This window comes from Euwallacea fornicatus, chromosome 4 (genome assembly GCF_040115645.1).
Source record: "Euwallacea fornicatus isolate EFF26 chromosome 4, ASM4011564v1, whole genome shotgun sequence".
NCBI classification, from domain to species: domain Eukaryota; kingdom Metazoa; phylum Arthropoda; class Insecta; order Coleoptera; family Curculionidae; genus Euwallacea; species Euwallacea fornicatus.
Window position 1 is genome coordinate 3,997,195 of NC_089544.1, and position 896,969 is coordinate 4,894,163.

The window sequence follows — 896,969 nt, forward strand, 5'->3', positions numbered from 1 at the left end:
CTGAGGTAAACGAGACAATTCACTTAGATGTCACGTCCAAAATCATGGACTTTATTTGTAAACTATTTTCCATATAATCAGCGCATCTTCACTGTATTTTGCGTCCTGTTCACATTGAATAATGATGATTATTATGTTCGTTAATGTTAATAATAACATTTCATAAGAACAATTTATTGTACAATATTAATTATCATTGCAGAAACAATTAACTCTCTAATGTGCTAACTGTTCGAAAACAACAACGAGATTAGATTACTACGTAAATTTTCGTAAATTAGGCGTCCTTATTAACTATTCTTCCAATGGGTATTTATTTGGGGGTAAAGATATTAAAGACGAATAATGTTTAATATTTAATCTGGTATACAGGATGTCCCGCAACTCAGATTTATAGTGCTCAAGGGAACCTAATGCCAGCCATTTGGAGTCCTCTATTCTTCAAATTTTTGAGACAGATACAAAGTGTTCAAGTTTAACATGATTTTTTTTCTGAGGGTTTTAGCAGTTTTTAGGTGTTAACAATTGGATGCAATATTAATTTGGAGAGTATGAAGTCTAAACAGCTGGATTTCTTAATTATACAGAGCGATATATTTTTTTATTATTTCGGGTTAGTTGAAGTTTTTACACTCCTAATTTTTCCATATCAGCCTTTTTTTGCGGTATACGATGGCCATTTGTTCAATAAATTTTTTTCGCCTCTTGCGTCTTTTCCGTGTTATTTTCCAATTGTTGTCCTAACAGGTACTTAACGTCTTTTGGGTGTTTCAATTTGGATTTCCAGGCAAATAACAAATTATACTAAAAATAGGGTGATGGTATTTCAAAAACTATAGAAGCTGTGAGCGAAAAAGATCATTGAAATTTGCTATTGCTGTACAGCTATTTCACTTGGCACTTATTAGCCGTTGTAACGCTGAGAATCCAGATAACTTATCAGCATCCTCATAATAATTCACATACAAATATAAATAACTTATAATCTTAATGCGATAACTAAAGTGAAATGCTTGCTAGACTTTCAGTCAATGCATTTCATGCATTTTACACACAAGTTTGATAAAGTAGAAGATGGCAAAAGTTAGTGTGGATATTCCAGATATTGAGGTGAGAGATCTCATGATGTTGTGATACAAATTTCCACTGGACTTTTCAGCATTAAATACAGTACCTATCTGTCTTTAATCTGTGTCAAAATTATGTTATTGTATGTTAACAGTGGTAAAGATGAAACTAAACAGCTCACAAGACGAAAGAGAATTTAATTTTCAAAACTTTTATGTGTAGTCATCCCTCAATGGTGTTATGAGGGGCCGAAGTTGGGCGGCAAACTGTCCTGATCGACGGGTTTTCTTGGGGGTAGCGGGCGGTGCTTAAAAATTTCGATCAGGGCGCCTAACGTGTGAAGGCCGGTCTGTATCAACCCCATTTTTAAATTAATTGCGGAAGAATCATTGAAATATGTTTTGCTTGACTTTGGCGTGTGTAATCGTAGATTATGCTATTAAAGTCGACAAGTCAAGTGTCCCGATTATCATTTTTATTCCTTGGTTACTTCAACATGCAAATTTTAGAGCATAAAAAAGCTAATAAAATTTTACATAATCGAAATTAGGCCGAATCGAGAGATTTCTTAGAATGATCATGATCCCCCAAAATTTCCGGTTATGCAATTTACCTATTTTTGCACTCCTCGTACTTTCATTTCCAACCGCTTTGGTGACGGCAATATGTATTTTATATGCAGCATTTTGCATTTGGTGATAGCAAATGTATTTATATGTAGCATTTTGTATGGAAATTTGTATCGTCCATAAGTTTAGGAAGAAATATTGGAAAAGGATTAATATAATACTTGATACATCCTTACTTTAGTAATTCTCACATGTGTTTATTTCAGTCTGTAACCGACTGATTCGTCCTTGGTAGTTACCTCGAGATCATTTTGCAACATTTTTAAATTCTCGTTGGCAAATATTCTGCGCTTTAAAAAATTTCATTTTGTAGAATCTTTTGGAGTTAAACCCTAAAGTTCGACGTCATTCTACTTTGCGATCTACAGCTACTACCAAAGAAGGAAAGCAGCACTGGAAACGGAGCACAGGGAAGCAATGCAAAGTAAGCTTTGTAATGGAAATAGTAATGTAGGTAATTTTACGAAAATTCTTTATCGCTTTTAGACTAAAGGAAAGTGAATTTACGTTACCGACATATTGGTAAAAAACGAAAATTGACAATTATTTTAACATTAAATATCTCGTGCACTGTTTAGATTATAAAAAAGCCTAAAACGTTTCTTGGTACACACTTTTGCCGAGAAAACGATAGAATGAAAAAAGCTGTTTCCTTCGTTTTCTAGAAGTAACTCAAAGACTGCTTGAATTTAACTTTAAGACCGAATTAAAACCAAGTGCGGAGCTGTCCGCAGTAGGATACATATTGAACCCTTCTACCTTTTTTACTTCTTTTCCTTTCATGGTTCTAACTATTTTTGATAAATTCATTGGATATATAATTCTTTAGACATGCACAAGTTTGGAAAACAACTTTTCCGACATAAAACCTACGACATTATCAGAAAGAGGGGCACTAAAAGAAGCAGCACGGTGTCTTAAATGCGCGGATGCTCCATGTCAAAAATCTTGTCCTACGCAAATAGATATAAAAGTAAGTGCAATACCTATTAAAAATTCTTATCTATAGACGACATCAATTGCTAAAAATTTTTCTTAAATGATTTAATTTTTATTTTGTTATTTTTTATTATACAAGGTGTCCGTTTCCGAATTCAACCATGGGGATCTCCGTAATTATAAATCATAGGAAGTTAAATTGGGACAAATTTGAGCGATCTGGAGTTCAACAATAGGCCTTCCGAAATTGGAAAAGAACTGAAATTTTCGAAAAACCTTTTTTTATGTTTCTCATCGTATTTGGCGAGATGATTCAAAATGATTGGTACTTCATCATCACAATTATCCCTTTTCTACAACGTGGCGATGCTATATTTGAAATTCAACGTTTCGATTTTTGGCAAACGTTCGGCACTGGTACTTGACTTCCAAATACAGCCCTATGCGTCTTGCTAAATGCCCAAAACGTCCCTTTTTTATTTCTTCCCTTAAAATTATAATAATCCTCCTTCTCCGCTTATAAATATCAGTGTGTATCGATTTATAAATAATATTTATTTTAATAGTTCTTCATAAATTATAATCTAACGAGGAAAGATTTGGCGACCTTGCTGGCCAACGTATGTCTCCATTGTTCAATATGGAATATAACTGGTGATTATTTTTCTTCAAGACTTTGCACTGCCTGATGGAATAAGATGACCAAGGAGACATTTTTCCACAATTTCAGTTTTTTCGAATACCTCACAGACTCATTGGAATTATTTAAGTTTTAACTGGCTCATTCTAGAATTCCAAATTTTGCAACTTTGCCCCAACCTAGCCGCCCTCGTATATTTTGTGATTGCCAAGATTCTCATGGCTGAGTTCCAGAAACGACACCCTGTATTTATACATTTACTTACAAAGGCGTTCATTACTTCTATTGCCAATGGAAATCCATATGGAGCAGCGAAACGGATACTAAGTGATAATCCTTTGGGACTGTCTTGCGGAATGGTCTGTCCAACTAGTGATCTTTGCGTTGGGGGATGCAACTTAGCTGCCACAGAAGAAGGTTCTATAAATATTGGAGGCTTGCAACATTTTGCAGTTGAAGTATGTTGAACTTGTGTTTGAGAATTAAATCCATCTTCATACACGTAATATCAGAGAGGTGTTGGTCATGTGATGGCTCTTTGTAAATCTCAGATTTAGATATTTTGACTTTTTCTTCTCCGAAAGTAGTCTAAGAAATAAATAGTGAAAATATAATGTTTTACTAGGTATTTAGTAAAATGGGCGTACCCCAGATTAGAAATAAGAATATTTCGTTATCCAAAAGATTGGATGCCAAAATTGCCATAATCGGTGGAGGACCAGCGTCCCTTTCCTGTTCCACATTTTTGGCCAGATTAGGATATTTGAATATTATTATATACGAGAAGCAGAAATGGCTCGGAGGGTTAAGGTAAGGTTAAACTATTATTTTATGGTGAATAATTTCATCCCCAGTAATTTCACTTTAAATTCTTTCTTATATTAAATATTAATAGTATTATTACGTTATACACAGTATCTCAAAAATATGGAAACTTCAATTATCTCAATAACCATTGCGACTCTTTGACATATTGTCTAAGAGATATGTTGAGTATATGCGAGGTTGTAATGAAATCTGTTTAGGAGATTTTCTGATCTGAGATGGTTTATTGTCTAAAAAAAATACTCGCAGCGTTTATGTGATATAAATACAGTACGAGTCTCTATTTTGGAATAAATTCATTAAATCAAAAACAGTTTTTTTTTCGGAACTATGCTCGGACACGTCAATTAGTATTTTAAATTGAGCTCTTTTTATGTAGTAAGAAAATTTTATACAGGGTGGTCCAAATTTGAGTTATGACGTCAACGACTATTTTTTTAAATGGCAATCCTATTTTTTCCATAACTATTCTTAACTGGTATGTCAACTTACACATGCGTGCACAATTCCAAATTTTTATTCCTTATCGTTTAAAAGATTTTTAACAAACATCGATTAATTCGAAAAATGGAAAAATCAGATTCAACTCAATAATCTTCCTACAATAAATGCTTAAAATGTTCTGCATTTTCCAACTGAAAATACGATAAACGGAACTGAAGCTCGTTTTGAACATTTCTATTTACTTCGGCGGAATTTAGTTTATATTCCTGTCTTATTCATCCTTGCAATTCCTCAATGGTTTTCGGTTTGGTCTTAAAAACTTTGCTTTTCAAGTACCTCCACAAGAATTGATTCATAGGTGTTAGATCGGGAGAGCTGGATGGCCAATTCAAATTTAAAATTCATGCCTGGAAATACATTATCCAGATACTCACGGACAGGTGTTGCAAAGTGAGGGGACACACCGTCTTGTTGCAACCAGATGTTTCTATTCAGGATCAGGAAATAGAGTAACTAAATTCGAAACTAGTTTTTCCTGCAAGAATTTTAAATATCCCGTTCCACTGAGATTTACTTGAGAGAAAATTGGTCCTATTACTCGATCGCCAACAATCCCTCCTCAAATGTCGAGTTGTTCTAGATGTTGAGTGTAGCTTTCACTCATCCAGTGTGGGTTGTTGTCTGCCCAATAACGACACTTTTGACTATTTTACCTCACCATTTAATATAAACCTCGATTCATCAGAAAATAGAACGTTTTCTATGTTCCGAACATTACTGTCTAGTAGACCCATCATTTGATCCCAAAACTGGAGTCTTCTATCTGAATTATCTTTGGTGCGTTCCTGAAGGATTGTCGTTTTATAAGAATGATATTTTTGGGTATTGAGAATTCTTGTCCTGAAAACTGGCTAATTTCGAGTTTCCTAGCTATCTGCCTAGTGCAGACATGAGGATTTTCTTGAATAAAGAAAAGTACATTAATTTTGACCACTTGAAAAAAAACTGACTTTGATTTACCGAATTTATTCCAAATCAGAGTCTCGCACTGTATATACATATATTGTATATTTATATATTTTTTCTATATTTTTGAGACATCATGCGAATATATACATAACTGTTTCTATTTAAATTAACTTGGTGCAGCACCTCCGAGATTCCCCAATATCGATTACCACAACTAGCGGTCGACTTTGAAGCTAAACTGGTCAAAGATTTAGGTGTCACCATCGAGTTTCAAAGGAGCCTTTCAGTTAGTGACCTCACTGTAGCAAGTCTAGTAAAAGAGTTCGATGCTGTATTTATAGCAATTGGATTACCAAATCCCAAAGTAAGATCATCGCATGTCGCAAGGCATAACTCAAATTCAAAGCGTTTCAAGTGAAGATGTTTAATGTTCACAGCGGACTTGTGCTTTGATTATTTGAAACACATCACTTGACTCACTAAAATCCCATTTTTGCGCAATCATAGTTCATAATCGATGTGAATTTTAAACTTCAGACCTGACAAATATTCTGTTGTTTATTTATCGTAATCTTTAGTTTAACCGCAGGCTGAGTTAAACTTATGCTGTGCAACCGGGTCTAGAATATTAATACCACTTTTGCAGATTGATAAAATATTTGTGGGTTTAACCGAATCAAATGGATTTTACACTTCAAAAAGCTTCCTTCCGCCGGTGGCTTCATGTTCAAAAATTGGTTGCAGCCCAGTTGCTTCTTATTCCCTGATACCACTTCATGGAATAGTATTAGTGCTGGGTGCGGGAGACACTGCTTTTGATTGCGCCACCACAGCACTTAGATGTGGGGCCAAGAAGGTCTTTGTGATATATCGGAAGTAAGTCCAGACACTTTTTTTGTGTTTTTGCGATTTATTTAATGTATATATGACATCGCTTAATAGTGCACTTAAGGATAGTAAAAGAGGGTTCGATCACAGAAAAACTAACACCATGTACACAGCAACAATGCTTTGATAAAGCTAATTATGCAAATTCTGAGTGCGGAATTGTATTCGAGAATGACACTAAATATCTCAAAAACTGTAGAAGCTATGCGAATTTTTAAAATTTGTATTTAGACACCGTGAGTCTCGTTAACAGAATGTTTGTTTTAGTTCAATTAATCCTTGATTTACCTGCGATTTTTAATTGAACTTATTCCAAACACTCGGGCAATATTTTTCTATTACACATAATGCATGAACTTAATTTTGCCGGTAATTGTTCAGAGGTTTCCAAAATATTCGTGCCGTTCCGGAAGAAGTTTCTTTAGCTTTGGAAGAACACTGCGAGTTCATGGGGTTCTTGTCGCCTTACAAAGTTAATCTGAAAGAGGACAGAATATCATCTGTTATATTCTGTCGGACTGAAGAAGGGTCGGATGGGAAATGGATTACTGATAATGACCAGCTACTAACGTTAAAAGCCGACTTCGTCATATCCGCTTTTGGTTCTGGATTAACGGATGATGACAGTAAGTATTGGTGTATGTTGCTAGGGTTTATAGAATCTCATAGATTTTCAACTGGATTCCCTGAATCCAGGATTTCGAGGCCAGATGTAAATGTTCTGGAAAATGTAAAATTTTCCTGTTTGGGAAACTAGCAAAAGACATAGGTTATCCATATTCACATTGGTATAAATTAATTATTCCTTTTCTTTGAAGATACTTTGCTCTTTATATCATTTATACGAATAAACTTGTCTTGGATTTTGGAGTGTCTCTTTAATAATTATGTATATGTGTATATATAATTATATGTTATTGACGTGATGTGCGCTTCTCTTACGAGTCACAATATAGGCGATTCCCTGTTAACATAGTCTTTCCCTAATTGATTTACCACCAGGTAGTGGTTTCCATAAACTACCAACGACCATTATTAGTCCACCAGTTGGCACATTATATATGCATTAAAGGTACATATGTAAATATGATCTGCGCTTCTTTATGCCCTCAATGATTACACCAAGCATGAAAAACTTCATATTATACTAAATCTGTATTTCGTTTAGTTATAGAATCCCTGCATCCTCTAGTATTGAATGAAGGAAATTTGCCCATTATTAATACTAACACCATGCAGAGTTCCCATGAAAAAGTATGGGTAGGGGGCGATATAGGCGGTATAGCAGAAACCACCGTAGAGTCGGTGAATGATGGTAAAACCGCCGCGTGGTATATTCACTGCGCTTTGCAGGTAAACACCTCTTCGTTTTCCACATTTTTACAGCAAATCTTACACGTTAATGTAAGAAAGGAGTTACGCTCCTTGTTACAATCGCCTCAATTCCATGACGTTTGAAAATTGTACTTTAGCGGTGAACCTGGGAAGGGATAAGAAGTGAGAAGGACCTCAGTCAGGGCCTCCCCTTAGAGATTATTTGGATTTAAAATTAGGACCTCTCCTTTAACAATATTATCTTTCCTGGCATTATCAACGTTAGCATCCATTACACAAACATATTTAAAAAGATTGATTTTGTCCCTAAAGGATAATCAAACACAAGAAAATGACGAAATGAAACGAAAAGTTGAACCTCGAAAAGTACATGCATGTACTGAAAGAATCCCAAGTTCACGAAGAATGTTTGAACCCCCCTTGAACATATAGTTTAGTAACAATTTTGAGGGGGGCACTTTTACATCGAATTCAGGGTGGAGAGGTCTGATATGCAAATTTTTTCCCTTACGGCGAATGAGCCATTTTGTTGGAACGCTCTAGAGAACTTTGAACAAAGAGCCCCAGGGTGCAGACCTATAGTTTAGTAAATTTTTAGTTATATATGAATAACTTTATTTTAAAATTAAATTTAATATTAAAAATTTCAGATTCGCAACACGAATTTTGAAAGCGAAAAGCAGAATGCAAAAACAAATGTTTGTCGATTTTATTTCGCGATTCAAACGGTCGAAATTTTCACAATTTCGAAAAATTCCGTGAGTGCAAAATGTTAAAAGTTTTCAGCACCACGAAATAATGAAAACGAATATGCAAAATTTTTAAAGACTGGCTCCATTGAGAAACTTATTTTGCAACTTTCCAAAATAACCGAAATTGCATAATTTCTTAGATAACAAGGCGAGCCCCGAATTTGGACCACTTTTTACAGGGTCTTGCAAATTGAACTATCGACTTGGGGTTCTCGGTAACCATAAGAGATAGAGAGTTGAATAAACGGGGGCGAAGTTAGGTTTTTCAATGGTAGTTAAGGTCAAGTTTAAATGTATTATAATAAATTTAACTATAATGTAATGAAACCTGAATTTTAATCGAATTTGTGATAGGCTTTGCTGAAGCTTATATATTTATTTTATGGGTGATTCAATAGGATCTTCCACCTGATTCCACCCCAGAGTTGCCGCTTTTCCATACTCCTATTGATGAAGTGGATCTATCTGTAGAAATTTGTGGAATCAAATTCGAAAACCCATTTGGTCTGGCTTCGGCGCCCCCTGTTACAACTCCTGCTATGATTCGAAGAGCTTTTTTGCAAGGATGGGGCTTTGTTGTTACTAAAACTTTCTCTTTGGATAAGGTCTGTACTCAAAAACATCAGTTTTATGAATAACAACAACAAAATTCTATGTGAAATCAAATGGGAACGGTTTTTTTCCAGGACGAAGTAACCAACGTTTCACCAAGAATAATACGAGGAACGACTTCGGGACATAATTTTGGTCCAAATCAGAGTTCTTTCTTGAACATCGAAGTCATATCAGAAAAGCACTGTGCATATTGGCTTAAAGGCATTGCGGAATTAAAGAAGGACTTTCCAAGCAAAGTATATTATGAACATTTTTGCTACAACGATACATAATGGAAACGTTTTTCTGAAGGTTATTATAGCCTCGATCATGTGTTCCTACAACGAAGCGGATTGGAGAGAATTAGCCCAGAAAGCACAAGGATGTGGAGCAGACATGTTGGAATTAAATTTGAGTTGTCCACACGGTATGGGAGAGTCTGGGATGGGTCTTGCCTGTGGTCAGGTAAGCGAACTGAAGGACAGTTTACGATACATGACAAACTCATGGATAAAGTAAGGAATCTATACCATGTCTGTGTCAAGAATCGGACTAGACCCAAAATGACCCAGTTCGATTCTTACTGTGGAGAGGAGATAATACCCTGGGAATTACGTTCTCATGGTTCAGCCATACGCAATGCCAAACATCACACCTCATTATGACATTATACATCTTGGATAATTTCATTCTGCTACGCATATTGTTCCCACCCTAGTAAATTTAGGTTGCTAATTTACGGATACCCCACGTTTTCTTTAGGATCCAGTTCTGGTTCGCAACATAAGCCAATGGGTTCGAAACAGTATAGAAATACCATTCTTTATTAAACTCACTCCCAATATTACCGACATTGTTGTGATAGCCAAAGCAGCCCATGAGGGTGGGGCCTGGGGAGTATCGGCCATTAATACCGTCTCAGGGTTAATGGGTCTTAGCGCAAAGGGGAAACCATGGCCTCGTATTGGTACTTCCCATCGTACAACGTTTGGGGGAGTTTCAGGTCTGGCAAAGTAACTTTAAATAATGATTTATTTTGCAAGTATAGGGAGTCTCATGTATTTTTGCACTGGAACTCCTGAACCTCATTGGATTTTCTGCTTTATGGTGGAATTTTTATAAAAAGTAAAATATCCGACTATATTTTCAAAAAACTAGGTAGCATTTGAATTGTTTATTATATATATTCAATTGATAAACACAATTTTCATGCAGATTTGAAAATTTCTAGGACTTTTTTGTTTTTGAAAATTTTGATATGTGATATTTAGTTTTTAAGCTTAGAGCCTCTATACAAAGTAGTTTGTCTATTTCTGGCACTAACAGAGATTCTGCTTAAATTGCTGTTTCTTAAATAGTTTTGCAGTAATAGTTCAGTGGCTTCCTTTCATCAGCATTTTAATATTTTTTCTTTACAGATGTCAGTAAAGTTAAAAAATCGAGGAAAAATAAACATAATTTTTAAAAATTTATGATGAGAAACTGATTTTGGTAAAAAAAGTTTTTTTTTTGCGTTTGAAACTAATATGTTCAAAGAAAATTCAAAATTAATTTAATTGTTTTTTTGATAAGATATTTCGATATCCTGGAAAAATGCTATAAGACACGCATTTCACTTTCCATAAATATCTCACTCAAAGCAGGAAAATTTAGTGGTTCGCTTACATGCAGCACCCTTTTCGTAGTACTGTTTCATTAAATATTTTCAGGGAATGCCACAAGACCTATGGGCCTACGTGCAGTTGCAGCAATTGCAGAAGCTCTTCCAGGATTTCCAATATTCGGTATTGGGGGTATAGATTCCGCCCATTCTGCATTTGAATTCTTACAAGTAGGAGCACGTGCTGTGCAAGTAAGTAAGAGGAAATGGACTACAGTAAAAATTCTAATATACAATTGAGATTAAACACATGGCCGGTATTAAAAATAAAATTATCGATCATTGAAACAAGAATTACAGAACTAGAATATGTGTGTATTTGTTCTATGATTTGCTCAGTAATCCAATATCTTGCGCGACACTGAGTTTTAAACCAAAATTTGGTGCTTTCTAATAATTTGATAAAAAAAAAGGAATTTCTATCAGCCATTAATTTAATTATTTTTTCGGATATCTCTTAGATTTGCAGTGCCGTCCAAAACCAAGATTTCACCCTAATTGACGATTATATTACGGGATTGAAAGCCTTACTGTACTTAGATTCACGCCTTCCAGAGTGGGATGGTCAGAGTCCTCCTACAATCAAGCACCAAAAAGGGAAACCCGTGTATCCTCTTTATGATGTAGAAGGAAACGTATGTTTTTTTTTTTAATACATCTTTTAACTATTAAATGGTTTTTCGGAAAAAAGTATTGGAAAATGTGCTATAGAAGATGATTTAAATGAATTATTGTCATTATCTTTCGATAGAAACTTCCACATTACGGTTCCTTTAAACAAAAGCGAGAAGAGATTTTGGCGGATTTATACAGAAAAGGGAAATTGCCACATTTGAACGACACACCTCTTCATCACAACGGAGCACCTTTAGGTTATTCTAATGAGGAACATAAAGCGCCAAATAGAACACCAAGAATCGAAGATATCATCGGTCGTGCTCTTCAGTATATTGGACCTTATAAAAAATTGGATAATAAGCAACAAGTTGTTGCTTTAATCGATGACGTAAGTTATAATAAAAAGGAAATTGTTATTTTTAAGTTTATCAGACATTTTTGGGTACAAATTTGACGAAATTTGCTTCGTTATTTAGATCAAAAACTCTTACATTATCATCAAATTTCATCATGAAATTCAATTTTTTTAAGGATTTATGCATTAATTGTGGCAAATGCTACATGACTTGCAACGACTCTGGCTATCAAGCTATCCACTTTGATGCGAACACGCACATTGCACGTGTTACTGATGATTGTACTGGTTGCACCCTATGTATGTCCGTGTGTCCCATAATTGATTGCATAACGTAAGTAAAGCTTATTAGTATATTGAGGAATTCTACAGCGCCTCTCAACATTATAGAATGTAAAGGAAGTACATTTGTTTTTCAAAAAGTGCCAAATATTAATTATATAGCACAATAAGGGTAGATAAGACGTCCAGAAGCGATAAGTAAAATCCATCTAAGTTGGACGGTTTACTTTTTCTACGACCAACAGTTTGCGAAAATTGACCAGGGATCGAATTCTTAAATTTGCGATTGCTAGACCGCGCTCATCTCCTTAATGATACATCTCGTAGATTATCGCCTAAATGCTACATGAATACTCTATATGTTGCAATAATAAAGGAAAAATATAGATAGTACAAGAACATATATATATTTTTTTAATATTGACGGCTCGTTTACTAAATCTTCGGTTATTATTTTCAAGTTACAACGACAAGAAAGTTTATAGATAATGCTTTAAAACAGGTAGACCGATCAATGAAAATGCGAGCTGTCATTGGTCGGTTTCGTGTCGCACTGATATTATGAGTTGTGATTTGTCGACCTCCTATATCACTGGTTGACTTGAATCGATGAATCACATGCGGAGTTGAAATCCGTTTCCGTTCACCTAATTACTATTACCCTCTATACATATATCTGTTGTACCATACATTATATATATGATACAACATGCTGATATAAAATAATCTAAAAAATATATATTTGCTCAGAATGCGGCAAGCGGCTGATAATTTTTGTAATTCCCCCAAAAAATCTAAATGTGCGGTCATGTTTTACGATTCGATAAGTTCAGGCATTGTTGTATTTTTTCAATAGCTTTTAAGTAGTATAATTAGTCCTAAATTTCTGTTTTAGAATGGTTCCAAAGACAATTCCCCACCATATCAAACGAGGAGATGAACGATTGATAATTGGAGTATCTCCATTGGTACACTAACGTATAAACTTTAGTAAATGTTAGTTAATCTAAATAAATGAATAATAATGTTAATTAAAAAAAAGTGTATAAATTAAATACAGTGAACAACACTGCGTTCAATGTATTAATATGTAAAAAGTCTTGGCTGACCAGGACTGTAAATGTTGTTTTCCCTGTGTACATGGCAGGACAGGGGATGGTGCCAAAATAGTAACGTTCAATATCATTCGGATAATGCATCAAATATTCAGAAACTTTCTTTGAATACGACAACTCTGTACATTGGATATAAACCGATTAAAGACTCCAATTTAAACACTCAAATGAAGCTATTAAATCAATTCTTAAAGTTTCTAAAAAAAACCGTTCATTTCAAACAAAACCTTATATGAACAATTATGGAAGTAACCTTGAATATATTGTCAAAAATATTGTAATCATTAGAAGCGGAATTATTTAATATTCTTGTACAAAAAACACTAACTTTCATTCTGAATTAATAACGATAATAATACCAACTTCTGGTCACGTAATTACTAAAGATAATAAAACTATAAAAAACACATCTAATTATAATTCTAATCCTATTAACAGCGAACTAAACCTACATTTTCCTAATTTCCAAGAAGAATGTGAATCCTTTAAATAAATAATATTAAAAAACGATTACAGGAGGTTTTTCCTTGTAAAACATTCCTAAAGATTTATCATGGGTTCTGCCTTGGCTGAACCGTTCCTTTTAATGCATTTTATGGTACTTAATGTGACTGTAAGAACTCATAAGAAAATCAAAGTTTCTGCAATGATTATGTGTCTTTTGTTTACATTTTGGCCGAATAGTCTTCTTTAGTATGACCCAATTCGAGTTTCGGGGAATTTTTTTAGTTTCACTTTATTTTTACATAAATACACCAATGAAGATCGCAGCTGCAATTTCTTCATGTTATTGATGTGCCTCAGCTACATAATGGATTTTGAAAATCTGATCAAATCCAAAAGAAGAATTGGCTGTCGGTGAGACAGGGCTTAATGAGAACTCAAACAAGAAATTTTCCATCTCTTCCGGATCATAGAGGTTTCTTTGTTACCAGGTGTTTCAGTATAAGTCTTTTTTACAAGCTATATTTTTTCAATTCAGAATTAATGCGAATTGCCGATTATAGCATTGTCTTAATGGACAAATATTCGCCCTACTTCCAACCTATCTACACTACTTTTCTCATCTCTTTCCTTATTCTCATTGTTCCTGTATGTATTTCCTGGTTTATGCACTTTTTTATTTCAGCTGGCATGTCCAGCTACAGGTGTTGATGCCGAGTCAGTTTGTTAGAGGTGAAGAATAAGTAGATATAAATTGCTTAACCATAAGTGGTGAAGCAATCGATTCCACAATTGATCAAATGTTGTGGTAAAATGGTCACGAGAGGGGAGAACAATGGGATGGATGTATGTACCTTTAATGAACTAGAGGAAAATGCACGAAAAAGTTTATTATTTGGAAAAAGATAAGGTGTCAAAGTTTATGATACATTTGGCTACAATTTGAGGTGTACCTGTATTTTTGTAGCAAAGTGAGTTCGATAGAAGCGTTGAATGTTTTTTTTTTATTTAATGCTCAAACAGACAGCGATTTCTCGTAATGTTGCCGATTCTCTGGTATGTACCGATCTGCAATAGAGCGACTCTTTTTGACAAAACCCCGAACACTTCTCGACTATTAAGTTTAATGATACAAAAAAATCTGAAGCTGAAACCTGATCGAACTTTAATGTATGTTTTAATATGTGCCCACCCCTGCCTTATAGATAAGTGCAGTCCTACGAAATAGGATGCAACAAAAATCAACGAAAACATCATAAAAAAGCGCCCATTCTATGCTTAATTTAAAGTCTTTAACCATTCAACTGGGAGCACTAAACAAATGTTCAAATATATTCGAAGAAAATAAACGATTGATATCAATAAATAGAAAACATGATAACTTAGAGTTACTACTTCAAACAAAACACTAGATTAATACGCACAAATATAACTTTGAATGTTTAGAAAAAAAATTAATTACCAGTGAAACTATTTTTATATTTTATTCAGTCAAATATTTTATTGTATTATTTTATTTTAATAATAATAATAATAATAAAACTGATTTTTGGTTATGTAAATAACAAACTCAATAAAGCCTTTAACAAAACGTCTAACTACATTTATTATAATCACAATAATAGTGAATTTGATCCATATTTTATTAATTTTCGAAACAGAACCTATTGAATAAATTATGTTAAATTTCGATTATAATATATTTCTTTGGGCGAAATCAAACTTTCGTAAACATTTGTCATGGGTTCTGTCTTGACTACAATTGCTGATGACGAACCGATGTTTTTAATGCATTTTTTGATATATAACTTCACAGCAAGAATTCATAAGAAAATTAAAGTTTTTGCAATGGTTTTCACTATTCTCCTCACATTTTTCCAAATAGTGTCTTTCTTCACTATGCCCAAGTTAGAGGGTGCCCGAATTCTTACAGCCTCAGTTTACTTCTACGTAAGTATACCAATGAAGATCGCCACTACAATCTTTGACATCAGTTCTTCATTTCATTGATGTGCCTCACCTTCATAGTAGATGTTGAAAATCTGACCAAATTGAAAAGAAGAAATTACTGGCAGTTAGACAGGGCCGGACTAGAACTTAAACAAGACATTTTCAAATCCATCCGGACTATAGAGGTTTATGTGATGATAACTGTCTCAATTACAGTCTTAGTTTTCGTGCCCTATTTTTTGACTCCAAAGAACATGCGAAGGGCCGATTACAGCATTATTTTAACAAGTCGATATGTGCCCTACTTGGAACCTATTTACTTGATTTGCCTTATGTCTTTCAATGTTTTCATTATTCCTATATGCGTTTCCTGGATTTTGCACTTTGTGTATTTCAACTGGCATATGCAGCTGCAGGTGGTTATGGTGACGAGGTTTGTTAAAGGTAATGAATAAGTAGCATTAGGAATACTCAGTTTTTCGGAATTTGTTTTATATAGAGTTAGAGGAAAATGTTACTGAAGACGTTACTATGACTGACTGTAGTATCCTCCTGAACGAATATTACCAGCGCTGCATATGGAGGGACTTGATTTTCATAGTTCAGAGACATACTGAAGTTTTGAGGTAGGTAGCCCTTAGAATTCACAAAAGGAATGCTGATATATTTTTTAGATATCATCACGAATTGATGATAGATTTGAGAGTTAGCATGAGTTCTTTACTACTAGGAATTTCTGGTGCTTTTTTATGCCTCTCTGGAATATGGATGACCGTAAGAAAGTTTTTCTAAAAAACATACAAAAATAATTATTGTGTATTAATTAGATCATAGAGCACCAAGGACGAGCAGGAATAATGATACTAATTTTTATGATGTTTCTGGATATTCTGGCCTTTTCTGCTCAAAGTTACGAGGACCGGGTATATTTGAATTCCAGATATGGTGATATATCTAATCTAATGCTTCTAGTTTTTTGCAATAAATGATTTAGCTTTGAAGGCTCCATGGTACAACTGGGACGTAAAGAACCGGAAAGCCTATTTACTTTTGGTTCAACAATCTGCTCAATTGGTACCATATCAGTACTTCCACAGTCGAGTTAATAGAGAATATGAGTTGGAGGTAAATCACTGTTTAAAACGCGAAATTTTAGATTTTGACGAGAATTTTTTAGTTTCTGAAAGTTATATATTCGGTGACCAGTCTTCTTGTGAACTTCTATTTTTAGTCACTAAGTCCTTAAACAAGTTTTCAAAGATTCTCGTAGAAAAGTAACGAATAATTTCAGCACATAAAGAGACGAAAGAAATAAAACATATTTCATTTCAAACAAAGCCATACATTAAGGAGCACAACAATAATCTTTAATATATGTTAGCATTCTCACTTCAACATTGCAATATTTTCTTTAATTTTAATAGAAATTCTAACTCCTGGCTAGCTAATTACCTAAGACCATAAAATTATTATGCAAACATACAGTGTGACCCATTTGTTTTGGGGCCAGTCTGTAAAAAGTTTATTGATTGTGCGATTTAGCCCGATTTTTTTTTATTGCAGAGCTTGATAAACTGCACATTTTTAGCTAAAATTGCCTGGTTGATATAAAATTCAATGCCTACTGTGGCAGTTTCTAGGAGCAATATTTTAACAAATCATATTAGCGATTTTTCTTGAAAAAATCTGTGCACGCCACTGGATTGGCCACCCCTCAAAACGGACCTGTACAAAATTTTATCGAAATATTTTAAGTAATAACGATTTTGTAGAAGAATTAAAAATGCGCGCTAGGTGTTTACTTATTTTCAAAAATGTATAGTTTATAACCACTTAGTTATGGCCTTAGGCTTACACAGATCAAATAAAACAAAAAAAAATGAAAATTACGTCACAAAATGCAATTAAATTTAATTTATTCGAAATAAAATTAATCGAAAATATTATACAGGGTGTCCAAGCGAACATTGAATATAGGAGATTAACATGGGAAATTGGTTTTTATTTTTTTGCGCCTGTACGGATTATCCAATTGAAAAATTTTTATATGGAGGTCATAGTATGCAAGACCGGCTATCTTTCAGTATTTTTTTCAGTCTTCTAGTTACAGCCGTTTTGGCTCAAAACGCCTCCAAAATTCAAAAATTTCAATGTCCCGCGTAACCGTTCGGCGCCATGATTGGTCAGAATTAATGTCAAAACACAATGTCGCCAACAACGTAAGCGTAAACACCCCATTTCAAATTAATTTTCCCTTTTTGCTGATTTCTAACTTATTTAAGAATTAATTCAGGGAAAAATCAATGGAAAACCTGAGGATAATTATTATGTGGTCTGCTTTGATGTCCCTACGGTAAATACGCAAGTTTTGTTTTAAATTAAATTTAAAATTGCCCGCGAAGATTCTGTCTAGTAAGTGAGATAAAAGGTTAGGTTATGTCTTTGTGTTATCATTATGGGGTAATAAGAAACTTGCGTATTTACCGTAGGGACATCAAAGCAGACCACATAATAATTATCCTCAGGTTTTCCATTGATTTTTCCCTGAATTAATTCTTAAATAAGTTAGAAATCAGCAAAAAGGGAAAATTAATTTGAAATGGGGTGTTTACGCTTACGTTGTTGGCGACATTGTGTTTTGACATTAATTCTGACCAATCATGGCGCCGAACGGTTACGCGGGACATTGAAATTTTTGAATTTTGGAGGCGTTTTGAGCCAAAACGGCTGTAACTAGAAGACTGAAAAAAATACTGAAAGATAGCCGGTCTTGCATACTATGACCTCCATATAAAAATTTTTCAATTGGATAATCCGTACAGGCGCAAAAAAATAAAAACCAATTTCCCATGTTAATCTCCTATATTCAATGTTCGCTTGGACACCCTGTATAATATTTTCGATTAATTTTATTTCGAATAAATTAAATTTAATTGCATTTTGTGACGTAATTTTCATTTTTTTTTGTTTTATTTGATCTGTGTAAGCCTAAGGCCATAACTAAGTGGTTATAAACTATACATTTTTGAAAATAAGTAAACACCTAGCGCGCATTTTTAATTCTTCTACAAAATCGTTATTACTTAAAATATTTCGATAAAATTTTGTACAGGTCCGTTTTGAGGGGTGGCCAATCCAGTGGCGTGCACAGATTTTTTCTAAAAAAATCGCTAATATGATTTATTAAAATTTCGCTCCTAGAAACTGTCATAGTAGATCTTGAATTTTATATCAACCAGGCCATTTTTGCTGAAAATATGAAGTTTATCAAGCTCTATAATAAAAAAAAAACGGGCTAAATCGCACAGTCAATAAGCTTTTTACACTGACCCCAAAACAGATAGGTCACACTGTATATCTACCTTTATTGTAATCACAATAAAAGCGAGTATAATCTATATTTTACTCATTTCCAAGAAGAAAATTACTAAAATATATTTCATTTGGATTGTAAGAAGCATTTTCATGATCAAATAAAAACGCTCCTAAACATTTGCTATGGTTTCTGCCTTGACTTCAACTGATGGTAACAAACTGTTGGTTGGAATGCGTTTGCTGGTATTCAACGTGGTAGCAAGAATACATAACAAAATCAATGTTTTGACAATAGTTTTCCCCTTTTACGCTCACATTATTTCCAAATAGTCTTTTTCTTTAGTACAACCAAATTCGAGTTTGGCGGAGCCCTGGTAGCTTCAGTTCATTTCTACGAAAGTATATCAGTGAAGATCGTTGCTACAATTGTCACTTTAGTTCTTCATTGCATTGATATTCCTCACCTTTCTAATGAACATTGCAAATTTTACCAAATCCAAAAGAATAAATTACTGGGGGTTAGATAAGGCTGGACTAGAATCCAAACAAAGAATTTTCAGATTCCTCCGGTCTCTAGAGGTTTTCCTGCAAATGGGCATTTTAATTATAATTTTGTGTCACTCCCTAGGTTCCTCCAAAGAGTCGATTACAACGTTATTTTAATGGGTCAATATGTGCCCTACTTGGAACGTAATTGCATGATTTTTCTCATCTCTATCATTGTCCTTTTGGTTGATATGTGCATTTCCTGGTTGTTGCACTTCGTGTATTTCATCTAGCAGGTGCAGTTTCAGGCGCTTATGCTGACAAAGTTTGTAAGAGGTGAAGAGGAACTAGCAACAGAAATATTGAGTTTCTTAAAAATTTGTTTTACTACAAATTTAGGGGTAAATGTTGCTGAAGACTTTTATATGACTCACTGTTATGTGGTTCTGAATGGATATTGTCAGCCCTGCAAACATGGAGGGACATAAGTCAGAGATGTGCTGAACTTTTAAGGTAGTATGGTTTTAAAATTTTTTAAAAAGAAAAGGATAATATCTTTTTGCAGTAATCGACGTAATGAAAGATTAAAAAGTTAGCATCATTTCTCTATTTCTGGGGATTCTAGTTCTTGTTTACGGAATGTGGATGGCTGGATTCTGGAATGCGGATGGCTGTAAGTAACTTTTTCTTGGACACACATCAAAAATACCTATTGTGTATTAATTAGATCGTAGAGCATTAAATGTTATGCAGGAATGCCGATTTTTATGATATTTCTAGATATTCCGGTCTTTTTTAGTCAAGCTTATGAGGACGGGGTGTGTTTGAGAATCAGAATATTTTTACAATTTCTTGCAATATTTGATTTGGTTTTGGGATTTGCATGGTACAAATGGTACAAACTGGAGGCAAATCGTAGTTTTAAAACGAAAATTTAAGATTTTGGCGAGGATTTTTGAGATTCTGAAGATAAGTGATTGAATTTTTCGATAAGTGCATGTGTATTAACTTTATTGTTTCCTATATTTTTACGCCTATGCAGGTGAGATAAGTTTCATCTTACGGATGTCAATGTCACACTTCTAAAAAGATTTTGCCACTGACACGCGCCACTTTAACGTACGTGCAGAAACGCTTTTTAGCGCATGCGGTAAAATTGTATCTTCAGTCCATGACAAATTGTTAAAAATATTAATATTAATTGCAATTATAATATTGTCTTACAATTCTCTCTAAAACGTTACAATTTATTATTCTATATCGATAATAATCATAAAATTAGTATTTGTTTGCTGAAGCAACTAAAATCAAAAACAGAAAATTCAATTTGCATACTCATCTTCGACACAAAAATTAAATGAAAAAGTAAAAAAGTGTTTAACTTCGATGATAATATGTATGTTCTTAACATTATTTTGGTCAAACTAAAAAAAAACGTCTAGCTACATTTATTATAAATAAATTAATAGCGAATTTATCTATATTTTACTAATTTTCAAGACAGAAATTGATCTTTTGAGTAAATAATATTTAATTTCAATTACGAGACGTACTTGCTTGCCCGAACTAAAACTTTAATAAACATTTGTAATGGGTTCCGAATTGGATTCAGCTGTTGATAACGAACCGCTGCTTTTGATTCATTTTTTGATATTTAGTGTGATGTCAAGAATACATAAGAAAATTAAAATTGTTGCAACGATTGTTTCTCTTCTCCTCGTGTTTTTCCAAATAGTCTCTTTTTTCAGTATACCCAAATTAGAGTGTACTCGGGTCCTTGCAGCCTCAGCTTACTTTTACGTAAGTATACCGATGAACATCGCCCCTACAATGTTTGACATTAGTTCTCCACTTCGTTGATAAGCATCATCTTCATGGATATGGAAGATCTGATCAAATCCAAAAAAAGAAATTGCTGGCGATTAGACAGGGCTGGAGTAGAACGCAGAAAAGAAATTTTTAAATTAACTCGAACTTTAGAGATTTTTTGGTTAATAGCTCTTACAATTTTAATTTTGGTTTTCATCCCTTATTTTCTCAGCTCAAATTTCATTCGAAGTGCCGATTACAGCGTTATTTTAATCGGCAAATATGTGCCCCAAATAGAACATATTTACGTTATTTTTTTAACTATTTGTTTTTATTTTATTTTTTGTTTGTCTACTGTTGGGGCTCTGCACTTTTTGTATTTCAGCTGGCATGTACATCTGCAGGTATTTATGTTGATGGACTTTATTAAAGGTGATGTATAAGTTGTATTCAGAATACTTAGTTTCTTTAGCATTGGCCTTATCCAGATTTAAGCGAAAATTTTGCTGAAGATTTTGTTATGACTCACTGTGGTGTTACTCTTGACGAACATTATCAGCGCTGCATATGGAACGATTTAATCTTCATAATTCAGAGACATATTGAACTTTTGGGGTACTTAGTCCTAAAAATTAATTAAAAAAACGATAATAACATTTTTTAGTTATAATCGAGAAATGATGACAGCCTTGAGATTTAGTATCAGTTCCATGTTGCTAGCAATATCATGCACTTGTTTAACTTTATCTGGATTGTGGATGGCTGTAAGTATCTTTTTCTGGAACACTTTCAGATATCCCAATTGCATATTAATTAGATCATAGAGCACGAACCACAGGCAGCAGCATTGGCGCTAGACAGCTTAATTGTTTTGGAACTATACAGCTTAACTGCTCAAGCCCACCAGGACAAGGTATAAATATCCAAATCTAGAAATATAACTGATCTAAAATTTTTAAAGTTTCTGGCAATATATAATTTGGCTTTGGAGGCGTCATGGTATAAATGGGACATAAAGAACCGCAAAGCCTATTTGCTTTTCGTTCAACAATCTAGTCAATTGGTGCCATATCAGAGCTTCAATATTAGTGTTACTAAAAAATTTCAATTTAAGGTAAATATTAGTGTTAAACCAGAAATTAAAGGTTTTGACAAAGATTTTTCAGCTTCTGAAAATCATATATTTGACTGCGATTCTTTCTATCAACATTTTGCATTCATGGGAGGATTTGCTGAATATCCTTGAAACATTACAGTTATTCACCTAAGAAGAGCGCAAAGTGTTACTTTAAGTTTACTAAACAACAATTCAGTGCAGAAGAAACACTTTCGCACTGAACTTTATTCCAATTTCAATAAGTTGATTTAAATATTAGTGTGCGCTAATATATTTTATTGCCCAAACGTTTTGACACTGACATGTGCCATTTGGAGATGAGTGCGGAAAATTTTATCTCACACGATAAAACGCTATTTTTAACCTGTAAATGAGTGCAATAAGAAGATTTTACCACACGATTGTTAAAAAAAATAGTATTATTAATGATCAATGAATAAACAATGATTTCATATGAGTGTCGCAAAAGTTAGCGCATATTAGTCATCTCGGTGGATACCTTCTTCACGCCGTTTTTAATTTTGAATTGTTCGGACATGGATAGAGGAATGTTTTAAAAAAGAGTCAAATTGTTTAATTTTCATGATGAGCCTCCGCAACTAGATGGTAAAGTTTATTTCTTTCAACATCTCAGATATAGGGCGATTTCGATATGTTACTTCTAATTTTTAATATTTCTCAAGTTATTTCTAAACTTATTTTTATATCGTTTCTGAGGACTTTTTTAAAAGTTATTTAGATTATTTTCCGTTTGCAAATCTGAAAATTTCATTTTAACATCCGATCCATTCAGTTACGACACTCTCCTCCAATTTTCCACTCGCCAGCAGCAGTCGCCCTATGGTACCCTCCTCGAACACTTCCAACTCTGGACACAACGGGTTCCTCAGACTCTTGAATTCCAGAGATTCAAACCTTTGGTGGTCCGCTGTGTGTCACGCTTCAGAATATCAGTGCTCATTCAACTCAGACTTTCCAATTATCTTTACGTGCGATGTAGGACACACACGTATCGTCATGGAAACATGTGATAATTTACTTTTCTCCATTTCCTATTCACGCCCAGTCTCACGTCTAGCATGAACCATTTCGTCCAGCCGTCATATCGCATCCAAAAGGTTTGCTACTTATTCTCCATATATTCTTTCTCTCTCCTTCTCCACTCCTCTTAACTTTTATCCACATTCGGTCGTCTCTTTAACTTGATGTCTAAGAAGGGCAGCTCGGCGATAATCTCTACCCCCTCAATCGGCATTATCGCATAATCCGCCACGACCATTATGGCGATCCTCCTGTTAGCTTTGCTGAGCATGTTCACGCACTTCCTATATTTCAAGCCTTCCGACGACATTAGTGCCACATAGATAGCATTGGGAACCGCACAGTATATGCTATCAGTCTCTTTTTCATATTTGAGGACCTCCCCCCCCTCTTTTTCGGGTTATTTATAAAAGAAATAATCCTTAGGTTGGCTTTTTTCGTAATGTGATACATGAGCTTTGTCATCCTTAAGTCCTTGTCTAGCACTTCACTCCTAGGTATCCCGCCGACTCACTGCTATTCAGCTCAATATTTTTTTGATTAGATAAAAGAATTGTTATTAGTTTTAAACGGAACATGCAGTATAAAACTCTTTTAGGAAAAAAATGTAAATTTTGATTCTCTAAAAAACTGGACAAAAATCAGGGATAACTGTAGCAAAATGTCTAATAAAAAAATTGTTCAAAAAAGAGATATTCATTTTTTCAAGGTCTACAAAGATCTGTAAAAAATATGGGGTTGCCATTTGAAAAAAAGTTGTCCTTGAAATGACCTTAAAATGACGTTTTGGCTAAAAGTCATAATTCATAATTTGTCCCCCTTTTTACCGAACGATTATTATTTGAATTTTTTTTTCGTACAACATCCCGTTTTTGAATAATCTTCCACCACAGTTTTAATTGGAACACCCTGTATATAACACGGTTTTATTAAATTTCAATAGGGAATTCACACGAAACCGCCTATTTTAAGCCGAATTTATAAGTTTTAAGGGCATAGTCGAGTGTGACGAATCAAAAACATTAATTATCTTTGCGTTTTTCCAGGATTTTTAGAATAAATATTCCATAATCAGTTTAGACAATTCCTTTTTTTTACTGACAATAACGCTTCAAAGCAGAGGGACTAAGTAAATAATCATCAAAGCGTCTTAATTGTCCTGACAAAAAGAAAAAGTTTCGTAGGAGTCAATTTTTAAATGGAGTTGGGAGTTGTTTTGTCAGTTCATCTACAAATAAATTAAGAACGAGTGAGGATGGCAGTTTCCATGCGGGTCAAATAGACTTTGCAATTTATCGCTTTATCCAATGCCCTGATATAGTCGATTAGTCAAAAAAGTAAGTCTGTTTATGGAGTTTTCATTTGAAAACATTGAACGCATTTTTCTCAAAACAACATTTTGCACACCCGGTACAGGTGACTATTCAAAAATGGCTACGCATGTCGGCTTCAAAAGTCAACGCAATATTCGGCATATTTATGGCTATCGTTAGTACCCCAATCGTGTTGAAATTTTGATTCTAACTCATAGTTTTTCCTCACATATATGTAGCATCGGGTGTTTTTGATGCTACTTAAGATATAGGATGTTGGTTATATCTTTGTAATGAAATCACAGGTCAGAGAGAAGGTATACAAGTTTACGTTTATTAACAAGGAATATACAGACTAATGAATGTAATGAGCGCGGACACGACGACTGCGTTACAATGACCGACCGTATCCCAAAAACAAGGGCAAGAAGAAGAGAGCCCTCCATGCCTTGTCCAATCTTAAGTACCAACGCCCATGGTGATAAACCATGGGCGTACCTTCGCTAGGGTGCCATCTGCACCATTTGCCGCATCAAACCGTGGCATCTTAGCCGGGAATTGGAACTGCAGCTGTGGGACCGACAAGGTCTATTGCGGGCAATCCCAGCACCGACAAAGTCCACTATATGCAGCTCCAATGCCGACCCGGTTTTATTGCGGGGATTTCCAACATCGACAAAGCATGGCATAGGAAATTCTCATGCTCTGGCCAATGCCTACCAGTGCCGTGTCTCAAAGGGTATTGCTATCTTAAAATTAATTAATATTCACAAAATAGGTACTAACTAAAACATAGGGTTAGTTGCGTAACCCTACATATATAGAGCAAAGAAATGTATACTTTGTTATTTAAAACAAAAAAACGAAATCATTTTGTTAATTTATCAGTGAAATTAAAAAATTTTAGTATGGATGATAGCGGCGGCGATGCCGATTAAGAGTATCTTTCAATTTTCTATTTCAGATACTTAGGAGGAATGGTATTACCTACGCCAGCAGAACCAATATTTTTTTGAACGATGTGAACGCAGCTTTATGAATAAATAAATACATATTTGTAAATTATAGAAAAAATAATTTTACTGTTCTAAGTGATACCTTCCCAGGAAAAAAAGTATGCGCAATTCTGTACAATAATTTATGACGAAAAAAAAAGTTGAAAACATGTTTATTTTTAGATCGTCACACTAGACTATCCTTTTAAAGACTCAGATGAGGTTGCTGAACAAATTCTCAAAGTTCCTTGCAGGAAAAAAGACACCACGAATTTCGGTGAATAAAAAACATGGAAACAAAAAGTTATTACTGCAAACACAGCCTTAAATTAACAAGCTCACAAATAACCCTCAATATATTGTTAAAAAAAATTATAATCGCAACATTATCTTGTCACTCTCACTCAAACGCTACAATTTATTATTTTAAGTTAATAATTATCTTAAAATTAGTTTCTGGTTACTGAAATTAATGAAACCAAAATCCAACAATTTAATCTGTACTTTTTATTTATTTGTACTCATTTTCAAACAGTGTTTAACGTCGACGGTTATACGCACTATTTTATGTCTATTTTGGTAAAACTAACATAACGTCCAACTACATTCATTAATACCAGAATAATAGCGAATTTTATGTATATTTTACTAATTTCCAGCAAGGAAATTGATCTTTTGAGTAAATAATATTTAATTTCAATTATGAGATGTACTTCGCTGACTGAAATAAAACTTCCCTAAAACATTTACTATGGGTTCTCCCTTGACATCAGCGGTTAATAATGAACCGTTGCTTTTAATGTGTTTTATAATATTTAACGTGACAGGAAAAATACATAAAAAAATTAAAATTTTTGCAACGATTGCCTCAATTTTCCTCACATTTCTCCAAATAGTCTCTTTCTTTAGTTTACCCGAATTCAAATTTGCTCGAGTGTTTATTGCCTCAATTTACTTCTACGTAAGTATAGCAGTGAAGATCGTAGCTACAATATTTGACATTAGTTTTCCATTTCAATGATATGCCTCACCTTTCTAATGGACGTTGAAAATCTGAGTAAATCCTACAGAAGATTTAACTCTCAATTGGGCAGGTCCGGACTGGAACGGCAAGAAGAACTTTTCAAAGTGACCCGCATGTTAGAGATTTTCTGGATAATGGCCCTTTCAATTTTAGTTGTGATCGTCATCCCCTATTTTGTTACCCCAAAGTTCTTGCGATCTACCGATTACAGCGTTATTCTAATGAGAAAATATGTGCCCTACGTGGAACCTTTTTACATCATTTGTCTGGCCTCTTTTTTTGTTCTCAGTTTCGCTATGTGCTTTTCTTGCATTCTTCTATATATGTATTTTAGCTGGCACCTGCAGCAGCAGGTGCTTAAGTTGTCGGAGTGTGTTAAAGGTGAAGAAAGATCAGTGTTAAAAATATAAATTTTCTTGAAAATTTTCTTTATGTAGTTTTAGGGGTAATTCCTGCGGAAGAATTTGTAATGATTGACCGTGGTGATGACTTAGAGGGATATTATCAACGTTGCATATGGACGGATTTACGCTTGATAATTCAGAGACATGTTTTAATTTTGAAGTACGTGGTATTTATGATTCACGAAAAAAGAATGATGATGTCTTTTAGCTTTCATCAAGATGTGATAACAAATTTGAGAGTTAGCTTCACTAGTTTACTAATAGGAATCTCCGGTTTTCTTTTATGTTTCACTGGGTTGTGGGTGGCTGTAAGTATTTTTTTCTTGAATACACACACACACACACAAATTCTTATTGCATGCTAATTAGATCACAGAGCAGCAACTACGAGCAGGAATGTTGATACCAGTTTGCCTGATTTTTGTGGAACTATTGGGCTTCTCTTCCCAAGCCCACGAGAATAAGGTACATTTCATTTCCAAATCCAGTACCTGATCTAATAGGCCTTTAGTTTGTAGCGCTCTATGATTTGACTTTAGATGTTCCATGGTACAAATGGGACGTAAGGAACCAAAAAGCTTATTTGTTTTTTATTCGACAAGCGGCCCAAATGGTAGGGTACCCATTCTTCAATACTCGTATGAATAGAGCGTTCCAATTGCAGGTATATCGCTGTTTCAAAACAGAGATTTAAAATTTTAACGAGAATCTTTCAGGTTCTGAAAGTTATATATTCTACTGCGAGTGTTCTTGTGAACGTCCAGAATTAATCACTAAGTCGTTTAACAAACTTAAAGATATTTTCAGGGCAAATAAATTGTAAGTTTCCATAAATTTATAAACTAGAAAAAATAAAAGTCCCCACTTCAACCAAATTCCCTATATTAAAAGGCAAATTAGTTGTTGCAAAGGTATTCTCAAAAAAATATTATTTCCAAGCAAAATTATCTAAATATCCTGACTCAAATGTTACAGTTCATTATTCCAACTTAATAACAATTATTAAACCAGTTTTTAATTACGTAAACACCAGATGCAGTAAAATCTCTTAAAAAAGTGTGACTTTATTTACTATAACTACAGCAATAATTAATTAAATTTAACCAACCCATAATTTATTCATTTTCAAAACGAAAATGAATCCATGGAGTAAATAAAATAAAATTTCGATTATAAGATGTATTTGTTTACCAAAAGAAATATTTTTACTTACATATTTGCTATGGATTCTGCCTTGATTTCAAATGCTGATAATGTACCGTTGCTTTAAATGCTTTTTGTAGTATTTAATGTAAAAGCAAAAATAGAGGAATAAATCTATGTTTCGGCAATGATTTTCTCTTTTACTCACATCATTACATTTTGCCAAGTAGTCTCGTTCTTGTATATGCTCAAATTCGAGTGTTTCCGGGTCCATGGAGCCCCAGTTTAACTTTCCACAACTACATATACCAATGATTCGTTGCTACGATTTTTGGGATTAATTGCTTCGTTTCATTCATATACCTCACCATCATAAGAGATATTCAAAATTTGACCAAATCCAAAAAAGAAATTGCTGGCGTTCAGACGGACGAATTTTTCATATATACCGGGACTTTGTAGGTTGTCTTGTTAATGGATTTTTAATTCTAGTTCTTTTTGGTGTGCCATATTTATTTTTCCACCTCAAAGTTTATGTAAAGAGTCAATTAAAACGTTGTTAAGAATAAGTACAAGAATAGTTCCAGAAGTACACGACTTAACGTTAAAAAAACATTTTTTGGAAATTATTACAATTTTTCTCAACATAGTCTTCTTTGGGATTGAGAAATTTTCCAGCGATGATCATTGCCATGTGAATAATAAGAAACTTCGAATGTTTCAAAATAGACATTAACCGCGGACTCTACCTCTTCATTATTGGCAAATATCTTTCCATCGAACCATTTTTTTCAGGTTTCGAAATAGAAAATAATCTCAGGGAGGTAAATTTGGCGAATACGTTGATTGAGGAAAAACTTCGAAATCGAGCTGATGTCTTCGTTCAAACGTTGCAATAAATTTGTATAATTTTCTCTTTTTAGTGTTTTTCCTTTAGGGAACCAGTCCATAAAAATTATATCGCATGAATCCCGAAACACTGACATCATCATCGTTCCTACAGATGATACGGTTTTCTCCTTCTTTAAAACGTCCTCACAACGTTGTTATTGGTCATCTTGTGTACAACTTTCTCATACCCAGTTGTTCGATCAAATTACGATGTACAGTCTTTTTTGAAATTCCTGTCTTCCAGTACAGTTTTTTGGATTTTCACTAAAATTTCTGGAGTGGTCACACTATTGGGTCAACCACTGCGGAGTTCGTCTTGGCAGCTAGTACGACCGCCCACCACCCAACCACCCCTACATAACCCGACCACCCAACATTTTACAGTTGGTAACGAAGGACCAGATCCCTCCAAAGTAGAATTTAACACCGCTTTGATGTTGGATGGACTAAGACCCTTCAAATAAAAGTATCGAATCACTTATCGATGACCAATTCTTTTCATCTTTACAAAGTCTCTAAAAGCGTTTACAAAAAACGGGTACCTCGAGCTCACCCGCAAATTTTAGATTAAGCTTTAAAGTTAAGTCTTCATAACATAGGTAAATTTTTAACAAAAAAAATCTGAGTTAGCATCACTTCTCTACTACTGAAGGATTTGTGGTGCTATTTACGCCTCACTGGAATGTGGGTCACCGTGACTGACTTGTCCTGGAACACACACAAAAACCCTTATTGATTATTAATTACATCATAAAGTACCAAGTACGAGTAGGTACGTTGTTGCACGTTTTCCTGATTTTTTTCGGAATCTTCATGTTCTTTGCACCAGTCTGAAATCTGGTGATATGCTTGATTTAAATTCTCAGTTGTTTTTTTGATATTTGATTTGTTTTGGATAGTACATGGTAGAAATGGGGCATAAAGAAACGGAAAGTCTATTGGCTGTTGTTTTAAGAATTTGCTCAAATGGTACCACATCAGGTTTTCAATGCTCATGTTAATAGAGGAATTTTTTTGCAGGTGAATCGCAGTGTAAAGCTGGAAATTTCACATTTCGAAGAGGATTTTTTAGTTCTTGCAAGTCATATATTCGGCTGTGAGGGTTAACGTGAAGTTCTACTTTTAGGCACCAAGTTACTAAACACGTTTTCAAAGATTATGAAAGAAAATTTACGATCAATTTCATAACTTAAAAAATAGGAAATATGAAATGATTTTTCAGACAAAACCATACTTTAACTAGCACAGGACTAGCCTTGAATATATTTTAATATTTTCATTCCACCATTACTATTTTTTTTATGAACTTAGTAATAAAAGTAACTCTTGAATACGTAATTATCCAAGATCATAAAACTATTATGCAAGCATATAACCATTAGGAATATAGCAATTAGAATAAGGGCGAGTTTAATATATTTTTTTATTAATTTCCAAGACAAAAATTGATCCTTTGAGTACATAGTATTTAAATACGATTACAAAATTTATTTTCTTTCAGCCGAAATTAAAAATGCCCAATAATTTGCCATGGGTTCTACCTTGAAGCCAGTGGCTGATAGGCGTTTAGAGATTAATAAATTTAAGGATGAATAAGATTAAGAATTAATAGGCAAACTCAAGTTTTTGCAACAGGTTTCTCAATTTTGCTCACGTTTTGCCAAATAGTCTTTCTTCGGTACGCTCAAATTTGAGTTTGTTCTAGTTCTTGCAGCTTCAATTTGTTTTTACGTAAGTGTACCAATGATCTTCGCCGCTATAATTTTTAATATTAATTTTCCACTTCAATGGTATGCCTCACGTTTCTAAAGAATATCAAAAATCTGATCAAATCTAACAGTAGGAATTGCTGGCGGTCAGGCAAGGCTGTATTAGCGGAAAAAGAAAAAAAATTCAAGTTCATCCGAATTCGAGAGGTTTTCTGTCTAACAGCCCTTGGAACTTTAATTTTATTTTTCATCTCCAGGACTATAGAGGTTTTTGTGCTGATAACCGTCACAAGTTTCCTGCCCTATTTTTTGACCCAAGAGAACATGCGAAGGGTCGATTACAGCAGTATTTTAACAAGTCGATATTTACCCTAATTGAAATATAATTACATGATATGTTTACTCTTTTTCTTTGTTCTCAGCCTTTCTATGTAGTTTTCATGGATTCTGCATTTATTGTATTTCAGCTGGCATATGCCGTTTCAGGTTTTAGATACTGGCGAAATTCGTTAGAGGTGACGAACAAGTAATATTAGGAAAACTTAGTTTCTTTAAAATTTGCTTCATGCAGATTTAGGGAAAGATGCTTCTGAAGACTTTGTTATGACTCACTGTGGTGTTGCTTTTGATGGACATTATCTGCGCTGGATTTGATTTTTACAATTCAGAGATACATGAACTTTTGAGCTAGTGGGTCCTTAAAATTGATTTAAAAAACGATGATAACATCTTCAGAGATAACCGAGAAAGATGACATATTTGAGATTTAGCATCACTTCTCTACTGCTATGAATTTCTGGTATTTATTTATGCTTCAATGGATTTTTGGTGGCTGTAAGTAACTTTTTCTTGAACACATGCAAAAATCCTTATTGCATATTGATTAGATCATGGAGCAGCAAGTGCGAGTAGGAATGTTAAAATGGACCATGGACGGTCCATGGAATGCCAGTTTGCCTGATTTTTGTGGAAATATTAAGCTTTTTTTTCAAGTTCATCAGGACGAGGTATATTTAATTTTCACATTTGATGATATACCTGATCTTAAATCTCTGCAATTTTTTGCCAATAGATGATGTGGCTTTGGAGGCTGCATGGTAAAAATGGGATATAAAAAAGCGAAAAACTTATTTGCTTTTGGTTTAGCAATCTGCTCAGGTGGTCACGCAGCAACGCTTGGTATGATACTCGTAATGATACTATGTAAAATGATACTCGTATTAATGAAGAGTTTCAATTGTAGGTAAATGCCACTTTGAAACTGGAGATTTGAGATTTTGACGAAAATATTTGAGGTTCTCAACACCTTATACTTGGCCACGAATCTTATTGTATTGTGGAATTTTAATGTTAATCAACGAGACAGTAAACATGTTTTTAAAAAGTTTTAAACAAAATAAAGTATAAATTACCCGAAATATATTAACTGTAAGAATTGAGGCTCCGCATCCAACAAAATCTTATTTTAACAGGCAAATAAGTTGCATCAAAGATATTATAAAAAAAATATTAATTACGAGTAAAAATATCTGAATATCCCCACTCAAATGTTATAATTAATTATTCCTACGTAACGTAATTAGGAAACGGAGTTCCATTACATTTATTATAACCACAATAATAATGAATTTAATTTAAGCCATTTGGACTTTAGTCATTTCCAAGACAAGAATTGATGTTTTGAGTAAATAGTATTTCATTTTTAATATAAGATCTGCTACCTTGACCAAAGCAAAGCCCCATGGCAAAACGTTTCTACTCATTTGCCATGAGGTCCGCTTTGACTTCAACTGCTGGTAACGAACCGTTCTTTTTAATACGCTTCATGATACTTAACGTAACAGCAAGAATACATAAGAAAATCAAAGTTTTTGCGATGATTCACTTATTTTTGCTCATATTTTGTCAAGTAGTCTCTTTCTTCAGTATGACTGAATTCGAGTTAGTTCGACTGTTTGCTGCTCTAATTTACTTCTACGTAAGTATACCAATTATGTTCACCACTACAATTTTGGACATTAGTTTTTCATTTCATTAATATGCCTCACTTACATAATGGATATTGAGCATTTGACCGAATCCAAAAGAAGAAATTGCTGGCAATTTGACAGGGCAGGACTAGAACTCAAACAGGATATTTTAAAACTCACCCGGACGATTGAATTTTTCTTACTACTGGCCTGTGTAATTTTAATACTTTTTTGGGTCCCTTATATTGGCACCCCAAAGAACATACGAAGGGCCGATTACAGCGTGATATTAATGGGTCAATATGTGCCCCACTTAGAGCCGATTTACATGGTTTTTCTTATCTCTCTCATTGTCTTCTTGGTTCCTATGTGCATTTCCTGGATATTGCACTTTATGTATTTCAGCTGGCAGGTGCAGTTGCAGGCGCTTATGCTGACAAAGTTTGTTAGAGGTGAAAAGGAATTAGCAATAGAAACATTGAGTTTCTTCACAATTTGTTTTATACAGATTTAGGGGTAAATATTTCCGACGACTTTTGTATGGCTCACTGTGGCGTGGTCCTGAATAGATATTATCAGCACTGCATATGGACGGATTTGATCTTCATAATTCATAGGCATACTGAACTTTTGAGGTACTTAGTTCTTAATATCCTCTGAGAAAACGAAGATAATATCTTTTAGCTATCATCGAGAGGTGAAGGAGGATTTAAGAACTGGCATCACTTCTTTATTGCTGGGAATTGCTGGCACTTGTTTATGCCTTACTGGAATGTATACGGCTGTAAGTGCCCCTTTCTGGAAAGTACAAAAGTCCTTATTGAGTATTAATTAGATTCTAGAGCACGAAGTTCGAGCGGGAACGTTGATGCCAGTTTTCCTGATTATTCTGGAAATATTGTGCTTCTCAGCTCAAGCTCACGAGGACAGGGTATATTGGATTTCCGAAGCTGTCAATGTACTTGATTTTATATCCCTACAGTTTTTTACTATATTTCATTTGGCTTCGGAGGCTCCATGGTACAAATGGGACATAAAGAACCGAAAAGCCTATTTGCTTTTGATTCGACAATCTTCTCAATTGGTATCATTCCCATTCTTCAATGCTCGCGTTAATAGAACGTTTCAATTCGATGTAAGTTACAATTTTAAACCGAAAATTTGAGGTTTCAACGAAGATTTTTCAGGTTCTGAAAATCGTATATTCGGCTATGAGTGTTCTTATGAACTTTTATTGTTAGTCATTGAGTCACTAAACAAATTTTGAAAGACTTTCAGAGAAAATAACCCATAAATTTCAATAAATGTAAAATATCGAAACGAAAAGGCACCAGTCTAAACAACATCCTACATCAATAATCACATAATTTTCTTCAAGGTGTTATCGAAAAAATATTAATTATATGTAAAATTATTTTAATATTCTTACTCAAATATTATGAATCATTATTCCGTCTTAATACAAAAATATTCTCGATAATATTTTTCTTCATTGCGCAAATACTAGAGGTAACAAAAACCTGTAAAAAACGTCTACGTACTTTGATTGTAACTGTAACAATAGCGAGTTTAATATATATTTTACTAATTCCCAAGCTAGAAATGATTCTATTAAGTAAATGGAGTTTAGCTTTGACTGATAATATATATTTTCACGAGCTAAATAAAAAATTTTTACATTTTAGTCATGGGTTCTGCCTTGACTTCAACTTTTAGAGACGAACCGTTGTTTGTAATGCATTTTATGATATTTAACGTAATGGCAAGAATACATAAGGCAATCAAAGCTTCGGCAATTATTTTCAGTCTTTTGCTTACATTTTTTCAAATACTCTCTTTCTTCATTTTGGCTGAATTCGAGTTAAGTCGACTCACAGCCGCGTCAATTTACTTCTACGTAAGTATACCGATGAACATCGCCCCTACAATGTTTGACATTAGTTCTCCACTTCGTTGATAAGCATCATCTTCATGGATGTTGAAAATCTGACCAAATCCAAAATAAGAAATTGCTGGGAACTTGACAGGGCCGGACCGAAATTCAAACAAGATATTTTTAAACTCGCCCGGACAATCGATGGTTTCATGCTAGGGATCTTAACAATGGTGATCCTGTTTTTGGTATTCGATATTTTCAACCAACTGAATATGCCAAAGATTGATTACAGCATGATGTTAGTGGCTCAATATGTACCATACTTGGAGCGTTTTTACGCTATTTTTTTATGTTCTTTGTTCTTCTTATTGCTCCTATGGGTATTTCCTGGATTCTGTATTGTTTGTATTTCGGTTGGCATGTGCAGATACAGGTGTTTATGCTAACGAAGTTTGCCAGAGGTGAGGAATAATTAGTAATAGAAACAGAGTTTCCTCCAACTATGCTTTATATAGATTTAGGAGTAAATGTTGCTAAAGAGAGTTATATGACTCATCATGGTGTTGTGTTAGATGGATATTATCAACGCTGCATATGGAAAGAATTATACTTCCTAATTAAAAGGCATGCTGAAATTTTGAGGTATTTAATCTTTGGAATTCTTTGAGAAAACAATAATAACACCTTTTAGCTATTATCGAGAACTATTGAAATATTCAAAGCTGAGCATCACTTCTGTATTGATAGTACTTTCTACTCTTTTTTTATACGTCTCTGAAATATTGGTGATGGTAAGTGATTTTTTCTGGAAAACACGCAAATCTCCTTAATGCATATTCATTAGATTATAAAGCAACAAAAACGACTAGGTTTGTTGATGATATTGTGCCTGTCTTTTCTGGAAATATTGTGCTTCTCAGCTCAAACTCACGAGGACACGGTATATTTGATTTCCGAAGCTGTTATTGTACTTGATTTTATATCCCTACAGTTTTTTGCAATATTTCATTTGGCTTCGGAGGCTCCATGGTACAATTGGGACATAAAGAATCGGAAAGCCTATTTGCTTTTGATTCGACAATCTTCTCAATTGGTATCATTCCCATTCTTCAATACTCATGTGAATAGGCAGTTTCAAATCAAGGTAAATTACAGTTTTAAACCAAGAATTAAAGTTTCTGATGAGGATTTTTTAGCTTCTGCAAATCACATATTCGATTGGGAGTATCCTTGTGAACTTCTACTTTTAGGGGAAAATTTGCTTGATGTCGTTGGAAGATTGACAGCTAGTGCGGAAAGAGATACTTTAGCGCACGCCCTTTGCAGTTAATTATTACATTTAAGTAAACTGCAATAGAATGTGATAAACACCTACACTTTCGCACGTGTTGGATACGATACCATCCTTACGAGCACATGTGTATTAACTTGATTGCCGTCTTTGGGTTTAGTATAATATTAATGAGCGGGAAGTTCTTTATGTGCACAGTGCGCAATCGCGCATGCACAGATCGTTACGGATGTGCGGTAAAATTTTATCCCACGCTTATACCAAAAAAACATTGATACACGCCACACGTAAGTGCGGCAAAGCCACTTTATCGACGTAGAAAAAAACTTGAGTCTTATCTGTCGCTTAGTATGAGGAAATAGATGAAATGAAACAATAAGCACTGAGTACAAAATCTAATATATCAATCACGTTTTTGTCACAAACAATTATTTGCCTTGTCCTTATTTTGATGTAATGCCGCCTACTAGCCAGAAAACTTAGTTCATAGAACTGAAGCAGGCAATAAAAAATCTGTCATAACTACACCGATCGATGTAAATTTATTATTTAAATGAACTAAAACACAATGTGTGCATGTAGCAACGTTTATCAAAAAGGGTGGTACCACAAAATACCTCGAAAAGAGGATTTTTTTACAGGGATACTGTTTTAGAAAACCGACAAAAAATAACAAAAACAAGTAAAATAGCGTCTAAACAAATAAAAAATCGCAAAATCTTATCGATTCCCTTGATGTTCAATGGAATATTGATAACTTTGCCTCAAAGGGTTAATGGGACGAACTGCACGATGATCAAAATTTGGGATTACAAAAATTTTAAGTTTGGACCTCAGATAATAGCTGCAATTTACAATTATTTCTCTACATCACACAAGACAAGTTTATATACAAAAATATATAGTTACGACAGGCCTGTACCGATTTCATGATAATGAGACCTCATTCAGCTTACATGAACAATATCGTTCGTATTATCCTGTTTCGTCTTTAAAGGCTGCAGCTCTTTCTCGCGTTCGTTGTTCTCATCTGAATTGTTCCATTTTTGAAGTTTCCCCGTGCCAAAAATCAAGTAAAACAACGCTCCGAAAATATAAGTGAATACGAGAATCCAGAAAACGTATTTCCAAGTATCAAACACGCTTTGCTTCAACGTGAGGATCCCAACTATTTTCGTAGAGAGCCACCCTCCGAAACTCGACAAGGTGTTAGCTAATCCAAAGATGGTTCCAGAGAAATTCGGAGCGATGTCTAGGCCGTTTGCCAAATATCCGGCGGTTACAGCCCCGTTGAAGAACAAGCTTAAAGTAAAGACAGTCACCGATAATATGGCGTTCATTCCCCATAATGCTTGCAGAACCATTAAAAATCCTGGCACCAGGAGAGCAAATGCTGTGAATATTTTGCGAGTTGCCGTGGTGCTAAGTTTGCCCGATTGGCGTAATTTATCTGCCGTGAAGGCGGCAATCACTGCCATGATGTATTTGCCTGGAAGGGAAGAATTGTTTATGCCGCTTTGAATATCTTGCGCTTAAGCGTTTACCCAAATATGGCAAACTGCTCCAAAGTCCATTTGCCTTTATGTCAAAGTGCAGAATATCCTTCATGTATGTTGGCAGTTGGTTAACCACTGTGAAGTATCCAAACACAGAACATCCATGCGTTATGACTATAGCCCACACTGGTGGACTCAGGAATATTTGTTTCCATGGGACATAGGAGGGTTTCACCGCTTTCCCTCCTATAATTATATCGCAGACAGACAAAATGTGAACAATTTTTACATTGTTGATAATTAACATAACAGAGAAAAGTGGGTAACAATGTAATCGTACCTTCTCCTTCTGTAATCTTGGTCTCAATCTCTATCCTCTCCTTCGCGGATATTCGAGGATGTTGAGCAGGTGAATCATAAATTAAGTAAAACCAGAGAGCTGACCACACAATTCCAATCACTCCAGTGACGTAAAAGACACTTGCCCAGCCTATAGTGCTAATCAAATAGCCGCATACCGGCATAGTGAGGGCTGCTCCGAGACTTGAAGCCATCATATGAGCTGTGAACTTGGATCTAGAAAATCAAAGATTTCGTTTCATCCGCCGCTCGTATTGTGGAATTTCCGGCAAATAACGATATAGAAAAACTGGATAAAGCATCGTTTTTTTTTTAATTTTTGGGGCCTTTTTGTGGCGAATGGCGCACTAACTATTCATAGAGGCGAAACCGTGGGAAGTGACGTCACCATGGTCTCGTGCGTCTTATCTAGAGTGCTCCATTAACAATTTACCTCCCCCCTCACCCCTTTAAATTTCTTCTCATCTCATTTTTAACATTAGAAAAGAAGTTGTCCTCCCACATAATCTCCCCCCTCCCCACTCGTCACATTAACTTTTTTATTTTGGAGATACAGAAGAAACCCCTCAATTTTTTTTTCATTTAATGGTTTTTCGTTAAGTTTTAAAGTCTGTTTATGTAAGGTGTCTTATCTTTCAAATTGACACATTTCTAGTAGTCCTAAAAAATCGAAAATTTTGACACTCGTAAGGTTCCACAGAAATCGGTATTGGTCCCTTACCGCAGTGAATTGCGAAATCTGTTTTTTAGAGCTAAGGGAGGACCTCATAAGCCACTTTTTGACATATTTCAATTCGAGAGAAAGTCTTTAACAATTCTCGAAATGCGCTTCGAAATTTTCATGATTTCAAACCTCAATTACTTCTCTTTTTTTTCTCGACGGCATCGTATTCGGAATGAAAAAATCTACAACTTTTATTAACATGGCCCTATCCCCAAATCCGACTATTTCCGAATTCCCGAAAGTTGTATAATACATTTTTTGTACAATTTAATGTTTTTATTTCTGAAAATGCCTCGTAATATGGTTTACTTTCAAAGAGGGAAATAGGGTATGCTTCAAATTCATTTTGAATTTAATAAACAACTAAGAGGAAGGATTAGGATATATCGCGAAATATTTCCCGATCGTTCTACATCGAATTTTTTTCATTCTAAACACGATCCCCTCGGGAATATTGGCATATTTCATTAGAAGTAGACGGATTATTGATGTTTTTTGCATTTTTGCACGAAATTATGCTAATTCGGAGGAGTATTTCCAGAGTTGTGCGAGACTTTTCTCAAATTGAACATACGTCACAACATAGCTTATTAGGTCTTCTTTTAGCCCTAAAAAGTCGATCCTGAAATTCACAGCAGCTCAGGGACATCATCATTTTTGGAAGGACTTTGCAGCTGTCAAAATTTTCAAATATTCCGGAATAATTCGATGAGGGTAAATTTTCAAGATAAGACACCTCACACAAACTAACTTTAAAACTTCACGAGAAATCCGAAAATAACGAAATAGTTAAAAGATTCCATCAAAAAAAGGGAAGTTTCTGTTACGTGCGGGGGTTGCAAGTGGCTATTTTATGTTTTACTCCTCGAATGAATGGGAGCCCTTGTTTGTACCTTTTTTCTAATATCAAAAATTAAGAAATTAGATGGGGGTAAATTGCTACTGGGACGCTCTGTATAGACCGTGATAAAATGAGGTCAGGGGAACGCTAATACCAGTACAAGGCAGTCTTCTGGTCAAGCAAGCAATATATGGCAAAAACAAATAATGAAGAGGGATACGTTTTTTTTTACTTGCTGAATCAATTTCTTTTATAGACCTCCAAAGCGTTATAGAGAAAACCATTTTCTATGATTTATCCGCCATGGATTAAGGTGCTAAAAAAGGGGTTCAAAAATCATAAACTACGGCGCTGTATTCAATTCTTCTAAATCGTTGAATCATTGATCAAAAACATAAATTGGGATAAAGAATGCAGATGCGTCCCAAATCGAGCGCAGTTGACCTATTTCTGTTCAGGCCTGGACAGTGCAGACGGCCGCTTGAAACAATAGAATACCGGGTGTTTATGCAAGTTGGTACACCCCCCTCCCTCTCCAATCTTTTGCACAATTTTCAAAATGCGAAAACAAGCATTTTCTAAACGTGAGCATTTAGCTCGATAATTTGGTTGAGTAACGGAGAAACTAATTACATGATAAAAGTTACAGCTTCAGTTCCATATCATATTTACTTGGTATAAATATGGGCAAGAAAACGAAAAAACGCAAGAAAATGCCTCGTCATGTGGGTATACGAACTCAAGTATACTTTATATGATACATCAATATATAATTCAAGCATTAGCTTTTTATTGTGTGAAAACTCCATAAATTATATTCCTGGTTTTAGATAACAACGATGGTATATTTTTGTCAAATAATAATTAGCGGAAACTAATAGAATGAAAAGTACCAAGCTTTAGAATGTTGAAATACGAGGAATATTAAAAATATGCCGTAAGTAGAGTCAATATTTGTCATAGTGTCTATATCCACTTTCATAAATAGCCATATTTTCAAAATAATCTGGAATAACAATGAAAATTTACTTAAGGAATGGTTAATTAAACAACGTTATTAGACATAATCCCGGCTGAATCCTGTATAATTTCTTTGTAAATGTTGTACATATGATAGATTTGCATTATAAGCATTTTTGTCGGGTTTTAATTTTCATCAACAAACGTAGAAAATTTTGAAAAAATTGTTGTATGTGAGAAAAATTTTTCGGCACTTCGGCGAAATCCGACGCGTTTGAGGCAGGAATGCGCTGAAGTAGGTTGCTGCCCTACGTATATTTTTGCTCCCCCCCCCCCCTTCCATTTACCATCTTTTTAATGTACAAGGTGATTTTTGACCCCACCGACCAAGTGAGGCAAATGAAAGACGAGGTCGTGTTATGAAAAATATTCAGATAGACATGTGTACGATTTCAATTATTTAAGAATTTAGAAGGTTTTAATAATGGGATTGGTAATGTCGGTCCAGTTTCGGTGCCCCCGCGATTTCCCGACTTAAATTCCTTGGATTTCTATTTGTGGGGTTATATGAAATAAATTGTGTGCCAAGATGTCATTAATACAAGAGAGCAGTCGTTGGAAAGAATAAATGTGGTTGATGCTGATATAAGAAATTGCGCAGATATGTTGATTCAGGTGAAAAAATCATTACATCGCCGTTCTGAAGCATGTATTCTTTCAGAAGGACATTTTGACCAACTGCTATGGTAGTTTTACTTTCAATTTTCTCATTTGTGCAATTTCTAATAATAAATACGTAATATGCAAAAAATAGATAAGTCCTGTAAATCCTTAAATCATTGAAAGCGAAGATATGTCTATATGAAAATTTTTCTTAAAGTGGTTTCGCCTTTTATCTTTCTCACTTTGCCGGTGAGCTAAAACATCACCTTATACATCCTATTATTGATGTGAAGAAATTTTTTGCCGTCCCCACCAAATTTGCTGCCGTAGGCAGCCGCCTGTCTTGCCCAATGGATAATACAGCCCTGGCTCCAGGACGTTGCTTGTAATGTCATTCAAGTGTGCCCTTTCATCCGCGCAAATACTTCTTTGATCAAATATTCTGGATCTTTCCCTTTTATTTGATATACGAGAACTGCGGTACTTACCTCTCCATTGGTGGTACCCATTTAGATGCCATGGGAGGTATGGCAGGCCACGTCGCACCTAAAAAGAATCCCAATGCGGCCCTTAATATCAATAAAACGTGAAAATTCAAATATGCCGCGAAGGGCGTGAGAATGGTGAGAATCGAAGCCATCAGCATTCCTCCTCCGAAGATTATGCGCGCTCCTACTATCTCCGCCATTCTGCCTCCAGGGAGTTCGGTGAGTACATATCCCCAAAAGAAGCTGCCTAGAAAGATTGCGGTAATTATACTAAAGATGTTTTTTATGTTGAAAACGCATTGAAAGCCGTACATTAAAGACAAAAAACTGCGACTTGCAGTCGCCATCGAAGAGTGGTAGAGGACGGCAACCTGTTTGTTAATTCTACGGTTATTACCACCAGCAGGTATAGGCATACCAGCGTCTCGTACATGTGCATATTACGTTAAGGAAATCGATTTATGGGGGTCATAAAGCATTGCAGGGGATAAGAAAAGTGTATGCTGACAGCTGAAATCTATAAATGGACTTATGACAAAGTCCTTTTTAATGTGCGCGCACGTAATGCACACATAGACTAGAAATCTGTAATAAGAGCAATACCAAAATGATAAGTCCTTCATGATCACAGAGAGAAACCCGTTTTTCGAAATTTATTTTCGAACATTTTACTCAAGAAAAAGCCGGTGGGTGGACAGTGAAAAAAATTTGAAAAAATGACCATTCAAAAACACCTGGTAGCGGCAACATTTCGATAAAGTTTCATTCTCTGAGAACGGACGAAATGCATCTGGATTAGGGCCAATACGCCAAAGCCCTGGTACATTTCCCAACGAAATGTTTTACACTATTTCTTCGTTTCAGTGGAAAATATTTTCCAGTTAAAGTTGCCAAATTTCGATACATTTGGCCTTAGACAATTTAGAAAAACCAATCTGTTCGCTTTCAATCCTCTTGCATATTCTCAGCTCTGCAGAAATTTGTGCTAAAGAGAATACGATAAAAAATTTACTCTCTCACTCCATGCTTGACTCAAATTGGCCATAGAGTCAATGTGGGATATATCTTGTTCGTCTACCGGCACGAGCAGGGCAATATGTTGTGGCTAAGCGGTTATTAAAATGGAAAAATCCCGAATCGAGCATGGAGATATGTTTACCTTTGCCCGAGGATACGAAAATATTTTCAGGAATAAATGTGTTCCTCAATTTTTTTTATATCTAAGTAAAAATTTTATGGTTTTTACTGAGAAAACACCTACAGGGGGACGGAATCATTCTTACCTAAAATGGCGTTTGATTCCTGCGAGGTCCAATTGAAACGTGTCTCATCTATTCGGGATCTTGATAAATTTGCGACAGTCCCGTTTTCGACCCTCGTGTTGTTTTCTGTCATTGCTACGATCGCAATCGAAATGTTCACCCTCAGCATATAATTGAACATGAAACCCGCGATAACCATTATATTTAGTATATGACGACATGATAGCGTATCTGAAATGAAGAAAAACATCATAAAATTGTATTATTTAGATCTAAAATATTATTATTGTTCTCAGCGGCCGCATTCAGTAAAGGCAGCTATAGGTGATTTGCGTAAAAAATTACGATTCGACTGATTGAGTCTGCTGAATGCGGCCCTTGATTTCGTCTCCGTGGAAACTATGCCCCCGCTAAAGTTACCAAATATCTGAGAAATTCGACTTTTGGAGTGAAATTATTAAGGCTTGGTAAGTTCACGCAGAAAAATGTGGGAACGAGTCAATGGCAAGCTTCTGTTTCCAAGTTAACATTTATAGCCCCATACAATGATTTATAGTTAATGATCAAAAGTGTACTCTTTATACTGATCATATTTGTTCAAACTGATCCATTTTATTTAAATTATAGTTCGTCACAAAAGGCATATTGTCCCCTACAAACAATAACTAGTGTCCACAGAATATAAGTGCTTTTTGTGCTTAAGCAACGGTTCCGATCGCGGGTTTTTCCTCGTTTAAATTTATCAAAAAAAAAAAACAATATTAACGAGCGGGTTGGGTAATCTTAGCCCCCAATAACTAATATATAATGATTTTATGAAATACCAATATCTATTGACAAGAAATTAGACTACAAGTCAATGAACCCAATTTTGAGCTTGATTAACATCATTATATTTATTAGATCGATGAATTACTCATTGTAATTATGCATTCTTATTAAATGTTAACCAGTCATTTTAATTATGCAGAATTGACGTAATATACTGCACGTCCAAGGGATTAATTATTCGATTGAAACCAAATTGAGGTGATGTTGGAATAAACAGGGAGCTAAAAATTTTTTTCTCAAAAAAATTCTTTTTACCTTTTTTGAAGATATTGACAGGAGATTCAACATATCTAATTATATATAACGTGTCCCGTTTTAAAAATCATTATTATCATTTTTATATCGTTAATTTTTTACTTTCTCGATACTTCATAAGATAAAACAAATATACAAGGGGTCCCAAATTGCAATTTGTAAAACGCTCTGTATCGATGAAACCAAGATGATGACGACTTTTCTGTCACTGTTAATTTTCTGAATTGTATACAAATAAGGGTTACAACCACCTAGCAGTAAACTTCCTTTCAAACTACCTAAATGTATTACTCATGCATCCCTGTCAAACTCAAGTCACCCAGTTGATTGGTTGGAAGATGCGTTAAACTCAATTCCTATATTTTCAATCAGAAAGCTACACAGATTTGAGAGTTCGGATAATGTTTTATACTCGCCTGTCCATTTTGTAGTTTGTTTTTCTGTAGTGGCCATTCCAGGGATCAACAGGAACTTTCTAAAACGACTCTACGTTATAACGATCGGCGATTACTAATTTCTACACTGAAGTGTTTCCTGAAACAAACATATGTCAGCGTCTTCGAAATTATTTACAATTAGTGATAAGGAAAAGGGATCCTTGGAATAGTTAAATTTCGGGTGATGAGTTTTTAAGGGAGTCTGGAGGTCCTTAAATTATGGATGGCTGACTAATTTGTGTATTTTGTTTGGAGAAAGAACAGACCTGGCGTGGGAAATTACGCCAGGTCGAGTGGAATGGGGCCAGAAGGGAAGAGAAAAAGAAGGAGAAATAGGGCAGTCTTGAGAGAAGAAGGGATTAAGGAAGACTAGCCCCCTGATCACCAGTTCTTGGTCCCCTTTGTTCTTTTCTTGTGTTAAAGATTATATAAGTTGCTATGTGCTAATTAGCATTTAACATACTATTGTTTTTTTAATAACACTTATTACATCATTCGAGTGCGTTTCATTTCTTGGATGTGGATGCCGAACAGGATACGTGCCCTCCTCATACGACATATGTAAAATTTAACGCCCTTTTATAATTTTTTTTTACAACTTATTTTAAGCTAATGTGATCTTTTCGGTCGATTTGTACTGTAGAGCTGTAAATTTTACAACCCCCCGACCCTTCCTTAATTTTTTATAAATTTTTATTTCTTCAAATTCAAAAGCGGAATTAAATACGATAAAAAAATACTTTGTTTTGATGTATGTTTATTTTTTTTATGTTGCTAACGTCACCGGCAGCGCAAAATGATCGATTTTTTAAAATCGAAACATGAAAAAAATGGCACCTCAAATTAAAGGTCTTTCAATAGGCATTTTGCGATTTAAAATCTATCGATTAGTTTTTAGGAAAAATTCGGCAAAAAATACAATACAAGCTCGGTTGAATAGCACGTAAATAAAGAAAAAACTTGTTTGTTGGTGGGAAATTGATTTGTTTTCGATTTTGTGCTCTCAAACAGCCTTTGGTTATTTTTAGTTATCTTAATTTTTTTTTAACCGAAAATTTTTCGGTTGCCCTAAATCGAAAACAAACCAATTTCCTATCAACAAATAAGTTTTTTTACTGTTTACGTACTATTTAACTTTGTTTTGTATTGCATTTTTCACCAAGTTTATGCCTATTTTTTAAAAAGTTATTCCATAGATTTTAAACCGCAATAATCCATTAAATGTAAATTTGAGGTGTCACTTGATCTATGATACAATGTTCAAAAATTTAAAATTTTACGCTATCGGTGACATCAGCAACATTTTTATCAGATTTAATGCTACTTTTCAATTATAAAATAATAATTATTTGTTAAAAAGTTAACAAAAAGAGGGGTTGGGAACACAATTTAGACGGTACGGTATACCTTTTGTTCGGACTTCTTGCATGTTGGAAATCATTGCCCATCTCTCGTTGTAAATCACGGCCAAGGGAAGGAATACCCTTTGTTGAAAAGAAGACACCTTTCACATTGAGGTTTCAGAGCAAAATCACGTTTTCAACGGTTCTGGTTCATCTAAAGACGATTTTGACTGTTGGCACGTATACGACTTATTTTCGGTTAAATCTATCAAACAGCGAGTGATAGAAATCGAAAGATGAAAAATTGTATTTAATAGAACTTAAACTGTCGAAAAAATCATTTCGCCCTGAAACTATAAGGTCAATGTATAAATTTATACCAATGGACCAAATTGACCAAATTAAGCTTTAAATAGTTTCAAACAACAAAAATACTGTTTGAGGGTTCCAAAACTACCAGAAATCAGAGATTTGCGTGAAAAGCATATTAAAAAATATATATTTTTTTAAATTTAGTTGAGATTTAACAAAATAAAAGCTCAAATATAATGTTTAAATTATATACAAAATTACATATGGAAAGAAGTGTTTTCCATTAGGTAGAGCGTGACTGATTTCTGAGTTTTACTTGAAGTAAAAAATCAGCATCTTTCATTATTGGGATATCGTTTTCAACAGGGTGAAGGAACACTGGCAATCTGAAATCACTCATTTCCATAATTTTCCTATGGTTGAGTGGTTCACATTATTGCACACATTAATACAAAAATAACAGAACGTCGAAAAATCATAAAGATAAATAAATAATAAGACCGAGTATCCTGTTGCATGCTTATAACTTAAAACTTTCCTTCCTTTTTGTTTAAAAAATTTATGATATTATTTATTCACAGTTTATCGTGAGTTTATTGCTCGACATAATGTTATGGTTTTACAACTTTTAGATGCCTTGAGACGATTTTAATATTACAATTTGCTTGATTCATTATGTAGTATTTGCATGTTTTGGCATTAAAAAAAATTCTGCATCGTCTATATTTGCCATATCGGCGATTCTACAACTAGAGCAACGATCTTCCGATGTGGATATCTCGCACTCTTCTTGCAGAAAACTTTTCATCGATAATTAAACTCGGTCGATAACCAGATTATCAGATTAGTTTTCCCTGGGAAATGGGAATTGTCTGAGATAAATGTGTTTTTCTCAGACGCACCTGTATTTACCTTTCAAGAGTTATAGGCATAATTGCTTTTGCTACTTCAGCGTTTATTGAGTTTCCTTAGTGCTTGTTTCAAATTTATTTTAGACCCAAGTGAATTGATCCTATTTATTATTTATTTAAATAACAATTTGCAGAAAAAGTATTTTTTCAAATGTAAATTACTCATTACTTAGTTCAACTGGGGCGTGGTTACTTATATATACTTTGATGTTTATGTAAACTAACACCATATATAGGGAGGTATTTTTTCTGTAGTCTTCGGGAACAGACCTGATCAATCAATCTTCAAGGATAGGTCAAAGGATCAATTAATTATAACGACCTCACATTTTAGGGCAAGGCGTTCTTGTACGCTTGATGAATATATGAGTAGCAGTACCAAAACAAGACTGGTATGGCGAAAATGACGGAATTTTATAATTATTTGCATATTATAGTTTCAATTTCCATATAAATGGCTACAAGTTTTAGAAAACAATGATTATTTACGTGGAAAAAAATTTCTACTGATTACTAACAATTGACCATATCGGTAACTTTTCTAATTGTAGGTGCGATTATTATGTAATATTATTCCTGATAATGTGATATATTAAGACATTTTTTCACCAATTAACAACGTTTTCGGTTTGAAATAATTAATTTTGCTCACAGAATAATGCTACAGCTTTGAGTAGGATTAAGAATAATTAATTATTGTTTTTTTTTAAACTTTCATATGTTTTAAAATTACTGACTTAATAATTATTTAAAAAAATGTTGACCCTGCTTCTAAGTCATTGCTACATCTGCATTTATTTGAAAAATTACTCTAAATAAGTATCAATCTAATAACTTTCCGATTGGGCGAGAGTGTTGCCACAAGAGCTGCAAGGATAATGATATGTGGTATTTCCGATATATTTTTAATCTTGCATGTTGCTCATAGTTTCAGATAAATAATTTATCTTAATACGTGTTATCATGAGGCAACAAAAATATAGACTTGGGAAATAACAAAGAAACGCAAAGGAAATCGGTTTTGTATTCGTCAAATTCATTTGCAAACGAACACAGAAAAATAACCTACTGAATTATTACTGATTATTGATTGCCTTGGATTATTTATTGTTTAAAGTGTTGATTGTAGTGATTATTTATTACGTCACCCTGGGTGTTCATATAGACATTACATAGTGACACAAATCTTAGTGAATTTTACGTGATCGAGGTTCCTATAGAAGATGTCTAGAAATATAATAACATGGAACTATTTTGCTAGATAATTATGGAAATTAAAATAATAAAAAAAGTTCTCATAAACACGTCCCAAAAACATTGCTTCTCAATGGGGCTAGAACCTCTCGAATGGGGAATTCTAAAGTTGCTTTTTTCTCTCAATATTTTCGATATGGTCTTCGTTAAAATTGTGAAATTCGATACAGCTCAATAATTTGGAATGGAAAAACCTTGTTACGTGTTAATAATTGCAAATTTTAGACAGGGGCGGCGCATAGAGGGGGTCTATTACGTAAATATTGCCCTAACTTCTTTGATAGTTACATTTTTGACATCAAACTACTAAATCGCAAATCTTTTTAAGTTAAAAAGGCTCTCTTATTTTATCTCGTTAGGATAGACCATTTTCCAGAAAATTGGGGTTTTACGACTCGAAGCATGATTACATGGATATGAAAATTCATGATGAAAAGAATTAGAGGATGAGTTAAGATGCACTTAGGCCATTTTCAATTTTTATTATAAATTAGTGGTAAATTCTTAATAATATTAGTTTTGTTAATGCTGGCTAAAAAAATATTTCTACTACAAGGATGTTACTATGTTCATTAATACGCACTTCCATGGCCATGTAACCGTTCATCGATTTATAAAAACCTATTTTTCTGAAAACCGGTTTATCCTAACAAAATGAAGTAAGAGGATCTTTTTTATTTAAAAATATTTGCGATTCAGTAATTTGATTATAGAAAATGTTTTTTAAATGTCACAAACAAAAAAATTAGAGCAACGTATACTTGCGAAACCCTCTGTCTGCGAGGCCTCTGAGTAAAATCTGCAATTATTAACACAATAAAAGTTTTTCCATTCCAAATTGTTAAAATATACCGAAATTCATAATTCTATCGCAAATTATTTCGAAAATACCGCCAAAAAAACATATTCAGACTTTCTCTTTTAGGGGATTGTAGCGCCTTTAAGAAGCAACTTTTGAGACATATTTATAAGATTTTTAAAATTATTTGAATCTCTAGAATCACCTCCTAAAATAATTTGACGTTATTTCCGGACACCTTGTACAGTCAACACCGTTTTATATGCACAGGGTGTTTCCAAAAGTTGCGGTACAAATTCAATTTTTAGCTTCAATTTAACGCGGAAATTCACTGAGGGCTTCAAACCGTTGTAATTTCAATTTGGTATCAAAATCAGAATGTCGCAGCGTCTAGAAACTGTAAAATTTATTTGGATGATTTTGAAGCATTGAGTATTTAAGTGAAAAATTCCACGTGCCTTCAGACGCCACTAACCTGAACTAACCTAAACGCCAGAATTTTATCGATAAAAAATACTAAACATTTCCAAATCGTGAAACTTTAATTTGCAGCTGAAATTTGTATACATGAATTGAGCAAAAAATTTGATAAAATTGGTGTGGGTTTTAAAAAGTTTCGAAAATACATACATAAATAAAAAAATAAATGTTAATTTCTTTTATTAAAAGAAGAAAAGTCTCTTATGAACATATATTGGAAATCGCTTCATTTTCGAATTATGTACGTACAAAGCGTTGAAAAACAACCGCGCTTAATTCAGGTTAGTGAGGTTGTAGATACCACTAACCATTACTTTCGCGGCCTAACCTGAACTAGTTATTAAATCACAACGATAACATAAACAATAAAATAAACATCATAACATTTGTTTTAATGAAAAGGTAATCGACAATTTAGATATTAATTACGAGAAATACAAGTGCGTTGTAGCGGATCTTGAAACCTCAAACTTGGGTACAACTTATAAAATGATTTATCGCACTGTTAACTTAAAATCTCCTTTAATCAACCAAAGAAAACGAGATTCGTGGACGGAAAGAACATACCCATGACAATTTGGAAAAACGGGTTTTAAGGTTTTGCAATGTTCCTAAACACTGGAACCTAATAGGTACCTAAGCACAAAATGAAGGCCTAGATCTAAAAAAGCGGGTACCGATTAGGTTTATTGCTATATTAATTTAAGAGACTTACACGAGCTTAAACTCTAGTGTTCACTAAGCAAAAGTTAAGATATATCATTAAAACTTATTTAGGTTAATCGTCACTATAATGCAGCCATTTCAGGTGCTCCATTAAAAGCTACGATGTTTAAGGCCGTAAGTCCCTTTACCCGTTATTTAATGATCTTTTTTTGTTACCGACAGATAAAGAGAGGTGAAAAAACCTTATAAAACTTCTAATACAAACTCCACGACTATGTTTAATGGAATGTAATGATAATGGTTGTTAGAAGATAAAGCGCCTGATGTACTATTTGATTAGTTTTGTTGGACAGCCATCTTCAAGAGATCTACTTGAAAATGTACGTTTTGCGCTTTATTGCGTCTTAAGACGTGTTTTTTGCCACATAACTGTTTATCAGTCATCGGAACTTGTAACATCTGAAACACGTAAGCAACCGACATCCTTAGGGCGTTTCGAATATCTGCTAAAAACTGGAGTAATATATGATAATAAATTATCAAATGTATTTTTTGTGCAAAATTAAGTAGACATTTAACATTCGGTATAGAGGCTGAAGTGGCGCATTTTTAGTTAATAAAAATACATCGGGTAGCAGCTTCCTATTTTTACTCATATTTTGCGTTTTTCATACGCACGCCTTGAGGTAAATTATCGAAATTTCGGGCACATATATATTTTTTTCAATTTGCAATAAAATGTTAAAGTCTTCGGCAGTTACGCTTATATAAAGGGTGTTACGTTTTTAGGATCATGTACTATTTGATGCTTTACATTTTTTTGGCACACCCTGTAGGCATTTTAATGCCAAATTTAAAGTCCTGCTTCAATTGTTCAGCTTTTAGGTCTCTTGCTGTATTTTTCCTGACTTTCACCGTTTTTGTAGGATTTGCAAAAATATTCATCAATGCAAATTAAGAATGCAAAGAAAGTAAGGGAATAAATAATCATCCGGCTCAGTTATCAACTACCTGAACCAATAAATAACCATTAACCGAATCTCTTTAATTAATATTATAATAAATCTAAATGAAAATTATACAAAATGTGAAACTTTATCACCCTGTATATCGAAAACGGTACGTTTTCGATTACGGGTCTATTAGCATTTTTTTTTTGTAGAGATCTATGGCCCTTTGAAATATCTCCGTGATGATGCGTTACACCCCGTCTAATTAAAATTTATAATTATGCATATTGGCACATATTTGACTGGGTAAGCATCAAACATCTCGGTACTTACCTTTACAATTCCGTAAGCGCATGGAAATGTAGCTGCCCTTACTAACTATCCGGCCACATGGGTGCTTACCTAATAATGTGTTTTTCAACGTTCTCAACGTATGCGATTTTTACGTCCTACCACACACGTACACAATACGAAATTGTAATCCGACCAACTTGGTTGGAACACCTACCTAAACGTCATCCCATGATACATTCGCGAATATCGTAATTGGACTGAAAAAGGGGCTCGTTATATCAACGACGCAACTACGATAGCAAATTTCAGGAACTCATATCGAAAGGTGCCGGTAGTCGAGAAATAACCGATAACCGACGTGTTGGTAGTCGGCCTGACCACCCATATCACCTGAATGAATAACGAACGAATAATGAATGAGAGTAATATGATTGAGCACTTTATTGCCTATATTTGACCAAAGTATTGGTATACCAGACACCTACGCATCACTACCACTATTGGTAGGCAGTTTTACCAAAAAATAGAGACTCGTGTACATACACCTCACTACTTACCTACCTTCATCTGAAGTTTAGTACTTACTTCAAATATCGATCCAAAAAAACGGGGGAGTTTTAATCTCTCCCTAGGCCACCATGCGATGTCGCAGCATTATCATTTATCTCTATTTGTAAATATCTCTATGTGTGATATGTCTTTCTAAAACGCACTTTCTTTCGTCATCAGCAAAATCGCGCGGGAACTGAACTAACAGGTCAATTCTGTTATACCCACCTTGAAGCCTGAAAAACTTGAAAATGTGAGGGGCAGTGTAAGGCATGCGCAATTTTCCAGTGTAGCATTCAGCCTGCTATTTCGATATCGCGCTAACCGAGATTGTAGGATTTTTGGGAAATTACCTAAGAGTTTTCGCACTGCGAATTATCCGCTCAGGGCGAAATAGGAACGGTAAAGTGGAACTAGTACGACTGCGAACCTAAGGAAGGGCCAAGTTGCAAATTTTGAAAGGTGCTATCAGCTCAGATTAAGTGGTGCGCGTTCAAAGCCCCATACATTTCAAAAATCTCAATTTTCGGAATGTGCAAAAACTCGTAGAGATTCTGAGGGGGACTGTTATTCGACAGAGAAGGGGCAACCGCCTTAGTTGAAACAATATATGAGACACCTGGTATAAACATAGCAAGTAATTATGACATTAACTTTGACATAAAATGCCATTGATGGTTATGATTCGGTATTGGTTTGTTCAAGTTTGGCCCCGCCCTCATTAGTAGCGCAATAACAGCGCGCAGATGAGGCGTGTAATCCCAACTTAAACGGTTCATTCACGATTTTTATTTGAGGAAAAGAGAGGGGGGGGGGGAAGATTGGTCAAGCAGTAGATAAATGTAGTTTTCCATTCTTTTCTTATTGAAGTCCATGTATATTATGACGTTTTTGAGCTCTTTGACAAATTGTAAACAGATTTAATGTAACATATCCATATCAAAATTCAACAGGTTTCGAAAAAAAAAACATAAAATAGACATAATTAAAGAACTATTAATACTTAAAAAATAACAATTTGAACGATTATAATCTCATGTATTAAATGTTCGAATTGTGCCATGTTGACATTCTAACAGAGGGCACGCTGCAATTCAAATTCCTCAAGAACTTTTCTTATCATTTCAGAAGATAATTGTTGAGCTTATTGAGTAATTTTATTTTTTAACTCTTCTGTAATGTTGGTATTATTTAAATACATCCTATGTTTCAGATAACTCCATAGAAAAAAATCCATATAGGTGAGGTCAGGCGATCTGGCAGGCCACTCTAATTGCCATACTGCGCAAATATTTTAATAACTGTTAAATTTAGACAAGGATTGTTACATAAAATATGTTTAAAACTTCTGAAGAAAACTATAAAACGTCATAATATACATGGGGTTCCATAAGAAACAAATGAAAAAGTAAATTTATTTACTACATGGATAACCCTATATACATGTTTCTTATTATATACAAGATATTTCAAAACATGTGTCGGAACATGAAGGGTGTGATGCGTTGGCTCGTTATAAGAGTTTCCATTACCGTAGGTTCGAAAACGCATCGTCTCGTAATACAGGGTGTCAAATAACATTTTTTTTAATAGGTTTTTTGACGATATCTCAGGAATCCTTTGAGATACAAATTTTGTACACCTATTATCATTAATATTAGTCGTTTTAAGCGCTACTTAGTTATTTGTCCATATGCCAGAGGCGGAGATCTTAGGGTTGCGTGAAATTTTTTTGCTCCTAATTTTTACGACACCGGAAAAAGTGGCATTTTTGAATTACAACAATTGAACCACAGTCTTGATTTTCTCAATCTCCATATCTAAATGTTTTAGATTTTTTTTGTGGGGCCATTTAAAAATTTTAGTTTACACTACACCAGTTAATAATATTGAATAATTGAAGAATTCCATTATTGTATCCTGCAATACGATTCGCAACAGTCCGGACATTTTCAAACGGGTACGTCAGTCATTGAGACGCATGTGTATTGGAGATCCGTATTGCCATAGCCGGAGGCCATTTTCAACAGTTGTTGTGATTCTAAAACGCTAATTTTTCCAGTAGCGTAAAAATTAAGGGCAAAAAAATCTCACGGAACCCTAAAGCCTCTGCCTCTGGCATATTCAAAAAAATTGAAATAGCGCTCAAAACGTAACTAATATTAATGATAATGGGTGTACAAAATCTGAATTCTGCATCTCAAACGATTCCTAAGATATTGTCAAAAAACTGCAAAAAAAAAACTGTTTTTTGACATCCTATATCTCGAAAGCGGTGTATTTGTGAACCTATGTCAATAGAAACTTTTTTTCCTGTAACGAGCCAAAAATTACACCCTTCATTTTCCGACACATGTTTTAAAACACCCTGCATATAACAATATTTAACGTGTTTTTACCAAAAATATTTCCTTCAATCTGTAACAAATTTATGTGGGACTTTTGGTTCTCTATGTATAAAATTTTATGAGACACTCTCAACGACCTCGAAGAATTGGATGTAGCATTTGCCGGCATTCGACTAAAGTCGGTCCGGCTTTTTGGATGGACGACCGCCATGCATTAGTATCCCTGCGACGTTGCCAGAGATGCGATTGATTGGAACATGCGGCGAAGATGTTTCTTAAATGAGCCTCCCAGTAGGCAACTTTTTTCTCATATGAACAAGTAGATGTGATAGTTACGCTGATGATCTATGTTGTTAAGACTAAAATTCTCTTGAAAAAAGTTTGTTTTAATTGCTGACTAAGTGTGTAAAATAAAGCGCAAAATGAAGTAGAAGAGAAAAGAGGAAGTAAAGGACTATGACTAGAAAATATTATTTGAGAACTAATAACGACCATGATCATTCAGATTGGCATAGATAAATCAGCCCACGTGCACTAAATGCAAAGCCTGAAAAACTATTAATTTTTTAGATTTGAAATATTTAATATCTTTTAACAGATCTTCGTTTTCCTTTGTTAATGTTGGCTCGAAAAATAGTTCTATATCATCTATTGACTTGGATACTTTGTACAGTTAGATCCTGTATTACTGTTCGCCTTTCATATATTAGCTTGGCAAACTCATATTACGCCGAATTGATTTGCGCCGTTTATTGTTACTTCTATTGATTCATGCCGTGCAATAAAATAAGACGTAATAATCAATGAGAATAACATACCCACATGCCTCAGGTATATTCAACACAATGTACAGGATGTCTAAAAAAATCGAATGCAGACTGCAGAATTCTTAGAACATCATTGGTAGTGGATAATAGAAAATTGTAAAATTTCCTGTAAAATTTAGTGATATGGTTAATCATTTTATTCGAAAATCAGTTTTCATGACTGTATCCCAGAACTAAACTATGTAAGTCCATTTACCACGAGAGTTAGTTATTTATGTCAAGCGAATACGGGTTCAGAGTTGCTTCATTTGCTCTTTTCAATACTCACGTAGCTGAGTCAATAACGGAGGTAGCACCTCGCAAATAACGTTCGATACTAGTTTATTTGCGATTATTGATATTCTCTATTCGCTCTAATGCGTTAGGCCCATAACTGATCTTTTCTAGATTTTAAACTGATATCTTAAGTGGACTTATAGGTGCGCAATAATGTTAACTTATCGCATAAATTATACCCACAACACTGCTTGTTTCATAAAAGACCACAAAAATTTCATTCTCCTTGCATCATTTAGCGTCTCCATATCACCCATGCAACTCGCCTTACGTGGAACACCCTGTATTATCTGCAATAAAGCTGCCGACCTCCAAATCCCCTTTAGGATTCTGCTTTAAGGTTCTTTATTTGGTTCACCATAAAGAGTGATCAATGAAAAAATTTCAACTGGGCGTTGAAATTTCAGCAGCATGTCTTAGATACGTTCACTTCTTATCCATTGCCAATGCCAGATTATGATGGTATGTGAATTAATCAGGGCCTGGCGTTTACGGTTCTGCATCTCTTGCGAATATTTTTTAATGACCATCCGCTATAAGGCTTGACCACCGGTCGAAATGTCAATCCACAAAATTAATAAATTAATTAAGGTTGCATGAAACGAATGCTGGCCGTTCAAATAGTATTAAAATGAGTATGGAGAATTTGAAACCAGTTTGCATTTAATTCAGTCATTTCAGATCGCGGAACAGGTATGTAGAAAAGCATCTATGAATTCTCAAATAGGAACCAACATGGAACCCACGAAGAATATCTCAGTTATCTTGTAGGCAATCAGTTCTTTTTAGTCGGATTAGATAGAGGCAATTATAGTGAATTGCAAGTTCTGTGGAATGTATTTTGAAACGCATGTCACGCATTGTGCATTTTGCGTGTGAATGAACAACAGTTATTTACTTGCAACATCGATTTGTTTCTCTTTCATGTATCTCAAATAATTTTTTATCTATGCGCAACGAAAATATCCTGAACCAACAAAGCCCTCAAGACCATACTCCGGATGGGGAATAATTTGGAATGGGTAATGGACCCAATTAAAAATGAAAAAGTAAATTTTGAGGACCGTCCCAAAGAGCAACATTATAGTTCGAAACCTATAATAATTCAAACACCTTTCTCGCATAGATCACAGAGAGATTTTTCTGGCTGCGCGACAAAAACACGAATGACTTGATAACAACACTGACCTACCGAACCATAACGGACACACCATACGAACAGATCTTAGGATAAGCGGCCTCAACCTACAGAATGATTTTATGTAGGTTCCACCTTCGTGGTTTTCAAAATTTGCAATTTGTGAATTTTTCAAATGTGTTACCCTTAATTCAGAGCGTGAGCGCGTGCGCGCCACGCGTTATTTTAATTCAACCCCACCTCCGCGGAACAAGAACCAATAAATACAGCGGACTCTTTAGTCGCGCCTTCAGTCAAGAGCCAGAAGTGTGAAAGGACGATTCGTCTTTAATGATGCCGACAGCAGCTTTGGACGAAACATTAGGAAATACTTTCATTGGATGCGTTCCTGGAAAACATTTCCGGTTAAATTTTAATCGAGAACCTTCTGTACTATCACCGATGTTTCCAAAAAATATATAATCGCATAAATCAGCAATGAACCTTCATTTTCTGCAGAATAGAAGGAACTATTAAAGTTAGTTCTGCTTGGAAGGTGCACCTGCGAGTAATGTGATGCTTATTTTTAATATCTAGTGAGGTCGTATGTATTCAATCTACAAACTAACAAACCATAACTGGTTTTAACCAAGTATAGTTTAATTTCAGTTCAAGCAAAGCATTGTGAACAATTTCTTAACAACTTGAAAATCTCATTATTACGTTATTAATGTGTTATGCAAGAACTCTTAAAATCTTAAAGTTAGATAAGGCGTCTGTGCAACTTTTTAACGCAGACAGTTTAAGTAAACGATTTAAGCCACTTGCTTAAAATAGAATCGAGTCGTCACCGACACACCTAAATTTTCAACCAATCTCAAAGCACGTTGGTCGATGGCGAAGGAACTGTGTGATATGTATGTGGGAATTGACATAACGGATATCTTAAGTGCCTTGAATTAGCATAAGTGGCTTTAGTGCATTAGGAAGCTGTATCATCTAGGGATTTTTATAGTGCAAAAAATAATTTATTGTCTGGGGTTACAGACAGAGAATGAATGCTACTAACCACCTACGAATCCATTACTTCGTCTATACAAAAATACTTAGTTTTAATGCACTCACAGAAATAAGTCGCAGATGCGCAAATTGCTCTGCTTGAATGGAATATTAAATTTGATCTCTTCATTTAAATGAACACGCGCTCTTACTTTAATCTGTCCAACATGGATAAAAATCAGAAGATCGCGAAGATGGAAGAAATATTTATAATAATGTCTATCAAATAGGAATATGCATTTGGTCCGAGTTAATGGATGAATTTACGACGAGAATCATACAGGATGGCCATTTGAGCACAAAACACGCGTAGTACTGAGGAGCTAAGAGAATTTCCAAAAAAACGGTAGGATACGTAAAATTTATTTTTGAAGGGGAATATTTTAGGCTAATTCGGACTCTCTTATTTGCATCCCCTCAAACAGGAGAATGTTCATTCCTAAAATTTTAAATGGAAAAGGTGGTTGAACGACACCTCACTTTAAGGTATTTGAATGTACTTTACAGCCCGCGTGTTCCAAGTCTGCGTTTCCACCACAACCAAGACGGTGCCTTCCCAAATATATGCAAATTGCATTAATTACGTTCAGTTACTTTTCCTGTTTCACCTTACTACGATAACAAAAAGTATTTGGAGCAACAATAGATATATTTCACCTTTGTAAACAAAAGTAAAGTTGAGAAAATGTTGGAACTGCCCACTTTCGACTTCCGTACAATAGCAAAGGTTTTGTTGAAACTGTCGTCGAACACTTTGAGATTTTGTGGAATGAATTTATTATATTCGTTAATGATCCGCTGCTGTAAGGCCTTCTAAAGATGTTGGTTCGATAACACGGATTCTAATTTTTAAGTTATCTCGTAAAAAGTAATCCAATGGACATAAGTCTGGAGAAGGCGGGGGCCACTCCATGGGTTCTTTCCTACCTATCGGTACTTCAACCTGAATACTGACGAACGGTCAGTGCACCATGAGATGCCGCACCATCTTGCTGGAATACCAAATGAGGTTATCAGATACTCACCAAATATTCCCGTCTAAACATTCAAATTTTGCTGACCTCGTGAATTATTGCACGATTCTTATCAGATCGGTAACGGCAGTTGTGTCGGTTCGCAGTACCGTTCAAGAAACAAGGGCATTAATTTGATAAATTTACATGAAAAAGGAACTATGTATCATTCAGAATCCGTTCTGATATACTTTCGCGAAATTGCGAGCGCCTATTAAAATCACCCTCATTAAGTTCTTGCACTAGATGTATTTTGCACTGACGAAATTTGAATTTTTTTGAAAATCATTTTTCCGAAAGAATTCGATATAGCTTATTTGTTGTATTAATATTTCTACTGCTCTTCGCAAATTCTATATGGATATCGATATGTTCTCCTAACTGAACGAATTTTGACCTCAATAAACTATCTGATAATAGTTACCCATCACCACATAATTGAGTACATTTTAATGGATTTTCCTTGAAATAAACTAAGCGCACCTGATTTCACACGTATTTCACGTACTTGCACTTAGCTTGAACGCGTGTTCATAGTCTGAAATTACTGTTTTGTTATCAACATTGGCGCAATGGACCTCAGGTCTCAGAACTACTACTAATTGTACAAGAGTTGTTTCCCGTAAGCAGAGAAAAACACGACTTCACACCATTTTCTCCTGGAAAGGTAATCGGAAAATAGAGGCAATAGGTATTTATGCGAATCACTCGTAATCGGCAACAGATAAGAAAAATCATTGAAGGCAAAAAAGCTTCTAAATTGATCAGGGATTGAACTTTTAGGGAAGGAACATTCAATAGTGTACCTCAAGTCGGTTAAGGATGGGAAGAACAGCCAAACAAACTGACATCTGACTTTGAAGAGTCCACGTATGCAAACTGTAAAATATCTCAAAAACTGTGGGAGGTTCTCGGAAAATACAAAAAAGATCCAAAATTAAAAACGGTCAGGTTAACGGAGCATTCACCCTGAGTTAATATTAATATACCAAATGGCTGCAAATTGTATCACCGTTCATTTTTTAATAAATTATTATTTTTAAAAAATTTACTGTACACTGTGGTTTAAAATATATTGATCAATTTTTAAAAAAAGGAGCTATCAATAGAAAAAAAATAATGTAAAAAAGGGAATACAAATTCATTGTCATAATACTTAAACAATTAAAAAAAAACTAGTTTGTTAATAGGAAATTAAGTAAATTAAATGTTCTAAATGGGCACTATTTTATTCTTGATAAGAATGTAGCCTATCAACAAATTCCTGCTTTATGCTAATGAAGTTTCGTTGGTTAACAGATCTGCGCACTTCTGTAATTAGAAATTTCTACTGCAGTAAAGAACTAATTTACAATGATCAGACATGCAACTGCTTATGGAAAATTATGAGAAAGAATTATGTGGTTTTAATCATTAAGGGCAATTTATCTTGCGGTCTTAAGGGGCTCCACGTGTCCATCGCGCCTGGAGACTTTGCACTGGATAATACAACGGGATAAGATGGGATGGGGTGTAGATCACACGATACAGATGGCTACATAGCTCCTAAACCGAAGACTGATTTGTATTGCATTTTTTTACGAAGTTTATTGCTGATTTTCTCCAGAACTTGATCCATGTTTCAATTAACAATAAGCAAAAATCAAAAAATAGTATTTTTTGTCTTGCTTTTAAGTTAAAAAAAAATTATTTGTTAAAAAGTGAACGGAAGGGGGGAGAGGGGGATAGTTTAGAGCCGCACGGTATTATTTTTACTCGCCTAACTCTGGAGAGGAAGCATTATAACCTGGACCACCCTGTGTGTCCTACATATTCCTCGAAGAATCCTATTCTTAGAGAATGCTTGAACAAACTGTTAATTCGATTATGCATGCTCGAACTAAATCGACAAGTTTATACACTTGTCGATTTAGTTCTTATACACTTTAAGTGGGCGAAGGGCCTTGAAAATTATGTTCCGATTTGCCCTTATTCTCTTCGCCGACAGCCCACACCCACGTAACTCTTTACACCCACAAACCTACACCTACGGGTCAATCACAGGAGTGATCACAAAAGCTGCAGGGATCCTGGGAGAAGTAAATATGGTTTTATACACAAATGAGGGTAAGTGCATAAAACATGAAACCACCCCGCTTTTCGCCACAGGCAAACAGGAGATAGTGACTTTGGATGCTTTTCCAATATAAAGTGCTCCCCTTATTTTCTCCATTAATTCAGCGGTCTGCGCAGACCGAACACTCTACAGCTTCCCAGCAGCTGTGTTCCAGATATTCCCGTAAATAGGGCCAATATTTTCGCGACCTTTATCGACACCACAGAGGGTGCAAATTGTCTACCCGATGGTTGGAAATATAGTGTAACGACCATGTTTCTGCCACAATTTATAGTCCACCTTTTGATAACTCAAACACCAGTGAAATAGAGTACCTTCACTATTAGAATAAAGTAGTTAAATATGCAGCTCAATATATTGCCATTTAGGCTATAAGTACTAGAAATTTTACGGGTCCAAATATATTATCCCAGGATAGCTTAATTTAGTGTGTAATAAAAAATTCCATATTATTACAGATGAAAAATTAGGAAGCAGGTAAGTTTTGTCTCTATGCATGTTGGAAATGTGCATGTCGCAGGGCATCACGTAGGTTGGATATCGGCTATAGAAGCTGACTTCTCGGATTGCTTTTCTGTGTTTCTCAGCTTCGTTAGTGAAAAGAACTGATATTTGCAACGGAACAGAAACTGCCGCAGTATTTTAACAAATTTGATATATACAGTGTGTCCAAGATAAGGATGTAATATATTCATTCCTAGAGAAGTAATAAAAAAGTTGCGCATTTGAGGAAGTAATTTCACCGTGCCAATAGATCTAAGAAATTATTTTTGGTTTTTTAGTTATTTTACAAGAAGTTAAATTTTGTATCAAAAAATGTCCCAAGTTATGGTGCACCATAGATGTAAACTGATACTACTTTCCACTGCAGACTTTCGTAAGCTTAGATAATCTCTCGTTGGCGCTAACACATAACTTTTAGTTTCATCTGGATACTGCAGTCGCAAATAATCTAAAACATTTCCAGAAAGATCGATAGACACTTGACCAGTCCGTTATCCGGACATGACCCCTGTTAGATTTTTTTCTTTGAAACTTGATCAAAACTCGTGTTTATTGACATAGCTTTGAGACGACACACTTACGAACGAGAGTTCTTGAAGTTTATTTTCTCCCATTTAACCACATCTGCGTATCACCGTTTACGAGTTCCTCATGCTGGACATCCTTATCTTGGACACACTGCGTATCTACCAATAAAGTTTCCCTTGGGCCTCTAAGCTATAGATATTGCAATTTGAAACTCACAATCATGTTCTTTTAGTCTGCTATGCAACATTCAGCAGCCAGAGATTCTCAGTCGAATGAATCGTGCGGCAGATCTGATGGTTGTCGGAACGACCTGTACCCTACTAAAACTATAGCTCACTATAGTAAAAAGGATATCTTGGAGCAGTACTGCCTCTCCGATAAGGGTTTCATTGCTCTAGAAAATGGCAGTTATAATATTTTTGGGTGAGTATGAGTTTCTCTAAAAATGCCGATTCTGAGTCAGACCAACTGGCAAGTTTCAGCCAATTCGCGTTGGCATTATTGAGATGCTATTTTAAGACGTGAGTACCGGGGGTTAGCACACGTGTACGAGAGGGTGTATTTCAGTATATATTTATTAATTTTAATACCTACACGGGTAATTTTTTACACCGATAAAACTGGGTTAATGCTTGTCTTTTACGCTTCTCCCGCAGTTTTTGAAATAGTTAATTAAAATTTTGAATGTATGTTAAGCTCCGCGTAGATGGACTACTCGAGTCATTGGTAAAGTTTACAGAGTGTTAGTTATTTTGAGGCGAGCCTCTCATATCCCATCTCCTAATTTGAAATACGCTAATGATTGTTCCCTTCCTAAAAAAATGATGAATTTGAAAATTTGTTGACATCCCGCAATATTTCCAGTAGTCAATAGAGAGATTTAAAATCATTAAAATTATTTTTTTTTTAATTAACCAACTAAAACCTTCGCTGTAGATATTCAGGGTGCTAAAGGTGGAGTATCGGTACACGATGTGACTCCAGTGCACATGATACATTGTTTTTGGGACAGGACCTCATTTTTTTAACATTAAATGTTCCAAAAAAACAATCCATCTGTAAACCAGCAGCTCTAACCGAGGTCTCATATCGTGAATGTCATTAAGACAGAGATCTGAACTAAATATCTCATAAACGCTAGGAGCTATAACAAAAAAAAAGTGAGAAACATTTCCACACTTTAACATTTGTTTCATATCCTTGAATCATTTTTTCACATCTTTGCATGTAAACTTTGCGGATTCTGTCCTCTCCTGTGGATGGAATTCTCTGGAACTTTTTCACCACCGTGTACATATGTATAAAGTAGAAACAATAGCCTAAATTTACGAACACAAATTAACGCAAAATTAAAAAACAGGCTACATATCAACACCTCTTTTAGCTGAAATTGGAAATCAATTTTGCACTTCTCATTGCTCAATTTTGTGATAGCATTATCACACCAAACAAATAAAGGTCATTAGGTTATTTTGTGTTGAATTTCGCGTTAATTCGTGGGTCAAATTAGCAACTATTGCCGATAGTTTAATTATGGACTGGGTTCATTGGAATCGTTTAAATTAAAAAACATGCAGGGTTTAATAATTTTGGTAGAAAAAAGATACAATATATAACGATTGCTTGTTAGAATTGACACGTTCGCGATGTTAAGAGCAAAATTTGACGCGGTATAATTTAAAAGGAAATAAAAAAATAAATTTATTTTATTTCGTATTACCAACGAATTAAACTCGACAAATGTCGGTCCAAAATTGGCGAAAATTCCGGGAAAATAAAGGAAGTTGAGCTAGACTTTCCTGTTAGTCGAATTCTATATTTTAAGACCATAAGTAGTTACTCATGTAGTTCGTGAGCTATCTCAAAATGTAGTTTTAGCTACTTTCTCTATAACATGGTAGTACTCGGCATTACCAGAAACAACTAGAACATGAAAGGATACTTTATTTAAGTGTTTTGCCAATTGGTTGACCAATTTTGATGTAAAGAAGAACGTGTTAGATCATTATACTCTAATTATCTAGTTATTGTAAATAATGCTCTCAATGGGTCCCATTTTTCCTAACAAAGCATTTCTATTCTTTGTGAATCTTGAATTTTTCATTAGATAATTGTCATAGCTATTATGCAAACACTGTGAACTTTTAGCCTATACAAGAGCGATTAATTACTTCTCTTCACTTAGCTTAAGCGTTGTTATGTTGTATTAAATATGAATATAATACGGGGTGTAATTTATCATCATGGAGATTTTTGAATGAGTGCTAGTACTCTGCAAAATAATAAAAAAATGCTACTAGCTCGCAACAAGTTTCGCATTTTTTCTTATATTTTGCGAAGAGATTTTTCACAGTTTTTATAATTTCGTTTTCGTTTAGACATATTTTTATGTTAAGAAATTTCATCGACTGTTATGAATTGCTTCAGATAGTTGATAAGTGAGCTGATTGTTTTTTCCTTACCTCCTTTACATTCTCAATTTGCATGGGCAGATATTTATACAAATTCTAGAAAATAGCGAAAAATTCGAGTATATTGCAAGAGATTAAAATGCTAAACAGTTGAAAAATGGATTTAAATCTGGTATCGAGATTCATACAAGATTTTCAAAAAAAAATACAAAGTATGAAATGAAGGACATGCCCTAAAAAAAACATAATACTCTGTATATAACTACTGACGATTTTAACATCTTGTTGTAGAGGATCAGAAAAAACATATGTGGGTGTACGAAATTTCAAAAATATAACTCAAAGCATACGTGAGAAAAACGCAACATATGGATAATGGTACGTCTTCGCCATGGGTTAATGAGCATTTTTTCATTATTTTGCAGAGTTCCATCGCCCCCTGAAATATGTCCATGATGCTATATTGCACCCTGTATATGGAATTAATATAATTTAACAATTAAATAATCTTTTCCAGGTGCCTTTCTTCACACAATAGCTCCTTTTGTTCAAATGCCAGAACGTCGATTTTTATGTCCTGCGTTGGACAAAAGGTACCATCGGAAGAAAATTTGTATGAACTTTATAAGAGAAACCCGGGAGATATGGCCCCGTTTCCCAAAAAGCAAAGGTAGCTTATACTTGACTAAATTAGGCAATTTTTAAAAACAACATGTTGGAACCGAAGAAATTGTAGAGACCCAATCACACTGATTCATGCCTTTACTTCACCCTTTTCCCAATAGTCACCTATCAATGGAGACTGTGTTAAATCCCCCAATCGTTCGTTCGGCTGATCTCCGAATACTTTTCATTTAGATATCCTTGGGCCCCACTTGCACCTGAAATGTATATGTATGACAAAGATTTAAAAACTTCGTACTTCCGAAAAAGGCACCTGGGAGATCCCAGTAGATACATCTGGATGCCTCCCGACGACGAATCTGTAAGGATGGAAAAACCAAAATCTATTTCGGATTTATCTTATCGAAATCAAATATTTCCCCAATGGCAAGTTTTCACCCTTGCAAGAATTTCAGTTTTACATTATAACAACTTTTAGCAAAAAGCACGTGAGCTTTGCAAGGTCTCATACACTGACATCATTTGACGATGCGTTGATGACGCTGAGTTCGTCTCTGAGCCAACTGAATCAAATTTCAAAGAGTCAAGAGCGACTGCTGGATGTGCGGAAATCTGGAGATCTCCAAACCATCACTAGGCAACCTCAATATTCGGAAAATAAAATTGTGTTAGGTAATACATAGAGAATTACGCGAATCGAATAGTGACCTAAGCAGGCCTCCCCTACATTATTTTCCATGGATTTAATTCCAAGTTATTAAAGGCCATATTATCAATGTGCTGCTTGCTTGGACATCAAAGTAGTTTCCATGACAACCTTTTTTTCACCAATATTTTCACCAATACCCATCCTCCGTTTCGACGTATCCATGGAAACTAGCTTGTAGTTAAAGTTGACAGAGTATTAACAAATTGGCCCAAAACATCCTATTGCAGATAAATTGAAGAGAGGGCCTATGAAAACCAGAGCAACACAAACAGACGCCATTCCCAAGAGCAAAACTGCGCATCTTAATCTCAGTCCTAATGCAGCTCAAAAGGTCAGCTTACGCAAAGTTTTGCTTGGAAATACGATTTTTTCCCTCTTAATGGAATAAGTATATTATTCGTTCCACTTTAGGTTAAGCTTGTGTCTCAAGCTGCCCAAACCAATGGAATAAATGGGCGTAGGCTTTATAAGTCACTTTCGGAAGTAGGCTGGCAATTTCCACCCTCCTTCAAGATAAGTGACAGTATATTTAATACCGCACATCAAACTTTACAACGGTAAGCATGGTTGATGTGTAAGTAGATCTGGAGCAGTAAGACTACATCGTGCGGCTCTAAATTGCTACACCCCCCCCCCCTTTCCTCCTTAACGTCTTTCATTTTTTCAATTAGTTATTTATTTATTATTATTCTTTTTCTATTTTTGCGCTCACAAACAAATGATTTGTTTGTGAGCGAAAGGTCGAATACAAACTAATCTCCTGCCAACAAGTAAGTTTTTTCATTATTTACGTACTATTTAATTCAGTTTATATTGCATATTTTAAATCAAATTTATGGCTGTTTTCCTCGAAAACTAATCAATGGATTTTGAATTCCAATACACCATTAAATGTAATTTAAAAAAACCTTTAATTTGAGCTGTCAATCGACTCATGTTTTAATTTTAAAAAAAGTATACTTCAAAAGATAACATTTGTTGTTCAATTGAATGTTGTTTTTGAGTTAAAAAAAAAAATGTAAAAAATTTGGAAGGAGGGTCCAGATGAAAGCCGCATCGTATTGAAAAGTACGCATCGTTAGCAGAACTGCTAACGACCAAACCTTATACATTCATTTTTCTTATGTCTTTCAACTTATGTTAACGAAGCTATTAATCCAGCCACGCTCGAAAGAAATAGCGTCAAAATTCTTCTTTCTAGAACCCAATCTGATGAACCTCCTAGATCGCCCTTTGTAACCTCCGCGTCATCAGCGCCAATGTTCCTCCAGGAAGATCAATCAGTTAGTGAGTCACGTTCATCATCATCGATTGAAAATCGTTCGGATGATTCTGTGGACACGAAAAATGAAATTTTCATCGATTACAAACCTCAGTTACCGCACAGTTATTTAAAGGCACCAAATTACACTTTTCACAACAATTTTGCCGATAGGCCTATGGCTGACGATCAGATTCATTCCGATGGGCATGTGTTGACAATGAATGACGATGTCATTGAACTGACCACTGGTGACGGGTTTCATGACTATGAAGAGGGTAAGGGAAAAATTGGTGTAGCGGCGGATGTATTGTCTACGGAACTGGTCCATAAGTGATCGATTATTAAAGTTAGATTTATGAAGCATGTAGCTTATACAGGATGCCGCAATAATCTCTAATTAATATTATAAAGGAAATAGTTAATATTATGCAATTATACGAGTCTTCCCTATGACATGGCAATCAGTTTAGCATACAGTGCTATGAAGCCAGTGGTAATTTAGGAAACTGTTTTTAATCCTTAGGCTCTGAAGTGATTCTTTCTATGCCTGTTCAGGGGTAGACAAGGTTGCTCTTTAAGGCCACTTGAAAAAAAAACTTTCTTTCCAGTTTTTGACGAGAAGGACACTTTGGCGCAACTAGAAGCATTGAGGCAAGTTTCAATGCCAGATATAATAAACCAAGACCTGGAAAAACCCATCATTGAAAACTTCAGCGCTTTTAACAAAGGGTAAGCTAATCCCTTATACAGGGTTTCTTAATGTGGTGCTATTGCTTCAGGCTTTGATTCCTTGGGTTACTTTATGAAGAAAAGTTCATATGAACATATATCCGCAACGACCCAAATTTTTAGCCACAGGGTGTTGACATTTTTTTTTCAAACCATTGTTTATCAATTTCTCGGAAAGTACTTTAGATATTATTTTCAATTTTGCTGCGTGTTAATAGGACACAAAACTCCATATTCTAATAAGAAAAGTAATTCTGTTGCTTAACCAATGGCGCCCCCGCGTATATGTTTTGCGATATTATTTACGAATAAAGTGGTACGCCACTGCTATTTTTTCGAATTAGGAATATTTTTTCTGATTTGGCTAATCCAACGCTTTTCTTGTTAGACGAGCAGTTCTGGGTTAAAACAATAAAAATTGCATTAAATAATTTGTTTGTTTCAAGAGTTCGTTATAACTTACTATTTTACGTTAAACACTATATACTTTACAGTTTATTATAACAGACCTTTTTCATGTAGAATTGACCAGCCTAATCAGGAAAAATGTCAGTGGCGTACCACTTTTTTGGTAAATAATATTGGAAGACATGTATGTAGGGGCGTCAATGGTTGAGTAATAGAATTATGATTTTTTTTTAAATTAAAATGCAAGGTTTTATGGCCTATTAATATAGGCCAAAGTTGAAAGTAATATCAAAGGTACTTTCTAAGAAATCTAAAAATTAAATCATTTAAAAAGACAAATTTTAACACCCTCTAGCTAAATATTTGGGCCGTTGCGGACATATGTTCGTATTAACTCTTTTTCATAAAATGACCTGAGAAATCACATCCTAAAATATTAACATCACGTCAAGGAATACCCTATGCAACAGATATTTCATATTCTGAGTTTTAATTATTAATACTCTTAAGCCCTACTCTCTCAACGATTGATAGCGTATCAATCGACGAATCCATTGTGCCTTCTATATTGTTAACATTAGAGCCGCCCTCACTTGACTTGTATAGGTAAGTCACCAAAAGATCATTTGTAATATTAAATACAATGTGAATATCCGATGTTGCAGTGACCGCTTTGATGATGCCTGTCAAGAACCATTGCCAATGGTACATACCGAACCTGATGATATACCAATGGGACCAACTGCTAAAAGCAGAACAGCGAACGTCACGGACGGAACTTCTAGTCAAACTCCAGGTTTGAATCGACTTTAATTAAGTTGTTCTGTAGTTTATTCGCCTGTGTTCTTCACCTTTCATATACTATAGTTTATCTAAGGGCCAGTAGAATAAACTACTGGTAAATATAGCGGGTAGTTTCAAATTTTCCGTGCAAGCAAAGGAATTGGTCAACACTTTATTTAGTTGTTTTTATCTTCTGGGTAAAGTTATCATCATATCATTTATTTTTCGGCCTGAAACAAATGATGTCCGTTTTTCTTCAGCGACCTTGATGACACCAACATCAAAGCGAAAACGTCTAGTAGCCATGAAGCAAAAAAATTCTACCGCGGACTATAAAATTCCCCCAGAAGACTATTATGATAAGCCTGTGGAGAGCTTCAGTAGTTCAAACCTAGCTAAGGTAAATTTGACATATAATCATTCTTTGTAGCAAAATCTACCAACTCATCCACATGTAGAAGTTTCTGGAGGCATTACGTTGTATGTGATATGAAGTTATAACACGCACGCACCCAAAGCTACAGTTCTATATGTCTGTTGGTAGATTTGGCAGAGGGTTCCGTCTATCTTCCGTGATTTCAGAAATTTCATAATGACCTAAAAATCATTAAGTCAAAAAAACCATTCCAGGGCAAAATTCTTCACAAACCGCTAGAGTCTAGTTCTATTATCAAGAACACAAATTCCACAGCCTTGAAAGTGAGGGGTAAGACCACCACGATACATTTTCAAGACAACTTGGTAGATTCTCAACGACATTTGGATTTTGAGAGCGTTCAGCAGGCGATAGTGCCTGATCTGCATCCCATTCCAGACATCTGCAGGATAAATGCGGATCTCTCGGAAAGCACCACCACTGACGACTACATTACTGCCAATTCTGGAACAGACAGTTCAAGAAAAAGCACCAATATTCAAGTTAGTATATTTTTAATATGAAATAAATATTATAAATTTCGATTTCCACATAACTCAAAATAAAAGGGAGGTCCACGTACCAAAACCACCACTTCGGCTTCTACATAGCGATGCCCCAAATATTCTCCTCAAATGTCTCAATAACATCATCGATATATTTCCTGAAGCTTCGCCCTTCTACTCAAACATTTTCTGAAAATAATTATCTTTTACATAGTAAATAAAATCTGAGGTAATACTGCACTCCCTTATTATTCAATCTTTTAGGCCAATTTACATCTGCAAGAAATACTGGGTTAATGGGATAGGAAGTTAGGAGTAGAGGGCAAACTTTCTTGGCTCTCGGTTTTTCTTGGAAGTAGCGAGGCGGTGATTAAAAATTTCACCCAGTGCGTCGGACTTACTGGAGCCGGCCCTGGCTACATTAAAGGCCCAGTTTTTGTTTCTTGGCTTCTTATGTTGCTAATAGCTTTGCCAGCAATATATTTTTCATAGAAATGGCAAAATTAAAGCAGAGCTTTGCCTAATTTCTTCATTTCCATGCATATTAGTTTACTGGTAAAGTTTGAAAGTTCCGAGCTAACTGTCTATCTACTCAGGGCGATGTGTCCCTTAGACTTAAATTCAAGCTAAGTAAAGTCTCAAAACTTCCTTGGAGCACCAAAGCCTTACGTTTTAGATTTTCCTGCACGAATTTGTTTTATATGGGAAATTTCGAGACGTAACTTAGCGGAGGTTTGAGAGGGCGGAGTGCAAAGTACCTTATTAGCTCAAACAGTTGGACTTTCAATATCGGGCTATTTTAATAGCTAAAACTATCCTAGAGGTAGAAAATCATTTAACTCTTCAAAAATGAAAAAAAAAACTCATTTCTTAACCAATTTTATCATCGTAGGTTGTTCCATCCGTATCTGAATCACCGTCACCAGACCCACACTTTATCGATTCCAACTTCCTCATTTGCAATAATCATGATAACGCCGTACCTCAAGTAAGAACAACTAGCTATTCTAGTCAAAGCGACGACAGTAGTTCTTCCGGTAGCTATAGCATTGGTGGATCTACTGCTGATCTATTAGAAAGGTACGATATACATATGTATATAGGTAGTACCGTGCGGCTCTAAGTTATACACTATTGAATGTTGTTTTGAAAGAACTTTAATTTGAGGTGCAACTTGACCCAGGTTTCAATTTTAAAAAAATTGTAATTTTTCACTACCGTTGACGCAAGCAGCATTAAAAAAAATAAAAATTCTGAAGATAGTATTTTTTATCCCGTTTAATAGTACTTTTGATTTTTTTTTAAATAATAATTTGTTTAAAAGGTAATGGGAGGGGGAGGGGGGGGGAGTATATATAGCCGCACGGTATATTAATTCTGGTGACTTCATCTAAAAGGAAATTTCCAGTCCGATAAAATTTAGTAAGTATCCGACATATTCGCCAAGATCGATTTTTTGCAGATTGGCAAAACGTGAAGTCAGTAAGTCACGAAAAGACTTAGAAAAATCCTGCTTGCACCAAGCTCAGAAAAAAGAAAAGAATTTGAATTCTGCCTCAGAAGGTAACGTTAAAACAAAGAGAAAAAAGGCGGAGGTCAAATTGGTGCCCTATCCGGAATGTATCAAAGTCACAAGTGAAAAATCTCAAAGGCACAAAGAAAGAAGAACAAGTCCTACACGAGGGCAGAAAAAGAAAATTCAGGGTAAAACATTTTTTTCGCTGGCAATTCAGTACTAATACCTGTTTCGCTTCAGGAGGAAAACCTACACGTAACAAGGAAAAACAATCTAATGTTGATATCAAGAGTTACAAATTAACATCAGATGAGTCGAGCACAGGAAGGGAGAATGTCGCTAGCGAAGCTACAGTGCGTAAAGTTAAGAAAAGCAAAGATAACGTGAGAAGAAGGTCCGTATCACGATCACCAAAAAGTCAAAAATGCAACAATAAAAGACCTGAGCGAGAATATCAATCTTCAAGCCTTCCCAATAGCTTGTCAAGGCGAAAATCACCGAAGATGTCTTCTCCGCCATCTCCAAGCTTGGGATGCAAGAACCTCAAGTAGGTGAAATAACCAGATAATAAATATATATAAGACAATTTTCTTTGCAAAAACGACTTCATCATTGCAACTTTGCTTTTCTTTTTGGTACCGTTTTGAATTTTCATACTTTTCAATTAATAATTTTTTTTTATAACTTGTTAATTTATTTTAAAAAATATTACTATAAATTATAAAAATAATATATATATTTTTACATATTTGCCCGAACTGGCGAAACTGAACCTTAATATGTGAAACAACTTAATAAAAAAAATTTAATTTTTTTTTAATACCTCTGAAAATCATCGAAATTTTTCAAGTTTTAAAATGGCACAAAATTTGTATCTCCACATTCAGCAACTTTGCCCCAATTTATTCCACCTCGTACCTAACATTGCTATCAATATGCTCATGGTTCCAGAAACTGTCATCTTGTATATATAATTTTCTTGATTTATTTTTTGTATCAATATCGGCCTATTTCTTAGACCACGGGATCAGGAAACTGGGGGTGGAAGCTCCACACAATCGTCTAAAGATAAAACTACACTCAAGGCCCTAAGTGTCGAATCATTAAGATCTATCAGTCCTGGAAGCGACAGTGTCTTCTACAGTGACCCCAGCTGTTACACAGTAGAACCACAAGTACAATGTCTGCAATGTGGAAAAGAGGTGCTGCTGAACTAGACATTTCATAATTAAACTGAGCCAGTCTTATGAGTTTACTTTTAGGTTCACATGCATTCCCATGGCGAAGAAAAGGAACCGAATGGACACATCCCTCAGCCAGATATCGTAAAACCTCCAGCCGGTTTTGAAGATTCTCCAAAAATCAAGGTGGGGAGGTTTATTAAAAAGTCAGACGGAGTACATAAAGGCGAAGACAAAAGTGAAAAGAGGCGTCGCCACAAGCCAGAGACAAGGGCAAAGGTAATAACCACGTACCGGGTGAGACCCTAAGAAAGGACGCCGGCTATGACTCATATGGGTGCCATTTTTGCAGATCTTTGAAAACAGCGAAATATATTATCGATCATGAATAATTGAAGCAATAAATTGCAATACATTGTTCCCGCTTAAAGAATTAAAAATTTAGATTTTTTTATTAAGTATTTTTGCGTTCCCTCTATTGCTGTAGTATCCCTAGGATATCTCTTTCTACTACTACCGCTCTAGTATCTATAAAGCGCAAAGTTACAGGGCTGGTTAAATTAGAGAGAAATTATTCAGTTTTGCTTGGTTAAATTTGTAAAAATTGTCGTAAACTTCAAGGGAACTGTAAATTCATTTCAATGAGTTCGAAGCCCTGATTTCAATAGGCCTCTGAGTAATGGTGATATCATTTCTTAGTGGCTCACTTCTCTACTATATGTACCAAACGCAGTTTCACTAGCATAAATTTTGTATTTCTATATGGTAAATAAAATCAGAAATAATAGTACGCTCTTCTATTATTCAACATTTTAAGCCAACTTACATTTTCGATCTCTACTGGCCTTAGGGGGAAGCGACGGTCCAGATTGAAGGACTTTCCTGTTCGGCGGTTTATCTTCTGCAAAGGGGTGATTAAAATGTCGCCCAGGGCACCAGATTTGCTAAAGCCGGCCCTGTTTGTGACAGATGTTGAATGGGAACTCATTTGATTTTAATTGAAAAAATACGATGCATGGATTATCGCTTTAGCCGAATTCTTATTTGTAATTTAACTCGTTAGGTAATAGGAATTTAATTGTCTATAGTAATCTCAAATCGGCAATTCGTCGAGTACCTTCCACAGTTTTTCCACGATTTAACCGACCTTGTTTGGCTTAAAGTTTTTGAGATACCAACGATGATCCTCGAACTGGATCACCCACGGGTTGGTCCAAATTTCGAGCCAAACCATGAAATAACACAACATTTTTCCTAGTCAGAAGAACGTAGCGGTGGCGCAGGAACAGTACGAGGACGACTACGTCCCATGCAACGTTCCCCATATTGCAGCAAAGAAAACCTCAAATCAGCAGACAGCAGTCCCTGCATCTTACCGGGAGCACCAGAAGAAGAAAACGATGAAGGACTATACATGGGATCATATAGTACCGGAAAGTGGTTGTGTGTCAGCGACTCTGAAAAGGCGTACACTATCACGGCAGCGTCAGGTAAGTGTCTTACTGAGGAGTAGAAAATCGGCCCGTGTGTACTTACTTTAGATATTTCTCCCGCTTAAGTAATCACTTTATACCATCGCAACTTCAGAAAGAGTTAAAGCAAATCTGGACATTTAAAACTAACATTAACACCCTGTATTTTGCCTGGCAGTCATTATGGACCACTCTGTAAATTAAAACTATCTGAATAAGAATCTTACGAGTCACCCTACTCCTTTCGTATTAAACGGTGCTTCAAAATCTTTTTGCACAGAACCAGACGAAAAGGAGTAATTATTAAATTAATCATTAAATTAATAGTTAAATTGAGCATTAAATTAATTATTGCGTTAATTATGTTATTAATAATTATTTTAATACTTTCTTTTTTCTAGATTCAGAATGTCAACGACGCGACTCAATCTCAAGTACCGAGTCAGAGCATGAATTTCTAAAACGATACTACAGTGTCAGACAAAAAGTTACTCATCGAAAACCTTATGTAGATATGTACAAACGGCTATATTCTAAATCGTTTGGTAAGTTAAATGGATTAGGACAGTCCATTGCAATCATATACTTTTGGGATGGATTTAATATTCAAAAAAAAGTATCTATATCTTAATACGAAATTGTTCAATTTTTAACATAGCTGGAATCTATTTCAACAGAGTAAACGTAATCAACTATTTGTAGATTACTCCGAAATTTAGAAAACCTATAATACGTTTTAACCTCAATTGCCATATGCTTTTGCCCATATATATTGTTACTCAACAAGTAAGTACGTTTCTCTCGCACACCTCCAATCTTTTACCTTGAAGCTTGAATTTACTGCTCGGCATACCCGAATCTTGTTCAACGGCATAAACGTTGCCAAATGATTTGTAAATTACCCCAAAATTAGAAACCCATTTACCGTTGCCACCCCCCCGTATACCGTAAAGTATTTGTTGTCTCTAGACTGTGATAAAACAATTGTTGTTCGTCGAGAATCTGGGGAGTTTGGGTTCAGAATCCATGGGTCCAAACCAGCAGTGGTAACAGCTATTGAAACCGGAACTCCCGCAGAATCTTCTGGTCTCCAAATTGGCGACATTATAATTGAAGTTAATGGAATAAATGTTATGGATAAGAGTCATTCAGAAGTGGTGCATATTGCCCAAGGCCAAAATGATACTTTAACATTAGAAGTAAGTTCAAAGTTTCTCCTGGATGAACTGCAGGATATTAAAAATTGCATTCGTTTTCAGATAGGACGCACATGTAACGCTGGGAACCAAGGGAATACTAATTCAGATTATTGCACGCTTCTTAGTGGGTTTTTGTGGAAGTTGAAGACACACCACAAAGGTAACTCAAGGTATAAGTGGACCCGTCGATGGTTTTGCTTGAAGAACGACAACTGCCTTTATTATTATAAAACTGAAAGTGTAAGTATTACTAGTGGAAACACACTTTCTTGGCTACGGGGGAGAATCAAATATGAACCGGACTTTTTAAATGAAATTTATTGAAACAAGATTCAAAAGTGAAAGATACATATTATTTGTTTACCTAATCTCCTGATTTGAGAACAGATTTTACTCGCCGCACAGGAAATTCCTTAATACCGCTATCATTAAAAGAAAGAAGTCCTCAACAGCTACATCGTTGTTGAATCTTCCTCCTCCCAGTACCTCTTTCAAGGAGCGCGCATGTGACAATCTCAAAGGGACAAGTCCGGACTGTAGGAAGGAGGTTCCAATGCCAGCAAATGAACTTTTGCCCACTTTTCCCGAGTCAGGCGAACTGTGTGAGCAGTTTAGGTTATAGCTCATGCTCACGCCACCTGTAATATGGACACAGATTAATCGGTGATGATCCTGAAGAAAGCGGCGCACTATAGCGATAGTGTACTCAGTAGCATGATCCGAGGACGACGAGCATGGGGCTCCGTCGCAACTGTTTCTTCCCACTCCAGAATCTTTTGCTCCAGTCGTACATCTGGGTTTCCTTCAGACAAGTTTCTCCGAACCGGCTTCAAGTCTTTTAAGGATTTCCGCTGGTTTCATACCTTCACATGTAAGAAATTTAATAATATCGCTGTCACTTCTAGTCGCACGACCTACCTTCTGATGCTACATTAGTCGCACGAGAGATATTTCGCTTCATATTTAATTCACCCTCGTACTAAGATCACATATTAGCTTTGCCCGTGTCAAACTGATTAAATTAATTTGATTTATTTTAAAAAGTCATTAATTATATCATTACGCCGTTAAATGTTGTTCCGTCACTAATTTAGGATCACCATCCTGTGGGGGTTTTCATGCTTAGAGATAATGAAATTGAAGAAGTCAGCTATGAATCTAAGCAATACAAGTCAAACTCGTTCGTTATATATGATAAGAATGGCTTTGAGCAACTTTATTTGGCATCTGACACCTTAGAACAGAAAATCAAATGGGTAAGTCCCTAGTTATTTGTAACATTGGTGCAAGTTGTTAGATCATCTTTGATCGATGTTATTACACCCCTCATGTAGAGGCTATCCGTTTCTGGAGCTGACCCATGGAAATCTGGCTAAGCAGTCTAGAGAGTCTTATAGAAATGTAAAAATCCCCCGTTTATAATTCGTGTCCCACAAAGGTTAATCCAGGAGACACTGAGAAAAACTAGAGTTTTGTGGGAATAACATGACACTGTTGGAGCAAAATCTCCCATTTTCGCTGCAAGAGAATATGCGTAGATAGGTACCACTTTACCAACTCAAGCATGTTCAATCGTCACAATGACTGGTCCACTGAAAATCCACATGAATATCTATATATGGAGGTCGACCGCAAATATCTTTCTGGTTAAATGTATGGGAGATATGCATTGGCCGGCAAGTTCGTGAGACCTTTCCCAATTAGATTATTATCGATAGGGAATTATGAAAGGCTTCCATAATTAGTAACCTCACCAACCAAACTGTGGAAAACCATTTTCTTAAAATTTCAGTTTTTTTCGATTGTGAACTTTCCAAAGTCATCGATATTTTCCAAATTTTTAAACAGCATATTCTTGCGCAATTTTGCCTCAATTGAACCGACGTCGTATCTTTTATGGTTACTGAGACACCCTTTATTGGGCTCCAGAAACGAGCATCCTATATATGTATATATCATGCCGGCAGATCACCAGATTTTTGGTGATTCTATAGAATACGTACACACAAGGTTATCTAATAAACTCTTGTCTTTTTTTGCTCTCTAGGGAATTGGAAAATTAGGAACACGCTCGACAGTTTAGTGTTCTCTAAATACTAAAGTCACCCTCTTTTTCTCCCTGGCCCGGATTGGCCTTACTTCAATTTACTCATGCGCACGTACCCTCCTTCTCCTTTTCTCCTCCACAACCTTCTTTTTCATAATCTTCTCCACGCTCTTGCTGAACTCTATTCACTTCTCCTCACTGTCGATCAGTCTCAGCTCTCTCTTTATCGCTCTCTTCCGCTCCACCTCCCATTACAAACTCTTACTTACATTTTCCTCATCCAACCATACGATTAATAAAACACAATTGAAAATAAATTTCAAGGTTGACCACATCAAGAAGACAATAAAAGACTTCCAAACAGAAGATGGGTATTTAGAAGATGTTAAACACAATCTGGCTATAAGTCCCAGTGACGTGATTAATCCCGAGTGCTTAGGATACCTTTTTAAGTTGGGTACGCAGTGGAAGTCTCGAAGTCGGCGGTACTGCGTGCTCAAAGATGCTGCCTTATTGTTTTATCAGGAGTACAACTCTCCCGTTGCTTTCGGTGAGTTCGTGAATGCATGGAGCCAAACATTATGATCGACTTCTTTTGAAGGGATTAATCACCCCTTAAAAATAAAGTTACAAGACTTCACACACCCTGTAAATAGGTTTTCCTAGAATATGTCAAAAGTGTTCTTGACTTGTTTTTAAGTAAACAGCTTCAGGGACCAATACCTAAAATTAAAAAAACAGATCCTTTCTTCGTACATTCATCCAGCATTTATTCACAAGCAAGTTTCTGTTACAGGCGTCGTCTTGCTCCACGGTTACAAAGTTCAACAATCGCTGTCTTCGAAGAAACATGGCTTTGAAATTATCGCGCAGGTCCCGTCCAATAAGCATTATTATTTTCTCGCCGAATCCGATGCGGACAGAAAGAGGTATCTATCTAAAGAATAGCTAAGAATATTAAATATTCATGATAGATTCCATGAAAATGGAGCAACTAACAAAATTCATGTAATCTACTACATTGAGCGCAGTCAGTCTTCAGCAGCAATTATATTTCACTGAACTACTCACTTAAAGCGATAAAGCATATGACCCTGGAAATTTAAAAATTTCATACGATCAAGTTAGAAGCTTCTAATAATATGAAATTGTACAATGCAAGCTACGCGCATTAATCTTTAATAAAAAATCATCGTGAAAATATTGATGACTTAATACTATTGGAAGTATAAAAATAAATATAACCATGTGCAATACATCTATCTCATCTTAGAAGTTTGATAAATCAAGGATTTTATTGTTAATAATTAAAATCAATTAAAACAAAAAACTTTATGTTTAATGAAATAAAATAGTAATAATTTTCAGATGGATCGCAGCTCTCGAGTATTCCATAGACCGATGGTTCCCTCACACCTGAGTATTTCAATACATAAATAGAAGCACTAGATAGCTGTTTGTGTTTAGGTTGCCTGTTCGTCACACCTTAAAGATTATACATGTACTTAGTAAACCGAGTCTTCTTTTAACGTAAATATTTTTTTAATATAAACAGTAACTCCAAGTCCTTAAACACGATTTTGGAGAATCTACCTCAATCCCGAAAAAAACAATTTTTACATTACAATTTTAAAGATTCATTTATTTTCTTTATATATATCCTGCAATTTATGAGATATTAACTCAGATTTTCATAATATACATAGTTTTACAAAGCGATCAAATAAGTTTTCCAAATCATACCAAGAATCTACAAAGCAATTATTGTCCTGGGATCAAGTCTGCTTTTACTTCTGGAATGTTTTTTGTGGCACGACACTGATTTTCGCATTTTTTCATATACGCACCCATTTTCGAGGACAAAGTATCAAAATCCTTGACCAAATTGCTTAAGATCATGGGCAGTGAAATACCTATCGTTAACAGAGTTTCAGCTGGCTGGATTAGTGGATATGACTGGAGGACTTAAATGTTATAGAAACTACATTAAATAATGCGAATAAATAATTTATTGCTAACTCTTGGTATACAACTGAGCTTTCCGTTTTCGGTTGGCAAGAATATCATAAAATGGATTATGGCTAATACTTTGAGTGAGACGTTCAATCCACTCCTTACGTTCCTCATCGCTACTGGCGGACATTCTATACACGGTATGCTTGCCTTCAACAACTTTTCCTTCGGAATCTGTTTTGCATGCCTAATAAAATAAAAATAAAATTGTCTTACAACACTGCTTTCCTTAAAAAATGTTACTTTAAAAGACTATTTAAGACTTGAAATCACCTTAATAAAATCGGCGCCACCACTTGCATATAATTCAAAACAGAACTGTTTCTGTCTATCCTGGCATTCACGTATAGAAATATTTTCTAAAGGAATAATGCCTCGTGGCTCCTTATCTGTGGTGTATTCAAAATAATACAAACAATTATCGTTGAGGATAAACCAACGCCGTTTCCAACTCTTATAACGTCCTCCCTGCTTCCATAGCCAGCCCTCCTTGTCTGGGTTAAAGAATGTATGCATTAAATCATTTCCGTCGTCTTCTGGGATTTTAAACGGTTCCGCTTTAATACTTTCATATAGACTCTGTAAGTGTATTGGTTTTTTTACTAAAATTAAAAAAATATTTCCGAACCCTTACTATAAGTAATTCCTTTGGTAAATCTTGGCCCTGATTAATTCCTCTATTCATATTTACAAATTGTTCAATTGAAGGTTTGTCTTTAACACTTGGATTATGCAAACTAGTATTTAACATTATAATAGCGAATGACAGCACGTAACAAGTGTCTGAGTTTTCGAATATATTATTCTCTCCTTGACAATCACAGTATCGTTTCGCAAAGCATTCCATCATCCTATCTATTTTTTGAGCTTCTCCTGGCAATCGAAAACTCCATAAGAATTGCCTAAAAAGAAGAATAAAGAATAGTAGCAATGGTAAAGCAGTTTCTGTAAATAAGTAACTCTGGAGATATACCTCAAAGCTTGGACTAGAATAAGATCTGTAAAATCATGAAGATTGACAAAAGCCTGCAGAACTTTCTCATTAAAATCATTTCTTTCGCCCAGGTAATCTCCAATGGCGGTTTTGTTTAGCCCTTCACCTTTGTGAAGAAATTGGGCAACGCTTTCAGGAGTATTCTAGTAGTATAAATAATATAAAAATGAAAATATAAGTAAAACCATATTAAGATTAAAATTTTTTTACCTGTAGCAAATTTTTCTCTATTAAATATTCGATTCCCTTCTTGGGGTCCATATTAAACTTTTTCCGTCCAATGGACATCATCTTTGTCCTGTTGCTATTTTTACCATCATCTCCTGTATCAAGTGTTTCCATTTCAGAAACTACTTCGCATAAATCATCTTTAAGTTGCTGAAAGATTCGTTCAAATCCATTAAAATTTTATAATTGTGATGATAATAGCCCCAGGTTTTATGATTAGGACTTCATAAATGGAAAGCAAAATTGGAATAAAAAGGTGACCATCGTTACATTATATATATTTAAATACTAAATTACTTTAAACATCACCAATTTTACTTTTAACACACTGGACCATCTACGGCGTGCGTCTACTGGACTACTAGCCCGTTAGAATCATGCTAATTGGTACTTACAGGGTCACATAATCATAAAACCCTCCCCATATCAGAAAGTTGCGTCATCAGTAGTGAAATTATTACCTAGGTCCCTTCTCTTTCGCCAGGTAAATTTTATAATGTCTGGCGTCACTGGGGCAATTTCAAAATTCCCGTAGTTTTCAGAATACGTAAGTATCGTCTTGCTAATTTGTATTAAAATATTTGAAAAACCAAAATAAAATATGAAATCAATACGCAAGAAATCTCTGCTACCGATTGAATTTAACTTTCTCACGATATCTGTGCGAAAAATATATATTATTTTAACAACCATGCTGATGTGTCCACTATATTTTCTTGATGGGGTTTGTGATAAGAAGTTGGTGGATATTTACCTGTATTTGCAATAAAAGTTCCGTTTTCTTTCTTCTAATTTCAATTAATGCCTTTTCCTGCTCTGGCGAAAGGTCTGAAAAAAATCACCAAGCAAGATATAAATAGTATATGGACTAATTCATAGTAAGTTTCAAATTAAAACTGCTGAGGCGCTGAAAAGGCAACTAGGTTATGAGCATGGATGCTTATGAAATTGTTAAATTTTGGATTATTTCCCTGAATATGAAAAATGCATTAGGTAGAATTTGGAATGGGTAATGGAATCTTAACATTTTTCTTTTTATCTGCCTTTTTGGGGATACTTAAAAGATTCTATTACATTCTACTACATACAAGTAGATACATAATTTTCTCAGATGGACGAAAAATAAATATTTTTCAATTTATTATTTTCATGTTCATATTTACAACCCACATATTAACTCTAGTTGCAGATACTGCTGCTTATAGTTATCACTGATGCTTGTCATAAACTAAGACCCATAAACGATGAGAAACCAATGAAAAAATTTGGGGGTAGACTGAACCACTATATACACTGCGTCTACAAATAATTTATTCACCTGTATGAAAAATACTTTGCTAGTTTGTAACCATATGTGTAATGATGCATTTTTATTATTTATTATTATGTTTGGATGGTGCCAGGGTGTCGACAACTTTTGTTCAGGGAGCTTTAGGATAGGTGCTACACTCAAAAAAATTATTAAAACTGTTCAAAGTGGATTTGAATGCTCAATTACACACCCCTAATTTTGAGGCTTCTCCAAGACAATGTAAGGTATCCAAGGTATTGTTTGAATAAAATTGACACCCACTCTGGATTTTAGTGTACCATTTTTGTGCTTCTGATCTACCATTTGTTTAACTCCTTTTTCATTTGTATTGCTTACAAGGTTGTCATAAGGGTTGTCACTTCTGAACCCTAAATGTAGGGTGTTGTTTTGATACCATAAAATATTGGACATTAATAATAGATAACAGATGATTTTTTCCAAGACATGCATCCGATATTTCAATGTTTGCTTGGTGGTGATGACTGTCTGGGACCTACCTGCAACATTGAAGTTCTCCAAACCATTTGTCATAGATCCCATCCCTTAGTTTGCTTATTATCCTTGTTATTATTTTTGAAGTCCGCCTACTTGAATCTTGCAAAGTGTTATTACTAGTACAGCAATCAAACGTTGCTTTTTCTCTAAATGCTACTTAAGTATAATTGTCATATAAATAAGGTTCCTATTGTCTTCTATACCATAATTTGGTACGATTTGAAAAGTTTAAACCTAAACACACGATTGTTAGATGGCTGCACTACTTTGTAACTAGACAAACACTTTAATCAAGCACTATAATAAATAAATGCGTCATAGGATAGTCATAATTAAGTTTTTTCCTTGGAAAGGTTTAATTATTTTTTTCCAAATACAAAATAGTTTTGTTGTCTTGTCAGTGTCAGAGCAAAAAAAAATTGTACATCAGTTGTCGTTCATGTTAATGTTGTCAAGTCAAGATCATGTCAAAAGTCAGGACAGCTCCTGCCATTACTGATAATCCACAACGTAGTCCCTTGGCCCAATTTCAGCTTTTATCAATTATGACGTAAATCAGCTGACAAAAAAATCAATTAGTCAATTTGCTGTTTTTTATAAAACTTGTGATCCAAAAATATCAAACAAAACAATTTTTGCATCAACACTACAGGACCTTTCTTTAGTTTCGCCTAATCTCGCCAATCCTGCAGGCTCCACTACCTAAATACTCGGCAAATATACTTAAAGCAGTTGATTGCTGTCTTACACTACTTGTAGTTATACATTAGAGGAATCACCAATTGACTTAATCTAAAGATGGTTCAAATCAGAGAAAACTCAGAAGAATTGCATAAAATATGCGATGTGCTAGACCGTCTTACCCTTGACGCTTTATCTTTAATGCAAGAAGAAATTGACCTCAAAGTTAATGCAGAAAACTCAATGATGGTGGGTGAAACTCACTTGGCAAAAACAAGGTAGTAAACCACAATCAAAAATTGAAAGGATCCAAATCAAAAACGATCTTATAGGTACATCTGTGGCCAAAATAGTGTATCAAGCTTGCAGCTACCCTGCAAAAACAGCCCAGAATTCGAAGCCCTCACCACAGTAAATTTTGCAAATGATCAAGAAGTAATGCAGTTTGATATGAAAGTGCATAAACCTAACAACGAAAATTATGTGGAGCCATTAAAGTGGTTTGGGTTTATGCCACCACAAAATCTTCAGTTTGCACAAAACCTTTATAGACAAGCCTTACAGTGGATTGTGCAAGCTGCCAATGTTCAAGTCAGATTAGCAGAAACTTGTGAACAAATTACTCAATTGAAAGTTTTCAAAAAAGAAGCAATAGCCAAAGAATAATTGTGTTGGTAGTTTAATGGTATTAAGATAAAAACAAATATAATAATGTCAGATTTTTGTTTGTCCTAAATTGTATTGGGTAAGGGGTGAGTCATCAGCAAATCATGATTAGATGAAACTTCTAAAAAACTACAATATCTGAATCCACGAATATTCAATTACTGCAGAAATTTTTGTTATAGCCAGTTCTATCCAAGTACCTATACTTTTATGTAAAATTATGATAAAATTAAGATATCACTAAAATCCTGCAAGTTTAGTATTTAAAGCTGAAGTTGTTCTGCTAAGTCACAACAATTTATAAAGCCTGGCAAAAGATAGATTTTCAATTGTGATTTTCTCAATGTGTGCAAAAAAAAGACTATAAGCTGAGGGGGTGGCCTTCATATAAAAAAATGATTTATCATTTTATTTGCTTTAAAATCCATACTTAACATATGTGAATGGTATCCCTTAAATTTTTTCCCAAATCTTTCATATTGTTTACTGGCAGCAAGTTCAGAGATGCAGATATTAAACTATTAGTTGGATATTTTGAATTAGGTACTCTAGTGAAAATATCAAAATAACCAAACAGTTCATATAAAATAGACTTTATTTCTCAGTACATTTTTTATTAGGTGTAGCAAGCAAAGCAAATGGCGAGATAAGGCAAAGTGCTCTCTCGGCACACTTCTCCTACCAAATAAAATTCAATTTATTCCGCAAATTCTTAAAAACTATGAGGTCCTTATTTTATTGGGCTCCACCAACAATGGTTTTACATTGCCTATATCGCTCTCCATAAGGTTCAGGAAGAGCACCTCTACAACCGTATCCGCCAAGAGTATGGATGGCAGCAAAGTCATCACAATCGATTTTCCCATCCCCATTACAATCCTAAAATGAGAAGAGATGAATAATTAAGATATACAGGGTTGTTCAAATTCGCAAATTACATATAAGAGATATGTAGTCTGCTAAATTGGGGCAAAACTTACACCCAATTTTTATGTTTCAAAATTTAGATTTCCTACTAATTCTGGAAATAGCCGCGAAGAAGCAGTATTAGTTAAAATTGTGTTTATTTTATTTTGAACTTATTTGAAGAAATGATTAAACATAAATATTACTTTTTCGTTGGAAATTTTTTTCTTCTACCAAACAGAACCATCGCATTTTTAATGCAATGTTTAATTTGTTTTAACGGGCCCATTATTTATTAAATTTTTGCAAGTCGTTAACCTTCATAACAAAACTTAGTAATCCGATCCTGATTAATTTGATATCTTCAATATTTTCTGTCAAAAATTTGATTTAGGACTTACTACGCTGTTCGCCATATTATCAAGAATTTGCCAAAATAAGATCTTAAAATAGTATTTATTCTTTCATAGCGATTACAATCAATTACATGATTCAGATGAAAGATAAAAGTTATTAATTAAAAAAACATTTTCTATAATTTGCTATGGAGACAAATACATAAATTAAAACCTCTTTAATTGGCAGCTGGCTCGTTTCAAGGCAATTTCAATTATTGAAAATTTCTTATAAAAAGCTAGTTCCACAGAACTGTACATTATCTAGATTTTCTATTGTTTAACTCTTACAGTTCTAATATGACTTCCACACAGATAAAAAATCTATAACACTTGCATCTTGCATATAGTATGTGTCTCAGCAATGGAATAGTTTCATTTTTCATCAGTGACCCTGTATATTCATTTATCTCACCCTATATACTTTACGGTTTACACATTGAAGAGAGAATTTCTAACTATATGTGCAAATATGTAACCTTTGTATATGCAAATAGCACCTAAGTACTGGCCATTGCAATTATTCGTATTTTCTAATTTTATTCAAATAGTTAGTATTCTTATCTAAACTGGAGACTACCCCTGATTGGATAATTTCTCAAAGAATAGGACTTCGAGGTACAAACCTGTTGGAATTTATTCATGTACCCTTGAACACACAGAGCGGCGCAGTAAGTATCTCCAGCGCAATGGGAATAGGCAGCAGGAGCATCCGGAGATTCTCCGCCTATCGTAGGTTTACCTGCATCCGACCAGTAAGCCCATGTGATTCTAAAAGGACCACAAACGTCCCCTAAACAAGTATTGGTCGTATTGCATCCTGATATAGCTTCGCAAATGCATCCTAAGCATTGTTGTGTTACAGGTAGTTCGTCGGCGAATATTCCTGCAAAAATTAAAACCTATTTGTGAGATATGAAACAGTTAACTATTAATTGTAAAAGTGAAAAAAAAGTTGCGTTCTGCAACTGTACCATAACTACAAAGGATGGTTTAGAACTATAATATCAAACTTCTTGAGATTATTTGGTGCAACAATAGAAGATACTTTAGTATAAGAATCCATAAAAATAAATTGCACAATATTTCTTTTACTAACTTGGAAATATTTCTAGGGGAATTTTTAGGGCACTTAAAACCTCTGTTCCAAGTTAGTCAAAGCAAGTGATTTCCCCTCTAGAACTCAATACTAATTTGCACCATTTTTTTCGATACACCCTGAATGTGAAAACCTACTTAGAATGAACAAACATTTATTGGAACCAAAATACGTTTTCTAATAGGTACTTTTGCAATTAAGTTCCAATATCCCAACTATCTGGTTGTATTAGTGCTTGTTTTCATCTCAATTCAACTTAATTTGCGAGAAATTAAATCATATTTTGAACACACTTTCGCATAAGAATTTGCATTAAGAATGTTTTTGTACAGGACTTTTTATGGTATATCCTGTTACAGGCGAACAATGAGTGTTTTTAAGCCAACTCCCACATTATCTATACTTTATTTAAAGGTTATCCCATAATTAGATTTTGGAATGATGAAAATTATGTGTTCACAGAAATCACAATGATCTCATGGGATTAGCATGGTCTTAGTATATAGCTACCGCATACTCGGCAGTAGCCTTTAAGAAGGCCATACTGAGATCATTTTAAAAGAATTATTCTTTTACGCAGGTATAAGGTCGCATTCAGTTAATCACATAACTGGTCATAAGATGGTACATAATCGATATTTAAAGGAATGTACATAAGTACCTAATGAAAATATAATAGTTTCATGTTCTATTACATACTAGGAGTCTCTCTTTCGGTAAAATTTTATTTCCTATTAAAGCCATTTCCGCAGTTATGAATTAACAAGAAGTTCTAAATTTCGAAAAAAAACATGACCTTATAAAAATATTGCAGATAGTTAGCATTTTTCAGAATTACACTTAAAAGTAAGTTTTAGCTTTGTTTTGAAAAAGGCAAATAGAACAATTATTACCTACATCTATAATTGGCCGCTATGCACATCCCAGTAGGATTTGCTGTTCATCCCTCTCGCTTATGTTCAATTGCTTCATTTCAACTTTCACCGTTTTTGAGTTATTCAGACTAAAACTTTCAATTGAACACCCTCTGCACACAGGCAAGCAGTACCCACAGAAGAAGAAACGTAACTGACTTGAGTAGGAACCAATATTTCATATTCCTTTATATGAGTACGTTTTTCTAGCCACGCTCGTATGAGCCACTTAATATTCAATGCAAGAACGAGAGGCCGTAAAGATTAAAATATTTCTCTGGTATTTGCCATAAAAATGCACTACAGATTGTCTGCAAAAGCAGCATACAAAGTTTTTAAGATCAATGGCATAAAAACTGCCATCAGATTGGTATCATTTGGCTGGTTTGCAGTTTATTGAACCTTTAACGACTTTAAGGCAGAAACTGAAACCTGTTTCCATTAACTATTATGGGATAAGAGAATCTTGAGAAAAGCTTTTAACACCCTTACCTAAGGATTAAAAATGGTGTTGCAACGGTCGTAAATTGAAAGTAATGTGTCATTAATGAGTGTCTGTAGGTTATCCCGAAATAAAACTACCAACAGTAATTGCTCGCCAAACAAGAAAAATGGAAATAATGTTCAGGGCTTCCCAGGTAAATATGGACTTGAGGAGGGGGGATCAACTAGTCCGCCAAGCCCAAATCGGTGGTCCTTGTCGGTCATGTCTATCTGACTCATTTTCAAGCAAAGCATTGAACGTACTGAAACAGGAACATGTAATTCGGAACTTGCTGAAATGTGGACAGCTGAAGAGTTGTCCGCATTTCTGGACTAAGATTAAATAGAATAGTCCAGAAGAAATAGGTTATAGCGCTTGAAATTCCGAAGTTTATTTATTTAGTCCTCATCTACAAGAATACGCACTTAAAATGGAAACCGAGATTTATTTCAGATGTAATTATGTGAAATGATGGTCATGATTACAGTGTCACAGTTGTTTACGTTGCTGTAAAGACTACTTAATGAGCTTTACTGAAAGTTATTTCCATCCAAGGATTTAAATTTAAAACACAATAAAATATTATTACACGAGATTTTCATGTGCTCAATCATTATCTAAGAGAGATGCCTGAAAAGGGAATGTAAAGCTGTACTTTGTCCATGGTCATTGCCCATGACCATCGATAAGGTCTTATGTCCTATACAGGGTGTAACATGTCAGTATAGAAATATTTCAAACGACGATAGCAGTGCAAATTAATAAAAAAAAGGTAATTGGTCTATGGTCAAAAACGCACCATTTTCTATATACAAAATGTCAAAGTTTCACATTTTCTCCTCACATTTTGCATTTTCTCACGTATGTCTTGAGTTTAATTTTAGGAAATTTCGTACACCTATTTTCTTTATCACCCTCTACTATAAAATGTCAAAAGCTTTGATAGTTATCTACAAGGTATTATGTTTTTTTAAAAACATAAATGAACTTGACGCCAAATAAAACTTTATCATTTTTCTTAAATTTTATCTCAAATCAAAAATATCTATCGATAATATGAATATAAAGAAAATAAGGAAAAAACAGTTATCTGGCTTAGTTATCAACCATCTGAAGCAATTAGTAACATTTAATCAAATATCTTAAATTAAAAATAGATCTAAACAAAAACAAAATTATAAAAATCTGTTGAAAATATCCATTAAAAAATGTGAAACTTCGCCACTCTGTATAACGGAAATGGTGCGTTTTTGACCATGAGTCTACTAACATTTTGACATTATTTTGCAGAATACTTTCGCCCCCTGCAATATCTCTGACGATATGTTGCACCCTGTATACTAAAGGTTTTATAGATTGCAACCTTCAGTAATGTCTCACCTGGCATTAACCAGTACTAATTTTAGTTATTAAATACGCAACGTTTCTGGGAACAGTATTAAGCATGAAGGAAATCTATAGAAATTAACATGTTGTAAAGCAATTTATGAACCATTTTTAGAATCTTGATCGTGGCTATCCTGTATATTTCTCCTTTCAAATTCCCCTCAATGAAGTAGGATCCTCTAGGAATTGGAGTTAAAGTATTGTTAGCAACCCATAGGGCTTTGAAGTCTTCAGGTGCGTCTGGTTTTTGCATTCAATGCGGATCAGAAAAAAAGATAAAAATGAAAATGTGGTTGAATAAATTATTATTTTCATAATCATGTAAAAACCCTAAGAAGACTATGATATTGATTGTTTGCTCTGAAGGGTAACAGAAGAAACGTTTTCTACTTTTTTTAATAATTATCTATTGCAAAATTCTTTATCTGCTCGGAATTGACAGGGTGATCCACGTAAAATAGTCCACTACCTTATCTCAGAAACTGTAAAGTTTAGAAAAAATGTGCATAGAAGTTACTAATTTTTTCAGAAAACTTCATTTTTAATATTTTCCAAGTTGTAGGGTGGCCTAAAAAACCGTGGCGTGACAAAAATTCATTTTTTAAAATGGAATACCCTAAGTACTTTTTGCTATTACAATATATGATACATTTTTAACAGTGATCGAGTTAAATCACTTTAAATTAAGGGTCGAAGAAAAAATAAGCTTTTTAAAATTCACAATATATTCACATAGTATTTAATTGAATCGCTTTAAAATTTGTGCAGTTATAAACAAAAGATCGTTTTACCAGAGTTTATTTTTTAATAGTCGATAAATTTTATACAGGGTGTGAAAAAAATCAAAACTTTTTACATTTCAATTGCCTCAAACTCCCCGTAAAAAAACGGCGCTCGGTATTTTTTTGAAAATGAATGCTTTCCATTCACTTTTAAAGAGATCTTACATACTTGGCTGATCAACATTATTAATCACCATTGCTTCTATTTTTTTCATTAATTATATATTCATTAAATTATATTTCTGTTTAACTTATTAGATAATGTATCTATCTAAAATGTAATTAAAGAATAAGATTCAAAAATTATAAATGAATTTGAGTAATTAGTAATTTAAAAAGTAAAAATGGTGATTAACAATATTAAGCAGTTAAGTATGTAAGATCTCTTCAGTTTAGATATATAACATGTATAAACCATTTGAAGGTGAATTAAAAGAAGTCATTTTCAACAAATACAGGGTGTCCCATTTAAAAAAATCAAGTTTGTGGCACTTGATATGTGAATAGATTGTGTAGTTGTCTCACTCCCTGTATAAAATTTCTATAATATTAAAAAATTCGCTATAGTTGAACGATTCTTTGTTTTTAACTGGAGTAGTTTCCAAAAAATTTATGAACATGAAATATATGAATTTATTGAGAATTTTAAAAATCTTATTTTTTCTCCGGTGTTTATTTAAAAAAGCGAAGTAACTCCAAAACTGCAAAATCTTTTCACATTTTGTAATAACAAAAAATACTTATATTTACTGGCAGGATTAGTATCCGTAACTCACTATATAGTAATCCATTTAAAAAAAAAGGTATTTTTATCACGCCACAGTTGCCTGGACTAGCCTCTAACTTTGAAAATATTTAAAAAATAATAAAAATTGATGAAAAAATTAATAACTGTTATATTGAAATTTTTTCTAAATTTTGCGGTTTTTGAGATGAGACAGTGGACCATCTTCTTACGTGGACTACCCTCTACGCTTCAGAGGCCCGGTAGTTATTGAGCATTTTTTTTTCGGTCCAAATCTTTTACCGCCAAATTCGCGTTATGGTGCAGATAACTAAGCTTTTTTAATCTCAGTATTATTAAAACCACCTCTTTATAAAAATAAACCCAAATCAATAGTGCATTCTAATTGTGATGTTGATGGCGTGACTTGATTGATTGGCTTTTCAAGATCGAAAGGTTTCTTTTAGTGATAAGCATGTTGATCTGCTATTATTAAACGACCTTAAAGTGGCCTTCGTACTAGTTTTCGAAAACTGAAAGCAAAATACGCATAAGGCATTTATCACAGCACTAAGCACAGGAACGATTTAGTTTGTGCTTGCCACGTCTAGGCCACAGTAACGGATGATTTAACCATACACTTTCGCTTTCAGTTTGTTTAATTACAGCCCACGAGATATTATACATAATTAACACTTATTCAAAATTCGACAAAAGCAACAATTATATAATAATGTGATAACCTTCTCTTATAGATGACCTCCCTACAGACTCCAATCTAACTGCATAGATGACCCTTACCTGCCAGAAGGCTGACCGCGACCACGACACCGACAGTGTACTTAATCATGGTGAAATTGCTAAATCAAAAAAGTCACTGCAAACTTTCAAATGATACTGACCGCAGCGGATTGGAGAACCAACTGACCGACGTATGGTTTAGAGGATTGAAATATATGCAAGATACTGGCGGAACCAGACCACTGTTTGGGTCTTCCAAGTAACCAAGAGAAATGTGTAGGTGTAACTTGAACTTGACTCAAGAACGAGATTTTGGTGTAAATACAATAGTTACTAAACTATCAGAAATCCCAACTATTATGATAACAGTAGATAACTATGTTAATTAGGTCCGCTTCGTCTTACCGGACTCATCAATTTGCCTGTTAATTTGTGGTACTCAAGATATTTTACGAGTTTAGTCAATTAGATATTCCCCAGGAATGTGAATATCCTAATAATCGGTACCATTAATAACAAAAAATTATCGAAAAATCCGTGATAGACCGACAACAGTCTCAGAATATTACGTTACATATGAATTCACCAATAATTTGCTATTTTTGAAGTTTGACCAGGTTTACTAGACTTCTAGCAAGACAGATTCAGCAATGGGATCGCGGTTATTGGAAGACTCCGCAGGTCGGCTAGATTATACCAAAACTTTCTTATGATGGCCAATTTAAAATGTTTTAGTTTGGTTGCAACCATCATCGAATAGCTTTTTTTAAGTACGCCCCTGGATTTTTTAAATCGAATTCTGAACGTCATTTTTCGAATTAAAATCTAGATTTTACTAGTTTTTAAGCTGGATTTTGGTCGGCTTTCTCTTGTACTTCACGTCCCTTAGATGTGATTGACCTCGTCCTGGATCAATAAACTGGACCTTTTATGTGCAGGCTTGGTGACGCAAAAAACAAATTGCTTCCTTATGTTCTTTATCCTTATGTTATATTGGGTAACAATATTTAACAGAAGATTTATTTTTTGCAAAAAATGGCTTCAGATTGGAATTTTTTTGCGTTTACGCAGAAGTAGGTTCGCTGAGCATGGAGTAAGTAATAAAATAACAAAAAGGAAGTTTGCAACCAAATCTGCTTTGCGGTCATTCTACTGGTTGCAATTTATTATCGAAGATAAATGGAGGATGAAATTGAACGTAAATGAGCACAAAACAAAGGGAGACTTAAAGAAATTAAGAGGTATTTTAAGATTTTAATGAATTAACAAGTACGGAAATTGTAGAACACAGGTAGCAATTTAGGTATCTACAATTGTGTATATAATCAGGGCTGATCTTAGCCAGTCTGGCGCACTGAGCGAAATTTTTAGTCACCTCTACACCCAAAAAAAAAAACAGCAACCAGGAAAGCTCGCCACATCCGGGCCATGGTCCGACCTTGTCCTCTATGAAGCCGGTATTGTATATACAAAGTGTTTTACAAAGCAGTGCTTTACCAAACTTATGTTTGCAGTCATTTGAAGGACAAAGTGTCATGAATGTGTGACGCACCGTTTCAGAACTATTTGATGGTATTCTCAGCAACCTGACATGCATACTTTGAAGTACACCATATGGCTCTAAATTCTACCGCCCCCCAAACACTTTGACAAATTATAATTTTTTTAAAATTCAAAAGTAGTACTAGATACGACGAAACATACTTTCTATTGAAGATTGTTTATTTTTTTTAATGTTATTTAAGTCGCCGGTATTGCAAAATGAAAAGGACAATGAAAAAACTTATTTGTTGATTGGAAAAAGGTTTGTTTTCGATTTGTGCTCACAAACAGTCTTTGATTTAAAAAAAAAAACGCAAATAAAAAGATAAATATAAATATTTAAAGATTGTAAGCCTAAAATCATAAAAAAATTGATTTCGTATCAACAAAAATTAAAAAATAAACACAAACTTAAAAAAATTGTACTATTTAAAGTTGCTTTTAATTTTTTTTAATAATAATTTATTAAAAATTTAACAATAGGGAGGGGGGACATTTAGAGCTTCACAGTATGCCCACTAATCAGCAATACAATCCCATACCAGATTTTTAGTTAAAATATATTAATGGGATCATAGTTTACTGAGCATTTACCAAATTTACATTTTGTTAATTTGTTTAACAATGCTGCCTAGTGTTCTTCTATTTACCTTTTATTATTTCTTAATGGTACACCCCGTATATTATTACGTATATGGATAGCTCTTTACAAACCATTACAATTATTCAGATTTTCATGGAGCTATGATGAATCGTTTTGGTATTTCTCGACGGTAACGTAGGGAAAATTACCACTTTTATATACGTAGAAGTCCATTGGTAGTTTACTATTCTTTTAGAACCGTTTATCGATTAAATATAATAATGACCCAGTTTATTGGAATGTTGACAAATGTGAATTGACCAGTTATATATTTACCACTTTTCTAACTGATACAGCTTATACAGAGTGTAACATAAGAAGGTGCTCCAGGGGGCGATAGTAATCTGCAAAATCATAAAAGCATGCTAATAGACCCATGGTCAAAAAGGCACCACTTTCCATATACAGGATGTCACATTTTCGATAGTTTTTATATTCTTTTTTTCGTTGAGTTTTATTTTTATTTTAAGAATTTTGATTAAATATTACGAATTGCGTCAGATAATTTATAACTGAATCGAATAATTTATTCCTCCTTTTTCTTTTACATTCTCAATTTGAATCGCAGTGTTTTTGCAAATTCCATAAAGACTGCGAAAGATACAAAAATACTGCGAGAGCCCAAAAAACTAAAGAATTGAAATAGACATTTTAATTTGATATCAGAACTTATACAGGGTATTCTAAAAAATAAACAAAGCATAAAACGGCACTTGACGAAAAAGAACATAAAACAACTAGCAATATTTTGTTGTAGAGAGTCTTATAGAAAATAGGTGTACCAAATTTGCCAAATTTGACTTTCAGCATTCATGAAGAAAGCGCAAAAAAGAGAAAAAATGTGAAACTTTGCCACCCTGGGTATCGATAATGGTGCATTTCTGGCCATGGGTCTATTACCTTTTTTATTATTATTTTGTAGAGTACTGCATACACATTTATACAGGATGTCCCAAACAAAGTGAGTTCCATGGGGATTATCGAACCGGTAAAATATAAGGTGACTGAAATTAGAAAAAATATGCGCATTTTTGTTCCCGTTCAGAAAATAGTCTAAAATTAAAAATATGTGCAAAGGTTATCAAAATATGCGCGACAAACTGAAAACTGTGATTTCTGAAAATCATAAATTATGAGTGCACCGTTTGAGCAAATATTGCGAAATTTGGCAGTTCCGTATTATCGACTACTGTCAATTGAATGGATTTATCAGAATTTTTCCAGACTTTTTAGATTTCGAGAAATTTTATCCATCTTTGTTATTTATTATGGCCGTTATATTGGATTTTTATGGCGTCGAATAGACAATGAAAAATTATTTTTAATCGTGTATCAGAAAAGTGCCCGTGGACCTACCAAACTAAAAAAAAATTAATAAAAAAATCTCTACTTTAGTGTTGCTATAGATACTTTCGTGACGTACAACAAACGCCTTCACTATTGTTTTATTTGAGGTCAGTTTCTATGGTTTCAAAATTATTTTTATCATTTTTAGACTTTTGGTGTCGTACTCGTGCGAATCAATCAAGAGAAAAAAAATGTTTTTATTGTCTCATTAAACAGAATACGTGGTACATTAGTACTCTTTGAATAGTATAAAAAATGTAAAATTATGCTTTTGTTTATTTGCTTCTACTTTGTTATGTCGAAGGGCACATTTATGATATATGTTTAAAAAGCTTTTTATTGTCTATTCGACGCCACTAAAATCCAATATGGCGGCCATAATAAATAACAAAACTGGATATAATTTCTGGAAATCCAGAAGGACAGGAAAAATTCTGACAACGCCATTCGATTGGCAGTTGTCGATAATATAGAACTGTCAAATTTCGTAGAATTTACTTCAACTGTGTACTCATAATTTATGATTTTCGTAAATCACAGTTTTCAGCTTCGTGCTTATATTTTGACACCCGTGTATATATTTTAAATTTTAGAACATTTTCTTCTAATTCATTTTTTTCTAATTTAAGCCACCTTGTGTCTCTTACCGCTTCCAGAATCCTCATGGAGCTCATTCTATTTGGGACACTCTGTATACAAAAAAAATCTTGTGAACTCCGCAATTTTTTAGTACAATATTTTTTCGTGTGTTTGTATGTGCGGACCCTGTGCAGTTCTTGTTGTCTTATATGGCATGTTGCTTTTCTCGACGAAACCATTGATCCGGCCGGCAGCTGGCTTGCAAGCTTTCGTCTCGTTCGTAACGTGCTACTTACTATTTCCGTAACGTAGGTGCTAACGTATTGCCGCCGTTTTGAAGATGTTCGCATCGAAATCTTTTAAGGGAGCACAGTCTGTACAAAATAGCAACAAGAAAACTTAATGAGCTGTTTTGTAACATTTTATTTGTCAACATTACAGTCAAAGAGGTATCCAAAATAAAATTCCAACATTTACGAGTATCTATACCTACTAGCGGTTAGCTAGTTTTAATTTGCATGCCTCGGTGGACTTTTTATTTCTAATTTTGAAATCGCTGTTACCTATATCTACTTTAAACGACCTAAAAATATTAGATATGCAGAGTACTTTCATTCTTACCTAGTCACATGGTAGGTAAATTACCTACCTTTGATGAACCCTACTTTAAAACTGCAAGTTGTATAATAATTCTTATTTTGTAAAAAGTACGGTCAATTGTAAACCTTAAAATAATTATTGTAACTTTTTTAAAATTAGCCTTCATAGTACCTAATTTACGAGCTACCAACTACCTAATTTCTAAATCTTAGATCTACCACTACTTCCACTATAAATGTTAAAAATAAGCATTCCAGGTAATACGCCATGACCAAGGTTAGAGAAACGCTGGGAAACACCCCTTACGTGATTTTTATGCCACACAACTCCAAGAGAATCCGAAAAAAAGATTCTCGTGCCTGCTGCTCATGTGTTCTAAAAGTAGGTAAGTGAAGTTTTAAATCATAACTAATCTAAATGCCTATTGATCTGGATCCCCCTCATTTTGCCTGGAAATTCTAAAAAACACTTACGTATCTAAGTTAGACTTGCGCAATGCCATCTAAGACTCAGTATACTTGAAAACTATTATTCAATTCACAAATATTTTACCTTAAAAAATAGTTGGTTTTCGGATACGACTCTCAACCAAGTATAGTGGCTTTCTGGGGCTCGAGAGTCGCAAACGATGAGATACTCTTTTAATCGGTAAATAAATTAAAATCTGAGTGTTCTACCATTTCAATAAAATTGCTTCAATTTAGTATTGTTATTGGCGAATGAACACATAAGTCTTTATTATAAGTAACATCGTCTTATACAACTACAAGTAAAAGCGACTAATCTACGCTGAATCGGGAATCACACTCAAGTGACTTTTCTCAATTTGGCTGTGTCTTTAAAGTAATATTAGATTTAGGTATATATTTTAGATTGTTTCTCTTTCTCTGTCGACCTGTTTGTGTGGACTTTCCACACGACTAAGTTGGCATTTGCAAGCACTCACTGAGACCTCTTTGGTTCTTATCAGATTTTAATTGACGCTCTTTTAAAACTCTAAGGGATACATGGGATTCGCGTTTAAAGTCGATTATCTAGAAGATTTTAACAGATCTACTAGAATTAGTATGGTGTTTCATGAAGGAGGTAAGCCCGACAATATATTTCTACCGTTTTAACTTAAATATTTTTGTATACAGGGTGTAGCAAATTGCCAAAGAGATGTGTCAGGGGGCGACAGCACTTTGAAAGGTATCAAAAAAATTCTAATAGATATTGCTCAAAAACGCAACTTTTTAGATATGGAGGGTGGCAAAGATTCACATTTTGCGTTTTTTCTACGCGAGTTAAACTTTGGAAATTTCGCTCATCTCTTTTCTTTAAGACCTTCTGCAACAAAATGTTAAAATCGCCGCTAGCCATATACAGGGTCTTAGGTTTTTTTGGGTCAAGCACTACTTTAAACTTTAAACCTTTTTTTGAAATACCCTATTTGAATTCTGACACTAAATTTAAATTCCATCTTCGATTGTTTGGTTTTTGGGTCAATTGCAGCAATCTCCTATCTTTCACCGTTTTCGCATAATTATCAAAACAAAATTATTGTTGAAAATATCTTCGTAAAATATGTGGAAAAAATGACAATTTTGCCTCCCTGTATATCAAAAATGACGTGTTTTTAACCATGGGTCCATTAGCACTTTTTTATTATTTTGCAAGGTACTATCGTTCATTGTAAAATCTCCATGATGGGTATGTTACATATTGTATATAGGGTATCTACTTTTCTAAGGTTTTAGGAGATGTGATCATTATTAATATAATAGACAAAGAGATGCAGGCTTCACAAATCCGTGTCACTTTCTGGAAGATTGAACGATGCCGTAAAGAGATTTATCATCCTCATCTTTTTGATCTCTGCAGTACCGGAGCAAATGAAAAATGGAACGTATTCCTATACGTCTGGTATTTCAGTTACCCCATAACCCATAGACTAACTCAGTGTCCTGCTGGGTGTTTTTGAATATTTGCGGAATGTACCAAAAATGTGATTCTTTCAATCGGGCACGTATATTTATTTATAATTACATTTTGTTGGCCCAGAATTTTCCATCACCGCATTACTTTTTCTTTTAACTTCAACATCACCTCTTGTAGAGGGTTTGTCAAAAGTTTGAGTTCAGTTTGGGTCATACCTACCTACTTAACTTAGAAGTAGGTAGGTTAAAACAAGGTAACATTTAAAATCCTGCATGTTAATGAAATTTTGTATAATGTGAGTTCTAATTACACCCTATCTATTGCAAAAATCGGAAACTTCGCCATGGCCTGGATATCTGATTTTAACTGAGAAAGTTTTGATATCTATAAAATAAATCTCAACTTCGGAACTACATTTGCTTCATATTATATTGGGCATAATTAGATCCCATGGCACCTCACTCGAAATTTTATAATGCTTAGCTGCTCGTTCTGCAATTCGAATTAGTGCGACAACCTTACGAAATTTGTATTCTTCAAAAATAAATTATCATATTCTTATTAAACCTCATTAGATACATCTATTAAATAGTATTAGTTCCCATTCATGTTCATGACCTTTTTACATCTGCTTCTCTTTAAACCCCTTCTTGTTCTTTTTCACGTGGAACCCTTTAAAGATGCTCGAATTTTTTTCTTTCAATTCCATATTTTTCTCCGTAATCTCATTCATCTTATTATCGATCCTTTCTTCGCTCTTCGTACGGTCGGACCACCATCTCTTCCGCTCTACTGATAATACTCTATTTCGCCTGGTACTCGTCGTACTGCCGCACTCATCTTCGACAAACTCTTCTGGGTCTTCCTGGGGAAGTTTATCGTACTTGTGTCTTCTGGAGGTCCTGTTTGTGAAGGGCATTTCGAGTTGTGTGACGATTTTCTGAGCACACCTGAAACTCAACTCCCATGTTTTATGTCTCGATTGAAACAGTATTTTACCTAATTCTTGTAGAAGCTGGTGGTATGCTGTGTAGAGGACTGGACTCTCGAATTGGAGGCAGACGATTGATATGATTTTTGTCGGGCCTGCAGTACTCCCTTAAAGTAATTTTCATGTCTTGTGCTTGAGACCTAAACCAATGAAGAACTTGAAATATGATACAACCTACTCGGTGAATAGCGAACCTTCTAATAGCTCCAGCAATGGGTTGTCTCGGATACGCTCCCCCCATGCAATTCCCCCCGCAACATTTTTGCAGTCCATGGATGTGACCTTTTGGAAGCACTCCTTCGGAAGAACTTGAACTGGAAGATATAATAGACGATGTTCTGCTACTAACACTGTAAAGGCTGTCGGATTGAGGAACTGAAGAATTTCGTGATGTCATCGAGTAGCCCGAAATGGACGAAGGTAGTTTAGGAACAGTCTAAGATTGGGACGTATTAATGTCTCTGGATATTTACTGGATTGAATTAAATTACCTTTAACCTCAATATTTTGGCTCGACACACAACACATCTCAGAGGAAGTAGTCTTTGTGATACTGCAATTTGGATGGTTTTGACGAAACACTTTCTGCAGACCACTTGGTGCTCGCAGGGTGCAGTTTGCATGGTGGCTTTGGCATTAATGCAGATTACACACTACGAGTGAAAAGTGCTTGTATTTTCGGCAAATTGCCCATATTTTATGTCACATGATTATACCAGAAATGTGCTCCCAAGCATGTGCCCCAACTATATTCTATGCAAACGTACCTGATATAATGACCTCTTGGATAATGAAATTTGAATAACTGATGAAATTTATTACACAGGGTTGCTCAATAAAAACTTTGCACCTCGATTTTTAGTATATATATAATAAATACAATAATATATCAAATATATATAATATATAAAATGAGAATGTGTAAATTGCTTGAGGCAAATTTTTATTGTATTCTTAATATTTCAACTTGAACCCTCTAAACGGAGGTGGCAGTTATCCTCAAAATTTCTAATTGGGAGGCGTATCGAGTGATACCTCATTTTAAGGGCGGTTGTACCCGAATTATAACTTCCAAGTCTGAAGTTTGTGGGGAAAAAAACTTTTAATGATTAATTTACCACCATAAGAGCTGCAGACTTCAAACTGAGAGTAGAAAGACCTTTAAAAGTGAAATATCACTGGATCGTTTTGATAAAGGCGAGTTTTACCCTTAATCGTATAATTAATGAATGCCACCAAATTACACCTGAAATGTTACGTAGCGTAAGAAAACGCTTTGAACAAAATTTATTTTATTGTATTAAGGTAAGGAGAGGTCATTTCTCACATTTAATAAATTGATCAGAAAAGTAAACACTTTTTTTTCATTTACCTACCTCTTTAAGGAAAAAATTACACATAAAGAAAAGTACGTTTATAAATTTAAGAGGTTAAACTCGGCTTTTTCAAAACGACCTAATCTCAATTAAAAGGTTTTTCCCTACAGATTTTGACAAGATGTCGTATCCACGGGGATGATGACAGGGACTTCCAATTAGAAGCTTCTGATCAAGGTACAAGAACCTTTAAAATGAGGTATCATTCTGCACCCTCTTCCACTAGCTATTTCAAGGGTAACTGTCACCTCTGTTCGCGGGTTGAAAATACATTTAAAATTGTCCCTCTCGCATTACAAATCGACGATTTTTACACATTTTAATTTTAATTACTGAAAATCGAAACGCAAAATTTCCATTGGCGCACCCTGTATAACTCTATTGATATTCCAATCGTGAAGAATTTATAGTACAAAATGCGCATTTTCAAGAAATACTCTAAAACTTTTTTAGTTGAAAAAACAAAGAATTCCAAATACTTCCCGAGATATTTCCGGAATGGCCATAAAATGCCATTATAGCGAAACCTTTGAAAGTTGCTATCAAATTCGTTGGGTTGAAAATGTTACATTTTTTCACTCTTTTGCTTTCATGTGACCAGAAAATCAGCGTGGGATGTATAACACGAATTTAAAAATTGACTGACCGTGGCAGGCTAGGCGGATTTAAGCTAAAATGGAGGAGGAGGCCTGTTTCTTCCCCCATCTTACCTACACAAAGTGTTCGTTATTTACCTCCTCTTCTCTGCATGAGGCAAGTTCGGGCTCACTTTCTTCTAGCTTAGTAAGAAGTTTTTCCTGAAACGAAAATGATAATTCGGTCAACTTGCTAAGGGTCATTACTCTAAGCAATAATAGTTGCCACACGTGTCTTTGCAGTGTAAATGGAAACACACACGAGACGGGTATTTAAATATTACTTTTTCGATTTATATCACCTGGACAATAAATAACTCAGATCATTCAGTTCAAGACAGTGGGTGGATGCAATGAAATGTCTGAAAATAAATGCGACTCGAACCGCTAAGTCGCAAAATACCAATTTTGATCGTGCCAGTAGATTGTCTGTAGACGGCTCTAATTTCATGCCTAGCAAATCATGCCGACCGTGCCCAGTCGAGTTGACCGATTCACACCTGTTCAGTGTCTACGATCTTTTACGGAGCAAGCGCACTGAATCGGCTCGAATGGCTCTAGTTGACACAGTCGCCAAATGAAATAAAATCTATGAAAATAAACGGGTCTCGAAGCGCTAATCGCAAAATACAAAGCTCGACCCTGCCAATAGATTGCCTGGAGACGGTTTTAATTTCGTGCCTAGCAAAACATGCCGGCCGTGCCCAGTCGAGTCGGCCGCATCATGCCCATCCAGTGCCTGTAGTCTTTTACGGAGCAAGCGCAGTGAATCAGCTCGGATTTCTTTAGTAGGCACAATTTTAATACGGATCAAATTAATGCATGGTGGGAATTCGTAGGATCTAAATAAGTTATAGAGGCGTGATGGCATATTTAAATCTTGATTCAGGTTTTGCAGGTGTTTTTAATTTCATGCATTAGAAAACATGAATGGGCCGGGTCGAGTCGAGTGGTCGAAAAGCAGTAGCTCTTAAAAGTATATCTAGTGAATTAATAAATTTCCCAACAAAATACATGGTAGGTAGATGCTATATATTTTACGGTGGGTAGAAAACTTCTTTTTTCTACCATCTGTGAGAAGAAACAATTGGAAATTATGCTCGGCGTCGGATGAGACATAATTGACAGCTCTCTCATCATTCTCCGTGACAATTCACAATTAACGATTGCTCCACGTGGCAACAATTGTAGTAATTATATTAAGGGGGTTGATGGTAATTTAGGTATTGACGCAACTGATCTATTTTAGAGGCAGCTCATTGTTAATCACGGTTCGCTCCATTAAAGAATAATTTTACATTCGGCAGTCACACGTGGGACCGCGAGGGCTTGCCCGCATCATCGTAAATGTTATTCCCCGGGGTCTGTTCAAAACTCTCGTTTTTAGGAACAGAGATGGACTCGTGGGAACACGACCAACCCTGTACAGCACAATCGTATGACGCATGCGAAGTCGCACTTGAAGATACAAGACGCCAAAGGTACGTGTTTGTGCGAGCTAATGGGAAAAGAGCCGGTAAGGTAACATGATACAGGGTGGAGCAGCTAAATGGAATAAATTTAATATCTGCATATTTTTAAAGTATGTGGAGAAAATACCGAAACACATCAATTTTAGATTCTGAAATTAAATTCTGTAGAGTAAAAATTGTGTGCCTAAATTTAACCTCCTTTGCGTGACAGTTTCTACGCCCAAATTCTTAAATGGACATGGGTTTATGATATCTCAATTGAAAGATCTTTTCATTTGTTGTTCAAAACTTCTATGGTTTTAAATTTTATTGCAAGGAACAATAGGAAAAAATAAAATCATGTAATTAACGACGTTCTCTATAATAAACTTAAAACTTACTAATACTAATAAAAATATTTTTTTTACATTAATCAACATCTGACACATAACCGATCTAATCGCAAACGTTATTTTTCTTTTTAAATCGGAAAAATCGCGTAGGGTTCAACTTTGTAAATCATATTTTTCAAATATTCCCACAAGAAGAACTCTAATGGAGTAAGATCAAGTGATGGCGCGGGCCATTTTAGCAATCCTCGCTTCCCTACCTACCGATTTGGAAAAGTTAACAAGGTACATGGGAACTAATTTGTTTTGTTATTTAATTACATTATCAATAAAAAAGTGACATTGGTTGATAAGCTTTTAGTTTATTGTAGGGAATGTCATTAATTACATGATCTTTTTTTTCTATTATTTTTATCAATAAAGTTTAAAACCATGGCAGTGTTGTATAGAGAATAAAAAGGTCTTTCAAATGAACTATCACAGACTCATACTGCCCATTAAAAAATTTAGGGGTTTCAATTGTCACGCATAGGGGGTTGAATGCAGGGATGAAATTTTTCCATTACAGGATGTAATTTCAGAATCTAAAATTGATATTTTTTTCACGTATGTCGAAATATGCAGGTATTGAATTTGTTCCATTTGGCTGTTGCACCCCGCATTATAGTTTTACCGTTCCATTGACTTCATGGTAATTTTGAGGTTTTATTTCATCTTTGATAGAGCCATGTTAAAATTAAGCCATAGAATATTAAGTTTAAGGCAGTAGATAAATAGGTGCCATTGATTCAAATTTTTTTGGAATTTTCCTTTCACCTTAAAACGTCCCGCTACGTACACAAGCCCCGAAGGCTCCTGGACAGAAACCCCCAAGAACGAAGAAGCGAGGGCGTAACTTATGCAATCCCCGTGGAAATTACAACTTTCTATAATGTTTTAACTTTGCAACGAACATTGTTCTAGATAAGTCCAGATTTTGTTCATGTATCTGCGGTCGTGAATGCGATGTACTACCTAACCAGGACAAACAACAAGCCGACGAAACATTTCCGTAGGGCTGTTTTCGTATAAATTATGGTTAAACTCTCCAAATTTAAATGGATCTCGAGTTACAGAAAAATAGTACGTGCATGTGGAAAGTTGTCGACCTCTGAGCTTTACTAGCGCACACTACAAAAAGACATTGGTTTGGTGTAAGGACGCACGAGCCCAAGAAAATTATCGATCTATCGATTTTCTCGCATGAAATAAGCGCTAAAACTACCTTAAAGCAAAAAAAAAATGTAAAATACCTTACCAACTGAATAATTTTATACTTTGCCCTTAGATACGACATGTCAAGCCCAAGGGCCCGCCTCAAAACATGTCGTTCACCATAAACGGACACCATGGACCTAGAGCCATGTACTCGTCTTTACGCGAGATAATAATTCAAGTTTATTAATGGCTCGGTTTAATTTTTTGTACGTAAATTTTGGCTTGTATGCGGTCTACATGGCACAATTGTTCATTGCTGGGGCCTTGCCACACTGCGATTTATTTACAAAACAGCAAATTCGGCTAAAAGCGAACTAGGAACCCATTTGCGTAAATGTGTGTAAATATGTCAATGTTACCCAAAGTTGCAATTACTCAGAACACGATTACTAAATTAGTTATATATAATTACTTATCAACTGACCACGTAATTTAGTGCTTCGAAGTGAAAATGTGAATGGGTACTTCTATTAAACATCCTGTATTAAAAATTCTGAATCGTTCTTGCAGAATTGCTCATAAAAATATGTATATTGCAACCACGGAATAAAAAGGTACCTGTTGCCAAGATCTGCGATAGCTACCTACCCATCAGCATACAGGGGGTCTTCAGTCGAGTGTCCATTAGAAATATATTTAGAGATCCGTGAAAGCACAACATCACAATTCGGTATGCGGTCGTTTGAGCCCAAAATCCATTGATTGAAAATATTTACAAAACAGCGGCATTTTCGAAAATATCGGAAATCAATAACAACGTTGTTATTTTAAATGGAATGGCTGCTTTTAACATTTTTTCATGATTCGATGTTGAATATCAAGTAAATTTTATGCAACATCCTGCTCACCTAAAAGGTGAACTTTCATAAATGAAAATTGTTTTGCGTTAAAATTGGCAAAAGTTTTTTGTGTAAAAAAAATGTTACAGTGGAATTGACAAAGAGAACAACAAAATTTTGCCAGTAAAAGATCAAAACGCTGCACATAATTTTTTCGAATTTTAATGCTGATGATCATCAACAAGGTGATCTGGAAAATAAATTGAATTTGGCCAGTGCAAAAATGCGGAGAAGCCGTTTTTTCAAATGGCATATCGGATTTTATCAGATGGGTTAAAAGGCCTTTTTTGCATTCAGCCATGTAACTTTTCGGTATTCTTAGGCAAGATTTTTTTTCTTTTATTTGAGTTCGTAATAAAAAAGTTACATACATATTCAAAACATCGTGACTTGGTGCTGTAATATGCTTAACTGCATGTCAACAAATTGTTTTGATAATTGTCCAAGAAGGTCCAATATTTGTTTCCAGATATTTTTCTATCCATAAGTACACCTGGTCAAAACTCAAATACCTCAAAAAGATTCTTACGTAAGAATAGGAGAATGCTACATAATTCCATGCAGAATGAAATGGCGTTTTAGCCCATGCAACAAACTATGGGGGTTCCATTTGAAGAAAATAACTTTTCAACATTTTCGTATTTACCTAGTTCAATATATTTTGCAGACCACCCGGTATATGATTATCAAAACTTAAATTAAGAAGAATGTAATGCAGTGTTTTGACCTTTTATCGGGAAAATTGTGTTGTTCCATGTGGGGAAATTCCGTTATAAAAATTTGTTTTTAACGGAAGATTTTTGCCAATTTTGTCATAAAACAATTTTTATCTTTAAAAATTAACATTTTAAGTTAGCAGTATGTTACGTAAAGCTGACCTGAAATACAACGTGGAATCATAAGAAAATTAAAAAACACAGTTATTTTAAGCTAAGCAAAAGACACCCTGTATTTTAAGTATTTTTTGATACAGTGACTGCATAACAGATTCCTGCGAGCTGATAGTCGCTTTAAACATATAGCCTTCATTGTGCTCTTGACACAGTACTACCTTGCCGGAAGAAATTTAAAAGTTTACACAGCGTAGCACAATAAATGCTGATTAAAATCAATTTTGGTAATGATGCACATGATGACATTCAGTTCGCTGCAATATAATTACTACCGTAGAGTTGATTTCTCATTTAAAAAAAATGATTTTATACGAGTGAGAAATACCGATGGTTGGAGTGGAGCGATTTAGCTCGATCTTTTTGTTCTTTGTGTATAACTTTAAAATTACCAAATTTGGTCTAACCTTGAGCAACACTACAGAGATGGCTATTATCATTAATTCCCTGTATTGAAACAGTGAAGTGTTCACCTTTGAAGCATCATCGTAAACGTTAACCTTCCAGAAGTCACCTGCTTCCCGTGCATGTACCACCATTTATAACAAACATGTTAGTTAGATAATGCAGAAGTGCCATTTTTTTGGTTCGGCGTTCCAGTGAATTAAGCGAAAAAACTGAATTTACAAACTTTTCATTAACAAACAGGGTTCAGAATTCCAGCAGTGTTTTCGGTGATTTTTAAGCGATTGGATAATATGTCTACGTTAATAGCAACGGTCGATGTGTTCATCCCTTTATTTTTATTGTTAAATTTTTGATGGGGTAGGTCGTAAATCTCCTTTTTTTTTAAATCAGCTTTCAAGATTTGAAGACATACATAGATATCTTTGTTTTAAGTGCAAGATTCGCCAATCGAATATAGCGAATCTTCAAAGACTCATGAAGATAATATTTATAAATCATCGTAGTATTTTTAAATAATTTTAAATTGTTTTTAAATAACACCAAAATAGATATTTAATGCAAATTTTTTAATATTTATCGGGTCCGCTTTTTTCAGAGTTAATTAGCGTTTTTTAGATCTAATTGTTTCTAGTTATTAATTTTTTGTATAAAATAAAGGATTAGAACATCGGCCCAAGATTAAGACACTGAAGTGAACTATGAGTATTGTGTCGCTTTTAATTGGAACCGGTATCAACCTGCTTTACATACCGTTTGCCGACTATAGGAGTGGAAATTTTATAAGTGGGAGTGGTGGTCTATTCTCCCCATTAAGTTTTTTAAGAAATACCTCAGTATGCTCAATTGTGCCCTTCACTTTTGGTAAGTACTATCTGAGCCATAGTTTTCACGTCGTACTTAATAACAACACATTTTTGGATGAGACAAAGAAGTCTGAAATTTATTTTCACAGCAGCAAGTACTCAACCTTGTTGTATGGGATTTTGTTGATTTATATATTTAACATCGATGAATGTTATTTTATTTAGCATGGATCAAGTTTAATGGTTTGATAATTTGTTGATGAGAGACAGTAATAAAATTGAAATCTCATGGCGAAGGCATATACGGTAGTATATCCCTAACGTAAAGAAGCCATTGTCTGTCTTTATTCAATGTACATGGTGGCCCATAAAAGTGTTGAGCTCAGGGTAATTGGATATCCTATTGCACCTCTGCATGCTTGGAACAACATTTTCCCTCTAATTCTAAGCGTTTTCGATGTAATATAATCCCCCTGTGTATCTTCCACCATTTTAAAGGGAGTGAATAGATAAGATCTCCAAATTTAATTTTTTTTTATCGCCCTGTGTGTCTTGGATGAAACCAGAAAATGCGTTTTCCTATGGGAATAGTCGTTAGGAATTTTGCAGGGCAAACAAAGCGAGGTCTCACAATCTGCCACGAGTTACACAAAATAGCATTTCCGAATGAAATTCGCATGCATGATTTTTTTCTAATTTAAAAAGCCACAAGAATGAACTGAAGTTTGTTGCATTTCGTAGAACTGCAGCAACCAATGTTGTTAACAGTCCCGTTTATTATTAATTGAGTTGTGAAATCAATCTCCTCGTTTTCATTATGTAACTAGTTGCGCGATGAAACCCATTTGCTCACCTGGTTGGATTGCAAAAACTGCCACTTTGTGAGTCGAAAGTACAAAAAATTCTTCTGAAACACACTTCCCTGACTTCGTATCGAACTTGTGCAAAAATTTACGGACATCCTGCATGCAGTATATGCTACGTTCGTTAAATAATTCAGCTTTATTAATGGAAAGATGGGTTTTAACTCAACATCCATTACATTAAGAAATTAACCAGCAACAGGTTGCTTTCAAAGATGCCTTGAAACTAAAGGGGTTCGCATCGTGGATTTTATCAGTGCATCAATTTGGTAATTTCTAATAGTTAATTAATCATTTACCTACACGAGCTGATCTCGTCTGCTCAAATTAACTTAATACACAGTTAAAATTCCCAGGCTTCAATTAGCGCCTGAATATATACAGAAATTTCATTAAAATTATGCCTGTTTCGTGATCAAATATGCAGTGTCCCAGATAAATATGAAGAGCATGAGGTTCTCGGAAACGATAATAGACACAAAATCGCTTAAATTAGAAAAAAGTGGCGCAATTTAAAGCAAATTAGTAACCCGTTTTTATACCGGCTAAATTTCGAGTGGTCATGAACATATCCTGAAAAAAAAGCAAATTTGGCGGTTTTCGTTTTTTTTTTTTTTTTAATAAAAAAAACTCTTATACGGTTGCAGTTAGAGGAATGAAAGTGTTACATTACCAAAGAGACTTTTTTGAAAACCTCTTAGCGGTGTTGCCAGTTTTTGTGTCAACTCCTAACTTGTGGAGATAAATTGTTTTCATTTACCTCTCCCTCGTGCTATCTGGTTCTATCCTTCTTCGGTACCGTTAAATCGCAAATCTATCAACTTTCGAAATACAAAACATTAATATTCTTCCAAATCGTCAACCGGAAAGCTCCGCGATTTATCTCCTTGCTAACCTGATTGGATTTTTATCAAGCTTTTCCGCATACATGACGGAATCCCTAGGGATTTCTCGATTCATCGCTTTTCCGACTCACATAACTAAATTATCGGAAAACAGGAGGCGAATAGTGATTCTGCTAGATGTCTACCAGTTTGTTTTTGGAATAGTATGATTCAATTTATGACACAATACCGTATTTTCATGATATCAGCTTTGGTAATCTTAAAAAATCAATTCTGAGTGGCTATATACAGTGTGTCCGAGGTAGGAATATCCAGGAGGGGGATTTTCTAATATAAACACACTTAGTTAAACGAGAGAAAAGTTCGCACGCAGCACCTAACCAGACGCATAAAATTATTTTTGGTTCTTCGATTATTTAGAAAAAACGCAATTTTTTTTCCTAATTTCCTCCAAAGTTATGGTAAGAAATAAGTGAAACAAAAATCGCTTTTTTTAAGTTTTTATAAATTTCTGGATGTTTGAGTTTTGATTTTATGTATGGGAAAATGTTTGGTTTTTGAGATACAGAGGGTGCTGAATTTTACCTTTGTAAATGTTTTTTCTTTCACAATTTGTGGGACGTTTGGTCCAAATTCCTCAACACAATTTTAATATCTACAGCGCGATTTTTCTATCCTTTGATCGGACTCCGATTTACCCTAACGCATTTTTTCTTGTTCCCTGCTACTCAGCCGACCTTAAAATTCATTTTTTTCTTTCATTCGTGATTTTTTTTTGAAAATCAATAAGTAGTTTTGCAGATCCGTTCGCATCGTGACACCACTCCCTGGAATGCGCCACTTTTCCCGCATTTAACCAAGTATCTGTACCTATTACCGTTTACGAGATATTCATCCCACACATCCTCTGGATGCGCAATATTAGTGAAGCAATTCTCTGAAAATGGCCGTTTTAACAATCAACAAAAAACTCCTAAAATTCTCTCTAGACGTTAAACAGTTTCAAATTTGCTCACTCTAGAGGTGTTTATTTATTGATTTATTCCAGGTGAAAATGAAATAAAAATCACAGCCATCCCACGCGGGTATTGTACTAACTGTTGCCCCATTAAAATTTCAAGGGACATTAACTTTGTCCTTTATAACAAGTTCGACGCCAAAAAGGGCATATCAATTTCCCCTTTTAAGGAGAAAGGTGCCGCCAGGAAGGCCGGTGTAAATCCAAATTGGAAAACTGTAATATTCATACATGGTTTTTCGGAAATTAGCCCAGGAGAGAGTGGTAGCACTATAGCAAATGGTAAGATAGGATTACATGATATGACAATTCGACATCTCTTTTCCGTTCGCGACTGTTCGCGAATAATTCCCAAATTTCTCGAACGGTTTGTTTACTCAGCTATATGCCACTGGCACATTCGCAGAGCATCGTCCCGTAGGGGATTCGCACTATTCGTTAATATCCGCTTCCACGTGAAATCTTACTTCATCTTCTCAGTATATTTTTCATTTCAGCGTACTTGTCCAGAAGTGAGAACTACAACATAATCCTACTAGACTGGGGCAACTTGGCATCTTTCCCATGGTATCGAACAGCTACGCAAAACGTGAAGCTGGTAGGAAAAGCCCTAGGAAACTTTATCAAACTTTTTGACCAAACTGGGGAAATACCTGTTAGCAATCTGCACATTGTGGGCTTCAGCTTGGGATGCCATATTGCTTCCGTTGCAGGCAAAGTTCTGCCCAGTAATATTAAGATACCCAGAATTGTTGGGTTAGATCCTGCATTTCCAGAGTTCAGTGTAAACGGTAGGTAAAAAAGTTTCGAAAAATAACAACTAGCGCTACATAAGATGTCCCACGGGGAATCGCCGTTATTCGTTTTGGGGAAACTGCGAATAGCAAAGTTAGAAAAGTTTTGTGGTTTGGTAAGAGCCTCAGGGCGACCTCATCTAAAATATTTTTATTGACGTCACATTTCCGGTACAACTGGAAGTCGTCACTTATTTATTTATATTAAACGTAACACCCTATATATTGTTGCAATTTTGGACCCTACGTTCAATTTTAATACAAGTTCGTTAATGCATAGGCTTTCTCACAATTAATAGCTTTCTAAATACGTATATGCAATTTAATGTTGAAAATGACAGAGGTAGATGCCTGAAAAATTGCTCATCGTTAACAAACAGAAAGTTATTTTGTAACTCGTTTTTGCCACAACACTGTAGAAGCGCCATGTTTTAGTTTGCCGCCAAGTTTTGGTTGATATTTTCTATAGGGCCCACAAAAATAGGCTCAACTTGGACATCAAAAATTGGTCAAAACTTTTAAATTTCCTAATGAATACTACTGATATTTTGATATACAGGGTGTCTCTAAAAGGTCTGTACAAAATTCTACCACAGATTTCTGAGGTCAAAACGTGACGATTTAACTCAATTTACTTTAGTCCAAAAGTGAACGGTTTTCGAAATACAGGACGTCAAAGTGAAAACAAAAAAAAGCAAAAAAATTAATTTCTTGGTTGGTAATGCTGCTATCTACACAAAATGTCGTATCGGGCGGTTTTTGGGGATAAGAAATCAGAATCCGTTTACATTTTCGATGCACAATGTAGAGGGCGTTGTCAGCGCACGATGAACCCTCTTTAAAAGGGCATAACTTTTTCATCACTCGGTATAAAATTTATTTATGACTAAACTTGTGTTTTTCTACATTTTTTAAGGAAAAAAGGTCTCTTGTTAAAAATCTCTACGAGGCTTCCTTCTTGAAATATTTGAAGCTTAAAGTTCGCTGCATGTCTCGAACAATAATTTTAATGTACTACATATCTATTCTTACAGTTGGATCGAAAAAAATCAAAACTTAAAAATAGGGTACTAATTACTTGAAAACATATATACCAAACATAAACACGAAATAATTATACTTTTAGTAGATGTTCGCAATGACCACCATTGACTTGCATACAAAGATTAATCCGACGCAAGAAATTAGAATGAACTCTATTCATCAATTCTTCGTCGTTCTTTAAAATGTTTACTGCATTTTGAATTCGTCCCCATAGTTCCTCTTCACTATTTATGGCCGTGAAGTATACCATGGACTTTAGAGTCCCCCATAAAAATAATCCATCGGAGTTAAATCCGGTGAGCGCGGTGGCCACGGTACCGGAGCATCATTTCCTCTACTTATCCATCTTCGATCATCCTTTCAATTTTTTTATGTCCAAGTATGCTCTATTTTTGTGGGCTCCATATGGTAAATATCACCCACAGCTTCGCAACATATTAAAATATGAACCTTGCATAGCAGTGTGGCGAAAAAAGAGTTACCAAATACCTTTACGTTTGTTAACTCTTTCCAATCCTGCAGAAATCTGAATCTATCACTTTCAATATTGAATTGCATATATCTTGAAAACTCTTAATTCTAAGAAAGCTAACGTATTAATGAACTTGTATTACGATTGAACGTGAGATCTGAAAATGCAATAATATAGAGGGTGTTCCAGTTAAAATAAACAAGCATGTATCGTCTTTCGGTGCAGTCGGAAGTGTGACGTCATCGAGAATATTTTAGATGAGGACGCCCCAAGGCTCTTACCAAATCACTAAGTTTTCGTAATTTTGCTATTTACAGTTTCCCCAAAATGTACAATGGCGCTTCCGGGTGGGACACCCACTATATATATACTTTAATTGCCAGTGAAATAGCTCGCAGGGAATTGATTGAATTTGTAATTTACACGCGAGGCATGGGTAAGAATTTAAAGAGACTAATTTGAACGTTTCGATTTGCTATCAATTTCCGCGTTAAATTGCGTTCCTGCTCTGCTAACCCTAACGAGTGCTTCGCTTTAAAAGCACGATTTTCCAGTTTTCCTACTAATTTTTGTCATAGATTTTATTTTTGACCGAAAAATTGCGTTTCAAAAACTTTCTCTTTATTTACCAAAATGTTAATAAACCGTTTTTAAGCATTTTACAAATTTTTAACTTTTCAAAAGCTTTAGATGTAATAAAATTTCGGATTGCCTTCAAGAATGCAATTCGCTTTACCTGTCCCTATATTGATTCTCTAACTGAGTTCACATTGTAGGTCTGTCAACAACACTTCTAATGTGAGTTTGATCGATCTGGAAATTGTCGCTGAGTAGTAGAGGTGGTATTTGTAGTTTACATTTTTTGTCTATTTATTGCTCTTAAATGTTGGCTCATTCACTGTTATATTGGGAAAAAAGTTTATTATGCACCCAGAGTGTGAAATACTTAATTATAACACTACTTTGAAAAACTGCTTACCACTAGATTTGGCTGGATTTAATAGAACTATAATAAATTGGCCGAAATTAAATATAAATTCAATCCAAAACACACAAAATAGCTACTTGTCTTGAATCATAAGGATGTAGTTTCATGTGAAATTCATTTTGTTTCCACAAAAAATGGGTTTATCTTATTTTTGGTTCACCCTGTATAAATGCACATTGGTCCATAAAATACGCAACTAATTAATAATAAAATTGGTCGAGTCTGAGCGTTTTTCCTAGACGAGACAGAATGCATGAATCTTACATGAATTACCCTTACAATTTACACCCTGCCAGTATATTATATAAGGTGTTCCAGAATATGTGGGGAACCTCTCGGATTCGCAGAGACTATATTCGGTAAAAATTGCCTTTTTGCTAGTTTATTTTTCACGATAATGAGCAAGAATACCTTTTTTTATTCTAAGCTAGAGGCCGTCTGAAAAAATTATTTTGGTGCCTTCATTGATACAGGGTGTAGAAAAATTATGGTTTTTGTGTTTAAGCTAGACCGCAACTACACTAAGTAATTTAAAACTTATTCAAGAAAAACTGATTTTCAAAGGCGTCCTTTAGGAGCTTGTATCTCCATAGGGAGTGTCTGTAGAAGAAACTTTTATAGAAAATTGTGCTATTATTTTTAAAGCATTCTCTGTGAATCCGAAAGATTGTCCAGATATTCTGAGACACCTAGTATTATATATGGTTTTATGTGTTTGTATCTATTTATTCACTTTATATCTTTGCCAACTGTAATCTTCTAAGTTCTTAATTTTCATCAATAAATCTCGATTTTGTGTTAGTTATATTGTATACAGAAGGTATGGTGTATTCAAAAATCATGGAAACTATATTATAGAAAAATCGAATTCAAGGAATCTGAGGAACATTTTTGCTTTTTTACGAGCTGGACAATTACATAAAATATAAAATGAAGCATTTTAATGTTATTAGATCATTAACGCACTTCTTAACCAGTGGTTACATTGTCAGTATCAGCATCATATCAAAAATGTTCTTTTGCATTTAATTATCAACTTTTGATCAAATCGCTCGAATTTTTCCAAAAATATTGACCGAACATTTCCAGTCTTTTTGGACATATCATATAAGTGAGTTTCAAATTTTAGATCGGCTGAAAAGACTGGCGTACACGGATGCACTGTATGTGGACATAATCCATACAGATGGTGGGGTGTTCGGTATTCGGGATCCAGTTGGACACGCCGACTTCTATCCCAATGGCGGAACTGCCCTTCAACCTGGGTGCCAGCCCGTTTATTTGGCACGAAATCAGCTCGCTGATCAAGTTTGTATGAAATTTTCTGGAAATGTATTTTAAGAAAAATATTTAACCTTACCGCAATTTAAAGAATTATTCTTTACCAATATTGGTCTGCAGAACGTAAAAATGTGATTTGATACAGGGCATTTTAAACATCGAAATATGGATAACGTTCGTGCTCAAGTTTCGTCTGAACAACCTTCTGTTATTCCCTCCAAGCAAATCAAAAAGTTAGACAGGGTGTCTCAAATAAAGTGAGTTCTACGAGGATTGCGGAAGCGATAAGAGATACAAGGTGGCTCAAATTAGAAAAAAAGTTACGCATGTTTATGCCTGTTGAGAAAATGTTCTAAAATTAAAAATATCTACAGGGGTTGTTAAAATATGCACAAAACACTGAAAACTGTGATTTTTGAAAATCATAAGTTATGAGTACACCGTTTAAGTAAAAACTGCAAAAATTTGGCAGTTCTATATTATGACAACTATCAATTGAATGGCGTTGTCAAAATTTTTGCAGATGTTCTAAATTTCGAGAAATTATATCCAACTTTATTTTTTCTTATGGGTGACATATTTGATTTTGGTGGCGCCTAATTGGCAATTAAAAAAGCTTAATAATAATATTAATATTAATCTCACAATTTATGATTTTTGAAAATCACAGTTTTTAGTTTTTCGCTCATGTTTTGCCAACCCCTGTACATATCTTTAATTTTAAAATATTTTCTGAGCGGACAAAAATTCACATAATTTTTCTAATTTGAGCCACCTTGTATCTCATGCTGTTTCCATAATCTCCATGGAACTCTCTTAATTCGGGACACCCTGTATATGAATAACATATTATATGAGTAATTTTTTCCCGCAATTGTCCATGTCGAATGGGCCGCGCCGCAGCACATGCCGGGTTGAAAAAACACATATATTACACCACCTCGAATCTCCAATGAACATTTGGCCGGAATCGCTTCATTTCCGGAATACCGGGTGTTGAAAAAACAACGCCGAGATCTTCGAAAGAATGTCACAGTCCCTTGGAAGTATATGACAGTGTACGAAAAACATCCCAGGAAGTAATCTTATAGAATGTGAAATCGAAGGGGTGCTACTATTTTTGCCAACAAATCTGCCCCTAAAGCTGCTGAACCAACCCTGACGATACTCGACAAAAATTATAATTAAATCGATAGAAGTGTTTTAACAAAATAATAAAAAATCGGTTTTTTAATTTTGACACCCTGTCATTCGGGGACAGCGAATCCGGACAAAACTCTATTTCTTATTCTGACCCAATGACAGCTCCCTCAAAATTGTGCGCTATACATCCTGTATATTAACGTTAGATATTATGATACTTTAATATGCAAATAAATTCTGAAGTCAGTCAAGAAGTCGCTCTTGATATTCGACTAAAGCACAATACATAAATATTACAATTTTAAAGCAAAAGTAAATATTTTAATATATTTCAGTGGCTTGTAGTCACATAAGAGCATGGCGGCTCTATGCAGAATCAGTTAGAAATCCAGAGGCTTTTCCAGCTACTCGTTGTGAAAATTGGAGTGACCCCAGCAACTGCAACTTCACTACTGACGCTTACATGGGATTTGGAAATCGGTAAGTCTAAATTTAATTCAATTTCCCTCAATGCCTGAATCATAAACAGTCTATACTTGATCTTTCAGAAATTCCACTGGACAGTTTTACCTACGCACGAATTTCGAAACTCCTTATGGTTTAAATGCGGAGCAACAAAAATGAAATAGGATGTGGCTGCAGTTTTTTAAAAATTAATTTTTTTGAATTTTAACTATGATATTTTTCATTTAAACCAAACACCCCTCGAATTCGCTTTAATGCGACTCGCTTTGCTGAAAAATAATGTTTGTTACGTCTCTATGGAAATTCACTATTGAGCTTCAGATACAATACGTAAAAATATTTGGGGCTAACTCAAAATTTGAAAAAAAATCCATTAAGCAGTCAGATATACAATAGAAGGGTCTGATTTAATAGTCAATGGGAGTCAGATAGTAAAATCGCTTTGAAGCCATATATCTTCCGAACTGTATCGCAAATTAAGCCAATATGCAAATTATTTTCAATAAAAATAATAAAGTGATTTTTATAGGAAAATTAAAGTACATCTCGCCGCTTTTGCTGCCGAGACACTTGATAGTTAAGTATTTTTCAAACTTTCCGTCCTCGTTATTTAGTTAATCAATGAATGGTTTCTTAGCGTCGGAATTTCTATTGAAAAAGAGTAAGATATTTTTAGCATTGCTAAAAGCAATTAAAGTTAAAGAGAAAATCCGGCTAAGTGTGAACCAGTAAACGCTAGCTTTCACTACGCTACTCAGTTCGGCCTATCAGAATACTCCTTTCCCATAACTTTAAGGTTAGTAGTAGAAAATTGGGGGTGTTAAGTGGGTCGCAAGAAAAAATTTTAAAATCTTCCATTTCCTTCTGTTAATCTGAAAATCATAGAAAAAGGATATTCCGATAAATTACACGAAGCAGTATAGCGAAAACTAGTGATCGCCGCTTCCAATGCAGCCAAAAGCAGCGGATTTTTTACTTAACTTTAATTCCTGCCTGCGGTACCAAAAGGTATCTTGGTTTTTATTGGTGAATTTTTGATGCTAACAACCATTTCTTGATTAATTACGTGTATCGTTACAAATAAAATTGCAAGAAAATTCTAGGTTGGGCCATTTTTCTACAGATTTCTTATAATACTAAACATAACATGACATCGCCTCGTATATCTAGGAAATATTAAAATTCAATATAAAATTATTAAGTTTGAGTCTATTTATGTTTGAAAAGCGACAAATCCAAATACTCATAGCTTTTGATATTTATTTACATCATAAGAAAAATTTGTAGGCGGTCAGCTGGCCATTCTCATTTTGTCTGTCCACTACCTCCATCAAGTTGAAAGTGGATTCCCTGCCACTCAGAGACCGAAAACTGGATTTTCCCAATAAAATTACGTCTGTATTATTATGGCTTCCGGTTTTATGAACAAATCACCAATGTGGTCTCGTATTACAGTTTGCCGGTTTTCGAGGGTACATAAGTAGAAACAAGACTAAAATCAAATTTACCTTCAGTTTATTTGGCACTAGATAATGATTAAGTTCGCGTGTTCCATAAAATTCAATAGTAATTTTCACTTCGATGGTTCGATTACATCGTTTAGCCACTTCAAGGCAACAAATCCAGAATAGGCTAGAGACACTATACAACCCGCCCCATTTACTGCTTGTTTGTCAATTAACGCTTTTCCTTTGCCGACATTACACCTAACTTAGCAATTAAGGAAGTTACATGGAAAGCGAATAGAAGGGCCCAATGAGAAGGGTCCAAAAAAATCTAGACCTAAGGGTATTCATGTAAGTACATTGAAAGGTGACAACTCATCGTGACGTAGTTCGTGATGGATCAGGCATTCAACGAAGATGTTGGAAAGTTCCACCCCGTGACTGAATGATACGCTCAACATCAAAAAAGGTCTTTAAATGCGAGCTGACGTTATTTTTATGGGACATTTACCCAACTGTTGCACAACTGTTATTTTGCCTAAATGTGGCCATGTATGAAAATACAGAGTGTTGCATAAAGATACCGACAAACTTTCATAGGAACTAAAGCTCATAAAAACATTTAGATCGAAGAAGGTAGGTCCGAAATCGCTTCGGTTCTAAGACAGCGTTTAATTCCTTTTTTTTTTAATTCTTTAAATATTTTTTTAATATTTCAAAAACGTCTTAGGATAAAGGTATGAAATTAGGGACACTAAAGCGGGATAAGTGCGCATGTTCTGGAGTTAGTAGAATATTACCACCTATACCAGTGGCGTCTGCGCGGCCATCCAGCATGTGTAAATGGCTCAGAATTTAACGGAACTATACTTTGGAAGAAGCGTATTATTATGCTATGAGTTTCACACGTGTTCATCTTCATGTCCTCTACCTCGACTAAAAGAAAATTAAATTAACTTTTTCCTAAAGAATTTTAAAATAATCGCATTTGAAAACCTACACCGGTTTTTTGACAGGCACAGAAATGAGAAAATACTTTTTATCTTGAAAACGGCTACTTAAGCAACAAAAACGCTAAGAGGCGTTTTTTATTAAGAATTTATGGAATATAAAATAATATATATTCGTATTAAAAAAGGCAGTGGCATATAATTTTTTTTTAATTAAAAACATCCAACTAGATTACCGCAAGGACGCTATTAGTGTAGGTCGGAATATTCTGCCTTTTTAGGAACAAACACATTCATCCCACCATAGTGTGTCCCAAATTTCATGTCCCTACCTTAAACTGTTTTTAGAATATTTAAAAAATAAAAAAAAAGACATTAAACGCTCTGTATCTTTGAAATGAAGCGATTTGGGACAAAAGTTTATTCGATCTAAATATTTGTTTTCATGAGCTCCACATCCACTGGAAGTTTGTCGGTATGTTTAGGAAATACCCTGTATATTTTCTAAACAGGGTGGGTCATATGTTCCGGAATATTTGAGTAACAACTAAAATAAAAGAATATAGTAATGCTATGAAAATCTTCTTGACGAACATCGCCAATATCCTTAATCAAATAAGCTAACACGTATTCATATTAATATACAGGGTGGCTGGGTTTAAAATAGTCCACCTGAAATATCTTGAATGCAAGTTTTTTCTTCGGAAAACTCCACGACACGTCAATTTCACTTTTAAGAGGGACATTTTTAGATAATAAATTTGTAGGTGTAGAGTCATCCCCCTAAACAGGGTGACAACCCCTTCGAGAATCTTAAATGGCACGGAGGGTCAAGAGACACATCAAATTAAAGGTGTTTTAATTCTTTTTATAAGTGCGCTGACATTTAGTTCCTCCGCCTTTAGATATTGTAAAAAATCCGTTTTAAAACATCGGTGAAATAAATCGAAAAAAAATTAATTTTTAAATAATGTTTTATTCAATTAAGTGTTCAAATGGTGGTCCGTTTACTTTCAAACAATAATAAAGTCTTTGTTCAACCTCTTCCCGAACATTTTGTAGCACTTTGGGAGTTATTTCACCACATACTATCACTATTCGGTGGCGAAAATGTTCCAAAGAAGTAAGTTTCGTTTTATAGACAACAATTTTTAAATGGCCCCATAAGAAAAAGTCCAATGGTGTTAAATCAGGCGATCTTGGAGGCCATTCAATGAAACCTCTTCTATCACTTCAGTGCTCGGGAAAATGTTGTTCCAAAAAGTTACGTGCAGGAACTACATACAGAATATGAAAAATTGGGATTGATAAAAATGTTTTCACTCGTCACCTCACAAAATTGCATACGGCGATCTGGATCATCCTCATTGAGCTCATAAGTATGACGCATCTTATAGGGATGGAAATTATGCCTTTTTAAGATCCTTTGAATACTATCACGTGGAATACCTGATGTTGCTTCTAATTCTCGAATGCTTGAAATAAGCTTTTCTTGATTTGCATAAGCCAGTTTAATATGTTCCAAAATTACAATCTGTGCAGCCTTATTAGTAACGGTGCGTCGCTTGTCATGTTTTTTGTTAGCAACGGATCCAATCTCCAGGAATTTAGATATTAAATTCGTCATTTAGGAATGGCTCAGATTCTTATCGGGATGCCTTCCATTAAAAATTTTGCAGTTTCCTGGGCTATTTCATCGTTGATTGAAATAGATTATGACAATTTCAATCCTCTCTGCAGTAATGTAAACCATAATGATTTGGAATCGTCCGATTAATCGACAAATTTTGCGGTAGAATTCTGATCAGTGCAAAATCTGAACAAAACCACCCGTTCAATGCTAACAAAACCCATCACCTTATCTCAGAAATTCCATGATAAACATTATTTTTTATAATATTGGTGAGTTTGTTATTATTAAGTTTAGGTTATTTTTTTCCATTTATTTCACCGCTTTTTTAAAATGGTTTTTTCCGACATTTAAAAGCGGAGCAAAAAAATTTTAGCATACTTGTAAAGATAATTGATATACTTTTGATTTGATGTGCCGCTTGACCTTCGTGCCATTTGAGATTCTTGAAGGGGTTGTCGCCGCATTTAGGGCGATGGCTCTGTACCTACAAATTTATGATCTGAAAATGTCTCCCTTAAAAGTAAAAAGTAAACTTGACGTGCCTCGGTGTTTCCCGAAGCAAAAATTCCATTCAAGATATTTCACGTAAACTGTTTTAAACATGCCACCCTGTATGTTATAATACTGACCATCACTCCCATCAGAACTCAATAGGAAAATGACCAGAAAAATATCAAAACCAGGTAATATTCACGCCTCGATCCAGCTGCGTATTATCTGGATATTCTTTCGGATATTTCAGCTTTGATAACACTTGACCTATATCCTGAATTTTGCACAAAAACCTACTTCTAGACGTCAATTCAAGTATGTATGTTGGGTGCCAGCACACGGCTTGGCACTTACACAAGTTCCCTTTAGAAACAATGCCCACTGGGCTCCCACTTACATCTGCAAGGGTGTTTCCCTGTCGAAAACACCGGAATCGATTTGTTTTGATACCAGGTGACAAAGCAAGAATCCAGAAGAACAAAGCGTATCACTGGATGGTAATGTAAGAAATCATTAATTCGACTAGTTTATGAGGTTAAGCAGGTAAGTTAATAAAGTCATTGTGTCTTAAAAGGTACATGTAGTACTAATTCTTGTAACAGAAAACTTCAATTCTGATACTCCGGTAGGAGAACGAATAATGAAACACGGGCAATGTCGCTATAACACTGCAGTGAAATGCACCATATATGCTGTAAGGGCTCGTGTGATTATGGTAGTATCACCAATATCAGTCACCATCCGAGGGAAGCCAATCTGTTCAAGAAGACCATCCACGGAGGCTAATCGGCAGTACTGCTTTAGCTTAGCTTGATTACCTAACCTTAAGTACAAAGTTTTATTCTACTAAGATCTGCTAGGCCCTTAGAACAAAGCGAACAATCTCCTGAGTCGATATTAAAATTTTCACCCACACATGTGTTACATGCCTCTTGGTGGACTTGCGACTTCGATGTTGTGAACTTGATATGTCCCATGATGACACTTTTGGACGAGTATGTTTGTGGAGTAGAGATAGACGGCACCATATTGGAACTCTTTTTCCTGGTACGCTCAATGAGGAGGCCCTTAGATTGCAGGAGTTATTACCCCATGCAGAAATCATGCCCATTTGGAGAAGAGGACCGGGAGGGTCGTAATTGATTGAAACAAAAAGTTGTGCGTTAAAAAGCATTTTGTCTGCGATCAAAATCACACTTTTACTGATTATTTTAGAAATATTTGTGAATTTTCGGTTTTCGTACATTTTTGTGTTATTAAAAGTTCAGCACAGTAAACTTGAACTAACTCGTTGCTCGAAGCGCAGAAACTTAACCCGCTTAATTTGGCAGTAAATTTGCCCCATTGGTGTTGAAACGATTTAGATCATGACTATTTTATAACAATTCAGTATCTTCACACCCATTCTGAGAAGTTTGCGTGCTTTACTTGTTTACTGGTTACATTATTAATTTCAGGTTGCACGCAAACGAGAGCAGATATGGTAGCCGCCAGAACTGGCTGATAATCTACATAAAGTTAGTTCAGGAAAAAAGTTCGGATTATAAAATAATATTTTTATATTTATTTTATCCACTCTGGAGTTTGCAATGGTAACCAACGTATCCCGTGTTTGAGGAGTAGATATCTTCATTTTAATTCAACTAATCTGATTCAGCTGAACTAAGAAAATTACCGTTTTACCTTGAAAACAAGGGAAAAATGTTAAGAATATTTTCAACAAATTAATATCTTCCGTTAGTCAATATTGCCCATCAATTCTTTCTCAGAGGCATCCCACAATTAAGGGGTTGCTTCCATCTGAAACATTCAAAAAAGGAATATTCAAACGATGTCAGATCAGGCGAGGACGGTGGCCGTTCGATATAATCTGTTCTTCATATCTGAATTATGTAAATTCAAGGTGCTCATGCCAAGGATGGTGATGGTATACTAAGTGCTAGAAAAATTAAGCCAATTGGTTGGCTATATACTGTGGTGGCCACAATAAATTAGAACAGTTTTTAAAATGTTCCAACTTTATCCAATTCCAATGGATTATTAAAATCGGGAAAATAAAAACATGCCTCTATCACATTAGTTTTATATTAAATAATATTTATATTTATTAAAATTTTTAACGTTTCCAGTAAGGATTTAGGTCAACATGACAAATAAACAAAATTCCTCTGGACAAATAAATAAATACGATTTCATTTAAATGAAATTTTAATCGTAAAATGGCTTAAACCTACAAACAATCATGTTATTACCACTAAATTGAAGCTAATATTTAGTTCGGTACCATTTATTCCGAATGATTTTATAACACCGTTGCGGCAAAGAGTCGATTAACTTCTGGCAACGTTTTCGAGGTATGGCATACCAAATCCGCTGAATTTTCGTTAAGTTGAGTAAGATTCGTTATATTTTTATCCTTTAGTGCCTCTTTTACATCCCGCCATAAATTCTCAATTGGGTTCAAGTGGGGACTGCAAGCAGGCCACTTAATAACGTCAACTTGATTTTCTACTAACCACTGTTTTACGATTTTTGCTGTATGTTTCGGGTCATTGTCGTGCTGACAATGTTTGACAACGGGAAGGATATTTTTTGCATATGGCAGCATAACATTCTCAAGAATAGTCCGATAGTTGTGTACGATCAAGATATCGTCAATTTTCGTAATGGGTCCAACTCCATGCTCAGACATACACTCCCACGGTTTAATATTGCTGCCACCGTGCCTGATGGTCTTGTGTGTTTTAGGTGTGCTTTGAGTTAAATTCTGTATCACGAGATCGTTTCACGTAAACTGGACCATCGGAAACAAATCTGTTGATATTTGTTTCGTACGACCATAACCCATATTTCCATTGAGAACTTGACCATCTAATATGAAGTTTTGCCAATTCCAACCGTGCAATTCTATTCTTGTTTGACGTCATGGATTTTCTTCTGGAAACTCTTCCACACAAACCTTCCTCACTTAAAGTTCGTATTGTTTTTCTTGCGACTGTGGGTGTTTCTTGGCCGAAGAGCTCTCTTTATAGTTGAATAGACGATAATTTTGGATCTTTTTTTGATAGTATTAATAAATGTCCATCAAGTAGGGCTGTTATTTTTCCCTTATTTCCTTGTCTTATAATATTTTCTAAAGTTTTATGGATATTAAAATGTTTAACCGCATTTGCGCCCATGGTTTTGAAACGATCTAAATGGTCAGCAATTTTTTGATAACTCCAACTCTTTTCCACTAAAGACAAAGTAAATTTTCGCAAACCTAAAGTACAATTCTTCCTTCTACCTAATTTATGTTCTATTAAGGTATTTTGTACACTACAGCTTCAGGAACTGATCGACAAATGATTTCTTTGGAAACGATCTTATTTATTTGTCCAAATGAATTTTGTTCACTTATTGCTTCGATCTATAGCATCAATATAAAAAAAATTATGTTGATTAAAAATAGATTTTCATAATTTATTATTAAAACACCTGATCACACAGATATGTTTATTACTTCTGTTTTAAAGAAGTTTTACCACTTCAAAGAGCGTTCTTGTTCAGACGATCACCACACTATGGCACGAGAGGCAACAAAATGACACATGGTATTATAAGAAAAATTTACTTTTTTCAAAGAATGTATGCATAACGGAAAAGCCTAGTTTTTTCTTATGTCCTCTGTAGTTCTTCTAACAGATTGGACTTCTGAGAAGACCGTCTATGCTGTCAACATAGGCGCCATAGAAGGAGACAAAATAGTACAGCGAAATACTTACGATTTTGCCATTCAAATGCTGTAATTCCCTCTCTGCTAAGCGTCTTGTTGCATTTTCCTTCCTTTTTCTCTTATATTGACTATACTTGTAAAACAAATACATTCCAGGTAAAGCCAACACAACAAACGGCTTTATGAGGGGATTGTGACGCGGTGGATAATGAAAAGGATTTTCTTGAGGATTTCGGGCGGCCTCCGGCATTTTGATATCTAGAAAAAAAAAATGCGGGGTTTTTAGTGGATTTTTAAGATAAAAAAAAGTGCGGAGTTTACATGATGACCTAAAGACAGCTCGATCGTGTTCACGAAATGCCGCTTCGAATTTCAAAAGTATCACTTTTGTTCGTTATGAAACAATTACTATTTTTCTCTAACACAACGGCGCGACAAAGTTTTTTACGGCCGGTGTCAGCCGGCAGGGAAAACTTCCTGCTGGCCTTATTTTGCGGGCCTGGGCATAGAGACCAGCATGTACTATCAGGCATTAATCAAAAGATAGGAGTGGTGACAATTCTGGCCTGTCGGGAGACACATGATCAGATATCTATAGCCCCTCCCAATTTGCATTGAAATATCTTGTAAGGTTGAATGTATGTTTGAATAAATGAAGGATACTACGTGCCGGGGAATGTTATGGACATTTGCCAATTTGTAAATTAAACCACGCGCGTGGAATATTCGAAATATTTCGAATCTTATCAGGAAAGTAACGCTAGTGTGAATACCCTGGATACAAGAACTATACAGGGTCGTAGATATCACGGTGGACTATTACCGACATTCTACGAGATAGAGGGTAGTTTTAGGGCATACTATAAATGTCTCAAAGATATTTCAAAATTTTCAACTCAACAAGTCCCATTTTCGAGCTGAAAACATTTCGAACACTGTCCAATTTAGGTATAGAAAATATCTATATAATATAAAATAATATTTTAGTTCAACACCCAATGCAAAGATGGGGAAAGCATATATTTACCAGAAGATCCACACTGAATGTACATTATCACATCTCACTCGGTACACCGGATAATCTATCATCGGAGATCTCACTCCATATATCCATATATTTATTTTACTAAAAATTGAAAGTAGAAGTGGCCAATTATTTAAAACTAGGGAGTTTTTGTATCCCCATGTATAATTGAGTTTTGATGAAAATAATATTTTGCTAGAAATCAAAATTAACATATTCGAGAATTTTTCTTTTTGAATCTGCTAGAAAAGTCGTATTGAAGAGTGAAATTATTTAGTTGGGCCACCCTGTATGAACAAGGGAGAGTTAAAATTTCAGTAAGGGACAAATTTTGTTTGTCCTTGATGTGTCCTTTATATAAAACATCTCCATTCTATATCAAGCTTAAATATTAAGTTGTAGTAGCACTAACCTTATTAAAAATTAGGGAGTTCCATGGAGATCGATTGCTTAGTCCCTATCTAAATAATGGACAGTGATAGTAAATGAATTTCACATAGAGATGGAATGGAAATCTAAGAAATGTTAAATTTTAGGAGAGATGTGTCAATGTTTGACATAGTGAGATTAGAAAACAGTAAAATTTGGCATTTACTGATAAAAATTTCAGATGCTGTCACTATCCGTCATTTATACAAACACAAAACTTTAGATTTCCATGACATCTCCCGATTTTTATTAATTTGGAATAGCATATAGATGGTGGATACAGGGTGGTTCTTTATGTTTAGATTGTTTCTGGTGAGTTTATTATAAAAAATAGTTAAAAACTTAAAATATGAAAGTTCTAGGGCTACTCCAGTATCGATAGAAACTTTACGATTTTCGGCAGTTTAATGGATATTTTTTCTTGATTCTAAAAATGTGCAATATGTTAGCAATTGGCTCAGCTGTTTTTGGATTATTTGCACCTATAAAACGTATTTAAAATAAGCGCGCTTCAGTATCTCCCTTACAATACATACAGTTAATTCGAAAACGGCCTGACTAAATGTCAACATGTTATAGATTTCTAAGATCAGAAAAAAAAGATCTATCAAAAATGTCGAAAAAGATACTTCATTAAAAATTTAACTTGACTTAAATTTCTTTTATCCTAACTTACACTGTCCTTTTGTTTTCACCAATAACACGTCCTGTCAATTTGCACCAAAAGCAGTTTAAATACAAGGAAACACCCTATACATTCCAATGCCTCTATGACAGCTAAAATATTTGAGAATGAATGATTTCCACTTTCATGAGCTCAGATGAATTTCAGAACAGAGCTATAGCTAATAATAAACGAGGGTTAACGGCCCTGCAGGATAATCAACTAACTCTAGCCTTTGTATTCCTACTGGGCATTAACATTCACATAAGCCATACCTGCTTGTTATTTTAAGATGTCTTAAAAATGAAGTTACATTAGTAGATCTTATCAATTGCAACAATTCACTGCAAAATAAATAAAACAGAAGGTAAAGGAGATTTAAAGAAGAGACGGAGATATATGGTGGGAAAGAGTGCGAGAGTGACGGAAAAGCAAAATATTTACGAAATCCTGCATACGCTGACTCGATTGGTGAATCAGCGCATAGCCCCACCGACCGTCGCGACGCGACGCGTCCTTTAGCATACTGCGGGCTCTGTGAGGGTTGTAGAGTCTTTTTAGGGATGTACGACACAGCTACGTTCCAAAATGCTACTATTATGTAAACCTCTCTACCTAGTGCTCGTATAAAGACTTAGAGTCGCATTTAGTACTTACATAATTATGTTTATATTGAGAATATTAGAAGATATAGACTTGTGATAATCTGCGATTAATTTAGTCCAACACGAACTTATTAAGTAAGAGGACTTGGTAAATAATTCGAAGGACATTCTGTCCAGTGGAGCTCCTCCATTAATTGCAGCCACACACGCTTTGATCTATAGTTAGTTAGTTTTGTTCAATATTTCCGATTAAAGGATCCGAACGGTTTTTAATTTATGTGTTTGGCTGTTTTGCGTTCGTGTCTCCTTTTACTAATAGCCTGACAGGGATATTAATGATTGATTTTATTATCAGTTTGTAATTTTTCCATCTGAATCCGCAACTGCTCAACATAAGATGTAAAGTGAATTATTGAGAAGAGGTCGGGATATAGATTCAAAAGAAGTTAAAAGTTGGCCCACTTATTCATCATTGCTTATTCTTATTACATCTTATTTACTCTATGAATAAATACTACGTTTACGATATGCGTTGCGGCGTAGACTACGTTACGATATAAAATACTACGTTTTGGCAGAAAGTCGACAGTTCTGAGCTTCAAAATGACAACTGAGCGACATTTTAGACTTTCCTAAGGAGATGACGGAAGGTTTGATACATGTATTTGAAGATTTTTAATAGTTTCCAAAAAATTCACGATTCTGCTAATTACTCTTTTTTATATGTGGACTTTTTAAAATATTTAATAATGCAGGTCAAAACTGAAATTCTTAGCTTTTTAGGAAGTAACGTGGTATCGCAAAAACCGAAGGAGATGTATGTTGCAGAAATTTGATATTTGCATGTAGCAGGATTTTTACGCGCACACCTGTGCGCAAATCGTTTCTACGCGCGAACGTAAAATTTACCCAAAAATATTGATACTGACATATGCGATTTTGATATGCTAGCGGTAAAAGTTTGTGATAAAAAACTGTGAATCATAGTTTCCTCAATTATGAGAAGTGTGTATCGAAAATTGGTAAGAAATGATTTGATATTGGGCAACCTGCAGGAGCTGTGTAAGAGACCTTCTACGTTAATTCTGCCATCTTCTGTAATTTGAATTAAGTATTATTGTGCGAAATTTTTTTCACACGCACACTTTCCATAAAAAGTTTTGTCGTAAATATATCAAATATGCACAAAATTTTGACTCTAACCCATGTCTCGTTGATCTACTTATGGTAAACCTTTTTGACAAAAAATTGTGAATCATATTCCCGTAGATTATGAGAAGTGTATGTCCAAAATTGGAAACGTACGAAATAATTTCATATCGGAAAACCTGCGAGAGCTATGTCCAATAGCTTGTATATTAGCTTTCGTGTCTTCTGTAAATTAAATGATGTATTATTGTGTAAAAATTTCTTTAAACGTACGCTTTTCATAAAAAGTTTTGCGATAAATATGTTAAATACACGCAAATTTTTGATTTTAAACCATGCCTCTTTAATCTGATTGCAGTAAAACTTCGTGATAAAAAAATGTAAATCGTAGTCCCGTAGATTGTGAATAGCGTAGTTACACAATTACATTTTTAAGAAATAACTAGATATCGCAAACTCTGAAGGACCTGAATGTTACAGTACTTAAATATTAGCGTGTGGTGCAACCTTTACACGCACATGTGCATTAACGAGCCACTTTCGGCTTGGAAATGGGTGCCGTATAGCCATTTACTGCACGCTCGCTGGAAAGTAACATTATCTTATACTTATCACAAGCACTTATGAAAAGTTTGTCACTATTAAAAAAAATTGAACAAAAATGTAAAAGAAAAAATTATGCACAGCGTAAACTAACGCGAAATTTCAATTTATGTTGGATTTTATATATATATATATGTCATTTTAGAATCTCCTAACAACCGGTATTTCAATGTCTTCATAAAACTGCATGTAAATTTATAATTAAGAGTAATCATCAGTTTTTTTATTATTTTCAATAAAACGCCCATAATTTTTAACTTTACCACCTTTCTAGCCTCTACAGGTGAAAAGTACACATCAAATATTAAATTACACCTTGAAAAATACTGTATCAAAAAACGTTTTAAAATTTACAATTTTGACCTGTCGTCACGAATGAGGAGATCCAATATCAAAATTGGTATTATAGAAACCAGCAGCGTGGTAAAACTTGTATTATATTCTTGTGCAAGAAAGATTTTATTACATCCTGCATATGTGAACACTACAACTCACGATATCCTGAAAAAAGCTCCTTAATCAAAGTGTTATTCAAACATCACTTTTTTAATCTTTTTGGAAATCGATTTCGTTGATGTATTTTTGTTGACTTTAAAAATGTTATGATATAAATTTTCCTAAAAATTCGACCACAAATCACTTAAAACCACAGAACTGTAGCCTTCTTGAACCTCCATCAACATGTCTGTCAAATTAATTTTTATCTAATAGACAACCAAGCCTCATTGTTTGCACTAATTCATTACCATGACCGTAACTAAGGATTTTTCTTCGATCCACATGAATCGCTGAAACATAAAAGGATCAAGGCTTCCACACAAGGCCGAACCACTTAAAAAATTCATAGCCATTTCAAACAGGATAATTTTAGGTAAGCTGTTTTTAACCTTCTGGTTATAGTGTTTAGTTCTCAGTCAAAAGTTTCAATTTGAAGTTCGTTATGCCCGTATAGTTTGTGCCTTTAATTTTAGATTTTATGGGTTTATAAAGGCACATAAATTTTGGCAAAGGTTGATCCTATAAACGTACATTTGGCCGCCAAAGCCGCGCGCAATAGATCGAAATCAGTGCGTTCCAATCTTCGCGTTTTGTTGCCAAGGCACAATAGCGAAGTTTTTAGCTTGTCTAGACAGCTAATTATCTCAGATAATAAGCTTTTTGAAAAATATAATAAGTTAATCGATTTGAAATCGTTATGTTGTCAATCTATTGAGATTATTTATCAACGCAACAGAAAAATGAGAAGATAATTGATTATTTATTAACAAAAAAAAAACGAAGTTGTAAAACTTTGCAAAATACTTCTCACTGGAATAACACTAAAGAATATTTTTAAAATCGACTTTCTCCACTTCGTTACCTCTTCACTCATCCGCGATACCTTATATTCTTCACGTCTAGAGACCAAAGAAGGTTCAATAAGACTTAAATCGAGAATGCGAGGAGGCCATGCGATATCCTTTACCCTTGACCATAAGCCCTGCAAAAATTCCTGAGCCTGAAATTCGGTAAAAAAAGGTTACAGTGTCCCTATTTCTGTAAAGACTTTCTTGAGTTAAACATGCTGAGGCATCTTTATTAAATATTAAATTGAGGCGTAATACTTACAAGATACTTACATTTCAATGTCAGGTTTTGGTCTCACTAGATGGTTCAAACAAAGGAAGTTGACATCACACCAGTCTTGATTTCTAAGTAGGAACGTCTTGGAAAGAAAATTTCCTAACCCGCTTTTATTCTTCTCAAGAGACCTCCGAATCTTAAATGGAATGGGATACTCTCCTTCATCGAAAGGATGGGACATTTTGCGGAGGGGAAACTGGACCACCTGGAGTGAAAACAAATTAGGAAGCGAAAGGGGATACAAGGGTCTAGTCGTAAGGCACTTCCCCGTTTTATTATCACTATTATTAGTACAGGATGTCCCGTAAATCGCAATCGTCAGAAATGAATATTTAGCTTTCGGTATGAAAAATGTAAAAAATAAAAGACCGAAATAACAAAGAATAATATTATTTTTATTATATTTCTAATCTTATATTTATACAAACAAAAATGTGATTGGCACAAAACACGTATCGGATTGTGACGTTTTGAAAATAAATCAGCCGAGAATAAATGAATGTAAAGGATTTATTAAACGCCTGCCACCGAAGGAAAGTGTAAATACAATTACTACATGATGTAACAAATGTTCAGAGGTTGGTTCAAAACTTAAGCAAAATTATTTATTTTCAATGATATATGAAGTTGAATAACCCATTTCAACAGTAGGGATTGATATAACCTCCAGAAGAATACACTTTTTTTTATACATATTATGTTCAGAACGTTTTTATACATACCATGAACCAAAACCCATTTAACTACTACTATCAATATAATAAACTTAACAATAATTAATTTTAAAAAATAATTATCTCCGTAGGTATTAAGTAGCTATTTATTGTATTAAAAGGAGATGAATACTAATCCTGAAGTCGACTGATGAAATCTCAATGAGACTTCGGTGTTCATTTTACCAAGTTTCATTGTCTTTTTTAAATAAGAATTTGGCAAAGAAATTCTTGCAAAGATCTTTTGTTTAGTTCGGTTATCTTTTCCGGGTTTCTAATATCCGCAAAATTCTCGAAGCGTTCTTGCCAAATCTGATCGAAAATCAATTAATAAGCGATTAAATTTGATGCAATGGCAATCAAAATTCAGCTTCTGCCCAACCTAATAAAAATATTCTACCTAATACACATTCTTTTATCACAAAATAGGATATCATGTCTATTCATGATATTTATTTAACTCTATACTATGCGATGCAAATGAAACGATAGTGAAACCTTTTCGACTACTCCCTAAATAAAAAAAAAAGATTGATATTGTATGTATTTAAGAATTTATTTCAAACATCGTTTATCGTATTTTTTTACCTCCATATATAAGAAATAACTATAAAATAAAAATAAATATTGGGAATCTGAGCGTTTTTCCGTAACTACAATGCCTGATTTTTAATGAATTTTTTCCAAATTTTTTGACCTGATTGTAACCTAATAGTGCTATAAAAGACACATACAGCACAAAGTTATATTAATTGTTAGTGGAAACATTAAAGGCACTGTAATGATAACGCACACTAGGTGAATAAACTTTACTGCATGTCATATCGAAAAATTGAAAATCTACACTACTGGATTCTATGCAAAAATAACGTGGATTTAAGGTTCCGTTTGTGTTCGAAAATAAGGCCCAAAACCACAGGAACATAAGAGGAAAATAAATAATTCTCAAAAACATATCTTAGAGACTGACAGAGTTATAAAGAATAGTTTGAAGGAATCTTTTGTAATGAGAAAAAAGTAGCCAACAATTTAGAAAATCGCGACCACCTACCTCTGCTTATAACCCAAGTACTCCAGAAAGACTTCAAAAATGGGAAGTCTTATAAAGGTTAAAGTATAAGATGGTCCAAGTTAGAGAGGCTCGCTATTGGAATCTTGGAAACCATAAGATACAAGATTGGTTAACTCATAACACAATTAGACAATTCGCCAAAATACCTTTCTGAGAACAGAAAATTCCTAACGATTCTGACTATATCTGAAAAAGAAACTAAAATAACCAAAACTTCTTTTATTTTTTACCTCTTCATCTTTTCTAAAAGTTCGAGTTTAGTAAAAGATAAAACTAGGGAGGCCGTATCTTATTGAAATTTTACTTGAATGTTAACTTAAAGTTGATCAGTCAAAAGAAGTATAAAGTATATTCGTAAATTGACTAATTCTTTCTGAACACCGCGTGCAATTTCCAGTCATCCAAACATTCTACGTATGAAGTATGTGCAATGTATCTGTATTAGGCACTTTTGGCTAATGTGATGATTTATTGATTATGACAATTATTACATTGGTCAAACCCGATGTTGTAATGGAATTCCTATGCAATAACTAATGATTAAATTGAAACCAGCCAAAAACTGGAAGGGGAATTAATGTATGCCAAATTAAGGATTTCTCTAGCTGTTTAAATGTCTTTCACAATTATACTTGAATTTCCCCAAAGATCACAATTATTGCTACTACAAAATAGTAACAAATTTAATACTTCTTCAAAATTCTTTACGAAACAGAAATTTTAACAAACATTTACAAATATCCATTATATCAAACATCTACCAACAATATTTGAAATAAAAAACCTGTACAAAGATCTTATAAAAATTAGACTAGCATTATCTTTTTCAAAATTGCAAGTTGTGCATTGGTACAAAGGTACATATATTGTCAAGATAGGCTGCTCTCTTTCTACCTCAACAACCAGGTTACCTAACTAAGTTGTTCCTTCACTACTGTTTCACGATCTAGAGAGTCCAGGGTATCGTTCGAGCTAGAACACGTTAGATCTTCAAGTTCCTCCATATGCTTCTGTCTTTTACGGACGTTCCAATGCAAACATTCCGCCAACGAATCGAACCAGTCCGATATTTGGTCTTGGGAACATATACTTGGCACTGGGTATATTGATGTCGTGACTCTTAAACTAGAAATAGAATACATATTTTATCTATTGAATAGATTGATATTTTAAACTAATGATTTGATATGCCATTAATATGTTATTATACTAACCTGTCACCATGTACTAATTCTTGTCTATTTCTCCCATCAAAGGAAACCCATGACGTGTTACGACTTTCTGGTGAAACTGAAATCTAAAAATAAAACTTGACTTTACGAAAGTATTAAAAGAAAAATCTGAATTGTAATATGCATTTTGTGAGTACATTCTGCCTTTTTTGTAAGATTCTAACTAGCATATTTCATATAATTGGTATGTTTGTAAGCTGATTCCATTGCCAACATTACAATAATTAGTCTTGTTCGATAATTGACGAAAATACGTAATTGTACCGTACTGCCTTGTTAAAGAGATCATTAATTTTCATTAATTCCACTAGGTTAAAAAAAATACTTATTAAAAAAAAACTCAACTAGTTTCGCTGTCTTGTCCATTCATCTTTGATTCCAACTAAATCAACCACTATTGTGTTTTGGAAATTGTTATTTATTCTTTCTGTAAGTTCGATTTTATACTACATACGATATACTTCATACCTTAAGTTGGACGCCAGCAGGAACGACAATCGGCCTAAAACTAAGGGAATGGGGACATATGGGAGTAACCATTATAGCAGGGACGCTAGGATGTATCATTGATGCTCCTGCAGCTACGGCATATGCAGTACTACCTGAAATGAATATGAAATGTATTACATCTGAAATCATCTGAAAAGTGAACTGAAAAAGAGTAAATAACTATTTCCAACGCTACTACTAGTAGACCCAATTGTGGATATAGCAAGCAACATTTTAGGACCCATCCAGTGCAATACTGAAATAACTAAATAACGGTATATGCATGAAATCCGAAATCTCGGTTTAAGTTTAAAATTAGGGAAGGCAATATATCAATTATCACGCGCACGGTAGCAGAAAAGGTTTCACATTACTTACCAGTCGGAGTGCTAACTATTAATCCATCGCCTTGGACAGAAGTGATGTGTTTTCCATCCAAATACAGATCAATGTTCGAGAGGTACGGACTCGGGCCCCGGTCAATAACCACTTCGTTTAAAACTAAGAAACTGGCTGGTGTTTCTTTCTTCACGCTCTCAGCTTCTTCAGCATTAGAAGTATCGGTTTTCTTGACCAAGATACATCGTAATCTGCTCCTTAATGTTAAAGCCGCATTGCCTTCAAATAATTAATAAAATATACATATCTATACATGGTTCTTGGAACTATCGTTAAAGATAAATTATAAATGTTATAATAATAAAGAAAAACCTTTACCTTCAAGGACGTTGTTGACTTGTTCTTGAAAATTGTCAAATCGAAATGGAGTAAGAAATCCTAAAGAGCCTAAGTAGAAAGCCATGACAGGTGGTACTGATTGCTGGAACAACTGGCTTGCATATAGTAAAGTACCTGAAACCAAACAAAAAATTGCTTTCATTCTTAGGTTACATGCCCAATGGGTTCTTATATGATACGAATATCGAAATTTTCTACGAACCGTCGCCTCCCAGGCATACAATGAAATCGATTTTATCCGTCAAGTCGTCTTTCCCTAATCTAAAAGTCATGAGTCGGTCCTTCACAGAAGGAAATTCAGGAAATTGGTCCAGGTGGGGATCATCCATAACAGCAGTTTCTACAAAAACAACCATTCGTTTCTCCTAAAAACCATACAAATAATCGAATTAGCTCAAATTAGTTCAGGAAGATAATGAAAAAACTGAATATGAACAAGGACGTAATTATTAACTGTTCAATTGCTGTCATTACAAATTAGGTGTAAAAATTTACGAAAAAATATATTTAAAAAAAGTTTTAGGCTGTAAATTGGAATTTACCAATAATCAAGTGTATGATGGGTCGACATGTTAATATTGGAGGGCAAAATAAATAGTTAAGACAATTTTTATAATGTATCTAAACCGTCAAAATCTGTCAAATAAAAAAACAAAAAAATATAGAAAAAAAATGGGAAAAAATACACATTATGTTCGTTTTAATGGGACGTAATGTATATTATGTTCTGTAATATGGATTTTTTTTCAATGATTTGAAAAACATATGTTGAAATTTGCATATAAATGAAATCTTGCATCAAATTTCATGGTCTCTCACTGTAATTGCAAGCCCAACCAATGCCAATTAACGTAACATAGGTTATGGGGCCAATGCTACCAAGGTATTAACCACGCAATTAAAGTATCGGATGATTAAACTGACGTAAGTTCTCGGAACGAACTGACAAAGAATGAACTTTTTACCTCAATTAGCCATCGCACTAATTTGACAAAAGGTGAATAGACCGAGGCATCTCTAACTTTCTTTATAACGAGGACTGTCAACGGAGGTTTGTACCATGTTAACCTTTGACTGGCAGGATCCTGAATAGTCCTGGAAATGCAAAAGGAAAATATATACACATTATAAGAAAATAATTAATACGATTTTAAAATAAACACAAAGGAAATGGATATGTTTACGACATAATTTTTCTAACTTAATATTTTTCAACGTTTTTCAATGAACTTCTACATCACTGGATTTATGCAACATCGTTTTTGCTAGCAATTTAATCACATAAAAATTTAATGTCATTGTATATTATGGCATTGATACATTTTTTCAGAAATTTATAATTAATTTTGCCATACTTTCTTTGGTTCAATAATTGTACTGATTTTTCAAAAACAATCGACTTTTTTTTATCAGATATGTTTCAACTACATTTTGGGAGATATTTTGGTTCATTGTTCGATCGAGATTTTACACAATATGACTTGCTTAAACCCCAAGCTGTCTATTCTCCGGAAGCGAGTTTTGGGTAGATTAAATAGATATATAAATAACAAATACATCTTTTCGCAACAAAAAACTGAGCAATTGCAAATTGGCCAAAAACTTCAAAAATCAAGTAATCAAAAGTTCTCTAGGAGTATTTTAGTTACGTTAGAACGTAAGTGATTTACAGTGAGCGTAAGTAGACTATTCTGAACCTAGTACTGCTCTAAAAGTAGTTCAATTTCTTTGAAAGTATGTAGCTATTAATATAAAAAATAAAATTCATTAAGAATTACAACTTATTTTATTTCGTAGTTAAAAAAATTAATTACAATTACCATTTTTGGAGAGTGGTAAGTCTATTTGCAATAGTTGGATTTCAGTCTTCAAGTTAAGTAATCCAATTGCGGACAGCTCTAATTGTGACGACACATTTTTTCAGGTAAACAAATATACAAAGTGTTTTTTAATGGACGGTAAAAAATGAAATTGGTGAACCACGAGCTTATTTCAAGATAAAAACTTCATATAAAAGCATGTCCTAAATTGCATCCATTTTAATATATAGGGTGTTATAGTTTAATCTTTTTCCGATTTTCATTAATTTTTGTGTAATTTTCAAAAGTAACTAACTCAAAATTAATAGTAACAATAATTTTTACATGACGAGTAAAGTGAAACAATAACTATTTAAAATATTCTACAGAACGTTACATTTTTCGTGGTCGTTCTCAATATTATACGTCACAAATTTTTTTGTGACATTGTTAGATTGTATTCATTAACTTCATTTACTTCCCTACGTCTTTTATAAACTTTTTTGGTTCTTCAGTTTTTTTTATTACAAACAATAGTTTAAGAGATATTTGCAAAAATATCTAACCATGTTCGCCACAATTAACTATAATGAAAGTCCTCAAAGTTAGCTTTATCAGTCACCTGACGTAAATAGTTGAGATTTTCTTTTGCACGGGGATATTTAAAATTTTTAGTATATTTTATAGCACTAAACACTGAGGTAGAGTTAAGGAACAGAATTCTAATTCTAGTTCTTATAAAAGTATTAGAAATACACCTGGAATTTCTAATAAAGTTCGGCAGTCCGTGAGAAGAGGAGTAGAATCTTGTATTTTGGTAGGAGGAAGAAATTTTTAACAATTGCTTTCATTATAATCCAAGTTAGTCGCTTTAATTTTTGCGAATATCTCTTAAACTATTGGTCCTAATAAAAAAAAATTAGGTGGCATAGTGACAAAAAAGTTAATAAAAGACATAAAAAACTAGATGAAGTTAATAAATAAAATCAAAAAACGTTATAAAAAAGTTCTGATGTAAAATATTGAAATCACAAAAAAAAGTAACGCTCTGTAGAATATTTTAAATAATTGTTATTTCAGTTTGTTCGCAATGCTAAAATTATTGTTACTATCAATTTTGATTTAATTACCTTTGCAAATGACAGAAAAATTAATCAAAATCGGAAAATAATTCAGTTTCAACACCCTGTAAATCAAAAGGGCAGCGATTTAGGACATGCGTTCATATGAAATTTTTCCGTTGAAACAAACTCCATGATTCACCAATTTCATTGTTTACCAACTATTAAGGAACACCTCATATGCATATCAGTTATATCTCGTAAAACATGATTTAATTTTTATGCAAGCAGGTAGGTATTTGCTTAAATACACTTATTACTTATTATTATTTAAGATTTAAAAGTGCTTGCACGAGTAGGATAAATTGGTGTGTAATCATGGTTTAAAATGCATTTATTCTTATCCACAAAACGTTATAAAAAAATCAGTTTACTTATCATTAAGTATTTGACATAATAAAATTCAATTCTAAAACAAACATTTTTGCGATATATAAATTAACTCACTTATACTGGATTGCATTACCCTTGCAAACCATAAATCCGTTCATCCCGTAATCCTCGCTTTGTCCGGAAACCCCGACCTTGACACCGTTATCTTCACAATTATTATTAATTTCAAAGCCCTTATTTCCACTTTTTAGACAACCCTTACTACTACCATTGCTTTGGGCCATATCACAGCTTCTTTCCATAGACAGAATAAGACCACTTTCAGCAACCATTTTTTTTAATCACAATTCACGTATACTATATCACAGACTTTTATGTGTTAATTTTCACTTTTCAATCCAATTAAAATTACCAACCTCCTCTATTAAACCGGGTCATTGAATGCTATGAACTTTTAGATGATGCCCCACTGTAGCAAAACTGGGCATTGTTTCAAATTGATTTGTGAATTAATTATTGGCGTTTATATTGTCGTAAGTACATATTTCGAAGCACTACTAATTATCAAGGGATGTGTGGTTGATAATTACCGATGAACAACGATAAAGGATGGGAAAAAGCGTTTTCGGGTTCGCTGTTCTCACGCGATATACTATAAATGGTTTCCCCAATCAGACATTACTTGAATTATCGAATATCAACAACTTGGAACGAGCAACAAAATAACGGGCGTTTATGAAAATATCTCAGATAGAACATGCCAATTAGTAAATGATAACTCAGACTAAAACTGTTTGAGAAATATTTGATGAAAGTTAAAGACAAATACTCGTATTTGTTTGAGGAGGATAAGAAAATTTAAAAAATGTATACACAACTTGAGGGAGCCATAATGTGTCTTGTATAATTGTATTACAGGCCGTAAGCTTATCGGTATAAAAGATTAGTCAAGTCATGCTATGTCAGGTAATAACTCTCCGAGCGATCGCAATACATTTCCCAACAATGATTGCGCACGTTTTCTACGATTCTACGTCTACCTTAATAAAATATTTATTTTTGTTTTCGACTTCGAGATGTAATTGGTAAAGCTACCTAATGCATATAGAACTTAATGGTTATTTAGAGTATTCATGTAGTATGAACACAGTTATTGTTTAAAATCCTTTACCCTACGTGCGATATCCTCTAAAACTATTTGGCAAAAATGTATTTCAATGAAATAAAAATTTACCTTCCGATAATTTTTCCAAAATACAAAATCCCGACCCGATTTGACGGTGCACTGAACTCATTACAAGACTTGTGCTGTACTAAACTAGAATTCATATTCCATTACCACTTAGCCAAGAATCCATACACAAATCTAAAGTCTAGATCTACTCAATATGAAAAAGACCGGAAACATTTAGCGAATACATTAAAATTGATTAAACATTAAAACCAAATTATTTTTTTATTCTTGAGTCTTGATGCGTTGTGTATTTAACTCGCTTGTTAAACACGGAATACACATTTTTACAATTTACAAAACCATGCCAATTTAAAATGTAATTTTTTTTCATCCCATGGTCAGGTGAAAGCATACATTTTTTTTTAACAAGATTCCATACTTGGTATTATATCATTTTCAAGACTACAATTAGAACAAAAAGACAAATACGTGATTAAAAGCGAATATTTTATTCTTCTCTTGAAATACATATACACGGGGCTGAAAAAAGTTGTTCAAAATCTAGAAATGCGAAATTTAAAAATCTATAGTCGCTTCTACGTCCACAACTACAAAGAAAAAACTTTCCCATAAACACCCAAACCCAGGAATACATCGTTACTGAAATACAGGATAGTTGAAAATGTTCCTCAACCTTACCTTCTCAGCTGTTAGAGTTTATTAGATATTTAATCCAAGTTTGAGGATGTCGAGGTTGGAAACGGCCTTTTATGTATTACACCAAATATTAAAAGATAATCAAATCGATAAAATAACATACCGCCAAAATATAAGGTGGGAAAACACATAAGTTCACCTCCAATTTTCACAGAAATCCTAACTTCGGTCAATTCTAGAACTACTTTTCAGCAACTGCTGAAAGGTGAGCGGTGGCTGTCCAAAAAATAGTACTCTGAAAAATTCGGGGTTTTCCAAAAGAATTATTTTCCAAAGTTTCCTCCCTTTTGATTTAGGATTCTGGTAAAATTATTTAGCTATGTATCCACATTTAAAAACACATTTCGCTATTTGAAGCTAAATAATCTAAGCTCAGCAAACAAAATAATCACTCATATTGCTAATCTAATATACAGTACTCATACATTCATCATATTACTGAAACTAACGTACATTCACGAGACTAAAAGGCACATTTGAATTACATACACTTGCACAATCACACATGACTATAGGAAAAACATTGGTACTGCAAATATAAACGCATCCCATCCAAAACAAAGAGATCATTGAAAATTGTCAACAAGACAACAAAACCATTAATAGTTTAATATTTACCGAATATAGTATAAAACTAAAAATATGTCACCACATTAAAACGAAAAATAATATATCATTCTGCAGATATTATTGAAGTATAGTATAGTACGACCCGACTGATAAACAACCTATATATAAATTATCGAACTAATTCGTTGAATGGCAGAAAAATCCGTTTTTAAACATAAGAATAAGGAAGGAACGAATTTTGAAAACCATAACGAATGTCATTAACATATCATTTATAACAAAACATTAATTATTAATATCGACATCATATGCCCATACGACTTAAAAAAACAATTTCGCCGTGCTACATGTTTTGTTTTCAATGAACTAGAACAGCAAGTTTTCGATAAAGATTTCCTCTGTACGTAGCGGATGATCTTAACTATACACAAAGAGTTATCTGCATTACACTTTGTAGTGCTCAGTTATTAATAAAATTATATACCCAATTATACGTTCGATTAATTTAGTACAATATGGCACAGTATGATAACTCTAATCCTGAGTGGTTAGGGAACAATAATTACTTCTTAGGAAGTAAAAGGAACCAAACTTGGCAGAAAAAGTCTGAGACAACGTTCAGTCATGTCTGCAACTGAATGTTGAGGATATAGAGCTTATAATAGATTTTATAATAAACTATTAACACGCTACTAATATTTTAAACTACTTCTGGCATCATCATTATAAAAGATTTCTACTAAACCGTCAGAAAATACTAATTAATGCAGTAAAAGAATATGACAAAGTACAAAACTTTTAATGAAATTCCCCCAATATTCCTTGTTTACTTGTTTTTATTCTTCACAAAGAAGTAGCCATATACCAATAAAACCGCATCTTTCAGTTAAATGTATAAGATTTTAAAACGTCTATATGCAACTCAATTCAGTGTAAAATACTTACATAACCATAGCAGAATTTTTCATAATACGTCCACATGGTCCAAAATGTTGAACTGGTGAAGGAGCATTTAAAGATCTTGTTCTCCTGAAACAAATTAATTAATATTAAGGAAATGAAAAAAGTCCTAAGTTGCAATGTAATAACTATTATTACATGGTTGCTGTAAAATTTAGCTCTATAAAATACATAACCATGCTGCACAAGAATTCATATATAGATACAGTATACAACATGATAATTTATGGGTTGAAATAAATTCACAATTGCGAGGTTAATCTCAAAAACCAAAAATAGGGGAAGAATAGGGTGTTTCATTAAAAAAAAAAAGTAACTTTGAAACATAACTTCATTTTGCAAAACTCTGTTATTACAGAAAAAAATAGCAATTACTTTATACAAGTGTTTTCTATGATAAAACATACTTTAATAAGGACAATAAATTACTAACTTAAAGTGAACTGTTTTCATTAACATTAACTACATCTGTAACCTTTACCAAATTAAATCAATAAAATCTACAAAGGTTCAAGTAGGGCATGAGGACCTACCTAAACATTGGTTTCATTTTACAGGAATTTTGAATTTGATGTTTTACTTGTGTTGCCAGGGAAATGAAAGGGATAATAAATATCTTCTAAATGATAATTATTTTAAGTAACAAAATTATCAAGTATGTATATTAGCAAAATACTTTTTTTAACAGCCATTTATTACCATTACTAGTAAAAGCATGTTAGTAGACAATTACCAGTATACTGGTATTTATTAATTTGCTAACCAATTTTCAGCTTTAAAATTGACTTAAATGACTTATAAAACATGAAATGCTAATTCACATACTTTATAGTTCCATTACTTAAAATTACTCTTCATTGAAGTACTTAAAATTTAATAGTTAACTCAATTGTTATAAAGTGTTGAAAAGTTAAAAGTACCTTATGCAAATTTCCATTTCATAATTTTATTACCTATTTCAAATTCATTATATCTAGTCCAGTATGAATGCTAAAAATTCCAAACTTAAAGTTTTTATCTAACACGGGTAGAAGATTAAAATTGAACAAATAAAATATAGAAAGGACACTTTCACATGTATTAGAAATATTATATTTCTTACAAGCACATATGTGTTCAAATACTTTCAGTTGTCCAATTATTCAGTAATAACTTGATAGCTAACTCATCAGAAAAATACATTAAAAACTAGTTCTAACTTCTAAGATGCCAGTATGTGACTCTAGTTCTTATTGATGATGACCCTACTTCTTACCAAGGAGTGTCATAAAATATTGGTATTTATAAGCCACTTAGAACTCATAATCCTAATTATTATAAGTGCAATTAAAAGATTAGAGTACTAGCTATTTTATTTGCCCTCTTCCTATGTCAAACTCACGGAGGTCTTAATTGTACTTAATATACAAAACTGCAAGACCTTGACATACAAATTAATTTTAGAAGTCTTTTGCCCTTATTTTGACTTTATAATTATTACTATGTCAAGCTCTCAATCTCTCTCTCAAAGTTTCTGTTCATTTAGAAGAACTCTTGATGATCACAGGACCTTTTCTACTAAATTCTCTATGTCAAGGTGCAGAGATGTACGAAATACCTAGTAGCTGTTTGCAACAGATGGTTGATTTTGAACAATAAAATAGGCAACTTGATAATATATGAAATAATAAGGTGACAACATACTCACGGCCATGTACCAGATCTCTTCTGTGTTGCTCCACTTTCCCTAAAGTCTCTATTAAAAACATCATCTGAATACTTAATAGAATGTTCACTGTGAGCCTTCTTACTTCCCGCACAGTCTAACCTGAATTCTAACTTTTCTGCTAACCTACATTTGCGTAACGTTGGTAAATCTAAATCAGAACCAACCCACAATGATGTCATGATGCGTATTATAAATTATCGGATATAAAACTGCTTCGAAATCACATTTTCACTTGCCTTTCTTGAATCATTAAATGTACATTTAAATCTAGAAGAGAACCAAAACTTTAATTTTGGAAAATAAAAATTGTCCTTGAACAGCAGGTTATGTTTTGACAGCTCTCAAATTCGTTGAATAAAAATATGACAGTTAAATATTAAGCATTTTTAAATTTTGTTCTGAAAATTTGACTACATAAGGCAAGTCCTATAAAAAAATTTATAATGTTATCTTGTTTGGAGTGCAAATTTTTCTGTTCTCATACGGTATACTAGCTTTGGGACAACCTTTAGTAAAATAAGAAAAGCGAAATACGTTTAAGAGTAAATGGGTGCTAAGCTTCTTTACAATAAACTACTCTAACTACTCTAAATATTAATATTATTGAAAAATGCTTGGTATTTGAACGAAACGTCAGATTAAGGTTGACAGTGACACTGACTCAAAGGTCGAAAACGAAAATACGCATGCGGCGACGATTACAGAAAACCGTGTGTGTCTCAAAGTTTTATGGGAGTTGTGGCGGTAAGATGATTATTATTACAAAATCTTCTTTGGAAAAACCAGTAAATACGGTTCTAAATTTTCCGTTTTTGTCTTTTGCAGCTCTTCAATACTTTGGACATTATTTATGACTCAGGAAAGATTGTTAATAGAAATTAAAACATAAATTGTAAGTGTACTTAAACTCCATTCAGCACTGTACTATAAGTAGGTGTAAGGTAGATATTCCCAAGCCCAAGCCACTTAATTTTTTAAATACATAGTTAGGTCCTCTAATGGCGCTTCTCCATGTCCATTTTATCACAAACATTAGCTGTTTTAGCATGATGGTTTATTATCTTGATATTTTATACTTATAATGATTGAAACTAGAGATGCTATAGTTAGCAATTTTTAGGATTTAGTCAAACCGATTTCCCGGCTTAACCCTTTTAGCCCTGAAATTTATTTTTTATTTAAGAAAAAAGCTTTTTATGCGTGATTGTTGAATTTTGATATGTTCATTATGACATGCACAGGGTCATGAAATTTGAACAAAAAAAAGAAAGGAATTTGTTTATGTATATATTTAACTACGTACTAACTCTTAGGAAAGGAACTTCTTGCTCATATTTAGCTTGCAGTAATTCCCCTTACAAATAATAAAAAAAAACATCCACACAAAGATCTCTATATTTTATTTACCAGTCCTTGCAGCATAGTGGCAATATTTTTCAATAGAAATGAGTGTCAATAATGAACTTAACAGAATACTGCATATATAATTTTTCCTTTCTGAAATGGTTATAGGCATAGAGTATGCAGTACCTTATTCAAAATGAGAGTTTGAATGATAATAGCCAGTAAAACTATTACAGTGATTGCAAAATTTTAGCTGGATAAATCAATATCTGATAATTCTCAAAATTTCCAAATAGGAGTCATTTCATGTTGATCAGCACTATTAGTGATATGATTTATAAGCATGTGTAAGAAAGAGTATGTATTTTATTTTCAAAAGTTTAAAACTGCTATGATAATTGGGTACCCTCAACTTCAAGTTCTGATTAAGTTTATGCACAATAAACAGAATGTCAACTAATAAATTATCAAATGATTCAACTCATTGTTCTAATCCACAAATCCCACCACAAGTGTTAATAATTTCTAAGATATTTAACTTTAATGAATAACTTGTATGTCCTGTATATTTAGTTGCTGTAATTAAGTGATTTCTCCCTTCCTCTTTCAGGTAATGATAACTAGACTGAGATAGTAGCTTGTTTCCCATATTAGATTGGAATGGGTGACTACAGCAACATTGGTCTTCCTCACCACACAAATACAGAAACCAAGGAAAAGTATTGCAAATATTCTTATTCATATTGTGCAATATGTGATAAACAGTCACCTCGACGAAGATCCAAGAGTGAAACAAATGAATGCTGCAAGCGAAAATGTAGAGAAATGAAGTCTCTAACTCCAAAAAAGTATGATAAATGTATTGAATATGAAAATATGGAATTGGAGTTTGATTCCAAGGGATGGCATGAAACTAAATATGATTGTTGTCGAATAAGGTAAGATTTTGAAGAACTATAATATGTATCTAGCAAGAAACTGAATTGAAATTGAGTGATATATGATATAATTATAACAACTTCCTATTTTGTTTGAAAATGTCAAAATCATAACAATTATACATAACTGTCACCATTAGATTAACAAATGAACACTGGAAGCACCCAATGGCCTCATTGGATAATTCAAATACTCCGCAAAACTCAGTTATGCTTTTTTACATCATAAGAATAAAATTAAACATAAAACAGAATTAACTGTTTGTGTTGTAGAAAGTGCAATTTCAGTATGGATTTAAAATTATTCATTATAAAAAAATTTGTTATCACAATTTAAACAAGTTCCATGCAGGCTGCATTGAAAAAAATATGTTTGCTTGAGAAAAATACCCTATGACTAATATCATAAAAAACCTGGCAGTCAGGGCCATTTTAATTTTTTAGTTTCATTTTTAAAAATTATTTTTCTCATAAAATTCGTGATTCATCTCGTTTTTTTTTGCCAGATGTAATATGAGAAAATTTACTTTGCGCAAGTTTTCTTAAGTTCTGTGACTTTGTGTGAGAATTCTCTCGTGCCGCGTGAAAGCGGCGTAATCAATTTAATTTTTTATTCCAGATCCAATCTTGTGGAATTGCCAACATCATACATTGCCAACAATGATAACTGTCAAATTCCATCAAATTTATCAATTCTTCAAGATGACATTGATTGTTTAAAGCCTTTCAAACAGAATGATTTTTGTCCAACATCCAATTCGTTTGATTTGAGAGGGCCTTTCGAACATGTAAGGGCTATAGATCCAAGAACGAAACTCCTAGAAAATGTAAAAAATATGAGTAAGATTGAAGCAACTACCTTAGAACCTGCCATGTTATCGTATATAAAGTCAAATGGCTACCATGTCCCAAAATCGAGAATCATAGATGGTCTAGAGTTTGAGAGCTCAAACGGTTATTCCATAGGGTCACGCTCAAATACCTCAAGCTGCAGGGAATATTGCCAACTAGTGGATTTTAAAAGTCAAAATGCTGATAGCCAGGCGCCTTTATGCTACAATACCGAAACTTATTTCAATAGACAAATAGATAGAGAAAATTATTCTAAGGAAGTAGACTACCTAAGAGAAAAACTGAAATTTCTACATAATTCTTCTTATACTCTACGTTCTAATCAAGACGTAAATGTACAGAATTTGGATTCAGCAAAAGGAAACATTTTAAGGGAAAGTTGTATAACGACCACAACGGAACCAAAACATAAGCTGGAAGAAAAAGTGTCACCTTCAGAGGGAGCAAAACATTCTAATTGTAAAATATCGTTAAAAACTAGAAAAATTAATATTGGAAAGACACAAAGAGGAAAGTCTAGATTGGAGAATATTATTATTATTAATAGTTCCGTAAGGTAAGTCAATTTGTACGATTGTTGCAGTTTGTAGGAACATCCTTTGTTTTACTAGAATATTTATCTGTAGTATTTTTAAAGTGAGAAGTTTTAAAATGAACATGTTCAAACGGATTGTGAAGGCTGTTACGACGGGAGGAAATGCAATTGTAAATATATTCAACTTATAGAAGCACAGATCAAGCCTATAATTTCCGAAGATATACTGAAATTTTACGATTTCGGAATTATAATGTCCAAATTTTATTTAAAGAAATAAAGTTAAAACAATTTTGCAACCTTATTACTACTTTATCTCCCCTGCAAGATGAAGTGTGTACCTACTTATATTTTTAATATCACATTCTGGTATTTACAGCCATCCATTAAATTTTTAAATATATCAGATAGATATTTTTTACATTTCTCCTAAATAGCCTAGTTTATAAGATAAAAGGTTACACAATTTTAGATCATCTATCTTATACTAATTATGTGAATGAGATAGTTTCCTTCAATTAGTAATATTGTATTTTCACATCTCCATTCTTAAAATAGATTAGCCGTAACATGAAACATATTACTCATAGATTGAGATATTTCCAAATTAAATTGCCCAATTTTGTTCCCGTTCGTTTAAATAAAAGAAAACTGTGTGTATGCATTTTGCCCACGACTTCCCAAATTACTTTTCATTCATGGAAACTTTGATTTCGTACTACGCGTTACGCCACTGTTACTGTGTATCGTGTTTGCACGTTTTTTGTTAATACCTCACACTCAAGCTGTCAGTGGAGTAATGGCATTCCCAATTACCAAATCCAGACTCACTCCAAACCCGAAGTAAGCTATTTTAAAACTATGATCTTGAATCACTTTTGAAACATCTGTTTTCCAGCTATTAGGAAAGACGTAAAAATGACTAATTTAAGCCAAGAATTTTAAGTTTGAGAAAAGCGCCATAAATTTTAAAAACGGAATGGATATTTTCCATTGGATCCGTATTTGAACAGAATGTTGGGTATTGGAATTCTTTACTTTTCTTCGAAAACATTGGTCGCATGACACCACATTTTATTAAAAATTCCAACATTCCATGATAAGTTTACCTTGCGTATTTTTAGATTGAGGTTTAATTCTGGCCATTAATATAAAAGTGTTTTGTAAGGAGGAGGAAAATAAAGCGTATGTCTCATATCCCTTTTACAACAACAGGGTCATATTCGCCTTGGTTTTGTTGGCGAGTTGTAGTCCGCTTCTACACATTTTGTGTGGATCTCCTTTTAATTGCGTATTTTATACATGCACGTGCCCTTTGTTGTGTTGCAGCAAAGCAAATATTGTAGACCCCTTCACTCTACGGTATTGTTTTTGTGTACTGTATGTGTACAGTGGCAATATGAAGTGGAAACCTGATGGTTGTCTCCTTAAGGAGTATTATTCTGAGTAAGATTTATTCGCTAAGTTGATATCTTTATTCAAATTAAGTTAAATAATTTTCCATTAGATTTTGACAATAACTGTGTTTGAAATCATAGTTTTATGATCTAATAAGTGGGTTTGGTTAGTAAAGGTATAAACCTAAAATTGGAAAAGAAAGAAGAAAAAAATTGTATCTAAGACGTACGAAAATGACTTACTTACTGTCTGTTGCACATTTCTTTCATAAATTTTTGGACTACTTTGCTCCTAAACTAGCAGTTATGGATTAGATAGGCAATTCAAATTAATTATTACTGTTTTGTTATCTGTGCTCTTCTATATTTCACAATTGTAATAGACTGATATATTTTAGAATATACAAATTACTGTAGGGATATTTTTTTACATTTTAGTGAATCTGAGAGTGATAGCGTCGAGGATAACATTGCAGAAGAAGATTCACAAAGCATTTCAAGTAGCGATCCAATTTCTACCGATGAATCTTCTAAAGACTCGTCGAGTAGTCGTGTGTCTGTGAATGTCGATTCTTCTGGTAAGTTTGACACATTTTTATTCATATATTTTTTCGCATCTAGATTGATGAATCTAAAAATTTAATTTAAAAAATACATTAAATACTTAAAGAATTATTCAATTTAGGCTTAAAAAACCTTAGCAAACCTAGAAAATTTCAGGCCATAAGATTTTCATTTCCGAGATACCTTACAGGTACTTTTATTGATCGGTATATGTATGCACTTTTAAAAATCATCTGCAAAATGACATATATCTTTGTTTGTTTTTCACTTTTGCCTACCTTTAACTCTTTCATATAGTATACTTTAGCAGACCAACAAATCTTAAACACGCCACTGTCTATACTAGATTTTAGAGATTAGCTTACATATATATTTCTTATTCGTGGATCTGAAAAATATTTGAAATTTAAACTTAGACATGCAGTTGTATTCTCAAACTTAGCTAGACATCTTTTTAGTGGTATTGACATTCCTTTTTTTTTATTTCAGGATTGGAATGTACTAGTTGGCCAGTTCGTTCAAGTCTGTTTCCAAACATTCCCCCGTACGTAAAATTCCGCCCTCACGACTTGGAGAACGCCTATAAATTACCTAATGGAAAAAAGTATTTCAAATGGAAACTTAGCACAATTACGCCTATTATAGTTCGCAAAACTTTGTCGAATTCCGGCTTTGCCTTGGTTAGAAGTGAGTTTAGTAGAGGTGTGTTCCCCATTTCACCCTTAGCAATCCCGTTTTACCATATCATAGGCCTCCTCCCTTCCTCATTGTGCCTCAATCTTTACAAACATTGCATCAGTACCTCTAATGAATTATTCAAATCTGTGTTTTAGAATCAAATCAGTGGTTAGGTACGTGGGGCAAGCATATGAAATCTCCCATGTTTAAAACGTTAAAGGACGCCCAAAAGCTGAATCACTTTCCTGGCACATTCCAGTTGGGCAGAAAAGATAGGTTGTGGCGCAATTTCCAAAAGATGATTTCTAAATATGGACTGAAAGAGTGAGAATATTTTACGCAAGATTGTGGGAATCAAATCTTCTTAACAACCAATTTATTAGGTTTGGTTTTCTACCTCATACTTACGTACTACCTCAAGAATTGAAAATTCTGAAGCAAACCTGGGATTTCAAAATCAACGGGGGTAAAGAAATGTGGATTATCAAGCCGGTAAACTCTTGCTAGAAAATTTTCATATATGGATTTGATAATTCGCATTTTAGCCTGCTTCGGCAAGAGGTGTAGGAATCAAAGTGATAAACAAATGGTCTCAATTGCCTAAAAAAACGTCCTTAGTGTGTCAAAAATATATTCATAACCCCTACCTCATAAATGGGAGCAAATTCGATTTGAGGCTGTATGTATTAGTTACTAGTTTTCACCCTCTTAGAATCTACTTGTATCCGGAAGGATTAGCGAGATTTGCAAGTGGTGAGTTATGTTTTTTAATTGTTAAGATGTGTTTCCAGGTATTTTTTCTTGTTTCAGCCAAATATAGCGATGACGTTAAAGATCTCAAAGATCGATATATGCATTTAACCAACTATAGTATCAATAAGTTGTCCAGTCAGTACACTGCCAATGAAGATGCGAATTCGTGCCAGGGACATAAATGGTGGGTATTCAGGCCTTAAAAGTTTTTCTTTTCGTAAGTTTATTGTTTTCGACGACTACAGAGACATTTTCATTTTAGATTATTTTGAGTTTATATAAAGAGCATTTAATATTTAACACAAAAAGAAATAATCAATGAATCAAACTGCCAAATTACAATATAAAGTTATTGTTCTAGGACCCTTACGAAACTAATGGAGTATCTGCACATACAAGGCGTCGATACGAAAGTCCTTTGGAAAAATTTGCAACAACTAGTGATAAAGACAATAATATCATCTGAAGCCTTAATAACGCCTCTCTGTGAGGAGAATATGAATAGTTATTATAATTGTTACGAATTGTTTGGTGTGGACGTTCTCTTAGACGAGCATTTAAAACCATGGTTACTGGAGGTAAGATTTTGGTTTAATTTTTATCTACGATAAGAAGTCTATATAAAACTTATGTTATCTTTTAGGTTAATATTTCACCAAGCCTTCATAGTTCCTCGCCTCTTGATGCCTACGTAAAAGGTCCCTTAGTACAGACCTTGTTCGATTTAGCGCAGTTCCATTTTCCTTTACGTTTGTCACAGAATGTAAAAAACGCCCCGCAGTGTTTCGACAATCGGCTCTATACCACTGCTCTCACGAAGAAAGAAAGAGGCAAGCACTCGAACTTCGAACTGTTTGAAAGTAGAGAGGATTACTTAGATGATATTCTGTATAATTTAACAGGTAAGGGGATAGTATTATTTTCTTGTTTATTTTTTTGCGAATTTACTTAGGTGATGACATTCGACATTTGTTAAGAGCAGAAGATGAGTATGTGGTGAAAGGAAGATTTGAGAGGATATTTCCGACTGCGCATACATATAAGTATATGGAATTTATGGAAGCACGGTATTACAATCGATTATTTGATGCGTGGGAAACGAAGTATTCTTCTAAACGAGAAGACGGTAAGATTAGCAAGCACTAACCATTTATGGTAACTTTTTTGAGATTTGTCATTTCATTTATTTTTACAATACGTTTACCAATAAGTCTTGAGTTTTTTTATTCTTTTGTAATGTAAAATTGCGGAAATATAACTATTTTAGCTATGAACATGGTTACTCTGAACCAGAACCAATATGAATAAGAAGTGATAATTAAAAAAGTTACAGCGAATTTTCACTAGTATATTTTTTGCAGGTATCGCCTTACTTCAATCCTTATGTGCCAAAAAGCTACACTTAAAGGTAGCTCATCACAGCACGGTAAATAAGGTAGGTAATCTACGTCTTATTACAGTAGTCTATACCATTTCAAAATCTTGCTTATTTTGAAATAGGCTTTGTTTATATCATAAGGAAAACCGGAGTAGGTAATTACAGATTAAAAAAAAGTTTTTTGTAGAAATAGTCAGTTATCATTTGAAATTATGCATTTCATTTACAACAGAAGATTTTTTTAATATACAGCCGTTGCAAGGTGTCCATTTGACAATCCCGCGAAGTCCAACTAATTTGTTTATCCTGTCTACTGCGGGTTTGGCATAAATTGATTCAAGGGATTTAATTCGTAAATTAAGTAATAGGTTTTTTTTCCAAAAAAATAATGAACGATGACGCAATGAAACCTCTTAACTCATTTTAGAATTAACGGGCCAAAGCCTTATATAACTCTTTGTAATCGAATGTAAAATACGGAAATACACTTTTACTATTATATAGATTCATACGACTCTGTGGGAGTGTCAGGTGGACATCCGGTATGGAGACAATAAAAGCACAAAATCAAAACTGAATAGACGCTGCCAATGTTAATTATGCGTTTACACCAAATATTGGTTTCTCATTGGTAAGACTGATAGATGGATAGTCCATTTTCAACTTAGGTTAATGCTTTTTATTCTCCATTTGCGTCCAAATTCGTTTTACTTTTTGATAAAACAAAAACACTTAGTAACCACACACTTACATAGTTTATAAGGAAATTTTTTATTTTCGTTAATGTAATATTATTGGGGTCAAATCAAGGCCAGAAATTCCATTATGGCAGCGCTGCATTCTCTGTGCTCTCAATGTCGCAGTAAGTGGGAACTATCTCTCAAAATCGACGTCAGTTTGTTAATAGAATAGTTTTCTAGTTTTCGTCGTGCCAAAATATCTCAATCACGCCACGTAATGAAATGAAAGCAAAGTTGAAAGTTTCTCATTGACAAATAGGACTATAAACAACAATATTATAGAAAGCAGAAACTTGTTAGATGATGTTAACAAAGATCGTGTAATTTTTGAACACCCTGTGCCAGTAGTATGTAATTTAGTTATGTGTTTAATTAATTGAATATATTGTTAGAGCCTAGCGATGCAATCAACCAGTTAACGTTTACAACCTAGCCAACCATGTGTTTTTTTTAATTGTGACATTTTAGAAATTAGAAGACTCATAGAAATTAGATGTGTGATTTTGGACAAAAAATGCAAAGTGGGGATTAAAGACCCGTTTACTATGGTAGGGAGCTCCTTAAATATAATTGTAGCTAACAGTTCACATATTTGTAAATTAGTAAACTGGCCCTTAATCAACATTAGAATTAGAGGCATTAGATATCAGATCGACATCGTTATACCGGAGGTGAACATCAACATTGTGCTTTAAAGGAGACATATCTATCGTAAATACTACCTTGAGTTCGTACAAAATTGGTACTGTCTAAATTTATTAGTTTTCAAAATATTAACACATCTTTAATAAAAATTATTAGTGCGGGCCTTCGATTTGTCAGTGTTTGATAAAATTCTAGGTCTTCTAGGAAAGCAAGTTGTGTAACAAACTGTCGAAATGAACATAAATTGAGGTTTAGCTCTAGATTATATAAAAATCGTAGAGCCTAGAAACTGAGAAGAATAAATATCGTATAGATTGTTGTTTAGACTTAAGTTACTTGTACGTGTATAGAGCGATAAAAGTATCGCAGTGCCAGACATTGTTTAAAAAATAGAGAGAAAACAAGTCGTTTTTACCTATTTATTTGTATAAAAATATGGAAAAGTACTTTCTATTCTTTAATCGATGGCAAGGGCAATTGAATATGTACATTTTATATTAAAATCTCTTTTCTTATTTATTTTAGAGCTGTCAGAATATGACCCCTGGGGAAACGATGACTTCGAATCCGCAGCCATCATATGAGGGACACACTCGTCCTTTAGAAGAGATTATGAAGGAGGCTTCTATTTCTACTAAATTGCTTTTATGTGAAGAAATTAAGGTGTGAAGGGATATAACAATTGTAAGTTGTAAATAATAGTTACTCCTTGAAACTTTAAGTCATATAGGATACAATAGTTTTTACGTCAACTGCATGGTAAACTATGTGCCATTAACTAGTTGAATAATTATTGATGACAACAATTTCGATCACTGAACGAATATAAATATTATTATGACGTATCCCTAAAAAGATAATAACGTCGAGGTTCAAGGTCTTTATGATATTACTAAGCATTAATGATTTAAACAAAAATTATTTATTCACTTAATCTTTAACGTATTCTTTGTTTTAGATCAATAATCGTCAAGCTGTATAATGTGAATGTCTTGTAAAAACGCCAGCGTAGACTGCCAAGTACGTCTCGTTATTTTACTTTCCGAGAATCGTATATTCTATTGTTTTATTTTCACATATGGTGTAGTAAATACTCTATATTTATTTGTATTATTTATTAATTCTAAGTTTCATTCTTAAGGATATTCCACTCTTTTTTTACTTTAATTTAATTATTTAAACATGATTTAATAAATAAATTTTATTTGAATTAAGAACAACGTATTTTTTGTTAAACCCACTATAATTTCTCAATTTTGGTTATATTAGATCTGCAATCAATCCTAGATAATTATGGAAAATGGCAATGAGTGCAACAAATGCTGACATATAATTTAAAACTTACAATGAGATTTTCATTCACTACTTATTTACCTCTAAAAAACAGGTAAACCTTTTCGATTTAACGATTCAGAAAAAAGTAAATTTGTTCAAATTTGTCAAAGTTTCATAATAGATCGAGATGTGTTTACATAAGGCGAAGACATATTCAACTCATAACTTTATTCATCTTCAATTACTTCTTGCTCTTCAAACGTCGTCCACGAACCTGAAATAAATTTAACGAGTTTCACGCAATTCCTTCCTTTTGACATTAAAAAAGCTTGAATTTAAAAGCTTTAAGTCTATTTTGAAAGGCAAATTAACTACAAAAATTACCCTTTTACTAGCCAAGTCACTTACTATCACTCAAGTTGTCCTCAGCGTTATCTCTGTTTTCCTGAATATCGTTCAGTGGTAGTACATCCCTGTGAAGTCTGTGATTAGATCGAGGCCTCGGTATTTGTCTCATTTGAACATTTATGTCGAGTTGCATTCGGACGTCTAGAACCATGAAACCAACCGTTATCAAAAGAGGTAAACGGTACCGGCAGTCCCAAGCTAGTTTCAGTAGAAATAGAAGCGGAGTACCATCTCCCATCGTTAGTTGAATCAATCTTAAAAATAAACAAATTATTATTAACATTTTTAACATCCATATAAGTTATACCTATGAAAAAATACAGGGTGATAAATGATAACATGTCAGTACATCATGTGGCGAGTGTTTAAATGATTTACTTAAGTCCAACCAGATACAAGGTATTTAATTTGAGAAAAAATATCTCAATCTTATTTCTGTAATTTTTACATTTTATGCGTTATTAAGTTTAAATTTTTGGTATAAAAATATAACGTCTCAATTAATGCTAGAGATCTACAGGACGAAAATTATTTTGGTGTCAGTCCCAAAGTTCCGAAGTTCCATTCTGATTTCTGTTTTAAATAGCGAAATATCTGCCGTTTCAATTATCGCAAACACGAACGAGAAAGTATGAGGTAATTCTTTTGGCATATTTAACACGAAAAAGAATTTAAGGGGAATCAAAAGCTAGAACTTGTGCCAAGTAAAGTTTGGCACTATTTTATCGATACTTGCAATTACCAATACAGAAAAAAAAATACTTTAGTTATTTTTTCTTTATTTTTTTAATTCTTGTGAAAATGATATCTCACGTGTTCGAGTTTTCGTAACTGGACAAAGAAATATTTTAAAGTGTGATACGTACTTTCTATATGATTTTTCATCATATACATTGAAAATATTGCACAAACACTTGTTTTATAAGAGTTCCGGACACGTATTAGGAAGGACAGCAGGTGGTTGAAAAAAAAATTAGTGCAGGTAAAGCATAATATATTATTCTATGTAACATGATCTCTTTTGACAAATTACATGAAGCTAGTTATCATGGTGAAAATATAAGTATATACTATGAATTTTATGTTTACATTACATTATATTTCTATTATTAAACAAAATCAGATGCTACCATGTATCAAAAACAGGGGGATAAATCACTTCAAACAAACAAAATTCTCCTATACTTTTTCATCGTCTTCCCCCACTTGATCTACATTATTATTCTCTTATCACCTTTGTATCAAATTAAATGAACTTCTTTACATACTGTACAGCTTTATCTTGTAATGTAAACATGTTTTCTAAGTTTCAGATGGAATGTCCATTTTTGGCTTTTATTTTGTTTGAGAAAAACATTTCATAGCCAAAAGGTAACATAAACAATTATTAATTATTCTCCTATGGTAAAAAAACCAAATAGTCGATGGCTTTTTTTGGAAATAAAGATTTTATATACACAAATATCGTATATTGTCCTATTAGCTTCAGTCACATAGGAGTTTGTCTGAACCCACTGGAAATTAAAGAACGCTCCAGTAAATAAATGAAAAAAGGAACTTTAATAAATGCGATTGAGATTCTTAATTATACCCATCCCCTCAAAAACATAAAAACCCTTTAAAGAAAACTTAAATTCTATCGAAATAATCCACAGTGTCTCCACTCTTATATTGGCCCTCTTCCAAAAGGTTAAGAAGCTTGGTCACGGTTTGTGACGCACTAAGAACTGAGGTATTTCTAACCTCCTGAAAACTACGCCGCAAATCAAGACTTTGAGCAGAATCGCAAATGGAATTGAACATATCAGTTAAAACAGGCCCCGGAGAATAGTTTAAAACGGTCAAATTGGGCTGTTCTAGGGCCAACACTCGAAAGAAAATGTCCCTGGAAGCTTTTGCACACCCGTACATCGACATATTGGCAAACGGCTGGCGGCCCGCCAAAGAAGTAACATTTATTATTACGATTCGTGTAAATAAGTCTTGAAATTTACGCAAAAATGCGTTATTTATAAGAATGGCTGAGAAAAGATTCAAATCATAGTAACTCTTCCAAGTTTTCAGATCTACAAGTTCTGAAGCTTGTTTTAGGTCCCCTACGTGACCAGCGTTATGAAACAAATACCCGTACTCGATATTTGCATTATCAACGGACGTAAGAACTTCGTTAAACATTTCCGTATAGCCATCAAAATCAGTGGAGGACAAGTCGATCGCGAAAGTTAGAACTGTGAAAGATTTATCAGTTTCCAAAATGCAGTTCTTAGTTTTCTCCAAACCGTCCATAGAACGAGCGAGCAGAACAAAAATGGAGTTTGTGGCTAAGCGTTTGGACATTTCCACTGCGATAGTTTGCCCTATACCCTTGGAGGCGCCGGTGATGACGATTAGAGACTTTTTTGAGAAGTTAACAGCAACTGAAGTGGCCATGGCTGATATGTTAGAGGATAGCCTGCGAAGAAAAAACAGTATTTTAACCGGGATATGCGCAAGAAGACTTATTAAAACAAGCTTATTTAGCGCTATAAAGATAGATACAGTATCGTCGGGATAATAATAAAAATATCTGCTCTAGTCAGTAGTAAAACCCGTTCGCACAGAAGCAACGTTTATCATTGCAGAGATGTTTCTAGAAATTCTTCGATGTAGACACTAGGTTTCCAACATAATCTACATGATATGCTATGACCTTGTTTTGAACATAACAATCTCATAAGATTTTACCATTTATGTAAATTTACTATGCATGATTTAAATGATAGTTTTAATTTACCTTCTTCTTTAGACAATTGGTCGTGTTGAATAAGCTCCAAAACTTCTCCTTGATTGAGAGCCTGCCTATGGGGCAAAATTGTTCGTAACAATGCAGAATCACCTACAGGTTCCTCTAATGAAATTTGATCTGAATCACGTGTTGAATTCTCTGAAAGCAATTGTCTCATGTAGAGTTCTTTCCTTGCAACTAGTTGCTGAAGAATGTCAGGCCTGGATTGTAGCTTAAGTAGTCTAGACTCTGAAAAGTAATAAATTATTAAAATAAATGATGTTATAAAATAATTTTCCCTATATAGATAAAGTTGTTTATTACGACCAAGCAAGAAAATAATTCATCAGTGATATGGAAGCGTTAATGCAGGATGTAGATGGCATGACGGGTAGCAAAACGGTAAATTTTGTAATAGAACAACGTAATAAACAAACACATAAAATATTAAATGGCGAGTGGTGGAATCTCTCACTCACAAATGGATATCGCTCATATAAAAGAAATCGACCGGCTTTTGCATATGGTCAGAAAAATTTACTTATATGAATATTTTAAGTTGCGAGTTCCTTTACGCAGAAGAGGGTAGTATCTATGGAACTCCTCAAGAAATGTGATTCCTTATAAATGTTTCGTTGAATATAAATTCTAATTTATAAACTCGACGCTGGATTTGGGTTCAACATCAACTCCGAATATTGGTGCTGATGTTGCAATACGGTTTGGCAATTCAACTTACACTCTTAAAGCTGGTTTGGCATTGTGTTGCTTACCTAAACACAATATCTCATACGGTAAAGTAGCTTTACCGCACGCAAACCAAACTAGCAAGTGTGAGTATCCAAATTGTTTGAAGATGTTTCACAATGACATGCATATGGTAGAAATCTAGCGCATGTGTCCGTGCAAAGTTTGTGCCCTTAATATTTCACTCAACTTACAAAAAATAGTAAGGCTTATACACATGTAAGAGATAGGAAAAGTATCATAACTAACACACGCAAAACTGTTCTTTGAGTTTGATTAATTGCTGACTTTGGAATGACCTTGATATGCAAGCATCTGCAATAAGTGTATAGTAAAGCATTACTTTGACATTTATTAAGTAAATAACTATTAAAATTATTACAAATTACGATTACTTAAATTTTTGATTTAATTTGTATAGATACATAAATCATAGCTAGTATAACAGAGAAAAAATAACCATAGCGGTGCAGTCATGCAACTCAAACACCAATCCATATGTGATTCTACTGTCATCAAGGCTGTGTTGAAAAACCTATCTATATATATTATGCCACTAATGGATGGGTTTACTGGACTATCCTGTCTATTGGTTAGATGTAAATAAGCGACAAGGAAAAGAAATAATATGGTAGTCAACCATTTAAAACAACTGGATGGAGCAATCAGTTGCATGGATTCCACCAAAATCAGTCACACTTTTTAAACACAAGAATATGATGAGTTAACACCTTAATTGCATCATTTTAAAGCTATGGATGTGTCAAGCATCAGCACAATGGACATGCATATGAAACATCAATTCCTGTGATTTCATAGTCATTGGTTACTGACTCATTTGCTAAAAAACAGAAATAAAGCTGCAACAAGCAATGCTACATCTACTTCTTCTACCTGGTTAATGGTGCTATTTGATTTAGTTAGTGATTTAGGGGCTATTAGTCAGATACCTACTCTCAATACTCACCAAGAGCCGCTAAATACTTTTTGTGGTCCGGCAACTTATCGGTGATTTCAGGCTGAAAGTTATCCTCGAACTCAGTTAAAAATTTTTCATTTATTTCAATAGAGGATTTTGAACACTGGCACTTTTTCCATGGGTCCATAACAAATGACGTATCCGCAGAAACAAGAAAAACAGAAAACAATTTCTAATGCAGATGGAGATATCAAAAAATTAAATTTAAATTGAGTTTCAATGTACACGTAAGACATTCATACTCAAAAACAAACATTAGTAAACAGTCAGAAACAAAAACAGCTTATGTGGAATCCACCTAAGTAAAAATAACTAATAAACAAACAGAACGGTCCAAGTAAAGGTCAGTCGAATGTCAAGATAGAAACTAGAAATACAGATTAAAAATAAAAGGTTAATAAATGACAAGTGTCATTGACATTAGACACATACTCACGGGCGCGTTCACAGTCTGTCAGAAAGTTAGTTAAAAAATTACGAATCCTGTTTTAATTGGTCAGCTCAATATTTTACAATTTTCTGTTTTGCATGCGCCCAATTGAAATAACCGAAAAAGGATTAAACTAATTACAATTTTAGGAATAAAAGTAATTTTATCTTCTATTTCATATATTTAGTTTCGGAATTCACACATTTCATTAGGCTCTGAAAATGCTTTAGCTATTATATCTTTCTATTATTGGTTATTAATATATAATTAATTAGTTTTCTCTTCTTCACCACACTATTCTGTATACTCAAGAGTCATGGTAATAGCGTCATGCATAAAATTCCTATAAATTCTAGAAATCTTACTCCTGGCTGTCTTTACAAGCCATCTAAGCCTTCTCCATAATTTTCTCAACATTTGTAACTGACTCTTATACCTTTTTCTCATCTTCAAATAATATTTATATATTCCAATTTCAGCCAACAAAATAAGCCCTAAAAATATACAGAAGTTGTATTACAACATTTTTATTTATCACCTTGTCATCACATTATATACAAGGTGTCCTTTTTAAGTGTGCGTACCATAGTTTTTTAAGCGGACGGAAGTAATAATAATAACAGTCAAACTGGAGAAACCAATTTTGTAGACATTTGATGTACCATTGACGATGTTGCGGTTTGTTGAAAGTCTTCAAAATCCTCGATACTTAAAAAGGACGACCTGTATATTATCAAGACCGCGGAAAAATTCAAAACATAGTTCTCGGCAAGTACGTGAAAGAAACTCATTTATAATTCAATCAATGATTTTTTGAAAAAGTTGTCAGGCAGATCTCCCTTTATTTTTGAATGTGTATCTTTTCAATAACAACTGAAATTTACAGAACGTGTCACACCTTAGTTATGACGTTCAGGTTAATTTTTTTAAATAGGAAGACTTAGTATTTTTAATTGATATTGTGGATCCACAAAAAATTTAAATGCATACGATAATATATCATCCTTCATTCGAAGTGTTTATACAAAACTGGACACCTGTCCTAGATTGTTTTCAAAAATAAGCGTCTAAACTATCAATGATTTTGTTCCATATTTTTGCAGCACAATATATAGTAGACAGAGTGTCTCTACAAGATCTATACAAAATTCTACCACAAATTCCAAACGCGAAAACATTTTACAATTTAGTTTAGTCCAAAGATGGACGGTTTTCAAAATACAAGACGCCAAAATGAAAATTAAACAAAACAGAAAAAATTAATAACTTCATTTGTAATGGTACTATCTAAACACATTTGCGTATCAAAAGGTTTTTGAGGATGAGAAATTAGAATCTGTTTACACTTTCGATTCGCATTGTAGAGCGGTAGGTGAGCTCTCTTTAACGGAACATAACTTTTTTATTACCCGGTATAAAATTTGTTTATGCCTCTAAATTTGTGTTTTCCTATATATTCTATAAACAAAAGATGTCTTGATACAAGTCTCTATGGACATTCCTTTTTGAGATATTTGAAGTTTTAAGTTCGCTGCATATCTTGAAAAATAATTTTAAAGTGGATATTTATTCGTACAGTTGAAATGAAAAAAAAAACAAGACATTCCATTAATTTTTAATTCTCATTGTTTCTCAAATATTCCCGTTTTTATTTGACTATATAACAATGTTTTATTATTTATTTTGCTATACTGTACAAATGTACTTTAAAGTTATTTTTTATGACATGCAGAGAAATTTAAACTTCAAATATCTCAAGTTGGAACGCCCTTGGGGACTTGTATCAAGATTTTTTTTTTATAAAACATGTACGAAAACACAAACTTAGTCATTACTAAGCCGTATACTGAATGTTAAAAAAGTTGTGCCTCTTTAAATAGAGTTTACCTAAAACAGACGGCGCCCTTTAAAATGTGGATCGAAAGAATAAATGGATTTTGATTTCTCACTCCTAACCTCCACCCCTAAGTGCCATTGTGTTTAGATAATACCATTATAAACAAAATAATTCTTTTTTTTTCAATTTTTTAGTTTTCACTTTGTTGTACTTTCGGATTAATGTAAATCGGGTTAAAGACTCAAGTTTTCACCTCAAAAATTTGTGGAAAAATTTTATACAGACTTTTAGAGATACATTGTAAAACGAGCATGAAGCAGGTAATTTGTTGCATAAAACAAAAATCGCAAAGCCAATCCAAAGGCGAAACCTGCGGATTCGCGAGTACTGAAATCAGCTTTGACCGAAAATTAAAGTAGAAGCAACTACCGTATTTAAATTTCACATTACAATAGATTTAAATCAAACACTACTTGTTAAGAAATGTTTCATTCCATAATACTGTAATGGGGTAAGTGATTTTGATATTTGATTTGGAAGACAAAATTTCACGTAAGTGAGAACTTTTCAGTGGAATATTTATAAAAAATAATTTGAGTTCCCACCGGAAAATATATTTCCGATAAAGAGTAAATAAAATGGTCCCTGGACCATTTTCAAACTTATGGGTTTCAATTTATCGTCCTCAGTCGCTTTCGCCCTTTTATTTGTTTCAACGTTAGTGGCTGTTGCTTCGTTCTCTCTCAGCTGGGCTTCTGGTATATTTTGTTGTTTTCCTAACTTTTCGTATTCATTTTCTGTCATTTTCGTTATAATTCCTGCCTCAAAATTTGCCATCAAACTGCAAAGAAAATGATGTAGCTCGTTATACTCTCTCATTGTACCAATGCTGACATTTTATTAATTTCTTCTATGTATGGGCATCCCAGTTGCAAGGCAATGGCAGAGTAGGCAGTGTTAAGCTTTTCACTGAGTTGAAAATTTTTATGGCCTAAAAAGTTGCTACCTCAAATAGTTTATTACACCTTTTTAGACAAATTTTTCTATTACCAAACCGTTGAATATCAAAAAATAATGTCTCTCGCCCTGCCATTACTGCGACGTTTCTCTTGTCTTTTACCAATTTCACCCCTTCCTCTACTGATTCAACTACATATTTGCTTTGACTTCTTTGCATTATATCCCAAATTTCACCATAGATTCCGCTTCCATTCTAAATGTTAATTATTTTATTGTAATAGTCCATGTGTCTCCCTATAATCTATCTCACCTCAATTAATCCAAATGATGGACTATGCTTTTCAATGAAAAGTTTGAAATTAGTAGATTCCATAACGTTTTTTAATTGATACAAGTTGGTGATAGCTTTCTCTAAAATAAGTAAGAATCGTTTGATTCTTGCCACCTGTTTCAGTAAAGAAGAATGATATTTTATATTTACCTCTACCGGGTCTAGCAAGAAGTGAAGTTAGATTTGCTGAATACATGTCAGTGATAACGTAAGTCGCAGATACTGATAGAAGAATAATGAAAAATCTCGCTTTGTGGGTGTTACTTGGTTCTTTTCCAGCTATGTAAAGAAATGTTTAATACAGCTTTCATATTGGGGTACTAGGAACACTTATTCTAATAATTTTTCGTCATTCTGGGGGGTTTTCTGTAGGGTGTCCCACAAACACTTGCACAAATGCCTCTGGGACTAAGGAAACGAGATTCTACATGGTGTCGTAGTCATTTTTAATTCTCTAAATTACGAGTAAATATCACACTTTTTGAGTTATACACTTAAAATCTTAGATGAAGTAAGAACTTAATCTGCATATTGAATATAATACCATAACTCCTCTCTGTTGTTACGAATTGTAATCAATAACTTAACAAAAAACCTAAACAGTGAATCTAACACATTTAAATTGATACTTTGACACTCTGTAGAATGGAAACAGATTGCTGAACCGCTTGATTTTATCGACTAGCCCTCATAAACTCACCTGTGCTCCTGTTTCTGAGACACCCTAAAGATTACAATTTTAAACAGTTTATACTTACTTTGTTTCAAAAAAATAGTTATTGTAAACCAGGTACAATCAAAAAATAATCGTGCATGCGATCGTACCAAAAACCGAGGCTGCCAAGCATTCGGTAAGGCAATTAGGATGTACAAAAACGGCCCTACGATTAGGCATGTAAATCCTATTGCTGGCCAGACCTGGAACCATATTAGAACGCCAGAAAATAAGATGAAACGGCTTTTAAATAATTTTTTTTTTGTACTTGAACACTACAATATTTTACTAACTAAACTATTGTTATTACTAACTTTGTGGAAAATTTTCCACATACCTAGCAAGGAGCATTTCCATACAAGGTTAGTGTGTGCTTTGTATACATTAAATAGAAATAAAACTCTAAGGTTTCAGGCGGTTGTCGTTGCAGCTTTATTCCTATATATGTGTAATATCAATGATTTTGATACTGATATAGATATAGAAATAGTGTTTATATCTATAAAAGAAATCACAGGTCACGAAGAATAATTATAAATGTGAGTTTATTAATGTGAAATGATAACAGAGCGGAGGACAGACCACGGATACAGCTTCTGAATTGTTAAAGATCAGCGAGGAGAAAGAGCACTAGTACATACTCTGCAATTCCCTTAAATATAAAAAGCCTATGGTGATAAACCACGAGCTTGTCCTGGCCAAGGTGCCGCTAATGCAATCTACGCTATCCACCGCATTAAATTGTGACGCCTAACTAAGAATTGGTCCTTCATCGCCAATTTCGCCAAATGGCATTCGGACTGCAATTTAAGGACCGACAAAGTTTATTGCAGAGAAGTCCAATGCCGCAAAGCAAATGGTTGGGAATTTTCGTCTATCAGCTAATACCTACCACGGGCGTACCCTTAAGGGGATATCAATGCCCACGTGCCCCTTCATTAATATAATTTAAAATTAATAATATAATATTTAGCTAATTACAATCCTACATATGTATACAGAGTTACTGAATAAGTGTCTAATATTTCGCAGAGAGATTTTTCAAAAATTTTTGAGATGGAATGTTGTTATAAAAATGTATTTTAACTCGTCTCGTTTTCAAGATACAAAATATCAAAGTTGACAAATAAATTACATATTTTTTGAAAATTTTCGATCTCTTCCAAGTAATTTTATGAAATTTCTTATCTGAGAGTTTTTTGAGATGAGAAATACATATTTATTAGCGATTTAGTTGTTTTTTATAAAAAACGCCACGGATAACCATTAGGACGCTTTTAAACGGCTATAACTTTTTTTCACACTGTATGTCATTTTCGATCAGAAAAATGTTATTCTCCAGTTCGATTAAAAAAGGTATACCTTATTGTCGTCGCTAGAAGCAAGGGTTTCCGAGAAAAACGCATCTAAAGCTGATCATTTATGCTGATCATTTATGCTAATCATCTAAAAGTACTAAAATAACTTATTATCTTGCTTTTTATCCACAGAAACAATGAAGTAACATTTCAAAAACTAAATACTGTTAGTTTTTAGTCAAAGTAGTATAAACTTTTTTATAATTGGAATGATAATTTATTTTTTTAAAGATATTATAAAATAAGGCCATATAAATAATAAAAATCACAATAAGTATTGGAAATTACCTTTTTCTTGCGCTGTGCATGCATTCAATCCCTTTTCATTGAATTGGGAACTCTCTGAAAAATTCCAGGAGTATTTCAAATCGTTTGACATGAATCTTTTATCTCATTTCGGAGACTAAAAGTGTCCTATTAGTGGCTTGTGGAGCTCTTCAGAAGAAACTACTAAATTGTTAATAAATTTAAATTTCTAATTCCAAACAAACACTAGATACGAAATTTCGTAAATTTAGTTGGAAGACATCGAAATATATTAAAGAATATATGATTTATTTTTTCAACTTTGATACCTCGTATCATGAAAGCTAAACGAGCTAGGACACATGTTTATAAGACCTTTCCATCTTAAAACTACTTGAAAAATCACTCTAAAAAATATCGGACGCTTATTCAATAACTCCCTGTATATTATATTATCTACTTCATAGATACATAGACCATAAATAATAATCCTCTAGAATTATTTTAATTATCTGAAAAATTCATTTAAAACTGATTTTAAACTGAAAAAAATAGTTTGAACAAACTGTCTAAAAAACCGGTAATATCCGTATTTCACCGTGAAAGTCAGTTGAAGGTGTAGACATGGTCAGAAAGAACAATATCCAGTTATATCCGGATTACGGATATTCCACTGCCACCACCAGTTTAAAAAGCATTTTTAAGAACCGGTCATATCCGTATTCCACACATTCCGCAAGCAAGTTTTTTTAGCGTCTATTAAAGGGGATGTTCCAAGTATGTAGATCAATGAGTCAACACATGTAAGACAGAGTACGAAAATTTAGAGACATAAATTAGATAAAGATGTTAAAATGTGTAAAACAAATTTGATCCTTCGTATATTCATCCTTGTTTCAGATTGCTAAGCCATACGACTCAGAGAAAGATAGAATGATAATTATCGGAGTAGTTTTCTGAAATACATTTTTTATTCGTTACATCACAACCTCAAAAATATTTGTTTTGATCTTAGCTGGAAGATGGTCGTAATATTATTTATAACTAAAAAAAAAATAAATGGAAATTATAGATAAGGGTAATAACTATTTGTAAGGGTTGATCCAAATATATCGTGGACAGACTTTACCTGCCATTGGAATGGTCTCAGTAAAGCCAAAGCCTCATTGAGTTTACTCGGTGCATGGGTAACAAACGCACCACTGTCTGCCAAAGTGATAAAAGAGAACTCAACTACGTTAATTCTCTCCCAGATTATTCCCATGTCTCCAATGAATAAGTCTGCTTTCTAAAAAAATCTTTCTCCTAAGCCAGTCCAATGACCCAATAGTTTTAACTGAATTTACTCTATTTGAAACCAATCCTAACACCCCATTAAATTCTCCAGAAGTAGCTGAACCCTGAATTCTTTCTGGCGGATCTGAATATACATACCTAAATTTTAATAAGTTGATGTTAGTGTTTAATATGTTACGAAGTGATATATACCTGAAATTTAGTTTTCTGGATAGTAAGTTCAATAACCTATCGTCTCTTCCACCAATTACCTCAAATGACTTATTATCACTTAAATTGTACCTAACAAAGTGCCATGGTGGTTTCTGTTGATGTAATAAGCTTGGTAAAACGGACCCAACTATAAATTTAAATTAAGTCTACATACATGTAATACTGGGATTCTTAAAAGCTTGCCATGGAAATCCTTGTAAACAGACTTTTCATGTGGTAGTGTTGGATGATGAAACAAACCTTTTTCATGATCCCACCAGTTAATCATATCTAGGTGATGCTCTTTATAAGAAGTTGCTTGGTTATAATATATCCTAAAACTGTATTCAAAGTTCTTGTAGACTAATTTCTCACAGAATGATTTAGCCTACGAGTCGGGTCTGGAGTTGCATATCACTATTACTCTCATTGCACTATGAATATTCATTAAAAAGTGCCTTGAAAATGCTTGCTTGGACATTTCTCGAGGCATAGTATAGTTCAGCTTGGTTACCCAGTGGTAGGCATTGATAGTTTGTTCTCTATTACTTTTTATATGGTTGTTCAAATCCGTCTTCCAATGGAAGATGTAGCTCAGAGTTCTTCTTATATAGTTTCTTTCATAAATCTATAACATTCACTTGATCTTAATGTGTTTCTCTAATCTATCTAAATATCGACTGCCTGTCTCTAAAAACTATTCCACCGATTTTTAAAAAGCAATTTCATAGACACCTACTCTATATGAAAATTCTGTGGTTTATATTCAAAACTGATACCCTAATTGAAGCTTACCGTAAGCTATATTTAACTTAAATTAATTTAGTTTGATATTTCAGAGAAAAATCCTAAAATGCAACAAAAATGGAATCTATAAATTCATCATAAATATATGTATATTTTAGTAGGTAAAACATTAAATTTAATTTCCTCTATTGTTTTACTCTATGTCGTTATGGGTTATATAAAGTGTTTAAATAGCTATAGAATATGGCCTTACCTGAAGTAAAATATGTTCATAAAGCTTATGCTTTCCAAAGAATATTGTGGTGGCTGGCAGATAGTTCTTCGTTTGGTAAGAAAGTAAGTCAAAATACTTGTAATAAAAATTTAAATAAGTATCTATCATGTATAGAAATATTTTGTATTTTCCTCTAGAGGATATACCAAATGTTAACCGTCATATATCAACAATCGTTTATTTAACATTAGAAAAAATTCCATGAAAACACTTATACTGAAAGAAAAGAGAGAATGATGCTCATCCCTTCTTTGATTTGAAGATATACAGGGTGTCTTACCGATATATAATGGTTGCTTTTTTGAAAACTCTACCTAAAAAATCTCAAAAATTATTGCATTACAAAAAATGTCCAAAAACACATATTTTTTAATTTTTGATGGCCTTAGACCTGTAAATGAATACATTGCTACTTGTCCTTTTACCACCACGCACTCTGAGTTGAAAAAAAAATTAAATAGGAATGCCCTCCTATGACACATCATTAGATAGCGAAAATCTTCATGGAAATAATTTTGTATGCATTTCTGCCTTTTGAACGTTTTTTTTTTACATTACCTTTTAAAGCTGCTATTTCCTACAACTGTTTTGAACAGAACAGTGCTCAATATGAGTGTTTGTAGGAAGAATTAATAAAATTTCATTACTAGTACTTTACATTCAATGTTTAAAATTTCATTTACTCAAATAAAATTAAATAATTTGTTGACAGGACATAATAACTTTAAAGGATGATTTAAAACAAAACACATGCAAAAAGCAGAAATGCATACAGAATTGTTTGTAGAAAGATTTTGGTTATCCATTGATATGTCGTAGGAGGGTATTCTCATTTAATTTTTTTAAGTGAAAGTGCGTGGTAGTAAAAGGGTGAGTAGTAAAGTATTAATTTATGGGTCAAAGGGGAACCCCCCCCAAAAAAAATAGAGATTTACGTGTCTTTTCAAATTTTTCGTGCTGCTATACTTTTTTAGATTTTTTAGGTGAACTTTTTTAGATAAATTACTTTGCATATCGTTCACGCTTGCTTATATTTCACGTTCCTTAACTCTTTTGTTTAAGAATCTAGAAGATTTGTCAGTATAAAATTTGTCACATTCGCAAGAATTTTTATAAATACATGTTATTCCAAAAACCTTGTCTTAAGTAAAAAAGATGTAGAAGTAAAAGTGGAAAAAAACAGCTCTTTTATAAGGCAAATTTAACTAAATTGTCCAATTCTTTTATAAGTTAGTACGCTATACTCATTGGTGCCAATGTTTCTGGAACACCCTGTAATATATACATATGTATATTATTTTATTTCGCGTATCGATCGTCCTTTATGGTACGACCTAGGAATTGTACCTTTGCAATAGGAACGTTGTAAAAGTTTTTGTGCGTTTTTGCACTGATATCATTTCTTAGATGATTCAGTTGAGTGTTAACACACCGACGACTAAGACGTTTGTCAGGGACATCATATCAAATAATAATCGGAATTATCGCGTGTTCTTTTGTTTCAAATGCTCATGAGGTACGTTATTAATGTAGGTGATATTAGTGAGTGAAAATGAGTGTCATGGAATTCTTCGGATGCTATAGTACCATAAAGGTAAAGTAATACTTTAGATATGGACCCTACCTAGTTTTGCCGTCTCAAATTTCCGGTTCTCAGTAAGACTCCCTGTATATCTTAAGATCGCAAATGGAATTTTTGAAAATTTATTATTGGGTGTATGTAGATTTCACTTTGTGGGTTACGTTTCACCCTGATTTAGATTATTCTCTTGGTTTATTACCTTGTCTAGGGCTTCCAGAGACGAAAAGTTAAAGAGCGTTACAGATATGTTTCCTTTTTCCAATTTGGGCAGCAAAAAAGTTATCAGATGATGGTCTTCAAGTTGATGATTTGTGGTAAAACAAGAATTACAGTAAGTCAATAAGAAAGCTAGAATAATTATTACAAAACAGTATTTTTCTTTTATAATAATTATTAAACTTTTGAAAAATAAAATTTGATATAGCTTCAGATCTGTCAAAGCAAATGAGCAAACTGGTTATTTTGCAACTAGTTAGGAAAAAAAGCAGGTACTTCCATTTCCTAATTCATTGATAGATTTTTTCGCATGATAGGAAAAAATTATTTAATGAAGTTATAGAAAATGTTGCTATTGTGTAATTAATAGCTTATGCGTAACACAAACTGTTACCATACATTCTGAGAGTATCTATTACAAGTTCCTATCAATATCTCCTTGAAGGTATTTACCCGTCATGTCGAAACAAATTATTAATTTGTTTTCTGGAAAACTTTTCACAATTTCATATGTTGCAGAAATCAAATCGCCACCATAATTTCTTCTCAGTTTCTGCAGTTGGTCTAAAAATTACATATAATATGTTAAATACTTCTAATATTGTTAATAAATTTGTCATGGAAATGATGGCGAAAGAAAAAGAAGCGAAGTTTAAACATTTAGAAACATAAATTGTTAAGAAAATGAGTGCATAATTGTACACGTAAACAATTATTGTTGCACTCATTTTAACTACCACATTTTTCAATTATACAAATTTTACAAATGCTACAACTTCTTTAGTATTACATGTTAGAAAGAATGAGTGGGATTTTCAGATTACCAAAAAGATTATCATTTTTATAGCTTTAATTTTTATATTTGTTTCTATAGTACATATATAGAATTGATTAAAGGAAATGTTTATTTTTACGAACGATTAATAACGTTTTTATAAATTACATAGCAAGGCCTCATATGGAGAGAAATATATGCTGTAACATATGCATTTTGTGGGTCTGGAGAAATTTTGTAAATGCATTCAAATGCCTTACCAAAAAAATTGCCTTAAAATGTTATAGTTTCATCTATTTACAGTGAGTAATTCTTCTACTGGTTAAGGAATTAGAGATTCGAACTAATCGGATATTCACAAATATGTCACTAATAATTCAGAATTTTCTCGAGCTTAAAGCAGATTTTTGAGTAAACATAAAATTCCGCATATTTGGTGAATTCCCATAAGCTTCTTGAATACTCAAATGAAAAAAATAATTTTACAATTAATACACATTTACCTTCATATGTAAGTAGTCTAGATATTTTGTAACAATACATTTTATAGTTCGTTAATAGAACATTGAAAACCACATAACTAATAGTGATTATAGCGTGATTTGAATATAGTTTCATAGCTACTTCAGTGATGGGTAGATTAACTTTAATTTTCCTTCACGTACTTAAGCTTGGAGAAATGAGAATGAATATTTCATGATATATGCCATTCATTTTGATAACGAATCGAAAGTTAAATGTGAAACAATTAATACGAACTGACATATCGAGAACAATAAGACATGGCGAAGGGAATTGGAACAAGTCTAACAAGAGCAATACATATACAAGGTGTGCCCTTTGAAATAAAGAAAGTTAATCCTGGAGTGCTTTTTTGAATCACCCCGTACATTTAAAATTATGCTCACCAGCTTATATCTCTTTTCGATTAGACATCTTTTGGACATAAACAATTTTTCTATCTCTACAAAGTTGTGAAATAATTGCTATTTTAATTACTTGGAACAACTTGCATACAAAATGGTACACAATTTTGAGTCTTTATAAGGATGACAAATATTTCCACTAATTTTATAACCACATCACCTAAAAAATATCAGTTTTTATGATTTTTTTACACTTTGGTGGAAAGTTACTGTTTCCTAAACCGCACCAAGTATAACGGTGAATGTAGTAGTTACAATAGGACCCTTAGTTTTTAATTTAAAAGTTAATACTCCTACTATCAGTTACCCTGGAATATTTGTAAAATTCGAGTTGATGTTTAGCTTATGTTAAATTTGAAATAATTATTATAGTAATATAATAGATTTTAGATAAACGTTCTTGGTTTGAGCTAATGTACCACTTGCAGATCGTTCGCATGCATTCGCTAATCTAAACTCAACGTTGCCATATTTCGTCCTTTATAGTTTGGTTTGTATATAAGATGTTTTAGCCTTGTTACATCACAGTAACAGTAAGAAATGTTAACGTAGACATTGACATATTTATAACATAAACCTATATTGGTCGCCTTCTTAATTTTTAATACACTCCAAATTTAATTTTAGAAATTAAACCCCACATAAATAATTTTTTTAAAATTAAATATTTGAAAATAATCTGAGGTTGTTATTTAAAATATAACAAATAATGAGACACCCCAGTTTTATCGCTAGGACAGTTTTTGTGCGTAACAATGATGTAGAGTCTGCCTGCAGGGTTTTGAACAGAATTCTAGGCAAAGAAGATATTCTGGATCAGTATCGTCGAACGCGATACTTCGAGAAACCTTTCGAGGTACGTGATACATTAGACTACCTCATTTTGAAATAAAAATTGTACCTACACGGTGCAGTTAACTTGAAATATCTGTACTATCCTTTATGTTAATTTAGAATAAATTTTAATACAACATGAATGAAGAAAATTTTGGTTCACATAATATTGAATTATATGTAATAATAATATTGAATTAATGTAAAAAAGTAGTATTGAAACATTTAGGTTAAAAGTTTTTTTTTTAAGAATTCACCCTCGATTTGTTGTCAGATTTACCTAAATACCATTTTTTTTTTATTACAGTTTAGAAGGCGAATTAATTTTGAAAGATGCAAAGCAATATATAATGAAGATATGGAAAGAAAAATTAATTTTATATTAAGAAAAAACAGAACAAATCCATTTCCTGGATGTCTTTAGTTAATATTATGCCAACTATTGTTAACTATTAGGAAAGTTTAAAAGTTGTAATTACGTAGTCTCATGTTAATACAGTAAATAAGTTATTTTAACACTGATTTTATTGGATTCAAAGATTTTATATATGAAAATAATGTGGATACATTTAAATATTTCCATAAATTAAACGCCTACTTAGTAACGCGTCTTCAGCAAAAGTTCTACATAATGAATACAGAAGAACTAAGGTAAGTTTTATAATTATAGAAATTCCGCATTAGACGGAAAAGAGGTTAATTTTAGCTGAAAAGTAATAAAGTAAAAACCACAGATTATTTTCAAACATAATGCAATCGATTCTTACTAATTATAATGAAGAAATCGTGAAAGTGCGCCAATGTACTGCCCACTGGGGAATTAATTTTTGGTCACCTTATATGTAAATATTTTAGTGCAGTTGTTATGATAGGTATGTTTATTATATACATATACACATAATAACATAATATTTAAATATAATTTTGTTTTTAAAGAATACAATTGATAAAACTCCGTTTTCACGAAAATCTAATTTGCTAACCAATAACTATGCAACACTATCAAGTTTACTTTTATTTAAATTTATTTAAAGAATTATATTTAATCAGTCGTAATAAATAACACCTGAGTGTTTATTCCAAGCAATCCCTTCACTTTGTCAGTAATCTTAACGGAATGAAAGATTTTTTTACAAAGTTTATATCATACTTATATTAAAATAGGTGCATAGTCTGTATAATCGCATATAGCAATTACGTCATTATTTGGGTTACTGTATTGAAATTATCTCAACATTTTTTCTCGAATTTGCCGGTCAGTTTAGGAATTAAATTTCAAAAATCAAATTAATTTTAATTAAATTAAGTAAATTATATAATCCAATTTAGAATGTGCTTTTCATGACCTATTGAGCAATAATTTTGCTTTTTTGATACAAACGAAACGGGAACTATATCGTAACTGCTAAGTGCAATTTATACTGACTGCACCTATATACCATAATATTTTTTAATAAAGCTTATTCAAAGGGATTTAAATTTTTATCACAATTTTCTCTAAATGGATTAGTCTTCTCCAGCTCTTCCACGTCATCTTTGAAGGGATTCATTTTATCGTCGTAATCATCCTCCTCAAATGGATTTGACGGAGTAGGATAACTGCCTGCTGTGGAAGTTTTGTACGTGTGTGAGGTTTGTTCCCGATTTTGTAGGCCCCTATGAGTATTATTGGTTGAAATTGGATAATTGTTTATAATTATTCAATTTTAAATTATATCTTCAGATCATTCAAAAACGAATATAAATCGATTCAACTAGACGTTTTCGAAACGAAAACTTTATAACAAACCAGAGTATGAAAGCCCATTTTACCAAAAACTTTTGCCACTGGAAAAGTGTCTCAAAGAATTTTTTTATTTATGTTTACGGTTTTCGGTAATTCATTACATATTAAAAATTAAGTCTTTTTCGATATCTCCCGTATTTTTGCCTGAAAAGGCAAAATAGTCGTGTAATGAAGATACGGCTTTGCTTCCATTTAATGGATTCTGTATCGCTAATGACTTTTCAGATTCCCACACTGAGAGTCGAAAATGGATCACGCGGTTAATGTTTCGCCTTAAAGAGATTTACCATTTTCAATTCTCTTTCAAAGATTAAGCATTTCTTTTGATGTAAGATGCCAAATTCTTTACGTAATAATACTAGCCTGTATTTCTGAACATTTGAAGATCTTCCTTCTGCATCGAAACCTAAACTAGGCTTACTTTTCATACTCTCTATTGGCCGCGATGGCATTTCCGGTTCTCGATAATAATTTGGCCCCTCTCGTTTGGTCGTGACGGGATTAGAAAATTTTGTCTTGCTATCTACTTGGGCAAACCGAAAAGTCTTTCCCAAAATTTCAGTCCTAAAAAATAGCGATTTAATTGTTCGTCTTTGAGTGAAAACATCATTGGTAGATTAACATAATGACAAAAATGTATCGAGATTAGCATAAATAGTAATTTGTCATCAATAGTTACCTTAAAATATTGTAATTATTGAATACTCCTCGACCAAAATATTCAGCAACTGTTGAAAAACCATCATGTGCTTTGTCTAGCTGATAGTGAAATGTTTCATGCAAGTCTTTATTGTATTCTCTAAAAATAAATCAACATTGAGATTGGAATTATATACTAATATACGACTTATATTAATGATTATTATATTTGGAGTTGTAAAATATCTCCATAAAATTGATATATTTCTTTTAACAATTAGCGTTGAACAAAAAGAAAAAAAAAATAGGGCTGTCATTGACATAATGAAATGCTTAACACATATACTAATTTTTAGTTGCAATGTAAACAATTTTTTCTTACCGTGCCTTTAGAAGGTTCAATAAATTCTTATTTTCTGGCTGGCACGTGGGACATTCCGCTTTGTCGTCGGAAAAACTTTGAAAGCAATGCTGATGGAAACTGTGATTGCATAGAAAATGAACGGTGGGTAATTCTAAGGGATGATGGCACGCTGCGCACCGTGCTCCTAGAAGAGATGTTGATACTGCTTATTAGGATCAGAGTGTATTCTAATGTTCACGATCTCAGCATGATTATCATACGACAGACTGATATCCAGTATCAAATTAAGCACTCAGGTACAATTACTTATTGTATATTAACTTTAGTTTTCTAGTGTCTAAAATTTCCAACGTGTTCTATTAGTTTTAAAATAGATTCGTTCAGTATTACACACATTTGAAACTAACTTGTTCTGACAAAACATCAATTACAACTATTAAAAATCTGAAAAACTTACCTTGAATTCTACTAACACCAGTGGTAAGTTCTTTCAAAAGTTTTTTGAGTTTCTCATTATCTTTTCTATAATTTCTTATTAACTCTGCGATTTCTTGAGCTTTCTTAATTTCCTGTTGTAGTTCGTTCATTATGTACGACCTTATATGTCCCAAACTAATTTCTGCGTTTCCTGTGCATACGGCATCGATAACCAATTGTGGTGAAAATAACCTTTCTTTAGCAATTACAGTTAGCACCTAAAAAAAAACTATATATAAAATTATAAAAAAAACTCTGGAAAATAATAAATATGTTCGATGGACAAACTTACCTACACAGTGTAGATTTCTAATCGTACTATGTGAAGTACAGAAAGTAAGAAATTGCTACGTACCTCATTAAGCAAATCCATTGATGGCTGTTTACTGTCTCTAACACAAGACCAAAGAGCTTGAACCCAGAGTGTCGGTTCTTGATGACCAAAACGCGTGCAACATGCAAGCACAGAGTTTGAGTCATTTTTTGATATATGATACCTGAAATAATATTTCGTATTACATGTGAGACGGCATTCAAAAAATAAGTTAGATAGCATAGCCATATGTAATATGCTTATATTATATGAGAACATTATTTAATTTTATATAATCGCAAAAATTTTCATTTCACTCGAAAACTCAAGTAAAATTGAGTTTATAGTTGTTCAAGTATAAATACACACAAATTATTAGTTAGTAGCAATTTGTAACTAATAATTATTGTTCTCAATCAATCTATAAGAAATAATGGGGTGAATCAGGGAATAGTATCTACTACTTAACATAAATTTTGTTTTCTACTACCTTAAAATTTGTTGATATAAATTCTTCTCTTCATAAATATACAAAATGCCTTCACTGAAAGAATGCATATTACAGACTACCAACGCATGAGACTTGTCTAACTTTACATCTGGGTTTTGAAGCAATTCCAATATCTTTTGGGATAATCTATGTTTCTCATTGGTACCTGAAAAACAGAATTCTATTTTTATAGGCTAAAAGGCAAACTAAATACTCAAAAAATCGTAAAGTATAACTCTGATCACCTTCAGTATTGGCCCAAACTTGCAGGTAATGCTCTAACAAAGTACCATAGACTGAAGGGCTCAAAATGCATCCTTCTGTAATTAAATGTTCCAAAAATTCTACCAAACATTGGGAATTATTAAGAAAAAGATGTATGAAATCTTCAGGATCAGACTTATCAGCCCGATCGTAGTTTCCTATAAAATTAAGATTGAAGTATAAAAGTTTTTAAAATTAATCCAATATTGGAAAATAAGAAGAGAAAATGCTAACCTTCCATCATATTTTCTGATACAAGCGGACGATTATCAGGTTTGTAGTTTGTGCACAATCTTTTCAGGAACTGAGTGCTTTCATATGGCAATTTTTCGACTAACATCTGTCCGTATTTTTTCATGTAATGATCAGCTTCTTCGAAATTTAAATTGGCAATATAATCTAATACCTCCGAATATTTTTGATGGTCTTCAATTTGTATTTTTATGTACCAATCGTGCTTTTCATGTTTTTTTGCCAACATCAGCGCTTCGGTAAGGTTTCCTTGTCTAGAATTAAATATCAAATAAAAGTTTTCAAAAGAGTTTAACTTGAGAAAGAAATATTCCATGCCATTATAATTTTATCGAATATTAGTGAGATTCCTTCCTTAGGTAGAAAAATTTCAATATGATTTGTTACTACCCTATCAATAGATATCCTGTGAAGAATTTAAATGAGCAACTAATGATTTCGCTCTTGAAATGTGAATTACCCACCTGCAAACTTTAATCGCAACATCGACGTCATAATTTAAATCGATTTCTTTGGAAAGAATGAAATCTCTCAAACTGTCCGTCTGACCAACAGCATTATTTAACTTCGTATAGCAATTCAACAATAAGGTGGTATGATCTTCCGTGGCTTGTCCCTGTTTATGCAAGGCCTGAGAAGTACAGACTTCTGGTTATGATGATCTGGCAGCAATTAAACTCTAATATAATAGTAAGAAACTACGGACCAAAGTCTTTATATTTTCAATTTTTGTCCACACACTATTATTACTATCTGAAAATCTACTAACTCTAGAGCTTTTTAAAATTTTGATATTAAAAATTTTATACGAACAGAAGTTACTTCGTTTTCTGAAGACTTACCTGCAAATATACAATTAACTTCTCCAAGTGTTGGGACTCCACAAATTTCCTGATTACATAACTAGGCTCAAGTTTACCGATAGTTTTCGTATACTGCTCAATCGCTCCAGAATGGTCTCCTTTATCACAAAGATGATCACCATACTGTTTAAATATATCTACTAAACCATCCAAATGATACTGTTGACTTTTTGCGATTCTAATTGCCACATCATAAAGGTTTTTTTTGAAGAGGAGAGACAGTTTTGATTGTAAATCTTTCTCGTCGAGATGATATACTTTATAATCTTGATCAATGATGAAGAAAGATCCCCATTCATAAAGAACCGTTCTAAACAAAAAAAAATCAATATTATAAAACCCGATATAAACAACAAACTTCGTTTCACTATTTTGATCGGTTTTTTGGAAGAACTATTTTTGGTAATCGATACGTCTTTTATGGTTAAAACGGTAAATTTTAAAATATCAAACAAAATTTTATTTCATTTAGCTACCTTATGCTGGGCATCACATACTGATAAACTATAAATTTGTTGTAGATATCCAAAACCGTGATTAGGTCTTCTGAATTTGAGTTTGGTGTCTCGGACATATTGCTTATCGACGAAGGTCGATTGCTTTTGGAAATTATAATTAAGTAGCTTCTAAACCATTCTAACATACTCTTTTCTCCGTCGACTGCATAACATGGTCCTCTGCCATCAGGGGTGTAACAATATATTGCCTGAAAAGTATCTCAGTAAAAACAAGATATAAAAGGTTCTATTATAAAATTTGAATATTCGTCTTTTAACGGTATTATTTGGACATTTAGTAATGTTAAACTAAATACAATAAATATTTTTTATTCTTAAACGCACATATTGAATATTTGGTATCTTAAACAATGCCCTACTAAAACATTAAACATTAAGATCTTGAAAGTTTCAGATTATTTAAATATTGGAATCTGGAGTTGAAGCTTATCTTCGTTAATAATGTCGATAAGAAAGCTACATTACACCATGTTTAAAAGAAAAATCATAATATTAAATGTTAAAAAAAACTGTGGGTAAAGGGTTGGCCTCCTTTTTTTTGGACACTATTGAAAAATCAAAAGATCAAGGCAACGCAAACGTAAATATGCAATTTATATTAAATTGTACTAAACGTGTGGGTACTTACATCATTTCTAGCCACCATAAAATTACTTTCCTGCGAAGATTCCGCCAGCACGTTACACCTTTTTGCGCAACCTATGCCATCCAAATGATACTATAACAAATAAAAATGGCAAATAGAAGTGTCTTTGTAATATTGTATGAAGGCACTATGAAAATGAATAAACAAAATCAATGAAAAATATAACTCCAACATTTTGTAACGTTCTTGTCTAATCTTAATGGTTTTTTTTTATGGATGGGAAATAATAAACAATATTAAACATATAATATTCATATTCTAATTATGAGTGATATTTATTATGCCGAAGAAAATGTAAAACTTTAAAGTACTTCTTACCTTTTGCTCCTTTTCCTTATGTGAAATATTGTATACCACCACTTCACTATGTGTTGACACAAATAAAAAGCTTCCATTGGCGGTTATCTTAAAGGCTAATCCAGTTATTTCATTACGTAAATCTTTGAAGAGTTTCTGTTTGGAACTCCTATCCCTACTTATATCACCCCTAGGAAGATATTTAATGTGTTACAACTAGTATCCTCTTGAATGAGTAACTAAACATATTAGTCTCAAGTAGGTGTCATACTTATTTAGAATAAGTCGCCTTGATACAAATTGCACAATATTAATTATTCTTATTAACAAGAAATTTTCAATTTCTTGTTAATAAGAAATTAACTAACCTAAATAGAAGTAAAGATCCATCGACAAATCCCACAGCCATAAGCCGCTGATTATCATGTACAGTAAGAGTACTAACTTGTACGGCAAAAGGTCCAGGAACTGCTCTTGTGACTCTTTGACAAAATGGGGTTTTATTCTTATCAAGCTTACTTATATCCCATACCTTGATTAAAGAATTTATACCAGCATCATCATTCTAAAAAACGTTTAAAGAACATACATACTTATAATTATGTATCACACATGCGGAGTTTAAACCACAACTTGGTTCATTTTGTGACAGTATTTGACTGCAGTTATTATTTTTTATATTGGAGGAATCAAAAATTAAGTAGATCTATTTATTATTGAAGTAATGCCTTTACAATTTGTCTTTTACCTCTTAATATATCTAACCATAAGTAATTATTATCAAATTTTGAAATATGACTTTCTATATACATTGTTTTCACTATAACTAACAAATTTAACTATTTACTTACTCCAATAGTAACAAGAAGAGGGCAATTTCTTAATTGAAACGTGCAATCCACAGAGATTTCATAGGCTCTAAATGAAGTAATATGCCAAGATCTTGACACCAAATGAATTTGGCCTAGTGAGTCCCCAAAAACTAAATGATTATTTCCTGCTGAAGTAGTGTTTATTTTGCATTCCTAAAATTACTACGTTGAAAATATCATATAAATATTAAAAAATCCTAATTTTACTTAATGAATACATTTGCATTTTAAAGAACAAGAATAAGTGCATATGTCAAAATAATACAAAAATTATTTAAATTATTCAGGAGTTTACCTATCAAAATTAATAACTGAGATTTCCAATGAAAATAAATAATGTAAAACTGTGTATGCATCTAGGCAAATGTAAGAAGAGGCACAACTCATCACCATTGATCAGGTCTATTTTCTGTAAATGTGAGTCTGTGAAATATCACAGTTTACACAATCAACATATCAATGTGCAGGGAAGAATGTTCTTATTTCTATTTGTGTGTTTGATTGTGTTTTTCTTTTGGCCTTTGTGCCATCCAGCAAATATCCTAAGCCTATACTTACGCATATTAAATAGCAGTTCTGTAGACCTACTTACTTTGGAAAGTTTGGCCAACTGTTGACTTCCCTCCAAATTTGGTTTCATATCAAAGAATTGAAACTTTCTCCACTAAAAGCAAAAATAAATGTTAAAATAAGGAATTTAAAAAATTCAGAATGATGGTTAGTTATTTTTTAAAGGCCCAAACAAGATTTGTGGTCTCATATTTTCATTGCAAGATTTGTATGGATGCCTACCACAAATTTCTCCAATTCATTTTAACATAAATTTGTTCTAGTTTTAGGGGTATCTAATATTTTAAAGAACCCTTTAGGAGGGTGCAAGACACTATTGTTGCAGATAACATGAGCACTTTGATTGGCTCCACATAAGGTGTACAGCATAAGCTGACGCCAAAGATAAAACTTACTTACTTACTTATACTATGCTAAGTAGCTAAATTAGTCTATAAATTGTGCATATTTCAAATTTCTTAAATAACATTCATATTATGCTATAGACTTCTATAAATCAATCTCACACATTTGATGTGTTTGGTCTTTCAGGTTTGGATGGGATAGTGATGGGGCATCGTGTCAAAAAAACAAGCAATGACCATATTTTATAACTGTTTGCAGTTCAAAGTATGAATGATATTAGCTCACTTTTAAATTTAGGTATTAAAAGAAATTCAATAATTTTTCAAAAAACCTATAGCCTGCTTTGTTTTGATGTTAAGCTTATAATAAATAATGAGCTTACTGGTATTACTATTTTCTTTTACATGCTATTAAAAAATTAAAAAGAAACTCTTTATTTGGTCACCCTTTAGATTTAAGTTTCTTTACCTCATCCAATACTCTAACTCTGTGTTAATTATTGACATGGTGTTGATACCTATGAATCCTAAAGCTCCTCAAGTATCTTTTATAAACTATAAGTATCCCGAGGGGTCATATTTATTTGAAAAGCCAAAAAATTTGCCGAAGTTCTTACCTCCAAAAATGCCATTTTCCTTTTCTAGTTTCAATAATTTTCCTGATAAGTATTGTATAAGAATTTCCTGGAAGTATTCTAAATATACTCCACAGGCCCCAGGATAGCAACGTTTGGTAAATGCTTAAAGATAAAACGAAGGTTTAAATTAAATTATTTGGAACGTTCGTATTCACACATCTTTAAAAATAATAAATATTAATAAATGTAATAAAGACATAAAAGAAATGAAAGATAAGGTTCGGAAATTAGGAGTTTTTAATTCGATGAAGGACGAGCTGTCGAACAGTGCGAGTTGAGTATGAGATTAGGATCCGATTCTATAGGAATGGGAGAGCGAAAATGAAAGTTATCCTACAGAAATCAGCGAATAAAATTTTTTAACTAAACATCGTTGATAAAAATTTTATTTTCACTTTTCCATTTAAATTTTTATTTGGAGTGAATATGGTAAACCAGACACTAATTCATGGCGGCAAAAGTGATGTCATGCGCATCTACGTAAATTTATTTCGACCGTCTAATATGAATTCAAGGCACTCCCCAGGATAGGATTCGAAATTCTTTTGAATGTTGTTTTCTGAGTCTAAATTGTTCTTGAAGGATAGTGTTAAAGCTTTCCTCAAGTTCTTTAAGTCCTTTGTAAACAACTTTTTCCAGGATCTTTTCTTTATATGGCAGAGAGATGATTGATCAGTAATTCGGTGATGTCATTTTGACATCTACATATGACCTTTGTTGATTACATCGGCGTATAATGCACTCGTGAAGACAAAATGACATCATAAATTACTTTGGTTTATATTAATATTGGAAGATTAATTGCTACTTAAAGTAGCTTCAAAGAATAGTTCTATATTAATAGTTTCCCAAAAGCGAGCTTATGTTAAGGTTGCAAAATTCTCCTCTTCAGTGTCCCTCTAAATAATTCGATGCTTCTAACAATGATCTCATTTTCCTGATTCTTTCTAAGGTGCCCTGCATGGTGCTTTACTCATTTCGAAATCAAATATTAAGTAGTTTACTGGAAAATACTTTATTTAAAAAGAAGTAAGTCTAAACAAAATTTATTGACTTCAAAACATCATCGTCGAAGGTTTATGGAACCAAATGAAGGCAATAACAGGTGACATTTTTCGTTGGATATGCGAGTGGCGGTCTCCAGGTACTGGCGAAACAGATTACTAAGAATCTCGTGCTCCTATTGCCAACGTATTGTTATTATTTATTCCCTAGAAACGCTTAAAACCAAAACATACCTTTTCAAAAGGTTTACCGAAGTCCGCCATATTTTGCAATTCCAATTCTTTTATAAGGGCTTGGATCTCATAGATAGGAAGGCAAAATGGGGGTGAGTTTGAAGACAGTGACGTTGCAAAGCCAAACAACTCTTTCCCGTAACCCATGGTAGCTAACAGGTACTCATGGCAAAGCTCAAATGTTTCTTCTAACCGCCCGGAACGATGTAAGAGCTTTAGAAGTTCAGCGGGATTTCTGGCCTAAACGATATTTCATAAGTAAGCGAATTATGAAGACCGCGTATTATGACTTGCTTTATAAGATTTCAAGAGCCAAAATGGTATATAAACTCTGAAATTGATCATTTTTTCGCAAATAGCTTTGTGAAGCAATGTGGAATTGGGCTCCTCGTATTTGTCTAGATAAGTTTGCAAAAGTTGCCACGCTATTAAAGCCACATCTTCTCTATTCGCAGGTAAATCTACAAATATGTGAGAAAATTATTCCCCTGTAGTGACTATTTAATTAAATCTTGCCTTGCAAATCATTCTCCGCCAACCAATTCCAGGCAGTCGGGTCCTCGTCTTCGCTTAAAGCCAAACATCTCCAAGTTAAACCCACGAAAGTGGAAATATAGGAGATATTAAAAGTGGTCGCAACCTCTAATGCAGTTTTGAATAATCCGCAACTGTTCAATAAAGTAACAAGTTCAACGGCATCTAAAAAACGTAATTTCCTTGTAAACACAATAATTTTATTTTCTGAAAGATCTAACCTGTAATATTGGTGGCTAAAGAGGAATCGAATCTGGCCAACTTTAGTTTGGCGCTAGAGAATGCGAGTTCCTTTTTAATAACGTCGATATTGACCACTTCCACTTGTTTTTTGATGCGGAATATCTCGCTATCTTTTCTTGATCCGGCTAATGATTCTAGAATAATTTCATCTTCGCCTTCGTCGGGATATGAAGGACGAACTACCCAAGCGTGCTGAAAAATTTTTTAACCATTTATATTTTAAGCAATATGCGCCTCAAAACTTGCCATTTTCTCAATAGAATTTATTTTAAATTATTTAATACCATTCAACATAACATTAGGGAATTTTAAGGTACTGCGAGTACCTAAATATCAAATGATTTTCTTAAATTTGTAAAAAGATCGTGTTTTTGTATAACGACAGTTTCGCTGCCATGCCCCCTGAATCTCGCTCCACCGTGTAGACTTTATTGAACACACAGACACTAAGGTACTTACTTGTGGATCAACTAGCTGCAACATAATCTTGGCTGTCAAAAGACATTTCACTTGTTTCTCCAAACACTCTACATTATCATATTGAGATAACCTAAAGGCCTGTTCATACATTACAGACGCAGCTAATCGGTGGCACAAAGGACCGCGCTTAATTTGATATGCGTAGAGAAAATCGTAGAACACATTGTCCGTAGCATCAGTTGCTCTTGCCCTAGTAAGCAGAATGTTTGTAAACAATTCATCCATATCCCCGTAAGTGAAGCTCAGCAAAACATCAAAATTCCTCTCGTCGAGGAGTGTTTTAACCCAATCTCTTAAACTGTCCTGTTTTCGCTCGATATCCGGGTTGGATTTCAAAGCATAAAAGGCTTCTTCGTAGTGCTTAAGACAAAGATGGTGCTTGAATTTGATGGAATATAAAGTGGCCACGCGGGGGTTGGCTGGATCAGCAATGGTCAGGGCCGTATTGGCCGTTTGAATGGCACAATCGCGAGCGCTGTGTAGTTCGAATAGTTGAATCACCTATAAATACATGTTGCCCAAGAGATGATTCTACCGGTAAGAAATTAAAAACCTTCAAATAGTAAAGAATAAGAGCTTGATTCTGAGAATAATCTTTTATCAATTTTTCCAAAAACGGCTCAGTTATGACTCCTTTGGCAGCGATTTCAAATAAGTTGAGAGCTTTGTAATTTTCCCCACTAGTAAGGAATGAAACGCCCAAAAGAAAGCTACCTAAAAACAGAAGAAAATTGAAAAATAATCTATAATGGGGCAATCAACTAACTTACAGCTGGAAATATTCCAATCACACCAACTGACCAGCAACTTCACGTACTGTTGGAGCCAAACATGCTGGCCACTACTGATTAGCCATTCTGGTAATATCGTATTAGTTCTCAAAGGCCATCTAAATATTATACTCGGAAAATATCCATAAATTGTTCATTTTTATATGTAATTAATTTAATTTATATCTGACAAAAAGGATACAAAACATAGCGTAAACTGCTAACAAAAGGCAACAAACTTAGATGCCAATGGGCCATTGCTTTTTCAGATAAATTAATCTTGGTGAATTGTTTTCGTGCTTCTTGACCCCCAGTTGAACAAGTGAAGAGTTCTAAAAGTGAGTATGTAGATCCTTGCGGACGCACATTAGAGGCGGGAGTTAGTTTTAACGGGGCTAGACGTTGCAAAGTCGATTCCCTGTAACAAATCAAGATTTTAAAATGTATTGATGAAAACTATGAAAATATTTTTTGTTTATATGTATGTACGTAAAAATAAACGTCTTTAAAGCAGGAAAAAACTTACTGAGGTACATTATTTAAGGCAGACAATTTCGTGAGCCACAACATCACAAAGTATGCCTGGGTTAGGTAAATAATTTCTGGTTTACAAACCGAATGTAAGGCCTCAGAAACGTTCGATTTCAATGACTCTCCTTTTTCCAAAATATCGCATAATATGATCAAGTTCCGGCAGATACCAAATCTAAAAATTTACATATAGATGCATTCCACTAAGATTTTTATAGTGAGCACTCTACACTACTTGAAAACAAGCCATATTACTTTCTACAAAACTGCCTCTAAAACTTTGATCACGCACTGTATAAATGAACATCACGTTACCGGTTTTGACATTGCTGTCTCAAAGACGAGGCAACGAATGACACTCCCAAATTACTACTGAAATAATGCAATGCATTTGGATTCGGCTGATTATCTGGACTTGCTGAAGTCGCATCATATCTCAGCAATTCCAGGAGCTTGTGTATCGCCTTATATAAATCTGTGCCTTGACTGAGAATCGAATTTACTTGGTCGCACAGCGTATTATACTAAAATTCAAACAATTGTCATTAGGTTTCAATAATTAACCACGTTTTAAATTATCAGATTCTCGTAAATATAAAGTATTGGATAACCCAAAAATAGCTTTAGGTGCGAGTACCTCGTGTTCCATTTCACTTTGCAGAGACGCCAACAATTTGGCTAAAACTGCATCAGGTTTGACGGACATTCCCACGTCTTTCTCAAAGGCCAACTTGAAACTAGAACTTAACTGTTTTTCAATATAAACAATGGCTTCGAATAAAATTAGCACGTCGTCCAACATATTTTGACCTGGAAGCATGATAAGACTAGTTTAACTAGTTTCCAGTAATATAGAGTAAAGCAAACCTTCTTCTAGCAGGGAAAAATTTATGAATTGGTCCTTATAAATGAATTCACTCAAGGCCATATGCTCTAAAGGCTCCATAGGGCGAATGAATGAACAAGTGGCCTTTTTTAATAAAATCGCCCCGGAGTTTTGGGGCAAAGCCACGAAACCAAGGGGTCTAAGACTGGCTTTGTGGTACTGGATACAACAAGAATAGAATTTCTGCCAACACCTGCGTATATGATTTCTATTAATATTACGTATGATGTGCTCCAAAGCTGTTCAACATGTATTCATTTACATTGATCTCAGATTTCAGGGAAATTTCACAAACTGTTTTGGGACGTGACGTCTACAAAGAATCGTGATTTCTGTGGCCAGGTTGTATGTTATGCGTTTTTGAAGTTATTGATGACCTTGACCTTTAACTTCAGTCCATCCATTGATGAAATACAGCTCATTATTTCAACTTTCCGAAAGAAATTCAGTTATATCCAATTTTTGACCAACTATGAATTAGACTTTGTTTTTTCTAGCAATAACCAAGATCTCTATATAATCATACATGTGATAATACAGCAATTTGGGATACACTGTATATATGTTAATATTAAAATACCATTCAGAATGTTCTAGATATTCGTCAGCTGAAACTTCTTCATTAAAGAAACATGCATGAATGTCACTTTCTATGGCTAAACATATTGCTTGTTTCAAGGCAGCCACGGAAGTCAGATTAATTTCTGTACCCATTAGATTAGACTTTCTATAAATCTAATTATAAAATAAGAAAATTGGTTAAGGTAACATCAACAAATAAAATAAATCAACTCACCCCCAAAGCTTTATTAATTGTATGCAAAGAAAACCCTCCCGGTCGGAATAAATGTTGCAAATAGAACTGTCTGGGATCGCACTCTGAAGCATCTCTCTGTAGCTGAGAATCCTGAATCGGTTCTTTTATAACAGGAGTCCAAGTTCCAGACCGAATATTCGAGATGTAGACAACGCAGTCGTCGTCATTAGTGCGCCAAGCGCCCCAAACGCAATTAGATTGTAGAGAGAAATTTATAAGATCATTCTAGAAAATAAAAAGGTATAAATCACAATTTTGAATAATGGCAAAAACATTTTTTACCTCAACTGAAGATAAAGTGTTAAGAACCTTAACACGTATTTGTTGTGAATTTTCAATAATTTTTAGAATGTAAAACTGACTGGTGTTTACGAAATTTACAAATATCCCCAAATGATCGTGACTTTCATATGGACAATCACTTTTCCTTAACACAGCTGAAAACATTAATATTACATGTATTTATTTTGTATCTATAAGGATATGCTTCATACCTGCCTGAATGCGTTCAGTATTGTAATTGTCGCTCTCAGAAAAAATGTCTATACCAAACACACACTGTCCAGTTTCACATAACCAAAATTTTAAATTCCCATTTCTTGACAAAGTTATTACATGCACCTCAAAATCTATAACATGAATTAATGTGCTCACTATCTGATTTCCATCATTTGCTTTAAACCTGCAATAATATCAAATTCATGACTTAACATACGTTTTTTGACATGTGTACTTACCTAAACTTGTCAGTTAGTCCTGATAAAAATCGAGGCATCAGTGACTCCCCTTTTAATTCTTGGTATATTGCCTGACCGGTTTTAGCTAACCTAATTAATAGCAATTCAGTAGAAGGGTAAGATAAGACAAAAAAAGCCTCATCAGTATCCACATTATAGAAGGATCTGGCCAAGTTAGGGAGTTGATCAACTATATTAATCAAAATAAATTCCTTGATAAATGGTTTAAAACACAGAACTTACTGGATGAGCTAGGATTGTTAAATACATGAAAGCTGCAAGGGTCTCTGGCATCACTGGCATTTGCTTTTGAGAAAATTGAGGCAGCAGCTAAATTTGGGTGAGAACCTATTAATTCATCCTACAAGTTTATCTTATTAAAATACAATGAAATTAAGGGATTATGTTACTAAAAACCTGCTTATGGAACTTTGAAGGATGTGGAAATGATAATTTATGAACACTACAAACAGTGGGGACTAAAATAAATACATTTTCTTCAGTCTCTTGAACAGATATTCCATCAAGAATTGAGCTATCAATAAATCTAATTTTTAATTTGTTTCCTGAGAGGTTTACATCCAGACTCTGCTCAATTAGTTCTAAGTAGTCATTGTTGATTCGCCTGAAAATCGAAAAATGGGAAAAAAAAGTTGGGATTTGTTTTCCAGCCAGATTATTCTTAATTGTTAATATTAGCCTGAACAAATTTATTGTCTATTGGTTAATAAGATACTTTACATTAGTGAATTGGTTATTTTTGATATTAAATGCTTTTGAAATTTTATGTTAAGGACTAAAAATTAAAAACATTTTTTTGGTAGTGAAAATGTAAGTGCAGCGAGGAATTGACATTTCTCAAAAAGATTGCTTGAAACATATTTTTTTTTAATTTGCATAAAATATCCTTCAACTAAATTAGAAAATGTGTGAAGTAGTTTCCCAAACATCCCAAATTAAGACTAATGACATTGACTCTGCAATAAGTAGATACTACTGCACACAAAAATAATGAATGAAAACAGCATAGTTTATGAATCCAACATAAAGTTTACCAATGTATGAAGCGGTTTCTTGTATAATATCGGCTGCTGTTAATATAACAATAACCATCTCCCTTCTCTGTGGCTTTAATGTCTTGCAACGTGCTTTGGGTGCCTCCTATAAGTGAAAGACAAACATGTATGTTGAGTTTTATGATGTTTATTATGATGTATAATAAATGATAATAATAATGATATTGTATAATGAAAACCAGACTCACCAGTGGTCAATGTAATTTCAGTTCCTTTTTCTAATAGGTCCTGGTCTGTTATAACTTCTCGATACCCCAAAGTGAATTCAGTCATGATGAACTTATATTATGAATAATTGAATAATAATAAATTCCAGTTACATTAAAGAAAAACCTTTAACACTTTTTCAAATTGTTTAGAAATGCGAATCTGCAAAACTTCAAGAGAATATACATTAAGGGCGCTAAAAAAAAAATTTTATATTTGCGTTATTTATTTTGAGGACCGGTGACCGGCCTTGGAGGGTGGGTAATTGACAGATGAAAGATGGAGGTTATGAGCGACAAACTCATAGGAAGAAGTTGTCCAAGTCGGCGTGGTAGTGTTTACGCTTTCCGAACTTAGATTATGCTAGGGATGTGGAGTAAATTTACATAACTTGTAAATATGTATATTATGGTACACAATAAACTTATAAACCTTATGACTAAATTTATGATTGTCAAGTATGTTCACCGAGTGATTATGGGGAACCGAAGATTCGTTCTCACCGTGTTGACGAGTAGAGTCGAGAATGCAAGAGGATGCGTCTTTTTCTTTTTTTTTTTTGAGGGACACAACCCCGGGGATAAAAAATTTTGGCGGAAGACAATACTGGTGCTCGTGCAACCAGTCTGTGTGGGGTTTCACTCACCAAAAAACCCCGTGTTGCAAAGGATTTCGAGTTTTGGTGCTCGATTTCCTTGATCGCGCTTTTGTTTTTCTTCTGTGAGCTAGCAGAGTTAAGCAGAACTATCGCCTTTTGTTCTGCTATCGCTCTAGTAGCGTGCTTCGTTTTTTTTTTTTTTTTGGGGGACGCGACCCCGGGGATAAAAAATCTTGGCGGAAGACGATACTGGTGCCCGTGCATCCAGCCTGTGCGGGGTTTCACCCACTAAAAAACCCCGTGTTTCAAAGGATCTTGAGTTTTGGCGCTCGATTTCCTTGATCGCGCTTTTGTTTTTCTTCTGGGAGCTAGCAGAGTTGAGCGGAACTATCGCCTTTTATTCTGCTGTCGCTCTAGGCTTTTCTTGCCTGTTCGAGGAGGCGTTTGGTACCTCTCGTTCCTTTTGACTGATTCACCCCGCCGACATGGGGTTCTTCTGCCCTCTTCTGTCCGTCGGACGCTTCTTTCTTCGTCGGCTTGTAGCGTGCTTCGTTGCGCAACCTTGCCTTTTATACCCTCCTGGCTGAACGTTCTAGAACGTCCCGCCGGAAGTTCTGGAGGCCGTTTTCCCGCCGGCTGTTTAAATCGCCTAGGGAACCGACAGATTGTTCTGGTGCACGTCGAACTGTTATAGGCTGACAGTTGATAGCTTGACGTGCTGCTGGCTCTACTACAAAGTCATGAAACAGACTAGAAAAAATATATTTCTATTTTCTCATAGAATAATTAAGATATTTTAATAAGGTCGGGACAAAGACGTCGCTGAGACGTGATTTGCTAGATGTGCATTTAGATTTAACTTAAAGACGACTTCTGAAATTCTATCTTTAGATATACATTTAGAATCTCCCCACCACGCCACCCTACACTGTATAATCTGCCAGGAATTAATTCATAAATTTTAAAATTTTAACACCATCTATTATATTTATCATTAAGAAAGTTGAATCGATACTTAGTATTGATAATTTTCGTAGTAACGAAAATATAAATTCATTCCTCAACTCTCTCGACATGCGTCATTTGACTGTTAGAGCACGTGACTAAATCTGCGCCAACCGCCATCGGTTCAATCAAGTTCAGCGTCTTCAACGGTCGAAAATAGGTCTGACGTCAGCCTCTATATAAATACCTAACGCGCATTAAAATTTCCCATAATTCCGTTGGTGATCAGTTCGGAAGCTTCATTATTAGCTCTCTGGATAATATCTATATCTAACGGATTTTTTTAAAATTTTGTGGTAATTGTGAAATTAAGATTATACAAAATGGTAAGTATAATTCAAAGTCGAATTACTAGTTTTTATTTGCGTTTTTGAGATATAGTCTGAAAACTTGGCTTGAACAAAGAGAATCAAAGTAGGGGAAGCCGCCATTTAATCTACGCTGCACACACGCCAACGTGCCAACCGGCATTTTGCAAATTTCACCTTTACGTGTGTATTAAAGATGATTTGGACTACTAATAATTCAATTTGCTTATCAATACAGTTAGCTCCAAATTTTAAGTAATGAGACGGTTCTCGGTAAAATGTCCTATTAACGTAGGGCGTGGCATTGCCCACTTCTTGCAAAAATGGAAAAAGTTAAGTTCAGAAGTAGGAAAATTGCCAGACCAAAGATGAAAAAAATGAATTTTTCGCTTTTTTTCCTTCATATTTAACTACATAATTACTTCCCTTTGATATTAATTTTATTATTTTCATCCAATTTTTTGTGTGACGTGTTACAAAAACGGGCAGTAATGCAGACCTTAATAATCCAATATTTGAGAAAAATTATTTTAGAATATTAAATAAACTTCCTTTAAGTTGCAGAATTACAAAACATTTGTTCTTAAATAGCAATTTCTTTTTAATATCTTAATATTTCATGGATTTAAATGTGTGTCAAAAGTCCTGTATTCGATTATTGACATTTATATCTTCTTATAAATCAATTTCTTCTATTCATTGTATTTCCAATTATCACACACCACCTAATATATTTTTTAGGATTAAATAGCATTTAAGCAAGAACAATAAAATTGGTGCTTTTTATAATTGGAAATATAGGATGTTACATGTTAGAATTTTAAAATCAATGCTATGTCCTGTTAGAATTGAAGTTATAAAACTTTGTAAATGGTAATTTGACAATTAATTCATACCAATAAAATAATTGAGTTAAAAAATAAAGTTCACTGAAAACTTATTTTTCAATGACTATTTAACACACATCATTTTTTTATGTAGCGTGAATGTATCTCAGTTCATGTTGGCCAAGCTGGAGTTCAGATTGGTAATGCTTGCTGGGAGCTCTATTGTCTGGAACATGGCATCCAACCTGATGGTCAAATGCCTTCTGACAAAACTGTAGGCGGCAACGACGACAGCTTCAACACTTTCTTCAGCGAGACTGGTGCCGGCAAACATGTCCCAAGGGCAGTGTTTGTGGACTTAGAACCCACTGTAGTAGATGAAGTGAGAACTGGCACCTACAGACAGTTGTTCCATCCAGGTAAAGTGCTTATAATAATAATTTTTTTAATTCAGTTTTAAGTGTAACATGAGTTGGTTTTAGAGGGCTTTCTATTTAAAATCACCCTAAATATCTCTTGATTCTGTGAAAAGTTTTATTTGAGAAAAATAAATGTAAAATGAATATCAACATAATTGTAAAATGCGTAAATTACTCGTAATTCAGTTGAACCAAAAAATGTGAATTTGGTTGATATGTTCACAGATTAGACAGGAAAACCTGTTGCTACAAAATAATTTTTTTAATACAATTGATTTATAAAAATTAATAACTAGTTTGTAAAATGTTAATATTGTGCTCTCTTGCAGTAATAAATTCCATTTTCTATATATTAACTTTTGAGATTATCGTGTCAACTAGTTAACTGTATTATTTAGTTTCTAAATAGCAAAATATAAAGCTTTTTATGTTTTGGTCATGATGCAAGTCTTGGGAAGTTTTGTCTCCTATCAAGCAAAATGAAAAATTATTACTTTTCAAGTCTCAAAGTTAATATTAAAATTGGAATAAATTTGATCTAATTTAGCTAGTGTGTAAAGTATTAAAAAATCATCAGCGGATACGAAGATGTTTTTTTTTTTTCAGAACAACTCATTACTGGAAAGGAGGATGCTGCGAACAATTACGCCCGCGGCCACTACACTATCGGTAAAGAAATCGTCGACTTGGTTTTGGACAGAATTAGGAAATTGGCCGACCAATGTACTGGATTACAAGGCTTCTTGATCTTTCATTCGTTTGGTGGTGGTACTGGGTCCGGTTTCACTTCTTTGTTGATGGAACGTCTGTCTGTCGACTACGGCAAGAAATCTAAACTCGAATTCGCCATCTATCCAGCTCCTCAAGTATCGACCGCTGTAGTAGAACCCTACAACTCGATATTGACCACTCACACCACTTTGGAACACTCCGATTGTGCGTTTATGGTTGATAATGAGGCCATCTATGATATATGTCGCAGAAATTTGGATATTGAACGCCCCACTTACACAAACCTGAATAGACTGATTGGTCAAATCGTGTCTTCCATCACCGCCTCTTTGAGGTTTGACGGAGCATTGAACGTAGATTTGACTGAATTTCAGACTAATTTGGTGCCATACCCCCGTATTCACTTCCCACTGGTCACATACGCTCCGGTTATTTCCGCAGAAAAGGCTTACCACGAACAACTTTCCGTCGCCGAAATTACCAACGCTTGCTTCGAGCCTGCTAATCAAATGGTGAAATGCGACCCTCGTCATGGTAAATACATGGCCTGTTGCATGTTATACAGAGGTGATGTCGTTCCCAAAGACGTGAATGCCGCTATTGCCACAATAAAAACCAAGAGGACCATTCAGTTCGTCGATTGGTGTCCTACTGGATTCAAGGTAGGCATCAACTACCAACCACCAACTGTTGTGCCTGGAGGTGATTTGGCAAAAGTACAGCGTGCAGTTTGCATGTTGTCCAACACAACTGCAATCGCCGAAGCTTGGGCTAGGTTGGATCATAAATTTGACCTGATGTACGCCAAACGTGCATTCGTTCACTGGTATGTAGGCGAAGGTATGGAAGAAGGAGAGTTCTCCGAGGCTCGTGAAGATTTGGCCGCTTTGGAGAAGGATTACGAAGAAGTTGGAATGGACTCCGGAGAAGGAGAAGGCGAAGGTGCCGAGGAATATTAAGTTCGAAAGTAGACAGAAGAAACATATTTATTAGTCTTCCATGTTTTGAACTAAAAGTTTATTACATTTTTGTACTGTATTAAATTTATGTCTTCTGTGCAAGAAATACGTTTTTTATTTATTCATATCACCTCCAGTCATATGCTACGATTCACGAGTTTTTCCGAACAGATCATTTTGCTACAAATATTAAAAAACCCTAAATGTTCTTACTTTCTTTATTTGCGTTATAATCTATTACTAAATATATTGCAGGGATCTGAATAGAATATTTTCCTCTTTCGTGATATTCTGTGTAGCTAACGGGAAATTCATTTTTTACCTGATAATATAAAAATAATGTTTTCAAGAAATAAATCGATCTATCCTACGTGTCTTGCGTCTAACCTAAGGTAGACCTTTATGTTTGGTTAACCGCAGACCCCCACCCCCCGTTAGAGGTTCATACAGTCAGGCAACCACGTCCTCACATTAATGTCATCGGTCTAGGGATGTGCAATATTCCATAAAGTATAAATTACCGTATATCGATAAAAGTAGTTCTGTATAGTATATGACACTTTAACCTAAAATACAGTAAAGATTTGTCAAAACCGAATAATGAATATATTGTTAAAACGCGTCCTCCTTTTAAATGCATTATAATGCAGATAATATAGAGAGAATGCACTAATTTCATATTGTATTTATATCTTGACGTTGTTGGCCTCGATACCCAATAATGTTGGATTTGATTTGACTTCATTAATCCAATAAGTAAAACAAGAAAATAACATACCAATTTACGATATTAAAGGCCTATTAATACCAATCGCTAGTCGAATTCACCTGAGCCCTCAATTTTAAAAGGATCAATATTTAGAAAATTATTTTAGTTAGTAAATTGTAATAAAAGTCAATGTAATATATCGATATGAAGTATCGAATATTGGACCAAAACGTATCGATATATCAAAATTTCATAGCGTATCGAACATCCCTACTTGCTCGATCGACGCCATTATTGTTGTATTCCGTTTGACTTGGAGCTGATTTCGCGTTTTGTGTTGTTGACGAAATAGAGTTTTAAAGGAAAACTTTCGTTGAGTTTTCTGCTGTTTTGTGGGAAACTGGGAATACAAATTTTGCGGTAGAGATCCAGGTTTAGAAAAGGAAATCAGGTGTGTATCTATAACCGCCTCATTTTTACGAATTCATGAACCTAATCAAGATGGTGATGAGAATTTTGGGAATTCCTAAGTGGTACGCTCCAATTATTTTTGAGAGCGACTGTGAGGATTTTCTAGCGTCCATTGAGTTAGTGAGGAAATTTTTGCGTCCACCCTCTATTATTTGGGAACATAGAAAGCTGCTAATAAGAGTCAAACAGCACTAGATAAAAATGTTAAAGAAAAATAACTGTTGCGGCTACCAAAAGGCTACCAATTTTTATATCAGTAATGATGTAAAAATTTACCTCAAATTACAAATCTTGTCTCAATGCTACCCTCCCTTATGTGATTACTGTTTTGATAACATTATCCTGTGGAGAACATTCCAAACCTCCATAGTATAGAATCAGGACCCCAAGCCAGTTTAATAATACAAAATTTAACCAAACTTTCAAGGTTATTGAACAACTGAGTTTCTCATGATTTAAAATGTCTTAAACATAGTTGAAACTAGATTTTTAATTTCCGAACCCTATAAGACATGTTTTGTAACAAGCACTATAAGAGGTCATTTAGTGAAAGACCAAAGGAGTACAGTAACAGCATAGTAGGAAGAACAATGATAAAATACAACACTACATATCAAAAGCAAAGCATTTTTTTAAATTCAGTTTATAGATTTGATGATTTTGTGCTCTTCTTAATTTTGCTATGTATGAATAGTTGTTTTGTTTTCTTGCAGCCCTTCTTGTGATCCTGTGTATATTGAATATTCTTTAGGTCATTTTTTCGGGTTTTTTTCTCAAAGGTCTTCCTTGTTTACTTTTTAGCTACAATGAGTTTGTGCTCCATCCAGTTGGACCCAACAGGGGCAATAATCTTTTACAGTTAGATTTTCTAACAATTGTTTATCATGAAGCACTAGGATTTCGAAGTATTTTGTGGAATTTAACGCTTCGTCGTAAATCACCAAACTTATTTTTATGTCCCCAACACATCCTTAGGACTTTCTTGTTTAAGCTTTTTTTGAACTTCTAATTGAGGTATTTACTGTGAATGATAAAATGCAATCTCATATACATGGTAGTTGTTTTATAAAAAATTTATCTTTATATAAATGTTAAAATGTTTTCAAATCCTGTATAAAAATGGCGCGTCAATGGGAACCCCGAACTTTTAGGATGTGCACTATATTTTCCGCTCCTGTGAATAAGTCATTTTGTGTTTTATCTACAAAGTGTTATAGCATAATGTGTGTAAGTGAACTACATTAACGATTTTCGCATGTTACGGTGAGACATACCGTTACCCAAACTTCGGTTCCTGTAGGACATTTCAGGCATCTAATGCGTAAGTTCGTCATGATTTGTCACCCACTTGCAGGAAAAACTGAGCGGAGGTCTTACGCGTTTGGCGCCGACACGCTCCATTTTGTTTTTTTAGTTCTGTATTGTTTTTAACAATTTCGACTTTCAGGCGAAACAAGATGCCGGGTTTTAGCAGCGCGGGCACGTTCAAAATCTTTATCGGAAACCTCGCCGAGAAAACCAGCGTATCGGAACTTCGGCCCCTCTTTGAGAAATTCGGCAAAGTCGTCGAATGCGATGTCGTCAAGAATTACGGTTTCGTCCATATGGAAAACGAATCGGAGGGCCGCGAGGCGATCCAGCAACTTAACGGGCAAATGTTGAATGGTCAATCGATGAAGTGTGAGGCCGCCAAAAGCCGCAAAGCGCCCCAAACTCCCACTACGAAGATTTTCGTTGGTAATCTGACGGATAACACTAAAGCACCTCAAATACGGGAATTGTTTAAAAAGTTCGGAACTGTTGTTGAATGCGACATCGTTCGCAATTATGGGTTCGTACACCTCGAGTCCTCGGGAGACGTTAACGAATCGATTAAAGACCTAAATGGTCAAATGGTAGATGGACAACCCATGAAAGTACAAATTTCTACCAGCCGGGTTCGACAGCGCCCCGGAATGGGAGATCCTGAACAATGTTATCGTTGCGGACGTGGCGGACACTGGTCGAAGGAGTGTCCCAAGGGAATGGGACCCGACAGGTTTCGCGAACGTATGTTCGGTCGCGACCCTTATCCACCACCACCGCCGCCACCGTTTCTACGCGATCGGATGATGGGACGTTTTGAGGTAAATCGCGATTTTCTTTACTTAACTCATATGGATAACCTACACTTGGTTCATACAGCTTTGGTTGCTATATTCTTCGGCTGTAAAAAGTTAGCCTGCAGAAAGCTACAAATATTAATTCATAATAATATCTCTCTTTGCCTCTTAACTTAAGGTTTTTAAATTATGTTAAACTGGGATGCATTACCTACGCATAAACTTTAATGTTGGATATACATAATGTGGTTCCCAATTTGTTTTTAAATTCAAAGTAAGTTTTGCTCATTTCAAATGATCTTATTATGGTTAATTCTAGTAACTTTCAATAAAGTTTGGTACTCTCCGTATTTGTATTTAATGAGCAAATATCATTAATGAAATCTTTGGCACGTGCATTCTCAAGATTGGAATATTTCAGTTTTTCATTTCTTTGTTGATCACCTTTGATAATCTGTGTTAGTTATTTTTTAAAAGAAAATTTAGCAGATCTACGTGCATAAATAACTGCAGAAGAAACTTTGTGGGTGAGTTTTAATTTTAATGTAATTGATTTCTTACCTTCAAATAGTAATTCTTCAAACTCGCTTCGATGGGTATTTTGTATATTATTGATATGTTATTTATTTTCAGTTAAATTGGGCAATTTAAAGTTTGTGGGACAACTAATAGTAACGCAACTATGCATTGACTTAAGTATGGTGACACTCTAGAGTATCTTAATTCACATTAACGCAGTAATGTCAATGACAAAAACAATTATTGGTCTGCTTTGATAATCGAAAGTAATTCCTTTCAGAAACGAAATTATTTCTTTGCTGCTAGGATGTATGTTGCCAAAGTTTTGGAGTTTTTTTACCTCGTTTATCAATAGGGCCTAAAGAGATGCAGTATTGCAGGATTAGTCTTGGAAGGCAATTTGGTGCATTACTGTATCGGACCTATAACATTGACTGCACATCGTAAGGTATAAATTTCTGATTTAGGACGCTTATGATGCCTACTATGACAGACGATTCCCGGAAGATTCACGTGATCTGTACGAACGCCGTTACTCGAGCATTCCCTCGCGTAGCGAAATGGCATTCCGAAGCAGCCGGGACTTTTTGCCACCCCCGTTGCCGCCAAGACGTGAGCCATTGCCGCCAATTCCATCAATTGGACTAAGAGGTTCCTCATCAGCTGGTTTAAGTTCCAGACTGAGTGATTCCAGTTATTCGAGAAGCGCTAGCGAGTATGCCATGTTTAGCAGACGTTCGCCGCCTCCTCCCAGTTCATTGAGCAGCTCGAGAATGAGCCGCATGTATGAGGACTTTAGTCGGGATACTTTCGATGACAGAAGGTAACTTTCTTTTTCGTGGATTTATGATAAACTGTATGCGAATTTACTTGAGCAGAAAAATGTTCTGTAGGCTTCAATGAAAGCATAATTTTCAATTACCACTAATGCAATTGAGTTACTTTTGTGATTTTTATCCATACAGTGTACCTAAAAATATTTAGTAAATTTGAAGATCATAGTGTTCTAGAGTGTCAAAGGTTCTGAAATGGAAGAGGTACGTTTTAAATCTAAATTCTCAAACATATTCAACTGATAATTTCTTATATACAAATGATATTTTCAAAATTATATATGGAAATGGAGTGTGTAATGATGGAGTAGTTTTATTTAAAAAAATATTGTATTTCTTTATATTTTATATTTTATTTTTTTAGGCCTACTATGCGTGGAGCATCCCCTCCTAGGAGATATGCACCCTATTAAAGCATTAACGCACGTCTTCATGACAGAAAATAAATTGAGAATTTTTTTGTTTTAATCTTTCTCTACAATTTGTAACTAATGGTTGTAGCTGACGAGAATTTGAATTATGCAATTTTTTCAAATGTGGGCAAAAATCTTAAATAATAATTAACATTAGTTTAAAATTTGTGACCAATTCTTTAATGTGTGTCGAATTCGCTCGGTATCGTCATGTGTAGGATCTAATAAACTGAATATATACTTCAACTATATATAGATTTTGTAATTATTTTCAGGTACCTATTAAAAATAAATTGAGATTCAAAAACTGAACGAGGAAACGAATGGACAAATCACTACAGTATTTGTTTTGGTTTTTTGTGTGGTTACACGTTGTCGAGTTATCGCAATACCGTTTACAAACGTTGAGTCAGTGTGTTGTTAGGGATAGGTACTGAGTGGTCATAATTAAAAAACTGTAAGCACGTTTTCTATTTTACCATTACAAAGTCCGGATCGAAAACAAAAAAATATGTAAATATTTTTTAAGTCTGCTAATTTTTTACGAGGGTGTGAGGTAAGTTGTGAGCTACTACGAATAGGTGAGTATATTTGTGTTGTCTAATCATACAAAACTTTATACGAAATTTTTATTTTTTACATAATTTACAATAAGAATCATTAGGCATCTATAATAGTAAACTAATAGAAATCGGCTAGGTAAAATTTATTAAAATTAGACAAAAAATGTAGGTAATTAAAACATCGGGTAACTCCTTATATATTTACATTTTAGAAAAGGGGCATTACCTAATTTGTTAACTCGTATTGACAATAAAAGTCGTCCAGACTATGACATAGAAAAATAAAAACTAATGGCACTCCTTACGATTAAAATTTTAGTCAATTAAGTATAACCATAAATGGTTTTCACAAAAAAAAACAAACAGTTAATTTATAATGTGAATAAATCAGTTCCTCAGTTAACACATGTCATGTTTTGCAAAAAAGTTCTTACTGTTCCCAAAAAAGGTTAGTAATGAGTAGATACTTTGAGACAGGGAATTTTATCTGGAAATAAATACCTACAGAACTATTAATAAGTATAGCGCAAAAATATCATCAAACGGTTAGTAATATCATTTTAAATCACCTAATTCCTATTAAATGTTGCAAATTATAACAGTTCCGTATATGGTAAGAAATAAAAAAATTAAATATATTCAATTATCGACATTTTATAAATATGTATTGAGAGTTTTAAATATTATTTTGGTTTAACAAACGATATTAAGAAAAATATATGTTTTTTGCTATTCAACACTGTATTGTGCTCTTTAATATTTTTATTAACTGCTTTAATTATATTGCTTTCCAAAGAAAATTTAATGTTTAATAAACTTCTATCGCAATTATACTGTGTTCGTTAAAAATTCGATTATGTCTAATACTTCACGAAACGCTTTCAATAAAAATAAGTTCAAATTAGCAATAATAACTTAATAGTTAACTGCAATTTCTAGGCAATTTTTTAAAATAAAAATTACAGCGTAATCACCGATTATCGACCATAACATACAATTTTTTTCCCTTTCATTTAATTATAAGGAACCTCTCAATTATTATAACAATCATGTTCGTGTAAAAACATTACCAAATTGCAATAAATGGTGGCCATAACTTCAAGTTGACCCAGTATTTTGAAACTCTTCCTAAAACATCATCTAGCCCATAGCTCTCATATCATTATTCAATGCATGTTAAAATATTTGTTTTGCTTCATGAGAGAATAAATACTCATCGAAGACCTTAAGGACTGAGGAGCTTGATTAAAGAAAAATTTGTTGCCATTGAAGCTTAAAATTAGAATCACAATAAATAGTAGGTATAATTTTAAAAGCTGCTGTCCCATCCTGAAAGATCGTCGGGTGGTAAACCGCCTTCATCGGGAGGATAGGGATCGAAATTGGAGGAATCCGTCACGCTCCTAATTTTCGGTAGAATAGGCGGGGTCAGTGTTCTGTTTACCAGGCCTTCCCAATTGAAGCCATCAAACCACCTGCAAATATCAGAAAACAATGTGAATGGTAGGAGTTTTGGTACAAAAGGTGCAGATGATATCTATGTCCCAAAAAGTTGCACTTACTTATGCTTTTGAATGTCACTAATGCCCCCTTTTTGATAACCTAAACGTTCTGCAGGATTGTCCCTGCACAGTTTTTTTATCAGAGCAGTAGCGTTCCTTGTAATATTTTTGGGAAAATCTATGGCATCAATTCCCTGCAAATAAAAACAGGTGTAAATAATTAAGAAGATATGCATTTTATTTATAGTACATGGTACAAAGTGGGGATTGGGTGGTTGTAAAATTGTTCATTTGTACCACTCACTGCAATCAACCCTAATATCTCTCGTGTAGATGGTGGTTAAAAACTATGAGAGAAGGAACTGTACGATTATATTGTCGATCATATCTATCAGTGCTAGTAATTTTAATATTTTAATGAATTCGGATACTCAGAATTATTTATTTTCTTTGTGGTAATCATTTGTATGTTACTACGAAGGTTTGTCACCCAAATTGCATTTGTTTTGTTCGTTATCCTAGTTTTGCTCCTGTGAGGATTTGGCTGAACGACATGAGAACACCGAAGTACGTTAGAAACCTTATGATTGTGTTAGATCGAGAATACTTCAAGGTCATCAATTTTGCTGCTACTTATTACCACCCTAACACAATTTCCGAAAATTTTAATTACATTAAAATTATAAATAACGCAATAATGATTTTGAATTCAAATCAAAATAAAGAATTTTGACGTTATGGCAAAACAAACGAAAGAAATAGCGGCAAAATTTCCAATGTTATCATCCTGCCTGCCTTCGAGTCGTACAAACTGGCAACCAGAGACAAGGATAGATACATGAACGATGAATCTTGTATTACATATATTGACGTCCTTTTCTCGCTTTCGTTTGGATATTTTCATTCTCTGTCGTACATATGGCGACCCATTGACCTTTAAGGTTATCCATTAAATAGGATATCCTCTTTAAGCGACGCTAAAACGCTTCACATTAGAATGTGGGAAATGCGGATATAACTGGTTTTTGGTGGCGCCACCTCTTTACCCTTTAATTCTCGGTTTCTGCGGAATGTCTGCAAAGCAGATATAACCGGTTTTTTAAAGGGACGCAAGCATGTAATTTTAAGGGGAGTTTTAAAACGGTTTTTAATTATTTTCGAGATCTAAAAATTTTTTTTCTCCTTTTTCGATTATACATGCAATGTTAAGTACATATATATTCCATAAAGAATGTTCCTTATCCACTTGGATATCAAAATTATAGTAACAAATAAAAGTTAGCTTATTATTCTGCTATCAGGATTTTTAATTATAAAATTTTTTATATACATTCTTATAGCACTGAAGAGCATGATGATATAATTTGCCTATACGGTTACTTCATTATGATCACTAATCACTTACCTTTAAAATTACATTATAAGTCTTCATAGGGTCGCTACCGTTGAAGGGGGGTGTACCAGTGAGTAATTCAAACATGAGTACCCCGAGTGACCAATAATCAGCACTGATATCATGACCCTTGTTCAAAATTACTTCGGGAGCTACATATTCAGGTGTACCACAGAAGGTCCAGGTCTTACGGCCAGCGTGTAACTTTTTCGCAAACCCAAAGTCCACCAGTTTTACATATCTGAAGTAGAAATACTGCCGTTAAGTTAAATGTATTGGAGTAATAAGTTATCTTACCCTTTTGCATCCAACAACAAGTTTTCGGGCTTTAAATCTCTGTAGATGATGTTCCTAGAGTGTAGGTAATCGAAGGCTTGTACAACACAAGCAGTATAGAATCTTGTGGTGGTGTCGTCAAAATATCCCTTGTCCCGCAAAACGGTCCAGAGTTCTCCACCCAAACAACTTTCCATAAGCATGTAAAGGTATTTTGCGTCCTAATAAGAAAAATAACTTTAAATTAGTTCGTATTAGTTTTCAGTCAAGAAGTTTAGATATTAGTATTCCCATTTTAAATGTAACAAGGTTGAAAAAAATGAATGCTGACATTATTGTAGACAAATTCTAATGATCTATAATTGATATTGACTAGCGATTTCAACTCAGCACTCACCCTAAATGTCTTATAGAGCTTGACAATAAAATCACAGTTAGCTTCTCCCATAATCTCCTTTTCGGACATGATGTGTTGCTGTTGCCGGGTTTCCACAATTTGAGATTTCTTCATCTGCTTCAAGGCGTAGGACTTGTTTGGTTTCCCATTAATCTGGACTAGTTCCACTCTTCCAAAGCCGCCTACACCCAGGGTAGCCAATATTTTAAGCTCGTCCAGACGAACGGTGGAGAATTCTTCGTTAAGGCTAGTAAATTTAAATTTTAATTAATTTTAAAATTTCATTACAATTAATTTGCAGATATTCAGGGTGGCTCAAGATTAATTCAATTACTACTACAGTAAAAAAGAACAATCAGTAGGATACATTCTCTAGGAGAATGGAATGCCAATTGCTTGAAGTTATCAAATCAAGAGTTGTTAGGTACCGATAGTTCCTTTTACTATGATCTTAGTTTAACCATTTAATTAATCCACATCAATAAGTCATGATAGTTTGGTGTATGAATCGCACTTAAAACATACATGCAACTATTTTTTAATTCCTAATAGCAGCAGAAAATGTAGGGAAAATAAGGAGAAATGGTTTTCACTTTCAATTACTAACCGAACTATTTGATTTTCTCGTTTCTGTGAAGTTTATGCAGTCGAAGATTCTCAATTTTAAAATTAATATAATATTAGTAAGTACCTATATCAAAGGCTAACTGGGGTTTACTAAAAGTGCTGAAGAAAAATACTTACAGAAGATGCTAATCCTGGAAAAGCAAGTAAAAGATAAATTACGTGAGAAAATATAATTAGAAAGAATCACAGAAACCATTTTCCCAATAATAATATATTAATCATATTAAATACTTATTGTAAATGCCATTGGTTTAATCAAAGGAAATATGGTCTCTGGATACCTATTTTTAGTAATTAATACCCATTTGACAAACGTATTTCATAAAGACTGTCACGAGTTTGGTTGGATTAAACCGTAAAATTTTGAAGACATATTAAAACATCCATTAATCTTAACGGTAGTGTAACGTTCAATTAATCACGGTCCATGAATTTGAAAGGTACTTATCCGACATGTTTGGTTAGTAAACTTAATAGAGTGTAAATATCATCTTCCTACCAAAGGCTTATTAATTTTGCTAATAAATTTGGCGCAACATATGAAAATTTATCATTAGCGACAAATTAGTCACAACCAAATGAATAAGGAGCTCAAATGATAAATATTGATCATTTTTACTTACCGTCGTCGATCATCAAGATCGTCGATATATTTAGTTCTTACTTCATCCAAATTTGATATGAGTTGGAGATATGTGTCTCGGTCTATTACGAGACATGTTACTCCTTCTAAGTCGTCCACTATAATGTTGGCCGTCCTCAAATCATCACTAGAACGAAAATCTTCAATCAAAAAATGGTAAATAATGTTTTTAGGTTGTTTCAATTAATATAGATGAAGAAATTGTCGTATGAAATTTTTCTTTTGGAATAGTTACTACTGCCTTGACGTAAGGCTTAAGGTCAAATTATTAATGTAGGGCAATAACAAATCTAATTTAAAGAGTAGAAATCTTATGAAATGCACCTCTCTGGGCATTTAGCGACCGAATCCTGGTTAATTTGAGAGGAATATTCTCAAAATTTCCAGCCCATAAATATCGGACTGAAATTATGAGAACGGTTGCTTAAACTCGGTCTAGAACTATCTAACTGAAAACTTAGAAAAATCATTGATGTCTCCTTTTTGTTACATTTTTGGATGATAAGTAGTTCTTTATCGGAAATTAGTTTTAATAGTAGTTGTTTTTCATTGAGAAATTGTTAATTTTTGATAGCGATAATAGTCTTACTGTAATACCAAATTAATTAGCACTTCTGCTACAAGAGACTTTTCATTATCCGAATATATTATTATTACATTAATAAATTAAATATTCTCACGATACAACAGTGTTATCTGCATAATTGTCTTATGGGTCAGTAGTCACTGATAACCTTTTAGTTATTAAAGAAATATTTATGTATGTAAGATCAAATATTTCACCATTCACAATGAAATCACTATATCGTTCTAGTTTCGTAGACTAAGTGACCTTATTTAGGTTTTTGTATTGTGATTCTTTGTTTGATACTCAACTTGACACTTTGAAAATTGCCATTATCTGAAACTATGAGGGATTTTTTTTTATTATTGCGAACAGATGAGGGTAATTACTTACCTACATACCTGAAATGCTGCACTCTTCGCGAATTAGTTATCGGTTATTACTTTTAGCTTATTTACGGAATGTGCAAAACTTTAAAAATAATCAAGACGGGATTTATTTTCTGCAATCGTTATTCATTTCACGACTTGCTGAAATACCAAGAAGTTTTTTTAACACAAACTGAACTTAATAACGATGAGAAGGTATTTTCAGTCTTCATCGAGACTGAATCGACGGCAACGCATTACAGGACAACTAATTAAAATTGAATAAAATAAGGTTAAAATATTGAAGAGCAATCAACTTAAAAAAAAAAACGAATAATTTTTTCTGAAGATCTTACCCATGCAGAGCCTTCTCTCCGAAAAAGTCTCCCTTAGTCAAAGCTCTGATAAACTTTTCTTCAGTTGAGTCCTTCTTCTTGATGGTCACCTTGACTTTGCCTTTGCTAATAATGAAAAACGTGTCACCTCGGTTTCCTTGGCGAATGATGTAGTCTCCATTGGCGTAGTAGCATTCTTCCAGGACGTCCGATATTTTTATCAGCGTTTCCTCTGGCAAGTCTTTGAATATAGGAACACTGAAAATTAGAGTTCTCATTATTTCAGTTCTATGATTCTCAATCATGGGGAAATTCACAACAACCTTTTAGGTGAAAAAATGCGAATTCACATCGATGATGTTTGGAGAATAATTTTCAAATTAATGAAAGGTATACTAGATAGCTACCAGGCGGCTCATGTAGGGGGACCGCTGAATTTTTCTGCTTTTGTCAAATATGTTACATTTTTTTCAAGTGTATCTAAATATAACTTTCAAAAAAATAGGTCAGTTTTAAAAAGTGTGGAGAAGTTACTGGAAAAATTCAAAATTGTTTTTTTTATCTCTCAACTACCTTTTAGAAACACCCGGTGTAAAGTGTTCCGTTAAAGAAAAATTCTACACAATTTGATACAATGTGAGAAATTTGATAAGACTGGTGCATATACACATGAGAAAAAATGATATTCTTACGACATTGAACAATTTTTATAGACCTAGACTTTGTTGTTGTATTCGGTGCACATTCTCAGATACCGGTACTAACCAAATTAATGCTTCTCATAATTATAACTTGCAAGCTCAATCAAAATACTTAGTATTTTATAATTTAAGTATTTAACAAAGCGTTTAAAGCACGCGCGACATGTTGCAAAACACAACGCGGAGCGGAAGCGTTATGAGATAATTCAAGAAGTGTTATGAATTTGTCAAAGTGTTTAAATATGCCGGAATAAAATTATGTAATAGTTTCCTTACCAACCATATATACATCATAATGATCGTATTATACACGCTCCACCGTGCTGTAATCGACAATTACGATGAATGCATAATAAAAATATCGATATTATGTTATTAATTAATGCATGGGGCAAAAATTTTGGTATATTACATAATCTGCTTTCAAGGCTAGGACGTATTTCAGCTGCCTCACTATCAGTTCGGAAAAATGTGGTTTAGTCGCATTTAACATTAAAGATAATTGGGACGTGACTGTGTCGTACATCATTACGTGAGTTTATGCACCTTTTCTTCGTATCTGAATAAATATGGAAATTGTATTTCCTTAAGATTTGGATAGAGAAAATTTCGGTACTGAACACTAAACAGAAACTAATAATTATTTTTCACTTTTAAAAAACATTACCTGATGTGTTGACTGACTGTGACATACACTTTTTGTATTTTCTTTTTTTATTAGAGGAATAACAGGTTAATGATGACATGTACATATATGGCTCATTATTTACCTAGTTAGCTATTGGGCCACAAAGTCTTCATTATCTTCATTGTTGCTTTTTTTATGGTTGACAAGTAGTATTCCAATATTGAGGGTATAAAGTCCCAAGGGAAGATCAACGATACGTTATCTTTTTGCTTTTTTTCTGTCTTGATTTGGTTTGAATTCTATGCCGTTTTCGACACCTTAACTAATCAAAATGTGTCTTAATTTGAACTTGTTTCCTAAGAGACTATAGTTGCTGCGCATGCAGAAAGCGGTTACTATGGTCAATGATGGTTTTTGGGGAAACAATATTAAAAATTTCATTTTTGGCATGCCCAAACACTAAATCCGTAATTCTTCTTCACGTCGAAAATCATTAAAGCCCTTGCGGTCGTCCGCGGCGCGTCGTCTTTTGTGACATGTCGTACGTACTTTAAGGACTCTTTTGTACACTTATATTATAAAATACTATTTTAATTAACACAAACCTAACAATATTTTTATTAAAAAACAAAACATAATTACTGCAGCCTTTTCAACTTGATATATCGACGTTTAATCTGTCCCCATAATCTCTTCCATTTTATATACAGTAAATGAGTGATAGCCGATAACATATCTGGGTGTTCACTGCTACACACGTCTTGCTAAGGAGACTAACCGAACTGAACTAATCCGAACTACGTCAACAAATACATATGAACATTTCTAATCAGATGAGTCAAATTATATGAAACTCATAGGAGAGTTCAAAGTATAGTCTGGTAGAGAAAGAAACAAACAACCAGGTTGCTTTGTTTCCTTATCTTTAGGTTTTAAAATTTTGACCAGTTTGAGAATAGAGAATTTATTCGATGGTAAATTTGGTTAGTGCATTCCAACACTGCCACTGGTTTAAGTAAATAGAAAAATTGTCTAGTGCTTATTTAAAACCGAGCAATCTCGTTTGACCATTCACTTCTCATCAGATTGGTGTTGAAAGATTAGACCAGCCGAAGAAACAGCATTACTTAGATTCTAAGCCCTTCAGTACCTACCTCTTTAGGAAATCGGTATACTCTGCCTGTCTGATTAAACCGGTCCTCATCATAATAGTTTGGAAGCATTGACGTTCTATGGCCCATAGCTTGCAATTCGTGGCGGCTTTTATAGACGCAGTTCTTTGGCAATTGTATAGTATTGCCAACTCTCCCAGTACTTTCCCTGGCGTAAGAGTACTGAGGAATTTGTCCTCCCTCGATACTTCGACACATCCCTCTGGAAATTAAAGAGAAATACTCGATATAAATCGCTATCCAATAGGTACTGAATATAAATTGTCTTAAGTATGTTTTATAAGTTCGAGGTGCACTGTTCCTTTTTTCTTTTATTTTTTGAGAATAATGCCTCACACACCAGTAGGGACTGGAATTGCATTTACTAGAGAATGATATTCATGTTATTCATTATGATATTTATTTTTTTTAGGTCTAGGTGACAAACCTATCACTTTTCACAACTTACGAAAAATGAGAAAAAGAAACAGTGAATTAAAGTGCATAAGAAGTGAATATTTTAAATTTATGAGATACTTTGAAATTCAGAGAATTTGAATTTCGCTGTTTGGACATGATCAACATCATAATTCCAGAAGGTTGATGTGAGATAAGTGATTCTCGTTCGCTAAATCGACCTTTTTTTAAATTCATTTTCCATGTTGGTGGCTCCTCTAATGGTAGTCTACTTGGTGACTACTCTAATGGTATTTAAAATGTATTTGTTAGTGTTTAATTTATTTTAAAAGACCGAGGTTGATCCCTTGCTCAAACATTAGTAATCAACGGTTATATATCTTCACTGGTCAAGAGGCCACACATCGATTTTTTATTAAGTAAAATATATTAATTTCGTCTGATTTCACGCCTTTTTGGTTACCGATAACGATGCTTGCATTCCTTTTCAATCTTTATCATTAATCATTGAAGACGTAATCACATTTATTTGACCCATGAAATCTTTATTTTTAATGTGGTATTGTTCTTCGTGAATTCTCTTTTTTAAGAGTCTAGAGGATTCGTTAATATACATTTTTTTACATTCGCGAAAAATTTCATATATCCTATCTCAAAAACAATGATATAAATGTGTATTGGGGGTTAGAGTGTAAATAAAATAAAACGATTTAGGAAAGCTTGCTTTGAGACAATAGTTATTTTTGTCATATACATCGTGTCAAAGTATTTTTTTAGAAAATAAATATTACAGTTCCTAATTTGAAGACTTGAAACTACCCCTGGAAGATTGGGGAGGGGGGTAAAGGAGATACATTTAAAACATTTGAACAATTCATATTAAAGGCTGCAATATCACTTGTATATGTATACAGTAATAAGCAGAAGCGTCACCTTGTTTAAACATTCTCTTAGGTGAAGAAGAGATACACAAGTAAGAGTGACAAAATTCTTTTTAACACAGTAAATTTAGCTGAATCACTCTATTATTTTATCCGCTAGTACGCTATACTCGTTAGCGCCAATGTTTCTGGGACACTTTGTATACATTTGGATATTATTTCGTGTGGTATATCGATCGATCACCCTTTATGGTACAACCTGAGTTGTACCTTTGCAATAGGCAGGCTGTAAAGTTTTTTGTATGTTTTTGTGCCGATATAGTTTTTTAGACGATTCAGTCGCGTGTTATCGCGGCGACGATGAAGATGTTTGTCATACGGAATAAAACAATAATCGGGGTTATCGGATGTTTTTGTGTTTCAAAGACTTATGAGGTACGTGACTGGTCCAGGTGATATTTAGTGAGTGAAAGAGGGTGTCATGTAGCTAACGTTTGGTGAGAGAAAAGAGAACAAACAGCAGAGTAATACTTTGGAACTGGTCCCTACCGTGTTTCGTTCATGGGAAATTTCCGGTTACCAGTAAGAATACCCGTATATCTTAAGATAACTAAAAGGACATGTTTCTTTATTGATTTATAACTCTATGTAAATTTCACTTTGTGGGTTGCGACCCACCCTAATTTTAGTTTCGTTACCCTGTCTACGGCATCAAGATAAAATAAGTTAAAAAGCGTTACTGTAATTTTTCCTTTTTTCAATTTGGGCAGTAAAAAATTTACCAGATGATGATCAAGTTGATGATTGATGGTAAAACAAGAATTTGAGTAATTAGTACAAAACAGTCATTTGCTATTAATTTTTAAATTTTTGGTGAACTTGCTGTATACAACAGTTGTTTAGTTTCATTTTACAAGGCGTCGGACTAATTTTTTAAGTCTATAAATTGAGGAAAGAACTTCTCTTTTATTAAAAGTCTAAATTTATGACTTACGAGCCGTCACCACTGCTTGTGATTCGGAAAACTTCTAAAGTGGTGGGAGATACTCCATTTTACCCACGTTTCAAATGTTAAGCACCGATATATTTTTAATTTAAAAAGCAAATGCGTTAACAACACACAAAATAAGTTTTAGTTGCCGTAATGATTGAGATAGTGGCGACTAGTGATCCTCAACGTACGTACTATTAATATACAAGAGTATGGAATCATTATGACTGTTCTACCTCATGACAATTTTGTTTTCACACGATGCAGTAACGCTACGAACCCTTAACCTTTACACGTAATCTTGTTCCGTATTAGATGACGTTAGTTGACCTCATGTTGACCCGAAGAAGTTTGGATTCCGAAGGCACATGGTTAAGTCACGCTTAATTTGCAAGACATTTGTCAGGTCCGCAATTCAACGACTGTAAGACACGTTTTACACGTAATTCCTTCATTTTCCCCGTTAACATGAAAAGTGCAAGACTCCTATTTAGTAATTTAGTAACTTATCGATCGTTTCTAATAACAACATTTTCGCATCAAGACAAATTTTTATTCGGTTAAGCAATAACACTTTCCTAATTAAATATGCAACCAATGTGAATTAGCGATAATGTTAATTTGGCTAGAGATCACCTCAATTTATACAATTTTCACTTATTAAGAGCTTAAAATTAACAACCAATTAATGGCAACGAATGTATAATAATCGGATTTAAATAAAGAAAATTTCATATTAAATCGATTACTTATTCTAATAAAAAATCACTTAAAGACGTGCTTATGCATATTGCTAATAAATTAGGATAATTAATCAAGAAAGGAAATTTAATTTGAAATTTTGTTTCAAAGCTTGATATGCACATTCGGTAGTAGTTTTATAATCGATTGTCAAACTAAAAGTTAGTTTGTTCCATATCAACCTTGTAATTAACGGAATGCAATTCCCAAACTGACTGGAAAGATGAATTTATCCTGCGTATTGGAAAATGTTCCTAACAAACGATTTCTATTTCAATTTTGAAACTTTATGGTTATTTGCAAAATGGCTTAAATTTCAAATAGCTTAATTCTTTCAAGTTTATTTATTGTAGCGAGTGTGCGAATATATTTAATGGCACTGGTTCAAGATAATTTCGTTTACTGGAAAATTATGAAATTATTTTGGATTCTTACGTAATAATGATGCGTTGGCATTTACGCTTTAACCAGAAGTTGCAATGGATTGCAGAATTTAGCGTTAAACTGTTAATGCTCTTTCAACTTTAACTGCGAGCACATTTGCATAGAAACCTCGACAGTGAGTCTTTGTAGTGGTCACGGCTTCTCTGGAAACTAGCTTGATCTTATGGTTAACAGGAAATTAATAATACATAAAACTAACTGAGAACAACGTTCACCCTTTACCAAGGATTTGGAAACCCTTATTAGTGTCCCGGTGAGAAATCTGTCGTCGGTTTGAGAACTTAGGAAATAATTGTTATGTACATAAAACTGACCTGGACTGACCTGAACAATTATAAAAATCATCAAATAGTCTGAAAATTCCCGGTCTCAATAGCCGGAGGATGACAATTATTAATCTGAGACACGTCATGTCTTTAAAAGGTTGATTATGCCTTAGGGCCAAATTATTAATCGACTGTTAACATCAAACTAGTTTATTTTAACGCATAGGCAACGTTTAACACTAAAAGTTTTCGGAATGTCATTTTTGTTGCTGTATGTAACATTTTGCCATTTCGAAAGTGTAAAAATTGAAAGAAAGAGGAAAAGTGATCAAGTTTATGGGAGTGTTCTGAAATCACATAGAATCAATATGGCATTTCAAGTGAAAACAAACTAAAATAAAATGAAATTTGTCGATTCCTCCAAAAAGTGAACTCTCCAGCGAAACGCCAAAAATATAGATTTTCTTGGTTTTGGTCAAAATATTTTTGCTCCTTACAATACCCCTCTACAACGTTTAAATTACGAAAAACCCTTGGAACTAGTTTGATAAACTGTATATCTTTTTAAACCATAGAAGCATAGCAAAATATATTAAACCACTAAATTTTGTCTAAGCTTATAAGTTAATGGTGAGACGTGATGGGTTAAATTGGTTTTCATTTTTGGACTGAGCGGTGCCAAATTATGTAAGAATGGACGTTTCTATTGCAGTTAAGGACAAAAAAAGTTGTAGTCAAGTATAAAAAGTGTTGCTTAACCACAACTTGTGTGTTGTACAACTTGTATTTTGTGTCATTTAGAGAAAGTAAGGTTTTCGTTGTTGCTCAGCGCAATTAAAAACAGTTGTTATTAAATTACGGTTGGAACTGGAAACTGCATTATTGGAACATATTGGTAAGAAGTTCGGTTAATGACACGACCATTCTTTAGATATACAAAACGAGTGTATGTGTAGGTAAGAAACAGAAAAAAGCAACTGTAAATAATTGCATATTCAATCGAGGTCTTCAGTGAGTTGTAACATGTAGGTTATTATTAAGAGAACAACAAAGTAACGCAAAAGCGAAGACTGCGATCTTGATAAAGACGCGCAATGTACTTTTTATGTTAAGGCCCCAAGAATCCAGAGATGGGGCTTGGTTGTGAACAATGCGATATTTATTTTTATATCATCGTAAGTTCTGCCTACACGGCAACAAAAGTTATACCGGATTTAGATGAGCGGTTCAATTTATATACTAGTTAACATACTTTGCATGGTTTAAACTGCAGTGATCAATTAGAGTGTGACGTTTGTTTAATACCACGCCAATCGTGATTTTATTAAAAATAAAACGCATTTCGTTACAGGAGAGACTGCAAGTCATGTTAAGTCAAGAAGTTACACACATAAACTTTGAGAAGTATCAAATTGAAAGAAGCAGCAACAAACAGATATCGCGTCACATTAAACAATTGTTTCGTTACACTCATCATGTCAATATTTGTATATACATCTACCGCATTGTTTATTGTAATAGAGTCCATTATTGTAAAATTTCGCCTTAAACATCTGGTCGACATCATCTAAAGAAGAAAGATGCCTTTGAGGTTTCCTCTATTTTAAGGAAGAGCTTTAGACAGAGTCAATAATCAAATGTAGTCTCTTTTGAATATATCAGGTGCCAATCTTAATAACTGTGAACTCTGTAGACGTCAGTAAATGTTTCTGAATTTGGGAACGCTAAGGAACTTTTCGAATTTTTTGAAAAACTGTTCGATGGCCGAATGTTTTTAAAAATTGCTGGGTGCTTTCCTAATTTTTTTAAATTCTCTATAAGTCCTAGAAAACCTTGGCTACCTTTCAGGACATGACGAAACCCCTCTTAGTCGGCTCTAAAGTTTCTATAATTTTAGTAGCTCCCTTTAAAGTCTGGTTTACAGATTTACGCAACGTATCGTTAAGAACCTAAGCTACGTGAACATTTGGAACCCAATTTGTAGACTTACGTATTTAATCAACATCAGTCCAGGAACAATTTATCCGGAATGACTTAAAAGTTCTTAAAATTTCTTTGGTATCACTTGATTATATAAGAAATTATGAGAAAATACTTGGAATCTTCATTCTAACCCTAATAGAAATCATATTGGAACTTACCACTAACAAAGTTTAAAATTTATATTTTTTTTCTTGAATTATGCGTATGTAGTCAGAAAGTGAAAATTGGAACAGTCACTCGGACCAATAATTGAACGTCCTCCTACACATACGATGTAAATTTATCGTCAACTACGGTCAAAATTCAAGTTTCGCATTACCTAAATTTCTTTTTGAATTCATTTACTGTGAGCTATTTTTTCATGGGTTAATAAAATAACAAAGGGTGTGAAGGAAATAAGGAGACATATTTCCAAGACTGATTTTACATTCGACAATACGAAGTAAACTTAGTTTAAATATGGGTCCGCAAAAACCTCCTAAAGCAGCCACGGCCCTTCGAAGGTGACCCCTAAGAAATGCGGAGTGGCGTACGGAACCAGGGAGAGACACGTTTACAGGAACACGCCGACTAGGAAAGGCTGCTTGTTAAAGCCCTTTGGATTCCCAAATGTTTCCATTAACACGACCGTAATAATAACGCATGTCCGCAAGTTCTTCAAAGGAATAATCTATTTTCTTTAAGTATGTATCAAATGCTGGACCAATACCGACATGATTAAACTACAAAAGTAGCTTAAAAATTACTTAATTTATTGTATGTCTGTCATAACTTTAATTTTTTTACATTTTTGACAGAATAAAATTCTCTCCGGAAAATCATCTTTCATGTCTGTCTACTTAAAATATTAATATGTTGCAAATTCTGTTTTAATTTTTTTTTAATTGATTTAGAACTTGATTTTTTAGATTTTGATGTCGTTTCACATTTTTTATCAAAAAATAATGTTTGTTTTGCTAGTCAATTTCATTAACCAATTGTATCTTTTCATTTTATAATGCTTCCTTTAAAGCGACATAGCTCTTAAACGGTTCGTCTTACGGCAATTTATCAAGAAATCTTTTTCTATGTAATTTTAGAAAAAAAATTACATTTTGATGACAAAGAAATTAAAGGATACAGGAATATATTAAGTAAACGTATCTCGCCAAACGTTCCACACATTATTCTGCGTGCCTTGGGATCCATCTTCAAAACGCCGTAGATTCCTCAGGAGGCTTTTGCGGACCCATCTTCAAATTTTCTTCATATTTTTCAATGCAAAATTAATTCTTAGAATATGTCCCTTTATTTCGTTTGCACCCTGTAAATCAAAATTACTTATTTTCTTTGTACCTTATATGGATCAATGTAAAACTATCTCACGTGCTTTTTTGGAATTTGGATGACGCATTTGAAACATGCATCCAAACTTTCACAGTTTTAGAACGAAAGACATTTATGAAAGAGCTTGATTTTTTCGAAATGTGTAATCATTGACTATTAACCCCGATCTCTGAATCTTTAAGCCGCATAATATATTAAATCTAAATGTCTTCAAGTTGAGAGCATTTCACTCTTATCTATCTAGTCCAATACAGTACAGTTGCAGAGGAACGACTGTCGGTACTCAGCATGCAAAATTGCAAATAACGGCACGTTCGATGATGGTACTTTACGGTTCTGAATTTTTCTCTTGTATGTCCATAAATACGAGTGTTCAATTACGGCGCTTAGATAAATGATGAAAGCGGCATACGATTTACCAGAGGAAGTAAATTATTATCCTCCTTTTGCCTGCATTTATTAGACGATGGGCAGAAAGCATGCAAATTCTTTGCAAACATGCAACAGCCATACTGGTAAAGTAAAAAAATTAGATGATGATGATTATATTATTTTCTTGTTTCGTGTTGGCACTGCAGATAGATTATAGCATGTAATGCTCTTTGGAATGGTTATGTTTCATTTGGTTTACCTACACGCTTGTAATAACGCATGGTTATGGTAGACCTGTTCCTCCAGGTGAGTGCTGCAACAACGTACAGGGCATCCGCTTTCTTTGTTGTAGGGCTTTAACCACGCTTTCGACACTCAAAAATAGTACTAATTTTGTAGATTTTGATACTTTACATTCGATAACGCATCATTTTTCGAAAATAAATTATATCGTGAGTCTTTAAATTGTACCTCACTCTTAACTTTTTAGCATTTTTTTTAAATTTGAAAAACAGCATAAAATAGAACAAAAAATATTATTTTTTGACGTTTGTTTATTTTTCGACTTCAAACATGAGTCGAGTAACGCCTCAAATTAAAGGTCTTTCAAAAGTACATTCAATGGTGTACTGCGAAACACAATCTATCGATTCGTTTTTGAGAAAAATAGGTATATATTCGGTAAAAAATTAAATACAAACTTGGTTAAATAATACGTAAACAGTGAAAAAAATTGCTTGTTAAATAACCATTAAGCAACTTAAAAAAAATAAACAAAGGTCGAAAGATAGAATTATTTTGCCCTATTTAATGCTGTTTTTTAATTAAAAAAAAAACATTTGTTTTTTTTTTTAATATTTAGAGGTGGGGGAGGGAGAGGGGACAATGCACATGTATAGACACACGGTATAGCAAAGTAGCACTATTTTTCTCTACACTATTCCAATCACTATTTTCCAAATTTTAAGTCTCCAACAATTATCGTTGCGGCCGTGTACGTCCTTCATTATTTGAAATATTTGGAATGAATGTATAAACTGAAAAAAACCTATCATAGCATGTTTTACGAGTTCTATCTAGTTTTAAAAACTCTAATATAACAGTTTTTACTATTATTTTATTTCCCTGGTAATTGCAGATTCAGGCATGACAGGGTTAGTGATGATCGCTTCAAAAAGCACCAGGAACTTAAAAAAAAAATTACGTCCCGCTCCCACGGGTTACATAAACAGTACCATTTACTATAACCGTACCAAAATACTTGAGGTAGGGGCAATACACCACATACAATGAAGCATAGAAATAAGTCATTGTCAGCAATGCCATAATGCATTTACATTTCAATACTCATGCATGTATGCAAAATTAATTTTGCAGAACCACGCTGTTACATCAACGGATTACAAATGGAGGAAAAGGCATTCTCGAGATAACAAAGTTCCTTGACAATTGCGTTAATTAATCATACGAATGAACTTTTCACTGAAATAAAGGTGTACTTGTTGATTGCTTTCTTGCACAATTTTAAAGTAGGATTTACGAAATAGTTTCACCTCGAAGTATTAAGCTTTATGCCTTAGTTGCACCATCGCGAACGGTTAAATCTGTACGGTGAAGACGTGCATATTAAGTTCAAACTGTTTTCGTAGGACATAACTGGAATGCCAAATTACTGTATAACAGTGCGTTCCTTGTAATTTCGCAAGACAGTAAAGTAGTTGTTCATGTATGAGGCAATTAGCATTCCTTTTATGTTTGGTACTTGGAGCAGTATCCAAAAAAAAGAGACTTAATTTTGTAACGGGCTTCCATTATGTGATTTTTCCCCACTTTAACGTACATTTTACTTGCACACTGTTGAGTTAGAGATCCCACTTACAGGCTGCAGTTATTATTGTTAGCTTCGCTTAATAAGAATACGTAATTAGATCAATCAAGAAACGGAAATATTTACGACGATAGGACTCATCTGGGTATAATGGCCATGGTCTGTGGGAAGCTGATCTCGGTATTAACTGCCCAGATGTCTGGGATTAATATTACAGGAAATTAAGTAGATTGCTATTAATTTCTTTAAATGTGGTAGAACTAACCAAAGACTAAAAATCTCGAGGAGATAACGACACTCAATTAAATATTTCTCCTACTACTTAAGCAATATGGTAAGTCGGTTTTCTTAAACCAAAGATAATAAAGTTAGGCATTCAATCAAAAAAGTTTATCTGCAAAAAAAAGCACTCTACTTTTATTATGTAACTTGTAGTTTCTGACTTTAGCATGTATTTTATTAAGTAGGTTCACCTTACTTACATATTCATAATCTGCAAGGTTAATTATTTGCAGTTTTCAATGTACTGCACTTTTTTTTTGACCTCGTAGACGTAGAAACTAAGTGCGATTATATAAAGCGAGGCAATAACGATATAGGCATTTTAATCTACCGAGTTAATAACTGAAACATGAACAGAAATTAACGTGTCTCGCACTTTGTTTGAATGAGATGAAACTGTTGCTGCAATACGAAATGATTAAAATTAAAAGAGATATACAAGCGGTAGCGCTATTATCTGTCTGGACGTCTTCCTAATGTGGAAATGAATCTCATTATATAACAAAGCTTAGCCATTTTAGTAAGGCCTAATCGTATAGATTTTAATAAAATTTAGCAGGAGGACGAGGATAGAATTTAGGACTAGTTGCGGTTCTTCATTATCTTTATGAGTAACCTCAAAATTTATAAAAGCATATTTTTCCGTCAAAAAATAGAAAGTTGCTAAATGGAAGCGAAGTCGAAACTTAATCATATCACCTTAAATTAAATGTCCAGTTTCACGGGTATGCTGGAACAATAAGGAATTATTATAATCTCACAAGGGCGTTAAGTCATTAAGTGATTAAGAATGCAACTTTGCCACAGGTAGACCGAAACCGTATCTCACACTTTCCGAGATCCTAAAGGTGAGCACATCAAATTTAGCAGAACCCAACGTTTATCCACATTTGATTGAGATCATAAGTAAATAATTTTCATACTGGCCAAGGTTGTTCTAATGGTATTTATTTATTGGCATCTTTGTTTAAAATTAAATTTTAATTTCTAATCTACACAAACCTCATTGGTTAGAATTTTGACGAATTATAACTTAAATTAACTAAAAACAAGAAAAATAGCAGATTTATAAAAAACGCAAAGTGACAAGTGAGATGGTATAGCTTTTCAATGCGCCAGAACAAGTTTATGCCAAACAGTACTGTTTGGGTACTAAACAACCCATAAATCCCAACGTTCCTCTTTTAAAAAATATTACCGGAACTTTCGTCATGGTTCAGGCCTTGGAACAATAGTTACAAGATTCTGCTAATCGTAGTTAGTGACGCATTTAATGTCTGTCCATTTAAATGATTCAAAGGATGAAACCATTCTTGAGAGGTTAGTTATTCAAGGGAAGTAGATTTAAATTAACATGTGTAACAAAGAGCTTTTTATCAGTTTGCAGACGGAACGTGTGCGTTCGTTTAGAGAAATTGGATGTATTAAAACCTCATGGTAGATAAAGTACCTACTGGGTGAATCCATGAGCGTAACAATGTGTATATTGATGAGCGTATCAATGAGTGTATTGATGAGAATATTAATATATGCATACAATATCTCTGTGTGTGAAAATTCGATACAGGACCACATTATCGAAATTTTTTAGTTTAAATAAACCATGTTATAGGTAATTTGAACGAACATAATAAAACAATTCGCGATGCCTCATTAATAGCACAAATAACCCAATATGTTAATTAAATATGAAACTATAATTGATTCAACTTGTTTGGTTATATAATATTCAAAGCGACTTTATCCTGCTGATCTTAATTAGGTACTAGTAATAAAAACAAGGCATCGGTCAATATTTCTCGAAATGGAATGGGCATGGAAAGTTAAACTAATAAGAACTTAACTGCAGCGGAAATGATTTAGTTTTTCTAGTTTCTGAAATACTATTAGCGATGGAGGGAGCTCGATCATGTCATGTAATTATTTAGTTAAGTTTCGAATTTTCATCGTTTGAGGAAGTTTAGTGTTAAGGTATCATAAAGCTTAATTCATATTACCTAACAACGATATTTTTCCCCACAGCTTGCCCTCCCAACTGCAATGGAGCTTGCAAATTGTAAGGTGATATTGAGTGCCATAGCAAAGATGAAGACAGAGTTTGAATCATGAAAGTTTAATTTCATTTCTATTCTTAATAATAGTACAATCGAAACGTCGTAGGCTAAATTTCGGCATTTTTAATGAACAATTTTATTATAAAATTTGCCACATTACATGAGAACAATGAACAACTGAATTAACAAATAATATTGCTAAGGCACCTTTAACACGTACTGGGTAAGATCTCGTAATTTAACAGCTGGAGGAGCTTGAAGAGATGGGCACTCAAGTGCAAACAGACATATTGCAGGCGGAAATTAAATGCAATCGTCAACTGGCGAAAAAAGACTTAAATATGTCAATAAGCTAATATATAGTAATTATCACACGATTGTGTAATTCCGTCATCGACCACTTACAATATATTATGCATTTAGTTATTTCAATTTGCACAATAAATACTTGACCGAAGTATTTTTTTAAAAATAAATTGCTTATGATGGTCTAATTAGCTATGACATATCGCGCCATACCCTATTTAGATTAATGACACAGTTGTGAAATGTTGAAATCAAATTGGTGGTAAAGTTTTAACTCGTTTTTCGGATATGGTTGAAAAAATGATATTTAGTTTATGAATGAAGCTAACAATAATTAATGCAAAAAAATCTATTATTAATTTAATCTGTGTTCGATCAAAAATTATGAGAATCTGGGGGTGGTAAAACATGAGAATAAGAGGACAGACATCTTAACAATATGACAAATTACTGAACTTATTGTACATTTACCAAGCAAGTGCGAAAAGTAACTTTTCTACACATGACAGAAGTTGCTATGAAGTAAACGCATTTCGGCCAGCATTTTCTGCATCTGCCAAAGTTAAATAACTAAGTTCTATTCGTGTATAAATGAGCATATTTTACCCGCATAATCGGATTTTACACTTTTTCGTAACGGAGCATTATTAATTAATTATTTGTCTATAAACGAAGAGAAGATAGATATTAGATGTGTATAGTATACATGGAAATAAATGAGAAAATAAGAACAAAGGTAAGTATTAAAGATTAATCATCCAGTTTACTAATGGTAATCTCTACAAGTGAAACAGCATACAAGCACTTGCTCACCGTATTCGTCAAAATGAAACATACAGCTCGTAAGTGCATTTTAAGATAAATCAATTTTTTCCCCTGTCCTATAATAATAAGTTTGCTCCTAAAGAACCTATAAGATGTCTAATGAGACTTATCTTGATAAATTACCTAAGGATGTCTTGCGGAGGTTAAACGAGCCACATTTTCTTATATTAAATTCTTGAAGGACAAATTGATAAGCGTCGAGGAAAAGTGATGCAACAGGTGCTCAAAACCTGTTCTTTTGTAGCATTTTAAAGCCAAGTTAGCGACCATAAAGACCTCATGCTGAATTTTACTCTATTGAGGATGTAGAATTTATGGATTTACTAGAATTTCAAATAGTTATTGAAGCTTAAATTGCGTAAAAGAAAGGAAAAACTTTGCATATTAATCATTACAAGGAGCGTTTTCTCAATATGGAATAATTACTAATATGCAGGTATTATAAGGATATGGCAACGGTTTTTTACGCTAAATAATCTCCTTGTGAAAGTTATGAGTAACTATCAAAACGATTAAAAACGTAATAAATCGATATAATAATTACGGCTGCTTAACCATAATCAATTTTCCGATTGAATTGAAAAAAACATAAAAAAAAAATTGGTGAAGACGTGGTGTGGTCAGTCCAAGAAGGTATAAATTTTGCAGAAGGAATAACTCACGACTGGTAAAAGTATATACATATTATCGTACTTTTCACTGTTTTTTGTGAAATTTGCAAAAATACCTATGGATCCAAATTAACAATGTAAAGGACGTAAGGAAAAAATAATCATCCATTATCATCTGAAGCAATTTGTAACATTTACTCAAATTTCTTAAAATCATCATTCGCAATATAACTGAAACAAGCAAAATTTTATTGGTCTATGAGGTAAGAGTAGAGTCCTGCATCTTGTTAGGAGCACATTTTCAACAGTTTTTATCATTTTTTTTTGTTTGAATTTATTTTTATTTTAAATTAAACAGTTAAACAAAATTGGTCTAAAAGCCAAATTAGACTGAAATACTTGCGTTCCTTCCACAATATACCGCGAAGGTCAGTTCAAGGTGAATACAGAAAAACGGAAAACACATATGGCGCCTCCAAATATATATGACGTCAACATTCCAGACATTCCACTACAAAGTATTTAGCATCCGTTAATGGGGATGACCTCTTTAATAAAGCGATAGCTCTGAAGAAAGTCGGTTAATATGTCTCCGTAAGTAAGACAGAGTTTCACAACGTCCAGACGAATGCCAGACAAGGAAGGAATATGTGTAACACACAGAGAGAGACATGATGATAATATTGGGTTCCTTGTCCTACATGTCTCTGTCATTTGTCCCATTATAACCTCAAAATATTTGTTTTAATTTGAATTTAGTTAGAAGATCGTTAATATTAAGTTATTTATAACATACATATCTGAAGTTTAACTCAGGTATTTACTTTTTACTATGTACTATGTTGGAATCATTATTCCTTAATATCATAATAAATAATACTGGTCAATCTTAAGAAACAAACTGAATTACTTTAAGGGAGTGGATGATGGCCTCATTGCATGTTGTGGAAGAGGTTACAAAAACAGAAGAAATAGTGGTAACAGAGCCTGTTGTTGCATTTTCGATTACTGTTGCGAGGGATGTGTGAAAAATGCCATTCTTGAAGCGCAGAAAATCCTTATTTACAGAGAGGACATTAGTTTCAACATGAATTTTCAGTTCGATGTTTGATATAAGTCGAGCTTCCAATAGAACTCATTGAGGAACCGTAAATAAGTAGGTACGAAATCTTTTGTTAAATGAGTTATCTCCAGTTTTGGAGCACTGTCCTCTCGCCTTAAGACGATGTTTTCAGCTTATGTATAATAAGAATGTTCTGCTTAGTACCACATACATTCAAACTCGGTTATACTTAACCTGGGTTAATACGAACGGTTGCCTTTAACGCAATAAATGCCAGGAATAAACAAAGCGTGTATTTAAATATGTGTTATTCTTGCTCGAATATAGCGAACACATTTATAACGACCCACCGATTTTTACGAACGCTTTTCAAGAAAGAATTTTCTGGTCCGATCGGTTATAACAAACTAGTGTTTATTAAAAAGGTCATCTTTAAGAATTTACTAGACGAGTTTTAAGGTATCTTTTTGTCGAGACGATCTCAAAAGTGGGGAATCCCGATTTATTGAACGGTAGTCGATTTTGGACTGCATTAGCTGCATTTTATTAGTGTTCGATAATGAATTGAGTAATTTACAAATCCGTCGATGCCCATTTGGCCTTGCATAAAATTAATATGCATATCTCTAGGTTTAATTCACACCCCTAATCAACCATCCTTCGAGTAGACGCAGTTAGCGTCAGCCAAGGCAAACATACTATATGTATGAACATATTATCTAGAATCGGATATAACGAACGCCTGGCCATAGCTACCAAAATCTCCGGTCTCCTATTGTTCATTATAACCGAGTTCGACTGTAGTTCCTTATCTTGATCACATTAAAAATAATAAATAATACAAAACAATTATGCGATTAATCAGAAATCCACACGAACAAAAATTTTGAAAAAGGATATATTTTTTTTCTAATTTAAATAAATAAATGTACAATTTTCTTGATGAAAACCAGTTACTAAACGGATTTTCTTACGTAACTAGTCACAGAATAAAAGCATATATCTTCATTTTAGAACTTAGTTAACAAGTAAGACCAGTAACAACAATGATTCAACAAATATTCAACCACTTGAATATTACATAATTTTAAATTTTTTAACACGTATTCATTAACACCTTGGTGCACCACAAAACGTATAGTCACATTCAAATATTATATTTCTTAAATGTTACTATTTTTAGGTATTATTTTTCACCATCGAAATAATAGTTATTTAAAGCACGTGTGTATTAATGACGGCAATTGATAACTGAGAATCTTTGTTCCAGTTTAAATAGTTTTGGATGTGGAACAATCAGTAGACTTAATTGTTTAAAAAAATGATTAAAATCGTCCTCAAAATATTTATAAATAATTTATAAAATAATTTAGTTATTATGATTCGTTTATTCGTTTCTTACGAGGTAATGCACTTGGGTCTTCAAAGTATGGTTTAGATTTACCTTTTTCTTTAGAATTTGCTCCTTTCCGGCGATTAGCACTTAAGGTCCCACAACTAAACTCAGAAACACTATCTTTGCTTATATTACCAGTTCTTCTACGCCTTACTGCATACGTATGCACCGGCACTAAAAGTTTTGGTCTGGGGATGGTAAAATCAGTATTCCTCAACGCAGAATTAGATGGGGAGCCGTGCTCCATCTTAGTCCTATGCTCCCCACCATCCTTGTAAATGCTATTGTAAACTACATCATAATAATGATCGTCTTCCTCCTGGTCACTTTTAACCACACTTAACTCACTGCTGGAACAAGATGAAGGGACAATGTGTTTAGGAGGCAGCCTCTGCCGTATTTTCTTAGAGTGCTCATAATATCCACTATCATTTCTAATGAGATCTTTGCCTCCATTTTCACTTACTGTAAGATACTGGTTCTGCATGTCGACCCACTGACTAATCCTCCCATCATCTATAACTTCCACATCTTTATCAGTATAACTTATTTGCTGTAATAACTCATGGGTCGGGTTGACTATGACTCGCACGTGACTATTTTCAGAAGCATTATCACGTTTCACAATTTCTTCATCAATGTCAGTGCTAATTTCATCAAACCTAACGCTCTTTTTTATTTGACGTTGCAGATCTTCAATGACTATTTGAAACTTCTCTTGCTCACCACCATCCAGTTGTAACTTAGCTCTGGGTTTCGGAACTGGGTGGAGGTTTGTGATGGTGGGCTCTTGGATAATACCTTGTGCAGCTACAAAGTAGTTATTGTGATCGTTGGTTTTGGCAACTTTGGAGTTGATTTTAGATAAAATCTTATCACTGTGGTATTTCAACCTAATGCTGTCATTACTCTTAAGTTTTCTTGGAGCGGAGTAAAGGTCTTCATTATTATCTTTTCTAATCTCCTCCAATATGTGCTGATACTGACCTAACCTCGATGAAACAGTACCATCACTTTTTGTACTATATTTATCCCAGGAGTTGGATTTCGAGCTGCCGCTCGACAAATTTTTTTGCGCATCGATCCAGTTTGCTTCATAAAGCTGCCCTCTGGCATGGTTTGGTATGTCCATTTCCAGCCATGCAGGGTCGTTAATAACTGCTTTTCCAGGATATCGCTTGATTTTCATGGTTGGTAATTGCATGTAGCTCAGTTTAGCACATGTCTTCTCTTAGAGAAAGCTGAAAAAAAACGCTTAGGGTTACAATCTAATTAGAAATACGTGGTGCTGACTCAGAGGTGTTGCGTATCCACATGGCTTCCACTTATGGATTCAGTTATTAAATAATCATAGTTCAGTAGTTTGCTAATTTTATTGAATACGTGACTGTACTTGAGATTGGATATAGTTGCTTTGATTATGAAAGCTTGATGCCTGGTCTAAATTTAGTGCGAACAATCCACTTTATAACCAAGTGTGTTCATTGAACTTCCGATATCCAGAAGTTTCAGGGAGATAAAAAAAAATAAATCCACAGTTTTGGTATAGAGAGTTAGTCTAAGTTTCGTCGGATGGTTTACTGGTTTGGACAATTTCCTAATTTTTTTATTTAAAGCTACAAGTTTCATGTAACTTTTAACAATTAATCAGATTACTAATACGAAGATCTTCTAGATGAAAAATATCCGTATGAACGTCTTCCTGTGAGGGTGTTTAGAATCTTGATTTTTGTAACTTGAGAAAATCGGATCGAATTAAGTATCTTGTTCAGGTTTCGCCAATCACATTCCTCTTCTTTTCGATGTCTGCGGGTAGTTTCGAAAATTTGAAAAAATATTATTTGTACATAAATATTTTATTTTTAATAACTTTTTTTTCCATCTAACATTTTTTTAGAAAAATTAATTTAAAAATAGACATAATCCGAGTTTATGATTTTTTTATACCTTTTAAGTTAAATCGGGTAACACTTGAATTAATATACAATAGATCACACTAGCCGTAATAAATTAATTTATCGGAATCGATTTTATATTCTCTCTGATGAAATGTATCTGGCATATCACCATTATTCCTTATCTGCATTGTTTAGAAAGGTCATCTGCATATTACAAAAGTCATTGGGTTTTTGCATTTGTGAGCAAGGTTGAGCAATTGTTTCCGGTATAAATTTACATGTTGATGTAATACAACTGCATACAGGGAAAAAACTGTGTTGAAAGTTGGTGTCTATAGAAAAATTATTGAGTTTGATTAAATTACCTTTCAAGAATTAATTAAACTCTTATATTGAAGCTATCATTTGGGAAAACAATTTCAAAAATTTCTCATCATGAATTCTTCTTTTACGAAGAATTACTCAGACTAGGAACGTTAACTAAGACCTACTTGTTCCATTACAAAATAACTTTGGCTTTACTAAGCCAGACCTAAACAAACTAAGACCATCCTCTACTTTGACATTCATAGGAAATAAATTGAAGACAATATGAGATAAATGAATTTCTTTGGAGGAATAATGATGTACGAGGGTTGGGCTTAACAAAGCCAAACTTCTTTCACAATAGAACAAGCGGGTTCAAGCATAATATAATATGCGGACGATCGTACTACTGCTGAGTAATTGAGTGTCTCTTACTTTTAAAAGAAGTTTTATGTGCGAATCCCTTTTTAATGAAAGCAACATTTTATAAAATCCTATTTGTTTTTAGCTTTCCAATTCTGAATTTAATTCAAGTTTAAATATTCATATTGTTCAGCATAGAAAACTGCGACATCGCCATTCCCGCGTTTCCTTCTACATCGAGGAATAGAAGCCCCGCATAAATTCGTTAAACATTTTAGGAATTTTTTTAATAAAAATGATGGAACATTTCAAATATTGTTATTAGTTGAGCATTTTTGACATAATAGCTATGCATACAGGGTTACCCATGTATATTAAAACGTCCTGATTTCTTTGAGAAATTCTGAACATATTTCACGTAGCATACTCATGGCTAAATTTAATGGTTTACGAAAAATAAATACAAAAAATAGATATAACTAAAGAACTATTAGTACTTAAAAAGTAGAAATATAAATTACTGTAATCTAATGTATTAAATGGTCAAATTTTCCCGGTTGACTTCGTAACAGTGGACAAATCTCAACGCAAATTCCTCAAGAGCTCCTCTTATCATTTGAGGAGATATTTGTTGAGCTTATTGAAATACACCCTATTTTTCATATAAATCCCATAAAAAAAACCTCATAGCGGTGAGGTCAAGCGATCTATTGCCAGAGGCTACTTTAGTTGCCATATTGCGTGAATGGGTGTTACATGAAATATGTTCAGAGTTTCTCAAACAACTCAAAAACGTCATGATACATATATATGAGGTTCCATAAGGAAAACATGAAAAAGTATATTTATTAATTCTAGACGGGTACCAGGGTACTGCTACAAACAAAGGTACAAGAAATGCACAATTAAAAACAATATTTGACATGTTCCACCAGTTTCATGAAAAATATTAATTAAAAATTATAAATTTTTGACGAATTTATGCAGGACTTTTGGTCTTCTATGAATGTATATCAGACACTGAATTTGCTGTGACGTTAGCACTAAAAAAATGAGGTAAAGTTCAACAATACATTTTTCATACGAATTATATTAAACGTTCTCAACAGAGAATTACTTAGAATTCAACGCAAAATTATCTGATTTTTATCACGACTTGATAACCAGGAAAAACATTAGTCACTTTGTGGGTATTCCTAAAACTCTTGAATTGAATAAATATCTGAAAAAAGTATACCATCAGACTTTTTCGACTTGAGAAAGAGAAAAAATGGAAATTCGACGGAAGTCGATATTCTCACGGTGTGAAGAGAAAGAAGTATTTATATTGATTTGAGCCGCGAACTGTTTGACCATTGATTGCTACTTAGAACTTCCGTTCAAATATTTTAATGAACTATCACTTTGCCACCATGTGATTATATGAACTTTTTCTTATGAGATTAAAGCCTGACAGGTTGTAATTAGTATTCAACATACATTTGCTTTAATAATGTAGTGTAAGATCTACATTAATTAAACAGATATTTTAAGGCGTAGATAAGCTGCAAGTAGAGAAAAAGTAGGCAAATGTACAGGGTAAAAGAGTTATTTCTGTCTCGGTTTTGCATACACCTCCACTTCGGAAAATTGCTTGACCAAGCGAGTGAAGTAAACCTTAACAGTGGAATAACACAGATGCGATAATAAGCACTTAGGAGAAATTTATAATTAATTCAGCGGTTATGCAGGATTGGACTGAGGCAAGGAGTTTTTTAAAGAGTTTTATGCTGGAGGATTAGAATATTATGAAAAGAGAGGTTTAAAAAACTTTAGCTTGGCTGCTACGAATGATCCAAGAAAGGTGTTACTACCTGGACATTTTGAATCAAGAACAATGGCTGGTTAGTTCAGGCATACCGATGTATGTTTACATATATATTTAAAAATTCAACAACAAACACCATTAAGGCATTCTCTGTATCAGTAATTCTTTACATTTCTCTCGAAAAATTCTCATGACATAGCAATAATGCTGATATTGTTATAGGAAAGGTGTTCCCTAATTTAACTGTCGACGGTGAAATCGATCACATCTACATATTGAAAATTTCCCTGTGATTTAATTTCATTAACCTATGCAAATGAATTTGAAATAGACAATAATCCAAACGCAACTAAACAATCAAACTTAGTGCAAGTCTTGTACCAATTCTTGAGGTCTTGTGAAACCGGACCTCTGTGAATAAGATAACCTTGCGGTCTTGCTGGCAAGCCATAATAAATTGCAGTTTCCATTGTGCAAATATAAATATATGTGTGGTTTCGGACTTTCACTCATCGCACTAATTTGCGATTCTGGTCACTCTGGCAGTAGTAATTTGACATGAATCATATTTATTCAGCTCGATATTATTTGATTTTGATTGGCGTGTATTATATATCCAATATTGGCAATGAAAGTTTGATAGTTACCAAGAGCTCGGAGGATGCACGTTGTTAGTGAATATGCGAGTTGAAGCAAGGCTGCAAGCTATTAGCTAGATTTCGATGCTACGATAATTTAATTTAAATAAAAATATTATTACAAGCCCTAACCACCAAGTGTTCGAAAAAATAAAAATTCTTAGAAAAAAATAACTATTTTTAATTATTATGCAAATTTATGTAATTAATTTCACAACAAACTTGTTCAATAATATAGCTATTACGTAAAGTACCATAACCTAAGTCAGTGGAATATATCGACAATAACAAAATAACGAAGAATGGTGCAAAAAAGGTGACAACAATATATTCGAAATTCCAATTTATTATTATATTTTTCCAATCAATTTATATTTGTTCTAAATATTCAAATTCCAAACAAAAGCAAGTACTGGTCATTTATTTTAAGCACGATCTCACATGATCGTGATTTTTGTAAATTCGAAGTTGGGTTTTACGTTTAATTAATATTGTAAAATGGTGCGCGGAAGAGCTACAGACGAAAATGTTCGTAAATTAGTAATAAAAAAATACTGCCAAGGACGAAAAATTCTTGAAATTGCCCAAAAGTCACACTTACCCAAATCAACAGTGGGACACATTTTAAAAATCTACCAAACTAGTCGTAGCACTGCGAAAAAGGGTAAAAGTACAGGAAGACCGAAAATATTAACCGAAACAAATCGTAGATTACTAGTTGAAATATGTAAAAAAAGACGTCGAAATACTGTCAGAGCCCTAACTGCCCAATGAAATAACCAAAACAGGACATAAGTTATCTGGGGAACGTTATAGGAAATGGATACAGAAATCTGGACTTTGTTTTTGTAAAGTATTATTCAACATTGAATAAAACGATATTCTACACAAGCATTGTGGGTTAAAGAAAAACCTCTTCTGACAGAGGAACAAAAGAAAAATCGGCTTCTGTGGGCCAAATAAATGGCTCTCTGAACTGTTGAAGATTGGGCAAAAGTCATCTTTAGTAATGAATCCGCATTTAATGCATGTGTTGGCGATTATAAGCCACAAGTTATTAGGAATAAAAATAAAGCGTTTCACAAAAACTGCCTAAAAAGAACGGCCCAGTTCCCCAATGGTGTTATGATATGGGGCTGTATGTTGGCAGGAGATTTGGGATGTCAGTGAAATGTGTGAGAGGAAATGTGAGTTCATAAATGGCACCCTAATCGCTACAAAATACCAGTAAATTTTAGAAAAAAATATCTTCCTCAACGTTGAGAATCTTTTTCCAAACGACTATTTTATATTTCAATAGGATGCTGCATCTTCCCACATGACTAAATCGACAGAAAATGGTTCGGAGATTATGACATTAATGTTCTATCGTGGCCCTTAAGCAGTAAAGACTTAAATGTGATTGGGAATTTATGGCATATAATGAAACAAAAATCACGAAATAACCCACTTAAAAGTATTGCGGAATTAAAAGCGAAAAATCACTAAAATACGGGAAAATTTTGCTTCTAATTTATACCATAAACTTCGACTGCCATATTTCGAGCAATTATTAAACCCGAAGGAGACGTCACGCCATATTAATCTTTTTTTGTTTCATTATTATGAGTATTTTGTTCTCACCGTTTTTTGCACCATTTTTCATTATTTTGTTATTGTTGGTGTATTTCACTTAATTGGGTTTTGGTACTTCATGGAATTATTGAACAAGTTGTGTTTTGAAATGAATTACATAAATTTACATATTAATTAAAAATAGTTATTATTCTTCTAAAAATGTTTATTTTTTCGAACGTTTAGTTGCTTGGGCTCGTATTTTCATTATAAAAAAAACAAACGATTTTTTTCTTTTCTAAATTTCAACACCCTGTATTTCGAAAGTGAAGTGATTGCGGGTATATTTGTTTATCTCCTATTTTGACCCAAGGAACATTTTCTGAAATTTGCACCGCATGTTTAAGAAACACCCTGTACATAATGTAAGGTGACTTTGTTTCCTTCAATTTCGCTGCCATTAATTAGTGTCTTCTTTGCCAAAACCAGTGGAAAACAATGCAATGTGCAATGGAGGAGTACTATGAATTCACATGTTGTTCAGTTGCTCGATTATCCCAATGCGAACGACAACCGCAGAACGAAAACAACATAGTTTCAGTATTATATATTAGTACAAGTGGGCATTTCAAACACCAGAGTCGAATTCATATATAATTTTTTTTTCAAATGTTTCAAATATTTGAAAACGTTGTTTCAAAATAATAAATTTAAAAAAATTGGACCTTTACTACGTTGGAGTGCAAAATTAACAGGACACTTAAATTTTTACATATTTTTTATAATAAAAAAAATAATTTTTTTTCTGAAATCTTGTTTATATTCAATTAGCCACAACGGTTTTTCGAGTTTCATCTTATTTAGATAACTTTTGTCTGTATAGGCCATAAAAACTTGAAGCATTACTGTTTCTTGAATATCAGGGCGAAACAAGTGTCGTAAATTGAGGAGCATTACTCCAAGTTATTTCGCCATATTCAGTTTTAGCAATTTTTCCTCTCGTAAAAATGCAATATTAAGTTTCCAATTCTTGTAACGAAAAAACTATGACACCTAAATTCGTAGGGGTAATTGAAATGCTGAACGACACATTGAACAATGCTTAGAGAAACATGTAGCGCTATTTGTTGGTGAAAATTCGTGTTTGTAGCACATCCATACTTTGCAAGGACAACGCGAGGGTACTCGGACGAAGTTGGTATCCCTTTATTACCGTGGCCGCCGAGAAATCCAGACTCGAACCCGATTGAACATGCCTGCAATACTCTGGGCAGATTCATTCGTTGTGTTCGTGCTGAGTTTCGATTCAAAAATGATTTGGAACAAATATTTTATGACCAATAAGGGTGAATCCCCTAGGAAGAAATTGCCACGTTGATCCGTAGCATGTCCATTCGCATGGACGCTGTGATTAGAGCTCGTGTTGTTTTCCGTTTAGAATATGTTTTTTTTTGCTAGCAGATTTGTAGACTTTCTTCTTTTTTTGTGTGGTGTTTCCTATTTTTCTTTTTTCCATTTTTTTCTGCATGAAAAATTCTTAACTACCCAATATTCAATTTAATCAAACATTCGACCAATGTCACTGTAAATCTTTTTACAATTCTTGTTTTCTGAAAAAATCTAAGCGTCCGCTTAACTTTGCATTCCGGCGTAGCAACTGAAATTTTAGGAAATTGAAGTAATTAAGATGGCAGTTTGCGGCGTGGTTTTTTAGAAAGTTGTGGTTTGATAAATCCAAGGAATATAACCCAATAAGTGCAAATAAATAAAACAAATACATGGAAACAGCAGCGGTAGCCTATAATTAGATGCGATATAATCACGAATCGTGAATAATAATACTCGCAGATCAGGCAGCAAAAGTGAAATTATAATTTGCCGACTGCTGCCTTGTGCCGATGGACTACTTTTAACCGAAGACTGAAGATGAAGATGAGTGTCGCAGTACTTTATTAGCGCCACTACGTGTATAAACTAAACGTAGAAAGTGCAGAAATCGATTGAAGAAACCTATTATTCGGGCATATTTTCAGAACATAGAAATTTTAATCGTACCAATTAGTCTAAATTTTTGATATTCGGCCATTACTAAAATTCGAGGTCACTTAAACCTTTAGAATAGAATCCGAAATGTGAGGCGGAGGAAACCCGGCCTGCTTACGTCGGGTCTCAAACTCCTGGTCATTTTGCCGGCAAGATCACTTCCATGGGAATCGAAAAATTGATCCATAATCTGCTCCGACTTCGTCGTTGCTATAGATACGACATTGCCGGCAATTGTTGCAGACGTTTGAAAAACCGGACCTTACCAAGTCACTACTCGGAGTGCCCAGACATAATAAGTTTGTAAAAAATATTTTATAAAAATAGTACATTAACCCAACAATAACAGAGATTTGCAATGTAAATTCCGAATTAATTTATTCAGCTAACGATGGATATGTGCAATATTTGTTTTAATTCCAGTTCATTAATTTCTTTGTGCCGTAACGTGGAAGAATAATATGGGGCAGGTGGCCTAACTTAAACTAATCTTTGGCGAAGACGGTATGGCCCACTCTTGATGGCAAAATGAAGTATGTCTGCAAACTGAAATTTACGTTCAGACCACTAAAGAGGAAGTAGGTCGAGAATAGAGAACCATTCGAAGATATAGTCTAGCTGGAGTGGTACGTATTAATTTTTTAACGTTTCTTTCAAAGCGAACGTGACCGCACGCTTAGTGGCTCCTCGTTATGGCCCCAAAGAAGTTTTTTTGTGTGCTTAAAATCTTTTCAAGTTAAGCAGCTTTTCAAGCCAGATTAATAGTTTCTGGTTCGCTCACGCAAACGAAAACTATGTTTCCAACAGCGGAAATAATGCAAATTGTTACACAACATTTGCCAAACATTCTCAATTCCAATGTTATCGAACAATTGCTCAGCAGCTATGCTGCAAGGTTAAGAGAGAAAGCTAAAGGATATGTTTAGCTCTTTACATCCTACACAGCAAACCTTTCGTTCTGTACATTTATTTATACACAGAACAACTCTAAAAATCCATCAGATAATTCTTGATCAAACAGTTAAAATTAGGCGTTTCCCTAATGAAATGAGGTCGGTAATTTGTGCACAACATTCTCTCTTTGAAATGCATTTTCAGTTTGACGCCACTGGTGATTAATGGTTTTCGCAAAGGAGAGGTTTGTCTTGTATTTAAATATAGCAATCTAATACATATCACTCTGATAAATGTTGTGATGATGATGCACCAGTTCAACGACTTGTTTATTATAAGATTCGGGAAGTGATGTTTTATCTCACCTTCACGTTCTCTCAATTTTGGGAGCTTCCGTGTTTCTCACAATTATGGCATATTAAAAATAAGTTGGGTACTGTTTTATCACATCCAATTTTAGATTAGATTTTTGAGCTACCAGACAATCAGACTCCGTGTAGATATCAACAACAATGATACTTGAAATGAACAATAATTTAGATTAGAAGAGGTTCTTGCATAAAGTAGTCGGGAGGATGATTAACGGGAATTTTTTACCCGCTCCTTCTTGAGAAATGCGAATTGTCGCATCATCATCGGCAAATTGTTAACCTGGATTATACTGGGTGTTCATTTCAAAACGAACCAGCCGAAATATCTCTTGATTGGGGGGAGAATTAAAAAAAAAACGTCTGTTTTAGTCATGAATCAACTTGATTTTTGAATGGGCATGTCAATACAAACAAATGTAGATATTAGGACTATGAAAATCCGCATCTATTTCATGAAAGTCATATTCTATTTCTTCAAAAATCAACGTTCAAGCAGAAATCTATGGAAAGGAAATTGTAGGGCCACTCTTTTTGGAGGAAAATTTAACTGGTGAACTGTATCCGAAACTTTTACAAAATTCGATAGGCCGTCTTATTGTTCAATCTCTGGAAAATCAAGTTGATGAAAATGGTACTTTGGAACTTAATGAACATAATATGCATTTCCAACGAGATCGAGCTTCTCGTCGCTATGTCTTAGAAATTCGAGAATGGTTCAAAAAACGATTTCCGGAAAAATGGACACGCCGAAGGGGTGCATTGGAATGGCCAACGCTATCTCCGGATCTGAGTCCACTAGACTTTTTTGGAGGTTACTTAACAAGGAAAGTGTTTAGAAGTCCATTTGAAAGTATTCAATAATCGAAAGATAAAATATTCCTAGAATGTAACACTATTACCGGAGATAATTTGGCCAATTTTCGCGAAGAATTTGAAAACAAAGTTTATTATTGCCTTGTCAATAACGGCTCACCTTAGGAGCAATAAAATGAATTATTTGATCTCAACAAGACATTTGCACTAGTACACATTTTTCCTTCTAATTTCCGACGGCATTAATCGATTTTAGTTTTCTTTTTTGGTATAGTCACATGGCAAATTGAGTTCTGATTGCATGTGCATGATGTGACACTCGATGGAGAGTGTCATTTGAAATATCGAAGTGAGGGCAGCTGGGGGTGAGGAGATTACCGATACAATTCTCTCTAATGTCAAATTAAATTTCCTCCTAAATATCTAAATAGACATTTTTTTTTATTATTTGAAATTTTCCTCTCAATCAAGAGCTATTTGAGGTGGTTCTAATAGACCAAGTTCTACTACGCAAAGTTTTTTTTGCATATTTTAGAGATAGAAATAGTCGATTAAACGATGGCATATTGAAACAAATTTAAAAAATTGTGTGTGAAAATTTTACTATTACCTTATCAGTAGCTAATTTGCACAAATCGAAGGATAGTTATTTTTATCGTTATATGCCTACCTAATATTGAGAGAGAAAGTGAGACCGGATGTAGGTTATTCGACGTATGCGAAAACTTAATGATCATACGATGAGTACGAATGTGATTGAAATTATTGTTATTTTCTTTAATTCTATATTTGTAGTCCAACATGATCAACATATTAAAATTTGAATTTTTTAACGTTTACGTAGAAATAGGTGCATTGCACGAAGTAAGATGTTGATTGGTAAATAAATCTGCTTTATGGTTATTCTGCTGATTACAACCGATTATTACAAATAAATGATGGAGAACGAAAGTGTGCAAAAATAGGTATAAAATAAAAGCGATAATTGAAGAAGTTAAGTAAAAAATTAAATTTTACTTCGAAATGTGAATTAAAGTTATCATATCGACTAAATGGATAAAAGACTCACGCATTTTTTGGACAGGGCGATTGGAAAATCACTTGCTGCACTTGTGTAAGTGCCCTTACAGTTTCGTAACAGCTAGATGACCGGGAGGCATTACGTACGTAAATTAGGCCAAATCACGTGAAATCTTGTTCGCGTTGTATGTATATAAAAAGCACTGCGTTCAGCTAACGGAGGAATAAAATACTTTCAAATGAGACATATCTATGAGTCTGCTCTTACTTTCTACGAAAAAATTGAGAAACTGACCCTCAAGTTATTAATTTCCAAAATCAACAAATAAAAAATCTAAATTACAAAAAAAAAATAGGTCAAATTGATTGATACCATAAAAGAACGAACTAGCCCTACATAGTTCATTCACCATTTCAAACCTGACGTACCCAGATTCCTCACGGCTCAAGAACTCGATGACCTCTCAGAAGTTCTCTCCAAAGCGATATTTTGTTTTATCTGATGTGCTACGTGAATTTAGAAGACTATAAAATATTTTATATTGTAAATATCAATGGCAAATGAATATGCATGCGTTACAAAGTTCATGCGAAATATATACGGGTGATTGCTTAATTTTATGCTTAACATAATTCTTTTTGAACACTTTATTTAGGTCAGTAACGACAAAGAGAAAGGTTTCTTTGGACGGATCAAATATTGAATAACAGCCTTAGCAGATATTATCTCCAAATAAATTTAAATGCTGTCAGCATTAGATTTATTTCGAGGCGTTTTTAAGGCTTTGGGTACGGCGACCCTTAAAATTTCCCATGTAAAATACTGGACGAATTTGTTCCTTTATGATTTGATGATGATATATTTGGTGACATGCAACAACAAGAAAAAAAAAGGGATTGTTAGCGATCATTTTACCTTTAATTTAAGAACTGGCGCAAATGGCTCTGAGTCGATAATATATAGAGTTGTACTTTTGGAATACTTTTAGCGTATCCAAATTTCTCACTTCTACGAGATGGAAATTTCGAATATTACACAAAATTAATTTTGCGAAATTAGAGTTTAATTAAACTGTGTCAAAATAGCAAATTTTTAATGCAACATTTTTTACTTGTCGTCTTGCTGGACTCGTGTAATACTTGTAATTTACAACATAAATCAAAATAGAAAGCCCGCTTTTTCGGAATTTCTTATTGTTTCCGAGATACTGAAACAGCCGGAGAAAAAAATGGTTATGCCGTAAATCGGTTTCTTGAACAGATAAGATTTAAACGTTAAATTGCAAAGTGGTTCTTGTAAAACGTTGAATACCTGCCTTGTAAAATTATAACATCTAGTTGAACGTTTTACGTAACCCGAAAATATTTCTTAAGAACGTTTAAAGCTTGCGAAAGCTCGCCTCTAAAAAGGGCATGCTTTCTTCTGGACTTGGAAAATCGGATGCCACAAAATTGGCCAAAAACACGAACATAATAAAGGAAAATTATTCTAAATTAATAAAGTGCAGACATCTAATAAAGCTCCGACATAAACAATTATTCATCGGTCAGTCAATTTATTTAGCAATGATCTGTTTCATAACAATTTCGTTACCATAAGCACTAATTGCCAATCTTTTTTATCTCAATCTAAAGCATCATACATCGTTAAAGTAATTACGAGTATAACCATAATATTCCCAAGAAAACTTGAAATACTGTGAATTAATAGCGTTGTTAAAACTGGACTGGCAAACAATAATCGCAGCAACGTATTACAGTTTGAAACATTAATTAGATTGTACGTTTTTTTTTTTTTTGTCGAGAAAAGGATATAATATAGACTTAATTAAATTACATACATACATACATACGTGCTGGGAACGAAATACATTAAAAAATCACTTAATTGCATCTGGTGCTTTGACCAAACCGAGTAGCTGGTTGTCGATTTACCAGAATGTGTCGAAAAATCCGTTTCACCATTGCATTGTGGTTTACATTATAAGACTTGATCGTGATAATTCTAGTTCGTTTTTTCCGTTGAGTGAGCATACGACCTTAACGAAACCTTTTTAGTTTTCGGTTAAACTTGTTTTCTTGTTTAGATTAACTGCTGAAAGGTGTGGGTATCTACCATCTTGCCAAGCTGAGATGCTTGTTTCAGGTACAAACCGAAGCTCTTTTTACTGCGACCAGGAGATAGTAATTTTTTATGCCATTCCTGTTTTATTTAATGGAAGTATATGATTTGTTATCGATACACGCCTCTACGTGCAGCGATAACAAAATGCGATTGTGAAAAGTGTTCCAACACGTTCGTAATTTTTATAAATTTCATTTTTTTTTAAACGGTTCAACACGTATAATATCATTTTGAAAAAGGTACTTAACGAATTCTTTTTGGATATTCGAATTTTTCACCCCTATCCTACTACCCCTATTAACTTTTTATCTTCGAATGGACGCGCACCCAATGTAGTATTTCAATGAGGGATTCGACGGGATGCTGAGAACTAAAATTGGATCTAAAGTTTTCGTAAAAACTTAAATTATTAAATACGAAGCAAAGTGACCCGCTATTACATCTAACAAAATTCAAATTCCTAGAATAAACGCTCAAATTGGGCTCTAGTAATCATTTTGCAATGACGCAGTCGTTCCTCGAGCTCTTTTGTGCATTGTTGCTTCTGTTATTAATTCTAATTTTGTTTGAATTCTAAGGCGTAAATCATCTAATTTTCATAACCCATTTTTGCAAACCGAATCTTGTAAGCCAGCCCGCAAAAAGTAATCAAGGGGCGTTAGATCTGGAGGTCGTGGCGGCCATTCTACTGCACTTCTTCTACCGATCCATCTTCTATGGAAAATCTCATCAAGATACTTTCTCACAGCCATAATATAATGTGGTGGTGCACCAACCTGTTGGAATCAGATATTGGTCACTTGCTCCCCATTTTCTCCAGGATTAATTGCGGTAATTGATCGAGCTGTTTCGTTTTGCAACAAGAGCAAGTGTGATGCGTTGCTTCAGTTTCCCTTTACGAAGAAGTTACGAAACTTACAAACGTGTTGCAACACTTTTCACAAGCGCTGTACATGTATTACGCATCTTGACCCAAACTAGTCTTTAGGCTCTTTTGAGCTTAATCTTAGCACGTTCAAGGAAACTGTCTTCCTGAACAAAATTGCATTTCTTGAAACGTATCTGAACAGTATCACTTCGTAATTCGGAAAATATCTCTCAGATTAAATAATTGATTACGCTTAAATGTGACAATACTACTCGGTAATATTGAAGATCAGTGGTTTTTGTCCGCCTTATTGATGTACTTTTTCGATTGTCGAAAACAGCAAAAACAGAAGACCTTGTATACTCCATTACATGTTGTGTTTTTTCTTTATTATCTTGCGAAATCCTACCGGAGAATTTAAATTCATGAATGCGATGTAATATTCAAACTCATGCCACATTATGTTGTCAACGCCATAGTTATAGAATATATGTGCTCATTAATGGGGAGCGACTATCACTTATGCGGTTGTCAGTAGTCCACACTATGATGGCTATATTTAATATCGTAAAACTACCAATTTTTACAAAACAAAAACGTTTCGGCAGATGATGTCTTCATTAAGTAATAATTTCCACTGGCCTTTAATGATTTACTGTCAATGCTATTTTCGACGTTTTGCATTATTTCTCCATCGACCTTGCGGACACATGGTGGTCCAAATCGAGGCCCACTACTGAGACCTTAGAAACTAGACAGTGGCCGAAAAATTATGACAAAGTTTCACAAATAGTTTCTGCAAAACGACTCTTTAAAATTAAAGTGAATCACAGTGGTTCCGGAATATGTTAATAAAAATTGAAATTTTCATTTTTGATTTTTCAAAATTTGCGCCTCGCTGGACTATGAGCTTAAATCGAAGAATTTCCTATTGAGCCTCAAACTCGATACTTTTTAGGGCTGTAGGTTTTTGTGCTCATAATTAGTAGCTCCAGGTTTGAATTTCCTTACTGAGCCACAACAGCGTTAGTTTTTTCTCAAATTTGGAAAATGTCGAATTTGCAATTATTCTGTCGATAAATATATTTTTTTGTGAGATATTTAACTCCTTGTGTTCTGAAACAGAAGCGCCGAATTGGGGCTTCGACGGGAATTTTAAAATTTTTAGCCTTGAAGACATACAAAAAGAAATTAAATTGGAGTTTCCAATTTTGAAGAGTAAAAAGAACAAGTTCTGAGAAAATCTGATCTAAATTCCGACTTTTAAACAAGGTTCTACCTTATGGCTTTCATCATTGCTATTGAATGCAAAGTGACGGAAAAAACTAACATGTCAATAATTCTGTCTCCTAGTATTGCTGCAGGTATTAAATGTTAAAGGAAATTGTACCCATCCTACAGTGACCTCGATATAGGAAAGAAAATTTTTTGATCGCCAGCAAAACCTCTATACAAAGAAAGCATGGAAAAAAGCTGCTATTAAGAGAAAAGCTACTGTGAACCATTAAGGTAATAACCCCTTAATCTTCGCTGTGAATCTATCAACGTACCAGTTTAATTGCATAAAAATTGCTATTACCGGTTTTTTCCTGAAGAAACAATGTTCCGCATTCAAGAGGAATATCATCAGAACGCTTTCCAATGAAGAGCGTTCTAGAATTTCTATGAGATATTACCAAATTTAGCTAAAATTTTTTACTTATTTGTGTTAAATTATTCAAAGGATTTTCATTAGGGCTTATGGTTAAGCGCACTTCTAGCTTTCAACGGATTATTAACGGCATTACCACATAAATTCAAAACCAAGTTTAGGATAGTTAATTGGGGCTTGTAAAACAGTTATTTGGCATTTTAGTTTTTTGGCTTGTGCTAATTGCTATAGAAGTAGAAAATTACTTTATTACATCCTTTCTTGGTTGTTGTTTTGTAACTATCAAAGCAATAAATGAAGATTTTTGCTTTTACAGCTCCATTTACTATAATAAGAATGTTGACTTAACTACTGTAATATGAGTAGGAAAATTCTTGAGGAACTTTAAAAGAATCGCTGACATCAATACTACTCGAAGTATTCAATTTCTCTTGAATATAGGGCGCCGCAAATGTATACTAATGTCAGGTATTATTTCTGGTTTAATAACTTCTTAATGTTATTGCTACTTATAGTACACTGGGTGTATTATTACTGCAAAGTGTACTTCATTAATTCACAACTGGTCAATTTAAATTAATTAATTAATTAATTAATTAATTAAGAACAACGGTGGAAAAATTCCAATCGTTCGGTTTTTCATTTTTTTTATCGCCGCAAAAAAGATCAAAATAAAACAAAACCTTACACATCTTACACATTTCAACCTTTAAAGCCCAGTTAACATCAATGGCGATATTTAAATGTTGTGAATGCAGAACCTAAATAAGTAGAGCGTGCGAGTTCATTGTGCAACAGAGAGTGATAAAATATATCTTGGTGGTAGGGTTCATTTTGCTTTCGTTATACATCAAAACGTCACAATAAATAATAATAAACTATCATAATAGCCATTGTTATTGGATTGATTTGGAGCAAGAGATGAAATTTATCTCCGTAAGAAAGTTCCGAACGAGTCGTTGCAGCTATTGTTGTAATATCCCTATAGCAGGAATATCTATTTTGTTCCTGATTATCCAACCGTACAAAACCACTTCTGGGAAAGTGGGATGAGCGTAAATGAACTAAACCACGAAAAATTAGGGATCTCAGAAACCACTTGAAATTCCCCGCGAATTGATAAGAAATTGGGAAGTAGGAATATTGTGGGTGTTTCTGAAGGGTGTCTGCTGACAAAGCACTCCTCACGTGTTCCCGTTTTTAAATAAACTTCGACGATTTTGAGAATTTTGTATATACAATGCGGGTCAAAAATGAAGTGCAGTTATTTTAGACGTTCTGCCATTGGAACATAAAGCTGAAAATGCTCTGCAATTGATATGCACAGCGCTAAATTTTGAGATTTTACTTCAGAACTCTTTAGTTTTCGAGATATTAAAAAACAGACACTAGAAGTGAAATTGACCTTCAAACTTTAATTTTCTTTACCAACTCTGGTCTAAGCTGTCCGATATCATTCGAGTAACGGCCCCTGGTTCTTAGATGTTCAGAATAAATAAATGTGTAATATTGTTGCTGCATCGAGGCTTTGAGGTTTTATGACATAAGTTTCATCTGGTGGTCTGTCGATTTTCGGTAAGTGCGTCTTTGTGAAACGAGAAAATAATCGTCAAGATTACCCAATTATATTCCGAGACGTTTCATGTTGATTTGGATTTTACTTAGTGTACTCAAAGGTATATGTAGATGTGCAAGACTGCAATTGCCGGTGCGAAAGCGGCCAATGTCAAATAATATACCAAAATAAGCAAAAAGGAAGAGACAAAATAAATTTAAAAAATATATTTATCCCACTTTTGGGTATCCTGTATAGACCTTTAAAGAACAAAAATGATTTTCAAAATCTGAGCCCTACCCTGTTCAACACTAAGGAACTAGCTGTGAAAGTATAAAAATTAAAAATAGATTTTCCTTCTAGTTAAATTAGTCTGGATTACCAATGACAAATAGTACATATTGCATTAATGATTTGAAAACCTTGAGAATGTAATACTCGATGCATTAAGCGAGGTTTTGGATTTGAAATTCGAGACTTGGAACAGGTTGGACCAGTTGAAAGTCAAACATTCTACTCATATTCCTAGCTAAAGCAATATTGTAAATAATCATAACTCCACTTTAACCACTATTTGAGACAATATCGGTTTCATTGTTTACAGACGTTAAACGCAATAACGATCGTTCAAAGGAAATCATTGCAAAATCAACATTTACACACTTTAATGCCTTCATTTGTTCCAATTCTATGGCCGAGCAATAAACGCATCAAACTTTGAAATTCTTGATAAATAAGCTCTGCTCAAAATTATTTCACCGGATTGGCAACACCTCACTTTGAGTCAACACAAGCGGCTAATTTCGCTAAACATTATAACCAAAACGGTGTCATACCTTTCGAATGCAGGAACTTAGCTGTAACACCGCCTTGAAATTAAGAACATCCCGATGGACACCGAGTTCCCCAGATTTATGTCCCGTTGAGAGTTTCAAAGTCGTAACACCTGGGCCGCGCAGGACAATGCACCCACATCAGACAAAAAGTGGCTGAATTGCGAGGTTGAAGATCGACCGAAGAGATACCAGAAAGGAGAAGAAACTGAAGTGCAAGTGTCAAAAAACGCGACGCACGCGGTTTTGTCGTCGTTGCCTCGCTCGGCGCAACTTTCGCTTACGAGGTACGTCGGTGACTAACCGAAAAGCGAATACTGCGCTGTCGATTGTGGATGTCTTAGCAGTAAAAAGAAAGAGTAAGGCAGCAGCCCCTGCAACGATATACAGTAGAACTCGGCTATAACGAACCTCCAAGGGACTTGGCCTGTCGTTCGTTTTATGCGGCAGAGGTTCGCTGCAGGCGACCGCGGAAAAAAGCTTGTCGATTCAAAATTTCTGTTTTAATCAAATGGTAAATTATACAATTTTTGGTTCCAATAAACACATATACACCCCGCCACAAAATGATGAGACACTTCGAGACTTTCACTGTTTCTTGAAAATAGTGTGTTGGACAGAAATTCCGTGCTCATCCCTGTAGACGGTACTCGTTTCTTATTCAGATAAAAGAACGCCAAGCAGTATTCACCGTTTTTCCAGGAGTTTCATCAACAGAAACATATTTTACTAATTTTTCTGAGCATTAGTGATGTGTAGATCCCCCCTTCTTCACTAGAATTTTGAACATTCGTTTGGGTAAAGATTCCTATAGTTTTTTTGAAGCCTCCAAGACATTGCGTTCTAACTATGAACCATTGTCCTTTTGGGTACATCTACCGAGCTAAACTGTCCGCCACTTCGATATACAGTCGTAAGATTAATTATTCGGCCACCAGAGTTATTTTCTGAAAATCGTTTATGATACACATTAAACGTTGCGCTTGATTGAAAATGAGCCTATATGCAGTTAAACTGTTCAGTTTTTATTAAATCAGCAACAAGATAATTATCAATAATTATGAAAAATTGCTTGAAAATAATAATTGTTTCAAAATCTAAGCGGAGCAAAATTATTCGTCCCCTTTGCAGAAGCAACAAAATATTTACTGTTTATTATTATTTTTTTGAAATTCTTCAAGATAATTTAAACGTGCTATTTTGAATATTTTTGTTTGTTTATTATTATCATAAAAGTGCAGATTAGTGCAAGTTACTTATAAAAGCGGGTCCTAAATCTTCTGAAGTTTTTCCTCACATAAGCGAGTTGATTATGAAGTTAAACACAGAAGAAACGTCCCAACGAGTAATAGCCAGAATTATTAGCAGGAGCAGAACAGTAGTTCAGGCTATCATAAAAAAATATGAAACAACAAGAGCAATCCAAACATTGCCGGGTAGTGGAAGAAAATCTGTCTTTAACGAACACATGAAACGGAAAATTATTAGGAAAGTGAATATCAATTCACACATTTTCGCAACAGATTTAGCAAAAAGTGTTGAAAGTGGTTATGGAAAAGTTGCACATATTACTACAGTAAGAAAATTGTTGAACAAGAACGGTTTGAGGGCATGAGTAGCTAGGAAGAAACCGCTTGCTGGTAAAGTGAATAGAAGGGAGCGTATTGACTTTGCTCAACAGTATATTAATAAAGACATTGAATTTTGAAAAAAAAACGGTATTTTCGCGGATCAAACTAAAATTGAGTTGGTTGGAAAATGAAAAAAAAAATTAATGTACAAAAACAAGGAGAGGCGTATAAACAAGAACATTTAAATCCAACGGTGAAACAGAGGGATGGTTCAGTTCTCATTTGAAGTCGTACGTTTTGGTATGGTGTGGGTCGACTTCATTTTATTGATAGAATTATGGACCGCTTTGTTTATTCAGACATTTTTAAGAACAATTTACGCGAGAGAGCAAATAATATGGGAATTTTGGATAAGTATGTTTTCCAACAAGACAATGATCTCAAGCATAAAGCGCGTATTGTTAGGGAATAGTTCGTATGTATATAATACACCAAAAGCATTGGATACGCCGCCTCAGTCACCAAACATAAACCCTATTGAACATTTATTGCCAGAATTGAAAGAATGGGAGAAATTAGAAAATCGGAAGGGTGTCCTACAAAATATTAAATTAGGACTGTTTCGTATTTAAATTCAAGTGGATGTAAAGTGGACGAATAATTTCGCTCGGCTTAGATTTTGAAACCATTATTATTTTCAAGCAATTTTTTTATAATTATCGATAATTATCTTATCGCTTATTTAATAAAAACTGAATAGTTTAATTACATGTACGCGCGTTTTCAATCAAGCGCAACATTTAATGTGCGTTATAAATGATTTTTAGAAAATAACTGAAAGACGAATAATTAATCTCACGGCTGTACGTCGCGGGCTAATTTCCCCCATAGATTTTCGCTAATACTCAGGTCCGGAGATTTTGCTGGCCAAGGTAGAACTTCAATATTATTTCTATGAAAATAGTCTTTTACCATTTCAGCCGTATGCACTGTCGCGTTATCCTACTAAAAATTAAATTCATCTCCACTAATTCGCGTCGCACGTTCCGATATTTTCTGATCAATTGATTCAATGTAGTCCGAACTCTTCAGTTTTGCTATTGATGAAACGAATATTTGTTTTTCCTCGGTAACCAATTCCTCCCTAAATCATAAGTTCTCCATTTCCCATTTGTGGTTTCTCATGAGCATAATTTCTTTCCGCAGATCATAAAAATAGTGCATCCACCCATCTGGGCCATCAAGAGTTAAACCTCTTTTCACATGTAAATAATACTTTTCGCCATTTTTTACACCATCAAATTTTTTTTTTGGGGTAAAATTCATCTGGTCATCGATATGTTTCTCTGTTAACGGTGGCTTACTTTTAAATTTCTTTCGTTTTAAATGGTCAGTGTGATGCAAAATGCGCTGCACATTGTGAATATTTGTTAAAACACCTGTTTCTTGTTCAATTTGGCGTGTTCTATGGGTTGAATTAGATGTGATTCTAATAATTGTACGTCTATCACAACGAGTTGTAGCACAGGGTTGGCCTTTAATTTTCTTCGTACCATATTGTTTGGGCTTGTCCAAAAAACTATTTGATAACATTCGTACTTTTCTGTATCGGTTTCGATATTTTAGTGACACTTAAACCTTTTTTTTGGTGAATTTAAGATAGTTTTACTCTTTTTTTTATTAATTGAGTGCCGCGGCACATTTTGACGTTGAAATTTAAGTTTTACTGTCCCTGAGTCTTTTATATTTTTTTATATTAAATTACACATACTTTTCGTCTTAACCAAACCTATTTGTTGACAGATATTTTAATACTCTCATCAATATCTCTCATTTTGCCGTACCTGTTTTTCATATAAACAGTTGAAACTCCTCAAAAAATGGTAAATATTGCTTGGCGTTCTTTTATCTGAATAAAAAACGAGTACCACCTATGGGGACAAGTATAGAATTTCTGTCAAGCAGATTATTTTCAAGAAACAGCGAAAATTTAGAAGTGTTCTATCATTTTGTCACGGAGTGTCCTATATTAAATGAAAACAAAACAACAAAAATACTAAATAAAATCGAAACTTAGGTAGAAATGAAGTGCGTAGTTTGACTTTGTACCTTGCAGTTCTTCTATACCTATTCAGTTATTTTGTTCTACAAAAGACCTGTCTCATTTAAAAGGTTTTCATTTTCTGGATAAGTCATTTGTACATAATATGCTACGGCCTTCAAAGCAGAAAGGACCTATTGAGCTGTGAAGATTAAAACTTCATCATTCCTGACAACTTCCTCTTCATTCGTCGAACCGTTTTCATATTGATCATTGGCAGTTGTTCGAACAATGTTAATGTCATCAGGAAAATCAGCAACTTCCACGTGTTCATCAATCATGTCATATTCACTTATGTTAATTTCTTCAAAACCATAAATGTTCTGGTTTCTGGCTCATTCACTTCAATCTTCAGCTGCTCGCTCACACCAGCATTTTCCAACGGTTCGTTATAATCGAGCTTGGAGAGCCAGAAAATGATAAATATAAGTTGTTAAAACCGAATGTTTGTTACATTCGAGTTTGTTATAACCCAATAAAAATACACTAGCTTTATAGAAACTTGGGCGAGATTTTTTGTTTGTTCGTTGTAACCGAGTGCTCGTTACAGCCGAGCTCTGCTACAGGTACAAAGTGCCGAGCCGATAGCTTACTTTAAAAGGAGTTACGTTCATGAATAAATTTTTCCCAGAAGACAATCTTTACCACTGTTCTTCAAAAACCTTCTTTTTTCTAGGGTCTCCAAAACACAGTCTGGAGGGAGTCCTAGACTATCTTGCCTTCGGTCTTGATGTACGAGTCGATACTGATATTGTCGGCTTTACTATTGGTAAAGCTTAAACTTCAGTTTAAAAAACACTTCATCTGCTGACTAGTTGTTAACCAACAGTTATTGTCCCTTCCTAATGGCCGGTTTTATAGATTTATGTACAATACATCTAAAAGCTAAACATAGGAATCATCTAGCAGAAAAAACTGTTCCTCAGATTAATTCAAGATGTCAAATGCCTTGCAATATCAGATTTAGATCTGGAAATCTTAGACGCAAACCTCCTCTGAAAATAGTGTAATGTAATGTGATAATTTGAAAATCGTGAAAATGTTTAAATCTTTTTATATACTGTGTTGACATAGAAAAGAGAACACCCCGTAAAAATGGTTTTAATTAAAGAATTTTTGGTATGCATGGTTGTATATGGGAACACAAAAAACGATTTAAATTTCAACTATAATTACAAATGTGTTTACAAGTTATCAGGAATTTTACATTTTGTTTTTTTACTATAAAAATTGCAATAAAATATCAACAATATGACTGAAAAATATAATTTATTGATGTATAGCATGCTTAGAAAGTGCTTTTAGATTAATCAAATATGATTAGATGCAGAATGTAGCGAAATTTTTATCAATGGAGCGAAATTGAGAAAGGTCGCATGGTGGGTCTACGAGAGGCTGCTTGGTCATTTAGGGAAATCGTTACCAGATTTAACCGTATTGTAAACATTATAGTGAGATGTTGGCAGGCATGGTTCCAAAAAGAGCAAACAGGCAAAACAACAAGTACTGGATAATACCAAAGAACTACAGAATGCCAAGATAGTCGCTTTTGAATTATGGCCCTAAAAGATAGGTTCGTCTCTTTGGAAACGCTGACCGATCAGTGATTTGCTGAGTATGGAAAACCCATTGAGATTCGAACCATTTATCGTCGAATAAGAAGTTTTAGACTGATTTCCTACTGTCTTCATCTTGTGTTAACCCTCACCTTAAATCGTCGTCAAAATCAAATGCAGTGGTGCACAGAACAGATATATTGGAATCTGGAATGGGATAATATCGCGTTTAGTGACGAATCCAGATTCTGTTTGGGCATGCATGATGGTCGGGCAAGAATAAGAAGAAAACGAGGTGAATGACGGGATCCTCAGTTTACAATACAGAGACATGTCCATCAGACTATATGGGCAATGGTTTGGGGTGCTGTTGCATATGGTAGCAGGTCACCTTTACTTTCCATTAGAGGAAGTATGACAGTCCAACGGTACATCCAAGAAGTCCTGAAACCTCATCTCGTGCGTTATCTGTAAACTCTTGTTGCACAGCCACATTTGAATACAGTGACTATGGATATGTTTTAAAAAAATGCATTAAATTTGCCACCTTGGTCACCTCCAGACCTGTCACCGATTGAACATGTATGGGATATTGTAGATAGAAGGTTTCATAATTTACCCCATCCCCCATAAACCTTAGCGCCACTATGTTATGCTGTTCAGTAAGCCTGGAATGAGGTCCCCCAAGAGGGCATCAATCACCTCATTAGATCCATACCTACACTTGTACAGAAATGTATAAGACACGGCGGAGAAAGGACAAATTATTAATTTTTATTGGTTTTTAACAATTAAATTTGTAAATTTTTTTAATGAAGTATTTGTTTTAGCGTAAGAAACATGCATACCAAAAATGATTAAAAAACAAAAACATTTTTACGGGGTGTTCTCTTTTCTATGTCACGCACAACATTTCACAACTTTTCTTTGTATCTTGCTCATTTTTTATGGTACTGTAAATAGTATATTATTCGACCAGCATATATTGGACGCTATCATCCCGTTTGGAAAATTATCATTATCAAACATTATGAACCAGACACAGTTTTAGCTAACAATTTGACTGATAGTTCATTAGTATGTGGACAACCCTCATAATAATGCAATCGGAATAAATTTACAAACATTAATCAGTTGCCTTAATATCTTTGGGTGAAAAAATGCAACATTACAATACACTAACAAAGAAAATCCATTCGATGCATGCATGTAATTGTACTGTATTTATTTGTATCCGCTGGCCTATTTAATGTACGGTTATTTAAAAGAAAAATAAATGTGGCAATTTATTGTTTATTAGCGATTAGGTTCTACTTTCTGATAATCCGTACTTGTAAAGAAAGCAGAAATTGCGGTAGTAATTTACGAAACAGGTAGAGGCATTATGCTATGTATAAAAGACTAGAACAATAGGAAACAATAAAAATGTGGCTCCGAAGACATGGTATTGCAGTGTCCTCAGAAGCATCTTCTCTGAGTCTGGTGTGCCAAAATTTCTCACTAAATCTCATTTATAGGAACAATTATGTGATATTAAATAAATCGGTCTTAAGTTAGAGTATTACGAATTTTTTAGTATTTCCGGACCCTCATCTGAAACGTGGCCATTACTTCCACTCGTAAATTACATCTAGACCAAAAACACCATCGGGCCGACAGAACACTTATGTCTTTTGAAGATTTTCCTTGCGAAACAAAAAAGACCAAAAACACGCAAATCGAACGTGTACTCAATCAACCTTCTATTTTTTGTTTTTACCTCTTACTAGAGAATGGCTCACCCAGCATCAACCTTCTTTACTTGTTGAGTAAGAACTTTGAATATCTTTAAAACGATATATTTCAACATGGGTTGTGGCATTAAATATTTTGAAGTTGATTTAGCTGGGGACTGAGGGGTTAAACCTACATTTTATTTTGAGTGTAATGACATTTAAATTAATCGGGACTTTCTCATATCTGAAAGTACGCTCTTATGCAAAGCAGCAAAACTATCTTTGGGTACAACTCAATCAACTTTACGCAAAATAATTGACCGAATTTGCCAAAGCCTAAAAGATAAATTTAAGAATTTTCCATGGTAAATTTTGAGTGAAATAGTAAATATGTATTTTTCGAGTGCAAAAAAAAAATGAGAAACATGTTATAACAATATGAATGTTCTACTCATATTAAAGGGTTAAGGCTCAAAAGATAATAAAATACAAAGACTAGGCAGCTGTTAACTTAATTTATTAGCTTTAGCACCACTTTTGTGACAGTGGCTAACTCTCAGAATGCGATATATGTACTCATATTGTTCTGTCATTGTGGTAAGCAAAGCCTTGACTAAATATCCCGTCCAGCACGGAGACAGCCTTGAGTTGGCACACCGAGGAAAAAAAGTCTGCCATGGGCGGTACCATGTCCTGGTGGGTAAGAGATGTATTTATGCATGTTCTACATGGTATTCACATTTAATATGTTCCGTAACTAATGATTCAGGTTCCCCCTTTTGTGTCCAGCTAATTTAATTTAACCTGAACACTGATAAAAAGCGGTTATTAGAGTTATCTTTTCAAACTGAGAGTTAGGTAATAAATCAAATCCTGCGGTTCTATCAGTAGAGATGCTTAACGTGGTTCCTGGGATCTGAACCTAATAAGTTTTAAGCTATCTATAAAGAGTGACTAAGTAATTTATTTGATTGCGGAGGTTGGTGGTAAGAGTGGGTAGGGGGCGTCATATATCATACTGGATATCTTCAGATGGGGTGCTTATACCACAAAGGTACCAAATGCGTTTTTCAACAAAAAGTCGTTCTTTAGGAAAGTTTTTTCTTGGGCCAAAAGCACGTTTCATCCCGGCAAAAAATTATTTTGGATACGGAGAGCTCAGAATCTTTCAAAACGTAATTTTGACTTAAGTCTAAACTAATTGTGTTTCGTATTTTTAAGCAAAATGTTACTTGAAGAACTTGTTTAGAATTGCTTTAATGGTCAAAATTTTAAATTTCAATAGTTTTACTTTTGAAATTGGTAAATACATTCTAGGCCAACTAAAGAAATAAGTTATAGGCGACCCTATCTGAAAACACCCGGTATATTGACTCATGAGCGTATGGCTTATTGAAAATACATAAAAAAAAATTAAATATAAAATATTTATAAATTCCTTAAGGATATTTCAGATTCAAGAAGAAATTATCGGAAATACGGTATGTTTCTACAAATGATATAGTTTTTATTATTGAATTTTATGCAAGTGCACCCTTTTCTGATGTCAAACATTCTTAGTCATATGTTTTTTAATGCTTCTAGCCAGCCAGTTAGTCACTATTTCAATGTAAACGCTAAAAACCCTATATAATTTCATTATCATACCATGAGAGGTGTTTTTCATGGTCTTGACTATGCCAACGTACGATTCTACATATACAAATTTAGTAACATTTAAATTGCACATTATGCATTTAAATGTGCACATTATCTAAACGGCTGACCAGAAATATATAAAATTTTGCATATTCCAAGCCAGAAAAATATGCTCTTTGCGAATGTTCAAGAACATACAGGGGGCTTCCTTCACCAAATCACCTCAAAAATCGTAAAAAATCATCTCCTTACGATCACGCCGCATGTTTAGAACGCCCAATGCATCTGAATCACCATTAGAACTTTCAAAAGAGCCAAAGAACGTGATTCTTGAATCACAATGCATTTTGATCCGTATTCACACATCAACAGAAAGTATTTTAAGTAAAGTAATTTTGATTATGATTAGATCGTTCAGATAAAAGCGATGTGTCACATTAATCAATATTTCTTTAAACAATCTAATCACTTTTTTAGAGATTTTTTCTATAGAACTAGTAGTTGATATTTCTGATTATTATATCGTATTAAACACTACGTAATCGTATTAGACGGACGTGCCTATCGCCATAGCAAATGTCAGTGCTATTCATATCGAATATATTATAAAAGCAATTTTATCAATGTTTAAGGCAGTTACATAAATTCTATGCTATACATAATGACGTAATTAAAATAGCTTTTTTACTTCTTGATTTGTTGGGTATTGGACGTTTATCGTGCTGTATGGGCACTAAGATAATGAGCGTTAACGTTCGCGTTATTCGGTTTGAAATTTGTCGAGGCCATTAACAGGGCGAAGACAATCCGCTCAAAATCCAAATTTAACATAACTAGATTAATTAAATTCAAATCGGACAGACCAAATTTAAAATTAAAACGTACAATAGCAGGACTCTCTCAGTTCCTTATTGTCTCAAATCAATTAATATCTATATAAAGTAATCACGTAAGCATGGGAGTGAAAGTTACGTTGCCACCTACCTATACATAGATTCATAAGTAATGGTTTTAGCAAATCTGAAAGATCAAGGTTTGCTGAATCGACGTTACCAATTGCAAAGTTTTTTCTTGGCAATTTTTACACATAGTATCAAGTAAATAGACAAAACACCAGAAGTGTATTTCAGCGGTTTTCATGTGAGATATGTTTTTTCCGTTTATTGTGATAAATTAGAACAACAATTAATCCTGATGAGTAAGCCTGTTTTTAATAGAAGCAAACTGTAAAATCTTAATTTTGGGTACGCTTAAATTGCTTACGTCAAGGTCGCTGGTCTGTAATGTGTTCGGAATATGTGTTTACCTGCTTTGTTCTAGATGTAGGTATTTAATAATAGAATAACGATGAAACCCCGATAAAGACGCTTTTTTGTCCATTTAAATGATTATTATCGGATAAACGTGGGGAGTACGATCGTCAGGCGAACGATTCTGTCTTCCCGTCTCCCATCGAATTCTGCACTCCTAATGACGTCTCATTCTGTTGCAACAATACACAACTTTCATAAATTTAAAAAATGAGCATGAGTAACGCGCATGAAAACTTCATTAAGCATCGATCGCAAATCACCGAAAGTGAGATAATCGCCGCGACGGCTCATTAGAAACGCAATTTGCAATTTCCCTTTGAGGCGAAAAAAAATCCAAAGATGAACTTTAACAAAGGCGAAAGTAAATGGCGATGAAATATGCATGTTGATTCTTGAAATACACCAGGAAGTACCGTCAAGTAGTCGAAAGACTACCCGTGTGCAACTAGAGGAAATGAAAGTTTCGTCTTTTGAAGTTACTACATCGTGTTGTAACAATGAGTACTTTAGGTCACGGAATTCATCTTGAAGATTTCTGTTCTTTGGGTAAAACCGTAACGTCCTGATTGACCTTTGCCGCTTAACCTTTGAAAGGAAAATCAAATGAAAGTGCGGCAAATCGCGTTTTCCACGAGAGAAAACGAGTCGTGACTCCGGTATTTTTTTTGAAAATATATGAGTACGCAGTCCTGCTACTTTCATGTTCAGTGCTATCATATTGAGATTCTGTAATTTGTAAACGTAATTTTATTACCGAAAGGTGTGTACACATTCGCATGAATAAAAATGATATTAATGGCAAGGAAAAGGAGACTTCCTTATTGGGAAAAGTGAAGGAAAATGAAAAATTGAATAGACTATTAACTCTAACCGTCTCTCACCTACGCGCACACCTATTAAAAGCCACCCAGCATTTGGTGAATCGCATTAATTTTGAGCTAATAGACAGCTAGATTCCTGCTTTTATTGATAATAACCCTCATAAAGTAATGACACTCTAACACCCCAAATGTCTGCGCAAACCCCGTATGATATAATATACAATAGTAGATATAATAACCCATTACTCCACTACCCTGCGTACTCAACAGCCCCAAAAATGCCCAGGAACATTGTCAGGTTCCATCTTCATCAATAATTTCAAAAAATTCCTTTTCAAAATTTCTAAATTTTGTATTGTTGGAAGTAATTTTCGGGGCAAATGTTGAAGAAAGAATTTTATGGGGAAGTTCGGGCCTTTCTGACCGTCGAGGTGGCTTATTTTATCGTCTATAAGTCCAACAACCTGAGAAATCTCTAACCAATACCGAGTTGTCCTGAAATATACTTTGAGTTTGCACCCTCTCAATAAAGGGGTTGTCAGATTGCGGCTATTGCACTTCTTAGGGGTGTGGAATTTTACGAAGGTCAAGTAAACTAACCTTAAAGGACCATTAAGCCACTCGACCTAAATTGAACAACCCTCGTACTTACTATTGCTACAAATGCGTTCAAAAATTATTGCCGATCTTAACAAAAACCGTAGAGTACCACCGACTTGCACTGCCATCTTATTGCCACAATGTGATAGAGCAATCTTCGAAGAACGAGTACCATTACGTTCTACAGACTGCAAACGTTTTGCTTGGTTCCTCCGTCGAAGACGTACAAATTCAGGCACCTGCTGGTAGATGGCGACAATGGACGTAATCGAGCTAATACAGGGCGTTCAGACGTAGCTTGTATTTACTTTTCTTAAGTTAAACGAGAGGTCGCACGAGCCTTATAATTCAGTGTTAAAATTTCATATGTTTTTATGATGTTAGGTCAGAGCCAGTACTATACTGTGCGACTCTGAATTGTGACCTTCTCAACATTATTATTATTAAAAAACAATTCAAACGCAGCATGAAATAGGTCATAAAAACTATTTTTCGACGTTTGTTTATTTTTTTAAATGTTGCTTACGTCACGTGTAGAGCAAAATCGCCGATTTTTCAAAATTGAAACGTCAGTTAAGTGACACGTCAAATTAAAGGTCTTTGAAAACAGCAATCACTGGCGTGTTGCGATTCAAAATCTACCGATTAGTGTTTGGAAAAAAAAATGTGGTAATAAATGCAATACAAGCTCTAAATCGATAGTACATAAAAAATGAAAAAACTTACTTGTTTAATAAGAAATTGCTTTGTTTTCGATTTTGTCCTTACAAACACTCATTAATCATAGTCTTTAATTAAATTGAAATGATCAATAGATAGTTTTTGAATTGCAATACACCCCTGATGTAATAGGTGTTTCGGTTAATAATGTTTATTTTTTTGCAAAATTTAAACATTTATTTCTATAACAAATTCAATTATGTTAATAATCAAAACGTTGGCCATTGTTAGCAACGCCTTTTCCCTATCTTGCCATCAAAGAATGGATTCCGTGCCAAAAGAATTTTTTGCTTTTTGACGCCAACCAATTATCAAGCCAAATATTTATTTCTTCGTAAGAATGAAAGTGTTGTTCTAAAAGTGCGTGTGCATGGATCAGAATGAATGGTAGTCTGAAGGGGCTAAATCTGGCGAGTTTGGCGGGTGAAGTAGGACGTCACGTTTAACGTTTATCAAATATTTTGTTGCCAATTTTTCAACATGAAGCTGAGCATTATCCTGTTGGAAAATAACTCTATTGTATCTTTGGACGTATTCTTGTCCTTTTCAGTGCTCGGGTGAATTTTACCAGTTGTTTTCGTTATCGATCACCAGTAATCGTTTCACCAAGTTTCGGTAATTCGTAAAACACAACTCCCCTATTATCCCACCAAATACACAGTAAAATCTTCTTTCCATGGATATTGCGTACTGGTTGTGACGTTGACGGTTGGCCTGGATCCATCCATGATTTTTTGCGTGGTGGTTTGTCAAAATAAATCCACTTCTCATTACTTGTGACAACTCGAAGTAAAAACCCCTTTTGTATCTGCTTGATAAGCAAAACTTTATAAATGGTTTTTCGCCTTTCAGCGTCTCGTTCTTTTAATTTATGTGGCACCCATTTTCTTTCCTTCTGAATTTTTTCCAAGGCATATTGTGGACGTTCGAAAATGGTGAATTGGGACGCACTCAAGGTCCTACCAATTGTTTTAACGTTGGAGTGGAGTCTTCGTTCAATAATTCTTGCAAATCTGCATCTTCCAATTTCCTAGTCTTTCCTAGTCGTTCCTCGTCTCTTATATCAACATCGTCACTTTTAAAACGGTTAAACCATCATTCACAACTTTTTTGACATGTAGCATGTTCCCCATACGCTTCATGTAACAATCGATGACTCTCGGCAACCGTTTTTTTTTTCAAATGAGAGAAGGTTGTAAAACATCTCCGCAAAACGTTTTTTCCTGGTATGAAAGTCGCCATATTAAAAACTATGAAAACTATGTTTATTGCACAATGGCAATTAATAGCCAACCGGCTTTGAATGCGGTATGTTTACCTTTCAAGACACTATCGCTATCGCTAGTTGATATTAACAAATGAATCAGTAACACAATCTCTTAGCAAATGGCCATTATTGACCGAACTACATATTAGTTTTCAAAAAACCTTTTATTTGAGGTGTAACTTGACCCATCTTTGGATTTTAAAAATCAACGATTTTTGCACTCCTGGTGGTGCAAGCAACATTTAAACTAATCAATAAACGTTAGAAAATAGTATTTTTGGTCCTGTTTAAAGTTGATTTAAAATTTGTTAAAATTGTTAAAAGCTGAACAGGTCAATTTAGAGTCGCGAGGTATAGCGTGCATTGCTTTAACGCAATTCTCTAAACCTAAGCTTTTATTTTCTATAGTTAATTATAGATTTTCATAATTAACTTGGTAAATATGCAGATACGTTAAGGGAAAATTAAATAAATTAACAAAAGGAGAGTCCGTTTGAAAAAACTCTTGAAGCATAACCTGGAGCGAATTTTAGAAGCAACCGTCGCCAATTACTCTTCATGGGCTGTTAGAAATCTCAAAATAGAAAATTTGAACTTACCTTCTAACACGTAAACGGTACTTCCAACATCCCCCTCTCGAATTATGAGGCTTCCGGCTGGGTATTCTTCAGGGTACATGCAATCTACGATTTCCTTAATTTGCGTCAGCTCCAAGTTTTTCATGAAGTCATTGTCCAATATCGCTGCTTTGATTAATTCCCGCGAGCTGAAAAAAAAAAGAAAATTTTAATTACAAATGTGGCGAAATGATTAAGTTTGATAAAATGTCACCACAAAATCACTTTTTTTTCAACAAAACATTTACAAAAATTGACCTTTCTTTCCTCATTTGAGGAAGAAAAGGCACTTTGCTTCTTAGGTACGGAAGAACTTTTACTCTCCATGGGGTAAAAGGGTTTTCCTTCCTATGCGTCATAAATACGCAGCAGTTATTTGCACGAGAAGGGAGGGAAAATGCTACTTTTATTCCTGCTGACGTTTCACGTTGTTGGGTGCGTTCGATTTGCTCAAGTCACACCAGCTTCTTTTCAGCGGCACTAAAAGTGGCACTAACGACATAATCTGTTTCTATGTAAATGAAGAACTTAATAGGATACCTGAGCAACAAAAAAAAAAAAACTAAATTAATTAAAAATGCCCAATAGCTTTTGCGCGGCGAATGATAATTACAAAGAGCAAATTCATCCGTTTTTATCTTAGCCATCATTTAGCAGGTTTATTAACTTATCCCGCAAATATAAAATTCATATTGCGAAAGGTGTAAATCTGCAGACTCGTTTTAAACGATCGAAGAAACGCCTTTCTTGATATGATAAATTACAAGATGGAGATAAATATGTGGAACAACTTAATTAACGTTGGAGCAAACTTTATGATAACGATAATACACATTCTGTATAAACAATAAACTTTTAATTAACGGCGACATGTTTGCATTTCGAGTACATGAGAAGAAACATGACAAATGAGAGACTAAAATGGTTGAACTAGTGGTGGCTCAAACAAGACTGAGATCCACATTAGAGCGCGTTTGTTCTTATATGAAGCTGGGTCTTGCCGCAATACTTTTGCTAATTTTGCTATTGTACTGTGAGCTCACAAAAGTTATAATTAATTCATATATTATTTTTTCGAAGAAATCCTACTTTTTAGTTATGCCCCTCATTTATAAAATTCATTTAGAGTTATACGGGGTGATCCAAAACTAGTTATGGCAATTTGTGTAAAGTGTCGTTAAGAAGAAGGTAATCGGAAATAACTGTACTCCGAGGACTAATGTCACGACTGTCGTTAAATTATACTGTTTTTCTAGGTAACTTCCTGGAGGAAACATTTATACTAGAAAGTAATTTAATACGAATTCCATTAACACCAACGATTATCATTATACTCATATGTTCATAAACGTTTCACTGCATATTGGAGCGGTTAGAAAGGATATAAGGTGCGGTATCTCTTCTTAAAGAAATAAGTTGTCAATTTTGGTCACGTTTGTTCAGTGAGCTTTTAAGGACATTAATAATGAGGTGAGAACACACCAATTCTTTTTAAGAGATGCTTAATGTCAAACCTCGCTTAAATTCAACCGAACAAGTGCTGACGAAACGGTCATTAAAAAGCCACCCTGTATTTCTATAGAAAAGCTTTAAAAAAAATATATGTACAAATAAAGTTTTTTTATTATTTTCGTGTTCCCTCGCGTAACGCCAGATAAAGTTGTAAAAATGGTTCTGCTTAGAGACGTGCTAGGTGTCGGACTCTGTACAGCCTGGGTCTCCCCAGGCGTGTGTTACCTTTATCCTTATAGATACAATAAGTAATTTTTTTGGGCGAATGTCTTTTTATAGTCTTTAAAAATTACATAGTGGATATTCAAAAAAATATTCGCCTTTGATGATATTTCACAAATTAAGTGAATTTTTGCAAATATATTTTGCTTCTTTACCTCGTGTAATAAATATTGTTCCATAGTTTGATACCGACTTTTGTCTTCTTCAATTTATGCCATTACCATGTCTTAATTTAACTCGTTTTTGGTGGAACACTAATTAAGCAATCTAATAAAAGTGAAAATAAAAATAAAAACGAATAAACAAAATAGCAAACTCTCATGCGTACTTAATTAACCATTTTAAAGAAAATTAGAACATTTGAAATCCCATGGTTAACACTTTATGCACATAACAATTAAATTTTGCGACCAATTCATCATTAACATTTCGGAATAGAATATTTTTGAGAATGGAAAGGCATCCTTAGCAAATTCAATCTATTCGGTTTTTAACATTGCAGGATTGTGTTTCATGCACGTAATTAGAAAGAAAACCCCCACAAAAAATAATCCAACGGATTGAGGTCTGGAAACCTTGCGGGCCATATTGTGGGCCCAGCATTACCCACCTACTGATTCTGAAATCTCGCAGACAAATAATCGCACACAACACGGTCTTGGTGGAACCAAATATTTCTTCCTTCTTTTAGTGGAATTTTTTCCAAGTAATTTGGTACCGCATTTTTTAGGAAGTTTAAGTTAAGGTTCCTATGTTTGAATTGCCTTTCAAGCCGTGAGGCCCAATAAGTCTGCCCCCAAGTATTCCTGGCTAAATATTCACTTTGAATATACAGTAATTTGAAAATATTTTCTTTACTTTACAGACCGATCGCGGTTTATTTTGCTGTTCTCCATAAATCATTTCCACATCAGTTTTCTTAAAATTACTAACCCGAGTCATAGCGAGCAATAAAAAAAAAATAACGATTCACTAAATGTGCTGTTAAACTATCAAAGATATTACACATTGAACAAAAAGAACCGTAACCATGGGAACATAAGTCATATAGTTACTTGGTAGGCGTTGTCTGCCTACCAAGTCCTTATCATGTCATACCACGGCATATTAGTGTCATATTTTTAATGATGATAAGAAGAAAAAAATTTCTGTTGTTGCAGGTATTATTTTTTCTCATGTTTATAATTTTCTACTATTATTTTTAGTTTTTTGAATTGATATTTATTACACGGGGTAAGGCAAAGAATATTTACAAAAATCCTCTTTATTTGTGAAATATCATCAAGTGCAAATACTTTTTTGCACGTCCCCTGTGCCATATTTGAACAGTTTAAACCGACGTTCAATTGGACATCTCATTTAAAGCTGTGTCTTAAGGAATCAACAAAATACGAACCTGACTAGTTGTAGGTGGCGGACACTGTATAGACTGAGATACGTCTCAAGTGAGTGATGAAACATAATCATTAAAAATTAATTTTAAAAAATGTTTTAAAACAGAATCTCTACACTGAAGGGCCATGAAGCACTTACCGAAAGTGCTTCACTTAATTAAGTGCAGAGACAAATCAGATAAGTAAACGTGCTAATACTTACCTAGCGGTTTTCGGAATTTTTTTGATCTGCAAATCACTCTTGCTCAGATTAACTGGTTCAGCACTGATCCCCTCCCTTTTCATGCGTGAAGGTTCTTGAGTTTGTGTTTCCCCTATATCCTTACAACCGCCATTTTTCACTGTGGAATCTCCGTTTAACCTCCAAATGTCCTCTCCAAGGGATAGTTGTCTTGTGATAATTTTCTGAGTGATGGGCCTCATAACTTGTCTGAACTTGTCGATTTCATTTTGCAGGTACTTGATCAAAAGCTCCTTGTCTTCGAGTTTCTTTTCTAGCTGGACAATTATATCGTCCTTTTTGGATATTTCCTTATTTTTCTCTTCGAGAACCTGTTTATAGTTGGCCAAGACCTCCAGATCGTGCGGGGACATTTTCTTGGATCGATGAATAAGCTTACTCACGAAACTGTAGCAGCTCATTTTATAGGGTCTTTTTAACACAGCATGTTGCAACAACCGAAATAATACAACCACTTAACTTCACTATTTTAAGGTCCCAGATATCTGTCGGAATAAGTACATAGAGGATAATTAAGAGTAGGCATCGTTATATTAACTTAAATACTGTAGTTAACCAGATTTCTCCTAGCCATTATTTGTTGTTCTACTGGTGTGACGTGTTTTTAATACTGAAAGATTTGAATTGTGTTATCATACATTTAAAATAAGATTGGCAATCCCTGATAAAGATTATTTTATTCGCAAGCCTGCGAAGTGTTTTGTGTCTATGTTAATTGTCTAATTAATATCTCAATGTATTACGAAGTCTTTAGTTACATATACCAACGCTCACGGAGCTTATGCTAATTAAAAGCACATGCAATGCTCGGCGAAATTGGATTAAGACACAATGCGAGGTAAAATTAGAAAAATTTCAATCATTTTTTTTTTAGCAGATTGTCAAACTTTCTAATTATGCACAATAGCACAATTAATTTAAAAACTGATAATGATGTAATAGGAACGTAGTAATACACTTACTGTATGTCAAACACGCCCTGCATGCAGGCGAGCTTTAACGAAAATGAATTGCGTAATCTGTGATATTATCTAAGATCGATTCAATCTTTACTTGAACTTGCACCATAAAATTGGGATACGCTGACACATTTAAGTGATTCCAACGAATGAAATGGCTAATAGAATGTTGACGCCAGTGATGATGTTTAAACGCAATTTTGCTTGTCACATGGGTAGGCATTGCAATAATTTATATATTAAAATAAAATGCGCACACATATTTTTCTACCATCGACAAAAGGTATATTTTGACCACAAAAAAGTGAAACTGCTCGCAAAGTTCCCCCTTCACGTTCATCATTTCATCTGGTAGTTTTTATGGTCCATCTGAATGCTCTATCTAGGAGCGGTATAATTGTCAAGGGAAAGATCACCCGAAAACGTAGAATATTCCGACCAGTTTTGACTTTGTAGCCGCTGATTTTGCAGGCTTCCTGGCTTGACCAAACCAACCCCTTTGCAGTTTTTTGTTTCCAACAATCGACACGGTGGTCCATAATGGTTCACGAACCACCTTCAGGTTCTTAGCAGTAATAGCGATTATTTGCAATGCGGGGTGTTCGGTTTTTTGTAGCAGAATTTTAACCACGTATTCTACGCATAGAAATAATATTAGTTTGCTATATTAGCTCTATTCGAGGAATTTTTTGTTAAGGAAATACGGAGCGTGGAAGTTTTATGTATCTTTTCAATTTATATTTTATAGCTCCCAGAGTTTCCGAGATGTTTAGCATAAATTCTGAGTGCAAGTTAATAGCATAATTAGACGCACGTACTTCACATTATTCCCTGGTGGTGAGGAACTGGTTAAATGCACGCTACGCGCAGATGTTAACAGGTCGCGGAGGACCAATTGCTTGGCCTCCACGATCGCCCGATCTAACACTTATAGATTTCTATCCTTTGAAGTTTATGAAGTAAAATCTGCACTCTACTTCCGTAAACTTCCAAATGGTGAGAAAAAAAACTTGAAAACCCTGTGCTGCCCCAACAAAGCATTTCGCAAATGGAGTTGATGTAGGGAACTAATATTATTTTTATGTGTAGAATACATGATTAAAATCTTGCTAGAAGAAACCCAGACAACTTGTTTCACAAAATAGACATTAGAAATAAAAGAATTACTGCGAATGAAAGGGAAATATTGCAAAACAACCTGTTTTTTGTAGGTAATAAGCAACACATATTCTACATCAGCAGAACGTGAGAGGAAACACAAAGAAAACTTAAAAACTGACGCTTTTGAAGACTAATCATGACTTTTCCGTGATTGAAACAAAACGATATTTGACCTCTGAACCTTTCCGGCAATTATCTCGCTCGTGTATGCCATAATAAACATTTTTACATTCTTACTCAAAAATTGAATAATTGGCTTCTTTCCATGCACTTGAATAAGCCTGTTGAAATGTTGTTACATTCATAACAACGCATTAATGGACCCTCATATCTCAAATTTCATTGCCTTTAATTACTACACGTGCATGCATGTTAATTGAATGGCGCGCAATGCATTACATGTAAAGCAGTATAAAACTGGATCTGTTAGCTGACGAAATATTTAGAAAAAAATCACTAATAATTGTTCAGATTCTTAAGTTTCTTTAGACTTTATTTCTCAGATAAACTTGAAAGGTCTCTGATTTAGTTGCTCAAAGGGGCTAACGCCCCTAGCGAAATTTATGGAAAGTCGCTGTTGAAATTTCCATTAATTAAATCAGTCTAAATCAGGCATTATACGTTCTAACAATCTCCTGTAGGAGAGAGTTAGAGAGATGTCTGTATAAATTTCTCAGTGAAATTGTAGATTTTATCAGATAAAAGTAATAAAACGCGGATAAAATAATAGTCTTCATTAGTACACAAAGTCCATATGTACAATCAAAAAATTGTAAAATCGTATAAATTAATAAATAAAAAAATATATATATAATTTAAGTTGAAGTATTGGAGTCAATATTTTGGAGGTGTATTGATAATAACAATTCGCCAAAATGATTTCATTCATTTGTGGCTAATTTTTCAGATAATCAAGCCCTTGATGTGAGGATCCGTACATTGAAAAAACAATCAGTACTCGACTGAAGTGACGTTTTATGTGTAGATATCAGTGTATTCCAATATGTTACACAAAAGTGTACACAAGATGCATGAAGAAAAAATGAGAGGGTACAATTGTATCATATTAAAATTTCGATCAGCAAATTTTGTTACGATCAGATTTCTGAGCAAATTTTATCGCGATAAAATTTCTGTCATTGTCTACGAGTCAAAAATTCTATAAAGAACTCACAAGTGCGTATGATTTGGTTCAAGAAATTTTCCTCCGGTTAAAGTTCGTGTCTAAAAATTGTAGATAAATTTTAGAATAATATGCATTTATGCAATCTGGATCAGATAAAGGCACTCATGCACCACTTGCTTCTGCTTTTCTCATTCCAAGTTGCATCCTTGCATGTTACCCCAAAATTTATCGGCAATTTTCAATGTACTTGTTATATTACATTATATTACATGTGATTAAATATAATCTCATTAGGGAATTAAAATAATTACTTAAGGCACCTCCGAACGAGTAATATTACCCATCGACTTTCTAGTAATCAGTTTTGTTGTAGGAAAGATGGGTACCTGGTTTAAAAATATGCTCAATGAAATCTTCAATCAAAAGTCATTCTAGCTTGTTATATAGGGTCTTCTGAAAATAGTATAGGATGACTAGAAGTTTAGGTCTATTTATGAAGCCACGGTATGTTTTATGGAACCCTAACAGGATTTTTGACGAATTTTGAATGTTAGCAATAACCGATTGTTCCTCACTGGATCAGTATTAGATAAAAACGTTAATATATCCGAGCGATATTTTTCACACAAATCAATCGAGTTCTATTAATATTGTCAAAATCTAAAAGACAAATTACATTCATGCCATACGAATTATAACAAAAATTCAAAAGTGTTCCACATTCTCAGGGATCATGAATAATTTAATTAATATAAATCACATTCTAAGGTTTAATGTTTTATTACTTACAATACCTCTAATTCACACAAGTTGTGACACGAGCCTCGACAAGTTATCGTCCTTATACTAAAGCATGAATAATATGTTAATTGGATTCATTATATGTGATTTAGATGGCTTTGATACGGTTGCGTGATACATAAATAAGAAAGAAATATTTATGCCTGTTAATTGGGCTTTAATTAGATGCAGTTGTGCTCAAATAATTCCATTTCGGTTGTACAGGATGTCCCAGCCGTAAATGGCAACATTTTAAACGGTGATTTAGTTTTGAGCAAAAGAGGTGATAAATACGTAAACGCTTCGTTATCGAGACACAGGCGGTTAAAGAATAAATATTTTTTTATTTTTATATAAAACTCATGTAAATAGGAGGTACTTGTGCAAAATTTGTACTGGATGTTACTTTTGAAAGTTTACACCGTTAGACTATACAAAACCATGACGCAGCTCAATAAGAAAAAGATTTTTTGGGGCTTGGCCCCTTTTTACAACCCCGAAACTTTTTTTGTTTTACATTATTGACTATCACTGATTTAAATTTAAATTATCTCTTCGATTAGAATTTTCTCGTTCTTCGCGATTTTCTCGCATCTTTCATCGTTTTCCGATTAGACGCAAATATTTTTAACGATGCTTTAGAATAGAACTTGAAGATTTATTTTTTTTTTAAGCGATGTTTAAACACGTTTAACAACAAAGATACAGGGCGTGAAGCAGCTATACACTAGGACATCATAAGAACTATATATAAAAAAACAAAAGTGTTATATGTGATCTTTAACACCCTATATCTAGACAATGAAACGTTTGCGGGCCTATATGTTCCTATCAACGTTTTGCTCGAAATGGCATCCCTTGTGATCTGGGGTAATGTAATAAGTATAAAGAAAATTATTGTCGCTAATTTTTTAGATGTTTGCACATATGCAAGTTTACTTGAAACAGAGTACTAATGCACGCATTACGCGAGTTTACGTTACATGAGTGTAAAATTACCAAACACTACAGATTTATGTTCGTTGCACTAACCGAATTTGAGAAGAGAATTTGATGAGTCACATCTTCGAAGAATACGGCCGTAAGATTCAAATGTTTCAGTTTATTATAACATTGCAAGATCGCGAGGGAAATAATCGTGATAGTGGCACCAGGGCAAACTACCGCTGTAATTCGCCGTTTATTGGTTTAGCGTAACAATAAGAAACCAGTAATGCATTGTTGAGATATAAAACTTGACAGATAAAGAAAATTTTCAGTTTGACTTATGATATTTACAACTGGGATACCTTGTATGTCGGCTGCTCGTAGTATGGTTAAGTCGAGATCGGGTTTACTCGTCTGTTTTTTGAAACTTGTAATACACGATCGCAAATAGCTGTAAAGTGTATATGGTCAATTGCGTAAATAAGTAGAGGCGTATATTTTCCTGGTAATTAAATTTGGTGTTTAAGAAAATGGTTATGAGACTCTAAAAATAAGTTTAAATTGTATAAAATTCCAGCTATACTTAATGCGATCAGCATACAGTCATGGCGGTTTATTCGTAACTTTAACTCGTCAACGGTGGGTATACACAGAGCAGGTACTGATGTGCAAGGAAAAATAAACAATTTTCAAATAGATTTTGGATTGTACTTTTAAGATGTTGCATTCTGCGGAATAATGTAGTTCAAAATTTTTCACTTAATATCTACAAATTTCAGAACAAGCCAGATGATTCGGTCATTTCGGAACGAATTTTTAAAAATTCTATACTGAAAAGGCGAGCGACTTTAGTTTGCAACTAAATTCTTAGCTTAGTTCAGGTTAGCAAAATAAGTTAACAAAATATGACAACATTATTCTCGGCTTTGACGTTAATCTATTTTATAAGATTAAATGTAAATCTAACGCTCTCATTAGATGTTATAGGAACACACCTTGACACTCGCAGTAATATCAACGTATAATATTCATGTTCAAATTATCATATATTTTAGCAGAGTTTCAGCTACCGTTAATGTATGGAATCGATTAACACTACAGAGAGCGCTACCGTTGACATCTTTATGATGCCGAAATGTAGTAATAATTGCCCGTGAGTAGAAATGGAAATTTCACATGTAATTGGCCGGCGGTTTTTAAATTTATCAAGGTGCGGCTTTTTCTTCGGCTTTGGTTGGGGCCGCCCTGTGGGTGCGGTTGCTCATGAAAGGCGACACAAAACTACATACAACTTCATTACCCATTATCATTAGCTTCAATCTTTAATTCGTAAAATATTAGTAGGAGTAACGCGAATTCTTACTTTAACGATTTTTTTCTTTTTCTTCTGACCGTAAGAGAAAGGAAGAACTAGATGAACAAACGTAGGAAATGGTATTCATATTTAGTAGAACATTACACATCAGGGTTTTAAAACGCTTAAGGAAGTACCGCTCTAAGCAGAAGTGGCATGTGACGAGGAGGAAGTTGGTACCCCCATAATCCAGTTTGTCTGGTTAATCTAGATTAACGCAGAAATTAATGAATGTGAATAACGGAAAGTCAAAACTTGTTGATTTTATGTATCTCGTAGTATTCAAGCATATACCGCAAACGTGCAAAATTGTTGGAATAATACCCCCTTCCCGGACGACACTGTGCGAACATGCTAGATTCGTCGACAAATCAGGCGATGGGGGCGTCCGGGATTCGTACAGAAATATCGACTAACGTGGTTGCTATGTCCATATGCGATAGATCCAGCCTATAGCATATGGACGCGTGTGGACATGTCCATTCTATTTGTCAGTTCTCAACGAAACAGCGTTCGCCAACAATTACCTTCAAAGCATCTAAAACTCCATTAATTACCACCACAACGGAGTCATGTTATTGACAAATAAATAAATAAATAATACTTTATTAAACACTAATGCCACAGTAGCAAATGCGAAATAACGAATCCGAATGCCGACAAAAACAATCAGTTTTAATTAAACGATTCTCATGTTACGAGAATGGAAATTTTCTAATGAATTTGTTATTAGTTTCGTTGAAGGATTACAAGACTTAAACGCACCGTACAATAAATCAATGTATATGTTATTTTCGCCGCATAAATCAAGATTACTCTCGATACATGTGATTTAAATTTGATTAGTTTGGAAGTGTTTTTGATTAGTTTCACGGCCTTAAAACAGGAAAGATAAGTCTATACACGGCGTTTTGAAAGCTAAATTTTCCCAATTCGTAGAAACCTTGAAAATGAGTAATTTAAATAAATGTGACCAACAGTGTCCCCCAGGAACGGGAGGGAAGTTTTTTTTTGGAACTCGCATTTAACCCACGCAAATATTAAATATTTTCATATCTTCCATTGATTAATGGCGATAACAGCTCGAGATACATGTTCGCGAAAAAAATTGCCAGGATCTATTTAAAAATAGAAGCTCCGTTCCCTTGGAGGAAAATAATTACAGTTATTTGTTCGTCGGCGTAATTTAGGAGTAAAAACAAATATCGGGAATTTTTAAATGGTGGTACTGAAATTCATCCCAAAGGAAACTCACACTCCGTTCTTCTACAGTTTGTTATGATCAGAATAATCACTTTTTGCAATATTATTCTGTTGGGAAAAAACCCAACATAAATCAGCGGTATCGCTGGGCTCCAATTAGGCCCTAAAGACGTTGGAACAATCCCAATATACATCTGCTGCATTGCACCCCGCGATGCAGCACTTACCCTCACGTACTTAAACCCGGCTACCGTGATGGCACTGGTTCCTTAATTTATCGCTGTCCCGGTTTATGGGGGGCACCAGATAAATCTGTCGAGAGAACCAGAGAGCCACATTTGGGCTTTGACCGTGGAGATTCTTGGGAAAAAACTTTCCACAGAACTAGGGGGCGGTGTCGGTTGGGATTGGTCAAGATCTTATCGTTGTGATCTCCCTCCAGCCCCACCATCCCTGGGATGCAAAAAATCTAGCACTCCCAAAAAAAGATTCTCTCCAAGACAGTACTCGCGAACGCTCTTCCTCCCGTTTTTCGGACACTCTCGATCCCTGAACGCGGAACTCTATCAAAAATTTCTCTCACATACCTTAACTCTAAAACAGTGCTCGCGAACTCTCTCTCTCTCCCGTTTCTCGGACACTTCTCGATCCCTGAACGCGGAACACTATCAAACCTCTCTCACAACATTAGCTCAATCTCTGCTCTGTAACTCTTTTACAACTCACCCTTCAAACTTCATACGTATCTTTCTCAGATCTCGGGCAACCCAGTACCGACTCTGTAAAATTGAAGTGTATATAAAGTTGTAAATCCGTAGTGTAAATTAGAGTGATATCTGTAGTGTAAAGTAAATTACTTAATTCGTGCTACCGAGTTTGTCTTTCCCGAACCCTTGAACCCCGTTTACATCAATTGACGCATCAGCGTCTGGTCCTTCGAATCACAATAACTCACACCAGCAAAATAGGAGATACTTCTTCGGGTGCCTTGTGAGGCAATCGATTCTGTTAGGCAGTGACTAAAAGCTCCTGGCCTAAACACATTCTGCCATATCATTGATTTCATGTGTCGAATGACGGACTTGCCAAGTCGATGTTCTCTTTCAAGGTCCAGGGTCATACGTTATTAGGGGTTATTTATGTACATAGCCAAACTTGAAGGGGTGATTCTTTGAGCGATTTTAAGGCGATAAGTTTATATAAACATAGTTTCAGTTTCAACAAGATACAGGGGGCCAAACTTTTTTTGTATCGTTACGTATAAAAAAAAACTCCTAAACAACAGGAAAACGCAATTTAATATGACGCTGAAACTTGGTGACAGTTTCTGTTGTACTACAAAGGAATCTTTCGAGCTATAATAAAATTGTTTCTTTCCTGTTGCTAGTGACGTGCACAGGGGTATTGCAAGAAATAAAAAAAAATGAAACAAGAAAATCGCTTTATTAAAACTACATTTAAACAAATGACACATAATTCTTTTCATCGAAAAAACATTTAACAATAAGTAACATGAAATTTACAACAGTTGCCGAACACGTTGAAATATTGCTGACCCATATCTTATCTGATAATATGAATCGCGAATTCGTTGGATTAATTTTTTCTCGTTGTTGACCGGAGTGTTACAAACGAAGAACTTTACATGCCCCCGAAGGAGAAAAATCTGATGGATTTAAATCCGGAGACCTCGGGAGCCATGACTGTGTTTAACTTAAAAAAAAAATAAAAGGAAGTCTTAAAAAAGTTAGTGGCGTGTAAATAGCAATAATAAACATAAATAACACTGTCACATTTCAACAAAACTGGCTAAAGGACTATTAAGATTTTTACAAAAAAATAATTTTTTTAAGATATCTTTGACACTCTGTATCTCAAAAGAAAAACCGAAACATTACCGTGCCTTTGTTTATAAAAACTATTCGTCTCAGAATCTCTCTCAAAGAATCACTCCATGAAGTTTGGTCTCGTACTTAAATAACACCCTGTATAATAAGTGCAACAAAAATTGTGGTCCATTTTTGGGATGTTTGCAAAACCATAAGTTCCGCGCAGCGCACGTGTGCCTTTCTAATTTAAGTTGCACGAGTGTGATGCTGTGAAAAATTATGCATACGTTTCCATTGCAGAATTTTGTGAATCACATCCTTGAATAGCACAGCCGCAAAAATTTGGAACATTTGAGTGGCTACAAAATTCCTAGTACGACCAGGGAAATTACCCCGATGATTGCACTACTGCAAATTACCGCGGTAATTATGCTAGTGCAAATTACCACTGTAATTCGCCAGTGAGTGATTCAGCGTAACAATGAGTAAAGGACGATGCATTGTTAAAATTGAAACTGATTGTCAACTCTCAGACAAATTATCTCAAACACTTGCTTTGCACAATGATTTGCTAATGTATGGTAGTGTTTAATGCGTTGTGAAAATCTTTGACTAGTTTTAAAATTATAGTATACTTTTAAAATAGTATAGTTTAAAATGGCGGTATGTGCGGATGAGTTGCGTTTGATTGTGCAACGTCTTTCAGCTGTAGGGTAAACCGACATTGATCAATTGTAACTTAGCAACGTATGGTGCATCAGTCGTTTGACAATGTATGATCTTCTTACGGATAGTGCAATTGTATAACTTAATATTGTGCAACGGCAGGATGATTCGATATAAATGCAAAGTTCCGACATAAACTGGTAATCTGGATTTGTTGGCTGATGATAGAGGTTCATGTCCCATTAACACATTTTTCATTTGTCTGAACTAATGCACCTCTCATTTCCCGTACTATTTATAAATCACTTCAATCGTTTTTTGCGGTTATTCCCTAGAAACTCCAATATGAGGAGTATTTATATCACAGGGACGTGACATTACTCGAAAACACCTGACACAAGTTTATTTTTTCTTACTCGACGTGCTTCATTGGTTTAGATTTTATTCTCAGTTGAGGTTGGTCAATGGTCATAGATGTAATTATAGAGGAATATTTTAATAGCTTATTTTATAGATGAATATTTAAAATTTGGTGCGATTAGAAATTAGCCGTGTGCGACACTGGAATGTACTTCAGTCTATTTTTAAAGCCGAAGTTTTCGAACTACATTTTAGGTATTTAGCGGTGACTTTAACCAGTATGTAATTCCAGCTTAACTCCAATTTTTCAGTGTTTAAAGTCTTCCAATGGATTTAAAATCCAACGTGTAGGCTTATGGAAATGTGTATATTTCTGATTTGATAATATGGAAAAACTGTGAGCAAAACTGAGGAAGTACATGCATATACGGATAATATTTATGTGAAATCGCCAGGGATAATTGAAGAATCGTGTTGGTTAGCACTGTGCTTTTTCTGAGATTTGAAAATAATATATTGGGCTCCTAAAGGGATTTAATTCAAATTGATAATGATCACAAGTTTACACGGTTTAAACCTGGACAACCAACAGCTGTGTCTAAAGTAATTTTAGATCGTTAAATCTGAATTTTCAAATTTTTCTTTAAAATTGATTGTATTAGGTGTATACCTATGACTCCGCGTTTTTTTACGCATTTTCAACTGCTTGAAACTGTATAAATTTATTAACAATGTTTATTAAAAATAATTTCCATCGTTAATGACAACATTTTCCCAGAGATTAGGCAGTTTATGGATTCCATCGTAAAAAAAATTCGTCGGTTTTGAAGCGATCCATTCGTCAAGCCATTCTTGGACCTCTTGGCGATTCTGGAAGCGCTGCTCTGCCAAACCGCGAGCCATTGAACGGAAAAGGTGATAATCCGACGGGGCGATATCTGGCGAGTATGGCGGGTGCGGTAAGACTTCCCATTTGAAATCCTTCAAGGTGTTCTTAACTGGTTGAGCGACATGAGGCCTTGCGTTGTCATGAAGCAGTATGACTTCGTCGTGTCGATCTGCCCATTCTGGCCTCTTTACTGCGAGTTGATTACGCGACTGCACTAGTTGTTGGACGTAACGATCGGCAGTGACTGTTTCGCCAGGTTGGAGAAGCTCGTAATACAGTATGTTGCGCTGGTCCCACCAAATGCAGAGCAATACCTTCTTCCCGTGGATATTTGGCTTTGCGGTCGAAGTTGTTGGCTCACCCGGGCTCATCCATGATTTTTTCCTCTTTGGATTGTCGAAGTAAAGCCATTTTTCATCTTCGGTCACGATACGATGTAGAAAAGACTTTCTTTGAAAACGTTCAAGCAAGATCTCACACGTCGTTTTTCGTTGCTCCTTGTTCCTTTCCGTCAATTCATAAGGCATCCATTTTCCTTCCTTTTGAATTTTTCCCATAGCGTGAAGACGAACCGAAAGCGTTTTCTGCGTGACGTTAAGGGAAGATGCGAGCTGTTGTTGCGTTTGCGCGGCGTCTTCGTCCAACAAAGCCTGCAGTTCTTCGTCTTCAAATTTTTTCGATGGCTTACCATGCTCCTTGTCGTTGAGGTCGAAATCACCTGATTTGAAGCGCTGAAACCATTGTTGGCAAGTTCTTATAGATGCAGCATCATTGCCATAAGCCTCAACGGGCATTTGGTGAGCGGCAGTGGCGTTTTTCTTAAGATGGAAAAGGAAGAGCAAAGCTTCCCGCAAATGATGTTTATTCGGAACAAAATTGGACATTTTTAAATCTTAATTGAAAAGTTTTTAAAGGTCATATAGCAATTATCATATATAAATAGAAAGCTGGTAATACGGAGCAAAAAATGGAATAAAATTCTTTAAATAAAAAAATATTTTTTCAAAGAAAATAGAACTAGAAATAAAAACGCGGAGTCATAGGTATACACCTAATAGTTTTAGAGATTTTTAAGAATTTTTTAAATGTATTCGATAGAAAATTGTAAATTAAAAATATGAATCGCGTCGCTTGTACCGTTTCGGATTCGTATTACACGTAAAAGTCCAACAGCAGTCGTTCAGCATCCCAAAACTTTTGATATCGCCTTTCGATTTTTGCCACATCTCGACGGAATGACTCTTCTTCTCGCTCGTCGCTTGTGTTACCTAAGTTTTCAGGAAAAAATCCAGACGGGAATGCTGAAAATTTATTTTGAGAGACATTGAAACTCTAATTCTGTGGTAATTTCTCAATAAATCTTCGCCTAAGCCGGAGATTTGTTGTTTCCCAGAAAAATCTTAACAATTCTTTGAAATAATGCTCGTGCTGCCGCTCCATGGGTCGTTTCAAAATTTCGTAAACTCTTTGTCCGCTTTTAATATTCGAATATCAGGTCCAGCAGACATTCCTGCTTTAATTGTTACGTATGATCATTCAGGAAGCGACTAAATTAAATACTGAAAAGCCGATCCTACACTGTTAAGTGCTTTGACAAAGCGCTTGATCAGACCAAGTTCGACGAAGCAGATGAGCACATGAAGGTGCTGTTGGCCCTGCGATGTTGCAAACGGCAACATAACTCACGTATCAAACCAAAAACGAAGAGTTTCGAAGACAACAAATTAACTAATTTGTTAAGTAACTGTAAGTTGGGACAAATCACGATAAACAATTAGCATATTTAGATTCGGCACATTAAATAACGCCAAATGTCGTTTTTATCTGCTCGGGCCCAAAAGTTGACCGGAATTGGCAAATTTATGATAATTATTGATTTTTATTGTCTAAAGATTGGCTAGAAGGTTGTCGCTAATTGAATGAACACACTAGAGCAGTCACTGAAAGGTAGCACAAGTTTAAGGTAAAAAAAGGACCAATCATTATTTAGGAAAGCATTAAAAATTATTAGGTATCAAGGCGTAATTATAAGGAATTATCAAGCATCATCTCCCAACAATCTACAAGCACCTATACCCGAACTAACTGATACTCCCATAGCTTAAAAAACTGACCAGTCATGTGCGCCCATGTTCACAAATGGACTCATTTAAAAATTAATTATCAAAATTACCATAACAATACACCTCCCTCAGTAAAAGAATGCGTTTTAAAGCGAAGAAGCTCGCAGTCTCTATTGCCATGTATATGTGCTTAAAGATGAGAATACAACCGATTACTATCGTTTCAATTAACACTAAATTAACAACAATTGTTCGGCAAATCACTTAAATCAATGCTACGTCATTCGAACATTCAACTCTTATATCTATGGATGTTGTTTGTGGTGCATATGGGGCTGGTTAATTACTGACGATGCGTTCATTAATTGTTAAGTTTTTTTTTATTAACGCACTTTAGTAGAAATTGGAATAAAAATTAAAGTAGTCTGATGTTTCTGTTTTTTTTTCTTTTATTTAAGTTAAATATGAATATTTTAATGCGGGTTTGACATTCATTCGAAAATTGGAAAAATTCCGAATCTTCCGGATATATTCGAAAAAAAAATGATTTTATTCAATGCGATTAAAAAGACCTTTTTCAAACGGCATATTTGTGGGAAAACTTATGGCGTTTTCGGCCATCCAAACAGTGCGCACTAAGGCTCTGTCTATGGATGACGGTTTGCGCCAAAAATTTTTAGGTAGAGGTATCCAAATCACATATAATATGGAAAATTTTCAGTCGCAACACTAAGTAGTTTTTCACAACATCATCTAATTATTTGGATTTGCCAATTCGTAAATTGGCGAATGTTTCGTCGTTGGTAAACAATCACAATTTTGGTATTCAATTAACTTGGTACCTTAAGATAGCTTTTGACATTGTTCTTTACTTTTTTCCTTACAACCAAATTCAATGAGTTGGATAATGAGTAATGTGAAAACATACATGTGAATTACACTGTTGCCACTGATTTAATATACAATTGGCAACACTGAGCTAGTGAAACTAGATCTAGAAGGTGATCTATATTGCACATAAATGCACTAGATTTGAGGAAATTGTGTTAATTTTTTTAAGAAACACTATCGTTCAAAAGTATTTGGGCATCCTTATTTTGTTATATTGTTTGTATAACAAGATAGTGCAAATATCCCCTTTGAATACATTTAATTACTTCTCTTTAGCACAGTAGTTTTGCACAAAAATATAACAATTAATATTAGCCTGAGGAGGTTATTTTCGACGAAATCGTAAATTTGAATAAATTCTTTATGGGACAAGCAGGTGTAACAACAATTTAAAATGATTCGGAGGGAAAATATGGATTTGTTTTTGTTATTGTTATGCCAGGTAGTAATAATAACGTTGCGCTGTTGGCGATCTAGCATAATACATCGAAATTAACGTTTCGTAGTGATGAGGTCGTGCGTAAAGTAAAGCACTAAAAAATTTAAAAGAAATGTCTAAAGGAAGAGAACAGACATCAAAACACGTGCGCTTATAATGTCTTACCACAAGAGTGGCAAAAGCAGCCGATAAGTTGCGAGAGAATTGAATTTAGTTCATTCCATCGTCGACCACATTGTAAAAAAATACTAAAAAACTAGTGGTTTTTCTAACCAAGGGACGGAGAGAGCAACAACATCTGCAGATAATCGTAGAATGGCACTGATTAGTAAGAGATACAGATGTAAACCTGTTCCAGAAATTACTGCAGAAATAAATATACTCCTTGATATAGTAAAGAAAACACCTTGTAAAAATGATTTTATTTAAATAATTTTTGGTATGTTTTTGACGCAAAAATAAATATTTCATTAAAAAAAATTACAAATTTAATTGTTAAAAACCAATAAAAAATAATAATTTGTCGGTTCTCAGCCGTGTCTTATACATTTATGTACACGTCTAGGTATGGATCTAATGAGGTGATTGATGTCCTCTTGGGGGACCTCATTCCAAGCTAACTGAACAGCATGACATAGTGGAGCTAAGGTTTATGGGGGATGGGGTAAATTATGAAACCTTCTATCTACAATATCCCATACATGTTCGATCGGTGACAGGTCTAGAGGTCGAGGTGACCAAGGTGGCAAATTGAGTGCATTTTTTTTTAATCATGTCCATAGTCACTGTATTCAAATGTGGCTGTGCAACAAGAGTTTACAGATAACGCACGAGATGAGGTTTCAGAACTTCTTGGATGTATCGATGGGCACTCACACTGCCTCTTAATGAAAAGTAAAGGTGACCTGCTACCATATGCGATAGCACCCTAAACCATTGCCGAAACAGTCTGATGGACATGTCTCTGTATTGTAAACTGAGGATCCCATCATTCGCCTCGTTTTCTTCTTATTCTCGCCCGACCATCGTGCATGCCCAAACAGAATTTGGATCCGTCACTAAACATGATATTATACCATTCCAGATTTCAATGTATCCGTTTTGAGTTAATTAAAATTTGTACAAGCTCAACAAATAAAAGACATTGTCTTTTCCATGAAATTTGGTGTCGATTTTGATGAAACAATAGGGACTGAAACACTTTTGAGCGATACTGTACATCAAATTGACCATTGCCGCCAATCAGTACATGCCGGGTTTCCTCTTTAGGCAGGTCATTTAATGAGTAATTAAACAGCTACAATTAATTAATTAAGAAAATTACATAGCACGCGTAATTCTTTTGTATAGCGCTAAATCCAGCAGTGTCTTGGGTCTAGGTAAATTACCTGTTCGGCTAATGTAAAGGTCTGTATAGCTGAGGAATACGAATAGCTGAGATACCAAAAAGTATGGGAAACGTTTATGACACGTAGAAAAAGAGCAAAGAAAAAGTTCTTTTCGATTTAACACAAGATATGCACGAGATTTCCAACTCTTGGAAGGCTAGAGATTACTGGGATCTGAGGTAGGCATGATTTCAAAGGATAATTTAGAGACAGAAGGTCGAGATTAAACGAACACCACAATTTCACGTTTTAGAGGGTTTGCGGCCCTCAAATACTTAAACTAAGTGACTAATTAAATTTAATTCTAGTCTTTCCAAAGCCAATCGGGCGCTTGAAGTATATTTAAGCTTTGAACTCTACATAGTACAGTTCAACTCCCTTCATAGGTAAGTGTTAACAAAAGACACAGTAAATTCTAGAATTCCACGATAAAAGATTGAAAAATGAATGAAAAGGAAATTTTGAATTAATTAAAAACGAAAGATTGAAAATAAAAATTAGATCTACTAGAATTGCAGCTCTTGTCTGGCTCTTCAGGTGTGTCAACACTTTTAGCTAGTTAAATAAATAAATCATTGTCGAGAATTTTTTGAATACTCTTTAGAGGTTTCTTATTAAGCCATTTAAATTATGGTGAATCAGGGAAGAACTGCAAGATTGGGCAATTAGCACCATTGATGCCATGATATGACGAAGTCCTACTGTGAAAACTGACGAATACAACTAGATTTTAGGTTGTATTTAAATTCTCTAATATGAACTTAGGTAAATGATAATCCGTAGGAGTTTTGCACCCCCCTAAAGAAATCGATTCAAATGCCATGGAAAATATCAACGATAACCAATTAGGATGGTTGGTGCTGTGCTATTTCCAGGGGTATAGACGACACTATTTGTGTGCACCAAAATAAAATCCAAATTGAAAATTATTGAACTTCTATTGACCAATGTTTTGCTTGAATAGCGTCTCTAATTAGACGAACATACAAAAGGAGTCACTGGGAGATTAACAATTTTTTTTTAATATTATCACTATCATTGTCACGACACTGACACACAGGAGGAGCATGTTAAGTACATGCACCTGATCTACAAGGCAATCTGATAAAAAAAAATAATAATAATTGAAGGGACCACTATACGGTATACATATACCGTGCGAGATGTTGGTGAGAGCCGATATTTAAAACAAAAGACCGAGTTAGTTACCTGATATACTTTCTTCATTTCCACTTTATTCGTGTTTGCTTCTCATCAAAAACCTGCATAATAGTTCATTTTAATTACAATACATCTATTGCATGCTTTAGATTTATCCTCGATTTTCCCATCCTGATATTTATATGGAAGAGAATTGAAACTCGTTACATTTACAAAACTAAATAATAAATAAAAACTCAAAGGCCATCTACCTTGATTACATGATTATTATACATGCTAATTTTTAAATTAGCATAAGACGTACCATATCTGTATGTGATCATCATTGCCCAAGAAAACCTTCGTTAAGCAGCCAGCAATTTTAGGAAATCTTGTCACGATTTTGCTAAATTTGATTTTACTTGGAGGCAACATAATATTACCGGTTATGCCTTAAGGCTATCTTGTTGAAATCGCAGATTTGACAAGAAAAACAACGTCGGCGTATATGGTTAACGAGACGTGTGAAAAGTAACAAATTATCGAAATGACAAAAGGAATTGAATGAAAAGAGTGAAAAAAATGCATCAGAAAGAGAATTGCAAGCAGAATCTACCGATTTTAATTTTAACTTTCAAGGTTAATTTTCCGAGTTTAATTATAAGTTTCCATTTCCCGGTTGGTGATGTTCTCATCGATGTTAGTACGAGAACATCCCGGAAATTCATACTTTGTCAGACAACATTACAGGTGTTAATAGCCACTAATAGACAATAACCAATTGTTTTTTTCTTTTATATTGTTTGAGAATAATGCTTCACACACAATGATGGTTGGACAACATTTGGAGGTCTTGTCTATTTTAGAGATTCCCATATTCGCGAGGCATTTTATACAGGGTGTCTCCGAACTACCACCTACACAAACTTCAGGAGGTGGTTTTACATGTTAAATACTACTGAAAATTTTAGGTAGGAAATTTTGGAAAACACTGCCCACTTTGAAGAAATTTTTTTTCTCGTACTTTGTAATCTAAATGCTCTCGTATCATCCTTTGCATTGCCTCTGCAAAAATTCCAATTGTATCGTTAGAAAGCCACTTAAATTTACTACTTTGAACAACCATTGTGAGTTCATATTATTTCCATTTTGTTGAGTTTTGAAAGGACTGAATGTAAAACTTATTTATTTTTTCTTTTTGTTACATTTTTAATTGTTCATTGCTCTAAAAGATGTCTTATCTTCTATCATTTCACACATCATGGAAAACATCTGCAACCGGGCACCTTTCTGCCGTGGTACCGTTCCTCGAGTTTACCTCATTTTTAAAAGAGTAAACGGAAGGTGTTAGTTATTAAAAACCACATGCACAGAAAAAAACTGTGTTTGAAAAAATTTGAGGTACGCTAAAAACATTTGTGTGTAAAAATAGTGTGGACACAGATGAAGAATTTGAATAAACAATACATGCAGGTTGTGTTCAAATAGGTGAGACGAGAGGAGAGATCGGTCGCGCCATCCGGACCATTCTTCGCAGGTATATGTAGTGTTTATGCCAACAACGAGGGCATTTTCAACAATATTTATAACTTATAGTGTGTTTTTTTTAAATATTTCTCAATTTTTGCAAATGCCGTTTTTCTCTGTACAAGTGCGCTTCAATAACTGACACCATCCTCACTCTTTTAAAAGTAATATAAACTGAAAAAACTATACCACGGTAAAAAAGAACTGTAGATGTTTTTCAAGTGTGAAATGATATAAGAAGTCCTCAAAACTCAAAAAATTAGATTTCGTCGAAGCGAACAGTTTGGTACCTTACATTTTTGGTGTTATTTAACGTGTAGATCCACCTCCTAAAGTTTGGTTGATTAGTTCAGCGATACGCTGTATATGATATTGTTTCATTGCCATTGTCTTGGGCAATGGTAATCAAAAAGGGGGGTTAGAATCCAAAACAAATAAAAATTTCTGAAAGAACTGCACTACTTCTAGCTTCACGGAATTTCTGAAACTTATTTTCTACATTTCTCAAGGAAATTTTCAGTTTTTCATCCAGTTCGACTCTCCCGTTTCAGATTTTTAGCAGGTTTCGAACGGTTGTTCAAACTTCTTCGACGATTTTCTCTCGATTTTAAATAGATTTCTGCCTATTATTTCCTATAAGTACAGTCACTCAAAAAAGTATTCGTACAGTCGAAAAAAAATTCTGTGAACGGTAATTTTTGACTCATTTCGTTCAAATTTTGTATATTCGAAATTCAAATCTAAATTCAGTTCACGTGTTAGAATAAAAGTTAATTTCTAGAATGCTTTTCAAGGTATTAAAAAAATTTTCTTTCTGAAAACTTTTTCTGCAGTAGAAATTTTTCAATGTGATTTTAATAATTCTGTAGAAGGATTTTTCTACATATATCCTGAAGATTTGAACAAAGTCGAATCACAAATAAGGGAATTTTAGTGTTTTAAAATCGTCAAAAATGTCTAAATTTCACCATTTTGTGTGAAAACTGTCACTTCTGGTGATTTTAAAAGGCTGCAACTCCCGTATTTGTAGTTCGACTTTGGTCAAATTTTCGGGATACATGTAGAAATGTCGCCTCTACGAGATTATTAAAATCACATTGAAAAATTTCCACCGCAGAAGGACCTCCGAAACGGAATTTTTTAAGACCCTGAAAAGCATTGTAAAAATTTAATTTTAAAAAGTTGCTCGGACACATAAACTGAGTTTAGGTTTCAATTTTCACTATAAAAAATTTGAACAAAATCAGTCGAAAATTACGGTTTACAGAATCGTTTTTCTACTGTACCAACACTTTTCTGAGCGACTGTATGTTAGTTTCAAAAGAATTTTTAAACTTTAAAAATGTTTTCGTAAGTTTTCCAACGATTTCTTTCACTTCATGGATGATCGGATTCACGCGCAGACTACGCTCAAAACGGCCGAACCAATTACTTGCTTCCGAGAGCTCCTCGAAATAGAGCTGTTCATTAAATCAGCAAAACAGTTCACACAAAAAAAAAAAAAAAAAACGCGTTCCAATAATCACATCTTCTAATCAAAACACTGGCTAGATGTCTTCATTGAAATTCCGCTAATTAACTTATTTTCAATAATGCCTACTTTTAACTACCTCTATTCCGAACACTTAATCGGGTATTCCACTTTCAGATAGGGCTGCAAATTGGCCCTGTAGATACTTGAGCACTATTCACAAGACCACAGAATAATCCTTCCTGACGTAAATACGTTAAATCATAGAAAACAATTAACAGAAAACTTTAATTGGCCATATCCCGAAATATGAACGTCTGAAATGAAACGCGAGTTCGGTCGGACTGAAATGCCGGTACCGGGTCTCGTCGTCGGCTTAAACCGTTTGTTGCAGGAGGATACTCGTACATAACACGCTCCTGTTGATGAATTTCAGCGTTATCCGTATATATCATATTATTAGTATGTAGGTGCCTTCACACTTTGAATAATATGACTTGGCTACCTGAAGCAACAGCGGCAATGCACCTGAGAAATAAATAACCACAGGTAAGGGGCATTTTAAATTTCCTGGTTGCATAATGATGACTACCAACTGTGTTTGAATTCAGCTCATTAAAGTTTTTCGTCTTACTTAGGATCCCCCACTTTGACGTGGATTCCAACGAAAGAATTAATGGATGCAGAAAGGGCTTGGATTTCCTTTTCGATTGTGTCATTTTGGAACAGTGCATACATGCCCGTACATTCCGTTCCACCGACCGTGGCGGGAAAAAAAAAGTAAAATTAAAAAAGGAACTTTTTTATTTTTAATTCTTCGTTGAAGTATGCTTTTTAAGGGATCGCTCGAATGCATAAAATTCCTATTCAGCCATAGCAACCGTTCTTGTATGAGTTTGTTTATCATATTTAATTCGTGTACAGGGTGCCCAATGAAAACAGTCTACCTGAAATATCTTGAATGGAATTTTTCCCTTCGGCAAACTCCGAGACACATCAATTTTACTTTTAAGGGGGACATTTTTAGATCATAAATTCGTATGTGTAGCGTCATCCCTCTAAATGAAGTGGCAACCCGTTTGAGAATCTTAAATGGCACGGGGACTCAAGTGACACATCAAATCAAAAGTACTGTCGTAAGATTAATTATTCGTCCACAAGAGCTATTTTCTGCAAATCGGTTATAACACATTCTAAATGTTGCGCTTGATTGAAAACGAGCGTATATGTTATTAAACTAGTCAGTTTTTATTAAATAAGCGATAAGATAATTATGAATAATTATACGAAATTTCTTGAAAATAATAATGATTTCAAAATCTAAGCCGAGCAAAATTATTTGTCCACTCTGCATCCACTTGAATGTTGATACGAAATGTCTTAATTTAATATTTCGTGGTATATCTTTTCGGTTCTTTAACTACCTCCAGCCTTTTAGCTATTGATTAAACAAGCTTCTTTAAAAATTAATGTCTATTTTGCCCCGTTCCTCTTGACACCTGGTTTTTAATTGTTCTATAGTGGACATTTGATGTTTTTTTAACCTTTCTTTCAATTCTGGCAATAAATGTTCAATAGGGTTTATGTTTGGTGACTGAGGCGGCGTATCCAATGCTTTTGGTGTATTATATACATACGAACTATTCCCTAACAATACGCGCTTTATGCTTGAGATCATTGTCTTGTTGGAAAACATACTTATCCAAAATTCCCATATTATTTGCTCTCTCGCGTAAATTGTTCTTAAAAATGTCTGAATAAACAAAGCGGTCCATAATTCTATCAATAAAATGAAGTCGACCCACACCATACCAAAACGTACGACTTCAAATGAGAACTGAACCATCCCTCTGTTTCACCGTTGGATTTAAATGTTCTTGTTTATACGCCTCTCCTTGTTTTTGTACATTAATTTTTTTTTTCATTTTCCAACCAACTCAATTTTAGTTTGATCCGCGAAAATACCGTTTTTTTTTCAAAATTCAATGTCTTTATTAATATACTGTTGAGCAAAGTCAAGACGCTCCCTTCTATTCACTTTACCAGCAAGCGGTTTCTTCCTAGCTACTCATGCCCTCAAACCGTTCTTGTTCAACAATTTTCTTACTGTAGTAATATGTGCAACTTTTCCATAACCACTTTCAACACTTTTTGCTAAATCTGTTGCGAAAATGTGTGAATTGATATTCACTTTCCTAATAATTTTCCGTTTCATGTGTTCGTTAAAGACAGATTTTCTTCCACTACCCGGCAATGTTTGGATTGCTCTTGTTGTTTCATATTTTTTTATGATAGCCTGAACTACTGTTCTGTTCCTGCTAATAATTCTGGCTATTACTCGTTGGGACGTTTCTTCTGTGTTTAACTTCATAATCAACTCGCTTATGTGAGGAAAAACTTCAGAAGATTTAGGACCCGCTTTTATAAGTAACTTGCACTAATCTGCACTTTTATGATAATAATAAACAAACAAAAATATTCAAAATAGCACGTTTAAATTATCTTGAAGAATTTCAAAAAAATAATAATAAACAGTAAATATTTTGTTGCTTCTGCAAAGGGGACGAATAATTTTGCTCCGCTTAGATTTTGAAACAATTATTATTTTCAAGCAATTTTTCATAATTATTGATAATTATCTTGTTGCTGATTTAATAAAAACTGAACAGTTTAACTGCATATAGGCTCATTTTCAATCAAGCGCAACGTTTAATGTGTATCATAAACGATTTTCAGAAAATAACTCTGGTAGCCGAATAAATAATCTTACAACTGAATTTCAATTCTCTTTACAAGTTTGATGAAATTTTTTTGCTTCGCCTTTAAATATTGCAAAAAAAGACCGTCCGGAAATAACTTTGAAATATTTGGGGAGCTGATACTAGACATAAAAAAAGCTAATAAATATAACCCAAAAATTGCTTCTTCAATGCGCTAGAACCGCTGAAAGGGGGAACTCTGAAGATAACATTTCGCAATATTTTCGAAACGCTTTACGCTAAAATGATAAAATTCGGTATACTTTCAAATGTTGAAATGAGAAAACTTTTTTGTGTTAATAATTGTAAATTGAAGTCAGATGGTCTCCTAGGTACTCTAACTTTTTTTATCTGTGACATTACTTATTTTTTGACATGAAAAAACTGAACCGCATATATTTTTCAATTAAAAAAATCTCTTATTTCATCTCGTTGAGATAGGCCGTTTTTCAAAAAATGGCTTTTTTATAAACCGATGCGTGATTATTATCGACATAGAAAACCATCTTCAGAATTCCGCCTATAAGGGGTTCTAACCCCTCTAAGAAGCTATTTTTTTGGTACGTTTAAAGAACTTTTTTTATTATTTTGTAATTTATTTTTGATTTATAATCTCTAAGAATTAAAATTTATAATGAGATGATGAATCTTAGTATCCCATATTCTTCAGGGGTTCTATAATTACTCCTTAATATCATTTCAATTTTTCTCTTTTATCGCATTTCATTGCTTATCATTAAAGCGCAGATTTCTAGCAGATCTGCCATATGTTAGGTTTTATGCTAAGGTTATTTCGAAGGCAGACATACATGAATTGAACATATGCACACTCTTTTCAATTTTTTCCATCTATTTTTCTTATTTTCTGTTTTAAAATATACATATATTTTTTTAAATGCCGATTTTACGCATACATATTCCAAATACCAATGAAGCAAATATTTAGTATTTTTGGTAAGTATCATAAATTTAAGGACCGCATTTTTACAGTCTGGTATTTCAAGTATCATTTTTGCACCCTCTGATCAGTGATTATTTTTTAAGTTATATTAGAGTCAATGAAAACCAGTCTCAATATTGAATGAAATTGTATCCCCATTCCATCTCCAAAAGTTGTTTGTTAATTTTATTTTGATAAGGTTTCCGTCGCGACATACCCACATATTGATTTTTAAGGCAGCTTTCCATGCTTTGGGGATTCCTCTAGTAGGTGCCGCGACATACCTACTCATCACTATTCAAGGACCATTCTACGTAGTTCGGGGGATAATGGAAAACATGGGTGTCGGAGCGTTTTTTTTGAGCACACCCGAAGGCATTCTTTTTGATTTTCCTTGTACAAAGCGACAATTTCCTTGTTCCATTTTTCATAAATCCATGTAATGATGTCCTATTTGTTGCAAATATGTAAAATTTTTATGAATTAAGTGGTTTTTAAATTACGAAAATTGTAAATAAACGGGATTCGCCTGGGTGTACGAGTACTTTTTTGACCTACTGTAGATGGCGTATCTGACAGGAAGCTTGAGTGTAGATTGGTTAACTAATGTGTTTTTAATAAGCTTTAAGCAATTAGATGAAAACGAATAATAATGGCGTATCAAGATTTCATCACGGTGAGTTAAGAATTTTTTTGCCAAACTCTGTTCTAAGTGAAAAATGTTACAAATGCTGTCTGATGTTGCCGAATACATGCTAAAGGCATATTCAAATGTGAAAGTGTTTTCCTCAATCCGTTGTACATCTTTCGCACATGAGGAAGCAGAAGCCAGTGGGCGACATTTTCCTTCAGCAAATGCTTTGAAAAAAAATCGAAAAGTTTTCTTTGTGAACGCGTTTACCAAAAATAAGTGTAGAGAGAATAAAGAATGGAACAAAATCAAGCTTTTCCCAATTTGACTTTTTTTCGCGTCTTGTCCAGATGCCCTTTGGGTGCATATTTTGTGAAAATTTCGCGCCTTTTCAAACGCTTATTTTAAAATCATGTAAGTGTAGGGTAATACGTTACAAATGCCCGCTATAAGTTAAAATACACAGACATGTCTGCAATTACCAATTAGTTCGGATTGACGTAATTGAGATGCTACGAACAAAAACTGCGATTCTTATTCCGATCCATGCAAATAACATATGCATGACCTATCAAGGACATAAAAAGTATAATAATTCTAATTGAGATTGCTCGAGAAGCCGCAAGCAACTTTTAACCCACATTGAAACTAAGATGAAGGTATCAGTTTAACATTTTATTGTAATAGCACTTACATAACTTTCCCGGTACCGTGTGATTACCTGTTTGATAATTGTTTACTTTGAAACACAGGTGTACATGGGTAATAGTACAGGTTGCAATGGACACGACATTATGGTGATGCTGAACAAAACGTAGTATGGAAATAACTGTGATTATTCAATACATGTACATAGTCAAGAATCATGTATGAGGATTTTTCATATTCATCTCGACTCTAATTTTGTCAGAATTTTACTTTAAGCGATTATTCATGTCTTGGGTAAATGTTGAAAGCTCCGGACAAAATTCATTAACGAAAAGACATGTTGTTGCCGAAGCACCAACAAACCATCTACAGCTAAATTGATTCACAAAGTTTGTGTAAACCACAGGCTTAGCATTAAAATGCACTCAATCGTTTTGCAAAATATATGCTAATTAATTTTTTTCCATCTGATAAGTTGGTAGATGCTTAATGAACTTCGAAGAACCACAAAATTAATTATCGGCTTTTCTCTTGTCATGTCTGCATCTAGTTAGGTAATGACACTGATGTGCACACGTTGGAAATCCAAAGTGGTAACGTCAATGATAATAAAAAGATATAATTTTAGAAATAGCTAATTGAGCTATATTAAAAGAAGAGTTGTTGAGAGTAAGCGAAGAGCATCGTGTAGGTAGCTAGTTACAACTTGTTATTGTGACTAAGTAGGCGCTTAAAATTAACAATAATTACATTAAATGCGAAACATTTCCTGACAACTTGGCGAATGCAATTTGGAATTTTGACGATATTTTTAATGCTTTGTACGCCATAACATTTTGGATTATAGAGTCAGTTACAACGTATTGTAGCAAAAAAATGTTAAGTAAGTTGATAAGATAAAGTAGAGAAACCCCAAAAATCGTATTCAAGTGTTTTCCTGGCACAAGCCCATACTTGTTATTCGATCAATTTTCGACTGGGTCGTATAGATGGATCTACATACATACATGCGAATTTTAAGCTCAAACTAAAATTGATTTTTTTATTTTCGGGGTTTATGAGTCAAATCCTTTATTTTAACTTACTCTAAATCGAATATATACGCCTGGGCCTTGGGGAAATAGAAACATATTATTATTAGCAGAAAGTTTCGGTCTAAATATACTGAAATGCGGTTAAAAAAAAATATTTATTTACCTAACAAGGGAGGAAAGTGATGCTTTACTGCACGCTGATTGCAATTGACCGAATGGCGCGAAACGGAATTCGGTCAACAATCAAGCGTAATCAAGATGTTGGTTGTGCAATATTTTCCTACGCGCTCACGTGTGTCAACTTTGTTGTCTGTTGTAAGTTCTATATTACATATATTAACGACCGGTAAGACTTTTACACGAACACGTGCGGTAAAACTTTAACCGCACGCATGCTAATATCAAATGCTCCCAAAAACTTTTTTTATTGACACATGCCACTACGGTTTGCGTGTTATAAATGTTATTGTCACACGCGCGCGGTAAAGTGCTACTTTCAGCTCGCGAATGCGCGCGAAAAAGCTAGTTTATCACACGCTTGTGAAACGTATCTTTGATGTTAGTAAATATTTAAATGTACTCAGAGGCCAGTGCATGGCATTTCCTTGACAAATTCATTTAGATGCAAGGTCAATTAAAAAGCTCAAATTCAGTTGCAAAAAATTTACTCTTAAAAAACGGTTTCAGGTCGTAAAACCGTTAAGAATTTCAAACTAATAGTCGACTTTTCTTCTTTATGAGCAAGTTGGACAACTCGTGTTAGAAGTCTCACCTTAACGTGGCAAGAAAAGATTATAACTGACGGTAATAAAATTCTGTCGATGAAATCACGCTTAATCTGCATAGCTGCTCTGCATTGGTATATAATTATAAATATTTTAAAACATGGCGACATTATATTATATATGGTTATTACAGCTTGACAAATTAATTGCTAATGAAGGGAAGGAAGTTATGTAAGTTGCAAATTTTCGCTATAATAAAGGATGAACAAGTAGATCAAAATACCTTGCGTAATGTTAGTTATGATGCCATATTTTTGATACTTCCAATGTTTCTATATTATGTCTCATGATGTGTGATTATGGCTTGGTCACACATCATGAGATGTGCAATATGAAACATACAACATTGGACACGTGACATGGGACATGCAAATTGGAACATGCAACATGGAACACGCAACATAAGACTTGCAGTATGTTCATGTCACTAAGCGATATTTTCTGGACATTTTATGTAGCATATGTCATGTTTCATGTATGTCTGGATATGACCTATCCTCATTTCACATGGCAAGATACATTGAAGCTATTGGTCAGTCGGATAACAGTTAACTAGCAAGAAAAATCAAAATTCGAAGAACATTAGTCACGACAAAGGTTATACCATTGAGGTAGAGATCTTTTGGTAGACAACTTCTGCAGTTGAAAACCGTGAGTTTTGCGTTTCTTAATAATAGTTGGTCAGTTTTCAACAAATTACATTTTCTAAAAATGTGCGACACTTATTCAGTAACACCCTGTAGATTCTTACTTTCATGTAATAGATAAATTATTATTTTCTCACAGCAGATATTATATCAATTTACCACTGAACATTTCCGATTAAACCTTTTAATGAAGAACATAACTTATATATCTTCAAGTCTCATGTCAACATACAAATCCTGCTTGCAGGCACCTTAATTTCGGTTGCGAATGAACCAAAGCAGGTTTGCAAGAAGTGTTTCTTTTTTAATCATTAATTTTAAACGAGCTTTTTGGTTAACGCATGGGTGGAGCGTTGCCGCTTGGTGAACGCCGGTGCTAATGATCTGCAAATTAGCCATTTTAATCATTGGTGGTTCGAAGCTATCAATATTTGTAAGTGCCTTTACAAATAGAAAAGTTTAAGGTCTCATTGAGACACTCTTCAACTAACAAACATGCAAAAAGAGAGAATATAGCCCAAGACAATGCTCTCGAATGTGGAGAATCGAATGGATCTCGGCGATGACGTCAAAATGTTCCCCGAAATATGTGACAACATGAAAAGATTACCTCACTATTTCATAAATACTAGGATCGGAAAAATAAAATAGTAAGAATCGGGAAATTTGTTTAGCTGATCCTTAGGTAGATTTCTTCTGCAACTCCAACAATCTAAGTCTTTGGAGGAATAAACTACTCCCTCTATTCTCGAATGTGTCTCTTCTCTAAAAGAAAATACACGGTGAGGAAATCTTTAAAAAAAGAATACTGTAAGAGTGACATTGTCATAAACGAAAAGAAGTTATATTTTTCAATGAGCAATGGGTGTCGTGTCTCATACGAACATAGTCCCAGGAGTACCCGACCTAACGCTTAAACAAAAAAAATGATAAAATATTACACTATTTCCTAAAATAGTTTCGTTTGAGATTGATACACTTTTCCCAGTGGTGTTCTATACCTCGTTTATAGTAAAAAGCTTTAAATGTTTCAAAATAAGCGCTAACCTCGAACTCTATTTCTTCATTATTAGCAAATCTCTTTTCATCGAACTATTTTTCCGAGTTTGGAAATAGAAAATTATGTGAGGGCTGAATCTGGTGAATAGGGGGGCTGAGTAAGAAATTCGAAAACAAGTTGAATGATTTTAGCCATCGCTATGATGGAAGTGTGGACTGGTGCGTTGTCTTGATGAAACGTGACGTTCTTTACGCCACATGCGGTCGCTTTTTTTAAATTTCTTTGCTCAAACGCAGCAATCAATTTGTATAACATTCTCTGTTTATTGTCTCTCTTTTAGAGATATAGTCAATAAAAATTATCACACGTGAATCCCAAACACCTGACGCCATCACCTTTTCTGCAGATGGAACGATTTTCGCTTTCTTTGGGGCCGATTCTTTACTTTGCTTCGTTCGATTAAAAATATTCCATACTTTTGTCCACAACTGTACATAGTTGAAAATGGTTTAAAACTGACATTTTTTTGAAGTTATAGCGGATTGTGATTTTCATTTGAAATAAAAAATATATGTCAGTTTTTGACGAAAAGGTACACTGTAGTAAAAAAATTAAGTACGCCACTGGACTCACGTCGAAAAAGTGCCTTAAGAATGTTTTTGTTTTACTTCAATATTGTCTTAAACAAAAAAGGTATGAGGAATTTTCAAAATAGCCGAAATTTGAAAAACGCCCTCTAGCGCTGTGGATTGTAAAGATATCAAAATACGGTTTTCGACATTAACATTTTCTCAAAAATCGAGCTCTGGACATGCATGCCAGTTTTTCCCTATCTAACCGGGAAATAGAATTTTCCTGTCAAAGCAGTCCGAATTCGAACACCCTGTACAGTAATTTTTGAAATGTCTTCCTTCCAGTACAGTTTTGTGGATTGTCACAACAATATCTGGAGTGGTCAGATATGGGATGTCATTGGGTCGGCCACTACAGGATTCCTATTGACAGCTGCTACGACTACGTTTAGAGTCTCCCACCGAATATTTTACAGTTGTTAACGAAGGTCCAGATGCCCCCAGAGTAGAATTTAACTCCGGTTTAATGTTGGATAGACTAAGACGTTTCAACTGAAAGAATTTGATTATGTACCAAACACCAATTTTGTTCTATGTTTACAAGATCTCTCAAAGCGTTCATTAAAAATAGTTCCAAAACAAATACAAATTAACGTGGCACCCTAAAAATTCAGACATGAGCTTTTTAAGGTTAGTTTGGGTTAGGAATTTAGGCAAATTTTTAACAAAAAAATCGCCATCTATACGTCAGGTCGGGTACTTTTAGGACTATCCTCGTACATCATGTATTGGAAATAAAATGTAGCTGTGGGAAACCCCTGAATGTCGGTACGTATCTAGCGTAAAACAAATCTTTTTAAGAAAAAAAGCGTTTGGAGAACAAACATTTCCGAAATGTTTCAGAAAACGTTTTATTTTGAATGGAGAGTGTTTTTTTCTTGAAGGAAAAATGTAATTGGCAAAAAAGGACGAATAGACTAAACACCCTGAATATGTGAATTTTCTGATAAAGAAACCGATTTCTCTTGAATGGCCATCATGGAAAAGACACTCATTTATTCGCATATGGAAAGCAATTGTATTCTCCGATAACGAAAAAAGTGTCTATAGTTTTCTTCGAGGTACGATTCAAGTGTTTGAATGATTGAACTTCATGAATTTGAAAACCAACCCCCCATTTTCTGAACGTAAAAAAGGAAATGGGTATTTTTGAGAAGGTCTGGACAGAAATGGAGGTGTGTATTTCCACTACTTCACTGAGAACAGATCCTGATCAGATCTCTCTACCACTTAATTCGTGTCCATCATAAATTAGACGAAATTACTCAATTCAATAATGGTCTAAAACAAACTTTTAGCGAAGATTAATGTCCAATTTAACATAACTAATTAAGCCCTTGTCCTAGTTTAAGAACCGATGTTGGCCACCAAAAAAGAGACTCGACGAGTAGGTATCATAAATATCTCAGTCAACAACTGCATCGAACAGCATTTTATCAGCCAAATAGATTGAATACAAAAGCGATTAAATATCGAACGAACAATTTGCTTTAGTTCCAGTAAAGCCTTGGGGGTCGCAATTATGTGAGCCCGTCAACAAAAGTGTACAAAAAAATTACCAAAATTGGATATTTATGACCCGCCAATTGGCCTTAAGATATAGCATTTAAAATTCGATACACGAGTGTCATTAAACGATTTTTATTCGCTGTAATCAGAGCCAAACAAATTAAACGGATTACGTGTACTAGAAGGTTCTTGCGAAAATTTACAAACGACCTCATTAAGATTTTTGGGATGGTCAGTGCCACCATTTTTTCATTGTATCACTTGAGATTGTCTAAAATTTATGTCTGCTTGGTAAGAAAGGTAAAAAGTTCCAAGATTTTCAATTTTATTATAGACATGTTCACACGTCCTCTCATTAGGATTCCACAAGTTATTGTGGCTAGTGATGTGACAAGGTGTTTTAAAAACCCCATTAATCATTCTCATATTATAGCGATTGAAAATATTCAGTAAGGTCAGTAGGCATCTTTGAAATGCACTTCAAGACATCAAGCGTGAAAAATACAGGGAATTTCATAATAATTGGTTCTCGATTCCATGCAATTAAACTGATTAAAGGCAATTTGTTTGCAATTTTTTCTCTTGTATGCGAGGATCATCATAATTACTTGTAAACACAGATAACCGTGACGATACGTGCCCATTATGGCTCATTTTTTGGCACAATGTTCTTTGTATGGCGTTTATTCTGCCACGGTTTCATAATAAGAAATAGAGGCTCAGTAAGTCAAGGTTGGAAGTGCGCAAGGAAAGTCGGTGGGTGATGATTACTTGCATATGTTTTCGTTCACCAATTCTAAATTTAGGAACCATTCAATCTACAGAAGATTAATAGCGCGATCTTAATTTCCTAATAAGCCACTTGATGATAATTTTGCTTTAATAGAAAACATACAGGGCAATTGATGTTCGGCATTTTCAACAGGAGCGAACCACGAGTCTCGAAAATGCCCTGCCATCTTGAAAAATTGTTCATTTTAATTAAAGCGTGTTGTTAAATAAATATTTCGAATCCGTCAAATAGAACAGAAATGGACACTGACTGAGAGAATAGATACCACACGCAATCTGTTATTTCAAATAAACCACGCTTTATTTTCAAATAGTGAACAATGGCATCTTAAGACTGGTCATCCATTGGAAGCGTAGTCGCTCGACTGCGCGGTAGCGCGCTATGTCTGCACATGATCGATTGTGTGAGATTGAGCTGCTGGTACCGTCCGCTGCACGCGACTTTTCGTCACTTGATTCATGACTGTCATCGAAAGAAAGTATTTCTGCATTGTGGATCTCGTGCAAGTAGACTTGCAAGACATGTACTTCTTGGAGTAGCCCTACGCGAGGCGTTTGCGAGATCGTCAGCGTAAAAAAGTATTTGGTAAATGAAATGCTCAGTAGAAGGAATTTACTGGGAGAATTCCCACATCTGTATGACGATTTATTGATTAATCCGCACAAATTTTTTTTATCATTATCAAATGCGTCCAGAGTCGTCTTAGCACATTTTGAGTTCTATAGAGTTATCGATCTCCCAAGGTTGGAATTTCGGAAAGTCAATGACACCTGCGGAACGTTTAACTGCGACTCTAAGGTAAGAAAAGCTATTTAAGATTCACAAATCTTTATTTATACTTTTGAACAAAACTTCAAATTATGTAGAAACTTTTTAGTTTCTTATTAATAGTTGGTGTGAAATTTTGGAAATACCGATGTAAGCCAGGGTTAATGTCGCTTGCAGTGGACACTGCTAACTTACATTTTGCCTATTAAGGTGCGTTTAGACTTGAGCACGAATGACCTGCTCTACGGCAAATGCTTGTTAACGATTATGCGCGCACGCTCGCGTTGTATTTAGCCGGTTTCAGACCGATCGCGCCGCGTTGCGCAGCGCTGTGCGTTTGGTTTGAACTGCCTTTGGATCAGTCTTATGCATACGGACGTGTACGAGCTACCACTATGTCGCACCACTACGCTTCCACCGGATGGCCAATTTCAAGCAGCAGCATGAATTTTTCGCATGAGGCGTGTAAAGGATCCTTTTTATGCTTTATGTGGGTGATTTTTCGCACGACCATGGACCACATACAAAAAAAATTAAAAGTGTTAACCGTGCGATATCTGAACCGGGAAGGAAAATTCGACACTATTAGACCCTTGGAGATCTGCGCATTACCATTTATATAACGACCGACTAAGCGATGCTTTAGATATTAAGTGATATGTTGATGAATATTATTATCGAAATTAACATATTTTTCTATTTTTAAGTTCTAGAGGATGTAGTTAAGTGTTTGGGAGGAGCCTACTAAATAAAAACTCGTTTAGCCAGGGGAGTACTTCAGTGCACCGTGTCCATCATTGATGTTTTTCATAACTCACGCATGCGTTTACATTTTCTAAAACCTAAACGAACTCCGACAGCTCCTTATTGGCTAATCTAAGACACTATACGTTGTTTTTTTCTGCTGGAAAAAGAAATGCCTTTGTTTTTATATTTATCATTATGTGCTAACTGGTCGTATTCATGTCGATATGGTTAGCACTGCCAAGTAAATCAACTTCCAAAGGTCTATTTAAAGAACAAATTAATAAACACTAATAAACAATCCACTTGTCTCAAATAGGTCAAAGCAAATTATAGGAAACTTGAACTAAAACTGAATGATGCAAATTCAAAGTCAAACAAAAAAGGTCTTGAACTGAATCAGATGTCCATAATTGTGATTGCAAATATTTACTAATATGTTATAGAAAATCAATTTGATCGCGATACCATGCAATTAACAGATATTTTCAGTTGTGGTATTTGAGTGATATTTTTATATTTGTTAAAAAAGTCATATATTCGTCTTTCACAACTGAAACAGCTATAATATCATTTGTGACTCCATCATGTCAATCAAACTTAAAATTAGATACAAGTGAAATATTGTAATTAAGTCGTCATATCAGACTTTAACATTTTCGAAATCCCTTGTGTTTTGCCTCCTCCTTGAATCGTACATCCTTTCCTTTTTGGAGAGCAAAACGACTTTTTATTTAGTACAAACTGTAACTTCTCCTATAATTTGGGTGGTTTATAGGTAATAAAAACTATATTAGGAAAAGCTGGTTTTCGATGTGATTAAATGAACCTTACAGCTGGGTTTTTCCCTTTTTTTTTTAGATTAAAATCACTATGGTCACACTTGTTGCCGAAACTTCCAATCGCACTATTTTGTTAGTATGAAAAAATTATCCATAGAGTGACTTATTGAGCTTAAAAGGAGATTTGCCTTCTTCCTTTTGCCACTATAACGTTTCATAAATAATTCATTTTAATGTCACCTGATTAAATGCAATTATGGACATGTTCAAACCTAACGCAACTGACACTTACACCATTTAGTGATCATTTCAATGTAATTTATGACGACATAAAGTGCTTATAGTTCGATAATAGTACAATTATTTTTGTGCTCCAAGTCTGGCGATTAATAATCATAATTTAAAATTGTTTTGGGTCAAATCTAATTAAAAACCACATAGTACTTACTGTTACATTTTCGTCAATTTATCCAGTTGTGAAAATGTTTTGGCAAAATTAGCAACTTTTTTTTCATACGTTAGAAATGTTGCCAAACAGCTGAAAAATCATCTAAATTTTCAAACATCTATTAATTTCGATTGAAAGGCAAGAATCATTAATTTTACCCGCTCATCAATAGACATGAAAGACTAACTTTAATGCTCGAAAAATTGATCTTGGCTTTATTCAAAATATAAATTAGATTTAATTATGCAAACCGAAATCACCTTACAGTCTTGGTGTGTGGCCAATTTCATTTGAATTAAGCTATTTTTCAAGAGACACCAACACCTTCAGTGCAAATTGAAATAAATGATATATTTCCATCTGGTGTGTCTTACAATCTGATTAATTAACATTCCTGATTTAGGCATATGCATTTAATGAACTACACGATAAACCAAATATGGCAGAATCTGTAAATGACCCAAACTGGTTCATAAAAGTCTGTTAAACGGTTATTATCATTGCCATAAATTGGAAAAATGTAACTATTTTAATTGTTATTGGGTCATAATTTAAGAGAAAAAAACGCAGCAATCGACTACCATTAGGTACACATAGGCGCCCAGTAACTCTTGCAATTCATTTGATAAAAATGATTTCCAGTAGTTTTCCAAAAAGCTTTAGATCTTATATATTACAGAATATTATTGTTGCTTATGCGTTAACTTGATGTGTTAATAGTGATTTATGTAAAAGGTTCGTAATGTTTGATAAGACGCATCATTTTATAGCTTAGTGAGCCTGCAAATAAGTTCATAAATGGATGAAATGAATAAAAACCCATTATGTAAGTGTTATAAGTAGTGCTTTATATGAGATTTAATGTCATTTTGCTAACAACTTAATTTTTTATTCGAAATTAAAATACCCTCTACATACTTTAATCACTTGTTAAATGAAATTTATGTGCCTTTGCGAATTCGGTTATAAAATTGAAAATACAAAATTAAAATCTAAAAAACGCAGTTAGTTTTATTAGTACAGGATTGCTGAAAAATTCGAAAACCAATACTTTTCAAATTGTACATCCGCTATATTTTCTAAATCTTAGACTTTCCGTAGTTTTCTTTATATGTATCCACGCTTGATCTGTTTTATACTTTGTGGCATTACCAAATTAAAAATGAAATAAATTATAATGTAACTATTTAAGACAATATTTTATACGAGAAAAAAACATACGTATATAACTTAATCATGTCGTGCTACCATTTTTGGCAGAGTTATATTAAGTAAGTTATATTTTGTTCTTCGGTTTTACGTATTTTTAACTGATAAATTTAATATAAAATCTAACCAAAATCCCTATTCTTACTTTTTATGACGTTTTGATCTATTCAAAGTGTGTTGTTTATATTAACAAATTAACTTTTTGGCACAGAATTTCATTCTATTATTGTGGCGCTCTGCAGTCTGTAGAAAATAAAAGTCATGTTACTCCCCATTTTCGCACTAATTCAATAAGCATATTTGCAAAACACACAGCGAAACTAAGAAAAAAAAAACAAAAATGCCAGACAAGCTTTCTGACATCTTCGAAAAATCCATCTATTTTGGGATCTCTATAAAAGTTTCGATATGAATAGAATTTTTTTTTAGTTTTTGTCTGGCTGTTCATACAGGGTGCTTTATTAACAATGCAAAATATGAAAGTTGGAGCATGTCTCATCCGAAAATTTCGGATAAAGCATGCTTTGTTATGTTTGCTGATTTTTTTTTGTCTTTTTAATTCACCCAGCACACTATTTTAGCGTTATGTTCTCAAAAAGGATCCTCTCAAAAGCAGTTGCGCAGATGAACCTCCCTAATTCTAAAAATACACGGTAAGTTAAGCTTTGACTCTCTATTTTCATTAAGTATGGACTAAAACACATACCCAGATCACTAATTAGACGTTGAGTTGTGACAGTTTTCAATGTTTTTTTTTTTAGTGAAGATAATCTTTGTGACGTAATGAGTATTTTTTTTTACTAATCTTAAGAAATATTTATTATTAGGTAGCTGCCAAAATCTTGACGTTATGGTGGATGGAAACTGTTCAAAATGGTATTCTTCTCTACTATAGAAATATGACCCTAGAAGCTGTAGCAACAACCAATTACGCATCTCCTTTCCCACACCCTAGAAGAAAAATTCGAACCCCTACCTTATCTTAACTAGGGGGTGAAAAATTATGGAATAACGTTACTTATGATTTACACAAATTAACGTTTTTAAGTTTCAAACAAGTGATGGCATGTTAAATATAAAACTTAAAGGGTATTTTTTTGTTTCTGGGGTACATTTATTACTAGACAATATTTAAATTCCCAGTTCAAATTAGCAATATATAAGATTTTCCTGTACGTGTCAGTTTCGGATCCCGGAAATTTACCAACTACAGGGAAGTTGCCGAAAGAAATTGAATAATGTACTTGAAAATTTCTTTAACCTAGTCAAACGCCCTTAATTGCTTTACAAATCTGTTTATATGCAAAATAAGAATTAGTTTTAATAATCTGAACACCGCTCTGAGCAATGGAAACAATTTAATATGCGACACATAATACTAGCAAAACTTCTACTAAATCACATGCTAATAAAAAGTTTTAATATTATTTTTGTTAGCAGGATATACTCTCTGAACACCCTTCAGGGGAGAAATATTTTATACAAAGAATTATGTGGGTATTCATTCAAATTACATCTGAGTAGGTATTACAAGCTATACATAACTATTTCATGCAATGTGGCATTGGTCACATTATTATTAAGTTGTTATCAAAATAATCAGAGGGTATGACGTATTTCATGATAATCATATAGGTAGAATCGGGAAACGGTGGCTTAACTAACCATCAAATCTATGAAAGAGCACACCCCACCGGAAGCGACATCTAATTACTATAGCTACATTCATTTCATGAATTTATAATTTGGTAATATGTGGAGCATGTGATATAATCTTTTGGTCGGAAAAAAATCCAGAAACGTTGCTCTTTAGACTGTCCTTCTGTTAGGAGAGAGAAAATGGGGAGATAGGGCTTTATCGTGGGACACCATTATCTGCTATTTCATAGTTCAAACTGAAATTGAAAAAACTGACCAATCTGCTACAAATGTAAAGAACACATGATATAAATGTTTGTTCGTTAAAGGAGAGAATAGACAATTTTGAAATAAAAAGATTAAAAATTGTTTATACAAAAGAAGAAATTTTCTTTTCCTCTTTTAGTTAAATATTATGTCTTCTTATAGGCCAGTACAAAAACGTGCCCAATTAATAAATATTTTAAAATAGGTGACATGGATTTACTTAAACTTGGTTTACACATATTTTAACATTTATTGACAGCAAATAGAAACATTTAATAATAAATCTTGATGTAACATACCCAAGAAAAATTTACTGACATGTTTTTATTAACCACATTTAATTTTTATTACTATGTGAAACGTGTAAGGTGTATTTCAAATTAAATGAAATGTCAATGGCACAAGTTCTTCTACTGAGATACAATTAATTAGGAAAATGTCAGTTATGAGATATTTATGGTTATTTCAGTTAAAGGAAAATGACTTGAATTGGCAAGATAAAAATTCTCCATATCGAGAATGTTATAATTGATACTGTAACATATTTACGAATAAATGTGATATAAATTGGGATAATGATTAATATCCAGATAGGCAGATTTAAAAAATGAATAGAAAAATGTATGAAATAATGTAAATAAATAAATTTTATATTTTACGAATGTATTTCTCACAAACCTCTTAAATCTAGTCCAGATTATTCAGTGCGTTATTTAACTATGTGGCAAACTTCAAAGGGTGATTCTGTAAGTGATTCTAAAACGAAAAGATTATGTTAACGCATGTCCGGGAATGCTTCGTTTTCAAGATTATGTCAATTTTTTTTTATCACAGGCACCTTTCGATTTCAATGATCGTTATATCCCACAGGGTCAGTTCTGGATCGAAACAGGATAGGGTTATAGAAATGAACAACTTTTTAGTGGGTAGGCGCTTCAGAGAATTATACCCCATCCAGCAAACAGAACACCAGTTTAGATGTTTTTTGAATTTTTTCTTCGTAATAAATATATTTTGTTGATTTTTGTCGATAATCAAAAGAGGCGTAGGGCGATTTATTAAAAATAAATTCTCGAGATAATTTTGCAAGTTTTAGGAAATCCCTAGGAAACACTCGGTAAATCACTTTGAAATTCCATAGAATTATTATTTCACTCTAACTTAAGTATAAACATAGAACCGTTAAAAGCAAGTTTTTATTTACTTTTTGTAATTATTGTGTAACTTTTTGCTAGTGCCACAAATCCGTTCGTTGTAATCCAATATTGAAGGCAAAAAAATTTGTTAATTCAATTTTCTGGCATTCATTGAGTATTTTACTGCACAATATTCATGTTATTTCTGTTATTGCATATGTAAATGTATCTTCTGTTATTCTGACCTTATAACCTTGATATATTCTACAACTATTATAATTTTGTTTAATGATACCTATGTCATTAATAAATGTTTGCTGCGGGAACTCATTTTGCTTATTTACACAGTGGGATTAAATAGGATTAGAATTTATTTGGCTTAAAATTGAATAACAACTATACCTATGATTTAGTATGAAGTATAGGCACTATTAGATGAATGGCGAATTTAAAGATATCAGAGTCGAGATATGCAGGAAGTCAAGAAAGTATTCATACTCCCAGTCGAATTCCATTTATTTACAATTTTCTTCATCATTCATAATTTAAAAAATAATTTGAATTATAAAAAGTTAGTATATGTATTTGTACAAATAATGCTTCTTTACACAGATTTATGAAAAATATAAAATATAAACAGAAATCTTTTTCTTTCCATAAGAAAAATTAAAAATATGTCTTTAAGTATACCCAAAAAAGTATTCATGCGCTGATGTTTTGGTTTATTTTTTTGCCAAATTGGCTATTTAAAAATTCCATTTAGTTGCGATAAGCCTTCACTAGTTGCTTTCCGTACAAGTTAGAGAGAGGTAAAGTTAAAAATAATGGTCATGGGGCGAAGATGTCATAAGGTTCATAACCAAATATCATTAGGAAAGAAAAGCTTTTAAAAGAATAGCAGATTGTATTGAGACAAGTTACGCTACTATCCAGTACATCATAGAGAAATAAAAGTCAACAGGATCTATTAGTAATTTAAAACGTTTTCGAAAGCCACGAAAAATAACTCAACGAATTAAAAATTTCATTTTATACCAGATTAAATATAATCCTTATATAAGGTCACCTTATCTCGTTTCACAATTAGAACAGAAAACTGTACAAAAATTAGATACTATATCAGAAGAATGGGATTCCATAGCAGATCAGCTAAGAAGCCCTGGATACATAAAGTGAAGAGGAAGATATGTGTTGCGTTCACTCTTGAACATCTAGAAAAACTCATGGGGTTTTAAAAACAAGTTTATTTTCTCTGAGGAGATCAGATATATTTCATTTGGATCTGATGATCCAAGACAGTATTGGGAAACCAGGGGGAAAGAATGAAGAAGCGCAATTTGAAACCAACAGCAAAACACGGTGGTGGAAACGTGATGGCCTGGGGCTATATGGCACCAAATGGTGTGAGTAATTCAATTTCTATTAAGGGAAACGTGGATAGATTTATGTATAAAAATATCCTGGGCACCAATTTAAAAAGTAGTGCTCAAAAGCTCGGATTACAAGAAAGTTTTCCTTTCAGTAGGGCAATGATCCCAAGCACTCATCAAAATTAATTCAAGAGTGGTTACTATATGTCTTGGGGGGAATTATGTCATTCCCCTGGACAATGTAGTAGTTAGTGGGTTCTGCTTACCGTGGCTGGTTCTAAACCTTTTGTTTCCGAAGGACCACTCTCGTTTTTGTCAGACCGACAGAAACTGAGTTGAATTGAATTGCTTGATTGACTTTTTGAATTAGGTGTTGACAAGTGATTGGTGTCTGATGATTTCAAGGGCAAATTTTGACTTTTTGCGAATTGTTAATCTCTGATGAGGTCTAGTGTGAACTGACTAAAAAATGGGTGGAAGCCTCAACAGTCAGTCAGTTCCCACTACCCTTTCCTTGTCACACGGTAACGACCCTTTATTGAATTACTGGAATTGGACGTCCTCCGCGGTACCAGGGATTGGTCCTTTGTTTGCCTTTAGTCGTTTTTTTTTAAATCATCAGGGTTTACAACCTTTTCTACGACTATGGCTAATTGCAACCAATATCACAGATGTACTGCAGTGGGATTCTTGGAAAATCTTTACGGTGCAAATCCCTTTTCTATCGGCAATAAACTACTTCGAGGGACACCATTATGGGAAAATTTCCAGGATTATGATACCCTTTCGTTATAGTTTATTGCCGACATTTGGCATTCCCGAAAAAGTCTGATTGTTTTCAGACACTATACATATAATACACTTCATTTGTTAAAAACACCCTCGTAATCCTCTGATCTCAATCCGATCGAGCATCTACGGGAACTTTTGGACCGCCAGATAAGATAAAGAGAAATTTTGAGAAAAGAGCAACTTTGCAATAGTATTTTAGACGAATGGTCCGAAATACATGAAAATATTATTTATAATTTGGTTGGATCAATGAATCGTTGTTTAAAAGCTGTGATCCACGCGAAGGGGTATTTCCACAAATTATTATTAATAACTAAACTTCATTGCTATTTAGGATCATAAAAGTTTGGTTTTAATAGTGTATGAATACTTTCTTGGGCATACCTAAAGACATATTTCTTGGTTGTCCTTGTATAAAGAGACAGTGTCCTGATTATATATCTTGCAAATCTGCGTAATGTCGCCTTATTTGTGCAAATACACATATTAATCTATTATTATTCAAATTGTTTTTACATTACGAAAATTGCGAATAAATGAGATTCGCCTGGATGTCGGAATACTTTTTTGACCTACTGTACGGATTTCAAAGGACACTGAAGACAATCGAACTTATGTCGGCTTAAAACACGATCAAAATAATAGTTTCTGATAATTTGCATCTTTGCCGTTTACCATAAGTGCATTGAAAAAAATAACATTGACCCAGATAAAAGAATTTATTTTCTAATTATTCAGCAGCATCATGAAGAAAATAAAATACAAACGAACCATATAAATAAAAGCGTGGAATTGGCAAGTTGCACTTTTCCATGTAAAGACATAACTTATCTAAATACGACTTTTGCCAGTAGATATTTTATATGTCAACAAGGTCTGATCATGCCCAACAATTTAATTTGACCTAGGCATTCGTGTTAAACATTTATTCTTGGCTGAGCTTTATTTCAAATGATTCTGTTTACTATTAAGCAACCGTTCAAAATTGCAGTCACATATGACAGTAACTGATCCAAAATTGATGGCACTACTTGGCATTATTTCCCATTTTTGCTATTTTTAGCCCCTTCTAAATTAGATATTTCATTCTTTTTGAGTCGAAGTGATCCAATTTTCAAGAAATTGATGAATAAGAAAAGTGCGCCCATAACAAAAAAGTTTTATAAATTACCATTGTTTTTATACTTAATTAAAAAAAATTATAATATATTACGAGAGGGGTTGAGGTTGGGCGACGAACTTTCCTGGTCGATGGTTTGTTTTGGGGTAGGAGAGCGGTCATTAAAAATTGCGCTAAACTTGCCAAGGCCGGCCCTGTACAGATTGCACATACTTCTGGGTTGCTATTAGGTGTAAGTACCGGGTTTAATGCAACGCAAAAGTTGCAAAATTATTTTTCATCTCTCGTATCTGACCATAAACGTCTCTAAAGATAATCAGGCTGCAATGACAAATAATGATAAATGTTTAACCTGTTCGAGTCACGCACACTTGCAAATAAAATACAAATGAACCTAATTAGGCACCACTTCAAAGGCAGCCCGTCAGCTCTCTCTCGTCAATCAAGCATCAGACATCTGAAATGCCAATTTTATCTTCTATGGAATATGCACGTAGATGTGCGTAACATACGCAGTGTCCAGTTTTACCTGGTTCCCTATACGGCTTACCTCAAATCTGCAATGGACGTATACAACTTGGAAAAGAAATCTGGAATATTATTATGGAAACTGTTGATGTGTTTGAATAAAATTTTAGGGTTTGTCGCAAATAAAGGTATCGAAGACGAGGAGGAAAACCCGTTCGAATTTTCGTGTAGGGAAGGGCAAAACAAAGTTAACCTTACTTCCTTAAATAAAACGACCTGTTTATACTAGCGAGTATCAGTAGAACGTAATAAGGTGGTATCAATGCATGAACGCTTGAGTTATCGGGCAAAAAGGTTATAATGTAAGCAGTAGTTCCTTATTACAACAAAACAAAAACTAGTAAATAAATCATATATTAGGGTACAACATTAATCGGGCACGTATGATTCTTCAGAAAACGAGCATTAAAAGGTATATACGACGCTTCTAGTTGAATTTTTTATAAAATTTAATATTGAAAAGTAAATTTTTCTTTACACTAACAAGAAACAAATCTGACAATAAAAAAAGAAATTTTTCACTTAAAAATTTTCTAAATGAAAAACAACACATTTAGTAACGTTTTTTTGCTTTCGCAAGCACTAAACACGACACTCATGCGATCTACAGATCAACATGGTAATTTTTTCTTGAGGGATTTGCTCTATTTCGTCATAAAGTGCTTGTTCCAGATCATTTATTTATTGAAACTCAGCATGATTAAAACGAATACTGTGGTTCAGAATATACCGTGTATGTTCTATCGGGTTCAAGTCTGGATCTCTCGGGGGCCACGGTAAAAAAGAAATACCAAGTTCGTCCAAGTACGCTCGCGTTGTCCTTGCACTGTGTGGACCAGGATTGGCATGCATTAAACAAAAATATTCGTCCACGATGTTCAAAGTATCGTTCACCATTTAAATTCCCACCACGAATTTGTGACAAGTTCTGTATGTTCCCCCAAAGAAATGTCTGTTCGCACCGTTACGCCACCATCGCCAAATTGAACTCTGGCGTAAAAAATATTCTCAAAAACGTTCACTCGCTTTTTTTCAAACTCTGTTTCGTTTATTAGATGAGTATCTGTTGAATCTGAGTTCATGCGTGAAGAATATCGCACCACACCCTTCAACCCCATAATGAAGATATTCGCGAGCGACTCTAAACTATATCTACTATACCGGTGATCTAGAGTGATCTACTAAAAGCAGTATTTTTACCAGAAGCAACAAACTTGTTGAAATTGGAAGTGGTAATTGGTGAATGGATGAAATTTGGAATAATGCTAGTTAATTTGCGACGCTTGTTTCGCCCTGATATTCAGCAAACTGTAATACCATGAGTTTTTCTAGGTTATACAGGTAAAAGCGATTTAAACAAGTTGAAACAAGAAAAAACCTCGTTGTTAATAAAACATAACCAAGATTACAGAAACATGTCCATAAATTTTTTTATCACAAAAAATATGTATACATTTAAGTGCTCAGTTAATTTTGCACACCAGTGTAATAACTAACTTTAGACGAGCCAATTAACTGAAAATTCTAATGGCGAACTTTGCACATTCACTTAATTAATTATTGCTTATGGGTTAGTTTTGTGTTAACTTCTATTAACATTATATCCTGTTTCATACCAAGAGTCAAGTGACGCTTTCGCTCTTGCTCAAATGACCGTGGCACTCATTTGAATGCATAAGATCGCGATATGAGCGTGACGCTCACTATAGTGTAAACACCATGCTTGTGTGTGTACTTTTGAATGCATTAAATTTTGTGTGGGGGTTCAGATGGCGTACGGTACCGCGATTGGTACCACAATTCTAGAAATTCTGGGTGGCACTGTGAAGAAAGTTCTGGGGTCAGTGGATTAGATGAAAATGGGAGGAGGAAAATCAATCTAGCACTAATTAAATAGGGAACACAAAATTAATAGCGGATGCAATTAAGACCGGTTAATATTCTCTAGCAACGGAATATGGGGACGGTAATGGTTAGGAATATGATATTATTTAACGGGACAGGACAGTAGGGATATAAGATAATAAGTTAGGGGCGGACCCGAGCAGTTACTCTTGGGTTTACAGTCGGTATTAAGTAATTTCTGAGGAAGATAAAATCGACTTTTTTGCTTAGGTTCGAATTTAAAGCAATTTCGTAGAAATCCAGTAGATAGATAATACACAGAAAAAACTCCAAACATCGTTATAGATCGGCAGGTATAACGAAATATGTAACTTTTTTTACATAAACTACCCAACCGCTATAGTGAGATGTCCAATAAAACCGGACACCCTGTACACGAAGTCTAGGCCAAGGTCTCAGTACTTCCTGGGTACTTGATGCATCTGTTTATTTGGTTCTAGGATATGGTCTAGTTGACAAATTTTTGTTGGATAGGAAGTTTGGATAAAAAGTGGAGGAATAAAAGTGTTCTCATTGATGCATATAGGAATTTTTGTAGCCTGCATAAACCTTGGAGGCCCCAGATGTAACTGATCTTGTGACTTATAAGTATAATTTTGATCAAAAGGATTTGTAGTTACCGAATTAGGGTAACTCGCAGACCTGCACACAGCCTCGATTTGACTTCACTAGGCAACTTTCTCCAGAGATATCTCAAAGACCAACTCTATTGCAATACGCTCATGTGAGAACTAACTTCGTTCGGTGCAAGTACCGTGCGGGTTCAATAATGTCATACAAAATAGAAGACTCTGTAGAGGAACTATCTTTAAATAAATGATAATTTGTTATCTCGAGTTCAGCTAATATATGTAAAATAAACAGGACCTACCTAATATGTAAACAGACTTCAATCTTCGGTACTCAAACTTGTCTACAAATAATAATTGATTTGACCTTCGTATCAATACAAATGTATTATCGCTCTAGCGTGATTTGCTTCTGTATCCAGTATGTAGAAAATTGACCTGAGACCCTCAACATAAGATCAACGAACGATGACAGACAAGCACATGGATAAAGTAATCTATTGCTTATTAAGTGTTTTTTAACAACAGTCAAACATAAATTGCAGTGGTCGGTGCATGTGATTCAAACCAGAGACAAATTACAACTTACGAAGTTACTCCACTTTGATTCTGTTAAGTAGAAATCAAATGAGGGTTTCCGCTCACAACTAATGAGATTCCATGGCAGAAGGCTGTTTCGCCATTAAAGTTAATTAATTTTAAGAAAACTGATGAGTAAGTTTCTTCGTCCTTAGTTATATTTTTTATTTAAACATTCTTGCTACAGTCACTTACCTTTCGTCCTTGTAAATGGTCGGGAACGTGGTGGAACTCAATTCCAAAATACTCTTTTCGTTCTGAGGCTCGGCAGAGATCCCGGCCCTTTGTTTTCTGGGTCTGAGCTGCGAGCCCAGCCCTTTGGGACTGGCCGGATGGCTGTGTGTGATGGCCATTACCGATTGAAATTTGTCTAGTTGTGACCTTAGCTCGTAGATTTCACGATTTCTTAGGGCAAGTTCGTTTTGCAATCGTCTCACTTCTTCATCTCGTTCTGTCAGCAACCTGGTAATCGAAACAAGTTTATGTAGGTATGTGGTGTAGGTACCAGGTGTTGAAGTTATTGTACTGTGATTAAGCGAGATTTAATTTGTTTGCTGGAGCTACGATGGTTCACAATTTTAAATGGTATTACACAGAAAAAAGTGAATACCTGTTTTGAGTATTTGACCGAAGGTAATAGAACATTTATCTTTAATCAAAGATCTATTTAAATTGTATTTATGCACTGAAAGCATTTAATCGCCCGCCTTTATTTCAATACCGTGCTTACTTAATAGAAATATAGACAAAATTATACCGCAGAAATTGACTTTCCCAGTTCAAGAAAATATATCATCTTACGGATTTGTGAACTTCTGAACGTTTAATGTGATACATTAATGTTTAATTCGAGTATTTACATCTTACTGTTTAATGCCTCGATGGTACAGAATGAAATAATGATAATGAAACATTGAAGTACCACTTGAGAAACGCCGGCAGGTGTTATGTAATCTAAACGAGAAATGTGACGTAGCCATTATTTTCCTGATACGATTTGTTCAAATCATTCATGTTTTTTTTTTTAATATTAAACACATCTATTCTCCATTTTGCGTTAAGTCATTTTATTCATAGTAAAAATCGCACCACAATCAATAATGTACTTAAGGTTTTTTAAGGTTGGTTAATGTCTACAGTGTATCCAAGATAAGGATGTTCAACGTAGGGATCTCGTAACCAGCAACAGATAAACATTCGGATCGCATTTTTGACCAGAGACCGTCGGATCTTATTTTTACCGGCACTTCAGGCTCGTCAAATGTGATGACACATTTCCAGAAAGCGTGAATCGTAGCCCTAATCTCTAGGATCAAACCTATTTTGGCCCTCACAGAGTTATCAAATGAGGTGTGAAACCTTTCATGGTATAGGGCCAATGATCAGAGTCTAAGCAAAAGTTCACCCCCTTCAGCTGGGTTTGAATCACCAATTACTAACTACATTTGCGGACTATATTCTACTGAATGAGCTGCGAAGGGACACTGCTTCATTCGGTCCATCACGCAATCTCTACTCTAGAGGGTGTCGGGAGTCAATGTTGAAATATATTCGCAGGCGATTTTAGAGATTAGAATAATAAAAGAAGTTCCTATAAACATACCTCAAAAATTAGTTTAAGGGCCTAGAAACCCCTAAAAGAGGAAACTTGGAAGATGGTGTTTCACACGAAATGCATCATAATAAACATAGTTGGAATCCTTGTAATAGAAATAGTTTTTATTAATCAGCAATAGCAAGACAAATATTATTAACGATTTATCATTTATTCATAATAAATGTTGATAATGGCCCCTGTCCCATTGCATTCTCCAATTCTTGTTATGAGATACAGTAGAACTCGTTTAATACGAAATCACGAATATAACAATTTATAAAATCCTGTCAAAACTTGTAGATAAACATATAGTTTTGTGTTTATTTAGAACGATCTTGTATACAGGGTGGCCCATTTAAAACAGTCCACCTGAAATATCTTGAATGGAATTTGTTTCTTCGAAAAACTCCGAGATACGTCAATTTTGTTTTTAAGGGGGGCATTTTTAGATCGTAAATTCGTAGATGTAGAGTCATTCCCCTAAAAGGGGAGGCGACCCCTTCACGAATCTCAAATGGCACGGAGCGTCAAGTGGCACATCAAATCAAAGGTATTTCAATTTTCTTTACGAGTATGTTGAATTTTTTTGCTCCGCCTTTAAATATTGTAAAAAAACCATTTTAAACATCAGGATAACATGTCCCCCTCAAAAGTAAAAGTGACGTGTCTCGGGATTTTCTGAAGAAAAAACTTCCATTCAAGATATTTCAAGTGGACTGTTTTAAATGGGCCACCCTGTACAACGAAGTACCGTTTAGAATGAGCACGTTTTTAAGTCTTAATGTGAAAAAATAAACATATAAATATTTGGATGTACCCAGCAAGCTCGATAACCACATATCAAACGAGCCCTCAGCATAAAAGATCAAACTTAAAGAAAGCAGTCGTTAGGCGGTGGAATTGCATCTATTTTTCATTTTTCAATAGATATTCGAAGTATTCGCACAAGGGATGTTGTAATTGGGACCCTTTTGTCAGTGCGTGTTAAAAATTTTGAGTAAAAATTATGGAAATATCTCAACATACACCATAAACTTTAGATGAAAAACTAGAAATTATTCATAAATTGTAAAATGACTCTTAGATGGTGCAACTGTTCTCAATATACATTGCCAAGTTCGACTTTCTTCACCCTATGAAAATCAGAAAAACTATGTAACATGTCATCTCGTTAAAAATCAAAAGATTACGTGAACCAAAACACTCAAACGTAGACAAACCCTCACTAAAATGGTTTTCCATAAAAAAAACTGAAAAAAAAGCAGCAAAGTTGAAGAGAATGCGTGAGGATGTCAATCCAGAAAATGATGCAGAAGCTTCCGGTATTTCTCGTTGTCGGCTTGATAGATGTAAATGAAAATACAACATTAGTTCTGGGAAAATTCAGGGAATGTCGGCAAATGCACATAGTGAAATTACTAGTGATTGGATCAATAGTGTGTGGCCTAATCTGAGACAAAAATATAATAAATGCGATATATTTAATGGGGATGGAATGGATTTATTTTTCAAAATGACATCAGATGAAACTTCGAAATTCAAAGGTGAACGTTGGACTGGATCAAAAGTATCCCAAGGAACGATAACTGTTTTTGTGTGTGCAAATCTGAATAGCAGTGTGAAAAAAAAACTTATTGTTATTGGTAAATCCACTTTTCCCAGATGTTTCAACAATACTAACGTTAATAAACTTCTTGTGAATTATTTTGCAAATGGCCGAATGCGGATGACCTCAGAAATAAAAAAAATATTCTGGAAAATTGGGATAAAGCACTATATAAGAATAATAGAAAAATTTTGATTTTAATAGATCATTGTCCTGGTCACTTAAAGTCTTTGACGTTGCAGAATATTGAAGTGGTGTTCCTATCACCGATTGTAACAGCCATACTTCAACCAATTGATCAAAACGTTATACGTTATTTAAAGGTTTATTATAGGCAACAACTTCTTGCAAAATTAGTTCGTGCTCCAGATGACAACGTACTGCTAAAAGTTACAGTTCTAGATGCAATAACGATGTTGGTAAACGATCATATGTAACAAAAATTCAGGTTTATTATACCACGAGTTTGATGAAGACGAATTGCCACTTGTTGAATGGATAAAATTACGAGAACCAAAAAATAAACCAGACATGGAGGATTGAAGAACGCAGAACTCAGTAACATTGTTTGCAAATGATGATTTAAATGAGTTTGTGTCGGTAGATGATGACTTAGTGGTTGCTGACGTTCCTTCCGATTTAGAAATCGTTTTTTCAGGTTGCGGAGCCGCAGAAGGCGATGAAATTGATGTGATTGATGATCAGGAAGACTTTACTACAGTGCCCACGACTTGGATTGCATTGGATTTAGTTGATGAAGTGAATCGATTTGTTAGTTTTAACGACATTGGCAAAAAATGTGTTCAAGCCTTAAGCATGATTCAAATAGGAATTCAACATCATGTTTTAGAAAATGGAAAACAGAAACCAACAAAAATATTTGATTTTTTTATACATTAATGTTTTCTTATGATGCATAATTTTTTTAAAGGTAAAATGTGCTCTTTATTCAATATATATATATATGTCTACATACAAGAATATTAGAAATACAATGGACTCGATGTAACGAGCGATCATTCATAGCGAGCGTTTCGAAAATATTGCGAAAAGACCATCTTCAGAATTCCACAATGATAAGTTCTAGCTCCTTTACGAAGCGTTTTTTGGGACGTGATTAGAAAAACATTTTTTTAATATTTTAGCCTCCAGAATGACCTCCCAAAATATTTCAATGCCATGTCCGGACACCCTGTATAATTTTCAAGTGTTAAGGTGTAACCAAACGCTACCTATCTATCTGACTCCGTTGTAAAATTTCTGCAAGTGTTTGTTACTGCGGTCACCACGTTACTTAATCATGAAATACCTGATTTTAGCATTGAACAGGTGGTGAATGAAATTCTCTATGTTATGGCTTGGTGATGTTAGCATTTAACGTTCCTAAAATGCTGGTGGAAATGAGACCCGATGGTCTCTGGTACACTCAAGTGACAATATTGCTAATACCTTCACGAGTCACCTCGACACGAATGTAACACTGGTATGAAATTCGCTATATCCGACAATTTACTGAATGAACCTACATACAATATCGGCCAAAAATGGAGACATTTTTACATTCTGTTCATTCTTTTTCTAATTAAGCGTTCTAAGCTTTATTTTATTTCAGAAAAATATTTACCTTTAAACGGTCTTCTGAAAGAATGTAAACAAAATTTAAACAATTTTATAAATAATAGGAAAAAATGTTTTTAATTATAAGCGGATAAAAATGAAAAAACTTTTCCTTATCTTTACCATTCTATGAGTTTTGTTCGCTTAAATAGATTCAGATTTTGGCAGCATATTTAAAAGAGTCAACAAAATGCCTCGTGGTAAGAATGTGTCTAATTAAATTAAACAAATTGATATCGTCAAGGATTTAAATTTGCATAGAAGTGGTGTTTCCAACTAAATTAAAATGATAGAAAGTCAAGGGACCCTTGCTGGTGTTCCTAAATCTGGAAGACCCAGAAATACAACTTTACCCGCAGAAAAGTTAATTTGAATATGCGCGTTAAAAATCTATATGTAACTGCTGAGGATATAAAAGAAGATTACCCATAGATTTTGATTTCTGTTAGATCAATTAGAAGACCCTTGTGTCAAGAAAAACTGTACGCTAGAAGACCTGTCAAAATACCCTTCATATTTAAAAAAAAATAGACAGGTCAGACTTAAATTTGCCCTGGAACATTCGACTTACAGTCAGTCAAAGTGAAACTTGTACATTAAGTTCATTTGGTATAAGTAACAAAGTAAGTAGAAACTGACAACAAACATATCGTGAAAATGAAATCGTGTTTTAAATACAATTAAAAAAATTTTTAATGTTCAAAAGCTCCACACACGCCTAATACAACATGAAAATGAATTTTCCACCTCAAAATGAAAATCGTACACAATTCAAATTACAACTCTAAACCATATTCAATTTTAATTTAATACTTAGTTGAAATTCCTTTATTTTTAATAACGTCTTTTCGACGGTCGGGTATAGATTTTACCAATTTCTCACATTATTCTGTTGGCATCTTTGTCCATTCTGTCCTTAAAACAGTTTTCAGTTGGGCTCTAATAGGAATTTCATGTTTTCGTGTTGCCACTTTTAACTGGCTCCATAAATTTTCAATTATGTTTAGATCTGGACTCTGGGGAGGTGTTACTATTACTTTAGAACAATTAAAAAGTAGCCATCGTCTAACTTTTAGTGCCTTGTGCTTCGGGCCATTGTTCTGGTAATATTTAAATGATCTTTGAATTCCCAATTTTGCTTCAAGTTTAGCTTTAAAATATCTAAATAGACATTTTTGGTCCATGGTGCTTCCAATGAAATGAAGATTCCCAGAACCTTTTGCCGACATGCACCCCCAGACCATAACAGAACCTTCTCCGTCCTTCACTGTCGGCTGTAATGTTTTTTTTTTTAATGTCTCATTGGGGTTCCTCCCAACTAGTTGTTGCCCATCTGAGTCTAAAATTTAGAACTTTCTCACATCTACAAAATTTAAGAGGAGGAAGGAAGAGGAGACGTCCTTGTTTGGGGATGTTTTTCTTGGCTTGGAGTAGGACCACTACTACAAATTAATGGGATTATGGACTGGCATATGAAGCTCGATATATTGTGGAATAAAATATTATCATATGCTGTGGCAAACTTATCTTTAACTTAGAAATTTATGTACGAAAATGATCCAAAGCAAATAGCCAAATTAATTAAGAATTTTTTGGAAGTTGAAGAAGTTGAGGTAATAAAATAACAAGCGCAGGGCGCCGACTCCAATGCTTTGGAGAACTTGTAGGGCCAACTTGAAGCTGATTTGAGACATAAAAATGAGGAACAATTTGAAAATAAAGAAGATTTATTCAATACCTTTCTACGAGCTTGGGGTGACATGTCGGAAGACGTTATTGAAAAACTGATAGGATCAATGAACAAAAAATGCCAAACATTCATTAAAAGTAAAGGTTATCCAACAAAGTATTGAAAGAATGCATTGATAATTTTCGTTTTCATAAATATTTCTCCACTTCCGTTCGCGTAAAAATTTAAGTTAATTATGTTTCCTTAGAATAAAGGTGTTTTAATTTTTTTTTTTAATGAATTATTAATTTACCACTTATCTTATATTCATACATATGTGTTAAATTTGAACGACACTGTATAAAACTACAGCAAATTATTGAAATTTTATCCACTTTTGGCCGGTACTGTACGTTAATCTGAACTAGCCTCAGCCCAGCACAAGTGAAGCCATCTATCTCCACTTTATCAAACCAAAATCAACTTAAGGGATGCCCAACATGTTGGGGCGTTACATGGACTTGATACCAGAGGTTGGGGTGTCAATCCATGACACTTCATATTGGACGATTCTGAAGTGTTAGTGAAACTATGATATGCAGCGGTCTGTGAATGCAACCCCTGTACCTCTGGTATAGTTGAAAGTTGCTGGTCGCTGGTTTAAACTCAGCCGAAACTCGTGGAATTCTTATGCCACTAAATATTTCACACATCGATGGACCATTCATACGTTAGATCCCTATTTGTAGTATTCAGGTCAAGGTTGTACTCACTTCAATAGATCCTCCGAGTCTGGCACGATCGTACCATGTCCATAACCCTCCGCCATGTTGGCCACACCGTTCACCCGGCCACCATGCACCTCTGGACTCGCACTAAAAACCGCTGGGTGTTCACCACCGTTCGAAATCACCACTTGGTGAACCGCTTCCTCGTCGGACGCCGTGTTGAGCCTCGACGAGAAGCAGAGGGTGCCGAAACACAGGCGCATTCACACTCTTTCAAAACGGTGATCGCGAAACCGCTTCTTCCCTTAACACTGCAGGGTTGGCACAACCACTTGCTGAACCACTATCACTTAGCGCTAGGAATGTACCGGTATATACGAAAACGCGCACTTTATACTCAAAAAGTGAGGAGTATTTTCTTCTTAGAGGGCCGGAGGAGATCGTGCGAAAGGTTATCCTGAAATGATAAAGAATATTTGAATTAATTGTTTTTTAACAATTGAGAAATATTTGCATATTGAAATCAAGCTAAAAACTAAATATAAAAATAAAAAAGTTTATATAAAAAATTACAAATTTTTTTTGTTTTTTTTTTGGTTATTGGCGTAGGAAAAACCAATCTCTTGTTAAAGTTTTTAAATGTATTTTCCCTTTAAAATTGGCGTTTTAATCATTTCTCCCTTACTACAACAAATTAGCTCTATACTTTAGACTCAGTTTCAGATCTTTCCTAGAGACCTACCTAATCAAACTCGTCTAGTACGAATATTGCGACTCAATTTAATCAATTTCACTACGTTGTAACAATGTTCTGTGACTTGGTCGACACATCTGATTATTTCGGGTGGTCAGAGTGTTCTTACTATCGTTCTGGCTGAGTGCCACGAACGTTTACAGACCAGTAGATGCGTTTAATAATTAACCTTTAAATCACAGTTATACATAGGAATTCCAAGATTAGACAACAATGCATTTCCGCTTAAAGTTCTAGTCTAATTGAATATTTCCTTTCGGGCCGAGAGTAATTCATGGAAAACACACCAACCACAAAGAGATAACCAATGCTATTACTCGCGTTTTGATCGAAAATATTGCTGATGACTAAGGGTTCATAGATAGCAAAAATGTGGATGACGGGAAAAAAGTATTGGTGAGTGGAACCTTAAGAATAGAACTTGCAGAGCTTTTATTTCGAGGATCTCCCAAAATCGCGAAAACCAATGTGAATATTACTCGATATCTCGATGAGCGGACTGATAAAGCTCATCGAGGCGATAAATCCAATTGTTGTTGGGATTCCCAAAATGCCAGAGCTTAATATTTGAAAATTGATTAAAATTGAATACCTTCCGCCTCTTTGAACATTTTCAAGAAAGAAGCGACAGGGCTCTGCATAATTATACAAAAAATACTAATAGGTCAACGATCACAAACGCACCATTTTCCATATAAAGAATGGCAAAGTTTCATATTTTTTCTCGTATTTCGAGCTTTTCTTATGTATGCGTCGAGTTCAATTTTTGAACTTTCGTACACCTACTTTCTTTAAGACCCTCTAAAAAAAAATCAAAATTGTCGCCAGCCATATACAGGGCAATATGTTTTTTTTTTTATCATGTGGCATATTACGCTCTTCATCTTTTTTTGGGGACGCTCTATATGAATTCTGATATTAAACGTAAACTCCTTCATTTTTTTTTAGTTCTTTGGCATCTTGCAGTATTTTCGTATCTTACACCTATTTTGTATAATTTGTAAAAATATCTACGGATGCAAAATAAGAATGTAAACGAAGTAAGGAAAAAATCATCCGACACAGTTCGCAACAATTAATCAAATTTGTTAAAATAAAAGTAAATCTAAACGAAAATAAAATTACAAAAACTATTGAAAATATGTCACCCTGTAGACCGAAAACGGTGTATATTAGCCCGTAGGTCTATTATCGTTTTCTATCATTTTGCAAAGTACTATCGCCCCCTAAAATATCTCTCTGGCGATATGTTACTTGCTTTATATGACAGTTTCAACGTAAAGTTTCAATATTACAAGAAAAATAAATATAAAAATGATAATTTCATTCATTTGTTAATTGGATATTCTTTTACCCGAATTATATCTCATTGATACTCCAGGCAGAACCAACCACCAACAAATTAAAGCAAACGTTTCATTTATCTGCTAAATTTGATATGTGAACAATGCAATACTGGTACCTTTTTATTGCGAGGAATCAGCGATTACCCAATTAGAACGAATATTTCCCTCCTTCTATACAGGGTGTTTCCTAACTACGTGTAAAAAATTTAAAGGCGTAATCCTCTACTGATTTTGAGTAAAAAATGTCTAATAAACATATATCCGAAAATGTCTTGTTTCCAAGATACAGGGTGTTGACTGAAAGACGTTGAAAAAGGTTTTAAAGGTTTCTAAAGGTTTGGTGGTATTTACTAACTTGTTTATTGTTAGTTTTTTTTGCTACTTCCACTACTATAAACAAGATAGTCAATGTTATTTTGGTGTTTCAGTCTCTAAAGTGAAAGAATTTAGTTCTGTGTCCCAAAAATCAGATTATACCTCAGTTTTGAAAATTTTTCAAATGCCTAATTACACTAATCAAGAAATGGCCAATATGGTTTTTGTTTACGGCCTTGCTGATGGTAAAATTCAAACACCCAAATTGAGTCATTTTGGAAATAAAATCTCTTTTTCTTGTCACATTTCAACACCCTGTATCTTGGAAACAAGACATTTGCGGACATATGTTTATTAGACATTTTTGACTCAAAATCAGTCGAGGATTACGCCTTTAAATTTTTTACACGTAGTTAGGAAACACCCTGTATATGAATATATTAATGTAAAAATGTATTAAACTGTCTATTTAGGAATAGCAGTTATCCAAAAAAAATTACAGAAGTAATTGCCGGCCACCTATCAATAATTGCAGATGAGGTTGATAATTGCACGGCAATAATTGCGCTTTAGACGAGCTGCAGACTCATTAATGGAACATAAGTTGAAATGGGCCACAGAAGTCACCAGTTTATATCGTTTTATTCCCTTCATTAAGAACCCCAAAATTTATTAATAAAGTCGTCTCAATTTTAACGGTATTGTGATAGCAATGATCATCATGTTATGCTAAATTCTATGTAATACATACCGCGCAAAGAATAGAGAATAATCCCAGAGCACGGCGGGTTGATGCAAGTTGCACTTTCAGAATGTTTATCTTATTTTTTATTCATCTAATACACTTCGACTTAAAAGCAGGTTGTTTTCCCAACTATACACGTAAATGACTGATCAATTGCTATAATTGAATGTTTGCTGGAACATATTTCTTATTGTGATCGAAAGATTAGCTCCACTTCAGCTCGACACAACTGACAAAACTGAATTATCACCTAAAAATCAATTATCGGGGCTAAGCACTTGAGATACCCAAGAAAGAATTTTGATGAATGACGCATGCATTGAATAGGAATATAAGAAAATCACTTAAAGTTATGACGACGATAAAATTCTATATCTAGATATTTGTAGATTGTTATGTATTGTTGTTATGTTGGTAAACAATACCCATTTGTTGAATTTTACTATTATTACACATCACTTGTTTGTGTTTTAGAAATTATTGTAAAATCGCCTGTTAACGTGTCGGTGCTAAATCCACGACCCTTCAGAACATTAATAGGAAATAAGCAAATGATAAAAAGAGCCTCTAAACGCGCTTCTAGCCAAGTTTTGCCATAATTACTCACGAATTCCCTGACTAAAGTTGCTCGTAAGGAGAGTGATCTGGGAGCAAACTACAGATCTATATATCCACCATCTCACGAAATTAAAATCTTTAATTTACCTTTTTGAGATGGATTCAGTTTTATCCAATCATCAAGACGCATTTCGCAAGGGGAAGTCGACCGTAAGAGTGATCAAGTTGTAAATTCACAAACATTGTATTTCGTATTAACGTTTTCACTAAGAGGGACAGCCTCATTAAACAGATACATACAGATTAACTTAATTTTTAATTAACATGTTTAATGTAATTAACACATTTAATAGAAAAAATTAACAAGTAGAGCGCAATTGCACGCGACTCTGTGCGGTCAACCAATAGAGTACAGACAATATGATTGCCACGTGATCAGTATCTGTCATTTATAAAGGTTTTGATTGGTGACATGTGGCGTTTTGAATCCAAAAACGGGCCCCAAGCAGAGTAAGAATTACTAATCTCGATTTAACGCGTTCACTAGACTCAGGTGTTAAATGTCCCATTATTAATCGCGGTCGTTATTACAGTTGTTACTTAGATATAATTTGATCTATTTAATATCAAGACGTGAATTAATTTCAAATTTTGTATGTAAATTCACTAGATAATTTTGGATTTTTTTTTCGTTGCAGTCAAAATTAACAATTACTGACACGAAGAAATCACGAATTTACGCACGCCGCGCTGTTTGTTGAGCTTAACCAAATTCACTGAAGTACTATAAATGTATTCAACATTGAGTACCGTTCATTGAAGGCGTGCCATATAGTCTGTCTTATTTTTGAGAAGACGATCATGACATCACAACTTTGACATGTGTCAATAACAGTAAACGTCAATGCCATTTTAAGTGAAAATATGCCATTAAAAGTAAATCACCTGACGGATTTCTGGGTTTTAAGATATGACGCCCCAGGTGCAGCAGAATAAGGCAATAAATGTATAACGCTTGACAATAATATTTATACTCCTGCTGAAATTGTTAACATTACGAGGCGGATAATGACTATATCGATCGTGTATCATTTTACATTATTCCTAATAGCACGTCCATCGTTTAAAAGGTTATATAAAAAATTGCTATATTATCATATTATTAATTTTTTTTTTATTTAAATAATCCGAGGAATTCGAAAATGTAATAAAATAGAGGGTGTGCCATTTAAAATAACAAAGTTGTTGTCAGTTACACACAGATCTGGCAATCTCGCAACGGCATTGAACAGCTGAAGCTTCTTTACATCGGCGTCCCAAAATTTCAGATCTCTAGCTGTATTAGATCTTCGTAAACAACATTTAATAGGACACCCACTGTGAATTACCCTCTGTAATACATACATATATAAAATATAATAAATAACTTTTAATTTTTTTGTGTTCGTGTTTCGAAAAAGAAAGAAATATCAAAGTACACTGTGACCTAGTTAAAGTCAAGTTCTAGATGTTGTCGTATGCATCCACTTCTCAATCAGCTTATTGCAATGCCGAGAAGTACACCACTTCGTCTAATTAAGAGATGGAGGGAAAGAAGGTTTTTTTTTGACCGGACAGGTTTACCGCCCAGGATGGAAAGCTCCATTTGAAGACTAATTATTCGTTATCCAGCTGATAATGACGAATGGAATACGTCTAAACGAAAGTTGAAACTCATTGAAGCCCATCATCAATAATTTGTAAACTACATAAATTATAATAATTAGAAAAAAATCTCAGTAGACGGTGAATCCTAAATGCAGAGCGTTTATTCCATGGAATATTAGCCTGAGAACTGAAAACAAGCGAATGTATGCATTTCGTCTGATGTTTCAATGCCTACATGATTTTTTTTTAATTACGCAAAAAAAATGTGCGTGCAAATTAAAATGAAAAAAAAAAAAACAATGTGAATATATGAACAAAGCTTTGAATATCTTATAGTCTTTAGTCTTTCCGAAGAGCCTGTGGCTACCTTGATGGTGAATGAATACACCTACGCTTTATTTTTTAAATTAAACGAAACATTCACGCATTATTTGTTTAGCGAAGTCCAATGTAATACCATAGTCTTACCATTATTAGGGCTCCAGGCAAGGTCACATAAAGACAATGTAGACAGAATGTTGACAGTGCTTAAGGTTATTTTTAGAAGTCGTTTCTGTTAATGCGGGATGTGTTGTTTTTATTACTTTGTATTATGGTTGGGACTGGACGTGTAGATAATCGTGGCTCGTTTTAAAGGCATGATAATGCGTTCAATCCCGTCGTACCAGCATAGTTATAATAATAGCCGGTAATGCATAATTTAATATGTCTGTAGGTCCGAGAACACGAAGTGGAACCTGGTTTGTTCTGGCTTAGGGCAGAAACTCGTAAATTTTGTTGATCGACTGTCAGCATATTTCGAGGGCACTGAATTATAAGGCAGTTATGGCACAAATTCGACACATAACACTTTGTACTTGAGGAATTCGGGAAGCAAGTATGTGTACACGTTGTCCCAAAAACAATGATCGGCACCACGTGCGCCTCACCGAGGAAACAAAAAACTTACCGAGCTTTTTTTTAATCAGTGCCGTTACCTTCCAGACTTTTAAAAACTCTTATATTCTTAAATTTTCTACACAAAAATGTATTCCGCACAAAAACTATCATCTCCAACCATTTACGAGATATTTTTGACCACGCTTTTCGGTGTAGTGCGAAGAACTTATGAATGCCATCATTAACTGTCCGCATTACCGGGGGGAGACTTTTGACATTTTTACTGGCATTTCCACCATCGATAATCAGTTGTGACTAATAACGAACAGCTTATTGGCTGTTCGGTGCACCGGAAAATTTAGTTGAAAATTCCGAAAATGGTTAGAGGTACGAGTTCTTCTGTAGGATATCTTTCTGTTATATAAGAGTTCAGCGCATTATAATGCGCAAAAATATTGAAGTTATTAGGGCTGATGAAGAGTAGGTTTGATTTTTTTTACCTCGCTAAAACAAAAGTGGTGTTGGTCAACTAGCCTGAAACAAAGATTTTAAATGTATTTATCGCACCCAAAAACTCTCTTAACAATAACTTCAAGCCGACGAATAAAAAAAGTGTGATATTTATTCCTAATTTATAGAATAAAAAAAACTGAATACCCTGCAAAATAAAAATAAGCAACTTTTTTTAAAGGAATTTGTTTTTGCTTAGAAGTTATTCTTATTTATAGCCATGTTTTTGTGTGGCCTCGTATAAAGCTCGGTTTTCTTTTCGTATTATTGACAAAATAAATCAATATTACACAATTTATAATGGCATCAATGTTCGTGCAATATAAAAAATCCTCATGGGCAATGTAGGTATATTATATGGCAGGAAAATATGAAAATCACCCAAAGAGGGTCCAATTATACCGTCCAAGAAAAGATATGGAAGTACCTGCTTATTTCCTTCAACAGCTTTATTTATGACATGTTCAACTCGCAAAAAGTCCTGTGACATTATCTATGAGAGATGGGTCTTCCAGTTTTGGCAAAATGGAGGCGATCTTAAAGAACCATCGTTTGCTAAATCGTGATGTAAACAACAAAAAATAGTTTCGGTGTAGGTAAATTATTACTTTCGACGCAGGTGGGTGCCTTATTTGGTAAAATTTGTAATTGTTGGTAAAAAAAAAAAAATCAAACGTCTAAGACTAAAAGTTTGTAAATTTCCACCTAACTGGGTCCAACAACTACATTTCGTACCACTTATTTTGGGATAAAAACAAGTCTACAAATCAAAATAGTATAGATATTACGTTTCATCTCGTTCGTTAAAACTTATTACCACAGCGGCCAGATAAACGACCCGAGAATATTTTTATCTTATTGTTAATATCCAAGTTTTATGGCGAGTTTATAAATAAACCAGTATCAGGAGTATCATTATTTCTAAATAGTTGCTAAGTCAAACTGGAGTCTTCAAGGTCAGAAAAGTGGCTTTTTAACACGAATACATTTAAATAAATTTGTAGCAGGGTTTTCATTCTATCAGCAAGTAATCGCCATGGGTTCTCTCTTAGACTCTGATCGGATCATACGACATAAAGTTATGACTTATAATGGGAAAAATATTCACAGTTAACAATGCTTATTGCATAATTTGGCAGCCATGTGAAAGCTTACAAACACGAAAATGTTTAATTACTAATTTATATTACAATGGAAATCGATTTAGAATTCGCATGTAGTTTAAGTGAGACTTAATTCATTTATGAACTTACGATTTAAATCAGTGTAAATTGATAAAGTAGTACGGAGTTAATAAACCATGCATTAATTTCATACACATTGACGTAGGTAGTTTGATAATAATACATTACGATACAAGTTTCATAATACGGTACGTTGGTACACGAACTTAAGCTTGCAAAACGAGAAACGAAACGACAAGTTGGCATTGGTCCAGTACGCCAATGGCCTTATAATACGTGTATTGTATAATTTTTTTCTGAGTAAAAACTCAAAAGCAGTTTTAAATTTGAGGCACCGGGTAATTTTAAGATAATCAAAAAGACAGAGTGATTCGGATTATTCTGGACGATATTTGTGTACATTCAGTAGCTAACCCAGCAGAGAAAAAATGGTCGTCGCAATACGGTAATGTTGCTCATAATCAGATTGATAGTCATACGATAATGTATTCAGAATTAAAAAAGCTTATATTTGGTCGTTTGAACCAGTTAAAACAACAGAGTAAAACTAATTTCTAGATTTTCCAGTTGACCAAAAAAGTGACCGTACTTCTTCCGATTATTGTAATCAGACCCAATGGCCAAACCGGTTTTCCTTTACAACTAGATATAAAATAGAACTTGGTACCTTAGTTTCATAACTCAGATAACAATGAGACAAGTCACAACAATGGTTGCTGTAGTTCGGAAGATACACGGCACAGCTTGAATGTATTTAAATTTACTCAATTTTATTTTTATTTCGTCTTTATACAGTTAAACTGCAATGTGCAATTTATGAAACTCATTAAGAAATATTAGTTTACGTAACCTCGACATGCGCTCGTCTCGCAAAATCCCACTCGTCACACAGAACTATTATTCCTTAATTAGTAGAAGTCATAATGGAAACCATTTTAAAAATGTTCTATTCTAATTATACATGAAACTGTACTAATCGCATCCGAAACTAAAGAGAAAAGGGGACCTTAACAATCTAGTTACGAAGCTGATAATCAACCTGCCAGCAGGGTGGTTATGGATAGAAAATATTTGTTCTAATTCGGTTGGTTTTTTAAGTCCATCAGTCCGCTATTTGTAGTTTTATTATGAGCTTTGTAACCATATATTATATGTACCATGACTAAACGTTAGTTTACTTCGGATATTAACGTAAAATACAGACACTATAATTACAAAGCTACATGCATATCATTTACGTTACGTAGCGTTTACTCATCTAAATGTGTTTATGGAACTATATTTGATGTTTATGTAGTTTATGATCGAAACACACACATATTATTGTTATCAACAAATACCTGGCTGATTCAAAAATGTTTCACAAACAAAAAAATCACACAGTTTTTCCATTCAGCACGATGAATGCCTCACTCCCTCCATACGACATTTAGCGCTGAGTACACCGGTATCGATTCATTTTTTTGCCAGTACAGGCCTGATTTTTTTTTTGATTTTAAAGAGGATCTCATTTAATTGGTATCCCAATCACGTGCGATCATAGGTGATAAGTCTTCAATGCTTCGAGTCTAAGAATTCCACCACCTATGCGTTTTTTTTGTACGTTTCGTACGGTCCTGTATTTTAAGTTCGAAGTGTGTACGTACCCTCATACTATAAAAATTGCTTAACTCATGTTAAACATAAGTCTAATTTTGTCACGGATTTAACAAAAAAAGGGTTTCTGAGTCCTTGGCGTTGTGAGCATTACCTGCCTAATTGATCTGGTATGAATATGGTATGCCTATGTGATTGTGTAGCACGGCTTTCCCATCTTCTGATTACATACTGACCAAATAATATTTAAAAAAGAACATGAAATCTGAATTAACGTTTTTTTTTATATCACTAGGAAAACAATTTGTACACGACCACTTTGGTAATGAACCAATATTGTTGACTGAAGTTGAATAGGCGCTGTACTATAGTGTCAGAGGGCCGATGAAGAATTTGTGGGATATAAAGTCTTTATGCCCGCTGGCTATTTAGATCAGATACTCGGTTAGACATGTTGTTACGGTGATACCCACAAAATGATAAAATTTAATGGGAGCGCCACAAAGATTAAAGGTAAATTCTATGAAGTGAACTTCGAATCCTGTTTTTTACTTAAATTTATCCCTTTGGCATAAATTAAACAAGGGATGTTGATGATGGACTGTGAATAGGATAATAAGGAATGATAAATTCACACAAACTCACGCATTCAAATTTCATTGGCAAATTTTCTAGGATTGTCGACAAACAGTCGATTTATGTATGTTATTTTAGAATTGGTGGCAGTTCCATATTCACTGACTGTCAACTGATGCAAACTAACAATGCAAATAACAGCAAAACAAATACAAGAGTCTATGGGTGTCAATATGTTTTGATTAAGAACAACATGGAAATGTGATGAAAATTCTGAGGAATCTGAGGCCTCTATTTGTTCGAAAATTCGATATATTTGTTATAGAGAATGGCGCCTGGTTTCCTAACTAAACAATATTTTATTTAAGAAACTGGGTAATAAAGCACCACCATTCAACAATTTACTCTGATAGAAAGCAAACATGGAAAAACCTTGAATTTTCAATCATCTGATATAAGTTATGTAAGTAATGGTTGGAATAATAGAACAGTTTTGATTACCACTATTACTGGGTCTTATTTATACTAATGTTTTTATTTATAAACTCGAATGTAAATGTTTATGTTTTGCACCCCAATTAAAGACTTTGCAACTATTAGAAAAATCAAGCGAAAAATAAACGTTTTTTGAAAACAATTTGTGACGTGGTTGTGTTATTAAAGTAACATTATATGCAATTTAATGTCGGTTGGTAGCGCAACAACAAAGTTTTACATAAAATGAATGTGACCTTTCAGTTAATGCCGTACAATAATAGAGTAACCTGTGCGTTTAACATTTCTTTTTACAACTATTACAGACTTAAATTGCAGTTACGAGACAATTTATGCTTTTGCGTTTGGTCTACGGCGATTTAAATTTGCAATTGATATATTGGAACAGTCGGGAAGTTGGAACTGTAAAAGATAGATGATCGATTTATTATGGGTTTCGAGAGCGTTTGTGAAATTGAAAAGAGGTTTTTTTCGCAATATTTCGGTTGTTCGAAGTCCTACTTTACAAAATCCAAAATACTCAAATTTCTATTTTTTGATTACAAAAATGGTAATTCAAGTCGCCGGCACGGTCGTAATATTACAATAATCGCTCTTAATAATTACACTAATATTTATCAAATATCTTCTTTTGCCACGGCGTTAGTGTCGTTTTCATGTGGTTTTCGTAATTTCAAAAACCATGAAAAATTAATCATCAAACTAATAGCCTTAGAACGCACTAAATTAAATAGTAACGGTGTATGAGAAGTCTTTAAGGGAAAATACTTTAAAGCCTAATTTTGAGTTATTTTCATTTTTAAACATATCTGTTTTGAGATATTACAACTTGGTCTGTTAATAAAATTGTTTATTAACAAATTTATTCAACAAAGCATAAATATAGCGAATTTCCCACCGCGGAGATGTAATAAGCTAAGACGACGAATTTGAATTTTTGCTAAATAAAACATATAATTTAAAGTAGCTTAAACTTATAAGTTAAAGGCTAACGTAAAACAGGCCGTAAAGTGGCACTATTACTACCCAGGCTATAAAATAACACTTTCACTGGCTAAGTATTAAAGTGACACTTAGCGTTCAATAAAGTTACTTTGCCACACGCATTGGCGAGTTTAAAATAGCATTTCACCGCACATATGCAGTTAAAAGTTTTATCTCGCGTAAACGAAATAGACATGGGTCGGTGTAAAAAATTTGAAACTAATGTGCTCGCTGCAAGACTTATCGCACGCAGGTTATGCGGGCGATAAACATTTTTGCAAACCTTTGTTTGCCTAATTGGAAAATTAGCAGAAGTTCAGATCTTAATTATGAAAAGTATCACAGCTGAATAACTAATTCGAGTAAAACGGCATCTACCGTGGGATTAAAATTTCAACAGCTAAAGTCTTATGTTCCGGGTTAAAGAAGAACTTGCTTTATATACGTATTGCATTATAAAAATTATACTATAACTATTTTGCTTGTTAGGTCGCTCATTAGTTTAATAAATCGGCCTGGATTTAATAATTTCATAAATGTACTCAACTACTCCTAATTAAATTGATATATCTCGTTAGCGCTCCAATCTTATTTTTTTCCATCCATATCTCCTTTGCACACGGTCGTGAAACAAAATCATCAAAGAAAATTTTTCCAAGAGATCCATTTAATAAAAAAAACAACTAATACATTGTTCTTCAATTTTTTGGTTGATACTAATAAGCCACTGATTTTCACCGAATTATGTTTATTCATATAGTAATTGGAGAGCATTAATCGTCTCTTTTAACTTACTACTCTTACTTACATATAGAGAACCAAAAGTCCTGCATAAATTCGTTAAAAATTGAAGGAACTGTTTTTAATTAAAATGTTACAACACGTTAAATATTGTATTTAATTGTGTTTTTTTTTTATGTAAAAGACATACATATGTATATAAGGTGTTCTATTTAAAGCTGTGATTAAAATTTGCTCAAAAACGATACGTTATATGAAAAAAATTTTAAATAAAAGTTGTCCGGTAAAGAGGAGGACATGTTATGAAGATAGTGACTTTTAGCCAAAAAGTAATTTTAACATCATTTCAACGGCAATTTTTTTCCAAATAGCAACCACGAATCTTTTTACAGATCTTTATAGACCTTCAAAAAATGAATATCTTTAAATTGAACAATTTTTTTATTAGACGTTTTGTTATGGTGTTATTCTTGATTTTTTCCAATACTTGGGATAGCCGAAATTATTGCATTTTTTTTCTAAAAAAGTTTTGCAATTCATATTTTGTTTAAAATCCACAATAATCCTTCTATCTAATAAACAAAAAATATTTCTATAAAAAAATATAATTTCTTAAATTTTCTCTTGTTAGAGTCTACCTTATAGCAAGGTTTAAAGGAAATCGATATTCTTTTTTCAACATTCAATCTAATTATTTTGTGTGAATTTATTAAAGAATTATTCTTTTCGCTTCAAAATTCGATAATTGAAATGGATCGCTACACTTTGGATGAAAAAATTAGAACTGGTTTTTATTTATGAAAAGGCTGGAAGATATGTTAGTCGAGCAATAGAACTGTGTGCTGAAAGATTTATAAATGAAAAAGTTCCCTGTTGGAAGAATTTTAACAGTGTCATTAAAAATTTCAAATAAACGAAAACCGTTGGAAGCACAAAAAAGCAATCGCTCCCGAAATGCAACACATGAAGGCAATCTAATAGCAGTTCTTGCAGCTGTTGCCTTCGATTCCCATGTAAGTCCTCGTCAAATTGCTGCTGACTCAGGAATATCAAGTGTTCAAAGAATTTTAAAAGTGAATAAATACCAGTCTTACCACATCTCTTTACATTAGGAACTCCATGGGCGTGATTTTGGAAACTGAGTCAATTTTTGTAATTAGGCAAAGCAGCAATTAAATCAAAATGCGAATTTCTTCTTCAACGTTTTGTTTTCAAATGAATCCACATCCACTGCACCATGGTGAAGTGAATCGCCATAATCTGCATTTTTGTAGTGGTGTAAACCCACACTGGCTTAGAGAAGTTGAACAACAAAGATCATGGCAGTGAATGTATGGTGCGGTACTATTGGAGAATATTTAATTAGACCTTCCTTCATTGAAGGAAACTTGAATGGAGAAATGTACCGCAATTTCTTGCATAATAATCTTCCGGAATTGTTAGGAAATGTTCCACTTGCATTATTGATTAGACGGGTGATGTGGTATCAGCATGACGGCTGTCCAGTCAATTTTTCGAGACCGTCTCATGAGGTTTTGGATGAAATGCGTCCAGATCGATGGATTGGATAAGACAGTTCAGTAAACTGGCCTCCTAGGTCCCCTGATCTGACCTTACCATATTTTTCCCTCTGGGTTTTTTTTAAGTACAAAGTTTGTGCAGAAGTACCAACAACTGCACACGACATGAAAAGGAGAATTGAAAATGCGTGTCAATTGATAAACGGGAAGATATTGCGCAGAGTAAACAATTCTATTCGTATAGGAGTTGAGACGTGTTTGGAATAGGAAGGGCATTTTTTTGAATATTTGTTTCCATAAGTTTCTCAAATCAGGATTTTAAATTGTTTTGCTAAATTAAAAAAACATTTTTAAAAATATTTTTTTTTTATTAGATAGAAAGATTGTTGAGTTTTAAACAGAATATGCATGGCAAAACTTTTCTAGAAAAAAAGATGCCATAATTTCGACTATCTCAAACATGGGACAAAAATTAAAGATAATTCTGCAGAAAAACTTCTAATAAAAAGTTGTTCAAATAAAAGATATTCATTTTTTGAAGATTTATAAGGAACTGTAAAAAAAATACGGGATTGCCATTTGAAAAAAAAATTGCTCTTGAAAAAAATGACGTTTTTTGCTAAAAGACACTATCTTCGTGACATGTCCCTCTCTTTATCCGACAACTTTCATTTGAAACTTTTTCCATTCAACGTACCGTTTTTGAGTTTTTTGAGAAATTCCGAATATGTTTCATGTAACATATCCGTGTCTAAATTCAATAGTTTTCGAAACAAATCACAAAACAATAAAAATAATAATAAAACTACAAATGTATTAATACTTAAAAAATAACACTATAACTACTATAATTTAATGTATTAAACGTTTGAACTCATGCCCCGTTGACATAATTCTAACTTGAACTAACCAGCCAGTGGGCAAATTCAAACACCTTAAGGATTGTTTCTATCGCTTGGGAACGTATTTGTTAAGTTTCTTGAACAATTTTATTTTTTAACTCTTCTATATTGTTGGATTTATTTAAATACACCCTGTGTTTGAGAAAATCTCATGAAAAAAAATCCATAGGGGTGTGGTCAGGTGATCTACCGGGCCACTGTAATTGTCATATTGCGATATTTCAATAATTGGTGAATTTGACACGGGTATGTTACATGAATTTATTATAGGCATAACCCTATATACAAGTTAGTTACGTTAAAAAACGCACAACAAAAAACAATATTTGTTGTGTTCCAGCATTTTCATAAAAAATATTTTTTTCTATTTTTAAACGAATTTATGTGGAGCTTGTGGCCGTCTATGTATATTTTCTGCAATGTTCCTGTCTATAAATTGGTAATAGATTTTCAAACACCTACGGGTGTTTATCATTCTAATCATATATTTAAATCAAAAGTTACGCCACGCATAACAATAATTGAAATTAACTTCTAATGAAAGGCAACACAAAGACGTTATGTGTATATATGTTTGTTTTGTAACAGGATTTTTATAGTACCTTACACAAAGTTGAAAGTATCAGTTTTTTCAATTTATTAAAAATCTTGGGTTCCTTCAAAGGCAGATGTGTTTCTCTGTATAAATAATACACTGTGGTAATATCCGAATTTGACAAATGAGGGAAAGAAAATTTAGTTAATGTATAATTTTGGAAGACGAAAAACATTTAAAATAAAAATGAAAATTGGTGCCTAAAAAGCATTGTCCTATAAATTAATCTAATTCAGAGTTACCTATTTGCATAGAGGAATATCTGTTAAATTTCGTACGTCAGTAATCTAAAAAAGTACGGAAATCGATATAGGAATACCTTCATAGAAAATTAAATGAAATATAGGTGGTTTAATTTGTAAATAAAATATTTTGATTTGACTCAACTTAACGAGAGACCTTACCTAGGTATCCAGCTTTATGTGTATATGTAATAGTACACTAAAAGTAAAGTTTTCCTAAAATATTCATATCGAATCCGGTATAGGGTAGACAAATTTCGAGGTCTATTTAGGCTAATGAAATAAACCCTAAAAAAGAACGAATAGAGCATTCTCGGTGTTTTTTTGAAGGCAAGTTCAATGGGGTGATAAAAAATTTTCAATCTTCTCCTATTTTTGAGTTAAAAGCGAAAATTTGATTTTGGCCATTCTTTATTAACTCTCGTCATTTTCTTATTATGTTAGCACTATAAATATACGGTGGTGAGAAAGGAAATAGAATATTTTTCAAATTTTTATTCACAGCTTTTAGAAATAGCTACAGTTTCTAAATTCCGGCTTAAAATATTTCTTAGGTTATGTGGGTCAAATATACACTGTTCCTGATATAGTTGCTATCAATGTTCAATTTTCTTGATCTATTGTATTTTTTTTTTTTAACTATGGGATATTTTGTTTTATGTGATTTATTTGCCTTTAGTTTAATTCGGGTCCCAACAAGTTGCTATAATTTAAATGTATTGGACCACAATTATGGCTAAACAAGTTTATTTTTCAATTTAGCTTAGACACAAAATAATTGAGCTGTATCAACTTGGTCATATAATATTTAAATTTTTTGCCATTTTGGTGCCTTGTCTAAGATTTAAAATAAATTTTGCAATCAGGGTGATGTTTAAAACCGTAGTAAGTCCGGACGTCCCAGAAAAAACACATTCAAAATAAATCACCACACAATTTAATCTTGAACCTGCTAATAGAAGTATAAGAAATCGTTTAATGGCTGCAGAGCTGTATGGTACAGTCGCTGTCAAAAAACCTCTGCTCTCGAAGACAAATAGGATGGCCCGTGTGAAATTTGCAAAATCTCACTTGGCAAGGACTACTGAAAAATGGCATAACGTTCTTTAGAGTGACAAGAGTAAGTTTAACTGGTTTGGTTCTGATAGTAGAGCTTGTGAGATGCCCAGTGGGAGAAAGGTTCAATAGTAAATGTCAAATTCCTTCTGTGAAACACGGTGGTGGAAGTATAATGGTCCGGAAGTGTGTTTCTTGGTGCAAAATTGAACCGTTGGTTCTGGTAGAAGGAAAAATGGATCGTTATCGATATCCGCAAATCTTAGAGAATACATGTTAGAATTTGTTAAAGAAGAGATGCCGCTTCGTTGGATCTTTCAATAGGATTCACGATTCGTGGCACACATCAAAAATTGTAAAGGACTGATTTTTAACGAAAAATATGACTGTACTTGAGTGGCCTTTCCAATCTCCTGATTTTAATCCTATTGAGCATTTGTGGAAAACTATAATATTGGATCGAAAAATTAGATTAAAAATAATTAAAAACAAAACAAAGCTTCTTCAAACTATCCAGGAAGAATGGTAGAAAATTTCCGTGGATACTTTACAAACGCCTGTCGATTCTATACGTAGGAGATGTCAAGCGATTGTAGCAGCTAAAGCTTTGCTACAAAGTGTCGAATTACCGTAAGTATTTAATATTTTTTTATGAAGATGAAATAATATTCCACGCTTTTTTCCAGGAAAATTTGTTTTCGTCATTAAAAAATTTATAATAGTTATCCATTTAGAAAAGTACTTGTTAATTGATTCCCTAATCATAAAATAATTTTTTGCATATTTTGTTTAAATTAAGCTTGCATTTAATCTTAATTATTTATAAAAGATAAAATATTCCATTTTTTTTCACTAATGTAGACATCGCATTATGACACTTTTTTCAGTAGGTTAGTAAGAAAAACTTTTTTTTAAACATATAAATTACTTGCTCTAGGCATCATTGGAAATAGCATTTTTTCCCTTCAAAAAGAACTATGATATACTGGAACTAGTATGGGCGGAAGTTACTCTTTTTACAAAAACAACTTTCTAATTTTTGACAAATATAACGGATTACTTATCTATATCGCGCTTTGTTGGTTGTTTACTTAATTGACTATATAACGATTTTTTAATTAAATTTTTCTGTGTTAAAAAAACTCTATTTATGAAAAAATATCTAAAAAAATCTTATGTCCTAGATGTTTCTGCTAAAATATGTCTCTTTTCTGGAGTTTCCTTGTGAAATCGTAATACCAAATGAATTTTATTTGCAGATAAGACTATTTGCATCAGCGAATGTTTCCTTTATTTTCGATATTATTACTATGACAGTGAGAAATCCATCAGCCAAATTTGATATTCCAACAATGCAATACTGATAACTCATTGTTATTCTGAACCAATAACTGGCGAATTACAGCGATAATTCTTTAAAGACTTAATCCTAGATTTTACTGATAAAAATCAAATTGATGGAAGTAGTACGAATGTGAAAATGGACACATTTTTAGTGTTTTGCATTTACTAACTATCACCATGAGTGGAAAGATCCATGGAGAAAGGAGAAGCCATTTTGGAGAGTAGGTAATTATCTGCGTATGCATCAAAAAATATCTTTTTAACAAAATCTGTGGAGTCACTCAGATAATATGGGTGCTCTTATAATAATTAATTAATATAAACATTGTACATTTCTCTATAGTAAAACTAATTAATAAGCTTTCATCGTACACAATCAGAACTAATGTGACCAACACATGCAGCTATTCCATTAATTGTTTTAAGTACCTAGACAGGTACCTACCTGCTCCATGCGAGCCGATTAAGTCTAATGAATGCACCGACCTACGACAATAAGTACCTACGTAATTCAAAGATTATTCATGTATGGTTTATTCAATAAATCCATCCGCTCCGTTGTTGCTTTGATTATTATTGTGTTTAGCTTCCTTCGTGGTTTTATACCTGCCAAGGATTGTATTTTACTCAGTATTTTAGTATTCATTGATACCTACTTATATTTTTACGCCTAAGGGAAAACAATCTTCCACCTACCTATGAAAGGAAGCAGAAGCGAGACCTAGGAATTTCTTAATAAAAAAACAAGCACAATTTCCGAACACTAAAAGGTTTTAAAAATATCCAACAAACTACAGCACAATCGTAACGAACACACAGTCTAAAACTACACGTGGACCGTTTCCATGTAAACAACGTATTCACGTGGTGGTACCGATTTCCATTAAAGTTCCACTTTGCGGACCAAATTACGCAAGTTCCGCGGATCCATGTTCGATCAGTTTCCTTGTGGAAATGGTCAAACAATGCCCTTTCAACCGTCACATAGTTTGTTTGTGTTGAATGAGTTTATATTGAATGAAAACGATGAACAAGTCGTACTAAAACCTCGCTAGCCGGTCACAGTCAACCCGCGAGTTGTTCGTTTGGTTTTAGATGCGATTATTGTTGTACCGGCGTTGTTGCCATAGTTGCTTCAATTCCTATATAGAACGCCTATTGACTGTGCAAATACCTAGATCGGATCGGTGCTATGGTACTACCAAGGTATCGAGGGTATTATCAATCTGAAGCGTTGGTCAGCTTAGATAGGCGAGAATGGGGTTTACTGAGGGATGTAAGAATGAAAAAAATGACGAGTTTGGTGGAAAATTGCGATTCCAGGGGTATAATACTTGTAAGGGGCGTCATAACTTGTAAATGTAATTTTTTTAAACTAATTTGTCTGCAGCTAATATCGATATATTTTATCATTATATAATTTATCAACAAGACCTATATATCCAAAAATCTCCACACATGCCTTTCCGTTTTAAGCAAAATTTTTCCAATATTCTTCAAAGGAAAATCTTCGGACTATTAATGTCGTGCATGCGCACGGGCGAAACGTCATTATACACGAGTGTAAGCTTTAGCACACCATCGCAACAGCACAAGTGTGTTATTGCGCATTATTGTTTCACTTACGGTGCATAAAACTTTTGCTCACGTTACATTCTATCACAGAAAATTAATGTATAAAGCAAGTGCCCAAATAGACGGTATTCAAAGGTAAATAGTTATATTTAAAACTTTTTCATTTTTACCAGCAGCATCTACAGTTATTAGAGTCTGTTATATGCTTGGAAAGTTCTTTTAATTGTGATACTGTGACACTTATTTACATCTCTGAATAATAATAAGAAATATCTTCAACCGACTAATATAAATATACAGTTGAGGACAAAAGTATGGACTATTTTTTGAAACGACATTTTTTTAGTAATCATTTTTGTGATTGTCCTTAAAGTTTGTTGATAAGGTATCTTCCTAAATTGACAGTACAATATTTGGCTTAGGAATATTGTTTTTAAAAAAGTTGTTATTAAAAATAATTTTTTCGTTGGGCCAAACTATGAAATACGATGTAGTATTGTCGTTTATGAGAACATTATCAGTGGTTCAGTCCGATTGTGTGGTGCATTTGACACGAAATATGACAAAGGAAAAGTATTTTTCGGAAGATTTTCGAATTTCAATAGTCCAAATGTCACGTGATGGCAAAAAGCCAGGGGACTGGCTCGAAAATTTTAAGAAAATTTGGCATTTATGGGAATGTAAAAGATGTCCTAAAACTTGAAAGTCCACGAAGGACGAATACCACTACCGATCGACGGATTAAAAATATATCATGTGCAAATCCTGGAAAGTCATCCAGGATTATAACGCCAGAATTCACTAATAATAGTGACATCAATATAAACGATCTCCTTGTACGTCGTCGATTGTGTGAAATGAGATTAGTAGGCAGAATTGCAGTGAAGAAGTCCTTAATTTCTAAGAATAATAGAAGAACCAGTACTAAATTTACTCAAGAATATTCGTTTTAGTCACCTTCAAAGTGGAGTATTATTCTTTACAGTGATGAAATTAAAGTTAATATTTATATATATTTTAATTCTGATGGGAAAAGTTATGTTCGTCAACCTGTGGGGATTAGGTTGGATCCCAACTATCATAAACTAACAGTGAAACATTATAGTAAAAGCATAATGGTGCGAGGATGTTTTTCTCGATCCGGTGTTGGACAATTAGTCAAAATTAGGGGAGTTATGGATCGGTTTCAATACAATGCCATCCTTGGGACCCATATGCTGTCACTTGCTGATGAAGATATGCCTTTACTTTGGCGTTTCCAGCAGAACAACCACCCTAAACGTTCATCCCGATTAGTAAAAAATTCGCTGATTGATAATAATATTCTCAAATTAGAGTGTCCGTCTCAGTCGCCGGATCTGAATCCGATTGAGCATTTCTGGGAATACTTAAAACGAAAAATTCGAGACAGGAATGAGTCCAACCGGGATGAGTTGTAGAAAGTCGTACAGGAAGAATAACTAAAAATTCCTATTTTCATTTGTGAAAATTTAATCGATTTATGCACCGTCAATATCAGGCTGTTATCAACTCGAAAGAATATACCATAAAATGTTAATTTATTTAAGGTTTTGTATTGATTATGATAGATTTTGCGAAGTGTTCCATTTTTTTGTCCAGCATAATTTATTATGTTTATTTTTTTATAATCAACTATTTTGATGTAAAACTATATTGGATTTAAAATATTCTATACTTTTGACTACAATTGTACGTTCACACCATAAGATCCCATTTATGTTATAGTTGTCTACTCATACCTGGTTACGGGTTCGTTTACCCAGATATGGATGCATGTAAGATCGAATTCGTAAAGGAGAAGAAAGAGGAGGGGGGGGGGGTGCTGTAAAAATATATACCTGAAGATTTTTTTATGTGCTATGAGGAGCAGGAAGCATAACTTGTCACCTAAATACATTGTTGCATGAGAAACTGACTAAATATATCGATTAAATGAAGCCGGAGATAGCTTGACCTTAAAATTATTAAAGGGGTCTAATTAGAAGAGATTAATTGGGGGGGGGGGGGGGGGTAACTACCCCTCAAAGGTAATTTAGTTGCGGTTTGTTTATTTACAAGGGTTTGGCGTTAAAATTATTCAAAGAGAAGATTAGTCCATTTGCGGAAAATAGAGGTCGTTTAGCTGTAGACAAAGTTTACTTACGTACTAGCATATAATGATCATCATTCGCACAGAAGAGTTAGGCCACTTTCTTTGGTGGCACTGCAAGGAAATGAATTCGAGAAAAATCAATCAACTTATATAAAATCCTATTATTTATAACTATTTTGAAGAAAGTTTTAAAAGAGTACAGAAAAAAGAAGGCACGTACAAGAAAATATTATTCATATACAAGATGTTCCTTAATGATGTGCGGATATTTTAGGTTGAGTTTTTACAAGAAAAAGTTATGATAGTTTGTTATATAAGCTGGTACAAAAATGCTCTGTTACGAAAATACAGTTTTAGAAAAAAAATGAGTATTAATGAATATTTCAAAAGTCGCTTGACATATTTCAATGAAATTTGGTATGTAAAGACGGTTTATAAAGGGGCATTAATTGCAGTAAAAATATGCGTTTTAATACAAACTTATTTAAAATTATTCTCACATGACAAATAAAACAATAAAAAATTTAACACATTATGGGTTGATGTAATGAAATATGAATTATAAAAATTATGAAAATTATAAAAAGTACTTCTATTATAAAAAGCTTACTACGTTTACTAAGTTTCATTTTGATGTCCATGGAATCGTAAAAACTCATTTGTCTGGTAAACAGTCTATCCCAATGAGATAAATAAAATGACCTTTTTTATTTAAAAATATGCACAGTTCAGTAATTTGATTTCAAAAACAAAAAAATGTCAAAACCAAAAAATTAGGGCAACATTTATGTGGGAGAACCCCTCTATATAACGCCCCTGACTAAAATCTCTAATTATTAACAAAAAAAAGGTTTTCCCATTTCAATTTGTTAAGGTATGCCAAATTAAATAATTTTAACGCAAACCGTTTCAAAAATATTGCGGAAAAGCCACTAGAGTTCTCCCTCTGAGGGGTTCTAGCCCTTTTAAGGAGCAATTTTTGGGATATTATTATTATCACTAGAATCGCCTTCCAAAATATTTCTACAATTACGTTCGGACACCCCATATATTAACTTGGGTACCAACAGGTGGTCTGTGCATCATTGCTTATTAACATGCTCTGATTGTGACTGTCACAAATTAGTTATTACAGTATTTGCATATATTAATGGACAATAGACAGTCCTATTACGTCGTAAGTACGGAGTCACCGAGAATGAGATTAGACATTCGGTATTCGAAACATTCGCAGTAATTTCAATTATGACAACACCAGCATCAACATTAATACCTTATGCTGTACTACCGAAGCAACAAGTGGAAATTATTCTATAAATAGAAGGCATTTACCGGTAGTATCGGTGTTGCCGCTGAGTAAAAAAGAACAAATAATATAAGTAAAATATGACTTAAGTAGTACATAAAGGCGTATTAAGCTATGATGAAATAAACTTGCATTTTTTTAAACGGTACACCCTGTACATTTTTGCATATTTGAGTACCTAGTCGAAATCTAAGTACATTTGATGCAGCATATACTATATTTAACATCAAAAGAAGTAAGAGATTTCAAGATCAAGAGATTTGTAGAAAACCCTATACAGGGCATCCCAGAAACGTTGACATCAATTAGTCGAATATGGTGGTGGACAAAAGAGTAGAGCAGTGCAAGATAACGCTCTTGTTTATTTCCCTATGAAGATAAGGAAGTTAAAAAGTTCATTTTTCATATTTCGATAAGGAGTCAGTGGTACTGCCTATAACCCAGTTTCATAGAGGTATTTTAAATGAATGTATGTATAAAAAAATAATTATAACCTTATAATATACGGACTGTGTTACCTATGAGCAAAAAATTAGATGATGAGTTACAGTGAATTAAGTAAAGACCCGAGATGAACATTAGATAGATAAAATTATTTCACTTTCCTACTCAATATTTATTTCTTACTTTGGTTGGTGTTGAAACACCCTGTATAAATTTTCGAAAAAATATTCAATACAAAACTTCTGGGGTTTTAGGTAAATTTCACAATTTTAGTATTTTAACCGTTTGCATCTAAACCAATTAGCAGGAACTACTATTCGGTCACTAATAATAAAATATTAATCACACAAAAATAAAACGTCTAAAATGCGATTTTATTTCATGAGCTTTCGGCTTTTTTGCAGTATTATTTGACTCCGTCAAAATTAACGGAAACAGACAGAACCTAACGAAAACCTTCTGAGAACGAGGAGTGGAGGAAAGGAGCAAATGAGGACACTCCTTTCAAAAGCTTAAGAACTCTTAAAGTTCTTAAGTGAGCTATTACTTAACAATCCTATTGAACGATGTGAAAATTGCATGTACGATGGCAATCTACAAGTGTGGCTGAAAACCATAAAGGGGATTCTATTGCAAACCTATTTTGCATGATGTTAAAAAAATATATAATTCCTAATTAGAAATTGGTCCTGGTATATTTTCAAGAAATAGTTAAATAATAGTTGTGGTCATATTTCAAAAAGTACCTAACTGACAAAAGTAGCAATAACCTTACCATTTTATTGCCCATAAAAAGGAAAAAAAATCTTGGATTTTAAATAACCTCATGCATAACGCCCTTAATTCGCATTCCTTCTGTTGGCTCTAAAGAAGAAATTAAATTCAAGACACATAAATTATAATAAATTACTCTTCAGAGAAGACAGGATGTAGCTATTAGGTACCCTCGCTGCTATCGAAACTACTTATGTATGCGGTTAAAGCAGAATTAGAGATTTTTATTTAAAACTTGTTAGATGCGTATAAGCATGAGGTACCTAGCTGGTCAAAGTCTGAAGTATTTCAACTCCTTTAGGTGAAAAGCAGGGACGGATCATGATGGACCACTGATAGAGACAGAGTGGCCCCTTTATGTGTATCTCTGTATCTTAGGAACTGTGCAAGCTAAGGCATGAAGTTCAACGTATGATTTGTTCCGTGTTAAAATTTCATTTTATTTGTTATTATTATTAACATATTTATGAAAAAAAAGAGTAGAGGTAGCAAAGAAAATGGTGAAACGTTTTTCTTAATTTTCCATTTCAAAAATCTGTTAAACAATTTTAGAAATATATATTCTAAAAATTATTTTAAATTAAATATTTAACGTTTCACCTGTTGCTTTTTTAAATTTAACAAAGTATTCCATTATTTTCATAAAAAAGTCCAAAAAGAATTTCATACGTATTAAAATTTATCTAGCTTTCTGAGAGTCCTCTTATAGGAACTCAAGTAATGCAGGATACATCGAGAACAGACGATAAAAGAGGTCTATACAGTCCTACCTGCAGATTCCTACGAGAATTATCCTAGTTATTCTTGCCTGGATTAGATGGCGCTGTCGCACACATTTCGCTAGATAATATAAACAAAGTGTATTCATATAGAAGCACCACCATTTTTGTTCCAAGTTTACTTCCCAAGTTTAAAGTCGTTACATTTAATGATTCTTTTGAGCAAAACCATTAGTAATGGCCCCCAATGGGGGATCTACGGGATTTAAAATGTTTAACCATTCATTATACACGTTGCCACGGCAATCTATTCGCCCATTACACTTTGCAGCATTGCGATCTCACACTTCAACTCATAATTCAAATGTGTTATAAAAACACTTCGTGTTCATTGTTGTCTATTGTATAATGTGCTATTTTACATTAATGTTCCTAAAAGAAAAATTCATTGCCACACATGTTCATTGCAGTTGATAGTTTTCATAATCGAAGTAGATAATTCGAAACTCGTCACTTTTTACCTGGATGGTAAGAAGTGTACCATTTCGACGAAATACATTATATTACGAACATAATATCTGGTTTTCATTTCGTACCTCGGTTAACAAATGAGAACAGTAGCAAAAATGGTTGCTGTACCTACTTCTACAGTGACAGAAATTTTGTTTAAATTTTTGCATTTTCCTTGCAATTTTCTCTCATACGGCAAAATTATAAAAAAATTAATATAGAATTCATTGGGAATATCATTTTGGGTAGCTCCTGTCATTCTGCCGAACATCTCTTATTCGCTTACTACGCAACACAATGTATTTCCTGACTAGTTAGAAAAAAGCTAATTTTACATATCAGAAATATATTTGTTATCATTGCGCCGGTCATCTGGTTATAAGCTCGATGCAATTTGCAATCCTTCGCGCGTTAAAGCTCCACCGTAGTCACCCCAGTCTATCCGGGGGCGGAACGCCGTGGCGGCGGTTAGTGCCCCGGGTATGAATAATGAATACGGTTATCGTTTAGTTCATATTTTTGATGGGGTACGGCAGGGCAAAATGAAATTTGCATTCGTAAAAGATATGGCGAGATCAAAGCTTCTACCCCCGCCCACCCGCGCGTCTGCATGCGTCGTAGTCGCCGACCCCTTTTCTTATTCACTGTCGTAGTTTATGTGGTGAATCTTCGAATTTATCTATTTCCCGCATTAGGGAAAAAAGGCAAATCGAAGAAAATCACACAAGGTCGATTCACAGACTGAAAAATCTAAATTTTATTAACGTTAATCCCTAGTACAATGCAATATTCAAAAAGTAGGAAAAAATGTAGCTGCTGGATGGGAAAGGTGATGAAAATGATTTTCTTCCCAGACACTGTCGAAAAGACGCAATTTGAGGAATCTTTAGTTAAAATATCATCTAAAAAATAAACTCTGACCAGGACGCTACAAGTTGTACTTCTGTTAAGGGAGACGAAATGTTTGACGTCATGGTCAATTCTTATTTCCTAGACTCTAATATGAGGAGCTTGTTATTTATCGATCATTCGAATGTGGAATTATTCAAATTGCTTTCCGGGACCTATAACCTTGAGATTCCATATCATGATGGCGGTAAGATGACATAATCTTCATACTATTATCATTAAGTGACGGTTCAAAATGCGTCGTTCTGACATCATGCGAATGCAGAGGCGCTCAAATCGCATCTACAACAAATGGAACAGCATATGTCTACAAGTATTAGAATTCTTCCAGACAGGGTAATTCATTGCGCCGCACCCGTTAGTCATTTCTTTTCCTAATATACGCGTGTGTTAGGAAAAGAACGCGACTTACACACGTGTGTGTTAGAGTTGGTATTAGCGGCTAATGCTACATTGAAACTGGAATGGTACAATGTATAAATGTAGACATTGGATGATCTGACAACCCTATCATTATTTCATTGGTTCTCGAGATGTTTATCTTGGTAAGGAATGAGCTCATCTAAACCGAAATTTGAAGTAACGATAAATAACAGCAGCGAGTTATAGGAAATTTATGTAACACATAGTCTCCCGAAATGAGATTTAAGCAGAGAACCGCCTAGAAAAGCTCCGAGCAACATGTAAATTGGGCCCTAAGCCGACATTGAAAAAGAACGGTCGTAATATTCCAGCGAGGAGCGTTATCTTAAATAGTGTTAGGGAAAATTCGACTTGAAAAGGCCGTAAATCTAAAATGAATAACTCATTTGAAGCTGCAACCCGATTACGCTGAACACTGTGCGCCTCGGGTTAACTCTGAACAAATTTAAAAATTGTGTTCATATTTCACGCCAGAGCCGTGGAAGCACACTTTTACTAACAGATAGATTATTACATAAAGGATGCAAGCAACTGCTCCCGGAATACTGTATTTTCCGGGCAGGAAAATTTATAATTTACAGCACAATGCTACATTATATTACTTGTTCAGAATTAGGGTGGAATTACCCTATCAAGGTAATGCTACTAGTAGTATAAAATTTTATCTTCCAACTTCTCGCATTTTATCATAATAAGGTAAACATATGTATGTTTTACAGTGACTGATTCGGAAAACACTAAAATAATGGGAGCAATCCAGTTGAGAATATCGCCATAGGATATTGGATAAAACATATCAAAAGCGAAACATTCAGTGAACAGGAAGGCATGCGAAAACCTGGAATACTGTATGTTTCCCCCGAGGATCCTTTCAATGTATTGCCTGTCTGTATCGCTCAGACTGTGGCATTTATCCTATTCGCATGCAAAAATAACCCCGTTTCTTAAAGGATCAGGATAACACGGGGATAAGTCCCGGGGAAAACGGACAAACAACTCCCTTCCAGGATTTATGGCTTTTTATCCAAATTCCATTTTATGCCTGATATAAAATACATTTTAAGGTATGTGAGCCGGTGATGATTTATGACGTGCCACAAAGTTTAGTCGTTTATAACAGAGAATCATTAAAAAAAGCCTCACAGTAGGCAGCGAACTCCAAACGTAGGGCGTTGATTAAGCCGTTCGGTATTTACCATGAAACATCTCCTTGACAACTCATTAGCAAATGAATTTATCTAAGACATGACTCGGATATTTCAATCACTGTTTTAGCTTGTTTCATGATTAATAGTTTTATATATACAAAGTGTGTGGTATAGGTGGAGAAAGTTTTCAGCGTGAGATAGACGGGATGATTTTGAATCTACATATGTATATAACCATATTTATTCTTATACAAAGTCTCGTCGTTTTTTAAATATCGTCCAAGAGGGTAGAGGAAGCAACAACTAAGTGCAATAGAAATGAAACGTCTAAGTTGAAAATGAAATTAATTTATAGTAGTATTGTTCAAGTTGGAGCTAGAGCTATAGGTTTGAAAGTAATTAATACTTATTTAAATTTAATGTCACTTATTTTTTTATTGTGAGTAATATGTCGTTTTATTTTTAGTTTTGTGAACTATAAGTTTGACATGACGCCCTATACGATTTGAAAGAGTATGCAATGGAGAAGTTTTTAAAACTATTTGAATATCTTGAACTAGCACTGCATTGGAGAAATTTTTATTTAAAATGGAAGGACAATTACAACCAAAGTATTGTAACACATTAATTTATCTACATAATTGTTTTTATACCAATTTTTATTATAAGGATAAATATGGTTATACAGGGTGTTTCATAAACATAATGACAAACTTTCAGAGAATTTAGAGCTCATAAAAACAAGTATTTGGAAGAAACAAAGTTAAGCCCGAATCTCTTCGTTTCAAAGACACACAGTGTCTAATTTTTCAATAGCTTTTTTTTAATATATATGGAAAACGGTTTGGAGTACAGACATAAAATTCGGGACACGTTATGACGGGATAAATGTACATGTTCCTGAGTAGTCAGGATATTTACATTTACACCAGTGGTGTCTATGCGGCCATTCAATGGGATATTTTTTATGAAAAAATGGTACGACACTGACTTTTTTTAATATGAATATTTTTTTCATAATATTCCATTAATTCTCAATAAAAAAGATTTCTTAGTGTTTTGTTCCTCAAGTAGCCGTTTTCGAGACGAAAAAAAACCAATTTTTTCATTCGTATGCCTATAAAAAAACCAATATAGATTTCGAAGTATAATTTTTTAGAATTATTTAGGAGAAATTAATTTTATTTTATTTTAATGGAGGTTGAGATAAAACAAAACACCCCGTATAGATTAAAAAATGACCCCTCTATCTCTTTTTGAAAACTTTCCGTCGTTCTATTAAACACCATGAATATTTTTTTGAATTTAAGTTTTATTACTTTGACACCCTGTATATGATAAAAACAACCAACCTTCGTACGAGACAAGTTTAATTTAAATGCTCTATTTTTCCCCTCTGACATCTAACAGTTATTTGTTTCATTTTTTCTAGGATAGGCCATTAGATGACCCTAATAAATCGGCTGATCTAATGGCCTATCAACCACGTAATCGTCAAAGCGACTTTTCCGAAATTTGTTTCAATATAAGAACTAATAATTGGAGCAACACTTGTTCACAAGGAAATTTTGTGCAAAATTTGTGCCAACATGCAAGATGTAAATATTATAAAAAATTCTTTTCTTATGGATGATGCGGCATTTTTACATATTTTTTGGCAAACTGTTGGTTCAAAAATTGCAGCAAGAAGTTGCAAGAAATTCTTTGGGTTATAGAAAATTCTATTTTCATCACTTGTTAAAGAATATACTATTTTAGAAGAAATGTGAGTTAAGTCGTCTACCTGACTAATGCACGTCTCAGTATATCTAATTAACGTCGACACACAGTTGAAATTCTTCAAATTATAAATAATGCGATTGACATAATTAAGTCCATATATTTCTCATTATGCTTAAACCAGTTAAGCCATAATTGAAATATACACTTATAATCTTCATAATAAATTATCAGAAAACAATTTTTAAGAATTTAATATATGTATGTAGGTCGATAACATATAGCAGATTGAAGCCTTTTTTGAGCTAATTTAAATGGGAATCGAGAGGAGAATTTCAAGTGATCACATCGACTCAAAAGCACATATTTGTCGCACCCCATAACAAAATATTTCTTGTTTTTCTGCACCAATTTCCCGATAAATATATGTTTTCCATTTTTGGTGAAATTCAATGTGAAATACATTTCCAATGAATAATATATTTGTTGCCTCGCAGGCACTGAAGTTACGTCTTTTCATTCGAAATGCATCGATATAAAACACAATAGATGTTACGAATAGAAATAGGAATTTTAGATTTTCTTTATTGATATTACGTACGTGATTTCTAGGTTATTGAAAAATGAAAATATCTCCCAGGCAAGTGCTGGATAATTCACTATGTTTGCACCAATGGATACACAGGGTAGGTTAATAGGGTGAAATCGCTTTATATGCAACTCTGTCACTATTAGAGCTGGAATCAACAACTACCATTTATAAGAGCGGTAGACAGAAGAGGTGTACATATTTTAAAATTATAAAATATATATGGTGTCTCAAAAAAATATTAAATTTCTAAATTATTGTTTTCCTAACGAAATTCTATCGCTTTTTACCATTGCAAATTACAGTCCCCTAAACGCTAAAAAGTTCAAAAGTTCATACCCTACATTTCAAAAACTGCCAAAAGTAGGTTTATATAGGAATCGCCCTGAATCACCCATTTACAAAATAATAATTTTGGAATTCCACACATTTTGACACACTTTGAATATTTTCGTACAATATTAAAATATTCGAACCTTCCTTCCATAACTCTCGTACTCAATTTTTTTGTTTTAGTTCTAATATTTGAACATATTTCGATCGATTTCAGATTACTGTGTCACCCTGTACAGCACATTTTCTAATTTTTTCATAAAATTTATATCAATTGTCCAACATGCATTCGAGAATTCGGCCTAAGAGGTGTGAAATGTTTAAATTTTAGTCAAAATTTGAAGTTTTTAACCATTGTCAAGTGCAAGCATTATTGGTGATGTCTCCTTAAAAATTACGTGTGGCCGTTTTAGAAATTTTTTTCTTGAACCCACTATATATAGATTTTTAACCATGGGCTGAACATTTTATGCTTTAGAATGGGTATCTTTAGTCGTCATCAAATGAAACTACTACTCATTCATGTACAGTGACTCCCTAAAATATTCGGACACTTACACTTACAAACTTCTTTTGTGTATAAAATAATAAAAATAAACAATTAAAAAACGGGAATTTGGTATATCTTTGGTATCAGTTTTTGCTTACTAAAAATACAAAAATATATTTAATATTAACTAATAATATTAAAAAATAAAAAAAAGTATAAAGAACAACACATTTTTGGTAGCGCAAAAATTTTCGGACACTAAAATTTCAAGCACGTTAACAAACAATAAATAAATAAGGAAGAAATATTAATATTTTTTATGCCTTCTTTAATTGTTTATAATGGCTTGAAGTACTTTAGGCATGGACAAAACAGTTTTTTAATTAAATTTATGTCAATTTTGTGCCACTCTTCAATTAAAATTTTTTTTAGTTTATTTTTGTTTGTTATTGATTATTTAAATCCAACTATTGCCATACATTCTCAATCAGATTAGTATTCCGAGATTGAGCTGAGGTTTTTAGAATTTTTGGACAGTTGGAGAGTATTCATTCTTTACCAATCATCGCTTTATATTTGGGATCATTATCTTGATAATAGTTAAATCTCCCTTAAATTCCCATATCAGTGGCACTTTTTAATAAATTATTTTTAAAATGTTTAAATAAAGCATTTTGTTTATTGTTACATCAATGAACAATAATTTCCAAATTCCTTTGGCCGAATTGCAGCCCTAAACTATCACTGATCTATCACTGTCTTTCACAGTAGGATGTAAATTGCTTATTTTCAGTTCTTCGTTGGGCCTCCTCTATATAATTTGTCGGCCATTATATCCAAATATGTTGAATTTTGACTCATCGGCGAAAATCACATACTTCCAATAATTTTCCAGTTTTAAAATCATTTCTGATGCAAATTCTTTTGTAAAGTTCTTATTTTTGGTATTAAGCGATGACTTTTTTCTGGGTACCCGACCATTAAAATCATTTGCTCTTATGCACATTCGCATAGTTTCCGGAGACACTTTTTTACCAGTTTACTTTTTCAAAGCTACTTTCAGTTTAAGGGCACTAATTCGAGGATTTTTATTAATCGTCTTCATGATGTATCCTTCTTCTCGAGTGTTTATTAGTTTTGGACGGCCAGTTTGTTGGTGTGATGGAAAGAATTCTGTCTGCAACTTTCCACCGGCGAATAATGTCTGCAACCGTGCTCTTGCTCAATTTAAGTTTTTCGCTAATTTTTATGGAGGATAACTTCTTCTCAAAATGGAAAACGACCAATTGTTGTAAATCCAAAGTGATATTTACCTCATTGTCAGCTCTACCTATTTTTGCCCCTCAAAAATGCATACGAGTATTAGGGGTAACTTTAATAAGTACCATGGAACATTATTAAAATATTAAAATCCAATACAACGCAAGCTCTTATGGGCAAAACTACGATCTTGTAAAAATGTCCGAATATTTTTGAAACCCCAAAAATGATCTGTTTGTGTTTCTATAAGTTGAAACTGAATTATAACTATATTTTTGCAGTGTTACTAACCAAAAACTAATATCAAAAATACACCGAAGTCCCGTTTCCTAATTATTTATTTACCTTATTACTATACACAAAAGAAGATTGTAAGTGTAAGTGTCCGAATATTTTTGGGAGTCACTATAGATATAGTTCTAATTCGTATAACCTATTTGTTGACCGTGGTTAAAAGTCTATTTAAAGCTGGTCTTAAAATGATCTTGATATATTCTATAATTAAAAAAAAGTCTTTAATTTTTAGCCAACGTCTGGGTTATACCTGAGTAAACATCTGGTAAACATTTAGAAATAAATATGTAGTTCCTTATAGTTTTATTGAGGTCGGGGACAACAGATCTTCGAGGATGAAAAGAATATAGGGTGTCCCATTAAAAAAAGGTCATTGTACTACAATATTTAAGGATATTATAGCCACAAAGGCACAGGCGCTAAATTTACACGTCATACAAATTAGAAGTCAAAAGTCGATACAGAACAGTTTGAAATAAAGTTAACCGTAGAATGCACGTACAAAGCATGTTAGTTAGAGTCTTTGTGAAAGTAAATTTCGTCACGAGTTCTACAAATTCTAAACTAATTCCCTTCAATCCAGTGCAGTGTAGCGTCACTAACAAATTCGTTTTCTCCACTCACTTATGTGTGATCAAGGCAAAGGCTTTCCGGAGCATTCTGAACACGTCACGCCAAATCTTGTTGATGTTTGATTGCGAGATTCGATAGTGGAACTACGTTCCAGTTTTAAAAATTCCGGCTCAACTCTGAAAGCTGTACTTCACGTTCATTTCGCCTAAATAATATTTACCTGAAATTTTAAGTCTTTAATTTATTGACACATTAATACGAAAACGGCTAAGAGATATCGTGCACAAGAATGTGGAGCGTTTTAGTAACAATCAAATAATATTCTGTAATATACAAGAAACGTTTTGCGTAAAACTTGAGACTTAAACTAAAAATTAAAAAATTTAAACTTTTGAGTTGCAATTTTTGTTTTAATGAAGTGATATAGACCCTGGATCGGTCCTGGATCCTCCAGTTGAGCTTCCGAAGCCGCGCAAAAACCTTTTCGGAACTCTACTTTCACAGCACTTTAAAAATTACAAAAATAAGCACTATCTTAATCCTGTATCTCAGAAACCACAAGAGATGTTGCCATTTTATTCACGGAGATATTCCAGGGAGCGATAGTACTCTGCAAAATAATAAACAAATGTTAATGACCTATAATCAAAAACGCACCATTTTGGATATACAGGGTGGCGAAGCTTCACATTCTTCTAATATTTACGTGAGGAATACGCAAAATATGAAAAAAAATGTAAGACTGCCACCATATATATGGAAAATGGTGCAATTTTGACTATGGATCTATCAGCATCTTTTTCATTATTTTACAGAGTACTATCTCTCGTTATGACAATAATTATTTTCCATTCCTCACTGTGAAGATCAATAGTGGGATAAGTAACTGAGATCGCCAAGAAAAGTGTATAAATTATTGGTGCTATTTTGCAATCCCCTCTACCTCCTATCAGCCACCAGTTTTCAGGACTTTGCCATTAAAGTTCATTAAAGATTTTTAAGTTAGGTTACCTTGGAGGGGAGGGGGGGTTGACATTATAAATTACATTAATTTCAGATACCTCCTTCGCCATCTAAATTAACGTGTTTTTGGCCTACATCTAGTTTTTATACAAAAAGAAAAAAAATCAAATGGAAGCGGCTACTTTAGAAATTGCGTATTGCGAAATCAAGGCATAATTCGTACCTTCCTTATTGTTGATAATCCGTAGTCTGATGTTTGATTTAAATTCAATAGATAACCTGCTCAGTTATTGAAACTTTGCTTACTCTCTTCGTTTATTCTCCACGTTACTTTTACATCGGGCACACGTAGACGCGTATTTCATTAACAAATTCGCTAACGTTTCGTGGAAATAAAAGCGTGCAAATAAAAAAATTGAAAAATTGTCAAAGCAAAAATATCGTTAACTTCGTAAAAGTCCTGGATTAAAAAGACTCGGCGAATTTATATGCAATTTCGTCACCGAGGCTCAGTAATGTCGCACGGGACATCCCCGGCTGTTACCGAGCTTTATTAGATTATTTTAAAGCAGCTTTGATTTCAAATTCTGCCAATTATTCCATTCTCTTTTCCATTTATTGCTTTTGACTTTTCGAAACAAAAGGAATTTATTATGCGCTCTGAGAGGTAACTTTGGTGACTAATCGCAGCTAACAGAAATCTATTTTATGAGTAGAAATACCAGTATAAATGAAAAACGGAGGCATAACTGTGAGTGGTAATTGAGTTACTGATCTTGCATATCCAGCTTGTCAGCTTGCTCTGAATGGAGTGTTATATGTGATATATAAATTTTAGAAACTAATACAGGGCCGATTAAAATTTGTCACCACATCAGTGTCACTATCAATGACAAAAAAATTCTGCCTCGGAGTAATTATTCGTTCAATACAATGCAACTCACAGAAATAACCACATGAATCCAAAAACTCCATTATTCCAACTTTTTAAATAACTTAAAAACAACTTTATTCAGACTTGGTGATTAGGGAATGAATAGAAATGAGACCGAAAATTCGTAAAACAAGTTTCGTTCTTCGGTAATTAAGTTGCGGATTAAATCGAAATAATCCAAAAATCCTCATCAAGAATAAATTCCGCCTGAAAATGTGATTAAAAACTTACGATTTCTAGAGGAAAGAATGTCTGCCTTGGGAAATGCTTTTAACTCGATCCGGAAGTTTGTGTAATTGTTTTAGTACTGGTTATTTTGCGGAATTATAATATCTCGAAATTAAGAAGAGGTCCCTAAAATGCAGAATTTTGCTGATATTATTGCCAACAAGTATAATTCCACAAATCCGGAAAACAAGAATTATTCACAATACGATAAAAACCAAAAATCTACCGTTATACCTTCAAAGATCATTTAGCGATAAAATAAAAAACAAAGTAGAGAAAATTCTACAGAAAACTCGATAAAATTCTTATTGGAATTAGTTGTTATCGTGAGGGTCTTAAGTTAGTTAGTTCCAGCAAATTCATTTAACAACTTCACAGTCTTCTTCGTGTTATTTGTGCCAGCGTTGAATTGTTGTATCGATTCCAGAGGTTTTAATTCCATCAACTGATCACGGAATCGTAGACCCTAACAAGGCAGCAAACATAAATCGAATTAGGACAGTGAATTAAGGGCATGTTCGCTGACTATAAAGATATATGATGTCTTTGCGGCTTGAGGAACCAATAATGATCGTAAAAATAGAGTTTGTGGGTAAGTAGGAGTCTTCTCACGCGAATTATCACATGGTAAAAATATTAAATTTTAAATAAAGTAGTAATTATAATTATTTAATGGTTTCGATCATGTTTCGTTGTTTAGTTATGGTTGATTATCATGCTCCTTTGCACATGCATATCTTAATTAAGTTCTCATTTTCTCTAAGGAAATGCAAAACATTTGGAGAATTTATATGGAATAGGATTCCCTAGATGGACTACTAAACGATGCTTAATTTCATGAAATTGTAGATGAAATTTATTTTTTAATGCTCAAAAACAATCCAATTTGGTTAATCATAGCTTTTTCGATTTCAGAACACTCTTGGTCCTGATTTTTCCCGTACATTACTTGTTAGTACTTTGAATACCATGTTTGATTTTATATGAACTAAAAATAAAGACAAAAAAAATTACTAAACCTTTGGTAATCTAAATTATGAATAAAACAAATCGATACATGCGAAATTAATATCATAGAGTTGCATATAAAAAGGTTTTGAAACCTTGTTATTACAATATTTATGTTTTTCAGGGATTTGTATAATTAAATATCAAACCATTTATGAACACGATTTTATTATTATTTTGTTTATAAACGAATTTTAGACTTTTAATTATTAATTACACAAGAACAAATATTTTTAAATAAATAATATGATTTTACGAAATACCTTTTTGTATTTTATTTTCATTATTATTATGCCTTTTTAAGAACTAAGTGTTCTTTTTTAACTGCTGCAATCCACCTTCAATAGTTACAATATATAGTGTGTTCAAGATAAAAAAAAGGAATCCCTCAAGCAATAACACCCAGTGCATCCGAAGTGAAGTGCGGAATTTCTGGTTGCAAGAATATTGGAAAGAAAGTTATAATAACTTATTAAAAAATCAGTTGGATAAAACTATAGATAATCTGGGTACCACTAAAAATTATACAAAACGCGTTTACTACACGTGAAATATATTTTTAATGTCACGTCTAGATTAAAATTTTCGTAAAAAATGTTGTCATATTTTTGTTTAGATTTTTTATTTTAAAGAAGTGTATTCGAATTTGTAAAACTGTTCCAGTTATCGGAGCTGGTGCAAGAGGTAGTTTGACTTATTGCAACCCTCCGCTTAAGCAATTTCAGGCGTGTAAATCAGTAATTGTGATATTTACTCATAGAATAACCATATTACTTAAACGATCTGCAGGCGCGTTTAGCTGATAAACTCTATTTTTTTTACTCCCTAGCATCCCATGATCCTTTGTTGTCCCAATGTTTTGGGACACCCCGTATGTAATTATCACAAAACGGCTGAGGAAACGGAATAATGAAAAAAACTCATTATAACACAGTTGCATTAACACAAAAATCAACCCGTACACGAAAGACATCTAATTACCCATGAATAATAAAAACTACCTCGTCGTGTTCCACCACCACAAGAAGAAAATCTGCTCCCCATCCGCCATCCTTCTCGCTTATGTGGACAAACAAATCCATTAAACCCATCTCGCTTTAATCTGCTCGTAAAAAAAGTGTTTAGTGTTTAGCCATAAACTGTATCTGTATCCCCACTATTAAGAAAGATCCGGTTTACCGGAAAAGAATTGCCATTGTAGGTCTTTTTTCCGGGCAAAGGGGAACGGTGCTCTCTCTCTCACTCTCCAGAATTAAGCTCCGCCTCCCCATTCCGGATTTCGGGACGCAGGATCGTCGGGAAGCTGCCTAATGGACCTCCCATAGCAACGTGTTTCGCTTTTCGCGCTACATCTCGGCAGAGATAAAACCATTTTAACAGCTTTGGCGGCAAAAGCTCTGCTTGTTTCGTGGCAATACGGGCGCAACTCGCGAATTGTTCTTTGCAACATTTTTTTCAATTCATTAACATCTTATCAGATGGGTTTTTCTTAATAAGATTACGATTGTGTAGTTTCCCTACGGACGTATCATTGATGAAAACGTAGAAGGTGGGGGAGGTTAGTTAGTAGAGTCCGGGGGATTCCCCCAAAGGCAGCATCACGATTTTTGGGGACAGTCATAAAGTAAGTAATACAAGTGTATTTTAGTATTTACACATTTACACACTCGTTGTAGAAATTAAGTTCTTTGAAGAAAAAATTCTTATTATGTAGGGTGTTCGATAAAAATGAAAACAAGTCTTTAACTATTGATCCTTGAACAAAAATAATGCAACATTTGTAATAGCAGTCTCCATGGACCCGAATCGACAAAAGGCTTTTTAGGGTGTGGCAGAAATATAAAAAAATAGTGATAATTTTTAACGGAACACGAATTTAAACTTTTTCTAGAAACGAGGATACTTATTGAAATCTTAGGAGTCAAGAATCGTTATTTAAACAAAATGTAAGATCGTTATTTTATGTCAAATTTATTGAAATATTAAAATTCAACATAAGCTAAAAAACTGTAAAAACAGTTGCTATGTTCGACTCATAAATTTTTCTATGTTTTGGTACACAAATACCCTCGACGTAAGTATTACTCGTTAGAAATAACGCCCTAAATTTCAAAACATTTGGGGAAATTCTGTTGCCGACACAACTACAAACAAAAATTGACCTTCTCGGTTCTAGAAAATATGGCATCTGACGAATATATGAACCTACGTATACTCAATATCATACATCGTCATTCAATTTAAACATGTATTTTTTACTGTACAGCCCACTACTTGAGTATTTTGTAAGGAACGGGAAGCTCAGTGCAAAAATATAAACAATGATTCATTGAAAATACCAGTGGTATGAGCAATTTAAAGTTTCAATTTTTACAAAATTTCAAAATTAATTGAAACTTTTTCAATAAAAATTTTCACTTTAAATTACAAGTTTTCACAAATCCGGCGCAAAATTTGAAACATCTATAGCGTAATTTAATAAAAATAACAATATTGTGAGGAATGTAAAGCTCAAACCCAAATTTCCTACTTGCCGCTTTCGAATTGACATTCATAAATTTTCCGGTACCGGAAAAAATCCGATATTGTTGGCTTTCGTAGGAAGTAACAAACTCAACTCTTCAATAACTACATAACTTTTTCCGACGAGCGTGTGGTAGAATGCGTTTAACGAACGAGTCTATTAATAACGACAATTAATAATCGAGATTTCAACTCAAATTAAGTAAAACTGAGGTTGACGACGGCTTGCAAGCGACGTGCTCGTTGCATAATATACCATTATCGCATTTTATTGTCAACGAGATTCTGTTTAGCGTGAATCAAAAAATCAAAATTTTTTGTAGAGCCTTATAATTTAAGTGGATAGAAGATGGAATGCGTAGGAAATGTAGGTAATAATACAGAAATTTAGGATCTTTCGATATCATTTTTCAGTTCTCTTTTCTGACAGTCGTAAAAAAACAGTTTATTGTGGAACTAGAACTTTTTAAACCATTGCAGTGATCGTATGGTACAATGCACTACGAATGTGAATGGCTATTTATAATACGATCTTTTACTATCGGATGAATCTTTATAGAGGTGTATGTTGTTAATATCGAATGTAAATTAGTTACATTATCTAGACATTAATCTGGAAAGAATTAAGATCATTATTCCTCGGGTACCGTATGAAGAGTAACCTTTTCACATCTATATATGTAAGTGTGCAAAGCATGCGCATGCGTACACAATCTTTCGAGATATGCATAATGCTTTTTCTCCGGCTTAGTGCTGATTCATCTTAAATTTACTGAAATTTTAATTTTACTAATGTCTTGAGATGACATTTGTTGTAATTGTATTCTGAAATCTTAAAACAACATATGTGGTTATTCTGAACACGTTAAGAGGTCAGCGCAAACCAGTTGCTAGCGACATGTAATGATATTATACATTGAGGACCAGAAGTTCCTCATAAATTCGTTAACAATTGAAGGAAATATTTTTCATAAAAATGCTGGAACACGTCAAATATTGTTTTTAGTTGTGCATTTTTTGACGTAACAAGACATGTATACATGCTTACCTATATAATGGATAAATGTACTTTTTCATTTCTTTTTAATGAACAGAATAACCTTTTGCAACTTTTTGAGAAATTATGAACATATCTAATGTAACATATCCATGTCTAAATTCAACAGTTTTGAAAAAAATGACAAAAAATAAAAATAACGATAGAACTATTAATACTTAAAAAATAGCATTATAAACTTCTACTAAACTCTCATTATTTGAAGAGGTATTTGTTGAGCGTCTTGAATAATCAATTTTCTCAACTTTTCTATATTTTTGGGCTTATTTAAATACACCCTATGTTTCAGATAATCCCATAAAAAATCCATATAGGTGATGTCAAATGATCTAGTAGACCACTCTAGTAGCTCCTTTCATCCAATTCATCGTATATACTATTAGTATTATATGGGTATGTCACATTAAATTTGTTCAGAAATGCTTAAAGAACTCAAAAGCATCATAATGGAGTTCCATAAGAAAAAACTGAAAAAGTACATTTATCTACTAGAGGGCTAACCCTGCATTCATGTCTCTTATGTGAAAAAATGCACATCTAAAAAGAATATTTGACGTGTTGCAGCATTTTAATGAAAAATATTTCCTGCAATTTTTAGCAAACTTGTGCGGGACTTTTGGTTTTCTGTGTAAAACGGTAAGCAAAGGAGATCAGAATATTTCAAATATAAAAATGTACAGATATCTAGTAGTAATCTGGAGAGCGCTCGGTCTAGAACCAAAAATCCATTTAACGCAGAACAATTTAATTTGCACCACTTAATACACATCACACAGGATGCTCTTATTAGTGATATGTGGTATACCAACAAACCTAATTGTAACGAGGTTATTAAACTAAAGACCAGCAAAACACTTATGCAATAAAAACACCGGCAGTTTTTATTAGGATTGAGCGGGACAGATATACATCTAATATTTTAACCTTCAAAAGAAGAAATGGAATAAGATTTCCATATTCTGGAAATAAATACATGCATAACGAATTCTACAATCTGTACCCTCTGTCATAATCTCCCCCTTAACTAAACCCCCGAATTGCGTATCCCATCGGATAATCATATTCGTATAACATGAGGGACGCAATTTGTCTACCAAAAGTCTCTATTAGCCAGTTAGGTTCTTAATTGAATTTCGAGCGAGCACCCCTATCTTTAACATCTCAAACAAGTGGCTCTGTTGCATAAATTAAGCAACGCTATAATTTGGTCGCTCTCCTTTTTAGTGGGTGGTTTAAATGAATGATCAACTGAAATTTCATTGGAATTATGAATAAGAACTTTTGAGGGAGTCATTTTTTTTTCAGACGTCATAAGCAAATTTCAATGGAAGGAGGGAAAATTTACTAATGGAAACAACAAGATCAAGACGTTGTTTGCGGCATTTCATTTATATTTTCACTCTAGAATCATCAGCGAGTTTTTGAAATTCAATTTTCATTAACTCAACTGCCCAAAGCTATAAAAACACCTACTTCATGTTCAATTAACCACTTAAGAATCACGTGTCATGTGTTTTATGCTTTCTCACCCACGTTATTTTTATTTAATTTCACCCTTTCGAGTGCGATTCAGTCTAACCAGTTGGATAATCGATCTAATACGAGTACAATTATGATTCTTCTGATTGAAGAAATCCAGCATAAATTAATGACTCTCGATTTAACACAATTTAACTATATTACATGCATCAGCAGTTTAATTGAGATTTAAGCAACTTGAATTAATTTAGTAATAGTGAAATGATACAAAGGGTTGTTTTGGAGATGGTGATGAGAAAAGACAAATGATAAAACTTCTGCAGCTTGTTAATAATGATCTGATATGTTGCTTGTCGGTACGAGAACTTTATGGACAGGTTATGGGAACACTACCTGATTAGGGAAAGTGATGTACTTAGCAGGACGTTTCCTTTGCAACACGAGAGGAATAGATATTTGTGTGGTTACAGAATTAATGTTCCATGAAATTCGTTTTTTAATCACTTTTACTCACACAAATCAGTGAATAAAAGTAAAAAAAATGAACAAAAATGAAGATAAATAAGTGAATGCAGTACATTTTCACACGGTAACCACGGTATGACAAGAAGTCCAAAAAACTTACTACTCTTAACCCGACAGCTAATAGTCCTGGGAACCCGATTAAAACATTTATCATTTAGCTTAGCCAAGCATATCTTACAAAATATTCAAAATTTCTAGTGCATGATTTCACTTTAACTTTTTTGATTCTATCAATTCTATAATTAATTAATACCAATCCACAAAAATCCCAACAAATCCCTCGCAATTTAGATTAGTAAGCTTCGGTCTACATGAGAGGACACTAATTAACGCTTATTTGATATCAACGTATTGATTGGAAGCAATATTTATTAATTGAATATTAGTGTTTATCGAGATTTGTTAATTATTATTCCTAATTAACTTCGCTAATATGCGTACACTAAATTATAATGATAATCTGAGTAATAAAACAATAAATAATACAACCACAATTTTGGATGTTTTATAGTGCTTAATTGAATAGTGAATGGTGTGGAATAACCCATTATTGATTGCTCTGAGGTAATAAATATTTTCTCTAATAATTATTAGGCATATACAGGGTGTTCTATATTTAGTCACAACATTGTATTGGGCAAAGATAGAACTTCAGGGATAAATCAAAATTAAATACACATATTTTCATTTTCATTTTTATAACCTTATTGGTGATTATTTTGAAAAGTCAAGAGGACTTTCTTAAAGCCTTTTTTATCCTCCTCAAGAAAATCGTCTTATTTTTCAGCTGTGATGTTTTAGTTCTCAAATACGCACTTCAACCTTATTTTCTTTAATACCAACATTAATTTGATATATTGTTTTGAAATTGTTCAATAGGCTTTGTCCTAATTAAACTGACTGCGCATCTCTTAGGCGTTAAGAAATGTTTAGAGGCAACAGAGCGATTTCGCTACATCCTTTATGGTAATTATAGAAATCGAGAAGGGTAATATTATATTTATGAGAAATTTAGTAAATTATTTATATGAAAGCTAGTAAAAGTGCGTGAGATAAGTCATTTTCGCATGTATTTCTCTCATGAATGACAAAACTTTGATAGAACATCATTACAGAATTCTTAATTCATTCTTGATAAAACCATAGTTAGGCATATAATGAAATTTAAATTCATAATCTGTTACTATGTTGTCATTCATATTTTGTATAAACATTTTTCACATATACACATTAATATAGTATTTTTTATGTATATTAGTGTACTTACGAAACTTTGTATGGTTTTTTTTTTACATATATTAACGTAAGCGATGCTGGTTATTTATTTTATATCTAATTCGTAATTGATTTTTTTCTCTAATCAAAAATCAATTTTTTAATATATTCTCCTAAAAATTTCCAAGCACGCCAAATTAAATCTCAATAATTTCCAGCACCATGCACAACGAACATACGGGTCTAAGGCGATTTAAACAAATTGGTAGATATATGTCTCAATTAAATTCTGTTGAATCTTTATAAGCCTAATTTCAATATTGCCCTATTAATATCTCTAATAACCAAATTTGTTTTATCGAGTTAACTAGAGCCCACATCTTATTAAGCACAATGCGAGCAGGAGCATTATGACGTGCAGATCAAATCTTTTCTTCTCAGTTGAATAATTGGCCCTATTATTTCAGCTGAGGTAATAATTGTGCAAAGAATACTTTAAAGGGTTCATACCTTGGAACCACTTATCCCAGCGGAAATCCATCCACTTGAAGTGAGAATTCGCACGCCAAAATTCAAAAGCAGAAGCATTTAAGAACTAAATCTGATTAAATTGGCTCTTGTTTTTGAACACCATCAGAATTTGTTGAAGCGGTTCATGACACGTAGGTACCTAATCTGATCTCCGGTAATACGGGGTACTTAGTAAACGTTGTCGCTCTTTAAAAAAATAAATGTTTTTTAATAGGCCTCGTAAATAACATTTTCAAAACTGTACGGTTCGTCAAATTAAATTTTTTAGTGCGAAATTACGGATTAAAAAGCGACATGTTGGAATATAGGTAAAACTTCACATACTGCGAAGTTGTTGTTTATGTTTTTATGTATACCTACTTATCCTAAAAGGTCAATAAATTGATAAGGGACGAGGGAGTTTTAATAAATAAAAATACCCAGGGTGTCCCATTTAAAATAATAAAGTTCTTTGTCGTAACATTTTTTTAGAATTTTCTAGGAAATTGCAACAAAAGTGTCAGTTTTCGCATAACTAAACTCCTATGTATCGTGTGCAAAAAATTGTGATTTAAGTAATTGTTAACTAAGAAAACTCATACTGTGTACAATACCTATGAAAAACAACAAGACATTCGAAATTATTACCTACAAAATGTTGGCATTGATCTTCTTGTAACCTATAAATTGTGAAAAACGTGTCAATAAATTATAAATAAATTAATCGTAAAAAAGTCAAATCAGAACGTAATGAACTAATAAAATAATCGACGAGAGCTCTTTGTTGACAAGCAAGCACAAGCAATAAAATGATTAAAACCTAATTGAATTGATCGATTTCAAAAGATTACTACTTATGAGAGCCATTTAGTGCAATGACTATAACAAACATTTTTATTAGCTATGGGTAATTAGGACTTAACGTTCACACCGAATATGTCAGACAATAGTATGCAAGGGCAGTGAACTATTATTATTAAAAAAAATTATAGTAAAAAAATTATTATGTGTTTGCAACGTTTATTTTATTTATTTGTCAACGTGTCTAGAGATATACAACCTAAATACAGATCAAGTGGTTGAATCAGACTTTAATCTCACTTTCAAAATCATGAAAATTGTTAAGAATGTTAGTGCATATCTTGGGAACTGATAGAGGCAGAGCAATTTGCCCAGCATGGGCCGATAGAACTCATTGAGTAAATTAATATTGTTCTTATTTAAAATTTGAAAAGTGGTTGAAATTTTGTTTCTGTCACCTCTTTGAAAAATTTAAAAAATAATTCGATTATTTTGAAGTGACATTTAGGAACCTCCAGTTTTTTTTGTTGCAGTTGTTAACACTACTTAACTTATATCTGATTTTCGGTTCCAAAGTTGTTGTATGAATAGTATGCCTCATATATGGGATTCCACATAACCGATAGATATTCTAACACGGCCATTGTATCAGATATAAATATTTTCTGTCTGATCACATTACATTAACTTGCGACTTACTGTTTAACCAGTCTGAAGCAAACTGAGTGAAATGGCACAGATTTGTAACTATCGAGTATTCCTGTACCCCTCTTGAGTGAAGCACATTATAGGCAATTAAATTTTAATATAGTTTTTCTTATAAATTTATTAAACACAGTCGAGTGTTTATGTGTGTACGATTCGTAAGTATAGCTGATAATCTCATAAATATAATTTTTGTTTCAGTTAGCAGGTGGGGGTGGCAGGGGCATGTTCTGCTACCACTGCCCACCCACCTTGCATCCCGGAGCTCCACAGCCAAGACTACCTACATTAGAATACCCGTTTACACCTTCTCATCCATGTAAGTGATTCAAATTGAAGATTATAAGTAGGTGAAAATTTTAATGTGCAGTGGATAATTATTTGAGGCGTGATTTACTAAATTTACTTCCTCGCCCCTTGCTTCTCTCCCTCTCCCCGCTGATATAACTTACTCGCTAAGCTATATCAGTTGTTCAAAGAGAAAAGTATTTTTATAAAATTATGAATAAATTTTGCTTTGTAAGGTTTGTCGTTAGATTAGTTAGATTGACAAGGGCATAGATTAGTAAATTCTGGGCAGGATAAGTGGCGGTCTGATTCGCATATAGAAAGTGCCTTTGATTTATTTTTCGCTCAGTAAGACCAGTACCCTGGGATGTGGTGGAAGGGAATTTCTAACAAAAAATAGATGTTTTTTGCGGAATGAGTCATTGTCAGACAAATGGAAAAAGTCACCAGTACCTATAATATCATTAATATAAAGGGTGTTTGATTTACCAAAACACATCTGAAAAACAATGGAAAGTAAGATGATTTTGAACGTATTTCGCCATAGACGGGGTGTTTCCTAAGTACATGTACTTATTCTAGAGAGCGATTTTAAGGCAAAAAATGAGACTTTTTTTCTTATACATGTAAGGTCTAAATCCACCTCCCATCTCGCCTCCAAGATCACCCGAGTTAAGCCCAATAGATTTCTTCGTTTGAGGACAACTAAAATCTTTAGTGTGTTGTACACTCGTAGGGACTGAAGATGAACTTGAAACTTGAATTGTGCACGAATGCGAAACAATTAGGAATAGATCGGGTATTTTTGCAAAAATACGCAAATCGTTACTTAGACGAAGTCAAACTTGTGTTGATGCACTTGGTGCACATTTTCAACATTTACTTTAAGCGTGACCATTTTTTTTCGGAAACTATTAGGTTTAAAGTGAAAAAACGAGAAGTAACAAAGTTTTTAAAATGCACAGGCTTTCTGTTTGAAATATTTTTATGATAACAAGAAAAAAAAGTATAATTGTTTGAACGAAAAATGTCCTTGTAGTGATTTATTTAATTGTTTCTAGACAAAATGTAAATCTAATAAAATATAGAAAAGAGACGTTCTTGAGTGATAATACAACGTAGCAAGTTTAACTTTCGTGGTATTTTTCCATTTTAACAAAAAAATTAAACATTAATTTTCCCCCTTAGGTTTGAGTGAACGTTGCAGAATGGGGAGTGGATTTAGAACATACATGTATACGAAAATGTCTTGTTTTTTGACCTTAAAATCACTCCTTAGAATAAGTACATGTGCTTAGGAAACACCCTGTACATTATTATGCAAAGTGTCACACATTTCGAGATACCGTAATTTTTCCCAATTTTACCACATTTACTGTTCACTTCCATATAAGTTACCATAAAAATATAGTCGAACATTTGATCGGATTTTATTTCTTTTCGTATGAACTTGACTATGTATTTTATCGATATCAAATATGTGACGAGATATACGTATGACAAAAAATTGTGGCTCTTTAAAATTCCAAAAATGAATTTCTTGAATATGAAACGTCGACTTTGTAAGCGACTAAAAAGCAAGACTCAAACGGAAGAGTCGTTGAAATATTTTTAGAATCTTCTTTGACTATTGATCTTTCGAATTGTGTACTGACACACGCAGACCAAATGTTGCATAAGATATTTAATTTACAAATAGAAAAAAATGCATATAATGATTTAACGAATTGGATAGAAATGAACAAGAGATTATTATTTTTACATTGATTATGCTATTTGTTTATGATTGTCATGCTTGAAATTCGAACCGCCGTTTCTGATACAACGTCGATATATTCGTAGCATCTTTATAGTGATCACCCCTCGCCCCATTTCAGTTTTCATTTTTTCTGCTACCCCATTAATTTTTTATTTACAGGACCTCCAAATGAAAATGAGCATAGGCATAACAACGAAAGTTCAGATAATGGCTATTTATTGAAATATTTAAAATGTTGGTACAGAAAATGTTTTTTTTCCACTACACCTCTGTGCAAGCACTTCACAGAAGAAACCCAATCTGAAGGAATATGTTTTTGTGTCGATATTGAGGTTGTATCAAAAACGGCGTTTCTTGTTTTGGGCATGATAATTAATGTATAAATAACAATTACTTGTGAAATTTTTGCTAGTTTTATATCTTTTTCAATTATATTTTATGCAACATTAAGTCTGTATTTTTTAATCCATTATTCGATAAAGCAATGGACAAAGAAGTTTTTAAAGATATTTGAACGACTTTTGCATTTGCCTCTGTCTTTTTATTTGCTTACAAATCAATGTTCCACATTCAAGAAATTCATTATTGGATATTTCAGAAGCCACAATTTTTTTGCATATGTAGATTCCATCGCATGTTTTATACTGAAAAAATATATTTTCAAGTTTAGACGAAAACAGATAGAGTCAGATTAAATTTTTATTGCAACCCACATGGAAATAAAGAGTTAATTTGGTAAAATTCGGAAAATTTTGTACAATAGTATACATATATGGTCAAATACGTTAAAAATCATCTTACGTACCACTCTGTTTCCTACGTGTATCGGTAAACCAAACGTCCCGTATTATCAGAATGTGTTGCAATAGCAATATCGGAGTAGTGATTAAAAATCATCAAGTTGCACATTTTGTAGCATCATTCAGTTGCAATTATTACATCATCTCTCCACTAAAATAAATCAGACAGCCTAATACCATCTTTCAACAGCAACATCCATCATCATTATCGTAGATCCTTCCCTATAGGTGGATTATGGGATTACTCGATAATAATCACAGGTCGCCGAAAATATTCCTTTTTACGAGTCACAGTAATACGATAAGTAAATCTACCCTAAGGATGGCATGTGCTGGTTAAATTTGTTGTTAGGGGGTGCAAAGCTCCCTTCGGACCAGTAAAGTGAATAAAAATTACGTTTCGGCATTGTACCATCCTGGCTGACATAATATGATTAATCTTTAATGCGCGATGCGAGCTAATTTATGTTAATGTGTGTATGGTAAGTCTTTTGAAAAGCGAGTGAAATACTGAAATGTTCGAAATATATAAGCAGTCTTTCAAAAAAACTGAAATAATCTTTTTTTTTTAATATGAGTATTTCACTTAAGCTAGGGATAGGAAAGGTGTGATATTAAGTGTGATTTTAACTCACGATTTCACACATTTTCTCACAGCCGGCCGATATGACTGCCAAATTTTGTTAGCATTTTTTCAAAATTTCTGAAAGGTTTCCGTCCTTTTTGGATATATAGTATTTTAGCTGAAAGCAATTAGATATCTAGCTTCTGCAAATAACAAAATATTATTGGTGGGATCTTATAATAGACCTACCTTAGGAGTTACGAAGTAGTGTTAGAATAATTAGTATAATAAGTGAGATAATTTTAGGGCAAATCAAGTTATGTTTAAACGGGGAACATCCAGAGTTTTCAAATTACACTTTCAACGAATTTCACCATTTTGAAATGTTACGCATAATAAAATTAGCTTCATCCGAGGATATATTAATTAAAATCCCATGTATAATTCAGAGAAATTGTATATTTAATCTTATAATCTGCTTTATACTCCACGAATGAAAACCGTACACATATACACAAACATCGCCGCTCTGTTAATATTTAGACGCTTAATATTGATCTGCTTTGCTTAAATTTTTATGAAGATTCGGTCTAAATTGGGGAACATAGCACACCTTCAAATATATGAATTGTCTCGCAAAGGCCAGATATGACTAATTTTTAGTAAATAACGGTATTAACTAGATAATTTATCAACTTAAATAGTTGTCTACCCAACGAATGCGGCCCTTTGCCGCATGCTGAGCAATGCAAAATAGCATTTGGTCGGCAATAGAGTGCGGTAATGGCACATTAAGACATAAGTTTCATAAGGCCGCTTGCTGGTATTTCGTGTTCCGCAGGATTTTCATATTTATAACAAATAAGGAACTATTATTTACTGAATGTGACTTTTTTAAGATTGGTGTAACAAATAACGTGATAATAGGTAAAAGTTAATACAGTTCTTCCGGGTTCAAGAGAATAATATTATCAATGGAGGTGCCGTTACTATAAAATTAGCATATTCGACAAATTCACAGTTTTCCGTTTCTCTTTAATTAAACTTATAGAAAACAACTAAGTTGACACAAAGAAAGATTGCATCTGATAATAATGAAGTGCTTTTACCGCACTCAGCTATTTGCATTCAGTGTGCGGTAATTCACTAACCATATAAAAATAGCGTTCTTGTGCTTTTTGTTTAGAGTTTTTTTCTTTACTTTAGTCACGTGCTATCGAAGGTCAAAATGTTAAGTTAAAGGTTGCAGAATAATTGTTAGTAACCACGACTATCGTTTACGTTTTCGATTCTTCTATAGATTAGCCTGACGCACGTACCTGTGGATAATGTATGAAATTCACAAAGAATTTATCAGTATACAGGGTCCGTCATATATATGGAATGATAGCAATAACTTTTTAAATTATTTTTCGTATCAAAAAATGTTTCAATTACCTTGAACGTTTTTTTTGTCTTATAACAGTCCAGCGAAGTCTAGCTTGTATTTTTTAAATATGATCCTCAATTTCTGACTTAGATAGAACCTACATTTAGTTACGCATACAGACATTTAAAATTTTATTGGAGTTAAATACGAAGAAATTTCGAGGAAAAAGTGTTCCCTTCTTTTATTACAAAAATTAAATTCTTCCAGAAAAGCAAAATAACAAATTACTGCTGACAATAATTAATTGTTATTTAATGTGTAAAGCAGTCGCTTAAAACGTCTTTCATCGTTATACAAACACAGTGTTATTCTTTGCGTGAATGACGATCTTACCTGAACGAACTTGTCTTGCCTAATCGATTGGGTTATACCGACGATACAAGTCCTCAATTCGTTTACATTATTTCGCCAATTCTTATAAACTTGATATTCTAAATGGTCCGAAAGGAAAAGTAGCAGGGATTTAAATCAGGTGTCCAAGCCGGCGACTCTTTCACCAAGCAAAAAAATGGTACTGCTTTTCTTTAAAATTAAAAATTGGAATTTCCACAATAGTATTTAATTGACGTTCAAAATGTATACGGGGTGTTTTTTTAATATTACTTTTCTGGTTGAACTAATTTTTTAAAATAAATTAAAGGGAAAAAATTTTCTCGTTTTTTTTTTATTTGACTCCAAAAAATGTGATATATCTGTATAAGCAAATAAGTGTAGATTCCATGAGGCAAGTCAGAAATAGAAAGTTACATTTGAAAAACAAACGTTTATTTTCGCTGGATTGTTATGGGGCGAAGGGAAAAAATTCAAAGTCACCAAAAAGAACAACAAATTAGGCTTGTGACTTTTACTTGAAACATTTTTTGATAACAAAAATTATTTAAAAAGTTATTGCAATTATTATATATATTTAATTAACCTAAATATTGCACATGGCGGTTAGAAATGAAGAATTTCTACCACGCAGGATATGGTCCTTTATAAAAGTCGAGAAAAAACTGGTTCCGTGCTAAAAGGCAGATCTAAGATGGGATTCGGGTTTTGAGAGTTAACGAGTAAACATCGTGAGAATCTCTGGTGTTGTTGTTTGCTTGAATTCCCGTAGTGATAAGAAAATATGAGTGCTGTTTCTTTTCTTTTCCGATACTTAAATACTGCTAATATAAATGAATATTATTTCCAAAAAATAATACTCGATATTTAGCCGTAATGTCTAAACACTTGGAGGCTGTTTTTGACTATAAGAGCAGCCAAATAATTAAACCAATTGAGAGAATGAATCCTACTGAGCAAAACTCAATCAACAAGAATGGGACGTACTCAGCAGTTACCAAATCAACGTCAAGGCAAACCTTTCCCAGGAAAAAAACAAGCAATAGTATTGCATGCGGAACCAACCCTCAAGCTTCGATTATGTAAGCACTATAGGGAATCTGGTTGAGCCTAAAAATATTATATTTGCTTCAAGAATATCTAACAATAGAATTTGCATATATCTAAAAAGTGAGGAAATCGTAGCTAAACTCACACAAACTCAGCAAACAGTTATAATTGAGGAAATCCAACATAGCATTAGAAGACTAGTTTCTCCAACCAAAAGAATTATAGTTTCCAACGTCAGTCCATTCATCCCATATGATGCTATAGAAAATATAATCAAAAACCTAGAACTTCAAATGTCATCGCCCATATCGTTTCTAAAAGCTGGTATTCCTGGGGATGAATTCAACCATATCCTAAGTTTTCGCCGACAAGTGTATATTCAACCACCCACTGAGGATTTTCAACAACAGACATCTGAGTTATTGCACTATGAAGGAGTAGATTATAGTATATTTTTATTTACTGATAAAATGGAGTGCTTTTGATGTAAAAAAGCAGGTTATATTGCGAGCAAGTGCCCAAATCCACCAATCATAGTTGATAGCAATGAGAATACTAACTTAAAAGAGGTGTTAGGCGCTCAGAAGGAAATACAAGAGACAGCAACCATAGTACAGCAAAAGAGGCAACATTCTAGCACCTTATCAACTCTTGATTCGGAAGAAAATGACATTGGGGAACGGAATTTAATACCACCACCTACAACCAAAACATAGCCACGATAGAAAAGAAAAATCCTCTCATGTCACCTGTTCGCCCCTTTCGGATAATAGCAAAGGTGTCATAAAGGAATGTTATGAATCAGCTGTCAATGATTCCATTCTACCTTTTGACACTTTTATAGCTTTCTTGGAAAACACGTTTAACAATGAGGATCCATATAGCGAAGCCTGTAAATTCACAACCAATGACAAGCAATTACTTGACAATATATATTTTATTTATCCATTTCTCCAGGAGAGGTCTATTAAAAACAGGTTCACACAACTGCATAAAAAACTGAAAGCAGGCATAAACATTGAGGAAACATCGATTGAGAGGATTACATCCACTTCAGGCGAGGAGGACACTATGTCAGATAGTTCCCAACGGTCGAATATCTCAGCACAATAACAACCATAACCAACATCTTCAAGATTATACAGTGGAACTGCGATGGATTCTATCCATGCCTTGCCAATCTACAACAACTGATTGCGGAACATCTGCCAACTACTGTCTGTCTGCAGGGAACAAATTTTAATGAAACTCATAAAAATCGCTCAAACATTATCATGGATATCACTATTTGCGAACAGATTGTGCTCGAGCCAGTGGAGGAGTTTGAATGTTCATCTCGAATGAAAATTTTTCGGAACATTTCCCAAAAAACTCCGGCCTGGAATTGATAGCAGTAAATCTATGGTGTCCTAATAAGATTCCAATATGTAATGTCTACATCCCCCCAAATTATCCACTCATGGAAGCTGAAATAAGTGGAATCATCAGCCAATTGTCAAAACTGTTTGTTCTTCTTGGAGATTTCAATGCGCACAGCCCATTATGGGGATCGGTCCACACATCAGGAAGGGGGAAAATTATTGAGAACATTATCCGAGTCATATATAAGAGGTGGAACCTATCAAAAGCAAAATGGGACAAATATTAGGCCGAAACAAGAATGCAAAGTACACAAACCCAGCTCTCGAAAGATGTTCAAACTGCAACAAATCAACTAACAAATATTATACTTTCCGCAGCAAATAAACACATTGGCAAAAGGAGGGTGGACCGCTCTGGCAGGAGTGTTCCATGGTGGAATGACCTTTGCAGTACATCTACTAAGGATTGCAAAAAAGCGTTAAACAGATACCGGCGTTCAAGAATCTTGGAAGATCTCATTAATTTCAAGAGATTAAGAGCCCGAGCTAAGCGTATAATAAGGGAAAGCAAACAACGATCTTGGGAGGACTATGTTAGCTCTATAGTGCCTGATACACCCCCAGTAGAAGTGTGGACGAAGATCAAACGCATTCGAGGTCAAGCTATCAACCACAAAATAAATTCTATTAAGCACAATAATCAAACCATCACTGATGACCAATCCATTGCGGACATATTGGCGTGCTATTTTCAACGGAAATCAACAAACCAATCTCCACCACAAGACTTATTCATATCACAACCTAATCATCTCCAATCTTCAGACAGCTTGGACCTACCGTATTCAATGGAAGAACTCACCTCTGCCCTAAACAGTTGCAAAAACACAGCAGCAGGCCCCGATAATGTTCCATTCATACTGCTGAAAAAAGTTTCATTGGAGTACCTTGGGAAATTGTTGATGCTTTATAATAAAATCTGGACATGTCAACTATTTCCCGCCTCGTGGAGACAATCCATCATTCTGCCATTCAAGAAAAATAATATCTCTTCTCCGAATGAAAAAGATTTTCGGCCAATATCGTTAACCTGTAAAATGTACAAGTTAATGGAAAAAATGGCCAACAAGAGACTAGCATGGTATCTTGAATGTAACAAGGTCATTAATCAGAATCAAGCTGGTTTTCGCCCTCATCGCAGTACAGTAGATAATCTAGTTCTTTTGCAGTCAGAAATAGTTAACTCCATGATGGTTAATAGAGAAGTTATTGCTGCTTTTCTGGATATAGAAGCAGCTTTTGACACTGTCTGGAAACCATTGATCTACAATAATCTTGAAAGATGTTATATAACCGGAAATATGCTGTTTTACATTAAATATTTTTTAAATGAAAGAACTGCCAGAGTTTTGGTTAATGGAAAAATGTCACACGAGGCCTTTTTAAGAGATGGTGTCCCTCAAGGAGCGGTTCTCAGTCCCATATTATTTACCTTTGCCATAACGGACATTTGCAAGTGTATACCACTACCAGTTAGACACTCACTATTTGCTGATGAGCTAGTGGTGTACTGTTCGGGTACCAATACTGAGTCGACTACCAAGCTAGTTCAGAACGTAATGAATAACCTGGAAGTTTGGTCAACCAAAACTGGTTTTAAATTTTCCACCGCAAAATCAAAGGTCGTGCTTTTCAGCCGCAGAAGGATACAATATATACCGAAATTACTTTGAATTCAGGCGTTCTGCAGGTGATTCCAGATCATCTGTTCCTTGGGCTGATTTTTGATACTAAGATGAACTGGAAAAAACACATCCTTTATACCAAGACTAATTGCATGCAGCGGATGAGTATACTAAAAGCATTAGCACATCAACATTGGGGCTCTAATGAGCAAATGCTCCTGAGGATATATAGGAAGCTTATAAGAAGCAGACTGGATTATGGTTCTTTTATATACTCAACGGCGTGTGAGACATACTTGAAATTGCTGAACCCAATACAAAACACATCACTTAGAATTTCTTTGGGAGCATGCCGATCCAGTCCACTGGACTCGCTTGCCTATGAAGCGCATGAACTACCATTAAATCTGAGAAGGGAAAAACTGTTCGTGAATTACTTTGTTCGCACTATGTCCTATCCAGGAAATCCAGCAGCAGCAATATTTAAAAATCAGCTCAGACCGGAGGAAACATGGAAACGGCCCTACTCCGTGCCTCAAATATTGCACAAGCTGTTAAAGAATACTAATTATCTAAATATCCAAGGAATAAACATGGTTGAAACACCCCCAAGCATGGAGGAACAGCCGGTAACGCAGGAGACATGGAGGTTCGATGAGGGAGTGGAGGCAATAGAAATCAGAACCCATTTTGCTAGAATCTTGGATGAGAGGTGGCAGAATATGGTATATGGACCCTTTCAAATACCAAACTGTCACGCATAGAGCCACTGATATGTACGGCAAAAGCTCTAGGGCTATCCAAGAGAAGTAATATAGTGATACGAAGATTGCGTATTGGACACACAAGAATAACTCATGATTACATAATGAATAGAGAAGCGTCACCGCAATCTGTCCACTGTAACAGCCGCATTACTGTACAGCATCTTTTAGTGGATTTCCCACAGTATTCGAATAATAGAATAATACATGGGATAGGCGGTGATATCCAGGATATCCTCAGGATAGACTCCATAGCACAACAGGAAAAACTCATACAGTATATAAAAACAATTGGACTCTATAATGATATGTAACAAATAGGTGTTTAATATTTAATTTAATGCTGTGATCCCTAGTGCCAATGGTCAGTAGTAGTCGAGGCACTTAAATAATAATAAAAAAAAGATTTAAGATGACTTTCCCCTATTAGATTTGACGAAACTGCAACAAACTAATCTAAATCGAGAATAAATTAGATGCAAACCACGAAAAGACAAATTGTCCTACGTCATAACGTTAAAGGTGACGTTTCATTTGACCTTGGTTTCCATAGAAACCATAATTAAAACAACGGGGTGATGACGGAATTGTGGTATATTAACTTACTGGGTAATTAATGAGCCCATGTACGTGTCATTATTAACCAGTTATTCAAGGATTTCAGACAGAAGAGAAATGAACTTCACACTAATCTAATAATATTGGTGTTTTATAACTACTAGTAGAAAAAATAATATGAGATACACATCTATTCGGTATTGTAGACTTGAACTTGTAGTACTTGTTGAAATTTTTCAGCTTCAGCCCGAGACATCACTTCGTCCGTATTAAACTTGTAAAGCAACAAGTCCCCTGATGGATTTACCTGACGAACATAACTAGTTAAGTTTGCAGATATGTCCACATGAGTATTATGGAATTCGAGTTCAACCTCTAGAAAAATCGTACTTGCAACAGCTCTGAGCCTTGATTAATGAATCATAAACTTTATAATTGGTATTAAAAGATAAACTTGTTTATTCCAAACTAATTTCGTCAATATTAAACTAACTTTCTAAATAAATGGAGAAATATAACGGTATTTCGCCTAACTCATAATTTCTGGCCTCGAAAATTGTTTTAATGGAATTTTCGGTGTCGAAAACTTTTATCGGAACATCTAAAGTGATTAGACGAAGGAATGACCGCAAGTCCGAGTTCCGAACTTTCAAAGTAGATTTGGACGGAAACGAGATAACTCCATGTAACATTAAACTAAGTTAGAATTATTGGGTTGCGAGGGAAAGATGGCAAATACTGCGAAAATATTGGAAAATTTTGTTGATTTCTGGATTGTGTCAATTCCGAGAATTTATCGATGGAAATGCTTATTTTCAGTTTATTTGAGTTTTAGTTTATTTTAAGTAGAGTACAAAAAGTATCGAAATATTTTATTTGCAGATACCAGTTATTCCTATCATCCTGCAATTCACGATGACACCTTCGTAAGAAGAAAACAGAGGAGAAATAGAACCACATTTACTCTTCAGCAAGTAGGTTCCTCAATTAATTTTTTATATAACCTTGATACCCAATTTTTTCATAGCTGGAAGAGCTGGAAAGTGCATTCGCTCAAACTCACTATCCAGATGTGTTCACCAGAGAGGATTTAGCTATGAAGATCAATCTCACTGAAGCTAGAGTACAGGTAAGTTTTAAGAAAAAAAAATCTATTCTTTGATGGAGCAAAGACAATTAATGTTAGAAAACAGAGGAATAGTTATTGAAAATATCTGTTTGATGATAATAATAATCTTGCATTAATAAAATTGACACTATAAAAGAAGTTTATAAATGGCAAGTAAATTGTTATAGACTATAGAGGATATCTGGAAATTAGTGAACCGCAAAGGCATGATAGATTATTTTTGTCGAAAATGAGAAAAAATGCCTATAAACATATGCCCAAAAATATCTTTCCAGAGGAGCAAGAGTTCTTTAAAAGTGGAGCCATGGAAACGTTTTTTTTTGCAATTACAGCAAAATGGTAGCTTTTAAAATCACTAAATTTGGAGTATTAAGGTTATTTAACACGCTAAAGAAGCTGATATATTCTGTTTTACCAAATGTCAATCAGAGGCGTGCATTTTGAGGAAGATTTTGCTGTAACTTTCTTGGACACCATCTTATCATCACCAATATTACCTATCACTTTAATACATTTTTCAAAAATGTATCATTTATTATTTATTTTTAATAAATGAACTTTTAAACGTTTATGTTTAGTGCTTTTTCAACATATAAAACATTTCATGTATCGACACTTTAAACCATAATGATGATATATCAAATTAAATCCTAAATTTTCAAATCACGTTAACCCGAAAGTGGTGCACCTTGGAGATGTTAATAAGGGAACATTTTTTCATGAAAACTAATTTGAAGTTTCATGATTTGTCTTTATGTTATTGCAAAAAATGATATTCATAAAGTTGCAACAAAATCTTCATCAGATCCCCCCCCCCCCTCCCAAAATGCACGTTTCTGGTTGCCATTTTGCAAAACGGGATATATCAGCTTCTTCAACATGTAAAATTACCTTACTATTCCAAATTTGGTGATTTTAACTGATCACACAGATAGCTTCTTCTTTAAAGAGCTGTAGCTCCTCTGGAAGGTATTTTGGGTCATATGTTTAAAAGCATTTTTTTCTTATTTTCAACCATATAATCCACCATTTCCTTTTGTTCCACTAATTTCCAGACACCCTCTACAGAAAGTTAAAAAGGAAAAGCTTTATATGGAGAGGTCCGGATTGTTACAGTGCAATTTTGGGAAAACCGAAAAAATTAAGTCCAATTTAGCTAAAATGGTGTGTAAGGCGGCCCTAAGAAAAATATTGTCCGTTGTATTTTCTTTATTTCGAAAATCTGGTAACAAATATTAAATCTTCATAAAAAAGTTGTTTTACCGAAAACGAAAAAATACAGTTTTTTTTTAATATCCGGAAATATAGTCGAAACTATATAAAATTCGACAAACTCTTAATTCATCCAACCCGCATTGCTTTACATCGATACTAGATACATTTTATATGTTCACCTTTTAATACATCCCACTCTAAAAAAAAAAAAGAAATAGTCAGCATAAACCTTCCAACTTAAAAAAAAGGCATCCAAAGCATTCGGCATAAGACCCTCAATTCCACATGAAATACTACAAGGGTTTTCAAAGAGGGCACGTGATTTCATCCCTGTCTAACTCGGGGGAGCGCTTCTCGGTTCCTCTAATTGGAACGTGACATTAGCCTTTGTTTTATTATTTTAGCTAAATACTGAACCCCTCTTAGACCTCTTATAAAACAAACGGGATTCTTAATTGTGTTTTGCTCTTCATTTCTCTTTGTTGTAGTTGAAATTCTCTTTAGGAGCAGGTATGATACGAGAACGAGTAGACAGCTAGAAGTGAACTCAATTGTGTCAGGGTATTTAGATACGTATTCAGATTTTGGTTTTTGCTTTTGAATTGACAATTTGTTTAAACTCATCATCCTTGATAACCTTCCCATTTCAATTTTCATCCATATATAGGGTGTCCTAAGAAAACCAGTACATATTGGGTGCAAGAGGGTAAAAAAATAAAACGATTCAGCTAGACTAACCTTATACAAAAGTTGCTTGTTTCTATTCTAGAGGGTGTAATAGTTATTTTTTAATTCTGTAAATTGGGAATAAATCTTAAAATTTTTTATTTACACACCTAAAATCCCTTAATAGTAGGGCTGTGCTTAGACACCCTCATTTATACCAAGGTTTCTACGACACGTTCCACAGCGGTTATCTGAAATAATCATCTTTTCAGATTCTTTTATCAACCCTGTGTATTGACAATTTTCACATCCCTTTCGTATTCGTGTGCAAGCCAAGTTCAATCGATATTAACTGGTCTATTTCGAATATCTAACTAACCGAAATAAACGAATTTTGCGCCTAATTTGTCGGACCGATTGGCAATCAAACAATCGCAGAAACCAATTCTCAAAGTGTATATAAATAAGGGTAATTAGGCGCACCCCGCAGGGTAAATCGCACATACATGACAAATGAATCTAGTGGGTCGCGGTGCGATTTTCATTTGTCTCTAACAAGCGAATAACGAGCGTGGCCCTAGTGACACCCGGCAATCGAGGGTGCTTATCCTATTTGATTATTGTTTTGCTGTTTGCGCCCCCTACACGATAAGTTTGAATGAGTGGTCTAATGAAGTAAGCGTCGGGTGTGATAGTATTTTTCCCTCTTATAACATAAAATAAAAAGGAATTTCTCCCTTGGATTTTCGAGAGAAAATGTCAGTTTCGGAAAAAAATTTCCTTGCCAGTGATGATGCGAAAAACAAGACTAAGACTAGGGTGGCTGGTACGCTAATGGCTCCGTTTAACAATACTCAAATTGATATATGGCTGCGTGACATAGAAAAGAGAACTCTCTGCAAAAATGGTTTTATTTACAAAATTTTTGATAGTATGCACGTTTGTATATGGAAACACAAAATACGATTAAATTTTCACCAATTTTTATCAATACAACAGGAATTTAACAGGATTTTTTTTTTTTACTATAAAAATTGCAATAAAATATCAACAATATGACTGCAAAATATCATTTATTGGTGTTTACTGTGCTTAGAAAGTGCTTTTAGATTCATCAAATATGCCCAAACGCAGAATGCAGCGAAATTTTCAATTAACTGAGTGAGTTTGAGAGAGATCGAATAGTCAGATTACGAGAGGCTGCTTGGTCATTTAGGGAAATCGTCACTAAATTCAACCGTAGTGTAAACACTATAATGAGATGGTGTCAGGGATGGTTCGAAGAAGAAAAACAGGCAGAAGGAGAGGTACTGGTCGACCCCAAAGAAATACAGAACGCTAAGTTCGCTGCTTTTGAATTATGACCCCAAGAGATAAGTGCATCTCGTCGAGGACGTTCGCTGATCAGTGGCTTGCTGAGTATGGAAGGGCCATTCGGATTCGAACCATTTATCGCCAGATAAGAAATTTTTGACTGATTTCCTACCATCCCCATCTTATGATACCCCTCACCTTAAATCATCATCAAAATCGAATGCAGTGGAACAGAGAACGGATACATTGGAATCTGGAATGGGATAATATCGCGTTTAGTAACGAATCCAGACTCTGTTTCAGTATGCATTATGGTCAAATAAGAATAACAAGAAGACGAGGTGGAAGACGGGATCCTCAGTTTACAATACGGAAGCATGTCCTTCAAACAATTGAGATAATGGTTTGGGGTACTATTGCATATGGTAGCAAGTCACCTTTACTTTTCATTAGAAGCAGTATGACAGCCCAACGGTACATCCAAGAAGTCTTGGAACCTCATCTCGTGCCTTACCTGTAAACTCTTGTTGCAAGACCACATGTGGCTAGAGTAACTATGGACTTCTTTCAACAAAATACAATCAATTTGCTACCTTAACCGCCTCGATCTCCAGACTTCTCACCAATTGAAGATTTAGAAGATATTGTATATAAAAGGTTGCATAATTTACCCCCTCCTCAACAAAATTTAGTGACACTATATCATGCCATCCAGTCAGCCTGGAATGAGGTTTCCCAAAAGGACGTCAATCAGGAATGCATAAAATTCCACGGAGGACCGACAAATTAATGATTTTTTTTTGGTTTTTAACAATTAAATTTATTCAATTTTTTAATGAAGAATTTGTTTTAACATAAGATACATGCATACACAAATTATTTAAATAAAACCATTTTTACGTGGCGTTCTCTTTACTATGTCACGCAGTATATCATGAAAGTTATACAGTTCTGGGTCTCAGCTGAGATCGCAATTTGTTGTTTTTCGGATCTGAACTCAATCCCCAGCCCTTTGCGAGAGGCCGGATGGCTATGTCTGATAGGCATCATCGGCGAAAATTTGTCTTGCAAGGTACGTAGATAAACAAAATTTTTGCTGTGGCCCCAAAAGAAAAAAGTCGAACGGGGTCATGTCTGGAGAACGGGCAGGTCATGTATGTTACGAGTGAGGTCGAATGCGTGTTACAAACGACACTAAAGTTTGCGACCGAGCGGCAGGAAAGTTGGTGATTTCGACGAGTGAAGTGACATGCCTTTAAAATTTCTTTTTACGACCTGTTGCTGTTTCATGGTAAACTCATTGAAATTTTAATTCTGCCACTCTTCGAAGATAATTTTTCTATTCAGAAATTTTGATACGTGGTTGTCACGGAAATGTTAAGACATCAACGCGAATTACCTCTTCGTTGTGTGTAAAAATATTATATGAGTAGTATAAATTCATTACATAGTGCTTGCCTGACACTGGCATAAAAGTATGTAATAAATAAAAACATAATCCTTTTAGTTAAATTTAAATTTAAAAGTGGGAGTAAAAGAGTTTAAACCAACATAATGCACTTATATGATGACATACAACAAAAAACAAAGCCTTCATATACTCTCATCAAGGGATAACCGTGTTTGTTCCCCTAGGGCTGCAATGCCTTACGGAAACAACAGAAGGTGTTTTCATACGGGTGTGTATTAGATTGCACCGGCAATTAGTGCAGGCTAATGAGCCTCTTTGGACACAATTACTCTCGTCACGCCTCTCACCCTTTTTATTCGTCCTCTTGCTTTGTTTCCTATAACAATTGTTTTGTCTAAGATCGCTTTTAAAACTCTATATTGTATGTGGGGTCGCCTTTGTATTATATTATAAGGCTACAAACAGTAATCAAATATTTGTTTTCTTTACGTACTTAAAAATGTACTTGGACTACTCTTTATCATGTTTTACAGCGCTTTGCGAAGCTCCTGTAGCTTTCCACTTGCTTGAAGAAGTGGTTCATTCTTTCTGCAGCACTCGCAGTTTCTGAGATATTCGCATTGACACTTTTAAAATTGGCACCCTTCTAACTATCAGTTTAAAGAGATTTATTCCACAAATTCTAATGAAATTAATTGGAAATTTGGTGTGGTTGAATCAAAAATAAATTGATGCAAAATTTAAAGTATTTATTCAACTATTTGAAATTTAAATGAATGCGTTCATGGACGCATACCAATGAAAATGAAAAATTGAACAATCTCATCATTAGGAAGACTTCTGTCATTTTTAACACCACAATTCTCAGTACTTTCCTGCCTTACATAAAATTAATCCCTTTTTTTTCGTAGGTATTTCTATCTGATCTCTTCTCCTTTCCACTGCCCGCTGCAAAATATCTTGCCTAAGTACAGCCCTGGTTTCTCATTCCCCATATGTACACATGTCTCTTCAAATAATCCTCAGTATTTTTACTGTTTGAATTTTTCCGGTTGGCAGCCCACTCCCGCGAATACCATTTATCTTTCTGCGTGTTCCTCCCTTTGATAAATTGAAGATAAAATGGCAGAATAAAACAGTAATGTTTCATAAAAGGAACGTTTCAACTTTATTTTATATGTCTCCACTTGCTTAGGACAGTTTTTTGTAATTCGATTGGTGGAGGTTGGAAATATAGAATTGCTTAGGGCCTATAGGCGAAATTCGCATAATTTCTTGACTTTCGTGTATATCGGTGTAAAATCAATATTTACAGCTCTCGTAAAGACCAGAAGTCTGCCCCTAATCCGCATTCAATATCTTTTAAAACCACAAGCCGCCACAGATGGTTGCCCTTTGTTCTAATACTTATTGTAAACTTATTACACCCCAACCTGCCTAGGGCGTAAGTAAATAAGATATATGGTCTCGTTGGAGAGCCCTTTTCAAACATAGAGGGTTAATTTTTGCTACCAATTTATTATATGAGCTCCAAGTATGATTCAGTTACATTCTCATGTAAAAACCTTTTAGGGCGTTTTATACATATAATATTTTACAGGCCGTAGAGATGTGTAGCATTGCGGGGAAACAGAGTTAAAGTAAAAATATATTAGGGAGTACTGGAAAGCAATTTTAAACGTAAAAGAGGACGTTAAATAGACACATAACGTCTCTAAAAGCTGACATCAAACGGCCGGATTATTTATTTTAACCTTATAAAACATCGTAAGAGGGCTGTACTTCGCTGTTTTATGAAATCACTCGGGAAGATGCGGATTAAAACCAATTTGATCTTAGGAAAAGCAATTTGAAAGTAAATTTATGCTTAAAAGTACGTTAAGTTGGGCTTAAAGTGTACTTTTGACGTTAAATGGTCCCTAATGCTTGTTTTCGTTCCGTAATTTTGTTGAACCCTTCTCCGAAGGCAGGTAACACTATTTAGCCTCTTAAAAATTGAGAGCATCCAGTAATATTTTAATACTTTACAGAAATAAAATTCTACTTCACTTATAATTTGAAGCGGGGATGAGACATTTCAGTGTTTATTAAAGTTATGGCAAAAGGAGCGTTTTAATTCAGAATTCCCATGGTGTGAAAAGCTACTTGTACACCATGATTCCGCATCGTTTTTGTGATATATGGAGAGAAATTATTTTAAAGTGTAATTTCATCATTCTACGGGGTGTCTCTAAAAGATCTATACAAAACTGTACCGCAGTTTTCTGAGATGAAAACATGACGATTTAACTTAATTTACCTTAATCCAAAAAAGTAGACGATTTTCAAAACACTGGGTGCCAAAGTGAAAGTCAAAAAAGGGAAAAAAATTAATGAGAATCAGAAGAGAAATCAAAATCCTTTTACTTTTTCAACGGACATTGTAGAGGTTAGTGCTAAATGACCTCTCTTTAAAGAGGCATAACTTTTTTTATCACCCGGTATAAAAATTATTTATGACCAAATCTGAGTTTTTCTACATATTTGATAAAAAAAAGCATACTGTTACAAATCCCTGCAGATATTTCTTTTTGAGATATTTGTAGATTAAAGTTTGCTGCATGTCTTGAAAAGTAACGGTAAAGTACATGTTTATTCGTCAATGGAGCAAAATAAAGAAAGCAAAAGTTAGTAGAGTCAGATAAAGACAAGAAGATTTATAAAATCATAAGAATTGAAGGTTATCTGAGTGTTTTGATTTTTTCCGTTTTAACTGCATAATGTGTAACTTAAAGTTATTTTAAGGCAAGCAGCGGCTTTTAAACTTCAAATATCTCAAGAAAGACTGCTGGTAGGTACTTGTACTAGTATACCTTGTTTTCGAAAAACATGCAGGAAAACAACTTTAGTTACAAATAAATTTAATACCTGGTGATAAAAAAAAGTTATGCCCATTTAAAGACAGTTCATCTAGGGCTCATAGCGTCTTCTACAATGTGCATCGAAAAAGTAAACAAATTCTAATTTGCCGTTCTGAGAAAGCGCCCGATGCAACATGTTCTTCGGATAGTAACATTACAAACCAAGTAATTATTTTTATCCCTTTTTCAACTTTCATTTTGACGTCCTGTATTTTGAAAACCGATCACTTTTGACTAAGGTAAATTCGATTAAATCGTTGTTTTCGCTTCAGAAACCTGTGGTAAAATTCTGTACAGACCTCTTAGAGACGCTCTATTTAACAATTTTAACAATATTTGGAGAGTGAGTCCGTGCACCATTAAGTAACCGAGTTTGAATTATATCCGGTAACTATGACATAAGTCATTCTTCTGCGAGCTCGGTGGAACTGACAACTTTTTGGGGTGTTTTGAGGTCATATAAGTCATTCTCTCTGGTAGGTCCGATGTTATTTTAACGTCAAATATCCAGTCATACATTCGTTCGAAAAATTAAAACAATCTGCACTCTAGAATTTCAGTTCAAATCCTAACACAATAACCCAACCCTCCTTGATTTATAAACGTCAGGGTCACTGAAGTGTTCCTGTTAAATCAACTGATATAATTTACGGTTCTTCGAAAAGCCAAAAAGCATCACTTTTGATCAAATAAGAAAGGACGAGACCAAAAAGTGGCGTTTTCGCGTTAAAAACTAAATTTGATTTTCCCGTCGAGAGACAGGAGACGGAAATAAAGGATGTCTCGGTCACGTGGCCAGTATCACTAAGCGGCCGCCGCGGCACCTAGCGGCCGTTCCGTGAAATCCCATGGCGGACATTTTTGGTGTCAAATTACCGTCACTTAATGGACACTGTCTTGTATTGTTGCCCGGTTGATAATTCTGTTCCGTGCTGGCCGGAAAATTGCATTCAAACAAAAATTTCAGGGGAAAATTTTAAAGGTCCAGATATTTGTCCATTGTGGTTTACCCATCGATAAAAACATGGGAGTTGATCGTTATCCTCTTAAAATCCAACCATGGGAAGTAAGTCAATTAGCTTAATCTGCTAAATAAAAAAGAAGTCGTTTCCCAAAGTTTTCTCTCCATTGAATTCCCATCACAATGGCCCAGCGCAAACATCTGACGTATGCAGAGCACGCGTCCCTTTATGTTCCGGGACTGCGAGGCGGTGTCAGGTTACAGCCGCCCTTAAAGCGGACATCGAAATAATACGATATGGCAGCGGTGCAACCCCTCGATTTAAACCTTCAATCAGGGGCGGATCAATCGTTAATAGGACAAATTTCGTAGGCAGTAGCTCATTTGATTTAGATATTAACCCGTTCCCGAATCTTATTTTGGAGGTCGAATGAAGTCATTCCGTCACTTGTTACAGAATATTATTGGGTAATAGGTGGTCAGCTTATCACAGCCTAAATTGTTCCGCAAAAGTTTTGGAAGTTCACAAATTTTGAGATTGTTTTATAGATTGTCAATTATTGTTTACCGAATTCTCACATATGAGGACTTAAATGTTTACTATTTTATCCAAGTGATTTTTTGTTCGTAATTTCATAATTTTTTCAATTTGAGGTGAGTTCTTACCGCTTGTGCTTTTAGTAAAAATTCAGTTTTTTCAACAAAGGAAAGAGAGAAAATACAATGGCTGTAATGTACTTGTAATGTACTAATGTGTAGTATGGCTTTAATCAACTTCAATCATAGCCTGATAACTCCTTTGTCTAATGTCGATCAAGTTGTTGCAGCAGCCTTTGTCAATTACCCTCCCAAGTTGCGGTAAAAACCATCTGAGTTCTTGGAGTTTATGTGAAGCTGGTTGATGACGATCTAGACCTATATCTAGCTGGGCCCAAGTGTGCTCGATCGGACTGAAGTCTGTGAACAACAGTCCAATTGGGGAATACCATAGAGTGTCATAGCATCATGGACAAATCTCGTATGATATTGACGGTTTGTTCGACTTAAATTCACTCTTTCATGTTCCCATGAAGCACCAAAAATTCTGTGCGCCTATTAAAAACGAACGTCTCCTCACACAATAACTGTGCCACCTCTGAATGGATCAACATCCTGGACCGATCTACGATTTCTGGTCATTAGAGGACGGGATCATATCCGACTACGTGGACTATTTAAAAACAGTGCATATTTGACTCATCTGTGAATAATACGAATCTCCATTGATTATTCCAAATCCTGCACTCATTAGCTCTTTCCAGCCGAAGTGGCATATGAAGTTGTGTTAGTGAACCTTTCTCAAGGGTCATCGTGAACGTAGGTGAACCTCTCGGAGTCTTCGACGAACTTTTTCAATTGAAATCGGAAAAACAGAAACAGTTTTAGAAGCCATGATCCGAAAACTAGTCAAAGATTCTATAGGGGTACACTATTCAGAAATCGCTCTTGTGTAGGGGTTGTAGTTCTTGGACACTCTATTCTTGGTTTTTCGAATAGGTTTGCAGTTTTTCGATATTAATTTGAAAAAAACCGTGAATATCCGTGTTTTTACTAACCTGAAAGATGTTGGCAACTACTCTGTCAAAATGTCCTGACTCACTCATACCAGGAGCCCTATTGCCTTCATCTACAGTAAGTTTAGGTCTAGGCATTATAGCAAAACAACATTTTCAGAATAAATCTGAATTGATTGTATAAATTCAAATCAAGTACTACCCTAAACTTCTTACAAATCACAAGCGCTAAGAACATTCCTGAAACTGAAAAAATGATCAAAGGAGGAAAAAACACTGAGATAAAATAACAGACAATGAAACCTTCATACGTATATGAAAATGTGGTAAATAATAACCTGTAGCTCTCAAAATAATCTCAAAATTTGTAAACTTCCTCAACTTTTATGGCGCAGCTTACGTCTGTAATTGACAAAATGTTACTCAATGGTGCAACTTGTTTCATTTCTTAGTTATATACCGGGGGACAACTTAATGTGAGCATATCCTGCTATTTTCTTCATGTCACCTAAAAATTTTACTTTTGGGCGTCTTACATAAAATAAAGTTTTGTATGTTATGTTACTTTTGGTTTGACCGGAAGTAACAGTAACTTTTTATTTATAAATACATATTCAGCATGTTCGACAGCTGATACAACGTTAGTCGTTTATGAAAAGTTTTACACAGATATAGAACCTTTGCATACATCGTTAGATTTTTCTACTGAAGCATAACATTAGTCGCGTTCAGCTTGATTTCATAATTAAAATTTGTGTTGAATGACACTCTAAGCTTCAAAACATTAATATGTCTCAATAGTTGCACAACTGTTACATCTGCTGAATGTGGCCATTTCCATCTTTTTAGCGATCGTGTCATAAATCTAAATTAATGATCACTTGGAAATGTTTCATCAATGGAAAACTCAAAATGAAGGCACAATGACCTAACTCCTCAACAAATAATATTATCCAATAATATAAATCATTCACAAGGAAAATTGAATAAAACGAAACTAAATTCCAATTGTGATCCATCCGAATCGCAATTATCATTAAGGTATCATGTTACTGCAAATCTAATAAATGCTTCAGGGACATTTGCGCAATGCTTCAGTATCGGTTTACATGCAATGGGGACCATAGAGTGCGTGCATATGGAGTAAATTTGAAATTAATGTCAAATTAAGGTTTCTTATAATTGAAAATGTATTAAATTTATTGAGTTCGATTCTCTAAATCTTGAGATTAAAGTTCAATCACGTGTAAGGTATTGATTAAACGTATGGATTTTAAAAATAGATTTCAGCTCATTTTTCAATCAGGAAATGCTTCGTGATTGCGTTTAAAATTCGTAAGAGTATGGCACGGTGTATTTACATAACTCTCATCAATTAAATTATCACATCAATTTGATTCATCAATAAATTTTTAGGGTCTAAATTATATCCAAATGATTATATGTAAAATGGTATATTGCTTGCAGTCATGACCACTTTTTTTCACCTTATATTTTTTATGGGAACTGTGTATATATGACTTTTTGTCTCTACTAATGATCCCTAGAGATTGTCTAATTTCGGTAAAACCCTCTTTACTTATTATTATGATTTAAAAATTGGGCTAGGTTGAATAATGTTTAAAACTTTATTTCAGGTTTGGTTTCAAAACAGACGTGCCAAATGGCGAAAAGCTGAAAGACTCAAGGAAGAACAAAGAAAAAGAGACGGACATGACGTCAAAAGGGATGGTGATTCAAAGGATGAGAAGGTGTGTGTTAATATATTTTTATGAATGATAAAAATAGCTAAAGGGTGAATTTTAGATAGAAGATGGCCAGACCACGAGCTCCCCAGAGATAACAGCTGATGAAGATTTGACAAGAGAGCGCGAGTGCTCTAGTCGCAGTTCTGTAGACAGGGAAACCCCGGATCTTGCTCGGCCACCTACTGAGGCTGACGCATCAAATCCTCCATCTCCTCGCAGCAATCCAGCCTCACCTGTAGCTGCAGAACCACCAAAACCTGTCCAACATTCTACGTTGTCACATATATTCCCCTTTGGAGATGGGTAAGTACTACATATTCTCACTCGACTTACCTCTATGTGGTGAAAATCTAAATTTATACAGGGCTCCACAATTGACATGGAAGCGAACAAGTTTCAGATCAAATTTAAAATTAAATATCTCGCGAATCACAATAACATGCCAATGTAAATTTGAAAGGTTTGGATCAACACCCTGTATTATCATACGTAGATCGCGAAGGGAGCAATCACAGTAAACCGTTAAAAGAAAACTCTACCAAATCACAATCTTCAAAGGACTACAAAATCAAAATCAAAATTTGCGAGATATTATTTAATTTTGAGTTATAATGTCGGCTTCAGATGTGGAGTATTAACTGGATTTTCAAAATATATTAAGCATCAGTTTTATCCATGCATAGTTGAAACATAAAAGGGACTTTATGGGCACTAAAAGGTTGTAGTTTATTGCTTAAAATTTAAAAGCATAGTTAAATTAACACCCTGACGTCATTTAGTAATTAAAGATACAGCCTGGCTTAACTGATGCCAGCAGCAGTAATTATATTAACAATTTAATTGGCTCTAATAAGACAACAAAAGAGCAAATACGTTACGCTATAATGTAATATTACAACGCATATTGTAGGTTTAACGAAAAAATTCCTTAATTATTTATGCATCTCTCTGGGTGAGAAAATGGGAACTCTATAAATATCTTATATGGGAAAATCCTATTTTAAATCACAGAAAAACTAACGAGGAAGTATTGGCATCTACTTCAAGAATAATTGAAATTCTTTGAAGACCAATAAATGATTGAGGACAATCTGATACGAAAATTACTAATTATGCGACACGTGTATTTGATATCACAATGTAATGTGGCTAAATGAGACAGGTGCGGCAAGAAGTAATAAAAGGGCGCACATCGCAATAATTCCTGCGTATGGTATTCATTTAAGTAAAAGGCAAAGGTTAAAGTACCATTTCGAGTGATGATGGCTGCAAATTTCCAGCAATTATTTTAAACAATGGAATGGTTGGGTGCATAGTTCTGTATAAGACGTAACAGTAATAAATGTGACATATTTCATGTTAAATCTATGCTACAATAGATTAATTACGCATTTATCATAGATACATAATGCTAAGGTTACATCGACTCAGATATAAAATATACCTTAAGAAGAGGGGAATATCTACATATGTTAGTTCGAAAATTGGGAGGTATGCACGGGGTGTTAAAAACCTTGGCATTCGAGTTTATTTAACAAATTAAAAAATATATATAATTCTTCTAGATATCGGAGAAAAACACAATGAGATTAAAACATCCACTATAATAAAAAAATCATAGGGGTTAGGGTAGGTCAGGGGCCTGCTCACTTTTTTTCAAATGGCGCTTATGAGTGAGATAAACTAATAATAAAAGTTATTGGCAAATGAATACCACTTAAACTTATGGAAAAAGTCCACAGGCTTTTGGGTTGGCTTCTTAGGAGTTTTAGTCGTTTTCATCACGTTATTATCTTCTAACTCTCTTCTTAAGCTTGTTATTGTTATGGCACTACCCGAAATAAGTAAGTTATAACGAGGTAATTTCGTGGAGGGAAGTCGCGCAAAATGAATTTATAAAGGTACATCCCAACCACAAAGGGATTCTGTACGAAGGAGCTGCAATAATTTGAAATTTCAGTAATCAGATTTATTATAATTTGTTTTGAAGCTTTAAGTAATTGCGCGATAGCGAAATTTCTAAATTTAATGTCTATTAAAAGCAATGAAATTTTAGGGGATGAGGAGAATATCGCCGGTAACTACTCCAAATAATATGTAAGTAAAATTACTTTTACTTACAAAACATACAAAACCATCGGTGGTAACCTAAAGCAATAATGGATTGAAGTTTTTGGAATATGGTATAACCGAGTCGCAAAATTAATCGCGACCTTTCTAAAAAGGGATATTTGTCCTATTTTTAAATACTTATTTAGAGTTGGAATTTAATTACAAAAATAATAAGTATTTTTACCTGCATTCTGAAGAAATGTTTATTGAAAATTTAATTTTTTCATTTGAGCAAATAAAGTTTGCGCCTTTTGATTCATATAAAAATCCTTGATGTAGCTTAAATCAAAGTATTGTCATATATTTTAGAAAAATGAAATTGTTCTCTAGCACCTAAAACACCTCTTGACATTTTGCAGCAATACGCCTCTGAATTATTTAAAAAATTCAAATTTCGAATATAAGAAGTGTAGAAATATTTTCAGTGTCCAGACTAGCTATTCAAATGAAAATCATTGGTGTAATAGTTTTCATCGTGTTCACTTTTTCAGTCCTTCACCTTTTGTTGACTCAGTAATAAAAGGAAAAATCGAAATACAAAATCGAAAAATCACAACTCTTCCCTTATGTATCAAAATCAAAATCTATATATTAAGATTTACGAGGCATAGTGATTATCATTTTTATCCTGGACACACTGTATACTCAAAATCTGTGACTAATCAAGACCAAGACTTAAAACAACAATATAATTAAATTCTCGACAATCGACAAATTATGAGGAGCAGTGTCGCTATACATAATTGGAGATCTGTCATTTGTACCGACAGGCCAATTAAAACACTCTGTATATGACATCATACGTTGGGCGATTCAGGATTCAGATGATGGATTGACTTAATTTTTGTTAACTGCGTGATGTTGTTAATTATCAAGTGTTTAAATTAATTATTTAATCATTACTTCACATGCTCCATTTAATGTAATGCTATTTTCGGCCTTAATTGTCCTTAATGAAAACAGTTGTTGGATAAATAATGTCTAACTTAGGGCTAATTCTATATATTTCTCGACCTCCCTTTTAATTATTCATGTACATTTGTATGTTTGAGAGAACCACAAGGATTAACAAATAATGTTTAGTAAACTAGAAAACAGGGTTGAAATAATTGGTGTCGACAGGTTTCCTTATTTTCAAGGAATAAATTTGTAAATTTTATGACGAGTAAAGTGATCTCAAATTTTAAAGTATTTCGACATTTTCAACACTTGTAAATTCCGCACAGATATTTTTTCGCGTCTTTTTTGAATTGATAATGAACATTTAAAGTTTTTCGGAGTTGAAGTTTGGTGTTGATACATTTTCTATTTTCAGGAAACTAAGTTGTAAATTGAAGGATGAATGAACTGATTTAGTACTTACAGGTGGTTGTAACTTTCACTTTTACAGAGATTTTTCTCTATGAGTGCGTTCCAGCTCAACACTAATATGTAATATTATTACGCACTGTCATGCATTATGCTTTAACTTCGTGTGAGTTGAAATGTTTTGGTGTAGAAATAGAAAAGTGATTGTTACGTCTGAATATTGAATTTAAGACTGTGTTCTTATTGCTGATCTTGACTGCCACATTAACCGTTGTATCCACAGTGATCAAATTTGATAAAAATCCCATTATTAATGTGTCAACCTAAAGAGCTCCTTTTATTGCTTCTCCGTAAATATTAAAGTCTATTTAAGCGAAATTTAGTAATGTCATTTGGTCTTGATAATACTTAACAATAACAATAATTGAACAACGTCGTTAAAACTGTGCAAATTGACACTTGACCCGTTGGAAGCACAACCGCAAATTGTATTTGCGGAGCACTACGACAGGACGGATTAATATTTTAATTAGAACAAATAACATTTCCAGTGGCGGTACCAAAAGTAATTGCGTGAGTAAAAGTGTCTAAATTTTTCTATTTATTACGTTGACCGCTCCATGGGGTCAGGAATTCATTAAGTGACCTATTAAGTGAGATTTTTAAAATATAAATTAATTTGCAATTACGGATCTACGCCTCTGTTTAAAAGCACTAAATATAGAACTGAAATGTGTTAGAGCGGCGATGAGGCGACTGCAAATTTTATTTAAATCAATTGAAATTACACTCTTTTAAATACATCAACTTCAATTAATCCACTTAGCTAATGTCATTTCATTTCACAAATAACGAAAGTAAATAAAATTCAATTACGATATATAGAACGATGCAGTACAATTCCAATTGACCGTTGCGGTCAATTGTCTATGTAAAAAATTGTTTCTATGGTCGCTATTTATTCGCTATTAATTTTTAGGCCGGAAAATTGAAAAGAGACAAAAAGATGTAATATATATAAATGTGTACGAATATATTTAGAAACGGTCTAGTAAAAAGAATTAGAACCTCAATTAATTGTCTTAAAAACCGCCAAATATTAAGTGCATGAAAAAACCTAATATTTTACTAGTCAATTTTGATTAATTTAAAAGTAATAAATAATAATGTTATCATATGATTTGCTTTGAAATTCCAATCATAACGAGACGTAAAACTCTGCGATCAACATGACCTTCAAACGGAAAAACTAAAAACGACTACTCATCAGCGTTCCTCACCTCCTTACTTTTTGAATTAAAATTTTTGATTTTTTTGTTTAACAATGGCTATATGGTAACCTAAACTAAGCAGGACTTTTTAAACCCCTACACTAAAAATCTCAAACGTCCATAAAAACCTAAATGAAGACATATGATTAATTCGATTTAAATCGTGAATTTGTGTTAAAAAGTCTAAATGTGTTAAATCAGGTAATTTGGCATGCTACTTCGTGGGTTTTACTTATAGATCAGAAAATGCTGTTTTGAAATATTGTGTACAACTTCATGCTTACTTAACATGCTTTTTTAGAATTGAAAACCGTCAAATCCACGAAACTTGAATCTTCATCTACAGAGTTTGCCTTTGCATTTAAACCGCCTCTGATGAGTTTATTAGCAAAGATGAAAATAAAATTTAAATATCACAGTTGCGGGGACAATTCCTAAATCTTCAGGAAATATGGTTGAATAAAATAAAGGAATAAACCCGTTAGGAAATAACATCAAATCGGTAACTGTGTTATGAACTACCCTTTGTTTTTACAAAAATATTTGATTCAACCGTTTTGGAATTATTTGCATTCAGAAGTCAGGATTTTACAATTTAATCTGAAAAACGAATCGCTGTTACCATTATTACGTGTTATTAAATGCTATGTTCACAATTTACAAATCCAGTTAATTCGAAATCATTTACTTATTTTAACCATTTAATCTGTGGTGGTGCTGAGTCACAACGAACATGATTATTTTGCGATATACTTTGATTCATTCAATCCCTTCTCTGGCGATACAGAGCAGCCCTACAATTTCTACTATTATTTAAAGTTTTTCCCATTTGTAACAATAAACTTACCCTAAAATTGTCCTACTGAGAGACGATACGCTATGTACTTGATGTCACGGATACCACTCCGTTACTGAGCGATTCCAAATAGGAATTAAATTTCCATGTTTAATTCTTTAACACAAAACTACAAAATAACTCATTACGGTTGTTTTTAGAATCATAAAGAAATCCATTCACAGCATGATTCTCTACTAAATTTTTCTAATCGAATGGCTAAGTAAATTTAACAGACTAGTGCCGCTTCAGAAGGCCATAATGCGATTATCCTTCCGAGTCCATACTAGGCCGCTACTGTTCCTATTAATGTTTAAGGGTGGTTTAAGGTTGTTAGTCGTGTAATTAAGGGGGATTACAGTTGTGATAATATTATTGGGGATGATAGTGGTGTTACGTCACTTGTGCTCTCATCCATGGCGGTCTAGGATAGAGCCGGCTCGAATGTATGAGTCTTTCTAATCTCGAGGACTTCATGTAGCAAAATTGTAATAGCAATTTCGAGTAGCGAAGTGGGATCAAAACAAGGAAGACTTTAATGTAGCACGAATAATATATACTCTTGCTAAATCTGTAATCAATGCAAATTTGGTTTTAGTATCTGAGCTAATGCAATTCAGCATAGCTTTATCGAGTTATCCCGTAATCTGTGATCATCTAATGCATCAAAACTGTTTAATATCACTCTGTGCGAGCAAAGGGAATTATTTAACATGTTATCAGTAGTATTACCATAATGACTTCATCCCATGTCTGGATTCTGACGTTCGGAAGCTTAACAGAGGCAGCAGAATGTTGAGTATCATGAAGAACGTAAAAATTGATTAACCTACTAATGAAAACATGTATAAACAGACAATAGGTACATATAACAATTTTTCAATGCCAATTTAAGCTACCTTGGTAATGGCCTACTTCCCATCAAAGAAAGTCCAGACAGCTACTTATTTCTTGATCAAATTATGGCACCTCTAATTTTATTATTTAACTTCAAGTGCTCTAATCATTCAATATATTCAGACATTATCAACTATGCCTAATAAGAATATCTAATAATAGGATTTAAAACAATACGCGGCACACTTGAACATATTAATATACCGTGTGTTTTAAAAAGCTTTATCTAGGTTTTTTAGATATTTAACTTGGTTGGTTGAATTAGAAATAAAGATAATGGGCTAGAAATTTTACTGAAAATCAATTACATGTGAATCAGTAGAGTTAAACCAGGAGATAAGACAGTCACCGGACTGGCCTGTTTAAGCACTGCGACGTGCCTTCAAAAGATGATCCACAACGATGAAAATAATTTAGTTCATCTGCGGAAAGTGCAGATATTTAGTCGTGCATAAAATTAGTTTTGTACTCGCATATAATGACCATCATTCCCTTTAGAGAAATGTGCCACTTAGTGTGCTCGTAACGCAAATTTCTCTATCTGCGAGTAACTTTCATTATATGTACGCTCGTCCAACAATACACTATTCCATATATAAGCCTGTAATTAAATGTTAATTAATTAAACTGTAGAAAGGTTTTCATGAAAATGTAATTGAATGCGCCAAATAACTGGAGCATATTCTGAATATCTTCTTATGTCCTTTGCATAATTATTGAACGATAGTGAACAAACGAAAAACGGTGATTTTAATTGCTAAAAGATTAAGCTAAAAATACACTTACAGGTCCATTAAAAGCGAAAAAATATCTGTTGTACCTATAATGCCTAAAACCAATCAAAACCGAAAATTGAAATTTGCCGAGGGAATATGTTCAATCAAAAAATGCGAATGTGGGAGCATAAATAAGTAAAAAAAGTAAAGTACGAAAACCGGAAATTGGAGTGGATTTTTTTTCCAATTTGCTGATAATTGGCAACTTTGAAATTTCACAAAATTTGCATAGCACGGTATTCTAATAATGAAATAGCAAACAGATTTAATTTTTTAGTATACATATGCGGTGTTACGTTTCAATTTAAAAACCCGGGAAAAGTAATAACTCGGATGAAACATAAAAGCGCTCGCGTAACTATTTTACAGTAAATTTAAAAAGTCCAAAATGCCTGCAGGCCAGTTTAATAATTTTGCAGGAGATCCGACAAAATCGGTGCTTCTGTCGTACATGTCGGACAGTTCAGTTCAATTTAAAAATATAATTTCATGGCAAATATTAGCATATCGGATTTCACTCCATTACAGCACACGAGATGGAATTATGTAACGGCTTTTTCGAAGGAACCAGCCCATGGGATTGGTGTATTTGCGCGTGCTGAGGTATAGGTAAAATTTTCTTCTTATTTTCCACTATTTAACTAAAGAGAAAGTTAGAACATTGCACTGGAATATTAAGCTGGAACATCAGCTGATTTAGCCACATGCTAGCTACAGCCGTCAATTCCGGCTTGTCAGCCTTTTCGACTTCAACTTAAGTTTTTTTACATCTCACCACGTACAAATCCCAATTTATTTTTTATTTATGGGACCCTCGTCTCGTAATTTCTATTGCTAAATTAAACACATTCCAACTCAGCCCCAAATGACCCAAAACGCCTTTGTCTCCTAAAGGTCATCGAGGTTCGCAAACCGGAAGTGCGCGAAGAAGGATCGCAACTTCCGGTTTCCCAAAGTGCGTGCACGCGTTTCCTGGTGCCATCCAGTCATAATCGTCTTTGTTCAGCCCTACACGTGTTCGCATATGTTAGATTGATTCACCCCATGCTGAGTCAAAAGGACCATGTTTTGTGTGGGGTGATTCTGGGGGTGTGTAATTGTGTGTTTTTTAGACTACACTTTATTTCATATGAGGGCTATTACATGAGAAGTCACATAAAAGACTTGTGGCTGTAATAGGTGTATAGGGATAGGGTTTTGGACTTAATATTTCTCCCAGTTGCTTAATATAAGAGTCAAGAAATTTTTTTTTATAAAATAAAAAAGGTTGGGAAACAAAACAACGATGTAATATTCTTAAATTCAAAATTAAGCAAATCTCTGTCGCGTCGAGAATAATGTAATAAGCAACATATGCATATCTTGTTTTACGGGTTTATTCAATTCCTGGTATATTAAAATACGAAAATACCAAATAAAATGAAATATTCATGGAGTTTCGAAATATTCGCAGAATATTCTCCTGGTCGACTACAAAGTTAACTTGTATCCGGGAAACTTTATTGAGGAAAATTTGATTTAATTTTTATAACAGCAGCGCCAAAGAGGAATGAGTGCCGTAATTTCTTTTGATGCTGCAATATAATTTCTGTGTACCAAGTACTTTGGGATTATTAAATTTTGTAGCGCAGCGAGAAAAACTTTTTATGATATCAGCGCACCTGAATAAGGAAATAGCATCCAACGTTACGAGTAGAAAGAAAATTTGCAATTTTCTTTAAGACTTAATGCTCAATTTTCACTTTTATTGATCAATAGTCGCACGTTTTATCACATAGGAAAATCGTGGTATTTATGATGTCCTTGGCTATTAAATCTGGGTGTGACAGTGTCACATACTGTATAATATAGGAAAAGACGGTAAAGTAGATATTATTAGTTTTACTTAAAAAGTTTGTTTGATTTTTGGAAGATACTTTTGGTGGGCACAATTTTTTTAACGGAACTTCCTGTATATTTATCACATATATTTGGAGTCAGCGTGAAAAGTCATAATATCCTTAAAAATCTTCGATCAATAAAAACTGACATAGAAGAAGTTGACAGTGTGGTTAAGAGTCATAGTGAATGCTAAACTTATTGCCTTATGCAGGGTGATTTTCTTAGGGTCCCCGACTTAAAAAAATTTAAACATCCACGTAGTTTTATCGGAATTTTTGTTAGTTTGTAAATAATCATAGAGTCAAAACAACTTACAAATGTCGTTATATTACCTATAAATATGACATTCATATCGAAAGTTTTTCCAAGTAATGGGAAATAAAGAAAATAAGATATTTTGTCACGCAATTGCGCCACCCTGTACAATAAAATCGTAGTTAGTACTAATATCCGGCCGGTATTTTAAGATCAAGTTAGTGAGAGGCGGTTAGTGTCCAATGCTCTAATTAACAGTTATTTAACGAACAAGTACATTATTAATAATGATGATTCATAATCGAGACATTTCAATGCTTGGGCGTAGTGAACGTGTTAATAAGAGTCGAGATTTTTTATTACATGTTTTCGTTAAAAGAAAGCAACATTTTAATGCTTTATAATTTGTTTTTTATTATTAACATATATCTTTAACGCAATTGAGAAAACAAGCTACACGTAATCTGTGCGTTTCTAAAGAAACAGAAAAGTAATGACGTTAATAAAAGATAAATCAATATAACTGTTTCATCAAGTGAGATCAATTTATCCAAATTATCCACTACATTGTTGTTATTGATATTTAACTCCAACATCACGATCATGCGGCCTGCAGTAAATTTTCTCAAATCCACTGGTTTCATTAATTTGATCAACATCAATGAATAGTATTCATTAAATGAATACCAGCAACTTACATTTCGGCCCTTTTCTTAACGTCCATTTAAAATTCCGTGCAGCAACAAATTTGTTGCAACTCTTGTTCAGATTCGGTAAATTCGGAGAATTTAAAGATATCTTTATTAAATGGCATTTTCTTTAACGGTTAAATGAATGCAGTTGCATCGTTGAGTGCAACCTCTCCATTAAGGGGAAACTTTAGATCGCCTGGTACCTTTCCGAATCGTAATCCCATGTTCAGAAATATAATTATTGCAAATTACGAAACGAGTTTAGGGGAAGACCTCCAAAGCGAAATTCGCCATCCACTCTAATCAAATCAAGGGATTTCGCAACATTTCGTCGAGTTCGAGTCCAAAGCAAAGCCTATCCCGAGTGGCTTAATTCAATTTAATATAGTTTGCATTAATTGCCATAGCACGTATCATAATCGACGGTTGATACACATTCCATTTCCATATTTGGAAATTTCATCCTGGCACCCTGTCCTGTCCTGAACGAACAGGCAGTGGCGGCATCCAGATGTTGCCCTACGCACCTTTCGAGGTGACAAGTAAGACGATTCACATTTTCAAACGGGCAAGGCAAACTAAAGTATCAACACCAAAAAAATGTACGTTTTAAGTAAAATGTGAATCATACTTGCCAGAGTTATGAAACATGAAAGCTCGAGTGCAATATCCTCCGCCAATGATGTCTTTCTCGTTTTAGTTGGAGTCGTATTCTCTCCCCATTCTCGCCTGAAAGTTGGCGTTCGGAATTCCTCAACTAATGCAAAGCAAACGGCTTTCCAATTTGCTGTTTGATTATTTATCACATTCATTTACATATCGCATTTGGTGCCGTGTCGGTGAAAATGGCCGCATAGGTACACTGATTTATGTAAGCTATGCTTATATGAGATTATTCGACGTTTTCAGTATTACATACATAATAGTTAATTGCTCCACAATGGCTTGAATTCCAAATGGACCACAAAAGAGCGATAACTATAGTTTACTTAAATTATTACCTGGACAGTAGTAGCTGGTAAATTTGTAAATAAAAACAACGGTTATAAGCTCTATTAATCGACACTGCTCGATTTTCCTAGAGGCCTTTTCTTTTTCTGAATTTTAGTTTTATTATTATGGTACGATAAAATGACGCAATCTGTAAAACATTACTACTGTTTTGTTCAACAAATATCCACTGACTCCGTTTTAAGACACAAACCGTAATCCTCAGGGATGCTCTAAAGTAAATTCGAGTCTAAACATTTTAACTGAGGGCGGATTTGCTAGGGCACCAGTGGAAACATGTCAGCAAACATTATTAAAGACGTCAAACAAACAGGCTTTCATATTGGCAAATGTAATATAAGAAATGCGACATTTTGATTTATTTATACGTTTGAGCCCGGTCGGTGGATAAATGGAGTTCGACTTGAACATTATTTTCCAAGTGAAACCATCAACTTTTGTCTCAATCAGTTTTCGCTGTATTAGGTTCAGTTGGTGAATTTTATTGGTTTTTGCTTATTTGCAATTACTTCTTTCATATGAAATATTTGAAATGAGATTATGGCTTTCAAATAAACTTTAATGTATTGATAAAACGAATTATTAAAAAGGAATTGAATATGCTCTCGTAAAAATATTGATCACTTTACAAGTGTAACAATGCATTGATCATTGAGCGCCATAAACTCCAGCTATTAACACACAGTGGTAATCAAATAATGGATGTAATAAAAGAAACACGATGAAGGTTCAGAAAAACGCAAACGTCTGCACTAAAATCTTGTAGAACCATCCGCTAAAAGAGATAATTTGACATTTATTTTAAGAAGGATCTTGAAGGGAATTCAGAAAAATTAAAAACGGTTTTAGCAAATATCACGTTTTTCCTGAATGTTTGCAGAATGGTCTGGAATTTTCGAAAGTTTTCGGACTTAGCGATGTTACCCGCTTTGAATGTGTCCCAATATAACAGATTTCGAATCTCTTACGGTTTTCGAGATCTTTATTGCCAATTGTAAATCCGAATAACCATGTCTATTGTCTTTTATAAAATTCTCTCTGACAGTTTCTCTGAAAATAGTCCGTTTAAACTTGGACATTCTGACACAGAAGTTCCTTAAAAAGGCACTTCGTTCGAAAAATTGCGTTTCCATCACAAAAGCTTCTCAATTTAAATACACAAGACAAGAAGCCTTCTTACATGAAGACGGTCGGATTTTCATGTTTAAAATTTAAAGGTAAAATTTGCTTACGCTCGGGGGAAACTACATTTGGCCGTACAAAACGGATCTATAAAACATATAAATTCTATATTCTTTCTGTGAAGAGCCATATTACATTTTGAAAACACTGAGAGCGAGGCAAGGATCCGACAAGATGGATATTTTTAAATATTCATCAAGACAGACACAAAGAAGGTAATATTGTAAAACGAATTTTTCATTTGCTGAAACGCAAACACAAAAACTCGGCTAAGAGCTTAGGGTGGAAAGATTTAATGTTAATTTGCAAGCTTTAAAGAGAAAACCACATCCGGTTATAGCTGCTGACACTTGTTATATTCTTCACCTTGAAATCCGTATAGACTTTGCATTTCATGTGAGAAATTCATTAGATTCCAGATAGCACGTGTCATGAAGTGTTGAGATTGTTTGGTGACTGTAAGTGAAGATGAATACAACGAAACTTTTTACCTTATCGCTATATAAAAACGTAAAAAGGCACACGAGTAACGTAACTTGAATATTGCAGACTATAAAGTTATAAAAATTATATATAAAATCAACTTTTTGAGGTCACATTTTTAATAAGTTGGAACAAAATTGAATTGAATCAAGAAGAATTTTTCCATAATTTCTGCAATCTTATACAAAAGTAAACATGAAATACGTGCGAAAATCACTTGCCATATTCGGAAAACGTGAAAAGTGTTAGTTTCATCACCAGTAGCACAATACATCCTTTCACTTTTCATTGCAAAAATGATGAAATTATGATATACAGGGTGTTACTGAATACGGGTCCGATATTTCACAGGGGAGTTTTCAAATAGTTTTAAGATGGAAAGTTCTTATAAACACGTATCCTAGCTCGTCTACTTTTCAAGATATGGGGTGTCAAAGTTGAAAAAATAAATCACATGTTGTTTGACATCAATCGATCTCTTCCAGCTTAATTTCGTATTCAGGTTTTTTTTGGAATGAGAATTTCTAGTCCAAAAAATCACCCTGTGAAATATCCGACACTTATTCAATAACTGTCTTTTTATGTTTTACGAGAATAACTGTGAGCGTAGGTAATCTGTTTGACATCTTCCTATATTCAAATACTTCTGGATAAATAAGTGCCAGAAACGGGTGTCGTACTACAAGAATAATTAAATGTACTTAACATGCTGTGTCCACATAGATCGCATATGTTGTATCGAAAACGTGCCTTTTCGCTGTTCTATCTCAGGTAACTCAAACTAACAATCATTGCGAACTTGGGCCAATAAACGCAATTACATTAGAAATTGATAGTTAATCTAGTCGGATTGGGTCGGAATTATCGGGCGCAAGCCCAGCAACACCTGACATGATTACATTAATATTGCTGCTCATAAATAAACGCGCACAAATTAGAGCGACTGTGCAATTAATTAATCAACTAATTAACAGACAGGTGAGATCAAAGAAAACCCGGCGTAACCCCGACAACGGCCTAAATCGGGTTTGCGGATATGCCAGGCACGAGCTTCACTTGTAAAAGCGAAAATTAACTGTGTAGTCAGAGATAATTTGTTTACACAGTTAAAAAGAATTTTCGGGATTATGGGGTTAACTCGAATTTTAGCCCTTTGCTAGTTGACTTGATTTTTTCTTCTTTAAAGTTTACGTAAATAGCCCCAAGATACAAGTCTTGAAAAAGTTAATCAAATTTAACCTTTTTTAAAAAATTTGACATATGACCCCACCTCTATTTGACAGGTTATGTGGGTGTACCTGCATCATATCATCATGGAAATATTTAGGGGGCGGCCACTACTCGGCAAAATAGTCAAAAAATGCTGATGGCCCTATGGTCAAAAATGCACCATTTTCGATATAGAGGGTGACAAAATTGATTTTTTTTTCAAATTTTGTGTTTTTCTCGCATATCCCATTAGTCCAGTTTTTAAAATTTCGTGCACTTATTTTCTCTAAGACTTTCTACAACAAAATGTCAAAATCGTAACATGTCCAGGCGGTTATGGTTTTTTGAAATCTTATACAATTTTATGCTTTATATTTTATTTTGGAATGAATTCTGATATTAAATTTAAATTTGTCCTTCAGTTCTTTAGTTTTTTAGTCTCTTGTAATATTTTCATATCCGTCACCGTTTGCATGGAATTCGTAAAAATATCCATCGATGTAAAGAAAGTATGGAAAAAAATGATCATCCGGCTCAGTTACCAACTATCTGAAGCAACTCGTAACATTTAATGAAATTTCGTAAAATAGAAATAAAATTATAAAAGCTGTTGAAAATGTTCTTTAAAAAATATGAGAACGTTGTCACCCTGTACAACGAGAATGGTGCGTTTTTGAACAGAGATCTATTAACATTTTTTTATTCTTTTACTGTGCCCTTCCGTCCCCTGAAAATCTTCATGATGATATGTTACACCCTGTATTAGGGCTGTAACACAGTTGTGAAACTAGCTGAAAGATATGTATAATAATCGAGGTAACATAGCGGTACTCACAAGGAATCGACTAGATAGTTGCATCTTCAGAACCTTTCAGGAGGTACTGGATGTAGTTTCCAGCTGGTGTAAAAATGGTTGACATTTTTGAAGACAATTTTCTCAAATTAAAGATTCAAATTTTATACTCATAGACTAACTGTAGCCAACAGAATAGAGAAAAATAACCACAGCAGCGCAATAATATAGTTCATAGTCAAACTGCTAGAGGTACAGCAAAGTAGCCACGTCCGTTCTCTACCTCGAAAAAACTATTTAGCACGCGCTAATATTTAACTGGACAGATAGTAACTCTTTTTTCCTCGCGTATTAATTGGTATACATGAATCTCAGACAAATCATTGAATTCTCATGGTTTCTAGTTCATCAGAAGAAAGTCAAATTTAATGCTAAACATTGTTGACAACCAGAAAACGGATTACTAGAGTTCAGGAAGAGTTCTTAACGTAAAACAAAAACTCCATTTAGGCGCAGTTACTGGAATTACGCCCTTAATCTCAGGAGCAGCATTACTACACTTTTTTAATTTACTGGCCGAAAAGAGTTTAGGCACTAAACACTTTTTCTAGAAACTTATTAGTATAAGTAAAGCATAACCCAATGGAGGGCAATACTTTTTGAAATTAAATTATAAATTCAACCTGTATTGCTACCGCTCTAACATTTTCAACTTCCAGCGGGAGTCTTCGTCCAGTATATAATAAATATAAATGAAATGTATACATAGTGCCTCTCGCCCGAAAAGGGGATAAAAGAAAGCTGATTTTTAGCGTTTTAAATTCCCTCCCTTTAATTCACCATTACGCTTTAGTACACCCTCCGATTTAAATAAATAATAGGCCATTTTTATGATGCGGCGGGCCCACAGCTAATTTGATCACATACATTATTTAAACGGAGAAGAAAATTCCGCAATTACTTTGTGTATTGCTGCATGAAAGTTTTAAGCAAGATTATCGCTAGTCTAAATTGAAATTTATGTTTGCTTTATTTAAGTTCCTGTTAACATAATTTTTAGGTAGAAATATAATATTACGGCGTTACTGCTACGCTCTCAACATTGAGAGAGTGTTACGGGGCTGAATTTTTCATTAAAACACATTGAGCGCAATGTAATATTTTTTCTTTGTTTCAGTCCGGGATCCGGATTCAGACCGATCATGGACAGTGCAAATGGACCTAGAAACACGCCGCCATCCTTGTTCTTTCCATCGCATTTGGCCTCCCATATTGGTACTCAGTTCTCACCACCACTGTTTCCTTCTTTGAAAGGTAATGATTATAGAATAACAATAACACATTGTCTAACTAGTACCGAAAACACTGCTTTTGCGCACGAGTGAAAGAATTTCTCTGCACGGGCTAAAATCAAGGGACGTAATGGCCTAATTGACGGTGATGATTGATTTTCTCACATATTTCATACAATATTTGCTCTGCGACTGTGAAAACTACATACGCAAAGACTGCAAGAACTTGCAATCTATTTCGTTGGGAATTTTAACCTCAGAAAGTGCAATATTATCATTCCTTAATCAATGTGGGCAAAGTACACTTATCCCACCGATATAGGGATGCATAAATGATCCGTTATTGCTAATAATTTGAGATCTGCGGTTTTGGGTCAAGGTGATTAGTATGTTTCCGTTTATTTTACAACTAGGCAATAGTAGTATAAAATTTTTGTCTGTACTATACACTGCCAGAGTTGTATCGAAAGGACAGTCGATAACCTAAACGACCCTGAATTGAAAAATTTATATCAATATAGTTTTTAGGAGCAATTTTTTTTGTTCAGTGGAATGTTGCTCATGTGATATTTTCTTTGGTTAAATTATGAAATTTATCTAACTGGGCATTGAATGAAACTTAGAATTTTAGTTCGTTGGAATTCTATAAAATTGGAACTTTAGAGATCTATGTTAATGAGAAAACTAAATCTCTTCTTATGCACTTCTCGCATTCACCATGTTCAAAATGTTCGGTGAAAATATAGATCCCACATATGGTGACACAGGGACAAGGATTGTTTCTATCATATCGGACACCCTAATAACTCCACTATACATGTCTATAAATCAAATGCTGTGTCAGCTCATATTCCCAATATTGCTAACCTACTTAGTTGCAGACAATGTCAATACTCAGTTCTTTAATCCTCTTATCGAGTTAAAAGTTTGAAGTTTCGAAAGATAATTTTAAAAGTAGCAGGTGCAAATTGCCGACAAATTGGCAAATGTATTGTCTTTATCCATGCGAGGCATTAGACTAACAAAATTAAGAGTGTTATACGGTTATTTATGGAATCATTTGAAAATAAATCCTGATAAAAAAAATATATCACGAGAAAATCCAAAACCAATGGCTAATTCTTAAATTATTTTTGTGTTGACATCTATCTCTTGCTCTTGATTGAAGATATGAGTGAATAAAGGTGGGCCTATTACTAAACTCAGACTTCAACTAAATTAAGCTTAGTTTTTTCAGATCAGAAAGAAATTAGATACCATCGGAATAGAAATTACTTCTATTTTATTGAAAGTTGCACCTTTTTTCCGTTGGCGCATCCATATTTTCACTTATTTTGAGTGTAATTTCATGTAGAATTTAGGGCTAATAACAGTGTACAGAAACTTCAAAGAACTAAAAAAAAGTCAGAAGATGAAAATTATTATTGAGACTTCATTTTGATATTTTGATGTAAAATGTGAGTTGACTGGTCCAATTTATATAATTTGAAAACAAGCTCCGTATCATTTAAAATTCACCGTAGAACGGGAAACTAGTACATGCTACCCTTTCTGGACTTAATACTAATTAGAACAGAAAGTTAAATTCCGATTTAAGTGCTGAAAACTCTGGTGAACTGAGCGACATCCCTTATAACTCACTCTATTATCTCACCTTCCATCTCATTTACTCATTCGTCATTTTCAACTCGTTCTTTTACATATCGTTCAACCTCTCTCTTTCTCGACTATTTTATAATAAATATCATGTCCACTTGAATTCATTCATACATTCATATTTAATTGCTTGGACTACATTTAAAATTCTGACAAATAGATCGACTTTTAGTAAACAACATGTTATGTTTTGTTGCAGGTTTCCCAGGATTTTGCTCCTGCTGCCCAATCAAACCCTTAGGCAGCACAATCTCTCCTCACCATTTACTTCCCACAAGCGACTCCAGCTCTGCTCTTTCGCAGAATTCTCCCGTGGGAAGTGACCAAAGGCAATCGAGTGTTGCAGAATTGCGAAGAAAAGCCCAGGAGCACTCTGCAGCTCTGTTGCAGAGCCTGCAACATGTGGCCAGTTTCCAGCAGGCAGCGGGGTTGAATTTTCCCCTACTACCACCTCTGACTTTGCAGGCTCTGCAGAGAAAGCATGATATTGGAGGGAGAGCGAGTCCTGACAACCCTGTGAAGGACCATTCGCCTACATAGGATTAGCGCAATAAAATACAAATATAACCGAAGATCTAAGCAGTTAATTAGATCTAAGGGATCTAATTGCCAGGAATGCAACTAAATTATTATTGACATAATTTCACCTCAAAAATTATCAGCTATGAAGTAATTTAGTAAAATAATATGTCGTACAACGCAAATATGCAAATTCACAAGAATGAAATGAATTTTAAGTATTGTAAAATATGTAATTTTAAGATAATTATACAATTCAACACTTCTAGACTTACATAAGATGTTATGCAAATAAATTATATAGCTGTAGGCGATTATTACCTCTTTTCGAACTGAGACATTGTTTCAATGGGATAATATGTACAGGTAGTAAGCTGGTTTTGTAAAATCGATGAATTTTTCAAATGTAACTCCAATTGGCATGAAGTCTAATGTATATACCACTTAGAAATGTACCTACTGGTCATGAAACTTAGTTATAAACGCAGATTTATCTTTACCAAAATTATTGTGATGTGATCGAGGTTTTAGTGATTTTTTATTAATTTGTGCAAATGTACATTATCTTATGCAATATTTTACATTTAGTAGGAATATTGAATAAATTATGAAAATACAATTTTAAATTGACATTTAATTTGAAAATTCCCAACCCTGTTCGGTTTGATACCTGGAATTTAAACACAAAACAATACGTTGTACAACTAAGAACTCGTAAAGATTTAAGTCATCTAGATTATTTCATTACTTTGGATTAGTTAGACAAAAGGTATTTGTTCTTAATTAGAAATGAGTATTTACACATTTTTTGAACAAACATTTATACATGTTTTAATTCATTTGATAAAAGATGGCTCCAGAATTATTTCCGAAGAATCGATCTTACATTGTTTAAGGTTGGTTCTGTGTATACCGCTTTATTAATTAATGACCTCGATTAATATTTGACTTTGTATTAATTCGCGACTTTGAGAGCGTTGTGATTCATTTGATGCAGCCTGAAGTCATAACTGCTTGCATCTAACCTTTCACAATACCCATGATTCATATGTGCTCGGTATCTGTCTATTGTGCAAGTTTGAATTTTTAACATGGGGATTCAATGTTGAGATAGAATCGACAGGAGACACTGTTACCAAATTTACGCTCAAGCTTACCTAAGTTTGTTGAAGCGCTCAAAACCAACCCAGAGTCTTTAAATGTAAGTAGATACAATTTAACGTCTGAATTATCTACTTAAACAACTTGATACCTGCATTGGGATATATATGTCTTGATCAGACTGTAAGGTTTAAGATATATAGGGTGTTAAAGCTTAATTTCAGACTCCATCTTTTCCTAATAACTCCTACACTTTTTGATATATTAAGTTGAAATTCGAAGAATATGCTCCTCACTGAAGGTTACATACATAGATTTCTCGATCGTTTGCCTAAACCTTCAGCAGGACGGTTTCTTGAGAAGGGCAAGACCTCCTTTCGCATCAATCTCCAAAAGTTCACAAATCTTCAAACGACAAAAAGAAAGATACAAAGCACATGAAGGAAAATTACCGTTTGACCGTACTTCTGGTGAAGGTATTCTTAAAATTTTTATGGATGACTCAGAAACTTAATCGCCTGTTGAAAGAAATTTATATCCGACAGTCAACATTTAGTCAGTTCTATAGTATTTTTGACTCAAAATTTCACCTGTTTTACTGTACGAGGATCTTAATGAAACAGACTACAGCCATAAAACATAAATAGCAAGCTCTAGAAATTGAAATTTTACATAAAAACTAAAACTAATTGATGAAACGAATCTATGACCACAAGAGTGACACCAATTATTTAAAGAATAAGAACTTCATTAAAGGTTCAACTCATGCAGGACATCACAAACAAGGCTCCACTATGTTCTTATAGATCGCGGGTAGAGCTATTTCAACAAATTCAATCGGTGTCTTTAATTTAAATACAATAAGGGTTGCTGTTGCTGCTCTCAATTTTTTAGCTGGGGAAAGTACTTGCTTTTATTTCATAGCTGGATACGAAATAAAAGCCGTTTTGCCCCCCGTTCAGATTAAGCAAACTGTTACTTTAATCGTCAGTCAGACGTTATAAAAAATTATTTTTCAATTAAAAGTAGTACAAATAATACTCTTCGTTTAAAAACAGATATAACTAAATAGTCTGCCAAGAAGGTCGGATCAAAGCGTGAAGCCGAAAGCGGAATTCGTAACCGATTCACACAGACAAAATACAATCAAGTATGAAAACAAACGGACGGCGTCGCAAAAGGCGTCGCGGCGATTATCGATGCGTCTGAATGCGAGGCAACCATTGGCAAGACTCAAGGATGGGGCGGGACCCCTCTGCATGGGGTTCAAACCGGAACTATTGTTTGAGTCTATTAACGGGACGTCGATTTCTTTTGCCATGCAATTTATCCTGATTACATAAAACGCCCCCGAAGTTAGGATAGAGTATATGTAACAGAAAGAATTTTTTTTTTTATTTCCGAGAATCCTTCCGCCATTAGACAAAAATGTTAAACTGCTGGTCAGCTATATAGCAAATTAACCCGCTAATGGTTCATGTTTAGATAAAAATTTGTCTTACTTAAACCCTTTCACGTAAAAAGTTTAATGTCATGAAAAATTGATCTTCACTTGGTCCCATCCGAGTTAACCGGCAGGAATAATTATCACGTTTGCTCGAGATAAATATTTAAATAATTTTAAATCTACTAGTGTTCTGTTTTTGCTAAATATTAAAATGGTTTTTTGTATATCCGAGATTGATGCCACGTTTAAACAAGAGTTATCAAGTGTTATCCAAACTTCCCGTTGCTACTAAAAACACCGTTACTCGCAATAACCTCTTAGAAAGAAATACTTTAAATCTACAAAAATTCATTCCCCCTAATAACCGGCAAGCGAGATAACCCTCTCATGTCTAAAAACTTTCTGTACATTACTGTGTACACATAAAATTTCAGGCTATGTGGTTACTGGTTTTGTGCTTGTGCGCCCTCTTCAGACGGCTGAACGCAAATACACTCATGTAAGGCGTTATTGAGAAGAAAAATACAAGTAGCATGAACCATCATGATTAGTGAAATGAGGGTGGTTGTTCAACTTGTTCAAACGCCACAACGGGATTAACGACAGATGTGGCGGCAGATCGCAGCACTGAATAAAACCATTTTTTTTTCTTCATACTTTTACTTCTGGCTTTTACTAGGTTTAAAAACACAGACGCCCAACATTAATTTTTTATATTTGGTAATCGGTCCATACTACAATGATATTATACTTTTGAAATAACACCTACACATTCCACCATGCGAGTGGAGACTAGCTTTGACCCGGAACTAATATACCCGATGCAAAAGCAAATGAAAGAATTACCATAGAGAGGCTTTATGGCAGCCACCGCTCAGCATTTCAAAAAGTGGACGAAATCAAATGAAAAAGCTATTTAGTCTCAATTCCAATTTCCATTACATTACAGCGCGCTCCACCGGGTGTCTGGATAATTAATCTGGAATATCACGAATATTAATATCCATAAATTACAGTGGCAAACAGCATCAGCAGCCAATTCCATTAGAGAGTTGGAGAGCGGCTTGGAACTTATTACATGGAACGGCGAGTTGTTTATGTCTAGGCAGAGTTCTAGAATAATCTGGAGAGAAATGCACTGAAAAAATACCGGTACCCGTTGGAAACTAAATTAACGAGAGGGATTGAGAGTGGTCGCTGCATCAAGCGAAAATTTTCTCTGAAAAGGCTTTGAACTGGAATAATGCTCAAATGAACATATTTCGAACAGTATTATTTTGGTTTCTTTTCATCTAAAACCCACCGTATACTTAATTTAAATAATAGTTAGTTTGATTTAATCAAACCTGCAGTTCTTCATTTTACTCAATGGAAACCATCATATGCGTTTCACTGACTGACAGATGGAGGAGACTTGAAAAGTTCTATGGCATAAAATATTATTTATTTCATATTCGAAGGATGGGAATCCATGCTAAGCCTCCATCGTGCAATTTGGACCGATCATGGATGCAGCCAAGGCTCAGGTATACGGTGTTCATATCTAATTTCACAATTGCTCTCATAATTCAGTCCAAATTAGGCACTACGTCACACGTTTCTACTCCAGGAAATTATACACAATTAGCAAACGTACTGATGTAATTTATAGTCGACATTACTAGAGCATTATTCAAGCCGAGTTTTCGAGAAATGGCGCGTAATTAATATTGCTAAAATTCTGACATTTGAATGGAGACACCGGGAACTGGATTAGGTTTTGATGAATTTTGCCGAAGACTTAGAAATAATTTAATTTGTTCTTGTGATGATTATGGAACGTTAATTATTTATATCATAATGCTAGAGATACAGGAATTTTTACTTGCTGGTAAACTGGTAATTCTGGTGGTCTCAAGAGAGTCGATGTAACACGGATGAGAAGGCGAGAAATGAGAAATAAAAAACGCTCGGGGGGGATATTTTTGTTTGATTTGCGGGTAGAAAACTGGTGATGAGAAGCCAAAAAAGTATAGCTTAAGTAACGAGCAACTTATCCAATTATGAATTCGCTCGCAGCTCGCTCGGATATAATAATTCTTTGTATTATTAACGAATCTCAATCCTGAAGGTTAGGCCCAATTAACGTGATATTTAAAACGCTCAACAACACAGCACTTTCGCCTATTGTGTTCAGTTTTTTGTCGTCAGTTGACAAATAACGCTTTCACCGTTTTGGTCGTCTTTCATGCACCTCTCTGTATACCTGCACATCTTCAAGAAGGTTATGAATTTATTGCGCAATAAATTTCGCAGGGATTCAACTCAAAGAAAAGCATTTTCACGGTCCCATCTGCTTAGGAACTTTTCTACATTTGAACTAATGGAGATTGCCTTAATGAAATGTGTTAAAAGTTGCAATGCTCGAGTTAAATTGTAGGAAACTTAAAATTAATGGCTTTTGTTCTAGAGCATATTAAGCACGTATTTGGGACTAAATACCTCCTTTGCAGCTTAAGACAATAATCAAGAAATGGGTTTAAGATTTATTGAAATTCCTATGTTGCCGGAAACAAAACTGAATACTGGATTGATTAAACTGTTTTATTCTCATGCACAAAAATAATATCTTATAATATTAGTAAGATAAAAGCTAAGCCAATCAGCGAAGATCTTTAACTTTGATCTTCTTCTTCACTGCGTTGCTAAATCCTTCTTTGTACTGAAACCAAATATCGTTCTTCGAAGTACTGCCTGCAACTTTTGCTAAAAAATATTAGATTTTTAATATACACACACTGGAAACGTGAAGTAAATTCGAGGAAACAACTGTAAGGTCTGTATTTAAATGAATAGAGCTCTAGAAGGGCAAATCAGTTTAAAATTTGAATTGCCCATGAAATCGGCTTTAAAAATTATCACTCTTTTTTTAACTACTTAAAATGGCGTAATCTGATCTCAAAATCTGGAAGGGTAACTTGTAGAGTTCCCGTATATTTCCGTTAGTGGCATGTCTGAGATCAATTCATCTCTTAGTCAAGGAAATTCTGCATGCCCCCCGTTCTCCAATATCGACTTATGAGAAATTTTAGACTGGCTTACATATTCAATTTCTACATTAGGCAAAGACTTCCAGGCTGGTATCCCAATGAAATACGAGTCGAATAAATACATTTACAAGAATATTCCATCAGAACAATAGCTGATCGCCAGCGGCAACCCGAACAAAGTAATAAGGCAAATTGTAATTTCGGTGGGCAAACAATGGAGCAGGATTCCATTTGGAGGCAATTACCGACATCTCGTTTCTGATGATATAAATTACCGCTCCAACAGACGCGTAATTACCCGACGTCGATCCGATCCCGAGCTCAATCCAGTTGAATCCGTATTTCCAGTTATTCTGGTTGATAATTTCTATTTTCGCGCTTTCGAGGCAAAATGTTATTATTGAAATGGCGTGGATAGGTATTTCTTCGGATTGAAGTGATTTTAATCACGGATAAATTAAAAAGGAGGTATCCACTAAGTGTAAAAATGCAATTTTTAATTGGTAACAAATCAGGTGAAATCGCCTGTGGGTTATTCGCCAAAAAGATCCGTTGAATTTTTAACCTTTTGCAATATGGTCACGTTTATATCCTGACGTTTCGCTTTTTCCTCCATTTATATTAATTTAAAGCGAATAATAAGTAGCTTCTGCATTTTTGAAATCAGTTTCAGGCAAAAAAATTCTGAATCTGACGATCCTACAGTGTGGTGATAGATTCTGTTAATACGGCCACGATACCGATTTTCTCATCCTCTATAAATATCAACACGTTAAATTTCCTTATAATGGTTCAAATTTGGAATTGTGACGTTTGCTTAGCTGCAGTTGATAATGCCTTTACCATTACCAATGGACGCAATTCGTGTCCTAATTTCTGCCGTACAGTGGTAATTCATAAGTTTTACAAAAGCGTGCGGCAAAGTGGGTTTTAACGCATAACCGTCCGAGATGAATCAAGCTCTAATGTTTTAGTATAGAATTTTTACGCTTTTACTACCTTTGTTACAAAATGTACCGGTATTCGTGGAAAAAAGTGATAAGTAAATGAAAAGCCTTAAAATTAATTAATAAAAAATGCACCATACCTGATGATTGAGCTGTCTGTATGATTCTACCGAAGAAATCCCTCTTCACTGTGTGCTGAAACAAAAAATAATAGCCCTAATGGTCTTTCCTTTATGCGAATATTTTTATATATTATAATTTATAAATTATTTTCCATATCATACTTAACTACTCCAGGATAATTTTGAAAATGAGATAAGACAGAGCATCTCCCATTACGTTCTATTTATACGGTAATCTCAACTCGATTAAAAATATTACTGCAAATTCGACCACGAGTTGTTCACGTAAAACTTACTTAAAACAATCCCCATCAACAAAGTCTAACATCTCTTTTGTATTGTTGTTCCCTTTTAAATTCTTGATAAAATTCTAATACCCAAGTGGCCCACAAATTGATTACAGTGGAATTGAACTCTGGGAAAAGGATTTCATAGTTTTCAAAGTTTTATAAGGAATAATGATCCACAGTTTATTTTAAGAAAGTTAGAATTGAAAAATTGAAGGCCCAAGTTATCCTCCATGCAGAAGAGTAAGTTATTCAAAAATGGCAATAGCTGGAAAATTTTAAGAGAGAAGCACAATTTAAGGAGGAATTATTCGTTTTATAACTCAGGATCAGTACTAATCGCAGAAGCAATAAAATGTTACATTCAGCAAAAAGAAATAAACTCAATAATGTTTAATCTTGAAAATGAAAGCAAATAATAGAATTAGGTATCAAAACAATTTGATAAAATGCGTTTATGATGGGCGATAAAACTGGGCAAAACGTCAGTCTCGCCACAGAAATGAATTGCAAGATAGTGATAATATTTATGTTCCTTAGCTATAGTAAGTTTGTTTTTTAGTCTAAATGAATATTTATATAAACTCTATTTTCATTTATTACAGCTCATTCGGATAAAACTCCCATTGTAAATTACAATGGAAATACCAAATCTGCACAGATGAACCAGCGCATCAAGGTAATAGCAAGAGAAATTGTGGACAAATGGATAGAGGAAGGTTTAAATGTGTCAAAACAAAAGGTGGAAGGTTGGATTGATATTCTGGACAAATCCAAACGCAAAAACGCAGCTACAGCAACAACAAGTAAACCAGTAGCCAGTGAAGAGAATTTGGGAGGGAACTTCAAAGAAGTAAGAGACATCATGGTTGAAACGTTTTCTAAAATAGGGCAAGTTAAATGCGAGACTTGTAAAAAAAATGAAGAAATGGGGGGCATATTGGACAAACCCCAAAGTAACAGGAAGTCAATTAATGGGGAAGCTGCCTTAGATAGTTTAAGTATAGAAGAATTGAGAGCAAAGCAAAAGGCTATTCAGCAATTTGCTCAAATGGGCAAAATGGCGCAGCTAGTTGGAGGTTTAAGGAGTGCACCATACAGAAATGACGAGAGTACCACTCAGTCTTCCGCGACAGTCACAAAATTTCAAAACGTTGATGAGGAATTGAAAAAAATGAGTATTGAAGAACTGCTAGAAAAACAGAAAGCTATTCAGCAATTTGCGCAGATGGGGAAGATGGTTCAACTGATTGGTAGCATATCTAATTTGACTAAAACAACAAAGAAGACTACACCAAGGGAGGAACTTTGAGACAAAAAATATATATATATATGTAAATTTTATATTTTTTAAATAAATAAACGATTACGAACGATACGATTTGAATGTAGCTTCCTCGTTGAAATCTCTATAAGAACGTAGTATAAATAGTTAATTTAAAAAAAATCTTAATTTGCAATCTTCCCTATATTAATTTATCAGGTATAATGCAATATCACGGATTGTTGTCTTAATATTCATTTCCGTTGCTGTCTAATTGTCTACTTTGTCCTTTTTGCGTTTTGAAACAGGTGTCTATATTGTTTTTAAATCTTCTATCGCAAGTAAAATTTGTCATGATTTTTTTCATATTTTCGATAACACTATATTTAAATATATTTTTTAAACGCTTCTCTTCAATTTTTATGAATTTTTCCGTCCCACTTAATGGTCACAATTTGAGTTGCCAGCTACTTGAAACTTTTCATTTTTCTAATAGCAGCTACACAATTTTCTTCTTGAGAACTAAATCCTGCGTGACCTCATTTTTTTATTTTAAATTCCTTTTTTTTCTAAACTGTTATGATTCCCGTTTATTCTTCTTTATCGCGTTTCCCTTTCTTAGTAGAGTAAAAATAGATTTTTGGCCTTATTCTCTTACAATTCCGGTTATTGCCTCTTTACTTTATTCAGCTTTTACTTATTGTCACGCACGTCATAGTCACTTTCACTTTTGATTCACTTTTATTAGTTACACAAACTCTATCGCCAACATATGAAATGATTTATTATCATCTGGTCCCAATGGGTCTTCACTCATTTTGCCTTGACCTGCTGTTTTTTTTATTATTAGAATATGATTTCATTATTTATCAGCAAAAATTTTTTATTACGTCTCTGTAAATCCCACTCTAATCCTGTTGTTGCAAATTCAGGACGAACCTCTGTATCTCCCTCCTCCATCCTTATAATTCACTAATTATGTACGGTAAGAGGGATTATTCCTCTAGGATCAAGTTGAATCTTATCTTGAAATCCTGTGTGGGAGAGTATGTGAGAGATATGTTTGGTGAACGTTCACTTTTTGGACAACAAAAAAATTGCAGGGTATTTTCAAAACTATATGTGTGGTAAATACCGTATCTTACCCAGTTAAAGGAAATAAATTCTGACACATTATATATTGTAAACTCAGTAGCGCCCCTAGTTTACCGTAAAAAATATTTTCGACATAGTAAGAAATTAAAAGTAAAATATGCAATGCAGAACTATTAGGTTTACATTAATGATGGTATCAATTAAGAGGTTTACTTGACAACATAAAACTTTGATCTATTATATTCCATAATTTGCAATCCACATTGCAGTTTACAAGTGTATTGGCCTTAAATGAATAACCAAAAATCCTTTTAATGTTTAAATGATTTAATCACCATAATTACATTAAATCTGGTAGATAACCCTCCCGTATAAATGTTCATTGGAAAAACCATGTTATCAGTGGTCCTCTGTACCAATATCAACATGAAGCTATTCCTATTGATAGCACTAATTTTGGTTCAAAGTAAGCCTTTACTTTTTTAATAATGTCTTATTTCATGGGATAATTGTTTTATTTACAGGTCTAGCTTACCCTGTGAAAAATAGTGAAGATGTAGCTATTTTGTCGGCTGAACTGAATACAGGTAAATAAGAAATAAAGTTCAAAGAGATACTTTTGTAGGTCCTTTCCTTTTATTTTAAATCTTTAATAAATATTTTTCATTACGTATTCTATTTACAGTAGTAAAATTTGTTGGCACGATAGATCGAACATTATGAATTTAAGCCTTATCCTGCAACATTGAGGAATAAACAGGATATTCGTCGAAATTATTAAAAAAATGGGACATGTATATAGAATATGGAGTGTTTCTACGATTAGACTGTTTCAGCGTTAAACTAAAGCAACACCTTGTATATTACAATAAACTTATAGCCAAAAAGGTAAAGAGAAAAGAAGAGACTACTTATGAAAATATACAAGGTGCTCGAGAAATAATGATAAGTGAATGATCAAGAAGTAAAGAGTATTGGGTGCTAAAGGGTAAAAAATAGAGCCTAACTCCTCAAGCTTTTCGTGTAGATTTCTGAATGCGTTTCAAAATCCCACGAATATTATATAATGTTATACAAATTTCTAAAGGTTCTCGAAACATTGCATTGAAAAGATGATTAGTTTTTTGACCTTTAAAGAGCGATAGCCCAAATTATTTAAAATAGAGCAAAATGGTCCTTTTTGAAAAATATCAATAATGTAAAAATTTTGACAAAGTGTCAAATAATATTTATATTAGGATTCAACTGCCAAGTTATCTTAGAAATGTGAAACAAAATTGAGCCGAACAGTTTGTAGAAGAAATAACAATAAAGAACATTTGAATAACATTGGATAGACGGAGAAGTTCGTAGATTTTCAAGACAAATTTGTTCTACCTAAACAATTAAGTATCAAAGTTTCACCACAACACCAAACTATTCTAAATTGGCCTGTTGTTTCGTTAGATATGCAAAATCTTTTTGTGCCTTTGTTGATTTTGTTTTCTTAATTCTGCAGCTCAGGGTTCCATTGAAATAAACAGCTTTTGTGAACAGTTGGCTGAACAACGCAAGTTTACCCACCATCTCCAAAATTATTTATTAATATAATGAAAATTTGTGGTCTTTTACCAATATTGTTGGTGACATCTCACTCGTCAGTTAACAAGCGGGATGTTAACAATGTTTATGTCAACATTAATAACCTTGGTAGTATAAGGTGCTGTTACCATTGGAAGGGAAAACACGTATTCATGTGACACGCTGTTTAAAAACAGGTCCAAAACATATGAAAGCGATAGAGCAACTAAAAATATTAGCTAAACAAGAGTGACAAGAGCTAGATCGTGAAACATGACTAATTTATTCTAATTTAAATCTATTCATTAACCTCGCTTTAGTGATATAACACCAATTATTTTCTCTATATTGTAGTAAAATAATTATACCCTTTCAAATCTAGTTTCAGCTCAAAACTCCTTAATACGCCACAGGATGGTGAGAGGTAAGCGTATCTAATTTATACTATGAGGCAAATGTGAAGGAGAACATCGAAATCAAAATTTAGCATAAAATAGATATTCATGATAGACGAGTGTTAACGCCGATATTCAAGGCATGAAATTCACAATGAAAAAAAATCAAGAAGACATTTTAAGGGCCACTTTTATTCATAATCACATTTTTTTATAAAGAAGTACCAATATAGCTATTGTATATTAGGAGTGTAAAGTCATTTGGACATTGTGGCTCTATGAGAAAAGAGAACATATACTTTGCGTACGAGTTTCTTGGTAATTCAGCAAATATAGTGCGTAGTCGACGCTTAATGCAAACAAGTAAACATTTTAAGATTGTTTAAGGTATCCTCGTAAGGGAAGTTTACCTTTAATACCCTTATAATACTTCTTGGTTACCCTTTTCACATTTATACTAACAATACTTTCATCACTAAAAATACTTTTTTTCAGCAACTAATTCTATCGACTTACTGTTTCCGCCTGGCAGTGCACTCACATTGACCAACACAGGCACGAACGATTGTGCTTTAACTATGACTTAATCAATATTTGTTTCCATCTTGTATTAATCATGTTGAACATTTAATAAACGATATATTTAGTATTATTCATGTCTATTGATAGTTAAAATTTGTTGTGTTTGAAAGAAATCTGTTTTCCTCAAACACCTATAATACAATCTTTATCTATCTGCTACAATTATCCTTGCGGCACAATTTGAGGCTAATCGTCGGAATCGCGAAAACTGTAAGATATGCAGCATCAACCTAACGAAGGGAAAAACTGATAATTTGCAAAGTTCTTTTTCGTACCTCAAAATGGAGGCTTTTACACCCTATCATTTCTAAACGCATTTGATGACATTGTGAAATACGCAAAAAGTAACGATTAAGAGAATCGAGGTATGAAAAGAATATTATTCTGAATGTTTTAGATTAGTTAAGATTATTTTAAGTTTACAACACTTGACTGTCAAAAAACCATTTAGTAACGTGACAAGTAGCAGATTAAATTACCCAATTTCGGAAATGATGATCTGGATCGAATTAGTGGGTATCAGCTGATTTTCATTCAATCCGATTGATTGTCAATGATAGCCTGCCACTCCGACTAATTCAAAATCAATGAAACAGGAATTAATCGTATCTTGATTTTTATTTTTAAGAATCCCTATAATCTTTGTAATAACCAACCCAAACTACTAGATTCTTGAATTCAAGGAGTAGTACTTTCCCTGGGAATAATGTAAAAATTATATATATACATGTTGGCATTGTAAATGACAAAATTGATTTGACAAGTCATTTTGCGTTATTGCTTGGTGAATTTTACTCACGACATTCAAGAAGTAGGTCCTCAACTCAGCTAGGGTGCAATATATGTTAGGCAATTATTCCTGTAGATACCAAGGTCTGAAGGAAGTTGTATCACTCCCCTATTCACATTTAATGTTAGAGTGAAAGTAGTTTTTTCGGTTCGTGGCACGAATGATTTATAAATAATAATGTTATTTATACTAATAGACTGGACAGTTTTATTGTAGGCTTACAAGCTCACTGCATGAACCAGATTATCCAAGATCAATTAAGAAGGACCATTTAGAACCATATCAAACAGGGATTAGCCAAATCTATAATGTTCTTCAATAAAATTTGTAGATAAGTGAGTATGGACTAATGATAATATTCCAATTGCTATATTTAAAAAAAAAATGAAGTTTTCCCTAACAAATAAAAAAAATATCTCGGTAACCTATTTCTAGAAGAAAAGGGAATAATAGCGTTGTCGTAGAAGTTCGAGAAATGAAATTGTTCAGATTTAAGGTTGACAAATGCATCGAGCTTAGCCCGGATTCGCCAGGGAATCAGATAATCTGACAAACAGCGAAATGCTGTTGAAAATGGACTTTTCTGAAGCCGCTTTTCCCTTTTCTCGCTAACGATAAGCCCGCAATTTAGCCAGGTCATTTTTCATTACTTTTAACGTCTAATAGAAGGCTTACATAGGACAATATTATGAGAATTACGGAATTCAGAGAGAATATAAATATTTGATAATGGGTTTGATAGATTGTTACTGTGGAATCCTGTACAGAGGGCCTGAAAAGAAATTTTATAGCAGTCGATGCAGAAAAGCTTTCCGCCCAACCACAAATGAATGCGGTAAAAGGCATTTTTCAAAAAAGGGGAATCTACGTGTTCTCAACAAAAAAAGCTTTTTTACGTAAAAACGTTTAGAATATTTGTACTTAAAATTCCAATACTCCTCTAAGCAATACAATATATATATATATGCTTCTAAATATTAATTTAAGGTAACAAACTTCTCTTATTAACTCTCTGTTCTTCAAATTCGACTTACGTAGGTATACAACGAATAACCGAAATTTAAACTCAACATCAGCAGAACTTTAAATCTATTGAAAAATATCAAAAACTTCAACTTCTGATATCTCAAAAACGAAGCGTTTCCCCATACAAGATTGTATGAAACACTTTATAATTAGACGTGTTAAAACAAAATTTGGTATCGACGGAGTTCAAGCATGAGCTGACAAAGACGCTCGATATATGGTTTTGCAATTTGTGTCCGATTGAAACTTCTTTTAATATATTTTAACAATTTCTATGTACAAATTTGTTGGTAATTAGTCTGCATTATCCAAATATCCAATTTTCATATTTAATATATGAAATGTTGGACAGAGCTTAATAGGACTTAGCGATAATTGCCTACAATTAGCAATAAAATAGTTGAAAAATGACCTATGAACGGTTTAACAGATCACAGTCAATAAAGATAGAGAAAAGATTAGATCGTGCAATTCGTATATAAAGATGGTCACTTGCGAGCAAAATCATCAGCTTCGAGTGCTTTGAATCAAGCAGCTAAGCAGTAATCTACAAAATGAACTCCCTTACCATCATCGCCTTCGCTCTTTTGGCTTGTGGTAAGAAACAACTTAAATTTCCTCACGAAGAAAAGTTATCTTTCCAGTTATTTTCAAAATTACTGGAAATGATTAAGGTTGCGATTGAACTTCTGCATGCAGGCTACTATATTGCATTACGCAATTATTTCTAGCTTCGGCCAGCGCCATCCAGATTTCTAACCTCCCCAGTGAGCAGATTGAAATCTCCAACCTGCCCAGTGAACAGGTTGAAATTTCTAACCTCCCAAGCGACATCAGCGAAGGCAACGAAATCTCCAACCTTCCAGTCCAAATCGAAACTGACGAGATTGAAATTTCTCATCTTCCCGCTGAAATCGGAGGAGAAGGCATTGACATCTCTCACCTCCCAGCTGATATCATCTCCGGAGTCCAACCCGTAGCTGAAGCCGAAGAAACACAGGGAGCATGTGACATCTGTTTCGCTCAAATGTCCGAATTGGTCAGGGAACTCCAACGCACTGTCGCCTAGACTTACGATTTATATTATGGTGTTTCAATTCCTTATGAGAAATTAAATTGATGAAACTGTAATTTGTGTTTTTTTGTTTCAGAAAAATAACAACTTAACCAATTAATGCTAAAGCAAGTCCAGCAATGTGTTGAATTCTTTTTGAGCTAACACTCATGTTAACATTTCACAATTACTTCTAAACTATCTCAACGTGCTGAAGGAAAACCTATTAACAATTTCCAACGAAAAAAATTAATAAGATAATTGATAAAAAGGAATGTATGTACACATATCATGACAAAGCATTACGCCTCATTAAAATTATTTGAAGTTGAAAAGGTTGTAAATTTTCATGATTTCATGATAAGTTTGTAAAGGTTAATAAACAAAACCTATAAATGCAAAAATTAAAATATACTGCGTGACATAGAAAAGAGAACACTCTGTAAAAATGGTTTTATTTAAATAATTTTTGGTATGCATGTTCGGATATGGATACACAAAATACGATTAAATTTTCAGCCATATTTATCAATGTATTTACCAATTATCAGAAATTTTAGTTTTTTTAATATAAAAATTTCAATAAAATATCAACAATGTGACTGCAAAATATCATTTATTGGTGTTTACTGTGCTTAGAAAGTGCTTTTAAATTCATCAAATATGCCCAGACGCAGAATGCTGCTAAATTTTCATCAAATAAGTGAATTTCAGAGAGATCGAACAGTCGGTTTACGAAAGGCTGATTGGTCATTTAGGGAAATCGTCACTATATTCAACCGTAGTGTAAACACTATAGTGAGCCTGTGTCAGGGATGGTTCCAAGAAGAAAAACAGGCAGAAGGAAAGGTACTGGACGATCCCGAAGAACTACAGAATGCCGAGATCGTCGTCTTTGAATTATGGCCCTGGGAGTAAAGCTCATCTCGTCGAGGATGCCAGCGGATGTTGAGTATGAAAAGCTCATTGGGATTCGACCCATTTGTCATCGGATAAGAAATTTTTTACTGATTTCCTACGGACTCCATCTTTTGTTACCCCTTACCTTAAATCATCAGCAAAATCGACTGCCGTGGTACATAGAACGAATATATCGGATATATTGGAATATGGAATGGGATAATATCGCGTTTAGTAACGAATCCAGATTCTGTTTCAGTATGAATGATGGTCGAACAAGTGTAAGAAGAAGACAGGATGAAAAACGGGATCCTCAATTTACAATACGGAAGCATGTCCTTCAGATTATTGGGGTAATGATTTGAGATGTTATTGCTTATGGTAGTAGATCACTTATATTTTTCATTAGAGGCAGTATGACAGCCCAATGGTACATCCAAGAAATTCTGGAACCTCATCTCGTACCTTATCTGTAAACTCTTGTTGCATAACCATATATGGCTAGAGTAACTAGACTTCTTCCAACAAAACGCAATCAGTTTACTACTTTGGCCACCTCGAGCTCCAGACCTCACACCGATTGAACATGTATGGGATATAGTAGGTAGAAAGTTGCATAATTTACCCTATCACTCACAAACCCTAGCGGCGCTGTCACGCTCTCTAGTTAGCCTGGAATCAGATCCCCAAGAGGACATCAATCACCTAATTAGATCCATACCTAAACATGTACAGAAACGTATAAGACAGCGCGGAGAACCGACAATTTTTTTTGTTATTTTTAATAATTAAATTTCTAAAATTTTTTAATTAAGTATTTATTTTAGCTTAAGAAACATGCATACTAAAAATTATTGAAATAAAACTATTTCTACGGTGTGTTCTCTTTTCTCTGTCACGTAGTATATATTAAAGCTCGATAAAAAAAATCAAACCTTGACTATTTCGCTGATATCTTTAACGATTTGATTACAATATCGTACCTTTTATAGTCTCATAAATACTTACTATGGTATCTGAACAAAACCATTTTTTCCAGAACTGCAAGGAATACATAAATACTTCGCAAAATTATTCCAGTTACATATATTGTTCAAACCAGTGTCATAAAAGACCGAAACCATTTACCAACCAAAGTATGTGATTCTTTTCGTAATAATTTGCTATAGTGAGTGTAGGTATAATGTTCAAGGAAAATGAACGTTAAGAGACATTTTGGTCAATTTTAGTGTATGCCTCAATAAACGCGTCACCAATTAGCAACGAAGAGAACTTTGAGGAATCATCAAGTGTGCCATCAGTCGTTACATTAAACCCCACACCAAGGAATATAACCGAAGGAAAAGACTTATCGTCCTGTACAAAGTCATCCCTCATAGAGAAGGTAAAAATGCTCTGAACTTCACTCAAGACCTTTGGTCCTTGCTAGGAGTCTCTCAAGGAATTATTATCATCAACAACAGAAAAAACGAGTAAATTGACTGAAACATTAGCAACGCAACATAGCCCGTGAGTTAGGTCTTCGCCAATTTTCTTGTAGTTATTTCATCATATCGCTCTATTAAATATAAGAAAAATTCAGTTTCTTCTTTTGCTTTGTAAAATAAATTTTTGAGGACAATCACTAATCAAATATATTATATCTAAACATACACTTTTATTCATAGCAGGATTATCTACCCTTATGCCTACAAACCGTTGCAAATGAAAACAAACATTAAAAGAGTTTCAACATCGAATCATAATAAGTAAACAACTTTGTATAGTGTTAAAACAACAAAGCGGGTCGGATTAGACATATTTTATTGTCTGAAGGGCCACCACTCAACCAAACAGAAGGGCCTTATGCCGAGCCCCGACAAGCTATTAATGCCATTGTGTGGAAAAAGCGGTGGCAGAAGCCACAAATCGCCGAAGGGTGGCTTAAGAGATATATTTGCTACTGCTAATATTGAAGGGATGAGATAGATTGGGTTGATACAGTGTATTTTTTCGAAGGGGGTGATCCTTGGTTTCATACGATATGGTCATTTATTATTATTTTTATTACGTTATTTTAGGAGAACTGATGATTTTTTTTCTATGAGAATAATTGACTTTTTACAGGGTACTCTCAAAGCTTAGATTGGTTGTAAAACTCGTTAACGTTTGTTTAGTTTGATAGCATTTTTCTTTTTTTTTCGGTCACTCAAAGGATGACGAATATGATGAGGAGGATAATATAAGAGTAATTCTTACCTTTTACAACCCTCAAATTTAGGTCTTAACCAGAACTCATTTTATTCTTATATTCCGTGAGTTAGAAGGTAAAATATGAGTCGCATGAAGAGAGCTTGACATCGTATGCCTCCCCAAAACTTCTCGCCTTCTTCACTGTCACAACATTGAAATTCTGGTAAATTTTATGACTTCACATAAAAAGTTTTACGAGTACAGGTCAAAAATTATTCACCATTATTTCTGAATATTCGAGCAATTTGTGTACAGAAATACAAGCAGTTAGTTTAAAAAGTTGGTCTGTAATTTCTTCAACCATTCTCAACCAATAACCATATGAAAACCAGCTGAACTCTTTTTCAACAACGTGTTAAATAGTCAAGAAAGTAAATTTCAAATCAGGCACTAAAACTGCTCCCTTCTTCCAGATAAAATTAATTGAGGCATCCAAATAGCTTTAGCTAGGATTTCCGTTAGAGACGTTTAGCTCTAGATTCTCAGACCATTCTCGAATGATCCATTAAGCAAGGAAACAATTTTGTAGGAGTTAACACGTCAGCAACATTCAAGGAAATCGTCTTTTCTTAACATTTTATTATTTCATGTGCCATTTCGAATTCTATGAGCAGTCAATTTTAGAGGCAATTATTTTTAATTGAACGTTTTACATTGTTAATGCAATGAACGTTAATGCATTTATTAATAAGTGATACAAGGAAACGAAGTACGTATTTAGATGTAAAAACTGATTTTCAAGTTCTAAAAACATGAACTCTGTTCGCTGCTCAATTAATTACCATTTAGATCCACAAGAGAAAACCTAAATCGTTCCATACATCAAGTTATCTCCATTAGGTCGAAACAAAACGAAACACATCCTGAAAACGTTAAATCGTGGAAGAAGCGGAAGGATCGCCGTAATGGAGAGGCGGAGGAAGTTGATGAGATCCATTTAAAGGGTCGAAACTCCTTTATTTGGGTCGTTTATTCGAGGAGAGGTTTTTTCTAACTTGATCATAGATTTATCTATTAGGAAAAAGTGATGTCCCGTGTTACACAATATTGGCGAAGCTAATAATAATTAGTTACCTAATAGGAGGACCATAAACAGGTTATATAATTTCTGGATTAAAATTCCATTAACCGTCTTCGTATCCAATCACGTAATATCTTTATGAGGAAATCTAATCATGACTAGACGTTGTTTAAATTTTTTTCCTACTCTGACTTCCTGTATGTAAATATAAATCGCCATTGATAATTCCAGATGTTGACTAAAATATCAGTAAAACATCAAATAATCCAACCGAGTAATAAAAACGTTTATGCTGTGAATTAAGAACCATTAACACAAAAATAGATTCCCCTCTATTGCTAAAGTGACCACTGCCTGAGGGAATTTATGACCCTACACAAAGGAGGAATCTGAATGGACGAAGGAAGGAAAAAGGTCATTTTTCTCTTTGGGAGTGCTCGAAGTTTCCGCAATTTCGATGTTGAGCTGGCTAAGTAATGTTATAACTTGGAAACATTAGTGGAATTGCAGAAAGGCACTGGAATTACATCCTATTAAGCATTTCCACAAACGTCTGCAAATTTAGCGTATGAAAACGTTATCATGTGCTTCAGATGTAACCTGTTTCTCGTAAAATGTGTTTTAATTTTGCAATTAACTGATAGTACAAATCAATAAAAAAATTAACAATTGAACACAAATAATCAACACAACCTTTGGTTAAATTATTCTAGATAAAGGCATTATCAAACAATGAGTAATAAATCCGGACTTTGTTTGGACCTTTCGAAAGATCCAGCGAGGGTTTTTTGGTTTAATGGCGCGTCAAAGCGATATTTATGTCAGTCGGATGGCATAAGTAGAAGATAAACCGCTTTTAGAACTTCCTGAGAAACACTAGAACAATTTAGGATGCTTCTGGCACCGTTAAAGCGATTCGCACCCCCGGAATACGGTTGAATTGTCTCTGAATATATCAGTGCAAAGGCGGAGCTCTGAGATAAATAAAACATCATTTAATAGTCGTTTATCTGCCAGCCATACACGTCAGCTTAGTTAAGCGTTAAAAGGTCAGCTCACACAGTGTGTTTGCTAAACGCGTGATTATTGTTGAAAGAGTCGTCCCTCAGATGAATTTTATAATTACTTTGATTTTAAGAGGCTCTCCGTTTTTTTACTGGCATGAAATGGGGTGTTTTACAGTGTGAGTTCTCATAACTTTTTTGTTGTTACATTTGTCTAAATTGCATTATGTACTTTCGTGCACAATGCAAGGAGGCATTACAACTATTTATATAACTTTCTACACAGGGTGGTTCCTAAATACGCCGCATATCTTCGAGACACAATTTCTTATGGTATAAAAAGAAAATAAGTTTCTGTGAAAATTTGGCCGACAACGGTTAGATTCTGAGACAGAGGGTGTTGAAAATTAAAAAACATTTGCACATATATTATTTGAAATATATGTGGAACAGACAATACTAAGTTCTTAAAATTTTGCTGTTATTGTAAGTTGAAGAAACCTTTCTAGTATAAACAGAATTTTTATCTGCCGCGAAGAGTCGATGGTGTGAATCAGTTGATGCATCTGAGTCATTTCAACCAGAGTAAAATGATTCATTTTCGAATTTTATTAGCTAATCTATAATTCTGATTCACAACATCTAACTGAAAAATGTAATTAAAAGTAGTAAGTAAAAAGGTAACTTAGACAGCGGAAAATGCGTACAATATTTATCTCTTATTTTTGTTGCAGTTGATTTAAATAAATGAGTTTTTTTCTAATAAGTTACTATTATTCAAAAAAATCATTAAAAAACACATTTTTCATTACAAAATTTTGGGAAAGTCTAAAAATAACAAAAATATTAAAAAATTCATTGGCGTTCTACATTTTATGACGAAAAAATTGACAGACTAACGCTTAACTACACCACAGGCGGTGAGCAAAAATTAATCTTATTAACTTAAAAATTTTAAGAACCCAGCATTTACTGTTCCAAATTTATTTCAATCTATAAAATAATATATGATATATGTATAATATAATAATATATTTTTCAGGTTTCAGCACCATGTATCTCAAAATCTAAGCGTTTCCGGCTACACGCTTATAACACACTTTGTTTCTTTCAATATCTTTAAAAAGTGTGTCCTGGAGTTACAAACCGTGCTTAGGAAACACCCTGTATACTTACATAATTAATAAAATATAATTTAATTATACTTCATTAATAAAAAATATACATTATATAATTAAATTCCTAGAATAATAATTATGGGTAAATCTACGCAAAGCTAATTTACGCCCAATGTAAAAAGATTAAATTCTAAAATACTTTTCATCGCATTCCGGCATTGATGAAAATATTTATGATGCGACCCATACTTCTTTGGTGGTGCAACCTCATGCCAATATAGCTTTTAATGGAAAAGTCTATAGGGACCCTCACGATATTCAAAACCAAGAATTTCATCAAAAGCTTATCTCCAGCAAAAAGATTAAAACTAAAATAGGGCCGCAAAATTGCATGTCATACTCTCTAAAACTAAAAAAAGGCAAAGATCAAAATTAATTCTTTCCAAACAATGACGATCAGGAAGAGTAGCCCTTTTAAGTGAACAAATAAATTCTAAAGGGTAATAAATAATATTCCTTCGGGCTTCCTATGATAAATCACTTATGTAGCTATGGAGCTGGCCCGTGGTCTATTAATGTAACGGCCAACGAAATCATTTTCTAATAATGACAGGGTCATTTCAATATGAAAAGAATTCCCAAAGAATTGCTGGTCTATCCATATCATTTTAATTATGGAAAATAATAAAGATAATGGCAAAAGCTAATGGAATCTGCTCTGTGAAAGAACAGTCGGGGGGGTTTGATAAATTGGTTGTTGGATCATGGGAAATTTGCTATTATCGGAACTATAGAAAGTGATGAATTTATAGAGTATTTTTAATTGCACAAAATTGCTTAAACAAAATGTGAATGAAGTGCTTCAAAATGGATTTTCTCCGATGATCTGATCAGTAATGAAATTAGCTCTGTTATGTTCAGTTATTGTTGACACCAAAAATCAAAGTATGGGTAACTTTACCAGGGGGATAAATCCCATAGGAACTATCAACTATATAATGGCGCCAGTATTATGATCAACTATCTCTAAATGCCAATATATCAAAGTCCTGATAACTTCGTCAACTAGATAGTTTTGATACAAACGCTGATCTCACAGCAGGGGATTGATCAATACCTCCGTTTTCATGAAAGTGATTATCCTCTCGATAAGGTTAACAAAACTCTGGTGTATTGGTCCTTAGCTCTTCTGATTTATTTCTAAACCTCTGATAAATAATAACAATGTGCGAAGATTGGTGAGAGTGAAATCTAAAGAAAGAATCGAGAGAACACCAAGCATGCCTATCCCCATTTCGAGAGTTAATACAAAGAAATACAGTTCCAACCAGCCCGTTACACAAACGTGTTTATTATTTACTATCCAGTGCCTTTGATTACCCCTTATGTATATAATATTCCCCCATATGGTTTCACAAATCGTGGGGGATAGAACGCACACACTTGCGAGCACTCGTGTTTAATGAGCTAACCATTTTCAAACAGTTTGTCATTGTGCGAATATAATTGCGTTGTTATATCATCATTAAACGATGACAGGCGGTCGCTTCCCGTAAAATATGGCTCTTTCCACTTTAAATTGTCCGAATTAATATTTGATATTAGGTGGAAGGATTGCTTGTGGGGTGATAAGTATTCCAAGTTGAATTAGCCAGTGAGTTTCGATCTGTAAGGCATTTGGGTATTATTAGTAATAGCCAAATTGGTTTCAAATATAGGGCGTTTAAAGGGGACTTTAAGCGATACGCACTTATGTGATTAAAGGAATAATATAGTAAATAAATATAAATAATAAATACACGAAACTTGTATTTGATTCTAAATAATTACAATCTGCGATACATTTACACATTTATGATATTAAAAGAATAATAAACAAATATAAATAACAAACATATAAATCTTGTATTTGAATCTATGTAGATAATCATAACATATGACGCATTTATTTTCCTCAGCGATAAAACTTAACATATTAGATGGTGGTTACGTTCCATGGTAATTCATAACGAGATTTCATTTTAAAAATTGGTCGTACGAATTTGCAAGAGATCTTATGATGTTTTGATGCGATCAAAATATTTTGTTTTTCGTCAGAATTCTCAAGTACCATCCCATACAAGATATCCCAGATTTTACGATCAGCACTTTTGAAGTGAAAGAAACAGACGTATATGTAAGTGGATATCTTCATAGAATATCTTTTTGTTATGTGGGTATCATGTTTGCTTAACGATATTCAACATACTCTTTTCAACAATAAAATTGTGAATGTTGCCTTTTGATATTATTCCTTAAGCGAGTTCCAACTCTCCTTTACTATTTTGGTTTTTCTTATGTAGAGCAATAATTGGTTACCTTCAACCAGTAGACCAATTCTGGCACGGGCTTTGTCGTTACTGTTTTCCACATGGCAAATTCTGGACAGGACATTTCAGAGGATTGATATTCTGTTGTCACATCCTATAAATTTTATTTCCTAATGTTCGCTGTTAAGTGAACTCTCTGCAATTATGCCACAACCGTCTTTTATACGTACTGCTTTTTATGCACACTTTAGTCAGCGGTTCGTACTGCTTGGGTCACTTTTCACTAATAATAAATAGTCTTTTTCAGCCTAGCTATTTTTCATCCGGTGAATACGTAATAAACACTACAGAATAACGAGTAAGGACAATAAATATAAGTCTAAGGTTTACGGAGGGAAGTGTAAAAAGGTCGTCTGGGTTAAGCACTGTTTTTGTTTGGACTGACTTCGCAAATAATCCTACAGTGCCTCTTGAGTTGTATGATGGCTATATAGTCACCTCACCCTTTTGGGTAACCTTTTTGTAGCTTCAGGTATAAGGTCCCTTAAAAGGAATGTATTACCCTTGCTTATTACTCAAAATGTACATCTGGTATTTTAATCGAGCCTTTCTAACAAACTGAATCATTGAGATTAAAAATTTCGTACATTGCTATTAAAGTTTGATATTTGCCGAATTTATGACCACAATATTTTATTAGTCAAACTTGTTCAACGTACTTTTGGTTCCTATTTGTAGATAGGTAATATAATAAAGCCGGATTTTATAATAAATAATAATCATTTTTAAATGGGGCGTTGGATTCGGCTTTGGTGCCAGCTTTTAACGTTGACGCTCTATTTGTAGCTTACCAACTTGACAAGCTAATTTATATTCCTAAAGTTAGACTTGCACATTGGATTATCTACATAAACACAAAAATATAACCGTTGATTTCAAGTTTGATATTTCTTCAATAATCGAAGCCATGCTACGGCCTTGCTAAGTGCGTCAACGTTAAAAAGACAAAATTACTGACTCAGCAGCAATTTCATATTAATTTTATTCAAAATTTCTTCGTAGCTACCTTTTTGGCGCGAAATTCAATATGTCAATAAATACTAACATCAAACATAATGAATTCAATTGTGAGATATGACAAATGTCATTGACTCTCACAATTAACTCAAAATCTAAAAATACATGACAATATATTGAACCTATGAAAGTATAACCTTTAATTACCCTCTATAATATACACTAATGCAATAGAAAATGAAAATTGATGCACCCGAGCTGTATGTCGAGACCAGTAAATACACCGAGTTTGTAAAATTAATTCCTCGATTAATTCATATATAATCACTGATTTCCTTTCAAGTTGAAGGTGAAATAAAAACTTCGCTTGGCTACAATAAACACTTACCTTATTCATCTTAGAATTCGTTTTCAAATCTTTGAATTTGATTGTCTGCAAATGGTTTGGCAAAACTTTTTCGTTCTCTACTGCACTACTTTTTTCTGTATCCTTGGCTGTAGTATTCTTCTTAATTCCCTTCTGCTGATTTTTGCTAGTAATGTGTAATTTATCCCCAGCACTATCTTCTCCGCTCTTTAATGTATTAGCTTCTAACCTGCGCAATTTTTCCATTTCCACTTCCCTGGCAATCAACTGTCTGTTTGAGTAAGAAAGACTGATTCTACTAGTGTCCTTTTTGTCAAATAACATCGAATCTTCAATGTTTGGCTCTAATAAACAAATATATTTTTTGAAAAGCTTTATTGTTATTAACCTGAACTAACCCAATTTGAATTCATAGGTTCCATCTGATGTCCTCTCCTGGATGTAATTAAGATTATAATCAGCCATAACAGCCGCAACCTTAAGCAAGTGGGCCCGTTCTTCCTCAGTATAAAGATGCAAACTAACAGGTCTCAGTGATGGGGAAATTATTCTCAATAAATGAGGCAAGACATCTAAGACTAATGGTAAAGCTGATTGGTAGCATCGAACAGAAGGTGGCATTCCCCGTAATAACTCTGTTACTACGGCCTCATGTCGGTTTTTTTTCACCCTATACTGAAACAAAGTAAAATACATTTTCATAAAAAAACTACGGTAGAAAAAGTAGAAAGCTACACTCTCCCCTTTCCAACCCTTCATAAAACGTCCGTTATCACAGCTATATCGAGTTGGTTATTCATACCGAAACCCGCACAAAGATTTCCACATTGCATTCAGTACTAATGAACATCTGAATTATGCACGCCAAACTCAACTCTTTAGGTCCGGACATTAAAAAAGACTTCATCCAATAGCAGCCGAGTAATTAGCGAAGCTACTTACGTAGTTGACTCCGCTTATATCTGAGAAAATGTAGCTTAGGACAAGCTATTTATTTTGTAAATGGGGATGTTATTACCGGCTTACAATGCAAAAAGATTACTTTAGAAAGGCGTATTTTAAAAAGGCTTTTAATTCTTTTTTTGTGCGCTGGGCGATGAAAATTATTTATTTATGTTCGCAAGTTGATCAGAAATCAGTTTGCGTCATGTATCCCAAATGATGTGCGAACGGTAGAATTTTTTTATAGGTAAAGTAATGCTTTCAGCTCGCAAATGCGTGCAGTAAAATCACATTACGCACACTGGCAAGAAAATTAATTCAACAAATTGAAATTAGCCTAAATTAGCAACTCCATGACAAAAATCTTAAAATCATTTAATATTTTTTCTGGATCTGAAACGCTCCTTCCCATGCCCCCAATGTGTCACTTAAAAAATTTAAAATCAAGACTACAATTTGGTAAATTAAAGGAAAACCTAAGGAGAGAATTATGTCTAATTTTTCCAAGACGATTACATTTTCTTCTCACAAATAATGACAAAGCCCCTGGGGTTGAGCGAATGCCGTAACTAAGTCATTCAAAATTAAAATGGAAATCTGAGGCTCGCGCGGACTTTTTTAACGCATTTTCATTTCTTAAAAGGTTTTCTCGTTGAACGTGGACCGCAATTACATTGCACAACAATATCTCATAAATAATTTGGTAGGCGGCTTGGTTAGAATTTCTACAGTAAACGAATGTTCAAATAGCAAAAGGAAACAAAGTATGAAATAAATTCGAGGCTCCTTCCCTATTTCTAAACATATAAGCTGAAAATTATCAATATTTGAATATTTCTTAAAAGAGGAAGAAAGCCTTCTTCCTATGCATTAATTACCAGAAAACGTGATGATCCACATTTATATCTAGACTATTATGTCCAATATAATCATTTTCAAAAACAGAGACAAACAGTTTTATTACAACAGTATTCAACCACAAATTCTTCACCGTCATAAGAAAGTATATACACCAAGAAGGTATAAGTACCGGATAAGTATATTAACGACGAAATCGAAGGCTGCAAACACTTCATAGCGCAGCACGTAAATTTAATCGCTGAATCTGAATTTGCAGGGATGTTAAAAAAAAGATCATCTAAAGAAGCAAAACATTCAAGTGGCTGATATTGATGGTCCGAGAACATTCAATATGATTCCCCATAAATGGCTCAAGATATTGGATATTCATAAAGTACATCTTTACATTCAAAAGTTCCTCTATTACACTATATAGAAATGGCACACACATTGACAAACAAAAACCCATTAGTATCAATTCAGGGATATTTCGGAATTGTGTGGTAGGTGCTCTATGGCTTTGCAGGTCACTACATCTCTCTAAAACTTTAAATCTAAATTGATACGAAACGAAAGATGAAGCATAGTTAAATTTACTAAGCCGTCGCATTTGTGTAGAAGATATGAAACTGCATAAATCAACTAACGCATAATTATAAACACTGCTGAAAATTTTCGGCAATATACTCGAATTTCAAATGGAAAACTGTAAGACTGAATATTCAAAAGCGCTTACAGGATAATAACACATTCACCATCCCATCAGGAACTGGTTAAAGCAATAGAGAGATTTTTGAAAACATAAGAGAAGCGGATAATCCTCTCCATAATATCAGCAACTGGCATCTATAAACACAAGAAAATAGGAAAAACGAATTCTCTGTTTAACAAAAAAGTATTTTTAGTGAGAAAATAATTAAAACTAACTTTTCTTATTAATTATTAGTTTATGCCGACATTAAACAGCATATACTAAACGATTAACTTACTTCGTAACCAGCAGAAGGAAAATTCAGTTTCGGTTTCTGGGTTGATGCAAACACAAAATTCCAGACCACAAAGGCATAATTCAAATATGCGGTTAGAGAGTAATCCTGCTCCGAGTATATGTATTTAGTGAATAAATCATTCAAACAGAACCAATCCAGCCCACAAGATGTGCTCTCCAAATCCTTTTCTTTAGCTTGTAACAGAGGAAAATTTTCATACACTCCTTGAGCCACTCTATCGTGATCCCCAAAAGAACTTATCACATTTAATACATTTTGCATGCGATCCTTCATGGTTGGCAGCGACAAACCTCCATTGGAGTTTTTCACACGTTTGATTTGAAATATGTCCTGCCAGACTGTAAACAAACCTTTCTGCATGTCTTTCTGCCCAACACTAGCTTTATGAACATCCGTCAACCCTATAGCCTTATTTTGGGCCTTGAAAAAATGTAGTACCGACAAACACGAACGAATATCGTTGTTGGATTTTTCAGCTAAAGCCATCATGGCGCCATTATCAGTCTTAATTTGTTGCCTTCTCGATATTTCCATTAATCTTTCCGCCAATCTCGAGGTGGACGTAGAAGGAAAATGCATAACGAAGGCGATTTGTCGTAGGGGCCGTAGAGCAGGTACATATCCGTCGTTGCAAATACATATAATAGGTCTTTTAAGTACATGTTGACCTTGCTCCTTGGTCTTTGATTTTTTCCCTTTTACTGGAGCGACGCCAGAAATAAACTTAACTAGGAAGTCTATAGAGGCTTGTGGCGCGCCGTCAATTTCGTCAAAGACAATACAGTTTGGTCTGTTTTGTTGGTCCACAACAGATTGCATCTGGGTGGCGTTTTCTAAGGTTGTTCTGAAAGCATCTGTGCTGCGATCGTCAGAGGCGTTGATTTCTATCACATTGTATCCTGCGTGTTTGGCGACCATATGAGCTAATGTGGTTTTGCCTGAAAAAAAAAAATCTAGATATATTTGGTGTCAGGCTTTTTCTAATGAAGATTGTAGCAAAAATGTAAAGATCGACCACCAATCTCTTGATATTTTTAAGTGACTTTTGTTCCCGTTTCTTCTTATAAATTAACTTGATTACGTTTAATATACATAACATCTTACCTAAACCAGGGGGTCCACACAATAGCACCACTTTATTATGAGGTCTTCCAAGCTCATCCAATTTCGTATTCAATTCGTTAAATTTAAAGAACTTTGAAACACTTTCATTTTTCGACTTAATCATGTGCCTGGGATTTTTGTTAAAAACCACCTTATCCCAAAGTTTTAACCATCTCAGCAATGTGCGATTAGTACTCTCGTCACTGAGAAGTTCAAGATACTTTCTAGGTTTATATAAGTCGGCCCAAAGTAATTTTTCCTCGTTATTAGCCGTAATAATTTCAACGTCTTTAGTCGACGTTTCGGGGACAATAGAAAGTTCTTTGTTGATCTAAAAAAATAGTTATTACAAAGGACGACTTCTAACGGCTACAGAATTGTAGATAGTACCGAGTCGTAGGCATTTATGAAAATGTAGATATTGTACCGATCTGAAAATGGGGTCAATTAAGTAAATAGCCCTGTCCTATTGATTTAAAATATTTTATCATTGCGGCATTGCAGCCTATATTGAAAACTATCAGAAACTTCGTTGTTTCAAATAGTACAATGTTTACTGTGTGTTTCATGGAAGATATCGATAGAAAGTCGGTTCCTCAACCAATATCAAGTAAAAAATATTTTCTATATAAATGTCAAAACCAATATTAAAGCAGTTATTAACAATCTAGAAGAGCATTCAAACTCATTACATTATTGTTTTATTTACTCAATGAACTAAAAAGCTCTATTACCGATATACCGTTTAACTTAAGGTAAACTTCACAAAAGTTAAGAAATTAAACAGCTGCTATGCTTCTAATAAGATTTATTATCTCAAAGTTTCATTCACAAATATTCTTATCTGTAAGAGTGATTTTTTAACATCATCCTAAATTACACCACAAGTGGGGTTAGAATATATATCCTTTATTTTTGAAAATGTAGGTAAGTCCAGAGTACCTGAAGCTGCAAGTGTTAGCATCCTGGTTAATGATACTGGTCACAAGGCAACATTGGCAACGGATAATGATATAGAGTTGCAATGGCACTGGTATTGAGGTAATGGCACAAAGCCAATTGTTGAACTGCACTTGGCTAATAGTTTCAGTTACAGGAATAATCCAGAAATGTCCTCAACCTGGATAATTGGTAACTCCTATTTCGAGAGCAGATAAACCTCCAAAATCTTCTAGAACTCCAGTTTTCTAGAGCTCAAGATTGATTAAGAATTAACACATGGAGTTTCACTTAACATCACACTTAACATTTTATTGAATAGATTACCAAAGATGGAAACCTATTTTGTCATGGTTAATGTTTATTTCACATTAGATTGGCCAAGCTAGTCTACTTAATTAACCAAATTTTCAGAACAAACCAGAACAAAATTTGAGAAAAATATGTATGAAATTCATTAGTAAATCCTAGTTTATTTAACTCATACCATATTGTGGCCTTTCACTTTGCTTATTCCAAAAAATGTCATTTGTTATGTAGTTAATTGTCAACTTAACGAAGTTGAACATTTTTATATACTTACCAATGCATTTGCCTCATTCCACATATTATTAAAATTATCACCCATAATGCCCTTAAATGATTTACTTTCCAACAACCTTAAGGTTTCCTCTTTTTCATATTCCTCAGAATGGCATCTTACATATACAAATTCTCCATCAAACAATTTAACTTTCACATAAGGATATTTAGGTACTGAGAGAGACAAATTACGTTTGTCACGAGCTAAATCTCTCATTAATTGGTTCTTAGCCACTGGTAAAGATGACAGATGCTTGCTCTTATTTTCATTTCTTCTTTTCACAATCAATGCAATTAAATCAAGGTCTTCCCTCAACTTATCCTCTGCTTTATGCCTCTTTGTGGATGGAACATTTTCATACAAGATATCTTCAATGTCAGTAATATCTCCAAATAAATCATCGGCTAACCTTTTCCTGGAGTTTACTGCAGTATCAATATTCTGTGATATGAAATTTTGATTGTAAGGTTCACTATTGTGTTCTGAATTTTGAATTTCTGAGTAATTAGACTCAAGGATGGTATCTGTTTCATTTGTAACAGTAGTGATAGGTCTTTCTGGTGTTATTGGGCGTGTATTAAAGGTAAGGCTTGTTTTTACTTTCGGGCGACACTGAACTATCACATCTTCATCTTAAAACATGAATATAAGTTGAATATGTCAGAATTTATCGCAATTCCGCCATTTTGGTCAAAACATACCTTCATAATCTTGTTCTCTTAATAGTTCTAATTCATCAGCATGCATTAACTCAAATTCCTCTTCAGGATCCGGAAAATCACTCATTTTAAAAAAATAATAATTAACTTACTTTAATACGAAAAACAACTATTCCAGTTTTCTATTCGTTAATGTTTGTTAATTGTTGCTTATATTTTTAACTTTTACTATTTTTACCGCCTAAAAGATATAAAGATGACCGGTAAATTTAGGTTAATTCAGTCGATGTCAATGGTTGATTCAGTTCTAGCCTCATGGACAAGCAATAAAATAATGTAGCAATATGGCAACATTGAATTTAAACGGTAGCCCTGTAACAAATAATATGTAAACATATAAGGTGTCCCGTAAGTCAACGATATTCCTGAAGGCTAAATAAATCAATTTAACGAAATTTGCGTTAATCCAAAATTTGATAATAATCGAGATACCGGATGTGAAAGGTAAAAAAATAAATCATATTTTCTTTAATACGTCTCCACTGATTCGAACTAATTTCACGAAATTTTGTGTTCAGGAATTTATTGAGGTGATAAATTCAAACTTATGGATTATTATTATTGTTATTGTTATTATTATATTAGCGCTTGCATCCAACTGAATGGCAAGCAATTTGAGCATATTATTTGATTTTTATTTAGTGTTAAAAAAATGCCGTTCATTAGAAGGTAACAAGTGTTTCATTTACATTCCTAATACTTGAAATAATTTGATAGTGAGCTCCTTCTGCAGTAAATTTGCAATATATCTATTAAAAAGTAAAACCGCAATAATTATTTAAAAATTAATAGACAATAAATTTACAAGCATCATCAGCTTTACATGCTTTTTTCTCGAAAATGTTTCTTTTAACAACTTCAATAAAGTACCCTTTTTTTACGCACGAAAGTCGATAGAAAAAGTTTATCTAGTGCAAAATGACATACAACTTGACATGAAAAAGTTTTAGCAGTTTAAATGAGTTCTTATGGCCACACGTGAGGCTCTCTAGACGATACACAGAGATCGCTGATAAATTTAAATTGATCATCTCAAAAATTATGGATACAAAACTTCGTGAAATTAATTTGAAGTGGTGGTGGCGTATTAAATAAAATGTGATTTTTTATTTAACTTTTGACACCCTGTATCTCAGTTATTGTCGACTTTTGATCCAATGCAAGTTTAATAAAATTAACTTGTTTTGAGTTGGAGTATCCACCCTTCAAAGGATATCGTTAACTTACGAGACATCCTGTATAGTACTTTATATAAGTACCTAGTCTTAATACATTAAAATTTATACCAAAGTAGAAAAAAAATTCCACTCAAACGCACTGTACATTATTGTATCTAATAATTCCTCAAAATTTTAGTTGAATTCTTCTAAAGTAATCAGTTTTCTTTATGCGATCTAACAATACCTAATCCAGGTTAGACGCTGAGAAAGAGGAAAAAGTTTCCAAATTTAATAAATCATTCCAATTGCTGGATGGAGAAGGGGATAATATAATATAAGAAAAACACCCATTTTGTAGATTTTGGCTATTTTTAAAATCTAGTTGTGTAAGCTCTAGGCAATAATACGTGTATAAAATTTCCATTTATCTTTAAGACCGAAGCCATTTAAACCTAAAGTCTAAAACAATTTTAAATTGATGAAAATAAAACTTTTCTTGAGAATGTCATATAAGTTTAGGAAATATATTTTTTTTTAGATTTAGACAAGTATTACACAATATTACAAAAAAGGCGGCAATATTAAGGAAACAGTTCTAAAGCCACTTCAGCCGTCCAGGTTCAATTGGGTAACTCCGAACATCCAGATACGAAAGGGAGACTGAGAAATAAAAGAAATCTTTAAAAGTTTTTTTCTGCTTGCATTGTTGATTTAGTCTGATTTTGTTTCGGTAATAAACCTATTGTTTGATTCCTCTACTTTTCTGAACTCTGAGCGAGGAATGCTTGGCTTGCTAAGGCCGGCCCTGTCGCCGCGCAAAATTTGAAAGATGGTAAAAAATAGATACTTCCACCAATCTCATCTTTTTCCAAAAAAAAATCTGTCAGTTTAATGGAGTTATGTGAGTTTTATAATCACTGTGCATATTTCAATTGTGGCCGTGGAGTTTTAGAAAGGCACTTTTCTCGAACCATAAATTTTGGCATCAAAATTTCACAAAATTTAGGAACCAAAATGATGTTGTATCTTGGAAATTTTAAAAGATATTGACGGTTTGCGACGTTTTGTGGATCCAATCGAGACGATTATTTTAAGCTATTTTTTTGAAGGAATGGCCCCACGCTTGGTTCTGGCTTTAAGAGAAATGCAGTGAGGGGGGGGGGGGTAACAGCCCAGAACCCTAATTGTTAAGGCCTGCCCTGTTTAGATACATTACGACATATCTACCGTCAACATCAGAACTCCGTCACTATTATGACATAGTGCTATGAAGCATATAATCGCTCTCATTATCGGTCTTGTACACCAAGACCGAAATCTAGACTAAGATAACCACATTGTCTCCATGTCGAAATTGTAGTTTCAATCTCGGTTGTCCGCAATTATACAATTTTTGCTTAAAAGTTCATTCAAAAGGAAAAAAAAATTAACGAGTGGTGTGTATTTCGCTGATTAGTTTATATATCAGAACTGAAAGTGATTGTTATTAGGCCCATGCAGGGCATTGCAAACATCATTTTTCAAATTGATAAATTGAAAAAATTGTTAAGGTTCTTGTAAAATCAAATTAATATATAAAAATTAATCCTCTGAAATTAGCTGTACATTAATGTGATAATTATAAAATTATAACTAAAAAAAATTTTAAACTTCTTTCTCAACTTGCAAGTGATTTATTCCAAGAATAGAATGTATAGTTTAATATGGTAAACCCATTTGCTGATTCGTTTCAATACAATGTATAGCGTAATATGGGGAACCCTGCACAACAAAGAGGACAAGGAATTAATCCCTAGTAGGCGACATAAATTATCTAATTATAAGGCAATTGTCCACTTATTCATTCTACCATCCTCTGAAGTCTACGGACACGAAAGGAACGTCACTATAAAACTGTTTATTAACGGTACTCCCGCGCTAGCCAGTCGACTACAGGTACCAGTATATCGTTGTTGGTTCAATATTTAAAACCGGAAAGACTCCTCATCAGTACAAAAAAGAAACACCAGTGATTATAAAGCAAAAGGTAGGCCAAGAGTTTTTATTCTAATAATTAAGGAAATTCAAAGAAGAACGCCGCAATATGTATTTGAGGTACAACCAGCATATAAACTGTCGTATCGGTACTACTTGTACTATTATTCTCTATATAGATGTATAGGATTTTTCATGTTCTAAATATGTACTATATACATTTTGTTCCCTATTTTGAGTTTTCTTCGTCGTTTTAGCAGCATATGTTTAGGTGCTTTAATTAGGTAATTAGTATTTTTCTCGTTTAATATATTCGCATCGATCGTATATTGAACGTTTTATACAGGGTCGTCCAATAAAAACTTGACCCCTCTTAATTTTCAAAAATAAGGGCTTTTCGAAGGTGTTTTTGAGCTAAGGAATTTTTATATAAAGTTGAAGCTCTAAATTTCACCCTTATGCACGTCGCGACAATTACCTAAAACATTTTAATTAACTAGAGGTCAAGGGATACCTTAAAGTAAAAGTCTTTCAACGCGACATTGAATAGTGCAATGCGATTTAAAATCTATTGATTAGTTTTTTGGAAAAAAAAATATAAGTTTCGTAAAAAAGTGAAATACAAATTCAGCTAAATAGTATGTAAGTAATGAAAATATTTATTTGTTGATAGGGAATTGGTTTATTTTCGATTTTGTGTTCACAGTCTTCGATTAAAAAATATAAATAATAAAGAAAAAATAAAAAAATCAATAAACAATTACGAACAATCAACAATTGCTTGACGGCAAAAATTGGCAGATGGGTAATTGGTGTTTTGTCAAAGAAAAGAGTTTTCTGCGGCGTGAAATATTAGCCGCAAGAGAAATTTTCAAGAGATAGAAAAGTTGGATAAAGGGTTAATGTATCATCACAGAAAAAAATAAATACGATGCAGCTACCCAGTAAAAAGTTCTAGTCATTTTTGCACGAAAATGGCTATGAGGTTAGCATTTGAACTTTGCGAATAGTCATAATTGTTATATGGAAATCATTCCTGTATTAATGAATAAATGCGCAATGTGTTTCCTTGAAATTTATTTTGAAGCATTTTCTAGATACAGCAAAAAACATTTTTTTTCAAATATTTTTTGAACTGAATCTTAATATACTGAACAAAATAATCTCATGATATGTATTGTCACATACATTTTTAAGGCACCCTGTATTTATGTAACACACTGAATAACCAAATGCCGATGGTTTGTCGAAAATGGCCTGTTGATCTGAAAGAACATCAGTGAACATTATTTGGAAAACTGCTCAACTACGTTCAGTTGGAAGAGTTTAATAATTTATCACTGAGTAATTAAAGAAGCAAAATTTTTATTTACATTATATCGATTTCTGGGCATATTCATGTTCCTTTTTATCAGTTATCGATAAGGATGCCAACAATCCAAGATAAGACTGCTGACAGTGTTCTTAAACAAAATGAATAATCTACCTTGTCTAAAGTGCATATTTCTTTCTTTGCAGTGCCAAAAATTATTCCAAAAGAAGCATGTCCTGATGGATATCGATAAATGTTCAATTACCAACCATCGTAGCAGATAGATAGCATAGACCATATCTCACTAACCTTCACCCTCCGTTATGATAAGTAAACTTTTGTCAGCATTTAAATGCAATGTGTTGGACTTAGTTGGAGTAAAGAGTGATGATATTTATGTCATTTACGCTATATTATACTTTTTGTGCATAAAAGATTTATTTTTATAAAGTGCCAGTATGGCTCATATAGTAACGGGGATGAAATTCTATTCTCTTTTAATAACCGCGTATTTTACGCTAAGTACGGGGTTTGTTCTGAGTTCCTCTGCAGCCAGGTCAAATAGTTACATAAGCAACTTTGTACCTGGAGAAAAACTTGTGTATTCATGGAAATCAACGACGGTCATGAACGAAAATTTTGGAAACACTAAAAATATTGGATTTGAATTAGAAGGAAAAGTTTGGGTCAGTACTTTATGGGGAAATGGACAACACCGGATACTAAAAATTGAGGTTTGTTTTTATTTTTTTTCTCTTAATATAGAAGCTGTAACATATGCATATTGGTTTAATAAAACACCCTGTGTATTATCTATAAAATGTTTCAAACGTGAATACTTCGAAAATACTTTCCCAACCCAGTAGAACATATTATATAAAATATTCGTTAAATTCCAACAAAAATGCAATGATAACAATATACCGGGTGTTCTTCATATTATTTATTACATTTAAACACCACCAATGTCATCGTTATGACCCACACTTTGGGCTTTGTAAGAGGCCAATCTTTATATTGCAGTTTAAGAGTTTTTTTAATTTTTTCAGCGTGTGCGATCAGGTTTGTATCAGTAACAATTCTGTATGTCCTCTCAACATTTTTTTTATTTGTATTTTGAAGTTATTTCTATAACTATAATTCAGTTATGGGGATAAAATTGGGCAGATTTTTTTCAGAATTCATTGCCATTTTCAAATTTCAAATTAGTGGAAGTTTTCGTTTACTAAAATACACAAATATTATCATTTCGGAAACTAAATTATAGTCAAGAATACTAAAATTTAAAAGCAAATTCCATTAAAAATCCCTTGAAACAATCGTAATTAATTTGATATTTACTAGGTTTTGTCTGCAACATTTCAAAACTGCTCAAATGGAATTAATCATAATCAGTAGTTCCAATAAAACAATATTGAAAACATTTATGAACAATGAAAAATTTAATTATTCTGATTTAATGGCGTTATTCGACAAAAATTTAACTAAACAATTTATATTCATATGTGGGTAGACGTTTTGCCAACAAGCATTCTACGGAGGACTAAATGGATTTTGCTTGTTGAACACTGTAGCTTTTATTCAAATATAATGGTATCGAAGATTGCACGAAGAAATACGATATTTCCCAAATTTTACTTCTCCTCAGACGAAGCGGTAAATTTTCCTAAAGATACAAAAGGACTTTTGGATCAATTTAACTACACTCAAAAAGTTTAGTGCCGAATATGTTTTAAGAAATTTCTCCGAATTAGCTCTAATTATTTTATGCATTTCATATGGGAACCAGCGTAGAAAAAATATTTTATATATTAAAATTTAAAAGAGGAATAAATTTTCAATGTGGTTCTTCGAGTTGCGCTTCGCATAAGCAGGGTGTTTGGTAGGTAGTATAGAATACTGAATAGAGTATTAGAGGAGGCGATTCCGAATTGATTTAACCAAACGTACCTATATACCAAGTGTTACAGTTTTCCTGTTAATTAAGTTTTTATTATTTCTTAATTTGACTCTGCTTTTATACAATTATTGAAATGCAAAAGGAGAACAAATCTTTTTATCACAAAAAGGTATTAAACTATTTTTATTATGTTGTATGGTTTGTTTAAATTATTTAAGCAATGAAATCTAAAATGGCTTTGTTACTTACCTAGAACTTCATATACATGATTTTTTTAGCTTGTAGTACAGCTAAGAGTCAAATTTAACCGTAGCTTTTATTTGAATGTTTGGATGTATATTTATTCAAATTTCTTAAAAACTTTCTTAAACAATGATTTTTAAGTTCTTAAGGAAAATTTCTTTAAAAACATTTTAAAAATTAGACCAATCAATCATAATACCTTTAAGTATGCACCAAACGCATTCGCCAAAACTTAGGCTAGCCATTATTACCTTAAGATAGTTTTCCGAAAAAAAAAAAAGATTATAGAGAATGGTAACTAAACATAAATAATTTATTTATTATAATCAAAACTAAAACTGCCATTCTGAATACTGCTACATGCTCTATTCCTCATTGCTGTTGTGGTGGTACCGAGTCGCATTCCTTGTTCCATCCAAGTTGTTGGGTAGTTTGACTAATTCTGGTGATTAAATAAATAATCTCTATTTCGAGTCTCCTGTTCATATATCAGCGATTTCATGCGACCCCGTACAAAAAAAAAACCAACAGACGCAAGGTCGTAAGACCTACCAGGGTAGAGAATGAGCCCATTTTGTCCAATCCAGCGATTAGAGAACACTTGAATTAGATATTCACGTACCTTTCGTTGGTAATGAGCAGGACAGTCATCGTGTTGAAAGATCACGTTTCTTCGCAAATCCAAGGGTAAATCCTCTAGTAAAACAGGCAGACTTTCTGGTAGAAAAGCTAAATAGTTTTTTCCATTTAATTTCTGTGGTAATACCTGCACTTCAATGAAATGATCAGCGATGCCTGCGCCCCACACTTTAAAATTAAACTTATATTTAAAGGAAGTGTCTCTTCATATGAGAATTGTCATCCTTGTTATTCTAATAACGTAAATTAGGGTAGTTTATAATGGCTTCTTTAGTAAATTTTGACTCATCTATCCAAAGGATTCCCTTGAGGAATGTTTTATTTGCCATATCTCAATTCAGCAAAAAACGACAAAATGTTAATCTTCCTACTGAATAGTCAGGTCCTTGCATCTTCATAATCTAGAAATAACCAGATTTTCCAAATTGAGATATTGTGTTCTCTCACTATTTTCCCAATTCTAGTTGTTGGATCTCCTGTAAAGGCAAGAAGGATTTGTTCTTTTTCAGGTCTATTGAGATTGCCTATGAAATCTAAATTCCGGCGAATTGATCCAGTTTCTCTGATGCAATGATAGGCTTGGCTCAACACCTTTGCATGTGGAGTTCGACGGTTTGGAAAACTCTGTTGATAGTGTCGTCTAGCTTTTTTTCTATTTTTTATATAGAGGTGGGAAAACCTTCTAAAGGTACCCGGTCTGATGGACTGGCGATCGAGTTATGTGGGATTCACCCCCTGAAGGGAGGTGCCTACCCACTAAAAACCCACCTCTCTTCACCGTTGTTCCCCCTTGTAACCGCTGATAGGCATTACTTCAGGGTAGTGTCGTCTAGCTGCTTCGACATTACCTTCAGCTTTTCCATAGCAATAAGTAACATCAGTGGACTCCTCATTGCTACCTACCAAACACCCTGTATAATAAGTTGAATTATCCAACACGACATCGAGTTCTCATAATTATATCTTTATAAACGACCATTGTATAATAAATTGTCAAATTATATCCTCCTTGTAGGATTGAGTGGGCAACATTACCTAAAATCAATTCCCAACGATCTTACCTTATTGCTAAGCCCGAACCCGGTACCACTCTAGAATTCTGTTGTCGTATTCATATTGGATGTTGAGTGACTTTAACGCCATTAATCACAGGGAAAGTAAGCTTCCACTCGTCTTTTCATCTATTCTTCTACGACCGATGAGTGATTCCACGGTGTTGTCCTGCAGCTGTGCCAACCGAAGGTAACAGCTGCAAACATCGCCGACGCTACCATTTGCTGGTCCCTGTCGCAATTCTGTAAACTCCCCGCAACTAGTTGCCATACTGAGAACTTTCAGTATTTCAGTAACAGTAAATAAAATTTTATTGAATTAAAGGCAATTTCATAAAATTCTACCTATTTCTACATTTATCTACCCGAATTTTAGTGTTCGTTAGCAAAAGAGTGACTAATATAATGAAATTGATAGTAGTTTAAGCAGCTCAAAATGTTAAAATTGCATTAGGTCTTATCGTCAATTTTCAGTTAAATGAACCTCAGTTGCAAGCGAAATCAGTATCTCGAAAAAATGAGAAGTCAACATCGTTAAAAAATTACCAAAGCCATCCGTTTTTGTTGTTATTGAATAATGGCATTGTAGATAAACTTTTTATTGTCAAAAATGAGGAAACTGCTTTGAAAAATGTTCAAAAAGGGCTAGCTAGTCTGTTGCAGGTAAGCAACAAATGAGTCACTAAAAATTTCATAATGGTAATTCATATTTACCTTATTAAGTTCCAGAATCATGCCGTACAAGAAGATACAGAAACAGACGCATCTGGACGATGTAAAATCTCGTACATATCCGATTCAACTATGAACAAAATTAAAACTGAATGTGATTATGATGATTTAGATACCTTCAAACACTTGGATGAGATATTAGGTGTGAACGTCGTTTCATCAAGAGTTACCAAATATACTGCTTCAGATAGTAATAACTTGGTTAGATCTATAAAACAACTTGAAAAACACACCATCCACATGCAATCCAAATTAGAATTGGGTGCTCTTATTGAAGCCAGTCAAGACCTTACCTACGAACAAACTTTAAACTGTGATAAAATTAGCTCTAGTAATGTTGATGATGCCATTAGCCAGATTCTTGCTAGCGAAAGTCCGAACCTTCATGAAGAATCTCTAGTAACTTATACCGAACCTTCACTAAAATCAAACGAGAAGAAGCAGTTTAACAGAAAAGTAGCAACTCTCCGAGGTCAAATTAAGACTGACCTTATTGGCTCTGTGAAGTCTGCAAAAGCGCTTTTACCCCTATTAGAGATTGCTAGAGTCAGCAATAGCGAAGATATATCTGAAGCCCTAAGTGACAAAAAGAATGAACGTATTTTGTAAGTTATACTATATCGCATTGTGATATTCGTAATAATCGAAAATTGCAGGCCTCAGCTCTACGACATTCTCGGTCATGCCCAAACCCAGAATACTCATACTGCAGTAATGAAGCACCTTCATTTAGATAGTGAAGCACACACTGACCTCATTGAAAAATACCTCTGGGCTTTATCGTTCTCCGTCCATCCCAATATAGAGATTTTAGAGGACCTGTTAACAAAATATTCAAAATACTTTGAGATACCCGAAAAAACTTCAGCAACACTAATTTTGACTATTGCTTCTCTGGCCAGAACGTTATCTCAGTCGAAAAAACAGGATTATGATCGTTTAAAGGTAAAAAAAAAATTGTTGATTTCAATGAAATTCTGATACTAAACTCAAGAGATACGAGAATAGTTATTTGGTAAAATTCTAGAGGTGAACTGAATTTTTGTTTCAAATCTACAAATTCAATAATACTGAAATCGAAAACACAGTAAAAAAACGGTAGTGTGTAGACTGGCCGATATTAGTGGAGGCAAAATGGCATCTCATAAGAAAGCTGCAAACACATGGATAATGCACGCGTAAAACGACTCAGTGAAAAAAACTATGTGCGCGTAAAAAAAACTTTACGAGCACATACTGTTTCTGAGATCTACTTCTTTCAGTAGGAAATGTAATAGAATATTAACATAAATGTCCAAGTGTGGAAAGCTCGGCGCTTTGCTCCTTATTTCGCAATAGATGTGCGCAAGATGAACCTTATAAGTCGTGTATCTTACATTATTTTTCCATCGAGCAAATAACATTTTATTAAATCATCTTTTACTCCAGATTTTAAAAAAAGTCGAAGAAACCATCATCAACGATTTCGATTACGCCAAAGGATCCAAACGCTATGTCTTCCTAAACGCACTGAAAAACTTACAGTCTTCATCAACTCTCCCGAAACTAACCTCAATACTCCAAAATGGCACATTAAAAGAGGAAGTCTTAGCCTGGAAGGCCATTAAAAGCTTCGGAAAGAACTATTGGACCCCAGAAATTTTGAAACGAGCCGAAAGAACACTCTTCCAATTAGACAAAAAGCATGACGTAAGCTCCAGAACTTTAGCAGCGGACTTGATCCTTGGAGCAGAACCTTCTGATTCGACTTTAGAAGCACTTTTACACTTTGTGGCTAGCAACTCCACTTATGAAGTCAGGCAATATGTGTTCCAGAGCATTAAAATGCTATCAGACAAATGCGAACGATTTAGTCAGAGAGTATCCAATATTATCAGAAGCAATAAAAATTTGAACAACTATTCTGCTCTAGCTCCCAAGGGGTTGTCTACAGCTCTAATAAGAACCGTCTTTGATGGCAATGCTGTGAATGGCAGTTTGGTGTCAATTCAAGAGATTAAATCAGGAATTGTGAAGAGAGGAGTTGTGGACGTGGTTTTAACAAAAAACCAGATTTCCAAAGACCTGTTCACGGTAAGACAAACTTGCTCCATTGTTTAACTTTATTAATATTTATCACTCCAGCTAGGAATCTTCGCAGGAGGTTTATCGAGTCTCGTATCCAATGACAAAGATGAGGACGCTGATGATGAGTCTGCAACAGCTGGCATGGAACTCACAGTACTGGGAACTCAGATAAGGCCGTTCGTATTCTTCGATGGACAAGGTGAGCTCATGGGACATGTTTGGTCAGGCACAGCTTCCGAAATGACCCCTGCATTCCAAGTAGGTATTCATTACTACAATTTATGAATAGTTAATTAAAAAAACAGAGTATGATTTTCAGGCCTTAATTTTGACACAAGACCATAGAGAATACCTGAGGTTGGGTAACGGATTCATTGTTGAAATTGATCTGAAAGGTTCGGTCTCCTTTGATTTGTCAGGGAAAATTGAAGTGTCAATTTGGAACCGTAATGCGCAGTCTTTAATTAAGAAATCGTGAGTATACGCAGGCGTTATCACTCTATTCCCTATAGATTTTCTGTATCACTTCTTCAGGGTGGGCTACGTTACTAAAGGTCACATAAGGGTAAATGCCCCCTTTGCATGGAGCCAAATTGATTTTGAGAGTTCCATAGAACCGAAACTGAGCTTGGAAATAGACTCAGATTTTTCTGGTGATGTTAAGTTATGCATGCGATTGTCCCAGCCAATTTCGTCATATCGGTAAATATTTAGGATATAATTTATTATATATATATTAAATTTTTATTATTTTATCTTAATTTTTAGACTGAAAGTAAATAAGTCTGAAGCCGTGCCTGAAAGGAAGCACCATTTCAAGCTGAACACAAGCAGAAGAAAAGAAATCCCAGGATTCACGTATTCACTGAATCGAAAAAATAATGAAATGTGTAGTGCTATGTTTAGCTAGTTCAATTTAACCTAAACTAACCTGAATTAGAATATGTGCTGTGGATCAAAGACTTTTTAACAAATTTTGTATGTATTTCTATAATACATCGTTTTTACAGGTAAAATTATTATTCCTAAATTCAAAATTCACACACGACTTTTACTAACTGGAAAAATCTGAAAAAAAAATACGTTTATGGTGATACGTGTAAAAGTGAAACGAGATAGATGATCGATGAATGAATTTATCTGTTGCTATGATCATGCATTTCAAAGCCCGGCAAGTCCTTCGTATCGTAGAATAAGTCAAGTGTAGCTAACGATGCACAATTTTGGTTTCTACTCTAATAAAGCATTTTTTACCAATTAATATGTTCTGTGCATGGTCAGCATGGAAAACTCCAGGAAAGAATATTTTCTAAAGTTGGAAACTTGTGCTGTTTAAAGTCTGGAATCCCCTTCATAGCAGTTAAGACATTGAAAAAAGATCAAACTACTATAGAAGAATATGTTGATTTTTGTACGAAAAACTGAAAATTTAAATTGCTTGTTTTGAGACCCAACAACTTTCCAGACTTTTTAAGTTAATTTCTAGGCTTCGTGTCTTGCGTCCAACACGCTCATATTGTCAGTGTTTGACGAATATGACTCCTAGACTTCTAAAAATATGTTTTTTTAACTATGAAAAAAAAACAGAAAAACATAACAAGAGAGGGAAACAATTTAGCAAAAGCTACAAGCCCTACGGTGCTAAGTAGAGGCTTATTTCAACAACTAAAATGTTGTGCATTGCTTATTCGATAAGGGAAGTTAATTGAGATAAAGCATCAAAATGGATTTCAAGTGTTTCCAGCCAATATTCATTGCGTCGAGACGCCTGGCGTCTACATACTGCCTTAATGTCTTACAAAATGTATTTAGGCTATTTTATACTGGTTCCTTTACTGTTGGTTTTTTGGATTTATATTGTATTACTAATAAGAAATAATTTCATATCAAATACATCGATTGAAGTGAACATAATTGGAAACGAGGACAGTGAGATTGTGGGAAAAGTGACTAAAAGGAATATCACAGGCATAACTGAGAAAGTTGTAAAGTCGGTTAGGAAAATAAAATATCATGTTCCAAAATTCATGTTGGAATTGTATGAAAAGAATAAGAGTGCAAGAAGAAGCGATAACGCCGATTTGGTTAGAAGTTTGATACCAGCACAAGCAGGTAAGAACCATTCGTTTGCTGGAAGAAAATGGTACTCGTGCGTTGATTTGCGAATTTACTTTAGCAGCTTCTCAAGCGCAAGGATGACTTTAATTAATCATATTTCTATTTATTGGGTGCTTTAACCACCATTAATCAATTTAAATTACTTGATAGTTGCAAGTTTATATAAAATCATAAATATTTTGAGGGCCTCAAAATAGGTACATCTGCCTGTGTCATGACGTGAACTGGCCATATTTTCAAAACTTGAAAAATTACAGAAACAAGCCAAATTGATGGAAAGTATATAATTGAAAGCTTGGAATGCTGAATATTTTATCATTTCACTGTCCAGATTTTGGGGTGCATTTTTTGTATTCATTTAAAATAAAAACCTGCTTCTAATTTCGCGAGTTAGCTGCATAAACGTTACCTGTAATCTAACGGGTTTGGTAAGTGAAAATTAATCTAGAGGCTCGTAAAAAATAAATTACGGGCATGGATGTGACAAATTACGTATATTAAATTGCTGAGATATTTTTCGGTTACTGGTTTGGGATTTAGTTTCAATAAAAAAAAAAAAAAAACGCGTGTCTCATTTCGTGCATCCACTCCGTAAATGCTATCTACACGCGAATGGGGTTAATACGTGAAACGAGTTGGTGAAAATTAATCTAAGGGCTCGGAAAATATAAATTACAGGTACGGATGCAACAGATACGTATATTAAATTGTCGAGATATTGTTCGGATACTGATTTGGAATTCAGTTTAAATAAAAATAAAAAAAACACGTTTCACATTTCGTGCAGTCACTCCGTAAACGCTATCTGCACGCAAATGGGGTTAATACGTGAAACGAGTTAGTGAAAATTAATCTAAGGGCTCGTAAAATGTAAATTACGGGTTCGGATGCAACAGATTACGTATATTAAATTGCCGGGATATTGTTCAGGCACTGATTTGAGGTTTCTTTTTTTCGCGAGCTTCTTGCGTAAATACGGCCTTCAGTGTTCTTCGCTAAAAATGACCAGTTTCCCGAATTCTCCGTTCAACATTGGCAAATTTTTGTCGATTTGAGATAATAATAAAATCTTTATTCATTACTAAAAAACATTCAAAGCGTGCTATTATTTATATTTATACTATCTACCGGAAAACAAAAGAAAATTAAGAGGAAGGAACGACTAAAGAGAAAGGATGACACAGAAGATCTCAAATGCATATTGACGTTAATTTCGTAATTGTCGATTCCACCTTTAGATTCTCCTACCACGTTAAGTTTAGTGTTCCTTTGCGTTTATCCTCGTAAAACTCCAATATTAAGAACACATTAACTTGCTCATTAAATGAAAAATTTGCACCTATTTTTGTCCAAACTTTAATTGCATCCTCATGGAGAAGCACTCTTTATGCCAACAAACCTGGTGTTAACCCTGACCTTTTCACAGCTTTTCTATTTAAAGCAGCAATATTTCCATATTGCTGTAAATAATCCGTATTGATTTATGTTGTTCTATGTTCTAGGCGATTTATTGAATTATGTAATGCGCTTCTTTTAGAAATTCAAAGGGCTTCTAGATTGCTAATACCGTTTTCTTTAAAGATGCATTTAGCGATGTTTTTGCTGATGAATACTCAGAAAATTAACACAATTTTACAGAACATTTTAAAGACCACGATGTTTTGGAAGAATTCACAGAAAACCATCTCCTGATATTCAACATACCACACTCAGCTAAAGATGAGAAATTAATTGGCGCCGAACTAAAAATTTTAACTAAAATTGAAATTCGCTCAAAAGAAGAACTAGGTGAATCCTAAAATCTTGAAAGTCCAAGCACAAATTTACGCAATTTTTTCTTTTTAGGCGTAAAGAAAACATTAAAACTTGCAATTTTTGATGAAACCACGAACTCATATCAATTTTTCCATGAACTTCAAATACACCATTTCAACGATACATGGCTATCGTTCAATTTGACCCATGATGTTCAAGAAATACTAAAGGGAAATTCTTCTAGACGAACAATGAAAATTATTATAACCGTTTTCTCTTTGTTCCATCAGCGTAGTGCTAATTTGCCGAAAAATAATCTGAAACTCTCTATTTTGCCGGTAATTGAGAAATTCGAGTCTGACCATGACTACCCCATTTTGATACTTTCATATTGCACCGAGGATAAAAAAACACAAAACTCTACGAAAGCAATGGTAAATCGTATGAGAACCAGAAGGAACGTTGAGGAAGATTATGAGGAAGAGACAAATGTTATTTGGAATGACGAAGTTCCCAAGAAGAGTGCGAAGAGATATAAGAGAAACCTGTGCAGAAGAAAACCCATGTATATAAATTTTTCAGAAATTAATTACGATTTATGGATTGTGCAGCCCACTGGCTATGATGTAAGTTTTGTATACAAAATTACTTGTTTTGAAATAGACACTTATTGACCTAACAAGTGCAGAAAGTGATTATTGATGAGAGGTAGAAAGATAATTTTTAGGTATTATTTTCCTTACGAACGCATGTTATCAACTTTGTTCTGCTGAAAGTTCAATTCAATAATCAGTTACATTATTTATCCATCGACTGACTGCAAGTATCGATCTGAAAGGAAATCCGACTTTGGATTTAATCTAAATTATGTAGTTCATAATCACAATTTGAAAGAAACGTTTGAGATTTAAAGTAGATTATGAGATATCGATTTTGTACACATTATAGAAAGAAACGTAATTTTATGAGGTTTTCAGGCCTACCAATGTCATGGAAAGTGCTTTTACCCAGTTGCTGAGCATTTGAAACCTACAAAACACGCCATAATGCAATCACTAATTCACAGTATGGACCCGTCCAAAACGTTAAGATCTTGTTGTGTTCCGACAATTCTGGATTCAATTTCCATTTTATATGTCGACGATAAAGGGGTTTTAACATATAGATATGCTTATAAAGATATGGTTGTAATAGAATGTGGTTGTAGATAACTAATAAAAGTATCAATGTACAATATTTTTGTAGTTTATAATACAGCTGTTACGTAAATGTAGTATTTATCATAAAAACTGCAATATCTAGAAATGATGCGCGTATTTTAATGAAACTTTGAAAATATATTGACAACGCTATAGAAAATAAATTTTGTAACTTGTAAGCGAACTGAGTCCTAAGAGTCTTTAAAATTCGAATAATATATTTAACCACCTTGTGAATTTACCCCCAGAAATTCGTCTAGACATATTTCTAAGCTAATAGTCAATTTCCTCTTGAGGTAGTGTCTTCCAGGCATCTTGAATTGCATTTCATACCTCTGCTAAAGTACGACATAGGTTCTTCGTTATAGTTGCTCTTCTTCCTGTAATATCCCATATATGTTCAATGAGGGAAAGATCAGGAGAGTGTGGAGTTCAAGAAAGCACATTAACATCGCGACCTTTTAGATGAGCCTTAATTACACAAGCAATATGTGGCCCTGCATTGTCTTGTTGGAAAAGTACGCTTCCAATACATCGGACCTATTAGGTCTAACATATCCTGCATATAACGCACGGCGTTGCATATAATATCTAATCAATAGTACTGCTACTACTACTACTACTACTACTACTACTACTACCACTACTACTAAATATGTATAGCAATTTTGGTTGAATTTGATGAATTAATTCTAGGTGTTGCAATGTTTATGATAAGTAGTATGTCTTTTAGCTTTTAGAATGAAGTAAAAAGAATTGCCCACTACTCTCCGTTAAAGCTAGTTGAAAATAGTATTAGTATTTTACTAAGGGCACGGATGAACATTGAATAGTGATAACAATAACAATGTAGCTGTAACCAACAAAAGCCTTTCTGAAATTCAAATTTTTGTCTTTTCTAAAGGCTTAAATTAGCCTGTGGTTCGCAAATAGATTTCCAAGCTTGACGATATTTTAATTATGCAAGAAACACATTAATCCTCACAACAGGAAAATCAACCACAGTTTCAAATTAAGTTACAACAAATTTTTTAATAAACTTTTTAAAATTAAGCCAAATTTAAGCTACATCGAACAAAAGGCCCCCGGCTCTTTGTAAAAAAGGAGTATAGTAAAAAATATTTCAGGCCCGCGTAAAGTTACTTCATGAAATTTATTTTAATAAAAGTTGATGCGAAAATTATTCGCTTCGGTTCATTTTCAGAAGGAGTAAAGTTGCTACTTTAGTTTTCGACGTGCAAAAGATAATAAATGTACTATTACATGCCCCACTAGTTACGAGATTTTCATTGCTTATTAATGACACTTGAAGTGTTGGAACGTGCACAAAATTTATTAAAACAGTCAAAATCCAATAGTTGTGATTAAATAGAAATTTACTAAATTTGTTTTTGCTTTAATAAAGTTACCCCCACCAGCCGAATTTCGAAGCAAAAAAGTGTTCAAAAATAACGTCTAATTATCTCCTCCCCCCAAACCCTCACGACATCAACCAAAATGCAATCAATATACTTCAAACCGTTGTCGAAATAGTACCCGACAACTCTTTAAAAAACTCACCTGCTAAATGATTCAAATAACGTTACTATTTATATATAATTTAAATGCTAAATTTTTTCATTTAAATTTGATAAAATGGCGCAGAAGGGAGGTATAATCCTCCAAATTATCACCTAAAAACATCCCTCTCAAAACCTAAATTTGACAAAAAAAAATGAAGCTATTCACAGAGAGCTGACACTTTCAGATTGTGTAATCGTCAGCTGACATCGCTAACATATTTCCCCTCCCCCCTCCAATATTTTGCAGGGTTGCCAGTTTCAGTACATAGGGGCTTTCTAGTAATATTTTAGATTTGCCTCACTAATATTTTAGGATACTCTTTTAATATTTCAGGTCCTGTTTCAGATTATTTAAAGAAAGAAGCGACAACGGGGGCCCCGTACCTGAGCACCGTACGTCTACAACCATACACCTTCTTGGTGAAGCAGCGATGGTAGCAGAAGTAGTAAAGCAAAGTCCAGAGGCGCTGCTCAAGATAAATTAAGGACTTTCTGTATATTCACAGATCTCTCTCTGAGAGAATATTGAGGAACCAGCTTATAAGCTTAGAGTAATCTGTTCTATTATTTATTTCCATTATCTGGCTTTTCACATTATATTTGCCTTCAGTATGTGTTCGTAGTCTACTAATAGTGTGCAGATAGACTTGTGTGGCTGTGTCCAATCCATTTTTTAGTTCCTTTTATCCATAGGCGTTGTGTGGTTGGTCCAATGGATGGTTGAACTAGAGGCCGTTTCAGTCGTTCACCTAATTTCAGTTATAGTTATCAAGATAGAGTTTGTCGAAGTAATAAAAGCTTTTTGAAAGTGTCCGGTAAATACATAATTCCTATGTTTGTCTGTATAACATGCTGTTCCATCTTCTTTCATTGTACCAACGTTATATTGTTTCCCTTACCACAAGATTTTTTTATTACCTTTAACTGATATGATCTTTCTTCTCCTTTTTCAATTTCTTGAAATACTTTCATCCATTAGTCTTGTAGATATTGGCCTATCAAAGGTTTCTATATTTCTGCTGAGGCTGTTAAGTGGTCTCTAAGCCATTATCCTGTACAGTATCTATACAGTCCGTATATAATCCCTACATAAGCAGATGATTGCCTCTGCACTGGCAGCTACGCACACAAGGATATCATCTCTTCCATTAATCCATATTATGTGAAAGTATTGTAGTAAGGTGGTAATAAACGACCCTATAAGAGAATCCGGCTACATTGAGTTTTATATGAGTTTTAATTTCGGTATGTAGATTTTAGAAGGTAGCTGCAAATCTTTGGGTTTCAACTTCTTCCTCTTTCTTCTACCTACCGGATTCACTTTCCATCCAACTTGTCCTACTGAAATTTTCATTACGGGATGGGAATCGATCTGGCAACCCTGCCCTTCGCCCCTATTCTTTGGGGGTAGTGGAAGTTAGATGGCTGCAGGGTATTGAAATAAAGCCGGTCGATCGTCGCCGGTCACATGTTCGTAGACATCGGTATAGTTGTTTTATCATCCGCAATTTCAGCTATGCATAGCTGCATAGCTACGCTAGATCAAAATTTTTCATTGTGATACAAATGCTCGTATTTATACTATATTTAAATATTCAAGGAATATATTGTTAGCTCTCGCATTAGTGTAGAAATTAGTGATCATAAGTCGTAGTCAATATTTTTATACACTTTTGGTACCTACCTTTCTCACGGTGAAATTTATTGTTCATTGCTCAACTAAATATCTGGAAATGTACGGGTTGAACGTGTTAATCAACGCAACGGCGGTTTCGTGGAATTATTTGAGGAGCAAAGTGGATTATTCCAGTAGTAAGTACAGAAATCGGTTATGTAATGATAAGTATTAAGGAAGATATTTTCAATATTCAGTTCCAAAGGCTAAGAACAATTTGGGCCACTGATCGAAGTACTTAAGTGAAGCTATTATGTCTAAAGACTCGAAGTCATGTTATCTTGAGAAAATAGGATTAATTTGATTAAATTAAAATAAATTAAAACGACTTGTCTTAAACTGAAATGCTGCCTTTGATATTTATACAGAGTATTCAGGTTTCGTTACTATCATGACATATGTCAGTTAATACAAAAAATAGATAATAATTGTTCTTTTCACGAACCTGTGTTAGATTTTATGAATCCGCTTTGTCTTCAAACTAAAGAGAAAAACTGATATAGGGTGAAAAGTAAAATACAACATTCGATAGAATTTAACGTAAAGTTTCATGGCATAGGCCATTTTAAAGAGTTATTCTTGGTTGTTAAGTTATCACACAAACTTAGAATTTTTCTAACTGAATATCCTGCATGTTAGATATTTTTCGAAAAAGTGAAATCTTTATTATTATTTTTTAATCTTTTTAATAACTTTTTTTGAAACTCGGTTGTCCTTTCAGTGTTTAAGAAAGTATAAATTACATACGAAATATTGATCCCCTTAGTTTGGTCACAATAAAGTAATTAAACTTACTATATTTTACAGGCGATAAGTACAATGTTAAAACCTCCTTAAAAATCATAAACATCAACCAATTGAATTCTTCATTAAATTCAAGACAATCCTTCAACTTTCATGAGGGTTACAGTCCAAGATGTTAACGTATCTCATCACGCAGCCTAGAAAATCTCGGAAAAAAAACAGATATCGTTCGTTTCATTGCATTTCACACTATGATTACATTATACGTAGGCCGGTACGTTCACCAGATCTTTCCCCATCAGATTATTCTTTATGGGAAACTATGAAAAGTCTAGGGAAGGGACGTTTTAAGATTAATGCAGAATTGAGGAATACGCATAGAACTTCGCTCGGAAGTCAAGAGTGAACCCTTAGTACACTGCTTATAATTTATTTTCTTGTATTTTTTGTTTCCAAGGCACTTTTTACAAAAACAGAATATTTGATATTTCCACTAAACTGCAACACTAAACTTTAACATGTGAATTAAAAGATGTAAAAATTCTAAATGACGCCCACACAAAAAAAAGTTGATGATGGTTACCGAAGACCGAAACGTTGAATATCAAATATGGCACTATAACGTTATGGAATCAAAAAAGATACAATTATGTACTGGTCTTGACATGTAAGGTAATAAACGTCTCTGTTCGATAATAGAGGACAGTCAAAAATTTAGGAATAACGGCATATTATTGAATTTCTTCTGGATGAATAACGCAAGCTCCAGAAAACACGAGTAACAAGACTAGACAGAATAGAGCCTGCTTCTACTTTCAATTTTTGAAAAAAACCTTCATAAGGGCAAAAAATTGCGCCCCCGGGTGGGCTCGAACCACCAACCTTTCGGTTAACAGCCGAACGCGCTAGCCAATTGCGCCACGGAGGCTACTTTTGTTGTTATCTAAAAAATAAAATTAAACAAATATAAAAATCCAAAAATGGAATTTCAAGTGATAATTAAGTATAATTTGCTATGGATATCTAGACCCGCGCTATTACAATTCCCGTAGCATCGATATATCCTTAGAAGGCCCGAGCTTTATAGGTGCGCCTCTTCTTTAAGTAGGTAAGTACCTATGTACATATCTACCACAGTAAGTATGTAGCTAACTACGTAATGTTAACCACGATTCACTACATACAGAGTGGTACCTAGAGAAACCTACATAAACATAACATTTACAGGCTTTCATTTCAAATGAACTTCAGAGCTTTCAAAAATTTAATTTGCGATAATAACACACCCACTTAGATTTGGAAGTTTGATTAAACATTTTAGAAAATGTGTCTCGAATACATACTGAATTTCAATAATGTCTTTGATAAATTAATCTGCTTGATGCGTTCACAAATTTTCAAATAAAAAATTGTGGTGAAAAGCAAAAAATCTTGTTAAATAAGTATTTATTAAATTTAATAAAAATCTTATTAATTGCACAACTTGAACATTGACTTATGCGCTCATGGATGATACAGCACTAAAATCTGGTTTGAAAAATATAACACACTCCCTCAGAAACATTTCAATATTCCACTGATGTTTTGTTTCTCAGGTCCTCAACACTTTTCGGAAAGTGATTTAAATTAGAATTCATGTGCTTTCTAAAACGAAAAGTTTATGAATGTCAAATCTGGAAAACTTGCGGGATGAAGAGCAAACAAAGCTTACAGAAGAATTTTTAAAAACACTGCAGTATAAACACTCCCAAAAACGAAATGAAAAACTGCTTTTCATATGACGAAAAATGAATAAAGATTTTTTTCAAATTCGAAATCAGTAAGTTGATTTTGAACAAATAAGGACTGTACTGGGTAGAATTTAAAAAATAGATAAAGCTTTAGAAATACAGTTAGCGCACATTTGGAAAAATTCGCAGAAATTTTGATGATCACATTCGTTTTGATACAACAAAACAAAGTTTCGACTGTGTCATTTTTTGTATATTTGATTTTTTTTTGTATTCGATATGCTCGTCATAGCTGAAATTTCGATGGATAAAAGAAGTGCCTTTTATTATGACGAAAAAATACTTTTCTAATTGTTCTTAACTTACGTGTTTCATAGTATCATAATTAAGTAAATTCTATAGTAGTTCGAAATAAAACCGTCAACCACATGCTGTTTTGAAAAACAATCCCCTTCTTCTTTAAGGTACTGTTGCCTTAGGTACCCGTTTTAATGATTACATCTTAATATGAATTTTTAATGTAAAAATAACAGGTACAGGAATTTCTTATTACTGAAGGTCAGTCACTTTGTTTACTAATATCCCTTGAAACTGCTTACATATGGTGTTTTCAATTACAGAAGAAAAGTTAAGATTTTATGTAAGCTGAGTATTATTCACGTAAGTACATACATATGTTTATTATTTCTTAGTTACAAACGAAAAGAAGAGGTTTCACGTATACCTGGTAAATGAACACGATTAACAGCACCTGATCGTAAATTCGATCGGTTAAGTGAAGTTCATTAACTCATTGTATCTAAAATATGTTGAAGCTCCATGCGCTTTTAGTTATATCGCAAACAAATATCCATTTTATTATTTTTAGTATAGCTTCCAGTTTTTGGTGCATCTCAAAATTTTAAAAATATTCAACATAACAAATTGCATTTCGATTTTCAACTCTTTGATATTCTCATTTCAAGCATAAACATTTGATACATTTGAGTTTTTAGAAATTTGTGCCAATGGTAGTACTGGTTACCTTGAATTTACATATTTTTTGCTTTTCTCTTCATCAAGAAACCACAATATTTTAAACTCTTCAACTTTTTAAACCACCGAATTTAATATTTCGCTTTGAGTTTCAATTAACAGACAAAATGTTTTGCACACATTTTAATTATCCATATGCGAACAAAATGGAAATTTTTTTCGCGAGTTTCGGACTTTTTAGATTATTCGCTAATTTGAATTTACACAATTTTTGTTTTGAATTTATGAAATGGCAAAGCATTAGTGAATATTGAATATAAATTGATGGATCGAATTTGGATTCTTTTAAAACTGTTATGCCTAAAGAGTACGAGAACAGAATTTTTACTTTTCTTCAAAATTAATAATTTTTTCAACTTTGGAAGAATCGAATTTATATACGTGTCATGCTTATGCATATATACATCAACTTGATCTATTAAATAAAACCAGATTAGTAAATTTAGAATAATAATTTGTGGAAATAAAAAATTGTGATTTTTTCAACCAAATATTGAAATTTTTTGCCTGTTTGCTCTACTAATTATTTATATAATTTACATATTAATAATATATATACAGGACGTTTCAAATGCAACTCTCATTATTGAGATCTCGGAACTTAGAGTAGATGGTGCAATTTAGCATCTGATAAAATGCTGTTTTAAAAATTTGAATTTGCTGATTCTTTCTAAAGATATCTGAAAGAACTGAAAATTGAAGATTTTATTCTTATTTTTTAGCGTTAATTGACAAAGAAGCCCAAAACTACAGCAAATTTTCATTGCCACTTTTTTCGTTTAAATTATAATGTATCTACACATTATGGGATTGAACTGAATCAAATTTCTATGATCTGTGTTGATTTTTATGGTAAACAAATAATATTTATCTAGACTAAATAAGATATCGCTGAAATGTTTATTTTGATTTAATTTTAGACACCATAAAAGTCCTGAAAATATGGTTTACTTGCAATTACATTACATACTCCTATGTTTATGAGCAGTTTATCTAAAAGAAATTCTATATTTATGCATTGTATTATACATGCGTATCTAAAAGCCATCAAAAGCCAGACTTTAATATTAATAAACTGAATGAGACGTTATCTACTATTTAATTAGGCTTTTTATCAGTGCTGTTCGTTGGTGTTCTTCATAACAAAGTCCTATTTGTTTGAAAATATTTTGATTAAGCGGGGATTGTTTTGAAGCACGATAATGATAATCAAAATTTAAAATTCGGCTTTTTTTTCGTGTTTTGGACATAAAAGTAGATGGATCGTCGTTTGTGGAAAAAATGAATACAATATAGTTTGTAAAGGTAAGATTCTCTATTATTATTATAAAAGTTTATTATGATGTGAATGACTTAGATTTGTCTGAGTAAACGGTATTAATATCGAAGAGGAGTAAAGTAATTTTTTAAAACCAATTTTGAATATTAAAGTGTTTTTGCGTAATTTTCTTAAATACCATTCAGCCTGTTGCATACTTTAGTCTAAAAAATATTAAAACATTCATCTGTTTTTGTTTAACTTAAGATTTCAGCTAGGTATCCGTTCAATTCTATCCGAAATAAAGCAAAATTATATATTTACATATATGCAAGAACGTCCGATTAAAGCCTTACTAGAATCGAAAAACTTTCTTCAAAATGAAATTATTTTAGATTTTTAAATAGTAAATAGAAAAATTTGGATTCTAGTAAAGCTTTAATTGGGCGTTCCTGCATATACGTATATAAACAGGATGTCTTAAAAGGTACAGAAAAAATGTTACTACAAATTCTTGAAGTTAAAATATGATGATCTAAACCAACTTACCACAGTCCAAAAGTGGATGATTTCGGAGATACAGAGTGTCAAAAGTTTAATTTAATTTTTTACAATGTATTAATTTTTGTACGCACAAAAATTGAGGTCATTTTGAACATTTGTTAAAAGCGCTTATTATCAATTAACTTTTCGTTAATAAATCTTTCATTGACTGTTTTTACTAGAGAATAAAATTAACAACACATTTATTTATTTTTTTAATTTTTGGTGTTACTTTTGTGGCAATGTAATACAATGGTGAGTTTATGTGAGAAATTAAGTTAACTTTCTCTTCAAATTGTGTTCAATTATTAGAATTAATTTAAACTTGGTCATACATGAAATTAACTTTTTAAATTCAGATATCTCACGAATCAAGTCTTACCACGTATACCTTTTTTAGGTAAAAGACGTTGGCGAATAAGAAATTTTATTTAGAAGTAAAATACAGTGTGGCTCAAAAGAGTTATTTCGTTTTAAATGTGTGCAAAGTACCGCGGGTTGCGCTCGCTACATTTTATAATGAAAATGAAAGCAGATTTTAATTTGTCACCCCAAAAAAAAACCCTAGCCGAATATTGTGATTATACACCAGTTATTAAAAAAATATATTTATGAAAAACTGAAACCAAATTTAACTCTTGACACTTTGTATCTCCGAAATCATTCACTTTTGGACTGAGGTAAGTTCAGTTAAATCATCATATTTCTTTGCCTCAGGAATTTGTGGTAGCATTTTTTCCGCACTTTTTAGAGACACCTTGTATAAATTTGCTTTCGTCGAAGACAGAACGGTTTTCACATTTGCTGTCATTTGTCAAATGTGACAAAGCTGTCACATGTGACAGTTTTGTTTGGCCATATTTATTTGGTTTTTAGGATTCTAAAAATGTTTTAATTAAAAGTCTCACTATTTTTGGTACTTGCTCTATTATTTTTTACATTTCAAGTTTGATAATATATCAGCCATAAAATATCAAACAATAAAAACTGACTTGCGCCTACTCCTACTCTGGAGTACCTATCCATTAACAAAGCATGTATTATCTAATTTTCGTTAAGTCCGTTAAGCTCGGTCATTAAAAAAAAGTTCCTCGTCATTCGATTTCTCTTTTATAACACTCGAAATATACCGCTATAACAGTAACCAAATGAGGCGATGAAAAAATGAAGAATTAAACGTCAACAAAAAAGTGAGATTTATCAAAATTTTGATCCATCACGATCAAATTATTAAAATATAGCGGGAATTTTTATTGAAGTTTAATGGATCGTGAGAAGTCGTTACCAGAGCTGTATTCAGACATCAATTGTTCCGCTGAATTCTTCAACTGCAAAGATACATATGTTTATGTGTCTATACATATAATGTTTTTCGACTTTATATGATAGAAAAACAGCAAAAAATAATATTCTACTAATTTTTTTTATGTATTATAACAAAATCAAGTAATTTGTGGAATAATGTTTTCCGCGAGTAATTGCTAGCCGAACGGTATAGAAAATGATTTCCTTCCTAAGGAGGAAATGTGTGTTTCGTAATAAATGACGATATATTTATTCCCGTAAATCTAGCAGAGAAAGAATTCCAAAGATTATATGCACTAACATTAAAAATTTGAGAAGCTTTTAGTCAATATTTTAAATAATTTCTTCAAATGATACTTCAAATTCATAATTAAAAAGATTGGTGGACACAAATTTTAAAAATATGTGTCGAGAGGGGGCCAAAGATATTCCAAGTTCGGTACTGTACAATTTAACCGTTAATAAAATCGCGGAACTCGAGGTCGCGGTTATGGTAATAGCACAAACCCAGATGGTACAGTGACCAAGTGCCCAGTTCGTTAACCTATCGATGTAGCAGTAGGAGTACTATCTCTTGCAGCTTGGACCTATAACTCTTCGTCGTGTATCAGCGTCTAGATATTGGATTAGACTGCAGTTAGAAAGCCGACATGCATTATTTACTACCAATTAGCATAACGATTTTTTAGCACCTAAACGATATGCACCGTTTGTCACATTTCACAGAGGTGAAAATAAAGCGTATACGCTCCAAGGATGATAAATAAATTGTTGAGTAAAGACTTCTGGATTGGACTTAAATGTCAATTTATTGATACTGAACTAAGTGCTTTTTACCAGATAAAAATAACATGTATGTGAGGATAATGGACAAAATATATTCTTGCATTATAATACTATCATACTTTTTAATATAAAAAAAAATTGCAAAATGTGAATACTGATAGATTTATTTAGACTTTGTGGAGTTCAAACGATGATTTCACTCAGTTTTGAAGAATCGACTAAAGTTCTAGATATTCTAGCAACCGTCTTATGTAACGTGTCGTTTCCGACAAGACAGTGGAAATTAGAAAAGTCGAACCGAAAAAACAACACTCTTGTAGTAAGGAGTGAAAAGCATTTTCCAGCTGTAATAAAGAATTTGAATAACCTACTCTTGGAGCATTAAACGCTTTTCCGATCCATGATCAATCGCTAGTTCTTGAAAGTGTCAAAAAAAACTCTAAAGACTTTGCTTCATTAAATCCCCGCAGATTTAATACTCAAAAATGCAATTTTAAAATCAATCAAAATTAAACTTTATTTTATTTCCTTCACTTGTCTGGGAAAGTACAACTTTCTGCACTCAAATGCTTGAGCAAGAGCCCGCTTACCTGCACATGAATAGAAAAAGTACTATAATTTCTCGAATTTGAAATATTTTCCATATTTGCAAAAACATAGTTACGGCAGCTTTTTGTGAGCTATCCACGCGTGCAATCAGTTTGTAGTTGCGATGTTTCGATTTTGAGGTATTAACATCAACTTTTTTTTATGGAATTATTTTTGTTTCATGAGAATAAAAATCACAAAATTTTCAACACGTATAGCAGAACGTTGGAATGGGACAGATTTAAAATTTAAATATTGAAAGATCCTCGATTTTTGCATACATATTTTTCCTGCGCGTTAGTTCAGGTAAAAAATCAAGTTTTTGACGATTATTATGAAATAACTGTGATATATTATACATTCAATTGACCGACTACTACTGGTATATGAGTACGTGCCTGCTTAATACAATGTGTCTCAAAAAAAAACCGGGCGAAGCCTTAATACATTCGTTTATGAATGTATTGTGATGAACTAAAAACCAAATAAAATTTTATTTTTCTGAATATGAAGTATCATCAAAGTTTATTTTTTTATCTGAGCTTTGTCTGCTTACAATGCCAACTTCAGAATTTCAAATAGCATTCCATTTCTTTAAATTTTCTTATAGAAAATATTTTTCTATATCTGCTAATATATGACAAATTCCTGTTAAAATAATTTAAAACTGAAAAAAAAATTTTTAATATTTTTTTAAGTACTAATACATTGGCTTGAATAATACAAATATGATTTTTCTTTTGCATTTAACAACATATTTATCGAAATTGGCACTTGATAATTGTTGCTAATAACAATACTAATAACTATTTTTGATTATACTAAAGAACTGATTTACCATCATTACACGTACACCAGAAATGCTAACAGAAAATTACGAAGAAGAATGATATTTCAATAGTTAAGGATATCATATGGGCGCTACTTGTCCATGGCGCCGGACGTCTTTGTATAAGATGATGCAATAAGATGAGATGGAATGAAATGCAGATGATCACGGAATAACGCAGATGGCCCCTTGACGATACAGATGGGTATATAATGTCTAAATTTACGATAAAAATGGTTACATAACTCGTATTGTTAAAATTTTTTAGTTAAAAATTGCCTTAACATTAACTTATTATGCATATATTTTAATACTTTCCATCAAAAAACGAAAAAAAATATCGAGGTCTATTTTAATCTCTGAAGTTGATACCTGAAACAGAAGAAGTTTGGTTAGAAAAACAATTTTTACATTACTTAGTAGGCCGAAAAATACCATTTTATTTGGTTTTTAGTTCATCAAAATCCGTTCGTAAATAATCGAGTTATAATTTTGCTCGTTTTTTTGCAACACACTGTATAATTTTTTTTTTATATTAAAACATTCCTTCGGTCTATTCCTTCACTATTTTTATTTTGGCTCTGCCTGATTAAGTCATTTTACGTTCCCTACGCACTGTACATTGAGATAATATCTTCCGTTCCATACTTATTCAAACTTTCTTAAAATGAAAATAAAACAAAAAATTTTACAGACGTTCATTTAAACATGTAACCACACAGAAGATAATAACCCTACAAACATCAGCGTAAATTAAAAGCAAACATGGAACGCTAATTGCGTTCTTAGCGAGTTATTTGTTGCAGTGCGAGTACCATCACCACGGACGTACCCCAAATTCAACAATGCATTAACCTACTTTTGAATACGGCACATAAATTGCTTCATCAATGAGTCAACGACCCTTCATCTTCAGCGGCTATTTTTAACCGTGTATGGTGGAGACCCATGAAGCATAAGAGGGCAATTGTATGGGTTTAAATGATGCTGCGTTGATGCATTCATCAGGGTATTGCCCAATCTTCATCGCATACTGGGAATCTTGATATTTTGGTTGTTATCATCCTCAACCAATAAATTCACGAGTGTTCAAATCCCTCGTTATTAATCATATTTCTAATGCTCAAAGGAGATGAAGATCTGCCGTCCTTAATTTTTTGGAATCTTGAAAAGAGAATTTCTTCATCTTATTATGAACTTGTGATTCAACTTCTCTGTCTTCCAGCTTTTAATCATATCACAAAAGTAGCAGTCTTTCTTCATTACGGTGGGCAATTTTTCACCACCTACACAAAATGCCATCTTCCAAGTGGGTAGGGTTGGGCATTTAAAGCCATTTGTAATAATAACCTACATTCTATTACAAAGCCTTTGTCTGTTATGCAGATCGCAACAGGGAAGTGTTCCTTCAGTACTTAGTCTTTGTAACTTCTATTAGTGTGGGCGTCAATAGAGGACAATTATTGCTATGTCAGACTATTAATTTTCTATACAGATGTTTCTAGGCAAGTTTCAAAGCAGATAAACAGTACATTTTTGGTAAAGTCACAACACAGGGTGTGTCATAGCCAATGGACGTCAATGGAAAACGGAGCGAAAATCTTAAATTTTTGCAGGTTTTGTTGTTAATATAACATTAGCGGTTTTATCTCGCCACCTAATCCTGGCCGCACACCAAAGACATTTCTGCAAATTCAATCAGTAGGATCAAATGGGCACTTGCACATCATGAACACGGATGTTACTTGCGATAAACGTATCCTTGGTGTGAACGTGTTCATTCCATTGTATTGGTTTTTCCTATGATGAAATTTGTTCACTTTTATAAGTGTTGGGTCATTGGCGTGTGGCTGAACCTCCAGATGGAATTTTTCGAAATTCGGTTCGCAAAAGGAAACACGAGAGTTTAAATTTGGAGCAGAAAAAATGAAAAATGCCCAATTTCAGGCAAAATTGCAGATTTTGTGCTATTGGTTTGTGGTTTAAGTTAAAAATTTCAAAAATTCAGGAGAAAAACAAATTGTTGCTTTTGCACCGTAGATACATAATGCAGGAAATTCAGAAAATTTGCAAATTTTGCAATTTGCACTGCTGATATTTCCGAAAGCACGTTTATTTTTTTTTTAATTTTTTGAATACCTAGTAGCGCAAAATGACTACAATTAAACCGAAGCTATCTATGTCACGGCTTTTAAGAGTGACCCATGAATTTGGACCACCCTGTAATTTTGAAAACTGCACTTTGTCTGAGATCTACAAATAAATTCAATGTTTCATATTAATGAGCGAATTGAATTAGCTTTGGATGGCGCCTTTGAGTCGAGAGGATCATGAAAGGTACATTGTGTTGTATTATTTGTATCTGGGAGACAACCCGTCCATTAAGTAGGCGTCCAACCTGAATATCTTGAATTAGTAATCTATGCATGGGTAGTACGAGTACTTGCAACAAGTTATCTCTAAGTTAGCTTTTACCTACTTACTTCTAAACCTAACTAAATCAAAATCACTGATACATTATTCAAAAACAAATACGTTTCTTTGCTGATAGCCTAAATTAACTGGAGGAAGTAAAGTTTCACGATTGTGTTTAGCTCTGGAATCACCAATAGCAGTTTTTTATGTGCCTCTGTATGATGTAAGTGTCCCATTAGTACACAATTCCACTAAGCACTACCCATTTCCAAGCCATAACTGCAATAGTCATAAAATAGCGGATAAGCCGGATATCAAAATCGATAATCTACCAATCCTTCTTAGACCTAACTATTCAATTGTCCCAATTAAGGCAAAAACCAGTTTGACCTGTGTGCAGATCTTTCTCTTCAAAACACAATAATAAGGCCCGAAGAAAATCTTCCGGCTCACACCTCGCTAGTTCTTCATCTGTTGAAGATCGTCCGGAAACAGGAGTCCCCTCTCGCATTGCCAAATCTCGGTTACCAGCATTTTACCGACAATTTACCGTAATGTTTGCTCCAATTTACCGCTACGACGTACTTCTGTAAAATGTTTATTCTATGCGGTGACGCGGGTCTTCTCGTTTCATAACAACAATTACGTTTTTCGTTAATTTTTTCGGCAAATATGTGTTCATAACTTGATACAAATTCCTCTTTTGTGTGTTTGTTTATGGAAATTGGAAAAGTAAAAGTTAATGCTGAAGTGCACAATGCCTTGTTTGAATAGTGCGAAGGAGTGTTTTAAAATTAAAGCTGATGAAATTAAGCAGAAGAAGCAAGCTAAAAAGTCGGAGACCAAGAAAAAGAAACACAAGCATAGGAATCGTTGGGGAAACTGTAAGTAGACGAGTTCTTCCTGATTCTTGCAATTTGCGCAAGAGTGCACCCGAACTACCTTTTTGCATAGTACATTTATCCCTGGTACCGCGGTAAACAAATATTCTTAAATTTTTTCCAATAGGAAAATATGTATATTTGAGACCTATACGCATATGAAAAGCCAATTTTCTTTTCGATCATGCCGATAGTGACGCGAGCGATATGCAAATTTTTGCGTTAAACAATTTCGAAATCAAAAGTGTTTCTAAAACATTTGAGCATTTTCATTTTACTACCTCTTCAATACATCAAAACTGTTTCGTATTTAGGTATCTACCAAACATTTCATGTGCAGAATTCTCTAATTTACTGTTAATCAAAATTTACTAGGTCGTTGAACTTTTAGCCACAATCGGGTTCAATCAAAGCCGCCTTTCGCCAAAAATCTGTTAAATGAAATAAAGTGCTTTCATTCGTTTTAAAACCTTTTAATGGGATTCTGCTTTTTATTGTGGTTGTGTTATCAGAAGTGAAGCGTTAAATTAAAATATTCGTTACACTGATGATGATATACCTTTCTTAGAAAAACTGGTCTTTATGTGGACGGACTAGCACACTTAAGGCATATTTCTTTTTACTTCAGGACCTACGGATTTTCTGTGAAGTTTATATGCTGATAGTCGTAGATATAATTATCAGCATATGCACTTCACACGTATATATATATACAATAAATGCGCTCAGACTTCAACTAGAAACTCAAATATGCAAATATATACAGAGTGCACTATTTAAAAAATTACAAAATTCTTTCGTCTTAGTTTTATGAGCCACCCCGTATGTTTTATTATCACTTCAATTTGTTGCCCCGACAAAATCTAACGTTTTTCTATTAAACCCTTTTTTTAAATTCCTGCAGGGTTGAGAGACATCTGGCGTAAACTTTATTGTGGGACGTCCTGTATAACACTCGTAGATATATGCTGATAAGCATATATCTACGCGCTTACGATTTTACAATGGGAAGTATATTTACTTTCAATTTGTAAGTTGAAAGAAGAAAATACCAAAAATTAGGTACACGATGCAGGTGTCTATGGAGAAATGGAAGAAGCTGTGTCAAAACATCAAAAGCGTTTAACTTTGAAAACATTGACGTCAGGATAAAACAACAAACGCTATTTAACACATAAAATTTACTAATATAATAATTTTGAATACAATTCCCATGTCTAGATTCGCAGATTGCAATAGTTACACGTAACTCTGAGATGAGTTTTTTAATAAAACAGATATATTTGGACATATGCATTGTTACCTCTATCATTTGAACTTAACAAATAACAATTAGCGCTTTTTATTTTATCACAATTGTCACATTCCGTTTTCACATATCCTCCATTTCTCCTACTGGGTTTCAAAGCCGACTCCCTCCACATGGCGGTCAACAACCCAGACTGAAAATGTTAATTTATTTTTTTATTTATGAAAATTTCTCTAAATATTACTTAATACGGGTAGGCAAGTGAACATCAATCATTTCTCGAAAAATTACTCCCTTTGGAGTCAAAGTTAAGAATATCAAAAATACGCACAAAATTGTTCAGTCCAGGTAAATCAAAATTAATGTCAATTACTTCCATATACAAGGTGAGTCATAAGTGCGCGACACAAGTCGAGTCGTTTTATTAGATGTAATACTTTTTTGTTTTATTATGTATTTTGATTTGCACTTTCATTGGCTCTTTTGATGTCCATCCATGTAGGAGTAAACCCGAAAAAAATTACTGAATGTATATCTGTAGTGTGACGTACGTGTCCTCCCATAAAGAAAACATGACTTATTAACAAATCCAATGACATAATAAAAATAAGTCGAAAGTCTTCATAATATCATTTTTTTCCTTAATGAGTTGAATTAGTGCCAATCGGGCACATGGGCGTTTTGTAAATGGCAATAACATTGATTTTTGTAATTACAAATTGTAGGTTAAGAGGCCAACAATATTTATAAATTCATAGTCTGATGGAGATTATTACTTTTCCCGTTATTCCAATTTATAGGAAAGAGATTAGGTTAGTGGTTTAGGAAAGTCAATAACGAACAAAGCATTTATGGTTAAAATAAATGGGGTGGACTTGGTATCAGTGATACCTTTTCATTATTAATTGAACCTTTATTGTTCTCTACGACCCTATAACTGAATCAATACATATTTTTTATTCTCTGAAATGTGTATAACACTTATGAAATATATATCACAAAAAAAAGTTATTTGAGTATAAAGTAAGATAATTAGATTGGGAAATTATTTCTGAGGGGGATTCATTTGTTAAAATTCTACATGGCAATTGAAATGGAAGGGAGGAATGGGAAGAATGAATACATTCTACCTCAAATATATCTGCCAAATCCCAATTTAACACGAACTTTAATAATTATATGATGAAAGATTTTAACATAAAAAAATTATAGAAAAAAAGTGCGTGTCTAGTATATTGAAATGTACTGAAACCTTTTTGTTGCCCCGTTGTTATCTCCCCATTTGTATTTGCAATTAATAATTTTGTAATGCTACTATGAAAATGCTTACGTATTTTCAATCCCCCTAAACGACCACGTATATATGATTTACCAACTGATCCATTTTTATGATTATTCCAACCAAATGAACATTCCTGGCGTAAGGGCTTAATATTTAATCAATAATTAATATCACAAATGATCTATTCATAATTTATTAGTAGACTGGAAATACTTAAGCGTCGTTTTTTCTTATCAGTAGATTACGCCATACACATAGAGGGTGTTAAAAATTAGTAGGCCAATCCGCTAACCACAGATTCTTTGAGCGAAAATAAGTCGACTTTCCTTATGCGACTTTTTTCTTTGGCGTTTTATACTCACTACATAGAGTGTTAAATTTATTAAAAAATTAATTTATTTGGTTAATAACTTCGGAACTTCTTATCGTATTTTAATGAAATTTTGTAGTGATGCACAGTTCGATGAGACGTCCTTTTCCTATAATTTAAGTAAAAAAAATTTAAACCGCAGAAGGGAAATTGGTAGTCACGGACACGTCCCCCCCCCCCCAAATTTTTTTTTCGCGCGCCAATGGTGAACGTGTTTAATTTTTTAAACTAAATATTCTTTTATCTTAATTTTTCCATTCTTGTAAAATTTTGATTTACCGCTTACTTTAGAAGATATTCCAGCATATTGCCTCTCAATACTTGATAATGTGGTGGAGCACCATCCAACTGAAACCACATATTCGTTTAAATATCTGGGCAGGAATAGTTGACAATTTTCTCTTAGGTCCGGTTTTTATGCCTCCGCGATTAAATGCTGAACAATTTCAATTTTTTTTAAGAAATTCATTTAGAGATTTACTAGATGATTTGCCCTTAAATGTGTATCAAAATATGTGGTTTCAGTTGAATGGTGCTCCACCACATTACCATATGCTGGCAATATGCTGTAATATCTTTTAAAGCAAGCGGTAAATCAAAATTTTACGAGAATGAAAAAATTAAGATCAAAGAATATTTAGTTTAAAAAATTGAACACGTTCACCATTGGCGCGCGCAAAAAAAGTTTGGGGGGGGGACGTGTCCGTGACTCCCAATTTCCCTTCTCCGGTTAAAATTTGTTTTACCTAAATTATAGGAAAAGAACGCTTCATCGAACTGTGCATCACTACAAAATTTCTTTAAAATACGATAAAAAGTACCGAAGTTATTAACCAAATAAATTAATTTTTAAATAATTTTAACACTCTGTATAGTGAGTATAAAACGCCAAAGAAAAAAGTCGCATAAGGAAAGTCGCCTTATTTTCACTCAAAGAATCTGTGGTTAGCGGATTGGCCCACTAATTTGTAACACCTTGTATATATTATGTAAGGAATCTATATCAGTTTACTTAGGTACTGCACCACGATGAAATTGTGGATAGTAAAATAAAGTATCATTTCAGAAAAAATCTCATGTTGGAGAATTACACATTCGACTAGCAAATTTGTATTTTTCACACAATGAATAACCTAAATCTTACCAATAACTGCCAAGATAATGTGATAAGATATTTTTAATATAATTCTATAAAATATTCTCAATTTTTAACATAATATTCCTATAACTGTCATATTTTGAGATTTTTCACGCAACTTCATTTTTAAGATGGAATATTCTCTATATTTTCTCATTTCTGTATTGTAGGAAAAATTCAAAACATATTTTATATAATACTTAGTGTATCTACCTCTTGGCATTAGCTTAGTATACCAGTTTAAGAATTAAAAATAGTTTCGTATTATGCAGGTCGCATTGAACTTAAATGATTTTTAATTAAAATTACAATTAAATTTTAATTTTAAATTTAAAGACGTTGGATTTTTTTGCGCATACATATGTGACAAGTCAAGTTTAAGAACCTACAGTCAATGACATTCACGAATTAAACTTAAGAATAACAAATGTTGATAAAGAATAATAAAGATGGAAACCAAAAATCCTCATTAATTCTCTGAGACATACTATTAAAGTTCATCAAAAATGCGTTGAACAACAGGGTGGACACGTTCAGCTATTCTTCTAACAAATAGTAGCAGATAATTAATCGTAATTGTTTTTTTTTTTAATTTTTTATTGTTGATAATTATTTTCATGGCTTAGCCAAAAGATAGATAATAATAAAATAAATTTATGATAGAGCAGAGAAAAATCATTTCAATACCGTATTTTATTACTATTACTAATATTTATGAAAGGCAAATCGTTAACTCTAATAAGGCCATTTAAGATAACACCCAACTTATATGAAAACTATTTTCAGTTTTTAAATTTGCATACTAAGTTAATGGTAAGGAATAGACATACTAAGTGTTGCGTAAAATTTGTTTAGAATTGTCTCTTGAATACGAAAATGAGAAAATATACAGAATATTTCATCTGAAAAAATATAAATTACATCAAAAAATGGCAAAATTTTACTATTATGGGAATTTATTTTAAATTTGCAAAAAACTTGGGAACAAGCTTTAGAGAACAGGTTTGATCTCGTACCGATGTCTTAAAAAACGAAAAAGTTATTACAAAATGAAATGTTATCAAGATAAAATGATCACATTATACGTATTGGAGAAATATGCGCATTAAATTTGATTTTCGGTATAAATTTGAAGTTGATTGTTTCACCCATCAATATTTACGATCTAAGACATCATAATGTGTCCGTTATCAGCAACTCAAATATTTAGATTAAAATTGTTCATTGTTAGATAATTCACAAAGTAAACCTTACAACTAGTTAATTAATTTAAGTATTGTACTATTCGATGTTTAAAGTTCACATACAACCTGGTGTTAGCAACAAGACAAAGTGCATTTAAAATTGGTTCAAAAAGGAACAAAAATTTTTGGCAAAGCCTTGATCCTGCCGAACCCAAAATAATAAAAATAAGACATCAGGAAAATCCCGTTATTGTATGGCTGAAGACAGTAGCTATTTCTGTCCTATTCCCAGGATAAAACACACAAAAAAAAGCGACAAAAATCGGTCTTTGTTTGTACTTCGTGTTATACCAGTGATAACTGTGAAAACTGTGCATAAACTTCTTAGCATTCGGTGGAATTGTTGATAACAACGTTCGAGGCAAATGCACTGCATCCTTTGAGATTATAAACAATTTCACCAACTGTCTATCTCGGTAAGTTAGTAATTTATATGCAGTGAAAATAAATTATACTTAGGTAAGAAGCTTGGTTGTTAATGGTGGTGGCTATTTCAAAACCGGTACAACAGGTCAGTGTTTTTGAACGGTGGTAGTGTAGATGCTTGTTTACGGTGCATTAAATGTAATGTGGAACCTGGAATTATGTAAAACTGTATTTGTGTAAGTGTTACGCATGGAAACGTGCCAGATTGGTTAGTTTTCGCTCACAGTGACGCCAATACTTAACACTAAGTTACATCACGAGCCAGGTAATGATGCCACGCTTTCCCGATAGCCGATTTTTTTTTTAGTCTGGATTGGCAAGTAAATAAGTTTTAAGTGATGCAAATGCAATTGCATGCGGCTAAAACTAATTTGTCAAACATTTAAGTTTGGCATATTATTTGTATTTACATAACTATTCAAGAGTAAGTAGAAATTCGAATAAAATTAGGCAACGTATACACGGAGGTTCCACTGGCATACTGTATTAATTGAAGATAATTTGTGTTAATAATTTTTGGCACCTTTATTCGTGAAGTTTCAAATAATCTCAAAAGTATTATCCGATCTAAAACAAAAAAAAAACTGCAAAGTTACGCTTATTCTCCTGGAAGTTCTTTAAAGCGAATAACAACAGAAAACGGGTACAGCCGTCACTTTTTCGTTATTTCAAATAAACTTTCGATATATTTTCATCCGTAAAAGTATTTCCTCGTAGATATAAATAAACCATATAAATCGTCGAGTTATTTTCTGCGAGCCTACGTAAAGGTTGGTTTACCGTGCAAGTAGCGTACACGTAGTACCTATACGAGGACAGTTCGAGAAGTACCCAACCTGACATATATATGAAAATATTTTAATTGAACATTTAACTATCTTACAAAGACCAAACCCGAACTAACCTTAAAAAGCTTATGTCTAAAATTTTGGGTGGCAGAGTTTAAACGCGATCGTACGACTTTCCAAAACGAACTTTGCAGTAGTCGTCTAAACCGTACCAGAAGACTGTCCGGTACAGTTTTACACAAATCCATCATTTCACATCTAAGACGAAGGAGCAGTCAAAACAATGAACTCAAGGGGGAAAATCGGCTCCACACAAGGTGGGAACAGTCCCATCTGCAAAAAACGTGATGGCGTCAATTTGTTGGGATAATTTTAATTGACTATCTCTCTAAAGGAAAAACAACAAACGTAAAATATTATACAAATTTATTACAACGTTTAAGCGAAGAAATTCGGAAATAGTGACCGCATTTGGCGAAAAAGAAAGTCTCGTTTCATCAAAACAACACACGAGTCCGCACTTCCGTTATGGCGATGGCCAAAATCGATCGACTTGAATTTGAACTTATTCCTCACCCCATCGCATTCGCCAAACTTAGTCCCCTCGGATAATTTTCTATTCCCAAACTTGAAAAAATTGCTCGGTGAAAAGAGATTTACCAATAATGAAGAGGTGGAGTGCGAGGTTGATACCAATTTTGACACATTCGAATCTTCTTAATATAAATAAGGTATAGACGCCATAGAACATGTCAAAGGAGACTATGTTGAGAAATAATCTAATATTATCCAATGTGTTTTCTTTAAGTTTTATGTTGGATACTTCTAAGACTTCCCTTGTGGTATATGGTGCACAAGTTTTCCTACCAAATTGCATTCATGCTTCATATTTCTCTAAAACATAATTGTGATATTACATGTAAATATTGTACATACATTAATGGGAAAAATAATAGTCATGTTCCGAAAAAAGGTCATTAAATAAAATGTTGTGTAACAACTGTAAAAAGGTCAAAATCAATTTCCCATTATTTAATACATAGCTTAATAAATTACTATATGGAATTCCTCAACACTTTTATCAGTTCAAAACACACATTTCCATTTAAAAAAATGTTTAAAATTTAGAATAATATATTCTAATCTAAACTCGGGCAATCTCAAGACACCATACACCACATGACGATATAACTCAATTGACTAGAAAATTTATTTCTTGGGACGAATGTTTTTAATTTGCAACTTTTAGCATTTCCATAGATATTAGTACAATGAAAACACATTTAATTAAGCATTAAATTATAAAATGGAATTTTGCAACCAAAACGAGTTTGCTCGTAAACTTCCATTCAGTAATTTTTACTTCCTTCATATATTAATTTCTGCCCTCTTTATCTTCGCCTGTTTTCTATAACAGGCGAAATACTTCTGAAAAACGGATCAAACTCAAACATAATTTAAAATTTTTGTCAATTAAATTTAGTTAGGGAAAAGACTCCAGTAAAGCAGGCGCTTATATTACTCCTAATAATTGCTCCAGTGCAAATTACCGTTGCAAGACGATAGCGATTCGTTCAGCGTAACAATAAGATACCAATATGGTATTATTGAAATAGCAAACTTGGCAGATAATTAAGTTTCCTATAATTAAAAAAAATATACTTAGATTTATACTTTACGTAACTGACTAATTTTTATAATAATTTACCCGACGAGTTATTAATACATACATTTGTATTGCAATAATATCACTGTAGCTGTGAATTGCTGCAACTTTTCTCGACTTTATTTGTTTCCGTAATAATTACTAACTAATTAGGACAAAAATTATTAAAATCCATCGATTATTAATTACGACGTATGAAAGTGGAAATTTAATTTATTTTTGGTTTATGTTTCAGTGGATGATATGGAACAATATCTACAATACATCGGTGGGGGCGCAGGAGCTTTAGCACTCACGGGAGTAGCAGCGGCATCTGCATTTTATTTGGCAAGCAGACCAGCCCCACAAAGACCTTTATTTCCCCTAGATGCCCAGTGTCTTTTAGAACAGGAGGAAAATAACGTAAGTAGATTTTGTTTTCATTATTCACGTGACAAAAATATTTCCTGTGGCTTAATCAAACGGAATATGATATACGGATCAACGATTGACGAAAACAGTATTTTCTACCAGTGAGAGAATCATTTGTTCTAGAATTACAAAAGATGATTTTTGATGAGTGCTATACTCTTTTTATAAACCTGCATGGTAACTGCAGTAATTTAATTATTAAACAATTCAATGATTGTTAATATCTACTAATTTCCATCACTCACCTTGCGCTTTTGCCTATACATTTAGTTCACAAACGCAGAATATATAAAATCAAATTAATTGCCCAAGTTTCGGTAAAATATATACAGTATTTTACAGCATTTTCGAGGTCTTAGAAATGCGAAATGATATAGTTACTCCATTATTCTCTCAACGTCGAAAACAGGAATTATTTCTATAATAACACTACAATATCTGATATTTTCAATCTTCCAATCCATTTTTTCCGAGAATCAATTTAATCCCCTGCGGGTACACATTTAGTAAATGTTAATAAATTCCCTTTTCGTCGGCATATCATAAATAATGTATACCTGTATCCAACCTATTTTTTAATGGCAATGTTGCATCGTAATGAGATTTCTTTAAGCAAATTATAGAAATGAGCTATGTTGAAATGAAGTATGATATGTATGTACAAACATGTATGTGTTTTTGCTTTTTACCTTGTAAATACACCATCGACAAGATCCTACGGTGTTGAGGAGGGGTAACCTTCCCTTTTCTGCTATTTCGCCAACTTTCTCGTTACAAGTCTCATCAGTGTTAACTAAGCAAACTTATACTGAAAATTATATATTTTGCTTGGCACTAAGTTAAAGAGGTGTCTAGTATAAATAAACAAACATAATATGAAAGCAATGGTGGAACACACTTTCCCCGGATATTCACATACATTTGAAGTTAATAAAATATATGGTTAAAATTTTACCTAGAAAAGAATATGCAACTTTAGAAATAAATCTCATGTACATAAATTGTCTGTTTCACTCAACATAGATCGACCTTGATTTAATATTAGACTGGGTGACAAAAGCTCAATAAGTAGTCTATTTTTATGGTGAACTTAGGTGTTCCTTGGCACCGATCCCAATTTGATGTCTATTAACAATTTCAGGATTGTTGCAATCTGTCAATATTGATAATTTCATATTGTGTTGACCTAATTGTTGCGATTAAGCCAAGTATTGCAGAGCTATCGACCTGTAGTTACAGTGTGCGCCATTACTTTTCAGCTTACGTCGATGCATTAATTAAATAATAATACCATTGATCTGTAATTGGAACACTTTTTGAGCCATGATGTCAGTCTAAATGCTTACCAAAATATTTTATGATTATTGGCAATTGGTTATATTGGAAGCAGATAAGCGACAATTTCCTATGCTTAAATGGAACGTTTTATACTCGGTGTCCGAAAAAACCGAGAGTAACCAGTTAGAACAATCACAAATATGGTTATGGCCATTAAAAAAGTAATTATATCAAAAATATGACGATGTGTTAATGATCGTAAAAAGAGGTTTGGGCTTTAAAATTCTCGCCATGGTGTAAACAGCTGGTTATGAAATTCCTACCTCAGAAACTCTGGACTTCATAAAGGACAAACACAGTCTGTGGGAAAATTTTTAATCTTATTCAACGTGAAATACCATGCATCTGTAAAATAAAAAAAAAACTTACAAAACAGCAATTTAAATGATCCTTAAATACAGAAGAGGGCAAAACTAACAACGCTTAAGAGCAAGAAAGAACATTAAATTTAAATGATTTTCAGTTTATAAACTCCTGAATATAATATAACTGAGTTTTATGCCCTACCAGCTCTAAAGCTGTAAAGTAAAAAAAATAGAGTCGAAGAGTATTGATCTCGGATATTTTTCTAGTTACTTTTCTGAACACCGTTAACTTAATTATTTCTCAGATAAGGGGAGAATTATCTTGTTGAAAACGTCTATATTTTCGGCCAATAGTCCTAACAATACAACAACTGGATATATTATTGTTGCACCTTGACTTTTATGACAGTGGTTATGTGGCTTTCGAAGGCGATTGCCTCAAACACTACATAAAAATCTTGGCAAAAATTGACACGCTATAAAACAATCCTATTGGTCCCCGTTTAATCAAACAAAATTTCGAGTAGTATTATACTCCAAGTTTATATTTTTAGAGTGAGGTTGGCAAGCTTAGTTAAGAAATTTACAGACTATCCCGCGACGCGGTAACTCCAACTTTACGACAGTGTCACGGGTGCATGTTTCGTCAAACTTCTTAAAGACTCCCTGGAGTTCGTAATAAATATTAAAGTTACAAACAGTGCAAGTGTCTCAGTTGTTTGAATTTTAGGAAACGTCCAGTGAGATACAAGTTTTGGTGTCCTGCTTTTGCAAATTTAGACAAGTGTTTCGTGAGCTGTTGTGTAACCTCGATATTGTCACACGTAGATACTTTTCCTCATTTTGGTTAAATATCCTATCATTTAACATAATGAAAATTTTTGTTGTAATGTTGTTGCTAATATAGTAATACGTAAATAATATATATGTATATGTTTTTGCTAAAACCTTGTATAAATTTAAAACGAAGTTAACGATGCCATTCATCAGTTTTATTGCAAAAACATGAAGCACATTAAAGTAGCGATGACACCTATGCGTCGAAGGCTAAAATATCTGGAGATTACTAATGATATGTAGGAATCACTTTTCGGATCGTGGTATATATCTAAGGCCATTTTGTAACATTTCGTAGAAAACTGACACGAGTTCGTAATCAATCACATTTAATTGCTTGATTAATAAAACTCTAATCTAAAGTTTCGCACATTCAATGATTAATTGTCTTCCTTTTCCCAACATTGTTGCTATTAGCCTGATGAATGTAAGTATGTAAATCATATATCAAATTCGATACTTGAATAAAGCAGAATTTCTCTATGTACTACTAATTGTGGTATGCGCCATTAATCAATAAGTTATTGATTTTATATCTACCTTTTGTGGCACAAGATATTTATCATTGGTAAAAATAATGTAGCGACAATATTCCCGTAGAAATACCCTTTGCTCTTTAAAAGCGCATAAAACATGTTACTCTAAAAACATATTGCGTAAGCAAGCGCATTTTTGAACAAGAAAATCACAACAGTGCCAAAATCCATTTATCTCAAAATAAACAGTATAGGTACGATTTGATGTTGTATAAAATTAATTTCCTTAGTATTTGTTTTAATAGCTTTAAGTTATTCAAAATACCATTTCAGCAAAATTCTTATTTATAAAGCAGACGAGAAAGATTTAAACGTACACGTCAATTGGATCTGAGAAAAATTTTTTAATCCTCATATTTCTAAAACATCCTGTTTGGAGCTTTTGAAAACCCATGATAATTGTATTATAAAAAATTTTACTCTTTGAACAGTCGCCAAAACTTTGTCGCTCCTCACTATCATACAGATAAAATAATATTTTGACACTGCAGAACTATAAAGATGATTTATTTGGATCGGAAAGTGTCGGGATCATAGCAGTGGAACTACATCAGGTGAACTATAGTGAGTGTAAGGAAAAAAGTGAACATGAGTTGCTGCAAAAGTGTGCCTCCGATTATTACTCCTATCAACCTAAACAACCAGTCGGATGTCTACAACTGGCAAGTAAGTTTAGATAACAATAAATTAACATTTTCAACAAAATAGTGGAATGGCCTTTTGATTCCTTGAGTGAAAAACGAATTGGTTTTTGATGAAGTTATTGTCATGAGAGACCTTCCTAATTTGAAAAATATACCTAATGATGTAGGGAATGAATATCTATTAATATTAAAGAACCTAGTAAGGAACGTTGAGTTTAAATTGGTGGTCTTACAGGTGGAAACGCTATTAGCACTTGGCAAAAATATATTATTCACGGAATTTACTATTTTTTCTACAACTAAAAATACACAACAATTTTGCTTCGTACATTGATTGAACAAAGGTTCATAACTACGTTTGTTTTATAAGAGAAAACAGTGGATTAAGGACCATTCACATAATCGGTCAAGCCATGGTCAACTCAAGTATTGCAATATTCATATTGTTTTATACACATTTTGTACCATATTTGACATCACCGGGTCCAGAACGTGACCTAACCGGTAATACAAAATGTTCTTAAAATAATTGATCTTCGATATACAAGAAAAAAAATGATGAATATGCACATTAACTTAAGATATCCAACCCTTCTTTCGTTTTTTTCACCTTTCGTGTACCCAAGAGAAATGTGAACCTATTAGGAAATTCATGTTCTCCAGTCACGTGACGTCTTTTCAAAGTTTTGCCTAAGAGTTATTTAACCAACAAGAATATTAATATATGAATTACAACGTTTTTTTAGCAGAACTGGTCATCGTTCTTGCAAATCTCTTGCGATTTAATGCAAATAACTTAATTGATAATTCAAATTTCAAAGAAGAGTTTAACATTGACACATGAACACAGCCAACCATACATGGGAGTATTGCTGGAGGTATGCGAGTTACCTGCTTAGCAGGCAGCAGAAACATAGAGAAAAAAAGCAGAATATTTTATAGCATATGTGTGTTGGTTGAGCAAACATCAAATAACTTAATGATACTGCGGTTTTTTTGACTTTATTTGTATTCTTAGCTACCATAAATAAAATCGTCCATTAAAGCAATGATGATTTTACATCTGCATGTTAGTATGGTAGTAAATTAAACTTGAATAAGTAAACATTTACTTGAACACAAGTTTGATTTTTCTATACATACACGGTCTTCTGAAACCAGTTGCACTAGTTATGACAGACGCAACTTTCTGGCACGCCTCATGATTCTGTCACAATGTTCGATTTTTGTAATAGGTAATTAGAAAACTACTAACAATACTCCCATGAATGACGAGTTGCGGTCATGTGGCACTATCAACTGTTCTTTAAACTTGGACTTATAAAGTATTTTATTTACGTTAGATCAAAAATTACATTTCTTGCAAGAACCATAACTAATACCTGCAATCGAATGATTAATATTGTAATTAAGTCAGCATTTCACCACAATCGGTCCTATTCTTTGAAAAGGAAACCGCCATGTGTCAGTACCCTAAACACGTCATTTTGACGCAGGCGCCGTGCGGCATGGACGCAATATAAGACGTAACATGTTATGGTTTCACGTCACTTCTCTGGATCCCTCCGCCCTATATTAGGGCCAAATTTACCAAAAGGGGCTGAAAAACCTCAAAAAACAATGTTATATCCACTTCTTCTATATCACTGGCTAGCACAAACTCTCGAAGTGTTATCCATATGGTCGAACCAAAGATATCTATTGTATTTTTATTTTGCATTTATCAAACTTCTTTTTAATAGCAATAATTAAATCAATATATGTAGGAATATTCGTATTATAATAATATGAACAATCGTTGGTGACTCAAACCTCATCCACTTTGGCAAATTTTCAAATTCCACGAAAGATGTTATTTAATATATGAATTTTATTTCTCGAGGCGTTATGAAATATTGACAAATTTCCATTTAGAATGCCAAAGTTCATCGACTTATATTTAAAATCATAATTTTTCCTGGGAAACGCATGTAAACAGATAAATCGGTACAAATGTAACGGGTGAATAAATAAAGGCAAATTAGAGGTTTCATAACGTGTTACTAGCTTTGGAGGGACTAATTGCGGTCCTGCCAAATTACGAGAGACACTTCATTAATCATTATTTTTACATATCCATAGACAAAAATAGCATTTTATTCATAAAGCTGCACGTAACAATAATTTATCTGCTTAGGTTGTGAAGTGCATTATTATGAAGCACACGTCTTTAAATTTAAGACATACAGGTTTTAAGAATTTCACAACCGCGGTACTCGTATATGTACGATTTCTTCCATTGCTAGATTTTACCAAATTTTATCAAATTATATTGAACTTACCAAAACTAAGGATAAATTAAATAAGAAATACAAATCTTCGCGCATATGGAAACATAACAGTAATGGAGATGATGACGACATTGTGGTCGATTAGCTCTCTAGGTAAATAATGAGCCATAGACTGCTTAAAAAAAGGCGAAATGCTCATCCAATATACCTAATTGATATTTTAAAATTTAGAATATATGCTCGATGTAACATGTGGTATTAGTAATTTTGTTCCTAATACTCATCGTATTCTTACATATAAAAAATATACATATGTTATCATGTTCTTTTTCAGGGATCAGACATCATAAGAGTTTCGAGATTCTACAAGGATGCAAAACAAGGAAAGTTCGTCAGTTACTTGCATCCAGATGCAACTACCCTCTACGAAAGCTTCAGAAGAGGTTCCAAAGTGTCAAGTAAGTATTTATCATTAGTTTTCATTCCAAGAATCTGTTACTTTACAACAATTTATTCTTTTGAGCATTTACATTCGGCCACTAATTATAGAAGGAAAATTCTTTTCAATCAAATGACTCAGAACAAAAACCTGGAAAATTATTCTTGTTAGATCTAAAGTTTAAAGAAAATGATTCTGAATTAACTCACTCAGATACATGTATGCAAATCAATGTACTTACATATTTAATATAATATAATTGAATAATATGTAGATTGTTTCCTGAACATTCAGAGGCAATTTATAGGGAACATCCTTTGAGTCAAAATAAGGGAAAAAGTAACAGGCCTTATAATTTAGTTTTTAGGAATTCAAAATAAATATACGTATATCACTATCAGCCACGCATATTAAATCTTATGATCATATATTAGGAGGCAATTGCCTAAATTTAAACGGAGGTTTAAATGAACTTGTAGGTGAAATTCAAAAAAGATCAAGGTACAATTGAATCCAAAGTTCATTAATTCCCCATGTATTCAAGGTTCCATTCGGTTTACACCAAAAACTAATTTAAAACACGAATTATAGATGATGTTTCATTAAATTTTGAAATTGTTGTGATAAAAGATAAGAATAAAATTTATATTTTATTCGTATTTTTTGGAAAATGCAATTTATTTTATTTCATACTACAACTGGTGTAAGTGGTTTTTTTTTACAGAAAAGAACAAAACGTTATTTAGAATGTTTCTACATATTGAATAATTAACTACTAATATTTCAAAATGAAATTTAAGAAATTCCTTAACAGCTTTAAAAGACGCCATTATTGCGTGTAGCGAATACCTATACCTTTTCCAGTCTTTTTTCTAAATAAGAATAGTTGAAAAAAGTCAATAACGACTGGTATATCACTCATTACCTACCTAGCAACCAAATATTCTATTTATGGTTGCCATGGAAATGAATGTTAAGTGAAATATTAGGTCTAATGTTATGATTCAAGATACGATATTTTTCTCTGTTTCGGATTTAATTGGGTTTTAATTTAGCTAAGTTTTTGACCTAATTTTAAAAAATCTAATTTAATCTAGTAGTTGAAAAAATCGTATATGTACCGCGGCAGTGAAATATTTACGATCCTCACGCCTTACATTTGCACTTGACGTTCGGGTCATAATAATGTACTTCACAGTCATAATAATATGTTATTATTAGATTGAATTGGTATTTTCGAAATAACATTTTTCATGTTTATAAATTGTATAGGAGAAGTGAAATGTAAAGACAAATGTGTCTAATATTTAAAACCAGTAAATACCTTTCATGATTCGAGAAGACTGAAAAAGAACTTTGAAAAATTGATTAATTACATATGTACTTATGGATGTGAACAATATCGGATATTAATATCAAAGAATTACTTTTTCTTTAAAATTGCAGTATGCATACAATATGTTTGTGACGTGGTTTACCCGTATAACTTATTTGTTTTGGCTTCGTTTAAAATTAAATCTTCAGATTAAAAACAGGGCATTAAACGTCATGAAATGGAAATATTCATATTTCGAATACTTTCGGATAAATCAGAAAAGTTAACTACATTCAAATTGAAAATAGCACCTTTTATATTTTTCAATTCTCCGTGTAACTTGGAATACATATTACCATGTGGTTTTAATTTGAACGTGCTATTGATTCACATTTAATGGTCAACGGCGAATTCAGTACCTCACAATATATCTAACTTTATAGCTCCTCTAAAGCTACATGTAACATTTTAGATAATGGACCTTGCCTCGGTTGGAGAGAATCATATTCGAAACCATATCAATGGTTGACATATGACGAAGCTCTGCTGAGAGCTAAGAATCTCGGTTCGGGATTGGTGGAAATTGGTCTGAAACCAGGTACCAGCACAATGATCGGCATTTATTCCATAAACTGCCCAGAATGGATTCTGTCTGAACAAGCAGCTTACTGCTATAGTATGGTTATAGTTCCTTTGTACGACACATTGGGAGCTGATGCATGTTCCTTTATTATTAAGCAAGGTTTGTACTATTTCAGTTGAGTTAGAGGGAAATGATTCTGGAAATAAATTAGGCACATACACAGTTTGTTCAATTTATCTTTTTACAAGAATTATGCAGACTAATATGTAGCATAGACATTTTTTAGGAAGACAGATTGAGTGGGTTGTTATGTGTGCACCAAAATATTTATGAATGAGCGCACCTACACCTGACCTAGGTGTTTAATTAAACTTCCAGATATTGATTTTATCAAGTTAGGCAGAAGCATTCTTTGTACCATATTAAAGCGATTTTTTTTTCAGCCGAAATACAAGTTATTTTAGTAGAAGATGATGCAAAATGCAATTCTATATTAGAAAAATCACCTAGATGCTTAAAGAAACTAATAGTGTACAGAGACGTCAGGCCGGCCACCAAACAAAGGGCAAAGAATATGGGAGTGGAAATTCTGAAATTGCACGATGTGGAACTTTTAGGGTCCAAAGCAAACCATCCAGAAAATGTAAGTTTTAAATTCATTTTTTAAGTTTAGAAGAAGACAAAGTAAAAAAATTCCCAAGTGAGTTTTCAATTTATTTTCTTTTCCGCTTTCTCTTCAATGCTTCGTTAATAATTTTCAAAAATACATCCAAAAGTCTTGAAAATCTCTCATGTTATAATCAAATTTCTAATTTCCTACATTCACAGTTTAATGTTTTCTCCATTTTCAATGTTACATAAAAGAATTCTTGGCATTTCCCTCAATTTTTATTCAATTTTTTACTAAAAATTTCGCAAGACGCAATCTTATTTCCCTTTTTTTGCATTTCATATTAAACATTTTCTTTACTTATAATAAATAATAAATTAAGGAATGTGGGATATTTCTTTGAAATTTTATCCGAATTTTTTTGAAAAATCTACAAGAGAGGTCAATTTTTTCTTCTAAGTAAACACTAAAACTTTCACACTATTTCCTGGAGATTTCTATTCAAGTCATTTTTAGCCCCCAACACCTGCAGACTTGTGTACTATTTGCTACACAAGTGGGACCACTGGTCAACCAAAAGGAGTCATGTTGACTCACGAAAATGTTGTAGCCTCTATGAGTGCAGTTGTATTGCAATTTGGCGATCACAGACTTAGAAGTGATGATGTAATGCTGTCATTTTTGCCTTTGGCTCACATGATGGAACGTTGCTGTGAGGTAAGTCGACATGAAGAAGTTTATAAGCAGTATTAGCTTTTCATATGCCCCTTTTGGAAATGCTTAACTAGACATCAAAACTGTTTTTTCTTTTTTTTATCACAATAAAAGATACACACAACTACTAAGAAAATGAATGTTATTTTATCACCAGTTTTAATAGTTAAAAATGATACTTTTAAACTGTATAGATTGGAAAAAACACGTTTAAAAAATTACAAAATAGGTCTTGAAGTTATTGAGTTGCTGGTTTTGTCGTCTATTTATACCTATTAATATTAACTACATATGCTACATACGGATATTAATGACTTACAAACTTGAAATACTAGCTCACAAGTTCTACGGAACCTTAATTTAAGATACTTCGAAACGGATGTAGGTCTCTGCCAAAACTTATGATGACTACTTCGTTTTTTTTTTCTATTTTAGAGCGCAATGTATATGCAAGGAGGAGCCATAGGATTTTTCCTAGGCGATATACGAAGATTATCAGACGATATGAAAGCACTCAAACCCACAGTGACCCCAGCTGTGCCTCGATTACTAAATCGAATATATGATAAAGTTCAATCAGATATATCTGGCAATTGTATTAAGAAGATGCTGTTCAACATGGCGCTGAGTTCAAAGGAAAGTGAATTAAAACGGTAAGCTTGCTTTATCTTTCTGTTCAAATTAAAAATATCAAATAATCACGTTGGAATTTCAGGGGCATTGTAAGGAAGAATAGTATGTGGGACATGCTCGTTTTCAGAAAAGTACAAGAAGGAATGGGTGGTAGGCTGAGACTAATGCTAGTAGGTTCTGCTCCATTAGCGGAAAACGTGTTGACTTTCATTCGTTGCGCTATGGGATGTGTGGTAAAGATCTTTCAGCAAATCGATAATTATTTATTAATCAACTAACACAACAACGCACCATACTATCAATATTTTTCCACTTTAGGTTGTTGAAGGGTACGGGCAAACAGAATGTTGTGCTCCAGTAACTTTGACTATTCAAGGGGATCATGTTCCAGGACACGTGGGTCCCCCTTTAGCTTGTTGTTGTATAAAGCTTTGTGATGTTCCAGAAATGGAGTATTGGTCAAGAAATAACCAAGGAGAAGTTTGTGTCAAAGGTAAATAGTCAGAAACCCATAATATAATCTTGTGAAGTGTTTTACGAAATAAAATTTAATAACTATAAAATATTAATTTATAGAAGCATGGCGTTTCTGAATAATTCCTAAACTTCTCAAGTAATTTGTTCGTTTAGTTATAAATCATTCGAAGACCTCCGTGGCATAGAAGCCAACTGGTTTCGTCAAGTTTGGTTCACGTGAGCTGCTCTCGATCTAACACTGGGTATTTTTTTTTCTAATATTGTGTGTGATAAAATCTTTTGCTGCACTCAATATCCGTAAAGATATTACAGCAGACTAAAATTTTATAGAACTTATTTAAGTCGATAAAGTTGACACACATAAGTCCATGCAAAAACTATTGTACATAACACGTGCGGAAATTATTTACCTTGCCTTTATATTACCGTTACAAAAATAACTATATCAGAAAATTATTTTAGGAACCAACGTATTTAAGGGTTACTTCAAAGACGCTACGAAAACCGAAGAAGTTGTCGACGAACAGGGATGGCATCACACTGGAGATATTGGCATGTGGTTACCGGTAAGTGCAGCCATTACATTTTACTGAAGAATTATCTAATTCGTAATAATAAAATTTTTTCAAATCCAACATTTTTTAGAATGGTACTTTAAAGATCATCGACAGAAGGAAACACATTTTCAAGCTCTCTCAAGGGGAATATATAGTTCCTGAGAAAATCGAGAGCATTTACATCCGATCACAATATGTCGGCCAAGTATTCGTCCATGGTGAATCTCTAAAAGTAAATATTATTTCATAGACCGTATAGGTCTTCTTGAATTTGCCAAGAGCTTCACCTTAGCGTAACTAAGTCGGCATAAATTTGACGCCAATTTTCAAAATTCTTTACAAATTCGAGAATGCCACTTCAGAAATATATGTGTAGAAATATTGAAACAATCATTTTTAGTCCTGCATTGTGGCCGTGGTAGTGCCGGATGTAGACGTAATTAAGTGTTGGGCTCAAGAAAACGGAATCTCGGGAACATTCAGTATATTGTGCAACCATCCGGAGGTCAAGCAGTTAATTATAGACGATATGGTCGCTTGGGGAAAAGAAAATGGTCTTAAATCATTTGAGCAGGTAGGAATAAAATTAGGCTAGAATTTCAGTGCATAATAGAGTTTACAAAAAAAGTATTGTACATCCGTACCACATCTTTTTGACTTGTTTTTTGACACGAATTGTAAATTTTTAAAAACGGTATGAAATTTTCTATCAAATAAAATTATACTGAGAAATCATTATATTTAAGAAATAATAAATTCCTCTTTTCCAGGTTAAAGACATATACTTACACCCCGATCCATTTAGTGTGCAAAATGGGTTACTTACCCCCACATTGAAGAGTAAGCGACCTCAGCTAAAAGCGTACTTCAAACCACAATTGGATGATATGTATACTCGACTTACTTAGACAACAGAGGATTATTTTAAATATAATGCTCTAACTTAAGTTTTACCTACCTACCACGTCTCAGCCACATCACCCACAATTCTTGCCAGAATATAAATATTTTTAGAGATCGTTCTTGATTTTAGACTCGAGATAAATTTAAAGCTACCGCTAGATGAAACGTTGCATTTAATTCTTAAATAGTTAATAAACAATGCCTCTCTATTGGGTTTTGGTGATGAAATTCACATTAATCATGGTGATACTAGTTAAGGAATTTCTTAAAACTTCAATTTCAATTTAAATTGCAGAATGTACGATTATGGCTTAGCGGCAACGCACTACGTCGCGAACTGTCTTTAATTACACTAGCGTCAATAGTAATTATTATTGTTGTCGCGACAGATTTTATTCAAAATAAAAGACGAATTCACTGTGTTTGTTTGGTCTTAAGAACCAAAGGTATTTATGTGTTTCAGATACTCACTATTCGCTAATTAAATATACGTCACCAACAAATATACGTACACTTAAATAAATATTTTGGCCTGCGTATATGACGTATATTAAAATATCATTAACAAAATATAATCTACTTCAATTTTATATCAATGAAACAATGATTATTGTTGTTCTGAATCACTTTGGATAGACTTTTAGAAGCAATAATGTTATTATTATAGTTACAAGTAATTATTACTGTTATAACTACAATAGGACAAGCGAAATGTTTAATTCTTTAGGAATTTTGGTTATACGTGAAAAAAATATTTGGAAAGTGAATATAATTTATTTGCACATCGATGAGTTTTACTTTGATTTCAGCGAGCGTTTTTATAGCGTGAGCCATAGGAAATTCAGTTTATTTCGCGGCTTTTTTTTTCAAATGAGTTTAGATAAAATTGCGTAACTCAAAACTAACATAAATATCTTGAGAAATGGAATAATTGTCTATTAATATGAATTTTTCAAATTTTCATGTACAAAATATTTTTATTTTCTACTACTCTTGAAAGGACGTAGGTAAAAAGGGAAAAGGCCTATAGAGAGGAAAACAGTTTCATACAGGATTTGAAACGCACTTTTTTGTATTATACGCTCCCTTACCTGTGCTTGAAATAGTCACTCTAAATGTACTTGTTTGGTATCATCACATTTTGCTCATTGGCTAAATATGAGTTTCTCTTTTGACAATGACCAGTAATTTTTAGTAAATACCCAACACAATGGCGTCAAAACACAAGTTTTGTTTTGGACATTACTCAGAAATTAGGGATGTGGACATAAATAAGAGTGTCTGGAAACAATGTAGTCATTGGGAAGATGTAAATAAAAAATAGAAAAGTTTACACACTTAAAAAATATCCCTTTATTTCTTCTTAGAAGCCTGTTGTGCCTTCAGCACTTTAACAACGATTTTCTGTTCTTCAATAAGGAAAGCTCTAACAATCTTTTCCTTAACACATCTGTGGCAGAGAACACCGCCATAAGCGCGTTTCACGGTCTTCTTTCTCTTACACATACGCAATCTCTCCATTGGTCTAGTAGGTTGAATACCTCTAAGCTTTTCTTTACACTGACCACATCTTGGGATCTTCTTGGGCTTTTTTAGGTATTGGTAAACCAATTTACCACCTGGAGTACGTACTCTGAAATGAAAGCATTATGCATTAGTAAAAAGCATTATAAATATTACTTCCTTGCATTAAAGAAAAATAATTTCAGTATTAATAACGAACGAAAGAGTTGTCGTCATATTACACTATGTGCAATTAGTACTCTAGCCAAAGAATCATCATAAGTAAAACACAAATAGGAAAGTCACAAGAACATCCTTAGTAAATATAGGTTGATCCAAATTCAATATTTACCATACAGCCCTGGCTATTAGTTCATTGAGGTAGTTAACAGAAATATCAAGCAAAAACTGAATTCTGAAAACTGAAAATCATTGTAAATTACTTCTTGATTTGATATAGTCACTTGTTTCATACAATAAAAAACTAATTACATTACTTTTGCAGCATTTCTCTTAGTAAAATTGAATAAAAGGTTATAAATGAAGGAATTAAATTTGTATATTCCTTATGTAAAACACTTCTTTCAATTGCTATGCTAAAACTTACAAGGACTTTATTAACATGAGCCATAGTTTTCAATTCAACATAATTTGTTGTTCCTTTGGTAAAAATAATCATAAACAGAAGTATCTAATAGCTAATGTCATTATTTAAGAAGGTGGTTTCCACGTTTCGCATCGGACATTACCTATGGAGTTGTGACAGAAATTTTCAATAAAAATTGAATACTGACTATAGAATTCTTTTTTTTTATATTTCTCCAGAGTAGCTGGGAGAGAATTTTTATTAAACATTTCTGTCAACTTAATAGATAATGTGAACTGAAAAAACACTACTGCTACATTATTAAATAATAATGTAGTAATATTTCCTATAGCTCTTTTGGAGACAAAACAGTAAAATGTTATAATAGTGAAGAATGAAATTAATCCTGAATATGTATATGGCTCATGTTAAAAAAATGTATCCTGTATGCTTTAAAACTTTTGATTGAAATTGACAATAGTTCTTTTATATAATACTGATTTTTGTTCCATTTTTTTATATGGAAAGTATCAAATCAACATTACTATCAGCCTTTTTTTAAATCAATTCTTTTCGTCGTGTAACCTAAAGTTACTCAGCTCTAACATATTTTAAAACTAAAATGAATGAGTACCTGAGGTTTCACATGGTGATCCAGTTAACCCAAGAACTTTCTGAAGTCTATAGACTATACAATTACACTCGGCACTCTAATGCATTTGAACCAACTTTATAACATCTTAATGATTAACTCACTATCAGAAATGTTACAACGTTTTGAGAAAACAATACAATAAACTCAACTTACATACGTCTCCTATTGCTTTTTGTATTGTAAGACAGTCGTCTTCTAAAGACAAGCCGTTGAACCATTTTGGCCTAAAACATAAATTCCTATGTAATATTTACGAAATTTCCTACGTTGCCTGTTAAAACAATATTTCAAGAGTAATTTCCGATAATTAAAAAGAAAATTTAAGGATTTTATTAGAGGATGAGTTAAGATTTAAAAATTATAAACACGAACCTGTCGAAAAATAACCTGAAAGAAATTCTTCCCACAGCGGTTTTTGACAAAATGCAAGTTGACAGTATTGACATTAAGATGAAAACAAAAATTTTAATAAATTAGATTTGTGATACCGCGAACGTCTACAAGTTATCGATATCGATATTTTTTAAGAATTAAATTGTGTAATGTTTATAATTAATAATTAAAAATTTGACTAGATTTTTTCTAATTTAGCTCTAATAATTCTATTAAAAATTGTTCCATATAAAAATTTGTTTTATTCCGTTTCATCATTAGAGATTTCGTGCCTCCAAAAAAGTCATTAGCCGGAGAGTTTGAAGCTGACATGTGTCAAAGTCTTAATCATATGTTCATGTTTTGTTATTAATGAAGTTTTGTAGAATTTAATTTCATTTAAAATCGTTATACATGAATCCAAATTCTATCTAATTCCTTAAAGTTTAAAAAATCTCAGATAGTACCTTATATTTGACCTTTTGCACGTTGGAAATGGACATTGTTTTCATTATTCAGGTGATCTAAACTTAAACTTTCCTTCCTTTATCTGTTATCAATCCTTCAATCTTTCTTAAGATTAGATTTCTCTTTTCTATTATCAGATATGAACCAAGTCTTCAGGCTAGCGTATAGTACACAACCTTAAGTCAGATCGCATCTGTTAAGTTAGGCAGTAGGCCGGCTTGGCAATGGCCACACTATTTGAAAATTATGAACAGCAATATTCTGCTTTAACAGCAGATATCACCGCTCAGATAGGTCTTTTGACTGCATCTGCGTCTAGTGAGTATACTCATTGTACTTCTTGTGAGCTGTGTTTATGTGTAAATGTTTTGTTTTGTCTTTGATACTCATATTAGATGTGGAATCAGTGGTGACTGCCTTTTGTTTTTGTCGTAGAAGATCGCCGACAACTAATTTCTACAATAGAAAGGCATGTGGAAGAAGCAAAAGAATTGGTAAGGAATACTATGTTATCATAAAGCTGGCATTTTTCAAAAATTGTGGTCTTTGTGTATTTGGTGCATAGGAAAAAATATAATTTTTTATTCATTAGGTGGAATAATATTGTATAATTTTGGCTTTTGTATATATCTCTAAAATCAATAAAAGATTAATATGGTAATTATTATAAAACAATTTTAGCTTGAACAAATGGACTTAGAAGTTAGAGAAATTGAAACATCTAAGAAGCAAAGATGTAAAACAAAATTAGAATGTTACAGAGCAGAGCTGAAACGTCTGACACTTGAATACATTAAAGCAAGAGCTGTAAAACAGGAATCCCTATATGATAGCACAGAAGATGTAGATTTGCGAGTTTCAATAGATCAAAAGCAAAGGCTTTTAGATAATGCAGAAACTCTAGAACGGTCAGGCAGGAAATTGAATGATGGATATAGAGTTGTTATTGAAACTGAAGAACTAGGAAATCAAGTTATGAGGAATTTAAGTGAACAAAGAGAAACCATTCAAAGATCTAGAAACAGGGTAAGTTTTTATTCACTTATTTTCTGGATGGACATGTACATGAAGCACAATTAAAAATTACTTATAAAGATTAGTTATCGGATATATCAATTAAAGCTCCTTTATTGTCCAATATGTGCAAATTTCAAAGTAAATTATTTTACAAGACTTATTTATTATTTTAGTTACGAGAGACAGATGAAGAACTAAACCGATCGTCTCGAATATTGAGCTCTATGTTAATGAGAGTGATGCAACAGAAAGCCATTTTGTATGCTGTTGGAGTGTCATTCATTATTTTTATTTCTTTAGGCATTTACATAAGTTTTTCCAGGTAGAAATATTTGCGTTACAGTTATATTACAAGATATTTATTTATGTTTCCCAAAGAACCATAATTTTATGGAAGTAGTTAGAGAAATTTAAATATTGGTTAATTGGTTGCAATACAAAAAATTTAGATTTAATTCAGGTAACTAAAAGATTCAGATTACAACATGCATCAGGATTCATTTAAGAAATAATTGAGATAGGTGCTCCATTCTCTCAAGCCTTTTCTTGAATTCCAAGACTAAACTCTTGTTGGCCATCTTTTTATTCCCCTTAATCACATAACATTTATAATACATAGGTCGTAAAAAAGTATTTATTCATTTAGGATTTATAAGTATTTTCTTGTAAGTAATTAATTATCAACTTTTTCGCATGTTCACAGGAGAACTTATTCACAGACTTATTCTTCCACATAGTTATCTTCCTCGTGAGGCGGATAAGGCCATATTTTCAAAGTCTTATCATATTGGAATAATCAGCTAATTTGACTTTATTTAAGTGTTAATATTATAAAACACACTGCCTTGTTTTCAAACCAATCGTCAAGACAAGAGCAATATTGGCTGTGGAAATATTTCACTAATCTAAATTAGCTCAAGCAGTATTCAAAATTGCTTAAATGTGTCAGTGTTTTGTGATGAGAACTACAGAGAGAAGTTCAGTCACACTAGTTGAGACGACATAAAAAGTGTAATATGGGTTTTCAGTAGTGCTACTTGGTATAGTATTTGAAAACATATAGTGCAAATCAGTTGAATTTAAATGTCAGTCGCACGAAGTAACTAATTAACGAAACATGTTTCCAAGCAGTAATACTGCATGCTCCATGTTGCATATATGTGCGCGTTCGAGTAAAGAGCTACAATGTTGGGGGCTGTATTTGCTAATAGTAATTGCATTCCAGTACTGTTTAAACTTCCACTATAAGAAATTATTAAATGAGATTGTAGTGAAACATCGAAATATTTCTAGGTCAGGGCAATTTTAATAAACTATTCAGTGAGTAAGCATCCAATTTACTTTTAATTAAGTCGAAAATTTGTCATGTTACTTTAAAAATATAATACACCGCGAATTGTATGTTTCAAAATATAAATACATATACAAATTACAGCTTACAAATTAATGGTAGGTAAATCCTGTTTAATTTTTAAAGATATTAAGTATTTTAAGTTACTTTTTCTCTTAGTTTATCACGTAACTGATGTGCCTGATATTCCATACAACTTTTAATTAAATGTGGAATTACTATTAATTATTTTTTCGTCCTACTAGAAGAGTTCATTAATAATACTATTTTAGTGATGAATAAATAGCTCCTTTTGTTGGTAATTCACGATGTATACGGGGCAGAGAACAATAAGTATACATGCATATACAGAGTGTCTGTTGAAATGTTTGTACAATGCTTGACCAAAAAAAAAGATATTCTAGACAGACTTACCTGTTAATTATTACGTAGTAAGTTGACGTAGAACGCCTAATTTTTGATTTAAGGATTTCCAGCACAACTTGTATATCAAATTCTGCACTAAATGGCGGGCCCGTAGATTCAGTAATGATAAATTTTCAAATTACGTCTCATTTCACAGCGTTTAAATATTAAGGAAAAGACAACAACAATAACACAAATAAAGTGGTCGTAAACTAGTTTGCCAATCACTGTATCCAGCAAACCATCAAAAGCACTGGTAATTAGTTTATTGTATTTTGTCAATATGTATTTTACTTAATTTATATGATTAACGAACCGTATTGGAGTCGCTATTTAAGACTTCGTCACTTTTTCGTATATTGGAGAATTTCCAATATAAGATTTGCTTTATAATTTCTTTTGTGGGACTATTTTTCAAAAATATGTACAAAATAGCAACTAGTCAAGTTAATATAACAACAGCCGGAAAAATCTATTCTTTAGAAACATAAAATTGTGAACTTAATGCAAAGGGGCATTTTTGAGGGTGTTCGTGCGTTTGATTAACTTGATTTGCTCTAAATTTGAAACAAACTAACGGATGGTCATGCAGGACGTTGATTAAGCTATTTACTATTTATTATGAAAAATCTGATGTTAACAGTAGAAAACAGATTATTTTATCCATGAGATGCATTTTTCATTTGCATGCGAGATATTCATAGGAAAGAGCCCTAAAATGCTTAATTTATAGTTAAAAAGTTCATCATTTTACAATAGATGCAAAGGCGCAATCTTATTTATTTTTCTAATTTTGTATAATTTTAATTTTTGGGAGATTTAATTATTTGAAACAGTATAGTTTCGCCCACAACAGAAACGATATTTATTGCAGTTTTAAAAACCATATGGATTTTCTATTCTAGTGTATTCAAATTTAAATATTAAACTGGTTTATTGCTACCCAGTATCGCCCTTATGAAAGCGTGAGGTAGGGCAGCGAACTTTCCTGGTCCGCAGTTTTCCTTACGGGCAGAAGAGCAGAGATTAACCCAGGGTGTCAGACTTGTTAACGTCGGCCATAGTGTTATTCTAGGTAATAAAGTAGGAGAGTAATTTCAAGATATGTATACATTGTCAATAATGTACACAAAACCAGAATTATTGTTTATTTTGATCCATCGACCTTTAATTTTACCTCAGTTTGGTTTGAGTTAAGAAAATTCTTGGGGACTTAAACATGAACATCTGTCAGTTTAAGTGTAATGCAGAAGTTAATGTCCACGTGCCGCTATGATTCGTGCATCAGAGAGAGATACACACACTTTATTTTAACCGTCAGACTTCTCCATTGTCATTGTCAATTTTGACTTGTGCGATCTTAAGCTCATAATTTTTAAGAATTAATTATATTTTGGATCAATTTTGAGAAATTTATTTGGAATCCACATAGGAATTATGGAATAATATTTCCCAAATTTGAGATTTTTTTCGGTTTTTATCGTTTTGTCTTCTATTTATTCGCGAGTATAGGTAGAATGACATTTCCGATTTTTTACCCAAATCGGTCGTGTAGTTGTGTACTAATTTCATGGAACAGAGATGAAAGAAATTAATTTTGAAAGTGTGCAAATATTTTCTGTGTTATTGAATAACAGTGCCTAAGAACTAACTAAAATGCCGGGACTTTGGGACAATGAAACAGGAGATATATTATCCTTCTTTAATCTGTCTGTTGCCGAAGGATTAGTTCAAATAGGTAAGTGAGCTACCAAATATCAATAGATGTTTTGCATGGTCAATCTCAGACTCCAACTAACTTATAGGATTGAGAGTTTGCAATTATGGTGAAAAACAAATACTTTGGAAATGTAGGTGACAATATAGTAAAAGTTATTTCTATAGTATTTTATTGTTTTGTTACATATCATGCTATACATATAAAGATAAATATGATACATATATATTATCCAACCTTGGTTCAAGTTATCTGAGAAAAACATTCATCCTTTGCTAAAGACTTATATGAAACTAGTTAAAAATATAAAAAGATACAATTGGATGTGTCACCTGAGTTTTTGGTAGAGGATAAATGTTATTCTTAGTTAGTTTCAAATGAAAATACTGTGTAACCTCTAGTTGCATGTGCCCCTATTTACCAAGCATAATAAAATGCATGGCCCACAAACACATTGAAGCAACTTAATTGATAATATTATTGTCTTGTAACTGGAAGATTTGTATTAGCCAAATAAACAATTTGCCATATTTCATATTTATATGAATATCCATTGAAGTTACAAGTAGTAAAATGCTTTTAGAACTTCATTTAATAAATCTTCATTTCATATTTACTGTAAATATGAAAATCCTGCTCAATAAAATGGTAGTATCAAACAGAGTATTTTGTAAATCAAATTTAGTTCCATATATTTCAACAATTTGAAAATGAAAAAATTAAAATATTTTGATTATTTTATTAGCACTCTGTACCTGACGTTGAAATGAAGAGTACTGGAATCTATTCTATTATATGGCAACCCATTTTAAAATTTGGTGTTTTTAATCATTCATAACCCTGACTGTAAAACCTATAAAACTCTGTATAATATGTTACATATTGTGCTTTTAATTTTGTGGTGTTTTATATATAATTTGAAGTTCTAACTTAGCAAGTCCTCAGCAAAGTGATCTTAATTGCTAGTATCTGAGCACTTTTTTTAGTTCTCACCTTTTCAATTAATAGGGCAGAGCTCTAAGAAGTGTGTAAGTATATCCCAATTTCGGGCTTATTGAAATCATAATGAGTATTTATTCTATGCTGTGAACTGGTGGTCCAAAAGACATTTTATAGAGTATTCTACTTGTTTGCAATGACTTTTATTAAGTTCATATAAACATTTTTAAGTATTTTTTTTTATTTTTCAAATTATGTGTCCTTGTAGTTGAGGTAATGATTGATAATTAGTATGATGGTGGGTACGCTTATCTAAGAGTATTTTTTAAAATTTTTAATGCGTAAAGTAATTGGATATGGATTTAAATTATATCATCCCACCTATCTATTATTATTTACCTTGGGATTAAAAGAATTTTATCAAAAATATGTGTTGTATTGCATGTGGTGTTTTCAAAATCCATAATTATAACTAATTTAATTAGAAGTAAATGATTCACCTAGTTTGTTAATAAAGATTATGTAAAAAAAAAGTTGCGCCCCCGGGTGGGCTCGAACCACCAACCTTTCGGTTAACAGCCGAACGCGCTAGCCAATTGCGCCACGGAGGCTATATTTCTTTTCCTTTAAAGTATAAAAATAAAGAAAGACAAATTTCCCTATATGGAATTTCAAGTGAATGCAGTGTATAACTTTTAAGTTTACGGTAGATATCTAGATCAATGCCATTAGTGCCATTACCTTATCCGAGCCAGCGATGTAATCCTTAGAAGGTAGAAGCTTCAATTCCATAGTTGTCCGTCATTTTTGAATACTTTTCATAGGGTGTCTTATTTAAAACATAAACAGCGTAACAATTTCATTTTTTGTTTTGTGATTTATAGATGAAATTGGTTTTAAAAGATAAATTTCACCTCGGATTTCATCAAGATTTAATTAAAATTAAAAAATTTCTTTCGATTTTTAATTGTTATGGTTATTTTTACGAATGAACGAATATGATAATGGGCAATTTTTTATTTGATAATTTTAATTGAATAATTGTTTAGTTTGTTTCAATTGATTAGCAAACTTGTTGCTAATCAATTTAAAACCGTAAATTGTAAGTTTAGTTAAATACTCGGTAGGTACGTATGCGACGATACAACTAGCATCAAATACACACATCTTTTCAGTCACCGTATTTAATTTAAAAAATTACCATAACTATCTTATGAACTGATACCTGTAGAATTTTAAAATATTGCTAAAAAGATATAAAAAATAGATTTTAAGTATAAGGCAAAATAATGGTGTAAATTCTTATTATATGTCTCTTAAATACACCGAGCCACACACAGAGCAATTAAAAAAAAGATATATATATATATACTACTGCAGGAAGTAGTTCCTGCTTTAGTTTGTTTTCAGTATTTGTTAACAGAGAATCAAAGTTCTTTCCGTGCCAAATGAGCGAAATACATGTTTTCAACCTAATTTATAATCATATCAAAAAATGTATATCAGTTATTACAAATCTCTGTTGTTCAAAATCTAGTTAGAAGTAGATGTACTACCGATATTAAAAATCAATTAAAAAATTACACAAAAAATTGACAATTTTCTACAGATTTAGCAAGCCTTGGATTATTCAGAAGATCAGACGCCAGATGGTCTCCCACTCTCTAATTTAGCCGTAATATTTGACCATCATCATAAGACTGCTTTCACGTCCAAAAATGGACCCTTGTTTTGTTCGAGGTTTTATGCAATTCACCCATATGCGGATTAAAATCGAAAACCGTTATTAAGGTGAATCACTGTTAATATGTACATTACATGATATTCACATATACATTAAAATAAAATTGATGGTTGAAATGATTGCTAATGTCAGTTGATTAAAGTCATTAAGGCGGACAAGGTTTCAGAGGACAAATACTGCGAGTAAGTTTTTTTAAGCCGATTGATGTCATTTCGTTTTGAAATGACTTTTTATGGAAGCTTTCGATAAAAAGAATAATTAAGTAAATATGCAAAATATCATATGATAAATGCATTAATACAACGAAATATTATATCCTCTTGGATAAGATTAATAACTTTATTCAAACCTAAGTCAGTACCTAAATACGTTTTTATAACGGTACTGCAGGGAGCTTTGATAATTATGCATTGTGAAATATATGAGCGTGCATCTTCGGAAACATAAAGATAGTTAAATTTGCAATTCTTTACACATTTATATTTACACTTCATATTTATATTTATATTTGTACATCAAAATTACACATCTTTTTTTAGCAATACAGTTGTATTACGTCAAAGAGAAATGTATCTCTGCTCTGGTGGCATCATCCTAGCTGGATCATAAACCAGATTATAATTTTCTTTTCATCAATTTTAATATGAACGCTAATTATTGAATCTTTTTGTGCTCTCTGGGTCTATCAATCCGAAATAGATATCAGTATTTTTTAGTAGTCAGATGGTTGAGAAGGAGGTTTGTTTTGCTGCATTGAAATCCGATTAACCTTGCCGTCGGCTAGAGAAACCAGTTGCAAACATGGTGGCAGATAAGGTTGCCTACCTCAGAGAATGCATAACAACTATATAGAGTCAAGACTAGAATTATTGATCATATCACTAGTTTTTATAAAAACTACTTTTTATGGTGTTCGCGGTTATTTTAGTTGGATTTTACCTGCAGTCCGCAGTTGTAACTTACAAGTAAAACCTTGGATACAACGTACATACATGAATGTTCTTCCGTTTTTTTTTTATTTCTCGTCTATTATCTTTGCTAGTTTTGAACAGGGAACCTGTCAAATTTATAACAAATTATAATTAGTAGATATTTAATGATAAGACACAAATGAATAAAAAACGTTTTTTTTTTCAATACCTAGTAAAGCCAGGTATAGGGGATATCCTATATATGTTTCAATTTCAAGCTTAACTAACATTAGAATCAGTATCATTTAATCCATCCAGCAATAAAATCGTCCAATCCAAACGCATGAATTATGTTCTATTTGATCTTTAATACATAGGCCTATTTGTCTAATGATCATGTTACATATACCCGAATAACTTGATCCATAAAACGTATGTTTAGGTTGAGATGTAGGGTACTTTTTTCGAAAATAATCTGCTGCAAATGCTTTTATGTTAACCTAGACAGACATACATTCTTAATTCGTAAGCTAGAGATATCACGTTTCAAGTGTTACATAGTAATATCCAATTTCGTCGGATCTTAAGGTTGGTTGAAGATATAAATTGTAGGCTCGTGGGTAGGTAACTTTTGTTTTGTATTGCTGACTTAGTGGTTAGTAATGCAGAATTACGCCCTAGCAATTCCTATAAAAACAGCATGACCGCTGTTTTAAAGACTTAGTAGGAAATGAGGAAAGCTAAATGTAACATAAAGTAGCGAGTAAGAAGTTTTCGTCTTTCTGGACAGGATGGTGAACGTAAATATACATATGTAGATGTTTATTTTCATGTGGTAAATACAAATTAAAGACAAATATTTTATTCTGTTCTGGTTCTACGCAAAATCATATGTATTTTTTGTAGACTATATACGGATTGAGCTATTTTCGTTGAAAATATCGCAGTTCCTTTTTTATTTTAAAATATGCCTTTTTACTTTTTATTATTTTTCATTTTTATAACATTATTAAAATGAATGGTTGAGCCAACAGGTATGCACAAAGGGGTTAATTGAGTTTAAAAATAAAAACACGTTTTTAAAGCCAATTAACTTTAAACTGAAAATTTGCAATGGTCTCATTCTTTTTTATTCAATTTATTAACCCCCATTTTATCGATAGGCTCATAGGATTCAGCATAAATTGAACCGTGGCGTAAAGTAGTATTTCTGCAAGCAAAGTTGTCCATTTAAGTTGTGAAACTTTAGAACATATGGGAGTTAGAAGACGCACACATGTAATTCATTTGCATATAAAACAGGATTCATTCTACAGGGCGGTCCACAATGTTTCAGTAGATATTAAAATATTTTAAATAATTTTATTTAGCGTTGATCTTGGTATATCCACTCAAAAAATCTTTTTTTTAACGCCAATTCAAAATTTAAATGAACTTTACAAAAGTTACCACAGTTGTAAGAAATGTAGGAATGAAGCGTTCCCATTGCGTTGGGCTATAAAACACGGCACCTCTATCCGACATTGCCATCACTGAAAAACGTCAACGGGCGACGTAAAAAATGGAGGTAAGAGGCGAGATTTCGTCTCGCCCGAGCCATCTCATTTCAAGATCTACACTGTGCATAATCGAGCTTATTTACAGGGCGGTCTGATAATGTTTTCTCTGGCGAGTCTGGCTGTAGTTTTTCTGCATTGGCCGCGTTCGATACAGTCAACACTTAAGCAGCTGTTAGGATTTCTAATAAATGATACGCTATCTTTCAAATACATTTAGCTGAGAGATGACGTAATTTTGCTGGAAATTTCAGATAGTTGCCCAACTGTGTTCCCTGCTAAATGTAGACATTGATTAACTATTATTAAAGCGGCTTTAAATATTTGCCATTTGGCAACTACATTAGAAATGAACGCGATAAAGCATATACCAAAATAAATGGTAATTCGCAAATTGATGGCCGAATTAATTATAGTTTGAATAGAGGGTGATAGGAAAAATGAGAACGGAGCAGTTATTTGCTGTTCGCTGAACTTTTGCATTTGTTAATCTTAAGCATTGCGTCCCTGTATCACAGGGTCAGCATTTCAAAAGAACCACCGCGAAGGACAGGCGTGACAATGGGTTCTTCGTCCCTCGACCTGCCTTGCCCGCGCATTCGTTACGTTTAATTTAAACCGCGTCACATTTAATGCCCCTGGCGACCAACAAAAACGCCGGTCTTCTCACCCGAAAGCTTTATCGTCGGAAATATCACCACAACCGACAGAAATATTTAAAACCGCGTCCTAACCAGTTTTTTTAACAAATACTTTTGCTTGTAAAACAAGGTATGCATGGTTATTTCCGTGAGCTACAGATAACCCATTCGAACCGGGGACGATTCTCGAAGATTTGCTCGTTCCTTCGGTTTCACTTAACAGATCAAGATTTCGTTGTTGAGTAATTCTTTTTTGGATGTAAAATCGAGCCCTAAAAAGAAAAAGTCGAGTAAAACTTAACTTTACATCATTGGTTATTAGACATCCTGATATAGGATTGACGAGCAGCTATTACAATCTTTTAGCCCCATTTGATTTCAGCCAACGCTGTCAGTCGGGCGGCTCGTGGAAACACGACTTACCTTAATAAAGAGCGGATATTATGCGGGATGTGTCCGTTTTGATCTATGTTCTAATTCGCGCGTTTTTAAAGGGTGGTGGAAAATTCCAAAATAAGACGAAAGCATGCAGGGTGTTAAGTGTTTGAGATTTTTGTTTTTCGTTTTCCCGGTATTGTTCATTTCCTATCTATAGCCATACTAAATACACACGGCTTTGACGCACAACCTTCTCTACAGATCATATTGTTGCTTATATGAATAACAGTCATAAGGCACTATAGCTGAGATCTATGCCTACTCGTATTGTGTATGTAGGATGAGGTGCATAAATGGTTCTTTTGGTCGTGACTCTTGAAAAAAAGAAGAAATATATACTGTCGACCATATGGTCAGTTTTCTTTATAAGGCTTAAATGGTACTTAAGGGCCTTATAAGAAAATTAGAAGAATGAGTGTGAGCGTTCATAAGGTTGTGAGTTAAAAAACAGCTTGCTGATTAATTTATTTGTCTAAGAATCAAATTCTTAATGTTCTGTCAAATTTAACTGCAGGCTAATTTCCATAGAAGTGTTGAAATAGCGCCTACATATCGGTTGGTCTCTATGGTAATTAGCTAGATATTAAACTTAGCACCAAATTAACAGTTCAATGCTCAGTTTTTTAAATGTCTTGTTTATCAGCAAGATAATTTCCATAGAATTATCGAAATGAGAGCTGAGCATTAATCATTTCCTCTAATACCATGGACATTATGTAGCAAGTTTCTAGGAGCAAAGTCGTTGGGAGTTTGAAAAACCGTGCCTGAGGTCCAATTTTACATCTTCATAAGTATTAGACCCAACCTGTTGAAAGATTTTGACAGATAAACAATACTATAAATATGTTAAATCCTAAACTTAAACTTCAGATATAATTTAAAATTAGGGTATAAACTGGGCCTGAGTGTAATCTTGTTTGGCGTGACCCCATTTAATAAACTGACTGAATATACATAAGAATTCACGTAACGATCCACCTATCTCTTGAAAGTCATGTGTCGGGTCGTTCTCATTGAGTATCCCATTTTAGTAACACATCCAGACAAACATTTCATCCCGTCTGGACATCGTGCCAAAAATACATGTCGTCTCAGCATACCGTATTACTATTTCTTTTTTTGGATCGTCACATACATTATTAAAATTGATGCCAGGATTACATTTGAATCAATGCTGATGGTGTCAATCATTATGCCTTTTAGGTTTCAACGTTTCTTTTTGTTTCCTAATATCTTAGAACTCGTCACACTAATATGTTAAAATATAAACGTTATAAGATAGAGGTGGAAAAGTATAGGTTGAAAATATTTTTTAGCATACGAGGTGGCTCAACGTTGCATTACGATTCGACATTTTTTAATTTTAACTCCCGATATGTTGTTGCAGTTTTTAAGAATATTTTATTATTTTTATTATTATTTTGTGCGCCCTATTCCGACTTTCAATAGTTTTCGAAACATCGACGAAAACTATTTTATATGATATTGTACTTTTATTTACCTATATCTCAGAAACCTCTGGAAATTTTTATAATCTAAAAATTGCATTTGATTGAGGAGGTAATTGCGCAGCTTTGCCATCTTTAAACCGACTGGGGCTCAACAACCCCCGAATTTAGCATACCCTCTTGAGGGTCCACCGATGTTTTCAAAATTTCCGCATAGTTGAAACAGTTTTTGAGTCGGATCAAGCGATTATTAGAAGCACAAGTTCACTTTCGATTCAGATATACTTCAAGTTAGTTCCGGGTGGTACTTTCGTGATGATTTCATGGACTTTGTGAGTTTAAAAGGTAACCGTTGGTCATTAAAAAAAATGTCGCAGTAGGTGCTGAACCATAAACGTAGGGCGTTGATTAAGCCATATGCTCCGTATAACAAGTCATCTAAGACATGCCTCTCGTATTTTCAGGAGATATTTTATGAGGCTTTCAACGTTTAATTTGTTGTTTATTTTCTTATATTTGCAACGAACCCAAGAACATTTAAATGATTTAATCATTATTCTATGTTCATTATAATAATATAATGCCGGATAATAGCGTTAGTGGAGCATTCCCCAAACGTTTACCATAAAGGTGGCCGCATAATTCCAATTTAATGCATCTGAAAAGCGGAAATAAGAACCGAATAATATCCTAAAACCCATTAATATTTCATCATCGTCTATAGTGGCTCGTGGAATTGAGAAAGATCCCAAACATATATGTTATATTATAAACATTATTGTTGTTTTACCATATGGTGTTCCGTATAGCGGCACGGGCCGTTGCGCTGCATGGGCGTTATAACCAGCTTTCACGGAATATCTGCCGCGTGGGTGTTCTATCAAATCATACGAATGGCTAGATTTCCGTTACTAGTCATGTTTAATAGATTTAACACCTTATTATTTGATGCTATCGAGAAATCTTTGTCTATTAAAATGGACTTTGTTAAAGATCTCGGCTTATAGTTTATTGGTATTAGATTGAGATTTTAGGTCGCTAGTTGATTGGCACTTCAAATCATGACACTCTATAACAGTGCAAATAAATAAAAAAACACAAACACTCTTCGTTAAAAATTAATTCATAAAAACACGTTTGGAGTTCAATTTCGTTTTCGTCATCAGTGTTTCTTGGAACACGGTGAACCCGTCTGTGGTACCGATTGGACACGTTTTTCGATGTAATGACCCTAACATACAATATGCATGTAGCATGGTGTTACGTCCGTGCAGTGCAAATTATAAGTGGTTCTGCGAGGAAACAGCGTCACGGACGTAGCGAATTGGAGGAAATTAGCATAGGGTACCAGAACCAAATTTTAAATGCGGTACTCGCGGATTAGTTACCAAAGCCTTTTTAAGCTTTTCGGGTAGACGGGTAGTAGTGACCTATTACACAGAAGTTTTATGAGAGTATGTATCCTTGCAAGTTAGAAGTACATAGAAAAACTGTAAAAAAAATAACAAATATTTGTCAACAAAACCTTCCTATAAAAAGATGTATATCATTAATAGGTTATATTAAAATTAAATTTCTACCTTCTAACTTGTAAAAGTCCCGATAAAAGCCATCTTTAGGGAGTTCGTTGATTCATCCGTTATTTTTCTACACATTTTTCGCCCTTATAACATTAACTTGACACTGAGTGTGAATCCCTTACGAGGCGACGCTGGACGAAAACACTAAATACAACAAAACCGGAGGGCCGGGGATATTTGGATTGGCCCGCTCTACGTGTGTCACAAATTGCAATAATAAATAAATAAATTAATCACTCTAGAAGTGTGGGGATTATCTAGAACGTTCGGGAACCGAAGTTTTCTTTATAGAGTTTGCTTTTCTTTAGCTAGCGGTATATGTAATTATTAGTAGTGAGATAAAATAGACCCTGTACTAAAGTTAAGCAAATACGTGGACAAAACAAGGAACAAGGGCTGTTATCGAATAAGAAAGGCGTTACTTTGACGAGAAGGAAGCCGCTATACCAGAACATGATATTATGAGAAAGCAGGAACAGCGTCATTCTCGGGCAGAGGGAAAAACGTAAGGGCATTAAAAAGGACAAGACAGGAAATAGTGAGGTAAATAGCAAGAACTGATAACTTAAGTCAAAAATTAAAAATTAAGAATCATATCATTTCATTATAAAAAATTAATCTTGAGATTAGGGGATAATTTTTAGAGAGCAACAGGCACCCTGATGTGGATGTGTTGAATCGGGTTGTTAGTGGTTCTAAGATCGATCCATAATGTTTTCACTCACTTTCTTCCTTCGCTTTATTCACAAGAAGGCAATTCTATTTTCGAGTTACCAATCCCTCTTCCACTTATCAGTTTTGAACTAACAATTGCTGTTGCTCTTCCGCCATGTTTTCTTTCGTATTAAGATAAATAGAAGGCGGAGCTATAAACTAAGCCAACTGAAGTGTCAGGAATTTTTCAGTAACTGCAGGCACTAAACATCGTTTGGCAATATCTGTCAATTATTATATCGCCAGTTCTAATAAAGCGCCATCCATTCAATTCAATAAGCTCCGCGCCTCACCATAAATCGATCTAAATGCATCTTCGTAGACTGTTATTACATTGATCTTGAATTTTTATACCATTTCGTGAAATTTACACTGTTTTTTGAATAAATTCGTTTTATGGGCCTTTGTTTTTTCGGGCAACTATGTGATTCATTATTTTTTTTATTGCAAGATGGTAGAAGCATAGATTTTAATTACTTTTAAAATAGTAAGATACGGTAAGTTTTTCGAGGCAAATGTTTATGGGATTGTCGTAATTTTAATTAATGAGTATATTTTTATAACACATGCTGTTATTGTGATTTTAATATCTGGAATTACGGAAAAGAGTATGAATATTTCCTTTTTATATCACTGTAAAACCGTATTTGTCTGATTTTATTATATACACAACCGGTACTTATTTTGATCGCAGAATCCAAAAATGCAATAATATGCAGCGTACTCCAATAAAAAAAAACATAAAACATTTTTGAGTATCTCTAAACGTAACGGAGATATCATCTTACGACAGAGTTACCGAGACACCCAGTATTCATGCTAATATACATGGAGTTCCACAAAAAAATAAAACTTAAATATTTTTGGCGTTTTTGGGACACCCTGTATAATATTAAAATAGTTTTAAATAGTAACCTTAATAGATCCCCACATAATCCAAAAGTAGAACTTTTTGAGAGCTTCGTATTTTGGCTACAATGTTCCGTGTCGTATAGTGTGAAAAACCCTGTATACCTACATTCTTAAAATAGTCAAAATCTGAAGCATAAAAGTTTTATATTTATACTTATTCCAAAACTAGTGTAATTTAATCGAAGGAATCCAACACGAATAAAATAAAAATCTGTAAATTCTATAATTTAGGTTTAGATTGAAATATAGAGAATGATTTTGTTAGGTGCTAATATATATATATATATATTGTTCAATTGTAATAAAACGTAAAATTTAAATTTGTATAAAAGTCATGCTTAATAGTTCAAAAGTAGCAATATTGGGTTGACACACGTTTATTAAATATTCCGTATAAAACTGCTGACTATCTTGAAACTATATGAACTTTCAATACTTTTTGTTAGATTTTTTCCCCTATTTCAATATATTAAAAAGTTAGATGGGGAGGTATTTTCCGCGCGGATCCCTGTGCACATAGTGAGATTGTAAAGTCCTGTATAAATTCAATAAAATGTGAAATAGCTGCTTTTGGAAAAAACCGTGCAATGTGTTAATTTTTATTTTGAAAATGCAGTTTTTTTATGTAAATGTCTTACCATTCCTTTCAACCCTCCTGGGGCAGGTACAATCCTTTACAATTTTTTATATAGAAACAGAGGTTGTGCAAGATCTCTTATCAAAGCGAATGTAATGCTTTATTCAATGACGTATTTATTTTTTTTTATTTCGATCATTTTTTTGCAAGAAAATTAATGTTAAACGAAATTTTTCTTTTCATTATTTATACAAATAGTAAAAAAAATTATATGTTGATAATACAAAATTATATCAAAACACTATAAAATGTATAGAAACAACTTAAAAAAAAATCATGATTTCAATAAATCTGCGAAGTGCTCCCCACTAATTTCTTTATGACATGCTAGTCTAGCTTTAAATTTCATAATTGCTCTGTGAAAAACCTGTGGAGTAATACTTTTTATTGTTATTGTAATTTTATCTTTTAAGTGTTCCACATCATTTGGCTTCTCTTTATAGGCTTGGCTCTTTACATGTCAACATAAGAAGAAATCAAGAGGCGACGGATCAGGAGATCATTCGGGCAGTTCCACCTCACCTCTTCGACCAATCCATCAATTCGGAAATACATAATTTAAATACTCCCTTATTGGTGCTGCGAAGTGTCGCGGAGCTCCGTCCTATTGAAACCACAACGTATCTACAGGAATGTTTGGATTTTCATCAATCGGAAACAACGCAGTTAAATAAGGAATTATTTTTGTTTGTAAAAAAAGTAAATATCGTTATCCCGCCATTGCTACGTCCAAACAATATGATCCTATAATCCTATTATGAATAATTCCAGCTCAGACGTTTACTTTTTGCTGATATTGCGTTCTATATTCAATAAGCCAATGTGGAGTTATAGGGGCCCAATATCTACAATTCTGTCTATTAACGGTACCGTTTAGATAAATTGATGCTTTATCTGTGAATAGTATGTTGTTTAATAGCAATTGATTAATTTGTGACATATTCATCATGGTTTCACAAAATTGTGAACTTCGATCGGGATCATCTTTGTTTAATTCTTGTAACAACATGACTTGGTAGGGATGTCATTTATGTTGTTTCGTAGTTTTTAATCAACAGCTATAGCTCGATTGGCCTTTTGCGGATTTTCGTGATAGTTCAACAAAATATTTAAAGAAGTATCTCCATTTACTTTAGAACGTCCGGTTTTAGATGAGTCTGTAACGTGACCAAATTCACGACATTTCTGTTCTATTCTAGCAACAGTAGATGGAACGATGGGATTTCTTTTTGGATAACTGTTGTTAAATATGATACATAATTCTTGTTGCTTTCTTGTTTTGTCACTGTCCCCGATTACTATTAAAATTGCAATTTTTTGTTAACTTAACTTAGCCCTAAGTATTGAAAGTAATCAACTTTTGCCTGAGAAAATAATTCACAATATGCCAACATTAAGATTTGTAATAAAATAACATTTAATTTTTGCTCGTGAAGCCTGGCTGTTTTTCTTACAAAATATTTTAAAATGTTTTGCTGAATATTTCAAACCCCAATAAAAAATTTATTTTTTAAATACTTCATTGAAATAGGCAAAAAATGAAAAGATAAACGTACGAGTTTTAGACGCGGACATTTTCAAAAACTTTTTAATTCATTTTTCTCGCATATTAATGATTGAAATGAGAAAATAAATATGCTGTTGGATAGAGCACCAAGCTCGCTTTGATAAGAGGTGTTGCACAACGCCTCCTCCCATTTAAAAAATTGTAAAGGGTTTTTACCCCTCCTAGGGGGTTGAAAAAGATGGTAAGACGTTTACATAAAAGAAACTGCATTTTCAAAATGAATATTGACGTGTTTCATAGTTTTTTTTCCAAAAGAAGCTATTTCACCTTTTATTAAATTCAGGCGGGACTTTATAATTCCACTGTGTATTAATTTCCTTGGGAATACATTCCACCGCAGCATAAATCGCATGTTCACATCTGACAATTACTCGATCCAAAAAGCTTTAATAAATCGGTGGATACGATCCCTTACTAAACAATGGCACCCAAGTGATCAATTCCATTATCTTTCTCACCATTTTGGCGGTTGTCTTTTTAAATTAATTCAATAGGGAAACGTACGTTTTTATAACGAGGTATATCCTGTCATCGCGGACCAGTTCGGGACGATCTCTGTTGCCGATAAAAGGGGTTTTGAATGTTATTAATGTGGAATGATCGTGGTGATGGCCAATTATTTTAACCAGCCTTGGTAAGGCGATACTATGGAATAAAAAATATACGCCCGTGATGTCCCTATCTGTGGCATCAGGTTTAATTTTGTCTTTCTACCTAATTTGCGTGGGTTCTCGGGTACCAATTGACGTTTGCTTTTGGTAATCGTATATTTTTTACTCAACTTTTTACGGTCGGTTAACTCGTCTAAGTATCTCTTCAGATCACCTGTTAAACGACCACGAGATTGAGATTATTTTATGAAAATATGACGATACTAAAATTTGACGAAATTGTCCAAAGGGGACATGAAGTCATGAAGTCTGATACCACATGTACAGGGTGTTTCCTAACTACGTGTAAAAAATTGAAAGGAGTAATCCTCGACTGATTTTGAGTCAAAAATGTCTAATAAACATGTGTCCGCAAATGCCTTGTTTCCAAGATACAGGGTGTTAACTGAAAGACGTTGAAAAAGGTTTTAAAGGTTTGGTGGTATTTACTAACTTGATGAATGAATGATCTGAAGAGACTTGTCTGTGCTGTCCCAATAAACACTCTAGATCAACTTCAGGAACGTATAATTACCGGATGTGAAACGATACGCAACACACCAGGAGTTGTCGAGAGAGTGAGACAATCATTAACAAGAAGGATGGAAGCGTGCATTATGAGTAATGGTGGTCATTTTCAGCAATTCTTATAATTAATCGTTGAAGCATTCCCCCAAAAAATTGTCTTTTCTAAAATCCAAACACCCAAATTGAGTCATTTTGGAAGTAAAATCTCTTTTTCTTGTCACATTTCAAGACCCTGTATCTTGGAAACAAGGCATTTGCGAACATATGTTTATTAGACATTTTTGACTCAAAATCAGTCGAGGATTACGCCTTTAAATTTTTTACACGTAGTTAGGAAACACCCTGTATACTGCGTGACAGAAAAAGGAGCACCCCATAAAAATGGATTTATTTAAATTATTTTTGACATGCATGTTTCTAACGCTAAAACAAATACTTAATTAAAAAAGGTATAATAAATAAATTTAGTTGTTAAAAAAAATGTATAATTTGTCCGCCCTCCGTAGTGTTATACATTCCCATACACGTTTACGCATGGAACTAATGAGGTGATTGATGTCTCATTGGGCGAATTCGTTTCAGGCTAACAGGACAGTATGACATAGTGGCACTAAAATTTGTGGGAGATGGGGTAAATTATGCAACCTTCTACCTCCAATATCCTATACGCGGTTAATAGGGGAGAGGTGTGGAGATTGAGATAGCAAGTTGAGTGCATTTTATGAAAAGAAGTCCATAGTCACATGTAGTCGTGCATTATCTTGCTGGAAAACTGGATTAACAAGTTTCCAAATAAGGCACGAGATGAGGTTTTAGGGCTTCTTGAATGTATCGTTAAGCTGTCATGCTGCCCCGTATGAAAAGTAAAGGTGACCTGTTATAATAGCACTCCAAACTATTACCACAACAGTCTGATGGGCATGCCTCTGTATTTTAAACTGAGGATCGCGTTTTTCACCCTGTTTCCTTTTTACTCTTGTCCAACCATCATGCATACTCAAACAAAATCTGGATTTCTCCCTAAACACCATATTATCCCATTCCAGATTCCAATTTATTCGATTTCTATACCACTGCAGTCGATTTATACGATAATTAAAGGAAAGGGGTAACACATGATGGGGATGGTAGAAAATCAGTCTAAAACTTTACACACACATACACACACACAAGTGTGTACAGGTTGTCATATAGTCCTTATCCTTTGGTACCCAGGATGAATTAGTTTATCTTAATGGATACTGTTAGTAAACCTTAAGTGAATAAAAATACACACCTCGTGTTTAAACAATAATCTATCGAAGCTGTAATTATGAGAGACAAATCGACAATATAATGAACGTTTTGAAGTAGAAAGCTGTAAGGATTCTACACCTAAATAAATTCAAAATTCACGTGAATTATACTCATAATTTTGCGCAAAAAATATTCAAAATGGTGTTACTTGATGACGCTTTATTCGTCCAGATTTTGCAAAAAAAATATTCGCACCATTTTTTGTTAGGTCTTTGTCTGATTATTGAACAATCTTCAGCTGCAGACATAAGTGTTCAGTTTTTCACCTTTCATATAAAAATAATTATTAATCTTTTTGACCTTTACTTTTGTCAGTACCTTGCCGTAGTTTCTGATATTTTCTTGAGCTTGTATCATTAGAATGTTTCCACCAAGTACAAATTAGTAATTCAATTTTCAAGCATTGATTAATTTTGGCAAATTTATATAAGCACTGCAATTAGCGTAAACGATTTAAGTTGATTGCTAAGAATATGTTGTTTATTTTTTCTTAAATGATGGAATATGTTAACTAATGTGGTTAACTGGAAACTTGAGCAATTTGTAAAGTTAAGTCTCAAATTAATAACCATGTTGTTCGTAATGACTGAACATTTGCTTATAAATTGTCTGTTCCTGGTTCATGAAATTGAATCACAGATTGGTAAAATTTCACACATATGCTATTGTTTTTTTCCAATAGTAACTCCATGAGTGTAGTTTTTCCTAATCAAAATTCCAATCGGATAAATGCAACGTATGGAATCTACTGGTAATTTTCGAAAATACTATACATGTTTTTTAAAGGATTCTAAGTAAATATATAGTTCATAGATCTGTTTGATAAGAGGTTAATGGTACTATACGCTTTTTCTGAAACTGGTTTACATGATTTTACCTTTGTTTCTATTTAAGTCAACAGCGTTTTACTTACATACTGAAGTACTAATCTGGTACATAAATCATTTCGTCGTGTCTTTAACTTTGTTCATCATTTACTTTTGCAACGATTCATATGTTTACCACATGAGATGCTCTGTGTTTGCAGATTGCAAGAAGCAAATAATCCATGTTATAATAAATTATTAATAAGATATGATGAAAAAATGGAAAATGTGTTATACTAATATACAAAATGTGATAAGATTAGCTGAATAAATATTTATTTAAAAAAAACCCGGAATTGTAACGCGTAGATGTAACTATTGGTATGTAGGAAGTATGAGAATAGAGTACAACGCAACAGTTATTTATGTAAGCAGTGGCTAAAAGTTTACAGAAGCAAAAGGATTATTTTCTGTAAAGAGTCGATTTCTCAATAAAAAAAAAACGAAAGCAAAGTACATTTAAAAAAGAATGCGAGTTGTACAAAATACTAATTTTCCCACATATTTCATAAAGATTATTTATAATTTTTATAAATAATAAAACAGTTTAAAAATTTTTTAAAACAGTTTAATAAAAACTGGTGATGAAGTGGGGTTTATTTCGTTACTAGTTACATAATGAAGGCAGACTATAATTCCTTTTATTTTAAACATAGAGGAAATTTTGAATATTTTCAAAAGTTCGAAAAAAAACTTATCTGCATCCACAGAGCAATTCTTATTAAGATTTGGAAAATGTGAACTTGACTTTCAATAAACTTGCGCATAAGCGCTGCTTTATGTAAGGTGTTTCAAAATTTCTTGGCTTCTAATTGTTTCAAAAGACTTGAAGAACTCTTTAAAGGCAAAAGTCGTAAGACGGAGGCATAAGTATAGGTTTGACATAAGTTTAAACGTACAGGGTGGTTCAAAAAGGTATAATAGGTTGTTTTTTTTTAATGGCAGTGTACGTCACTTATTCCAGAACAAACAGATCTTCAACAATGATTTAAAAAAAAAACAAATATTTCATATCTTTTACCAGAGATATATTCCGTTTACTTCAATATTTTCTTTACACTAAAAACGCTTAAACCTAGAGTAAGTAAAGTGACTAATCTGTAAACAAAGTTTGTACCAAATAGTCTTGACGTCTCAGTTCCTTATGTTTTAATTCAGAAAATTACGGTTAAAAACATATATATAATTTTTTTGTGAATAGACCAACAGCCCAATGTAATATGTTGACATTGCAGCTACTCTTCTTTTATTTCAATTAATTTACAAGTTGATAATAGTGTCATTACCAAGAGTCGCTTTAACACACAGATTCCAACAGCTTTATTGGGCTTTATAACCTTGTTTTTATGGATTACCTATTTTATCCAGTACGCTCGTTTACGAAGAGACAAGATAATTTTTCTTCCAAGAACATTTTCCTTATAAAGAGAAATCTACAAATGGCTTTTCCTTTGTTTTTGTGTGTAGGATCGTTATAAGTTTAATGAGAGATTTAATCTCACAATTACACGCTATGACCATTTTTGCCTTGTTGGGAGTTTACCGATGTTCACGGTTTTGAAATAGTGTGACTGACATGGTAGGTTTGTAATCAACGCAATCTATATTATCGTGGTGTAGCCGATAACTTTCCTATTTACTAACTCTTGAATAAAGGGGCTTTCTCTGGTCGACAGGAGTGGTTAAGGAGTTGAGGATTTTTTATTTAATATAAAAATTCCGAGACAGGTGAGAAATTGTAAAATTTGGTGCCTCTGAAAATTAGGTGCTACTCAACGAATAGCCGACAACAAAAAAGTGGTTCGCCAGTGCGTTGCCCAGGAGAGAAGTTGCCACTGAAATCTTGATGCGAATAACAAGACTCGGAATTATTCTGCCCTTTTTGGTGCTTCCGACTAACGACGACTTTTGTCTTGGTATGGTCGTCCATCAGCGTTACGCCTAATTTAGAAGAAGAACGAAGCAAGAAACAAAAGGTGGTAAAATGTTAACACCAATTCCGACAGAGAACTTTCCGATCCTGGCGCAGATAAGGTGAAATTAACTTTTGATTCGCGTGTATCTTTCTTTTACTTTTCGAAAAGTTCCATTTCTGTTCAATTATTATAAAAGTATTTTTGGGGACTCCTCAAATGTACCACAACCAGTGTACGTCACTTTTTCATTATGAATCAACCTAAAACTTTTACATATAGTTTGAACACAAAACTTTATTATTGACGTTCTTACCTTATATGTATATGTACGTATAATGTCCAATCATAAGATGTATCCATGAAAATATATACAGAGGTTATGAAAATATGATCAAAGAACTTTCGAAAATCGTTTATAGAATTGTATTAAATTAAGTTTTCTCAAATTGGACGATTTTCATCGATCAATGTCTCATATCATACGTGTATTCTTAAATTTTTATACAGTAAATCAGTCATATTATTATGGTATGATTTGTACAAAAATTTATTATTGGAGAGTGTTAAGGAAGGAAATACATATTTAAGCAAATACACTGTACCTTTCCTTTGTCTCATGAATATTTAAGAATATCGAGTTGATTGTACCAGATTTGGAAATTCTCTGATATCGATAATTACCATTCAAATAGCGTTCTATGAATTTTTCCAGTTGCATAGATTGTGAGCACCTATCTCTACGGAACTCCTTTTATTGGGGGTACCCTCTGTACTAAACTCCTTCATTGCATTAGCAACCTATATCCACGAATATGTTTATTTATTTTTAGCAGTCTATTTTATTGATGCACATGTTTTAGTTCCTGCTTATCATACCTCTTAATTGCATTTCGTAAAACTACGAAAATAAATCCGAATCTAAAACCAAATAAAAACTAGTCTCACAACCCGATTGCGTATTTGGGTTGTCAGGATGGCCAGTTAAACGTAATTTAAATATATATTTAAATCCGAATTAATTTATATTTTTGTAAAATTTTCACGTGTCACACAATAACTTTGAACTTAGATCAATTGCTATTTTTGATCCCTCTATTACATATTAGGAAGATTAAATTTTCACTTATTTTAATTCAGTCGTTAATGCCTTCAGATTGAGCAGACAACCATCGGTCAATCAAATTATTCTCCGGAAACAGTTCGTTAGGGCTTGTTATACTTCAAGTGAATATAATAAAATCATTATATAAACCGACAGTCTCGTGAAGATTAGAAAATCTATAGTACTCTATGGTGGCCACATTTGGAATATTAAATTACACGTGTTTTTGGTTTAAGGGGATCTAGAACGTAACTTTTTTCAAAATGTGGCTAATCTAAAAATATTTAAAGAGAATTTCAAAAGAATTTTAAATTCAAACCGTCAATTACATGATAAAGTAATGACTGTGATCTCTCGCATAAAAAACGTGCCTAATGGGCACAATCAGGCTACCTACCTGCGCTTTCGAATCAAAGGAAACCACGTTTAATACCGGTCTAAAGAATAGCATGCTCATCCGTTGATATAGTCGTAATTTAGTCATTAGATTGTTGTTATATAATTTAATCGTTTATGATTAGATTCTAACCTGTTATTACTGCGTAACAGGGGAGTTCCCCTTTGTGATGCCTGCGAAAGAACAGGTCAAACAAAGCATGTTAATTTTAATTTTTTGAATCTAAATTTTTCGTTTATTGTCATTGCAAATTATTACTTTGCCTAGAACGTAAGTTGTTTTATTTGGACACTTAAAGCGTGTGTTAATGTCATTAATCAATAACCAATTGGATGGTCATATTTCGAACTGGTAAACAGTGACAAATGACACCTATTAACGTAAAAACGTCACAAATTCTGCGAACTGAAGCAATCAGCTTCACGCATATAATGTAACTTTCTTTTATTATTAGCTTTTAGGTACTTTTGTCCGTGTCTTTAGTGCTTCTTCCCATAACATATTCGACGTAGCATTTGTTGACTATCGGCAAAAATAAAGCGCATTTTCTATAATTTATGTAAATGCTAAATAAATTCTTTATGATTATTATTTATAGTCTATGTTGGTGTGTGTAGGTGGAGGTAAATGTTCGAATTGAATATTTTGCATAATTACCTCATTTTTTGAATAATTTTGACATTAAAAGTTAAGTTGGACAATTAAAAGTAATTGCATCTGCTAATGCACGATAACAACCATACTTGGAGATAAGTCGTTATTTAGAGGGATTAGAGATTTTGAGCAATTGAGAATAAGTAACCCATTTAATATGTAGATTGCTCTGTCAACAAAACTAGAAGCACGTCAGGTCCAGCGGTTAGACTGCCAAGATTCCTCTATTATTATTACTATTCGTTAATATCGTTTAACGCAAAGAAAAGTGTTATTTCGAATTTATGTCTTTTTGCCGTACAAGACAAACACTTAATCCGCCATTATACCAACTGTATGCAAAACAACATCTACATTTGGAACTGGTCCAATAGAGTAGTTTAAGAAAAAAAGAGATGGGTTTGTCTTGTAAAGCAGAAAGGGTTCAGAACGGTCCAGTTGTGACGATTGTCTTTCTATTTTCCCTGAGTGTGTAGCAGTTTTTTAGTTATTTTTGTTATTTTTTCATGTGTGTTAGTTTATCTAGCATTGGTTAGACAAACTATGTAGCGGATTTTTATGGTTAATTTAGATTAAAAATTTATTACAACTCTAAAATGGAGTTAAATTTAGTAGTTCTGGACATAATGATGTAGTTCAGAACCATAGCGTATAAAATACTATAATTTGCCACCATTTGTTTCATATTGACATTCTTAACTTCGTTGTAGGTTGGAAAATTTGATATTAGATAGCTATATTTTCAATTTCCTCTACTTCCCGTCTAGCTTATGCTCGCTTCCAACCCTCATTTCTCGCCTCTATTTTCCGCTCCCTTTTCTTAGTCAAGTTTAATAAATTTCTAGCATTATTACGAGCAAATCATACATTGCCTACAATCTTTATGGCTCCTTCTGTTTGTTTTGTTCTCTGAAATATCCCATTAAAGCATTTTTAAAGCGCAAACTCTTTACCGTTCTTACTATTCTGTTTATTTATCCATGTCTAGTATTTTTTCATGGCAAACATCAAATCGCAAAACATTATAAAATTAGTCCAATGTATAAATATACAGTTGTGGACAAAAATATTCCATATTTTTTGAAAAAACATTTTCTTGGTGGTCATTTTTGATTTCGTCTTTAAAGTTGTTGATACGGTAAAAGTATGTTCCTAAATTTCCCGTACAATATCTGTCTTAGGAACGTTTTTAATAAAGTTGTAGGTAAAAACAATTTTTTTCTTGGACACAAATATGGAACATTATGTAGTGTTGATTTTATGCGGGTATTATCAGTTATTCAGTCCGATTGTGTGTGGTATATTTTAAACGAAATATGCCAAGAAAAAGTATTTTTCGGAAGATTTTCGAAATTCAATAGTCCAAATGTGACGCGATGGCGACAACTAAAAAGAGATTGCAAAGACCTTAAAAATCAGTTAAAGGGCTGTGTCTAAAATTTTAAGAAAATTTGACACTTATGGGGATGTAAAAGACAGTTTAAAACTGAGAAGTTCGAGAAGAACGAATGCCATTACCGATCGACGGATTTAAAAAAATATCATCTGGATGTCCTGGTAAGTCCTCCAGGATTATATAGCGAGAAATCACTAAAAATAGTGACGTCAATGTGGGCGATCGCACTGTACGTCATCCGTTGTGCGAAATGGGATTAGTAGGAAGGATTGCAGTGAAAAAGCTCTTAATTTCTAAGAACAGAGAAGCTAGAACTAAATTTGTTCAGGAACATTTGCTTTGGTCATCTTCAAAGTGGAGTGCTCTTCTTTTCAGTGATGAAACTAAAGTTCATATTTTTAATTCTAATGGGAAAAGTTATGTTCGTCGACCTGTGGGAACTAGGTTGGATCTCAACTCTCATAAACCAACAGTGAAACATGGTGGTGGTAGCATAATGGTAAGGGGATGTTTTTCTAGACCCGATGTTGGACCATTAGTCAAAATTGAGGGAATTATGGATCAGTTTCAATGCAAAGCCATCCTTGAAACCCATATACTGCCATTTCCTGATGAAGATATGCCTTTACTTTGGCGTTTCCGGCTGGAAAACCACCCTAAACATTTATCCCGATTAGTAAAAAATTGGCTGATTGATAATAACATCCCCATATTAGAATGGCCGTCTCAGTCGCCGGATCTTAATCCGATTGAGCATCCTTAGAAACTCTTAAAACGAAAAATTCGAGATAGGAATAAGTCCAACCGGAATGAGTTGTGGAAAGTCCTGCAGAAAGAATGGGTGAAAATTCCTATTTCCATTTGTGAAAGTTTAATCGATTTTTGCACCGTCAATATCAGGCTGTTATCGACTCGAAAGAATATGCCATAAAATATTAGTTTATTTAAAGTTTTATATTGATTATTATGAATTTTAGAAAGTATTCCATTCTTTTGTCCAGCATAATTTATTGTTTTTATTTTTTTTATATTTGTAGAAATGAACTTGATTGTTTTTGTTTATAGTATTGTTAAATGTATACTTGGGTTTTTGTATAATTTGTTTATTTTTTAGTAATCAACTGTTTTGATATAAAACTATCATGGATTAAAAATATTTCATACTTTTCTCCACAACTGTATATATTATGATTGTAAACAAAACAGTATACGAACCGCGGTAGATATATTCTGTATTATCTTGAGATTATAACTGACCACGACGCTGCCCATCTCGGTAAACTATCAAATATCTCGATAGTAATGACATTTGTTCAACGTTGTAGTTTCATTATTTAGAACATCTCTCAGTGAGTCCTTATCTCGGACACGATATATCTTTAAAGAAAATCCAAAAACATTTCGAAAATGGCACATCATCAGCCTAAACATTACTTTTTTCCTTGATACTGTGCATGATCTATAATTTTTCAGTTGTTCCAGTAGTAACTGTTGTTAATTTAGGATTAACATCTATTTTAGTGGCAACATTTCATTATGTGCTTCATCGAGGACTTTATAAGTAACAGCCTCAGACATAGCATAAGACGTACCGCTTTTTATCTTCTATCTCCAATGCTTATCGTTAAAGTTATAAATTGCGACACAGGTGCAACAAATTTGTTTACCGCATATTGGACAAGTTGTGGGTGCGATGTTTAGCATTATCCATTAGTTATGCATGCATGAAAAGTTTTCTTAACTTTATGAAATATTTGCAGACACGGAACAATATATGTTAATAACGTTTTTAACCTACTTAAATGGAAAACAAAAATAATTTTGGTGCAATGACTCATGTGTCTGATACGAGGAAGAGGCGATGTGCGATCGCACATTGCCCTGGTGTATGTATATTTACATTCTTGGGGCGAAATGTTACGTTAAGATCGAATCCGAGAGAGTCTGGAAACTCGATTCATGGCAATTAGCTTATACATATGTTTGATGTGAACTTTATTATAATCAGATGTATCTTAATACTCCTTAAGGTATTTTATGAATGATTTTAGATTAAAAAAGCAATTACAGATGTTTCCAGACATTGTGTGCTACTGAATTTATGTTTAAATGGGCTGCAATGCGACTTGCACACTATTGGGTATATTAGGTGGCTTAAGAGAGCATTTACACTGCAGTCACCTTAATGGATTGTTTTGAGAGCTTTAATTAAAAAAAAAAATTAGACCCTGTCATTAACTTAGATGAACCTTGTGTCAATTTTCTTTAAGCCTCGTTAGGCTTACTGCAGCATTTTCGCATGTGGTCCAGAAACGTGCTACGTGAATTTCAAAAATATCACTTGCGTTTCAGAAAAATCTGTTTCAAACCAATCTAAAATTCAATTGGTTTATTCTGAATACATCAATTATAAGTGATATTTCTGAAATTGAAATAACAGTTTCTAAGATCAACGTGATGGTTTCTGAGCAACATCTGGAAATGGTGTAGTACTTTGTTCATCTCTCCATGTAATTTTTTACGTGTTCCATTCTCATTTATTCCAAATCAATAATTAAAAACTAGAAAGGACGTGTCTAATCTCACTAGTTTAGGAACTGATTCTGGAGGAGTCTATGTGGGCGACCGAGTGGGTCTCTCCTGATTTCCCGTTATACCGTTTTCGTGGGCAAGAGTTTAGAGCCATCTCCGATTTGTGGTGCTTGTGTGACCTTTGATTTCATATGATGGATCGATTGTACATAATTTGGGTAATTAATAATCATGTAAGAGGCTTTTACAATATTAGATTTTTTCATTTCACTTCCAATTTGTCGAATGAACGGCCAAAATATTTGCTTATGACATCATTCCCTTCGATTCCATTGGATTTCACTTTCGATTTTTCTATTAGATTTCGAGGAATTACGTCTGTCATTCATTCCTCTGCGATGGAGAAGAATTTCAGGGTGTTTCGCCTACTTTAGATATTCACCTGTCGTTTATTTTCATTTTTTTTTAACTTATTTTTCATGATTTCTGAAAACGTTGACGATGACTTTGGAAATCGTAGCTGTCGCAATAATAAGCTATTAAAACCAATGTTAGAATTATACATGAAACTACTTTTTGCTCGGCGTGATATTAAATACCATTTTTAGTGTAAGAAATGCGAGAATAAGGCATTTCGTCCTGCAGTATCGGTTTAAATTTGGAAAAAAAATTATGTGTTTCTGCTACTGAAGCATTAGTGTCACATACTTTAGCAAAAATAAATCTTCGACTAATTTTTGAAACATAAACATTTCCTCCAATTCCGGATGGTAATGTCTTAATGGTGTTTGTTTTAAGTGACCTCTAATTAGCTGTTAATTGAACGACCGACATCAGTTTCACAATTTATATTAAATAACACCCCGAAAGGAATAATAGTTTATGTCTCTAAATGCTAGTGTGTTTACATTTCTTATTGCCAACCGCGTTTAATTGGTATTGTAAAGTTTAAAATCTGTAATTGTTTGTAAATTATTGCTTTTTAAGTACTAAAATTGTAGTGGTTATAAAAATTAAAAAAAAATTTTTTTTCAGGTAAGTTTCACGAAATGACTCGTTTCTAACAAGTGCTGGTAAGTGCTTGTCTCTACCCACTCCATAGATACAGTATACCTAATCTTAGAAGATAGTTGGGTTGTCATTTGACCGTAAGTATTTAAACTTCATTTCATTCGCAGTATTTAAATATACTCACGGATACTTGTTCCCTTCTGCAGGTTTAAATATCACTTGGCAGTAAGCTCATGACAAATGGCAGTTCGTTTGCCAACTAATTAATGATTTTTTCTTTTTATTCTGGCCATGTCCGTTCTTAAGATCTATTTGAGTTAAAGACGCGTGCGTAGGTGAAGCGGTAGAGTGGCTTTGGTTGGCGGTTAAGTAAGTTCCGGTTGGAGCTTTTAAGTTGAGCTTTCTGTTTTCTTTTTTTTTTTTTTTTTAAATACGTATTAGTAATCCGTTACGCTTTTTGTGGTTTTTGATGTGTAGGCGTCAATTTCTTCAGTCAACTAATTATGAGTATCGAAGGATTCGAGAATGTGAGGAGTTTTCACAAACGCAAATTCTGTTTCTCAATTTTTTCAATGTCAGTTTCATTTGTAGGGAGTTTCTAATAACGTCATTATTGCGACACCTTTTCGGTTTTGGTTCCTTTGGTTATGTCATTCAATAATTTAGAAACATATTGATACCATTGATATTGATCTCATCCCACAGACTTATCCTTTTTTCTTATGTTTTAATTAAATATCATGAGTCACTTCGGATTTTGCTCATATCTTGCACCTGTTGCACCGTTTCCAGCATAGACCTGCATGTAAAGTTCCCGTGTTAATTCACAAAAAAATTTAACAAAGGCGAGGAAAGAATGAAACACACCTGTGAGCGCGAATTAAGGCCTACGCAAACACCTTTGTACCATTCCTAGATTATGCATGGTATCGCACTTTACGACTCATAATTTCAAATTGTCCCATTTGAAAAAACCTAATCACTTTGGGTGGTAAAATAAATATACAGGGTGTTTCTGAATGTTTGGTAAAAAATTGAACGGGGGAATCCTGAGTAAAATTTAAGAGGAAAAAATTTATATAAAGTATAACATAAATACAAAAATATAGATTTCACTAAAGAGCATATTTTACACACTGAGGTTATTAAATAGACAGAAACAGTAACTGACTTAACATGGTAGTGGTATAGTAAAAATGATAAAGTAACTAACATGTTAAAACACAAACCAAAAACGATGAAAATAGTTCTTTGAATCGAACCCAGCAACTAAACAGGACTCAATTTATAACTAGTTATGAAATCAAAGCCGGTGACTTAGGCTCCATATTCGTTATTAATGAGTTTTGAGATTAAGTCTGATCAAAAGTTACTCTAAATATAGATTAATTGCGAAAGTTTCATGTGAAAATTACAGACGGATCTGAAAAAAATTTCTGTAATTTCTCACCAGTTAGATGAAAGAGAAAGAAATTTTTCCTCAAATAAAATGTTCTGTCTTTGGTTCTGAACCTCAACCTCCTTTGATTGCTGATTTGACGAGTAGTTAAATTTAGGTCAAAATTTAATTTAATTTAACTTTAAATATAAAAGAGTATTTATAGAGTTTGAATGTGGTATGGAATGGGTGACATACGTTCGGTAGATGCTTTGGTAGGTATTCTCTAAACAGTAGCGTTAATTTAGTAATTTTAATAGAGCTGTTCAAGCCAGCAAGCTGGTCCAATGCTAGGTATAATATTGTTGTCATATCTTTGTAATTATTGCATTGCGGGGTCTATCCTTTGCCAGTTGCTGGTAAATACCATGCCTTGTTGGGTCTTTCGCTCCATTAACCCTTGCGATTCTTATAGGTTAGCCAGAAGCAGGTGTTTAAAAGGTATCATCCGTTAGATATATGTCAAACCAACAAACGTACCAAAATCTATTAAAATTTGTTTGAGTGATGGTGATGGAAGATGTTTAGGATTTATTGCAGGGGTAAAGTTACGATAAACATCTCTCCACGCATTTTCATAAAGGCATAATATGGTAATGCAATGATCAATTCCCGGGATAGCAGGTTTGAAACACTATGGCCATCCATATATTTTTTTAAAGTTGGGTGAGAGACGGAAAGGAAATCTAAACTCCTTCCATGTGTTTCAAGGCAAAATTTAGTGAGCGTTAAAATACACATGAACTATTCTGTAAGCAATAACATTAACTTTTATCATTCCGTTAATATTTATACGAGCGCAAATGGAAATTCGTAGAATGCGTTTTTTGTTTTCGTTAAAATTTAACAGGGCTGGGTAAAACTCCTATGCTTTACTTCGTCTTTAACTGATTTTTAAAAGCCGAAAGCACTCAATGAACAGGGCGTTTGTGAATTGCGGTGTTAAAATGAGATGAGTATTAGATGGTCGAAAAATAAACCCAGATATCCGCTAATCTGCAACTGTGGAGAGGAGGCGCACAATTGTTTTTTTCCAAAATGTCCAGGTTAGTTCTTTTGGACGCACTACCCGAATTAAAAATCAAAGTCGTCCAGCAAATTCAGCGTCTTTGGTAGCGGATATTACTAATAAAAATTCGTACCTTTTTTAAATTGTTATTATAAAAGTTTAACTTTATTCTATGGCGTTATGCAATTATCCGTAATGAATTATTCGATGTTACCTTCGAGTTGAAGGATACATAATTCATTGAGAATAGGTCAGATTGCTTTTTTTACTTATCATTGGAAATTACACTTAGGAGCTTGCACAATTATGTACTAAACTGTAAAAACTTGAAAGCCTTTATAGTTTCCGAACAAATGGGAAATAAATATGTCAGAAGCAACGAGGCTTTTCTGAGTGACACAAAGGCAGTGTGAATTATAGAAGCCAAATTTCTTCCGTAATGCCCAAACGATTGTGTGTCCCACTGGTTGGTACAGGTTGTCAGCCTGGTTAACATCGAGCGTTTCGTGTGTTCGTGACACAATTTCAAAGGATTTTATGAAATTTAAATATAATTTAATTTTTCCATTGGCGTCCCTACCGGATGGACTGCGATCGGCATAGCACAGTGCAGGGAGAACCCATAAGATAAGTGGCCCAATAGCATTTGGGAACGAACGATTCTCGCGCTGATGCCCAATATGCCTGCAAAAACAGAAATCCTTACCTCGCTGCAGTTTTAACTTATGCAGGATCGATTCGACCGATTGATGTTCACAGGGGCCGCGATTCGAATAATCGTTCTTCTGGCTAAAAACAAATTACAAGGTGACGGTAAATATGTGTAATAATTCTCGCTTACCTCCTGTCCATGGACTGTACATACGAAGGGTACATGCTAATACTCTTTATGCAACGATGATAGATTGATGAGGGAAGTAAAACGCATCGTTTAAATCGACAAGTCTAGACTGCCTCAGTAGCGAGCGACTCCACCTGCTCAGGGCCCTAAAAGCTACGCTACCGCGCCCAAGAAAGTAGATGGCCGATCAACCCGTGGGTTATCTCTACGGCTGCCGTTTCTAAAAGAAAAGAAAAGCGAACTTATTAATTTTCCATGTACATTGCGAGCAAGGTGCCTCGAAGACCGAAGATGGTATGCAGTTTGTCGCTCATATGCAATTTTTACGTCTGATTGCGTACCACCTTTCCGGGTTCGCAAGTTTTATGCCAATCCTGCGTCGGCTCGGTACAACTAATAGGCCTGCATCGATGGAACGATTTATAATTTCATTTTTGATTTGCGGCGACCAAAGAGGAGACAGGCGGCTTACCGCAATAGTGGTAATTAGCAAGTTATTTTGTCTAATGCGTTAACTTTATCGCTTAGTAAGAGTGGTAAGTCGTCGTATCATTCCGGGTTTATAAAGATACCCATTCCGGCTAGATGCCGAGCAAATTACACGCACTTGAGACACACCTAGTGGCGAGCCGGTGCCTCGTAAAGAGACTGAAGAGCACTTTTGCTCTCTTTCGTAAAATTCACTTTCTTCGCATTAAGATCCAGTGGCCGCGACAGGCGTTTGCAATCCGTACCTTATATTAATAATTCATTGATAACAATGCATTTTAATAGGGACTTCATTTTAATAGCCATTGTTTGAATAAATGCATGTTGTGACATGAGTATAACCACCTACAGTTGAAAACCTTGCATTTATTTATTTTTTGTATTGTGACCTAGCATAGAAAATTGTTTCAGATAAGTAGTAACTGTTCAGTTCCAGTTAATACACCAATTGTGGAAGGGCGAGTTTGTAACGCTATGATGATTTCGACAAATATCTTTAACAATGGTTTAACCAGTTTCATCAGGTTGTGTCTTTGACCCCTGTAGTAAGCTCAAAAAAGGCGTCAGATTTAACCTTAATATTATTGAATTCAACTCGTGCGTTTTGTGTGCATTAAATGTGGTACTATAGCTATGTCGAATTTGATGTTTTCGCACTTCGCTATTAGTCATTGTCAGCTTTCGTCATGATGCTGTGCCTTGGCTATCAATCTCCATTGTCGGCCGAGAATATGATTTTCCTACGACATCACCATACCTTTTATATACAGCGGTGGAAAAAATGTTTAATTTTTTATTTCTTATAAATAATTAAGGTTAAATGCGTGCTTAATTTAAACAAAATATGACAAACATTTATTTCATGATTAGGTAATCAATTAACAAGTATTTTTCTAAATAGATAACTATTATAAATTTTTCTATGACGAAAACAAATTTTCCTGGAAAAAAGCGTGGAATATTATTTCATCTTCATAAAAAAATATTAAATACTTACGGTAATTCGACACTTTGTAGCAAAGCTTTAGCTGCTACAATCGCTTGACATCTCCTACGTATAGAATCGACAGGCGTTTGTAAAGTATCCACGGAAATTTTCTACCACTCTTCCTGGATAGTTTGAAGAAGCTTTGTTTTGTTTTTAATTATTTTTAATCTCATTTTTCGATCCAATATTATAGTTTTCCACAAATGCTCAATAGGATTAAAATCAGGAGATTGGAAAGGCCACTCAAGTACAGTCATATTTTTCGTTAAAAATCAGTCCTTTACAATTTTTGATGTGTGCCACGAATCGTGAATCCTATTGAAAGATCCAACGAAGCGGCATCTCTTCTTTAACAAATTCTAACATGTATTCTCTAAGATTTGCGGATATCGATAACGATCCATTTTTCCTTCTACCAGAACCAACGGTTCAATTTTGCACCAAGAAACACACTTCCGGACCATTATACTTCCACCACCGTGTTTCACAGGAGGAATTTGGCATTTACTATTGAACCTTTCTCCCACTGGGCATCTCACAAGCTCTACTATCAGAACCAAACCAGTTAAACTTACTCTTGTCACTCTAAAGAACGTTATGCCATTTTTCAGTAGTCCTTGCCAAGTGAGATTTTGCAAATTTCACACGGGCCATCCTATTTGTCTTCGAGAGCAGAGGTTTTTTGACAGCGACTGTACCATACAGCTCTGCAGCCATTAAACGATTTCTTATACTTCTATTAGCAGGTTCAAGATTAAATTGTGTGGTGATTTATTTTGAATGTGTTTTTTCTGGGACGTCCTGACTTACTACGGTTTTAAACATCACCCTGATTGCAAAATTTATTTTAAATCTTAGACACGGCACCAAAATGGCAAAAAATTTAAATATTATATGACCAATTTGTTAAAGCTCAATTATTTTGTGTCTAAGCTAAATTGAAAAATAAACGTGTTTAGCCATAGTTGTGTTCTAATATCCTTAAATTATAGCAACCTGTTGGGGCTTGAATCGAATTGAAGGCAAATAAATTGCAAATAACAAAATATTTCATACTTTTTTGCAAAGCAAAAAACTATAATAGATCAAGAAAATTAAATGTTGATAGCAGCTATATCAGGATCAGTATATATTTGACCGACATAAGCTAAGAAATATTTTGAATCGGAATTTAGAAATTTTAACTATTTCTAAAAACAGTAAATAAGAATTTGAAAAATATTTAATACTCTTTTCCACCACTGTATATAATATACCAAAGGGTGATTATAGAAAAAACTAGAGTTGACATTGAAATGTCAGAGACGTGCCCGGCGTTTGATGCTAAACAGTAAATTGCTTAATTACTTACGGTTCACGGTTCACTGTGTACAATGAAGTTTTTTAAAATGGCCATTCATTCATTTCAATGCATTATTTCTGGGTCACCCAACGGAAATTATGCCAAAATTCATTTTCCATATTTTTGCCAAAAAGTTTGTAAATTGAGTACGAAGTTAAAATTTTGGGGTTCATACAGGTGAATGAAAATGCAATCCTGTGAAATAGGGCTTTGCCTCTGGGTGGGTGCCCGCTTTTAGATTGTCTAAAACAATTTGCTAAATCTACCGGAGTTCATTGCAGAGTCTAGTGAATGTAGTAAATTCTTTTAAGAGTCCCGAAACAAAAGCCTTAAAGCATTAAGTTGTTCATTCCTATAGGACCTTTTTTTATGTAAAAATGGTAGAGATTGCTTCTTGAGGTCACGTATCGCATTTAACAAATATCTGGTGAATCTAGAAATATTTTTGACATAAGCAAAATTGAATGCGTTAACGACCGGCGAAAAGACGCGGAAACACACATTCTTGTGGTGAGGTGACGAAATTATGTGGTTGTAAGTAAACTCATTACAATGTGGGATAACTCTATTTTTAACCCCCCAGGTAGAGATATTACTCACGTTCATTACGCGTGACATAATTTTGTTTTCGATTTTCAGCAACCATCTTTGTAGAGGAATGCAGAACATAGTTTCTAAAATTTCACTTTTATTCCAAATAGACGTGTTTAGGCTGAAATGTTCTAATAGGTCTAGTTTTAATACAAAAATGTTCCTTGGTCAGACCAGAAGCAGAAAGAAAGTATGCCATGCGTGATAATGCCAAATGTGGAAGCTGGCGAAATCAATACCACTCACACCGTCAATAAATCCCCATCTTTTGCTTAAAAGCTTCTGCCCACGTGAAACCAATTATTAGCGTTGTTAAAACTTGAGAAGTTGTGGAGCAATATTTGTAAAATGAAAATAATTAAGGGACGGCTCACGCGGTCAGCGGATTTCTTCTTGGTACCACTTACTTTGGTCATTTGTTTGAAGATATTGACACAAAAACGTCGAAGAAGACATGCAGGGTAAACACTATGCAACGAATAAGATGTTCAAGTTCCTTGTTCCTTAATGGAGTTGGCGAAGGCTGTACCCAATTGGTGGAGAAATTGGCCAGTAAATTTTTACATTGCAGATAAACTTTTCTGCTCCTTAGGATCACATCACAAATCTGCTGTTAACTTTACCTGCGAGTTGTTTTCTATAGAAACGCCAAAAAAAAGAGGTTTAGGATAGGGTTAGGAATATTCTTCGTTTCTGCTTGTTGTTAAAGGCAATAGCAAAATCATTTGGTCCTTAGAACCATTGTAAAATTAGAAATCTATCGAAAACTGTGAAGAATTGTTATACTGTTAAACGTCCACCGGATGAGGACCGTTATTATTTTTATTGCAACTCTTTAAAAAAATCCCATCGCGTAGGTACAAAGTAATAAGGCGCGTGGGTAAAAAACTTTTTGAAAGTACCATTTGCGATCGTATTTCTTCAGTATGGAGGCGGAAGACAGAATCTCATTTATCTTTTGGCACAGACTTCGGTTATCAGATTACGGGTCACTGAAAAAGGTATCGGTTAAATTGGCCATTCCGATATATTTAATTTATCAAGATTCGGTTAGAGAAGGGATTGAAGAACTGCTTTTTAAATTGTACTTTGGTCTTGCGTGGGTGATGTTGATGAATTGTTTCTAATTTCTATTACTGCTACCTGTCTTGCATGGTGATTAGATTATTTGATTGTGTAGTAATTCAGCATCAAATTCTTTTTAAGATGTTTCATGTACAGTGGGAAGATAGAATGAATGTAGAATGATCGGTACGATAAGTATTAATCAAAGGTTTATTAGTGTTGTGATGACTTTCAAGAGTTCGGTTTATGTGGAAACATCATTCTTAACTAAAGAGGTTTTACTTCGATTTTACTGCGGGATTTAATGTGGTAGGGTATTCTTGAGAGGTGTCCTATTAAAATTGAAGCATTGTTCTCATTTTGCTTTTCTTCTCAATCTGGATGTGTCGACGTCGTTCGCGCGTACCAGAAAGGGGTCTTTTCAGTGCAGTCGGCAGCCTCAGAAATTACGATTTTTCAGAGTTTTCTACTGAAATATGATTGTATATAACTGAGTCCAACTTTTTGAATCAGGGCGTAGCCTAATTACGAATCAGTTTCTTTGGTTTTCAAGGGTTGCTTTATGTTGAAGTTGCGTGAAATCAATAACACGAAAATGACTTCCTTTGCGTCTGTCTCCAAGCGGGTAAACGGGCTATTATGAGATCATAACTATAAAACCCAATCACAGTGGTAAACCTAATAGCATAAGTTCCCAATTTCCGGAAAATTAATTAAGTTATTATCGCCATGCACAGATCGAAAACCCCATAATCTTCCATTAGACTTAATCTTTGTTTAGTATCTTTGTCAACTAAAATGGCGGACGCCCCTCCTCAAGTCGCCGACATTAAAACCATCCCGCTGTTTGCCAAAGTCGTGATACATTGTCAATATTTGCCATAAGAATATTACTGCTAAAGCATTAACTCGGACAGGATGTACGTCGTATGTGAGCATGCCACCTCCCACGTTCTACAAACAAATTTAACTCAAGTATTGTCGAGTATTCAGTAAAATAATAAGTTAAGATTGGTTTCTCAAACTGAAAAGCATGTCAACTCGGATTGCACTTGATCCTCTGCACCTGGATCGCAGTTTTCTTGGAGAAATAAAAAAATGTTTTAAGACTAATAAGAGGCAAAATCAGCGTTAAGTGCACGCAAACAATTCTGCTGTTTTTATAACAGAAAGCTTAAGAAATTGAAGGAATTTAACGAATCTTACCATTCAGTTGCTCAATTCAGGTTCGCGAGTTAACCGTCTTATAATAGGACATGGCATTTGCGTTTGTTCATTTTTAAAAACCTTTTATCCCACCAATTTGTCAAAATTAACGTGCGGCTTTTAGGCACACCTCCATAAATAATAATTTTTTTTTGCGAAAGAAATCCGATTCGTTTATGGAAATGTTCATTGATGAATCCCATAAATATGAATTGCTTTTGTCATTGTCTGTTGTACGTATAGTCGAAACTTGCTTCGAAATTATGAATGGGTGAATTAATGAATGGGTATGCAAATTAGGAGTGCTTGTAAACGGCGCTGTTTTCGTAATCGTGAATGTTAATGGCAGAGCCAATGTAAATTTACTTAAAAACGCGTCTACACTGTGAGGCAGATATGATCGGATGAATTGATCACTATTTTTGGTTTTTTCAAGCCGAGCAAAAGCATAAGTTCCCATGGGCCCTGGAGAATTCTATAGATTTTATAATTGTGAGGAGTCGTATTAGATACCGTGCTGTAGTGTTAACTGTATTCATAGCTGAGTCGAAGGCGAGGCTATAATGAATGAGTTAACGCAGCAAGTGCGAACACACAAAAAAGTACTTGAAGTTTTTCTGTTCTTTTATTGGCAATTTACAAGGATGAATGACATTCTAATCGGTACATGCCTACGGTCCATAGCAACATAAAATAGTTGCATTGAATAAACCTTTTTTTCATTTTCTAGTTCTCGTCCGTGTATTAAAAACAGTTCACATTAATTCTTAGCCAAAGCGAATTTTACTATAACGTGCAATTTGATTACTTCATTTCCGTCCTCGTCCATCATTTCAGATAAAGAAAACTTAGCTTACATACTAAAAGGCATTAAAAGGGGCTTTGGTCGGGAAATCCAACACCAGCCTTTAGCGACTCAATAGGAGGGACACTTGAGATGCTTTTTGTGCGATTCTCCTTTTCATTCCATTACTAATGCAGCGGAATAGAGTTATTAAATTCTAGTATTTATGTTAAAAGCACGTTCAAAATTGTGTTTACAGTGCTAGGAGTTTGATCACATAAAAATAGGCATGGAACAAGATCCCCGTACATTTTGGGACATGAGGAGAAAAAGCACACACTATGTTTCGAGTAATCAGTGAAATTTGCCGCGTTAGTTGAACCTATTGATACAGCCCACAGCTCTAAAAGGACCGAGCCCAAATAACCCTTTGTGAGCTGTAGGTTTAATTTTTGGTTTCTATGTCTCGTCACGTAAAGATACTCTGGGTTTATTAAAATATTCTCTGAGAAAACAAAAAAGTCACGAAATCGTCTGCATGAAACGGAAGAACTGAGTCGATAGGAAAATACTGCCCACAAATGATCGATTTCGATAAGTTAAAAATAAATATTTGGGGTATCTTACGTATTTCCAATATTGGTAAGCCTCCAGGTGTGAAGTGTTATATACCTATTTAATTTTTGTTGGTATCATAAGTATATAGAAAAATAATATTCTTATAATCGTATATAATTTGTAGGAGTTTACTTGTTTTTCCTTTTAGGGGCCACAATGACATTTTCGCAACCTTTTTGTAATTTGGCTTCCACCGTTTTTTTTGCCAAAAATGTATTCAAAACTTTACTAGAATTTAAGCTCGTTCTAGATTTTACGAAATACTTGAGAAAACAAAACTAGCACCATAAAACCAATGTTAAAAATGAGGGAAAAGGGTCTCGGAAATCAAATGAGCGGTTTCCTAAATAATGGTGTCTTCTCTTGAACGTAAGAATAGCATTAGCTATCGCTGTAACTGAAAACATGCAATTTTATTCTAAAGTTCTGAATGTTTGCTATTCAATAATTCAAGCGTAATAAGTAGCATGGCGACAACCGTGAGGTACCTTGGGTAAGAAGTATTGGGCGTGTTACAGATACTATAAATAAACTGGAAAGATGCATTCTAACGAACGTACATTAATCATCCACATAAATCAAAAGTAAATGAACCATTTTAAAATAAATCCAAGGATTGTGAGAAAAGATTTCTGGCGAAGAAGATTTTCATGTCTGAGCATGATTGTGCTAAGCAGCATGATCGTGTGTCCATCACTTTAACTTATTTAACATTGATGATTTTTCTTGCGCAATACTCTGCCCCCTGTGGTCAAAATTTAAACACATATCATTTTCAGGGATATTGATTGACGTGATCAATGACTTGCTTTGCATTCTTTGGAATTTTATTGTCGATGATAAAATTGTAAATGTTCATGGCAAAGTCAGAAATAGCGTGAGGTGGCGCAGATTGTGGTTTGCCATAAATATCGCAGAACATACTAGAAATTTTAGGAAAAGCTAAAATGCAAAAAGTGTGGAAATGTGTCAAGAGCAGAAATTTAAATTATTTAAAAATATTTCAAGTTATTCAAAAAGGATTGACTCATTAATCACGAATTTTTTAAACGGTACATCCTCCAAAAATGAGAACATTTTTGAACATTTTTGAACATTTTTTATAGGTACATAAATTTATGTTTGTTTTTTTTTTCAAATTTATGACTTCAAAATATTTCTACAACTTCTTTGGTTAAAATGTCTGAAATATGTATCATAAACAAAAATCTGAGACTTTCTGTCACCCTGTATAGGTTTTTTGATAGTTATTCTCCCTATTGACCAAGAAAATTTATATTCGCATTTATCAAAATGGACAAATCGTGTAATGGCCATTAGCAATATTCAATTATCGCATTCCAATTACTGGTAATGAATAAGATGGTAATTATAAAAGTAACTAACCTGTTTTTAAGCTAGATTATCAGAGTTTAAGAGGGTTTAAATGAAAATACGCACATCGCAAGCCTGAGGTGGATCTAGGTAAACATAATACTATATTTAGTTACGTACTCCATTCCAATCCAGTCACTGCCCTAGATCTAATGTCAGCTTTGAATGGTCATCTTAACTATAAAATATGTAAATTGCATCTACCATGTTTGTTTAAATAATCGCATATTTCGAGGATTATTTATAGAATCGCCCACTTAACCTATATGTTTTGTTTATACACGAATGAGTATTTTTGAATTTTAATATCTTCCGGTGTATTCGAAATTTCTGTGAATTTACGTTATGGAGCTGAAATAAATTGAATTGAATGGAGTGGAAGAAATTACTTTTACGCTAGCGTAGTGTTTTTTTAACTATTTTAGTACGCTAAGCGATATCGTTATGTAAATAAAGAACTCGGTATAATTGGAGATACTATTTAGTATGGAGGATTAGATAATAGTCTTTAGAGAACATAGTACGTATATACAATCGATTTGTTATATTTCCTGGAATGTTATTTTTGGTAACATTTTGAAGAGATCAGATTATCACATAACAGATTCAGAAACCGTAAAAGTTACATTATATTTCTGTAGAATAAATTAATGGTTATCACATTGCCCTCAAACATCATTGCATATCAAAATACTCTTAATAATCTGGATGGTGGAATTAGTGTAATGTGCTTAATACAACAAAAAGTAAACATGTTCCTCTAAATGTGGCAACAACTTGAACTACCTAATTTTTATTTGTACAGGATGGTCGTAACTTATGTATATCAACATTATTCAATTTTATATTAGTAACCTAAGTTTTATTCGCAGTTTTTATTTAAAAAATTGCAGCAGGTTTACTAAACAATTAAAAACAGAAAATTTAATTTATTTAAATCATGAAGAATTCAGTTGTGAAAAAGACAAAAGTGTTTTCAATTCTTGAACAAGTTACAGCTGAAGCTTTCCATTATGTTTATCATCACAATTTTACACGTGTATCAGTTCAGGAACGTCATTTATCAAATTCAATAATCAAATGTGTAAACAAAGCACTACTCAGCAATTTGTTATTCATAATAATGAATTGTTGAATGTGTTGAAGTAAATTTGTTTAAATAAATTAATTGTTTCGCTTTTGAGAAAGTCTATTTAAAAAACAATGTTGACATGATATGGGAACTTAATAAAGGTAAATCTAATAAATGGAATGAAATTAATTACAAAAATACAACGAACGCAGAAGTCGAAAAAAAGAGAGAGGTCAAAATTAAGGTCGACAAAGAACATAAAAGCCGAAATAAAATGGGGAAAAAATACAAAGAAATATTTATAGTATAAAAAAATAGGATTAGACAAGCGAAAATTTAGAAATAAACCGAAAGCTGAAGCGCAAAGTAGCACTTTGCCAGTTATGTGATGTAAAAAGTTTTACTGCACGCAATTAAAGGTGGTATGTGACAGTGTCAAATTTCTTGTGGGTATTTCACATTAAAATGCATGCATTAAAGCTTACAAAAAAGTCACCAATGAGTCAAAAAAATGTGTTTATATTTTAGTTTCTGATTTAAAAATAATGAGTTTGCAACCACCAAGCGTTGTTACATTTTCATGACCCGTGATTTACTGCAAAGACATAATTTATTTAAATCAACTCGTAAATATTTATCTTTGATTGCTGGTTTTATGAAAAGCTACACAAAATCAGGTAAAACTGGGCAACGAACGAAATTGGAAATCTTACGGTTAAAGTTTCCCAGATTTTATTGGGACTTCACTGTAATTATACATTTAATCATTTTCCACCCTATAAAATAGTTGTTAAAGACCTTATTATGTGTTTCTTGAGTACTTTTTGTATTTCGTTATGTAGATACAGCAGAACTCCTCTATAACTAACCTTCGGGGGACACTGTCTATCGTTCATTATAGGCGACCGCGGAAAAAGATGTGTTCATTCAAAGATTCTGTTTTAACCAAACGCCAAATGATACAATTTTTCGTTCTAGTAAACAAACATATTTTAAAATAGAAAAAAAAACAAAAAATATCTTAAATAAAATCACATTTTAGTGGAAAAGAAATCCTTAATTTGGCTGCACCTTGCGGTTTTTCAATATCCCTTGCGTTATTTTATTTTGCAAAGGATCTGTCGCATTTAAAAAGTTTTTATTTTTTGGATATACCATTTGTGCATAATGTCCTATGACCTTCAAAGTAAAAAGGACCTCATCAGCTGTAGGAATTTAATTTTCATCATTTTTGCAACATCTTACTCATCACTTGAACCGTTTTTATATCGATCATTGGCAGTTATTTGAACAATGTCAATATCAATAGAAAATTCACCAACTTCCACGTGTTCATCAATCAATTCATATTTATTTAAGTAAATTTCTTCCAAAGCAGAAATATGCTGGTTACCCCACTCGTTTAAACTTTCAACAACTGGCTTATAGCAGTATCTCCGGACGATTCGTTATAGCCGAGCTCAAACCTCCAGAATATAATAAATGAAGGATATAAGGAAAAAACAAGATACAGTTTTAGACAAAAGTATGGAACATTTTTTGGAACAACATTTTCTTGTTGATCATTTTTGTTTTCGTCTTTAAAGTTCGTTGATAAAATAAAAGTATGTTCCTAAATTTCCCGTACAATATCTGTCTTAGGAACGTTTTTAATAAAGTTGTTGGTAAAAACAATTTTTTTCTTGGACAAAAATATGGAACATTATGTAGTGTTGATTTTATGCGGGTATTATCAGTTATTCAGTCCGATTGTGTGTGGTATATTTTAAACGAAATATGCCAAGAAAAAGTATTTTTCGGAAGATTTTCGAAATTCAATAGTCCAAATGTGACGCGATGGCGACAACTAAAAAGAGATTGCAAAGACCTTAAAAATCAGTTAAAGGGCTGTGTCTAAAATTTTAAGAAAATTTGACACTTATGGGGATGTAAAAGACAGTTTAAAACTAAGAAGTTCGAGAAGAACGAATGCCATTACCGATCGACAGATTTACAAAATATCATCTGGATGTCCTGGTAAGTCCTCCAGGATTATATAGCGAGAAATCACTAAAAATAGTGACGTCAATGTGGGCGATCGCACTGTACGTCATCCGTTGTGCGAAATGGGATTAGTAGGAAGGATTGCAGTGAAAAAGCTCTTAATTTCTAAGAACAGAGAAGCTAGAACTAAATTTGTTCAGGAACATTTGCTTTGGTCATCTTCAAAGTGGAGTGCTCTTCTTTTCAGTGATGAAACTAAAGTTCATATTTTTAATTCTAATGGGAAAAGTTATGTTCGTCGACCTGTGGGAACTAGGTTGGATCTCAACTCTCATAAACCAACAGTGAAACATGGTGGTGGTAGCATAATGGTAAGGGGATGTTTTTCTAGACCCGATGTTGGACCATTAGTCAAAATTGAGGGAATTATAGATCAGTTTCAATGCAAAGCCATCCTTGAAACCCATATACTGCCATTTCCTGATGAAGATATGTCTTTACTTTGGCGTTTCCGGCTGGAAAACCACCCTAAACATTTATCTCGATTAGTAAAAAATTGGCTGATTGATAATAACATCCCCATATTAGAATGGCCGTCTCAGTCGCCGGATCTTAATCCGATTGAGCATCCTTAGAAACTCTTAAAACGAAAAATTCGAGATGGTTGAAGATTCCTTTTTCCATTTGTGAAAATTTAACCGGTTTGTGCACCGTCGATATCAGGCTGTTATCTACTCGAAAGAATATGTCATAAAATATTAGTTTACTTAAAGTTTTGTACTTATTATAATGGATTTTAGAAAGTATTCAATTCTTTTGTCCAGCATAATTTATTGTTTTTATTTTTTTTATATTTGTAAAAATGAACTTAATTGTTTTTGTTTATAATATTGTTAAATATATACTTGGGTTTTTGTATATGTTTAATTTTTAATAATCAACTGTTTTGATATGAAACTATTATGGATATAACATATTCCATACTTTTGTCTACAACTGTATATCCTCCAGACAAATTTTTGAGCTAGATGAAACACACCCTAGGACAATCCCTGTTCTCTTCCATCTTGCAATTTAAATTTATAGTAATAACTCAGCACACTCTTTCTTGTATGCATATCAATTCGATTGTTCTTTATAAGATAGCACCAATAATTTGAAAACTATCAAAATCTGACAATGCTGGTCTTTTCGCCATACCCTTTCGATATGATATGTGATAACCGAGTGTTCGTTATGTCCAAGTTTATCATAACCAAATAAAAATACATTATTTTTATATGAACTTGAACGGGATTTTTTTTTCGTTTGTTATGACCAACTGTTCGTTATAGCCGAGTCATACTGTATGTGAAACGTTAGTGCTAGGGGATTTTTCTTTGGACAATAATTTTTTTAATTCAAAACATGTGTTTTTCAACTGCCAACAAAATTTGATGGCATGAGCGCGGCACATGCACCTCATTGTTTCTTTTTTCCGAGTGTTTGGGCAGTAAACAAACAAGTTTACAGGTTAAGCAACTGAAAGAAGTGTAAATTAAGTGGGCACACACACCTGACTGCCTGGCTGCTATGAAAATTTCAATTTCAAACATCTACATATTTCTATTTACAAATGGACGTGCATAGGTTGACATTAAGGTGGAGAATGTGCGTAGGTATATGAGATTTGCCTTTATGTTGTCTCGTGGTTTAAGTCCATATTTTTTCACATGAAAATTTGCCTTCATGATCAGTTTATCAATCGATTGTTATAATACAAGCTTTGACAAGGTGAAGATGGGTACAATGTATTGACAATGATGATGGGACAAGGTAAAAATACGAAGAGGGAATTGGCTTTAGATATGTAAATTCTGTCGCACATTTGCGTCTCTGGTAATCCCCTCAATCAAATGTACACTTCTCTAATAGCTCCAACATTTATTATATACTGCGTAACATAGAAAAGAGTACACTCCTTAAAAATTGTTTTATTTAAATTATTTTTGGTATGCACGTTTGTGCACGGTATATGGGAACACAAAAAACGAGTAAATTTTCAGCCATGTTTATCAATGTATTTATGAGTTATCAGGAATTTTATCATTTTTTTTACTATAAAAATTGCGATAAAATATCAACAGTATGACTGCAAAATATCATTTGTCGGTGTATAGCGTGCTTAGCAAGGGTTTTTTGATTAATCAAATATGCCCAGACGCCGAGTGCAGCGAAATTTTCATCAATTGAGCGAGTTTAAGAGAGATCGAATAGTGGGCCTACGAGAGGCTGCTTGGTCATTTAAGGAAATTGTCACTAGATTCAACCGTAGTGTAAATACTATAGTGAAATGGTGTCAGGCATGGTTCCAAGAGGAGCAAACAGGCAGAAGGAGAGGTACTGGATGATCTCGAAGAACTACAGAAAGCCAAGATCGCCGCCTTCGAACTATGGCCCTAAGAAATAAGTTCCTTTCGTCGAGGAGGCTGACGGATCAGTGGTTCGCTGAAGTTGGAAGGCCTATTAGAATTCGAACCATTTACCACCGAATAAGAAATTTTGGACTGATTTCCTACTGTCCCCATTTTGTGTTACCCCTCACAAAATCAACTGCAGTGGTTCAGAGATCGAATACATTGGAATCTGGAATATTTAATATCGTGTTTAGTGAGGAATCCAGAATCTGTTTGGATATGCATAATGGTCGGGCAAGAGTAAGAAGGAGACGAGATGAAAGACGGAATGCTCAATTTACAATACAGAGGCACATCCATCAGACTGTTGGGGTGTTATTGCATATAGTAGTAGGTCACCTTTAGTTTTCATTGGAGACAGCCCAACGATACATATAGGAAGTCCTGCAACCTCATCTCATACCTCATCTGGAAACTTGTTAATCCAGTGTTCCAGCAAGACAATGCACGACCGCATATTGCTAGAGGGACTGTAGACTTCTTTCAACAAAATGCACTCAATTTGCTACGTTGGCCACCTCGACCTCCAAACCTCTCCGCGATTGAATATGTATGAGATATTATAAATAGAAAGTTGCATAAATAACCTCATCCCCTACGAACCCCAGCGGCGCTACGTCACGCTGTCCAGTTAACCTGGAATGAGATCCCCCAAGAGGACGTCAATCACCTAATTAGATCTATACCTAAACGTGTACAGAAATATACAACGCACCGCGGAGAAACGACAAATTATAATTTTTTTTTTTAGTTTTTACCAACTAAATTTGTTCAATTTTTTAATGAAGCATTTGATTTGGCGTAAGAAACATTCATACAAAAAATTATTTAAATAAAACCATTTTTACGGGATGTTCTCTTTTCTATGTCACGCAGTACAATTACTTTCACTTCGAAGTGTAGGAAAGCAAAAACGGAAACGTGTTTGTTATAACTTTGTGTAAATATAATGAATGTAAATGTAACTTAACAATTCAAATAGGTACATACATCACACGGTAACAAAAGCATCTGCCAAAGCGAATTTCCTAGCGGTTTGCTTACAAATATGCCGTTCATATCTGCATTTCGTGGATTAGTTGCTTTTTCTCAGCAAACAATGTTACTTCAAAAAGTCGATTTCACAATGATGTTTAAGTTTTTCTTCTGTTGCCAACAAGCGGCTAAAACCATATACAATTATGTTATGTATACTAACTTAAACCTGTATCACTGGTTTGCGGTTAATACTAAGTAGTTCTGTGGATCATTTTATTGACCGGTGCTTGTTCGCTAACACTTCAGTTGCTGACCTGAGTTATTTGATGCATTTCGTAGAATCGGGTTTTATAACATTTTTTTTTTCACACATCTCAAGACGTCGCAGATAATTGCGCAATATACTTTCATACTTTGTTTTCGACATCCCTAATAGTAGACATACACACAATTACATCAACCATCTAGGAGAGACTCACACGGTCTCTTATCAGGTTCCACAATAAATTCTCCACCTATGTCCATCTCACGATGTTGAAAATATATGCAGGCTGTTTATGGAAGACCATAAGTTTGCTGGTTTTTCTGCAGTATGGCCGTCTCGATTTCTTGCATTGTACTTTTGTATTGCCTTATTGGCTATGAATGTTTACCAGAGACGGATTAGTATGTGAGAATTATGGTTCATTATATGACTTATACCACAGAGCGTTGCAACAAAAACCTGACTCGAAAAATCGCCAATTGTCACAGGACATATGCAGCATGGTAAAAATTCGCGGAAATGCAGGGATATTTTCTAAACCATTAGAGATGCAGGATCGGTTAAATTAAGGCAACCATGCACGGTTTAATGCTAACTGATAAACCGATTTAAGGTGGAAAAACCCTAAATACTTCCGGAGACATTCGCAAATAATCAAATGTTTCACATTTCAATTTTTTTTAATACCGTGAGAACTACTTAGCGTTAAATTACATAGAAATACATATCGGATCGGTTCCAATGATCGAAAAGTCGCATTAGAAGTCTTATGGCACCGTACTCTAGAGAAGAAAATGTATATGTGAAGAAGTGAAATTTATTTTAAGAACAACCTTAAAATAAGCCAATAAACAAGTGAAAACAATTTCAGCAAATGTTGTATTGTTTTGAATATTTCCGGAATAAGTCGGCATTTTCTATAGTTTAAACCGTAGTTTTCTTGGACATTAAAATATACAATATCTTCCTCAAGCTAATTCGCATATTTTACCATTTTCGAGATCCTAACAGTGAATAGTGAATTTAAATAAAAGATAATCGAAGTTATAAGAATTTTATCCACACATCGATGCGGGTGTACTTCAGATCCTTTAGATTCTATCATCTACGAGTCCTGATGAGCAGCTTGTCTTCAGAGTCAGAAGAAAGATCATTCGTTACAACTTTCAAGTTCAGTGCGCATCTCGGTTCAGTGTTCAGTTCAGTTCAAATTACACAGATGCGGTAATATTCATTATATACACCAATTAAGCAAAACCAACACAAAACATTTTGCGAAATAAAAATGATTAATGTAGATACAAACTTTCATGTTTCAATAGCATTATAGTTTATAACCAATGTACAATTTCTCGGAACAAGTAGGTAGTCAGCGAGTTGCTTTTATATTGATATATAAACATGAATTGTCTCTTAAATAGCCTGGTCTAGTCATTTATAATTTACTTGAATTTGCATCACACGAAGAACACACGCTCAGGCCCATTTTCAAGTCCATCCTCAGTCTACGCAACCATAACAACCCTTTGAACGCTAATGATTAGCTGATCTTATCCTGTTGAATTTCTTACCGTCGATTCCTGTGTACGTAGATCCCAGGGCAGGCTGACTAAAATTGTAGCAAAAGCAGTTTGTGCGGAGAAGTTAACTTTTAAATATTTATAGAAAATATAAAAGTATTTGACTTCCCTTAATACGTCTCTGTTTCAATAAAATGTACTCTACCGTAAGAGTACCTATCTTAACATTGGGTATTCATGTATTCAGGCCAGGCGTTTACCTTGTGGAGACATCTTCCCAAATACGTAAACCAAGGATGAAATTGAAAAAATCTGTGTAATGGGACTATAGAGAGAAGAGAATTCCCATTGTACTTCCTAATCTGCTTGGACGCAAACGAGGCAGAGCAGATGCGTACAATAATTCCAATCAGCCCATTCAACTCGTAGATTTTCAGTCTTAATGGGGTATAAATATTCTGGTTTAACGTATGTAACGAAAATTGTGTGACAACCATCAAGGGACTCTATACACTGCCGCCCAAATTGGGGACTTAGATATATAGATATCTTAAGAACTGTAAGACCGGGCAAAATGGTGGAATGGGAAAATGTCGACGGCATTTAGTTTTGTATGATTATAGCTCTGACAGTGCTCCGTAAGGCTGGATTAGTTACTCAGCCACTGTAGATTCCATTTGGACTCCTCAATATACAGGGTGTCCCACAAGTGTTTCGTTATATTTCAGTGGGTAATAGTACATTGAAAAATAATATGACTCCCTATATAAACCATATTCCAATAATGCTTCATTAAGAAGATACAGGGTGTTAAACTTAAAACACACCTGGAATATTTCAACGTATCAGAGTATCAATGAACAGGCGAGCTCAATTATGTATTGAACAAAATGGCCACCAATTTGAACAATTTCTATAATGTTATAGCAAATTAATAATATTTAAAACAAACTTAATATTATTAAAACCATTTAGAGAATATCGTGCATATAGACGGTATTCAATTTTTTACTGGCAAACGATACGTCGGACGAAAAAGAGTCAAGTGAGCATTTTTCTTCTAAATGAAATTAAACTTCTAAAAATAAATTTTATTTTGATAAAAAGCAGTGGCGCACCATGTTTTTCTTTAAAAATGTGCTGAGAGGTGTCCGTACGCACGTCACTGGTGAAACGAAAAATAGCCCTTTTGCATAAATAAATGCGTCTACATTAACTCTCAAAACATGCCAAATTTCACTTACATATCTCAAACGGTTTTGAATATATCAATAAAAGTTAGATTTTTTAAGTAAAGTTTAACACCCTGTATCTTCTTAATGAAGCATTATTGGAATATGATTTATATAGGGAGTCATATTATTTTTCAATGTACTATTACCCACTGAAATATAATGAAACACTTGTGGGACACCCTGTATATCTCTGACTCTCTCTTCTAAATATTGCATCTACAGGAAGATCAATCTCGTACACCTAATTTTTTACATATCTCGAAAGTTAAAAATCGCGAAGTATAATGTCTGGGGACAGGAGGGGGTAACAGGGGGTAACTGATAATTTTACTGAGCCACTGTTTGTGGTCAAATATTTATTAAAATCGAATTACTGTCCGGCAAAAAAGTGACTTTGAAATCGAGCGAAATTTTAGTATTGCGCCAGTTTTGATGCAAAGCATGTGTGTCACATTTTGAGGTTTACAGATGCTTTGTGTCTTTATATTTTTATATACTTAATACTTGTCTCCAATTTCTTTGATTTGTAGTTCAGGCCTCATATTCATTTCTTCCCGGGTAAATGCAGTAGCTTCTTATTTAACCAACGCAGTACACGTGCATTATGAGTTTGATAATAAGTAAATCTACGTCTGCATGTGTATAGAATATGGATCATTACAGCTTTCGTTGTACCTCAAAGTAATTTGTTCCGTTTAGGGTTCTTTTTTTTTTATTTTATGGGTTTCGGTTTGCGAAGAAACAACACCGAGCATCCTACCCAGCTTTGTCCAAATTAAGCAATAAAACCTCACTTGTACGACACATTGAGGGCTTCTAAATTGAAGCCCTAAATAGCATTTTATGTTTACGAAACGGTCCCACAAGAAATATTAGTCCCATATTGACGAAATGGCTTCCAGATGTAGGAATTTTAATAGGGGTGGTTTTAGGTCTGTTATGCCTTGGATCGATGCGAGTATACTTTGAGCCGTTGGAATTATTCTGTTATTAAATAGTCTTTGAGTTGTCAGATAAAAATTTGATAATTATTTAATTGCCATGTGTCGGGTGATAATTGTTAAGACATTCACCATACAGAATAAATATCCTATTGAAGGATCACATGCAAAACGAAAAAGTCTCTGCAGTTCTCAAAATTTACATAGCATCACGAACAAAACATATTATTTTTTATATATGCAGTATAATGTATTTAAATGATAGTATTAATTGTGCACAGCTCATTTTAGTTCGTTCACATTGCATATTAACATAACGCGAAATCTGATATGCAAACCTCCTGTTTTCTCCCCGATTGTAATAAAACAAAATAAAAGTGTCGTCGTTATAGTTTATACTTTAGTTAGCAACGTTGCAAGCTAATCAGCTTTGAATCTACCAGGGCAGATGACGTTTGCGAATGTTGCAGAGTTCGCTATCAAGATCGACGAGTCTGCACTTAAAACTCTGGAATTTTATTTTTCCTCTTGGAAACAGCTAAAGTTGCAACCGCGTATAAATATTTGAAAACATATTTTTTCTTCTTTAATCCGTTAAAGTTTGTCAGGGCGTTATGCATTTCAATGTTTCCAATTTGACATAGCTTAGAAAATGACCACACAAAACGTTACATTAAATTCACATCATAGCAATAATTATTACATAATATGCATAATTTACCATTCGCTTCATATTCGAAATACGTCTACGTATGAATTATTCATTTTCAAGTAGTTGCTGTTACTTTTTTCTTCACATTTAATAAAACAGAACTCGTTCATCTAAATTACATATAAAGTTTTCTGAATTATAAATACATAGTTAAATCACCTCCGTATCACTCATGGCGTGTCAGCTTAACATTTAATAGCTTCTAGAAAAAAAAATGAGCTAAAAAGTAGAATTTAGAATCTCTTATATGGGATGAAAAAGAATTTGTCACTGTTCAGCTGTTAATTATTAGCAATAGATTTATGGTGTCTAAATGTGCTCTACACAGAAAACATAAAATTTTGTGAAATTTCTAACAAATTTTTATTATTTTTATCTTTCTCCAATAGCTAATAAGATCATCTTTTAAGCGGATCTGAATTAAGACGCTCTACCTTACTATGTTGATATGGAGATTGACCTTAATTTCTAGTTGGCACAGGTGAATTTAGACTATTTTTACAGAGCGCCAACTAGGTTCCCGATTTACTTTTCAGTTCCTGCTGGCGACTATTTTGGTTTAGGTGTATCTAGAATAGCCAACAGGTTTTTAACTTTTGTGCGTCTGATCCACCTTGTCTAATAAGACTTTCTCCCATAATCTTGATTTAGAAGCATTTGAAATGTATTGTTGGGCTCAACAGTGGGCATGTATGCGATCTATAATTCCCGATAAACATACCAGATCTTATTGTATTGTGCTCGTAACTTCTCGACCATGTTGGACCGTATGAGCGACGATTTTGAACCGATTGTGTCCGAAATAAAATCTGGCGATATATTTTAAGCGAAGGTCGCAGCGGATTATCGCGCGTTAATTTATCATGGCGTGAACCGTAACGCCTGGTGCGCATTGCGCTCGCGCGAGTCTAATACATGAAAAGTCTAAGGGTTTTTTTTCAAGAATCTATCTAGAGGCCATTTTCGTCTCATTTCGTCGTGTAAACTTATGTATGATCCTACAAGACAGACAAGTACATGTGAAATTTTGCTATATGTAAATAGTACAGTAAACTTTATATAACTCAGTTTCGTGGAAAAAACATAAAAATGTACGTATTCATAATATTTATCAAAGACGTGTCGAGATAAGCTTCTTCACATTTTATGTTCCGTCGACTGCAGCACATTCGAGAGTGCCTCCAAATAAATAGTACCGATTTTGAGTCATCCACCACTCATTTTATGGTTTCGATGTTCAAACAATGATGACATAAATTTAAAAATTTGTTGAATTGAAATAATAACTAAAAATGTGTATTTTCTAAAAATTTAATAAAATATTTCGCAAAATGGTAAAGAAGGTTTCTACGTCATCACTCTCTCGTTATAAGTCCCTTACCGCTACTTAGTGCAAAACCTGTTACGATCATTTTAAATATCACAAATATGAGTGTGAACGTACTATAATTTTTTCTTTAGAAATAAACCCTTTTTTTACCCAGAACATTTTGCTGGATTGGTTTTCTATAGGACAAAAATTGGTTTGCAAAACGAGAGATAATATCCACCTTATTTATTTTATTTCTATAGAGTCAGCTTGAAAAGATGCATCTAATAGGCCAGTAATGTAAAAGGTGATCCATTATAAAAAATAAATTGGTGTTATTTTCAGAAATTTGTGAAGCTAACGTAACAGGAAACTCTAAAGAAATGATGAAAACAAACATGGAACTTTGCTAATTTGAATATGTAATTTCTATTTTTTCTTCAATAAAGCCAAAATACTTGCATTTTTGGAAACAAAAAAATGTAAGAAAAACTCAAGATATTGTACTGAAACCCCTTAACGTTTCCTTTATTTGAAAAAAAAAACGACTGGAAAGTGTTGATATCAATTGAATGTTGGACACCTATTGAAATATGAGTTACTAAATTGTACATAAATTTTCTGGAAAAATCAACAATTTGCGACCTTTGAGACCGAGTTGGTGAATCATGGCTTAAGTTCGGTTTTACTAAAAGTCGTATATTATTAATTCTAACGTGAGGCAAAGTGCATCAGGAGTACTAGATACAGAAATCTCGGTGATATTGATCTAATTGCTAGCGATTGTCTTCTACCAAGAAATATTGTTGATAAATAAGATATTTTTCATATTTTCCAGGTAGGCCGCCTTGGAAATTATGGTCAGGTGAGCCATCATCCTTGTTGGTATACTTTATAAACCATTTTAGTAAAATTGGCATTAAATAAAAAAGACGAATAATTTAAACAACCTATTATAAAACTTTTATACAAAAAATTGTCCTTGATTGATGGATGAGAAATTTAATTTATGTACCAGGATTATAAATCCGCCAACAATAATTTTCTAACTTATCATAAATATAGTGGCTCGTATAACCAACGACTTCCTGTGGTCTGTGAGAAACTGTCAGTCGTATCGATCGCAATGGAAAACCCGTTCTAAATTAGCAACTAAAATCTTATATGATGTTAACTAAGAAAAGGGAAATGATGTTTAGCTAAGGAATCTTCTTTCTCTGAAAAACCGTGTGAAAATTATCACTTTCAATGACTGCCTGATGATCAAGCAGTCATTGAACAGTGTGCAAGATTCGATGATTAGTGATCAAGTTTGGAATTTTTATGAATGTCAAGTAATAAAATTGCAAGTTGGAAATTTGTAAGCAAATCCACTTTGGGACCGTCCAATTAGTTGCAGTTCATTATTACAGATAGATAGCGAATGAGATTGTGCATAAATATTGTAATTACAAAATAATTGAAGAAATTAAACAAAAAAAGATTTGGTTTTGATAAATGAGTTATAGTCAAAGACTTTATTTTGTGACTATTTATCATCAACTTAATTCTCCATCTATCTATAATAATTAATTGCAACTAGTGGATTGACCGCAGCGGGTTCTTACAAATTTCCATTTTTAAACTACTTCACGCAAAAAATAAGCCTTTTAGTCAATTAAATTCTGCATATAGTCCCTGATAGGTAGTATTTGTAAATTTTTTCTTTGCAAATTTTTCTCATTAACGCAAACAGAGCAATCCAATATTTCTAAGATGGGAAAAGAAAAAAGTTTTATTAGTGACCTTTTGCCGAAGATTTTCTAGTTTTCACGAACATTATAAATAAAATTCTCAAAATGTGTTTACACTTTACGCTCTGTTAGCGAAGCTTCACCTATGAGTAGACACAAGCATGAATGATCGTGAAAGTTGGGCGAACTGAATGATTCCTAGAAATAATGTATCGTGTATTACATAGCAGTTTACTGAGACATCTCATTTATTGATTAAATGATAAGCTCCGCCTGCATACGATAAGTAGGTAAAATTACATTGATTTAACTGTCATATTGTCATCGTCTTGACCGCCAGTTTACAACGTAAACTGGCATCAATGATGGTACCATCTACTACTGTTACACAACGTCGCGTCAATGGGACGGTGCCGAGTATCTATCTAGAAGTACCAGTATGGTTTTTCTGACTAATTATCGGTGGGGAATTGGTAGGAAGCTCCCATGTATTGCCCTGGGAATTGCATTTGCCCAGACATTAAAAAATGTTGACCATTCATAACTTATTGCGTGAGGTGTTTGTAAGGTTCCGGAGTGAACGTTTTTCGTTAATATTTCTTCCACTCTTCATTCAAAGCGATTCAATAAGACAACAGCTCTGCACAGATTTCCCACAGTGATGTAAGAAATAGTTAAGATGAATGTTGGTCCGCAAAAGCTTATGCCGTGAGAGCTTAAAGAACTTGGAATAAATTAATTAAAAGTTCAAATATTAGTACCTCGGAAAAATCCTCGGATCCGTAAATTTTTATACCAATTTGTACAAGGCAAATGAAAAACAAGTTATGATAACTTATGTTATTTCAACGGAAATATTTACTTTTTTATTAAGTAGAAAGGTTGAATGGGGGCTCTTCAGTTTAAGATTTTGTCATACATTTCTTCATTTAAAACTAGAAAAATAAAAAAGAACTTAAATGAATTATTAAAGTCAATCTATTTTCCCCTTACAGTCATTGAAATGCCATCAGCGATAATCTGGTGCCATCGGTCAACTTAAAATCGGCTATCATTAATTCTTTAACAAATGGTACTAGTACTGCTACTAATTACAATATAACGGCACTATTAGCAACTTATTACCCTTCCTCTATGACAATTAATAAAATTAATAATATAGTCTGGGCACATGCTGGTAGAACGTAAAAGATTAATTGATTTTGTCTACACTGATTGACGATTGGATTTATTCTCAAAAGAACTACTGTTCAAGTGCTGACTCTAAAGACATAATTGGTTTTGCAATTGATGTTTATTATAACGTGAAGGATTCGAGTAAAATATTATTAATATCGCATTGCTTAACTCGGTATAGTGCATGTTTTGTATGTTAAAATGTAGAACACAGAAATAATAAATGTTCGAGTTTAATCGCACGATTTATTAATATTCTTATGTTGGCATTTCTTCTAAATTAGGTGTAAACAAATTTTCGAATACAATTCGTATTTATTTAAATAAAAGAACCATGTCTTCGACACACTAAACTTGTTAATTTATACTCGTTGAGCACCGGTATTAATATTGAACATGAAAGCGTTAGTGAAATAATAAGTAATTACTAGACTTAAGTAGGAGACAGGTTTTTTCTAAACGTGACACAGTTTTAAAAACCTGTAAGGCAAGTTTAAAAAAACTTTTGTTTGATTATAAAATGCCATTACTTAACAGAATATGAGGGAAATATATCCAGTTATTGGAGTAAAAAATCGTTGCTCGCTTCATCTGATAAACGGTTTTTGGATTACAACAAGAATATCAGTGACAATAAACATAAAACTGGGACATGCTGCAAGTTGCTAATTCTGGACACAGTTGGTTTGTTATGGGCTATCTCCGAAGGATCCGATTAAGCATATAAGCCACTAATTATAGGTTTAAAACTCAAATTTAGTACTTTGTTATAAGAATAAAGACGAGAGTTTTGATTTTGTATGGGGCCATTACTAGGCCTGAGAATTTATAGTAAAACATGAGTAAAACAGTCAATGAATAATAATTTTCTCATCATGCTACATTGAAGTGGTCGTACTTGCCAGTGATGTAACTGGTGATTTAAAGTTTCCGCGGCCTTGCATCTTTGCTAGCCTATAATAATGATGGCGTTGATCAATTAGTCATAATTTCTAAGGAATTTCATGTTATACTTAAGCCTAATTTATGACTTGTCCACCAATGAGTGACTATTAAGGTGCGCTCGTGTTATATATTTAATTTCGATTCGAATTTGAATGAAACTTACATTTAGACTATAGAAAAAAATCATATTTTGAGTCGTTATCTTATTTTTAAAAAAAAATCAAGTTACACATCTAAGCCAGTAAAGTTCTAGTGCAAATTTCAAAGGGTTTCAAGCTCGCGCGAATATCGGGAGATGGTGTAAAATACGCGGTGCAAAGGGATGAAATTTTGTTGATTCAGCTTCGAATTTTGATAAATCAGGAAGAGGAGATTACAAATAATTTTCTGAATATCCTTTCAGCATTATTGTAAAAGATTGTGGTTTAAAATAATTTTTAGTAACGTGAAAGTGGCAATGAACCAAGGTTTTACTGCAAAGCTGAGTAAGCATCATGTTACCGAATCCTATTAAGAATTTTCTGCGTCATAGTTCCCTTAGGAGAACCTACGTAGCAAATGGTAAAGTAATTGCTGCAGCAGCAGGTACAATCGGGTTCCCGGTATTAGAAAAACTTGTTCTCCTTCTGCTATTGTCCTCATTTTTATTTTAATCGCGTCGGTGTTAACTCTAACCATCAAAAATCTTGTAGACCGAAGCAAATTGCACCTAATGATGATTAATTCGATCCCCAAAATCGGGCACACAATGAGCCAGACAATTTGTACAATAACAGAAAATAAATTACGTCGCGACTTATAGTCCAATAAAAAAAATAAAAAAAACTTTTAAATCCGATTATGAGAAGACCGGGGAATCAAATCATACAAAAGCGACCTGTCTTGGTTAGAATAACTTATGGCTTTTCTCAGTGGGTTCCGACCGAGAACCACTAGAACGTGTTAGGCTACAAAACCATGTCTCGGGTGGGATAGTCCTTCGGATACCAGTCCGTATGGGTCAAAATCCAGTAAGGTAGGGCCTTTGTGAGGTGTGATGTAGGATGGCCAGATGTGCCTTTGTTGTGTTGCTTTGTACCCCGAAATGCTGGACGATATTATGTATGGGTTTCTCAGTATTCGATTCTAAATCTAAAAGGATAGTGCTTTTTTATATTTTATTTATTGACAGAGACGGGATGGGTTATTTTGTATGAGAATAGTAAGGTGGAATTTTATTGTAAGTAAACAGCGTTACTTGTAAGTAAATAAACAAATACGAGCAACCTGCTTCATTCTGAATTGCGAGCTATCTATATAAATCAATGAATTAAGTCTATAGTCGCCTCTCATACATGTTCTTACGTATAATAAAATGTCAAGTTCAAACAGCAACTATTAATGGCGACAACACATTGTTTATTTATATTCGATCGGTTTACTTGTAATATACATGAATTCAGATATTTACTTGTTTGGGTACATTTACATCATGGGATGCAAATCACTGAGGCAGTACCTACCGTAAATCCCGTGTTCAATAAGAGTGAATGATAATTTTGTAATTGGTAGTGAAAGTTCAGTCAGCAATTTATATTTATGCACATCATTACACTAAGTGGGCAAATTTAGGTGTGTGCCTAATCACATATCTATTTAGTTTGAATGATATAGCTGGTTGTTTTTCACATTTTTATGGCGATATTTATTCTATCCTTATTTTATACGACAACTGTTGGCAATCCAAAGCGTGAAATAAAATAGACAAATCCCTTGTTTCAATATTTTTGTTTGCTGGTATAAAAATACTATTTTATACCGAGATGTGACTCCAATTTTACATTTTATTGCGACACAAACCTAGTCACAATTAACAGAACATTTTCTTATTGCTTCGCTCAATATCTCATTTAGTTTAGCAAATGATCTCATACGGGTCTGTATGTGCGAGTGTTTTATTTAAACTATAACGTGTCATGGAGTAATTAAAATGTTTTATTTAATTTAGTATTTTAAAAACTATTTCGAAAATAATCTCTTGACAGCTACTTTTTCGATCAGTGTGGTGGCGATTTGTGGGTGCTGCACGAGTGGGCTTTGAGGAATGATTGAGGGAAGGAAGGAGGTATACGAAGGTTAGTTCAAATTTCGGCGAAAGTGTGGTAAATTGCATTGATGATAATGTAAAATCACAGTTCAAGATTGGGCTATCTACGAGTCTTCAAAGTTTCTTCCGACCTTTTCGATGGCTCTTTTCCTTGGGCGATCAGCTATTTCTTTATATTATTGTACCATTTTTACCTGTAGGCCCAAAGCCTATTATTCAAAAAAAGATCTGCTCCACAATACCATATCTATTCTATTATTAAATTCGCCTTTGTTGGTCACTTTCCCAGGTGTACGAACACCTGAGCTGTCCGAATTCGGACAAAGCAGTTGTAGGCAGATTAGAATTGCTATAGTAGGTATTCTTACCTTTCCTATGGTATGGTTCATCGACTTAGACGTGTATTGCACATTTTCAATCACTACTGTTGCGTAACAAGTAACAAAGTAAATATTTCACCTTTAATGTGTTGTCTGCACTTGCATTTCAAAATTTGTTTTGGTCTTGTAGTGCCGATTCCGATGTTCGTTCAACTTTAGCAACTGTACGCTTTTCATCATGTATTATTGTTTAATCTTAGTGGCGCCGACCGGAATTTTATATGAAAACTTGGAGCGATTAACAGATTATATATGTGGCAATGTGACAATTATGTATTACACGCATTATTTTCTTCTTTACTTGATTTAACGGGAGCGTTGATAGATGTATTGTCGTTGATTGAAGTTGTACAGGGTGTTAGATGGCGAAATTTACATATTAAAACAGAAGAGACAGTTGGACCAGGGAAAGCGTTATTGCTATAAGCAAAAGTCGGAGGTCATTTATTAATAATACACGGAGTGTTTTGTAAGTTTTGTTGGAAATTAAAAAAATATATATTTTTTCAATTATAAACACGGCTATTAGCGATCAGAAAATCTAGTGGCTTACTTATTTGGTCACTGCCCAACTCTCTTAGGGCGTTAGATAATGATTAAAAACAACTTTTCTTAATATGTTTCTTCATTCTTGCATTTGCCACATTAAACTCACTTCAGGTTACAAAAATTCCATTTTTTTAAATCTTTTACACACATTTCATTTTTAACAGAAATCGTTTCCTTTTGTGCACTGTGAAATTCATATGTTGTACTCTTCCGGCAGAAAAATATTTCCTTAAGCAAAAATCCCATTTTTTACTAATAATAATTTTTATTGTTGAAGGTGTAAATTGTCTCTTCATGGAATCATTATCGGCGATATCCTTTAATACTGACTATTGGCCGTTTTGTGGTCCGGCTATCGCACCGTCAGTGTCTCCAAATTAAATATCTTCGTGTCAAACAAGAGGTTCGACCACAACTTGAGATAAGTTGAGCGGTTTTTTGATACCGACTCGGCGAGCAACCGTTCCATCTCGAAGAATCGACATTCTATAAAAACCAATGGTCGATTCTTCGTTTTTTAAGCACTTTAGTGATGGTACAAGTATTTCTTTTCTTTGTCTTGGGGTTCTGATCAGTGAGCGATTTGAAACGGAATTATATCAAGTACTTACGGTTTTTACAGTACCGACCTCTGACTGATCGACTATTTATATATTGATAATTTTGTGCGGACGATATTTGAACGGAAGTTGTGAAATTAAAAACGATTTATGGTAACATAAACATAGAAATGTAGAAGGTTTTGCCATCATTCATTTCATTCAAGCTTGGTATGATTAACAATAAACAAGGCATCATCGGGTGCGTCATGTCTATCTATGTGCTTTCATTATATTTAGTTAACAATTTTCTCAGAAATATGCGGATATGAATATAATATCTTGATTCTTAAAGTTGCAATAATATATTCTCATTTAATACAATGATCTATTGCAGTCATATTTCCTTGTAATATTCTGTTTTTGGTCTGTAATATGTGGGAGATTTAGCTGATTTTCTATACATTTATCTACATTTAAGAATGGTGAAGCCTAGACATTGGACGTTAGCTGTTCATGAATTATATATTAACTTCTACCAAAACTTGCAATAACTAGGAAACACGGGGTGGTAAGCTGTTATCCAGAGGTACATGTAAAAAATCTCCCCAAACCAAATCTAATGGGTTTGCGCCGGGAGATCTTGGTGGAGACACATATTCACTACCCCGACCAATTCATCGATGTGGAATATTAAGATTCAAAAACTTCCTTATGCGTATAGGCTAATGAGAGGGAGCACTATCTAGTGCAAATCAATAATATTATCTTAAGGCTAGAAGAACATCGTTCTAGAGGAACCCATTCAACTGGTGGAAAAATCGCATCATTAAGTAAAAATTCATGTCGAAGGTGATGTTTTGTCATTAAATGAGGATTTTCTGTGTTGTAAGAATAGCTGTTTCTCCAATTAAATATACCTGACCTTGTAACTGTTGCCTCGTTGGTGAACAATATTTTATTAAATTTTTGAGTTAAAAATCCCTTGGCAACAAATTTTGAGCAAGCGTAAAATGTTATGGAAACAGCTCCTTTTTTCGCAGAATTTTAGAATTTGACGATTCGGTGATCTCAGTCGCTTCGGAAATACATTTAATTCTAGTCCCTGGATTCTCCAGTTATCGGACGAGGATTTCTTCTTCTTGATCAGAAGTGAGAATTTTTGATCTTCCATAATCGTGTTGTAAACGACACGAATCAGCCTCACTCAGTTTGTTGTAGTTATTTGAAAGTTCGATGATCTGGTTATCTATTATTGGAATAAAGTTTCAGGTACCTTTCAGCAGCGCGACGACTTCTAAAATTTATTTACGCATAAACATGGCCATATTTCTCATCTCAATATTGGTGAATTCACTTTGTCAAGGCTTTCGAACAAAGAATAACAGAATTTACTTATCACACTAATGAAATATATTGTTCGTCACTAAAAATGTCAAAAATGGCGCCCGGCATTTTATTGTTTTAATAACCTTTGTCGGAATGCAAGCAGTTAATTGATGGTGTTCATAAATCCTTGGCAATTCCCCCAATAACTTAATTGAAAATATCTCGAAAATGGGTAGAAATGTGAGTTTCTTTGCACAACACCTTTTTGATGTGTAATAATTTTGTATAAGACAATTTAAGTTGTATCGCTCTATTTTCAACCTCTAGTGTCCAATCCTCGTTTGTGTCATTATTTCCGGGACACCCTGTATATTGGGTCATGCTTCGTTTCGCATGAATTGAGTGTTGAAATGAAAAACATTCTTTAGTGTTTTATCTAGAATTCTTACAAGTTTTTTTTTATTTCAAAAACATTCATAACACAAATCGACATGTCACCGTGCTTCGAGACTTATAGAGCGGACCTCTCTCTAGTGTACCATCAGTGGTTAGTCATTCACGTCATTCACTCTCAAACTTCTATATTCTATCCATAGTTTTTAATCTTTCTACCTTTTGCATTTTGTCGCAGGTTTCTCAGCTTTCACGTTATTATCAGATATACCTGAGTCAGCATGCTATTTTCACATTTTTTTTTATGTGTATGCAAAATTAGCCGTGCATAGGAACGTTTTTGTCGATAAAATGTGGCCTGTTCTAAAAATCTGCCTGTGGACAACGGTAAAACCCTGCTGATATGTCGGCTTGTGTGCACAATAAAAAGTAACTCACAGACTAAATTTCAAATTTAAACTAAATAATAAAACATAGGAAGTTTCAGGCAAATATTAAAATTTAAATAACTTGAATATCCTACATATCAAAAACCTGAAGGATTTGTTTGAAATGGTGAGAGTTTGTGTCTATTATCGGTTGGCGGAAATGGAGTTTTTGATTTTTATTAAAAGCAACAATTAAAATTGATAACAAATTTTCAGACCGGCAAGAAACTTTTTGCAATGAACATATATTTTAAAAAAATTTAAAATCACATAAAACGGTTTTATATATAATTTATGATGATGTGGGCTCCAAATTTCCAACACTTCTCTGCACTTACCGCGTATAAAATGGCTCTCACAAATCGCAATTATCACCCCATTACTTTTTCCAATTAATCTAAATATATCTAATTACTAAAGATCAATTATCAGTAATAACGTATCCCGCAATTTGGATTACTGTAAAGTCAATTACTTAAACAGAAAAAAAAAACAATAATTGGGCCGAAAGTGTGACTATGAGACGTCGACTGATTGACGACGAGCTGTGCTAGCTGATTAATAATATTCCCATGATGTTAATTTGCTATATCATCTTGGTGTCTTCGCTAGCTTTAAACTAGCTAATCAATACCGGACGATCATTATATTTTCACACGTTTTATGTCCAACTTGGTATGGTTCCGTCCATATGTCTTCCTGTCGTACTCGGACTAGACGGACAACAGTGTCCCCACTCGGAACTCGAGGAGTGTCTGTAGTCTGCAGCAAACTCCCATGTCCGAGTCGATCTGTCGGTGTATTGCCGCCTGTATTTTTTACACCAACTACTATAACAACCTGTAATCTTGCTGAGAGTTCCCCAGTTGTTACGTTGCCGTCGCGTACGTAAGTCGTACAGTCGCACGCGCTCGTAAACGTTTTACGTAAAATAATTTCGTTAACACGGGAGCGTCAAACGTACGAAGGTGCAAATGCTGTGCTACGGGGTGTTACGACAGAGGCAAAATATCTTTTTCATGGGTTTTGGTTAAAAGCTAAACTGTAAGACTTGAGTAGAAATACACAGACTGCTGTTAATTCGCTAAGAAAATTTTCAAACTGTGATACTAGTGATATGTCTTCCACTAAGGGCGCTACTAGAGTACAACTTAGAATATAATCCTGTGATCTTATAGTATTTATGGTAAATTTTTGGATATTTATGTGCCGAGAAGCGACATGGCCAGAGGAAAAAAGTTGAGAAAGAAACAAGGTGAGACTTTATTTTTATTATTTGTTGTTTGATCTCGTTTCGTTATCTGCCTGTTCCTATTTGAACTATGTCGACCTTCAAAAAAAAAATACATATATGTTTTCTGAGTTGGTCGTGCTCGTCACTAAGAATTTCGAGGAATCAAAGTGTAATTGGTAGAACGGTAATTGATTTATTTTCAAGCACTTACCATCAGGGGTTTTAGCGGCTATGTAAAACCCGGGAATGATAATCGGATAATTATTTTTAAAACCTCTGAAAGTCCGTTAAACTAACCATGCCTCTAAAAAAAATTATTAAATCATTTCTACACGCCTATGTGCTTTCGAAATTGTTTGGACATAGGTTCTTAATGAAAATATGGCGAGAAATTTTCAAAGCTGTGTCATCTATATCTGAGAAAATCGCATTTCTTTAAAACACGCTCTAAAATGCCATTACAACAGAAGCAATGCAGGAAACTATAATCTAGTTTAAAAGGATGTAAAATGCAATATTTCAACAATATGAAGCGGCGAATTCAATACCGTATGGCTCTAATCCAGGCACTGCTCTAATTATGGTTACTTAACGATGCTCTTTAGCGGGTTCTCCATTCACGAAGGATGTTTCTCGGACTCTGTTTTTGAACTTAATAAAAATATGTGGATGAATGCAGTTCTTGCGAAGTATTTTTAATTACTTCGAGTGCAAAAACTAGAGCTTAAGCTGCCGGTCGTAGCTTCGGTTCAAATTTAAAAAAATTGCGATGAAGAAATTGTTGCACCACTGTTCATATCAGGTCAAAAAATTATTAGTGGGGAAAAAAGTAGAAATTTTCGCACTTTCCACCTTTCGCAATGTAATATATGTAGTGTCGTCCCATTGGATATGGATGCCACTTAAAAATCTATATTTGACTTTGAAAACGTGTTTTTTTCATAAGCGATTAAAAAGAAAATCGAAATTTACGTAATCGTATTTTTTCTTCGTGAGTATTTGTGAATTCAGCTAACTGGCAACCACAAATAGGTTCCCAAAAGGGCAGTGTTTCCCAATTTACCTGATTTTCCATTTCCAACAATTTCTAATAGACAATTTTACGAAGTTTAAAATGTCATTTTAAGGATTCCATACCGAATCTTACCTTATCATAAGTCTAAAATAAATATCAAACGCTTAACTAGGCAATTTATAATATATCTAAGTAAGTGACAAGAATTAAGTCTTTTGAAAGAAGGTCGTTCCTTAAAGATAATTCCTTATCTTGCCAAACAAATGTATCAGTCACATTTCGGGTTTACGAGCAGTGTTGATAATTTTTGTAAATATTGTTTAAGTATATGTCGTCTAGTTTATGATTTGTTTGTCTGTTTCCTTATTATATACTTACTGGCTCAATAGGTCTCTCTCTCTGAGTTCTAGGGATTAAAATCCATCACAAGCATGCTCGTTGTGATCTAAGTACATTAAAGAGATTGATATCGTGAAACTGTAACAATTATCAACACACTGACGCAAGGCTCAAGGCTGCTTGCAATGTAATCATCGAACTAAAATTCATTAATAAACCATCAAGACAGTTTACGCTATCCTGGAATGTTCATATATGCTTGAGCGCTAATTAGGGTTTTTATTAACTTACCAACTAACCATTTTGAGTTTTTGCAAATTTAATGATCCATAATTTTTTTTGTCATTATTTGCGAGGTTATTGCTCATGGCACTCACAAATTACAATATTTACTTTATTTATAGCATGCGCTGCCAAAAATCAGGGATTTAACGATTTTCCAGTTTCTCTCGTCGGAAATTAAGATATTTCTCCCCTAAGCACATTGCTATTCGACAAATCGTTCTTCGCTAAGCAATTTCTACCCTCTATTCCTTTTACTAATGGTTTTACGCCCTTGTATTTTTAAAATATGACTCTCCAGACCGACGTATAAGAGGGTGGGACATGATGTATTGAAACGTCTAACTGGGTTATTCCAGTTCTATTGTAAATAGAATTCGTTATTTTATTAAATTTTTGTGTGGATTTTGTGATAAAACGAAGCTTCTAAATATGAAGTATGTAGGCACAAATATACGTCAAAACATCCTATACATCTACGCGTTATTTTTTATGTCTAGAGAATGGATTTAGTGTTTGAATGATGTTCATCGATATTTATTATTTGTGAATTCCTCAATCTGGCTTGGTAAATAAACATCTCCACGTTTTATGAGTTTATCATATTTTAAATTTAATTCAGATAAAGTGTTATTTGATAATCACCAAGCTACTGACGATGTCAAATCATATGCCTGTCAACAAAGGATCCACTACGTCGTTGAAAAATCCTTAGCAATTTGGATTAGACCATTGAAACTGAATAAAGATTCGATAATAATCTATTCATAAATATATTTGTTTGCCGTATCTATTATCATTTCTATGTATGTAAATTAAAGCAAAACAAATGGAACTTAAGTGGTACTGAACTCAACTTCTGGGAAAATTCAACACCATAAATATGAACGCAAAGTGTTTCTGAATTTGCGTTGGTGTATGAGAGGTATTTGAAAAATTAGGAATAGAGGAATTTAAAAAGCAGGATCGGAAAAATCAAGCTTTTTCCTAAGGAATAATGATGAAACGTGTAAAAAATTGACGAATTCGTGGGACCCTAATTTTGTACGTCATTTGCATTCTTTTTTTAGAATTGCGTTTTAAATCTTAATCCCCCGCCCCCCCAAAATTTTTTTGAACTCTGTACTTATAAAATAACTTGGATCGACCTGAATGTGTTATGTCGAATTTAAGATTTATTTTGACTGTTTTATATATTTTCTTGTTTTTTGTTACCACTTAGTTTTTCCACGATTTTGTTTTTAGAATTTTCAAGTTTGTAAAAACACTATGAAATTAAATTTAATGCAAATGCTTCATTTACGTTACTTTTGGGCTCGATTTTGAAATTCCATTTATGTTAATTAATAGTTCACCTCAGAGTTCACTCGGCTTATTCGACCACTTATTTTTATCTTCAAAATAATTAATTTGTAAGTAAACGGTATTTTTGAAAATTTGATAAAGTACAAGTGAATTTCATGGCTTTTTGGTAGGATAATTTTTATTTCTTTTTTAATCATTTTTCCATTTTAAATGTGTTGCACTTTTTTGTGTTGTGGTGATTAATCGTCTTTGAGAACTGCGCGCGACTAGTGGCTTGCGGTTTAACTTGGCTGTTAAGGCACTTAACTTAGAATATCAAATCAATCTCGCATAAAATGACGTACTGTATATTACTAATAGTAGAGTAATACCAAGTAAGTCAATTATATATGTTACTTTGTCGCTTATCGTTTTCGAAGTCCAATAACGAGAAGCGATCATTCATTACTCGTCCCTAAATGCATTTTGCAGTGGTTACATCATTTCCCGTGTTTGACTTCGCGAGCATTTGTCACGCACGGGCCAGAAATGCATTACACACCTTTTATATATTGAACACACAACAAAATTCCAAATTCATAAAGAAAAATCATGGTTACTTATGTTATATTGATGACTAACTTATGATGCACTTGGACAATGTAGTTTATCGATTTTGAGAATATCCCTGCTATTATCCACCTCTCATTCATCATTATTTGAATGTAACTTTTTATCGTTTGTCAACTATCTGAACTCCAAGCTATTCTGTTCATAACTTGATTGGCATAATACATTTACTCCTATTGGTTGGGAAATCTGCAAACTAATGCTTTTATCGTACATTGGCCAAACTGAATACATTCACATTTTACAAATTGCTCGAGGGAGGAATTGCCCAGTAATAATTAAATGGTAACGTAGGCGAATATTGTGTATGCTAATATCGGAAGACGTAAGTCTATTGGCCTCAATCATATGGAAATTAAATAGTGAAGATAGTCGTTAACGACTTATCTAACAGGAGATTCTCAATTAATGCCGAAACCCACGATCCATAGGTGTTTTATTATCGCTAACGGGTACGATTCTCTTTTAGGATTAGAATAATTTTTCTGTAACCATGTAGAGTGTCAAGATTTCATTGTCAATTTTCGTTTTAATCGGTCATTCGTAGTTGATAAATGAACATAGCAGAAACTTTCGTGTTGGACGAAAAGAATTCGTGAAAAATGTAGCTGCCTGACCTCAAAGAAGTTCATGATTAAAATAATTAGATTGTCAATTTTCCTAATAATGAGTTTACTCGAATAAAATAGCGAAGGAAATGCATCATAACAGTAAACAATAACACATCATATCGATGCCGGAAATGATATCATCGTTTTGTTAGATGCAATCATCATCTATCACGGTACTCTGCTTATCGCGCTAATATCAGTATCATGAGTATTTTTACGTTTATTTTAAATAATAATATTTGAGGTACATAGAACCTTCCAAATGCACACCATCCAAAGCCTGTGTTTGTGTTAATACTAATTGCAAACTGCAGATTGTTTTGTTCTCAAAATGATCTTTTCGTTTGGAAGCTTATTAGATTATCACGTTCTTCCTGTTACAATTTAACGACCAAATTGCTGGCTTAATGTTATGGGTTTTACTGGTTGCTTTTTAATGATAGCCATAGGGATTTCAATGCAATGTATTTTGTTTAAGTAATTCACTCACTTCAGACAGCATAAATCGAGGCATAAAGCTTCTTTACAGTACTCAAGGAGTTTTAAAATAAATAATAATCATTGCACAAAGAAGGTAATTTGAATAATTTTACACCTACCGAACACTTTTCTGGCTCCGAACAACCTTCTTGTAGCCCCTCAAACCTTCGGGCTATGTCTGCGTGAAAGGAGATGAAATTATGCGATACAAAACGGCAGAAAAGGACCAAAAACATCGGTGTGGTTGGCAGACCAAAATTACAACGTGAACACCCTTGCCCACCATAAATTAAAAGGCTGTAATAATCATTTTGAGATTGTAATGTCCGATAAACGGAGGATGTTCAGAATTATGGCAGCTACGTTCCGAAATTATGTGAATTGTTCGATACTTGAAGCTTTGAAATTTTCAAGTGCTGCATTGCTTATGTTTGATGAGCTGAAAATATAATGTGCGTCAAGACGTTTCAGCGATCAAGTTGAATGACTGAGAGTTGGGACTCTACCAAATTCTTGTCCAGGTGTGGGGGAATTTCAGAACATAGCATTTTGGTTCAAGGTGTCGGGTATAATGATGTATTGATAATGACAGGCGGTGACCGGTTATAAACAGTTTCATTTTTATGACAAATTTATTTTTTTACTCTTTGTTATGGTCTTCACAATGTATTATCTTCATACTAGGAGATAAATTTAAGGGCAATAAATTCAATGTTACTTTGTTTCGATCGTCAAGATAATGGCAGTATACAGGAAGTTCCATAATTAATGTAACAAGTAAACGACGACCTCAAAAGTTTTAAATTTAATGTAATTTTTCAATTTTGATGCAGAAGGTAGATTGTCGTCGAGAGTCCTTTTTATATGTTTAAAAGCTTGAAGGTAATTAATTTGCGTCATGGTGTTCTCATAATTTGAAATTTGATTTAAATATTAGATACGTTCACTCTTTCTATGTGAATAAAGTATACCAAAGAGTAAGTTACTATCTCAAATTTTGGATACCACATTTTAATTTTGAAACATTTTTAATTTTTAACATTAATTTATCTAAGTTAAATGAGTAAAAACTGCTATGCTTAAACTGAATTTCCAATGATTTTATAGTTAATTTTTTAATGTTAGCATGTTGTGTTTTTAGGAGTGTACCGGGAGGTTCAATGCAAGGATTAAAATAAAAAATATTTTAATTTTTGGAGAAATTAAGATATTCACTTTGGTAACGGAAGCATTGAGGTAATTTCTTGGGGGATTTTCTTGGTTTCCTGGAAAAATCGTATTTTACAATACATTAAACAAATTAAGCTAAAATCATTTGTTCCCAAAGTGACCGAACTAAACACGAAATATGAATTTATGTTCGTTTACGTACCTAAAAGTGATGTACGTTTCACTAAAACTATAAACAAACTCACTAAAATTATTTATTTATTATATGAATTTTTGTAGCTCGCTAGAATAAAAACAAAGATTTCTAAATTGTAATAATATTTATAAACAAACTGCCTTCTGCAAAAAAACGAGCTTTAGTAGGCAACCAGCAGCAAAGTATACAAATCACAAAGTCAAGATATGAAAAGAACGATATTGCGTCAGTGGTAATATTTATTCTGTTTAGGTAGATATACCATTTTTCACTTTTTTTAGATGTATTTTTTAGGTTTTTCAAACATTCTATGCATCTTCGAGACATTTGGCCGTTATTTCTGGTTTTTTAAAATGTTTTTTGCACCTTTCATATTTTCTGACAATTTTTAACTCTCTCATTCGTACACTGACCTCCCTTCAAATTTCATGTTATTCTCTAGTATACTCTGACATTTTCTGCGATTTTAATTTTTGCTGAATTCTTCAGTCAGAAGTCCTTGAATATTAGGTTACGATATTTTCTGGTTTAATTACAAGCGAAGAAAAGGAATTAAAACATTTCATGCTAATTGAATCCAGCTACTGGGATACGAATCGGTAAGCGTTTTCATAAGGTTGGAAAGTTTCCGAAGGGGGCCCAGATTTGGAGCTACGCCCTAGGGGTGAACGTGTGTACAACGTGTAGCGACTGGATCGGGGCCTTCACAACGACTGATTATATCGAGCCTGCAGAAGAGTTTCTGGAAAATGCTCTGGTGTAGTTGTAAAACCAGATGTTGTTTTGAACCTTGGGGGGGATATAGGCAGGAAATGACAAGTTCTATTCCTCCATAATCAATGAAAAATCATTATTTAACTATATATTGCTAACGTAGTGAGAGACCATTATCATGTAGATTTGTTTTATTATATGGTTGCAAAAATACTTATTTTCCACGGACCATAAATCTTGCTGCGCCCTTTTAATTTCATTGAGACTATCGATAGGAGTTGGTATAACCATTTCCTGGTCCGGCTTACCCATAAAGTGCACAGAGGAAAGACTAAAGATAGTGGTTGGCTAGTTCAATAATACCCTAAGTTCAGCGGCGCCAGGCATTATTATCATTGGTGTCTACCTTACTATAGAAAGTAAGTAGGTATCTTGGAAAATACATTAAATAATATATCCCTAATTTTAAGGAATGGAGACATGTGTGAAATGTTTTGAGAACAAGTTTTCCTTCGGCTATATACATATATATTTTTTACTTTATATACTTCATAAATTTATGATGTTTTCTTCTGCAGCATTCCCAATTTCTAAAGTTACGTCCTTCCAAAATGTTCTTGACGGACCCACGAGATGCTATTAAAAATTACATCAATTCTCGCTTAATTGGAAAAAATATCAACTCGAGAAAATTGAAGCTCTACTGCCATTACAAAAATAAAATGAACCATATATTTTTTATTACCTTAAATACAATTATTGACTAATCCAAATATAATCAGCAATCGAAGCAATAACCATGTATCATATTTTCTAACAGATTCATTAATTTCTTGTCAATTTCCACTTTTTAGCATATATTTACTGTAACTCCTTGCATTTCCATAGATTTTTTGATATTCTGATCGGTGCAAACGTTAAAAACTAAATAACTGTAAATGATTGTTATCTGCCGATGACGTCTTCGGACATGCATACCTATGTGATATAATATATCTCAGGATCTATCACATCCGCCGTTGTAGTTAAAATAAGCAAAGAAGCACCTGCGCTATTTAGTGCTTTCGTATTTATAGACTGTTAGCTACTGGTTGTGGCTGAGAATTTTTTTTTGGTGATTTTGTTTTGTCTCATCGTAGCTCCTACACGCTCGGTCGCGAGCGAGACTCACACATCACACTGCCAACTTTAAACTACGGTCGTATATTTTCCTTTTGCATAAAAGTCATAGAGCAACGGGAACATCCTGTAGAAGATTTATGACATTTTAACTTTAGAACGTGGTATTTGGCGGAAGACGTGTGAAAAACTTACAGAAATGGTGCTGTGGGTATTTGCGAATAAGTTGTTAGGGAATTCAGAAGGGTTTCAGAATAAAATTTTTAAGTTTGAATTTTGGCTATTTTTTTCCTATTTGCCCTACTAGACGGCAACTGTTTCATCAATTTTTTTGTCAGTACGGACAGGACTTCCACTCTTTAATACCTAAGAGCCACTAGATCGATGCACTGGTAACTTTACCTGGAAGGTATTGCTATAGAAACCAAAAAAACGACTTACACTCTGTCTTTATTTCAAAGTTTCCAGGGATATTAACGTGTCGGTAAAATTGTCAGAACTTTGGTCTTTTGGTCCTTGGGGTATAAGCTACTCCTGGAGGGTGCTTAAAATTCTGCCGTAGATTCGTTCATAACATTTAAAATATGTCGCAAATTTCGCCAGCATCTTGAAAATTAAATAAGTGTTGTAACTCAACTTTACTAGACTTACATAGCTCGTCGAGATCGCAAATTTTTGATCCCAAGGGCCTACAAATTCTGACGACTTCTTCTTCTAGGAGTAGACCAAACTAATCAGCATGCATTTTTTAAATTTTATAGTCTTCGGTTCGATTTTGAACCTTATTATGTAAATACTACAAGCTGAAGCTGAACTTTCTTGATATGGTGTGCGAACAATTATTTGTCTTTATTTCAGTTCCTCTACCCACTGCTTCCTTCAAGGTTGCCAAGTTTTTAAATGCATCTGTGTCACGAGATCATGCAAAAACAGCACTGTTTTTTTTTATAGTCTATCTTAATAGTTTTGTAGATAAAGTCGGATATTACATGTTTTATTTTTACGAAACGAGAACGAAGTCTACGTTAAAACCAATTTCACTTCAATTCGTCTCTGGTCTCAATCCCATTTCCTAAATGTCGAGTCTGTCCCATTCTTTTCCATTATCAGTCGATTTTAATTGTTCTGAAACTTTGCAGCAGCTGCTCTTTGAGGGGGAATTCGTAGAAACCATCTCAGGATTGGAATTGTAATTGGATTTTCGCTGATTATGGAGGACGACGCGAACATTCCCTCGACATCCATCTTAAAGCTAGATTCGACAAAAAAACTCAAAAAACTAATTTAGATGGGAATATTCTTAAACAGAGAATTTATAATCAGAAAAGGTAGCAATCTTTGAAAAGACAGCAACTGTTGTGTCTCAGTAAAATTGTAAACAATTCAGTAGGGCTGTGCACTTTGTAGAGGTGTTGAGATGGAATGTCATGAAGACTATTTGACATTTTTTGTGTTTTCGTCCTTGTTTTGCCTCCACCTGATGACTTCTACCAATTTATGTACTTGAGGAAATGTCAATTTCGAAGTTATTTTAATCACTGCGTCAAAAAACTAGTTACATTAATTTATATTCTATAACTTTACATAAAGTTATTTATTATTTTAAAATATTAATAATAACAACCAACTTAATAATATGGTACAGTATTTAATCATATTTTCTGACACTCATAGATTTAAGTGCATTTTGCAGGTAATTTTCTTAATTATTTCATCACTTTTCCTTCAGCGATTTACTCCCGGTCTTACACCAATTATTTAAGGTTTTAAGTAAATTATAATCGGCAACATCGCGTTGATGCATCTTCTCTAGTTTTTTTTCAAAATAAAACGTGTTTGGGGCGCCAGATGAAAAAAGGTCAGAAGAAGGCCGATTCGGAACGGGACCATGGGGCGCAAACCTAAATCATTTGTACCTCTGACACTTAATTAAAAGTGAAGGTATTTATGCGCGGCTCGACCAGAGGCGTACCAAGCATTTAAATATTTTAGATATTTCAGTTCGGTACCCACATTTTCGGTCAGTAATGAATATAAATCGTAAACTAACCTACACGCACTCAAACTACCGACTACGCACATCCTGTGACAATTACAAGTTATTGCGATATTGAACGATCTATTTTTAGTTATTTTCGTTGATAAACATAATAAAACAATTCAGGTTATTGTTTTAGATGATTACCGAAAATAACTCTTTAAAGTCGTCGTTAAAGTGTTTGTATCACGTGATTGGTTTGTGGCCAATCGAAAATCGAACAGAAAAATGGGTAATCTCTTGTTTTGATTACACAGTTTTGTATTCAAATTAAGCGTGTCTGATGCGCAACCTTGAGTGTTCAGTAGTTATCTTTGCGTGTAGCAAGGATTAAAACTAAAACTTGATTTTTTATTATAGTTCCGAGTGAGTGTGTTAATTTGTAGTACACTACTTCTACACTTTATTTTTCTACAACTTCTATGAATATGGTTTATCTACACCTTCAACTAACGTATTGTTTCGTTTCAGGTAATGTTGATTCGAGCACTGAATCGTAATGGTTTGATGGAGATAAGTAAGTGTAATAGTATATTATCCACCAAGGTTATAAGGTCATCATTATGACCCTAACATCTAGTTTAAATACTGAAGCGCTCAGCGCTGATGGATCGAACACGTGAGGTTCATTGTATAAACTCGATGTGTATGGAATTTTCCACTACTAGATATTATAACATTTCAAGAAAATTACCTAAATTGAGTATAAATTGAAGCCAAAACACAAAAGGGGGACGGGTCATGAACTATACCGTTGATGGTGGCGTTTCGTTTTGACATTTCCATGGCAACTGTAATCAAATAACAACAGACATAAATGAACTTTTTCGAAAATACAATTTTTAAATAATTTTATAGCGATTTCAAAATTGTTTTCTTAATTAGCCTGATAGTTAGATGGGCAAATCTACAATTGCTCTTTCCAAAACCAGTATAATTCTATAGAACGGTCATACCAAAAACAAACCATCAGCAAAAATGGTTTTTGACAACCAAAATATTCCATAGAAAATTACCTTCATAATTATCGAAAATTTCGTCGATGAAACTTTGAGACCCTGTACCGCGCAAATTAGAGATTTCCGAACACTAGTTCATTAATGAAACTAGACTTACTTATTTTACCAATACTTTTTGAGCAACCGTTGTAATTTTACCTTCAAAGTGAAGTCTTCGGTCCCCGTATTCTCGAATATATTTTTTTATGAAAACAAACTTTCCACACTCATATGCGTGCGAGAAATGGCACATTTCCGGACGTAAAGAGGAAAATAATGTTTTCTTCATTTCAACAGCTTTAACCTGTTGCAAGCTGCAAAATAATTTGGAATTACGTGTTTGTCAGTCAAATGGCCCTAATGTCCATTTGTTTGCAGAAGATATTAGGGACCCTTTCACGCCTGTATACTCGTAAAAGGTGTCTTAACTTGTTAGCAATTGCCAGTTTAACTGATATATTCCTGTGTACAATCTATACATTGTCCCGATTTTGAAAAATCCACAATGTAGAAATATGAAAATAAACTGTGGGTGTTGCGTACAGCTGTTTCACTGAATAAATAATTTCCCATTCATGGTTTCTTGTAAATTGCGTTACGTTTATTTTTCGACGAGGCGTAATCTTATCTTAATTGCTTTGGAATTTCAAAGACCCCCGTTTATCAGTTCCTAACAAAACGCATTGTACCTTTACAAAGAGATCATCAAGTCTTGAAGCCGTTTTTGCCCATTGATTTCATAAAGTAACATTGAACAAGAATTTTCTAATCGTGCGGCAAAATCGACGTCCGACGCGATTTCAATGTTGTAAAAGTTGTGCAGGAAAATATTTATAAATAGTAATCTAATGTTCAATGATAATGACATTATTAGAGCTATACAAGCGCGTTATGCAAAACAGCTGACACACCTGTGGTCGCAGCTGCGGTAGATTCTGATTTTTCCTTATGATGCGTTGCCAGCGAAATTCCAGTCCCTGCTGAATGTAAGTCATGCGTTCACTTTGCCATTCGGCTGGTATGATTCTTTGAATAATGCAATTCATTTGCGATTTGAAAAAGCATAATACCGGCTAAGTGGTATTTTATTGGAATCAATTAAGGAATGTAATTTGAAGGAAATTCCATCATAAACTCTGCTGTTAATATTAACGGTCATTCTGCGTGCTAGTGAACTAACACCAAACTGCCCTAAGGGCACCAGATGACGGTTAACTGATTTGAGGAATTATAGCTTTTAAGGTTCTGCTCCTATTATTTGATCTTCGCTATGCAACTCCGTGACATCGTTATTAAAGGGATTGATATTAATCGTAAATCGTTTTATATAGAAAAGCCGAAGGAAATATTTATTGGTTTGCTAAACGGTGTTGGACTTTTGAGATAAGTGCGCTTATCCGATTTAGATATCGTTCATCTCAAAAGAACCAAGCAACATTACAAAATTTTACCCCATTTTAGGATGTTCTTTGAGATCAGTTTATTTACTAATTTTAAGTATATTTCATTCCAATTTTAAGCTTGTCGTGATTTTAGTTTCACGATCTTATCGTCTTCTCTTTTGGTACTTGACTGGACTCAATTGTTGACGACTGTCTAGTCATGTTGAACTTGATTTCTAATTAGTTTTAACCCTTTTTACGGCATTTATTCCTTATTTTATCTCGTTTTTGGTTCGATTTTCGTTCTAATTTTTCAATCTGGAAGGGAGCTACATGTTCTCTTTCACCATTTGTCTAACGTCAACTTATTTGCCAATTTTAAGCTTTTGTCGAAGCATGACCAGCTTTAAGTCCGCCATTTGATAAAGTTTCATCGTTGAATTTTTAGCCCCGATTTGAGCTCTGTACCTTTCAAAATCCACGCCCTTGTTCATTGTTTAATCACAGAATTCTAGTAAGAGGAAAGATGAAATTAGAATGGAACTGGGATCACACGAAAGCTGAGTTAAAATTTAGGCGAAACCTCAGATCAAAACAATTAAGTTTCAAACACATCAGCCTCGACACGTCACTGTGACGCCACGGGACTGATGTGTTTGAATCGATTTTTAGGCGGCTAAAATTAGGAAAAACTGAGTAGTTTAGTAGCTAGTTGTAGTAGTCGAAAAACTTAATTATCAATCTGTAGTTTGGCAGCGAAAATCGTTCTGTGGAATCTTTGCCAAATGTGTTTGTTTAGGAGGTGAGCGTGCAGAACCGAGCATCCCGAGTATTTTTGTAATAAGTATGAATTGTGCACACCCCTTACCATCACCTCAAAGAAGAAGGTAAATAAGAAAAACATAAAGGACCTCTTTGTTGCGGGCTGCGCGTATAATGATCTTTTATTCAGTAGTGGGCCCAGGCGAGACCTCAGACACAAGGCGCCACAGGTATCCCAACAGTTTTTAAGACTGCCAGTATTTCGACTTAAATTATCAGGGGCGCGACCCAAAATTAAATCTGATCAAATAAAATCTTATCTAATGCTTAATTCCAAGTCGGATCTACTAATTAAATGCTGTCTCCTGGCGCTGCTTAAAATCCGGAAAGTTTCTCGAATAACGTCGGGAAGCGTCGAAGAAAACAATCTTGTTTACCCTACCAGGGAAACGGTAAAAAGGCCCCAACATTTGTATCAATTAATTTAGCATCTAATTTGAAATAAATATGGTTCGTTTGGAAACAATTTGAAACCAAAATCGCATTGGTACGCCTATGTTCCGAACCCAGAGAATTAGATCGGGAAGAAGATATGTGTCCGAGACTGGGGAGAGGATGAAACCGGCATATGGAATCTTGATATGAAATCCGAGCTGAGGTTGACTTGTAACATTTTTACACATTAGGGATTTCAGAATTCTTACCCACGTACTTAAGACACGCTAAAGTTTTTCAGTTAAAAGACGACTACATGCAACAAGGTAAATAGGGTATTTAGAGAATGGTGTCGGTTTGATACTGATACTCGTTCTATTTGAGTTGACGTAATATATCGACTCGTACAACGAAAATGAGATATACTTAAGTGCAAACAGTCGTCAATAATACGACGGCAATGTGAAATCGATGTACAATCATAGTAGATTTATTAGCTTTGCAAATAGTTTTACCCTCTAATACCGTGTGTATCAGATTTGTCTTTCCACATTGAGAATAACAAACTGCCTAGTTTACAGCAACAAATTACCAAATTTATAGACTAGACCAATTGGTACCGACTTCAGAGCCGTCTGCACACTCATGATCAGGTATTTGCATTATTTCATTTTTTTTGTGTGTAAAATGTGTAAAAATTCTGTATTTATAGGCAAAAAAGGGATATCCGCCCTTTTTTGTATCTCAGAAAAAAAAACAGAAGCAACTTGAACGAGAATTTAAAGTTACTACAAAATTTTTTGAAACCTTTCCCATTTAACATATACGTAAAGAACAGAAAATAGGCAAATTCTTGCTAATCGGTAGTTGATGTCACTTGTTTGTTCCCTACTGAAGCTTGAGAAATCATTTTCATATCATTTTTCGTGATATTTTAGCTACTTTTTAAATTGTTTTTAACATGTTCTTTGTTTACTCATCTAAATTCTGTGGATCTGTTTGTCGAAAAATAATGATAATAATACTCAAAAACACGATACGAGTGGTATAATGAGGTGGTAGAACGAAAGTATAGTAACTAATATTTTGTTCTTGTAACCTTTAGTTTATCAAAAGTTCAACTTAAACCGACCAAAACCTGAATACAATGGAACATTTAGCTCTGCCATTATTATAAAGTGTGGTGGGTACTGCAACAATTGCAAGTTACGCCACATTCGATACGACAACTAACATTTCGCCCGGCTAGTTAGTTACCAGATAACCTGGTTGAGCAACCATCGAAACGGGTCAATCGAAATAAAATTGTAATTACTCCCACGGTGACCAGTAAATTATCTATAATGTATTACGTTTAATGAATATGAATAATGTGTAGTAAATATTGTATTTTATCGGTGGTACTGAAAAGAGTACAGTTGCTGAAGCAGTAAGGAGATAAGAACGTCAACAGCTTTGTGCTGTTTGCCAGAGAATGCACGTGAGCAATTGCAACTGTAGGAAAACCCAAAAAAATCTGAGAGTATTGACGATGACGTGTGACAAAAATGTGAGAGAAGTTTGAAAAATCTCTGAAGATGCAAAATGTTAAAAAAAAAATTGATTAAAGTGTCGCGAAATAAACCCCTCAGTATTCGTTGAATTTAACATTCGCAAGGTTTCTTTATCTCAGAAACGACGAAAACGACATAATTTTGTTGGTTTTTTCGAAAAGTTTAATTAAGAAGTCAATAAAATTCTTTTGTATTTTTACATTAGGTGAGGGTATATCAGCAGTACGACCTTGCCTTTAAAACAAAGTTCAATAGACACCACAACGTCGGCGTTGAGCTCTAATAAATAGGTACTTATAAATGCAGACAAACATGTACCTCGGACAGATTGGTTATTGTATCACTATACTTTTAGAAAATTATTTTGCTTAGCTTCGGCACAACATAAAAACAAAGTGGTGTAAGTAATTCTGATGCTGATCCGAAATATTACCTGTATTATACAAGGCGATTCCAAAGTTGGAGTTGTCGTCTTATCAGCGAATAGAGTTTCAAAAAAGATTTTTTTTCCCCTTGGCGCTTTTTCGAAATAGCAACATCAACGGAGACACAAGGTGTCAAAGTTTTATTTAAAAAATTAAAATTTATTAATAATTTCCAAACCACTTGAAATAACAAAATAAAATTTTGTAGGTGTTAGTGATAATCAAATTGCATTGGAACCATCACTTCGATCATTATTACCAGAAAACAAGTTTAAATAATTTTTGAGTTTTGGCTAAATTTGTAAATAACAACTAAACTTACTTTTAAAAAATATGTAAATCAAAATCAAAATTTTTTAATTCAATAATAATTTTTATTTTTGGAAAAATCGGTGGCGAACCGTTTTTTTCCCAAAAATATTAAACACCTTTTTGTATACGCGCACCACTGGTAACCCCAAAAATAATTTTATTCATTGAAGAATTTCCCTCCCACGTAGCTATTGACACCTACAAAATTGTGTTTAATTATTTTAAGTGGTTTGGCAATTACTGAAAAATTTTAATTTTTTAAATAAAGCGTCGACATCCTGTATCTCCGTTGATGTTGATATTTCGAAAAAGCAACAAGGAAATAAAATCTTGTCTCTTCAAGTCGTATTCGCTAGTGAAAGGATATCTCCATCTTCAGAACTGCCCTGTATATCTGGCACATTTATAACAGATTGAAGCAATCACTGGTAATTTACATAAATCTAAATCAGTAGGTACTTATGGATCTAAAGCCATGTTGCTGAATCATGGCTTAAGCCCGGTTCTGCTAAACCGGACCATCGTGTACAGACAAAATTAGGTGGATAGGAAAATTAAGGGAAATTAACTTCAAAATTTACGCGAATGGAGATTAAGGAAACCAATCTTAAGCCGCGATACAACAATTTGGCCTAATACTCGCATAACATACGGGATTGTCGACAGCAAATTCATGGATAGGTATTGTGCATTGCTATTGTTAATAGCCCAATTACTATCCTAATTTTGTAGCAGAATAGATCTAAAGTACAAGTAATCTTTCCAAACTCCTTTAATAGCCGGGTACTAAAGTTCTACTGACACAGAGCTTTGCTCTAAGACCCTCCCAAAGACGATTAATTTTGAAACACTGGGTACTAATAACGCAGACCCGCTTTAGCTCAGACGCCAATACCAGTCGTGAGTTTTGGTACTGATACTTTAAACGTTAAAATTTTGACCATGGTACTGTGAAATTTTTCGATATGATTTAGTACCACTGATTTCATTAAAATCTTCGTAGATAAGCCACTTGGTACGGTAAAACTAATTGTACTTGTAATTGATTTTACCATATTGTGTATTTTTTTTATTTTTCAGTGTTAAACTCAACATATAGTGTAAAATTTTTATGTCTTTCAAGTGGTCTGAATGTGATAGTTTTTTAATTTCTGAGTAAGACCAGTTATTAGAAAGTACATTTTAAGAAATTTCTTAATGTCCTGAAAATATGAAATTTTTATCAAATCATAGTAAATTGTTTAAGATTTCGCGATTTTAATAATAATAATAATTTTTTTTTGTTTTAATTTCTGAATCCATAGAAGAGAATTCTCATGCAGAAAGTCAACTTACGAATTTTCGACATTTCTTGAAAATTCGGCGATCACTTAGTTAACTTTAGAAATTTGCCAACAATGTTTTTCTATTTGGTTCTTCTGTGTAACTCACTAACCGCTGCCCAGCAATAAACCTGCGCGCGTATATTCTCTTTCGATATCGCTAGCGATACCCACATTAATGGTGGTACTACCGCTAATATCGTACCTCAAAGACAATACAGTGCAAAAACTGTCGATCAGTGCCAGTGCTGTACCCTCGTCGTATACCTGACTACGAGAAGAGGCAAAGGCTGTTCAACATCTTGGAGCCAAGAAAGCAGAATCGAGCTTTCAGTCGTGGTATTTCCTTTCATGAAACGACATATAGCGTCGTTTTCTAGTTAATATTCCATGTTAAAGAGTGCAAAAAAATCTTAGAAGTGTCGGGTTGTGGTTGAAACGTTCACGTTATGTATGTGACGGACTCTACATGGATTGGTGAGTTGTTTTCCACCTCTTTTATGGTAATTTGGAGGCCTTGATTGGACCGTGAACCCGAATTTTTTTCTTCGCATTTGTTTGTTGCATTTTCCTCGCCGATGGTCAAAAGCTTAATTTCCTACAAGCTTTTGTTAAAGAAAACAGTCGCAATTTAGTTGTTGGACGCCATATGGTACATACATAGAAGGAAAATGTATACACCCAGCAAGTTGGCGATGATCGGTAGTAATTTATTGCTGTCTTTAATCAAATGGGAGAATTTATGGCAGCAACGTGTCTCTGGTTTGTCCTAAACGAAGTCTGTGATATATTTTTATCCGCCAACTGAAATACCTACGATTCGTTTCTCAATAAATCCGTTTTATTGTGGAATTCTTGCTAACGCCATCCAGATAATATTTTTCATTGCAGACTTTAAATATTTTCAACAGTTTTTCTTCTCAAAATAAACCGATTTTCTTAGAAAGATGTCGTTAGTCCGTAACTTTTGCAGAGAATTTTACTCTACATGGACCGTGATAGGTTCGAGGAACGAGCTCAACAAACAGTAACTTGGATATTTTCTTGTACAAAATAGTTATTTTTTTACAAGGAAAATGTGGTAAATTTACTGCCGCAGTTTCATAACCCAGTTGAAGACAAGGCCATGAAGTAAGCCAGCGTAGTAACTATTCGTTTTCGCCGCGCAATACACAACTCATAAATTTTGATGTCCATAAGAAATGTGTTTCTGTCACACTAACAGCAATCTGAGATACAAATTCGTTGCGTGTGTCTTTTCGCAGATCCGAGAGCCGAGATTAACAGAGCCGAGCTTAAGCCACGATTCAGCAACTCGGTCTTAGTGTATTAATGACGCCGATTAATAATCGAAGCGGTTTAACGCGCGATCGAAGCGAGTGCATTAATAGAGTTGAGATTACTAGCGCTCATTGTTACATGAGTTAATTGCAATGCTTCGCAGCCCTCTTCAAGTGTTCGGCATGGCTCTCGAAGAAAAACCTATTTTAAGTTAGACGTCAAGAAATTAATTCATAATTCTAAGTTGAAAAAAAATGCAAACCCGATGATAGTGACATAACTATGACGTGAGCAGGGAGGCAGATGACAAAAGCGAAATTTTTTGTGGTTTATCTCTGTCTGTTGAGTAAACTTCAAGTAGGACAACAATACCGTGTTTGTTGACTTTGTGTATACTTAGGTGCCTAAAAGAAAATAATGCATTAAAATCAAACAATTGAAAAGTTGAGTGTTAAAATGGATTATTAATTTTGATTTTGTATATATTAAACAAACCGGCTAATTGGTAGTCGACCGAAATAGTTGTTTAGGGAACTAGTCTTTAATAATCGAGAGCGTTTAACGCGTGAACATAGCGAAAGTTCAGATTATTAATCCTTCAGTAATGTACCCATTATTTACAACATTTATACTTAAGTACGTATTGATGAATGCCATAGAATTAATATTTTCAAAGGGAATCGTACGTAAGTTGAAAGATATCTGCATGTGGACCTTTAAACGAGTTAATACATGTATGTGCAAAATTCCAATTCAATATCTTTGGAACTGAACGAGTTGTGAAATCAAATTTTTCAAAAACTCCAGTTTTACAACCTGTTTCCGTAACGCAATAGGTTTGTGGTTACAGAGTGTTCTGAAATTCAGACATCAAAGTAAACCAGCCAAATACTCAATCAAATGTAATAGGGGGAATCTTTAGGCACGGAATCTCTGTGAGAGTGAGAAGGAAATTGATGACCAATTAATCCAATTAAGAAGATATATTAAGTTCGTTGAATAATAAATCTTAATAATTTCATAACTTACAATCCATATGAGTATGATTTACAGTTTATTGTTAAAACCTAGAGGGTGATTCGAAAATTGGAACTTAAAAAAATACATTTTAAGCAAAATTTTGTTTGTTCGAAACGCATAATAGAAAAAATTAGGGCTACAACCTGTCATGATACAAGGTGTCCCAGAATAAACATGCCATTAATTCCTGAAGTGAGAACAAATCGATTGACCTCAATTTGGCTATTTGTTTACTAGATTTATGAACTAGAATTGAATCGTTCAATCAGCAATTATGACTGGAACTTTGAACTAACCTATCTTGAAGTTTTTTAAGATTTTTTTTGAATTTTACCACTTCTCATCGTAAACAGTGTCTAAAATTTTATACTATTTAAATAATCTATGAAAACTTGACTTGCTGAATTTGTTATTTTTAGTTGTTCATAGTTCAAAAACATTTTATTATTGAAGTATAAGTTAACCGAAATTGAGAGTGAGAATGTGACTTTAATTTGTGAAAATATCGAATTGCCATATTATTTGAATTCAAAAACTATATAAAAAAAAAAACTAATTTTATAATTCAACTTTGAATCACTCTAGTACGGTAACGAAACGATTTAGCACATACATAAATTCATCTAAATAGTTTTTTTTTTCATCTCAGCGATTACCAGTGTTCTGTTGGCCGTGTTACTCTCGGACACCATGTATGAGCAGCAAACCATAAAATCCTCTTTTCTGAGCATTCTCGAAACCCTGACCTAAAATCCAGACACACTGCTTAAAAAAAGATAAACTGCCACTATTACCAATCACTCATAGGTCAAATATGGTCAACTGGTCGCGACTGTGAGAACAACGTTGCGTGTCGGTCAATTTTTGCGTAAATTCTTAGACGCAGTCTTGTACAGTTAGAAACTTGATCAAACCAGATCGTGACTTTTCACAGCCAAACAAAAGAACTATCTTTTGCTGGAACCGTTAGGACAATAGTAAACCTCCTAAAGCAGTTTAAACATGAGTTATTTGCATTCGATATCGGACAAACCTAATCGGATATCTGGGAACGTATTTTGCAAACAGGTCCTGTTGAATAATATTTGTTCACACATGGAATAACTGAGCAAAATTGAAAAATTTAATGTCTGTATCAGGATCACTCAGACAAATCCACTACTTGACTGGCTCCGCGTGTAGGTCAACCGAACCTGATAAAAATCAACCGATTTTTATGGTCTCGGGGGAACAAGAACCCGAAGCAATTTCAACAGTCATTGAACCGAAGAGCTTATAAATTTAGATTGGGATATTCATGCCTGAATAACACCAACCAACCCAAGTTATTTCGAATTTCAAAACGCTCTTTGATCCTCACAAAGGCTCCCTTCAAATTCTTTTAGTTCCACGTTGGTCTAATTAGGATGCCTTAATTACTTTTTTGTTTTCGATGCACCTTTTCTAAGGCCGAGTATCTTAACATCAGAATAATTGAATTGCAGTTAAATTTAGACTTTCTTATCTATGGTTTTGATCACGGTGAAGGGTGAATTCATGCAATTTTGTTGTTAACACTGTAACATTTTTCCACATGTTGGACAGCGTTTTTTCAAGTATGGTACAATTCTTTTATTTTTATTTACATTTTCCTTTTATACATTGATCATATTTTTTAGAACTCACGTGAACCTTACGACTTTTTGCGAGATTAAATTTTCACTAGAGAACAACGTCTCTATTTTATCATAAAAAATTAACTACATATGACTTACATGGCGGGGAACTTATTTCTGCGCCACCGTATGTTTAATTCAGTTAATTTGATGCTGGATTCGACGTCATTATGCTAATGTGAATAAAAATTTATGAGCCTTCTCTGGAATGTAGAGCAACACAAAGACCAAATTAAATGGCCGTATGAGGTACTGCGATGGGAAGTTCCCGAGACAGTCCCATATGTTTCACTTAATGATTTTAGAGCCTCATTATTGTTTTTAGATCTTGAGGTTTACGTTTGTTCAGATTCGCACCTAATTAGGCAGCCTTATTAATAAGAAAACGCTAATTAAAAAAACATTGCTGCAGAAAAGTCACATTGTGAAAATTGAAAAAAACTATACATTTTTCGCATTGGTATACATTTCATAAACATTTTGTAACGATAATTAAGGGAATTCTACAACGTAGTCGACAAAGTTACCTTGATAAATATCAATGCAAATGGGAGTAGCTTTGAATTGATGCTACTGAAAACCACAAATTATTTATAACGTAAATTTACCTCTTTGTTATCCTTGATAGTGATTTACTAGAAAAACCAGCCACAAATAACTGTCCCCGACGAAACCTACAGAAAACAAAAAAAATTGAAACTTCAATGTATTGTACCTTCTGGATGAAACATTCAAGTGAAAACAAAACAGGCTGATAAATTGTTCCATGTTAGCATAGTTATTTTTAATGCCGAAAACTTTCGTGTGCATCAATCATCGGAAATCCTGTTTTCGCCATGGTTCTATTAGTCCCGATTGCAAGTATGCCAGATTGCTGTTCAGAAACATCATTAGACCTGCCACCATATATCATCACTCATAAACTCGATGAACTTCACTTTTAAAAATGAATTTCATTTTATATAGGTTTGATTTAGGTGGGTAAATGTAGGCGCGTAAGTACAAAAAAAAACATGATGCACATTCATATACGGAGTTCGGCAACACTGGAACATCTCGAAAAATGTAGAATTTATTTAAAAAATACCTTATATAAAAATTGAATGAGTTTAAAAACTGCTATCGTGCGGTATTCAGAAATATACAAGGTGTGTCAGAAAGTAGCAGTAAATTGAAGTTATTCTTTCATGTGCAATGGCAAACTTTTTATGACATTTTCGGATTCGCCCTCGTATTCTGAAAACATTTCACCCAACAGTGGTTAACTCTACCGACTTAGCAGCTATTGCAAAACTAACGGAAAAAATTTAAAAAAATTGGTCGTATATAAATTAGTTTGTTTTTATTGAAGGAAGTACTCAAAATGTGCCCCCTGAATGGATTGGCAATGAGCTAAATTGTAATAGAATTTCTCAATGACATATTCCAGCATTTCAATAGAAATGAAACATCATTCGTCAGTAATTCTTGTTCTTAACTTATTTAAATCTGCTGGTTTCGTGGCATACACCTTTCTGTTCAAAGGGTCCCCTAGAAAATAGTCAAGCGGTGTCAGGCCTGGTGATCTAAGAGGCCATACCATTTCACCTTCACGTCGTATCCAAGCTGCATAATAAGCAAGCTGATTACCAGATAGATTAGACCAAACAAAGGCAAGCCATTATCACCCCTATTAATAACAGTTAGAATGGCCGTTTAGGTCATCATATTTGTAGCATCTGCACATTTTGAGCATTTAATCCAATAAAAATAAGTTCGTTTGATTTTCTTTGTACCAGCAATCGCTGCTGAATCGCTAAAGTTAGCTAGAAGGCCTAATACATGAAATGTGTTCAGAATGCGAGGGGGAATTAACAAATGTCATGAAAAAATTTCTCATTCCGTAAAAAATAACATAACTTCAATTCACTGCTACTTTGTCACGCACTTTGTATATTTCTGAATGTCGCAGAATGGTAGAATTTTTAAACTCGTTTAATTTCTGTATGAGGTACTTTTAGCAAATTGTATATTTCTCGAGATATTTAAGGGTTGTCGGACTTTTCGTATACGGGGTATAATGTTTTGAAAATCTACGTCAATGGTCCCTTCTTAGCTAATAATGAATTCGACCAAATTAGGAAAAAACTTATAGTTAGTGAGATTATCATTAACGGCCTTAATAATTTTTTTATTTAAATATCTTTGAATGAACAATTAAACAAAACAGTGATTCGGCAACGAATAATGTCACCAAGGTAGTAATTATGAACAATCACTTCATACTTATCAGTTAAATAATCTTTCTCTTCAGATGTGCTGAGTAAATATCTTCGAAATTTAAAAATTATATCACTTGCGTTCCTTTAACTGTAGTTGATACGATTACTAACAATATTCACTATACGAATGTAACGAACAGAGTTCTACGATAAGCAACTACCACGACACTTCCATCTTTGTCCTTTTTTCCAAGAAAAGAAAGTTCTTATGGACTTGTGTGAAAGTGTCAGCAATGGGTAAACCTATAATTTTCAGTAAGTGTTCTAATTATTTCACTAAAGCACATATTTGCACTTATATTTTGCCTATTAAGATAGAAAGTGCCAGAGACGTGTAATCTCTGTAACATCGTTACGTTTTCTGATGCAAACTTTCAGTCAATTTAAACGAAATATTTTCATTGAGCTCACTGAACCTTTTTATGCTCACTTTATTTTTTTGAAAATCCGTGACACGTTTCCAAATTGCTCAAGTATTTCAAGTTCGTAGCAGAAAATAGAACTTCTCTGAGGCGGTTAGGAACGCGTTAGCAGGTCAAATTATTTGGGCTCATGTTGGTGTAAATTTGTCAATTTCATCTTAGAATGCAGAAATTTGAATCATAAGTCAAACATAAAAGCAAAAGTTCAATAGATTTTTTTCTTTACTTGGAGAATTGACTGCCATGTTTCGAAATTCAACTGAAACTGTTCTACTTAAACTAAAATTAATATAAAGTGAATAATGAAAAACAAGCGCTACCTACTCAATGCATTAAGTAAGCATTTTAGGCGACATGCTTTGCAGGAGTGGATACCTCATTAGCGGCTCTGATTTCTCCTTTATTTCCAACTTGCGGGAGTTCACCTTTCATAATGAACGTTTAATTAATCAGCCTCGTTAACAAAATTTGGTCATGTTCCCACGTATCCCCCAGACGTACAACTTTTAGGCCCCCGAGTGTGTGCCTATTGTGCGAATACCTTTACGAGGGAACAAGGGCTTTCTCCTTGCGGGCAGTTCTGACTTTAAGGGCATTGAAGTGCAAAGCGACGATTGGTTGTTTGACTTCTAATTCCGTTTCCCCATAAAATTATACTTTTTTTTATCGTGCCCAGTGTATATTTCTAACCAGTAAATGTTGCCTACTTGCCTGGAATGGCCATAACGAGCTTTATCGAAAATTTGCGTTAATATAAAGATAGCCAACGATCGTTTATTATAACGACCAAGTTTACACATGTTGTAAATTAGCATTCCGGTCTGTGTTAAAAACTCATAAATTGCTACATAAATATGTCAAACAAAATTTTTTTCGCCATATTTGTTAAAAAAAAAAAAAAATGGTGTGGTAAAATGCACTGCGTCTCCTAGAAAATGTTGTCCGGTACATTTTGTAACAGCCTCGATACGTCGACGACTTTAAAATTTAGAACGGTTTAGATTTGAATTAAACACAGTTATGGCCAAAAAAATAAGAACATCATTTAAAAAATCTATTATAACTAATAACATTTACAATATTTATTCTAAAAATACACAACTCGCCTCAGAATGTTGTTCTTAACATCTACTATCTTATTTGCAATACTAGACTGCAATATATTACAAGACACAAGAAATTCAAGAATTTTATCGAAAATTCGAGTGGTCTAAAAAATAAGAGCGTTTAGGGATATTGGGATATTCGATATAAATCATATCAGAAATACAAGTATATTCGTCACTTAATGGTTTCGTGTGTGAATTATGTTTGTTGTTATAACTTTTTTTTTTTTTTTTAATATATATAGAAGAGGGAAACCTTCAGAAGGTACCCGGTCTGATGTTATAGCGACCGGGTTATGTGGGATTCACCCCCTGAAGGGAGGCGCCTACCCACTAAAACCCTCCTCTCTTCACCCAGAGTCCCCCCCTGGAACCGCCGTAAGACATTACTTCAGGGGAGGGGGTTGTTGTTATAACTTAACCAGATATTATTGACACCAGTTAATATCCTGTTACAGAATTATTAAAAAAAAACTTACAAATTTATTTGTGAAACTCTTAATATTGGGTTGTTCGATAATTAATGTCGTTTTATTCTCACAGGTGGCTTAATTTATACATATCGAGTAATAGTGACCTCGTCGCTTATATTATTATATGCCATTTTAAAGGTTATGTTTTAGACTTTTTTCGATCGAAAATCGAACGTGATTAGTAAACAAGAAGTTGTTTAAAATTTAAGTTGAAGACGGACAATCAAAGTGAGCATTATCGACACGTTTTATCATTTTACTTTCGAAAGGGCAAAAATGCAGTACAAGCTCAGAAGAAATTGTGGGAAGTTTATGGTGAGCCTTACCGAACGCCAGTGCCAGCGTTGGTTTTCTCGCTTTCGTTCCGGAAATTTTATGTCCAAGAGGCACCACACACTGGACGTCCAATCACCATTGATGACGATAAAATAAAGGCCTTAATCGAAGCTAATCGGCGTACGACAACTCGAGAGATAGAAGAAAAGTTGAACATATCGAATTCAAGCGTTTCTCTGCATTTAAAAAAGCTTGGGTACGTTAGCAGATTGGATGTTCGGGTTCCTCACGAATTGAAGGAAATTGACCTCACCCAACGCATTAACATATGCGATTCTTTGCTGAATCGTAACCAAAACGACCCACTTCTAAAAAGAATCATAACGAGTGATGAAAAATGGATTGTCTACGATAACGTAGTCCGAAAACGATCATGGACCAAACAAGATAAACCTGCGCAATCGACGTTCAAAGCCAATATTCATCAAAAGAAGATTTTGCTATCTGTGTGGTGGGACTACAAGGGTATTCTTTATCTTGAACTGCTTCCGAGAAACCAAACTATTTGATTTGAACTATATTGATTCGAATGTTTACTGTCGTCAGCTATCGAAATTGAACGAAGAAATCAAAAGAAAACGTCCTGAACTCGCCAATCGCAAAGGGGTACTGTTCCATCATGATAACGCTAGACCCCACACGTCTTTGATAACGCGTCAAAAATTATTGGAACTAAATTGGGAATTGATACCTCATCCACCATATAGCCCTGACTTGGCGCCATCAGATCATTATTTGTTTCGTTCTCTTCAAAATCATTTGAATGGTAAAAATTTCGATTCTAATCAAGCCGTTAAAAAAGAGTTAAATCAATTTTTTACTTCCAAAAATCAAGGCTTTTTCGAACGCGGAATTTTCCAACTTGCCCAAAGATGGCAAAAGGTCATCCACCAAGATGGCCACTACATCATTGATTAATATTTATTATTAATATAAGTATATTTACTTTGAAAAAACATAAAAAATACGACATTAATTATTATTAAACATTATTATTAAACAAACAACCCAATAGATTTCCTTTCCTTGTGGCAAAAGTATTAAAAGGAAAAGACATGCAGCAAAAACCACAGTCCCGATGCCGGAAACGTGAAACTGCAAATAGGGAAGATGCTCGTTTAATACATGAAGTGTCAAAAGATCCTTTTCTGACGTCTACAGCTACCAAACAAAATTTCAATCCACCAATTAGTGCTGGAACTATTCGAAGACGAATGCAGCAGGTCGGTTATAACGGTAGAATTACGAGAAAAGTGCCCTATTTGAATAAAATACATCTTAAACGTCGCATTGAATTTGCAAAAAATGATTTAAATCGTATGCATTGGAAAAACATTATTTTTTCGAACAAAACTAAAATTAATTTGTACGGAAATGATGGAAGAGTAACTGTGGGACGTCGGATAAATGAACAACTAAATCCAAAAAATACAATTTGCACTATTAAACATGGTGGAGGCAATATAAATGTTTGGGGCTAGTTCTCGTAGGAAGGAGTTGGTCCGATTTATTTAATAAAAATAAACATGACAAAGGAAATTTACTTGGATATTTTGCAAAATGTTATGTTGTCTTGTGCCGAAGAAAATCTGCCACTGAAATGGATCTACCAATATGACAACGATTCTAAACATTCCGCCAAAGTTGTTAAAGCGTGGTTGAATTCCCAAAATATTGACATTTTACCTTGGCCATCTCAGCCCCCGGACATGAACCCGATTGAAAATTTGTGGAAAAGTCTTAAAAGTCGTAACTTTAAAAAAAAATAACGAACGTGAAACCTTTATGGAAAAATGTCCAAGAAATCTGGTATTCTATTCCAATAGAAGTCTGCCGCAAGTTGATAGACTTCATGCCGAAACGATGCGCTGCAGTATTATCCCAGAAAGGCCATGATGCCAGATGCGACCAAATATTGAGTATAATATTATAATTATGGCATTTTTTAATAGTTTGTTGTGGTTTTATATGTTTTTTTTCTAGTTTTGAGAGCTATTTCTAAACGCTCTTATTTTTTTGACCACTCGAATTTTCGATAAAATTCTTGAATTTCTTGTGTCTTGTAATATATTGCAGTCCAGTATTGCAAATAAGATAGTAGATGTTAAGAACAATATTTTGAAACAAGTTGTATATTTTTAGAATAAATATTGTAAATGTTATTAGTTATAATAGATTTTTTAAATGATGTTCTTATTTTTTTGGCCATAACTATATCTCTCAACTCCAGGAGCTGTAGCGACATGTTAATTTATTGAAATGTAAGCACAAATGTTGTAAAAGCGTGTAATCTCCAAAATGCAGCACTTTCGGTGTCGATTTTTAATACGTGTTCATAACACAGGTTTAACTTTAAAGTTTTTCCCGTAAAATCTTGCTAGCATAAACTATCTCAACTTATATGTTTGTCTTTAATATTTGTCGGGTTTCGGCCTCTACTGGTTTAATTTCAGCATTGAGCTCGCAATAGTATTTGTTATTCCTGGACCGCTATTTAATATCCCATTTGCGAAAACGCCCACCTCATGAAAAACACACATTCACATGGAACTAATAATCCTGAAATCCACCGTCATAAAATCATATTAAACCATCCGTATTCATTTTCCTCCCACAACAACTCTATATCGCTTCCCAGTACGTGTTCAATTTATTTTACAGTTATCAAATACACAATAATTATTTGAAACATATGGTTTGCCATATTTCAGCCTAGTTGGAAGCGAGCCGACATTAATGTATTTTATGGGCTATATGACTAATTTGCTATTATTTCTTTATTTACAGTGAGGAGGCAGTGCTACTGCGAAGGACACTGTCCTAATGGAGATTCTAATGGGACATGTGAAGTCAGGCCAGGTGGGAAGTGTTTCACGGATGTTGAAGCATACTTCGATGATGGAGAGGAGTATCCGGTGCTGCGGTATGGATGTCTTCCACCTGATGGGGGGAGTTTGATGCAGGTTGGTATCAACTTGATGTTTTTAGATCGTGCAGCTCCAATGTTGTGCTCATGCTGAAGCTATCGCTCCAGATTTTACCAAAAACCTCAGGGTTTATCACTGCTTAAAATACAGTACCTCTCAGCTTCAATGGATTACAGAGGTTCAACCAAAACTGAACAAAGCTTTATTTTTGGACTTCCCTGTATGTCCCGACATGCAACTATCCGGAATCAATCCAATGAAGTTAGCTCTGATTCCGCGCTTTATTTCTTCAGTATCTTGGGGCTTAAAATTTTTTAGATGTTTCTATAAAAACGCTGCTTTTTTGTGTATTTACTATCAGTCTTTAGACTTTTATCCCTTTTACATATTTAGAAAACGTTTTAAGTTGCAGCTGTGTAATACTTTTTTCGCTTTTCAGTGTAAAGGCCACCTAGTTCCCCACCAAAACGGCAAGAGCATCCAATGCTGTGACGACTCCGACCTCTGTAACAAATACCTCAAGCCGATGTACGCCCCCAGGCCTACCACAGATGTGCCAACTTTCGGAACCACCGATAACTTGCCATATACTGTCCTCCTCAGCTCAGTAACGTTTTGCCTCTGCATCCTCTTACTGGGAGTCGCTTTCGTCTATATGAAGTATAGAAGGAAGGAGGGTCATGGGAAATTCAACCTGTACTCCCAAGGCTGCCCTTCGCAAAAGTACTCTAATATGGAGATTCACGGTGCTCTAGCTAGCTTAATAGAAAAGTCCAGTGGATCTGGATCAGGATTACCTATATTAGTTCAAAGAACTATTTCTAGACAGATTAGATTAGTCAAGCCTGTGGGGAAAGGCAGATATGGTGAAGTGTGGATGGGTACTTGGAGAGGGGAAAAAGTCGCCGTTAAGATATTTTTGACTACAGAGGAGCAAAGCTGGTTTCGGGAAACCGAAATCTACCAGACTGTGCTCATGAGACACGATAATATTTTGAGCTTTATAGCTGCAGATATTAAAGGGAATGGTTGGACTCAAATGCTCTTGATCACCGACTACCACGCAAATGGCTCCTTGTACGATTTCCTGCAAACCAACTGTCTGGATCCCAACAGCTTACTCATCATGGCCCGAAGCATTGCGAGTGGATTGTCCCACTTGCACACTGAAATTTTCAGCACTAAAGGCAAGCCTGCCATCGCCCATCGAGATCTCAAGAGTAAGAATATCCTAGTCAAAAGAGACGGAGAATGCTGTATTGCAGACTTCGGTCTGGCAGTAAGGTTCTTAAGCGACACGAACGAAATAGACGTTCCACCTAATGTGCGGAGCGGTACCAAGAGATATATGGCCCCAGAAATATTAAACAAAACAATAAACGTTTTGGAGTTCGAGGCTCATAAAAAGGCAGATATGTACGCCTTGGGATTGGTCCTCTGGGAGATTTCCAGAAGATGCGTCACTGGTGATAATATGAAGACAGTAGATGATTATGCAGTGCCATACTATGATTGCGTTCCTAGTGATCCGAGTTTCGAGGATATGATGCAGGTGGTCTGCATAAAACAAGTTCGACCGCAAATTCCTCAGAGATGGGAATCTGAGGAGATTTTACTGAATATGTCAAAAGTAATGCAGGAGTGTTGGCATTCGAATCCAGACGTGCGGTTAACCTCCCTAAGAGTGAAAAAGACGCTTTCGAAACTGGAACCGGATGTTAGCATTAAGATTGTGTAGTTTCGGGTGTACCTAAATAGTTTGAAAATTGATCTTCAACACGTTTACATTTGAGGTAGTACTTTTGACTTATTATTGAGGAAAATAGCGTTTTATATTTCAATAAATAAGCTTTAAGTTCAGTTAAAGGTACCACCAAAAAAAGACATTTACGCCGAATGTACATAGTGTAACTTTAATTTGTAAATATTTAGTTGGACAAGTTTCAGGTAAAATTAATTTTTAAGGGTAATGCCTCAATCTCAATGGTCGTATAGCGGTTGATGTATGAAGTTTCAGGTTTTAATTTCTGTTGCTGCACTGAAACCCAATTTTTCAGTCATGGTTTATCTGGCTTGTGTAAACTTGCATATTTTGGAAATTAATGTAGCATTATGACAGATGAATATTTTACACTAATAATATTAGAAAAGGGGTTGGGGTGGGTTATTTGAAACTTAAACCACGATTAAATAAAGGGAGACAAGGGTTTCTTAATTTATGATTAATTTCCAATAAATATAACGTGTTTCCTTTAGGACGTACTTCCTAGAATTTTTTTTTGCATATAAGTGTACAGGGAGGCTCACAACATTCTATTTATTTCGTTACATACAAAGTAGGAACACTACTGTCAAAAATGCAATTGTTTTTGAAAATAGACATACCGAATCAGCTCTCTTGGGTCAATGTATATCTAATCAACAATAATTTCATTCTATTCTGTTAACATGAATAACAATAGTAGGTAACATAGTAGTCTCGCTATCAAAATTCTAACTCTATAGGGCAGATTTCCATTGTTTTTTTTTAATAGTTGCAATGTTACAAAAAATCTAATACAAAAATTGTCACTTTTTGGATTATATTAGGACATAATTACATCATTATACGTATATTGCTCAAATTCAAACGTTTAACACAATTTGATTTCTGGAATGTGTAGAAAATAATGCTATAAGTAATTTCTAATTAATAAAAAAATGATACAATATTTTGTTTTTCAATTTAATTTGTTAGATATTCTAATTAACATTTATTGTGTATTATGTTTAACTCTGAGACTTCTTACGTCTATTGCCTCTATATGGACGTAAAGACCAACTAATATTGTTTATAATTTTATTTGATAAATTAACTACTGATGGCTTTCAAATTTGAATCAAATGTGACATTTTCTTTGCCATATTGTTTATAGTAATTCCTAAGTTACTGTGCCATCCGTCTATGTAATATTTACATTATAGTGGTTGTCTGATTGAAGTTAACATATTGAACATTTCAATGTAGCATTATCTGGTAAAAATTTTGTTATAGTACAAAATAAGACGAAAGAGTAGTTTTTTGGTGAGTAATATTCACTCTAACGCCCAAATAATATCCAACTAGAACACCTTGTAAATATTGTGTAAGTTTTACACAATGTGCCCCAAGCCTGTGAATCATACTGTCCAAGAACCTAATGTAGGTTCTTGTATTTTTAATTTTTTAAAATCACCTGTTAAATTTGCACCTAAAATACCTACTATAAAATTCAGGAAATATTCTATGATCATTACTTGAGACGTTATCTCTCATTATACTCACAGCATATTTCCTGGATTCTACTTATCTTTGATTTTTTTTAATACCATTTGCTCAACGGAAAAAAGTATTTAAGTGCAATGATTAAGAATGACAACCTTTTCGTTTTTCATGAACACGATTTAGGACCCACTAAATCGATTTTTACCTTCAGATAGGCCGAGTGACTGTTGGAATGTGCATTTACGTTTGTAGATATTTATCGTTATTTTTGATTTTAAAGTTATTGTAAAAAAATAAATATATAAAGTGCAGCGAGTGGTTGTTTTTTTTTTACAGTAAGACTGATATTCGGATGTTGTGTTTATGTATAATGTGTAACAAATTGTAATAAAAATACTTATTCTATTGTATGAACAGACTTTTATTTTTTATCGAACTTGCCCTTTTGGATTTGAAGCAACTTTGGATGAAATACATTTTTTAATCATATTTGTTTCACGACAAAATCTTCTATGCATACTAAACACCCAAAAAAATAGTTGCCGTGTTAATACTGAAGGCCAAATATCGGATTTATGATTGTAATATTCGGTTTTGAGTTACGTCTGAGTGATTTTTGATTGAATTTCTCAATGGGGGGATTCAGTAACGATACCAAGACTGACCCGAGAAAGTAGCGTTCGCCGGTAATCGTTGATTTATAGTCAGTTTCAAATTTTGTGGGGTAAGTCTGCGTTAGTTTAATTTGCAGTTATGTTGTTAAAAAAATGGGATTCAATCGGGCAGTAAGTCCTTCCTCGGACATAATCCTGTAATTCACTATTCCTTTGATATCCAAATAATTCTTGACGTCTTTGAGTGGTCGAATAAAAAAAGCAAAAAATAATAAAGGTTATAATGAGCATTCTATGCGAGGTTTTTCATATCCTACAATTACACTCTATTTTTCTCTTAATGGGCCCAAAAATTTCCTAAACTGATATTTGGTCAAACCGCTTTTGTTATTTTCTGAATTTATTTGAAGAAATTTCTTGTTATATTAAACAACAATGTTGTAAAGTTCATTATTATGACTCGAAACTTAAGTTTAAATCTCAAAGTAGGCACCGCTAAAACATCTAAAAGGTGAGGACCATAAGTATTTTACAACCGTGATGTGTTTTTGTAGTATTTCATTCTATTGTTTTGTCATGGTTCACTTACCGCCATTGGGTTTGAATTTTTTAAGTAGATAGCTCGTATATTTCCAACAATACTTCCATGATTGATGCGATTTAGTCATGGGTCACGGTCATAAACAGTTTGAAATTCCAAGAACCTTTGTATATTTCATCTGATTACTGTGCTATTGTGAAATGAGAGGTGGTTTTTTAAAACCACCTCTCATTTCATCACTAAAAGATGGGTTTTTAAAACTAATTTATCGTAAGCTGTAGAAAAAAGAAATATAAGCTCGAAAAGTTTCCGTCACCATTTTGTCAAGAAAAAACGGTGTTTAATTTATTAATTTTATGTATATAAATCGTATTTATTTGCTAATGCTTGAAGGGTCTACTTAACATATAAAGTACGGAAACTTGAAGCATTTGCTTTATTTGAATATTTACCACATCAAAGAAACATTATTTGCAAGTCGTTAAGTAGCATTATAGGTAGATTCTCTTTATGAAGCACTTAGGTTCTTGAAGCATAACAGACTTTAATGATGTACTAATTTATATCTTATCCATAAACTAAACTTACCTACCTATTTTATTCCTTCGAAATCTCCATTTCTCAATTATCTACAGACGAGTGTCCCATGTGGTATTTATTAGTAGGTTCTGACTTTATGTGTTGGCACGACATAAGTTACATTCCAAAAGGTAACAATAAAAAATAATGTATTAATTAATTATAGTATATTAATTTGCTCCTATATATACAAACACGTGCATTAAAACTTATTTACGGTTATAAAACGGCTAATAAGTAACAATACATATACTTGTCGTTAAAATTCCGTCACCATTATGTCCAAAAAAATTATTTGTAACAATATTTAAGTACTTAATCTAAAGCATAAAAACTAGATTTTATTTGCCAATGATGGAAGTATCTACTTCACATGTAAAACATGTTTCTATCATACGATCGAAGCAGTTGCTTCAGTTGAGTAATTACTACCTGAACAAAATATTATTTACTACTGTTAAATGGTATTAGAGGTAGATATTCCTGGTAAAGTACTTTAATTCTTGAAATATAACAAATCGGTACTTCTTTTAATAGATAGATTTAATATCCATCTAACATAAGTACAAGTGTAACTTTTTAGCTTATAAGTTATTACAAATTAAAGATTTAGCCCAGTTGATTCTATTCCGTCGCCATTATATCAAAAAACATGATAACCATATTAATTAATTGGTCTTAAATATCTACTTCGTCCCTCATTCACCTAGTGTACCTATCTAAGATTTAAATACAAGTATTTTATATAATATATAGAAAATTGCATTGACATCAAATTTGGCGACATTTACCGTGACGGAAAGAAGATTGCGTACATTCTACAAAGTTCATTGCAAAACTAAAATTTTATGAGAATATTTGCCTACAAATAAAAATATTGAAACACATTGATTATTGTAATTGAATAGATTAATCCCAACTAGAATTTATTGCACATGTTAAACATAACAACAATTTATTTAAATAAAACTGATAATGCATCATTAACAGGAGGAAAAAATATACTTACATAAAAAACCTATTATTTTCAATCAAATAAACCGCGGAGACAAGTTAAAACAAGTTTATTGTTTGTATTCAGTACCGTTTCCCTGAGTTCAGCAGAAGTTTCCATCATGAGTTCTAAGAAGAAGCAAATTGTAATTGAATTGAGAACAGTTACGATAAAATTATGGAAAGAAAGAAACACACCAAGAGAAGTGAGTAAAACTGTTGGTAAAAGACATTCATCGATATAAAGGGTAATTCAATATTACAAAGAAAGAGGAAATCTCTCAGTAAAAGTAAGATCTGGCTGTCCCAAATTGTTAAATCAGGGAGGAGAGTGGTATATATTAAGGACTATTAAAGAATATCTTAAAGTTATTGATTCTAAGCTGGTTGCAATGATTGAATAATAATTTCACAAAACCTTTTATTCCACAATTGTTCAGAATTTGTTACAAAAAAAAAACAATGGATATAGAGAGTGTGTTGCTCGAGGGAAGCTTTTTGTTTCTAAAATGAATCAGGTGAAAAGGTTGCTGTTTGAGGAAATTCATGTTAGTAAGCCTTTGGAGATTAGGGAGTGAGTTATCTGGACTGACGAAAGTAAATTTAATATTTGGGATTCATATCGAAGGCGAATTGTGTGGAGAAAACCCAATTCCAAGATGAATCCAAATCATATAATATCCACTATAAGTATGGTGGTGGACACGTTACAATGCGGGGACCGTGTCAACAAGTGGAGAGGCAAAGTTAGAACTTATTGACTCTAAATTGAATCGTTTTATATTTTTGGACATTTTAAAAAGAAAATTAAGACCTTTAGCCGAAAAGTTGAACTTAGGGGATCACTATATTTATCAACAAGATGATGATCCCAAACATAGCGAAGGTATTGTTAAAAAATAGATACTTTGTAGCACTTTTAAGCAATTGCATACTCCATCTCAATCGATAGGCCTTAATCCCATCGAGCATTTGTTGGAGGTTATTGGATCGAAAACATCAAATAACTTTAAACGTTGTGTTTGAAGAAATATTGCAAAAAGATTAGTCGAAAATTTCTCAGGAGAAAATAACTAAATTAGTCCACTCAATATCAAATAGGTTAAAGAAAATCATCCAATTAAAACAAGGTCCAACCTGTTACTAAAATTGTTAATTTCATTAAAATAATTAATATACGCAAACTTCTTTTTCGTTGTTAAATTCACTTTTATTTAAATACTATTAACAAACTTGACACCTGTTCACTTATTAGTCAATATTATTATAATTAATAACCTGCTCAATTCAAGGAAATATATGCATAAGTTAAATTTTGCTCTTTATCTCATATTACCGTAGCTTGTGAGAGTTGAAGCAATTTTTGTTGCGTGTACGCACATTTTTTCCGCCACTGTATTAATCGTGATAAACTGTTAAGATACCTATACACGTACAGTCGGCCGGCCGGCCGTCCAAGATCGGATTGATAGTTACGGCTGGCCACCATCGTCGGTTGATACACACGAACAGTTTTACCAAGGATTATGGCCTCCAGTTCTATGTCGTCTGCTATTCAAAACCGTTACTATTATAAAATTTGCTATACATGATCGGTTTAGGATGACAGATTTCATTCTAAAAAAATGTCACAAGAAGAATGTACTGCTGTAATAATTGTACTATTAAAAGAAAGGAAAAAAAAAACGAAAAAAAAAATTGGGTCAAAGACTGGCTACAAAAACGTAGTACCTTGTCACATATGGGATTGATACGGGAGCTTCGCTACTCAAATGCTGCTGACTTAAAAAATTATCTCCGAATGAGTGAGGAATATTTTAAATTTTCATTAAATCTCCTCAAATCATATATTACAAAAAAAAATACAGCAATGTGACAAGCAATTAGTTCAGAAGAGAGTTTGTTAGTAATTCTGAACTACTTAGTGACAGGAGGAATTTAGAGCCAAAACCCCGTGATATTTTCAGATAACTGATTAATAGTCCTAATATAGACAAGGAATGCTCACATGTACCTATGTATTTATTTATGGCAAAAATTTTTTTACGGACTAAAATTTGTGCCAGCAGTTCAAAGACTGAAATACGGGACTACACACGTTCAGTTTCCTTCATGTATCGGCGGACGACAGGTCCTGACCTGCCGTCTGACTGATCGTGTGTAGTCTATAGCAGCCGGCCGGCTCTGGTCTCTCCGGTAACAATCGTCCGGCGTACTGTACGTGAATAAGTACCTTTAGAGGTAAAATACATGATTTATAGTATAATAATTTGTTACAGGTGATTAATAAGATTCTCTAAATAATCTTCATAATCTAACAATAAATAATTAATCCCATATTATAGCAAGTAAAACCGCAATAATTCGATCTATAATATGTTATTCCTAATTCTAAAACCTGTCAACCGAAGTATATTTAGGAAACTGAGGAACTGAAGAAGGAAATTTCTCATAACTAGGATTATCAATCGCTCGCTTTTCCGACTCCTGCTTTGCAGCAATCGGAGGGCCTAGAACTCCCTCGTAAATTGTGTGAGTACCATTTTCATATTCCTGAAACTCATCATTTGAGAAGCAACAACAACAGTTCCTGTATACAAACTCGTGAACTTTTAAGCAAATGTAAATAGTTTGATTTAAGTATGTGTACAAAAATGGATTCATGGCACAATTGACTAAATTTAAAACAGTGAAAATCAATGTAGTTCTCCAAATTGCATTTGTTGCTTTCACATTTGATAAAAGTTTCACTAACCAAAAGACCCAATATGGCATTCGAAATAGATTAAACGCCAAAATTAAAACTATGACGATTCGAAATGTCCTGATTTTCCTCTGCATTTGTGGATTTTTCTTGTGCTTTAATGCATTCTTCAACACGGGGCTGCTAGGACAGTGTGAAAATGATTTGCTTGAAGAAGTGTTGTCGGGTTCTTCAATCCTTGTACCCTTCGATGAGACTGGTTTTCTGAGTTTCCATAATAAAATGGCGATTTTGTAATAAAACCAAACAAACATTGTGATGAGAGGAAGAAAGAACAATAGTGCTACAGAAACATAATAAAATTTTATAACTCCACGAGTGCTATTCGTTCCAACGCAAAAATACACATTTTCGCCAGACGATTCAATTCTAGCAGGCAAGTGGAAGTAAAATGTGCTCATGGGATATGCTATTCCTAAAAAGTACGAGAATTTATGAAATCGTAAATATACAGGGTGGAATATTTAACTGGAAGAAAGTCTGTCCGTCAGAAAATCGTTTGCTTGAGAAATCGATAAAAATCGACTTTCTTGTCTTTAAAATTGACGAGCTTTTTGCACTTCTTCACAGAATTTTCCCTTCAGTTGGGGTTAAAAACCAATCCTAACTTTTTTGCTCAAACAGATATGTGTTATAACAGCTCACTGGATGGGACATAGCGCGAGGAATTTAGATCATTACCTAACACAATAAATCGGTAAATAAGTAGGTATGAAGAAATACTAAAAACGCTTGGAAATTAAATGCAACAATTAATGTAGAAAATGTTTTATCGATTGCTCTTCGTCCATACCAAATATCGAAAAAAGCAATTTTTATTACATTATTTTTGATTAGTGAATACTAATTTCTATTAATGAATCTGTGATCCCCTATATAAAGAAGGGCGATTTTTAAATTTTGAACTGACTACTCACAACAAAAGAGAAAACTTCTTTTAAAAATGGAAAAAATTACCAAATCGAAGAAGGAGAATTCGTATTTTTTCATTTCTGTGAGCACGGATTGGACTTTTTAAAAAACACAATTTATTCCAGTTTAATGTGCAACCCTGAATATTCTAAAGAACTTATTACCGAAACATATGCCCCACAATATTATTGCGCCTTTAATGCATTTCCACAATTCTGGATTCCATTTCGGACTTACTGCGTAAATGACGCTATGGTACCGGTCAAGGGCGATCACAAGAAGCGCCATAGAACTTGCTAAATTGCCGAGTACCTGCCCTAGGGGGTTATACCAGCAGAGGAACTCTCCTGTGGACTGCAAAAAATTACATTAAAATTAGAGGCTCTCAAGTGTGAGATAATATTAAATTGGAATTTTGAGTAAACGCAACCTATGTTAGTCTCTATAGATACATTTCTCAATTACTTGTCGAAATCTATAAGGTGATAATTTAATGATAATTTGTAAAGAAGTTTTGTTCTAATGAAACTTCAATGAAAAAGCAGTCAATACTGATTGCATTAGACGGGGGCACTCACTTTGGCTCAAATTTTAAACACTTTTAATTATACTAGGTGTCCAAGATTTCAAGTAGTAATCAGTAGTTTAAACGAAATAATCTTAAAATTTTGTGGGAAGTTCGAAAATGCAACCATATTATGGGGATAAAAAAAAATTAAATTTTATATAGCGCATTTTGAGCAACCTCGTATATATATATACAGGGTTATTCACGCTATACGGCTCGGAATATTGTGGCCAAAATACGAGGTTTTCTAAAAATTTTTCTTTTGGGTTATATGGGGATCTATTATGGCTACTTTTAACTCTCTATTACTCTAAAAATCATCTCTAATGTCAAGATCATTTTAGTTTCCGTTTTATGTTATACTTGATATGTGATTTAGAACTTTGAACTAAAAGACGCCAAATGGCGCAAGGAGCCATTATTTAGTGCATTCTGCAAAAACGCGAAGACTTAGCTATGAACACCCTAGTACCATTCGATGGGTATTTAAAAACTACATATCCTGGTAAGTTAAAAAATATGGCATTGCATTTAAATTAATCCAGTTATAGCCACTTAAAGTCCTCATTTGAATAGTTTTAATTTTTGCACACCCTGTATAAGCTGGCAAGTTTTTCATGATTGGGATATAAAGTATGATCCATTATTACACTACACTGTAAATTACGCTTACATAACTTAAATACTGCTAAAGTGGTTAAAACATGAAAATTAGGCCAAATTTTTACAAAATTTAAATTATTTCAAAAACCGTAAGTGCTAGGTATTGTAAACCTTATTAAAACACACATTTATTTTGATCGGAGAATCCAAAAATGCAACAATATACAAGGGGTTCCATTTAAAAAAACACAACTTTGATACTTTTAGCACTTTTGAGACACCCTGTATAATATGAAAATAATTTTAAAAAGTAGCCATAATAGATCCCCATATAACCCAAAAGAAAAATTTTTAGAAAACCTCGTATTTTGGCCACAATATTCCGAACCGTATAGCGTGAATAACCCTGTATAATTATGTTCAGTTTGCCAGCACACTGCCCATTTTAAGGCTATATACCAGATCAAATATTGTGACATTAATGTTTTCACAATATTTAATAGTTCATTAAATTGTTACTAGTAATGGAAAAGAAACATACCCAAACCATATCGCGAGGTTTTCCCAGCACATCCAAGTAATTGATGGAAAACGTTACGACGGTCAAAATATCTGAGACGGCTAACGAAATCATACATGTTTTTTGCAGGTACTTATATTTTCTGTAAAAAAATAGTTTATATACTTAACATATCTATTATCCTGGAAATAGAAAATTGTTAAAGTGCACCAGAGAGTAAAATTAACCGGTCACTTACATTATTACTTTAAAGTTTAATAAAATTTTATATTCGGAAGTTAAAATTTTTTATGCAGTAAGAAAAAATTGAAAGAAGAAGAAAGAAAAGAATATAAAAGAGACATTTTTTTCTTAGCATAATTACCACGAATACCTCGGCTTAGAATATCCCGTGCATGTTCTATCGGGTTCAAGTCTGGACTCCTCGGGGGCCATGGTAATAAAGGAATGTCAACATCATTCAAATAAGCTTGCGTTATCGTTAAAATGTTTGGGTGAGCATTGTCGTGCATTAAACAAAATTATTTTCCGACGTTTTTCCAAACATTGTTTAAAGTATCGTTCATCATTTAAATAACCACTATGAATTGTGGAAAGCTCTCTATGTGCCCCTAAGGAAATGCCTGCGTACACCATTACATTGCCACAGCCAAATTGAACTCGAAAGGAAAAACAACATTCTGCAAAATGTTCCCCAGCTCTTTGTTAACGAACTCTATTCCGCCCATCAGATGACTACCTGTTAAATTTGGATTCATGCATGAAGAGTGTTGCGCCCCATTCTTCAACCCCCCAATAAAGATTGTCGCGAACGTAGTCGTGATGGTAAATTGATATTCTACATGAGGAAAGAACGTTTTTTTCCGGTGTGAAATGTTAACCGTACGAGAAATTTCTAAGATATAGAAAAGTTTAAAAAAGGGCTAATATAAATGAAAAATTCTAGTAATTTTTGTACTAAGATGGCTAAAAACTTACCACTTGCACATTATAAAGAGACATGAATGTTACATGAAAATAATCCTTGTAGTTATAAACAAATATACAAACTGTACAATTTAAATCCATTGAAGCATCTTCAGATATAGCAAAAAACAATTTTTTTTCACGAATTTTGACCGTCAATAGCTTCTAAATCACACATTTTTTATAAATAATTTTTGAACCAAATTTTAATGTATTGTCCCAAATAATCTCGTGATACCATTTTTGACACGCATTTTCGGGACACCCCGTATAAAAATTTAAATGTCCGGTTAATTTTACACTCTAGTGTAATTGGCGAGAAAATTAATGTAAAAATAAGTACAAGTATATTAGAATGGATTTAAATCCTTAATCAAAATTTGTTCGCTAATACATAATCACTTATCAATAATTATTCTATTGGTTGCAAAACTGGTTCTGAATAGGTAAATTTTTGTAAAATAAAGATGGAATTTTCTGGAAAATAGCCCTTGCAATATCTGAGATGGCAGTAGAAATGAAGCATAATGAAATCCCTCAATTCTTTGTAAATTGAAAACACTATTAACCTTATTCAATAAGGAGGCAATGAAAAAATGAATAGATATATAAATGTTAGGTGTATAATACGACGAGAGACGAAAGCGATTTTAATAATTACTTAAATTAAATTATACAAGGTGTATCAGGAAGCAAGGGCCATAAGTTGAGGGTGAGGAGACTATCTAAAGTGTCGTTAAATACACCCAGAACAAGGGTCCTAGTCTTACCCATTTTCGAGATTTTAGTAAGTTTCGTCGAAAATTTGACTTTTAATCTTACTCGCTATTTCTCCACTTTCTACCACTTCAAACACAAATACGACTGCATTTTTCAAAACCACATTAAATTTCCTATAAGATGGAACAGTTTTTGTTAGTGAATGTGCCTTTTTGAAGCCAACGTAACCACCTAAACAATAGAAAAATCTGAAACTCCATGTTGTTTGGTATTCTACAATGGTATCTTAGGCAATGAATTTCTCAGCTACTTTTTTTTTAATTTCATCAAAGTTGTTCTGTTTTATGTATGTACTTTTAAATGGTATATCCACTTTTTTATTTGTTGTTTTTAACTTGATATTTCCGATCAAAAGATTTTTGAATCTTAATGCCTACGTCTCGAAGAAGGACCAGGCTACGACCTTCATCCTGGCTGCACACACTTTAGATGATCTATTTATTTTCCAACTTCTGGCCATTTCTTCCAGAAACATCCAGAATATTTTATATCGATTATAATTCGATTATAAACGAAAAAGATTGTCTTGATAATACAAAATATTTTCTTCACTTCCTTACCTGAAACTCACTGATCTTATAACGCATAAATTCCCTATAATCGCAATAATGGATACAATTAATATAATCCAATAATAGACCGTGGAATTTATGTGAATTGATTTCAATGCACTCTCAGGAACATTTTGAGTATGAGATTCCTCGACCTAAAAAATTATTAATTTTGGGACAAAAGACATATTTATGAATTATCGAATTAAAGCTCTGAAAATGTGGTATGATAGAAAAAATCTTACTCTAGATCTACCTGTACCCATTGGATTTTTGGAAGTATTATGAATGTACTTTACTGCGTACAAAGACAAATTGACAATAAGTTAATAAAGTAGCAGAAGGTACTCGTATAGATAAATAATTTTACGGTTGACTGCTAAAAATCCATGCGCTCTTTCCGCTCTTAGTTGTTTTGAATTATACGTGTTAAGATGATAAGGAGCGGGGGTATAATATGGAGAAGCGAAATAAAAATACTAAATGTAACATAAAAAAGTTATAAATTGTTGATAAAAGTGTTCTAGACGATTAATTATTTAGTACTGAATATATTATAATCGCTGTAAATATGGACAAAAGAACGATCTTTTGAGGAGATTGAAACTAAATTATTTTACATTTTATTTAGTTTTAAGTAGAAGGCGTTACGCAAAAAAACTTTTGGTTTTCAGTCTAATGAATACCTGTAAATGTTGTTTTCAATAAGTCCATTTTCGAAAATGAATTATATACATATGTATATATATGAAATTTTCAAAAAAGTCAAACTTGTGTAATATCTTCGAAACGCAATAAAAAAACATTTTTTCTAACGCCATTGAATTTTATTACCCACTTAAAACTATCCAGGACAAATTCAATTCTTATGCATATGTAAATAACGTTTCACTATATTGTTAACATAGAAATACATTGCCAATTTTCACTTTCTTTCAAGCATAAAACGTTTCCCATGTAACCAGATGTACAGAGCATATAGGACATTCTAGACTCAAATTTTACTATTGGGATATCGAAAACTAGAGGAGATACGAAGAAGTTTAAATGTCTTTTTCAAAATTTTAATTTTATGAGTATTTCCGAAAATATTCAAAAAAACTAAAAGTTGGAAATTTAGTTTTTATATCTTTTAGTGTTATTTGACAAGGAAGCCCAAAATCACAAGGACAGTTACATTGCTACTTTCTCTTAGCTACACGGTGACGTTTTCAAATTTGTCATCTGGTCATTTTTTTGCTGAGAAGTTCAGTGTTGGGCCCATAAGAAAAGGTAAAGCTGATGATGGTACCAGAAGGAAGAAACGTCGAATGGCAAATTTGAAAACGCCATCGTGAAGTTGAGAAAAAGTGGCAATGAAAATAAGCTTAGAGTTTTGGACTTCTTTGTCAAGCAACGCTAAAAAAATAAAAACGAAATTACTATTTTATAATTTTTTCGACTATCTTCGTAAATACTGGGAAAATAGAAATTTTATAAAAGACATTTGGTCAGACACAAAATTATTTGTGCAATTTTGTCTCTATTTAAACTTCTTCGCATCTCCTCTAGTTTTCGAGATCCCAATAGTGAGGGGCAAATTTTAAATTTCTTGTAAAGGATTTTACCTGTAGGTAGTTGATTGAGATTACGCGTGGAAAGCCCTATTTGTATGTCAATAAATATATTTGCCAGAAAAAGATAAGTACGCTCCTAATCCCCTTAACTTAAATATAATTGGTTATTCAATATTGTTTTTATTAATCCGGGCAATAATAAAAAGATTACTGGCAGTGCTATAAACCATATGGTGTTACCAGCAATTTGTGCTTGTTCTATCGCTACGATGGGAGATAAGACTGATAATTATCAGTATTGGACAAAATTAATTTTATGCACTATGTCTATCGGCTTACATGGACATATGGACGGGAAAGATAATTTAAAAAGCCATTTTTACTTATCACATGAAAAGTTTATCTCATATCTTTATATCAATTCGTCAATGATTTTATGATGGAAGATATGAGCCCAAGGAGGGGTATATCGTTCCAGTGAGGATCCAACAGAGTCAAATTTGGATTCCTCTGTATCATTCGAAAATTCCAATATGGCTACTCATACGTTTAGGCAAAGCGCCCTATAAATAATGGTAGTAGTGAGTATTGGGTACTAGAAGCCAAAAAATAGAGCGATTAAATTAAACTTACCTTATATAAAAATTGTTTATTTTCATTCATGTAATTTGTTTAATGCACCGTTAAATCCATGAATAAAAATACTTTTTTGTAGAATGTCGTAAATGTATCGTTCTAATGTTTCTGTCGGATTTTTATTCAGTTATGTGTATTTCCATCATTTAAAGGGCTATGAATTTTTGGTCATAGGTAATACAACTCAATATGACTCCTAGGTATAAATTACTATACCAATGTATTAAAAAAAAATCTAATGGATTGCAGTCAAGAATTCATGGTGACCATAGATGTTCTCTACCCCGAGCAATCCATCGACGGGGAAAACTCATATTCTAGAAATCCCCAAAATAATAAGGTATAGGACCATCTTGCATAAATAAAAAATACGTATTGTCCTAAGACCAGAGAAACATCCTCCAAAACTAGAGATACGTTTTTCGAAAGATGCTCCATAACCAGTCCCCATTGAGTTTTGCGAGAAGTTCAACTGGCCCCAAAATCATATCACCTAAAATCCCACACTATATTATGTTATATGAAAATTCATGTTTAGCGTAATGTTCTCTCATAAAATGAAAATTTTCTGTTTTGTAAGAATGGCGATTTCTTCAATTAAATGCACTTCTCTTTGTAAATGTTGCTTCATCGGTGAACAATATTTTGTTTAGATAATTTTTTGTATTCTAGAAGTTCCAACTTCAAGCACAGTTTGTTCCAGAACTGACTACTAAAACTTGCACGCCACTGGATTCTACGCGACAAAACCTATATAACGCACTCAAGAAAATTTATCCACATCAACAGTTTTAAATTTCATTGTTCGACATATTCAAGAATAGAGGCCATTAAATAAACACTCATGATATAATATCAGTATTTATTTATCCTTTTTGCAGTCACCAGTAATGTAGGTATTTTTAGCAAGATCAGAGTATTTCTAGTATAATTTTTCCATATGAGTAAAAGAAAGATGGAAACAATAAAAGTGATGATAATACGTAATTTAATACATAATCTTTTGTCTTTCCGTTGGATTCAGTAATAAGCAGAAATATTATTAATTCTGTTGTTCCCATTAACAAAGAAGTTAAATGTAACAATTTGTGGAATGTGTAATACAATGTTTGAGTGTTCTTCATTATACTGGACCACTGTATTTTTGGAGATCGTGGGGATCACTGATTCAATGAAAATTATCAAATGCTGTTTCTGAAACCTTCTATATGTATTTTACACAAACTGAATCTGGCGATGCATAATTCTCTAACTAATGTGATTAATTCAAAATTCACAATTAATGCCTCATTAATATAACAAACTTCTTGAAACTTTTTATTTGGTATTTTACTAGCCTGTCTGGTTTGTCCAGTTAAATGCGCTTTAAGAACCAAGTTCCTTCGCTCTTTTGGAAGTTTTAATGATGGTTCATGTATGTACAGTACGCGACAATAAAATAGCACACAGTGAAATTTATGTCAAAAGTCATTTGTAATGCATTTTATTTAATAATTTTTTGTTAACTTATGTAATACATAACAAAGGAGAATGATTGCTTTACAGTTTTTATGGAAAAGAGATATTAATAAATAATACAATCAAAATCGTGAAAAGTTAACGCGACAAAATAATAGCACATTCTTCAAAAATAACTAATATTACAATTATTTAATTACAAAACTTAATACATTTTTAAGCTAGTACTTTGTACTACCACCTTTATTTTTTATCATCTCTATAACACGATCTGGTATTGATTTGAATAATTTTTTAATATATTTTCTAGGAATCTTATTCCATTCATAAATAATACAATTTTTTAAATCTTCTGCATTATTAAATTGTCTGCCATTTTTGTACATAGCTCTTGCAAGTTTACCCCAACAATTTTCGATTATACTCAAATCGGGTGATCTTGCTGGCCATTCCAAAATAGTAATATTATTCGTTTCAAAATACTCTTTAACGCACTTTGCGGTGTGTACAGCTGCGTTGTCTTGTTGGAAAATAAAATTTTCTCCTGATATTTGTGTAGCGTACTTTTTAAGTTGTGTATCAATTAATTTTATGTACTCACGACTATTTAACCGTCCTTTAATAAAGTTCAATTCAGTCTTTCCTCTATACCCGATACCAGCCCAAATCATAAGGCTGTCTCCACCCATTTGCCGACGACTTAAATAAACTTCCTCCTTTCTCAAATCATGATAGTAATGATTCCACCCATCTGGTCCATCAAGATTAAATTTTTTTTCATCACTAAATATAACACATTTTAATTTTTTTATAGATTTCAGATGTTTTGTCGCACACTGCAAACGAACCTCTTTGTGCCTTGAAGATAGGGGTGGCTTCTTTTTAAGTTTTTGATGTTGCATGATTGAGGAATGTTGAAGTACACGTTGTACGTTTATGATATTAGTATTTATGCCCACTGAATCAGCTATTTCTCTGGCCGTAGCAAAAGAGTTTGATGCTGCTCTCAAAATAGCACGTTTTTCACGGTCTGTTAAAGATGGTGGTCTGCCCTTACCTTTTTTTTGCCATAATTACTGGGATTTTTAATTAAATTATATATTACTTTGCGGCTTCTACCCACAATTTTGGCAATTCTTAATATGGAATATTTTTCTTTCCATAGGCATAGAATCTTAGCGATTTCACTCTCATTTAACTTTGTACCTCGCCCCATGACTTCAAAAATTGAATGGTATTTGTGTTTATTTATATTGCGTATGAGTTTCATCCTTCATAAAAAAAGATTAAGCATAAATACTTCAAATTACTATTCGCTGAATCACCGCAGAGATAAATCAAACCAAAATGTGCTATTATTTTGTCGCGTTAACTTTTCACGATTTTGATTGTATTAGTTATTAACACCTCTTTTCCATAAAAATTGTAAAGCAATCATTCTCCTTTGTTATGTATTACATAAGTTAACAAAAAATTATTAAATAAAATGCATTACAAATGACTTTTGACATAAATTTCACTGTGTGCTATTTTATTGTCGCGTACTGTATGTAGGACAAAGCAAGAATCTGGATCCGTAACCCCTCTGTCTCCCCGAATTATTAATAGTTTTTTATTTTCAAAAAAAGCAAAATTTTAAGTTCACGACATCTGTTCTTTTGACCTACTAAAGGAACAATAAATGTACTGGTTTGGAATTAAAAACTCGAGCTTTCAAATCTCTTCAGCATGACTTCACAAGCGACTTGAAACTACATGGAATTATGTGCTTAGTTGAAGGTATCGCGAAAACCGTTAGAGACACGAGTATTTTGCAAAATACCTTTTATTTTAGAAGATTACTGAATATAAAAATCTATCAAAGTTTGAAGTTCTCAAGACGGCAAGTAAGCTGACTTGATCGATTTATCCAGAAAAACCTTTAGGGTGTTTTTTTTTCATGAAAATCAACTAAGAAATCTCTTTTCGAGCACACTAATGTTGCCTCCCTAATCTAAACTAATTAGTGAAAAAATCGTAAAAAAAATTTCTGTGGTTTACCAGCGGCCAATAATTAGAAGTTATTTTTTAGGTGAGGATCTATTCAATCCAAAACTTTAGTACTATTCGTTATATAGCCTGGAAAGTCTAAGTCAAGAAACATTTCGATTGACCTTGTATAACCAAAGTTAGTTTAAAAAATGCATAACAAACTAAAATTTAAGGGGTACTGTTGCATTCCCACATCGCCATATTATTTATTGTTGAGTCTGTTACATGTTAAACGTCAAAAAATCAAATTCATAAATTAGTGGACTCAAAGGGTAGTTCTGGGTTCGTTGGAGAAGAAACATAAAACAGATCCACCACATGTACCATCTAGAGTATTGCGAATGTTCTCCACCTATAGACTAATATCAGTGATTTAATTTTGTTGATGGATCGTGGACGTAAGGAAAAATAATTTATTATTCAATTAGTTACATTCTGAACTCGTTGAGTCCATTCGGCTACGATATCAGCTTAAGAACTAAAAACTACCATGCTCGTTTGAGCTCCTCCTTATACCCCAATTATACTATCGTCAGCAAAACCAAGAAATCTGTCGGTCTATGTTATGACTATCCAACAAGCACATATATAATTTAAATTCCTTTCGGCATTTTTAATATTAGCCCAAGATAATTCATGGTTTTCTAAACGCAACATTTAGCTATAGAGTTACATGTTTACACCTTCAAAGCAATAAGTCTTTATGGGGTAGTCATATAACTATTTGACCATTCGCATAACCCATGAGTTGACATATTAATGGCAAAATCCCATTAAGGTACATGTTTGGATCATTTTCACCCTGAAAATCCTGACTCATGGGAAACTACCCAACCAGGGCCCGGATTGGTCAACGAAGGAAAAGAAGGGTGATCCAAACTTTACGAGATCGGAAAACCAGAAGACGAAATCAGTTCGGTTTACAAAAAACACACGAGTCTTTCCTCAGCTCATAACCATTTTTGAACGATTCAACCTTTAGAAACTAATAGAGACAATTGTTTACGTTAAGCAGTAGTGTTTATCTCGTCCATTGTCCTGCTTTTTCGTGACGGTATCCACGTATAAAATAATACCTCATATCAGAGGTTTCTTCCCTGGGACTACAACAGTAAGTGGGCTTTACCATAAATACAGGTATTAGTTTCAACCTTTTTTCTATAATCTTTTTGAGATCAATATACACTGACTTTTCAAAAAAACCGCAACACCAAGAAGAACGCATTGTATGTATTTGAAATTTTGGTATGATTTTAGACTTGTAAAGAGAAAAAAATAATAAAAATTTCAAGTTCGTATTTTAATGCGATATGAAGTTTTTCTTTACTTTTTTATCTGTGACGATCGTCCTTTTTGCAAATTTTTTTACAGGCGGATAGCAATAAAGGTATTATTGTTAGTACCGTATTGAATGTGTGGTAGTGCAAAATGCCTCGTGTACGCCAAAATGCAGTTTATCGGCAGTTAACTCCCTTTGAAAGGGGAAGAATTGTTGGTATGCACGAGGCAAGTTTACCTTTCAGCGAAATTGCACGTAGATTGGATCGAAACGCATCAACAGTGCTAAGAGCTTGGAGAGATTGGTCTAACGAAGGGTCAGTAAATCGTCATCGTGGTAGTGGCCGTCCAAGAATGACGAACCAATGCGAAGACCGGCGACTTCGTCGTTCAGCGACAGGCGCCCCATTTGAAACAATTCTGTCTCTTGGTGGTAACTGGGTAGCCACCCTAAATCGAAGGGTCTCCCTTAGTACGATGTATCGCAGAATTCAAAGTTTTGGACTGAATTCATATCGTCCTATACGTCGGCTTCCATTATCACGAAACCACAGGGTGGCCCGACTGGAGTGGTGTCGTCTGAGAGTACAATGGGTGGATGAGTGGAGAAGAATCGTGTTTTGTTTATAGCGATCTGATGGACGGTTACGTGTTAGAAGGCGCAGAGGAGAGCGATTAAATTTGGACTTTTTGGAAAGGCGTCATTCTGATTTAACACCAGGTGTCATGGTTTGGGGTGCCATCCAGTATGGTAGTCGGTCTCCTCTTGTTTTCATTTATGATAGATTAAATGCTCAGAGATACATTAATAGTGTCTTAGAAGCGGTTCTTGTACCATACAGGCACGACCATCCTGGAAGCACATTTCAACAGGATAATGCGCGACCACATGTAGCCAACGATACTTTGAGGTATTTGGAAGCTGAAAATTTGGATACTTTGCGTTGACCAGCTCGGTCTCCAGATTTGTCCCCAATAGAGCATGTATGGGATATAATGGGTCGGAGACTTCAACGTTTAGCTCGCCCTCCAAAGGCCATAGATGAACTCTGCGAGCAGGTGCGGATTGCCTGGGATACAATACCACAGGAAGATATTGACAATTTAATTTTAAGCATGCCACGTCGCTTACAGGAATGTATTAATTTAAGAGGAGATACCACCCATTATTAAATTGTTATTAAATTTTTTCACTTATTCACAATAATTTCCTTTTGATATTTTGATCGTTTTTATCTATTACCCGACCCAACGTAATGCCAGAATTTCAAACGTGTACGATGTGTTCTTCTTGGTGTTGCGGTTTTTTTGAAAGTCAGTGTATATATTAGATAGGTTTTACAAATAAAACAAACGTAGGGGATATTGAGTAAATTGGACCACTACTATACTTCAAATTGGAATTTTAGTTTTTATGAGTTTGTGGTACCATACTTTAGATTAGGAATAATTTGATGTTGATTAAACTGATGAGATCCTTTGTTGCTTGCGAAATACTCATTTTATATGTTCGAGTGATTTATAGTGATTTGTTCCAAAAAAGTATTAAAGTTAACAGTAAGTTTTTAGTGCTTGTATTTATAATTTACATTCATTATCAATTTACAATTCACCGCAGTGACTAAAATATAAGTTTTCATAGGTTAGACTATTGTTTTTATTTTTATTTTGATATTGTGCAGTGTTGGGAACAGGTTATAGGAAATAAAAGTGCCTATGGTTTTAAATCGTATATTGTATCTTTAGACCACTTGGAAAGCAAGCCTAGGCAAGACTAACGAACATCGTATTCTCTTTTTCTAAAAGTAACCCTTATCACCTAATAGAAAGGCACCCTAAAGCCATCAATACCATACTCAAGTTTCACACATGGTATATGTTTACCCGTGGAATGTACATATATATAACAACTTAGAAGATTTCTCTAAATTGTGCCATTAATTTGGTTAGTGTCACCTTTTAGGGTTTAGGTGTCCATAATTCAACATGCAGTTTGGTAAATTGGGCCGCAGGTAATTAGGTTAAATGGCCCGATCCAAGTTAATTCATGCAAATAGTTTTCTTTATCGATGACGGAAAATATATATTATAAGTGGAAACCTGAAGATTTGCAAAATGCAATGCTCGATTATAAAAACAAAGGTATTGGTCCGGATAAGTGCGTAGCATTGCTCAAAGTTCTTAACCCTACCTTGAAAAGATATTTGGAAAAGGGGGATACAAGCGAATGTGCAGAAGTAATTAAGGAGGAGAGGGGTAAATAAGCAAACAAAGGTAATTTAACAAGAGCGATATTATATAACCGATTATCCTTTAAGTCTCTGGAACACTACTTTACTCTCAGAAATCGGGAATGGAATATTCACCCAACACAATGAGTCGTAGTTTACGTAGAAAAGAATTAATAACCAAAATTTCATTATTTTTTCCATAATTACAAAGATTCCATCATTTTTCACACACTTACATTGAAGTAAATTAATAAACAAACCCTCTTTTGTTTCCTTTATGAAAGCTCAAATGAAAGAGTATAATGGCAAGATGTTAAATTTTGTCAGATGAAGACAAAGACTCTTCAATTGTGAACAAGACAAGAGCAGTCTATTCTCGATATGAGCTCTTTACTAGAAAAATATCTAGTAGGGTCCGGTATTCCAGAAGCGGCTTGTGCACTTTTCGTAATAAAAATACAAATACATGTAAGATTCGCGGTTCAAGGGTGGAGAGAAACGACACAATTCTCAGAGCACTTCTTTATTCTCCGTGAACCAAAAATGGAATTCCGATACAATCCGGTATCCATACACAGAACACATCCCCTCTTCGTGAGAGAACCAATAAGATGGAAGGGCTGTCCACCCTTTTTCCCACGGGTACCAAACCTCTAAACGTCATTCTCACCTACGCTAAAGGAATTTATAAACAACCCTCTCTTCTCACGCTAACCTGGGGAAGAGCTTGGTACCAAAAGTCTGTACCACTTTCAGATAATACCAATTAATGATCTTAACATAAACAAGAAATGCAAGGGGATTCATGACAGCCCTTTTACCATTTTCTCGCACTTATCTTGGGAGGAATTTAGAGCTAGAACCCCGTGATATTTTCAGATAATTGATTAATAGTTTCAACATGGACAAAGAATGCTCACATACATATAGATGAAAGGGCAGTCTGGTGATAGTCCAATTGCTCTAAATTATTCCTATGGTAACCCCATATTATTGGGAAAGGTTCATGTCGTCTGGGATAATAAGTTATATGACAGACACTGGATTTGAGGATAAGAAGGTATATAACGCCGCACGCCACTGATTACACAACAACCATTGTTTTTAGCGTAAAATACGCACCGTTGCCAACTCTCAAACCCTGCAAAATTTCATTAAAACGTCGCGAGTAGTTTCGGAAATATTCAAAAAAAAATTTTTATTGTCACACCCTGTTTTTCCGGAACGAAGTATTTTTGGGATATAGTTTATATAACAAAATTACCTTTATTTTAGCTGTAGAATACGCTCCCGATGTTATGTACCGTACTTAAGAAACACCCTGTAAAATAGTTATTACTACTAATACTCGAAGGGAACGTTATGGACGATTCATTAATGGTTCGTGAGAAGCCAAAGTTGAGTTATGTGACCACCCCATAAAGACTTTTGCTCTAAAAGTGTAAACATATAAATCTATAACCGAATGTTACGTTTAGAAAACCATAAACTATCTTAAGCGAACATTAAAGATGCCGGAAGGGATTCAAATTTTATATTTGCTTATTAATTACAGTCATAACATAGACCAACAAATTTCTTGCTTTTCCTAACGATGGTATTTTTGGAGCATAAGGAGGTAATCGAACGAGCATGGGTAGTTCTTAAGTCTCGAGTGGTTGCCGGATTCACTCAACGTGTTCAGATCGTAACTCATTAAATAATAAATTATTTTTAAAATAAATTATTATTTTCATTACGATCACGATCCATCCCTAAAATTGTTACTGTATTAAAATTAAGTTTATTTATTTCTACGATGACACAATCCTCAAATGGCATTAAAGTCACTAGTCGCTTTAATGTAATTTATTTCTTAAGATAAGAAAATATAAAACTGATGGAGCCCCTGCCATATGTGTATGAATCATATTGTGCACAGTGCAGTGTAGTACAGTACCCGCTCAGTTATATATTTCAGTATTTATCGGATACTGTCAGCTTATCCCACTTCTGTAGAATTTTAGGTTTATTTACTAACGACATATGTGATAAGATACAATATCATTGATTTGCATTAATTTATGTATTCGCTGGTCTGATAAGTTCAAAAATATTTCGAACTTAGGTAAAAATTTATTGTATCGTTATTTGCTGGACTTTCTACCGATTGAAAACTGGATAATTTATTGTAGTGATAAAAAATTAGTTATTTACCAGGTGAGTATATCATAAATTTAAATTTGAAAATCTTTGTCAAATCCATCTTTTTTTTGCAACAATTACCAATTTTTAATATTTTATGATCAAACAATATAAATGAGTGGATCCCATTAAAACCGAACCATAACTAAGAGCATAAAAATATCCTTTACCGCCTAAACGCATCATACCTTTCCATGATTTTTTGGATGCCATTATGTTGCAAGTATGATCATTTGTGTATTGATTCTTAAGTATATAATAAAGTAGTTTATCAAAGGAATTTTGCAAGTAAACAAGGTTCATTCATGCTACATCGTGGCCAAGGATATTTAATAGTTTTTCAACGTATTTGATAGTATGCAAGGTGTCCTATTTTTAAAATCTACATTCACTAATTTTGAGCCACCGTGCACAAGTCAGATCCTCTAAACAAATTCGTAGACTTTTCGTAATTATTAAGATCTGGAGCCTCTTTAGATATTTTCGAAAAATTAATTAAACTTGTGTTCTAAATATTTTCTAATCTCGTAACTATTTTGTATACAATGAGGACGCGAGGGTTGAAACAAATTCATTTTAAATTCAAAGATTGGTTTTTTCGAATCACGTTCGGACACATCGATTTTTATTTTTGGCTGCGGTTTTTTTTAAATCGTAAAATCACGTATACGGGGTGGCCCAAAAGTAAGTTATCACCATTAATTAAATTTTCACACGAAACCACCTATTTTTTATATCATTTTCGAATTCTGCATCGAATTCTAAGTATCTTATTTTTAAATTCGACAGCTATCGAGAAATTTAAAATTGTACATATCAATGACTAGACCACATCACGTGTACAACTATGAAACGATTTATTAAAAAAATAGAGCAACAAATTAACTTAAATGTTCAAATTGTCGACCATTAATTTCGTATCAATAGTGAGGGCTAGTTTGAAATTCTCGTAACACTTCAGTCAAGGTTTTTGACCAGTGTTGTTCTATTTCTAATCTATTCTGTTATTCAACATTTTGTAGTTTATTGAACTAGACTTTGGATTTCATATAACCCCATAGATAAAAATCTAATGGGATTAGGTCTGGAGACCTAGCTAGCCATTCGATAAAACATCTCGTTCCAATCCATCTATTTGTGAAAATATTGTTAAAATATTCTAGCACTGCTTGCGAATAGTGCTGCTAGTATATTTGCGTTCTGACCTTTCGGGTAAATGAGGTCAAAATAGGTATTGTGTCATTTTGTAGCAAGCCTAAATCATTTCCTGAATCAAGTATTCCCTCAACAAAAACAAGGGACCCACAATTCTGGCCCATACTTCTGAGGAAATTGTATATGACTTTTCCTACTCCGGAATGGGTTTTCTGAGGCCTAATATTGAAAATATTGCCTGTTTACCGTACCATTTAAGCAAAATGTTGCCTCGTCGGTAATTTTTTTTTACTTAAAAAGTGCGGGTTGTCATCTATTCAACATTATTTCGCAAAATTGTAATCTGCGGCCGAAATAATCTTTAATAAGTTCTTGAACTAAATGTATTTTGTATGGGTGCTATTTGTTCTTGTGTAAATATTTTAAAACAGGAGATTTACATACTGACTCTTCTGCAGCTGCTTAGTTAGTTCATTTGTAAGGATTGTCTTGTAAATCGAGTAAAACATTAAATTGTGTGTTTTCTGGAACTGTACAATGGTTTGTTTTGTAATTGTCTCTTACGTGGCCACAGTCTGAACTTTTTTTCTATCTTACTGACTGTAAACGTGTAATCGGCCTCTCCGGCTATTAATTGTTAAATAATTTTATTAAATTTTAATTTCTTCTCATTAAATTTAATTAAAGTAAATTTCAGATAGTGTTCGAGTCCTGTCGCCGTATCTCACTGTAATAAAAATTTCTGTGTTGCTTTCCGTTAGCGGTGCCATTTTTTCTAACTTTACAATTTCACTTGCCATTTACCTATTTGAAATAAAATTCTCACACCGTTCCATGTCCTTGAACGGGACAAGTCAACAATCATAAATTTAATAAATAAACAATTGTATGTTTTACTCGATTCATAGAAAAAACCCCTCGGAAATCGAGTTGATAATAGTTAATGGTCAACAATTTGAACATTTAATTTAATTCGTTATTCTATTTTTTGTATAAATTTTTTCATAGTGGTACACGTGATATGCTCTAGTCATTGATATGTAAAATTTTAAATTTCTTGATAACTGTTGAATTTAGAAATTGGATATGTTACATGAAACATACTTAGAATTCAATGCAGAATTCAAAAATTAAATAAAAAATAAGTGGTTCCATATGACAAAACTAAATTGATGATCATAAATTATTTTTGAGCCACCTTGAATATATGCTTTTACGATAAAAAAAAAACGCAGTTAAAAATGAAAATTCATGTGTCCGAGTGTTATTCGAAAAAACGAATCTCTGAATTTGAAATGAATTTGCTCCAACCTACACGTCCTGACTGTATAATTAATTATTATATTTGATTTTCATTTTTATTGCACACTCGTTAGTAATTATTGTTTACTTTTTTATAGGAACGTTGCTGTCTATTCTGAGCTAACACGTCAAAATGAATTCTTCCAATTTTCAAACAGGAGAACCTTCCAATTTTAACCCAGGACCACCTTCCTATTTTAACCCAGGACCACCTTCCAATTTTAACCCAGGACCACCTTCCTATTTTAACCCAGGACCACCTTCCAATTTTAACCCAGGACCACCTTCCTATTTTAACCCAGGACCACCTTCCAATTTTAACCCAGGACCACCTTCCTATTTTAACCCAGGACCACCTTCCAATTTTAACCCAGGACCACCTTCCAATTTTTACCCAGGACCACCTACCAATGTTCACACAGAAGCACCACAAAGTAAGAATAAAAATTGCACACTTCTAGCATTCTTAAAGGTGTCAAATTTTCAGATTTTTTTTTCGTAGATCTTTAACCGTTTCTTAGATATATGGCTAAAATTGGGAGTGTGTTTTGGACATAACCAGATTTGTCAAATCATTGGCAAAATCTATAGTGCTACTTTTTTAGAATTTACACTGTTTTTTTACCTTCTTAACTTTTTAGGGTATTGTATTTGTATTGTGTATAGGGATGTGAGAGATAGTATTGTGTTTTTGATCATTTTTTACCGTTTTCTAAAGAAGCAGTGTGATTGCACATAACCCTGGCTTTATTTAAATCTTCTTTTGACTTGGGTTTAGACGATTTGGAAAATTGCTCGGAATTGATTTTTTTTAGTAAAACTATCAAATTATCGTTAGTTTGCTTTAGTCAAAACAGTCAACAATGCAATCAGTATTATAAACTAAGTGCTGAATTAAGCAGTTAACATTGTACTCTTAGCGGTGGTCTCCAGCGCAGTGACTGTTAATATGGCCAATGGACCTGGAAATATTTCTGGATCGTGCCCAGTCTGCCACAACATGTCCTGGACAGGAACTTACTCATGTTTTGCATGGTTTTTGTGCTTCTTCTGCTTTTGGAACTGCGGTTTGTGCTGCTGCCTCTGCATGCGCCAGAAGAAGTGCACCAAGTGTGGATTTACTGTTGGGTAGATTATTATTAATTCCAATTACCTGCGTTGCATTGTTAATATTCTGTAATGACAAATGTGTTAAATGTAATTAGTTCAGTTAGTTTTTATTTTGAGTGCGCAAAAGACACTTAGCGCAAGGGATTAAATCAAATACGGAATATCTTAAAATGTCTTTTGTTGTGTAACAATAAATATTATGGACGTACGAAAGTATTAAGCACTTATAGTAAAAAATTTGTTTACACTTCTAGTTTATATTTACTGCTCATTGTACTGACTATACTCAAGCAAAGTAAAAAGAAAATAAAAATTTGCGCTCCAAAACTGTAACAATAAACAATTTGTTATTACTACAATATACAGGGTGTCTTATTTAAAGCTGTGATTGAAGAGTACTCAACAGCAGTACGATGTATGAAAGAAATTTTCAAATAACAGTTATATAAAGAGACGGATATGTCATGACTCGGTTTTCAAAATCAGTTCCACGGAATTCCTGATGTAAAGAGATGTGGTAAGACTGGTATTTATTTACTTTTAAAATTTTTTGAACACTTGTCTTTGATATTTCTGAGTCAGCAGCAATTTGATAAGAACTTACTTGGGAATCGAAGGCAACAGCTGCAAGAACTGCTATTAGATTGCCTTCATGTGTTGCACTTCGGGAGTGATTGATTTTTTGTGCTTCCAACGGTTTTCGTTTATTTGAAATTTTTAATGACACTGTTGAAAGTCTTCCAACAGGGAACTCTTTTATTCATAAATCTTTCAGCACACAGTTCTATTGCCCGACTAACATATCTTCCAGCCTCTCCATAAATAAAACCCATTTCTAATTTTTCATCCAAAGTACAGCAATCCATTTCAATTATTGAATTTTGAAACGAAAGGACTAATTGTTGAATAATTTCACGTAAAACAATTTGATTGTTGAAAAAATAATATCGATTTCTTGTTGACCTTTTTATAAGGTAAACTCTGACAAGAGGAAATTTAAGAAAATATATTTTTCATAGAATTTTTTTTTTATTAGATAAAAAAATTCCTATGAGTTTTCAACACAATATGCGTTCAAAACTTAAAAAATATACAATAAAATAACATTTTTTCTAAAAGTCACTATCTTCATAACATGTCCAGCTCTTTACTGGACAACATTTATTTGAAACTTGTTTTCACGCAACGTACCGTTTTTCAGTAGTCTTCAATCACAGCTTTAAATGGACACCCTCTATGTACACTACCATTTTATAGCCGTAAAATTACAATGTTGATGTATGATTTATTAAGATAGCAACACGTTCATATGTATTTTTTGTTGTGATATTTTAATAAAGAGCAATAATAATAAATAGTTATATCCATAATATAGTTCTATTTTTCCCCCGAACTCCAAGTCATATAAATACTAGTTAACTACCACTATCTATTTAAGAGTATACAAGGTGGTCGCTTCCGGAACTCAACCGTAGAGATCTTAGTAACCGAGATGCGAACTCGGTTAAATCGTGGAAAAATTGCGCAATTTAAAATTCAATAATATGAGATTTTAAATTATGGAAAATTCTAATGTTTTGGTGCATAGAGAAAGTATATTTACTTAAAATAAAAGAAAATAGCTATTTTAGAACTTATTGTTCTAGTGGACCAGAAGTTGTTAAATTTAATTAATGGCATAAAATCTTGTACATCTGAAACCAACATGAAACGGCATATCTAATTGAATATTAATATACAGAGTTTCAATGAAAAAAGCACCGTTTCAAAAAAATCAATCAGTTTTTGAAATAATTTTAAATGTTGGTTTGTTTTATTGGATTATGAATTCTGAGAACTCAGGGATTCAATTTCGATATTGATAATTTAATGTTTTCTATTATTTTTAACGTAAATGCGTTAATAGTGCTTTAAAATATATGGAAAACTCCTGTAGCACTGTGTTAAATCAAAATGGGTCAACCAAATCTGCATCGTTCCATGTATTAAATTAATGGAGACATTGGGCAATAGGCCATGAGTATGCGACTTCACAGTCTTTGCCTATCTTTTTCATATGCAGTTAAAGTTCAACCCTTTTACCCTTTTCTTCGAACCTCTTTGCCATAATCTCTTTCAAAAACCCCCTACGTCTTGAGTGGCTTTGCCGATTACGCTCATCACACGTTCATTGATGACGGTTCATCATCATGCTTTTATTAAAGAAACAATGTTGGTCTTTCACGAAGCTTTATTAAATTTTGTTTTAACATCATCAAAAACTAAGCCTACCTAATTATCAAATACCTATATTTTGTATATATTCCTAGACTAAAATTTATTATAGTACATCATATTTATTCCTAAATGTGCGCCTATTGCACAAATATTATAATTTAAAAACACCTCGTACAAAGGCGAGATGACGATCAGGAGAAAGAAGATCTTCGTCTTCAATCTTCACAAGCAGGATCAAAAATTGTCTACAAGAAATATTAAAGTTAATGTCAACTTTGTAGATAATTTCTGTCTGCTTTGTGGTATACTTTCCTGTTTTATATTTTATTTAGATATAAATGTATAGCTATGGGATATTGTATTTAGTACCCTGTTAATTATTGTTACAGATTTTCAAAATCAAACTAAATCAATACGGAGAAAAATAAATGTACGAGGTGCTAATTTCAACTAAGTCCTTAATTTAATGATGTTTTTTTACAGATTGTACCATATTACAAGAATTGCAACATTATTTTTTTACAAGTTAATGCCAGGGGTTCGTTCCTTTTCTATATGTCCTGTTTGCCAGGAATTAATTTACACAATGCCCAAATTTACAAGAATTTTAACAATTTTTTTTTTAGAAATGGTCGTAATATTTTTCGAGCTTCATATATTTTTTCTACTGATCAAAAGTTACTAGAATATATTACTGCCATTTCCAATTTTAAATCTAAATAAGCAATTTAGCAATAATTAGTTAAAATTTCTAAGAAAAATTTGGCAATGCAACTGTAATATGAACTTGCAATTTGTAACAAAATCTAAATTATAACATAAACATAGCTGACAAACGTAAATCCTCTAAAGTTCTGATTCACTCTTCATTATCCTGAGAATTACATATACATTGTTTATCGTGTTAATAAAGTAAAATATTTAAGAATAAGGAAAATCAGGAACTCAAAAATTATCATCACTTATCCTATTGGAAAATATATTAGGCTAAAAACTAATAATACTTCAGTAGGAATGTCTGTGTGAGTGTGTGTTTCCTTCTATAAATTATATACAACTTAATATTAATATACCAGCACCAATATTAGTTGTAAAATATTCGATAGGAATGTAATCCTGACAAATTTACTGCAACTGCAAATATTCTTATGATTACTAAAATAAATATATTAACGAAATACTTAAATCCATAAAATATTTGAGAAAAGAGGAACTTGCAAACAAACTTTAAATAAAAGCCATTCTAATACAAATGCACAACCTTTGCTGAGATTACAACTTTGGAGAGCAGAGATAAACAAAATAGAGAACATTAAGAAGTGGTAACATTTTGATTGACTTAGCCTATTCGAGAAAGGCTTATATTTTAAAGCAAATACGAGCCTTCCTTGTGATGTTTAAACTTATTTAGTAGCTACTAAATAAAGGAAGCTATCCTATGTATGGGATAGCCTTATCACATTTTAATAATAAATTATTCTATTATACAATACTATAAATTTACTGTTCTATAATAGAAGTAGACTGTGGAAAGTGAGGTCAAAACTAGAGACTGTTTATAACATCTTATTTTTTCATAACAAAAATTGAGAAAGAGGGCAATTAAGCTCGAAATTTATTTTCGAAATTCTAAAAAAAACCAATCAGTATTAATTTTTCTAATCAAAAGCAAAATAACACTCTTAAGATGGATGGTGTGAACTAACTATGATCAAAACCGTGGACTCACTGGGTTTCACTTCGCAACTAGTTACATAGTCAAAGCAGCTAACTCCCGCAGCTACAGCAACAATAGTGGTCGCTGTAGTAGTACAGACCCGAAAAAACTTAAATAAAATCAAATTTCTGTCTTTCTCTTCCCATTCCTTCATCGTACAGTACAATTAGAAACAATTATGAATGCAACTCGAACAACGAAAATTTTTGCTTTATAAAGTCAATTTCATTGTTTATCGTTTTCAGAGTAATGAGAAGTTCCGTTCATTACACATCCGAATTGCATTTTTCCGTCTTTATGCCTTCCCATCTCTGGCTTCGCATCATACGGGAATTTCTCACGAGCGCACGAAAAATGCTATTTTCCGAGCTCCTAATGAATTGTTCTTTTATTCCTAACGAAGCATTTTTTAAACATAACCTATATAGCAAATTAGACTTTTTCCATGAATAATACATGGTTCGAGTTTTTCACAATCACTAAAAATCCATTTGTACATGTGGATGCATGATGTCAAATAGTTAACTTGATACCAATTCAACAAGAAGTCGTTCAAAATTTTTATAAAGGCTGAAAGAGAAAGCCCTTGATTTTTTTGTATTTTTATGGTAATTTATTCACTGCATATTTTCGTATTCGCTTAGTACTGTTTTGTTCACATATTTCAAATTTCGCATACTATAATATAACACATATTTTCCAATAGGAAAAAATGTGTTTTACCAGGAATGTCCTTGAAAGTTTTTCCTTCTAAACTATGCTTCACTGAGTTTAAGCATGATATCTAATGAGTTCCTTGTCATCCTAAAAATTTTTCGAAATTCATTTTTGCGTACGCAAGATCTAAAATGCTGCACAAGCTAATTTGAATTTTCTTAATGAGAGATCCGCATTGATTTTGGTTATTTTTTCTCAATTTAGTATGGAATGAACTGCAGCAATTTGATGACTCGGCAAATTTAAACTAAGGGTGAGTTCCTCAGTCTTTAAAGTCGAAAATTTATTACACATAATTATACCAAAACTTTATATTAAACGTACATAAGTAAACATGCAAAACTGTCTTATAATATTACTTATGTTTTATTATTACAAACTAAAAATAGATTATACACCAAGCTAGAGAAGTAAATTATGACCCGATATGTTCTCAATAGCATTCCTCAGCAAAGAAATATTTCCCCACCGCGGTGGTTACGATCTTTTTCACTACTAGATTTAATAAAATTACAACTTACTTAATCTAAATTAAGCATAAATTTAATCTGAAACATAATGACATGAACAGTGGCCATTAGTTTGATTTAATGTCCATGGTAACCCTAAATGAAATAATAGTTATATGAGGACGAAATTGTGGCGGATTATTTCGCTAGGTAAATAATGATACACCATATAAGTGTCATTATTGCTATTCAACTTTTTCAAAGAATAATTTTACAGTTACGCAATGCACCCATTGATGGTATCCTTTAAAACTAGTAGTGGAAAAAATGTTTTTCACCGTTTAAAGGTTAGAAAATTGATCAGGAGAGACAGATAATTTGTGTCGTTTATTAACTATTTAAAAATTAATTTAATATTGAGTTTTGGAGATATTCGTATAGGATTTTGAAATTGACTAAGGAACTTACCATTACTCTACGCTAACGAGTCATGGGAAACCCTCTATTCAAAGAAACTGCAAATTTGTAATTAAAGAAATAATTAAAATAGGAAGATAAAAAGAGAAATAAAAATAAGATAAGGGAAATAAAAAATAAGAGAAAAAATAAGATAAAAATGAAACAAAAAAATAAAAACAAAGCTTTTAAAAATGTGTTAAAAAAATAGTTCTGACCCCACTCTGATTCCTAGACAATCAAGATTAAAATAATACATAGAAATTGAAAAATGTCGTTATACTCTAGTGATGTGTCGTAAACTTTGTATTAATTTCGATTGATTATTACCTTTTAAAGTTTAGCAACGTTTGCACTTATATTTACCCTGCTAGAGATGTGTCGAAAACCTAAGATATCGGCGGTACTAAAATTTAAATTCAAAAGTTTTAATATAGTGAGTGCCCACTACTCGTACAATAGTATCACAAACAATTATTATTGAAAATTAAACAATTCCTCACAATCATAATATACCTAATGCAAGTTTTGGCCGCTATGTATTGATTGCAACAATTCTTTAATTATTCTTGAGTAAAATTGAAGAAACATTTTAGATTGCAATCTAATGCACAAGGTGGCTACTCGAAAAGCGGTTAATTGCAGTAACAAGCCAAATATATTCTAATTTAGTTTGTACATCATTGACCGTATACAATAATTTTATCTAACCATACAATTATAATTTTTGTACAATTTTTTCATTTTAAGCTTTATTTGGTATAATATAAGTATATGAACGGAATATTATGACGATGATCGTTTTTTTTTAATACACAGTTAACACATAGTTTGCTCTGTACATTATTAATTTACATGGGAATTTTACACAATGTAGACCGCTTTACGTTGCTCATCAGCCAAGTTCATTCTTCAAGAATATTGCAAAATTGTGACCAATTTTAGGGGTATACAACTGAAAGTTCAGTCTGTTCCAACTAACTCAGATTGAGTGTCTAACTAACTATAGGTACTCTATTTCATGGGGCTTTATTACTGTATTGTATGGCTAAGTAGAAAAATATAAAACCAACTGTTTAACACTACTCGGGTTTGATTGAAAAATATGTTTTGTGAGAAACAAAAATACCGTTCTATAACTTTAAAATTCTGTATACTGTACAAAACCATTTTATTGCAGTAAATCACTAATATCGCAGCTGTAAGTATTGATAAGGATATATCCCGTAAGTTGCCACCTTATACGGAATATTTTGGTTGAAAATGTATTACTGTATCAAACAAAAGCCACTGTAGGTATATAGAAACATTCGGTAAATATTTGGTAAAAAATCTGTATATTTGAGGAACTGTAGATAGTGGTTGTATTAAAAAATAAAATTGTAGTAACTGTAGTAGTATGCTTGTAGTCGGAACATCTTGGCATAATGATATATCAGTCTTATGAAAACAAATTCCGATATTGTTTCAGATCCAGCAGTATATGTACAGAGGGGCTATCGGAATTTGGTAAAAAGTTAGACATGGAACTTAAATAACCAAACAATGTTACATTTCGGTAGGCAAGATTCGTCGTAAGGGCATATCTTGGTAAGGTAAATGAAATTTCGCAGCCTCTGATCTTAGACTAGGAAGAAAAGCGACTGAAAAATGAGTTTCGAAAAGTAAATTGAATATCTGGCAACTAAAAATTTTTGAAACTTTGAATGTTTAGAAAATGCCGTTCTTTTAGATAAAAGTTGTTATATTGAGATGAAAGATGGCTTCAAAAGAACTGAGTCACAACTCAAATTTACTATACAGATTTTTGAATTTGATGAGAAGGAGACCCCCTTTATAGACAAATTGCAAGAAATTTTTATAGCTCATACTAAAACTTAAATATCTACATAATGAGAACTCACGTTCATAGATTCATTGTGGCAATGCACAGGACGAAATTTTTTCCCGAGTTATCTCATATTTCCGTCCTTCCCATTAGTTTTATGTAGAATTTATGTGTCTAAGAACGGTTATCCAGCGTTTGTCTATATAGGTAGGTAAATCTACATAACCGTAATGAATGTGCGTAAGCATACATTCATTACGTCTATGTTTCGAATGTAGAGTGAAAGCATCTACATCTGCAATTGCAGAAACTTACAGATGCATTATGCATCTTCTCGTATGATTACCCTGAAGGTATACCATGCGGCTCTAATTTTCTTTGACTTTTCTTTATCAGTCTTTTTGAAGACTGAGCGTAAAATCGAAAACAATTTCCTATTTTCAACTAATCTAGGCCCACACCATATGCTTGAAAGAATTGAGGTGACGTGTGTTTAGTAATGAGACAAAATGAAATAAAAAATGAATAATATCATTGATTAACATTTCAAAAATCTTGGGAAAGGGATTTCGCAAAGCGAGTTATGAAGTTAAGTTAAGGGTCCTTCATATACCGGTTACTTCAGAAAACTCAGTGAGGGTAAATGACGAATCTTGCATACAGGCCCTTTACATTACTGATCAGGAACCAACAAAACACTGAGATATAGTCACGAAAACTTAGGAAGCACGAACATCTTAACCTACACAAAAGTATTAAAATCAACACCTCTAAGCATATTTTAAAATATCTAACTAAAATAACCGATGGAAAAGAGATAACCTACAATTTTCTAGCTCTAATCTAATATTGCACCTAAGTAACCAAATATCACTTATAGTGCACCGGAAAGTCACGTTCGAACAGCTTATGAAGAGCTGCCACATAGTTTACCACAAGTATGACTCATAATAAGTGATCACCATTCTAGATATTTCCATTGCACGTATCCATTTAATGAAAATTTCCATCCATTTCAGTGCAAACAAATAAAAAACCAAACAGCTGACCAATTGGGCTAAATCATTGTACCGTGCTCTGGCCCTTGGAAGGCAGCCGTTTGTACGAAAAATACGTAGGTAGTCTTTGCCACGGCTGTATACGAATATTGACAAAAACTCGTGAAGATACGAATACAGCATTCAATAAGAAGCAAGTTGAATAATAAAATTCATCAGTCTGTAATAATATTACGGACTAATCAATTTTAATGTGCGGTATTACTTACCACACGCACTTTCATTTTTGACATCAGTGCGTTATCCGCATCAGCTTTAAGTATTCAATGAATCCACGAAATTGATGTTGAAATTGAACCACTAATTATAGTGATTCAATTTCAACTCATTAGAGCGTGGCGCTTAGTGATATTACCATCTTTAAGTGAAGCGATCCTCCCCTTATCGGCTTGGTTTGCAAATCACTCGCGTGTGATAATAGCCTGCTTCCCTAACTCGTACTACTATTATTCAACCCGAACTACCCTGACTTAAACTTAAGCAAATTTCTAGAATATATGCCGAGGAATTCAGAAATGAAGTATACAAGGATTCGATGTGCAGCCGTGAAAATTTCAGCTTTTTACAATTCCCATGGATATTCCGAAACTGGATGATCTGCCCAATGCTCGACAATATAACCAATTTTTTACCATCGATTTTTTTATGTTTTTTTTAGAAAACCTCTAGGCTTGTGCCCTTTACTTCCACTCCATTCTTAAGACATATTGTGAACTCACCATTTTGGTGGACTTTAAAATGCGTAGAGTCTCACCACAATATCTTTGAAATATCGTTCAATTTATTGATATCACATTGAATCAATTTATCGACAATCGATACTATGAGGAGGGGAGGCATTTTTCTAATTGCACGCCATAATTCCCACAGCTGTACATCGATTGTTCTTACCAAAACTTAGGCGATAGAGAAAATCTATGTCCATGTCTCAATTCCTACAGCTCTCTAATCTACGTTCAAAAACTTAAATCAAATAAAACTAAAATCTACTAAGAACTGCGCTAAATCTACATGAAGTACAAAGCAAGAGTTTTTTTGCTTTGTATTTCAAGTTCATGTCACTCATGGATAATACCATTAATCTTGGCCGTTCTGTTGGACCAACTCCCTTCGGTCGTCCACTTCCATATTGGACGGCCTGTAGATATCTTGGACGCTGGGTTCTTCTTTCACTTCTTTTCCTGGGATCGGCTTCATTTCTTCATCATGAGGGGCTGTTTGACCGTAAGCATTGTGCTCCGGGCGGCTCTTGTCACCCCCTTGAGGCAACAAGTGAATCATGCTCACGGGAATGGGAAATCCGGTGCCGAAATCGGGATAGAAATTATGAGTGAATGGGCCGAAGAGCTGAAATAGCAAATTATACATCTTAATTTTCGTCATATAAGCTCTTTTTTTGGGTTGACGGTATAAACCATGAGACTCGGAAGTCCAGCTTACCGGATGTTGCGGTATCTGATCTTGATCAGTACTCGATGGTCTGGTGGTTGACAATGATTCTTGATCCCGATCGCTCGTCTTCGACAAGTTATTGTTGTTGTTATTACTGCTCATGTTCCCTAACAATTCCATAGGCGGATTGGGGCCTCCTATACAATCTTTCCTCAGCTGTTCCAGTTTAAGACTTTTTCCGTATTTCCCTCTAACATACATTAGAAGGGAATTGTACGGAATTCCGAATATTCTAGAAGCTTGACTTGTTGTCATCTTCTTATTCCAAACGTGCTGCAACGCCTCCGTTAGTTCGGCATTTGTCCACGATCGAGGGGGTCCTCCTCGGGGGGCTGAATGTTGTCCTTTCGGTCTTCCTACTGAAAGCGAGCTGCGTTACTTATATCGTATATCAGACATGCCTCGTAAATTTCGAAATCTTCACTATTTACAAGCCACCTCGCTTTCGCATATTATCTCGAGATGTGAAATTAAGTGAAATTTCCAAAGCAAATAAGTTCGATTGAAAAAAGCAAATGATCATACTCTTCTTTTTCACGAACATGTTGGCGTCTATAACGTTTCTGGGATCAGTCATGTCGAATAGGGTGTTTCTGCAGGCGGCCGTATCTAGCGTTGGAGGGAACAATCCAAGTGAGGAATCCAATCCGAAAACTACAAAAAGAAAGTCCTCACAGCCTTATGTCTCTCTAACTAAATAAATAATTGGGCACTGAGTGTAATTATTGTAATTGTTCTTCATTATAATAATTTTTTCCGACATGTCGATATCCAATTCAACCTCTGGGCTAAATAAATCATGTGGGAATATATGATTTGCAAGAGTACCTGGTAATTATAAATAGTAAGTACGTGCATATCTAATGTAGTCCGATCCTATACCTCTTAATATTTAAATAGCAATTCTGATGAAATTACAGGCATATTACCTTCTGGAGAAAGCAAGTGTTAAATCACACGGAATAAACGATGGCTAGTACTTGTATATCGTATTAAGGTGGCATGTATAATTAATGTCATGGAGTTTTTAAAGTTGTCGATATGAACAAACTGTTGTGCTCGGAATTACGCTTGATATTTCAATTTCAGATCGTACAATGTTAGATTCTTGAGACGGACGATTGAGTTTCTTAGCTGAAGCGCAATAGTCACTCAAAAGTTCCCCAGATTAAATCCGGACGTGGAGACACACACGCAGTTTCGAAGGGCCCGCGCGATCTCCCGATTTGAACCGCCGGAATTTCACTTGGACATGGTATTATCGAATATAGATCAATTGACGACAGGGGCAGGGGGGGAGACGAATATCAACAAACGCTCTTTTATTTTTGGCAATAACGCTCGTCATATTGAGAATTGAAGCTAAATGGCAATTTTTCCTGACTGAATGGGAACAATGAATAACGTTTAGATGGGAGACTAAATTGTAAACTTTTATCATCATTATTAAAGCCAGTCACGGAGCTTTCTGTCACACCATCATTGATTTTTTTTTTTTTTTTTTTAAGTGAAGAATAGACCCAAGAAGTAGGTATCACCATATTATTGCGTGGGTATTTCCAGAGGCTATAGAGTCCACCTCTGCTTACAGAGAGAAAACCGTATTGTATATGAGTCATTGCCTGCCCGGTTACCAATTATCGCGCAAACCGAACGTCATTTGCATAAACTATTAATGGTGCGATGTTAACAAGACTTTTTAAAAAGTTGAGATTATGTTTAAAAATCGTTCTCGCTGCTGGCATCTTTTGTTTTGGTTTCTTTCGACAGGTCGACAGCCGCCGACGTTCCAGCAAGTCATGACGGCGTTTGTGTTAAGGGTGGGCCAGGCATTTGTTCCAAGGCATGATTATGCTTGTATGAGGCTCTGAAGTAGTTTTTAATGATTAATTTGTACCCGAGGTCTAAACATTATTACTTTTTCCAACAACATATTGACGCATGTGTATGATGTCAGCTCTTAATTGTTACATGATTATCCTGACATGGGCGATGCCTCAGGTTAGTTCCGGCCTTGTTAGTTTGTCTCATCGACTCAAATTAATGGTGCCGAGCAATTAACTCGGCAACAATGTCGACCATAATGGTCGCCTACCTGTAGAAATATAATTGTAAAAAGATACCTGCTTTACGGTATTTACATATACTGGGTGTTTCAGTACTGCGATGATTGGTCAGTGCAACAACTGGAGATATGAGTCTCAGATACCCGTGACCGCAAATGCCTCCTTAAGGCTATACTGTCTCATTATGCTTTAAGACAGTTATGTGGAAAAACGTGTCTTATCAAGTTTTATTTGATTTCTTTGTAGAAAATAAGACTGCAGTAATTATTCCAAATGTCAAAATTCGCCAGTCTCGACAACGTCGGATTGGCAGAGGCGGTCCAGTTCCGTGACCTCCTAGACCATCCGATCTAACACCTTTAAAATTTTTTCTGCGTAGACCAGTTTCTGGTTTATGAAAAACGCCAGTGGAAACAGAACTAGGCCTGATTGCACGAATCACTGCGAAATGTGAAGTCGCTCGAATCGATCATCAACTTTTTAGACAAATCCGTGGAAACCGTGCATGTCGTTGGAACGGAGCAACGAAGTTTGAGGACATTTTGAACAATTACTGTGCTCGCTGCACGGAACAACCCCCAGAAATTTGATCGTACAGTTCTGAAACACCCTGTATAATTGCTCGAAAAATAGTTATCGAGTTCCTTAGAATAAGAATGATCTTGAAAACTACACATTTTTTAAGGAATTTTGTATCTTCAGGATCGACACAGATTAGAATGAAAAAATACCCGAAAATAATGAATACTTCTTCCAGCCGATGCACAACGGACAATCGCAAAAATTCGTTATTCTCAAGTATTGTAGATACCTGTCCAGATACTTTATTATCGCTGACACTTGCTTAGGAAAATGATGCATTGAACTAGCCAAGTAATTAGACATAAATATTTCTGGTGCAAGTATCTTTAACCTATCTACATAGATACTTTTCCCCAGTATCTTTCACAGCTGTGATGGTGGCAATAAATTTCCACCAGATCTTTCCATAAATTACAGCGACACTGTCGCGCTTTAACTTCCTTTAGATCTTATCAGGCACGTGCCTACGATATGGTGCGGTTCGATGTTCGCAACACTCTGAGTACCACTCTTGGTACCTAATAATTGAATACTTACATTTACTGTGCGGAGGCGTTATATTAAGTGCTGGAACTCCGGGCATGGGACCAAACGGCAATGGGGATTGACTATCGATCTCTTGTTTCAGGCTCATGGGGGGCTGATGTGCAGGGACTGGCGAAGACAAATATTCTTTGCCACTGCTAGCGGTACTCAAGTCCAATTCGGGGCTGGGCATAGATAGATCCGGAGTGCAGTTCCGTTCTTCCTCTTTGATTAAAGACCTTTCGCATCTCCTTTTGATGCAGAGATTTTCAGCAGCGTCTTGAGGTCCGCCGAGTTCTCCTGATCGTCTTCGAGGCCTACGGATCGAACGTCTTTTTACTCATCGAAAATTAAAGCTTTATAGGTTTGTAAGTGAGAAACTTACCTGGACTGCTTTCTTCTAGCAATGGGCGATTGACATTCTGACCTCGGCATGAGGGTTTCAGGAAAAGACAGCCTCGTCATGTGAGGTAACTTGACTGGAGGATCAGCATTTTGAGTGGGAGATAAAGCACAAGCTCCTTCCACGGGAGTGGTTGCAGTGACTCCAGGCATCGGATATCTGTTGCTATTGGTGTAATACTGCCTATCATAGTCGTTTGATGATGTGGATGGAGTTGGTGATTGGTTCACGACACTGGTGGATTCCTTGTCTACGCCGAAGGGGTCTTGGTTTGCCAAACCCCGCACTTGGAGGCTCTCAGCTGCTTTCATCAGGCATTGCAGCTGTTCTTGGATCACACTAATTTCGCCCTTGTACATGAAGTCTATGATGGCCTGTACGACCCACCTAAAATGTGGCAATGTTTTAAATGTATTTTCCGGACTTGAGACCTGAGAGAACTTACCCACTGAAATCTTTCAAAACAATCACAGGATGCTTGCAAGGGTTTTCCGAAAAGATACGTTGAAACAAGGGACTACACGCACTCAGTACCACCTTATGGGCCCTAATGGATGTTTCTGAGCACACTAAGGTAACATCCACTAGCCTTCCTGCTTGTAGCAGGGCTTCGAAAGCAGCCAAAATGTGCGATTGATGGTTGTTCCATCGCAAGGAGTAGTGGGATTGAGTCATATTGTGCACGTGTCCTCACAAGGCGCTGGTCATGTTTCTTTTTGAATTTTGAATTTCTGAAAGTAAAAGGAAATTTTAGAAAAGTTATTTTCTTACTAAAAAAACAGATGGAGGAATAATAATAATAAATGGATTGAAGGCACGAACACAAAGCTGCAGACTTACGTTACTCTAAGTTTTTAAACTAACTGAAAAATTAGTTCTAACGACTTTTCAGTGAAGACAAAAGGGTAATAGAAACTAAGTAATAATTACGGTTAAGGTTAACGAAGAAATTTACTGATTCAGTCTAATTTATTCAGAATCCTGGATAGCTACACTCAGAAACGCATTTTGGCGTCTTATTGGTAACAATCACTCTATATTTCCATCGACCCTCGCATGTTTCTTATTTTAACTGAAGCAATATAAAAGGTTAATTTATGATTCACTTAAAAAGCAAGGAACACTTGAAGGTAAAAATACATAATGACTGCTACTGGCATCACACAAATCAAGTAAACAATTAAGCGATCAAAATTCCTATTAAGTTCTGGGCTTAGAACGCGTATGGAGTCACGAATACTTTGAGGGTTCTTCGTTTAGAAGCGAGTCATTTCATTCGCTCTTTATGATCATTTCATATAATATCTTATTCTCCGAGAAGTTTGATTACATACATTCATATTTTAATGTTTTGTAGGTTTGAAACGAGATATCATTTGCTTTGCTCTTTCTAGTACGAATTCCAGATAAAATCAGTTAGCTCCCCAACCATTGGGGGGTAACTTGAACTGTCAGTTCACTTCGCCTTTAAATCGTTTCTGGAGTAATAACCCCCGAAAACAAACATGCAAAGTTAGACCTCGCGTGCGTATGTGACATATTCGACCGAGCACGTACGAAAACATTTAGGGACAGAGAAAAGGATCTGTGCAACGTGGCTGTTTCCCAAAGAGGGGAGAGAAACTACCCTTAACGAGGGCCGAAACAAGAAATTCATAATGACTTAAATTAAAACAGAGACAGCTAGTGATTTGTTATGTGTGTGGTATCGGCGTCAGGTTGTTCCTATATGGGAGCGATATATCAAGCTGTTTTCTATACATAGAGGGTTTCAGTAAAATAGGGTTGAGGGATTTTCTGTTTACAAGATCTCCTACTGGAAATTCCTCCCAGCTAAAGTTTTGATAGGGTTCCCAGCTTTGGTATTGTCTTCATATTTACATTCTTGTATTATAAAATTATTGAAGAAAATAGGACCGTATTCACACGAGCAAGAGACGGGTTTTATGGCATGAGCTCCTCGCAAGAAAAAGCTTGTAATTCTTAGCGTTTTCGCAAAATATACAACATGGAGTAACTAATAAAACTAAAAAAAAAAATCGTGGAAATATTTGCTTTGAGCTTATTCCACCGATTTTACAGAGGTAGAAATTGAAGTTGAGCACATTGGCTAGTAGATAATTGAAGAAATTCGTCAAAAAAATGTACCCTATACGTGCATGTGTGCCTGCTTTATCAGTGCGCTCGTTTCAATTTCAGTTGTAAATTTATTTCATGTTGGTATGAGGCCACGTTTCAAAATCATACTGCATTTTTTACTTAATTTCATATTTACGTCTCTTTGTTTATTTTGTGTGGCTCCTTTATATTGCAGGATTTAAAGACACCTTAAGTTTCACATAACCCCGTAAAAAGGTTCATAGAGGTAAGGTCAGGTGATCCAGAAGGCCCACTGCCCCTTTCAATCAATCCATCGATTGTATTATTATTATATTATTATTACATAAATTTCCTTCAATTTCTAATGAATTTATGCAAAACGCTTGGTCCTCTATGCCTAAGAGCAGAGCAGATTCCCTCGTTAATTTCCATTTTGCAGTTGTATTATTGGCTTCACATTCATTGTATTTCATTTTGCGTAAACGTTAAAGATTTTTAAAAATGTTTTATAGCGGTTAGTTATATTTCTATATGGTTATTAATGGAACTGCTCCGCTCAAACCAATCAAGACGTATCGAATCTGTATTGTAAAAAATTTGCTAAAAAAATGTAATCTGGAAATATAAAAATAATTCATTCACCCTCAGCGATACATTTATTGCACGGCATAAACATAAGTAACACAAGCTTCAAAGCTCATTACCGAAAATTAATTTAAAGGGGTCTAGCATTCGGCTTTGCACGCCATATAAAGTATTTAACCGCGGCGATAAAATTTAGTTTCAACAACAAAACTTAAACCCAAACTTTAACCTAACTTTGTCTACGCCAGAATAAAATTAATATTTATGTTTATTTGTAGATTTCGTGTGTTGAGGTCCCCTTAAAATATGTAAATAACTGAAAATGCTTGTAGTACTCTTTAATTTATGTCTGAACGTTTTCTTGTTCTAATTTGGAAAACCTACTTACGTGGTGGTTGTGAAGTTATTAGGTTATTGCCTCCAATTTACGGGTGTTTTACTCAGGTTATCGGACATTGAACACACATTAAATGCACAAATTCATATTTTGTCGCAGAACAGCACGAAGGACGTCAAGCTTCGATAAGACGCCAGTTGAGACCGTTTGGTTTGGTTTTATTTATTGCTTTAGATATACAAAAAAATAATAAGAAATTCTTGGGCTATATCGACCTTATTAATTGATCACATTGGAACCAAATCCGAAATATATTTTTTTTTAATCCAAAAAAATCACAAACACCAACAAAAGAGTAAACAAGAGATTAGCAAGAGAAATTCAGCCAAGCCATTGGCCAAGCTGAAATATGGTCATATGAGGATTTTCGAGATACGATCGAATTCATTTAATGCAATTTTTTTTTTAAGTTAAGTTGAAAGAAATTTGCTGCCCCGTAGGTGGTCCGGCATCCTGTCACAAAGATTCATAAAATAAGTGAGAAATGATGATTAACGATTGCAAGTGTTAGGGAATCGATTATTCACAAATCGCTATCAAATACTCACAAAGATTATTTTGAATACGATTGCCGTTCTTTGCCCCATCCAAAACTACCAATATTGCATGTCCCATGCTTATTGGTAGAGTTTTGGTGGTATTTACAAAAATTACCACAAAGGTTTCAGTAGGCCTGCGTAAAACAAGTAAAAAATCTTTTAGATACTCAGATAAAGGGCCAGCTGGTCGTAAAAAATATTGTTTGAGAGGCGGACAGTTATATCAGAGTCTCAAAGAGAGTCGTCCAAACAGAGCAAGGAAATAAAATATACATAACTCACAAGAAGTAGGTAAAAATGTTGATGACGTAAAACGAAGAGTTTAAGTGTGGAATTTTCAGCAGTTACGCAGAAGTAGGTGCAATGAACATGAAGTAATAACATCACATATTTTGCCTGCAAACTTCCATTTTGTAATTTTATTACTTGTCTTATATTCTTTGTAGCTATTTCTGCGTAAACGCTAAATATTACAAACTATTTCTCGCAAAAAATATTTTCTATTCAAGGAAGAACAGTGTTAATGAATACGCGCCAAAATTTAAAAGCAATTATTCGGGGTTGCACTTACAGATGGAGCATAATTTAATTGTGCCCAAACCAGTCATATTTCAACATTTTTTTGCATTAAACTAAGACTATCTATGTTTGTTAATATGCTATTAGTAATCCCAATATTTTTGTAAGTTGAGTTGTATCAAAATTAAATTTTATATTAAATGTGTTTATGTAGAGAGATTCAAAAATAATTAAGAAAAAGATTTTTTTAATGCTCTTAACAATAATGTGTCTCGTATGTAACGTTATCTATCTTTTGCTGCAGTGTTCCAAACTGCAGGACCATGAATGTTTTAATACCTCATTCTATGTTCACTGTGATGGTATGTATGTATCTCGTGCCAATATAAACACTTTCAAACTCGACCAGGAAGTTGTGTTCCCATTTTATTCTATTATACACTATTCCGTGTTAAGTTATTCTGTAATTAATAAATGGTTCCGTATAGAAAAATTTTTAGTTTTTTAATTGTTTCCAACAAATTCGCTGGCACGGGACTGTTTACCAAATTAGGACGAGATGGATGTCTTTTCTGAAAAGTGGAAGACATTTTTTTTTGTTTATTATCACACGTAGGCTTTATCAGATTCCAACACACATTAACAGCTTTCTATATTACCGTCCGTATACCAACAAAAGAAAGTTTCTTTTTAAAAAGTGCGACGTCTAGGTAACACCAATATAAGCCGAAACATGCAATCCCTACATTTGTTTTACATATATTTGGCACTTACCAAAATATCTACGCTGATAATATCGTGTAAGAATATATATGTATGATAATGAAAAGGAAAGAAACAAATCAAGAATAGGGGTAATGTATTACACAGCGATTTCCAAGAATGTGAAGTTAGTTGTTTGTAAGGAATTTGCATGCAAGTTAAATACTCACAGCCGACCGACGGGCTATTTAAGGAAGGGAACACAATTTTGATTCTTTAAGTTGATATGATGGCTTTAGAGTGAATTTAAAGGTAAAATATGTCCAGAATAAGGATATGCATCCAGGCAAGGATAGTCGGGAATAACATAAGTGGAAGACCGAAAATGATATAAATTCAAATGGGTGACCGACGCATACCTATTAGATAATCATTTCACCGTAGTACAAACGACAATTATATATATATATATATATATATATATATATATATATATATATATATATATATGGCTCTATGTATGTTCACCATACAGGGGCACCCAAATTTCCTGCTAAACTGCACCATAATACTACATACCCGAGAGATTTTACCATCAAAAAATTTATTGTTTTTCATGAAGTATTGAAAACAACCAAATCAATAAAAACTCAATTGCAAATACAGTTAACGTTAAGCAGAACTCTGTTTTAAAAGACCTTTTTCAGGAAGCTCATATATAAAAGTCTTGTGTGACATTCTTTAATATAAACGCGATATATATTATTCGTAATAACCAGATCAAAATGTGATGAATGTGCATACACTCTGAAAACATTTTGGATTTGAAGCAATAAATATGGGGAAGCAGATCGAGAGGCATAAACAGAAACCACTAACGTGATTTTGTATATATATTTTTTTATTGTTATTAGCAATTTGTGCCTCTAGTTTTAATGTAAATATAAATGAATTAGTTCAAGGTCTTGGATCAAAATATAATGCTTTCAATAAATCTTAAAACATTTAACATAGTAAAAATGAACATGGTGAAAAAATATGTCAAAAGAAAACTTCGTAAGTAAAAACGTCTTTCTACCACATTCCACACTTGTTAGGTAAATATCTATTCAGCCATTTTAATCGTGGTTTAATTGACCTAAATCCGACCCTCCTAAATTTTGACGTCCATAAGAGATGCATTGCTGTCACAATAAGGGAAATCTGACATACACAAATTCCTGATGTCTATTCGTACATACGAGGGTCGTGTTTAGCGGAACTGAAGCTTGAACCATGATTCAACACTTAGCCTCAGTATAGCCTTAAAATTAACTAAGAAATATTTATGTTTGGTCTAAAAGAGATAAAAAAAAATTGGGACAGGTTTAAAAAATGACCAGATGGTAACTGACCGATCGGATATTGAAAAAATACACTTCTTTTAACGTGGCACCCCTTATACCTATTCTAAGTGTTTTTTCAGTCAGTTTTAAATGTTCGTAATGTTATTATCCAGAGTGGTTGGCACACATTTTGGGAAACTAGTTGTTCCCTGCATTATTTTCAGAAATACGGTGAAAGTAGCATTTATACTTTGTAAAGTCGGTACTACATGAATTCAGAGTTATTTTTGTCAAAGGTGCTGCAATCCAGACATTCTTATTTTTAATTGCTCTATTTTCACATAAATTCGAAGTATACGGGGTGGTCAAAAAGTGGGCATCAAAACAGTTTTTGTTGACCATAGCATCCTTTGAAATTGATTCTTAGTTTTCGGATTTTGAAATAAAAATCGATCAAATAGTAAGTTTTAAATATTGGTAGATGCAGAATTTAAAAATACCGTTAAGATACAAAACAGAGTTCCGAAACATTTTTTTATTGAATGTCCTGTAGGTATATTGTTGTATTAAATTAGCTTAGTATTTTGAAAAAGTGAGTTGACGATTGAATATTTGAGTTGAAAGTGTAACGTGTGCTAACTCGAAAAAATTACTTTAATATTACATATTTAAATGATTGAAATTAAGGTAAATTCTTCGTATCACAGTTAATATTTAATAATTAATTTGAACGGCTACAATTAGACGTAATATCTAAAACCCAATACTTTTGAAGTCATCGTAAACAACCTAGTCTAATGCAACATTATTCAGAAGGTTTTATTATCAACAAGGAAATTTTAGATCGTAGCTTGATTTAAACAATGATTTTTGAACTTTTTAGATTCGATCAGAGCTAGTAACAAGCTTTAATTTGATGTCCAAGCCCAATCTAAAATTTTAGAAGGGATAGCTAAAACACCTCCTCCTACAGAGTCATTTTGAAAAAAAAAATGTAGGAATGTAACTTGAAATTTTTGAACGGGAACGGTTTCATGAGTCATCCTGTATAGTAGAGACGTATAACAACTCGCAGTTTCGGTCAAACTCGGAAATAAAAAATGTAAAAATGTTTGTTTTTCTTTAACACTGGAAACTTTTCAACTCAATATATTTAAAACCCATGGACAAATTTAGACCAAGAATCAAATTAGGCGGCAAGTAAACACACGTGTCTTTACACTATAGTGTTGAAAAATCTTTTTTCATTCAAAGGCATAGCAAATTTTGCTTTATATTCCATTTTGTTCAGGGTCTGACACAAAACAGCTGTTTTTTTGAAGTAGCTGCTCGAATTAGTATTAAACCGTAAAGATGATTCGATCTCCCCCATTTACTCTGGATTGAATTCAATGTCTAAAAATTAGATCCTGAGTATTTACTCTGTGAACAAAGTACTTACTCGTGACGTTATTCAGTCCTGGGTCCGAATATTTGATCAATGCGGGGTAAACTCACTAATTGTGCTCATTCGTGGTATTTCATGTGCAGAACGTGTTTTAATAGAATTCTATATGACCTGGTAATTTCTATGGTTCTAAGTTTAAAGCAATATTACTGCAAAAAAGGTAGAAGTACCTAAAGCCACTGTTTTGCCAAATTCAATTTAAATTTATTTGTACACTATGTACGGCATTGTTTATTTACTGTTGTGTACTAAATACAACATTCCACACCTATTTACACGTGTTTAGAAACTGACTATGGCGATCTTCTTCGTTCGTTTTTAGTTAAGGCGTGATTATGAATTGTTGCAATGAAAATAGTTTGTTCAATGTGAATCATTTTAAATACGCATGCATCTGACATGATTCAAAAAATTGTAGATTTTTTACTTTATCGCAGTAAGTTCTACATTCCCGAAAATGAAAATTCCACGCAAAAAGCCTTAAAACAATTTTTCCATACTGGCACAGAGGTGCAATTGATGTATAAAAAAACTTGATGCCTGATTTAAGATTTTGATCAGTATAAAACTTAACTGAAACCATCTGATATTTCTATAATTAGTCAGGATGTTAAAAATTTATGAGGAAGACTAGAAATTATGCAAGATATTATAACTTGTAGCTATATGCAGGTATTGCATGTCGTAATTTTTAACGTTTTGTATTATGTGGGAAAATAGTTTTTTTATTTCAAGTATCAAAGAGCCCCTTCAGGCAATTTATCGCCATCCACGATTATAAAAATTCTGTTCATTAACGAAACATAATAGACACAAAGCAATTAAATTTGTATAGTTAGGAAATGCCGAGGTTGTTGTAATGGTAAAGAAATGTTTGATGCTGAGACTAATTTATCAGTTATTGATGTTATAGACCGCATTATAACTCTTTAGCTATTTTCAGAAGCGTAATTCTACGAAACGAGAACTCTTTGAAACATTTGTTGATCTCGAAACAAAATGTGTGTCATACAACTTCAAGTTATGAGAGCATTTCAGAAACATGCCACTATGATAAATTCAAGACTTACCAAGGCGGTAAACACAAATATAGTAAAAATCAACAAATTGAAACCAATCAAAGAGTAATTTAGTAAAAACCGACAACTGAAAGAACTCGCTCAGTGGTGCATTGCTACATTCCTGAATAAATCAAACATGTTAGAAATGTATCGGTCACATTTTGACCCGAAATACCATAAGGAGTGAAAAGTTAACGTGTGAGCACGTGTGTGCGGACCAATAGGATCGCGCGGAAGAGATTGTTGTTGCAATGGACCACATGGCTCGTGAAGCGCGCGAAAATCAAACTAATGTGAGTAGCAGAGCACGGAGAACAACCACTAAACACCAAAAACTAAAGAAGCTGCGAGATGATGTTTTGAGAGCGCATATTCCACACATATACGCATACACATGACACATATAGGGCTGGGGGTGGTTTTGGGGGCGCGCACCTGATTTTGTCTCGTGTCCCGGCAGAATAACGTTTTCTTCGAGGGGTTGAAAGTCCGACTGTGTTCAAAAATATGCCGACTAGCAATGGACGCATAATTCCCGTTTCGCTGTTAATGAATCCGATTAGACAAAGCCTCGTGAACGGCCAAGACGCAAGCGCCTCCACTTCCCCTCTCGCAAGACTGTCCCCACTACGTCTTTACTCTTACTGTTTTACCCTTAGATATAAATTAAGGGGCGGGCGTGTATTTAGAATCACACACGCTCCTCTACCCTCTCTCTCGACTCGCCGACCACTAATTACTCGAAATAAGGATAGAGCGCGTCTTCTTCTCTCCTTCTGCTTTGCATAAATGCACTAAGAAATCATCCGCACGCCGGCAGGCTTTCTTTTTATGAGACGCCCTTCTTTTTCACCCTTCGTACACTCTTTCCTTTTTCTTATTTCGCTAAACAAAACTCACAACCCCTTCCTCTCCCACAGGCTCCCTTCTCCCTTCTCGTCTTCTTAACGAACCTTCACTTAAATCACAACTTTATACTTCAAAACGAACTTCTCCCTCAAGTTTTAAAACTATCAAGACTTAAGATATTTTATTTTCCCTTGTCAATATCTTAACACGTCCCCGCCTAATTTCTTTCCATTATTTAAATTTTTCATTGTTTATACTGAAACACTACAAAATATTTAATATTAGCCCGTTTAGCAAATTCGGTCATTTAGGGAAGTTCCTTCAATGTCATTAAAAGGAATAGTGATTATCATACCTGAAGATGCTGATTAGAGCCTGCAAGACATGAATAGTGCCTTCTAGTTGATAATTATTATTTTCTTTAATCACTTTGGATTAAAAAAAATGATTATGTCATGATTTATGGATATGACACCATACGTGATTAGGAGTTGTTGGAGCAGTAGAACTGCGCAGTTAGAACTGAGATTTACAGTTTAGTAACGTTTTCGATCAACACCCCTAGCAGCGTTTCATGGAATATTAAGAAAAAGGAAAAAAATAATAAAATAAAATGGAAATGAAATGAAAATGTGTAAAACATTTTTAAATTCATCTCCTCAATCACTGAGAGATGGCAGTTGTCCATGTCTAACTCTCGTTTTAGTTCACAATTTTTTTTTGGTTCCGAAGACGGTTTCAGATCGAAACGCTAATAAAGATGTGCGTTCACATTCTTACTAAAATGTAATTTTTAATTTGAACTGGTGTGCAATTCTATCGCTCCAACACCCTCTTAATTGTGAGCCATTGTTTCCAAAATTTCATACACCTAACCAGGTTGCAATAAAAAGGTTTATTGTTCTTTAAAAATTTTTGAATTAGAATTATATTTTAAATTTCAAAAAAATAGAAATTTCCTTGTAACTGGAACAAAACTTCCAATAAATGATAAAGTTCTTGGAGAGAGGAATTTTTTCATCAGATTGAAACTGAAGACATGCGATTTTATTTCTTTAGCAAACGATTGACTTCCCGGATTTATGCCAGTTATTTATTCTATTCTGTATGTTACCACTACTATCGTTAGATAAACCGTTCCCATCCATAGTTAAATTAGATTTACATGCATCTCTATGTCAAACAGAATTTCAAAAGAGAGCCCAACTTCAAGAAGTAAAATATAGCATCCCAAGGAGCAAACGTGTGATATTTAAACTTAAAACAATCTTGCAGAAAGTTTGCGTGGAACCGGAGATTAAGAGAAAATATCAAGAAACAAAGGAAATGATCAAGTTTCTCTTAATAAATATACGTATGCAAGTGAATAATGAAGTAAATTCACGAGATTAAATAATTATCCTCCCTTTATTATGCACTTATGGCGGAGGGTGGAAATGCAGTGACGGTGGAGTTCTTTTTCTATTTGGTGATTTCGTTGAGAATAAAATTTCTGATAAAGAAAAGGTATGTGAATTTTGCATTTGATATATTTATTATATATTATTAATAGTAATGTTACTATTAACTTATTTTTCAATTAACAATTTATATACAAATGAGAGAAACCCTCAAGATATGGCATCAATTTGACAATTTACTTTCTGCTTATTTTAAAAAAAACTTCCAATTCTAACTTATCGAAAATTATCAGGAAGTATTCAATATGTGCTTCAATAATTTTTTTATATGTAGTTGCAGAAAGGTTGTTTGCAATTTGCAATTTTGCCAAAATTCGGGAGACCCAAAACTGACTATCCGGTGAAATTATCTAGGTCTTGCCATTTCCAGAATCTGGAAAGCTGTGGAAATGTAATTAGGAGAACATTGATTATCGCATTGCGTTTCTGAGCGCAAATCAGTGGAAAATGAGGGGTCACTCAAAGGGGTTCCTATGGAGATTCTGCAAGTTACTACGTCTCCAGAATATTGGAAAGATGGGAAATTGCGTGTAGATGATCTTAGCTTTTACACTTGTATTTTTTATTTCTAATTTGTCGTCGAAAATTATGAATCCCCATTTAAATTATCTAGAAAATTGGAAATTGCGGAAGTGGACCCTATAGTTGTTTCTGAAAAAGCAATTTGTCGATGTCAAATTGTTTAATGCTTTTTTTAGAAAACCAAGAGTCATCAAAAGCACGCATATTTTTGAAGTACAATAAGCAAAGTAAATACACCAAATTTTACATTATACCAGGAACACACTTGAACGTTAGCTTAATTTTAGACTAGCGTTCTCTGGTTGCAAAAAAACAGTACATACAATATTAATTGTCAGAAAAACTTGGATGAATTCTACAAAACAAATTTCAAAAAAGCATTACTTACCAAAAAATGACACACACTAAATTAGAACTGCAAAATTGCAGCAACGTGGTTATTCAACTTCGAATAATAGTTTTTCGAGTAATGTCCGAATAACGCACAAAAACAAATGGTTACCTAAAAAGGTACACAAAACCGTCTATAGGCTCAAGTCGATAGCCACAAATGAAAGGGCACCTGTTAGAGCCAAATCGGTAACTGACCTAACACTCAACTGATTATCGGAAGTAAGAACATCAGAGGGTTCGCAAGAGACCTTTTGAATGTCCTTTCGTCACTATCAAGTAGAGAAAGTACCTACCCTGGTTTCTGCACCACCCTTATATATGCGTACGTAGTTGAAGATGACTACCCCCTCCACTGCAGGCATCTTGGTTCCAATTTAGAATTTTAGGGTTTTTACGAAGAAATGGGTCCAATGTAATAAATTCATAAAAATACCATTTATGAGTAAATCTTGTTTACGGCTATTCCATTGCATGTAATTGATTATTAAAGCCAGATAGAAAAATGAGTTGAGCTTAAATCTTTATAAAAGACATAGATAATAATAAGACTATTAAATAAAAGAAAAAATAAAAATGAAATTAGATTTTGAAATGTGGATCAAACTCATAATATGGAATACGAGGATAAAAAACCGTACTATTATTTTTGGACAGAAAAATTTTAACATCACTTTCTGTAAGTGTGAAAGTACGCGTCCTGCATCAATGTCCTTTCTTTAACTAGTTGGTTCAGATTTAGGTTAGATATTCAAATATTACATATACTAGATATTCTGTTCCACTAGACAGTAATAGTTTCAATTTTACCCATACAATTCCTATGGCTACCCCAAAGAAATTTTGAAGAAACCAAATCTATTAGAATCCTTCGGGAGTTCCATGGAACCTTGATAATCATTCCATTCAGGGTTGCCCATTAGGATGCCTCAGTTGGAAGTAATCAAAATTAAACCGATGACAAAAGATTTCATTTTGGGCAAAAAAATTTGCAGGAATTTAAGTTCACAGGCGCTTCGTTACCGATTTACGGGGTATTAAAAAGTAAATATTTTTGTGTTGTTTTATGGCTTTGTTTTGTTCATAACTGCTGGTGTTTTTCAGATATTAATTTGAAATTTTTAGTTCGGGTTAGTTTCAAAGCGTACACGATCGAACCAGGCAAAGTGTGAAACTTTGCCGGATGATATTTCGTTTAAGTCAGATCCCCTTTTACCATTAGAGGCATTTTTGTAGTTGACACCAAGTATCAGTAACATCAAATTTCAATTATTCTCTATTTATTTAAAACAATTTTTAATTTATTTTGTTTTTTCGTAACTGTCTTGTTTTCGAGGTGCGCCAGAGTTTTAAACAGAGCATATTGTTGGCAGTGCTTCAGAATAGAAGATATAAGAACTATAATAAAAAACTGACATGAGCAATGTGAAAAACATAGAAAAATCTGTGAACTACAAATTGTTCAGTCGACACGAAATTGGCATTTAAAAAGTTGCCTCAAAGTGCAAAACTCTGCAAAAACTAAGAGTTGCTGAAAACCCTGCTAAAATAGAGAGATGGCCTCGGAAATGATTTCAAGCCTCAAAAATCTATTAGATCTCTAAGAAAATTCTTAAATTGCCCAAAAATTCTCTTTGAACATCCAAAGTAAACTGTTAAATTTTCTTTGATGTTTCTTTAAAAAACTCTGCAGAACACTTCACAATAAAAAAAAGTTATAGCTGTAAAAATTCACTATATATGTGTATGAGTCACTCCAAGCAGTACAATGTTAGTAATAGGGTATTAGTGGATAAATATTTGCAATTTATTGGCATGCAGAAAAAATAAAAACTATTGTAAACATTTAAAGTTCAGTTTTTAGCAAATCTCTTTATTTGTTCAGGTTTGGTCAATAGATTATCTGTTGACCGTGTTTTCAAACCTATTACTCTTAATTGGAAATTTTCTAGTTGAATACACGTAGTTTCTCTTATCTACCTCCAAATGTGCATTTACTGAAACATCCATATTTTAGGTAGTTATAGATTTTTGCATATTTTAATTAAGTAGGTAAATAATGATTAGTGTCGAAGATAAAGTAACCAGACAAAAGACCAAACAAGAGTTTTATACTTAATGGGCTCACAGTGTTATTTACTACAAATTGAAGTCAGTACCTTAGGTATTTGCAAATAGTTTTAATGTGCTCAAGATTACACTTACTTAGGTATAAGATCAATATATAATTTTCCTAGCTTAGCCCTAAGTTATGGGTATATGTACAGGGAGTCTCAAACTCACAAATACATACAGCTTTTGCAATTCTCTGAAAACACCTTGTGAAACGAAGGATAACAGTGATAAAACAGTTGTTGCCATTCTAGTTCTGTAGATACAACATATAAGAATAAATGGATTCTGATAAATTAATTGCCGTAGAAGAGAGCGGTATAATTCAAGTTAAATTTCTAATACGTAAATCGAAATTGCATATGTAAGTATCAAAGTGTTCTGAAGGTAGTTCAGATTGACATGCGTGTGATAAATTTTTTTACTACATAGAATTCTATATAATACGTGCGAAAGTGCCTTTACAGCTCTCGATTGCTGACCGAGTCGAGCTGATTGCTGATCGAATCGAGTGTTTCCCGCCGTTCGGTCGGCAATCGGCGCTTCGCGCTCTTAGGTCAACGAAATCAGCGTGCATTAAAGTATCATTTTCCGCATTTGACGGGTAAATAACTATTTGACACAAATTCATAAATAAGTTGACTTCAAAAATACTTATATAATATATTATATATATATATATATATATATATATATATATATATATGTGCTAATACAATCAGGATTATATGGCCTCAGAAATAGGCTACCGGAACTAATGAGACTAACCTAACTAATATGATAATTGGCTGATGAAGCGTACCTATCTTTGGTGCCCAAATAAAATTTTATGACTCTGTGTATACTTAGGACGAAATGCCGGCCACATACCGCGATTTCTCCTAGAAGTTTTGCAAAAGCTCCTTTGCGAATTCCTGAAAAGCAGCCAATAAACTAACAAAAGGACTAGACGAAATTGTTTTATGGCCCTGACTATAATGAGAGGACGTGACATATAATAAACACCCCTTAGCAGACAGGTATATTTTTCTAGGAAGAGAAAATATATGAAGATAATAGGTTGTGTAGAGGCATTTCTTTTCTTAAATCAGCCGAAACATATGTTTGGGATTATGTTTGTGTATACAAGAAAGGCTTGACCAAAGAAAAGGATATATTATTATCACAGATGTAGGTTTAGTGGAAATTTTCCATATTGCATTTCTATGATTTATGCATATTGTTATTGACACTCTTATTCAAACTCGGTTATAGCCAATCTGGATTATAAGAAATGGTCGCCTTTAACGAACTAAATATCAACAATGTACAAAGTGTCTATTTAATTAAGTGTTATTCTTGTTTGGATGTAAGGAACACATTTATAACGAACGATCAATTTTAGCGAACGCTTTTCGACGAAGAATTCGCAGGTCTGATTGGTCCTAACGAACTAATGCCTATTAAAAAACCATTCTGAAAAATTTATTAGACTAATTTTAGGATATTTTTTTGTTGGGATAATCTCAACACCGGGGAACCACAATGTATTGAATGGTAGTCGATTTTGTGCCGTTTTGGATAGTAAGAGGAACTCGTAGATCAAGATGACGAAGTAAACGTTTCGTTGTCAGAGTGCATTAAGCCGCATAATCTTTTTGATCTAGAAAAATATATCAAAATGGATAACGATTCGCTTACAACTGATTTTCAACAAATTTTATAGGTATATTGAAAGACATTCTCTCATTAAAAACCGAGTGCAAAATAAAATTACTGACTACTTTACAGTACAAAATATATAGTATGCTTGTAGGTAATGGTAAAATGATGTACTACATTGGTATTACGCATGGACAAATAAAACGGAAGTGTTCCCTTTTGCCTTTTTTCCCTTTTAACTGGTGTGTTAATCTTAACTATGTACATACAAAATTCAAAAAGAAATAATTTTTAACACATCAGAATTTTTAAGGCGAACATAATAGTATGTATATGTATGCACATATTAACTAGAATCGGATATAACGAACGCCCGGCTATAGCAAATAAAATATCTGGTCCTCTCGTGTTCTTTCTAACCGAGTTCATCTGTATTTACGTATCTTTTACTCTTTTTGTAGTGTTTGCAAAAATATCTATCGATGCAAATTAAGAATGTAAAGGAAGTAAGGAAAAAATAATCATCCGGCTCAGTTATTAATTATCTGAAGCAATTCGTAATATTTAATCAAATTTCTTAAAATCATCATTCGTAAAATTCCTAGAATAGTCGAGAGTTTGTCGGCATATGAGGCGAAGAGTAGAGTCCTGCATCTTGACAGGAAGACATTTTTAACAGTTTTTATAATTTTTTTTTGTTTTGATTTATTTTTATTTTAAGTTAAACAGTTGAACAAAATTAGGCTAAAAGCCAAATTACGTTGAAAGGGTTTCTTAATATTGATATACCCGCGATCCTTGCACAATCTACCGCGAAGGTCAATTTAAGGTGAATATAGCTAAAGGGATAACACATATGGCGCCTTCACATATACGTGACGTCTACATTCCAGACATTCCACTGCGAAGTCTTTAACGCCCGCTAAAGGGGATAACCTATTTAATAAAGAGATAGCTCTGAAGAAAGTCGGTTAATGTGTCACCGTAAGTAAGACAGAGTTTCAAAACGTCCAGACGAATGCTAGACAAGGAGGGAATATGTGTAAACCACAGAGAGAGAGATGAGATGATAATATTGGGGTTCTTCTTCCAGATGTCTCTTTCATTCATCTCATTATAACCTCAAAATATGTGTTTTGATTTTAATTCCGTTAGAAGACCGTTAACATTAAGTTATTTACAACTAAAACATATGAAGCCTAACTCAGGCATTTACTTTTTACTATGTGCTATATTGGAATCAATATTCCTTAATATCATAATAAACAATGTAGGTGACACTAAAGAAACACACTAAATTACTTTAAGGGAGTGGATGATCACCTCATTGTGTGCCGTGGAAGAAGTTACAAAACTCAAGAAATAGTGGTAAGTGAGTCTGTTATTGCATTTTTGGTTAGTATTGCGAGACAGATGTGAAAAATGCTGTTCTTGAAACATAGAATAACATTATTTAATGAGAGAACACTACTTTTAACATGAATGCCCAGTTTGATAAGAATTAAATTTCTGGAAAAATTGATTAGGAAACCATAAAAGGAAACAGGTAGGAGACCTTTTGCAAAACGAGGTACCTCTAGTCCTGGAGGACCGTCCTCTCGCTGTAAGGCAATTCTTTCAGTTTATGTAAGAAGGTTTTGCTTATTACCATCTACACTCAAACTCAATTATGGCAAACCTGGGTTGTAACGAACCGTCGCCTTGAACGAACTAAATGTCAAGAATGTACAAAGTGTCTATGTAATTACGTGTTATTCTTGTTCGGATATAACGAACACATTTATAACGAGTCGTGGGTTTTAACGAACGTTTTTCGAGAAAAAATACACAGGTCCAAACGGTTATAATGAACAAATGTCCATTAAAAAGATCATAGTAAAAAATTTATTAGACTAATTTTAGAATATTTTTTTCTCGGGATGATCTCCAAACCAGGGAATCCTCATGTATTGAATCGTAGTCAATTTTGCACGATGTCGAACTTCGTTAGCTGCATTTCATTAGTATGGGATGTTAAGACTTGAGTAATATACAAATCCGCCGATGCCTATTTGGCCTTGTATAAAATTAATGTGTATATATCTAGGTTTAGTTCACACCTCTAATTTACCATTCTTCAAGTGGACGCACTTATCGTCAGCCAAGGCCAACATAGGATATGTATGGACATATTAACTAGAATCGGATATAACAAACGCCCGACAAAATTTCTGGTATTCTCGTGTTTGTTATAATAGAGTTCGACTCGGTTATTAAATAAAAATAAAAAAATAAAAAAATAAATGTATAAAACTCAATTGGTTTATGCCAGACGCAACAACAGTGGCGCCAGTTATCTATCACCAATGATTTGTCATTTACAACTTTAGGCTGTAGTTTTTCTTCAGTATTGAAAATAAATCAAATTATTGTTTAACTACAGTATATACCAATATCGTTCGGTAAACATTTTCGTAGGAATGATCCATAAGACCATACTTCTGTCAGGAAAATGTAGAAGCTACGATAATAGGTGCATGCTTGCATTCACAGAACCGAATGCCAGGGGTTATTGGCCTTTAATTAGCATTTCAGTACTGTAGTGGTACAACACTCCGAAACTGAAATGGGTGGTTGAAACTCACTCTATTGATTCATGCCACTCAGCACGACTAACGCTAGTGGAATCGCTCGTATCGGTGAGCAATCGCTTCCAACGGATGCCACTTTTAACACACGACATTAGCTAGTTTGGAGAGGCCAATTCAAATCAAATAATTCAAATAATAATAAAAAATTAAGGTGGAAAACGCTTCACGGAGATCGAGTGGCGCTACTGGGTGGCGTGACTAGGTCATCCTAGCGTAGGAGCCCTTAATTTCATATCTACTTAGAATTAATATTTATTTGTTTAAGGCACTACATCCGGAACTACTTGAGTGTGCACATAAAATTTTAAACCAAGAGTGGATAAAAATGATTTGATTTGAGGATGCATTTGATTCGTGAATATTTTTTCGAAAATCAGTTAGAAACAGAACTAATAATTGCAATTTTGACTTAAATGATAAATTCACATAATACTTCACATTTATTAAATTTAAACAAAAAGGTCCCATACGGGGTGATCTAGAACTGTCTTGCATATTTTTCCAAAGTTTAAAGAAAATTTTCTTTTGCAAAATCATGTGTAAATTTCTCTAAAATTCAACAGCAAAAGTAATTACGTTGAGTTTCGATACGAGATCTAAACACCGTTACCCTCCAAATATTGCCTACTATAAACACATACTCATATTCTACGAATTAATTCCAATTTCGTTGTCTTTGTCATCAAGGCATTTTCTAATTCCCCGATAAACCTCATCTTTTACATGACTCAAAACACACACAAACTCCCATCAAACCCTTAAATCCCCTTCCCCCTCTTTTAATGTATGCATGCGAATGTGTATGTAGCTGGAAGCCGTGACAATTATTGATTGAGAAAATCTTCCTTCTTCCACTTACGTGAAGCGGGTAAAGACAAGGGCGAGAGGGGAGGGGTGGAAAGCGGGCGGTCATTAAAACTTTTGCCTTTTCTGAAAAGAAACGGACTCATTTTCTTCGGTCGATAAACAAAGAACGACGCAGGGATTAAAAGGGGAATATGTTATAACTTGAATGAATAATTGTGCTGAGGATGAGTTTAAAATCCAGCATCGGCTGCGTTTATATCGACGAAAGGCGTTACCAGGGCGGGATGGAAAGTATAGAATATTTTTCAATATTTTGTAAAGGTTGTTTATTTTTATATATCATGTGACCCAATTAAAAGCATCGACAATGTATATTGCTTTGAGCATTTACCTATTTTCAATCTCCATTAGATATTGATAGCAATCAGTTTACTGCTGCAATATCCACAAAATCAAATTTCCTTTTTTTACCGTCTTATTATTTATTATTTTTGGAAACCTAATAGCACTTCCGACCACGTTCTTTACCTATTTTTTTATCCTTTTCTTTAATATCCACTTCACTCTATTTTTTCTATGACGGACCTGCATTTTTTCTCATATATTAGTTTTTTGCGAAAATTTATGATGTCACACGTTTGAGAGCTATCAATAAGCGGTAATAACATTTTTCCAGTTTACTTTATGAACTATTGTTAAAAATTGTATAGTGGATATTATCATTTAAGCTTAGAAATGAGGTTTTCAATGTTTTTTGAATGTTTTCGAAAATATTGGGAATTATTTTAAATTTTCTTTTTAAATATGGCGTTTGTTTAGTTTTAATTTTCTACCTGCACCTTTATAAAAAAATTCTTTAATATTTGAATTTGAATATTTCAGTTCTACACGATAATTTTTTTTTCTCCCTGCTACTGATTTTTTGGTCATTGGTTGTGCTCCCAGTAGGTAATTTGAATTTCATTTACTTCTTTTAACATTATTATGTTTTATTAAAAACACGTATGGTGAGACCAACTTGCCAATATTCTTCATATATTTTATTTCTTTAGGTGCAATATATCAGAATGCTGTTAATTTAAACAAGCAGCTAATTTCCATGGAAACGCAGGTATTGGCCAAGTCGCTGCTGCGATTTCAGTCATTATAGAAATTATCTGGTTGGAAAATATATTATGATTTTTACAGTAAAATTTCTTTGAATTTATGAGATACAGGGTTACATTAAAACCTATTCTACTTTTGTGGAAATCTTATTTTGAAATTTCCATGGTGTCAGTAAAGAGACTCATGTTCAAGTCTTAATTGGCTTGAAAAATCAGTCAAACTGGTTGTTTTGATGAATTCCATAGCTATATATTGCAAAATCTATTTTTTTACAAACGTACGGTAAAGTTGTTTTATCATCACTCCAAGTCTACTACTAAGTACTATTAATTAAGTTAAATGTCTTTTTTTATGTATAGTGACGCATTTATTGTTGATGCAGTTCCATAAATCTTCCTTAGCTTTGTGTGTATCATGGTGTCGAATATACAAAGTCTCCTCCAGAGAAAAAGCCACATTCATTTAAATCTGGTGATCGCGGTGGCCAGTACTGAAATTAGTTATTTCCACGAGCTGGTGGTCAATTTGACAAAGATGGGTTTAAGAATTCCCGAATGTTTATGCTGAAATAAAGAGGTGCACTATCATGTATAAACCATATTTCGCGGCGTAATTGTAGTAAAGGCAAATCTTCCAGTTGTTCCAGGACCAACCAAATATCACCCAACAATACCTGCCCAGACGTTTATTTCAAATTCTCTTTGGTAATGATGAAATATTGTACCATGTGGATATTAATCCGATTATTCATAACTGTTGTCAAATTTGTAATGCCTCTCTTTGTAAAGCAAGCTTCAACCGGGTACAGAGTAGTCCTATGAAAACGAATCTTTTGATTTAGAATGAAATCACAAAAAGTCATCCTTGGCTCTCAGTCTTACCGTAACACTTCTTAAACTTCTTGAAAATATCCATAAAATTATTACTCCTTACAGTGCGATTGACCGTGGGCCATGGCACATTAACTTGCCAGGATATTCTTCAAGTATGTTAATTGCTTGATTGCCCATAATCATTTTTGAAACTTAAATAAACCATGTTTTGAGTGTGGTAAAATTATAGCACGATGCGTCTTGAACATGTTTGATACATTTTTCAGAGTTTCAGGTTTTCTGATATAACTAACGATAATAAACTCAAAAATGTGATATTTTCGACATTCACTTTGTCTAAAAAAATGTCTGCCTTCAGAAAGCTACAGTACTCTCCAACAAGTTCAAAATACTTTCACGTTTCATATAATATAGTGAAACTTAGTTTGAAGGGAACTAAAATTATAATATTTTCTAGTACGATTAGATATATTTTTAGGTTACTTTGTGTAGAATTTTTTGGTTTTGAAAAAAATAATCTATACAGGCATAAGTAAATAAATTGTAAAAAATTATAAATAATTGTCTATAAAGCACCTATATTCTATATATATTATTGGTATATGTATAATTCTTAGCTGCTTCCACAGTAACTAATATCGATGCTATTATTAACTTTGTCCTAGATATACAAAGGTATAAATATATTTGGTTTATGTCCATTTTTAAGACAAGTTGGCTTTTTCGTAGGGTTCACATGTAAAGTAACCAATGTGTTTGATTATATTATTGTGTGATATTGACTTTGTTACTCACAGAATTGACTGAAAATATTTCAAAATACTTAGAGGTGTTTATTTATTATCAAAGTTAATACAAAAATTTTAGAAACATTTTAAAGTAGTTAAAAACAATGCAAAATTGCAAAAGTTTTAAATTTAAATAAATCAATAATATCAAGGGTGATTTCCAACTTAAAAAATAGGGGAACCTTAGATGAATTTCCGAAATGTAGCCAAAAGTTAAAACTGATAAAATGATGGATCAAAAAATTGAAATGGTATCCATCCAGAATCTGTTCAAGAGTACAAGTCGCATTCAACAAGAGTTATATGTTTCAGTACCAGTAAGTGCCATGAAATGATTATTAAGAAGCGCTGGTTTATACGAGAGAAAATTGGCAAAGAAGCCTTTCATCTCAAAGAAAAATAGAAAAGCTAGATTGCGTTTTGCGAAAGAGCATGTCATGCATTGGTCAGATGAAAGATGAAAAACTGTCCCTTCCTCAGATGAAAGTTGATTCGAACTGTTCAAATCAGACGGAATTTGTTCGGTCAGAAGACCAATTAATAAACGGTTTAATCCGAAATATACTAAATGGACCGTTAAACATGGAGATGGCGGTATTATAGTTTGGGGGTGCTTCGGAGGGTTTGGCATGGATCCATTAGTAAAAATTGATGATTTTATGGATCGATATGTTTATAAAAATATTTTAGAAAGTCATATGCTGCCTTGGGAAGAAGAAAATATGAGCTTTCGGTGGATGCTCTTACACGCCAATGGCTCGCAGCATATCTCCAAATTAATTAAACTGTGCATAACTTTGATGTGATGATCTGGCCGACTCAAAGCCCCGATCTGAACACTATAGAGAACTTTTGAATATAAAATTGATAGAGGAATTCACATAAAAAAATAACAAATAAAGCGGATTTGTTCAATGAACTTCAAAATTTTTTGAACTCACTATCTGAAGATTATATTGAAATATTATTAAAGTCTATGAACAGCATATGTTGAGATGTAATTCAAAATAAAGGGTATTTTACTATACCAGCTACTAAACCAAAGATTTAATTGTAAGGGAAAATGCAAGAAATGTTTCAGTTGCTCTACTGTTGACCCATATTTTTTAGAATATTGTTTTTTGTTTACAGTTTAAAGACATTTAACAACTAAACATTAACATTAATGTATTTATTTTTTATTTTAATTAATAATTAATCTAATAGATACATATCAAAGTCATGTTTTCATAGAACAATCGAATTTAAAAAGTTGCTATACTTATGAGCGATAGCGTAGGTATATTTATCTTCAGATTTGGTCAAACTCACCTTGGACAAATATTGCGTGTCCCTCTTCTATGCATTTTAAAGCATACGGTCTTTTGTTTAATTATGAATTTTTAGCTGTACTTTAATTACAGTCACCATTCTCGAGTATCGCATTTCTGAGTATAAAACATAATAATTATGGCTTATATTAGATAATTACGGTGAACTTTCTAACGCTCACCGTGCAACAGTAACACGTGGTACCATACAACAAAATTTACTAAACACTTTTGATAACCTTGAATTTTCCTGCTATAAAACTTTCTTGAGACTTTTCACTAGTAATGCTGATGTATAAATGTCACAAATTGCTTTTGTTGAAAAAGTTCGGAATTTAGAAAAAAAAATACTGAAAAGAAATTCGAAACTCTAAGGGAACAAAGTTCATATGCATGGTACCTTTCACAATACCTTATGTCGGTTGTACGTTCCTAGCATGGTAATTACTGCAGACAAGACAAGCATGTGAAATACTGATATTTGGAATGCGAGGGTATTTCCAACGTTTTACGTCCTGATTTTAACCCTTTTATTCGCCCAACTGGACAAAATACCGAAAACACTTTCCCATCACGCTTTTTTTTGTTGAATCGAACAATAATTGGATGTTGAAAATTACTACCAAATGAAACTTCTGTGTGTCGGTGAGACTGTTACGGTAAACCATTGTGTGAATTATGCAAAGATTGAGAAATTAACAAAAGGTCTCGGTGTGGGATGCATGATTGTGGATTTTATGCGTGATGTAAATTTGTGGGGCACATTCGTCGGGTAGTTGAGAGAAAGGTCGTTTATCTTGTAAAAGACCTCTGAGAAGTCATTGATCGATGATGAAAAAAGCTAATGTAGTCCGTTTATATTAATTTTCCCGAAGGGAAAAATTACTATTTCAAGTAGGCAGGGATTCATCAAGTCAACTTAAAAACGATTTTACTTGAAAAATAGATGCCTGACTTGATGTCAAGCTTTTTAAAACAGCTTGAAGCTTGAGGGAAATTTAAAGACCCATTTCATAGGGTAATGCAGTGCATTAGATGCAGGCCGAGTTCTAATATCTCACAAACAAATTCTTTCGTTAAGGTTCAAATTAAAAGTATTCAATTGTTGCAGGCATACTTTAGAAGCAAAAAAATTGTTACCCATTCATGCATTTGCTGTGTGTGCCCGGATAGGTGAAACGACTTTTGCAAAAGATAAAAACTTTTCGATTTAAATTTTCATTTTTTTTGGTTCAACCCTGTTTGGTTATAGACTAACTTCTAACATAATTTCACTATTAGGAAATCGAATAAATCTTCGAAATTTTCAAAAAATCTTTTCCTTATCAGTGAAGAAGAATTTTTATGCAAGTACTTCAAAATGAGTTTCCCGTATTTATTTTTCTTTGAATACTTCTCTGCATAATTTTCTCTATAAATCAGTTTTCCATAAAATTGGGAAATTTCGTCTTAAAAAATTCAAGTGTGTTTGGATGCGTTTTTTCATTTCAGGTTTTTTCCTCGAGGTCTCCTCAACAGAAGTTTTCACATTTTTTTTACATTTAGAAGAAAAATAAAATGAAAATTCGTAATTTATACTATTTGGATCTAAATATTTCCGAAAAATAACATAGATATTTTAATGCGGCCTGAAATATATTAAGACCTATTGTTCAGTTTAGGTAAAGGTAGGATGATTTGCAGTGGTTTAGAAAACCAACAAAATACACAATAATTTTCCTGCAGCCCACTTTTTTTCAAAACAATTTTTTCTCTTCATTCTATTTATTCCATTCTATGCCGTGGAAAAAGTAACAGCCATCGGAGTTTTTCGCAAAAATCATATTGTTTCATAAATAATTATACGTCTACTTCAAACCGCCTTTAAATATCTTTTTAATTTTTTTAATGCGTTTCAAAGCTCCAACGATTGTTTTATAATAATTTATTTTTCAAATAATCCATTTATTCTTCATACTAGATTTTTCAAGTACGAGGATAGTTCCAGAAATACCCGACTTGACATATAGATGGTTATTTTTTTGTTAAGAATTTGCCTATATTAAAGACTTAGCTTTAAAAAGCTTTTTTCTAAAGTTTGAGGGTGCTATGTTCATTTGTGTTTTTTTGGAGTTGTTTTTAGTGAATGCTTTGACATATTTTGTGAACATGGAAAAAAATGGTTATCGATATGTGATTCAATTCTTTTATTGGAAAAATAGCGTCGTAAGGATATTTCAAGGAAGTAATTGACAAAGTTTCACACCAATAAATCCAAGTTTTTGTATAGATTTATGACGATGGATGAAACATGAGTCTATCATGACAAAATTGAGACGAAACAGCAGTCAAAACAACAGACTCAAAGGGGAGACTTCGCTTCAAAAAAATCGAATACCGTTCTATCTGCAAGAAAGGTGATGGTGTCAGTTTTTGTGTACCTGGGATTATTTTTATTAAGTATCTCCCTAAACCAAAAACAATAAATATTATTCAAATTCATTGCAGCGCTTGAGCGAAGAATTTAGGAAAAAGCGACCGCATTTGGTGAAAAACAAAATTTAGTTTAACGAAGACAACGCACCGGTCCACACTTCTGTCATTGCGATGGCCAAAATCAATAAACTCTGTTTCGAACTTTTTCTTCACCCCCCTATTCACCAGATTTAGCCTCTTCAGATTATTTCCTATTTCGAAACTTGAAACAATGGCTCGATGCAAAGACATTTACCATTAATGAAGAGGTAGAGTTCGAAGTTGATGCCTATTTTGAAACATTCGAAGCTTCTCACTAGCAAATAGAAGCCATAGAAATCGATGGAGAAAGTAAAATCTCTATTTCAGTTTTTTTCCTTTAAGTGTTAAATCGGGTACTTCTGGGACTATCCTCGTAACGTGAAACTGTATGAAATTTAAAATTTTATCAAGCGTTCAATTCCTAATATCACTTAATGGTCACACAATTCCAAAGCGGAAAGTTCATTATAGTCAAACTTATTACTTATTGATGCATATCCTTTGCCTATTGATAGTTACCCCTCTTTCCTGTCTTCGAGAGAGTAATGACTGCTCAGAAGCTAAATCACAAGTTCCCTTAAAAATTGTGTAAATCAAATGCAAACACATACGCAGAAAAAATAACTAAGAAATTGGTAAAGTCATTGCTGAATTTGTCATCTTAAATCTTCAATCCTTTCGCTACAATCGATATGGAAGCAATAGATAAAAAAATGTCAGCAGCGAATTATATCGATTCCTTCCTTTAGCATTGTCTGTTGCAAGTCTTAATTTACATGACAAAAGTATGCAATATGTATATGAGAAGACGTACCGTATGCCACGACTGTTTGCGTGATTTAACGAAATTTATATGCTTTAATCAATAAAGAGAATCGTGTGGCCATCAAAAGCAGGTAGATGAAAAGTCCTCGCTGCATGGAAAAAATAATTTAAAGAAAACTACATAGTTTAATCTTTATTTTAAATTAATCGGATGTAAAATCGGGTCAATGGGAAACGGAAATTTTCTTAGTACCATCGCAGGAAACGTTAGAAATCCTTCTACTGACATTTAGTGCCCTTCTTCATTAATAACACTACATACGTTTAATCTATGAAGCTTTCCTGCTTTGTACTTGCACTTATACTTTTGGATCGGCCCACGGTAAACAATACAGACTGATTATTATTCGTGGGGCAACTTTCGCTTTTGTAGTGGAACAAACATACATTACCCTCCCGCAATTAAACATGTTTGTTGACAGGCTAAGACGTCGCTAAGTCTTCTGCTGATTAATTAATAAAGCATATGCAAGCAAAACCATCCGACAAAATCCTTTGAAATCTAAACTCTTTAAGACAGTGTGTTGTGCTTTGATGTTCCATCTGTAATAAATTGTTAAACGCTGTTCTCAGAAAGAAGGTTTTTTCTAAGCGAAATGATTTTTTAATTTTGATAAATAAAATTCCAGTTTTTGCAACCAAAATCAGTGACCAAGAGAATTTCATTTCGTAACTAGTCACATAATGAAACCAAGTTCCCTCGCGTCGAAACTAATTTAAGGTATATTTTTGTAATGTCAACGTTATTACCGCACTACTTCCAAGATAAGAATGGCTTACCAATGATGTCGAAATCCATATAAGATAGAGCAAAAAGTGGAAAAGTTTCATTTCATTGAGTCATCGTATAATGGGAATAAAATGGCATTGAAGTATTGAAAATCTATTTCACTTGCATTTCAATGGACTTAGGAAAAAATTAAATACACTCCTGCAGAGTGCATCATTATCTTCGACAGAGTGAATGGAACATCCAGATAAACAAAGAATAAACGATACTGATAAACATGTTCAATCTATAATGCTCATATGAAAGTGCAATAGTGCAGTAAATAGTATAATTAAAGTCTGTTCCAATTATGGTTTATTGCAATAAGAAGGTTTGAAAAGCTATATTAGTTCATACTTGCCATCGTTTTACAAGGCCGGTTTCTGTTGATTTAAAGTGTTACCACCTATGTAATTATATTGTAGAATGAACGTTGTTATGTGAATATGGAAAGTTCACATATTTAATACATAAATATTCGGAGTACACCAGCTAAACTTGTACATCCATTACGAATGTCCTTCCTGAACTAATTTTTCGTTTCAATTAGTAATCACATTTTACCTGATGATAATACAACTTTTTTTTGTAGAGTATTAGAAAATCTGCTTTCAGATATGTAGACTTGGCCAAAAGGCAGTTTTGTTGGCCCATGTAGTGTGTTTCAGTAGACCTGAACTACCCTCAATTAGCGTAAAGTAACTTGTAATCCGGCTCTGTCTCTGTACATTTCTGTGGGACAGCAATGGTAAACGGCAAAGTTACTAAATATGACGAAAAGCAGGTAAAGAAAGAACGGATGGACCACATGCCAATACCCTTAATTTCATAACAGTTACCGCTATTCAAGGTAGATATGGTTAATGCTTTTATGACACTGTGTTATGTTTTATGGTGGCAAATACCGACAGAGGTTGTATATGACAAGTAGAGGGTATTGTTACAAAGTACCATCTCCTTTGGATAGAGAACTTTTTGTCAAATAACAATAAAACTGCAGTTACGCTGTTTCTGTGGGAACGACCTTCATGTTACTTTTTCGGCACCTTTGCACGAACGTTATATAACATACATAAATTTTTTTGAGTTGAAAATTACTTTGCGTAAATATCATGGACTGATGTACTAATATTTACATCCAATTTACTAGGTGTTTACTCAAGGAGTGTAGAAAGTGATATTTTACCGCACGGTGGTTGCAGTGAATCGCACGACAGAAAACGGCTTTACACTTACTCGTGCGATAAATTGTTTTACTGTACGAATGTAAACATAATAGATGTAAAAGTATCAGTAAAAAAGTCTGATATTAACCATAATTCTCCAATGTGCTGAATAAACCAGTACGCGGCACTCCAATAACATTGCTATTTGCATCCATCGCTAGGGAGTCATTAAATATTAACTAATTAGCTTATTACTCCTACCAGGGGTAGAGTTATGGATGTTAATTTTTAAAAAAGTTGTGTAAATTTCGCAATACCTTCTCATTTCTGAATATTGTTGGAAAACAGGTGGCATATATCAAAATATGCAAAAGGCATGAGGAGCTTATAAATGCAACATATGCTTCCAAACATTACTAAGAATCGAAATTTTCGATCTGGCTTGGTTTGGGGCGGTAAAAGAGCACCCCACTCCTTAAAAATATCACCCAGTAGATTTTCAAATTCTAATTAAAAACATTTTAAAACTTTGACGCCTTCTATATATATTCAAATAATTTTTATTTACAAACTTGTCTTACTCTGCAATTTTCTTCCACTTACTGATTAGGTCCAGAATAAAATTCAAATATCGCGTATAAAGCGGAAAATTTTATTGAACTATCTTCTAATCACATAAACAAGAATATTGTTTATGTGATCTTGTACATATATTTTTTTTATCATTCAAGCCGCTAATGCTAATTTTTTTTGTTTATATGTATGTCAGCTTGGACGTTGTGATAATAGGCCCACATTTAAAAAAAACTTTCTGACGATTCAGAATTCTGAAATTCTGAGTAGCAGATTTCAAAATTATGGGAAATCCTAGTGTGACACATTGTTGTGACTGTGACAAAAATAGCAATGACTCTAGGTGGAAATACAGCGTAGTGGCTATATTTCGGGACGTGGAATGAACGATATTTTCCATTGTTAAACCTTCAATTTCATTAGAAGATCGGATGTTTTCGCGTCCTTATGGGAAAGGTATATTTTTACGACAGTTAATTCAGTGGAAATAAACGCTGCTTTTTAAGTGTGACGTAATGAAAATATCATTTTTTCTACCACCATGTAAAAAAAGATAGTTTTCGTCATATTTTACTTCATCGAAATTGCTACAACCGTCATCACCTCACAATTTTTACATAAATAACTATTTGGCCCGTATAAGTCTATTATTTCCATTAACTTACCGATGCAATCCTCAATAATTATCATGTATAAAGATAGTCCCAGAAGTATCCGACTTTCCGTATAAATGGTGATTTTTTTGTTAAAAATGTGTCTATATTACAAAGTCCTAACCTTAAAAGGCTTTTTTCTAAAGTTCGAGGGTGCAACGTTGATTTGTATTTGTTTTAGAGTCGTTTTTATTGAACGCTTTTAGAGATTTTGCGGACATGGAAAAAATTGGTTATCAATACGTGATTCGATATTTTCATTTGAAAGGTCTTAGTTCATCCAACATGAAAATCAAATTAGATTTTACTCTGGGGGAAACTATAAAATATTGAGAGGCAAGTTCAACGCCTGTCGGTGGTCCAACCACCGACTCTCCCGATTTGACCACTCCAAATATTGTGGTAAAAATTCACAAAATTGTACGGGAAGATAGTCTTTTTAAAAAGTAATGTATATCGTATTTTGTCCTAACAAGTGGAGATGAGAATGCTGTCTTCAAGATGGGTGTCGTGATTACTCATCACAATCGAACAAAAATAGGACCGTGAGGAGGTTTCAAGGGAGTGATTGATAAAGTTTCGCTGCAATAATGTTAAATTTTTGCGTCGATTCATAACCATGGATGGAACATTGGCCCATCATTTCACATTTGAGACGAAAGAGCAGTCAAAACAATGGAGTCAAACGGGAGAATCGGCTTCAAAGAAGACGAAAACCGTTCCATCTACAGGAAACAGGCACGTGGGATAATTTTTATTGACCAGCTCCCTAAAGGAATAACAATAAACCGAGAATATTATGCAAATTTACTATAATGTTTGGATGAAGAAAAAAAAGTCTCGATTCGTCAAGACAATGCAACCAAATCAATCAACTTGGTTTCGAACTTTTTCCTCGACCACCCTATTCGCCAGATTTAGCCCCATCAGATTATTTTCTATTTCTAAACTTGAAAGAATGGCTCGATGCAAAGACATTTACTATTAATGAAAAGGTAGAGTCCGCGATGATGGGGAATAAGGAAACAGGGTATAAAAGTCATAGAACATCGCTGAAAAAGTGTATCAATTCCAAAGGAGCGTATGTTGAGGAATAATGTAATATTTTCCAATTGTTTTTCTATTTAAGCGTTATGTCTGATACTTCTGGGATTATCCTGGTATAATTAACTCGATAAATATTCAAATCATCACTAAATAATCCATCGTTAAACTTCAAAGAAACAAAATTCGTTCAATTCGGCACTAAAATCCTGCTACAATTAAAAATGTCACAAATGAAGTAGGAAGTATTTATTTTGTACTTGAATTTAATTACACCCCAATTAACCCCGGGAAGATACATTCGTTGAATAATTTCAATTTCGTGCCCGAGCTTGAGATCGCCATTGCAACGTAAGTACCCATACCCATCATTAGGCCAAATAGCACAAACACGCATCTTAAGACAACCAGCCAGGGAGATATGCGAAGAAAAATCCTTTCTACAAAGTTCGTATTACGCAAATTGCTTTATCATCCTATTTCAGGATAATAGTTTTTGGTTCTGTCGTGACCCAGTATTTTATATTTATTATACATGACGAAATAACTTTTGTGTTTTCTAATTTGCGTTTTGATGGTAGACCTAACTTTACATGACTTATACCAAATGATATATGGCTGACAGCGGCAGTGGATTTCAAGCAATTTGGGAATATTAATTTCGCTGATGTAGGCAGTCATGATAGGACATCTTATAAAAAGGACGGTTTTATGTTTATGGGCGAATTAATCTCAAATGCCGTTCATTAATCAAATGTAGTTAATTATCAAATCACTTCAGAGACACCGGGGGCGAGTTGGGGGCAACACTGAACTTTTATTATTAAGACGTACGCCACTGCTAACAGCCATATTGCAATTATTTGACGATGCAGCATTCCGCAGCAGGACATCTCTCAGGTGGTATTTACAAGAGAAATAGAAGGTGGGTATTAGGCAAATGACATGTTTCCGTGATATATACGTTTATGTTATTGCGCTCACATGTAGAACTTATATCTGAACTTCGCATTCATTTAAAGTTTCGAATTATTAATGAGTCGCAGTCTTGGATACATTACTCCCGCATATGCCACACTAATGACTTTGTTTGAATTATTAATTTATTAGAATTTCCTTTCCGTAATCGGTGCTTTGCAGCAGCAGCAGCAGCAGCAGCAGCAGCAGCGTGGGTGCATGTGGTACCTCAAGTTTTCAACGGTGATAGGGGAGATCTCAAAATAGAGCAATCGAAGATACACACTTCGTCTCAGCGGCATTAATGAAATATACCTTTCGCACGTGGAGGGAATGAGGCAATTTAGTTGTCAAATCAAATTCATAATGTATCGGGGTACAAGAAAGTTATGCTCTTTTAGACATAGGAAAAATTGTCGACGATAGCGTTCCCTAAATCTACATCAAAATTGAACTGATGCTAAAATTTTCCATTCCAAGAATACCTTGAATATTAATCATTTTTTTTAATTAGACTGTCCGAATTATTTAAAAATCTATGTTGGTCTCAACCGCAACAGCCCCATCTCAACTTTCGAACTCAGGCCTCAACTCCCACTCGTTATATCATATCACACAACCACAATCCCTTAACATGACAACTAACAATTCGGATAATTAAGACAGTTGACACGTTAACATTGTGGAACGTTATATTATATTCATAAGCCATAACCACAACTCGTTAGACTTCCTAACTATTTTTCCCTTCCGGTTCTTTTTCTCATGAGGATGTATCTCAAACAGTGTTTCCTCATTATTAAGAGTCAAAACCGCTGACCATTGGAAGAAAATAATGACTAAGTACGTTCAAATGATCAGAATATTCTACAATAAAAGTTATATTCCAGCCATTGGATGATAACTCTCTGAAATGCCTATTATATTCGAACAAAGTTTGACACCAAACAGAATTTTTTTGAACTTGATGAAGATTTCATAAAGCATCATTTTGAGGTAACTAATATAGTCTAAGATGATCTAATCTTAGGAAGATCTAGCCTTCTACGAGGAGGCGAAAGATGACGAAGCCACTTGGACCAGAGAGAAGGGATGAGATTCAAGATGAACTAATTTTAATCCGATTCTGAATACTGCCCCAAATGCAACGAAGCCAAAGAAAAGTCATTACTATGTGTATCACTTTAACGCACCAAAAATTAATGGTTTCTTAGAAAAAATGACTTCTTTGATATTTATAATACGGGATTCTTTACAAACAATTGCGGATTTTTTTACTTATTGTTAGTATCTGCAAGCTTCTGAGACCGTGAATTAAATAGGTGCAGGGTAAAATTTAAAAAACAGTAGAAAAATATAATAAATAATATAATGAAACCTGACCGAATCATAGTTAAACCGACCAAAACCTAAACTAACCTAATTAAACAATTTTTATCGAAATGAAAACAAACATCTAACATAAATGAAAAACAGTTAAAATATGTATGGTAAGTTTGGCTATGGTTAAATCATTTTAGGCCCGGTTTCATAATATTATTTATTGTAATTTTCGACCGTCTTTTGTTTTATTTTGTCCCACCTAGTACTCCCATTCACTCCACGGTCCTGAAAGCTTGCAGATACTTATATAGGAAATAAGTAAAAAATCCACATTTTTTAAAAGTAAAAATCGCCCATTATAAAATCAAAGAACTGACTGTTTTAAAGAAGAACCTATTAATTTATTGGTGGGTTAAAGTGATATTTCATCCACATCTTTTTCCATATTTCAAAGAACACCACAAAGTAAACTTATCGTTTCCAAATGGCTACGTAGTTGTAGTTTTAATTAAAAGAAAATGAACAATCTGTGGATGGAGGTCTATTTAATTGGCCAGATTTTACTTCAACTTTACCTGCAAAGGACTTCGTCGGCTTAACTTGCTAAGTCCGTTTTCACAGACTTTTATTTGAAGACAGCAGAGGAAAAAACTATCTAAAACGTGAAAAAAAAATGTGACTAAAATAAATTCAAGAAATATTTATCGAATGTGTAAGAGTAGCTTTTAGTTTATAACCGAATTTACAATATTTGCGAAGACGCTTAAAACGCAGTTTTCATAGATGGAGTTAGTTGGTTGGTACTTTACGCCGATGGTTTGGTACGTTAATTCCTTAACACCCATACACCCGACCTGACCAAACCTCGTTACTCTGCGCACCATTTACAAGAATTCAATGCTATTCGAGAAATATTTTGCAAGCAAGGTGCGTTTCCAACACAAATAAAAAATCAGTTCATGAGAGAATTATTATTATTGGTGGGTTCGACCCAAATTTGTGCCAAATAAATGTTAGAGAGCCGTAATACTTTAGTAGTACAATGGCGTAAAGGTCACGAATTAAATAAAACCAATTTTAAGCAATTATTCAGTAATAACACAATAATTCGTTATTTCACACCTCGTATTCTTCTTACTGAAGCAATAATTGTTTTGGCTTCTTAATTAAGATTGTGGTTTACTAGATATATATCGTAATTAATCGTGATCATGCAGGAAGATAAGACGTAACAAGTGTATTACATACCATGCTAGTTTAGACTGACAGGTGGTACTCTTTTGAAAGTAGAAAATAAACAATGGGAAGATTTATGTTATGCTGATTAACGCATCTATATAAAATTGCGCAAAATCACGGAGCACAAGAAGAGGGGATAGATAGTTAAGTAACTTTTCCATTTTATATGTAGCGAGAGCTTCAATGCAAATAAAAACTTTCATGGTACAAGTACCTTTAACCGCAAATATCCTGTGTGTAAGGCATTGATGCATAGAAGGTTGAAATAAATAAGGTATAAATAATGAAGAGTATGAAATTCTACTTTTTACTTACGAATGAATTCTTTTTCCAAGTTCACTTGTTCAGTGTCTCTTGATTTTTCCTTTATATCTATAGAAGCACATCTAAGAAATTACTGCCCACTTTATAGCCACATTCTTTCGTGAACCATGGTACAATCAGCCTCCAAGTGAATCTCACCAAAGTGTATTTTTCATTTCTGTTTTTGGTTTCCAGCTACAACGTAATATAACTTTTTAAAAGCTGCTAGTCAATTAAGACTTCCCATTCAATATATGCTATGAGCATATTCTGTTAGCATGCACTTGACGAATTACGATTTAGAATTACAACATTATACAGATGTAGTCTAGCGAATCGCGACCCCTTTGCAGATAATAGCTTTCGTCTATTCATGATCCTCCTCAAACAATTTTAATGAAAATCAACTAAACTGCATTTTCAACTGAAACGCACCAACATTTTTTTGGTAATTTTTTAATAAACTTTTAACGTATTAATTTTGACTCGGAAATTGTTTATCGTACGCTCGTTGCTCGTAGGAAAAAATACCGCACGGAAAAATAATGCCGTACATGCGACTGTCATAAACGTGTGTGGGCAATCAGATAGCGGTGACACTTGCCATGGGTGGACACGGACTTGTAAGAAAAATGATGTCCTCAACCGTGGGACTGCCTTTTTATACAGGGTGTCCGGGCTTTTAGTAGCTTTATGTTAACCACATAAATTCTATGTATAAAAATAGGGTGTATCAGTTTGCTATATAAGATATATATTCGAGAGATGCTTTGTTAAAGAAATACATGACAAAGTATCACATTTTTTCAATTTATCTTTTATAGCCTTTAAAATTTTTGAGATATTTAGCTAAAACTTTGAGCATAAGTTACTTTTTAGGATTTACATGTTTAGGTAATACTAGATGATTGGGAAAATCTATAAGGTGGTATTTTTGGAGTAATAACCCATTTTATTGCTTAAAACTTTTTGTGATACGCCGCATAGTATTTAATTTTAGTAAATTAAATTGCCAGTTTAGTTTAGACATTTTTATGTGTTTTGGATCATATTAGTATCTATTACGGTTTTTCAGATATTTGCAAAATCGTATATATACGTTTTTCATCGAATAGGTTCGTTTGATTTCTAAAATTTATGATGTTCTATTGACATTGCATTTAGTAACACACTATTGTGGTGTGAAACTGGGTGAGGATTTGTTTCTTGAAGATCTAAAAGTAAAGTGGATTTTTCAGAGAAGAGAAATAAAAAATAATAGTCGACAACGGGGCAACAATAATTTCAAATACAGCATAAATAAAACAAAGATAATTTATTCGATAACAAAATAATTAAAATCATTAATATATATATATATATAATAATAATTAATAAATAACAATTATGGCAGGAATGTTTCGACATTATCGTCATTATGTTTTACACATAAATTAGAACTTCGTAATATAGACTGCTGAACATCTTTCAAATTCTGAGCAGCTATTTTAAGACCAGAGTTTCTGATTCGCTTTAGATATTCTTCTGGGCAGTTTACAGGAGTAGAGTTCACATTTTTCTTCATAAACCCCCAAATATAATAATATAGAGGTGTTAAATCGGGCGATCGAGAACGTCAGGCAAATGATCCTACACGATTTACCCATCTCTGTGGATAGATTGCATTTAGGCAGTTCTTCATCACCAAAGAATAATACGAAGTACATCTGCCTAATAATGCTGTTAACTTATACTCAAAATTTGAACTAAATATCTCAAAAACATTGGGAGCCATAAAAGATAAATTGAAAAAAATGTTATAATTTAACACCCTGTATTTTTTTATCAAAGCATTCCTCGAATGGAGTTTATATGGCAAATTAATGTTATTTTTATGCGTGAAAATCCAGCTACAAAAAAATCCGAACACCCTGTATTTAAAGTAGAACGTTGCGGGTTCATTAGATAAGTAACTATTACCTTATCAAAAAACTCGATATTGGGATGAACCGATCTCTATACTAATACGAGCAATTATTATTATTAAGCAGGCTATCGGTATATGGATCGAAAAATGTAGATTTCGGATAAGTAGCGACAAATACTCAAGATTTTGAGAACGTATTGTTCGTTCTTAAGCCAACTTTGGTTCTTCAGTAGCAGGTAAACTGTTGCAACCCGGAGGTGCATCTTTAATCCACGTGTTCATCTGTCAACATGATGTATGGTTATCCATTTGGCGCCACCATTATACCAGCGACCACTCGTGCCATCGTATGGGTATTGTATAGACATCCTTTGTTAGGTTTTAGCGCTCATATGAAAGGGCTGTCGCCACCAGCCCTCAATACCTTGACTAAGGACCAAAAAGACCATTTATTGAAGATACTCTATCAGGGTTTTGGTATTTAAGTAGGTACATATATTAGGAGTGTGTCACGGTTCGTTATTGGCCCGTAAACAGAGAGATTTTATTAGCTCGGGGTACCTATTAAAAAAAATTAATCGCGCTCTAGCTTGTTAAAAAATTACTAGCGTAAGTCAGATGAATTGATAAAAAAAAAAATTTTGATCTACTATTTGGAATGAAGTTATTCCGATTTTTAATGTCATTTAAACACGAAAATTTCTCGTTCGAAATCAAAGAATTTAGCGGCATCGCATTGCCTGCTGCATGATTTCATCTCTTGGCAACTGCGTTCCCAATTTTACCACTTATTAATACACCAAAACGTCTATGTTTATTTTGAAACTAGCATTAAACACAAGAATCTCGGCACACGTATCCATAGAAAATAACAAAATTAATCATTTTCATATTCATTTAATGGGTATACATGGTCACAGGTAATTACCCAATGAGGCTATTGTGACTGGTGGGCTTTTCAGTGGTCTGAAAGGAACAGGTTCAAATCTTGATCGACGTATAAGCTTGTTGAATAAAGAAAAAGTAGGTATTACTTCCGTATTAAAGAGAATAATACACCTTAATTTCTTCAATAAACCGAAGCTTCTAGACACATAATACATAAAGGATTTGTTATAGTATAAAAGGGCTTAAAGTCAGTTCAGGTCGTGTTGGACCCCTACAGCTAAAATTAAGAATTCCGTGTATATCTGACAAATGGTTTGCATACAGAAACACGTTTAAATATAGTGTCATAGTGTAATAATATAAATTTAAAAAAATAGTAATAAAAGTTCTTTTTCTAACAAGTGCGGTAAACACACTATCGCACATGTTAGGTTCGAAATATTTTTCCACGAGCACATGTACCTTCACTTTCCTAGTTTCTGAAAGGGTAATTAAATGTTAGTGTGCAGTAAAATGTCAGGTTAGTCGTACGTGAAGCCGAGTGCGGTCAGCAATCAAATGCGGTAAAGACACTCTCGCACGTGTTATGTACAATTTCCCGTCAGCGCCTGTCTCTTAACTTCGTGCAGTCAGCACTTAAGTCAGTTGAGTCCCCAAGTGAGATATTTTTAGGAAAAATTTTACTCATCGCGAATATGAAATTACCTGGAAATCCTGTTGCAAAGTAGTCATTGCTCTCTGCTTTCCTCTCAATGTCAGCTCATCATCTTCGTTCTGCATCAGGTATTCACGGTATTTTTACAGAAGTGTAAGTAATACATACATACATACATATACAGGGTGTTCCGTGAAGAATGCGCCAAAAAGGAATCTGATAATCTAGACATTAATATAATAAGATTTAACCCAACTTGCCTCATGAAAATGTTATTCGTTTAGGATATACAGGGCGTTAAAGTTAATTTTTGTATTTGAATTTCTTTAAGTAAATCGAGTAGTTTTGAAGATATCTTGTTCAAATTTTGAATCTATGTTTTTTTTAAGACCGGTAAAATGAATATTTCATGAAATTTGGGTTTCGAAAAAGAGGGCGCTAGTTGCAGCCTATAGGGCGCACATTTATGTCCATATTTTTTTACAAATGCAATAATTGTGATTTTAAGAGGTATTTTTGATAGATCTATCATTTCTAAAGATAAAAGGTATACCTCATTTATTTCGCTAATCCAAGCCATTTTCGAAATATGGCGAATTGAAATTTCCATAACGTGTCTAAGTAAGAGCATAACATTTTATTAATACACTCGTAAGTAGGCTTTGCAGGATTGTTGAAAACAATTGAAAAAATTTCATGTTGTCAATCGACTGAAAATCAACTGCAAATAGTAAGTGGTTTATTTTGATTTGTATTAATACTCAATTATTATTTATTTAAAAATGCCTAGGCATAATGATTTTTCTAATTATGAAATGAGAGACATGATTTGTGTTTACGCTGAAGAAAATTATAATAGTCGTGCCGCCGCAAGACGCTATCGAGAAAAATACACAAATAGGAAACAACCGGATCGTAATATTTTTCAACGACTATTTACCAGGTTAGGAGAAACTGGATCATTTCGCCCTAAATGTGAACATGGACCCGTTAAGACAATTTCTGTTGACCTAGAAGAGGAAGTGTTAGTTCGCGTTGCAGACAACCCCCAAAAAAGCGTTAGGCAGTTGGTAAGAGCTACTGGAGTAAAACAAACAACAGTTTTTCGAATTTTAAAACAAGAAAAGTTACATCCGTATCACTTTACTCCAGTACAAAATTTACTGGAACACGATCTATTACCAAGACTTCAATTTTGTCAAACAATTATTGATCGCCAAAATCAAGATCCAACTTTTATTAATTCAGTTTTATTCACCGATGAAGCAACTTTTACAAGGCGTGGTGTTTTCAACTGGAGAAACAGCCATTATTGGGACTTTGAGAATCCAAAAGTAGTAAAAGAGCATCACTTTCAATATTATTCAAATTTTCTATTAATATGTGGTGTGGAATTTTGGACGATTTCATAATTGGACCTGTTCAATTACCTGCAAGGCTTAATGCAGAACAATATTTAGAGTTTTTAAGAACTGAATTAGGAAATTTATTTGAAGACGTACCGCTGAAGTTAAGACAAAATATCATCTTTTTGCATGATGGCGCTCCTCCACATTACCCCATTGTAGTTCGTAATTTTTTGAATAGACAATTTCCTAATGGATGGTTTGGACGAGGAAGTGATGTACCTTGGCCAGCTCGTAGTTCCGACCTCAACCCAATGGATTTCTCGTTATGGGGATACATGAAATCCTTAGTTTATGATACAGAGATAAATACGCGTGACCAATTATTTCAACGCATCCAGGATGCCGCCACAGCGATTAAAAATAGACGAAATTAAAAATAGATAGAAAACGGTTATTTATTTAGAATAAGACAACACTTAATAAAAAGAGTACGAAAATGCATTCAAGTAAATGGTGGACATTTTTCACACTTGCTAAAATAAAATATACTGTTTAAATAAATTAATAATTGTTATTAATAAATTGTTTTTATTTAATATCGAGCACTTACTTAGACACGTTATGGAAATTTAAATTCGCCATATTTCGAAAATGGCTTGGATTAGCGAAATAAATGAGGTATACCTTTTATCTTTAGAAATGATAGATCTATCAAAAATACCTCTTAAAATCACAATTATTGCATTTGTAAAAAAATATGGACATAAATGTGCGCCCTATAGGCTGCAACTAACGCCCTCTTTTTCGAAACCCAAATTTCATGAAATATTCATTTTACCGGTCTTAAAAAAAACATAGATTCAAAATTTGAACAAGATATCTTCAAAACTACTCGATTTACTTAAAGAAATTCAAATACAAAAATTAACTTTAACGCCCTGTATATCCTAAACGAATAACATTTTCATGAGGCAAGTTGGGTTAAATATTATTATTTTAATGTCTAGATTATCAGATTCCTTTTTGGCGCATTCTTCACGGAACACCCTGTATATATGTAACGAACTGACTTTTTTTTTCAATAACGAGACGCTCTTGAACTGTAATTTAACCTTAAGAAACTAACCAAATCTCGAAACCGATAAAACACGCTTTGATCAAGCGTAATAAGAGAGGAAACCCGTGTGACAACAGCTAATGTCATGCATGACGAAAGCATCAATTTTACTTCGCATTCAAGCAAAAAGTTCACCTGTATCCTATAATGTTCACCCTGATTTTTTTGTTTATCTAAGCATAAAACCGAATCATTATAATCCATCTGCCCGACCACTAAAAACTAATCGAAATCCAAGAAAGCGACAAGTAAGCGTGGAGATGACATACGAAATTTAGTACAGGGAACCGATCCCCCATAAGAAAAACCCGAGTAAATTTAATCCGTTCGTATCTGTTTCGATCAGCTAAAGCAAGTGAAGCGTATAATGATCGTCACACATGGTGGACTCACGTACTCGTATGTTATTAGGGTCTTTTTTGAAGAAGCTAATCAGTGGAAGTGCCTGCCTATTGATATTTGTAACGCTCGGGGTCATTTATTTTGGCTACTCAAATCATTCGATTTGATTTCTTTTATTTCCGTCTACCCGAAGAATTCACTGATCATCGATAAAAAGAAGTGCAGATATTTCGGAAACTTAAGAAATAGTTCTTGTTTTATTTTTTTCGTCTTTGAAATTCTAATAATGTGAACCTTGTGAGTTTGCACGCTCAGTAACTCGTCTGGGCATGCTTCTACGCAAATAGTCGATGTCTCCTTGAGGTTCTAGGTAACTTGAATCGCACGTCGTAACTTTGCTAAAATACGTGGTGGGTTCTGCAGGGTGGTAACTCTTCTTCCCATCATGTCTCATACGTGTTCTATGGGGACAAGATCAGGAGAGCGTGGATGCCGCTCAAACACATCTACAACATTGCAATGTTGTAGAAGAGGCATAGTTGCGCGAGCAATATGCAGTCGTATATTGTCGCGCTGGAAAAGTACGTTTCCGATACGCTGAATGTATGGAATAGCTACTGGTCCACCACTTTTCACATTATAGTTAGATATCTAGGCATTTGATACATTAATTCTAGGTGTTGGAAGTTTTATGCTATGTAGTATCTTTTCCGGTAGAGTTACCCGATTTCACCCGATCTTCTTCCATTGGATTATTATTTATCGGGAACTTGAAATACTTCATTTATAAATCTACATCCACCTATATGATATTAATGAAGTTCCGCAAAGGAAAATCATAACGGTTTTAAAGAAGAAAATAAGAAGAAAGGAGTTTACGATCGATGCAGCATTTAGGAAGATACATAGAGCTGTGTTTTGGAAGTGGAGGGTGAAGGCACTCAGTGCAAAAACAGAATTTTTAATGTTTTCACCAAGCCTTTAAGATTCCGCTACTTTGGCATATTTTAACTAATCATATGTCTTTTACGATTAGCGAGATCCTCCTCATGGTGGACCACCAGACACGGACACTCTGTAGAGTCTAATGTGGAAAACACTAATATTTAATTAACACGTTTGTCGTAGCACCTACCATAATCCATTTTTCCATTTATACACTTATAGAAATACTCTTTTTCTTTTGCGACTTAAAAGTAATTGGCAAAATACTCGAAAGCCGCAGCATTTCCTATGAAGTTTACCGACTTTATGACTCAAACGAATTGTGCCCAGTCGTGGCAAAAACCAGCGGCTTAGGCCGGCGGCACGAGTCCAATTTAGTGAAGCCCCGCTTTAGATCGCATATTATTGCCAAATCAACGCTTTTCTCTGATGGTGTGGACGTTGAATTTTTTCTCACCCTGTATATGAGTATTATTAAGATATTGTATTATATGCAAATCCCGTCGTGATTTTATAAGACGCTGTCCTTATGTTCCATCTACACTCATAAATTCGGGTTGATAATTTTTGAACCATCTAGTTAAGGCTTTTTTATTTGTTTTATTTTCCTTAGGGAATAATTAATATATTTCCGATTTTTAAAATTGTGTGTTTTCCTATACGAACAAAATGAGCTCTAACCCGGCTCCTTGCAATTAATTTTTCGTACTATCTTTAAGATGATGAAATATTTTCATCACTTAACAACACAGGGTGTCTCAGGGAAGAGAGTCCGTCCCGAATATCTTTTCTGTTGTTGTCAAAAAAACCGATAAAATACTTTAACTTTGCTGAGGAGGACAGAATTGGGTGAAAAAGTTGTTTTCGAAATGTCATTCTTCTATCTCTGGAACTTGCCTCTTTGAAAGTTTCAAATTGGAAGAGGGGTTGAGTTAAACTTCGTTTGAAAGGCGATTTGATTTTTCATATGGTCAAGCATTTATTTTTTATTTTTGTGCGCCGATCTTGTAGAAATTAAGCAAACACCAAGTAACTTAGGTTTAACCAATTTTATTGATACTTTAGTTATTTTATCGTAACAATTATCGAAAGTGACCTCCGTTAGCCTCCATGAACATGTACAGCTGATCCTCAAAATGTCGTTACACATTATCTAACATTTCTGGTGTTATTGACCTGCACTCTTCGGCGATTCGAGCACGTAACTCCTCGAGGGAATCAGATTGTGTGTCATAGATTTTGGTCTACAATTGTCCCCATAAGAAAAAATCCGTGGGACTAAGGTCAGGGATCTAGTGGGTCAGTCTAATGGATCTCTCCTGCTAATCCATCTTCCAGGGAATTCTTCATCTAGAAACTGTCCAATATCAGCAGTGTGAAGTGTGGGCGCTCCATCCTGTCGAAAAACTCATTCTTGTTCTAAAAGGCGAAGATTTTGATCAAGTATTTCAGTCATCCTGGTGTTATATGACATCTCGCACGAGTTGGACTTGGTTTTCTCAAATTAAGATTCCAGGAATTAAAAATTGTCCATCAACGAGATTACTAAAAATCGCTGCTAAACGTTCAGTTTTTGAGTACGGGTTTCTGAGAACGAATAACGATTGACGTAGCTCTAGTAACGAACGTCATCTCTGATAACTTATACTGTGTAAAATCCAGACCTGTGCAATCTGTGTGATCAATAGTTGTAGTAAAAATAACAACATATCCGTATGTTGAAGGAAAATAATTTTCGTGAAAAATTACCATCCAAATCACGAACGAGCGATTAAAAATCGTTCCAGAATTACGTCACAACTTTCATATACAGGGTGTCCCACAAGTGTTTAATTATATTTCAGTGGGTAATAGTACATTGAAAAATAATATGACTCCCTATATAAACCATATTCCAATAATGCTTCATTAAGAAGATACAGGGTGTTAAACTTTACTTAAAAAATCTAACTTTTATTGATATATTCAAAACCGTTTGAGATATGTAAGTGAAATTTGGCATGTTTTGAGAGTTAATGTAGACGCATTTATTTATGCAAAAGGGCTATTTTTCGTCTCACCAGTGACGTGCGTACGGACACCTCTCAGCACATTTTTAAAGAAAAACATGGTGCGCCACTGCTTTTTATCAAAATAAAATTTATTTTTAGAAGTTTAATTTCATTTAGAAGAAAAATGCTCACTTGACTCTTTTTCGTCCGACGTATCGTTTGCCAGTAAAAAATTGAATACCGTCTATATGCACGATATTCTCTAAATGGTTTTAATAATATTAAGTTTGTTTTAAATATTATTAATTTGCTATAACATTATAGAAATTGTTCAAATTGGTGGCCATTTTGTTCAATACATAATTGAGCTCGCCTGTTCATTGATACTCTGATACGTTGAAATATTCCAGGTGTGTTTTAAGTTTAACACCCTGTATCTTCTTAATGAAGCATTATTGGAATATGGTTTATATAGGGAGTCATATTATTTTTCAATGTACTATTACCCACTGAAATATAATGAAACACTTGTGGGACACCCTGTATACCTCGAGTTGTATGATATATTCCTGCTTGGGCCTAACTTATTCATTCCGCGGTATAGCAAAAACCTCGAAAAAGCCTTAATTATCGTCAATATCATTTACCAACCCGTACCTACAGCAAAACCCATCTGCCAAAACCGATTAAGACATATTGTTCGAATAAAACTGACGATCTGAAATGAGGACGAATTAGTAACTTGCCCTAGTCACGCAATCCTCCTTTTTCTACCTTTCGTTTAGGTCGCTTATATTGAATAAATGCGAACGTCAAAAAATTAATATGTCAGGTCAATAATGATTCGGTCGGCTTTCATTCTTTCTGCAAATAAAAGGCCACCGCATGTTTTCATATTGCATGTCAGTTATGTATATTTTTGGTGCAAGGGTATGTTACAAAAGAAAAACCGTTACTATATTTTCGAGTTATTTGGAAGACGATAAGGCAACACAGAGAACTGCTTTTATTATTTTATTTACAACAATGTAATAATGTCTTATTTTTTATATTTATTTCACAAGAAAACTGCGTGGTTCTCTACTGTAATTTTCCATTAAGCGTCTGACGAGAGTAACTATGACTCTCTTACAGGTGTCTCTTGCGGTGGGAACTACCGGAATTATGAAGTCACCAATTTAAGCCATGGCAGTAAAATTTTTCGCGAGCGTCTCTGAGACTGTACCAAAAATTTCCGTGTGTAATCCCGAATTTTTTTTAAGGTTTACAAGACCAAGTCTTTCGCCCTAGACAAAATCCGAGATACAGACGAGCTATTGGATTCCCTGTGAAACCCTTCTTACACTTCAGTGTATACAGTGTGTAACATTTAACCTGAAATATCGAAATATTTCGGACACTAGGCATCCCCTAAATGAATGTGTAATATCAAGTTTCCATCACTCCAAGGGGGAAATGTAGTGGTGCTAAGGTTGACCCCATCCCCCGTCAGCAGGGGTTAAATTTTTAATTTCAAACGGCAACCGACTTTTTGTATACATTCGAGTAATACGGCTACAAATAAGAAAATTTGTCCGAAACATTTTCTTCGATTCATGTTGGAAAACACTGCAATTAACGAAGTTCAATTCGTATCCTAAATGACAACTGCCCTTTACGCAAAAAATTTCTATGAAGCAAAAAAATTCTTTAGCAATAAAATGTGACAAAATATGCAATAACGTAATCAAATAAATCATCTAGTTGCAAACATTCTGTTGTTAATACTTGCTAACTGTAATTTGAATGGTCTGCGGATCGGCCGATGTGGTCAGGTGAATTGCCAGTGCTAGATTTCCAGATCTTACATTGGCGGGTTTCTTTTTGTGGAGATGTATCAAAGATCAGGCTTACAAAGAAATACCAACGACACGTGTGCAGGTGATTCTGTGAAATATAAACGCTTGTGTAAATATTTCAGAAGACACACTTCGTAGATGTGAAGGGTCCTTTAAAACACGGACAAATAAGTGCATTGAAGCTCAGAGACATCCTTTTGAGCATTTACTTTAAATAAAAGCCATACAAAAATTCAGATTTTCATTAATTCTAAAGCAGATATCATTAAATATTTCGGTAAATCATAACAGAGAGAGAAATTTGATTTCGTTAATTGCAGTGTTTTCTAACACGAATCGAAAAAAATGTTTCGGACTAATTTTCCTTATTTTTAGCCGTATTATCCGAATCTGTAAAAAAATTGGGGTTGCCATTTGAAATTAAAAAGTTAACTACCACCCCGGCAACATGGAACGTGGATGGGAATTATCTTTAGCTACAGAAAATTTCCCCCTTAGAGTGATTAAAGCTTGGTACTAAACATTTCTTTGGGGGACGCCTGGTACTCAAGATATTTCGCTTCCCCAGGTTTAACGTTCCACACTGTATATACTCATCCCTTTGTATGTCCAGCTTCGCAATGGTAGTCGGGGAATCATTAACCACAAGTGGTCCATACCATAAACCTTAATGGGCGGTTTAACACCGATCGTGACTGCAACACAAATGACTATTTGTGTTACTTAAGTATTTCAGTTTTTTTTTGGTTCAAGACCTGGTGGAGCGGCTTGATAGAGTGACGGGGAACCAGGTGCTCGACGGGCGACTGCTCTGGAGGAGTGTCCACGTTTGAACATAGTGTGAGTCTCTAAAGTCCCCGCAGTTGCAACTTAAAACCACCAGGATTGTGGAGACGAGGTTACGTGAGAGTCCTGCAGCTAGGAACGCGTAAACTTACATCGGAAATGCCATGAAGTTCTGTAAAGAAATACCGGTACCCGGAGGGTACATTCAACCTTCTTCAGAAAGTATGCGGATGTAATGTAAGTAGCTGGGCAAAGATGAGGAACAATGTTCAGCACCATCACGATGAGGAGTTGTAGCCAGGTAGCCGAAGGGGATTCAAAGATTTGCCAGAGGGGGAGTCAATCACAGTGGAATATTACTCCAGAGATTGTGCCATAAGTCTCCTTAATGAAGCTTGAGATGATCGACGTGAGACCCCTGGAAACAGTGTTAAAGTTTTGGCCTATATTTTTTCAACTACCACGGGGTGGTCGCTGGGAAAGAACCTCGAAGAACCGCTCGGAACAGTGATTTGTGATTATTCTGTAATAGACGCATACAATGTATGGAGTGCTTAAGACAACCAGGCAGCACTCGTTGAGCTACCTGTGGAGCATCGCAGATGGAAAGAATTCCAGATTATCTACCAGTGTTTTTAATTTATAATTAAAAGTTTTATTTAAACTAAATGGTTAGATACTCATTTTTCAATGCATATCCAAATGATATAAAATATATAAGTTTATGCCGTTGCTGAGTTCAGAGGAGCGGTACATGGAAATCTGGATTTTTTTCTTGATTCCTTCCGTACTTATACTAAACTTGTTGCAGTAAGCAAAATTACCCAATTAATGATAACAATCAGAAACAATATATACTCGTACAGTTCAAAAACTGAAATTTACTTTAAATTATATTTGTTAGACCATGCGTAACTCTCGGTGTAATCAGCACCTCAAATAAATCAGCCGCTCTGCTGTGCATTATAGCTTCTTTTGTTCTTCTCTGCTTGGTTAACTTTATTATTCTTTTTTAGATTCTAAACTCTACCGTTTGCAGTTGGCTAAAATATTGATGATGGGTGGTCAAGGGACATTCTTGCGTTTGCCTTTAACGGTGATAAAATTTATCCATGTTGTGACAACGTCATGGTTTATTTTTGCACTCCTTCAGATGAACCCTCACTATGAGAAAGCTATTAAAGCAGGGTAAATTCAAGAGTTTCCACTAATAATTTTTGGAGCATGGACCACCGCATCCTCTCTGTATGTTGACAAAAATGCACTTCTAAATTAATTAGTTGCTTTACTAAAGAGTTGCCTGGATACCACTTGAAGTTCTATTATTTATTATTTTCCTTGATGGTTTTATACTTTTGTTTGTTGTGCATGAGGAAATTTGCATTGTTTTGAGTAAAAAATGCGAGCGTGATTTAGGAGATACAGGCATTCTCACAAGGCGGGAAATTTTTTGCTTTCTTTGCCACATCGCAGAGATAATGAACCAGCAATGTCAAAGAAGAACATTGCACCATTGAAGTAGAATGAGAGTTCTAAAATGTGTTATTAAGGTTTTCGTTTGCTGAAGTTATGGCTATTGAGGATCGAATTTTCTGGCTTTAAATGGACAAAATCGTATACATAGGAAAAGTACCTGAGAAACACAATTGTCGACACGTGTTCATGCTGAGATTGTGACCAGTATGAATTTGGTCATGCTTTACTCAAAACTCTCACGTCGTTTTAGCAAATGTGAAAATATTTGCAGAGGTAGATGTTCATAAAGATACGCCGAGAGTCCTGTGCAAGGTGATTTTTTAGCTCACCGACAAAGTGAGGCAGATGAAACTAAGTGAGTTCAATTTAAGAAAATATCTTCATATAGCGATATGTCCGACTTCAACTATTTCGGAATTTCGAGTTTTTTGCGTATTATCTATTTGCGGCTAAAAATATACACAAATGAGAGAGTTAAAAGTAAAAACATCATAACAGTTTTTCAAAATGTCCTCCTACGAGAACGAATGCTTCACAAGGACGAAGTCATGAATTTTTCACTCGAATCAACATATCTCGACGATTATGTAACAACTGCTCTCTTGTGTTAATTGTCTCTTGGTAGATAATTTGTTTCATATGGCCCCGTAAATAGAAGTCCAAAGGATTTAAGTCGGGAGATAGCGGTGGCCACGAAACTGGCCCGGCATTATCAATTATTCAAGTCGTCTAAATCCTTAAGTAATTTAAAACGAACATGTATATACATCTATGTGAAGTTTTTCTTAAAATGATCTCACTTTTCGTCTGTGTCTCTTCGTAAGCTATAAGCTATTTTTGGCGATCCCTTATTTTCTCCAAGTATTATTAAGAGTTGTTGAGAGTCAACCTTGACCATTCCATCTGAAACATTCCTAGCTCGAGGATCATCAGGATAATTGTTAGTTCCTATAAATTGCCGGCTGACGGATCGATTTCGCAGTTTGAGCCTCATCCGAATTGATTTTAGTTCATAAATAAACAATTTTTCTTTCTGGCGGTACCAAACGAGCCACAAGCGAAATCTCCTACCAAAATGTTGGCGTGGAAGATTTGATTGAACGCAATTTTTTTTTTTCAACATTTAAACATTCTCCATCGGTGAAGGTGGCCTCCAGTGCTGAATAAACCACACAATTTTCTAACAATGGCAATACACCACACACGACACATCAAAAGGAATTCCCTCCTAACATCCGTATTTCAAGTAAAATTAAATCGGATGCTGCATGAATAAGTAAACAAAAACCACCCGCCAAACGATAGTCGTTATTATTCAAGTCCGCCATCAAATTCATGCAGAAATTTAAACGGGATGTGGCGTATATACGGTCATAATTCATATTCGAACCCGAGCTTAAAAACTTAAAAATAATAAACAATAGTTCATGTATACATAAAGCGAGCGGACACAATTTGTAACCACGGTGCGAGCCAGTCGAGCGTGGAGACCTTAAAGATAGTTGCCCCATGTAAGGCCGGCATTATACCGTGTGTTTGGGTCTTCCTTGACACTTGATTAAATTTATTGGAACAGAGATTTAGAGTTATACCAATGCCTGGTAGTACCGCAGATAGTCCAAAAGCTATTTCTGCTATTTAGATCTAACTTCATTAGATTAGATTAGTCGACGAAGGAGTGGAGCCAACATTCTTATGGATGTCCCGAGGGCAATAAATAATAAGCTTTATGAAAACGCTGTAAATAGGCTGAGTACCTCAATTAATCAATTAATATACATATTTTGTTAATATATAAGTGACAGTCAGCAACTAGGAAAATAATAATGTTGTTGCATTGGACAGTGAATAATGGTCTAATAATAATGCGATTTTGCAAACTGTTTCGTTCGAGCTTTTTAGGGACCACCGGTGTTTGATTGTAGAAACTCTACCAAGTTTTAATTGAGGCTTTTTGACTTTCTGAGAGGTAATGTACCATGACTGGTGGCCTTGAATTTACTGATTTCCAGCTTGCAGCACCAAAGTATGACAAATTTTCGATATATATGTGTAGGTAGTTAACGCTAAATTTGCCTCAGCTTCTATTCTTCCAGCGACCACCAAAGTTGCACTTCTAGTTTTCTTTACATTCATTGAAGCTTCGTGAACACCTAGAAGGTGCTCCAACGCAGCCACTGATTTTAGTGATTTTTGCATAATAGGAATATATGTAAAATAATAAAAATCGAATAAATATCTTTTTTAGCTCTTCGAAATCATCCTTCCTACAATTATTTATGGGCATTTTACTCACTCAGAACACCTCGTCCCCCTCTCTTCCCATCCCAGCGAACTCATCGTCGTTTAGGTTCTTTTTAGCCCAGATTTGAACGTTTCTCTTCTACTTTATAGTTGTGAAGATTAAAAGTTTTTTCATGCCTCCAACACTAAATCACGATTTTGGACCATTATTCACAACACAAAACTACATTACAATACGGAATAAACTTTCGACTGTAATATGAAAAAAATTACATTAATTTAAATTTTTCTTACTGAAAACCGCAAAATTGTCAGATTGAGCTTCTTAACTTTTTTAATAATTGTTAATTCATTATTTTCAGCACCGGTTCATTCAACAATAACTGTCAATTTTGTGTAGATATATTTTGTAAGGTTTGTCTAATTTACTTGTGCTGTGTGCCACTGATAGGTCTCAAAAACTAAATTGGCCACTTGGTTTAATCTCAATAGCATGATCCCAACGTCAACTATCTATCTTCAATTTGATGTTTTATGATGACGAAAAAAATCGAATCAATTACATTTTAACTTTGCATCACGTCCGGCTAATAATCGTGAAAAATGGAGGCTACATAATAAATCAGCCCATTTTTATAATTTAACTCCAAGATCCTCTTGCGGTTTCGAATCGGTTGCACATTTTGAATTTATCTGTATTAAGGAAATGTATTCGTTGAAATCCTGCGAAGATGATATTTAAATTAAAACAAATCTTTTTTTTTTTTTTTTTTTGAAGAAGAAGATTTGGTTGAACATTTTTATTCCGCATATTTTTTTCCCAGTCTGTGATAACTTGTAATTTTATCCTCTTGGATAGTTTCTGATCATTTTATAGGATCATTTTACGGATATTTTACAATATTAAACGATAATTTTCCCCCGAAAAATGTTTAGAAAAGGAGCTGTATTTAGATGTAATTTTTTTTTTATTTTACAATTTTTCAATAATGATGGCCAAATTGTTCCTTAAAAACACGTCAGTTTTTTTTTCTTTTTCGACCTATAGTGTCGCTGAAAGGTTCGATTTAATTGGTTCTTGTGTAGTACTGTTCACAGTATAAAGAACTTTGAGGTAAACGAATACCGGAATTTAGAAAAATTAAATTCTGTTAGTGTACTTCAACAATTGAAACATTGATGAGTTTTGGAAAGACATTTTTCCAATCTAAAACGTATTTCGCTTCCATATTTCAACCGAATTTAAGTAAAATAGAAGTTGGTCGCCAGTTGATTTGGATTACTCCAACAATTTCCTGATGAATGGTGAATTGAGAGGCGATATCTGTTCCATATCTATCTTCAAACGGAGCGAAGCGAGTTTCACTTTCTTAGAAAAATCTAAACATTGATAAAAAAAAACTCAGATTTCAAACTTTATGTCATTTGACGTATATTATCAACGTAATTATCTCAAAAACTATTAAAGGTATTGTTCAGAATTACATACGGAACGTAAGAGAGTAAGGTTCAGAGTGTTTGATAAACAAGACACATGGTATGTATTTGTGAACAAGACAAATATTGGGTGTTCCAATCACGGTTAACTGATGATCTAAACAGTGCAAAATATATAGTTTTTCAGGTTCTTATGTATACAGAATTATTGGGGGTTGGTAGGGCAATAACTTTCGTAAATTTAGCCAATAATTGAGAACATCATTTTGAACAAAAAATTTCCTTACAACAGGAATTGAAAATCTAATAGTTTCTTACAAAAAAAGTGTTAAAGATGGTGCTTGAAAAGCTATGATAAGCTTAAAATTTTAATAAAATGATGAAAAACGTATTTGACACATGTTGTTTGACGTGTAACAAAAAAGTGAAAATTATTCCGCAATAACGTTACTGAAACAATTTAAAATTTAATTAATAATTAATAAGACAACTTAAGTGATAAAAGCAAACTGAAGCGACAACGCCGCACTGAACGTGATCGACGAAACAGAGTTTGTTTTTGTTATTATTGTTTTTTGCAATTCCTCAATGCCCGATAGCTGATGATAAAACTCAACCTTTCATTAGTACACGATTTTATTCGGACATATAAACAGTACCTATGTGAAAATGTATGTATTACGTGAGTATCATGAGTTGCTTTTGATTTACGGAGAGGCGTTACAGAATTCCGAAAAAGTTGGGCGCATTTACGCTAATCGTAAAAATTTTCAGCTCGACAAATGTAATTTTCCATCGTGTGCGGAAAAATTGGTTAAAACGGTGTCGTGCGTGCATGAACTTAAATGGTGAACATTTCGAACATTTAATATAGTTAAAACAATAAAAAATTTATGTTTTTGATTGTGATGGGGGTGGTATCACATGTATAACGCAACATGTTAAGTTAATTAGAGATGACAATAATAATTTGAACGTAGGTGGCTTTTCAAAATAATAAAGTAACAACAACATAACGTTTAAATTTTAACTGCAAAAGTTGTTGGGCCCAAAAAACCCGTGTAAAAACGCATATCTAGTTAATGCGGGCATTTATGAAGGCATCGAAATTAAATAAACACGACGCGACGTTGCCAATTCTCAAAAGAAGCTTTTTATCTTTTCAAGGAAAATGGTTGTATTTACGACCCCCTTTGTACAGAATTTTTTAATTCAAAATTATGTTCTTAATCATTGGTTAAATTTACGAAAGTTAGTTACCTAACACCCTGTATAGTTTTTCTTTCTTTTTGACTTCATACCAAAATCATAAAAATATTTTTTTAATAATAGCATTAACAGGACGTAAAATTATGAAAATAGATCATTGCGGAAAACTCAAACACAAAAATTGGCTGAAAAATGTACAGATGAGACTCTACCTATAGCGTCCGTTGCCGTTACTATACGCTATTTTCGATTAACATGATTGTTATTGTCAGTTTCGTTTTATTCGACTGTCTGAATAGGTCTTTGTATATTTCTATTCTGAGTCGATGCCCTGCGGATATTCTGTCCGATAGCCTTTAAACAAGGCTCTGGGTTGCTGTAAACACGTAGGTGTTCTACCTATTCAACCAAAAAGTTGTCCTGCTGGTTTCCCACTAAGCCTGTGACCTTTTTCACTATATTAAATTATATGATAGCCTTTTTTGTTATTTCCATTACTCCAACAACGTGCAAATTACAATAGATTTTGGTTCTATGCCCTATGTTTTGACATTCTGACATTCTGCTTGGGCATATGTTTAAATGAGTTCTGCAAAAGTCACGTTTTAACAAGCGTAATAGGTGCTGTTTTGTAGTGTAGCAATAAATCATGTTTGCATGCAAACAAATTTCACTGACTCATAAAGTCCACTTGTAATACTCATATGAGCATATGAGGGTATAAATCGAAAAAAATTCTAACACTCTTGTGTGTTACGAATCTGTCATATACGTGTGTTAGAAAAAGCAAATTAATTATGGATCCAACGGAATATAATAATTATTATATTGTGTGTTGTAAATCTTGTGAGTCTGGTTTAAATACTACCTATTTTCGCCGTGCTTTATTTTAGTGGATAAATTGATGCACAAGTGGCTTGAGACAATAACGGAAATTCGCTTCAATACTGAAGAACTGATTTTAACCTTTCTAAGGGGATTAAATGTCCAAAAGCCAGCGGGGTGTCACATGTTGTTTGTATTTAAATTATTAAAAAGAAAAGAATGAAATTCTATAGATTGTGCATATAAACAAATTTTGAGCTTAAGTTATTTTTTAAAAATCTCATCTTATCATCTGTTTCGATGCTTCTAAACTGTTTCTGTTACCACAAATGTCGAGTTGAACCATTGTCAGATTAACACTCGTTCAAACGAGCTAGACATCATCCTTATTATCGAAACATTTTCCTGTTAGGCATTTATGAGTAAAGAAGAAGTGAATTGTACACTGATGTTTTCTTTCTTTACTATAACATAGGGGGACCCTTTGCAATTGGAAAAATTTGGAAATACCAAAAAGCACGTATCGTTCTTCATTCTCAACATGAACCCCAATGTTGTCGGTAGAGAAGCCTCGAATGCTGAATTACAAGAAATCAAAACTGAATATCATTAAACATCGACACGCTTCTGAAAACAAAAAGAGTCTAAAAGCTCCCTTAATAAACCAAGTTCACATAGCACTTAGAGCATTTCAACGATACATTAACACGCCCCAGTATGGCACAATAGCTGCCAACTAAACGCATGAGAAGGCAGATTTTCAAATAAAAACTTAAACCCGGAATGACATGCCGTGTGGTTCACGCTCAGCGATTTCCATTACACATTATAAGCGAAATCTTATCTCTTTTACGTCATTTTTTGTTCCAGAATGATTTCTTCATCAATAAATAAATTCTTCCCTACTGATTTTTTTAATTTGAGACATGAAGATATCACCCAATATTTCAACGAGCCCAAGAAAAACTTCGATTAATTAGATCATCGATTTTGATCAAATAGCTTAGTCGCCAGGAGTTTAAACACTCTAATATGTGTCCTGTGCCCTATAACAAAGGTCACCGACTATGCAGAGGTCTTTAAATTTTACCCCTGGACCCTCAGAAAGCATGCAATATGGAGTTGGTTAAATTGGTGTAAATTTGCGAATTTTTGTATCTAACATAATTAAAAGAGTATTCGAAAAATCCGATATTTTCAGAAATAGTTTTTATTGAATATTACTTCTCAGTAAATACATTTTCCAATTAAAAGGGTGGTGTCATCAGATTCTTAATTTGACTTTTCAGATTTTTGGAAGCACCACCTTAATTTTTTTCAATGACTACTTAATATTTTAATTATATTTTAAGACTGTTGCCTGTTCCTATCGATAAGAACTTGTGTCATTGTGTATTCCAGATGCTGCTTTTCTGAAAAATGTTTACATAAAAAATGTACTAAATAAAAGAGAAAAATGTTCGATGCAGGTTGTCCTAAGTTTTGAATGAATTTCAAAAAAAATATAAGATAAATTAAGAGTGTTTATAAAAAATTCGGTAATGTGAAATGATCCAAGCCTTTCAAAAAATTTGATAAAAAGCGATAAATTCGAGTTTAAAAAAGTGAATTTGATGATTGCTGCCAGTATTCGAAACGTCGTATTCAAAATCCGATAACTTAGTCTTGCTGAGATCAAAAAATGCCAATGATGAAGTAACATTTATTTTTAACCATATTTTGAAATAAGTTCAGAATAAAATAAAAACAATTTGAGCAAATATGGGTTTTCCCAGATTATTTCGGGAATTAATTGGAACTTTTTACACCTTGAAGCATAATTTTATTAAACAACATAATAACCTAAAAAAAATTGGAAGATGAAGAATTTGTATTCGTTAATCGTAAATAGGTATGTAGTTACTGAAAATAAGTATGGTCTGTTCCATTAGAGACAAGCTTCTATTCCAGATCAGCAAAACTATAATAATAATAATAATAAAATTTAGTGAGCACGGTATACCGATCAAGACTTGTAACCGTATGGTTTTTTTCGATTTTGTGCTTATAAACAGTATTTGGTTAAAAACAAAAAAAGAAGAGATTACTAAAAATAATCAAAGACAGTTTGTGAGCTCAAAATCGAAAACAAACCAACTTCCTAGCAATAAACAAGTTTTTTCATTGTTTACGTACTATTTAACTGAGTTTGTGTTGAATTTTTTTATCAAATTTCTACCTATTTTTCTCAAATAATAATTGAGAGATTTTGAATCGCAACGCACCATTGAATATAGTTTCGAAAGACCTTTAATTTAAGATGATCAGCAGTGAGGTCAACAAATAGTATTTTTTGTCCTTTTTATTGGTAATTTTGAATTTAAAAAAATAACAGTTTGTTAAAAAGTTAAAAAGAGTGATGGAAAATTCAGAGCCTCACGGTACATTTCTGACTACCCGGAATTGTTACTTCTTCCTCTTGAAATTCAGCTATAAAAACCATTTTACTATAATTTTGTAGCACTGATTGACACTTTTCGCTACTCTTTGAAGTTGAAGACGATTTCTCCAAGCGCTTTTTGTATAGCTTTGGTTAGGAGAATAAGCTTTTATAATAGTTTCTTCTACAAGAAGTTTCTCATATCCTCATTTCCAACTCGGTTACACAAGATGCAGTGTTGTAAAATTTTAAAAACAAAAATATTAAAAATACCTCAATTAGCAAATTTTGCAATTGAAATAATTAATTACATTTATAATCTTAATAAATTCTCAGGAGTAAAAAGATTTAATGTTAATAATTGCGATTAAGCTGCTGACTACTGACTACTGATTACATTTTTGTGTAGATTTTTATCTCAATATCTGTGTTTTTCTTGCTTTGAAATAATCGATTGAAAAATAGCCCACTAAATCTCATCAATAAGGAAGTAAAACATTCTGAGATGCTTAAGTGTCTCAGATAAAGAAATCAATCTATAATTTATACACATTTATTAATATGCATCTTTATGTATGCTATAAAACTTTTTTATTTTTCAGAGAAACATTCAGTAATGTGTCCTCATTATATCGATAATCAATTTTCTCATAAAATATTAATTAATACAGTTTTAATATCACAAACAAAAAGGTAATATCGTTAAGTCAAATAAAACCGTTTCTTGCATGAGCTTTGATAGGTTCGTACAGTCAATGAATTTCCATTATAAGTCATCATTGATGTTGAGTCTTGAAAACAATACTATTAAAAAATATAGATTCTAAATTGTGTGTTATGAAATTATGTTAGATATTTATATTGGAATTTAAGTGAATTAATTTGATTTCCAGCTTAATCTCATCTATTTGAATCTATTTAGCACAAATTGGCCAAGTTCGGTGATTTATTCAGACACAAAAAAAAGGAAAGTAAACTAAAAATCAATATCAACTTCCTTACATAGGTTACACATAACTTTTTAAATATATCGTTCAGGTTGGCTTGAATATGCACGAGGTGCCAGCAAGGCCCTAGCACGGCACTGATAATTGCATGTTTTCAACTAATTTAACCCGTGGTTTAATTTGTATGGAACGTAAATGAATCTACTTTTCTAACTATGGCTAAACCGCATTTAGTGTCTTTTTTTCCTATATTTAGGTAAGTAAATGGTATTAAAAGAAAACAAAAATACATGGGTAACGAGGATAAATTCTTTCGGCTTGTAGCACTTTGTCCTGGCACTTAATTATGAAATCATGATATACTGTAACTAACAGACACTATGACAAATGAATGAACATAATTTGCTCTCAAAGGCTTGATGAACATTTAACAGTACGTAGTAGTCCACGAAGAAAGATATGACTGATTGACGATGATGCACCCCCTCACTCTAACTTAGTTGCGTGTCAATATCTGGATGACAACTGTTGAAGAGGAGGCGATGCGTGGCCCCCCCGACGTCCCGATATGAATCCTTTTAATTATATTTTTGTTGGGTCATTTGAGGTTGCTAGATTATGAAACGGCAATTCCCAGTGAAGAGGATCTGACAAAGAGGATATTTGAGTCATGTGCCATCATTTGAAAGATTCTAAAAAGTTCGTCAACTGATATTAAAACGAATGGAATGAATGACGCTCTGTGGAATAATTCCTCGTCATTTTATTTTCTTGCAGTATGAATACCTTTTACTCTTGCTTTATGTGAGTTTACGTTTAAAAAGTGTGCGGTAGTAAACTAATGAAGATCAGCTTCGATACACCCTCAAAATGAATGTCGATGTTAGCGGATTTTTTTTTTAATTTTCGAAAAGCAGCACACCTCAACAACCGACCCCCATAACACATTTTTGGTTATCACTTGGTATACACAATGCTACATTTTCATGTTCACACTACAAGAATTTTCTTTAATATCAGATATTCAGATGGGAAACTTTTTCCATTTAGGCGATGCTCTGGCTCTCATAATAACGAAGATCTCTCTGGTGTGAAAATAGGACACAGTATAGACAGTCGCGGCTAGGTGCTTACTGAATCGAATTTGGACCTGAATTTTTTTAATTCGTGCATTAATGAAAAGTTGTGCGTATTAATGTGCCACCATCGGAAAATAATTATTTTCCACTTATACAGGGCTTTATTACGAGAATATCATACAACGTCACGATTCTCTTCTTCTTAATTCAATCTCACCCCAATGTTCCAATACATCGACTATCCAATACTTTTTAATTTGGAGGCATTAAGTTCTAAGGAACGGGCGCGTTTATAAGCTAAAATTAATTACAACTCTTTCCGTTCATTCCAAATTCGTACATTTAACGAGTTAAATTATTTCTAGAGCCAAGTTAAATTGAAATTAAGGCGACTGGGGTGGCAAACATTCACAACACATCCAGGATCTTATTTCTGCAATTATCGTTAAATTTCTGAGAATATGAAATGAACAAGAGCTTGAGTGTGAGTAATTCCCGATATGAATTTGATAATTGATGAAAAGCTCGCTTTTAACTTCTATGCCTCTTCAGTAGCGCCTCAATATAGAGCAATTTAGAAAACTTTCATAATTAATAATGACAGAATTAAGGCAGAAGAAGCGACTACTTTTCGACGATTGCCAAAGCCGAATTATTAAAGCTGAATGTAGTAAGGGGGTGGTTTGAGATAAGAGTAAGATGGTGAATTTTAGGACGCCAATGATCGCACAAATTAGTCTATAAGTTTGAAGTGTGTATATGTTATAAGTTAGCATTTCCAGGCAGCGAATGCCAGCGATACAAAGCACCATGTAAGCATTTCAATTCCTCGGCACAAAGCATAAGAGTTACTTTACTGTAACTCTCTGACGCTTCTTGATTTGATGACTTAAACGCTAATGTTTGCGTGCCTTGTTCCTCTCCACATTGTTTTTGCTATTATATTTTGACAAACCCCTCTTATATGAGCTTTCGCCGAATACGTTTGCTTACATATTAACTCGCTAAGTTCGTAGGTGGTTGAATGCCAGTGTGAGAGGTTGGAATTTACGGGCCTTGGCGTGTGTATAGAGGATTTCATATTCTTGCGAGATAAATGGACCGTACTTGAGATCCCAACGAAATTTATCGTTAGGTCCTGAGTTGGGATTTCATATTTGCATTTACTCTTTGGGTATTGAGTTTCGACCTCAATTTCTACCCGGAAACGGAATTTTTGGGCAACCTTGCGGATTTCATTGGAACAGCGTGGGACCGCGAGGGTCTTAATCTACTACAAGCCAAGGATCATATTTTCGGTCACAAATAAAATTAATGTGACATCTACGATAGTTTTATCATATCGGGCCTCCCCGCTCGCCCGACACGAATCTCTGCGATTAATTTTTGTGGGGTGACTTATCCATTTGTTGCATGTGTTGACTTTGACGCGGATTTCAAATCCGAATGTCATTTTTTACTGCATTTTTTCAATTATCTCCTATATTTTGCGACCATTAATGCTTAATTCCCTTTTGTGCCTATGTTTTACGAGCTGCTGCTATCAGTCGAAGGGCTGCAACCAGATTTGCATGCCAATTTTGTAATTTTATTATGTGAAGAATAAATATTCGTTTGAACTACAGTTGTGGACAAAAACATTGAATATTTTTTGAAATAACATTTTCTTGATAATCATTTTTGTTTTCGTCTTCAAAATTTGTTGATAAGGTAAAGGTATGTTCCTAAATTCACCGTACAATATCTGGCTGAGGAATGTTGTTTTTAATAAAGTCGTTGTTAAAAACAATTTTTTTCTTGGTCAAAAATATGGAACCCTATGTTGTGTTGTTGTTTATGTGGGCATCATGAGTTATTCAGTCCGATTGTATGGTACATTTTAAACGAAATATGCCAAGAAAAAGTATTTTTCGGAAGATTTTCGAAATTCAATAGTCCAAATGTGACGCGATGGCTACAACCAAAAAGAGATTGCAAAGACCTTAAAAATCAGTTAAGAGGCTGTTTCTAAAATTTTAAGAAAATTTTGCACTTATGGGGATGTAAAAGACAGTCTAAAACTGGAAAGTCCAAAAAGGAAGAATGCCATTACCGATCGACGGATTTAAAATATATCATCTGGATATCCTGGCAAGTCCTCCAGGATTATAAAGCGAGAAATCACTAACAGTGACGTCAATGTAAGCGAGCGCACTGTACGTCATCCGTTGGGCGATATGGGATTAGTAAGAAGAATTGCAGTGAAGAAGTCCTTCATTTCTAAGAACAACAGAAAAGCCAGAACTAAATTTGTTCAGGAACATTTGCTTTGGTCACCTTCAAAGTGGAGCGCTCTTCTTTTCAGTGATGAAACTAAAGTTCATATTTTTAATTCTGATGGGAAAACTTATGTTCGTCGATTTGTGGGGATTAGGTCGGATCCCAACTACCATAAACCAACAGTGAAGCATTGTGGTGGGAGCATAATGGTATGGGGATGTTTTTCGCAATCCGGCGTTGGACCATTGGTCAAAATTGAGGGAATTATGGTTTGGTTTCAATACAAAGCCATTCTCGAGACCCATACGTTGCAATTTGCCGATGAAGATATGTCTTTACTTTTGCATTTCCAACAGGACATCCATCCTAAACATTCATCCCGATTAGTAAAAAATTGGCTGCACGGTATTAATATCCCCGTATTAAAGTGGCCGTCTCAATCTCCCGACATCAATCGGATTGAGCATCTCTGGGAACACTTAAAATGAAACGTTTGAGACAGAAATGAGCCCAACCGAGATGAGTTTTGGAAAGTCCTGCAGGAAGAATGGTGAAGGTTCCTATTTTCATTTGTGAAAATTTAATCGATTCTATGCACCTTCGATGTCGGGTTATTATCGACTCGAAAGGTGTGCCACAAAATATTAGTTTATTTAAAGTTTTGTATTGATTATAATGGATTTTACGAAGTATCCTGTTCTTTTGTCCAACATAATTTATTATTATTTCTTTGTATTTGTAGAAATGAACTTATTTGGTTTTATTTATAACATTGTTAAATATATACTTGGGTTTTTGTATAATATGTTTATTTTTTAATAATCAACTATTTTGGCATAAAACTATGATATATTTACAATATTCCAAACTTTTGTCCACAACTTTACGTCGTAACATTCGCAAGTGGTCTAAAATTATTAACGGGTACTAAGAATTACTAAACCTAAGTTGAAACAAGTATGGTGAGTTTTCTTTAATATTTTTGAAACGTTCCTGGAAAAAGGTTGATCCTTGAACAATAAATATGATATTCCAGAAAGATCCCATTTAGAGAGCGCACGGCGGGTGCTTCTTTTCTGCAAAAATCCTTTCAAATATACAAATATGCAAAGATAATAAGTTACTGGAAAAAACCCTTTCAAATCATTCGCATACGCATCTGCTATGGTCGTTTTGCATTTTTGCTAATCCTTAGTTGATTGATATATGGCACCCTTTTTCTTTAAGTTGTTCACATTGATATGGGGGTACTTTCGGATAAAATCAGCGCGTCTCACTAGACAAGTGTTCCTTCGAATTGTTGTCTAAATCCTTAGAAACAGTGTCAAAAGAAAGATCTTCGACGAAAAACGTGTTTTGAATTGTTATATGACTTATCATAATAAAACTTTTTGCCGATGTCCTTCCTCTATGTATGGTCGGCAAAAGATATAAGAGAGTGGTACCAAATAATTTTAGGAGGCTTAACTAAAACATGTGTGCTTCGTCCTGAGATTTATTAATTTCATTATCAAAATTTGAACGTGCATAAGTTGATAATAGAATCAATCCGTTCAAAGTTAATGAGATCATTTTAAGCAAACATGTATATGAGGAATAGAAACGTCTTTTTTAATTAATTAATGTGGATTTATTTCTCAGCGGCGGACTTTGCGAATTTTAATTTTGTCCAAAAATATCGGGAAAAGTACAAATTTGTCGATTTTCATATTTATTTTTTCCTAAGGGTGTTTTTGAACACACAGTAAAACATAGATGACGTTTTTCCACACGCAATATGAACCTAGATGGTAAAAATACCTACGTTTGAGATATTTTTTATTGGTTCGGTAAATGCTATATCCCCGTTACTTTTAATGTTTTTTCCATATTATTGTTTTGCCGGGGTAGAATAGATGATTCACAGCTTGACATTCTTGCTGATAACCCCTTCAATAGACAAGATAGAGTCAAGTCCATTGGAAGACAAAGACAAGAAAATTGGGACTACTATAGGCCATGTTACATCAAAAAGATTTCACAGCTTGATGCTGGCGCTGGTCACTGGTGCCGAAAGCTTAGGTGCGGAGGCCAAATTCATCAGTGAGGCAACTACCCACAGGCCATACCTGGGTTTACGTATTATTATTATTACTTGATCATTCACAGCTTGATGTTCTCACTGGCAACGTCCCTTCAATAGACGAGACAGAGTCTGGTCCATTGGAAGACAAAGACAAGAAAATTGGGACTACTTTAGGTCATATTACATCACAAAATTTCACATCTTGATGCTGGCGCGGATGATTCGTGACCGAAGCTCAAGTGTGGAGACCAAATTCATCAGTAAGGCAACTGCCCACAGCCCATACTTACGTCTACGTCCTGTTATTATTATATGGTAGATAATGCACGGTTTGTGGTTCTCGCTGACAATTTCATACCAATAGAGTGGAGAGAGTCAAGACTGTTGGAAGACGAGCTTTGGGAATTTTGAGGCTCTTTCTGGAATGATTGCATCGAAACGTTTCACGGCTTGATGTTGGGGCCGGTGACTGGATCATTAATGGAGGGGCCAAACTTTAAGTCGATTTTTAATTTAGTCGTTATGTAGGTTAATGACTATACACATTTATTATTGCATTACCGAATGCTGAAAATGAAACGTATCTGTATAATCAAAAATCATTTTCTCTAACACTGCAATAAAAATTAGGCATTCCAAACATGAAATTAATTGTAAAATTAACTCATTCCATCACTTAAATTGCCAATTATTATTTCGAAATTGCAATCAACTGGCCACATCTTTCTTTTTAACTATTTTCATTTCTTTTTATTTACCTACAGGGTGTTTCACAAACATAGCGACAAACTTTCAGAAGATTTTGGGTTCATGAAAACAAATATTTAATTCGAATAAAGCTATGTTAAAAATCGCTTCCTTTTCAAGATACAGAATGTTTTGTTTTTAATTATTTTAAATATTTTAAAAACGGTTTGGGATAAGAATATAAAATTAGGGACGCGCTATGGCGGGATAAATATGCATATTCTGGAATAGGTAAAATACGTCTGCCCACATGATTGGTATCCGTGCGGCCATTCAACGGGTTATTTTTAATGAAAAAATGGAACGCCACTGATTTTTTAAATACAAATATATATTATTTTAATATTTCATTAATTCTTACTAAAGAAGCCCTCTTAGCAAGTTTTATTGCTTAAGTAGCCGTTTTTATGATAAAAATTAATTTCTCATTCCTGTGTCTACCATAAAAACCGATATAGATTTCCAAGTGCGATTTTTTTTTAATTCTTTAGGAGAAATCGATGTAATTTTCATTTAGTAGGGGTAAAAGACATGAAAACAAACAAGCCGCATCATGAAATAATAATCTTCTTCTAAAGTATGGTTCTGTTAAATTTTGAGCCATTTACACATGTAGAAACGTTGCTATGCTTCACAATGCTGCACCATAGTGAAGTCAGTTGTTTTGTCATTCTCGTGGAAACCCAACGTAATTCAATTTTAATGTTGTTGAAATATTTAAAAAATATAAAAATTGAAGAAATTAAACACTCTGCATCTTGGAAACGAAACGATTTCGGACCTCACCTTATTCAATCTAAACATATATTTTTCATGAGCTCTAAATCTTCTGAAAGTTTGTCGGTTTATTTATGAAACATCCTGTATATTTAAAGTACATAGGAGGCGCTATGGGCGGTGCGGTAAAACGTCAGTGATGGTCGTGTCGTAGTGCTGGGCAATTCATAATTTATCTAACAAGCTTTTCGCTTGAGCCTGATATTATGTATCTCATAAAAGTATTCAATTCGTTGAGGTATCACTTAAGCTGCAACGATGATACATTCCATATGAAATGGTTAGGCAGTGCCACTCTTTGAGCGGCCATAATTGGTGTTGTGTGCGCTACAAATGTGACGTCAAGGACCACATTTCTTCCCATGTTATTGCCCATATAACTTTTACCTGAACGGCAGTTAAAAGTACTGCCGGCATCGTAAATTACTTAGACCCAATAAATGAAAGTCCTGGCAACTTTACCAACATCGGAAGCGTAGAGTAATGTACTGATCAATCGGGTTTGATTCCGATGGAAATTATCTTGCAGATGAAGCTGCCATTACACCGATCTACTGGCCCCTCGTAACTCTCTGAAACGGGTTCAAAAGTATATTAATAATATATAACATTTATATCTGGAAACAATAGCGGCTTCTAGGCGATTTGACCGACTCCTTATGATTAACCATGTAAAGGCAACTTTCGTTATAACAAATTGGGCCAAATTTACATCTAATTCTGGCCACAAACATGCAAATCTTGAGGATAGCAATAGTTCATCTGCCATACAACAAAAGCATATATCACGATTTGCGATTCAGCTTAGAAAGTGAACAATAATTAAATGTAGATTTTATCCTAGTGACAGGTCGTAGGATGGTTAGCATAGGGGCCCAAAGAACGTATGGCAATTATGCCGGCAAAAAATTCTATTTACTTGCCCACGCAAACTTATATTATTCCGCAACCTCAACTTTAACAAGACACCTATCGGCACCTGAACTAACAACAATCATTTAGATTGTTACGATAATATAATTGAATTGGGTAATTAAAATGTCAGTGGAACTAAGCTTTGGTCATGTTGTGGTGCTAAGTTAACGGGTTAGGTTTTGTTAGTTTGTTGCCAATTATTATTGGTAATTTTACCATATTGCTGCAAATAACTGCAAGTTGGTGGTCCCTTTTGCTTTTACTTTATTTATTACATACGAACTTTCATAATTGTTCCATACAAACTCTTGCAAAACTTCGCATTAGGCGGATAATAATAATGTGCTGCGATGATTTCCGCAGAAATTTCAATGATTAAGTTCAGGATTTCCGACTTAATTTCGCATTTATTTAATTATGTCGATGGCGATTTAATGATGTATGACATTTGTCATTGATGTCTCGTGACAACTGGCACTAGCTGTCATTACACTGATATATGTCTGATAGCTTTCTAGGAATATCAATGTATAGAGTAGTACGTAGCGCTCCACGTTATTTTATATGAGGCTAATAAATATACCAACATTTGCAAGTAAAAAATAGAGTATTCACCGCTAGACTAGTGTCTTTTAGTTCCTAAGGCCCCCTGCGGATTAACAAATTAACTAAAAGTGATACGAATATCAACCCATCCACTTATCAGAAATATAAGGTCCCAACATTTTACTGCAATATCTAACCTCATTCATATAGAGGACAATAAATTCGTTAAAAGTTGAACGAAATATTTTCCACGAAAATGTTGTAACACGTGAAACATGATTTTTAGTTCCGCATTTTTTGACCTAACACGCATAAATACAGGATAAACCATGCAGTAGATAAATGTACTTTGTAATTTTTTTCTTATGCAACTCCATGTATATTGTGAAATTTTTTAGTTCTTCGAGAAATTCTGAACATATTTCATGTAACATACCCATGTCTAACTTCAAACAGTTTTCGAAAAAAATAATAAAAAAATTAAAATAATGGTTGAACTATTAATATTTAAAAACTAACAATACAATCTACTACAATCTAAAGTATTAATGTTCGGACTACGCCCGCAAATTTCGTGATAGTGGGAAAGCCGCAATTCAAATTCTACAAGAACCTTTCTTACTATTTGACGAGGTATTTGTTGAGCTTATTTAAATAAACCGTGTGTTTCAGATATATTCAGCGTAAATATATATTTTAGTGTAAAAAATCCTTATAGGCGAGGTCAGGTGATTTAGCAGGCCACTCTAATTGCCTCCTTCATCCAATCCATCGGTCGCAATATTATTATTATTCTATGAGTATGTTAAATAAAATATATTTAGAATTTGTCGAAGAACTCAAAAACGTCATAATATACATGGGATCCATAAGAAAAAAATTGAAAAGGTACATTTATCTACTATATAGGTAACCTTCTATACATATCCGCTACATCAAACAATGCACAAATAAAAATAATATTTGATACATATGCAAACGTGCACACATGTTCATGTTGTTTTTATTTTTCTGAACTAAAGGCATAAAAGTTACTCTGTAAGATAACGACAAGTAACATTAAATTAGATGCCCTCCGGTAAACCCTTTGTATTCGTACTATATATTGAAATAAAACGAAAGCTTCACCACGACCATAGAAAACATCTGGTGACGCGCTGATTTTTCCTTATACATTAATTACATGCAAATTCTTTCAGAGAATGTACAATCCGCCATTTTCCATCTTAATTCCCGTCTTATTCCCTTCCCTTTGTCTCATATATACGTATATACTTTCTCGGCTCACGCATTTTAAACATCGGCCCTTTCTTTCGTATTCTTAATTAGTAATTTCCCTCTCTGTCGCGTCATATTTCAAGACTAAGGCTGTTTCTCTCTCATCCGTATGGAAATCAGCGGCATCGGGCCAAGACGAAATTAAAGTTCCCCTTGCGAAAACGAAATTTTCTACACCCGTGTAAGTCTTTCATTACACATATATACGAGGAACGCTCTTTTGCATTTCGACAATGTCGATTCTTAAATATTCCTTCGGAATACTTAAGTTCATTAAGATTTTTCTTTGTTCGAAAGTTGATTTCTGTAGACACAGCTTAAAATAGTACAGCTATTGTTCGATGAGCATATAATGAAGGAGATCATCCCCGAAATCGTCAAACTGCGTTATCAATAGGAGAAAAGAATACTATGGTATGTCTTTGGCTGAGCATTAATATTTTCTGCAGAATATTATTTAAAAAGTCAACAACATCCCCTGAAAACTCTCTTCATCTATCTAATATCTCGTTCTACATCACCAAAGATGTACAGGAGGAGAAATTCTGGTGGTTTTAGAAAGTCGGCGACCCGAAATATTTGATTATATGAAGTTTTAAACTGCCCAAGTAACGCATATTTTCGATTTTCAGCAATAAGTCAGTTATCGCAACAAAGACTCTCACCATCTAGTTGTTAAAACCTATTGCCATTTTCGGGACTATTGGATGCATTTTACTGAGATATGCAATAGTGGTAACTATTGCACACTTAAACATTGAAAGTCTTGGGAAAAGGACAAATTTATCGATAGTCTCAGTGGGGATCGGAAAGCGAATAGTCCACCTCAATGGACGTGCGAACCTCAGGTCCTCCTAACAACAATGAATTGAATCTTCGATTTTGCCTTTGGATATCTGAGCGGACTAAACCTCCTGGGAGTACTTGGAAACCCCAAGAACTTTTGTTAACTATTAGGGGTAATTTAGGATTTCCAAAGACAGTGAAATGCAACGAAGTAAATTTCAGTAATTAACAACACATTGAATTCAAGAAAAAAGAAGGAGAATTTCATGGAAAGTTTGAGTTGGGGTCAAAAAGTGAGCAGTGGAACAGGTATCAATCGTGGACATACGGACTTTGGAGGCCTAATGCTCAACGACCAGGAGATACCCAGTAATCTAAAAAGCAACCAAGTATAGTTTTTGTAAGTACTTGCGAATTGAAAGTTACGAAAAAAGTATAATTTTATGGAGAGTTTGCGTCTAAATTAGGAAGTGAACAGTTGGGAGGCATACGTGTGGTCATAGGCAAACCTGTGGGTCCTCCCCTTCCTCTCAAACCAAAAACAGACATTTTCGAGTGATAAAAGTCAGATGTCCCGGGGGTATGTGGGAACACGACCGATCTTACATAACGATTTGAGGTACTTATTCACATAAACTAGAAGCAAAATACAATTTTAAAACCGGAACCTTTCCTCATAATAAAACAGCAACCTAGCTCAAAGAAATATTTATCGTCGATTTAAGATGCAAAAATGAGATGCAATATTTTGCCTTTGAGCGGAATCAAGTTTAAAAGCAAAAAATAAGAATCTCTACCGTCCGATTTTCAGCATATTAATGAGAATAATTTATATATCTCAGGAAGAGCAGTGCATACAACCCTGGAATAATTATCAACCCGGCACAAGAAAACATTGATTGCTCACGAAGAAGTGCGGGAGAATGAAATAAAGAAAGGGGGATGGAAGAGGGACGGGTGGCGGTATTTTTATGAATATACATACGTAATTTCAAACCTTAATTACTAAGATATCCTTCTAGGCAAGATTAATTGTAACTCTCTAGATTAGAAATGTTACAGATTACAACCCCCACTAATTGTGGGATAAAGAGTCATTGAACGCCTATCACGGTGCCAATATGTAAATTTTAATTTAAAAAATCGTTATATCGGAGGTAGACTGGTACATGTCAAGAATAATGGTTTATGTTGCGGAGAGCTGAATCTTTGGAATACGGCTCTGTCTGAAGGAGATGGCGAAGAGCGAAGTGTATATAAGTAAGGAAAAAGGGCGCAGTTAAAACAGGCTCGCATCGATTAAAAATTCCTTTCGATTAATAATTGAGAATCTTCTTTGGTGAGTGTACAGAAAGGGGTTGATGGAGATGAGGGGAGGGGATAAGCGCGAAGGCTCGCGCGAGACGCAGGGGGAGAGATTAAATGTAGTCAGTGTGTGTAGGAGGAAAAAACAGCGGGAACGAAATTAAGAATACGACGGTTTGATGGAATTATGCTTAGATGAACGAATAGGTAATCCGAAAAGGGTGTTTTAAAGGGTGTATCGTAGACATTATTCCGAAAAACTGGCAGCTGCTAAAAATACGAAATTAGTGTTTTAGGTGACACTAAATGTTTGATAATAATTGGTATTTTTGATTAAGGCCGTCAATGATGCTAAATTTATTAAGCACCACTAAGCATACAGACACGTTATTACCTTCTTGTGTGGTTTCTATAATAGAAGTGCCATACCGGTGTGTAGTTACGTCCTTATACCTATCGATGGTTGTTTCAAATTTCCCTAGAAGAAAATACCAGCATTTTTAGTGATTTTTTAACAAAACAAATAAAAATGTTTTAACCCGTCAGGAAAAGCATAGTTTAGTGTAAAGAATGAAATTTTAATGCGACACGAATTCTACAAAGTAGCATTTTGCTATATTTCATCTATAGAACTCTAGCGAATTTTGCTATTATGGGTCCTCATTGCTGAGGCGGGAAACGGAAATTCAGTAGGAAAAAAGGAAAATCAAGGCACAGATTTTGAAAATTTATATCTCGAGAACTCAATGTACTACCAAATTGGTACTTTTCTCGACTTGAACGATAAATCTTGGTCTTGGATGGAAAAATTCATGAGGGTCTCTTAATGATAATAGAGACTACCGGTTGGGGGGCTGTTGAACAGGCCAGCTCAGGTTACTCAGTTACTGAAGTTACAAAGATATTCGCATTCGCTGACAATGTCTGTACAATCTATGCTATTTCTGGAGGATAAAATTCTGGCATATGGATGTCCGGCAAAACTGCAACAATCACAAAGTTCTGTCAGAAGTGTATCGATAGCATTAGCATTTTTTTTTATATCAATTGAGTTCAAAATCAATTTGAAATTCAATCGATCGAGTTTAATAGTTTAAAGGAGTCCACCGTTACTTTTTGGGAATAGATTCATTCGTTATTCATTTCAATAATATATGGCGTATAATAATTACTAGGAACGTACTAATCGTAAAGACATAACGGAGGGAAGAAAATAATGATGAATATCGTCCTCAAAACAATAATTATAGGTATGGTGTCCATCAGTCTTAACTTAATTAATTATTGAAATTGCGTTTAAGAGTGTTTTTCTGGAGAATATTTTTATACACATCAATTTACAGGTGTCCATTACCACTTCAGTGCCTTCTTACCCAAAAACGCAGCATAAAATTTAAAATCTGAAAATGCCGCAGTGATAGAGAACAATACACATCCATTGTTCAATCACAACTTATTTCTCTATATGCCTAAGCACAATGCACACAGCCGCAGAAACATACATTTATGTATATGTATTTATGTATATGTAATGCCAAACAAAACGGCTGTAACTTCTTCACGCAACATTGCCCCATGCATAATATGCATCTTTGAATGGGAAGCGGGAATTAACTACACTGTTTTCATACAAGGGAGGACTTGAATCACTATACTCCATCATATCGGGCTTAATCTCAGCTAGATCATACCGTATGTGCTATGCAGGCATAATCTTGAGTATGGTCTAATAATAGTTGTTTCAATGTTTGAATTAAAATTTTAAGTGGTTAGACAAATAATGGGCCCCTGGCGAGATATAGGTTTTAGATATAAGGAAGTTGTTAATCTTGTTAATAGTGGAGAATTATCCGATATCTAGGTTGTGAGGAATTAGTGATGGCGTAAGAGTAATTTCCTTGCGGCCCTCGTAAGTCGTCTGTGAACTCCCGAAGCCTTCTCCAAACACTACGTAGGAACGCTTTTCTTATTTCGCCTTTGGTATACGGCGAAGAATTCGCGAGCTATTTTATTTAAATGCAATCTTGTATTGATTAAAAAGGCCAGGAAAGCACGAATGTTTTCACAACCCCTTTAAAGTTCATGTGAACGAATTAAAACTTGTTTTCTGCCTCTTCCACAACATGCCTTATACTTAATTAAACGGCTTTTGATATAAGGAAAAACTCCGCAGAAATTCCGAATGGATAGTATCGGGAAATATTTTTGGATGCTGCTTTAGAAGTTTCGAGAATTTTAGCCAAGAATTTCGGTATATTAGCTGAAAAGTAGTGGAGTTTAGAGGTTCTCGCAGATTACCATTCGGAGCAGTAAGAGGCACTTAGGTAAAGATATTTTAGCGTTTTGCACGTTATCCCGTCGTTTTTTAATCCCCATTGGTACCTCCTTTTTTTTTATAGAAGAACTGAGAAGAGAACTTTTTTCATATGCTTTGTATATCATCGTCAACCAAATATTTCATTTTCCTCCTTTCGTTGCAAACATTTTCCAAGAGTTTAATAATTACCTGCAATTCTCTTTCTTACCATATTTTGTCATTAAATCATTATCCCATTATATAATATTTGTACAATATTTTGCCTTCTGCATGCATACATTGTGCAATTTGCCATTGGGTAGCAATAACGAAATAATCTGAAAAGTACATTCACCATTTTGTCGTGATTGCTTCGCCAACGTTACGTTGACAAGGTCTTACGGAGGGCCGAACGCCTCCCTCCCCAGTCAGGCAGGTTAAACTGTTCAGCCCGTTCTAATCAGAATTGCGGCGCAAAAGACGGTTAACCTGAACTGCAACCAGTCTAGTCAGATGGCAAACATCGTTCAGTCCTCCATTCGTTTGACTACCTAATTTTAGACATAAGATATACTACCATGCTAGAAACCTCGTTCATGTTTTGATTTTCTAGTCCAGGTTAAAGGTTTTTATTATTTGTCAATCAGGTTGCCTGACAGGGTGCTTTCAGAGGAGGAGCATGGTTTTTAACTTCGTTTCCACCAGACAGCTTAGATCGATAGTTAATAAGATTCGGAGACTGCATTATGCAAGAGTTTTAAGTGATAGATCGGGCATAGTCAACTGATCTATGTCATATAGTTCCCGAAACTCAATGTTTTTTTTTTTTGGCCGATATTTCATGAATTAAATGAATGTATGTGTGTGGTGATTAACTACAAATCCCGTTTAACCTTAAACTTGTTTGTTACTTATCCGATTACGAGAAACGGTTTTCTCATATATCTCATGAATAAGGTTCGCACATTTATGACAACCCATGCACGCCCACCATCGAGTCTGTCATACAGCTTATGCGCCACCCAGGCTGTTATCCAGTGTTTTTTTTTCTTGCCCCGTTGCCAGAAATTAGCAGGAGGTTTGACAATTACTTATAATTAACTTTTTGATCATACTTTATCATTGAATTATTATTTCTATTGTATTTTTATAATTTTTTGTCTTCTCTATATTGGTCTAAAGTAGATAGCAGCTATATGGCATGGGACAAGAACAACCAGATAATCTAAGACGCATATTCACCATTTCGTCAAAATCGATTCGTTGACGCTGTTTTGAGGCTGATGGAAGATCGTTTCTAAATTCGTTATTCTTTTTCAGACTTACTGCTTCGTAAATTCATTGCTTCGCGTCTTATTTAAATCCAATGACACTTTTAGCCTGCCGCAATTCAATTTCTTCCACTTGTCCGAACCAAGCATCAAGTTCTATGTCAACTTAATTGAAGAGAATAATGTAAATTTTTAAGGTCACAAACGTCATCAATAGAACTCTTTGATACCTGGCACTGGCCCACTATTACGATAACTTCACCTAAATCATTTATTTGGGGGATGTTTGTCCGTCTATAAAATAAGGCGCCCAAATTTGTAAATTTTGGTTTCGAAATTCTATTAAGTTATCGGTAGTGCTTGCACTATTATCGGTCTTTCACAGTCCAATAAGGACCTCTCCATGGTCATGTAAACTATTGTAACATTAATTTTATACTGTTGAACCTATGACTTGACCGCGACCGCTAAAAGAAAAAATGTAATATACATAGTGTTTCATAAACATACCCCCAAACATTCAGGGACTATAGAGGTCTTAAAAACAAATATTTAAATGGAATAAAGTTAGATCCGAAATCGCTTTGTTCTCAAGATAGAGTGTTTAAGTTCTTATTATTTTTTATTTTTTTAAATATTTGAGAAACGGTTTGTATAAGGATATAAAATTAGGAACTCAGTATGAAGGTATAAATTTGTATGTTCGGTAGTAAGTAGAATTTTACCACCTACACCAGTGGCCAATCGTTTCACCATCCAACGTTTCTATATATGTAAATGGCTTAGAATTTAACATACTTTGAAGAAGACTATTATTTTACTATGAGCCATGTTTCACACATGCCTTCATGTCCTCTATCCCTACTAACCGAACATTTTTCTAGAGAATTAAATAAAAAATCGCACTTCGAAACCTATACCGATTTTTTGGTAGGCGCAGGAATGGGGAATTGTTTTTTATCTCGAAAACGGCTTCCTGAACAACAAAACACTATGAAGCCGTTTTTTAAATTAAAAATTAATGAAATATAAAAAAGTATATATTTATATTAAACAAAGTCAGGGGCGTACAGTTTTTTGGCATTAAGCCGCATGGACGCCGCTAGATGGAAATATTCTACCCACTCAAGAATATGTATATTTATCTCTCCCTTGTGTGTCCCTAAGTTTATGTCTCTATCCCAAACCGTTTTTGAAATATTTAAAAAATGAAATAAAAAGAAATGAAACGCTCCGTATCTTGGAAACTGAGCGATTTCGGACCTAACTTTATTCGATCTAAATATTTGAGATTAAGAGCTCTCCGCCTCTTGAAAGTTCGTCGGTATGTTTATGAAACACCCTGTACAAATTTCCTCGCGAGTGTAAGAGTTTTGTATTGGCGAAACACATATTTATCTTTAGAAATGAGATTTGAAGAACACCTGAACTACATGAAAAATAGAGACTTTAATATATCCGATATATGTCAGCATGCCTTTGATAATGATCACAGAATTAAATGCAATAGTGCCTGCAGAGTTAGCAGGAAACCATTGTTAAACAAGTGTAAGATCAAAGACGGGCCATATATTTTAGTTAATAGAATATAGGCTATGTAAAAAGATAAGTTTAAGCAGGTACAATGATAAAACACCAACCACTTCCCTCAAATCAACTTTCCGGGAAGACATCATCGCTCATGTGAAAAATCGTCTTCCCTACTGTCATTCCTTAGCGATAGAGAAGAGGACTTTCAGAGTGTTTCACACATTTTAGATATTTACATCATATTCAGTTGGGTCCCCATCATTCCCATCATTTCAATCGAATGTCCATTTTCGGTTTTCTACTCATTTTTCTCAGATTCCGAAGACAGCGGCAGTTTTAGCTCTGATCCCTCAACAAGGGTGTTCGGCCCAGCCCTTAGGAAAGGGAGGATAGTGTGCGATTACATCGCCACAACACGCCCCACCGATGTGTGGGGCGTTATTACTAAAAATTAAAAAAAAAAGGTGATTATTTTTGTAATGGAGGTTTCCATTATTCATTCGTAAAAATACCTTCTACGATATTTCCAGTTTTCCCCACCACTATGCTTTGCAAATTCATATGACGTCGTCCCCTCCCCTGGACGTTCGGACCTTAATTCTGGACTAAGAGTCCTCATTCCTTAATTAAAGAATGAAAAATATACATTAATTAGGATTGGAAATGTTTATCTTTTCAAGAAGCCCGTCATACGAAATGCAAATTAGCCAGCGAAAAAACTACTTAAACAGGGAGACGTTCGTATACGTTCCGTCCTAATTTCTTCTTTTCTTTTTGGCAGAGCCCGGGCGTATAAAATCCGCAGAGCTCGCAACCTTCGTCTCTCCCCCTTCCTACCCCCACCCCCACTTCAATGTCTCATACGCGACTTGATAATTAACAAAAAAATCGTTATCGCGGACGACCGTGCATAAACGAAGGTTCTCTCCTTACGTCCCGTCTTACCTCCCGACCCCGCTCTTCTTTTCGCCCGGCACAACAGTGGCGTAACGAGTTTTTTAATTGCTAATTACGATTTTAAATTGAGTAAAATCAACCAGCGAAGTTCAAGCACTATTGCATCATCAGTCTTCCACTAAACAATTTACATGAAAGCGAGCTGCAATCTTACTCTTGCAATGTTGCAATTTTTTTTGAATTCACTGCGTATGAGTGCCGATTATAAATCTCACTAGCGTTCTCAAATAATAATTGTCTTGACTGCTATGCAAAATGTCCTTAGGGTAAAAATATGGAATCGGCCGAAGCATTAGTGAACCAGTCCTTGAGACCTTAAAACCACCTTAGGGCTATTGTCGGGAGGAAAAAAGCCTTTTTAATTAAGCTAATAATCTCAAAAAGCTTACACACAAAATATTTCTAGCCAGTTATTTTCAATTCCAATTGTAAACTCAAAACAATTTTTTAAATCATCGAACGCTACTGATTCCATCGAGGTCTCCGTTTTCTTTTCTCCCCTTTCTCACATACGCGCTCTCGGGAACCCCGGGCCTGATTGTCATTAGGGCCGGGGGAGAGTTTTAATAAGAAAGTATTGATGTTTTACGTTTTTAATTTATGCATGTATTCTTACTGCTGCTCAACGTCGTCGTCAAGGGATGGAAACTTAATTCCCCCGCGACAGTGGCGTAAGTTCTTTTAATGAAACATTTTTCATTAGGGCCGCCGATCCCATGTAATATCGTTTATTCCCAGCGACACATTTTTAGCACAATTTCGAAACTGAGTGAGATTTGCAAAAACCGAGAATAAGAGCTCTCTAGCAATGCTTCCTAATCTAATTAGTCTCAATTTCCTTTGAGTAGGTAATTACGGACTGTGCACGTCATTTCCCATAGTTATTTCAATTTTCCTTAAGTATTGTAGTGATTGATACATGGAAGTGTGTGTGTTCGCGGAAAATTTTCTCATCACCTGAAGGAAGAACAAAAAGGGAAACATCTCGCAATATTGAAATAATTGGGTATCACGTGTTCGCTACGCCGATTACAAAGTACATCTCTTGTACTTGAGGATTGTTGAATAATCGAACTAGACGTTTATAATAATTTGATTGATGAATTGATTGAACCTTATCTATACTTCCGAAATTTTTCATTTTCACTCGGCACATTTTTCCGATACTGTTGTAAACTGCTACATTTCCGGTTTTTCTACAGATCGTTTTTCAATCTAGAATCGACAAATTCTCGACTTGTTTTCAGCATATGAAAATTGAAATAGCATAGTAGTATAATGTGAAAACTATTAGTATTACGTGGAAAAAAACAGAAGACTTTTTCTGTCTTCATTTCTCCGCACACCCATCTTTTCACTTGAAAAGTGCTTAAAGAGTATGAAAAGTAAACTATCACTCACATAGAGAGCAACTAATTAATAATTTAGAATAAGCATGTTTCAAAAAAAAATTATTTTTAGAATTAATAAAATATATTTATTGTTTGTCCAAATATTGTAAAGATACAAATATATTTTTAATAAATTTTGTTTTTTTTTCAGACCATTTGGTTTTTCTTAGAATTCATATGTAGAACAACCCATTTTTTTAGTTACATTATTGTACGATATCGACTTTAGAACTCACAGTATTGACTGAAAAATATTTCAAGATGCCAAGACATGTATCATATCAGTTAAAAGTAGTAAAAAACAGTATAAAATTGTAAAAGATCTAAATCTAAATGAATCAATAATATCAAGGGTAATATCTAATTTTAAAAATAAAGGAAACTTTGATAAAATTTCGAAATGTGGCCGAGAACGAAAAACTGATAAAGTGTTGGAGAGAAGAATTAAAATTTTATCCATCCAGAATCCATTCAAGGGTGCCACTTGCATACGACAAGAGTTGTGTTTCAGTATCAGTAAGTACCATGAAATTATTATTAAAAAGCGTTGGTTTTTATAGGAGAAAATCGGCAAAGAAGCCTTTCATCTCAAAGAAAAATAGAAAGGCTAGATAGCGTTTTGTGAAAGAGCATGTGAATTGGTCATATGAAAAATGGAAAATTCTTCCTCTCTCAGATGAAAGTCAATTTAAACTGTTCGAATCAAACAGACTTTGTTGGGCCAGAAGCCGAATTAATGAACGGTTTAATCTAAAATATACTAAATCGACAATTAAACATGAACTTAGCGATATTATAGTTTGGGGGTTCTGCGGAGGGGTTGGCCTAGGTCCATTAGTAAAAATTGATGGTATTCTGAATCGATATGTTTAAAAAAAAATCTGAAAAATCACATGTCGCCCTGGGCAGAAGAAAATGTTGTCATTCGGACACGTCGATGACCCGAATCATACCTTTAAATTAATTAAAGAATTAATTAAAGAGTGGATAACCGTATATAACTTTGATATTATGATATGGCCGGTTCAAAGCCCCAGTCTGAATCCCATAGAGAATATTTGGGATGAAATTGATAAAACAATTGATGAGAAAAGAATAATAAACATTGCGAATTTGTTCAAAGAAGTTCAAAATATTTGGAACTCAATATCTGAAAATTATACTGAAAAATTATTGAAGTCAATAAACAATAGATGTGGGCAAATAATAAAAAATAACGGATGCGTTACTAGAAACTAAATAAAAGATTTAATTGCTAGGGAAAATATAAGAAATGTTTTCGTTGTTCTAATTTTGAGCCATATATCTAGATTTTTTATTTAGAGTTTAAAAGTATTTAACCCATAAACCTTAACAATAATATATTTATTTTTAATTTGAAAAGATTATATTAAATTCATGTTGTAATAGAAGAAAAATCGAAATAAAAAAAATTTCTCTACACGTGAGCAATATGTACATGAACCTTTCAAACGTAAAAACACAGGGTGTTCCACTAGAGAACTGTTAATATTATCGGTCGATCATGGCCTAATCGCGGTCTAATCACAGTCAGGTCAAATATTGTAAAACTTATTTTATTTTGTTTATAATATTCGCGTGCAAGGTATGATCAGATATGAATTGATTTTAAATCGGCCAAGAAAAATTCACAATTACCACCATTTAAATAAAAATTTGAATTAATTGAATCACATCAGTTTTGTCGGACCGTTTTCATTATGGGTCTAAAAATGTCTTTAATTTTAAGTGCCTTTGATTATTCGAATATTGTTATGAATATAGAAATAGAGGAACAAGTCGGAAATGAAATTGTTTATCAAACTACCGTATTGTTTATACGGCTTATGTAAATTTCACAAAACTGAAGCCAACTGAACGATAATTGTGCAATTTTTACTTAAACCGTGTCTCTAAAGTTTAACCATTTCCATACTTTTCAAAGGCACTGCATGCTTAATTTGCAAACAAATGACGACAACAAGCTCAAAATAAAATAAACAATCATGTAATATATTTACATTTTTGTACGGTGCAGTCTTATAAAATATGTTAATAAATAATTTGTCAATAAACGTATAAAAGAATCAAAGGTAATACAAATACTATTGCAGCCATCAAGGCTAGGAGTTTTTTAATTAACCTGAAAAGTTGTAGGTACATTGCTGGCTCACAAGTTGTTGGAGTTATTTTTCTCTAGGATTATTGTCTAATTGCCTTCTGGGAATCTAGATTTCATTGGTGCTTTTTAAGTATTTTATTAATAAAAAGAACAAAACCTCATAAAAAGCAGTAATAACATATTACGTATATACCAAGCTTTTGAAGTGCATCGTCATGCTCCGAACGCTAAGTTTAAATCACAAGGCGGGCAGCGGCTAGTGATCTAAGATGCGAAGCTCATAGACATTCCATAACGGCAGTATGTATACGATTGCATGATAAAATTACAATAAACTTATCTAAATTAAAAATAAATTGGATTAGAAATGCAAAAATATAACACGCCTTGATTCATAATATTAACGATGATGCTTCATTTGACATTAATTTCTATGGCAACCATCTTCGTTAGCTCGGTAGGGTAATAATAAGCCATATTCGTTTGCAGGATAAAATGTGCCATTATTAACCCGTAGGCGGGATAAATCAATAATAGTGCCTTTTAAGGCGAGTCTTGGAAAAAAAATTGATTTTGCTTTAAAATTCCATTAATCGCAATATAATACAAAGCAAGAAATTGCACGTCATTATAGAGTAGTGTTCACTGCGGATGCTGCAGGAATATTTCTTATGTAAGCAGGCTTTATTAGTGGAAATCTACGTTTTTTTACCCGGTTAGATAGGTAGCAGTTGTCATAAGATGATTTGCATAATAAGTTTCTTATGAAATAAGACGTATTTTCCTGCGTAAAAAAGGATCTCTGCCGTTTGACTGTTAATGATCTTTTGGTATTTATAGAAATTTGAAATGATTTATAATCTGTGAAAAGGCCTAGTATTTAACATATTCCCTGCCAAGCTCGCAAATGACCTAAGTGTCACAAATGGAAATACTGAAAATAACGGATCGGCGATTAAACTTCATACATATTTACTAGACGAATAAAATTGGCTTTGATGTTTCCCAAATCTGGAATATGAAGAACCACGTACTGGCCGTTTTGCGAGGACGTGATGTTTAAGATTATTTGGATACTTTGGATAATAATTATCGCCCGACTTTTATCATAATTTTGAGGAGAAAAATAATTAAAAGTGACGTTTCATGCATAGAGTCATCAATTTTAATTTCGACACAGCGTAGTGTAGATTATAACAATGTTCGATGAAAAGCGAAACGTTTGCGCATTTTCTTAATCACTCTCAGTATAAAACTGAAAGAGATGATGGCAGTAGCGCCGAAAACTTTTACGTTCAACATTTTACAGAAATTTAATAAATTTAAACAACGCCTAAGGTAAATTGTTTTTGGATGGGCAGTAACTATGAGGCATTATTATTTTGGATGTGGGCTCACGACTAGTAGAAGTTAAGTAGTTTGCTCTAAGTTAGATTTCAATTCAATATACTATTTGAAGTAGATAAAAACATCGAATACAAGAATATGTGAATTGAATATATGTAGGGTTGCTGAAACTTCGACGTATTTCTTAGGAGAAGTGATGGGACGTGAGGTAAGGGGTAAATTTAGCCAATATACGTAAGCTCCAAAAATCAGTATATTCTGAGTTATTCCATTTTCTTCCATGCGAGGTTTTATAATGCAGAGTGATGATTTATCAAGAAATCTTTTTTGGATTTTTCTACTTTGGCTACACGACCACTTGTCTAACATTAGAATCTTCCATATGTAGTGAAATATGTGTATCTAGAAACATTTGCAATAGGTGAAGATTTTGATTAAAAACTTGTATAAATTAATTTGTGAGGATCAGCTCCTCTGAGTTCTTCTGAGTAGCTTTCAAAAAACGTCCAAGGTAACATGCAGACAAATTACTCTAAAAAATTCCTTATTTCAATAGCTATCCAATGAGGCATTACATGTTGAACAAATCATTTGCGGTTCCAAAAAATTGTCGAAATGCTTGAGATCAACAATTCAATTTAAATTTAAGTAATCACTACATTTTCACATAATGCAAATGTTTCCGGATATATTTCACAGTATACGAGAAATCACAATGTTGGACAAATGACTGAGTAGCGAAAGTCAATAATCCAAAAAGGATTTCTTGAAAAATCAATCTGAAGTCATTAAGGTCCTCAAATGAAAAAAAAAAATTGAAATAACTCAAAATCTAGTAAATTTTGGAATATGTATATATATATGCTTTCAAGTTACGTTTTGCCTCGTGCCTTATTACCTTCTCAAAGTAATACGTCAAATTACCAGTAACCCTGTGCTTAGTTTTGGATTTTATAGTTATGATTACTTGTACTAAGCTGAATGGTCAAGTTCTGACAAAGGAGAGGTTTCTTTGAATTATTGTCATTTATAACTTTCGGAAACTATCACGGTCAAGGTTTCACAGTCATGTAAATTGGAAAAAATATGAATCGTTCGGATATTAATTTATAAGATTTTACAATATTTTTTTAATTTAATTTAAAATTACGTAGGTGAGAGGATATTTTGAAAAGTTCGAAAATTTCAAATTCAAGTTCAATAACAAAAAATATATCTATTTATCTATCTATCTAATCCTATAGATATATCAAAAGATAATTCAGCACTTAATGTTAATTAATAATTTTGGGTTTGCCTAGAAAGTCTATTGATAGAGAGGAGACAAGAGACAATAGAAATTAACGCAGACAAACCAGATTAAAATTTAAAAAAGTCTACTTATCAGGTTCTTATTGGACAAATTCCCTTTTTCCTTTTAGCAAATATGCTATTCTTTTCAATTACAAAAACCTCCATGATTGAGCTGAAAAACTTTTCTTGTCTGTTATACTTCTGTTTTTCTATTTCTCTATTCTTCCACTTTCATTCCCGTTAATCTTGATTTTTATATTAAATTAATTTATAGCACAAGCCGACAAAATTAAAGACAAAAACCATCACATGTGAAATTCCTTATTAATGTTTTCAAGTTTTCAGTTACAAAACTCCTATCACTCCATTGACTCTCTCCTTTAAATTTTAAGAATGTGTTTTATAACCATAATTTTAGATATCCTACAGAGATAAGTTCTAGAAGAACTATAAGGGTTCACAAGTATATTTTGTTACGTATCTATTATATTTATTTAATTCTCAAACTAAGCAACATCATCATAGAAAATAAGATACGAAAGCACAGAGTTATTTGGACTTTCGTGCATTTTACAAGAGTTTTGGACATAGTAACGCGTTGTCTTAACATCTCGATTTCTCGCACCCACTGCCTCACTTCCTCGTTTTCTTAAATGTTTTAATGCGAATCTTTTCATATGTCACATGCTCGACTTCACATCATTTCATACTAAGCTTCACGCATGAGGTCATTTACGGTTTCTTCTCCATTCTTCTTTGCATGTTAGCTTTGACCAATGAAGCCTGGTTCTGATATGACTAATATTCGCACATCTCCTTTAGCTTTGAATAAATCTCCAATAACTTGCTTGAAGAGGACCATGCTGTTTACCGTTACCGATGGGTAGTTTACCATTGACAATCATTTTATATACCTTGAGGTGACATAAGATGCTGGGTATACCCAGCGACCATCGTCATGGTCCAGTTTGGGTGTGAAATGTAGCGTTAAATTTGTTCAAAGTGTCAATTTCGTGTTTTCTCACATTGTAAAAGAGAATCTCTTCAGATTTGCTCTTGGGTGCTGCGATAACGTTCATTCCATTCCACAATGAGCTATGAGTGAGAAAGGTAACTGTGAGGTCGCTTGAGCCAAGGACTAGCCAGAACTAACCCTAACTTCTTATAATAAGTCTAAGGAGATCATTAATGCTATGTTTAACAAGGAAGATGCCGACAGTTATGGCAAAAACCAAACGTCACAGAACAGAACCGCCTGTTATTGTAGAGCTTAGAAATCTCCATTAAAATGTCTCCTATCGCTTTGGAGGAGTTAATCAAATTTGCATTTGTAAAAATTGAATTCCCTGTATTTCTTCAAATTTTAAGACATAGTTTATGCGCCAGATAGTATTATTTATGAGATAGAACAGGTTGTTAGAATATGTACATTTACACCTGAACCACACTGTATATTTTACATATCCTGGTTCAAGTAGTTTGCTACGTTTCCGGAATGCTCTGTAGAGGCAATTAATTTCAGTTGGTTGCTAAAATTCATAAATACATTCACGTGTTTTCTATCGTAAATTCTTCTAGAGCTGCACCAGATCTCTGGAAAATATTTATTCACTGAATCTTTGATCTTTTGACGTTTAAGATTCTTAAAACTTATTCTTAAAACTTACTCTTAAAACATATTTATAAAAACGTAATGAGCTCAAATATATTTTTGCAACCTTTGAGTGTTTGATGTAAGCCCTAGTAGTTAAAAAATCAGTCATTTCCCTATTAAAACTTTGGTGCAGCAAAAAACGAAGGGCAAATTGAGTGAAATTAAAATTGCGTGGTTTAAACAGAATCTGCGAGTTTTCAAGCAGGCGGGTAATCTCGTTATTGAGTCGGAAAAATAATGCAGATTTGCAGATTTTACAGTTTAATAAAATCATGTTTAAATTACTCTGTACCTACTCCGCGGGCTACGTTAAATGTACGTAATTACCTGGAGATACGGCAAGCTTACCGACATTGGGTTTCCCCATCCAACAACTTACTTAAATAAAATCGTAGTCTCCTTCCATTTGTCTGAATCCACGAGTGTGGCTCTTCAACATTTTATTGTGAAATTTTTAAAATCTGGAAACGTGCACTTTTCCGATTAGGGCGAACTGGGCGAACTCAAAAATCAGTTACGTGACCAACTTTGTGCAAATGTGAAATAAGAAAATCAAGCATGTCTTATTGAACTACAGTTAAAAAATCCTTCAATTTACACGCTGCAGATAAAAAATATTAATAATTATCGTTATTAATGAAATTGTGTCTTTGTTTATAATTATGATTATTTTCTTGCGACCAGTGTCTATTGTAATGGAACTGTATACTCATTACATTTACAACTGATTGATAATTAATTTGTCCACGTTGCTTCACGATTTGATTTGTTAGGAAATCTAAAATTTTTTTTTATAAGGTCGGTCTACAGGTAAATCAAAAACTGATGCTGAGTCGGCGAACCGCAAAGGACACAAAGGTTTCAATGTGTTTCCACCATCGCAGTTAGAGTTATAGTTGAGTAGGTTTTCACCCTTCAACTTCAAACTAAAAAAATTACTTTTCAAGCATTGTAATATGCGTAAAAGACTCCGAACTATTTTCTTCTCAAGGCGCTGATATGATCAAGGTTTTTCGTCTTAAAATGGAATAAAATATTTTGTAAACAAAGAACATTTATGTTGGATACCACCAAAAATCAATTATGTATGGTTTGAAAGAACTGATTGTTTCATGGGATTTGTTCAGCCATGAAGTAAAATATGGGAAACAAAAAGCGTGCATGCATGTTTGGCCATTAAGTTTTAGTACGGTTTCAGGAACAAATTTCAAGTTGTAATTATGAAATTCTCATTGTAAGAAAATATGGAGTTATATAAGGCAGTTGGTGAATATAGGTAATCGAGGTAAATTTTGAAACGATGATTTTGTCGCAACATTTCGAATTTTTCTATTAATCAATAGACGAATTAAGTGGATTTTGTTCAATAGAATATCGGTAATGTGATAATTGCATTTAAGCATAGAGACCCAGTTTTTAAGGATCGAATTCTATTCGGTTTGATTCCACATCTGTTACGTATACTGTTAATACCGCGTAAATGGTTTAGAAAAATAAAATAAAATGTTTACTTCGCAACTTGGTGAAAAGTGCCTTTACATTTATTTGAACACTTTTGAGAGCAAAGAAATATAATTTTTTTTGTTTCTTAATATATGTAGAACTTCTAAAGCTAAAAAAAAAATGCTAGAAAAACGAGGCGAAAGTGCGTTTGTTAAATTTTGGTTGAACATATTTTATCGTGTTTTTCATTACCTTTTGTAGGCGAATGTTGAATTTTTAATTCTCCAATCTTTGAAATTTTCACGAAAGTTTATTGCGCTAAATATATTTTTAGGAATTCAACAAAAAAATCTCAAGACATACACAAAATCAGACCAATTCGTGATTTTTCATTTTTTTTTGCAAACATTGCAATTTTTTGCAAACAAAAAACTCGTACGGTGAAGATGAGACTGTGTCGCAGAAAAGATAATCAACCTTGAAGATTTTACCAACCATTTTAAAAATTTAGGTTTTAAACACTAGTGCGTTTATGAACGCAAAATTTCAATTTAGCGTTTCAGAAGCGAACACAAGCGGTTGGGAAGTAAAATCAAAAACAAATGTGAAGTTTCAACGCGCTGTGTCAGGAAAGCGAAACCTTTGGCGGACCTACATGCATCTGAACTTTTCTTCATAAAATTATTTAAATTATTACACTCTGAAGTTTGGGAAAGCAGTTTCCAAAATCCTCAAAAATTCCCACGCTATTTTTGTGTAAAAGTCCCATCGGCCATATTATCTCGTGTGATTATCTATTCCTGTTTTTGTAATAATTACACGTAAGTTTGATATTTGTCTCTTTTCAATCGAAATTGGACAAATGAAACTTGGGAGTTTAACAAGGTGGCCATTATACCACGTTGAATGGGTATAACTTTTTTGCTAATAAAGGCATAAACTCGGCTGGATGGGCAAAGTTGGAGAGCGTATGAGGATAAATTGCGGATTTTTACTTTTTTTGTACTTTACCGTATGTTTCTTGATTTTCTGAAGATTCTTTCTTTCAAAATTTCGTCGCTCTAAAAATCATCTCTTTTCCCGAGATGTTAAAATTTACAGGTTCTTCGAAAATTTATTAGATCCCTGCGGACTATTCATTACTTGGCACTCATGCGCTTTTGTGAGTGCGATAAAACCTACAAATTATTACACGATTGTTAATCAATGTTGATGATGAAGCAACATGAGTCGTTGCAAATGCTTCTTCATATGTCAATAAAATGCAGAACAGAACAAATCGCATTCATGTGCTTTCCAAACGAGATAATTTAAACCGAGCACTTTTGTTAGTCACGTATTTCTGAAATAAAGAGAATAAATCTGAAGTAGAGCGCAGGATGACTTTTTAGTAATGAGCCTCGAGCTTCACATTGGCATGCAATTTACTTCGGATTTTAATAATTGCCAACGTAATGTACTTGCACGTTTTTTTCTTCGGTTCCTAGTCTGCCTTTCTTATGTTCTTTCATTGTCCTCGGGCTATACGTACACAGACCATCGACTTCACCTTAAATCCGTATTTTGTAAAGCAAATATCTCGCGCTCTTGTCTTCTTTTTCTTTAGGCTTTTTCAGGGTCTTCTATTACACAATGTCCAACAGCCAAAGCAATTCTTTTAAGTGGCCTCATGCACTTGCCATTTAAATTAGATACCTGTCAATAATCAGATTATATTTAAATAAAACGTATGCAATAATCCGGAATAAAGGAATAAACAGGGCCTATAAAATAAATAAAAGATCTCCGTGAACTCGCAACTTTGTACACTCCACGGTTGGCTTATCCTCATATCAAACGATTTGCACCGATGTTTTCCACACTGCAGGGAGAAGACCCATACCGCCAACGATTCAAATCTTTTGGAAACTATAAATGAAAGCGCCATAAATTTTCAAGTGCCCTTTCTCCTCTTTGGATTCGTTTAATACAGGATTACATTCTTAAGTTATTTTTTGTATTATGTATTTCGAATAATAAATTAAATTGTGAGAGGTTTCAACAACTACTTACAAATTCCAAGCTATCACTTCATGTGGGTAGTTGACTTTCCTTACGTACCTGAAAAATGGAAATTATACGAAATTAATTGACAGATATTGAAATATGAAATTGCTATTGGTTACATATTAATTCGAATTATGTAGATACCCGGTGAGTGTCTCAATTTTTATATCCGAAATGCCACAGGAATTTTCTGTATACGTCGAGTAAAAATAAAGATGTCTTCCTTTAGCTCTTTAGTGATCTTACGTCTCTGCGTTAAGACTCGTAATAAATCTTAATAACACAATTTTGTGAGCAGTCTCAATTTCGAAATGTGTCTTAATAAAATTTTGCAGATTTACGTCTTGATTGAAGATAAACCACTTTGTTGAAAGCCTGTTTGAAATCACTTAACGCCTTGTGAAATTTTCATGAAATTATGTTCCATCAATTCACTAAACCACGTATAAATGCAATTGCATATGAAGTATTTTCATTCCAGTCAAAGAAAATAGTACTGAATATTTTTCTAATGAAAAATTTATGCACTTTTTTGTTAAATGAAGGCCTTTAAACCTTGAGAGAGAAGACTTTTTTTTGTGGATGATAAATAACCAATATTCTATAAATTAATAAACAGCGATTATGATTTAATTTTAACTAATATGAATAATTTGACTGATCAGGAAAGTCTTGGAATAGCTCACAAGGAGGAATTTTTCTCTTAATCGAAAATATTATTAAAATTGTATAGAAACTTTAGAAAACACTAAAACAAAGAAAAATCCTTACTCTGTAAAAGAAATGAGAGATGATTCCTTTGAGAGATTTTTAAGGAGCTGAAAAAAATGACATGTTCTATATACAGCCTCACAAAAGTATATATACGTAGAAGATCAAAAGAACCGTATAAATTCATTAACAATTGAAGGAAATATTTTTCATGAAATTGCTAGAACACATGAAATATTGTTTTTAGTTACACATTTTTTGACGTAACAGACATGTATACAGGGTTACTCACGTAGAGAATAAATGTACTTTTCAATTTTTTTTCTTATGGAACCCCATGTATATTATGACGTTTTTGAGTTTTTTGAGAAATTCTGAACATATTTCATGTTACATACCCATGTCTAAATTAATCAATACAAATTACTATAATCTAATGCATTAAATGTTCGAACTGTGCCTCGTTGACTTCCTGACGATGGGAAAGCCGCCATTCAAATTCCTCAAGAATATTTTTTTTATCATTTGAAGAAGTATTTCCTCAGCTTATTTAAAAAAACATCGTATGTTTGAGATAACCCCATAAAAACTCAATATAGGGGAGGTCAGGCGGTCTAACGGACCACTCAAATTGCCCTCTTCATCCAATCCATCAATTGTATTACCGTTATTATTATTAATATATGGATATGTTACATGACATTTGTTCAGAATTTCTCAAACAACTCAAAAATTTCATAATGTACATGCGGTTTCATAGGTAAAAAATGAGGAGGTATATTAATCGTTACATGGGTAACCCTGTATACATATCCGCTGTGTCAAAAAATGCACAACTAAAAACAATATTTGACGTGTTCTAGCCTTTTCGTGAAAAGTATTTCCTTCAATTTCTTACGAATTTACGCGAGAATTTTTGTCCATTATGTATATTTACACGCGTTTTGTAATCATTTTGATCACCAAATTTAAGATCATTGTTTGGGCAGCACCTACGGCATTCCTCAGAAATACGTTTCAGTTTGGGAAAAAAAAAGTCCCAAATGAATTTTTAAGAATGGACGATATGTCCTACACAAACCGCTGGTGGTAACAGTGTTCTTCTCTTCCTCGAAACATTTCAGCCTTTTCCGGGAAAATTTATCCACAGTATTTCGCTATCTAGACGCGAAGACACACATGGCCCATCCAGTTTCGGGAATATACGCATGCTGAACGTCCTCAGCCACGCAAAATATATTATTTTTGATGCTTTCCAGACGCACATTAATTTAATTCCCCATAGGAGGCACGCGAGCCTAAATATGCATAATTTGTGGTTTCTTTAGGCTTTATTACTCCAGTCTGCCAGTTTGGGTTATTTTATTTCAGCGTTTTCTGCGTATGATGAATGTTTTATGGGAAAAAATTTGTCGCTACTGTGGAAGATTTTCAAAATTGGATTCTATAAAATTTTAAGGTACCTGGAAAAGTATGTAAATTTCAGCGAACCAAAAACGCCAAAAAGTGCTAGTTTCCTAATGTCAGTAAAACAATTGATGGAAAAAAGTTACTACAACAGAAACAATTTATATGGTATGAAAGATTATCAACAAAATTCATTCACTACGTTGATTAATGATTAACCCTGTCAAAAATAATAACCGTGTGTAACACAATAGAGCGATATTTACGTGAGGATTTGAAACAACCTTTAACATGCAAATAACACCCACATGTATGAAAATGATGTTTATACATTATTATATGGCTTTATCTATATTATTATTGTGGCTACAACATGTGTTAGATCCCTAAAAGGACCACTCCTTTACCTGTATATGCGTATGGTAATGCCTCATGGTGGGTGAGATGAATGAGAGCCATTGTTTCCCAAAGAAACAACTAATAATATTTCAATTACGATTTCTATTTGTGAAATATGAGATAAATGTCGGATGCAAGTAGCAGGAAATGAATATTACGTAAAATTTCGGCAAGTAAATAGCACAGAGAGTTTTTGTTCATTGCGAATCACATAGAAGATCAAATCACGTCCGCCGAGAATGGCCGCTGGCAGCATTTCTTTCAAATTCACATGGATGGCTAAATGGTGGTCTTAATAACGGATCGAAATCGTACTCGAGTACGTTAATAGTACCGATAAATAATCGACGTTGCATCCCGAGGTCATTATCATTTGTAAGCTGGAAAACGTACAACTTCATTAATTAGTAGGAATAAACCATTCTTTTGGACGGTCGGGATTGTTCACTAGGCCGGTTTCAGATCGAATCTGCTTTACAGCACTTACATGGCCATTTGAAAACTAACTTCTTCAAATTATCTGCAGGGAAAATTTTTTAAGGACCTGAAGATATAAACAAAAGACGTCTACGTGTGTATTCAATTTTATTTATTTGGGGTGCTCCCTCTTGTCCAGCACTGCCGCTGGAAGCAGCGAAAGCGATAATTTTATTTTTATAAAAGAAATTTTCAAGATATTTTTACTGTCAATAAAAACCTCGAATTTCGGAAAAAAGGTGTTCCGTTTGAAAAAGGAAGTTGACGCCACATGACAGGTGAAGATGACCCTGGGAAAACGAGTGACAGCATAAACGTTGAGCACCTAAAATTAAAAAGCTGTTATTCGAACATGTTTTTTTGTATTTCTCCTCGACTTCGAGACATCAGCTTCTACCATTTATCTGGACTCACCTGGTATTAAGGTGCAAACATAGTGATAGTAAGCTAAATAACCGACCGAATTGTGAACACATATGTTTTTTTTTTTTTTTAATTATGTTTTAGTCACTTCGATCTCACTAGATCATAGTGCCGCGGCTAATTGAATTTTCTGTAAGACATCACGGCCATGTTACTTTAAACCAAGTTTTTGAACCAAATTTGTTGTTATTGTCCTTCAAAAATACGGGTGGATGGTTTGGGTCGACAGTTTTTATTCCCTGAAGTGAAGCCCTTTTCCCTTAACGACCCCAACTTGCCATCACGTAATATTAAGTCGACTGAAACTTGGGAATCCCTTTTCTGTCTTTTAAAGATATTAGAGAAAACTGTATTTCAACTATCAAATCTCGATTATTGGCCGATTACCGCATCTCTTGGAGAATAGAGGAATTGCTCCAAACAATTGTAAAACTCTGTGGCAGTAATACTTTTGGTCTTTTTAGCTTTTTATTAAAAAAAAAAAGAAAAGTTTTCAACGTTCAGGTTGAAGAAAAGATGTAGGTATTACTTTAGTAGAAGGTGTTATTAAGAGATATTCACAGGGGATTATGCACTGGAATAAATTAAAAAAACACCTGATTAGATCTCCCAATTCGTGGTGCAAAAATACAGAAACCAAATCAAACGATTACGATTACCTTGAGGAGGCAGGCATATAGCCTTATAAAAAATATCGCATTTGTGGTTTGTGTAATTAAAAATTGAATTTCTACGACTACAATGCATAAAATTTATCATTTATTTTGTCCTTGTTTTGCGGTAATTGCGAATAACGTTGCACTGCAAGAAAATAAAAATAATTAACACGTGATGCACACATCGCGGATTTTTGTTTTTTCAATGTGCACGAATGATGTACCAATTAGAAGTCTTAGAGGCAGGAGCTCCAATTTTATCGAACAAAGCGCAGTCTTACCCAATGGGTTGAGAAGTAGTCTATTCCTACGCCATCGCATGATAATGATCCTATATACAATATACCACCTGTTCGGAAAAAAATAACTCAAAGAAAGGCAGCCGCAACCGGTTTCCATCAGCGTGTAATTAATATCTTATCTGCTGTAGTAATGCACAAATCAATCTTTTATTGGTTGATTAATTAACCTGTATCAAAAAATGCTTTCCGCGAGTCGTGGTCGATATACAAAAGCTGCCGGTATGATTACGGTTTTGATAGTTCCTTTGTTTTTAAGTCAGCACATTGATCTTTAATAAACCGTGTTCAGGTCTTATTATGCCAGTCTTCCATCATTGATGATTATGTCATGTCTAGGAACACTGCACGGGGAATACACTGTGATCTTTTACCGGGTACTCCAGTGTTATCCCGACTTCAATGGATTTCTATCATCGAATTGCGATTCGCGATCTTGTCGAAGGCCTTATCCTCTCGATAAATGAATCGTTTCTAAAAATAATGCGAATACTTCGAGATTGGCTCTTTCCTCCATGTTGTTTTTACCACTTCTATCTCTTTAAAACCGATTTAGTATATGCCACTAATAGCCTTCCTGCGCCTACCTGCTATCGGTTGCATTATTCCACCAATAAAAAATACAATATTAAAACACAGACCCGGTAAGATGCCCCTAAATGTAGTCTGTCTTAGGTGATTCCTCTTAACTTGGTCCCAATATCGCCCCATCGGCATTTCCGCAATTGCTCAGCATACTTACTAAACTATGTTCGGTAACTGGTCTTCGGATAACTAGACGTAGAAAAACCGCACCTGAACCAGCTAGCCTCAAGTGACATTTAAATTAGAGTCCGACCCTGGGTGCGATCTGGGCAGACGGTAAAGTAACATTAACTAATTTTACCAAATGACAAAGCGAAATACCTGAACGGTATTTGGCCTTTCAATATGTATACTGGCCAAAGGAATCGGTATAATAAGATTATGGGGTTATTTTGATACTGTCGCTTTGGCGAAAAATTAGATTTTGTTTTCTTCAGCTTCCGCTTGGTTTTCTATTTCATTTTTACTTCAATTCACCGCAAAATTGGTAGTCCACACACGTGAATCGCTCATCGAGCGATCTCGGGTTGCCCGGAAGCAGTGGGCTGAAAGTGCTATTAGTTACCTGCTGCCTGCTGAAATGAACCAACAAAGAAATACGTGACAAAAAAATATTTAAAAAAATCGATATAAACTGATAAGCAAGACAATGCTCGCGGACGCAAGAGTAAATACCTCACAGATTTTGGCCGCAATTTGTGCACACCACTTATCAGCACTCTTCATCGTTCTTCCCACACATCATAACGTATGTATAATCATCGTGCGATTCTTTACACGATTTGAGACACTCTTGGGCCGCCCAAAAACAATGGCTCGAACTTATTAGGCTAATGACCGCCTTCTGATGTTCCTATTGTCTTTAACGATATCTCTTTCACCTTTTTGTTTCACCTTGTAGTACGGTACTTAAGTGGCTTAATAGATCAACGGTATTCGATGCGATAAAAAGAAGATGATATTTTTTAGTTTAGACCGTTTTGTCATTTCAATTAATTTAAATCCCCCATTCGAGTCTTGAATCAGGTTAAAAGGTCAGAGACTTATTATCTTCAGGGAGCGCTTTAGGACCGAAAATTCCAGTAGTGTCGGTGACCGTCAAGTCTCTCAATTTGGTACCCTACGCAAAAACGGGTATATCTATGGAGATATACCCGTTTTTACGTTTGTTCAACATATTAAGTTCGCTATGGCACCTCAAGAAAAATGTTGAAAATTTCTTCCGCAGTCCTCCAACGCCTAAACAAGCAACTTCGATAGATAATGCACGCATTAGTAGCCTGGGGTGATCAACCCACAACCGAATTTTTCAGTTACGGAGCTGAAAATCTGCATCAAGTCCGCAAGAATCATTTAACCACGTTATTAGGAATCGCAATCGCATTCAATGTGTGGGATGATCTATTGAAACTGAAAAAAGTTACGTCTATGCATACGCGTTGAGGAAGATTTACGGCATCATGCAGATTTGCCTTCTTTTGTCTCGTAATTAAATTTCTAACGGCATTCGTTTGTTTCGATTGCTGTAAATTAATTTAATTGGCTAATGTGATTTGAATTTGTTAGTGTTATCCTTCAGGGTGAAAGATGCCCATGAACAGCCTGTACCGTATTCCTCTTTAATAGATATCATTGGTTAGAGGAAGAGGAATTTCGCAGTGTTTTAGACATTTTAGATATTCGCGTTCCGCACATTTTATTTCACTTTATTTCACTGCTCATGTTCGTTTTTCTACTAATTTTTTCGGGGTTTCGAAGCTGGAGACAGATTTTTAACCGAAACATTAATAGGACTTTTTGTCCAAGTTCATAGTACGCACCATTTTGGTTATAGCTGTATCGAATTTTTAAGTGTTATGCTCTGTTATTTTTCACAAATTGTTGCAGCCCTGGAAAAAATGTCGCATACGTTTTGCACAAAATAAGCGTTTTCACCAAAAATCGATACCATTTCGTGCTCGTTGGATAACACAGTGTTTTCTACTTCGCAATCAAAATCACAGCTTTACCGCACTATTTTGACCCCAAAAGACTATCGAAACGAATGTCTTTTCAAGACGCTTTCTTTTAAATTTATTCCTTGATGTTGGTAGTACCGATTACTAATTATTGATGATACTATTCTCTCGAACGTAGAAGAACTGAACTTCACCATTTTAGAATTAAATTCATTGGCCTTTTAGTCTATTAATTATTTTAATTAATATAAATATATAGGGTGTCGGTGTTTTCATACCAAGATTCTAACCACGTATTCTACGCACAAAATTAATAATTTTGCTATATTAACTATATTTGACAAATGCTTTGTTAAGAAAATACAAGATGTTGAAATTTTATATTTTTTTAAATTTATTTTCTATAGCTTAACTCTTGGAGATATTTAGCTCAAATTTGGAGCAGAAGTTAATAGAATAACTAGACGGATGTCCTTCGCATTACTCCCCGATGATGGGGAACTGACTAAATACAAACTATCCACAGGGTGGGTAGGTTGCAGAGGACCAATTGCTTAGCCTCCTCGATCGCGCCATCTAACACCTCTAGACTTTTATGTTTGGGGGTTTATGAAGGAAAATGTATAGGCGAAATTCTCAAAAAAAGCTTATAAAACAAATAAGAAATTCTGCGCTACGAATAAATGTTCACAATTTTCGAAATTTTGGCGGTCTTTATGACGACGTTCGAATTTATGTGTAGAACGTAATAGCGATTATTTTAAACAATTTCTGCAATAATTATTATTTAATAATTATTTAAATTATTTTGTCACCCAGTAAATGATCGCTGTCCAATTTATTCTGTATTTGAAGTTACTGTTGTCCTGTTATCTACTATTGCTGCCAGTAGAACGTCAGAAATTTCAGAAACCAACTTCACTTACTCGATGAAAAAAGGAACACGAGTTACTTCACCGTTCTGCAAATAACTGAAAAATTATGACAGATACTAAAGTGGGCAAAACACGTAAAAGTTTCTAAATTAAACAGGCAATTCATATTTGTTAAATTAAATATTGCACACTGCACCACAAAAGAGTTTCGGGCTATTCGGTGGGTCATAACCGCTAAAAATATCACCCTGTAGATTTTCACAATTATACAGTATCATCTAATTATGTAGGCCTAAAAAGTAACTTACGCTAACTATTTGAATTAAACATTTCAAAAACTTTGAGAGTTATAAAAGATAAATTGGAAAAAATATTAAATTTCAACACCCTGTGTTTCCTTCATCAAGCATTTTCCGAATATGGTTTTTTATGTAGAAGACTAATGTTATTTTTGTGCGTGTTCGAGATGTAGAATACGAGATTAAAATCCTACTACCGAAAACCCTGACACCCTGTATTACTCAAGAGAAATAATAGTTAAAGATTCACGATTTATAACGCTAAATTACAAGATTCGTCGCTTCGCTGTTTGTTACGCAAACTTGAATGGATGCGACAATGAGCTGCCTTATGATCTTGTAATACCTGATAAAAGTTCTCTTTCGAACATCTACCACTTACAATTTCTGAAATATGTATAACCCATGACGTCGGTTAATGGGACACTCGGAACATGCAAATGTGCTCATTGTTGTTTACCTGCGATTATCTAAGGAATAAGATTAAAAATTTACGATCTTTACAATTTTTCTGGATTCTAATTAAAACGTCATAAATCTCAATTAACATTCTCAAATTCCCGGAATTGTTGCGATGATGTTGCAAAAACAGAAAACAATTAACTCCGTACTTACTGTACTTACACCTTCTTGTCAAGAGAAATATCGTCCGATGGGATCTAGCTTTAACAACTAAAGAGTATTGCTTTTAACGACGTGTATTCCAATTAAAACCGAGCTGAAAACGAACGCATACGATTCCGTGTCGGCCATAAATTTCTCAAATTTTTGCAATTTACATATTGCAAACTGCCGACGGTTATACCTTCCTACCATTGAATCCTACCCAAAGTGTATTGTTCGCGAAACGGTGGTGGAATATGGGCTCCTCCCGTCATTGTTTCAAATGCCATTAAAAATCTCACATGTTCTGCACTTGCCTTTTGTTTCAAAACATAAACGTGCCATTCAAATCCTTCGGGGATGACGGTTGCGTTTGTTATAGATCGGGGAAATCAGGCCAACACGGAGTTATTGTCGGATTTCATGTTTTATAGGGGATGTTAATTGATTGCAGCATGAATCGGCTTGAACTGAAAACTGAGCTGTAATGGGTGTAACAGATTTAGCTCGAGGGAAAATATTATTTAAAATGGCCAAACCATATCTGTGCGACCGGTGCTAATGGGTCCATTTACGAGAATGGTCCCGGAAGTACCCCACCTAACACTAAAGAAAAAAACACATCGGGAAATATTACATTATTTTGACACGCTTTTCTCAGCGATGCGTTATGGAATCTAATGTCATGTTTATAGTCATAAGCTTCGAATCGTTCAAAATAGACATCAATCTCGGACTCCACCTTTTCATTATGGGCAAATCTCTGTCCACCGAGACGTTATTTCAACTTTTAAAATCTGATGGAACTAAATCTGGCGAGTGGGGGGGGGCAAAAAAGGTTCGAAACCAATTTGATTTTGGCCATCGCGATGACGAAAGTGTGGTCTCGTGCGTTGTCTTGATGAAACGCGACTTTCTTTTTCGCTAAATGCGGTCGCTTTTTCCTAATTTCTTCTCTTTAACGCTGCAATAAATTTGCATAATATTTCCCGTTTATTGTTTTTCCTTTAGAAAGATAGTCAATTAAAATGATCCCAACAAACTGACGCCATCACGTTTTTTGCAGATGGAGCGGTTTTCACTTTTGTTAAAGCCGAGTCTTCCCTTTAAGTCCGTTATATTGCCTGTTCCTTCATCTCAATTGTGAAGTGTGAAGTGATGGACTCATGTTCTATCCATGGTTACAAATCAACTTAAAACTGGGCTCCATTGCTGCAGAACTCTGCCAAACACTCCCTTGAAACATCTTCACGGTTTTGTTTTTGCTCATCTTGTGCGCAGCCTTCTCATGTTTAATTGTTTGGTCAAAACGCGATGTCCAGTACTTTTTGAAATGGTCATCATGTGTGCTAACTCGCACAGCTCTGGCTGACGGTTTTCGAGTACAGTTTCTGAAGCGGTACAGATATCTGGCGGGGTCAGATCTGGAGTGTCGTTGGATCGACCCCTGCGGAGTTTGTCCTGGCAGCTCGTGCGAGATCGTTTAAACTAAACCACCGAATATTTTACAGCTGTTAATCAGGGACCAGATTCACCCAGAGTAGAATGACATTTCGCTTTGATGTTAGGTGGGCTAAGACCTTCTTAATGAAAATATTGAGTCGCGTATCGACGACCATTTTTTTCAATGTTCGTAAAATCTCTAAAAGCGTTCACTAAAAACAAACACTATCAATTTAATTTAAAAAAATTATCAAGTATATGTCAGGTATCACTTCTGGAACTATTCTCGTACCATGCAAAAATCGATTAGTAGAAATGAAAATTTATCTTTAATTGGTTTTTAGCATTGCTATTCCAGATTTAGAGGGTTTCATTCCAGATCTCGAATCATGGAGATTCTGCGAAGTAGATCGGCCGACGCTTATAAGTGCGTAATTTTTCCCTTCGCCCGGAATTGGCCGAGGAATTGAATTTTGGCGCAGGAGCCCCTATATTTAGTCAAAGCAAAAACCTAAATAAAAAATGATGTTTGCCGTATATGACACATAAAGGCACTTTACGAAAAAATAAGTTTTAAACATATTTCTGACACGTATGTTCATTTTCAGAATCGAAGTTGTTGTGTGCTTGAAGGCACTAAAAACGGCTCAGTCCTACTTGCAGTCTCGTTGAAGGGTCAACATTTCTCTTTATCGTCCCGTTAGAGATGATCGAATCAAAGCCAAATTAGGTGCAGTCGCTGAAATTTTCCGGACGTTATTTTAATCCAGATTTATAAATCGGACCTGAAACCGTAGGAAACTCCAGAAAAAGCGAACAATATAAATAATGTATTTTCTCCTGCCTCTTAGATTCAAATGTAACGTAGGAAGAACGAAACCAGAAATAAGAAACCTCCAACCTGACGACGGAAAATTGGCATTAACTATGCAGAATTACCTGTCTGCTTTTTTGAATCAAAACAATCCTTAAAACAGGTCCGTTACACTGTTTAACCTGGACAATTGTTTTGCAGTAACATGCAATTAATTGTGAATTTGCATGCGAACAAGTGAGAAACATTTAACGAACTGGGCGTGGGAAATTGGGCTATATTCACTTTTTTTGCTAATGCCTTTTATTGTGCTGGATCCGCGATCAAAAGGTAATTTTTTTCGAAAAAATTATATTATATCTTGACTCTCAATAACATTGCATTGTAGGTTTTGCAATTTCACGGGACTTTAGTTGTTTAAATTATGGCACTTTCGTGCTCATTATTATCTGAACGAGAGACCCGTTATGTATAGCATTTCTTAACACTTTCTATGTCTTCCACCAAAGGGGTTGCAGTACGCTTCAGAGGACATTTTTCCGAGCTTTAATCTCATTCATCTATCTGTTCCAATCCGTTACTTGGCCCCGAATGGCAAAATAATGCAGAAGGATAATTCGAATCAAGGCGATGCCCTACAAACAACATCTATATGTAACAACAAAGTGTATGTGAGAAACGGTTCAAGATTAATGCACAATTGTCAATCATATGGCCAACAAATTGCTGCCTTTCAATTTCTGCATTACGAGTATGAGAATGCAGTTTAGTGGAACGTTGCCACATAATAAAGAGCAAACTTGCAAAAAAATACTAAAGTGAAATGAACCGTAATTACAAATTAGAGCTTACAGAAGAAGGCGTTAACGAAAGCTGTTATTAGAGGACTTTGGTATAGTGAAGTTCACGTTTATGTGATTCACGTTTTAGTAATTAGTTAAAAGGAGAAAAAAACCCGTTGCAAATCAAAAAAAAAATTATCCAGTAAACGAGACCTCAAATAAATATACACTGATTACTTTTATTAATATGGCAGAAGTTTTTAGGTTTTTAAGAAAACGAAAACGGAAATTTGTCGCAAAAAGGTCTCCAGACCGTATAACTTTAATGTACAGTTAAAAGACACCACTTACGCTTTTCAATGTAGGAACGCTGTACAAGAGATTATTGGTCTAGGAATGTCTGATGAGTGCTAACAAGTATGAAACCGCTAAGAAGATGGAACGCTTCTCGGTATGAGATTCTAAACTAATGTGATAGAATATTGAGAATTGGAAAATTTCTTTCTTTTCAACATCCTCAAAAGTTTTCATTTGCGATTTCGACATAGAATCTCATCTCTATTTTCGAGAATATCACGAAGTAGCCCCACATAAAAATACCTAAGGATAAGGTTACCTTCTATCAAGGCACGAAAGTAAATTTTATACCTTACATAATGATACGAGTTAATATTTTTAGTTTCCTGGAATAGTTATTTACATTACAAACTCGGAAAATAGTAGTGTAACCGTGGAAGCTTGGAAAGTCCTGCTACACGTATTAGATATCAGTTGCGTGACGTACAATATTTTTCTACGGGCGACTTTAGCTGACCGGAAAAAAATTTCGAAAGTGGCATCAAGTAAATGCACTTAAGTTGAGAATACAGGAGGGATCGAAAGCAATAAAACATTTATCTGAGACAAAATCTGAAAATTTTGTATTTTCAAGTCTATAAAAATCATCGCAATGAAGAAATTAATTGACTCTCTTACCTTGTGAAAAAATGTCTTCTTGTGGATGTATGAATCTAAGAATTCTTACTATGATACATCAATATTTAATTCGAGCATTTTATTAAGGCAAAAAGTTCATTTCAAGTAGAAAAATTTAACAAAATCTGCACAATTTCTGGTAGTAGTGGAAAAACTTCGTCGCTTAGGAAGCAACAGTTTTTTCTGGCTGGATTGTAAAACGATAGCTTAGTGCCCGTCATGAGCCTGTAAAATGTCAATTTGTATGTTAATCCGCGAAAAACGAAAATTACTGTGCTACGAAGCACATTATAGGCATCAGTGAGCATACTTAAAGATATAAACGTCTAGGATTGAAATGGAAGTTCCTATGAGTTCTTGAAGTGATATATTTCGTTTCATAAAAATACATAATTTCGGGATATCCAAAATCACAATGACATTCCTCGAAAAAATTTTCTTGTTATTCTGAGAAATTTGGAAGGAATGCCAAACAGGTCCTTCTTTATCATTGGTCGCCCGTCAAGATTATTGTGTCTTATTTATCAATAAATTGCTAGTAATATCATTAATTGCCCAAATAATCTTTTTTGTTCCGTCTTTTCGATATGATTTTGGGTCAAGTTGAACTTCCAGCTAAACTCGATAGGGAATGGTACTAGAGGTTCTTGAGAAACGACTTTCAGTTTAGAGGATGTTTCTCTAGCCTTAAGATAATTTTTCGGGGTTTATGAAATACAGCCCTCCTAGTCGCCACTCAATAAATCTAATGGGGTTCTTGGATGTATATTTCCACATTGGTGGATTGGTCGGGATAATAGACATCTGTGGCCGCCACGATGTCCGGATTTAAACCCATTAGATTAAAAATCTTTTTTTTATTCGTTGCAATAGCGGAGAGGAGTTGTGGAATAATATTCAAGAAGGTGCAAATATAATTAGCTAGAAGGGTTCATTTCGTAGATCAATCCCAAAATTCAGATTTTCACTTCGTCAGTCATTCCTCGTCAGTTTTCCTAATTTTTCGATTGACTATTCCTAATCATTCTTTCATGTGCATTTTGTCACATGAAAAACTTTTTAGGAACTAATACCGTTCGTGAAAACCCGAATCAAATTGGTCATTTAGTATCCAAAACTCTATAAAGGTAAAGAGGACGATTAAAGCAAAACAGGGAAACTCCTGCATCTGATCACTTCTTGTATCTGTATTTATGTGCCCCAATAATCCCGAACAGAGATAGAACTACCATCTGACCACATGTGGGCATTTAATAATACAAACGTCAAACGCAACTGCTAAGCCTGAGAGTAGGGCACATTTGTACATCGGCCACAATTCGCCGTATATCCCGTATATGCCATCGAACTTACGGAAGTAGCCATGTTCTTTGGATAATCTATTGCATTTGAGAGGGTAATTTTGAGTAAGGGGTTTTCTGAGAGGGCTGTGTGTTTCCGCCCTTATGGAAGGACCTGCCACCACTTGAATTATTGGTCAAATGACCTTATATGGAGGCAAGGATTACATGGGACATTGCTTGGGAACAGATGCATAGTCAAAACTTCATGATTTGAGCAGGAGATTCTTATACGTATTCACTATTAAGGTCCTTTGACACATTAAAAATTAAAAGCCTCTAAGCGTTTCCACATTACCCCTAATCATATTCTCGTTAGCATGTTGTATACTTACTAAACCCGCTTTTGGTAAAAGTTTTATCATACAAACAGTGTTGTCTGTGTAATAGCGTATTAAGTTACCCTAAAATTAATTAATCTCCTTTACAAAAAGCCCTTACCGATAAATTTAACATTCGTCGTATCGCTAAAATAATATGTTATTAGTAAGGCATTAAATTGTATGTGCTGACAACGAAATCAATAGCAGAAATAATGGTAAGATATACGTTTCGGGCTTGATTAAAATTGTTTGCATGACAATTCGTATGAATTAAAAACGAACGTGGATACGTTCACATTGAAGGCAGTACGAGAGCTAAAATTAATTGATCTATATTGCCAGAATCCCTCATAACTTTTCTACGTTCGAAAATTGATTTTGGAGCCCTAACAAGAAAAAGTGCTGATACAGAATTGGTTAATGCAGTTCCGTGGACACGTTTTAGCGTAGCAACTTGCCGAACTTTTTCAAATTTCAAAACAGCTTACTCTCGAACACCAAATTGCGCTACTTCACCCCAATTTAACTCGCAACGCGTCAGACATTCTTACCCAGATCCTCATGACTGACCTCCGGAAATGAACACCCAGTATAGACCAATCAAACTTCTCCTTTCCATCTATTGTATGTACAAATGGCGTTGTTCAATCTTCGTTCACATTTCTTCGGAGGTCGTTGCCGTTTTCTCATGGTCTTGAGTATAAAACCAATATGAGGTTAGCTCTCGTTGTATCAACCCAACCCACCCAAATCCATTACTAACGTTAATTACTCTCGATAGAAAAATAAAATTAAGACGGATTTTTAAAATTAACTTTTTGTTTTTGCAAATGTAAAACGAACTTCAGAGTTACGCGTGATCAAAACGAGCTTCCGCAGCTTTTTCCCAAATACAAATCGCACCTAGAACTAAGTTTATAAGCTCTTAAGAAAATGACACTGCTAAAATTGTAAGTTACGTAGCGTAAACGTAGTCGTAACTCAAACATATGTAGGAAACTTTCCTATATGAGATCTTCGCGTAATCTAAATAAAAGGTACAAGTAATACTAACTTACCTAATTTTTGAACATTGCATATTTAAGCAGGCAGATTCATATGAGCAATAAATTATTTATACATACAGAATGCCCGGCATGTGCTCGTTGCGAATGCACATATTTTAGACGGAGATTACTTTAGGTCGAAATATGATAAAAAATGTTATGAACATAAGTGAGGAAATGAGTTCTAATGGAGCTAAAGGCCTTTGAAGATGGCGTTCTACAAATGGCATTTTTTAAATACCTCGAATGCTATTCGGGCTACTTGAATAAAATGTTGCACACGGGCTTATTTTTTTTTAATTAAAAATTCATTTCCGCTATTGGAAACTGTCATTTGCCAGTGGCGTGGATTCTAGGAGGGGCTCTGCTACCAATGTACGATTTACCTTTGTTTTGAGAACTATTGTATTCACTTCCCGGAGATTTGTAGGCACGTAATGTCGTTTTGTTGAACACGCGTAGGACGCACCATTTAATCATCCGAAATTTATGTATTTACCTTAAAAAAAAATTACGCATTTAAGTTAAATTGCACCCGAGATATTAAGAAAATGCTACACGCAGAGGACCAAAAGTCCCGCATGAAATCGTTAAAAATTGAAAGAAATATTTTTCAGGAAAATGCCTCCACACGTCAAATATTGTTGTATATTTTGTGACGTAACAGACATGTACACAGGTTCGCTCGTGTAATAGATAAATCTAATTTTTAATTTTTTCTTATGGAACCGCATGTATATTATGACATTTTTGAATGCTTTGAGAAATTCTGGACATATTTTATATAACATACCCAGGTCTAAATTCAACAGTTATTGAAATATTTGCGCAATTAGAATGGCCTGCTAGGCCGCCTGACCTCACCCATATGGATATTTTATTGGATTATCTGAAACGCAGTGTGTATTTAAATGAGCCCAACAATATAGGAGAGTTGAAAAATGAATTGACTCAAAAAGCTCAATATACATATAACTCATGGAATGGTAAGGAAAATTCTAGAGAAATTTGAATTGCGGCTTTCCCTATGTCAGGAAGTCAGCGCTGCGCAGCTCGACCATTTAATACATTAGAATATAATAGTTTATATATATATATTTTTTAAATTATTAATTACAATTTATTTTGCCAGATGACGTGTCGGCAGAGTTTTACCACTTTTAGGAAAAAACAGTGCGTTGGCACCATGCAATGGTTATTAAATTCTTTATAAGCATAATCTGAAATCATTTTGGACAGGACAAGAAAGGAAACAAGCAACAGATTTTGTGGAGGGCATTCAGTAGTTTAACCCGAATAGAACGGCAGTAAGACACATTTGGGGGACAATTAAAACCTCATTAGACATAACGAACACATACGCAACATACTTAAAACGTTGACTTTGGAAGGTGTTTTGTTACATTAGTCTATTGTCGCTTCTCATAATAATTTTGTTCGTGGGAATAGCGAACCTCAGAAAACAATAGGAAGCAAACTCACAATTATTGCACGGCTTTGATCTTGATAAGGTCCATTAATGTTTCATTCTTACACTCCGAGGAACCTCGATAAAAACCTGTGTTTAAATCACCAGAAGGTTTAGGTCATAAAAGTCAGTCAAATAAGCTCACCCTGGAATTAGACGAAACGGCCAGAACTTACAGCAGAAACAGTTAAGGAGAAGCATGTAAGTATTTCAATTGACATTACACATTACACGAAGGATGAAGGTCAGATAGCAACAGGCATAAAATTATAATAATGAGACAAAAACTGAAAAAAAAAACCATGGCAGTCAATTGTTACAAGGTTTAAGGTGCGAATACATGGTAATGAATTAATTACCGCGGTATGCCTAATCTTTAAATACCTAACGACGGTTTTTACTTGATTCGGCGAGTAATGAGTTTCATGCATTTATTTGAATTGCACTGCATCTGTCTAAATGTTAATTTGTTTTTCGTTTTTTATCGCAAATTTTATGACTGATGACAATGGTTATTATTGTCAATTTGCAAACGGTTTTGTGCTTGTGTGCACATCACAAATTCGCTGCATAATTGAGTCGAGACAGATCCGCAAATAAGAAAAAAATCGTTTGTATAAGGAAATTTTTTGGTTTGTTTCCTATTGGTCCGCAAAATTTGGCAATTTTAGTTTTCTGGGCCGGAAGTAAAGGAACAATGGCTCAAAGCAGAAATCGACGTGAAAACGTTGGATTTTTTAGCGATAATTCATAAAACTTCACAGTAGACTTTAAACGTAAACGTTCCGCGTTGATTAAACCATTTACCAACATACGAACTAATCCAGAACAAACCTTTGCTATTTCAACACCCACTCGAGATTGTTCACAAAAGCAAAGTTTTTAAAAAATATTTCAAATATACTCGTACTGTTACAAATACCAGTGAGAGATCTCAGATGAACGAAGTGCTTCAAGCTTTTCTTATCATGCTGATTTGGAACATGCATCCGTCACACTTTGATGAGATAGTCAAGTTGGCAAGTTGAGTGAGACTACCTTGGAGCTTCTCCTAAGAAGTCACTTCCTCAGAGACACAGCTAAGACCGCCGTTCCTTGGCCTAGGTTCACGCGTGTGGCGCAACACAAGAGATGAGGTGTGTTGCGAAACAGCACACGACGCGTGTGGCGCAGCACAACATTTGACGCATGCGGCGCAGCACAACACTTGACGCATGCGGCGCAGCACAACATTTGACGCATGCGGCGCAGCACAACACTTGACGCGTGTGGCGCAGCACAACACTTGACGCGTGTGGCGCAGCACAACACTTGACGCGTGTGGCGCAGCACAACACTTGACGCGTGTGGCGCAGCACAGCTCATGACGTGTGTGGCGCGGCACACCCCAGTGTGCTCTTTCGTAGCTAGTGCAAATTAATTGAAACCATACGGCCTCACTTGGTGTGCGGGCAACAAACTGAAGCCTGAAACATTCGCAGTAAAATTCGAGTTTAACATACCGTACCCGTTCGAAAAAAATCAAAGGCATGCTGGACGAGTTTTAAAGGACTTTTAAATAACCTTAAGCAGGAATTCGATGTTGTATTACTAACTTAAAAATTGTGGAGGCATCTTGGAACCGCTACTGACGTATGCAATTTAGAAAGACGAAAAATCCTTAAGGTGATATTGAATTTCCTATACCTCAAGTCAAAAATCAGGCACGTATTGGGGAAGTTGTTAAAATTGAACAAATATTTGCAGCTACTTAAAATTCTCATAGGTTAGCTGGGGCCCGATACCTTCAAGCTTTATCGGGTCAGATCTGCATAGGTGCTTTTGTTTGAAAAATGGTTAAGTAGAAAACATAGATTTTCTCACTTGTTCTTTTTCAAAATTTAATAAAACAAGATAAGAACACGAGATCAATTTTCAAAAATTTGACTTTCCTACTCGCGTCGCGTATTACATCGTTGTCCTTTCAACACACATCAGCAGAAGTAAGATTTTCTTTGCGTCCCAAAATATAGCAAGTATATCTTAGAACAATTCTATTCAACTAAATTACCTAATAACTTATAACCCATCTTAATACGTATGCATTTATGACTACCCATGATAAAAATTACGTGCAATGAATGATTATATGTATACATAAATATAGGAATTAATATCAAACTCGCTCGAAAAACCACACTCACAAGCTAGATGTCGTTTCATTTCTGTTAAATTTGAGCAAAAACCGAGGCGGGTTTAATCATATATGATATAACAAGACCTCATGTTTTCCCGGATTAATTTTGTCACTAGGACGAAAGTCGTTGTTACCTAGCAGAAACACGATATAAAGAAAATTTATCACACGAAACATGAGCCCGAAAAATAATTTTCTCTGCTGACCTCCTGAGTATAAGCGTGAAAGTACTTGCTATGGTGCTAAACTTCTTCTGCCAGTTAGAATGAATTAGAAAGTGTACGTGTCTTCATCCAAAATGCGATTAAATTAATAATTAAAATCCAAGTAGAAAATAATATAGATACATAATTTTATTGTGAACTTACAGTTATTCGTTTGATTAATTCGTCTAATTTTCTTCGAGAACTTAGGTATTCTCTTTCTTTCTCTCTCTCTCTCCCTCTCTCTCTCTGTCTCTCTCTCTCTCTCTACGTAGAAAGAGAAAAAAAACACATTATACTTTTTCTGAGATTCAGCCATCATCAGATTATTCTTATAAATTTTGCTTGCGAACAATAAAACCGATAGGTAAATGCGAGTGTTTCGAGACATTGGCATTGTCTTGCATAAGTAGCACGACGAAGAAATGGTCTTTTAGGACATTCACCGAATTTCTTGTTAACCGAAATTGTAATGCTCTGTCACCTTTACTGGCTATTGTTTTTGCCTTCGACGGAAATTAAATATAATTATAAATTCTAACTTGTGCTTAGAGTCATTTTTTGAATTCAGTGAAAGGACACCCCATGTGGTATAATTGGCCAATTCGTAACTGAATTATTTGTACCCTATCGAATTTCGGAAATTCCATCAGTAATTTGCATTTCCCATAAAAGGAGTTGCGAAAATTTACAAATATTTTGAGTGTGATAGCTAGTATTCACAATACCATAGAGAGCATACTTAACTTAGTTTATTTCCATAATTGTTAATAATTACCTTTTTTATTTTATTACTTTAAAAGCATAAGGATTTTCCTAGAAACTAATTTGCATTTGTGGACAATTACTGAGTAATATAGCTATTAGGAAAGTAACTTTCTTCTTCGAATTTTAAGGAGAAACTAAGTAACAATTTTTATTTTAGGAAGAAGCAAGTTGTGCTCTTTTTTCTTAGAGAACATAAAATGGCGTATTGGTACGTATGACGCATCCTCTGTACGTATAATCGATATCTTGAAAAGAATTCTCTATAAATCTGAAAATAGGGTAATTATAAATGATGACACAAAACGAATCTCTTCTTAATTACTTTAACATGTTAACACATGTAAAGCTGACTGGAAAATCAGTGCGGTGTTACTTTATGTAAATCCGGTGTTCACACGTTGTGGCCGTGGACCATCAGCACCAAAGTTTAGATTCCGAAAACGGGAGTTATCGTCCAAATAAAATTTATAGGATTCACTTAGCGAGAAGAGGAAAGAGCGGAAAACAAATTTAATAACAATATCAGTGAAACCTATCAATTTGACCAAGCATGAATTCTAAATTGCTGAAAACTAATATGAAAGTAATTTTTAACGAACTTTTGTCCGATATAAAACTACAGTTCCACTCTCAGCACCTTCAGTTCAAGCTTAGGTTTTCGCCGACGGGGTAGTTAGGTTTTTCGCTATTCAAACAATTAAATTATTTCATTTACTACGCTTGATTACTCATGTCGTTGGTGCAAATCTCCTATTGCGCAATTCACATATCAAGATAAGGAAACATATTAATGCTCGCGCTAATTAGCGGAGATAAACTTCTATCCAAGGTAATGAATTCGCTACAAAATGATCATTTGGGGATTTTCGCGCTTGGCAATTTTCGCACACGAAGTGACATGTGCCTCTTGATTCCAGATTTCAGATGCGTAAAATGCCGCTTTAATAGGCGATATTATGAGACATACAAACGAATCCCGGTTTTGGTGCTAATGCAATTTGTGTTCAAAAACGCATGAGTGCCCCTAGTGCTCCAGCGCTTTTTTCTGATCTCAACCTATTGATCTAAAAAAGTTAGTTGTGACGAAACACGCAAGAAGGTAATGATCCAGCTAATTCCCCGAATGACCAAGAGCGATAAATACCACATTTGGCTTGCAGTAATTTAATTTTTTTTAAATCAAGTTTACACTTTCACAGTTATTCATGTTACACTATCGTTATCGTGATCGTTAAATTACATTATCACAGTCACAATCACGAGGGTATTTGATTTGATCTGATAACTCGATCGAAGTAGTTGGAAAACCCCACAGTTAGGACTGATTTCAACTTATGGCTCCTTCGTTATGACAAACTACTTTTTGTGATTAATTGTATATGTAATGTAGAAGAAACGGACGTAACCTACCAATTATCAAAACAGTGAAAACGGGGATAATTCGTTGCTTCGGATTTTCCCTTGGAGTTGCTCGAATTTTCGATAAACCTGGAAATGACTTTCTTACTTTTAGCTATCCGAGGTGATTCGCTTCATCAATGCAATTTTTTTTTAATAGATCTTTTCCATCTAACATCTCCAGGTTGCCAGAAAACTGGAAAATCCGATTTTTAAGCAGTGTCTCAAGAATCGAACTAGTTTATTTGTTTTATTCTTCATTCTGCTCAGCATCTTGCAGATCTTATCGCGCCAAAGGTTATCGAATGCTGTATCAAAACCATTCCGAACTCATCTAACTGCGTCCCTATTTTTAAGTATTTTCATGTATTTGCACATAATTGAAGCTTCCAGCCCTAATTCGACTTAATTCAAAATCAATTAAAATAATGCAACACATTAGGAATGCGTTGTAATCGTATTCTCCTAAATTAGCAGAGATAAATTATCCAAATTAAGGAAATAACTTAATTGTCGAAATCAACATAATTTTAATGCGATTGTTGAGAGGCTTGGTGTATTTATTGCGAGCACCGACATATGTAATTCTGTTAGAATGCTAATTAATTATTGTTACGAGGTTGCGGGCATGTAATTATAACGCGTTTTCGGAGCATTGTTTTGAAGATTTATTCGAAAAGGTATTTACATATCACTACCTGTGGAACATGGCAATTTTTTAAGGAATTATGTACATAGGAACGTTTTAAAGATTTAAATTTAATTTGTCTCTATGAAAAAGAATGAAAATACACAGATTATGATAAGTGATAATATTTCTCTCATGTGGCAGTAAAGAGAAATTCCCCAAAGGGACTTTATCATGTATTCTATCAAGTGGCTTAGGCGAGGAAAGAAGTGTAGGAAAGGGAGGTCGGAATAGGTGCAGTAGCGTACCCCTAAGAGGATGAGATATAGAATTAGCCACACATGCCATTCTCGGATTTTAACTTTTTGAATCATTGATATACCTCCCACATATGCAAATTTTCCCTAATCTTCTTCTGGTAAAAATATTCAAATTTGACGAAATTTATCTGGTGCATAGAGGTCCAAAAGATTCCCATAAATTTGTTAAAAATTGAGTGAAACATTTTTCTGGAAAATGTTAGAACACGTCAAAAATTGTTTTTAGTTCTGCATTTTTTGACGTAACAGACATGTCTACAGAGTTACTAATGTAGTAGATAAACGTATCACAATTTATCATTTTTTTGCTATGGAACCTCACGTATATTACAATGTTGTCGAGTTTTTTGAGAAATTCTGAACATATTTCATATGACATGCCCATGTATAAATTCAACTGTAATTGAAGTATGTATTTGGAATTAAAGTGTCCTTCTAGGTCGACTGGCCTCACACCTATGGACCTTCTTCATGAGATTATCTGAATCTTAGGGTATATTTAAACAAGCCTAACAATACAAAACAGTTCAAGAATACAATTCTGCTCTCTCTATGAATACATCTCAATCTTTAAAAACCAAAACAAGTTTAAAGTTTCGGAACGTTACTATTTTAACACACAAAAGATATAAAAGTGATCAAGAAAGGGATCTATCCGAAATAAAATTTTCCAATATTGATAAGTCATAAATCGTTGCGCAGCGTCGTCTCAGTGACTACTTTCCAAGCTCTGTAAAATGTCTAAAAATTCATTGGGAAGATTGAAAATCAAAATTACAAAAATAGATAGGGTCTTAAATCATAACGTGAACGATGAGGTTTCATTTGACATTTATCCTATCAAGTACACCGCTAGGAAACATATGAGCCGTTACATAGCACATATAGTAGAGTCGATAATGAGCCATATATGTATTATTATTAACTTGGCGTAGACACAAAGCTAGATAACGTACTAATACAATTTTTCTTCTTTGAACTTTTGTATGAGTGCAGTTCAGTACATTTTGCTAAATATAAATCGAATAATACGAAACATGGAGTATTGCGTTAAAATAAATTAAAACTGTCCAAAAATGAAAATTTTTGTTTGATAGCATATGATGGAAAATACGCATAAATCGATCAAGTTGATTCACGCGACACGTGATTCATGTGTCGAAAATAAAAATTCAAAAACTCACTTCACATTTCAAATTCTGTGGAAATAAATGTAAATTAACGAAACATTTTCTAGTTTAAGATTTGGTATTTTAAATATTCTAACTGGTAAAATTGAGATTCTTAAGGTGTAACATTCAATTTCCATAAAGCCCAGCCCTGTATGAATAATTAAATTTCCATATACATACAGCAATTATAACACCTAAGTTCACACGTTTGTTCACAATACTAGTAGCGTGTTCGTAGTGGAGTGTAAAATTATAACAAATCTGAGCACTTTTTAATGAATATGTTACCATAGAATCACAGAAGTGGAACTGATGTGAAGTGTTTGCTGCGTTAATTGCTTATATTGTTTTGTGCTTCTGCATTTGTAGTGGTGATTCGCACTACAGAGTTTTGAGTTCGTGTTATTGAATGAATATTGAAGAAAATTGTTTGGAGAATTTTTTTCCTTCAATTTGAAAATTACAATTATTTTCCCTATCCTAGCTAATCTCACCAACTTTATCCCGTGAAAAGTTTTAGTATAATTTTTTGTTATAAAAGGACTGCAGAACTTCAAGATCAAATAGTTAGTACTGTAACAATTATAACAGTTTTTTCTACCTATATTTGATCTGAAATTGAAAAAACCTAACAGTTTGTGGTCGAAGCTGTTCAAGGAAAAAACCTGACAATTTATTATTACTTCTCTGATTTCGCAGGGAGTCCCGAATTTAGAAATACGAGGATAGTGCCCGAATTATCCGACCTAACACTTAAAGGAAAAAGAAAATAGAAAATATTGCTTTATTCCTCAGGAGTCTCCTTTGAGATTGACATACTTTTCTCACCGATTTTTTAGGACGTCTATACCATATTCATATATAGTAACATTCGAATGTTTTAAAATAGGCATTAACTTCGGACTTCACCTTTTCATTATTGGCAAATCTCTTTTCAAGATTGGAAATAGAAAATAATCTGAAGGGGCTAAATCTGGCGAATAGGGGGGTGAGGAAGAAGTTCGAAATCAAGTTGATTTCGACACTCGTGATGACGGAAGTGTGGACTGATGCGTTGTCTTGGTGAAACGCGACTTTCTTTTTCGTCAAAATGCGGTGGTTTTTTCAAAACTTCTTCGCTCAAACTCTGCCAAGTGTGTATAATATTCACCGTTTATTGTTTGCGTTCTTTAGGGAGATACTCAATAAAAATTATTCCAAATGTATCTCAGAAAAATGACTCCATCACCTTTCCCGCAAATGGAACAGTTTTCGTCTTCTTCGGAGCCGATTTTTCCCTTTGAGCCCATTGTTATGATCACTCTTTCGTCTCAGATGTGAAATGATGAACCCGCGTTTCATCCATGGTCCTGAACCGACAGAAAAACTCGGCTTTATTGCTACGACACTTTGCCAAACATTTCCTTGAAACATCTCACGGAGCTGTTTTTGTTCAATTGTGAGTAATCGCGGTCATTTTGTGCACAACTTTCTTATATCTCACTGTTCGTTCAAAATGTGTTGTTTCAGTACAATTTCGTGCATTTTTACCAGAATTTTAGGAGAAGTCAAATCTAGAGTGTCATTGGGCTGACCACTGCGGAGTTCGTCTTGTCATCTACTATGATCCCGTTTAGACTCTGCCACCCAATATTTTATAGTTGTTAAGGAAGGACCAGTTTCCTCCAGTATAGAATCTAACTCTGCTTTTTCATGGCAGTTTTCATGTTCACAAAATCGCCAAAACCGTAGTACCCTCAAATTTTAGGCATACGACTTCCTAGGTGTTTGTAATGTAGGTAAATTCTGGACAAAAAAGTCGCCATCTGCAAGTCAAGTCGGGTACTTCTGGGACTATCCCCGTAAGTTTCAAGCTAACTGAGGTTGAGAGGTCCCCGGTACCTGCTTTTATGCGAAAAACTAATAACAAAGTTTTTGATGTTGTGTCAGCAACATTCTTGTTTTTTGAATAGTTTTTGTATTGCCAATATAAGAATTTAGATGTACCAATAGAAGATTACCACGAAGTATGAAAAATCAGAAATTTTGTGATTTATGGTTTTTTACTTTTCGTAGACGAAATACGGCCTATTTCAACCAGTATAACACTACACAACCACATATTTTTGAATTAGATACGTTATTTTTATACATGGTTTTAATCATGTAAATCGTAGAAGTCGTTACACCTCTGGTACCTGGAAATTAACCACGTTTGGTGTTTTGTTTTTGTGTACGCCGTTGGTGGTCTACTAAAATGCGAGAATTAAATAGGTTACATCGGTGTTCAGCAAGGTTTTTGCCACTATTCGATGTGACAATCTTACGTAATAAGATTTTACAAGCTACGTCGGCATTACATCACATGCACGTGTTTATTAATATAATTATGCGGTCCGAGCTATTAACGTGTTATTGTACTCAGAAATCGACCTACCCGCCCACAAACATATCGCATTTGGAAAGTATAGATTTCAAATTACCGTGAATATCAAACATGATAAATCAACGACAACGTATAAGACGCGGAAAAAAGTAAGAAAATTCCCAAGAATCATAAATAACCCGGCCCGACATATTACCAACATTAAGTAGAGGTAATTGAGAGTTATTAAAAACGTGTAATTTTAAAACGCATGCTCCGAGTAAGTACCTGTACATTAAATCACCTGCTTTTATTAAAGGGTGTTTACCTTGCTGCAAGTGCTAATTAGCGCATTAGCTATCAATTACGGTGATCGGTGTTATTATCCCTTTGGCGGTATGGTTTAATTTTGACGTGCACAATGCATGCACTGAGAACCGGCTGTATTCATTTTCGCATCGGTTGACGAATTTCAGAACGGTAATTATTACTCTCTTGTTATACTAAACAAGTTCGTTAGGTATTCGATCGAAATCGCACCTTTTGTTTGCTTGTTTAATTCTTTATTGGGCAAGTTGAAGTAGATCATAATATTATTTTTCTCACACAATCGAGCGTAAAACGCACTTTCGGGGTTAAAAAGGATTTTGTCGCGCGCCCTCTCGCTTGGCAAGTGCTCGACAACCTGTTTTGCCGCGCGTCTAGCGTTAGCAGGGAATTAAAGTCTGGTATATATTTGTTTGTTCTGTAACTATAAATTAGTTAATTCGCTTTTAGAATGGAGGATAAGCAAAGGATATAGTTATGGAATATTTCCGAGTCGCTAAGCATTACCGTATGTTAAGGATTTATTGTATATTAAGGGATATAGGAGTTCTACGTAATGTGGAAGACGCGCATTTGAACCGAATAAAAACGGGGGACGCTCTATAGGTACAACTCAAATTCCGGTCCACGCGTCGTCCCGCTCTCGTACACAATCAGAGAGCGCGGACCCCTTCGTAAAACCCCTTTGGAATTAATTCAAAGACTCAATTCATACGTTTCGTGCATTTTGTGTTAACACACCAAATCCACATATCGCTGCCACTGGTAACAGAAAAGAAAAAAGGAAAACAGGCACGACACGCATCCGGAAAAGCCGCGGGCGAGAAGAGAATGTGTGAAACATCGGGAAACTATCAACAGGTTGGTTGGGAAAATGTGGAAGGCGAGCGCCGGAAAACTGTTCTCTTTGTGACACTGAATCATCACATTAAACCGTTTACCTTCAAGTTAAATGCTAACCCTTTAAAATATAGTTATGGGCTTAGATTAAATTGTTAAGTTCTGCGGGAATGTGAAATTGTGGATAAATTTTAGTAGATCGGGAATGTTGAGAGTTGCGAAAAACACGAGCCTGAAACTCTCCTTAAATAATAATCGAAGATTGAGTATTGTAGGATAGTTGCCGTATTTGTGCATTCACGCACACTGATAAATCCGCAAACTTACAGAATAGGCGTTTTATGGCCGGATTAGCGGAAATAGTTGCTGCTTCAGAAATATTTTCTACTATTCGGAAACACTCAAGTATGCCAGACAGCTCTAATTGTATCGATAACATCAAGTTCTTTACAAGACTACATAAATTCTCCCTTACAATAGTAAGATGGTTTACAGCAGTAAATAAAAAAAGTTTGCACAACAGAATTGTTCCTGTCATTGTAGGGTATTTATTCAAGTGGAGCAGAATTTCTTCCTAAAACTGAAGAAGAAAGGGGTCACGACAAATTACGAAGTGAAATTTGTCGTTACGCAGTTTTATTCGGAGTTTGAAGGTAAAAGGAGTAAAGTTGCGGAGAATACGAACTATGAAACTTACGCCAACTCCTGCGAATTAGGATGTTTATGCAAGTAATTACTGTTTCTTCATACGAGTATGAATTGTAAAATATAGTGCCAAACTTAACTTGTAATGTTACATAGACGCAAGTCAGTTTAACATTACAAGTGTAACATAAGAATTTTGAAGCGGCTTTTAAAGCAATACGACTGAGAGAGCGGTAGAAAGACCGCAGGTACTAACAGGCAAGACGACGCAGATTAACACCAAATGCAACCAAAACCAACTTATACCAACTCAAGTCATCGAATTGAAGCAGAATCCGCAACATTAACGGCAGCAACTAAACCAAAAAACCGATGCGCAGTACTTAGGAGTAAAAGGTAAATGGATAGGGAGTGGTAAAAATAATGAGTTGTTCAATAATAGACCAAAGTATTGCGTCTTTAGGAGCTGGAAACAGGTACTTTTGGACAATAAATTTTCCTACATAATATTTTATATCCTGGATATCGTGGACTTCCAGTTAGATATTGCACAGCCACCATTCGGGCCCAAAGTATTTATCTAAATAATATTTGGTGGCTATACAGAAATATGATCACTTTTTGTGAATTTTGTGTGAATTATTTATATCTCTGAACTAAAAAAGCGCATTGCGTTTTTACGAAGTCCTGGTAGACAAACATGAACTTGTCCTGCAACGGAGATCTAAGTCGCCTCCTATGTAAATCCTAAGTCACGGAGAGTTCTTCATCATGAATCACCCTTAATATCGTTTTAGCAATTTCAGATTACAAATTTAACTAGGGGTTTTTCGGAATGAAAATTTAATTATACAAGAAAAATGAACGAATGCTACATGGCATAGTGCAACTCTTGGTTCCGCAAGCTATGGGTGCTCCGCTCGTACTACTTTTTAAATCCGGATATTTCAGAGAAAAAATTTTATCACAGAAGAATAATAAAAGGTCTCCTTTCATTTAGTGGATGAATTAATGGAAACAAAACCGCCCATATTTTGAAATAGCATGCTTTCGAAGGGTAAATAAGTGCGACATAACATTTATATTCCTCTCAAATTTCCTCAGATAAATATGGTTAATGACGCTGTTTCTGGACTATCGAAAGAGATATAACGTAAAAGACGTAAAAATAAGGTTTTATACAGTTGAACGTTTTATAAACTCTACTATTCAGCTAAATCTGAATTACAGCCAAACGGTTCTCAATCAGTACTGTAACAAAAGTTGTTACGGAGAGGCCGAAGCCGATATACATATGTATATACGTATTCGTAAAATCATTAGCAGATATTAAACAATATATTTTTTTATATAACGTCTAAGGTTAATTAGGTTATTTTCGACTATTTTTTATCAGCATTCAACATACCATTAGAGATGAGCAGCAAACACCTCGATATTTTTTTTTCAACCCAAATAAGAACATGTGTGTGCCTAACAACTGAAATTATACTTTTAAATATAAAATATTTCTGCTCTATGATTAATGAAACCGCTTTGGTCGACTTCTTACGATAAAAGATGAATAAGGTAACCCAAGTTTATTATCAATTTAAGTTCCCTATTTACACCTATCTATCCCTATCCCCACAAATTTCCTACTATATCATCTCACATCTTCCACATATGTGGTGTGTGGTGAAAACAGGTTTGGGAACAAATAGGGCAAACATCTCAAAAACATGGCAATACGACATTCGCTCATGAAAATCAAAGATTTGGAAGTTCCTGGGGGGGGGGGACACACTAAAAAAAGCGTTGGGGCCCTAACTCGCGTTCATGCTATAATGGAAAATAAATTTTGTGTAGCAGAAAATCATTTAATAAATGCATATTACCTAACGGCAGGCGTATTAAGAATTCTTAACGGCCACCGCCCGTTAAGAACCGTTTATCGCATCTATTTCTGACATATGTTAATTGTAAGTAAGGTAAGCTACTTCTATAAATAGGGAATTTTATGTCCGTACGTGAAGGATACAAAAAATATCTCTTTGCATTCGTATTGAGGTCAAAATGCCTTTATTCCTGTTTGACTTCAGTAGACCGTTTTGATCAACTAAGTGAAGAAAAGTTCTCCAGTCTCCGCCAACGACATAAGTTATTGAACTGGTAAAACTGGCAGACCATATATTATTTCCAAATCTAAGTAACTGATTTCATACCTGATTTCCCAATTCCTAATTCATTGATCTTTTTGCAGTAATGATGTAATGAAACAGTATCTAAGTACCTCGATCTTACAATCACATCAATCCTTAGTGAGATACGCGAAACTGGACACAATTCACTGAAATCCACAAAGAAGAACGGCAAAGTCTCTATTGTCCTCACTGTCCCGCACTAAGTTAGTATCCAATATCATAAAAGCAATAATCCAACAAGTCCTAGATCAATCCGTGATGTCAATATGGTCTTTTACATAACTGTGAAAATGCACCTAAATGCGCGGATCATCGCTCACCCACAACAGTACCATGCAACCTAGTTCTTAGACGTACTCGCGCTTACGTAGATACGCTAAGTACCACAACGTAAGTGTAAGAAGTAGTACTATACTGCAGTACCGAGCAGTTGGTAAGGAGAATCGAGGTGGTCATGGTACATAGACCGCCTTCGTATGTTCTTCATCCTTTCATTGGTCTGCCTGATTCTACTTCCACTCGCGGATCGCGGGTCTAGAACCGTTTTGATTCTTTTAATTCATGTCGTTGACAGGTACCCGTTTTGTCACCGCGCTTAATGGGAGGAGCATGTAATTTGGTATACTGCTTCAAGATATGTTCTTCCTAATTAATATTATTTTTCCTCCTTTTTTAAATATAAAGGTGTTTGTTTTAAGGTGTCTATTTAAAGCTCGGTATTGAGCATAGGAATTTTAAAACTTCGGGTTATGCTACATCTAGCAGTCATAAACAATTTTTTACAGTTTTATTTGGTGATACGTGAATAATTTGGATAAATTAGAATTCAGGCGAAGCCTTGAAACTTCACAAAATACGCAGCATTAGCCATGAATCTTCAGTTTTTGCCCAATAAATCTTTGTTTGGAATATTATTAACCTCCACTTCATCAAATTCGTCCACAATTCTGGGTGCATTGTCAGCATTGAGGATCATTCCGAAAACAAAATTCCATAAGTTCTCAATGGGATTCCAATCCAGAGAATTTACTAAGCATTCAAACGTTCAGATTTCCTTGGCGTGAAGTGTTTTATGTAGACTTCTGTCGCGATTTGCACGGACATTGAATCAAGAAGAAAAAGTTGAAAATGCTGGAATAGAAAATACACCCTTTTCACCACGCTCTCGTGCAACCACTCGAGGAAGGAGACCCAATCTGAAGATCGATTTTATGTCGATTTATCATATATGCCGATGTTGAAGATGGAAGATTTCTTCGCAGAATTTTCGCAGGACGGATGAATTCAAATTGTCTTGTGATGGAATTATCAACTTTCATTACCTGCATTAATAAGCTGAAGAAAATCAGCATGTGAAACGAAAACTTCGTTTCAACATAAATTTAGTGGAAACATATGGGCTGGTGTATTAGGCTGGCTTTGGACTGACCCATATTTTTTGCCAGACAATTTAAACAGTGACAATTAGAAGTTTCAAGAAATAAGTTACCAAGTATTTTTGGGCTGAATGGACCGATATTATATCCCGACGGGTCTCCAAATCTGACCCTTGCCAACTATCATATCTGGGGACAAATGAAGCAACTGGTATACAATAAAGAAATTCATGATCGACGCCATCTCGTTCAAAAAATTAATGGGGCAGCAGAAGTAATGAAGGCCGAAATGAGACTTGGAGTAACCACCACCGAGATACGATAAACACAGTGGTTCTCATTTTGAGCATAACAATTACATATAGTATGCATACATAATAATTATTATTTATTAATTTTTTATTCAATTTGTTAAATCGCTATATGCATTTTTTTCTTTTTTAATTAAATACATTGTGTGACATTAAATCTACGTTTTTCAATACATTATTCGAAATACCAATGGTCAAAAAAGTTTTAAGAGAAATTGGAACGATTCTTCCATTTGCATCTTTCTTTTATTCGCTTACGAAGTCGAACTTCGATATTTATGAAATTCATTCTTGGAATTTTAAAGGGGTACAGTTTTTTTTTCATATGCAGGTCCCATTACATATTTGATATCGGTGAAATATATATCCAAGATCATACGAAAAATAAAAAAAGAATTCAAATCAAAGGCTCCACTAAATTTTTATTGTAACTTATATGGAAGTAAGCAGCGAATTTGGTAAAATTCGAAAAAATCGCAATACCTTGCAATGCGTGACACTTTGTATAATAGTATATATGGTCAAATACGTTCAAAATTATCTTAGCTTCCACTCTCTTTCGGATGTGTATCGTCGACCAAACACCCTATATATACGATTGCATTATGTAAATGACAAACAATAACATTTTCGACATAAATATAGCTGGATATATTCTGTAGAAAGCGCCTTAAAGAAGCGCGACGATCTACAGCATATCCGCCTAAGATATTCCTGTACTTTTTTTGTAAGAGTCCTTTCATAACTCACGAGGCCATACCTTACTTTCAACACCTAAAAAGACTATAGGTCGCAAAATGAATTTCTATGAGTTTTCGCCCACTGGTGAACGGTACCATATCATGGCAGCGTGAGAGGTAGTCTGCAAAATTGCCCCAATTGTAAACTTCCCCTATTATATTTTCTGGAAATTGTGGAGGTAGAAAGAGAATACTTCGGTAGTGGACACTGAAGGCTGGGACCATGATATTTCGATTTCGGTGAGTAAATTTCATCAGATATCACTCCTGTTTTTCTTTAGGAAGGATGTTCCTCGACTACGAGGCATTCTTTCTACCATTCGAATTTCTTTACGTCTATGGATGATTCACACTATAGAAAATCATGAAGATATTTGAAAATTAGACAATCGAACTTCATGAAGACTGTTAATTTTTGCGCTGTTACACTCTGAAATTTTAAAATCCCAAGTAAGAACTAGCTATTTTGAAATCTTATGATACCGACAGAAGTGAGCTGACATAACGTAAGGAAACTGAACAAAACTCCCGAAATTCTTTGACCCAATAAAAAATCAACACTTTTAGCCACCCGGTACTTATGATCCATTTTGTATGTTAAATAATTGATTACTTGAGGATGATTAGAGGAATCAATTCGCCTAATTTTAGAAGAATAAGAAGACTTTTGACTTTGTCTATTAAATTCTGGGAGTTGATGTTTTTTCTATCAGAGATGCCACTAATTTTGCCACAACATCGTGAAGAGTCTTCTTCCTAGGAATCTAATCTCATATTCGTGATGATCTGTTAATTTTTGGCAAATGATCGATTTATTAGCAATTAACAAAGAGGTGGACCATAAAATATTCATGGTTTCTCTGCCCATCACCCTTTCGCACAGTCCTGACCGACAGGTAAAAAATGTGAAACTAAACTTCTATGCCTGCCGCTTGCTAAATAATAAAGTAATTTGCTTCAGAGGGTAGCCCATCAAAAACCAACCACTTCCGAAAGCGGGACCCCTGTCGTCCAGGTCCCAAAAGGGGACATCGGTCATCTACGGCCGAACTGGCATGAAGGTATTGAAGGCGTAACTGTTAGGAAGAGGTGTGGTTGAAAAATCCTCAGTTATTAATGAAGAGAGCGGAATATTTTAAAATTTCAGTAAATGACAGTTTAACCATTAAAATGCTGTTCGAAATTTAATGTATTTATTCATACACCTATGTATGAATACTCCAAAACGCTTGATGGTGCGACGACAAGGCAGGAGACCAAGTATTTTTCTAAATTGGACAAGGGATTCAAGTTCCAACAAATGAGCGGTTAGTGGTGAACCAGAAAAAAGTTCGGGGTAGTAAAATAAAGAAAAATATGACTCTGTAATTTTTCACAATTATTTAAAAGCCGATCTGGTCAAGGCATAACATGTTCTGTTGAAGGGAAAAACAACATTTAAAACTTTGACACCATATTATTAACACTCTGAATCTTAGCGACGAATAGTTTTCGGATCCCGATTCATGTGAACTTGTGATATTTTTCGAAGCAGAATGTGCTGTATTATAATTACTGCGCACATATTTCGGAATACCCTGTATAACAAATGATGATAATTATTGCCCTATTTTTACAGTCTCTAGAATCGAGACTGAAACTGGTAAATAGCTATACCGAGTATCGCCATATTAGAATAACAGCATGGAGTTCTTGGACACGGTAAGAGGTTCAAGCTCGGTTTAATGTAAAAAAAAGATGTATATTTTGGGTCGTACTAAATTAAAGATTTATTTTAACCTCGGTGAGAATTAAAGTGCTCAGTTTCTCCCATCATCTGCTTTATTTTCTGACTCAATTTCACTGTCTCTTTATCTGCAATAATCAATTGCAACCAGTGGGATGGGCGCAACGCAGTTTTGCTTGCAAATTTCCATTTTGTAATTTTATTTCTTACTTCATATTCATTGTAGCTCCTTTGCGTAAACACTAAAAATTCCGAGCTTAAACTATTTCTCGCAGAAAATTGATGATGGTTGCAGCCAAATGAAATGTCGGACTTTAAATATTATAGTACCACGTTCTTGAGGGCGAACAGCGGCACTGATAAAATGTCAATCATTTCGAAATTTATCTTTAAATAAAGTCGTGAAAAAACCAATAAGTTATACCAATATATCGAATTTTTTGACGAACAAGTTTGAGCAAAATTACCATCAGTTCGCCAGCAATTTATAATTGAAATGTTCTCCTTGTTGTTAAAATCACCACTTTGCCCTGCGGTGTTCTTTGGAATTTAATCCTAGACCTCGAGTTCAACCAACAGATGAAATTTCCATACCTTCTTGAACAAAATAGTATTTATTTCATGCAAAGAAGTATACACCAAAAATATTCCTGAGATGTATCTCTGTATGCAAGCCAAAATGGGATTAATTCTGCATACCTTAAAACTCTGCCTTTTTGTGGTAAAAACTTGGAGGTAAAAGGTTCGAGGGTGAATATTCCACATCTGAAGGTCGAAACATTTCTGTTGCGTTTATAGGGGAATTTAATAATTGTTTCAGCAACGGTTAAAGGAGTTTTAGAAAAAAAAACGTACCATTCTTACATGGATCTTAGCGCTAATAAAAAGTTGCATAAAGGCAAATTAGTGGTATTCAAACAGGTTGCAAAGTTGGTTTACATTACTAAATAGTTTGTATGGTTTAACAAACCTCATTCCTATTATTGGATGGAAAAAAAGATATTTCGAATAACGATCTGTTTCTATGTCTTGTAAAACAAACGATCTGTTTAAAGCGTGCATAATTAATCCGAGAAGTCGGTCAGATTTGTGATTTTTAATTTGCGGTTTTGTGTGATATATTTTTATAGACGTTTTAAACACACAAAACTCATTAAATTATTTAATCGATCATAAATTACTGTGAATTTAGCAAATATAGTGGGGCGCTTTTTTAGTATGAGAACTATTGTGGAGCTGCGGTTAAATAGTTGGCTATTTTTGTTCTTTAAAAGTGAAAACAATTAATTAACAATAGAAATTAAAGTATGGAGAGTTCGACGCAATCCGAACGAAAAACATTTGTGTTATAACACAGTTGACACCTCGAGAAAAACTTAAGAACATTTCGACACTGGAACTGCAGCAGAGCAAATGGAAATTGTTTTATTGGAGAACACGCATATTATTACATTGTGAGCAAAGCTATAACAAACACGATGATTCTCATAAAATTCAACTCGTAAAGCAGAGGACATCAAACTCGATTAGGTATGAAATAAATGTGGTCCTCAGATTTCATTCAAGCCCGAATCATTCATGATTTTTATATAATATTCCTTACTGAACAAATTACACGTATATTTATGCCCGTTGGTGCTGAAGTAGTGAGTCCATGAAAAACTCTAGACTTCTAGAGAAAACACCATTTTTTTGATACCGAAGAGATTCAATCGATTGGCAATTAATTAATTACACTTAAAAATTGAAGGTTTTCAATCTTGTTATTTGTTTGTTTTGTTGTATTGACCGCTGAACGATTACTTAACACTACCTGCAATTACCGCACATCCACGAACGCTCCTGACATGAAATTCTTACTCCATTCTTTGAACCACTTCAGCGTTAATTCGGTTAGTGGCGAGGACAAAATTATAGTTTTCATAAAATTTTACGACGTTTTTGTATTCAGAAATAATACAATAGTGTTAGTAAAAATTTGAAAACTACTTAATGTTTTAGAAAATATCAAAATGGAATAGCAAGGAGAGGTTCAGAAGCTGATTTATATAACAAACCTTCTAGCGGAATTCAACAAACACTATTAAAAGTTGTAATAATTTGATATTAACAATTGTAGTCTATACAAAAATATATACAGAGTGGGTGTTAAAAATGAGGTTTAATGTCGTAATTGTATTTTAGGCTTCGTAGGAAGTACCCGTATACTAATTATCAATGATGTGCGCGGTGGGCATGCGCATTACTAAAAGCGCCAATAAAAAACGGCCAAATTCATTTCAAATTAAAAAACTGCTTTGGGTGTACGTGGAAGTACTCGACGGTATATTTGAATTCATCCTATGTGTAGTATAGTCCGTGCTAGAGGCGCCTCGCGCATAGTACTTTATTAACGGCAATATTCGTTAGCGAAAGTTTGATCGTAGAAGAAATGGACAAACAGACACTTTGGTATACTGTGGCGTTTGGTTTCACAAAATACTTTTTGAACAATTCCGAGTGACAAATCCGAACTGATGTGTTTCCAAAAAAAAAATAAATTAAAAGGTCCACGAACTCTGAATGTGTCGCCTCTGGTACCGCGTAATATTTAAAGCAATTAGCCTATTCACCCTTCATGTTGAAGTACGTTTGGATCGCCTGGCTAAGCCTAAGAAACCATGACCGTACGTTATTTCATTTCATACTGTGGTCTAACTTGCAATTAATAATGATTCCATAAGAACTTTCGAAGATGCTAGAAGTCTGCGAACTCGAGTTTATCTAAAGTTGTAATTATCAAATACATTAAGCATTCAATTTATAAACGCTAATTACATGCAAAAAAGTGAGTAGTGCAATGTTTCAAATTATCCTTAGGTTAAAATTATGGCTTGGTGTGGTAAGCGAGAATTATAATTTAATTATGAGAGTACCTAGTTATGGAAATGACCGCAATTCTTCAAACGAGAGATGCCTAATAGGAGTATGGTGAGCTTGCCTAGCAGAAACACTACAGTATCGGATACTGTAATGTTCATTTGACCGGCCGCAAATCGGCACGGGGTAAAGATATTTGGCCGGACAGTGGGAAATAAAAACAATTTTCGGATTTATCAAAAAATCATAACGCCCAGCCTGAAGCGAAACCACAACTACATTAGCCAACGTCAAGCATACACTTTTGTAAACTAATTTTCCGCAGCACTAACATGAGATCCCCATTTATGGGTAAATATCGCCTAGCCTGGGGCTCTGATGTAGCGGCGAGTAATAAATGACCATTTACTATCATACATGTGTGTTCGTGACCTATGTTCTGCTCAACAAAGGACATAAATAGACCATCACGATCTCTACAAGCGCAGACACGAGCTGATTAATTTTATGAATTATGAGTGTCAGATGCGATTCCCTTTTAAGCGGATGCTGATGTTGCGTATTGAAGACAATGGGATTTTAGTAAAGAATTCGACTTGACTATTTATCAGCTCTTGCTTTTTGAAGCTATTGTGATGAAACTAAAAAAAATGTTTTATGGTCTTGATGTGAAGTGATAAATTTCTTAAAAATTTAGGTACTGTAATATTTTTAATAGGAGTTTTCGGAGTTTTTGCGCACTAAGGTTATGTAGATATCAAAATTGCTTTCAGCAGACAGCGGCAGAATCCTAAAAATAATTTGATTTCTACTAAGGGCCCCATAAACTGGCCACCGCGATCTCCCGATATTGCACCAAACTGGACTTTTTCTTCTGAGGATTCCTTAAAATGAAATTTACCGTAAGACTTTTCAAACTAATGAATCGAAGGTTGCAGTTCGACTTACCGTAAGAAAGATAACTCCACAGATTTTAAGTAGTGTTATGAGGGAAACTGTTAACGGGAGTTATTTATGTTTCGATAATGAGGGCGGAATATTTGAACATAAAAAATAACTTCAAATGATTTTTTTGTGTTTATTTTCTTTTTTACTAAGTAATAGATCCAACAATTATTTTCAAAGCCACTCACGATGTTAAATAAAAATTACGCAATGTTGGAAAGCAAAGAATGATATATATTTTTTTTTTATTTTTTTTATTATATATACACTCACTTTCACATGAAATGCACCACCCAGTAATACTAATAATTAAGTCTCGTAACTTTGGCAAAATAATGCTTCATAATGGAGTATCAAATGATCAGACTTTCAGTAAAAAAGAAAGAATCCTGGTGGTTTTTTTGTCATTGACCTATTAGATTTTCTATTCAATTGTAAATAAATAAAATAATATTTGCATGGAAATCTCAGTTTATTTTGTTGCTGAACTGTGAACAAGCCATCTCAAGATGCCCCCAGTGAGACAGCGTCGAAATTTTTCCCACGTTTCGGATTTCGATAGAGGGCGAATTATCGGCACGAAGGAGGGTGGACTTTCCCTCCGTGAGATTGCCCGAAGAATGAATCGGAATCACACCACGATTGCGAGAATTTGGTCTTCATGGTGTAAAGAAAGGGTTCAGCAATATCGTCCAGCTGGACGCCCTCCCCGTAGCAGCAATGCACGTGAAGATCGACTTCTTAGACGGATGGCCATTGGTGATCGATTTCAAACAACAATGTCTGTTGCAGTAGATTGGATGGAAGCTCTAAATCGTCGGGTGTCGATGGCAACAGCTTACAGAAGAATTTCGTCTTTTGGCCTGCATTCATACCGCCCAAATCTACGACTGACGCTAACCGCCCAACACCAAGCTTCCAGATTGGCCTGGTGTCAAGAACGAGTTGATTGGAGTCATGAGTGGAACAATATCGTCTTCAGTGACGAGTCGCGATTTTGTTTACGGATCAATGACGATCGTAGAAGAGTCAGACGATACCGAGGTGAAAGAAGAAATTTGCAATTTTGTGAAAGGCGCCACATAGCTTTGGGGGTGCGATAAGTGTTGGTCGAAGATCTTCTCTTGTGTTCATTCCAAGCACCCTAAACGCACGTCGCTACATTAACAATGTTCTGAGGCCAGTATTAGTACCCTTCATTCAAACTTTATCAAATGGCATTTTCCAACAAGATAATGCAAGACCACATAGTGCGAACATTACTCGACAATACCTGGAAGAAGCACAATTGGAAATACTGCCTTGGCCTGCACGGTCACCGAACCTATCGCCCATCGAACATCTTTGGGACATGATGAGTCGCCGTCTTCGAAATTTACCGAGACCTCCAAACAATGTGGATGACCTACGACATCATCTTGAGGTAGCATGGACTTAAATACGCCAGGAGGATATTGATCATTTGTTGCAAAGCATGCCGCGAAGAGTACGTGCTTGCATTGTCGTACGAGGCGATCTCACTCATTATTAATTTTTTAATTAACAAATGTTGTATCTTTTTACTGAAAGTCTGATCATTAGATACTCCATTATGAAGCATTATTTTGCCAAAGTTACGAGACTTAATTATTAGTATTACTGGGTGGTGCATTTCATGTGAAAGTGAGTGTATAAATATTAAATTTAATAAATCGTAAATGTGATATATGGTTGGGTTCAGAAAAAAAATAGAACTTTCTAAGCATAACATAAAATTTTTTGACGATTTACAAAACAAAGTTGATGATGGTTTCGAAGAACCAAAACGTCAGATCAAAAATCTAAGAACACCATTATGTAGAAGGGGAAAGTGGCAATGAGAATGACAAATTTATTTTACGATATTATTTGAAATAAAATCATAAAACTGTAAAAAAGGAATCGCGGACAATCGATTTTTCACAAACAACTTCGGATCCATTGGGAATTTTTCAAATATGGAAACTTGATTTTGCAGAACACAAAAAGACGCAACGTATCTCTAATTTAAACACTTCCCTATCTCCTATGATTTACGAGATCTCTGTACAGTGCATTCTTACCTAGGACTTGATGATAAAAAAAAATTTCCAAGTAACCAATAACGAATATTAAAAAATGAAGTATAGTGAAGGCTAAAACTTGGCTATGAAGAGTTATCGACAGCCTTCATTGGGCGCTAATCTAGCTGCATGTTAAGACATTTTTATTTTATTATTACTGCTTCCAGATCCGGGATGTACAGGGTGCTTCGCGACGCAAGGGATACGCAATACGTGTATGTAGACGACCTCAAAACAAATAAATTTTTCATTTGAATTTTTCCTGGCTCCTAAGGTGGCTGAGGTCACAGAGTATACAAAAAACATCGAAAACTACCGTTATTTCAACACTTCCAATGTTCTGAAATTTTGATATTACGCATGTCAAAAAATTATCTTTCCACAGTTGATCCTCAAAAAAAGTTCCCCAGAGAAAAAAGTTACATTTATTTGAATCTGGTGATCGCGGTAGTCACTGTTGAGGGCAGTAATTTTCGCGATCTATCGATCGGTTTGGAAAAGGTTCATTTAAAAATTCCCGTACATCCATATTGAAATGCGGAGGCGCACCATCATGTATAAACCACATTTCGCGGCGTAATTGTAAAGGCAAATCTTCCAGTAGCTCAGGAAGAGTATCTAAGAGAAACAAATAAGCAGTGCTATTTAACCATTTTCGTTAAATAACTGAAACACCCCAATAATGCCCACATATCTTTAAAAATTTTTTTTTTTAGTAATGATCGTTATTATAGCACCGAATTTTGATCCGAATATTCATGGCAGGTAAACAGACTTGCAATCTTTCTGCGTGTGAAGCAACCTCCACTGTGAAAAGAATGGTCCTATGAAAATCAATGTTGTGATGTCGGGTGAAATTACTCCGTGGCTCTGAAGCCTTGCGGTTACTGTTCTTGAACTTTTTAGAAATGATGGGGTATTCTTCTTGTACTGGTTCGAGGTTCATTTTCAACACTGCTCTTGCGTCCGTTTACTGCGCAAAAGCGACCTCCAGAATTGCTTTGGCAAGGAGAACTCATTTCGCGAATTCTCCGTTCAACATTACTAAATGTTTGACGATTTGAAACAATATCGTTACAAAATCTTTTTCAGTATTCCTCTACACTTCTGCGAAAATTACTCGTACGTGCCCCAATACTAACAGCAAATCAACTCCATCAATAAATAAAAATTTTCCAGCCATTTTTACCAAAAAAAAGCACAGCAGACAGAAATAGAATGCACAAGAAATTTTGCCATTGGGACGCATACATTTAAATAACGTTAAATTTACCACGACAATATCAGAGTAACAGAAAAATTTTGAGGATTTTTTATTTTCATTAATTAAAATTTAATCATTTCATTAGGACTTTCGAAGGCCAATATCTCAGAATCCGTACGCGGAAGAATAATATAAGGATAGTCCCGGAAGTACCCGATCTGACATAGAGATGACGATGTTTTTGTTAAAAACTCGCCTATGTTACAAAGACCTAACATTAAAAAGCTAATTTCTAAAGTTTGAGGCTACTACGTTGATTTGTGTTCGAAATCATTTTTAGGGAAAATTTTTAGAGATTTTGTAAAGATAGAAAAAAGTGGTCGTTAATATGAAATTCAATACTTTTATTTGAAAGGTCTTAGTCCATCTAACATCAAAACGGAGTTAAATTCTACTCTAAGGAAATTTTGATCGAACGGTAATAACTGTGAAATGGCACAGTTTAAATTCAGTCAAACGAACTGCTAAAACGAACTCCACAGTGATCGGTCGACCCGATGACACTCCAGATCTGACCACTACAGAAATTGTGGTAAAAACCCACAAAGCTCTACTGGAATACCGTCGGTTAAAATTGCGCGAGTTAGCAGATATGATAAACATTTCAAAAAATACTTTACATCGTATTTTATCTAAACAATTGGATATCAGAAAACTGTGCGTAACACGAATAAAAACAGCTTCGTAAGGATGTTTTAAGAGATTATTTGGCAAAGTTTCACGGCAATAAATCCGAGTTTTTGCATCGATTCGTAATCGTAGATAAAATATGAGTCCATTATTTTACACCTTTTACACACAAGAGAAGTCTAAACCATGGACTCGAAGGGGAGAAGCGACTCCAAAGAAGACGAAAACCATTTTACCTGCAGAAAAGGTTATTATATCAGTTTTTCAAGTGGGATAATTTTTATTGACAATTTCGCTAAAGAAACAATAAATGAAGAATATAATACATATTTATTTCAGAAAATTAAAAATTCTAAACTGTGAAAAAGAGATCGCATTTGGCGAAAAAGGTCTTGTTTCACCAACACAACACCCCAGTCTACACTTCCCTCACCGCGATGGCCAAAATCAATCAACTTGGTTTTGAACTTCTCCTCGCCCCTCTATTCGCCAGATTTAGCCCCTTAGATTATGATTTTTTTAAAGTTGAAAAACTGGCTTGGTGGAAAGAGATTTGTCGATAATGAAACAGTGAAGTTTGACATTGATGCTTATCTTGAAACATCTGAAGCTTGTTTCTATAAATACTGTCTAGAAGAAAAAATTGTGTCAGTCTCAAAAGAGACTACAGTGACTCAAAAAAGTGTACAGGCAAAAAAAATCTGTAAATCATAATTTTCGATTGATTTTGTTCAAATTTTGTATAACGAAACTCCAAATCTAAACTTAGTTTACGTGTTCGAGCAACTTTTGAAAATATCATTTTTATAGTGCTTTTGAGTCTTAAAAAAACTTCGTTTTGAAAACTTCTTGTGCGGTGAAAATTTTTCAATATGGTTTTAATAACCTTGCAGAAGGGATTTTTCTACATGTATTCTGACAATGTAAACGAAGTCGAACCACAAATAACGGAGTTGCAGCCTTTTGAAACAACCAAAAATGACGATTTTCACGCAAAATAATGAAATTTAGACATTTTTGACCATTTTAAAAGGCCGCAACTCTCTTGTTTATGGTTCGACTTTGGTCAAATTTTCAGGATATATGTAGAAAAATCCCCTCTACAAGATTATTAAAACCATATTGAAAAATTTTCATCTTACAAAAAGATTCCAAAAAGGTTTTTTTAAAGCCCTGGAAAGTACTCTAAAAATTAAATTTTCAAAAGTTGCTCGAATACATAAACTAAGTTTAGATTTGAATATTCAATACACAAAATTTGAGTAAAATCAATAAAAAATTACAGTTTACAAATATTTTTCGGCTGCACAACATTTTTTTGATTGACTGTATGTCGAGAAATAATATAATATCTTCCAAAATTTTGTTGCCTTTAAGTGTTAGGTCGAGTACCTCTGGTACTCTTCTCGTTCATATGAAAAATCGACTTCTTTTTCGATTCTGCAGCACCTATTCGATGTCCATTGCTAATCAACCTGTAAACAGATCGCTACCAAGCGACTAGTTTTCCGAAGACTTTGCCAAAATATCCATATAATGCCACTTTCCATTTGGTTAAATGCAGTCTTAATTAACCCAATGTCAAACTCCACATCTGTATGCATGAAAATGAGTGTAAAACACGATTATGAGCGCAAAATTGGAAGTATCTAATGATGTTCGATTATCAATTTCAACAAGTGCACCCAATGAATTATTAAAACAATTTAAACAGCGCAAAGAAACCATTCTCGGGTAAGAACCGATAAAGATGGCAATTATAGCTTTCTAACATGCACGTCATTGTTGCATAGCATGCAACACTAGGGTGTAACACTGCTAGAAATGTCGGACATAGTCGTTTTCGAAGCATAAAATGCCAATTAGCCAGATTGTTTTCCAATTTGCCTAATAGTGTGTGTGAGCTTCGTCTGAAAGGAGTAATCGGAAATGAATACACTCGTGCAGTTAGCATTTCTCTATTTCTATGAAGATTTATAGCTCTGTTCCGGGTTGTATGATTTGTGTAATTGTGGTTGCGGCAATATCGGTTAAATAGTAGTACGTATTTTCCTTTTAATTGATATACCTTCATGCTCGTTCCCATGATATACGCCCGTTTTAGTCCTCCACGTTCTACTCCAGCCCCAAAGAAAGAAGCATGATTGGAAATGGCGTTCATCATTACAGCTACGTGCCTATTTGCGCCCAAACGTATGATTTTGTAACGTGATTAGTGTAAAACAACTAACACGAAAATTACCTTGGTATCCCATTCCGTCCAAATTTTCTATTGCCAAACTAGACCTATTAGCATTTTAATGTATCCATTGTGCCATTCGACGTTACAATTTACCCAACACAGTCACGAATTCAATGCGAACTAAATTGACAGGGATTTCTATATGTCCCAGCCAGACCCATATTTATCTAACAACTAATTACCCGAAACTCAAACAAAAGGTAAAAAAATTAGCACAATTTGCTAACCCCTAAAGGGGATCACATGTCTTATAGAGCGATTCTAAGAGGATATATCCGCTCTATTTTCCGACTAATTACCGCTCGGTTCCCAAATAAATGTTATGTGTTTTTAATTAAAACCCCGGAATAATTTAATAGTAATTTAAAAGGGCCTTTTTAAACGATGGTCCGCATCAAATGAGCAATTATTTAAAGGTTACCTTAGAGCTTGGGTGATTAAACATGTGAATCCCAACTTAAAACAAACGAAAAGGATTTCAGTGGTTCGGAAACTGAAATTTCGAGACAAACAGTAAACAATTTTTTGAGTAGTTGCTTGGTGTTCTATCGCTAAGGATCGAAAGAGTTATTTACCTAAGATGTGAGAAAAGAAGTACTTTACCGGACGGTGATCGCGGTTGACGGAACTAGAAGTGCAGCAAAGAGCTTCGTACGTGTTAGGTGCACCATTTTTTCCAGAAAGCGCAGGTGGGTTAACTTTGTTGCTATTTTTTAGTTTAATTGAATATTAACATACGGTGAGGGTCTTTAAAAGCTCTCAAAATCTTACATGTTCATGTATATTTCCACATGAGATTGTTCACGAAAAGTAGAAATAGTTTATTTTGACTAAACGTAGATCTGGGCGTCTCTGTTTTGACAATAAGGTACTTCTTAGTTTGTGTCAAATCGCCAACAATCATCCTTGAAGCTTTCACGTTTTCAGATTTTTGATCTTTTGTTACTTTCTAACATTCCTCATTCACCGCTTTCCGAAGATCTCCCCCCCTGACTCCCGAATACGGAAACCCTTTATCCTTTTTACTTAATAATTTTCAGGAAAAGTTCAAACCTTTTCGGGTGCTATTTATTGCTCTAGCTGACAGATATCGATCCTACTGATTAAGTGATTGATATTGTTGCGATTAGAAATTAAAAAATTACAGTTGCACGCAATACCTACCATATCACAAATAGAAACAGGCCATTGGGCGTAGAAAATAAAAAAGTCCTGTGGTTTCAAATGCATAAGATTGACCCTCTATGCTGCCAACGAAGCGTTACAGGCTTAAAAATTCAATATGAAGAATCTCAGTTTCGAGGAAATTAAAATCTAGAAAATCAGTATAAATTTTGTCTATATCTCGGCAACACAAAGAGATAAAGAGACTCGTCCAGGATCACCACATTTTTTTATTCAATTACCATACCGAGGCAATTGACTTTATCTGTACTGTTATTGCAAGCGCTTTTCAGATTCCCAAGAGGTCGGTACCTAAAGTTTGACAAGTATAACTTAAATTGAATTTACCTATTTTCTAGTGGAAGAAAACCTTCATAGGTACCTGGTCTTGTGGTCTGACGACCGGGTTATGTGGGATTCATCTCTGAAGAGGACGCTTACCCACCAAAAACCTCCCCTCGTCACCCTGGGTCCCTACAGAAATCTTCTCCATACCTCATTTCAGGAAACCCGAAATAACCAGAACTAACCCAAATTAACTCGAATTAACCTAAACTAATTGTCCAATAAACCTTTTTTCCACATTAACGACATTTTGTGTGGAAGTTTTTGAGGTACACACCACTGTATTCGAGTATCTATTTTGAAATAACGGGAATTGGCATGTAGGAAATTGTTCGGGATTAAGAATAACACACCCTGCTGAGGATTAGAAAAGGTGTGCCAGACCCACTTTTTTTTAATCAAAAGGGATTTCACGCTAAATTGAAAGAATTTAGCATTTAAATGGCATATTTACACTTAGCTGTATGTATTGATTTCCTGGTTTTCTATCAAATCGTCGAATCGAACATTTCAGCCCAACATTGTCCTAGTTGTATGAAAGACAAAAACCCATACAAAACCGGAAGCATTGTCCTTTCTTGAGGAAGTAGAGAATGGCTGAGCGAAGGAAGTCGTCTCTAATCTACATACAAGGGTAAAAAGTGTTGCTTGGACGAACACTGCAAACTAGCGGCGGCCGAGGGTTGTTTTAGGCTAAGCAATCCGGCGGAGAGGTCCATTAATCTTGCCTCATCTTGTCCCCTATTGCATATTCACGTCCACACATCACGAAATCCTAGAGAAGCTGACTAGTAGGCAGGAGTTCGCCTATCGAATTCGTGTTATCGACTTTTCTTATAAACACCCATGTAATAAGTTCGTTATCGATAAACATATTTCTTATGAGCGTGCGCTGAATTTGTTTTATCAAACATATTTGCGAGCTGAGAGACGCACTTTATTGCACGCGTGCGTTAAAAATTAAATTTGACACACATGTAAACCTAGAGAATAGTACGTTCGGATAAAACTTTCTTAAAACAGCACATTGGTGTTAAAAATCGAGTTTGAAAAATGTTGGAGCGAGGCGACGAAGATTGTGAAAGGGAAATCTTATACTCCCTCCGTTCGTAAATTAGTGTCCTATTTCCTTTTTTTTTCAGAAATTAAGATTGTCTTAATAGGCTTAATTTTTTTGCTGGCTGTGGTTTACTTTACAAATGTAATAGTTATAATTTTTTTACCTTTAATACACATAGAATTTGGCACTTTTTTAAGTCGGAAATTTGAAATACCACCATAAGAAAAATGTGAAGGGTAAGAATAAAAATTTGGTCATCCAATGAAATGAAAAACTAAACTTGTTTAGTAATGTAAGATTTTACCGAATGACAGTAATACCCCATTAATGACCAGTTGCCGCGCTAGTCTGCCATATGATCTTGTTCAAGAAACTAAAAAGTAAACAACTGAAGAATCAAACGTAAGTGGTACCAGTATTTAGCAATGGACTAGTTGAATCGACTAAGTATTTCATGATTATTTTTTTGCAAAATTGGACATTAATTTTTTAACAAAAAAAATTTTTGATATCAGACCCCTGTTTTCGAAGTAAAGTAGCATTATTGTTTCTACTAATATAGAACAACTACTCATGCGCACTGTCAATGAAATATGGGAAGGCTTATAGAGTTAGTGTTATCCGTTATCTAAGGGGAGATGACATAGCTTTATCGTAACGTTATGTTAGCTCAAAATAGTGAAAGGTAGCAAAAAAATTTTACTTTTCGATCCCACTAAATTACACTGCTTTTAGCAGCAATTGGACACCTATTAATTTGATATGAGGCATACAAAATTGGTTTTGTCTTCGTCCAGTATAATTCCGATGATAGGTAGGGTCGGCCCAAAGAAAGATAATATAGAGAACTGGTAACGTAAAGTCAAATCTGTAATTGTTTACCGTGAAGACATACCGTAAAGGAGTCGATACTTAGCACCGTATATTTTCTAATCTAACTATTAAGTTACCAAAACCGTTTGGAAATGGACAGCTTTCTACGACCCGAAATAGAAAAAATATATTTCTTCATGATTTCAATTCTATACCATGCGCACCCTCCAGATCCATCGATGGAGACCCATTATAAAATTACTATTAAAATAATTTATTAAAAATAAATAACAATGGTATTAGATCCACTAAATAATATTTTTGGAATAAATAACCAGTTTGTTTTTACCAATAAAATAAATGGTTCAAAATAGATAAAGCGCATAAGAATATTTATTTTCATTAAAATATTTTTTATTATTTATTAGAAAACTTTATTCACTACAGAAACTTGTGTTATCAGAATGAATAAACCTATTTATCTAAATTCAAGCCATTTGAACGTATTTAAGGTAAATAAACAGTTGTTCGGTCCCATAATTGAATAAAAATTTTATTCACCGTTAAAATTTTTTAACTGAATTTAATAAATTTTTGTCTGTGTTGCAGTCTAGAAAAAATTAGACTTTTTTCCCAATTATACGATTATGTAAATTTGTTATAATCTTACACAGAATATATTGACATTTAAATTAATGCGAAAAATTGATGAGGATTTTGCAAAATCAAAACGTCGAGAAAACATTTTTTTACCGCATCGTACATTCTATTTCCATCCACAATGAGGAAGAAGTATTAAAGAGAAACTCTGTAGGAGAAGAAAGATATCGCTCAAGCTCGTGCACAAGGGGACAAATCGCAAAATGTGAATATTGAGTTAAGTTATAATATTCCTGAACTTTGGTATGAAATGTAAGATTACATTTTAAACAACTTTTTTTAGTCGAATTATTTCGTATCTTCGAAAATAAAGGCACTTTATTGTTGAGGGTTATTTCAGATTTGTTTTTAAAATACCCTGTATAACACGAAATTAACCTATTTTTTGTATATTATAGTTTTACAACAAGGAGAACACAACTCTCAAATATCATTCAAAAATTCAAAATTTTTTTATCCATTTATCCTCTTGTTACATTTATCCTGGGACACACTGTATATTATAAATTAACTTAGACTTTACTCAGTCGATGGAGTTTATTTTCGAAATTACAAAAAAGACACCGCCTTCAACGGTTTTCATATAGTTTATGAACTTACTTCAAAATGCACATTTTGATATTTGTCCCCCTTCGCTTGCGCTTGAGCAATATTTCCTAGTTGTAACCTTTTCGTTTCCAGCTACTAAAAACGCGACATATTTTGGTGTCAACTATCGACATGAGAACAAAACATCAGTCTGTAGGAAAGTCGATTTCTAACCCGACTATCGATAATACAATGCCCCTACACATAAGTCTTCATGCATGCCAAGTTAAGAGTTAAGACGCAGGACAGAGAGGACGCGGCCTTTCTGAGATTGGGGTCTCAAACCCGGGTTTTAGCAAACGGTCAGGGACTTTCCAGGGTTAATTAGAATAAAGGGATCTGCCATCAAAAAATTTAAATTGGTCCTCCTTAAGTCGGGGAATTAATTGATGTAAATGTTCGGACCCGCTACGCACATTGTCTTCCGTCTTCTGGTCAGTTTAGGCCTTGATTACAGCTCCCTAATCATATTGGGGATTGATCTTTAGTGTAGACCATAAACGTTATAATTGATTTAAGAATTTTAGCAAGGATTATTTGCCCTTCCAAACAACTAACTAACCCTTTGATTTGGAAGGGGCATAAATGCGGTAACCAGAGAGTCAACACATTCGCAGGAGACGCATTTTTTACCTGAGATGGATTGATTTGCGGCTGCGCCGACATATTTAAGTTGTGTTTACTTTTGCGCATGCCCAGCGGGTGTTTCGTACTCTTGATATTGCATTAATTTGCCTCGAAATACATTTTAAGAGCGACACGGGATCTGAATCGTCGATTCACAAAATTCTTATAAAATAAATATGCCATTTGGGAGGTAAATCCATATATCGAAGACGCAATTAACGTCATTTATTTCCGATGATCAATCTGTGTCCCAACTACGATTACTGAAATCTACATGAATGCAGATTCAATTTGGGACACACTGTATATCACCCTCCCCATCAGGAAAGGAATTCTTTCCGTTGTAAATTAGACTGAAGCAAAGATAAAATATATAGCTATCCGGGGCCAGAAAAGGCCAAATACCTCTTAAACCACAACACATCCCGAAATTAAAACTCTTCGGAAAGCTAGGTAACGTATCTTGTTAGCTGGAAACATTAGTCAACCCTTTTCACTTACCCTGTTGGGAAGACATTCCTGACCACACGTTCTCTGTCCCTGGTCAGAATGTTTTCTGTCCTTGATGGGATATAATTTATTTTATCCCAATACCGAATTCCAGATACCTGGCACTCACTACTAGGCCCCAATTTGTCAGTGTGATAGGAATTTAACTTATTCCATTTCTAGGCGATGTACACTATTAATTAGTTTCGGAATGATATCAACCCTGTATGGTCACTAAGACCGGACGTGACCGAAATATACGGTATTTGAGACATTTGTCATTTGTTATTGTCTCGCAGGTGTAATTGAGCGTAAAGGGTTTGCGTTCTTAGAATAATAACGATCTTGATTATTTTTAAAAGTTTGCATACAAATTTACGAACGTTTGTTAAATGAAAAAACAACTAGTCGAATAATCGTTCTCGACCGGACAGCTAGTTTTACTAGAGCTGGTTTCACAAAACTTCTGCGTCATGGTTATTTACTTCACAAGTGCGAAAAGATGTACTTTGCCTCACGCTGACTGCACTTGTCCGAACGACCCATACCGGTTAGCAATCGCGTGAGGAATAGTTATTTACACAAGTAAAGTTGCTCTTACCGCACGAGCATGAGATATCGCGCCCAGGCCGCGGCGAGCGCAGCAATCACGCGCGTGTTTTAAGAAACTTTCTTAAGAATTATGTAAATTATTTTTCCCACGGCCATGAACCATTACAAAAAAAAACATTTACCTGACCGAGATTCAAATTGGCCACTACCTCACGGTTACAGATCGACGCAATTCTGCGGATGATTACATTCATAATTACCGAGTAGACGATCCTTTTTGACGTTTTGTGATATTTTTTGCTGGACATTATTATCGAAACTAACGTCTTGTTGATATTTTCGCGCCGACGTATTTTGCCTAATTGACTAATATAATTACATGATAAATTTTTTGCTACAGTAGTTCATTGCTAGCATGTCCATCATTCATTTTTTTTTTTGCCTAACACACGCGTGTGTTAGCATTTATTTCCTCAACGATTATCTTCGTTTGTTATGATTATTTTTGTCGAGGATCGTGGAAAGATACTTCCGGAAGTGTGTTATGGCAATGCAGCTATAAAACTTTTAAGGGGAATCAAAGAAACTTGCTTATTCGATTTAGCACCAGACCCAATATTGAGGGTCCTGTCAAGCGCTCACCTAAACGAATTGGCTAACAGCAGTGTCTGCCACGGCTCTACGGTAGAACCTGCAACTTAGGACCCAGATCAGACATGATTTGCAGATATTTGGCGGGTTGAAGGTATCATGGCGGACAATCTTAGTGGACCAGACATGAACTTGAGGGACGGAAACCGACAAGTTCGTTTAGGATATTCTTTTTTAAATAATAAAAAAAAACTACAGGACAGTTTGTTAAAGTTCTAATTTTTTTAACCCTTTATCTAAGAAATAACTCATGCTATCTAAATAAAATAAATTATGTCTTAAAAGTCCTTCCTCGCAGGTACGAAAGTTAAAAACAGAAAAAGGAAATGTACATCTATTATATTTGCATCAATGATGTGCGCACCATTGCATAAATTAAAAATAGATATTCATTGCTACACCATTTAAGCGCTTTGAATGATATCTTAGAGCGAACCCGAAGTTTTTTATTATTGAACTTCGAAAAAATACGGGGTGTTTTCCTAAAGTATATATTTTTCGTGAAAATTCTCTCGGAGTACATAAACTTGAACCCAGACTTCTATTTTAAGGTCACAATGATGGAGCTCCTGTACGACCAAATAAATTAAAAAAAAAGTAACATTCGAAAAAAAATCTTGTAATACGAAATTTTGGGTTTCGATATGCTACTTAGCCAGAGCAAAGCACAACAATATGACTTGAAATATATTTTAATTGATCCCATTGGATTTTTAAAAGTCGTTTTTTTCAGACACAAAATACTTCTTTGCCTACTTACATACATATGGTCAACTCAATCATATTTGTCAAACGACTCTTTACTAAATTTCCATGGCACGAAAATAAACGTGATTATAACACTCACATAACATTAATATTTTTATTATTCCTCACTATGCTGGACTATTCCTGAAAAGCTCCTACTGATTATATGCAAATTTATTTACCTGAAATCCCGACTCAATTAAGTCTTTAAAACTATTTAAAAAGCATTTGAAGAACCTTTTAGATGAATTGTTCTGTGATGTCAAGGAATATTGTGAAAATCTGTAAGTTGCCTTTTTTACTTTTACTTTTTCTTTGATGTTGTCGTGTTTTGCGACTTTTGGGCAATAAAGGGTTTTTACATTTTTATTGAAATTATTAAACAAGAATAATGATAATTTTTTTACATTCTCAAGATAGAATGTTAAAGCGTATTAAAGAGAACGAAAAAAGGGTTGCACTGTCTAATCCCAGTTAATGGTATTTACCATCCAACTATTACATATATATATCTATGGTGGTAACTGAAATAATTATTATATTTGATATTGAATAATTGATATATTTCCAAAGTGGTTGTCGGCACGTAGGGGTTACCCGAGAATGATTTCACATTTTGGTGTCAAATTGGTAATAAAACCGTGTCTTGACGGTTCCCATCACTAATTGCCAAAACCTTGCGAATACGTAGCAAGTGGTAGTTGTGGTTTCGATATAGAAACTGAAATTTTTAGTTGGGAAATTTATGTCGCACGCACTTGAAATATGAAGAATGGCGAAGCACTTATAAAAATGGTGAATCGACTACGCGACAAATTCGTCTTCGTTCGTCATTTAAAAATGTTGGAAATTTTCATTTTTCCGAAATGTTCTCAATTAACGAAATTCAATTAGGTCACTTTTAAAAATTGTGTGTTAAGTTGCACCGCCTTTTGCACACGCATTTTTGACACGATTCAAAAATACGTTTAATTTTTTTTATTAGTGCAAAAATAAAAATATCGCGAGAAAATTTTTATTATTAATCTAAAATTGATGTGCGTGTGTCAGTTTTAAAGGAGTTTTAATCGGAATATTTGACGGTTTTTTTTTAAGTAATTACGTAAGTATGTTAGTAACTAGTGAAAACAATTTCTTCTCAAAAAGCTAATTGATGTCTGAGTAAATGACATTAAAATTGTTCTGAACAAGCACTTAAATGAAAGGTTGACGCTGGGGCTTTATCGTCTTAATTATTCGGGACAAATACCGGAATAACCACTACCCTTATGGGATATCGATTTTAGTAATATCCAAGCAATATCCGAAGGACTTAAATGTCATTTGCATAGGTTAATATTGGGTCCGAGAGTTTTGTAATTTGTTGAGCCGTAAGCGAGCATAGCTCTATTTCTATATTTCTGATATTAATATTGAAACTCTTCAAACCTTCTTACATTAACTTGCTGCCAGGAATTAACCAAGGGTCTAACCCCCGCATAATCTTTTCCGGAAACCACATGCTTTCGGGTTCATATATTTAAGCCCGATCTGCAGCAGTAGGTAACTTTAACAATAATAGTCGTTTTAGATATCATAAAGATAAGACCTTTTGCCCTCCACTAAAATCCAAGATGTACACGGTATTTATAATAATATCCAAGGGCTATTCCAAGTTGCTCCCCTCTTTCCTTCGTGATTATGTTGTGTGTGAAAAGGGCACTAAGGATCCCACGCGAGTCCTTTAGCCGCAGTTAGCAGGATGAATCCTATGAGGATAATTACTTTACGTCAATGGGAACACGCACATTTTCCTATATTTGTGGTGCATTTGGGTTACAATTTGTAGACCTGCTTGAAGGTTGAGACTTAGCCGCTTGAATACAGTTACGTTCGTAAAATATTCAATAAATTTTGCACGTGCTTAAAAACTAAATTCATTCTCTTAGATATTCATCAAGTTCTTTTGCGGTACACGTAAGTGCAGGAAAAGTTACCGATAAGTTCGCAAAAGGAACGAAATGTTCAAGCAGAAATGGAACGAAGATGTCGAGCAACCCGACGCCACGTGTTTCAGCTTATTGGCTCCATCAGGCGCGTGTGCCTACAAAGGAGCAATGCCGCACATATCCGAATACATGCGAGTGTAGAATGAGAACATATGAATATGGAGTAGGAGGAAAGCACTGGAGAACTACGAGCCGGCACGGGCTCAGCTTATTGCGGAGGCACCCAAATTTTCCTCAATTTTGGTTCAGAAGAGCCACGTCAGCGTCGCCATGGATACCCGCGAAGATTTACCTAGTCAGCAGAGTTCAAAGGGGGAAAATTCGAACAATAGAATATTTCCATTTCTGGTGTTTGCGGGTTGGGTGAATCCCAGCAGAAATCTAGGGCGCAGCTGTCATCGATACTCTGAATTCATCGCCGAAGTTGAAAAAAAGTTGAGTTTCCTCAGCAGGCTCAGCTTCTTTGATAATTACATGTAGAATTTCACTTCTAGATTGAAAAAAAAAACAGGTGGCTATAGCATGTAACCCTATCATTCTCGCTCATATCATAAGTAGATATATTTTTTTGTTGATTCCATTCACCCATTATTCGATATATCATGGTATTAATCCTCATATTACCATTAATGTTAAATTGGGCACCTAAACACAAGGGAAGACAGTACATGGCTATGCAAATTCGTATAATCATCTTAGTCGTATGTGGGGGCCAATCGATGTGTGTTGATATTAAAGGCGACGCAGTAAGATTAATGAGGGCGTATACTACACCCCAAATTTATCTTATAATGAATATCTGAAATTCTAGCGTCTTGGGCCACGGCCTAGGATTAATTATACGTCCGTTCCTAGTGAGCAAAAAATCTTCTCTGAATGGGCACATCATCTCTGATAAATATCCCGGGTCGTTTTACTTGGGTCTTGGACTTGGTGAAGATTTTAATGTGGAGGTTAGGTGTTTAACTCAAATCGAGTTTAATTCATAGTCTGAATGCAGAAAAGATAAAACTTCTGAGTGAGAAATTTTTAATTCAATTACCAGCATTACGCAGAAATGTTGTGCAAGCCACTCTGCGCTCAATGTTTCTGTCTCGCGTTATTTCTTGGACGATGGAAGGGAAAGGCCTAATCATTTTTAGCAGTACCGACACAAGACGGAGGTGCCGAACGGTACAAGTTTAGTGTTCGGACTCCTTTACATGTCTCCGAACCAAAATCGACAGAATAGTTTTTCTTGGCAATTGGGAACGGTTTTGTTTCCTCTCAAAAGTCAACATTCTATACAACTTCAAAGAGGTCGAGATCCTTAAGAGTGCGAGAAATTAAAAATTGAAGGAGTCATTATCTAAAAACTAGTAAAGGATTCGCTACCTAAGAAATGTATAGACTCGTCCACAGAATGCAAGTCAGTAATATTGATGGTGTTCAATCATTTCATAGTTTAATAGCGCGCTGTGAAGCATTACGTAACAATATTATCAGGTTAAAACCGTTGATCGTAGCAAAAATTATTCAGAATAGACTATAGGATAAAGATTGTTCTAATAGGAGAGGATAGTAGTTCCGGTATAGCTTCAAACATTTTACACGTATTAGTTCAAACTCCAAATTTTTCCAATTTCGAATGGGCTACCAATGAAGCAAAGTTTACAGGCAATGAGATACAAAATACTCATCCTAATCATACCTCGACGGTCGTTAATGCACACTTCCTCCGTCACAACCATTTCCATCATAGATTTTTTATAAACATTTGGGCCAGATTAGTGACCCGATAATTAATTGATCTTTTCGTGCCGCCAAATCGATTAACCGAATACGATTTTTTTTTGGAAAAATGATTTGCAAAAACTCTTAAAGGAGATTACTTTAGATGTACATAGGGAAATGTGATTTTTATAATATGGTGCACCCCTCACTTTGATCGCCTAAGACGCCGGAATTTGAATGGAAATCGATGAATCGGTGATGGAGACCCTACCAGGGCCTCCTCGGTGACCCGATCTGACACTCTTTAATTTATATATATAACATGAAAAAACATTATAAACGTCACGAAAATACGCGATATCGAAGGTCTTTGTAATCGCATTGAAGCAACTGCGGTACAAATTGGAAGATTTTGATCTTGAAAGTAAAGCCGCTTTCTGTGTACGTCGAGCTAAACTTTGAGTTATTAGTTCGTCATAAAGTGGTTAACTGCTTTTTGAAAAAAAAATTACAAGATTTCAAACACCCTGTTTTACGTAAGAGGTAATGGATGTGATTAATTGCGTGTTCAAGTTACGAAAAGTCCAATAATCATTTTCCGCATGCAAATTATAAAGTTGTATTTGAACGTCGCGCCGGTGGCCTGGCCTGGCCTTATCTGGCCCTCTGGTCACACGCAAGGACGAATCCTTAGAGAAGGCACGGCCCGTCCTTCCTCCTTTTGCGTTATCTTGTTCTTGTCCTGTCAGGACCCTTCTCTGTCTCAGATATTAAGGAAATGTTCCACTACATGTAACGTCATTTGCATGATCATTATTCTTATTGGGATGCATTAATTTTGTCACACTAACTTGAAATATGTTTCTTTACTGACGGCATTATAACGAGGGAGCGACTATTTATCTCTAATATTTAGGGCAATCGACGTACATATTTAGCAACAGGAAATTTTTAGTATTTCCTTATGCTGTGGGGCTACCTAGCTTCATATTTTTTCTTTACACATTCTTAGGCGAACCTACTCACAGCTGGTTTTTTACCTCTTCAGGTCTCTTGTTAAGGGCGTATAGTTAGTTACGTATCTAATGCCGGTAGATTTTTAAATATGGATCCGTATTTTCTACTTCGCAGTTCTCGTCATTTTTTTTTCTTTTCAAAATAACTTAAACAAATACACTGCTGTCCACAAAAACAATTTTTTCACGAAATATGCTATTTTCAATAGGTCAAATACAAGGAATGGGAACTTATTGATATATAGGATGTTTTATAAACAAACGGAAAAACTATCAGGGGACATAGAGCTCATGAAAAAAAAAATTTAGGTCGAATAAAGTAAAGGTCCGAAATTGCTTCGTTTCCAAAATAGAGACTGTTTAATTTATTTAATATTTTTTAAATATTTCAAAAACAACTTGAAATGAGTTTAAGAACAAGCGATGGCAGAATAAATGTGCATATTTTGGAGTAGACAGAATAATTCCATCTACGCCAGTGGCGTTCGTGCAGGTATCCAACGTTTCTACAAGTGTAAATGGCTCAGAATTTAATAGAACCATAATTAGGAAGAAATGCTTTATTTTGCGATGAGACATGTTTGTTTCCATGTCTTTTACCCCTACTAAAAGAACATTCTCTTAAAGAACTAAAAAAGAAATCGCACTTGAAAGCCTAGTCCGATTTTTTGGTAGGCACAAGAACGAGAAATTATTTTTTATGTGGAAAACAGCTATTTGAGTAACAAAACGCCAAAAGGTCTTTTTCGTTTCAAAAATCCGTAGAAAAAAATCAGAGGAGCACTATTTTTTTCATTAAAAAGGTCACATTGAATAGCTGCACGGACGCCACTAATGTAGGTGGAAATGTTCTGCCCACTCTAGAACATGCACATTTATCCAGCCGCAGCATGTCCCTAATTTCATGTCCCCATCACAAAACGTTTTTGAAATATTTAAAAAATGTAAAAAATAAGAAATTATACACTGTATATCTTGGAAACGAAGCACTTTCGTACCTAACAAAATATTCGTTTTTATGAGCTGAACATCCTCTGAAAGTTTGTTGGTGTGTTTATGAAACACCCGGTATATGTCCAATCATAAGGCCAATTTCGTTAATGGCGCACATTTGCATAAAACTTACGCAACACTTGAACGATCACACCCTCTCATCCCCATGTCCCCTCGATCCCTCATTTCGCTTCGGGTGCCCCACGGCATCGGCCCTGACAGTCGGTTCCGAAATCCGTGTGTGTGCATGCAGATACAGCCACACTGTTTCAATATATTGATTATGCTTTATTACCATTTCAGGTCCAGTCTTGCAGCCCCACGACTTAAAAGGATTTATTGACCATTAGACTAAAATGCTTACCACCAACCTCAAAGGGCCAAAATAATTATTACTACAGATATTTTTAGAGCGAGACTCAGGCAAGATTCTCTATACCTATCGTAAAATATTCATCGGGCTAGGCCAGGATAAGGAATTGATTGTTCTCTTATTCCTGCTACTGAATATGTATTACAGGATTCGCCGTCCTTCCCGTGGTCGTCTTACAGGAATGGAGATCTTCTGATATGTGGTCTGCCAACCAAGATATTTATGCTTTACTTAATAATGTAAGCGGTCTAAGATTGAAGCCTGCATAGGGTTTAGACTGCGGTATTGCTTGCATTATTGTATGATTTAATGCTTGTGGATGAGGATTTGGTAAACATAGTTAGGGATTAATAAAAGGACCTTGAGGACGAATTTCGTTTCATGGAGTACAGCTTAAATTCGCCGGCTATAGAGCAATGACTTGCTCAGATCTCTCATTATAATTGAAAGTAAAAAACCACAAGCAATAACTAAACCGGATATGGGAAAATTTATGCACTTATGATGAGAATTTTAATCGTTTATGATTAGTTTAGGTAGGCGGTTCGGATTATTAAAAATGCATATTTTAATAAAAATTTATTTAAGTAACAAGTGCGGGAAGTAACACTTTTCCGCAGGCGAGTGGAGTTTTGAGTGCTATTCAGTTGAAAGCACTGTCATAAATTAGACTCAATCTTTATTTTCTGCTTCAGAGGCCATGCAGTCCCGACATATTGCTCTCGCAGAATATGAAAAATATAGAAAAACTCTTTTAAATTGCTACAAAAATGATTTAATACCACACTAAATCAATACAGTTTACTTAATTCGTCCTTTACTTTATTACGATCTTTATCTAAAAATAGAAACTGAATTAGCATTTTTAGGGACGCTCTTTGAACAGCAGCTTTAAAGTCGCAAAATTCGGCAGTAATGTGACCCAGTATCTCAGAAACCAATAAAGATATTGAAAATCCGTATGTATAGGATCATAGAGCGCACCGAGACGATTGATTTGTGCTATTTTTGTGACAGCTATTTTTGCCATCTTACAGTTTACTTCTTGTTGCATACCCGTAGTTTGCCTGCCACGTGCCTGTATTTTTCAGTTAAGCTGCGTACATTTGTTCTATATAAAAATACCGTAACGTTAATCGAAATCTACTCAAGTAACTCCCACAATAAAAACCGAGAATGCTAATGGCGTTAGTGGTTTTTCGCCCTCTATTGTGCGAAAGTGCTATCCACCGTAACGTTATGTTATGTGAAAATTGTAAAATTTAAGGAAACATTTAATTTTTAAATTTATTTATTGTTTTAACTTGAATTCAAGTAAATGAAAGGTTTTTATTCATCCGTTATAATTTCGGTGATACAAATGCCATCTCGGAAGCTTCCAAGAATAAGGTGTAAATCGTAATTGCTAACAGGACGGTACGGCAGTGCCGTAAGGTGCGAGAGAACTCCCTATTATGAACATCGCCCCTTAAAAAGGAAATCATAGAATTTTACACACTCTATACGTGAATCAACTTCTAAAGATCCAAAAGAGCTAAATACACTCGTTAAACTTTTTTACTGTCATAAAACCAGCTGAACCAAGTGCAGAAAATTCCAACGAAAATGGGCAATAACTCAACAATATTTCGAGCAGACACCGTCTTTCATTCGCTGACCCTCAAGGAACTGACCTACCGCAAGGGTTAGTGAGCAGATCGGTCAGTGAAAAAATAATGGAGAAAAGGAACGAAAGTTGCTCGCTATCTCCGGAATTTTTATTACTTTCGAAGATTTATGTGGGTCACTGCTAATTCAATGGTCGCCTTGAGTGACTTCAGACAGGGTTAACCGACAAATCAGTATTTGTTTTTTGATATTGGATGGAATATTGAAAATCAATACTGCCGAAACTTATATTTAATTTCAAACTGCATTAAATCGAAATCTAACAAAGGTATATTTTTCAAACATGCCCCCAGGTGATGTTTCACGTTCCTCTAGTTTTTTCACGGTCCCAAATTATTTTTAATGTGCTCATAATTTATTTTTACAGACCCGTAGTTTATTTCTACGTATACAACTAGAACTGTCGCGAACAATTACGTCAAACGTTTTTTTTATACAGTTTTAGTTTTGTTGAGACGCTCGTACATTAATTTTATTATAAAAAAAGTAGAATCAAACAAAGCAGTATATTTTAGAACTGGCAAGGCCTTTTTTATTACTCTTATATTTTTTATTTTATTTACATTAACACCAATATGAGCCATTTTATGTTCTATACAGGGTGTTCCATAAACACATCGACACACTTTCAGGGGATGTGGAGCATAGAAAGGAAATATATATTTAGATAGCATAAAGATAAATCCGAAATCGCTTCATTTCCAAGACACAGGGTGTTTATTTTCTAATTTTTCAAATGTTTCATAAACAATTTAAGACAAGAACTTTAAATTAGGGACATGCCGTGGCGGAATAAATGTGCATGGTCTAGAAAGACCAGAACATTTCCATCTATACCAGTAGCGTCGGTGCGGCTATTCAATGGGGCGGTTTTGATGAAGAAAATGGTGCTCCACTGACTTTTTTTTCTACGAATATAAATTTTTTAATATTCCATCAATTCTTAATAAAAAAAAGGCCTCTTAGTGTTTCGTTGCTCAAATAGCCGTTTACAAGATAGAAAAATAATTCCTCATTACTGTGCCTACCACAAAACCTATATAAGTTTTCTAGTGCTTTTTTGTTATTTATAGCGTTATACCGTACACCTAATATCATGTCCTTGTTCCAAACCGTTTTTAAAGTTTTAAAAATATACAAAAAAAAGAATTTAAACATTATACGTTGGAAACTAAGCGATTTCAGATCTCACTTTAGTCGATACTCTATACCCTCTAAAAATTTGTCGGAAGGTTTATGTAACACCCTGTATAAGTTTTTACCACAAACCTAAAATATAACACAACAGAGGACCGTTGATATTTCTAACCAATTGAGAACCCTGGAAATTTTCATTTAACTTCATGACAGACCCTACCGAAGGCGAAGATACTGAACTTCTTGCTGACGAGGGCATCATTTGTTCCATCATCATATTATGTGATGTTTGATGTGCAGATCAATACACATACATGTGAGGCATGAATATGCATACAGGCCGACTTGGAATATGCAGATGAACTAAGTTTCTGTCTCGAGATAAGATCTTGTGTTCAAAGTGTTTGGACATGCGGCCATCACATTCAATATTATCTCAATTCAAATTGACTTCGAAGTCTTTATGTGACTAATTCTTTCGTGGATATGTGTTTTAAATCGCATTATGCATTTTTAGAATACACATACTTGTCTTTAGAGAATGACCCAAGAAGCGAGGAAGATAGGTGATAAAGTTAAGTGTAATAGGTAGTTGTTTCTGACATAAAGCTGTAATAATGGCTTAGCACCCCGGTGAAGAAGTTTTATAACTGTTATGTCGTGAATCTGATGGGTGAGCATGGCGTCAAGGTTTTTCCGATTTACGAGATATTTACGCTCTGAAACATTGTGTTATTATATTCGAGCCAATATGAGAATAAACCTATCGGAAGGCAACACCTTCATGTTGCGCAATGTTCAAAGTGCTACCAATAAGTGTTTTAGTTCAGGAACTGCGAAAATGGCAAGAGGTGAGAATTCAGTCAACTTGGAGTATACGCAGGGTGTCCGGTTCTGCGACTCATTCGTCAGTAACTCAGTGAGTATAAAAGATACGAGGTTGTTTATATTGGAGTAGAATTGCACAATTTGGAGTTAAAATATATGACACTTCAAAATTTTTTAAATTCCTATGATTTTCGGAGGTATTGAGAAAACGGAAATTTTGAAAAACGATTTTTATTTTTTTCCTGAACGTTCGAGGATAGTCCCAAAAGTATCGACCTAACATTTAGAGAAAAAAAAATGAAAAATATTATATTATTTCTCAACGTAGTCGCTTTTGAGGTTAACACGCTTTTCCCAATGATGTTTTCTTGCTTCTATACTTTGTTTATCGTAAGAAGCTTCGAATGTTTGAAAATAGGCATCAACCTCGAATTCCACTTCTTCATTATAGGCAAATCTCATTTCAAGTTTGGAAATAGAAAATAATCTGAGAAAACTAAATCTGGCGAATAGGAGGGCAAGAAAAATTTGATACTCTGTTGACTGATTTTGGCCATCGCGATGACGGAAGTGTGGATTGGTGCATTATCTTAATGAAACCAGATTGTCTTTTTCGTAAAATGCGTTCGCTTTTTCCTGATTTCTTCGCTCAAATACTGCAATAAATCTGTGTGTTATTTTCCGATTATGGTTTTTCCTTTAGCGAGATAGTAAAAAAAAATTATTCCATGTACATCTCAAAAAACTGATGCCAACACCTTTCTTGTAGATAGAACGTTTAGTCGACGACCTTCCAGCACAGTTTTGTGGAATCTCACCCTAATATTTGGAGTTGTCAGATCTGGAATGTTATCGGATCGACCACTGTAGGATTCGTCTTGATAGCTCGTACGAGTACGTTTAAACTCTGCCACTCAATATTTTACAGTTGGCATAGAAAGACGAGGTTTTCCCAGAATAGAATCGATTTCGGCTTTTTACATTTCAAGTTAAAGTATTGAATCGCGCATCGATGACCAATTTTTTTTATATTTACAAAATCTCTAAAAGCGATCAATAAGAACAACTCCAAAACAAACACAAATCAACGTAGCACGCTCAAATTTGAGATATGAGCTTTTTAAGATTCAGTCTTTGTAATATACACAATTTTTAATACAAAAAAGTCCCTTCTATGTGTCAAGTGGAGTACTTCTGGAGCTATCCTCGTCTTCGGGAAGTTAATTCTAAATAATTGAGCCTCGTCATTGCAACTTTTCCTCTTCGACAATGCAGAGATGCGCTATTTGAAGTACGAAGTTTCGATATTTGCCAACCATCATCCAATATGTTTTCACATTTTTAAATTAAGCTTTTTTTAAATTGAACTTTCAAATAATTAGTTCCGAAGTATCCGTTAAGGACTGATTTTTGTTTTTTTTAGATATATAAAAAATTTTCCTTATACGTACTTAATTTTTTTCCATTTACCAGAAGTTTTTACGTTTCATATCCCAAGATAAATTGTCCTCCTATGTAGATCTATTAAGTCATGTTTCGTGCCCATTTCCGTCATAATTAACTTCGTACTCATTGTATGTAGCCCTCTGGAGCACCTGTGGCATCAAAATAGTGCTCTGTGTCATAATTACCATTAGAGCTATATAATAAACGCTCATTTAAGTGTACCTTTGGCTCAGCGACTGTGGTGGTCTCAAACGAGACACACTTGACAACTCCGAGCGTTTATTAGTGTACAATATTGTTCTTTTGATGTACGTGCAATTATGTAGTTTCGGGCGATTGGGTGTAAAGTATACAACACGAATAAGACCCATAATATTATACATTATTAAAGCTAGGGATTTCACATAAATCTAGGTTTTCCAGTTACAGGCTATGTGGGTAGGGATTTCAAAAGAAAGAATGAAGACGGGGAAATATAGTTTAGGTAGGGATAGACTTTGAGCCGAAGATTATACGACTTATAAAAAATTTACAAGTGTAAATAACTGTAATTGTTTTAATACGAATTTGCCGCATATAGAAAAAGTCGATCTACCGTCTACAGAGTGGCTCAAAGTTGATGTTTTGCAGTTACACACTAAACGCATCTTAAAAACGTTTTTGTTTATTCAACATAACACCCTGCATGTCGGCAAAGGCGCTGAATAATCTCATTAAAAAGATGTATAATATTCCTACGCCTAAATCGTCATAATTCACTAATAAATGTTATTTTGTGTATTGTCCCTAAATATTGGAATATTTTGGTGTTTTTGCCAAAAATTGCTATGGAACACTATTTGGTGAACACAGTTTGAAATTGTTGTTCAAATAATTGTGAATATTCGTTTGCGCGTTTGAACTAAGCTAAAAATAATAGTGAAGCTGCAATTTCCATACTGAAAATGAAAAGTACAGTGGCTCGAACACAGGTCAGTGGCGCAGATAATAAATTAAGTTTTATGACGCTACTGTAAAACAAATGTATTATCCCTCAGTTTTATGTCACAATCTGCTTTTTTTTTTTCATTTTGTTCTATTTAGAACTAAGTCCTCATGCCCAGACAGGGGTAGTATTGAACACTATTTTCATCTAAAACCAACTGAGGATAACAGTCGTCCGTTACTGAGGGCTCGGACAAACATTCAATAATAATAATAACAATACAGCTGCAAAGACAGTAATAAATCTATCGAACAAAAACCTCTCCGAGACTGAAACTCTTGTTCTTTTTAAAGGCTTAAATTACTCTGTCACTCCCAAATATGTTCCTAAACTTGACTTTATTTTTGCTATGGAAGAAACAGCTCAAACCTCACCACAGCAACACCGACAAGAGTTTTAAATTAGGTCAGGACTAATTTTAGGTAAATCTTTTAAAATGAAACAAAATATAACCCCCTTCGAGCAAAAGGCGTTGAATTGTTTGCGTAAAGATAATAATATTAATGTCACAGGCATAACGAACTATGTTACCTATAAGCAAAAAATTGAGACCTTTCAAGTGATGGTTGATAAACTAAATTAAATAAAGGCCCAATAGAAACTTTAAAAAGACAAATTTATAATACAATCAAAAAACATATAATTTTTTTAGTATTTTTAAGATGCACAGAGATAACCCAACCGTAGGGCCTATTTTCTCAGCATAAACTCGATTGTTTAGATTTTCGTGAAATATTCGAAATCCATCAGTAGGAAATAAATATTCCTGTAATTAAAGTTCTAATCTAAATTAACATAATTTTAATAAATATTGGTCGGAAAATCGACAAAAAGTTTACCAGGGCCGTATCTGTAAAAAAGTTGATGGTTCTTGACACACGAAAGATCATAGAATGAAACAAAGACTATCATGTTGAAGCCTTTAAAAAATGTGTTAGAAAAGTGCTTTTAGTTTGTGCCTATCTCTTACTCTAACTGATAAACAAAAAAAAACATTATTTTCGGAAGTATTGAAAAACTGAAAACAATTTTACACTTGTTTGCACCATGAAATTATTCCCATGAATCAAAAACTTTTTCCCAATTAACCAAGTGTGCTAGACATCCTTATCTTGGACACTCTGTATTTTATGACGTATTTCTCGATGGGTTACGGTCAATTTACCACATATTATATAGGAAGACATATTTCGTGTAGAAGCGTGGACGTAAGAAATATATGTATAATAGGGACTTGAGTGCAACAAAGGACATTCTTAATTTTCGAACGTTAATGCTGAGAATTATTTTGACCGAGTAGAAAATGGGAAACATAGAATTTTCTAAATTGTGTGGTAGTGGAAAGTTTCTTAGAAACGAAAGATCACATAAAAAATACAACATAAATGGTAAAATGTCCAGGCAAGTAAAATAGATTTATCACGGCCTAGACGTGAACGTAGGCCAACCTTGTCACAAGATTCCTCGACCGCCTCCATGTAAAGCGGGGGTCACGACATGCAAAGCGTCCCTGCCGTCCCTCATAGGAACTAATTACAATGTATGATTAATTATCGGGGCACTGCAGACTAAGTATTGCTCGTCTTGTGTCCAATGTCTTACTGCAGCCCTGCTAACCACTGTCTTAGCTTGCTAATGTCACCAGCCGACGTTATATATCGTCCGACCCATACAGAGTGGACCTTTATTATATTTGCTTTCGGCTTTTGTCCCTCATGTTTTAATGTGTCCGGAACAGGCTGAAGAGGAATTAGAAGTTAGATGGTCCGATATCGTTTCCACTGAGGGGATAGATATAGTGTCTTGACCAATAAAAATTATGTAGAAATATTGATTTATGTTTCGTTAATATTTTGGGTTTTGAATGTTTGGAGAATTAGTTCAATATTTGATTGGATCGTGAGGCAGAAAACGTAAAATTGTTTATATTTTACTTAATAAAAAATCTGTTCTCTCTGTTTCAGGAAGGACGTAGCCACCTATGCGTAGACACGAGGTCAACGTTGGACAAATAAAAAAAGGTAAAACTAATAAGTGCCACTGAGAGCAATCACTAATATAAGAAGTGATATTCAAAAAACAGAGGTTTAATTAGATAGAAACCTCAATCATTAGCCTCAAGTTTTTTCGAATGATGATATGACTCAAGTCGGAGAAACTCACCCCTCAGCGGTTAATGCGAAGAATTTTTCAGTATTTTACTAGTAAAGCTTATATTCAGTTTTCCAGTCTTTTTCCTCACATTTAAATATTAACAAACGTTAACAAGGATGTCCGCTCGAACCCTTAGTAAAAGTGAATGCTATTCACAATTTATTTCAATTGAGAATAGTGCGCTATTCTACCTCTACTATAACCTACTGATGCGTTAGACGCTAATCTCGAAAAATACAAAAAAAATCCTCCTCATCCGTACAGAACATATTGATCTTCGATGGAAATACTTACGATCGAGGTTCGATTTGTACTACTTTTCGATTGAAGGCTTCGAACTTCATCATATAAATTTCAATTTCAACTAAAAGAGAGGAAACGCGAAGCAATATTTGCAGCAACATAATAAGTAATATTTTGCTGCTGCATCATTTCATATACTCATCAGAACGAATAAAAGGTACAGGGAAGATCAATTACGAAATGATCTACTTGAGTGGTTACGACAAAGTTTCCGTAAAAGTAATAGCTATTTCCTGCAAGTCATCGAAGGGATTTCTCACATCATGTGGTCGTATACAGTTGAATGAATGTCACACTTCCTTGAATAACTACGTGGTTTAATGCAGAATGGTGGCTTTCCGATTTGTTATGTTTGGTAATATTTTCCTTGAGGCACACGATAATAAATATTTATCAGGTACCCAGTGCATGTTAATTGGAGCCTTTTAAGGGAACCCATTGTCTCATAAAACTCGAACGTGAAAAAGAATGAGGACATAAGAAGCGACCGAGCTGCCCCTAGACAGACGTTTAGAATCCTCAAAAGAAATGCTAATTACGGCGCAGTAGTCGCAAATTTCGCTCATTTATCGATTGCGACGTGAAAAACTTATTGCAGCTCTTTCATTTTGAACGGCGAAACGAATCCTTGAATACTTTAGGGAGTGCTGGAGAAGAGAATTAAAAAAAAAATGTTATTTATACCATTTACGTAATTGTGATCGAAATTTGAGCAAAACTTCTAAGACCTCCTAACAACGTAGTAGAATAAATTCGTTCCTAGGGCTCAGGTTAATCAAATCAGATCAATGACCTAGAAGAAACAGAGGTAGTGAATTTTTGCACTGAAATTGATTCGATTTTTTTGACGAAAAACCGCCATGTCCGCCAAGAAATGCGTCACCAGGCGAACACATAAGACGTAAGAGGTAATGGCGTCGTCATTTCCTCCGATTTCGCCACCATCGATTAGTGTCTTTGTTGCCAAAAAAGGGAAAAAAGTTCAAAAATAATAAGACGAGGGTTTCCCCGGAACTTTCCCAGTGAATATGATATTATAGGCAACCAAGCATACACAAAATAACCAAAATAGGGAAATATTCGATTTCATTGCCAAACACTTACGGAGCCCCTGTATTGTTGTCTTACTTGAACCTTCTGTAACAGACAGGGAGAGGTTAGCGAACACTCTGTTTTTGTCATGTGTCAGTTTGTTATAAACACTGTCATTTGAATTTTTTTATAGCGTCTTCCCATACTTCCAGCAGTGCTCCAATGAATGGTAGGCTGCGTCGATGCGCCTACCTATCTCTGGGGATGAAAGTTCACATTTTGGAATATTCCATCTCTAGGGATGAAAATTATGTTTTCGACTAGGTTGAAGTGTGGCAAAAATTTTCCTTCTTTGGATGATCGTAGAAAAAAATTTCCGTGCGCTGAGTTTCCCTGATTTTTGTGTTGAATGTGAAGTTTCAGAATTTTCCCCTTCAAAAATCTATCTTTCTCTTTGGGCCTTAGTAGTAAGAGTTATTTACAATTACTACAGTGAGAGTCGTCTTAAAAAGCAGTCGCTTTTTGTCCTCCAACTACCAGAAAACAAATCAAGATAGCAGACTGATTCTTTTGGTAGATTAAAGAGTTGGTGCGCCTTCAAGTCCTTTATGACTCATTTTCAACTTTAATACTTAAAGATTATAATCATTTAAATGACCTCCAATCCAAGCGATGCATATAACGAACTACTACGTTCGTTTTTTGGGACAAATGTTTCCAGGTCGAATTTAATCGCAGGAAGATTCAGCATTTTTAAGCACAATCACTAGATTTTATTGCTTTGAATTACAAATCACAGATGCATATAAAGCACATCGCTGGGGACAAACGTCACTTTAGGTCCATAATCTTTAAAGTTACAGTTGATGATTAATCAGAAAATTCCGTATCCCGCAGATGTACGATGCAAACATCATTGGGAATGAAGCCTAAACACTTTGGATGCGATTTGTATAAAAACCCTGTATATTTTATGTCGCAATAGCAAACACAATATATAACAGGGAAACTCATAAAAATAAAGATAATCAAAATGGATTACATTCGTAAAGGGAAATCCGAACTGGTGATCCACCCCACAGCCTCTCGCTCAGTCAGATGAAAGTGCTCGATTTAGAACTCAGCGCTTGTCAGGGGATGCGCTGAATGATGTGATGGAATATGAATTTGTTCCTCAACATATTTCAGGTTGTAGCGGTTACGTTTTTTCAGGTTTCAGTTTGAAAAACAACCCCAGAAAATATATCTGCAATAAATTCTTTAATCGAGAAAAAAGTTACCGATTGTAAACAACGCAATATAATCTACGAATGAATATTTAAGAATTTATAATAAAGGAAATTTTCCATTTTCGAAAGAAGAAGACCTCGATAATTGCTTTTTAAACTATAGATAACACTATGCTGCTCTATAAGTAGTAGCTTAGAGCTTGTATTTGGTGGCATGAACACTAATCTAATGAAGCCCGAATTTGTTGCATCTGCGCGAGCTGAACAATTGTTCACTAACTCTTTTTCATTAGATTTATAGTTTACTGGAAAGTTTGTGACATTCTTAAAACATCGAGGCTTTCTATATTTTTTTGTTTTTTCGTGACTCACTTTAACCAGTCGACGACTCCTTTGGATATCCACCAGATGGATAACAGTACTTTTCTTTGGTGAATATAAGTATTTTGGACCGAGCCAAGACCTTTTACGTGGGACATTACTGTAGCCGATCTATTTTTCGTCACCTATTTTAATACGTGTCAGAAATGTGTTATTTTCTTCTCGTTTAGAGGGTGTCTGGAGGTCATATGGTTCCCATCCATCGAGTGCCCTGTCATGTCCAATTTGTTGGTAACGGTTTCCAAAGCTTCGTTCACACTGTCAGCAAACTCCCGTATCGTTAGTCGACGATTGGATTGTGTTAAAGCTTTTATTTTCTCTTCATCAGCTTCACTTAACCTTCTTGAGCGCGTATTATCTTTGACATCAAATTTATCAAATTGAAATTTGGCCAGTTTTGACAGTGCCGAAGCTTTAACACTGCCGTCAAAGGTCATCAAAAATTGGCAACTTTAAATGACATTAGGGATAATGTAATAGTGACGCCCTATATTTTAACAATAACAGTGACGTTGGGTCGCATAGGCCCTAAAATGAAATAAAAGGACGTATGCACTTCTGATTTCTTTTTTAATGGCTTTAGGCGTTAAATGCAATTTTACTAAGATGCATATAGTTTGTTAAAAATATGTTTATTTAATTATCCTTTATACCTGCAGGTCTATTATGATTTTACCTTATTCGCTGCATTTTATTACAACTAACAGTTGAACTCAAAAGTTTGTATTGGCAAGCAAACGAAATCAACCACCAAAGCTAAAAACGTGAAGTTTAATAACAAAATATATCATTAAATTCGGTTCTGTAATGTTTCGAAACAGCTTTGGCAGATGATTCTGGCATGAGTTAGACACAAAAATTTTGTACATCTCCTACAATAGTGTTTCGTCTTGCTGTCCTTTTGACATTCTCAACATCTTTTTCTGGTCCCGGCAGGAATCTTTTGTTGTTCTGTATGAACGGCAGAAGTCCCGGCTGCTTCTTGACGTCTTTCTTGAACTTCGGTGGGAATATTTTTTAGTAAAGACCGACGCTTATTGTGAGCCTCCAATAACAATAACGCTAATCCCCTCAAAAACTTTTGTATGAGCAGTTTTGAATCTTGATTATTGGCTATATGTATTATTTGGACATTAATCCCAGCAACATTCATGAGTCCATAAAATATTACCATAGGTCAACGTCTTGTCTTACGTACATCATAGTTGGATGATAAAAGGTCTATCGTATCAACTCTACTCTTGGTTGAGTCATAAAAAGTAACAATTTCCGGCTTATTTTTAACTCTTGAAGTAGAGTATATGCAGTCGTCGTGACGGAGGCCAAAGGCGAGGAGGACGATTTTGTTCTTTTTTTAGAATATAAGAAACCAGAGTAACCCTTTCTTGATAGCAGAACGTACTAGAGGCGATTGGTCTATTCGTTCCATTGAAAAACTTTATCGGAATTTCCCTCTTGTTCTTCCGAACCGAGCCTATGTACGTCAATTTGTAATTTTACAATAAAAATGCAATCAAATTGAAACTAATAAACCAGTTGTTGCACGTTGCATTGCGTCACGTTCCTGACATGGGTGCTATTCATCGGTGAATTACATTTGCAGAATCGTTTTTGACATGAAATGGTCCTTCTGGTTGCTGCCCAAGGTATATTTCTAGATTTAGAGTGTAATACATTTTTGCGTACTCCAAAGCGAACATTTTAAAGCCATGTTTACTGGATTTGCTAGGAACATATTGCCTAAATCCACAATCACCTCTGAAACCCAACAGCATTCCATCAATCGTTTCAAAATCACTTAGAGGATAGTATTTTTGGCAATTATTCACGAATTTTTTCAATAGAAATCTTATCGGTGGTTTCTCGAAGATCTCCAGTTTCGACGTCGTCAAATCGAATAGATATCATCAAGAACAGGAATATTTGATTTGACATTGTGAGCCAAAATGTTTCCAATCCGCATCCCTTTCGACCCCATAAGTCTTCTAAATTAGGGCGACACTTTTCAAACATCCGGCCGTATATGGAAGTCCAAGAAAAGCTCTAGTTTCTGTTTTGTCTGTAGAACGCGCGGATCTTTCCTTTGAAAATTTTGTCGATTTAAATTGAACGAACTCGTTCGTTTCGTTCACAATAATTATTAATACATCGTCAGAAAAAAGTAGTTCCCAACATTGGATTGAAGTTTTAGTTAACTTCTCTCATCATTTTACCCCAGGGAAATGAAAAACCTTATTCTCTGCTCGGGTACCTACAGTTCTCGGCGGCAGACACTTTTCCCAAACAGTTGTACCATCTTTGTTGATAAAGGACGGTTTTTTCGTAGACTTGGATATACAGTATCGGACAAAATTAGAGCAACTTTTGATATATTCGTCTAAATTTAAGTTCTCTAAAAAATCATGAAATATTTTATAATAAATATTCAGCTTAAGGTAGTTAGTGTAAAATACATTTGCTATAAACAGTTTAAATTTTTATTTGGAATAAAAAAATTAAAAAAATTGTTTTGATCTAAAATTCTTTGCGACAAAATAAGAGCAACCAATGTTCAAATATTTTGTATTTCTGACTTTCCTGTGGTCTTTTAAACAACTAATATCTACAATTATGCCTCGTGGTGTTCACTATTCAGTTGATCTAAAACAAAAAATTATTAGTGCATATAAGGGTAGGATCGATAGGTTTTCGATTCTACTAGAATTTAAGATGTTAATGAAATCACAGGTCAGAAATAATCGTGAGTGTCGTTTATTAGTATGTACATGTATTTACCAGTGTGTCAGGCAGAGGTTCGCGGAAGAGAGTCCCAAAAAGCCTCCCTCATCCCCTTTATCCCACGCTCTTATTCGCCTCCTTCAGGACAAGTGCCCAGGGTGGCGAACCATAGGCGTACCATTGATTAGCCATCGCACATCATACCCAACCACTACAGTCAGTAGAAACGACGACCCTTGTCGCTGACACTGCTGGAAGGTACCGTCCGTCGTCTTGGCGCCACACGCTCAATGGTCGTCAAGTGGTTGACGCTCACCATGGGCGCACCGCAAGGGTAGATTGTTCTAAGTCCTCCCCCTAACTCCTTAATCCTAACTTACAACTAATATCTACAACCCTACATAAGAGTGGGAAATCGCAAAAACTTATATCGAAAGTTTTTGGCATAAAAAAAGATGTTGTATCAAAAACTATCAAGAGATTCACTGAACGTGGTGTCGTAACGAATTTAAAACGAGGTGGTCGGAAAAGAAAAACGACAGAGAAGTTAGACAGGCGTCTTATAAGGCTAAGAAAAAAAATCCTGAAATTTCAGCTCGCCGGATTATTGCACAAGCAGGAGAAGTTAGTGTTTCTTCCAGAACAGTTCAACGTCGATCAACAGAACGTGGTTTAAAAGGAAGGAAACCTGCAAAAAAACCACATCTTTCACTAAAAAATTAGAGAGGCCAGGATGTTGTTCGCCACCTACCACCGAGATTGGACTCAACAGTGGAAGAAAGTATTATTTTCCGATTAATCCAAGTTTTGCATCTATGGAAGTGATGGAGCTCAATGGGTACGTCGCCCAAATGGCCAAAGATTTAATCCAAAATACGTAAAAACTACCATTAAACACGGAGGAGGAAATATTATGGTTTGGGGTTGTTTCTCTGCTTACGGAAGTGGTCCACTTTATAAGATTAAGGACAAAATGGATAGATTTAAGTACCATTATATACTAGAGATTGTTATGTATCCATATGCCGAATGGGAAATGCCCCTTAAGTTTGTTTACCAGCACGACAACGATCCTAAGCATACTGCGAAAATAGTAAAAGCTTGGTTCGTGGAGAAGAAAGTCGAGGCAATGAAATGGCCAGCCCAATTTCCGGACTTAAATCCCATTGAGAACCTTTGGGAGATCATAGATAACAAAATCCGAGGAAAAAATATTACCAATCAGGATAATTTATTTGAAGAAATTGAGAACGCCTGGAAGTCTATTGATCCTGACATCATTTCAAATTTAATTTCTTCAATGCCAAAAAGGTGTGAGCTAGTTCTTCAAAACAAGGGGTATTGGACTAAATATTAATGGTAATACACAAAAAATTGTTCTAAATATAATATTCATTCAAATAATTTTTAAGTTGCTTTAATTTTGTCGCTCCAATTGTGGTGGTAAAAGGTTTTCTTTTTCCTTCTCCTCTAAAATGTGCTTTTTAAACATTGAGTCTCAGGTGTAAATTATAATAGGCTGTAAACATATTACTGATAATAACAAATCTTATGTTTAAAGAAACAATGTCAATTTAAAATTAAATTTCTAAAGTTGCTCTAATTTTGTCCGATACTGTAGGTCCGCCTTCTGCTTCATCTTGACTTTGTTCGATATCAGTATTTTCCTCCCTTGCCTCAATTACATCTTCTTGGTGGTCCGGCTCGCTATTATCACCTTCTTCTCGGTCCGTGTCATCATCGGGTTGTCCCATCCCTTCTAGTGCACGCACAAGGCTCTTCCGCTCCTTTTCGTAGGATCGGCGCGACACATTAATACTCTAATTTTGAAATTAAATACCCGGTCACAAATCGCCCCAATTTTCGTATGAATTTCATTAAAAATACCTTTGCGCGCGTTGAAATTAATTGCCCAAAAATTACCTCTTTGGTTTAAAAAGTCACACAAATGGCGGCAACGGGTCAGCGAGACTTCAACAACAATTTGTATCATTTTGCGATGCGGACAACGCGTTCAACACTTTCCCATTCGTCGCTTTGCGGAAACCTAGAAAGGTACTGATACCAGGTCTGTAAATATGAAACCGGAATTTGCCTCCAAATATCCCTAGTGGTCAATATAGGTACTACCTCATCGTGTTATTAGGGTACTATATCTCTTATTTACATCTGAGAATGATTTTCAAATCATAACAATACAGGTTCAATACTGCAGTACAGTTTGCAATAGCTTTGAGTATGTCGAATTTTGTGCCTGCAAATTAAGATTTGCGGACAGCATTGATTTTCTGTTACCACTTGAAAAAAACGGCTGCAGATTCACATCGCATGCTTGTTGAAGCTTACGGTGAACATGCCCTTGGAAAATCACAATGCTACGAGCGGTTTAAAAAATTCAAAAGTGGCAATTTTGACGTCAATAACGAAGAGCGTGGAAAACTACCGAAAAAGTTTGAAGACGGCGAGTTGCAAGCTTTGTTAGATGAGGACAATACTCAAACGCAACAACAATTAGCGAACCAATTAAATGTGACACGAGAAGCCATTTCGATTCGTTTGAAAGCTATAAGAAAAATTCAGAAGATAGGAAAATGGGTTCCACATGAACTCGATGAAAGACAGCAAGAAAATCGAAAAACCACTTGCCAATTGTTGCTTACCAGGTATAACAGAAAGTCATTTCTTCATCGAATTGTGACTGGTGACGAAAAATGGATCTATTTTGAGAATCCCAAACGTAAAAAATCATGGGTAACTCCAGGCAAACCGTCAGCATCGTCAGCAAGACCAAATCGATATGGACGGAAAACAATGCTGTGTTTGGTAGGATCAAAAAGGCGTAATTTATTATGAGCTGCTAAAACCTGGAAAAACACTTAATACTGAACGTTACCGACAACAAATGATGGACTTGCATCGAGCTTTGCGTGAAAGACGATCAGAATATCAAGAACGGCAACACAAGGTGATATTGCTTCATGATAATGCACCATCACACACTGCAAAACTGGTGAAGGAAACGATTGGGACGTTTCATTGGGAAGTACTATCGCATGCGGCTTATTCACCCGACTTAGCACCGTCCGATTATCACTTATTTGCATCGATGGGACACGCTCTTGCAGAACAGCACTTCACCTCTTACGAAACAGTTCAAAAATGGCTCGACGAATGGTTTGCCTCAAAAGAACAACAGTTCTTTTGGCGTGGCATCCACAAGTTGCCAGAGAGATGGGAAAAATGTACATGTAACGATGGGAAATATTTCGAATAAAATATTTTTTTATAATAATTGCGCAACTAAGTTATAATTTTTATTAAAAGATTCCGGTTTCATATTTACAGACCTGGTAAACTCGATTCATGTAAATTCTCCAATCGCAAGAAATACACACGAGGACAGAACCTCACATGGACCCTGCGACGCTTGCGCAAGGTTGAGGTAAGTTAGAATCGCTCGCGGGAAAGATACGCAGTTACTCTATGGACAACACAATAGAATTCGCCGATCTACGATTCTTTTCGAAGTCTTACGGCTTTCGCAATACCCTGCTACTTGCCCCACATTTCCAATTACAACCTTAGAAGTTAAAAATACCAGGCAAAGTTTAGAATAACAAAACAATGGTACCTCCAATAACAAAAAAATAATAATAAAAAAAATAAAAGAAAGGTACACAATACAAATGGCAAACTGTTACCATTTAAACTTTTCCATTCGTTATCGGGGCACGCAAATCCTTAAATTCCCATCATGAAGACTAAACAAGTTTTTAATTATAGTAACTTTGATGAACAATTGAAAATAACGCATAGGTATTGTTGCTTTTGAGTCGAGATGGCCTGAGGTAAAGCCACCTACTACAAACATTGTTGATGTGTTTAGGGCGTTGGGCGCACAAAATAAAAGGAGAGGCGAGGCAGCAACACAAAAAGCGATCGTGCCGATTTGTTCACGCGTGCATGTACGTTGGGCGATGTTCCTTGGAATTAGTTTCGAGTAGATAAACGATGTGAAAGTCGCAGTGTAATTGCCTTAATTTTAAGCCAAATGAGACGGTGGAAAGGAGATGGTGAATAAGGGAGAGATCTGCCTGCAAGAAGTATCATTGGCATAAAAATGTTGCGCATCTAGCTGAGGTTCAGTCTGTGCAATTGTCGGGCAACTTCTTGAAATTTGCGACAAGAAGTTGCTTCTTTCCTTTCCGACGTTGAAAATTGACTTCTTGACGTACTCGACGCGAGGCGAATAATCCAGCAGGAACCCCAACGGTCGTACTGCGAGCGCCAACGACGACAGCGTCGGTCGCGCTATAACGGCACGAAGTATTGCGGCCAAAATACGAAGCTTTTGAAAAGGTTTTACCTTCGGACTGTGTGAGGGTCTATTGTGGCTGCTCGTAAAAACTATTTTCGTATCATACAGGGCGCCCCAAAAGCCCTGACGTATTGGGTTGTTCGATAATTAACGTCGTTTTATTCTCACAGGTGGCTCAATTTATGCATATCGAGTAATGGTGATCTCGTCGCTTATACAGGGTGAGTCGGGAGGATCTTGCCAAACTTCAGGAGCGTGTTGTACATGAAAAATAAATGTAAAAAAACTCAAATGTTGTTATCCGATTTTCGTTTGTTTACAAGTTATAGCGTAAATAAATTTTTTTAACTAGGATTCTATTTACCATAAACGTACCTTTTCTGGACGTTGGATTGGTCGTGGTGGCCCTATTAGTTGGCCTCCAAGGTCTCCAGACCTCACACCACTAGACTATTATTTGTGGGGTTGGTTTAAAACTGAAGTGTACAGAGTGAAAGTGGACACTCAAGATGCACTAATTCAACGCATTAGAAATGCTGCAGCTACTATTAAAGAAAGACATGAAACGATCAGGAGCGCAACGAATGCTCTTCATAGACGAAGCCGAAAATGTTTACAAGTTAATGGCAATATTTTTGAACATTTACTATGATATCCAAACGTTAGTTTATGGAATTTCTTATGAAATTTATAAATTTTTTTAATTTTATGTTTTAATTTTATTTACGCTATAACTTGTAAACAAACGAAAATCGGATAACAACATTTGAGTTTTTTTACATTTATTTTTCATATACAACACGCTCCTGAAGTTTGGCACGATCCTCCCGACTCACCCTGTATTATTATATGCCGTCTTAAAGGTCATGTTTTAGACTTTTTTCGATCGAAAATCGAACGTGATTAGTAAACAAGAAGTTGTTTAAAATTTAAGTTGAAGATGGATAATCAAAGTGAGCATTATCGACACATTTTATCATTTTACTTTCGAAAGGGCAAAAGTGCAGTACAAACTCAGACGAAATTGTGTGAAGTTTACGGTGAGAACTGCCTTACCGGACGCCAGTGCCAGCGTTGGTTTTCTCGCTTTCGTCCCGGAAATTTTAATGTCCCAGATGCATCACACACTGGACGCCCAGTCACCATCGATGACGATAAAATAAAGGCCTTAATCGAAGCTAATCGGCGTACGACAACTCAAGAGATGGCAGAAAAGTTGAACATATCGCATTCAACCGTTTTTCTGCATTTAAAAAAGCTTGGGTACGTTAGCAGATTGGATGTTCGGGTTCCTCACGAATTGAAGGAAATTCACCTCATCTGACGCATTAACATATGCGATTCTTTGCTGAATCGTGACCAAAACGACCCACTTCTACAGAAGAGTCATAACGGGTGATGAAAAATGGATTGTCTACGGTAACGTAGTCCGAAAACGATCATGGACCAAACAAGATAAACCTGCGCAATCGACGTTCAAAGCCAATATTCATCAAAAGAAGATTTTGCTATCTGTGTGGTGGGACTACAAGGATATTCTTTATCTTGAACTGCTTCCGAGATACCAAACTATTGATTCGAATGTTTACTGTCGTCAGCTATCGAAATTGAATGAAGAAATCAAAAGAAAACGTCCTGAACTCGCCAATCGCAAAGGGGTACTGTTCCATCATGATAACGCTAGACCCCACACGTCTTTAATAACGCGTCAAAAATTATTGGAACTAAATTGGGAACTGATACCTCATCCACCATATAGCCCTGACTTGGCGCCATCAGATTATTATTTGTTTCGTTCTCTTCAAAATAATTTGAATGGTAAAAATTTCGATTCTGACGAAGCCGTTAAAAAAGAGTTAAATCAATTTTTTACTTCTAAAAATAAAGGCTTTTTCGAACGCGGAATCTTCTTACTTGCCGAAAGATGGCAAAAGGTCATCCACCAACATGGCCATTAAATCATTGATTAATAGTTATTATTAATATAAGTATATTCACTTTGAAAAAACATAAAAAAATACGACATTAATTATCAAACAACCCAATATCAAAGTTATGTTTTTTTAAGTGGAACTCTCTGTATATTATTACATTTTCGAATTCGTCGATCAAAATAAGTGTCAGCTTTAATAAAATTTACAATACCTAAAATTTAAAGTGTTTTAAATAATTGAAATTTTATCAAAATTTTACGTGATTTTCATGTTTTCAACACTTAAAAATTATTTAAAATAAGTAAGTATAATCTGCAGTGTAGTGTAGCAATTGATCATATGTCATATCCCGATTATGATGAACTTGCTATCTTATACAGGGTGTGCAAAAAGGAAACCTAATCAAGTAAGAACTTTAAGTGCTAATAACTTCATTAGTTGAAAAGCAATGCCATATTTTGTACCTTGCCAGAATATGTAATTTTTAGTTACATGTCGAATGGTACTAGAGTGTTCACAGCTAAGCCTTCGCGTTTTTACAGAACACATTAAATAATTGTTTTTACACCATTTGGTGAGATTTCAAAATTGGCCCCCCAGATTCCCGGACTTAACTCCTCTAGATTTCTTTGTGTGGGGATACATAAAACAAATTGTCTAAAATACACCACACCTCCGATAACCCCACACGATATGAAAATACGTATAAAAGACACATTTGAAACTGTTACCCGCAAAATGTTGTCCGGAGTTAGCGGTGGTTTTGAAAAAATAATTTGTAAGTGTCCGGAAATGGACGGTCGACATTTTGAACATCTGTTATAATTATTTTGTTTTTGTTTTATGTTATAGTTGATATGTTATTTAGAACTTTGAACAAAAACACACCAAATGGTGCAAAGAACAATTGTTTAGCGTATTCTGTAAAAATGCAAAGGCTTAGCTGTGAACATCCTAGTACCATTCTATAGGTAACTAAAAATTATATATTCTGGTAAGTTACAAAATATAGCATTGCATTTAAACTAATGGAGTTATAGCCACTTGGAGTTCTTACTTGATTAGTTTTCCTTTTTGAACACCCTGTATAAGATAGCAAGTTTATTATGATTGGAATATAAAATATGATATATTGTTACACTACACTGCAAATTATACTTACTTATCCTAAATAGTTCTTAAATGTTTAAAACAGGAAAATTATGTAAAATTAAAAAAAAATTTCAATTATTTAAAAAACCTTCAATGTTAGGTATTGTAAACCTTATTAAAATAGACAGTTATTTCGATCAAAGAATTCGAAAATGTAATAATATGCAAGGGTTTCCGCTTAAAAAAACACAACTTTGATACTTTTAGTGCTTTCGGGACGCCCTGTATAATATGAAAATAATTTTAAAAGTAGTCATAATGGACCCTCATATAGTCCAAAGGTAAAACTTTTTGAAAGCCTCGTATTGTGACCACAATATTCCGTGCCGTATAGCGTGAATAACCCTGTATATGTTCGAACAAACATAGCCTTGATTCTAAAGTGCCTATAACTTCCGTCAAAAACAAGATTAAAAGCTTTTAATTAATAAAGGGTACTTTCGGAAAATATTTTTTTCGATTTACTTATCTATTTAAAGGTTGAACAAAAAGCTATTGAAAATATTAACCATAGAATTGAACGTGAGCAAAAATGGTTGACAACTAAATGTTCGGAATATATTACATAAATAAACAACTTCGTTTAAAATTGTTTATTTATGTACTATTTACCAGATACGCTTCGAAAGAACAATTACTATGTTTTGTTAATGTAATTGTCAGTTGCCAGTGTCTGTTACACTAAAAATGGGTTGCGGAAGAGCTATTAATGCCCAATTTAGACAACTTATAATAAAGAATTATTGTACGGGAACAAGAGTCATTCAAATTGCCAATAAAGTGGATTCATCAAAGTCTACTGTTAGTGATGTCTTAAAGCACTATCGAGAAACCGGTAGCATCGCAATTAAAGGTAAAAGTACCGGCAGATCACGAATTGTAACAAATGCTGACCAAAGAACGCTTATAAGAGTTTGTAAAAATGGTCGAAAGAATACCTTAAGAGCTGTAACAGCGTTGTGGAACGCCGAAGCAGGTTTAAATGTATCTAGGGAATACTCTAAGAAGTAGATTCATAAATCTGGATTAGGTTTTTACAAGGTACAACTTAAATTATTGTAAATTTTGAGATTAAAAATTAAGCTGGATCATTTTAGCCAAACGAGAACCCATTACTTACTGAAAAGCAAAAAAGAGCAAGTCTCACTTGAGCTTAAACAAAAGTCAATTGGACTGTAGCAGACTGATCGAAAGTCATTTTTAGCGATGAGTCCTGTTTTGATGTGTGTATCTGTGATTTTCGGAAAAGGATCATTAGATCGACAAAAGAAGCGCTCCACAAGGTCTGTATAAAAAGGATAGTAAAATTTCCACAGCGCGTTATGATATAGGGTTGCATGTCAGCATATTAATGATTCGACTGTTCAGAATGGCGACCCACTCAGCAGAGGAAGCACCAGTGCAACAATTGGTCAACTGTTGAAATTTGTAATAAAATTGCTTTTATCGAAATGAAAAGTATTCGACGTTTGAAGGGCATGTGTAATTTGCATATGTTACAAAGACCTAAGAAGGCCCGTGCCTAAAGTCCAAGGGTGCTACGTTCATTTGTGTTTGTTTTAGAGGCGTTTTTAGTGAACGCTTTTAGAGAGTTAGTGAACATTTAAAAAACTGACCATCGATATGCGATTCAATACCTTCCTTTGAAAGATCGTAATCAATCCAACATCAAAGCAGAGTTATATTCTTCTCTGGGGAAATGTGGTCCTTCTTTAGCGATTGTAGAGTATCACGTGACAGATTTTAAACGCCTTAGCACGAGCTGCCAAGATGAACTTCGCAGTGGTCGACCCACCAACATTCCAGATCTGACCACTTCAGATATCTGTACCACTTCAGAAACTGTACTGGAAGGCCGTCGGTTAAAATTGCGCAAGTTAGCAGACATGCTAACCACTTCAAAAAGTACTTTACATCGCATTTTAACCGAACAATTGGATATGAAAAAGCTGTGCTCAAAGCGAATAAAAAGACCTTCGTGAGAATGTTTCAAGGGAGTGTTGGGCAAAATGTTGTGGCAATAAAGCCGAGTTTTTGTGCCGGTTCAGACCTGTGGATGAAACATGGGTTCATCATTTCGCGTCTGAGACGAAAGAGCGGTCAAAGCAATGGACTTAAAGGGGAGAATCGTCTCTAAAGAAAGCGAAAACCGTTCTAACTGCAGGTAAAGCGATGGCGTCAGTTTTGTGGGAATGCACGTAGGATAATTTTTAATGACTAACTCCCTGTAGGAAAAACAATAAACGAAGAATATTATGTAAATTTATTGCAGCATTTGATCGAAGAAGTTAGGAAAAAGCGACCGCATTTGGCGAAAAAGAAAGTCTTGTTTCATCGAGACAATGCACAAGTCCACACTTTCGTCATTGCGATGGCCAAAATCAATCAACTTCATTTCGAACTTTTTCCGCCCTCCTATCCGCCAGATTTAGCTCCCTCCGATCGCAAAACTTGAAACAATGGTTTGATGGAAAAAGATTTTCCAATAATGAAGAGGTGAAGTCCGAAGTTAATGCCTATTTTGAAATATTAGAAGCTTTTTACAATAAACAGGGCACAGACGCTACAGAACATCACTGGAAAAAGTGTGTCAACGTGAAAAGAGTCTATGTTGAGAAGTAACGTAATATTTTCCAATTTTTTTTTTTTTTAGTGTTAGATCGAGTACTTCTGGGACTATCCTCGTAATTACACCATTTTAACTGAAAGTAATGAGTAACTGATTTTATATAGAGAATCATGCTTATGATATAGCTACAAAAGTCCTCAAAATGACCTCGAAAATTAATTCAATATTGAACATTGACAAAATTTTGCAGAAATAAAACATTTTTTTGGATAACTGAAGAGACGATAAGGCGGTCGCGTAACGTGGTGTTGCTTTATTGTAAACAATATTTCCACGCATTTCAATAATTCCGACATTTTTTTCCCGCGATGGAGGTGAACGTGATATTCATAAGCTCGCAATTTTCTATGGAAATCCAAACATTCGAAGACGAGGGAAGGATAAAGATGTGTGTTAACGAGAATTTTATTTTACAGACGACTTCCTATTGCTACATAGTAATAATTTTGATAATGTACTGATCGAATTACAATTATACAGTGTGTACATAAAGTGTGGAATAAATTCAATTAAAAATCACGTGTATGGTTTTTGGAAAACGCCGGGATACGGCAATTCCTATTATTTGTTACGGTTTTCTTATGATAAATACATGTATACAGAGTGACCCAAAAACAAGTTAGGACCACTAACTTCATATTTTCAAATATAAATACTTATTTTTTATTTCATTTATGAATTTTGCGTCGAATTCTAAGTATATTTTATGTAACTTGTCTTGTACCTAAACTCAATAGTTATCGAGAAATTTACGGTTAAATATATCAGTAAGTTAGATGATTATTACGCCAATTATAAATAGATTTTTATGAAACATAGTATTTAATAATTAGGAACAATAAGTATTTACTAAATTAAATGTTAAAATTGAAATCCTTCTTGTGCCTGGCAGTATTCCAAATGGTGGATAAATTCATACTGAACCATATTTATGGTTTCTGGGCTAATGTTATCGCATTCTCTTCTGATTCTAGTTTTTAAGTCGTCAATCGTTCCAAGTCTACTTTTGTACACAACATTTTTTCGATGGCACCACTAAAAATAGTCTGAAGGATTCAGATCCAAAGACCTTGATAGCCATTCAATAGATCCACACCTTCCAATCCATCTGTTGGGAAATGCTACATAATCCAGATATTTTCTAACCCGAGCTGCAAAATGCGGTGGTGCACCATTTTGCTGGAACCATAAGTTTTCGTCATACGTCATTGGGTTATTCAGACCGGGAAATAAAGTTCTTAAACTGAGGATTAGATGTTGTTGTAAAAATTCAAGGTATCTTGGACCATTCTAAGTCTGTTTCTCTGTTGTGTTCGCACTCTGTCACTATATCCAATCATCATAAGAATTTCAATTCTTTGTGTTATGGATAAACTCATTGTAATATAACTTTGAATTGAAATTAAACCTTGTTGAAGTCAAATCAAAACTGACAAACATGCAAGTTTAAATATTATTAGAATGTTGTACATTAAATTAATAAACACACTAACAAACCTATCGAATAAATCTTCGTCTTGGTTACTGATATATTCAGACTTAGTAAATTTCTCGATAACTGTTGAGTTTACGTATAGGACATGCTACATAAAATATACTTAGAATTCGATGAAAAATAAGTATTTCTATTTGAAAAAATGAAGTGAGTGATCGTAACTTGTTTTGGGGTCACCCTGTATACATGCATTTACCATCAAAAAAACCGCAACAAATAATAAGAATTGACTTGTCCCAGCGTTTTTTTCAAAAAACAAACGCCTGATTTTTAATTAATTTTACTCCATATTTTATGTGTACACTGTATATGTACATTTTTATATTCGTCTACTACAATAACAAATTTGGAGCCCCTGCTATACAAAAAATAAGGAGAGAAACCTGTCTCTCATTGAAACAAACGAACTATCCTCATGTATATGTTACAGGGAATGAGATATTTATTTAATTAAAAAAAAACTACAAATCGACTATACATATTTCTCCAAATTTAGGCCTAACTGATGCAGAATTATATACCGGGCAGTGTTTTCAGAGATCATCCGTCATTCAGCTGCTAATAGAACTGCTATTAAAAGACCTCGGTAAAGACTTTACCACACACATGGATATAACTACAGCGTGACTTGGCCCACAAAAATTTCTGACCTTGACGCATAAAACTTTGTTTTACGTGCAATAACATTTTTTATCGCTCAGTTGTAGTAAACATGCTTTGCCGTGCGCTGGCAGGAAAACTTACGTGTGGTACATGTTGATAGGGGTACGTCAAATGGGATGTTTATCCAGTTAGTGACCATTAATAAACCAGCCGGATAATAAATGCTTTTTAATTCATTCCGTCATTATAATCCCAGATTAAGAGGACGAAATTCAGAAATGCAAATCAGTGGTCAGCAGGCAGGAACACATCCTCTCCCCGATTGCAGGCGATGTCTTTGTATCGTTCCCGGGCTCCTTTGTCCGACACCCGGCCTTTCTTGGAGAATATCGGGGATTTTGGGGGATAGAGCAAAATCGCCTAATGTATTCTGCATCTTGGTCACTGGGCTGTACATGACATAATGTATTCCAATTATACAGAAACAATGTTCGCCGGACTGACATGTCTAGCTAAGGGAGTCCGAACATTTGCGTTTGCACTCAGTATGCTAATGCGGAGATAACGGAGGAATACGGAGGATTATCAATATGTAATAAGCACACACCAGTGTCAAATGAATATTTGAGGTATTTCGGGTGTTGTCTCAATAAAGAATTTTCTATTAAAAAAGTCAACACTGAAATTACGCACCTACTCCCAATATAAATGGCGAAAGTTATAGAGTGGGCCAATATTCGTGTAACATACAATTAATAATTTCAGACTCTATACAGCTCGTCGATAATCCATTGGGCATTTCCATGTTTACAGAACTAACATCACAAGTATTGTTTGCTTGCATGAAACTTGATCTTTTAGTTGGTTTAAGCTTGGAAACTATTAAATCCCATGCTATCGTAATACAGAGTTGCATTGTGTCCGAAATTTAGCGCTTTATGAAAACTGACCATCTCTTGGTTTCTCTCGCATTGGAAGTGTATTTTTTTAGGCGATCGTCCAATCAATTCTTGGCCATAAAATAAAACCATTCCCGTACAACACCTACTACAGACGAGCCATTAACTTAATGTGGACATAATACTGAACTATTTAGATGATGTGATTAAAGTTATAGCGTAATGTGCAAAGCTGACATAACCGGGAACTGGTTATATCAGATATTAGCCGTTACAGTTATCGTGCCATAAGTATCAGCAAACATTGGCATGAAAACCAACAGAAAAATTGATTTATCTTAAACGAAATAAAATGCCGGAATGAAGAGACGTGCCTCGCTGTGGTAATAATAATGGTGTACTTGACGAGGCGCGAGTTAACCCCGGGCCTTTGCGAGATAGGTGCCAGTTTTATACGATAGGTGTGTTAACCTTACGTCATTTTTATGTCAAGATTAAAAGGTTTTTGGGTTTTCTTGGGAAATGTGCCTAAACAATTAGCAATGTAAAACTTGGGATTACCGAAACTTCAACATCTCCTTGTTAACGCATAATTGTCAGGTGGTTATTAGATTCCTCTTATACAGGATGTTATTCGAGTACTTGGCCAAACTTTCAGGGGGCGATTCTTTGACTGATTCCAAGACGAAAAGTTCACATAAACATAGGTTCGGCAATGCGCCGCTTCCAAGATACAGGGTGTCAATTTTGTTTTGATCGTTACATATTAAAAACAATCCTGAACAAAATAAGACAAAATGTAATTTGAAATTGTATCTTGGCGACAGATTTCAACGTAGTTTTAAGCTAGAAATCGTTTGTCGTCTTTTCCCATTGGCGAGCGCAGGCTCAACGCCGGAAATTTGAGGAAAATCCAACAACAGAACCGCTTTATTGAAACTACACTTAAACAAATTGGTACTCATTTTTTTCAATAAAAAATGGTTTAGTAATAACCAAATGTCAAATTTTGACAAAATCGGCTAAAGATTTTTACGCAAAAAATGATTTAAAAAAAATTTAACACCCTGTACCTTGAAAACGAAGTATGGGACAATAGCAGGACCTAGATTTATATAAACTTTTTCTCTTAGTATCACTCACAGAATAACCATTTGAAGTTTAGCCACGTACTTAAATATCACCGTGTATAGGTTAATAAGGAAAATTTAGGCAATTTTTATGAATCATCTATTATGCGTAAATTAAATCATTTATGAGATTGAGCAGGAAAATAGCACATATATGGATAAACCTATTTAGACACCATAAAGTTATGTAGTTTTTGGACCTTTATCATACCATCATAAAGGTCCAAGAACTCGACAACGCACAACCCTAGCAAATACATTATAAAATTTTCGTATAATTACATGTAAAGGCTGTCTCATAAAATACGAGCAAACCTATGGCTCAGTTATTTATGAACGGATTTTGATGAAGTAAAAACCAAATAAAATGATATTTTTGGAACTAATAGGTGACGATAAAGTTGATTTTGTTACTCAACTTCTTCTGCTTCAGGAATAAAGTTTACAATTTTAAATAAAACACCGTATTTTTTATATTTTTTGATAGAAAGTATTTCTTTGAATATGATGACTGATATACAACAAACTAATATTAAAGCAATTTTTAACTGAAAAAAAATGGAAAATATTATTTCTTTGACCACTAATACATTTTCTTGAATACAAAAAATAGAATTTTTCTTTAGCATTTAACAACATATTCCTTCACAGTTTTCAGAAAATACTATTTCCACAGATGTTACTTGAATTGACTACCATCGTGTTATCTACATAATCGACATTTTGTGGATGGCTAACGTAAACTTTACCTCGAAGGTAGCCCCACAATCAAAAATCCAATAAAGAAAGGTCCGGAAAGCGAGACGTCGGTTTTATCTTGTCCCTTCTTGCTAACTCTTAATGGGCTCCACTTGTCCATGGCGCCAGACATTTTTGCACAGAATAATGCAGCGAGATAAGGTGGGTTGAAGTAGAGATGACTACAGGATACCACATATGGCTCCACGATGATACAAATGGCCACGTAATTCACGTTGTTCAAATTTTTCATTTTTTTTTAGCTACAAATTGTTTTAACGTTAACTTGTCCTACATCAAGTTCGAAAAAAAGTTTTTTATCAAAAAATGTTAAAAAAAATTCGGAGTTCCATTTAAAATTCTGAAGTTAACACCTGAAACAAAATAAGTTGAATAAAACAAATCAACCTTGCCGTTACTTAGTAGTCTGAAAGATATCATTTTATTTGATTAAGTTAATCAAAATTCGGTCATAAATAAGTGAATCATAACTTCGCCCATTTTTTATGAGACAGCCTGTTATAAAATTAACCAAAAATCAAATAAATTGGTTTAATTTATCTCGCTTAGTTTTAGTATAAGTGTTTTAAAGATATACTTGATGAACTAAATTAAGTGCGCACCATTGTTACCTTTATTGGTAGAAAAGATAAACCTTTAGTTTAAAATGCAAAAAGTTGCATTTTCTAGGGCTGATTACAATACTGATACTAGAAAAACAATTGAACAACGTATTGCAAAGATAATAAAAAAAAACTTTCTTTAAAAAGGAGCACTATGTATATTTATAAACAAAATTAAAACTAGTTTAATTTTAGAGAAAAAACTTCAGTAGCTTTTTTTCTTAAACGAGTATTTTTTTTAGATATTATGTATAATTCAAACGTATCACTTTTTGTTCCGGTAAAAAGGCATTTTGAAATATTTTGGCACATTTACTATAGATGCGTTAGATATAGCATTTTATCAAACCAATGCATTATATTTGACATTTTTTACTTTTAGCCACTTAATACTTGCTAGAGTAAATTAATTTGATTGATTGCCGCTTGTAGAATGAAAAATAAAAATTCCTCAATATCTTAAAAAATATTCGTTTCATAAAAAAGGTTATTGAAGTTTTTTTGTATAAAATTAAAGTAGTGTTCTATAGACTAACTTCTACTAACTAAGTCTATAAATATACACAGTGTTCCATAAAAAAGGGGTTTTTTATTATCTTTAAAACGTGATGTTCAATTGTTTTGTCTAGTATCACCATCGCAACCAGCCCAAAAAAATACAACTTTTTGCTAGGTAAACTAGAGTTCTATCTACTAATAACCAAGTTAATAGTGATGCACACTTAATTTGGTGCGCCCCGTATATCGGTCACAGCGAAAATTTCGATTTCCAAATTTAGAAAAATTTCATGCACATCCTGAGCATAACGAAGACACGGTCAGTGCCGTTGCGTGCACGATTTGATGGAATGGTTGAGAGGTCATACCAGGGCCGTAAATCCACACAACCATAAAGTCAGAGAAATTGGGATAAATAGATACCTATTCCTCTTGGTTTCCCGCTACTCGCAACATGAATCAACACAATACACATCTTCGATAGCGCTAACTGGAGGAATAATGCCATTCCTTAATTACCATGAGAGAAGTGTTCTTTTCGCATTGAGTGAACAAGACATCTGCATGCGTAGCGAATCTGTTAATTCTTGACTTTCGGAGCTTTTCTGGAATATGATATTTTCTGCTTGCAATGCTGCTCGTTAATATAATTTATTTACTTAATTTTACTAAAAATTACAAGAATTTATATAGTAAAATCACATAAAACAAATATTTCGCCCGCGTCTCATAACTTTGCCGATGCACACAAGCAGATGTATTATAGTCATGATCCTTTTGTGGCGATAAAATTTCTAGGTGGGGAATTTTTTATTCCTGGCTTTCATACCTGCGGAAATAAATGATACAAAAACGAGAGGAGCTGTAACAAGATTAATCGTCAAATTAGTATGGCCTTTGACCTTTAAATTTGCCAGAACTTTCCTCATAATATTGTTTGTAACACCTACCTGTTATTCTGCATCGCCGCCTTTCAAGCGAGATAATATAATCATTGAAAATGAATAAAATTTTATGGATTTTTTCCAACCAAAGAATCGTAATTCCAATACAATGCAGAGTGCAGAAATCAACGCAATCAAATTGACTCAATTTTTCCCACATTCTATGCATAAACGAATAAAGAGACGCCGACTTTATGGTAGCATTGGACTCGGTTTGTCCTTTATTAGATATCTTTGGAATATCATTTTATAATTAAATTAGCAACAAAAATAAATGTGACGTTGCATGACGGGATTTTGTTTGATATGGTGCAGGATTTTACTGTTGATTGCTTCTGAGAATTTTTTTCACACTAGTTCTGGGTTTTCGTAATGGTTTAACAAATTAAATGCAACAATGATGGTCACGAATATTGAATATATTTCGAAATTTCACAGTTCACAAGTGATAGAAGAAACTTCCCATCGGGTTAAAATAAACAATTTCGCACTTATGGACTTCGTTCTAACGTCGATTGTTCTAATTATTTTTTAAAAAATTTATTACTTTAACGCGACAAATCCTGTTCGTAACATACGGGTGAAGATACTAATCTGCGGGGGGGAGGGGGGGGGGGGCGAAGGAAACTAATCGCCAAGATGCGTTGAACTTAATTTGTTAGGGTGCAAATTCCGACAAACCTATTATGGACACATATCGCATTATAAGAAGACAATTTTAAGGGCCCTATATGTTGGGGGAACGATAGGGCGCTGTTGCCCAAATGTCCCCTGTCGCAAGGCCTTAGAATTGACGCTTATGAATTTCCTAAAACCTTTTACCTGCCTTTTTGCACTCTCCCGCCTACATATGATCCTCGTTAAAAATTGAAAATTCCATAGCAGCAACCATTTATTGTAAATACTTTCTATCCTATTTCCTACGTCACTTCATTACCTAATATAGTCAACTCCTTGTACAGGCGACGCTCTTTATTTATTGCCGAATGCTATTTATTTTCTGGCCCTTTCTCGTTATACTCTTCTTAAAACTTACCCCATTCATTTCATTATCCGGCCATTTTGAATCGTCTTCACGTATAACGAACGGAAATTAAGTGATACGCACAAAAATCTTTCCCGTATAAAGTCGAACTTGGGCGGTGTTTTATTATTTGCCCCGATTTTATCTTTAGACTTCATAAAACTTTTGCCAGTGAACGGAATTAATGCATACTTTACAATTGGGGGGAAGTTTCGAAAGCCGGACGAAAAGTTAGTAAAAAAGTAGCGATAAGAATATAGATTATTGCAAAAGGGCAGGTTTAATAATTATTATGATCAATGACGAGTACCGAGCTCAACGAGTGTTAAAAGAGTATAAAACGCATTTAGGCCTCCACCGATCAAAGGTATGACGTTCACCTGACTGGTTAATTAAGCATGCAGATCAATAAACCCATATCAAGGCATCAGGAGATTTCGATCACGATCCTGATTGTCTACTTAAAGGCGCGTGATTCAAAGAGATCGCGGATGATTCAAGCATAGTTAATCTCGATCTAAGAAAATAAATCTTAAGGCTGAGCAAACAATGCTTTCCACACGGCACGCCATCGAGTGCAGAAAGCACGTGTATGGCTTTACAATCACACACACCTGACAGGTGACTGTCACCTCCGCTCGGACCAGCGTGATTAACGAGTCTGCAGGATTTCGTACAATTTCCTTTTGGTCGTGTTATTTAAGGATGTGCACACTTATTGTTTTAATTCTAAGCTTAGACTTCTGAGGTGCTCGAAGCTTAAGAGAGCTTTTCAGCCTTTTATTCTGACATAAATATTAAATAGTCAGTCACACCTAAAAAGTACACCTGCAAGTTATAAATCAAAACCAGAAAAAAGCTCTAGTGCCGAGCACAGCACTTTTCACACGAGCGCGGCATTCTGTTGGCACGCGCCGAAGGCGACTGGCACATTTCTTCGCGAGTGCGATAAGTGATTTTCGCATGCGTATCAAAAAACACGTGCACAATGAAAAAATGCACGTGTTTATAAAACAAGTGCGAAATGATCTTTTGAAGGTTCTTTCAAGCATAAACGTTTTTGCAATTAAAATGCGTTCTTTTCATTATACAACATGTCCCCGGTTATGGTGGCCAAGAGGAGAAATTCCTTATTTTTTTATTTAGGAGAAAACGTGATCTTCGTGAAAGGTTTTGCATGTCCCAAAACTGTTGAATCAGTTCTCAGCTTTTCAATTCTTGTTACTGTTATGGAGAAATATTGAAAAATGGGTCCGCTTAGTTGAAAATTTTTCCAAGTCACACCAATTAATTCTCGTTTTCGTTGCAACCGTAAACAAAAATTAAATTAAATGATAATGTTGTTGAAAGAGAAACGAGCTTACCTGATACAGTGCCATGGCAAAGGTGATAACGTAATTCTTAGAGTTAACGAGGAATTTAATCAAAAGTTTCCGTATATTTACCCCTCAAAATGTGGTGTACAAAAATTGATTAAGAAACTCTTACTATTAGAGGTAACGATTAGTTTTAAAGAAAACTAAGATGGTGGTTGAATAGGAAGATTCAGTTCAAAATAATCAAAAACTTTCATTATTTTGAAAATCGCTTCAGGTATGAATGAGAGAACTTCTCAAGAAGCAGTGAAATAATTGAAAATTCATCTCTTTAAACGATCTAAAAAAATTTTTTAATCGCGCTTAAGACCTGAGAGATCAAGCAAAATGTTTGGACTTCTGTTTGTGGATAAGCGCTCAAACCATCAATAACCAGTACGTTTATTGAGACATTGTATTCTCTAATTAAGAAACATTCTTCACCAATAGTACTGTCTTACCTCAAAATAGAAGATGCTGGAGGCACCATAATTCCTATTTCCGAATCACTCGTCACGTATAATATTCGGCTGGTTAACGTACGGTGTACCATTTCTTACCATGGTATAATTGCACCATACATTTTTGAGTGAGAAATTTTGATTTGTAGTTTCTTTTTTTGTTGAATTATTGTAACGAAAATTTAATAAACGAAAGTCGTAATTATCGTTGTCATGAAAATGAGAATTAATTTTTGAGACTTAGAAAAATTTTCTACTAAACTATTTTTCTACATTTCTCTGTAACGAAAAGGAAAATTGAAACGATAAGAACTGATTCAACTGTTTTGGAACAAGCAAAAGCTTTCATGAAAAGTACATTTTTCTGGCAAAATGAAAAATAAGAAACTTTCTCCTCTTGGCAACCCCATCGGGGGCATACTGCAGACTTTTGCTCTACGGTAAAAAACTTCCTTAAAACAATTTTTTATCAGATTGTGATATAGTCAGAAAAAAGTCTGGCAGAGGTATTTTCATTTGGGATTGAAAAGATTTTAAGGAAAAAAATGTCTTCAGTGAGGTCTTATGGTCTAATACCCTCATAGATGAATAACATAGGTCCAGTCTTGACGAGATTGTTTTTCAAATTTTTCCAAGAAATTGATTGAACAGGATAATTTCTCAGGGGGGTACTTGCTCTTGGTGCCACCGTTCTGGATCAGTTTCCGAGCCCAAGATAGAGAAGGCACTCGTCATTACGACTGCTAACATTTGGGAGACCTTCCACGCTATTGGAAGAAGGAGATTGAAAGATATTTTCATAAGCGATAGGTCTTTTACACGTCCATAACTTATTCCGACAAAAAAGCAAGTCTTATAAGTGATTTTTGTACATAATGATTTTCTCCTCTATCATCGGTAAGTATTTTCTCACGGTGGCTTAATACAGTTAATCCTCGCAAAGAAAATGCGGCATTGAAATGTGAAATGTATCAAGTAATAAGCCACGTTACACGTGATTTAACATCCCGAATGAGAACTTAAATCCGCGATTAAAACTCCCGCCTGCATATCTCTCTCAGATATTTTTGCGCTCATGCATTAATATTTTGGTAGATGAGCGAAACAAATGGCCTGAAAATAAGGTCTGGGGCGAATTAAACTCTCTATACAACGGTATATAAAGCGAAATAGCGACTTCAAGTTACCCTGCTACTATCTTAGTCATTAGGTGTGCTTTTTCTTCTCCGAGGTGATTCCAAAAATATTTAACTAAAACAATATTATCAAACACATCTCACCTTTAACGCGGTGAATAATACCGCCATATCGCAATCACATAAACCTTATTAATTCCGTGACTTACCATTTCAAAAGGAATAAAACGGGAATCGAGATCCCCTATCTTTAACATGTTATATCCGTCTATCCCTCCGAACACACCCTCGTCTGGTCATTTATTGGAGAATAATATACTCCACTTGTAAGTCGAGCTGTCTGGAATCGCTTTTATATTGATATAAATTATAGGCCCTTATCAACCTATCATATGGATTCCGAAGGCGGGACACTTTTTCCAGATTACATAATGTATTGAAGTAATTCGGTGGTGACGACGTATTGACGAAGAAAACAGGGATTTTTTCAATGAAATAGAAGATCGATTTTCCAACCCAACAGTTTTTCTAACAGGCTGATTATAGAGAAATTGTTTCTTCACGCTTCTTCTGGTTGTCCGACGATTTTCTTCGTGAGACAAGATTTATTCCGTAATCGGCATAACCACGTTCTTGCAAAATATTATTTGGTTTTCGTTGGGAATGTAAATGTTATTAGATTTGGTGGGAGTTTTTCGATTGTTTGTTTAAATAATACAAGAACTGCTGCTTTTACTTACAGCGAGATATAGCAAAAAGCGGCTGTTCCGGTTGTTTTTCTAAATAATAAGAAAGTACATAATTGATTGCTAATTAGTGGTATAACAGTGAAATAATCTTTGACAAAAATAAGAGTATTTGTGATGAAACGAGACGTTTAAGCAATGCAGTTTAAGATTTTATGCTTAATGGTAGACGTAATTCACTAATATTAAGACAGCGAACTCAGATACATTCTGAAGTTTTCTCACCATTTAGTTAAACCACCTTTCGTCTAAAAGGCATTGTGGTGTTTAATATTCTTAGTGGAGAGTCATTGTAATGTGTAACAGTTGTGATACACGCACCGTGTCCCGAATTGCAATTGCCACAATTTAATGACCTATTTTACCGAAAAATTCCTTATTATCGATATTTATGGAAAAAATAATGTTTTTTGGCCCTTCTATGCGGCAACAGGCAATAAAAAAATTAACGAAATTAACGATTCAAAAGTCAACCTTCGGAACTTTATGAATTTTGAGTGAGACCTGTTTTTCCTCGAGTGCTTCTTAATCTGCATCAGGTACTTTTTTTTTTCTATTTTAACAAACAGTGACATCTTCAATTAAAAATAATACTCACTTCAGATTTAACTGATTGATATCGATTCAACAACATACTTCAATTATCAATTATTATTTCAAAAATGGCGAGAGTTTGGCTGCCATGATACGCCAAAAAAAGTGTTTTATTTTAATTTTAATTTTTGCTCCCTTGTTGGGACACTCTTTGCATTTTGAAAATTCTCAAGAGAAGGGAAGGGGGCGTGTTAAAATTAAAAAAAAAACTTAAATAAAAAACGTGACTTGGTTGTCAAATGTGAGGTAAAGTCAACATATGGAAGAAATTGATCAAAAAGTGATACATTTTTGGGCACAGTAATTGTAAAATCACTTGCTGCAGTTCCGTAACGTAACCCTGGGTTGCAACCATTGGCATGAGCGCAAACCAGATCTGTCTGCCAATTTCCATTTTGTAATTTTATTACTCACTTTATATTCATTTTAGCTACTTCTGCGTAAACACTAAAAATTCAAAACTTAAACTATTTCTCGCAGAAAATAAATCTTCTATTCAACTCACCGCTTTGACCGAAGCTTCAAGTCTCTGGGTTTGGAGTTTTTAGCCTTTATGCAGAAGTAGGTACAATGAATATGAAGTAATAAAATTTGAAAATGGAAATTTGCCAGCAAACCTGCCTTGCCGCCCTTCAACTGGTTGAAGTTGGTTATTACAGACAGATAGAAAATGAATTTGAGCATTAATAGTTACAAAATAAAGCAGATAAGTGAAGAAATTGAACAAAAATAAGATTCCACTATGAAATTTGAGTCATATTTCAAAACCAGTTCTTATTTTTATTTAACTCATTTAATTATCAGCTTTATTTTTTTATTATTAATCCTCAATTTCGTTTTTTATTTATGTACAATAATCGAGTAAAGCAATTGAATGACCGCAAAGTAAATGTGCTTGTAAATTTTGCATTTTCTAATTTATTATTTCATATTCATTGTACTTACTTCTTCGTAAATGCTAAAAATTCCCAACTTAAACTATTTCTCGCAGAAAATAAATCTCTTATTCAGTTGAAGTCTCTGTTCAATTCAGAAAGTTTTTCGTACTCCTGCACTGTTTCCGTATTTGTCACCGTTTCTAGTTACATGTCTGCAATCTAAAATGCACATTGTTTTCCCGTAAAAAGTGCATAAATAAATATGCCTCATGTGTTCCCAATTCGATTTCCAGTTGCATAATAAATTATAGTAAAAACGGCGTTGATAATATATTGTATACATCAATCACGTTCCATACAATAGAGAAAAAATAATCTCAGCAGTACGGTACTATAATTCATTATCAACTTGCTAGCAATAAGCTAAAGTTCCATAATCGTTTCAAATTTTCAAATAAAAAAAAAAAAATAGATTTTTCACAAATTCTCAAAGTATTTTCGGAATGAAACGTTATTAATGCCCACAATTATTACAGGATCGGCCATCCTGAGTTCGCCATGGAATTATTCAAAGACATAATGCAAGCAACACACAAACTTAGCTAGCTAGAATACCAAAATAAATAAATAAATATGTGCTCTTAACCAATGAATATAAGGAAGCGTTGAATTATCTCTCTTCCCTTTGCAGTCTTAAGAAATTCAAGATAACTTGATGGTTTTCATGAGAGAATGACATAGGCAAAGTTGGAATGATCTGATCCGTATTATGATGAAATGCCCTCGAATAGCTATGTAGAATATGGAGACCATCAACAAAAGAAATTATTGTTCAAAACTAGACTTTGGCAAGTGTAGATAGATAAGTTAGAATCAGGTCGATTTTTACTTTTAACCACATAACTTCGGGACACCCTGCATGAATTTCCGAGTAACTTTACTCAGAAGAAATTTTCTAGGTAATCAGAGAAATTAGTCAACACTCTGCTTTAGTTTTATAATTTCTATTAAAATTATCTCGTCGGTAAACTTCAAACAAGCTGTAGTACAATGATTAGTGTACTACCAAGAAGGTAATTTCATTGCAAAAAAATCCTGAATTTTTTCAACATTACCTCCGATTTAGACAACACAAGGACACAATACGCATATTCCCATTTGAATTATATAGGGTGTCTAGGAAAAGGAGATCAACCCGCTAACTATAGATTTTTTTTGCATAAATGTAGTATTGGCCATAGTTATTGCAATTTTTAAAATTGATTTCTATTTTTGTTTAAATCGAAAGACCAAATACGCCACCCTGTATATAAATCCTTTAGTTATTACAGAAAAGGAATGTATTATCTCTTCTTATATTCACTGCTATACACAAATTGTGTTTCTATGCTGGCTAAATTTATTGCATCTACTTATTTTTTCGTGTTTTTTTAGAAAATTTTACTTCTCAGTTGTTATATTCAATTCGCCTATTATTTAGTGACTTTTTCGTCACAGCTCGAAGTAAAACGTATAGTGGTAACATTAGAACCATAGTGTTTAATTTTTATAAGAATGGTCTAAGGCAAGTCGAAATAGCCAGAAATTTGCAACTTCATAAATCGACAGTGTCGAGGATCATCAAAAAATCTATTCGTACAAGCAGTATAGTACCATTAAAAAACACTGGTAGACCAGAAAAGTCGTCCAAGTAATATGACCTAAAAATGTTAAATATTGCGAAAAGAACTCTTTTCTAATTTTCGACGAAAATCCTGGGTAAAATCGACCAAGCAGGACTATCTGGCCTTTCAAGTTGAACAATAAGGTGAAGACTTTGTAGAAACGGCTTAAATAGTTATAGACCTGTCAAAAAGTCTTTGCCCAAACCACATTAACTGGATACAAAATGATTGGAAAAGGGTCGTATTTAGTGAGGAGTCTAAGTTTAATTTATTTAGAAATGATGGTGTGGTACACTTAAGGCGGCCTAAAGGTCAGATATTAGATCCAAAATACATTTGTTGCTCTATGAAACATGGCGGAGGATCTGTAATGGTGTGAGGGTGCTTTTCCTCATTTGACATGGATGATCTACACAAAATACAAGGAAGGACGAACAAGTTTGTATACAAAGACATTTTAAGAAACGTTTTAGAACCCTGTACAGATAAGGTCATGCCGCTTTAATTCACCTTTCAACGCGATAAAGATCCAAAGCATGTTTTCAAAATGGTCGAAGAGTGGTTAGAACAGCAAAAAAAAACTGTCATGAAGTCACCGTCCCAAAGTCCTGATTTCAATCCAATTAAAAACTTATGGAAAATCTTGGACCAGAAAATTCCCGACAGAAAAGTTAAAAATGCCACCGAACTATTCGAATTACTATCAAAAGCTTGGTCAGAAATGGATCCAGCTAAAATTGAGAAATTAATGAATTCTATGCCAAATAGAATGGCAGATGTAGTGAGGGCTAAAGGATACTATAGTAAATATATATATTTTTTGTCATTGTTGTAATTTAAGCAAAACAATTTAATTGCAATAATTTTTGGCCAGCATAGAACAACAATTTGTTTATACCAATAAATATAAGAGGAGATAATACATTACTTTTCTCTGATAAGTAAAGGTACTTCAATAAAGGATATATGTATAGGGTAGCACATTTGTCTTTTCGATTTAAACAAAAATATAAATCATTTTTGAAAGTTGCAATAACTACGGCCATTTGGCCACTTGGCACAAGGTGCTTAATTTTTTTTTTTTTTCATTTGATTTTTTTCTGTATATACAGGTAGTGTATAATAAAAAAATGTATACAATGTATAGGTATATATATTATATGTTTATTAGTTTCACATGTTTGGATTTTTTTTTAGTAAATCGCATATTTTTGTTGAGAACATTAATTATTTTCAGAATGGATGTATTGCTATGAATAAAAAAAGGAATTGTAAGGAAATATTAATCTTTACAATTGCATACCCAGGTATCTCATAGTGCCTTCAGATCCTTCCACAGGATGGTCAAGTTAGTTCAGATCATTACATCAGAAAGTTCAGAAATCTAGATTAAAAAGCACCTCTTGGTTTCGCCCTGTATAATGACACATTAATTACAAATTTAGGTAAAATTAATATCCAGTAATGATTAAAACGAATACACCTACAATTTGTCTCAAAAATGATCTAAATCGATACAGAATTAAAAACGCTATGTAAGATTAAAATTGCATAATATTTATATTGTTCGGTTTTTATGTCTAAGATTCTATAATGTATCTTATATACAAAGGTAAAATATTCGTCTCCAAATTCAGCAGTTGCAAGTTACTACTAAGGAGTTGTACACTCATTTTCATACGATTCAAAACGAACTTCAGGAGTTTCAAATAGACCATATTACATATATGCATTACCTTCTTTGAATGAATTTTGGCAATGAAATTGCATATATAGAAGTTAATATAACTTTAGAAATTCATAATTGTAACTGACCGTATGCAGAAGCTACGAGGGGTGTTTTGATGGACTTTGCGAATCAAAGTTAGTACAAAATATTTATCCACAAATTCCTAGCATAAAGTTTTGAATCTTTTAAAGATAGCGATATGTTTGAATGTGTTTAAGCTGTTAATGAGAAACTTGAACATGTTAACGACAACATCCTCACAACGGCTATGAATAACCTTACCTGCAATGTTAACCAATTTTTAGGCAAATATTATAAATATTTAATTACTATGGATGAGAGTTTTAGGGAATTGAAAGAAGAGATTCTAGCATGCAACTATTCTCCATGAGTCACTGACTTGAACGCTACACTCGAAAAATTTTACGCAAAATTTCAAAACGAAGACGCTACAGTTGAAGAGGAAATAAATAAATTAACAGATAGAGAAACTAAAGGACCCCACTTGCATGAAACATATTATGATGCGCTAATTCAGAATTTAAAGAGGTTCGATTAACTACAATTTAACTGAAAATAAAAACTACTCTTGTTATTTACCACAACGCCGAATAAAGATAGAAAGAAAAAGAAGTATTCACGTTACACAGTGTCCAAGGTAAGGATGTCCAGCATGAGAGGTTAGAGGTGAGAAATTAGTTACTGTTAGAGTTAGCGTTAGAGTTAGAGTTAGACGTTAGAAGAGGAAAAAATTGCCCATTGGAAGGTAAAAAAAATGATGGCCCCAAAATGGGTATAGATTCTGTCGGAGACACCTGGAAAAGACTGAATATGTCGATTTAAATTTTTCCTAAAATAATTTAAACCATAGGAGTCTCTGAACGATCAAAATTACACATTATAAGAGGGCGAAATAACTAATTACAGATAACTTTCTATATTGAGCCAATTAATTACACATCAAAAGAGAAAAAAGGGGGAGATAAATGACTAAAGGAAGAGATTTTTAGCGTTTTCACAGAAAATAGGTACATTAAATATAAATTAATACAATTACAAAAGAGGAATTTTCTTCCCTATCTATTTCTACGTAAACGCCCACAATTCCAAACTTAAACCATCTCTCGCAGAAAGTAAATGATCTATTCAATTCAATAAAGAACGAGTTCAAATCATGAGAGACAGAAGAAAACTTGCAATTAAATTCTGATCTCAATCAACTCACCGCAAAACAGGTAGTTTTCTTTGTTATATATCATGAAGAACGTTAAGTTTACCAACAAAAAATACGACGAACATAATGGAAGCTACACTAAACAACGATAAATATGTGTGTGGTACCGACCTCTATGAAGGTACAAACCATACTAAATTCAAAAAACACATAAGGAACTTGATTTAACATGTTCTAGAATGTCATTATTTAGAAAAATGATTGAAAAAACTATTCGAAAAATATAACTGATTTTACTAATGAGCGAGAATCTTATTGATTACTTATTCGCTTGTATGACATGCAAAAAAAGAATAACTTGGTTCCATCACATAACTATGTATGATATTAACAACTATCTAAAAAGGTCTTAGCTGTGACAAATCAACATGTAGAAATTCAGTCATAAAAACAGTAGATTTACCTTCTCACTTCATGGGTAAAGAATGAACTGATTCATTCACAAATAGGTTCGACGAAAAAACGTGGAACCAATGAGGTCTGATATCGAAGTACTCGACGAACGGCGGTTAAAAAACCCAACAAAGTGTTACAAGAAGGACTTAAATAATTTTGTTCCCACATTTTTCAATTTTTATAGTAGTTTGAAATAGATAATTCACAACTATCCAGCTGCAATACTACGTATAAGGGTATATTCATCTTACAATAATTATTATTTACATAAAATCGTATTAGCACAAATACCTTTCTGTACAGTGATAAGTTTGGTTATGGCACCATGCACATTTTCATTTAAACGGATTGCTTTAATTTCTTCTTATATCTGCTGACCTAGTTTTTCAACAGCAGCAGAAGTGATGTTCTGTAGATGATAGTAACTTTACCTAGCGCACCAGCACGAAGGGTGAGAAAACCATTCTTCAATAACTTTGGTCAAAGTTTTAAGGATATTAAAACTATCTTCCGATAAGAACTTCATGTTGTCCGTCATAGCTTTAGCTTCAAAAAATATAGTGAATCAGAAAAGTATTCGTATACCTTATAAAAAGTAGGTTCTGGCTAAATAACGTTCATTAATTTTTGTCCCAGCTGGTCTTATTGCATGGGGTTTATAACAAAAATTTTTTATAAAATTAAAAAAATATATATATTTATTTTTCTTTTATAAAATAAAGCTCTTAAAATGAACTGCACAAAAATATGGTTTAAAATAATTTTTGACAAAAAAAAATTATTTTAAGTAATTTCTTTATTAAATTTTTAACAACAATATTTATTGTAAAGTTTACTATTAAAGTGATTGAAATTCATAGTGCCGTTGTTAATTTTTTTTAATATTTGATAATAAAATTGCACAAGGAACGAAAAAGTTACAGTAAAATTGAACAAATTGTTGGAAGATGTCATTCAACTCTTCAATTACTTAATTAAAAAAAAAATATGAAGACACAGGAAGTGTGTCACATTAAAAAAAAATGGTCGTCCAAAAATATTACATCCGCGTCAAGTAAAAAACGTGATAAAAAAAATGAAGTTGCGTTAGACACTCAAAAAAGTGTTCATCCTGGAAACATTGAAAGACTTATGAGCCTTCCACTGTTTCCTTTGAGTTGTTATGAGCATAATGACCGGACTGCACACCGTAAACCATTAATTTCTGGATAAAATCGTCAAAAACGCTTAGAATTTGCAAAAAAATATATCAAAATAAGAGTGAGGCATTTTGAGAAAAGCGCCATTCTCGGATGGAAGCATATTTAACATTTCTTGATCAGATGGGAAACAAAAAGTTGAGAGAAAAGCAAATACAGAATTAGAAGAAAAAAAAATTGCTAGCGAGAGCAAAATACGGAGGTGGAAAAGTCATGGGTTGAGATGCAATGACGGCATCTGGAATGGGAAAATCACGTTTTTTAAATCGCATAATTAAATTACAAAGTTTTTTTAGACGTTTTGCACATTAATTTGTTATCATCTGTTCAAGGTTTATAATTGAACAACTACTGGATTTTTCAATAGAACAATGATCTGAAATATAAAGAGCGAAATGTGCAAATGTGGCTGTCGTATTATGTACCATATATCTTAGATGATCCCCCGCAATTCTCTGATCTAAACCCAATCGAATATTTATGGGACGAAGTAGACAGAAAAATAATAGTTCCAGCTATTAGAAGTACAATTAGGGATAAAGAGAGTCTAAAAAGACCCGTGCAGACAGCTTGGGACTCTATACCCCCTAGTTGCAGGCAAAATCTTGTCTTTTCGATGCCAAGAAGACTAATGGCTGCTATTGAAGCTAAAGCAGGACCAACAAAATATTAAATTCTTTTTTGTCTTATAATACTGGAACCTTCGTTTTAATTAAATTTAGTATGCGAATATTTTTGTAAGGTTCATTTTAAACATTGTATTTTATAAAAGATAAATGAATATATAATTTTTTTTTATTTTATAGGAAATCTTTGTTACACTCTCTACGCAATAATAGTAGCCGGAAAAAATCACTGAACGGTATTACGTCAGAACCAACTCTTTATAGGGTGTATAAATATTTTTGTGATTCACTGTAAATCGCATTAAACGTAAGCGAACTAAGTAGGTCTAAAGAGTATCGTTGAAGTTTGATGTTAGTGGCGTTAACACACGAATAATAGTTTTTTCCTACAATATTCGAAATTTAATTAATGAAAATTGATGCATCAAAAGCATACAGGGTAACCAAAAATGCAGTGCGAAAGGCAGTGAACCTACTGCCTATAGTAGTTAAAATAATTTTAGAATTTGGGCTCTTATGACTTCTAATTGCTTTTGGTGAAATATTGAGACATATTCGGCAGTTTTCAATTTTTTAAATTACAGAAGAAAATACAGGGATGTTTTCGAGAAGGTTGGAATTTCTAATAAGTTACCCTATATTTTAAATAAAATAAATCAACTCTAAAAACAGATCACTGAGTGCAAAATCAGTGACGTCCATTGATGGTTAGTAAAACATTTTTATTCTATGTGGAACAAGGATGGTAAATACCCTAATGAGAAACTGTTACATTTTCTACTAATTATGGAGGCAACGAGAGTACATTAATTTCAAGACTCTCATAACGAAATATAATAGCTACAGTAGATGGCTCAGGAAGTTTTTGGCGATTTTTTGGTTTTTGGATTATTAAAAAAAATTAGGGGGCGTTTACTCAACATTCGCACTTGCTTATGAATTGCCCCGTATGGCGTTAATTCTACTGTTGATTTTAATAAGATAAATTGAATCTGAAAATTGATTGATTGTAAAATCAGTGACGTAGACTGATGGTTAATAAAACATTTCTATTCAATGTTGTACAAGGGTGGAAAAAACCTCATTAGAAACCATTCAATTGTCTTCTATTTATGGCGACCTCGCGAGTGCATTAATTTCTTTCAAGACCCTTCGTCGTAAGGACATTTAATAGCCAACTTTTAGATTCAATTTATCTTACTGAAATGGGCTACGTTATTCCTATACAGGATAACTTTTAAGAAAATGCGAACTTATTGAGAACGCCCCGTAACTTTTCTCGTAGACTTGTAATTCTTGTTTTGTATGTCCTACAACTGAAAACCGTCGAACAGTTCCCGAGATATAAACCAAAGCAATTAAATGTCATAAGAACGAAAATTTTAAAATTGCTTTAGCTATCAAATGTAGTGGGTCAAAATTGTAACTATTCAGCATTCCGAGGTGCAGGTTCTCAAAGATAACGATAAAATTTTACTTTTTAGATTTTTTTCCTGAGCAATTTCTATACATTTTTCCTGCAAATAAAAATATCTCATGTTGGTTCTTTGTGTGTATTTTCATTTTTATTTAGAAAAACATTTTATAGATTTTACAACATGACTCACTAACTTTAACAAGGAGACCTCTTTGGTTTGATGGCAGGGGTCCGTTTTGGTAACCATACTTACTTTGAATTATTTACCTCATTCTCTGAATTGTTGGAAAGGGCGTATTTGCCTTACATAATCTCACGTGGCCTCGTGGAGAATATTTTGGTGTGTTAACAGAGGGAGTTCCTATTATCGGTAGTAACCTGAACTACCCTGAACTGATCGTAAATTTTACAAGCCTTAAGAGTACCGGAGAGCGGCATAATAAATCTCGCTCATCAAAATAAAATATCAATAAATGAAAATCGAGGAATTGAGAATGAAGTATTAAATACGAAAAAAAAAGTTTAAGAAGCTTTAAATTGCTACATTTTAAAGGCATATCCGTGTATTTTATTCCATGAAATCTATCTAATAATCTTTTCTAATAAACTATGGAATCTACATGTTCCTGAAAACTACAAAATACAATCAGGTTTTCCTTCCTGGAAAATATTTATGAATTCCTAGACAGCTGCACCAAAATGACATTTCAAAGCAAAGCATTAAAGTTCATTAAGTTTTAGTATGGCAAGTGTTAATTAATAAAGCATTGAAGGAATAATTCCTATATTTTTAGGTTGACAATTTCACATCTAAGCCGAACAATGAAATCGAAATATAAATTAAATTACCGAACGAATAACTTCATTTTCCCAAAAGTTGTATTTCGGTTTCGAAAGTCTCGGATTAAAGTATGCAAAATCGTTGCATCGTCTGGGCATTTTTAATTATTTAAAACTTTTCCTCGAGTTGCACGAAATTCAATTTGTATATCTTAGTTTCAGAAAATACTCATTAGTGACTTAAGAAACTTAATCAATGTATTCCATTATTCCGCGAGCAGAGAGAAACAATGCAATTATAAACATTAATTTCGTAAAATTCTACCCCAACTCTTCTATCTTATAAGAAGAAAGTGGAGGTTCAGTCCCCCGCGCAACCTGGGGAGTAATTTGTTGGAGCGACTGCGATAAAACTCACGCAGAATTGTGATAGATTTAAGAATAAGGGACAGAGATAGATTATAAAACAAGTGAGATATTTAAATAGGAAAAAGAGTCGGACGGGGAAATCTCAAGATAAGAACGGGATAATTCCACCAATGATTTGTTTTGGTTATACATTTAAAAATACGGCGATTTCTCACCAAGTCATGAACTTCATTACCCGGACATTACTCAATGATCGTTATCATTGTTCTTCAACGATGGAGAGCATATCAATACCTGCCAAATACTGCAGAATGCATTTTCTTTGTCGCAGCACCCACAGACATAAAATATTCCACACGTTATAGAATTCACGTTTATTCATTCTGGAATTTCATATTATATCGTCAATATTTAATATGATTCCGGCAATAGATCACATTGTGCCGCTCCTTAAAACAACACATATGGAGTTTTCTGGGATTTCCCAACATTCGCAGAATTTTATTAGCCCAACCGCTGGAGCAAATGCCCAACTTATGCACTTAGGCAAGAAAACTACGTTTTAATTCTGATTTCCATTGGGGTTTAGCCGAATTAAATACGAAATGAGAAAGGATTTTAGATTTTCAAATTCTTAATGCTTAGAATTATACCACAATTACAAAGAAAGACGTAAAATATTACATGTAATTATTTTGGCTCACAAACTTATCAAACGGGAACTGTTGTCCCTTGAGACCCTTTGGAAATGTATGACTGAGAGCTTTAAATAAAGTTATTAATTATTTTAAAACATCGATTCAGCTGCTGTCTCGGGTTTAATTCTGATGTGGAAGATATAAACGCGAACCGATTCTGCTATAAAATTCTGATGTGATTGGCTCCACTCGGCAGAAGCAATATTTGTGCAAAGGGAAATTTCAAGGGAGGGCCGCGTGTCATTCGACAGAAATCCCAAGAGCTGCACAGCTGTTAACTCTGCTGAACGAGGCTAATGTGCTGAGATTGAACTTAGATTGGCCACACACCAAATATACACATACAAATTTAGTAGCAACTTTTGTGGCTGTACCATTGTGTCTTGGCAGAAAATTAGTACGAACAGATGGATAAATGCACACCAAAGTCACTAGCGATAAATGTATCCTTGGTATGCTTATACTCATACGATTACAGAGTGGAACGATCAATTGGAATAAATTCAATATCTTCGTATTTCGACATATGTAAAAAGCAAATCTTATAGCTTAAAAATTTCATTCTTAAATCCCCTTTAATAACCCCTTAATACCCTCTTTACGTGGCAACTGATTGAAAAAAAAATACAAATAAATTCATGTAATTGACGAAATTGTCTACAACAAGTTAAAAACTTATTAACTAATACCACTTTCCCATTGATAACGTAATGAAATAACAAAACAAATCAATATCAATATACCTTAACTTAATTCCAAACCAATGGACAAGAAAGCGAAGAGCGCTAAAATGACCTGCACGATCACCTGATCTTACTCCATTGGAGTTATTCTTATAGAAACATGTGAAGGCTGTGGTGTGTTCGATATTTTTTTTCACACATGCTGAAATATGCAGATATTGAATGGATTTAATTTAGCCGTTCCACCCTATATAGTGAAATGTTCATTTAGCTACTGTCTTGGGTTTAGTTTTTCGACTTCTGTTTATAAGATAGGGATCTTATAAACAGCAGTCGAGGCGATATATACATTGCACATACCTTATGCTACACATTTGAGCAAAAAAAAACGGAATTGGCGACATTCGACTATTGTTATAATACAGGCTGTCTCGTAAAAAACGGATGAAGGCATAACTCAATTATTTGTGTACAGATTTTCAGAAACTAAAACCAAATGAAATGATAATGTTTAGACTATTGAGTAACGTCAAGTTTTCTAACTCAACTTCTTCTGCTTTCTAAAGCAGAAAAAATTGAGTTAAGATCTCTAGATCAACTTCAGAATTTCAAATGGAATTCCGTGTTGATTTACATTTTTTGGTAGAATTTATTTTTGTGAATCTGGTGTTGTACAACTAAATGTTAAAATAATTTTTAATCGAAGAAAAATTCTTTAACTACTGAAACATTTTTTTAATATTACAAATAGGCTTTGTCTTTTGCATTAAACAACGTATTTGTTCATAGTTTTCACAAAATATTATTTCTATTATTTGTAAAGATATTGTCCGAATTGACTACCACTACGTTGTGCACGTAATCGACATTTAATGACTGGATGACCTAGACTTTCTCCTAAAGGCAGCCCCATAGCTAAAAATCCAGCGAAGAATGGTCCGGTGAACGAGCTAACCAAGGGACTAAACCATTGGTTCCCATCAATTTATCCTGGAATCGACTGAAATTGACACGCGATAATTGCCGCCAATAACAATACTTTTATTACCTTAAAGAACTAATTTACAACAATCAGACTTGTAGTATGATTGTTCACCGAAAGTTATGATGAAGAATGATGTGGTTCCAATGGTCAAGGACGGTTTTACCTTGTGCCTTCTCGCTGAGTCCCCATGGCCTCCACTCGCCCATGGTCCCAGACGTGTTTGAACGATATAACGCAATAGAATAAGACGGGATGAAAGTGCAAATGCCCACAGGACAACGCAGATGCCCCCGTGATGATACAGACGACTACATAACTCATATTGTGCAAATTTTTCAAAAGTAAAATAGGAGCAAGTTCTTCTTACAAAAATATGAAGTAGTGGCTCCCTTTTTGTTTTGAGTAGTATATTTGGTCTCCTCTGGACGAAGTCTTAATTACAGCCAAATCCAAACTTGGTCCCTTTGAATTCCGAATTACACATTCAGTCCACCTGTCCTCTTGTAGTTGAGAATGTATATTTGCGGACATAAAGGAATGGCTATCGGTAATTAGCGTCGTGCCGGACGAGATATCTGTGATGTGTAATCTAATATAGGACGGGATCTATCACGTTCCGGTTCAGTACGTGACCCTTACGAAACAACCATGTGAACATTCAGGCTCCGTCTCAGTATTTGCTTTTTAATATTGTTTTGCTCCATGCCCATGAATTATAGACCACCGCGGGGGTCAATATTTATTATGAGATTCCGCACATTAGATCGCCTATTTATGGCCGATGTATTAAATTTTCGTGGATGCTAAATTGCACAGGAAATAATAAGACAAGCAGATTGTTACGTTTAGTGCTAATGGCACTTCAACATAAGATGAGTAGGTACGCATGTGGCATAACAGGTTTAGGTGCTATCGTGTATTATACAGGGGGTTAATTAAGTACACGTACTTATCAGAGGGATGAATCTTTAATTGATTTTATCACAAAAAGTGCTTATCGAAGACAGAGGGGTGTGTTCAGCGGTATTCCTGGATGTGGCGCAGGCCTTCGATAGGATTTGGCATGAAGGGTTGAACCACAAATTGAAATTGCTCCTTCCTGCAGCATACTAAAAATTATTACAGTCTTATATACTGGCGAGCATAAAATTCGGGTCACTTTAGTATTTTCGAAATTTTTGCCTTCCTAACTTCCAAAAAAATAAAAAAGGATAGCCTTTATCGATTCTGAGGTTCTTTAACCTTGTTAAGGGTAAATGGTAAAAAAAACACGATCCTGTGCCCAAATAACCGATGTATTGTACAGGGTGTCCATTACCCAAGCACTGTAACATTTTTGAACACAATTTTGTGCTACCGAAAAAAAACTCATAATGACATTAATATCGCGTATTTCCCCCTCTAGCGTTTATGACAGCCTACAAGCGTCGGGGCATGCTTTCAATGAGGTTGCGAATAACATCCTGGGGTAGGTTCTCCCATATTTCCTGAAGAAATTCTCGCAATTCCCTAGCCGTTCTTGGAGCGGGTACACGACTGCGAAGACGTCATCCCATCTCGTCCCAAACATGTTCTATGGGATTTATATATCACTTCTCTTTCAATACATTTATATTTGAAAATTTCGAAGTGACCCGAATTTTATGCTCGCCAGTGTATATCAGAAAGTTACTTCAGAATTAAACAAATAGATGCTTACTCTGAACTGAGAAAAATCCAGGCAGGCGTACCGCAGGGTAGTGTATTAGGGCCAGTCCTTTACCTGTTATACACTAGCGATTTGCCTACATTCAATGAAAATGCTGTAGTTGCTACATTTGCAGACGACACTGCAATTTTGGCCGCGGGAAGCAGCAACAATATCACGACCGAAAAGTTACAAAATGCCTTAACCGAAATCCAACGCTGGACAATAAAATGGCGAATCAAATTGAATGAAAACAAATCAATACATATTGATTTTACTAACAAACGAATCGAGCATAAGCCAATATACATAAACCAACAAGTAGTCCCGTATGGGAATACAGCAAAATATCTTGGCATGACCCTTAATGCTAAACTCAGGTGGAAACCACATGTCAAGAAAAAATGTGAAGAGCTTATATTAAAGTACTGCAAAATGTACTGGTTACTGGGTAGACATTCAGCCCTGTCAGTGTATAATAAGCTTTTGCTATATCAACAAGTCCTCAAGCCAGAGTGGACTTACGGTAGTCAACTTTGGGGTTGCGCCAGCCAAAGTAATAGAAATATGATACAAAGATTCCAAAATAAAGTGCTGCGAGGTATTGTTGATGCTCCGTGGTACATTCACAATGACAATCTGCATAAGGACTTAGAAGTGGAACTTGTCGACAACATGATCAAAAAGCATGGCCAGCAACATGAACAGCGACTCCATCAGCACATCAACATTGAGGCTCTCCAGCTCCTGGATAGTGGTGGACTGATTAACAATTTGAAAAGAGTGAAACCATTCGAACTAGTATAGACACAGGGCACATCAAAACAGTGTGAAACATTACTGACAGAGTCAAAGTGACTATTAGTGGATTGGTGCTTTGTTTCTTCTTTGTTTTCCAATCGTAGCAAATTAGCTCAGAAACAAATAGCCTATTAGTGGTCATTTACTAGATCGCTATGTATGTAAATAAATTAAAAAAAAAAAAAAAAAAAAAAAAAAGTGCTTATGAATTTAGGTCCGCAACGTCATCGTCTAAAAACTAGAGAGTGTTCAAATTCCATTTTTTATTTGTTTTTTTTTCTTGCTATTTTCGGATATATCGGGCAAAATCTGATCTACGGCGCTGTACACATGGTTGGATCAAATTTTAATTGCCCGCAACTTTTTTGCGCTACATAGTAGGCCACTCTCATATTACTAAACTTATGTTACATTTACTTTTGTTGAAAAATATCTGTAGAAGTGACCGTTTTGGAGATAAACGGGCCCGCAATTAACATGACTTGGGTAAAATTCGAATAATAACAATTATTGAACGTATCAAAATTAATTTAATATTATAATATCTGTTGGAAATGGCCATCTCCGACTTCTTGTACAAAATTCCGGTGTAAAATGAAAAAGACCTGAGAAATCAACTCCTGTAGGAAGATAAAAAAATAAACCTAGGGTGTTCGAGAGAGTTCGTCTATCAGTTTTGAGAAGAATAGATAGATGCCTGCATAGAAGTCCGGGGAGGGGGGGGGGGCATCTTCAACAACTATTATACTATTATTTTAATTTTGATAACTTCGATAAATGTTATGAAATATTTTTAAAACCAACTTAAAAATGAAATCGCAACACCCCCTAGTTTTTAAACGGAGACGTAACGAATCTACATTCAAAGTAACTTTTTGCGATGAAATCAGTTAAAGTTTCATCCCTCGACATAAAGATAAGTATTTAATTATCACCCTGTATAACGCATCATGCTCCAGTAAGGAATGTTGGAGCGGTAAAATTGCCCACGATTCCTAGTTAAAAACAGCTGGGAATCAGATTTACTCTCTAGTAAGGACTTGAATGAACACCCTTATTAAGGTTTTTCCAACAAATCTCCCACCGTTTCGTGAGAGGAAAAGGGAAAATAACGTTTTAACAAATAAATAACGATTGAATCTCCAATGTATAGCAAGGAATTAAAGTATCCGGTGTGTCCTTTAGTTTTCTAAGAAACTAACAGTTTTATAAATAAACCACTCGAAATAAGGTTCTAAGATCCATATCAAATCCTCTGAATCAGCCAATAACTTATCAATTCATTTCAATTTTGCTGCATTATCAATCTATCAAAGCATTGTTCGTCTTATCGTGCAAAAGCCAGTAGTGATATGTACATTGTAATTACCACCTTATTCTATCTAAAGTAAGAGTGTTTCACTCAAAATTAAATATGTGGAAATTTGTTACAATACTAATTTTAGCGACCTCGACTGCATCCGTAAGTTCTTACATAAAATAATATATTTTATATAAAAAATAATACATTTTTCTCCAAATTTAGCCATTGCAAGTTACTCCTGAGCAGTTGCACAATCATTTTGATGTTATTCAAAATGATACTCAAAAAATGCAATACGAATATTTTGAATACGGATTTTGGAATTATTGGCTCCAGTTTAGTGTTAGAATCAACGATTTAAAAGTTAATCTAATTTCTGAAATGCTAACTCATATCGTACCTTATCAAGATGCCATGACCGAAATATTCGACAAATTTATAAATCAAGGTAAATAACAAATATTTATTTAAAAGTTTCTAATATAAATTTTTGAATCTTTTAAAGATATCGACATGTTAGAATGTATACAAGCTGTTAATGAGAAACAAAGAAATGTTAGCGAAAATATCATCACAACGACTAAAAATAACTTCACCGACATTTTGGACCAATTTGTGGCCAAACTTAATAAATATGTAATCACCATGGATGAGAGTTTTAAGGAATTGGAAGACGAGATTCTAGCATGCAATGATTCTACATGTGCTACTGACTTGGACGCTCAACTCGACAAACTTTACGCAAAAATGCAGGACGATATAAAAGCAATTTTAACTGAAGAAGTGGAAATATATGAAATCATTGACAACATCCATTTGGATAAAACATATTATGATGCGCTAATTCAGAGTTTGATTGACGAGCTTCAGTTATGTGTAAACTAGCACCAAATAAAAATTACTGTTGTCATTTATCATAATACTGAATAAAAATTGAAAAGAAAGGGATTATTTACATTAGATAGTGTGTCCAAGATAAGGTTGTCCAGCATTGGATGAGAAAAGAAACGCGAGATTCGTTAAAGTACAAAATAGTGAATTCATTGAGAGATCAACAAAATGATGCTCATACACGCTCCTTTCGCAGATATTAGACACTAGATCATCCATTAATGGCCCATGTATGAAATTTTCATGGACACGAAATTACGCAGGGAATATTAAGATTATTTTGACATAGACATATAATAATATATTTATACAGGGTGAGTCGGGAGGATCATGCCAAATTTTAGGAGTGTATGGTACATGAAAAAATAAATGCAAATAAAACTTAAATGGTGTTATGCGATATTCATTTGTTTACAAGTCATCAAAAAATCCATAGACTTCATAAGAAATTTCACAAATTAAGATTTTGGTTCTCACAGTGTTGTGTTAATAAATGTTCAAAAGTACCGCTATTTACTGCTAAAAAAATTTCTGATTTGTCTAAGAAACGCATTCGTTGCATTCCTGATTGTCTCATATCTTTCTTTAATATCAGTTGCAGCATTTCTAGTGCGTTGAATTAATGCAGCTCGAGTGTTCAGGTTTACCCTGTTACACAAGTCCTATCAGCAATAGTCTAATGGCGTGAGATCTGGAAATCTTGGAGGCCAACTAATAAGGCCACCGCCACCAATCCAACGTCCTGGAAACCTTTTCCCTAAATGTTGCTTAACCTTTTGAGCGGACTTTGCACATTCTAAATTTGAATAAATATTTGCCATTTTGTAGCCCATTAATTGAATTCGGAAATAAACCTTAAATCAATATCAGTACCACCAACAAAGCTACTTTTATCATAAATAAAACGTCAGCTAGAAAACATTATTTACTTTATTACTTGTAAACAAATGAAAATCGGATGACAATATTTGATTACAATTATTTTTCATGTACAGCACGCTCCTGAAGTTTGACACGATCTTCTCGACTCACCCTGTACATTAACGAATGTAAATATCATAGTAATGGTATACCAACTTAAGACTGGTAAGTACGCGTATGGCATGCAGTATAACAGATATGTGTGATTTATTTTATTTTTGGTAATAACGCCCTGCGCAGTAGGGACTGTTGAAAGAGTGCAATTCCACATTATTTTCAGTTAAATATGATTTTAACTAATATAATAAACATAATAGATAAACTAATCTAATCCTCTACTAAGAGCTCGAGTGAACATTCTTATTAAGATTTTTCCAACAAATCTCCCACCGTTTCGTGAAAGGAAAATGGAAAATAACGTATTAACTAATAATTGGCGATTTAATCTCCCTGTATAGCAAGGAATTAAAGTATCCGGTGTGTCCTTTAGTTTTCTAAGAAACTAACAGTTTTATAAATAAACCACTCGAAACAAGGTTCTAAGATCCATATCAAATCCTCTGAATCAGCCAATAACTTATCAATTCATTTCAATTTTGCTGCATTATCAATCTATCAAAGCATTGTTCGTTTTATCGTGCAAAAGCCAGTAGTGATATGTACATTGTAATTACCACCTTATTCCATCTAAAGTAAGAGTGTTTCAGTCACAATTAAATATGTGGAAATTTGTTACAATACTAATTTTAGCGACCTCGACTGCATCCGTAAGTTCTTACATAAAATAATATATTTTATATAAAAAATAATTCATTTTTTTCCAAATTTAGCCATTGCAAGTTACTCCTGAGCAGTTGCACAATCATTTTGAGTCCATTCAAAATCAAATTCAAGACACCCAAAATTTTTATATTGGATTTGAGTATATTCCTTTTTGGACAGGTTTTGACGAACAACTCCAGAATGCTAAAACGAATCTAACTACTCAACTGGTACCTTATCTTCAATCATATCGTGAAGCTATGATGGAAATATTGGTGAACTTTAAAAAACAAGGTAAGTAAAAAATATTTATCCAAAAATTTCATATATAAAATTTTGAATCTTTTAAAGATATCGACACGTTGCAATGTGTTCAAGCTGTTAATGACAAAGTCACATATGTTAGCGAAGACTTCCTCACAACGACTGTAAATAACCTTACCTCCAATGTTGACCAATTTTTGGGAAACTTTTATAAATATATAATTACTATGGATGAGAGTTTTAAGGAACTGAAAGAAGAGATTCTAGCATGCAACGATTCTACATGTGCCACTGACTTGGACGCTACACTTGACAAACTTTACGGAGAAATCAATGACGAAGAAGCCACAATTGAACAGGAAATGAATAAATTAATAGATGAAGAAACTACAGGACTCCATTTGGATGAAACATATTACAATGCGCTAATTCAGGATTTGATTGAAGAGGTTCGATTGTGTGTAAAGTAACATCAGACAACATATACCCTTGTTATTTATCATACTACTAAATAAAAATAGAAAGCAACAATATTGCTTACGGTATACAGTGTGACCAAAATGACGATGTCAAGCATTGGATATGGTACCATATGCGATATTGGTTAAAGTAAAAAAAAGCGAACCCATTGGGAGGTCAACAAAATGATGCTTAGAAACGGACACCTACTTCTTTCGCAGATATTAGGCATTAGATCGCCTATTTATGGGTGAGGCATTAAATTTTCGTAGAAGCTAAATTGCACGAGAAATATTAAGATTATATTAATGCATATATATTAATATTAGTACATTAATTAATATATATATTATAAGAAATGGCGCCTCAACATAACTGGCAATAACGCCCCACTCTAGTAGGGGTTGATGAACCAGTGGAATTGCACACTATTTTCAGTTAAAATTAATTGGGACTAAGTTTTTCCCTCCATTAAGAGCTCGAATGAGCACCCTCATTAACGTTTCCATAACAAATCTGTTACCGTTTGATAAACAGAAAAACGACGATAATCAGTTAACTAAAATACGGAAAGTCAACATGTGCAATGTGTGAAAATTCGTTCTCTGAATCGTTGAGGAATGACGAACAAAGACGTGGATGAAAACTATCGTTAATGTTTGAAAAAGAAATCTATCACCTTTTTCAATGCCTAGAAAAAATTATTGAAAAAAGCCAAAAAATAACGAATATTATTAAAAAAAGTGCAACACTCTGAAACTTTCTTCTCTGAATAGCTGAGGTATAACGGTTGTTGCTGTGAATCATGGCACCATTTCAAAAAGTTGATTTTAGGAAGGTGATTCGTATTGTCCTTAATGAAAGGTATTTTTAAATATCGTTTTCTGTGTCTGAGGGTGACGTCTTCCTGAGAGCATACATCGGTTTTCATTAAATAAATTACGAGGTCTTCTTAAACATCATGTACATACGGAAGTGAGTAATTCTTTATCTCATTTCATGACTAGAAGTTCTTATAAGTATAGGTCCGCAAACGCTTCCTATATACTGTTCAAGTTTTAGAAAATTTCCCGATATTTCTTTATAGCTCCTGCAGGTTTTGGGATATTTAGCAAAAATTTTAAGTATAGTTTTCGTTTTAGGACTTCCATCATTGGACATGTCAAGTGGCTTTAATAATCAATAAGATGATATTGTTTCAAGGGCTATGCTGCCTTTTCTTCCCTTGCAGTTTTCCGCAATGTACCGCTAGTAGATTGTAAAATAAAAAATGACTTTTTCATTTTGTTTAGAAAGTTTTTGGTCTCTTGCAGCTTTTTCGCATCTGCGTGTGTTGAGAAGAAAAAAAATTTATACCGATTTTCTGTAATTCACCACATGAAATTAAAATTTATTATGATAGGAAATTATTTATTATAAGTAATTTGCTATTTTTAAGCATTTTGACACTTTCTTTATTTGGAATGTTTTTATTATTAAAGTTATAATAATAATAATTATTATTATTATTACTTTGATAAAAAAAACTGCGTTACAACTATTGGAAAGGACTTCTTCCAGCCCTTACACAAGCGTCCTTCCTTCTTCTCGTTGATGCCCGTACTCTTTCAAATACCGCTGTTGTATTTCTTATGGTTTCAAATGCATCTAATATTGGATTTCTTAACTCATAAACGGTATTCACTTTTAATGTCTTTTAAATTCGAATACTTAATACATAGGTACCTAGGCGCTTGCGGTTCTCTGTTTATACAAATTTTTGCTGTAAAATAAGCTACAGAATTAACCTCTTCCGTATGTACATGATATTTAAGAACACCCTGTACATACACAATCGTTGATTTTACGCTTCTTTTATAATCTCTCTTAGAGGTTGGGAAGAGGAATTTTAGAGTGTGTCGTACCTTTTCGACTTTCACCTCCAATGCATTTTACTGTAAATTCTTTTTCTATTCACTTTTCCTAGATTCTGAAAAAATAAAGCATATCACAAAATATACTCTGCAAAACTGTTTTCAACGGCACATCTATTTCAACCGACAATCTGCATAAATTGTTGTGAATTTCCATAATCCCATTCATTCATAGAGGGGATTCAAATGAATCGTATTCAAACTGCTTGTTTTAAAACCCAATTTCCCATATTTTTTTCAAATAACATCAATGTTAATATCTGGAAATACAACTTTCCAGAAAAAAATCATACTTAAACACCCAATCCCTACAAAACCATTAACTCAAATAAGCGCAACTCATCCTCATAGTTGCTCGGAGACAAAGTGGACCACACATCGGCATTCTCTTTAACAATGGTCAATATTTCTGTGATCGGTACGATATATTGGACGCCAGTACTTCAGCAGGGTGCTGCACGCACTCATTAACATTGTCGATTGCGGAGGTAATATGTGGATGTGTACTGCGGTTCTAAGCGATAGTTGCTGCGAATCTATAAATAGAAATAAAAGAAGGTTTATCCCTAAACTTTTAAATAAACCATTGCAGAAATTGATTTTTCCGTAACGATTTAAAGTGAGCAACCTACGTCGGGCTCAACTCTAAATACAATCAACTGATCAAAGTCAAGGTCTACTCTATGATTAACGTAGCATGAAGTTTTTAAAAATTCACCATTTTTCAAATTTTATCAACGTTCACCTGGTCCGTATATTTTTTATCGCCTACCGCGCTATAATAATTTATACCATTTTTCTGCTACACCCCATGTACACATATACAGGGAGTCCAGATGTTTTGTAGCAGGATGTTAACCACGTATTCTACGCATAAAATAAATATTAGTTTGGTATATTAACTATAATTGACAAATGTTTTGTTAAGGGCATACTGGGTGTTGAAAATTTTTTCAAATTATTTTTTATAACTCCTAAAATTTTTGAAAAATTTAGCTGAAATTTTACGCATAGGTTAACAGCTTAATTATTAGACGGATATCCTTCACATTATTCCCTGATGATAAGGGAATGGCGAAATACAAACTATTCACCGAAATGGGTAGGTCGTGGAGCACCAATTGCTTGCCTTCCTCGATCGTCCGATCTAACACCTCTAGATGTTTATGCTTGGGAGTTTATGAAGAAAAATATTTACTTTTCTCCTGCCGACCCCCAAGAAGAACATATAAGACAAATAAGAAATTCTACTTTTAAGATAAATTATCAAAAATTGACAGGCGTTCCTCGGTCTTTATGGCAACGTTCTAATTTACGTGTAGAACGTACTGGCGGTTAATTCGAACAATTTTTGTAACAATTATTATTCGATATTGATTTACGTTATTTTGCTATCGAATACATTATCACTTTTCAATTTATTCAGTATTTGAAGTTACTGTCTTCTTGTCTACTATTATTTTTATTTTTATCCTACGAAACATTCCCTTGGCCGTTAGATCGTCAATAAACAAATCTTTATTCCGGTTTACGCCGTAGTACTGGGTCAGAAGAAGTACCGTCAGTGAAATGTCTGAAATGTCCGAAACCAACCAAACTTACTAGATGAAAATAGTGGCACGCATTATTCCACTATTTTACAAATAATTGGAAAACAGTGACAGACATTCATACGGTTAAAACCACATAAAATTTTCTATATTGAACAAGCAATTTAAAATTTTAAAATTAAATATTTTGCGGGGTACCCCAAAAGAGTTTTGGGCGATAAAATCGGTCAAAACTCCAAAAAATGTCACCCTGTAGATTTTCACGATCATTTAGTATTATCTAACCATGTAGGCCCTAGAGAGTAGTTTTTGCTCAAAATTTAAGCTAAATATATCAAAAACTTTGGGAGCTATTAAAGATAAATGGAAAAAAATATATAAATCTTCAACACCATGTATTTTCTTAACAAAGCATTTTTCGAATTTATTGTAGTTTATATAGCAAACTATTATGATTTTTATACGTAGAATACGTAATTAAAATGCTGCTACTAAAAACCGAACACTCTGTATACGCTGCAAATTGTATGGAATTCTCCTGTTCATGTGAGGGAAAAATTGACGGTGAGAACAATTTGTGAGTACATGGCCAAAGTTATTTTGAAAATATTTATTCAGTGAACAAGAAAGGAGAATAAATCCTCAAGTTATAACGTTATTAACTTCTAGAAGACATGCACGGATGGTTTTCTTTAGTTTTGATTAAATCTGGCATTATGCGAGAGATTCACAAACTATCAAAGAAAGCAATTTCACCTACAATGGTTACAAAACTAGCAGCCAGGTACGTTGAACAGAAAGGTGAATATCTGCAGGCAGCCCTGTGGTTAAATCCAGGACGTTTCCAGATAATTCTGCGGACTGAGGAAGCCACTTTCACCAAAAATTGATAATAGCAATAGACTGACGAGTGGTTAATACGTACGAACGATTAATTAATAGCGAAGTGAAGGGCAATGAAGCTGGATAAACAAACAGCTTTTTCCGGCAAAATTGCCTCGATGACACTAATAATATTCACCGGGATAACGTACACCCACGTCTAATCCCATCTCAATTTGACACTCAATCGTTTTAGAATTGTATAATGATATTCTATATTCGAAAAATTTCACCTTAAGGGATGTAAATATACGCAAAAATAATCGGATAAATTGACGCCTCCCAACAAAACAAGGCTCGCAAATCCTCAACCCAGGAAAATTTTAAATCACACACAGCGCTGCGAAAGCGGAGTAAAATCTCGAAGCCATTATTCATCCCAAGAAAAGTACGTATACAAAATTTTCCCTAAATAAATTAAGACTTGCTTGAAGAATGTTGGACCATTAATATTTTTAATGATAATCGTCCTAAATGAGAAATGACAATAATGTATGTAGACGCTTCCACTTACAAAGTAAGGAGAAGAAAGCCGATAGGAACAAAAACGGGTTTCAACCCTTTTATAAATTTACCACCCCTGCCGCCCGGTCTATTTCTCCACGTCGCCTTCGTTTTGTTTCGCCCAAGAGAAAGATTTTTGTGTACGCATTGCTTTGGGGTCGGTAATTATTTTGTTTTTAACAGATTCCTTTGAAAAATTATTTGGTACAACAGCTTCCAGAGGGTGAAAAATTTAACATGACGATAACGTCAGAAAATTCACAAACAACGAATGTATTGGCCCAAAAATAGATTTATAACAACCCCTACACGGTGGCCCATATTACCCCCTCTCCCTCCCTCAATATTTCCAATTAAGTTTTTCTCCGCCCTGCGAAGAATTTATGAATCAATCCATTAACATTCTGCATTACAAGGTAGGACATTACAAGGTGAAGCAATAATGCATCACACGGATGCCATTTTTGACCCCTTTAGTATCGTTTAAAAAATATATTCAGAGCAGAAAAAGTAGTTAAAAGAAAGCAAAAATAAAGTGGAAATGCGGGGAAGAAATAGTGGGAACAATGGTAGAAGGCAAAAGCTTTTATGTAGTTACGTGCGCTATTGTAGTGACCTACATGTTAAGAAGAGGAGTAAATGTTGAAACATCTGATGACGAGGGCATTAAAGAGGAGTGGATGGATTAAAGTGGAGGGACTGGGGTTTCTGAGCAACATAAGATATAGAAAGATTTTTCGTAGTAAAATACTGCTAGCACGAGTCGGGTAGAACCTGATTGATGTCGAATCTCTCCTTAACTGCTGGGTGCCATCACTAGTCACCACTCACAGTGATGCGATCCAAAGTCTACTAATCATATGCAGGAAGTCAGAGAAGAGAAAAACTACAAAAAGGTTTTTTTAGATGTAAAGAAATTGGGAACATCTCTTCACATGTCATAATCTTAGATTTTTACTCCTTTCGTATTGTTTTCTTCCCTATCTTTTCTTCCCTATCTTTTCTTACCCTATTTTCCATGATACTTTGATTACGATATAAATCTATAATAAATGATAACTCTAGAAAATAAATCAAAGTCAACCATCATTTAAAATTTCATTATTTAAATTTAGTTAGAGAAGGAACACTGATGAAGCGCGGAGTACTTTCGCACCTCCAAAAAGTGATTTTACAGTAACTGTGTGCAAAAATAATGGATCATTTTTTATCTATTTATCCCAAAAATAGACAATTGGACCACCAAACTCACCATCACACTTTACTATAAACTGAGATTGATTCATTTCATTCAAAACTGGATGGTGGAAGACTGAGAGGTAATTATGAAGTTTTCACTGTGGATCAATAGGAGGAAATTTTCGTCCGAGTAGTAGCGAATCCAGAGACGAGCACCAGACAGATCTCTGAAGGAAAGAGAAACTGTTTCCATACCATTTTATATTCGTTGAAAATTTCTTGCCAAATGATTTTCAACCCAAAATTGATGTCTGCAATTTGTTAGTCCAAAAGCATCTTCATGACCCTTCGTTCTTTACTAAAATATTGTTCCTCAACGAGGCAACATTTACAATGAGAGGTACATTTAATTGGAGAAACAGCCGTTCATAAAACACAGAAAATCCTCATTTAATGAAAGAACATCACTTTCAACATGAATCAATTAACTGCTGTAGGATTTTGGGAGATATGATTTTGGGACCAGTTGAACTTTCGGCAAAACGGAATAAAGAACGCTACTTGATCTTCTTGAGAAACGATTTCCCTCTAGTTTTGGAGGATGTTCCACCAGCCATAAGGCAATGTTTTTGGTTTATGTAAATGGCGCTTCTGCCCTATACATGTAAGGGACTTCTTGAATATGGATTTTCCATATCACACGAGCACCTGCGCCTCAGTTAGAATTATCGGTTATTAAAGGAATTTATCGTACCCAAAGTTCCCCATGGACCAGTTTCGAGTCTGTAAATCAAAAAGTATTAGATTTATTGCCATTTACAAAATTAAAAAGTTACTTTGGCACCCTGTAAAATTGAAACAAACACCTTTTTTTTAAAGCAATTTTTGCTCAAATCTTCTATTTTTTTACTATCTAGCACTGAATGCTTATTTGTACCATTGATTCTCAGACACCCTGTGTAACTATAATTTAGAAAAGAGCGTTATAAGTACAAGTGACTATAGAAAAGAATCAGTGGGGTTTTTCACGTTTTTCCACATGCTAGCAGTTTTGAAAAAAAAATTCAAACTACAAGAAGAAGAATGCTAACTCAACCTTTATGTAAAAAAAAGTATGTTAGTTACTGCCTTTCTAAACAGTCCTCTCAGTTCAAAGAACCTCTGTTAGTTAAATACAACCCAGAGGACATATCTTTAAACTCTAAGCAACATATCTTTTTTTTTTTAAAGCTGTACTTCCCTAGATTCAGCGCTACAGGCGTATCGATACACACGTTATACTTAAGAGTCATTTTCTGCCGGGTTACCAAGATCACATCGAACTGTATTAATGAGTAACGATGCACGACCGATTCCGACATACAAAATCATTAGTAACAAATAGCAATAATAATGACTGGAATGATATATGTCGGGACTCTGATCGCAATCATATCGTGCTTTAAACTAGACTCATTTCCTTCTATATTTTGATCAGTTGACTCTTTGAAAGCTGCGTTCTTAAGTTCTGTGCAAATTTCGGGGAACGTCGTAATTCGCAAGGAAAACGAAGATGACTTTAGGATACATTGAAATTCTCCAACGCCAGAAACTGGTTCAATCTGATTGGTCCATGTAATTAAGGTCAAAATTATTTTGAATAGTCGTATTTACCCAATTCCTTTAAAAGCAATGATAACGCGAATAGGCGGTTTAAAAGATATAGTTAAGTTTCGTTATTTCACCCAAACATCCATCATGTGAACAAAATTAATTTCATATGCTCCCCTAAAACTGCATGTATTTGCTTTTTAATCCGACATTCTAGTTCTGCTAGAAATCGAGATCTCCATATCGAGAATCGAAGAAAGCTCACCTTATGCATGGTATACTAAAGCACGTTCAAAATTAAAACCCCCAGCGACAAATAGGAAAATGCGCTTTACCAGACCAAGTGTTACAAGTTCATTTTTTTAGTTCATTTTCTAAAAAAAAGTTCATTAAAAAAATGATACTCTACAAGCTATACTATACAAATTTAAAAGGCGTATTTCTGAATTTTTTTTAGTCAAAAAATGTCTGAAGCCTTTTTGTATCTAGGAAATTGAAGTTCCACATAAATTCGTTAAAAATTGATGGAAAAATGTTTCATGGAAATGCTGAAACGCGTCAAACATTATTCTTGATTGTGCACTTTTTGACGTGACACATGTATACACGGTTATCCAGGTAGTAGATAAATGTACTTTTCAATTTTTTTTTAATGAAGCCTCATGTATATTCCGTCGTTTTTGAAGTATTTCAGAATCTTTAAACATATCTCCCTGAACTTTTGAACATTTTTATAAAAATTGCCAATATAAACTGTTATTTTCTAACGTATTATTAATTGTTTGAACTTTGCCGCGTTGACCTCCTAACAGTGATCAAGCCACAATTCAAATTTCTTAAGACCTTTTCCTACCATCGGAGCAAGTATTTGTTGAGCTTTTAAAAAATTTCATTTTTTACGTTTTCTATGTTGTTGGGCTTATTTAAATACATTCAATGTTTCAGGTAAACCCATAAAAGAGTTCATAGGGATGAGGCCAGGCGCCCTAGAAGGCCCCTCTAATGCAAAATACATATTTCAATAATTGTTGAATTTAGACATGGGTATGGAACATAAAATATGTTCGGAACTTTTCAAAGAACTCAAAAACGTCATAATATGGGGCTCCATAAGAAAAAAATGGGAAAGTGCATTTATATAATGCATGGGTTGCGCAGTATACAAGGCTGTTACGTCAGAAAATACACAAAAAAAACAACATTTGACGTATTCTGGCATTTTCTTAAAAAACATTTACTTCGAATTTAAAAAAATTAATGCGGGAATTTTGATCCTCTATAAATATTCGCCATGATTACCGAATTATAAGCAAGCAAAAATTTAAATAAATCATTTAATGAATATATACAAGATTTTAAACAATAGCAGTTAACAAAAGGATACAATGACCAGAACTGCATTAAATGAAAAAAATTATCTCCTTTATAGCATTGCTGCCTAAAAACGCGTTAAAGGTTTTTTTACAATTTTTTTTTTATTATTTGCGGTAGCATGGCGAATTAGGCAATATTTGCTTAAAATGATCTCAATAATATGCCCCTTAAATGTATACAATACAAAATGCAACACCTTGTATATTTATGTTCTTGGGTAAATGTGCCCTTTTAAGCTGACGTGAGACTTAAATCTACTATGACACTGGCCAAATACGCTTACCGAGCAAAAAACAACTTTCACTTGAATTCTCACCCAATAATTTTGTAACCTAGCTGGCAAGGCCTTCTGTACATCTCGTCAAGAGTATTGTACAAAAATATGTGTGGTACTCTGATTTTTTACGTGATGGAACCTTTTCTGTATACCGCCGCCGATGCATTGACTGTGACCATCAGATTGTTCTAATGAGATCTCTTGCGGGTACGTCCGGGCCTCGTATAATATAGCCTTTCATGCCTGATATCATTGTCTTGCTCTTATACAAATTACACTCATATAAAATATGTAGTAACGGATGGAGTTGAGTGCATGGATCACAAGTGCTTTATTGCTCGGCTGTAAAACTGATGGATTTGTTAATAAAAGCAAATTATTTGCCTCAAAATTAAAGAGGGGAACTACGGAATAGGAAATATTTGTCATAAGTTACTAAACATGGATCAAATCTATGATACATGTACTTTTTTGAGAAACTGAACTGGTAGTTTTCCAGAGAACGGGATAAGAACGGTAGGTGATATCGAATGGCCACCAAGATCATCGGATTTGGCACCACTGGACTTTTTATGGGACTAGCTGAGAGGTAAAATTTTCTATACAAAACTCACGATTTTGATGAACTTACAACGATCAATTCCGGAGGTTGTTCTATATACGCAACAAGAATTTGTCAGTTTTCCGTGGTGCCGCCAAATAAGGAGAATGTAAACTTTAAACGCGTGTATTACGAACAGTATTACGCACAGCATTACGAATTGTTGCGTGCAAAATGTTCGCAAATGAACGGAAGATCTGAAAATGTCAGATTAATGCAAATTATTTTATTAAATTCCACTTTTAACCTCGTAAAATCAAAACAACTCTTATAAGGAGCGCAAAAAGATTAGTACGTGTTTCTCCGCGCTATTTACATAAAATATCTCTTATTCCTCACTTTTTATCGGCTTTGTATCTGCATATTCAATCGGTACGTGAAATTAAACCATCAATATAATACGTGATAAATTGCTGCTGGAACTTGTTTCGGAATAAAAGAACTGGCACTATAAAGATAATTTCCCAATTAAGAAATTACACAAACTTTCTATGGAAAAAATATTACACGAAATAGATCAAACTAACACAACAATTAAAGGTGCGGTTTATACTATTAATATACAGTTCACTTAAAGACCTCCTCATGTTTACCACATGTATATAAATTTAATTAGTTTTAAATGACTTGCATTACACCAAGATCGGCTAATCATTTTAACCATTTCAATTGTTAAGAATTCAATTATAAAATACAATAAACATGCATGTATGTTGCAACAGGTCCTTCCTCAAGCGTTATTCAAATCCCATCGGATAAACCAGAAATCAAAAAGGAAGAAAAACACGCGTCATTTTATTGGCAGACTTTTGTTGAATTTAAATTTGCTTGTGTGGGCGTTCGGACGAATCTTTCAGATAGGCCGATAATGGATAGATTGGATATTTCCATTGCGAAAATATCGCTTGCTCCGAAAATTGAGATTACGATACAGCATCATTTTGCTCTAATGATTTTCACCAGAAAGAAGTGCAGTTACATTATCATTGGGATTAAAATCAATTAGCAGGTACCTGTTTAATATTGTTTCTCTCCGAAGTCTATAAAAAAAATTGATAAGCAGTTTCTTTCCATTAAGGTACACATTTAGCTCTTTATGCTCCTTTGTGTCTAACATACCATTATCCGTGTTACATTTGCAACCTCTATTATACCCCTAGAGGGATTAATGTTGGCAAGAAGCAGATTACAAGACCGAGTGGTGGCAAAATAATAGATTATGGTACTAGGAATAGAAACGGATCTTTTTGCACTGAGCCGATCAGGGACGACAACATGGTAGATTATGTTACTAAGGGAATCTCTTCGCGCTGAGCCCAGAGACTGAAGGCCGAAACGAAGCTGAGGCCAGCGAATGAGCGAAGCCCAACAGAGGTTTTCTCTCCCGTGTAACATGTAATTTTTCCCAGCTGAATTGCATCAGTGAATCTGATTAACTCATGCCCCTGAAAATTACCTAAATAAAATTGCAGGCTTCGATTAGTTTCTAGTGAAATTTTGGGTTGCATAGATGCTCTTAGGCCGAAAGTAGCACCTGCGCGGTGTCTGAGGTGAACAATGTTGGGTATTAAAGCCGCTTGGAAGAAACCTTTTAATGGACACAACTCCTGTTATTAGGGAATAAAAGCACTTATACCCAATTAAAATAATCAGTGACCATAAATGTAATTATTAACAGCAAAATGAATAGGTGTTTTTCGTTCCACATGAATATACAAATTTATTTTTATTTTACGACATCAATTTTCCTTACTGAACAAGCCTCCAACAGTAATAATTATTGCTAATTGCATTGGAACTACCGATACTCATCAATTCGCTTTGCTTCTTTCGCCTGAATGCAAATATATGAGTATTCATGTTACTTTTAGTTCTCGCCGTGAAATTTCTAATGCATATTGTTCAGAAACGACATCTTGCCTATGAGCACGAGTTCTACAAAAATTTTCGAATTAGCACTAAACAGGCTTTTTGAATGCAGTTATGTATAGACATGTAGAAAATGTTAGGTGGCAAAAAATTAAAGAGCCTGCAGTTTTTGTTCGGATGCCTGAAATTGTTCATAATGAATTGCTAATTTTTCGCTCATCAATACTCGATAAAGTTTACGTACACGTACGTCCGTTTTTCCATTATCGATTTACGGATGTCCATTAAATGTTGAGCTGATTGCGGATCGTTCCATTCATATTAGCCATTTTTCCGTTTACTCATGAGATTAGCTAAATCGTCCTATAAGCAGAAAACGTGAAATCGATGCAAGAGTAGGTGGGCTTAAAATGTTTGCATGACTATCATGACATGCCAGCCACATTATATAATTCCTTTTCCTCATGAAATTATCCTATTTGTGTCTTTATTGTAAGGAGATCTTTCGGATGCAGACTGACAAGAACACTTCTAATGCCAGACACAATACCTCCTTAATCAAGTGAACGGCCAAGTATGTTTGTGCTGCCTTATATTTGTGACGTAGCTTATTTTAACTGAGTTTGAATAGGTTCTAATCTGGAATTGTGCAGGGCGAGGAGAGAAAAGATATCCTACTCAGGAAGAAATCTAAGAGGTGAGGCAAAAAAATAATTAGCGAAACGGTACGTCGATATAACAAGAAAATTAATCAGAATCTAAGTTTAATCAAACCTACATGCAAGAACCGAAAAGCCTGTCCCACTTTTGGTCAAACAACTGAACGTTGCCTAAATTAAATTATGGAGTGTTTCCAATTTCATGCCCGATTCATCACATGTCAGAGGACCAAGGAATAAAGGGACGAGAGAGAGGGTCGCTTGAAGGGGGGTCCACCCACTGTCCCCAAGGTGCGCCCCGAGTATCGTCCCACAATAGATAATTAGTTTGATCGGCGAACTACACTTGACATTTAATAGTAATCACGAGGTGGTAGCAAGTGGTCTGTAAATCTTCCACCTAAGAGTATTCTTGCCTCCAGGATAAGTATAAATCGTTAAAGCGGTTTGTGTACGAGAGGCGTTATAGGGTTCATGATAATTTCACTATGAGCCAAAATGCGACGATAAAAACTAGGTCGTTGTATTTCTGCACTCACTGGGAGGACCCTCGCCACTTTGAAACCGCGAAAATTATTTTTCCTCGTCACTCGAATTTTTCTTGCTCGCACTATGAGGATAGACACAAGAGGGCCCGAACTAACACTTAAAAAAAAATGGAAAATATTACATTATTTCTCAACACAGTCTCCTTTGAGATCGACACACTTTTCCCAGCGATATTCTATGGCGTCTATGATCTGTTTATACTATAATGAACAGCTTCGAATGTTTCAAAATAAACATCAACCTCGAACGGCACCTCCTTTGATTTTTTCAAATTTGGAAATAGAAAATAATCTGAGAGGGCTAAATCTGGCGAATAGGGTGGCTCATGGAAAAGTTCGAAACCAAGTTGATTCATTTTGGCCATCGCGACGACAAAGGTGCGGACTGATGCATTGTCTCGCTGAAACAAAACATCCTTTTTTGCGATATGCGGTCGCTTTTTCCTAAATTCCCAAGTTTTCTAGGTACTATGTCAAAGGCTGCAATAAATTTGTATAATATTCTCCATTTGTTATTTTTTTCTTTAGGAAGATAATCAATAAAAATGATCCCCACGTGCATCCAAAAAACTGACGCCATCACCTTTTTTGCAGATAAAGGAGTTTTTGCCTCCCTTGGAGTCAATTCTCCCGTTTAAGACCACTGTTTTGACTGTTGTTTCGTTGAAGATGTGAAATGATAAACCCATGTTGCATCTATAGTTCTGGACCGACGCAATAACTCGGCTTCATTACTGCGAAACTTCGTCGAACACTTCCTTGAAACATCGTCACGGCGCTGTTTTTGTTCATCTTGCGCACATCTTTTTCATATCCAATTGTTCGGTTTAAATTCGATGTACAGTACTTTTGGAATGATTATCATACCTGCTAATTCACGTAATTTTAGCCTTTGATTTCCCAGTAAAGTTCCTGAAGTGGTACAGGTATTTGGAGTAGTCAGATCTGGAGTGTCGGCGGGTCGACCGTTGCAGAGTTCGTCTTGACAGCCCGTACGGGCGCATTTAAATTCTGTTACCCAATATTTTACACTTGTCAAAGAAAGACCAGATTTCCCCAGAAAAGAATATAACTCCGCTTTGCTTTTGAAAGGACTAAGACCTTTCTTATGGAAGTATTGAATCACGTATTGATGACTAACCTTTTCTATGTTCACAATGTCTCTAAAAGCGTTCACTAAAGACGGCTTCAAAACAAACACAAACCAACACATCACCCATAAACATTAAACCCGATCTTTTTAAGAATCGTTCTTTGTAATATAAGCAAACTTTTAACAAAAAATCGCCGTCTATATGTCAGGTCGAGTACCTTTGGGGCAATTCTCGTATATTAAACCACGGAACCTGAAAAACAACGTTTTCCATTGAAAAACTACATAACTAAAAAAGTACGTATTTCCATTTTCATCTACTGTATGACCATAAAATGGATTTGCACCAGTTCTAAATTAAATTGGCTAATAGACACCACTGTTAGATGATGTACTGTTAAACTGCCACTTTAACCGTTTTGTACCACCCTGAAAGAAAAAAATCTTCTTGGCAATTCACTCCCGAATTGTTGAGCAGTGCGGAAAATTTTGCCGGTAAGAAAGTTGTCTGTATTGAGAGTTTAGAAGTCGAAGTCCATGAATCCTAACTTCTCATTTTATGTCAGCCACAAATGTCTACTGTGGAACTCACTCTCCCTTTTAGAACATTGGAAGGTTTAAGAGCGGCTTCGGTTCTTCCGTGTACAGTCGATAGTTATTTACTGTTCTTCTCAGGGTAAGTTTGCCCAGGGTCCCCGTTCCTCATGTCCCGAAGGGCTCGTGGGACCATGTCGATCATCATTGTTAAGGAGCTCATTTAGCCCGCAGGATGTTATGTATATTAAGGCTGCGCCCCTGCATTATCCTTTTCATAATGGGCCCACAGTATTAACTAGTCATTTAACAGTTTTGTAGGAAAAAGCCAGAAAACATACTTAACAGTCATTCAACACACTCAATAATCCTGTCTTTTAGACCTAGTAGTGAAAGAACAAATTCAATAATAATGGTTTTGGCAACCTATTATTCTCGATGAATTATCGCGTTACTGTAATTTTTTTGCGGTCTGTCGTGTATTTTCTAACCCCATTGCCATGTTGTTTAGTTCCATCTTTACCCTTCTGTATTGCTCTTCGATTTAGACTTAACCGAAGAAAAAAGTTTCTCAAAGACACACACGCTCAAACAATGCACTCCCATAAAAAAGATAACTACCATGCGCAAAGGAGTCCTCACGACCTTTCGTATAAAAATACTGTGGGAATTTTCTTGAACTTTAAATTATATGTTAATAATTTAAGAACAGAGACCAGAATGACGATGGTACAGAGATAACTTCATGCTTCATATATCTCATTGGAGGTATAATTTTGTGCGTGCACATTCCTTGGTATTTCTGAACAATAACATCCTAGCCATATCTCATACGTGATCTGGCAAACGTCATTACGGTAAAGCACGTGTGTTTCTTCCAGTAACGTACTGTATTCAGAGAGGACGAATTGTTATACGAGAAATTTAAATAACAGATAATGAAATGCGATTAAGACAGCAAATAAACAAAAAAAACGTGTTTTTAATTAAGCGAGGGACAAAAATAAAACAACGGCAGTTACGGTTCAAATACATCCATTTTTTAAATTTTTATCAATAAACTGACATTTTTTCGTTTTAGCTTTAATGTGATCTTCACTTTTATAAATATCTCAATATGGGTTGCCCGTTTGAAGTGATACCACTACACGTATGTCTATCTACAACGAAACGCCAAAAGTTATGATTAAATTAGTAAAAAGTTGCCTTTTTTAAGGTGACTCACGACTGGTTTTCATTATTGCCAAATTACATTTAATTTCTGAAAAAAAGTGAAAGACGCTTAAAATGAATTAGTCGAAAACCATCATTGGCACGGGCAAAAAAGATAAGTGGAAAAACATTTATTTTGTTGACAATTTTAACATGTTTGTTGTATAAATCTCCGAATTATACAACAAACCTGAACCTACGGTAAGTCTAAAGATAATATTTTGGAATATATATGCAAAATAACTAATAGCATAGTTCCTTGCGATTAACCAATATCTAATTTTTGTTAATTATAAAATTGGTAATTTTTTGCATACCAGTGGTCAATTACTTTCATTATTCTTGAATTTCTACAATTCACTGTATAGCACGGTCTCTGCAACTCAAGTAAGAACATCTCAGATATAGCACGTCGATGGGACACCCACTCTCTGTTACACTGTTTTTCTTCGAGATGAACCCGTACCACACTGCACCCATGTACTGACCTCCGGCTACCAGCAGGACTCGCGATAGGAATACAAAACCATATACATTTTTATTTTATTTTAATATTAAAGTTCCACTGCAAATGTCAGCTTACTATTATTACATCAATCTTGCAGTACCATATTGGCTTCGTAAATAGTTGTCCAGGACGTCTTATTCAATTGGCGGTAGTGCCAACTTTGGAACATTTAAAATTGGTTAACGGCGGAAAATGATAATTTGAGGACTTATATACAGGGTGTTAAAATAGTTTTTAGGTTTTGATCCGTCACCGCTTCATTTTTTGAAATATTAAATTGCAATTTTGTACACACATATACTGCGAAAATTTCGGGGAATTTTGTTTCACACTACAAAAAAAAACACAAACTATTAAAAACAATACAAATATCTTGATTTTGTCTCACCGTATAGTATGGTAACGAAGCAGTTGGAGACCAAGGTTTGCCTGGTCTAGTTGTGCATATGCAGGTTCAATTTCATTTCAGCCCAATTATCCAGTTCATATTTAATTGTTTTAAGCATGAACGAATTATCATCTCTTTTGCGACAGTCTTTTGAAACATTCTATAAAATACTGTGTGAGCTTCATTTGATATTTCTGGAAATCTAAACATTCCACAGCCAAAATAATAGCAAATATCGGAATTTTTGTCTTTAGCATTTCCAGATATGCCAGATGATGTTATTCATCTTAGAGGATGGAACGCTTAAATAATGCAATGCAAGAAACATCACTTTCGTTCCACAAATCCAGAATTCAATCGTCGCGTCGGCGTCGGCGTCACGTCGTTCGGAATTCAGAAGTGTAGGATTTAATTTATTAATAAATACCTAGATAATTTTAACAAAAGCATCAAAATTTATTTGAGATATGAGGTGTTTTAAATGGCACCAGAAATATATTAATTTCGAAATTTGAGCATTCAGTCGTTCGCCACGTGGGGCGCCAGTGGCCGGATTGTACGGAAGACACCTGCGAGGCGCATTAATTAAAAACCCCGCCTTGAGCCGCGCCTCTTGTAGTCCAAGCAAAATTGTTGAATTCACTGAAATTATTAACAAATTAACATTTTGATGTAAGAAAAAGGTATTCCGGCATAATTGTGGGAATCAGAGTGCCAGGGTGTCGGGGAATAACGTGGGCACCTGGCGTATAAAAGTCGTAAAATAATCGTAACCTTAAAAAATACCTGTTAAAAAACACTTTATACAAGCGACGCAAATTTAGAAAAATACGGAGTCAAACTAAAAGAGAATTGGGGTTATATTTTTTGTCATGGACTGGCGAAGTTTTGATCTCATAGCTCTCTCTCATTATCTCACAGGTCTCATAGCATAGTTCTGATGATGTTTCATGGAATTTATAATTGTTCCGGGAAGAAAGAGCGCCAAAAAATTAAAATAAAATCTTTAAGGTGAATTTGTATAATAGGAAATGAGAAAAAATAAAAAATACAGAGAAGAAAATAACAAATGAAGTACCTCAATTGTGTAAAAATGTTTATGCAGCAAAACAACAGGAAATAAGAATAAAAGATAAGAATGGTGAAGATGAAGCAGTTAAAACTTTTTTTACGATATTTTATATGAAAGTGGATACGTGGAACTCGTAACCGAACAGGTGATAGGCTATACCTACGAATATATTACATAAGAAATTATACTCATAATTTCCCAATTAATGTGGAGACTTATCCTGATTTACTACAAAAACAACATTAGCAATAAATAACCCGAAAATCAAAATTTTAAATCTCAAAAGGTTTTTTTTCTATTCTTATCTTACTAGAAAATATATCGAGGTTTGCGTAAGTAATTTTCTTAATTTTTGGTGAAGATCCGCACTTAGTAATTGATAGATAAACAATTACCACAAAGTTAGAAAGTGGTTTTCTATGCCGCATTTTGGGAACATTTACATTCATAGGTTTTCCACTGCTTTTGTAATAAAATATATTTTGCAAATTAGTATCTAATACGTTTTGTTCACTAATGCAAGATAACACCAAACATTAGCACACAATCAGTCTTATTAATATATGCCATGTAACAAATGTTATCGCACGTGACAGAATGTGTACTCTATTACTACTTCACATCTTCGGCTATTCCATCGGGGATGATAGCCTTCATTATAAGCTCGTTCAATAATGTGCTACACCGCAGCAGATAGCTAGAACCATCAATTGGCTCCAACTAAGTAGAATAATCTCTCACAAATATAAGCATCGAAGCGCAGAATCAATTGAAAGTAATTTAAAAATGATATCTACAGACTTTAAATCAAGCACATAGGAGAGGGATCATCTTTATGTAAAATTAAGAGATTGTTTCAAGGTCTCCTTAAATCTCGAAACCAGCTGTCTAATTTTGAAAAAAATCGCAAATGCGAAAGTCTTGGAGTATTTGGGTGTCCGACTTTCAGGATTCGACCCGTCAATGGAACAATATTAAAAAGATTTAATAACTTTAGATTGAAGGCTTGAAATATGTGAAAGTATAACACCTTGTTCCTCAGTTTGTGACTTGCAAGGCCATGTCGGTATAAAGAACCGTCTTTTTTCCTCGTGAAATGTGTGGTTAACTGGTTGGCCTTCTCTACTTAGGCAGCCCATATGTCTTGAAAGAAGCTTTTATAGTGAAATTTAATGATTTTATTAGCTAAGCGGTATACAATTTTTAACAATGAGTTTTGAAGCATCGAACTCTTAGAATATGAGACTCTTGAATATGGGATTTTTCCGCGAAATAATTGTTGCCTTGCCTGAGGCTCTCTGTAATATTCACAATGAAATAGGAAATAAAAGAAAATCCAGAACAATAGAAAACAAGGGACAGGAGACCTCGCCTAGATGTGCGATTCCACCCGCTCATATGCGGAAGGACGACGCACCTCGAGTGCATTTCTCGACCGTAAAGTCACCACCTACGTCCAGTGGAGATCCGCTATAGTCCGGTAAAATTAGACAGAAGGAATGTTGAATTTTCCGTTAGCATTAAGTTTGGTTAAGTGATGAATAATTAAGTTAGCGGTTCCCAAGCTGGAAAGTCCCTCAACCCTTTAAGAATGCTACTATGGAATGGTAAAAATACCTTTAAAACACTCTTAACAAATTTATTTTTCACAAATATGCGCAGAGACAAGGTAGCAAAATCCAAAACTTTTTGGATATCATTTTATGAGGGTCTTTCGGAATTTCAGACCAAAAATGTATGAAAGGTCTGGCAATCAAACTAAGTTTTTTTAAGGATCTTCTATCAGTCGCTCCTCTTATGAGAATGATAAGCCTATAGGTCTACCGTTGAATGGACCGAACACCCAATTCCATGCGACAAATTTTGCATCTCCTTTTTCAGAAAACTGTCTCTTTTTCACGATTTTTAGATCGCATATTTGTTAATATTTCCCATATGGCAATCCTGTGGAAAATTCAACAATGTGGGAGGCATTTCCGAGCAGTTTTGTTTTACACTTATCGCGATTTCATAACTGCAGATTCTTTAAAAAATAAGTCAATATTCTGACTCAGACCAAGTACAATGTGTTCAAGATAAGGATGTCCAGCATGCGGATCTCGTGGGCAGTAACAGATGCAGATTTGAATCAACGGGAGCAAAATTGCGCTTTCAAGTAGTGGTTTTCTTAGAAGGATATGTGATATATGTAACTAGCAACATTGTTTGTACAAATGTGCAATAAGTTCCTAAGGCGAAGCCCATACATTACCGCGTAATGTGTGTAACAACTTTATCGTGGGACCGCCCTTTGGATAAAGAATAAAATAAAAAAGATTTATTATCGGAACTACTGCCAAAGCAATATTTAGTCGAAAATTTATAGATTTAGATGCTCAGACTTTTTAATGGGCCATGCAGTGCACCCAGATAATTTCTAAAATCTCATTGGTAACCAGTGCTTGTTAACTGTCAGCTTACCGGTGGATTTATCACATATGGCCATCCTCTGATCCAGTAAATGTAATGGGATTTATCATTTGAGCTAGATGCTTCATCAAGATGCATCGCATATTATAGAAAAATCATGAAGCTAAATCCCCAAATATGTCTTAAATAGCTCGACTCCACCTACCTCTTAACTCGCGCACCCGGTGGAAGCAGCGAAAGCAGCTACCTTCCGAGCTCTTTTCGAGTTTACTTAAACTCGAAGATTTTTATATTAAATGTACAAAGAAATAACTATTTCTTTGTACATATAATGAACTAAACTTAAAAATAAGTAGATAAAGTTATTTTGAATTATTTCATTTTCTCAGCAATTTACATAGGCAATCCTGATGCCGGTCCTGTTTCAGAGGCCTAAAAAGTGGAAGAAGGGCTGTTGAGTTTTAAGTTCTCTCGTAAATGGAGGAGATTAGCTAAAGTTAAAGGCGGCATGAATGTGGATTCTTATTTTAGGGAGTAAAAGTTGAAGGATCAATAAGGTTTGAACGTGGAGTAATGCAATTATAAGCCATTGCGTAATTAGAACTGCCGTGGGGAACGCTTTATCTTCGGATGTGTTATTTTAGAAATAATTTTAATGAAAAAGTTTTAGGAGACGGCGGGAATTTTATTAATGGCCGGGCCCGATTAATCAAGTTATTGTTTCCTCGATATTTGATAAGAAGCATGGGAAAAGAGTTGGTAATTTTATAATTATTGAAAGTGCCTTGAAGTGGTTTTAATAAGCTAAAAATGAATCTTCGACCTTAAAGTAACATGAAAATATATTTGTTAAAAAATTAACGTTTACTGTTTTTGTACAAACACTAAAACAAAACTTTAACAATTCAGCTAAGAAAAGGCCTAAAATTCGATTCCAATAATATAAAAGTTTTATTCTCACTTTATTATTCATTTTGTGTGAGTAGGGACGTCCGAAGTTTTATAGGGGCCCATAAGTAAAATATTTGCTGTATAAATGTTTTCCAACTGATAATTCAGATTTAATGTCTCCAAGAAGAAAGAGCTCGGGGCATGCCAGAAAGAATAATTGCCAAAGAAAGGGTTGCCGGGCCCAGAACGGCCTAAAAAGTGTAAGAGGGGTGATTTTTTACAGGGACGGATTATTTTTGTTTCGATGCCATGAACTTCCACATTTCTTATAACGGGCATTGTGACTTCACACAATTGTATTAGACAAAGTTTTACTTTGTTATATGTTTTTTGTTAATGGTTTTTATTAGACATTTGAACTAAATAAGTAGAAAAGTGCCGATGGCATATTTTAAGATATTTATTGTATTCCAGTTCCTATTGCTTTATTAATTTCGTATCTTGTTGCAGAACAAACATAGTCGATAAATTTGACTTATTTACTCGTAAGACGCAATACTCGATTTCACAAATAACAAATTTTTTCCTAGTTTTTTATTGTAGATCAATAAATTTAAACCCGAAGGTTCCTACAGAAAATTCCAAATTTACAATATTTTTCATAGAAGTGAAAAATCAATAAGACCCTGTAGAAATCAATAAAATTGATTTTTGTTCCAAATATCTCGGGAGCCATGAACTTTTTCCATAAAAAAATGAAAATTTGATTTTAATTTCTCTCTTAATCTAAACTAACTAACGCATATCTGCAAATATTTGCCCATTTAACAAACTTTCTAACTCTGCTAGAAACCGAGATCTCTGCAGTGCGTATACACGAAAACTCGTCCTGTATAAAGTTAAGTTTTGTTAAATTCAAGATTGTATAGAAACAATTAATGAATTTATTGAATGATGCAGTGTATTTTCAAACATTAGGTCCTCTTAAAAATTTAATTTACAGTAAATTTCACATTTTAATTTAGGATTAATTAAGTATCGTCAAAGAAATTAACTTTAACGTGTAAGAAAATCTGTACACACGTTAATCAAACCTCTTAATAAAATCAGAGACGAAATTCGATCCTCTATACTTATATGCAAACGAAGGTGTAATCTTAATTGATGGTACACCAATTAGTATTGAATTTCTACATTAAAAGAAAGCGGGATCCTTCGGCTTCACCCTTTCGGTTCTCAAGCCCAGGAGTTTACAATTCAGCCATTGAGTAAATAGGGTGGAAGGGTTAAAAATAAATATTTTTCTCTCGGATAGCTTACATTTACATGGAAAAGCTTAAAAGCTGCCAAGCAGTGGTTCAAACTTGTAAGAATATCGTAAAAAAATGATTCATCATAACATGTATTATACTTCAGCGTCATGAAGTACATTATTAGGACCCGGACCTATAGTTTAAATCTCGAAGAGCGCAGCGCTGAGGAATCTGAGATATAAAAACCATAAGTATTTTGGCATAATAATTCAAAGCAAGACGTTTTGAATCATTAGATCAGCGGTGACGTCTCATTTGATATTCGCTGCCATGGCAACGCTAAGTAAAACAACACTGAGGATAATGGCGGCATTATAGCCGACTTCTTCATTAGCTCGCTAGGTAAATAATGAGCCATATGCGTCTCATTATTAAACCGTTATACAGCTGTTTTAGGATAATGGAGAAAAAACATATTTTACAATAATTCAACAGAGTCAATATGAGTTCAGTTAATTATCGCCCGATGATATAAACTGACCAAGCATATGAAGAAGAGAATATAATTTCCCTAGGACATGCACATGCAATTTCAGATTGATTTCAAAATTTAAAATTTTAAACATAATCTACACAGGAGCAGCCATACGGACATATTTTTCGCTTTGATTAACGGACATTTCCAGCAACAATTACTTTTATAATAAAAAATAATATACCTGAAAATTGTCACTTCCACGGAGATTTCAGAAAAAAGAAATGATTAACGTGTGAATCAGCAAGTGGTATGTGATTTATTAAATAATTTTAATTGTTTATGCACTTGTAGGAGCGACCTTTGGGCACTTAAAAGTAATTATCATTTTAACAATATTTTTTACTTTTAGATATTTCGACGTACAAATTATGGGGAGAAACAAACAAGAAGACTTTCTGTCCTCGGTAGTACATAGTGAAAATGAAACCCAAGAAGGATCATATATGAAACTTATCAGAAATTCTGTTTAGCATAACTCGTTACATCTTCTTACACCGAACCTCACTAGTTGCTGTATAATAATGACTATTTATTTTCATTATTGTTCTTATTTATTTATTATTATTATTAATACTATTATTTATTTTATATTCTTACTGAATGCATAGTTGTTATTTTAACAAAATCTATTTTCTGTTATTTTTTCAACTTTTTTGTCAGATGTCCCACTGTATGGGCAACTCTTTCTTGCCAACAAATATAAAACAAACAAAAGAAAAGAAAAACGCTACGCCTAAGCAAGTTTGATAATCAATTAGTCATTATCTGAGAAATTTGCCAGTTTACTTTACATTGCCAATTAATTAGGCAAAATAGGCGTAACATAAATATAGTTTTTTTTTGTACAGAATAACGCGCAGTCAATTAACAGCTATTTCTATTCCCCAGGTGGTTTACGTCGAACGAAAAAATTAGACGAATTATTATATTGAATTAACTTATGTATGTTTCGTATGAAAATCTATATGAAATTGTGCAATTCAAAATTCATGCAAAATGAGCCACGAGAAACTGAACATTCACTAGCAAACAAAAATATTATGTCACTTAAAAAAGTGTCCAAGTTTTTTGTATTCTTTTTTTTTTTAGATTTATATTTGCTGATTGTATATTATCTGACTGTATTTTGTGACCTGAATTTAATATTCAATATTGAATTGAACTCCTTATTTTGGTATTTATGATTTTCTTTTCGAAGGAAGTTGAACTTAGAGTTATCCGGCACAAAAGAAATAAGTGAAACTTCACGTTAATGAAAAAAATTAAGAACTAATAAAGTGCATTCTCTCCTCTTGATGACTACTTGAAGCCGACCAGGGATACTTTGAATTAAATTAAAAATTACATTCTGGTCAATATTACGCCACTCCTGCGATGGCAACTTTTTCAACTCCTAAATAGTTCTTGGAACTCGCGTATGCTTAAAATACGTCGTCCCAACTCATTCCAGACATGTTCAATGGAATTCATGTCTGGACTAAGTACTGGCCAACCAAACCGTCTAATTCCTACCTCATGTAGATATTTACTGATAATTCTGGCTGCGCGGAGTCTAGCATTATTTTGTTCGAAAATGCCATGATCGCCCAAAGTTATTATGAAAGACACGATTTTCCAGAAATTTTGTAATGTACCTATGAGTTGTCAGGGAGCCACTCTATGTGAAGTCTTTGTGAAGTGATTCCTCCTCAAACCATAACCATAATATATCGAAATGGAAGCCTTTGGAATTTCCCGAGGCCTTCTCCATATTCGCCGACGTCCGTGTGATTCGTTAAGCTATGGTAGGTATCATGATAGGTATATCCAAGCATCCAAAACTGTCCCAATTTCGAAAACTTCGTTTGTTTGCCAAGCAGTGAAAAGTATGAAAAATTTGTTAACTGGGTGTAACTATTAGTTCATCTAACCTTTGGTAAATGTGCATAGCGATTTTTCGCTAAATTCGGATACGGGGTGACTTTTTAAGTCTGGAAAAAAACCTACAAAATGTATTGAAGACGGTCCTGGATTTTTAAAATTCCGAATATATTATCTTACTCATATACACAATAGTGTGCTCATTAACTTGAAAAAGAAAGAAAAGCAAACTGGTATTACAAAGTTAAAGGCAAATGTGTAAAACTTCCTACATAATAACAATAAAAATGCAAGCAAGTTTTTAATGCTCATTCGATATTCCTCTTAGTAATCTTGTTCCATAGTAAAAATATGTACAGTTCCTTATGATTCACCCTGTATATTATTAGAGCTTTATAGATGTATAATTTATAAGTTTCAGTTAGTTCTAGCGATGATTCCAGTTAGAACTAATTTTTCCAATAATATAACGTCAGTACTAATTAATTTCGAAATGTGCCCTATCTTTCTTCAAGGAATCCTTATGCCTTAATAAAAGGCACATTCCAAACTTCACTATAATGAGACATTTCACATTAATTTTATTCAGCCAGTCATAAGATCTGAGGAAAAAATCATTTTCGGACCGTTAGGCGCAGGCAGAAATATGCATAGTGTACCGGTCAGAACTCCTTGCACACATTTCTGATGTTTTCTGACTTTCTGAATGGTTTCTTTCTTGTTAAAGCAGAGCTATGTTATCAGTAATGAAATTCGATTAATTTTAGGGCAATAGGTATGAATGAAATTAAGGACAAACAAGCACGAGTGCGTACAGAATAAAAATGTACGTAGCGCATGAACGCGCGTAGTGCATCATTGACTTTTTCTCATCCAGCTTTCCTTGAACATCCAATTCTTCTTCTATCTTCGTTAGCTATTAACGCAGCTTAATATTTAACATGGCTTTTCATAAGAATAATATCGTTATCAAAATATCTTAATAGTGGTACCATCCACTCTCGAACACCCTGTACATTGCCTGTAGGAATAAAAAGTAAATGTAATAATAAAAGTCTGTATTCAATGTACTTACTTTAGTTCACCAGTTTAGATAGCAAAGGCATTTCTCCTTTAGTTTTATAGTTACAGTAAATAATCATCCGAAAGTGTTTTAATTGCTTTACTCATCTGATATAACTATAACATTCTTGAGCTGAGGTTTAACAACTGATCGCAAGTTATTGCTATTGCACCGATAAGATCGCACACGGACTTAACCGTCACACATGGATAATTATTTAATCCACATGTGCGACGGTACCGATTATTTTGTTGGTACCACTATGGGCAAATACCAAAGGATCTATGATCTGATTAGGAGCTTAGGTTTTCGCTTGCGTCATTATCATGGATGTACCATTATGGCTCTGCCTTCAGGGCAGTAAGACTGAACATGACGTTTTCGTATTAACGATAAGAGTTATTTATTTGTGCTGTTGGAATTGATAAACGTTATTAACACGCCTGATGTTTTACTCTTTTTTACTCAGTCAGTTGGCAAAAAGTTGGGTTTTTAAAGTTGGATTGCCATGGCAACATGTGTAGCTCAAACGGCCAGCGGGAATAAAGACTTTTTATCAAGCATATTCCTCATTATTCCCTCTGACGTTTTTTTTCGATTGACACCGATTGACCCGGTTTTCTCCGAGTCACGAAATATTTGATAGATGTAAAAATCAACATCGACACAAACCATAAAGCTGCGTTACTTTTAACCGCTGGGAAGAAGAAGGGTTACTTTATAGCTTGAATATTAAAAGTCCTTGTTTACAATTTGTTTTTGAGCGTGAATTTTTCTATCCATAGGGATTTGAATGCAATGCATTTCGCACAATGACCGTACCTTTTTTAAAAAAACTGCAAAATACATTGCCTTGAAACCCCTATGGCGCATTTTAAAAACGACACCCTGTATATAAAGCTCATGAGCTAAATATCCTAAATATAAAAATAAATCCAAAAACTGTTAAAACGTTTAATCCGGGTAAATATTTTTATGGGAGACCATAAGCAACCCCATTAGCTTCTAACGAAAAATAATGGTGTCAGACTGTAAATGACTAAAGTAACAGGGTGCGATGGGGTTCGCTTTTGGTTTCGTTTAATAAGATTTGCTAAGTCATGTGGAGAATAAAAGAAACCAAGTTTTGTGCTAAATGTGATGTATCAAAAACGCTTTCAGAAACTCTTAACGAAATATCGATATTACGGCAAATAACGGTATTATCCGCAAAAATTCTTAAAAAACGCGATGACCAAAAATCATTCTGTGTAACCGTCACCAATATAAATACCACGAAACGATTTTGACCCATCAACGTTCCCATTCTAGTTATTCCCCAAAACGCATTCTATGTACTCAGTAAACAGAGCTTTCCTGCAAAACTCATCTAGATCGGTCCTCACTTTGAATCGCAAGTTTCATCTCGCCATCAAAACTTAACGTTTTAATTAAGATATCCCATAGTACTAACAAAACGCACATGACCACACATTGAGCTAAGAAAACAATAATAATTGATGAATCGGTATAGTATGACACACCGCTCGGCGGGCTCTTTGTTTCAAAGGTGGACGGTAGATCTTTTCACAGATACGTCCGTGGGATTGTTTATTGGAATGAAAGATCGCCAATCATTGGTAATTTAAAGTAAACCACACATCATCAATTATGTTACTTATCTTATTCGTCGGTTTGAGGAAGACCTATTCATTACATCTACGGGCAGAGTACTTTTAAGAAGGTAATCTGTTAATGAGGAATGTATTGGTATTGTGCGAAAGGTATGTATGTATAAAATTGTTAGCCTGAGAACTGAATCTTTACCTACTTCTTTCATACGAAACTGTTGTAATACTCTTTTTTCATTTTATTCGAATCAGCTAATTCGTTTGAATTTTCTTTCTTCCTTTTTTCAGAGTACTGTTTAACGGCTTTTCAAAGATATGAAGTGTATATTCGATTTGGCATGTTTAACACAATATTTTTTAAGTTCACTAATATGACACGTATCATAGTTGTCAGTTTACTAATATGACACGTATCATAGTTGTCACTTTACTAATATGACATGTATCATAGTTGTCACTTTGCTAATATGACACGTATCATAGTTGTTACTTTACTAATATGACACGTATCTCAGGTGTCATAGTTCTAATATGTCACGTGTGATCCGCATCGCGCTAGTATTACACACGTCTATGTTTTCGTATTAGTCAAAACAAGAATTTTCCTTCGTGGTAAGAGTGCTATGGAGCACCACAACTCCTACATTAATTCACTTTAAGGATGCTCCAGGTAACTCGTTTGTCATTTCGAATCTCCCGAAGTCATATTTAGACTATAGATAGTTGCACGATATACTATTATACCATCATATCATTTCCCTCCTGATATGGGAGTATAAGTGTAAAACGGCTAATGGAGATAAAATTTGCTGAATACCACAGAGCCAGAGTTTATATCACCAAATTAATTCCAACTCATAAGTTATGCACCTGACGATCGGATTCCTCAGTCCTACTTTTAATGGTCGGACAATACGTGACGGTGCCGTTCGCATTCGGCATTTATGATTCCTCCTCTATCCGATATGCAAATATGTCGATATTCATAAAGTAAGGGGGAGGAACAGGCTGCTCAATTTAATTCGAGTGGCAAAGAAAAATTTTCTTAGACCTCATACAAATGTCTTAATTAAGTGTTGGCGTCGTGCGTTTACGCTTTTGTTGTGAAAAAATAGATCATTCTGCAGTCGCACAAAGACGTGGAGAAGAATTTCAACCTTCGACTGGGATGTGGGCGTCAAAATTTCACTTCTTTTTCAAGTTTGCGTTAAATTTCAAGAATCCACTGCAGAACTTTCAAGGCACTTAAAATACGCAAATCAGTTTTCCTTACTAGTAATAAGTGCACATATTTAAGAATTTAGCATTTACCTCGTATACAAACGGAATGTATGCAAAGAAAGCTCAAGAATTATTATCAAAATCACCTCGACTGAAATATCATACACTTGAATAACTTAATCTCGTCCATACTTCTCAGTACAATACAGTTTTATCGTGAATGTCAATCGGACCCCTATTGGTCTTGGTAATGGCGGTGTTATAACACACGTTCAGATGAAGATAATGTTCTCGTCACTTAAGAATGACATGTCATATTTAATAAATGTATAGAAACTCATAGTTAAAGTATCGCAAGTCGTTTCAAGGAGATTTAAAAATCTTATTGCGTGCCACACGAAAACCTAATCGGATGGCAAGTAATTGATTTTTACAGTTTTAATAAGTTTTTTTTTCCGAACTTCTACTATCTATAGTTTCTGAGATGTAGCTGATGGCATCTCTTCGTGTGCCCCCGCCACAACAGATTTAGTAAAGAAGTTAAGTCTGGGTTGACCCGGCTTTGCATCTACAAGACTGCGTTACGCAACATTAAAAAAATATATATTCGATTTATCAATTTTTCATAAACCGATACTGCTTTTAAAAAAAGGATGTGAACGGTATTATTTCTGAGAACCTGCATTTTTCCCGTCACAGGACTATGACACGATCTTAATGAAGATCTAAAATCATGCTATAGTTGTTTGGATCTTTGCATGTGTATCATACGTACGAATCGTATATCTCAAATAATTTCAAAGTCAATATAAATATCACCAGTGACGTCCGAAAAATTTTATATTTTGGGATTGAATTGAAAAAAACTGGTGTAACAAAATCAGGTAAAGAATGAGGAAATGAAAAACTATTAAATGATGAAGTAAACACCAGAAAAATATAATCAAAACCACCAAAACTGTTTACAGTCCTACGACGAAATCAGTAACATCTGTTGTCATTGTGAACAAATGATCGTGCTAGAATTTTAACAAATAACCAACTCAAAGACATACGTTCGTACCACTATCTTTATTCAATCCGTATGCACTCTGCGTTGAAAGTTTGTAAGTTTTTGCAAAATTTTTTTATATTTATTTAATTTTCGCTAATTTGGTTCTAGTAATTTGAAAAATAATCTAAAAGACTTAAATTTGATAAAGTGGGAGGCCAGGCTGGGGGTTCCGCTCTATTTATGCAACGGTTATTATAATTCTTGCTTAAAATTAAGAATTTGCGAATTTTAATTTTTACCTAATTTTCACTAATTTGGTGATAGTAATTTGTAAAATGACAGTCATAGCACATGGTGCGAAATGATGTGTTATTTCAGCTTATTTTTCAAAAACTCTCAGTAATACAACTTACAAACTTCTAACGCAGGTTCAAGTTTAAAAGCGATTTTTTCCAAAACGGCTGCTTTCAGCGACGAATATTAAGTATTATGGTTAATTAAATTCAGGTAGAGCACTGTACCAACCAAAGCCTTTTTTTAAGCCCCATATCTCAAGAACCAACGCAATAAGGCCCTATGTTAATATGAACTTTTTATGTTAAAACTAGCCAAAACTTCACGTTTGAAAATGTGTACAAGTAGTTAATATACACCCTGTATTTTGTGTACTTCTGCGAAAGATTTTTCTATTTTCACTTAAAAAAAATTATTTGAAGGAAAATAAATTTTTATTTAATGCTCTTGCAAATTAAATACAAATTGAAGTTATTCAAATAAGTCTGGATCAAGTTGGTTTTTCATTGTTTACAACCACAAATTATAATTACAATTTATAATAAAGGAACAAGCAGTCGCAAGCTACTGTTGAAAAGCACAATTGATTGCAAAAATTCGAAAACACAAAAGAAATAAATGAAGAATTAAAGACGTCTAAATCAAATATAAGTAAAAAACGGTCTGTACACATACGATTGATGATTATTGCTGGACAATAGATGAAGGAAGTTTTAATAATCTTTCAAAGATAGGTGCACTATTTCGCTGAAGCAAGTACTTCAGTCACTGTTGCTCGCGCTGTACATGATTTTCAAAGCAATTATGATACATTCTTTCTCTCGTTCTTAAGCAGTAGGAAGATAGTGCGCAACAAGTTAAAATACAGTTTAAGTTTTAAATATGGACTAATAGCAAAATATCGAGACATGCCTAATGACAAGAATCCCATTGTAAATTACAATTAAGGCCGTATACAAGTGCCCAATCTATGAAGCACGCTGACAAAAAGTAAAGGAATTACTTTTATTGTCTTTCGTAGTTGCTGTTTCATTGTAAAGGGGTTACGGCTGCCCCAGTTGTTCTCCTGCAGCGGCGTCTTGACTACCCCCCTATTCCCCTTGGAGGGCGGGGGATTTCTGCATGACAGGCAACGGAAAAGTCTCATGGAAAATGTAGATAGAATTTCTTAATTTCTTTCTCTCTTCTGTAAAACGCTAATGAATGCCCCCTTCTTTCTTGGCAGATCGTGTACACTCATCAAGGCTTGCGTATATATTCTTACATCGGATGCCGCGTTGGCCTCGATGATTTAATTGTACAAATTTTAGTACAATTTGTGTTTTTCACATTTATTTGATTCTTCACTTGATAAAATTTATAATACATTTATAGAAAAGCTAATTTTACATCCCCTTTGGGTATTACCACTACCCTTTTCCTAAATTGTACTTTATTTGCTCAAGAGCTATGAACTATTGGACTTTTCATAACTATTCCAGACATATCGGTAAAAATTAGTTTTCACCTCTACGAGGTTCAAAACTGGACCGACTAAAATATAGAGTTACATTATAAAATCATTGTTTAAATTCATTGCACAAATTGTGATTTTACTATGCGTTGCTCAAAATTCTTCATAAGGTACTGGCAGACCCCTGTCTCGCAATTGACTATAATACAGGGTCCCTTGTAATTAGACGGACATGTATTTATCGCCAATAAAAACAAGGTATACTTAGAATGCAATAGTCAAGTGAAAACCATCAATAACAAAAAAAAACAAACTTTCAGGAAAAGAATCGTTGGGTACCTCAAAATTTGAGAAATTTGTAAAGGCACTGAGAAGCGAAATACGCGACTTACATTCATGTATATTGAAAATCAGTCATTTTAGTTAACAAAGTTGGGTAAATTTCATTTATTTAACACACTTAGTAGGGTAGTTCAGACCAAACTAACCTGACCATTTCAGTAAAAGCTTTAGACTATTTAATGGGAACATGCGTTAATCCCATCGTTTTTGGACTCTCTTATTCTAAGAATAAATTACAGTTTATGCCCTGAAGCTAGACATAGTGCATCAAAACGCACTTCTGTACAATTCCGTATCAAACTTAGTACAAATTCGGCTTTTTGATCCCAGTGAATAATCAGAAAGACGCGGCGCTATTCTTTCTCTCTTTAACGAGCTTTTAAAATTGCTTTTCATTTGCTCGCCTTTAATTTAATTTTATTTTAAATGAAAGTCTTGCCATATTGGAAATGGGAGTTCTTTATATATGTACATTCCTACTTTTGTGTATTCTCGTTTTTTTTGGGAGGGGGGAGGAGGAGGTGGAGGATAGACGGGTCTTTGCGGGAAATTAATTGCAATTCACATTAAAATTTATGCTCTTATTTTACTCTTCTATTATGAATGCCTGAGAAATATTGCGTCGAAACGTTCAGGCATTTCATTACGATTTTGCCTAGAAAACATATTTACTACTTTATTCTACAACGAGAATAGAATAGATAATCTCGCAACTCTGTAGATCTCATCTGCGACTCGGCTTGCGAACTTCTCACTCGTGAAGAAAATACGATTCCTTGAGAATTCATGGGGTCACACATACATATATAGAACAAATGTGATAGGTTGAATGTGAGATCAATAAGGGTGGACATGTAATAGCGATTTTGACTTTACACTATTTTTCCTCTAGCACCAAAAAAAAAAGATTTAGCGTTTCCTAAGGAAACCTGTTAGTTACAATGCCATCAGTGAAACACTGAAGAATATCACAAAAGTAGACCATATAGAAAGAAACAAAATTATCGTAACAGAGGACACAAAGAAAAGAAAACCACATTTAATAGAGAGAAGATTCGCTAAGGCGACGAATTTACATTTAAGCGATAAAATTTTGGCTATAAAAAATATATAAACATATAAAATCTATAAATAATACACGTCCAAGGACTTGAGATATGGAAAAAAGTTTCAGCGAAAGGCGATTTGTGAAGGTAGAATTAGAGTCGATCATATATCGGTCAAACTGTTTTTCTCCGAATAGAAAATTAGAAAAATCCTCTCAAAGGACCTAGATTCACAATTGATAAAACACAAGAAGACAGTAGTAGCAAACAGAAACCGATAAAAATCAAATCAAAACAGAAATAATTGAATATCATTCAAACAACAATGAAAGGATAATATTGCAGGATTGTCAATTAACGGCATAACATCCAAATACACATAAAGATTAAATAAACAATACAATATAAAAGTGGAAAGTAAAAGCAGAGCATGAAGATAGGAGCAATCATAATGCTATAAGTTATGAAATATTACATAAATTGCTCCAACTTTTGCGGGTGCAACAGGAATTGCAATAACCGAGATAACGTGAAGTAAAAACAAAATTAACAATAGAATACAATAATGAAAAGTAAAAAACAAGCACGAAGATATGAACAATCATAACACCCTAAGTTATGAAATATCGACATCAGAAGACTTCTTTGCTGAGTTTATTCGAATGTATCTTACATATCGTGTATTGAGTCATTAGTCACATAAGGTAGTTTGTGTTGAGATGGTTCCAAGAGCAGCTTGTTAGTACTTACAGTACAAAAGCGTATTTTTTCCAATTATTTTGAATTCCATGACATAGTCGAGCTGCAAGAATTAACATGTTTTGATAAATATTCTGTATGAATTATTAATAAGTTTTTTTATTATTTTTATACCATATGTCCATTGTAATACACATTTAATATTTAACGGTAATATCAGTATCATTCCAATGTTTCACAATTTTCATCATGTTACTTATTGGCAATAAATGCCTGAAAGGGTTAAAACCGTATGTGACATTAAAATTCGAAAAAACGCAATATTTTTATTTGGTTTAGAGCTTAAATACGTTCAAGAGCTTCCTTATAAATTTATGCCCATATTCATAACATGTTTAAAGCATCGCGGAAGAGTGTGACTAAGCCCCGCTCAAATTTCACGCCACATTATTACTTATTTTCCGGTTTTGGGGATATAAACAAAGCGAATTCTCGACGGTATATTTTCTCTATTGTATATAAGAATTAATATCATAGTATTTTATCCTCTGTTAAAAATAACTAACGACGCTCTGGGGGTTCGTTTCCTCGTCCGGTCAACTGAATTTTCGATAGGGTTGGTGTAACGTCTTTTGTTAAATTTAGAAAATAAATTTTGAGAAATGACATAGTTTTTCTACAGTGAAAGAAAGCCAGAGGTCTAGTTTATTTACAATTTGATTGTTGTGTGATAACGTCCAAAATCAGTTAAGAAACGAAACTTAACCGTTCGCGATTGTCCAAAAATAAAATATTGTAGTTATCAATTAATAAAATAACTAAATTTGAATGCTTATTCAAAAAATTTGATAAAATTTAAAATTTACGATTTTTCTAAGAATAGAGAGACAGTTGTAAATCAGATGGTGTGTCTTGATTACGGAAATAGATCATATACAGGTTGTCCCAGCGAAAAGTGTGCACTACGATTTTAAATACTTTACATGAAAATCTGTAAAAATTCTCCGACTGGTCGATTTTTGACTCAAGGGAGATAATTTCGTATCGTATTCTCAATATCTTTAGTGGGAAAAGGTGTCGATTGATACTTCATTTCAAAGTTAGTTCAAAGTTATACCTTGATTATAATGTCCGACTTTGAAGTCACTGCCATTATCTCTGTTAATATGGCAGCTTGTCAAAATCTGTAAGGAAAAAGGTTCTAGTAAATAATTAGCTTATCACGATAAGAGCTATAAACTTCAAAGCTAGGGTAGGAAAGTGCCTCTAAACATGAGATATCACTGAAGCTTTTTGACGGAGGTGAGCTTTAACCATCAAATTTAAAAGGGTACATTCCTTTATTTGTAATTTTTTTCTTATAACGGTAGGTAAATGAAAAAGTGTTAACGTTATTTTTCTGATCAATTTATTAAATTCTAAAAATGACCGTCTTTTAACTCCACCCAATAAAATTAATTTTATTCGAAGCGTTGTCCTACATTACGTAACAGTTCGGGTGTAATTTGGTGGCGTTCATGAATTATACGATAAAAGGTAAAACTCACCTCCATCAAAACGATTCAGTGATATCTCACATTTAAAGGTCTTCTAACGCTCATCCTGAACTCTGCAGGTCTTATTGTGATAAATTAATTATTAACTAAAAGCTTTTTCCGCCACAGACTTTGACAAGTTGTCATATCAACGGGGACAACCGCAGTAACTTCAACCTTAGAGGTTATAAACCAGGTACAACCTTTAAATTGAGATATCACTCGACACCTCTTCCCGTTAGAAATTTTAGGGAAACTTTCACCCCTGATCAGGGGTTGGAGTTGAAGGGTTGAAAATACGGCAAAAAATTATCCGGCTTTAATCAAAAATCAAAGAGTCCGAGCGTTTATACACATTTTCGTCTTAAATACTGAAAATCGAGATGAAAAATTTTCGTTGGGTCATCCTGTATAAGAAAAACTAACGATTGCAATTAAAAGAAAAGCGAAATTGAAAGCAGAATATGGTGTTGGTTAACGGCGCAGAATGCTGTAATGAAACAGTAACTTAAAATAATTAGACACAAATTACCCTAAGATGGAAAAAAAATTTGCAGTTTAAACCCAAAATAGAAACCCATTGAAATATTTTCGGTTATGGGTGAGTGAAGATAGGAAAATCAAATCACGATAAATTGTACAAACATTTGGGAAACTAACATCAGTGAACGATGTGCTGAAACAGAAAATTAAAAATTAAGGTTTCAGGTTAAAGAAGGAGCAATTATTACCACAATAAGGAATAGCCACAAGGCGTAACACCGGGAGTCTAATAGGGATAAATCTGCCTATATCAAAAGGAGGGCTAGTAGGAATGACTCGACTTGTGCTGGGTCATTTAGTTCACTAGATGTATCCATAAATGACTGAGGGTAACCATAAATCGCAGAGAAATAGATGGGATAGTCCTATGTATATTGTTTTTGAGGTCATTTGTGCACTCGTCCATTTTCAACTCGTCTCATCGCTCCTCGTTTCGCAAACTTGAATGCGTGCGCCAATGCGCTGCCTCATGATATTCGTACCTTAATGTACCGCACATGTAAGTATAGTACCACTTGGAATCTTTCGCCATTGGTTCATTCATAGATATATGCAATTTTAAAAATGTATTTTTTTTCATCATTAGTTGCTTTAGGTTCATCGGCCAGCAAAATTCAAGAAAACTAAAACTTATTGTTTATTATCCACATGTATGTTCACCGCATTATTTTTCCCCCCAAAATGTAACTTTTTATCACCTTTTATTCCCAAAAAGGGGTAAGGAAAAAATAGAGATTACTGAGCACTTGATAAAGAAACTTATTTACTAGAAGCAGGCAAACACTTTAAACCCTCAGTAAAAATGAAATAGGTATGCAAATCTTGTGTACACGCTAATCTCCCCGCCAGCCTCTTTTTAATTATTACCACAACGCTCTCGCATCCCTTCCCTCATATTTCTCCCAAAGAACTGCAAGGAAATCTAATTTGAGACGTCGGCTAATTTCTTATTCTTTTATTGCAGCTCCGCCACGGCTGGCTGTGCCGCGGGGGGGGAGGAGGGGGAAGTCGCTCTGAGGATGTGTGTCCTCACCCTTATTTTAACTAGCTACCCCCTCCCTCCCCTCTTATTCGAAAACCCACCGGCATGGCAACAAACCACCGGCGGGTAGAAAAAAAAATTCTTCAACCCCTTTTCCATTTTGAATTTATTACAATTATCATCTGGCGGATGAACCGTTCTATTCTCCCCTTTTTTTGGCTAGGAACCACTAAATTTGCTAATAGACCTAATGGTGAGAATTGCGGCAAAAAAACTACTTTACCATTTTCTCTTTTTAAAGAGCTGGTGGATCGGTGGCCCTCAAACAAGTGACTTTTCTGTTTGTTCGTTGAACAATTACGAAAAAAATTATTTAAATTTATTTTACCCAATCGTACCGACAGTGGACCTCTCATTTCCCATCAAGCCTTCTTTCGCGAAGTCTCATTAAGTCTTGTATCGATCGGTTCTGTCTTTCTTCCACACTTCTTACATCGTGTGAGAAATTTTAATATACAGCCGTGGCCCGGGCTCGCGCTTTCCTCAACACCACTGATTAATGCAAAGCAGTCGGGAAATAAAACAGAACTTGCCGGATAATTTAGGAGAGAAAATTCGCCGTATATTTCATTCTTTTGGGATGGACAATGCACACTGAAGTAGTCATTCGTTGTGTTCATTTGTTATCGTCTCAACAACGTTTTATTACATCTAAGGAATTATATCTTAGCATCGACTTTATACGAGCTAAACATATAAACCTTCTGAAAATTTCTTCTTCATTCTTATCATCAGAGAGATGTAACGAACATAAGAAAAGCGGAATTTGAAATTTAGTGTAGCGTTGAAGTAATAAACACAACAAACAAAGTACAAATAAATCTGCTTTTCGCTTATTCCTTTGATTCCATGATCTAGGAAATACGAATTAACTATGCCGTGAAATGATGCATCTCACTTGATATCAATTTCATTGCATAGGTGGGCACAGAAAATTTGATTCGCCACTTTTTCTAGACCAAAAATCAGGTTTTTCATTATTACATAACCACTATCGTAATGGACAATAAGCACCGCGAATTTTAACACAATTAAATTTCTGTTAATGCTTACGAATCGAATATAATGCATAAATGTAACAAATTTAGCTAAATCAGGTTTTAACTGGCGAGTACATCATCCTAATCAAAGCCGAATAGACATGAATAGTCAAAAGTTGCATGATGATACGTATTAAGATGAAAGCAAAAATTCAAAGTATGTCCTAAAAAAGTTAGTCCATACGACTATGCATATATATCCATCAAACGACAGTAATATTGAAATTTAAAAAAAATTCAAAATATGTGAAATTTTCAAAAATTTTCACAATTTCTTCCTTAAAACTTAGATCAAAGAATAAGTTCATACCCGATATTCTTCAAATCAATAGAAAATGGGTATACGGTGTGCTACATAAGAAGATACGATTATAATTTCTTGCATACTATGCATAATTCCAAAGTATAAAAAATTGTCCCCATAGCCGCAAATAAATATCTGTTTTAAATTTTATCAACCTCCTATAAACTGGTTTTAGAGTTTCATTTGACTTTAAAAAAATCCCTCTCTATAATATGTCGGAATTGGCTCAGCTTTGGATTTTTCGTTTTTTAGAGTGTCTTTCCATTCTTCGATATACAATCTTATTTTAAAAAATCCTTACTTAAAAAGAAAAATAGTACAAAGGAATAAAATATAACTATGTTCATGTTTTTTAGATGTGTTAAAAAATTTTCTCTCGAATGTTTCTGTCGGATCTTTAATTAATTTAGTGTTTTTTCCAACATTTAAAAATCACTCAATTTTTTGCTCATACACAACACGAAACCTTTGTCCGCTGGAAGAATTTTAATATTATTGTCTTCATATAAAGAATTTAACGCGTTTTGTTAGATCAGTGTTAAATTTAGTTTAATTTTAAGAGCTTTGTTTTAAATTAGGAGTGACCTCATTCGAAATACTCTTGGTGTATATATGGTAAGGTTTGACTTGTTTCTTCTCCAACTAAAATTATTTCAACCTTAGGATTAAATTTGGGAGTGACATAATAATTCAAGCCTTTGGAATGAACATGTTTTTCATTCCCACACAGCTTTTTTTGGACAGATTTATTATTGTCTTTACAGCTACATTATTATTATTATTATTATTATTAATAAACGTTCTTCTGACCTTTTAGTAAGAGATGAATATTATTCCAAATCAGTTTTAGAATACTATGCATTTTCACCGATCCAATAATCCCTACTGGTATTTGAAACCTTATTCCCAAATTTAGTATGAATGAAATTAATATTTTATACAGGACGGCCTATTAAAAAAACACATTTAAGGTAGGTTTACGGGCTAACGATAAACGCATTAGTTTTAAGCCATCCTGTACAAGGTAGCTCCACTTTTCGTATTTGGAACAAATATGTGAATATTTCCAAAACAATCATCAACATTTTTAGATTTTATGATTTCAAATACCATTGTAACAGAGATTTTCTCAGGGTTTTGTTTTAAACAAAAACATAAGAACATTATCTAATATTTCGAAAACTGCTAAAGACTGATATAGGAGTATACTACTTTTTATACAGAAACCGAAACAATGACTTAAATGAGTGTTGGTTACTGAAGAGTAAAAAAATTTGTAACTCACCTAGATGTAGTTCATACGATAATTGCTTTCCAAAAAAAACAATTCAAAATTATTTAAAAAATGACTAAAAGTTCCCCCTTCGCCCCTCCAACCAACTTTAGATAAATCCCATCCTTAACTAAACCACTGCAGATTTCCGAAAGTTGATTCTTTTTTAATGAAAGATAAAAGGCGTTCGTGCAAATCATGTAACTTAATGCTGAAATTGTCTGAACAAAAATTTATTCAAAAATATAATAACTTATTGCAAAGCCCATAAAATAAATTATTTTATTATGGACTAACGATCATGGATGGACTACATGAAAAATATAGATGATGGCTTCCTATCACCGGGATCCTGTAGCGATATGGAACTGTTCAAATAACTTATAGGTAGATTCCGAATTAGACCTTTAGAACTAGTTAACTAATTCCGATACATATGATACGGTCTATGTTTCAATAATTTCATTTTCAAGTGAGAAGTACAGTCTTGATGATAGTGTAATCCCGCAGGCTTCATTTTCCACTTACTACCTGAAATATATACGTTTATGTATCACATTGTGAACATACAGGGCACATATTGAGATAGACAGTTTCTTAGACATTCTATGAATATATCTAGCAAATGAATATCTTTTGCTGCTATAACGCGCTATTCATACTATTCTTCAAGGGATATAATTTTCTGAACTCCTTATGAACATGTATTACATATGAATATACCTTTGATGTTATGTGAGCATAAAGTCGATAGTTCCATTTTTACTACTTCATAGATATTGACAGGCATAGTCGAGAATAAGTACAATCCACATAATATAACTAGATAATTTTTTTTTATTCCTTCCCATGTATGTAAAGCTCAAGATGATTTATCCCGAAGTAAATTGACATGAATATATTATTTTGAATCATGGCATCACTAATGAATGTGAATGTAAGAACTCTTAGGACCATATGCCGTGGGAATTACGATACTTTGTCTCGTTTTTGTCCTTTCTCATCGGCGTAATTTCATTGTGTTATCATAATTATTTAACTAACTATTAATTTATTATTAATAATAATGTTTCAATTGCCTTTTTAGCCTATTGCAACCTGAAATACTGAAAGTCTCGCAAATTTGTGGACAGCTTGGCGAATGAAACATTATCGTCTGATTTCATTACTTTGTGGAATACCAAACTCCGGAAATCCAGAATCGACTGGAAAATTACCTAAATTATTTAACTTCAAAGGACTTAACGCCGATTTATAATAGGGGTGCACTTAATATAAGTAAAAAGCGGTAGGAAAAGTTCCTGCACAAAAAAACCTATATACCGGCCTGCCCGTTTTAATCGAACTTCTTTTGAAACCCCATTTTAATATCATTGAAATATAGCAATTAGACACTTGTAACTCACAATATCGATAAAACTTTAATTTTAAAGCACGTACACATACCTACTTATCAAAAGCCCTAACTAGCTACTTTTCAGTTTCGAACTTTTCAGCCCTTGTATAAAACGCTGGAAAATTTAAACCTGATAACTTTGCAGCTATAAGAATTTTAGACTGAAAATGTGTACTGAACATTCTTTTTATTTTGTTTCTACCAGACAGGTAAGTTTCAAGGGATATGACGGATTTTCTGATCGTTTTCCTAAGGGAATTACCAATAGCAAAGAAATTTATATACATGATTCTTAAACATCTCGATGAACATTACTAATTTTGGAAGCTCTAGGAAGCCATAGATTATTTATGCTGCTATGAATAAAAACAAAGCATCTTTAACAAGGTGCAAATTTTATTAATATCCCCCGGAAATTTCCGCAAATTTGCAAAAATTCCCATAAAAAATTTCAACGCCTAAAATGTTCTTAGATATGAAGCACAGAAAATGTTGTGAAAATTCTTGAAGCCGGACATTTTTAATGCATCGTGGCTTTATCTAATGGAAAATAATTTCCCTTAACACAACGTAGCTGACCACTAGTTTACCTTTTTTCTAAGATTTCTATAGATACCATCTTTTTAATGAAACTACCAGAATTTTGGTCAAGTGGGCAAAATGAAAGTGATCTCTGAAATTGTGTTTCGAGTTTTAAAAATGTAAACCATAAACCGTTTAAAATCCAGTGTGAGAAGCGACAAGTTTCAGGAAATGCGAATCGCTAGACAAGCTTCGGGGATCGCTTAGAATCTGGAAAACCATTCCAAAATCCTGAAATTGAAAGCAATCAGATCCCAAGAAACTTTCTTTCTCAAGTAAGCGTGCGAAATTTATTCACAAGAATTTTCAAGACTTTTTGATAAAATTTCATAAAACCGCAAAACTTAGAAAATTACAGGAATCATGAAAACTTTGAAAAATCGACAGAAATCTTCTAAAATCGGCTTTTTACACAATTTTATTCCATTTTAAGTGTTTTATGATAAAAAAGTAAAAACCAGTTTTCTGCGAAATTTGATTCTGGAAAATGTAGTGAGAGTTGAGGCATACTGAGAGTTCTTTAGTGGATTTATTTTTTCCCCACTTCAAGCTTTAGAAGCCATCGTTATTATGTGGGTTGAATGAGTGTAAAACACGCTTTCTCGCATTTTTTTGAACAGTTAATGGCAAATTAATAATGGCCCGTATATAGCTCACTAGCTACCTAGGAAACTAATCGGTTCCACAATTTCCTGCCATACTAAAAATCGCTATAACGATCACTGCAAAATATTCAAAAACCTGCCTTTTGGCCAGAAACAAACGATTAATGAACGATATCTCATAGAAATGCTCTTATACACTCTCGACACTTTGTTTTCAATTAATTAGTATTTTGTTTTTTTTTCATCTTTGCTAAAATTTCAGTTCACTACGGTGCTGGATTTATGTCGCCCGATTTTCCTGGATTCGCGTAACCCAGCGCCTTAATATGGGATAAAAATAAAGACAGCCATCGAAATTAATGGATTTTAAGACGCGAAAACAATTCGGTTCCAGATTAAAGGGGTTGTATGTTAATGGCCGCGATGCCGAGGAGAAAGGGACCGTAGTCAATCAAGCAGAGTATACGTTCTTGGGAAGTTAATCAAAAGAATTTGCAAGATTCGAAAAAGGTCCCCGAATTTTATGTTTAAAATTTCCCTTTGTTTTTAAAAAGCAAAGGAATTGTCACAGCAATGTTTATTTCTTTAAGATTTAAGAAGACTTCCAGCTAAATTGAAAAATGTTATGTTTCACTTATACCTTTTAATTACGCGTTTTCGGGAGTGGACGATAAATTCAAAACCGCAGTCAACACATTAAAAAATGCACAGTTTCATCGAAATTGGATCATAACACAAAGCTTAACCTCAACACTTAAGGGCTTTCATTAAGCTATTATAAACAAGCACTTGTAAGTAATGTTCCACTCTAACTCGCGTAAAACTGATCATTAACTCCTAATCTCTTGTAGTACATACCTATGTTTATGATTTTTAATTTGTATGCTAATTTTTATGAATAATACCCAATGGAGTAATAAAACCCATAATGGAAGAGCTGATGAGCAATGCAAAGCGACCTAAACGGGTTAAATACAGTTGTTCATCGTCATCAGGAGCTGTCACTTATTTATCGTAGTTATTGGTAATTGCTTAATATTTAAGTTCTTATACTACTAGTGTATACTAAACTTGAAAGCTTTGTTAGAGAGATCTTCTTGTGCTGCATCGTCTACAAATCGAAGAAAATAGTCCCCCCTGCAAGTTGTTGGCGTTTTAATTGGGGCGTTTGGTTGCCGCTCCTATATGCGCGAATGCCTTAAAAGACATAAAGATTATAAAAAGAAATGACCATAGTGAAAATCTGAGAACACAGAAGAATTGCTCATATGGCTGGATCAAATAATACAAAAATTCAATTCCACAGAGGTGAACGAAATATTCATTTGGGATTAAAGTGTTAGTTTCAGATACGTATATCAGGTTAGCTCATACTAATCCGCATAGAATGTGAAAGTTTAACACTTCTTCAGCGCGCGACTTAAAATGACATTCTAGAATTGAAAGCATCTAAAAGCCGCAGAAATGTTCCGGGACTTCTAAATCCCAGTAAGGACCAAAAACTTCCATAACTGTCATTCCAGTTACATGCAGGGTCATATATGGAATAACGATAACAATTATTCAAATAATTGTTCTATCAAAAAAATGTTTCAAGTAAAAGTTAGAAGACGAATTTTTTGTCACTGTTTGATGACCTTGAACCTATTTTTTCTTGCCTCATAATAGTTCAAGCAAGTCCAACTTTTGATTTTCAAATGTGACCCTCCATTTCTGTTTTCTTTTATGGTACCTACATTCATTTGCACATACAGACATATCAACTATTATTGGGATTAGACAAAAAAAAATTAAAAACCAACTATTTTCCACATATTGTTAAAGGAATTAAATTCAGTCATAAATGCGAAATAATAAAAACACCCTATGTATGTTTTAAACATGAACTAAATATCATTTCGAAAATTTCTATTTTTAATTTGAAAAAAAGCAATATCAATCTTTTGTTTGATGAAATAGAGTGGCCGGCCCGGCATTTAATTTAAAACTCTACTATTTTATCTTTGGGGTTATTTAAAAGATCAAGTTTATAAGGATCGGCGACATAACGTGGATGTCTTGAAAACTCGTATTGTCGCTACAATGCAATTGATCTGGCAAAATAAGAATATTCAGGTAAGATCATCCATGAAAAAAATACCACTGTATTTGGATAACGACGAAAGACAATTTGAGTAATTGCTTTGAATATTAAATAACAATTAATTCTTGTAAGCGGTAATTTGTCATTTTGCTTCTCTGATCGAATGTAATTTTTCCATAAAATAAGGAAAATAATGTTTTTTCTCTAAATTTTTCTTATCAAACCCCATTAAAATTTGATGTCTGTTGGCGCGAGTAAGCGTAATTTCCATAAAACAATTCAGAAATAGAGGGTCACATTTGAAAAACAAAACTTGGATTTCGTTGGACTGTTATAAGACAAGAAAAAAAGGTCAAAATCATCAAAAAATTACGACAAATTAGCCTTGTAACTTTTACCTAATACATTTTTTGACAGAAAAATTATTCAAAATGTTACTGTCATTATTTCATATATATGCCGGATTCTGTATACGCCATAATTTCGGTGAAAATTTTGAATCAAACGGAACTGTCAAAAAATATCAATGCGTGTCCAAGGTACCGGACACCTATTTTGGGTGTATTATGATGAATAGTAATAAGTAGAGGTTTGGTAAATACTCAGTATTTTCACAGTTTAAAAACAGGTCCCCTAAAATTACTGATAAATATTAAATGATTATATTGGTAATTATTTTTTGGATGGTACAGATAATTTTTTTTTATTTTCGTCCTCACCACCTTCAAAATGTTGCCCGCCTAATCTTCCCCAACCCAATCTTGAGCACACTGTATAGTCTTAATGACGTAGAACTTATTAGGATTTTGAAAGAACTATAAATTTGCATGACTCGTGTCCTTCATCGGTCTGTTTTATTTAACCATTTTGGTATTTATAAAAAATTGGAATTAAGAATCCGGCATTTCTCAAGCTGGGGCGTTGTAATCTCCCCGCCGCGTAATATACGGTCGGCGGCCGTCTTAACGATCTTTTAACGCCCCCCTCGCCTCGCACGCTGTTTTAAGAAAGACATAAGTGAAACAAGAAAGAATGCAAATGAGATGAGGTAAAGAGCGCGTCTTTGCTTAATTCACGCGCACTCTTCCGTTTCTTTCCACCCCCTCTTCCCCAATGTCCGTAGAACGGATGTGGCCCCCCTGATCCCCACGTCATCAAGTGAGGGGTAGAGTTTTTGCCACAGGCTCACATGCGCAAATGAAATCGATTAAAATGCGAGTTTGTGCTTTGAAGAAGAAGTATTAATGGCAAGGGGTGGGCAGGGGGCGGTAGTGGTGGTCTTTGCCCGAGATTTGGGGGAAACCGGTGCAAAAGTGAACTAATTAGAAAGCTAATATTCGGTGCTATTTGAAAAATTTGTCATATCTCACTTGTATGTTTCTAATTCACGAAAATTGAATATGTAGTACTAGAAATGCAATTGCTTAAGAGTACTTCATGTAAAAAACTCATTTTTTCAAGTTCTCGTGTCTAGAGACAAAATCGGTACTTTCCAACAACCCTCTATAATGTAAAATCAATTTATCTATCGCGAAGTAATTTACTAGTTTTACGGAATTGTAACTAAAATTTTATATTTTCATCATTTGATCGAATTTGTCGAGGATAGCTATACACAGTTTTATTGATAGCTTATTAAAAAGTATTAAAATGTCGGAGGCAATAAGAGATAAAACAGTATTAGACAAAAACGATTAGGAACTTATCGGTACCTCGAATTATACAAGATGCACCATTTAAAATAATGAATTTTCCACTACTTTCCGATATACGCGGCAACGTCGCAATGTTTAAAATATTTTAAATCGATAAATTAGAGTCGTTTAGTCGATTGATCAAATTTTCAAAACGATCCTGTCCAGGATGCCCAACTTCCCATAAATGTTGACTTATGTCTAACAAATAATTGCAATCAGATACTTCCAATAAAACACAAAATTTGTATTTTTTCCAGTAATACATAAGTATTCCATAAGACAGATATACTCTCTTTTATCCGAAATGCACCATCCATTAATAATAATAATTAAGTCTTATAATTTTTTCAAAATTATTCTTCATAACAGAGTATCAAATGATCAGAGTTTCAGTAAAAACAATATTTATTAATTAAAAATTAATAATTTGCTCTTCGTGAGATGCTTTGCAACAAGTGATCAATATCATCTTGGGGTATTTCATTACATGTTACCTCAAAGTGGTGTCCTAGATCATCCAAACTGTTTGAAGGCTTCGAAGAATTTCGAAGACGGCGGCTCATTATGTCCTAAAGATCTGATGATCATGCGGGCCAAGGCAGCATTTTCAATTATGTTTATTCCAGGTACTTTCGAGTAATGTTGGTAGTATGTGGCCTCGCATCATGCGGTTGGAAAATGTCATTTGGTAAAGTCTGCATGAAGAGTTGATTTTTTTTATATTTGTTGAACATGAGCGCTGGAAATCGGGTAAATGAAACTTGCCTTTTATCTTCAAACGTCACATATTTTTTCAGGAGCAGTTTTGCTCAGCATTCCCCTAGTTTTAAGATTCAGGGGGGTACGTAAGAAAGTTGACTATGCCCGTTCGTCGTACGTGTACAGCGGACCGCGCGAATAGACCTTTTTTAGCCTCTTTCGAATTTTAATTAAGCTGGGCCACTTTGGACTTCCACGATTCGCGAATCGCGTACAGAGGCGGGGAGTAATTAGGCTCCAAACAATTTTAAGATTAATTATGGATGATTTTTTAATTAGCAATACCCGCAAGTTTTCCAAACGCGAATAATTATTTCCTGCGTATTTAGTACAGACTACAAACTGTACAATTACGTGTTTAAGGAAATACACTGACTAGGTTTTACTAATAAACATTTTGATACCAAACTCTTGATTCAAAATAAGAATAGAAAAAAGGAACGTTCAATTTGACCATAATTTTTGCATGGTATTAATAATGGACATTTTGATGATTTCGGTCGTTTCAGCTTCAATTCTTCACCAATGTCGACTTATAAGGGTTTTCATTAAAAAATTCATTAAAAAAACTGATGTGCCTAGTTGTAAGTTTGAATACACTTTCCGTTGATAATGGACAATAACTGTGAGTAAACTACAGTATTATGGCATTATACATCTGTTTTCAAGCACATAATAAGGCCCATTGAGCCCTAGAGTGCAACAAATGTTATCAAGTTTGCATGACAAGTTCATCATTCACACTCGATAGCATTTGTTTCTTAGAATGCACTTAATTAAGACCCCACTCACCTCGTTCTTTTCCACCAGTTTTACCTGAGGGATAAAACTGTTGAAAGAGGAACGAGCAAAGGCGCACCCACACACTGCAATTTTGAGTGTTTCAGCATGATGAATCAAACCTCTTTATTAGGAGTGACAGGGGCTTCGGCTGTAAAACGCCAAATTAAACGAAAGTTTTCTTCAAAATGGATTAAAAACACAATGGAAATGTGATATTATGAATGATATATTATTTAAATGTGAATATGCTTAAATTTTTTAAGTTCATGATCTCTGATCATTTTTTTGTTTGTTGCTTCGAATCTGTAATTCACTAAGATTGTTAAAGTCCAATATGCATACCGCTGTTCTAAATCTAATAAATGTGGAGAGACATCAAAACACTAGCTATCTGGCTTTTCTTGAATTTTTGAATTTTTAATAATTGATGATAAAGTTGAAAAAACACTATGATTACTGTAAATAATTAAACATTAAATATTGCTTGATTATTATGCCATAACTCCTCTATGCCGTTAGATACGACCTTGTATAGCAATCACTTAAAAAGAAAGGAAACAAGAAATCTAATGGGTTTAAGTCGGGATTTCCTGGTGGCCACAGATGTTCTCTACCCTGGTTAATGCATTGATAAGGAAAATTTACATTCATATTCATCCATTCACATTGAAGATGGCGCCAATAAGACCAAAGTTGAAAATGGATGTCGGAAATCGAAACGAACACCCTATATATAGGATATCCCATTTAAAGCTGTGATTGAAGATTACACAAATATAGTACATTGTATGAAAAAAAGTTTCAAATAAAAGTTCTCCGGATAAAGACAGGGACATATCATGAAGATAACAACTTTTAGTCAAAACGTCATTTCAAGGACATTTCAAGAGCAACTTTTTTTACGAACCAATCCCATATTTTTTTTACAGATCCTCGAAGACCTTCAAAAAGGAATATCTTTTATTTGACCATTTTTTTATTAGCTGTTTTGCTCCAGAATTATCCTTGATTTTTATCCAGTTTTTGAGATAGTTGAAATTACTGCATTTTTTTCCAAAAAAAATTTTGCAATGCATATTTTCTTTAAAACTCATAACAATTCTTTTATCTAATGAAAAAAATATATATTTCTATAAAAAAAAATCTTATATTTCCTCTTGTTAGAATCTACCTTATAACAAAGTCTACGGGAAGTCGATACTCTTTTTTTGTCAATCAAACTAATTGTTTTCTATGAAATTATTCAAAAATTATTCTTTTCATTTCAAAATTTATTAATTGAAATGAATCGCTACACTTTGGATGAAAAATTAGAAATGGGTTTTATTTATGGAAAGGACAGAAGAAATGTTAGTCGGAAAGTAGAACTTTATGTTAAATGATTTTCAGATGAAAAAGGTCCCTGTTGGACGACTCTCGATAGTGTCATTAAAAATTTTGAAAAAACGAAAACTTTGGAAACAAAAAAAACGCAATCGCTCCTGAAATGCAACACATGAAGTCAATTAAATAGCAGTTCTTACAGCTGTTGCCTTCGATCCCCATGTAAGTTCTCGTCAAATTGCCGCTGACTCAGAAATATCACAGATAAGTATCCAAAGAATTTTGAAAGTGAATAAATACCATCCCTACCACATTTCTTTACATCAGGAACTCCATGAAACTGATTTTGAAAACTGAGTCAATTTTTGTAATTGGGCAAGCAAAAATGGATTGTTATAAGTTTTAAGCGATATATGCATTGTAAAACTTTTCTAGCAAAAAATGCAATAATTTCAACTATCTCAAAAATTGAAGAAAAATAAAACATATCGTGCAACAAAACGTTTGATAAAAAAATTTTTCGTACAAAAGATATTTATTTTTTAAAGGTCTACAAGGATTTGTCAAAAAATATGGGGTTACCATTTGGAAAAAAAGTTGCCCTTGAAAATGACCTTAAAATGAGATTTTGGCTAAAAGTCAGTATTTTCACGACGTGTCCCCTTCTTTAAGGGGCAACTTTTATTTGATTTTTTTTCATACAAAGTATCGTTTTTGTGTAATCTTCAATCACACCTTTAATTGGGACTCCCTGTATACATAATATAAGCAATCACCTCGCCCTACTTAACAACCCCATTTTGCAACAATCCCGTTCCAATATCGAACATTTTGCCGATCTATCTCGGGATATTATCTGGCATTTCACATTGAAATCGCCACAAGCCACCTAATCCAACTTCGTGCAACTCTTAATGAAGCATGATGTAATTAAATAGCCCGTCGTCAATATATCGGACGGAGTAACAATTACAGGTAACTAATACCCCTTGATACGTGTTTAAAGTTGGCGGTATTGTTTACGATCTGACCACAAAACCCAAGAATAATGGCTCAGGCAAGTCGAGTCAAACCAAGACAAATGGCATCCGACTGCCAGGTTAATTCTGCAACTTGCAAACTTAAACGGTCCTACGAAATTCCTGAAACTTTAGTCCAGTTACGAACCGATGTCCACTCGATACAAATCCCGGGCACTTGACTTCAATCTAGCAACCTGTGTGACCCTCAGGAATTTCATAATCGACGGAATAGTCCTACTGCTTAAGGTGGTCAGTGGCGGTCCCAACGCTCTTATCTCTAAGAACCAATGTATCAAAATACTGGGAACAGCTTTTTCAAGAAAAGATTTCTCATGGAGATACGGAGATTAACGGATGTTTCGCTCCGATTTTGTTCGTTTTTATGGCAAATATCTCGGTGGTAAAGTTGCCAAGAGATGGATATATTGGCCCTGTATAAGTTTGGACCTGTATACATTTGGATATTATTTTAATAAGTTATAAGATGATAAAAATCATATATAAGAAAAAAATTGTTTTGCTTCAATATTAGAAAACGCTTTCATTCATATACACTTAAAAAAAATCATTAAAACATTTTTGTGATGTGGTAGAACTTCTTTAAATTAAAAACTCTGGTTGTTTTATAATTTTAAATCTAACAAAACACTAAGAGATTTTCTTTACAACTTCATCTCGTTCAGTTTTTAGATGCTCCGTCAATTTTTGAGATATACAATCTACACGAAGGATATTTCTTTTTTTGTTGTCAGGGCTAATTTCGTCATTCCGATTTTCGGGTCCTACATCTAATTTCAACTCATCATTTTTATTTCAGCAGATATTTCAGCTCCACCCTTCATAATTGCAGCAAAAACTTCATTATCATTATTTTTTAATCTAATCGCGTTTTCGGGTCGTTTCTGGTATACACTTTGGATTTCAAGTTGTCCTTAAGAAATAATGGAAACTGGACAAATTTAGGGATTGCTCTTAAAAAGATTGAGCTCCTCGCTAAGGAAGTCGAGTTGGTAGCCATTCTCATAAAATAATGATTTTAATATCTAGTGGAATGCAGAATGTTAATAACTTTAAAAGTTAACCACAGAGAAAATCAAATCGATGGTATGCTCCGTTTTCTTGTAGTCTAAAGATGAAAAGAGGTCACCTTTATTGAGTGACCCTTTACGCAAAATTCACTATTGGCCCTTTGTAAATCCCAAGATGCTTACAAATCAAAATATCTGATAGATGGTATTAATCAAACGGATCAACCAGTCGAAACAATAATTAATATACGAGAACGCGGGGACATTTCAAACTATCCGGTATTAGCTATCTGGACATCGGGAATTTAATAGGAATACTCAAGTTAAACTTTTGTCATTGGCGTCTAATATATGGAGATATCTTTGCTCTTACCTACCAAAAAATAAAATAATTCATAAAATATCATAATCACCCATAACTGTACGGAGCTAGATATATAAAGCGTAACCAGAAACTCACGCGTCAAACTTCATTTCCAACCATAAAAATTTAAATGAGACTTTGAACTTAAACAACGCATTAGCTTTGCACTTTAAAACTCATACAGTAGGTCTGAAATAAGGATGCACCTATGTAATATGCAGAAATACGTAAAAAATGTAAATACATACCTTACGGCTTCGAATTGCTACCTTGACTTCCCCCCCTTCCCAACTGTTATTTTTCAAACAATCCATTATTTTTTAAAAATTCAACATTTTTTGACATTTGATTACTTTTTAAATGTTATTTACTACACTGGTGGCACAAAATGGTCGTTTTTTTTTAATTGAGACATGAGACAGGTAACACCCCAAATCAAAGGTCTTTCAAAACTACATTCAATGGTGTATTGTAAGTCGAAATCTATCAATTAGTTTTTGAAAAAAATAGACATCAATTTTGGCTAAAAAATGCAATACATATTCAGTTAAATAGTACGTAAGCAATGAAAAAACTTGTTTGTTGATACCAAATGACTTTGCTTTTGCTTTTGGACTCACAAACATTTTTTTATCTTAGTCTTTAATTAAAATCTTAAAATCTTAAATCTTAAATTTTAAGTGTTCAATTAAATTTAAATAACCAATCGTTAGGTTTTGAATCGTAATATACCATTGAATGTAGTTTTGAAAGACCTTTAATTTATAGAAAACGAATAAAATGATACAAAACGAATGAAAAGTGATGTCAGCCAAAAACTGACCAAAAATGAAAAAAAAGTACGTTCTAATAAGCTTGTGAACTTTTATGTACAATTAAATTTTTTTTAATATAAATTTAAAAATATAATTGCAATTTTCGTTTTTTTTATTATAATTAGTTAAAAAAGTAATAAGAGGAGGGAAACTAGACAATTTAAAGACGCACAGTATATTATTTCGTACCGCATATACATATGTATATAAGATGTATCAGAATTTTGCGGCACTATTCGAGGTAAGTATGTATTATCTATTACAAAATAAAATAAAAAGTTCATATAAACATGTGTCGAATCTCGATCGGTAAGGAAGTTATAGGATGTTAAAAATTCAAAATAAATTTGCTTTTCATTTTATTCTGATTAATGTACTGCAGATATAGGTTTCAAATTTTTGTATGTCTTAAGTAATTTTGCTATTAAGCACCTGCTTAATAGCAAAGTAGATTGCTTTTAATTACCTTACAGGGTAGTGTGTTTTGTTAGGTCTTGGCCCATAAAATCTTTAAAAAAAAATGCTTATACCCCAATGACGAATTTTAATATTTTTCTTAAATTTTTTCATCTATTGCCTAAATTTTAGCTCTCTTGATTTTTGAATGCATTTTGTTCACTTTTCTTTTAAATGAATTAAGTTATAAATTCAATTAAATTTACAAACCTCAAAGTTTTCGTTTCCTTTTCGAAATTTCGAAATTTTATGGTTCGTTGATCCTTTTGGTATTTTTTTTTAACTGAATGAATTTTGACCTGCGGTCTCGGGATTTCCCAAAAAATCATGCCCATCAATTCTTCGAGGTAATGAACTAGTTACGGATCCCTTTAACCCTAATTCACGAATTATTGTCCTCAAAATATGATCCTCAAAAGCTCTCGCATATAGCACCCACCATCTGCTTATTTAATTTGTGTATAAATACCTAATTAAAATTAATAATTTTCCTTTAATTACCTCGACTTCCCCTTAACGAATATACTTGAGTAGTTCGAGGGCATCTTAGAATATTTCTGTTTAATTATCACTAAATAATATCAATAGATCTTTAGCAATAGTCGATTGCACGAGTTCAAAAGAGGAAAATATATTTGAAACTCATAAATGAATCTTAACATTTTTTTCTTAAGTTTTTAAGCATACTTTATTTTGTTTTCGTTTATATACCCGCATTTTTCTTTCATAATTCTTCAACTGGAACTAAAAAAGGAAACACCTAATTACAACTTGGATGGCGTCAACAGTAACCTCAATTAAACGAAAATTGGATGATTACCACATTCTACTTAGTCTTTGAGCCGAAAAGCTATTTTTTAGATTACCAAAGTCCTCGCAAACAAGAATTTTAAAAAACAAATTAAATGTGTGTTGCTTAAGTTTGTATCCTCTCTTTTAGCTAAAAGTTGCTTGTTGAGATCCCACTTTGTAATTACTTTAATTAAGAAAAAGCACTCATCGACGGAATTTCCTTCGTTATGAACATATTAAATTTGAGATTTGTTATTATTATTTGAGTAATTTTTCACGGTCTCAAATGAGTATTAAGTCGATTCGATTTTTAATTGAAAGCGAAATAACATCACTTCAGTTCGTTTCTTGTTTCGCTTATGGTAAGCCTCTTCATATTTGCACAAAACTCCACTTTTAATGAAGAAAAAGTTGACCATTGCTTAATTTATAATTAACAGAATTATGAAATTCATTTTTACGAAGTTTATAAATTTAATGAGTATTTTGTCTTCGTCTAATTTTTCGGAAGGTTGAAGAGCGCGGCTGAACTAACCTGGGCTCATTGTGGATGACATTGATTGATCATTTTTTACAGGTGCTAAAATTTACCTAACAAGTGTGGAAAATTGTTACTTTCCCCATGATCCTGCCGCAAAGCAGTTGAACTGCACTCAGTTGCTTCGCGGAGACACTTTCTGCATGAATTAAATATTTCTAACGTCAGTCTTTTTATGTTGAACTAATACATGAAAACATATAAAAAACGAAAATATTTATTTAGTATATTGATGAAAAGTCCCAAATGAGGAAGTAACTGACTTTTTGTCAGTTTTCAAAATATAACCATCGATATCTCGGGAACACTTTGAACAATTTCCTTAAAAACTTTGCTCAAATTTATCGCCACATTGCTTTTTATGACTTTCTATGGCCATATCAATATCCATATTTTACTATTCTAGAAGTTGTGCAAAGTGAAGGTTCTAGAAATAATTTTTCGAGGATCCAGGACTTCTATTGAGGTGTCTAGCATCAATACTGCTACTCGATTAAGCAAAAGTCGGTACATCATAATTTTCCAAAAATTTTCAAACAGGGGAAAGTATCTATTTTTTCCTGTTTTAAAATTTTAAGGGCAGATATATTATATTTTTAACAATAATGTAAAATAATTAACCATTATTCCTTCCAAAATATGCGTTTGATTTTTTTTAATGTAGCAAGGAAAAGTCGTTTTTCCGCTCTCTTTTTACTATACGCTACTCTGTGCCGAAAGTAATTCAATCCACATCCAATTAAATGTGGTAAAACACACCATAATTTACATGGTCTCTTAGAAGAAAAATTGGTTCTTCTGATATCAGCACCTAAATTATTGCTGTCGCTAGCTATGTAATTCGTTTTTAAGATAATTATTGGCTTTAATTTACGACGGAGGCAAGTTAATGGTTTTAACGGACGAGATTGGCCGTGAGGGTAGAAAATTTCGCTAAAATCTACTTCATAACACAAACAAATTGCGAAATAACCCACACTTTTAACTAGGCGGGGAGAAAATTTAGTTTTCTTCAGAAATATGTTGTTTGCTCCTCGTCGTTCAGTAATTAGTACGCAGCCAGAGGGCAAAACTCCGGTTCGCCATCGCCACCATTGGTAATTGAAGTTAAACGAGTTTTAAATAAATATGTATAAGAAGTTCGGTAATTGAGACGGCTCTAAAATGTCTTTCTCTTGTTACTTAGTATACGTGGCTCAGGAAGGAACAAGTTCAAAGGAATACAACTAATTTACGGTATGACTTTATTTCCAAAGTTATTTACTTGGATGAAACTTCTATTACCACTTTTAAGGTGAATACCTCAGAACCATGAGAAAAATGCCCATAATGTGATTATCTTTCCCTTAATAGAGTCAGTTGTTATATTTTTTTTTTCAATTTATCTTTTATAGCTCCCAAAGTTTTTGAGATATTTAGCTGAAATTTTGAGAATAAGTTGATAGTATAAATAGACCGACGTCCTTCATATTATTCCCTGATGGTAGGAACTGACTAAATACAAACTATCCACAGAGTGGGTAAGTTGCAGAGGACCAATTGCTTAGCCTCCTCGATCGCACCATCTAACACCTCTAGATTTTTATGCTTAGGGGTTTATGAAGGAAAATATAAACTCTACTATTGTAAACTCTCAAAACGAACTTATAAGGCGAATAAGAAATTGTTATAACGATGTTCCGAGTAAAATGTAATGGCGATTATTGAAAACAATTTCTGTAATTATTATTATTTATTATAATTAAAATTATATATTATTATAAATTATTGCCCTTCAATTTATTCTGTATTTGAATCTACTCTTGTCTTCTTGGCTATTATTATTTTTACTTTTTCGTCTGTTAAAAATCCGCTTTACTCTTACATCATAATAAATAAATCCTTACTCCTACTTACAACGTAGTAGTGTGTCAGAAAATGTAATGTTAGTACAATGTCAGAAATGTCAGAAACCAAACTACTCGATTTCTTGAAAAAAATAACATGCATTACTTTACCTTTTGCAAATAATTAAAAAACGGTGACAGATACTAAAATGATCAAAACAAATAAAAGTTTTTAAATTCAAGAGGCAATGAACATTTCTAAAATTAAATACTATGCAGGGCACCACAAAAAAGTTTTGTACGATAAAATATATCACAATCCTAAAAAATACTCTGTAGATTTTCACGATCATCTAGTATTACCTAATCATATAGGCCCTACAGGGTTATTTATGCTTAAAATTTGATCTGACCGTCTCAAAAGCTATGGGAGCTATAAAAAATTATTTCAAAAAGATATACAAGAAGCAAAAGAGATTCAACATCTTATATTTCCTTAACGAAGCATTTCTCAAAAATAGTTTATATAGCAAATCAATATTATTTTTACGTGTAGAATGCGTGGCTAAAATTCTGCCATAAAAAACTCTGACTCCTTCTACTATATACAGAGCATTTCTGGTTTAACCTGCATCCCTTCGAAAGGATCGTTGGAAAAGATCACTTTGTAAATAAACATTCTTTAAAAATGCATCTTAACAAACATACAGGGTGCTCAAGTTTCAGATTTGTTTTATTTTTGTTTTGTAGTTATTTAAATTTTTTAGGACAATCTTGAATGCAATAAGAATTAGTTTCTGGGCAATTTACTGTACCACAAATACTTCAGAACTTTCGTATCAATGCCAATTCATATTCAGAGTTCACTCTATGCCACACGCATGTTGCTGTTGTTCTGTGGTTCGCAATTGGCGTTCCGCCTACTCTTAGAACGGTTCGCAAATGCCTATAACGAGGGTGCATTCATAAATGTTTGAATGCCTGTGCGTTCGTTGCGACTGAATGGGCCTAATTATTGCATAATTTTCGTCATAACCTTAAACATCAAATCAAAAATCAACATTCGTAAGAGATGTGGTAGAGCTGCACAAGGATGTAAATCTGTATTTGATTTGTTCGGCTTATTTTCTATATCAAATAATAAAATATGTTATTTTGATAGCGAACCCATTAATCCGATCAAACAATATTATCGTTACGCAATATTTATTAGTTACTTATAGTCTACATAACTGATAAATTGTTGAAGGTTTCAAAATTTAATTTTCTCTTGATTATTCCTGATATTTAAAGAAATAATCTGTACTTATCAATTACTGGTAATTTCTATTGCGCATTCCACAGTAAGCCAGTGTTCAGTGTGGTGTTTAGGCTTATGTTGTGTCCTATGCTTATGTGACAGGGATAGGAAGGTAAAATCAGTGACTAAATTGCTCAATTTATTATCAATATGGAAACCAAATCTCTAAAGTGAGTATAGTAACTTAATTAAAAATAGTATCAGTAGGTTGTTTATGCTGACCCTAAATATTGAATTTCCATATGGAACTAAAGCCAACAAATACACAACAAAGACGTTTTATTCTAAGCAACATATACCTACTATTTTAACTTGAATGACACTCACCCATTTTTAATGGTATTATCACAAACAGTTCTTTTAATTTCATTGGTACCTACAAACAACTGAAAAAAAAACATACCTAACAAATTTTAATGCCAAATTTGAAAATCAAAATCTCAAAAGCAATTTACCAAGTTTCTTAAATGAAATCATATCAGATAGACCTGCTCTTTGACTATATTACATAAAATCGCTCCATCCACCTAGCCTATGGTTACAGTATTTAGGTTAAATCTATCTCAAACATTGACATTCTATTCTAGAGAAAACACATTACTTGGAATTGGAAATCCTCTTCTGGATATTTCTGCAAATGTAGAAAAAAGTTTCCTGGCCAAGTATGGATTAAAGCAAAATGATGCTATTTTAGCTGATTCGGAAAAACACAGTGGTCTTTATACGGAACTCGTGGATAATTACAAAACTGAGTATATAGCTGGAGGTTTGTATATTAAGAAATATTCTACACATACAACACATATTAGCAAACAGACGTCACGAAAAGTAAATTAATATGTTACATCAGTCAAAGCGTCATATAATATAAATAATCCTAAATATTGAAAATAAAGTTTTTTAGTTTTTTTTTATTGGGAGAAGATTAATTGAAAGATATTGATGTAATTGTTTCTATGTTTAGGATTTAAATTATGTTTAGTTTTGGGAAGTTTATTGTAATTTTATACAATCTAGTTAATTCAAGTAGTTGAGAAAATCATATGTATGCTGTGCCTAGGAATACTCATAACCCTTGGGTCTTACATTTAAACTTGACATTGTTCATAGTCTGGGTGTATAATTTATTAGTATTATTTAAATTATATATTGCATAAATTTACTATTGACTCAGTCAGCCTTTTAACAAACTTATTATTGTTCCTGCTACCTCTCAGGAATAATTTTAAATTCATATTTTTTCACTTATTCTTTTGTATTTTCTTCAGAGATAATAAATTCACAAGAAAGGACTGTTCTAGGACAACAATTAGATCATAGAACTGAATGTATAGAATGGAGAAAGCACTGTTGTCATTTTTTCTCTAGATGCCCATTGAGCCTGATGGATACTTATTGGACAAATATTTATTTAATTTATTGAATTTACGCCGTAGTTTCCAATGATTTCTATGATTCCAATTCCATTTTACTTCTTTGACTAACATTACCTAGTTTACCTTAAGTAAAATTTATGTTACATATATCACTATCAGACTCATTTTTTTAAAATTTAGCATGTTCCTAAAAAAACTCATTTTAGGTAGTGTACAAAACGCTTTGAGAGTGTGTCAATGGTTACTTGAGAAAGCAAAAGTAACTACATTTTTCGGCTGTGTTGGAGAAGATAATTTTTCCAAAATATTACATGAGAAGGCTGTGACTGAAGGTGTGAATGCAAGGTAAGATCATACAATTCATTAGATACCAAGGTGAAAAATGTTTCATTACTGTTTAGAGATTTAATAATTTGCCTAGAAGCTATATAACTTGACCATAAGATTTATCTATAATTTGGATTATAATAATGTTTGATTTGATGTTTTGAAATTTTAACTTATCATGTATAAGTATTTACATATTTGTTCAACTCTTATATCAATAATTACAGATAAGTACATGCTATGAAGATTCAAATTGTGTGTAAAAATATTAGGTAAGGGTGTTGGGTAACATTTGCATAAACTACATATTTTACTTGAGGATTTAGGATTGTAAACAAAAAATTAATCTCTATAAATTGACATAAATATTAGATCTCTCTTTTAATCATTCAGGTATCAATATAACGAAAAAGAGCCTACAGGAACATGTGCTGTGCTAGTTACCGATCATCACCGATCATTGTGCGCGAACTTAGGAGCAGCCAACTGTTTCACAATAGATCACGTGAGGAATCCTGATAATAAAAAACTGGTGAATTCCGCCCAATTTTATTACATTTCCGTAAGTAACCATTTGTCAACTATATAAAAACTTTTCTTTCATACTTTTTGAAAATCTCTTACATTTATTTTCCTTACCATTACGATTACTGCTGCCGGGTTTTCAACAGTTATTATTCATAGGGCTTCTTTTTGACCGTCAGTCCCCCAACAATCATGGAAATAGCAAACGTGGCACTGTCACGAGACCGTCCCTTAATAATGAATCTTAGCGCTGCCTTTATTTCACAACTCTTTAAGGAACCCTTAATGCAAGTTTTGCCGTATGTCGACGTACTTTTTGGAAATGAACAGGTATACGAACTGAATCTTCTTTAATAATTTACATATATTATAATTTTCGTTGAACTTCCTAACAATTTTTCTTCAGAAACGCGTTTTTCTCCGTCATCAATTTGTCAAAAATATTACTCTAGTAATATAATAATTAGTATTCTTCTCACGGCAAAAAAAATCCATTTATTAGGAAGCAGAAACATTTGCCCAAGAGCAGGAATTCGGGACCAAAGACATGAAGGAAATAGCGACTAAGATCTGTAACTTGCCAAAACAAAATGAAAAAAGAGCTAGAGTTGTAGTGTTGACACAAGGTATTCATCCGGTTATATTAGCACATGATGGAAAAATTAGGGAATTTTCCGTTAAAGCCTTATCGAACGATTTGGTAGTAGATACCAATGGAGCTGGTGATGCATTTGCCGGTAAGCGGTTTGCTAAGCATTAAACTATATCTTTATGTGATATATAGTATAAAATCAAGTAAAAAAAGCATTTCAATAATAACTGTGGCGTCCGCATAAATCTCTTTTTTGATACAGGCGGTTTTCTATCCCAATACATCCAAGGAAGAAGCTTGGAAGTGGCAATAAAGTGCGGAATTTGGGCCGCCCAACAAATCGTCCAACGGAGTGGCTGTACTTTCGAAGGCAGAGCAACGTTCGATCCTTCGGAAGATTTACATTAGTAGGTACTATTATCCGTTTCTAGTGCGTATTGTTAATAAATACGTACAGGAAAAAAAATCTTAAAGTTCAATCGCAGTTCTTCCGAAATTAATAATTAAGCAACTGACATCTTTAAAACTGGCAAATTTACTTTAATTTTGTGTAGGTGTATTGATAAGGGGTATAGAGTGGATAAAATTGTTTATAATTGATTATTAAAAGTGTACTTATGACCCAGTGGTGCGGTGAATTTTTTTCAATTGTTTTACAAATAGACGAATAGTTATTTTAATAGTATACATTGATTCATTTAATCACCCACTAAGATAATCGTAATTTAGTAACACCAAAGAAAGAAAACGAAATATGGAGATCTTACTGGCCGTTCCATATACATGGCATTGTGTTTCATTTTCATACTCAAAGGAGAGTCACAGTACGCTGATCTCTTAAATGTCAAAATGGGAAAGAATTTTAAGAGTTAATTAGTTTGTATTGCACCTGTAAAGCTATTAGTATCCTGCAAGCACTGCATGATATGTATCAACAACTTCTGTTTTTTTAAAGAAAGTGGAGTTATTTATGCTTCCCTTTTCTACAGGAAACTACGTATTCATTAATTAAATGACATCAAAACGTTTAAAAATCAACATAACTTTATTAGATCTACATCAATAAAAAATACAACACATACTAAGTTTCCAAGATAAGAATAATATACATATAATCGATTAATCACAGTGCAATATACCAAAATTAATATCTGTGACAACCACTTTGACTCATATCCTATACGGATTTTACCGTCTAGTAATGCATTACAGAAACTACTTTACAACATTTTTGGTTAAGCGTTTCTGGTCGATAACTGAAAACTTTTTATACATTTATAAATAAGTATATACAATGAACATAAAAAAAGGGCTTACAACAACAGACCAATTGAAAGTATTAAATAAACAAATTTCCAACAAACCAAACGTTTTATTCAATCTTCAATTACCTACCATTATAAAGCTTTTCAAATAAATTCGATTTATTGAAGGCTTTATCTTGAAGATTATTTATATATTTACAGGACGCTGACTTAAATAATTTTCAGGGCCTTGGAGAAGTTTTGTAAACTTAATTAGTGACTTAAGTGAACGATAAGTTCATCCCGGCACAGCCATTTAGGGCCATTCATATTACCTTCATTAGGCTCTAATCTGAACAAAACCCAAGTGTGTGGCTTAATTGGCAAATGTTTCGATCAACACTTAATTGCAATTAAAGTAATTTAAATAATGATAACAACCAAAAGCATAAAAATAACTGATAATTCTAATTCGAAGATATTATATATAAGGCTTTACAGAGTGGACGAATAGTACTCGGAGAATACAGGGGAAACGGTTTTACCCGTTTCTATCTACACACATACTATTGAATCATGCGGAATTCAAAAAATCTAAACAACATGTAAGTCCAAAAAGAATTTCAATATTGAATTAGTATGGGAAATATTGGAATAATGTGAATAAAACTTTGTTATTGAGAGTTAGCAGCACTCATGACTGAACACCAGTAGCGACTATGGTGACCCAATTATTAAATATAATTAAAAGAAAACCGCTTAGTTCAATAATTTATGGCATTGTATGGCAAATAAGAAGTGTTTCAAAATTCATCAAGATATGTCCATACCGTAACTAAAAATAACAAAATGCGTGTAAACAGTATTGCACCAGTAAATTTAACAAAGTCAATTATTGGTTTGTCTATAGTCATTGGGTAATTTTGATTGAGTAAGTTCAATTGTTTTAAATTGTTGCTAATTTTATTTGGATCTGCGAATCTGTGGCTCACTTCTTAAATGAGCAGATGACCCGTTGTCAAAACTTATGCTAACAGGTAACGAAAAATGGGTCGTCTATAATAATATCGTACGTAAAAAATCTTGGACTAAGCGTAATGAGCCAGCCCAAAACACTCTAAAGCGGATGTTCATAAAAGAAAAGTTATGCTATCCGTCTGGTGCGTTTACAAAGATATGGTTTATTTCCAAGGAACCGAACAATTTCATCGAGTATATACTGTCGTCAACTGGCTAAAATGAAGAACGAGGTCAACAAAAAACTCCTAAGATAGGTAACTCGTAAAAGTATTGTGTTTCATCAAAATAACGCTAAACCACTTACAAGTTTGACTATCCTCCAAAAATTACTACAACTTGGATGGAATGTTTTGAAACATCCACCCAGTTCCCCAGATCTAGCACTATTAGATTATCACTTGTTTCGATTGTTACAAAATGACCTTGATAGAAAAAAAAAACTACACTTTACTGATGAAGATGTAAAAACATCCTAAGGTCAGTTTTTGCCAAAAAAGAAACTAATGTTTATGAGCGCGACGTCATGAAATTGCCTCAGAACAATAAAATGAGCAATCCATAATTTAATAAAGTTATAATTTTTAGTGAAAAATATTGCCTTGTAAAATAGGCAATGACTATGGACAACCCAATAAAAGTAATTAGAGCAGTAATAGAATACATCAATATTTTTTACCCCATATGACTGCAGAGTTCCATTGTACTTAACTCTTTCATCCAGAAGCTACCTTAACGTGAACATCTTTTGAACTTAACGAAAAGTAAACCCAAACATAAACTAATTTGAGCACTCACGAAAATGCGATGTTTCTGGTTTCATACTATTCTGATTTTTAAATTGAGATTTCCATGTACTTTCTTACATCTTCCTTTCACATCACCTGAAGTTTACTGGGAATGCATAAGTATATACAATATGGGAGAGCTATTGCATCAATATGTTAGGCCCGTGCAATATACTCCGCATGCCGTGTTTAACGCCTCATAATACCATTAATATAATTGTAAGTATACATGGTACTTTGCTGCGCCCGTTGCAACGCTGCCGGATCTTGGTATTGCGTTTGAGCCGCCATGTTCATCATTTGCATCGTTGGCAATTGATTATTCATAAATCCAGCAGGTGTATTAGTGATGTATCCTGTTACAGCGCTGGGAGCTTGTTGAGGGGCTATCCGGTAACCATTCAAAGAATTATTCATAACGTAAGGATTCAACGAAACGTTAGCGCTCCCACGACTCGAGCCTGTTTGCATATGCTGCATAGCAGCCACATTTGAAGTAGAATTACGGGGAGAGCGTCCGATATTCTGACCAATAGGTGGAGTAACCGAACCACTTAATTGGTTCACGTTCATATTGGTTTGGTAATATTTATGATATCCCAAAACCTGTTGCTGTAGATTTGAAGGTATAGCAGAAGGAGGAGTTAAGTTTCGAACAGATTGATTCTGGATCATCGCCTGATGGCTGGGTGGTGGTGTCATTGTATGCGGGTGATGAGAGGGAGGGGTCATAGAAGTGGGGGGCGGAGTCATGGTGTTGCAAGCCGCCGTCTGTCCGGTATTGTCATGCACCATCTGTTGCAGCTTTGCCAAACTGCAACTGGCATTCCCGGAATTGGGCTGAGCTGCATTCCCTTGCAAGGAATTGGGTGACGGAGTTGGTACTGTGGCTCGTGAACTATGCGCGTGCGTATGGGGATTAGCTTGAATATAAAAACTAGCCCCAGTAGTTACTGCGCAGTTAGGTGAGGCAGCTAAGTTCTGATGCCCCGAAGTCAAAGTTCCTAACGGGCTAATTCCACCTTGTTGCGCCATTCTGTGTTGTATAACACTAGTCATAGGGACGTTCACATAAGTACTAGATCCCTGCGCCGAAAAGCCTTGAGTGGTCGCAACGGGAATATAATTTGCTTGACTAATTACCGAATGATGACCATGGTGAGAATGTTGGTGATGCATGGCAGTTGATGCAAGATGCTGTGGGTAGCCTTGATGCGCTGCTGCCACCTGTTGATGTAAATGTTGCTGAAGTTGCTGCTGGTGTTGATGCTGCATGACGGGATGCTGAGCATTGCCCCCTGAGGGACTCATTTGCATAGCATGTTGATGCTGAAGTCCCCCAGGAGGAGTTGTCCTATGCCTCGCAGAGGAGGCAGCAGAACTTTGCGGTTGAACTGAATTTGGGGGAGTCGCCCTCATGTTATGTTGCTTACTCGATGGAGTATTTGCTCGACTTCTTTGCTGTTGCATTTGCCTTTTACCCGAGCTTCCCGAGTTTGGATGTTGCGGCGATTGCTGTTGAATTTGCATGGTATTATTCAACCCCGGGCTTGATGCAGGAATAGTTACTCCTTGGGCTTGTAAAGTATGCTGCTGCATACAATCGTAGTTGGTTTGAGGCACTTGCACAGCGTTTCCATGGCCGGAGTGGGAAGATACCGTTGATGAGGGTCTCACCACTTCTACAGAGTTCTGCGAAGCCATATCGCTGGATATTGAGGCAGGGGATTCTAAGCCCATATGAGACACATCCAACTCACAAGAAGCAAATGGCAAGCTGTGCACTGAATTCGTTGTAGAATCGGGCGTGTATACTCCCATTGAAGGTGGCATTTCGGGAGCTGTTTGGGGTGGTTGTTTCAACACTGTGTGTTGGTGCATTATATCTCGATTGTCAAGCTTTTGCGGCTCCTCCTTCTGCTTGTTGATGATTTTTCCAGAATGACTCAATTGCATGGAGGGTTCACACGGATGCTTTGGTTCAATATTTGGAATGGTGTTGGGTACTGAACAATTGACCTTATATTGTTCAGCAGCCGTCCTACTAGCCTCCTGATCCAACTTTAACTTCATCCTTTCCTCTTTTCTAGGAGATTGGTTCTTATCCTTATGTTCGTTTTTGCTTGCACTGCTAGAAGCCCTACTGCTGCTAGAATTAAGAGGCTGACTATACTTTGGGGAATCGTATCTGTGGCTTTTGCTTGAAGGTTTCTCTTTTTCGGCACTGGGCGGTTGTTTCGCTGTAGGAATCATATCCAAGGGAAATTGCAAAGGAGGCATGGGATAACTGGGGTAATCCCTTTTAGTTGGGTCGTAGTATTTGTTATTCCAGAGACGCTCCCATTGCCATGGATATTGTGGAGTCATGTTCATGTTCATATGATACCCTTGGCTGGCCATGCTCGCTGCCAACAAAGCCTCGTTTTGTTCAAAAGATAATTTGTCCTCAAATATCTTCTGCTGGAACCTTTTATCCTCATATTTCTCTGGTTTGTTTCGCTCCACTCTGAGCTCTTGTTTAGAAGCCACTTTATGTTCTTCTTTGTGCTTTTCTCTCGCCTCTGTATATTTAGAATCATGGCTTGGTGTTTTAACGTCTTTTAGAGGCGTTTTCTCAATTACAGATTTAACCTCTGATATTGGTTGAGGTTGAGAAGGAATACAAAGCTCTTTGGGAGGTGGCTGCAGTTGGGGAGGAATGCAAACTTCTTTGGAAGGTGGTTGTAGTTGACCAAGGTCCTTGGATGGCTTTTCCGGGCTCAACTTTTGCTGCGGTTGCGGTGCCTTCATTGGCTTTGCGATTTCTTTGGAGGGAAGCAATTCGACTGGTTTAAGATTCATTAATTCCGCAGGTTGAGAGTCCGATATACAAGATTTCCGGAGTTCTGATTCATTGGTCGCAGCAGCTAACGTGGGCTTGTCAAATATAAGAGGCTGAGGAACTATTGAAGTCTGTGGTGGATTTGAGGTTTGGGAAACATGCAGTTCATGAGACGGTGTTGGCATTTTAGGAGAAGACGCTTTAATTACTGGGTTATTAATTGGTGCATTTGGAAAAGCAGTTTGAGGAATGTACGATTGTTCAATTGGTATTTGAAGTTTTAAATCAACATGCTCAATGTTTAGCGGAACAGAACTAATAGGAGGCTTGCAAATATCTGTAGTAGCTTGTTCTGGCCCTGCTTGACTTAAAGCCGGCGAAGCGACCTGTTCTCCTTTGGTGACAACACTAGGGATAGTTTTAGGAGACTCAACTCTCAGTAGCTCTGCAGGAACAACGATTGAACTAGTCGAAGAGGTAGGCACGGTTTCTTGTACTTCTGGTACTTGAGGGTTTGTAGCACTAGGGCTCGCCTGCTTATTACTGATTCCTATATCTTCAGGTACTTGAGACTTTAACTCAGGAGTTTGTACTTTCTGTTCAGATGCCGACTTTGAAGGCGCAGATGTCTCATTAACTTCTGGTTGCTGCGTTTTTTGTATTATCTGATTTTTTTGTTCAATGATAACCTGCGAATCTTCAAGCCTCTCGATTTCCATATCAACAGACATTCTACTGGATTCAACCGCCACAGGGGATGAAGTTTTACTAGTACATTTTAACTGATCTTCACCTTGTTTAACTTCATTTGACTCTTGTGTCGATTTTTGTGCTTGATCTTCTTCTTTCACCCCTTCACTAAAATCAAAACTACTATTCTTTGACAATTCCAACATTTTCTTGCTGGAGATTGTCTTAATTTTCTGCCCATCAATTTCAGTTTCCGATTCCGAAGTGGTGGAAGAATAAAGAGCTTTTCTATCTCCCTCTCCAGATTTCAACAAAGGGGAGGTTTTATTTTTGGGAGGTGTTCGTAAATGTTCGTCGCGAGTAGGTGTCATTTTCGAGTATTTGTACTTCATCGGCGTCGAATCTTTATGTATAGGAAGCTCATCATTTTCCATTTCATCGTCAGCTTCAGCACTCGAATCTTCCTCAGTAGATATCCTTGAAGGTTTCTTCAATTTTATTTTATCACTGAGTTTATCAACAGGACTTACAGCGGTACCCACTTGGTTGCTATTTATACCGGTACCAAACTGGTCGTCCTCAGATCTCTCAGACACCACAGAGTCACTTTCGCTTCCTTTGCCGCTTCTGTGTAACTGTTTCGCTTTGATAAGCTGCGGCAATGTGGGTTGCGCTGATGGCAAATCACCGATTGGAAGTCTCCGACTTTTGTTCCAAGCTCGACGTTTCTTTACCGGCCTCTTTTTCTTCAGTTGCGGAGTTCCTACCAGTTTTGTACCTGCTTCGACTTCAAGTTCCTCCGAAGGTTGTTGACCAGTATCCGTTTTAATATTTTCGTTCAAACTTTGTTGCTTTGATTTGTTTGGTTCGGGCAGTAATACATTTGGCTGGTCGTCAACATTTTCACTCTCTTGCTGTGAATGCTCTTCTACTTTTTGAAGTCCATTCAGCTCTTTCTGCCTTTTGGCCCGACGCTGTGACCATCTTTCCCCAACAACTTTTTCTTTACTCTGAGGAGTGCTTCTCTTCAGCCTAGTGGAGGAAGCTGGGGTACTAATAATATCAGATTTATCTGGATTTTCACCCTCTTTAACAGGCTCTTCAACACTACTTTTGATAGCACACTCTTCATCACTTTTTGAAGCTGTTTTGACGTGATCACTACTAACATCTGATTTCTCTTCAATTTTAGCTTTCTTAACAACGTCCTTATCGATGTCAGGCTCAGTCTTCTTTCGTTTATTATCCCCTGTTACTTGGGTTTTAATCGGCTTCCTATCAGCATAAGTGGTTTCATTAAACTTCATTGGTCTAGTTCTTTTTCTTCCTGATGAAGTCACCTCAAACTCTTCAGATGCTGAGGCAACTTCAGGTGCAGCCTCAATTGCAACATTATTTCGTTTTTGACTTTCGGGTTTGGGCGTTTTTAAGATCTTAGAAACGCTTACCTTTCTTTTTTTGCCCCTCTTAAGCTTAACTCCCAGAGTGTTTTCAATTATAATTGTTTCTGGAGCTATGATAATATTGGCAGATGTTTCTGTACCAGTTCTGCCACTATCCTCGTCCGATTTGTCTTCCCTAAATTGACTTGCAGCGTTGGACAGTAGCGGCTTCCACCTAAGGCATTCAACATCTATTGGTATTCGCGTTTTGGATTTGGCAACTCTTTCCGCATGATTATCTACCTTCTCCCAATCCACTGAGGCTATGACTTTCGTTCGCCCTTCATCGGTTGATACATATTTTATAAAACCTAACAACTGTAACGCTAAAGCTACGTCTTGGCAATACATGCCGGTTTCCTTACTAATAAGCGTTAAATCTATCTGCTCATTCCTATGAGTCACTAAGTATTCTAATACCACAGATTTCCAATAGGAATAATAAGAAACTTTTCCCAAGTCGGAGAGGGGTTTTTCTGGCGTTCCTGGTTGGCCTTCCTCTTTAGATAAAAGATAACCTGCCAATCAAAAGAAAACAATGATATTAATTCTTGCAAAAATCTCAAAATTTAAACATGTGGAAACACTTTTGGTATTACTTAACATTGAAGATGCAAAAAATCAACCAACTTTTTTATAGGTGTGGATAACTTAAATATTTTACAAAATCTAATACTGTTTTTCATTAAAAAATATCTCATTTATTTTATAAATTAGCTATTTATTTCAGTAATAAATACTTAATCAAAGCACTTACTGAAATCTATTAAAAATCTGCCAAATCCCTGACGTTGGTAGTGCGGCATAGTCATAATACAACTAACGTTATACTTCTGAATGCAGTGCTTCTCCTTGGAAAAATACCCAACTAAATGACATCCCTTTTTATCATTTTTTGTTAATACGTAAAACAGAAAGGGCTCCACATCATAGTACAGCGTTTTGTGGTCAAGAAACAGTTTGGCTAAAAGGCACAAATTCTGACAATAAATCTTATTTACATTGCCATCCACCTCGAATACTGAAATATCTCCACATCTATAAATTTCTGTTGCAGGTGGGTGCCTCCATGTGCATTTGTCTTGATGTCTCTTTAGCACTAAAATAGGCAAAAACTGAAAATTTTCTTACTAGCAATGGCACACAAATTTACCTGCTTTACTTTTAGTATACTTCAAACAAAACTCGCAAAGAAAAAGTTTAGGAAGCCGAGCATACTCCTGGGGGAACGGACTGGAATACCATGTGTGTATTTCGTATTTACCGAACTCGATGGCTCCAGGATTTCTGGGCTGTTCTTGCATCAGTTTTGAGGGAGATACAAGCATCGAGTTTTGATTGGCCAGTTCAGCTTCTTGCAGTAGAGCAGCGGTGTGAGCATTTGCTTTTTCGCGAGCCTCTTTAAATAGCTCCAGATCCTTATGGTTACAGCCTGGAGGAAGTTGAAATGGCCTCACATCGTCTGAAATACAAGAAAAGGCATTATGGAAGGCAAAAATATACAGGGTGTCAAAAAGACCTGGGAACACCCGAATATTTTCTTAAATAATTCGTCCTTGTCAAAACTTAGAAACACGTGAAGATTTACTTTTAATAATACATTTTAATCAGAAGAATGATTACTTCTAATTATTTCTCTAGTCAATTTTGAACATGTCTGACAAATTGCATTTACTTTAATTAAGCTCGACACACATGGCAGCGTGTTTAAGACTGAAAATTGTCAATTGTAATGCTGATAATTGCCAATTTTTGCAACGGGCAAAAGTTCGTAAAACTGCGTAAAAATATTATACTCGACCACAGAAGTATTTATCGTATTAGCACTGGTCTTAAGAGATTTTAATTTTATAACAGTGAAAATTGAAAATTATGAATATGAAAAAATCGGAATATTTGACACGTTGTATATAAAACATCAGTACTATCAAAATGTTCAAATATGTTTCTAGCTTCTGACAAAATAGAATTATTTATAGAAATATTTAAGAGTTTCCAGAAATTTTTGACACCATGTACGTAAAGACAGACAGTACATACAGTTTAGACACAATTGGCAAAGCAGTGGTAAGATACATTGTGAGTGAAAATAATCATTGTTACTATTGAAAGCCTACTAGATGAAACAATAATACATGGTTATTATTTTAACTTAAAAAACATTGGATAACAAAAGTTATTTTGTTTATAAAATAATTTTAAATCCATCTGAATATTCACTTTTTTACGATTTTTTGAGCAACAAAATCTTAGAAGTTTGCAAATTTGATTAAGAGGTGGTGTCCTTTTAAGTTTGCACAATCGTCAAATTTAAGACGTTGTGTCGACGACAATATCTGAACCAACTAACGGACGATATAAATGAGTTAAAATTTTAGATTGGACGTCATTTAGGCCGTCAGAGCGCACAGTATTCGCTTAGACGGAACACTTTCAATCATTGGACGAAGCAGTTTCTATTTACTAATTGTACTGCAGTACATTATGTTGTTTACTCTGTATCAGTTTCTTTACATGTTTGGCACATTCACTTGGTCACTACTTGTTTGTACATCTTACGCTAGGCAATATTTTTAAAATAAAATGGATCTCCACCTGCGTAAATATACGTTAGTCGATAGAGTACCAATGTTCTGCTAAATGTTTGGTTGGCGTACACGTTGTCATTTTCTTTGTGCTGTCAAAGTTATACCATGGATTCGCCCAATGATCCAGAGGGGCTGATGTAGCAAATAATTACCAGTATTTCACTATACCAATTTTTATAAAATATAAGATAATATTTAGCAGCTTTAGAGCTTCACATTTTCAAATTGTATTTTCGAAATAGTTTCATTTGGCGAACAGTTTATATTCAATTTTGGTTAAAGAAATAGTCATATTATCAGTTAATAATTTAAGCAAGCCCCACATGATACAATGAGTGATCATTTATTGTTAACCCAAGACGGATAATATAACTAGCGATCCGGCGCCGAGGACTCATCATCAAACGACCAAAACACCACAACTGTGACAAAACTTCAACCTTACCCGTCTGACTGTTGAAGGATGGTGTCGAAGGCACCTGTTGAATCCGTTTTTTCGCCGGCGTCACTGACAACTTATCGCTCAAAACCGCAGATTTCACTTGATCCTCCGCTTTAATGGGTTTCAATTGCTCGGTGGTTTCGAGCCGTTGAGAATTCACTGCCGATTTGACCAGGTCACTCGGTGATAACGCCGGGGAAGGAGGAAGAAAAGGTTGAGGAATGGGATCTGAACTCTTTTTGGGTTCATTTGGAGGTTCATCCTTAAGATCGTCTTTATCACTATTTAATTCCGGTTCTTTCTTGGATGGTTCATCCTTCGGTTTTCTTTTGTTGGGATTGTAATTCGGCTGCGTCCTACTGGCTCTGCTTGGCGATGGCGTTGAAAAAAAATGAGACAAACCATCGAAAAGACCTTTCAGTTGGCCAAGACCTTGGGCAGCTTTTCTGTCATCGTGCTTTGCATCGATCTTTTCTGAGGAGGTTTCAAAAAGGCTGACGGCTTCGGAAAATAAATTTTGTCCGTCCCTTTTACCATCTTTGTCTTTCGCGGTCTTTCTAGTTTCCATACCTTGAGCTGCAGCTGCAAATCCCCAAGGTGCATCCTTGTCCTGCTCGATTCCGCTTATGCTTCCAAAAGTTTTAATTTTAGAATTATTTTGCGGTATAACGACTCTTTGCATCCGAATGTTGGAGTCAGATTGGGAATTTTCAATTGAAGAATCTGAATCTTCTTCATCAGAGTCAGAGTCTGATTCACAGGATGAACTACTGCATTCCTCACTGGAGGATTCTTCGCCACTCAAAGATTCTTCATCGTCAGATGAAAGTTTTTCTTCTTTCTTTCTAGCCTCGGTTCTTCCACTTCGTCTCAGTATGGGTTTTTCTTCTTCTTCCGCCTTGGTAGTAGCCCTAAGCCTTTGACTTCGCTTAAATGGAGGACTTGAGTCCTCTCTTTTTTTTCCATTGATTGCGAACTTCTTCTCTTGCAGCGCTTTTTCACTTTTACTTTCAGCTTTCTTCGGCAACTTATCCACACTACTTTTATCGGTTCTCGCCTTCCTTCTTCCACCATCCTTTTCTTGCTCGTTTGCTTTTAAGGAAATCTTCTCTTTAAATCTGCTACCCATTTTCTCTGAATTAAACGCAGAATGTTTAAAAAACTTCTGCTTTTCCTTAGACATTATCGCGAGTGTTTCTCCGGATTCTGTATTTTCACGCATGGATGCGTTTAAGGGGCTGTGAATTTCTAAAGAGGATTTTGAGGTAGAGGATAACTTAATGGGATTTTGCGTACCCTGAGTGCCCGTCTTGTCGTCAGCCGACAGTGAAGCAGATTTTCCTTTTCTAACGGGAGTGTTTGAGGTTGGCGGGTCGATGCAGGACGGGGAAACAGGAGACTCTGCTGTGTCAGATGCATCACCTTTGGACCTGCTAAATTAAGTAATTGTTGGAAATTTTTTGGAAATCTCAGTAACTGAAAAAGTTAAGTTACGGTTAATTTCTTTACCTAGGCAACTTTCTGTCTTTAACTTTCTCGCGGACTTTGTCCATTTTTTTCTTTATTGCACTTCCCGGCTGTTTCTTCTGCATTTTGCTGACATTGTCATGATGCGTGAGGCAATGGCGACAACGCCATGGGCATTTCAGCTTCTTGTCAGCCGGAGGGTCCATACAGCCCATGTGGTAATTACGATCGCAGTTGCAGCAACAAAGTAAACACATTGACACTCCAGAGTTCCCTAAATGTGAAACTAAATAGGTAAGTTGGGATTGGAAAACCCAAGAAGGGTGGAGATTTCAAGCAAAACTGGCATACGAGGGGAAAGGAATGATCCAGAAACTATTGAAATGTTCGTGCGCGGTAACCATGTCCGCCAAGTTATATTTTCTTTCGCGCTAACTCATTTATAAACCATTATCTAACATTAAACAAATCGTGAGGGTGAATGAACTTGTTGGCAAGAAAGAATTTTTCTTTAATGTTATTTGAGCAAGTTTTACAAATATTTGTATCGTATTTCTAAGATATCTATGATTTGCCCAATGCGGTAGTATAGCCTTGGAGAACTTGTTAAGCAATAAAGTGGGAAAAAATTCAAGCACGAAAATGATTGTGCCGATGAATGAACATTCTCTTATCATTTCTACTTAAAGTTTTCCCTATTATCAAAAATAAAGTCATAATGGAATAGCCACGATAAAGTATTTTACATAAACGCATAAATGGCATAATTTTGAAGTTTTGGCTTTTTCATTAGACCCGAAATCCAGCCTTTATATACTAATAAGTGCTTATTTACCACATGCATCGCAAACTTTACAGTCTTCGCAAAACCATTTTCCTCCTTTGGCAATCAAGGCAGCCAATTCAGCTCCGGAGGTTGTACAGCTGAGGTGGACCAATGATCCACATTCAGCACAGGCACTTAACTTTTCCGGCAAACCTTTTTTGTTCTTGGCTTCTGTGCCGAGGCATTCTGCACATATCGGAAGAGCAGTAGGAGCCTACAACAAATATAGAAATTCAACTATGAAATCATAAATTTCCTAACGTTAAGCCTATATAAGCAAATTATATAGACTATATATAAACTATGTTGAGGAGATTAACCCCTATACCCTCAGATTTTCTTTTTAGAAGGCACCAATAGGCTATTGGTCCAGAATCTTTTCAGGGGAAGTCACTGTCGTAGGTATAAGTTTTTAATGTTTCATGCTAGAGATTATATGCAGCTCTTGCATTCTATGAAAATCCGCGGAAATCTTCGAAATTACGAATGGTATTTTTTGAGACTTTGAACTATTGACTATACATAGCGAATTTTTTAAAATTAATATTGAAGAGACCTCGGATGTAAATTATAATGGATAAATCTTACCCGAACTGTAATATCTGGTTCATTTTCTGCAATTTTCTTCTGTGCATCCAATTTCCTCCTACTCTGTGAACTCTGAAGACTATAATTGTATTTATAATTCTTCCCATTAGGAATCACAAACTGTCTGACAGCTGCCCTTTTAGCACCCAATCTTATCAAGGTACTCAGATCAGCTTCTGGACTTTCAACTACAGTGTGCGATTGATGAATGTACTTCTCAATTGCCTTCAAGCTTGACCCATCTCTCTCACCCAACTCCCTCACTGCTTTGGTCACAACTTTGCTCAAATCAATGCCTTTATGGAGTTTAAGGGTACGATTTTGTTGAAGTCCTCCAGGATCTTTATAAGAGCTTTGGCCTTTATTAAATATTTTTAAAACTGCACCATCTTTAACAGCCACTTCCAAGTGTTCTGCGATTACGTCTTCGTGGTAGTTATGGTGTAATCTTATGGCATGGCAAATTCTTTCAACACTGGGACGTTGTTTTTGAGTACGGATTTTGCGGATGGCATCGAGAATCCATGCCGTCCATACTTCCTGAGCTACTTCTTCTGGTTCGTTCATAATATGCTGGAATGAATAACGACATTGTAGAAGAGTAACACTGATTTATATCTGTTTTATTGATATTGATAGCGAACACAAAATGTTCAAAGAAAAATTGCTCAGGAGCAAAATGATTGATTTTCTGGAAAGGTTATAATCAAAAGTTTGATGTTTTGGGTAACGCCTATGATTCTCTAAAGTTTGGAAACAGTTTTTTGAAATCTACTATAAAAGTAAAAATTGAAATTTAAACGTTTGGATTAATCTGATCAAAAAAAGACAAAAAAAAAACGCCTATTCCTTATTACATAATCTTATTTTAATTTTGTTTTTAAATGATTATCTTATAACCACTTATGCATTTGCCAAAAGCCATTTTACAGTCCTAAAATGGTTAAGTTGTTTTATCTATTTGATTCATATATCGAGTTTGACTAACATTTCAATACCAAATCTAAATTTTTACTTAATTTCTACAATTATCTGCTTTATTTTGTAGCTATTAATGTTCAATTTCCTTCTCTATCTCTCTGTAATAAACAATTGCTGTCAGTAAAATGGCTCTATGGAAAATTCTAATTTCTAATTTAATTTCTTATTTCACATTCATTTCAGCTAGTTCTGCGTTGGATACTAAAAAATTCACCGTTAAACTATTACATTAAAAATTTAGATACCTGATTATTGACAATTGTCAAAACCAAAATAAACCTGTACCAGGTTTACTCTATAGCGCACATAGTAGTTTCTTGTCAAACCAGTCTAAATTTGATCATCCTGTGTCTAATTCAAATGAATCACATTTTATAAAAAAATCAAATTTACTGCATAACATTTTTGCAAATATGTAGAAAAGTTATTGTAAAATTGTTTTGATGACATCCACACCCTGTATCTGGAATATAAACTGATTCCGGCCACGTTTGTAAAAATGTTTTTATTTTGATCCCAAGAATACTCACTGAGGATTGCGCGATATGTTTAAGAACCATTCTGTATTTTAGTTTGAATTTATACCTTGCTATTGCAAAGAATTGCAGTTTATTTAGGTTTAGTAGTTGATACCAGGAGTTTAATGGCATTTAAGCAAATAATTATTCACTATCAAACTGATTTTTTTTAAACTTCAACGCTTGTATTGACTCCCGACATATGTTTATAGCAATATTTTTTCTTAATTTGACTCAAACATTATGCCTTTAAATTTGCTTAGTGTGTTTAGAAAACACCCTATTTGCCTACTAATTTATACCTCAATGGTTCAAAGAAAGATAATTACAAAGTAGATAAGTATCAACAGATTACTGTGACTCGAATAGGAAACTTTTATTCACTTTTTATTCAAGTATTTAAATATTTAAGAATCGGCCATCGCCTATCCGACGGATGACGCATCTCCTCGCACCTATAAATCGATGTTCGAAATTCAACTGGACCTAAATACGTATTTACAATCATATCTTCGGGAAATAGACGCAACCATCATAAAAGAATTTGTACTCAAGTGGTAACTACAAAGGCAAACAGGCGATTAATAAGGTGAAAATGAATAATTTCTGTTCAGTCCGCCACTGTAAAGGCGTATGTTGACCGCCGGAAAACGAAACCATTTTAGCAAATAAAGAGCAATATTACCTCAAAACTACGAATTGAATAAAAAAACTACTCAATAATCTATACATTATCACGTTTTCTATCGAAAAAATGACACTGCGAGTGAGGAATAGTCCATAATATCGGATAAATGCATGTCCATTTTTGTGAGGAAGAATATTACGAATTCCGACGGTAGCCATATTGGAGCAAATTATTCAAAAAGTTTCTGCTTGTTTTATACGTCTTTGGGGACAAATAGACTAAATGTTAACTTATTACTCACCTGAGAATGATATCACCAATGTTTCACTGTACAACTTTGAAAGAGAAACGTCTTAATACCCCGAAAATTTGGTTATTTAGAACATTCACTGCCGTACGCAAGATGACTTCGGCAAACAAACCAGCTTGCCAAGCGGCATCTGCCACTACCGTACCAACGACAACCGCTGTGTTTACAAGCAAATTTCAAGGAAAATTTCGAATTCACGTTAGCAATGAAAAATGGCAATGAGCCTCACTGTGCAATTTCGATAATTTCTCTTAAATAACGTATTAAAATAATTCATTATTTTTACAGTACATCAACAAAAGGTTAAAATGTTAAATTAGTATATGACAAGATGGCCTATAAGCAGCGCGCGCATGCCATCCATCTTTCAACTCCCGTGCTGTGCTCTTACGTAAGTTGGTGCGCTCGTTCAGATAAAAAACGAAATTATCGGTCAGGTCGGAGCACTCGGAGTCATACGAACCTTTACGTACGCATTATCTTTGTTTGCCGATTGTGATTGTTGCTTTCTTTTATCTTTATTGCATAATTTTTCAATTTATCGCGTATATTTTTTAGCGTGCAGAGTTATATTTTCGTAAGACTTAAGACTTTCGAAAAGTAGACTGTAGTAGATATTTAATTGTATTTGTTCACATTTTATCCGTTAGAAGACGTATGGCGTAAGGTATGACGTTCCATGCCACGTCTTCGGAAAATTCGTAATTTATCTTCTTTTTTAGTTTTACTTTACATCGTTCTTACTTTGGCCTCGCAAAACCATAGCGTAAGACAAAATATAATATAAAATAAAAATATCTAATGCAACATAAAATCATAATAATACAAAGTTATAACATGCCATCATTAAAAAAAAACAAGTAGACATTAAAATGTCTAATCAATTCATCTGACTGGCAGATGTTCGAAGGCAAATAGTAAATTGCTCAATCACCGACCTACGATTAGAGCGCACTACCCACTGCGAGATTTTTTAATGACCAACTGTTGTACAGACTGTTATTTAAGTACGTAACCAAATTCAAGGGTTGGTTCTTTAAGTGATTCTAAGATGAAAAGTTTATATGAACATAGGTCCTCACAGATTCCCCTGTTTAAGAAATATGTGGTTAGCAGATTTACTAATTCGCAAAACCCTTTAGAAACATAGCTCGATAATGCTGCCTTTTCAAAATACAGGGTGTCAATTTTTTTATTTAATAATTTCTTCATAACAATCTTAAATATTTTTTAACCGATTTGGTTGAAATTTGGCATACACTTGTTTTTAAATGTTTTTTTTTACTTTTAAAAAAATGCGTTCAATTTGTTTAAGTGTAGTTTTAATAAAGCGCTTTTCGCGTTTGATTTTTCTTAAATTGCGGACGTTACCTCTGTGTATGCCACTAACAAATGGAGGCAAACAATTTCTAACTTAAAACATTCCTTTGTACTACGTCTTTTGGACATTAGAC

General features: G+C 34.1%; 37 protein-coding genes, 5 long non-coding RNA genes, 2 other non-coding genes and 1 pseudogene across 106 annotated transcripts; 27 read left to right on the forward strand and 18 right to left on the reverse strand.

The window, feature by feature from the left end:
• Window positions 1-981: 981 nt before the first annotated feature.
• su(r) (dihydropyrimidine dehydrogenase su(r)) lies at window positions 982-13,077 on the forward strand. Its single transcript, XM_066303128.1, has 18 exons — window positions 982-1,110; window positions 2,011-2,121; window positions 2,527-2,670; window positions 3,546-3,734; window positions 3,902-4,086; window positions 5,695-5,878; window positions 6,161-6,390; window positions 6,784-7,028; window positions 7,571-7,755; window positions 8,888-9,094; window positions 9,176-9,340; window positions 9,396-9,548; window positions 9,846-10,086; window positions 10,793-10,935; window positions 11,205-11,378; window positions 11,495-11,749; window positions 11,893-12,050; window positions 12,894-13,077. Exons 1-18 carry the CDS (start codon window positions 1,075-1,077, stop codon window positions 12,973-12,975), a joined length of 3,087 nt encoding a protein of 1,028 aa, XP_066159225.1. The 5' UTR covers window positions 982-1,074; the 3' UTR covers window positions 12,976-13,077.
• A 6,528-nt stretch (window positions 13,078-19,605) lies between these two features.
• LOC136350964 (uncharacterized) lies at window positions 19,606-22,392 on the forward strand. Its single transcript, XM_066303161.1, has 8 exons — window positions 19,606-19,644; window positions 19,708-19,796; window positions 21,057-21,549; window positions 21,606-21,732; window positions 21,782-21,881; window positions 21,935-22,030; window positions 22,079-22,231; window positions 22,284-22,392. The coding sequence occupies exons 3-8, from the start codon at window positions 21,183-21,185 to the stop codon at window positions 22,383-22,385; spliced, it is 945 nt and encodes a 314-aa protein (XP_066159258.1). The 5' UTR covers window positions 19,606-19,644; window positions 19,708-19,796; window positions 21,057-21,182; the 3' UTR covers window positions 22,386-22,392.
• A 10,208-nt stretch (window positions 22,393-32,600) lies between these two features.
• On the forward strand, window positions 32,601-35,977 carry LOC136350891 (uncharacterized). 3 transcript variants are annotated; one of them, XM_066303038.1, is made up of 7 exons: window positions 32,601-32,732; window positions 32,777-33,176; window positions 33,233-33,359; window positions 33,409-33,508; window positions 33,560-33,655; window positions 35,592-35,744; window positions 35,797-35,977. In XM_066303038.1, the coding sequence occupies exons 1-7, from the start codon at window positions 32,631-32,633 to the stop codon at window positions 35,848-35,850; spliced, it is 1,032 nt and encodes a 343-aa protein (XP_066159135.1). In that variant the 5' UTR covers window positions 32,601-32,630; the 3' UTR covers window positions 35,851-35,977. The 3 variants fall into 3 exon arrangements, with proteins under 3 accessions (XP_066159135.1, XP_066159137.1, XP_066159134.1); XM_066303040.1 differs by lacking the exons at window positions 35,592-35,744; window positions 35,797-35,977 and adding exons at window positions 33,707-33,859; window positions 33,912-33,983; XM_066303037.1 differs by lacking the exons at window positions 35,592-35,744; window positions 35,797-35,977 and adding an exon at window positions 33,912-33,983 and having other exon boundaries at window positions 33,560-33,859.
• A 294-nt stretch (window positions 35,978-36,271) lies between these two features.
• Window positions 36,272-51,976, reverse strand: LOC136350890 (sialin). 4 transcript variants are annotated; one of them, XM_066303033.1, is made up of 7 exons: window positions 51,803-51,976; window positions 44,188-44,305; window positions 42,707-42,916; window positions 41,424-41,670; window positions 37,728-37,963; window positions 37,436-37,633; window positions 36,272-37,380 (listed from the first exon to the last, which is right to left on the reverse strand). In XM_066303033.1, exons 2-7 carry the CDS (start codon window positions 44,222-44,224, stop codon window positions 36,839-36,841), a joined length of 1,470 nt encoding a protein of 489 aa, XP_066159130.1. In that variant the 5' UTR covers window positions 44,225-44,305; window positions 51,803-51,976; the 3' UTR covers window positions 36,272-36,838. The 4 variants fall into 4 exon arrangements, with proteins under 4 accessions (XP_066159130.1, XP_066159132.1, XP_066159133.1 ...); XM_066303035.1 differs by lacking the exon at window positions 51,803-51,976 and adding an exon at window positions 51,432-51,610; XM_066303036.1 differs by lacking the exon at window positions 51,803-51,976 and adding an exon at window positions 51,326-51,351.
• An 8,645-nt stretch (window positions 51,977-60,621) lies between these two features.
• On the forward strand, window positions 60,622-78,353 carry LOC136351026 (uro-adherence factor A). 5 transcript variants are annotated; one of them, XM_066303255.1, is made up of 26 exons: window positions 60,628-60,999; window positions 61,787-61,977; window positions 64,483-64,635; window positions 64,824-65,015; window positions 65,068-65,261; window positions 65,526-65,629; window positions 65,710-65,855; window positions 66,500-66,837; window positions 67,171-67,291; window positions 68,210-68,305; window positions 68,365-68,495; window positions 68,743-68,882; window positions 69,113-69,400; window positions 70,296-70,483; window positions 70,866-71,107; window positions 71,160-71,466; window positions 71,938-72,121; window positions 72,182-72,379; window positions 73,359-73,590; window positions 73,974-74,117; window positions 74,542-74,771; window positions 74,832-75,011; window positions 75,866-76,027; window positions 77,143-77,368; window positions 77,615-77,747; window positions 78,187-78,353. In XM_066303255.1, the coding sequence occupies exons 2-26, from the start codon at window positions 61,793-61,795 to the stop codon at window positions 78,236-78,238; spliced, it is 4,566 nt and encodes a 1,521-aa protein (XP_066159352.1). In that variant the 5' UTR covers window positions 60,628-60,999; window positions 61,787-61,792; the 3' UTR covers window positions 78,239-78,353. The 5 variants fall into 5 exon arrangements, 4 of the variants coding, with proteins under 4 accessions (XP_066159355.1, XP_066159354.1, XP_066159352.1 ...); XM_066303256.1 differs by lacking the exon at window positions 60,628-60,999 and having other exon boundaries at window positions 61,027-61,977; XR_010734243.1 differs by lacking the exons at window positions 75,866-76,027; window positions 77,143-77,368; window positions 77,615-77,747; window positions 78,187-78,353 and adding exons at window positions 75,159-75,371; window positions 75,427-75,642 and having other exon boundaries at window positions 60,622-60,999.
• A 456-nt stretch (window positions 78,354-78,809) lies between these two features.
• Window positions 78,810-82,262, reverse strand: step (cytohesin steppke). Of its 2 annotated transcripts, XM_066303268.1 has the most exons (8): window positions 81,863-82,262; window positions 81,556-81,733; window positions 80,808-80,881; window positions 80,036-80,203; window positions 79,805-79,968; window positions 79,466-79,733; window positions 79,105-79,410; window positions 78,810-79,018 (listed from the first exon to the last, which is right to left on the reverse strand). In XM_066303268.1, exons 4-8 carry the CDS (start codon window positions 80,165-80,167, stop codon window positions 78,833-78,835), a joined length of 1,056 nt encoding a protein of 351 aa, XP_066159365.1. In that variant the 5' UTR covers window positions 80,168-80,203; window positions 80,808-80,881; window positions 81,556-81,733; window positions 81,863-82,262; the 3' UTR covers window positions 78,810-78,832. The 2 variants fall into 2 exon arrangements, with proteins under 2 accessions (XP_066159365.1, XP_066159364.1); XM_066303267.1 differs by lacking the exon at window positions 81,556-81,733.
• A 92-nt stretch (window positions 82,263-82,354) lies between these two features.
• LOC136350940 (uncharacterized) lies at window positions 82,355-83,262 on the forward strand. The gene is made up of 2 exons (XM_066303126.1): window positions 82,355-82,819; window positions 82,874-83,262. Exons 1-2 carry the CDS (start codon window positions 82,659-82,661, stop codon window positions 83,205-83,207), a joined length of 495 nt encoding a protein of 164 aa, XP_066159223.1. The 5' UTR covers window positions 82,355-82,658; the 3' UTR covers window positions 83,208-83,262.
• Window positions 83,263-83,784: 522 nt separating this feature from the next.
• On the reverse strand, window positions 83,785-90,869 carry LOC136350941 (lysozyme-like). The gene is made up of 3 exons (XM_066303127.1): window positions 90,699-90,869; window positions 85,135-85,394; window positions 83,785-84,086 (listed from the first exon to the last, which is right to left on the reverse strand). The coding sequence occupies exons 1-3, from the start codon at window positions 90,745-90,747 to the stop codon at window positions 83,943-83,945; spliced, it is 453 nt and encodes a 150-aa protein (XP_066159224.1). The 5' UTR covers window positions 90,748-90,869; the 3' UTR covers window positions 83,785-83,942.
• Window positions 90,870-95,162: 4,293 nt separating this feature from the next.
• LOC136338990 (uncharacterized) lies at window positions 95,163-126,048 on the reverse strand. 4 transcript variants are annotated; one of them, XM_066281866.1, is made up of 7 exons: window positions 125,810-126,048; window positions 123,467-123,675; window positions 100,371-100,433; window positions 98,752-98,913; window positions 98,455-98,696; window positions 98,269-98,400; window positions 95,163-98,219 (listed from the first exon to the last, which is right to left on the reverse strand). In XM_066281866.1, the coding sequence occupies exons 2-7, from the start codon at window positions 123,665-123,667 to the stop codon at window positions 97,892-97,894; spliced, it is 1,128 nt and encodes a 375-aa protein (XP_066137963.1). In that variant the 5' UTR covers window positions 123,668-123,675; window positions 125,810-126,048; the 3' UTR covers window positions 95,163-97,891. The 4 variants fall into 4 exon arrangements, with proteins under 4 accessions (XP_066137963.1, XP_066137964.1, XP_066137962.1 ...); XM_066281867.1 differs by lacking the exon at window positions 125,810-126,048 and adding an exon at window positions 124,854-124,993; XM_066281865.1 differs by lacking the exon at window positions 125,810-126,048 and adding an exon at window positions 124,445-124,543.
• Window positions 101,612-115,390, forward strand: LOC136338991 (pancreatic triacylglycerol lipase-like). 4 transcript variants are annotated; one of them, XM_066281871.1, is made up of 7 exons: window positions 105,290-105,823; window positions 106,124-106,327; window positions 109,026-109,277; window positions 109,493-109,786; window positions 113,423-113,605; window positions 115,053-115,197; window positions 115,266-115,390. In XM_066281871.1, exons 2-7 carry the CDS (start codon window positions 106,165-106,167, stop codon window positions 115,339-115,341), a joined length of 1,113 nt encoding a protein of 370 aa, XP_066137968.1. In that variant the 5' UTR covers window positions 105,290-105,823; window positions 106,124-106,164; the 3' UTR covers window positions 115,342-115,390. The 4 variants fall into 4 exon arrangements, with proteins under 4 accessions (XP_066137969.1, XP_066137968.1, XP_066137967.1 ...); XM_066281872.1 differs by lacking the exons at window positions 105,290-105,823; window positions 106,124-106,327 and adding an exon at window positions 101,612-101,752; XM_066281870.1 differs by having other exon boundaries at window positions 105,291-106,327.
• On the forward strand, window positions 119,620-122,121 carry LOC136338670 (uncharacterized; annotated as a pseudogene).
• Window positions 126,049-129,888: 3,840 nt separating the features above from the next.
• Window positions 129,889-142,476, reverse strand: LOC136338992 (NAD kinase-like). 3 transcript variants are annotated; one of them, XM_066281874.1, is made up of 9 exons: window positions 142,120-142,476; window positions 140,418-140,501; window positions 134,724-134,853; window positions 133,961-134,123; window positions 133,738-133,872; window positions 133,399-133,638; window positions 133,000-133,133; window positions 132,514-132,596; window positions 129,889-132,424 (listed from the first exon to the last, which is right to left on the reverse strand). In XM_066281874.1, the coding sequence occupies exons 1-9, from the start codon at window positions 142,317-142,319 to the stop codon at window positions 132,211-132,213; spliced, it is 1,383 nt and encodes a 460-aa protein (XP_066137971.1). In that variant the 5' UTR covers window positions 142,320-142,476; the 3' UTR covers window positions 129,889-132,210. The 3 variants fall into 3 exon arrangements, with proteins under 3 accessions (XP_066137971.1, XP_066137973.1, XP_066137972.1); XM_066281876.1 differs by having other exon boundaries at window positions 142,116-142,468; XM_066281875.1 differs by lacking the exons at window positions 140,418-140,501; window positions 142,120-142,476 and adding an exon at window positions 137,126-137,721.
• Window positions 142,477-142,794: 318 nt separating this feature from the next.
• Window positions 142,795-153,164, forward strand: LOC136350808 (tubulin monoglutamylase TTLL4-like). Of its 4 annotated transcripts, XM_066302880.1 has the most exons (16): window positions 142,795-142,884; window positions 142,966-143,032; window positions 144,095-144,422; window positions 145,042-145,830; window positions 147,645-147,784; window positions 148,260-148,472; window positions 148,604-148,772; window positions 148,832-148,940; window positions 148,994-149,201; window positions 149,259-149,385; window positions 149,563-149,779; window positions 149,845-150,103; window positions 150,154-150,327; window positions 150,563-150,636; window positions 152,490-152,648; window positions 152,923-153,164. In XM_066302880.1, the coding sequence occupies exons 3-15, from the start codon at window positions 144,145-144,147 to the stop codon at window positions 152,631-152,633; spliced, it is 2,901 nt and encodes a 966-aa protein (XP_066158977.1). In that variant the 5' UTR covers window positions 142,795-142,884; window positions 142,966-143,032; window positions 144,095-144,144; the 3' UTR covers window positions 152,634-152,648; window positions 152,923-153,164. The 4 variants fall into 4 exon arrangements, with proteins under 4 accessions (XP_066158977.1, XP_066158976.1, XP_066158978.1 ...); XM_066302879.1 differs by lacking the exon at window positions 142,795-142,884 and having other exon boundaries at window positions 142,891-143,032; XM_066302881.1 differs by lacking the exon at window positions 142,795-142,884 and having other exon boundaries at window positions 142,891-143,032; window positions 148,260-148,457.
• A 1,460-nt stretch (window positions 153,165-154,624) lies between these two features.
• LOC136350809 (sepiapterin reductase-like) lies at window positions 154,625-158,253 on the reverse strand. The gene is made up of 3 exons (XM_066302883.1): window positions 158,113-158,253; window positions 156,421-156,660; window positions 154,625-156,099 (listed from the first exon to the last, which is right to left on the reverse strand). Exon 3 carries the CDS (start codon window positions 156,075-156,077, stop codon window positions 155,277-155,279), a length of 801 nt encoding a protein of 266 aa, XP_066158980.1. The 5' UTR covers window positions 156,078-156,099; window positions 156,421-156,660; window positions 158,113-158,253; the 3' UTR covers window positions 154,625-155,276.
• A 547-nt stretch (window positions 158,254-158,800) lies between these two features.
• On the reverse strand, window positions 158,801-170,456 carry Ir40a (Ionotropic receptor 40a). Its single transcript, XM_066281864.1, has 16 exons — window positions 169,600-170,456; window positions 168,775-168,885; window positions 168,305-168,399; window positions 166,503-166,598; window positions 165,895-166,130; window positions 165,678-165,843; window positions 165,503-165,615; window positions 165,361-165,448; window positions 165,144-165,302; window positions 162,454-162,613; window positions 161,846-161,974; window positions 161,675-161,775; window positions 161,455-161,617; window positions 161,299-161,395; window positions 161,010-161,245; window positions 158,801-159,061 (listed from the first exon to the last, which is right to left on the reverse strand). The coding sequence occupies exons 1-16, from the start codon at window positions 169,712-169,714 to the stop codon at window positions 158,862-158,864; spliced, it is 2,265 nt and encodes a 754-aa protein (XP_066137961.1). The 5' UTR covers window positions 169,715-170,456; the 3' UTR covers window positions 158,801-158,861.
• Window positions 170,457-170,600: 144 nt separating this feature from the next.
• On the forward strand, window positions 170,601-171,372 carry mRpS21 (mitochondrial ribosomal protein S21). Its single transcript, XM_066281861.1, has 2 exons — window positions 170,601-170,878; window positions 171,164-171,372. The coding sequence occupies exons 1-2, from the start codon at window positions 170,732-170,734 to the stop codon at window positions 171,278-171,280; spliced, it is 264 nt and encodes an 87-aa protein (XP_066137958.1). The 5' UTR covers window positions 170,601-170,731; the 3' UTR covers window positions 171,281-171,372.
• Window positions 171,373-171,716: 344 nt separating this feature from the next.
• Window positions 171,717-180,617, reverse strand: Vps11 (vacuolar protein sorting 11). The gene is made up of 18 exons (XM_066281805.1): window positions 180,169-180,617; window positions 179,230-179,301; window positions 178,617-178,790; window positions 178,134-178,330; window positions 177,787-177,955; window positions 177,451-177,540; window positions 176,781-177,010; window positions 176,284-176,614; window positions 175,906-176,072; window positions 175,424-175,695; window positions 175,171-175,347; window positions 174,926-175,091; window positions 174,478-174,619; window positions 174,103-174,340; window positions 173,664-173,829; window positions 173,322-173,441; window positions 173,006-173,206; window positions 171,717-172,512 (listed from the first exon to the last, which is right to left on the reverse strand). Exons 1-18 carry the CDS (start codon window positions 180,181-180,183, stop codon window positions 172,317-172,319), a joined length of 3,123 nt encoding a protein of 1,040 aa, XP_066137902.1. The 5' UTR covers window positions 180,184-180,617; the 3' UTR covers window positions 171,717-172,316.
• Window positions 180,618-181,188: 571 nt separating this feature from the next.
• Window positions 181,189-188,019, reverse strand: Nup160 (nuclear pore complex protein Nup160). The gene is made up of 22 exons (XM_066303130.1): window positions 187,690-188,019; window positions 187,481-187,586; window positions 186,843-187,050; window positions 186,669-186,786; window positions 186,426-186,615; window positions 186,183-186,370; window positions 185,971-186,125; window positions 185,668-185,913; window positions 185,452-185,606; window positions 184,853-185,064; window positions 184,623-184,795; window positions 184,301-184,509; window positions 183,981-184,160; window positions 183,657-183,872; window positions 183,455-183,573; window positions 183,238-183,398; window positions 182,664-183,185; window positions 182,183-182,396; window positions 181,944-182,126; window positions 181,722-181,888; window positions 181,428-181,667; window positions 181,189-181,369 (listed from the first exon to the last, which is right to left on the reverse strand). Exons 1-22 carry the CDS (start codon window positions 187,772-187,774, stop codon window positions 181,253-181,255), a joined length of 4,164 nt encoding a protein of 1,387 aa, XP_066159227.1. The 5' UTR covers window positions 187,775-188,019; the 3' UTR covers window positions 181,189-181,252.
• Window positions 188,020-189,484: 1,465 nt separating this feature from the next.
• On the forward strand, window positions 189,485-192,662 carry LOC136350839 (tubulin alpha-1 chain-like). The gene is made up of 3 exons (XM_066302930.1): window positions 189,485-189,637; window positions 190,601-190,865; window positions 191,472-192,662. Exons 1-3 carry the CDS (start codon window positions 189,635-189,637, stop codon window positions 192,554-192,556), a joined length of 1,353 nt encoding a protein of 450 aa, XP_066159027.1. The 5' UTR covers window positions 189,485-189,634; the 3' UTR covers window positions 192,557-192,662.
• An 868-nt stretch (window positions 192,663-193,530) lies between these two features.
• lark (RNA-binding protein lark) lies at window positions 193,531-197,854 on the forward strand. Its single transcript, XM_066281853.1, has 4 exons — window positions 193,531-193,716; window positions 195,184-195,862; window positions 196,825-197,180; window positions 197,555-197,854. Exons 2-4 carry the CDS (start codon window positions 195,194-195,196, stop codon window positions 197,601-197,603), a joined length of 1,074 nt encoding a protein of 357 aa, XP_066137950.1. The 5' UTR covers window positions 193,531-193,716; window positions 195,184-195,193; the 3' UTR covers window positions 197,604-197,854.
• Window positions 197,855-198,218: 364 nt separating this feature from the next.
• for (cGMP-dependent protein kinase for) lies at window positions 198,219-330,267 on the reverse strand. 6 transcript variants are annotated; one of them, XM_066281809.1, is made up of 12 exons: window positions 329,874-330,267; window positions 311,234-311,645; window positions 304,167-304,433; window positions 255,179-255,345; window positions 206,756-206,975; window positions 204,294-204,530; window positions 202,985-203,131; window positions 201,735-201,981; window positions 201,359-201,558; window positions 201,074-201,302; window positions 199,729-199,862; window positions 198,219-199,641 (listed from the first exon to the last, which is right to left on the reverse strand). In XM_066281809.1, exons 2-12 carry the CDS (start codon window positions 311,449-311,451, stop codon window positions 199,476-199,478), a joined length of 2,232 nt encoding a protein of 743 aa, XP_066137906.1. In that variant the 5' UTR covers window positions 311,452-311,645; window positions 329,874-330,267; the 3' UTR covers window positions 198,219-199,475. The 6 variants fall into 6 exon arrangements, with proteins under 6 accessions (XP_066137906.1, XP_066137908.1, XP_066137907.1 ...); XM_066281811.1 differs by lacking the exon at window positions 329,874-330,267 and adding an exon at window positions 314,355-314,482; XM_066281810.1 differs by lacking the exon at window positions 329,874-330,267 and adding an exon at window positions 311,931-312,050.
• On the forward strand, window positions 208,529-398,588 carry Drgx (Dorsal root ganglia homeobox). 4 transcript variants are annotated; one of them, XM_066281851.1, is made up of 8 exons: window positions 208,529-208,547; window positions 356,506-356,623; window positions 367,776-367,867; window positions 367,921-368,022; window positions 379,680-379,793; window positions 379,849-380,093; window positions 395,673-395,809; window positions 397,643-398,588. In XM_066281851.1, exons 2-8 carry the CDS (start codon window positions 356,530-356,532, stop codon window positions 397,981-397,983), a joined length of 1,125 nt encoding a protein of 374 aa, XP_066137948.1. In that variant the 5' UTR covers window positions 208,529-208,547; window positions 356,506-356,529; the 3' UTR covers window positions 397,984-398,588. The 4 variants fall into 4 exon arrangements, with proteins under 4 accessions (XP_066137948.1, XP_066137947.1, XP_066137945.1 ...); XM_066281850.1 differs by lacking the exon at window positions 208,529-208,547 and adding an exon at window positions 330,794-330,887; XM_066281848.1 differs by lacking the exon at window positions 208,529-208,547 and adding an exon at window positions 348,810-349,113.
• A 4,491-nt stretch (window positions 398,589-403,079) lies between these two features.
• Window positions 403,080-428,987, reverse strand: cutlet (chromosome transmission fidelity protein 18 homolog). Its single transcript, XM_066281806.1, has 8 exons — window positions 428,749-428,987; window positions 428,048-428,679; window positions 426,526-426,856; window positions 425,401-426,359; window positions 423,028-423,304; window positions 422,651-422,973; window positions 404,627-404,681; window positions 403,080-403,255 (listed from the first exon to the last, which is right to left on the reverse strand). The coding sequence occupies exons 1-8, from the start codon at window positions 428,831-428,833 to the stop codon at window positions 403,152-403,154; spliced, it is 2,766 nt and encodes a 921-aa protein (XP_066137903.1). The 5' UTR covers window positions 428,834-428,987; the 3' UTR covers window positions 403,080-403,151.
• Window positions 405,341-406,273, forward strand: LOC136338977 (uncharacterized). The gene is made up of 2 exons (XM_066281854.1): window positions 405,341-405,440; window positions 405,501-406,273. The coding sequence occupies exons 1-2, from the start codon at window positions 405,353-405,355 to the stop codon at window positions 406,205-406,207; spliced, it is 795 nt and encodes a 264-aa protein (XP_066137951.1). The 5' UTR covers window positions 405,341-405,352; the 3' UTR covers window positions 406,208-406,273.
• On the forward strand, window positions 412,070-412,738 carry LOC136338980 (uncharacterized). Its single transcript, XM_066281859.1, has 2 exons — window positions 412,070-412,204; window positions 412,339-412,738. Exons 1-2 carry the CDS (start codon window positions 412,162-412,164, stop codon window positions 412,674-412,676), a joined length of 381 nt encoding a protein of 126 aa, XP_066137956.1. The 5' UTR covers window positions 412,070-412,161; the 3' UTR covers window positions 412,677-412,738.
• On the forward strand, window positions 413,762-415,482 carry LOC136338988 (uncharacterized). The gene is made up of 3 exons (XR_010732052.1): window positions 413,762-414,161; window positions 414,601-414,729; window positions 414,791-415,482. It is a non-coding gene; the product is annotated as an uncharacterized lncRNA (long non-coding RNA).
• A 2,775-nt stretch (window positions 428,988-431,762) lies between the features above and the next one.
• Window positions 431,763-440,861, forward strand: Mtp (microsomal triacylglycerol transfer protein). Of its 2 annotated transcripts, none has more exons than XM_066281815.1 (10): window positions 431,763-431,952; window positions 433,419-433,946; window positions 437,521-437,700; window positions 437,761-438,383; window positions 438,435-438,723; window positions 439,207-439,851; window positions 439,903-440,103; window positions 440,165-440,319; window positions 440,380-440,547; window positions 440,614-440,861. In XM_066281815.1, exons 2-10 carry the CDS (start codon window positions 433,671-433,673, stop codon window positions 440,753-440,755), a joined length of 2,679 nt encoding a protein of 892 aa, XP_066137912.1. In that variant the 5' UTR covers window positions 431,763-431,952; window positions 433,419-433,670; the 3' UTR covers window positions 440,756-440,861. The 2 variants fall into 2 exon arrangements, with proteins under 2 accessions (XP_066137912.1, XP_066137911.1); XM_066281814.1 differs by having other exon boundaries at window positions 431,764-431,952; window positions 437,521-437,709; window positions 437,770-438,383.
• A 161-nt stretch (window positions 440,862-441,022) lies between these two features.
• LOC136338973 (bone morphogenetic protein 10-like) lies at window positions 441,023-444,929 on the forward strand. The gene is made up of 4 exons (XM_066281847.1): window positions 441,023-441,957; window positions 443,602-443,751; window positions 443,809-444,344; window positions 444,696-444,929. The coding sequence occupies exons 1-4, from the start codon at window positions 441,636-441,638 to the stop codon at window positions 444,927-444,929; spliced, it is 1,242 nt and encodes a 413-aa protein (XP_066137944.1). The 5' UTR covers window positions 441,023-441,635.
• A 105-nt stretch (window positions 444,930-445,034) lies between these two features.
• LOC136338986 (uncharacterized) lies at window positions 445,035-447,850 on the reverse strand. The gene is made up of 2 exons (XR_010732050.1): window positions 446,478-447,850; window positions 445,035-445,297 (listed from the first exon to the last, which is right to left on the reverse strand). It is a non-coding gene; the product is annotated as an uncharacterized lncRNA (long non-coding RNA).
• A 128-nt stretch (window positions 447,851-447,978) lies between these two features.
• Window positions 447,979-481,789, forward strand: LOC136338967 (long-chain-fatty-acid--CoA ligase 6). 11 transcript variants are annotated; one of them, XM_066281817.1, is made up of 13 exons: window positions 447,979-448,291; window positions 468,667-468,833; window positions 475,107-475,230; window positions 476,999-477,268; window positions 477,553-477,752; window positions 478,236-478,436; window positions 478,869-479,086; window positions 479,149-479,299; window positions 479,385-479,559; window positions 480,006-480,109; window positions 480,189-480,332; window positions 480,501-480,674; window positions 480,871-481,789. In XM_066281817.1, exons 1-13 carry the CDS (start codon window positions 448,213-448,215, stop codon window positions 481,006-481,008), a joined length of 2,145 nt encoding a protein of 714 aa, XP_066137914.1. In that variant the 5' UTR covers window positions 447,979-448,212; the 3' UTR covers window positions 481,009-481,789. The 11 variants fall into 11 exon arrangements, with proteins under 11 accessions (XP_066137914.1, XP_066137916.1, XP_066137913.1 ...); XM_066281819.1 differs by lacking the exon at window positions 447,979-448,291 and adding an exon at window positions 452,805-452,968; XM_066281816.1 differs by lacking the exon at window positions 447,979-448,291 and adding an exon at window positions 459,840-460,271.
• Window positions 449,753-449,826, reverse strand: TRNAN-GUU (transfer RNA asparagine (anticodon GUU)). The gene has a single exon. It is a non-coding gene; the product is annotated as a tRNA-Asn (tRNA).
• Window positions 481,790-482,332: 543 nt separating the features above from the next.
• LOC136338982 (large ribosomal subunit protein eL34-like) lies at window positions 482,333-484,233 on the reverse strand. The gene is made up of 3 exons (XM_066281860.1): window positions 484,120-484,233; window positions 483,901-483,971; window positions 482,333-482,636 (listed from the first exon to the last, which is right to left on the reverse strand). The coding sequence occupies exons 2-3, from the start codon at window positions 483,963-483,965 to the stop codon at window positions 482,357-482,359; spliced, it is 345 nt and encodes a 114-aa protein (XP_066137957.1). The 5' UTR covers window positions 483,966-483,971; window positions 484,120-484,233; the 3' UTR covers window positions 482,333-482,356.
• A 246-nt stretch (window positions 484,234-484,479) lies between these two features.
• Window positions 484,480-487,180, forward strand: Vti1a (Vesicle transport through interaction with t-SNAREs 1a). Its single transcript, XM_066281855.1, has 5 exons — window positions 484,480-484,638; window positions 484,725-484,905; window positions 485,023-485,081; window positions 485,269-485,613; window positions 485,778-487,180. The coding sequence occupies exons 2-5, from the start codon at window positions 484,812-484,814 to the stop codon at window positions 485,928-485,930; spliced, it is 651 nt and encodes a 216-aa protein (XP_066137952.1). The 5' UTR covers window positions 484,480-484,638; window positions 484,725-484,811; the 3' UTR covers window positions 485,931-487,180.
• Window positions 487,181-488,713: 1,533 nt separating this feature from the next.
• Window positions 488,714-581,722, forward strand: tkv (thickveins). Of its 9 annotated transcripts, none has more exons than XM_066281836.1 (4): window positions 513,670-513,734; window positions 559,870-559,915; window positions 577,929-578,104; window positions 578,508-581,722. In XM_066281836.1, exons 1-4 carry the CDS (start codon window positions 513,693-513,695, stop codon window positions 579,804-579,806), a joined length of 1,563 nt encoding a protein of 520 aa, XP_066137933.1. In that variant the 5' UTR covers window positions 513,670-513,692; the 3' UTR covers window positions 579,807-581,722. The 9 variants fall into 9 exon arrangements, with proteins under 9 accessions (XP_066137935.1, XP_066137933.1, XP_066137937.1 ...); XM_066281840.1 differs by having other exon boundaries at window positions 513,687-513,719; XM_066281839.1 differs by lacking the exon at window positions 513,670-513,734 and adding an exon at window positions 543,760-543,801.
• On the reverse strand, window positions 490,554-490,627 carry TRNAN-GUU (transfer RNA asparagine (anticodon GUU)). Its single transcript has one exon. It is a non-coding gene; the product is annotated as a tRNA-Asn (tRNA).
• Window positions 498,217-502,032, forward strand: LOC136338987 (uncharacterized). Its single transcript, XR_010732051.1, has 2 exons — window positions 498,217-498,877; window positions 501,041-502,032. It is a non-coding gene; the product is annotated as an uncharacterized lncRNA (long non-coding RNA).
• Window positions 581,723-586,159: 4,437 nt separating the features above from the next.
• Window positions 586,160-608,014, forward strand: LOC136338979 (uncharacterized). Of its 3 annotated transcripts, none has more exons than XM_066281858.1 (3): window positions 586,160-586,280; window positions 605,633-605,968; window positions 606,455-608,014. In XM_066281858.1, exons 2-3 carry the CDS (start codon window positions 605,668-605,670, stop codon window positions 606,664-606,666), a joined length of 513 nt encoding a protein of 170 aa, XP_066137955.1. In that variant the 5' UTR covers window positions 586,160-586,280; window positions 605,633-605,667; the 3' UTR covers window positions 606,667-608,014. The 3 variants fall into 3 exon arrangements, with proteins under 3 accessions (XP_066137955.1, XP_066137954.1, XP_066137953.1); XM_066281857.1 differs by lacking the exon at window positions 586,160-586,280 and adding an exon at window positions 600,114-600,219; XM_066281856.1 differs by lacking the exon at window positions 586,160-586,280 and adding an exon at window positions 602,817-603,092.
• On the reverse strand, window positions 586,252-592,076 carry LOC136338972 (QRFP-like peptide receptor). Its single transcript, XM_066281846.1, has 5 exons — window positions 591,949-592,076; window positions 591,713-591,858; window positions 589,428-589,548; window positions 587,880-588,069; window positions 586,252-587,218 (listed from the first exon to the last, which is right to left on the reverse strand). Exons 1-5 carry the CDS (start codon window positions 591,967-591,969, stop codon window positions 586,431-586,433), a joined length of 1,266 nt encoding a protein of 421 aa, XP_066137943.1. The 5' UTR covers window positions 591,970-592,076; the 3' UTR covers window positions 586,252-586,430.
• Window positions 608,015-608,856: 842 nt separating the features above from the next.
• On the reverse strand, window positions 608,857-736,301 carry lov (jim lovell). Of its 8 annotated transcripts, none has more exons than XM_066281830.1 (7): window positions 735,976-736,301; window positions 620,560-620,845; window positions 620,097-620,501; window positions 619,724-620,043; window positions 617,064-617,192; window positions 616,527-616,897; window positions 608,857-616,454 (listed from the first exon to the last, which is right to left on the reverse strand). In XM_066281830.1, exons 2-7 carry the CDS (start codon window positions 620,787-620,789, stop codon window positions 616,164-616,166), a joined length of 1,746 nt encoding a protein of 581 aa, XP_066137927.1. In that variant the 5' UTR covers window positions 620,790-620,845; window positions 735,976-736,301; the 3' UTR covers window positions 608,857-616,163. The 8 variants fall into 8 exon arrangements, with proteins under 8 accessions (XP_066137927.1, XP_066137928.1, XP_066137929.1 ...); XM_066281831.1 differs by lacking the exon at window positions 735,976-736,301 and adding an exon at window positions 629,225-629,295; XM_066281832.1 differs by lacking the exon at window positions 735,976-736,301 and adding an exon at window positions 623,188-623,350 and having other exon boundaries at window positions 616,527-616,894.
• LOC136338989 (uncharacterized) lies at window positions 622,332-624,466 on the forward strand. 2 transcript variants are annotated; one of them, XR_010732053.1, is made up of 3 exons: window positions 622,332-622,479; window positions 623,899-624,022; window positions 624,245-624,466. It is a non-coding gene; the product is annotated as an uncharacterized lncRNA (long non-coding RNA). The 2 variants fall into 2 exon arrangements; XR_010732054.1 differs by lacking the exon at window positions 624,245-624,466 and adding an exon at window positions 624,077-624,218.
• On the forward strand, window positions 636,887-843,240 carry LOC136338985 (uncharacterized). Of its 2 annotated transcripts, XR_010732048.1 has the most exons (5): window positions 636,887-637,131; window positions 667,420-667,591; window positions 771,936-771,992; window positions 829,559-829,671; window positions 843,007-843,240. It is a non-coding gene; the product is annotated as an uncharacterized lncRNA (long non-coding RNA). The 2 variants fall into 2 exon arrangements; XR_010732049.1 differs by lacking the exons at window positions 636,887-637,131; window positions 667,420-667,591 and adding an exon at window positions 672,173-672,536.
• LOC136350968 (uncharacterized) lies at window positions 816,509-817,460 on the forward strand. The gene is made up of 3 exons (XM_066303167.1): window positions 816,509-816,675; window positions 816,739-816,964; window positions 817,022-817,460. The coding sequence occupies exons 1-3, from the start codon at window positions 816,628-816,630 to the stop codon at window positions 817,399-817,401; spliced, it is 654 nt and encodes a 217-aa protein (XP_066159264.1). The 5' UTR covers window positions 816,509-816,627; the 3' UTR covers window positions 817,402-817,460.
• LOC136350967 (uncharacterized) lies at window positions 818,916-819,885 on the forward strand. Its single transcript, XM_066303166.1, has 3 exons — window positions 818,916-819,095; window positions 819,159-819,384; window positions 819,442-819,885. The coding sequence occupies exons 1-3, from the start codon at window positions 819,048-819,050 to the stop codon at window positions 819,822-819,824; spliced, it is 657 nt and encodes a 218-aa protein (XP_066159263.1). The 5' UTR covers window positions 818,916-819,047; the 3' UTR covers window positions 819,825-819,885.
• A 32,841-nt stretch (window positions 843,241-876,081) lies between the features above and the next one.
• Adk2 (Adenosine kinase 2) lies at window positions 876,082-879,850 on the forward strand. The gene is made up of 7 exons (XM_066281531.1): window positions 876,082-876,515; window positions 876,933-877,111; window positions 877,928-878,066; window positions 878,442-878,610; window positions 878,733-878,903; window positions 879,076-879,310; window positions 879,428-879,850. The coding sequence occupies exons 1-7, from the start codon at window positions 876,496-876,498 to the stop codon at window positions 879,571-879,573; spliced, it is 1,059 nt and encodes a 352-aa protein (XP_066137628.1). The 5' UTR covers window positions 876,082-876,495; the 3' UTR covers window positions 879,574-879,850.
• Window positions 879,851-880,191: 341 nt separating this feature from the next.
• On the reverse strand, window positions 880,192-895,847 carry enok (enoki mushroom). 4 transcript variants are annotated; one of them, XM_066281510.1, is made up of 9 exons: window positions 895,507-895,847; window positions 893,079-893,651; window positions 892,500-892,704; window positions 891,707-891,938; window positions 891,494-891,630; window positions 890,201-891,445; window positions 888,321-888,629; window positions 887,925-888,266; window positions 880,192-887,685 (listed from the first exon to the last, which is right to left on the reverse strand). In XM_066281510.1, the coding sequence occupies exons 2-9, from the start codon at window positions 893,643-893,645 to the stop codon at window positions 882,404-882,406; spliced, it is 8,319 nt and encodes a 2,772-aa protein (XP_066137607.1). In that variant the 5' UTR covers window positions 893,646-893,651; window positions 895,507-895,847; the 3' UTR covers window positions 880,192-882,403. The 4 variants fall into 4 exon arrangements, with proteins under 4 accessions (XP_066137607.1, XP_066137606.1, XP_066137605.1 ...); XM_066281509.1 differs by having other exon boundaries at window positions 890,201-891,627; XM_066281508.1 differs by having other exon boundaries at window positions 890,201-891,630.
• Between the last annotated feature and the right edge of the window lie 1,122 nt (window positions 895,848-896,969).

Excerpts from the sequence above, each read along its gene's own strand:
- LOC136350964 (XM_066303161.1), top strand. The coding sequence starts at position 21,183 with ATGGATATGGAAGATCTGATCAAATCCAAAAAAAGAAATTGCTGGCGA. Across the intron at positions 21,733-21,781 it reads AGACATATTGAACTTTTGGG|TTATAATCGAGAAATGATGA; the intron begins GTACTTAGTCCT and ends AACATTTTTTAG. Across the intron at positions 22,031-22,078 it reads CTCAAGCCCACCAGGACAAG|TTTCTGGCAATATATAATTT; the intron begins GTATAAATATCC and ends AAATTTTTAAAG.
- LOC136350891 (XM_066303037.1), top strand. The coding sequence starts at position 32,631 with ATGATTCACTTATTTTTGCTCATATTTTGTCAAGTAGTCTCTTTCTTC. Across the intron at positions 33,509-33,559 it reads TTACTGGAATGTATACGGCT|ATTCTAGAGCACGAAGTTCG; the intron begins GTAAGTGCCCCT and ends AGTATTAATTAG. Across the intron at positions 33,860-33,911 it reads ATAGAACGTTTCAATTCGAT|GTTCTGAAAATCGTATATTC; the intron begins GTAAGTTACAAT and ends AAGATTTTTCAG.
- LOC136350890 (XM_066303033.1), bottom strand. The coding sequence starts at position 44,224 with ATGGCCACTACAGAAAAACAAACTACAAAATGGACAG. Across the intron at positions 41,671-42,706 it reads GGAATCAAACGCCATTTTAG|GCAGCTTCTTTTGGGGATAT; the intron begins GTAAGAATGATT and ends CAATCTTTCTAG. Across the intron at positions 37,381-37,435 it reads GAGCAGTTTGCCATATTTGG|GCAAATACATCATGGCAGTG; the intron begins GTAAACGCTTAA and ends CTTCCCTTCCAG.
- LOC136351026 (XM_066303255.1), top strand. The coding sequence starts at position 61,793 with ATGCAACATTCAGCAGCCAGAGATTCTCAGTCGAATGAATCGTGCGGC. Across the intron at positions 67,292-68,209 it reads TTCAGCGCTTTTAACAAAGG|CCCTACTCTCTCAACGATTG; the intron begins GTAAGCTAATCC and ends AATACTCTTAAG. Across the intron at positions 69,401-70,295 it reads GAAAAAGCACCAATATTCAA|GTTGTTCCATCCGTATCTGA; the intron begins GTTAGTATATTT and ends TTATCATCGTAG.
- step (XM_066303267.1), bottom strand. The coding sequence starts at position 81,905 with ATGGGATCTATGACAAATGGTTTGGAGAACTTCAATGTTGCAG. Across the intron at positions 79,969-80,035 it reads TAGAGAAAAATTTGCTACAG|AATACTCCTGAAAGCGTTGC; the intron begins GTAAAAAAATTT and ends TTATACTACTAG. Across the intron at positions 79,734-79,804 it reads ATTCTAGTCCAAGCTTTGAG|GCAATTCTTATGGAGTTTTC; the intron begins GTATATCTCCAG and ends TCTTCTTTTTAG.
- LOC136350940 (XM_066303126.1), top strand. The coding sequence starts at position 82,659 with ATGGTTCAAATCAGAGAAAACTCAGAAGAATTGCATAAAATATGCGAT. Across the intron at positions 82,820-82,873 it reads ACTCACTTGGCAAAAACAAG|GTACATCTGTGGCCAAAATA; the intron begins GTAGTAAACCAC and ends ACGATCTTATAG.
- LOC136350941 (XM_066303127.1), bottom strand. The coding sequence starts at position 90,747 with ATGATTAAGTACACTGTCGGTGTCGTGGTCGCGGTCAGCCTTCTGGCA. Across the intron at positions 85,395-90,698 it reads CGCGGTCAGCCTTCTGGCAG|GAATATTCGCCGACGAACTA; the intron begins GTAAGGGTCATC and ends TAATTTTTGCAG. Across the intron at positions 84,087-85,134 it reads ACATGAATAAATTCCAACAG|GATTGTAATGGGGATGGGAA; the intron begins GTTTGTACCTCG and ends TTCTCATTTTAG.
- LOC136338991 (XM_066281871.1), top strand. The coding sequence starts at position 106,165 with ATGAGTATTGTGTCGCTTTTAATTGGAACCGGTATCAACCTGCTTTAC. Across the intron at positions 106,328-109,025 it reads AATTGTGCCCTTCACTTTTG|GTGAAAATGAAATAAAAATC; the intron begins GTAAGTACTATC and ends GATTTATTCCAG. Across the intron at positions 115,198-115,265 it reads TACATGGGATTTGGAAATCG|AAATTCCACTGGACAGTTTT; the intron begins GTAAGTCTAAAT and ends TTGATCTTTCAG.
- LOC136338990 (XM_066281865.1), bottom strand. The coding sequence starts at position 124,469 with ATGTACATTCAGTGTGGATCTTCTG. Across the intron at positions 98,914-100,370 it reads CCTCATGCAGAGAAGAGGAG|TGTGTAATCTGCATTAATGC; the intron begins GTAAATAACGAA and ends TTTCACTCGTAG. Across the intron at positions 98,401-98,454 it reads ATTGCTGGAGCTATTAGAAG|GTCTCAAGCACAAGACATGA; the intron begins GTTCGCTATTCA and ends TCATTGGTTTAG.
- LOC136338992 (XM_066281874.1), bottom strand. The coding sequence starts at position 142,319 with ATGACATCATTGTGGGTTGGTTCTGATTTAGATTTACCAACGTTACGC. Across the intron at positions 133,873-133,960 it reads TGTATGCCTGGGAGGCGACG|GTACTTTACTATATGCAAGC; the intron begins GTTCGTAGAAAA and ends GTTTGGTTTCAG. Across the intron at positions 132,425-132,513 it reads GAATTAGTACATGGTGACAG|TTTAAGAGTCACGACATCAA; the intron begins GTTAGTATAATA and ends TTCTATTTCTAG.
- LOC136350808 (XM_066302880.1), top strand. The coding sequence starts at position 144,145 with ATGGGTGACTACAGCAACATTGGTCTTCCTCACCACACAAATACAGAA. Across the intron at positions 148,473-148,603 it reads TAGAAGTGAGTTTAGTAGAG|AATCAAATCAGTGGTTAGGT; the intron begins GTGTGTTCCCCA and ends TCTGTGTTTTAG. Across the intron at positions 149,386-149,562 it reads TCGTGCCAGGGACATAAATG|GACCCTTACGAAACTAATGG; the intron begins GTGGGTATTCAG and ends TTATTGTTCTAG.
- LOC136350809 (XM_066302883.1), bottom strand. The coding sequence starts at position 156,077 with ATGGCCACTTCAGTTGCTGTTAACTTCTCAAAAAAGTCTCTAATCGTC.
- Ir40a (XM_066281864.1), bottom strand. The coding sequence starts at position 169,714 with ATGAAACTATATTCAAATCACGCTATAATCACTATTAGTTATGTGGTT. Across the intron at positions 166,131-166,502 it reads ATGAACATATTTTACTTCAG|ATTTATGAAAGAAACTATAT; the intron begins GTAAGGCCATAT and ends TGAATGTTATAG. Across the intron at positions 161,618-161,674 it reads CATCATTTGGATTAATTGAG|AATGGAAGCGGAATCTATGG; the intron begins GTGAGATAGATT and ends ATTAACATTTAG.
- mRpS21 (XM_066281861.1), top strand. The coding sequence starts at position 170,732 with ATGAGACACCCCAGTTTTATCGCTAGGACAGTTTTTGTGCGTAACAAT. Across the intron at positions 170,879-171,163 it reads ACTTCGAGAAACCTTTCGAG|TTTAGAAGGCGAATTAATTT; the intron begins GTACGTGATACA and ends TTTTTATTACAG.
- Vps11 (XM_066281805.1), bottom strand. Across the intron at positions 175,696-175,905 it reads GTTGCGATTAAAGTTTGCAG|ACAAGGAAACCTTACCGAAG; the intron begins GTGGGTAATTCA and ends ATTTAATTCTAG. Across the intron at positions 173,442-173,663 it reads TTGAACCTTCTAAAGGCACG|AGAATACAATAAAGACTTGC; the intron begins GTAAGAAAAAAT and ends ATTTATTTTTAG.
- Nup160 (XM_066303130.1), bottom strand. The coding sequence starts at position 187,774 with ATGACTGAATTCACTTTGGGGTATCGAGAAGTTATAACAGACCAGGAC. Across the intron at positions 186,371-186,425 it reads GGACTAACTGACAAGTTTAG|GTTTAAAGCAAATGATGGAA; the intron begins GTAAGTACACAT and ends ATATTATTGCAG. Across the intron at positions 181,370-181,427 it reads TCGGTAAACCTTTTGAAAAG|GAGCACGAGATTCTTAGTAA; the intron begins GTATGTTTTGGT and ends CGTTGGCAATAG.
- LOC136350839 (XM_066302930.1), top strand. Across the intron at positions 190,866-191,471 it reads CAGACAGTTGTTCCATCCAG|AACAACTCATTACTGGAAAG; the intron begins GTAAAGTGCTTA and ends TTTTTTTTTCAG.
- lark (XM_066281853.1), top strand. The coding sequence starts at position 195,194 with ATGCCGGGTTTTAGCAGCGCGGGCACGTTCAAAATCTTTATCGGAAAC. Across the intron at positions 195,863-196,824 it reads GGATGATGGGACGTTTTGAG|GACGCTTATGATGCCTACTA; the intron begins GTAAATCGCGAT and ends TTTCTGATTTAG. Across the intron at positions 197,181-197,554 it reads GATACTTTCGATGACAGAAG|GCCTACTATGCGTGGAGCAT; the intron begins GTAACTTTCTTT and ends TTATTTTTTTAG.
- for (XM_066281808.1), bottom strand. The coding sequence starts at position 223,742 with ATGCAATTACCAACCATGAAAATCAAGCGATATCCTGGAAAAGCAGTT. Across the intron at positions 206,976-222,586 it reads AGCAAATTCTAAAGAAAAAG|AGGGATGTGTCGAAGTATCG; the intron begins GTAAATCTAAAC and ends TTTAATTTCCAG. Across the intron at positions 201,303-201,358 it reads TTGTTGTTGGATGCAAAAGG|ATATGTAAAACTGGTGGACT; the intron begins GTAAGATAACTT and ends TTTCTACTTCAG.
- Drgx (XM_066281851.1), top strand. The coding sequence starts at position 356,530 with ATGTTCTGCTACCACTGCCCACCCACCTTGCATCCCGGAGCTCCACAG. Across the intron at positions 356,624-367,775 it reads GTTTACACCTTCTCATCCAT|ATACCAGTTATTCCTATCAT; the intron begins GTAAGTGATTCA and ends TTTTATTTGCAG. Across the intron at positions 395,810-397,642 it reads ACTGTTTCCTTCTTTGAAAG|GTTTCCCAGGATTTTGCTCC; the intron begins GTAATGATTATA and ends GTTTTGTTGCAG.
- LOC136338977 (XM_066281854.1), top strand. The coding sequence starts at position 405,353 with ATGATGGGCGATAAAACTGGGCAAAACGTCAGTCTCGCCACAGAAATG. Across the intron at positions 405,441-405,500 it reads ATTTATGTTCCTTAGCTATA|CTCATTCGGATAAAACTCCC; the intron begins GTAAGTTTGTTT and ends CATTTATTACAG.
- LOC136338980 (XM_066281859.1), top strand. The coding sequence starts at position 412,162 with ATGAACTCCCTTACCATCATCGCCTTCGCTCTTTTGGCTTGTG. Across the intron at positions 412,205-412,338 it reads CTTCGCTCTTTTGGCTTGTG|CTTCGGCCAGCGCCATCCAG; the intron begins GTAAGAAACAAC and ends AATTATTTCTAG.
- cutlet (XM_066281806.1), bottom strand. The coding sequence starts at position 428,833 with ATGAGTGATTTTCCGGATCCTGAAGAGGAATTTGAGTTAATGCATGCT. Across the intron at positions 428,680-428,748 it reads AAGAGAACAAGATTATGAAG|ATGAAGATGTGATAGTTCAG; the intron begins GTATGTTTTGAC and ends TCATGTTTTAAG. Across the intron at positions 422,974-423,027 it reads AACCTATGAATTCAAATTGG|AGCCAAACATTGAAGATTCG; the intron begins GTTAGTTCAGGT and ends TTTGTTTATTAG.
- Mtp (XM_066281815.1), top strand. The coding sequence starts at position 433,671 with ATGGCTCATATAGTAACGGGGATGAAATTCTATTCTCTTTTAATAACC. Across the intron at positions 437,701-437,760 it reads TTCAAAAAGGGCTAGCTAGT|CTTATTAAGTTCCAGAATCA; the intron begins CTGTTGCAGGTA and ends ATTCATATTTAC. Across the intron at positions 440,548-440,613 it reads CAGCCAATTTCGTCATATCG|ACTGAAAGTAAATAAGTCTG; the intron begins GTAAATATTTAG and ends CTTAATTTTTAG.
- LOC136338973 (XM_066281847.1), top strand. The coding sequence starts at position 441,636 with ATGTCTTACAAAATGTATTTAGGCTATTTTATACTGGTTCCTTTACTG. Across the intron at positions 443,752-443,808 it reads TCGCTCAAAAGAAGAACTAG|GCGTAAAGAAAACATTAAAA; the intron begins GTGAATCCTAAA and ends TTTTCTTTTTAG. Across the intron at positions 444,345-444,695 it reads TGCAGCCCACTGGCTATGAT|GCCTACCAATGTCATGGAAA; the intron begins GTAAGTTTTGTA and ends TGAGGTTTTCAG.
- LOC136338967 (XM_066281816.1), top strand. The coding sequence starts at position 460,130 with ATGCTGAAGTGCACAATGCCTTGTTTGAATAGTGCGAAGGAGTGTTTT. Across the intron at positions 478,437-478,868 it reads TGATGGAACGTTGCTGTGAG|AGCGCAATGTATATGCAAGG; the intron begins GTAAGTCGACAT and ends TTTCTATTTTAG. Across the intron at positions 479,560-480,005 it reads AGGAGAAGTTTGTGTCAAAG|GAACCAACGTATTTAAGGGT; the intron begins GTAAATAGTCAG and ends AAATTATTTTAG.
- LOC136338982 (XM_066281860.1), bottom strand. The coding sequence starts at position 483,965 with ATGGTTCAACGGCTTGTCTTTAGAAGACGACTGTCTTACAATACAAAA. Across the intron at positions 482,637-483,900 it reads AAAAGCAATAGGAGACGTAT|AGTACGTACTCCAGGTGGTA; the intron begins GTAAGTTGAGTT and ends CTTTCATTTCAG.
- Vti1a (XM_066281855.1), top strand. The coding sequence starts at position 484,812 with ATGGCCACACTATTTGAAAATTATGAACAGCAATATTCTGCTTTAACA. Across the intron at positions 484,906-485,022 it reads TTTGACTGCATCTGCGTCTA|AAGATCGCCGACAACTAATT; the intron begins GTGAGTATACTC and ends TTTTTGTCGTAG. Across the intron at positions 485,614-485,777 it reads TTCAAAGATCTAGAAACAGG|TTACGAGAGACAGATGAAGA; the intron begins GTAAGTTTTTAT and ends TTATTATTTTAG.
- tkv (XM_066281836.1), top strand. The coding sequence starts at position 513,693 with ATGATGGATCGATTGTACATAATTTGGGTAATTAATAATCAT. Across the intron at positions 559,916-577,928 it reads TAATGGTTTGATGGAGATAA|TGAGGAGGCAGTGCTACTGC; the intron begins GTAAGTGTAATA and ends CTTTATTTACAG. Across the intron at positions 578,105-578,507 it reads ATGGGGGGAGTTTGATGCAG|TGTAAAGGCCACCTAGTTCC; the intron begins GTTGGTATCAAC and ends TTCGCTTTTCAG.
- LOC136338972 (XM_066281846.1), bottom strand. The coding sequence starts at position 591,969 with ATGGGTACAGGTAGATCTAGA. Across the intron at positions 591,859-591,948 it reads TGGGTACAGGTAGATCTAGA|GTCGAGGAATCTCATACTCA; the intron begins GTAAGATTTTTT and ends ATAATTTTTTAG. Across the intron at positions 587,219-587,879 it reads ATTGTGGGGCATATGTTTCG|GAATAGCATATCCCATGAGC; the intron begins GTAATAAGTTCT and ends CGTACTTTTTAG.
- LOC136338979 (XM_066281858.1), top strand. The coding sequence starts at position 605,668 with ATGAATTCTTCCAATTTTCAAACAGGAGAACCTTCCAATTTTAACCCA. Across the intron at positions 605,969-606,454 it reads TCACACAGAAGCACCACAAA|CGGTGGTCTCCAGCGCAGTG; the intron begins GTAAGAATAAAA and ends TTGTACTCTTAG.
- lov (XM_066281830.1), bottom strand. The coding sequence starts at position 620,789 with ATGACTCAATCCCACTACTCCTTGCGATGGAACAACCATCAATCGCAC. Across the intron at positions 620,502-620,559 it reads GTTTTGAAAGATTTCAGTGG|GTGGGTCGTACAGGCCATCA; the intron begins GTAAGTTCTCTC and ends GCCACATTTTAG. Across the intron at positions 620,044-620,096 it reads GCTAGAAGAAAGCAGTCCAG|ACGTTCGATCCGTAGGCCTC; the intron begins GTAAGTTTCTCA and ends ATGAGTAAAAAG.
- LOC136350968 (XM_066303167.1), top strand. The coding sequence starts at position 816,628 with ATGTGGAAATTTGTTACAATACTAATTTTAGCGACCTCGACTGCATCC. Across the intron at positions 816,676-816,738 it reads TAGCGACCTCGACTGCATCC|CCATTGCAAGTTACTCCTGA; the intron begins GTAAGTTCTTAC and ends CTCCAAATTTAG. Across the intron at positions 816,965-817,021 it reads CGACAAATTTATAAATCAAG|ATATCGACATGTTAGAATGT; the intron begins GTAAATAACAAA and ends AATCTTTTAAAG.
- LOC136350967 (XM_066303166.1), top strand. The coding sequence starts at position 819,048 with ATGTGGAAATTTGTTACAATACTAATTTTAGCGACCTCGACTGCATCC. Across the intron at positions 819,096-819,158 it reads TAGCGACCTCGACTGCATCC|CCATTGCAAGTTACTCCTGA; the intron begins GTAAGTTCTTAC and ends TTCCAAATTTAG. Across the intron at positions 819,385-819,441 it reads GGTGAACTTTAAAAAACAAG|ATATCGACACGTTGCAATGT; the intron begins GTAAGTAAAAAA and ends AATCTTTTAAAG.
- Adk2 (XM_066281531.1), top strand. The coding sequence starts at position 876,496 with ATGGAAACCAAATCTCTAAA. Across the intron at positions 878,611-878,732 it reads CCCAATTTTATTACATTTCC|GGCTTCTTTTTGACCGTCAG; the intron begins GTAAGTAACCAT and ends TATTATTCATAG. Across the intron at positions 879,311-879,427 it reads AGCTGGTGATGCATTTGCCG|GCGGTTTTCTATCCCAATAC; the intron begins GTAAGCGGTTTG and ends TTTTTGATACAG.
- enok (XM_066281508.1), bottom strand. The coding sequence starts at position 893,645 with ATGAACGAACCAGAAGAAGTAGCTCAGGAAGTATGGACGGCATGGATT. Across the intron at positions 891,631-891,706 it reads AAAGACAGAAAGTTGCCTAG|CAGGTCCAAAGGTGATGCAT; the intron begins GTAAAGAAATTA and ends TACTTAATTTAG. Across the intron at positions 887,686-887,924 it reads CAGATTTTTAATAGATTTCA|GTTATCTTTTATCTAAAGAG; the intron begins GTAAGTGCTTTG and ends TTTGATTGGCAG.